The sequence below is a fragment of the Lissotriton vulgaris genome, chromosome 2_1 (assembly GCF_964263255.1).
Source record: "Lissotriton vulgaris chromosome 2_1, aLisVul1.2, whole genome shotgun sequence".
NCBI lineage: Eukaryota > Metazoa > Chordata > Amphibia > Caudata > Salamandridae > Lissotriton > Lissotriton vulgaris.
Window position 1 is genome coordinate 574,043,617 of NC_141687.1, and position 1,153,433 is coordinate 575,197,049.

At 44.8% G+C, this 1,153,433-nt stretch overlaps 2 protein-coding genes across 3 annotated transcripts; one reads left to right on the plus strand and one right to left on the minus strand.

Annotated features, from left to right (window-relative positions):
* Positions 1-121,509: 121,509 nt before the first annotated feature.
* On the plus strand, positions 121,510-679,940 carry VWC2L (von Willebrand factor C domain containing 2 like). Its single transcript, XM_086958627.1, has 4 exons — positions 121,510-122,435; positions 166,942-167,391; positions 396,920-397,049; positions 679,291-679,940. The coding sequence occupies exons 2-4, from the start codon at positions 167,002-167,004 to the stop codon at positions 679,437-679,439; spliced, it is 669 nt and encodes a 222-aa protein (XP_086814753.1). The 5' UTR covers positions 121,510-122,435; positions 166,942-167,001; the 3' UTR covers positions 679,440-679,940.
* LOC147730762 (uncharacterized) lies at positions 662,085-666,805 on the minus strand. Of its 2 annotated transcripts, XR_015308600.1 has the most exons (3): positions 666,707-666,805; positions 665,827-665,952; positions 662,085-664,031 (listed from the first exon to the last, which is right to left on the minus strand). XR_015308600.1 is itself a non-coding variant. In XM_086958626.1 (2 exons), exons 1-2 carry the CDS (start codon positions 665,963-665,965, stop codon positions 663,634-663,636), a joined length of 537 nt encoding a protein of 178 aa, XP_086814752.1. In that variant the 5' UTR covers positions 665,966-665,981; the 3' UTR covers positions 662,085-663,633. The 2 variants fall into 2 exon arrangements, 1 of the variants encoding a protein (XP_086814752.1); XM_086958626.1 differs by lacking the exon at positions 666,707-666,805 and having other exon boundaries at positions 665,827-665,981.
* Positions 679,941-1,153,433: the final 473,493 nt, after the last annotated feature.

Here is a 1,153,433-nt window from a genome sequence, read left to right on the forward strand (position 1 = left end):
CTCGGCAGCAAATATTTCAGGCAAGAAGTATTTTATTTGTCACCTCTCACGACGACGCGTTTCGGGCTATGCAGCCCTTGATCACATTCAGCTAAAACTGCGCCATTTTTTTCTTTATATACAATTGGTGAAAGTGCACACCTGAGTTGCATTAAAGTGACATTCACAAGATTCAAAGGCATTGAAAAAAGACTATGTTCTCATATAATGCCTAGTACTTCTTCTGTACCTGACATCAATACATGCTTTAGTCGCTATTCAAATAATTTATAAAATATTTCTAAATGTTCATGTGTTGCACATACATGAATTTTATAAATTATAGCGTTTTTTTGCAAAGTCAAGTTATTTATATATCAAACATTTCTATATGTACATATATGTGAAGTTATACATAGTAAAACTTTACTTACCTATAGAAACGAATTTGAGGAAATTTTCATGCAGATTCCTCAACCGGCGCCAAAGTTATTCCCAATAGAATGTTGCGATTACCCTATTCAAAATAATCCTAACTATAACTACCTACTGGCGTCCGCCAGTAGGTAATACATATATATATATATATATATATATATATATATATATATATATATATATATATATATATCAAACCACATGAGTCGCTGTAGAACCCTGCCGCTTTTCAAAGGCGGGCCTCGAACGGGATAGCGAATCCCAGAAACATCCAACCAATACTTCTCCGGTAAGGAAAAAGGAATCCGGGCCACTTTGAAGTGCAAAGCGTGTTTATTTTAGATGGCTTTCTCGACGCGTTTCGCAGTAACTACTGCTTTTTCACGTGAAAAAGCAGTAGTTACTGCGAAACGCGTCGAGAAAGCCATCTAAAATAAACACGCTTTGCACTTCAAAGTGGCCCGGATTCCTTTTTCCTTACCGGAGAAGTATTGGTTGGATATATATATATATATATATATATATATATATATATATATATATATATATATGAAAAAGGAAGTTCCTCCTCAGCTTGCTCTGCGCTCGCAGACACCGCCTCCACGCCAGCAAAGAATGAGGACCGGACCAACAGAGTCAGCAAGATGGTATTTATTTAAGACAAAAACAGAACCAGCGACGCGTTTCGGGCGGAAAGCCCTTGGTCACGCTGCAACATGTTTGAAGTCACTATGCTATTTTATAAGTGTATGCTGTGATGTTAACGCCGCCCCCTGGTGGCGTCCACCATGATCACGTGACATATAGTAAACAGTGAAAAAACACTACCGCTGATATATATATATATATATATATATATACATATATGTACACATATATAAATATATATATGGGTACATATATGTGGAGTTATACATAGTAAAACTTTACTTACCTATAGAATCGTAACTTCACAATATTTTTGTCCTCGATACTTTTGACACAATATTTTGTTGCACAATAATTTTGCTTTCAATATTCTGTGTAAACACTCATGCATATATGTTTCTTTTGCCATGAATAAATATGATGCAGTGTGCCCAAGACAGGGAACTATATAAAATTGCTCATAGGCAGTACATGAAGGACATCGCCGAGGCCAAAAAGGTCTATCTAGGCAATAGGATCACTCTAGCATCAAACTCACGACGAGAACTATTTAACATTGTCAAGGAGTTCACTACTCCACCAGGTACACAGCAGGCGCCCCCTGATTCTAAGAACTGGGTGGAATCCGTAGCATCCTACTTTCATGAGAAAATAAATGAAATTCACAAACGGTTCCCCCAGCCAACGACAGAGGATGAGGCCACTACCCCTTACACTATAAGGCAAAACTCCCTCAATACCCACTCCGCCACGCTAAAACAGTTTTCACTCTTGACCGAAAAAGATGTGAACCAAATTTTGTTGAAAATGAAATCTGGAGCACTAGGAGACCCTGCTGTGCCACACGTTATATTCAAAATCTCCCCAGTTCTGATCCCTATCCTGACCAACATTTTCAATCAATCATTACAGCACTGTGTTGTCCCCAATCACAGGAAGGAAGCAATAATCAGGCCTATTTTGAAAAAACCTACGGCTGACCTGGATCAATTTGTAAATTATAGGCCCATTTCCATTTTACCATTCTTTGGGAAAGTCATGGGGACCCTAATTAACAAACAGCTCATCGCCCACCTGGAGTCTAACAAACTCCTTGATCCATCTCAATCCGGTTTCAGGGCGTTCCACAGCACTGAAACGGCCCTGTTGGAGATCGTGGAGAACATAAGACTGCCCTTGGACTCAAAAAGGTCAGCCATCCAGGTTCTATTGGACCTATATGCGGCCTTCGACACCATCTCGCATCGCGTTCTGCTAGAGCGTCTTGCCGAGATTGGTGTCGAGGCCAACGCTCTTCAATGGATATCAAGCTACCTTGGAAACAGACGGTCAAGGGTCCAACTGGGGCCCCACATCTCTATCTCCTACAAAAATGATAAAGGCGTTCCGCAGGGATCCATTTTGAGCCCGACCCTTTTTAACGTTTATGTTTCCCCCTTGGCAAAGATCATCAGAGAAAATGGTTTTGGGACCATATCCTATGCTGACGATACCCAAATTCTCGTCACCATTAACCAAAACCCTGATGACATAAAAAATAGGTTCAAAAACTGTATAACTAGTATACAGGAATGGATGACCAGTAACTATCTTATGATGAACGCGGGAAAGACTGAAGTCATGCTTTTTGGCAAAGCTGACCAAATCTGGTCATCGGACTGATGGCCAGACTCCCTCGGTCTCTGCCCCGCCCCCAAGCCTTTCGTCAGGAACCTGGGAGTAATTCTAGACAACAAGCTTACCATGTCTGAACACATAAAAAAAACAGTGGGAAGCAGTTATGGCCAGATGCGTAGCCTGAGGAAGATCTTTAAATGGATCCCAATCTCAGCACACATGCCCCTAGTCCAGGGACTCATTGTTAACAGGATGGACTATGGGAATGCCCTGTTCTCGGCTATCAACCTAGCACTACTGAACCGACTGCAGGTCCTCCAAAACACAGCTGCTAGGCTGGTACTAGATCTACCCCCTCGCACCCCCTTAGCAGCCTGCCTTAGATCACTACACTGGCTCCCCGTACAAAAGCGCATAAAGTTCAAGCTCTGCTGCCTAGTCCATAAGGCAGTAAATGGACATGGACCTGCTTATCTTGAACAGAAACTCAAAGCTCACGTCCCAAGCAGGACGCTACGCTCCTCCAGTAAAGCCTTTCTCTCCGTTCCCAGAGTCCGAACAGTAAGTAACGGAGATAAAGCCTTCAGCAAAACCGCCCCAGAAGCATGGAACTCCCTTCCCATTCAACTGAGAGCAGAGACAGATCATATGAAATTCCGAAAACAACTAAAAACCTGACTCTTTTAATTTTTATTTTTTAGCTTACTGAGCCCCCCGACCTCCTGGATCAGGTGGTCTTAAGGATCCTTGTCAGCTGCCAGCGCTCTGAGACCTTCGGGTGATTTACGCGCGATACAAATGAAATAAAACGGAAATGGAAATTTAGAATGAGGATTGGAAGAAGACAATGTAGAGGTGCCCCATAACAGGTTAACTAATTATGGATGTAAAATGATTTATAAGAAATAAAAAATAAATAAACTTCGAGGATATTGGTGTTTTTCTTAGTATATAATTTAATAACTGGATTTTATATTTGCTTCTTTTGGACTGATTTTCAATTAACTATGAAAATATAATGTATGTTAATATTGTAAGCTTGATATTCTGAGTAAAATACCAACGATTGATTGGTCATTTTATTTTATTCTACTGCTATGTTTGAGTAAGCTACATTTACAAGCTGTTTACAAGTTGTTAAACGTGTTAGCTGTTTGAAGGATGTTGTTTATTGAATTCTGCTTCGATTATGTTGTTTATGCAAGTGATGCACAAATGAGAGAAAGCCAATAAAGATAAGTGTAAACTGGAATTCCATTTTTTATTGAGTTGAACAAATGAATATTTGAGCGACTGTCACTGGATTTGCTCAGTTATTAACAAACTAAGTAATGTTGACCCCTTTTTAAAACTTCTTTGCAAAATGAACTACCCGGGCTGGTAAAAACTACAGTTCCCCTATCTGTAAACGTAACTCAGGGCCCCATTATGCCTCCTATACCTTAAACCACTAGTAACACAGAGAGCACCATTTGTCGGGGCAACATACACTTTAATTGAACGTGATACAAGTACACTATTGTTAGCTGCAGTTCTGTGCCTTGCATCGTGCAGCTTGCCTTTGTTCATATGGTTGGGCTCGATTTCTGACCCTCACATAGAAGCCAATGCGTACAATCTAAGACTATATCAATGTTTATAGTTCAATGAATTTAAGAAGTTCCTGCAGAAGTAGCGACCACAACGTGCCTTTCGTTCATTAGCAACTTGCACTATCTTTCTCCATACATTGTCAGCGGTTTGTCTGACTACATTTTCACAAAGTTATTTATATTGCGGTACCCCTGAGGTTCATTACCTTTGCTCTTTCAGCAGCAGTCTTCTGTTGCAAAATCAGCGTTTTTGCTGACTGACCGATAGCTCTCTTGGTCAGACATAGTGTCTAATTTCGAGAATACATACAGAACCTTCCTGACAGATAACCTCAATTCATGTCAACAAAGGGATCCTTCTCTCATTCCACGTACACTACCACGTCCATATGGGCCTTCCAGCGACTCATTCCTGTCACCCTCCTTATGCCAGTCTGAAATGCATTTGGAATTCTAGGGATCGAGTACAGAAAAAGGTACATGGCCTCTGCAAGTATATAGATATGTTGTTAGCCAACAAAAAATGTGTGTTTCGTTGCACAGATGCCCACAAACAATGAGCAACTCTGATAAGAGAAGATGCAATAGATAACATGGAATGGCATGTGAACCAATGTTTCCTGACTATGTGCAGATCACTACCCCAGTGCGTGAGGAGTGGATGGAAGGCCCTCAGAGAAGAATGGGGTAAGACAACAAATTAACGGGGAGAGCCAAGCTAGAGTCGAGCAAAGGGTCTACCTTAGCTCTTAGTGCCCATGTGCAAGCTAAGCCCTGAAAATGTTTGCCATGTAACATAAGGGAAAGTCCCTTCAAAATTCAAAACATAGGTATTTATGTACCATGTAGTAGCTTTGACATTAATATGTTGTAATATAGCACTGGTCTGAGAAGTACTCATTAAAAGTGATAATTTTCAAACTGTCGGAACCACTTTCAGAGGTCCTCGGGGCAAGCAGGGGTTACCTGGCCCAACCATGGGCATTGAGACCTTTTACTCCTGATATTCCGGCCGGACTTATTATGGAGTCTGAGTGACTGGGCCAAGTACTCCTTCTACAGTTGACTCACAGCATATGCATGGTCCGAGCAGTCCAAGGCTCCTTCGGTGAGGAGATCTGGATACAGGGAAGTAAACACAAGCACCACCACTCAAAATGCACGCAGCAGCAGCAATATATCATTGTCCAGTCAAATACTCACATTTATAAAAAAAAAGAGAAACATTTACAGCCTGATTCATGTAGGTAAATTGCACTCGCATAGGGCCAGATTCTCAGAATCTGACCCTTAGCGAGTGCGATTTTTGCATTTGGTATTCATGATACCAAATGCAAAAATCGCTATGTAAGAATTCGCATATTTGCGTGGAATGGCATTTAAGGAATCTCTAATAGAGATTCCTCAAATGCTATTCATGACACACAACAAAATTGCGATTTTGGACTTTTGGGGCCGCTATTTACCGACAGGTCAGACCTGTCGGTAAATAGCAAAAACTCAGAAAAATGCTTTTAAAAGCATCATTCAAAGTTGCATGTAGCACACACACATGTCCTTTGGACATGTGTGTGCGCAACACCTGTCCAAAAGTGCATTTTAGGGGTGCTACAGGGCGTCCTTTGGACACCCCTGGCACCCTTAAAATCGCTATCTCAGTTGCGAGTAGCAAATTGCTACTCGCAAATCCCCATTCATTCCAATGGGCCTCTTGGCCCATAGGAATGATTGGGGAGTATTTGCGAGGTGCAAATTGCTACTCGCAAATAAAGAACATGTAGGAATCGCCGTGAATGCCGTTTTGCGTGTCCTCAATAGCGATTCGCTATGATTCGCTATTAGGGACACGCAAAACGGCATGTACATGAATCAGGCTGATAATTTATACCGCAAACAACACAAAGGTAAAATACGACATTCTCAAAGAATTATACAATCCACCCTTGGTGTCTGCCTCTAGTTTTTTTTAGCGGTACCCTCTCCCATTCACTGGCAACCATGTATATTCCCAATTTTCTAATGGTAACACCCGGGAAGTGCCCAATAGCAGTCAGAGTCTCAGAGTACACTTTGACTCTCAGTTAAAGTAAAGTGTTCTAGTTCCAGAGCCCTACTAGCAGCAAGTTCCCTCACGGCCGATGTTCACAAATTCAGTCTTATCTGCACTGGCAGGTGTGAAGTGTTCAGTGTTCCTTTGTATGAGGGTATAGGGTGGGTGGCAAGCAGAAGCCACATGAAAGCTCATCTCATTTTTGGCTCAAAGTTCCCAGACAGCCCGAGCTGACCCAGAGTCAGGCTTTGGGCTAGAGCCTGTCTCAAGCTTTCAGTGGCTCGACCCGCTGTACTCGTGGAGGGAGGGGTACAATCCCAGATTCTACTCATCATTATGGAGGTTTTCAATGCAACCCTCACAGTATCAGTGATGAAACACATGCAGAGATACTGACAGTGTGACCCCCTTCATCATTAAGTACCTGTATAAGTGCAACCCTGGTCTGAATATGAAAAAGGAACAGTGGACCACACTAGAGGAGATAGGAGTCTCTGACACCATAACTCCCCATGTATGTCCCAAAATGTCAATACGACGTCTGTGCTCACTTGAAAGGATATCCAACCAAGCTCTTCTTGCCTTTACACGTCTTGGTGATATAAACACACAGGAAGTAGAGATTTCTGGTATCCCATCTAAAAATCAACACAAAAATATTGTCTTATCATTCTATTGTGCTCAAAATATTGTGACATGGTAGGTATATTGTTTTTTCATTGTTTTACTGTTATATTAAAGTGTAAACTACCATTTTTATTATTGTGTTTTATTTTATTGTTTTATGTATTCATTTTTTGTCATTATTTTTATTTTAAGTAGTGGACTATATATTTTTGAGGGGGTGGGTTTATTGGGGAAGTGGTAGGAAGTGTGTTTTTTAAATGATATACTAATGTATACTAAATTCTTATTCCTGTTTTATCTATATTTTTGTAATCATGTATTACATTTTTTTATTTTGAATTTCTGAGTTTAGGGGGCATTGGGTAGGTAAAGTTGTTTTATTAGATATGTGTTACTTAATGTTAAATGTTTACTTTGTCAATTATGTTATGTATTTAATTGGTATTTTTAAAATTATGTATTACATTTTTAATTATGTCTTACATTTTAATTGTTTATCTGTGGGTTGTTAGGTTTATTGTTGCATTTGGTGGGTAGAGATCGCTATATATCGATCAAGTTAATGAATTAATTTGCTAATTTTTAAATATTTATTGTATTAATAATTAAATTGTTGAAAAGTTTCAGTTTCTTAGTTATGTATTGCATTTAGATTAGAAGGGTGGTGTATATAGTGGGATTGAGTGGATAGTTGTTTAAATCAAGGAACTGAAAATTGAATGTAACTGAATAATGTATTACCTATGTTCATTTTAAATTGGTATTTAACTAATTTTATTTTTCATTATTTTTTTTAATTGATAGCTATTATTTATATAATTGTTTTCTGCCAGCAGGTATAGAACCCAAATACTGTCTATGGTGCCTATGAAGCATCTAGCAATAGTAGCCTTTGATTCATACCTTTTCATATCATTGGACATAACCTATGGTTTCCCCAAGACTCTACCACTTTTTACAATTATTTTATGCTGTCACTGGTGGCTATTTTTTTTAGAAAACATCGGATGGTTTTTCAGGTCTATGCTGATGATAACCAGATAATAGCAGGACGGGGGAAGGTGCAAAAGCAGATTTGTGAATGATTGCTTAACACATGGGGGTAAATGCTGATTGAACCTTTTTAGGTCGAGCCTAGCATTACAGCTCATGCGCTGCTCGCTTTGCGAGGCATGCAGTATTCAATATAGTGTGAAAGCTTTGTGGAAGCTCCGCCCCCTCACCGCCCATCTTTTTCATTGGCTTATGTCCTAAATGCTGCCTTCCGATTGGTTTGAGGCTTGTTAATCCCTCCTCATGAGGGCCATGTTGTCATTTGTATCCTTCCATGGCTACTAGCCCCTTTACTCCCAACACTAATTTCTTCCCTGTTTCCCCCCATCCCACAGTCCGTGACTTCCCGGCCCCCCTCGCCCCACCCCATTCCCTTTCGTGCCTTCTTGCAAGCCCGCACACCTATTTCCAATGAAATAGTTCTAGCATAAATGCGAGTCCTATTGCATTACAAATGCTTGTTGCACTTGACATCGCTAAGACTAAAATAAAGCAAGTGGAGTCATCTCCCTGTTCAGATGCACCATTCCACTGGCCTTCTTGAAAATATCACGCCCCTAGTACAGGTACTGTGGCGATAAGTTTAGGCTTCTATCTGAATTTACATTTTTTTATTTATGATGAAGGCTCTGAAATTGTTAGACCTTCTAATTTTTAGTTCCATCTTTGTAAGAGCATTCTGCCCTCCTGGTCATAAATATCACTAGACTGTACTAAAAAAATGCAATACTCGGGCTACCAAGTCGAGAACATGAATGTTGTGCAGGTCTAAAAACAGGCTATTTGTAAATTGACGCGTTCCCATGGTTACTTTCCTCAACCAGGAAATGCCGCGTTGATCGGCTGCCCGCATACGGAGCTCCGTGAATCAACGAGAGCGAGTGAGTACAATCCCCCGCCCGCCCTGTCCTTAGCATTGCGGAACGAGTACTTGGACCGGTTACTTACGATCCCCATACCTTGTTGTCTTTCAGCACAACATTGGATTAATTCCGCTGTGCACATTACCGAACACGAAGTACTGGCTGAACGCCGTGTTTCGGTAAGTCTGCCGGGTTACTGGTCCGGCTAACCCTCTGCCGTTTTACTTGTTTTGCAACTTGTAATTGTCAACTTAGCCCTTTTCTAATGATTATCTTCCAATTGTTTTAGATGCTGACTACGACCCACTTTTGATACATACTCTGACATGACCACAGCATAAAACTCGGATCATGTGGTATGTCCGTTTTTCATTGAATATTGCACTGGCCCCTTATTAAGACAACCAAATTGGGCTCCCAGTGTCATAATGGCCTCCCCATTTGGGCACTACAATGCACCCCTAGTATGCAAGTGGTGGCTCTCACTGTGTTTTGCCAGTTCCTCACGCAGGCACTCAGACCTTGTTAATAAGTGTGTTAAACCAACTCTACGTTTAAGCAATTTTAATGTCCAGATTTATACTCTCCCCTAACAGTTTGGTAAACTTGGTTTTATTTGCATGCAAGTTCTTTTGAAACAATATTCTCTAGCACGTTTGCATTTACCTATGTGATAAATAGAGGTTGAAGCTATACCCCTCTAATCTAAGTTAATTACATCCCTCTACTAGGTCCCTTGCCCCTTCCTTGGTCCTGATGAAGACCCCGTAGCAAGGTCAAATCTTCCTGCGTTTTCAGAGGGTCGAAACGTCGACGGCTTTTTCTTTCACGGCAACCACACATGCTAAACATTGCACTTATACTGTACTATGTGTCGTATGCCTTTTTCTGAAATAATGTCGCCATAAGTTTGTGGTACTAACTGCTATGTGCTTCATAGCGTGAAATATATAATTTAAATTTGTGATTTTACTGTCACGTTATCCCATCACTCCCCTACCTCCTCACTATCACTTCCTCCTCCTTCCCGGGGCACTGTATGACCATCAATACAGTTGACTACTTTGCTATGTGTATTAATTACACTTGATCCCTTATTGAATAATAAATTTGTGGATCATAACAAATGTTTCGGATCAATTCTTGTGAAATGTAATTTATTTCTTCTATGTTTACTGGGACCCCTTCCTCTTAACACTTACTGAACCCAGGTCCCCGTGACTCCACTGGGTAACCCCCTTTGTACAATCCTATTTGTAAATTAAAGCATAAAGTTAGGACTTCCCCCAATATTACCACCTATACTGGCTCCCAGTTAGAACTATTTTGAGATGTATGGGTCTCATCGAGGCCCATATGTCCGTCATGGTCAACGGGTCAGTATATTTCAAAGGAACTTTTCCAATCATTAAAGCACTCTGTCTTCAATCTGCTTTGGGGGTCCTTAGTCTATCAAATTATGCCATGATAAATTGTTTTGGAAATATTTCGATAGGAATATACTGGGTCAGATTGAGGGATATTCTCTCAGTGACAAAAAAGGCTTTGAACCCGACATAGGGTGATTCTGGGAGGACCTAATTCACTGCTCTTAGTTGAATGCTGTGCCCAATCGTCTGATAAGGAGTACATAGTTGTGGTACCCACTATACTGCTTAGCACACACAGAACAAGAATGTTATATCTGGTATTTGATTCCAGGACCCTGAAACAACCCAGGTAGTATGTGGTGCAGTGTGGGAAAAACATACAACACGCAGAAAGAACTCAACACCCAGCACAGAGCGTACAGCACACAACAGGCACCATAACATGTCATGAGACTAAAATTGAGGATTTTAAATATTATGTTGCATCATCTGATGTCCAGTTTCTCGCTTTTGCAGATGATTTCAAGTGTTGTGCTCTTGCACTGATTTTTCGAGAACAGGGCTTATTTTTCATCATTAGGGGCCCGATGTAGGTAAACTCCAATTTACCACTTCTTAAATACCGAATCATACCGATTCGGTATTTGAGAAGTGGTAAATTGGAGGGGGGGAGATGTGGGTATTTCAGAATCGGTAAATACCGAATCTGTAAGATTCGGTATTTACTGATTCTGTAAATACCGAATCGGTATCCCCCATTGATTCTTATGGGCCTTGAAGCCCCTAGGAATCAAAGGGCATTACCGAATCGGTATTTAACGATTCGGTAATTACCGATTTCTGCAAGGGTGCAGGGGGTGTCACTTTGACACCCCCTAGCACCCCCAATACATGCTTGGGTGCCATGTGGCAGGCATACATGCCCTAGGGGCAGGTCTGCCTGCCACATGGCATAGGTGTGCATGCACACATGTGCATGCACACCGGAATCGGTATTTTACCATGAAGTTGTATTTCATGGTAAAATACCGATTCGGTAACACCTGTGGGACTCAGAAGAGTCCCACTTACATTAGGAATTTACCGAATCGGTAGAATTACCGAATCGGTATTTTACCGATTAGGTAATTTTACCGATTCGGTAAATGTGCAGTTACCTACATATGCCCTTGGAAACGGGCACCTACATACCAAATGGCCATTTACCGGTCGGAAACGGCCGAAATCGGCCGTTTCCGACCGGTATTAAGGCTCCTACATCGGGCCCAAGATGTTGACCCATATGAAGAGAAAAAGACAAAAGAAGGAGGAATAAAAGGAAAGTAACAAAATAGACAATGGTAGAAAGCAGGGGTGAATAAAATAAAGAAACCTGAAGTATAGGTTGGTGGAAGAAAGCCCTAAAGTAGAGTGAAAATGAAGCAGCAATAATATTTGGATATTTGGAATTCTCAGCATTTGGCAGCTCAGCCAATGACCTCCAAAAAAGATCTTTGAGTGTCTATACCTATTTATGCTGCAAATGAGAAATCCTTGATTTTTCCCTGTTATGCAATAATGTACCTTTTGTGCCAATAATTTACCAGAATTCAAGCGAGTGTTGCTCACATTACTTGGGTTCGTCGAACTATATTTTTGCACCAACAATGGATGTAAGTACACATTTCAAGCCAAAATATAGCACAAAATAGTGGATTTACATATTGTGTAAATACCTGCAATTTCACATAATTTTCCTGAACTGTCTGTTAATTGCACAAGAGCAAATTGTGCATTTTGTGTAATCAACTCAGAACCCTTCAAAGAAAAATGTTTCTGCTATTCACTGTAACCCATCAATAGTTCTTTATACTCTTTCAGTTGGATTGAGGCAATTGCAATGTAGTAAATGAAGGTTCATTGTGAGAACTATTTGCAAAAATGCTTTCCTCAGCTATTAGGCCGCCAAATACAATCTGCAAATGTAAACATGTTCATATCTTTCACCTATGCTGCTATGCTTCTTGTTCTCTTTGCTACAAAGCAGTTTTCACTCACACTTCAGATACTAGTTGGCAGTCCAACATTAACTAAACCTTGTTTGGGTCTAGAGACACAAAAACATGCGCCACCAGGCAGCCTTAAAACAAGTTCGTAGAGCAACAAAGTTAGTCTGCGCTTTAGTCAGTTTGGCAGATCATCATATCTGGCCACTACTCTAACCATCAGAATTTATGATTAGATCATTCCAAGGTCCAAGTTTGACACTGAAAATTCTTGCCACAGGATCATTTTCCCTCAGACTATTAGAAACCTGCAGTTTTTGGAAGAAATCTTAAAAATGACTGGATCATTCAAATGATGGCATAAATTGAGGATGGAGGTGAATCTTGGACAAAATTATATTTGTGTGGGATAGAGTTTTACACCTAATTTAGACATTGAAAAAATAGTAGAGAATAAGGCACGGAAAATGAATCAATTCCAATTTTTAGCTAATCATTATCATTTTGTTATATTTTCAGCTCATAATTACCCACAGCTAAAAGATGATGGTGGAAGCAAGCTCAGAAAGCATCCTGCTCAGTCTGGGCTCAGCTCCTATGGGGTGACAGAGCCAAGATGAGAGCAAATAAAACATATGGGCGATTTTGTATTGTTGTCAAGGTCTCAATAAACATGTATAAATTAAGAACGGGGTTTGCAACACAGTGAAAACAACAGTTGGTCTTTTTTTGCCCAAAATCTATGCAAAGGAAAATGGAAACTGTGGTTCTCTTCTGTGCACGTTTAACCCTCATTCTGCATTGTAAATAGCCAGGTCTTTAAATAGGCCAGGTCTCACCGGTGTTGAGCACCTGCAGTTTTTTAAAAGGGGGCCTTGAAACTCTATCTGGCTCTGTTGTGTGCCCTGGCACAGGCGGTCCATTTTTTTCCGGACTACAGTGACAGCGGCACATCGATGTGCGCATGTGTACACTGCTCACTTCTCACTAGTGGAGAAGTTATGGTATGATTTCATGGCAGGTGAGTGTTGATGGGGAAGGGAAATCCTTTAAAGAGAGTCATATTCATGCTTTAAATGGGAAACAATAAGTGCAGGTACTCATTAAAATGAGTTAGAGGTGTAATGAGTGGGCGGGGCTAGAGGCAGGGCTAAGGGCAAGACATGATGATACTTAACGACTTCTATAATAGTTGCAGCACACAGCAAACATGATAAATGTGTTTATATAAATAAAGCAGGTTAACTCATTACACAAAACGAAAGAGAAATGCGATAATATGTTAACATTTCCTTTTTTTTTGCAATAGTAGCACCTTCTTAATGCCATACTGTTAATTGCTGTTGTTTGGAACAATAATATATATTTTTGAGCATGTGAGTAGGAAGAAACTGAAAATACCCCCATTTCGAACCAAAGCTCTTATGGCACCAAGCAAATGAAGCAAATCATCATGACCCTCCCCAGAAGATATCTCTTGTCTCTGCCATCGATCTATCCATTCATTCTTTCATCCTACCATTTACCTGCTGATGTCCATTTACCCTTTACATTCTGTTGTCTATTCAGTTTTCAATCGATCAATCGATCATTCACTTTTTCACCATTCCGTCTGTCCACCCTTCATATCCAAACCTATCCATCCATTGATCTTTAAACTTATCCATTCATCCTTTCACTCATCCATCTCTTTATCCACCCTTTCACTCATCCATCAATCCTTTTGCTCATCTATCCATCAACCCTTTCACTCTTTTATACCTTCCACCTTTTCATTCCATACACCCTTTCCCTCAATCCCTCCTTTCACTCATCTATCACCACCCTTTCATACATCCTCCTTTACCCCCTTTGATTCATCCATCCAATCTTTCACTTAACCACCCATCATCCACCCTGTTATCCAATCATCCACCCTCTTTCACCCATTTACTCATACACCCATTCACTCATCCATCCATCCATTCATCCATCTATACATCCACCCTTGCTCAGTCATCCATCATCTCAATCACTCACCCACCAACCCTCCATACTACAGTCTAACTGTGCTGAGAAAATAAAGGGTGCTACTTCATAATGTCACTGTCAAGCAAGGATGTTAAACACTTTGCACTACTAATAAATCAGCAAAACTGCTAGTTTAGACAAAACATAGCGCATTTTCAGCATAGACAGACAACTCTAGTGTGCCCATTTGCAAGGCCCTATGCCGTGCTGGAGCCCCCTAATCATTTCCGTAACACACATTTAAAATGTCAGCAGCAGATTATTAAATTAATATCTGACTTACCTGAATCTCTTTACAGCTGTCAGAACAATCCATAGAGAGGAACTGCTGGCCTGTCTCTTCTTCAGAGAGTCAGACAGCGAGCCCTGCTGCAGTGTCGCAGCCTGTGCCATCCTCTCCCACTATGAGACTCGATGGGTGGTGATTCTGGGGCAGAAGTTGGGCTCTGCTGGGCTGGGCACAGCAATAGCACATTAAGTCGAGCTCAGGAGGAGGTCAGCAGCATGTGATCGATTCTCGAACACCGGCTTCCTCCTTTAACTCCATAGCAGATTCCTGGGTGCCCTGGGGCCCGGCTGGCTGGCAGGAAATGCAACATCCTGCCACAGCATGGGCGCTGACCGGACATGGCTCCTCCGCAACAGTGTGTCGATGTGGGACCTAATGTGACCCGGGGAACAGTAACATCAAGCAGGGTTGGCGGCGCTAGTTTTGAGCTTCTTTGGCATTTCAGAAAGCCTTCTATGCACAGACCGGGTAATTGAGGCATTTGGCGTTAGAAAGGTAGGTGCCTCAGTACAGAAAGCAGTTAGATTAGCGCTCCAGGGGCCTCTTCAATTGCATTTTCTGGGTATTAACCCTCCGATCCAGAGAAAGTACGTGAAGTGAGACAGTCCACCGCCATTGCCCTACACTACCTGAAGTGCTGCGCTTTGAAAATCACATGCGCACACTAGCAGGTAAAATGAATCTCGACCCTCGGACCCTTCTGCTACCACTCCTGCAAGTTCACCAGCATCCGGACCAGCACTACACCAGCACCGACCAAGACGAACAACAGCAGCAGCCACCTGAAGTGCATCCTGCTCAACACCCGCTCCATCCACAGACACGCCGTCGAGCTCTGGAACCTGCTCGACACCACAGCCCCAGACGTCGCCTTCCTCACGGAAACCTGGATGAACGCCTCCTCAGCTCCCGACATCGCCATCGCCATCCCAGACGGCTACAAGATCACCCGGAGGGACCGCATCAACCAGACTGGAGGAGGCATCGCCATCATCCACAGGAACACCATCCGCATCACGACCAACACTGACGACACCCTCGCACCCGCCGAGCACCTGCACTTCCAGATCCACATCAACCCCAAGACCACCCTCAGAGGCACCCTCATCTACAGACCCCCGGGACCACGCACACAATTCTGCGAGGACATCGCCGACTTCGTCAGCCCGCACGCACTACCCTCCTCTGACTACATCCTCCTTGGGGACCTCAACATCCACCTGGAGAACAACAACGACCGCAACACCACCACCCTGCTGGACAACCTCGCTAACCTCGGACTCAAGCAACTGGTCACTACCCCCACCAACTACGCCGGACACACACTCGACCCCGTCTTCTCATCCAGCAAGGACATCGCCTTCAGCCACGCCACCGGACTCCACTGGACGGACCACAGCTGCATCCACTTCAGCTTCAGAAGGACCACGATCCACCACCACCAGCAACAGGTTGCACGCAGAAGCTGGAACAAGATCACAGCCGACCAGCTCGCGACTTCCCTGAGCAAGAACCCACCCACCAGCGCAACGAACCCCAGCCGAGCGGCCACCAACCTCACGAAGTGGATCAGCGACTGCGCAGACTACCTCGCCCCTCTGAAGACCCCACCCAGCAGACCTGGAAGCAAGAAAGCCCCATGGTTTACCGACGAACTCAAGAGCTCCAAGAAGAACTGCAGAGCCCTCGAAAAAGCCTGGCGCAGAGACCCAACACCGGACAACATGACTGCCCTCAAGCTCGCCACCCGAAAACACCACCAACTGATCCACGCCACCAAGAAAACTGCATTCAAGGAACGACTGGACAACAATGCACACAACAGCAAGGAGCTCTTCAACATCGTTAAAGAGCTCTCCAACCCCAACGCCGGAATCAACGACATCACCCCTTCGCAAGACCTCTGCAACTCCCTCGCCTCCTACTTCCACAACAAGATCGCGGACATACACAACAGCTTCAGCACTCAACCGACGCATGCCACGACCGAACCACGGCCCCCCACCACCACCCTCCACGCCTGGCCGCTGATCAGCACCGAAGACACCGCCCGCACGATGAACTCCATCCACTCCGGATTTCCGACCAACCCCTGCCCTCACCACGTCTTCAACAAGGCCGCCGCTGTCATCGCACCCCACCTGCGAGACATCAACAACACCTCCTTTGACACCGCTACCTTCCCGGAGAGCTGGAAGCACGCCAAACTCAGCGCTCTACTAAAGAAGCCATCTGCCGACCCCACCGACCTCAAGAACTACCGCCCCATCTCGCTGCTCCCGTTCCCTGCTAAAGTCATCGAGAAGACCGTCAACAAGCAGCTGGCTGCCTTCCTCGAGACGAACGGATTCCGGGCCAACCACAGCACCGAGACCGCCCTGATCGCAGCCACCGATGACATCCGAGCCCTGCTCGACAACGGAGAAACAGCGGCCCTCATCCTCTTACACCTCTCCACGGCTTTCGACACTGTCTGCCACCGTACCCTAGTGCAGCGCCTCAGCAACGTCGGAATCCAGGAGAAGGCACTGGAGTGGATCATCTCCTTCCTCGCCGGAAGGACACAGAGAGTCCACCTCCCCCGTTCAGATCAGAAGCCACCGAAGTCATCTGCGGCGTTCCTCAAGTCTCCTCGCTCAGCCCAACCATCTTCAACGTCTACATGAGTCCCCTCGCAGCCATCGCACGCCAGCACAACCTCAACATCATCTCCTACGCCGACGACACCCAGCTGATCCTCTCCCTCACCAACGACCCCGCCACCGCCAGAGCCAACCTACAAGAAGGGATGAAAGAGGTAGCCGAATGGATGAAGAACAGCCGCCTGATACTGAACTCGGACAAGACGGAAGTCCTCATCCTGGGATCTTCACCCTCCACATGGGACGACTCCTGGTGGCCCCCCGCCTTAGGCACCGCACCCAAACCGACAGACCACGCACGCAACCTGGGCTTCATCCTGGACTCCTCCCTCTCCATGACCAGACAAGTCAACGCCGTCTCCTCGTCGTGCTTCAACATCCTGCGCATGCTACGGAAGATCTTCCGGTGGATCCCCACCGAGATCAGAAAGACGGTCACCCAGGCCCTCGTCACCAGCCGCCTGGACTACGGCAACTCCCTCTACGCCGGAACCACCGCCACACTCCAGAAGAGACTCCAGCGGATCCAGAACGCCTCAGCACGACTCATCCTGGACATCCCCCGCCGCAACCACATCTCCGGACACCTGAGAGACCTGCACTGGCTCCCGGTCAACAAGAGAATCACCTTCCGTCTCCTCACCCACGCACACAAAGCCCTACACAACCAAGGCCCAGGATACCTCAACAGCCGCCTCAACTTCTACGCTCCCAAACGCCAGCTCCGATCGACCGGACACGCCCTCTCCGCCGTCCCCCGCATCCGAAGAGCCACCACAGGGGGAAGGTCCTTCTCCTACCTCGCCGCCAAGACTTGGAACTCCCTCCCGACCCACCTTTGCCTGACCCAGGACCACCTCGCCTTCAGGAAGCAGCTCAAGACCTGGCTGTTTGAGCAGTAGCGGACCCCCCTCCCCTAGCGCCTTGAGACCCTCCGGGTGAGTAGCGCGCTATATAAATGCTTTGATTGATTGATTGACCCTGCTCTATCACGCACAGCGTGACAGTGAGCACTGGACATTATTCAAATGGCCCTGCTGAATAGCTCAGCAGGGGCTCAGATCACGGCTGCAGAACCCGGCACCTTCACTGCCAGAGACTCGTTCCACTTGTGCTGATTAGCGCTCACAGCCAATGAGCCTACCCTGTCATGAATACCAGTACTCTCCACAGCAGTAGAGAAGTGCCGGTACTCAGAGTGATAAATTTAAGAAGTGCCGGTACTGAGTACCGGTGAGTACCGGCCCATTTAAAGAACTGGTCATATTCTCTCTGGATTTCCCTTCTCTTTTTAATACTCAGGAGCAGCAACATTGTGGTGGTGTCACCAGGGCTTTATGTGGAAGCTTTTTCAATATTTTATACAAGCCATAGTTGCTGCTAATTTATCTTATGCAACTAACAACCATTGACAAAGGCAATAGTCCTGACTTGTAGGTATGATGTTACATGTTGTATCATATATCTGGATGCAATGACAGAAACAGCAAAATACAAGTCGGGTGGCACACTATGCTAAGCTCAGATTTTTAGTTTACATGTTTAAAAGCCACGCCCTTAACATTGACCACGCCACTTTGAGAGACCCCCTAGTTTTTTCATCCCATGACTTAAAACCCTGTAAATAGCTGAACAAGCAAATGCAAATGATAAGAATTGATGCGCAATCACTTTAAGTGTGGGTTATAACTGACACATTTCAGTTCAAATATTACTTTTTAACTGGCTACCGTGTAGGTTAATATTTTTATTACCCCTTAAAGGTTGATATGTAATATATCTATATTACTCTCCTGGCCACATCTTTCCACAAACCAAATCCGCCTCTAATCAGCGGAAAACGTCAGAAACGTCATGGAAAGTCACCTCCGTGCTTTCACTGCGGTGCCATGCTAATGACACGACAAACAGCAACGACAATTAGTCATGTCAACTGAGCATGGGGACAGAGATATGTATGGCGGCGCTGTGGGTTGGTGAACTCCCAAACGTGCTGACGATGATAAATGCCTCAAAATGCCCTATAATAAATAAGGACAAACCATCGCGACGATGGGAAGGTGACCTTGTGGGGATTTGTGACACTTAAGCTGTGTAATTCTTTTCAAGAACATGCTAAAATTCTGAGGAGAGAGGCCAGGGCTGGTATTCTCGTTTGCTGTCAATATTGACTCGAGATTTGCGAAATGTCTCGCGCGCCTCCGCTGCCTTATCATTTCGTCTGCCAGGATCTCCCGGGGAGATCACAGCCGAGCCGTAGATGTTATTGGCGGCTTCATATCAGCGTTCACTCGGGTCCTCCTCGTCAGCCGCGCGTGCTTGGGCATAATCTGCGACAGCGTGTCTGACTGGGAGCGGGGAGGATCAGCCTGCGGTCCCTTGGCCGAAGTCGCGCGCCGCCGTCCCTGCGTGCATCTGTTGATAGGATCCTCTCTTATTTGAAAGGAAGCTATTGATCGACGTGCTCGATGACCCTGTCTATAAATAACATGTTGTTCCTCGGGGAGAAGGGCCTGCTGCATGATTGACAAGAAGGATGATGACTCAAATGTAACTCCACAAAAAGCCACCAAAGCTCTGAGAAAACCTTGCAAAATTGAAGCAATTTTAGAGAATACAGTTCTACCTTCCTTTTTGTTCTTTTTTTTTTCATTCTTCCTCTCGAGGCAAATGTAATTTCGCCCAAATCCTCTGTTTTCCGCAATAGGATTTTGTTTAAACTAGGAGGCTTCCGAGATGTTTCTTGGAAAACAGGTGTTTGAGTACAGCACAGGTGGTCCTTGGGCAAACGGCCTGGCTAATATGTTTTTTCTCTTTTAACAAACTTGATCGCCCTATATTCTCATTTGAGCAGAGACTCCACGCCAGGAATTGGAGAGGAGCGCAATGTTGACCTTTCTCTCCTCAGACTGTACAATGATGGGACGCAAAGTGGGTTTCGCTCTGACTGCCAAGTGGGTAAATTTGCTCAAAGATACCAGCATGTCTGCAGAGCGAGATCTGAATTATACCAAGCTTTAGGATGTGTAAGCCCTGTGCTTACTCTCGATTGAATCTCTTTTTGTGGGAATGTTCTACCAACGAGTTATTGTCCAATAAAAAATCATGTATGGAAGTTTATCTAAAGGTACCACTGCCTCACGATACATTGTGCAACATATCTATTGTGTGTGCTGTCGAGCCATAGTGTTTGCTTATAAGGTATACTGTGCCAATCATGTAATCAAGTAAAGGATGCTCTGCCAATGAGTTGTTTTTTTAATGAAATTTTGTACCAAGGGTGTATTTTTGTATAAAATAGTGCATACGATATACTGCCAATCAGTTACTTTTGTATAACATGAATGAAAGAGTTTTTGTACACGTTTTCATGTCCGTAAATTATGTTTGAATAGGATACATATTGCTGAAAAATGGACTACTGGTTGAGAGAGGTGAAACCCTACCCAAGCATGAGCCACAATTTCTTTTAAGATTAAGTCACAAGCAACCCCACATTATCCTGTACTGAACCCTCTGGTAGCTTGGCACAAAAGCAGTCTGACTTAATTTAGAGACAATGTTTAAAGCATTTATGCAGCACTTCAACAGTAACAAAGTGAAAACAGAGAGCAAGAAGAATCCAACACCAATTTAGAAAAATAGTAAAATGTAATAAATTATATGAAATGAAAGCAACAAAAATCCAATCAGTAGAACCAGAAATATGCAATTTCAAAATGTTAAGTAAAAATAGATCCTAAAAGCAAATAGTGTCAACTGTAATTATCTAGTCACGCAAGGCCAGGACAAAGTCACAAATTCAGGCTGACCGCGATGGAGTGTGGGCCAGATACAAGGACCAAGGTAGACCCACTGAACAAAGTACCTTAAATCCTGATTTGCAGAGCATTAAGAGATCCCACGTTGAGGATGCATCACAAGCGGAGGTTCCAAAGAGCTCCGGGGCTGCAATGCAGAGTCTGTGTCATCATCGAGGATGCTGTCATTGAGGGACTTGCGATTCGTAGTCCAGTGTCAAAGATGCATAATATACTGGCAGGTCTGAACAAGCTGCAGGGCTGCAGTGCAGAGTCCTACGCCATCATCGAGAATGCTCTCGAAGAGGGAATTGCGATGCAAAGGTCTGCGTCAAGGATATTTTCAGTAGAAGGGGTTCTGAGGGTGCTGCAGACTATGATGTGAGGTCCTGCAATGGGGAAATGTTGTGTGGCAGCAGTTTTACTCACAGGAGCACAGCTGGGCTGGCAGAGCACCTTCAGGTCCCCTTACAGGGGTCGAGGACTAGTGTGTCACCACTTGGGGGGCATAACAGTATGTGGAGTCCAGGTACTGGGTTTGGGGTGGCTGGAGCCTTTTCTGACCCTTTGGATCAGATCAGTAGTCCAGCCAACTAGCCCTTGGAGTTACTCCGGTGGTCCTGGGATCAAGATGCAGGTCCTTCTCTTTCAGGCAGCAGGACAGCAGGGCAGGAGGTCAGAAGAGTAGCAGCCCATATGGCAGAGTAGCACAACAGTCCTTTTGAGTCTTGTACAGGTCCAGAGGAATACTGAAAAGTTTGTTCTGAGGCTCCATTCTTTGTACTTGGTGCCCACCTTGAAGTAGGACTGTTTGTAAACATCTGACTCCCTTTCCTGTCCCTAGCTTGTCTGGGTTCACAAAATACTAATATCAGAACCCTTTGTGAGTCTGCTGGGCAGAACCTCTGTGATGTGCGCGTGCGTTCGTCCCCTGTCAGTGCTACAAAGACAAGAAACTGGGATTCTAACTACATCACAGAATTTTTACTTTGTTATTGTTTAGACTGTTGGAGATGTAACCTATGTGTTCTTTGAGGAAACAAATTGCTGTTAAATTATCCAATCTTGTTTTGCATATCAGTTACCTGTGACAGAAGGTCTCTTTCACTGTCTTATTGTGTTTTCTTTGCTATAGACATTCATCTACAAACTGTACACAAAATATTTAGAGAGCCGGGGTCTTGTCTCTTGTTTATTTTGTAGAAGTAATTTGTGCCTTGTTCTAACTGATACTCTGGGTAGTGGGGTATCTCACCCCGAGTGGCACCTACCAGAATTGATTTAATGTGGAGAGGTGACAGCTAATTTGAACCTTTCTCTGATAACACCCTCTTTGAAGTGCAACACTTTGTCCACCACTACCATGTGTGGTTCTATGATTCTGGTACTGTCCAGCAGCAGTTCTCCTTTAGACTTGGCCTGGAAGAGGATATGGTCATGGTTGCTATAGTGCAACAGTTTGTCTACTACTGGGTGGGGGTGTGCACACGGAGGCGGGGGACACCCAGACACCCTGTGAGCCCTTTCTAATGCAAAGAATGATGATAGGCCCTCTGGTGCAATCTCAAATTTGATCCATCTCTCCAGGAAAGTTACCATCTCAGGCCCCTCAGCACATTCTGACAGGCCTATCACCTAGCTGTTGCTCCTTCTGGCCCAATGTGCAGCGTCTTCGGCATGATATTCCAACTCCTTGACCCACTTCTCCATGGCTGACATCCGACCTTTCAATGACTCAACTTCAGAGGAGAGGTCATCCAGCGTGCGCTCAGTGGTGGTGACGCTCTCAGCCAGCTTGCGCCAATAGTCATGCAGTAACCCTATGTCAGCCACCACAGTTTCCATTTTAAGTTCCAGGGCTTCTCTGGTGTCTGTGATTGCCCTAAGAATAGTGTCCAAGGTATCCCCCTGTGACCCACTCGCAGGGTTGAATATCAGAACAGCGAGTTCCTCTACAACACCTACCTTAACAACGTGGTCTCTACAGCAGCCACATTTTGACCATGGGTTGCATTACTACGCATCCCTTTACCTCGAATTTTCATGGTAAAGGCATGCAGGGTAAACATCTATCTGTGGCTAGGTTCACCAACCCCTCCCTCTCCCCCCGAGCTCTAAATACACCCCCAACCTCCTAAAAACTACTTTGAACCACCATCCCCTCAAAACCACTCTGCACCCCTCCCATCCCCTAAGCACTACTCGGAACCACTCCCAACCCCTTAAAACTAACCAGAATCCCCCTCCCACTCCCTAAAAATAACCCCTAAGCCGCCCACTCCCAAAAACTACCCTGAACCCCTCCCACTCCCTTAAAACGACCCCAAACACCCTCCCACTCCCTAAAAATAACCCTGAACATCCCCACCCCCTCAAAACGACCTCATACCCCCTCCCCCTAAAAACTACTCTGAACCCCCACCCCTTTAATACTACCCCAAACCCCACCACCCCCTAAAAACTACCCCAAAACCCCCACCCCCTAAAAACTTCCCTGCATCTCCCACCCCTAAAAACTACCTTGATCCCTCACCCCCTAAAAACTACCCTGAACCCCTCTTACATGTCCTCTTCTCTTTCCGACACTCCTCTCTCCCCGCCAATCCCGAACACCAGAACAACTTTGCCTTAACCACGCACATGCATGGTTAAGGCAAAGTCGTTGTGCAGGCAAGTTGTTGTTCGGCTTGCGGGCTTCCGTAACTTGTGGTGCTGCGCTTGGTATCCAATTCCAGGCCTCAGGACTCCGCAGTTGCCCAGACTGGAACTGACACCCCAGGAATCAGACAGGGCGGGGCAGTGAACAATGATTTGCGCCGGGGAGGAGGCAAGGGGTCAACTATGTGCCCCCATTATCACAGCCTCCCACCAACCCTCAGAGTCAATAAAGCAGGGCTGTTGGCATAGCTCCTCGCTTGGCCCCACTCCAATGGTGCACCAACACTCACCACCTCACTGCCAGGTGTGGCCCAGTGATCCTCTCCAGTAGTAAAACGGCCACCTCCGGTAACAACAGGCTGGGCCCAACTTCCACACAACACCGGGGCAAAGAGTCTGCAACAGTGGAAGAGGGGGACTAGCCACATGGGGCAGGCACACTCCATGGCCACATGGAAGTCAGGCCTGTGGAATCCAGCATCCAGTCTGTGAGGCCTTCAATATATCTGCATGCGTGGCCCCGCTCAGCCCCACTCAGCCCCTGCCTGCAGCGCTCTGAAATTAGGGACTGCATGGCAGCAGGTGGCTACAGGAGTCTGGCCACCTGCAGAGCCCACTTACAGGGCTCATCTGCTCACACCTCTGCTGTAGGCATACACATTCTACTGATTGCCCTGGGACACATCTTACTATGCCCCTCTGTTTATTTTTATGTTTTTATGTTTAATTGTTTATTTAACCAGGTCAAAATGGCCGTCTAAAACTGCACATAAAGGCTGCAATGGCAGGTGAGACATTTTAAAAAGGCTTCTTAAGTGGTTGGCACAATGAGTGCTGCAGGCCCACTAAAAACATTTAATTTACAGGCCCTGGGCAAAGGTAGTACAACTTTACTATGGGCTTACAAGTAAATTAAATATGCCAATTGGGTGTAAGCCAATTCTATCATGTTTAAATGCGAGAGAACAAGCATTTTAGCTCTGGTTAGGAGTGGCAAAGTGCACAGAGTCCCAAGGCCAACAAAAGCGAGATGGGCAAAAATAGAGGAGTAAGGCAAAGTGTTTGGGAGAAGACCATCTTAAGGTTGATGGGTCTAGCACCTACCAAGGTCATTTTTTTTTACAAGATAGCATGCCAAGTCGCAATTTTTTTGTTTGGCTTAGAGGACTATTTTCCTTGTGGGCTTTGTATCAGGATGCTATTGTCATAGAAGCAACACAACACAGTAAATTCCAAAGAAGTTCAAATAAAGTTCCAATACTTGAAGGTTTCAAAATTTGATCAAAGTTTTCCATCGATATATTTCATATTTTCTTCATATGAGTTGACTGACAATCAATTTTATCATCGTCAGAAACTGAAAGTAGCTCCAATGCATTTCGGACAAGGTGTCCTTTCTCAAGGAGCACTGCAACAAAGGATATACAAAAGGCCAAATCAATGCAAGCGATTAGAGGATCGGTATGACAACATAATTGCAAGGGTTACATATGTATTTCCGTGAGACAACCTCATGCACCCTTTAACGGAATGGAAATGATGAGAAAAAGGTAAAGTTGCACCCAAGGGTAAGGTTGGTGAGGATCAAAGGACTTGAGGGTGATGGGATGCGGGTCGAAGTCGTGCGTGAATTTAATAAAGTTGTGTGAGCCGGGGAGTTAAAAGACGTGAGGGGAGTGAGGGCTTCAAGAAAAAGTGCCTAAAAGTGAAGCCAACGGCTTGAAAAAACATGCAAGGCTTATGTAAGCAGCTTAACAGTTCATGGCGATCCTAAAAGCAAATAGGATTGCGGGCTTACTAGGACTGAACAAACGGAAATAAACGCTGTAAAAGCGGGGAAATTCATGCGGGACTTTGTACCACCTGTTAGCCACAAAAGCATCGATACTTTCGAGACCCTTGTGAAACAGGACATCTCCAAACTCAATTTCCGTTAAAAAACTCGTAAAAACATCACTAACAAAGACATGGATACTCTAAAAAACATTGCACGGAATCCATCCATTAAATGCTTGAAAGCAGACAAAGAAGGCGCCCTTGTCATCCTTAACACGGAACTGTACAACCAACGTACAACGGAGCATGTCACGGACCCTAATGTTTATTTACCACTAGATGGTAATCCCACCAGTGAGTACAAAACGGAACTCCTTACCATTGTTGATAAAGCCGCAGCAGATGGTATCATAGACGACAGAACAAAGAGATTCCTGATTACAGAGCATCCCCGCAGCCCATCTATCACCATGCTGCCCAAAATACATAAAAACCTGATGGATCCTCCGTTTCGCCCTATCGTCTCGACTAGAGGCTCGATACATGAACCTACTGGCAAATTCATAGATCGTTACCTGCAACCCATGGAGTGCTCCTTGAGAAAGGACACCTTGTCCGAAATGCATTGGAGCTACTTTCAGTTTCTGACGATGATAAAATTGATTGTCAGTCAACTCATATGAAGAAAATATGAAATATATCGATGGAAAACTTTGATTACATTTTGAAACCTTCAAGTATTGGAACTTTATTTGAACTTCTTTGGAATTTACTGTGTTGTGTTGCAGCACACAGTACCACATAAGTGTGCCCATCACAGGGATGCGCCTACACCCCAGTAGCGCACTCAACCCCTCAATCCTTTAGGACGTACCTGAACAGTTACGTCACCTGTAGGAGCACCTTAAATTGACTACCATATCTACCTTCCCAGCGAACTTTCCCAATCACCAACGCTGTGCGCCGTGCCTAATTATTCCAGTCTATTGTCATAGAAGCAACACCAAGCTGTTTTGCATGGGACATTGTGTTGCTGAGCCAGGAAGCCAACATTTGTCGTCTTCTGGTCAACCATAAGTGGAATTTTTGCTTTGAGGCTTGTCTGATCCAGTTGTACTTTTTCAAAAATAGACAACATTTTTGGTCCCACAATTGAGCTTAAGATGCCTCTCCCACAATTTTGCTTAAGATGCCTCTGTCTAAATATACTTTGCCCAAGCCAGGGGCACCTAAATTCTCCAGCTTGACCATATTGACCAGTGAGATAGCACGCGGGCCGGGGAGGCGAAGTCGGATAAGTGAGGGGTCCACGACAAACCACTACTGGGGGGCAGGCCAATGAGTGGGCAGCTGGCAAACCCGGGAAATCGCCGGGCGTGGATGGCCTGCATTGTTTGAATTGCATAATAGGCAGGCGGCCTGCTGGGGGCGCTCCAGGACTTAAGGGCGTGGACCCTCACATGTCGGATCATCGACTAATTGGAGGACTAATGACTCATCGGTGCGTTGATATCGCTGGAGGGAACGTTGTAGAGGGAATGTTGTGGATGGGGTGAGTCTAACCCCAAGACTGATCTGCCATGTCAACACACCCCACTGGTGAGCAGCCTTTACAATGCGGGCATTACCACGCGCTGCCATTACTACGCTGCTTTTACAATGCAAGTCATTACAATGACTTGCGCTGGGGGGAACTGTTGGAAAGGGAATAGTTTCATTTTCTATTCCAACACCTTCCCTACTGTAACGTGGGCTTGAGTTGTAATAGAAAATTAAACTATTCCACTATCCAGGGCTTACAGCGCAAGTCGTTGTAACGACTTATGTTGTAAAAACAGAGTTGTAATGGCACGTGTAGTAATAGCCCACTTTGTACTGTCATACAACCCACACCACTTTTTGATGTCATAGATGTCATATTTAGCCATGTTTTTATATATAATGTGCTGAAACATCCATTTCTCTCCATCCTTGAGTATAAATGAACCATCTCAAGATATGTATAAAATGTATATATATGTAGATTAATCACATGTATAGGGGAGATAGGCACATGATTTGCATTCTTTATCAATTGTATACTACAAATAATTTTTTCATGTTTCTTATCATACTGCTAATTGAATAAAATAAAATTCTTATTTTTGTATCACACCTCTCCATTGGTCCTTTCAGTCAATTGTCCGCCTTGCCCCTCTTTTCAAACCAGTTCCTAATTACCTTTCTTCCACATACAACCCACACCACTACATCAAACATTGATTATTATTAAAACAAAAAGAATATAGGGATGTAGTGGAGGATGCAGCAAAAGTCCAATATCGCACCACACATCATCATATATATGAGATTGGGGATAAGGCAGGTAAACTGCTTGTGTGATTAGACAAGTGGGTAAAAGCCTCTAGATGGGTATTCAAGGTCGAGATGGAAGGGGGCACCCAACTTAGAGAGAGCATAGTATAGTGTAAGCGTTTGCAGGATACTTTAAACAGGTTTACACCTCTACAGGGGCCTCCACCTACAATGAAGCAGAGGAACTGTTGGCCACTCAAACTCCCTGCCCTAGAAAGTTCAGATATTGAAAAACTAGATGTAGCTCTAACTAAGGAAGAAGTGTCCAAGGCGATTGGGGCTCTACAATCAGAAAAGGCGATGGGCCCTACTGGCCTACCGATCAAACTATATAAAATAAATCCATGCACAATTGCTCCATACCTTACAGACAAGTACGACGAAAGCGCCATAAATGGGCTACTGCCTGAAACGCAGAGACTGGCCAATATTGTAGTGATTCATAAAAAGGGAAAGCCCCTCAAACATTGTGGTTCATACCGATCTATCTCCCTCTTAAACCCAGAGGTTAAAATTCTGGTTATATTTCTAGCCACACGGTTGACTCTGTTATTACACAAACTAATCCAGCCAGACCAATCCTGTTTTATGCCAGGTAGGAACACTGCACTAAACTTAAAACATCTTACTGGCGTCTTGGACAGAGCCGGGACAATTAGAGAGGATGCATTGATAATGTCCCTTGATGCCAAAATGACATTCAATATAATTGAATGGCCCTTTTAATTCACGGTGCTCGAACACTATGATGTCATGGGTGTGATTGCTCTACATCGACCCCCTGGCGCGTTTCACAGTCAACGGAGGCAGGTCATTGGTTTTTAAACTGCATAAAGGTACTAGACAGGGGTATCCACTATCTTCACTAATATTTGCATTAGTTCTAGAACCTTTGCAAACTGGATTAGAGGTGACCCCCTGCTAAGTGGACTAATTTGGACGGAGGAGGGGGAGGATAAAATCTCCCTCTATGCCAACGACATTCTGCTTTTTTTGGCCAAACCATATTCCTCAATACACAGAATTTTACACATATTTACTTTTTTCCAAAAATACTCTCCAGCCATTCACCCTTTCACCCATCCAGCTATCGTTTCACTTACTCATCCATCAGGTCACTCATCCTTCCACACATTCACCTCTTCAGTCATCCACCCATCCTCCCTTTCTCTCTCCATTGACCCTTTCACTTAGCCATCCTTCCTTCCATCCATCCACCCATCCTTCTACTCATCCACTCATGAACCCATCCATTGACCCTATGACTCATCCATCCTTTCACTCATCTTCCATCTACTCACCCTTTTATTCATCCATTCACCCTTTCACTAATCCATCCAGCCATCCACCCATCCCTTCACTTACTCATTCGCCCACCTTTTCATATTAATTATGAGCTGAGCCTTCATCTGAAGAGTTCCAGACAGAAGAGGCCCATCAAGAATTTCACCCTTTCCTGTAGTTCCTCAAGCAAGGGGTGGGATAGGGGAGTGCTCACTATGGTCCTGCAGATAGGCAGTATGAAACAGTGGAAGGCATGAGTCATGAATGATGCACAGTGCTAGGGCGTAAGGCGACTTCGACATGGTGTTGTTTCCAGGGCTTTAAGCGGGATGAAAAAAAAGGGGTAAGGCGTCTCTCAAAAGGGGGTGTTTGATGTAATTAAGGGAGGGGCTTAAAACACCTAAGCTAAAAATCTGTGTTTAGCATAATGTGCCGCCGGACTGGTATTTTGCCTCTTCTGTCATTGTATCCAGATAAATAACAACTAACGTTACACCTACAACAAACTAGAACTATTGGCTTTTTCAATGGTTGTTAGATGCATGAAATAAAAATGCAGCAACCATGGCTATGTTGAATATATTACTGAAACTTCACTTTTCTAAAATGGTGAGACTGAAAGAACTCTAGCCCGGGCCCCTTCTTTTCAACTTTTTTCACCAGCTTCTTTCAATGAACTGGATTCTGTAGCAGCATTTGCGCGTTTGCACATTCCTTCCATCTAACAAAATGCGCTGCCCTAGACCGAGGCAGGAGGAGGCCCACCGCAAACAGTAACACTCCAGACGGGCCCAATCTCATTCTGTGTGAGGGAATCAGTCGCATACAGAATGACAACGGGAGGAGTGGGGCTGCTCTTGTGCTCCGAGTGAGTGCAAGGCGGTCCCATCAAGGAATTGAGGCTACATGCAGGGGAACAGTACTGTTCCCTGAGTGCCCAAAATTACGGACAAAAGGCGTCACTAAAAAGGATCCTCACATACAACGGACGTGAGGTCCAAATTACGGACGGTCTGTGAAATTTACGGACGGTTCGTCACCCTCTAGGCCTGTTCAGGGGGTGATGTGTGTCTGCCAGGTACAGGGATTAGGACGAGAAGGGCTGAGGGAGACCACAGCCAGCAAAACACAAAGACCAATGAGGAACATTATGAAGTACCAGAGCTTGATGAGGACCTACAGGAGCTGCAAGGGAGAGCAAGAACCCTGGTGGTGAGCGAGGCAAGGATTGGGTCAACAAGCAGGTGATGAAGGTGCTACAGCTGGATAAAGCAGGGACACAGGCTGAGGCCAACCCAGAGAAGGCCAAAGGGTCCTAACAGCAAGGTTGCCGCAACAGTGGGCCTGCAGCCAGAACGGCAGCCACCGGTGCCTGACTTCCACAGAGTCAGTGGGGGAGGACAAAGGCAGCAAAGGGTCCAGTATTGCAAACATCGTCCTCAAGGGGAGCATCAGACAGTGAAGTAGAATTAGACCAAGGTGCTGAGGGGGCGCCTGTAGCCAGTACTGTAGCTGCCTTGAAGTGCATAGCGTGACAAGAGGAAGAGCTAATGGTGAGCAAACTGCGCACAGCATGAGTAGGGCCAACGGTCTGAGTAATAAAGGGAGAGCTGGAATTACCGCTGGGGTTACTGTGGGTGGAGTACTTTGCCATGGCCAACCATAGGAATACCAAACACAGTAGCGCAAGGGAGTAGCACAGGAGAAGGGGTCCTGCCCAGCTATGTTCGCACAGCGCAGGGCAATGGCAAGCCGGTAGAGCTGGGGCATTGAGGCAAGGAGTACCCCCTTTCAACTTGTCACCATGGTGGCCATGGCCAGGTTTAGGGAATGGTTAATCCACAGGGTGGGGGGCCAGGTGCAATGGTACCATGTTGTTTGCAACCGGCTGCGTGCCCAAACAAACAGAGGTAGCGGACAGGTAGACTAGTGAGGCAATACCGCAGAGGCTGTGGCTCAGTGTCTGAGCCCACTAAAACTGGGAACGGTGTTGCCATAGAAGTGGGGGGAGGGAAACCAGCTTATGAATATCTGAGACCCTCACCTGAGGACTCTTCGGCTATAGCCAGGCAAACTGGGATTGACAGCTGTTAGAACTGGGGGTCTCTAGTTGGCACAGGTAAGTACCTTAGACCAAGTAGGGACCCTTGCTTCTAGTCAGGGTGAAGGAATAACCCTCTGAGATAACCCCTGCTCACCCTCTAGGTAGCATGGTGCGAGCAGTCTAGGCTAAACAGAGGCAATGTGGATAACATTTGCACTTAACACAACAATAATCCCCAATCCACCACAAACTGAGACCACACAGGTAAGTATATTTTATAAAAATATATAACTTTAACTAGTTTCAGCAAGGTAAATCAAGCAGTTGCACGATAATTACTTCATTATAAAAATGTTGCACTTCTTCTTAATGGTTGCAGTTAAATTGGTAGGAAGTTCTTTAGGAACAATAATGTCTCCAGTCACTTAAATCAGCCTTCAAAAATAGGGTCACTGATTTATGTTTAATGGGCTCTCAAAACGAGCCATAATAAAAAAAAGAGGAAAACAATGCCAGCGGGTAAATGGGCCACAAGAATCAACCCCTGAGGCCAGGGGTCCTTCGCGCTACTAGCGCGCCTCACCGGAATACTTTGGGGACTCCTTTCCTGCCACACGGCACTTCTTCCGGCCTCAGGCACGCCTCGCCTACCAGAGCTCACTCGCGCTCAGGCCCGGCCGGTCTCCGCAAGCTCTCCGCCCGCTCTCAGTCCTTCGGGAGCGGCGGGGGGCAGAGACGGCAGGCCGGGGGCTGGGGCACTTCCAGGAATCCCTCGGCAAGGTCGCGTCTGTCTTTCCCGGTCCCGCCGGGTATCATGTGGCAATTCCGAGGTCTCCGCAGCAGCTCCTCCGATGGGCCAATCAGGTCGCGGTGTCTGGGTGAGCCTCTGGTACACCCGGGAGTCAGCCAATGGCAGTGCGGCTCCCGGGGCAGGCTTGTCGTGACGCTTCCGCTTCTCGCCCAATCAACGCTCAGCACCACTGATGACGCTGCGCCGCACGGGCCTATCCCATTGCGGCGTTAGTGAGGGGGCTCGGCTCCCTCAACCAATGGGAGCGCGGCGGCTTCGTTCGTCGCCGCCTCAGCTCCCCAACGATCGACAATCTTCTGGGGGTATTCCTGGCCCCGGGCCGTGATGGTGATTTGGCGGCAAAGGGTTTTTGAGGGCGCAGGTCACGAATAGACCCCCCTCTCGGCCTCACAACCACTTGGGAGCGGATTTCACGAGGGGAGGCACCACAAGCCTCCGACCCCCGCTGGGAATGTGCCGATGAGCACACCGATCCCTTCCTCACGCTCCCCAGTCGAGTACCACACGTCCCAGGTCACCACAGCACGATCTGACAGCTGCTTTTGGCAAAGCTTTAGGAACCTTTAACCCTGGGTTCCCAACAGGAGGCCAGCTCTTCTCAGGCCCTTGGAGATTCAAGTTGCAGACACAGCACACAGCAAAGTCTTGGCAGTTTCAAGCAGGCAGGGTCCCAGCACACAGCGAAGTCCCTTTCTCCTCCTCAGCTTCCAGTTAGACAGCAGAACAGGTCAGCCCTTAGAGCACACAGCAAGGCAATCTTCCTTCAGTTCTCCAGCAGTCCTTCTTCCAGCCGAGGTTCCTTCTTGCTTGTAGGATCTTAGAATCTAATCTTCTGTAGTCAGGGGTCCTTCCCTTATACCCCTGAAAGTCTTTGAAGTCCTTTGAAGCCTTTGTGCAAGGGGGCCCTGAGCACTGGAATGTTTCTGGTGTTCTTCTACCTGTCAGCTTCAGGGCCAGAGGTGACAGTGGGCCGGCAGGGGAGTTAGCCAGCATGGTGGTCAGCCAGCATGGTGGTCAGGCAGACACAGCCCAGCACTATCAGGCGCTTCTTCCTCCCCCTTCCCTGGCAGCAGATGTTGCCTTTCACCCCTGGGCTGACTCCGCCCCCCTCCGGGGCCCTGCAGCCCCTGTCCCACTCAGACCAGCCAGGCAATCCACAAACAGGCCCAGGTACACAGAAAGGTTTAGACAAGAGAACAGCCACTTTCTAAAAGTACTATTCTCAACCCCAGGATTTAAAAACAACCTTCACTAACAGATGTGTTATTAAATTCTGAGTTCAGGGATATCTTTCCAATCCAATCCAATCCAAAAATTCTTTATTTCGGCCATATAGACCATAAAAGATGCAGTACAAGACATTACATACATTAAAATACATTTTTAAAATACATTGAATAAAATACTCTATCACCAGCGAGGAAAGAATTATAATGACATTAAAAAAGTTCAGGGGGCTTCAGAGGACTTTTTCTTTCTAATCAGCCATATAGCCATAAGAAATTTGGATACAGCGAACACAATGTGGCCCAAGGTGCTGGTTTTCAAGATCCTGTATGCCTGTGCATACTCTCTGAACCCTAGGTTCTTACATAGCGGCGCTATCCAATATTTTCTGGGCCTTTGATATGCAGGGCACACAAACAAGATGTGGAGGTCATCTTCTACATGGATGTTACAGCAGGGACATATTTTATCACCCCCATTGGTCCACTTGCAGGTGAATGAGTTAATAGGGAGTGTGCCAAGCCTCCATTGAACAAACAATTTCCTCGCCAGGATGGGGAAAATAAAATCCATAAAAGGTTCAAAGACATATGAATTTTGGATTCTAAAAATCTCGAAGTTAAGGTGCCGCTGTTTTGAGCATCCATCATGTGTGCAAGGGACCTGTCTTTGTAGATTTGGGACAGGGCTTTGCGCGAGATTGTTTGACAACCTCGCGCAGGATCCTCCCATAGGTCACGGAGATTCATGGCAAACAGTTCATTTTTCACAAAGGCGAGCCAGGGGATTCTGCCACTGCAGTTCAAGCTCATGACGTGGGTAAGATCCTCCCTATAGTGGTGAAGTTCATTTGTAGACCAGAGCCTGTGCCAGAACTTCACTGGCTTTGACACAAGCTCCTCTGCAATAGGGGGGAGACCCATGTCCATTCTCAATGGCTGCAGTGGCGTGGCACGTGGGAGAGCTAATAGGCGCCTTAGAAAGCTATTTTCAACTATTGGTAGGTCCTTCCCCGCTTTATACCCCCATAACTCACTGCCGTACATGGCCACTGCCTTGGCCTGGGTCCTGTAAGTTTCAAGGGCCGGACTTATGGGCTTGAAGGAAGAAGTATTGGCCACCTTCAGGATTGCGCCCGCCAGTTGGGACAGTTTGACCCTAGATCGTCCTATCTGGCGGTCCCATGATAAATTTTCCTGCAATGTTACCCCCAGATATATAAAAGTAGACACCCTCTCAAGGCTGGCAGTCCCCAGGGTGGGATTGGGCCTAGTTTTAGTTGGTGGATTAAAGATCATGAACTTGGTCTTCTCTGTATTCACCTCCAACCCGTGCTGTCGACAGAAAAGACCAAATCCATCCAGGATCCTCTGGATCCCCATGGGGGATTTGGAAAGGAGGAGGGTATCATCGGCAAACATAATTGCCGGTACCTTCCTGCCTGCCAAACATGGGGCGTCGTTGTCCTTGACGTTTTCCAGGTGTGAGATGACATTATTGATGAATAAACAAAACAGGGTCGGTGCCAAAACACAACCCTGCCTCACCCCTCGACGGACAGGGAACCTGGGCGAGAGATTGCCATCTCTCCCACACCTGACCTGTGCATAGTTGTTCTCATGCAGCCTGGCTAAGATGTTAAGTAACTGGGGGGGAACTCCTAGCTTTTCCAACACCTCCTACAGTTTCCTGCGCGGGACTAGGTCAAAGGCTGACCTCAGATCCACGAAGACCATGTACAGTCTTCCCCCCTCGATCCTCACCGTCTTCCAGTAGAGGAGGGCGAGGCGGAAGATCTGATCCATGGTCGACGTGTTTTTTCTGAAGCCAGCCTGCAAGGGACTCATGATGTCATTATCCTCTACCCAGTCTAATAGATGGTTCAGAATAAGGCGCGCAAAAAGCTTTTGGGGGACATCTATAAGGCTAATTGGCCTATAGTTGGCCGGACTCAGAGGGGACCCTTTCTTGTAGATCGGCACTATTTCAGCCCCTAACCAAGAGGAGGGGACCACCATACCTCCTAATATAGCATTGAAAAGGATAAGAAGGTACGGGCCCCAGATGTCAGGATGGTGTCTGAAGAGATCACCGGGTAGCTTGTCCAACCCCGGTGCCTTCCCCAGCGCTAAGCGCTCCAATGCTATCACCACCTCACCTAAGGAGAATTCCAGGGCCATGTCCTGAGGACAGGGGGACTCCACCGCCATCCCTTCTGGCCATAGGGTGGTTTCTTGATATAGTGCTCCGAAGTGGGCCTCTCAGACAGAGGGGGCAATATTGGGTTCCACTGCGGATATGAGATCCCCTGTTCCGTTGTTTACCAGGGCCCAAAATGTTCTAGAGTCTTTGGATTTAAGGGCTTCAGTCAGTTTGTGCCAATGGTTCCAATCCCACTCTGCCCTTGCATTGGCCAATGCTAACTTATACTCCCTCCTAAGGGCTACAACCCTCGCCTTGTCGCTGCCCTTTTTGATGGCGGAAATTAGCTCGGATTTGATTTTCCTGCAGGTAGAGGTGTACCAAGTCGGGGTACGAGTCTTTTTCCTTCTTGATTGTACCATCGGATTGAAGACCTCTGCAAGGTCCCTCACTAAGGCTTGATGAATGGCAGATAGTCTCTCATTGTAATCGGGGGGTCTTAGTTGGTTTATGAGAGCGTCCACCTCCTGGAACCTGGGGAGTGCTAAGCCATATAACTTGTTTATAGCATCTTCTTTGTCAATCAATTTTCCCCATTTCACCCGACGCCTGTTTGTAGTGAGGAGTATGTCCCCCTGGTCGTCTCAGGAGTCAGTGGTTGACGGCCCTACTACAGGGGCTGGATGCTGGATCTCCAACAAAAGCGAATTGTGGTCACTATCTGTCCTCGGCAACACTATGAAATCTTGCACTTTAGACCACATGGAGATGTCTATGAATATGTAGTCCAGCCTTGACTCATGGCCCTTTTTGTTGAATGTGCACAACGAGGGAGTGTCAGATGGGGTGCGTCCATTGCACACCCTCAGTGCAAAGTTCAAGGTGAGGGACGTAAGTTCTACTGCCAACGGAGACCAAGCTTTGGGGTGAGGTGAGGAGGAAGGTGAAACTCCCCAGTGATCATCCTCAGCAGTAAAGGCACCCTCCATTAGACCCTCCAGGGGTTCGAAGTGGCAGTTGAAGTCCCCTCCCATCACTATTTTGAGGTCGCCTGGCAATTGACCTATAAAGGAGGAGAGCTCAACTAGGGTGGGGGATTCATTGCCCACAGCGACTGGTCGTGAATAGACATTGACAATGGCCCATGTTCTTCTACCGGGCCATCTAAGGAGCACACACTGGATGTCCTGTGAGAGTGTGTCCATCCTTTCCAACTGGCACCCAATGTGGCTCGCCACCCAGATTGCTAGACCACCCGAAGGTCTCCCCCTCCCATTCAACTTTGCCGGGATTTCAGAGATATCAAACCCACTCCTAGAGTGTGGTTCCCTTGCCCACGTCTCTTGGAAAAGGAGGATATCACTTCCATTTACCAGGAGATCCCACTCTGGAGTGCCTACCTTACTTGTAATGCCTGCCACATTCCAGGAGAGAATTCTCAACCCTGGACCTTGTGGTTGCAAACCTGCGTCACTTGTGACGGGCGGGATGTCAAGTGTAGAATTGTCCGGGTCGCCCAATCCAGTTATGGTGGGCGACGGGGTGGATAATACAGCAAGCTCCACTGATTGCGTAATGGAGGCAGTCAGTGTGCTTGATGATACCTTTGCTTGAACTGGGATGCTTCCCAAGGAGGTCCCCCCCTCGTTGGCAATGACCTGGATCCTTTTGTCGGTTACGGGAACAGATATACCTTCCCCCCTGACTGGAGACCCAAGGGCAGATTTTTCTGAATGCTGTGGTATGTCTCCAATTTGTGGTCAATCTACTTGGTCCAGGCAGGAGAATCTATTCTGATGGAAGAAATTACCATGAGCGGGAAGTGTATTATACTTGGGCCTGTACTGTGAACCATCTACTGCAAAGCCCACTCTAGTCCAGCTCTGTTCCCTCCCCACAACTGGATTACAAACATTTGGATAGAAGTGCGAGAGGGACACTAATTCGATGTTGGACTTGTCAGGCCTTACCAGCCAGTTGCAAATATAAGAGGCAACCAGTGGGCTTTTAAAGCTGACTATGATACAGTCCCCCGCCCTGTTCTTGGGGGTAACTCCAATCCATGGGATCCTTCTTACCATCAATATATCTCCTTTGATATTGGGAGGGAGGGGCCTGTTGATGTTGAGCCAGCTAATTACCGTATTACGGAGTGAGTCCTGTGGCTCTCTAGTATCACCAGTGAGCTCAGGAACTCCCACCATAATCGCTGTGTATGCCACTGCCTCAGGGGGCAGATTGACCGCCCTACGCCTAGTGTTAGGACTGATAGGGCGACCAGTGTGACCGTTGGTGGCACTCCCCTCACTCGTTGGTTGGGGTGGTGTGGGTTGCTTGGATCTTCTAGGTGCGGGGACAGGGGGCCTAGACGTTTGTGAAGAGGGTAATAAGGGGACATGGCTACCTGTAGTGTTGTGTTGTGCCCCAGTCTGGGCCTGTATGCTTGTTTCAGCAGTAGGAGGTCTATTCCCCACTGATTCCCGGGGAACCGTCTGTGCACTTGGACCAAACCCCCTACTAAGACTATTTCTATTGTGTGAGGTTTCTAGAGCCATAAGTCTAGCATCTATGGAGTCCAGTTTTACAGACAAGGGTTTCAATAGGTTCTTAAGTATGTCCGTAAATGAGCTAATTAGGGCATCTACAATATTAGGAGGGGTTCCACCAAATATAAACGGCCCAGAGCACACTGGTACAGCTGTGGCTACTGTCAAGCCTGATTGATCGGTCCCAGTTCCCGGGGAAGTGACCTCGGGAGAAGCCGAAATGTCCGTACTGACATCCAGTGTTTGCTTGGTTGTATCCACTTTGGCCCTTTTTGCCCCTCTTAGCTTCCTTGACCTTTTCCTTTTCGGAGGATGGTCCACTCTACTGTTTACGGATTCCGTTAGCGCTACAACTTGGCCCCCATCCTGCGACTTAGTCGTTTCCGCACAGTTCACATAGGGAGTGGTCTCCACCACCCCAGAGAGGCGCAAGGACTCACTATGCCTCTGGAGATTTGACGGGGTCCTGAGTTGTTGGAGGACTGACTCAATTGTCTGGTCAATACTATCCATGAGTGACAAGTGGGTAGCGTCAAGGGGTATTGGAGTACTAACATCAATTGAAGAGGAATCCGAGGAGCCCACTGACGCATTTTCTGTGCTCACCTCAGGGAGAGTGTCTGACACTGTGTGACCTTTGTTGACCACAGCACTGGCCTTGGGAAATAATTTTTCCAGTGTACTAGAGCACTGATGAGCAGGCTTGCTCCTGGATACTCTGGTAGCCATGGCAAAAGGAACAGTCAGGACCGCTGACTAGAGATAAAAAAGGGAGGAGACTTGGGAGAGGCACGACGTTAGAGGGGAGGCCCGGTCCGGTCTCTGCCGGCCTCTAACGGCCTAAAACGGCCCGCTCTTTGCCCGGTCTTCGCCCCGATCTCCGCCCCGCGCGCGTCCCGCGATGCGCGTAACCAGGGGCACTTATATATGACAGGGGGGCGTGGCACTGGGAGGGGGCGCGGCTCGGGCGGGAAGAGGAACCAGCTGGTGATGTTGCAGGAATGCTGGTCCTCGCAGTCCCGTTCGCCGCGCCTCTCACCTCCTCTGCGGCCACAAAGCGCCAGGAACAGACGTCAATCAGCCCAAGTGTCCAGGGCAAGGTAGGGATCTTCAAAAGCAACTCCCTTAGCGTGCAGGCAGGCTTCCCAGTCACGAAGAGACTCTCGAGCGGCTCCCGCGGAGCGGGGGCCGCGAGAGGTAATGAGCACCCAGGCGGGGGGCGTGGCACTGGGAGGGGGCGCGGCTCGGGCGGGAAGAGGAACCAGCTGGTGATGTTGCAGGAATGCTGGTCCTCGCAGTCCCGCTCGCCGCGCCTTTTACCTCCTCTGCGGCCACAAAGCGCCAGGAACAGACGTCAATCAGCCCAAGTGTCCAGGGCAAGGTAGGGATCTTCAAAAGCAACTCCCTTAGCGTGCAGGCAGGCTTCCCAGTCACGAAGAGACTCTCGAGCGGCGCCCGCGGAGCGGGGGCCGCGAGAGGTAATGAGCACCAAGCCGGGGGGCGTGGCACTGGGAGGGGGCGCGGCTCGGGCAGGAAGAGGAACCAGCTGGTGATGTTGCAGGAATGCTGGTCCTCGCAGTCCCGCTCGCCGCGCCTCTCACCTCCTCTGCGGCCACAAAGCACCAGGAACAGACGTCAATCAGCCCAAGTGTCCAGGGCAAGGTAGGGATCTTCAAAAGCGACTCCCTTAGCGTTCAGGCAGGCTTCCCAGTCACGAAGAGACTCTCGAGCGGATATCTTTCACTTATGCTCCATCTTGTTCCTATGGGAAGATAGGCTGGGATCCAATGGGACCAGCCTCCCCCATGTTACTCTATGGAGCAAGACAGCCTTACAGCACAAAACACACAAAAGGGCTGCTGCTCTCTACCAGAGCATGTTACCTGCACTAGTACATGCTCTACCTTATCCATACACTGCACCCTGCCCAGGGGGGTACCTTGAGCCTTCCATAGGGGTGGCTGAGGTGCACAGACAGGGAAGGGTTAGGCCCAGCCAGTGGGGACACTGGCCAGGCAGACATGGCAGTCCACTGACTGCACACAGGCCCTGCGCTGGCAGGCCTGAGACACCATTTTAGAGCTACTCATGTGGGTGGCGCAATCTGCGCTGCAGGCCCACTAGTAGCATCTGTCATCACCAGCCCTGGCACACACAGTGCACTTTACTAGGGACTTCATGGTGATACTAATATGCCAATCAGGTATACCCAATCAATATGACAATTTACAGAGGGAGCACTTACACTCTGGCACTGATCAGCAGTGGCAGAGGTTCCAAAGCATCTAAACCAGCAAAAACGAAATCCAGCACAGCATCAAAAATACATGAGTCAGAGGCAAACAGATGGGGGAATAACCACGCCAAGGGTGTCAGGTCTAACAACAGCCTTATCCCACTAAATGTAGGAGAGGATCTGGCTCAAAGAATACACAGACATATTTTCACTACTAGAAGAATGCCAAGCAGGGTTGGACCTTACAGTGCAGGATAAGAAGGAGGATAAAAAGAGGGGGAAAAGGAGACAGTGGGTGGAGCACAGTATTGAGAATTGGCTCCGGCGTTTAGAACATTGGCCAGTGTTTGTAGAGAAGTTCCCTCAAAGCGCAGCAGCGCGGTTTCTGTATGAGCAGGAAGTGCACGAGGCGCAACAAAAATACCAACAGGACGCTTGACTCCGCTATTGCAAGGACTTCAGGCTAAAGATGAAAATGTAGCCATGCATTAACTGGGATCATTAAGATGTGAAGGGGTACACTACGCACATGGTAGAGGCCAGGGAGGGAGTCGGTAGCAGAGAGACGTGTTTTTCGGGGAAACAGGCAAATAGCGAAGCTGTAAGGGATTCTCCATTATGGCAAACATAGACATAGACATAAAAGCTGCAACGATGCCTATTGGAAGTATGACAGGGATGAACGCAAATGGGGACAGTCATGCAAGTTCAAACACGCCTGTGGCAACTGCTGGGGGGGGGGCACACTCAGCCAGTGTGTGCAGAAAACTGAAGGGGCAAGGGAAGCCGAAAATACCGGTAACAAAAAAGTAGGAAGGGGGGAGCGCGGACTCCGGTAGCAACAGAGGAGTTTAACGTGCAGTTTCCCACACCCATCAGAACTGTTACCTTGTTAAATTTGCTGAACAGCTACCCCAGATCGGGAGATAAGCATTTGCTTGTGGAGAGTTTTGTAAGGGGCTTTAGGATCCCTTACCAAGGCCCCCTGATCCTGCGGCTTAGCCAGAATTTAAAGTTAGTCGAGGACAAACCTGAGACGGTCAGGGAGAAGGTTGCAAAGAAGTTCACCTAGGGGGAGAAGCTGACCCCTATGCAGTACCACCATTCAGAAATGTAGTGGTATTGCCATTAGGGTTGGTGCCTAAGAAGGAATCCAGGCAATTTAGACTGATCCACCACCTGTCATATCCAGCTGGATAGTCAGTGAATGATGGGCTGGAGCAGGACAGCTGTTCAGTATCCCATGCAACTATTGATGATGCCATAGACCAAATCAGGGCAGTGGAAGGCCAACATCGAGTCAGCATTCCGGTTGCTGCCTGTGCACTCAGAAATCTACCACCTACTAGGCTTCAAGCTGGGGAAAGGGTACTATTACGACAAGTGTCTACCAATGGGTTGTGCCATCTCGTGTGCGTACCTCAAAGCCTTTAGAAGCTTCCTGAAATGGACCTTAGAGGTGCGTCACCCCGGAGGGCGGCGGGTACACTACCTGGATGACTTTTTGTTTATAGGCAAACCAAGAGCCACTGAGTGTGCAGAGTGGCTAAAACAGTGCCTAGTGCTGGCAAGGGAGATACAACTACAACTGGTGCACAAAAAGACAGAGAGTCTCACCACAAAGCTGTCTCGGGTCAGCTCATTGCCCAATAATGGGGCGCTTGCTCAGGCATCTCACAGGTTGTCAGCTGAGGGCCAACATCACGGTCAGGGCGCGGCACATTCCAGGAGTTGAAAATACAAGGGCTGATGCAGTCTCGTTTTCAATGGGAGAGATTCAGGGACCTGGTGCCACATGCAGACCGTGATGGGACAGCAATACCAAAAGAGCTGTGGAACCATATAGACCTGACTTGAGCACGCAGGTAGACTGTGCATTAGCCCCCAAGACAGTGACCAAGTATCCTAAGTGCTGGGAAAAATTTTAAATGATAACAGGCACTCAAGACATTGGGCAGGTGACCAGTAGAGATGTGGAAGTATTCATACAGTGGGCTTTTTCGGGCAAGAAGAGTAGAACATGGGAATAGAATCACATTAGCGCAGTTGTATATTATGCAAAATTGTCAGGCCTAAATTACCCCGCAAACACGTTATACTGTAGGGTGGCTGTAGGAACTGGGGTCACCAGGTCCCTGGGGGGTAGCTTGGCCCGAGCAAGTAGGCACCCGAAAGCTTAGGTGTTTAGTGACTACACAGCACACGCATCCACTGAGACAATAAATGCACGCAAGGCGTGGCTGGCCTGCTTGAAAAGGGGGGACCTAGAGGTGGAAGATGGTGTCATGACAATAATCCTGTGAAGATCAAAGACAGATCAGGAGGGCGTAGGAAAGCACACACACTTACAATGCATGGCAGACAGTGAATGCTGCCCAGTTTGCTGCATGTGAGGGTCCCTGAGGCACTCAGTACAAAGGAATGGGCCACTCCTATATCCTGAGGATGGATCATACCTCAGCCTGTTCCAATTTAATGCAGTTATCAGACTAGCAGTCAGGGCAGCAGGGCTCCCACCCAAAGAGTTCACACCACACTCCTTTTGCATAGGTGCAGCCATGAATGCGGTGGCTTGTGGCTTAGAGGCAGGTCAAATGAAGGAAATAGGTTGATGGGCATCAGGTGCCTTTCGGGGATACATCCGCCACAACCTAATATAAGCTTTCCTTATCGCAGGTTCCCGGGGGCCGTCATGCAGGGTATGGATTCTGGGATAATCCTATGTCAGCAGGGCACAATTGTGGGTAGCAACGCAGAGAAATAATGAAGGAATTTGGTTGCATGACACAAAAGTCTATTAGATGGACAGGCCTAGGATCAGGTGGGAGCACCTGCTGTCCACCATACAAGAGTCAATACGTCGCAAGAAGAAGCTGGACGCAGTAGTGATACACCTGAGGGGTAATGACCTGGCCACCCTGGGACGCATAGATTTAATGGGAACCATAATATCAGGGCTGACAGAAGTGGCCAGACTCATAAGAGCAGCAGAACTGATTTTGGTCTGAAATTATACCATTGGTGCTTTCGAAGAGGCACTGGACAACGCAGTAGTAGACAGATCTAGAAGGAAATTGAATTGCACCATGTTCAAAATGTGCAAGGCGAATGGATGGGTCTTTGTGAGGCTTGATCTCATTAATCTAAAAGTGCAACAGTACCTTGAGGGCCTTGAGCTCAAAATGTCCACGGACTCGACAATTCTCACTTCGGTGCCTACTCGAATCGTGGGTTCACACACTGCAACTCTGGGCAATAGCTTGCTTAATCTCCACTACGGCCCCACCGCAATGGGATGCCTGGTCTTCACCTTGGGGTTGCCCAGTAGGGGTAATCTCGCAGGGAAAGGCCAGGACGGGTTCCCAAAGCAAGCGCCTTGAGACCTTACGGTGAAAGGCGCTATATAAGAATGTATGATTTACGAATTTACGATTTTCCACGACAAGGATGGGTTACATTTGTCGGAGGTGGGCATAGGCCTGCTCCTCCTCAACGTAGGAGGTTCTCTAGAGTCACTAGGCTTCAACTAAAAGGAGGCAGGTATGAGCAAGTGGGGGGCTGCCTGAGGTCAAGAAAGCACAGGCAGCGTGGCGGAGACAGCACAGAGGGGCAGCAGTCAGAGCGCAATAGCCAAAGAGGAGCCTTGCGGCAGGGGCACAGGGAGCAGGCTACGGGTCAGCATGGGTTCAGCAGAGGGCGGACACGGCCCCTGCAGCCCGGGCCAAGCATGAGGGCCAGCCACAGCACTTGGTTGCAAGGTGTAGAGGCCGCAAGAGAAGGGCTAGACCTGCTGAGAACAGGGGCGTAACACAGGCCGCCGCCGAGGTGCGATGGGGCCCCAAGCTCCAGAGGCCCCCCTCAGTACAACACTCTGCTGCAGAGCTCCTGATTGAGCCTGGAGGGGGGGCCTCCACGTGCCTTGCAGGGAGGCCCCTCAAGGTTTGTTACACCAGTGGCTGAGAAGGGGCATTCGCTCCAGGCACTGTCGAAAGGGTTGTGCTGTTAAGGTTAAGCGAGGAGGCTGGAATGGCATGACTGATTTAAATCTGCATGTTTTATGTATATGTAAATAAAAGCTTCTGGCTTTTTGCACCATAACTGAATTGCGTTATTTTTTAACAAAAAAGAATGTGGGGTGCATGAGTTGCATGCATGGGGCCAGGGAGTGAGCTCAAGGGGCAGGGAGGGGTTGGGCATTAGTCAGATTTCTCCACCCCTTGTAAAAAATGGATAATTTGCATTGGTGCGGCGGTCCAAATTGGTCCTATGACCTTAAATGTATCCCTGAATCACTCCGTGTTTCTCTCCGAATTAATTCCCTGCCTTCTTTTAGGTTGTCTTTTGTACTTCTATCGTCGTATTTTAATAAGGAACGAGACCTGAAGCTCTAATTTGCGGCTTTCTGCAGACGTAGCTTTCCGGTGACGCCTAATGACAGAGCAGATGAATTGCAGGGCATTGATTTTCCATGCAGCGGTGCGGGCTGCTCCAGAACAAGAACGCCTCTCCCTTCCCTTCCTTCTGCCAGGCCCGGTCCAGTGAAAAGATTCCGCTGACAGGAAAGGGATTACGGGCCAGCGGAATATGAATAAACATCAGAATCTTATAAGGCCGGAAGGTGACCTTGCATCTGGATATTCTGAAAGCCTCGAGTGGAATTAGTCCCGGGGACCGGCCTTAGAGGAATTTGTTAATGAAAATCTGCATTACAATTGGTTTTCAGACGATGAGCCTTCGAGGAGCCAATGTATTCGCCCTTGCATGTATTAATTGGTGGAGGCTTCGGGGGGCGAGGACAGACAGACTGTCTACACGCAGGCAAGGTGACTGGTGATACATTGTGTGTATGAGGGGGGACGTGTGTGTGGATAAAGACCCTTGTAGGGCATTCGACTGATTGGGCCACACAGCCCTCGCAACCTTTCAAAGGCAGTGGCCTGATGTGGCAGACACTGGCCCGGCGGCTCCCAAGAGCCGAGTCTGAACCCGGCTTCTTTCCGGGACCATCTCACCTCAGAGGCGTCGCCTGGCTTTAAAAAGACGGCTCCAAACTTAGCGACCTCTTAGAATTGAGTCTGGGGTTTGACTCCTTCCACTCAGTCCTCCTGCTTTCCTTAATGTGAGCCTGCCCCAACCCTACCAGCCTTTACCGTGTAGCCTCAGTGGCTACCATGCAGAGGCATATTGTGGCGCGCTATTGGACTAAGAAATGCCTTAGCATCAGGGAGCAATGGCAAGGTATACAAAGACATACTGCTCGATTTTGCTTCTGCACAGACATTGGGCGGGGCCTGTGTGATCAATCACATACCCATAACATTCCAGATGGCGACGGGGGCTGGAATAGGAAAGTAAACTGGAAGAGTTCACATAACACTCAGGTTTGCCAACTAGAATTCTCACGACAAATCACTCGCTTGCTGGCATATGGGCATTACCACGATTAATGCAAACACTCTGCGGATGTTCATTTGCTTGATTCAGCCTGAGGACGTGTTCCACCGAGACCTCAAAAGTTTGAAAATAATTTCTTTAATTTAGGTATCAGTCTGTTGTTTTTCTTCAAACAAACAGTACGGATCTGATTCAGCAGCGGCATAAAAGCAGAACTTGCAGTGTCCTTTACACGGAAAGATGATTAATATGAAGCAAAAGAGAGAACGTGATTGTAAAAAGAGCTAACAAGCCTGAAATCACGTATTAAGCTACAACAAAAGCAAAAAAGATGCATTGCAAGAAATGAATGAAGATCACAAACAATTGAGCCCATGAATTAAGGTAGTGCTGTACACCAGTGGTCGAAGTGCGTTAAGAAAAAGTATGGAAACTGTGATGCTGTGTGCAAAGATGGATGGAGTGAGTGAGCGTAGGGGTGGGGTCAAAGGCGTGACTGAAGCAACAAATCGGGTTTTCACCTTCAGGTAACTACATCCAAAATAAGGCACAGCTTTCCTGAAAATGTAATGCAACCTACGTTAATCAGTGGGAAATGCACTATCGTACATTATGAAACCTCCAATAGTTAATGCACTGCAGAGCTCTGTGTCTGTTACCAAAGAACCACAGAACTGAGTCCTGGTTGGTGCAGTGGAGAATAGTGACCTTTAATGGTATGAGGTCCCAGTCTGTACCAGAAAGTACTATGAATATATGTCAATATTTTAAACGTGCATTATACGCAGTGTAAGATTGGCTGCTCCAAAATGTGCAAAATGGTTTGATAAAAAAAGTGCTTCCAAAATATAGATTTTAGTAATACCCAAACTGTACACATTGTCCTTTAAAAGATCACATTTCACGTCTCAGCTGATAACTCCCTTGCAATACCACTCAAAAAGAGTACATCTGTGTCATCAAACAGCTGCAAGTGATTCCAACATTTAAATCCAGTACTGGCTTACAAGTACCCTTAACAACTGCAGATTAACCAGTTATGCAGATATACATTTCTTTCAGAGAACAGGCACCTAGGTAAGAAGGCTTTTTTAGCTGCCTGTCCCTCCCTCGGTTTCACAGCACAGGGGACATTTCAGCAGAAGCATTTCATCTCTCAGAATTAACCATCTGACGACAGGTATCTTTTCACAAAAAGTAGGGGAACTATTTCACTTAACTTAAAAAAAAGTATCTGCACGTCTTGCCCCTCAGATCTCGCCCACTTCGGCCAGTGCTATACAGAGTGCAATTCAGTGCTTTAGGTGGACCGGGTCCTGTTTGTGCTCAGCACCGGCAGTTTTAAAAACCAGGGGCTGAGACGGCTCCTTATCGGGCACTCCGTTTTTGCCCTCATCCTCAAGGTGTAAAGAAAATCTTAACTCTGCAGCAGTAGCACCCTTCACTGCCTTTGATGTAACTTCAAAGAGACTCTTTGTAGGTCTTTCAAGGACTCATCATTTCAGAACTGAAGCATTTTCAATATTATCTAGAAAGAAGCCAAAGTTGTTGCTTATTTATCTTATACAACTAACAACCTTTGACGAAGCCAATAGCCATGGCTTGTTGCAGGTATAATGTTACTTGCTGTATTACATACCTGGAAGCAATGACAGAAAAAGCAAAATACCAGTCGGGCGGCACACTACGCTAAGACGAGGTTTCTAGCTTAAGTATTTTTAAGCTACACGGTTAATCACATAGGCCCCAGTTTTTTCATCCTACTTAAAGCCCTGGTGCAATTAAATAAAAACACACAAAAGTGCAGATACGAACTAAACAGCCCCCAACTCAGCACTTAAGAAGAACACTATGGATTATGCTGCTGCTGAGAACCTTCTAGAAGAATTTGACCTCGCTAGCATGCACCACCACTGGCATACAAACTTAGTAAGCAGCATAATGAAGAGAGTCTATCAGAAAAGATGGTTCCTATTTAAGAAATATATTGCAACATTTTCATTGACTAAAAGACATTATCAACATCGCAGCCCTGAAAATGACCCCTGGCCCATTCCAGCACAGACAAACCAGCCAGGAACATTATGAGATCATGTCACCACTTCCATCCAGAATGTCACTGAAGGTACACACAGCATATAAAACCCTTCCATCTGCAGTGTACTCATTGTGGCAAGTCATGAATGCACTCAATCCTTATGAATGTATCAGTTATCTTTCCAAGAGACACCACTGTGGGTACAAAAAGCAACCACAGACTTTTACAACCTCAGCTGCTACTTCTTTAAAATAAAGACCATTAAACAAAAAACATCACAGAGGCCCCTTCATCTACAACAACTACAAAGATAAACCAGCCTCAACATACAGTTGGATTGTAATGCAACTGTAGCTTCATCACACAGTCTGGTGTCTTCCATGAGGCCTGGCAAGTTGGTGTCATCCTAGATGTCAATAGAATCTCTGCCTGCTCGTAAAAAACAAGATATTAAGGAATATGTAGGAACGCAATCTAGCTAAGGAGGGTGGGGGGCCTGGTTATGGCCACCTTCATGTCTCACAAAATGGTCCTAAACAGATGATTACCAGACCTAGACAAGAAGAGACAACCATTTTACAGGGCCAGAAATGGCCAGAACTACAGCTCTTTAGCCATGGCACAATTTGGCAACTGCTGTGCAGTAATACCCAGTAATGCTGTTAAGTTAAGCAGAGGAGGCCATCCCTAAGGCAACTGTCTGTGTCATTGATACACTCACACTGCAGATGCACATATAAAAATTAAGAGAGCATAAGAAGTTCTGAGACCCCTCTGGAGCCTTATGGCTCCTGCCACCACATTACAAGCATGCCTAGACCCATGTTTCTAAATCCATGTTTCTAAATGTTAATACTGGTTCTAGATTCCAAAGAAACATTACAAGACACACTCACACTCGTTCCTACCTACATACGCCTGGGATAGACAAAGCAAACGCAAAACTATTCAGGCCAAAAGAAAAGATACTGCAGAAGATTCTAGGGGAGAAAGAGGGTTCTTGTATTCAATGTAACATATATTTGGTATGCAGGAACAACAGTGGAAAGCCTTGATTCAGAATGAGGGATGCTAGAAAAACTGAACGCCAATTTCCTTTGCAAACACCAAATCATGTTAAAGGGGCCATGCCTGCCAGTAGTCATATTGATGCTTTCTTGCCTGTACCTCCTGTAGCCTAACCCCATTATTCTGCTGATGGATCTCATCCCACATTTGTTGGAAAACCACCAGGCACTGCATTTCCCTGCTACCATTCCCTGCCAAGATCTTAGAGAAAATCATCAAAAGATATCTCACCAAATACTGCAACGACCACTCAGTCTGTTTTCAGACCCAACTACAGTAAGTAAACTGACCACACCACTGCCATTGATGACATCCTCATGACTCTGGACAGAGGAGATATGGTGGCCTTTGTCCTCCTGGACCTATCTGCCACACTTGACACAGTCTCCCACTGCATCCTCATTCAATGCACAAACAACATCAGAATTCAAGGACAAGCACTCTGAAGGATCTGCCCCTTCCTGACTGGAATGACCCAGTCAGTCAGCCTGGCATCTCGGACACCCGCATCCTCACCTGCAGAGTTCCGCAAGGATCCTCCCTGAGCCCAACCCTCTTGAAAGCATGTTATGTTATATTATGTTATGTTAAGTTAATTTTAATTTGTAAGGCAAAACAGCTACCCAAAAAGGGTTTCCCGGTGCTAACTAAAAGGACCAGAAGGAAGGGATGATCATTGGTTAAATAGTAAATAACAAAGAAGGGAGAGAGAGAGATAGAGTGGATTCGTTCTCCCTGACTCAATATGTATAAACAACAGGAATCTACCTGTTAGGGTGATATGTTCCCTACTGTGGTGGGGACCACACTGTGTTTTTAAAATACCCCTCACACACCAAAACGACCCTTGGTGTCATGCTTCATCATCGGGGTCTTCGCACCACTCTGCGGGATGCGGTGTGCTACGACCTACGACTATGCGGGAGCACTGATCCAATGACTATGGGTGGTGCGTGTGAGGGTTAAGTGTGAGTATGTGGTGGAGTAATTTAAGTGAGTGAATGGTTAAAAAGTGCCTGGCTCGTGGGGTAGGTCAGGATACATTTTAATGAGCCCCCGGGCTGATACTATTAAAAATAGGTGCAGCATGAGGTGATTATGTGGTATTAAGCACATCACCTTTTGGGTGCATCGACATGTTTCGGAGATCAACTCCTTCTTCAGGATGGGGTGCACCACACCCCACCTTACTCACGTTTTCCTAAGTAAAAAAGTGTTTTTACATAAGAGTGAAAATGTAGTGCTACAATGTGCCTACAATAAAGAGTTCTCTACTAATATGCAAACAAACTTTGTTGTTCTTTTCTTGATCCCTCATGAGCCTCCTAACGTTGGGGGTTTTCTCTTGCCAATTTGCTCGAGTCTCTGCGCTAGGAATGTCCTTGTTCCCCCTAACGCGGCTCCGCTGGGAATGATTGGTTAAACAGACAAGTTTAAAAACTTTTACGGAAAATCTCATAGACAGTTTAGTTGTGAAGCGACACAGGGAGAGAGTTCCACAAAGTGGGCCTTAAGTAGGCAAAAGATCGACCGCCCATGCGTGACAGTATAATTCTAGAAACAGAAAACTTCATCTGGGTGGCAGAGCGGAGCTCAAGTGAAGGCAAGTAAGGGTGAGCCAGAGCCTTCAAGTACTGAGGGGCCACTCCAGATCTGATTTTAAACATATAGCTTGGGGCTTTGACCTTAATTCAACTCTCCACCCTGAGCTAATGAAGGTCACGCAGAAAGCTTGAGATTGAGGCAATTCTGGGAACCTGACAAATCAGTCTGGCGGGGGAATTCTGGACCACCTGTAGCTTGCGTGTCACATCCTTATTTACCCCCAGATAGAGGATGTTACCATAGTCCAGTCTAGATGTAACTAGAGCCTGGACCACGGTTCTCTCGGTAGGGCTGGGCAACATCCAGATAATCTTTTAAAGCCATTTCAGTATGGTAAAGCAAGTTGCAGCCACCTTCACTGCTTGGCTTTTCATAGATAATAAATAATCTATGATGAAGCCTTGATTGCGAACATGGCGAGAAAGCTGAAGAAAAGCAATAATTTCAGTCAGCCAATGTTGGGGGCCCCAAAGATATTTATTCTTCCCCAGGATCAAGACCTCAGTTTTCCCCCCCTTGAGTATAAGAAAATTAGCCTGCACCCAAGATCCAATATTACGCAACCCTATTTGTAGAGCAGATGTCACAGATGCTCTCTCAGCAGAGAGGGAGAAGATAATCTGGGTGTCATCCTCATAGGAGAACAGGGACAACCCAGCCTCTTCTGCAATGTTGGCTAAAGGCCTGACATACACATAATAAAGGGTTTAAAATGGAGCCCTGAGGTAGCCCTTAGGGGGAAACATAATTACTGGAACTGGCAGTTGGAGAGAAAACCTGGAATGTCCACTCAATGAGAAAGGAAATAAGCCAGTTAAGTGCTGGCCCTATAATACCCAAGGATCGTAAAGCTTCCACTAACGCAGTGTGCGACACCGTGTCAAACGCTGTGCTTAAATCAAGTATTATGAGGCCCACCGTATCTCCCAAATCTAAATGATGTTGCAGCCTTTCCGTAACTCCAAGGAGTGTTGTTTTGGTCAAGAAACCGGCTCTAAAACCCGACTGTGATGGGTGTAGAAACTTTTGTGATTCGACTAACTGGGCTAGATTAGGATTTATGTGCCTTTCTAGAATCTTTAAGAAGGCCGGAAGCAATGAAATAGGCCAGTAATTAGAAGGTTGGTCTGGAGCAGCATTGGCCTTTTTCAGAAGAGGAAGTACCATTGCGTGCTTCCACTCTGGGGGAACTGTTGCTTCCTGTAATGAGGCATTCAGAAGTGCTTGATTATCAGGAGTGAAGGCGTCTCAAGCTGCTAAAGCACCGAGATTAGAAAACGATCACAGGGTGAACCAGATTTATTAATATCTCAAATCCATTTGAAAGAGTTCATATCTAGTGGGGACCAGGATTCTAGTTTGACCATAGATACGGGTTTCTCTTTATCTCGGTAAGAGGTGGCTCTGGCTGAAGGTGTTTGCTGAAGGAGGTTATCAGGGGGCATATTATCAAGGGGGTTTATCGCCGCTTTTTTGGCTTTAAAAGCCAAGAAAGCGGAGATAAAATTATCTCCCTATTACCTAGCTGTCGCTAACACCAGTTAGCGACAGCTAGTAGGAGATAGCAACCATCTTGGGCTCCGCTTTGCATGTCAGTGATATTTATCACTAATGACATGCAAAGTGGGCGTGCCAAGATGTTAGCGACTGGAAACAGTCGCTAACATCGCTATCTCCTATTACCAACTTTTGGAGATATTCGCGCTAAGCGCGAATATCTCCAAAAGCTAACACCTGCCCTGAGCAGTTCTTGGCCATGTTATCCAATGGGAGGTGGATAACATGGCTAAGAGCATTAGCTTGCTAATGCATGAATATCGCGGACTTTTCAGCGATATTCATGCATTGCGGCCGATTTTTATCGCATTTGCGATAAACCTTGGTAATACCAAGGTTTATCTGCGATAAAAATCACCGCAGCTTGGCGATAATTTTTTCACGCTAACCAAGCAATAGCGATAATTATCGCTATTGCTTGGTAATATGCCCCCAGGTTTCCTGTCCTTCCTTGCAGAACATATTTTCTCCACTGTATGGAAAAATAATTTAGCCAGGTCTTCACGTTGCCGACCATTCAGAACAGGAAGCATAGATTGGGTTTCAGAGCCCAAGAGCTCTTTGACCATTTTAAATAGTGTCTTAGAGCAATTTAGTGCACTAGAAATGGTTGAAGTGACATATACGGTGCAAGCTGATGCACAGAGAGTGTGGTAATTTTTTTTGCATTTTTACATCCAAGTTTGGTATCAGCCGCATAGTTCCTCCTCCACCATCTTTCCAAAACTTTGCATTTAGTTTACTCCATTTTTAAAGCATAGATGATCCCTCTAGCCAGCATCATTGCTCTCATGATATCAACATTCTCTCCTATGCTGATGATATGCAACTCATTGTCTCCCTCACTGAGAAGACGCCCAGTACTCGGATCAAGTTCAATGCCTGTATGACTGAAATCGCCCACTAGGTGAAGACCAACTGAACACTGACTAGATCTTCTCAAAGATTGTGATCTTTGAGAAGAGTTTGTCGCAGTGGGACTACACCGGGTGACCAACAGGGCTTGAACTGTCTCCCACTCTCACCACCCACAGCAAGAACCATGGGATCATCATTAATTGCAAACTCAACATGACCACTCAAGTCAATACTGTAACCGCCTCATAGGTCCATACCCTGAAGGTAATAAGGACATTTTAAAATGTCTCCCAACCTGCTCCTGGAAACTGTCATGCAGGCCCTAATCACAAGCAAGCTGAACTATGGGAACACCCTCTATGCCAATATCAAGAAAAACTCACCAGAAGGCTGCACACCATTCAGAAGTGGTCAGTTAGAATCACTCTCAAGCTCCCACGCACATCACACCACAACTGAAGGAGGCCCACTGGCTCCTTATTCACAAACGAGCACAATTCAAACTCCTCAGCCGCACATTCAAGGCATTTCATAACATTGGCCCTGCATACCTCAACAATCACAACTACTTTGACAAACCTTAGACACCTCTTCTCATCCGGACTCCTATTCGCACAAATCCTACGCATACAGAAAAGCTTCTCCTACATCACTCCTTCAGCATGGAACGACTGGCCACTGCACATAAGAGCCTCCTCCTTACTTCCTTAATTCTGTAAGAAGCTGAAGACCTGGCTTTTTAAGTCCCATTAGACCCTAGCAGTGTACCTAGAGTCACAACTGTGTAGCGCCAAGATACCCACCCGTGTGATAATGTACTCTACAAGTCTGGGTAACAGAACATAACTTAGCAACACTGCACCTATCACCTTTACTACTTTAAGTGGTAAGCTGATTTTGCTCACTGTACACATTAGGACTCATCCAATTCTGCTGCCTAATTTTTCTGTGTTGCGTCCCTGCCATCTCATGTTCATCATCTAGAACACATTGCTGGCATGTAACAGCACTGTATTTCAGGTGCCACTGTTGACCTATTTTGTCCTTACTCAGTGTCCTCTAATGATTTGCTTATCCAGTCTGATGCTTTGTATTCTAAACCATGTCCTGCTGTGCCATATACACTGCCTCCCCACCATGTTTCCTAGGCAGCTCCCCCATAAAGATGGCTCAGTGGTAGTTGGTCTCCTTCCATCTACAATTTGATCCTGAGATTCCATGACCTTGGAAAGCTCATCATCCCCCTCACTGTCTTTGGCTGCATTTACACCATACATGACTGTCTCAACAGTGGTCTTTCTGAGCAGCCCTACCTATCAGGTTTTGTCTACATAGACAAGATTTTGAGCCACACTGTGCACCCAGTTCTCACTAGGTACTGCTGAACGCTATAAATTGTAGGCTAGTGGAGTGGGAAGCAGGTGGCACAGAAAGTAGCTTTAAGAACAGCCGTCTACTAGATCCCTCTAGGTATGGAGAGATAATGTGTTACTTGTACGCCAAGAGCCTGAAAACTGTCTACTGGACGTGGCAGGCTTCATCACCAGAACTTTCGTCATACCGTGTGTGGAGCCCATGTGCTAGCCAACAGCCATGATCATTTCAGGGCGTGGTGCAGCTTTTAACTGGGCCTTGCACATTCTTTCTTTTCCCTTGCAGCCTATTAGGCACATCCACCCGTCATGCCCCAGATTCTCTGGTCCCAATGTTTGACTGAAATGTTTTTACATTCACCGACCCCTTGACCATATTTCCTGCCACACACCACTATTGTCAGGGCAATGTCCTTCGCCCAACTCCCATTCCCTCAGATTGCACAGGTCACTGCCTCCGAGTCCACCCACGCCTCTTGGTCTCAGAGTGCAGGATGTAAGCAAAAGTCATACTATGTGTCTAAGGTTCCCAACTACCAGAGTCCACATGACGTGTGCTTTGGCCACGCCCAGTGGACTCCAAGAGCACGGACTGGTAGGGTGGTGCTGTATTAAATGTCATGCGCACACCTTCCATCATCTGAGAGCTAGTGCGTTTAATCTCACCCTGGAGGTGGCACATACAGAGTGGTGCCAAAGGCCGCAGTTGCCACTCTCTCTGTCTGTTCTCAGAGTCCCATGACTTTTAGCCATCATTCACATATGCGGTTTGAGGTGATGGCTTTAGCTGTGCTCTGTGCCTAATTACTCTATTTTCCGAGCCCACCTAGCACTGGTTTGGTTGTACCCAGACGATTCTGAGTGCAGGGATTGGTGTTCAGCCACCGCTCCTCTCCGTTCTCGTAGGACACTACGGCTTGCCTTCAGTTGTTGCCAATGTGCTCTTCATGGAGAACAAGTGCTACACTGTCCCTGGCTCATGGCCTGCAGAGCATTTCCTTCAGACATGCACAGTGCGCGTGAGGCACAGGTCCAGGAAGAATGGCTGTCTTTCCACTGACATCAAACAAATGTGGAAAAGAGCGCTTGATTGCAGCCTCGGCAGTGGTGTCAATGCATGTCTTATAAAGGCTGCTGCAACTGCACTCACTAACAATGCATATACTCACAGACACTAACTGTAAACGAAAGGCTGTCGTGCCACATTCAACATACAGATGTACTCACAGTGGACACGTAAAAAACAGACTCTGTTTCCTCTGTGTTAGCAACGCAAGAGGAACATAGCAGCTTTTGGGTATCAATGGTATTATTGGAGTTGTATATGATATGTGACGTCACTAGTGATTTCGTTGAGGTTATCATGTCTGATGTTTTCTGTTCAAAGCGAATAAAGTCTACTGCTGTCACACTTAATAATTTTACTAATTGTAGTTGACAGTCTGCGGTGCTACTTTCTGAAACGAAGGTCCTTGCTTTTGATTTCCTCTATCAGCAAGAAGGTGAGAAAAAGATCAATTGTGCGCAATTCTAGTGCTGTCACTGATGATGTCAGTCGTGATCTGATATACAATGTGTCCCCTCATAACATCAACATGACTTTTCGGATGTTATTTGTGCAAATCGAAAACGAAGGCTGCTGCTGTGATCATCCTCGCTAGCAGCACATTTCATCATTCATACTACTTGTATTAGGAAGGCTATTGAACCACTTTCAACACGCACATGTCCTTTCAATTGACACACATACAGACAAGACTGTATTTTTTTTAATGATAAATAATGTATGAGGTAGCAGACGCGGGCCCCATTAGGTATTTGGATTTTGTTATTATTCTTGCTCGGAAAGGGCATGTCTTTGCAGAACATGCTTTTATTTCCACCATTTCAGGAGACTGGAATATCTGCCCACTGGCCCAACTTACTGCAGGGTGAAAATGGGCCATGTCGGTTATTTCAGCCTTGTGATGTGATTTACAGACTTCCAGCATCCCAATTTGATAGGGTGGCTGGGATCCTCTCAGTTACACCAGGAGGACCCCAGCACCAATCAGACTTAGAGGCTGGATGACTCATAATTACACCAAGAGTCTCCCAATCATATTGCTTGACTCATGCCCAGGATCATATTAGGAACCTGGAAGCCTCTCAGGAAGCCAAGGGTAGCTCTCAGCTGCACTGATCTCTCTCCATTTGGCAAAAGCAGGCAGTGCCGACGAAGCATGGCAGTTGAATGCTGCCTGCTCCCTAGCCAAAGAGAGGGTGAGGTGTGGCTTAGAGCCACAGTTCCATGACCTTTGGGAAAAGTCAGGGAGCTAGGAAAATGTTTGAGTATGGATATTCTGACCCCATAGGTTGGGCTTTCAAGGTACTGGATGCGGCCAAAAGTATTAACTAACCCGGTCTTCATCCCCACCCCAAGAAATAATAATGTGAAAAAACTGAAGAGAGCTTCACCACATTGAGAATGTATTTGGAGCTTACTGAGAGTCATGTGCTTACTCTTCCAACTTTAATAAACATCTTGCAGGAGTGAAAGTCCATGACCAGCTCAGGGGCTGTGCCATCCTTGCCCTTTTTGCCTATGACCCCTAGCTGCTCACCTGCTTTTTGGCAGAGTTTATTGGGTACCTGATCTCAAAGTATCCCTCTGACTTCAGACCTTGTGCTTCTCAGGGACGCATTTGTTGTGCCCTGCGAATGTGGAGTTCTGCCTTTGGTTCCTCCACTTGTCCTCTCTTTAGCATATCCTCCATTGAGCCCTCTGAGCCCTGCCGGATGAAGGTAGATTATCACAGGAAGTGCTGGCAGCCCGCCTTTGGTTAAATGAAGTGCAGGGGTTTTGGTATACGTACATCTGTTTTTACAGTAACCTCAACTAATTGCAAACACTGATTTGTTTAAGAATGATGATTGCAAGATGAGGGGGGTGAATGCTGATCACAGAGGACACCCAATCCCTATTTCTCCTACCCTACCTTTAATTTAGCCTGTGCAGAAGGAACACAAGCTTCTCTGCTAATTTCCCAGACTACTCTCTGAGGAGTGAGTATCCGAACCTGACCGATTGCCTTGATCTTTAAAATTGTAAGGAGGCATTAAATGTCATTAGCAGTGGAGGTCTGCCCAGCTCCTGAGCTTTGGGGTCATAAACTGGAGTTTCCTACCAATTTACTGATCATTTCTTGGGCATGATCTTTGGCGGCCTGATGTTCTGTGTTATATCCCGAGTCTTGTGATGGCCTGCTGCCCGTTTACTGTGCGCTAGGATTAGGACCTGATTTAGAGTTTACAAGTTACTCCATCACATATGCGACAGATAGCCGTTCCTCCTTTTTACGTGTGAATTATATCCTATGGAGCTTCTAACTAGGTGCAATGTTTGTGATGGAATAACCCCTCCGCCAAATTCTAAATCAAGCTCCACTTCTGTGGCCTTGCTGGACCTCTGCACACCTGCCCTCCTGCTGGCACTGCCTTGTATGGACGTCCACACAGTAGTCCTCCTTCTCATGTATCACACCATGAAACTGGGGTGATGTATCACAATATTGCCTTTTAGATAGCAAGCTGCAACAATATTAACTATTACTACATTGTCAAGGTAAGTGTATATCTGTACCTATACGTTTACTAGATTTCATTTATTAGCCTCGTGATTTATTTGGTTGTTTCCTCTTGTGTATCTGACACATTCAGTTTGGCATACTTTGCTGGTCTCTGCAAAGTCGACACACAAAATCACGGAGACAATGTCCCCTTTTGTTGCAAGTGCTCTTGACGTTGTGGTTGGCATTTTACTCTGATTTGTGTTGAGTTGAGATGATTTAGATTTTCACACAATTTTAAGACTGTGAACCTAAACTTTTACCATTGATACTTGTTGTGGTAAAAGGGCCGTGATCATATTTGTTTACTATAGCGGTCATTTCAGATTTCACAAACTGCAGCCATTTCGAACCCTTATTCCATATTCATATTGTTTTGCATTGATGACTTCCTTTCCTGTTGCAGGTGTAGAAATAGCTTTGCAATCAAGGAAGCTTCATGAACTTTCACTGATTGCAAACATTGTACATTATGTTTATCCAGGGGTCTTGTTTTCTTATATGTATCACTACTGCTTTAATTGCTCTTGGGTATTAATTGCTCTTCAGTAGTCACATGAGATTACCATTCTCGTTCTGAGATCAGTCATTTATTGTACCATCCCTTGTGTGACATTTGTTGTGTGTTTAGGATTACGCTTCGCACTTTCCATGTCTTCGAAGGTTCATTTAAGAACTGTCGCATATTGTTAAATGTGTGGTGAACGCAATACCTTGGCTGAACATTTATACTTTTTGGTGGCTTTAATAACTGTACTGCACTGTGCTTAGACTCACCTCTCACCTCCTCTCATGGCTGAAGCCTTGGACTGCTCACACATGTTCACCCAGGCAGGATGCTTAAGTGACCCCCATCTTCTATTGTAGACTATGTGGCAAAAAACTAATCTTTCACGTAATGCAGGGCAGCTAGCAAAGTTGCTGTGCTGCGATGCATAACAGCGAGAGATCAGGGCTGCTCCATATCTACAAAGATATGAAGCCTTTCTCTCTTTCCCTTACCCATTTTGCTACACCTCTTATTTTGCTCTTCCTACCTTACATCTCCCCCTTTTTATCCAATTCTAATAGACCCCAGATTGATGTGGCTATAGAAGAGGAAACCTGGGTAAATCATTTCTCAAAAATGTTTAAACTAACATCCCCAGCAGAAGAATTACACCACCTTCTTCCCCCAGTTGAATTCCCAATTATCCTACAATTCGACATACTCGATGTAGTACAGGCATTAAAATCAAGTAAAAGTGGCAAGGCACCTGGACCCGATGGGGTGCCCGTAGATCTGTTTAAACATCTCCCGGATCTTTGGGCCCCCATACTCACGAGAGTATGTACTGCAGCAGCGAAACTGGGACTGATGGAGTCTTGGTCCAACTCCATCATGGTGCCAATCTTCAAAAAGGGGGACCGCCAGGACGTCAAATGTTACCGTCCCATTTCATTGTTAGACTCTCTGGGAAAAGTAGTCGGTAGAGTAGTCTTAGAACAACTTCAGCAATGAGCAGACGATAGGAAGATTCTATCGGACCTACAATTCGGATTCAGGGAAGGTTTTGGAACTATAGAACAGGCCCTCAATCTAAGCAGGATTGTATCTAAGTACATTCACGCAAAGCAGGGGACAATGTACATGGTATACGTGGACTTGTCCTCTGCGTTTGACTGCGTATCTCATGCGAAGTTATGGACCCTCTTGAGAACCATGGGGGTGGATCTCCCCCTCCTGGATTTTCTAAGAGAGCTATACGCGGAAGCCTCTGCAAGAGTGCGCTATGGGACAAAAGGGGAGCTCACTGCGTCTTTTAGAGTAGAGCGAGGAGTCAGGCAGGGGTGTGTCCTGGCCCCATTCCTCTTCTCGCTGTATACTAACGGACTGGAGGAGAAGATGCTGAGGGGGGGGCAGGACCTCCCCAGACTAAAACAACGCCTAATCCCCGCTCTGCTCTACGCGGACGACACGGTCATCCTGGCCCGCACACCAATAGAACTCCAGAATTCCCTGACCAAATATGCTGAATTTATGAGCGCCTTAGACCTACACATAAATGTAAAAAAAAACTTTTGTTATGGTGGCTGGTGGAGGGCGCAAACGTACAAGGAACATCTATTTAAATGAACAAAAACTTGAGAGTACTCCCCAGTACCCTTACCTGGGTATAATGATAGATGAAAGACTAAATTGGAGGGCAGCTATTGAGTCCAGGAGGCATCTTTTCAAGAGAGCAATTGTTGCATTGATGAACTTTTCACAACGACTTGGGAGGAGACCACCAGTCGAACTGCTAAAAATCTATGCAGCAAAATGTCAATCTATTGCTATGTACGGGGCCGGGGTATGGGGGCATGCTGATGTTGGCTCTCTCCAAATAGCAGAGAACTCCTTCATGAGATTCCTTCTATCTGCTCCAAAGTGTTCTTCCATCTACGCCTGCCATGCGGATTTGGGTATCCCTTATGTAGAAGATCTGATAAAGGTTCCGCCATTGCTACTTTGGAGACGCATCTGGCTATCGGATAAGAATGTGCTGACCAAAAAACATCTTAGAGGATTCCATGGCACTGGACTGTGCGCACAAAATAGCTTGGCTTACCTACGTTAGGCACTTTTTCTCAGACTTGGGACTAGAAAAGTACTATATTACACCAGAGACCCTAACTGAAATAACTAAGAAAGAATTGAAGCAAATAGCTATGAACCACCTGGAGTCTCTCAGACTTACCCTGCTATCGACTAAACAATCCGTACTGCATACAAATATGGTACAGCTCACTGAGGTTCCGTGACGATTTGAACCCGTGTTTTCAATGTTGTCGGAAATACATAATATTGGTATTGGCGAACCGCAAATGATCCATTTAGCATATCCTGGTGTTTTCGCTACGATACGAGCAAGAGTACTCCTGTTATGAACACATTTCTGATCTACCCACGGCATCCATCTTAGATCATGGCAGCCATTTTGTGTTTCTTGCCCTCACATATGCAATAACCTCTGATCACTTCATTTCGATTAAGGACACGTAGCCTTAGCCGGAGATTCACCTCTTTCATGACACGTGCACCTTAAACCAGATCACGCTGTAGCTACATGACTCGACAAAGGCTGCCTCCTCTGCCCGAGGCCAGCCCAACTGAACTGGTTCTCGTGTCCATTGTCCCGATCATGATTAGGCGGCCGACGCCGGTAGCCTTGCCCATTTACAACCCACAAACATCTCTTATCCCGCTTTTCTATCTTCCACACCTGGCTCCGTTCCTTTCTTTCTGAATCTTTATTAGGGGGAGGTAACGAAATTTACGATGAGGCGGTCCGGCTCTTGAATGCAATATTGACAAGGGATTGTGATGAACTAGTGGGAACCCCTCTTCGTAGATGTTTTGTATCAGATTTTATCAACGGTTTCTGTGTACGCCAAATATTTATTGTTTATGACACAAAGGTTTTGGGAATGTACCAACATGTGAAGAATTCGCCTGAAGGCCAAAATTTAGTATATAAGGAGCAACCCTCTTTGTACAATTTGAACAGGCTCCTAGATACTGCCCATGCGTAGTTTCTGTGACTTCTGTGTCCCTGCAGTAATAAACCTTTGGTCTTTGACGCCACCATCGAGAAGCCCGTGTTTCTGTTCATTTGCGCACCAAGGCAGGTGGAACTCCGGGGTCTTTGGGTGTTGTTCCCTGACACCTCTGGACGGAACCAAAAAGTCCAGAACTCCAATTGGCGCCCCAGGTGGGGCGACGTCATTCGGTTCCGGTCCAAAAGCCTGAAGAGTTCGAGAAGCTTCGTGTAAAGATTCCTGAGGGAGGCGCCCCACTTCATCGATCCTGGCATATCGCAAAAGTGGCCCGAAGTTCTCTTCCACGAGGGTTCCCGTTCAGGACGGCTGCAGTGGGCCGTTGCCTTGACCGTCGCCCTGTCTTGGACCCGAGGTGCAGCCCTTAGTACAGCGAAACGTGACGGGTTTCTCCTTGGTGACGTCTTCAGTGCCTCAGTTAAGTATTTAGTGGTTGCTAGCTGGTTACTTCGTGAGGGTTGTTAAAATCCTTTTTGATTCTTGGTTTGGTTAATCTATTCGGTTTAGTTTGGGTATCGATACATCAGTTCGTTTTGATAGGCCTAAAAGTTCTTGGTTCAGGTGCACATATTTGTTTCGTGTTTTGTTTGTTTTGTGTTCCGGATTGAAAAATGGTAAGTCGGAGAAATTGTATGTTGTCTTGTTTCGGTTGCAACAGTGACTCACGATTGGAGGACTCATGTCTGGTTCCTCCGATTGGGACTCCCCTATATGACTTATATTGTAAACATGGTGTGGGTCCTATATCTTATAATGAGGTGTGGGTCCGCTACACCGAGAAAGATGGTGTCCTTAGTTGGCCAATGCATGGTAGTTTTGAACACGAAATTCTTGATAATTTAGAAGCGAAATTGTTTAGGAAGAAAGCCCGGCCGGCAATGTTTGATTCTTTCCGTTACTGGCGAAAAGAATCCAAACAGAGAGAAATGAAGAGATTAAAGAAAGAACAGAAAGAGAAAGAAGAGTTGACTCTAGAGCAAGCAACTAAACAGTTGCAAGATAACGAGTGTGAGAAGGCCATAGAGGTGGCCATTAGAGAGCATAATTTAGCGATTGACAAGTGCTATCCTGCCTTGCCATCGAAAACAGCTAAGATACTAGAGGACCCCGAAAACGATCCTCTGTTGTCTTATCTGTTACGGTCACCTCCACCGTATGCACAAGGTGCTACGGCTCCACTTGTACCAAATGTTCAATTGCCGGTTGCTGGACAACCTGGTATTCCTGCTCCTGCCCCTCAGAATCAAGCTCCTGTACCTCCTGTGGTTAATGTGAATGTTCCTACGGCTCCTCCTCCTCCTGGATTGCCGACTTCTATACCTGTATCTGTCTCGCTTACACCTACTGTTCCACAAACTATTTTTCTCGATACTCCTACTGTTCCGCTATCTGTTCCTACCTCTACTGTGTTCTCTACGTCTGCGAGTGTGTTGACTCCACTTTCTGTTCGTCGAAGAATCACTGATTCTGTGTCTAATATGCTGTCTCCTTTTTATAAAACTTTAATCAAGACTCCTACTTCCGACTCTGTTCAGAGACGTAGTCAGCATCCAAGCACTGAGGAACGGGGAATTTTAGATTCCACGGCTCTCAGATGGATTTCGAAGAGTAGGAGATATAGTACGAGAGATGTGTTAGATACATTTATGCAATGGAAGGAACCAACGCAACGGTATGTCTTTGATGAGATGTGTTCGTTGTTACGTGAGGAGATAGAAGAAGATGATGTTGAATCGGATTTAGAAGACTTAATTAAGGTTCAGAAAGAGTTTGCTGCTGGTATGATAGTAGGTGAAAATATAGAAGAAGCGATGGAACTGATCTTAAGTTTTAGAAATGATCCATCTCTTCGTTCACCGAGAGATTTAGACAAAGGTAAGACGAAGCTGAGTCGCCAATATCCAATGAGGGAGGTTCCTCCAATTTGGCGCGAAGCTGTGCAAGCTGACAATGTTAATGGTATTGTAGCTGCTCCAGCCCAATTCCAAAGGGTGTGGATACACATTCCGTGGAAGCGAGCCGAAGTGCTAGCAGTGAAACAGGCCTTACCAGATCCGCGTAAGAATCCTGCTGGATATTACAAGGAATTAACACAGACAGTTGAGGCTTGTATAATGAACTTAGCAGACATAGATATGTTATTTGGAAATGTAGTTCCTCAACCAGTGTGGGCTAAAATTCGTAGAGAGGATCATCAAGTTGCCTTAGGTGGTGATTGGGCAGCTATCACTGCAGCGGATGGTCAGCAAACGGGTGGTGCAAAACCTGAACCCCTAATTGCTAATCTTCCGGGTAGAATAATAGACTTAATGAAGACTCTGATGCCCGCATTACGTGTTAATTGGGACAAGTTATCTGCATGCAGGCAAAAGAAAGACGAAAGTGTCTCCGACTTTTTCACGAGGTTCGAAGAGACTTTTGTAGATCATAGTGGTCAGGATATGAGCACGGAAGGAGGACAGAGACTGTTTGTCGATAAATTTGTGCATAATTTGTTACCTGAGTTATGCAATAAATTAAAGGATTCAGAGAGTGCGTGGGCTGTTTCTACAACTGCGCAAATACTTGCAACTGCACAGTATTACGAAAATAGGGATAAAGAGGAAAAAGAGAAATCAGACAAGAAAACGAAAGATTTAAAGACTAAAGTTCTTTTGCAACAGGCGTATCCGCCTCGCACGAATCAGACTAATATGCAACAGAATTCATATCAAAGGACAGATTATAGTTCACCGAGGCCTCAATATCAGTGGAACCAGTGTGCGTACTGTAAGAAAGAGGGTCACTACAAGAATGAATGTCCGATCTTAGCGCAAAATAATGCAGCAGCAGCTCAGAGAGGTCGTGGTGGTTTTGTGCAGAATTCTAGAGGTCGAGGGCGAGGTGCTATGCCTCCACAGACGAATGATCGTCCTTCCAATCACTTTGATCAGCGAAATGGACAGTCTACTCAGCAGAATAGATCTCAACAATATCTTGTTGAGGACTATTGTGAAACGGATGAGGGATTTCAGCAAAATGGGTACTAGGACAGCCATGGACAGAGAGAGGGAGTAGTATCAGTTCCAGTGGATCAGAGTGGGCCTTATGTCGCAGTAGCAACATCAGGTGTAGTCGAGCCGTTTCTGTTGGATACTGGTGCCGCAAAAAGTTCTATCATTCATGCGAAACTCCCTGGCGCACCTTTGTCCGGCTCAACAAATGTTTCTGTAGGTTTTTCAGGCGCCCCTGTTTACAACCCCATATCTGGTCCTTTGTCTATTTCTGTTGGACCGTGTCAATTGAAAGCACCCCTAATTTTGACGACAGGTTGTAATGAAAATCTGCTTGGTTTAGACTTGTTAAAACGACTATATGCGACATTGTACTGTTCTCCGGAAGGGGTACAGCTTACTTTGGGTAAAAGAATCACCTCTCCGATGTAATTGTCAATGGATGCACTCCCGCCAGAGCTGCGTTCACTCCCTGATTCTCTTTGGGCGACTGGTCCTAATGATGTAGGCCTTTTAGAAATACCACCATATGTAGTAACTTTGAAAGCAAATGTGAAGTTTCCAAGAATTCCTCAATACAAAATATCTAGTGAAGGTGAGCGTGCACTTTTATTAATTGTGCAAGATTTGATTAAGAAAGGTGTAGTTGAAGAAACTAGAGGAAATGTTTGTAATAGTCCGGTATTACCGATTTTGAAACGAACTGATCCTACAAAGCCTTCAGTGTATAGGTTTGTCATCGACCTCAGAGAAGTCAATAAGATTGTGGTACCGCAGTTTCCTGTGGTTCCAGACATTACTGCCTTGTTAACATTGATTCCTGCTACAGCTACTTGGTTTTCAGTCATCGACTTGAAAAATGCCTTTTTCAGCATTCCGATAGCCGAGGAAAGCAGAGATATTTTCGGCTTCTGCCTAGGAGGTCGCAGTTTCAGATTTAAACGCGCTCCACAGGGCTACTGTGAGAGCCCATCTATTTACAGTCAAGCATTAAAGAGTCAGTTAGATTCCTTTGTCCTTCCTCCAGGTTCTGCTCTAGTGCAGTATGTAGATGATCTTCTAGTGGCTGCCGATGACAAGGAAACTTGCAAAGCAGCTACGGTTTCGTTATTGCATCACTTGTCTAATTTGAATCACAAGGTATCACCTTCAAAATTGCAATACTGCTGCCAAGAAGTGACCTACCTAGGTCATCTCTTGTCAAAGGAGGGAAGGAAGTTGACCCCAGAGAGAATAAAAGCAATTACGCAGATGAGTGTTCCACGCACACAGAGAGAAGTACGTGCCTTTCTAGGTATTACCTCTTACTGTAGGCAGTGGATCCCAAATTTTTCTCTTTTAGCGAAACCATTGGTAGCTTTGACTGGGAAAAATGTTCCGAGTCTGGTGCCATGGTCTGATGAATGTCAGGAGAGTTTTACTGAGTTACGAAAAGCACTGTGTTCAGCTCCTGTATTGGGTACACCCGATTACAGTAAGCCATTCACGCTTTACGTTCACGAGAGAGAAGGTTGCGCGTTGAGTGTTCTGACACAGAAGTTTGGTGATAAACAACGCCCTTGTGCGTATTTCTCATCAACATTGGATCCGGTAGCTAGAGCGTTACCTAGTTGTTTGAGAGCTACAGCGGCAGCTGCGGCTTCCATTCGACAATCTGCTGGTTTGGTGATGAACAACATGCTAGTGGTCATGGTTCCTCATGCGGTGGATACACTCATGAATCGAACGAAGACACAACACCTTACTAGTGCGAGGCTATCTGGTTACGAGCTGACATTACTAGCGAGTCATATTCAGATCAAAAGATGTAATGTATTGAATCCAGCAACGTTGTTGCCGGCTAATCAAGAGTCGAGTGATTCCGAACCACATGATTGTTGCTTTAGAACGGAGGAAGAGACAAAAGGACGTATTGACTTAAAGGATACTCCATTGTCAGATCCAGATGGCACATTGTATGTGGATGGGTCATGTTTTAAAATGGAGAATGGTGATGTGACTGCCGCTTACGCAGTAACGACTTTGAAGACGATTGTGGAGACCGCAAGAGTGAGTCAGAATTCTGCCCAAGCTGCAGAATTAATAGCTTTAACCAGAGCGTGTGTTTTAGCTAAGGGAAAGAGAGTGAATGTTTTTACAGATAGTCAGTACGCATTTGGCGTGGCCCATAGTTTTGGCCGTTTGTGGAGAGAAAGAGGTTTCATTACGTCCCATGGGACTAAGATTCAACATGGTCAGCTAGTTAACGACTTGTTGGAATCTCTAACCTTGCCGACTGAAGTTGCGATTGTGAAGTGCAGTGCTCATAAAGCAATCACGGATGATGTTGGTCGTGGAAATGCTTTTGCAGATGAGACCGCTAAACAGACAGCTAGAGACATGATGAGCAGAATGTATGTTGCTACGTCTGCAAGATGGATTGCTGAATCTGGAATGTGTGAGGATACAATGGAAAGTGTGAAAGAGATTCAGAAAGAAGCAACTGAGGAAGAGAAACGTGTATGGAGAGAGAGTACGGGCAAGTTGGATTCGAATGGGTGTTGGATTGATTTGACAGAACAGCAGCGTTGGATGTTGCCTGATGCGTATGTGCTTGCAGTGGTGACGATGGCGCATGGAGTAGCGCATATAAGTTCTAAAGGAATCTGTAAGATGTTGGCTCCAGTCTGGAAGAATGATGGGATCAGTAAGTGTGCAGAGAGAGTGGTGAAAAATTGTATGGTATGCCTGATGCATAACCCTGGCAAGGGAACTCCAACTCCTGCTGGTCACTTCGCTCCTCCTTCCTGCCCCTTTGAAGTGATTCAGTTAGACTTCATTCACATGGATCGCTGTAATAATTTGAAATATGTCCTGGTGGTAGTCTGTGCTTTTTCCAGATGGATCGAAGCATACCCATTAAAGGACAACACTGCCCTATCAACAGCCAAAATTCTTCTCAAAGAATATTTCCCTAGATTCGGTATGCCACGGATTGTATGGTCAGATAACGGAAGTGAGTTTATAGGGAAAGTTATGAAGAGTGTGTGTGCCGGCCTAGGTCTGAAACAAAAGTTCCACAGTGCGAACCATCCCCAGTCTGCTGGTTTAGTGGAGGGTTACAATGGCACCCTCAAACTGAAATTAGCTAAGATACAAGCATCCACAGGTTTAGCCTGGCCAGACGCACTTCCTTTGGCTTTGTTATCCACGAGAGCAACTGTACATTCTAGAGTGGGGCTTAGCCCTTATGAGATAGTGTTTGGCCGCCCGGCAAATATTTGGGGTGTGCCAAGGCCTAAGGAGTTTTGTTCTCTAGAATATCCTATGCTAATAGACTACCTTTACGACTTGACTGCTAAATTGAGTCTTATTCACCAACAGGTTTTCGATGCTTTACCAAAGCCTCCGGAGAGTCCAGGGCATCAGCTGAAACCAGGAGATCAAGTGGTCATCAGGAACTTCGCGAGGACGAAGAATCTTCAGCCGAGATACATCGGCCCCTTCCAGGTCCTGCTTGCAACGAGAACAGCAGTTCGTGTAGCTGGTCGCAAGCACTGGGTGCACGCATCCCATGTTAAGCGTGTACCTTTACCACTTCCTTACGACGACTGGGTGAAGAAGGGAATTGGTGCCTCCGAGTCTGAACGCACGCCAAAGTTCATCCCTTTCAGCGATGCCGAATTGATTACTGACACTCCGAAATCTGACTCTCCTCCTGAAAAGACTCCTTTGAACTCTGAACATTTGTCTCCTGCATCAGAAGAAACTCTGTCATCTGCGAACTTAAACACTGCAACAGCTACCAGTGATACGCTATTTGCCGATCAAACAGTACCTGCGAAGCAAAGATATAATTTACGAAACCGTAAAATGGACAAATAAAGCAGGCAACTGCATATTGTGATATTTTGAAATATTGAACTTTTGCCTTCAGCCAGGAAGTTTGCTATTGTTTTATTGTTTTTTAAATTGCCTTGCCGTCTGGGTAGCCGTAGGGTCGTGGCTGTGTGCCTAGTTGAATCTGCAGGGGTCTGACACAAGGTCGATCTTTCTGTTAGTTCTGGGAACTCCCAGGGCTGATAGAGGCATTTTCATCTACGTACACATCATCAGTGGTCGCGAGCGGATTGTAGAAGATGGAGCTTCCTGTGCTGCAACGAGAAAATGTGATTTATGTTCGCAGAAACAGACTTTACAGAATTCTTCATAGCAAATGCTTTTTGATGCAATGTGCCATTACATTTCTAATTGTTTTGATAACGTTGGTGGGTGGAATCGTTTTCGGTATAAGTTTGATTTATGTGCCAGTAACTACAGTACCTCCCCTTAATCCTGTTACTTCTACTGTTTCCTCTATACACTCTTTTCACTCGTTTCCTGAACATGAGCAAGCCCGACGCTCAGAATTCATTAATAACACTTTTGTACAGCTCTTGCACCAACACCAACTGGTAGTTAACACTACAGACTGCTGGGTGTGTGGCTTGATACCCCACACTATGGATAAAGGCATTCCCTATCTGGTTTTGCCTTTCAGCTACAATGGATCATTTCAGGCCCTTCAAACCATCTTTGCTTATGCCCTTGAAACCTATCCTCCGCGTCCACCACGTTCCACTAAATATAACTCTGCCAACAAAGCCTTAGTCCAGGGAATTATTGACATGATCAAGGACGTCAATAATACTCCATCATACCCTAGAGACGAATTGCGAGTATATTTAAGTTGGAATTCTTCAGAGTATCGCCTTAGTTTGGGAGAAAGCAAGCGTAAAAGCTCAACTCCAATCTGGGTCGTACCTCACCGAGGTCAGGTCTGTTTGCAAGGTAATGGGAGAAATTCGAGAGCTCAGCTAGGGAGGAGTGAGTGCGTAGAGACTTATGTGTTTCCGGCTAACTCTTCCCCTGCTTTTCTTACTGCTAGGGGTACCTACTTCATCTGTCGAGACAGAGCTTATACATGGTTGCCTGCCGACTTTTCAGGTTCATGTTATATTGCTCGATTGTTGCCTCCAACATACACTGCTTCATCTGACTACCACAGAACTAGAGTAGCGAGAGGTGTCTTCAGCAAGGAAGATACCGCTGGTCAGGAAGCTGGAGACTTCTTCAAAGGCTTCCTTCCGTTCTGGGGGCCTATGGCCAATAGTAGAAACATACGTCAGCTAACACGGGTAGTTGAATCTACTATTACCGAAACTGCTGGTGCCCTTAGCAATTTGACAGCTGAGCTTCAGGCGGATAGACTCATGACGTTGCAGAACCGTATGGTTCTAGACGTTATACTTGCAGATCGAGGTGGGGTATGCAGAATGATCCAATCGAGCTGCTGTGTCTTTATTCCTAATAATGCTCCAACAGTCTACGAGGCGATCTCTAAGCTACACAAGATTTCCGACTCTATACACGTAGACAAGGGAAACTGGTCCTTCATGGAGTGGTTTTGGACTCTGATCTCAGCATGGGGATGGAAGGTTCTAATGGTCATTGGTGTCATCTTAGTATTTCTCTTCTCATGCTGCCTGATTATCCAGTGTGGTCCAGCCCTGTGTAGTCTTTGTGCTGCAACCTGTTTTAGGAAACCACCTGCGTTTGGAGAAAAGGCACGAGAAAGGATGATGATACAACAACATGTCACTGACCTGATGAGTATAGAACTAGATTCTGACATAGACTGAGTAATTGCCTATGTAAGGGCAAAAGGAGGGTCTGAGGTTCCGTGACGATTTGAACCCGTGTTTTCAATGTTGTCGGAAATACATAATATTGGTATCGGCGAACCGCAAATGATCCATTTAGCATATCCTGGTGTTTTCGCTACGATACGAGCAAGAGTACTCCTGTTATGAACACATTTCTGATCTACCCACGGCATCCATCTTAAATCATGGCAGCCATTTTGTGTTTCTTGCCCTCACATACGCAATAACCTCTGATCACTTCATTTCGATTAAGGACACGTAGCCTTAGCCGGAGATTCACCTCTTTCATGACACGTGCACCTTAAACCAGATCACGCTGTAGCTACATGACTCGACAAAGGCTGCCTCCTCTGCCCGAGGCCAGCCCAACTGAACTGGTTCTCGTGTCCATTGTCCCGATCATGATTAGGCGGCCGAAGCCGGTAGCCTTGCCCATTTACAACCCACAAACATCTCTTATCCCGCTTTTCTATCTTCCACACCTGGCTCCGTTCCTTTCTTTCTGAATCTTTATTAGGGGGAGGTAACGAAATTTACGATGAGGCGGTCCGGCTCTTGAATGCAATATTGACAAGGGATTGTGATGAACTAGTGGGAACCCCTCTTCGTAGATGTTTTGTATCAGATTTTATCAACGGTTTCTGTGTACGCCAAATATTTATTGTTTATGACACAAAGGTTTTGGGAATGTACCAACATGTGAAGAATTCGCCTGAAGGCCAAAATTTAGTATATAAGGAGAAACCCTCTTTGTACAATTTGAACAGGCTCCTAGATACTGCCCATGCGTAGTTTCTGTGACTTCTGTGTCCCTGCAGTAATAAACCTTTGGTCTTTGACGCCACCATCGAGAAGCCAGTGTTTCTGTTCATTTGCGCACCAAGGCAGGTGGAACTCCGGGGTCTTTGGGTGTTGTTCCCTGACACCTCTGGACGGAACCAAAAAGTCCAGAACTCCATCACCCCGCAAATCCAGCCCTACCTTACACTAGAAATCAGCACATACGATAAGATGCTCCTGACAAGGTTTAGACTCAACCTTTTTCATAGACTAGTGGCCTTCCCCCAAAAAAACACTTGGGACTTAAATCTGGCTTATTGCCCATGCGACGATATATCCTCACAGTCATGTATGCATACGATACTGTTTTGTAAATATTTTCATACCCATAGAAAGATTTGGGTATACCCACTGTTAAAGTGTTGGGGTTTCAGACAGTGTCGTCCAGCCATGCTATCTTTGCAGATGTTAGACTCCGAACGCACCAGTTACCACGTACTAAACTTTTTAAAATGCATTATTAGGCACAGGAACAACCTCTAAAAACTGAACTATTGTATGAATTGATTCCTCTTTCTTTTTAAACTTTGGAATTTTACAAATGTATATTATCTTGACATATCTGACAATTTTTAACATATAAATGTATGAATTTTTGCTGTTGCTTTTATGGTTTTGCAATGTCAAAAACCGAATAAAGAAATGTATATATATACAAAGATATGGAGCCTTTCTCTCTTTCCCTTACCCATTTTGCTACACCTCTTATTTTGCTCTTCCTACCTTACATCTCTATGTTTTTCTTCAAGTGTCCCTGTGCACATGTACATCTCACTCCCTTTAACTCTCACTATTTCACCTCTTTTTCTACATTGCCTCTTTCTTTACACTACCTATAGGAAAAATGACTCCTCTGCTTTTCTCTACATTTCCTTCTTTTTATCTCTATCTCTCTCTACTGCTGTAACAGAGACGCCAGAATCATGCCTATTTCTCCATCTGTTTTTCTCTACCAAGAGCTTCCTCTTTATACTTCTCTTTAGCTTTCTTATTCTGACTAACTCTTCTATCTTTACTTCTCTTCCTACCTAATTTATCTTTCCAGATCATCTATAGTTCTTCCTTCTCTTCCTTCTAGTTCATGCCTCACTATACTGTTCTGTTTATGCCTTTATCCATCTCCTGTATCCTGCCCTATCCTATTTCTCTCACTCAAGTGGGTCACATGAAACTGTATAGTCAGATAAGTACACACATATACAGAGGAGAAGAGGGACAAGGCGGGAGAGGGGATTCTGAGTAGGTGTTTAGATTTTAAATAGTGTAATGGGGAAAATCCTCATAACAGCACTTTCCTGCTGCAGCAACAACACAAGTGAAGGGGTTATATTTGTGCAAACATATGTCCAGCAGATAGAGCTACAATTTAAAGTGGCAGGTGCATATCTATTATTTTAAAATTAGGAACGAATCCAATAAGAATCTAACATGGCACCTTGGCAGGGTTTTCCTGCAATGGGAGAACACGCTGGTTGGGCATTGAATTCCACATTAAATTGTTCCTGCTGCCAGTCACAAAAACTAGAGCCAAACTAAAAAAAGAAATGGCTTTATCAATGCTTGTTCAACTCTCTTTAGTGCTATTTGGCTGGCAGACACCTTGGGTCTATACTATGTACAGTTATCCTTATATTGCTATGTTGTTTCATCTGATCTAATTGAAAATCACCTGTAATTCTCTTTTCTTAAGTGTGGTCTCTAGTTGTACTAAATAAACCCAAGTCCTTATTGTGAAGGGACAAGTTCATGAGCCCTAATCTACCAATCGAGAATCAGCACAGATTTAGCAGAATAGCCTCCTGAAGCGAAGTGCTTTCTAAGTTAGCCAATATGCGAGAATCTGCTCATGGGGACCTCATCCTCCTCAAGAATCTTAACTGGACAGGATGTAAATTAGCAAGATTTCCAGTAATGCCCTAAAAGAGCTCTCTCGAGCTTTCACTAATGCATTAGTGAAGGCAGCCATTAGCCACTTTTACGGTAGACTATGTAGTGCCAAGATCTGCCCATCCAAATGTACCAACTTGCTTACATGCATAGAAATTGTTCCTATCCAAGGTTGTGTGGCAGAGCTGTTTCAGCCAATGCCTGACCTCTCTTCAGCTCGATTCGGGCAATTCTTCTTCCTTGTTTGTATTGTGACCTAAATTGCCAGAGGGACTTGCACGAGGCTGTTTTAACTGAGATGCATTTCACTAACTCCTTCCCATTTATAACCCAATAACACGCCAGGCACCTCCGTATTCCCATGTGAAATACCACTGCATCCAATCAGGAAACCTGGGGCCATATTACGAAAAGGGCGCTTTTTGCCTACATGCGCCAAGGGGCACCTTTCAAAAGATGCGCTGGTCGCAAACCCGAGAATTTTAGCCTATTATGCTAAATGCGCTGCTTTCAGGACAGCTGTAAACTTGTGCTGCCCTGGGGGCAGCTCATTCAAATTAAATATGGAGCAGCTGCTCCAAAACCACTTTGTAATAGAGATCCCCTTGCAGGCAGGTGCAGTGAGTGAACACACTCGCCTTCAGGGGGATGACTGGGGGTTCCACTTTCATCCCTCGAGAGGGCTGCCATGAGCATTGATAGTGTACCACCTTTTTGCAACACAATTTCAGTGCAGTGCTTAATGGCATTTTTGCCTCTGCGCCCATCTTGGTAATCTGGTGTGGGTGCAAAGGCAAAATCCTTCCCTTATGTGCATGGGGCCAACCCCCATGCAAATGAGGAAATGCCCTCTCACAATATCGCTACACGGGCGCCAGCACTATCGGTATTACAGAAGGGCCAAGGTGTCTGGGGCCCCATGTGGAATATCCATTGCGTCCCCGGGGCACTGTCTGTAACACAGCCCTGGGTGTCCAGGCACCCACATTTTCCAGCTGCTGTTACTGGTGTGAAAATACGAATGGTAAAATCATGTGCAGATTGATGTGAAAAGGAAGTATGGCCTTATCTCCTAACCATTGCCTAATTCCACCCTATGACACAGGGAAGCACAGAAAGCCCCCTACACCAGCCAACAACTAACCGAAAGCTCTCCCTACACTTGCCCCACACAAACAGCTGTTTTCCCATTACCCACCTACTGAAAGTCGATTGGACCCTGAGAATGGTTATTACAAGCAGTGGCTTCCTTGACCACATATTATTCCACATTCCACAGTCAGAAATTCAGAATTCTGGAATAATTGTTTCAGGCCAAATAGTTTCCCTGCACCTAAATACCTCCCATTTGTGATCAGGGACTTAATGATTTTACAATGCCCTCTGGTGAATAGCTCTCACTAAGAATGTCAATATTCCTGGAGCATATTTTAAACCCCAACTTGATACAATCACCTGTGGATTATACATAGGGCCAGATCTTCTAATGTAGTTTACTGTTGCAAATCCTGCAGTTTGCAAAATCATAGGGTTTGCAGCCACAAATCAATTTTTCTTATTTACTAAACCCATTTTACAAGTTGATAAAGTTTTCTGACTTGTACAATGGGCGTTCTTTCCAAATTGTGAATCAATACCATATGTACTAGAGGTGTGTGACTGTAATTCCAGTTGAAAACCAATGAACAGTTGTCTACTTCGAAGATGGGGTGAGAACCTCTTCTTCTTTAGGAATGAGGGTAGAAAGTCCAAAGGGAGGAGGCAGTGGTTAAAGGGACCACAGGCAACTCAGACTGACGTTTTTCAAAAATGATAACCTTGAAAAAAAGTGCATTCTTGTTTCCTTTAACAAATGACTTGCTGTCATTATGCAGAAGCCCTTCACTAGAGATGGGCAAATCTGAGAATTTATGGGAAGAGCCGAGCAACAACCTATCCAGTGGTCCAGCTTGGCTTTGAGAACCTAAATGTGGATTGAGCCCACAAAACCCTTGGCAGCGGGGCAGAAGGGAGTGAGAGGGGCATACAGGGGCTGAGCAATGGTCTGACCCATTTGTAGCTATTGGCACAGTGTGACAGGCTTATGCCTCTGAAAAACTGGCAGTGCAGACAACCGCTTTCAGTGATACTACAGACTGTGCCCCGCACTAGGGGTGGGCGATAAATTCCGCTATGCTAGAGTTAGGTAAGTTTTAGTACTGGCCAAACTTCAGCAACTGCTGTGTGGCAGAGTTTTTTCTCACGCGCAGCTCACCAATGCGAACAAGAATTTGCGTCCTATAGCACCATTTTAAGGCACTAGGGGGGCACCTGGTGAGATTTACTCAACATGGGCAGTCACGACCTTTCGTGGTGAGAAAGCTGTCGCTCAAGTAGAATATCTACTCTAGCAGCAGCAAAGAAACAGCGCCCTCTGGTGTGCAGTGTGGGTCTGCTCACTCGCAGAACTATACAGAGTCTGGCAGAGTTTCCATGTGATTCTGCAGAATTCTGTGAAGTGAAACTCCGCTAGATCCGCCCACTCCTAAACAGCACCACCTTAGTTTTATTCCAGCTTTTCAACGTATCAACCTTCTTCCATGGCACATCTTTCCTCCCCCTGCTCTTTCTCTTATTTCCCATTTCTCACTGCCCTGACTCTTCCTGACAATTGTTCATCTCCTCCTGCCCTGTCATTCATTCACAGCGGGCTGTTTTTTGGATCGAGAGTCTTAAAGGACCTCATGCCAAGCTAGGTCTAAAGCCAGGCATCTTCGTCGAGCCACCTCCACAGCCCACATGGTTCTGTAGAGTTGGTTTCACTTTATCCAGATACAATAGCTGTTACTTTTTAGGTCTCGCCCACGCAGCGTGCATGCGCTGCATAGGAGACCTCTTGTAATCGTTTCGGTTTCGAGGGCAAAAACGTGCATGCGTTGCATTGCTTTGAATGGCAACACATGCACGTTAGGGGATTCCCCTTGTGGGAGCAAGCAGCCCCATGTGTTAGCAATTATTGGGCTCACTCCCGCAAGGTAAACACTGCGTGTCCCTGTCGCACTCCCCCCACCCCTCCCACTTGTTAGGCTCGCCTTCCTTCATCTATTTCTGCTTTTGTTTCCGCTCAGCTGCGTGTAACATGGTCTAACGTGTTTTATTTTTAAGAGCCTTCACTCACATTAGATTCTCTTAAGGCTCTTATAAATGAAAGTAAACACATGACTCCTGGACAGGTTCCCATCCCTGGGGATTTACTTTAGTTACGCGTTTAGGGGCATATTACCAAGCAATAGCGATAATTATCGCTATTGCTTGGTTAGAGACAAAAATTTACTGCTGAGCTGCGGTGATTTTTACCGCAAATAAACCTTGGTATTACCAAGGTTTATCGCAAATGCGATAAAAATCACCCCAATGCATGAATATCGCTGAAAAGTTTGCGATATTCATGCATTACCGAGCTAATGCTCTTAGCCATGTTATCCACCTCCCATTGGATAACATGGCTAAGAACTGCTCAGGGCAGGTGTTAGCTTTTGGAGATATTCGCGCTTAGCGCGAATATCTCCAAAAGTTGGTAATAGGAGATAGCGATGTTAGCGACTGTTTTCAGTCGCTAACATCTTGGCATGCCCACTTTGCATGTCATTAGTGATAAATATCACTGACATGCAAAGTGGGGCCCAAGATGGTCGCTATCTCCTACTAGCTGTCGCTAACTGGTGTTACCGACAGCTAGGTAATAGGGAGATAATTTTATTTCCGCTTTCTTGGCTTTTAAAGCCAAAAAAGCGGAGATAAGCCCCCTTGATAATATGCCCCCTGGTTCTTTAGTGAACTTATTTGATTTGGTAGAGAGGCATTACACTTGTGGCCGCGCTTAATTGAGTTTACAAGCATCCAATACCTCCCGACGGCGTTACTCAAAGGGATCCCATTTGCCTGGTATTAAAGCTTTCACTCTAAAATGGAGACTGTATTTTTGCTGATTTTCTTGCGAGTCTCAGGAGCTTTGTCTCTGGCCCCTCCAATCGCGCTTTGGCTGTCCTTGGCTTCAGATGCTCTTCTCGGTTCACACACTCATGCAGCCCGAGGCTCAGCCCTGCCCCTTCCTTGTGTGTGAGCCGGTGCCGGGAGAGGGTGGCGGTCTGTGTTTAGATTGGAGATTCTCACTGCAATCAGCAGACAGAAGCAGTAGGTTACCCTTTCGACCCCAATATAATTCAAGTCTGTTTTTATCTTGGAGCAGACTGTAAAGCTCCTCGCACGTTACATTCCCATTGATCCATAGTGGCTGGTGCCTCAATCTAATAGTTCCACTAAAATGAAAGGACGCTGAATGTGTTACAACTAAACGTTCTAGCAGTTCCTTAGAAGTCAAGGTCTCGGACTGAAGATGCATAAATTGCCCCATTTTTCGTCTCCCTTTCTAACTCGTACATTAATGGCTTATGCTCCGTTATAGAGTTGAGACTTTGCAGCGCATTAATATTCTAGGGCTCGTTTTTGGTGCAGTGCATTGAGATTTACATTCACAGGCAGAGACGCTTCTAGCTTGAACAAATCGTTATAGCGTAAACTACCTCAGCATGCCTCCAAGGCATAAAACTACATTCATGTCAAGAAAGCGGCCCGGGCTAAGAGAATGCTGAAGGGCCAGAAGCCAAGCAGTGAGTTTCAGTGGTTTCTGCTGCTGTGCCGACCACGAACCGGCCATTGTGCTAAGAGAGAAACTCTGCATAGATCAGGGCAGCTATATGCAGCACTTACTGACACCACCCTCCCCAGATTCTCCAAGAGGGCCCCATGCCTACTTTACGTAAATACCTCACAAACAAGACCCACATCTCACTCACCCCTTCTCTCGCTTATCTTCACTATCTTCACTCTCTGACCTAACTTTACTTGCACTGGCAAATGTAACTTTCACGCCTCGCTCCTCTATTTCCCGACCGTTGTCCCTTTCTCAGTACTCCCATTACACCCCCTTTGTCACATGTTTCCTGTCCTCTGTAATCCTCCTTTTGCCTATTTTCCTTCCCCATTCTTTTGCAAATGTTGTTCACTCCCTTCTTTCTGCTCCATTCATCCTCCACTAATACTTTTTTCTTTTATCTTCGTTTGCCCGTTCTACCACTTGTCTACAACTAATTTTATGACTTTTTCCCTCATTCCACGTTATCACATTTTCTGCTCTCCATTCAACTCTCACTCCTCTGTCTGCTATTGTTCTTTATTTATCCTGTGCTTATTCGTGCCTCTCTTCATCCACCGTTCCTCAATTCCACTCCATTAATTGCCCTCTCTTTTTCTTCACTTCTCTTCTCTCTACTCTTCACCTTCATTTTCTCACCCTCCCCCCCACACACACTCTCCTTGCCACCCACCCCGTTCCTCATGGACCTTGTTCACAATAGCTGACATTGATCTGAGTGCTTTGTGGTTGTAAACAAGAAACAGGAGAGGCTTTCCAGGTCTGAGCCTCGCTTGTCACGCTCAGAAGAGGTCAGGGTCCTTCATTGTCCGTTGTGGCAGCCTCGACCTGAGTTCAGAGCACATCAACACTGCTGTGGAAAATATTGAGGCTTAACAGGAGCTAAAGCCTACATACTTAATATGCACGTCTTGGTGTAGTTCAACTAATGCCCCATGTTGACCTTTTCTTTTAGTTGAATTTAAGTTGTGCAATTATGATAATAGCTCATTATCCATATTACAGGTCATTTTTTTTTCATTTTAACTCAGGTGTAACACTAGTGCCCTCTGTCAGTCTTCTTAGTTGTAAGTTAAGAATTAGTCCATTTTCACTCTGGAGCAGTATTACAAGACAATATTGTAGTAGGGCTTTTGGATTATGTTATATGAACACAGGCAACATTTGATTGTAATTTTTTTTTATTACAGTCAGAAATTATGACGCTAACAGTAGGTTATGTAGCTGCAATAAATTGTTTAGGTCATTGACATTTACTGTACCATCACACCGATATACAAACAAGTAATGCTTGTAATGCAATAGGTCTGATGTTGCCAGCTTTCTCATCGTTCTTTGTGTTTAGCTGAATGCTGTATGGCACATGGATTGCCTGCGATTTATGGTGAAAACACTGTTTGACTCTGGGATTGCTTGATGTATCCTATCAGTATCCTGAACCGTTAAAGACCTGGCTATTCTCTCAGCCCTGGGCTCCTTATTTGCTCTGGGCCATGTATCATGACCTATTTTCTACCTTCTAGTGCCTGGACACCCTCCATGGAGCTGTTTCAACTCTAAAGATACGCCACATAATTACACTCTACTCAATGCAACATAAGTACACTCCACATACCACTTAGTACCACATAATTACACGCCACATAATTACACTACACTCAATGCAACATACACACCAAATAATACCACTCAGTGCCACATAATTACCACTCAGTGCCACATAATTACACGCCACATAATTACACTCTAGTGAATGCACATGATATCACTCAGTGCCACATAATTACACTCCACATAATTACACTCTACTCACTGCAACATAAATACACGTGTAGTGGTGTGGCTCACTGGTTAAAGGCGGCAGACCCGTAAGCAGAGAACGGCCGGGGACCAGGGTTCAAATCCCAACGCGGCAGGGTCGTGGACCAGGGTCAAAACGGACTCGATAATTCTAGCCTCGGTGCCTACTCTAACCATGGAACACACTCGGCAACTCTGGGCATTAAGCTTGCCTCATCTCTACAACAGCCCCCCACAGATGCCGGGGATGCCTGGTTTCACCTTGGAGATACCCAGAAAGGGACCATCTCACAGGGAAAACCAGGACGGGTTCCCCAGCGGTCTTCAGCGCCAGGATACTCCATGGAGTCGCAGTGCGCTTTACAAGTACACCCACATTTACATTTACATTTTACTCCACATAATACCACTTAGTGCCACATAATTATATGCTACATAATTGCACTGCACTCAATGCAACATACACACCAAATAATACCACTCAGTGCCACATTATTACACGCCACATAATTACATTCTACTGAATGCAACATACACTCCACATAATACCACTCAGTGCCACATAATTACACGCCACATAATTACACTCTACTCAATACAACATAAATACACTCTACATAATACCACTGAGTGCCATGTAATAACACGCCACATAATTACACTCTACTCAATGCAATATAAATGCACTCCACATAATAGCACTCAGTACAACATAATTACACACTCGGTAATTAAACTCTACTCAATGCAACATAAATACACTCCACGTAGTTTCACTCAATACCACATAATCACCTGTTACAATTACTCTATTCAATTCAATATAAATACACTCCACATAATACCACTCAGTGCCACATCATTACACACCACATTATTACACTCTACTCAATGCAACATAAATAGACTCCACATAATTTCACTCAGTACTACATAATTACATGTCACATAATTACACTCTACTCAATGCACCATAAATACACCCCACATACCACTCAGTACCACATAATTACACTCTACTCAATGCAAAGTAAATGCACTCCACATAATACCTCTCAGTGCCACATAATTACATGCCGCATAATTACACTCTACTCAATGCAACATAAATACACTCCATATAATACCATTCACTGCCACATTATTACACGCCATATGTTTACACTCTACTCAATGCAACATAAATACACTCTGCATAATACCACTCAGTACCACATAATTACACATTGCATAATTACACTCTATTCAATGCAACATACATACACTCCACATAATACCACTGTGCCACATAATTACACCCCACATAATTACACTATACTCAATGCAACATAGATACACTCACAAAATACCACTCAGTGCAACATAGTTACATGCCATATAATTACACTCTACTGAATGCAACATTAATACACTCATAATACCACTCAGTGTCATATAATTACACGCCACATAATTACACTCTACACAATACAACATAAATACACTCCACATAATACCACTCAGTGCCATGTAATAACACGCCACATAATTGCACTCTACTCAATGCAACATAAATACACTCCACATTATACCACTCAGTACCAAATACTTTTACGTTAAAATCTTTTTTTAATCAGGTTTTTCAGTTGTATATAATGTTGCCTTGGTTTGTATAAAGAAAACAAAAATGATTAACACTTTTTATTATACCTTTTCAACATGATGCACAGCAGCCACAATGCTCTACAAAATAGCCAAAATGTCTGGCTAAACAGATACGGTCCTAAAGGCGAGACCTATTGGCTATGCCAATGCTTGTTTTTTGGGCTGCCGGCTATAATCTTCAGGGGTGGCTCATCCGCTAAGGTGGAAGAGCATTGCCCCACTGCCTTTCAGCATAGAAAAAAAGGAAAAATAAAATGATAAAAACATGATGTTATTACCATTTTATTTTTCTGTGCTGAGACAGGTTTGGGCAGTGGGGCTGGGCTGGCCAGCTCAGGGGGGTAGGAGTGCTGGCACTCCCTAAGTGTGCATGACTGTTTGGCTGGCTGCCATGGGCACTTTGCATGTTCTCCACCTATGCTACACAGGCTCCCAGTCCCTCTCTGAGCACCAAACTATGGAGCTCAGACCAATCATAACACTGCATTGCAGTATTGTGATTGGATTAGGGGAGCCTGGGTGCTTCTTGTTTCCTGTACGCACAGAAGCCTGGAAGAAGCCGGAGGAGAGGCGGCGGTTGGCCTGCGGATGCCCGGCAAGTATGTGATCTTTGTTTTTAACTCTGCCTCCAGAAGCTTCCGCCACTGATAATCTTAGCTAGAAAGTATTGATAATCAGCAGAGTCACACCACTGCCAGTATCAGTAATAACCAAAACAGTGAATGACGCCTTTTGACCACTCACTGGTAATTACTGACATCAATTAAGTGCCTATTTCAATGTAATCGACTGCACAAACAGAATAATGTGAAACCTTTCATTGCTTTGTATTCATTTGTCTAACCATCGTATATTTGTATAGTGTTGGTTAAAGCGGCTCACTTCAACCTTTGATTTGGATGTGTGAAAACTAATAATCTGACCAAAGAGCACTTTGTAAGCTAGATCAACAAGAGAAATATATACTGAAAGCAAAAGAAGGCGTGCTCAGCGTGAAAGCTATGACAACATCTATCAAGCGCTCTATTGCTTCACAGCTCAGTGTGCAAACATACTTTATGCCTCCTGTGAAAGATAATGAAGCTGGGGGGAAAGACCCTTTCGAAGAGAGAATAGCATTGAGCGTCGCATAACCAGTTCCTTATAAGGGCCACTCACTGTTAACTAACATTAAGCCACATAGAAACTAAAGTGAATTTCTTCAGTAAGGTATATGCTTGCAAGGAGAAAGGGTAGTCCTAGAATATGGATGTGGGAACATCTGTGGAAAGCTTTTTTGTGAACAATGAAATTGTGCAAGGAAAATTGATAAAAGTACAAGGCACACACAAATGCACAATAATTTAAGACCCTACAATTGTCAGTTGTGGAGCCCCAGGGAATGTCGAAGGAGTGGTACCACTGATATTAGCTTAACGTTTTAATCCTAAAGCAAAATTGAGACTCAAAATGGCATTATGAATATGTTAGAGATATCCCATGAGGATCAAAACAAACCCCTAAAAGTTATATACCCTGCTGTAGCACATGAGCACCACAGCATTTTATATCAAGGTTGGATTTTCCTAAATTATTCACAAAAAAGAAACACGATTTGACAAGGTCTTTAGTCTGACATTGACAACTAGCCTTTTGTCTTTGTCAATGCTTGATTTGTTAAATTTTTTTAAAACTTTATTTTTAAGGGACCTATTTGATCATTGCTTGTGTAAAAGAATAAGAACTTTGGCTAAAAGCAAAAATATATTTTTGGGTCTCAAAAAGTAAACATTGCCATGGGTGTCGTGGGCATTGAAAGGATCTAGTTGTGTGCAGATATGCTCCTTGTGAAGGAGCAATATGTCACCATTCACAGTGATGTTAGCCAATGGCTGGAGGGAGCTCGAGCTATGCTGTCGTGGGTGAAAGAAAAATGTAAAGGACAGAATATGCCAATGGATGAAGAGGGATGGCTGTGAGCCCCTAAATGTTTAAGTAAAGTTTATTATATATATAATTTTAGTAAAATCAAAAGGTCTTGCCCAACCTTAGAGCTGAAAAGGACTGCGCCTTTGTGAATCTTAGAGGATCTGGTAAGAACAGCTTTTATGGTACAATTTGTAAGGGTTGCCTGAATGTTATTTAGCATGAAATTTCTTATCCCGACATTTGGTAATCAAACTAAATCAAACACAGAAAAGGCCAATTCATGTTACCATTCTTGAAATAATTCAGGAAAACCTTCAATCATTAAACCTTGCCCTTTCTTTGATGAACTCAGCTATATTTGAAAAAACGAAAACATAAAACGGAGCTCTTAGAGACTGTATATAGTACAGACTGAACTTCCTATGGAATCATTATTTGCATTCAAGTTGGTTATTAAAAGCTTTGCCAAACTCTTGGCAGTAAGGTTGCTGTCCTTATTCCAGTTGGAATGTTGTACCTAAAACATCCTGGTCAATGGAAATATGAAGTGGTCAGAAAGTTACAATAACGATTAAGAAGTTGTGGAGCTGTACATAGCAAAGGTCTTTGCTCATATTTAATGAGACTAACTTTGGCTCATGTTATGCAAATGAGATTGAGTGACTGTTTTAGGAGGTCAACAAAAAATGTCCCAAAAGAAATTCACTAGCATACTCAACTAAGAGGTATACACTAAACAGGAAGGTAACACAGGATATCACTTCATTCCATTGATTGCTTACTATCCCTCCTTAGTTTTCTAAGTGCCACCACGGGGAACCCAGGCATCATTCATATTGACTTTTGTATCTCACTTGGAACCCCTAAGTGTTAAACAACCCTTTTTTGTCAGCTACCAATCTCTAATTCTATGTGTCACCTGTGGCTAACATGTAATCCATCAAAATTGATAATTTGTACTCTTTGTTCAGTAAATGCCATCAGACGTACCAAACAAAGCAGACAAGAAGGTACCCAATAGCATCATTTTGTGATGGGAAGTCATCATCTAGAAAAGCAAAGTAGTTGACTTACATATCAAGATATAAAGGGGAAATATTAGTAACTAGTCTTAGTTAATGTTGGGTGATGGCACATATTACTCAGAATCAGTTGTTTAAATCAAAATATAAATGGAGTGATAATTGGTGGTCTTGGATGGATGCGGTCTACTTAACTGACATTAGATTTAAATATCAAAACAAAAGAGAGAGGGAATTTATTTGTCTCCCCTCTTATTCCCCAGGAGTATGCGAATAAACAACAAAAGAGTGAAGCCAGAATGTTAAGGGCTAGAAATGGCAATCACTCATGTTTTTAAGAAGGGCCCTCATTCACCAAGCTAAGTAGTGACATGCTTCATTATTGGACCCCCACCACAGAGGCTGAGTGCCTCTCTGGTGTGCTTCAATGCCTGATTACTGCAAAAACAACAGTTGATGGACAGAATGCAGAACAATGTCACACATTCACCCCAGTACAGAGATCTGGGCCTAAATCCATCGTTTTTTTGCGCTCCACACCACTCCAGTTCAGACATGGCCATATGCAAATCAGCCTTGACCCTGTGCCTCATGGGAACAGTCCAGCCCGAACTGCCAAGCCATGTCTTCTTCTTCTTCAGTTTGGGCTGGACTGTTTCCATGAGGCACAGGGTCAAGGCTGATTTGCATATGGCCATGTCTGAACTGGGGTGGTGTGGAGTGCAAAAAACGATTAATTTAGGCCCAGATCTCTGTTCTGGGATGAATGTATGACATTGTTCTGCATTCTGTCCATCAACTGTTGTTTTTGCGTCAATGCCTGATTACAGCGGAGCAGGATTTTTTGTGTTGAGTGCAAGTGATGGTGCAGTAAGTGATGTTAAAATAGTCTTTACTACTCCTTAAAAAAACATTTTATGATAGGGTAGTACGACTAGATTAAAAAAAAGTGTGTGGTGGACGTTGTAACTGATTAAATTGATCAGCCACATCCAGAATTAGAACATTAGGTTGACATGTTTCAGCCTCTGTATGCCAGTTGCAAGGCTTTTGCGGTATGCACTCGCAAAGGTGCATCCTAACCTATGGCCAACTAAAGAACCAGATTACTCACGGTTCGAAAAATCACGCCTTCAGCACTTCTGAATGCGTAAGAGATGTTTCGAAATGTAGCAGTATTACAGCATGGGTCCTGGCAGGGGGCGCTGACTCCAAGTCACTTATTTTTATTATTTTATTTTATAAACTTATATGGCGCAACAGCTACCCAAGAAGGGTTTCCTGGCGCCTGAGATCACAGCATCATAGATGGAAGAGTATAGCGGGTCATGCTTTAAAGCCAGCCACCGCGTTGCCTAGGTCGTGCCCGTCTACAGGACCCAAAACGAGAAGATTAGAATTAAATACCTTGCACCTGTCCTAAGCTTTATTAAAATATTACTTATGGCCTGTGACAAATGAGTTGCAATGTTCAAACTCATCTTGTCAGTCTAAGGATGTTTGGACTGTACTTTTCATTAGAGGTAGGTGTAACTTGCATAATTCAGAATAGCGTAATCAAGCATAATTATCTAAAAATTCCAAAACATTACGCAGAATTACTGGAGAAGAGTAAATCTACATGTAGCCACTATTTTGTTTTCTCAAAAATTATCCCTTGCATCCAAACTGCTCATGAGGATGCACTATATGCTAAGAAATAGTACTAAATTAAACAGGACATGAATAGAACAAACATTGCTAAATGTGCTCTTGACGTAGGATTTTTTACCCAACTTACTCCGGCATTTAGTACTGATTTCTTAGTGCAAAATGCACCCTCATAAGGATGCATTTCGCATCAAGGAAATAGCGCTAAATTCAAAGCAACATGGACAGCAGTGTGACTGTGAACAGCCTCTAGTATTCACTAATTTGGGTGTTTCTGTGCTAATTTCAACCTCAAATAACTCTAAATTACATAAGTAGGTGTAATTATCAGTAATTCCGCATCAAACAGTAACATAGAATTACCAAAATTACTCCGATAACTCTGCCGTGATTAAAATTACTCCTATGCCTATTTTGCAGTCATTATCTTCCACCATAAAGATGAGTGAGTTGTGCAATATGAAATTATTACAATCTCATGTGTTAAAATATGCTCTTCTTAAAACTGATACATAACAATTTTATCAATGAAGGGCAATTATTCCTTTTAGTAAGATGGGGAATTCTACTTCCTCGAACATTTGATGGCTCTGTCAGGCATACACAGAGCCAAACCAATGGCGGCTCATGTTACGGATCTTTAGAACATTGACCCTGCCAAATAACACACAATTGATTACTGACATAGAGGCAAAAAAATGATGTCTTCTCTATATCGTCAAGATTGGGCACCTACTGGAATTGAGATCATTAGGCAGTATTTCTTAGTTGTTCCCTCATGAATCAATTTACTCACAGTGCATGCAGCTAGACTAAACCGATGCACTCGAAATAGGCAAGATCCGGGGGATTTAGCAAATGTGTTCCCGTGGTGTCCAAAGCTTATCAAATATTGGAAAGTGAACAAGTAGTAATGCATAAATATAGCTTAACTTGCTTCATCAATAGGGTACTTTTGCATCAAAACTTCATTAAAAGTATGCTTTTGCATCAACTTTTGATTCATACAAAAGCACTAATTATAACACACTGGAAAAATACTGAGGGGCAGATTTACAATTACTGGCGCATCCCTGCATATCGTCAAGGATGCACCAGTAATTGTGCCCCGCAGCTCCGCCACCCATGATGCACCGTATTTACAATGCGGCGCAACATGGGGCAAAAACGGCACAGATGTGTCACGCATCTGTGCCATAAAAGCGGCGCATTGCTGGAGTTGCGTCGCAAGTGCGACGAAGCTCCAGCAATGATCAGGGGGGCCCTATGTGTACAATGCTGCGTCAATCCTTACGCCTGCTTCAAGCAGCATGGGCCCAAAAGTGACTGAGTGAAATCTTGTAGATTTCACTCAGCCACTTTTGGGAGGCGTTCCTGCGCAGGGACGCCTCCCCCTGCGATGGTACGCCACTTCTGGCGCAGGACTTCACAACGTGACGCATCTGGGAGATGTATCACAATGTAAATACCTCACACCATGGTGCATCTTTTGCGCTGCCGCTGCATCACAAGAGTGATGCAACGGCGGCGTAAAAGCGGCGCAAGGGGCTTGTAAATCTGCCCCTGAGTTTCTTTGTTTTGAAGACCATTTAAAACGTTCTCCTGTCTCATCTCTATTGAGAAAGGTGGAAAATCCACTACAAATCAGACAGGCCTTTTATAAGGCTACCCTAACACTCTAGAAACTGGGTTTGACATGTGGCAATGCAACACGATCACAACTCCTTACCTTATATATGTTTGTGGTCTTTGCCTTTTTGCAAAACCTCCATAACTGTCTGTTTTGGCACCCTCAATATAAAATATGATGTTAAATTTGAATAATGGTTCATGAACTACAACAGCTGATTCACAAACGCTGCATCTCAAATGTGTCTTGTGTGCAGTAGAACATGCACCTGACACCCATCTCTATGTCCAGGTTTTCTCACTTCTGTGGACTATCCCGTCCTGACAAGAATCTGTATGAGAATGATGATCCCAGTGTCCAGCTTCTTTCCTCCTCTTGCACTCATTCCTCAGCACTTAACTCAACGCTTCTGCTAGGAAACAAAAAACTCAATAAAAAGTACTCCCAAGTATAACCCTTGTTTCATGACAGAATTGAAGAAACTCAACCTACAACCCAGGGAGCAGAGAGGAACTGGACAAGAGGCTGCGCCAGCTTCGACTGACTTCTTTCTATAAATACAGAGGGCCTTATTTATGAGACCCTTACTCCGCAGTTGGGTTACTCTTTGTGATGCTGCGGCAGCATAGAAAATGCGCTACGCTGCCCCATATTTACAAAGTGACGCATCTAGGCAGATGCGCCACTTTGTAAAGCCCTACCCCACATTATACCTGCGACAGGTGTAATGTATGCACAGTGGGCGTTCAAGCAAGGAAAATACTCGTAGAAGTGTAGCAGTGAAATCTATGAGATTTCGCTGTGACATTTCTAAGGCCTCGCTGCGTAAAATCGTTACGCCTGCTTGAAGCAGCCATAAGGGGCAATGCAGGCCTTTTCAATGGGGCTTGTTCCATGTGAAATGACTAATTGCTTGAGTTGCAATGCACCATTTTTGCGTCTACAGATACTTAAGGATTCCCGATGTATATAATAATCCTTCAGGCAGGGAGTGCCATACAGTAAACACAGCGCATCCGTGGTGTCGCAACGAGGGTGCACTGAAAAGTGCTGCATCGCTGTTTTACTGCAGCGATGTGACACTTTTCATAAATGAGGCCAGATCAATTAAAAAGGACAACTTATTTTCTTCAACTTGTTAGACAAGCCTAAACATGGCAAAGGAACTGTTTAATATAGTTTCCGGATTAAATTCTTCAGAAGCTGCTCGCACCAGAATTCAGCCTTCTCAACAGCTCAGTAAAGAAGGTACAGCCTTCTCCTTTGAGAAGATTTTAAAGCATCATTTGTCCTTGTTAAGTTTCCTGACCCAGTCAGAGCCCAGGGCCCACTGGTCAGTTGTACCTGATTACCACGTTTTTTGTGCCATTTCATCCCCGAATCTGAAAAACAGCTACCTGCTGCTATGGCAGTCTGCAGGATGTCTGGTTCTCTAATCACACATAGCCAGTAAAAGTGATGAAGTTACCACTCGCTTTTTGGAAGAAAAAAAGAACTTCCCTCCATTTACAACAACTCTCAAGCATGATACATTTTTCTAACCACTGGAAGTCATCAGTAGTGAAATCACTATAAAAATACGTAAACCCAGAATACTCTTACAACCTACTGCCAATTTTGTTATTTGCTTTTTAGAAAAAGTACTGCAGAAACATGTGTTCAATTCGCTTTAACAACATGTAGGGATAAAGGGCATGTTTGACACATTTCAGGAGGTTTGCACGGGGCACAACACCAAGATGTTTATTTTATCACATTGTGCAATCCAAGAAGTCTTTGTGGGTGATGGTAGTGTTACAGCATTCATTTTATTATATCTGTCAATGGCTTTTGACACCATTGACCCCAGCATCTTTCTTCAAACCCTTACTACTCGTTGCTTTTTGGCAGTGTTCTCATATGTATTTCATCTTTCCAGTCCAACAGAACTCAAACAGTAGCTCTGACACCATTACATTTTGGAGGCAATGAACTCGGTTAAGGCATATTGCAGGGTTCCATCCTCTTGCCATTTCGATGTAACCTTTAAATGAGGTCCCTCGCCTCGCAAATCCATCAAGTTAAGGCTAGTTTTTATATGTATGCAAATGACGCTAACTTTATTTTTATTTATGAGCAGCCTTCTTCTGATAACTCCACTGACCAAAGTCCTAAAACATTAATGGAGTATCATTCAGTTGTTTGCTGGTGAATGTTGGCCAATTTCTCAAATTAAAAGGATGAAGCAGAAATCTGCATCACTGCCACAGAGTGGGCGCTTACATGCTGGCCGCGGATCATGAGCCCACCACTCACCCAACTGAGGTGGCTCAGAACTTAGGCATTCTCATGAACTCAGCTGACCATGGCTGCACAGATATCATAAGTAGCGCATGGACATCATTTAGAGGTCACCAAGGGTCGCAGCTGTGATCCCTAGTTTGCTCCTTGTGACCCCTGGCACTTCCTTTGTGACCCCTGGCCCCAGAGGTGGCAAAATCTGCGCCTGGAACACATGGGCAGCTCATCCTAATGGACGTCGGTTGGGGTGCCACTTTCCTGGTTTTCCGCCAATTCTTTTATTACACAAATAGTGAAGAATAATATTCACTATAGCGGTAACAAAACAAATTAGTGCATTTCCTGGATTATTACGCTATCTGGCAGCTAAGGTAAGAAAAGAATAAGCCTGGGCAGTGAACTCCGCTCTGTTCATGGACTTTGTGGAGTGTTTGGCATTCTGCGCTCCGCCATGGTCGCGGCATCCCAAAAGTGGAGCAGAGTTTCATTTTTTTCCTCGTTTGCACTCCCCAATGGTAAACTGGCCTTGCGCGAGCAAGGAAAATCCAATGCTTCACCACCTCACAGTGGGATTTGTCAACACAGGAGAACGTGGATGGTCATGACTGCTCGCGTTGAGAAACCTTCCTTTCGTGTTGAGGAACCTGCCGCTCAAGTAGAACTTCTACTCAAGTGGCAGAAAGAAGCCGAGCCCTCTTGCATTGTGTGAGATGCCATTTATGCCGAGTTTACAGCACAGGACAAATACCCGGCATTAAAAATCAGTGCAAACAGCGCAAGATAACCCACTACGCCACTCACAGAACTCCACGTACCTTGGTGGGTTTTTTTTGTCACTTCAAGGATATCCATGTACCAGAACTCTGTGAATTCCGTGAACTCATCCCAGTTTTTGAATAAATGCTTTTAAATGTATGTTGTATGAATGTTTGTGGGGGAGAGTGTGTTTATGTGAGACAGAGAGTGTATGAATTTCTGTGTATATATTAGCATGTATGTGAGAATCAAAGTAAAGGTCAAATTGAGTGTGATGTCACTTTTGTTACCCGTGACTTGTTGGTGAATTCACTCCCATGAGGTAGCCACATCCTACTTTTACCATCTACATAGACTTAAATCCAATGCAAGTGGATTGTGCCAATTTCATCCAACTGATTTTTCCTGATAAACATTTGTGAGATAATAATACTTTATTTGATTTAAAACAAATCATAAAAGGGTGGACTTACCACCATGCAAGAGATATTTACATCGTAAAAACAACACAGAATAAACTTTGAGTCGAGTTGAAAATTAATAACATGCTCTGCAAAAGTGGCGGAAAAAAAAAAGATCTAAGAAGAGAAGAAAAAGTATAAAAGAATAATGGTTAATCAAACAAGAGGCTCGGTATTATTAACTTGTGCTGTGTAAAAACAACCATTGGAAAGATGGGAAGAAGAGTCTGTGGTCTGCCAAAGCCTGACCTATTGTCCAGGAACCTCTTTGGATGGTGCTCTTTTTTCCAGCTCTATGGAGGCAAGGTTCAAAAATGTTATGGTTTTGCATGATAGTTCAATCCAAGACCCGCTTAGGCATCTTATCACCGCCGCCCTGCAAGTTCTCACCTGGGCTTCTCTTAAGGGAGATCGAAGGAGCGTTTTTCTTAGATTTTGGAGTGCCGGGCATATACATATGAGATGCAGTAAAGACTCTGCACCGTTGCCGCAAAGGCGGCAATCGGGAGTTGCCCACTGCCGTAGCCATTTGGGAGTGAGGTCTTTGGATGAGAAGCAGCCCAACCTTAGAAGGCTTAGTTTCCTTTTATAGTGGTCCCTGAAGCATTCTTTCAAATAATCCTGTGGTTTTAGGTGGGTATATGACGGCAAGATGATCCAGGCATGGCTTTTGCCAGCCACTGCTGCTTTGTCCATGAATAGTGATGATTGTTTGACTGCTTTCTTGGTTAGCAGTTTGAAGGCAGAATATGTCATGGGCAGACGCCAAGATTCATCTAGTTTTAATGCCTCCAGCGCTTGCCTCAAGATCTTGTATATTGAGTCTGGCTGCCCGGCCTGTTTTTCGACTTCTAACCAGCAAAGGTGGGCCAGGGATTCCTCTTCTGCCTCCCTCATGCGCCAATAATATTTGACGAGTGCTCCTTGTCTTGCTGGGAGCTGGTTAGTGAGACCGTACTCCAAACGGATTTGGGCTTGCGAAATGTGTCTCGGAATTGAGAAAAGAGTTTTGAACAGCCTAGATTGGGCGAGATTTAACGCTGTGGCGTCCCGGGTTGATAAACATTTGTGTTGCCTCAAATTGGTTCAGCATACTGCTGCCTAGACTATCACGAAAACATCTCATATGACCCCTGTTATACCTATCTTGAGGTCTCTTTACAGACTGCCAATTTGCTCCAGAATCAACTTCAAGGCCTTAACAATTGTCCACAAGGCTATAACTATGGCCCACTTTGTTAACCGATTAATTTTATTTTGACACCCCCTCCCTATCCACCTATTCTCTTCGACTTGCCTTTCTTAGGATCTTTTAACAGTCCCAAGATCAGTCACCTTTGAGGGCATTGCCTTTTCTATAGCACCAGCTAAGCTGTGAAATTCCCTCCCTCTAAACTTTGGTGCAGAGCAAAAGCTTTCATACATTAGAAATCCGACAAAACGTAGCTATTAAATACACAACCTTTGCACCATCTGTGTACTCTGGTTCTCCATTGAAGAATTGTGAATTGTTTTTAAGCTTTTGAGTGTTTTAATAAGTGCTATGAATCTTTCAGTAGATTCATTTATAAATAAAAATGACCCAACATAGCATATATACAACACATTTGCAATACCGAAACATATTTCTGAAACACGATTTGTCAAGCCTTTCCAGTTCACATCCTATATTATGGCTACAGGATCTAAAATGGTAACCCCATCGTAGACAATCAGATTCCAAGTTCAGTTGCAAATTTAGGTGCATGCACTAGTTCAAAACTTTGGTTTACAAATTATCTTCAAATTTTTGTTATTTAATTTTCTTTTAAAAAAAATATTGAACAGATCTTCTACAAGTGACTCAAAAGACCTCATTAGCTCTTTTGAGACGTTTGCAGTAGGATTAAATTTCACCCACCGTTTTTTTCCATAGCAGGGAGTGAATAATTATAATATTTTAAATCATAAAGTGAACTTTTAAGGCCTCAGTTCTCGCCCTTTATTAACTATCTTGGAACAATTCCTTGTTTTTTTACTGAATCAATGTTATATGCATTGTAACATTTCTGGAAAATGTTGAGACATACATAACATTATTAGTATATTACACAAAATCTATTTTTTATTAAAGAGTCAGTGATAGTCACTTTGACTTTATTCTTGAATACAACTTTTTATAGGAAACATATTTTTGATTAATATTCATCTTAGACATATTTAAGGAAGTTGCATGAACATTTCCTAAGTTCATGTTTGGTTTGTCCTTCTCTGAAAAATGTTGCCAAGTTTTTTGTACATTGATGAAGGGAAGGGAAATGTTAGATAAGGCTTTACTTTAGACACAGAACCCTCAGAGAACTGGGTGTGACAAAGTGGATTATTAGTTGAGGCAGATGGTAGTCCAATACAAATAATAATGTTACTATTCTTGTTAGGTGCACTGACAGTTTCAGTAATTTAAACTACTTGTAGCCATGGCACAGAGCACACATGCTTAACTTCTGAAAATGTGGAAAGCATTTAGAAGCACCAAAAGAGTTGAAAAGCCAAAAGCATAACACCATCAAACTTCCACTCAAATTTATGAACAACATTGGCCAATTCCTCTCTCTTAACATATAAATAGGAATTGAGCTGTGAAGATTATTTTTCATTGTTCTTTACAGCTAAAGCTTGCTCACTGGAGAGAGTACTCAAGAATACCGCTGATAAATCCTCTAATCTAAAGAGTACACAAGTCGGGCATTCAGCCCAAGCTGCACAAACAATGCCCAAAAGTAATTCTTATTGGTCAACCTTCAAACTATTTGACCATAATGACATTGCAAAAACCTATCGAACAACCATTACAAGGATCCTCTTCCCGCAAAATGTTGGCCTACAATCAACCACATGGTCATTCCCATTTGGGCTAAGATAATTAATTCTTAGCTAGCCCAAGGGTCGTTGCCTGACTGCCTACAATCTGGACAGGTCATCCCTCTCTTGAAAAAACCTACTGAGAACCCCCTGGACCCAAATAACTTTTGGCCGATAACAAACTAGCCAAAGTACACTAGCCAAAGTACTAGAAAAATGTGCGCAACAACAACTGAGCCAACACATTACTGAATTTATGCTACTAAATAACTGCCAAACGGGGTTCGGACCAGATCACAGTACTGAAACAGCAATTCTGCACATAGTAGAGGACACTCTTCTTGCCCTAGACTGCAACAAAACCTGTTTCCTAGTCTTCCCAACCTATTGTCCGCATTTGACACCGTTAACTATATCAAATTATTAGACCAACTGGAATAAAGGATGGGTTTATTGGGAACAGTCCCGAAAAGGTTTTATTCCTTCTGAAAGAACAGATCACAAAGGTTCCTGGTGAACCATAATGTGTCCCTTCCATCCCTAGTCAAATTGGAGTTCCGCCAGGATCAACTCTATCCCCATCCCTATTCAATCTGCACATCGAGCCACTAACAGAAATATTACAGCAGGCTCACATTTCCTTCCATATGCATGCAGATGACACTCAGCAGTATATGAATATTACATCGCTGGAAGGGATCAACATAATGAACCAAGCACTAAAGAGGATCGTTCAATGGCTATTAGCAATCATCTTAAGCTTAACTTGCAGAAAACAGAATTCCTTCTGATCTCCCCCCCTAAAAGCTCCACAATGATTAAGGAATGAACCAAGATGATCACTGCACTAAACTGTACTGCGATTCTAGTGAATTCAACCAAGTCTCTAGGAATCACGCTGGATAAGGAATGAAACATGCAAACCCCCATCAACACAATTGCAAAAAATACCCGCTTCCATCTGAGCTATCTTAGAAAACTAAAGCCGTTCATCGATACAGCTGACGTTAAAACGTCAGTCCATGCTTTGGTCATTTCAAGGATTGAGTATAGATGCCCAACTCTATCAGGTCTTACTAAGATTTCAACAGCTCACCTAAAAGATTGCCTCAATGCTGCAGCTAGACTCTTAACGGGTTCTAGAAAATTAGACCACATCACTCCATATATGAAAGCACTCAAACGGCTACTGTATGAGGTAAGAATACAGCTGAAGATTGCATGTATTACACACAAGGCACTACACCATAAAACACCACTTTACCTTGCCCAGAAAATTACGATATCTAAACCCAATAGATCCTCTAGGGGATCCAGAGATTTTTTACTGAAACCAGCATTGTTGTGTTATAGGGATTTGTAGAGCGCATGGCTGCCCATAGGCTTTCCAGCACTAAGCATAACATACGGTACAGGCACCAGGAGAGGAAATTTGCAGAACTCGTGGAAAAACCAAGTCTTCATCTTTTTCCTGCAGGTCACTTATGTAGCTATGAATCTAAGTTACAGAGGAAGTGAATTCCATAGATTAGGAGTCATGCGGGAAAAGGATCTTCCACCCCATCTGGCCCTTTTTATTCCGGTCGTTTTTAAAAGGTGCTCAGTGCTGGATCTCAGACATCTGTTGGGGAGGTGTAGGCCCACCAGATTTCTGATCTTGCATGGTCCCTTATTATTTATGGCTCTATGTGTTAGGCAGAGTGCTTTAAGTTTGAGCCTCGCCTCATTGGAAGGCAATGTAGAGTTCTTCAACACTTTCTCACTAGTTCCTGAATTGGGATCTTGCACAGAAGTCTGCCCGCAGCATTCTTCATGACCTGTAATTTCTTGATGACATATTTAGGTGCACCCAGAAAGGAGTTGCCCAAATCCAAACGTGATGCGACTAGAGCATTTATAACCATTTTTCTCAGCTGTAGGGGAATAAGCTCAAGGATCCTGTGGAGCATTATGAGCAACCCAAAGCAAGTACCTGCCACTTTGTTTGCTTTGGTCACCATGGCCAGCTCCTTATCCATCCAGAATATCCCGCATTCTTCAGTAAGAAGAGAACATATGATAGAGCGTTCTCGGGTGCCTCACCAATATTTTGGAATTCGTTTCCACCTAATATTGGAAGAATCACATCCACCTCATGATTAAAAAAGAGGCTAAGTGCTTTCTTATGAGTAAACTCCTCTCATAACTAACCGCGGACAATACTAGGGCTCTTTCTGAGACCAACAGACAATCCTTCAATCTTCTACATTCAGCTATTCCATTAGGCTACAGTAAACAGGATTATAGTCCTGCTAATCTCAGAACAATAAAACTGCTCTGTTTGATACATTAAGTTCCTGCTGTAGATGAGAGGGATGTTGTCTAATGGCAGGTACCTCTATCAAGCCACATGCGTATTTGCCAGGACATGTAATACTGTACCCAGCGTGGATTCCTAGTAATCATCAGTAGTTGTATTATTTTTAAATTGAAGTATGACTTGACATAAACTACTGTAACTCGAGTTCATTCCTAGTAAGCATCAACTGTGTACTATTTGTGAGCTTTTGTGCGACTGTTAGATGAATACTTGTACCTTTTGGTATGCCTAAAGGACTTGTATATCTTCCGAATTTAAATGCTGTTGAAATGTAAAGCGCTCTGACACCAAAGCTTGGGACTTGTTCGCGCTATAGAAAACACTGAATAAATAAATACATAAATGGGAATAGAGAACATGTTAGTGAACAGAAAAATGACCAAAATGACAATAACAAAAAAACAAATAAAGGGATCCGTAGAAATGAATTTCTAAAAATGTAAATAAAAATAGCACCAAAAAACATTAAGCGCCAAGCGCATTCATCTGATTGCACTTGACCGGTGCCTACTTGTAAGTTCAGGCAAACCAAGATGGAAGGAGAGTTGTATACAAGTTGCCACAGTGCTCAGATGGACAAGTGACCTCCTAGAATCGACAGCCTTCAGTGGAGCAGGCGAAAGGGTTAGAATCCAGAGACTGTGCTCAAAGTTGGTGGATTTCAGTGTTGGTATGAAGCCTTGCTGAAACCATTTAGAGGGAAAACCTGAGGCAACAGAAATGCAATGTTTTCATGCCCTGGAGGTCTCTTGTGTGGATCACTTCTCCTTCGATGTCAGTGTCGATGAAATTGTAGACTGGAACCAAAGAGTGCTTGGTGTTGATGGATTCCGGCATGGAGAGAAGAATGTAGTAGGGACTATTGAAAAGTCAGACCCAGCAGAGATGCCCCCTCATTGGAACGGCAGGGCAGGGCAGGTTGGTCCTGGTATCCCAATGGTTCCCCAGGTAAAAACTTTGTAGACAGTTTCTAATTCCCACGTTTTTAGGCTTCAAGTGCAGGTGTTGCCCTTCTTCTGTCTTCCAATGGACTATTAGTGTTCTCAAGAAGATGCCCAGGAGTGTCACATTTATGCCTGGCAATAGCTTGTGGGTGTGGTTGGCTCCTGGATCTTCTTTACCCAAGAAGAAAAGTTTCCTATGGTACCCCTGCACACGTTTGCAGCTGTTCCTGTGTGTCTTACTGCAGAAAATACCACAGTGCCCTCCACTACCTAAATCTAACATGGCAAAACCTTTCTTCCCATGTGTGGAACTCCTGTGACCACGCTGGAGGTGACATTAGAAGATGAAAATGGGCTTCTAGAGGTTTTAGGCAGGTAAAAGGAGACTTTTTAAAGTACCTTTTAAGTACAAATCCAACTTCACCAATAAATTGGGCTTGTAATACATATTTTAAAAAGTCTAAAAACTATTTTTGGGGCTTTTTGCCTAAGCAAATATAACATTATTTAATTGTAATATAATATATCCCAGTGCTTTCGTTTAGAACAGCTAACAGTGCTACAGTGAAAATAGCTTTTGAAGCCTTGTCACAGTAACAACATGCTTTACATTAAACTTTTACATGTCCTACTTTTAAATACTATGTGCCCTGCATTATTGCACATTAGTGCCCAATTAGTGATGATTTATTCTTTTTTAAAAGGAGATTTTAGGCTTGTTAAAACAGTTTATTTTGACAGGTCGAATTTGCAGTTTTAAAAATACACAGAAAGGCTCCAGTGGTATGCCTGCAGTAAAGTATTTGCTCTATCACTCTAGTGGTAGCATGAAATGCTGCAGTTCACTGTGACATCTACTTTACAGGCCCTGAGTACACTTTGTAACATATACTGGGGAATAACAGGTAAGTTCAATAGGCCAATTATGAGTATGGCCAATTTTGACATGTTTTTGGGGTCAAAGCACATGCACTGGGAACTGGACAGCAGTGTCTCAGTGGGCAGAGTCCAAAAACCAAGAATAAAATCCAGCAAAGAAAATGGAGATGACCATGCAAAAAAGGGAATTTTGCTACACTGCGTATAACAGAAAGAGAGAAACAGATCCACTATATTTATTCACATGGGTGGCAATGCCTCCATTCAGAATCGTGGGTGTTTGTCTTGATAATCTGCGCTGAAGATGATCCACTACATTTCTTGTTGATAAGGACTGAAATGCAAACTACATGGATTGTTTAACCAATATAGTTGTATTTTGCGAAACCTAATTGCAACCCCTTTTTTTAACCCCTTCGCTGCGGCGGCTATTCCGCCGCAGCGCTAAAGGGGCGGGGCGGCCGCGCGGCGGCCGCATGCTGGTGACGGAGCCGCTCCGTCACCAGCCGCGGTTGAGCTATGCTGGTGACCGAGCGGTTCCGTCATGACCCGCCCCGCTCATTAGAACGCCCGCGCAGGCGCGAAATCAGCTCCGCGCAGGCGCGGCGGCCGGGCCATGACGGAACCGCTCCGTCATCAGCACAGCTCAACTGTAGCTGATGACGGAGCGGTTCCGTCATCAGCATGGAAGGTGTTAATGTATTAGATAGATATGTAATTGTTTGTGACAACTTCTTCTACACACAGTATGTCAAAATAAATCATTCATTGTTTTCTGAAGCCCTTCCCCAGGCATAAATAATGGACTCTAATTCAATTTTCATGGTGATTTTTTCATCCCATTCTAAGTAGTTCAATAGATACAAGTGATTGACCGAAGCTAGAAATCCACCTTATGTTTACTTTCTTATTGTAGGACAGTCTTAAAAGTGTTGATTCCCGTTCAATGCTTTAACTAAAGAAACCTTTTCTCAAGTGTGCAGAAACAACTGCTAGATAGCTTCTCATAGACATGGCAGGGCATCAGAGAAAGGGCCAGCTAAAAATGCGTTCATATTTTTGTGCAAATATACACAACAGTTTTTAAAATGTTAAATGAAAAGGCAAACATGTTTAAACCTAAGGTGACTAGCAGAGAAACAAAAAGTCTAATTGGGCCTTTCTTCAAAATTTTAGAATGGGAAACTCAAACCAGGGTCTTTGATTCTAAAACTTTAAAAGTAACTGTCTTGAAAGTAACTCTGGATGGCCAAAGTCACAAACCTTGTCCACACTTTCTCAGTGATACGTTGTGGTGCTTGTGTGCGCGGCTTTCTTGCTGAGCGGGGTTCAGGAAGTGACCCCACGCATCCTACTGCGATGCCCCAGCAGCATACTTAACCTATGGAAATTGCAGAGAGAGATGCAACCAGCCTTGCTTGCTTCAAGAAATCCCAACCATGGGAAACTGTTGCTGTTCGCAGCCGGGGGTAAACTTGGGTGAAGTCAATTGAAGTTTAGAAACTTTGCATACTTTTGCAAGGGCACAGTTTTATATTGTTATTCTAAATTCAGGGACAAGGTTTATAAGTTTCTCCATCCACAGATACTCAAACATATTCAGCAGAAATAATTTATATGGCCATCTAAACAAAAAGTGCAGAAGGAATAATTAATGGATGAAATGCTGAAGAATGTCAAACATTCACCCCCAGTACAGAGACCAGGGTCTAAATCCATCGTTTTTTGCTCACAATACCATTCCAGTTTTGACCCAGCTATATGAAAACCAGTCTTGACCCTGCCCACCCTAGCAACAGTCCAGCCCAGATCTGTGACTGGGGTAAATGCTAGATTTGTTCAGCATTCCGTCCATCATCTGCTCGTTTTGCATTTGTAACCCTAAGTGGGACGGTTTTGCCCAGACGTGGGTCCCTTGCTCACTTTGCCACTTGATTCAAGCAAGCCTGGCTGATGAGGAGTGATAACCCAAAACCGGTCCAGGGATATTTGTTTCTCGTCCAGGGAGGAGCTGCCCTGACAGTTCGGGCTGGACTGTTCCCATGGAGAGCAGCGTCGAGACTGATTCGCATATGGCTGGGTCCAAACAAGATGGCATGCGAGCAAAATAATGATGCATTTAACCCAGATCTGTGACTGGGAGTGAATGCTTGATTTCATCAGCATTCTGTCCATCATCTGTTCTCTGTGCATGAACACTAAAAGTGGTAATACTACAGCTCCGGAAGCTTGGAAAATGCATTTCATTTCAAGAATAAATGCCTCAAAATAAGAGTCACATTGAGAACTGAGTTCAGCATTCTCAGAAAAAAAACAATTGTGGGTGCCATGCACGTACACTCCAGCCACAGGGAGAACCAGGCACCACATTGGTGAGGTGGAAAATACATTTGATTCCAAAGAAAAGAGGCACACGTCATGAAGCAGATTAATTAATTGGGTTCAGCCAATGCTAGATTTGACCCCAAAAAATACATATGAGGGCCTTGGTAGGCACCTTAACGTGCAACTGTTACCGTAACTGGATCCTTTTAATTTTTTATGTCTTAACCTTCATGTCCCTTAACGTAAAACGACTCACTGATCATTGAAAAATCTCTACTTTAGTCTAAATTAAGATTGTTTAGGAAGCCCATACACTCTGTGGCCCGAAGACAGACATCATCATGTACACTCCTTTGTGATGTGAAGTATATAGGGACCAAAAGTGATGACCTTCGGCCCTTCAGTGCACAAAGTCCTCCTTCACCCAGAGTAGATCCTTCTGATACTGAGTCATGCACAACAGTCTGTTTTTATTTCTTTGTAATGCAATGGTTTTAATTAACTTATGCAACTAAATAAATAAATACTGAAATACACAACAGTATGTTGGAGACGTCATTACTAAAGAGGAGGGTATATATTTCGTTGTGTATGCATCAAAGCTGGCGGGCCTATCAGCATCATGCCGCTGTGTCTAGAATGTTTAGTGTTTGGATGCTTTTGAGCTGTCCACGGTCCTGAACAGTTACATATTTTCGGCTTTCATTGCGGGTTGCCTGTTTAATTGCAAGATGGGCCATAACTACTGACACAGAACACGTTGCAATCCTGACCATATCATTCTGGAATTAAATGTATGGGAACAGGCGGAGTTTGGTGCATTAAGCATCAAAATGTATATGCTACTCTCTCAAAACTTGAGATTGTGTGGCATTTATTGCACCTGATAAATTCCAGCTCAGCAGAGTTGGATTTTATCATGTGCGATAAATATCACACAAACCACTGGACCATATGTAATGAGGGCCTTAGGCTCTGCTCGAACTGCGGGGCTAAATATACTCTGTAATCAATGCTACGGTCCTCCTGATTGCGCAAGGGTTGGAAATCCGAGTTATGTGAATTTTACTGCACACAGTAATTACTGAGTATCATGAAGTCGACACCCTTCGTTAAAATCAGCAGGTCGAGCCTGATAAAGTTTAGCAGGGGAAAGTGCATTAATTCTACTGAATGCCAGATTGTGGTGCAGTAATCAGCAAAAATCACCCTATGCACCAAAAGCTCAGACAAGGCTCTCCTTATTGCAGTCTATACATTCCACATCCTGCGACTTTGGATTTTTTCAGGTTCGATAAATAGCGCCTAGCCATCAGGATTCTCATAATCAATGCCAAAATGCATCTGCTGTGGCAGCTCAGCCTCTGGGAGTGGTTTTGAATGTATTACTGCTGTTTCTCTAGCCGCTTCTAGTGGGCTGTTGACACGCGTTGCCCTGCCCTTGTGCCGGCTTTCTGATGAGCCGTCTCTGCTTTGTTGAAATGGATGCCTCCGCGTGAGCTCTTAGGTATGGCTCGCCCCATGCTACACCCCCGCGGTCTGCTGTTGTGAATCTGCTGAGCCATCCGTGGCCTTGAATGTGCTGCTGGAATTTATCGGGTGCAATCGCGTCGCTGTATCCATGGTTATGAGAGATTGTCCTCAATGCTCTCTGACAACAGTCACTGACTGCTCGATGCCAAGGGCTCTGTCCACACCCCTCTGTACGCTTCACTCGTTGCACTCTGTCCTTAATCCTGGTCACGCTCCACTCAGCTCTCTCTGTCCATCATTCTGCATGCTCGACTCCTTCTCTGTCCGCAGCTATGGCCGCGCTGCACTCTCCTGCTCTGTCCATTATCTTGAACGTGCGGCATTCGTTCCGCTCTGTCCAGGTTCCTAGTGAGCTACACTCCCCCCTTTCTGTCCATGATCATGACGTATTCCACTCATTCTGCTCTGTCCATGGTTCTGAACGAGCTGCTCTCCTTCGCCTCTGTCCATAGTTCTGAACCATCTCCCCTCCTTCCTCCGTGCCCTTAATTCTGATCGCTTTGCACTCGCCCTGCTCTGTACGTACTTCGGATCAACTGTTTCTGCACTGCCTAGTAGCCCTGGAGCCAGGGGTGCAAGGGGTGCTGCAGCCCCCCAGAAAACAAGAAAGAGTTTAGACAAAGAATGAAAAAATAAAGGGCCCTTGAAATTAGTCTTCTGGCTCCATGTTTTGTGTTTTCAATGGCAGGCCATTAGTGAGATGAGAGTATTGGCCAGCACCCGCACTCTGAAAACGGACCCAGCAGCGCTGGTTGCGCCCGTAGTTTGAGAGCACTGCTCTTCTGCTCTGACCATACTCCTGGGTGGGCCTCCCTCTGTTCTTTCTCTGCACAGCTGTGTCCTTAGTCGTGGATGCTCTTGGCTGCTCGTGCTCTGACCAGAGTGCTCAAACTGTTGTCTGATTGGTCCTGGCAGTAGGCTGCACATGATCTCCTCACTCTACCTGGTCCCTAAAACCGGATATCCGCTGTGTCGGAGTGCTTTAATTGTCAGCTTCCTCGCAAGCTTGACTGTGAATGCTTTCTCCGCATCTGAATGTTATTGTCTACTTAGTGTCTGTCCAATGGGTTAGGCCTGGACGGTGAACTCCAAGTTACGCAGAGATCGCGGAGTTCCCAAAAACTCCACGCAGATTTAATGTTAAAAAGACCATCAACTACTCTGGAGAAGCCATAGATTTCCTTGATTGAAAACTGTATGTACTTAACTACAAAATACATAGTGACATGCACAAACAAGCATTGGCATAGTAGCCAATAGGTCTTGCATTTGGGACCTTATAAGTGTTTAGCCATGCAACAGTTGGTGTTGTTGCACCAAGGAAAATCTGCTGCATAACCAAATACTTATAGGGTCCAAAAAGCAAGACCTATTGGCTATGCCAATGTTTGTTTGTTTTTTGTTGCTGTTTTGTTTAAGTTGCCAGATCTACAATAGATGGACATGTTTTTTGTTAACAGTTCTTTGCATCAACTGCACTTGTTTTCATTGCTCTGAATGTTGTTTCTATTCTGGTTGTAGCTGTGCATATGCGCCAAACTTTGCAAAAGAGGAAAAAGCCTGGCGCAGGCGCAATTTACAAATGTGGAGTGAGTGAGCCCCAGGCAGCATGACTCACTCACACAGGAGTTCATGCACTGCACCTGCATACTCAGCATGGTTTAAGGAAACTTGACCCACTCCCTCCCAGGCATCGAACACATATTTACCAAGAAACTCTGAGAAGAGCCTGCCTGCTGCTCTGAAGGCTGGTGGTGTGTGTGCCTGGTGGAAGCGTGCACTGACGGCTGGTGGTGCGTGTGCCTGATGGAAGCGTGCATTGACGGCTGGTGGTGTGTGTGCCTGGTGGAAGTGTGCACTGACGGCTGGTGGTGCATGTGCCCGGTGAAAGCGTGCACTGACGTTGATGGTGTGTGTGCCTGGTGAAAGTGTGCACTGGCGTCTGGTGATGTGTGTGCCTGGTGGAAGCGTGTGTTGATGACTGGTGGTGTGTGTGCCTGGTGGAAGCGTGCACTGGCGGCTGGTGGTGTGTGTGCCTGGTGGAAGCATGCACTGATGGCTGGTGGTGTGTGCCAGGTGGAAGCATGCACTGACAGCTGGTAGTGTGTGACAGCTGATAGTGTGTGTGCCTGGTGAAAGTATGCACTGACAGCTGTTGGTGTGTGTGCCTGGTGGAAGCGTGCACTGAAGGCTGGTGGTGTGTGTGTCTGGTGGAAGCGTGCACTGACGGCTGGTCGTGTGTGTGCCTGGTGAAAGCGTGCACTGACGACTGATGGTGTGTGTGCCTGGTGGAAGCAGGAGCATTCACAGTGATAGAAGACACAAATGAAACTGACAAAGAGGAGGAGGAGAAGGGAGGAGGAGTGCAAGCAGAAGAGCATGATTCACAGCTAGAAGACACAAATGAAGTTGACCAGGACAGAGGGGGAAAAGGGAGGTGGTAGTGCAAGCAGGCGCCTAATTACAGCAATAAAAACACAGATGGCAGCTGTGCACATGCACAAGCTTGTGAACGCAAGCTGTAGGCCAGCAAAAGCCTCTGGTGGCACTTTTAAAAGCCACTTCCTAAATGTCTCAAAGAGACAGCGTGCGCTGTCTCAGGTGAGACCTAAAAACCCATAGCTTGCAAAAGTGTTCTACACGCGGAAAGCGCCCACCCTAAAGTAACAATAATGCAATACCATATTGCAATACCATATGGGAAAATGAGTAGAGCCTGGCGCAATTGCTGCGAAGATAAAACATTTCATTAAAGTGTTAAAACGATCAAACATAATTTCCGGGGCTACGGTCTTTTTATCTTCTGAATAAAAGAAGTCACCAATAAAGAATTGAAGGAGCAACCCTGCTGAATTGTCAATTTTGTTGTTTTTTTAAATGAGAATTGCAAATGTTAGAACTTGATTAATGCCTTTTGCAAAAACTTGAACCAAAATTAAGTGTGCTGGACCTTTATGTGGTTTATGGAATTTTGAGATACTCTGTATCTTAGGGGATTTAGGGGTATAGGATCTCCGGTCCTTAGTGCCTTGTGTATCTAAACAGAAATTATTTCACTAAGGATAGGTGCAAACTCTCTCTGCCTCAATCCCTGTTCCATTGTACGATAGGACTTGATCTGTGGCTTCTCGTGGTCGGTCCATAGTCCAGACTGTGCAATCTCTGTGGCCTTCGATGTGGTGCCTTCATTTTTCTGGGCGTGCTCACTGCATGCCCAACCCATGAGCTGTCTATGCTATTCATTGTTCTCAGTGCCTTTGTCTGCCACTGTCGATGCCTATGTGATCTAGCCATGCTCCTAGATGTGCTCTCTTTGTGCCCCCTAGGCATGCTGTCTTCCTGCTATGCCCATAATCTATCCAAACTACTCATTGTTCTCTGCCTAACGATGTGACCTGGCCACGCTCCTCCTGAATGCTTTTTACCTGTGCTCGGGCTAATCCATCCATGCTCCTGGAAGCATTCTAGCCCTGCTCCTGGGTGTGTTCAGTCCCTGCTCCTCCTTTTTTACTCATGCTCCTGGGTGTGTTCCATCCATGCTCCTGAGTGTGTCCTACCCATGCCCCTGGGTATGTTCCATCTGTGCACCTCTGTGTTAACTATCCATGCTCCTGTGTGTGTTCCATTTGTGCTCCTCTATGTGTTATACCCATGCTACTGGGTGTGTTTTACTCATGGTACTGGGTGTATTCCATTCATGCTCCTGGTATGTTCTAGCCCCACTCCTGGTTCTGTCTATCCTCCTCCTGAAAGTTTTCTAGCCGTGCTCCTGGGTGTGTTCCATCCATGCACCTGAGTGTGTTCTACCTATGCTCCTAGGGGGGTTTTATCCTTGATCCTGGGTGTGCTTTATCCTGCTCAAGGGAGTTTTCTATCCTTACTCCTTGATGTATTCCTTCTGAGCTGCTGAGTGTGTTTTACCCATTGCTGAACTTTGCCCTTTTTGTAGGGTCATCCCTAAACTTTTGGCCTTTCTCCTAGCCTTTTTTCTGGCATGGTGTTGGTGGTTTTAGGTCTCTGGGCACTTTAGCACTGCTGTTCAGTGTAGAGTGGGTGTGCTCTCTGTGGTAAACATGGTAAGATTGGTCTACACCTGTTTGGCCTATTTATTTTACCTGTCAGTCCCTTGTAAAGTGGTATCTCATATACCCAGGGCTGGTAAATTAAATGCTACTGTTTGGCTTGCAGCGCTGATTTCGCCACCCACCAAAGTAGTCTTGCAAACCTATCTCAGGCCTCTGCCATTGCAGGGCCTGTGTGCGCAGTGTTACTGACGCTGTGATGTGGCACCTAAATTGTGTACCATGTCTGTGACCCCCCTTTTACTGCATGTCAATCAACCTAAGGAAGTCCCTAGCTAGCCCTATGGGCAGGGTGCATTGTAGGTAAAAAGTAGGGCATGTACCATAAGTGTGTGACATGTCCTGGTAGTGAAAAACAGCCATTTTGGTTCCTCACTACTGTGAGGCTGCCCTCCTATAGGAATGCATTAGGGATTCCCCAATATGTGTTTCAGTGGTAATTCCGGATATGAGAGGAGCAGCGTGGTCAAGTTTAGTATATTTGGAATTGTAATACTAAATGCTGCACAATGGTGTGCACAGATTTATTATAACTATTTTAGGAATGGCACTTTTAGAAGTTAGCATTTCTGTGTGCTATGTGTCTTCCTGCCGGATGTGAATTGCATGTCTGGCTTTTGAGTGACAGGGGCTCGTGAGGTGTGTGTGGCTCAGAGAGGGGCAGAGTGAGTCAGCACTAGGCTGAATGGGACATTTACATTTGAAGTAGTTGGAGGAGTAGTCCCCTGACCCTGAATAGGATTGTGCCTGCCCTGTACAATGCTGGCTCCACCCCCCTGTGGTGTGTCTGATGACGACCCCCCACTTGACAAAGGGGAAGAGGAGCCTAGTAAACAGAGTGCTCCAATTCCCCCTATATCAGTTTTGCTGGTTCCCCCAAGCCCTGTGCCAGTCTAGACAAAGGGTAGAGGTAATATAAATATAGGGGTTGTGATCCCATGAATGGTGTGTTGTTCCTGTGCTTGGGGGGCTTGATGCTGCTGGGCCTCAGGAGGAACCGCCACAAGGCAGCAAACAAAGGGGAAACCTCTATGATGACCTATATTTCTTTATACATGAGCAATAAAGTTACTTCAGAATTACATATATGATGCCACAAGAAACATGAATACATTCACTTAGACTTAGTATTGATGTTGTATTTCTTTCAGTTATTTTCTATCATTTTCAAAACAGTTTAATTTTTTCTCATTTTTTTGTGATTATTTTATCAAAATTACAATACAGTGACATGGTAACATATGTACAAATCAGTTAAAATGCAAGAATAAATCATTCCTGGACAAACCCCTACACTTTACAAATACAGTTATTTTCACACATACCAACATTCATACATACTCAATCTTTCATACTAGTGGTGCTAACATACCTAACACAATACACAACAGTGAGAAAAAATAAAAAACAATTAAAAATGTCCTCTAGTGGACTAGTCGAGATGTCGTTGAGACCAATTGTTTTTAAATCATTATTTTTTTGTGTAAGAGTTACTGGTCTTTTTTGATCCTTTCCTTTGTTTCTCCAAAGTTTGAATTAGTTTGTGCGTGAGGGTCTCTGGTGCGTACGGCCTACGTACGTTTCGGTGATATAGTTATTTTACTTCACCTTCTTCAGGGCCAACAAAAGACTGGACAACAAACAGGTGCATTCATACTCTTAAAACCAAGGGGTTCTCTTTATCTTTGTCTATGTCGAAGTTTTATAGACACGTTTTAGAAAAAGTAGTATCACTGGGCGCTAGTGTGCTGATCCTATGAACAAATATGCAATCCTAGGAGTTGTAGATCCACAGTGTAGGTTCAGTTTTTTTTATTTTTTTTATTCTTTATTGTCAGGAGGTCAAAAGAAATATTCATAATAACACGTGTAGGTTGCTTTTGCATCTCACTAGCATGTGTAAGCAGGAGAAATGAACAAAACAAATCGTGGTTCAATAATTATCAATCTCTATCACGGTCATTGCACGGAATATTTAGGAGTGACCAGCATACACAGATTATGGCACCTTTTCGCTTCATGTCCATATGTCATTCCATGACATTACTATCCTGATACATCTATCCGAGTTTAACAATGGTAACTTTGTATAAAAAGTAAAAACTATAAAACCCAACTATGGTCATCACATAGCAATTAAGTGTGGTCAGCCACAGACATTCCCCAGCCGTTACACCTGCACAGCACTGCGTCCAAGGTGATGTTGCATTCCCGCACCCTCCCGGACCCCCCTAGCATTCTTCTAGTAAACTCATTTCGGCTAGTCCTCATCCTCCTCTGAGTCCGAGTCCTCGCCCTCCGGCAGGGCCTCACATGGTTCTCCCCTGTACTTGTTCCATGGCGTCCATACCTTATTCCACTTGCGGGGGCACGCTCGTAGTACATAGACTGCCCTCTCTTTTACCATTAGGAGGTCCATATTCCTTATCCACCCCGCTACCGTTGGCAACTCCGGAACACCCCACCTCTGCGCAATGTCTCGTTTGGCCACCGTCACCGCCAGCGTGACCCATAGTTGTCCATACCTGTCCAGGTCTGTAGGGTCCCAAATGTTCAACAGGCATTTACGGGGTTCAGGCAGGACAGATACTTTGACGGCCTGGGAGATCGTGCGCATAATCTGCCTCCAGACTTCCCGGATCTGAGGGCATTCCCATAGCGTGTGGAGGAGCGTTCCCTCTTCCCCGCATCCCCTGAGGCAGTACGGGTGTGGTGCCCTCTGTATTCTGTGAAGCAGAGTACGGGTGTAGTATGTTCGATGTAAAATCTTGAGTTGCACTAAGCGGAATCTGGCCGATATGCCTACCTCTCGCGGTGAGGCAAGAGCCTAGTTCCATTCTGTATCATCCATTTCACCTATTTCCCCCACCCATTACTCCTTAAGTTTCTGTGTGGGGTCTGGCAGGTTGTTAATCAGTTTTTTATATGTGAGAGAGGTTGCCTTCTGTTCCATAAAGTCGGTCAGTAACCTGTCTTCCAGTGGTGATGAGTCTGGGAGTGTGGTGTCAGGTGGGATCGCCTGCAGCAGGGCGTGTCGGATCTGCACATATCGAAATGTTTCAGTGGGGCCCAAACCGTACTGCTGTTGGAGCTGCGGGAAGGCAATAACCGTGCCCTTGTCCCAAAGGTCTCCCACCACTGAGATCCCTATGGCATCCCATTGTGCGAATCCCTTACATGCCCGCAAGTTTCCCCGTGTTTTAGTGTCCCACAATGGTGTTAACCTGGTGATTTTCCCCTTCCACCCCAGACGTGATTGTGCTATATGCCATAGCGCCGCCGTATGAAGCGTCGGGCCCAGTAGGGTCTTTACTTGCGAGTAATTGTATAGCACTGAAAGCATGCCGTCAATCCCCAGTTGTGACCAGTCCGCCTTATAAGCGGGGTCCTCCCGTGAGACGTGGATCCAGTGATTAATTATCTTAAGTTGGGACGCCCAATAATATAATTGGAGATTGGGCAGTGCAATCCCTCCCTCATACCAGCCCTTCACCAATTTACCATGCGCTATTCGCGCCGGGCCATTGCTCCACAGCAAACTGGATATTAATGCAGCTACCTGTCTGAAGTATCGCGGGTTCACCATATAGGGGGAGTTTTCAAGCACATATAGAAACCTTGGGAGAGCCATCATTTTATAGAGCGCCGCCCACCCTAGGAGGGTCAGCGGCAATGTAGCCCAGTACTTGACGTCCGCACGCAAGCGTGCCAGAGGCGGCAGCAAGTTTTGGGTATAAAACTCCGCCGCATCGGCAGTGATAAAGATACCTAGGTACTTAAAGGAGGTGGTCGTTATCTGTAGGGGACATTCAGCTGGTAGCACTGGGCCCGGGCCCTTGAGTACATAAAGTATAGACTTAAACCAGTTCAGGGTGTAACCCGATGCCTTGCCGTGGTCATCGCATAAAGCCAACAGGGCAGGGACCCCCTCATTGGGATTGATCATATAGATCAGCATGTCGTCTGCATATAAGGAGACTTTGTCCTCCCACCCTTCCTCCCAAGTGATGCCCCGGAACAGTGGTGTTGCTCTGAGCAGGATTGCCAACGGTTCCAACACTAATGCAAATAGAAGGGGCGATAGCGGGCATCCTTGCCTAGTACCTCGTCCCAGTGGGAAGGGTGGCGATATGTGATGATTCGCAACCACCTGCGCAACCGGCGATGTGTAGAGCAACCGCACCCATGCAAGATACTTTGGGCCGAATCCCATCCTGGTCAGGACAGCAAACAAGTACTCCCATTCCACTAGGTCGAATGCCATTTTGGCGTCTAGAGATAATATCACAGCCTGGTCCGAAAGAAGATGCGCCCGCGCCAACACCCCATGCACCCTCCGTAGGTTCAGCGCTGTGCTCCTGTGAGGCATGAAGCCCGATTGATCGGGGTGTATCAGGGTGCGCAGGTGCTGAGTCAGTCGGCTGGCCAGGAGTTTCGCCAAGATCTTCGCCTCGGTGTTGAGCAAAGAAATGGGCCGGTACGAGGCGCAGTCAGTTGGTGGTTTGGCTGGTTTGGGAATGGCCACGATCGTGGCCGTGCGCTGGTCGAGTGGGAGCAGCGCCTTCTCTACACTGTCATTGTACATGTCCAAGAGGGGCTTGGCCAGCACCGAGGCTGTCGCCTTATACCATTCTACAGGTATCCTGTTTGGGCCTAGTTCCTTGCCGGATTGCAATGCTTGTATCGCTAATTGGATCTCGCCCTCTGTCAGGTCTGCGTCTAGTTCCTGCTGTGCATCAGGAGAGAGCACAGGGATGGTGATGTTCTTGAGAGACGCCAGTGCCTCCTGTTCGGTGACGGATCATGTCGGCGTGTATATCCCCTGAAAGTGGCGTGCTAGGGTGCGCACTATTTGTTCCGGGTGAGTCTGGAGCTGTCCCTCAGAATCATATAGGCGTTGTATCCCCCTACTACTTCCACCCCGTTTGTCTAGCCACACCAGCATCTTCCCTGCCTTATCTCCCACATCGTATATTCGGTGTGCGGTGTTTGCTAGGTGTCCCTTAGTGATCGTGGTAAGGTGCGCTTGGTGCTGTTGCTGCCGGAGGTGTAACGCATGCGCAGTGTCAGGGGTGGGATCCGACATGTGGGTAGTGTTCGCTGTGTGGAGTGCCAATTCTAAATTCGCAAGTTCAGCACTGGATTCCCTTTTGTGCCCAGTGATTGCCGATATGGATGCGCCGCGTAGGACCGTTTTGTATGCCTCCCAGAGCACCGAGGGTGAGGTGACTGTGCCCACATTTTCATTAAAGTAGTGTGTCGTAGTCAGTTTAAGTTTTTTCCTGACTCCCGGGACCCGTAAATAATTGGGATATATCGGGTACACTCTGGCGCGTTTCTGTTCTTTGGTAGTAAGGTGAAGGGACATTGGGGAGTGGTCAGAAATGCCTCTCGGTAGAATATCCAGCTTGTCTATGGAACCCAGTCCCACCCCCAGAAAGAAGAAGAAATCAATACGTGAAAGGCTGTTGTGGGTGGCGGAGTAGTGCGTGTATTGCGTCGCCGTGGGGTTCAGCTGACGCCACACATCACTGAGGCCCAGGGCGTCTAGGAATCCAGGAAGCGTGGCAGCCCCTCTCAGGCGGTCTCGTATGGGAAAGGTGTCTAGCAAGGGGTCTGTTATAGCATTGAAGTCCCCCCCAATGATCATATCGCCCTCCGGGAGGTCAATAAGAAACTGCCCGAGTGTCGGCAGTGCCGTAGAGTGCAGCGCCGGGGGGATGTATACAGACACTACATTGAGGGTCCTCCCCTCCCACTGGCCAGAGAGCGCCGCAAAACATCCCTGGTCGTCCGTCCTGTGGCTACTGACCAATAAGGATGAATTTTTCTTAAGGAGTATCCCAGTGCCCCTGGAGCCTGTGGTGAATTCCGCGTGTACTGCCATGGTGTAACCTCGTCTATCTAGCGCTTTGCATGTAGTCCCTGCCAGGTGTGTTTCCTGAAGTAATACCAGTTCAAGCCTATGGCGTTTAATGGTTTGCAGTACCAAACCTCGTTTAATTTTATCCCCCAACCCTCTGACGTTCCATGTGAGCAGTTTCAGTGGGGGAACCATTGTCATCACAGGGGAGCCCTCAGTGGGTGCTACTTGCTCTCGTTGTGCCATTTGGATTTACGACCCGTGACTCCAGTATGCAGTAGTGTGGTGTATCCTATATGCTGAGATGTGCTTCGGGATATCGGGCTCTGACTGCCAGCAACGCGGTTGTACCTTTTACGAACATTGTGATGACCAGTAACCATAACCATAACAGTACAACTCGCCCCCCCCCACCCCCTCCCTGCTCCCCTGCTCCACGGACGAATTCCCGCCGCATCCCCAACTTGGCAGAGTGCTTAGTTCCCTCCCTGTCCAGTCTTACTTGCTCGTGGGGTTGGTGAGTCCCCTACAGGCACCGGCCAGTGCCCGCCCTACTCAGTTCCATCAGCTCGAAGTCCCAAGGGCTGTATTCGTGTCGTCTCTCCTACAGCTCAGCCGGTCAACCCCTGATAGGTTGTCCGGAATCGAATGGGTCCCTTTCAAGATCGGAGTCTAGTCCCGCGGCGGCGCCCTGTTCAGTTGCCGGACTGGTGGACCGGCGTTCCGTCGCTCTCTCGTTGCGGTGATCCTGGCGGTCCCTGTGTGGGCGTTGAGGTTTGCCCACCTGCCTCCATCCATCCAGCCACTCTCGTGCCACCTCAGGCGTGTTGAAGAACCACGTCTTTCCCTCAGCCACAATCCGCAGTTTGGCGGGGAAAAGCATCGAATAAGGCAGGCCCCTGTCACGTAGCGTCTTCTTCACTTCAGTGAAGGACTTCCGGCGTCTGGCTACCTCAGCCGTATAGTCCGGGAAGAAGGCCAGAGTCGAGTTCTGAACTTTTACAGGTGGGGCGACCCTTGCCGCCTGCAGAATGGCGTCTCTGTCCCTAAAGTTGAATAGTCTAGCCAGCACTGGCCGTGGCGTGGCTCCCGGTTTGGCCGGACCTCCAGGGACCCGGTGCGCCCTCTCTACAGAGAAGAAGTTGGACAGGGCTTTAGGCTGCAGTTTGGTTTTGATAAGGTCCTCGATGTACAGGTCCATGGCGCCCTTGCCTTCTGATTCCGGAAGGCCTAGGATGCGGACGTTGTTTCTTCGGGAACGCCCCTCTTGATCATCCAGCTTGTCCTGTAGTTGCTTAGTAACCTTTTCCATCCGCTCCATCGCTACCTGTAGATCAGAGGTGTCCTCGATGAGCGATTTCGTAACCACCTCCACTTGAGACACCCTTTCTGACATCTTCTTAAAGTCTGCTCTCAGCAGGTTGACTTCTGAGGAAATGGTGCCCACTGTCGCCTGGACCTCAGTGAGGGTTTTCATAATGTCTTCTAGGGTAACTTTTCCTGCCCCATTCGTCTCTGTGGTGGCACCGGTGGAGTGGCGCCCAGTCCCTTGTGAGTGGCCATGCTGAGTGTACGCAAATTTATCAAGCCTCGCTTGCATCGTCGCACTCCTCGTGCCTTTGCCTGCCATAGCGTTGTGTTTGGCACTGTAGTGCCCTGTCTCCGCAGTGGTTCCTGGGTCGGCTGCCCACTAGCCTCACGGTTCTCCGGGTACCAGGCTGTATGTGTCCAGGCGCTGCTCTTGTAGATAGCAGGAGCTCGAACTGCAGTGCACTGTGGCCCCGCGATTCTTGATTTGGGTCTTGCACTGCCCTGCGGGCCAGTCTCAGCGGCTCACCACGTGTGTAGTCTGTCTTACCGTGGCCGTTATATTACGTCTTGCTGTGGCGCCGTGATGCGCCATCATCGGTTCCTGGGCATGTAGCTCCTCGCAGGTAGCGTTCGGATTTGTTTTGTTCCCCCTCCAGTTGGTTATGTGGTCCGAGTGTCAGAGCCTCCAGGCCAGGCTGGCCCACGCCTGCATGATCTCCCCCTGCGTCGCTATGGACGTCGCCGCTGGCTTACATGCAGGTGCCACCAGACGGGGAGCACCTTCCGCTCCTTACGTAATTTCGGGCGAAAGTCCGATTTATAGAACTGCGGGTGGGCAGTATGGTCTTCGGTGCAGTTCACCTGATTTCGCCGTGTAAGCGGGCCACCCGGCCGTCCCAAAATTGCGCCGCCGAGGGACAGGGACGTCCCCGCCCGCGAGGGCGCTCACCCCATGCGCGGGAGAAACCCTCCCTCGGTCCCTGGCGCTGCGGCCGCGTCTGTGTCTGTTGGCTGCTGCGCTGGGCACAAGAAGCGCCGATGCCTTACTTTTTCCCAGAGGGTCGCGGGCGCCGGTCCGAGTCTATGCCCTCTAGCCGATCAGGGCGAACTTCCGGTCGGGTCCGCCAAGCACGCCAGGCCGGTGCTGCTGGGCAGGTGGAGGCCCCCGTGCGCCGCCGCCGAATGGAACACTTCCAGGTGTCCGATTCTTGCCGGGAGCGGAGCAATGTGTGCCGCTTGCTCCCCCGAGCCGATGTCACACCTTCGGGCGGGCTAAGGTACGGATGATTGTACGGATTTTTGAGCGGACCGGTCAGCCTTCAGGAGCTCCCGATTCAAGCTGCCGCCATGCTCGGCAGTCGGCCACGCCCCCTGTAGGTTCAGTTTTTTAAGTATGTGACTGTAGTGCTTTCTCTGGCTCCATACAGGTACTCACTATTGACTATAGGACCTCTGGTTTGGAGATTATTCCGGTCTACAGGGGGGGCGCCTCCGGCCGATGTCACTGCCACTGACCGCCACAAGGGACTGCTTCTCTGCTGGAGGGCCCTGTGTGCTGGCTTGCCTAGGCCCAGCTTTGCCCCCTTAATCTGTAAAGAATTTAGCTTCTAGTGCCTCATGAGCGCTATACTTTAATTGCCCAAGAGGAGAGTGTTGGGGCTTCGCAGCATGGAGCTTCATTCCATTTAGAGGGAATTCTGATGGGGTATTCCCCCGCATTTTTGCCAGCCAGAGCAGGAGCCCACCCCGCTCTCATACATTAGTGAAAAGCGGGTGCCCACCCAGCATTACTGCTGTGTTGGTGGGTGCCCACTTGCATTGTGGTGCCTTTAGAACAGTTGCCCACTCCGCATTGCTGCCAAGATACGGAGCGCTGAACACGGAAGTCAGGCACCCGTGCCTGACTGTGGGCAGGGCCAGCTGACGAGCGCGAGTGCTTCGTGGGCTCAGTTTCCACCCCAGAGTTGAGGGCCGGAGAAGGTGCAGTCGGTTGTTGCACGGGGCCCCTCGTGACTGGAGAAGAGAGCCCCACGTGTTCCTGGTGACCAGCGAGAGGAAGGGCGCCCAACACACGGTCTGTGCTGTGTGAGCAGGAGATCCCCCGCAGATGCCAAGAAGTGCCGCCAGAAGAGGGGCGAGCCTCCCCAGAATAGCCCGGTGAGTCTGGCCATAGAAGGAGTCGCCTACGTGGGAGGGACCGAGGGAGGTCCTCCCCCCCTTGGGGCATTGCGCTACAGGTTGGTAGCAGTGTCGGCCCCAGGTGCATTACGGGCCTTATTTTTGCTGCGCCTGCAACATGGGGGCATTTTGGAACAAAGAGGAGTCCTTGCAGTAGGACTCCCCCAGGCACAGTAGTGCCAGTGCCTCTTTCGTTCACAGCTGCACCGCGCCAGCGCGGGCAGCTGCAACAGTGGGCACATCTGTTGGTAAAGTCCAGGTGGGGACTCCCGCGGGCACAGTGAGTGCCAGTGCCTACCTTTATTCTCACAGCTGCACAGCAATTAGCGGCAGCTGCAACGTTTAGGCCAGAGCATTTTTAGAAGTCCCAGTGGGGACCCATGAGGCACAGTGGTGCCAACACAATTGCACACTTTGTGTCTGCTGCATTGGCAGCCAGCCCTTACATTTGGAACATAGGGCATTTGAGCCCTCTGAGAAGGCCAGTTGGCCAGGGGGTTAGTGTTAGATTGGTAGGGTGCCAGGCCCTAACGTGATTTATGTGGTGCCTATGATAAATGTGATTTATGCACCCTAATTTATGCTTCTAATATGATTTATGCTTATGAGGTTATTGCCTACTGTGTTTATCCTGGGGAGGTTTATTGCATAATGTGTTTATGCTTGTGAGGTTGACGCCTAATATGTTTTGCACCTGATGTGGTGCTGATTGCATAATATGATTTATGTTGCAGGATATAATGCTGAGTACAGTGTTTTTCCAGTAGGTACTGGTTGTGTTCTCCATTTACTATTTGTGTTTTTGGGGGGTCTGACAGAGGCCCAATTGGCCTTGTCATGTGTATATAATCCCTTGAAAATATTGCCTAGTGCCAGTTAGCACAGCGTATATTGAGTGATTACTATTCTTATGTGTTTTGGATAATACAAAGGCTATTTTTATATATAACCTTGTGTGGAGTTCCTTTTGTGGTGTGCCTAGTGTGTTGCTGTTGTGTGTGTGTGTGTGTTGCCCAAGCGCTTTACACATTGCCTCTGGGATAAGCCTGACTGCTCATGCCAAGCTACCAAAGGGGTGAGCAGGGGTTATCTTCAGCATGTAACTCTATTGCCCTGACTAGAGTGGTGGTTTTCTGCCTAGCTTAGGCGCAAGCCCTACCCAACCAGAACTCCCAATTCTAACTCCCATACTCCTTGGTCTACTCTATACATGATCCGAGATGTCTTCTAACCATGCTCCTGGGAGTATTCTACCCCTACTCCTGGGCTTTTTCCATCAGAGCTCCTGAGGTTCTTCTATACTGGCTCTTGAGTGTCCTCTGTCCATACTCCGGGGCATGTTCTACTTTTGCTCCTGGTTGTGTTCTACCCGAGTACCTTTGTGTGTTCTATCGGTGCCCCTCCTGAATGTTTTCTAGCCATGTTCTTGGCTGTCTTCTATCCCTGCTCCTCCTGAATATTTTCTAGCCATGTCCCTGGGTGTGTTCCATTTGTTCTCCTCTCAATGTTTTTCTACCAGTGCTCCTAGCTGTGCAGAATGGTAAACAACATTTACCACGAATCTTTCTCCCCGCAGGGAATCACAACGCAGTCGTGACAATGACCGCGCTGTGATTCCGCATACCATTACTCCGCAAGTCAGAACAACGACTTGAGGAGGGGGGGAAGGTGTTGGATTTATAATTCAACACCTTCCCTCGTGTCCGCACAGACTCGAGTTGGAATAGTAAATTATACTATTCCAACATCCAGCGCCACCCCTCCGCAAGTCGTTGTTCTGACTTGCGGAGTAATGGTATCCGTACATTCGTGCAGAACAGTGGCAGAAAGAAGCAGCACCCTCTTACACTGTGTGTGGTGCCATTTGTGTGGATTTTATAGTGTGGGACAGACAACCGGATCTAAAAATCAGCGTGAGCAGCATGACTTACCGCACTCTGATGCTTGCTAAACTCCACGGAGTCCGGCAGTGTTTTGAAGGCACTTTGCAGAGTTTGAGCTCTGCCAAGGCCTGGTTTATGCACCTGTGTATTCAAGCTCTGTGTGTACTAATGCTCCTGCAGAGGCCAATGAAAGCAATATCTTGATGGCCAGTTAAGTGCCCTCTGTACATTTCCAACTATGATTTGTCCATGCTTCTTAATAAATTTTTTTGGTCGAGCCTGGGCAGCTCTGCAGCATGCTGTATTGGAGTATGGAATAGAAGTCCCGCCCACTCTCTGCCCATATTTGTCATTGGCTTGTATCATTGTCCTTTGTAAATGTTGGCTTCCGATTTGTTAATAGGCTTGTTAGTTCCTCCTAAGTACCGCCTTGTCTTCATTTGTAACCACCCTTTTTCTTCAGCTGGTACACGGTATGTCTTTTTTAGTCTGTAAGCACTATTTTCTTTAATGATTTTCTCCTACTGCAGGCACAACAATCAGCGCGCTTTCAGTTTCCGAGCAGCCCGGGACAATGACATCCGCTTCTTTGAATATGTCTTGCATTTACAAGTGCTTCAGCTATTGGCATTGTATATAACAATGCCTTTTATTTATGTGTTAATTAGCAAAACAGATATATAAAAGGCATTGTCCTTCACAATACCAGTAGCTTAAGCTCTCGCAAATGCGAGACCTGTTGAATTACAAATGCTTGTTTGTCCAGCCTTCTGAACATGCTCTTCCCAGACCCCTGAATGTGCTCTGGCCATTCCCTTGCCTGTGACTTACTTGCAATCCTGGAAGTGATCTGCTCGTTCCATGTCCCTGGAAGTATTCTGCTCTGGAGTGCATAACATTGTGTTTACCATATTTATTTTCCTGAATCTGCTCTATCGTTGATCTGAATCTGCTCTGTCCATGATTTGAACCTGCTCTGTCAATGATCTGAAACTACTTTGTCCATGATCCGAACCTACTCTGTCCAAGAGGCTGGAGCTGCTCTACCCATGCTCTTGCTCTGATTGGTCAGTGCACCTTGTCTGTCTCTGTCCCTGATCCTGACCATGCTACTGGTCCCTCTCATTCCTCCGTCCTCAGCCTGCCCTTATCCGTAACTCTGACTCTGCTTAGCACTTCGATTTGACCCTGTCCATCCTCTTTCCTCGCCTCAAGCTTTCTGGTCTGTCTAAGATCCTGAGGCCTCCGCTGTCTATTATCTCTGAACCCCCAGGATCTTGAGGCTGCTCTGTTCTATGTCCTCAATGCACCTCATCGTCCCTGGCCTTATTCCTGAACCCATCCTGTCCAAGCTCTCTGCTCTGCCCATGGTTTCAACCTTTCTTGCCATTAGTATTGAACCTGCTCTGTCCTCTGCCCAGGTCCTGCTCTGATGAAGGTGTTGTTTTGAAACTGCCCTTTATCCTGAATATATTCTATCATAGCTCACAGCTCTGTCCATGGTTCTGAATCTTACCCGTCCATGCTCTATGCTCCGTTCATTATCTCAAACTTTTGCTGTCCTTGGTTATAAACCTACACAACACTTACATTTATATGTCCGTGGTCTTCCCATGGTCTACAACTTCTTCTGCCCTTTAAATCTTCAGCTTGTCCTGTCCTTTGTCCGAATCGTCTCTATCCATTCTCTGTTCATGCTCTTGAACTTGTGCTGTCCTTGGTACAGAGCCTGCTCTGTCCTAAACCTGCTCTGTCCCTGATGCATGCACTGTCGGTCGTCCTAAATTTGCTCAACCCCTGGTCGTAATCTGCTCTGCCCAGGCTCTAGTCTCTGTCACTAGTACTAAATGTTCTCTATCCACGGCTCTGGAGCTGTTTCTTTCTTGAATCTGCTCTGTTTATACTCTTTGCTCTGTAGATGGTCTTCAATCTGATTTGCTGTAAACCCTGAGCCTGCTCTGTCCTGACCCTCCTTTCTACGTGGTCTTGAATCTACTCTGTCCGCCTGCCAGACTTTGCTCTGCATGGTCTTTCACCTGAGCAGCCATTGGTCTTGAATCTGCTCTGTCCGTGTGCCAGGGTGTGCAACTACTCCCCTCGCTTCCTAAAGTGCTGTTGCTTCTCTGCACTAAAAATAGAAGGCACACAGCTCAGTGGGTTGCTCTGTGGCTGCGCTGCTTCAGAGTGCGCTGTGTTGGATAGCCCACATCTACGGTACCATGGGACTGTTTCCTGGTGCTGGGGTGCCCCAACTGCTGTACGGGCATGTTCACTAGTGCCTGTTACCTTCTCCGTCCGTGAAGCTGGACAGCCCTTATACACTTTGCTGTATCCGGGGCGGCTCCTCCGTGAGAGCAGAGGAGCCTTTCTCCATCTAAATTGCAGCAAAAAACCCAAAAATGAAAAATAAAATGGTAATAAAGTTAATGTATTACCATTTTATGATTACTTTTATCCCCACTGTCCCAAACTGGAGGTCAGGACGGGGCAGGGCTTGCACAGTGACGGATGTATGACATCACAACGCATGCTTTTACATCGCAAGTTTTACAACGCATGCCTTTACAACGCATAGTGTTAAGGGGTGCAGGATAGTGAATAGTTTAATTTACTATTCCAACTCCAGTCCCCGTGGATAGTAGGGAAGGTGTTGGATAGTAAATTAAATCTATTCCCTATCCTAGAGCGCCCCCCAGCGCAATGCGTTGTAATGGTTTACGTTGTAAAAGTTGCAATGTAAAAGCACTGCGTGGTCAAAGTTGCGTTGTAAAGGATGTTTCCCCACAGTGACAGCAGCAGGGAGAAGGGTTGACTGCCTGGGAAATTTTCTAAGTGCGCATGTCCCTTCGGCCAGCCGTCTTGCAATGGCCAGTCAGATTTGCCCACTTTGAAAGTTCTAACCCGCTGTCTTAGGACAGCTGGTTTAGAGCAAGTGCAGGGCTCCAGTGTCCTCTGGAGCAGTGAGAGAGGCCCCTTCCTCCAATCCAGGCTCTGCTCTCATGCGGGTGAGAGCAGCGCCAGGATTGGTTAAGGCAGTTGGCTGCGGCTCGCTTTGGACTCAGACTGCAGCAGCAGGAGCAGGATGGTGTACTGCGCAGGGAGGAGGCTGTGTTTGAGGTAAGTGATTTGTTTTATTTTTACCCACCACCCATTTTCCCACCTCATTACTCCCCATACATGCCAGCCGCGACTGCTGTTGTTGCTGTCTGCCGAGGACGCGCTCTAAATGCTTGTGGTGTGATTCTAGCCGACTGCTTGTCACCTGTTGCCCCGTTGTTACTGACTGCTTGTTGCGCCCTAGCCTGCTGCTACCAACTGCTTGTTACCCATGGCCCTGCTATTACTGACTATTTGTTACCCATAGCACTGCTGTTACCGACTGATTGTGACACTAGTCCTGCTGTTATCGACTGCTTGTTCCCCATAACCCTGTTGTTACTGACTGCTTGTGGCCCTAGCCATGCTGGTACCAACTGCTGGGTGCCTTAGCCCTGCTGTTACTGGCTGCTTGTTACCCTAGGCCTGCTGTGTGTGACTACTTATCTTAGCCTCGCTGTTACCGACCGCTGTTTACCCTAGGCCTGCTGCTACTGACTACTGTGACCCTAGCCCGGCTGTTACTGACTGCTTGTGACCTTAACCCTGCTGTTACTCACTGTATGTGACACTAATCCTGCTTTTTCCAACTGCATTTTACCCTATCCCTGCTGGTACTGACTGCTTGTTACCCTATCCCTGATGTTACTGACTGTTACCCTAGCCCTGCTGTTTATGACTGCATGTTGCCCTAGCCCTGCTGTTTGTAACTGCTTGTTACCCTAGCCCTGCTGTTTCTGACTGCATGTTACCCTAGCCCTGCTGTTACCTACTGCCTGTGACCCTAGACCGGCTGTTACTGACTGCTTGTGACCTTAACCCTGCTGTTACTGACTGTATGGGACTCTAATCCTGCTTTTTCCAACTGCTTTTTACCATAGGCCTGCTGTTTTGACTGCTTATTACCCTATCCCTGCTGGTACTGACTCATTGTTACCCTAGCCCTGATGTTACTGACTGTTACCCTACCCCTGCTGTTACCTACTGTTTGTTAACCTAGCCTTTCTTTTTCTGACTGCATGTGACCCTAGCCCTGCTACTACTCACTGCTTGTGACCCTAGCCCTGCTTTTTCTGACTACATGTTACCCTAGCTCTGCTGTTATCTACTGCTTGTTACCCTAGCCCTGCTACTACTCACTGCTTGTGACCCTATCCCTGCTACTACTCACTGCTTGTACCCTAGCCCTGCTACTACTCACTGCTTGTGACCCTAGCCCTGCTGCTACCGACTGCATGTTACCCTAGCCCTGCTGTTCTGTGTCTTGGATTAATTAGGCGTTTGTAGGTGCCCCAAGTTCTACTCCTAATCGTGTGGTTATTTCTTCTCCGTCCCTGGTGTTCAACGCGTTATGCTTTATGCATCTGTGACTCCTGCACCCCTTCTGCCCCTGGTGCTGAAGCATTGTCCTTTCTTGCATCTGTGATGCCTGCACATCTTCTGCCACTAATGCTGGATGCACTGTCAGTGGTTACGCCTGTCACTGATGCTGCTGATGTGCCCCCGGTACTGGATTTATTGCCCCTGTCGCATCGCTGATATCTGCCTTTGTTCTGCCCCTGGTGCTGACTGTATTTTTATGTTTTGCTCGTGTGATTGCTGAGTCTGTCCTGCCCCGGGGCAGGAACTGTTATCGCTATTTACCCCTCCAACTGCTTCTCTGCTCTGCCCGTGTTGCTGGATGCATTGTCACTTGTTGCTCCTGTCACAGCCGCCTCCATTGTGACCCTGATGTCGGGTGTATTACCGTTGGTTGCACCTGTGACTGATGCCTCTGTTCTGTCCTTGTTGCTGAATGTACAGTAGCCATTTGGCTGTTGTTGCTCTCCGCTGACAGACTGCTCGGTCCCTGCTGCTGAATGTGATGCAGTTATTGGACTATCGCGGTTGTGCAACCCGGCGGTCTTCTGATGCTCAACACTCTGTGGCTCCATTTGGCTGCTGCAAGCTGTCGACTGCTTGTTGCTCTGTTCCTGTGCTGAGCGTCTTTTAGTTATCGGGATTTCTCTGGCTGTTGCTTCCTCCTGCCGTGCTGCTGGACAGCCTAGCGCGGGCTGGATTGGAGCCTGTGGACTGCTGGCTGCTGCTGCCTGTGCTCTGCCCCTGCTGTTGAACGTATGGTCGCTGCCTGTCTGCAGTTGCCGCTGCTCTGCGCTGTCCGTGGTGTGCCGTTGCGGCTGCTGTGCGCTGTCCGCGGTGCTGAAGCCGCCCTGTTCAGTGCAGGCTGAAGGGACTGCGGAGAAGCACGGCTGTTGTTCCTGCGGCACACGGCTCCTGAAGTTGGGTCACCCTTAGGGGAGCGAGCCTCCTGCTGCCTGAAGTAGCTGCCATGGTGCCCCCTGCCTCCGGGGCTGGGGTGGCCCCCGGGCACCGGAGCCTTCCGCTGTGTGTGAGGCTGAGATCGTAGCACCGTGGGAGGAACTGGCTGGCCTGGGGAATCTGCGGGACCTGGAGGGCGTAAGACGTGGCGCTGATTTCGCCCTTCACGGCTGGGTTTACGCAGGGCGCCCTCAGATGTGGACGTGCCTCCGCCGCCATCCCTGAAGCCTGCCCCGGAGGGGATGATGTCTGCACCGATCCTTGTTCGTTACTCCCCACAGGCTGCGGCGTCTCTCCGTGCTGGCGTGGGAGGCGGGAGAGCACGCACCGGGGTTTCCCTGTGAGGATGAGCCCCACCCTCAAACCGAGAACGGGACGGCACCCACAAAATCTCTTCCACCCCCCTTCTCGTTGAGTCGTGGAACTGGGGCATCAGCGCTGGCTCTGATGGGGTAAGTAGGGCGCTGCCTGCAGAAGCTTTGCGTGAATCTGCGAGTTACGCCAAACACGCGCCCCAATAGCTGCAGGCTGGACCCGTTCAGAAAACTCGCACCCCATTTCTCACACCCCTTACTTTATACTTCAAGGCCCTCGCTAAAATCTAGCCATGGGATTTTGGGAACCATAGAAAAAGAAAACTGCCGCAAAGTGAAACTTTTCTTTGCGACGCTGCAAGCTCTACCCTGCTTTTCCCTTGGCATGCGGAGTGTCGATTTAAGGCATCAGGGGAGGGGTGTCCTGGTTTGTGATTTTGTGTTCATCGCACGAAATTGCTACCTGTGGCTGGAAGCCTTTCTCGTTGCCTTGTGGGAGTCTCTCTGCAGACGCCCAGGCACAAGGAGTGAATGCTCCAAGGCACAGAACCGCTGTGTACACTGTCAGCGTGCACCTTGCTCTATTTAATAATCTCATCAGCATCATCGGTATATATATGTGTGTATATATACATATATATATGTATGCACATATATATACTAATATATTATATCTATACTGCGATATATATGTATACATATATGTATATATGTATATATATATATATATATATATATATATATGTAATCGCATGTATATATGTGTGTGTGTGTATATATATATATATATATATATATATATATATATATATATATATATATATATATATATATATAGATATACATATAATGGAAACAAATTAGGTCAAAGTATTAAATAAGTATCATATTTGTGGGTATTTGTTTCCAATTTCGATTTAGGTCCTTTGGTCACTCTGACAGATAAAAACACACTTCCCGTTTTTGTAAATCAAGGAGTATTTTGCAACCCGTTGCACCCATTCCGGACATTACCCATCCTCGCATACCCTAATTCTGTGCTTCAGAGGGGCGGTCCAGACGCCTGCTGGAACTGAACATCCTATTGTAAACCCCCGGAGAGTCTCGGATCGGAAAATGCCCCAACCCCGCCCTTCCACACCAAGCATTTTCCACCCTAGTTTTTGAAACTATAGTGTGGGTTTGTACGTGCACGAGCGCGTGCGTGATCAGTCAGTGCACCAGAGGGGCTGGTGTATGAAAGGAACTGGGCCGTGTGGAGGATGTTTACAGCAATATTTAGGATTTGGTGGGCCTCTCAAGCCTCTGGACCCCGGTGCTACTGCACCTGCTGCACTAATCGAAGCTTCGCGCGCGCGCCCGTGTATTTGTGTGCAGGATGCCCGGTTTCACTCCTGCTCCTTGACGGAGAGACGTGTGTTTGTTTGTTTCGCTCGGTAAATTAACCTTCTAAATATGAGATTGATGAGGCTACAGTGTATGTTTGTGTGCACGTGATATGCGTCCAAATGAACGTCACAGCTTCGGATTCCCTCTGCGGACGACCCGGCCTTTCACATTTTGGGGTCGACGGAATGAGTGCCATTGAGGGGGTAACCTGTTCAGCTGTTATTTGCAGCAAGATATCACAATGCAGCAAATACTGTGTGAAACAAGGCGTGACTTTTGATACATGTATTTCTTTGATCACGAATCCACGTTGTCACCTTAGCATGAAGCAGTGCCAAAGGGCTGGGCTGCCTGGCAAGGGCAAACGTCCCTCTGCAATGAACTCGCCTGCAGGGCTTGGGTAGCCCTCAATGCTGTAGCAGGTGCAGTGACACCGAGCCCCTTGGGGTGAGTGGCCCACCCTCATTATGACTTATCCGACTAGGGGGCAGAGACGCCCGATTTCCTTGGCAGTAGTTTTGCCAATGACAGCACTGCTGCGTCATGGCTCCTCTGCTACAAATAAACAAAACAAGACACATCAGCCGGTGAATCCTCATGGCGACCCTAAGAGAGAGCAGAGCGCCCCCACAGCACGCGCTGCACCCTGAATCTGGCCACAGAAGCAAGCAGCGAAGCCATCGTGAGCCGGTAACGTCGCGTCTGCTGCGAGCTACACGGCTTCGAAGCACCGTAAATAACAGGTGTTACTAAAGATCAGTTAATTAAAGCGCCTTTTATCGATATCCTAACAATGAGAGCTGTGTCTGCCCCGCCCACAGCGATGTGTCCCTGACTTGAGGTTCACATACAGGTCTTTGCAGCAAGTGCATTCACACACCGAGTTATCTTCGCTTTTCAGCAGTTACCTGGAGTTTGCTAAGGAAATGTTTTACATTTTTGCGCACCCCTCCAAAAAATAAATCTTCGTCTAGATAATTATTCTGAAGACGTCAGGAAAAGGTTGCAAGAAGAGCCAGTAAGACGGGAGCCTCGCGCATTGTTCATGTGTTTGCGGTCACTCGGCGGATATCAGCCTCTTGAGTACACATCGTGTGCTGCCGCCCCCATAGGATTCATGTCATCGACCTTGGAAGGATAAAACCCCGAGCCACAGGAGCGTTGATGCTGCGCACACACATCTCTGCAGTAAAAACCATCAACAAAGCCCACCGAGCTGTCTGCAGGAGCTGTCACTCTGGTTAACTCACTGTAAAGTGTATGTGATCAATTCTATGATAGGGAAACAGCACGTGGACTCTGGGGAATCATGTGTGTGCTGCAGTGAATTATGAGTATTATTAATATTATTATTATTATTAATAATATTTTGGCACTAATAACATGGATAATAATAATGATAATGAAGCTACTACTACAACTACTACTAATAATAATCACAATACTAACAATAGTAATAATAATACTCAATGTCACTAACACTCATATGAATAGGACTATCTATTAATATGTTGTTGATGCTGATGTATGTTCGGGATGGTTTTTGGTTTAATGTGGTATTGTCTCCTCTCACGCGGTTCACCCATGAGCGCCATTTCCACCAAGCACTCCGCGTTCTAAAACCAGGCCTCTTTAACTCACTGACGGCCACAGCCGGCAGAGAGGACACTCATATGTAAATAGAGAGGCTTCCCTCTAGACTGGATGTCCCCTGATTTATTGGCGGGAGTGTAGAATATTAAATGACACCTCCCTGCAGGGCTTTAAGTGGGCCAGGTCTCACCGGGTATGAGCGCCGTCATTTATCTAAAGGAGGCCTCGAAACGGTTCTCTATTGGGCTCTTTTTTTTACCCTGGCACAGGTGGTACATTTTTTTCCGGACTGCAGTGACAGCAGGCACATTCATGTGCGCGTGCACACACTGCTCACTTCTCACTGGTGGAGAAGTTACGTCATGACATCATGCCAGGGGAGCGTTGTAGGGGAAGGGAAATCCTTTAAAGAGAGTCATTTACTCTCTGGATTTCCCTTCTCTTGTTGAAAATCAGGAGCAGCAACATTGTCGTGGTGTCACCAGGGCTTTATGTGGAAGCTTTTTCAATGTTATATACAAGCCATAGTTGCTGTTTAATTATCTCATGCAATTAACAACCATTGACAAAGGTAATAGTCCCGACTTGTTATAGGTTTGATGTTACTTGTTGTGCTATATATCTGGATGCAATGACAGAAACAGCAAAATACAAGTCGGGCGGTGCACTATGCTAAGCACAGATTTTTAGCGTAAATGTTTGTAAGCCACGCCCTTAATTACATTGACAACGCCCCTTTGAGAGATCCCCCGTTTTTTCACCCCACTTGAAGCCCTGCCTTCCTGGCTATGTTTAGCATCTTATTGGGCATAAGGTGAATAATTTGCAAGACTCTACCAACATGGAATTCATGTGCATCAATCGCAACTAATGAAGGTGCTTCGGTTCAAAGTACCTCAAAGCACTTTTCTTTGTCAGATTCTGAAATTCCATAAGGTCAGCCATTGATCACTTATCGAGTTCCTTTCTGAATTACTGGTCTTGCTAGGAAGAACCCTTTTGATGACTCACAGAAAGTAAGTTCCTCTGATACCCAAATCTTCCCTTCACTCGACAAATTCTATGTTTTCAAATTTACCAACTCAGTAACTAAAGCATGGGAATACTTTAATCCTCTGGAGGTGGGCTTTGCCAACAATTCAACCTGATGGCCCTTGGAATTCAACTCAACACATGTCTAATGCCAACAACAACACCAGCAAACAAGGCCTAGAAAGACAACTCCCTTTTCAACTAACTCCACAGGGCCCAGAACTACCATCCTCAGAAAGCAACTTAGAAGATTCCTGGACCTCCAACACCTAAACCTTCGGGGCTTTAGGAAACTTCTCATGAGTGCCCCATCTCTTCCATCAACCTTAAAAATACCAATCCCTCAAAAAACCACTCAGCACCTGCCTGTTCCCCCAACAATCGTGGTTCGGATAAAAAATCATGGGGCAGATTTATGAGGCCCTTGCGCCACGTTTACGCCGCTGTCGCGTCACGCAAGGCGGCGTAAACGTGGCGCATCCATACGAACGATTTACAACGTGACGCATCTAGGCAGATGCGTCACGTTGTAAATCCCTGCGCCGCTTGTGGGCGTTCCGGCGCAAGGTGGGCGTTCCGGGGCAGGTGCGCCTCGCAAAAGTGGCTGAGTGAAATCTATGAGATTTCACTCAGTCACTTTTAAGCCAATGCTGTGTCAAAAGCCTGCGCCTGCTTGAAGCAGGCGTAGGTCTTGACGCAGCATTGTTAAAATGGGGCACCCGAGCCTTGCTGGAGCTGCGTCGCGCTTGCGACGCAACTCCAGCAATGCGCCACATTTCCGGCACAGATGCGTCACGCATCTGTGCCGTTTTTGCACCATGGTGCGCCGCATTATAAATGCGGCGCACCATGGCTGGCAGAGCTGTGGAGCACTGTGGCGCATGTTAACTGGCGCATCCCTGGGGATGCGCCAGTTACCATAAATCTGCTCCCATGAGTGTCTCACCTCCATCAACCAGTCAAACTATCATTCTTCAAAAAAGCAGCTCAGCCCTGGCCAGTTCCTTCAACACTTAAACTTATGGGGCTTCATAAACATGTCAGGAGTGATTTGCCTTTTACAAGCCTCCATCGGTGTATGTAATTCTGGAGAAAAAAACAAACTTAAAAACGTTTTTGGAGATATTTTCTCCTCTAACTAGTTTCTTCAAATGTGTCCATGTGAAAAGCATTTCCGGACTTGACCTCTATCTTGGTGGATGCTCTGCGCGTTGCAAACGTTCTCTGCAGTATACATTTCCAAGATCACATAGATTGCTTGTTTCCTTTTTTCCGGAGGGGTACCAGAGGTTCCTTTCTTGACCTTTCCTCTCTTGCTTGTGAGGGAGGGAGCCTCACTGATCCTTCTCCCATTTTCTCCCTGCTCTTTACTCCTCTTCCAGTGCTCAGGCAGATTCCTCCCCATTATCTTTCATATATGTTGATCATATCCTCTACTCCTCTTTTAATTCTAGTACCCCAAACTATTCCCATATACTATATCCCAGTACCTCTGATACATCTATACCCCAGTACCCAGTACCTCTACCCTGCACACATATCTCTACCCTCTTGTACACGAGAACATCTACCCTTGCCTGCACCCTCCTATCTTTACCCGTACCTAAGCACCGCTGCCTCTTAACATGCCTCAACTTTAGTACCCCCAACCCTTCAGATGCCCCTGTACTGGAAGCCCTGTTTCCACACAAGTAACCCTACCAATACCCACACACTAGTAGCTATTCCACAGCCTATACCCTAACAAATCTACCCCTAGCCAGGTCAAGGTACCTCTTGCCCCTTCACTTCATCTTTACTCTGCTGTTTTAGGTCGAGCCTGGGCAGCGCGTGCGCTACTCTGTGAGGCATGCTGTATCCTGTTAGGGATTTGAAGTTCCACCCACTCTCTGCTCATATTTTTCATTGGCTTGTGTCATTGTCCTTTGTAAATGCCTGCTTCTGATTCCTCATCCATCTTCTTAGTCCTGCTTAGTACCGCCTTGTCTTCATTTGAAACCTCCCATGAGGACTTGTCCTTTTACTTCTGTTGTTATAGAGTATGTTTTATTTAATCTCCAAGCATTACTTTCTTTAATGGGGTTTGCCCTACTGCCGGCACAATGTGCTTTCCTTACATTCAGCTCGCCATTTGAGCTATCACGTTCCAAGCAGCTGGGACAATGGCGGACACTTCTTTGCAATGCCATAGGTCTCGCATTTAGGAGTGTTTGAGCTATTGGCGTTCTAAATGCCAATAACGTAAACTCTCACAAATGCAAGACCTATTGCATTGCAAATATTTTTTTGCTTTCAAAGCCCCCATGGTGTACTTTCACGTGCATGAAGGCCGCACCACTTTCTTTAGAAGATCCGTGTCTAAGAAAAGGTTGCAGCCGCTATTAAAGTGAAACCACAGCATGGAGACTTTTACCAAAAAAAAGCATTTGTTTGACAAACAGATGGTTTTTATTTTGTAAAACCCCCATGCTGCAGTTTCACTTTAATAGCGGCCATGCACCTTTTGTTAGCCACAGGTTTTTTAAAGAAAAGGGCACGGCCTTCATGCACGTGAAAGTAAGGCATGGGGGCTTTGACAACAAAAAAAATATTTGCAATGCAATGGGTCTCGCATTTGTGAGAGTTTGAGCTATTGGCACTTACAATGCCAATAGCTCAAACTCTCCAAAATGCGAGACCCATTGCATTGCAAACGCTTGCTCCTTACATGCTTTCTATTGCCAGTGCCTTCTTGTCATGATGTTTGGTGTGGAATTTTCTCACATTTTTCAAGAAGGGGATTTTTCCCAATTTTGGGATTTCTCCAAAAGGGTGTTTCTCGGCCCTAGGGTTATCAGACTGTGGGGCATATTACCAAGCAATAGCGATAATTATCGCTATGCATGGTTAGCGGCAAAAATTATATCGCCGCGCTCCGACGATTTTTACCGCTGAGATACCTTGATAATATCAAGGTTTATCTCAAAAGTGGTAAAAATCCTGCGAATTGCATGAATATCGCTGAAAAATCAGCGATATTCATGCATTTTCGTGACAATGCTCTTAGCCATGTTATCCACCTTCCATTGGATAACATGGTTAAGAACTGCTCTGGGCAGGCGTTAGCTTTTGGAGATATTCGCGCTTAGCGCGGATATTTCCAAAAGTAAGGCTTTGTTGATAATTGGAGATAGTGATATTAGCGACTGTTTCCAGTCGCTAACATCTTGGCACGCCCACTTTGCATGTCATTAGCGATAAATATCGCTGACATGCAAAGTGGGCCCCAAGATGATGGCTATCTCTTCCTAGCTGTCACTAACTGGTGTTAGTGACAGCTTGGTAATAGGGCGATAAAATTTTCGCCGCTTTAGCGGGAAAAATTCCCGCTAAGGCGGCGATAATGGCCCTTGGTAATATGCCCCTGTGTTCTCCGTTTTACATTTCTCAGAAACCAAGTAGAGCTTCCACTATGATGCAGCCCAATACTACTCTTCAGATAGTAACGTAGGGCCTTATGTAGAGCTTGGCAGACAGGGTTCCCTGTCCCAAACATGTCAGACGTCCATTGTATCAATTTACAAAAGCACCCTGGCCAATGGCACAGTTGTAATATGGCGGGCAGGATATCTGCCCCTTTGTAATGGAGTCCCTCTAAGTGCCCATCTTTTCCACCAAAAATCCAAAGAAAGCAAAAACAAATGAAGGCAAGAGTACTAGCAGAACAAACCTTAAGATGGAGCGAGATCCAATGTAGCAGGACCTAGAGGAAGGGATTTAATGCACTAGAGAAGGAAAGCAACTGTGTGTCCTGTAGAGCAAAGTATGTGGTGATGAGAGAGGAGGGGATAGGATGCAAAGCCATGAAGACATGTAGAGAGGAAGCAGAGATGCCGGGACTGTGAATAAAAATCAAACGGCAGCAAAGCGAGGGAACATAGGACAGACGTGAGTGAGAAGGGGGCTTCGATAAGAAGAAGAATTGAGAAGTGTCGAGTATTAGGGAATACCAGGGAATGGTGAGGCAACGAGAGGGTCATTAGCCAAGCTGTGAGTTACCTGGTGAGAATCATGGGGCATATTACCAACAACTAGTGATATTTATCGCTATGTTGGTTTAGCGGCGATATTTTTATCGCCGAGCTGCGGCGACTTTTATCGCTTAGGAACCTTGCTATTATCAAGGTTTATCTCCTAAGCGATAAAAATCGGCCGAAATGCATGAATATTGCTGAAAAGTCAGCGATATTTATGCATTTCCGAGCTAATGCTCTTAGCCATGGTATCCACCTACAATTGGATAACATGGCTAAGAACTACTCAGGGCAGGAGTTAGCTTTTGGAGATATTCACGCTTAGCGTGAATATCTCCAAAAGTTGGTAATAAGAGATAGCGATGTTCGCGACTGTTTCCAGTCGCTAACATCTTGGCACGCCCACTTTGCATGTCATTAGCGATAATTATCACTGACATGCAAAGCGGGGCCCAAGATGGTTGATATCTCCTACTAGCTGTCGCTAACTGGTGTTAGCGACAGCTAGGTAATAGGGAGATAATTTTATCTCCGCTTTCTAGGCTTTTAAAGCCAAAAAAGCGGAGATAAACCCCCTTGAAAATATGCCCCCAGATTTTTTCGAAGCTTTGAAAGTTAAAGAAATCTGCATTTTTCTAATGCTTTAGAGCTGATTGGCAGTTGCAAGAAATGGAGGGCACAAAGGATAGGGTTTTGTCAAAGACAACGATTCTGTTCTGAAGAAGAGACAGAAAGGGCTAAAGAAAATAGCAGAAGGTGACAGAAGACCCGAGGTTAAAATAGCCTCGTTTAGCAGTTGCTGCAAAGTGGAAACACGTGCTTTTGGTTTCTGTGTGTTTTTACTGTTGCACGAACTGCGAGTTGAGAGCGGATTGCTTTTGCTTCCCGAGTTTCTGCAGCATGATTCACCAGCGAGTACAACCTGGTGATAAAGCGGGGAACAAACAGGCCCAGAACTATTTACGCCTGCTAATCACTTCTATTCCTGCAAAAGACCAACCCGTGTGCTCAAGCGCAGTGCCAATAGCAAGAAATTGTGCTATAGTGTTTACCTGCTCAGTTTAGCGCTACACAGCAAACACGGAGCTCAGTTTGCAGTTAATGTAGATATAACAAAGGAACAAACAGTAATGCGCCGTTCCCATCACTGAATGTCTACATTGTGTGTTGATCGTTGCCATGGTTGTGTCTATCACGATTGTTTGACAGTTTGCATTTAAGTGAGGTACCTACCACATTGTATTGCACAGTTTTACCCTTCTATTTTTGTGCAAACACTAAATAAAGGCCTTCCTGTGCCAAAAATCCGTATTTATAAAGCGCAAACTACCCACCCGTACGTGTCTCAAGGCACCGGGGGACGTCGTGGAAATTTTAAGTGAGCTATTGCCCAGAGTCACATGGTGCTGAGCTGAGCTGCCGCCGGAGCAAGGGATTGAGCCGTGATCGCTGTGCTCCGAAGTCAGCTTATCTTATCTTAACAAGGTTTTATATAGCGCTCGTACACCCAGTGGTTTCATGGCGCTGACCGACGGAGTGTGTGAGGATACAGCTTAGGAGGCTAGCAGGAGGCCATTACCAAGGTTTTAAGATGCCTCCTGAATGGAAGAAGAGTGGAACAAGAGCGGATATCCAGGGGGAGGGAGGTCCATAGTTTGGAGGCGAGGGTAGCAAACCTTTGTCCTCCCTTGCGTTGGAACTTGTAGCGAGGGACAGTTAGAAGAATTTGAGAAGCAGAGCGTAAGCTACAGGGAGGGATGTATCTGGGCAAGAGGTCTTGAATTAACTTCGGGCTGTGAGCATGTATAGATTTAAAGGTGATGCAAGCAGTTTTAAAAGTGACACGTTGTGTAATAGGGAGCCAATGAAGTTGCCTCAGTAAGGGTCTGGCTGACGGCCAGTGCGGCAGTCGGTATATAAGTCTGGCTGCCTGATTTTGAGCCATATGCAGGCGTCTACTGAGGACAGCAGGAAGGCCCAGGTAGATGGCATTGGCATAGTCTAAATGTGACAACACCAAGGCCATCATCACCTGGGTCAAGGCTGGCTGGGTGAGCATCCGACTAATCTTTTTTATTTTGCGGAGCTGGAAAAAACAAGTGGACTCAACCGAATTCACTTGGGGCTTTAATGATAAATCTCTATCAATGAGCACCCCTAGGCTTTTGACTGAACTGGACGGGATAGGGGGGGGCGAGTTCGGATGGCCAATAATGTGGGCACCAAAATAACTGGCTTTTGCCAAAAAGGACCAGTTCTGTCTTGTCAGAATTTAACTTTAATTGGTTGCCATCCATCCAATGACGTATGTGGAGCATGGTGTTATGGAATTCGTGGACCAAATCTGGGAAATTATCAATTGTGAAAGTGAGTTGCAGATCATCTGCATAATGGAAAGTAGTGACTTTAAAGGCTTTAAGAGACTGAAGCAGAGGGAGCAAATAAATATAAAAAAAGATGGGGGACAGTGAAGAGCCCTGGGGGACCCCGCAAGTGGTGTGGAGTTTGGGGGACGAGAAGGGGGGCAGACCGACTGCCTGCGTGCGGTCACCAAGAAAGGATCTGACCCAATCATGAGCAGGGCCACAGATGCCAGCAAGTTTGACACGGTCGAGAAGGATGACATAGTCGACCGTGTAAAACGCTGCTGACAGATCAAGTAAGACCAGAGCCTGAGGGATTCCCATATCAGCGTTATGACGCAGGGAATCCAAAACCGCCGTGATGACTGACTCAGTCGAGTGGGCCAGTCGAAATCCGTCTTGAGAAGGATCCAACAAGTCGGATTGCTCAATGAAGCTGGAAAGATGTGATGTTACATGGGCCTCCAATACCTTAGCTAGATAAGGGAGGAGGGAGATTGGCCTGTAGTTTGCTAGAATAATGGGTTCTACTCCTTCTTTAGGAGGGGGCACCATAACTGCCCCCTTAAAAGAGTTAGGTACTATGCCTTGAGTTAAGGATGTGTTAAGGAGTCCTAAGATGGGAGAAGGAAAAGCAGCAAATCTGTTTTTTAGGATATAAGGGAGGGCAACAGTCACGAGGGGATCCAGACTTGACCCTATTCAAAAGAATGAGTAGGGCAGGGGCATCCAGAAAAGGAAAGTGATCCAGGGAATGAGTACTGTTAACATGTGTGAAGTCTAAAGAGACAGGGGTAGTGACAGGAATACTAGATTTGATGGTCTCGATTTTGTCCCAAAAATATTGGTTGAGAGTATTACAGAAATCCTGGGTGATCGCGGGTTTAGGCTGGGTTCTTCCAGGATTCAAGAGCTTATTAACAATGGCAAAAATATCCTTAGAATTATTGTTGGAATGCTCAATTATACTGGAAAAGAAGGCGGCTTTGGCTAAGATAATATCCTTCATATAGTCCGCACGGGCGGCCAATTAAAGGGCCTTTTCAAGAGGGTCATAGTTGCTCCTCCATACCCGTTCCTTCTGGCGATCTGTAAGTTTTTATGCACTAAGGTCAGAGGAGAACCATTTATGAGCCTCAGATTGATGAATAGTTTTGGGTTTTTGGGACGTGTATATCGCTTGCAGTTACCAGCCAGTTAGAGATGTCAACCTCGGCCTGGTTGAGATCAGTATTATGAGCCGGAATAGAGTTCTCTAAACATCCCAAAAAGGCTGGAGTGTCCAGGGAGTCCCATTTTCTGATAAAGCCCTCCTTGGTGTCTACATTTATTTTATACTTAGGGATAGAGATGTTGAATTGGATCAGAAAATGGTCGGACCAAATGCAGGGAGAGACAGCGGGGGGGGGGCAAATTCTTAGGTTCGTACTCCAGATCTGATCTAGTGTATGGCCTTTAGTATGGGTTGCAGAATTAATGTGATGGCTAAAATTGAGGCATGTGAGAAGCTCTGTAAGTTCACTGGCCAGAGGGCCACCAAGATCGCTGGTAAACCAATAGTTAAAGTCACTGATTAGTAAGATTTTGGTGTAATTGGTGACCATGGTGGCCAATTGGTCGCACAGAGAAAAAGGAAATAGGGGCATACTCTGGGGGGGGGGGGGGCTTATATATCAATACACATAGAAGTGGTCCCGACCTGAAGTCGAGCTTAATGACCAGGTTGTCGGCTGCAGAAAGGTCAAAAGACGTCATTTTGGAGAATGTATAGATTTTGTTATTAATGGCTGCTATTCCCCCCCCCTGTTTCCCTGAGCCACGGTATACCTGTAAGATGTAGTAATTTTCTAGGAGGGCAGCTAAGATATCCGGGGATGAGTTGATGTTAAGCCAAGTTTCTGTAACAAAGAGGATATCAGGTTTTTGACATGTAAGGAGCAGGAAAATGTCCAGTTGATGTTTTACTAGGGACCTGGTATTAAGATAAAAGATATTTAGTCATTGGATTTCGGCCGGTACAGACTTTGGTTGCTGATGCAGGCAGAGCGCCAGAGGCAGAGTTCCCGGAGGGCTGGAGGGGGATTGAAAGATGCCTAGATATTGTAGGCGGCCGATGGAGGCTGGGCACAGTGGATAGGCTGCGCTGCGAAGGTTCATCAAGCTCTCCATGGAATATGTTAATGGGGGGGGCAGGGGAACTGGCCCCTGGGCCCGGTCTAGCGTGGACGGGCACAGACAGGCTTGCCAGTGGCGCGCCATCGGCGCGCCCGCTGCGCGCGGCTGCTACGCGGCCGGGAGGGGATGATCATTATATGCGTCCTAGAATGTTAATGGCAGGAAGACTGCAGCGGCAACCCGGGGCTACCCCCAAGATGGCGGCTACTCTCACAGTTCACCGTAACAGCGCCTAATCGGCTGCACGGGTGGAGCAAAGCACAGTGAGGAGGAAAGTGAAATGGTAAGTGCACAAGAAATCAAGTTTTAAAATGACAAACAAATTTTAAAAATGCGAGCGAATGGTGCTCCCGGCTTTCCGCCTCAGGAGTTCTCAATGCTGACCTGTCCGCTGCACCACACCTCTGGTGCAGCTGGTTATGCCAAAAGGCATAACAAACCGCAGACGTCATCAGTGAACCCGGGCATTATTTGTCATTTAGTGGTCTTTGTCTGGTCGTTTCACCTTGTTGTTTCTGATTGTTGTGATGTACAAGCCTAGAGGCGCCTCGCTATCTCAATGCCAGGAGACGGGGTTGGTCCCCAGTTTTTGCACTATACATAACGCTTAAATACACGAGCACTCTCGGTTGGTGTCAACAGGGTCAAATCATAAGGAATAATGTAAACAAGTCCTGTTAGCATCCTCATCAAAAAAGTGCTATCAGTTCCTAAAAGAGCTAGAGAAAGAGTCTCTCCAACCAGTTATGGTTGTGAGTGAGTCAAAGATAGCTTAATTCGATTTCAAATTTAAAAATCATAAAAGCACAGATGATACACAATAAATACATTTAGTAATAATCAATCAATTTAAACACCTCAGCTCATGGTTAGTCTGCATCTAATTACACTTTTTAAAAACATAGACACTAGATAAATGGACATCTCGTCTTCCAACATTTGAAGTTTCAGAAAAGCAGGTCTACATTGCCTAATGCCCCACCTCTTCATCAAAAAGCCCAGAAATGTTTTCCTGGCCTGCGAATAAAATTTACAAAACAAAATAGAATGAATCGTAGACTGCTGGGATGTGTCATCACATGGGGCAGAAAATTACCTCTTTTGACCATATAGTGGTTTCAGGGAATGTAATTAATCTAAAAAAACTTCCAACCCTGAAGCGAGTAAGGAGCGTCCGCGTATAACTACTCTGGGTAAGGGACAGATACTGCTGGATGCCCTGGCCCTGCAGCATAAGATGATTCTCCAGAACAGAGACCTTTTTACCTTCTACCTGTCAGCGTTTATTTTCCAGGAGAAGAAGGCAGCTTTCCTTCAAATTTTTCCTTGAGATTGTAGCTAGAGTTGTCGGGGAATCAAAAAATTCGGGGTGGCCAATCTCTTTTAAAAAGCCCTTTATGTATATAAACCAGTCGATCTTGATTGCCCCCTGAAGCTTTAGACAGTTCATCACTACATCCCTGTTAAGACCAGTTTCTGCCGAGGTCCAAATCCTGTACCACAGCAAGACAGGACTCACTTTTATAAGATCTGTGACATAAACCATACCTAGCTCCTTGTGGCATACAAATGTCGAGGTCGATCTAGGTACTGCTAATAAATATCGAAAGAAGGCATTTTCACATAATTGGATATCCTGAGTATCTGCAATCCCCCATAGACCAGCTCCATATATTGCAGTAGAAACACACTTTGAATTGTAAACATCCGCAAATAAAGGGAGGGACCAGTGTATTACCGCTCTGTGGTGTCTAAAGGGGATTTGTGGTCGACCACAAATCACCTTTAAACACCGCACACTCTCTTATGGTTTGAGAGTGGCAAGAATACACTGGTCTCTCCCTCTATTTGCTTAAATACCATTGTATTCCCACCGTGTGTAGTGTTTAAAGGTGATTTGTGGTCGACCACAAATCACCTTTAAACGCCACACACTTTTGGCTGGTCCCTCCCGTTATTTGCTTAAGGAGAGTCTCCAAACCCCCACAACTTTTTAATTTACCTAAAGGACCCTACATTAAACTTACCTGGTTACAATAGGTAATTTCAACTTCACTTGCACTGATTCACTTGGCCCACACACCCACATGCACAAGTGCGGCACCTCCAACATAGATCTCAACCAAGGAGCCCACTTGAGGGACGCTTGAGGGACTGCAGCGCCACCCCCACGAGGAACACAGCCCGATGATGATGCTTTACACTCGCAAGGGTGCGTGAGGGCACAAGAACCAACAGGAGGTTTATCCCCACTTCAAGCACACTCAGCCGTTATCTGGAGACTAATATAATTCACCCACTACCATAACTGGTTGGAGAGACTCTTCTCTATCTCTTTTAGGAACTGATACCACTTTGTTGATGAAGATTCCACTAAGGAGCATTGATACAGAACCTTCCCTTTTATAAACAGCTCATAGACCCCCCTCTCAGGATAGTGTTTATACTGTTAGCATCCTGCCTCACAGGATTCTGGCCTGGGGGCTTGCTGGAAGGGCTTGATAGCCCAACTAAGCGACTCATGTACAGACACACTCTCCCCTGTTCCAGTCTTACCCTCGCCAACAGCTTCAGCAATGAACTTACACTCTTAAGGGTAGAAGGGAGGGCCTTGCGTTTCTGCACAAAGCAAACAGGGAAAAGCCCAGCATGCACTGGGGTTGATAGCTAGGCATTAACCTGTCACGAACACTTTCCAGTCATACTATTGGCAGCGTTTAACTGTGTGACTTTGGAGCACAGTTGTAAACATAGGTAAAATCTACACATATAAACTAGAACATTTATAAACGTTTCCAAAAAATGCGTTTTGATTTAGTTAAGATCTTACAGTTTATCAGGTCTCAGCGAGCTAAGTGAATTGGGTTTGTCTGGGAAAGTATTAACGGGGATCAGATATCCCCTTTCAAAGTCATCTAAGAGGCCCGGTGAATGTTCTCTCAATTGGAATTGAATCGCTCTGATTAGGCAGGAGACAGAACAATAAAGTATGAGCTCAGACGGGGATGGTTGGGGTGGGGGGGCGGGGGGAGGCTATCCTCAGTGCTTAATGAGAGCCTGTGGTGCAGGTGTGGCCTACCAGCAGATTATTCAACTCATCAACCTTTGACACAAAGCAAGAGAGAGAAAAATACAAACTGTGGAAAGGAGGGAGAAAAAAACAGCAACAAAGGGAGAGAGCAGGTATGGCACAGAACATACAGAAGTGAGATATAAAGGCAGTGAGTGTCTGGTGGTAAATTAAAAGAGGTATGAGGTAGAATCAAGACTACGCAGCCTTGGTATTTGGCACCCTGCATTTGACAGCACGGGCTGAGGGCTTCTGAGCAGAACTTCGCACCCGCTTTTATTCTTCTGCAAAGTAAACAGTGTCTGCCTACCATGCCACCTGCGTGCCTAGCCCTTTAACAAAAAACAAAAATAGGGAAAAAGGCAAGCACTGCTATCAGTAACTCTCCCACTAGTTCTCTTGTGTGACAATATGTGTGCCTTGAGATCTGGCATGCAGTCAGGTAACTTACATGAGAGTCTCTGGTGACTACCCTACTCCAGTAGGTTGGCACTTAGTCAAGTAGGGGAAGTTATAAATAACTGTGGGCTTCTATGGGCAGCTTAAGCTTTCACATACAGCATCGTATACAATATTCTATAAAGTGTGTTTTGGGTCAGTTCTTGCTCATCATTCAATGGCTATCTTTGTTTTTTCAGTTCTCTTCTCTTTATTGAACGGTTTACCTCTTTCCAGTTCTATCCCTGATTGGCATATTAGTGTCCTGCCATGCTTACGTCATGGTACTCTCTTCCCCTTGCCATATTGGATTCAGCACTCCAAGGAAGTGCACGTTTTGCTTCTGTCTTTGTTTTCTTTTTCAGTGTGCACTCGCATTCTGTCCCTTGTTACCCAACCACTTCCCTTTTACTTTTCCCCACCCCAGGCCCTGCTCCTTCCTCTCTGTGCTCTTGTCTTTTTTTTTATTTTTGAGTGCACTCTCATATTATTTCCCTTGATGGACTGTTCCCATTGGAGCAGGCTCAAGACTGCTTTGCATATGGCTGGGTCCAAACGGAGGTGGCATGGTGTGCAAAATTGAGATGGACTGGGATGCCGCCCGAGTAATTACGAACGTCTGAGATTAATTAAGCATTCCATTCATTACTCTTATGTATGCTTTAGCGTGTCTACACACAACACAGCATTTATTTTGAAAGTATAGGATATGTTATTTTCCTAACTTTCAAGAGGGCCCTTAAGGTACATGTAGATGCAAAGTTATAGCCTTCTTAAAAGTACAGAAAATATTTTCTGTGCTTTCAAGATGGCCCCTGTAGTGCATCTACAAGCAAGGCAGTGGCAACACTGAAAGTATGAAGAATAGTACTTTCTATACTTTCAAGATAGCACCACATGTCATGCAGACCCAACACGCTGACCATCTCGAAAGTATAAAAACATTTCAAACTGGAAGGCGATCAGCCTGTGCTCTTGGCTTTGCCAATGCTAGCACAATGTCAAAGGTATCTTGCATTAGCAAAGGAAACAATGTTGAGCAATTTAGCAAAATAAGACCGACTGTTTTTCCAGTTCTTGTTATTTAAGGGCCTTGAAATTCCCACCAAACCAGACTTAAGACTTCATCATTAAAGGAGGCAAGTTCTTCCAGATAAAGACAAATCTTTCCTACCAGGAATCCGTTCAGGATCTTCCCAAAACCAGTAAGCCTGTTGTTACCTGATTTCATTCAAATACACTTTGTAGTGTTCTGAACTGTTTTTGGATCTCTGCATTTTTCTACCTGCTGCAGACCACGTGCCTGAAATTCAATGATGTAGCCCCTTACGGTTCTTGAGCATCGTACACCTAGCAGTCTTCGTTGTCAACATTTGATCTGGACCAATTTGTGATATCTCTCAGGGAAACTGGATGGATCTATTTAATTTCTAGCATTGCTCCTAGTAGATGCAAAAACCTATGTATTGGCACCAACCAGCACTGGAGATGGATTACTCCAGTTCTGGGTTCTGCATTCTGCAGTATTACTTTCCTTCTGATGGTCTGAGAACTAGACCACTTCCCAATCAAAATGCTACCACATTGCTTACATTGCAGCATCGTTGTGAAATTGTGGCGTAAACAGTGTGTCATGGCCCATAGTGCAAGGAAGGAAATGGGCCCCATGGCCGCTATTTGAATTGTGAAATATAGCAATAATCAGGGTTCAGTGGGCACCTCGGCTTCTGGGGCCCGGTGCCCATGCACCTTCTGCACCACTGAAGGCTTTGCCCCTGTGGGGAAGCCTGCACGCAATAATCTGAGATCGAGCTGAAGTGCATGTGCTTTACATCAACACCGGACCTGAAGTGGAAGACAGTTGTCGTCATCAATTTGAGTCGCTGCTTCTGGCAAACCTGGTCCATACCCAGCAGATCTGTCTTGGGGCCTTGCCGTGAAGGTTCCCCTGGAGGAAAGACAGCTATCCGGCTGACCTCGCCACATGGCCATGATGTCTGCCTGAAGAACTGGACTCATCGGGATACTCTGGTGGGAATCAAGGTTTTTAAAGGTTCCCTTTGTGTGGCAGCATGTAGGAACGAGGCTCCAGCAATGCATGCTGGGACCAAAGCAAGTTTGCTGAGCTCCGCAACATGGGCACCTTCCCTTGATGGTCGCCAAGGAATGGAAGTCTCTGGCGACGTGGAAGTGGAATTTAAGATTGCAGAGTCTTATAGTGCGGCGATTTTTCAGTCCCATCATTACCACTCAGTACTTCCATAAAGCCTGCATTATCTATCTGACACCAGAATGTATTGTCTGCCCCCCCCCCCCAACTGAAAAATATTTACATTTTGAAAAAACATTCTGAAGCTATACGTGGTAACAGTAGCCTCTGCCGTCCACACTCCTTCTGCACACTATATAGAAGAAATTGTTCGAGAGGAAAGGTTTGGGGTCAAAATCACGAGAACAGCAGAATAGGGAGAAGACAGCAACAATGGCTGCCAATGTTACACAGATAGAAAGATACTAGAACAGGCGAAGCCCCCCTGCGTTGCCTGTGCCCCTGCCTGCTGCCACCATGTAGACTCTCCATGGTCTCCAGCTCTGTGTTTGTGATGTCCATCTCTTCAGTGACAGTGGTGACACATGAACATGATATATAGGGTTTATATACATTACTATCTGTTCCTGGTCGTATAGATGATTGCCACTTCTTTCCTTGGTCTTTACTCTCTCCTCATAGTTTGGTTGCCTCTAATGCAATGCACTACCTAATTAATGCAATTATTCACAGCACACCCCCAGGCATGTACCTGTATTCACTCAGCTGATCCAATAAGGACCACATTGAACCCCAGGTGTTAACAGTGCTGTCATAAAGTTTGGGTGGACACCTGGCATAAGGACTATTTGGTGAGTCACCCCTGCCCCAAGGATGACAGCAAGCTGTTGCTTCCCCTCCATGTGCCTCTACTCCTGCTCTGGCTTCCACAGACATCTACCCAGGTACCATAAGCAATGCCCCCTGGTGCTCACTGTCTGGAATGCGTTTTGTTGTCCCTGACACGCACTTCCTCTCCTGCTATGCAACGCCCACTAAAAAAGAGGACTCGCCATTGCTGGTGGGTTGGTCGCACAGCTCTTACAAGACCCCACCCTACCCCACCAACACCATCACCACCAATCTTTAAGTTCCTAGGGGGCAGATTTACAAGCCCCTTGTGCCACTTTTGCGTCACTTTTCCAATGTTAAAAGTGGCGCAAAAGTGGCGCAAAGGGCTTGTAAATCTGCCCACTAATGTTTTATCTGCAGGATGAAGTTCCGCGTCACTGTTCCTTCGGACGATAACCGAAAAAGACTGGCTGTGATTTTCTATTTTAGCTGTTTCGTAATTTCTCTTTAAAGCAGTCAAGTTAAATATCTATTTTTTTATTATTATTTTTTTTCTTTAAATATGATTTTATCATAACACGATAGGACCCTTGCTGCATTTATTTTTATATACTAAACTTAGTTTGTTAAAATACAACATCAAGTAGGAACATAATGATGGAATCTGGTTTAAGTTCAAACGGTGTTTATAAGACTCCTCCAGCGGTCATGTGGATGAATTTTAGGATTTATTTTTATAATGTCTGCCGCATAGGCATAGGGTAGGGGGTGAGGGGTGGGACAGCCCGGAGTAGCAAGCAGGGCCTTGATCTGGTCTATTAGAAGGTGATGTCAGTGCTTAAAATGTCTTATCAAGAATGCACAGGAACCTGTTGAGTCAATAAACGTCACAGGAAAGAATGGTTTACAGTGCAAACAATCACACCAGAGAACAGCCTGACTCGCTTACAACCTCCATTTAGCTTTCTTTACAGAGGTGCAGCTGAGATAGCCACTATGGTGTGCAATAAATATTGCTAATGGCCCACACTTTTATTGACATGATATGTGGGGCAGGAGGAGGCATTTCGCTCTTCTTTCTTCGGGGAAAGTAATGTTACATTACGCTTGCCTGATTTAACCACTGCCTGCAGATCTGTCTGACTTCTAGTGTTTACCTTATAACTTATATTATCTTGTCATTTTCCAAATATGCTGCCACCATTACTGCAGCTTTAGGGCACACAGCACTGTTGCATCCACATAGTTTACTGTCACAGGCCTGCCTCTCCCAAGCACTATAAAGAGCACGTATGAGTCTTATCCCAAGTCAATGAAAGTCTGGGAGCTAAAAATGAATCTCAGCGACTTGCAGGCTGCACACAGGCATCTTCATCAAGAGTACTAATCAGCTAAGCTATCTTGCCACTTATGAAATAAAATAGAGTACTTAGGAACAGGTGTGACACCACATGAAGGATTTTATTTATTTGATAGTTATATAGAGTGCCCGATTTTACTAAATGGACATCCAGGCGCTAACAGTATGTACAGCAACAGCATGTGTCGCTCATGCACCGTGAAATGCAAATAAACAAGCAAATTGTCTTCTTCAGTGACATTTTACCCTCTCAAATTGTGTTCTACTTCTTTGTGTGTCCTCTCTGCAAATCCTCCTCCTTGGCATCAGTGGGTGTGTATGTCTGAACAGCAACAGACAAGCAGCGCCTAGAGGGGCAGGAAACTGCACCCCTCAGTGTAGCACGCTATATAGAGTGAACATCCTGAGGGCATCGTTTCTGCAAGGACAGCATCCCTTCAACCCCCAAAATCAAAAGAAGCACCCCACTAAGGACGCTGAAATCTTCATCTCATGGACAGACCTTGCTATCTTTGTTTATTGTCTACACATGGATTGTCAGCTGCAGTGCCAAGGCTCTGCCTAGAGAGGTGCCCAGGGAAATTATGTACACCAACCCCTCTTGCACCTTCCCTCCCCAATGACAAGCCTGTGTTTCAAAGAATCTACCTGTCAATTCAAATATATTTATTTCGGCCAAAAATGACCATAAAATCCCACACAGATACAACCAAGAACACAATACATTAAAAACGAGCAGCCTTGTGCAACACAATAATTAATTAAAACCACCATTCACAAAGGAAAAACACATGGGTCATGTCAAAGGGTAAACAGAATGGTGGAAGTTGCATAAGAATAGTATTAAAACAGCATTCAGTTGCGAAGTCTAAAGGGAGATTTTATTACTAGGCACACTCTAAAACATTTTTTCTGCATACGAAGAGACTGTAATTAAATTAGGACTGCTCTACAATTTATAATCTGTACCTTTTGAATCGCTCGGGTAAGTAGATCCTTAGACAATTCTTTATAAAATCTACTGAAAAATACAAAGTTCAACAGAGTTTGGTCAGATGTTTCGTTACAAGGGCAATGGTTGGTGGTGGTAATGTCCTATTGACCAAGAGGGAAACATAGTTTCCATCTAACTAAGTTTAGGTGGAATCTGGTGAGAAAGTGATCCCACCCAAGGGTGCGTAATCCAGTCCAAGTATGGCCCAATCAAGGGTATGTTTGGGTCAACGCATAACTTGTAAGGATATCCGAGGCAGACATTGCCGGATCCCTAACCCTGCCTGCTTCATCAAAAATGTATTCTTTATCCACAACTTGCCCTCCTTCTTAATGGAGGAAGGGTCGGTGAAGAGGCTAGGTCTCCTACACTAGAGAGGTTTGACTGGATGTGCTTAAACCAGAGTATCAAAGATCCGATGGTACACGCCAAGCAATCCTCAATTACATCTCTTTTGAGAGAGGCCTTAACATCACACCAGGCTTAACACAAGAGTAACAGAGTGGTCGGCTTTATACAGTCTTCCACATAATCTAATGCAAGCTCCTCATGTACCGTAACATTCTGTCTATTGGGAACAACCCCCAATAGTCTACAAAGCACCCTTTTTACTTCAATCTCCAAATTACTCGTTGTACAACAACCCCATATCCCAGCACCTTATGTTAAGACAGTGACACACCTGTGCCTTTAAATCTCACCAAGCGGGTGAATGTTGTTGCTTCTAATTGAAGCAGAGACATTAAAAATAGAACCAGTAGCACCTCAGAAACCAACCCTCCTACCATACATGTAGTCCAGCTAAGGTTTTCTTCAAAAACGACACCGAAGTAGGGAAAGGATTGCACTCTCTGAGTACACTGGCACTTAATGCTAATAATTTCAAGTCCTCCCATTCTTAGGGCCACAAACCATAACAAAGGTTTTGGACCTATTAGTTTCTAAATTAAGTCTCTCAATAAAGGTCACTAAACCAGCAATGAGGGACTTAGGTCCATAAGACGTTCTGGCTAACAATACGACAACATCGGCATAGAGTAGGGCCTGTACCAATCTGTTCTTGATTACTGGAACATCAACTCCTACAACTTGCAAAACGGACCCTATCTTGTTAATATAGTACGAAAAGGATTGTGGCCAGCTTGCACCCCTGACAGACACTTTGCTAGAGGCTAAAGGGGTCTGTACATTCACCTTTGTTCCCATATATCAAAGATTAGAGTGCAACACTCTCAAAAACTGCACTAAACCCTTCTCCATCCCCATAACGGTCATGAGATCCCAAAGCTTGCATTTGTTAATGCTGTCAAGCATGCTAGGCAGATCCAAAAAAAGCGAGATAGATGGCACTGTATTTGAGCAATTTATACTTACTAATAATAAGGTGCAGATTGAGACATTGTTTGATGGTGCCCAATCCAAGGTTAAAACCACACTGACCTCCAGATAGGACATTATTATCACTGATCCAAATTTCCAGCCTATCTAAGATTATGCAACCCACTATCTTAACAGAAGTTTCTAGGTGGGAGATGGAACGGTAACATGCCGGATCCTGCCTGCTCCCTTTCTTAAAAACTAGAACGATGATCTCAAATCTCTAAGATTCTGGGAGTGCCTCCACACAGGAAGAACTAAAGAGTTTCATGAGCGGGGGAGGCCAGGAATCAATATTACCCTTATACAGGTCCATTGCGACACCAAGAGGTCCAGGTGCACTGTTGGCTGTACTTTGCAGGAAAACTGACACAAATTCTCCTACGGAGAAGAAGGTTTGAATTGGGAAATGTGACTGGGCAGGGTCAGGCCCATTATACTCACTGTCCTTCAGGTCGTATATATGGCGCAAGTGATTCACCCATCCTTCTGCGGCAATGTTACAGTGAAGGGTCTGTTTAGGTGCATGAATGAATGAATGAAATAAAACTTATAATGCGCAGACTTTGCCCGAAAGCATCAAGGCGCCTACAAAAGAATCATAAAAGGCAAAAACCAGAGAACTAAGGGTAAGCTTTGACAAAGAGCCATGTCTTCAGGCCCTTTCTGAAGGTTAGCATTGAGGGCAGAGTCCGAATTTCATGGGGAACAGTGTTCCACCATCTGGTAGCAAGACTGGAAAAAGCTCTACCCCCCCACTTAGCTCTTCGAACTCGGGGGACTGATAAGAGAAGCTTTTTTGAGGAGCGGAGGTTTCTAGAGGGAACATAGGGAATAAGATCTTTTACTCCTCCGGTCTCTTTCCTGTTTAAGGCTCCATAAACCAAACAAAGAACTTTAAAGGAAATCCTGGCATCAATTGGAAGCAAGTGCAAGGATATCCTGGCGATAGTTGCTGATGACCTCCTGGGTAGGTCAAGTACAAACTTAGCCGCAGCATTTTGCACAGTTTGAAGTCTTTGCAACAAACCCTTATTAACTCCAGCGTAAATGGCATTGCAATAATCAAGCCGAGAGGCTATCAGTGCTACCACAGTCTGTTTCCGGGCTTGAACAGACAGATAGTGCTTGATTTTACGCAAGATCTTAATAATGCCCCAGCAGGTGGAGATGGTCCTATTGACCTGATGATCCATGTCAAGGGCCGGGTCAATCCTGACCCCCAGATTTCGTGCTACAAGGGTTGGAGCCGGGCAAGTCCCCAGAGATATGGGCCACCATTCCGGAGACCAGATGTCTTCCTTCTCGCCAAACACAAGGATCTCCGTCTTCTCGCCGTTTAGCCTCAATGAATTGTCAATCATCCATTGCGCGACTGCCTCCATACAGTGTCTAAACTTGGAGGCAGAAGACCTAACCGGCTGGGCGAGAGACAGCAAGATCTGAGTGTCATCGACGTAGGAAACTACCTCCACCCCAAAAGATCTAATGAGCCTGGCCAGGGGGGGTCACATAGATGTTAAACAGGGTCGGACTTAACGCCTACCCCTGTGGGACCCCACACTTCACCGGCAGGGATGGAGATAGGAACTCCCCCAGCTTCACTCTCTGTTCCCTCTGGTCCAAGAAGGAGGCCAACAAACTTAAAGCAGGCCCCTCCAACCCTATCTCCCTCAGTCGAGATGTTAAGACTGAGGGAGAAAGGGTATCAAACGCAGACGTGACATCTAGCAGGATCAGCAGGGTACTCACACCCTTATCAACAGTGGTGCGGATGTTATTGAGCACCACCGTCAGGGCCGATTCCGTGCTGTGACCCTTACGAAATCCGTGCTGCGAATGATCCAAAAGACCAGAGGTTTCCAGAAAGGATGAAAGATGCTGGTTAAGGTAGACTTCCAGCATCTTTGCTGGGGCTGGAAGCAACGAAATGGGGCGAAAGTTTTTAAGCACCTCGGGGTCCAGGGTGGGATTTTTCAAAAGGGGTTTCACCACCGCTTTCTTCCATTGGGAAGGAAAAATGCCATCCCTCATAGCCCTATTCATGATCTGGAGAAGAGGGGGCAAAAGAATATCCTTACATTGCTTAAGGAGATTGAGAGGGCAGGGGTCAAGGGGTGACCCCTGTGAGAAGTTGGCCCGATATGCAACGTTCGCTATTCTAGCGACCGCTATGTATCGTTCCAGCGACCCTTATGGTGTTTGGTTGTAAGTCAACCTTATAGACCAGCTATCCTAGTAGCGTGGATACGAGCAGTCTAAGGCTAAAGACTCGAGAGGGCGCGTTAAGCCAGCTGTTTACCACACATGTACCCCTCGAACACCAAGTGAAAGGACACCACACAAGTGTTATGAAAATAAACAGGATATTTATTAAGAATCACAACAGCCCTGTACTCTTTATGAGGACAGGGTACTAAGCACAAACCAAATCTCTTAGGAAAATACTTCAAGTGCACAATTAAAACAAGTGTCCGAGGACACGGAAAGTTTAAGGTCTCGGGCGGACCCGATAAGGCAAGTCGGAAGCGAGGGACTCGGGACCCTAGAGTAAAGAGGCTATGCAGGCACCGAAATGCCGAGTTACCTAGCCACGAGGGCTGCGGCTGCACAAGTCTTACAGGCGTCGGGGTCTTCGCTGACGAGCCAGGAGCCGGAAGAAAAGGAGTTGCTGGCCGGCGACCAGTGATGAATAGTTCGTAGAGATCCAAGCCTGGATCAGAGATCGATGATACCTGAAAGCAGAGGGGACCAAGTTCGTACTACTAGCCAGTAGTCGGAGGGTACCAGGAAGGCACCGGTTGGCCGTCACCTCGACCAGGTGAGTGGGCGACGCTAGGCTCTGCAGTCTCACGGACCAGGAGGCGTTGTCGGCGACCACGGTGGAGGTGCGAGCTGTCCCACGAAGGCTGATGCTGTCGGCGTCGCTGGGCCCAGGATGGGGCAACAAGCCTTGGCAAATCTCGGGGCCACGGGATGGGCCTAAGATGGCGTCTTGAGTGGACCAGGAGGGTGCGGGGTGCTTCTCGCAAGGATGGAAGCAAGGGCCAGTCTGGAGCAACCAGACCAGCAGTGATGATTCTCGGATGTCGTCACAGAAGGGCACAAGCCAGCGGCTAGTGACCAGACAACGCGCTGAGCAGCGAGCAGAAGGGCCCCACGCAGATCGTGGAGATGCTGGGAGACTGCACTTCGGTGCTGGAGCGGCTCAGGGTCGGGGCTTCTCGGACCCCAGAGCACTCACCAGGGAATTGCTTCGATGGTCGTGCTGGTTTAAGAGCGTGCAGGTTCTGATGATGGCCGGTCCCTCGAGGTCTCGTCGCACCCACAGATCACAGCTGAGCTGATGACGTGGGTAGAGGTCAGAGGTGCCAGGGAAGCCGGTTCTCGTCGAGCTGGGCCGTCGGATCCTTGAGGAAGGACTTGCAGCAAACCGCAGAGTTCTTAGTTGGTGCCCGCTGATGCAGGGTGACTACTCCTTAGTCACAAGGGAGAAATCTTGAGAAGAGTCTTGAAGTCCTTTCGTAGAAAGTATTCTTGATTCAAAGATGATCTAATTTGGAAGGGTCCCCGCTCCGGCCTTTATTCTAAAGAAAGGGGTGGGTACATGACTAGGTCCTGCCCTAAGGGTGGGACCAGGAAGGGGGGTAGTTACACCCCTCTCCCCCTGCCGGACTTTCTCCAGGCCAGGGCTGGTGCCCCTGGAACTGGTTCTGACCGGCAGATGCGTAGTGAGCACCGGGGTGCCACTCCGCAGTCACCTTCTCGCAAAAGCCCTACCTACCCAGAATACACAAACCCTGTCTGGGACGGTGCGAACACCGCCCTTGACAGGAAACCCTTTGTCCAAGCTCTCCCCGCTGGAAGGACTCCCAGCAGCAGGAGGTCAGACTCGTGTCTGTGGTGGCAGCATCCATTTTGTGGAGCTGAGGCTTTAGTTAACTTTAACCGGGGTTCACAGTTACGTACATGTCGTGTCCCTCTAGAAGGGCGGAATGCTAACCTCGTCGCCAGGGTTGGTGAGAGGGCAGCATCCCGATTCGTATGACACCTTACTCGACATGCCTTGATAACGCGACACCGAAGTTACCGATGGGGCACGCGTTATCATGGAACAGCCATTGGGTCTTGGTTCCGCAAGCTGCAACCGGCTCGGCTCGGGCCAGAGCCTAGCTCACACGAGCCCATGCACTCTGCCTTCAGGATTGTCAAGGCCTGCCATAGGAGTGACTGATAGGAACTCGAGTGTCCATTGTATGGTTAGATATAGGGCTACTATATCTAAAGCAAAGTGTGCTTACACGACTTCGCCCCAGCTGTCATGCAGCCAGTTGTGTCAAATTTAGGCGGCCAGCCAGGGGTGGCATAATCCATGCTGCAGCTCCTGGCGGCCCTGGGTACACCTATGCCCTGAGTTACAGGGTCTGATAAGGTGGCCCAGTACCAATTGGTAAATGCACCTAGGGTACATGTCGTAATTTAGAAAGAGAACAGCCAGGCTGTGGGTCTGATTAGCAGGCCCACAGCCAGAGAAAGTCGTAAACCAGTGAAACAAAAGCAAAAAATCTGGGTGATCATAGGATTGCAGACCCTACTCTCCTACATGACCCCCCCCCAAACGTCGGAACAATAAGCTAACCTTGACCAGGTGAGTCTTCTTGTTCTAAGTGGAAATATCTGGAGAGCCCATCGGCATTGCCATGATCAGTACCAGGTCTATGTTCCACTGTAAAGTCCATCCCCTGTAGGGAAATGGACCACCTTAGCAGTTTGGGGTTTTCACCCTTCATCTGATTTAGCCACAAGAGGGGCTTATGGTCGGTCTGAATCTTGAAGTGAGTGCCAAACAAGTATGGCCTCAGCTTCTTCAGGGCCCAAACCACAGCAAAGGCCTCCCTCTCAATAGCTGACCAATTCTTCTCTCTAGGGGTCAGCCTTCTGCTTATAAAAGCAATGGGCTGGTCTTGTCCATCAAAATTCAGTTGAGAAAGAACAGCTCCCACACCCAACTCAGAAGCATCTGTTTGGACAATGAATGGTTTGGAGTAGTCCGGACTCTTGAGGATAGGCGCCGTGCACATGGCCTGCTTTAGGTCATCGAATGCTTTTTGACAGCTCGCTGTCCACTGAACCTTTTTTGGCATTTTCTTGCTTGTCAGTTCGTTTAATGGTGTCACGATGGAACCATAGCTCCTGACAAACTTCCGGTAGTATCCAGTCAGGCCCAAGAAAGCTCGAACCTGAGTCTGGGTGGTTGGAGGAGCCCAGTCCCTGATTGACTGTATCTTGCTCTCCAGTGGCTGAACCTGGCCTCCACCTACAAGGTGGCCCAGGTATACAACCTGTGTCTGCCCTATCTGGCACTTGGTGGCCTTGATAGTGAGGCCTGCTGCTTGCAGAGCCTCTAACGCTTTCCGCAGGTGGACCAGGTGATCCTCCCAGGTGGAGCTAAAGACAGCAATATCGTCAAGATACGCCGCACAGAAGTCATCCAGCCCAGTAAGGACTTGATTCACCAACCTTTGGAAGGTGGCAGGTGCATTTTTCAGACCAAAGGGCATCACCACGAACTGATAATGCCCACCAGGGGTTGAAAATGCTGTTTTAGGCTTGGCGTCCTCAGCTAACCTGATTTGCCAATACCCAGCTGTCAGGTCAAACGTACTTAAGTAGTTGGCCGAAGCCAATCTATCGATAAGCTCGTCTGCCCTTGGTATTGGGTGGGCGTCAGTCTTAGTGACTGCATTGAGACCCCTGTAGTCTACGCAAAACCTCATCTCTCTCTTACCACCCTGGGTGTGAGGTTTCGGCACTAGAACCACGGGACTAGCCCAAGGGCTGTCCGAGGGTTCAATGACTCCCAGCTCCAACATTTTCTGCACTTCACTCTTGATGCAGTCTCTAACGCGATCAGGCTGCCGGTAGATTTTACTCTTGACGGGCAAGCTGTCACCAGTGTCAACCTCATGGGTGCACCAATCGGTCTGACTGGGTGTTAGAGAAAACATATGTCTGAAAGACTGAAGAACCTGTTTACAGTCTCTCTGTTGATGTTCGGAGAGGCTGCCACAAAAGACAACACCATCTACCGATCCATCGTCAGGATTCTGAGTGAGCAGGTCGGGGAGAGGGTCACTCTCCTCCTCCTGTCCCTCATCTAGGGCCATGAGCAAACTCATGTCCTTCCTGTCGACATATGCCTTGAGCCTGTTGACATGAAGCACCCTGTGGGGGCTCCGGGGAGTTCCCAGGTCGACCAGGTAGGTGACCTCTCCCTTTTTCTCCAGGATGGTGTAGGGCCCGGACCATTTGTCCTTGAGTGCTGCTGGGGCCACTGGCTCCAACACCCACACCTTCTGTCCGGGCTGGTAAACAGTCAAGACAGCCTTTTGGTCATGCCAAGCTTTCTGGAGTTCTTGGCTGGCCTTAAGGTTTTCAGATGCCTTCTCCATGTATTCAGCCATCCGCGAGCGGAGGCCAAGCACATAGTCCACTATGTTGGCTGCAGGCTTTTTGAGAGGTCTCTCCCATCCTTCCTTCACCAAACACAGGGGTCCTCTTACAGGATGCCCGTACAAAAGTTCAAAAGGGCTGTAGCCAACCCCCTTCTGTGGGACTTCTCTGTAGGCGAACAAGAGGCAGGGGATCAGGACGTCCCATCTACGCCGAAGCTTTTCAGGTAGTCCATGAATCATCCCTTTAAGGGTCCTGTTGAATCTCTCAACAAGCCCATTGCATTGTGGATGATAGGGTGTAGTGAACTTGTAGTTGACACCACATTCCTTCCACATAGCAGTTAAGTAGCTCGACATAAAGTTTGCACCTCTGTCGGAGACGACCTCCTTAGGGAAGCCCACTCTGGAGAATACTCCAACTAGGGCTCTTGCCACAACAGGTGCTGTAGTGGTCCTAAGGGGAATAGCTTCAGGATACCTGGTGGCATGATCCACTACCACCAGTATAAACTTGTGCCCTGATGCTGTCGGTGGTTCCATGGGACCGACGATGTCGATCCCCACCCGTTCAAAGGGCACCCCCACCACAGGCATTGGTATAAGGGGGGCCTTTGTCGTGCCACCTGACTTACCACTGGCTTGGCAAGTGACACAGGAGCGGCAAAACTCCTTGGTATCTACGTTCATATGAGGCCAGTGAAAGTGTGAGACAAGCCGGTCCCACGTTTTCGTCTGGCCTAAGTGACCTGCTAAGGGAATCTCGTGGGCCAAGGTAAGTAGGAAACCACGCTGAGACAAGGGTACAACCAGCCTCCTGGTCATGCCAGGCTTGGGGTCTCTTGACTCAGTGTACAGGAGTCCATCTTCCCAGTATACCTTGTGGGTACCTGTGGCGTTCCCAGCAGCCTCAGCAGCAGCCTGCTGTCTGAGGGGTTCAAGAGAAGAGCAGTCTAACTGGTCCTTCCCCAGGTCTTCCCTTGAGGGTCCCCCTGAACCCAGGAATTCAACTTGATCAAGTTCGAACTCCCTAGGCTCAGTTTCCCTCAGTTCCTGTAGGTCAGCCTCCTCTGAGACTTGATCCACGACCTGGGGCAAGGGGGAAGGCGCAGCCTTAACCCTACCGCTCTTTTTCTTGGGAGGTGTCTGGTCCGCTGTTCCAGGATCCAGCACCTGTTCAGTGGGGCATTTCCTGACCTGTGACCTGGTCACAGCGAACACATGTGCTGGCAAGCCTAACATTTCCATGTGAGTCCGGTGCTCCACTTCTGACCATTGTGACGACTCCAAATCATTGCCCAACAAACAATCCACTGGGAGGTCTGGACTAACTACAACCTTCTTTTGGCCAGTTACCCCTCCCCAGGAGAAAGCTACAATTGCCATACTGTGATTGGTAGTGACATTGCTTGCATTGGTCACCAGGAATTCCGTACCTGGCATGATCTGTCCAGGGTCCACAAAGTTAGGCGTCACCATGGTGACGCTGGCACAAGTGTCCCTATAGGCCTGAGCCATCTTTCCATTTATGAAAGGCGTCTGTCGGTATTTGCCCAAGGTATTGGGACTTATGTCAGGGGACACGTCCGCGTCCCCTGTACTGACAAGGACAGCCTGAGTGAGTGTGCCAACTAGGTTGTCACGCCCCTCAGAACCCAGGGTTAACCCTACTAAACCCTTGGGAGGCGCACTACCACTGCTGACTGTACTAGGGGGCACAGGTGCCTTAGGGGCTGCAGTGGCAGGAGTCTGCCCTCCTCCTTTCTTGGTGCACTCACTAAACCAGTGAGATTTACTTTTACAGTACTGGCACCATCTTTTGGATTGGCCTTCTTTCTTCTTTTGGGGAGCCTGACCCCCACCCTCTTTGGGTTGTTGGGGACCTGTCGAAGACTTCTGGTCATTTTGTTCCCCCTTAGAATCTTTACCCTTCTGGTCTGCTTTCTTCTGACCACCTTGATTCTGGCCCTGGTTCTGTTTAACTCTCGTGCGAACCCATCTGTCTGCCTTCTTTCCCAATTCTTGGGGAGAGGTCAGATCCGAGTCGACAAGATGCTGATGCAACAACTGGTTCTGACAATTGTTTAAAATTTGTTCTCTCATCATCAAATTATACAATCCTTTGTAATCAGTAACCTTACTGCCCAGTAACCAGCCCTCAAAAGCCTTAGTGGCACAATCGACAAAATCAGACCAATCTTGAGACTGCGTTTTCTGGGTATCCCTGAACAGCACCCTGTACTGCTCAGTGGTTAGGCCGAACCCTTCAACGAGTGTATTTTTCAAGACTTGGTAATCGTTCGCATCCTCTACCCTTGTGGTGAGGAGCTTGTCTCTTCCTTTTCCTTCAAAGGAGAGCCACAAGATAGCTGCCCACTGACTCTGGGGAACGCCCTGCACAGTGCAGGCCCTCTCCAAAGCAGTAATCCATTTGTGGATGTCGTCCCCTTGTTTAAAGGGGGGCACTATCTTCCCAAGGTGTTTCGTATCGAAACTCTTTTCCCTATTGCTAGGTACATTGCTGCCACCAGTGGGGACTTCCCCACTTAACTGTTGCTCTCTTGCAAAGGCAAGCCTCTCTTTGGCCAGGGCAAGTTCTTCCCTTTCGATCCTTAGATTAGCTGCCCTTTCCTTAGCTTCGTACACTCTCCTCTGAGGGGACGTCATCCCTCTCTGAGACGAGTTGTGAGAGCCATTGGTTTGAAGGGATCTGCCAGAGCCTCTCGACAGAGATCTGGCTCGTCCATTCCCAATGTTAAGCTGACCTGATAGTGGCCCCAGGGGTCCCCCAGTACCGCTATCATGTTTGCTTAAGTTGGACCTGCTTAGTCTGACGACTTCTACCTGTCCCTTATCTGCCTCATCCCCAGAGAGATCCTCATCCTCATCTTCCTCCCCATCTTCGTTCTCAGTTGCGAGGTGGATGAGGTCAGGATCGTCTCGGGTTCCCTCGAGGGGAGGCATGTCTCCTTCTGGATTAGAATGGCTAAGAAGCTTCTCAGCCTTTCTGGCATCATAAGTCTCGAGGAGACCAATCAGAAAGGAGGTGGTGGGGTTAGCCCCTTGCTTAATCTTCCTAGAGGTACATACTTGTCGTAACTCATGGAAGTTAAGCGCAGTATATCTTGAAGGGATGACCTGTGGAGGGTCAACTGACACAAGGGGAGACTCAGAGTTTCCTCCTTTGTCCGACATACTGCTTCTAGTGTGGCGTAAGTGATGCACCTACCTACACTATGTGTTTCCCTACTGTTCCCTTGCTAAGAGTTGCAGCCAAGGTGTGCTAAGCCTTGAGGAGCTACAACAGCTGGTTCAGTAGAACTCAGAGTATTCTAAGCTTTAGTTATATGTACTAACAGTACTTATGCGATCTTTCAACAAGATATTCTTAGGATACGTGTGGTAAAACAACAGCAAGCTCAAATCCCAACCGCTGCTCACCAATGTGAGAAGTTGGCCCGATATGCAACGTTCGCTATTCTAGCGACCGCTATGTATCGTTCCAGCGACCCTTATGGTGTTTGGTTGTAAGTCAACCTTATAGACCAGCTATCCTAGTAGCGTGGATACGAGCAGTCTAAGGCTAAAGACTCGAGAGGGCGCGTTAAGCCAGCTGTTTACCACACATGTACCCCTCGAACACCAAGTGAAAGGACACCACACAAGTGTTATGAAAATAAACAGGATATTTATTAAGAATCACAACAGCCCTGTACTCTTTATGAGGACAGGGTACTAAGCACAAACCAAATCTCTTAGGAAAATACTTCAAGTGCACAATTAAAACAAGTGTCCGAGGACACGGAAAGTTTAAGGTCTCGGGCGGACCCGATAAGGCAAGTCGGAAGCGAGGGACTCGGGACCCTAGAGTAAAGAGGCTATGCAGGCACCGAAATGCCGAGTTACCTAGCCACGAGGGCTGCGGCTGCACAAGTCTTACAGGCGTCGGGGTCTTCGCTGACGAGCCAGGAGCCGGAAGAAAAGGAGTTGCTGGCCGGCGACCAGTGATGAATAGTTCGTAGAGATCCAAGCCTGGATCAGAGATCGATGATACCTGAAAGCAGAGGGGACCAAGTTCGTACTACTAGCCAGTAGTCGGAGGGTACCAGGAAGGCACCGGTTGGCCGTCACCTCGACCAGGTGAGTGGGCGACGCTAGGCTCTGCAGTCTCACGGACCAGGAGGCGTTGTCGGCGACCACGGTGGAGGTGCGAGCTGTCCCACGAAGGCTGATGCTGTCGGCGTCGCTGGGCCCAGGATGGGGCAACAAGCCTTGGCAAATCTCGGGGCCACGGGATGGGCCTAAGATGGCGTCTTGAGTGGACCAGGAGGGTCCGGGGTGCTTCTCGCAAGGATGGAAGCAAGGGCCAGTCTGGAGCAACCAGACCAGCAGTGATGATTCTCGGATGTCGTCACAGAAGGGCACAAGCCAGCGGCTAGTGACCAGACAACGCGCTGAGCAGCGAGCAGAAGGGCCCCACGCAGATCGTGGAGATGCTGGGAGACTGCACTTCGGTGCTGGAGCGGCTCAGGGTCGGGGCTTCTCGGACCCCAGAGCACTCACCAGGGAATTGCTTCGATGGTCGTGCTGGTTTAAGAGCGTGCAGGTTCTGATGATGGCTGGTCCCTCGAGGTCTCGTCGCACCCACAGATCACAGCTGAGCTGATGACGTGGGTAGAGGTCAGAGGTGCCAGGGAAGCCGGTTCTCGTCGAGCTGGGCCGTCGGATCCTTGAGGAAGGACTTGCAGCAAACCGCAGAGTTCTTAGTTGGTGCCCGCTGATGCAGGGTGACTACTCCTTAGTCACAAGGGAGAAATCTTGAGAAGAGTCTTGAAGTCCTTTCGTAGAAAGTATTCTTGATTCAAAGATGATCTAATTTGGAAGGGTCCCCGCTCCGGCCTTTATTCTAAAGAAAGGGGTGGGTACATGACTAGGTCCTGCCCTAAGGGTGGGACTAGGAAGGGGGGTAGTTACACCCCTCTCCCCCTGCCGGACTTTCCCCAGGCCAGGGCTGGTGCCCCTGGAGCTGGTTCTGACCGGCAGATGCGTAGTGAGCACCGGGGTGCCACTCCGCAGTCACCTTCTCGCAAAAGCCCTACCTACCCAGAATACACAAACCCTGTCTGGGACGGTGCGAACACCGCCCTTGACAGGAAACCCTTTGTCCAAGCTCTCCCCGCTGGAAGGACTCCCAGCAGCAGGAGGTCAGACTCGTGTCTGTGGTGGCAGCATCCATTTTGTGGAGCTGAGGCTTTAGTTAACTTTAACCGGGGTTCACAGTTACGTACATGTCGTGTCCCTCTAGAAGGGCGGAATGCTAACCTCGTCGCCAGGGTTGGTGAGAGGGCAGCATCCCGATTCGTATGACACCTTACTCGACATGCCTTGATAACGCGACACCGAAGTTACCGATGGGGCACGCGTTATCATGGAACAGCCATTGGGTCTTGGTTCCGCAAGCTGCAACCGGCTCGGCTCGGGCCAGAGCCTAGCTCACACGAGCCCATGCACTCTGCCTTCAGGATTGTCAAGGCCTGCCATAGGAGTGACTGATAGGAACTCGAGTGTCCATTGTATGGTTAGATATAGGGCTACTATATCTAAAGCAAAGTGTGCTTACACGACTTCGCCCCAGCTGTCATGCAGCCAGTTGTGTCAAATTTAGGCGGCCAGCCAGGGGTGGCATAATCCATGCTGCAGCTCCTGGCGGCCCTGGGTACACCTATGCCCTGAGTTACAGGGTCTGATAAGGTGGCCCAGTACCAATTGGTAAATGCACCTAGGGTACATGTCGTAATTTAGAAAGAGAACAGCCAGGCTGTGGGTCTGATTAGCAGGCCCACAGCCAGAGAAAGTCGTAAACCAGTGAAACAAAAGCAAAAAATCTGGGTGATCATAGGATTGCAGACCCTACTCTCCTACAACCCCGACCTGGTCTTAACCAGGAGGACTTCCAGTTCCTGCAGAGAAAGAGGAGGAAAACTGGACAGAAGAATCAAATTGGGAGGTCTAACAAACACTTGGAGATTTTCTCAAAGAAAAATGTTATTTCCTACAAGTTGACCTCCATGCTTTATTGAACCAGTGAGTGGCGCCCAGATCAGTAGCCATGACCTTTTTCATAACAACCATTTCCTTGGCAGATCTCAGGGACACAAAGGAGCCTACTACTATTTGTATGTCAACTTCTAAGAAGAGGCAGTTTAATATTTTAATCTGGTTACCAACCATGACCCTGGCAAAAACTTGTGTGATGTCAGCATGCCTCCAAACTCATCTGCTCAGGCTATCCTTGACCGCTATCAGTAAGGTTCCCTCATTACCCCCTCTTTTGCCTTTCACAGGATGGCTGATAGAGAGTTGGAGGGGGTTGCGATCACTAAATGCATTTGAAATTACTCCACCATCAACAATTCTAGTAGACAGGTTTCATGTGTCAAAAATATAGTTTATGGTTGAGTGCTGACCTCTTCTAGTAACTATGTTGCATTGACAGTGCCATGGTCAAAGGACTCTGGAGCATTACATAAGTTATGATTGACAAGCATCGGAAAGAGCATGGCACGCCTGGCATCTCGGTTCTGACAAGAGTATAGACATCAGGGTATTTCAAAGGGTTGTAACTCGGAGAGACACAAGGTAATCCCCAGCTTTGCATTGAAATCTCCTTCTACCAACAAATTAAAATTGTCTTCTTTAAGCAAGGGTGTGGTGTACAAGGAAGGTATCAATAAAAGAAAAAAAGGGCAGTATAATTCTTATTGTTCCTAGCGGAAAAATCATTATTATAAAAATTCACAACAAATATCCCGAAATTGGATGACCATTTTAAATAGAACGTCTTATAAAACCCTACTTCTTGTGTCAATGCTTGTTATAGAGCAATCAAGGATGATCTTAAATCAGGCTAACCGGGGAGACAGACAGAAACATTTGTATCAAGGGTAAGCTAATGGGTTGCCTTGTTTTTTAGTTAAGTAGAATTTCAACAGACTCCGGTGTCAGCGCTGGGACCCTGGTTAAAACGATCACATACGGACATGATTTTGGCGGCAGGTGCAGTACGGTTCCCCCTTTCAAGTTTGAAGCACTCCTTCCCCCAATTGCTGTGACTGGTTGCTACCTAGCAAAGCACCCCAACTGGAGTAGGCAGTATTCCCATCCCTTCGAGGGCCATCCTCTGCGGGAGGTTCCCACAGCAGAAACACTGCCATCTGCTGCAGAGTTTAAAGACCAACCAGTGATAAAAGAAGGGTTAGCACAGCTTCCTGGTTTATCCTGCCCAGGTAAGGCAGAGTTGGTAGACTTCACTCCATCACACTCAAGAGGTTTTTTCAATCTAGCTTCAAAAGTCACCAGCCTTCAACTGATGGAATCAAGTTTGGACTTAGTAAGAAGTCGAGCTTTGCCCTGAATAAATCGACCAGATGATCCATAGAGTTCAAGCCCTGCTATGGGTTACCTATAGTTTGTGTCTCTGAATTAGACACGGTAGATGGTAGGGGATCGCAACGGCCAAAGTAGAAGTCTCAGGTTCGGCCGGTGAAGGGCAAGGTGAGGAGTTACCCAGGAGTGGAGTCGAGGTCAGAGACCGAGAAGGGAGACTATCCTCAGTCAAGGAAAGGGGGCTTTCCCCAAGTTCTATCTCCTTGGAAATGACCCCACAGCATTTGCCAAAAACCCATCACTCGTCAAAGTTCTTGGGGCATGGGAGAGGGGTTATTTGGAGCAGTCTCACTTTTACCCATCCTTCAGAAAGGTGAGAAACAAACAACCAAGTGAAAAAGTATCTGCCATGATCCGCAAGAGAGGACACAGGGAGGTGGCCCAGTCCAGCTACTGTAGGCGATGAGGGGCACAGATGGGCCCAGGGTTAGCCTGGTCCTTGCCTGGGCACAGGTCCTGTGTGCATCCCGCCAGGTTGGCAGGGAACCCAATTTAAGTAGCGCCTGACCGGTGTGAGTCTGCATCCCCTCCTCATCTGTGAGCAATACAGTCCTTCCCTCTTCTTGGCAGGGTCATACGCATCCAGCGCTGTGGGCAGGGAAACCAAATTCAGCTGTGCCGACTGTCACAAACTGCTGCCCCTCCTTCGCACTCTGGGCTTGTGGGCAATACAGTCCACTCTATCCTTGGCAGTGTCTTGCAGCTTGTCATTTAGCCTTACAAGTCAGTGGTGTATCATTGGGACCAGTGGAGATGATAAAGACCCCAACTGCCAGCCACCATCCTCCGTCTGGCCTTGTTGCCTCTGTTTACCGCGGTATTCATGAAGACAGCTGCTCCTTTTCAACAACATAGTGCAATTCACAGACTGGCACCTAGTGGCACTGATGCATCAGTACCTGTGCAGTGCCATCCCTCTAGGGAAGAGTGTGGCTGTGCCGGCTCCTCTACAGTAACCACATCAAGAGCAGCACATGAGTGCCCTTTTATTCTTTGTTGTGCAGGCTTTTCAGGGTCAGAAATAATTAAAAACTGGCACACTGGGATCTTAATTATGGGGTTCTTTGGGGCTTAACAATGTTGGGATTCTAATTTTAGACTATACTTGGGTAGAATGGTCAAATTCACTCTCCACAGTAAATTATGTGGCTTGCAATTAAATTCTGCATACTCTGCATAATTACTCTGGAATAGGCTGGAAAGGAGAATAGCAAGGAATTCTGAAATTCTGGATGCATTTTCAAAATACCATATATGACAAGTACATATGTTTCTTAATGGGGCGCTCATTAGCAGCAGGAAAATTACTAAAACTCTGAATTCACGAAGGTCATTTTACGAGAATGTAAACATTTTGTAGTTGACTCGAGGGGGATTCAAGGGCCGAGCTTTATGGATTCAGAAATGTACAATATCCGACGATGCCGCCTCCAGAATCATTTCTACCCAGGCATCTTGCAGGATGGATACCGTGTATTATTCACTGCGTCAGAGGAAAACGTACAGGTATCACTGTCCACAGGTGTCCCAGTTACATTATCTCACCAAAACGCGCCACTCCAGTGAGCCGGCGTGCCCCCGAATATCGAAATCCCATCGCCAGGACACAATATGGAGGATAGAATATCAAAACTAAACTATCAACCGGTATGTCTAGATTTTCTATACCTAATTGCATTTATATGCACCTAAATGGTACATATTTATTCAAAGTACATATATGTGAAGTTAGGAATAGTAAATCTATACTTCTCTATATGCACTTACCTTTCGTCGCTCGATATTCCTGCACCTTGGTATTGTTAGTGTCGGTATTCAGTGGTACACTCCAGTGAACTGTACACTGGGCTGCATGCACATGCATGCCAAGGAAACGCCTTAGAAAAGGCCAGGGCTAGAAACAGGCAGTTCACTTCAATGGTAAGGGAGACTATGTTTCTGTAATGGGTTAATAAAAACTATTACTGGACTGGCAAAGATTGAATGTGATTCAGCAAGGAGGTATGGAAGAATTATTTTCGCATCCCCTTGAGCCATGGCCAGCAGTTCAAGAATGCACAAACCTCTTTCTTCCCAGAATCCTTTCATGTTGGAGTCGTCTCGCTGTTTTGCTTGGAGGCTGGACCTTGAATTACCTGAGGAACCACAACAAGATATATTTGAAGAATTATAAAGCACTTCTCCTTTTTTTTTCCCTGGCCTTGAAGACAAAAAGAGGTGATTTCTCTTGCAGTGAATGCCCTGTGGACTCTTCCGCAGCCTTCAGTAGGAAAGAAATGGTTTCAGGGAAACGAAAAATGCTGAGACCGAAGTGCTTGGCTATCCGCTTGCAAGAGCTCCTAGCTGCCCTCTTTGTTTTAAAAGAGGAGGGAAAGGGCTATAATTCACCCCTAAGTAGAGCTATGAGCAAATGACTAATGGAAACCTATCAGAGGTAGGAGAAGGCCATCTGTGGATGACACCCATTAATGTCCACTGCTGCAGGAAGTGAATTTTTTTTCGAAAGAATTACTTTTTATTAGCGACAAATGTTTGGTAAACATTTCTAATATGTATGTTTAGTATGTATACCATATACACATCAAAGACACTGTGCAGACATTTCACTGAAATAAGTTCCAATATTTACATTTTGTTATTGAATGTTTCACTGAAAGCATTTTTATTTCGAGATGTTGTCCTTCCTTCATTTTTATTACTGAGAAGTGAGTGGCAGAAAGAGGAAGGCAACACCGATGAGAGGTGGTCAAGGCTATACCCTTGTGCACTAAAACCTTCAAAAATACTGCATGGATAAGCTTCTAATTTGCTGCTCCCTGATTCGTTTGTCTTTTTAAGAACGTAAGAACACTATTCAGAGTCAATTCTGACACCTGGGGACAAATTTACATATCTTTCATGCAAATGGGTTCAGCAAGAAAAGTTGCATGAAATGGAGGGAGGAGAACATTAGCATATATACACAGACATGGTGCTGTATCTCTCTCCCCCTGCAATGTCACACATTAGCAGCCTTGTGCTAAACAAATACCCCCGCACCAGTGTGTAGGTGTGATGTCTAGCATCTGTTTAGTACTAGAAGTACACCATTCCAGTTCAAAATACTATACTAAGCATAGTTTAAAACGTTCCCAAGTTTGTATGTGTGCTGTACATTACAGCCCACATTCAAAGTTGGAAAGGTTTGGAGAAAATACAACTTTTCTCCAATGTTACCTCGCCGCAAGGAGGCATATGTTTTTGGTCAAGATGACTTTGCGTTAAAACCATAGATGGCTGCACGGGAGCAGCCACGTCTCAGCTATAGTAGGCTGCCTTGATGCAAAGTAGCACAATGTGCTACTTTGCCTTACTTTGGCTACTTTCCAGCACAAAACAAGTTTTACACTGGAAAGGAAATCCCAATTCATATGTTGCGCCAGTTTGTGTCACATTTGTTAAGCAAACCTGCAGCAAAGTGTGAAGTAAATCTGCCACTTAGAATGTGCACCACAGCTCATAAGTTTATTGCTACATTTACTTTTTTTTAAATATTATTTTTATTGGTATTTTAACAATACAAAAATATAAAGAGATGTGACATATAACGAATAGGCAGTTATACAGGCGTGCTAGTGGGATTACACGTTTTACATTTGTGTGTGCCCAGCATTTCTTCAGTCGCCAATAAAACATTTAGGGGCAGATTTATGAGGCCCTTGCGCCTCTTTGCGCCGCAATTGCCTCACTTTATTTGACGCAACGGCGGCGCAAATAATGCGCCCTATTTACAATGTGACGCATCTAGGAGATGCGTCATGTTGTAAAGCCCTGCGCCATAAGGAGGCGTTCCTGCGCAGGTGGGGGGCGTTCCTGTGCAGGAACGCCTCCTGAAAGTGGCTGAGTGAAATCTATGAGATTTCACTCAGTCACTTTCAGGCCAATGCTGCGTCAAAACCCTGCGCCTGCTTGAAGCAGGCGTAGGTCTTGACGCAGCATTGTGAAGTTGGGCCTACCCCCGAGCCTTGCTGGAGCTGCGTCGCGCTTGCGACGCAACTCCAGCAATGCGCCACCTTTACGGCACAGATGTGTCACGCACCTGTGCCGTTTTTGCCCCATTGTAAATGCGGCGCACCATGGGTGGCGGAGCTGTGGCGCACTGTGGCACACATTAACTGGCGCATCCCTGGGGATGCGCCAGTTAACATAAATCTGCCCCTTGACATTTAACATTTAACATTGAACGTATAGGTAGTTGCGTGTGTGCCCGTGTTGGTTCTTAGACACAACGTAGATGTGTTTGGCGGCTGTTTACTGTTAGATTTCACACCCTACGCAGGGTTATTAGCAGTTGCTTTTGACGTAGTCTCTGCAGAATTCTGTCATACGCTGTTAGTAAAGTGCTTTATGCCTAAAAGTTGTCCTCGCTCTTTTCTGATCGTCGATGGCTCGCAGAGCTCAATGTACATATATCCACGGTCTTTTATTGAGTTTAATAGTGCTGTTCAGCTTATTTTTGAATTACTTCTGCTCCTGGCTGTAAAGAGCAATGTGCCTTCACCCTTTAGCTGTAGAATTGGTAGCACTGGTTTCATGGAGTCGGCTTTTGTAACCCCTCTAAGCTCTGATGTGTGACTCACAGGACTCCAGGGAGAAGCTAATAAGTCACACTGCAAGAGGAAAACATAGCAGAGGTGGGGGAAGAACCTTATGAAATGGAGAAAAATAAGCCAGCGAGTCAAATGTAGAGAGAGCACCAAACAAAGGAAGGAAAGGAGGAGATGAAAGTAAAGATGAAATGAGGGAAGCAAGGGGGTAAAAGTAAAATGGGGGAGATGAAAGTGAAGATGGAAGACAGGAGATGAAAGTACATATGGAAGGAAGGAATGAGATGTGGAATGGTGGAATAAAAATTGCTGGACGAATAGAAAGGAGGGTTAAAAGAAGATGCACCGATGGAGGGTTGGGGGTTTGGAAGAATAGGATAGCTGAATGTTAAAAGGAAAGGACAAAGAAAGTGAACAAAAGGATCAAAGGAAGGACAATTGACAGGATAAATGAATGATAGAAGGGCAACGTAGGAAGGAAAAATGGAATGATGGAAAGAAAGATCAAGTGATGGAGGGAAAAAGGAAGGAAAGATTGAAATATTACTAAGGAAGGACGGAAAAATGGACAGATGCGAGGCAAAAAGAAGAATGGATGGAACAATGGAATGTGGGATGAAACAAGGGATGGAGCAATTAAAGGATAGATAGATGGGAAGATGAGATGATGGCAGGAAAGATAGAACAGTAGAATAAGGATGGAATTAGGGCAGGAACTATAGAAATATAGACCGAAGGATGTTATGATGCAAAGGAACAATGGAATGATGGAACGCAAGATGTAGAGAAGGATGTAAAAATGGAAGGATGGAGTAAACGATGGAAGGAAGCATGGAATGGTGGATATATGGCATTATGGAATAATAGAAGGATTGATGTAAGGAAGGATCTCACTGTGGAAAGGAAGAAGGGATCAGTGTTGGGATGTACGGAAAGAGTGAAGGCAAGATTGGGAACACTGAAGAAAACAGGAAGGACTGAAGGATTAAGGAACAATAGCAAAATGGAAGGAACGTTGAAACTGAAGGAAAGTTGGTGGTAAGTATGAGAAAAATAAATGGAACGATGGAAGTATAAAAGGAAATATGAAATGACTGAAGGAAAGATAGATGGAAAGAAGAAAGGAAGGATTGGAGGGAGTATAGTCTATACTCGATAAAGAGAAAGTGGGAGAAACTAACAGAAGAAAATAGAAATACAGGCTAAAGAAAGTGGGAAGGAAAGTAAGAAACAACATGAGGAAAACATCACAACACCAACATAGCACCTCCTGCAGTACACCTACCTTCCTCTTATTAGAACAACCAAACACACACCTCAAGTACGTTACTCCAAAATAAAGCAGAATACTAAACTCTAATTTCCGAGTATGACAACCAGACTCTCAATACTCTCAGCACTAAATGATATGCACAATTAATTTTGCAATGTTACGCATTTTGCAAAATTAACTTTGCACCAATACCTTCTGCATTTCAAGAACAAATTACTTCTTGGAATGTATGCCCTTTTGCAAAGAAAGGACAATTCCCCTCCTTGAGAGAGATAGAAGGGAATGATTAACCTGAGGATAATTCAGTTCACTGATATCTAACATGCCATTTCGTTCCCAGCATTTCAATAATATTACTCTGCTTTGTATACTTTGGGACTTTTGGCTACTAAGGTGGCTCTGGCATAAGGATTACCTCGTTGACATAGTGTGTAAATTCTTAGTACTGTTAGAGACCACTCGGGCATGCTGTTCCCCTCTGTGACATATTCTGTGCATTGTACACATTTGGGGACCTTCCAGTAATCATTATTCGCATACTGTGTACTTCCAGGGTCTTCTGGTGGGCCAAGCATAGGCCCATATCAGCAGGGCATGGTCATTCTTGGTATTATGGTGGCCAACATTGGCAAAAAGTCGCTTTCATTGGCATAATGTGGAAATCTTAGGTGATTATTTAAGGGATATTTTATGCTGAGTTGGATAAATTTTTTGTTTATGATATTTCCTTGGTGTAAAGAGCACCTGCTACAAGTGTTATTTCATATACATCACTTGCATCATATCTATATTGATAAATATTTTATAACAAAATGATTAGCACAACCTTATGAGTATGTCAGCTTTCTAAACTTGCATGGTCGATTTAATGCCGGAGCCTATGATATCTGTTTTACACGCGAGGGATAGCTCTGCTACCTCCTAACTGAAAGTATGAGATATGCGTAAGTTATTTTTGTCAAGTTCGCTGTTAGAAGTAAATTGTCAGTCATTCTATAACTGAATATCAACCTTGAAGGGTCAGTATGGGGCTATGAAAGGAGATGGAAGGGAAAACTGAAGCAAAATGACAGGAGGACTTATAACATTATGTTCCCAAACTAGATGAATGACTTGCAAAACTCATGTCTTCTCAGGCCATTTTTTAGTAAGCTTATACTGAAAAACTTTCCATTTTCTACTATTTTTGTCAAGGTTCCTTGGGATGAACCCAAGTTCCCCCCGCATACTGAGGGACGAGGAGACTTGTTCAGCGCATCATCAAAGTATTGAGATAGTCCATGAATGGCGTTTCAGGACCCGCTTTAAGCCCTATTACTTTGAAAACCGTTTATTTCAGTTTTCATATGAATTGCACGATTTGGTGCATTTGTTCAAACTTTTCTTGAGGATATGACCGCCTCACACCCTGAGAAAAGCCCAGACTCAGCAAGCAGTCTTCACTTCTATCGAATTTTTCATCAACATCTATTCAAACCTGCCTCACAACTTGCAGTTTTGCCTGAAATCTTTCCTCAGGGAGAGAACCCAGGAGAGAACCCACTCCCTGAACCCTCCTACATTGGAAAAAAAATTGAAAGTGGGGCTGGAGCATTTTACGTTTTTAGCTACTTTAAAAAAAGGAATATTAAGTGATTTGTCGAACATTAAATACTTTTGAATATGGGATGGAAAAAAAATACTATTGAGGTTGACATCGTAGTGTGCTGAAAACCAAGCAGGGCCTTTCCGCTAGAACTACATTTGCGTTCCCTTTTTAGAGCTCCTACCTCATTACTTAGAATGTGGAAGGCAGTGATAAAATGTATATTATTTTGCAATTTTATAGAACAACACGCTGGCACATTTAAACTGCGTAACACTGCTTAGACTGAAAGCGTGCAAAAATATTTCATGTTACTTAGAATTTGGGATATTTCCATTCGACTAGGTTCTTGACAGAAATAACTCCAACAATCTGTGCTTTAGTTATTCCACGAGATGTATCGGAATGTTCTTGCTTACGGGTCACTTTAGCATTAGGGTACCAGGTTCTTGCTTTTTGGGGGTTGTTTGCTTAAATGTGGGTGGTTATGGGTTGGCTGCAGGGCTTTTTGTGGTATGGGTGGTCTTATTTTGCCATTGGGCAATAGGGGTGTCAGAGTCTTGCGATTATCCCTCCTGGTAACATTTCCCCATGTTTCTCCCGGTTCTTCCCCGCAGGATGAGGGCCGCCGCTTCTGTGTGAGGTCTGGAGGTGTCCAGCGGGCTCCGGGTTGGGGGATGGCTCGGCACATCTATGAGGCCTGCATACTTCTCTTGGCCGTTGCAGCTTCCGCCGCCCCCGCTTCCGTCAGCCACGAGGACTACCCTGCGGACGAAGCCGAGCAGACCTCCAGCAACGACAACCTGACCTTCGACGACTACCGGGGGAAAGGCTGCGTGGACGACAGCGGCTTCGTGTACAAACTGTCCGAGCGCTTCTTCCCGGGCCACTCCAACTGTCCGTGTATCTGCACGGAGGACGGGCCGGTCTGCGACCAGCCCGAGTGCCCGAGGATTCATCCCAAGTGCACCAAGGTGGAACACAATGGCTGCTGCCCCGAGTGCAAGGAGGTGAAAAACTTTTGTGAATACCATGGGAAAAGCTACAAAATCTTGGAGGAGTTCAAGGTACACCTTTGAAAACACACTGTTTGCTTATTTCTGAAATGTAATTAACCCTGTGCATATGACATGGTTTGGGGGGCTCACGTCACCTCTGGCACTGTCAGCTGAGCCTAGCTCTGCAACTGACCTCACCTTGTATTCTAGAACTTTTCATTTCACCCGCGTACATTTGCGCCCACAAATGAAGCAATGTGTGTGATAGGGTGTGCAGGCCAGGATCAGCTGATGGTGCCCCGCGTGACACGGGGCACATTGGCAGCAGGGGTCACTAGCCACTGCGCCAGAATAAGACATGACAATAAGAAAGAGTGCGCTTGTCTGCGGTGATGGGTGAAAGGTTTGGATAGTGATGCGTGGCATGCCATCCAAAAACACGTATTCATTTCTGCTTGTTGCTGCAGCAGAAGTTGTGACAGCAGCGGGCACACAACAAGGGTTGTCAGAGAAGGCCTCTAGGCCCTTCAGCCCCTCCATGCCTCTGTCTGCATCTTCCACTGCTTCGCTCTCCCTTTCAGGCGTTTGTTACTGTTCATTGGGAACACATGTACTGTTTTCGACCCCTTCACTTTTTCTAGGAATTGGCTCATTGAATCTATGCCCTTTTTTTGTGAGAGAGACTTTCTAATGGTACCTCGGGCTCACTCCTCCACTCACTCTAGACCCGGGCTCGAGTCGGGATACCACGCGGGTGGACGGCGTCCCCCCACTTATTTTACCAGGAGAGCTTGATAACTGGAGCAAATAGAGCCACACATTCACTCTTTGGTATCTCTAGGGCGAGATCGGAGCTCATTCAGAACGCTGCTCACGGGCTGACTTCTCTGATGCAATCGCATGTAAGCGGTGAGCAAGGGGAAGCAATGAGTCTAATGGTGCAAGCCACCTTTCGTGATGTCACTTCCTGTTGTGACGTCAGCGCCCCCCAACTTCTTTTTTTAGGACTTGTGCCCTGCTCTAGACACCTTAGTCTCTACCTGTAGCAGCGCTATTTCAATATCTGTACTTTTACCGCGCATGCGCCCTTTACGGATTTGTATAAGGGGGGGCCAGCCTGCTACCCTGCCTGCTGGACTCAAACACACACAACTATAAACGTTGTTCACCAAAATCTATACAACATAATAGCCAAAAATTAATTCACTGAATTTTAGTCAGTTTTCTGCAACGTGTTTTACTCAAAAAATTTTTAACAAATTCAAAACAGCATCATCACCATAATGCTCAGTTAATCAAACAGTAATAATAATGGTAACATTCATAGGACATAAACTATTTTTTCGGCTGCGAATTTTATACAATAAACAACGTGGATGTCTCAAGTCCAACGCATTTCAGGACTTATTTGTCCCTTCCTCAGGGACAACACTGTAAAACAATGAAACAATATATACATATATATCAGCAAAATACACCGTTAAATATCGTTCAGTACCAATCCCATCAACACTAGTAGAGAGTACGATGTAAGAATGTGCTTGATTTTGAACAGAAATAAGCAACATAGGTCTAAAGATGGACTGCTCGTGCAGCTGATTTGAAAGTAAATAGTTTAAGTTGAACTGGTAGGAAGAGTATCTAATTGTATAATATCGTCACCAGTGCTAAGAATTGGGCATCTTCACCCTAGTCCCCAGCCCTTCCAGCTCTCCTCTCCTGTGTGTACACGTTCAGGTTCTTGAGCTTCTCTTGGAAGTGTTTATGAGTTATGCAGTCTACTGAGAGTATTGAGACTGGTTTTAAACCTTTTGAGAAAAGGGATCCAGAAAAAGACATGATGTTCTGGAAAAGGATGTGAGAACTTGTCACAGTATCCCAGGGTTCCAGAACGGAGTACCAAAGAAGGCCAAAGAAAGCCTACAGAACCGCAGACAACACCACACAAGGGGCGAGGTCTTCAGAACTGGGCAATACTTCAGGCGAGACTTCTGAAACTTTGCATACTACTGACTCCATGCGCACGTGAGCCCTCGGTACCTTCAAACAATACTTCATATGTGTCCTCAATGGCGTACCACAATACCCACAATGAAGCCTCAATACCCCAGGACGCCATAACAACAAATGACATGAAACACCTAACACAGCAGGCCGCATTATTACAGTTAGGGCTTACACAATAGCACAGATGAGATGAAGCCTCTAGAACTAGGCATCACTTCATGAAACGCCTATATAACTTAAAACCACACTGTGAATGATTGAGGCCTCAGTAGCTCAATACACCTGTTTATGGGAGACCTCAATTGCTTAGCACAGTGTCATGTAGGGTGAGAATACTCTTATGTAGTGCTCCATTTCAAGCGTTGGAGACTCAATTACTTAACGCAGTACTACGTGAAGTCACATTACTATCGCAAACAATATTTTCACACAGACTGCTCTGTGATTGTCAAAAGTGGTATAGATGGGAGATCAGGCTTCTAGTTTAAACATTAATACACAGTGTAGAAACAATTGGAGCATAATTGAATCGAAAGATCAAACTGGAAGCCAGATTTTTTACAATTGCCTTGTTTTCCCACATCAAGCTTGAAAGCAAAGCCAATATATTTGCACAATGATGTGACAGTGCAGTAATTTAGCTACTGGTTAAAAAAAATGATGCCTTTGTCATGAGGTTTTTTGACCAGATATGTTTCAATCTAGATTTTAAAACAATATCACTGCAACACAGCAAAACAATTATCTTGTGTGGTAGAATGGGACTAATTCATTACTTTGCTGCTTGCAGGGCGATTAAAAACTGCCAGAATGCACCATGATGCCAAACTTAACAAATCATCTCACAGGGAAATGCAAATACCTCACTACTAAAGCATGATGTGTAGATGTGAGAGAGCCTTCCTTTTTGCCCTGTCCACCCCCATACTTGTGATACTGGTGATACTGGTGGTAACTGTCTCTGACTGTGCCCTGGGCTCTGCTATCCAGGCCAAGGGCCAGTGCTCTGATGAAAAAAGATGATGGTAATTAGGTGTACTTACAATTGGCAATGACAGATCCTGTAAGTCACTAGCATATAATATGGTAATGGAGATTCAAACTACCTCTACGTCCCTAGTATATAACAGAGCAGGGGGTTTGAGGCCCTGTAGATTTTCCGGCACTGAAGTGTACACTACTGTGTTGTCTGCTGTCATTTTTAAATGCAGTCCTGCTTTGCAGACTGCATTTAAAAGTAAATTATATGCAAATTCGATTTTTGAATTAAAGGCACTTCCAAAGTGTTAATCTACCCTCTTTTTATTACATATAAGTCACCCCTAAGGTGTCCCCAGGTGCTCTAGGGGTGGGGGAGGGTGCCATGTAACTTTAAGCAGGGCCATTATAAATTATGTTTTATGTGCCCTGGTGAGTGAAAAACTGCCAATTTTGTTTCCCCCCATTTTAGACTATTAACTCCATAGGCTAACAAAGCAATATGCTATTTAAGTATACGCATTGCAAAGAAGGGGCTGAAAATGTATGTCAAGGAATTAGAAAATTGGCAATGATAAATCCAAAAACTTGCTACTGTTGAATTTATCATGACTAGTACAAAAAATAAGTTATAGGACTTTCATTTCTTCTAGCAGCCTTTCCTGATTGGTCAGCCTTCATAGGCTTAGCCAAGCTGCTTTGATGAGGTGATAAGTGGCCTGCATAGAGTGAAGGTCATCTGATGGGGAGAGGTCTGCAGTTGCAGAAAACAGGCCAGGTCAGAAGCTAGGTAAATCAAACTGGACTTCTAAGAGAGCAGGCCAGTAAGGAATGCCAGCTGGGCCTACTCCCTTTTCCTGTAAACCCAAGCCAGATGGCAGGCCCGGTAATGGAATTTGCAGGAGATAGAATGGGTGTGTTAATGGAAATGCGTTACACCAATAGGATGGGTTACCCAGCTCTAACTCCAAAGGAGAGAAAATCTCCATCTTGAATTTAAGGTGCAATGCTTTGTGGGAAACGAATATGCCACACCAAGGAGTAAGCTGTCATTATTTTGGGTGACACCATGCACCTCATTTGACAGGGGTGCCTCCCTGCTTGTCAGCCCAGATAATAGAATACATATGTGAGAGCTGCATATCAAGTGGGATTTGCTGCCTGAAACTACATGGAGAAGGACTGCCCTGCTGGAACCATGGTCTGCATTATATGTTTGTTATGCTCTTCAGTTTGCTCTTTAGGGGCGTCCATCACTGCTGTCCAAGAAACATCAATAACCTTTCATTTTATAACTATCTGTATGAACACTTCAAAATGTTGCTGCCTCTAATGCTCACATACAGTGGGCTCTTTGCTTGCCCCTGAGGTTCAACCTGAGTCAAGAAAGCAAACATTTGCAAAGTTCCAGTAAAAGGATGTCAAACCCTCAAGCACATCACGTGACATGCTTCATCATGGGGTGTTTCTCCTGATTAATTAGGCATTGTTGTGTTCACAGATGGAGGGGTAGAGATATCATGGTCTGAAATAATGTCTGAAGCGTACTGGAATAGTTATCTAAATCCTTAATTACTTTATTAATCCCCTAACACTAATAATAACATCTCAAAATTGACTCTATCTACATGTGTCAATCAAACTTCTCTACAATCCAAGTTCTAAACAATCGACTAATTTAAGTCAATTTTGACTATCAGAGGCAGAAATATCATCCTATAAACTTTAATGGCCAAAACATTCAGACCCAAAATATTGTGATGCTAAGTATATATATATTCAAGTATAGATTATAAACACCATATTCATCTACCTTAGTATAGATTCTTAACTCAACATCTGTCTATCTTGAAGATATTTACATATTTCTGTATACATATGGTTAACGTAACATTATAGTTAGGTCAATATGCCAGTGACAACATTAACATTTTGAACCAAACAAAACCCACAGAAATTCACCAGTTACAGTTAACAGAGCTAACTATAACTAGTGCCCCGCCATGCACTGCTTATGACCTCACATATTACATCACTCTTGACATGTTGTATAACACCATTTATGATATCACTGATGATATCTCAAATGACATCTCTGATGACATCATCCAATGAGTGTGTTAGCTTGTTTTATAGTTTACGTAGTTGCGGGTAGCTATCATACTACTTTTCTACCAAATTTTGTACAGCTTGTGTTCAGCTCATGTGTGTAATTGTTTACAACGTGCATGTGCTTCTAATGCATCATGGTTCTGTAGAGGTATTGAACATGTTATAAATCTTTGGTTTAAGAGTAACACTGTGTGCAGATAACTGTTGATGACATGCGTTCAGTTTTTTCCACACAAGTTTTTGGGTTCTGAAGAAAAAACAACAGGGCAAAGACTCCACGTAGTAGATATTAAACGGTTTATTTACGAGAGGCTAGCACCGCCGGAGTATCACTTTTTGTTGCATGTCTTTGCATAGCCTTATAGATATGGAGTAGGACAAAGGAGCGTAAGTGGCTGCCTTGCCTTACTCTGCATCAAGGAGGCCTTCTGTGGGCATTGCAGTGGGTTTTTCACATGGATTTTGATGTTGCCCCAGATTTACCTAACCCTGCATCAACATCTTACACCTCTCACATTCTGCAGCACACATGCAAAGAGGAAACTGGTTCTTCGACCTGTTTTCTTAGATTTAGAAAACCTCTTTAAACATGGACATTTTTACAGTAGTTCTCAACTCTGTGGGCCCTGCATATTGCTCTTTAATCAGCTCTTTAATCAGCTGAGACAGCGCTATGAAGCCTCCAACATAGGAACACTCTATAAATAAAAAAATAACATGAAACAATAACATAGAACATGCTCCTTCCTGCACAAAAACAATCCTGCTTGCAACTGAGGCACATTTACACCATGGTGCAGGGTGCCTACATTGACACTAGGTAGCAAATTGTTCACCAGCACAGGGGGAAAGGAGAGGAATGTACCCTATTTCATAAATACAATTCATTCCTGCCTTTTCAGATTGGTGTAGGGCTCATGGCAGTGCAGCAAGAAGACTACACTATGCCAATTCCTCATACATTAAGCCCTAAGTATTGTGAACAGCCTTGAATTATTAAACCGAATCCTCTCAGCGTGACAATTTCTGGATAACCTTAAAGACTGTGCACCAGGTACTAAAATATGCACATGTGCTTCTTTAGCTTCAAAAGATAGGTGCCTGTAAAGGTTTCACCACAGTATGAAAGCTGCAGGTAGTATGATTTTTAACACCGTCAGACCTTGGTTATTTTAGGAGAACCGTGTCTTTTTTGACAATTGTTGCATCGGGTGTACACTGTTCTTAGTAAATACTTTTTAAATACTCTGTGGTTCATTTCTCATCAGAGTGTCACTGTCTGCAAACTGTGATGCAGTGTAAACTATTTCCATTGAGTAAACACTTTTCTACTCACATCAACTTCATTTTTCAATGTAGGTTTGGTCACTGTGTGGGGTTTGACACAGGTAAAAGATGTCCATATTAGGGCATTCATTTTGAAACAGATATTGAACATCTTGAGGAACTTGGCTTTCTCTAAACAGTTGTGTACACATTGAACATTGTGTGCAATGAGTGTTTCCTGTATATGTATGGTTGATTGTTTAAGAAAAGTAGGCTACCCGTGAAGTTCATGGTATTGGATCTATGATGTACATTGTGCATGCTAGCTACATCTAAGGGAGTTGGATCTGTGATGGAATTAATGATGCATTATATTATTCTGAGCTATTTCTACTTACTTTCAGGCCTTTAATACCATACTAGTTTATAGAGTAATCTGTATACCCAGAGGCAGCCAACCTCCTTGCAGACAGCCAAACCCACTAAGCAAACTGCCTTTCATTGCTTGCAGTGTTGGGTTGGCCGCAGGCAACCACCCGGATGCAGCCAACCATTCGCAGTGGACCGCCTTTGGTCACGCATGGCATGGGTTTGCCGCAGTGCCTGTCTTGTAACCACTCCCCACAGCCTGCCAACCCCACACCATGCACAGCCTCTGTCATAGTCAGTTCATGGTTGATCTTTAGGCCCTGGGGTCCCCATCCCCTGGGGCCAAACATATTTATTAAGGGGAGGTGGCGTGCAACCTCTTCCCTAACTCTTAGTTATCCCAGTGGAACCCATTCCCTGATCCAGTTCCAATAAAAAGGTGAGGGCTATTCAGCCCCTCTCACTAAGCCTTCTAGGGCCACAGGGAAATTAAGGGAGGGTGTCTGCCCCAACTCCCTGAGCCTAAGTAGGCCTGATGGCCCCATACGCAGGGGCCAAACTATAAATAAAAGAGGGGGTGGGGCCACATGACCCCCTCCATGAGCGTATTTTAGACCCAGGGACCCCATACCCTGGGGAAGCCTTTTTCAAAAAGGGAGGGGAGCCACATGGCCCCCCTCCCTAAACCTATTTTGCCCCAGGGACCCTACCCTTGTGGTCTGCATTTTAAATAGGTTGGTGCCTCGGTGCCCACCAAGGAGCACGCACCAACCACAATCTTGGGGACCACAAGAGGAGCACCAAGGCTCCCGCACCACCAGCTGGTCCCCATATGGAGCCAGCATTGCTCCCGCCCGGAGGAGCAATATGTTGTTCTGTTTACCTGCCCACAGTAGAGCATTCAGGGAAACAGATTACTAGTCTGCTCCCAGGTGTCAGGAGAATTTCTAAATCTCCAGCTGCTTACTTACTGCTTGCTCCCTGTTAGAAATAGGGTCTCTAGTTAGCAAAGGCATGCACCCTGTCCAAGTAGGGACCCACACTGTATTCAGGGTAGGTATAGTACACACTAAAAGTTTACCTGTGCTCACCCTCTGGTAGCTTGACACAGAGCAGTTAGGCTAAACAAAAGAGGCAATGTGTAAAATATTTGTGCACACACACAATAACAGTAAAAACACCACCATAGTACTCCACACCAGTTTGGAAAAGTAGCCAATATTTGTCTGAGTAAAACAAGACCAAATTGGAAAATATCCAATTTAAACAAGTCAAGATGTGAATTTTTAAAGATGAAATCAAAACGCAGGGCTTAGAATGGTCATGCTTGACCAGGACAAATCCAAATGCTCATTCCAACAGCGATGTAGCGTGGGCTGGATACAGGAGTCACACAGACACCTTTATAGTTTCTTGGATTCATTAGATATCAAAGACAATGATGTGTGGTGCAGAGGAGGGGAGGCGTTGTGAATGCAGGTGATGCTTCTTTTCTGAAGGCGGTACACGTTTGTTGAAGCTTTAACGCCCGGGGACGATGCTTTGTGCAGAGGAGGTGAAGCGCTGGATGCTGGTGCGAGATCTAGGTTTCTGAATTCGACAAGACGTAGCGAATGTGTCAATGTCAACAGTGCAATGTGTCTATTCTATGGCATTGAAGTCAAACCGCTGGGCTGAAGGCAATGTGTCAGCTGAAAGCCACACAGGGCCGGTGCTGTGTCAGGGTCAGAATGGTGCGTCATGGACTTAAGTGCTTAAGACTCTCGCAGTCGGGGATCTTCGGAGAATCTGAGGCAAAGTCCGGGCAGCGTAGAAAGTCGTGGTTGATGAGTTATGAACTTGTCAAGTGGGAACACAGCTTTGGTGAAGGCATCAGCGATGTGGCAATTTCGCGAGGAGGTGGCAGTTCTGAACTGACACTTTGGAATCAATGCATCGATTTCTTGGTTGTAGCACCAAATTCACCTCCAAAGGTGCAAGACTGGGTTTGGCACCTCTTGGGAGGGCATGACTCACTGTCGAGGAGCCCATGTGCTGGTAGCAAAATACAGGTGAAGTCTTTGATGTCCCTGGGAATTCAGCAACAGGAGGCAAGCTCAGTCAAGCACTTGGAGAACCTTAGAAAGCAGGATACAGGTAGTGAAGTTCAGTACTCACTCTCTCAGGCAATGGGCAACAGGCAGCAAGCTAACACAGCAAAGCAAGCAGCAAAGTGGCAGTCCTCTTGGCAGCACAACAGTTATTCTTTCTGGCAGAATGTCTAGAAGTGTTCTGAGTGTATGGCATCAGAGGTCCATTACTTATAAGCATCTTAGCCTTTGAAGTAAGAAGACTTTCAAGAAAGTTCTTTGTAGTGCCCAAGACCCAACCCTTATTGACTCGAGACACACTATAGGGGGTTATGCAGCTCTTTGTGAGGAAACAGGCACAGCCCTTTTCAGATGAAAATGACAGCTCTTTCCACCACTCTAGCTCAAGAAGACCCATCAGCCTCATGGTGAGCTATCAGGATTTGCAGGAGACACCTCAGTTATTTTTTTGTGTAACTATCTAGAGTGAATTCACAAAGCCCAACTGTCATCCAACCCAGACGTATGTATATTCTAGGGACAGGCAGAGGCACAGAATGGTTAAAGCAAGAAAAGGCCAGCTTTCTAAAAAAGGTATTTTCAGACCTGCAGTTTGAAAATCAACTCCCAAAAAGAGCTATTTTTAAATTGTGAGACCAGAGACACCAAACACCAAGGTTTGGGTCCGGTAAGTAGGTGAACTTGCCAGGTCGACATTGCAGTTTCAAACTGCCCACACAAGCTCTGCAGTGGCAGGCCTGAGACATGTTTGAAGGGTTACCCATGTGGGTGGCACAATTAGTGCTGCAGGCCCACTAGTAGCATTTGAGTTACAGGCCTTGGGCACACGTAGAGCACTGCTCAAGGGACTTATAAGTAAATCAAATATGCCAATCATGAAGAAACCAAATGCCATTACTTTTTAGACACAGAGCACATGCGCTCTAGCACTAGAAAGCAGAGGTAAAGTACCCAGAGTCCTAAAACCAGCCACAACTAAGTTCAGCACACAAAGTCAGGAGGTCAGAAGCAAAAATACAGGGGAAACCACACCAAAAGATGCCAGGTCATTGGGCATGAGATTTGAAAATGCTCCCACCAGATGTGAGCAAACACATTTCCTTGCGTACAGTAGCGCCGGCAGGGAAACAACTCTGTCCCATGGATGGGTTTCCGGGACACAGCAAGTGGACTGGTACAGGAGGATGGAGCCCCTGTTCTCATTAAAGGCTGAGTGAGGGGTCCTCACAGCCCTGGAGGATGGGGTTCCCAGGCCCTTTTTAAAGCTTGGGTACCCTGAACCCTTAATAAATACTTTGAGCATCAGTGATTGTGGTCCCAGGGAAGGAAAACGGCTTGGGGGGTGCATGCCTTCCTTCTCTAATCATGAACATTGGGCCCTGGGGATGGGTTCCTGGGGTCACAAAGGGCTCTGGGAGGGGGGGCATGCTCTCCCCCTTAATATATACATTGGAGACCTGGGAGATGGGGTCACTGGGACTGCAAATAGTTCAGGGAGCGGGGACCATATGCCCCTTATTAAACACATTTGACCCCCGGGTAATGGGGTCCCTGTGGCTGAAAACGGCTTGGAGAGGGGGCACAAGTGTCCCACCCCCTAAATATACCTGGCCTCAGAGAATGGGGTCACCAGAGCTGTAAATAGGCTGAGGAGGGGGGTCCCTCCTCATTTTTTTGCTGCGATCCATCAGGAGTCCAAATTGGCTCCACACAAAGCCTAAAGTGCTGGGTATCCCTTCCCTGCTCCTTTATATCACTTATGTTTTTTATTCACTTCAGGTCAGAGGACTAAGTCCCCATGTCCTAAAATGTTCTAATGCTGCTGGCAGTCAATCAGATGGCTCACTCATGTGGGAGTCTGATTCTAGCACAAGCGAGATGGCGCAAGGGAAAAAAGCTCCGTATTTTAAATTGGCACTCCTGTAAAACTCATGCGAGCCTCTCGCAGACCCGACCGTCCAAATATACAAATATTTTTGTACCTTCATTTTTCAAAAATTACTAGACAGATCACAAAAAGTACACTCTGTGTACCAAGATCTAGCTTTCTGACAAATTTGGTGCAAGTCCTTTCTGCAGGTTTTGTGGTAATGCTGCCTAAAGAAGTCCATGGAAAATGTATGGGCAAATTTGCTTTTGGGAAAACCCTTTTTACTCAGCACCCGCTTGAAAGTTCACCCTGAAACGTTTGAGGAAGGAACCAAAGTGAACTTGCTTTTTGGGGAAGTTTTGTGAAGATTTGTCAAATAGCGCCAAAGTTATTAGCAAATAAAAAAACTCCTAGTCTATGGAAAAGCAATCCTAACTATAACTACCCGGTGCGACCACAACTGGGCAATATATATTTATGTTAGAAAATCTAAATACATATATGTGCAGTAAAGTATAGTAAACCTTCTTACCTCTATATATTTACCTTCATGGTATTCTGGTAGCTGATATTTATTTCATAACATTTTATAGGATACTTCATTCACGATTTTCTGGGTATTTTAACCTTTACTCATGCCTTCCTATCATAATATTAAAACAAAATGAGTTTCATTACGAATGTCTCATGTCTTCTATCTACACGTTTCCTCTGATGTTCATGCTTTTAATGGTTTATGGCTATGTTTGGGAACCCAGTGCCACCAAACCATGAGCTAATCAGACTTTGCTCACTCTTAGAGAGGGGAAAGAGGAGAGAGGAGAGAGGAGAGAGGAGAGAGGAGAGAGTACCTGCACATCCATGGAGTGGGCTGTCAATAAAAGGTTCACAAATGTTATTCTCCAAAGGTCGACCCCTACAACGCACACCTTTAAACCTTCATAAAATACAGTAGAATCTGCAAGGAAAAGAAAGGTGCACAATCTTAAGGCGAATACGAAATGGGCAGATCTTTTAAATCATGGTTTCATTCTTTGTTGTTAAACCTTTTTGTGGGATGAGTCAGTCAGATTGTAAAATGTAGAACAATAACTCGAAAGAATGAATTTATAGAGTGGGTGATAAAGCTGGCTCGGAGCATTCATCAATCAGATCATCTCATTGATTTTACAATAGTCTTTTATTTTGCTTACAAATCAACGAAGAAATCCTGTAGAAACTGGAGAATGCAACAGACCGATGTGGAAAATTGTTAAACAATGCTGTTCAGCAGGTGATTGAAAAGCTTGCTTTGTGAATTTATGAATCGAGAATGTCACACTGCAGAATTCCATGGCAGATACACACCATGAAAGAAGTATGCTCCCAACAGTGTTTTGTGGTCATGAAAAGCTGCGGCTTTAATTAGACCTCACAGAAAGGTCTGACGTCCTCAGAATCACAAGGGGTCTCTGGCTGCAGGTTCAGAAGCGAAATATACGGGGACATAGCTTTCGTCAGCTCAGAACCAAAACATATAGGGGCAGGGCTTCTGCTGCGATGGGGAAATTCCCTCCCTGCTCTATCCATGCTTACTGAAACCTGTTTTCTTAAGTTTAGAAAACCTCTGTGAACGTGGACGTTTGTTTAGTGGTTCTCAACTCTGTGGGCCCAGGGTATTGCTCATTTATCAGCCGAGACAGCGCTTTGAAGCCTCCAACATAGGAAGGCTCTATAAATAAAAAAAAAATAACATGAATCAACAACACAGAACTTCAGAACACAAGTGATGGTATTTTATGACCCATTTATAAGCATAAAACTCTGCTTTATTTCATGTAGAATGACGTATAATTCTCTATAGAATGGAACGTCTCTCTGTTCCAATATGTGAGATAGCAAAGGAAACGTTTATGCTGGGCAATACATTTGCTGGATATTTTAGACCTAAAAAAGTGCTCAAGTTTTATTAGGCATCGAAGATAAACAACGGGCTCATCAAACATGACACTGATGATTTACCCCCAGGATAATGATGAGGCAGGAATCTCGATAGCAACAAATATCATCGACACCTTGTGGAATGACAAAATATGGAAAGGTAAGTATAACCTTTGTATACATACCTCCACATATAGGTACTGTGACACATATAGGTACCCCGACAATATATACATATCGTCAAAGTGAACAGATGTGGAGTTAATAAAGTAAATCTATGCTTCTTCTATATACACTTAGTTTTCGATATTTGGCCCTCAATATTCTGGTTTTATTAGATCTAAGTGCAGCGTTTGACACCGTGCTGCACTCAACGCTGCTGTCTCGGCTGGCGGACATCGGAGTGAAGGGACTGGCCATGGCTTGGTTAGAGTCTTTCTTGACTAACAGGAGCTTCCAAATATATGCCCCCCCTTTAAATCTTCTCGCAGAAATGTAGGCCATGGGGTTCCACAGGGCTTGAGCTTGAGCCCTACTTTGTTTAACATTTATATGGCACCCCTGGCCTGCATAGTTGAGAGTTTTGGGGTGGGCATTGTCAGCTACGCCGACGACACACAACTGCTGCTTAAGCTCACGCCTGAGTGTAGAGAAGATGCCATCAACTTCTCGAGCTGCCTATCATCGGTAGCAGCTTGGATGAACCACAACTGTCTACACCTTAATGGCGATAAAACCGAGTGGCTGGTAGTAGGGAAATCAGCTTCAGTATGGTCGCATATGTGGTGGCCTATGGAACTGGGCAGTCCCCCTCGTCCTGTGGAGTCAGTGCGCTATTTGGGCATAGCATTGGACTCTGATCTTTCCTACAAAACCCATGTGAACAAAGTAACAGCCAGATGCTTCAGTATACTGAAAGCTCTCCGTAAGATTCTGGACCTCCTACCAATTGACTCTAGAAAGACTATTGTCCATGCCTTGGTAACCTCCCACTTTGACTTCGGAAATGCTTTGCTTCTAGGGTTGAGCCAAGAAGGATTATACCAGCTTCAATGTGCTCAGAATGCCGCAGCTCGCCTAGTACTTAAACTTCCCCGCAGAGCATCAGGTAAATCTGCTCTATCCAAACTCCATTGGCTACCTATAAGAGAGCGTATTAAATTTAAGTCCCTTTGTTTCGCTCATCGTATCGCTCAGGGCAAAGGCCCGGCCTATCTCCAAAACCTTCTGACGATACACCGCCCCACTAGAGACCTGAGATCAGCCGGCAGGATGATGTTTAAACTTCCTAAAATCACCAGAGCCGGGATGGGCGGACGTTCGTTCAGATTTTTAGCGGCTAAATGTTGGAACGATCTCCCACTCGGCCTCCGGATGGAGCCCTCCGAGAGTATGTTCCGAAGAAAACTTAAAACTTTTCTTTTCCCCCAGGCTTAACCCCTGTGCCACTTCCGCTCCTCACATTTTTCACCTCTGTCTCGTCCTCTTAGCTTTTTGTGCAGTATTCAGCACGGGGACACACTGTTTTTGGGTAACCAGGCGCTTAATAAATGGTTTTAATAATAATAATAATAATAATAATACATGATATCAGTGTATCTCGATATTCCAACCATCGATATTCCATAGGACATTAATCATTGACATATCAATAAGCTCTGAATGTGGAATCAAGCTGCCCTGAATAATAATGAGACAAGAACGACCATAGACAAAAAGCCCTCGTTTCTTTGACCACTGTTACCAGATCTAAGCAGCAACTTGATTATGAAATCAGTGGAAACAGAGGAAACAGAGGAAACTTGCAATCTTTTCTTTAAAAAGAGAAATAGAGAAGCACAATGAAATGAAATGAAATGAATGAAACTTATATAGCGCACGACTTACCCTGGGGCATCTCCGCACTTGCTTAGGAACCCGTCCTGGTATTCCCCTGTGAGATAACCTTGGCAGGGTATCCACAAGGTGAAAGCCAGGCATCCCACCGCGAGGGGCCGTTGTGGAGATTAAGCAAGCTATTGCCCAGAGTCGCAGAGTGTGAACCCGTGAGTCGAGAAGGCACCGGAGCGAGAATTAACGAGTCCGTAGAATTTTGAGCCCAAGACCCGCCGAGGCGGGGAATTGAACCCTGGTCCAGGGCCGAACTCAAGCTCCAGGTCTGCCGCCTCCAACCCCTGAGCCACACTTCTCCACTTATTTATGTATTATGTATTTTTTGTTAAAAACAGAGAATTTTAGTACCAAATAGTTGAAAGAGACAATTATGTCCAAAGTCAATTTCCACTCTGAAAAGGTTCTAGAAGATTCCTTCTGCTTAGTATAAGTAGGCACAGGCACCAGATAGCTGCAATTTATGATTACCTTTGGAAGGATCAATCACCTTGAGGAGGAGAAAGAGGTGCAGTAGTCAGTATGCGATTTGTTAGTTTTCGTCAATGTGTATTGATTTGCTGACCATGATGTGTGATATTTTCCTAAAATTACATGTTCCAGCCGAATACCAGGTAGTGCAACATTAAGTATTGCATTATAGTTATAGAATGACCATGGTCAAGGTGACCTCATCCTACCCTAGTGTTCCCACACTATAGAGTGATGGTTAAACCTCAAAGCGCTCAAAACCTTGCTGCTAGATACCGACTCAGAAGATCAGATCAACTCTCATCTGCATTGATATTGCTTCACTTGCTGTCAAACAAAGGGTTGCATTTAATATTCTCTGCCTATTCCATAAAACATTATATTTCAATGCCATTGAATGTATTTCTGAACTCTTTCTTACATGCAACCCAACAAGACGCCTATGGTAGCCCCCACTTTGTGTCTATGATTCTCACTGGGATCCTCTCTCTGCTCATCCTACTCAGTATTATCCGAATTAGGGCTTGATTACAAAGAAAGGCATTATTTATCACCCCTGATATATAAGGATACCATGGGGTACATTGTTTATCAGATGTGATAAATAACACCTATTATGAATTCATGGGAAATAACATGCAGATTTTGGTATTTAATACACGAAAATCTGCATGATACAGTAAATACCGTTTGTTTTCCCCTGTTAAATATTAGCAGGTTAAATATGCCGAACCTCTTAAGTGCTGCGCCTATACCAACGGCCGACGGCACCACTACCTCGGGAGTGCTGCCGTCGGCCGTTGGACGTTCCAGCTGCACCTGCGCAATGGAACGTTCAGCACTGGAGCTGGACGTTCCAAAGCAGCTAAGGTGTGAAGTTTCAGTTACTTAATGAATCTGATTATTATTGAATGCGTTAAATACATTCAAACTCATAATTCCGACCTATTCACAAACATGAGTTTACACATGAGTCAAAATATTATGAGGATCTTGTAATTAAGCCCTTAGTGTGCTTTATTGTGGCATAATCGGATCGCAGGCGCATATACCAATTGAATATTATGCTATACTCAATTGCACACTATCCATGTTTTTCCAGCTGCCTTTGTAGACTCAGTGTGTCCTGCTCTGGACATTTAAGTGCCGGTGAGCTAAGGGATTTCTGTGACTGTTTGACTCATTTTGCTGCTGATATGGTTTTAAGTTCTGACTTTGCTTGTCACAGAATTAACCTTATAAGCGATTCCTTTGTTGAGTTAAGATCAAGCTGCACGCGCTGCTAAAAAAAGTGGCATCTTGACTTCTTTTTCTTTGTCTAGTTTGATGTGTAAGTCTCACGAGCTGGTTCCTGCAGTCTCATCCATACCAAACTATAGATCAGAGTTTTTATGTGTATATGGATTGTTCTCGTCCTGTGGCATTGCTTTTTTTTCCAAGTAGGGTTCACAAATCCTCTATTGTGTCTCCAAAATATATAAAAAATATACTCCAACTTTGTGTACATGTGTGTAAATCAAACAATAATGCATGTATTTCACTTTTTTAAATGAAGACTGTAATTCATAACCAAACTAGAAGCTCGAATTTCCCTACCATCCTGCCTTTTAAGGCTCAGCATCAATCTGCGGTCCTATAATGATCTGGGATGTTAGCATTCTCAGCATGAAAAGATGTTTTACAATCCTACATCTGCGAGCACAGCTATTTGGCAATGAAAGTCAGTTATATGTTTTAGCAGTGATAATAACCACTGTACTAATTATGACAGAACTGAAATTTACTAAACATTTAAAGCCTCTAGTTTGCTGTCATAGAAACCTTTCAAAATGCGGTTAAACTGCAATGCATAATTCAGTGGTGATTGTTGATGTTTCTTCTTTGAAAGTAGCCTGAAAACAAACAACTCTATTGCGATGTGAATATAGAGAATGCACACTCTGGTTACATTATAATATCACATCTGAACAATTAGGCCCAATGAGAGGACAACAGTTCTATATCACCTCCTAGAGTAGGAAAAGCGAAGTGTGCATAGTACAGATTTAGTGGCTCGGCACAACATATATTGTGACTTCATTTAAAAAACCGATTGGAGCTCTAGATCTGTATTATATTTAAATTAGATTAAATCGGAAATATCTAATCCTTTGCATATTTTTGGCAGGATTGCATGATGTGATCTGAAGGAATTTTAGTTTTTTTTCAAATTACCTTTTAAAAATATATGTATAATTCCTTATGATATGAAGTTAAAGAAGATGGCAAACACATTTGACAATCCAGTGCCCTGTGTGTGTGCCAGTGTACCATGGGCAAGGGCAAAGAAAGGAATGAGCCCCCCAGCTGCTCTTCGAAGTTTAAAAGACAGCAAAAACCAGGGTTCAATGGAAGCTGCGCCCCTGGATTAAAGTGCTCCTAAATTTCGTTCATAAACATCAGTCCTTAATTGTGAATATTAGGTTACGAAGCGAGTGTGCAAATTCCTTTATATGTCGCAGCCTACCAGACAGCATAGGTGTGTGGTATGCAAAAGACATCGTGGGGAGCTTCAGAAATTGACCTGGGAATGCATCTACCTGTTGCTTGGCAATGGCATTATAATTTGTAACTCACATTTTCTTGCTTTTGCATCTGCTCACCAGGTTCGCTTCATTCCTCCCATGCCCAAACCTTATCTACTAGTATTACTCTGAGAGCTTTCTATATGAAAACAGGCCTGTACATCTTGTTTTTATCTCGTCAAATTTACTGTGCATTCAAAGACTGAGGTCAAATGTCACGCTGTATCTTCAGATGGAGCCTGGTGTTTAACATTCTTTTGGCTGACTTCAAAGTGAGAGCATTTATGGGAAAACTGTAAATTGCTCTACCCATGTATTAGGGGTGTCATAGTGTCATGGACATTGTATGCACAAGAGCTGCAGAGACTGCTGTGCCAGAGTGAATCAACTTTGACATTACCCTGTGTTCCAACCATTTCTCCTGGACACATTAGGGGCTGTGGTGGCATTGTACAGCCTGCCTGAAAACTGCACAAGTTGCTATGGTTTGATGACATTCCTGGACAGAGCAGGAACTGCTGTGGTATGATGACCCCCCCTCACCTCTACTAGAACGCTGTATGCTGCAGGAACGTCTCCAGCACGCAGTGCCCAATTTCTTTGGATACTGTGGGTCACAATGCTGCAGGAACTACCATAGCAATCAGTGTATTCGGTAGGAATAGAGATGATATTGTTAACCTCCATCTGCCACAGCCAATATTAATTGCAAGGAGCTGCAACAGGAGCTCACTTGATCTGACAGGAGCTCGGGTAAAGTTTATCACTCATATCCTCTTTCTCTATTCCCTTCGAGGGCAAGGAGCAAGCAGGGAATAGAACCCCTTTCCCACCCCAAGACCTGCACTATCATAAGTTGGTGGCTGAGGTGGAATTATTTCTAAAGCATGGGCAGCACAATCATTGACACCAAGAAGACACAAGCCTTGGCAAAGCCAATAGGTCTCACCTATGCAAGATCTATTGCTTTGTCAATGTTTTTTTTAGATATATTGGACAGCAGTTCTGGCTTTAGTGCAGCATGACTGAATGTATTCAAAAAGCACTATGATGCTGTCAACCCTGGTTGTGCTGTAGAGCTTTTTTTCCTGGATTTTTTTTTCTTGGATTCAGCCATTTGCAGAATAGCTAAGAAATATTGGCAACATCAATAGCTCTCATGTAGGCGAAACGTATTGGCTCTGCCAGTGTTTATTAAACCTTGTATGTGGCATAGTCACACTGTTTTTTTAGACTTAGAAAAGCTTCCTCTTCTACTTGCCCCATGCCAAAAAATGAAGAGTTCTTACTGTGCAAGCTGTTGCAGTTAACATTTGATTTTAGGTTTTTAGTATAGCTCACGTTCCACTTTAGAGAACATTTTACCTGGAGTCATTAGTATAATGGCATGCAGATGGAAAGCCAGTGGTGTAGCACGAGGGGGGTGGTGTGAGGGTGGTGGCCCGCCCCAGGTGGCACGAGTTTTGGTGTACAGCGGCTTTTTCCCTTGCTTACATGCCTTCTCAGGGTGGCAATGCCCCTCCCCCTAGAGTGACCGTCGTGGGGCGGCAATTGTCTGCATAATCTTGCCAGCACACCCCACTCTTCGCTACTGTAACGGGCCGCAAACACAGGGACCGCCACAGCGCCCAATGGGCTAGCTACGCCACAGTGAAAAGCACCACAACTGGACACACAAACGTTATTGTACAGAGGTGAATGCACAGAAATCCTAAGTGAATTGACTTGTGGAAACTCAAAGCCAAAGTTAGATTTCAGCAGGGCCAGATTTTGCAGCCGTTTTAAACTTTTTTGAGCATTAATGACATTTGGGGAGAGAAGGAACAAAGGTGTTTTTGATGGGGAAAATATTATAACTTTTCAGGAGGATACCACAAAGACATATATAGCGGAGTCACACAGACCAGTGTAAAATATACCATGTAGGAACATCTGGAAAACAAAATAGGGCTTTTTTACAAGCCCCTTTATGCTGCATGTGCGTCACTTTTAGTATGAGAAAAAGTGACACAGCCGCAGCGCAAGGGGCTTTTAAATAAGCCCCTATGTATATAGATCTAATTAATCTAAGAACCCTCATCACGTCCCGATTTTTAACCAAACAGCTTTACTGCTAGAATGTCATGTTTTGTATGAATAAAGCATATTTAATGACGTGCTGTCACTGTCCTAACTTATCGTTGGAGCACATTTTAAATCTTAGCTGAACTCCTCAGCAAATGCAGACGCGCTCCTAAGGCAGACAATATGTACATTGGCTGACACAGTTTGTGTGTGCAACTTACACTGGGTCATCATGGACCCAAGGGCCGAGCTATACATGGGCGGAAAATCCGTTCCGCTCGCGAATTTTGTGGATTTTCGGTATATTCGCGATCCGCGAGATTTGCGAATTTCCCGCAAAATCCGCAAATTCGCACACAGCGGATTTTTTTTTCTTGGTGATACAATTTTGCGGCGTGCGGCATTCACTTACCGTCATTCAGCGTTTGCCAAGTTGTTTTTCTCGATATTTTTGCGAGTGCTGCGCCATTTTGGATCTTGCTGCGGGATCCCGCGGGAGTTTGGCGACGCATCGCGAGAGTTCGCAATTGCGAACATGTAGGTGCAGCGGGCAGCAACAATCTTGCGCTCGCGAAATTACAACATTTTCAATTCTGCACAAGAAATCCATTAGCAAGCAGCATAGACCTTCTGAAAATGATGATTTTTATCAGAATAACTCCTAAGGTTGACATTTGCCTGCACTTTTTGGGATTTGAGGCCTTTTGACTCTCTTTGGATCACTTTTGGATTAGAAATCAACTTTCATAAGTAAGTTTGTTTGGGGCATGACAGTTGCTGTTCTGCAGAAAGCACTCAGCAGGTGCAAAAGCTCACTCATCATTAGTAACCATTCCCTGTAGTACTTCCTGAGGGCCCCCTCCAGAGTTCAGTTGCCTATGTTTGTTTGGGGCATTATAGTTGCTGCTCTGCAGAAAAACGAATTTTCAAAAATGAAAGCACTCAGCAGGTGCAAACGTTCAAACTCATCATTAGTAATAGTAACCATTCCCTGTAGTGCTTCCTGACTGGGGCCCCTCCAGAGTTCAGTTGCTAGTTGCAACAATTGTATGACCCTGCTCTGATCCTCACAGCAGGCTCATAGAATAGCTACAAGTAGGCCACAAAGGTCCTAGAAAAAAAAAGTTGCACTGCAACAGAAAGCAAATTACAGATAAGGAAGCAGGTGCCAGACTGGAATTTTAAAACAGTGACACATTAGTAAACCAACCCCAAATTAATTCATGTCAGTTGAAGCAGGGCAGGTGTACTTGCTTTTCCCCCCCATAATCTACAGTGATGATGTACCAGAGGGTGGCATTGATGTTCCAGAGGGTGGCATGGGTGAAACAGAGGGTGGCAGTGGTTAAACAGAGGGTGCTGGGAACCTGTGATGATGAGCCAGACGTAGACCATTGCGAGCCGACAAGTAAGTTCGCAATTGCGAACTGGTACCAAACCCTCGCGAACTGGCAGACACCCTTGCGAAAAAAAAATCCACAAATTCGCGAGAATTCGCAGATTTTGCGGATTGCAAGTTCGCAAATACGCAAATTTGCGAACGCCAGATTCGCAAAATTCACCCATGCTTAAGTTCAATTTCTTTGCAGCAACATAAAAGGAACGTGTGATTCCCGATGCTTGTGACACTTCTCGGGCCAGATAAACGGGTAACAAAGGACATGTGGATACAGTGGGGGACTCCCTCCCCTTTGCTTCTAGCAACTGTTTACCTTTTGGGGTTTATACTAGTAAGCCCAATGAGGCTACAGAACTACTGTATTGTTGCTGATGCTGCTTAGAAATCTCCCAGGGTTGACTTTAGGGAGGTGCCAGCATGGGGCACCAAGGTCAAAGGGGCGCCTGATGCATGACAGCCTAAACTGAGATAAGAGCAGCCTGCAGAGATCTTTGTGTGAGCTGTATTTTCAAGGGATAATTGCAATGGCACGAACACACTTGTGGTTAATGCACTTGAGAGAGAGATCTGCCATTTGGCTAGTCACAGTTTTGACTCGATATTGTAGCATAGAGGGTAAATGATCATGCTGCAAATCACATCAAGAGACATGCAGATCACAGATTTATATTTTATTTTGATAGTTCAGTGGCTTACTTCTTTTGTCACAGAGAGCCTTATGTTACTTTGAGTTCATAATTAACAATTGTAATATAGCACATTGATCTATGGACTGGTATGAACGTGCTGTATGTAAACTGAAAGAAATGGGTTAAGAACCTCTCTGTTTTTCCTCTAAATCATTTGTTATTCTAAGGTTTCTAAAAAAGGTAGCATTACAATTTTTTTAGTATGATGCCCTAAGCCGTGTGTTACATTTATGCGATGGAATTAATAGAGTTTGTGCCTTTGACACAAATCTGGTTCAAAGTGTTCATTTTGGAGCTCACTTTAAGGTGCATATCCTGAACTGTGTTGGACAGTTGCCCTAAAGTAGCACAAAGTAGCACTGTGTGCTACTTTAATCAAGGAGGCTTACCATGGGTGGACATGAATATAACTATTCTGACTCTAATCCATATTTGCTAGCTTTGGTAGAAAGGGATTTGCATCAAAATCTTATGCCTCCTTGAGAAAGGCATGGAGTTGTAGAAAACAATTATTTTCTCTGAACTTTTCCAACTATCAGGTGTGCTGCAATATACTGCACCCATACAAAGAGTAACTTGTTAAACATTGTCAAATCATAGAATTCTCTGCTTAAACATTACCCTACAAGGATAAAACCTAAGCTTGATGTCACATAAACACCTTTTCGCTATGGTGTAAGCATACATGCATTGGCGTAAGGTAGCCTAAGTTATGTCTGCACTAAAGGAGAGAGCCCTTTTCACAGAACGCAGTGCAGCAACTTTAGTTACTGTGTGTCATGAAAAGTTAGGTAATCTGCCCCTTCATTTCTCCAGTCAAAGTACTCTTAACATAAAATGTTTACTAGTATGGATGACATGTGACTCGTACAGTGTGTAGTCCTTATCTTCTTAAGTAACATTCCTTGAAATTGATTTACACACTTGTTTGACTCATATTCTCGGTATAAGATGTTTGTGATGTAAAGGGCTGTTGGACTTGGCCCTTTTTGCACAGTTATCCCCAATTTCCTTGGCTTCCTCTGCCTGTTGTACTGATCTTCTTTGTGTTGGCTATTGGACTCTGGGCACTTTACCACTTCTAGCCAGAGCTAAAGTACATGTGCTCTCACCTCTAAAAAAGGTATGATTGGTTTACACCTGTTTGGCATTTTTGATTTACCTAGAAGTCTTTTGTAAAATGGTATCCCATATACCCAGAGCCTATAAATTAAATGCTACTAGTGGGACTGTAGCACTGTTTATGTCACCCACAGAAGTAGCCTTTCAAACCTATCTTAGGCCTGCCACTACAGGGCCTCCATTCTCGCTGTCGCGGTCCCGTCCACTTCAAAGTCAAAAGGAAGTGTGCTGAGTGGACGCGCGCAGCGGCGTGCTGGTGGCGCGCCAAAGGAAAGCCCGTCTGCGCCTGTCGCGCCAGACAGACGCCAGACATCAAACACGCTGCCCTTATTTTCCTTTCTTTTTTTTTCTTATTTCACTCTCAATTCCCAAGGAATGGCCATTTTAAAATATTCATGCCAAGAACTTCATCTTTTTAATAAGACACCCTTCTGCGCCCAGAATATCACTTCCATTCAATCACCTCTGAAGATCAATGCTACGCATGATAACCGCTCACCTAAGAGAGCCACCAAAGCACTAAACAACAATAACTTAAACCTGAGGATTAATTCCTCAACCAGGCCTCCACACCTGTCCAGCATATATTGTAATGCACGCTCTTTACCTAAGCACGCATTAGACATCTGGTCCCTACTGGACTCGGAGAAACGTAATCTATTTTTCATAACAGAGACTTGGCTACAGGATTTTTCCCCACCTGATGTAACAATAGCACTTCCTCCCGGCTATCAACTGATAAGGCAAGATAGGAAAGATAGAAGAGGAGGCGGATTTGCGATCACCTTCAACACCAACGCTAATACTCTAAACTGTTAAATCCCATCAGTCAGACTGGTTCGAACTGTGCATCTTTAACATAGAGCTCACAGATAAAGAATCCGGGAACGGAGCTCTCCTCTACCGTCCACCTGGCAATAAAACCCATTTCATCAATAAACTGTCTGAAATAATCGCACCACATATCTTAGCCACTAAAAATGTCTTCCTACCTGGAGATTTCAACTACCACATGGAACTCGCATCGGATCCCCACGCTAAAGATCTCTTCACCAACCTAAGTTCCCTGGGTCTGGAGCAACTGGTAAAAGGTCCCACTCATGTTGCAGGACACTCCTTGGACCTTTTATTCTCCAACGCACCCAACATCACCCATGACCAGCTATTCCCAGTCTTATGGTCAGACCAATATGTAATAAAGTTTCTGAACCATGGGTCTCTGACCAAATCCTCACCTGTGCGAGAATCAAAGCCTTGTCATTCCTAGTAAAAGATTCAGATAGAGCCTTTCTTTAACCACTTTTGTATTCCTCCCTCGTCTGAAACCACCCACATTGATAAAGCTGCCAGAGACTTGGAAAATGCAATTAGCAAGACCCTGGACATCATTGCTCCAGTAAAAGCTACTAATTGTCCAGCCAAACTCTTCCCCTGGTTCACTCCTGGCCAAAAAATTGATAAACTTATTGTCCAGAAGGCATAACGTAAATGGCGACACACTAAAAACGAAATTGATAAACAACACTACAAAATAATGCATAGGAACTACATGGGTCAGGTAGCTTGATCAAACAGAATAGGTCAGGCCTCTAACTCACAGAAGGAACTTTACAAAATAGTTAAAGAATTCACCAACCCTGCTGCATGTCAACTCCCACTCTGGGCTTCCCAAGAATGGGCTGACGACCTTTCGTCCCACTACAATGAGAAAATAGAGATCATTTATAGTCAGTTTCCTCCCAATACTACCCCCTTACAAGAGACCAACAAATCTCTCCCCTTCCACTCCCTCTCTTAAGCAATTCCGCACCATCACTGAGGAAGAGGTAGGTCTTACCTTGAATAAAATCCAATCAGGATCTCCTGATGACCCAGCATCCGCCCATATCATATAAAAAATTGCTCCAGTCCTCCTCCCACACCAGACGAAAATATTCAACCTCTCACTATCCCAATCCACTGTCCCCAAACAATTCTGAAAAAACCCACGGCCGACCTAAAAAAACTTGCCAATTATTGCCCCATTTCCCTCTTACCCCTGTTTGGAAAAACTATGGATTTCATGATTAATGCACAGCTCTATCAATACCTGGAATACCACAACCTGCTAGACCCACCTCAGTCAGGCTTTCGGGTGTGCCACAGCAAACACTGCCCTCCTCGAAATTGTTGAAAACATCAGGCTCTCTCTCGCTGCTAGAGAGAGAGCCTGATGTTGGTGTCGGGGTGTCGGGGGCCTGACGTTGGGCTGGATTAGGAGCTACCTGTCTGCGATGTTGTCTAAAGTTCAAATAGGCTCTTTCCTTTCCAAAAAACAGAACATCGATAAAGGAGTTCCCCAAGGCTCCATATTGATTTTAATCTGTACGTGTCACCCCTGGCTTAGATCATCCATGATTATGGGTTTGATACAGTGTCATACGCTGATGACACGCAACTACTAATCACACTCGGGGCAGATCCTATTGACACCAAAGTCAGATTTATTCAATGCATGGCATTCATCAGTGAATGGATAGAGAATAACTACCTTCTTCTCAATACCAGCAAAACAGAAATTCTACTCTTCGGTAACGCTCAGAAATTATGAACCGACTACTGGTGGTCATCATCCCTGGGCCCCTGCCCGCCACCCAAAGCTGCAGCACGCAACCTGGGCATCATAATCAACGACAAACTTTCTATGGCTGATCATTTTAACACTACAATCCGCACATGTTTCGGCCTAATGAGAACCCTTAAAAAAGTCTTCAAGTGGATTCCTTTATCCTCCCGAATGCCCCTTGTCCAGGCTCTCATTATTAGTCATCTAGACTATGGAAATGCCGTACTAGCTGGCATCAATGAGGAACATCTGTCCAAATTCCAGGTGCTGCAAAACACAGAGGCCAGATTGGTCCTTAATCTCCCCCTCGCACCCCCTCTGCCCCCAGTCTAAAGGCCTTCCACTGGCTCCCCATAAAAAAGAGGATCATTTTCAAAACATGCTGCCTGGTCCATAAGTCTCTAAACAGCAATGGGCCCAAATACTTAGCCAATAAACTGATAAGATACGAACCAGCCAGACTCCTCCGCTCGTCCAGCAAACTCCTCCCAGCCATACCTAAAGTGCGCACAGTCAGAAACGGAGATAGAGCTTTCTCCAAATTTGGCCCTGGAACCTGAAATGCCCTTCCCTTCCATCTATATGCAGAACAAAACTACAAGACATTTTGCAAACTACTGAAAACCTGTCTCTTCCAGCACTAACGAGTGATCACTCACAGGCTATCTGAGTATTCCGCTGGCGCTGCAAGACCTACGGGTGATACACGCGCCTCACAAATACCAAATACAACTACAACAACATACCCCTTCATCAAAGACATTTTTTAGTATGAGTACTGGGGATCTAACCCCATGCTTTTTGACACTGCATGGGACTTGTAAGCAGATGCTGCTGGCTCTACAATCTGCAAATTGCCAGAGGACTGCTGTGCTGTCATGTGGAACGCCATTTGGGCTTCTAGCTTTGTGGTACTGGTATTCTGCCTCCTGGGCTGCAGGAGGGACTGTCACTCTGCAACTGGACTTGTGTGCTGACCTGACAGCCTGCTGCTCTCTTTGTGCTGCAGGTGTTCTCCAAATGCTTTTTTGGCTTTCCCCCTGTTATTCTGCAATCTCAGGACCATAAAATACTGCATGTAATACTTTCTGCAGGAACCCCAGATCTGCGGGTCTCACCCTGCTTGATTAATTTCACCAAGAACGTATCTCAGTACAGTGTCTGCAGGCTTGTGTTTATTTTCACTTGCTTGCACCGGCACAGGAAGCATCCAGGAATCCCTGTGCCGATCCACTGGAGTGCACGTCCTATGGAGCTGCATGTTTTGAGGGCTTGGTTTTGCCTGCCTGAGGTGTGGGCTCTTGTCCGTGGGTTCCCTAGTGAATCGTGTGGTGAGCACTCCAGCGAGATCGGGTCCTGTTGTGCTCTCGCTTGGCTCCTCCTGCAAGGGAAGCCACGACATGCAGCTGGCCTGGGAGAGGTGCCGTACCAAGCCACCTGTTCCCTGCATGCAGTATCACCTTTGCCCTGGGGGAATCCCCCTCCAAGACCTCTCCTGCTGGAGAGCCACAGTGCCACAGAGTGGCACGCTTGGGCACACGTGTCAGCAGCAGTGAGACCTCAAAGCCTACCAGCATCTTTTCTGCACAAAGGGATTTCCTGACAGAGGATCCTCCTTTCATGTCCAATTCCCTCTTCTTAACATCTACAAATCCAAATGTCTTGCAATCGCGTCATATGGTGGTTCCTGTATTTGGGGATATACTGCCCACACTAAAATTCAAACATGTGAAAACAAGTTCCTAAGAACATTGCTGGGTCTTCCACATTCCTCACCTACCTTCTCAGTGCATACTGAGTTAGGAGTAGGGGATGTGACGGACCAGCTTAGACTGGCACCTCTCATTTGCTGGGCTAAGACCTGGATTAAGCAGGAAATATCATTAAACCACCAAATCCTGACGGGCTGTATTGCATTAGATAGGGTGATTGCTATCCCCTGGTTGTTGTATCTTAAAACCATGTTTACGCAATTAGGACGCCCTGAGATCTATACCACCCCCAAATGCATTACCAAAGAGGACGTTGGGTGGATAAAGGTACACTTCCTGAATATGCTCAGTACGGAAAGAGAGGAGCAGGAGCTTAAGAAAGTTTCTGTAAGGGCAAATTTTTTACTACTAACATCCCCCTCAACTGAACCTTATCTGATTATTGTGAACCGCCCTTTCCATAGACAGCTTTTAACGAGGTTTCGTTTTAATATGATATATTTAACTCTGGGTGAATTCCCATCCTGGGGCAAGCCGGAAGACTGTAACCCTTGTAAATGTGACAATTTTTCAAATCAGGATACGTTGCACTTCGTCATGTTTTGTGACTTTTATAAAGAAATGAGAGACAAATATCTGTTACCGTTGTTGAAAGAGGCCGGCTTTATACAAGTCAGACCAGCTCTCTTATACTTACAAATGTTAAGTTGTCCTCGGGTCATGTTTTGTGTTGCGAGCTTTCTGGTGGCCGCTGTTCGGAAAAAGAAAACTTTAGTCTTCCCTGGTTTACCTAGCACTTAGCATTTTGGATACATATGACGAGAGCAGGCCTCCCAGATGCATTAAGTGATGAAATGTGTATTATGCCCGTATGAAATACCTATAGTGTAAATAATGTTTTTAGTTTGATTTTTAATGAAACTGTGTTCTACGTAAACGGACATCTGAACGTACTGTGATTTTTGTACATTTTACTTAAACTGTACTTAACTATGTGTATATATTTGTATATATGTATATATGTTCATGATTGTCTTTTTATGATTTTTAATAATTGAAATAAAATGCTTTGACTGACTGACTGACTGATGTCCAATTCCCAGTTCAGAAGTGACCTCGGAGGCTACCAGTTCAAAAGGGTCTGTGCCGTGCTTTGGCAGCTGCACTGTGCACTTGTGGGCAGCTGCATTTGACATTCTGAATGTGGTGGACCGAACGAGGTCTCCCCACTTGATTCTGCAGTATGTGCCTTGCCCCACTTTTTCCAGTGGGATGTAACTTGGGGGCACTTCTTATTCTGCTGGCAGTGCATGGTAAAACCCTGACGGAGGCTCCAGAGCATGGTGTGGGACTGCCACTAGGAACTTGCCTAACATAGGAAGACTTTGAATTATCATATTCATGGTTGTAGTCCTGCAGGTACTTCTGTCCCTACTTCTCGTTCCTAATTACCACATAAAGTTTAATAGGAGCGCAGATGTGCTGTGCCCTATGTTTTTATTGATATACATTGTCATTCATATACTTTTTCTTCATCTAACTTGCATTACATGCACTAAAAGAATGATATATGTCATTGTGGTCTTGCCTTGATTATGATAACGAATACTATCTGTATTATTGCATAGTGTGCAAAGTATTTATGATTCATGTCCTTTTGGTCTGGATTTATGTACAATATTTCATATATTTTTTATATATTCCTGTGTGGAGTTTCGTTTGTGATGTTTTCATTGTGTTGCTGTTCGAGTGTGTTGTGCAAACACTTTACACATTGGCTCTGAGGACGAGCCTCCCTGGTCTGCGCCAAGCTAACAGACGGTGAGCACAGGTTTTGTTGGTGTGTATCTGACCTGCCCTGCCTAGAGTGGTGCGTCCTGCCTGGCTTATGTGCATACCCTAGCCAAAGAGGAACCCCATTTTCTAACAAGTGCTCTAACAGTCTACATTGGGATGAATATCACTATAAAATATATAAATGTGAGAGAGTGGTTAAGGAAAGATTAGTACCAGCACTATAGTGTGGTGGTGGTGAGTGAATCAGGGAAGAGGTAGGCCATTTCCTGGAAGAGATCAGGGTTTTGAATTAATGCTAGTGGCAGGAATAAGAGTCCTGGTGCACATGGGCTTCCTGTATATTTATAAAATCATTGAAGATCCTTGGATTCCCTTAATACCTAGGGTCTTACATGTTATATGTGTTTCCCTTGAGTTTCTAAGGATTCAGAACTTTTCTATCATTCCTATCTTCAAGAAGGAGGAAAGACCACATATACATCATAGGATACACTGTAAAACTCTTAGGCAGGATGTATTGAATAAATTACATTTGTGAACTGCTGACTCAGGTGTCCTATCAGATATCCAATTAGTCTTCTGTAAAGGCATTGGCACAGCACAGTAGTGCCCTAAACTGTTTATAGTATACTCCAAACATACTTTAGATAACATGGATTCTTTTTACTTTCATGTAACCATATCTTCTGCGTTTCAACTATAGGACTATACACAACTATTCCAAATAACAGATAAAGCTGCATTTCACAAAGATGTGGTACAATAGCAAAGATTTCAAAACCTGTCCATGACAGTAGGACCTAACTGAGACATAGCCATATTGTATATCTGAGTATGAGACCTCTAAAATAGCTGAACTCTGCCAGTCTGAAGAAAATAAAGACTAACAAATCTTTCACACTCAAAGATTGACCTCAGAGAGATTTTAGTGAGAGGAAGAAATGCGAACACCTCATTCTCCCCCAAAACTTTATGGAAGTAGTTGATTGCCCAATTTTCAGAGGTTATTGAATTGAATGTTTATGGTTGTTTTATTCATTTCAACGATGCCGAAAAGAAGCAAAACACAGTTAACCATCATTTTACACAGACACAATCCTGCCATCAGCAATTCCTTGTGATCACGCTAGTTTATAACACACAGTGGTTATTAATATAAAATGGACATTAAAAAAAAATGTGATTACCACATCACTTTCAGGTGCTGGGAAACCTTCATTCTTCAAATATACAGAAAAGCTTTTCCTATGGTAGATTAAAAACAAAAATCAAACCCAGCTATGTATGAAATTTCATGTGAGAAAACTGCTATCAATAAAAAGCTATAAATCATGTGATTCGAATGGAATTCAAATAGAAGTAACAAAATTAGGACAGCAGGAGCTTCATTTTAAAAGTCATGCATAATACTGTGTTTTCAGCTGCCAAATCTTTCCATCCTAGAAAGGATCTAAATTAACAAGTTTAGAAATGGGGGCCAAGATCTGACCCTAATAGCTGCCTCTTGATCAGGCTATTTGACTCTGAGGGGAATATTTTAACCAAACTTCTGATAAAGTTCTTTTCTCAATGTAAACTGGGGAGCAACATACTAAAAGTCTATTGAATAGGTATCAAACAATGGTGCTCAGTGGATGGTAACATGGATGTAATGACCACCCTTGCAAACAAGCAGCTGCATACCAAAGATAAGAAACTATGAATCTTTTATATAGACTTCTCAACTACTTTCGAAAGAATGAACTGAAATAGGCTTGTGGGCGAAAATTTTACCCTGGGGAATCAATCACACTCTGGTCCATCTAACAGATGATCTGCATTCAGACACTTCGTTACAAATAATGTCTGAATGTTATGGCCATACTCTAAAAATGATGACAGCCAACAGCTTAAAACAAGGCTGTATCTCAGCACCACTACTTTTATCACTATATCTTGGAGATCTCCCTGGAATTTTGGACCGCAGTAACAACAATCACCCTCAACTTGTTCAATTCCTATTCAATTCTTCATTTATGTTCTGTAACTCAAAAGAGGTCCACATAAAACAAGATAAGACAATATATGTAAGGTCCTTAAAACCACACATTCTGAAGAAGAAAAAAAAAATATATGAAAGTTTTAAAACATTTGATAACAGTAACCTGAATGAGAATTGATATAAATTGCTTAAACCTTAATGTGTATAAACTTTATACAAATTACTCTGGGTATGAACAGTCAAAACTCACATAGCGCAGGAGCAATCCAAAATCCAAGTTAATATAAATTCAATAAACCTTTAAAATATTTTAAAATGTGTTCCAGGTTACTTCATTTTTTGGATAGAATAAAAATTCATGTGTCACCTCCGCTGGTTTGATGTTATTATTTAGGAACATTGGCCTTAAGAGGTGGCAACACCAAATAGGCAATGCACAGCATTCAAAGAGTACATGATTAGGATCCTGGATCCCTGAGTTACACAAGTTACACTCTTTCCCTGTTTTTTGTTTGATATAACCAGTTTTCCGTTAGGGCATTTAGCGGAAGCAAGTTAATTTGCTTTGATGTCCAAAAGCGGCAGAGAGTATGGTCCAATTTCTATGTGAATTACTACTGAGATACCTTGGGGTGGCAGGACAAAATTACCTCCGCTAGCCTTTTCTTTGACATACAGGACATAACATCTGTCTCATAGCTAATGGAGCAAGAGGCAGCAAGAGGCAGCTTTTAAATTGTATGGGATTGAGGGCTTCAATTCAAGATAGTTTAGTGCCAAGTCATAATACTAATGAATATGTTTCCAATTTGGAGCAAAACAATTCACGATTTATACAATCCCACAGAATCCTTTTCTCTGTTCAGAGCTGAAAACCCCATCGAATTACACTGGCCAGCCCTACTATATAGGAGCTTACAGAGCAAATTCCAGCCCTGTTGCTGTGGTAGAAATGGACAAATTAAAAATGCACAGCTAACGTAAAATATACCTTTCATTTTCTGAAAATAGTCCCATTTTGTTACGTTTATAGACTCTATCGCATTTAATATAGTCAGAGGTACTTTCCCCTTAAATACAGATATCAGATGAATAAAATGTCTTCGTCCCGTCATATTGTAAAATGCACGTAAACCATTAGCATGCAAAGAAGCCTTAGAGCAACAATTTTCAATATGTGCTTTTTCTAGCTTATCACCTTCTCCAATTATCCCTAAATAGGGATATGTGTTAATCTCCAACTTCTCTGGGTTTGTACCCCATAAATATTTATTGATCTTCCCAACCTTTTAGATTCTTAACCCCTTCCATGCTGATGACGAACCCCAGCCGTCATGCCCTACGGTGCTCGTGTGCTGATGACGGCTGGGGTTCGTCATGGCCCGCCCCTGTTCTTTTGTTTACCACACAGCGGCGGAACCGGGCCAGCAGGGAAGGGGTTAAAATTAATACCTTACTCTTTGAGACGTTGATCTTCTAGTAAATAGACACCAGCCTATTACTCAAACACTTGGGATTTAGGTCAGAATCAAATTGTTTACATACCAGTAGCATATCTAATGTATGCAAATGACTTGATAACTTTATCTGCTATTAAAAACGGACTACAGAGACAACTAAATAGGATTCAAGTCTACAATAATATGATCAGTGTAAAAATAAATCACAGGCAAATGAAAAAAATTTACTTTGGATGTTCTATGTCCAGGTACATCTTTGATATAAGAAACAGAATCAGCACGGTATAACACTACAACACGTGGGTGTTGAACTGGACTCAAACTTGAGCTGCCATACACACATTACAAAATCATCAATCAAAACATCTAACTTTACGGGAGCTATTAAACGCTCCTCTAAGAAATAGAGGGAGGGTTACTGACACTGCAGTCAATATTGTCTAAACTAAACTGATCCCCCTAATTTTATACAGAGCCATGGGCCTAAAACAACAACATCACATAAGCTTGAGTTGATTTTTATGAGATGTGCCCAGTGTATATTTAACTTAAGAGCATCAACTCCCCAGTCAACTAAGGCTCACATTACGGTTTATTATAGTTAACTGTCACTATTAAAATCGGTTTTGTCAACTACATCTGTGATTACCTAAATTCAGAAGAAAATGCATTACGAGCCTCAATCAAAAAGGATTTGCTCAATTTAAGTGGAAACTTACAATCTGTGGCGAACCAACACCTAGCTACACTACTGAATAACTATAAGTTACGACTTGTTGATGCACTTTTAAAGACGAGCAGGACAGAACACAAGTTCTGAATTAAAAAATCGGGCAGGATAAAGCACTTTATGTGTGATCTAATATATTCGTCTCAATAAAAGAACACTAAGGTCCTCATGTACAAAATAATGTTATGGTCATCAAGACTCTGAATCATAAAATCAGAGCCTCTCTGACCTCAAAATGCATTGTTTTTATTCACTAAACCCAAATAGAGTTTCGGTAACTTGTTACTGAAAAAGTCAGAATTGCTAATTGGGTTTGTAAATAAATACACAGATCTGGTATTTGGAAGGGGCATGTAGAGGGTGTCCCTTTCAGATACCAAATCTTTCAGCTATGCATTGCAAAACATTAATATTTCACCACCTCCCCAAAGGAGGTGGTAAGTTATGCACAATTGGAAAAGGGTACCCAGAGGACTCTTTCCCCTTCGTGAATGTTAACAAAAAAAAATGTTATGAGTAGAAAGTGGTCCATGAGACCACTGCCTGCTGCTAAAAATTGTTTCTGACATTTTTTTTCAAACACATTCTATTTTCTTTTAAGGAAACAGGCTGCATTAAAAAATATATTGCTTCATTTAAAACAGTCACAGGCATGGTGGTCTGCTGGCCCCAGCGGACCACCATGCATGTGAATTTAGCCAATCCAAGTGAGTCACACTGTATGACCTACCTCATGTACATTAATGAGGTAGGTCAAATAGTGACCCCCTATGAATCGGTATTATGAGAACCAACCTATTAATGCATAGTCGGTGCACAAATCGCAAACACTTCTAACAAATGAATTTTATACATTCCATTTAAGAAATCACAAATTATTATGTGTCATTTTTTACAATTCCAATATTGGTACATGAGGGTCCAAGTATATACACACCATGTATATCAAGCAAAGACAATTGTGTCTGGGCTCTACTTTTTACACAGAAGTCCTTTTTGAAGTTGAGTAAAGACGTGTCCTGCTGCTTACTTCATCTATGTACAACAGTATTCTTTATATTCTTCTACACCAGTCTGAGGGTTTCTGGAACCATACTGATAAGAAACAACTGCTGTGTCACCTGTATCACTCATTCATCAGGTTTTGGGTCCTGAACTACTCAAAATACGAAAAAAAATATCCAAGGCCAATGTTTCGATTTAGGGGCATCTAAAAATAAAATAAGACACGTATAATCATTGGTTGTACAATTACATTTTTAACAATGGCCAACCTGATTTTTTTATAATATAAATTCAGTTACATATTCATTTTTACATATTTTATATTTGCATGTTTTATCACACTTTAAACAACTATAACATGTCCATTTGAAGAGGATTGAATTGCATTAATACTTTTATTGTAAGAAGCATTTCAGTAGGATCAACTGGCTTAGGGCACAGGGGGAAAACATGGCGGCCGGCTAGTTGCGGGTCGCGAGTGCACGGAGGTGGTGGTGTTCAGAGTTGCAATGAGGAGCTGTTTTGCGGCTGTTTCGTTTCGTGGCTCGTGAGAATCGCGGAGAGCGGCGGGAAAGAGTGTGGAATCAGGCTGGCCTGGCTAGGCTGAGCAAGACGACTACGAGAAAGTTTTCCTGGAGTTTCTTTTTTCCTATGCGCCTCTCTGTGTAGCAGTTAACGCATGGAGACGAAAATCGCGGTGCCTGCAGGAGAGGACGGCGAGCCTCTGGAGCTTCTGGAGGCGGGGTTAGAGGTCAGCAGGGACGCCGCGGAAGAGACGAGCTCAGAGGTGAGCCCTGTAACAGAAGCCGCTGTCGGCTGGACAAGGGCTGCCCAGGAGGTAGGAAGGGGGAGAAGGGCGGCTGCAAAGATCACTTTGAGAGCCGGGGGCGGGCGAGGTAAAGGAATCGAATACACACACGAGCTGTGTGCTAAAACAGGAAATAACAAGCAGATTTCTCCATATGAAGATATTAATGTAAAAACGAGGACGAGAGTGGATTTAGGGAAAGCGGCATACGCGCTAAGAAGTGCAGGCTCGGTTAACACAAATAAAGCAGAGTTAGGAGATATACAAAGACTGCCAGAGAAGCTTAAAGAGAGGAAAGCACAGACTCGAGGCAGGTCATTAAAACGACACAACGCTGCTTTAGATAAAAAAGGAAAGCTTAAAGTAGTCCCTTCTCCTTCCCTTAACGCTTACTTTAAAACAATCCCAAAAACACTAATCTTGCGACCAAACATTGATAAGGAGGTTTTTGAGCAGGGCCAGATCCTTCCATTGAGTCCCAATAGATATCAAGTTCTAGTGGAAGACTTGGGAGGTCTCAGTCAGGAAGAAGGGGAGGGAGAGGAGAATATGGCCGACGGAAGTGAGGCAGATAAAGCTGTAAAAAGTACACCGGGCAGCGAAAATACGGAGACTTCTGGAGTGGTTGTAGAAGACATGGCGGGGGCACAGGAGTCTTCACCACAAGATAACAGTAAGCATTCTGGGGAAAATACAGGGATGCCTGACCAAGAGGAGGTTATTCCACACAGTCTAGATAACCCAGACACATATATAGTCACTCTTTTGAGAAAACTAGATAGGGACATGAAGGAAGGTTTCCATGTTGTGAGAGCTAATCAGGCAAATATCCAGGCTTCATGTAATAGTTTGGAGGCCAAATTCAGCGAGTTAAATCAGCGCACAGAGGTTCTGGAGTTAGAGGCAAAGAAACTCCGCGAAGAGGTAGTCGCGAATCAAAAAGAAATCGAGGACATTAAATTCTTAGGTAGAGCTCAGGATGAAAGGATGGAGCGTCTAGAGAATATGCAGAGACGCAATAATTTAAAAATCTTGAAGCTACCCGAAAAAAGTGAAGGGACAGATATAAAAAGATATGTGGCACATATTTTAAGCACAGAGCTAGAGTTAGAGGTAGACGAAGAAACTATTTTTGCCGATATACAGAGGGTACATCGAGATCCTTTTAGGCTGAACTCAAATAGGACTAAAGCAAGAAAAATCTTAATTAATTTCTTGACATATAATTTAAAAGAGAGTATCTTGTCTGCAGCCCTGAAAAAGAAATCTCTAACAATCAATGGAACAAAAGTAGAGATTAGATCAGATTTGTCTCCCGTAACGGCAAATAGACAGTGGGAGATGGGAAAGAGAATGGAGCCTCTAAGGAGTCTGGGCGCTACAGTCCAGCTCAAATTTCCGGCATTTCTTAAAGTTATGTGGCGGAACAAGATGCACTCTGTTTGTTTTGTTGAGGATGTTGATGATTTTATTGAAAGATGTACAGAGTTATCACGAGAAGTATCTACTATAAATCAGGGACTGTAATGACTCTCTCTTAGTAATAGCCAAGAGACAGCAAACATATAAGATATTTTTGGTTCTAGAGAAGCACCACCACCTTTGCACTCATAAGGCCTATGGCCATGGATAGACAGGAAGGGTTTTCCAGAGGGAGGGGGGATGGGGGAAGGGGGTGGGAAATGAGAAGGGAAAAAATTAAAAAAAGAATCCTCAGATGCCAATGGGCCACCAGTGATGTAGAGATTAGCTGGTTTTTTAAGGAGAATGACGGGGGCTGATAAGAAAGAAGTAAAAATTTTGTCCTGGAATGTTAACGGGCTAAGAGTGAAATCCAGGAGAAGGATTATTTTTACATACTTGGAGGATACATTGGCTCATATAATTATTTTGCAAGAGACCCACTTAAATGAAGAGGAAAGTAAGGTTATGTTTGGTACACAGAAATGGATAGCATACAAATATTATACGCCACAGACTATGGTGACTAAAGGGGTTGCAATTTTAGTTAGGGCAGGAGTTCAGTTTTCTTTTTGCGCTATGGCGGGAGATCCTGGAGGGAGGTGGCTCATAGTACAGGCCATGGCTGCTGGGAAAAACCTTGTATTGGTTGGGTATTATGGGCCAAACATTGATGATTTGGCCCCTTTGGACAAATTAGCATCAGAATTATTGAGTTTTTCTGGAGACATAGTTATGGCAGGAGATTTCAACACGGTAATGGATAAAGATCTGGATCGTTCAGGAAAGAGAGCAAAGAGTAATGTTAAGATGTCTAACAGAGTAAAAGAGCTATTAATACAATATGGAATGTGCGATATATGGCGTATTAAATCAGGCAAGAAGATGGGTTACACATATTATAACCAAAAGTATAGACATAGGTCCAGGATAGACTATGTCTTGTTAGATTTAAGGATGGTGGAGTATGTCACAAACATCAATCATGTAGGGGTACATTTATCAGACCATTCAGCTATCCACCTGCATTTGATATTTGGTCAAAAAACTTGTGAACCTGTTTGGAGATTGGATCGTACAATCCTGTTAGACCAAGAAGCTATAGAAATCGTAGTAGGCGAATTGGATGCTTTCCTGAATGTAAATGTGGACTCTGCTAAGTTAGATGTGGTATGGGACACATGTAAGGCTTTCTTGAGGGGGAGGCTGGGAGCCTTAGGTGCGAAGAAGAGAAGGATATATTACAGTAGAATTTTGGACCTGGAAGAAGAGATTAGACAGAACGAGGCTAAGATTGTGGGAGAAGAAGAGCAGCAGCTAAGAGACCAGGCTATCCTAAATATATCAAAATTGAGGGCTGAATTAGCCACAGTTCTTGCAGCAACAAAACAAAGAGAAGTGGGATGCTAGTAATTTGGCACATTTTAGCTATGGAGAAGGGTGCAGCAAACTGTTGGCGTGGAAAGCAAAGAAAGATCGGGTTCGAAACTTCATCAAAGAAATAAGAGTAGACGGAGATACAGATATTACAGATAGTGGAGAGATTTCAGAAGCTTTTTACGAGTATTTCTCCACAGTTTATAAGGAGGAGTTAGTACCAGATTCACAAGAGATAACAGAATGGGTACAGTTAATAAGTCCACTCCCAACTCAATATAAACAGATTCTAAATTCAGAAATCTCACTGGTAGAGGTGGAAAAAGCTATTAAGAAGGGTAAGAGGGGTAAAGCTCCAGGGCCAGATGGTCTTCCTCTAGAAGTTTATAAAACTCTGATTGGTTTAATTGCTCCTTTTTTACAGCAAGTTTTTAACAACATCTTTAGAGGAGACATAGCAATGCCGAAGTCTTGGAATGAGGCAGTAATAGTACTGGTCCCAAAACCCGGCAAATTACCCAAATACTTAGATGCTTACAGGCCAATATCATTATTAAATAATGATTATAAACTGTTTACTAAAATCATGGCCGATAGATTAAGCTTAGTCATTCCACTTTTAGTACATGATGACCAAAAGGGTTTTATGAAGGGTAGATATTTAAAAGAACTTACCTTCTCAGTGGTTGGCGCAATAGATATGGCGACAGTTTTCAATCTCCCTCTTGCTCTTATTGCCTTGGACGCCGCCAAGGCATTTGATCGCGTGAATTGGCTATATCTGAAGAAGCTTATTCAACATCTAGGTTTAGGCCCATGCTACACTAATACGTTGTTATCATTGTACAGCTCTCCCACTTCCAAGGTGCTGGTAAATGGTATTTTGACATCCTCTTTCAGAATAATGAGGGGCACCCGCCAGGGATGTCCAATTTCCCCTTTATTATTTAATTTATATATAGAGCCGCTTGCTAGTAAGATTAGAGCGATGGATGCAATAGCTCCTTTTAGGGCAGGCGAGTGGAACAAGAAGATTGGTCTTTATGCGGATGACATTATTATTTTTACTTCAAATCTGAAAGAATCCATGGGAAATATTTTTAAGCTCACTAAAGAATTTGGCAAAGTTTTAGGATATGAAATGAATGAAAGCAAAACAGAACTAATGGCATGGAACTTGGATACTGAGAACTTTAAATGTAAGAAGGAGATGAGATATCTGGGAGTGAGAATAACACAGAATACAGCGGAATTAACAAAAATCAATTTTTCAAGGGTGAAAAAAGAAATAGGGGAGACATTGCGAGGTTGGAGTCATTTACCTCTCACTCTGATTGGTCGTACCAACTTGATTAAAATGGTGATCCTACCAAAGCTTACATTTTTGTTTGAAACAATTCCCTGGGACTTTGACAAGAAAGGGCTTAAGAGACTACAAAGTGAAATTTGTTCCTTTATATGGGCTACTAAAGCAGTTCGCTTATCCTGGAAAAAAATTAGAAGAAGATGGGATAAGGGAGGGTTATCAGCCCCAGATTTTTTGTTATATGACTGGGCTTTTCGTTTAAAGAACTTGAGAGAACTAATGGGAATACCAAAAGCTACAACTATTGGGTGCATTTTTCTGGCTATGTTGAGATTGAGTAACCATAATGAAGATGGATTCATGTATAAATTTTCAGACCCAAAATATTTCAAAAAGGTGAGATTAAAAACTCTACGGGAGGCAGCAGAGCTCTGGTATAAAATTAGGAAACTAGCAAAGTTGACCTATTTTGGATACAGGTCATCCATATGGGACACACCAGGATCACCGTTATGGGCAGAAGACGCATTGGCTGTCCCGTTAAAAACAGCAGGATTAAAAACTTGGGGAGATCTATTTCCGGAGGGAGCATTGATTGGTTAGACACAAGCGGCACAGCTGTGGGGGCAAGGGTTATCTAAGTTTAAGTACATGCAGATACAAAGCTGGGCAAACAAGATGGATATTGTTGTAGGACTTCAAAGTGACTTTGAAGACAAGACATTTTCCTCACAAACATTCAAGAAAGAAGTTGCGATGTGGTACTGGGCAATGGTGGAAATGGAAGACGGCCCGTTTACACTGCCGGAACAATTATGGAGGGATTGCTTGCCGGACATCGCCACAGAAAATCAATGGCAAGTAATGATGACTATACTATATAAAACAGTTAAATCTGCAAATTTAAGGAGAAATGTTCTCTTTACTATCCATAGAGCCTATTGGACCCCCCGCAGACTATCGAAGTTTAAAGCCGGAAGACGGGTTGAATGCCCAAAATGCGGAAATATAAATGTGGATGACTTGCACATGTTTGTGGAGTGTTTAAACATCAGGGAATTTTGGGAGATGGTAAGCAACTGTCTATCACAATCAATCGGCCACACGATAGAGGTAAGCCATGAACTAATTATTACCGGGAGACTTGACCTATTTGATAACAGAATAAATGATAAAGTAAAGATAGTTTTTTATGGGGTGCTGCTAGCCCGTAGGGAAATCTGTAAAGTTTGGGTAGAAGCTAAGACACCGACACTCATAGATTGGTTAAATAGCATGAGATATTTTGCGACACTAGACTCTAAAGGTCTGATAAATAAGAAACAGAGATTTTGGTTACTCTTTTTGGAACATTTTGGATAATAGGCAGACTTGTGTCTGGGTACAGGATAAGAGACTAGTACATAATGGAAAATTCCTATGATTAAGGCCTCAGCCTATCTCGCAGGCCGGTGGAATAGGTCCGTCCTTCGTGAAGGCGGAGTGGAAGAATCGGGTCGCGGCCTCCGGTGTGGCTGTGTTATAATACACACATGGTGGTATAGGAGATTGTGGTCCAGTCCGGGCTGGAGAGCTGCACATACTCGAGTCCACAGCCAGCATATTGAGATAAAAGCCCAGGGCGGAGACTACTGAACAAGGGTGGCGAAAAGGCTAATGAGGAATAAAAAGAAAAAGCGAAAAGAAAAAAAAAAGAAGCATTTCAGTAAAGAAATACAATAAAGAACAACCTACATCTTCTTCTGCCAACTTGACATTTGTCCAGCCATTCCTGTACCCGATGGGTTAGAAAGTTATCCGAAAGCAAAATGTTTCTCTGTGTAAGTGGGAGCTTTGGCTTGGCCCACTTACTTCTACTTCCAGTTCGAACAAGCCATCGAAGCCATTGGGTTCTAGAAATAACGCAATCAACAGGCATGGTAGCGCGTTTCCTTTGTGCACTGATGAGGAGCTGGGGCTGCCTCTAGAAGCTTACGCCCTTCACAGTGTGTATGCTATGAAATCTTTGTGACTAGCCATTCAATCAGTAACATGCCTTATACAATTGCAGTACCATAGTGTGAAAAAAGCACACTAGACTAACACAATCCTGCCTGTAAGCTGTGGGTGACTGGTATGATCAGGGGCTGTCATTTTTCTTGGGTGAATATATCAAGCACTGCTGATGAATCTAGCGTCTGCAGTTAACAATATGTTTAATACTAATAGATGTTAATATTAGTATATGTACTAGTACCATTTATTATTATTAGTAGTAGTAGTGGCTTTCCTAAAAATACCATTAGTTCACGTTGAGTGATAATGCTGCACTGCACAGGTACATTGTGAGGCCAGTACAGTACAAGGGCCTGATCTACTAATATACCGAATACAAAAGGTGTTTCCAAATTGCACACCCACTTTTAGTGGTCACAGAACAGCCAGCATATTGAATAACAATTAAGCACGTTGCAATTTGCGACCCCCTACTATTGGCTTCAATCAAAGGGATGCTGGCAAGCAAGGGGTAGAAGACCACAGTCTCCGTGTTTTCTTTTCCATATATATAAAAAAACTTTTTTAATGCAGAAAAGGGCCCGGTGCTGCTTTAAAAAAGTAGTAAAAATAGAAGTGTTCCGTTTGAAAGAAAACATCAGGGAGAGCAGGCAGGACAACAGATGACTCCCCATGAATAATGCCACTATGGTGCTTAAAGGAAATCAGTTGCCATCTCCCTTGAAGTGTCAGCATCTCTACAATAGTTTGTGACTAGATCTTCGGTGGCAAACCATTGGTATATTGCATACCAAATTACAACGTGGAAGTAGTGCCCCTTTTACACCCCTGCAGAATTGAGATTCGGTAATGGTTGTAAACCCCATTTATGAGGTCAGAAACCTTTACTGACTTGTAAAACGAATTTTGAATGACACAGAGACATTTTACAGTCACAAAAGCAATGATTTTGCAAATCGCAGGGTTTGTGATTGCAAAATCCTTTAGTAGACGTTCTACGTCGTTAACAAACATATAATCTCATTAGAAGTCGTTATAGAAATCTACAACCAATGGAATACACCATTTATAAGTAATATTGAAGGTACAATATTTCTATCAAACTGTGTTTCCTGCTAAACGTTTTCTAACACATAACCAGGTAACCATTTTAGAGTTATATTATGTCAGAAAAGTAGTTTGTCAGTTGTGTGGTATTGAAAGTTTCAAGTTCTCGTGTTGTCCCATTTCTGCAGGGCAGCAAAAACTTTCCTAAATATTTTGATGAAGACATTCAAAAAATGTATTATAATATCTAGGCAAATAAAAAGGATTTCATATGATGACTCATTTGAGTAGCATTGAAAAGAGATAGAAAATCCTCTGAGAAAATTGAAATAAAAGGGTAAAGTATGAAAAAGTGACTGACAGAACCTATTGTATCAAGCTCACTGTTGGGCAAGCTGTGCCACCACATATATAAGTGCTCATACTCTGAGCTCCTCTGCAAACACCCGGAACTGTGTCTACTAAAGAGCTTCAGTTGGTGATGCTGTGATAATCTATATGTATAAGATGGCACATGGAAGTCAGAAGTGGGGGGGGGCAGACCCTCTCTTGGTAGGAGACTTGTATACCCCAAGCAGAACGCCTTAAAGCAATATAATAATTTGAGTTACTGTTATTATTATTATTATTATTATCTCACACTGCATTTGTGTGAGATGTAAGTGGGTTAAACGAGTTACATTGTCAGTTGGGGTTATCAGTGTGGGCGGTGGTGCACAGGGCATTTATAAAAGCATATTTGGTTCAGTGTGTTTCAGTGCTATTGACTCAAAGTGGTCAGTCTTTGACAACTATGTGATAAAATCAGACATAAGTGCACAAAGTTCCAGAGGGCATATGTGCCTATGAACACACAAAGTCTACAGATCAAACTGCTCACATGAAACATCAGAGGACTAAATAACCTAAAACAAACATCCGACTACTGATAGCATATTTAAAAAGACACAATATAGACATTGCATGCCTGCAAGAAACACACCTGACAATTAAAGCACAAAATCCTGTAAAGCTGGGGTACACAATTATATTTTGCTTCTTAAAACTCTTCATCCAGAGGAGGGGCAGTCCTTAACAAGAGGGTATTTACGTTCTAGAATTTTGACAGTATTGCGGACCCTTACGAAAAATAAATTATGCTGAAAGGTATGTTTGGCGAGGATAAGATAACACTCCTAAATGTATATGTTCCCAATATTGACAATCCAGAACTCTGTGATCGCATGCTGACCAGGGTGAATATTTGTTTGACAATGTGGTACTGATGTGTGGGGACTTACACACAATTCTAGATATACAGAAAGATAGATCATTAGTAGCTACCAGGTCACTCACTCATACAGTGCATACAATTAACATGTGTATGCAGGATCATGACTGGATACAGCTACAGAGACATTATAGTCCAATCAAAAGTGAGCATACTTACTATTCAGTGATACACGATGCACACTTGCATATCGACTATTGGATAGCAACTAGAGATATATGCATGCATACATTAGAAATCGGCATACACACTCTGACTTTATCAGATCACTCTCCTATTTCTCTGACTCTAACATTGCTGTATCACTCTTAGGGGTCGATTACAATGTCGTACAGAAAGACTTCAAACAGCATTTGATTAGTCCAATTCCGATTTGAAACCCACCTCTCCAACCGACTCGTACACGTTTCCCATTGACCGATTATGCTGGCTGGAAAGCGTTTGAATTGTCCTACTGTGTTCCAAAAGGCATTGGGAGTAACCGAGTTGTTCAGAGCCGAGTCATAGCTGTCTAGATCTCGTTTCCAGCCGAGCAATTAAGATGTCAGATTCTGACAGCCTTTCCAATTCGGTTGTGCCACCACGGATCGGCTGTTGAAATCTGACTTTTGGGGCCCGTGGTCCTCCGAATCAGGCTGTGGGCGTACCCTTGGATCCACTATCCCATGCATGCACAGTGTGGCAGGCAACATCGGGTGCCTTCCACAGGGTATAAGCTTTTCCCCAAACACTGCTTTTGACCATAGGAGCCTGTATTCACTTGCTGAACACAGGCTCCCATTGAAGTCAATGCGAGTCAGACCGAAAAATGTCCGGATTCATCATAATCATTCAGTTGGACTCGCAGAAACCGATTTGTTCAGAAACTATTCCGGAACCGATTCGGTGGGATGAGTTTCTGGACGACATCGTAATCGGCCCCTAGAGAGTCAGAAGATGTACATTTCCCTCCTCAGCTTTGATGGATGCTGTTTTCAAAGCTTCAGTAGTTAATAGTAGAAGTATTTGACAGTAATGTGGGGTCAGTACCTAAATCATATACAGTATGGGAGGCATTCAATTTATATATCCATGTCCAAGCAGGGGAGCATACTGAAGTCCAAACTATAATGATTTGCAAGTTAAAATCTGATCTAAATCACATTGAAACTCAATATGCAGCTGCACTGTCTCTGCCTGGTAAAAAGGAACTACATGAAACGCTTATTAACTTAAGGTATAGTACAAAGAGTGAGATTTTATACATGGGCAAACATGCAAGTGCTCAGTGCTATGGAGAGGAAGCTCCCCCTAGCAGGACACTGGGTCAATTACTCACACCTAATTGGGCAAAATTGTGGAGCTAGATTCGCGAGGTGATAAAATACAGCATACTACAACTGAGATTGCCTCATGTTTTATGCATCATTATTCAGACCTATGTATTTAGGAGGAACGCCCCTCTGTGATCCCTTTGAGAATTATCTATCTGAAGCCACGCTGGAGAGCCATAATTGAGAGCCGTTGAACACTCCTCTGACATTGGAAACTCAGACTGAGATTAAAGAGCTCGGACTGGTGAAGCTCCAGGGTTGATGCCGTAATTTCACGGGGACTATGCAGACATCCTGGCTCCCCATTTGGGGACACTATATGAGGAGGCCTGGGAGAGAGGAGTTCTGCCTGACTCACTCGATGTCGTTTTAGAGATATTGCTTAACCCAGATTAGCCCCCTGAAAAATGTGCCTTCTATAGGCCATTATCCCTTTTAAATTTAGATTTTAAACTGTTGATAAAAAGTATTGCTAATTGGCTTTACCCATACTTGAGAGGTCTTGTCTCCCTGCAACTGTCGAGATATATCCCAGGCAGGTTCTCAATAGATAATTAGAGAACATCAACTAGACCTTGAGCATGCAGTAGTGGCTGCTATGCTGGATGTTATGCTGGTTCCTCAAAAAGCATTCAACTCTCTTAACTCGCAATACTTGTTCAATACCTTCCACAGAATGGGATTGGGAGCAGGGATAATGAGTTGTATAGCTCTTTTGTATAATGAACTTAAGCATGAATAAGTGGGGATGGGTTTCTCTCTGTGAATATATTGATTAGGAGGCGCACAAGGCAGGACTGCTCCCTGTATCATCGTATTTGCGCAGGCCATGGAGCTACTCATTAGTATGCTTCAGGAAAAGCATGCACACAGAGGGGTTAATATATTGGATAAACTATATACTATCAATCTATAGCAATGACATAATATTGTATGTTAAAAATACAACCAGAAACATAGATCCAATTCTTCAACAATTTGCTAAATTTGGACAATGGGCAGAGCTAAAAATTAATTGGAAAAAAGGGCATAATTTCAGGCACAAGCGTGGCCACTGGCCCAAGATGAATGACCCTTTACATGGCGTGAGGAGCCTATCAGATATCTGAGAATCATGGTTCATAGAGGCCCCAATGTAATATATTGACTCATATCTCAATTAAAGGTGCCAATCAGATGCAGACCAATTGTAACATGTTTTAAAGGGAGGGCACAAGCACTTTAGCACTGGTTAGCAGGGGTAGAATGCATAGTCATATGTCCAAGAGAAATGGGTTCAGCAACAGAAGGAAAAAATATGGGTTGGCCCTGCAGACAGGCACGTTTCCAACAACTATAAAACAATGGTATAGAAGAGAAGGCCATTTTCTAGAAAATCACATGGCGAGTGGAAACAGATGTAGCTGACCCCCTATCTGATGAGCAATGGCAGTATTGAATAGTAACACGCAGAATATACTTTAACTGCCAGCCCAGATTAGTGCATCTCAAGTTTCTATGTAGAGAATACTACACAATGACAAGTCTGAGCTCCATGGGACTCAATGTTGACTTGGGGGTGTATGCCATTAACCCCTTCCATGCTCATGACGAACCCCAGCCGTCATGCACTACGGTGCTCGTGTGCTGATGACGGCTGGGGTTCGTCACAGCCCGCCCCTGTTCGTGCTGTTTACAGCACACCAGGGGAATCGCGGCCACATCGAAGGGGTTAAGGCAGTCAAGGGTAGTACTGTCTTGGCATGGCTAACTATTGGGAAAAGGTGACACAAGAACTTAACAAAATGATGGATGGAGGGATACCATGCACTCCATTAGTGCTGCTGGCTTTTGTTAGAACTGTACCCAAAGGAGTTAGGCAGTTGGTGGCAATGGCCTGCATATCAATTTTTATGCCTGAACAAAGATGTAGAAAAATATTCTAACTTTGCGAAGTTTCTAAAGGTTGCAGTGCTTTTTAAAGCAAGTTTGCAGAGGGATATATTTGTAACTTCGCACACCCTTGTGTTTTTTTTTGCAAAATATTCGGTGGGTATGTTGGATGCATAAATAATTTGATCTGTATAAAAATAAAAAAATAACATTTACAATTATCATACCTATACAATGGACATTAAACTTTCGGGATGCCAGATTCTCAGGAGAAGAACTGTTTGTGAATTTTTCTTTGTTTACAAATAGCAAATAGCATATTTAAATTAATAGTGTACCTGGCGCCTGAGATTGTATTTATATGTTCACTGGAGCTGAAAGATAAGGAATTTATAAATTATATATACCTACATTCATCTCAGAAATCTTGCATTTATCTGGTATCAGTGGCACCCAGTCGTAACAATTCATGTTTAAAGTCTTTGAAAATAAGATTCTTCAGAGGGTCCTCTTTCAGATCTTGCTGCCCGTGATGTTGAATCAGGTACAATTGCAGTGAAAAGGACTCTAGGGAGTGGCCTGATAAGTGGCTAGCAATGACATTGCAATTCACTCACTAATCCGGACAACATTTCAGTCTAAAGTACAGGCCTTTTTGTGAGTGAGAAAGTTACTTCATTTATTCAGTCTCATATATAAAAAAAAATCAATAATCCAGTGTCACTAAAAAGGTTGAAAGTGGAGCTTAACCAATCAACGGTAAAATAACCTGTAAAAAGTCTATTTTATAAGGGATTCATCATGTCTAAGATTTGGTCTAGGAAAACATCTATTCCCGTCTCACACCCTTTTAATGATATGTACAATAGAGCCACCATCTTTCTAGCTGATAGTGAAATCTTGACAGCTACGAACATTTAAAAACAAATATAAGGAAAATATAGTTGTTTCAAACATATTCGACATTTTAATGGGGACCAGACTACTTAGGCAAAAACTGCTAACCTGAGCTTCATTTAAATGGGAAACTATGTAAATGATGTTGTGTAGATCCACAATTTCAGCAACAACTAAAGTAATATAAACAGGATTAACCATAGAGAATGGAACAATCTCTGCCCATATTCTTTTTCCACTTACGAGCAGATATTGTTCTGGAGAGATAGTCGAGGTGGTGTCCTAGGTGCAACACTGCTGACAATTACACAGCCAGAGTAAACTGTATAAATCTTACAAAAATAATAATGTTTTGGAAAAAGGATTGGATTCAGGTTGATTCAATATGGCATGTATCAACGGTTTGTGACAGTTACTGCAGTCACAAGCCTTCGATCAGTTACTCACACCTTAAAGAAGATGAGAACAGACTCGACAAGGGAAGGCATTACTTTCTACTGTGTGAAAGTTTTGGATGACCCCAGGGAAGTAGACAAAGGTCAGGAGGATGGCAGCATGCGCTCTTCAAAGACTTCCCAAATGAGAAACTTTTTTTAAAGGTACACTCGTTCTTTTAAGGTCACTCGTTCTTTTAAGGTACGCTTGCTGCTTTAAAAAAAAAAGTCTTCTGTTTGAGAGTGCAACAGCAAGAATGGTGGTCTACTGTTCCTTGAAGTCCACAGTCCCTGTGTTTAGTCGCCAATAGCAAGGGTTCTCAAAGAGCAACCTTGAGTTTTTATTTTTAGGAATTTTAGATATGCTTTGAAGTGTCCACAAGGGAAGTTATATATAGGGAATATAGAAAAATGAAAATCTGTATCACGGAATACAAAAGCAACATCCGAAACAAAAATAAAAACTCAAGTGTTGCCATACACTGGCTTGAAGCAGGTCACAATGCGGCTCAATTACCTTTCGTGATTCTGGAAGTTTTAACGATCAAACCAGACATTGACACACAGAAAAAAGTTCCCAGACAGAATTTTACTGTATTAAAAATTGGACACTGTGCAGCCTCCCGAGATGAATGATGGATTGGAATATACTTGCTTTTTATTATTATCTTGCAGACATATGTCATCATTATTGTAATGTATGTACGTAGCATGTAACTTATGATTCACCACCACACAGTCTCCTGGTATGGTATGAATACTAGCTGATTGAATGTGTATTACATTGAATTTTGTTATTGTTATTTTGTTATTTTTTTATTAGTAATTTTATTCAAGCATTTAGGACATCAATCTTAGCACTACAGAGTAGCCCGTACGAGTCACCGTTTTTGCCGGGTCATTAAAATGCTTAATACGCTTACTGGTTTAGTAGAATTTATTGGGGTGAGTGTAATGTTCAGGACAGCGGGGCAGCGGTCTAGTCACCCGCTTATCCGCGGGTGCGTGTGCGCAGACGTCCTACGTCACACGTGCAGTATAAAATAAAGAGGGCATGGCCGAGACAGTCAGTCCGGACCACGCGGTAACCAAGCAGTGTGTCCTGTGTGTTCTTTCATGCCGCAGCGCCAGAGTCACCATGCGCTTGCGCCCTTAGACCATCATAGTGAGAAACATAGTATTGATGTTTCCTCACTCAGGACCTTTAAATACGTGCATGCTAACGTAATGGGGTCAGCTTCATCAGTGAATGCAGGTGGCAGTCAGCAGCGTGGTTGCTTCTGGGCAAAATGTTAGAGAAACCGGAGTGTTCTCCACTGTTCGTTTGTAGACTTGTAATCGAAAGGGTATTTTTATTTAAACGTTTGGGTATGCTTACGGGCAGCTAAACATGCAATGCACTTTCGGGCATGTGCCATAATATTTGATCGTTGTCACAGGGGACAGGGTAAGGAAGATCGTGTTCTAGGCATGTTTACATAAAGTTACTTGAATGAAGACCTATTTCATGAAACTTTCACTGGCATTTAGAAATGTTTCACGTGTTAATCGGTAAACCGCACCGATTGTGTATCGCTGATTACAGCATGCTCATGGTGTTCCATCAGATTTATGCAACGAAGGGGGATTGAGAGAGCAGGTGTCTCACATGTACGGACATGCTTTTTTTAGCACAGCAGGAGCTTTTTAAAAACCATCGGCTCCCAGGTATCACTGCACTTGGCTAAACACACTTTTTAAAATTGGAATATTTAGGTCTCGATCTCGGGGGAGCTCCGCCTCACTCCTGGCGTGGCATCCTCGACCAGCGGGCTGCATCTCTGGTCTCCCATACCAGCATGGCACGGGACAGCTTCCCCAGGCAGGGGGAAGCGGCAAAAGAATTGGGCAGGCCCCGCCCACGTCTTCAACTTCTGGGTCGCGCTATGCAGTGGCCGGGGGCAGTTCTCTTGCGGTTCGGGCAGCGGTGGTGAGACACGAGGTGGGCACTTGTGCAAGTTTAAATCACACAGGCTTGGCAATTAAGTGGGGTGGGCACCCGCTCTAGACTTAACTAAATAAGCGGACATGGAGCAGGGTGGGCGCCTGCAATGTAAAATCTCGCAATCAGCGGGGTGGCACCCGCAATAAGCAAAAAGGCATAGGGAATCCCCACGAAGGGGATTGCAGCCCGGAGCTGCGAGGGACAGGCAGGAGCGCTTCCTTCAAGGATAACGACTGCGCTCTGCCAACAAGTAAAAATAAAGCGCTCACGAGGCACTGGGGGCACTAAAACCCCAAAGTCCCCAGGAATGACCCCTGAAGCAACAAGGGTTCTAGAAGCAATGGTTCCAAAGCAAATGGGTCCCAAAGAGAAGGTCCTGGAGACAAGGTGGAGCAAGCAGCTCCCAACAAGGAAATTCCTCCAGCATCCAGGGGCTGGGCAGGGCCCAGGGAGGCAAGCCTTCCTCTGGGCCCCAGCAGCAGCACGCCCCTGGTAGATTCAAATCAGGAAACAAGAACACTTTCATGGGGTCACAGCTCCCTTTTTATACAGCAAAAATCCTTTGTCTGTGTCTGCAGGGTGGGGGGAAAACCATACGCAGCTGGTTTTGGAGCACTCTGTTGCTCAGCCCCTCTCCCCATTCACTGGCCAGGCTAGGGTCATCAGTCGCACCACAGGGGGTGAAAGCCCAGCCCTATTCAGGTCCCAGGTGCACTGCTCCCCAGCCATCAACATGCATAGCTCTCCATTCACCACTGGGGCAGACCCATCCTGACTCCTGGAGGCAGGCACACCAGCCAGCTCCAGCCAATAAAAAGCCAGACAGCCCATTCACATAAATTACACAGACATGCCAACTTCTAGAAGTGGCACTTCCACACTAGACACATTTATGCCGCACACTTCATTGTGCAGCATTCAATCTCACGAGTTTGCACATACCAAATTCGACCCTGCACACCCACAAATCAGGAACTACCAGGGTCACACATATTCCCCATGCATTCCTATTGGAGGGCAGGTCACTCTCACCACACATATACAGAGAGCGCACGCACTTTACACTGGACCACAGTGAAAAAGTGCGCAGAGGCCTAAAATCACCAACACCAGGTTACAGAAATAGGCTAGGAAAAAGCAAAACGTTTCGGGGTGAACCTGCCAAAAGGGCCAGGTCCAACAGTGGCATTAGGCCTGAATAAAACTTCCAAATGCCCAGTAGTCTATCTGCAATATTATATGAGACTGTCTCCGTCTTCTCTCTCCACCCACTGATCCCAAGTAACACTCTACAGTGGACACATTTCTGAGACCTCAGAAAGAATCAGACTCTCTGTAACCACATACATTTCATCTTCTAGAAAGTCTGCATTGGGATAATACCAGTGAAGCATCAACATTTTTAGCCCTTTACCAGTATTTTTATTTTTTCGAAGTAAACGAAGTAAAATTGACACCTTCTTCTTTCACTATTCAGTAACACGCCTTCAGCAGACACTTGGAGAAGATTGACTTAAAGCAGATTTTGCATGACACCTTTATGGTCTAAGAGCTGGTTCGTACGAACTCTTCTTCAATCAAGGAACTCCCTAACTATGCATTCCATTTAGGTCAAATATTATTTAGAGAAATACCCAAGTTGCTGAAACCAAGCCCAATTGATAAACTTTCCCCTGGTTTATTGCTATTGCCTTAGTAATATCTTGCTCAATCTGGATTATTGCCAGCATTCAAGTCAGTGCTAGAAATCTCCTCTTATGATTTTCACTTTAGCTTTTGTTTCTGTAAAGCCAAAGGTCAGATTCTTTTAATACAACTAGTACATTGCAATGTTAGGCGCTCCAGGGACAACAAATGGAGCAGCAGCAGACTATACCACTGGTAGGAGCCCATTGTCATCGGTTATATACTGCCCTGTTCCATAACCTCTGTCTCGCCTCCTCTAGCTCTCCTCCGGGTAGGTGAACTGAGAAAGTGAGAGGAAAGAGAGTAGAGGCTTCGCCCTTCCTCCTCCTGTGGCACAGAGTGGCACTGATATGCAATACTTTGATAGCCAGAGTCACGTGAGGAGGAAGTGGGACGCCTCCACTTCTCCTGTCAATCCTGTTTCTTCAGCAGTAATACTGGAGGGATCATTTAATGCATTATATATCTTTCTGCAGCAGGCAAGAAGGTAATTTTGTCATAATCTATGTGCGCTCAGACTTAGATCTGTGGTCTGCATCAGACAGGGTATCAAGAGATCTGTTACCTTTGGAAAAGGACTCTCCATTGGCAGCTGTTGTTGAGTAGATAGGGTCTAACTCTTGGAAAGTGGCATGAAGGTTGCCACAAACGTGTTGCATACTGAATATTATACTTATCATTAAAGGTCCACTTCTGAACTATAAGCGGAGGCCAAATGATGGATAGGGCCTTACACGACTAGTACAAACCAACACAAAAGTACTGTTGCACTATTAGAAATGTGAAAGTAAGGTAAACTGAACAAGGAGAGAGACAACCATTGGAATGTTGGAGCACAAGGCCATTTCTGGACCTCTCTTATTTATCTTACATGGAGATCACAACATTTCTGTCTTCCAATGTAGCATCATAACCTGTTGCAGAGGACTTTACCTGCTGTTGAAGGCTCTCTATACAAGCTGTAGTCCTGAGTTACTGGCAAGTGCTTCATACAAGGGAGTGGTCCTTGACTGGCCACTGTAGCTCGACACAGAATTATTATTATTATTATTTGGGTTTTGTAAAGCGCATAGTAACCCGTAAGCATCCCAGCGCAGAAGTGCTACAGAGGTATATAACATTCCACCCGCCAAGGGTAAAACGTTCTAAATTAAATAGGGTGAAACAGAGCTACAGGAATTGGAATGTTGGATCAGAAGGTCTATACCAGCATTATTGACACCTTATCACACCCTGTTGTCTTCAATGGAGACCCCAGCATTGTTTAAACTGTGCTGGAGTTAAGAAGCGGGCTGTTCGGCGGACTCACCTCCCCCTGCTGAAGCGGAAATCACCCCACGCCTGGTGGCCCCCGCTTCGCGGGCGCCGCTCGAGCCTCTTGAAGATAGCTACGACAGTGAGTTGAGGCTTCAAGCCACCCACCACCTTTGGCTTGCTGCGGGACTGCGAGGACCAGCGGGCAGTGCGCTAACCTGCCACAGCTGGTCCTCTTCCCGCCGCCTCCTCACTGGGGATAGAAAACAGGGGTCGGACCTGCATCCTGTGTGTGCTGGAGTTAAGAAGCGGGCTATTCGACGGACTCACCTCCCCCTGCTGAAGCGGAAATCACCCCACGCCTCGCGGCCCCCGCTTCGCGGGCGCCGCTCGAGCCTCTTGAAGATAGCTATGACAGCGAGTTGAGGCTTCAAGCCACCCACCACCTTTGGCTTGCTGCGGGACTGCGAGGACCAGCGGGCAGTGCGCTAACCTGCCACAGCTGGTCCTCTTCCCGCCGCCTCCTCACTGGGGATAGAAAACAGGGGTCGGACCTGCATCCTGTGTGTGCTGGAGTTAAGAAGCGGGCTGTTCGGCGGACTCACCTCCCCCTGCTGAAGCGGAAATCACCCCACGCCTCGCGGCCCCCGCTTCGCGGGCGCCGCTCGAGCCTCTTGAAGATAGCTACGACAGTGAGTTGAGGCTTCAAGCCACCCACCACCTTTGGCTTGCTGCGGGACTGCGAGGACCAGCGGGCAGTGCGCTAACCTGCCACAGCTGGTCCTCTTCCCGCCGCCTCCTCACTGGGGATTGAAAACAGGGGCGTGGTTTTACTCCAAGGACTATATCGCCGGACCCTCTCAATAGGCCCGCGGGACGCGCGCGGACGCGCACGGGCGAAGACCGGGCCAAGAGCGGGCCCGTTTGTGCCCGTTCGTGACCAGGAGTGACCGGACCGGGCAACCCCCCTAACTTGTATAGTCTCCTCCTATCATTTGGGCCATGGCCAGCAGAGATACCAGGATTAAATCGTCGTTAACTGGAAGCCTCTCAACCACTGGAGGTATGGAAAAATTCCTTATCAGGGCCAACAATATCATAGACAAAGAAATTGTCATCCTTATTTCTCTTAAACGCTCATCTATAGGGCCCCTCCCTAATGCCAAAACACCAGCCAGAAATAGCGTACATCCGAGCCCTATGGATGACACCCAGCCTGCAACCCTGGAGGTAGAACCCCCGCTAAGAGTGGACTCTGACACCTTAGCTAACACAATCGTTACTGTAGCAGAAATCAACCCTGCTCCTGACAGTAATAATGTTTCTATTATGTCTAACTTCGAAGAGAGTATCATTCATTCTAAGAGCCAAGGGGAGAGGGAAGGTGCTATTAGGAAACGGAAAAGAGTATACAATAAAAAAGAAACCAAATTTGGAAGATCTGTTAAATCAGCTAAATTGCGGGGTGAACCACCCCCGATTACCAATCCCCAAGAAATTGCCCCCCTTGGGAGAGAGGCGTCCATGGAGTGGGTTGTGGCTTTACTTAAATCGATTATATCACCGTTAGAGGCAAAACTGGATAGGTTGGATCTTAGAATATCCAACATAGAGAAAACAACTGCTTCGATCTTAGCTATTTCCAGTAAGCCCAAATGCCAAAATACCCCCCCTATTGTCCCTACCCCCCTGGTCCCTCCCCTCCCTAATCCGACCCAACCCCCTATTCCTTCATTAGTAAACTGTTTACCCACCCTTCCATGCCCAGCAAAACTAATACTACAACCCCCCAGCACTTGGCGAGTCAACAAGCCAGTTTGTTTAATCCCCCGGTACATATGGACGAGGTGAATCAGGGATCCCCGGTCAAAGAATATAAAACCCCTAGACATAGACGGCCTGATCTCCCGCCAGAAGCCAATCGGTTTATGGTTATCTTAGCTGGAGTACCGCCATTAGAAAAAGGGGAAACAGAAACTTTTAGTTCCTTGAAAAGTAAAATCATCAAATGGCTTAACTGGAATAGACCCCTCCCGACCCATTTACATAACGAAATCATCATGGTTAGGAGGGTTCCCTGGGTTGGCAAGACTCCCAAAACCATCAACGGAGACTGTATTACTGTTAGCTTTAGAGATCCCCGTACGGTTTCTCATATTTGTGCGGGCTTCAACAGATCATTTGATTCCACTATTCAGACCCTCCCAGTTTCTTTCTTCTTCCACCAACTAACAATTTCCACCATACTAGAAGAGGGGATTGGACTGTAGTGGAACGTAGGGGCAGGCAGCGACCGTTTGACATCAGACCTCCCAGGCTACCCCAATACATGTCCCAACTCTACCCTTTTTCTGAATATAATCGTTATGGCTGTTTAGAAGGCCTGGAGGGAGTCGATTGACTACCCCCCGATGTACCATCTCCTGAGTTGGTTCCTGTCATTGGAGATAGGGAAGCCCCATCTAATAATATATTTCCGGTCCAATGCACGGTAGCTCCTCCTAATATGATATCTACACCATCTGTTGACCCGAAGGCGGTTTATCTTGCACCCCATGTCCTGGGTTCTATAGATACGGGTTGTGCGACATCATCCTCCATAGTTACCCCACTGAACTGGTGCAGGCCCCCAAGCCAACAGGATACTCAATGGCGAGCTGGAATATTGCAGGGTGGCGGCAAAAAGTTGCAGCCCTGGGCTGGAGAGAACACATCACGGACTTTGACATTTTGTGTTTGCAAGAAACATGGTCTGTTGAAGATATTCATTACGATGGCTTTGTCTCTTACAATTGTCATGCTGAAGAATCTGTTATGGGGAGGGCTAAAGGCGGATTATTGATTTTACTGTCTGTACACCTCCCTGTATCTGTAAGAAAAAGCCACCAAGTGGGGTTTCATTCTCAGATATTGGAAATAGTGGTTAGTAGGGGTAGAAATATTCTGTTGATTAACCACTATAATAACACCTTTGATCCAACCAGTACTTCTGTTGTGGATGAACTTGAAACAGTATTAGATTCAATTTGCTTTAATCGACCATATCCTATGATATTATATGGGGGGGAGACTTTAACATCAGAACCTGCCCTCTCTCTTATACAACTGCTTGTGGGTTCGATGGGGACAATGGGGAGTACTCAGTCCACTTCTTACACTCCACCTATGGTCCTTCCCTTAACAACCTTCTGTTAAAGTATGATATGTCCATCCATCAACATGCCCCTGATAATGAGGGTAATATGGCCCCTACTTCTATGGGGAGGAATACTTTTCTGTTGTGGATTATTTGCTCATCTCAAACCGGATTGTCCCGCTTTGTACGGTCCCGCTTATTCTGGACCTTGGACTGAGTGACCACAATGCTCTAACTATGTCCATCTTTAGTGAGATCCCTAGGAAGGTATTTACCGGCAGGGTCGTAGACAACATCATTCCATGTAGGCCAAACGGGATACGTATTAAATGGTGTGGGGAAAAATCCGAGAATCTACATCGCAGTGTTGTGAAAGCTGGTTTAAAAATGATATTCTGTTGCCTCGAAATTGATGCTCCATCTGAAAGCATGTAAACAATTTCGAGAAACTTGGCACCATAATCAAGCAAACCCTTACTACCAACAAGGCCCCAATCAAATGGGAAACGCTGGGCTGGTTTAACCAGGCGTGCACTAAGGCGTTAAAAACCCTTAAGCTTGCGCTTTCCAACCTACCTAGAGATAGGGAAGTGGTCAAACACCTGAGGGCCAATTATAACATCGAACTGAAACACAGAAAACAAGAGCTAAGAGAACAAGCCTGGGATGACCTGAATAAAGCTGCAGCTCTCCGGGACAGTAAGCTGTTCTGGAGCACTATTAATAGCCCATTCCTCCAGAAGGAAGAATTCCCAGTCCTTACTGCTCAAGTAAGTGAAGACAGTTGGGTCTTACATTTCACAGGGATTTTTGACCCAATTAGGGAGCTTCATGATAACATCTGTAATAACCCCATTACTCCAGTTGAACCTCTGGGAATCATGATCCATGAAGTAGACATGGCAATCAACGGTAGCAAAGGAGGGAAGGCACCAGGACCAGACGGGGTACCAATTGACCTATATAAATATGATCTGGCCCTGTGGAGTCCATTATTGACCCTAGCTTTTAATGCCGCTGTGGACAACAACACTCCCTCAACCTGGAGTGAATCCATTATCATTCCAATCTATAAGAAGGGGGATAGAGGAAAGGTTAAGAACTACCGCCCTATCTCCCTTCTGGATTCCTCATTAAAAATCATGAGCAGGGTCTTATTAATGCGGTTGGAAGAATGGGCTGTAGACAATAATATTCTTGCACCATACCAATATGGCTTTAGAAAGGGCCTTGGTACTATAGAACAATGTATTAACCTAAATCTCCTAATAGGAAAATACACCAAGGCCAAACCGGGCTCCCTGTACCTGTGTTTTGTGGATCTTTCTAGCGCCTTCGATCTGGTCGACCACACCTTGTTGTGGTCAACTTTATTGGGTATGGGCCCCCCCCCCTGCTATTATCCACTTCTTAGCAAGACTTTATTCCAACTTATCGGCCCAAATCCGTTATGGACCAGCGGGGGAGTGCACTAGAAAGATCAAGGTAAGATCTGGCATCCGACAGGGATGTGTTTTGGCCCCGTTGCTTTTCTCGCTCTTTATTAATTCAGTTGAGCAGGAATTAAAGAAAATCCAAGCTGATGCCCCACAAGCAGGAGGTCTACCTATACCGGTATTACTCTATGCCGACGATACTGTTATACTTTCTAGGACTCCAATAGGCCTTCAAAAATTGATGAACTGTTTTTATGATTTTATCCAGGGGAAGAAACTTAAAATTAATAATTCTAAAACTTTTATTTTGGTGTGTGGCAAAAAGGTAAAACACCTTAAACCCTTCTATTTTAAGGAAAACCGTATTGAGGTTGTCGATAACTTCTGTTATCTGGGCGTTACTTTTAATAACAGAGGTTCCTGGGTCCCAGAGCAAACTAATGTTAAAGCAAGAATGGGGAAGGCCTCCTTAGGCGTTTTCCGCTTTGCCTCAAAAGTAGGAAGTCGCCGTATTATAGATATGCTGAATATTTATAAACATAGATGTGCATCGATAGCACTGTATGGCTCCGGGGTTTGGGGACATTGTAATGTAAGGGACCTGCAAATTACGGAAAATATGTTCCTCAAACGATTGCTCTGCCTCCCACCCTCGGCATCCACTGTCCTAACACACATAGAATTAGGTCTGGACTATTTAGCTGACCTAATTGGACTGAGACCACTATTGGTTTGGAAATCCATTTTTACCAAGACTGAAACTGCCTTTACTAAAGATATCATCAAGGACTGTCTACTTTTAGAAAAAGTCTCCAACATTTCCTGGTTAAAATATGTGATTTCAACCTTTAAGGATCTGTTTGATATGGACGTGAGTAAAGATCCTGTATGTATTAATTCTCTGTCCAAACAGGAGGTTAAAAGTGAATTCCTGAGGGTTAAAATCGATTTGCGGAAAATTGAAACAAAAGAGTATTCTACTCATGTTTTTTATTATTCTCTTAAAGATGATGTTTCTGGTATACCTATGTACCTTAATGCTATTAGTAGACGGTCCCATCAATTTGTACTCTCAAGACTAAGACTTGGCATTGTACATAATTTGGTGGCATTTCCTACAATGAAATGCCATTCTGTAACCCCCTGTCCGTGTGACGGTTTAACCAAACAAAGCACTCTGCACTTTCTCCTACTCTGTCCTACGTACAAAGCTCAGCGTATTTTTTATCTTAAACCTATGTTTTTGAAATATTCTATGTATACCACAGGAAATGCTATGAAGTTATTATTTTCACTTGCGAGCCCGGATTTATGTTTCTTTACTGCAACCTTTATTTTAAAATCTATTACAGTAAGACAAAGTATGGTTTTCCCCTAAATTATGTATAATAATTCTTACAGTTTATGCTAAACTTATTAGCCCAACCGTATGATAAGTACCTCCCCTGGTGTTGTAACTCCATATGTGTAATGTTTTATTCTGTACACTTTTATGATGTTTTAAAACAATCGAATAAAGTTTATGAAACGAAACAAAACTAAATATGTTGGTTATAGGTAACAGTTAAAGTGATGATCTTAAGTAAAAATTAGAGAGCACTTAGTCACATTGTGCAAACATTTGTAATCCAAGCAGGTTGGGTGCACAAATGGATGCTACTACTTTCAGAAATTAACTGGGTGCAGATAAGCTGTCTGTAAGTGTCAGTTTTTGTGAAACCTTTAGTATATAGGTCTGTAGAGAACAATGGCACAGTGGATAATGAATGCAATGTTACTTTAAAGGTGTCACAATCCTTCTGATGTAACTATGAAAAACACATTTATTTTGAGGATTATAATAAATTTCTCTGAATTTATCTGGCGGCTCGGGCAGAGGGAAAGAGAGAGCCCCATATATCTGCTCATGACCAGCATGGTCTAGGTTTTCTGGGAGCATCTGTGGTGGCCAGAGCTTTTAGCACCTTTTGATTGGTTTGGGGAATGCTGAAATATGAAACAAGATTATATCTCTCGATCTGTTGGGTAAGATATAGTTGTCTGGTATCCCAGATATAGTTGTCTGGTATCCCAGAAAAGCCCCTTTCTCCGAACCTTCCAGTCACTTTGTTGGAGGCACTGCAGCAGGCAATGTCCTGTTTTGATTGGATCGCTGAAAGTCTTCTCAAAAACCTTTGAGGCGAGGGGTGCTGAGGTGGTTAAATCATCGATCCAGATATTTGTGCTTAAGGTTTTGCTCTCCTTGGCGGGGACCTCGTGCCTCTGTAGCCTTTCCTTCTCGAGTGGAACTGTTCCCCAAACAGCATGAGAGACCCTAATGGTGATAGCCTTGGGGCACACTCAGAGTATAGAGGTGGTGACTTATGGGCCTAGGTTTATCATGGGGCTAAGCACAACCGGTGTGTTGTGAGAAAAAGGGGGTTAAAGCAGGCATCCTTTAGCAGCGGGTGAGGTGCAGTGCACCGTCTCCTCCATGAGCTTCCAGGGAACGGCAGGTATGCCTACCAAGTTTACTTGTCCATTAATGATGTTCTGTAAAAGGATATTTGTAGGTTTTATTTGTGCTTAATGGTTTCGTTGCAAAGTCTTTATGCAAATTGGTGTCAAGATGTTTGCAATAAATTTGATGGGCGTGATTGTGAATAGCCCCGTCTGAACAATCTTTATTCTCTCTACAGGATACCATTGTTTGGAACTGTGCATTCTGCTGGATGTAAGATTGAACCACACATGGAAATACCACGAATGCCTTTCGACGCAAATCTTTACCAGGCATATGCCTTTACCACGCATGCCTTTACAGTGCATTTCATATATTCAAACTCATTGCAAACACATGCATGGTAAAGGTATATGCGTGGTAAAGGCATATGCGTGGCAATGGATGCATTGTAAGGGTATTTTGTGGTTTCGCCCACATGGTTAATAATGTTTCCCCATTCTGCTATGTGGAAACAGAATTTGTGAAGTGGGTAATGGATTCCCTTGTGTTTACTGGTACATTGGTGTTGTAGGTAGTACAGCCTTGCGTGCATAAGGTGTTTGTCTATACTGGCACACAGGAATTGCCATTCAAATTTATGTCTTAAAAATAAAACTACCTGAGGTGGATTTTGAGACCAAATAACCAAATGAATTAGTATCGACGTAACATTTTGTGCACTTGCAAGGCTGCTCTTCAATAGTTTTGCAATGATTCCTGTATCGATTAGGGCACTAAAACTGGGCTTGGGTGAAATTTTAGCTAAACATTTTGTGCCACAATAAGTACATGAAATTTCCTGAGAGTTCACTTAATGGCATGTGCTAAAACCTTTGCCCTATGAAGCCTAGTTAACGCTAAAAATGTCTCACCTAGGGTGTTTATTTTGCAAGACATTTTACGTAAGATTCATGTTCGAGTGAAAAACAAATCGCACAAGAAACTGACAAAACACACGTTGCACTAAAAGAATAACTATGCAAAATTTTCGTAGAATTTCTGAAAGCTTAAAAGAAAGAAATATGCAATTTTGAACTCCGCTAATGAGTAACAACATTTCAAAAGCTTCATGAATTATTATCTTTGAGGATGTGGCATTGACATTATTCAACGTGAGTGCTTTTAAACCACTTGAACACGTTTTTCTAAAATTTATGGTTGGAGTATAAAATACTCTACTCTCAAAGATGGCAAGAGCAAATTGTGGTTAGGCCATATGTAGGTAGATAGAATGCTTTCAACACTTATTGTCCCTCTGTCGCCCTCACTCCTGTCCCTCTCTCTCTTTATCTCTCTCTCTGTCTCTTAATCCCGGCCCATATATTTTCCAAGATCCCTCCCATAACACGGTTTTGCACCTATGTTCATTCAGCAACGAAAACCAGACATAAAAAGTCTTGTATTAAGAGAAAGTGAGTAAAAATGAAACAACTTGAACTCGAGCCAAGCTAAAAGGAGCTATGTTGTGCAATAAATTAAAGTCCAAAACATTTTAATTAGAGTCATTCGTGACTTTTAACACCACCTGGGGTGACCACTGAGGTCACTGACTAAAGCCACAAAGAAGACATCATTAATTTGAACACTTGTTTTCTGCCAGAATTCTGAAGTTAATTTACTCAGCCCTGAACAGAAATGCGGCGATTTACAATTCAAATAATATTTATGGCAATGTTTTCTCTTTAAATATGCAACAGGATAATGAAAGAGTCCAGTGAAAGTGTTTTTAAAAGTCTGAAGAGGAAGTACCTCATGTTTTGCCTATTTTATCTGTGCATAATGTGTATATTTTACATTTCCAAGCTCTATTTTAGGCACGAGGAATCACAATACACGTGACCATTGAGCGAAGGCTAATATGGCTGAGATACCCGCCACCCCCTCTCAACACAATCCCCAAAAGGAAGGGAAACCGGAAACAGTTCTTGAAGTTTTTGGATGTGGGGAGGGAGTGACCCTCCCCCGGCCGTATTTATTAAAACAAAAAATTAAAACATTAAACGTTTCATTTTATGTACAATTTCATTATCACATTGCGATGTTTGGCTCACCTTAACATATTCTCTAATACAGAGTTTCTCCTAGCCGAACTAGCATCCAACAAAACATTCTCTAGAAAAACTGAAATTGTACATCCTAACGTTTAAGGGCCAACGGCAAGGTCATAACCGGTGTCAAGATCCCTAACCAGACTTACCCCTCCCACTTGTGAGGGGCGACAGCACAGAGGCTTACCTCAAGTGCAACTACTAACAATTTCCCTTGACTTGACGGGGGCACTTAAGACTCGACGCCATTTAAAGGTCGTTCGAAGACTTGTGTGTGGTATCTAGAAGGTATCGTGGACCTCCCCCCATCCCACACAACTTACCGCATCTGCCGTCGCAGATGACCCTGGCCCCGGGAAATTCCCCAGGAGGGGGCTGTAACCCCTCCTACAACGGAAGGGGCCTTGACCGCCTTTCCTTTACTTCCGGCGACCCGCCCTTAGACGGGACCGCCTCCCCACTGAGGGGCCAATGGCCACCTCTCCCGAGCGCTCCCATCCGTGTTGGGTGACGCCCACTCATAGGGATCTACCAATTAGTGCTCACCGATCATGACCTTACCGCCTACCAAAAATAAATACGACAATTTTTATTCAAACCTACAAAAAACATTGGTCGCTACGACCGAAGGAACATGCTAAAAATACAACACTACACCAAATCATTTTAATCGAAACAAACTACACAATATTCACCATACTTTATTATGATCAACAACAAACTGATACTTTCACAGCCTGTAAACGGAATGGAAAAACAAACTTATAAATTCACTTTATTGCACAACAACTTGCTGTCCTCAGGGGCTGGTGGGTGGGTCAAAATTGGCTCTTCGTTCTGTCCCGAGCTCACGTGTAGCGAGGAGGTGCAGCTTCGGAGCACAAGAACAAGAGGACGTCTTCTGGTCTTGCGTCTCTTTTTATCCGTCTTCGGGGCGGGCGAGAACCCGCCCCTGCCCGCCCCTAGGGCGGGGCTGGCTACGTCGGTGTCTAGGCCAGCCCACTCTAGGGCGGGAAAAAGCGCGCCCCGGCTACGCCGCTTCGGGCATACCAGCCGAGACACGCCTCCCGCCCAAAAATGGCTTCCCGGGGGGATCGAGGCACTCCACCATACGTTCGGGGGGACCGAGTGGTCGCCCCTTTCCATATGGCTGAGATACCCGCCACCCCCTCTCAACACAATCCCCAAAAGGAAGGGAAACCGGAAACAGTTCTTGAAGTTTTTGGATGTGGGGAGGGAGTGACCCTCCCCCGGCCGTATTTATTAAAACAAAAAATTAAAACATTAAACGTTTCATTTTATGTACAATTTCATTATCACATTGCGATGTTTGGCTCACCTTAACATATTCTCTAATACAGAGTTTCTCCTAGCCGAACTAGCATCCAACAAAACATTCTCTAGAAAAACTGAAATTGTACATCCTAACGTTTAAGGGCCAACGGCAAGGTCATAACCGGTGTCAAGATCCCTAACCAGACTTACCCCTCCCACTTGTGAGGGGCGACAGCACAGAGGCTTACCTCAAGTGCAACTACTAACAATTTCCCTTGACTTGACGGGGGCACTTAAGACTCGACGCCATTTAAAGGTCGTTCGAAGACTTGTGTGTGGTATCTAGAAGGTATCGTGGACCTCCCCCCATCCCACACAACTTACCGCATCTGCCGTCGCAGATGACCCTGGCCCCGGGAAATTCCCCAGGAGGGGGCTGTAACCCCTCCTACAACGGAAGGGGCCTTGACCGCCTTTCCTTTACTTCCGGCGACCCGCCCTTAGACGGGACCGCCTCCCCACTGAGGGGCCAATGGCCACCTCTCCCGAGCGCTCCCATCCGTGTTGGGTGACGCCCACTCATAGGGATCTACCAATTAGTGCTCACCGATCATGACCTTACCGCCACAGGTCCGGATAGTTGACCGGCTATCCGGACCCCCCACAAAACTCCTACCTAAAGGTCATGTCTTAATGATTTTAACCAGGCTAAGAAGTCTCCTATGAGTAACTCATTCCCCACCCTCGACAAATGCACACCATCCCCCAGATACATACTGTCATCATTAATACAACTATGCGAGATCGAATGCAATGTCTTGGAACGGAACAACCTACTCACTTTGTTATTCAGTTTTCTAACAGAATGATTTAAAGCAGGGATCGAGATAGCCCCCCGCCATACTTTTCGTGGGATCATATGAGACCACGCAATTATGCACCCCGGAACTCTCCTTGCTAACCAACTTACCGTGGAAAGCATAGTCTCCAGGAGAAGTCGTCTACCGGTAGTGACCAAATCATTACCCCCTAAATGCACTATGACTATGGACGGCGGTGACCTCATCCGCTCTAACAAACCCTCAAAAAATGCCTGAAACTGGTCAATACAGAGACCGCCCCTTCCGTAGAAGGACACTCTGTACCCGTATTCCCCAGGTACGTGAACCATGTCACCTGCTTTGAATACGTCCGCGGCCCGTCTCACGTATGAGTGGCCCACGACCCACACCTCCTTCCTTACAGCCGGTGATGTGCAACCGCTGGCCTGGTGTTGGGTCGACTGCACAGTCCGCCCTGCCTCGTAGGCTTGCGCAACTGAAAACAAACAAAGACAAGAGGCGTGAGTACATGATTACAGCTTCACAACATGTGCAATCGCACGTACCTCTTATAACAATTGGAGGACCAACGCCTTACACGTTTTACTTGTTCTACATTAAGACCCCTGGCTGTAGCTTCAGTGGCAGCCCCTATCCGAAAGGAATGGGTCCCAAATTCGCCCGGGTCCAAGCCCGTTGCGGCAATGGCCATTGCAAGCACCCGCTGAAACTGAAACCTCGTCAGTGGGGTGGCGTCTGCATGCCTCAATAATGTCCCCCCCCATGATGCCACCCTTCGTGCTAGGTAGTCTTCTAAGCACTGTACCGGACACATGGAGGATCCGGGGGTCCGGCGAATGATCGTGCAGTCCCCCCTCCCGTCTTGGTCGGACTTGGACCTGAGAAAGGAGACAATCATCGCATCGCCCCTGATCCGGACATGTTCCCTGCACAAGCCCCCCGACACATCCTGTTTGTTCCTTGCAACCAGCTCACTAACTCTCATAGCCCCGTGAAATGCCAGCGTAAATGCAGTCCGGAACAAACAGGTCTCGAAAGGGGACGAGCACGTGTTAGGGAGTGAGGCCAGTAACTGGGCCAACCTATCCAGACCTATCGGTCGTCTTACGTCTACTCTGCGACCCTCTAGGCGTTGCCACCCACGCAGCGCTTTTTGTACCGTAAAAGACGCTGTCGGGTCCTGGATGCCATGGGCCTTGGCAACAAAGGAAATGGCGGCACGATGCCTTTGGGCCGTAGCCACCGATTTCCCAGCCCTACGTAAAGACATCAGAAAAAGTACTACACACTCTTCCTGCCCCCACAGTCCCCCTCTCTCTTCCCCCAAAAAGGCTAAATAGGCCTGAAACGCCCCTTCATATGCCTTCCTTGTCCTGGGTGCTAGACTCTCTCCCACGAGGTGACGAAGTTCGGGGCACCGAGAGACCAGAGAGCTTCGGGGAAGGGTGCCGGCTCTGGGTCCGCTGAAGGAAGGAAACCCGAGAAAGCCTGCATGTGAAAACGAGACAGTGCATCAGCAGCCTGATTCATCACCCCTGGGACATGTTTTGCTCTGAATATTACGTTCAGTTGCATACACAGTAAGACAATTTCTTTGAGCAGCCTCAAAATCAATTTACAACGGGCTGCCTGACTATTGATGCATTCTACCACGGTCATATTGTCGGACCAGAACACGACAGAATGATCTCTGAACCCGTCTGGCCATGTTCTCAGGGCCACCAGAATGGGAAATAGTTCAAGGAAAGCTATATTACCCGTCAGCCCCTTCTCGTGCCACCATAGGGGCCACTTTTGTGCAGACCATTTTGTGCCGAAGATGGCGCCAAAACCTATACTTCCTGCTGAATCTGTCCATAGCCCAAGCTCTTCGGAGGACACGGCTGGCTTGTTCCAGACGACTCGGCCATTGAAGTCCGCCAAAAATGCTAACCAAATCCGCATGTCCTGGCGGACTTCGGCCGATAATCTCGTGCGATGATGCCCTTCTCTTAAGCCAACCATTGATTGGGCAATCGAGCGGGAAAACGGGCGAGCCATTGGGATCACCCTCAAGGCAAAGTTCAACTTTCCCACTAGTTGTTGCAACTGGTGCAGTGTAACCTTAGGTGCATTTAAGCATACTTGGAGGGCTGTCCTGAATTTCAACACTTTGCTAGCTGGTAAACGGAAACACCCCTCCCTTGAGTCCAACTCGATCCCCAAAAACTCGAGGCAAGTCGTGGGACCCATAGTCTTACCCGTTGCCAATGGCACACCAAAATGACCCATCAACACACAGAATTCATCTAAGGCCTGGGCACATTCGGGACTTCCGGCGGAGCCCAGGAACAAAAAGTCGTCAAGGTAGTGCATTACATTTCGAAAACCCGTTTTCTTAGTAAACACCCATTGCAGGAAAGTACTGAATTGCTCAAAATAAGCACATGATATAGAGCAACCCATTGGCATACACCTATCCATGTAAAATGACCCCTGGAACCCGAATCCCAAAAGACGCTGATCGTCTGGGTGTACCGGGAGCAACCGGAACGCTGACTCGATATCAGATTTCGCCATCAACGTCCCGGGCCCCAGGCGATTCAAGATGGCTACTGCCTCATCAAACGATGCGTATCGCACCGAACAAACTTCCGGATCAATTGCGTCGTTCACCGAAAGACCATGTGGAGCAGACAGATTATGGATCAAACGGAACTCACCTGGGTCCCTCTTGGGGACCACCCCTAACGGAGAACAAACAAAATTCGGTACCGGGGGTACACTAAACGGGCCGGCAACCCGCCCCCGGCTAACCTCTTTCTGAATTTTCTCATGCACTACAGATGTATGTTGCAACACGGAAAGTTGATTTTTGCACCTCCCTACCCCCTGAAAGTCCCCCACCGGGATGCGGAAACCATGTGAAAAACCGTTCCGCAGCACCCCGGCAGAAGTACGATCCGGGTATTCGCTGAGCCAGGGAATCATTGCCAAGGTATCAATCGGGGTTGGTAACGGCGCCCCTCGGCCAAGCTTAGACCTGTTTGGCGCCCCCCTTACCCCCATTCTCACCCGTTCTGGCTCTGCACGATGACTCAGGATGGGACGACCCACACGTACTACATTCGTGTTTGAATTTACACAATCCCGGAGGCCTGGTACATTTCCCTTTGTTAAAATTAAAACAGAAACCCTTTCTCCCTGTATTGCCTGCGGGCCTTGACTGGTCGTCGGTGCTCGTACTTGGACGAAAGGGCGTCCCCACATTTTGGCGGGAGTAATCAATAACATTGCTCCCAACCAATGGCATTCTTAACATTCCCGATTCTTTCATTTTATCCCATGTTATAGAATCGTAACAATCCCAAGTCAAACTCTTGTTATGTTCCTTCTCTTTCCTGAACAGGTTGTCATAACAAAACCAATGGTTACCTTGATACGATGTCGAGTACCCCATAATTCGTGATTGATAAACGGGAAACTCAGGAAGCAACTCGGGCCTACGACCCCCCAAAATCGATGTGAAAATACCCCACGCATTGCCCCAGTTGCCAATATTCTCATTCACCTTAAAGGCGGCCATTTTTGCGCGCCAAACACTCGGATGCATTAAGTCCTTCTGACTTTTAACATGCTCCATATCATAATGGTCAACAAGCAAGGAGAAAATATTCACATACTCCCCAGACCAGATCTTTTCCTTTATAGCCAAAGGCACATGTTGTCCCAGTCTCTCTCTACGAGAGGGTGCTGACTCGTCCCTTGCAATCGGCAATGGCCGCTTACCTGAACCGGACGCGACTTCTGCCGCTTGCGGCTTGTCTTTAGCCGCCTCCCTTTTCTCACGAAGTCCTTTTATCAGCGCCTGTGCCTCGGCAGCCGCGGCGCCATCACTACTATCCCCCAACCATGCTGCTAGCTGTGCTGCCAGCTCGGGGGGCATGTCTCCCTTGGGTGTCGGGGTGACGACAACAGGGATTGGATTCCCCTCGATCGGTACTGGGGTCGGCGCCTCGAGCGGGGCAGAGGGAACCGGGACGTCTCCACCGGCTGGAACCCTTCTCGGCCTCTTAGGTCTCCCTCCAGCCGGCGGAGGGCCCGTACCCTCCTCCCCGTCCCGTTCTGCCAACCGTTTCTTTATGTCGGACACTTCTTTGCAAAGGGCCCGCACCATCTGGTCGGTCGTCATTCTCTTCGCGCCTTTCTTGGGCATCTCCCCGAGGAAGTATCTAGAAGACAAAGAAAAGGATCAAAACGCTCAAAATTGGCTCTTCGTTCTGTCCCGAGCTCACGTGTAGCGAGGAGGTGCAGCTTCGGAGCACAAGAACAAGAGGACGTCTTCTGGTCTTGCGTCTCTTTTTATCCGTCTTCGGGGCGGGCGAGAACCCGCCCCTGCCCGCCCCTAGGGCGGGGCTGGCTACGTCGGTGTCTAGGCCAGCCCACTCTAGGGCGGGAAAAAGCGCGCCCCGGCTACGCCGCTTCGGGCATACCAGCCGAGACACGCCTCCCGCCCAAAAATGGCTTCCCGGGGGGATCGAGGCACTCCACCATACGTTCGGGGGGACCGAGTGGTCGCCCCTTTCCATCTGTAGTGCACCCACTGCCAACTAAATTGCTTCTTAATGCCCATGCAAATATTACTTCCATAACAAAGATTGGGGTCAAATGCAAATATCTCGTAATGGGAATTTCTGGAAAGTCCTGATTTCATTAAAGACATGTAAGGGAGTATTATGTTTTCAATCTTGCCAATTATTTTAGTGCCAGCTAAGGAAACACAAAAACCTACACTTCCCATCATTCTATGGAAGTGGAACAGACCAATGAAAAATAGGGTGTACCAGCCTATTAATGTGTTATGGGGTCCTTGTCAATTGCTGGGAGGAGCAACAAGAGCTTGTTCCTTTCTTTGAAGAATTTCTATCAAAGAAGCATAGGATTATATAGAATCATCAGAAACAAACGAATGACTTCAGGTCATTCCACCCACAGACGTTTTAAAAGGCATGGGCAAAGTGGGCTCTGGCCCCAGGCCCTAGCCTTTCAGGGGGCCCCCTGAAAGAGCCACTTCTGTTCTGCAGAGAGTCTTGCCCTAATGATCTTGAATAATGAGTAAACACATTTTTTTTTTAAATGCCGTTTTCGTTTCATTTATTTTAAATAAGGATGATGTATGCAAGACTATTACAGACATTTTGCAGAGAAATGTTGTGTTCATGTTTCATGCAAAATCCATATAAAAGTTTCTTTTAGATCAAAGCAGGACCTCACTTATGATAAATGGGAGGGCGTCACAGAGATTATTTGCAGTAATATTAGTGAGCTGCTGCTGTGTTATAATATTTAAAACACACATCAACATCTCTGAATACTAGATGTAAATGGCGTGAAACTGCTAAAATTGGATCCTAAATTCAGGGGCCCCCGAAATCTGTTTAACCCAAGACCCCAAAATCCTTAAGATGTCCCTGGTTTTATCTCTATTCCTCATCAGGACACGGTACTTGGTGAATTAATTGTAAGTAGAAATAAATACAAATGTATTGTTAGTCAAGAGGCCTGATCTTCGAGTAAAGGAGACTATGGTGGGATAATACTTCCAAGTTGTTAATAAATTCAGTTAGGAAACACATAATTTTATGACAAGACTGTATGCTCCTCTCATTATGTTTGCTTAAAACGTATCCACCACCAAAGTCAATAAATGGTCCAAAAGCTTGATATCAGAGGTGCAGAAAGTTAAATCTATGGACAAATTGACTGCCCCAAGAATGGTTGCTCCTGCTGAGAGGGTTTCGGATGCCTTGGTAAGTCTAGTCTAATGAGCCCCAAAGAATAATCCATATACTTCGGGTAACTGAATTTCCAAGTACTCACCTTGATATAGTGGGAGAAAAACAGGAGAATGGTGTTTTGTAAAGATAATCAACGATTGTCACACAGAGTATGTTTATAAGAAACACCATGTGATTCATATCCTTTTAAACATAGGGCTACATAAATATTTGTTTTCAAAAATATCTCATACATTAGCTATGTTCATTCTTGAAACTCTAGAGAAAAGCACTGGCGAAATAAACAGTGTGATATTAACATCTTAACCACTTAGAAATTATTTTATGTGAAATGAGACAAAATAAGTAGCTTAAGTAATTTAACTGAAAGCATTTCCAGAGAAACATCTGAAGTATCTGGACACTTCACAAAAGAGGCTGGAAACAAGGGAAACATCCTAAAGAGGTGAATACTTTAGAGGAGGAAATTGACAAAGATATAGGTTTGCACTTTATTTGGTGTCCTTTTACAAAGTTAATGTCCACTTTTGAGAGTTTGATTGCGACACAGAAGAAAGAAAGTGCATTGCACAAAGTTTACTTTCTACTATTTTGTGTGAGGATTTCAAAGGTTACAGGAATAAATTATCAAAGTAACCACATTATGGCACTTTATCATACTGTAGTATAAAAAGTTAACATATCATTCATTGTCCCCATGGGTGGCTGGGACTATGAACATACCCCTGAAGCCCATTGAACTACTTCAAGATACAAAGGGGCATATTTACAAGCCCCTATCGCCACAACAACGTTACACGGCTGCGTTAAGCCACTTAACGTGGCCTAACGCTGCCTTGTAAATAAGGCACCCTTTCACGCTATACTTAGTGTAAAAGGGGAGGGCAATGGGTGTTGCGGTACGCATTCCAACACAACACCCATTGATTTTGACACTGACCTCTATTTACAAGGGTAGTGTAAATAGGAAGCATCACCAAAATTAAGACTAGGGAAAACCTGGTCTTAGCCTGGCCAAACAAGGAGAAATGTTTAATTTCTCTTCCTTTTTGCTGTTTCCATGTGTGCTGTGTTGTGCAGCACACATAGAAACAGCAAAATGCCATTGATTGTTTATGTGCAGGAAGGGTAACCTTACTGCACATAAACTATCAATGACGTTTTAAAAGAATTACGTTTTGAAATTTCTATGTGTGCTGCATTAAGCAGCACACACACAGAACTTATGAAACAACATTTAAATATTGCTTGTGTAAGAAGTGTGGTGCAGCGGCCAGGGTGCCTGACTCCGGACCACAGGGTTTATGGTTCGATAGCCGGCAGCAGGTCAGCCCAGCACCATGTGACTCTGGGCAATAGCTCGCTTAATCTTCCCGAGGGACCCAGCACAGGGAAACCACTTCGGAGGTAGCTGTGCGTTTTACAAATTCAAGGTTATATGCAGGAAGGGAGACCTTCCCTCAACCTAGACCCCCTTGCACTATGGTGCAAGTGTGCCTGCATTGGCGGTAGAGTGCAAAATTTAGCACCAGCGCAGAGGAGACGCAGGGTTGCACCATATTGTTGTAAATATGGTGCAGCCCTGCAATACTATTTTTTCGTGTCGGCTGAATGGCAAGTCGAGTTACCCCCTACATCCGCCCATCAGGCTTTCTTGGTGGACAGAGCCTGGTCCAGATTATCGATCAATGACTGGACCTCCAAATTGGAAGACTCGTTCCCTCCTCCTGAATCAGATCCGATTAAAGGAGATGCGAATTTTAACCAATGGCTGACCGCCTCTCTTGACGCCCTCATCCCGAAAAAGAGAGTGCAAAAGAGGGAGAAAAGAATCGGATCCGCTCCTTGGTACACTGCTGAGCTCCGCAAGCTTAAGAAAGGATGTAAAAAGTTGGAGAGGTTATGGAGAAAGAAATTGGAGATAAATACGCGAGAGGAATACCGTGTAGCTATGAGGGGTTATAAATCTGCCCTTCGGCTGGCAAAAGCCCAATTTTTTGAGGAGCGTATAAGATCTGCCTCAAGCTCATCTAGTGAAACTTTCAAAGTGGTGCAAGAACTCCTTAAAGTTCCCGAACCTGTGGCCACACATGATAAACAGAAGTGTAAGGAGCTCGCAGACTTCTTCCACACAAAAATAGAAAAGATACTTAGTTCCCTGCCTCAGTCTACACGATCTCAGCCGAATCAGGAAAAGAACTCCATAACTCAGCCTAGAGATATATCTACCTATCTAGATACTTTGGGCCCAGTTTCAGCGGCCGAAGTACTGAAGGCCCTAGGATCTATGAAAAGTGGTTCCCCTATGGATCCGGTCCCTATGAAATTTCTAAAGCAGGTAGCTGCCGCCATTGCAGCTCCTATCACTGATCTGTTGAACGTTTCTTTTTCCCAGGGACTGGTGCCACCAAGCTGGAAAACAGCGGTGGTTAAGGCACTCTTAAAAAAGCCTAACTTGGATACGGCGGAATTGGCAAATTTTAGGCCTATATCCCTGCAGCCGGGTCTCGGCAAAATTGCTGAAAGGCTAGCGAACTATCAACTATCAGGTTTCTTGGAGTCTAATGGACTGCTCCGAGACTCGCAGACTAGTTTCCGTCCAGGCCAGAGCACTGACACTGCCCTCCTGGCAGTCGTTGAAGAAACCAGACGCATTATGGACTCAGGAGGATCAGTGGCAGTGATCCTCCTGGACCTTAGTACGGCGTTTGATACCGTTAATCATCAGGTGCTGATTCATCGACTGTCAGAGGTGGGTGTGGCAGGGGCCGCGTTGAAGTGGCTTAGGTCATTTCTTGAAGGCCGCTCATATCAGGTTTGGGAAGGCAGCAATCGGACTACATCTATCCCCCTCCAGTGGGAGGTGCCACAGGGCTCCTCTCTTAGCCCTACATTGTTCAATCAATCAATCAATCAATCAAAGACATTTATAGAACGCGCTACATACCCGTAGGGTCTCAAGGCGCTGGGGGGGTGGGTGCCGCTACTGCTCGAACAGCCAGGTCTTCAGCTTCTTCCTGAAGGAGAGGTGGTCTTGGGTCAGGCGCAGGTCGGTCGGGAGGGAGTTCCAGGTCTTGGCGGCCAGGTAGGAGAAGGACCTTCCTCCTGTAGTCGCTCTTCGGATGCGGGGGACGGCGGCGAGGGCGTGGCTGGCAGATCGGAGGTGGCGTTTGGGAGCGTAGAAGTTGACTCGGCTGTTGAGGTAGCTCGGGCCTTGGTCGTGTAGGGCTTTGTGTGCGTGGGTGAGGAGGCAGAAGGTGACTCTCTTGCTGACGGGGAGCCAGTGGAGGTCTCTCAGATGTCCGGAGATGTGGCTGGTTCGTGGGATGTCGAGGATGAGTCTGGCTGAGGCGTTTTGGATCCGCTGGAGTCTCTTCTGGAGCTTGGCGGTGGTGCCGGCGTAGAGGGCGTTGCCGTAGTCCAGTCGGCTGGTGACGAGGGCCTGGGTGACGGTCTTCCTGGTCTCTGTGGGGATCCACCAGAAGATCTTCCGTAGCATGCGTAGGATGTTGAAGCATGACGAGGAGACGGCGTTGACTTGCCTGGTCATGGAGAGGGAGGAGTCCAGGATGAAGCCCAGGTTGCGTGCATGGTCTGTCGGTTTGGGTGCGGTGCCCAGGGCGGGAGGCCACCAGGAGTCGTCCCAGGCGGAGGGTGAGGAGCCCAGGATGAGGACCTCCGTCTTGTCTGAGTTCAGCTTCAGGCGGCTGGTCGTCATCCACTCGGCTACCTCTTTCATCCCTTCTTGTAGGTTGGCTTTGGCGGCGGCGGGGTCGTTGGTCAGGGAGAGGATCAGCTGGGTGTCGTCGGCGTAGGAGATTATGCTGAGGTTGTGTTTGCGTACGATGGCCGCGAGGGGGCTCATGTAGACGTTGAAGAGGGTGGGGCTCAGAGAAGATCCTTGGGGGACGCCGCAGATGACTTCGGAGGCCTCTGACTTGTATGGTGGTAGGCGGACTCTCTGTGTTCTACCGCCGAGGAAGGAGATGATCCATTCTAGCGCCTTGTCCTGGATTCCGACGTTGCTGAGGCGCCGTACTAGGGTGCGGTGGCAGACCGTGTCGAAAGCCGCGGAGAGGTCTAGGAGGATGAGGGCCGCTGTTTCTCCATTGTCCATCAGGGCTCGGATGTCATCGGTGGCGGCGATGAGGGCGGTCTCGGTGCTGTGATTGGCTCGGAAGCCGGACTGTGAGGGGTCGAGGGATCCGTTTGTCTCGAGGAAGGCGGCCATCTGCTTGTTGACGGTCTTCTCGATGACTTTGGCTGGAAACGGGAGAAGCGAGATGGGGCGGTAATTCTTGAGGTCGGTGGGGTCCGCTGTGGGTTTCTTGAGTAGGGCGCTGTGTTCGGCGTGCTTCCAGCTCTCCGGGAAGGTGGCGGTGTTGAAGGATGTGTTGATGATGTCTCGCAGGTGGGGTGCGATGACAGCGTCGGCCTTGTTGAAGACGTGGTGAGGGCAGGGGTCAGTCGGTGATCCGGAGTGGATGGAGTTCATCGTGCGGATGGTGTCTTCGGTACTGATCGGGGTCCAGGCGTGGAGGGTGGTGGTGGGGGGTGGTTGTTCGGTCATGCTGTGCGTTGGTTGGTTGTCGAAGCTGCTGTGTATGTCTGTGATCTTGTTGTGGAAGTATGAGGCGAGGGAGTTGCAGAGGTCTTGCGATGGGGTGATGTCGTTGTTTCCTGCGCTGGGGTTGGAAAGCTCTTTCACGATGTTGAAGAGTTCCTTGCAGTTGTGTGCGTTGTTGTCCAACCGGTCCTTGAATGCTGTTTTCTTGGCGGCGCGGATCAGCTGGTGGTGCTTCCGGGTAGCAAGCTTGAGGGAGGTCCTGTTGTCCGGTGTCGGTTCCCTTTTCAATGTATATATGGCTCCCCTGGAGGATGTGGTGGCCCCTTATAACATCAAGATCATCAGCTATGCGGATGATACGCAGTTAGTGGTCGCCTTATCACAACTGGTAGAGAACCCCGATTTGCTGCACTCCTGCCTGTCAGACGTCCATACCTGGATGGATGAATCAGCTCTTAAGCTGAATGGCTCAAAGACTGAGATAATGTTGCTAGGAAATAAAATCCCCTCACTCCCATCGACCAGCTGGCCTAGTTGTATGGGCGATCTCCCAAGTATGAAAGAGGAGATTAAGAGCTTGGGGGTCTGGTTAGAACAAGATCTCTTGTTCATGACCCAAGCTAAAAAAACTGTAGGAGTTTGTTTTGCCCTGTTATGATCAGCCCGCAACATTTTCCCTCTTCTTCCTTTATCTTCCAGGAAGTTGTTGATTCAGGGGCTGATAACATCGAGACTCGGCTATAGTAATGCCATCTTTTTGGGTGCCCCTGAATCCACCTTCAACAAACTTCAGCAGGTTCAAAATGCGGCGGCTAGGCTGCTCATGGGTATCCCCTGAACCCAGTCAGCCAGACCTGCCTTAAAGGCATTGCACTGGCTTCCAGTGCGGGAAAGAGTTAAATTTAAGGCACTCTGTACAGCCCATAAAATTCTTCAGGGGACAGGACCCCCTATTCTGAGGAATCTAGCGGTGCCATAAAAAGCGGATAGAACGCTGCGCTCCGACCAGAAACACCTCCTCCTAGTCCCCAGAGTAAAGAGGGCACGCACGGGCGGTAGAAGATTCTCGGTGAACACAGCGAGGCTGTGGAATTCCCTACCTTTAAAACTGCGCGCTGAGACCTGCACTTTGCGCTTTCGCAAATGTCTTAAAACACATCTGTTTCCTGCTTGATTGCATCTGACTGACCGTTTTTATCCGTTGGTGTCCGGATAAGCGCTGGGATGCCCCAGGGTAACTGCGCCCTATATAAAATTTTAAATAATAATAATAATAATTACCGAAGTGGTGGAGTGTGACGTTAAGCCAGGAAGTCTAATGCTGCACTCCATCACTTCTTAGTAAATATTCCCCAAAATTCATATATATTCAGCCGCACACTTGAGTGTCCTTTTCTGATGTTTTTGAATCAATTAACCTCACATAAATTGTATATGTTTTAATGTACTTTAGGGCAAAGAAAGGGGGCTAGGTGGCCTTCCAGGTCTGAGTAACTACAGATCAGGTGATCAAAATAAAAATAAAGAGGAATTTGTGCATCCTTTTGCACATTCAGGGTGTATCTCAATAAACTGGTCGAAGGACTCCGTTCAAAATGATGTATGCACATACTTATGTAGACAAAAAATATCTAACCGGTAGCACGCCAATTTATGGCAAATTTAGGACATGTGCTTCAAAACCCCAATATTTACAATTTCTCAGAAACTAAGCTTCATCACCAATGCTATCACCTTTGCTGAGTTCCCGAGGAAGTAAATCCTCAAGTCTCAACACCAACATTTTGGAGGTCAGTATCCAGACCCTGAACAAGTCAATTTAAAACATACATGGGAATGCACTCATCAATGAGTCCATAGTCATTGATTTTCTTTTTCTGTTTATAGAAAAATGCAAAGTGTCAGAGATTACCACATCGAGACCGATTCTTTTCAATGCATTCTTTATTGCTTTAATTCATCACAGATTAAAAACAGCCAACACGCTGTTTCTTTTTCTTTAAAGACGTCTACAGGGCTGAAAGAATTACATAGAAGATATATTTTACTGTTACAAACCCATCTCAACAAGTACAACTTGTGACACAGTCACAGGTGCACCCATGACTGTAAAACACACGTTGCTGGTTGGAAGGGAGCCGTATACACACTTCTATGGAAGTATTGGTTTTGAAGCGGAATGTGTTGAGAATTGTTAACGTCATCATAAAGCATCTTTATAAGTACATAAGTTGATAGGTATACAATACCTGCATGAAAATATATTACATTTTGTCATCACGCCCTTTTGTTAATCTCACAAAACAGGTAGACTGACACAACCTTAAAATTATTTTAGTTTAAGAAAAATAACGTGCATAGTTAACTCGGCGTCAAATGAGTGTTTCACTGGAACATCTGAGACTGAACACTCAAGGGATAATGCTGTTTATGGTATAAATTAGAAAGATTGGTTTTTATAAAAGTAAACATATATTTTGGATGTAAATTATTGCATCCCTGAAGAACTTCTAGAAAGAACAAACATTGGCAAAGCCACTAGGTCTGGCATTAGCTGCCAAATATTTGGCTTTGTGCTAGGTAACTACTTTATATATGTTTGTGTACGAGGCTTTGTTGTAATATGGTGTCTGTTTTGTGCTCACTCGAACATACCGCTGCCCCATAAATGTTAAATGTCGTATACTTGTAAAGCGCACAGCTGCCCCAGCAAAGGGGTATCCCGGCACTGTATACCGCTGGGGAACCCATCCTGGCTTTCCCTGTGAGATGGTCCCTCCTGGGCATCTCCAAGGTGAAGACAAGCATCCCCGGCACTGATGGGGCCGTTAGTAGAGATTAAGCAAGCTATTGCCCCAGAGTTGCTGAGTGGGACCCATGGTTAGAGTAGGCTCCGAGGCGAGAATTATCGAGTCCGCTGACCATGGCCCAAGACCCTGCCGCATCGGGAATCGAACCCTGGTCCCAGACCGACCTTTGCTTCCGGGTCGGCCACCTCTACCCAGTGAGCCACACCACTCCACAAATAGAGACTCTAGTCTGGGATGAAAATGCTTTGTGATCCCTTAAAGCAAGCATTTCTTAGGCATTAGAGCGAGAAATGTAAAGCAGAAATTGAAGAGGAGAAGTGAAGGACGCCTTGCTAATAATTTTTGGAATGAGCCCTTCATAAAAAAAACTTTGAAGTGCTGCACTACTTCAGTTAATTCGAGGAGTTCAAGACTAAAAGCTGGAGCTCCTTTTCCTATACAATACAAAGTCTCCTTAAAAATACTAATGATTACTAACATAATCATACTAACGTGACTCTGTGTATGTTTCTGTTCAACTAACTGAGCGAGATAAAGTTCCAAAGCACTAAGGCACGTATTTATAAAGTAGTGCGTCGCACTTGCATCATGTAACAGGGAGTATGCACGATGCAACTACTAAGTGCAATTTATCAAGCCACACAAGACCACCTTGCTTGGCCCCGAGTGGCTTGATGAATCTAGAGTGACGCATTTCAGCGCAAATCACTGCATAGCGTTAGTCTGCCCTGGGAAGGCATTCCATGGGCATTGCATGGGTGTTCCTACGCAACTCCCATGGATGTTGACACATTCCCAGATTTAGCTTTGCTAGTAGCCTTGGAATGCGTCAAAATACTACACCTTTCCAAGTGGGGAGTAATGAGAGGAAAGATATTTATTTCTACTTTTGTTTTCCTCTTTCTATGTGTGTTGCATTGTGCAGCACACATAGAAAGAGGAAAAGGCCTCAGGCAATTGTTTTTGTGCAGGAAGTTGCCAGTTCCTGCACAAAAACAATCCTGCTTACAACGCAGGCCGCCTTGCACCACAAGTCACTAGTCCAAAGAAAGAACTGCAGGTGTTTTAGCAATGGCAGTGATGTCAAATGGAATACTATTCTATCCATGATAATAAGGCTTCATTTAAAATTGCCTGCTGTGTGTCAGACATTGTTACCTGAAACAGCTCTGACGTATGATAAGCTGGACCTCTTCTAAAATGGCTTTGAAGGCAATTTTCTAATTGGGCGGTTCCTCTGCTCGCAATTTCATTGGTGTTGGCTAAATCACTAGTGTGCTTTTGATGGTGAAGTCAGTGGGGGCTAAACCAATGGAGACATTGAATTCCTATGCAGTTCAAATTATCCGGGGACACAGGATCTGTTTGTTCAGTCTCTTCTATATGTTAGAACACTGGAAAGTTAAAAGCTCCATTGAAGACAAACGAGTGGCTCCGGGTTTATAATGGCTGGTATAAGCCCGGAGCTCCAACATAAAGCCATAATATAAAGCATCTGAATACATTTTAAATCAAAGTTGTGGGGAAGCCATAGAGGTCACTTCAACACTTGCAAAAGAGTGTGATAGCAAAGACATTAAGAGACCGAGTTTTTTTCTCTCGGGAACAGAAAGCGCTCCAGCAGCTGTAGTGTAAGCTTCACTCATGCCTACAACAGGTACTGCGTGGGTGAAAGCATTGTGAATTTCAGGTAGACACAAAACAGCTGTATATTTGGAGTACGCATACATTTACCATGCTTGCATTCACAATGCGGTCTGAACCATGAATGTGTCTTTCCAACACATTCCTTTACAGAGCAAGTCATTACAAGGACATGCCTTAGGGAAAGCGGAGGACTTTGCAATAGTATACTTTACTATTCCAACTCCAGTAGGTGCCACAGTGGGGAAAGTGTTGGACGTGAAGTCCAACATCAGTCCAACAATGCTTTCCCTAAGGCAAATTGTTGCAACGGCTTGCAGGATAAAGAAATGATTTTTAAAGATGCAGTTGTGGTTCGGGCTGCATTGTAAAGGCACAGAGTGGTTCGGCAAAACTACTCAGACACATAGTGAAGGCATAGATATGGACCACTGCCAAGAGGCCCCATGCAATAATGGGCAACGTTAACCAATCTTTGGTTTTTGTCCATGACACTTTGCAAGGTAGTCTTTTAATCGGATGCTCATAATGGTCAAAACAATGACATGACACTAGATCCAATGTGGCTACAGAACGAAATGACGTCAAGGAAAGTACACGAGATTACATAATTTAGTGGCATTTGAGCACTGCCTTAATTCTGTACTAACAGTTTATTTTATCAAATTATGAATGTAGTGAGGAGTTGGTAACTAGTAGCTGCATCGAAGCATGCAAGGTACTGCATGGCTGCAGCTGCTTCCCCATCCTCACTGAAGCACAAGTAGCAGATTTACACCAACCACTAGGTTTCAAAGCACTGGAGTAAGGCATCAAGGTGGAACAACTATGCTCACCCTTGTGTTCTCTCATAGGCTTCAAACACATGTATAGAACATTCCTTGAAGGTCCTCAGATTGTATTAGACTGTGATAAAATATATTTTTATTTTTCACTGCACTTCAGCAGGATTTGCGATGCGCTGCCTTAGTCTTTTAACCCCTTCCCTGCTCATGGCGGAACCACACCGTCATGAGCCACGGGCGCCTTGTGCTCATGATGGCATGGTTCCCTCATGCTGCGGCTGCTCAGCCCACGCGGCAGTGATTTCCAGCCTGTGCGGGCGAATTAGTGAGTGGGCAAAGTCGTGACGGAACCACGTCGTCATGAGCACAGCGCACCGTGGCTCATGATGGCGTGGTTCCGTCATGAGCATGGCGGCGCCGCACTCTCCCCCTTACCCCAGCGCCACGGCGGAATTACCGACACGGCCAAGGGATTAAAAAAACGATAGAAAGGGCCATTTAAAGCTATAGACAGTAGGTCTGAAGCCAAAGCTACAGCATACTGTCTAAATCGGTAGAGTTGGCAAGTATGCCCAAGTCCCAACTTCAGAGGGCGCCAAACCACAAGCTTCTCCACAAACTGGCCTCATACCTCACAGCCTCACTCAGAAGGGCCCACACAGCAGACCCTCACTTGAAAGGGACATCACATTACAGGACCTCACCATGGAGCTACCTCACATTTTCTCCTGAAAGCAAAGCCTTGCATTGAAGCCCCTCCTCCACAGCACTATCTCATTCAGCACGGTCAACTGAGCTCTGCTTTAGTGTAAACAGAAAAACACACTGACATGCCCTTCTCATAGGGATTCACTCCAAAGCAACAATAAAGCAAACATTTTGAAACTTTGGGCCTCATTACGATGTCAGTCGGAAAGCTATTCGACCGACTCCTTGTCGGAATCAGTTTAGATTGACTCGCGTTCGGAGAGTCCAACCAACCAATTACGATGGTTCTGAACAACGTTTGGAAAGTCTCTCATTGACTTCAATGGGAGCCGGTGTTATGACCGGCAGCACAGGCTCCCATTCAGAAAAGGGGTTGTTGCGGAAAACCTTGCACCTTGTCGCAGGCACCCCACAGTGCCTGCCACACTGTGCATGGTTTTAAATGGGGGTCCCTTGAGGACACCCACGGGCTCCAACAGGAGGCCTCAGTGTGAAGTGGGGCGTGCTACAGGCCCCCAAAGTCAGTTCCCAACAGCCATTCTATGTCGGACAGACCAATTTGGAAAAGATGTCCGAATCCGAAATCCTAATACATCGGCCGGAAAGTAAATGCATTCCAAAAAGCTGTACGATTCAGCTTTGACCGACTCAGAGTCTCCAAATGCCGGTTGGAACTGTTTCGGACTCACTGAAGGGATATCTTTCCATCGAAATCAGTCGATCAGAGATGTTTCAGCGTCGGTCGAAAATATAGATTCTGACACGTTTTAGGAGAATCCGGCTACCATTTGGAGCCTTTCCGTCCGACTTCGCGATGAGGCACTTTGTTGCAGCACAGTATAACACATCCTGCTGAAGCAAGAAAGGTGCTTCTGCTCTGAGAGCATCCCACAGTGAGATCGCTTGTTTGCTAACAATGCAAAGGAGGACGAGAGGGGTAATTCTGAGGGGATTCCTCCCCCCCCCGTACCGCAAGAGGTGCGGTGGTTTGTGGACACCCCTGATCGCCCAATGAAGAACAGACCTACTATAACAAACAAGGGTGACTACTCGGCTACATTCACACCTTGTTTTGAAAACACAATTTGAAAAAAAGGCGAAGTTAAGGAATGGTATAATTTAGTGAATATATCTGCTGGTGTAACTGTTTGTTCATAGTTGAATGTTTTTGGATTACTATAGCATTTGCAACCCCTAAGGAAGCGTTGTAGCTCTTTACAGCAAGTAGTGTGTTATTCCAGAATTGAGGGTTAGTTATTAGTCCAGTGTAACTGGTTATTGTTAGTAATTGGAGTTATTCTTGTCTTTTCATGGAAACCATTCCATTCAAATACTCCAGTGTTTATGATAGATTAAATCAGTACATGTAGGGTGAGCTCATTAGTGGAAGCTACGTAAGTTCATGCAAATTGGTAGAGTGGCACATATTTAGGCTAAAGGAGATTAGGTATTGTTGGGTTGCAGGGATGTAGTTGAAAAGAAGGAGATGCTGTAATTAATGAAAGCAGGTGTGGGCAATTTGCAGAACCATAATAATAATGGATAAGACAGAAAGGCTTGCAGAGAAAGGGGGCAAAGGAAAGAAAGAAAGAAAGAAAGAAAGAAAGAAAGGAAGAAAGAAAGAAAGAAAGAAAGAAAGAAAGAAAGAAAGAAAGAAAGAAAGAAAGAAAGAAAGAAAGAAAGAAAGAAAGAACAGCCAGTAGTAAATATATATAGAGACTACGTTTATTTTAAATCCAGTGCTTAATTTGTAAAATATTAAGTGCAGGTGCTCAATTTTTTGGGGGAGGCCACACCCACTTCCCTCAGCTCCACCCACTTTCTCCGGTGCCTCCAGCCACTTACTTTATTGTCTCCACCCACATCCTCAACGGCCCTTGCTGACTCGCAAGTACCAGAAAACTAGCACATGGTGGCAAAGGTTCATTTAGTGGATCCTGGGCAGACGCAATATGGGTGCCTCCATGTAAGATGGTGACTGAAGTGGAGCCGGATCAGACTGGACAAATGAAGCAGCTTTGCTAAGAACCCTCAAACCAGCCCTGCTCCCTTTCTCATGCTATTGAACTCTCTCCACATATCCATTATCGTTTATCCTTTTCTTCTCTGTTGCCCCTCTCTCAGGTCACTGTAGCTCTACCATCCACCTGCCTCCTCTTTCTTTCTTGAAGCCTTGCAAGCAATTGAGATTTGCCTGTTGATTTGTTGAACGCTGCTTGCGCTTGCAATTATAGACCTCGTGCCGCCCGAATAACAAACCTTAAAGTGAGCTTCCCAGTCTGAGTGCAAACTTTCCAATCAGAACGCTCCTTATTTTAATCCCACAGCAATCGTTCTGTTATAAAACCTTGCAGTTGCCGGGTGGTGACTTCTCTGGACTTGATACAAATTTAACCTTTGTAGCATGTCTGCAAAAAGGAGCTGCAAAACTCTTTGGGGCCGATTCACAGAACTATTCTGAGCCAAAATCCTAAACTTACTACTTTTGGTATTCACAGAAAGCAGTTAGTAGTAGTAAAGTTAGGACTACTATCTTTACTACTACTAAACAGACAAAATCCTAACTTACTACTTTTGGTATTCAAGGAAGGCAGTTAGCAGGAGTAAAGTTCGACTTTACTACTACTAAATTAATCCTAACTTCACTACTACTAACTGCCTTCTGTGAATACCAAAAGTAGTAAGTTTAGGATTTTGTCTCAGATTAGTTCTGTGAATTGGCCCCTTTAAATTACAGTTAGAAATCCTGAAATACAAAATGCAGTGTACTCCCTGGTCTTGTGTCTGCAAGCAGTAAAAAAAAGCTAAACAAACAGACAGCTCTACCAAGTAAACAGTATCAGTAGATTTCCAGGCAGGAACATGACAGCACCTCTCTAAGTCATTAAGTAGACTCTGTCTAGTCCTCGACTAATGAATCCTGGGTGTTGTAGTCTTGTTTTTGCTACCATTTAACTATTTAGACTAGCGCTCCTGAAAACAATGAGTGAGTTGGTCAAACTAAGTGCTGCGTCTGGCATGACTATCAAAGTGTTGAGTCATACGCTGCAAAGCCAAGTGGACTCGAAGGCGTTTGTGCCTCTCTAATGTTTACACACTGTGTCTTGTTCTGAAAACCAATGCAAAAGAGAAGAAAGATATATGTAAGTGACAATCTGCCAATGTGCTGGGGAAGACGAGGGACATGGGAGAAGAGAAACAAAGTGAGATAAAACGGGAAGGATGAATGAAAGAAAGAACAGGAAGATGAAGAAACGACAACATACTGATAGTGTAGGCAATAAGGGACATAAACGAAGGCACAAATGAACGAAGAGATATCTTAAAGAAGGTAGAAAAAAGCAAGACAAATAGTAAATTAAATAAACTAGTAGCAAGAAAATGGGAACGGGAGCCATGCAATACAAGTAGTCAGAGAGCATTTAAGAGTGACATGAGAGAAAAATGAAAGAGATGGAAGAACGAAAAAATAAATGAATACAATCTTTTTAAGCATCCTATTACCAAAATGTGTGCGTCCAGGTGGAGGAAGGAAGTGGGCCAGTGATTGAACAAGAATTTGGAAAAAGGAACAAGAGTAGAGCAAAACTAACTTTAAATGAGGGTAATTAAAAACAAACATATGCCATTTAGTTTGCCTATTAGTGTTATTATCAGTCAATAGCTTTAAAAAGAGACATTCCACTTAATACATCGTGCTTGGCGGCACTTAAGTCCCTTACCTCCCCTCTTCTGTGAGGCATTCCCTTTTCACAGCGTCCTTCGGTCATCATTCTGAAAGACATCCAGGAAAACTTTGTGGCGAGGCCTCCGGATTTGTAAAAGTGCAAAACACCTTCCGAAGCATGTGTCTTGGGGAGGCAGCCTTAATGGGTACTGTTTAGCTGTGCGCTCTTGGACAGTGCCACCCCCACCACCTCTTCCCACCTCTCCCTAGAGAGGCAGAGTGGGCCTCATAATAGGTCGTGCGGCTGTGGTGCCCGATTTGAAATATCTTACGCACAGCAGTCATGTGCAATACCAGCTCTTCACAGGGGAGACATGTGTAATTAAGATCACAATCTAGCCCTCAGAAAAAAGTGCTGCTGCTAAGCACCAGAAACCACGGGCACAAATTAAGCACCGAATATGGTGCATTTTTTATTTCTTCCTTTGATGCAGCACAAAAAGAACATTTTCATTGTTTGTGTTCCGAATATTTGTAAGTGAGGGCCCAAGTACTCATGTTCCAAGGGTGGAAGAAAAATACTGACTCATTATGAGATGACTATTAACGGGTGCGGCCACCAACTGGAACAGCATCGCTGGGCTCCAAAGAGCCAGCCCATTCTGTGTTGTACCTTTTTAGGAATGATTGTCAGCTTCCCTCAGTCATTTATTACCTGGCTGGCCTTAGAGAGCACGAGTTACCTGTAGTGAGGCCCAGTTAGGGCAGGCAGGGCTTTCTTTAACAACTTAATCCAGACTGGCGTCGGGCCTTCTTGTGATCTATTAATGTACCCTGGGCGGCGCGGGCTATAATGTGTATGCACTGCCGGGGGCCGCTACTAGGCCAAGCCAGCTGAGCCCAGGCAGGACTCGGGAGCATGCAGTGAGCATGCATCATCAACGAATTTGAGGATACGACGATACTTCAAGGGGCAGGGACAAGGCCTTCCCTGAACTGTGTGATTAAATGATTAATTCAATAAATGTTTACTGTGGGCCGGGCCAGGGCCAGGAACAGTGCGTCATCGAATGCAGAAGGACTGCCGGAGCTACCCCGGTACCCGACTCGCCACCACAGACTGGGGCTGGGCTGCATGTCACATGAGGCATCCCATGATGCTCCTTAGTACTTACGGTGTCACTCGTCATAGTGGATCGGGGCTGTGAAGCACTTTATCAACTAATAAACCGTCTGGTAGTGGTGCTGCCTGCCCTCAACGTGGTCTGACTGGCTCTAACTCATGGGGTGGGGGGTCCCGGCCGGGGCGTGGCAAGCAGAAAGCAAATCTACGCGCAGCGCGCACAACTACATCTAACCCAATCATCTCTGACTTCCGCCCAGCACTGCTCCCGAGTCCCGCCCACCACCAGCAACACAACAGTCCACGGAATTAAGGTCTGCGCCCGTGCGACACCTCAGCGCCATGATTACGCCATGAGTGGGTAATTATTTTGATGAATGATGAATGCAGCAATTGCTTTGCTCCGACTGACGTGTTCCAGTACTGTCTTGCTCACATTCGCACTGACGGCCTGAACCGAAGCACACTGGGACTCGGGAGACCCAGAACCACTCTGCGAGCCACTGCGCAATCAGTATTAATTATAGTAATATCATATGTGACGATGTGTAGACCCGGCCCTGAAAAGTAAGTGCCGGTGCTAAGCACCGGAAAGCACCGGCACAAATTAAGCACTGTTTAAATCGTGACTGGAGCATTAACAATAAATTGAAATGTACCATGGCAGTATGGAAATGACATTTTTTGTAAACATTACAGCGCATAATCACTAAAGGAATAGAAAATAATTATCAAAGGTCTGGTATAAGAAGGAAATGTGACAAACGGTGCCTTGAGGTAGAGATGTGGAATGCTGGGACATGTAGTCTTTCCACATTAGCCACAATATACCCTTCAATAGAAGTGAGGAAACATGCATTGGATTTGAGCCCCGGGGCCATTTGCATTTGATAATGGCACTCTTGCCGAAACACGTTATGCTGATTGAAATAAATGCAGCTCTGCAAATCCCCTGTGTGCCCCGATCTGTCTCCTCAATGGAGTGATGCTATTTGAATGTATGTGTGCAGCCACTTGCACGCTTGAACACCTGTCCTCAAGTTATTTGGTGGCAGTAGTGGCATCCCTTTCCTGGATTTCTTTCAAGGTATTGAAAGCCACCAACCAGCCAAAGTCTAGGAGAAATGGGAACCTGCTGACATAGTCAGACCATAATGTATGTATAAGCGCAGTTTATTGAAAACTGCGTTTTCAGATGTGTTTATCTTGGCGAGATGTGGCTGAATGTAGGAACCCGCAGAGGCTGCATTTATTTTAGATTGTGACTCAGGGGCATTAACGATAAATTTAAATGTACAGTGGCAGTATGGAAATGCCATTATTTGTAAAGATTAATGCCCCTAATCACTGGAGGAATATAAAATAATTATCATAGGGCTGGTATATAAAAGAAATGTGACAAACAGTCCCTCGAAGAAAAGATGAGGAATGCTGGGACAAGTAGTCTTTCTACATTTGCCAAAATGTTCCCTCCCATGGGAGTGAGGAAACATGCATAGAAACGGTGGATTTGAGGCCCAGACCATTTTATGCTGATCGAAATAAATGCAGCTCTGCAGTGTGCCCTGATCTGTCTCCTCAATGGAGTGATGCTGTTTGTATATATGAATAATATATATAAAGTGAGTTTAACCGGGACTGGTTGGAGACGCTTTGCATATATGCACAATTCATTATTGGGACATTGATGCATCAAAGCAGAGTATTTTCAAATCACTCGCTCTCCAATGACAGCCCCTGGGAGAATGCTGCCTTTAGATTGGTCAAGAAAGTACCAAATAAAAGCATTGAATAATTTGAACAAGTGCTTGGGTGTCAGAAAGTCTTTTACCGCACTGAGGAAAGTGAAAACGCTGAAACGCGTCTGCGAACGATACTGACACGTCCCGTGAGTGCACACGATGAGCTGTAGTTGTTGTGGAACAGGGCACGGGTTCCATCCCCATGCATGTGCACCCGCCATGAGTTCAGCAAGCAGGCATTTGGTGGAGTTTGGAGCAGATATATATATATATATATGTATGTATATGTATATATATATATATATATATATATATATATATATATATATATATATATATATATATATATATAATCACAGAAAAAACAACGGTTACAGTGGTGTTGTTATACTTAGGCACAGATTATACACGTAAAAAAAAATAGGAAATTCAGCAGTTATAGTTATCTGAGATAAATATAACCTGCACCCCCGCAATGCACTGCTTATGACTTCACGTGTTACATCCATCATGGCATGGTCAGTGACATCACTGATGACAGCATCCAATGAGTGAACATATTTCGTAAAAGTTTCTGAGACTTAAAGATATATTAAGCTACTGCATAAGTTAACTTAGTATTTTTTGTGTGCTACTAATGAGTGACATTATTTTTAACATATGTGACCTGAGTGGTTGTGTCACTACTGTATGCCTGTGGGGGTGGGTGTGTGAGTCAGTGAGTGTATGGGTGTGTCAGTGGCCATATGGTTGTTTAAGTGGGTGTGTAAGTAGCTGTGTGGGTGAGTGAGTGGCAGTGTGAGAGTCTATACTGGTGAGCAAGTGGGTGTGTTAGTGACTGTAAGGGTGAGTGAATGGCAGTGTGAGTGGCTGTATAGGTGGGTGAGCAGGTATGTGAGTGAGTAAGTGGGTATCTGAATGGCTCTATGAGTGAGTGACTGGATGTGTAAATGGGTGTATGGGTGAGTGAGTGGCTGTTTTTGCAGGTGTTTGGTTATTTGAGTTGGTGTGTGAGTGGCTGTATAGAGAGTCAGTGTCTGTGTAAATGGCTATATGGGTGTGTGAGCAGATGGGGGAGTGCTTGTACTGATGTGTGAATGGGTATTTAAGTGGTTATTCAAATGTGTGAGTGAGCATGTGAGTGCTTGTATGGGTGAGTGAGTGGTTGTGTTGAGAGGCTGTATGGGTGAGGGAGTGGGTGTGTGAGTAGCTGTGTAGGTGAATAAGTGTGTGTGAGTAGCTCTATGGGTGAGTGTGTGGCTGTGTGAGTTGGTGTTTTGGTGAGTGGCTGGTTATTACTATTTTTATAATTTAATTTTATAAGGCGCACAGCTACCCAGGGGTTTCCTGGCACCATCGGACACGAGCAGAAAGAGAAGAAACTATTGATTCAATAACCACATTTTTAGGCCTTTACGAAAGTTCATATAGATGGGTTCATGCCGAAGTGGCGTGGGGAGCGAATTCCACAGTGAAGAGCCCAGGTAAGAAAAAGACCTGCCACCCATATGCAACAGTCTGGTCCTAAGGACTGAAAATTTGGCCTGAGTAGAGGATCGAAAAAGGCGCAATGGGAGATAGGGATGGACTAAGGCACTCAGATATTGTCGTGCTGTGCCCAATTTGATTTTATGCATATAACTCAGATCCTTGAATTTCATACCTTTCTCCACTATAAGCCAATGAAGGTTGAAGAGCGAGCTTGAAATGGAGGTCCTCCTAGGCATCTGGCAAAGCAGTCTGGCCGCTGAGTTCTGTACTACCTCGAATCACCTCTTTATTGGCTCCTAAATACAGGACATTGCCATAGTCCAGCCTCAAAGTAATAAGGGCCTGGACCACTGTTCTTTGCGTGGGACCAGGCAACATCCAAAGTATTTTTTTGAGCCATTTTAGGATGGGGAAGCAGGTTGAGGCGACCTTGACTGCTTGCTGCCTCATTGATAGCTGGTTGTCAATGATTACACCTGGACTGCAGACCAATTGCACTGGTTGTGGAAGAGCCCCTATTTGAGGAGGCCAGTGCCGGGGTCCCAAAGATCTTTGTTTTTCCCTAGAATTTATACTTCAGTTTTTCCACGGTTAAGTTTTAGCAGGTTGGCATGCATCCACCCTGCTATGTTTTGCAGCACTACATGGAGAGAGGATACCTTAGATACCTCATTGGTGGAAAGGAAGAATATTAGCTGGGTGTTATCAGTGTAAGAAAAAATAGACAACCCAGCCTCTTCAGCTATTGTGGCCAGAGGGCTGACATAGATGTGAATATGTAAGTAGCTGTATAGGTGAGTGAATGGTTGTGTGAGTAGCTGTATGAGTGAGTGAGTGGGTATATGAGTGGCTCTATTGAGGAGTGAGTGGTTGTGTGAGTACTTGTATGGGTCTGTGAATGGCTATGTGAGTAGTTTGAGTGGGTGTAAGAGAGATTGCCAGTGGTTCTGTACATGAGTTCATCAGGGATGTCTTTTTGAGATGTCATCAGTGGTGTTATCAGTGATATCGACTCTATCCGTCACGGGCCACTATCGGAAACCGAACTATGGAGCACTTGTGGTAGCAGCTTACCAAGGCCTGCACATATGCCCATCATATTCCACAAAATCAACAATACTTTTATGCAACTGAAATATTTTCCTCTTGGCTATTGAAGCCATTTACCTAAAGGCCCGTGACGCATGTTTACATCCTTATCTTCACATCAGAATCTTTATATTGGCATTTGTACTACTTCATTGGCCAGTTGTCTTGTCAACGTTATTGCGTCGTTTCAAGACCTACTTACATCTTTGCCCTGACGAAGCTCCCATGGTTGGGGAGCGAAACGCGTTGGCTGTCTGAAAAATTGAAAAAAATAAAGGAAAATATATATCTTTTTGATACAACGTGGTCCTGTTTTACTTTACGTTTGGTGCTGCCTCCACTCTTTCTCTAAAAAAAGTCTTCATCTGGAATTCCAGTGGGACCAAACCGCAGCAGGTCCTGGAGGTTTTCAGCACAACTAAAACTGAATATTCAGAGGGACATTGGAAAATAGAGGTGCTGGTGGCTTGATCCGCTGTGGAACTTTCTTCTTTGGATATCACTGACCATGTCATGAGTGATGTAATATGTGAGAACATAAGAAGTGCATTGCAGGGCGCAAGTTATAGTTAGCTCAGGTAACTATGACTGCTGAACTTCAACGGTTTTGTATCAATGAAATCTGAGCCTAATTATTACATACCTGAAACCTTTGTTTTTCAGTTGATTTTTTGTTTTTAATTTTTTTTTATTTCTTAACTATAACATCACCATTATAACCTTTGGACTTTTTAGTAAACCACTATAACCTTTGGACTTTTTAGTAAATTTCTAAGGTTTTGTAAATTCTATTTCTTAACTATAAAGTCCCTTCAGCCTGTGGATTTGTTGTGTGACTTTTTACAGCTTTTTAATATTATTTCCTAACTACAATGTCCCAGTAACCTTTGGTTTTTTAAGTGAATTTCTAAGGTTTTTTAAATTGTATTTGCTATTGTAACCTGTAACCTTTGAGAATGACTGTGTGAGTGAGTAAGTGAGTGTCTCAGTTGGTCCATAGAGTGGGTGTGAGTGTGTGGGTATTGGAGTGGCTGCATTGGTGTCTCACTGGATGTTTGACTGGATGCATGTGTGTCTGAGTGCATCTGTGAGAGGGTGTCAGAGTGTCTGAGTGGGTTTGTGAGTGCCTCCATCAGAGTCAGTCTTTGAGTCAGTACATGAGTGTCCATGTGGGTCGGTGAGTGGATGTGTAAGTCTCTCAGTGGGTCTGTGAGTGTGTGCATGAGTGTCTGAATGGGTCTATGTGTGGCTGTGAGAGTGTCTGAGTGGTTCTGTGAGTTGGTGCATGAGTGCCTGAGTAGGTTTGTGAGTGGGTGTGAGAATGTTTGAGTAGATTTGAGGCTAGGTATGTGAGTGGGTCTGTGAGTGGGTATATGAATATCCGAGTGGGTCTGTGAGTTGGTAGAGCAGAGCAGGCAGATTTATCTTAAGAGACAGCTGTGTAAAGCATTTAAAAACACTAAACATTAAATAAGTAAGACACAACACACAATACAAATCCAGTACAATTTATAAATATAGACTATATTTTATGAACAAATAGACACCAAAAAGACAAAAATCTAATGTAGGGAACCAGATATATGAATTTTTAAATATGAAAAGTAAAGCTAGTTCTTAGAAGCACATAGCGCTCATAGGATTAAAATAGGTAATGCTGGGCTGGGACAAAAAGAAGAGTTCTTCACACTTACTTCAAGAAGTATCTCTTGATGCAGGAAAGTGGTCAACAGCACCAGTCAAGGGTTCAGAGGCTCTGGTTTTCCTCTTGAGGTCTGGGACTGCAACTCCCACAATGCACCTGTCCAGCTTATAGAGCAGTTTACAAAAGGTACTCCAAACTTCCCCAAACTTATGGAACATCTTCCTAAAGTTCTTCCTTGAAGGTTCAAAGTGTCCACAACACCAATTCGGGGGTCTAGAATCTCTAAGGTTGTCCTTGGTATGTTGGGACTACAGTTCCCACAATGCACCTGGCCAAATCCTTAAAAGTTGACAGGACACACTCCAAGATGGAGACTTCTTGGTGGAGATGAGGCAGGTGGGCTCTGTTAACATGTAGAGGGTCCAACTCTTAATCTTTCTTGAAGCAAGGCAAATGTGTAGCAGGTGCAGCCCTTCAGAGTGCAGCCATTTGGGGTGCAGACCAAGCTTCAGCAGGGCAGTCCTTCTCTTTGCAGTTTCAGGCAGAAGATCCAAGGGGCTATTCAGCTCTCCCCGTTTCTGGGTGTCAAGCAGGGGAGCCCCCCTGACTATTGGGATGCAGGGTACCACCCAGGTGTATGACTACTTGCTCCAAAGCGTGACATATTCTTGTCCCAGAAAGCACCATTCTCTCAAAATCCAACATACAGAAGGTCTATCCTTTGGGATTAGATCTGTCTCAGCCAATCCACTGGTGTGGCTAAATTTCACTAACACACCCCTTCCAACCCCCTGACTAATCTAATTACTGAGGCTCCTGTGTGAATTGTGGTGCAGGATGGGGGGAGTGGAGGGGTAGGGGTCAGCCTGTGCTGGTCCCAAGCTGTCATTATCCCTTTGAAGATCAGTTGAGCTCCCCCATCCCCTTCCTGCCACTTGGCTTCTGCAGCTATGTTCTCCACCGAAAGGAAATCCATTGCCTACTCTGACAGGAAGGACACTTCACACCTCATCAAGCAACTCTGACTCAGCCTGGGAAACACCAGCCAATCAGGAAAGGGAAGATGGAAAGCTGGATTTCGACTCACAGAAAAGAAAGTTTAATAAGTTATTTTCTGTAACAATTATTATAAAATCCAACAGTGGCAAGTTGCTGGATGCATCTTAACCATTAATTCAATACCTTCAAGCAGGGGTGGCAGAATTTTTGATTCCGCCAGCAGAATTGGAGGAATTTAGCAATTCTGTGTTATTCCTTGTAATGTGGAATTACTAGTAAATTCTGCCACTCCGCTCGGCAGGTGGAATTAATGATTCAGCACTGATCATATGGCCGAGATACCCGCCACCCCCTCTCAACACAATCCCCAAGAATTGGGAAACCGGAAACAGTTCTTGAACTTTTGGAAGGCGGGAAGGGAGTCACCCTTCCCGGCCGTATTTATTAAAATATGAAACAAAAGAAAACATTAAAATAACAGTTTCATATAATGTACAATTTCATTTCCACATTACGATGTTGGCTAACCTTAACAGATCTCTAATACAAAGGTTCTCCTAGCTGAACTAACATCCTACAAAACATTTGACTTGAAATTGTACATCCTAACGTTAAGGGCCAACGGCAAGGTCGTAACCGGTGTCAGATCCCTAAACCAGAAATACCCCCCTCACTTGTGAGAGGGGCGACCGCACAAAGGCGTACCTCAAGTGCATCTACCAATTTCCCTTTGTACTTGACGGGGGCCCCAATAAACTCGACGCCATTTAACGGTCGTTCGAGGACTCGTGTGAGGTGTCTAAAAGGTAGCGTAAACCCCCTCCCGCACCCCACACAACTTACCCATCTGCCGTCGCAGATGTCCTGGCCCCGGGAAATTCCCCAGGAGGGGCCGTAGCCCCTCCTATCCAGGAAGGGGCCTTGACCACCTTTCCTTTCCTTCCGGCGGCCTCTCCTTAGACAGGACCGCCTCCCCGTTGAGGGGCCAATTGGCCACCTCCCCCGCGCGCTCCCATCCGTAATGGGTGACGCCCCCTCATAGGGATCTTCGAATTACTGCTCACCGATCATGACCTTACCGCCCGACCAAAATAAATACGACAGTTCTAACTAAGTTACTAAGATTTACAAAGCAAAATAACATTTATTATCCAGCGTAAATACTGATCAATCCTTGTTCAAAATTACTTTATTAGTAAAACATACTGAAAATAACCAATCTTTATTGCATCTTTAAGTAATTTCACGACATTCATCACAACCTGTAAGAAAACAGAGAAAACAAAAAGATACTATATCAACTGTATTTACAACGAATCGCTGTCCTCAGGGGCTGGTGGGTGGGTCAAAATTGCTCTTCGTTCCGTCTCGAGCTCACGTGCAGCGGGGAGGTGCAGCTTCAGAGCACAGGAACAAGAGGATGCTTTCTTGGCTTCCGCTCCTTTTATCCGTCTTCAGGGTGGGCGTGAACCCGCCCCCGCCTGCCTCCGAGGGCGTGGCCGGCCGCATTGGTGTCTAGGCCAGCCCACTCTAGGGCGGGAAAAAGGCGCGCCCCGGCTACGCCGCTTCGGGCATACCAGCCGAGACTCACCTCCCGCCCAAGATGGCTTCCCGGGGGGATCGTGGTACTCCACCATACGTTCGGGGGGACCGATTGGTCGCCCCTTTCCATATGGCCGAGATACCCGCCACCCCCTCTCAACACAATCCCCAAGAATTGGGAAACCGGAAACAGTTCTTGAACTTTTGGAAGGCGGGAAGGGAGTCACCCTTCCCGGCCGTATTTATTAAAATATGAAACAAAAGAAAACATTAAAATAACAGTTTCATATAATGTACAATTTCATTTCCACATTACGATGTTGGCTAACCTTAACAGATCTCTAATACAAAGGTTCTCCTAGCCGAACTAACATCCTACAAAACATTTGACTTGAAATTGTACATCCTAACGTTAAGGGCCAACGGCAAGGTCGTAACCGGTGTCAGATCCCTAAACCAGAAATACCCCCCTCACTTGTGAGAGGGGCGACCGCACAGAGGCGTACCTCAAGTGCATCTACCAATTTCCCTTTGTACTTGACGGGGGCCCCAATAAACTCGACGCCATTTAACGGTCGTTCGAGGACTCGTGTGAGGTGTCTAAAAGGTAGCGTAAACCCCCTCCCGCACCCCACACAACTTACCCATCTGCCGTCGCAGATGTCCTGGCCCCGGGAAATTCCCCAGGAGGGGCCGTAGCCCCTCCTATCCAGGAAGGGGCCTTGACCACCTTTCCTTTCCTTCCGGCGGCCTCTCCTTAGACAGGACCGCCTCCCCGTTGAGGGGCCAATTGGCCACCTCCCCCGCGCGCTCCCATCCGTAATGGGTGACGCCCCCTCATAGGGATCTTCGAATTACTGCTCACCGATCATGACCTTACCGCCACAGGCCGGATAGTTGACCGGCTATCCGGACCCCCCACAAAACACTCCTACCTAAAGGTCATGCTGTAAATTCCTTAACCATGCTATGAAGTCTCCTATGAGTAATTCGTTCCCCACCCGGGACAAATGAACACCGTCCCCCAAATACATACTGTCCCCTTTAATACAACCATGCGAAACAGAATGCAGTGTACTTGAACGAAACAATCTACTCACTTTATTATTAATTTTCCTTACTGAATGATTCAGCGCAGAAACAGAAATAGCCCCCCGCCACACTTTCCGTGGGATCATATGGGACCATGCAATTGTGCACCCTGGAACTCTTCTCGCCAACCAACTTACCGTGGAAAGCATCGCCTCAAGAAGAAGTCGTCTACCAGTGGTCACCAAATCATTGCCCCCAAGATGTACTATGACTACAGACGGCGGTGACCTTGTCCGCCCTAGCAAACCCTCGAAAAAAGATCGAAACTGGTCAATACAGAGCCCGCCCTTCCCGTAGAAGGACACACTGTACCCGTATTCCCCAGCCACGTGAATCATGTCACCTGCTTTGAATACGTCCGCGGCACGCCTCACGTATGAGTGGCCCACGACCCACACCTCCTTTTTCACAGCCGGCAATGTCTGACCGCTGGCCCCCCGGTGTCGGGTCGACTGGACAGTCCGCCCCGCCTCGTAGGCTTGCGCAACTGAAAACCAAACAAAAACAAGAAGCGTGAGTACATCATTACAGCTTCACAACATGTGCAACCGCACATACCTCTTATAACAGTTCGAGGACCAACACCCCACACGTTTTACTTGTTCAACGTTCAGACCCCTGGCTGTAGCTTCCGTAGCAGCCCCTATCCGAAAGGAATGGGTCCCAAAGTCGCCGGGGTTCAAGCCTGCGGCAGAAATCGACATCGCAAGCACCCGCTGAAACTGAAACCTCGTCAGTGGGGTGGCGTCAGCGTGTCTTAACAAGGTCCCCCCCCATGCTGCCACCCTCAGCGCTAAATATTCCTCAACGCACCCCACACAGGGCACATGGCAGACCCGGGGATCCTCTGGATGATTACGCAGTCCCCGATTGCATCCTGATCGGATTTGGACCTGACAAACGAGACCGTCATTGTCTCCTCCCTGACCTGAATGTGTTCCCGGCACAGTCCCCCCATCGTATCCTGCTTGTTCTTTGCCACTAATTCGCTTACCCGCATAGCCCCATGGAATGCTAATGCAAATGCGGCTCGGAACAACACTGCTTCATACTGGGATGAACATGTTACCGGTAGCACGGATAATAACAGGGCCAACCTATCCAGACCTATCGGGTGCCTATCGTCTACTCTGCGACCCTCAAGGCGTTGCCACCCACGTAGCGCTTTCCGCACAACGAAAGACGCTGTCGGGTCCTGGATCCCATGAGCCCTTGCCATGAAGGAAATGGCGGCCCGATGCCTCTGGGCCGTAGCTACTGACTTGCCTGCGTGACGTAAGGAGAGCAGGAATCTCACTACACACTCTTCCAGACCCCAAAGCTCCCTCCCGGCAGTACCCAAAAAGGCCTAATAGGAACGGAACGCCCCTTCATATGCCTTCCTCGTCCTGGGTGCTAAACTCTCTCCCACGAGGTCTTGTAGTTCGGGGCACCGAGAGACCAGAGAGCTTCGGGAAAGGGTGCCGCCACCGGGTCCGCTGTGGGCAGAAAACCCCAGAAGGCCTGCATACGGAAACGAGAGAGCGCATCAGCCGCGTGGTTCATCACCCCCGGCACGTGCCGCGCCCTAAACAGTACATTTAGTTGCATGCACAACAACACAATTTCCTTGAGCAGTCTCAGAATCAATTTGCAACGTGCTGCCTGACTATTGATACACTCAACCACGGTCATGTTATCAGACCAGAACACCACAGAGTGATCCCTAAACACTTCTGGCCATGTTTTCAAGGCCACCAGAATAGGGAACAGTTTGAGAAAAGCAATGTTACTCGTCAACCCGCACTCATGCCACCATGACGGCCATTTTTGAGCCGACCATTGTGTACCCAATATGGCGCCAAAACCCATACTCCCCGCCGAGTCTGTCCATAGCCCCAACTCCTCGGAAGACACTGCTGGTTTATTCCAGACAATTCGACCATTGAAATCCGCCAGGAATGCAATCCAAATGTGCATGTCCTGGCGAACCTCTGCCGAGAGTCTCGTACGATGATGTCCTTCCTTCAAGCCGACCATGGACTGTGCAATCGAGCGGGAAAAGGGGCGTGCCATCGGCATTACTCTTAGGGCAAAATTCAACTGACCAACCACCTGTTGCAATTGATGCAAGTTCACTTTCGTTGCACGAATACATGTCTCAAGGGACAACCTGAATTTTAACACTTTTTCTTTAGGTAAACGAAAACAACCTTCCACCGAGTCGAGCTCGATCCCCAGAAACTCGATCAAGGTCGAGGGACCCACCGTCTTACCTTGCGCCAATGGCACACCGAATTGATTCATTAGGACACAAAATTCATGTAAGGCCTGTCCACACTCAGAATCCCCGGCTGCCCCCAGAAACAGAAAGTCATCGAGATAGTGCATAACATGTTGAAAACCTGTCTTCCTCGTGAATACCCACTGCAGAAAACAACTGAATTTCTCGAAATAGGCACATGAAATCGAGCATCCCATTGGCATACATTTATCCATGTAATAGTGACCCTGAAACTGAAAACCAAGGAGACGCTGATCGTCTGGGTGTACCGGGAGCAACCGGAACGCTGACTCGATGTCCGATTTGGCCATCAGCGTCCCGGGCCCCAGGCGATTCAACATGGCAACGGCCTCATCGAAAGATGCGTACCGCACTGAACATACTTCCGGGTCTATCGCGTCATTCACGGAAAGACCATGTGGGGCTGACAAATTATGTATCAGCCGAAACTCACCCGGGTCCTTCTTGGGAACCACCCCTAGAGGAGAACACACAAAATTAGCAACTGGTGGCAAATCGAATGGACCGGCGACACGACCTCGAGTCACCTCTTTCCCAATCTTTACCTGCACCACCGCTGTGTGCTGTAAGACCGACATTTGATTCTTACAGTCCGGTACCCCCTGAAAATCCCCCACTGGGATGCGGAAACCATATGAAAACCCGTTCCGTAACACCCCAGCGGAAGCATGATCTGGGTATTCGCTGAGCCAAGGAATCATTGCCATGGTATCAATCGGGGTCGGTAAAGGCGCCCCTCGGACTATATTAGACCTGTTTGGCGCCTCCCTTACCACCGTTATCACCCGTTTTGGCTCTGCACATGGACTCAGGATGGGATGGCTGCCCGCACCCCCCACACTCATGTCTGAATTTGCATGACCCCTGGGGCCTGGTACATTTGCCCCTGTTAAAATTCCAACAGATCCCCCTTTTACCTGTGTTGCCACTCGGCTTCGTGTGGAACTCGTTACCTGTACCCGTCCGAAAGGGCGTCCCAGAGTTTTGGCGGGAGGATTCCCCCCCGTTACTCCCTACTAATGGCACCTTCAACATCCCTGTACTCTCCATTTTTTGCCAAGACACAGAGTCGTAACAATCCCAAGACAACAACGGGTTGTGTTCCTTAGCTTTTCTAAACAGATTATCATAGCAGAACCACTGATTGCCCCCATATGCCACAGAATACTCCATAATACGTGACTGATAAATGGGTAACTCGGTCAACAACTCAGGTCTGCGCTCCCCCATGATGGAAGTAAAAATTCCCCACGCTCTGCCCCAAGTACCAATGGTCTCGTCGACCTTAAAGGCGGCCATTTTTGCGCGCCAAACACTCGGATGCATGAGCTCCTTTTGACTCTTTACATGCTCGATCTCGTAATGGTCGGTAGGCAATGAAAACATGTTTATATATTTATCCGCCCAAATTAATTCCTTGACTTCTAGTGGGACGTGCTGGGCAATCTTCTCCTTTCGAGAAGGTGCAGACTCCCCCCCCGCAATCGGCAATGGCCGCTTACCTGAAGTAGACCCCACGCTTGTCGCCGAACTTGGGCCTGCTGTACTCCCAACCGCCGGGACCTGTGGGGGAACAGAAGATGGCGTCTTCGCAGCCTCCCTAGATTCCCGCAGTTGCCTCATCACTGCCCGGGCGTCGTCAGCCGTGGCGCCCTCGCTATCGTTTCCCAACCACTCTGCCAATTGCGCCGCTAACTCGGGGGGCATATCCTCCCTGTTCGCAGGGGTGACCACCACAGGGATTGGATTCCCCTCCTTTGGCGCCAGGGTTGGCTCCTCTCGTGGCGCTTCGGGAACCGGGGTCTCCCCCCCAAGTGCTCCCCTTCTGGGCCTCTTGCTCTTTCCACCGGGAATTGTTCCCTGTAAAGGCCGTTTCGGTCCTCCCTCCCCGTCCTTAGCCTCAACCTTTCTCTTTAGATCGGCTATCTCCTTCATGAGTATGCGGAGCATCTCCTCGGTACCGACCCGCTTTCCGACCTTCTTGGGCATTCTTAGACGGGATATCTGTAAGACAAAAAGAGGGATTACAACACTCAAAATTGCTCTTCGTTCCGTCTCGAGCTCACGTGCAGCGGGGAGGTGCAGCTTCAGAGCACAGGAACAAGAGGATGCTTTCTTGGCTTCCGCTCCTTTTATCCGTCTTCAGGGTGGGCGTGAACCCGCCCCCGCCTGCCTCCGAGGGCGTGGCCGGCCGCGTTGGTGTCTAGGCCAGCCCACTCTAGGGCGGGAAAAAGGCGCGCCCCGGCTACGCCGCTTCGGGCATACCAGCCGAGACTCGCCTCCCGCCCAAGATGGCTTCCTGGGGGGATCGTGGTACTCCACCATACGTTCGGGGGGACCGATTGGTCGCCCCTTTCCATAAGTGGTCTGAGGCTAAACAGTCATTGACACAACTCTAACAAATACTGGGTATTCGTCCTCTACGCAGCAAGCCTGCTGACGTACAGGACGGGCAGACCTGTTACACTCACTGGCACGTGCTGCACACACTTCCGGCTGAGAGAAATCAAACAAATGCTGCGTCATCACCCTGAAGTGCACTTAACATTTAGAACATATTACGCACCATAGAGTATGTTCTGAAAGTATGGAAGGGCCTTTTATCTGTCCCTTCCCTAAGAGTACTGCTATTGAGGACTCTGCAACCCACTCTGGTAACCTTTGTGATGCACATGGAGCTAGAGTGAGGTGCGCATGCGCTGTATGCTCCTGTGCTGTGACTGCATAGTCTGAATTGCGGCGCTCTCTAAAAAAGGAGCTGCCTCCCACACCAGTGCACATTGTACCTCCGAGTTGCCTCTCCTTTGCCTGGACTCCAGCCCACATCATACTGCAATGCATTTCCCAATCCTCTAAAACGCTCCTGCTCACAGTCGTTTGTGATAAACTGCTCATCCCTGGGTTGGTTTTCGGATGCATCTGGGGGTCCTTAAGGAGCCCATCTCATAAATTAAATACACAAGACCCAGCTATGTCCGACATCGATCGTCTATCAGATTTCCACCACTTCATTACCAGAGAGAGATGTGACATATACTCTGATTAATTATCGGTGAAGGCCCTTGTTTGCAAGAGTACTTTCGCCTTTTATGCACAGAGGCAGCATAAGCCATGGGTTACATAGAATAAGAAAAACTCTAATAAAAGAAAAATAATGTGGCCTCTTTGTTTTTGATAATAAGGATACATACATCGTTAGCAAGCAGATGCGATATGCTCTCTAAATATAAACATAAATAACATGCGCGTTCATTGAAGCATGAGACGCCTTTTGACACAGAAGGTGTCCCTGATCTCATGTACATGAAGGCGCATTTAATCATGGTTGCTCTCACCGACACTGTGCCTTCAATGTATGTTATTTACCTTGTAGAAGGGAAAGCCACTCATTTGCCTTTAGTTCCACGTGTCAGAAAAAATACCCAGTACTGCAAACGAGTAGTATGGTCTAGACCGCTCACAGTAATCTGTCTGACTGGGAGCCTGACTCTGGAGGAATGTCTGGAGAATAGCTTTTCTGGCGCGAAAATGTGCTCTGACGCATTCAGTCTCTTCTACCAGATTTGTCCTTTCTTTATTTCACAGTATGTGCCTGTTTGATGAGGTGCGGTCCCGGAATCGGCATGGCGCCTATAGATCCACGCGGCATTCACCTCCACGAAGCAATTGAGATTTTACAGATAATTTTTTATCAAAACCTGAATGGAAATATGTGGAAAAACTGAATTCTACATGCTCAACCTTGTACTGTGAATTAAAGAAGCTCCGACCTAGTGTTCCTTTATTCAGCCTTCAGCTGGACCAGGCCAGTGATACACACTAAGAGCCTCATTTATGTTTTTTTTGCCGTAGGGCAGTGTAGCAGGCCTTGCTTCTGTGCTGTCCTATGGCAAAACAAAAAAAGGCAGGAATATACTGCATCTATTAGATACAGTGCATGCTTTTCTCCTGTCCCGGAGCACAATGGGCTGCCGTGCGCCAAGGCAGGCAGCCTTTGCGCAATCATGGAAGGGTGTCAGCGTTGCGGGGATGATTATTTTAGTGCAGAAAGAAAGGAGAGCCTTATAAATGAAGTGCAATCTGCATTGCTTTTATATGTGCTTTGTCTTGTTGCCTTGACACTATAAGGAAACTGATACCATAAGAGAAGAAATACTATGCGTTGGTTGGAAAAAACCTAGGATTTTGTTGTGGATAACCTCTTTGTAACAACAAATAGTAGGCAATAGTTTACGGAATTACAACTTTTAAGGGGTGGATATGATGTAAAGAGGGATATATGAATTGGATTATTACATCAGGTACAGATAAACTATGGGAAAAACTGCTAGTACCTTGGAGTACAGGAGCATGTTGGCAGTGAGCATATTCCAGTCATAACCAGACTTTGGCGCAGCGGACTAGTGGGTGAGCAGTAGTGTGGCAGCCCTAAGGGCTGAATCAGAGGGAGAAGTGTTCAAAAGTTGATGTGAACTTTTTTCACTTTCTGTGCCAGTGATTTTGGATGTCTGAAATAAGAGACTGGCTATATCTCAGCATCAAAGTAAACTACTTTTAAGCAACTGTTTATAAGTGGAAGAACAAAATGCCATCCCTCATTGTGGAGTATGGCTGTACATAACGTAGGCTGGCCTACTGGCCTATGGTGAATGGTGTAGTTGGGGGACTGGCACAGCAGCAGACCAATGGATGAGGGAGGCCATGTAAGTATGCATATTGTATATACATTTATCACAATCAAAAGGTCTGGGTTAACACCGAATCTATTAGAAACCACACAAGTTGGCTCTTCTTTTACTCTGTGATGACATAAGGCAATAAAGAAATCATAGAACACAACAAGAGTGTGGTCATCTTTGAAACTTTGCATTATCCAATCAACTGAAGACATTCTGTGATCAGTAAAATATGGACACAGTGATGAGTTTATTGCCATTTAGGTTTTGAACGGATTATTGGATTGGATTGGATTGGATTGGATGCGGATTTATAAAGCGCGTGGTTACCCTGGAGCGTCCTGTGGCAGATGGTAACTATTGGATTGCATCGCAGAATCTTTCTGTGTATGTGTTTTTCCTAAACCACAGCTATCATTTGTAAAGAATATGAATCCTTAACAAGCCATGTAGGAGACCACACCTTACCAACATTGTGCCTTCAGCAACTCTGGTCTTCCAGGAGTTTGAGTTATTCACACTCACAATGATTTGGCCTCTTCTATCCAACAGTATTTGGGGATGAGCTCCCAAACGGTGATTCCTCCTCTTATTCAATCAACGGAATCAGTCGAATGCTTCAACTGTTAACACAGAAAGCTCCAGTGGGAAGATGGACATTACTTATCCCGTCTTGCAAATTGTTCCTTTTGACGGCAGATGCTGGATTTCCCAACTGAACTCTCTCTCATTAAAGTCAATGCCCTATTTCTATCCTTGGACTGTTTTAGGCTCTGTTTCGAACCCTCTCTGCTGGCCCCCTCCTGTGATAGCACACCATTCCACACTTTGAGTTGAGTGTCTCAGCAGCCTGTTACTTATGTCTCAATCTTTCAAGATGGCAGTCACCAAACGATGATTTAGATAAAATCCATTCAGTATACAATATTTAGTTATAAAAATGATTTAAACAGTTGCCTGTTGATTTTGATAATTTGCAATCTGTACTGCTCTAGTCACGTACGTTTTGGCAGTAAAACTGAAAAGCAAAAAAGAAACATGAGAACCAGAAGCGTAGCTAAGGAGGTTGGGGAGGTTGGGGAGGCTGGGCTGGCGGAGGTGAGCAAGTTGTTTCTGTCGACCACCACCACCCCCTGCCCCCAAGAACAAGTCATCCATCAGCTGCCAGACCCCCTTCCCATGCCCGGAACAAGTCGCCCATCTACCGCCACCTACCCGCCCACTCATACCTGCATTGGGCGGCACACTTAGGGCCCGCCCTGGTGGCAGTAGGTCTAGCCACACCACTGATGAGAACAAAATTGAATGAACATTATTACGGATTATATAATGGGTCCTTAGGTTGAGTGTAGAGACGAGACTAGATGGCATCCTAGTAATCTGTTATTTTCACCATGGCAACGAGTGATGACAGTTATTCCACTTGTATCTCTTCTACTAAAAATAGGAGTGTAATTGAATATTATTTTCTCTTAAGTGTCCACAGGAAATATAGTCAACTGTCACTCTTACCATTTAGATTTGAAGACATTTTATAACAAACAGGCAAAAATCACACAGAAATGATAACTGATCCTGGGCTAATCGTATCATATCGTATGTCGGAGCAAGAGCTTTTTTTGTTGGTGTTTTGCAACGAGTGTGCACTTGAGTATTAGGTCTGCTGTGTATTTCTGTCTACAAATATGGCAGTTAAAAGCTGTAAATTAGTGGCTTACCACAAGAATAATCAGGATCCAGTGGAAATGTGAATGTTTTATTTTTTTATGTGGTAACGAAATTTGTTGCCCCCCCCATTATTTTCCAAGAAAACACTTGCTTAAATATATCTACATTTGAATCATATGGCACACGAACATATATATAGCACTACTTAGGAAGCCCCATTCACAAGATAACATCGGATATCACTAGTTTCCCTGCAATAGCACCCGCAACAAACATCGCCACAGATGACACGGCAATTATCGCTAATGTTATGCAGAGTAGGCGTGCCTGTGCAAAGAACCGCAACAACACCACTTAACAACATTCTCAATGACCAGCCAGATCTGCAATAAGATCATAAAACAGGTGACAAGGTGCGTTAGCGGCAGGAATTTAACACCTGCCCTGGTGTAAAGTCGGACGACAACCTGCACCAGAAAAGGGAGCCCAGCCCAGAGCCACACCTGAAGAAGAACAGATGCCATGGAGCCACTGATCGTGCAGCTCGGACACCCAAGAGGGTCACAACATTCACCGACAGTCCTCCCACCCCCACCCCTTCGAGGCCCTAACCCGGGCACCTCCCACTCCCGGACAAAGATATGTTACATCAACCTTACGTAATCATGAACTAAACAATTTGCCTGATGTTGCACAAAGACAACACACAACATGCATGTTTGGCAGAAAAAGGAGAATCACACATTCATCTTTGAATTGCCAAACAAAACATTTTATTCAAATAAACTCAAAACATCTATTTTGAAGAGTCAATGCAGGTCTTCTCAGGACAATCTGTAAGTCACAGCCTGCAAGACAAAATTCTAGATAAGAAGGTGTGTCATGCACTCATCAAAGGACAGAGAGAGCTAGAGAGATAGAGAGAGAGAGAGAGAGAGAGAGAGAGAGAAAGAGGGAGAGAGAGAGAAAAAGAGGGAAAGAGAGTCAGAGAGAGAGAGAGAAAGAGAGATAGAAAGAGGGAGAGAGGTAGAAAGATAGAAAGAGAGTGAGAGAGAGAGAAAGAGCGAGGAAGAGAGGGAGAGAGAGAGAGAGACACAGTAAAAAGAAGAGTGGGAGAGGGAGAGAGAGTGCCGATACTGTAGACCCAGGCCTCACTGCTCACCTGATGCCACCGGTGTGTCTCCAACCACATGCAGGTATGCACTGCCCGCAAACAGGATTAGATTGAAAAACACTGAGAAATATTTGACAAACAAATGGTGTGCAACTGCTATCCCATTGTGCATTGATTAATGAATACTTGCCTCACCAGCAGTGTTGCACCCGACATTATAAACGACAAATGAGATTATCACTGAAGTTATTATGTAACATCTTCACAATTTATTCTGTCCCAGTTCATGGAGAAATAAAAGGACTTATGGACTGTCTTCTTGGAATTATGTTGAAACAATGGAGTTGAACACACACATTACATGGAACATAGCAGCTTTTTTGTTAAAATGAGAATTGACATGACACTAACTAATTAATTGTTATAAGCAATTGCATTTCATGATTTGGTTTGACACACAACAGTTTTTCATGTATAACAAAATACGGGGGTCGGTTTTCAGTCTTCATGACATACTCTTAATGTTAAGGTCCGTTCCGTTGCAAGGATTTATGGGACTTGTAGTCATTGAGCATATGAGGGAGGGGCTAGGATTCGAACTGAAGGGTGAATGGACTAGCAGTTTCTAACTGGATAGAGTAGTAGTTGATTAAACTGCTGGGATTGGTGGAATCCGAGTCAGTTGAACTGTTGAAATTGCATACAGGGAGCACAGGGTGGCTCGAGTTTCTGGTCCAAATGGTAGTTACAAAAGAGAGGAGGGCACAGAACGGTCAAGAATATCTTTGGAATATAAACAGGTGATTTAAAGAAAACGGGACAGAGGGAGGTTATAGAGTTAAGTTGTTAATGTACAGGGTTTAGCCAATCAATACATGTTTTATCGTAGGGGTTACAGGGATGTTTATCACGAAGTTAATGAAAAGAATACTGGGCATGTTGAAGGTTTACTGAATAACGCGGGTAAAATGGCAGGTTTAATATCGAGGATGGAGAGGGGGAGGTTGGCTGCGTGCAGTAAACTTTTAATAAGGCCAGAACACTATGAAAGCACTGAGGGAATGTTCTTTTGATTATCATTTAGGTTGTAAGGAGTCACGTTTAAAATACTGATCGGATCACTGTAGAATGTATTGTTGTAAAACATTATAGTGATTGTTGATGGAAGACTAACATGGTTTTATTTCATTTTTTAAATCTAAACAGCTTCTCCTGATGAAGGCATACTAATAGGCCCAAAATGCATTGGGATTAAGTTTTTAGCTGTGAAACATGAATTAAATGTCCCTTTGTGACGTGGTAAGAGGCCTGGATTGGCACAACTGCCTCATGTGAAGCAAATGGACTTTTGTACAGTTTTATCGTGAATGAAAAAGTCAAGCTGGATGAACTTTGACAACTATGGAATAAAATAATTGAATCTGGAATACAAAAAGTTTTGCAAGTTACTTCTTTGAAGCTGTGAGACTGGTTCAGGCAGCACCGAGTTGCTGCTATTGTTGCTTCAATGCACTGCAGTCCACCAGGTCCCTTATCTGAAACAGAGTCCAGATTTATGAATGGCAATTTTACTTGTCTTTTACCATGCTTTTTCAATTACTTTTCCTAATGACCAGATTCTGTCTCTGCACATTGCACTTTCTTGTGGCTTTTCCCAATCGGGCAGGCTGATGTAAGAGACTAACCCCCTGTCCTTGTAATAATTTAGCCCAGCTGGGCACAATGCACTTTATGTTGTTTTGCACACTTTAGAAAAACCCAAGGGCACGTTTTATCAAGTCCATTTTAAAGGAAATCCGTCCCTGCTAAGGAAGATTTTAATTATTTGCAGTCATTATCTACTGCAGTCATCTGCAGTGTTGTGCTCAACTTCATTAGAACTGCACTTTTAATCAGGAAATGTTATGAATCGTTAAATGAACTAACATTTTTTGTGATTTTAGGAGTTTTTAATATCTTATATAAATATGTTGCAGAAGGGTAGGAGGCTTCCTTCAAACTCTTAGAATCTGTGCTGGGTTAGGACACGGTGGAGGGGCAAGATGGCGGTCTGGCCGTAGACCGCGTTGCAGCACTACGCTTGAGCTCCACTTCTTCGTAAGCAGAGTGCACCTTTCGCACCCTTGGCTTCCACTACATCAAGAATTGGAGCAAGATGAAACTCGGAGCAAGTAACTCACTTCCACACACAACAGCATTTTGAAAAAGAAAGAAAGCATAAAGAAATGGTGTAAAGGAAACTTAAAAAAAAAAAAAGCAGAGAAAGACACTTCAAAGTCGGAAAGCTGAAAGCTGAAAGAAAAACCAAAGGTGCCAAGGAGAAGGCAGAGGAAAGCTGAAATTAAAGATTAGGAGGTGAACTGGGATGAAGTTACCCGGTGTAAGCCTTGGAACGACTCCATTTGACAAGCAAACATAGGAGGCACCGGATTCACTCGAGGGTTTGCAGGCTTTGCTCAGCTGGGCAGTCTGTAGGATTGGAGTCGAAACCACTCTCCAGTGCTCTCTTCAATTACAGCATCAGCATCAACGGAACTTCAGTGCCTCCGAGATCGAGACTGAGACTGAGACGAACTCTGCGAACTCTGCGTTCTCCACGTTCTCCGCACAAGATTGTAAGAATATCCCTGGGAGGGGATTGTACACACTGCTGGCCCAGGCAGTGTGCGGTCTCATATTCAAATCACTACACCCCGCTGCGGCGACCTGGTACGAAACCGCCGGGTTAGCTGGTGCCATCGATATGCCTTCTAAATCGGCATCCGCAGCGGCAGTCCGATCGAGGCTAGCGTAGGCTGCCAGAGCCCTCCGCGAGGCGGAGCTTCAGGAACAGCAGCGAGATGAGCCACTAAACGGAGTAGGATCCGGGCTTGGTAGCGGCACCTCAGGGAAAACAAAAAATAAGAAGCAGCTCAACATCGCAGCTGAGAGCTCACCTCGACAAGAGGTGCTGGCCTCCAAACGTAAAATAAATAAAGATAATACGCCGATAATGGCCACCCCAGAAAGCACAGTTATCGACCTTCTGATGAGAAAACAAGGAACAACAGTAAACGTCTCTCCAAATCTTCAGCCTCTCTCTCTGCAAGCGCCACCCCTGAGCTTGGAATCCGCTGTTAACCCCCTTAAACTTGCCTAAACCAACTCAGCTTGCTAAAACTGTGAGTATACATGTCATTCGGGAGCTTAATGATGCAGATATTATCGATCCTCCTGATCATTCTAACACTGTAGTCAGTCAAGAAATAACTGCAGAAAAACACAGTATGTCTTTCTCTGGGGCTGGTGAAAATATTATGGGTGTATTAAAACAAACTGAAACGCGAGACACGCAGAATTGATCGGGAAATACTCCTAGCCAGGAGATCGATCAAACTGTGCGTAGTAAAGTGAATGCGCTACCACCTATTCCAGCCATAATAGCTCATGGACAGATTGCTAATGACTCTCCGCATCAGATGACTGACACTGCCGCAGATGTAGGAGAACAACTAACGTATGATTCTGAACCTAAATCTAAAGACCCAGCTCACCCGGCTCACCTGGTATTTCCTGAAGGTGATAAGGAGCTAAATGTATTTTATTCATTCTCAGATGAGAAAAGAGCAGAGGCAGAGTCAGAGGCTGAGGCTGAACTGCTTGAGGAGGAAAAGGAAAAGTCTAGCGGTGAGTCAGAAGATGAAGATGAAGATTCTCTGCTCTTTTCTAACACCTCGGAGGAAGGAAGCCTCGAGGAGTGCTTACAAACTAACACGATTAGATCTAAAGCTAAACCAATATCCAGGCTGAATCAACAAGGAACAGCTGAGCACCATCCCATCTCTGGAACCTCTCTACAAACTGCACAAGGGTCTGATGCAGATGCAGATACTGACACTCATAATAGATATGAGATTCCATCAAATGCTGTTGAAACGATCCTACAAGCTATTGCTGCCCATAGGGAACAGATGGCTATTGACAGCAAGCAATCTCGGGCAGCTTTACGTAAGGTTCAGGGGTGGTTAAGAAACTGACTAAGACGTGTAACCAAATTGGGGAGAGAGTCACCAAAGTGGAAGCAAGGGTACTCTCTACTGAAAATGAGGCAATGGCAAACTCAGGGAAAATTAAGTTGCAAGAAGCCGAATTAGTTGACATTAAATGGAAGCTGGAGGACTTTGAGAACCGGCAGCGCCGGAATATTTTACGCATACTTGGGATCCCTGAAAAAATGGAGGGAGAAAATGTACGCGCTTTTGTCATAAAAATTTTTAATGACTCAATGCCTGAACTTGCGATTTGGAACTGGATGTCGAAGTTCAGAGTGCCTATCGGATGCCTTTCAAACCCCATCTAAACCTGGAATGTATCCTCGTGCCATCCTAGTGTATTTTGGCAATTTTTTGTTAAGGCAGACAGTGGCAGAAAAAGCAAGGCCTGATCACAAACTGACCTTTAATGAGGTTTCCTTCTTTACTAGACCGGACTTCTGTCACGCTACTGTTGAGAGACGTTGGCGCCTTCGGTCATTAATCAAACCCTTTCAGGATAAGGGAGCCCAAGCATATTTGAACAATCCAGCAAAGCTCAAGGTCGTTTGGGGTGGCCAGACTAAATTCTTTGTTTCCGAGATTAAAGCTAAGACCTATCTAGAAGAACTGCATTAATAATGGGCTGAATGGAGCTTTAGAGAAAGGTTATGTTGGCAATCTTCTCTATTTTTTTTAGCTTATCATTTGTTTGTTTTTTGTTAAGAATTAATAACGTTAGACCGGGAGGTTGTGAAATAGTCATACTATAGGGATTCACATGTATCACTTTCTGTCTAGTTATGTCTAGCAGTATGATGCCTCTCTTTTCCAGTGTTTTTTTTTCTTTTTTTTCTTCACTCTGCTTTATTGTTATTCTTTTTCTCTCTGCATTTGGTTGAAGCGGTAGCTCAGGTGTTGCACTGCATTCATCACCCAGACTCTGGGTAATTTTTGGGGGGGAAAGTTGTGTGGGTGGGGTGGGTGGGGATGCTAGGGGAGGGTGGGGGGGAGTGGGGGGTGGAAGCTACAAAAAAAAATGAACCTGATTCGCCGGCAAAAGTTCTTCTTTTTGTTTTCATGGAATCTACTAGGAAGCTTAAGATATTGGCTGTAACTAATTGTAATAATAAGGGATCCAGAGAGCCTTTTGGTCAATCTGCTATATTGAATAATGGGTAAACTGAATGTTCAAACCTGAAACGTAGGGGGACTATTGAACAATGAGAAACAGCGCCGACTGTGTGAGCTGGTAGGGTTGAACCCAGTAGATATACTGTGTCTCCAAGAGACACATGTGCCATGGGCTAGGAGATCATTATTGAAGATAAGAGGCTATAATTTGCTAGCTGCATCTACACAGTCATCAAATATAAGAGGGGTTGCAATTCTAGCCAAATCATACCTAGGTGGGCCTGTACGCCATCTTTCTGATCCTCATGGAAGATGGGCAATCGCGAAACGTGCCTTAGGCATTACCATCTGCACTATATATGACTCCAATCAGGACGACCCTGCAGTTTTTGCATATCTTGAATCTGAACTCGCTACTTGGCGAGTATATTGATTGATTGAAGTATTTGATATTGCTGATATGTCGTAACTGAGATATAATTTGTTTGGCTAAAACATTTGATATTGCCGTTTTATAGTCCTGTGCTGTTTATCTCAATTGTTGTGTTGTTTTTGTTAATGATTTCTTATCATGGACTTATTATTTTCAAGGATTTGACTGATATATGCTTTCTTTGTTATTTGCTGTCTGCCCGGATTTGGTTGAATAAAAAAAAATAAAAAAAATAAAAATAATCTGTGCTGGGTTAAGATGATCTAGGAGAAGAAAATAGGTGTACCACATATTTAATCTCTGCAAAAAATCTCTTCCAATGCATATTAGGTATTTTTTAAAAACTGTTTTCAATGTATGAAAATACATTTCAGTGATTTTAGGGGGGTTTACTACCCTGTATAACTATGTCGTAGAACGTTATTCGTTTTTAAAAAAACTTCTAGATTCAGTGCTGGGTTAATATGAACTAGGAATAGGAAATAGATGTACTGTATATTTAATTTTTGCACAAACTTTCCCTATGTATATTTTGAATTGCTTTTTTTTTAAATGTATGTATGCAAACTTTTAGGATTCAACTGAATTGAATAAAATTATTTGAACCTGAACCTGAAAGGCAGAGTACATACAATTGCACATCCCATCATCGCTTGCCCACCCCTGCTCACACAGGCTGCTGCACACCCACTCCCTCCCGCCACCCAGCGGTGACTTCCAGCCCCTGTGCACCCAGGCCTCACTGCTCACCTTTCGCCACCGGCGTGTCTCCAAGAGGGCCCACCATGTGCCGGTGCAAACTCCAAGCCCTGGCCCACGGCCATGGCAGCCTCCACATCATGCAGCCCCACTCCATGGGCCAACAGGTGACACACTTGATTCTGGGTCTTGATTTCCCAATGATAGAGATCCTATCTGTGCACATGCCATCATCGCAGGCTGCACACCAGCTCAGCACTTTAGGTGCCACTAACTCTGTGACCCGCGAGGCAATGCCACGTGTCGATAGGCCCACACTGCCAGCTGGCTCAGGCCTACACTGTGGTCCAGCAGGGCTCACACAAATCCTTACTAGTCCAGACCGCTAGGATGGGGCACCATCGCAGCCTGCACACGTGCTCAGCTCTTTAGGTGCCCCTACCTCAGTGCACCGAAAGTCACAGTCCCGTGGCAATTGTAGTGTATCCAGTGCCACCAACTCTGTGCAACACAAGACCCTTTCTGATTGATTCTCAAAATATGCCAGGTGGATGCAGCCACATCACCTCCGGCACTGGGGAATGTGATGTGTCCCACAACAGGAGCAACATGGACGACCCTACATTCATCCATACATCCACACTAAAAGATCATAGACATGACACATCTGTGGGAATATGAATGTTTAATGCACATTCAGTGGACTGTTGTAGCTGGAGCAGTCCAGGGCCATGCAAAACCCACTTTACATTGGTGGCCCGTGGAGGGCCAGCCAGAGTTATTTAAGGAATGACAAGTACATCGCAGTCTGAATGCTCTGTCATTGGAGACAAAGCAGAATATGGCAGTCCATGGCAAGGTCCCAGGTGAGTGTTGCAGAGTATATTGGGGGACAGTGGAAGGGACAGTGGAAGGTGATGATGCAGAGGGCAGAACCAAGCAGAAACCAGCCTTATGGTGGAGATGAATACTACTGCATCCTTCTTACCACAAATGCTGATTCATCCACATCTTCATACTCTGTTGTTTCATGTGCCTCACATGTGGGTGGTGGTGTCCTGTCTCCAGCACTGTGTGGCAGTGTTACCTCAGGGGCCCGAGGTGGAATGTCTGCCACATTATGTGGCACTGACACTTCACGGGTCGGAGATGTGGATGGATTGGTAGCAGCAGGATGCATCAGCGCCAGGCCTTGAGGAGGGTCTTTAGAGCATTGAGGAACCCAGATCTTGCTAGTGTGCAGCCGTGGCAGCCACTCTTTCCGCCTGCTTCCGCTCCATGTTCTCCATGTTCCTCCGCATGTATCCCAACTCCCGGGTGACATCGCTGGAGCCACTCTGACTAGACAGTTGTTCTTGTCTCTGAGTCAGGACTCCAGCGATGTCAGCCAGGGATCATTGGAGAGCATGGAGTAGACTGTGGGTGTCTGTTAGGGACTGTGAGTGGTCCCTGATGGGACTTAGACACCCACATATGGCATCTAGTTTGGCTGCCATGCGGTCGAACCTCATCCGCACCTGTTCAGCCAGCTTCTCCTGGCACCCCAACACACGGCGTTGAAAGGCCATGTATTCTTTGTGAGGGTCCTGGGAGGCAGCCATTGTAGTGGGTGCTAACTGCTGTGTGTTCTGTGCAGGGGGTGGGGTCTTCTCGTTGCAGCTGGGCTGCCCTGCTCCTGGAGGTGGGGTGCGAAGGCTGTCCACGAGCTGTTGGAGGGCGTTGGGGTCATAGGTTTGGTGTTCCTCTTCGTCATCAGAGAAGAGAGGTTCAGCCTGCTCTGCAGCAGGTGTTGGTTTCCCTCTGTACTGTGAATGGCAGATGTAGTTTAACATTGTGTTCACATGCATGTTGACATACAGACTGCATGACAGTGTACACTGTGACTGTTTAGGAGGAGCCTATTTGATGCGGGACAGTGGACATTTCGACATTTCGACATCATCACGGATGTGTGTAGGTACTTGTACATTGTCAACTCACATTTCCCTGCAATGCCAAATGTGATTGGCAAGTTTCTACACACAAGCGGCACCAGCTGTATCCTCTGTTCTGTTGTGGACGTGGTGCGGTTTGTACCACATTGTTTTCAATGTTGATGTGCTCTGCACATTATGTGTGTGTGCTGCATTTTGGGAGAGTCGGCCCAGCAGCTCTGATGTTGCTGCCTCTTATTCCTTTCATGCAGTGTGCCTTTGACTTCTGTACTTATACAGTGTTGAGATGTTGCATACTTGGGAACATTGGTCTCCCGGTGGGAGATGGGGGTCTGGGGCATGGTTTTTCCGCAGATGTGCTGTTCTTAATTGTGCATGTGTGCCTTTGTGCCCATCTCCTCCCGTCCCCCCAGTCCCTGGTAGTTACTCACCCTGGGGCTGTGGTGTCAGGTCATTTTGAGTAGTGTCCGGTTCCCCAACTCCTGCCACTGTCTCTCCACTGATGACTGTGGACACCATTTCCTCCATCTCGTCCAGCTCCTCCTGGGGCGTGGGACTCCCACCTCCAGTCTGCATTGCTGCCTTCCGGTTGCTGCCGAGTTTCTGCTTGGTTTTGCGCTTCACATCATTTCAGCGCCTCTTGACCTCTTCCATTGTCCTCTTCTTCACCTTGTCCACGATGGACTGCCATATTCCATTTTGTGTTGCCAATGACAAAGTGGAGGTGACGAACAGTTGTTGTGTTCTACCACTTCCGTTATCAGGATCCTGTTTTCCTGCGGACTGAACCGCGTCTTCCTCTTCTACTTGTCCCTGCCCTTTCCTGACCCGGAGGTCCTAGGCTGGTCCTCCGGGGGGCTATTGGGGTTCTGGTTGTCCTCTGTACTTGCTCCGGCTACCTCCATTGTGCTTCGCTGTTGTTTTGCTTTTGTTTGTATGTGTTTTTCTACTTTTATAGTGATTTTTCCCAGCAGACGTGTGTGAATTGCAGGCCTGGCGCAGCTTAGCGCTGATTTTGTTATCGCGGTTTGTGGTGGTGAGCCTCAGCAAGGCCTACCAGTACAAGGGGTTCACCCTTTCCTGCACAAGTCCTCATAGAAATAGGATAGAAGTTGGCACGGAAACTGGAATAGAAAATACAAAGTTTAGTAACCTCATGAGGTGGAACTACATTCACACAACACCCTTCGGCAATGTATGAAGTAGCACACTGAATGGAAAAAGCTTGGTCCTTTTGTACCCACACAGGGGCTCAAAAGAAGGCGGTACAACTACAAGAAGTAGGTTTTTTGGCACATATAAGGTCATACAGAAAATGCACAGTCAACAAGTGGGAGGAGCGAACAGTTGCTAATTCTGGTGAACACATCCTGACATTTACAGACTAACAGCAGCTGCATGGACAGCTGCAAGCTCAACTGAGCATGTGCAAAGTGGAAGAGGCTAAATATAACCGGTCTATAGGCAGATTTAAAGAGCAAACAACAGCAAGGTAGGACAGAGCACATGGCATACACGTGGTAGCACATGCAAAACAAAATGGCTGCCAGAAATACAAAATCGATTCCACAAAATGGACAAGATAGCCTCTAAATACAGGATGGCATCTGCTAATGCTAACACACTTGCTGCCAAATTACAACAGGTTGGGCCCATTGCAGCATTTTTCAAATTGGGTTTAGAATTTTTTTTCTGTCCCAGTGACTTTATCACGGATATTTGCCACGCTATCTGGAGACTATCGCATTTTACCGCTGTGTTATAAATAGGACATTAACACAGAGTTATTTTCACTTGGTAGACGGCAACATGGAACATTGCGATAACCAATTTTGGCAATGATTATCACACGTTCTTGAGAATATCCCCCATGGTATTCTAAAGGGAGCATTTAAGCATTCAGATACGAAACACACACGTGGCACCTGGAGACGCATTGGTCTCAGAGCAAAAACAACACAGCACATTTCGAAGCAGCATTTAGAAAAACTCTCTGTGAGGAAGGAGGACGTCCCTCTGTTGAAATCATGGACAGTTTGAGGTTTTCATTTGTTTACTATGTACAAACATCAACAACAGTAGCATGGTATCACATTTTCTTCGTTTGCTTTGTGTCTTTTTCAAGAGAATGTATATTTTCCAGACCAGTCATTGCTGAAGGCTTTGGTCCATGTGACCGCTAAGGCCCCATTACAAGTCAGAAGGAGCAGAATTACTATTATGAGTTAGCTGGAGCGAAATTACCATTATGAGTCAGGTGGGAAGGAATTACTATTACGAGTTAGGTGGAATGAATTACCGTTAAGAGTCAGATGGCACGGAATAACTAGTACAAGTCAGGTAGACAGGAATTACCATTACCATCCTGATGGTGCGAAATTACCATTATGAGTCACGTGGAGCGGAATTACCATTACGAGTCAGGTGGGGAGGAATTACCATTATGAGTCAGGTGGAGAGGAATTACTCGTACGAGACAGGTGGAGAGGAATTACCATTATGACTCAGATGGGGAAGAATCACCATTATTAGTCAGGTGGAGAGGAATTACTAGTACGAGTCAGGTGGAGAGGCATTACCATTAGAGTCAGATGGCGGGGAATTACCATTACGAGTGAGTTGGAGAGGAATTACCATTAAAGGTGGAGAGGAATTATTGCATGGAATTCCGCTCCGTCTGATTATGAATGGGTAGGTTTTCCGACAGCTGGTTTTTCCTAGATGTGGGACAGCCAGAACCGATTTTACTGTGCAGTTTGTACAGTAGCTCCGGATAAGGTTTTGGCTGTCAAATTCATAGGTTTTTTCCCAAATGGGGGAGCATATGATCCCTTTTTACATTCTCCCTGTAAACAAGGCAGAGCGCTCCCTTGGCCAGAATGTGCCATTTCAAATTTGGTTTAGCTTGCAATTGCATGATGGCACCATAAATGTACTGCATGTTTCCCTAGCACCATGCAGTTTAGAATGAGGCCTATTGTATCAAAGATATGGAATGGGGTTCAAGTGTTCACTGACTTTCCTTTTAGCTGGTGGAGGTCGGCCCCTGTCACCCCCCGCTGCGCTTTATATCTCACTGCCCCCGAAATCCTTCGTTTTCTTGCAAAGTGCACACTGTCGACTTAATGTATTGGTCGAATGCATTGTGCACCTGCCTTTCCTGGCATAGTAGGGAAACTTCTGGATGCATGAAGTGATATCCGTTTGTATTTCACCCTAAGCATGGCTAAAATTCAGAAACAAATACAGTAATCGAAGTCTCATAAAAAGCCATCTGTTGCTGCTCAGAGAGGTTCATCAGCGTAGAAGTGGACCGGGCGCCCTCTAGAGGAAATGAACTGTGAAATTGGCTTCCTCCTGGCAGAGTTTTTTTGTCATTTTTTATTACAAGACTACCAACTTGACCCGAAGGTATCAGGTTCTTTTGCATGAGGACCAGTTGCGTTACATGAGGACACATTCATTTTTGTTAGGCACGGGGAAATAAGTTGATTTGCTTAGAACCACAGGATGTTCAGCGTCATTGCCGAGAATAAAACTCGGTGATCCAGATTTGAGGTCGAACGCCCTAGCCATTATGCTACATCCCCTTCCTACACCACAACTTTCCAAACATAATTTAGGGCGTGTCTGAAAAAAGAAATCTTGTTGAAGATATTAAAACCTCCTACTCAAAATGCTCAATTTAGTAAAGAACTGTATTCATATGTTTGCGAATGGGGTGTTATTTTTTTCTATTTTGTAATGTTTTCTGAAATTAAATGCCCATCTGATCATATTTAAAGCATTATGAAAATGATAAACTAAATTAATCATTCAGCACCTGAGTAAAAATCAGTTTAAGAGAGAGAGAGATGAGAAAGAAGAATAAGCAACTCTGCCCCCAGTCAGTCAAGTGAAGTAAGCACTTAAACAGGCCAAACATTTGATCTTTTGTGTATTAAGAAGCACAGAACAAGCACAGCAAGGCAGCAGCAGTGCCGGTGTCAGTGACACAAAAAGTAGGTATGACCCCATTCATGCAAACTCCCCTCTCATACAAGGCACAACATAGGCATCAACAGTAAAGCGCCCCTCACAAGCAGAATAAATATACTGGGGCTTATTTATGAGCCTTTGCGTCACTTTTGTGCTGCCGGTGCGTCACTTTTTGTGATGCACCAGCGTTGCAAAAAATGTGCCTTGTTGCACCATATTTACAAAGTGACGCATCTAGCTAGATGCGTCACTTTGTGAACCCCTGAGCCACATTATACATGCGCTAGGTATAATGTATGCATTGGGGGCATTCAACGCAAGTAAGGGTCATAGAAGTGACGCATTGAAATCTATAAGATTTCACTGCGCCACGTCTAGGATGCAAATGCGTCAATATCTTATGCCTGCCTCATGGCAGGGCTAAGACTGACACAGGCACATTTAGCATGGGACTTGCCCATGTGTAATGACCCATTGCTAGAGACGCGTCACTTTTGTGACACACTCTAGGATTCCCTCATTTTTGCACCTACAAATACGTCAGAAATACTGACGTATCTGTGACTCCTTATGACATGATACGTCATAATGTAAATATGATGCATCATTAGTGTAGCAAGGAGGGCGCAACGAAAAGTGATGCATCACTGTTTTCTCGCAGCGATACGTCACTTTTCATAAATGAGGCCCACTATGTCCAGCAGATGAACACACTTCCTTGTGCATGCAAAACATGCGCAGCACATTCAGCTGCCTTTCATGGTACACTCGGAACAGGTACAATGTGTACAGTAAAGTGTCCTTAGACATACGCAAGAGAGGAACAATACCTAAAGGAGCAAGAGAAAGCAGCAGTACAAGCCAGTCCAGCCTGGGAATCAATCGCAGCCCGGGCATATTTTGAATAGCAGTCCTCATAGTACAGACCGAGCACTGTAAGGTGAATTTAGGGAATTCTTGCCCAAAGCACTGTAAGAACAAAGAGTAACATTCACCATTTTGTACAACACATTTTCATCATACATTAGATTTCTCCTCATTTCCTCTACACTCTTACTTGTTTTTTATCTCATAACTTTCAATCCCTCGTATCTTCCTTTCTCCAATCAAAACATCCTTGACCTCTTCTGTCACACACATACAGGGTGCTGTTACCTTCTTTTGTAATTACAGTTCCATTTGTGCATGTCTGTTATATGTGGTTACCTAATGGTCGGAAGAGCCAAGCATGTCATTTAGGGGTCTCCAAAGGTCGTAGCTGTGACCACCGGCTTGCCTTCTTGCAAACTCTGGCACTGCCTTTGCTACCTCTGCCTCAGAGGAGGCAAGATCAACATCAAGAACTCAGGGGCTGCTCAACAATACTTATTTTATGTCCTTTTCTATTATTTTAATACTAAATAATAAAATATTATTCAATATTAGTGTAACGAACAATGGAGCACACTTAGCTGAAAAGTGACCTTTGGTTCCAGCAGTGGTATCTAAGAACAGTTTTAAATGTATGTTTGGCACAAGGCAACGTTCAGCTAATTTTGCTGCTCTGCCTTGTGTCAAAGAGAAAAAATGTGCCATATCTAATTATAAATTGTGCATTTTGTGTCTCTCTGTGTGCTGGGGGACTTTTGGTATCCATGCGCCAACACGCACACCCTTGTGTCACAGTCCATGGGTGCGTGTTCTCTGAAGCATTGGTCTTGTTCTGGAAGGTGTCCCTCACAGTACAAAAATGATGCTTTAAGGCTTTTACTACTTTGTATGTGTGCTGTACAATTCAGCACACATGTAAAGTAGCACAAATGAGGAGAAATGTAAAAAAACATCCTCCTTATACCTGCCTCAAGGAGGTGTGAAAGTTTGGCACAAATTACAGTCTACCAATGTTTTTAGATAGAGATTTACATCAATGCTCATGGGTGGTTGTATGGTGTGAATGCCCATGCACCAGCCATGCAATGACCTTTAACCCAAAGCCCGAATAGTGCAACTTTGCACTACTTTGTCATTAGTAAGCCTGACCACGGTGTCACTAAGTATGAGTGATTGAGAATGAGTGAAATTAAGAGAGAATGCACATGAGTGAGTAAGAAGGAATAAGAGTGAGTGTAAGGGGGTGAAAGAGATTATCATTCAGAATGTGACTAAGAGAATGAGTGTGAGATAGTGAATGTGAGAGTGAACCAGATTGCAATACTTGCAAGACTGTTTTTGTCCTTGGTGTACTGAAAGTAATTATTGGCTTGTAGTGGCAAACTGACAAATACTGGTGCTGGCATACTTGCTGCATTTCTCAGCATGACAGAAACCTGTGATAAAACACTGACACTGGCACAGGGGATAATTATTGGCATAAAAGGCACCAAGGGGAAAATAATAGTGCTGGTATTCTAGTGTTAATTCATGGCCTATAGAGAACCTATGAAAAAATGCTGGCATGTTTGAGGAAATTCTTGGAATGTGGACATCAGTGGCAAAATACTAGTACTACCACACTGTAGGTAATTCTTGGCAAAAAGGTTGACAACCTGGCATATACGAGGGTGTGTAATGAATGTGACTTCTCACCAATAAGCCACACCCAAACCCTGCCCTCCCAATTTGGAGGCAAATATGCCACTGCACCTTTAAACAATACACTTTGAACATCACTCCCTAAAGACGAGGAAAAGACGCAGCACTCCCTTTAGGCGAGGCAAAAAACAAATCCAGGTGCATTTAAAATACCACTGCACCTTTAAATAATATACTTTGAGCAGCACTCCCTAAAGACAAGGAAAAAACGCAGCGCTCCCTTTAGGCGAGAAAAGAAGACAAATCGAGGTGCATTTAATATAACGCACAAAAGTTTTTAATGCAACATTTTAGAACGGTAGGCCAAATATATCAGTAAATGCAGATTCCCAAATATCAAGTGACTACAATGAACAATTAAAATTAAAAGCAGTATATACAAGTTGCAAAAGAGTAGAAAATATATATAAAATGGTAAGGAACACCTCACAGATCGATTAAGCAACATCCTTGCCAACTCAACTTGGGGGAGCGCTTCACCAGCCCAGTAAGGAGTTCGATCAGGACTCAAATTCCGTCACCTCCACAGCAATACGTCTATTCTGTGGCAAGCTTCCACCTGGGCCTTGAAAGTTCCCAGCTTAACCAAATGTGAGGCGAAGCTTCTAGAAAACCTCGCCCCCTTCTCATTAGAAAAGATCAAGCTGGCTGTACCAGTCTGGGTCAAGGCCAAGACGGAAGCTGTCCAAGCTCCCGTATTTTGACAAGTGAAGAGCAGAAACATGCCCTCCCCACTTTGCAGCTACATGCGAGTACAGAAAATGGCGTCAGAAAATGGAGTCAGTTATGCACAATGCAGTCAATAGTCAATACACCTTTCTCTCATTCAGTACAGGGTGGCATCCAGGACAAAGGGCTTGTCCTGACATAGCGAGGTAATATTTGACATAAGCCTGAGGTATGGTATGTGGATTGCATCAATTGCTAATTTCTGACAATCGGAAGTTTTATGTCATTTCAGTTATAAGGGGCACACATGACAAAATTCAGGTCCTGGAACAATAGAGGTCATTCTTGACAAATAGGGCACCAATACCACGTTTTGAAAAAATTGGTTCAACTCCTGAGGAACTTTGTGTTTTATTGGATGTGGCTCACCGGGAAACTATTTGAATATTTAATGCACTACTTTGGGATACTATAAATGCAAATCCTGATTTGCATTGGATAGACAATCCCACCCTAACTCTTAGCGCTAGGTTGACACAAACCTGCCACAGAGGGTTAGTAAGCCTGACCACGGTGTAACTAAGTATGAGTGAGTGAGAATGAGTCAGATTAAGAGTAAATGTTATGTCATTTCGGATATAAGGAGGCACGCATGACAAAATGCATGCCCTAGCAAAAAAGAGGTAATTTTTGACAAACGGGGCGCCAATACTACATTTTTTGAAAAAACAGGGTCAACTACTGTGGAACTTCGGCTTTCACTGGAGCAGGCGCACTGTGAAACTATTCGAATATTTAATGAGTGCCTATGGCATTCAGCAAAATATTGAGAACATTGTGGTTTAAAATGCACTATTTCATCCCATTATTTTCACATTGTTCTCAGAGTAGACACCTCCTAGAAGAGGTTTGGTTTATTCTCTTAGTGTCAAAGGTCTTCTACTGTCACTTACTGTGATGTTATTAAGGTCAAAAAATGTGTGATTTCACTTATGCTACCCCTGGCATTTTGATTAATTGTCACCCATGAGCAGAGAGTGAAATGTCTGCAATGTGACTCAATTTCATCATGAGCTGCAAAAGACCAGACTATTTGAAGGGAAGGAGGGAGATGCAGGTGGGGCACATGCATACACATGAGAGATTTTTTGTCTCTCTTTGTTTATATTATTTTGCCTCCTGCATACCCGGCCCTGCTCTGTCTTGTCCATTCCAACTAGCAGCTGAAGCTCACATTTATTGAGATTGGCTTTTAGCTGATGTGACAGCTCAATCACTTTTTATGAAACACAACCTCCAGGGAACAGGCCCACTGGAGAATTGCCAAATGCTCAATGAGGCCAGTCCAGGCATATCACAAGCTTCCCTGTTGCATAGTCAGGAGACTGTGTATGCCTTTGGGAAGGGGAAAGTTTCCCTATTTTGGGGTGAAGGTTAGAGTTTTCCTACCCCTACAAATGACCTCACTAGATTGGCAGAACACCAACTAGTGTTGCAACAAACAGATGGTTTGCCTTGAAATGGCTTCATGAAACAGTAAGGCTCTTAAGTAAGACTCATTTAATGATCCTGAAAATTCGTAGAACACCTCTTCTATTGGGTGAGTGAGTACACTTACCAATGCACCACAGGGATCTAGGCACTAGGCAATGAAGCAAGCAGGGTGCAGCTCAAGGGGATCTAGGAACTAGGCAATGAAGCAAGCAGGGTGCAGCTCAAGTGAGAGAAGCATTGTCTCAATGGGATGAGGAAGCTATCCTCCACCGCCAGTTTTCGGATGGTATAGATTTGGAGTGGTGCAGGTATAATAATGTACTCTGTGGTCTGGTTATATGATTGATTGAATTGACACATTCTTAAGGATCCAATCTAGATTAAGAGACCAACCCCTTCTGTTTACTGCATTGTGACATCACTCGAAACTCAATATAGTTCAATGAAAGCCCACAAAATCTCACCGGTCATTTCTGGCTACTAATTGATTCCTTCTACACAATATCTTGCTCTCTTTGTCTGAATCTCTCTCTCTGTGGGAATACTAATTGCTGCATCAGGGATACTTTGTAAAAATGGAGTAGAATGTGCATTTAGAAAAACGTTTTAACCCTATCCAATTGTGATTATCAGAACTGCTTCAACTTCCACACATTTTGGAAAAGGACAACCTGGTAAAATATCTCCTGCTCTTTTTAAGAAGTGGAAAATTAGAGGATGATTCAACTCTTTCTATAACTACATCAGAACACGATAGTTCTAAGGAAATTACCATGCCCTGTAAAACCTATCCGACCATCAATAAGTCCACCTTGACAACTGAAGGTAACTTCTATTTGAGGCTGGTGAAGGTACAAAGTCGAGTAAGGGAGCGAGGCAAAGCAGAACAGACCATATTCTACCATTCCCCACTGGGACCCTTATGTACTGCATTTTGGAGGGTAATAAAATGATGCTTTATAAATTAGCAATGCAGAAAGAAATCCTGCTCCTTCTTCTCCCCTGTTTACTCATTAAAATCCAAATTGCTACAAATGTGTTGTGGGACTTCCTTTTCGGTCTTCACTTTGAACATATCACGCCCTCTGTTCAATGTCCCCAGGATCCATATCAGGATTCAAAGACTCCTCCTTCCACATTACCTGCTTTGGGGAAAAGGAGCCCTTTAAAAGCTTTTTCTACAGCCTGGAGACAAAGCTGATGGAAAATCTTCAATATTCTTAGAAGGTTCACCCTCTTGTTCGACAGCCAATAGTTTTCAATAGTGCTGTTCGGAAGGGCACTTTCTGCTTTCCATTTCAAAGACAGGGAACCCATTAGCCAGGATGTTGTAAATAGTGCCAGAACAATGAAGTATTTTCGGCTTCTCCCAAGGAACCCAATCTCATTGACGCACTTAGTCTTCACACAGCCACTGCCATGACTAACCCAGGCACATGCAGCACTACATTGAAGAACAAGAACACATATCTCATTGCAGAATGCAGCAAACTGCACACCCTGCTCAGCGTGCCAGAGAGTCTAATAATAAGGAGCAATGTTGGAAGCCGGAGTCCTAGTCCCGCACCACTGTCACCAAAAGCGAGACCCAGGACTCCTCACTCAACGTTAGGCCAAGTAAGGACACCGTTTGTGATAGCCCTGCTCACCCCCTTAGTAGCTTGCCACGAGCAGCCAGGCCTATCACCAAGACACAAATGTGCAGTATGTGCAACCACACCCACAGCAACCCACTGGGGACACCATAAATGGACTCCACACGAGTTTGATAAAAACGAGTATAAACTTGAAATAAAAAGGTATACGAGCAGACCACATGATACAAAAGCCAACATATAATAAAGGGTAGTATTCGTTCTGGCTAGCTGGTTGCTTCAAATCCAAAGAACCGCTTTCAAAATGCAATGCTGGTCATAATGCTAGAAACACACACGTTGCAATGGACAAACAATAATGCACTACATAACGATACAATACTGTGCTGGGCAAGGAAGAAATAATACAATGCGTGCAATGGGAGAAATAATGTAATGTGTACCTCTACAATCATGTACTGCGCAATGAAGGAATAATGCAATGCGTCACACGCCAATCACATATTTTGCAAGGAAGAAATAATGCCATGTGCACCACTACAATCATGTACTTTGCAATTAAGTAATAATGCAATGTGATGTGTAGCTTCAATTATGTACTTTGCAAAGTAGAAATAATGCAATGCGATGACATAGAGTATAGCTTCTCACTCGGGCCCCTGTACTGCCACTCCTTTAGTAAGTACGGGCCCCAATCTGAGCCAAGGCAAAGGCTCACATTGCCAAAAGGATTGACAGGCTGAGAGAGTGTCCCTCTGAGCCCGCACCCTGGCCAGGTAGAGATCCACTTTACCTGGGGGCATAATCCCACTCTACTCTTCTCCTTCAGCGAACTCGGCCTTCCGTGCAGAACTTTTTCAACGAGCCTCAGCGGCTCGGCCTGGCATCTCAGCTGCTCCAGGGCTGCTGGTCCGTGCTGCGACTGTTAGGAAGGTCTCAGGCAGCCGCATGGCACCCGTACGCCATGCCTCTGAGATTATGGGACTCCGGGTGCGCTTTTACCACAGCACCCTCCGGGTCTCCTCTGGCACAAAGCCACACACACAACGCTGATGGGACTTGACATCGCCTCCGAGTGCATGTTCACCAGGCACTCCTTCCTGTGGTCTCAGTTGGCACCAAGACACACACACCACGCTGCAGAGACTCACTTTTTTCCAGTGCACACGATGATCAGCCTATCACCACCACAGTCCCAGGTTGCACGATAGCACGCACACTGCTTCACTGAGACTTACGCCAACTCCGGTGCCCCAATATCCAGGCACTCTTCACCAATGCCTGAGGCTGCACCACGACTCGCTCACCGTGCCCGAGCCTCGCTTCTCCTCCAGTGCACTCGATGACAATGCGCTCTTCACCAGTGCCTCCGGTGCACCCCGACACGCACCCTGCGTGTCCGAGACTCACTTCACCTTGGATGCACATGTTGAGCAGGCGCTCTTCACTAACGCCTCCTATGCACCATGACATGCACCATGCGTGTCCGAGTCTCACTTCTCCTTCGTGTGTCAAAGATCACAGGGCACATCTTCAGAGGGTCTCAAGCTGCCACAGCACCCACCCACCGCGGTGCTTGAAACTTCTCCTGAAAATTTTATGTTCCTGTGTTACCAAACAGGGAGTCAGCTCACCTCGGGCCCTTGGGGTTACTAGACACAACACAAAGCACAGTCTTTTTCAAGCTGGGGGACCCAGCGCACACAGCACCGTCCCACCAGCCTCTTCCTTGGTTAAAACAGCAAACTGCAGACCAGCCACAGATCACAAAGCAAGGCTTGGTCCTTCCCAGCAGTGTCTTCAGTTGTTCCTCCCATAGCAGAGGTTCCTCTTTCCACAAAATGGGTCCAAGCCTTTTCAGTCTCAATCCATTTCTATTCCAAAATTCAGGGGCCTCAGCTCTCATAGTTATACCCCTAAATGTCTTTGAAATTCGCTGTGCTCAGGGGTCCCTGACCCCTGAGTAAATAAGTTCTGGGTGTCTCCCTCCCAGTGTCACCTTTCCCCCTTTGATACTGGGGCTCTGGATCCTTAATCACTCAGCAGGAGATGGGTCAATTGGTTTATAGCACCATCCCAGGCCTTTTCACCTCACGGGCTTCTCCTTCCCCTACTCTCCAGATGCAGGGCAGCCTGGTGCCATCTCAACCCCTCCCTATGTCAAGACCTCTCCCAGCTTCTCTAACTACTCAGATCCAGACAGTCAATCCACATTCATCAGAGACACACAGAAATGCTTAAAGCACAAAACTCAGCCACTCTCTAAAAGAGTGGTTTCTGAACACTCAGTGATAAAACCTACTTTCATAGAAAGATGTGTTATGACACTGTAAGTTCATACATACTAAATTTCACCTCTCCATTTTAACCTTATAGGAAACTAGGCTAGCCTCCCCCATTGTGTCCTATGAGCAGGATGGCCTTTCACCAGCGAAAAAGGAAATGGAGTGTTTTTCACTGTCAGGACATAGCACACACCTCAGTATATGTCCTGCCTTTTACTTACACTGCACCCTGCCCAGGCCTTACCCGGGACCTACCACAGGGGTGTCCACTCTCTATGCAAAAGTAAAAGTAAGGCGTGACAAGGGGTTGCACTTGTCAGGACAACATGCTAACTTAGCAAACTGCGTACAGGCCTAACACTGCAGGCCTGAGTTCCGTTCTCTGCACACCTTTGCATTACTAGCTCTGGCACCCACAGTGCACATCACTAGGGGCTTTACTAGTAAGGCAAACATACCAATCGTGGCCAACCATTTACCATTACACTTTACACAGGGAACACTTGTACTTTGACGCTGATCAGCAGTGGCAAAGTACCCAAAGCATCTAAATTGGCAACTCTATGTCAGGGAAACGGTCTAGGGGGAAAGCAAAAAGTTTAGGGAACTTTTGCCAATAAGTCCAAGTCCTACAAGCAACTATATCAGCATGCTCAGTAGTTCATTCATAGAACAAAGAGTGCCGGTGCCAATTGTTAGACTTGTCATCCTAGGCACAGTTTCCCCTGACCTTTGCTTCTACCTCCTGCATTTTTGACGTTGTGCTGAATTTCGTTTTTGCTGGCTTAGATGCTTTAGGCACTTTGCCACTGCTGCTCAGTGTCAAAGTGCAAGGGCTCCCTGTGTAAATTGTGGTTATGATAGGTTATCCATAATTGGCACATTTCATATACTGGTAAGGCCCTAGTCAATTGCACTGAGTGTGCCAGGGCTTATAAATCAAATGCTACTAGTGGGCCTGCAGCACTGGTTGTGCCATCCACATGAGTAGCACTGTAATTGTGTCTCAGACCTTTCACTGTAGTGTCTGTGCATTCAGCGTTAGACTGCCATGTTGACCTGACAAGTTCACCCACTTGCCAGCCCCTAACCTCCCCTTTTCTTACATATAAGGCACCCCTCAGGTAGGCCCAAGGTACCCCCATGAGCAGGGTGCAGTGTATGTGAAAGGTAGGACATGTACTGGTGAGATTTACATGTCCTGATAGTGAAATGCTGTGCATTTCATGTTTCATTATTGAAAGGCTGGCTGTCCCATAGGCTATCTATCATTGGAGCTGCACTGTAAAAGTCTACATGTGTAACTTTCAATAGGGAATAGGTAGAGATTTGAAGTTTAGGCTCTCTGAACTCAGAATTTAATAACACATCTTTTATTTCAGGTGTTTTTTAAATTGTGTGTTTGAAAATGCCACTTTAAAAAAGTGGACATTTTCTTGTTTAATCATCCTGTCTGCCTCTGGCTGTTTGTGTTTTCACTGTCTAGTTTTGGAGTGACAGGAGCCAGGGATGTGAATTCACTCTATATAATAAAAAGTTAGGCTGAGGAGTTTCCTGCCTTACCTGGGTGACTCGTTACTGGGCTGAGTAGACCTGGTCTGCATGCAGAGTGGTACAAGGAGTTTTTCACTAAAACCACAATAGGCTATGTCTCGCACAATGCTGTCCCTACCTCCTGAAGCTGGACCAGGGAGGACAGAACTGGTTTTTACTGAGCTCAGACATTCTTGCAACAAAGACTTCAAAGACAAAATGAGGTATACATATTAGACCTTAAACGCCAGGATTTTGGATTACTTCTGGACTATGAGAACCCTGCCAAGAAGAAGAGCTGAAGAGTTGTTAGGATAAGTACTGCCCCATTCCTGTGTGTGCTTGGCTGGAATGTCCTGCAGTTGCTGCTTCTTTCCTTAGGCAGGGAAAAGAACTGGACTTTAGCCTTGCTGCTTAAGAATATTCTCCAAGGGCTGGAAGTAAAGCGTGCCTCCTGTTATGAAGTCTCAGGAATCACAAAGACTTCACTTGTGTTTTGCTAAGCAGCACCTGGACTCCTCTGCTGGACTCCTGATTTCCAAAGGGTCCCAATTACAGTTCCCGGGCCCTTGGAAGCATGTGGTTGGTGTTTCAACCCAAGAAAAACAACACGGATGCTATCAGCAAAGCCACCAGTGATGCCATGACGTGCACTGAGGCTGTGTGCACAGCTTGTGAAGTGCACAACGCACTGCCCTCCCTGTATTGCAGCTCCGACACCCATTGATGCTTGCAGATGCTTGCTAGTTATCTATCTCTTTCACGCCAGCGCTCGCACCAATGCCAGACGCCACCAGTGCCTGCATCTCAGCATCCAATAGCCGAAAACAGACATGGGTGACTTCCCAAACTCATCGACAATGCACTCTGAACAGAACCAACACCTCGCAACTGACACCGCCTCACCTTCCCTACCAGTCCGGATTCAATGCCTTGCCTCCTCGTGGACTCAATGCCTCACCTTCCCTGTGGAAGTAAGGAGCTGGTATTGCCGTCGCCATTGACGTTTCACCTCCATGATGAAGTGCACCGTCTTTTGACTTTGTTTTCCAAGGCACTATTACCGGCTAGACTTTGTGAATCCGTGTCCGGCCCATGCCGTACTTTGGATTTGTGCCTGTCACTACGTCGTAATAGCCCTAGTTGGGGCTATATGTTTCTATGAACTGTAATTTTGCAGTAATCCTTTTATAAGTCAAATTTTGAACTGTGTATGTTGGATATTTTTCATTTTGATCTTGTTTGGTTTAGATAAAGATACTTTATTTTTTTCTAAACTGATGTGGTGTCCATTTGTAGTGTTTTCACTGTGTTACTGTGTGTCTGGTAGGGTAACCAACCATCTGTAAATTTCACAGACCGTCTGTGATTAGTATCTAACGTCTGTTGTCAGTGATGATGCCTTTTATGGATGTCTTATGTCCAGAATTTTGGGGTTTGAAAGGAGCAGCACTGTTCCCCTTTGAGAAGCCTCAGCTCCTTGATGGGGCTACCCCCTTCTCCTCCTCTGAGCAAAAGAGAAGCCCCTCCCCGGCCTCTCATAGTCTGGGAAGGACCCATTGTCATTCTGTAAGCTATCTGATTGTCACATATATAATGACAATGGGCCAGTCTGAGCTGTTACAGCATGTGGTGGGCCTGCTCGTGCCTCGGTCTAGAGCAGGGCATTCTGTTTTTATCCAGGAAAAAACTGTTCTCACAGTACATAAAGAACAATGTTGCACCTGGCCAGATGACAGAAGTGTACAAAAAAGGCCATACTGCTATATGTGAGAATCTTGTTTAGGAAAATAAACAGATGAAAAAAGTTAAAAAGAAGAGGTTGAATCATGTAAAAATGTCTCTGACTCAGAAAAAGTATTGTGTAGCTCAGAAGAAAGCAAGCTTCCTCAGAGCACAGCAGCAAGCTGTAGATAGTTACAATGATCTTCTTGATTTTGCTGCAAAGTAGTGTGGAGGGATAACATGCCTCTTGTAAAGCAAAAGGTCAAACATGCAGATCAACTAATTGTTTTTTATTTGAATAGCTCAGTGGGTAACTAGCTTTGCTGCCTGTATTTGTTTTTCCACAAACCTTCATCAGTACAAGGTTGCTAAATAGGGTTATTTTGGATAATAATACATACTTATTAGTAAAAGCAATCCCAACTACCATGATATATTTTAAATCCAGAGTTTCTATATTTCTCCAGGCCAGGCACTCCTAACATATAATACCTACCAGCAGGTGGCGTAGTGTGGGTTGCCAGGGCAAGTAGTGCACCACCTAACCCACTATATAAATACAATTACAACACAATACAATGCACGTCGAAGGGATATGTGAATTCATTGGTTACTGCACAATAACTACAAAGTGTGGTATCTACTGCACCTTAAAAGTACTTACACTCTTCCACTCTGACAGAATTAGCTAGAAGACCTTACAGACAGCAACAGCAGGCGTGAGCCTGTCAGCAGCAGTCGTAGCCTGGGCACAGATGTAGGAAAACCTCAGCAACACCAAAAACATTTGAGATAGTGACAGCTGCCATTAGTCAGTATGGTAGAATGTGTCCACCAGCCCTACAGTCCCATTAATCAGGTGTAAGTCAGGGTGTACAGCCAGGACTGTGGTGTCCTCCAGCCCAGTCTACCCATTGCCCAAAGAGTGTAATGCTGGGACTGTACTCACACAGTAAAGTTGTGCACGGAGCTGCCCTCGCCACCCTCTTGCTTTCTCTGCTCTGACCGTGACTTGAGACTCCAACTTTCACTCTCTGGGAAACAAACAGCTTTCATATGAAACAGAACCCACAGGATGATAAGCAACAGTTTGTCTTAGTGGAAGTACTGCTGGCGGGAAATCAAGAGCTCCATGGCAGTCAGGGCGGCTGCCTCCTGGCGTGCAGTGTCACATCCCAGCCTCCCAGCTCTGGGCGCCCAATTCCCGGGTGACTCAACCTGCTGTCTCAAACCGACGCATGACACCAGGCAGCAAACTTGGAACTCAGGCTCGAAATGCTCCTTCGGCCTGCCAAAAAGCATAAAACGAATTCCTTGCACGGCGCCCTAGTACCACAAGAGATGTTCCACTGATGTGTCGCTGGGCGGCACTACTCCCGATGCCACTGGGAGGAGGCACGAGCAGCCCTCCATCTGCCCGATGCACCAAGAGATGTGTGAGGGCACAGCTCCATGCAGCCCTTTGGGCAGGGCAACATAATTTGTACTTGCCGACAGCAGCACCAACGTGACTTCTGAGTCCCTTCCACCACAGTTGTGTTTCTTTAAAAAGTTTGCACTGCTCAGAATATTGCGCCCGGGGCAACCGCCCCTTTGGCCCTATCCATGCTACGCCAGTGTCTACCACTATGGATGACATCTGACTCTTACACCTTATAGCCCTCGTTGTCTTAAGTAACATTTCCTATGTATTGACTTTCACATTTTTGAGTCATTGTCTCTACATAATATGTGTGTGATGTAACACACTCTGACACCCTGCCCTCCATACTTGTGATGAGTAGCACTACAAAATAAATTAAATACACGTAAGAGAGGGTCTATGTGAAGATGAGGGGCACCTTTGGAGGCTGATAGCAAGCCGGACTGGCCATACCAGGCATCAGGTGTTTCCATGGGAGGCTGGAAGGGTGGGGAACCAGTTTTGTTACTGCGGCTGGTTTTGTAGCAGTCAGCAGTTTTAAAAGTACAGCAACGTTCCTTGTATATTTAGCAGTTTTTGGGCAACAATAAAAGTGTCACGATAACTCTGATGACTAATGTACCTGCTGGGGAGAGATGAGAGTTTTCACTAGTGGCAGTTTTGATTAATCTAGGGTAGCACAGAGGGTTAATATGCGCGCTGCAAAGATTGTGTACCATGCATATCACAGAACAGTATTTTATGTGCATAGCTCAGTGGGTTACTGCTTTTGTGACACAGATTATTTTGTTACTGTGCAGTTAATAAGTTACATTTGTAGTCTAGCACAGTGAGCTAGGAACTGCCATCAAAGAGCTGCATGCAAGCTGCATGGTACAGGTTAGAAAGCATTGTGTTCATCCCAGTCATTCATTATCCTGATGTTGTTAAAAAAAGCTTTGTTTGGGCAGAAATAAATTCTTATCATTAAAGTCAACCTTAACCACAGTATTATGTTTTAAATCCAGAGCTTCTACTTTATCAGAACAACCACTCTTAAAAAATACCTACCTGGATGGGTGAGATGTGCATCTTACACCTTGCAGTCCCCTTTGTCTTATGTAACATTTTCTGTACACTGATTTACATATGTATGATTCATTGTCTGTGCATGTGTGTGATGTTAAGTGCTCCGACATCTTGTACTGGTACGAGAAGGGCTATAAAAACAAATGAAATACATATGAGAGAGGGGCTGTGGAGTAACAAGAGGCACTGTTGGTGATAGTGAGGGAATCAGTGAAGAGCTCGAACAAAGATTGTAGTATCCTGATGCACAGTAAGATCATCATTTACTATGCTTTAGAAACTAACACAATTGAATATATAATGACACATGTGCTGTAGAATGCACTTTCGCCAAATTTTCGTGGGGGGTGTGAAAACAAATGCTTAAGGTGTCAGTTTGTTGAAACACACACCAACTTTTAAATATCTGTAAATAAACTGTGCAAATGTTTCAAAACATATCAGCAGTTGGGACACCACAAATGGACCACTTGTTTGTAATTCAGAAGTGCACTGGAAACAGAGTTTTAATAGGATCAAAACAATCCAGACATGTTACTTGGTAATGTTCAAATGATACATATTTGCTGAAACCACATTTTGACTCATTGGCATTTGTGTGCTATATCGGTTTATCAGTAAAACTGCATCTTGGCATTTTGCTTCCATTTCAATAAAGAATGTTCTGTATGTAAAAGACAGTGAATTCCTCTGCCCTACAATAATGCCTCAACAGCATGTACAGTTTCTAGTCTGTAGCACACTTTTGTGCATCAATGAGAATCTGCAATTTAAAACTCACAGAAATGAGACAGGCCAAGCAGTATACTATTTCCGGTGGCGGCAGGCAGGGAACGATGTGGCGGGCGGGGTAAAAAAAAAAACTATAAAAAAACAAACACTGACCTCTTCATGGCCGCCATATCTCCTCCATCGTTGCTTCTCTTTCTGGTGAATTAGGAAGCACACAGGCTCCCCTAAGCCAATCACAATGCTGCACTGCAGTGTTGTGATTGGTCTGAGCGCCGTGCTTTGGTGTTCAGACAGGGACTATGAGCCTGTGCATGTTCCCCACCAGGCTGTGTAAAACAGCCTGGTGGGGAATATGAAAAGTACGCATGACTGTTTGGCCATCCAAACTTCGCCGGCCAAACTGTCATGGGCACTTGGATTGAGCCTGCCACTCTTCCACTTGTGACCCCAGTCCAACCCCAACCTGACCTATTCCTGGAGCTATGAAAAAAAAAATAATAATAACAATGTCATTATCATTTTATTTTTTTATTTTTTCACTGCTCTGAGAGCTGTGGGGTGATGCTCCTCCGCCTTAGCGAAAAAGCCGCTCCTGGCTATTTCCAATATACAGTTAAAATAAGGATGACTAGCCAGGGCATTATAAAGTAATGCCAGCTCCTATCTAACGCTTCTGACCCACAATAGTACCATAACACTCAGCAGTGTGCAGCCACTTATAGCTCATGCAGTCTGGTTAATAACTTCCTTTTCCTGAGTATTGATCTTAAACTCACACAAGATTTGTCCACTATGGGCCTTTTGCATCACTCAGTACTGTACCAGCCCCTACACCAGTCATCACTAATTGAAGAAATATGGAATACCTGAAGCTATCTGACACGAAGCTGGCCACTCAGAGGACTGCACTCTAGTCCAGCATTGAAGGTCACAATTAGCTACATTATGTGCATGTAGTTTTACATCTCACCATGGCACTCAAATATGTGATGTTAGTAACAAACTTTATCCGAGCAGATCTTCCTGGCCACTTCACTCACCAAACATGCCTGCTCAGGTCCATGAACTGTCAACAAAATATCAGATTGGGCAACCCAGTGCAGTACAGTAGCCATATAAATTACCACATAGATTATGATCATATGAAATGCCACAAAAAGACCTGCACAGTTGCTCAAAGCTGCGCATACCAAAAAAACTGTGAAATGTACGGTTGTCTAAAACCTAATGTAAACTTATTTTGACTTGTACTTATGTGTGTTGTCTATTTATTTACTTATATACTGTTGCGTGACCTCCTCTAATGTGTCTGTAAAATGTCCCTTTTGTCCCAAAGATTTATCCTGAATTTTGACCTTCTGTTCTGAATTTTTGTCATACATTTTGACTTTTTGTCCTGAATTTTTACACCCACTGTCCTGAATTTGCACTAAGGCTAGTTGGTCACACTAGTGTCTGGGTGCAAATACCTTCCACATTGCCTTTGGGATAAGCCTGTCTGCTTGTGCCATGCTACCAAGGGGGTGAGTAGGGTTTATCTAAAGTGTATAACCCGTTATTGTGACTAGAAGCAATGGTCCTTACTTGGACAAAGTTGGATACCTCTGCCAACTAGAGACCCCCATTTCTAACACCAATGTTCTGCTCAGAAGCCCATGGCCGGTACAATTGAATGTGGATGCACACAATACCAGAGCTGTGTTGTCTTGAATGTACCTCACGCCTCTTTAATTCACTACCAGACACTCCCTACCCCTTATTATCACTCTTAAGGTCTTGAAAGGCTTCCTCCCTTTGTGACAGTTTTTCAGTCCAAAAATGAGTAATAGTGGCCCCCACTGTTATCCAAATTAAGCACATGCCATGCTTACCCGACCCCACCCACCCCCCAGTACCTTCCACAAAGAAACCGCCCAAAAAAAACAAAGATACCAAAAATGAAATTAACAGGAATATGAAACAGATTAATAATGCATGTTGAACCACTGACGCATAATATGAAAACTGAAATATTGTACATGAAGGTGTGTGGACTGGCTGTCATATAGTCACAGGAACCTCAGTATTAATGAAAATATAGACAATCTTAATTGAAACTTACCTGAAAGAACAGAATAGGAAACGTCGCCTGATTGTCAAGACAGGGAAAGAACAAGGAAGCAACAGAGCAGCTGGATGTTTTCGACTACGCTAAACCCTCCTCTACTTTCAACATAGAAATCTAAAATAATGTTAAGAGGGGGAAATCAGTTGCATGGGGAGAATTCCCGACTGCTTAGCAAGGTGCAACTCACATTGTAAAGATGATGATGAGGAAGTTAATTGAAGAGTTTTTAATATGGGAAAAAGTGACGTACTGGCGGAGCAAGGGGCTTGTAAATAAGACCCTGAGGATATAATTGCACAAGGGGTGTGCTTTTTTTGAGACAGGTTTTACTGATCACATATCTATGTCACTTTGATAATGGAGCTGTCCATTTCTACTATCTTTTGGAAGAGTTTTTCCTTCATCTTTTTGTGTGTAACATAATAAAGCATTTCTTCTGGCACTTCATCAGTTTAGCACCAAAGATATAAAGCTGTATGTGTAAGCCAATGTTTAACATGGGAGGTGAGCTCTTTCAGGCAGATCTCCTTTGGTACCAAGCTCGCTTTGTAGTTTCTCAGGCGCCTTTCCTCCCTCCCACTGCGTCAGATTTCCATTGTACAGTGAGGCGTTACCAGGTGTACATTGTGAGCTTTTGTAAGCTTTGTTCGCGTAAAAGGACAGTGTCTTCAATATGGGTAGGATAGTGGTAATGAGGAGTGGCTGAAAGAGGAAAGACAGATGTAGAAGTTCATTTTAAATTAGTCTTTACAGACAGCCAACCACAATGAAAAACAAAAAGAGTTTTACAAAAACATATTTTATTTAAATTTGTATTTAGTCATCATAGAAAGCCAAGCACAATAAAAGCCGTTTTAAAAGAAAATATATATAATGACTTTTAGGGCAAGTTCTGCATCTTCTGCGAGGATCAGTGTTGCATTATGCAGTATGTAGTAAACACTATCTTCACTGTTCCTCTCTGGCTAGACAATACTACAATACCTATGACATCATAGAATGCCAGGGTATCTCTCTAGCTGGTTGTACCTCTCTATTGCCTGGTTGTGCCAGTTGGTCACCTGAGGCTGAGCTACCAACAGCGAGCTCCTGGTGGGGTTTCCTATCTATCTACATTATAAAGTAATCTATCTGTCTAACCTGGAAGGAACCTGAATAAAGGATCTTAACCTATCAAGTGGACTCCTGATCTTCCTTTACTACAGTTTGGCGACGTTTCTTAAGAAGGATGAACCTCTGCGTGCACTGAGGAGAAAGGACAACTAAGGAACTCAAGGATAAGGAACTAAAGACTTTGTGAAAACTAAACATATGACAAAAGGTAATGCCCAGCTCACCCCACCAGTGTCTTATCACACCTGGACAGCCTACACCCTGGGCATACGTCTTTATGTTTATGTCTGCGTGTATATGGTCAACCTGTAACCGGAGCGTTTGTTACTAATTAGCCTGTCTACATGCTGTTCATATCTGGGAAAAGTTTCACCAGCAACACTATTTCCTGAGGCCTACAATGTGTACCCATTTCGTCTGGCCTTCATCCAGTGTGGGAAGCGTTAAGTGTTGACAGCAACTGGCTAATTATACTTTGGCAAGTACAAAAAAAAAAGGATGGCTGTGCATTCCAACTTGCAACTTGGGATTTTCTTCACAGCCTGCGCTATGTAGATGCGTATGTGAGGAAGTTTGTTGCGGTGAACTTTTCTAACCTTTCTCAGAGGAACTGTCTGGGTGATTTGTGGCACTGGTTAACAAGAACCATCTGTGTCCACATTCTCGCACGCTCTGCGGATGCTCTGCTTTGCGAGGAACCTTTGACAAGACAAGTGGAGACTTTTCCTGGTAGGTGTGTTGCAGCATTATGTAAAGTTACAGGGTTGTTATGGCTTTCCTGTGCGTTTCTGCACATTGCAGTGGACACGGAGAACACGGAGAGCCTCAATTTTCCGGAGCAGTTTGGAAGTTTAGCTTTCCTACCAAGTGCGAGCTGCTCAAAAGAGTGCTTGTTGAAAGAAGACTCGGCGCAACTATGAACAGTATTTTTGCTTGTGAGTGGAGGACATTTTTATTAACTTTCTATTCGATTCTCAATGCAGTTTGGTTCATGAGAGTCGAACCGCCGCATTTTTAAAATGTCACGAGCCTTTCTACACGCACGCTCTTACCGGTCACAGTCTTACCGGTCTCGTCATGTCTCTGTCTTCGCTGTGACGTCTTGCCTTCCAGCTGCCTGGCAACACGTTAGTGCACCAACGTGCCTTGAACCTCTCGGCACAGCGTCAAGAGGCGTGCCGCCATTTTAGTTTTTTTTTTGACAATACTTCAACTTGCCTAACATCTTTATTGCTTTGCTGTATTTCGTCCTTCCTAACAATCTCGGCATGGTGGTTTCGAGAAACGTTGTGCTGTCTGGCTACAGAAGAGTATAGCCATTTGATCTTTGACATATTTTAGTTACAAGACTGCCTGACATTCGAAGACTGGGTAACATTCCGTTTTTGATGCAAGTTTCAGCGCTGACTACAAGAAGCTGGGTGCATGGAACTCGGGTGAGAGGTCGATCACCGGAGCTGGCATTATTTACTATTTTATTTTGAAGTGTTTATCTTGCATATGGTTTTCAGCATAATCTTTTGTGTTGTTAATGGTCTCTTCAGTGTTTGCCCTATCGCTTGCATGTGGGATCAGATTGACAGCTTTTAACTCTAACGAAATCATTTTTCTAGAGTTATGGAGTATCTCATAGTGAATTCCATGTAGGGTTTGGTCTTGTTTCGATTATTAGAGTGGGTGTAGTGTCATTGTGGGTAGTCCAAGCCCATACCAATTCACAAGGTGTGTCCATGCTCATGGTTGTACTCTCTTCTGGGATGTTGGTATTAGTGGGTAGTCCATACCCATCTCTTGTCCCAGGGTTATAGTCTTTACTCTGTGCTGTACCCTCGTCTAGGGACGTTGGTGTCTATGGTAGTCTATGTCATGGTTGGTTGTTCGGGGATGTTGATGGGTAGTCAACACCCATAGTATGTTCCATAAGTATTTTTGGCTAGTCCATGCCCCTTTTCCCAGCGATATTGTTGTTTACTCTGCGGTGTACCCTTTTTCAGGGGAGGTCATATGTTCACTTTGGGTAGTCAACGCCCATAGTATGTTTTTAAGTTTTAATGGCTACTCCATGCCTTGTTCCCAGAGATATTTAGTCTGCTCTGCGGTGTACCCTATCCAGGGGAAACTTTGTTTTTTTTTTGGGTAGTCAATGCCCATGCTGTCCTGCAGTGTAACCATGCTGTCCTGCAGAGTACCCTTCTCAGGTTCAAAGTCTCCTGTTATTGGTAAAGATTGTGTGTACACTGTGTTTTCTTTTCGAAGTCTACCTTCTTGTGGCTACTGGCCAGGGCTTCATTTAGGTGAGATTTCAAGTTACATTCTTGTCTTACATCAAGTGTCGACATTTCTTCATCAACGGTTGTGTTGAGGGTACTTTTGGTTTGTTTCAAAACCTCACTCTTTTGTTAAGGAGAGGGGATGTGGTATATTATGTCATAGTTTGATGTCATAATATTGAATCTTTGTGTTTTTCTCAAATAATAATACCTCATGTTAAAGTCATCTTTTATTGTACACTACTACTTTTGGTTGTTCTAAAATGTGTACTTCCTTGCTGTTTGAGACTTATGAGGTATTGTTACTGAGTTTTCCTTTGTTCTGTTATTTCTCTATAAAGAGAGAGGATATGTAGTAAACACTATCTTCACTGTTCCTCTCTGGCTAGACAATACTACAATACCTATGACATCATAGAATGCCAGGGTATCTCTCTAGCTGGTTGTACCTCTCTATTGCCTGGTTGTGCCAGTTGGTCACCTGAGGCTGAGCTACCAACAGCGAGCTCCTGGTGGGGTTTCCTATCTATCTACATTATAAAGTAATCTATCTGTCTAACCTGGAAGGAACCTGAATAAAGGATCTTAACCTATCAAGTGGACTCCTGATCTTCCTTTACTACACAGTACATATTGAAGAACAGAAATCGTACAACTTTAAGAAAGGGAGAAGAAAAACGTTGTTCATAGTATTCTGGTCAGATTGGTTTGCCTAACCATTACAGCACGTTACAACCTACCTTTCCACGGTTTCACTTCCAATGGTTCAATGTAAATACCAATGCCTCTAACATAACAGAGTACATGGGAAGGAGAACGCACAATTACAACAGACCCCGGGGCATATTTACAAGGGGGTGTCGCCACCTGACGTCCTGCTGGTGATATCCCCTTCTCCTTTTTTACAAGGCGGCGTTAAGCCACTCAATTGGTATTTTTATGATCACCACATTTGTAGGGCACTAGCAAGCATATTTACAAGCCCCTACCACCACCACAACATCAACTTTCTCGACTTTGTGGTGGGGATAGGGGCTTTGCCTTACTCACATGATGTAGCTTATTGCGCCTTGTGAATAAGGCACCCTTTTACACTACACTTAGCGTGAAAGGGGTGGGTAATGTGCTGCTTTGTGTAGCACATAGAAACAGCAAAACACCATTGATTGTTTATGTGCAGGAATGTGTCCCTTCCTGCACATAAACAATCATTAAAAAAAATTATGGTTTGCAACGTCTATGTGTGCTGCATTAAGCAGCACACATAAAAGTTTCGAAATGCCATTTCAGATTGTTGATGTGTTGGAAGGGGCACACTTTCACTATGGTGCGAGGGGGCCTGTATTGGCGCTAGGCAGCTAAATTAGCAACAACACAGGGGGAAACACAAGGTTGCATCGAATTCTTGTAAATATGGTGCACCCCTGCACTTCAGGCCAAGGACACTAACGCCATGCTCTGCCACTTCCTTTTAAATATGCCCTAGGTCAGGGAGTGATTGTCTGATGCAGGCACACCTCTTTGTATCATCATTTTCTGAAAATAATCCTCGGCACCATTTGTAATCTATTCCAGACAGTGAGATCCCTTGTAAACAATCACATTTCGTAACCATATTGCAGTGATACACCACAAACATATTAAGTGAGTACAAAGGGGCCTGGGATCATGTGGTCTTGTTTCCCTGGAACTGTGATAGGAGAGCTCTAATTTGGTGTTTAGTGCTTTTAGAGCTCTGGTTCATGCCTCTACCCATTTATGTGTTTACATTTAGAAATCGGATATTTTTCAGCGATAGATGGATTTCCATGGCATTACAATTTGTTATTGGCTATTGCTAAATCTATGAATTTGCATTCTAATCTGCGCTTCAAGGGTCTGACAGGAAAACCTATAACACATGTATTCGGGGTATGTAAAATCAATTTTCTAGTTGCCTCAGTCAATGTTGTCGTGAATTGTAGTCTGTGATGTATGAGCAATTTAAATCATATGCTAGAAGTTTGAATCTTCTGTAGAATGTGTCTGAGACTTTTGTATACATTTTATGTAATGGAACAGGCTTTGTGTGAGTCTGTGTAAGTAATTAAACTGAATGTATTGAAGCAGTGATACTTAAGTATAGCCCGGGGGTCGCATGCAGCCCCCCGGACCTTTAGATACGGCCCCCTCCTCAACAGCAACACTGGACTGCTTCTAACTCACTAAGCACTAAAATGAAGGAGATGTTAAGTAAACACCCAGGCATTTATTCAAAGTGTATTTTAAGTTTAAAAAAGGACGTAACTAGGGTGTCTTGTACCACTTACCTTTAGGAACACTTTGATTTTTTAAAGATATATTGCAGCAGAAGTGAAAAAATATGATGAATTCTCTTCAGAGTTCAAAACGTGTATTTCATTAACATCCAGAACCGTTTCACCATAGTACATCAGATTATATCAGAGCATTGAGAAGTTTATTTTTTAAAGTGATAGTTTAAAGCATGAATTTAGAAACATTAATTCTTACACCTCCCCCACCACCCTAACAACAATGCCCATAGTGAGCCAAGAGGCAAGTCAATTTTTACGCGCATTCTTTGGGTGACCTGGGTTTCTATTATACATAAATTGCATTATAGTTTATTAAATCAAACACAGGAGACAATTTTGTACAGCGCAAATCCTGAACTAATGTATTTTGATGTCTTCTTATATATGATCATGAAGAAAAAGGAGAGAAAGTGAAAGAAAGCAATTGCCAAGGATCACACAAATTGTTTAAGTGAAGAAGTGATGATTAATCCGAGGTTATCTGGTTTCAATTGCAATTAAGCCACTAGATGTATATGCTTCGCTCCCTGTACCCCCACCATTCCGCCAATGCCCTCCACCAAGCCCCCATCCACCATCCTGACTGACATTAATGTGGCCCTTAGTCACATCACTGGCCCAATTTGTTGGCCCCTGGAAAAATCTTTGTAAGTGCCTATGTTTTGAAGCATGTATTCCTTGAAACCTGAGCTGGAAACCATTTGTCCTTGTGCCAATTATCGTCTTTGAGTTCTACACAAATATTTTTCCACTCACTTCGGAATTCCTCGAAAATCCTTATATTAATTTGCAGCAACATAGGGATAGATTTACAAGAAACTGACACATCTGTACAGATACGTCAGATTCCCTGCGCCTCCATGTGAAACCCTTGGATGTGCCGTATTTACAATATGGCGCACCATGGTGCAAGGATTGACAGATGCATCAGAAATTCTGACGCTTGCTTTGGCTTGCTCTTTAGGATACCTCATCCAGCAGTAGGATAGAGAAGAGTGCTGAAAGCACGCATGTTTTGCACAATGCTCTCTACATGGTTCTCACTTCTGAATGTGGCCTAAAAGCTTGTTCAATAATGAAGATTTCAGCGCCTTTTTCTGTGCTAACCATCTCACCACCCACTGTATTGTGCTTTCAAATAGTAGCCCTCAAATGTCAGTGATTCCCAGGACTCATTTAACTGCTGGTAACTACTGTTTATGAATGGCTACTCTCCTCCTTCCGCCTCCCCAAATAGGTTCTGCCTCCAACTGCAATAGTTTGACCATTACTTTAAACTAAAGGCCTCCCATTCCATTATACTGTTGCCAATCAAAAACAGTTTTTTCTAAAATTAGTCCATGATCACATACTGTATCATGCTTCTCAACACTGATAGATCCTAAAACGTCCATAGCTGCAGTCTGCAGGAGGGAATGCAGATGGTCAAGAATCCTACCCTAAGCTAGAGATAGCATGTTGAAAGGAGGGTTATAGGTAGTGCCAGGTAGGCACCTAACACCAGCCAAAAGGCCAGCAACATGGTAATGGGTCCAAATAGGAATCTGACTCTGAGCAACAAGGCTCAACTTAGGAGACATTATGTGAAGCATTTAAAACCACCAATACAGTGAATAAGTAAGACACAACACACAATAAAACTCCCACACCAAGTTATAAAAATATGCAATATCGTTATCATTAAAACAACAACAAAACTATCAATATCCAATGTAGGGAACAGGAGATATACATTTTTATACAATATATACTCTCTAGTGCTCAGAAACCAATAGCACCACTTCTGGAAATGTGAGTGGGTTTGACTGGGACAAAGTCAAAGTTTGAGACTAACCGTGATGGAGTCCTCCGTGAGGGCCCTCGATACTCTCCACAGTCCAGATTTGGTGAGGGTTCCCTGGAAGTCCATGGCATGTCCCTGGAAGTTGAACCTCTGGACCACTTCAGTCGGCCCCCCTATAGTGCTATTTCCAAAACGTTTCCTAAGCTTTGCCAAACCTCTGGAGGTCCTTCCAGGAGGTGTCTTGGTGGGTTCCAAGTGTCCAAAACAGGTCCTTGGTAGGCCTGGACTTCAATTCCCACAATGCACTTGGTCAACCCCTTAAATCTCCACTGGAGGATGCACTCAAGGAAGGGTACTCTGGCTGGAGGAGGGTCAGTTAAGCTCTGTTTGCCTGTAGTTGCAGGGAGTGCACTCCTTACTCCTCAAGGCAAAGTCCACCGAGCTATAGCCCCAGACAGTGCAGCAGGCGCAGTCTTAACCAAGGAGGCCCTAGGGTGCAGATCAGGATTCCAACAGGGCAGTCTTCCTTCTTCTTGTAGTTTCAGGCAGCAGAACTCAGAGGCTCTACACCTCTCAAATATGTATATAGTGTCTATGGCAACAAGCAAGGGAGCACTCCATTCCAATGAGGTGTAGGGCAACACCCCAAAGCATGACAACTTCCACCAAAGTGTGGCATAGTCTTGTCCCAAAAAGCAGTATTTTATTAAAATCCATCCTAGCTGAACTTTCAGCAGTGCAGCAAGAGCTAACTAAACCAAAATCAGAGCATGGCTTAATTCCATACCCCCTCCCCCACTCACATCTGTGCATTCGTTCCTTAAGTCACCCATCTGGCAGGGAGAGGGGGTGGCCATGGCTGAGTGGCTTGCTTGACCCATACTTCCTTTGAAGCTGATGCTTTATGGCCCAAACCCTCCTCTGGCATTTCTGTGCCCCACAGAGCTCTCACCATCAGATAGCCTCTACCCTGCCAGGTCACCTATCACCTAATCAGGGCAGCTTGGCTAATCCCCTCTGGCCTGACCAATCAGGGAAGAGTTGTAGTGGCTGGATTTTGGTTTACAGAAAATAAGGTGTTATACCTTCTTTTCTGTACATATTATGGTAAATTCAATAATGCCAAGTCGCCTGATTTATCAGTACCATTCTGTTCAATGTTTGAATGATATTTTTACAATCTCCTAGCAATAGTTATGCTTACATAACCTAATGCTATGTTCGCCAATGAGGCCATTTAGCTGAAAAGGGAAAATAAAATGTACAATTTCTTCCTCACCAGGGTTTAGGAAAAAAAGCTATTTTATAAATCCCCTGATCATAATTACAGGACCCCCCATCCCTAGAACACCTAGGGGGGCTTCAGGGGGTTCCTAAAATGCAAAAGCGATTTTGGTTATTACTTCACAGTGTCCATACCAGCAAAGGTGAGTTTGCAGTGGTTTTTACTTTTGAGAGCTGGGCTGCAACACAGGGCTATTTTTAAAATTACCTCAGGCTCTCAGCCATGCACACATACAGGTGCAACAAAAGCTGCTGTTCTCCACACAGCCATGCCCCATGACATATTAGGGACTGATAGGTAGTTTTTATCCCCTTATCCTATTATCTATTGGGGAATTATAGGGAAGGTCATGCCAATTATATGTGTATCTCAATGTATGTGTGTGTGGTTAACATAGCACTGGCCCGGACCTGACTAGCAGCATCCAGAACACAGTCAGAGTCAGCTACCACCAGTTACAATTCAGCTCAAGAAAATGAGGGTGAACAGGTCAAAAAGGGTGACGTTCTAACATAGCACGTGTAGGCAATAAACAGATATCATCTTACCCAGATATTCTAAATCAGTTTTCAGCCAGTCAAGTGCATTAAAGGCAGGAACAAATCCAGCCCAGTGTGCAAATTTTGTATTGGTGAGTAATAGGAATAATACCTGCTTTAGAGATCTGTATACCCCCAAACACCCACTGATTAGTTCATTCTCTGAAATCTGCAGCTAAATTGATGCTAGTCATTATAAGCAGCAGTGGATATGTCCTGTCCCATGTAACATCCGTGATGTAACTGAAGCTTCCATTCAACGGGAGGACGCCCTTCTACAAGCAAATAAGTCACTACTTTATTATGGAACTGTAATGGCACTATACTAGGGTCATAAATACATAAAGCATCACAGGTTCTTCATCTAATGTATCTTTTACTAAGGTACCTACCTTTCAGATCACTTACTCTACTCACTCTTGCAAAGGCAACCCCAAGTCTCACCCATATTAACAATCCCCTTGCACATGCACAATGTTTGATGGTGCCCACGTGCCCCATCCCTCATTTTGGAGCTTTAGACCTTCTATACTTACAATGTGTGTTTCCTGGAGAAACATGGAGTGAACCCCTCGACTCTCTAGATATGCAAGAATCTTGTGATGCATAGTCAGATCTACTGTACCTCACCCATTCCTGAGCATGGTACATTGATCTATTTAGCCATTTAGGGACTTATTTACAAGCTCGTTGCTCCGCCAGTGCGTCACCTTTAATATGAAAAAAGTGACGTACTGACAGTCCAAGGGGCTTGAAAATAAGCCCCTTGATGTCAGGAGACATGCGTAATTCAGTTAATTTCTCAATAGTTTACCCAGGTTGTCCATCATAGAACCATTCACCCCAATGACCTCAAACTACACCAAATTGCCCCACCTTCCCAATATAATATTGTAACATTTAATTTTAGGTGAAGATAACCAATCATCAATGATTTAAAAAATATAGTGATGGGTAAATATTACTCTCTAAAGAGGACTAGGTTGCCTAAAAAAATGTTGTTAAGGTTCTATAAAGTGTAGGGCAGCCTCATTAGTCAGGTGTGTACTCATCCACTCTATAGGGCTGTTTTGTTTACAATGAGGGTTGCCAGACATCTGTGGTTTCTGTGTTGGCTGTTCACCTTCAGCTAATTTACCCGATCGGTCAAGCTGCCAGGGAGGAAGCAGGAAGTATTCTGCTGGAGCGTGGAAGTTGGATGATGCAGTCTGCTGTCATCAGTGTCAATTGCATGCTCATCTTTGACCGTCCAGTGTCTGTTTCCAAGTCCGGAGCATTTTGGTTCACATTTTGTCCCATTTCTACCTGTGCAATTCACTGATGTTCCATTAGGTGTGCATACTAATGCATAATTCACTTTTGCAATGTGTGCCTGCTCAGTCTTTTGAATCTTTTCTGGTGCCTCTTATTTGCTTGATCTCGCTACTCTCATTGCTCACCAGACCCCCTGTCTTCTGCCACTCCCAGCTAAAACATTGCCACTCTCACCTCATAAGGCTTAGTGCCACGTGAATTTCCACCTCGTTATAAGGCTGTGATCCTCAGCCTCGAGTGTCATTAACCCCTTCTGTGCTCATGACGGTGCGCTGGACGTTCCATTGAGCGGGCGGGGCCATGACGGAACCGCTCCGTCATGAGCACAGCTCAACCGCGGCTCGTGACGGAGCGGCTCCGTCACGAGCATGCGAGTGCCGCTCGGCCCCCCCGCCCCCTTAGAGCTGCGGCGGAATTCCCGCCGCAGCGAAGGGGTTAAATCCTGCTGCAGTGAGAAAGTGACCAAGCTCATGTATAATGATACTTCGCGAGGAAGATTCTGACTCCTCCTTTTTCAAAATGTTTGCCTACTCCACACATCTAAGAAGAGGTACCATTTTATATAAGCTGTTTTAGCACAGCATGTCTGATTAGCGACCACTGATGCCTCGATAGTCCAGTATGCCAAGGCCGGTGAAGTTCAAATGCTCCTTTCCTTTCCTGTATGTATGGTTTGGTGTTTAATGTCAGTCATCAAGAGAGTAATGTCAAGTATATCCTCACTTCATGACAGTTGGCCACATTCTCCAAAACATAACAAGAATAAACTGCTAACCAAGTTTTCACCTGCCTGGTCCCCTGATATTGGAACTCCATCCCTGACTCCCTCAGAAGAAACTCAATCAAACGTATTATTTAGGAACGACCTCAAAACTGAGCACTTAAAAAGCATTTTTCTGTGCAATCTTCCATCTGTTTGAAAAAACGTACCCATTCCCCCAGTTAATGCTCTGTTTTATTCCTATACTCCCCTTCCCATTCTTCATCCATTGTTATCATCTTCATATTATTTGTATCTCCAACATGTTCTCTACACAATGCTCTATTGCCGTTGAGGTTAGGTCCATGCTATATAGATACCTAAATAAATAGATAAATAAAGTAAAAACATTAGACAAGCAAGAAAGAGAAAGAGAACAATCGGCAGCCTTCCACTTAACCAATCAATCAATCAATCATAGGCATTTGTAGAGCGCACTACTTACCCGGAGGGTCTCAAGGCGCTGGGGGGGGGGGGGGCTGCTACTGCTCGAACAGCCAGGTCTTGAGCTTCTTCCTGAAGGCGAGGTGGTCTTGGGTCAGGCGCAGGTTGGTCGGGAGGGAGTTCCATGTCTTGGCGGCCAGGTAGGAGAAGGACCTTCCTCCTGTCGTCGCTCTTCGGATGCGGGGGACGGCGGCGAGGGCGTGCTTGGCTGATCGGAGGTGTCGTTTGGGAGCGTAGAAGTTGATGCGGTTGTTGAGGTAGCTCGGGCCTTGGTCGTGAAGGGCTTTGTGAGCGTGGGTGAGGAGACGGAAGGTGATTCTCTTGTTGACCGGGAGCCAGTGCAGGTCTCTCAGGTGTTTGGAGATGTGGCTGTGTCGTGGGACGTCGAGGATGAGTCTGGCTGAGGCGTTCTGGATCCGCTGGAGTCTCTTCTGGAGCTTGGCGGTGGTTCCGGCGTAGAGGGCGTTGCCGTAGTCCAGTCGGCTGGTGACGAGGGCCTGGGTGACCGTCTTCCTGGTCTCGGTGGGGATCCACCGGAAGATCTTCCGTAGCATGCGCAGGATGTTGAAGCACGACGAGGAGATGGCGTTGACTTGCCTGGTCATGGAGAGGGAGGAGTCCAGGATGAAGCCCAGGTTGCGTGCGTGGTCTGTCGGTTTGGGTGCGGTGCCCAGGGCGGGGGGCCACCAGGAGTCGTCCCAGGCGGAGGGCGAGGATCCCAGGATGAGGACTTCCGTCTTGTCCGAGTTCAGCTTTAGGCGGCTGGTCGACATCCACTCGGCTACCTCTTTCATACCTTCGTGAAGGTTGGCTCTGGCGCCGGCGGGGTCGTTGGTCAGGGAGAGGATCAGCTGGGTGTCGTCGGCGTAGGAGATGATGTTAAGGTTGTGTTGGCGTGCGATGGCAGCGAGGGGGCTCATGTAGACGTTGAAGAGGGTCGGGCTCAGCGAGGAACCTTGGGGTACGCCGCAGATGAGTTCGGTGGACTCTGATTTGTACGGTGGTAGGCGGACTCTCTGTGTCCTACCGTCGAGGAAGGAGACGATCCATTCTAGTGCCTTCTCCTGGATTCCGACTTAACAACACTAAAATCTCAATTTTAAGTCCTCTAAAAATATATTTTCATAGGTCACAATTTTCGCTTTTTCAGCTTGCGGCAAGAAACAGATTTGCAACCAGTAGAGACTCAGCCATACGGGTGTCGGGGATAATGAAAGGCGCCCCTGTATCCCCTGTGGTGCAGGATACCCCTAATCCTTCAGGGGACCCCCAACATTTCAGTGGCCCCATATTCAGCTCAGGATATGGGAGAGACACGGGTGCACAATCCCTTTTAGTATGGGGCCCCATCATGTTGTGTGACGCCACTGAGGGGAGTGGATGGCATTATTGGATCCTGAGCAGAAGTGTGCTGGACTAAGTGAGAAGACTAATCTTCTAGAGGTATCAGTGTTTCTGGAAGGCCTGAAAATCTGCCGTTTGTGAAGTAGCTGATGGAAACATTCACTAATGGGAGTTGGGTTCATCACTTCTCCTATTATTGTTCAATATATGGTGCACTTTACAAACATTTTCCCTGCTCCGGTATTCTATTTGCAATTAAAATGTACCTCCGTTTTTTTAGTTTTACTTTATACTCCATAGTTATTTCGCTTGCAATCCTGCAGCATTTAAACTTCAATGTATTTTTACCAAAGAGAATAAAATAAAATAAACAATCCAGTACAACACACACTTCTTCCCCTCCAAGCTCATGGGTGTCTCAATGCTGTGGTCAGCATTCCATTCCTCTTAAACCCTGAGTGATCCCCTTCTTAGAATTAGAAAACTTGCTTTGTTCTCTTTTCTCTTTCCCCGCCAATAACAGTTGATTAACCACTACAGTTACACTTTACTCCTCATTTCGTGGTGGCTTGTGTTGGAGACCATGGAGTCTGAACATTACACATGGCGGCTTTACCAACAGGTTCCAAGTTTACCATGTCAGAATGGGGAATAGCGTACAGTTTCACTATTACTGGTAAAACCATATACGCTTCCCCTTTACAGCCTGTTTTCCCTAGGAAATTCATGCAATTATTACCTTCTGGGGCTCTGTTACAGATGCAGCACATTTCTCCTGGTTAAAGCTCGGCGCACCTTTCAAAAGGTGCGCCCAGCGATAATCCAGTAAAATGCACAGCATTATAGTGAATGCGCAGCCCCTGAAGCAGCCTTGTATTCACTCCTGGGGAAGCATATTCAGGTGAGAAAGGAGCAGCTTTGAAGCAGCCACTCCGTGTTTCATTGCGCAGGCGGCAAGCCGCCTGCACTTTGAAGGGGAATTAGAGATACCCTTGCAGATGAGTGCAGTGAGTGATTGCCCCCACCCAAAAAAGGATTTCTGGGGTATTCATGAGACCTTCTTTCCCCCTTCCAGAGGGCTGGTATCAGGGAGCGCACTGACAGGCCATCCAGCACATTTCCCAAAGGGGAAGCTGTCCGCTTTTGAATCAATTACGACCACCTTTGATGTGCTGTTTACTTTTCAGTGGATGCAGCAAAGCAAGTGTAGCGAACAATCCTAACCACTACAAATGGGGGGGGGGCCTGTACCGGGATTGTCCCTCAAGAGTATTTGGGAAATAATGGTGCATTCTACAACACATCTGTCATGATATATTCAATTCTATCAGCTTTTAAAGCATAGCAAATTATGGCCTTACTGTGAACCAGGATACGACAATCTTTGTTGGGGCTCTTCAATGATTCTCTCAGTATCACCCTCAAGGAGGCAACTGTTGTCCCTCTCTTGAAGAAACCTGGCTCAGATCCCCAGATCCTGATGAATTATCACCCTATTGCCCTCCTCCCATACCTAGCTAAGGTTCTAGAAGCCTATGTAACCAGATCCCTTTCCGGGTTTCTAGAGGAATCTGAATATCTCGATCCTCACCAGGCTGGCTTTCGCCCAGCAAATTAGACTGAGGCTGTGATATTGACAGTGTTGGACACTGTTCGTAGTAATGCCGACAAGGGCTCCCCGCAGGCTCTTGTCCTGCTTGATCTCTCTGCTGCCTTTGACACGGTGGACCATGGTCTATTGGTCGACTGTGTCACAGATGCTGGGATTCATGGACCCGCACTGGGCTGGATTAGTTCCTTCCTGGAAAACCGCTCTCAAGCGGTTTGCACCACTGAGTTTACTGCTTCCAGGATTAGGATTTCATGCGGAGTCGCACAAGGCTCCTCACTTTCTGTTTAATCTTTACCTCCTTCCCTGCATTTGGGCCCTGAAGAAACATTAAAGGGTCCATTAGGATGTCGGGCGGATTGCCTCCGCCAGGGTAGCGGTGGCCACCGCCACCCTGGCGGGGTCAATCCGCCCGACATACTTCCCTGCATTCCCCCCCCACCATATTACGATGGCGGAGGGGACCGCAGCGGTGGGAAACACCGCCCGCCTGTTTGCAAGGCGACCGGGGCGGAAAAGGGATAACATGGTGGCGGTGTCTATCAGACACCGCCAGCCATATTATAATGGCCATTTTTCAATGCCTTTCCGTGGCGGCAATGCCGCCACGGAAAGGCATGCGGTCTTCACTTTGGGGGCCCCCTGCAGGCCCCCAGAGTGAAGTACAGTTGGGGGGTGCACATGGGGGGTACCTGTGGTACCCCCCTTCATTGTCATTTGCAAAGCGGCAGGCACCGCACGGTGCCTGCCGCTTTGCAAATGAAAATGTGAAAGTGCATTTTCAGCATTGTGGCGGGCGGTGCAGAGAGCACCGCCGGCCACAATGCTGAAAATACAGGATGTGCCCGCCACTGTGGCGGGCACATCCTAATGGCACCCCCGGGACCCCCGCCCTTATGGCGGGCGGTCCCGATTTACGATAGGATGACGGGTGGGCAAAGTCCGCCCGTCATCCTAATGGACCCCTATGTTTATGTGTTTAATTACGCTGCTGATGTCCAACTTACATTTCCCATCAGCAACTCTCCTGACTCGGTCCATGTTTTTCAGTCCACCATGCTGTTCATTAGTGAATGGATGAACAGCAACCATCTAAAACTTGACCCGGATAAGACAGAGCTGGTATTCATAAAAATCCGTGGGGCCCCCACCTTTGGCCTAATGGACTGGGTCAATATCCCTCCCCTTCTAGTACAGCCAAGAGCCTAGGGGTAACAATTAACCAGGATCTCACTATGAAATCCCAAATCGAGTCAGTAATCTCCACCTGTTTTTTCCAACTGAGGAAAATAAAAAATATCTGAAGACTACTTACCCAGGAAGCTCTTATTTAGGTGACTCTTGCCATGGTCATGACCCATACCAACTATGCCAATTCATTGTATTTTGGCATCCCTTTATACCTATGAAAATGCCTGCAGCTGGTACAGAACCAAGATGCATGCCTGATTTCCAATCAACCCAGAAACTGTCATGTCACTCTGCTCCTGAGGAAACTACACTGGCTCCCGATTGCTCAGCGCTGCGCCTTCAAGGTTTGCTGCCTCATTTTCAAATCTCTTAATGAAAGAAGTCCCACATTTTTGAACAGCTTAATTGTAAGTCATGAACTCAGATGCAACCTGTGCTCTGGATAATGAAAGGCTGGGGAAAAACATAACTTTTTAACCTCTACCATGCAGCTTGCATGCCGCTCTTTGATGGCTGTTCATTGCTAACTGTGCTAGATTACAATTGTAACATGTGAACTGCAGAGAAGCAAAATAATCTTGGTGGCAAAAGCAGTATCTCTCTGAGCTATGCACATAAAGTATTGCTCTTTGATAGCATGGTACATGTTCTTTGAATCAGGCATAAAAACCTTCTACGTGACCTTAGATGAGTCAAAATTGCCACTAGACAAAACTCCCATCTCTCCAACAGGTACATTAATCGCCAGAGTTATTGTGACACTTATATTGTTACCTGAAAACTGCTGAATATACATATCTATCAAGGAACTTTGCAGTGCTTTTTAAACTGCTGCACTGCTACAAAACCGTCTCTCTCTAACAGAACCGGCCTCCCATTTTTCCACCCTTCTGAGGAAATGCCTTATGCCCGGTCTGGCCCGTCCGAATTTGAGTGATAGACATCATTCCACCTTGCAATTAGGAGCAGGTTGCCACCATTTTCTCATAAGGTGTGAGCGTTATTATTGTTTTCTTCCTGCCCCTCACCACCAGGTGTTTCCTGGAGGGGATAGACAGGAAAAAAAGACATTACAACGTCCACACTAAATAGGGTAGGTGGTGTAATATCCTTCTGCCAATGGCCTCGTCTTCGTAGGGCCATTTGAAGAACTATTCCATCAAATGAGCCAACGGAGGCTCTGTTGATGGAATATTTAAGGTTGCCTGTCTTTAAATGATGCAGGTGGGCCTAGGTTCTGGTGGGGAGGGTACTCCGTTGCATGTGGGATGGAGTACCCTATCACCCAGACTCTAAATCCAATCCTTTGTGTGCACAAACTGGACTGGATGGCATGTATCTGCGTCTGATATTCAAAGCTCAAGCGCACAACGATAAATCCTTCTGAAGATGCTAAAGGGCAAAATCAACACACTGCTACTTAAAATCAAAAATTGTCACTGTGCAAGTATTGGTCCTATTGCAGTAGGTTTGGTGCAGTAATTATATTCATTCAATGTTTCAGCAGACTTTTAAGATAACAGTAGCTTACAAATATAGATAATAAAACATGAATCTAGCTTTATGAAATAATCACTATGGACGATGAAATGTTTATGACCTCAGTCAATGTTGCAAGTTAACTGGGTTCGCTGTCATCAACAAAGCACAGGCTTAAATTTAGTGGTAATGTGACATCAGCCAAAAACCACTGATGTTCAATCCACCCACAATTATATTCCCTAGCCTCACTTAGAATATGGGAAAAGTTGCAGTGTCCAATGTCGGATTTTCCATTAAGCACCTTTCAAATGGTCCTTTTTGTCAACGGGAATGATGTCAGAGTAGCCTGCCAATTAATTGTAGCCCCTTTAACCTCATTCCCACTGGCATACCTTCTTTCTGGGACCTCCTGGCACCATAGTGGTCCCAGCCAGAGAAAAAGTTCTACCACAGCCTGGGAGACAACCCATCATGTGGAAGCTATTATATAAGTCGTGAAGATGCATCCCCGGACTTAGAGTTTGTAAAAAGAATCACATAGGTGTCATCATGTCTGGCATGCAGTCATGGAATTGTGGAACTTTCCTCACTGGGTGTTTGCTCTTTTTATGTGTGCTGCATACATATATCACATTTAAAGAGTGTTTATGTGTAGGAAGGTATCCCTTCCTGCACATGAACAATCATCCTTGCAACACAGACACCCCTGCATCAGCTGCATGAGTGCCTGCATTGCAGGAATCATCCCCGCAATGCAGGGAAGATTCCTGCATGGTGCAAGTCTGTCTGTGATAGTGGTATGCAGCTTTTTTAGCACAAGGGAAAACACACAGATGTGCTGTGTTCTTGTAAATACAGCACATTCATGCATGTTCTAAATGACGCAGCACAGCACAGCTAAATTGTGTGCAAAGCTGCACTGCACCATTTCCTTGAAAATTTCCTCCCTGGAATCTGCCACTGTGTAACACAAGATATTGTATACACATCTGCCATTAACTCCCATTAAGATCCAGGATACATCTATACATGCACAAGCTTGGTGCACCATAACGTTGAGGACATCATGAGAGCCAGTAGAAGGAATGGCAGTGAATAATAACTTACATTACAGAGAGTAAACCCACAAAAGATGCACATCTGTTTATTTAAAGCACATGTATGCATTTGTGAAACAAGATAGGCTCAAAGAAAGACAACTTAAAGAGTGACTTTAAAACTCAAGGAAACACCATTTCATGTTCAAAGAACATACAGAGTTCTAGGTCAGCTGGGTTCAAGAACATTTCTCCTTATTCAGTTCGCTTTTTCTGATTAAAGGGTTTTGTATTCACAATGTATTATCTCATGCTTTCTTATTCACACATGGCAATTACAGTAGAGGCTTGTGTGTTGAATTCAGCAGCATATACGATAAAAACTAACATAGAAAATAAGTTAACTTGATTCAGTAAACAGCTAAGAAAATGTTTAAAAAAACAAATACTCATCTAAAGCATCGCTTTAAAACGTCTAGGTTCTCAGTAAGTATTTGTATTTGTATCTGGGTTTTATATCGCGCCAACTCACCGACAGGTCTCAAAGCGCTTCTGACCAAGTACAGTAACAAGAAGAAGGGTAGAAGGAATGCGGAAATGCCGACCTATCTTACGGGGATGTAAACGCGTCCCTGAAGAGCAGAGTCTTCAGGGATTTCCTAAAGCGGAGAAAATTGGATTCTCTACGAATCACTTCCGGTAGCTTATTCCAAATGGTGGGGGCTTGGACTGAAAAGGATCTGCCACCTTTGGTTGCCATTTTAAAGCGTGGGCAGGATAGCAGAAGGGAATTGGAGGATCGCAGAACGCGCTTAGGTTCATACACTTCAAGCCTCTCTTTTATATAGGCCGGCGCCTGTCCATAAATTGCTTTATGGCAAATGCACAGGCTCTTGAATTCAACCCTTTGCTTTATAGGGAGCCAGTGTAACCTATAAAGTAGAGGAGAGGCATGGGTCCGTCTGGGTAATCCGAAGATTAGCCGTGCTGCGTCGTTCAAGATGACCTGTAGATGATTGATAGAATTTTTTGGAAGACCTAGGTATAGTGCGTTCCCGTAATCGATTCTGGAAACTATTGTGGCTGAAACAATAGTTCGGAGCATATTCGTTGAGAGCAAAGGGACGAGGTTTCGTAACTGCCTAATCAGGTTGGTACATGAGCCAACCACAGCGGATACTTGGTTGGTCATCGAGAGTTCCTGATCGATTTTCATACCGAGACTCTTTACACTAGGACACAGCTTTGGGGTAGGTCCAAGTTCTTGGGGCCAGAACAGATCGTTCCAGGGGGAAGCAGAGGTTGAAACTACAAGGACCTCCGTTTTGTCTGGATTCATTTTTAATAGATTGGACGTCATCCAATTTACTGTGAACCGTAGTATCTTTTGGGCCGTGGACTGAGCCGATGTTGTGTTATCGATACTCAGCAGCAGCTGAGTATCATCGGCGTAATTAAAAACTTTACAGACCATGTTTGCCAAAGAGTCTATCAGTGGCTGCAGGTATAAATTAAATAAAAGTGGTGAGAGTGCGGACCCTTGCGGGACTCCACATACCAAGGCGCCAACATCAGATACCTGATCTGCTAGCTGGATCCTCTGCGTCCTCCCTAGCAGAAAGGCCGTTAGCCATTGGAGAGCTTGTTCTTTTATCCCGGACATGGTTAGTCTGTCCAGGAGCAGTGCATGGCTGACAGTATCAAATGCCGCTGAAAGGTCTAATAGTATCAGAGCGCTTGGCTTTTTACTGTCAGCCATGCATCTGAGCTCGTCCAGCACCGACAGCATTACTAGTTCCGTGCTATGGTGGGCACGAAAACCAGCTTGCCGGTCCTGGAGTAGATGGTGTGATTCCAGGAGGGGTGACAATGATTTTAACACATGCTGTTCTAGAATTTTTGACAGAAACGGCAGCTGGGAGATTGGCCTGTAGTTCTTCAGGCTAGTTGGATCCACCCCCAGTTTTTTATCAGGGGTCTTCAGGAGATGCAGGGCTAAGATAATCCTACAATATAGATTGAATCTCCTGAAGAAGGCTTGGTTGGGTGCACTCAGTATTTCAACTCTGGGATGAAGCTTTTTCTCTGTAAGTAGAGATCAAGTGTCTCCAACCAGTCAATCGAAGAACTACCAGTAGCTTGCAATAACCTGCAAAGTAGCTTTCAGCCTTGAGTGCATTTTTAATTAGAACTACAATAAATAAATTAAATGTTAAGGAAAGGCTATATTTATTTCACATTATTATCAAGCTGCAGAAAGCACAGTCTGATGAGGGGCAGTGCTCCACTCAGATGTATGACTCAGGGAGGTTTAGAACTGAAGCACTGAGGTATTTACGTCTTAAGTTAAAGTTGTTCTTAGCTCAATATGGAGCATGAAAACAAATTGATATACTAACGCTTTTAAATGAAAGAAAATAAAATATTATGAGTTTATGTATTGGTTAAATTAAGTCTTCATTTAATTTTTTTATCTTTTCAAAGTGCCACATTTACAAACATCAGGCATCTTGCTCCCAGTGGCTGGTAGACACTGCCATGTTTACAACTGAAAAATACAGCCATTTTCCTTTTAAATGGAAGAAATGTAAGGTGAAGAAAAATCTTTCTATGAAATGGGTTTCTTTACTTTAAATTAAGCCAATTAAATTCCTTACATTTAAACATATGACTGTATTCACTGACAAAATATCGACCTACAGAAATATCGATGCTGAAATATCGAAGGCAAGAATATCGACATACTATCTACAACATGGTAAGTACAAAATATCGAAAAAAATATATAGATGTTAAAAATATCGTTTTTTTCTGTAAAAATACAAATGTAAAATAGAGTAAATAACGCTAATAAATAAAATAAACATAGTTAAAAATATCTAATAATGTTTAAAATAAGTTTTAAAAATTATTTTAATAATTTATAAATTAATAAAAACGAGTATAAACTACAAATACATTTACAAACATAAAACAAAAACATAAAAAGGTAAATAATTATGTTTAATAAATGAAAAAAATAAATACACTTTTAATATTTTTAAAATGAATGATATACTACATTATCTCAAATTATAAAAAATTATTAAATACCTAAATAAATAAAAATACTATTCAAAATCCATAAGCAAAATAAATACAGTAATAAAAATGTTGGATAGCATAGAACTTAAAAATACCATTCCCACTCTAGATAGCGCAACAGTAGAGAAACAATTGGATAGCGTAGGGGTAAAAATTACTATTCCAACTCCAGAGAGTTCAAGAGTAGGGAAAGCGTTGGATAGCGTAGGGGTAAAAATTACTATTCCCACTCCAGAGAGCGCAACAGTAGAGAAACAATTAGATAGATTAGGGGTAAAAATTACTATTCCAACTCCAGAGAGTGCAACAGTGAGGAAAGTGTTGGATAACGTAGGGGTAAAAATTACTATTCCCACTCCAGAGAGTGCAACAGTAGGGAAAGCATTGGATAGCGTAGGGGTAAAAATTCCTATTCCCACTCCAGAGAGTGCAACAGTAGGGAAAGCGTTGGATAGCGTAGGGGTAAAAATTACTATTCTCTCTCCAGAGAGTGCAACAGTAGAGAAAGCGTTGGATAGCGTAGAAGTTAAATATAACATACTTATAAAAAACTGTTATTAAAAAATAATTTATAATTAAATATTTAAATACCTCTACATCATTTGCAAATACCCATTAATAATTACTAAAAACATCATTACAAATGAATAATTAATGAACAATAAATTAACAATAAATACCAATAAATATTAATTAATACAGATTAATTACCAAATAATAAATATTGAACACTAAAATATTTTTCAAAACAAAAAACATTAATAATTAAAAAGTGATTAACAATAAAAAAATGGTAAACAATTAATTTATTTTTAAATCAAAAAATGTTTTGTATGAAAAAATAATAACCAATTAATAAAAATATTTTCTAATTAAGAAAAAGTAATTAACAATTAAAAATATGAATTAATAATTAAACAATAGTAATTACCAATTAAAAAAATTAATTACCAATTAAAAAAAGTAATTACTAATTAATAATTCATTAAAAATAAAATTATTATCAATACCAATGGAAAAAAAACATTACCTAATTACAATTAAATTACTTCTCACCCATTTCCCCTATCAACCCACAACCCGCTACAGAACTAAAACGCAAAAATTAATTAAAATAAATTTACAATTACTAAAAATTCATAATTATTTACTATAATTAAATTGCTTCCCACCTTATTCCCATATAAAACCACAACCCGCTCCAGTACTAAAACATAAAATTAAATTAAAAATAACATTATTAATATATAAAAAATTATATACACATATAATTTAAAACAAATAAAATACTTAACAAAAAACATATAACACATACATATAAAATACATAATAAAATACATAACAACAAACAAATATCGATATTAGTAACATAGAAATTAGTAACATCGATATATTTGATATCGATATTACTAACTTCGATATTACTTACATCGATATAAAAAAAAATCAATATTACTTACCTAGGGGGGGATATTCTGCCCAACGACATTCGTGACCTCGATATTCTTCACCTTCGATATTTCCAACTCGATATTACTGTAGGTCGATATTTAGGAATCAATATTTAGACTGTGAACGAAATATGGTAGTGTGTCTACAGGTCACTGGGAGTAATACGCCTGCTGTGTGCAAAGAGACTTTGACATTGGAGAACATTAAAATTATAAGTTTTATGCAACACATATTAAAATAAAGTTAACTCTCCAGCTGTATTTTCTCCTATTTCAAACTGTCTCATTTGCACACAGTAGGGATTTTGCTCTCAGTGGCTGGTAGACATGCTGCCATATTCATAACTGAAAAATATGGCCATTTTAGTTTTCAATGGGGGAAGTTTAAGGTGCAGAAAAAATTTCCATCAAGTGCAGAAGATTTTTCTTTATTATGAGCATTGTTGCAGAACTTTTTTCTGAAGTTTAAACTTCTCCCATTAAAAAAAGAAAATGGTTGTCTGTGTGTATTTTGCATGTTATGGTGTAAGGTATGTCCTGTGCCACAAGTACATACAACACAGGCTCCCAGTCACCATACACATATATACCATTCATTCACACTCATTTTCATGCATCCCCACAGACCATGCGCTCACTGATGCAAACGGTAGCCTTATCATTGTACCCCTAGTCACAGTATGTTGTTCAAACCATAGTATCAGGTGCCAGGGACATTAGGGGGCCAATTCCGATCCGGTAAAAAGCACTCCGAATAGCTGTTCGGAGCGTTTTTCCTGTACGAATGGTACCCTGCAACGTCCCCCGAGGTACGATTCGTACCAGGAGCTGGACTCCGTACGAATCGTACAGTGACCGTACGAATCAAATCCCCGGACGAGTCTCACTCGGAACCCGCTGTACGTGACATCTGTATTTGACATCTGTACGGTTCGCGGCTGGATTATATGACCCAGCAAGTACGATACGTGTACGTGTACGATACGTGTCGGGTACGCACCGTACAACCCTTTTTCTACGGGAGCTGAAAACAGTCGTAAAAGCAGAGTTCACCCCAAAGTACGGCCCCTCCGGGTATGGCGCATAGCCCCCATGATCGCAGGGGTACGCGCTGTATACCCAGCATACATGGGGTACGCACCGTACCCCATGTACGCTGGGTGTACGCTGCGTACCCCATGTACGCTGGGTGTCCGGCCCATACCCCATGTGCGCTGGGTGTACGGCGCATACCCCCTATGATCATGGGGGTGGGGGCCGTACCGTACCTGTTTCGGGGTGAACTCTGCTTTTACGACTGTTTTCAGCTCCCGTAGAAAAAGGGTTGTATGTGATTGTGTGCTTTTCTGTACAAACCACCCTTACCTAACGTGGACCGTACGACTCGTGTCCTGATACCCCGGTCTGGATCGTGCTCGTCGGGTCGTACGGCATGTGTACGAGTCGTACGGAGACGGCTCAGTATCTGATTCGTACGGACGGTAATTTTACCGGATCGGAATCGGGCCCTAGGTTTAAAGTCAATAAAGCTGGGTGATGGGGTTTCTGGTAACAGTGCGTGAGTTACTTGGCCTTCAGTAGCTCACAATGATTTTCACTGATCAGAAGTAGCTTTCAGTACAGAAAAGGATGGAGACCCAGGGATTAGATCTGACCACCCTCCAGGACGTGGTCCGTGTCATTCAAGAGCAGATGCTGGGAACATAATGAAATCTTCCAGACACAGAAGGCTTGCAGTGCGAAAAACATGAGGTTTTGATATTGCATGTCTCAACTCTATACATATGGGTTTTCCTTAGATTTTTCCAGGTTCTTCGTACGTCACTTATCTCAGTGACAACATGCACATTGCCAGCTCTCAGCCACTACAGCATTCTGGAAACAGGATTTCAGGTCAAAGGGCTGATTGGCAACGATTTATCTGTGACTTTTCCTTGGAGCACTCCTGGCCTACTCCTTTTTTGCAACAGAAATGTATTAATAAATTATCTCCATAAAACGAAGAATCCCAGAACAGAATTTAAACAGGCGGGCTCCAAACGACCCAGATCAGTTTCATTGTCAAAGCACAGAAAGCAACTGGGACCCCTGTCAGTTGCGTAACGATAATCCCTGCAGTCCCTGCGGTGCTGGGACCCCGAGCTCCAGGCGACCCCCTCAAGCACTGTGCACAGACAGCAAGCCCCTGGTCTGAGAGCTCTGTATCTGGTCCCAGAGCATGAGAGTCCCTCCATGTACTTTGCCGGAGGCCCCCTTAAGTTTTTTTTCGTCACTGCCTTGAGTACCCCGCAAGCTCACCCATCGACTTTGAAATCAGAATCCCTTTTCTCCAGCTCGAGCTTCACCAGCTAGAAGCACTAAAATAGACTTCATTCCTGATTCCAGCAGACTGTAGGGAAAGCAAAACGTAAATGGATGGATTGAGAACGAGCTCAGCTATTTTTCTGAGGCAGGGAAAACAAAGAGGGTAGAATTGAAATGGGATCTCCTGAATTCGAGGGGTAGGCCAAAAATAGCCCAGTCATAAATCACATCTACTCACACCTATCTACTTATAAAAACAGATGGATGAAAAGCATAGTCAGAGCTGTAATTAAAAGGGAGCCATTTCCAACGCTATGAAGTTGAATCATATTGGAAAACCAAACGATTGTACAGTAGTTGGCTCCTGCACAGCTCTTACATTTGAAAACATTACCCTCTTTGATGGTGTGTATGGAGTTCCAGGGCTGAGTGTTTGAAGTGGAGCAGTGTGCCAAATCAATACTGTCATGGCTTTTTCATATGCAGTTTTATCCAGACATTGCTGTTGACATACACAAACTAGTTAGAGGAGAGCCAAAGTGACAGTGTGCCAAATCCTACATATTGTGTGTCAAACGTTTGTGGCTTGCCAAGTACAGTTTTTTACCAAGCCTGCTGAGTATGGCGTTAACTGTAATGGAAACCCCTAGGCACTGGAAGCATTAGTGGTAATGGAGGAGTTCAGAAATGGGAGGTGGCTTCTGCTTTCAGATGTATGACACTAATGTAGCATGAACAATATTTAGGCAGATTCTGAAGATGCCCATGCATGCAAAAGATACAGGTTATGCAACCAAGTGCACAGTGGGCCAATGAGGCCAACCACACACTGAGCAGATTAAATAAACTGCCTTAAATGTGGTCAAAATATTTTATCTGCAAAATGCACACCAGCTATACACAAAAAGTCACATAACATACGCAGTAAATATCCATCTTAATATAAAATGATTACATTGGGTGATTCGTGATTACTACCTGTCCCAATTTTTTCAGCTGCTAGAGAACTTCATTGTGATCACTCCTAAAGCTCCTAGGCAGGTATTGAAGCCTTCTAGGGTCAGTAGTGGAAGACATACTCAATTGCAGGTGTCAGTCCTACAGATCTGCATGTTCTTCTTCCAAGATGCCCATTCTTTGCTTTTAATGTCCCCGAGGCAATAGGAGGCCATATGGTCTGACAGTAGCGCAATACATTCCAAATTGTGACATTAAGTGACCTTAGAAGCAAGCCCTCAATTCTTCCCGAGTCAAGTGCAACAACAGTCTCTACCTCGTCGGTTCTTGCTTTAGGTAATGTTGTGCCCTGAAGGGCAGCTTTTCCTATAGGTTTCACTAACTAGTAGTTGGAGACAACTTCGAATCTGATCCTTAGCAAATATCCACAGTTAAACCAGCCTTCTATTGTTTTGCTAAAAACAATCCCAGGGTACCAATGTCAGGAACCCTGTGTCAGTGATGGGCTCATAACTCCCACCACTGTGTTATCTTTTGAAAGAAGGGGCACTCCACTTCAAACACCACACAGGTTGGTTCTGAGGTCAGGACCCCTCTTTTTTAGAGTCTAGACAAGTTAGTCAGGAACCTACAACAATCAAAGGCATTTATCACACTAGGACCCAGTTAATTATGAACAACGTAATGTCTGGGCCTTGGCCGGGTCTTTTTGATGCCATCTGCTATCCCAGTCCACCCCCTCTGAACATTCCAAGATAACTAGATGAGACTGGCCTGTAATTAACACCCCACGCCTTCCTGCCAGCAAGCCATACCTATGGCATTTCACATCTGATCAAAGAGCTCATTATTTCCACTGGTGAAAGGGGAGCACAGCCAGAACTAAATTAATTACTGCACTGGGTTTCATGCAGAGAAAAGCTTGTTTTAATAAAATTATATTAGCATCATATTTAACAAAAATCTAATTTTACCATTACATTTTTTTGCAGATAAATATTGCAAAAGTATACAGTTTATTTCTGGAACTGTTTCCTAACCTGACGTCTGGCGATTTTGTCTATTAATATTATAAAAGCTTTTGCTGTAGGAAACAGAAACCACAGCTAAAGGAGTGAAAGAGAGTGCCCGTAACCTGTCACTGTAGTGACACATCAGTCTAAACATTAACTATATCTCACTTTTATACATCATGCGCTGGCATGATGAGGGCTGCAAGCCACTATATATAAGTGACCCAGCTCATGTCAAACATACACTTAGAAAGGTGGGAGAAAAGGTTTCCTTAGACACCTATCTTCAATAGCTTTGTTCACTGCTTTTAAAGGATTTAGTGGCAAGCTTTGAGTAATGCTCTTAATGTCACTAATGCATGTGGATTAATTCTAAGATGCAGCTGAAATGAGGCATTTCACTTTTGTGCTATGGATGCAGCTCCTGAACAGATTATTGTGGCCTTACAAGTGTTTAAATATCCCAATGGATATTAACCAATCCTTCACCATATTTAAGGGTCAAGTCACATGCACTGGAATCTATTTAGCAGTTTCTCAGAATACAGAGCCGATGCACGACAGTAAATCCAGTTCCACAAAAAATGAAGAGAACATATGAAAGAGAAAATTCCAAAGGAGCTTTGTTTAAAATCAAGAAATCATATTGGTAGCAAACAAATATATCACTAAACATTCCCTACTCAAATTGCAACATATGCTTCATTATTTTTAAACGGGATCATTGTGGGTTCTCAAATAAGTTAAAACACACTTGCCATTATATGTGAAAGAATTTTTGTATTACCCATAAACAATGTTGTAGAATTATTGAAATTGAAAATGTGTTCAACAAACAGTCACATTATCTATCAAAAGCACCACACTTCTCAAGACTTCGTTCCTTAACTTGGGTTTATTAAGGCACAATTATCAAAACTACCACCACCACCTACGTGTTTCGACCAAGAAATGGTCTTGTTCCCGGTCTCCTGAGTCCATCCTCTGTTTCATCTCTTTATAGTTCAGCCATATTAGCCTGTTATGAGGCATTATGGGACTTGTAGTTCTTGGTTACCACAGTGCATTTTGGTTATTCTGCAGAATTGTATGTTCTGGGGAATGAGAGATGTCCCCATTGGGTACTGAGAGTTCCAGAGCCACTATGCCAGATAACCAATATAATAGACTTACCCTAGATAACACACACCATGACAATTTGCATCCACTCAGTAGGTGACTATATAAGTAAACCTTCTAAGAGAGAGATCGACATCAATCCAAGAAGACTCGAACTTGAAGTATGTGCAATAAGACTTTACTTTTTGATGGATTATTTTGATGGCGCAATCTGAGTCCACTCTTGTGAAGGCTAGATCTCTGTTTCTGTTAGCGCTTAGAGACCTGCAGGTGATAATGCGCTTATAAATAAAAATTAACATTCCGAACATATAAACACCCAAGGATCTCAAAGGATGAAAGCGGCGAAGCACTTGCTGGATCAAACCTCCCCTGTCCATTTCTATGGCCATAACATCCAGCCAATGGGATTCCTGGGTAGGACTCTATAAGAAAATCCCCGCGAAAAAACGGTCAACTTTGAACACACAGCAGATACCCGGCATTGAGGAAGGCAATCGCCGAAACGCGTCGGCTAGGGGCTGTGAATGTGTGGATTTCGCACTAATGTTTTGCTGTATCCTGGTGGCATTAAACAGTGTTTGGCAATCCTAGCATGTGTCGGACCCGTTCTAAATTGGGCGGGATTGGAGGAGTCAAGGGGCCAAGAACGACTATCAAGGGTTTGTAATGCGTGGTGCCCATCCTCCCCAGCGACAACATCCTAAGCCTGAACATTGCATTCTGGGATTTGCAGGCTCGTTACATCAAGCCGCAGACACACTCACCTGGGAGGCGGGGCTAACTAGCAGCTACAGGGCGGGATATTTAAATCCGCAATAGACGCTAGCTGCCTGTAAACACTTCCGGCACTGAACAAGGCTGAGGAGAGAAGCCGAAATGCATTTGCCAAGGTTCTACCCCAGAAAATAAAAGCCTCCAAGATTCCCCGCTTGTGGTCTCTCCTTCTTCCGCGGGAGGAGTGGTGCAATATTGTTACGTGATTGCCAGTATCACGTTAAAGAGACCCCCACATCGTCAAGTTGGCCACGGGACTGCTGACTCACCGTTTCAGCGGATTGCTGTTGTCTCCAGGGTACTGGATTTCCGTGGTCCCCCCTGATCCTGGGAAAAAGTTGGGGCGGGGTTGCCGCCATTCAGCTGCACGTTAGGCGAGGTGGAGTTCTACCGAGCCCCCGCCTTAAAGGATCCCGTTGGATTGGGGGTGATGTGGTCTAGGGGACCCAAGGAGACTTTGACTTTCAGGGGCCAAGAACGAATATCGAGGGTTTGTAATGTGTGGCGCCCATCCTCCCAAGTGACAACATCCTAAGCCTGAACATTGCATTCTGGGATTTGCAGGCACGTTACATCAGCTGCAGACACACTCACCTGGGAGGCGGGGCTAACCAGCAGTTACAGGTCAGGGAGGGATATTTAAATCCGCAGAAGACGCTAGCTGCCTGTAAACACTTCCGGCACTGAAGAAGGCTGATGATAGAAGCCGAAATGCATTTGCCAAGGTTCTACCTCAGAAAATAAAAACCTCCAAGGTTCCCCGCTTGTGGTCTCTTCTTCTTCCGCGGGAGGAGTGGAGCGATATTGTTACTTGATTGCCAGTATAACGTTCAAGAGACCCCACATCGTCAAGTTGGCCACGGGACTGCTGGCTCACCGTTTCCGCGGATTGCTGTTGTCTCCAGGGTACTGGATTTCCGTGGTCCCCCCTGATCCTGGGAGAAAGTTGGGGCGGGGTTTCCGCCATTCAGCTGCACATCGGGCGAGGTGGAGTTCTACCGAGCCCCCGCCTTAAAGGATCCCATTGGATTGGGGGTGATGTGGTCTAGGGGACCCAAGGAGACTTTGACTTTCAGGGGCCAAGAACGACTATCGAGGGTTTGTAATGCGTGGCACCCATCATCCCCAGCGACAACATCCTAAGCATGAACATTGCATTCTGGGATTTGCCGGCTCGTTACATCAAGCCGCAGACACACTCACCTGGGAGGCGGGGCTAACCAGCAACTACTGGTTAGGGCAGGATTTTAAATCCGCAATAGACGCTAGCTGCCTGTAATCACTTCCGGCACTGAAGAAGGCTAATGAGAGAAGCCGAAATGCATTTGCCAAGGTTCTACCCCAGAAAATAAAAGCCTCCAAGATTCCCCGCTTGTGGTCTCTTCTTCTTCCGCGGGAGGAGTGGTGTGATATATATATATATCTATAGATATATATATATATATAGATATAGATATATAGATATAGATATATATATTAGATATATATATTATATATATATATATATATATATATATATATATATATATATATATATATATCTTTACAGCAGGTTTCCCCGGTCCCAGGGATATATGGAGTCGCAGACAAAAACGGACATCAATCGCTTGCTTCAGTTAATCGTGGTGTTTATTTCACAAATCCATGGGGGGTCAAACAAAAAACAACCGATGCGTCTGTTGTTTTTTGTTTGACCCCCCATGGATTTGTGAAATAAACACCACGATTAACTGAAGCAAGCGATTGATGTCCGTTTTTGTCTGCAACTCCATATATCCCCGGGACCGGGGAAACCTGCTGTAATTGTTAGCGGTTGGCTCAACCGCAGGAGCAACGCGACCAGGGAAAAGTAGCGCCTAACGAGGAGAAACGGAGCCAAGCGGAGGACATATATATATATATACACAGTGATTCATACTAATAATTAACAATAAGTAAAATAAAAATAACATATCAAAACAACTGGCAAATAATAATGATTACATTAACGAACGTTTCTACTTCATCAATCTGTCTTTGATATTTGCAATGAGATCTGAGAAAAGTTAAACAAAATATACGTATATATATACGTATATTTTGTTTAACTTTTCTCAATATCATGAGATTAGGCATATGAATAATGGAATGCATTTCGTCGAATGGTATCGGAACATTGCAAGCACATGCATAACATAACTCTTCTATATTTATGAATTTGTATGGAGCAGGACGTGTAGCTCAGATCTAATTGCAAACATCAGAGACAGATCGGTTAAGTGGAAATGTTCTTTATTTAATTATTATCATTTGCTATCTGCATTGATATGTTATCCTTATTTTACATATTGCTAATCAGGAGTATACATTCATTAGTATAGAATGCATTTGCACACAAAAAGTAACTTTTACATTTTCACTGTCACGTACTTGTGCAGGTTGTGTAGCTCAGATCTCATTGCAAATATCAAAGACAGATTGATGAAGTAGAAACGTTCGTTAATGTAATCATTATTATTTGCCAGTTGTTTTGATATGTTATTTTTATTTTACTTATTGTTAATTATTAGTATGAATCACTGTATAGAATGCATTTGCACCCGAAAAGTAACTCTTCCATCTTTACTGTGATGTACTTGGGCACAAAATGTCTTCCTGTTTGCACTCTATCAACTTGACAATGACTGAAATGCGTCCTTGGTGAGCGATTAAAACATTTGCATCACAAGGACAGTGGGCCGCCTCAGATATATATATTATTTGTTTTGAAAATGTAAATATTTTTTAAGACGCATATAAATATTTTTTCTGTTTGCCCATCCAGGGCATAATGGGATACGGTGAATCTAGAACTGTATTTACCACTTAGAATTGGTGGCATACCTGATTTAAGGTATATGTCCTTTCTTTATGTCAGTGAATAAGTGTATTTAAAACCTGCCTAATGGTGGCGCCGGCCTCTATTGACAAAGGCGGTAGCCGAAACGCGTCTAGTAGTGTGTGTTGAAGCCCAATAAAGATCTGGTGGGCACGTTCCTGCGAGTGCTGTGTACTCTGTACAAACTTACCTAAGGTCCGGGAGACCAGCGTGGTGTCGGTCACCCCGTCTACAAGCACCCGGTCGTGAGTGAAGGAAGCTGAGACGGAAAATGAGCCTGCAATATATATATATATATATACATATATATATATATATATATATATATATATATATATATATATATATATATATATATATATATATATATATATATATATATCACATCACGAATCCTTCCCTCCAGGGCAGGACAAACGGGTCACATTCACGTTGGTGTTTTGTGATTTTTCTCTATTTTTAGTAGTTCATAGTTAGGGTAAAGGCAGCTGACCAATGCGTTTCGGTCATAGCATGAGATGTTGATCCAGATCATAGGTAACGTTTGACAAAACCAGTAAAAGTACTTTAAAGTTAATTATGTCACTTCCTGTCTCTTTTTTGTATCCGACCCTAAGTATTGTGGGGATGTAGTCCACAAGAACCATTACTTAATTACAATTCCTATGTGCACCTGTGTAAACAAAATGTCTAAAAAAAAAAGTGATAGTGAATTAAAAAACAATTAAGTATTTTCACTTTAAAGGTCCATTAATCTAAATGTTCAGATTATTTAACTTTTTGAAGTTTTTCTCTGTAAATTCTCTTTTTTGTTCATTTTGACTTCCTTCTGTTTTCTTGATCTTAATAAGTCCCTTCAGTTATATATGTATATATTTGATTAGGAGAAGCAACAACTGTCTACACACAAAAGCAAGAGCGTCCAACTAAAAACTGTAATCTTTTCTGTTTTCCCTTCAGATATCTTTAGCTATCGTAAAATAACCAATACCCTAGTGGGATTTGTGTAAGCCTATTGCTTATCATTGGTTGGGTTTCTTATTTCTCTGCTTCCTAGTCTTTCTCGTTCCTTCCGCTACTTTTATTTGCCTTTCCTTTGGAGCACAGCTGTTTAATAGTATTTCTGACTAGCTGAATAACATCCCACAGCTGATTACAATCAGAGAACTGCCTTTTTCATTTTTATTCAGCACTCTATATGGGTATATGTGTTTTATCTTCTCATTCGCTCCCTTGTGCGCTTGTTTTCATTTACCTTTTTACCCACCTTTCTGCTGTGGGTAATTTCTCCACTTTCAGTATTGCTTTTCCAACCACCACACTCTTCCATTAGCTTTTGTCCTACCACCAGTTCCTCTGTTGTTTCATTACCCCTCTGTAGTCCTGTTTTACGTATCCCTACCTGATATCCCATTACTTTGTTCGCACTCCGCACTCTTCAATTGCTTTCTGTTCTCTGGCCCCAACTCTTGCTGTTGCTTCCCTGTGCCTCCTCTTCACACTTTCTTTTCGTCCTAATTTTTTCCGAAAGAACTGGTAGCTGAACACTTCTACTACACCACTTGCTTGTTTATGTTTGCTCTCTGGCATTTGATATTTTTTATATTTCAATTTGGCATTTAATACTACCCATCTTAAAACAGTAAATTAAACTTACAAAGAAAGCCAAAATGGCTGCTGGTGCATTGATATGTGTATGTATGCTTTGTTATGTTGTGAATAATGTCTAGATGTTCGCAACCATCTTGCTGCCATCAGTTGAAGGAAGGCTCCCTCCCGGGTTGGTTGTATTTATCTTTCCTGTATAAACACCCTTAAATACCTGAGGTTCCCGCTTCTTTTCACTGTCGACGAGGATGGGATGCAGTTGGGTCTCAGCAGTGGAACTGATTGGAGGAAAGCAGAGAAAAGGTTGATTTTGTCATATATCACCTCACCTCATTCTGTCACAGGTATATTTCTCTGAGAGTTGATGAATGGTCGCAGGCCCGACACATTGGTGTCAAAGGGAGTTGAGAGTAAGGTCACTGTCCCGAGTTGTGGTGGTGATACTGAGGATTACAAAGTAGGACAATGGGTAAGTGTGTTGAAGGGATAGAAAGTGAATACATTTGAGTCCAAGTTTTCTAAAACGTTGGTTGTGAGGAGAGTTAGTAGACATACTTTGTGACTGAGTGAAGGTAATGTTTGGAATCAAAAATAATTTTGAGGGTTCCTGATTGCCTGAAAGGGAGAAATAGTTTTGAAGGAGAGTTGCAGAAGGACCAGATACGGGTGGGAATACAACACAAATTGGTCTGTGAACAAAGAGGAATGAAATTGGCAACAACATTTGACGATTGTGTTATATATTAATTTTAAAATGGAACAAAATGATCACAATTGCCTCATGTCAACATCTTTTTAACATCTTGTTAAATCTGGGAATTTTATGACTATGTTACAATTTATTCATAGCCACCAATCAACCACAGATTACCTGCTCCTACCATAGTGGTTACATTAGCCTATTAAAAGATCTCTTTCAGAAATCTCTGCCTAAAGCCCTCAAGATTTTCCTCTGAAAGTCTCTTAGAAGTGCACCGTAGGCACACCCCTACCACTGCATTACAGTCCAACACAATAAGGTGCATTCCTCAGTTCTGATTTGTTATGTTCTGCTTGGATGGCAGCCAACGCTTGTGAAATGATTGTGAAGTCACACCGGTATGCCACTAACCAAAATACATTGATGGTAGTGGGATAATGATAAGTGAGAATGTCTGTAGCAAGCTCCCACTAATTATCTTTCAGTTTATTTTGGAATTGTGAGAAGCAAAACTATTCAGATGCACTCTACAGATGCGCAGACATGGAGAATTTGAGCATTACATGTGTTGTGTGATGCGTGAAAAGCCATTGAGACCTGAAGAAGACAAAAAAGTGATGGAGGAATGCTTGAATTAATCTCAGCAATTCTTAGATACTCTATGCCTCAGTCGAGTCCATCAACATTTTGTCCACCAGGCCTCCTCAGACAGGAACAAGTCATATGCAAATCAACTTAGACCTGATGCCCAAACTGCCAGTCCCGGTACCCTCTGAAGACGAAGAGACGGAATTAGAGACCAGTTTCGAGCAGCCACACAACAAGCAGCACACAAGCCTCACCAGATAAGTTGCAAGAAGTGTCAATTTTTTCTTTGCCAGGTGGGGTGTTATGGGGCCAGCAGCCAAAATGATGAGTGTCAATTGAAGGGTTGTTTGCGCTCTACAAAACCCGATTAATAATAATAATAATAATCTAGCAAAGCGCACTACAAGACAGCATAAAGAATCCATTGACAACCACAAAGTATTTTTTTCTTGGAGACAGCATAAGGAGACTGGCAGACCAAACAAGTAAACAACCTTTAAACCAGAAATGACTCAGAGAAGGTAGCTGTTATGCCTGTTAAGGTGGTATACTACCAAAACATGCCTTGTTGCCTAAAGGTAGGCATTGTATATTGAAGTCTACTTCTTACCAGTATGGGTCAGATTAGCGTGGACTATTTCAGGATGAACTCCATTAGCTACCTTTTTAATATTTTTTCCTGGCTTCGTATCTACTTATCCTTTACAACACTTGACCATGAATGCAACTTTCTAAATTTCATAACATGCTCTAAATTATTGCAAAACTGCAGCAGACAGATTTCCTGAAAACTGACACCTGCCTGACTGCATCCCCTGTTGGAATATTTCAGTGGTCCAGACACAGGCGTGGCCAGGGATATAAGAAGGCCCAGCTACTGAGACAACCCGATGGCAGAAACCTGTCTTGAACAAAGGGCTCCATACTTCTAGCAGATATGTTATACTGTGGAACATTATAAACAAGCCGATACTACACATTCTGGATAATATTGCCTTTCTCTATCAAACCTTGTATGTACAAATAGTTTTAATAATCCTTATAACAACAATTATAGATCTGTCGATGACTGTAAAAGAATCTTGTTCTAGGCTCCCACCACAATGGTTTACATTAGTAGAAACACTTTGTGACATTGGAACAAAAGTAATGTTCGCACAGTGCCAGTTTAAAAAGAGTTCTGTTGCTGGGCAGAAGCTGACTGGAACAAGTGTTATCAATGAAAGAGCCTTCTTGTATTTGATTTAAAAGCAGAATTGTGTGTGATGAGCCTAGCGGGTCTGTCGAAACACATGGCCCCTTTTTTAGATCGAGCATTCAAAACCGTTGTAACTTCTCTTGTGGGATTAAAGCCACCCCCCTGCTTTCGAATTCTTTGTTTCAGTGTCCTTTAAAAATCCTTACTTGCTAGTGGTCAGTCCTGCCTCTTTGTCCCTTCTTTTTCTCTTCAGTTCCTCCCATGCAGCAGGGACTAAGTACTATCTCAATACGCTATGGTTCTTTGTCTGGTCTTTGGGGGACTATTTTGTTTTTGGGCTCCTGTTCTATTACTATCTGCCTGTGTTCAGCTTTAGTGCGAATGCTTCATAGATTTTATTATAGGTTTCCTCCTTTCCACCTTCTCCTAATGCCACAGTTGTGTTAGTGATGTCTCCTGTTCTGTGCCTCCTGCTCCGTTGTGTGTGTTTTTTAGCTTTCCGCACTTTTTGATGTCCACCGTCAGTTGGGCTTTGTTTGGTATAATCAGTTGGGCTTTGTTTGGTAGGATATTTGTTTAGTTTGGGCTTCTTTTAAGGGAGATTGGGCTTGTTGAAGTTTTCTTTGTAAGAAGGAAACTGGCATTACAGCCCCTCCCATTCTTCCTGGTGCTCTGTACTCCTAATTATGAGACAGAATCTGGCTCTCTGCGGAGAGGTGGGAGGTGGTGGGGGAGGGTGACACTTCCCAAGAGCATACAGCTAAGCAGTGCTCAGGCTCTTGACTAAGGCTGATGGCACATCATTCTCCCCAGCTATAATCACATCCCTCCTGCATGATAAGCATCACACTACCCAGGGCAGGTCCAGCCTCCTTTAACAGGCACACCCCACTCTCTAACCCCTATCCGCTTCTCTCCTTACTCACCCTGCCTTGTGTAGCAATTAGAATTGCGAAAAGTGCAGTATAAAGCGCTACACAAAAGGAAAATTATTCTTAAAGAGGAGCACAGATATAAAAGGTCTTAACAGTGCCCGACCAACCCTTGGTGTGTATCCCCCACCCAGCCGCAGTGCGTCCATTGGGGCGTAGGGGCATAGCCCCACAAGCCCATGGACGACGCTGATCGGCTGCTGCAAGAAATTATAAACACACACACTGACAGATGACAAATTTAGTAAAAGTCGTGTGTGCCCCGCCGGGAATCCGGGAAGCACCCGAGTAATCTGGGAGATCGCTGCGCAGGGGGGCTGGTCTGGACTGCTGCGCAGCTTGAGTGACAGCCCACGTGACGCAATCACTCAGCTGCAGCAGCAGACAGCCAGGCCAGCCAAGGTATCTAGCGCGCAAGTGCTGCTTGGGGCAGAAACTAGCCCGAGCATGCGCATGAAAGGTCCCCCATAGAGAGGGACCAGGGGGGGTGCTCGTTTTACCTGGCCGCAGACCCCGGCTTTACAAAGGCGACACAGGGCGAGCAGTCAGTGAGCCCCCCTAGCCAATCCTGGCGCTGCAAGCAGCGCCAGGATTGGCCGGTCACCGCGCAGCAGGGCAGGGCAATCCATTATTGGATGCCGCGCATGGGTGGTGAAACACACACTGCATAATGGCCAATCACTGTGTGTGACTTGATGTAGTCATGCAGTGATTGGCCATTTTGCGGCACTGCTGAGCTGACTTCAGATCCTCTACTCGCCACCAGTCTCGCCTCGTGTGGACCGTGTGCATGAGCCAGCCTCTGTGGCCTTTCTCTCGACTCGACTCGCAGCCCTGCTTACTACTTACTTCAGGTATTTTCATTTAACTACTACTGTAGTGTACACATGATGACTATTTGCGTGACAAGTAATGTCTAAAAAAACAACTGTAGTTCGGACCAAATCTGTCCCCAGTTTTTGAGAGGGCCGTTACGGAGTGTGACCTGCCTGAGTGAGGCCCCGATTACCGTCGTGTTTTCAGCCTGAATGGAACTGGAGGGGAGCCCGCTGCCTACACATGGCCTGCCAGGGAGGGCCTTTTTCTCACTCAATTTTACTATTTAGTATTGTTGATCTGTCTATGTACTCATATTTTACAATTAATATTTTTCAATATTATTTATTAAATATGTATTTGTTTATTGAAATTGATTTCAACATGGTTGTTCATGCTTCCCAAATTGCTGTGATCAACTTGAAAATGAGCGTAATTTAATCCTCAGTCTTTACATAAAATGATATGATATAACATCTTGACATGATCTAACATGATATAAAATCTTGATTGTATTAAAGGCACAGGGATTAGCTACTACTCGTGCACTTTGTAGCCGCCCTAATAATTATGTTTTCGTTCAGTTCAGTGCTGGCTGATGATGAAGCTAACTTATGATAATGGATGACTGTCTTACATCAAGAAAGAGGGTGTGATTAGCTTATCTTGAAAATTATTGTGCAGCCTAATGATTCATTGACTGACTCAAGTTATACTGTCGTCAGAGGTTGTTTCAAGGTGTATTAAAAGTTCCTTCTTTCTTCAATTTTAGTTTGTATTCCTCATCTCTGCTTCCATCGACAATTAGGAAATGTAAGCATAGTATTTGCATCCTTTTCTTTATTCAAATATTACCCTGCGTCCAGAAAATCAACACACGGGCGGATATGTGTGCTTTTTCCGAAATGCTGTAAACTGACTGAAAAGCATTCAACTTTGGTAACAGATTAATCTTCAAGTCTCTGTACCCCACGGGTTTGTGCAGTCACTACTGTTTTTTGGAGACGAGCATTGTTGTAATCCGAGGACTAGAAGAAACCTTTTAGCATCTGACCTCTGTGACGTCAGCTAGCAGAAAGGCCTCCTGTGGTTGTTTCCTATTGTTAGGTTTGCTTTCGAATGGATGCGCCAGCATGAGAGCTCTGTCTTCTATTTTTGTAAATACCTTCCTTTTGACTTCATTTTTTTCCTTATAGGACGCTGTGGGAAACATTGATATCTTTTAGTGTTATTCTTTTTGGGATGGGAACTGTTTTGACAGTTAATAACAATGATTGTCCTTATTCGTGTATGTGCAGAGAGCTGCGGACTTCAGGATCTGTGTGGTATGGGAATTTCTACAGATACTTCTATATTTCAAAATGTGCTACCAAAAAATAGACTAAATAATGTACCTAACACTCAGGGGTAGCGATTTGAGATTGTGCAGCTTTGTAAGGACAGTGGTGTGGAGATGCCTGATGTTTTTGCCTTGAAGCTGGGGGTAACAGGAAGGTTGCTCAGCGGTGAAGGATGCAGTGCTCTTTCACAGTTGGTTGGCTGAGGTGGTGGGTGGGGGGGCACCTCGGGCAGCACTTTCATGGGGCGCTGGTGAGCGCAAGGTAAGTTTTCTTTTTTTGAAATGTTATTCTCCCTCGGTGATGTCTGTCCCCCCTCCCGCTCATCATCTGTCGCCACCACCCCCGCTCTTACCAGCACCGGCCGTCACTGGGTGGCAAACTCTGGGATGCGCCTGTGTGGCAAAAGCTCTAGCTATGAACTGGTCATTCCAGAGATGTGCTTTGAGTTCATTTCTGAAGTGAACACGTTTGTCTGATCGGTGCTGGAGTGTTCTGCATCTTGGGTGCAAACCTTAAGAAGTCAGGGAGCCATGGCTTCTTGTATTGGTGTAGGTAAACAGTGTGTATCACTGTGTAGGATGGACTGCACACTGAAGATAAAGCAGCAGGTCTCCTACCTGAAGTAGTTTACTCGAAGGGCAGCCATTCATGTTCTTTATAAAGCCATCATTACCTTAAAAATATCCTCTGCCAGCATATCAAACTTCCGAGGATGATTAGTAACATGATCTTAATTATATTCTATAAAGCAATAAATCTCGAAGTGTTACTACTGTCGTGGCTGCTTGACTGAGTGGACTCACTTGACAATTCCAAGACCATTTTGCAGTATTAGAGTGCCAAACGCTAGGACTGATGTGATCCCTCAAAGACAGATACTCTGCAGATACAGTTAGTAGTGGGCTGCTATTGCTGGTTACTCCCCGTCATAGGTTCATGAGCCTCCTGGAGCTAACAGTGACTCATTGTTTATCACAAGGTCAAGGGGACCGAGCACGATATCTGCATGAGGCCACATGTGGCTGGACTGGAATCAGGCAGTTCTGTGTGTCTGTGTGTGTATGCTAGATCCTTTATTTGCCTTTTCGAAAGAACAGTGGAAAATGTAAATCGCAATGGTATATAAACTGTTTGTGCCCATGGCCACTCTGGTGTATTGACTTTTGAATTTAGTTTGATTCTTGGTGCCTAACAACATGTACAACTTTCTCCCCAATTCCAAAATGCCTCATCATTAGTTGTCCTCCTGTCTTGTATTGTGTCCATGTTGTACACAGGCCTGCTCAGCTTTCTGGCTTCTGATGTTTTCAGCCTCCTTCTTATGTTTGGCCTCTCTGAGTGAGGTTCCACAAATGACTAGGTCAGCATCTGAGACTTTATATTCGTTGTATCTTTTTCAAAGTTATTTTTTGTTCCTTTCAGGAAAAGGCAGTGCAACTGCTAATGAGAGTTTTGGTTTCTGTTATGTGTGCCTCATTCGAAGCAATATATGTAGAAAATATTTAGGTCATGCAAATTGGGGCGTGGTTTGCCTTATTTGCTCATTCCTAGAGGGCTTGTCGCCAAATTCACAGTTTTGTACTCTGGTTACTGTGTCGGATAAACTTCTGCAGACTTCCAGAAAGAGTGCAGGAGTGCAGGGGGGTAGAGCAGGCCCCTGAACCCACCGTAGGTATACAACTGCACTCGTACACTCCAGCCCTGGCCGAAAGCCAGATTTAGGAGACTCGAGGCCCCTCATGACACACTGCAGGGAGCCTCCATCATTTTGGATGAGTGGGTTCTAAGTATGGGCGGAAAATCCGTTCCGCTAGCGGATTTTGCGGATTTTCGGTAAATTCGCGATCCGCGAACGCTCGCCAATTTACCAAAAATCCGCAAATTTGCACGCAGCGGATTTTTTTGTTCTTGGTGATACAATTTTGCGGCGTGCGGTGTAAGTTCGCAATTGCGAACATGTAGGAGCGGCAGCAGCAAGAATCTTGCACTCGCGAAATTACAAAATTTGCAATTCTGCACAAGAAATCCACTAGCAAGCAGCATAGAGCTTCTGAAAATGATGATTTTTATCAGAATAACTCCTCAGGTTGACATTTGCCTGCCCTTTTTTGGATTTGAGGCCTTTTGACTTTCTTTGGATCACTTTTGGATTAGAAATCAACTTTCACAAGTAAGCTTGTTTGGGGCATTACATTTGCTGTCCTGCAGAAAAACGAGTTTTGCTAAACTGAAAGCACTCAGCAGGTGCAAAAGTTCAAATTCATCATTAGTAACCATTCCCTGTAGTGCTTCCTGACTGGGGCCCCTCCAGAGTTCAGTTGCTAGTTGCAACAATTGTATGACCCTGCTCTGACCCTCACAGCCGATCATAGAATAGCTACAAGTAGGCCACAAAGGTCCTGGAAAAAAAAATTGCACTGCAACAGAAAGCAAATTACAGATAAGGAAGCAGGTGCCAGACTGGAATTTTAAAACAGTGACACATTAATAAATCAACCCCAAATTAATTCATGTCAGTTGAAGCAGGGCAGGTGTGCTTGCTTTTTCCCCCCATAATCTACAGTGATGATGATGAACCAGAGGGTGGCATTGATGTACCAGAGGGTGGCATGGGTGAAACAGAGGGTGGCAGTGTTGAAACAGAGGGTGCTGTGAACCTGTGATGATGAACCAGATGTAGAAACAACATAGTCGCGACCGTTGCGTGCCGACAAGTAAGTTCGCAATTGCGAACTGGTACAAAATCCTCGCGAACTGGCAGAAACCCTTGCAAACACTATCAAAACAAAAAAGTCCGCAAATTCGTGAGAATTCGCGGATTTTGCGGATTGCGAGTTCGCAAATACGCAAATTCGCGAACGCCAGATTCGCAAAATTCGCCCATGCTTAGCATGCTCTCTTCCAACAGGAAGTGTGCTTCTCTTGGGTCATTTATATGCCAAGTTTAGCTGGATCAGGACTCATCTGGTGTGCAAAGGGGCTGCACATTTCTTCAAACACAAGCGTTCTTTATAGCTTTCAACTGTGTTGGGCCAGAGGATGCTCTACTCAGCTTGTAAGTGAGAGCAATGCTCACGCTCCTCCTGTTTTATTGGGCTGCTCAGACTATTGATAAACCTCACCTGTACACACTCTTCAGTGAATGTGCTATGAATAGGCAGTGCTTTGGGTGTGAGTGAAAGAGACTGCTTATTAAAAGTTAATAGGTTGAAAGTTGTTAGAAATCAGAACCGATGCCAAAGCAGTAAAATCAGGTCATCTTCAATTTAATGTGACTAAAGAGCACACAATGGCTGCCACAGTGCCACCATATTTTTGTGGGCCCGCTGCTTCCATCATTCCCTTAGCCTGTAAGACTACACTGCTTCAGAGTTGGCTTTGCTACAATATTTATGGTTTTGCGGTTTTGCTGGTGGGATGTGCTCACTTTTGGGGTACATCTAAGATGTAAACAAAGACGGACTGTAAAAACTGGCTGCAAGTACTTAGGACTCAAACAGCCTGACAGCAAGCTCCCTGCAGGAACACAATCTGCATGAGTGTGTGTGTCTGTGTGTGTGTGTGTGTGTGTGTGTGTGTGTGTGTGTGTGTGTGTGTGTCTGTGTGTGTATGCTAGATCCTTTATTTGCCTTTTCGAAAGAATAGGCATGTGTGGTAGCGAGCTGGCACCTCATGTAGTGACTGTGGAGAGTGGAATCTATCTAGATATGTTTGTGTGAGCATGTGTGTTTGTGGGGGGTGTCTGTGTGAGTGTGTGTGCGGATTGATGTGTGGGTGTGTCTGTGAGTCTGTATGTGAAATCGTGTCTCTGTGTGTGGGCGTGTGTTTGTAATGTAATAACTGCACTTTCACAATTGCTTTATTAACCTTCCTGCTTTCTCAAATTTGCTTGAAAATGCACAATTTTCCTACTATTTTTTCAAAATTGTGCGAACCCCCCTTATGGGCAGAAAGGCACAAAAAACGAGTGGGACAGAGGGCAGAAAGACACAAAAACGAGTGGGACAGAGGGCAGAAGGGCGTAAAAACGAGTGGAACAGGGGGCAGAAAGGTACAAAAAACGAGAGGGACAGAGGGCTTTGTAAAGGCTGCCTCCCAACTGCTGTGCAACTTCTTCTACTCTTAGAGCTGAGATTTTTCTTCTTTTTTTTCAAAATTTTCTTGGGGGGGTTATCCCCCCAAACCCCTCTTAAGGGGCTCGGGCTCACTCGCTGAGCTCACTGGCTACGGTGCTGTATGCAAATCACTTTGCGCCCCACCACTTTCAAATGTCACAGACCGCCCCTGCCCCCACCTGCTTCCACACACAAACTGCCACAGCAGCAAGACGGGTAGGTACATGAGAATGTCATCTCCACCTGCAACGCTTTAGCATTACATACCGTCCTCTATACATCAATGCAGGGACCGCCATTCTTGCCCTGCAGCACTAGTAAATGCAGATGTGCTATGTATTCCATTATACATTGAGAAGGTGTTTCACATAAGCCATTTATTTTCTCAAGAGACACACATATGAACTTCTCAGGTCCCTGCATGTGTAGACTGAAGTACACCTGCTTACATCTGGCCTAGACAATATTTGCACTAATGCATTATGCTGACAGCTCTATAGTAAACGCTTTTATTTATACTTTTCGCCACCCTCAAAAAACATCTCCTTTGAATGCTTAATGCAGAGAATGTGTCCCCAGTACGAGGATATTTTTTATCAGATAACAGCACGCTACTTGAAGTGCAGCTTTTTGTCAGTAAGTAGTTTCATCGGCGGCCTCCAGGGGTTTAAGTGGGATGAAAAAACTGGGTGTCTCTCAAAGGGGCGTGGCCAGTGTAATTGAAACACTTATGCTAAAAGTCTGTGTTTACCATAGTGTGCCGCCCGACTTGTATTTTGCTGTTTCTGTCATTGCGTCCAGATATGTGATACAACAAGTAACATCACACCTACAACAAGTAAGGACTATTGGCTTTGTCAATGGTTATTAGTTGCATAAGATTAATAAGCTGCAACTATGACTTGTTACATATAATATTGAGGTGGAGGTATGCATATGAAGATGGGGTGCTGAAGTGACACTTCCTTGTGTATAGCAATAAAGGCATACGCTGTGCATGGGGGATATCTCTGTATATCCTGCATGTTTGTGTGCTTACGGTTTACACATGTGTGAGGCATCACATGTATGTGTGTGGCTTTGTGCTCAAATATTGTATCTGTTTTGCAGGGACACTTTACATCCTGTTCTTCCCTGTGTGTACCCTCGAGTCAGTGCTAGGGGGTCGCCATTATATGTAAGCCTGCCTACCATTGCACTGATGCTTTGCTCTGCTCCCAGTGAAAAGGGCCATGGATCGGCAACCCCCTAGTCTTCTTATGTGTTTTCGCGTCGTCTGAGGCTTGAAAAAAGCATCTCGTAATATTTGAGGCCCCAGGAATTAGTCTGTAAGAAAAGTTTACATGATGTGTGGGTGTCTATTCGAAAGTGAACAAAGGGGAATATTAAATTGCCTGAGCAGAAAAGGCAGCCCACACTAGTGTGAATGGGTGCCATTCGCTGGGTCTGAATCAGTGGCTGTTCCTCCGCTAAGGTGGAGGAGCGTCGCCCCACTGCTTTAAGAGCAATGCCATGGAAAAATAAAATGATAATAACCTGGGTGGGGCAGGGCTAGAGTTACGGGGGAGGAGTGGTTTTCCCACTCCAGGTGCGCATGACAGCTTTGCCGGGCTTCTTGGGCCGGCCAAACCATCCTGCGAGCTTTGCATCTTGCCCACCAGGCTTGCTATACACAGCCTAGTGAGGGACATGCAAAGCCTCACAGTCCCCGTCTGAGCGCCGAACAATGGCGCTCAGACCAGGCTTAAGGCAGGGAGCCTGTGCGTTTCCTGCTTCCTTCCGCTACGGAAGCAGAGGAGAAGGCAGCGGAAGGGACCAAAGGGGAAAGACGGCCACCTGCCTGGCAGCAAAAAGTAAGTGGATTTAAAAAAAAAATGTGTCCCCCTGCTCCACCCCCTCTCACACCCCGCCCTTCCAGCCGCCACTGGTTTGTACTAATATAATTATTGAGGACTTTGTAAACAATGCAGCACTGACGTTTAACAGTGTAAAGGCGGAGAGGGCGCTACTTCGACACATTAAAACAAAAACACCAGCACCTCAAAACAAAATAATGGCACAACTTGTTCTGTGAATGTACTGCCGAACTGTCTCTCGAACAGTGAGGAGTCGCGTCTGCTCCTATGCCCGGGAACTGTTGAATTTCAGGCATTCACTTGCTAAATATTGTCCTTTTTAAGAACCCACAACAGATTTTGCAGCAGAAACACAATGACTTTTTCATGTTTGACAATGTTGGCACGAGGAACACCTCGGTAGAGTTGAAAGAAATAAAAGTACATTAAAATAAACAATAATAATTTTGGTGACATTTGAGAGTGTGTTCACTTTTAAACCGAGCAAGTTCGGCGGGATCGCCGCCACCTGACAATTTTAGACTTTTAGAATGGACGGCGAGTTTTAAAAATATTTTCAATTCAAATAGGCGAAATCCCGCTAACCTCATAAAATATATTTAAGGGGAAAAAAATCAAAGTTTCAGTAAAAGAATAAGAGTTTCAGCTGTGGACTCTGATAAAATGAGCTAATCAGGGTGCTTAATAATTCTTTATTTATGGATATATGCAGGGGCAGATTTACAAGAACTGATGCATCCCTGAATATTAGCATGGATGCACCAGTTAAAATGCAACACGTAAAAAAACCTTTGCATCTGAGAGCTTGACTACGCTTCTGTCATCTTCTTCCTCTAGACATACGGAAAGTGTCAACAAATCTCCCATTCTTGTACTTGGTGAGGCAGTAAAGAAAAGTGAAATATATTCAAAATGGGGTACTAGTAAAATAACTGCTTTGTATAGTACGCTGCCCTGGAACATGAGATAAACTTGCTCCAGTTACATTAGAGTCACTCACAGCTCCATGCAGGTCGGAGGAATGTGCAAAAAATTTGCATGAGTCAAATGTAGAGAAGGGAAGTCTGCATGACCAGTAAGAGAAAAAGAAGCTAGATCATTGTTGCAAGGACCTACTAGACACCCCTGGCACACATGTCTGTATATGTATGGGTACCATATACACATGCACACCTGCAGTTGTGCCCGCATAGATATATACAATATTATGCACAGCTTAGTCATTTCGTCCAGTCACACACTGCATGCTGGGACAAGGATGGAGTTAAAATGGAGGTCACGGACATGCCATTATTTTTTGTCATTGATTATATTCCTTAAGGATGCAGACTTGCCCTGTCTGAGCATGAATTGCATTTCCACTGTTCATGAAATTTCATGAAAGCCAACCATGGGTGTGTGTGGCCGTTCACCAGTGGCACATGAAGGTAAAGTAGATGTTGTAGCACCCAAGATAATGTGCTGCATGGCTAAAAACTTCTCAGGTCCCAAAGGCAAGATCTATTGACTACGCCAATGCTTGTTTAATATGGGGTCCCCCAAAAATATGCAAACAGGAAAAAAATATAGAGATTCAGACAGTGGGGTACAAAAGAGGACAGAGTGATTTCCGACTATATCAGAACCAACTTCTTGCACCCTGGTACTGAAAAGGCTCAAATATTAGAATAGAGGATTTCCAGGGTTCTTGCTGGTGTAGAGTTGGGCAGGACTTCAGGGAGCAGGGCAATATTATGTTGATAGTGCTGTAAATCGTCAGCCGTCCTTGAAAGGAAGGCTTTCAGTACCACTAAGGCACATACCATGCCCAAGTTATTTCGCGGGCACGAGAATGGGTTTTATTTTTTAGATTCTGTGGGCTTTCCTTACTGCAGCTCTATCAGATCGATTAATTTTGAATGCATGAAAAAAAAACCTGGGAGGTGACTGGATCATGCCTCTTTGTCATACATGCCCTATTGCAAACGTCCGGTGTAAGGACATACTGCAGTGATTTCACATTGCAGCCTCACTTCCACTGGCAAATTAGAATGCAAAAATGGCAGAAATAAAACGTCCCTTTACTGGGAGAAAGTGTGATAAAAGATGCCTCATAAGTCTGAGAGTAGACTGGTGAAGGGAAACTGTCGTCTAGGACATAAATCAAACACTGTGACGTTTACTGTATTTCCCCTCTGCTGAGTGAATGACAGAGCAAGCGCCTGTGGGAATATGAGGGCCCCAAGAGGCACCGCGGGACTGGAAGCCCTCAGGCGCAGCCCGCGGCTCCGAGCAGCAGAACAGCACAAAAGGCAGGGCGCCTGGACTGCCAGGTACCTGAGGCAGATACAGCCAAAGCATGGATTGCATCTTAACTAGAGCAAAAATTGTGATCTCACCGTAATATTTATTTACATTCTAAGCAGCATGCAATTCGCCTTAACATGATGACTGATTCTTTTGAGCATCCATTACCCCCAGGTCCCTAGGTCCTCGACCCATTCATTACATATGGCGATCTATCATCTCCCCAACAGAAAAAAAAACACAAGGAATGCTGGTTGTCCCTAACCCCACCCCCTACCGCCGAGAGTACATAAACTGCACCTACCCAACATTCTTTCTATCTTTTTTCTGTCTCTGACAGAATAGGAGGAGAGTTTGTTGGGCTGCTCCTGCTGGGCGGGAGCAGCGATTGGTGCCTTGGTGGCTGGGGTGTTTCATGGTTGCAGTCCCATCTGCCTGACGGCTGGGGCCGATTCGCAGACGCAGGCGAGGAAACAATGTTTACATTGTGGATTTTACACCGCGTGCAAACACAACGAGGTAATTATAACGACTACGTTGTTACAATGCAGTGCCATTACTGGGCAAGTAGTAACAATGACTTGCGCTAGATGGCGCTCTACACTAAGGACTAGTATGATTTACTATTCCAACACTTTCCCTAGTGTTGCACACACTGACGTTGGAATAGTAAATCATACTATTCCTAAGTCTAGCCCACCATCTAGCTCACGTCGTTGTAACGACTTGAGTTGTAATGGCAGTGCGTTTTGACAACCATGATGTAAAGAGTCATATTGGCGCAGGGGGTCTTGGTTGGCACGTCAGAGCTTGTCAGGGAGTACTCCGGCGGTGCCTGGTTTATGGGATCAATGTGGAGGACATGTAGGCTGGGTCCAGGCACGACAGTCATAGAGAGCGTGCCTGGACTGTCTTGGGGGATGCTTACTGTTAGAATGGAGGTCTCTAGTTGGCTGAGGTAGGTACCTTAGTCCAAATAGGGACCCAGGCTTCTAGTCAGGGTAAGGAGGGACACACTCTTAGATAACCCCTGCTCACCCTGTGGTAGCTTGGCACGAGCACCAGGCTTAACACCAAGGCAATGTGTAAAGTATTTGCAACCACACTCCCAGTAGCATAGTGATTACACCAAAAATGGACACCACACTGGTTTCATAAAAATAGCAGTATCTTTATAAAAAAAGGAATACGATGAGACCAAATGATAGAAATCGAACATACGCGTATTCATTATATTTCGCTTTGCCACTTGTAGGTTCTTGCGGTATTAATGAGCAATTCACAATCTCTAATTCAGTCCTAATGCAATACTATGCAGTTTGTAATGCAGTTTGTAATGTAGTAATAACACAGTCCTTAATGCAAGACTGAGGCAGTTTGTAATGCAAGAATAAAGCGGTTCATAATGCAAGAATCAGGTAGTTCGTAATGCAAGAATAATGTGGTTCGTAGTGCCAGAATCAGGCAGTTCGTAATGCAAGAATAATGCGGTTCTTAATGGAAGAATAGGCAGTTTGTAATGCAAGTTTAATGCGGTAAACAATCTGCGCGGTCAACTTGGGCACCACCAGGCCCCAACAGCATAGACAACGGTCATAAGCTTATACTGAAAAGATTGACCTTTTGAACCATATCCGGTAGTGTGTGTCTCCTTATATCCTTCACATGATTTGTTGTTGGAATGCGTATTAATTACAGGTTGTTCAAATTATTTGAGATCCCCAACAGAACCATTGTTGTTGTTCAGTTACGATGATGGCACGGGCCACAAACATCAGTGCATCAGCGTAGACAAGGTTTCACGCTGCGGGGGCAATGTGGTCACGGGGCACCTCGTAAACAGCACCACAGGCTACACAGCAGTGTCAGGCATGCAAAAAAGCACATGCACACAGCGTCGCTGAGACACGGTCCTTAGTTTCTAGTAAGCCTTTAGCACGTTGCGGCTCAGGCCGGAATCAGCGATCTTTACTCACAGCCTCAGTTACGATGACGGCTCAGGCCACAAACAGCAATGCAGCAGCATGGACGATGATCTCTATCTACCGCATTGACTCCATTGCTTTCTTGTCTAATGCTATGTCTATGTCTGTTACGTCTTTTAGTAGGTTTTTAGATGCTGCTTTGTAAATAATTGATCACTCCATGATAGTTCACGAGTAATGCATATGAAATTTAACTGAGAATTCATTCATAAAATACGTTTTTGATCAATAAAAATTAAAAGATTCTGTTCATCAATTAGGTGTTCAGTCGATTTTATATTGGTTTTTCTCATTGTCTATTGGTCCCTCACCTAGTTTATCTATTATAGTTTCCCAACTTAGCTATAGACCTTTTCTAAATTCCTGCAGCGTTGACGATGTTTCATGCTGTGGGGGCAATGCGATCACGGGGCACCTCGTAAACAGTACCACGGACCACACAGCAGTCTCAGGCGTGCAAAAAGCACACGCACACAGTGTCACTGAGACACACTTGGAAACTTTTATGTCCCTGAGTTTCCACAACAGGAGACCAGCTCTCCTCGGGCCCTTGGAGACAAGTAACTACAGGACACAGCACACAGCAAAGTCCTCTCAGGCAGGGGACACAGCACACAGCAAAGTCCCTTGTCCTCTCCTTAGTCAGATCAGCAAACTGCAGGCCAGCTCCGTAACACACAGCAAGGGCAGTCCTTTACTTCAGTCTCTTGAGCTGTTCTTCTTTGGCATAGGTTCCTCTTGATCACAAAGGAGTTTCAATCATTTTTCAGTCTTGGGTTCAGGGGTTTCAGCTCGTACATTTATACCTCTAAAAGCCTTTGAAGTCTTTGTATTCAGGGGGCTCTGACCCTGGTTCAAACCAGAACTGGGTGTCTTTGAGCCAGTGCACACCCTCTTCCTTTGATAGTTAGGGTCTGGGGCCTAGATGCTCTGCAGGAGGTGGGGCCATCCTTTTGTGGCAGCAACACAGCCCTTTTCACATCCAGGGGGGTACTCCTCCCCCACATCAAACGCAGGACAGCTTGGTGCTGTCTCACCTACTCCTCACTAAGGTCAGGACACTTCCCAGACCCTGTCACATCCAAACCCAGACAGACAATACACAACCAGGCAGAGGCACACAGGATGGTTTAAGATAAGAACCCAGCCACTTCTAAAAGCGTGGTTTCTAAACACACAATTCAAACACCATCTTCACAAAAAGATGTGTTATTACATTTTTAGTTCAGGCACACTAAACTTCATCTCAAACACACAAGATGACCAAGCACCAGAGTACATATATCAGATATATATTTCAATATATTTGCGTCAAAAATATACACATCACAATAAAACAGCAAATGGATTCTTGAGGATAAGCAATTTCAAAGACTTGATTGTAGATTATTTCATTCTTTATTTTTCATAATTCATTGAAACATAACAGGATTGCTTGCCACCAACACGTTTCATCCCACTCGGAACTTCTTCAGGGCTTTGATATAATTTTATGACACAAAATTCACGTCAGTTTTCTAATGTTCTTATTGATGATCAGAAAGAGTGTGTGTCATGAGAAAATAATTATTTCAATCAGTCAGATACAAGTTCCTTTTTTGCAATCCATTGGATTTTCCTCCTGATGTATTAATCTCATAATGTATTTGAAACCATAGTATGGTCCATTAGTGAAATTCCCGCCATGTGTGGCCCCTCGTATTTCCACCAGTCCTCCGGTCATGCAACCATGTTGGTTGCGTGACCGGAGGACGTGCAACCTTTTTCCAAGCAAGTAAAAAGATGCATTCCTATATCACTGTTGTTTCAGGCCAGCAACTTTTGATGTGCTGGAATACCCTATGTTTAATGTATTATTTGTTGTCCGAGTGTGGGAGTGGTTTAAATATAACATGAGTGCAGGCTCATATTTGATGCCATACAAAGTGTCATTATGCACTAGCCCAGTTTTCTATACTGTTCTATCGAATCTCTTATCAAATATACTGCTGTCTTGTGCTATTTAATTTCTTCATTTAATTTTAAAACTCATTTTTAATGTGATGAATAACCAATCATGTTTTACTTTATTACATCTTCTGACCTGAGACATGATATTCTTACAGTATAACATCAATTTAAATTTGAATGGCTGACCAATTTCGACCCCTAAACCCAAACAAATGCAGAACTTCACTTGTCTTGTATCTTCTTTTGTTTTCACTATCAAATTTGTTTAATTCTTCCTCTGGAGTCCCAACCAACTCTGTTCGAATGCAATGCTTTACTTTGAAGTCATCTTCAATTATTTTTTGGGGAAAAAAACTCAACTGTTACCCCGGCTACAGTCAAGTATTGTCATGAAAATGTGTTAAGTTAATGCTTTTTCCCTCAATTACATCTTCTATACACAAACGTGTGTTATTGCTTCCATTATTAGCCATGTCTGTATATTGGGCTTCCTAAGAATGATATAACTCCTTCCCAATTCATTTTGAATTCATCTAGTTACATTCTCTTTGATCTTCTTTTATTGGGTACTCTTCTCTGTATGTCTGTCAACAGTTTTGATTGTCCAGCTTTTTATGGTGTCAGTTCCACTTCTTGTATAGTGCTTTTAAATGTTACCATTGCTTAGTTCTTTTCCTACCATTTTTAATGTCTTTTACCAACCCAGCATGTATATTTGCTAATCGTTTTCTGGTGACCTTGCACGACCTGTAAATGCTGTTTTTTTTTGTCTGCGCCAAAATTACAGCACTCATCCCTGTGCATGTGTTTATCCCTTTGTCGCCATCTAATAGAATGTATAACTATCTTAGTCAGATTTGTCTCTCATGCGTATGATGAGTTTATTAGACTGTATGTTTTCTTTTTTTTTTTTTACAAGATTTTCACTGTAAAAAGGTGCATTGTTTTCTAAAACACAAGATCAGCATTTCCCAAACTATGGGTAGCAAGTGGGGTTCTTAGCTGATTTCTGGTGTGTCTGATACAGCAACAAACAAAGATGCCTTTACATTTTGCATTTATCTAGTCACATTCGCTGTGCTTCAGAGTAAAAGGTCTAATGTTAGGCTGTTGGCCGTAGACCGCCACAACGGTGATCTGACCTCACTCTTACAAGTAGGTCGATCGACCGCCATGGGACTGCTGCTGCCGCCAGGGATCCACAATCCTTGGCAGTCTTGCAGTGGTCTGAGGCCCCTTATATGCTGGCGGTACCACTGCGGCACCGCCAAGCATATTAGGAGTTTTCTCACCGCCACAGTTTTCATGGCAGTGTTCCCACCATGAGAAGTGTGGCAGTGAGGAAACAAAGGGGGCCCTACAGGACCCCCTGTTGCCTCTGTGCTAGGGGAGGCACGCAGGGGGGCACACCATGCATGCACCCGAGTTCCTGCAAGGCATGGACTTGACAGTCCGTACCCTGCAGGAACAGACTTTGACGCTCTCATTGCGCTGCCTTTTTCATAGGCACAGCAGTGGGCCCTCAAAAAAGCTGCCTGCCTGAGCCCAAAAAAGTTGTAATCTGGTGGGCAGTTTCTTATGGTGTTCGCAGTCTTGGAGCATGGCGGCGCCATGGCGTCCATGCTTCTAGACCGCCTAAGTCATAGTATGGCCCTGTGTCTATTGACAAATTGATGCTCATTCATTTAACCCGTTGCATGCTCATGACGGAGCCGCTCCGCCATGAGCCGCGGTTGCGCTGTGCTCATGACGGAGCGGTTCCGTCATGGCCCTGCCACCACGCCTGCACGGCTCTGATTTCGCGCATGCGCGGTGCGTTCTATTGAGCGGGCGGGCCATGACGGAACCGCTCCGTCATGAGCACAGCGCAACCGTGGCTCGTGACGGAGCGGCTCCGTCACGAGCATGCGAGCGCCGCTCGCCCCCCCCCCCCCCCACCCCTCCAGCGCTGCGGCGGAATTGCCGCCGCAGCGAAGGGGTTAACAGAAGATTAGTGTTTACTTTTTTTTCTCTGACTATAAAGTTAGAGAAGTTTTTAAAGTAAACTATGGGACAATCTTGCTGGGGTAAATGGAGTGTGAAAGGAAAGGCTGTAGGAGTCATTTTAGTGTAATACACAACAAAACCTAAATACCTGTAAATTAACTGTGAACGTACTTCAGACTACATCAGCAGTTAGGAAACCAAAAATTAAGCACGTTTTTGCAATTGTGAAGTGTGATAGAAACTAACATTTCAATAGGATCAAAATAAATTACGTCACTTTTACTTGGTGTTGCCCAAATGATACATTTTCCATGAAACCTGACTTTCACATATTATAATTTTTGTGTTGTATGGTTTTATCAGTAAAACTGTATATCTGTGCAAATTTAGTGGTCATTTAATGGAAAATTTGCTGTCTGGAAATGATAATGTGCTACCACAATAATATATTTGTGAGGTGTGCTTCAGAATGCACCACCAGCTACATACTACACTCTTACCACTGTTCTGCAAAATACATTTGCTATACCTTGTGTGTAGGTAGTATTTTTTATAATGCCTTTGACTCCAGTGAACCAGCATTGATCGCATCACCAGCTATCTGAAAAATGTATCAGCTGGTGCATAGGTGCCTTAGTGCAATTTAAAAAAAAGTCCTTGAAAGTATTCTCAAAAAAAGAATCTCAGTGAACCTTTCAGTATTTTTTGATTCTGTTTATTTTTACTTCAGAAAGCCATTTCAACAGAGAATGTGCTCACTATACATAATCATACACTATCATCCCACTAGTATATGATTTCACAAATACATGGAGGAAAACGAATGTGACCTAGCGGCTAGAGCTGCCAACTTTGAATCTAGGGAGCCAGGTTTGAGTTTCTTGAATTGGCTCTGGGAACTTTAGTTAATCTTTGTGCTTAAAATACAATGAATCTGACCTTATGTAATGTAACCTAGTGCTCAAGGAAAGTGTAGATGAATGGATGGATAGACGGATGGATAGACCTACCCCCCAGGATATAGCGGCATGGATTCACAAATTTAGCGGCACAAATATGGAAATTTAGCGGCATTTTTGAGGCACTTTATTTTACTCAAAATCATTAATTTTCAGCCTTAAATCAATGGAAACTGTTTTATCAGAGTATTCCACTTTGAATAGGCAACCTGGAGTATGAAACAGAGGAAGCAGCCCACAAGTAAAGGCTGTTATCCCTTGGAAATGCAATTCTCCATTTGCTTTAGTATAGGTTGAGTATGTATTACAGTGATTACAGGTACATGAGATGAATGTTTGGCTGAACCCCTTTACATGGCTTGCATAGCAAATAAGCACAGGGTCAATGACTTGTGCATATGCTCTTTATCTCACCACATGTAATTCGGTACAGGATGAGCATCGATAATAAGGATTAATGCTGAAAATGTTAACTTGGCTGGCAGAGCTGCACTACAGTGCCACAATCTTGCTGTGGGCTCTCTAGCGACCCCATTTTGCTCAGAAATTTGCAAGGTCTCATCTGGGACCTAATTCTACTTTTACGGGAGGATCTTGCATGTTGTGAGGGCATGTGGAAAGGTACTTTGCACAAGGGAGACTATAACAATGGACAGTGGTTGTGCTACCGCTTCACTGAATAGCTCTATCATTATTGATGACGGGATTATATAGTCTTCATATGGCAGGGTCATCAGGATTCGGAATAGGTTTACCTGGTCAATGACACAGAGACTGTTGACAGAGGACCATTTCACAGTGAGATTCTTGTTAGAAATGTTGGTTGTAGCTTTAGTACCAATGTGCAGACAGGGTCTGAATATTTCTCTCGGTGTTGGTGCAGGTTGACAGTATACGAAAGTATGCAACATCAAATGCCATCAGCAGGTTGTGAAAGGCATCTATAGTGGTCCTGGATGATACGTCACTCACTAGATTGAAATCACCAATGTATGTATTATTCAAGTTGATGCTGAGATGAAGCTTAACATATTAGCTATTAATATTGAGTATGAACTGTCTGTCTTGTTTTTGAGGTGTAGGGTAGCAGTCTGAAGGTCAAAGGACCACGAATGATTTGAAGGGATCTTTGACCTACTACCGATTAACTGCCTTCATCATCTACAGGATGGATACAAATACAACATAATGTATAGACCCAACACATCATCTGTTGACGCCTCAAATAAATGATATTGTACTGAAAAAAGATATCCTAAATAATTTTGATGTCTCAAGTACCAGTAGGAGGAGGTTTTTGACAAACTAGTTCATTGGACACGTTATTGTTCTTCTTTTGTGTTTTGCTTCAAAGGGGACTTTGGCATCTGTTACAGAATGAAAATATGAGTGGTTCGAAGTTATGCATATAAAATTGCAAATAATAAAATCAGTCCCTCAAATCGTATTTCAAACACTGCCTCTTGTTTGTTGCCCCATCACTTTTTGGAATGCAATGCAAGCAACTTAGATCCTCTCACGAGAAGTTTGTGTTCTTTTCAATCTGCTTTATGCTCTGCTAGAAGACTTGAATTTAGATAAAGATATTACATTTTATTAAAAAATTCTATCATAGATTCTGATATTTTAGTGGGACAGATGGGATTTAGAAATACGGTTGAAGATATGAACTGCTTGGATGCTAGGAACAAAAGCTTATTTCGTAAAAACGATATAGCTAATTTTGGATGTCATCAGACCTAATTGTAATTTAGTTTTCAATCTTTTACCTACTTTAAAGCAAAAAAGATTTTGCATTGGGTGTTCACCAGATGGTCCTAATTCACCAAGGGAACAGGAGGGCCGCAGGGAAATGCTCATGCACTATTAATTATTTGATTTTCTCATGAGACACGGTGCATAAAGAAATGTAATTCAAGCAAAATAAACATTCTGTTCCTACCATGAGCACTATGGTCGCAAATCAAGATAAAGGACTACTGACATGAGAATGCAGAAATTAGACATGAATATTTCTCCTGCAAAATTGAAGAATATGTGTTGGAGAAATCTAACTCCAAACACTGATAGTTCAAAAGTAATCAAATGTATATTTTCTGTGAAGAAATTCCATTCAGCTTTAATGACCTACAGTAGTTTATCAGGAGCCACTAGACCCAGCGTTGACACAAAGAAAGCCATTATTGGCTAAAATATAAAATATGACAACTGCCACCCCTACAGTGTGACCTTGAAGAGAATCCACAACAGTGTAACACAAAACATCCTGTTTTAAGATTATGAAGGCTGGGCTAATGTAAATTAGTATGGAGAGAGTGTGATTATTTCACAAAGTAGTACAATGCCCTTAACCTACGTGGGGGAGGTGTAACGATACCGAGGTTCTGCAGTTCCAAGTTAATTCTTCAGACATAATAACAGCCCTGGCACAATATACACGCACGCACGTCACTAAATGTCAGACCCTTCAGGCACTTTTGTAAAAATTGCGGCATTTTTACAAAAGTGGCGATTTTGCAGGCACTTTTGTAAAAATCGCTGCATTTTCACAAAAGTGCCGATTTCGCGGCAAACCGCGACATCCTGGAGGGTCTGGATAGATAGAGAGAGAGATAGATGGATAGATAGATAGATAGATAGATAGATAGATAGATAGATAGATAGATAGATAGATAGATAGATAGATAGATAGATAGATAGATAGATAGAAAGATTTCAAAATGCACTGCTTGAGGCCTTGTTTTAACACTAAAATTGATATGAGGGCTTACTCCATACTGTGCTGCAGAAGGGGGTTTTCACTGGTTTTTTTTAAATTACTGATATCAACACCAACATCTTTCAAAAGCCTTGTGATTTTAGTAACCAGATGCCACAGGCCAGCAACCCACTCTAAAACGAAAAAGGCCCTCTGCAGTTCACAATCTGCCACTTTTATGGGCAGATCAATATCTGGACCAATGTCCGATAAAGAAATATCAAAGGTCATTATCAATATCATGACATTCATAAACAAATGCTATTGGGGAGGAACACAAACAATGCACAGTATTTGGGAAGCATTTTTACGATTACATTAACAAATTGCCTCTGCTTCGTGTCAGTTTAAGCTAGGTGGGTCACAAATATTTGTTGTTATTAAAACTGGGTTGTAGTTCTAAAAAGTTTAGAAAGGTCTGCTTTAGATAAAATGGAGGGAGTAACTCAATATACTCATTTTGAGGTCTTGCCTACCGACTGCTTTAGCTGTCTGGCGAGACTCATGTGACATGTCACACACTATGCACCAGATATGTACACATATTGATGTGCACAGACCCTAGAAACGGCCTTTTTGACAAGATCTTACATCCATTGGCTAGTATGATGCAGTGGGCTAGAGGCATTGCCTTTAGGTGTTGTACATCGGCTTTGATATCAACCCTTGGCATTTTTGTGATGTCATCATTTTTCACATAGTTACACAACACAACATGCACTGTAGACTATTTACTCCCCTGAATACCCTCCGCTCTGTCACTCCCTGCTCCCCTTCCCTGTCACACTCCTTGTTATTTTAATTCTCTTTTTCAAGATCCCAGCAGCAGCCCAGTGCTACAGAGCAATTGGCTGCTGTTTTGTGTTCTCCGCTGAAACACAGGACTGTCACAGCATGTAAAGGCATCCTCAGTAAACACAGGGCAGAACAACAACAAACATCATTGTTTCTTTGAAGAAAAAACAAACATGACGTGACAGCCTTTCCTCACTGTCTCCTGCTGTGCTTCCCTCTGCTGGTGGTCCTTCCTCTACCGCCTTTTTCTTGAAGGTTTAACCCCCCCACACCCCCTTTCTGAGTCTAGTGGGCAGCTCACTCCAGAGCACCTACTAACCTGCTGAAGCAACAGAAAGGGAACGCATAAAGGGGAAGGAAACTCATACAGAGCTCCACAGTCATTTTGCCAGCAGAGCCCTTTTCATTATCCCACTTTACAGGATATTGCACTACCTGCCCTGTGGCACCACACAGGTCTCTAGAGAGCTGCACATTCATGAGGAGAGGCTGCCAAAGTGTGGGTGCTTCAGGTTGGAGCCGAGCAAACGCTGAAGACCATAGGTGCATCTTCCTCTACTGCAAGATCTTAAATCAGAATCCATCCAGCCTTGTGAACCAGAACAACACAGTAACTGGAGTCAGTGCATTTAGGGTGGCCAACCATTCTGAATGTTGTAGATGTGTCAGACAATCATGGCCCCAGACCCTTTACCTGCACAGAGGCACTGCAGGATGAGACACCCAGTGTCCTGCATTTTGGTTCCCCTCCTCCTTTAACCCTCTCAAATGTCAAACAACTCTCACTTTTTCAGTTCTTACAGAGCTATCAAAGAGACAACTATCAATGGGTAGGTGGGAGGAGCTAAAGCATTTGAGGAGTCATGCACAATGCAGTTTCAGGATCACATTTGACTACTGAGATGCAATTCCAGCCGCCTGCAGTCAAGCTGCCCTGAATGCATTAATGAATACCATGCTGAGCACCTTCCTGCTAGTTTGCCATTAGTATTATTTCCTTCTTTCATCAAGCCTGTTTTACAGTGATGAAATATTGCCAGATTAGTGAACAGAGGCACAGGATGACTACAGCACTATGTTAATTGCTGAATAGGCTTTACATTTACTCCCATATTGGATCTCCCCCAGTCATTGTCCAGTCCATTTTTTAACCGCAAACTTACTGGAATCATTTATTTGATTATAAATACTCCCAATCTTTCCAAAAAAAGAGAGAACATGAATTAGCAAAAAAAGTGACTGCCCAAGAGGGAAAAGTTGGCCAAATCAAAGGTCAGGATTAAAAACTGTGTGCCCTGGCTCTGCGTTTCCAGCTAGTCAAATACACCACATCTGCGGTGGCACGGATGCTGAGGGCAACAGAGTTGTTAATTTTAAGACTTGTCTCTCAAAAGTTGCATTTAGCGAGCATTCAAGGCTAACTTCTGGACGCGGTAATGGGACTAGACTTCATATATGGTATAAAGAGGAATCACACTAAATAAACTCAAGCTCCTGGTGAGTTTAAGAAAGCCTGATTTAGAGGAGGGGGATTAGATTGAAACTCCAACAATGCTCTGCATGGACGTCACTTAGGGGTCACCAGGGGTTGCAGTTGCGACCCCTTAGATTTTACCTTGCGACCACTAACACTTCATTTGCAACCCCTGGACTCAGGGGTGCAAAGGAAGCAACAGGAATCGAGGAGCAGGCCTTTTCATTCCTTTCTTTATCCGAGCAGCTTCTGAAGGCAGGTGGGCACAGAGCAAAATTGAAACATTTGAATGTTTCAACATTGGAACATTTAAATGTTTCATCTTGTCGGAACAGCTACTTTGTTGCTTAGCAACACCTTTTGAGGCTTCCAGCCTCCATCAAGAACCAGTCTGCCTGGCCTGCAGTCTGTGGATTTTGGGGCGCTTCTAGACCGGCCTGTCCTGCTTCACAGTGTTGCTGGACCACAGCTTTATTTCTGGTATGTCACCTGCACTTTTGCAAACCGAAGCATTTTTGCAACCTGACAGGAGTCACAGCATGGCAGTCCCAGTAAGTGGTTTTGTTTTACTTTGTGTTTAATTTGTTTCATATCTGCAAGCCAATGTGTGATTATGTTCCTCCTACAGCATTATAAATTTGCCAGGCAGGGCCAGACTGCACACCCAAAGCTGCCTTGCCACATTTTGTCAGGCTAGCCCCCAAATGGCACATAGCGAGCAATCCTGGCCACTACAAGGGGGATTTGGGAGGTCCACCCATCCCTTCCTCCCAAGAAAATGTTGAAACCAATGGCAAAAATTGTGTCTTTTATAGCACATTTTTCAGTGTATAGTCAGTTGTATTACCTTCTAAACATAGTAAATGATGACCTTACAGTGCACCGGGATACAGCATCTTTTTTGGGGGTCTTCAATGTCTCCCTCACTACCACCCTCCAAGAGTGCCTCTCATCTCCCATATACTCTCTTTCACTCACTAGTATTTAATTTGTTTCATAGCATCTCTTATACCACTCTGGGGTGTCAGAGCACTTTATATCACACACAGATACAGAGACAATGAATCATATGAGTGTAAATCAGTGCATAGAAAATGTTACATAACAAAGGGGACTACAAGGGGTAGGACTCGCATGTCATTCATACTGGAAGGCATTGTTTTAAGTGTGGTCGTCGATAAGCACAAACTCAGGATTAAAAACGTAACACAGTGGTTAGGGTTGGCTCTACTAATAAGAATTTATTTCTACTCAAAAACACCCTTTTCAGCAACATTAGGATAATGAAGGACTGTGAATAAACATAACTTTCTAACCTGTGCCGTGCAGCATGCCTGCAACTCTTTGATGGCAGATCATAGCCCACTCTACAAGATTACGATTGTAATTTATGAACTGCACTATAACAGAGGGATCTCTGTAACAGAAGCAGTACGCCTCTGATCTATGCTAATAAAATACTGTTCTGTGAAATGCATGGCACATATTCTTTGCAGCGGGCATATTATTCCTCTGTGATACCCTAGATGAGTCAAAACAGCCACTAAACAGAACTCCATCTCTCTCCAGCAGGTACATTAATCACCAGAGTTATCTTGGCACTTTTATAGTTGCCTGAAAACTGCTACATATTCAAGAAACTCTGCAGCAGGTGCTTTTAAAACTACTGCATTGCTACAAAATCAGTCCCCAGTAAGAAAACCGGCCACCAGTGACAAAACCTTCCCCCATACCATCCAGCCTACCAGGGAAATAGCCGATGCCCAGTACGGCCAGTACAGTATGCTGCCAAGTGATATATTAGCTTGATCGTGTATTTGTGTGGCATTTCAAAGCCTTATTTATGACCCTTTACCGCTCACTCTAAGTTGCTTGGTACTATTAGTACTCCAGTATCTCCTGGTAACACCTCACTAGCACCATGCAATTCGGAGTTAAACCCCTTGGAATGGTTAATAAATGTGCACACCTGAAACTGCGGGACACAATTCTGCCCAGTATTTCCTATTCAGAGAGTTGTTACACCCACATTTAATACTTGCTCTGAGCAGCTGGTAAATATGTGCAGGTGCATCAGTGTGGGGCGATAAGGTGATGGAAAGGGTGGGAGGGGAAAAGGAAGATGTTGGCTTGTGGGACACCATTAAATGCATCCTCCACAACTTTGCTTGAGATTGAAGCTGGGCTGGGAAATAGGTCAAGACTGCAATGCAGTCCTTTCCTAGTGCAATTTTACATGCAGAATTCTCCCTCCAGTTAAGTATGGTCTCATGTCCCAGCGCATTAAATATGCAGGTACAGGAACAACAGTCTACTGATGATTGAGTTGAGCGAATTTCATACAGGAAATATGTTCAACTCAACCCATAACCAGGGCATATCAGTTACATTTAATCACTCAGTTGTGAGGAGGCTCTAAAAACTTTGGGGCAGATTTACGAGAGAGTGACTCAGTGCATTCCGCAAGCCATTTTCAGAGTACAGGAATGCAACATATTTACAATGATATGTCGTATTCCTGTGCTCTCCCCTGCGCTGTTGCACAGACAGCTGCCTTGTGCCGGCGCAGGCACCCTTGCACCATGGTGCAAGGATACCTGTGTCATGGGCAGATATTTTCGTGCAGGAAGGGGCACCTTCCTGCATGAAAACAATCACTATAGGCATTTTCCTCTTTCAATGCGTGCTGTAGAATGTAGCACGCATTGAAAGAGGAAAAAACTAGGAGAATTAAAAGAAAAAATCTCCTTGTTGCGCCTCACACGCATTTCCAGATTTACGATTCCCCATTAATCTGGAAATATGTCTGGTTCCATGGGTGTTGCGTGGGAACACCCATAGTAACACCCATGGAAAGCCCCTTTCATGAAACATGCTGCGTTTAAAGGGGCCATATTTACAATGACAAGGATGCAGGGTGGCTTTTCCTGTCCTTGTAAATATGGAGCACTGAAATACATCACCAGTATGTCACAAAAAGTGACGTACTGGTGGTGCAGGGGGCCTGTAAATCTGCCCCATAGTATTCAAAACTCTGACAGCTTCATGAATTGAAAATCTGGTATGTTAGGGTGACTATAATTTTAAAGCCAAAAACCGGGACATTGCCCGAAAATAGAAGAAAGACTACAATTTTACTTCAACCCAGCGCACAGAATGACAGTGCCCCTTGGCAGAGAGTTACAGAAGAGACAGTAAGAACATAAATAAAATGCTGTTTTTAAAGCCAGCAGCACACATGTTAAATAAATTGCTTTCTTATAACAGCTGCTAACTATCCCTGCTTTGCAAAACATAAAAAGATACCTCCCACCGTTTTCAGCCGACCCCCACTAAAAACCGGGACATGAGCTAAATTTCCGGAAATCTGCTGGGACGGCTGGTAAAAAAACGGGACTGCCCAGGACGCCTGGTCACCCTATGATATGGACACTTTTTAAAATGAAGGGGGGAGCAAAAACAGAACCTCCACAGCAGCGGGGGACTCTGATTAAATAAATATGTTTTGCTATTTTGTTTGTGCATTGTTCCACGTAAGTTATCATTCACTGCACCATTTTATGTTTAGCCGACATTTTGAATCATGCCCTTAAATTCGCATTCCCTCCTCGAGAAGTAGGCTGTGGAAAGTTTCATTTCTTTAAGGTTAGGCTTTGCTCTGCCAATGAATACACTGTTCTTATTAGCGCATACCTTTCCCACTAAATAGAGGTCTTCTCCCACCAGTCTAGCGGAAGACATGGACAGAAGGACCTTGGGTAGGAGATACTGTGTGCACGGCCTCAGAATCCAAACCTATCCTACAGTACTACTTTGTGATAGCTGCACCCGCTTGGAAAATTCCATTATGGGCGGGTCTTCCTTGGTTCTGAAATGTACATAATGTATTATTTTGTTTGCTGAAGTCAGTCCTCTCTAGCACCCCTAAACGACTGGGCAGACGGGGCTCTACTCGAGTTTATCTGAATAAATATATAATTGGTTTGTATACTCTTCTCTACTGTCTGACAGACTCTTCATTTGTATGGAAGGCTGAGAGGTGGTGGTGAGTGACCCGGGTGGCCCTAATCGGGTCATTTCCTTCAAATTTCTTGTGGTTTCCGTGGCAGCCTGCAGTCCTCAGCTGACATTAAATTCTTAATGAGTTAGTAAAATATTCATAAAGCGCAAAATGATGGGCCAAACAATGCTCATGTTTCCCACAACTGGAAATCCCACCCTGGAGGCACAAACCTTTTGGGGACTGGCAATATCAGTTGATCTACTTTTGAGCAGGATTTCCTTTAACCACATAAGGGTTGATTTAATTTTTAGCATTTAATTGTAAGTCTAAAAGAGAGATGCCAAAGCAATATGGGAGACTACTGTGATGTCAGGAAGACTTTCTATGGATGTCTTAAAAGGTAACCATGCGAACCCTGGGACACAACTTGTAAACTCTGGGATACAGAAGTAGTGACAGGAACAGAAAGAAAGCGGGACACTAATGAGCCCTGTTTACTTTCCAGTGCACCACCCGAAATGGAACATTCTAATTTATTAAACTGTCCAACAAACTTCAAAAATTAATACTTTGTAAAAATAGACAATCTGAAATGCAATACACATGCTAATGAATTAATATCACGCTGCCATTCGAATATGTAACAAACATCCCCCCAGCTGCGCCCAGGGTGCAGGTTACTACTGTTTATTGTTGCTATTTTGCTGCAAAAGCAAATGTCACTTTCAAAAGCAGGAGACAGGGAGGGCTGGATATACCCCCAAGCTGCACATGTCCTTAAATGGAAGTTAGAGAGCCTTTCTCAGGTGTGGCCAATAACCCCCTTGCATGGACAGTGCATTTTCACTTTCTCTACTGCAGGGAGATGGATGAAATTAAAGCAAGAAAATTCTCTGAGGGCCTCATTGCAAGTACCATTGCAATCCTAATGGGGACAGTAGCAGCAGTAACTGGTCTAATAGGGGTTACGAAATCTGTGGTAATTCCATAGAGCTGGTGCATTTGACTTCAAAATTTCAGTCTCTAATAATAACTGAAATTACAGGGTTACATTTTGCACAGAAATAGGGAATTACAAGAGTACTAGGGTGTGATACTCCTGATTTCCTGGGTAATTCCTTATTTCTGAAGGTCTAAAGTCTACACCTCATAATGCCCAGTATTTGCACACACCCCACCTCATGGATGTACCCGTGCATGGGGTATACGTAATTCTAAAGCTCAGAAGCGTAATGCCCTAAATCTATGGCTTGTCTTTGATGTGTCTGGGGTGCATGAAAAGCAACAAGCCCAGACTATTCAGCAGGGTGTCAAGAGATAGTGAGGCATTCTAACTGACATCTTTCCCCAGACCACAATGCCTTTATGCGGATGTCAAGCTTTTAATTTCCTAGAGTAGTGTGAGATGAAAGATGAAAACTAGGAAATCTGGAGGTAAGAGGGGAGTTATTGAACAAGCAGCCTGACAAAGAAAATGGAATATGGAAGATAGATGTAATTAAAGGAAATAGCCTTTACAATGTTCACATTGCAACTTAATGCCTTTACCACACACCCATTACCATGCTATGCTTTTACCATGTATTGACTTTACACCACAAGCATTTACCAGACATATGCCTTTACAACACATGCTTTTACATTGCAATGTAAGTGTATGTAAGGTAAGTGTGTGTGCTTAATAAAAATAAAAAAATAAAAATATATATATAGGGGTAGGTGCGGGCGGAGAGCTCCGCTCCACCCGTGGAGTGTGGGGAGATTTGCTGACTCCGCGTTCCGCAGAGAACGTGGAGCAGGCAAATCTCTGCACATTCCGCAGCGGAGCAGAGTTGACCAGCCCCGTCTCCACGCCCCTATTAAGAATTAATTCAAAATACATTTAAAGGTAAAAGAAAAAAGACTTACATAACTGCAGTGTCCTCGGGCTGTCGTCCTCCTCTTCCTCGCGTCTCAGGGTGATCTGCGCATGCGCGCGTGCCCGCGCATTTTCTGAACGCTAGCGTTAGCGCTATATTAAAGCACCACCAGTGTGGCAGCACGCCAGAATTACCACAATTTGGATTCTGGATGTTGAGGCAGGCATGCCCCCATGAAAGGAGTGTGGTGACGGAGAAGAGGAGAAGGCATCTGTGGAGGAGCGAGTTCAAACGCTGGGAGCCTAGGCTCTCTTGGTGGGGACTGGAGCTTCTCTACCTAGTTGCACATTCTCACCCTGGTATAACCTCTCCTCCTATGGAGCTGGGCACCGCTGATGGCACTGGCCAAGAAAGCAGGGGTCTCGTGGATCCGTGCTGTTGCTTATTGGGCTGGTTGCATTGGACATGTGGATTTGATACTTTAAGAAGTTGCAGCTGTGAATCTTTCCCTAAGCAATGTGAACAATTGTTCTTAATTTGTAAAGCATCTCTGAGTAGAAAGCAGATTGCCCTCGAAGACGCATGCACTTTAAAGGAGTTAATGAACTAAGAATGTGGGCGGCTGTGCCTAGAGTGAAATAATATGAACTTGAAAAATACATGTCGTTGCTTTTGATTTTAAAGTTATTATAAAGATACCCTTGGCTGCAGCTGAAGGACGTGTAATGAATCCAGTCCGGATTTTACTGCAAGTGGAATAAGGCATGTTGGGAGTTTTCTTCAAAGTAAAGTAAAGCAAAAAGTTTTCCCTATGGGAAGTATTATTTCCTGCTCCTAAATCAGGACTCAAATAGACAAATTTAATCCACAACATTCATTCATCTTGCATTGTGTTGGTTAGGAAAACACTCACCAGAAGGGAACGAAAACAATCTGTTTATGAAAATATACAATTTATTTTAAATAAAAAACATATGAATTCCTATGTGTAACAGGTTAAAAACATAAAATACACAAATAAAACCGCCTAATGTGGATGTGGAGAATTTTTTTTCAAAAAAGACACTATTATATGTCTTAGTTATGTCATTTCGGACCCTCGTTTGACAACAGTGGGGGAAAATTTTCTTTTCCTTCAACCAGGTTGTTTGTTGACAACACCGAATATGACTGGATGTAAAAGCGTCGACGCGTTTCGGAAGCTTAAGTTGATAATGGCTTCCTTCTTCAGGACAGTCTCTATATGTTTTCTCCAACACTTTTTGTATCACACCAATGCAGGTATCTACGTGGTCCGTGGTATTCCTTTAGCAGTCGCCTTCTATTATTCGCAGACTACCACAGTTCTCAATATATCAGAGAACTTCCGTTTCAAGTTTGTTAAAGCTGATTTCGCTGTTGTATCTTAATCAAAGTCCTTATACAATTCTCAAGGGGCGTATATATTTCTCAGTGCCTCCAAGCGAATGTCTGTTCTTTAGTGATACGGTAATATAAAACGATAAGATTCATAAAGGGGGTTCTTTCACGCAGCCGGGTAATCTTATGCACGTGGCTATTGATTGCGCACGGCTGTCTTTCCCGGACTGCAAAACGTGGCGTCTTTGCGATCACCGCTCGTATAGTGGTGATCGCAAAGGACTGTGGTAGTCTGCGAATAATAGAAGGCGACTGCTAAAGGAATACCACGGACCACGTAGATACCTGCATTGGTGTGGTACAAAAAGTGTTGGAGAAAACATATAGAGACTGTCCTGAAGAAGGAAGCCATTATCAACTTAAGCTTCCGAAACGCGTCGACGCTTTTACATCCAGTCATATTCGGTGTTGTCAACAAACAACCTGGTTGAAGGAAAAGAAAATTTTCCCCCACTGTTGTCAAACGAGGGTCCGAAATGACATAACTAAGACAGATAATAGTGTCTTTTTTGAAAAAAAATTCTCCACATCCACATTAGGTGGTTTTATTTGTGTATTTTATGTTTTTAACCTGTTACACATAGGAATTCATATGTTTTTTATTTAAAATAAATTGTATATTTTCATAAACAGATTGTTTTCGTTCCCTTCTGGTGAGTGTTTTCCTAACCAACAAAATGCAAGATGAATGAATGTTGTGGATTAAATTTGTCTATTTGAGTCATGATTTAGGAGCAGGAAATAATACTTCCCATAGGGAAAACTTTTTGCTTTACTTTACAGTATATTGGTGCTCTATTTCCCTACGGGTTATAACGAGCCCCTCTCTTTCACTTATAACCAGTTTTCTTCAAACACAATGAACTGAAAGGCATAAACACGAAATAGCACAGACTGAAAACAATTCAAAAGCAATTTAGTTTGAACGACTTTCACTGTTGCAGTTTTCAGAATAACTGTGATTATGCTTTGTTTAAAGAATTAATGGCCTTGAGCCCACATGCTTACTTATACCCAATCGCTGCGTGATGTAGTGCATCTTCTATTTTAGTGAATATTTTTGTAAATAGAAGCACCAATATGGCGCAATTCAGGTTGAGCAAGGCAGCTTATCTGCCGAAACGCGTTCCTGTTTGTACATAGCCTGATGTAACCTGCGCAATAAACGAGAGAACCCCCATGATGACGAGTGCTTGCTCCTTAATCGTATATGGTTGGGAATAATACACATTACACATATACTCCTTCACGCCATTCATTTCTGGAACCACCATGCAGCGGCACAGCACAAACTCTCGGTATGTAGGGGGTATTCAATCAATTTCTCTTTTTTGTTTTATTTTTTATTTTTTCTTTCTTTCTTACGGTGTATAGGGATTCCACTTACCTTATGTATACTTACCTTACATTGTAAAGGTGTGTGTGGTAAAGGCATTTGTATGGTAAAGGCTTGCGTTCTAAAGGCAATGCGTAATAAAGGCACTGAGTGGTAATGTATGCATGATAAAGACATGTCCTAAATGCATGCGTTGTTAAGTCACACAGCCATGAGAGAATGTTTGAGGTGGGGGGATGATGGGGAAGGTATAGCATACGATTAGAAAGAGGACAAATCAAGAAAGAACTACAACTAGTTGTCAGAGATAAGGGTGAAGATGGTATGGGAGCTAACTGAGAGAACTCAGGACAGCTGGTCAAACACTGTAGGAAATGGTGGTAATATTGAGAGGGGTGAAGTTGAGAGGGAAAATGGGAACGATGTAGGTGAATGTGAAACATGGAGAGAGAAATCTGAGCAAATTAGAGTGATAAAGTGGGAAGTAAAAGGCAAATTCTGAACCCAAATTAGAGCGAATGGTGTGCAGAGACTACCCGTCTGATGCAGAGGTGAGAGAATAAGAGGGGGCTGTGGTGGGAAGTGTGTGAACAATAGTAATGAGAATTGGTAATGGGCAGGAACAGTTAATAGAACTCTGAGAATAAGAGAGAGAGAGAGAGAGAGAAAGAGAGAGAGAGAGAGAGAGAGAGAGAGAGAGAGAGAGAGAGAGAGAGAGAGAGAGAGAGAGTTGTTGATAACGTTGTGGTTAGGAGGAGAACTGGGAGAGGAGAACACAGCACAGTTTGATGTAGAAAATATGTTAAAGTGATGAGTATGACATAAAAGGTTGAAGGTTAGAGGAAGATTAGGAAGTAAGGTGATAAGAAGATAGCAGATATGGCGATGAGAGGGATCCTGAGGCAGAGCTGTGAGAGGTAGGGATGGGTAATGGAATAGACATGGGATGATATAATAAAGGTATGAATGGTATAACTATTTATTTAATGTTGTACTCATTTTAGAATGTATACCTTAAGTGATATTACCAGGATCAAAGGTGACATGGCATCACTGCCTGGAAGACATCAAAGGCCACATGATGTCACTTCCTGTGATGCCACTAGGGTTAAAGGACATGTGATGTCACTTCTGTTACCCCGTGCATTTTGGTGGGTTGACGTTCATCATGCTCTGCTCGATTCTTATTCCCCTGTTCCCCAACAAACATCTTCTGATGTCTCACCTGGTGCAAGGTGGCTCGATCAGTGTCCTGTGATGCAATAATGGAAATATCACCACCTAATCGCACTGCGAATTGCAAAATTTCTGGATTTCTCTTAAGAGCTTCATGTATTTTGTGTAATTGCCTTTTTTTAAGGTAAGGGTCACAGTTGACCTCGGACCATAGGGCGTTCACTTCCAGTCTCTTCAGTCTTTATTACATGAAGGGTCTGGACAGTAACAGATGTTTCAGGGCACTATTCTGTTACACAGCTGTTCTTTAACCAAATCCCTATTAGCCAAGGAGCAGAGTTACAGTGTGCAGGATTAAAAAAACTTAACTGGGTACATTGATACTAAGAAGTGTCTTGCTTAACTCCTTTTTATTAAATGGCAGGTTAATCAATATCGGGAGCTCGGTTTTATCTTCATATTTACAGACTTCCTTGCCGGCACTCAGAATTCACCGGGCAAACATACCATGCTTGGGAAATTGCCCACATTGAGAGAGTGGTAATAATTCAATTACAGACTTTATAAACACTCTCAAATGAGGTTTTCCATTGCCAAATGCGTATTGTGCGCATTAAATACTTTGGAAACATCTTAGAGGAGACCTCATCGCATGCACGTACCTATTTTTAATGGGCACATGCATGGCATCAGTCTGAGACAGAAAATAGGCCTGGGCACCAAAATAAAAGTACCTGCATTCGTTATTTAGAAAACTAAACATGCATTTACAAAGCCAATAGGTCTCACCAATAAGAGCGAGACATTGGCTATTGCAATGTGTTTTAGCCATTATGTACCCAAGTGAGGCTGCTGTTCAGCATGGCTAAATGTTAATGGTGTGTAGTGGGGTGGGGTAGAGTGGAGTGGGGTAGGTTGGCATAGAGTGGAGTGTGGTTAGAATTGGGTAGAATGGAATGGGGTGCAGTAGGGGAAATGCGGGATAGATTGGAGTGAATTAGTAGTGTAGATTGCAATAGGGTTTACTGGATTGGGATAGATTGGACTGGAGTGGGATAGATTGGAGTGAGGTACATTGGGGTAGATTAGAGTGGGGTAGATAGGAATAGGGTAGATCAAAGTACATTGTTATATATGTTGGGGTAGATTGGAGTGGGGTAGATTGGGGAAGAGTGGAGTTGGATCGATTGGTGGTAGACTGGGTTGGAGTGGGGTAGACAGGAGCGGAGTGAGGTAGATTGGATTGGAGTAGGACGGGTGGATTGGATTGGAGTGGGGTAAATTGGGTGAATTATAGTAGGGTAGAATGGAAGAAATGGAGTGGGTGTATTTTTGGATAGTTTGTAGTGGGGTAAATTGGGGTGGAGTGCAATGGAGTAGATTTGGGAGTGGGTATTTTGGAGTGGGGCAGTGTGGATTGGGATGGGTGGGGTACATTGGATTGGGTCGAGTGGTGTAGATTGGGGTACAGTTAGGTAGATTGGAGTGGAGTGCAGTAGATTGAAGTTGAGTAGATTGGGGGAGATTCGGGTAGATTGAAGTGGGTAGATTGGAGTGGGGTAGATTGCACAGGGGTAGATTGGGGTGGAGTCTGGTAGTGTGAAGTGGAGTGGGGTAAATTGGAGTGGGGTAGATCGGGTAGAGTGGAGTGGGAGGTATTGGGTAGATTGGAGTGGAGTTGAGGAATAGTGGAGTGCAGTGGATTGGGGTAGATTAGAGTGGAGTGGGGTAGATTGGAGCAAAGTGGGTAGGTGGGAGTAGAGAGGAGAGGAGCACATTGAAGTGGGGTATAGTAGAGTGGGGTAGATTTAAGTGGGATAGATTGGTTGGGATTATGGTATGGTAGATTGGAGTGAAGCAGGGTAGACTGGAGTGGAGTGAGTTATGTTATGTTATGTTAGTATGAATTTGTAGAGCGCATGTTCACCCCGGGGTTTCTTGGCGCTGTGTGCCGCTGGGGAACCCGTCCTGGCTTTCCCTGTGAGATGGTCCCTATTGGGCATCCCCAAGGTGAAGCCAAGCATCCCCGGCAGTGAGGGGGCCGTTGTGGAGATTAAGCAAGCTATTGCCCAGAGTTGCAGCGTGGGACCCATGGTTTTTTAGAGAGGCACCGAGGCGAGATTTATCGAGCCTGCTGACATTGGCTCCGTACCCTGCCGCGTCGGGAATTGAACCCTGGTCCCGGGCCGACCTCTGCTTCTGGGTCTGCCACCTCTAACCGGTGAGCCACACTTAGATAGATAGCTAGGTGTGAGATATTTTGTGGTAGATTGGAGTGGGGTGTATTGGGGTAGACTGGAGTAGTGTAGATTTGAGTGGAGATGGATAGATTGGCGTGGAGTAGATTGGGATGGAATGGGGTAGACTGGAGTGGGGAAGATTGGAGTGGAGTAGATCGGGTTAGGGTGGGGGTAGACTGGAGTGGAGAAGATTGGGGTAGATTAGAGTGAGGTAGATTAGAGTGGGGCAGATTGGATGGATTGGAGTAGGGTAGTTTGGGGTGGAGTGATGTAGGGTAGATTGGAGTGGGATGGAGGGGGGTGGGTTAGATTGAACTGGAGCGGGATAGATGTGGGTGGCATGCAGTAGACTGGAGTGAAATGGAGTGCAGTAGATTGGCTAGAGTGAAAGGAGTGTGGTAGGTTGGGGTAGAGTGCAGTAGGGTAGATTGCAGTGGGGTGGAAGTTGAGTGGATTTAGATATTTTGGAGGGGAGTCAAGATTGGAGTGGAGTGAGATAGATTGGGGAAGAGTGTAGTGGGGTAAATTGGAGTGGAGTGTAGTGGGGTAGATTAAGGTGGAATGGAATGGGGTAGATTGGGGTGGATAAGAGTAGTGTAAATTGAATTGGGGTGCCATAGATTGTAGTGGGGTGGCAGAAGAGGGATGATTGGAGTGGGCTGGTTTGGAGTGGGGTGGAGTCGATTGCAGTCAGGTGGAGTGGGTAGTATAGGTTGGGGTAGAGTGGGATACATTGGAGAAGGGTAGATTGAGGTGGGATGGAGTGGGGTGGATTGGAATGGGTTAGATTGGAGTGGAATGTATTAGATTTGAGTGGAGTGTGGTACACTGAAGTGTGGTAGGTTGGAATGAAGTGGAGTGGGGTAGATTAGGGTCGAGTTGAGTGGAGTGGAGTTTAATAGAGTGGAGTGGGTTAGTTTAAAATGGAGTGGTGCAGATTGGGTGGATTGAGTGTGGTAGATGAGAGTGGAATGGGGTGGATTGTGGTAAATTGGAGTGGGGTAGAGTGGGGTAGATTAGAATGGAGGTAATTTGGATATATTGCAATAGCGTTTGGAGTGGAGTGGGGTAAAGTGGAAGGGAGGGGGGTGGATTGGGGCAGAGTGGGATATATTTGAGTGGAGTGTGGTAGATTGGGGTGGAGTATGGTAGATTGGAGTGGGTGGGGTTGATTGGGTTACATTCAGTAAAGTGTGGTAGGTTTGAGTGGGGTAGATTGTAGTGGAGTGGGGTAGATTGGATCATAATGGAATGGATTGGGATAAATTGGAGTAGAGTGGGGTAGATTGGGTAAGAGTGGTGTATATTGAAATGGGGTAGATTGTAGTAGAGTGGAATAAGTTAAGGTAGATTGGGGTGGGGTGAAGTTTGGTGAGGTGGGTAAATTTGGGATATGGGAGATTGAAATGGGGTAGATTGGAGTGGAGAAGATTGGGGTAGATTGTAGCAATGTGAATGTGTTTTGTTCGTATTCAAATATTTGTTTCCATCACACTTCAGAATTACAAAAAATTGTTTTATTTGTACTAAGTCTGACATATTCTGTAATAGCAGCACCATTCATATTATTTGAGTTCTAGAAAAAAAACATCCAACACTCTCTCCTTCTACATGGGTACTCATCAGGTATTCATATAAATCCTCTCACTTTGAAGTCAGAGAACGAAAAGTAAATGCAAAGCTTCCTCAGAAGAGAAAGCTTGACATTTGACCTCTGTCTTTCAATGCACAGCAAATGTGACAAGTTAACAACTAGATTTAAAGGCTTGTTTACAGAAAGGGAGTTTGTGGAAGAATACTGTAAAAAAGGTTTGGGCAACAGGAGGGACAAACTCAAGCTGGACAGGCTAAAGCAAAGTAAGCAAGCAAATAGAAAAACAAGAAATGTGAGCTACAAACAATAAGACTGGCCTGCTGACTGGCACTAGAAAACATGAAGACCTGCTCCCTCTGTGTTCAGTCACTCTAAAAACCAGCGTATGCTAAATTTAGTAAGTACTTAATTTAGTGAGTCCTTGATTTGCTGGGACATGTGGTGAACATCTAGGAGTCTCCCAGCAAATCAAGGACTTCTAATCACCTGATATAAGGCACTTTATAGAAGGTGTAAACATTGTTCGACAGTTTGGCAGCTCTGTCGGCTTGTCGTGGGCATTGTTAGAACAATGGAATGTTGACAGCTCCATTGAAGATAATGAAGCAGCAGTGGGCTATTAACACTGATATAAGCCCGTTGCTATCAACGTCCCAATGTCCTAATTGTCACTGTCTGACTCTCCCTCTTTCCTGCAGGAGGAAAGGAGAAATTCTGCTCAACTCCTATCAGTTTGTCAGATCCCAAGAAGAATCAGGGTCGGGCTGGACAGATATACACAGTTCTTACGCACTAGCTACTGTTGGGAACACACACACTCACACACACAAAAGCTGCAAACGAAACTGAAGTGTCAGAGTTGGGAGAGGTTGTAAACCACTCTCCCAGGATACTACTTTTTTTTTTAAATTAGTAAATTCTAGCCTCATGAGGAAAATACTCTAATATTCTCATAGTCATCACCCACCTTAGCACGGTATACCAGCCATTAAGGGCCCGATCCCTTGTTACAGGCCCTCCCCATAAAACTGGAGTGGGCGTTTAATTTCCAAAAAAGCCTTTAATGACTATCCATAAAGTTTTAATAATATTGTTCCGAGCATCAGCATTACTGCTCACAGTGATCTTATAGTGATGGTATTATATCATGTTTTTATGTGTAGGGTGCAAAGCATTCACACAATTTGTCCGCCACCTTGAAGCAATTTATAAATGAGAACACCAACGTTAACAAATAGACACCTAGTCAGGAGGCAAGTTGGCGGACACTTGGCCACAGGCCTCCGGTGACAGGTAAGTCTTCAAAACTCTCTGGGGTTGAGTGCAGGGCACTGAGTGAGGAGGAGTCTTCCCCAAGCGGTAAGAGGGGGCAATCATAGATGTCTGGTCAGGTGGTATTTTTGAAAGACCCTGTTTAGGTGGGTGGAGTCTTTTTTTTAGATGGTGGGAAGGGTTTCTACTGAAATCTTTGATAAGAATCCAGTGGTGGGTCTTCATCAGGTCACAGTAATGTGTTTAGTCTAACATCTTCTGAAGATAAGGAGAGCGTCATCTGTTAATGGTTTTGTCAGGCAGTCGGATGTAAATGCATTACTGTAGTCCAGTTTAGACAGGAAGGGCCAGTGCATTCCTATCAGAAAGATGGCAGGACAAAACTGAAAAAGCTGATATGTAAGCAGCATTACATTTCTAAATGAGCGGCTAATATCGCATACTATTGAGGATCACTTATTTCAAAATGCAGCTTGATTGTTGAGTGCATGTACACACAACCTGTAAATCATGAAAAACAGCCAAGGAGCACCACTTGTTATGTTATGTTATGTTATGTTAATTGTTTATTTCTATAGCGCACGGCTACTCAAAAAGAGTGTCCCGGCGCTTTATTGGAGAAAGAGACAAAACTTACTCATAGGAATTTTTTTACCAAGCACCTTGTTTACAATCATTTGCATTGTCTCTTGTTTATCCATATGCATGTATGATGTATGTGATATGAAATGAGTTCCTAGAAAAACTACTTTCTTAGAGATTTTCCTCCGTTGCTCTCAGACCTTAAATTGTCACTTTTACTTCTTCACCAACAACCTCTGGGGGTTTGATGCAAGTCCTCGAAGTCTATGTTCTATAATGTTTTGACATGTGGCACAAAGAGGAATTCATAGCCATTTCTTACAGGCATCCGTTAGCTCAAACTGCCCCTTGAGAACATTTGTAATGTACTCTATTTTCACGAATATTGCTCAGCTTTAAATCGTTTGGCCTTTTATCTTGTTGATGGATGGAATGAAGGAAACCAGCAGCCGTTCAACCATTTTCGCAATATTTCATAGAAAAAAACACATTGATTCGTCAATAGCACAAAGCAATTAAGATCAGCAAACCTGAGTATCTAGGAAGTTTAGGCTGGGAGAATACCTTCCACTCTCCTCCTGCATTGCCAATTGCAGTCAAAACTATAGTGCCTGGAATGTTTTTTTGTCCAATGCGTTCAAGTGCTTCAGCGCTGTACAGACTATGCAATCCCCCAAGGCATTATAAGGGTTCACTGATAGAATATCGATAACAAACATTCGATGTTCAAAGTATCGGAAAAAAATATAGGCTACAAAAATATTGACATCCATACCTAAACAGGTAAGAACAAAAATATTGAATCAAAAATATTGATGTAAAAAATATAGATGGGAGAAATATAGATTTAAATATATATATGTATGATAAAATCATATACATAAAAGTTAAACAAAATATATGAAGTTTAATTTACATTTTAACAAAGTATAACAAATAAACGTAATAACAATAGATAAACACACAAACAATACATAATATAAAATAATAAATACATTTATTAAAAACAATTATTTATACAATTTCTTTTTTACAAACAAATGAAATCAGGAATACATAAATGTATTCATTATAGTTTCTACCTTATAACACCGCATCAATAACAAAACACTTCTACATATAATCATATTATTTCCAAAATTAACATAATTAATATTCAATTAAAAAAATATTATTAAGGAAAACTAATACACATTAATTGACTACACACACTTTAACACTATGATATCCACAACACACACCTAAATTAAACTCTAAGATAATAAAACACCATTAAAACTTATTTATAAATTTAAAACTATTAATTCATTTAAAAAATAGGTAATACCCACCCTTCACACCTTCAAAAGAAAAAACAGCAAACCAAAAAATAAATAATTACTCAAAATACATATCAAATAATAAACATTAATTAACAACTATATATTAATAATTAAATCCAAATTACTTCCCACCTTTACTCCTATAAACACCAAAAGACACACCTAAAATTAATTACACAATTACCATAATTACACTCTGTAAACTGGGTTTGCACTGGCTCCTATACAGGCAGAGGATCTGTGGACTTCCGTCATAAGCGCCTAGACGCCCACGGGTAGTAGAGCGCTATATAAATAAATTAATTAATTAATAATTATCAATTAATAAATTACTTCCCACCCTAACACCTATAAACACCACAACACAAACCTAAAATTGATCACACTATTACCATAATTAATTACCAATTAATTATCTAAAATTAAAATCCAATTGATAATTCATCAATTAAAAATAAATTACTTTCTACTCATAACACCTATAAACACCACAACACACACCTAAAATTAATCAAACAATTACCATCAATAATTACCAATTAATTAATTGAAATTAATTACAAATAATTATTAATGAATTAATAATACATTAATTTACACATTTAACACTATAACATCTCAATCAAAGATATATTAATAAATAAAACATAATCAATAAATTTAATATAATTAATTTACTTCCCACCCTATTGCCCTATAAACCTGCAACCCGCTACAGAACTAGAAAAAAATTCACTGTAGCAAGAATGACTCTCCCTTAGGAAAACATTATGTTACACTGTTTTAGAACTAGGCTGATTTATCTCCTGAGGCGTAATCCGGGAGTTTGAGAGCTTTTAAAATTCACGTTGTTGCTGTTTTTAACCCCTTCGCTGCGGCGGCTATTCCGCCGCAGCGCTAAAGGGGCGGGGCGGCCGCGCGGCGGCCGCATGCTGGTGACAGAGCCGCTCCGTCACCAGCCGCGGTTGAGCTATGCTGGTGACGGAGCGGTTCCGTCATGACCCGCCCCGCTCATTAGAACGCCCGCGCAGGCGCGAAATCAGCGCCGCTCAGGCGCGGCGGCTGGGCCATGACGGAACCGCTCCGTCATCAGCACAGCGCACCCGCAGCTGATGACGGAGCGGTTCCGTCATCAGCATGCAAAGGGTTAAATTGATACCTTGTACCTTTGTACTTTGTTACTTTGCACCCTTACCTGCACGCACTGTCAGCGTTGTCTCCGCCGACTCCCCAGCCGAGTTAGGTGCTGGGCTGGTCGGAGGGAGCACACACGGGCCACTGCGGGAGCGGGCAGTCATCTTGGGGGGACAGTGCGTTCAGCGCTCTAGTGTTTGCTCCTGGATTTACTATATAAGAGGCTGGATTCCGCAGGCGCAGAGAACTAGACTGCTTTATCTCCTGAGGCGGAAGCTGGGAGTTTGAGAGCTTTTAAAATTCATGTTGTTGCTGTTTTTAAATTGATACTTTGTACCTTTTTACTTTGTTACTTTGCACCCTTACCTGCACGCACTGTCAGCATGGTCTCTGCCGACTCCCCAGCTGAATTAGGTGCTGGGCTGCTCGGAGGCAGCACACACGCGCCACTGCTGGAGCCGGCAGCCATCTTGGGGGGACAGCGCGTTCATCGCTCCAGTGTTTGCTCCTGGATTTACTATATAAGAGGTTCACATCCTAGAAGGGCCAGTAAGCTGTAGTCTATGTCAATTCCAAATGGCTATTTCTGCAGGATATCCACAATTCTGTGGGACAATACTAGAACCAGCTGGTAAGAGCCAGAAACATTATTTTTGGAACGTTAGATCCCTCGCCAAACATCCATATGAAATATGGGATATGATTGTCTCGCATGACCCCAAAATCTGTTTCTTCACGAAAACATGGCTGGGTCCCGCTAATTAGCCTCTGATTACACTGACCATACCTGAGAATTATAAACTGATTCATCTGGATAGAGAGACAAAAATTGGGGGAGGTATCGCTATTGCCTTTAAAAGTCACCTGGTCGTAAATTGGGTCTCGGTGGTCAGTAATGACTGTCTGGAACTAGGAATTTTTAAGGTCTCATTGTCGGCGTCCGATTCTTGGTACGGCGCCTTAATCTACCGGCTTCCGGGTCCCAAAGCTGGATTTACAGATCTTCTGATGGAACACCTTGTCCTGCATGTACTTGTGCCAAACAAGTTTCTTTTGCTTGGAGACTTTAATTTCCACGGGGAAAATTCGACAGACCCCGAGGTAAACAAACTCTTCTCTTTTGTGGAATTAATGGGACTTACCCAAAGGGTAGAAGGCGCCACACATAGAGCAGGGCACCTATTAGATCTGGTCTTTACCAACATAGACCAGTTAAGGTGCGACCCTCCTTATCCACTCTCCTGGACGGATCACTATTTGATCTTGATTAATATACAGCAACCAGGCCAGAAGACGGCTAATCGCCCCATTAGACAGACCCCTAAACATAGTAGGACCTGGCGTAAGCTCTCCGCAGAGACTTTTAACAAGGTTTTTCCCCCGGGTTTGGCTACCAATATTGGGGATGTATCTACTAAGCTGGAGGCATTTAATACTGCTCTGGAAACAGCCTTGGATATGGTTATACCAAAAAAACACTGAGTCCCATCCAAAGGTGGGCTTCCACCCCTTGGTATACAGTGGAACTTAAAATGGAAAAAACTAGTTGCAGGCATCTGGAAAGAATGTGGCGCTCCTGTAAGACCGATGAAAATAAATTACTCTATAGACAGGCTCTATTAAAATACCATCTCAACCTAAAAGGGGCTAGGCGCCAGTTTATTATTACCCATATTGAAAGTGCCAGCAATTCTCCTAAAACATTGTTCGGTATAGTGCGGGATTTCGTATCCCCCAAAGTGTGCAGTCAGGATCCAGTGGAATCGCAGGAACTATGTAACTCCCTAGCACTCTACTTTCATAATAAATTTTCAAAAATTAATGAGAACTATCCCCCACCAGTCCCACATTACACGCCTTTTTCCAGCTCATTTGAGAAGCAGAATGAGAGTGTTGCTAGCTCCCTTAGTAGTTTTGCAATGATTATGTCAGAGGAGGTCATGAAAGGTCTTGCGACGGCCAAATCAGGGTCACCCTCAGATCTCTGCCCGCCAAAAACAATGGCAATATTAGCAACCTGCTGCCCCCCAGTCATCAGAGACATATTTAATATTTCTATCCACACGAAACCATTCCAGCGATTTGAAAGGAGGCATTTGTGCACCCTATTCTGAAAAAACCCATCGCCGACCCTCTAATTCTTGGTAATTACCGGACCATTTCTTTGCTACCTTTGTTGAGCAAAATATTGGAAGGTATTATCAACCGACAATTAAGTACCTATTTGGAAGGGGCGTGGCTAGCCGAGCTGTAGAATGGCCGCTCTGTAAGTTAACATCGCCAGCCGGGAAACAATCCTGACATTATCCGTCATCACGGATGGGCAATCGTGACACGAAAACACCCTCCCCGGGCTTAGGAGACACCAATACCTGCAGTGGTGGGGTTGTTGGGAGCGTAGGGCACTGATTGCCAAAGGTACAGGCGATTGCGTGTAGCATCAGCAACATCCTCAAGGCTGGGTGCGAGCGGAAACCGAGCAGACCCAAACATTTTGCCCGCAGCTGCGGCGGCCTGCCACACTCGGAGTGCCCAGGGAGGCGGATGGCGGAGCTAGTTGATGTGGGCGGCTACCGCTTGGGCGAAGATCCCGGAAAGTATGAGTGGGATGGAGGCTCTATCAAGAGTCGGGGGCCTGCCCAGAGAGCTGCGCTGGAGCGCTGGGGATTAGGCCGCGGACAGCATCTTTTGAGAGCCGGATCCGGGTTCGAGTGAGGTGGCGCCCTGGAGCGACGGCTGTGACCGAGTGGTTGCGCAGCGCCTTCCGTAACACTGATCCCCCACGTCACGGGGACACCAAGATCCTGAAGAGCGGCTGCTCTTCCATTCAGGACATGCCTTCTGAGGTGGAAGCGGCGGATCGTGTGTTGTAAATGCTTGACTGTATGTGATGATCGGTTGTCATTCAGACCTGTGCTGAAGGGTGTTGGATCCCAAAGGCCCTGGGGCACATGCGCAACGGATCCTTACTGTGTACCTGTGATCGCTGATTGCCTATTCGCATTACTCCCGGCCACCCTGTGCAGACAGGGTAGTTTGCAGGCTTCACCTTGCCCCCATGGGAAGTCTCCCTATGTTATGTTTGCATTGGTTCCGAGTTAGTATTGGGAAGGGTATACTACAATCTGATTGGGGGTTGAAGTGGGTGGCGGGTGGAGGGGAGGTTTTGTTCTTTGGTTTTACGCCAGCATGCCGATGCAGGACACTTTGGAGTAATTCCTTGGATTAATGGCAGGCTACGAGGTTCGGGAGCGAGAGTTGGATGTATGTGCCTTTTAGTGGACCACATAATACCACATTGAATGTTAACACATGGAACGTTAGGGCGTTGAACGAAGGCAGGAAGCTAGACTAGTGCATGCTTTTCTGACAAAACACAACATTGATATATGCTTAATGCAGGAAACACACCTCAACGTAAAGCCATCCCAGCGGCTGTGACACAGTAGATGGGGAGAAACGCACTCCGCGATTTATTTCAACTATGCATGGGGGTTCGCGGTACTGATTTGGAAAGGTTTGGACTGGAGAGAAGAGACTGCTTATATTGATCCCGAAGGGAGATGTGTAATTTTACATGGGCGACTGGGTGGTTTGGCTATAATACTAGCAGCTGTGTACGGACCAAATATCGACTCCCCAGACTTTTTCCGCCAACTTTGGACGTGAATCAGAGCAACTGGGTGCCACACGCTGATCTGGGGTGGAGACTTTAATGCCATTCTGAAGGACGATCTTGATAGACAGGGCTCGGCCTGCACCCTACAGCCTCATGCTAGAGCGACATTATGAGACATTATGTCTGACGGTGATTTATTAGACATTTGTCGGGTCAGGCACTCGGAGCTTAAGGAGGGGACATGTATTTCCAGCCATCATGCAGCTCGGTCCCGCTTGGACTTTTGGTTGGTGTTGCGGAATGTCGCTACCTGCACGCTTGAGGTGGTCCACATGGCACACTCGCTGTCGGACCATGCCTCCTGTATGCTTAGACTGTGCTTGCAAGGTGCTCCGCCGCCCGCTTTCATGTGATGATTACCCCCTCATGCACTCCTAGACAAAGCCTTTAAAGAGGAAATCCGGTCTGACATTTCCAAATATTTTGCGCTTAATACTAGGTCGGTGGACACGGAGGCCTCGCTATGGGAGGCATTCAAAATTGCAATTAGGGGACAATGTATTGCGAGGCAGGCTGGGGTGCTTAAGGCTATTAGGGGCACTTTAGCTGCTCTAGAGGATCAGATCAGGGACCTCGAGAAACAATTCTATTCTATGAAGGACCCCGAGACGGCTGCGCTTCTCAAGGCGAAGTTGTTGGAGTTTGATGAGGAATCGCAGCGAGAGGTAAATATGCCGAGACAAGGAGATATGGTGAGGGGGATCGGCTGGGCCGTACACTGGCAGGGTTGATTTGTCCGCCTAGGTCCACTGCTTTCGTACATGAGCTACACACTGCTAGTGGGGACACCATTAGAGGCCAATCAGAAGTTCTTACTGAGTTCTCCAACTTTTATTCCTCCTTATATACTGCCACACAGGTCTCCAGTCCGGAGGGCCTACAGGAGTTCTTGGACTCCATCGCCCTGGTATGGTTTAACAACACACACAGAGTCTAGATGGGCCTCCCCATTACGGTGGAGGACGTGGCACAAGTCATAAAAAGTCTTCCGCTCAATAAAGTCCCTGGGCCTGGTGGCCTAACTACTGCTTTCTACAAAACGTACACTGAAGAATTGGCCCCTAGACTGCTTGCAGTTTATGAGGAGGCATTGGAGGTGGGCATTCTTCCAGCATCCATGAGGGAGGCAATAATTGGAAACGCTGTTAAAGCCTTAGAAGGCAGAGACGGAGGTGGACTCCTATAGGCCACTGTCCTTAATTTATGTAGACATAAAGATCTATGCTAAACTACTGGCCAAGAGAATGCAGCCGCTCCTTCCGATGATTGCACTCCCGGACCAATCGGGGTTTGTCCCTGAACGATCGACGTCGCACAATTTGCGCACATTATTCTCAGTGTTGCATTACCTCCATCCGAGTGTTCATGCTGATCAGGATACTTAATAAAATCTGTGGGTATTTCTCCCCCCAGGCGCGCAAACAGGTTGCAGTCGCCCTGGTGGGCTCGAGGCTAGATTACTGCAACTCCCTGTACATGGAAGCCAATAAAAGCCTGATACACCGACTGCAGATTGTGCAGAATGCTGCAGCACGCTTTGTCTTGGATCTTCCGAAAGCCTCTTCCACTACCTCGGCCAGGAAGGACCTTCATTGGCTTCCCGTGCAGCACAGAATCTCCTTTAAAATTCGGTGTCTGGCCTACAGAGCATTGAAAGAAGGTCCCTCTAGTGCTATTGGTTCTCTTCTAATGCGTTATATCCCTACAAGAAGCCTTCGCTCTGCGGGACTCTGTCAACTGGTTGTTCCCCGTGTCAAACTTGTTAGATGGGGAGCCAGAGCTTTCTCCGTGGTTGCCCCGCAGCTTTGGAATTCCATCCCCATTGAAATAAAAACTCTCCCTTTAATCGAGTCGTTTAAAAAGGCTCTCAAAACCTGCTTCTTTAAGAGGGCCTACCTATGAGAGAATAGGACTGTGGGGGGGTTGCTAGCTTCTGCATTTGACTTAGGCGCCTTGACGCCCACTGGGCTAAGTTTGCGCAATATAAGAACAGTTTCATTTCATTTCATTTCATGCTGCTGCCATTTTTTTAAACGCAAAAAAAGCGTTTGACACCCTTGAGTGGCCATATTTGTTCACGATATTAGCACTCATGGCATTGAGTCCTCTGTTATTGCATCCAGTTGCTATATCCGAAACCGCTTGCCCGGATCAGGGTCAATGGTCTGTTATCTAATCCATTCCATATTTCGCGGGGCACGAGACAGGGCTGCCCCCTCTCGCCCCTGCTTTTTGCCATTGCCATGGAGCCCCTGGCTGCCAGAATCCGGCAACATCATACTGCGTGGGGGATTGGTTTCAGCAAACGTAGCCTACTGATCTCGCTGTACGCAGATAATGTAACTTTATATATTTTTAATCTCGCAGAAAACCTGGACCCGGTCCTCAGAGAATTCACCGATTTGGAGGGTTGGCAGGTATTTCCATTAACTGGAAGAAGTCGGTAATGTTTCCACTAACGGATTGCAATCCAAGGGTGACTACTGAATTCCCACTGAGATGGGAGGATGAGGAAGTCAAATATTTGGGGATGTGGCTGAGCGGAAATCTGCAGGAGATCTGGAACTGGGACTTTGGCAGAGCATACATGTGGTTGGAGGGTAGGGTAGCAATCTGGTCCAAGCTGCCCCTGTCCATTGCTGGGAAGATAGCGCTGACAAAAATGATAATTTTACCGAAGTTTCTCTACCTGTTTGTTAACGTGCCAATACCCCTCACACAACATTTTTTTTCACGCTTAAGATCGCACTGTCCCTGGTGTGGGCAGGAGCAGGCTAGGGTATCATGGGAAATGCTGACGCAACTGACATGCAGTTATATGCTTTGTGTGCTCAGGCTCAATTTCTTCATTTTTGGGAGCACCAGACGCCCTATCAGACTCACATGGTGGTGGAGATGGATGCGATGGCACCAGTGCCACTGGGGGTGGCGCTGTACCAGAAGCCACAATGACCAAGGGAGGATGTAGACATGGCGGGTACCCTGCGTTGGGCATGGAACGCACTCAGGAAGAGAGCTAGAATTCCTCTTCTATATGCACCAAACATACCACTGGTGTGAAACCCCATGCTCCCATGCATTGACGGTGGGGTGAGCAAGACTCTAGTTGAAAACATGCCATTGCACACTTTTGATGATCTGCACCCGAATGGCGAGTTCAGGCCCTCCCCAGTCAGGACTGAAGATCGCGCTGTATCATAAACTGAGCTGTTTGTATACCACAAATTGAAAACTGCATGCCGTGCGCTTTGGACAGGGTTTCCCGAAACCCCCCCTGTTCTACCTGCATTAGAGCTTGTCCTGAAGTCACCATCCAGGTGCGGCCTTAGGCATGTGCAAGCTGTGCACCTGCACAGGGCCACCAAATCCCAGGGGCCACCAGGCCAATATATACCCTTAATATAATAATCCTCTGAGCAGTAGCGGTCAGCAGTATGAGTAACGGCAGGGCGGTGACGTGGGCAGGGGGAGGGGCCGGGTGGGGGATAGTAATGTATGGATTACGGAGTTTTACAGGTCAGTAAACATTTAAATAAATAAAACAAATTTCGTTGCGCGCACTGCATCACATTTGGTGATGCAGTGCGCGCAACAAAATTCGTTTTATTTATTTAAATGTTTACTTACCTGTAAAACTTCGTAATCCATACATTACTACCCCCCACTGTGCCCCTCCCCCTGCCCACGTCACCACCCTGCAGTAACTCCTACTGCCAACCGCTACTGCCTCTGAGGATGGATACATATTTGTGTGGTGGCCCCGGCAGGGATTTGGTGGCCTCTGGCTCTGTTCCACTTCCAAACACCCTGACCCCCCTCTTCACTGCCCTCCGTGCTCCACCCCGCCCGGAACCCCTCTTCCGGGGCCCCCTACCTACGCTCCCTGCCCAGGGCCACCATGAGCCAAGAGCCGCCCCTGCACCATCCCAGCGCAAACTAGTCACACGCTTAGATACCAGTATGCAAAATATGACTGTGGTAATCCGGCCAAAGTCCTTTCAGCATTGGAACAATGAACTGAACCCTCAATCTACGGAAGAGCAGTGGGACTTCTGCTGTAGACAGCTGACTGAACTTTCCCCAAATTAGAGAATCCCCCTTGTGCATTTAAAATTTTTGCATAGATACTTTAGAGCACCAGTCAGTCTACACCGCATGAAACTTAGAGAGGATGATAGATGTTGGCGCTGTGGGTGTGCATCAGCATCCTTTTTACATATTGCTTGGGACTGTCCGAGAATCCATGAGTTCTGGCGGGAGGTTTTCTCTGCGGTAAACCAAATTGTTGACAGAACGGATGCTCCCTCCCCGGAGTTGGGCCTTCTGGTTTATGTAAAGGACACGCCACCAAAACAGCGCAGATTGCATGCTCTTCTTTTACTGTATGCAGGACGACAGGTGGCTTTTCGCTGGGGAAGATGGTTCCCAAATTTAAGGATAGGTTGACTGAAGTGACATATGGACACACAACTTGGCATATTCTGGGAGCTGATGCCCCCAGCTTCACGAACGCGTGATATATGAGAGCCATTCTTGTGTTGGGCGCGTACTGTAGATGAGTCCCCTGTACTCAGTCTCGATGCGGATACCTAATACTGTGTTATCTAAATATGCTTAAATAATATACATTTGGTTTTATATATTTTCCATCCCGTACAACCTTGCACTGTCAGTGTCCTCTCTGTTCGCCCCTGATGTTTTGTGTGCCTGTCTTTATACGAAATGGATTTTACTACAGATTGATATTCGTATAGTCATATTGCTACCTGGACTGCTAGCGCTGCATGCTCGTTGTATTATTTTAGACATTTGATTCCGATGTCTTGTACTTTAAAGCTTCGTTTATAGATGTACTGACAAAAAAAAAGTACCTATTTGGAAGGTAACCATCTCCTGGATCCATCACAGTCAGGGTTTCGGCCAGGCTTCAGCACAGAGAGCGCAATTCTTGTTGTGACCGATTCTCTCAGACAGACCATTGATGCGGGAGCTCAGCAATTCTGATCCTCCTAGATCTCTCCGCAGCTTTCGATATCATCTCGCATTCTAGGCTGGCAGAGAGATTTGTAGCCTCTTGTATTAGGGAGTTGCACTTAATTGGCTTAATCACTTTTTATCTGTGAGAACCCAAACGGTGATGCTGGGACCTTACACCTCCGTAAAAAGACACCTTCACAAGGGCGTTCCGCAGGGATCTTGTTTAAGCCCAACCCTCTTTAACCTATATATGGCACCATTGCCAGGGATTGTTGAGCAGCTGGGTTTTATGATCATTTTGTGTGCTGACGATACGCAGCTTATATTTTCCATCGGTCAGAAGCCAGCCCTCGACAAAACCCACTTTGCCACCGGTATGCTTGCCATCTCCAACTGGATGACTGCTAATTGTCTCCAGTTGAATCCGGAAAAAAAGTGAAGTGATGCTTATGGTGAAGGCCATCGATGTCTGTTCGGAGGATTGGTGGCCTGTTCAGCTGGGCCTTGCCCCCCACCCCCCTAAACTTACAGTAAAAAACCTGGGTCTAAAATTGGACCGGGTTCTGAGTATGAAAGATCATGTATTGGCCACGACAAGCTCGTGTTACTATTGCCTTCGGCTCCTGAGAGAAATTCTACCTTACATACCCATCTGCCACTGTAGAACATTAGTACAGACCATGGTTATTAGCCGCCTGGATTACGGGAACGCTTTGTTGGTGGAAGTAGGAAAGACATTGTTGGCCAAACTTCAAGTAGTTCAAAATACTGCAGCCAGAATGATTCTAAATCAACCTGCAGGTTCATCTTCGGCTCCTCTGTTGAGAGAACTGCACTGGCTGTCAGTAAAAAAGAGATCCTTTTTCAAGATTTACTGCTTGACATACAATGCACTGAATGAAAGAGGCCCCCTGTATTTGCGGAAAAAACTACAGAAATACTCTCTTTGTAGGAATCTCAGATCCAGCGCTCAGGATCTTTTACAGATTCCCTGAATTCGGCTTGTCCGTACGGGAGGTAGAGCCTTCTCATTTCTAGCTCCAAGGTATTGGAATCAACTCCTGCAGGCTTTACGTAAAATCCCAAGCTATAGTATCTTTAGGAAACAGCTGAAATCCTTTCTTTTTTAGTAAGTTTGCTTGATTTATCTGTACTCCTCCCTCAGAAACATTCTGCCTAGCCAGCGCTGTGATGCCCCAGGGTGATTTGAGTGCTTTATAAAAACCTTAACATAACATAACATACATGATGCCAACTTATAATGCTTAATTTCAGTTTGGCAGCAGCTACAAAAATGATCGATAAATTAATTTTAATAGTAATTTAAAATGCAACTTAATGGTAAAGTTTGATTTTATATTACTATTTTAGAAATCCAATAGACATACTGGTGGGTGAGCACAGGGAGCTTTTAAGAAGTGTTCTGCCATGTCTCTCTGCAACTCTACAGCTCTCCAGTTCCAGCTGATAATGCCCAGTAATATGCTGCTGGCCTCTGTTGGAGTAAGTCCTAACCTAAGTGGTACCACCCGAATCCGGTATTCTTGGCTGGTATTAGAGTGTATTCCTTATTCTCATCCTGACCAAACTTCAAAAGCTGGGCCTTGGAAACTTTTTGCCAATTTTTCCTACAGAGAACTGGTGCCATTGATCCGAAGTCATCTACATCCAATTGCCGTTCAGATTCAACTTACTGGTTTGCCCCGCTGAAGGAGATCTGCCTTCCAGAAATGTTTCTAAGTTCGAAGGTAGAGGTCATCATCAGGACAGATGCTGAACAGCAAACCATCAACGTTGAGACCTTCCTGGGCACAGAATTTGTCCACTCTTAACTTTGCCACCTTCGTCAACAACTGAGCCAGGACCCCACTTTTAGCAACCTATGCACTGTTTTCGATCCAACTTGCTCTGCTGACAACACGTCGATGACCACTTTTATTCTAGAAAAATTTCCAAGTCAACTTTCCACCAGGATGAACCAGCTCCCTGTATCCAACCTGCACTCCATTGCCGTTGGCCTTAACTTTTGACTTTGACCCTCTCTAGCACAACCAAATAACCATTTTTGTGCTTTGTGCTTTTCGGCACAGATTTAGGGACTCTTATACTTCGACCATTTTAACTCTACATCACTCAGAACCTACAACAGCAGATGTAGTGGCTCTGGCTATCAAGGCAGATATCCACGAGATAACAGACACATTTTGGAAAGATATAGGGGGATTAAAAGAGAATTTCCAAACACTGTCACCAAACTAGCCTACAGAAAATGCACCATAAGGCAGAGAGACTTGAGACAGCAATCGACGAAGGGAAACATGAAACGGATGTCCCAGATGCACAAATTGGAAAGGCACTGTGAACTTCCCCAAAATAAAATGGATGATAATTAAAATATCACAATTGTAAAATAAATGGCACGTTCTGATCGTTTTGATAAACGTTCATCTTTTTACCCACATCAGACCCAATAATTTTGGGACTGCATAGGAAAACAGTGTGGACATATCCGTTCTTAATAGCCGCTCAGAACAGTGCAGCTGCTAGAAGTGCCCAGCTGCCTATAAATAGGTGGCAACCAAGCAGAGCGAGGCTGGACGTAAGGCGGGCATGCAAACAACACGTGTGGCACAGACTCCATTTTCTTAGTACAGAAGGGCAATTTCCAATGTCAGATCCAGGCCACTTTGCGGAGAATTGATTGAAGGTAGGCGACTCTACTCTGAATTGGTAGTATGACTTCCTATCTAACAGAACTGTGATCAGGTCCTAATACTTTACTAAATAATGAACCCCTTTAAAGTTAAAAAAAAAAGTCCCCCATCAATGTGCTGCCTGCATCTTTTTGCTCTTCCTTCTGTAATATGAATGCCCAGCCCTGTTGTTTCAATACCCCCTTAGAAGGGGTTAGGCCGGTGGCGGGATGGTACCAAAAGTCACCAACTCAAGAAATCAACAGATTTTTGATCAAACTCAATCTGGGTATTTTGTGGAATTTACCCACCTTTATAAAGTCTTGCAGAGCAGCAACAAAATGGGCCAACTCTGGGGTGGCCCCTAGTCTTCGCCATAACAGCAAGGGATGTAAGGGTGACTTATTGGCTACCTTTTTGACACCCATGTCCAGGAATAAGAGATACTGTGGGGTGTAAGGCGGGAGAGAGACCAATGCTCTCAAGAAACAAATTTCTGACCACTCTAGAATGGTGACATCACCAAAGCTCCACAACTTAGCGCCATATAATGCAGCGCTAATTAATGGCCTTGGCCTCATAAACATGTAGAGCTGGTGCTACTGGCTTGGTGCACGATTTTCTTTTGAAATTGCACCAGTGGTCTGCCTATGTTTCAAGCCAGCCCTATTATATGTGGGAACCATGACATGTTGGAAGGAAGTTTAATTCGTAAATATTCAAATGGATCGAACCTCTCTAGAGCCTTGGCCCCCTGCATCAGATTACCCTTGACCGTTTTGTGGTTGCTAAATACCATAAATTCTGTATTAGCTACATTAATTTCTAGGCTGCGATCCAGGCAAAAAGCGCCAAATGTATTAAGAAGCGTTTGCAGACACTCGGAGCTTTTGCAATAAAAGAGTGTCATCTGTAAACAATAATATAGGGGTTCTGGTGTTAGCTATTATAAGAACATCTGCTGGGCACTCAGAGAGATAGTCAACCAACCCATTTAAATATAAAGAAAAAAGGGTCCGGTCAGTATGCACCCTTGCTGTACGCCTTTCGACACTCGAATCTTGTCAGTAGGTTCGCCCTCTGACCCCCTCTGACCCGGACAAAATAATTATCATGAAGCCTAATCAGTAGGGACAAGTTGTTATAGGGCATGCCCATCGCTTTAAAGACCTGCCACACTCTCAAGTGCAGGGACAGGCCAAGGGCGAATTTTAGATTGATAAAGGCAACAAACAAGTTGCCCCTGTGGATCAAAACAGACTAACTTAAGATTACAAACCAAAAGACATGGGGGCAGATTTACAAGCCCCTTGCGCTGCCAGTACGTCACTTTTTGTGATTAACTGGCAGCGCATTTCTCTGCCCCATATTTACAAGGACAGGAAAAGCCACCCTGCTTGGCTTTTCCTGTCCTTGTAAATATGGCCCCATTACACGCAGCACTTCTCAGGAAAGGGGCGTTCTCTGGGTGTTGCTCTGGTTGTCCCCACAAAACACCCATGGAACCAGACACATTTCCAGATTTACGATGAATTGTAAACCTGGAAATGCGTTAGTGTGCTACGCCACCCTATGGATGGCGTAGCCAGGCTCAACGAGGAGAAATGTTTTAATTTCTCCTAATTTTTTTCTCTTTTGATGCATGCTGCATTCTACAGCAGTCATTGAAAGAGGAAAATGCCTATAGTGACTGTTTTTGTGCAGGAAGATGCCCCTTTCTGCACAAAGCAATCTCCTCATTGCACAGGCATCCTTGCACCATGGTGCAATGGTGCCTGCGCCGGCGCATGGCAGCTGTTTGTGCGCCAGCACAGGGGAGAGCTCAGGAATGCGACATATCATTGTAAATATGTTGCATATCTGTGCTCTGAAAGTGCTTCAGCGTGGCGCCAGCAAAGGACTTGCGGGGCCGCGCTGCAGCACTTTTTGTAGATCTGCCCCGTGGTCTATAATAGAAGTTTAATTCTGAATGCCACTTGAAGTGGACTTACGATGTCGCTGTCTCATATTCAAATTTGAATTTTTACTATGGCAATGTGTTGCAGTCTATGAGGACGATGGGCCTTTAATTAACCGGTAAAGACTTGTCACCCTTTTTATACATCGGGGTTCCCTCCGCTCCCTGCCATGAATCGGGGATGGAAGCACTCAACGCAATACCATTAGATAGCGCTACTATGCAATCTGCCCAGACATCGCTGTCATGTGCAAAAAGAGCCATTTGGGCCTGGAACCCTCCCTCTCACAACGGAGGATAAGGGATCGATTATATTCTCTTTAGTAAATGGTGGGGTATTAAAATTCTGGAGGCTACCATGTAACAGGGTGCCCTTGGTAGTAGCAACAACCTCCTTATGATACAGGCTGAAAAGTGAGAGAACCATTCCGTAGATGGTACGTGGTTTTGCGGATCAAACTCTTGGGAGTTCGCTCCACTGGTAACCTGCTTCCACAAGCGTGAATTGTCCCTGGACGAACACGTTTCTGATATCTCCCGCTATCTATTATTGTTCCATTGCTTCTTTGCAATCAGCAAACTATGTTTATAATCCTTTCTGATGGCTGCAACCATGCATGGGTTTTTCATCTTAATTTCCTTGGCAGAGTGCATCCTAAGGGACATACACTCGCTGTTGAACCACAATTGCCTTTATGTTGGGGGGGGGGGCTCTTCGTGGAGGTGATGGAAATTTAAAAATAAGCTGTTATCTCTTGGAAAAAATCTCTATGCAGCTCAGAGAAATATATAGGGTCACCCTCCTTATCCATACTGGTAACAGTAGTACGCAATGTCACCTGTACAACTTTACTAGTATTTGATGGGTCCTCTGGCTTTGCGCTAACCTGTCGCCATTTAAGTTGAATCTATAAGATGTATGCACAACATCATTAGTGCTAGTTAACATGGCAAGGTCTGTTGTGTACTTATCAAACAACACCAAGGCTAAGCATGGAACTCGACATTCAACACTGCTCCAGGATCTCAATGTACAAACAGTACGCGGCCACATTAGTTTTTAAAAAAATGCAGCCATATATCTTTTTTAATGTAAATCATGGAGTAAGGTGAATTATTATTCAAGTACGACTAGGAATACTACCTCTGAAATCACACACCTTTAAGTGGTCATCAAATCAAGGAGGGACTAATCAATGTGACTTATGCAAAGGTGGGGTGCAAGATCTTGAACATGTTCTATTTGCATGCCCAAATGAGATCGTGGTAGCAGCCAGAAACAGATATATCACACCGATCAAAACAAAATGTAATATAAATTCAGTCCAAATGTTGATTTCCCTCTTCAAAAGTCCACCCAATGAATTCATCTGCATTAACATGTATAACTTTTTAAAGTCTTATTTAAAATTATATTAACGTGATAATTCTATTAACAAAAATTGTACATTTTATTGGTTATACATTTGTGGTTCTCGCAAGAGAACTGAATCAAATAAACTTGTTTTTGTTACTTATCAAACAATGATAGCAAAGTAGGGCACAGAGGGATGTGGTCACTCTCCACTCTTTCCTGTACAATCATATCATCAACTCAGCACCACAGTGTAAGTCAACAAGGATGTAATTGATGCACCTTTTGGACAAATGAGTATAAAAAGTACATGTCCCCTTGGAGTCAGATTTGGTGCGACCATTAGTGGCCCTACGCCCAATTCAACAGTCAACACATTCGACTGGAGTCCATCTATTCATTCATCTATTCATGGGGGCAAGCTCCAGCTGGGACTATCCCAAGTTTCGTCCTCCTCAGCTGTAATTTCAATGTCATTCTTGTCTAGGGGCTCGAACGCAGTTTTGAAGTACCCGGCAAAGGTCAGATATGGATATGACCAAAGACTATTCGGGTATGCTTTTGACACATATATGGTCCCTAAAGGATTTCCACCCTTGACCCCACATGCATATGGTCCTCCCCCTACTTACTTCAATCCCTAATATCTCAGGACAATCAACTCTTACTGTAAGAATGTGACTTTTTAAGGAGGACCTTACTCTTATTGTTAGGCCCCCCATAGGCCTCCCAAACTTGCGCATATTGCCTGGAATGTGATATGATAGATACCTCACATAAGGTTCTGTGGCCCAGGATTCTTGGACTAAACATATATCGCAATTTTCGATGAAACCACACCATGGTGCCTGCATTCGCTTGCCCTTAAGACTAGCCGCGTTCCACAAAACCACTGAGGTCATAAAAGAATGATAAGTTTTAGTGGAGCTGACAGGCAGGTAAGAAATACCTTTGGAATCTGCAGCTACATGACTTCAGGAAACAGGGCCTGCAGAGTCATTACAAGTACAGAAAATCCAGCTGGACCTAGATTATCATTTTGCAATTGCATGAACAGGTCCGATATGTTCTCGTTAGCCAAGTTCGACTGGGCATTATCAAGGCCTGGGGAGGCAGCACTTCCTGTGACCGGGCAGGGCATGAGTGAGAGGGGATCCATGAATGTAATATGTTGACCTCAATTCCAGAGGCTAGAGGTGCACCAGCCAGATCAACCATCAATGAAGACTTTTTCTTTAAAATCGCCCTATACTGGCACTACTCGCTGGGACACAATGAGTTCAAATAGTACTATGTAGAGTGTTAGATGAGCCCAAAGGTTCCTGCAATCATGACCTTTGGCAAATCCACACTTCCCCACCAATTGTCAATTGTTTTCCTCCAGGCCGGGAAGCAGCTGGAGGCTGTTCCCCTACAACAGCTGATGGACTTGAATCTGTCTCCTGGATTCTTCATGAAGGTTATAGCCACTTCCCACTTTTCTATAAATCTAGTGTATCACCTTGTTTTTTTATTTGAATGTGGGTTCTGTTAAGACAAGGGGCATTTGTTAAGATAGCCAAATATAGGCAAGAAACAGGGGATAGCTTAATCACGGAATGCCGTTGCTCACAAATTTGGTTCTCTACCACATTAGTGGATGTCCTTGCTTCCCTTGAGTTCTTGTAGATGGGATGGACAATGCGTTCTGGCACAGCAGGGGTAACAGCGAGAGCGGACATGATCACAGATATGTTTGATTCCCTGGCACACGTTTCACCAGGACCACTCCCTCTCATAATTTCAGCCGCTGTTTAATGTAATACTGAACTGGTGAACATGCTTTCCCCCACTTTCCAATTTTGCGCAAAACATCCTCCATGTGAGACGATCGTACAAAGGCCGAAGTTAACAACCGAGTAACTCGGTCAGTGACACTCTAATAATGTCCCAGACAGTACTGTCCAGTACAAAAGTGGCAAATGCAGCTGATCAAATGCCCTGCACCAAAAGGCCATTAGAGCGCTTTTAGCGTGTTATAGGACCTGTGCCCTGCCAACTGAGCAGAGAGAATCCTGGTTGACGAAGTCCCATCTCAGGAATAGCAAAGTGGCAAATGCGGCTATTCAAATGTCAAGGACATATCGGCTGCACTTTCTTCCACAGATGATGCCATGCGTCTACTGGGTCTGTCTCCAGATGGGGACGACTCCGCAGCATTGCAGTCCTCTACCTAGTTTGAATGGAGGAAATAGCGATCAAGGAAATCACAACTTCAGCAACGAAAGACTACTGGGTGATGGGGCCAAATGCTATTGGAGTTTAGCCACTTATGTTTTCTTCCCTTATATGGGTTATTTCTACTGAGGAGGGGCATTGTGGAAGATTTTTCTTGCCTCCTATTGTTGTTTTTATCCACAATACTGTTAATAAGCTTGCTGTTTTAGAGATGGTCCAATGCGGTATGCATTGGTCCAAAGTTTCTGTGACAAAGTTCTTGTTGATGTTTTTGTTGCTTGTTTCAGAGGGCTAGCCCAACATTGCATGTTTCCTAAAGTTTTTCCTGTATGGCAGCTGAGTCGGCACTTCATCTCTGGTCTGTCAATGGCCCTTAACTCCCCTTGCAATAGGATGGCCCTCCTTCATTGCCTTTCCTCCAAGAGAGCGGACATAGTGCTCTACCAGGAGACCCACGTAACAGTTAAAGATGTTCCTACATAGTCGGGACAACACTCCCGACTATGCCTCCACTAATTTTACTCTTCGGCTACCAATAAAACCAAGGGAGTGGCTATTATTATACGGGCGAATGTCCCACTTCAGGTATCAGTTCCCACAGGGACAAAGAGGGAGGTGGGTCATAAATCAGGCCTCAGACACCACCTCTTTCTAAACTATAGCCTCTATTTATGGACCCAATGACCACAAGGTCCCTTTCTTTACTTACCTGCTCCCTACTGTTGCCACTGTGTCCACTCAGCATGTGATAATGGCTGAGGATTACAATGTGACGCTTGACCCCAAATTGGACTTTTATGCCCATTTGTAGGGGGCAACTCATCCCCCCCAATCCTTAGTACAAGGTTTGCTGATCTGAATCTGATAGATGTATGGTGGCATCTACTTTCTTGTGATTGCAACTGCACATTTTTGTCCAATATGCACCAATACTATTCCCAGTTCTTCGCTCTAATATTAAAGATACACTTGAGCATTATTTTATTGACAACATAAGCGGAGAGGTTTCTTGGGATTTGATTTGGGATGCAGCTAAATAGATCATGAGAGGAGAGTTTATACCACTATCTTTTTTAGACTATGATATGGCCCCAGGTGTACTGTAATAATAAATTAATACGCGTAAATGACTATTTAAACATATACACTCCAACAACAACAGACTTGCCTCTACATATATCATAAATGCATACACAAAAACAACTGCCTCCAGTAGTCAAAAAGTTAGGTGCTGCTTACTGTTCTACTGATAATGAAATACATGTGTGAATTATATTGTTAAACTGCTTTTTTAACTTATTGTGTTTAAAAACGAGAATAATGAGCTACAGACTTTTTAAACGAGAATAATGAACTACAGATGTTAACTAAAATATGCTTGTTTTTACTTTTCACCTTACTGACAAGATTGTGCACTTTTGTATTGACACCGAAGTTTCCTGCCATAGTTCAATACATACTTGAAGTGCAACAAAATGACTTGTAGTAGGGGGAGAAGGAACTGCTTGTATTTTTTCTATGGGTTTTCTGACTGTACCCTTTTTGTCTCCAGCCTTCTCCGTGCGAGTGGTGTCGGTGTGAACCCAACAACGAGGTGCACTGCGTTGTGGCGGACTGTGCAGTGCCAGAGTGTGTCAACCCCGTCTACGAGCCTGAGCAGTGCTGCCCCATCTGCAAGAATGGTAAGAAACGCACAGCATACCCTGGAACAAAGGAGAGTGTCACAGTGAGCAGGAATTAGATTTGGCAAATACTGTCTGCATCTTAATAATGATCAGCCTGGCACTTGAAGACTGGAGAAATCCTGATAGGTTAAGACCTCTAAGAGGTCAGGAACATTTAGCAGATGGGTAACATTAGATGTCAGGTATAACTAATGTATGAGAGGTTTAATCCCACCTATCACAGACTCCTACAGACCAACGTCTGCAAATTACATATCTACACTAAGAAGGTCTACAATTGTAACCCAGTTATCATTGTGCTTCAGTGTGTCTAAACACTACCCATCACCACTCCAGGGGCATGTCTAAGTCAGTTTGATTCAGAGGGGGTGCATCCTAGATTTCCCGACAATCACCACAGTGTACCCTACTAAAAAAAATTGAGCTATGTGGTGAAAAGGGTGGGTGATATGATATGTGAGTGACTTTGAAAAATAAACAATATACTTATGGCCTTATTTAGAGTTCAGCAGACTGAATACTCAATCAGAACACAACAGATTGTGGTGTTGATGGTTTGAGTAAACCTGTGGAAAGAGCCAAATCACAGCAGGAGGTTCTTTTAAATAAGTATCTAGTTTATTTTCAGATAAGAAACATGCAGCCAGAACAAACAGCAGCAGGCAACTTCCCAAGACCAAGCACCATGACATATTATTATTGTAGACAAGGAACATTCTAGATTATAATACTAATAGAATAAAAGAAATGGAAAACAATGAAATAACAAGAAAGTGCATACCACATTACCCATTTCCTTATAAAACATATTATCTTAGACCATTATATAACAGTTTCACAGATGTCCTAACTTCGCTCGAACTATGTGTAGAGGTTAACCTAGAAACATCAGAGGAGACTTCAGGAAAGACACCTGAGTCAGATGCTTCTGACTCAGATTGTAGAGTAGGCATGACCTTCTCAAGAACAGTGTCACTGGGAACATAATTGGGTGCGCTGGTAGCCAGAGGCAAATTATCATTGACATAGTACCCGTCAACATCATAGGATAACATTCAGTCTTTACAATTAAAACACTCATCACAAAGGACAACAATAGTGTGACTGTAAATCTTGGCCTAAAGATCAGAAATAGGAACCGATTTGTTTTTATTCCACCATCCCTTACTTTGCAACAAGATGGAACCTTTCGTAACTTTGTCAATTCTCACAGGTGGTATGAACTTAGATTCCCCCTTTTTAATTCTCAAAGGTTTCCTGAGAGCCCACCTTAAATTATTGTTCTTTGGTTTTATTTCTGAAATCATAATATTGTTTCTGCATCAATTGTTTTTCCTTCACCCTATCTACAATTCAATAGGTATCCTCATGCTTTTCACTTAGTGACTCACAAAACAAATCTAAACCATGTAGAAAAATACTGGATCTCGCTTTCCTTCACCTTTACAATTCAAATGGTGATACTCCTGTGGTGAAATGTGGTGCAGTGTGATGAGCTCCAATTTACTTTTCAAGCAAACATTTGGTAACTAAACCTAAAGGAAGATCAGTTTGAACACCTTCTTAAAGAAACCGATTTGCTCTCTCAACTAAGTCGTTTGAAGAAGGACTATATAAAGCAATTTGAAAGTGTTTAATATCATACATGGTCAAAAATATCTTCATATCATTAGATACAAAATGTGTTTTGTTGACCGTTACAATTTCTTTTGGAAATATCCAGATAAAACACATATTATGGGTAGAAGATGAGTCCACTAAACAAAAATAAATCCAACTAGAAAAATAATCGATCAAGACCAAAAAAAATGTATAACTAGATGGCAAAAGGCAAAAAGGTCCTGAAAAATCAAGTGACACCTTGTGCCAAGGACCATCAGGCGATGGAACAGTATGAAAGGGCTTCTCAGCCATTTTCCAATGTTTGTCTGAGACAATGAGGTGTGTGGACACAGATTATCAATGGATACAACCAGATTATCCGTAGAAGGCCACCAACTTTTACATGTTGTCGAAATACTGATACGGCCCTTATGAGCCAATTTAATGATGTTCTCCCACAATTCCACAACTGACACAAAAAGGCCACTCCTCATACAAACATCATTCCCCCATGAGAGTTCAGAGGAAGTTCGAGCACATGGCTTGAGTGAACTATGTAGGTTTTTAAAGAAGATCAACCTTCATGTAAAAAGTCAAAACCTTTCTGTAAAATGCATCACATAATGAGGTATTCAACCATTCTTGCTCTGAAATAGATCCATTAGAACCAGAAACAGCATAGATCATAGCATCATGTTCCTCTTCCAATGAGCCTGTAGCATGAAAATTAGACAATGGCAAACATGAAAGACAGTCTCAAGTAACATTTTACTGACTTGAATGTATTTGCTGGACATATCATATTCCTGCAATTTCAAAAGAATCTAACAAGGTGAGCAGAGGCTTTGCCTAAACCATCTTACATTTCTGTACTGCCCAAATGCGTGCCAAGGCCTTTCTCTCAATTGTTCTATGTTTCCTTATCACGACCATGCGGTTGAAACACAGCTCTGATAACTTTCATGCTTGTGTCCACAGTACTAAAACATTTACCTCCTGGTACATACGGACTCAGAGCCAGGGAATTGACTATAAGATCCTTAACTATCACAAAGACATTAATTAGTTCTAAATTCCAATCAAATTTAACTCAACATACCTCTCAAAGGTTGCACCACTAAAGCATAGCAAGGTACAAAACAGGCATAATATTCACAGAGACCTAAAAATGATTGCAGAGAATCTTTGTCTCAAGGAGGAGGTGCTTTTAGAATAGTTTCTAAATGGCAAAAGTTTGGTCAAATTCCTTTTGTAGAAATTGTGTGACCTAGATAATTGTTGGTAAGTGGATTATTACTAGTGATAAGTAGTGGCTTACCACTAGTAATAAGGCCACAAACACAATAAAAGGTTCAGTCAGGGTCTCAATAAAATATTCCCTTGCTCAACCCTTGGTAGCTGGAAATAAGCAGGCATGCTTAACTTAGGAGACAGATGTGTAAAGCATTTAAAAACACAAATTCATTAAATAAGTTAGACACAACACACAATACACATCCATCTCCAATTTATAACAACATATTCTATTTTTATGAAAAAATAGACACTAAAACAACAAAAATCCAATGTAGGAAACCAGAGATGTTAATTTTTGAATAATAAACACTTTCCAGTGCTTAAACACGTGTAGCGCCACTTTGGGACATCTGGTCGCACTTGACCAGGACAAATTCAAACTTTCAGGCTGACTGTGATGCAAACCTAATCGAATGAACTAAGTGGGAGAACTCAATCAAAATTTTACCTTTGGAATTAGAAACTTTTCTGGAGGATTTTTCTCTTAATGTCGAGAGGTCCCCTCAAGCATGATGATTTTGATGTGGCAGCTGCGGATTGCTTCTCTGTGAGGCCTTCGGGCAAATACTGGAAGTCTGGAGCTCCGGTGCTTTCAGTGGGACAATCCTGAAATCAAGGCCGGGTTGCCTGTGAAGGTAGCCAGCTTGACTCGCAACTTTGAGTCAGTCACCTCATGGAGCTGCTTGACAAAAAGTTCCCAAACTTCTGGAACTTCTTCCTGAAGTTCCTCTTGAGAGTTCAAAGTGTCACAAACACAAATCCAAGGGTTTGGAATCTCCTAGGTCGTCCTTGAGATGTCTGGACTACAATTGCCATAATCCACATGGTCAAATCCTTAAAAGTCCACTGGATGCACTCCAGAATGGGGACTCTTGGTGGAGATGATGCAGGTGAGCTCTGCTAACCTGTAGCTTACAGAGCATCCACTCCTTAATCCTTCTTGAAGCAAGACAAAGTCCTTAGGGCTGTAGAACCAGATTGTGCAGCTGGTGCTTTCCTTCAGAGTGCAGTTCTTTGGGTGTAGATCTGGATTTCATCAGGGCAGTCCTTCTTCTCCTTGTTCAGGCAGCAGATCCGAGGTAATATGCAGTTCTCCCATATTTAGTCACAGTGTATGGGCGTCAAACGAGGGGGGAACCCCTGACCAATGGGATGCAGGATGCCACCCAGGTGTATGACCATTCTCTCCAAAGTGTGGTATTTTTTATCCCAGAGAGCACTATTCTCTCAAAATCTAACAGAAAGAAAGTCTGTCCTTTGGAGCAAGATCTGGCTAAGCTAACCCACTGGTGTGGCTATGTTTCACTAACACACCCTTTCCAACCACCTGATTAATCTAATTAGTGAGGCACCTGTGTGGTGGGGGTACAGGATGTGGCGTTAAGCCTCTGCTGGTCCCAAACTGTCATGCTCCCTTTGAAGACCAGTTTGGCTCCCTCATCATCTTCTTGCCTTTTGGCTTTTGCCGCTGAGTTCTCAACTCACAGGAAATCCATTGTCTACTCTGACAGGACACTTCACAACTCATCAAGTTGCTTTGGCTCAGCCTGAAAAAGGTTGGACAAAATCAGGAAAGGACAGCTGGAAAGATTTACTTCGGCTCAGAGAAACGAATGTTAGATAACTTAATTTCTGTATATAGTTGTTACAAATCCAACAGTGGCAAGTTGATGGATTTTTCCTAACTATTAATTATATACGCCAATTCTTAAAAACAATTGCCTCCCAGGGATTTTTAGGAATTCTTGTATGGATAGATGGGTACAGAGAGGAACACGGAACTTGGTTGTTTCTACTCCAATATAGGACTGAAGTATTTTGGGGAATTACAAATGAATTATAAATTAAATCATATGGAATTTTTTACATTTCTACAAGTCAGAGACTTTCTATGGAAGGAAGGTGGAGGCGGAGCAAAATTCCAAGAAATTCAAATTATGGAGAACCTGTCTAAAAAATTAAGTATAAAAATAAGAGAAGTTTATTACTTGATGAATGTCTGTTACCCGGACAATATGGATAAATATGTGTTAAAATGGCAGGTTAGATTGGGGTTTTGGCTGAAAATCTCCACCATTCCTACAAACTATTTCAGTCTTGTCTAATGACTGAAAAATTGCAAGTTCAATATTATAAAACTTTTTTTTATTATATTATTAAATGGGGGACCGGAAAAGGAACATTATGCCCTCAATGCACATTATTTGTAGCTGATAGCGTACATATATTTGCTTCATGTGATGTGTTAATGAAGTTAGTAAACAATATTTCAGTTTTTTTATCATAGGTATTAGAAACAAGAATAGAAATCTCAGCTGATGAAATAATGATAGGTACAGCTAATATAAACCGACCAAAATATATGCAAGGGTTGATCTTTGTGGCAATGGCGGTCCTAAGAATGTGTATAGCTTCAGCTTGGCTTGATCCAAAGCCGCCGATGTTCCAACAATGGAGATCTCAAGGGTTGGCGACTTACAGTTTAGATGTAGCAATTTATAAAAGAAAGGGGCGTAATAAACTCAAAAAAGGGGCTTCCACTTTGGGACCCGTTAATGCAGTGGATACAAAAACAGACAGAGACTGGATTATGGGTCTTAACCCTAGATTATAGATATTGTTTGTGATTAATTATATTGCACCAGAAGTTTAAGATATATTTTTAAGTTAACAATGAAATGTGTAACAAAGTGAAAATTCACTTATTTTTATTTTCTGGATATGCCTGAGAGGGGGAGAGGGAGGGATATGGACCTGTGGGTGTGTGCATATAAATAAAAATAAAAAATAAAGCTTTAAAAAAAATATATTAATTAGATACCTTGAAGTATATTTTTAGGTGACTCCTGTTAGTATTTATACTTAAATAAAATATCTCAATGTTAGCCTATGGAGCCATTCACTACGATGGGGAAAAACAAATGTGGCATTTTTTTCCACTCACCAGGGCTTATACAACACATTGCTGCACTCTTCCCCTGTGGACCTAGGGGAGATCTTAGGGGTGGCTTATATGTAAAAATAAGGTAGTTTGAGACTTTGGAAGTGCCTTTATATCCAAAGTTGTATCTGCACATAAATTGAAGGCAAAGCAGTCTGAAATAGCAAGCTGCCTTCAAAATGACAGAAAGGCACCAAAGTAGTACAAAGTTAAGTACATTGAGTCTACTGGGCCTCTAAACCTACAAGCCCTATTTTGCACTGGTGCTTACAGATAGACTGTCAGTATCAATTATAATTAGACCTAATTTACATATCCTTATAATCGGAGCACTGGCCCTGGAACTGGTAGGCAGAGCCCAGGGTACAATCAGAGTCATTTACCACCAGTACTAAGCAATAAATGGGGGTGATCAGGACAAAAAGGATGACTTTCTCACAATAATCAATCTGCTGTACGAACAGTTTGTATTACTCAGGTTTGACTGTCATACCTCTCGCTTTGATATTTTAAGTTTATTTCAAACCTCTCTCTTTGATCATTTTAAATTTATTTTCAAGAACCTTTCAACGCTCTATCTCAGTATTTCTACATGTAGGAATATCATCCTTAAAGGCCTGAACATTGGCTATATCCACAAACAGGATGTCCTTTTTATTTAATGGAATATAAAATATCCACACAGGATAAAATACCCAGTTTTCTTTGTAGCTAAGATCATGAATAAAACCCATTTAGATGAAACTGGGGGTGTAATAACACCCTCATCAGAGAGTTTGTCAAGGAGTATTCTTAGATCTTTATATAAACTAATAGCGACTGGTCTTACCTTGTGCACAATGGGAACAACATTTTTCTTTAGTTTTATACTATTCTCAATACCCAAAACAGTACCAATTTAATTTTTAAAAACTAATGGGCACTTGGACATCAGACTTTGGAGTATATCGGATCCTTATTATATAGCTAAAATGGGCATTTCACCTCAAACAGTAGGGTTATAATGACCAGGTTGTTTGTGAAATTGTACGCCACATACTAAATCATGTTAGAGTTTGAATAACTTTATTGAATGTGTGATGATCAAATGTTGCCATGGAGGATTGAGTAATTTACCAAATGATTGATGTGCATTATCTCACAACAAATTTGTATATATCTCTTTAACTTACCTTATGAATTTTATTCTAATGTATACGTATTTCATTGCCTTTTGAAATTACGTTTATCTTTTTTTTTATATGAATTACGTTTATTTATCTTAATTCAATTCACTGATGATGAGCAGCATATGAAGTGTGTTCTCACTTTCCAAGGGAATTGGCAGTAACACTTTACTCGAAAAAGGGTAACAACAAAACTAGTTGTCATGGTGCACATTAAAAAATTATGCAAAATCCTCTGGTGTGCCGCTTGTCTTTCCTTCTGGAGTACTGGAGGAGAGGTTTTTGTGAATCCATATATATCGGTGCATGCTTACCCTGCTGTTTAATTTAATTGGGCAGTAACAGCCTCAGCATATGAGGTTTACACTACCCAGGCTGGCACATGCCATTCTATTGAAGTGCTCAAGAGCTTCTTCTCAATGGACGTACTAACTGTTGCATGTACTAGCCCAGTCAATCAAAGGAACCGGCATGATGTTGTCACAAGTTGACGGCCATTTTTAAATGATTAGAACTACTGTGTAGATATATATTTCTACACGTTTTTTAAATTCACACATAGATGCCAAAACACGTAGAGCTACACTTGAAAAAGCACACTGGCTTCTGCCGAATATAGCCTTCTGAACCTTTCTTTAGCTTCCAAATAGACACTCCATTCCCCATCACCACCAATTGTTGCCACTGCAGGAAGATTGTCAAAAACATTTTGCCCTGCAGTACCCAAGTGTATCGCAGGAAACGCGATGAACGCAATGAATAATACACAGTAGTTCTGATCATGATCCCAATTAAAAATGCCCGCCAACTTGTGACAACATCATGCCGGTTCCTTAAATTGAGAGGGCTAGTACACGCAACAGAATGGCATGTGCCAGCCAGGGTCGCGCAAACCTCATACGCTGAGGCTGTTACTGCCTGGTAAAATTAAAGTTTGCTCATGGCTGGGTCCAAACTGGGGTGGCGTAGTGGGCAAAAGAACGATGGATTTAACCAAGATCTTTTGACTGGGAGAGAATGTTTGCATTGTCAGCATTCCGTCCATCATTTGTTTGCTGTAGCACGGTTAAATTAAACAGCAGGCCAAGCACGCACCAAAAGCTTGGAGGCTCCTATAAGATTGTGGCCCCCAGCGCCACAGAAACTTCAGGGCCCTGCAATACGCACCTGATTGTTTGCCAGCACATGCTGCTAACCCACATATTATGTTTCACACATCTTGTGTTAAATTTTGTGGTGAAAGCGCTCTCAAGCCTGTGAAAATTGCATGAATAAGTATAAGCAGCAAAATCTAATTTATTCTCAATATAGAGCATAAATAATGGGTAATTATGCAAGATCATGCTTGCATAATAGAAAGTATTCTCAGGCCTGGGAAACAACCACATTTTTTTGCAGTTGAAGTTAGTAGGGCAGTAATGGTAGGGAAGCAAGGTAGGCTCTAACAACCATTTGAAGAGCCCCAACCATGACCTACTACATCTGCCCATGTATGGAGGCATATTTGGCATGCATATGAACACGCATAACAAGTCTTTACTTGACAATTTAGTGCTCACTGGATGTCTGCCTTCTTTACATAAATATTGTGTTTGCCCTGGAAAAACTTTAATTTGGAAAGTGCATATGAGCATGCAAGCAATAAATGTCTCACCCTCCCAACAGACAAAATATCCAAATATGAGACTGGCGGGGCTTCCAGAACATATCAACAAAAAGTGTGTCTTTAAGACAGCAGCACGTGGTACAAATATTAATAAATATATTCGCGTATAGTTTACAATGCACGGCAGCCACCTGTAGGCAGCACCCGTGACTGCTATTCAGGTTCTTTTAAGACTAAGGCAGGACGAGAAATCCCATTTCTCACTTATAGGAACACTGTAGAGGAATATAACATGCCGCATATTTAGACGTTTTGACGATGTTACATTCTACACAAGGCTTGCTGTATGCTTACGTAATTCAGTTTTGTGCATTAGAGCGATTGTAAGGGCCTTTTTTCACGGTCCTGCTAACATGAGCTTGCTAGAAACGCACACCTACATTGCTTGCTCATACTAACAGGCCAGAAAGAGATTTTTTCACCCTTCACTGCATTTACAGTTTAGCTAGAGAGACATTTCAATAAAAAAAGACCTTCTGTAATTCCTCTCAAATGGAACCAAAGAAGATACAACAGGCTGCAACTTCATGATGCTTCCTGAAATTAAGAGAGGCATTAATATCTGTGCCAAGTATGGCGTACAGGAGATCAGCAGGGGGTCTCTCCTCCCCTCACAAACCACTGTGTATTTTTTTTTGTCAATTCACAAACTTTATTCGACAATTAAGTCATAAAAGTATACATACATATATTACACGAATATAGATAAAATAGACATTAAAATCCATACAATAAAGAATTTTTTTTTAAAGTATTAAACTAGAGTAGACTATGTCGAATTACAGTTTAAAAGAGATATAAAAACTATTTCATAAACATACATTAGTATAGGGGAATATTGTGCAAACTTCGCAAGTGGTGGCCCGTAAGTGCAAGGACAAATACAATTTGGTCTTCACATTTTTACCGCTATGTATTTTGTGCGGATTACCCAGGCCCATTTAAAAAATGTATCCACGGCAACAGCAATCGTAGGCATCGGATCTGAAGTTAAAATTCTCAGAGCCTCAGCGTGTCTTTGAAGCCCTAGTAGTTTACATAAAGGCTTGATCCACAGTGATCTGGGGGCTTTATACAGGGGACAAAAGAATAAAAAGTGGCTGATTGTCTCTTGTTCCTCCTCACAATTGGGGCATCTATCGATTCCACTTTTATCTGCCCATTTAACCGTAAAAGATCTTACTGGGAGTGTTCCTACTCTAAGCTGGAAATAGGGCTTACGATCCTGTTGTTTGGCAATAATGTCCCAGTATTGTTCTAGTTTTGGAAGGGCTTTAATGTCCATAAAGCGACTAGTTAAGTGCGCGGAGAGACCCTCGGACCTTGCTTCAGAGATCACGATTTCCCAATATTTTTCTTTTAATAATTTTTTGGAGGGAAAATTAGCATTTTCTGGGTCCTCCCATAAGTCAGTCATCCCTAACCTGGAAAGTATCGACTTGATGTTCTTAAGCCAATGAATTTTTTGGGACGTGTCCTTAGCCATTACCTCCTTCAGGCCTTGAGCATAATGCTGTAATTCTTCAGTCGTCCACAGCCGGTGCCAGTAAAGAACCGGACGCAAAAAGGCTAAGTCCTGGACCGCCTTTTTTCCAAGGTCCCACATTAGCGGCACTAAGGGGGTACTTATGGGGACGCTAGTAGCTTTTCTAAGAAATTCATTTTCAGCTAGCGTTAATTTCCTAAGATCTTCAAAACCCCATAGTTCGGCTCCGTATAAGGCCGAACCTAGGACCTTCAACCCATATACTTCAAGTAAGGGACTGATGGGCTTAGTTGTTGAGGTGGAACATTTTTTTAGAAGGATACCTGCCTGCTGGCGGAGTTTTAGAACCGCGATATCTAGTTGGCTGGACCACCCCAAGTCTTTCTGAAGGGTGACCCCTAGGTAAGTAAAGGCGTCTACACGCTCCAACGGGGAACAATTCATATTGATAAGCCCTCTAAAAGGTCTGTTTGACCCGCACGTTTTGCGACCAGTTAAAACCATATACTTAGTTTTTGTAGTATTTATTTCTAGTCCCCTGTCCAAACAGAAATTTTCAAACCTTTTCAGTGTTTGCTGGAGTCCACTCGAAGTCTTTGAAATGATGAGAGTGTCGTCCGCGAACATGAGGATCGGGACCCGCTCACCAGACATCATAGGGGCATCGGTCGGGACCAGGGAGAGGAAATCCGCAACCCCATTCAAGAAGAGCGAGAACAGGGTGGGCGCCATGACACAACCCTGCCTTACTCCACGCTCCACCGGAAAGTGCTCGGTGACCTCCCCCTGGGATCCCCACCGTACCCGCACGAAGGTGTATTTAAGATGTGTAAAGAGTAAAAGGTGCCAGTGTTTGGGGCAGGTCAGATGGACCACTTTCTAGAGGGATGCTGACAAGTAATTCTCTAGCTACAGGCCTGATGACAAGCAGGAGGGCTTGTGGGGGTGTATACATGACTTTGCATAGCTATAGAAATATAATACGAGGAGTCAGCTGTTAAATGAGGGGGGACTTCAGGTTAATTGTGCAAGGACGGATGATGACATTTGATTGACATGTATTTCTAGATCAAACCACCAATTCCTTTGTTTGCTGAGTTGATAATTAATATTGTAGTTGCTAAATTATTTGTAAAAAAAAGTATTATATCATAAATACATTTCTTGTAAAATTCTTATACTTGTGTGTGTACAAAAATGTTGAGGTTTGGGGCTGAGATCCACAAAATCACTGGTCAGCCTAACTCTTAACACTCCTAAAAAAATTTGCATAATGTACTGGGGAGAATGAGGGACTCCTGCCAGTTTTCAGCTTCCCTGAAACTATCGCGATTTCTTTTTGAGTTTCAGTAAATCCACTGGATGTGAACTTAATACTTGAGAGAAACACAACAACGTGTAGCTTCTTCCCAACCCACCACAAGTTTTCCCCAGATGTGTGTCATTGCTGGGCAAGGTAGACCAAGGAGGACTGACCTCCACCCAAGAGAGGAAGATGGAAACCTCCCTCCATCGGATCCTAGTGCTGCCTTTGAAGACTGCTCTTCCAGGAAGGAAGAGAGACAGTTCTTAATTTGCAAAAAAATAAGTGCCAGGGCTCTCGTCAGGAGCCCACTGCACCTTGTGCCACACATTGCTCCTGCCAGCAGCGCCAATGATAGAAACAACACAAGCATTAACAGTTACACTCCTACTGTGTGAAAATTCGGACTATTTCAGGCCCCCAAAGCTGTAAGAATGGCTTGGGTGGCAGGTATTATTCACTTTTAATGTATATTGAGTTAATAAATAACTGTTTTTGTTGTCATCTCTGAATTAGCCAGACAGCGCCACCTTGTGGCAGACTGTCACAGGCTCCAGTGCTGACAATTAAGTGCTGGTGCCGAGCACCGGAAACCACTGGCTCTAATTAAGCACTGAAGAGAGAACATCTGACGCCTCACAAAGACTGAGCCCAGCGGATGAAGTAGAAACCCCGACAATTCTGTCCACCACAGCTGAGAGAAGGCCCTGAGGTTTTACACCTAGACATAAAAACAACACACCCCGCCTATATGACTACTGTCCACAAATTAGACCTCAGACTAATGTTGTTTCATGTTTCCGTGCTATGATGTCTGTAATGCATGCGGAAACTTGAGGAGTTGGTATAATAGTGTATGTGCTTCAGGCAGTGACATTTCTTTTTCACACTGCCTCCATTCTGCATCTGTGTGCACTTGCGCAGATGATCACAATGTGGGACCTGAACTGTGCTTGAGTTACTTCGAAGGAGTACTTTGATGAGCAGAGTCAGAGTCCTTATTGCGGGCTCAAGTTTCACTCTGTAAAAATGCATTTTTAAGAAATCAGGAAGTCAGTCTTCTATTCTGAAATACTGCATTTTTGTGATTTCATTTATTTAATTAAGCATGATTGCTTGAAAGTTACGTTTAAATTTCCCATCTCGTGATTCAAATTTTTAAAACAAACGGCCCAGCTCCAGAAGTTTATATTCCAATAAGTATCAGCAACTTTGAAGTTTCCTTTATTCCCTTTCTTTACTTACACCTCTCCTCCTTGTTTCCTACTTTTTGGGGTATCCCACTGATTTGTTCCCCTTAGTTTGTGTTTCCAGATCTCTCAGGTTTTCCTGCGTTAGGTGAGAGATGCTCAGCCCGCTCTATTTTAAGCCCATATCTTCCTACATTTTTAGGTCTCGCTCTCTAGACCTATTGTCGTGGACTTGCCTCTCAAGGGAGACACACCGGGGCACGCCCGGCGATTCTGGTGTGTGGTGGCGCACGTCCAGCCCGGCGCCGTGCACATCTCTTGCTCCACATTCACAGCAGCAGCCTCTCACAATCACGCACACACAGCCACACTCACGGAAGCACACACACGCGCGCGCGCACACAAACGCCAGCTGGTCTGCTTCCGTCACCGTCTCTGTGCCAGCTTGATGGCGTTCGTGGGCGCGAAGTGCTAGCCCGGTGCTTGCTTTCATAAGCCCAGACAAGTCAGCCCAGTCTTCCATGTAGTCCAAATGTGCCTACCCATTACTTGAGCCACATCACTACATATTTCCTGTAACTCCCTCGAACCAGCTCAGTGTTGTCTCCCTCGAGTTGTGACGTGTGAAGCAGTTAGGAATACTCCCAGAGACCAGAGACCAACTTCAACTGCATCTCTTCGATTCGTTAGCACTCGGACAGCACAGATGGAGTCAAACATATTGGAGCTGGCAGAGTCTTTCTGTGGTTAATAAAGACCGACACAATAGTCAACTGACTGGAGGCAACATTGTGGATATCCTTACTAAGGCATGAGGAGATGTAATCTGGGGGTACAGACATGGCTGAGAAAAAGGCACCTCTCCTCTTTACCTGCAAACATAGATTTCTGTAAAGCTCGGTAAGACGTGGAAGCTTCAAAAGTAACTTCTATGCCTAATTTCCATTGAAGCAGAATTCCTACAGCTGCCCCTGCTGTCCGACTACCTCAGGGCCCGCTTTATCTTACTCATAGGGTGAAGTGTGCATGCGCTTCCTCTTACTCATAGGGTGAAGTGTGCATGCGCTTCCTCCGCTTTCTCTTACTCATAGGGTGAAGTGCACATGCGCTTCCTCCATCTGGTGTTTACCTTCCCAGACAGATGGAACTTTTTGCTCCTAATAAAGTTAGTTCCTATTAAGCTGTGTTTGAAAGCAATAGAGCGTGGAGCTCTGCATACTAGAATATTGATGTGTCTTTTTAAATAGAATACTCCTGTTATTCTTAGCTTCCAACTCCCAAAGTCATACCCATTATGATCAGTTTCCCCTTGTTAGATTACAGGTCGCTAAATATTTTATACAGTTTTGGCAACTCTATCTCTACAAGCACAACTTCAAAGCGCAGTCGCTATGCTTTAGAAACCTTATTGAGACGGGGACTTTGTTTTTTAAAAATTATTTACACAACGCCACCACCTGCCTTGAAACGCAACAAATATATATATGTGCCGCAATAAGTCGACTTTCTCTATGGGACTCTTAAATCTCATGGACGTCAGTGCTTTAAATGGTCCGATACTGTCGGGTACGGAGTACCAGCACTTCCCTCTTTTGAGAGGGAGGGTACCTACACTTCTGAAGAGACACGTAATACTTTTAATGAGAGTACTTGCACTTCTCAGAAACAAGTAGGTACTCTGATACAGAGTACCTGCACTTCTATTTTTCCATTTCAAGCACTGATGGACGTGTATTGAATAAACACATTTTGGGATGCGGTTTGACAGCATGCGTGAGCCAGTGGATAGGTAGACCTCAAGTTTGGCTTGACACATTTTCAGAATGCTGTATTCATTTTACACACATCTCGAGATCCCCAACAGCAGCCACGGGACATGAATCAATGTATGTTGTAATACAAAGGCGTTATGTTAAAATGTATTTTCATGTAATTCCTGCTTCCCTTGTGCTGATGCTTTCTATCATATCAATACTACTATGGCAAACATGATCGTAATCCGCTGTGGAAATGTTGCGCTGTTTGGCTTCGCGTGGGTTAGTGCAATGTATAGGTCCTTACTGTTGTGTGCTGGCTGCCCCTCATCTAGTTGAGAGGGGACGGAGAGCTAGGATTACATACCAGCTTTACAATAAGTATTTTTAGTATGTAATGTAATGTAATATAATGTAATTGCCCATTTATATCGCGCAACAATCGCTCCAAGGAGCATCTAGGCGCCCATGTATGGTCAACCTGGTGTCATGTTGCCTTACTGCTTGACTTGACCAGATCCGGAATCACACTAGACCTCTGGCAATTGTGTCTTGAAGATTGAAAATCCAGGTTTTTAATTGTTTACGGAACTCTGTTTCCCTGTCCAATGCTCTCAGGTGTAGAGGGAGAGTATTCCACGCTTTTGCACCTAATACCTCCAGGGACTTGCCCCCTCGGGTTTTAAGTCTGAACCCTGGAACGGTCAGCAAATTGGCATTTGAGGATCGTAGGGCTCGAGTTGGACAATATCTCACAAATTTTTTTCTTAGGTATAGTGGGCCTAGATCGTGGACAGCTCGAAAGGTAATTATCAGCACTTTGAACAGAACCCTTTTTGTTATGGGTAGCCAGTGAGGTGTGTTAAGGGCCTTGGTTGCTGATGATCTTCTCGGCCATTTTAAAACCAGCCTTGCTGCTGCATGTTGCACCATCTGGAGTTTATGGGTGACCACTTTATTGGTGCCAGCATATAGGCTGTTACAATAATCGATACGTGATGTCACTAATGCAACCGTGACTGTTTTCCTTGCTTCAAAAGGCAACATGTCAAAGAACTTCCTCAGCCCCTTTATCACCCCAAAACATGTGCCTGCCACTTTTGACGCCTGTTGTTTGAAGGACAGGTCAGCGTCAAAGTGTACCCCAAGGTTGCGGGACAAGATGGTAGTGTGAGGCGGTATTTCTGCCTTCTCTGGCCACCATAATCTGGGAATGAAATCATGTTTTTGGCCTATTGGCATGATCTCAGTTTTGCCTGTGTTGCATTTTAGATGATTTCTCCGCATCCAGTCAAAAGTGGCAGTTAGGCAACATTTGAGTTTTTCCTCCCATGCCTGGTTATCTTTATCCATTACCAGGATCAGTTGTGTATCGTCGGCATATGCTATTACATCCATGCCAAATGACGATATCAACTTTATCAGGGGTGCGGTGTAGACATTAAACAATGTCGGACTCAGGCTGGAACCCTGAGGTACTCCTGTCGACAGTGGTTTCTCACTGGAGCAGAATTCCCCCAGGGTCACCACTTGTCTCCTGTCACTTAAAAAGTATGTATAGTATTGTTTTAAACAGTTTCTGATGACTTCCTGTCCCGCAGCCAAAGCAGGGTTTTATTTCAAAAGGCTTTCCACGTTTTGTGTTTTATACTTGGGCAGGTACACCGGGCAGTAGCTTTGGGGTTTACTTGAGTCCTTTTTTAGGTCAAAGTTTGCCAGACAGCGCAGCTGTATGGTTTGCTAAAGACAGCATGGACATTCAGGAAGCTGACCTAGGAATGCTTTCTGCCCGTTGCTTGCCATTGTTTATGTGGTTTCCAACTCCCATTTCCTGGCTTTCTATATGCTGGTGTTATTTGCTTCAGGCTGTCCAGCTTGAGTTTGTCCCTCCTTTTGCCCAAAACTTGTTTACTATATTCTTACATGAACTCGCTTTCTGTGAACAGACATGGAAATCATGTACTTATTTTGACACAATTGCTGTGCATTCAAAGAGGTGAAATGTCAAGCTCTCTCTTCTAGAGAGATTAGTGTTTACTTTTCTTTCTCTGACTTCAAAGTGAGGGATTTATGTGACAACCTGCTGAGTATCCATTTAAGAGGAGAGGGTGTAAAATGTTTTTTTCCAGCATATAAAACAAGCATTGAAAATGCAATAGGTCTCGCATTATATTAAGTTAAAGCCGTTTGCTTTGCTATACAATACCATTAGCAAAGCAAATGGCTTTAACTTAATCAAAGGCGAGACCTATTGCATTTTTAATGCTTGTTATACTTGTAGTTTTAACTTTTTCATAATCAATAAAGAGCTCCATTCCTAAACGCACGAGCAGCAGCACTAGCTTTGCAGCCATGAATGTGTGGCACATGCATTTCGAACCGCATGGCTATTAACCCTTGTAGTTCATCCACCATCTAAAACGACCTTCCTCAGGTATTCCTCTGTGACCGGCTCCTATATTCTTGTGCTGAGTCACGACTCACGAGGGGAGAGCAGCTGAGACTATTTGCATACGGCCTGTTCTTTTGTGGGCCAGCGTTGCCAACGCTAAACCTATTTAATTACATTTTTACTCAGGATATATATTTTAGCAATCTTAGCCTGCACTGGGTGTTGCCATAAAACGAAAGCAGAGACACACATTACGTTTGTGACCCTCTGAGCCTCATAAAAGCTTCTGACAAGCCTGCCTGTACTGTGTCATTACCCCCTCATGGGTCCTCCCCGTCCCAGTCCTAACAACGTGAGGCAGTCCTGCCTCCACCCAGCCAATCACAACGCCAGTATTTCAATAATACATAAGCCCCGCCCACCTACCGCCATGCCTGTTTTTTTTCTGCTCCGACGGCTGTCGGAACGCTGGTGCTCCCGGTTCCGGTCCCTGGATCCAGTTTCCTTTGGTGGCGGTTCCGTGAGTTTTTTCTTGTGTGTTTTATTTAAAACTGTTGTATTTCTTGTAATGCACGGCTCGGCCGGTCCGGTTTTCCGGTCGGCCGTGCTCCTGTTCTGGGGTCAGGTGTGCTCCCCGCTCATGTGCTGGGCTGGGGCGGGGAGTTTTAATGGTATCCTGGCCTCGGGTGGTTCCGGCGCTGCTGCACTATCGCAGCGTCTGGCCCCCGCGGCCATTCTCTTTTTGACCTGTGGCTGTGGGTGGAGACTTCAGGGCTGCCCTCTTTTTATTACATACTCCTACACACCTTTGCGTGATTGGTTGATTGGGGGCAGTATTTATTGGAGGTTGCTGGGCACTTCCTGTGTTGTGGTGATTTCCTGTTTGGTAACTTCTGGGTTTTGTCACCATGAGTGAGGGTCCTTCTTCTCCTGTGCCGGCTAAGGCTGTTTCCAAGCAGCATAATATTCAGGATCTGCTGGACGACGTCTTGCAGATTTCTAGGGCTGATTTAAGGGACTTGATTGATTCTGCGGTCCAGTCTGCGCTGCTGGAGCCTGCGGCTAAGCGGGCTAAGGATGATGAGGAAGAACTGGATGGCTGGGAGGAGGTCTCTGTGGACAAAGCCATGGCGTCTTGATGCTGCTCAGAAGTCTTTGGTCCATAAACTGCCTTTTGAGGGTCCTCGTCTCTTTGGGGATGCCTTGAATTCGATGGTGCAGCGCTCTGCGGAGGAGAAGAAGTTGTTGAAGCCTTTTCAGCCTGCTCCTAAGAAAAGGTCTTTTTTCCAGAAGCAGGGGTTTCAGGGGGTTTTGTCCTCTCAGCCCTTTCGTGGTCGGGCCCGTGGTCGGGGGGCCGCGTTCCAGTATAAATCCCGGCCTCAGCAGCAACAGCAGCAGCAGCTGCCACAGCCTCCCTCTGGTGCTGGACAAAAGTGACTATGCTTCTGTGGGGGCTCGTCTCCATTTTTTTCTGGACCGTTGGTCAGCTCTGATCTCCGATCAATGGGTCTTGGATATCATCAGGTGGGGTTACCGGATTCCCTTCCGAGGCCCTCCCCCTCTGGATTGTCTTCTGGTTACCCCGTTGTCAAGAGACCCCGTGCGGCGGTCTGCCATGTTGTCCGGCGTCGCCATGCTGTTCCGGAAAGGGGCGGTGGTGCCGGTTCCGGTGGAGGAAGTGGGCCTGGGGTTCTATTCCCATCTGTTTCTGGTTCCGAAACCCGATGGTTCCTTCCGCCCCATATTGAATCTCCGTTCCCTGAACAAGTTGGTGCGGTTGGATCATTTTCGGATGGTCACGTTGCAATCCGTCATTCCCCTCATCCAGGAGGGAGATTTTTTGGCTTCCCTGGACTTGGAGGACGCCTATTTTCACGTTCCGGTCCATCCTGCCAGTCAGCGGTTCTTGAGGTTTGTGGTCCAGGGGATGCATTTCCAGTTTCAGGTTCTGCCATTCGGCCTCTCCACTGCTCCCAGGACTTTTACCAAGGTATTGGCTCCTGCTGTGGGGGTTTTGCAACATCGGGGTTTCTCCGTGTTTCCCTATATTGATGATTGTTTGGTCTCTGCTTCCTCCTTCCCTCAGGCTCTTCTGGCGGTGGAGGCTACGTTGTCCCTGTTCAAGGAGCTGGGGTTCAAGGTGAATTTGGCCAAGTCTCATCTGGTTCCTGTTCAGAGGCTTCAGTTCATCGGGGGTCTGTTCGACACCTCTCTAGGGGCGGTGTTTCTCCCTCCTGTTCGGATCCTTTCCTTACAGACTCTGCTGCGGGATCTGTTGAGTCGTCCCTCTGCCCCGGCTCGTGTTTGGTTGCGGGTCCAGGGGTTGATGGCTGCGACCACTGCTGTGGTTCCTTGGGCTCGCCTCCATCTCAAGCCCTTGGTGACTCATCTGTTGGCTCGGTGGGACCCCTCCCGGGCGGATTACGAGACTCTGATTCCTCTCTCTCCTGCTCTGATTCAGGACTTGGACTGGTGGCTTTGCACTCCCAACCTGGAGAAGGGGGTGCGGTTTTGTCTTCCTCCTCCCCTTTTGTTGACGACGGATGCCAGTCTTTGGGGTTGGGGGGCCACTTTGGGGTCCTTGGAAGCCAAGGGTCGGTGGTCTCAGGGTGCCTGCACCCGTTCCTTGAACTGGCGGGAGTTGGCGGCAGTCTGGGAGGCGGTGCAGTTTTTTCAGGTTCATCTCCTGGGGGCGAATCTGTTGGTTCGTACCGACAACCAGGTGGCACGTTGTTACTTGAACCGCCAGGGGGGGACCAGGTGCGCGTCTCTGAACATGTTGGCCTCCATGATTTGTGCTTGGGCGGAATCTCATCTGTTGGCCTTGAGGGCGGTGTACATTCCGGGACGGTTGAATTTTCATGCGGACGCTTTGAGCCGCGACCTTCCATCTTCTGTTCTGTACCATCTCTCTCTTCCTCTGTTCCTGTCCCTTTGCCTTCGGTTCGGGACTCCTTGGATCGATCTTTTTGCGTCCCCTCACAACTCTCTCCTGCCCCGGTTTTGTTCGGAGGTGCTGTGTCCTCAGGCTTGGGCGGTGGATGCTCTTTCGATTCCCTGGCCTTCGGGCCTTCTGTATGCTTTCCCTCCCATTCCCCTCCTCCCGAGGGTGCTGCAGAAGATTCGGAGGGAGAAGGTTTCGGTCTTGTTGATTGCTCCTTTCTGGCCTCGCCGCATTTGGTTTCCTCTCCTGCTGAAGCTGGCGGAGGGTCGGTTTGTCCGGCTTCCTTTGTGTCCATCTCCTCTTCAGTTTCCGCTCCTGTCTCTGCCTTGTCTTCGTCGTTTGCAGCTGACGGCTTGGCTCTTGAGCGGTTGACTTTGGAGTCTTTGGGTTGTTCGTCGGTGGTGGCTTGTGACATCCAGTTGTCTCGGCGCCCTTCGACCCTTAAGTGCTATGGCCGCCATTGGGGTTCTTTTGTGTCTTGGTGTTCTTCTCATGGGGTGGATCCTGTACTGGGGGTTCCTACTTCTGTGTTGGAGTTTCTCCGGGATGGTTTTTTGAAAGGCCTTTCCCCTTCCACGTTGTCTGCTCAATGGGCGGCGGTTCGTGCTTGTCGGGGTCCTGGGGACTCCTTGGAAGGTGTTGCTCCTTTGGTTAGTCGGCTTCTTCGGAGCATTCGGCTTCGTCGGCCGGTTTCTCCTGTTCTCATTCCTTCTTGGGATTTGCCTACTGTATTGCGTGGTCTGCAGTTGCCCCCTTTTGAGCCTTTGATGGGGCGGATTTGTTGTGGCTGTCCGCTAAGGTGGCTTTCCTGTTGGCCATTACCTCTGCTCGCAGGTTGGGTGAGTTGGGTGCCTTGCTTGTTTCGTTTCCCTATTTGCAGTTCCTCCCGGATCGGGTTATTTTGCGGCTTGATCCGGCTTTTCTGCCTAAGGTCTCTTCGAGTTTTCATTTGCAGCAGGAGGTGATTCTTCCTGATTTGCCTGCTGATGGGGATTCCCTTGTTCCCCCTTCTTTGGATGTTCGCAGGGCTCTCCAGATTTACGTCCAACGTTCCCTGGGGTTCCGGAGTTCTCCTGCCCTGTTTGTCTCCTGTGGGGGTGTGGCTAAAGGGAAGAAGGTTTCCACTTCCACGATCAGTCGGTGGGTCCGTTTGGCGGTCTGTCAATCTTACAAGTCTTTGGATTTGCCTCCTCCGTCTCATGTACAGGGTCGGTCGACGCGTTCTGTGTCTGCTTCCTGGGCTGAGGCGGCGGGGGTCTCTATCCAGGAGATTTGTAGGGCGGCCACCTGGCAGTCTCATCACACGTTTGTGCGACATTATCGGCTTGATGTTTTACATGCCTCTGCTGACAGTTTTTCTGTTGGCGTCTTGAACGCTGTTGTTCATTAATCTTTTATTGATTAAAGTTTTGTACTCTGCATGGATCCCTGGTGTCCTGCGTGTTTTCTTTATTGGTTCTCTGCTTGTGAGTTCCTCACGTTGTTAGGACTGGGACGGGGAGGACCCATGAGGGGGTAATGTCTTATTACTTACCGGTAATCTTCATTACCCCGATTAGGGTCCTCCCCGTCCCAGTCCTCTTCCCTCCCACCCTCCCGCTGTGTTTGTGTCGGAGTCTTGTTGATAACAGGCATGGCGGTAGGTGGGCGGGGCTTATGTATTATTGAAATACTGGCGTTGTGATTGGCTGGGTGGAGGCAGGACTGCCTCACGTTGTTAGGACTGGGACGGGGAGGACCCTAATCGGGGTAATGAAGATTACCGGTAAGTAATAAGACATTTCTGTGCTACGACAGAAAAGCCCCAGATTATGAGCCCGCCGAGCAGGATGGCCATATAGACTTTTGTCCCGCCTGGTTCAGAGTGGGCTGGTGTTCCTGTATTCAATTTTCCTCAGTATTGAAACAATTTTACAGGGAGGTAATTCAGACAGGAACATTTTCCATCAGGCTTTGGCCTCTTTCCCTGTGTTTTTCTGCCAGAAGTAAGCTCCAACGTCCCTCCCTTACTCCCCACAACTCATTCTCTCCACCCCTACCCCGCACTGAGGCCACAGCACACATTTACCACCTCATGAGAGCAGAAATTAAATGTATGCATTAAACCCAAATGAACGGGGATTTCTGTGTTGTTTTATTACAGGTAAATCCGGGCCCACATCGTAATTCCCCATTTCACGGGGTTTCACTTGGAATTGCATGGCACTGGGGTGGTGTTACCTCATGGTAAGGATATTGTGTATGTGGATCACCCCACGACAGTACCCTGCAAATCACCACCAGGCCCAAAGGGTTTAGCGCCTAAATCCTACGTGTAACACAAACGAAAGTTAAATGAGCTACAAAGCGCAGACAGGCAGAACGGGTCACCCCTGATAATCCCTCAAGAGCTGTGCCTGGCTTCTCATTTCTGGCGGCTGTTACTGATAGCCTCAACAGGAAGCAATTTCTAAATACCTGTAATAAATACGTGAATGTAAGAGGTTTGTTGAGCAGCTGTCGGAATAAATCCTTAAGAGAAGGCGTTTTATTGTAGGGAGAGAGAGCGCTGCCTCCTATTAAATTGTTATAATTAGCAAGCGGTCCATAAGGAACTATCACTAACCCGTTCTGTGGCTCGATGCTAAATGTAATGAAAGGTTCTATTTAGAATCCCCTCTGAGAGAGAGAAAGGGCAATAAATCTCTCTAATGGCTGCGGCAGCTCTCGTGGAGTCCAGGCAGGAAGTAGACAGCTTCAGGTCACTACCCTACTCAGAAGATGTAAAGCATGTCTATATGGTAGCGTAATAACGCTCCGCCCCTACGTGATCAGGTAATATTTGAAAGGAAGGTTTTATTACGTGAATGGAGGTTAGAGCCTAGGGAAATTAATGGGGGGTGGGGTAAGTTGGGGGGGGGGTAATGGTGAGTGGCATTTAGTGTTAGGCGTGCTCAGTGCATTGCAGTAAGTCGGGAGCTTCTGCCCGGCCAAATTGTCAATGAACGTACTCTATTTAGAGGTAGGGAAAACATTGGGGGGTGGGGGGGTTTCAAAGACACAGCCCCAGTTAGCTCCGTCATAGAAACCTTTGGCATGGTGGCCGGTGCGTCATGGTCTTTAAGAAATAGTAACGGTCACTCTACCCTTTGTACCGCAGGACAACTGGCACTAAACCTTCCAGTCCTCTGTAAGGAAATTGCTCAATGACCCCAAAATACAGGAACAGTCTTTATGTCTCTGGGTCAATATATATTTTTTCAAGAACAATCTCCAACTTTAGAAGTTTACTCTTGAAAATAAAGAAAAATTGTCAAGTGGGCTCTGGCGGCTCGCAGCAGTAACGCTGTGGGGCGAGGCTGGGTGGGGGTGTAGTGGAGTCCGACATACGATGGCAGATATTTATTTTTTTATGTTTACCTTTGCCGTTGTATGTCAGACTCCACTACCCCCACCCAGCCCTGCCCCCGTCTCCCCATCCCACAGCGTTTCTTCTGTGAGCCGCCACTTCAAGTGGGCACGACATGAATTCCACCTGCTCCTCAAACTCTTCAGACTATATAGGAACCACCAGAGCGATGACAGCTCTGAAGGGTTAGAGATCCTGACAGGCAAGTGGCGGTCTCAAAATAGGGCAGGCAATCTTTCAAAGTGACCGCCACTCAACTGGTAGGATGCCAAGGTCAGTAGAACTTTTAAGATAGCAGATAAACACTTGTGGTGAAATTACATGACAAAACTTTAACCAGAAGAGGAATGGAGAGAATCAGCCCTCAATTGAAGCCATTCTCACGAGGAGACTAACAATGAAGCACAATTTCCATCCTATTTGCAGCACAGAGCAATCCAGGGTGAGTCCTAATGATAAAAACTTGTCTTGCTGAGTGCGCTTGCTGCTGCAACCTTTGAAAGAGTACGGGGTGCTCTGTATGCACAGCGGGCGCTATGACGACACTCACCTCAGCCAACATATGATCTCATGGGAGGCCAGAAGCTCTATCTTGCTTGCATTCTGTTATTCTGGCATACTCAGTATAGATGTGTAATTTTCAATGGGAGTTAATCGAACTTCATTGCTTGTGTCTTGTTGAACTATAGCTCCAGTCTCCAGAAAAGATCCTTTCAGATAATTCAGTGAATACCGAGTTTGGGCATCCCCTGATCTCTGCAGGTGTTCACGCCGAGCACCAGAAGAACAATTCATGGAAACAGATGCTGAATTTCCCACAACTCCTAGTAGTATTGCCACCAGAAACGAGAAAGTGTCACTGTATATTCTAGAAGTAACCAAATATTTAATGGGCAGAGAGCATGAATACTTCTTCAACTTGCAGGGGTGATACTGTCCAGAACAGGAATTTATAGACACGGAGCATGATTGATCAGCCTACTTGGCATGATTCCACTAGAGACAGAAGGAGGATACAGATCCTGAGCAATCCCCCACTTCTAGAAGGAGACACAGGAACAATATTCAGTGAACCCAGAGATTGAACTATACACCAATGTTTCTTCTATAAACAAAAAGAAGATCCAGTAGACACACGGTTGTATGTCACAATATCAAGGTCAAAAATATAAATCTGGAAGATTATTGACATGTTTACTAGATATAGTTGAGAGCGGTCAATTTATAATTATTCCTACGTTGACGATATAGTGATAGTTGATATTCCTCTAACTGTATCTTAAAAACTAGACATTCTGATAGAGCACCAAGAAAGATAGCCTCCAACCACTGGAAGTGGTGTGTTTTGGAACATTCATCTATTTTCCACTCTAAATTTAGATTAAATTAAATCTAATATTTTATGAAAGGTTCTTATTCCATGCCCTTGCTTTTTTTGTTTAAGAGCAATTGTTTACATAATGTCTAAAAGTACTCAAAATATAATCAGGAAATGTGTGAAACAACATGCCAGTGGTAGTTTGCTGCCCCTGAGATTGGCCACATACTATTCATCATCTTCAAGTGTGTAAACAATATAAATCCTGCGAAGGATAGCATGGATCAATACTATCCTGTCAGTTCACCCAATACGTTTCAGGGAAACTACATTTCAATTAAAACAATTCATTGAACAGCAGTTGATTGAAAATGCAAAATCACTTACATACATTTCATTGAAATTATGATAATAAAGGAAAGGATTCGGTCAAGTTTAGAAATCAGACCTGGTAGGATACAGTTAAGAGACAGAGTAAAGATACGGACAGAATAGCATTAAAAGGTAAAGTTAGATTATGGTTAGGGTTAGAAACAAAGTTTGGCCATGGTATGGCTAAGTTTGGACTCAGATTTGAACTTGGATTAGAAGTTGGGACTTGGGAAGTATTGGGTTTTAGCGTATTTCTAAAATACATTAAAACATTCAAAAAATACAAAAGAAAAGAGGATGTTTTAGCAAAAGTATATGTCATTTCTCGATTTAAGATTTTTTCACCAAATATTTCTCACTGTAATTTCATTGGTCATGCATGCTATAACAAAATTTGACATTTCCATTTTCTGGTTGTGGTTCCATCTTGGTGGGTAGTCTATCATTTTTCTGAATTTGCAAGATCATTTGGGCTACTGGAATTCAAAGTTTTTTTAATGAAGAAACATTTGAATATTTGGGAATGGGTAACAAATGCTGTGGTTGCGCAAAATTAGAATAGTCTGTCTTTGACTATTTATGAATGGTAAAGCACAGTATTCGTGGACCACCTTCTGATAGGCCACAGAGAGCATAGTCATATCTCTCCGGAGCTGCTGTTCACTGTGTAACAAACCATTACTGGCAAATATATTAACCTTTGAAGTAGCATGCTGGACCCATAGTTACCCTACTTACATAATATGTAAACTCCCTATTCCAGTATCTAATCAGGCAACATCAGTGATGCAACTCGGTGGAATAATTGAGACCTTGTGGAAGTGATGAAGGAGTAGATGAAGAGAGAGTCCGGCTGAAGACATTATACATTGTAGGAAATGTAGGTATTTGGAGAGACCATGGAGGACAAAGAGTAACAAGTGACACAGAGTCCTGAAAGTGGGCACAATAAGGTCAACAGAAAATGACTGTGGTAGTAAAGAAGACATTTTATTCTAAGATCATGCTGCGGCAGAGAACAACTCAAACCCCTTGTTTAAGAAATTTAGAGTGCTTACACGTTTTGAATGTGTGGAGCCTGCCATTCAGAGCACTATTTTGAGTGTTTGGGTGAGGAAACTGTGATGTCCTCTTTATTTGTCCTTTGGTAAGCTTGGTAAAGGCTACAGTGGAGCAAGTCATGAATGAAACTGTTTTTTCTTTGCCCATTTTACATTGTTCCATGTTCATACATCATCTATGTATTGGATAAATGAACATTTGTGGGTCGTCCCGACTCATATCAAACTACATGAATCAATATTTTGTCATGTGTACATTACTAGGTATTGAGCATTTGACTCAACATGAGCGGTGTGTATCCCGACATGGCAAGAGGTAGCGTAAACAGAGAAAGTATAGTAGCAACAGTATTTAAGCCCAGACTTGACAGACTATATAGCCTAGTGTCGCGGGCGGGAAAGAGGAGGGCTAAGTGCATGAAGGGTCACAGAGAGATGTATATGCGTGGAAGGGGTGCTGAGACAGCATGTGATTCGAAGTTGGGTCCCAGTATGTGTTCTGTGGGAAATCACTGCATTAGGAATGTCTGCCAAGGCGGAATTGTCATGGTAAGTCATGGCCCTTTGATCAGGTTCTAGAAGTATGTGAGTATCCATCGTGCTTGCTTCCCCTAAGGGGGCCTTTCATCTATCTTAGCCTGTACTGGGACCAGAAGGGTACCCAAGCGGTCAAATCCAGTGACGTTGTGCTATCCCCTTTGTTGTGTGTCGGAATACCTGTGTCACAGCTCTGGTCCATTTCTATACATCTTTCAGCCGCTGCATAATGTCTGGGGGTGGTCGCAGCTTCCATAACATAGATATGGTACGCTTTGCCAGGACTAGTCCAAGGTCTATACTTTTGGCTGTGTCTCTATGTTTTGGTGGGTGCGGTAGGAGGCGTAGAAAGCACGTCCTAATGGCTGGAATGATCTGTCTGCTCATGAGTCTTTGCAACATGTTCGTTATGTGTACCCAGTGGTGTGTGATCGTATCACAGGTCCATGTGTATGAAGTCAGCACTGTACACGAGGCAGCGTGGGCAGGTGTCCGGAGCACCAGGCAACATGCTAGCCACTCTCTACTGCATCAGGCATGTTTCATGTAGGTACTTGAATTAGGTCAATTTCACGCTTTTGTTGTTTCCAAGTATCTTGCCCCTTTTACTGTCAGTGCGCTCAGTGTCAAGCGATATTTCTCATTTCTTCTTGAGCAAGTCAAGACTTTTGTGTATTGTAGTAGATCTCAACCCAAATTGGACCCTGAGGGCCCTCCCTTCAGCCCCATGTGTGAGGAGAGTATGTAGTCCCTGGGCGGCTCAATCTCCCTGTCACCCCATGTATCTCTGATTGTACCCAGGAGTGTGTTGTGCATAAGGAAATGGCCCATCCCCAGTACCCAACTATCTGCCAAGGTGCCATATGCATGTCGAACATGTCTGCAACCGAGTGCATCCCTGCATCTGTCCATGCAAAATGGTTGTGATGTACTGTCAGTGTTTTAAAGGCAGCACGTGATTAGCCAGAGAGGGATCTCTGGAGCATATGTTGTGTGGAGCCTTGTCTGTGTCACATATCATTGCCAGCATCTTCTCGGTACTTGTATCTCCCTGGGGGCTGCAACAGGTAGAAGAGTAGTTCCCATCACTGCCTCATAGAGGTAGATGAGCTCCATAGTAAGTATCAACTCTTTTTGCAAGACACTGCTTACTGGAGCCAGCCATCGCACCACCATTGCAGTTGCGCCGCTAGATAGTAGACTGCATCGTTTGTAGCCCCTAGGCATCCGGAGTCGATTGGCGTTTGTAAAGGAGCAGGTCAAGAATTTATCATTACGCTTGGTTGTCCCATGTAGCCCCTCAGCCTCTGACAAGTGATAAAGAAGCTTGCAGAGTTTTTGGCACCTGCAATTAAAGTGGTTACGAACCATAGTTAAGCATCAGGTGAAATCTTTGGGGTTTTACCACTTCTTCTTGAGAACAGTTCACTCCCACTAGACCCCTTCAGCTGTTGCCAATTCTTAACTTGCTTCTGTTTAGTAACCTTACATAGACAGGTGTCTCAGCAGCTTTTGAAGCATTTAGAGCCCCATCCAATTCTTGACTACTGCCAGTCAGGCATTAGGACGAGACATGGACTAGAGGTGGCCTTGTGGGTGCAAAGGACAAGCTATTATGGACCAGCTATGGAGGGAGGCCAGCACTGTTGACTTTGCTTCACCCGTCTTCCACCTCTGATGGCTGTAGGACCCTATATTGAAATCGATTTTGTTGAATTGCATTTATATCTCATATCTACATCAATATTGTAAGCATATTTTACTCTTTACTTTACATCATTTATCTAAGCGTATTAAATATTGAATTCATCTCTAATAAATACCTATGCTTATACTTACCTGACCATGGTGATGTAATGGATGCAATATAACTGTTATGCCATATAATGGATGCAATAAACTTGATGCTGTAGACCACACTATTTTACTAAAGCATTTAGAGAAAGTCACTAGAAAAACCGCGATGACAAAAGAGCAGATGGCCTTATTGCAGAGAAGAGTCCAACGTGCAGTGACACTGGCTTTTGCTTTGTCAACACCCACGACTAATATCAACGAGCAGCCTCTGGCGGTTACATACATTTCATAAGAATCTGAAAACAAACCTTTTTAGACGACACACAACAAATCCCTGGATGAAGTAGTTTTCTGCTGGAAATTTAAGAAATCAGCAAACCAACTCTGCGGCAACCTGGAGATGCAATTGACGCACAACTCAAAAACAATATAATGTGTCATGTACCATAGCAAGATGGGCAGCACATGTGGCTGTTCCAGAATGGCACTAACAGTGGGGATTTCTTCACGATGAAGAGCCAGCTTTGTGAAACAAGCATTGGTAATGCATCTGTTTCGCCTATGTAATGAATTAAGAGCTGTTTTCATCTACCTTTGTCTGGCAGAAGAAAAGAGTTCTCTGACGGAAAACACAGGAGTGGAGGAGATGTGGCAAAGCGGGCAGAGCTGCTGACTCAAGAGCTGGGGATTGTAGATTGAGTCTCGGTGGTGCCGCGCAACATCCTGTGATTCTAGGAAAATCACTTAATCTCTGCCGGTGATATATTGTTTTATAAATATGCTGTAAGAGTAAAAGGCAAAACGTTATGAAAATATAGCTACACCAAAGCAGTTAACAGTATTTCGGTGGTGGGAAACTGATAAGAGAAGCAGACAAGGAACAAGCATTGGTAAATGCAGGAAAATATGCTACAGCCAATAGAAATGGATGAAAGGCAGGTGGCACGCACAGGAACCAATGAGAAGCCATGAAAAAGAGGAGGCGGGATGTAAGTCCCTTTCAAGTTTATAATAAAAACAATAGATTTCTCGAGCACAGCGCAAGAGCTGTGCAGGCAAAACTTAAAAAGATCCAGGGACCTTCGAAAGCCTCTCATTACCGGCACTGAATAGACTCTGGTATTTTCCTCAGGGCTTCAGCAAAAAGGAGTATAAAATGTGCCCCTTCACTAGACCACTGACCAGCTATGGCCCATCCTAATTGGAAAAGGGGCCACGCATCCCCACTTTTTCCCCCGACAAGAAGATTGTCTGTCAGTCTGAGTAAAGGTTTCCGAGACTTCCAACCCTAATAGCTGTAGCAGGTAAGTGTAATATTTCTATTAATGTTTGGTGCTTGTATGTGTGAGCGAATGTTGGAAGTGAATATGTGTGTGCGTGTGCGTGAATGCATAGATGGGAGTGTTTACGTGTGTGTATGTTGCTCGCCCTTACCTGCTAAAATTACCTGCGCCATAGCCACTGACATAGCTTAAAACTACCCTTTCTATTTTTTTACACAATCAAATAGTATATTATTACATATTCAAGGTAGCAAGACAATTATAACATTGGATTATCAGCTTTGGTCTCATAAAATATAGATCCTCTCCCGTCACAATAATCAATTTACAGTAGATAGTTACATTATGTTGTAATCTCATTCACCTATATTGGGGGCATCGGTATTCACAGGCGGACAAAGCGAACCTCTCGCCAAATTCCACTTTTCCCATACCCTAGTCTATTTCTGTGGGCATCCTCTACTCTTGTAAACCACCCTCTCTTCCTGCATAGACCATTTTCTCGCAATGTTGCGCTTCGCCACTTTAAAGCCCAGTACAACCCAGATTTTTCCCCCCGCTGTTAGGTCTGTCTTATCCCACACATTTAATAAACACCACTGAGGTGTCTTCTCCATCCGTTTTCCACACGACGTGAGCATACATGTATCGACCTGCCCCAGTATTCATGTATTCTCGGGCAGCCCCACCATAAATGCAGGAATGTGCCTGTCTGCCCACAATGTCTCGGACATTGCATTGAATTAATCCTACCCATGTTAACCAAAAAGGTGAATATGTAATATGTTCTGTGTAGAATCTATAGCTGGACCAACTTAAATCAGGAGCATATGGCCACCTCTCGCAGAGATGCGAGCGCCTCCATCCACTCTTCATCAGTAAAAGTTCCTACATCCTCCTCCCACTTTGTCTGGAGTTTTGTAGGTATTGGGCGATTTATAGAGCAACTATTGGTATGTCAATGAGATCGCCTTATCTTTAAGGTAGTCATTGAGGAGTCGATCCTCCAGTGGGAAGGACTCTGGGAGAGCTGCCCCGAGCTGGATAGCTCCTAATAGAGAGTATTGTATCTGAAGGTAACGATAGGATTCCGTCTGGGATATCTCATATTCCCTCTAAAGGTCTGCAAAGGGCTTGATTTTCCCTCCCTTCCTTAGGTCCCCCACCCTCAAAAGACCGATGCAGTCCCACTTATCAACATCTGGCTGGTGCACCAATAATCCCAGTTGCAGTGAGTCCCATAACTGCAAGAATTACTTTATCTTTCCATCCCAATGACTCTGACGCCATGTGCCAGAGCTTGATCGTTGTTAATGTTGGGGTGTATATCGGGTCATTTTTTGCCCCCCATTGAGGGCTCTAAGGAAACATCCAGACATCATATTATGCCTATCTAGTCTGTACGCAGGCTCATTTTGTTCCATGTGGGCCCATCTATTGACCACTATTAACTGCGACGCCCAGTAGTAATATTGGAGTGCTGGGAGGGCAATCCCGCCATTGTACCAGCCTATGACCAGCTTATTTTGCGCTATTCAAGGGGCTCCTCCATCCCAAAGGAGCGTCCGCACCTCCACCTCAACAGCACAAAAGTATTGTGGGGGTACCAAATAGGGTGTATTTTGCAAAATATCAGCAAAGCGGGGGAGTACCATTATTTTATATAGGGAAGCTCTGCCCAGTAACAATAAGGGCAAAGACCTCCAATGCTTAACATCTTCCCATAGTTGTAAGTCTAAATTACGGTCATAATAGACCATTCAATCTGTGGTGACATAGATCCCTAGATAACAAAATCCCTCCATGGTGATTTTTACCACACAGAATCTAGGAAGCCGGGGGGGGGGCATTTATGACATATATGAACAATTTGGCCCAGATTATGGTATAACCTGAATATTTTTGGAATAGAGTGAAGATGTGTAATATCCTGTGTTGAGACGCATAAGGGCTTGCCAGGTAGAGAAGGATATCATCAGCGTAAAGAGAAATAGGATCTTCCCAATCCTCTGTCCATTTTAAACCCCTTATCAGCGGGTCGCCTCTTATCCACGGCTCCAAAACCAAGGCGAAGATCAATGGGGACCGGGGACAACCCTGCCTCATCCCCTCCACAAATTGAAAGGTTTTGATCTACAGTCATTGACCAAAACCTGTGCTAGGGGCTCTGAGTACAAAAGTTTAACCCACTGCAAGAATTTCTCCCTGAAACCATTCTTCTTGAAGACCGAGAAAAGTAAGGGCCATTCTATCATATCGAACGCCATTTTAGCATCTCAGTGCATAACGATTGCATCTTCCTTAACAGTTTTAGCCCTCCCGAACACTCCATAGAGGCGACGAAGGTTTAGTGAGGTGTTTCTTCCCGGCATGAATCCCGATTGGTCAGGATGAACCAACCTATGGAGCAGTGGTGCCAGCCAATCTAATATCTTGACTTCTGCATTTAGTAGCGATGTCAGTCTATATGATGCGCATTCCCCCAGCGGCTTCCCAGTTTTATGGATGAAGACTATATTCGCTAATCATTGGTCAACAGGCAGTTTTCCTTTTGTAACACATTCTCGATACATACTCAATAAGAGTGGGCCACTGTTGATGCATTGAATTTATATATTTCGATTGGCAGGCCATTAGGACCCATCGCCTTGCCAGAATGCAATGCTCCTATTGCCTGTACTATCTCACTGTCTGACAAATCCAAGTCTAGATTGTCCCTGTCTTCCACCCCAAGGGCTGGGAGACCCATAATCCCTAGAAGCTCCTGCGTTATTGCCCGAGAGATCAGTTGAGATGAAGTATATAGACGCTCATAATATACTGCAAAGGCATCTGCTATTTCCTGTCTATCCCTTAGCGGTGCACCAGTGTCCAGGTTGATCTCAGCTACCCATCTAGAGGACATTTCTCCAACCAGGCGAGCAACTCTCCCGATTTATTATCGACCTCATAAACAAAATGTTGGGATGCACGATTCTGTGCTTTAGCTGCCTCTTCAGCAATGTATTTGTATGTTCTCTGCTTAATTTTTAAACTGTGAAGCATATCTGGAGACACTGACGTTTGTAATTTGGTTTCTAATTTCCGGATTTCTGTTTCTATTTCTAACAATTGTTTCTGCCTTTCCTTCTTATGGCAGGCTATTAATGAGACTCCCTGGCCCCTAATGACTGTTTTGTAAGCCTCCCATAATATTTCAGCTGAATCCACTGAATCCCTGTTTTCTGCAAAGTAATTTTTTGTTGCTGTCATTAAGCCTGTTTTAACTGGTGGCACTTGCAGATACCAGGAGTTGATTTCCATTTGATTACTCGTATGTCCTGTTCTCACCAATAGGTCACACTCCGTGGAGAGTGATCGGAGATGCCCCATGGGAGGTGGCACACTTCGCCGAACACCTGGAGTTCCACCCCCACAACATACATATAGTCTATATGGGCTAAACAGACAAAAACTACCCTTTCTTAGTATCAGAACGAACTGTTCCCTGTTGCAACAGAGATATTATTGTAGGAGGCATTCGGGGCACTCATTTAGTTAAAAACATTTTTAGAGAAGGCTCGCAGGAATGCTCCCTGTCTGTTTGACAGTTCCATTTGCAGGCAGCTGGAAAAGGTATGTTCAGTCTGCATTAAAATTCCCTCTGGGCTTTCTATCACTGGTATTTTTGTCTGCTAAAGGGTTTCCACTTCCGCTGAATGTGCTTTCACTGGGTTTATGTTGTTTATGCCCAAACCTCCTTGCAATTGGAAGAACACTGAGTCTTCCTAAAAATGTTTTGTCAACCTATGTCACAATTACATATTTTGGAGAAAAAACAATTATAGTCATTTAGGCCATGATGCACTAGGGCATTTTGCAACTGCAAAATAGCCTTTTAGTATTTACCCATTCCAATGTGTGATTCTGTCATGCGTTACCAAGTCATAATTTGGATTTGAACTGTGTACCAAATCGCTAATTGGAAGGGGCACTTCCACATACCGATCCTTAATGGTATGAATTAATGTTTTGTAACCAAAATCTGGTCGCAAAACAATAATATTTTACCACCAACTCAGAGAAGGTGGTATGCCATTCGCAAATATGAAGGGGTCCCAAGGTGACCTTTTCTCCTTTATAAATGTTGAAACAAATATTTTTATGAGTATGCAGTGGTCCCTGGGACCAATGTCTAATCCTAAAAAACATTTGTGTACATTTTTTCTTTTTTTTTAAATGCATTCCATTAAAATAAAAACACAGATTGTTTCATTTAAAAGCAATCCCAGACATGGTGGTTTGCCAGCCGCAGAAGGCCACGATCCCGGACTCAAGTCTAGGGCCTGAAATACAAAGCTGGTGTACTGCCTGTGTTTGCACTGCAGCAAGCCCTAAATTGGGTGTTTCACAGAACAAACTGGGACAGAGACCAATTATACTAAAAATTCATTGTCCTCAGGACAGATGTGAACTCTATCACCTCACACCTGCACTGAGAAAAGCACATTAATGAAAGACAGGGCTACGGTTAGAAAACCATGGCTCTGCCTTTCTGTAGAGGTGGACCTACCTTTGTTTAAAGATAGAGTTGTCGTTGGGAGTGTGCTGACTTTGTTTCACCTCATATGGCCTACAGTCAGAGTGCCCACTGATGACTTCTTTGATATTGTGCCAATATCTCTAATAAGGCATGAAAAAGTGTGAATTGGGCCATGACAGGGGAAATTAAAATGAAGGTTTAACATGACATGCTGCAGGCTTTATGATGATAGGGATGTTCTTTCTACTGTTCTGCCCTTGCAGTATTTACATGGATAGAGTCGGTGCTTGTAAATGGTACTGCATTGGCCTACATGAGGTGCACTGCACACTCGAGGACTGACAAACCAATCCCCCTTAAAATGTACTAATGCTATGAGGCTTTGTGCTGGGTGCCCCGGAGCTTTCTGCTTGATTAGCTGGTGCAGCCTGTTTTGGTTCTTGGCTTCTCAGCGCGGGGACTCACTGTTCCTAGTGAAACCAGGCGCTTTATAACATTTATTATTATTATTATTATTATTATTATTATTATTATTATTATTATTATTATTATTAGGCTTTGCCCCCTACGGTCCGTGTCTTGTGAATGAATGAAGAAATATAGAGGGGCGTCACATCATGAAGCCAAGAATATTGACTTTGTTGAATTAAATTGCACAGCAAGGATGGGTGCAGCTGTAATTCAAAAAATACTTATGACTAGGTAGGATTGAGGAATGCATGTCCATGTATCTTGTTGTCAGAGGAATACTACACAATAGACTACAAACATATGAGTGGGAACTATCAGAAATAAGCTAAAAAATTAGCTGAGTCAGTAGAAGTGAATACTTTCACTATAGGATTTATTAAGATAAAGCTGGGGAAGGTCTGATGCGCTATGATGGTAATTCCAGTCTCCCCTGACAGCGCAAGGAAGAGGATAGAAGAGTTAACATAATGCCATTGATGCTCAGGAAGGAACGTGGATGGGGGCTGTAACCTCTGTACCCCCAAAAGAATGGTGCCTTATATTTGAGAATGATGGGTAAAAGGGACTGTTACAACTGATACAAGAATCCCATGAAAGTAATGCTCCTACCTGAACAAATAGAGAACTACTTAGAAATATCTGTGTTACGTCATTCAAAGAGGAAGGTAACAATCACACTAACAGAGGCAGTACATTGTGGTTCCAGGATGTGAATGTTCCATGTGATTTTCTACGCATCCTTTGTAGATGCATTTCGCCAGTCATTGAGATAGGCGGTATTAACCGTCTTTCCAAAAACTAGGAGAAATTAACTACTGCTATACTGTTTTTGTCTGCTTTCACTTGATTCGGATAACAGACCACCAGTGTTGTACATTTTAAGGATATTGAAAGTCACAGAGGCGTTCCATGACCACATAGAGGAATGAGCATCATCCATCCCTCAAACCACTAAGGACCAGATATATCAAGGTTTTTTACGTTCGCAAACGTGCCGATTCACAGAATCGGCCCGTTTGCGAACGCAAATATGGGCAATTTTTTGTGATTACCTAACTTGCGAATGCAGTTAGGAAATCACAATTTGCAATTCCCTAAATGCAATTCATGTAGCAATCGCTAAATGTGAATTTGTATTTAGGAATCGCAAAATGCAACCAATTTCAAATTGAAGGTAATTTGCAATTCCTTTTAAAAATGCACAAAAGTGCATTTTTCACAGTGCCATGCGGCGCGCAAACATGCCATGTGTGTGCGCCACATGTGCACATTTACCTTTTCTGGGGGTGCATGAGTGGGGCCTTTACCAATTTGGTAATCTCAAATTGCAAATGCATTCCGATTCATTCCTATGGACCTATAGGCCCATAGGAATAAATGGGAATGCATTCCATAATAGCGAATAGCAATTGCGATTCGCTAATAGGGAATGTTAAGGATTCGCAAAGAATACATACATTGCATTTTGGGATTCTAAAACAGGGAAATTTGCTATTTAATAATCGCAAATGCAATTCTTGCAACATCTGACCCTAAAATTCTTGGTGTCTTGCTCTTTCATGTTCAATACTCAAAATAAAAATAAAAGCAGAATCTGTAGGAAAAATTGAACACATCGAAATAGTAATTTTTCCAAAAGGTATTAGAATCAGTCTAATGTACTTCGGAAAAGGCTATACCTCATAATGAGTGGAAACTTGCAGAATGTCGTTTTTCCTGTAATGACCCATAAAGTGTCAAAAATAAACATGTTGCAATAAATATCTGATTTTTCCGATCGTTTTTTATTTTTAGAAAAATAGGTGAAAGAAGGAAAAGCCCATTCCCATTTTCCTTGTTTAAACTGAAGAAGTAATTATGCTCATTGGTTTGCCTTTCACCCTGTCTCTTGGATCTGGCAGCAAGCATTGCAATGTCAAAAGTCAATTGTAAAAACTTATTACAGTTGAGCAGCTACTTCATTTCTTTATTACATGTGACTAGAGACATCACAAGTTGCTTGTAGTAAGGAAAATTGAGATGGGCTTTAATGCAGGGATTGCAGCCCACTGCACCAAGATACAATGCACATTAGCAGACAGAAGAACACAGGTCATTATAGGGCGGCTGATATGCAAAGATCAGAATGGGTATATCTTAACTTGAACAGAATCATGATCCTGATACAAGGGTTCTAAGTCACCGATGAGGATAAAGACCTAGATAAACCAATGGAAGTCACAAGCCTGGAAGTTAAAAAGGCCTTTGACTCTCTACATGAAAGTCTATTTTTAATTACAAAGACAGAGCAAGGGGGATGAGAGGCTTAGTTTAAAGATTCATCCCATGATATACTCGTCATCACATTCGTATCTCATCCTCTAGCTGGGTCATCCACTGGGCAATTACCTGATGGTAACATAGTCCTCCCTCTAAGGGATGTTTGTCTGATGTCTTGAACACTGTTACCTGGCAATCTCTGGGAACGATTCCAATTGCCCTTCTCGTTAGCATTTCCCTCATAGATCAATTGCTTCTTCCCCTGAGACAAGATCAAATATGCTTTTGTTGTGATTCTCGCCTGGAGAAGACAGTGTGTGAAAAGATGCTTTTGTTTTTGTGACCTGATGAGAACCATAGGGTGAGATTTCGTAGTGGAAATGTGCTCACCCATAAGATTTACTGCCCTATTACATTCGTTATAATAAAAATGGAAGTACTACTATATAAGGATACCATGTATATGAATCATATATATGGAACAGAAAGCACACTACATTAAAACATACAGTAATCATATAATCCATGCTTAACTTTGTAAGAACAGTGCATAAGGGGAAGCAGTGTTTACAACACTGCTATTACATCACGTTCCGTTTAAGGCGCGGTCGTTACAACGACTTTGTTGTTAGAACGCTATGCATTTACATCGCAATTCATTAGATCGACTTGCTGTAGTGGGCGCTCTAACCTAAGGAATAGTATCATTTACTATTCCAACACCTTTTGTACTGTTGCGCAGGCTGGAGTAGGAATAGTAAATTATACTATTCCTAAATCCAGCCCCCCACCCGCTGCAAGTCGATCTAATAACTTGCGATATAAAGGTATCGCGTTCTAACAATGCAGTCGTTGTAACAACCGTGTTGTAATAGAACACAATGTATTAGCATGTGATGTAACATGCTATATTCTGCGTATGAGTAGACATCATACGACAGATGTCCTGAGACAGAGGGCATAGATCAGAGACTTCATAGGCCTTACACAACAAGAAATAATAGTACATAAACAAAGAAACATAATTTTTTAGACAATCAGTCTCTCACCTACTATGGCGATGGCTATGACTAGAGAATCAATTTCTTATTCACATGTATCTTGGAAATAAAACAAAGACAGGACAGGTAGATTGCATGACTCCCATCAATATTATTGGAAATTCTGAGACAGTGAAAAAAATAAAACATAAATAGTGTGTGTGTGTGTGGGGGGGGGTGTGCACATGCGTTTGATTGTGTGTGTGTGTTTACACAGTTGTTTCTTGACACATGACTTCTGTCTCTCTTGTACAAGATGCAAAAACAAGAGTGTTGCTAACAGAGGTCAAAGTGGGTAGGATCTATTTGGAAGGCCATTCAAAGGTTTTTTTTAATTTTACAAAAACTGTTCCCCTAATTAGAAAAATAAGCTAAAGCCGACCTTGGGCTGTCTCCAGTTGAAAGAGAAGGGAGGGATCTCTTGTAAGTGAAGCAGAGGAGGGAATGACATCTAAATAAAAATAATGCCTTCTCTCCAAGGTACCTACCCCCGGAAAGAAATGTAAATGTGTGCAATTGGTAAATAAGCAAGGGAAAAGGCTGCCTGGGAGCCAGTCAAGACTGTAATTGATCGACCATTTCAAGCTTCCTGTTGACAAAGATATATGAATTTTGGGAGGTAATGCAAGGGTGTTACCAGCAGAGTTCGGGAATGCATCCTTTTTAATGTCTGCTTATACATTATGCGATTGTTTGTTTATCACTACGAAAATGTATTTTGAAACAGCTTGCTTTATCTCAAATACTAAATCTTTTTTGCACATTTTGTTGCAGCCTGCGTCTACGTGATACTTTGTGCAATACAAATTTAAATAATGACTGACTCATAGTGCTTTCTGTCGTAGTCTGGGGCCTCATAAATGCACATTACTACTTCACACCGAGCCGACTAGGATACAATTCTGTAAATCTCCCATTACACCCACAGACATCTACACAGTGTTTGCATTAACCAGTTGAATGTTCATCGTTAATAATGGAACAAGTGTGCATTTCCCACCGATTAGTTTAGCTTTCGTTAGTTTTTAAGATATGTGCATTATATATTTTGCATGCAGTTACTGTTAGATGAAAGACCAACAAAAAACATTCTGAATATGTTGTTGTTTTTAGCAATGCCTTTGATCTCACTCCACACTTACTGATCCCTCCCTGCACTCAGGATCAGAGTTTCCATAAATTTTTTCATACAGTTCAGCCGCTGGTTGTTATGCGTTAATATGTTTGTGTGCATTCTAGAGCCTTCTAATGGCCGGTTGATTTCATTAGGATGTGGCCTGGTGTTTAAGACCCTACCTGCAATAGTGGACACATTTAGGGGGTCATTAGGATCGCGGACGGACTCGACCCCTGAGTAGGAGGGAACGTCCGCATGGGCTGCGGCGTTCCCTCTGTGCAGATTAGGATGTGACCGCCAGGGTGGCGGTCACATCCTCTATTTTTAACATTGCGGCGGGTGGAGCTTCAAGCTGCACCCCCCGCAATGTAAAAAATGCACGCATTGCATTTGTATATAGAAAGTGGCAGGCACCGCGCGGTGCCTGCCGCTTACTGCATACAAATGCAGGGGGGTACCATAGGTACCCCCCATGTGCACCCCCACCCCCATACACCTAGGGGGCCCGCAACGGGCCCCCTCAGTGAAGTTACACATGCTTTTTCACGGCGGAAAAGCTGCCGCGGAAAAGCATGTTTCCGAGCACATCCTAATTTGGCTGACGGTGTCTGAGAGACACCGTCACCATATTAGTGCTTTTCCGCCGCGGTTGTAAGCCAACCGCGGCAGAAAAGCTGCGGACGGAAACCGGACCCACAAGCCATCCTAATGTGGCGGTGGGTCCGCAGAGGATTTTTCCGCATCCTCCAGGCCGGCGGTGGCTTCCGCCGGCCCGGAGGATGCGGAAAATCCTCCATCCTAATCAGCCTCATAGTGCCCAGAAGCAAAGGGTGCTCTGACTTTATTGTATGTGTTCATATGTGTGTTGTCCTTATTGGAACAAGGTGAGTGGGTTGGCTGCACAAGCTCACTTTTGTGTTAAAGTTCACACAGACTAGCACATATCTTCTAGTTTTTTGTGAGCAGTGGATCTTTGGACTATCTCTGGTATGCACCAGGACACCTGTGGAGGCATCACTCTACAGTTTGCCAAAAGCAGAATGATTCAAATGCAATTCAATATCTCCCTAATCTGATCCAACTGAAAATATTTTTAGATAAAAATAACATTTAACCTGATATTGGCAAGCAAAGTGCACGGAGTGGCCATGGCGGAGGAGTTAACTGAGACCACCAAATTAAAGCTCTATTTCCATGTGGGACAGAACACAGGGTAGTCTAGCATTATGAGGTGACCAAAACAGATTAAAAGGATATCAAACATTATCTAATGTGGGATAAACCTATAGTGGAAGTACAATAGGGCATCAACGATAGTGAACATGGAAGCTTAAATCTAATGGATACAGCTTCTTCAGTGTGTCACCACACTTTAAACCTGAAAGCAATTCAGAGGGACTTGAAATAGATCCATCTTTTTATGGGAATCCAATGCAGCACTGTTAAAAGATGAGCTACCGACTGATGTTTTGGCATGGCGAGCAGCAAATGGACGGCTGCATTTTGAAGGACGCGTGGTTTATTTAAAAATCTAGTCTGGATATTTTAAAAAAGCGCACTGCAGTAATCAATTTTTGATAATATTAATGCAGGAAAAACTTCTTTCTGTAGATCAAGAGGGATACCATATTGAATGCTGCAGAGAGGTCAATTAAAATCAGAGCAACCTTACTGCCCTTACCCACAGTTTACATAATTTCCTCAGAGCTGACTCAGTACTATGCTGGCTTATGAATACGTATTGTGTAGCATCTAGGAGATCGTTTTTCTTAATGAACAGGGATAATTCCATATTAATGACTTTTTCCACAAGTTTGGCTGGGAGAAGGAGCCGTGAGATTGGCCTGTAATTATTTGGGTTCTTGCCATCACAGGGGGATAATGAAGTTTTTGTTCCATTCTCTCCGTGAACATCCTATTAAAGATGACCCTAAAATAGTTGGCTGTGATGTCGGGTACTAGACTAAGGAACTTAGGGGGGGGCAGGGATCCAATGGAGATCCTGATCTTGCTTGACAAAGAAGAGCCTGAATTGTAGCTTCTGAGAGGGGATTGAAAACTCCCAAAAGGGAAGTAGTAGCTTCTGAGAGAGGGTTAGAGTCTTCCAGTAGGGAGTTATTTTCCGATGGGGTGTCAGAAGAAGTAATCCCCACCAGTACAGGGGTAGTTATCTCCTTCTCTAAATTTCCTTCATCAGGATGGTTGGAGACAAATGTAATATAAACCATTTAAAATTGGTTCTTTAAAAAAAAAAACAGAGTTTACAAAATACTTGATTAACTGCAGTGTTTTTTGGTTCAGGTAATTTGCTCGTGCTGCTGCAAAAATCTCTTTTGGGAGATTTAGAGAAGATTTATTATGGCCGTAAAGTAACTAGGTTTGGCATTAGAGGCCGAGACTTTATTGGCCTGAATAGCCTTTATATAGGCACTTTTATCATTAGGGTCATAGGGAGTCCGCCGTTTCCTTTCAAGCCTATGACAGGCTTGGTTATGGCTCCTGACATTGTCATCAAACCACAGCTCAGAGTGAAGGATTCTTTTATTCTTAATAATCCTGAATGGGGCAAGTAAATCAAGGATAGAGGCAATCAAATTATGATAGTAAGTGGTGACCTCATATAGATCTAAGAAAATCTCAGGTTTAGACTTGACTAGATGCACATTAAACGCCTCAGGGGTAATTTTATGCCGACCTAAGGTTTTAGGTGGTCTGAAACGAGCATGATGTGGAACATGATCACATGATGTTCAGACCAGGAAGGGGAAGAGCGGAATTGGCTCTAAAATGGGGGTTATCTGAGAAAATGCCATCTAAAGATTGTCCGGCAACATGCATGGGTTCTTTTACTAACTGAACAAGACCCACACTTACCAAAAGATCAGAAGAAATCACTGCATCTCTATCTAAAGGATTATCCGGATGGATATTAAAATCCCCAGAAGGGGGAAGTCTGGAAAGTTGATTTTGATTTCCATTAGCTGACTGTTGTTTTCCAGAAAGACTGCGCTAGCAACCGGGGGCATATAAATAAGAGTCCAGTTAAAAAGAGTAGTGATTGGTCAAAGATATTTTGAAGGCTAAAGCTTCACAATCTGAAATCGCCTCCAATGGTTCAAAAAAAGCTTTGAAATAGTCCCTGTAAACTATCTCTATTCCTCCTACCCTTATCCCTCACCGATCTAACCTGGAAATGAAAAATCCAGTGGGGGTGGACATAACGAAATCTGGAGCTGAGGCGGCATCTGCTCGGGTCTCAGTAACAAATGCAATGTCAAGGGAATGGTTTTCAAAAATATCTGCAAAAGCTAAGGCATTTTTAATAGGAGATCTGGCATTTATGAGGGTGGCCTTAAGGTCCTAGAAATCCTGGTTGTCTTGGTAATATGGGATATGTTTTTAAAAAAAACACTTTATCCTAATTATGGTCAAAGTAAACTGGCATTCACGGCAGATTAAGATTTTTGTGGGCTTAGATGGTATCAGAGAGGGTGCCGAGCACCTCACACTATTTCCCCTGAGGGATGGCAGCTGCTCTCATGAATTCATGAATTGAACAAAGGAGTTACCTATTGTGGCCTAAATCCGACAGGGGGGCTGGCGCTGAGCACGGTCAAAGTGTAGACGGGCGCAGGCGGACTTGCCTTTGACGTGCCAGCTGCGCGCCTGTTGCGCGCCCGCTGTGCAGATACGCTCCCAGTGGAGTCAAATAGCCCTCCATGCTGGCTTAATGAAATGAGAAGGCGTGGCCAAGTTCCGAATCTGATAGAGTGAAGCCGGAAAAAGATTTGAACAAAGAAACACGCAACCCGGGGAACAGTTAGCGCTCCTTACCTTAACCAGGCTCCCCTGTCAAGGTAAGATACTGGTAACTAAAATCAATGTAAACAAAAGAAGGCCCTAGGAACCCAAATAGTCACACGTACTCAGCACATAGACCTGAGATCAGTAGGTGGATTGAGAGGAATGCACCTTGGTTGTAAGTGTGATTACAGGAGTTCCTGGGATCTTCCTCAGTGGGGGTCAGATGACCCTCAGCTGCTGAATACACACTCCCTCAGAGCACACTTCACCCCATAGCTGCAAACTATTATAGACAGACCTCCTCCAGTGCACTCAGCCACGGCCAGTGCAGGTAAGAGCAGAGGTGCAGTGGGGGCAGGTGAGGGGGCGTTCGGCAGACGACGAATGAAAGTTAATTATTTATTCAATTTTTCCTCATGGCCGGCTGGCGAATCCCCCTCAACCCGACTCACCGCCCCTCCACTCTTACTTGCACAGGCCATGACTGGGTACATTGCCCAACAGGCTGAACTCAGTCCTGTACCCGGCCCATGCGCCATCACAATCGGCTCAAACTTGTGACTTTGTCCTCATCCAGCAAGGCTAGAGAAACCCATCTGCCGTTTTGTGCTTTTTGGCTCTACTTTTATCGAAGACTTTGAAATTGTATATCTACAGTTCTACTGATTGTATTTTCTGTTGTTCTGGTGTCATTTTATTTATTAAATGTACTCTATTTTCCTAAATTGGTGTATGATTTTTCTGAAGTGGTGTTTTCTCTTCATCAATGTTTGAGTGCTGCATAAATACCTTACACATGGCCTCCAAGTTGCCTCTGGTGACTGCTTTTGGGACAGCCTACCAGAGAGTTAAGCACAGATTATTTTAGTGACTTTTGCGTTTCACCCTGACAAAGATTGTGGTTGTTGCTTCGGAAGGGTTAACACCCCCTCAACCAATAACCCAGTTTCTCACAAGGAAGGCATGCACTTGTTGGCCACTTCATCATCAATCCATCATTATGCAAAATGTTATGTTAGGTTACATTTAGTTATAGAGTACACATATGGATAAGCTTCTAAGTGAGGCACGTCAAACATAACCAGTTCGCCCATTGGGAAATAAAAGGGTGAAAAGGAGCAAGACATTAAACCAAAACAAGGTTTAAGGTCCATAAAAGTGGTGAGAAGTCCATTAATACTGAATAAATAGCCTGCTTATCCAACATTCATTAAACCTCAACAGTTTAGGCTCCACGCACAAATGATGTGTTAGCATGTTCCATGCTTTTGGAACAGTCAAAATACCAGTCTAACTTGGGGGAAATCCAGCAGGGTACGGTGGGCAAAGCATAATGTACATTGGGGTTTATACCAGCTAAATTACACTACCTTAAGAATAGGGGTTTACTGTGTGGGTTCAGGAAACCCTGACATTTTAAAAACACCAACATCTACCTCAATCAGAATGCCCACATTCCACTGGATTGTCATGGTTTTAAACCTCAATTTCATGAGGCAAATGTCCCATGTTAAAGCACCTCCCAAGACATCAAAAATCAGAAATACAGTCAATCTAGTAAACTGAGTTCCAGATCTAAAGAAAAAGTTAAAGGGTTTCATGACAAAATTCAAATATACGGCGATACAGACTCAATGCCATAAAAGCTATCGTGAATAGGACAATTCAGAAAACTGCACCATCAGAAATTAATCTAAGTCACGAGTTGGCAGCAAAATCAGGAGAGTAACAGACAGCACCCCCGGCGAAGAGGAAAGTTTTCTGGTTCAACTCCCCAATTGGAGGGTTTATACATTATTTTCACTTATGAAATTAAGAAAATTCAAGAATCGTGGTGTGAGCAAATGTATCATTTCATCAGCAAATCAGCATGCAGTAAAATCACGTCGTATTGCCTTAACACCTTTAGCACTAACCCACTACATTAATAATTATTCTGACCTCTATATTCTAACTCTATCCGGGGATCTTAGAACAAACAAGATACATAAGCAACAGTGTGTTGCATGAATGGATAGGGCACAGTGATCTAGTGGAAGGACTTTGATGAAAAAGTTGCAGATTATCTAAGAGTTTTGCTGGAGTTACAGGTAGACCGAACTAGTCTAGATTTCACTTGTGCATTGAATACTGGCACATAAAAGTTTCCCTGGATAGCAAAATGTTGAGTTTTTATTGGCAAAAAAAACGTTTGTTGTGAAGAAGTCACCTTAGTCTCAAAACACAAATTGGAATAAATCTAGATTTCAAACTGAACGAGGTGGCTAAGTATGGAGCAAGGCCAAGTTGTCAGGGTTTCAGCTTCAGAAGGCGCGTATGGTAAACAGGAGATCCTACTTTGCAGAAGTAAAATTAAGAGTTTTTCATGACATCTACTAGCATACAATCATCAGAAAGCCAGCGAATACAGAGTGCTAGTTTTTTTTTGTCTGTGACACTGGTGGTACTGGTAAACCTGAAGATCAGCTGGCTCTCTTCACTATATGTGTAGAACTGGATCGCGATGTGATATGGCGACGGGCCGCATATGGATGTTGAATGGCACAGAGACAGAATGGCTCACTGATAGTGCTTTTAGGGCATAGTAATATAAGGTTTGAGTTGTGACACTCAGAACAGATCTCGTTCATTTTAGGAGGGTGCCAGGGAAACATACTTGCTTAAGTCTCATAAGGAGACTAGAATATTTGAGATTATCAACCTATGAGACATCTAACAAAACCAGTGGCCTTATACCACCACTGTGTACACCCGCTTCCGCAGGACCCTTAACATGAAGATAACCTTTAGCTCAGTACTGAAACCAGGCCAGATCATGCTTGAAACAAATCAGGTTTTCCAGCCCTTTCAACAGCTTCCACAGCTGGGCAAAAAAACCGTTTCTTGGGCTATTTTCCGAGGTATGGCAAAAGTTAAATTATGCAGCATAAAGCAGCACATTTTGTGATAGCATTATTTCATTATTCTGTCATTTTACACATTTACTATATCTGGGCAAAGGGCTCCCCTCATCAGTACTAGTTTAACAAATAAATACAGCAATAAAAAACTGAAAATTGGACAATCAAACTTTGTGAAGGGCCTTCCACTGCAAGGCAGCATGTGCAACCCTGTTTTTAGTAACTTTTGGTCAGTTTGAGCTAATACATTTTATTTTCTTAAAATCTACATATTATGCAGCAGATGGTAGATTACATGGCAAGTGCAGCAAATCGATAATTATGCAGAAAACACTACAGTTGCAGAATCACATAATTGCAGTAGCTCTGACTATGACCCACTGGATCCTCATGCCCAATCCCAACAGTGGTGCAAGAATCAGCAGTATGCCACTTGATGAAATAAGACTGCGAGGCTCATTCTGTCGAGTCCCACCTGTGTTGCATGAATCTCTACTAAGATTTCATGTATTATCGCAACGTGAGGTTTAAACTCATCCAGTTTTACACCCTGCAGAGAGCCTACCTCTACCCAGCAGCGATTAATAAACACCGCCTCTTCATTGGAGCCTCTTGACCTTGCTTCTCAGCGGACTATGCAGAATTTAATCAGCTGATCTGATCATGGTTTTCCCTGGCTGTCATTTGGTCTGGTTTACTAGATGCACTGTCATCCATCACAAGGAGAAATATTCCCCAGCTGGGTTATATGTGTTCTATGTATTTATAGCAAAACCAAAAAACACAAGGCCACTAACAGATTTATCGACTGAGCCTACCTCCTGGACAAGTGCTATCAGCATGCGTTGGAAAGCTGAGGTCCACCCTACACTTGATCAATGCACAATCACCTGGGCTACTGCCAAAGGTAAAGCACTGCACCAAGAAGAAGCTAGGAGCCTGGTAGATGCTAGATAGTGGGGGACTCGTATATCCTCTTGGTGGGACCGAAAGAGAGTCCTAAAGACAACACACTACCCACATAATCCCCAAATCCTTGTTTGCATTCATTCTTTGGCCTACTTTCTCTCTACCTCAGTAGCATCTAGGTTATCTCCGTCATGTAGCCGAATCATGCGGCCTCACAGTCTAGTAAGGTCATGCTTTCACTTAACATAGGCAGTTGCCAGGCAACCCCCACTGCCCTTGCCTAGTTCTGACAAAGGCAAAGCCAGACTGGCAGTACTGGGCATTGGACAATTCCCTGGGAGGCTGAAAGTGTGGGATCCCTGTTTTTTCTGGGGGCTGGTTTTGTTACTGAGGGTCGGTTTTGCAGCAGTGCTGTAATATCAGCCCCAATAACAAAATGAGCATGCCTGCATAATCCACTCATCTTTATGGCGATGTTACCGGTGCCATTCTACCGCAGCGACAGCTGAGATCAGGTGGGGAAATGGGTGGTGGGGGGCACTGTGTTTAAAAATTTGCTATGGGTTTTACAGCACCCGCTGCAGAGTTCCTTGAATATCTAGCAGTTTCCACCAATAATAAAAATGCCAAGATATCTGTAATGATTAATTTTCCTGCCGGAGAGATAGAGTATTGTCTAGTGGCAGTTTTGACTTATTTTATGTAGCGCAGAGGTTTAATATGCCTGCTGCAAAGAACGTGTACCATGCAGATCACAAAACTGTATTTTATGTGCACAGCTAAGTGGTTACTCCTTTTGTCACAGAGATGCCTTTGTTATTTACTGTTCATAATTTACAATCGTAATATAGCACAGTGAGCCATGATCAGCTATCCAAGACCTGAATGCAAACTGCATGGCACAGGTTAGAAATTTATTTTTTTTCAGTCTTTCGTTATCCTAATGCTGTTAAAAAGGATTTGTTTCAGTATAAATTAATTCTGAGAAGAAAAAACAAGCCTAACTAGTGTGTTGCATTTTGAATCCCCAAGGAGACTACAGATCGTAACGCTGCAATTTATGAGGTATCCAAAATTGCCCAAAATCACAATTGCGATTATAATTTTGCATTAGGCTTAATGCTAAAAAGTCTGCACTGTCATTTCTAGAAAACTGAGAGGCCGCTGAACCAACAGTACACCAGCTGGCCAGCTGAAGTTTGGGAGAGTGAAATTACATCACTCAGGTATAATGGCTTACAGACAAACAAACGTAGAGTGAAAAGATTAAGGGGCAGATGTATCAAGCGTTTTTTTGTCGCAAACGCTGCAAATCGCAAAATAGCAGTGTTTGCGACAAAAAAAACGGGGAATGCGATGTATTAAAAAAATCGCATCGCAAAATTAAGGAATCGCTAAATTTGCGATTCCTTAATTTTGCGCTACCTTAAATAGTATGTAAGAAAGAAGAAACTTTTGCGATTTCACTCTTAGAAATCGCAAATTACCACCAACTTGTAGTTGGTGGTAATTTGCGAATTCTTTTAAAAATTCACTTTTTGAGATTTTTAAAGGGGCCATGTGACGCTCAAACATGCCCATAGGGCATGTATGTGCGCCATATGTGCACATATGTAAATTTCAGGGATGCACAAGGGTATCCTTAAGACACCCTTGCACCCTTGAAATTATTCTCAATTTGCGATTAGCAAATTGCGAATCGCAAATTGAGAATAACTTTCCATTCATTCCTATGGGCCTCCTTGCCCATAGAAATAAATGGGAAATTATTCCTTAATTGCGATTAGCAATTTGCTAATCGCAATTAAGGAATTTTAAGAAATCGCTAAAAAATAGCAAATTTCTAGATACATACCATTTAGCAATTCTCAAATAGCGATTCTCAAAAAATCGCTATTTGAGTATCGCTAAAGGGTATCTTGATACATCTGGCCCTAATTGAGGGAGAAACTAATATATGTTTTGATGTCACAAAAATGTATTACAGATGAGAAAGGGAAAGCCCTGATGGGAGTCCTGTAAAGAATATATCAGTAATCAAAACGCGTCGGCACATCCTCCCCCAAATAAATTATTTTAGGATTTGTGGTTAAAATCCACTTCACAACTAAGGATTGAATTTATTTTTCAAACTTTATTGACTATTTGTAAAATATTGGATGGCTACTAAGTGTAGACACTAAAGGAAGGCATAAGACGATTGTCCTTCTTTTTCACATAATTAGTGTGACACAACATAATTAATTGTTGTTTGTTGGGTTTTATTTTGATATTGTTTTTTAACAATTGTTAGTCAAATAGTTTTTGTGATGTTTTTTGTAGAGCACGATTTATCACTTGTAAAATAGTGATGTTTTATGAAATATTTTGCTATGTGATTTTGAAAAGACGATGCTTTCATTCTCCATGTGCTAATGTATGAAGTTCAAAAACTAAACATATAAGTAAACGGTTAAAATTAAAATACTGAGATAAACATAAGCACAAGGTGTTTGTCTGTAAAGCAGTTTTCAAAACATTCGAGGTATAGGCTTATTCCCAGTTGTTCTAACTTTCTAAAAGTGGCATTTTCAGAATAATGAATTAAAATCCATCTTTACCTCTAAAAAGGGTTTTACATTACAATTCTTTAGACAACAATATCGACATTCCTGCTTGCTCCCATTTGAAATTTGCCAATCATTAAATGTAATAATGCAACCCTATATTATTTTATGGGAGATGCAGGCCTATCAGTAATGAATAACTAAAGTGAGAGTTTTTCGCTACCAGGACAGGTAAAAGTTAAAAGTACATGTCCAATAGTTTAAATACACTGCAACCAGCCCTCTGGGCTGTGTAGGGCCTACCCTAGGGGTGACTTATAAGTTCTAAAAAGGAAGGTTTAGGCCTAGCAAAAGTTTTTTGACAGTTCAAAACAGCAGTTTAAAACTACACAAACATGCTACAGTAGTAGGCCTGAAACAAGTTTAAAAGGCTAATTAAATGGGTGATGCAATCAGTCTGCAGGCCCACCAGTAGCATTTACTTTACAGGCCCTGGGTAACTGTAGTACCAATTTACTAAGCATTTACAAGTAAGTGTGCCAAATGGGCGTACGCCAATTTCACCATGTTTAAGGGAGACAGCACAAGCACTTTAGCACTGGTTAGCAGTGGGAACGTGCATATAATCCTAGAAGCCAACAAAAACGGCTTCAGAAAACAGGAAGGAGAAGGCAAAAAGTTGTGGACGACCTTGTAAAAATGGCCAAGTCCAACATTTGGTAATTAAGGAATATTAGCAATGTAAAGCACAGCAATACACATTCTGGTATGATTAGAGGATGTCATGATTGCAAAACTCCATCTTCCTTGTTAATACATCAATATTGAAATTGCTTTCTACATGCCTACGGTGTCTATTTTGCACAACGATAGATTGACTCATTTAAAGGGAGTTTTAACCTCAAATTGAAGTTTTATTTGCAGACTTTCTAATTGAAGATGAGGGAAGAGAACGAGAGGAAAACAGTGGCAAAGGGAGAAATCATGTATGAAAAGGAACCTGTTAGTGTGATGTGGATACAGGAATCTTATATCACACACCGAATCACTCACAACTTTTCTTACTTCAGTCTTTAGTGGCTTTTAAATCAATTAAATGTGACTTTCCTCATTTTCCCAATCTCTGATTAACTCTACAATCCTTCTCAAATACTTTTTCTCCTTTCAAATTTCAGCTTCTATCATCTCCATTTATAAGACTTACAAATCCTCCTTTAAGGCAAATCCTCGGCCACTAGCTACCTTCTTTAGCTTCTCATATGGACCGCAAGCTCACTTCCTGATTCCAAATGCAAAAACAGCATCTCATCAAATGTCAACTTCGAAGTCATATTACAACTAATATGTGAATCAATAAGTTGTTGCAAATTCACTTTACTCATTGAAACAACATTTTGAACACCTTGGGTTACACTCTACTGTGGTTCTCCAGACTCAAAGTTGCCATCCTTACCGGGCTCAATTATAACTCTACAACCTCATTTAAGGTGGTGTCCTCATCCTCTTCATCAGAGTCACTCTTTTTTTCCTTTTTCTTCATAAGCGCCTTTGATTTACCCTTTCCATGGCAGGGCACATACCCACAGTTTACAACACTTCAGTACTCCAGGCCTTTTTCGTCATGCACAACTTGGAATCTATACAATCATGTACAGGTTTACCAATTTGACCCATCAACATTTTATTCTGTGCCTTCTGGTTAGCTGGCCACAGGATCCCATACGTTCTAAGCGTCAAATGGTGAAGCTCTTGACTGTGCAGTGTATTCAATACATGTCACCTCAAGTAAGCAATTTTATTCAACCTGGAAGGATCATACTGAGAAAATAGTAGCTTCTTGGCACCCTCCTTAGTCTTGTGCCACTCTCTAAACCATAAACAAATATGCATCCCATCATTCACAATATAAAAACATATGAGTGCCCTGTAGACCCAAGAGGATAAGGGTGTTAACAATCGATAAGCTCTTTGCAAAAAGGGGAACCAGGAGCTTTTCATAAATAGGTCCAGCACACTTCTTCTTAATAGCAACAAGGTCAGCGAACAAGGGTGTTTGCAGTTCCTTGAAGGTTCAAATGAAGAACTCAAAAGGGTGATTTTTTTCTGTGTTCCAGTCTGGGAGGAGTACTCCATATAGGTGCAGGTTCCCCCACACACCGCATAGGGTGTCATGCTTCATCATAGGGCTTGCTCCTCATCATGCCGGGGCTTCAATGCCTAACGTGCAGCCACAAAGGGGCTCTTTAGGGGATATCTTTTTAAAATAGGTTTAGTGATATTCCTGGCCGAATATGTTTATTGATTGAGCTCAGTAACCTATTAAAAAAATGTGGTGCTCAGTTAGGGAGCAATGGTCCTAATAAGGCAAATTATTATCATCTTTTAAAAGTATATGGTCAACATGTTTCTCGCCTTTGTATGTCCACTCGATCAGGCTGCGATTCTTCAGGGCCTTATGGTGAAACCTACACTACTCGACGATTTTATTCCCAAGCTTTAATCAATGTGATTGTGGTAATCATTCAATAAACCCATCACATTGGCAATAAACTGTATATTGACCTAGATAGGGAGTATCCAGATTGGGTGACTGTTGACCCCTCGAGCAGCCGCGGCTGCTGTATGTAAGAGCGGTGGGGCAAGGTGAGGGGGGATTTCGAGAGACGACCACAAGGAAAAATGTAATAATTAATTATTTTTCCATTGTGGTCATCTCTCAAAATACCCCCTCAGCTGGCACCCCCCACTCTTACCTGTAACGTCTGCAGCTGCCCCCGAGGATCTGGTAGAGTGCGGTGATTATCACGTTGCAAATGCGTCCTGACATCCTCCATCAAGCCTACTCCGGCTCTGCACACCTTGGTCCTATAAGGAGTACTTCTCCCATACTGGAACACAGAAAAAAATCCCCTTTTTTTGTTCATTTTTGGAACCTTCAAGGAACTGTACACCTCCTTGTTCGCTAACAATGAATAAGCAACAGTGTCCAAATAGGATTCATTCATGTAAAGACATCATTAATCAAAAAATACTTCTTAAGATGTATTATTATATGGAAGTCAATGAACCACAAGATGGCCAAAGATCAGTCGAAACTTTTTTATTAGCACCATCATTTATTAGCAACATCAATAAATGAAAAAAAAAGATACGTGCTCAATGTGTACAGTGAACCCACAGCGCATGAGAAACTTGTCTGAGAGATGCAGTGTAGTGAACAGAGAAAAAGGGAAAATTAGCTAAAAGAATGTGATAATTTTACAGCGTGTGCAAATGATTTCAGAGATAGTCATTCGTAATTATTCCATTCAATATCATTGAGTTAATCAAAGAAATATTTTAAAGCTGAAGTATTGTCAATGGCCTTTGGACCTTCCATGATTCAACAGGTCATCATCAGGACAAGAGAAAATAGCTGAGCACGAGAAACCAATGGTGGGAGATGGATTCCTAGGAAATGAAATCAATCTTGAGAACGCCTGATCAAGAGGGAATAAAGGCATAAGGGAAATAGCATCCACAGTATTCATTGAAAAGCCAAGGTCAGTGATAACCAGGCACTGAAACAATTTGTAAAGACCTGATAAACAGCAGAGGTGAAAGTCCTCTATCAATGTGCTGGAGCCGGATTTGGCTCAGAATGGTTTATGCAAACTTATATAATTCTTAGAGGTATTGTATGATTTATGATGTTTTTACATTAATGCAATCTATTTTTACACAGTTGCATGTACATCCCATTATTCACAAACATCTCATAGGTTGGATTTACATCTGGCGGTGGAGATTATGCTTCTGCTAGCGACTTCGATTTAGACTTACAGAAACTCGCACCCATTGTATATCCAAACAATCGTCACAATACACCGCACAAACAAACATAACATAACCACAAAACAGTATATTTTCAAACACAATAATTCACAAAATCAAAAACAATAAAACCTTGTGTCTGTGTACCAGGAAACGGTTCTGCAGTCAAATTCACCACGAGAGCAAATGTACTTCAATGTACTACACAATGAAACACCGGCCTACCCTTGGACCTGAAATAGTTTAGTCTATTCTTTCTGCACAAAATAAACTACCACTGTTCAACTCCAAAGTTAGTACATTCACAACTAGACTATTAAAGAAATCATAAAGTCAACTTAAAATAAAACCTGGTGTCCCACCTTTTGAACTTCCACAGACATCTTTACCTAATGTGTGCTTTCAAAAATCCAAAATCTTCACATAAATCCATAGTTTCATGACACATGAATCACAATAATATTGAAACACACACCATCACCAGTAGCCAATAATATTCCACACATAATACACAATACCCAAAAGACAACAACATAGCACAACACCCGTCACAGAATGCACTGCACTAGATACACCACATCACCATTGTGACAGACTCACCTATCCACCTTTCAGACTGGACCACTACATTACCTCCACCAGACTCTTACCAGTTATCACTTCAACATAGGACAGCCCACCTGCTCAAGGATCAGCAATCCACAGGATCTTCTACAAAGGTCCAATTATCTACTATTTAGCCCTAATTAACCTTTGCTCTCATTCTCCATCAGTTATCCCTTATGACGCTCCAACCCAATTAACATTAAGAAGGGTTAGCTTGCTGCTAGTGGAAAATCCAGTAAACAAATACTCAGCCAAGACTATTTAAAAAAATGGGCAATTAGGTTTCTCCAGTTTTCAGTTTTGCAGATTTATTCGCATATCAAAGTTAGCATTACAGAAAGCAAACGTTAATCATAATCAGAGGAATTAACAGAAAACAAAAAGTAATAATAAATCCTAACTACAGAACAACCACGTGTGTCTAACCATCTCTACATAAATTAAACAGTATTTCTTTCTGAACACAGCTACCAGACTGCAATAATAATGCGAGCAATGCCTATCTACAATAAAAAGCAGCACTTTTAAAACGTGCAATGCTTCAATGCAAAAGTCTCAAATGTCTGAATATGCAAAGCAAATGTGCAAATGTAAAAAAAGGAAAAATCATCATAACATATTTGCAGATCCTTTATAATGTTTAGACAAAGACAGCGCACAGCGTCATGGCTTGTCATAGAGAAGTGGTACTAAAATGTTACTTGCACAACTAACTAATCAAATTGTTAATTTCTAAATGCCTACCTCCAAATGATTTTCATTGGAAAGAAACATGACACATGCAACTTTATACAGTGGACTCCTCTTCACATTCATAACAACGAACAAAGCAACATAGGTTTCACACATAAACCTTCAAACTGCTTCAAGTATATCTCATTGGCTAAGGAAGCTAAAAAAATGTACTTTTCCACATACAAAGTCAGAGGCACTGTGGCTTCAGCCGAATTTCGATGATTTGCTGAAAATCAAATGAATAGAAATTCTCGCGCACAAAATTTAAATATGCACATTCAAAAAATCAGCTGAGTGTAGCCTGGTTATGCTAACATAACCAAACCCATATGTAGGAAGCCTAATTGCGCTCGCAAATGCTGAAATTCACAGAATTTCAGCATTTGGAATCGCAATTAGGGCAGTGTGCTATGTAGCACACAAAACCCACATTCAAAATAAGGAATCACAAAATTTGTGATTCCTTATTTTGCAATTGCATTTAAGGAATCGCAAATTGTGATTCCTCAAATGCAATGTAGGAAGCACTCAAGTTGTGCGAATTTTGGCTTAAGGAATCTCAAAATAGCACCAACTTCAGGTTAGTGGTCATTTGCGATTTCTATGACAAATGCTCTTTTTGGCATTTTTCAAAGTGCCATGTCGGTCACATACATGCCCTTAGGGCATGTATGTGGGCCACATGTGCATACATGTTAATTTTAGGGGTGAAAAAGGGTGTCCTATTGACACCCTTGCAACCCTGAAATTGCATTCTCAATTTGCGATTCTCTGATTGAGAATCGCAAATTGAGAATGTCTTCCATTTCATTCCTATGGGCCTTCTAACCCATAGGATTGAATGAGAAGGTATTCCTTAATTGCGAATCTCAATTTGCGATTCGCAAATAAGGAATAATTGGGATTCGCAAAAAATATTATTAATCCTACCTACATTTAGTTTTGCGATTCTCTAATTACGATTCCCAAAAAATCGCAATTTGAGATTCGCAAAACATAAATTACCTACGTTTGGCCCTAGCTGTTTATCAGCCCCAGCATGCTGCAGCACTTGCATGCTGAGCTCCTAAGAAAAACGGCAGACCCCTGCACTTTTGTGTGTGTAAATTAAGCATTAGAGACAGACCAGTTCAACCTGGTCAATCCTAGCCTATTACAATGCATAGTGCCTGTCCCTAGTGTTCAGCTACAGCTTTGTTGCTCATCGCGATTTTATATAGAGCCTATGCAGCATCTCTAGGAATTGGGGCCCTTCAACTATGACTGTTTATGAAATGGGTCTAGGGAAGGATGAGTGATGCACAGGCAGCTTTAGAGTGAGCACTGCATGTTGTGGGCGCATGTGCTCCGAGGCAGTTTGGAATTACTCACTTTTTGAGACTTCTTGAGCTGCGAAGTGCAGTTTAGTTGTGCTACTTCTCTGTGCAGAGACCTGGCTGCTCGCATTCTGGGCAGAAGTCGAGTTTAATATATGCAGATTCGTTTTTACTCTGCTTTGCCAAGGCCAAAAGGTTGTGTAAAAGTCGGCTTCATACAGAAATCTGTTTATACTGCATGCCCGGCCTGCAGCTTCGCAGCATGCCAATACTGATTCCAACTCACCACCGTCATTTCCAAACCTTGACAGCAGCTACCCTGTGCTTGGCACTAGCAGCCTGAACAATATACAACCCTCGGTGACAAGTTTATGTATTTCGGCTTTTTATTTACCAGGTGGTGACATGTTTCTTCCTCATTCTATTGCGCCTCTCTGTTAGCTCAAAGAGAAAGTGAGGGACAAGCGTGTGGGTTGCACTTTCACAGGGTTTTGCCTTACTGAGCATGACTGTGCCTGCGTAGCATGGGGATTGGTGTTCTCAGCAACCTTTGAAGGGTTCTGAGCTTTGATATCAGGGTCTGGCTAATACTTCATGCCCCCAGAGGGACAACGTGCCAACACAGAGACAGCCTGAAAACCGCCTTTGCATTGTGGTTCCCCCCTTCCAACTTCCGGTGCTCAATTCTGGTGTGGCGGGAAGCGAGGAGTGGTAAAGTTCGGTAGTTTTAGAGAGAGTGCAAGGCCGGCACTATGGTGGAGTTCTGGATCCAGAAACTCCGATCTGGGCCTTCTTCAAGCCCCCAGGTGGGAGACTGGAAGAAGATCCCTGTCTTCCTGTGCTCCTTGATCATTTCTCAGTTGCCTTTGATGCAGCCAATCTCCTCACCCTGATCAACACCCTAAAAGAACATGTGGGCATCAAGGGCTCATCTTCTATCTAGCAAACTGGTCACAAGCAGGCCTAGGCAAATGCTTGTGTCATTTCTGGAATTTCATGCTAATGCGTGTTACACAAAATTCCTGAAATTCTGCCATCGTTCCTCTGTGATGAAAAATGTGAACAACCAGAATGCAAGCTGATGTTATTCACAGCAACTGTGTTTTCCATGCTAACTTTGTTCGCAGCAAAATATATTTTTGCATCAAAATTGACGTAAGGACACATTTTGAGCACTAACTAGCGAATTTGCATTTCATGTAAATACCAATAATTTTGCACACCTCAAGTCACAAACAGTGAAAATTGGGTGCTATTTTTCCAACAAATTCAGCTTTCTGAAAGGGGTTGCACAAGACTAGATCCTCTCACCGACCCTGTTTAATTTACATCTAGACCACTCTGTGAGATCCTCAGTAGTTGAGGGACTCTTTAGCACGTAGACGCTGATGACATCTAGAAATATCTAAACATTCCATTCCCGGATAATATCCTTGATCTCTCTCTCTCTAACACTCTGACAAGAATTCAAAACTGGATGTTCACCCACCATCTCAAACTTAATCATAATAAAATGGAGCAGAACTTTCATCTCTACGCAAAAAAACTCCCCTGTATACACAAGTTGATGGATCCTTCTCTACCCTGGATTGAAAACTGCCCATTGCCAAGAATGTAAAGTCATTGGGATTTTTTCCCCAAGAGCCAGCTTAATCTTCAGAAGTAAATCTCTGCTATGGCCAAGAGCGCTCAGCTCCAACTGATGCGTCTATGGGGCATCAGGCAGCTCATCCCAGAATATGACTTAAAATCAGCATTTCAGGCACTGGTTCTCTTCAGACTGGACTACTGAAAGTCACTTCTGTCCGGACTTCCACAGCTCATTTGTGCCCCCTTAGAACATGTTCTACTTGAAGAGCCTCCTACATTCAACCAGAATTTTTGCATGAATCAATCCTTTTTTGGAAACGGAACAAGGATATGGATTTCCCTTGTATTGTATTGTATTAAACACTTGTAATGCGCACTGTCGCCCAAAGGGTATCCTGGTGCTGACCCTTCCTACAGCCTTCCACACAACACCTTATCATGCCATCATTTATAAAAGGAACTTACAGCCATTCTATTCGAATGATTCTTTGGGTAAGAGTCTGATCACCAGTTACTGAAACACCTACTAACCCCATTCCCTATCTGTTTTAATGGGTATACAACCTTTACAACGAATCTTTTAACACACACTACCATTACAACGCAGCTTTTACTATGCAGACCATTACCACACATTGCTCTGGGGGGCGCTCTAGGATAGGGAATAAGTTTAATTTACTATCCAACACCTTCCCTAGTGTCCACGGGGACTGGAGTTAGAATAGTAAATTAAACTATTCACTATCCAGCACCCCAAAGCGCTATGCGTTGTAATGGTATGCGTTGTAAATGTATGCATGGTAAAAGTATGCGTGGTAACGTCATACATCCGTTTGAATGCTCTCTCGTGGTTTTTTACTAGATCTGGGTGAAAATTCCAAACATGTTCCTCTTGTTAAGAGTTCCATTGCCCTTGGGACATGTTACTCTTTCACTGCTTAGCTTATATGTTTTTGATGATCGGTCAAACATTTTTTCTTGTAAGGAGCACCAATGCCCTGAGCCATGTTTGTACTATATAAAACCAAAAATAAATAAATAAATATTAGCTAGAGAAGAGGGCGGGGAGGCAATTTCTTGGCTTTCCAACATCTTACTACAGCTATTCCTACCCAAAAGAACTTCATCACCAGCTTGCTGCCACGGGGAACAAGTGGGGGCATGACAGAAACCAGTGGAACTTCTGGTGACCTTGCGTGCTGCGTCCGAACAACATTATCCCTGATGTTTCAGCTTTAAGCTGTAGATAGTTGTCTCTAATCCAGTCAGTGATGACCTTCATACCCTCTGTGAAGGTGGTCTGAGTGTTAGGGTTGGTTTTGTCGAAGGAGAGTAGAAGCTGAGTGTCATCAGCGTAGGAGATAGGACCGAATCCTAGTTTCCTCAGTAGCTTGCCAAGGGAGCCACATTTATGTTAAATAAAGTGCGGCTCAAACAAGAGGCTTGTGGTACTCCCTTGTTCACTTTAGAAATCTGGGAGTTAAAAGGGCCCAAATTGATGGTCTGGGTTCTGTCTATTCGGAAATTGGACAGCCATTTTAGGGCATTCTCTTGGATACCACTGTCCCTCAGTCTCTTGAGCAGGATCTGGTGAGAGATGGTATCGAAGTCAGGGGATAGGTAAAGCAGCACCAGGAGCACTGCTTGACCATTATCCAGGGGCATTCTGATGATGTTGGTTACCGCCACAAGTGCAGACTCTGTACTATGGCTTGTTCAGAACCCCGACTGAGAAGGATCTAGGCAATTAGAAGATTCTGCAAATTCCGATAGGTGCTTATTGATATGTTATTCTAGAAGTTTGCTCTGCAAAGGAAGTAGAGAGATGGGGTGATAGTTGGCTGCACTTCCAACTGAGACTCTCCTACAATATTGAGGCACATATCCGTAAGATAACCTACAAGTCCACTGACTGCCAAGTCCACTAAATCAAAGCACAGCAGTAAGGCTAGGAAAACACTGTTTTCAGCCTGGCCTCCGGCATCTGTAAGAAAGGAATGTTAGATGTGGCATTCATGTACCTGTTGGTAGGACATTTATTTGGTAACCTATTTCCTCCTACGAAAGGTGAGGTCACTAACTTCGATCAAATGATATCAGTGAACACAGCACCTGGAAAGTATGGAACATGGTCACTCATCGGACTACGAGTGTAAGAGGTGATGGTTGGTTGGTAATAATGGAGTGTTGGAGAGGTGATGCCCTAACATGGGGAGCTGAATGTTGGTTATCACGCCACCCTTTGTTTAACCTTCCCACATCCCTATGATTGTCGGCTCATTATCCACCCCTCTAATGCACACAGTCTTTGACTGCACATCATTGTGGCTTCCTGGATAGTTGAAGAGTGGGTAGAAGGGCAGCATGTGTCCAATCAGTGGTGTAGCCAAGCTTGGGAAAACTTAGAAGAATGAACATTCAAAAGCCCATATGGTGTCCTACCACATTTTGGCTCAGTTGGACTTTTCTTAATACCCCAGAAAGAATCCTAGGGAAACTGGTTCTTAAATAATGAAGACAGCAAGAACCAGAACAGTGAAATGTAATACATCATGTGACATCTGCATCAACAAGTTAGTCGTATTCGCAATGATTTTTCCTGAGTTCCACTGGCTTGTCACTGTTGTTACTATCAGTCACTAGCTCAATGTTATGGTTGTATGTCCCATATTCTCACTACGACTCTGTACTGACAGGTGCTCCTTATATAATCATTGTCCTACTGCAAAGCCAATATTTGATAGTTCCCTTTATGAAATGTCGCCTTTGATATTTTTCCCTCTGTAAAGTAAAGATTTTCCAATAGTCATCCTGATGTTCATGACCACTGACCAAGTGAGAATCAATTATTACCTAACCAATGCCATTATCAATGACATCCTGGAATGGACACAGCAATGTGATTTAAGATATCCATTTACTGTCAGTAGAAATACAATGCATATGTTCTGTGAGGACAGCTAGTTCTTTGCAGCGGAACTTCAGAATTACTACTGCATTTAATGTCTATGGGGATATTTTATATTTGTGAGTATAACTGTAGCAGCTTCTCTTCTCTATATAATATCTGGGTGGATATCAAGTTACACACAGTGTAACTCCAGTCTAGTAGCTAGCTGCATTTCGTTGTCTGCAAGAAGAGATACTGCTTTAGAGTAGGAATATAGCAGCTTTTCTTCTCTACATAATCTCTGTGAGACAGCATTTACCCCTGTTGTTTGCACCCTCAGGGAGATTTGATATCATACCAGGGACCCCCGATGCTTGTGCAGCCCTTTCTGTGATATGGATGGGTTTCTCAGGGCACGTGTCATGAAAATCAATCAAGTGGGGATAAAAAAAGGGGGTGACCCAAAATTGACATTTCCCACTTTAATTCCATAGGATTCTATGCCCCTCAATCTAGAAACAAGCATTGGTAATAGATCTGTTTCGCTATGTAATTAATAACAAGCTATCTTCATCCATCATTGTCCAGGAAAAGGGAAGAGTCCCTGACAGATAACATGGAAGGGGAGAGGAAGTTTCACAGCAGCCAGAGCTGCTAACTCAGGAGCTGGGGATCCTGGTTCGAGTCTTGGTGGTGCCATGCAACATCCCGTGATTCTATGAAAATCCCTTAATCTCTCCAGGTGAACTATTGTTATATAAATATGCTGTAATAGTAAAAGGCAAAACTCCATGAAAATATAGTCCCAGCAAAGTGGATGTTATCAGTATTTCGGCAGCGGGAAACTGATAAGATAAGCAGACGAAAAACAAGCATTAAAAATGTAGGAAAATATGCTACAACCAATAGAAATGGAGGAAAGGTAAGTGGCACGCACAGGAACAAATGAGAAGCCAGGAAAGAGAGAAGGCAGGATGTAAGTCCCATTTAAGTTTATAATAAAAACAATAGATTTCTCAAGCACAACAAAACGTAAAAAACAGCTGAAAGTAAAACTTAATTCAAGCACGTGTCTTTGCTTGGCTTGGTGTAAATTAGCACCTAGATATCCCCAGGTGATTGTCGCACTTTAAAAATCTTATTTTGCTTTCATTTCATAAATCAGTTGGAGGCATTAGCGTTCAAAATATTAATGCTTGTCCTGAAATACATTTGAAAGGGCTCATAGGATTTGCAGGGTAGGAACATTCTGACTCCAGACACATGTGAGGGGCCCCAAATGGTACCTTTTTGTTTTTTAATTTGAAAAAAGGGTACAGGACCAGGTAAGGCTCTGATTCTTTTCTCTCTAAATGCATTCAGTTTCTGCTACATGCGGCTGTAGGCCCCCTTTTTTTTCAGTGTTTACAGAATAATTTAACACCAGTGTCATGGATGATGTCATCATAGTTGGTTTTTGAGATGTCATGAGTGATGTCATAAATGATGTCATTTAACATGTTATGAGTGATATCATATGCGTGGTCCTGAAGCAAGGCATGATTATGGCTACCCTACCTACACTTTAACTGTGTTTTTTCAGTGACTATATATATATATATATGCACCTGGCTGATATGTGTCTCAATGTACCCCAACCTTTTTCAGTCACATTCCTATTGGGACTGCCCCAGTGCAGCAGGCCAGTCCCCGTCACCATCTGGTTCAGAAAGGGACAGGAATAGCTGTGCAATAACAAAATGCACCTTGGTCTTCAGAAAGGTGTTTTTTGCTTTAAATGTGATGCAGGCATGCAGCCACCTTCACCTGAACTCCTCAAGAATGAGAAAAAAGACATCTTTGTGCAGGTGAGATCAAAAAGGAAGCAAGGGCAAGGGTGCCAGAGTGATATTACCCTCAAGAGCTACACGGAACAGATAAAGCGCACTTGGATTTACCGAAAAAAAAAAAGTAACCAGGCTGGAGCCGATCCACGAAGATGAAAGGGCACACATGAGGCATCACCCAATTAGCCTTGAGAAGAAAGGACTGGGCGCAGGATATGTTTTCGATAACGAAGTGAGTCAAGGATGCTGTACGTCTTATAGAAATCCGAGCTGTCCAACAGAACGACCCAGGGCCGTGGAGGAAGGCAGGCGGAGGCTGGAGGACAGTGGTATGACACCGCTTGAGAGCTCCATGCTGCTAACAGGGATTTACAATGCTTTGCCCTCCAACCTTGCATGTCTCCACTTCAAGACCTTGGAATTTGTGCATAAGAAGGATTCTTTCTTATACTGTATAATGCACTGACCTGTGTCCTTTTAAGTCATCGTGTTTTGACACATTCTAATCAGACAGAAATACTGAAAATAGCCGAACTACTGATAATTACAGAGTGTTTGTCAGTTATGGCTAAGAAATCTTGTCTAACAGGCAGTGCTTAATTTGTAAAAGAATAAGTGCCGGGCCCAACGGTTTGAGAACAGCGTTTACAACGCAACTTTTACCACGCAGTACCTTTGCAACGCAACTTTTACAACACAAGTAGTTACAATGACTTGCGCTGGGGGGCGCTGTAGGATAGGGAATAGTTTAATTTACTATCCAAAACCTTCCCTACTATCCACGGGGACTGGAGTTGGAATAGTAAATGAAACTATTCACTATCCAGCGCCCCACAACGCAAGTCGTTGTAACAACTTGCGTTGTAAAACCTGTGTGGTAAAGGCATGCGTTGTAAAAGCATGCGTAGTAACGACATACATCCAACAATTTACTCAAAAGCCCGCCGCTGGCACTATCGAATGTTCGGAGTGATGAATTCAAGGCTGCATAGTCTTGATTCGAAGTGAACCACCACCAGACACTCCCTAACTCTTTATTTCACTTTTCAGGTTCTTTTTCATCATTTCTTTCTCTCTTTCTGATGGTTGTTCCATCTTTCTCTTCCTCTTTTTTTCCAATGTGTGTGCTTTTCTCTCTCTCGCTCTGAATCAAAGTCTGATGAGGAAAAATAAGTGTTGGTTTTTAAAAGTGAGTTCCGGTGGGCACCACCTGCAGCCAGTGGCTCAAATTAAGGATTGCTAAAAGAACTCCAAACAAGCCAACCCTTCTGAAAGGCCAATAACGGAGCTATGATTGTCTAATGTCAGGCCGAGGTACTAGACACTATGAATGGTTCTGATTTCCCCAAAACTAGACTCGCCTTAGCCCATGCAATTTCCAAATGAGCCCAACATTTGTTCTTTACATGATGCTGTTGTCTTGGGGTCTTTTAAGTTGCCATTAATTGTATTGTTTAGCAATTACATTTATATATCACTTACTACCCCAGACAAGGCATCAAAGTGTTTTTGGCGAGTAGCATGCTACTCCAGAACCCAAAAGGATTAGTGATGAATTAGTATAGGGAAATATGAAATTAACTTGCGCAGTGGATATGTTATTCTGTTTTTGGATTGAGAAGGATAGTGGAGGGATAGAAGAGAGAACACTTTGCATGTATATAAAGCTTGCTACCTCTGACAAGGTGTTTAAGCACTTTTCTGTGAGTAGCAGGCTACTCTGGAAGCCAAAAAGGATTAATGGTAAATTAGTGTAGGTTAATATATAACTAATTTGATTTGAGCAGTGGACATGTTAGTCTGTTATTTGGATTGTAAAAGGATAGTGAAGGGATAGAAGAGAGAAGGGTTTGCATTTAGATATCACTTGGTACCACTGATGAGGGGTTGAAGCGCTTTTCTGTGGGTATCATGCTACTTCGGAACCCAAACAGGAGTAGTGGGGAATTGGTACAGGGAAATATGAAATCATTTGAGCGTCGGGCATGTTAGACTGTTATTTGGATTGAAAAGGAATAGTAGATGGATAGAAGAGGAAAGGGTCTAGAACGTTTTTTGGTTTTTTTAGTTCATAGTAAAAGGAGGGGGTTTGAGATGAGTAAAGGGGAGCTGGAGGTGGAAGAGTCAGAAGGAAGGCTGTAGAAAGGCTTGTTTGGGAGATCTGAATAGTAAAAGAGGTGTGAGTTGATGCAAGGAGGAGTAGAGGAGGAAATAGTATAGAAAGGGTTATTTTGGGGATCATAGCAGTGGTATGGGTTTTGGGATGAATGAGAGAGTGGAGGTAGAGGATATATTGCGAGAGGTATACAGTGAGAAATAGGGTAGTGCATTGGAAAGAGTAGTAGGGTGAGGTTTGAGATGAGTCAGGGAGTTAAGGTAGAGGATATTTTGCGAGAGATGTAGGATGAGACCACTCCACATTTTTTGTTGCCCCTTTCATCCCACAATCACACCTGTAACAAGGCATCTTGAGTACCGTCGTCAATTTATTTGCATGCAATGCTTTTATTGCATGTTGCTGTCAACTCACTGTATGGCACAGAAAGGCGTTAATAGATGAAGGAACAAAGTGTACTTTTTATGTGGCACACAAAGCGAGCCTAACTGTGTCTAGGGGCTTGGGCAACATATTGAAGAAGCCAGACGCTGTGCCAAGGTACATCCAGATCAAGAAGTTCTTGGCAAAAACAGGGCACTACAGTAGCACACGGTGTGCTTTTTATCCCGCTTCCTCGGCCTGCCCTCAAAAACTGAAGAGCTACTTCTTTCTTCAGCACACTAAGCCTTTTGTGAATGCATTTCCACGACAAGGGTCATTAAAATATGAATTCCCAATGCTAGAAATAAGATGGCTGTAGCCCTGGTGCTCTGTAAGAAAGGATAAGAGGGATTTTGCGCCGCTGGAAGCTTTCCCATAGGTGGCATGTGTAAACAGCCTTTGAAGCATCAGTCTATATCCCCTTGGCAGGCAGAGGGTGCAGGAGTCCATTTGTGTGCTGTCTTTGCAGTGGTGGTTCAGTTTCTTCTGTCATATTAGACGTGACTTGGTTCAGTGCACATTGGAAGGTATCCTACTAAAAAAATATCATACTACCACAATATAGTGGGAAAAATATCAAGGGCCGAAATATTTACAGTGGAAGAATATATAGATAAGCATAGGTTTACTTTACTTAACTCCACACATGTGTAACTTGTCTATAAATATACTTTCAAATGGCTGACACAGCAAAAAGCCTCTTCGGCTGCATGGCCACAGGATCGGATGCTTGTGAGCCCACACAGCCTTTGAGCCTTATGGGTCAATAAAGTGAACATCATTGAGCTGAGTAACAAAAAAACCTGTGTCATTCAGTGCAAGGTATGCCGAGTGATGAACTTTACGGATGAGCAAACTTTGTGTAATAAGCTTACGCGAAATTACGTGAAAATTACACTTAATTATGCGAAATGCAGATGCAGCATTTCGCGCTATATTTTAGCGTCCAGTTTGGATGTAAGCTGGGGTGGCTCCTCCGCTAAGGCGCAGAAGAGTTGCCCCAGTGCTCTGTGAGAGGTTAAAAAAGGGTAAGTAAAATTAGAATAACGAACGTTATAATAATTTAATTTTTCCGAGGCTTGTCTGGTTAGGGGCGGACTCTAACAGGGACAGGAGAGGAGTGGTATGCACTCACTTGAGTGAGCAGGACTGTCTAGCCAGCCCTCTCGGACCAACCAAACAGCCCTGAGCACTTTGCATGCTCTTCATCCAGGCTGTCCTAAAGCCAGGGTGAAGAAAATGTCAGACCAATCACAATGCATCTGAGCAGTCTCCTGATTAGCTACGGCAGTCTGGAAGCCTGGGTACTTCCTGTTCCTGGTTCCTGCCGCTGGTAGCTGGCAAAGAGGACAGAGAGGCGGCAGACAGCCTGCAGGTAAGTGCTTTTTAAAATTATTTAGTTACTTTTGTTTACCCCCACCTGAGCCTTCCCCTCCACCCCCCACTCCTCCATTAAGGATGCATTTTTGCACTAAAATAGCACTAAAAACACAAGCACTAAGAATGACAGCCGCATATGTTCTGTCGTTCGTATGATTCTCGAGCTTTCTTGCTAAAATCTTGCCATGTACAGTATGTAATTATGTGACTTGGCTTAATGGTGTAGTTTTGCAAAACAAGTGAACTGCAATATTCCCAATATTACGCAAATTTTGCCTGTGTATTTGAAATTTTGACCAGGCCTATTGACCATGTAATGGATGATGCATACGCTATGTTAAATAGATGTGGAGTTAGACTAGTGACTCTAAGTTTACCTTGACATAATTGTGGTAGTCAATATACGTGCTGGTCATTGTTTCTGCCCTTGATATTGTGACAAACAGCCATTCAGTGGTTTGCCTTCTTAAATTCCATCTACAAGCCTTTGTGCCTGTCCTGTCTTTCACCATTTCTACTATTTTCTTCAACTTTTTCTCATCTCCCTCATCCATAGAGTAAGAGATTTATTGTGCTGTCTGAAGGACCATTTTGGCCTAGTAACTAATACAAACAGCTCAAATGTAATCACCAAAGTGTTTACAGATGCTAGCAGAAGCATTTGAACTATACCTTCTTAAAGTCAACCTGCCTCACCCACGAAAATACCAAGAATTCCCTTAATACCTCCAGCGACCTGGCACACCCAATCATCCTTCCTTCTTCACTATCTCCATGGAGCTGGGCTAATCGATGTATTGCACATTGGTGGTTCTGTGAACTGCTGATCCCACCAGGAAATATATGGGTTATTCCTCTGTAGAGGATCTAATCCAAAATGCTAAGTGTTGTTAATGTCATCCAGTCCTCTCCCGTCTTTACGAACATCCGATCTGTAGGAATATCTCGAAGTATGAAGCAAGTCCCTCAATGTCAGCGGCCTGGTGGTAGCCTGCAGCACTGCTGATCAAGAGAGCGAGAGAGAAAGAAAGAGAGAGATAATGTGTGTGGGTGTTGTATGTGTGCCTGCGTGTGTTTGTGTGCGTCTACGTGCGTGTTTGTGCGTGTGCCCGCATATTTGCCTGTGTGTGCGTGTTTCTGTCTTTCAGCACATGTGCACATCTGTCAGTTCATGTGTGAAGATGGAACTGCTTCTGCCCCCGCTGCAACTGTTCTGTTTGTGAAGAAAGATTGCACTGCTGCAGTGACAAAATAAATAACATCAAGTTGGTAAATAATGATGCCCACTATTCAAGTACAAAGAGACAATCCCGTTTTTATTGTACTCATTACAGACGGTCAGCACAACTCACGAGTGGGCAGGTTTGGTTTTAGTTGGCTTGCCCTCGATGAGGTCGTTACAGGCGGCCAGCACCCAAAGCTGACAACTCTCTTGGCTAATTAAAGTTAAAATGGCAAGGAACGAAGCATCTCCGTTTATATGGTACCCCCGGGGTACATCTCAGTATAACTGTAATGAAAATACCAACGTCTTAGACACAACATCAACAAAATTTAACAGCATCTGACATTCTTCTATCTGGCAACTTGAAACAACAGCTGAGGGGATGGTTTTGTTTCCAGCACGTCTGAGGCCTCGAGCCCAGCAACCACAAGGACATGAATGGCCGCTAGAGGCGCTCCTGGGCGCCTGCTGGCGTGGGAGGGAGGGCCTTGGCCTGTCACGGAACTATCTTCGGACAAAGCAGCTGTGGAAGCACCCTTCATGGAATAGTGGTGCTTTAGTCAGCTTCCGGTGACCGTGCGTCATGCCGTTATATGCGTCATAGAGGTTCTTCTGCAGCTCGTGGTTCTGCGGGGTCACCACCTGCCAGGGTGGCCACAATCGAACCAGGCTCTGCACCTGTGAGGCAGCCCGCCTAACTGAAATAATGGAATTCCTTTGCCGAAAACAGCAAGGTTTATATTGTATACAATAACACACCAGGATGCTACAGTTTATATGTCTCATTATGCTGAGTACCACTGCATGTGGTGGTTTCAGTGCATAGTGTCTTTCGTCTTCATAATTCGAAGCTGTTTTTTGCCAGCTATTCCTGCAGTTAATATTACTTTACTCATTTAGAATAAACGAGCAACAATAAATATAATATTAATGTACATAATGATATTGAAAAGGCCCCTAGACCGTATTATTATTTTCAAATTGTAGGGAATTACCAGCCTTCCCTCCTTATGCACACTCACCTTCGTTAACCGTGGTGACTCACGCCACAGACAGTATTGATAGTTGGAAACACCAGTAGCTTTCGTTAATGCCCAAAGCAGAAGGCAGTAATGCTTTACTAATACCAATTTTGAATATAGCTATAATACCACCGTGGAATGTCAAGGAAGCTTCAGTATTTCCATTGTTATCGGAGTGGTCCAACTGAAATATGGCATCTGAATATACCTTTCCCTAAACAGACTCACCTTCAATTAGTGCTAGTTTAGTAGTATTTTATAGAGGTTGGATGCAGAGATATATAATACATGTGCATTATGGAAGGAGATTTTCAAAACATCCATTTACTTGCAAAAATTTTTTAATATTTGATTGCTTCCCCCACATATTTCATGTATGACTGAGTAATCCTCAAGGCTGAGGATGCTCGTTTATGGAAGGGCCTGGCATACACACACAAAATTAATTTTATGTTTTGGCATGTCAGAATAATGCTGGAAAGCAAGTTGTGTCTGAAAAAGTATTTAAGGTAAGATAATTTGTGTTTTGGATTTGCTTGGTGGCCCTAGCCTTCTAATATCTTGTTTCACAATATCCAGCAGAGCTGTAATGACTTTTTGACCGATTGAACAATTGACTGACTGATCAACAATAAGCAATACATTACGATTTTAATGCTTCACTGGTTGGTTGATAAATTTGTGAATTAATAGAGTGATTCTTTAATAGATTCCTTGGTCAATCCATTGCATTGTTCACATGAATAACTGAATGTTTGGAGGATTGTTGATTTGTTTTCATGGCTTCATTGAATTACTCATTTATTGATTGAATTATTTCATAACTCGAGCCATTTTTATAAATTATTTGCAGTTGTTTCTTTGCATCACTGAGTTAATGATTGACTCCTCCATCAACTGAATGATGGCATCAATAATTTGAATTGGACTCTCTGGGATGTTCAAGTCAGCTCTGTTTAGAATAATGCAACAGACAAGAAAGATCAGGTGGAATGACGATGCTATCTGGAATATGTACCATTTAAAAGGATCAATCCTACAATCACTGTGTGGCTGGCTGGTTGTCGAGTGGGCTTCAATGCAGCATTGGATTCTGGTCACCACAGGTGATTGACGTCCTCAGCAAAGCGTTCACTAGGCGGAAACAGTCCAGTGTGTATCAGAGACAAACAAAGACTAGCCGCAGTTTGGCACCAACCAAGACATTTGAGAAGGCCCCCCAGTTTTTCTCACTGGACCATTGGGTCACTGTGGTCAATCTCAAACTTTGAACAAAGACACCCCTCTAGCATTAACACCAAGTGTTGAGTCGTGTGTTGCCATAATCTAACATCCTAGAGTGGGGGAAGCAGTCTACATTTTTAATAAGCGACCATAGGTCTGAGTGATCTTATCAATCACTCACAAGTGCAGCCACTGCTATTTAAATGTTAGATAATATGATAGTAATTTAAGATGTGTAAAATTTACAAAAAATTGCTTTTGCATAATACCGGGGAATTTCAAGTTCTGTTGCTTCACGTTGTCCGGGTGTTCCCGTGCACTCCCAATAACTAGTTTCTGCTAGTAATGCTTAATTAGGCTATGTGACGTAATAACATGATTTGGAGGATTTTGCACAAAGTGTTTTAATGCAAATTTACAGTGATTAAATGTGCTTATACCCGCATAACAGAGGTTTTGTGTGGGTGTAATAGTAGGCAAAAAGCTGTAAGTGTTTGAGAAGAAAAACACTTCCGCCTCTTTCAAACCAAAATATACTACAGCCTCTAACCACTTTTCCACCATCACCATAAAAAGGAACACGTGAGGTTTATAAAATACCCTGGTACAATGGTACAGATAAGGAGCCCAGAGCTCTCTCTTACACCCAGTATAGAACATAAGAAGTCTCCAAAAAGAACCAGCATCCTCAAGAGCATGCTGGCTCAAAGGTCACTGCCTGGAGAGGTCACTTTCTCCCCAACACCACCATTTATTCGTTTAGTACCCCCTAATGATGGCCTTTTTTTCAGAGGTCTGGCGGGTGAAGGGGGTACCTGCTGGATCTAGGAAGCCTGAAAAGGATCTAACTGGTTGCAATGTGTGTCTGTGAGCTCACACTCATGTGTCAGACGGTAACTAAAAAGACAGAGCATGTTTTTCTAGTTCAGTTCAGTTCAGTTCACTTCAACTTTATTTTGGTCAGTTTGACCTTAAAAGTACAGCTAAAATTGCATATAATTAATTTGCTTTAGAAAGATATATTAAAAACTAAGAGAAAGATTGGGCCCTTACGATAAAACGATTAAAAGTGCATTATGCAAGTTAAATGAATAAGTAACAGGTCCGTTTTTCAAAATGTAAAAATAGGGCCATATGTAGGCAGCCCAATACCGGTCGGTAACGGCCGAAATTACCGAATTTCGGCTGTTACCGGCCGGTATTTAGGGTTTGAGATGTAGGAGGCAGGTTTAAGGATTCGGTAATTACCGATTCCTTAAGGAATCGGTAAAATATAGATTCCTTATTTTAAGGAATCAGCAATTACAGAATCCAAAAAGCTATGTAGGAGGCACTCAAGTGAGTGCCTTCTTGGATTCAGGATTCGATATTTACCACCAACTACAAGTTGGTGGTAAATATCGAGCACCTTTAAAAAAGCAATTTTGTGCTTTTTTAAAAGTGCCATGTGGCAGACATACATGCCCTTAGGGCATGTATGTGTGCTACATGGGCACACATGCACGATTCAGGGGTGCAACAGGGTGTCAATATGATACCCTGCCAACCTTGAATATGTGCCCCCTATTACCGATTCAGTATTTACCGAAACGGTAATAGTGAATGGCTTCCCATTCATTCTTATGGGCCTCCAGGCCCATAGGAATGAATGGGAATTATTGAATCGGTAAATATCAATTCTTAAATACCGAATCGTACCAATTCGGTAAGATTTACACAATTGTTTCCTACATACCATTTACCGATTCTGAAATACTGAATGAGTAAAATCCGGTATTTTAGAATCGGTAAATGTAGATTACCTACAAATGGCCTATAGTTGCTAAAAACAGATCTTGGGTACAACTAGCCTATATACAGTGGATCCAAAGTTTAGGTAAGGTGCATCAATGCAGATATTCTCAGTTAAACTGTAATAATAAGGGACCCTTGAAAGTACCCCATTTCATTTGTGCAGAACAAAGGGCCCTACTTATTAGAGTAATTTTAGACGTGCTCTACGGTTACAACACATAGAAAATAAAAAAGCCTGCTAGTGAGTATACTGCTGGGATACTAGTATCATGTTTGAGTATCCTAAAAGCCTCGCAGCAGTGACTGGTGCCTAGGTTTCTACAGATCTGTGCCAACCATCGTTTTCTAGCTTTATGATAACCCGGTGCAACTAAAAAACACATGGAGTACTGATTCTGTTGGGCAATCACATGCTGGCCACCTAAAAATTTGCGAGCCCCCCACGTGTGTGTAAATGAACTAAGTGGCAAGACCCCGTGTCTAAATTGCAAATAAAGCTTTCTTGCAGTTGCTGGCTTGATGCCGTCCAGTGTCGGCCCAAGGCTGTACCTAACCTTGGTTTCTAAAAAGGCTGCAGTCAGCTTACCTATTGACGGGTTGCTTTGTAGTTGGGTTAGTTTAAACTCCCCATAACAACCCCTTAATGATTTCCTAGAGATTGAGGCACAGGCATCCTCCGGGTCACCCCAGAGTTCGCCCCGTCCCAAACTAGCTGACGTGTATCAAATGTACAAGAGTCACAGTAGTTTGCCCGCACCAGGTAGACTCATCACCTCTCTTAATGCCACCCTATATTCGACAAGTTCTGGAGTAACCCACAGGCGCCGCCAGTAGAGAAAAGGTCTGAGGTTGGATTCGGTGGCAATAGCCCTTATACCCATAATTGGAGCGGTATGAGGGGGGTACTCCGAGAGAGGTTAAACAGTTGCCTGAGGAAGGTGTTTTCTATCTGTGTAAGGCTCTCAGAGCTACGATGTCCACATAGTTCTGCTCCATACAACGCCCCTCCCCTGGCTTGGACCTTGTTATTTCAATGGCAGAACTCATTGGTTTGTGGCTAGATTTTCGGAAGGCCTTCATTAGGCCCCCTGAGGATTGCGCTAATTTCAGAGTTGATTTTTTTATTTGGGCCCCCCAGTCAATGGACTCTGTTATGGTGATGCTGAGATAGTCGAAAGAGGATACTCTCTCTAGGGGTTTACCATTTAAAGATGGATTTGGTCAGGTACTTTTGGTGGTGTTGAATGCCATGCCATGAATTTGTTTTTTTGGAGATTAATTTGGAGTCCTCTTTCCCTATAAATCACCCATGGGTGATTTAGATACTAGTAGGGTATCATCGGCAAACATCATTGCTGGAATTTTGCGTGATGCCAACTTGGGAACATCTAGGTCTTTTTCTCTAAGTAAAAAGTAAACTAAGCCATTTATATAGAGGCTAAAGAGGGTGGGGGCAAGCACGCATCCGTGTCGGATGCCTCTGTTTACAGGGATGGTGGCCACAAGATTTCCTTCCTTGCCGAATCTAATTTGGGCATAATCTCCCTCATGCAACCGCTCTATAACTTGGCATAGGTACTTTAGGACCCCCATCTCGTGGCGGACTGCCCACAGCTTTTCCATTGGGACCAGGTCGAATGCTGACCTTAGGCCTACAAATATTAGGTAGAGGCTACCACCCTCCAAACACACGATCTTCCAATGTAATATTTGTAGCCTGAGGATTTGGTACAATGTGGATTTTTTTTTCTGAACCCTGCCTGTAGGGGAGTGAGTATCTGGTGTTCCTCTATCCAGTTCTGCAGCCGGAGCAGCAGCACATGAGCAAACATTTTTTGCTTAATATCTATGAGTCTAATCGGCCTGTAATTTGTTGGCAATAATGGTGAGTATGGCATTAAATAACACCCAAAGGTATGGCGTCTAAACAGTCGGTTCACTGTGAAATAAATCTCCAGGGATCTTAACTAGTCTGGGGGCTTTGCCCGGGGCTATTTTAGAGAGAGCCCCAGTCATCTTGTCTAGGGTTATGGTGGGGGTGTCATCTTCGTTTCCATTAGTGTGCTTGGATGCAATCAAATGGTCTGTCACCACAAAACAGCCCTTGGCGGCCGAGTCATCCGGTGTCTCACTCCTTGAGTAAAGGGACACAAAGTGGTCCCGCCAGACGTCTGCCTCCAAGTTTGGCTCTATCGATGTTTTGACCACAGACCTGCCTGGGTAGACGACTTTCCAGAAAGTCCTTATATCACTGGCACCCAGGGAGCTTCGCAGAGTATGCCTCTTATCAATTTTCCACCCTTTTTTTGCCTTGTGACAGAGGCCTTGTAGGCCGCTCTAGATGTTTTGATTAGGGGGCGGTCATTAGCCTTAATAGATGTTATCAGAGTTGTTTTAGCTTTATGGCAGTGGTCATTATACCAGGGGTGCGGGGGCTTCCAATTTGGCCTGATGGTTTTTGTGGGAAAGAAGAAATCTATTGTGACTTCCGTTAGCTTATTATGGTTCTGGGTGACCATCTGGGGATCGATTCTGGCACCATTAATAGGTACAGAATTGATTGCAGTCAGAAGCACCGGGATGACGGCTTCGTACAGGGAACCTAGTCTATCTTGGGACTGGTTTATATCTGACCATCGCACTCTTCTCCTACAGTTTGAAAAGGTCAGCCTATCATCAATGGGAGAGTAAGTACCTGTGGCACTCCCATGATTAAGCTCCTTAAGTTCTAATGCAAGGGCGTTGTAGTCACTATCATGTCGTGGTATGACTTTGAAGTCAATTACCCTGTGCCAGGATTTGGAGTCAATTAAGATATAGTCCAATAAGGATCCTCGCCCATTTCTAGTAAAAGTGTAACTACTGCATCTATCAGGCTGTGTTCTGGTGGGCACATGGTCTCTGGGATGACCCAATATTTATCTTCTTCACAAAGGCTGTCCTGGAACATGCCATTCAGTGCCTGAAGCTGGCAGTTAAAGTCCCCTCCAATGATCACCGTGAGATTGTCTGCAATGGTAGCTAGGAATGTCATTAGGTCCTCAAGTGTTTTTGACTCCTGTCCCAGGCTGACTTATCTAGAGTACACGTTTAGAAGGGCAATGGAGGTCTTTGGGGAGAAGTCCAAAAGGACGCTCAATATGTCATTAGAGGCTGTGTCAATCGGTTTAGCTGTGCAGCCTAGATGAACTCCCACCCATGTGCTTAGTTCTCCCGATGGTCTCCCTTTCCCCCCTAATATTGCAGGAATATTAAAGGTGGCAAAACCCAATTTTGATACATCCCGTCTTGCCCACGTCTCCTGGAATAGGCAGATCTTGTGTTTGTCTATGAAATTGCCCTATTCAGGGTCGTCTGTATTACTGTTCAGGCCTGCAATGTTCCACGATAGAACCTGAGTCCTTGAATGATCGAGACAGTTGGGTTTATTAGCCACTGGGGGAATTAATTGTGGTAAAACCTTGTAGGGTCCAGAATCGGCATTCGTTGAGGTCCCACTATTCAGTACAAGATGTTTACCGCCGGTCAAGGCTTTATTAGGGTCATCTTGAGTAGTTCCTGGGGAGCCGCTTATGCTCCCACAGGATTCTCCTTTCCCGAGTGCCGTGGAGGGGCCTGTATCATTCACACCAATCTTGAGTTCCTTCAAGGGGGAGCCCAATTGTACATTAGGGTTAGGGGCCTGGACCTTAAGTCAATCTACTCCTTCTAGACTGCTAAATCTTTTTGCTGTAGGGATATTAAAAATCGGTTGCCTGGGCCAGTAATGGTCCATGGCAGCTGTATTGTAATTATTGTTACCGTGTCTCCAGCCCCACCCATAATGTCTTGTGCCTTGATGGTCCCTGTTATGAGGGTAGAAATAGCCCAGTGGGAGAGCTTGAGTAGTACTCATTTATCTCCCATCCTCTCTGCTTAAAATTTCTTGGGCAGCCCAGGGGTTTCTAAAATTGATCACTATGAAACCTCCTTGCAAGGTCTTAGGTCTCCACCCTATCCATCCCAATCTACGTGTGGTTGTAATCTCTCCTGCGTTGTCATACCAGAAGTGCCTATGAGTAGCAAGCCATTGTATATATTTGTGTTTAAGTTCCTGATGTGGTTCATGTTGGCCCCTTCCTAGTTCAGGAATGCCCATGAGAATTATAATGTATGGGGTTGAGGCCGGTGGAAGGTTTATACCTGGGGGGAGGAATTGTCTTCAGTGCATGTGAAAGAATCTCCCCCTGTGTGTTGTTTATTTGGCTGCCATTGTCTACTGGGTGGTTGGAGTAGAAAGGGTGTGTTAGGTCGGTTAGTTGGGGTGGTAGGTGGCCTCTCATTATTGTCTGTAGTGGAGACTGTTGGTTGCAGTGTCTCTGCGTTTGGAGCTTAGGTAGGGGGCAGTCATTGGGTTTGGGGTCTGGGGTAGCCCTTATGGTATTCACAGTAGCCTGAACTCGTGTGCTGGTTTCAGAGCCGACGTTTCCGTGTACAGCCCCCCTAGTGCTTATCCGATCATTAAGAAGAGAAGCCAGCTTATCAACCCTTTCTACAAGTGATTTGAGCTTATCCTTAACTATATCCCTCACTTTGATCTGTAGGTCTACCACTAGCTTAGTGGCCCACACTGGCTGTTCACTGATTGTTTCTATACTATATGTTAGATCTCCTATCCCAGGGTTCCTATTGACTGTACTCTCTCCTGTGGGTTTCTTCCTTCTTAAAACCGTTTTGGCTTTTGGTATGGGTGTATGTGATTACTTCAACAATTGGGGTTTGAGCACATGGTGAGTCATTTATCAAAACTCCTGAGGTTTGTGATGTGTTGGGATCTGTTATGGAAATATCCGAATTTGGGGTCAGAGATAATCGTCTCTCTGTCCGTTCCATTTCAGTGGCTACTGCTCCTAGAGCCTATTCCAACATCCTATCTATAGAAGTCGGTTTGGTGATTGGCATGGGGGGCCTGTTGTTTCTTTTCTATGCAGACATGTCTCCCCATTCTGCTATAACTCTAGGTAATTTAGTTTGGGCACTGGTGGTTGTCGTGAACTTGGTTAAAAAATTAGACTGATTGGGAATAACTGGAGTAAGAGATAGGGTGTATGGGTGCTCATATCTCAAACACAGTATACAAGTGTATTGTACCAGGCATGAAAAACATTAGTGCAAATGCGGAAGTACATGCAGATATTGCCCTACTATGCCTGGAATACGCAGGGACATCAAATAAAGGTACCTGAAGTAAAAAATTCTATCTAAAACCTAGGCACTAGGGGCACCCAGCTGGTATAAACAGATTAATTCAAGTCCAGTATAAAGAATCAATGATGTAAAAATAAAGTCCATGGTGTATGCAGTCCAATACTTAATCGGTAGCTCCAACTAAATAGTTAAAAGACAGAAGACCTTATTTAAGAATTTCGTTCAATCAGCCCCGCAATGGGTTGCTCCCGTTGGGAAAACAGTCTGTTAGGGGTTGTTGGCACTCTAACGCAATTGCAGTCCCCTGAGGGAAGCGGGTAGGGTGCGGGAAAAAGGGGGTATGAGAAATAAGTCTCACCGCTATGCCCTGGTAGGTGCTTATGGTGTCGATTCTGTTGTTTGGGGCTGTAGAGCTTGGATCCCAATGAAGCAGCCAAGGGGGGTGGCCCAGCCCAGTCTCTGATGACGGGCGCAGATGGGACCGCCCTTGGCCCAGGCCCGCCCGCGTGAAACCGCCGCAGTTTTTATCGCGCCTCCGAGCACGAGACGTGCCTGGGACTTGCAGTTCCCTTTTGCTCTGATTCAGCCGTTCCCCTCACGGCGTCGCTATCGGCTGTGGCATTCTGATGAATTGGTGGGAGGAAAGACGTTCCCCTCACGGCGTCTGTGGTCCTTGGGCTTCCCTTTCTAGTCTATTTGGCCAGACATGGAACTCATAGACACTTGGTTTCAGGGCCAGAGAGGGGAACTAAAAATAGACCTGGCAAATATCCTCAAACCTGCCCGACTGCTACGCAATCTCTCTTTCTGTTCATTTCCTCTCTTTCTCTTCCTCCTTTTTTTCTACCCTTCTAGTCTCTTTCTCTCTACGTTCCCCCACTCTCTCTTTCTTCCTGTCTCTCTTGAAGCCTTCCAGTGCCTACTACAATTAACTTTGGTGAGCTGGGGAAAGTGACAGGCATCCGGAGCGGCCAACTCGCAGCCCTAAAAATGGCCATAAAGGACACCGACCCACCGTGGAAATGCCCAAGGCCTGTCCAGCCCTGTTTCCATTTTGCTGAGGTACTGTTTTGTTTCTTTACAGAATGACACTGTTCTTTTGTTTCTACTCATAATCTTTGTGCGGAATCAGTGAATTTGCGAATGTTTAATTCCCGTGTTCACGGTCACTCCATCTCTTGTTCGTCTACAGCTACCCAGAGATTGGGACATCAAGGATCAGATAAGAACCTTTAGTGGAAATTAAAGAAGTTTGATTTAGAACTCTTATCAAAACGGAGCCATTCACAACTTTAGCATGCTCCTTCTTCTAATAAGAACTCGACAGATTGAATCTTCAGAAAAGCAAAGTTAAAGTATCCCAAAGACAATTAAAATCGTTTTCACGGATTACATCAGCGACTACTTCTTAAAACATTAATCTACTGCAACCAATTTAAAAGCACGGAAAACTCTAATAGCATGTCCCATAATATATCCTACAAGTTTACACTTAGCAGATGTGTTCATTCCTTTTCGTGTTCCCCCATCTCACACCTGTTCCGCATTAATTAACTCTCGAGAGGGATGCATCGTGGTCAAAATATCAACCTCCATGTCTTTGATAAAATGTGTGCAAATACCAATCTTACAACTCGAAAAGCAATTGGATACCCATATATGTAAAATCCAGTCACCTGAAACTCTTAGATATATCAAATTCCAATCTACGCAGATTTGGATTGGCCAGGATAAACACTCCACCTTGGTTTCAGTATGGTACCCCAAGCAAGGGCCACAGTTCCTAAGCCACACAAATTGAAAACAAATGTTGTCACTAACAATTGCCTCCTCAAACTATCCCCTAAGCCATTCCAAATCAGACCACTTTACATAACGATGACACCCACCTCCAGTATAAGGGACTACGTGCACTAGAAAGAGGCATAAGTGGTCAATAGACAATTGCGACATGCACCACCACCGCATGTGATAAAACAGGACTACTACTCCTCTACCAGCTGCCATCTTGATTGCTTTGCAACTGCCATAGCATGAAAGTCCACCAATAACAACGTGTCACTCCCCGGAGCGTAGGTCTTCTATAAGGCTCACCCCATGTCAACAACATGCATACATTTGATCCCATCACCTTCATCAAACACCTCTGCCCAGTCATACCTGCCAAAGTGCCAAGAGCTATTAAATTAGATTTGCTTCCAAGACCACATTTACAGATCTCACCACCCTAGGTTTGACCCTGTCATGACATATTGTCATGCACGTTCACGGATGCTGCCGAACTATGTCACCTTCTTGGCAGGTACCTCCTCCTAAAAGGAATGGGACCAATGTCAAGCTTTGGCAGGCACTGCAAAGCCCACATGCCCCAGCCCAAACAGAAACAAACGTTATTAATGTTGTAAGTCAGGGACACAAAGTCACTGGCAATGTACAAAGGGGTGCACCTACGTATTTTAAATATGCCTTGGATTGCAACTAAATTCCTTGAAAAAGTAACAATGTGTCTATGAAAGTTTCAATAAATCCAGTGATTTGAACGACACTAGCAATGTATTTCCTACAAGTCAGATATAAGGGCCCCTGCACAACTAAATCTGGTCCATATCTCTGCCGCTACTGGTCGTGATGGGGTATATCTAATGCCACCAACATGCATTATAAATCTACCACCAAAAATGTCGATTTAAGCGCACAAGACACCCAACAATTGTTTAGATTGCAAAAGTTAACATTGACAGTTGAGTTTTTTCTGGCACCCTTTTGGTGCCCTCTTTTCTTCGCTGCCAGGTTTAGCAGGCACGGGTTTGTATGACAGCTTTGCTGACTCGTGGATACGTTTTCCTTGTGGCCAGTTGTCATTCCTCCATCTTTCCAGTCCCACAGCTTGGCCGATGAGCTGTACTGGCTTTGGGGACAGTGGGTCTTCACAATACAGGGTGCCCAGTCCACAGAAGGTACCTGCTGATATACATCAACGCCACCTGGAGGAGGTCGGGGGCGTGAGCTTGTTTCAGCATATACTCACTGATATCATGTCAGGGGCGGGGTCAAACGTCACAGCTGGATGCCACACTGTGCTTTGTTTTTTCCATGACTCCGGAGGGCTATCAGGCTAGCCTGAATAATGTTAAAGCCCTCATTCTCGTAGGTGAAGGTTCCGGTCATCAGATAAGCAGTTCCGGTGTTCAGGCTCTTTAGATCTGGTTTCAAAAGAAGTAATCCTCTAGTTAGTACCAAAATCCAGTTAGTCCCATAGTCCAAGCTGGATAGAAGGAATGAGTATCATGCATGTACCTCTCCGGTGCACACAAGCCTTTAATGTGTTACTCTGCAAAGTGCTGGCATCATTTCAGTGGAGGTGAACATGGGCCCTGTGCCAAAAAAGAGACAGGCATTGCTTAACCTCATGGGTGCCATAGTAATTACGGCCGTATGCTGAGATTTTAAAAAACCCATGTTACATGACGAGCTGGGCTCGTCATGAGTGTGCGAGGAGGCTACACCATGACGAGCCCAGCTCGTCATGAGCGTGGAAGGGGTTAAAATGTTATGCGGTACGTCTCCCAGAAAAAAAGAGCATTTTCACTGCCTTGTTCATGACCACATTGTGGGAATGGGGATGAGCAGGAACAATTGTGTATTCCATCCCACAGCCAGACATCTTCAAAACAACATATTGTAAACCCACATCAGTTCTGGCAGTGGAGCAAGTTGGGATAAACTCTTGTTCACAGATTAGCCATGTCAAGTGGGAAGCCTTTAGAGTGCAGGTACACCAAGCAGAAATCACTATAATCATATAAGGCACATTCTAGGTTGGGAGAGTGTCCACTCATAGGACACCACGTGGATAATAAAAGGGAATGTCTGTAGACTTCACTTGAGTGGTACAGTAAACAATCTATGCATCCAATACTTGATAGCCAGGCACTCTGCTAATAATGAGGTACGAACGATCACTATAGACAATTACATTCAATCAATCAGTGAGTTTTAAGCGCGTTATTCACCTGTGAGGGTCTCAAGGCACTGTGGGCAGTGGGCTGCTCTGGTCAGTCGAAGAGCCAGGTCTAGAGGGTATTCCTGCAGTTGTACAGGGTGGAAGCACGTCTGATGTTGATCGGGAGCTCGTTCCAGGTCTTGGTCGCTATGTAGGAGAAGGGTCTTCAGCCCGTTTTTGCTCTGCAGATGCGCAGGGGTTCGGCAAGGGCGAGGTTGGGGGATCGGAGTTTTCTCTTGGGTACGTGGAAGGTGATTATATCATTGAAATATTGAGGTCCAGTGTTGTGAAGGCATTTGTAGGTGTGGGTGAGTATCTTGAAGGTTACTCTCTTCTCTACAGGGAGCCAGTGGAGTTTATGCAGGTGTTGGGAGATGATTCTGTGTCGAGGGATGCCGAGGGTGAGTCTGGCTGCGATGTTCTGTATGGTCTGGAGTTTGCAGAGCAGCGACTTGTTGATTCCAGTGTAGAGGGCGTTTTTCGTAGTCCAGTCTGCTGGTTATGAGTGCGTGGGTGATTTGGGGGGATACATTTGAAGGTCTTTTGGAGGATGCAGAGGTTGTTGAAGCAGGTAGAGGTGACTGCATTGACCTGTCAGGTCATGGAGAGGGAGGAGTCAAGGATGAGCAGAGGTTGCGGGTGTGGTCCGTGGGTGTGGGGAGGCTGCCAAAAGTGGTGGGCCACTAGGTGTTGTCCCATGTAGAGGGGGAGGGTCCAAGGATGATGACCTCTGTCTTCTCCGAGTTGAGCTTCAGGCAGCTTCTGCTCATCCAGAATGCAAAGTCCTTCATTCCTGCCTGGTAGTTGAGTCTGGTGGTGAGGGGGTCTTTGGTGAGGGAGAGGATGAGCTGGGTGTAGTTGGCTTATGATACTATGCTGAGTATGTGTTGTCTGATGATGGTGGCGAGGAGGGCCATGTAGATGTTGAAGAGCGTTTGGCTCTGCGATGATCCTTGTGATCACATTTGTGGTGTGCACCTTCTCGTGAAAAGCCTAGGGCTCTGCTGGAAAGCATTACCTTTTTATTACAATAGTGATTTATGTTGTTTAGATATAGCGTGGGGAAAAATCTTACTGAAGCTTGTAGTGGTAAAATTGCAAGGTGAGTCACCTATATCCTAGAGTTAGAGTCCTCCAGACTTAACAGCTGTGCAGCAGTTCACCAGATGTTTGAAAGTGATTTACTGTAATGCAAAAGATCAGATTATAGGACTATGGATGGGATTATGATAATAAATAGGATTAGGGTAATGTGGATGGTGGATCACTGTGGATAGTGTTGAGTTAACTTGCTAGGACTCGGATTGCGAATGTTACAATGAAATTTATATCAAATATCCTTGTTTTTCCTGTCATCCTGTGATCAGACACCTGCCTGGGGGACTAAAGTAAAGCTGTGAACCAAGTTTTAATCAACTCACTTTGGATGTTCTTTCAAACATTCATAGTTTGTCTACTCTTTCAGTAGATAGTTAACTAACAGAACCCCTTAAGACAAAAACATACATTAGCAAATCATGATTTCAAAATTTCCTGGTATCCAATGTTCTGGCCTTCAGTGGCCTATTAGTTTCTTCTGGGAATTAAGCCTTTAAAAAGCAGCAATTACCACACACTGCCTTTACCACAGAGCTTCTCCACGCATAGCTAAACTGTGCATGCATTTTTGGGGTGTTTTACCACGCATACCATTACCATGCATGGTAAGTCTATTTAAGGTAAGTATGTGTGTGTGTAGATAGCTAGATTGATAGAGAGATAGAGATAGATAGATAGATAGATAGATAGATAGATAGATAGATAGATAGATAGATAGATAGATAGATAGATAGATAGATAGATAGATAGATAGATAGATAGATAGATAGATAGATAGATAGACATGTAAAAGTTTAGGGGTGGATAGTGCTATAGGGTGGTCAGGGTATTTTTTGGGTCTAGGGGTTCATAATGGTATTGAGTTGTAAGGGTACTTTTAGGATTGTGGGGTGGGTAAGGGTATTGGGTTGTAATGGTATTTTTAGGGTTTATGCCATGGTAAGTGTATTGGTTGGTAAGGGTATTTTTAGGGTTTACGGGTAGATCATAGTATTGGTCTGGAAGGGTAATTTGTATTTCCAGCTATGACAAGATACAGTCATAGACACAAAGCTACATTTAAAGTGTTTTAAACAGTCTGAAACAATGTATTATGGGTACTCCTCAACTATTGGCCTTAAGTCCCTTGTGTTTAATGTAAGCATGGGCGAATTTTGCCAATTCGCAATCCGCGAATTTGCGGATTTGCGAATTCGCAATCCGCAAAATTAGCGAATTCTCGCGAATTAGCAGATTTTTTTATTTTTGCGAGTTTGTGGGTGTTCGCGGGGCACTTTGCGTGTTCACGGGTGTTCGCGAGGCGCTTTGCGTTTTCGCAGGGGTTTTTTTTGCTGGTTAATCACTGCCACCCTCTCGTTTTTTATGCCCATCTGCCCTCTGTACCACTCGTTTCTGTGCCCTTCTGCCCTCTGCCCCACTCATTTTTTGTCCCCTTCTGCCCTCTGTCCCACTTTTGTGCCCTTCTGCCCTCAGCCCCACTTAGAATGGCGCCGGCAAGCAGCCAGCGCCTTTCTAAAATAGCTGCAAATAGCTTCAACAGGAAACACTAATAAATAAAGTAAAGCAGGTGCTGGAGTTGAAGGTCAAATTAAGTTACACAATCAATAATCACCCCAAGTTTGGGGTGATTAATGATTGTGTAACTGAATTTGAGCAGCACCTGCTTTACTTTATCTATTAGAGCTTCCTGTTGAAGCTGACTTTTGTAACTATTTTAGAATGGCTCTGGCAGCTTGCCGGCGCCATTCTAAAAGAGTTACAAAAGTCAGCTTGAACTTTTGACCCAATCCGTTCCGCTCGCGGATTTTGCGGGAAATTCGCGAATTTCGTGGATTGCGAATTTACCGAAAATCCGCAAAATCCACGAGCGGAACGGATTTTCCGCCCATGCTTAGTTTAATGTAGGTATTAGTAAGTCAACTGTCTACACCACTACAAACCCACGGGCTACCAAACACAAAGTAGTGGCCACCATGGGAGAAACGGTACACAGTCAAAATATCGAGTTTAAAATATCGACCTACCAAAATATCGAGTCTGAAATTTCGAAGGTGCAGAATATCGATGTCAAGAATATCGTTGGACAGAATATCGACCCTAAGGTAAGTAGTATCGAAATTCTTAATATCGACGTAAGTAATATCGAAGTTAGTAATATCGATAGCATATATATCGATGTTACTAATTTCGATGACACTAATATCGATATTTGTATTATTTTTTTGTTTTTTATTATGTATGTGTTATATGTTTTACTTAAGTATTTAAAATAAATAATATTATATGTGTATTAATTTTATATATTAATAATTTTATTTATAAGCAAATTATATGTTTTAGTACCGGAGCAGGTTGTGGGTTTATAGGGGAATAGGGTGGGAAGTAATTTAATTATGTTAAATTGATTATTAATTAGTAGGATTTATTAATAAATTGTAATTAATTGGTAATTATTTTTAATTAATTGGAAGTTAATTTTAATTAATTGATTAATTGATAAATATGTTCTGTAGCGGGTTATGGGTTTATAGGGAAATAGGGTGGGAAGTAATATAATTAGGTTCAATTAATTAATAATTAGTAGTTATTATTAATTAATTTTAAATAATTGGTAGTTACATTTAATTAATTGGTAAATCATTGTAATTAATTGATAAATATGTTCTGTAGCGGGTTGTCGGTTTATAGGGGAATAGGGTGGGAAGTAATTTAATTATGTTAAATTAAAAGTTAATTAGTAGTTATTATTAAATAATTTTAAATAATTGGTAAATACATTTAATTATTTGGTATTTCATTTTTATGAATTGATAAATTGATATATATGTTCTGTAGCGGGCTGTGGGTTTATAGGGGAATAGGGTGGGAAGTTATTTTATTATGTTTAATTAATTATTAATTAGTAGGAATTATAAATTATTTTTAAATAATTGTAATTATTTTAATTAATTGGTAGTTAATTTTAATTGATTGGTAAATAATTGTAATTAGTTCATAAATAGATAAATGTGTTCTGTTGTGGGTAGTGGGTTTATAGGGGAATATGGGGGGAAGTAATTTTAATTTAATTAAGTAATAATGTTTTTAAATTAATTGTTTTGTTAATAATATAATTGTTAATTAATTATTAATTGGAAATTAAATATTATAAAATGGTATTTTTTAATATTTATTTTTGTTTAAATATATTTAGCTAATCATGTTTTTTATAATTATGTCTAGGTATTGTATATGGTTTACATTTATTTAATAGTTTAGATTGTTATAATTAAAGAAAGCATTTAATTAAAAGTATTTTATTTTAACCTCTACGCTATCCAACACTTTCCCTACTGTTGCACTCTCTGGAGTTAGAATAGTAATTGTTACCCCTACGCTATCCAACACTTTCCCTACTGTTGCACTCTCTGGAGTGGGAATAGTAATTTTTACTCCTACGCTATCCAACGCTTTCCCTACTGTTGCACTGTCTGGAGTGGGAATAGTAATTTATACTCCTACGCTATCCAACGCTTTCCCTACTGTTGCACTCTCTGGAGTGGGAATAGTAATTTTTACCTCTACGCTATCCAAAGTTTTCCCTACTGTTGCACTCTCTGGAGTGGGAATAGTAATTTTTACCCTTACTCTATCCAACGCTTTCCCTACTGTTGCACTCTCTGGAGTGGGAATAGTAATTTTTACTCCTACGCTATCCAACGCTTTCCCTACTGATGCACTCTCTGGAGTGGGAATAGTAATTTTTACTCCTACGCTATCCAACGCTTTCCCTACTGTTGCACTCTCTGGAGTGGGAATAGTACATTTTACTCCTACGCTATCCAACGCTTTCCCTACTGTTGCACTCTCTGGAGTGGGAATAGTAATTTTTACCCCTACGCTATCCAACGCTTTCCCTACTGTTGCACTCTCTGGAGTGGGAATAGTAATTTTTACTCCTACGCTATCCAATGCTTTCCCTACTGTTGCACTCTCTGGAGTGGGAATAGTCATTTTTACTCCTACGCTATCCAACGCTTTCCCTACTGTTGCACTCTCTGGAGTGGGAATAGTAAATTTTACCCCTACGCTATCCAACGCTTTCCCTACTGTTGCACTCTCTGGAGTGGGAATAGTAATTTTTACCCCTACGCTATCCAACGCTTTCCCTACTGTTGCACTCTCTGGAGTGGGAATAGTAATTTTTACCCCTACGCTATCCAACGCTTTCCCTACTGTTGCACTCTCTGGAGTGGGAATAGTAATTTTTACTCCTACGCTATCCAACGCTTTCCCTACTGATGCACTCTCTTGAGTGGGAATAGTACATTTTACTCCTACGCTATCCAACGCTTTCCCTACTGTTGCACTCTCTGGAGTGGGAATCGTAATGTTTACCCCTACGCTATCCAACGCTTTCCCTACTGATGCACTCTCTGGAGTGGGAATAGTACATTTTACTCCTACACTATCCAACGCTTTCCCTACTGTTGCACTCTCTGGAGTAGGAATAGTAATTTTTACCCCTACGCTATCCAACGCTTTCCCTACTGTTGCACTCTCTGAAGTGGGAATAGTAATTTTTACTCCTACGCTATCCAACGCTTTCCCTACTGTTGCACTCTCTGGAGTGGGAATGGTATTTTTTACCCCTACGCTATCCAAAGCTTTCCCTACTGGTGCACTCTCTGGAGTGGGAATAGTAATTTTTACCCCTACGCTATCCAAAGCTTTCTCTAGTGTTGCACTCTCTGGAGTGGGAATAGTAATTTTTACCCCTACGCTGTCCAACGCTTTCCATACTGTTGCACTCTCTGGAGTGGGAATAGTAATTTTTACCCTTACGCTATCCAACGTTTTATATAATTAATTGTAAAAATATTAAAAGTATATTTAATTTTTTTTTTTTATTACATTTTATCTATGTTTTTCTTTTATGTTTGTAAATGTATTTGTAATTTAGAATATATTTTATTAATTTATAAATTAGTATAATAATTATTACAACTTATTTTTCAGTACATATATATTATATATTTACTGTGTATATTTAATTAATGTATTATTAATATACATGTATTATTCATTAATTTAAAACATTATTAGATACTTTTAACTATGTAGATTTTATTTATTAGTGTTATATACTTTAATTTATATTTTAAAAGAAAAAAAACTATATTTTTAACATCGATATTTTTAACATCTATATTATATTTTCGATATTTTTGTACTTACCATGTTGTAGATAGGATGTCGATATTCTTGCCCTCGATATTTTTGACTCGATATTCCTGTAGTTCAATATTTTGGAGGTCGATATACTGTCAGTGATCCGGGAGAAACATGGCCATAAGCTATGATTAGGGTTTTCCTGAATCAGAGGATATCATCCTCCACCCTCAGATGTGTTGGACGTTCAGTCCACTGCTTAGCCACCTGACACATGGAAAGGTATTCGGTCGACATCTTATCCAGTTCAAATGGGGAATGTGGATCAGATTCTGGGAACAAGATCTTAATGTTCTGGTTGTTATAGTTTTATTTGTTTTTTGAGTGTCCTTTGCCATTATCAAATAAAGTGTTGTGCACTAATGTCAATACTTTAAATTAAATCTTGCTGGGAGCCAACACACATCCTTAAAGAAGAGCGAAATCTGTCACTATGTACACATACATTCCTATAGAAAATGAATGTTAAGGTGGTTTATTTTCAGATTATTTTTGATTGCCTACACATCATTCTTTTAATGCATGTGTAGTTGATTGTGATAGGTAAGGGGCTGAAACAAACCTACAATTGGCAAAATGTGGAAATCAGTGATATAGCAGTGGCCATTCATAATGTAATGCAGGCCACATCATAATGATGTAAATTCTTTGTATACTGGGGATACTTGAGACATGATGGCATGGTCTTCTGACATAATACTGGTTATGTTATGTTATCCTACATTTATAGTGCACAAGAATACTCGGGATTGTCCCGGCACGAAAGCCAGTTTAAGGAGACAGAGGGGCGAGAGCTGTGGTTGGGTGTTAGTTAAAAAGCAAGGTTTATAACTGCTTTTTAAACAACCTAAGGTCATGGGTGTTTCGTAGCTCGTAGGGCAGGGCATTCCAGGCTTTGGCCACCCTGAATGCGTGGGAACTGCCTCCCATTCTAGCAAGGCGGCAGAAAGGGATGACAGTGAGGCATTCCCCTGTGGAGCAAAGATGTCTGTGAGGCACATAGAAATCAAAGCGTCTCCTGAGATACAGGGGCCCCAAATTGTATAGTGCACTGTGGGCGATGGTGAGAGCCTTAAACAGAACACGCTGACCCACCAGGAGCCAATGCAGGTCCAGAGATATTGCTTTGTACTTGACCTACCAGAGATGCCCAGTAGCGCTCTAGCAACCACATTCTGGATGGTCTTTAGTTCTTTCAGCTGATAGCCGGGGAGGCCAATGTATAGGGCATTGGCATAGTCTAAACGCGATAGAATAAGAGCGCGGGTCACCATTTCCTTTCCAGATCTGGGCAGCAATGGCAGAAATTTCATAAGTAATTTGAGTGTGCCGAAGCACACTCCGGCCAGTTTTTTTATCTGTGGTGAGAATCCGAGGTCCTCACTAAACCAGCCCTCGAGATTCTTGACTGGGCTCCCCATTGACTTAGGCATGGGTTAAACCTCAGGCCAAAGGTCATCCCTGAAATGCGGAGGAAAGGACGCATAGAGGAGTACCTCAGACTTGTCCTCATTGCACTTGAGTTGGGCCTGCGCTAGCCATTTAAAAACTTCAACAAGACAGTTTTTGGCTAAATCAGGGGACCAATTGTTTTCCTTCCACGTGAAGAGGAGCTGGGTATCATCAGCGTAGGCTATGATCTTCACACCCAGCTTCTCCGCCCGATAGATTAATGGCGTGACGTATACGTTGAAGAGAAGAGGGCTCAAGGTTGAACCCTGGGGGATGCCCGTGGTCACTGGTCCTTGCATAATGGTGGCCATTCTTGCCATAATAGTGCCTTGACAGAATGTGGCTATTAATGGCATTATTTTGCCAACCAGGAACATACTGGACAAGGTATGATGGCATCAATTCTTGATATCCTGTTGATACCCAGAGCAGGATGATGCCCACTCTTGGTTAATACTTTCCCTGGCATAGTTATGGAAATGCTTCCTATATTGTGAGCACTGTTGGCACAATGATGTCATGCCCTAGTGTGTTACTTGCTCCAACATACTATGGGAAATTTGTTGCATTTTAACAACTTTATGACTTGTGCTCTTACCTTGATGTATAAGACTGTTGGATACGGACATGTTACACCACTCATTCAGCCATCCATCTATCCATGCACATACTTTTTCAAATTTTAATTCATGTTGTTACACATACAACATCAACCTATCCACTCATCCTTCAATTATGCATGCAGTCAATCACCCACACAGACTTGCCAAAGAAGAAGCAAATTCACTTAGCGAAAATCCAGACTTGCTTTGTAATAAGTTCTAGATGTTACTACTGAAGAAAACTGCTACTAATTGAATTTCTCAAAAGTGCATTATCTCTACCTATTGAACCGTGCTGTACCATTTGAGTTTGAAAGAAAGGAACAGGACTGGTGCAACATTGGCTTGCCTCTGTGAGCTTGGCTAATGTGCAATCATCCCACAAACATGAATGGCGACATTTGCTCTTTAGCTTCCAGCCAGTTAACAAATGTAATCCAGAACATCTCAGCTCCACTTTAGCATGACAGAAAAGACTATGATTCATCAGGTAATCAGTGGAAAAGTGGCATTCCTATTTGCAGGCATTGTAGCTAAGTTTATAAATGGGCAAATTCGTAGTGACAGGCTGTCCAGGTTTTAAGGGTAGGAAAACAGATCCAGGCGGGTCCAAAAGGGGGCTATGGAGATGGTGCAAGGGCTGCAAAAGAAATGTGTGGGGAAAGAGCAAGGACATACATCGGTACAATGGAACATGGAAGGGCAAGGAGAGCTGTAAGAGACATTGACATATTGATGGATCAGACACAAGAGGCAATGGAAAATTTTCCAGTAGGGCTAAGGCTTCAGAATTAGAGGCATGCAGGTGTGACCTGTTGGTGGAAGTTCCCACAGACCTCTTAATAAAAAAGACTGTATGAAGACCTCAAACTAAAAGTATTAGAAAGTGAACCTCTTGCAAGCCCCAAAATAGAAATTTCAAGTTGTGTATGTCTGACAGCTGAAATCACCTCTCCTATGAGACTAAAAGTAAAAAAAACAAGCATTGACTAAGACAATAGGTATCGCCTTTCACTGATGTACTACTGACTTTGTGACTTAGCCAATGTGTTTTACTAATGCTCTTCTGCATCAACAAAAAGAAACAAAAAGAAACAAGATTTGGCAAAGCCAATCAGTCTAGTGTTTGGACCCAACATTTTGGTTTTGGCAATTCTTGTTTGGTTTTCAAAACCTTATTGTTGGGGAAACACCCAAGGCATCAATCCAAAAAATCATTGGCTACAGCCAGAAATATTGTTTGGTTAAAAAAAAGCACACAATGCCATAGTAGTCGCTGTAGCCACAGAGGACCACTTTGTGTGTGGATGTGCTCCTTGTTAAAGCTACACCTGGCTAATGAGTCCCAATCAGGGAGAAACCGGGCATGTGTTACTTGTGTTCCCTTTTGTGAAGGCCTGACCTGGCAGTTGGGCCTGGACTGCTCGCACTGGAACAGGGTCAAGACTGATTTTCTTGCCAAACTGAGGTATGTGTGTGTGGGGTGTGCGAGATGGATTTATACTTTCTCATAAAATACTTTCATTTCCATGCATGCAGCACTAACGGCGGCCATCCGGGCACACTGGAAGGAGGGCCAGACAGAACCTAAGACTTCCTTGGGGTGCCAGCGTATGACCCAGGAGAAGCTGGCTCCTTTGGAAGTTCTTAAGTGCAAGTGGGAGGTAGATGTGGGATATGAAATACCGGAAAGGGCCTGGGTTGAAAAAGGCGAACAGGCATGGAAGAGCATCAGGAATGCTCATTTTCAACTGGTGCACTTCTATATTTTGCATAGGGCTTACCTCACCCCAGCAAAAATCAAAGCATACTTTAATAAGGACTCAGAAGAATGCCCGCGCTGTAGAGGAGAGGGAGTGGATTTCCCCTTCATGATTTGGGGATGCCCGCTAATAGCTAGTTATTGGACTGAGGTGGTTGGCCTGTTGAACGCAGGGACGGATAGGGATTTGGGACTGGTGCTGGAGCCATGTGTCCTACATTGGTTCCCTCATACGGCTAAAACTACGATAACTATCAAGTTCATAAACATGGGTTTACTGCTGGCAAAAAGGGAAATCATGATGCACTGGAAGGCGAGAGAGGGCCCCTGGTGTAGCTAGATGGAAAAAATAATTCATTAAATGGGTGGAATGTGATGAGATAGTGCGACTGCAATTGGCAAAGAGGATGGGGAGTGAGAGGGCGTTGGAGGCGGCCAGGGCATGGGAGCACTTTGTAGGATTACTGAAAGACCTAGACACCGATAGCGAGGATGACACTGAGCCGCTCATGCCGGAGCTAGAGCAGCACTACATTAGCTCACAGCAGCAATGATGAGGACAAACCTGATGCACGTAGGGTAGGCGATCAAGGGATAGAAGCACGCACATGCTCACATTCTCAGACTACTGGACTACCACAGAGTATGCAATGCTGTTGGTTATTGATTGTAAGGTATACTACTGGAAGCGACATGCCTTGGGGTGGAAGGGGGGAAGGGTTGGGGGATTTGTTAGATTAGAATTGTTATGATACATGGTGAGGCTATAGCGTGTGGGCATTGATAAACAGAGAGGGATGTACTTCTGTAATTTTGTTTAATTTTTCCATGAATCGTCAATTTTGAGACAATGGGTTGGTATGTAATTTGGGGTTCGCAATAGAACTTGGAACTGTATGAATAAAGAGACAATTGAGATGTATGCTTCCAAGACCTGGCACTGATAAGACAATGTTTTTGAACTGCAAAACTAATAAAGTATGTTTAAAAAAAATAAAAATAAAAAAATACTTACATTTCCATCGTAAAACTATGCATGGTGAAGGATTATGAGTGGTAGAAAATTAACTGGTAATTTTAACCCCATATCTAATTTTATATTAACACACAAACACACACATATATAAAACTATATATATATATATATATATATATATATATATATATATATATATATATATATATATATATATATATATATATATATATATATATATATATATAGAGAGAGAGAGAGAGAGAGAGAGAGAGAGAGAGAGAGAGAGAGAGAGAGAAAGAGAGAAAGAGATCGAGATACATTTATATATTCCCCTGCCACCCAAAAACCCATATCGACCCCAAATCCTGAAATTACCTTGCCAAAAACACCCACCCACCCTAAACCATAAAAATACCTTTACCATGCAAAAACCCACACCCACCTTAAACCTTAAAATACCTTTGCCACTCAAAAACCCATATCCACCCTAAACCCTAAAATAACACTTTCCACCCCAAAACCCATAACCACCCTAAATTACACTTACTACCCAAAAACCCACATCCACTCTAAATCCTATTATTACCGTTGCCACTCAAAAACCAACACCAACCCTATACCCTAAAATTACCCTTACCACCCAAAAACCTATGCCCACCCTAAACCCTAAATTTACCCTTGCCACCCAAAAAGCCTTAACCACTCTAAACCCTAAAATTTCCCTTATCACCCAAAAAACCATACCAATCCAAAACTCTAAAAAATAACCTTGCCACCCAAAAATCCACCATAAATCCTAAATCTACCCTTACCACCAAAAATCCATACCCACATTAAACTCTAAAATCACACTTGCCATCCAAAAACCCAGACCCACCTTAAACTCTAAATGAACACAAGTTTTGCCGGGGGGCACCTTCCTTCACAAAAACAATCACTACAGGCATTTTCCCCTTTCAATGCGAGCTGTAGAATGCAGCACACTTTGAAAGAGGAAAAAAGGACGAGAAATGAAAACATTTCTCGTTGCTGCGCCTCGGGAGGCGTAGCATTGACACGCATTTCCAGATTTATGATTCCTCGTAAATCTGGAAATGTGCCTCATTCCATGGATGCTGCGTGGGAACACACACTGCAACACCTATGGAACGCCTCTTCCAAGCAAAGTGCTGCATGTGAAGGGGCCATATTTACAAGGAGAGGAAAAGTCACGCAAGGTGACTTTTCCTCTCCTTGTAAATATGGAGAAGGGAAATGCGCCTCCAGAACGCCACAAACAGTGACCTACTGGTGGTGCAGGGGTGTGTAAATCTGCCCCACATTTTTTATTTAGTATATATATTAATGATTTGGATAAGCACTTATTATAAATAGTTGCTGCTCTGCAAAGGGCAGGGACTAGAGCCACCCTAGTATTAATGTTTGCAGATAATTGTGTGCTCATGTCAAAAAAAGGTGTGGTCTTCCAGAGACTGTTAGAGGGGTTTGTGGGGTTTATGAGTGCTCTGGAGCTAGAGATGAATAAATCAAAGTCCTTTACTGTGATTTGTGCCCAGCTGAAGGGGAAGGTGACAACATTCCAGTTACAAGTTATCAGCTTACAGACAGTAATCCCCTTTACGTAACTTGGGCTACCTTTCAACAGCAAGTGTGACTAGACGCACCTTGGCAAAGTTAGACGTACCCAATTCGAACACTGTCAGTCCTCTATTGGAAAGTTTGCTAAAAAACGGGGGTCCTCCCCTATGGGGGTGTTCCTTAACATATACAAGTCTAGATGTATTACAGCAGCTACATATGGGGCAAACATTTGAGAAATTCAGGACCCGGTATCACTGAAAATTGCGGAAACTAATTTTTAAGCAAACTGTTGCGATTACCTAGGAGTGTGCTGACGTCTATATGCCACAATGAGCTGGGCCAACCCCAATTGAGAGATACTGTAAAAGAAGCCCCCAGTATGTTATGGGTCTCCAATTTATGTCGACCTGTAACAGCAATGACTAAAGCGGGTATAAATTGCTTCCTGAAGTTAGACCAGGCTGGTGACATCCAGTGGTTGGAATACGTCAAGACCCAGCTTCACCTGATTGGGCGACAATACTTTTTTTTTATAATCGCCAAGGTATATCCAGTCATACAAACTTAATTGGTCAAAAAAGAATTACTAGCCCATATGATGAGAGGAAGAGTATGAGAGTGGTAAGTGGTTGGTTAGGTCACAGAGCATGTTGGTAATGACCAGACGCACAGACACGTACCTGCTCAATATTCCCACAACGCAGCGTTTCTATTTGATAACATTTTGTCTCAATATGTCTCATCTATTGGTTGCGCATCCATCTACAGCCTTTTGAGAAAAGGATCTCGCAGTCTGCCCATGCACTTTGAATTCTGTCCGGTTGCAGCTACACCTTCTCTTCTTTTTTTACTCTGCATAATGAACCTAGGAAAGCTATACTTGTCCCTGTGCTCAGGAACTTAAATATCAGTTAATGTAGATCTGCTCTGTTGCATCTCCAACTGAAATGGTGTGCCACGCTGTGTATATGTGCATTGTAGCCTCTAATAAACTGTGCAAGATGGTGCATGAATTTGTAACTAAATGTATTGAATAGGATCAGTATCACTGGGTCTAAATATGCTCCTATTTTATACAAGCCATATGGCATTGTAATGTATTAATTGTATTAAGGACTTTATTAATCAGGCTGTTTCCGACCACAAAATGGCTTTTAAATGTGTACAGAGCTCAAATTGTGATTCAGTAACATATTACCGAATCGCAAATGGTATTTAGCGATAAGCTATTTGGAAGGGGCGTGTTTATATCGTCCCTTCCAAATACTGAATTACAGTGCTATGTACGAATATTTTGCAACTGAATTACGGTTGCAAAACATTGCTTTTTTACAAACACCTCAAGTGTGGTGGTAACCATTCGCAAATAAGACCCGGTTCGTGAATGTTGAAGCAAATCATTTTTAAGAGTAGGCTGTAGTCCAAGGGACCACTGCCTATTTTTAAAAAATAAAACTTAAATGTTTAATTTTATTTTATTAAACGAATCCTATTGTTCTTCCTGGTTCTGCATGGTCTTCATGATGGAGTGGGAGTGTTTCTGTGCAGATTAACAACGGGCACTCCTGAACACTGTCCTATCCTGCTTCCGTTTCTTTGCTGGTCCTCTCCTTTCCCGTTGCTGACTCGTACCCTTGGCTTGACTGACTATGCTTTGAAAAACAATGGGAGGCTTGGTTGCTAGCAGCTTCAGAAATGTTAACATTGAAAGCAGGGCTCACAAGGTGGTCAACCAAGAAAGCCAAAAGTGTCTCCACTTCACCCTACAACACCACAGGAGCTATGTGTTCAAAACGCTGCAGATTTAGATAAAATTTATAAAAAGGATGATCATCTTCTGTTGTTATTAAGCGAGGTTCATGTAGATTCTACAGGCCCCACCCCATCCAGGAAAGAAAAGGAGATGTCATCAGTAATCAACAGGAGGAGCACAGACAGTGCTTAATGTGAGCCAGTCGTTTCCAGTGCTGGGCACTGGCACTTAATTGCCAGCACCAGCGCTTATGACAGTTGCCACATGGTGGCACTGTCTGCCTAATTTAGCGATGGAAAAATAGAAAAAAGACCTAAGCCTCAAATCGCTTCAAACACATTACTGATATGAAGTAAGATAAACAAAAGTTAATACGTTTATCTTGGCAATGAATTTTGCCTTTTATTTCATGTTTTTTTTTTTAGATTTATGATTTTAATCACAAAAAGAACACACCATCTACTAAACAGAATGCCACAATGGTACAAAAACAGTGCAAAAACAAATAAATTGTGTCTTATCGTACATATAACTACAAATACATATTCAATACATTTACACAGAGCAAATGATATGTCAAAAAACAGTTGATATATACATGATTAATCTCATATAGTTGTCATAAAATGAAAGAATTTCGACAACTAAACAACCCTATACTTAGAGAGTAAATAATTCTAATACTCGAAGCATTCATGCACTTGAATCAGTTTACTAGTTATTAAAGGACTTAATGCCATTGCCACTTAATGCCATTGCCGACGCGTTTCGAGTTCTGGTTTGTGGATTACCGGACTCTCATCAGGGCTGGATTAATCTTTTCCATAAAAGACTGTTTATGACAAAAAACAAAAAAGTCTTTTTAGAAGGCTTCCCCAACGCCTTAAGTGCTCATTGTGTTATTTACATAGTTCATGGCCACATACCTGCATGGTGCCAATGTAGGTTGTGAGCCTTAGCAATGTGATTAAACGCAGTGGGTGCCACTCTGCAACAAAATGCCAAATTCTTAGTAATACTGCATCATTAAGTCTTTTGAATTACATATAATGACTGTTTTGGGGAGGAGAAGATTTACCTTATTAGCGGTGTGTTTGTTCAAACCCACTTGTGCTTTCAGAAATTTTAGTCAGGACACTCGCAGGTCTTTATTTCTGCAAAAACGGGTAATCACGATTTAACCATATGTCCGTATGTTGCATGGAAACATTGTATCCCAACAACCAGTTATAGCTACTTACTCGTTAGAGGGCGGAAGCTGCAAACAGAGGGAGAGGTTTTTTCATTTTTCAATGTCAGTCGTTCTTTGTTTTAAGATTGTTCGACTGTGGAGACAAGGGCAGAGTTAGTCCCCGAATTCCTACACGGACAGCGCTGAGCTAAACTAAGTCCATTCCGATGGTAGCTCACCTTTTTCATCTTCTGGAGTTATTTCAATTGCGTTCCCACTCTGTGTTTGTGAAAAACAAACAGGGACAGCTTTCGGTTAGTTTACCGGGCCGCGTCATCACGTGATCGTTATCGTGACCAATCACGAAGGCGGGCCTCCCTGTGGCATTGGTCATGGATTGTGGGAGTTGTATTTCAGTGACAGAGATTTAAAAAAAAAATAATGAATTCTTATGTTTGAGAACCTTTCCCGTTCTGAACTTGCCGTTCATGTTTAAATTAGCAGATATGTGCTTCCCAATCACATATTAATCAGACGGACAGAGATAAACAATTTGGTGCCCCATCCCTGTATGGAGTAATGTTGAAGAAGGAAGTAACCGTGGATCTTAGAAAGCACAGCCCTGCAGATCTCACAACCGTCTCACAAAGGGAAACACTGCTTCTGCAGTTCTCACCATAAAACTCACATCTCCTGCAGGTCTCAGAATAGAAGCACAGCCCCTGCAGGTTTGTTGATCGAAAACCTCCTTCAAGTGTCACAAAAGGAGGCACAGACCCGGCAGGTCTCAGATAGAAAGAAAGTCTCCCGTCGATGTCACAATCCAAATCGCGGATCCCGCAGGCTTCATCATAGAAACCACAGCTCATGATGTGCTCGCAATGTAAAGCACAGCACTGGCAGGTCTCACAATAAGCATGCAGCCCATCTGGGCTCACTCACAATAGAAAGTGAGGCTAGTGCAAGCCTATTAGCAGAAAAGATGTCTCAGTATAAAGCGGGAAAAGGACAATGGATGGACAGAATTCAGAGCAATGTCATACATTCGCCCCAGTACAGAGATCTGGGCCTATATCCATAGTTTTTTTTGCTCGTCATGCCATTCCAGTTTGGACCCAGCCATATGCAAATCAATATTGACCCTCTCCCCAATGGCAACAGTCCAGCCCGAACTGCCAGGCCAGGTCCTAGGATGCTTGTTTCCGGTCCAGGGAGAACCTGGCTTGGCAGTTTGGGCTGGACTGTTCCCATGGGGCACAGGGTCAAGGCTGATTTGCATATGGCTGGGTCTAAACTGGGATGGCATGGTAAGCAAAAGAATGATGAATTTAACTCAGATCTCATGACTGGTGAGAGGGCAGAGAAGCCTTTCAGATACGACGGCGATCCTCGCCTGTTAATGGGCTAGAATTAACACTCCTGAAAAACCTGCATTTAAAATGACCTTATGCACCAGACAGAGAGAGTTCTAGCAGTTTATCCTGTCTACAGACACAGGGAAAGAAAAAATAATGACCTGTCACCCCTCTCCGTTACCCCATCATCGAGGTTTGTGTGTGGCTCACTCATACTACTTTTGTCAGCGTCCTGCATTAAAGAAGTGCAGCTGAAGTTGCTGGTGCTGCCCTGCGAGGGCCAATAGTGCACAGTTGTCTAACTTTATTCATTCTTGAGGCAGTGGCACAACAAAACATGATGTCCCCCCCCCCCCCCCCTGCAGAATGTCGGAAGGGGCATGAGATTCCCAAATCGCATAGGTATGCATAGCCTTAGGTGGAAAGGTGGTCCTCCTGAGCCACAATGGCCTTTGTTGCACCCCTGCTTGGAGGTTGAATCATGGAAGTGAATTCCTTTCTGTCCTAGAGATGTATTTGTAGGCAATATAGAATTTTAGTATAATAGAATGCACTCATACGTCCATTGGGTGCCAACAGGTCCACAGCTGCCCTGTTTGTGCTCTGAACATACCTCTGGTGATACCAGCAGGCTGTCTCACTGCCACTATCAAATATCTTTTGACTGCCATGTAATGAGACACTATCAGGGCCACCAAAAAAATTGGCTATGTGGACCAAGTTACACAGCAGGGCTGACTAAATTATGCCTTAATGTAAATGACTTTTTTTATCCATTCAAATGACAAAGTTTTTCCTGAATTATGCAAACTATGCAGCAGATGGTGGATTATGTGTGGGGAGTATTTGGAAAATGCCACAGAATCACAGGGCCCTGGGCATTATCCTCCATCACAGCTTTATCCGGGCTATTCTGGTTACCGTCTTTCTGGCTCTCCAACTCCCTTCCTGCACTGCTGCATGCCACCAACTCTGAAGGACTTGCAGCTCATAGTATCTGACAATTGCACCTCTTCATTCCTTATCTCTCCTCTTAACATTTGTGAAAAAACTGGTGACAGAGGCAAAAGTGTAGCCCCCTATTTCTGTCTTACATTCCTTTACCCCTTCCACTGTAGGCCAACCAGCAATGCTGTAATTTAAAATGTTGGTCTCCTTAATTGGGAGGCAGGCCTTACCTGGTGTGCTGCTGCTACTGCTGCTCTGAGACTACCCCACAACAGCCAGTTGCCTGTTTATTAGATTTACTGCCATCCTTGTGGGTGAGAAGTATACACACTGGCTGGGAGAGAGACCAGTAAGTTGCCCTACTTTAGTTCCCATTGTGGTTCATGGAACACTGAAAGGGTGAGGGAATCCTCTATTGGTTGTTCTTCGTTTGCTATGCTCATTGGTAATAAAGGAAGGATTAATCTGCTTAGATGGTGTCATATACAATGGATTACTATTTCTGCAGGAATTCCAGTGACAGAAGATGCCTATTTCCGCATTCCTTTCAAACTTCCATATAACTCCAAATACACAATAGGATCTGTGCTGGAATCTCAGGGGGTAGAGGAATTGGAAAAGAGAGAAAAAACACTAGTTAGGAACCACTTCAAAATAGTTTGGGTGCGTAAACACTGCTTTTCAGGAAGTTAAACGTGACCTTTCGAAGAGAAACAAATAATAATGTGATTAGTATATCTATGGATGAACTTACAACTATACTGTTATCCTGTTAAGGAATTGTCTGCGATGTTTATACATGCTATTTTGGCGTTCCACTCTCAGGGTCTCTTCATGTGTGATCTTGGTCTCGGACAATACTCCGAACTCTTGTCTCAGAAAATGAATACATTATTTTATTCACAAGTAGATTAACCTCTTAGGAGCGTCGAACATTCAGCACCCAGTGCTGAACGTTCGAATAACGGGTGCGGCCCCGTCGGCCAACGGTCGTGCGCAGCACTGGCAAGGTAGTGCTCGCGACGACCGTTGGCCGACGGCAGCACTTAAAGGGTTAAGGTATCCCTTGGAGAAAATGTGTAGCATGGTAATCAGCTGTCGCTCCCCCCTAAATGATGGTTTAAAAAGTCTTTCACAAATTTAGATGTTATCAAGTATTAATAACACACTCACCAGAGTCATAATTCTGGCTGTGTTCGATAGTAGTTTTTTTCTTCTAAATGTAAGATTCAAGAAACACTTCAAAAATGATCAGCAAGAATAGTCACTTCCATCTAATCAACATGAAAACAAACACAAATGCCAAACAAAGTCTAAAGTTCGGAGATCAAATTGAAAACGCTTTCGTATTGCAGTATCCTACTATCCTTTTCATGTAAATGTAAATACCATTTTCAACTCTTGTTCAACTAGTGCAATTTTGAAGTGGTGATGTTCTTAGGAATCTTGAGTCTGAAAGGAAAGTCACAGTTGAGCAGGGCTGAGCAGCATGCTGGCTGCTCCTGGTGGGCCTAGTTCTGAGCTGATCTATCGAACTTGTAACTAACTTCAATAAATCCTTCTGAACTACAGCAACCAGCCTGGACTTCGTTACTACATTTATTTGGCGACGAGCTGAAGACATTTCCATGCTCCACAGTTGTTCGAAGAAGCTCAAGATGTCTTCTACATTTTTTCAACATGTTGAGAAGAAGCAAAAAGCGTTACAAGTGCAGACAACGCATGGCAACAAGTCTGAGCCACAAGAGGCCAGACATACAACGGTTATTGTCTTCCAAGAGGTTGTTTTCAAACTAAGGAAGCCACACTGAAACAAAGGAAACTGGAACAGCACATTTTGCAGCCCCACCAGGGTCCTATACATCGGACAGCCCCAACCCAAGCGTGCTATATTCAATCTCGTGTAGACACATCTTTAAGTGCTGCACCTTCTAGGACGGTAAACCTCTTCATTTTTGTCGTTCTACTTACTATCTCTGATTTTATCGATGCAGCACAAATTGACATTCATACTTACCTGCCTGTCAACCTGCATTCTCATACAAATGTGTGTGCAAGAAGGGTCAAGCATGCACAATGTGTTCCTGACACATTTTGGGACCTCATTCCTTACATTGTGACTTTAAGTGGTAACATCTTCCTGTGAGTAGCGTTTTGACGGCGTTGGCTTGCACATCTTGTTACTTGGAGTGCTTTAACCTTGTTTACAATTTGATATTATTTCGCTGCATTTTGTGGGACATTGTAGGTGGGGTTTTGGTCATCTTTTATTATTGGTGTTCCTTGAGCAATTTTTCTAACAGTGGCAGTTTATCTGTTTGGTGCTGATTCAAAAACTCTAGCGCGAGATACAATCGGTGCGCACCCACCTACCTGCGTCCTGCTGTCCTGCCATGCCTGCCACAGATCCTCTGTCAAAAACAACAAGAAGAGGATGCCAGTGCTGATAACAATAACTTAGAACTATGAAAAATCCTCCACAAACTGAAAATCAAATTCAGAAAAGGGAATGCTTCTTAGTCGCAATTTTATTATATGCTCAATAATATTTTATAAAAACCATTTTTATATTTGAGAAAGAAACATTGGAGGAAAAACAAGAATGCAAAACGGACACAAGAGAATGCAATTAATCAGGGACGAACCACCATTCGATACTACAATCATATCACTTTCACCATACATTCAAGACATGCAAACTACTCTCACACATACCATATGTACATTATTTACAACAGGGAAACAAAAACTGGTGCTGCCTTAGTATAAACACACTGTTTGCAAATTGTATTAAAAATAGAACACTATCAAAAGTTTTTACAATTTCAAGGAATCTTAACAAATTAAACATCAATAGATAGTGTGCAATAAATGGCAAGAGATCTATACAATAGTGTACTCTTAGATCAATTGGCAGACCAGTAGGATGATGGGCCTACGCGTTTCGAATCTCCTTAAGTTCATTGGAGATTCTCATCATGGCCTCGGGCAGCGCTCTAGGAAGAGTAAAGTGTCCTATCGATGGAGAAACCAACAAAGGCGAAACCAACAATGGCGGGGAAAGAGATGCCTGGATGGCAGGGTTCCACGGGAGCCGAGAGAGTATGGCGTGGTGTCTTTCTAGTAAAAAAGGCTCAAAGTCCTTATGGTCACGGAGGTGAAAAACCTCTCTTAATCAAGCTGGCTCTGCAGTAATGGCAGCGTCAGCACAAGCCGCATGCGCGAGTGACTAGTGCACTCCGCGACGCTGACCGGCTGCAGCAACCCGATTCCTTCGTCTCCGCACCAGCACACCGGACTCTAACCTGTTTGTGCTGACGCTGCCACCGGCTCCGAGTCTGTTTGATTTATACAGAGAGTTCCCCTGTCGAACGCCAAGGAGTACAAGCTCCCTTTATGAAAAAGATATAGCACACCCGACTTCTATCGGCTTGTGCTGACGCTGCCATTACTGCCGAGCCAGCTTGATTAAGAGAGGTTTTTCACCTCCGTGACCATAAGGACTTTGAGCCTTTTTTACTAGAAAGACACCACGCCATACTCTCTCGGCTCCCGTGGAACCCTGCCATCCAGGCATCTCTTTCCCCGCCATTGTTGGTTTCGCCTTTGTTGGTTTCTCCATCGATAGGACACTTTACTCTTCCTAGAGCGCTGCCCGAGGCCATGATGAGAATCTCCAATGAACTTAAGGAGATTCGAAACGCGTAGGCCCATCATCCTACTGGTCTGCCAATTGATCTAAGAGTACACTATTGTATAGATCTCTTGCCATTTATTGCACACTATCTATTGATGTTTAATTTGTTAAGATTCCTTGAAATTGTAAAAACTTTTGATAGTGTTCTATTTTTAATACAATTTGCAAACAGTGTGTTTATACTAAGGCAGCACCAGTTTTTGTTTCCCTGTTGTAAATAATGTACATATGGTATGTGTGAGAGTAGTTTGCATGTCTTGAATGTATGGTGAAAGTGATATGATTGTAGTATCGAATGGTGGTTCGTCCCTGATTAATTGCATTCTCTTGTGTCCGTTTTGCATTCTTGTTTTTCCTCCAATGTTTCTTTCTCAAATGTAAAAATGGTTTTTATAAAATATTATTGAGCATATAATAAAATTGCGACTAAGAAGCATTCCCTTTTCTGAATTTGATTTTCAGTTTGTGGAGGATTTTTCATAGTTCTAAGTTATTGTTATCAGCACTGGCATCCTCTTCTTGTTGTTTTTGATATAGGCTCGGCCTTGCCGATTAGAGCCAGCCCCACCTTGTTTTCACAGATCCTCTGTGGCATGTGATTATCCTCAAGGTTTCCTGCTGTTGAAGGTGTTTGGGAGCACGATGATGCCGGGATCAATCCAGCGCGACGTCACCCGTAGGTAACCTCCTCTTTCCAGCTTCTGCTGTGTGCGCTGTGTGCGTCAACCACATTCTCCAGACAATCAAGTTACTCGACCATCGTCTTTCTCCATGAACGTCGCAGCATGCAGATTTTCTGCACTTCATTTCTTCATGCCTTTCTCCATACTGTCGGGTGGTGCACCAAAAGTTAAAGGAACGTCTTTCATTGTGCATGGGTTCTACCAATCTATGTGCACAGTAGAGTGGAAGCTCTGCCTTCTGATGTTGCCTCTGATCTTTAGACCCACTACCAGGTGTCTCCTTGTTGTTTTTCTATTACTTGGTAACACTGTTCTTGTTTTGATTGCTCCACGCAAAGGTCAAACCTTTTACTTTTCTATAGTGGTTTTTCTTTTGAAAGAAAAGCTACGGGGATTATTAACTCTCGTTTGCCACTTAACTTGACATTTGGGCATACAATACTAGAGTGCTACCATGGCTATTTGACTCGGGTGAGAGGTCGCTCACTGGCATAATTAGTGGTGTTACAAATTTTAACAGTAATTTATGTGTTGCATATTTACAAAGCCTATTTACTCATAATTATTGCAATTTATAGGTGTTTCCATTGTTTAGTGTTTCAGCTGCAGATGTTCCACATCTACAGCACATATGTTTTAATGTTGCCACATTTTTGGTTTCTCATACAAGGATGGTCCTGGACTTTTGGGGGCCTTATAGTTTTTCCTGTTTCTTCTGTACACTCTCATATACTAGGGATGGACATGTTTTTGTGTTCTAGTCTCATTCCCACAGTCCATCACATAACCCTTACACAGTAGCAAGTTTACAGGTACAGGCTTCCATTCACAAAAGTTTGTGTCAGTAACCCTTACAAGGGGTATGGTTTTTCTGTTTTGTTTCCATTTTCCATTAGTTTACATTCTCACACACAGTTGTGTGTGTTCTGCTGTTTGTTCTTCCCTAGATAGTAATGGCAATGGGTTCTAGTCCCATTTGCTCACAGTACACTTGCCCTTTTAACCAACCGTGGGTGGAGAACTCCATTCCGCCCATGGAGTGGGCAGAGTTTTGCCTAATCTGCGTTCTGTGGAGAACGCGGAGTAGGCAAAACCCCGCACACTCCGCGGCGGACCGGAGTTGGCCTGCCTCCCACCCGCCCTATTATTAACAATTGCTAAAGTTCTAAAAAATTACTTTAAAGCACCTTACCTTATCTGCGGCGTCTGCGGCATCCCCGGCTGGCCTCCTCCTCCCTTCATCTCATTCGCGGAAAACTGCGCGGGCGCCGGCGCATGCGCATTTCTTGCGATAATAAAATAGTGGGAGGCAGCTGGCATAACGGAGCTACGCGGAGCGCCACAGAGTTTGTTATTAACTCTGTGGCACTCGGCTTAGCCCCACTACGCCTAGGCTTACTTTTCACTTTTTATGGTTCCTACTTTATGGGCATTTATGCATAGGTGTTAGTCCTATTTACATCACTCACACATCTCTATTCTTAGCGAGAAGTCATGGGTTCACACCCATATATCCTAGTTAACATTAGTTTACTTACTTTGTGTTGGAAAATATCATGGGTTCATTCCCATATATGGTACCTGACCACATTTAACCTCCCTCACTTTTCGGGGTAAGTCTTGGGGTCAGGTTCAGTCCTCTGTTATACTATACCCCACACAGGGTGCGTAGTAAGGGTTTTATTTCCATTACTACATTGCACAGAAGTTGATCTTTACATGAGGTTGTCCTTACATTGACTTTTTATACTGTTACCCTACATAGGGTGTGTCGTATGGGTTTAAGACCCATTACTACAGTGCACAGCGTTGGGCCTTTATACGAAGTTGTCCTTGCACAGACTATTTGTCTTGTTACCCCACACAGGGTGTGTTGTTTGGGTTTTAGTACCATTTCTACATTACATAGGTTGGGACCTCTACTTGAGGTTGTTCTTTCATGGGTTTTACTCCCATATTTGCATACTTTGGTATATCTTTACCTTTACATAGGGTGTTTTGCTTGGGTCCCATTCCCACTTGGTGTTTTTTCTCAAAGTTATGCCTTGTTGCTTCACATTGTCAATTTCCCTATGCAATGTTGTTTTCATCATATTATCATTACAATTTCAACAGAGAATTATGAGTTATCTTATTGTATTCTCTCCTCTTCTCTGTTTTCTTTCTTTCTCCTTTAAGGCCATGCCTCCTCGCATTCCTGTCTGGCCAGTAGGTGTGTCTGGGGGCAGCCATTGATTCCTTCACATCTATCCTTCACAATTATTTTCTTTTTCATTGTTGTCAGTCGCTCGGTCTTTCTTTCATTTTCTGTTGTTATTTACAGAAAGGAGGATGGGTTATATTTATCTGTTAATTCATGTTTTTCATCTGTTACTTCCGCTTTTACCTACTTTCACCTATCTTTCTGTTCTCGCCTCATTGTGCATTTCCTTGTATCGTTTATGCTGTTTTTGTATTCCTCTGGCTCTATCTTTTTGTTTAGATTCTTAATTTTGTTTTAAAATAAGAAAAGGAGATATGTAGTGTCCTAGTATCCGATTTATGTAAATGGGAATACCATTTTCACCTCTTGTACAACTATTGGAATGTTGCAGTGATGATGCGCTTAGGAATGTTGAGAGTCTGAGAGGAACGTCACAGTTGAGCGGGGCTGAGCAGCATGCTGGCTGCTCCTGGTGGGGCTAGTTCTGAGCTGATCTACAGAACTTGTAACTAACTTCAATAAATCCTTCTGAACTACAACAACCAGCCTGGACTTTGTTGCTACACCCATGTTAACAGCTAATCGTTGACATTTTTTTGTACTATCCATCACTAGTAAGCAAGAAGGTTTCACCAGAATTATCTCTTGAAGATTAAAACTCCAACAAGGAACAATAACACAAGATTTGGAAGTGCAGATTCTGACCCAGGTCCTTCATAGATACATAGAAAAAAAGGTTGAGGTATGGGGAAGATTATGCCAAGCCAATTTATTCACAGGAAAGAGAGGGCTAAGTCACTTAAGACATTTGAGACTCAAGATTTAAAATGCCATTCTGCCTTTCACCTGTGGCCAATTTAGTGACTACTGGAGCTCAGACTTTTTCAAGACAAACACATCCTCAAACCAGCAGTCTGGCTCCTTTGTAAGGGCCGCATTTGGACTGAAAGGTTTTCCAAAATAGGTGGTTTACAAATTTTAAATTGGAGTTAATTAAAGAGTCAAACATTAACAATATGACATGCATTAAGTAAAAACAGGAGTAGTTTGCACAACGTGGTGAGTTGGAAGTTGCAGATTTTGACCACTGCTCTGACCTGGGCACTGAGGCTAAACTCTGAGACCCTAAGAAAGCTCAGATCCGTATCTCTCTCCCAAATCTTAGAAGGGAGCCAGGGAACACCACGACTAAGGGCAGACAAAAGGACTGGAAATTAAATACAAGGTCCCAACATTATAAACTCAGCTTTTAACACATTGAGTAATATCTCAACATTCAGCCATGCCATCTAATGCCTGCCATACTTCATGAAATTCATCAAGGGTGCTAGGGCCTGATTTTGATCACTATCTTATCACTCTAGATCTCAACCCCGTTCTGGTCGACTGAACCTTTGTTGCCTGTCATTGAGGAAAGAAAGTGCATCTCTTACCAGGTTAGTTCAATCAATAATGGACTCGGCTCGGAAAAACCACAGACTACTTCTAAGTTTAAAGATTTATTATAAGGTTAAGATTAGTTGCAGATACAGGCATCTCAAAATGAGATTCACAAGATATACGGGCCCAACTACATACATGTGCTCCCTGAAAGCCCTAGGCGAGCAAAAAATACTACGAGCACCAACTCTAAAATTAAAAGGGCTGCAAGCATAGACACATATTGAGATCTCTCCGTCATTTACAGCAGGAGTGAAAATTCAGGTTAGGCTGTCCCTACCCTGTTCTGGATGGTATCCCTACTTAACAAAAACTCAACCTATCAAAAGGTGTCAGCTGTGAATGACTTCCTAGGAAGATCACCCACTCTTAGTCTCTTGGTGAAAACCTATAATCCTCCAGTCATGACCCCTCTCTGCCTACCCATCCGCTCTCTCGAGGGTCCTCAGGCATCTGCTCTAGCTCCACCCAGGGGTGCTGTCCCTAATACAAAAATACAACAACATTCGAGACGCCCCTCGTGAGACGCCCATCACGTGGTCTTGATTCTGGCTCTTTCCATGATGTTTCTCGTCTGGGCCTCGTGCGTTAGCGTTGACCTTGCTTCTCAGACTCTTCTCCGGCCCGCCGATACCCCCCAAACATTCCGGAATCCTCCTACATGTCTACATCTGTAACTGAACAGAACTCTATTCATCCAATTTATTAATTTGAACCCCCTCACATTCGCAGACAAACATCCGTAGCTGGATCCCCATCTTCATAGACTTCTAACAGAAGTCTGCAACTTATTTCCTGACACAAGTCGGCCTGTTCCAGTACGTGCAGATTTAAACCCCTTTTTCATTTCAGGCCTACAACCCTACTTGCAGCAATTAAACTAAAATACATGTTAGCATCATTTCTCGAATAATAAAACACATCTATGGAATATAAATCTAACCAATAATAAAATCATTGTAACATTAGTGCAGTCCATGTTGATGAAATGTGAACCCTTCTAATCCCTTCTGGCCTGGCCATGCGGCCTATCCTTTTCTGTGCTTTGCTGCACGACATTTTCTCCATTAGCAGCTACATAACATGGACTATGATTTATCACACCTAATAAGCTTATACATTTTGTACTCATTTCTGTATTAGTTCCACTTCTATATGAAATCTCTAGATTAACTACACATTTCGAAGTATATGTGAATATAATTTCAGCACTCATAGCATTTCTCCTTATGATTTGTGCTTACTACTCGTAATTCTGACGTACTCATACATTTCGTTCAGTTTGCGCTCTCTCAGTTCCCCCCTTTGATGACCTCTCGGGGTCATCACCAACAATTAAACTGAACTAATTGCTAAGGTTCCTCGTTTCTGAGTTTCTAGAGCCCTCAGGCTCCTGTACTGATTGTCTTGTATTGCCGCCAATCTCTGTAGCTGTTCTCTCCTGGATCTCTCCAATCTCCTTGATCTATACCATTGGTATGACCTCACCAATCCCCACAACATGATCACACAGATCACTATTATGATGATAGGTTTCAGTATATACCAAACAAAGCTCCTCCCTATGTTGGCAAACCAACCTCCAACATTTCCCATTCCATGACCCACTTTTTCCCAAACATTTTCTTTTGACAAGTCTTCGATCTCTTTGTGAATATTAGTTATTTTCAATATGACCTTATCAAGTGGTTTTGAATTGTCTGGAATGTAAGTGCAACATTCCTGGACCTTCAAAGCCTTACAGACTCCGCCCTCTTTTGCTAGCAGGACGTCTAATGCAAGACGGTTTTGAAGTACCATGGCCCTTATCGATTGCATCTCTCCTTCCACCAGCATTAAGGACCTAGCAGTGCTGGCAGACAACCTGTCTACAACTGTAGCCAGTCTCCTGATTTTGACATCATTCAGGATCAATCCTAAAAGAGGAAATGCAGCTCCAAATACATCTCCAACCATTTCTGCATCTCCTAGGTCTCTTTTCCCTCTTGCTGAGGCTTTGCCCTCGATGATCTCTAAGTCCTGGGCATGGTATATTTTGGGGAAGACAATTGCCAGGTAACATGATCCATACCAATTATCAGGCAGTCTCATGTAAGCATTTCTTCCACATACAAAATATACATTTGGAATCACTTGCATTCCTTTCAAGAAGTCCTTTGTGTAATATTCTAATCTAAAGGCATGTTCACAACTGACTTCTCCTACAAACACATTTTCGTAATACGTTTTGCTTCTGTGAAGACATAACTTCCCTCTTTGTGTGCGATCTAAGGCTATTGGACCACTACTACCCTTTCTCTTGTGTGCCTTCTCTTCCTCGGTCCAATCTGTTTTCCATTGTCCTGATTTTTTCAGAATCTTTTGCCTTCTGTATCGATCATCCACTTGCCCTATAAACTTCTTCTCGACTTCTGACACCTTGCATGTCAGGTTATTTCTGCGTGCATGTGAAGTATCTAAGGTAATCCAAGGAATGAAGAACTTGGCCAATCTGTCTTCACTCTTCCAGTAGTCCCACTTGTTCATCTGCTTATAATTTGGGACTTCTGGTAACACTGAATCATAATTGGAGAAATAGTATTCAAAACTATCTCTCCCATAAAATATACTAAGCAATAAGCTACATGTAATGCCATATGTCAACGGGAGGTGATGATATCTAATGCCTTCATCTACAGACGCCGGCAACTGCATGCAGACGTAGCAGTCTTTGACCTCCATGGCATCCACGTATTCATACAAAAGTTTAGCATAAGCATTTGACCTATAGTCGCCTTGGGACTCATCCATGTGTAACCTACGGGCTTCTGCTGCTAATAACGCCTTCTCCTGTATGTTTTCCCCCTTCTTACCAGCAACAGTGGGTTTTGGTGTCACTACAGATTTTTCGTCTGTTACCTCTGCCTCACTTTCATGTCCCATTACATAGGAAACTGTGACTACTAAAGCTACAAGAAATATCACTCCTACTATTAGTGTGCCTATTATACATTTGGCTCTACGGTTTGGGCTACCGGCTTCCATTTCGTCAGATAGTGCAATTCTCTCCCTTTATTCCAACACAAAGTTCTTTTCTTTTCGTTCCTTTACAGTCTCTTTTGCTCCTTCAGTCTTTAGAACCACACAATTGGAAGCTGGCAATCCTCTTTGCAAAGTCTTTTTGAGCTTTTAACACAGACAACCCTAGCCCTTCTCCGTCAACTTAAAGGAAAGTCCCTAAGATTCTCTGCTTCCTAGGCGCTAGGTAATCTTCTTTTTCTTGCTTATTTACAAAGTCTTTTAAGCATCTACGATTAGGCTTGGGCCTGCGGCTTGAACAGCATAATTCAATATTTCCAATCGAAGAATGTGTTCTTCATGGCAAGTTATCTTGGTTCCAAAGTCGGGGAATTGCAGTTCGGTGAAAAACATGTGCTTTAACTTGCTTAAGCGGGGAGGGTTGGGGAGTGTGAACGTTAGTGACCCTTCTGCTTCGACTCCGGGCACTAACAGCTGTACTTCCACTGTGATGATGGGTTCAGAGCTGGACACCAGCACCGCTCTGATCCTCCCTGTCGCTCGTTCCCAAGACATCTGTCGCCAGATATGTCCACTCAGGGGTGGCGTATCTTCTATTAGGCACACATACTCTCCTCGATCTTCTTAGGCCTGGTGCTTCAGAGCCCTGAGCACCTTCTTCCGGGTCCGAGTCTTCAGATATCGGAGCAAGGGTTCTCTCTGGAGTTGACCTCAGGCTTGAACTCCTTCTTTGCGGCCAACTGGCTTCTCCACGCCTTACCCTTCTGCTCCTTGCTCTTCTGCTTTGTTCTCGCTCTCTTTCAGCTTGATCAGTGTCTGATTCGTACTCCCAGCTACTTTCTCCTTCTGTAGCGTCGTCTGTTTCACTGTTGTACTGACCGTCCTCAGCTTGGTCAGACACGTTCCCAGCTTCTTCTGGCACCTCTACAGCTTGGCTGGCCCCCTCTATGGCTTCTCCGTCCGCAGCTGGACTTACATCCGAGAGAGGAGCTGTTTCTTCCAGAGGTGCTGGAACTCTCCGCGTATGAGACGCGTGGATCCAATTGGGCAAGCCTCCCACCTTCACTGCGGTGTTCGTGATCAGGATGATCTGGTAGGGCCCACGCCAACGAACATCTAGGCAGCTTCTTCTTACGTGCTTTTTCACAAGCACCCAATCTCCGGGACACAGGTCATGGCACAAGTCCTGGCACGACGGGACCTCGGCAGCCTGCACCTGAAGAGACACAGAATGAATGGCGTCAGACAGCCCCTTACAATAGTCCAGGATCATATCATCTGTGATGTTTAACAGTGCAGCCGTCGGTACAGACGGCAATCTCATTGCTCTCCCCATTAATACTTCGTGGGGTGACAATCCCGTTCTTCTGTCTGGGGTACTACGGATGCTCATAAGGACCAATGGCAGCCCATCAGGCCAACTCAGAGACGTTGATGAACACATTTTGGCAATTCGAGCTTTGATGGTGCCGTTTATCTGTTCCACGATTCCTGATGCTTCTGGTCGATAACTACAGTGCAATTTCTGGTCTATGTTCAGGGCCGCACAAATCATCTTCACAAGCTCGCTATTGAAATGGGTTCCCCTATCTGATTCCAAAGAGGCCGGTACCCCGAAGCGTGGAATGAGCTCCCTAAGCAATAACTTGGCTACTGTGAGGGTGTCACACCTGCGTGTAGGGTATGCCTCGACCCATCTGGAAAATATGCAAACAACCACCAGGACATAACGAAGGCGGTTGCACCTTGGCATCTCGATAAAATCGATTTGTATCCTATTGAATGGACCTCCAGACCTCCCTATGTGACTCAATGCAACTGGTGTTCTTTTTCCTACGTTCAGCTGCTGGCAGGTCACACAACGCTGGCACACGGCTTCTGCTGCTACTCTGAACTTAGGGTTGTACCAGGTTTGTCTGAATACTCTCAGCATAGCATCTCTCCCTAAGTGTACTGGACCATGGATTTGTCTGGCCATTGGGCTCACCATCTCATTTGGTAACACTGCCCTTCCATCCGCTGAAACCCAGAAATGAGCCTCACCCATCACACATCCTGCCTTTTCCTATGTTTGCTTTTCAAAGTCGGGTGCGTTTTCTAGCATGCATTTCAGCTCATCCCAAGAGTCGACAGTTTCCAGTATCATGGCTAATTCAGTTCTTACATTTATTCCTCCCACTTCCACTTCTGTGAAAGAGTACCCTTGTTCTGCACAGTACCTCGCGACTTCGTCGGCATATCTATTGCCTTGTGACACGAAGTCCATATTCCTAGCGTGGGCGGTACATTTTACAACTGCGATCCCTGCTGGACATTGCAAAGCTTCTAACAGTAAACGCACAAACTCTCCATTACGAATGGGAGAGCCCGAAGAGGTCATGTAACCTCTTTGAGACCGTAACTGCCCGTAATCATGAACTACCCCGTAACCGTATTGGCTGTCGGTGTATATGGTGACTCGAATTTGGTTGCTTGCCAGGCAGGCACGCGTCAAGGCAATAATTTCAGCTACCTGAGCGGAGTGTACTCCTTCCAGGCATCCAGCTTCCACAACTCCAGTAATTGTACATACAGCGTAAGCTGCTCTTAATTGCCCAACTTCGTCTCTTACACATGAGCCATCGACAAAGAAAACTTCATCGGGGTCAGTCAGTGGCTCATCAACGATGTCGGGTCTCGGTTTGGTGCATAGTTCAGTCACATCAAGGCAATCATGGTCTGTACATACATCATCATCAATGTCACCTGGGAGTGGCATCAAGGTAGCAGGGTTCAAAACAGAGCATCTCTTGAGGGTCACGTTCTCTGCCGCAAGAATGACTTGCTCATAGCGCGTGAGCCTGCTATTGGTCAGATGCTGTGTTTTGGTCCTGGTCATTAGCAATTCAACAGAATGGGGCACATACACCTCTAACGGGTGCCCCATTACAATATTTTCACAACGCTCAATGCTGACACCTGTTGCAGCAACGAATTTGAGACATCCGGGCAACGCTGCGGCTACTGGATCTAAGGTAGCCGAGAAATAGGCGACTGGTCTACGGGCATTCCCATGAATCTGAACCAAAACAGACAAAGCACAACCCTCTCTTTCACAACAGTAAAGCAAGAATATTTTATCGTAATCAGGCATTCCCAGAGCAGGAGCACGACACAGGTCCTCTCTCAACTGCAGGAACGCCATCAAACAGTCTTTGTCCCATGGTACCGGATCACTCACCTCCTTGTGCGTCAGTTTTTGCAAGGGTTTTGCTTTCAATGAAAAGTTCGCTATCCACTGTCGGCAATACCCCACCATCCCTAGGAACATCCTGACTTCTCTTTGTGTCTTGGGCGCATTCATCTTCATGATGGCCTCTATTCTGTCTGGGGACACCTTCCGTTTCCCTTTCTCAATCCTGTGCCCCAAATACTGCACTTCTGTCAGGCAGTACTGCAATTTTCCCGGGGACACCTTATGCCCATTTACAGCTAGGTGATTTAATAAAGCAATGGAGTCCTCCCTGCAAGCTTCCTCAGTTTCTGACGCCACAAGCAGGTGTACTGGACCAGAACTGACTTCTGGGGCAGCACTAGACTTTCAAGATTTTTCTTTAACAACTGATTAAAGATCGTTGGGCTCTCTGTATACCCCTGTGGGATACGACACCATGTTAATACGTGACCTTCTAGCTTAAAAGCGAAAAGGAAATGGCTATCCTCGTCCAATGGGATCCAAAAGAAAGCCTGACACAGGTCTATCACGGTAAACCATTCAGCTTCGAACGGTATCTGAAACAGTATCACTGATGGATTCGGTACCACTGGACAACATGAGACGACTATGTTATTAATCTTTCGAAGGTCCTGCACTATTCTGAATTTTCCGTTTGGTTTCTGCAAACCCATAATCGGGGAGTTACATGGGCTACCCACGATTTCTTTCAGTATTCCTTGCCTGATCATGGACTCGATCACTGGCTTTATACCTGCAATCGTTTCTGGAGTCAATTTATATTGGGGTGTTCTTGGAAACTCAGCATGCGGTTTTACTATGATTTTCACTGGGTCCACTCCTTTGACCAGTCCAATCTCTTCCCCAGTGAAATCCCACACTTCTGGTGCCACGGTGTCTCTTAGGTCCCATGGGAGCTTATCCACTGTCAAAGTGGGATACAGCTCCACGCATATTCTTGAGTTTGCGACTTTGAAGTCGGCGTCATCATCATTGGTCAGTACCTCCACTCCCTGCGGGGTGCAGTATATGGTACAATTCAATTTACACAAAAGGTCTCTTCCCAATAGACATACAGGACTAGAATTGCAAACTACAAACTGATGCTCATCGCTGTATTTCCCTATTTTCACCTGCACTGGTTCGGTCAATGGGCTAGTCATTCTCCTGTTTGCGACCCCCACCACTTGTATTGCCTCTCCAGACATGGGCAAGCCTGGAACTGCTGCGGATCTTATCATGGACCGAGTGGCTCCTGTGTCCACTAGGAATGTCGTGGGGCACCCTGCCACTTCTGCCTCAACATAGGGTCCCCTTTGATCCACTGCTAAGGCTGCCCCGAGGGTGCAGTCTTCTCTCTCCACTCTCTGTCCTGTTAGGGGATCAACGTAATAGCATTCCTCCCCTCCTACAAACAGGGGCATCTGTCTATATGTCTTTCCCATTGTCCCTACTCTGGGTGGCTGAGGGAACTGGGCTCGTGGAGGTGGGGTCCCCCCTTTGAGCACCTTTCCTTGGTATTGCATTACCCCCCTTCCTAGAGTGCTTTGAACCTCTTCCTCCTCTACTTCTTGTTTTCCAATTTCCACGTTGTAGGGACACTCGCGTTTCCAATGCCCCACCTCGTTACACTGATGGCACCGGGTCGTCTTTTTCAATGTCGCTATGTCTACCCGAGGTCTAAAGTTGGAGTTCTCCTCATTGCCCTTATTCTGGTTGCTCTGTTTTCTGCCCCCGGTCCCTGTTCCCTGCTGCTGTTGTTGTTGTCCACCCTTACCAGCTGACTGCATCTGCACCACCATCAATTTCTCCTTTAGCTTCTTTGCCTTTGAATCTATCTCATCCCAGCAGTACCTAGCATATCTCAGGATTTCGTCCAGCGGTTTACTTTGCCAACAAATCGAATGTTGCTGAATCATCAAACTAATATCCGGTCTTAAACCTAAAACAAATTTAGACACAAACTGCCCTATGTCTTTAGGATCCATTACGTCCAACCCGCTATACTGTTTAAACGCCTTCAGTAATCTCTCATAATATTCATGAACTGTTTCTTTGGGTTCCTGTCTAGTTCGATCTATTTTGACCCAGTCTATGTCCTGCATTGGCACCTTGTCTTTTAGCCAAGTCATCACTCTCTCATATTTTACCATGACTGTCTCGGACGGTCCATTGGTCCGTGCATCCCTCTCTGGTTCTGATGTGGGCCACTCAGCACTAACCTTACATGCGGTCCACAAATCTCCTGGTACCACAATGTCAAACAGCGTGTTCAGGTCTATCCATAGCACCTTGGATATTTTTACAAACCTCTCCACCTGCTTATACCACTCCACTGGATTCTCCCTCAGTTTTGGGAAGGAGTTGGTAAAGGCAGCTAAATCCCCCCTACTCCATGGCACATGCACATAGTTCCCGTTCGCGACCTCACGCAAAGGGTATGCCTCTATTCTCTGCAATCCTCCCTGTGGTGTCATCCCAAGCACGCTTCTCCTGACGGTCCCTTTCTTGGACCACCTTTCTTCCCATTTATCTAGCGCCCTCCATGTCCTTATTCCTGTGATCAGTTCCCTTATGTGTGTCTTTAACCCTATTGTTCTTCTCTCATCTAGGTCCCGATCTGTGTAGTGTAGCCTATGGTTACCCTGTAATGCTTTGGTCCTTGACAGGTCTACCATATATCTCCCTGCTAGTTCGACTAATTTCTCGTGTGCTGTTCTCGCTTTCCGAGTGATGTCCTTCGCCATGAACAGTATCTCATCCTGCTCGTACATCTCCATTCTTTCTAGAGGCAAGGTACCATCCACCATGTCATCCAGATCTGACTTTAAGCTGGCAACATCGAGCCTTTTAGCTTTTATCTCGGCTGTCAGTATGTCTTTTTTAGGTTGCTCATTTGTCTCTCTTCCGTCCCAGCTCCGGGTCCTACGCTTGGGCTCCGGGGAGTTAAGGAGAGTCCTCCCTTGCTCCCACCTTTCTAAATCCCATGCTCGACCGTCCTGTCTGGGGAGGTGATGAAACACGGGCCTGTTTCCCCCTATCCCATTTCGTCCATTCTCTCTGGTCTCCCTTACTTCGTGGCAGGGTTCTCTGCTGTCCTCCACCCTGTCACTATTCTCTCGTATTCTAGTGTCACTCAGTATCTGGTAAGACCCTTCTCGGCTCCCCATATCCCCCGGACTGCGTTCATGTCCGTAATCACAGGGGTTATGGCGAGGTCTCTCGCAACTCCCATCTTGTCTAATATTACCAATCTCATGGTGGGTGCACTTAAAGCTGTTCCTGTACTCTTGCGTTCTCCTGTCTCCTTCACTGTGTATTGGGCGGGACACCCCCCCACACTCAGGGCTCCTGTTTTCCAGGTCTGGTCTGCCTCCACTCCTGTTATGATGGGTGTCCCCCCTACTGTCCTGTCCCCTCCCGTCCCACTCCGGACTGCTTTCATCAGCCCCGCAGTGAGTCCGGGTCCTGCTATCCTGGCTTTCCCTTCCAGCTTCCGCAGCTATGATGCTCTTGTGAGCCTCTACTGCCTCATCCCATTTTTTCATGTACTCGCTTAACTCCTGAAAGGATTTCCGTCCTGATCCCCTTAGATCCATTGGCCATCTAGGGCCTCCCGGATCTCCTGTTGGATCCTCTGCTGTATGTACTGGGGTGCTCCAATCCCTTGGTCTGGGCAACTGACCTGAGGAAGTGATTGTATCGTTCCTCCTTGCCATCTCTGCTCTCTCCCTGTCCCTTCGTACCTGTTCCTCCCCTCTTGCTCTCTCTGGGTCATAAATCGATACTATAGGGCCTATAGTCACAGGTACTTGCAGGGCATCTGGTAGTGCGTAGGATGTGGCACACTCTGTTTCTGGCGCCCTTTGCACCACAAACCTTCCGACTACCTGCTGCACCGGACTAGGTTGGGACGGTTCCTTCTGTGCAGTGGGATCCCAATCTGTAATGGGAAGCGGTCCATACTCCCCTATGCTGGGCCCCCCTTCCCTGCTGGGCTCATCTTTTCCTGTCTCTTTGTTGTACGGGGGTGGCCTATCTGTTAGTAACCTATTTATCAGGCTGTCCTCTGTCTCGCTCTCATCATCTTCTTCTAATGGGCTTTTGTTCCCCGGCACTTCTAATACTGGGTACAGTTTGTTTACTTCAATGTTATGCACTCTCCATCTTTTAGCATCCGCATCCCATTTGGCATCCTGCACTGCTCTTACCGATCGTTTCACCCTTTCTTGTCGTCTATTCAGGTTCCTCTCGTGCGCTGCCCTAATCCATGCATTGAGAGCTTCAAACTGGGTCGGTCTAGGCATAGGTCTCATTGAGGTCATGACTGCTTTTAATCGGTGTAATACCTCTAATCTGAACGTCCCGTACTTTGGAAACGTCAGTTCCTCATTACCTTCTGTAATCTTACTCCACTCTGTAATCCACATTATTGTGTGTAACCCAACATTTGCCGCCATATAATAAGCCGGCGTACCCTCCGGCGGGGCTTCTTCCCCTTCATAAGATCTCCGCCTCTCTCTTTTAAAAGCCGCTCTTAACCATTTAAAACATTTCATGATTATACGCACAATTTCCAGCCTCTCTATTCTGTTTACTTCCTGATGACAATCCACCAATCCTAGCGCGGTTTTGCTAGCTGGCCTATCACAGCGCGGTCTTGCTCCGGCCGGCCAATCCCAGCGCGGCACTTCCTGGCGTCACTCGCCTCCGCTTCGCAGCAGCACCCCTCCTTTCTCAGCTCGTCTCCCGGTCATACATGCGTCCCATTCACACACCGAAAAATGACTACTTCCGACCAAGCCGTCACTTCTCTTGACTGTACGTCCACAGTCTATCTGTAATTGTCACCACAACTGACGAAATGTCTTCCGTCTCTTTGATAGGTTTCTTCCGCACACAGTAACTTCCGACCAGCGTCCGTTACTCACGCACTCACTCTTACGTTCCCCCTATCTCGGTCCTGCGGGCGATCAATGGTACCTCATGACCCCCTTCTTACTGGTTGACAATTACTCTGGATGTCCGATACACCCGAACCACTTAAGCTCTCTTTGAACTTAAGATTTGCACCGGTTGCGCGCGCTCACAACCTGTTCCACAATCACTCTACAGGCATTCAACTCCGCCAGACATTACAACATAGATACAACACAAAAACACCGCAATCTAACACGCATGACCCTTTATACTCACTCTCGACCGATACTGCTGCTTTTCTTGTCTCACGTCATCCGGACCTTCTTCGGCAGGCGGTTCTTCCGATCATCGATCTCTAGGGGCCTTGGGGTAATCTAACCTGGCCTAGATCACCTTCCTCAAGAAGGCAACCATCCTCTATAGCTACCAACTGCTAGGGCCTGATTTTGATCACTATCTTATCACTCTAGATCTCAACCCCGTTCTGGTCGACTGAACCTTTGTTGCCTGTCATTGAGGAAAGAAAGTGCATCTCTTACCAGGTTAGTTCAATCAATAATGGACTCGGCTCGGAAAAACCACAGACTACTTCTAAGTTTAAAGATTTATTATAAGGTTAAGATTAGTTGCAGATACAGGCATCTCAAAATGAGATTCACAAGATATACGGGCCCAACTACATACATGTGCTCCCTGAAAGCCCTCAGGCGAGCAAAGAATACTACGAGCACCAACTCTAAAATTAAAAGGGCTGCAAGCATAGACACATATTGAGATCTCTCCGTCATTTACAGCAGGAGTGAAAATTCAGGTTAGGCTGTCCCTACCCTGTTCTGGATGGTATCCCTACTTAACAAAAACTCAACCTATCAAAAGGTGTCAGCTGTGAATGACTTCCTAGGAAGATCACCCACTCTTATTCTCTTGGTGAAAACCTATAATCCTCCAGTCATGACCCCTCTCTGCCTACCCATCCGCTCTCTCGAGGGTCCTCAGGCATCTGCTCTAGCTCCACCCAGGGGTGCTGTCCCTTATACAAAAATACAACAACATTCGAGACGCCCCTCGTGAGACGCCCATCTCGTGGTCTTGATTCTGGCTCTTTCCATGATGTTTCTCGTCTGGGCCTCGTGCGTTAGCGTTGACCTTGCTTCTCAGACTCTTCTCCGGCCCGCCGATACCCCCCAAACATTCTGGAATCCTCCTACATGTCTACATCTGTAACTGAACAGAACTCTATTCATCCAATTTATTAATTTGAACCCCCTCACATTCGCAGACAAACATCCGTAGCTGGATCCCCATCTTCATAGACTTCTAACAGAAGTCTGCAACTTATTTCCTGACACAAGTCGGCCTGTTCCAGTACGTGCAGATTTAAACCCCTTTTTCATTTCAGGCCTACAACCCTACTTGCAGCAATTAAACTAAAATACATGTTAGCATCATTTCTCGAATAATAAAACACATCTATGGAATATAAATCTAACCAATAATAAAATCATTGTAACATTAGTGCAGTCCATGTTGATGAAATGTGAACCCTTCTAATCCCTTCTGGCCTGGCCATGCGGCCTATCCTTTTCTGTGCTTTGCTGCACAACATTTTCTCCATTAGCAGCTACATAACATGGACTATGATTTATCACACCTAATAAGCTTATACATTTTGTACTCATTTCTGTATTAGTTCCACTTCTATATGAAATCTCTAGATTAACTACACATTTCGAAGTATATGTGAATATAATTTCAGCACTCATAGCATTTCTCCTTATGATTTGTGCTTACTACTCGTAATTCTGACGTACTCATACATTTCGTTCAGTTTGCGCTCTCTCAAGGGTGTCACTGGCACACAGATACATTGTCTAACTCCAGCATATGAAATGTCAAGCTCTGGTCTCTCAATAAGTCTAATATTGGTCTTCATACAAAATACGCATTAATATTGCCAATAGGTCTAGTTTTAATGTGCCAAAGCATGTAAAGCAGGCATTCACAAATGCTGCTTACATGCATTGCATGCATATATACTGTGTATCACATTAAATAAACCCTAAGGGTTTTGCAATTGCTGGGGAAAACAGCAATAGGATTGCTTTCTCTACAACATGCATGTAAGGCAAAGAATTGTGTTTCACGAACAGTATGATAACTGAGTGCACGTTTCATATATGAAATACTCCCTCACACATCCAATGGAAGTGCTCCTGGGAGATGGAATGATACACCAAATAGCCAATAGCATGAGGTAAGAATGTGATGCTCCTCTGGGTCGAGCCATTGTTCATTATATGTATACTTTAAAGAGTTAGCAACAATGCATCATCCAGATACATGTACTGTCAAGACAGACCTAAAAAAAGGGGAGACAACGTGAAATGACCAAGTCTGAAACACAGGACGCCTCACTCTAAAAAAAATAAATGGCAGCTAAATCAAAAGTGACTCTGCAGCAGTACCACAGAGCTCAAGCAAATAAACAAGGTGGTGTGAGCCGTGGTTTTGAAAGCCATTAGGAGCTCTCAAAAGATGGGAAGGGCTGATTCTCCCTAGTCCACTCACGCAAGAATGTCATCCCAGACAGCATCCATCATTCTCCCTATGCTGTCAATGGAAGTGCAATTGACTTCAGTCAAGCAGATCATGAAATCCAAAACACACTGGACTCCAGGACTTTACTTACAACAGAATATTGCAGTGTTATAGGTCTCCATCTACCCGATGTAATTATGTTTTTTATAAAACCGGAAGTACAATTAGAACCTTCAGTTCAGAACGTACAATTACATTCCACAGCACAGGCAAGAGGTGGTCTAGACGATGAATTTTGCAACTCACAGGCATATTTAAGGGAGTAAAGCAGCTTTTGACATTCTACTTGTTTAAGAAGATGAACAAAAGATGGGAGTGATTTTTGTTTTTGATCATCATTCAATATAGCCTTAGTTATAAAGAACAGGATGTTATTCAATGAAAATGGCCTGTCAACCGGATTACTGCACTCAAAGCTAATGTAGTCACAGCAAACTTGATAACTATGGGTGTGAAGCTGCAAAGTCACCCGAAACGAACTGACATCATTATATTTACCTTCCCAAAGGTAGTGAAGTTGAAAAAAGAGAAACAATGGCACCGTTTCCAGCTCTCTGTAGTTGCACAAAACTGTTCCCGCAACGACGGCAGCAGGTGGACTGGAACCTTTTTGCAGACATCGTCCTCTGCTCTGAGCCTGCCCAAGGTAAAGTCCCCAACCCTCTTGCCCCACCTCCCCAACAAAAGGTCGACTAGCCGAGGCCCTATACCGCACCATCCCCTTCTTTTCCTCACGTCATTACCTTCCCAGAGACCCCTCAGAAGCTTAGCATCACCTCCCATATTCCGTTGCCCATATTTTAGGCATCAAATATAAAAGTCTCGAAAGCACCCATTTCTGCAGGTCTGTTTCCTGTTGCTCCCAATTCGGAAGGTCTGTAGACAAGGTCAATGCAGATCAGTCATGGCCTCCACTGATGGTTATGTGGCAATAGGGTTGAGACCGTGAACCACATTTCTTGGGATTGTCTATTGCTGCTCTTGGAGAGTAGAACTGGTTCAACTTGCTTCCTTCGAACTTAGGGTGAAGCTGGAGGCTGGACATTAAGGGGTCAGGGCCTTATGATGACTTCCAAAGTGGTAACATTTGTCAACACTGTCAGGTGGAAGACAGCAATAGTCAACTATAAACTCAGGTACCCCCAGAGGCTGAGCATCCATGATTAATACCTTTTTGCTTTGCGTTGTGTGGCCGGAAATAAGCTGAGATGTAGGACCTGAGCATGTAGTCTATCAGAACGATGCTTATTTTGAACTAATTCTTCATAAATCCATGTGCCGTTAGGCTTTTAAGTGTATGAAGATCCAAAGCTTATGTTATTGTCATGAACGTTTTCGATTTCCACTGTTATTATTTATGATCGGAGACAGTGTGGCTCAATGGTTAGAGCAGCAGACCCTGATCCAGAGATCTAGCCCTGGACCAGTGTTCAATTCCCCGCCTCGGCGGGTCTTGGGCTCAAAATTCCACGGACCTGATCATTTTTGCCTCGGTGCCTATTCCAATCATGAAGTCCCACTCTGCAACTCTGGGCAATAGCTTGCTTAATCTCCACAACGGCCCCCACAACACCTAGGATGCCTGGCCTCCACCTTGGGGGTTCCCAGGAGTGGACGTCTCACAGGGAAAGCCAGGATGGGTTCCACAGCGGTATTCGTACAAGCGCCTTGAGACCCTTGTGGGTGAGTAGTGCGCTATACAAGTATCAATTTACATATGGTCAACGACCCATTTTGATCTTAAATTATGTTAAGATTTTTCAATGCATATTTCTGGAGATTTTTTAAAGAATTTAATTAATCATACAATAAATTATTTCTCGGGCATGCTGCCCCCCTCTCTTTCTGTGTGTGTATAATAGAATACATATTATAAATGTATATATTCATTGTAAAAACTAAAGGCAAAGGAGTTTACGTTCAAAAACTGTAAAAAGGCTGAAATTATTCAGTTATAGTTCACTGCACTAAATAAAACTTGTGCCCCCTCACACACTGCGTATGATCTCACATACAATACTGATGACATCACAAATTGCATCATTGCTGCCATCACATCATTCATGATGTTGATATTTTCACATTACTTCATGAACTTCAAGTCATTTTTTGTTGTTATTTTTTTGTTTTTTTTAAATAAATTGTATACAGTCACAAATGCTGCTGCATGCTTAGCCACCGCTGGCAAAGAAACATAGTACAGTGCTGTTTATGCGGTTACCCACTTGCTGGCTACATTTTGATGGAGAAGTAGGTGTAAGGAGGAAAGGACAGAAAAGTTAGAAATGAGCAAAAGAAGAGGTAAGGACAGGCAAGTAGCGAGATATACATTCTTGACTTAAAACATAAGCGTCCGATATGTCAACTGCAGTTCGTTTTATCTCAACTCGAAAAGCAAAGTTATTTGTAAAGGCCTGCAAGCACATAGAGAATAGAATTACTTTCTGTATTTGTGTGCATGTATAGAATATAAATAGTATAGCCCTGGAGACAAGTATGGCTCAATGTGCTGAAAGTTATATAGTATGCATTTTACCTACCAGTAAAGTTTCAAGTGCAAGCAGTACTCCATGTTAAACAAAGTAGAAGTTGAGCGCAACTGGTGCAAGTTGTGGAGGCATGTTTCAAATAAGTTGTGGCTTAAATTCAAGGACTAGTGCCAACATTGTGTGAAAAAAGCTAAAGCTTCTGTTATCAATATATTACAATATATTATCGCCTGTGGACATCAGGACGCATGCGCAAGCTAAATAAATAGTTGTCACGCAGTGCTATAGACAAATTATATATAAAATGGAGGTTTATAAGGTGTAGATATTTATTTCCAGAATATCCCTGAGTATTTTGAGACATTATACATTGTTGAAAAATGTAAAAATTATGAGTGACCCACTTGGAGATGGTTTCATTACAGTATGGTAGTGAGCATGGTTCTAAAGTTGTGCACTGTTCTGCTCCTGTCAGGAATGTGTGCAGTGTATTTTAACAAACTACGGAGTGTTGTCCATACTTTATCAGTGGCTAAAGCCTATATGTGAGGCTCTTCACTCAAAATTGTGAGTCAGATGAGTAGTTTAATAGGCTGAACCCATTTAGGTAAAAAAAGAATGACCACTTTTTTGCAGCATATTTAAGAAGTTGCTGACCCCATTAATGTCTATAGAACCAATTTGTTCCCTAGGCAGCTGAATACCAGAAAAAAGAGGGTCACATCTACTAAATATGGGTAAGTTGGTAGATATGCTATGTCTTGCATGTTGCGCTTGAGCTGTTTTAGAAAATTAGTCTCAAGTGTAGCCATAGCACAAGTCATATTAATTGGAAGATCTCATGAATGATGTAAGTTGAGATATCATCAGTGATGTCATGAATGATGTAATATGTGAGGTCATAAGCAGTGCATGAAGGGGGTGCCAGTTTGGGTTGGCCAAAGCCCCTGCAGTCAACCCTTGCTAGGCAAGACCATGAGCAGCGGGTGGCTGTAGAACATGCTGAAGACGCCCTTGTGTAGTTAAATGTGAATCAGAGTTTCCATAGGGAGAGTGTTTTCATTTTGTTAATAACTTTGGTGACATTTGATGAATCTTCCCAAAACTGTTTAGAAAAAAAAAAAGTTTATCAACCTCATTCCTTTCCTGGAAAGTTTTAGGATGATCTGTGCAGCAGAGGCTGAAAACAAGTCATAGGGGGGTTATAAACCATAGAAAATTAGATGATACAGAAAAAAACCTCTGAACAGAATTACAACAAAATTGGCAGAAAGCTAGATATTTATCCAGAAAGCGTGCATTTAGGTATTTAATGTAAATCTGTTCAGCTATTTTAGAGAAATAAAGTTTTAACAAATAGCGATATCCGATGCTGCAAGGAGGCCCTTGAGAAAAAAACAACAAAACATTCTGATTGGCTGGTCCAGCAGGACTTATCAATGTTAATGGCAGCAGTCATTACAGGATTCAGGGACTCCAACCCTAATAAACAAAAGAAGGGCCCCAGGAAGAAAAACCCTGACCTTCTAGCCCTTTTGAGGGATGTCCATGAGGGTCCAAAGTTACAGTCATGCTGGCGAGCTGCTGTTCAAAGATACTTGGTAAAATGGAGTAGCAGGTGGCAAATCATCCTGGAAGTACAACTTGTCAGTCCTGTGCTAAAGTGAGGTGTATTACACACCCATTAGCAACGCACGGACACACGTGTCAAACGCAACACCCATCAGTCATGCAAAAGCTTCAAGTTCACTTCCACGATATAGGCAGAGGTACAATTTAATATAGTGTAAACAAGACATTGAATTGTGTATCTTAAAAAAGCTAATAAGAAACCATAGCTATATACAATGAATGAAAATAATCACTTGCTACTGGTTGACAGTGGGTATTTGCTCATTTAAGTAGATGGTTTATGCACAGATCACTGTGTCTTGTAGGCACAGGGTTAATCCGATGTATTTTGTAGGAGTATTGACCAAGTGGTCCTAGTTAAGCTTTTTTATCTGTGTATGTTTCTGTGGATGGCTAAGTTTGAAGCATTGTCGAGGATAGCATATGAATGGATGAATATGTTGTAGAGGGCTTTTTCAAGTGAGAATGAGAAGAGGATATGTTCAGGGTTTGTGCAGTGAGTTTCTTCTGCATGGTTGTCTGCAAATGTTCATGGCGATATATTGGTGTAAGTTAATGTTGAGGATTGTCTTGGAGTTTTATATGTGGCTTATTTTATTGTGTTGTGTAGACAGTTGACTTCATGATTATGTAGAGGGTTTCTGTGGAAATTAGATGAAGGATTACTTTGTTTGGTTTTGCCAGATGGTAAATTGAGGCATTGACGATGTTGTTGAGGTCCATTTTTGAGATAATCAAAAAACAATATGCGTGAGATGATTGCTACTAAGAGTGGGCAGTAAACTCCAATCCGCTGCCAGAGTTCACAGAGTTTTGTCCACCTTGCGCTCTGCTTGGTGGGCGAAGTTTACCGAGCATCACGCAGCAATGCAGCACCTCTAGATACCACATTTATCCCACATATACATATCTGCCTTGGGTACTATCTCCAGCACATCGCCCCTTGGCTGGCCTAGTGCCCACTGCTGTGTTCTTACCTCTACAGCACCTCCAGCTTGGAAGTCACATTACTCATCTTGTGATGTTGCATTGTCAGCTGCTGTGCTGCTGTATTACACTCCATGACGTCATAGTGATTGTTGTGTTGGGTTGCAGTGCCCATTCTGTGATGGCACATTAATGGCACAATATTTGCTTCTGTTATCTGTGCTCCGCCTCTGACGTAGTCCTGATTTCTATCACGAAGCTTGATGTATGGTACACGCTTTGCATAGACATAGAAAACAAACATTGAAGTTCTCCCTGAAAAACACTAGAAAACAAATATTTTCTTTATCACAAAATAACTATTCGCTTTCCAGTGCTTGTCAGGGAGTACTTAGATATCCATTTTCTATGTCTATGTGAAGCGTGTACCAGGTAAGTGTGTTTCCACTCATAGTTCACTTCCGCCCTCATGCCGCCAGTTTGGAATCATTGTTGCAGCACATGGTGTCACCATGCATGTGCTCACACTGATCGCACTTCTTCTGAATGCAGAGCTGGCAATTTAATGGGACTCTCGCTCTGCTAGGAGAAGGTTTCCGACTCCAAGAGCCGCAGCAACTTGACAGAGGCCATCCTCTGTGTCAAAGGGCTCAGCACTGGCACAATAATGACTCTACATCGATGAGAGGTGGGTTGGAATGGAATACTCTGATGTGATGTACGTTGTGGTTAGGGTAGGTATTTTGACCCCAGCCTTGTGCAGCTATATTTTTATTGAAATTGTTTTCCTTCCAATCGTCTCCCTTTCAGTAGTGTTGTACCTTTTGCTACGCGATGTGCGGAACTCCACGAACTCTCACAGAGTTTTTAAGGAACTCCATGGAATTCCACGGAGTAACACTCCGCGAGCTCTCCCCACTCTTAATTGTTACAGTCCAGTTTTTGGACATAGATTTATGTTTGCCGAGTATCGTGATTATGAAATGTCATGGCTTGCTCGATCCAGTCCACTGTGTCCAGTAGGAGTAATACACTGGCAAAGGTTCTAGAGAAACAGATACTGGTTCTGTAAGGTAATAAAGTGGCTAATCAGAATACGGCATATTTGGATGTCCTGTGAAGATCAGTTAGGCCATTGTGCAGCAGAAGCATCTTGAACCCATAAGAGAGGATCCAGAGTTTTCAGAGGAACGATCAACCTGACCTCGGCACAGCAGCAACACCTTGTGGTCAAAGTATAATTGTAGGTGCAGGCCTGGAGGGAGGAAGCAGATAGAGACCATTGAGCAGTGCTTAATTTGAGCCGGTGGTTTGCGGTGCTCAACACCGGCACTTAATTGTCAAAACCGGGGCTTGTAAGAGTCTGCCACATGGTGGCCCTAGCTGTCTTATTTAACCCCTGGTCTCCACCCTAGTGTTTTCCAAAATTGACTACGGGAATGCCCTCTTCCTTAATACTCAGAAACTCGTTATATCTAAGTTGCAGTCCATACAGAATGCGGCTGCAAGAATTCTTCTTGACATCCCCCGCCATCAGCCAACCACCTCAGCTATTCGTCACCTGCATTGGCTAAGAGTAGAGGGCCGTATTAAATTCAAGGCCCTCTGCATCGCCTATAAGGCAGTGCATGGCGTCGGTCCAAAGTTTCTGATCGAAGCGTTCCAGTTGTATAGCCCCAAGAGACAGCTGAGATCCGCCAACACCTGCCTGCTTCCGGTACCTCGCACGAGAACGGCAACCTGGGGAGACAGGCGCTTCTTGGTTGCCACACCCAAACTTTGGAACCTTCTGCCACTCACCATAAAAACTGCCCCCAATCTGATGAGCTTTCGTAGGCTCTTAAAGACATGGTTTTTCAACCAGTAAGCCTGCTGCTCGGTCTCTCTATCCGCCACATGCGCCGAGACACCTTCGGGTATTTGTTTGCGCAATAAAAATCTCGAACATAATATTTCGCTATATATTAAGAGTGACTATTGACTGCCACGCAAGCCATTCTTATAGTTTTGGGGGTCTGAAATAGACTGAACTGTCACATTTGCAGAAGTGTGATGATTAGTAATTGTGTTGGCACTTATATTATTACAAATTAGCAGTGGCAGCTCCTCCGCTAAGGCGGAGGAGCTTCGCCTCACTGCCATGAAGCAGTAAAATAAAATAAAAAATAAAATGATATTAATGTAATGTCCTCTTGCTTCTGCAGCTTTGCAGTGAGGGGTGGGGCTCCAGAGCAGGGGAGGAGTGGTAGAACCCTCCTAAGTGCCCAATGATTGTTTGGCTGGCCCTCTCGGGCCACCTAAAGAAGTCATGCACACTTTCCCTCTTCTCCAAGCAGGCTGCATTATAGCCTGCGTAGAGAACATGCCCACCCCTCCAGCCCCTGGCTGAGCACGGCGCTAAGACCAATCCCAATGCTGCATTGCAGCATTGTGATTGGTCAGGGGAGCATGGCTGTGCTTCCTGTTCCTAGAGTCCAATGCAGGTGAGCAGGAGCAAAGACGCGGGATGCGGCGGCAAGGTAAGTGTTTATTTCTTTTTAAAAAATGTTTACATTGAAACCATAGCCCCGTCGCGCTCCCCTCCCCGCACCAACCTCACCACCCTGAGAGATGCCAGCCGCCACTGCAAATTAGGCACTCCCATTGATGTACATAGTATTCTATCAGCAGTGCTTTAAATGGAAAAAATAAATGCCGGTACTCATCAATTTAAGCAGTGAATGGAGGAGGGGTCATTGTGGGCATGGCTAGAGGTGGAGCTTGGAGGAAAGCATTTAATGAGAGCCAAATTTTATGGTGCCAATTGTGCTTGACAATGCAGAAATATTTCTGCTATCTGTAGAGTATTTGTTTATTTCCTCCCATGTGCAAAATGATATGTTTGTTATTTTAGGAATGTCATACCAGTGCAGATTATCTCTGATCCTATGCACATGTGAAACATAAAAGTCATGAATTTTCTCATTGTGCATAACAACAGCTATTGTAGGCAATTTGCCTAAGAAACCTGGATAACGATAGGCCTGATGATTTTGGCCTCCATTCTTTAGGGTACAGCCTGCACCTTGCTTCAACCTTTTCCTCTCTGATGTTGCCTCCACTTTTCACACAGTCAACATCAAAACTGAAGTCACAGGATCAACACAGACAAAAGGGAACATTTTCAATCTGGTCTTCCACACAATGCAGACTACAATATTGTCTCAGCCATCATCTATTATACAGCAGGCACCCACTATGGTCAATCAAAACCATCCACAGTATTTACAACGGGAGCACGAGGCACCTATTGTCAGAAGTGGGCAAGTGAAGTGATTACAGGGAACTATAGAGGTGACACATCTAATGAAGGGCTTTTATAAATGGTAGAGATGAACGCAATGGGATGCAGTTGAGCAGAGCACGTACTGTGCAGCTGCACAATCTGCAATGCTATTGAGCCTGCCCTGCCTGACTTCTCCATAAGAGTACCTGTACTCCCCTTCGCCAAGGAAAAGTTTCTGTACTCAAAGGGAGAAAATTAAAAAGTGGCGTACTCCTTTCTGGTGAGTACCTGCCCATTTGAAGCACTACCTATCAGGCCTGCTGTGATTGAAGGAGCTCACTTGTCTGTTCCTGATACCTGCAGCCAATGCCAGCTCCTCCACTATGGATGAGGAGCGTCGCCCCACTACTTTTAAGCAGTGCGAAGAAGAAGCAAAAAATTATAATATCTTTAAGTTATTATCATTTTATGCTTCTTGTCCTGCTGCTTTGAACACAGCTGCTCTGCCCTCAGAGCAGAACTAGGGAGGTGTGGTTTGCCTGCTCCTAAGTATGCAATGACTGTTTGGTCCACCCTCTCGGGCCGCCCAAACGAGTCATACGCACTTACCCCCTTCTCCTTGCAGGCTGAATTACAGCCTGCATGGATAAACATGCCCACCCCTCCAGCCCCTGGCTCAGTGCTGTGTCAAGGCACTCAGATCAATCACAACTCTGCATTCCAGCATTGTGATTGGCTTAGGGGAGAGAGGTTGGCTGCCTGCTTCCCGTTCCTGGAGTCAGAGACGGGAGAGCAGGAGCATAGACGCGGTACCAAATGTAAAGGTTAGTTTATATATTTTTTTATTCTCCCGAGCGCAACCTCTTCGTGACACCCGCCCCTCAGCCCCCTTCACGACACCTGCACCCTCCTCACCACACACAAGCCATGCCGGCCGCCACTGCCTGCAGCCCCTAGTGCACTAAGACTGAAAAGACAAAGAAAGTACAGCCAGCACAACCCAATTAGATCAAGAACTTGAACCAGTTCGAATACATGAAATCCTTTTTAGAAAAACTATTTCCCCAAAAAGCCCTAGCTTGTACCCCTCCCTCACAACTCTTCTACTGTATTAGAAAATAAGACTGGTCTTGAAAAGTTCTAAATACAGGGAAATGGTGACCCCGCTGAGGAGCCCAGCATCAAGAAACCAAGCACTTCTTCACCAGAGGCGATAAAGCATATGATAATAACACATCAAACCCCAGGAGACTGAAGGGATGAATCACTTTTCCCGCCCCGTGAGCGTGGCGTGATTCAGTGCGGCGGCCATTGATCTGCAGGCATAAATCCAGGAGCCTCCCTCCTGGCGCTTGGCCTTGTGGGCTGTGTCCCACGCCTGAGGCTGCCAGCTACCCTTTTTATAGGCTGCTCTAACAACTTTATATATCTTTAAAAAAAACTTGGCGCGGAAAATTAAAACTGTATTTTGTCCTTTGGAATGCAGTCGGTATGATGTACGACAGGGCCTTGGCAGCAAATCGAAGAGGCATAAAAAGCTCCCATTCAGCCTGTATTCAGGCTGCAGCTGTGGGGGTATTTAATGCATTTTTTTTTAGAAAGCAGTCATAAATGAGAAAGAAACTACACCAGTATGCCATTCCCCAATCAATTACCATTCTTAGGAAGAAACGTTGCCTTTTACATATAACACAACTACTTTGGAAGGGTTCAGGGTGGCCTTTTCATGCAACAAACAGGGGATTTGTGATGAGATATACAATATTAATTATAAACGGAATTAAGTAGCCTAGTATCACTGAGTGGGGGCTCTTCTTGGGGGCCAGATCAGCACAATTTTCAATTTAGAGTCAATAGAGTTGACAGAGGAGCCAGGAGGTCTCTTTACTAGCCTTCCTAATGACAGGAAGTGGGCTATGTTCTAGAGCTGATCCACCCTATGTCATGTCCTAGCTTTGATCCATTGTAATCTATGCTGATGTACGCCTTCACTAAGATACTCTTCCAAAGCGCAGATTCTACTTACACAGATAAACAACAGGGATTACTGTTTAGAGCCAAACCCATGAGGTCCTGATTACCCCAGAGAAAATATCTCTGCATTTCTGCGAATGCGCATCTTTCGCTAAACTCCCAAGTCTCTGCATTTTCTGAGGTCTGTAACCATCTATTAGTCCTGAGAAGAATTACTCAATTTTAACATTCTTCCAAAGAGTGGGATTGGTTAATGCATGTATTCAGTCTTGGCTGGATTTTGCCATATTTTCTTACGTAGGCCTACCTAGGGAAACCATCTATAAGCGTTAGCATATTACAAATATTGCTCCTGTGTGTTTGGTATAAAGAAAGGTCCCCATGCGTCTGCCAAATGAAGCAGTCAGCAGTTGATGTCACTTTACAAGAGGTTTGTATTTAAGATTCTATGGGTCAGATGTAGGTGGCCAAATAGCGAGCGCTAATGCTGACATTCGCAGAATTTCAGCGTTTGCGATCGCTATTTGGCTGCGAGCAATGTAGGTGAGTTTAAACTAGCAAAATAAGGAATCGCAAAACTGCGATTCCTTATTTTGCTCTTGCATTTAAGGAATCACAAATTGTGATTCCTTAAATGCAATGTAAGTAGCACAAAAGAAAGTGCACTTTAGCCTTAAGGGATTGCAAATTACCACCAACTAAAAGTTGGTAGTAATTAGCGATTTCCTTTAAAAAAGCACTTTTTTGCTTTTTTTTAAAGTGCCATGTAGCACACATTCATGAACTTAGGGCATGTATGTGCAACACATGTGCACACATGCACATTTCAGGGGTGCAACAGGGTGTCCTTTTGACACCCTGGTACCCTTGTAATAGCCCCGCTATTTGCGATTCTCTAATAGCGAATTGCAAATGGAGAATATCTTCCCATTCATTCCTATGGGCCTCCTAGCCCATAGGAATGAATGGGTAGGTATGCCTTATCAGCGAATCTCAATTTTGCGATTCGCTATTAGGGAATATTAAGGATTCGCTAATATTTTAGTAATTCCTACCTACATTGAATTTTGCGAGTCCTCAATAGCGAATAGGTAAAATTCGCTATTAAGGATTCGCAAATTTGATTTTACCTACATCTGGCCCTATGGGATTTACTACACGTATCTCTGATTTACAAAATGATAAAATCGGCATGAGGTATATCAGTTACTGCATCTTTTGATGTCTTTTTCTCAGACAAAATCTATCATCCAATTCTGAGATTCTTAGGGCAGAATGGGAGATAACGTGCAGAATCGGTTTCACTGCATCCACATTACTCACATTTATTTAATTCAAGCCTGTTTTACCAAGGCAAACTCTTGCAGGTAACATCTTTAATTTAAGCAGAGACAACTGTGGTGCAAAATTACTGCACAACCTGTAGTCCATATGCAGGTGCAAAAACTCCATGCACCCAATCCAGATTAACCTTGCCATCATGCGTGCACTGTTTCCTCATCCTTGCACTCGTACATCCACCAACTGACTCATTTTTGCCTTCACACTCTGGCCAACCACAGTAAAACTGACACACAAACTCAACAAGCATACACAATATAAATGACAAAAATAAATGTAAAGCAGACAGCCTGGTCGCACTGTCTCCAGAGCTAGAAGATGCTAATAAAAAAGGAAAAGAAGAAGCAAAGAGATGAAATGGTACCTTTAAAAAAGTGGAAAACTAAATGACTGGCTCACCGGCCTTGGCATAGAAGAGTACTCCTTTTCAGGCAGGTGTATACACGTGATCAGGACAGAGACACCAGTGACGTTTTAATACAAGGGCAAAGTGGGCTCAGGGCCAGAGCCCCAACCTTTCAGTGGGCCCCATGACAGAGTCAGCTCTGTTCTGCAGAAAGTCTTTCCCTGATGACCATGAAAACAATTTTAACAGATTATTTTAATAACTGTTTTCCTTTAATTTATTTTGAATGTGGGTGATGTGTGAAAGTTTATTACAACAATTTTGCAGAGAAATGTGTTTATATTTCATGTAACATCCATAAAAAAAGTTTTTCTCAGATCAAATGAGAAACATTTGAGAAATGGGGGTGGAGGTGTCACAGATTATTTACAGTAAAATTGGTGAGCTGCTGCTGTGTTACAATATTGAAAACACACACCAGTATCCCTGAATATTAGATGTAAACACATTTAGAATTTGGACCAGTGTGACTGTGCATTGTCAGTAACCTGGCCAAAGAAGGGCATGAACGAGCTGAAATTGGATCATACATTAAAAACTGTTCCGAACAGGGGCATCCAAAATATGTTTGGCCCAGGACCCCAAAATTCGTAAGATGTCCCTGGATCAGGCAGAATGCTGCCACTCACAGAGCAATAGAGCCAATGGAAGAAATGGCCTAATTCATTGCCCAATGTAGTATGGTGTTATGGGGAGAATCAGAATGTAAATGACACTTGAGCACACAGAATAGGGCTGACTCAAAGACCCTCTTAATATGTAGAGTTTGTTGATGTTTTTTAATAGAATGGCATGGTGGACAACTACAGGGCAAGGCCCTCATAAAGGAGTCTACAAAATATTATTATAGTACAAATGTTGTTGGCCCTGTGTTTGTCAAAGGAAGTAACACAAAAAGTGTTGTCTACTGCAGAAATCTTGAAGATTCCATGCAACAAAATTCCTCTTCACAAACTCTCACAAAGTGTAATACCAATCCACTCTTAAAGGCCTATGGTCTTTAACATATGATTCTCATAATAAATAAGTTATAACTACTGCCTTTATTGTATTTTTTCATAATAAACAGATTGGACCTTTGGCCCTTGATATAACTTTTCCTAATGAATCAATCAGGTCTATAGCTTTAATAACTGTCTCTTCACCAAAACCAGCTCATGCCTACTCTATCGAGCATAAGCTTTCCCCTCAGGCAAACAGTCAGCAAAATTATAAATATGTGTAAAATTATAGGTGGCAAATCAAAAACAATTTGTGAAGCTCTTGTCAAAGTCTAACAAGAATTATCAAAGTATAAACCTTCCACCTCAAGGAATTATCTGAGGAGATGACCACCAGCAAAACCCCTGCTTTCTAAATTAATTGATGAGATTGCACGTAACAAAATACGGGTCTACATACTTCAACACAGAATAATAACAATCCAGACAGAAAGGCCTATTGGCTTTAATGAATGCATTTTCAGAATAAGTAAGACATGCATATTACCTTTGTTGTAACTTTCCAGAATAAAAAGAGCAGACCTGTTGAATGTCCCTTAACTTTTCCCAACAAAACAATCAAGTGTATAGTGGTTATCATTGGTTTGCCACCGTAACCAACTGAGGTCTCCTGAGCATAAGCTGGCAAACATCAGTCATACAGTCATACCATTTAAAATATATATAAAAAGAAGGTTGTTAAAGCAATATATAATGCCTTTAAAAAAATCCCAACAAGGATTATCATATTGCTAATCTTCAAGTATGAGAGAGGGTAAGCAATACCATACCCTTGCCTCCTACTCTAATATGTGAGATTCTATGTAACAAACTATCTGTTTACATTATTTTACACAGGGTAATGACAATCCACTCCAAGAGGCCCATCAGCAATAACAATTGCTTTTCACAATACATTTTTGAAGCCTACTGCCTTTGTCAAAACTTGTCATAATAAACAAATCCGATATACAGCATTTGATATAAATATTCCCAAGGTATCAATCAGGCCCAAACCCTTCATCAGTGGTTGGTTATTATATAACTTGCTCAGGCCTAGTGAATTCTGTACAAGCTGTCTGACCGGACAACCCTCAGGCATAAAGTCAGAAAATTAGAAATATACATAAATATGCAGTTGGCAAAACAATATTCACACCCACCTAAGAGGATTCTCAGAATTATCAAGTATAAAACGTCTACCGGCAGGGTTTGTCAGACGGAGATTCTAGAGAGGTAAACCAAAGCCCTTGCCTATCAAATTAACCAGTGAGAATTTGTGTAATGCAATACCTGTCTACAGGTTTTAACAGTAAGTCAAATATTGGTTTACTTTTTATGAGGCTTTCTTCTATTTCCTGTCTACATTCTCCCTTTTTGCTCGTTCTTGATGTCAGTGCGTATTGTTTCTTGGAACGTTAAAGGTTTAAATTCGCCCATAAAGAGGCAAAAGATACTTTCCCATTTAGCTAAATTCAATGTAGATATTGCCTTTTTACAAGAAACCCATTTATCTGACAGTGAGGCTGCTAAGCTCCAAAGAGGTTGGGTGGGAAAGGTTTTTTCAGCTCCTGGTGATGGCAAAAGAAATGGTGTTGTTTTGTTAATTCGGAAATCTTTTACTCACTCAGTGTTGCACTCTGACTCTGACCCTGATGGTAGATGGTTATTTGTCAAACTTTCCTCTAAAGGTGTCCCCTTTTCTCTGCTCAATGTCTATGCCCCTGCAGGTGGGAGTCCCGTTTTCTGGAGTGCGTTTGCCTCTCGTATTACTGATTGTATTGATGATAATTTCATTTTAGCAGGCGATTGTAACCTACTATTTGACCCCTTTTTGGATAGACATTCCAAATCTCTTTTTGTTCCTAATAAATACCACAAGCTTTTTACACACGCCATCTCCCAACATAAATTAATTGATGCCTGGCGATTATGTCACCCAACCGATAAAGAATTTACGTTCTATTCCCTGGTCCATCATTCTCAATCCCGCATTGATTATATCTTTCTCTCCCGCCATCTCTCCCAATCCCTCACCCAAGCCGAGATTGGCCCCATTGTATTCTCTGATCACGCCCCAGTCCTCACCAACATTGACTTTTTACCCAAATCCATTGGTCCTAAAAGATGGCGATTTAACAACACCCTTCTTCTTGATCCTAAATTTACTGCCACCTTTACTGAGTTTACTACTGAATTTTTTGTTATTAATGATACCCCCTCCTTACCCACTCACACTGTATGGGACGCTTACAAAGCTGCAGCCAGAGACTTTATCCTCAGACATGTTGCGGCAAAGCGTAAACTTGCTCGTCAGCGTACCAATGATCTTTTATCTCAGATCAAAACCCTAGAGCATTCCTTTTATACCTCCCATACCCAGGAAAGTTTGTCAGCTCTTGTTAATGCGAAAATGAGCTATAACAAACAGTCTACTGATGATGCTTCACTGTACCGCTTGAAATCCAGTTCGAAATTTTATGGTGGGAAAAATAAGGCGGGGAAAGTACTTGCTAATTATTTGAAAGTCAAACACAACAAATCGAATATTGAGTCTGTTTTTGATGTTAATTCAATGTTGCAACATAAAGATGCTGATATCCTGGAGGTATTTTCTCGCTTCTATTCTACACTTTACTCTTCCGGCACTCAACCTTCTGATCACTCTATTTCCACTTTCTTTTCCAGCATACACCCTCCTCCCAACTTTCCTGTTGACCTCGCCTCCCTTGAAACTCCCCTTACTATTCGCGAACTACATACTGCACTTCACTCACTTAAGAAAGACAAGGCCCCCGGACCTGATGGCTTTACCGTCAAATTTTATCAACACTTCGCCACTCTTTTATTGCCCAAACTACTTCGTCTTCTTGATTCCTTCAAGACCAGTGGTGCTTCCTTGGGCACTTTTTCAGATGCTTATATCTGTGTTATCCCAAAGGAGGGCAAAGATCCCCAACATTGCAAGAATTACAGACCGATCTCACTTGTCAACATTGACTATAAAATATACGCTAAATCTTTAGCCATCAGATTGGATCCTTTCCTCCCAGATCTCCTTGGCCCTGAACAATCAGGATTTGTTAAAGGCCGCTTCATTTCCGATAACACCAGACTCCTCTTTAATGTTCTATCTAAGTCGTCACACTTTACTGGCTCCCTAGCCGCAATCGCCTTAGATGCCGAGAAGGCATTCGACAGGGTAGAATGGCCATTCCTCTTCTCCGCATTAAAATGGTTTGGGTTTGGCCCTAATTTTATTTCCCTCATCTCCTTTCTTTATGCAAATCCTAGAGCAGCGGTCTGTGCCAATGGTCTCATTTCCTCATTTTTTGGCCTTGGCAGAGGCGTTCGACAAGGTTGTCCTCTCTCCCCTTTTCTCTTTAATCTTGCCCTAGAACCTTTTTATCTAAGTTACGCCAAAACCCAAACATTCATGGCTTCCCTCTTGCTCACTCGCAAATTAAATTAGCTGCCTACGCAGATGATATCTTACTTTTCATTTCGAATCCATCTGTATCCATCCCAGCTTTCCTTGCCGAAGTTCATACATACTCCCATCTTTCTGGATATAAACTGAACAGCGATAAATGCGAAATCCTACCTCTCACCAAATTCACCTTTAAACCTGATTTTGCTGCATCTAATTTCAAATGGAGTCCATCCCATATAAAATACCTCGGTTTGCACATTAATCCTTCTGTTTCAGATACTATCTCGTTATGCCTTACTAAATGCACTCAGAAGCTGGCTGACCTCACCTCTAGATGGCATCCCCTGTATCTTTCCTGGTGGGGCCGTCTCGACACCATTAAGATGATGCTGTCCCCAATCATCCTCTATACCATTTCTAATATACCGGTTTCCATCCCTGCCAAATTTTTTGCTAAAATTAATTCCACCTTATCCTCATTTCTTTGGTCTGGAAAGAAGCCGCGCATGTCCTTATCTCGCCTACGCCTCCCCAAATCCGAAGGCGGAGTTAATTTCCCAAATTTTCCCACGTATCATAAAGCTTTTCTCCTGAAACAAGATGCCATTTGGCTTAAAGATCCTCTTGACCCTCTTCCTCTTTGGGATGAACTTGAAAGCCTTTCTCTTTCTCCCTTTTCCTTTGCTGAGTATCTATCCTTTTCCCGCAAACCCCAATTTCTCTCCACTCCAATTCACAAATATACTGCGAAACTACTTTTAGCCTCTGCTCCTGCTCCTCCCTCCTCTATTACAGAACTTCTCGCCACCACGATCTGGTACAATAACAGCATTCTTATCAAATTGAAACCCTTTTATTGGAAAACTTGGAGGCAGAGAGGTTTAATCTGGGTCTCCCAACTTTTCACTGGTTCTGTCTTCACACCTTTTCCAGTTCTTAGTCGACTCTTCTCTCTCCCTTCCTCCTTTACCCACAAATACATCCTACTCAAGAATGCAGTTATGTCTGCATATGACTCCCTTTCTCATTCTAACTCGCCGCGATTTCTACTACTCCCTTTTCTTCTCTACACACCCAATTGCACTCTAACTCATCAGCGTCCTCCATATATCATTCCTTTCACAACCCTCCATCACCTAGGCCTAAAACCACAGTTGAAGAGAAATGGGAATCTGATCTCGCTGTATCCTGGCCCACATCCATGTGGGATAGAATATGGACTAAGCTTCGCAAGTCCTCCAGGGCTGCCTCTCTCACACAAACACTATTTTTCCTTTATAATCAACTTCTTTATACGCCATCTCTCCTTCACAAACGATTCCCTTTGACTTCGGATCTCTGCTGGTCTTGCTCCGCCCCTAACGCCACACTTTTTCATATGCTTTTCATGTGTCCTCTCACACACGCATTCTGGACTAAAGTCTGGAATCAAATCAACTCTATCTTCCAGACCTCTATCCCCTTTTCTATCACTGACATTTTCCTTGGATCACTTTCCTCTTCCTGGATTGATGTTGAAGCAAATGTTCATATTATTGATTTGTTATCAGCCGTTGCGTTCCAGCAAATTGCTGTTAACTGGAAAGACTCCAAGGGTATTACTTTTAAAGCCTGGTGGTTCAATGTATGCCATAATCACAGACTGGATACTGCCTTTGTTTATCCCATTACCCTAGCCCCGAAAAGACTTGCGTTATGGCTCCCCGTCACCCTCTACCTGGATGTTTGTGCCAAACGATCCTTTCATTTACCCCCAATTCAGCAAGAAGTTTCGAAACCCCCTTGAATAACCTTTTGTTCTTTCTTCCTCTTGAGTATTTAATTTTCTGCATATTTGTGCATTGTTTCCCATGTTATATAGCCTCAATGATTGTAATCTTTAAATTTTTAGCCTCATCTTCGTTTTATTTTCCTTTTTCTTTTTCCCCTCTTCCCTACTTTATCTCATGATACTTTTTATGATGTCCTAATTTCTTATCCATATTATTGATGCTGTATTCACTTTGTTTTTTGTAATACCAATATATGTTCATTTCAATAAACTTCTAATTGAACTTAAAAAAATATTGGTTTACTATTGGTAAGTAACTATTGGTATACTATTACAAATATGTAAAATGATCACTCACAAAACAATGTTAACACTTCAGAAAATAGCATAATAAGGGTTGTCAAAGTGCATATCTTCTACATTGAACATTTGTTCCTGTAATTCGGCCCCAGGTAGGTCTCCAAGGGTTCTGGGTGAATTACTAAGTGGCCACAATTGAAAGATGCTGTTGTGAGGACCTGTCTTTGCAAGAAGGGGGTGCTGTGAGAGTGCAATTAGAATCAAACCCTGAAGTTTGGCCCAATCCTTTTAGAACTTTTTTTCAAGGAAGTTGTAGAGAGGCTAGGAGTGAAGTTATGTGATTTTGACAGCTAGCATACTACACCACTATGCAGAAATGCACAACTTAACATGACATAACTATGTGTGCATAGAGCATCTATTCATAACGAAGAGTATCTTAGGGTTAACAGGCAGCTAATAGATTTATATTGTTACTTAACTTGGGGACACTAACTTTATCAACCTCATACGATGACAGGCGAAGTAGACCTGCAGGGAATCTAAACTGTGAGCATTGGACAAAAAACAAAAACCATTAGAGGCACTGAATCATGGCTAGACCAAAATATTGTACCAACGGAGCTAGAAAATGTAGTCAGAAAGTCATCACTATCCTGGTCCTACCAATCTTTATACAGAAGAAATAATCTACCCACGACTGACCACGACTCCTCCCATATCGAGGAGGCCGCATCTGAGCCCAGTTCCAACGTAATGTAAAATGTAATGTAAAAAGGATTTGTATAGCGCTGCGTTCACCGGACGGTTTCTTGGCGCTGATCACCAACCCAGGAGGAGGCAAAGAGGGGAGAAAGAAGAACTTTATGTATAGACACCGCGGAAAAGGTGAGTTTTTAGGAGAGAGCGAAAGTGAGGATGCCAACGAGACCATCAACTGTTCTACTCAGTATTAGTTCAGCACACACTCAAAGTTGCAAGCCAGAACCTAAAGAGAAGAGCACCTTGTACGAATACAGAATGCACCAGCAGCGGCTGCAAGGCCAGCATAGGACAAGTGCAGCGACCAGCATGTTCAAGCACCACTCACATGTCAAACCCAGCAAAATCAAGCAATGACGCACACTTAAAGAAGATTTGGAAGTTCTGCATCCAGAAGCACCTGAACCATGGAGATATGGAAGAAGCATTCAGGGAAATACAAGAAACTGTTGATACTGAAGGCCTCCAACATCAACTCTGGTTCCAATAACCAGCAACTACTGCAAATAATTCAGGGTTATACTCCTCAAATATTACCTCCAGGTACCTCCACACGCATGCCTCAGTGACACAACAGGTGACCATTACATTTACAGCCAATAGCACAAATGACACCAGAGTCACAAACAGCGACCAATAGGTGAGTGTGTCCCAACAAAGGCAACAAGGCAGTCGACAGCTGGAATGATGCATATCTCCAAAAGGGGTGAAATGCTAATACTTGCAGCGTAGATAATACCATGCAGTAATGTCCTTGGTCAAAATGCCGAGGTGCTACTTGCACTGTTGTGTGTCTGAAGTACTTTAATTACTTAGCACTCTTTCCTGTGCAAGATTGTGTAACTCTTGTGTTAGAGGAAAATATGTGTTAGAGCAAAATATCTGTTACATTCAAGCACAACTATTTAGCTTGTAGGCAATGAATGTATGATCTGATTTATCTGCAGTACTCCTTCCCCCGCTGTGCCACGAGACATGCTAGCTCCAAAGAGCACCATGAAAACGCCACATTGGTGCAGTTGCCAAACATTTCAGAAACCCCAGTCCAGCCCACACCCATCATGGCATGGGCACTGAGCCACAAATTGTAAACCAATATGCTGACCTAGATCTAACTTGGTACATGCCATATTTATGGCATGTCCTCCGAGTGACACAATATTCCTAGCACTCATAAATTTCCCTCTTTTGCCATTATTTACCATCAATGAAGAACATCATTGCTGTTCTGCTCAGACGTTATATTTTTGATATCTTCAGCATAGTAAATAAAGACAAAGTGTGCCAGGGAGCTAGACAATTCTCAGGCTGAGAACCTTAATGAGGGAATTGAAGTTGAATTCGCTGAAGATGTCAAGCTAACATGCATGCAGTGGGTACTGAGAATGTAGCCAATGGGGATCAGAGACATTTACAGGTCATGACGTCTGAAGAATGGTTTGAAGATGCACAGGGCACTGACTCAATGGTAACGAATACTATGCCTAGGAGAGAATGTATAACAAGCATTGGCATTGCCAATAGGTTTCGTCTTTTGGACCTTTTGAGTATTTAGACATGCATCATATTATCCTGGGTCTCTTGCTTCCCTCAATTAACTCATGCTGGATGACGCAGGTGACTAGACAGATGTAATGTCAAATGATGCTAAAAGTGTTGGGACTTCCCTATGAAAGGTTACCTGCTTTCAATAATTACTGTTATTGAAGTCGCGGGCCAGGTAGAAGAATCTGCATGTGCAATCTGCACTGTTAACTGACATCTCTCAATAAGACACAGTTATGTCAATCAACCAATCAATCAAAAACCATTATTCGGTCTTAAAAACAACAGACCATCAAAGTACATAAACACTCATATAAATTTAAAATGATGATATAATGAGGAATATTTAAAAGTACTAAAAGAGACTTTTGAAGTACAAGACAAAACATGATAGCTATACATCTAATAACCATACTTGCTGAGCAACGTGACCATAAAATCACATATAAATATTGCAAATAGCTAAGAGAGCTCAAACAGAAAAGATAAGCAAAGGTTAAAGAGGTGTTTAGTGAAGTGCACTGGTGGTGTTCAGGATTCAAAAGTGATAGGTCAAAAAGATACAACACATCAGAAATGTAAAAGGGAACCTAAGATAGAAACACAGGTTCAGATTGAGGTCCACTATTACAAAATAAGGGGTAAAAGCTGCGATTAAGCACCAAAAGCGGGGGATGGAGAGAGAGCAATAAACCTCAAAAGAGGGTCCGCCATGTGCACCTACTAACCCCCCCCCATTAATAAAACCCCACGAATTTACTGGGTTCAGTGCACTTTGCCACACTGCGCATAATGTTCTGTTGGACTAATCCAACATAGTTTGTCTGGTCCTAAGTGCTGCTTTCAAGAAGGTACAGAAGGTAAAAACAATTTCAGGGGAGCAGAGAGATTGTAAGTGGAGGAGAGGAGAGTGGAACTGCTGTGATGAAGGCCTAACATCCTTAATAGAGGAGTCAGAAAGTGCTGTCATGCTAAACTGTGCAAATTGCAAAAGAACATAAAGTGCAACAAAGATTAGTCAGTGTGATTATCACACGGACAAGGGGGACCATACTCCCTTCTGAATCTAAGAAATGCTTAAAAAAAGAGACCAGCAGATTGAACCAGCTCTGAAACGAAAAGTAAGGACCGCTCCCATCTGGTCCACTCCAAGGCCAAATACAATGGGCAGTCATCAGTGTAAAAGAGACTACAATATTGTCGCACCAAGGGTTTTGGATAGCTCAGATGTCAACCTAATATTTGCTCGATGGGCCTTAAATAATGATTTCACCTCGGACTTGGCATTATTGGGAATGCGGCTGGGTTCAGAGTACCACCAGGTTATGCTGAGGTAGCCAATAGTATCTTGTAAGTAGCTCAGCCATGGTATGGAGGAAACATTGTCCAACACCATGCAGTCAGATATAATGTCCTTACAAAGTTTGGCAGCTGGGTTCAACCAGATGCTAACCCATGAAAAAAGCGGCGCCATCTGAATTGTATCCTTAATAAAACCCTGGTTTAGCTCAAAGTGCCTGGTGAGAGTGGGGGTAGATGGAAGTACGCTTTCTTACGAAGAAAGCGGTTTTCCTCTGCCTGAACGGAGCAGCACTTGCTAAAACCCCCAAATCACGCTCCGTAAGAGGCCACACTAAAGCATTGAGAGTTGAACACTTTCAAAGTTGGAAACAATGTCCCCCTGATTTGTGGTCTAATGAGGTTGCTTACTGTGCCCACGGTTTTGCTTAACGTAAAACAAACCTGCGCAGAGTGGGGGTATCATGACCCTGCGGAACTATAATTTAATCCCAGGTAATGAAAAGTCTCAACGAACGTCGGAACCTGGCCGTTAATACTGATTTTAGTTAATCTTAGTTTGCCTGGGCCACAGGACATGATGTGCGACTTGGAATAATTAGTGTTAAGGTTCAACTTATGTATAAAGGTCCACCTGATGTCTCAGGGCTTTTGGAGTAAGGGCCAACAGTACTGCATTGTCCGCTTATAACAGAGCGGGGACCGGAGAGCCTGCGATTCTGGGTATGTCTGTGTGGGAAGAGGGTAGGTGAGCTGTTAAACCATAATTATGTAAAAATAATAATAAAGGCACCAATCTGCATCCCTGCCTCACCCCACACTATAACGAGAATTCAGAAGACAGCTTCCCAATCGAAGTTAAATGGATTCGTGTGGTGAGGTCTGAATGCAGACAAAAGAAGATGACCAGAGGGAGATTCACGCCTTGATCCAGCAACATTAAACAACGTTTGGTTCTGTTCACTGGATCAAAGGCAGTGGATAGATACATAAAAGTTAAATATATGGGGATCGCTTAGCCTTTGTATATTTGAAGATTGTCAAAGCCAGATTCAAACATTGTTTGTTCGTACTTAATTTGGGGCGAAACCCAAATTGAAAAGGGGAGAGTATGTCCTTATCAGCTGGCCATAGATAACTCTACCAATAATTTTAATCATGCTGTGAGTGAAATTGGTCAATAGCACTTGGGCACCGATCGATCTCCCTTTTTGAATATGGGGACTAATGTTGCAGAAGACCATGAGGGAGGGATGGATAGAAAGAGATGGGGAAGTGTTAAAAGTATTCGTAATGAGAGGGCCCAAAATTCGGCATGGATTTCACCAGGTAAATCAGAACCCTCTCTGGGCCTGGGGCTTTCCCTCCTTAACTGTGCTGATTGGCTGACTCGACTTCCTCCAAAGTTAGCAAAAGCGGGAGCAAATTCTGCAATGAGGTGTGAAGAGCGGCAGACAAAATAGGGTCCTCCGCGGTGTGATAAATAGAGGAAAAATGGGAAACCGAGTCCGCAACAGAGATATTATTTTCGAGCAGGGGATTAATGGAAGAGTTTCTTGGACGTATTAATTTTACTACGTCCCAGAAGATTTTACTATACTTTCCCTGAGACACGAGTTCCAAAAGTTCCCAGTCATGGATGTAAACTTCTCTTTTCCTGATTGCAAGGGCGGATTTGTACTCGGTGCGTGGCAAGTAGATTTCAAACTTATTCCTGGGGCATGCATTTAGGGGTTTCCTCAGCCTCCTATTTGCCAATGAATAAGCCCCATGAACCATCTTGGGTTCGTATTTGGGGGACACATCGGCTTAAGCATTGAGTCCCTAATTGCGTTCATCAGCTGGATGTAGTGTAGCCATAGTCTGGTAAGTTCTCCCCAAGGCAGTCGAGAAATATGTTTAGATGTAACTCGAGTAGGGATCTGCGTGACTCTTTGTGACTATTCATACGCCAGACTAGGCGGAGGCCATCCACCAAGTGTTGTGTGATGGAAGCTAAGTTAGTGTTCTGTGCCAAGACCTTAAGTGGTAAGCACATAGAAGTGCTTAAGGCATTATGATCACCAGTTATGCCAATGTGTCAGTAAATGGAGAAAAAAAACTATAGCTCATAGGGCTGCTGCTAAGACTTTCTTTAGCATCTAAAAGGCGCAGAGTCCTGCAGAGTCTCACAGTCTGGGCAGACTCAGAATGCAAGATGCCCACCTTAAAGCACAATGCACAGATGGTGGTTGTCATGACACTAGCTGTGCAACATGTGATGTTTGTGTAATGATCGGCTCAGGAAGCAAAGATGATGGGGCGGGGGGGTGGGGGGCAAAAGAATGTAATAAAATGCTGGAAAAACAGGTTCAAGTCTCGGCATCCGCTCAATAGTCCTTGATTCTGGGCAAAACACTTAAACTCCCTGTGCTTTAAAAAATGAATGTAACCTTGTGTAATGTAACAAGTGTTCAAGTAAAGTACTCCAATGAGCTTGGTCGGGTTGGAACTATATAAAACTGCAAAAACTGCACTGTCAACATAGTGAGCTTTTCTAATTAACACCATGCGCGCTAGCGGAATTCCGCTCGCACGCTGGGATTTGCGAAAACGCACTTTACGTGACGAGCTGGGCTCGTCATCAGCGTGCGAGGAGGCTACGCCATGACGAGCCCAGCTCGTCATCAGCGTGGAAGGGGTTAAGATACAGCACCCTGCATCATGTAAATACCAATTAATAGCAAATGTGCTTTTAGACATGCTTTAAGTAAATAAAAATGCGCTATGACTCAGTCACCTTTTACAGTGTCGTTGCACTTTTAGAAAATATGCACTGCTATGGAATATTGTAAAAATAGCTGGGGTGAGGCACACGCCGAGAAACACACTGTAAACATGAGTAGGAAACAAAGACTGGGCATGCTGTAACATGGGAGGAGGCGGTGGGAGGGATGAATGCTGCAATAAACTCCTCAGACTCTGTGAACATGTCCACATAGAGACATGGGGGCAGATTTACAATTACTGGTGCATCCCTGCATATCGGCAGGGATGCGCCAGTAACTGTGCGCCGCAGCTCCGCTAGCCTTGATGCGCTGCATTTACAAAGGGGCAAAAACGGCACAGATGCGTCACGCATCTGTGCCGAAAAAGCGGCGCATTGCTGGAGTTGCGTCGCAAGCGCGACGCACCTCTAGTAATGATCAGGGGGCCCTATGTGCACAATGCTGCGTCAATCCTTACGCCTGCGTCAAGCAGGCACAGGGTTTTGACGCAGCATGGGCCTAAAAGCGACTGAGTGAAATCTTGTAGATTTGACTCAGCCAATTTTGGGAGGCGTTCCTGCGCCGGAACGCCTCCCCCTGCGATGGTACGCCTCTTCTGGGCACAGGGCTTTACAACACGACGCATCTGGGAGATGCGTCACATTGTAAATACTCCGCACCATGGCGCATCTTTTGCGCCACCGCTGCATCACAAAAGTGACACAATGGCGGCGTAAAAGCGGCGCAAGGGGCTTGTAAATCTGCTCCTTAGTATGGATCCTGAGAGCCAGCCAGCTCAAAACACTGATAAGATCCATTCACGGGACATGAAAAGCTAATGGGGGTACGGTAGTGCCCAAAAAATGTTAGCAGCAATGGGCACCATAAAGGAGGTTCACAATGCCTTTAAGCTGCCAATAGGAAGATCCTCTCCCACAGCCACAGGACGGGTCCAACTCACGGGAAAAGGGGTGGTGGGTAATTAAATGAATGGAGTACGATAAACTTTAGTAAACAGGAAAGTTGATTTGTAACACTGGAAAAACATGTTAAGCCATAGGGTATGTGCTAAGTGACAATATTCCGTCATTAACTTTGAGGAGAACTGAAGTAGCAGCTACTGTTGCAGAGTTAAAGTAAGCCTCGGATTGGTCAGGCGGGCAATCGGGCATCGGCTGATGGGCCTCCGGCTGAGGTCAGTTGGAGGCACGGTTTTTGGGACACCACCATTGGTTGTCAAGTAATGACTGATGCAGGAGTAGTAAAAATGCCAGGGAAGATTTACAAGCCCCCTGTGCATCTTTTACGCCACCATTGCGTCACTTTTGTTACACAGCGGCGGCAAAAACGATGTGCCATGGTGCGGGGTATTTACAACGTGACGCATCTCCCAGATGCCTCACGTTGTAAAGCCCTGCGCCAGAAGGAGCCATTCCATTGCAGGGGGGGGGAGTGTTCCTGCGCAGGAACGCCTCCCAAAAGTGGCTGAGTGCAATCTACAAGATTTCACTCAGTCACTTTGGGTCCATGCTGCATCAAAACCCTGCGCCTGCTTGAAGGCATAAGTATTGACGCAGCATTGTGGAGATAGGGCTCCCCGGGGCATTGCTGGAGCTGCGTCGTGCTTGCGACGCAACTCCAGCAATGCGCCGCTTTTTACGGCACAGATGCGTGACGCATCTGTGCCATTTTTGCCCCATGGTGCGCCGCATTGTAAATGTGGCGCATCCAGGGTGGCGGATCTGTGGCACAGCCTTGACGAAACACGACCCCATGCAGCTGATGTCAGGTCAGCGGACTAATGTCAGCGGTAGAATGAAAATAGGCTGCTCCGACTGCCACAGCAAGAGGTGTGCCTGCCTCAGTCTGGGTGTGATGGAGGCCTCAAGGAGGTGCTGATGGGAACCCATTGGCACTTGCTTTTCAGGGGCCTGCAGCAGGGGAGAGGACTGGAGCATGGAGAGGTTGGGTTTCAGTGGGCCAGCGAGGAAGTGCCTCCGTTTTTGTCCTCCTCCACTCCATACAAGCAGTGGAGATACATCTGTACCTGCTCTTCTCCTTTATCAGCCTGATAACAATTACTGCAAGGTCGCAATCTACGAATGCGGGTTGAATTGTGTCCCCAATCCAACCCTGGTTAAAGTGATCTTAACTTGAACAAAGAAACTGCCCTCGCTTTTCTGGATATTGTAGTACAGTCCACTCTACTTCATGTTGTTGTTTTAGACAGCTCAGGAAAAGATGGAGTGCTAGCTAACAAAAAAAATATCAAGCAGCGGCAGAACGGGAGGTGGTGGGGGCGGGGGGGGGGGGATACCACGGGGAGACTGAGTGAACTATGCAATAAAATGCAAGCAGCAATGGGCACCCCAAAGGAGAATCACAAGGCATTTAACCCACCAAAAGGGAAGCTTCAACAAAGACAAGCTGGAATGAAAAAAAAAATTGTCCCAGACATGAACAGATAAGCATTTAAGTGGAAAGATACCAGTAGTTAGTCACACAACCTTAAGCACACTCAAACTTATCAAATGATCGTGCAATATATAATCACAAACTTCAGTTTTTCTTTGGTAGTTTTATCATCGGCCTTCTGGCCATTCACTTTTAGCCAACACATGTTTTGTCGCATATGGGTGTGCAACCCAACAACTTCATCAGGGCTGTTCATGTGCATATGGCCCTGGAAGACCTTGCCCATCATCAGCCAGGATTGGTACCCATCTATTAGTGGTCATATGGCATGAGGCAATCCGGCAGCAGGTTCTTTCTATTCAGGAAACACACTTGTCTCTCACATGGTTGATAACCCTAATAGTTCTTTTGATGGGGTAGTGCATCTGATTGTGCACCTATTATATTTCTTCTGTTCCCTGCCGGCATTGTTGTGGTAGTGTCATCAGCCATATGCCCATTTAGTATCCACTGCCACTTGTGGGGGTATGCAAGCTGTCATGATGCGTTGTTCTAGTCCTGTGTGTGGGGGTTTTGATGCGCTAATGGTAAGAATTTGGAGAGAAGTAGTAGCCTCATACTTTAGTGCACAGAGTGGCTTTGCATGTGCTGACATGGTGGCGGACATGCGTTTTTTAAGGGTGATGATGTGTGGCATAACTAGGCGTAGTTTGTTGTTGATGGCACCCTTGCCTGCTGAAGCTGCATTTGAGGAGGTTGGGCTTCCCTTTCATCATATGCACAGTTCATGGCGTTCTGCTTCATAAAATTATTTTGGTGGATTTTAGTGCGGATGGCTACAATACTCTGATAGGGGTTGTAGATGTCCACGTACCTGTGGGGTAAGTAATGATGGCAGTAGTTACAAAGGTATCAGTTTAGAAGTGAACTGGTCCCTTGATTGAGTGCTCTCTTAACTGCAACATTCATTCTTATCTTATATTGCATTTCCTATGTTCTGTGCTCAGAATCAAGGCTCTTATTTCCACAGGTCTGTGTTTGCTCAGCGTTTCTTATTATGAATCGCATTGTGAGTGTTTCTTTCGGGGTGAGTAGATTTGTGAAATGTGGAGTAATGTTTTTTTTTCCAAGTGTGATTGTTATATAATATTTTCTGAAGATGTCCGGAAGAACTTTGATTGGTACAATCTTTGTTTTATTTGGAATATGGATCTGTCCCTTCTAGATTCCCGGCCGTTGTGGAATTCCGACTGGTCACTACTACAAACACTCAGAAAATCCTAATCATTTTTTTGAACATAGAGCTCAACAAACAACACCAGCAGGGGCGGCCTTAGGCATGTACAAGCTGTGCACCTGCACAGGGCCACCAAACCCCAGGGGCCACCACACCAATATACATTCTTAATATAATAATCCTCTGAGGATGGATACATATTTGCGTGGCGGCCCCTGGCAGGGATTTGGCGGCCTCTGGCTCTGTTCCACTTCCAAACACCCTGCCCCCCCCCTCTTCACTGGCCTCCGCGCTCCTCCTCGCCCGGACCCCCTCTTCCCGGGCCCCCTACCTACGCTCCCTGCCCAGGGCCGCCATGAGCCTAGAGCCGCCCCTGACACCAGCAACTCAGTTGCCTTCCAGAGTTTTTTAATAATATATACATAGCTAATCATGTTCACATTTGTGAGAGATCAATCTAATAAGACAACTGTCTAAATTATACATTTGTGTTATTCATGAGTGGATTGACATTTATATGTTGATCTGTGAACTAAAGTGAAAATTTAGGCTGAATCCAATTTTTATCTGCTTTCTTTAAACAGCGCCCGAGATTTGCAAAAAGGCAGGAATAGTAGATGTGAAATTGACTGATAGATCACTCTGAGCTTTCTGGCTCTGCTATATTTCTTTTAAGTTTAAGAAGCTTTATTGTGAATTTAACAAATTGAACCATTGCAAAATGTTCAAATGTACATAACAACGAGATATGACAGAGTAATAATTCTACTGATAGAGAGAGTAGAAACAATTAAAATATACAATAACTTTATCTATACAAAATAAGGGATATCTATGAGATTATATAGAGAAACACAATTTTGCATCATATAGCTAATAGCATTATTTGTGTTTTTATATTTCTAGGGTGAGTGGGAGAAAGAAAAGAGGGAAGCAATCTATAACTCATATGCTTTGGGGAAAATGGCTAAGATATGGTGGTAGTAGTCAAACAGGAGGCATACAGAAAGATATGTGGTGAGATTGAAGGAACAAGATAAAAAATAAGATAGGGATTAGGGAAGGTTTTGAAACTTCAAAGTGTTTAATGTTGATGGTGTCAGGGTTTGAGAAGTATGAGGTCAAACGTAAGCCTGGGTGGAGTTTGCAGAGTCCTGCTACACTGAACTCGGCAATATGCAAAAACAATTCTGCCGTGCTACGCGGAGCTCCACAAGCGGCGGAGTACATTGGATAAATGCTGTTTGCGGTGAGTTTCAGTGCCAGGTGCTTGTCTGCACTGTGCAATCATCACAAACGCCATCATGCATAGCGCAAGCGGACGCTGCTTACTTTTTGCCGCTTGAGTAGATTTTTACTCGAGCTGCAGCTTTCTCAACAGGAACAGACGGTTTCTCAACATGAGCTGTCGCAAGCATATGCGACCACTCGCAATGAAAAATCTGACCACCTGCGTTGAGATATCTCGCCGGGAGGTTGATTTCCCACGATCGCGCTTGCCAACTTGATGTTGAGGATCGCGAACAAGGAAAAATCTCGCCGGAGGTGGATTTTCCTCACTCTCGCTTGCCAGCTTGACGTTGACGAAAGCGAGCGAGGAAAAAACTCTGCTCCGCACGCGAGCCCCGTGTAATGCGGAGTGTGGAAATCTCCTCAAACTCCATGAGCAGAGCAGATTTCACCACCAAGACTTAGTCAAAGGTAGCCATAGGACGTCTCCCTTAATGGCTACTTGTAATGTGGGTGGATGACTAATGTCCAATCTGTGATTATGAAAGATCAAGTTCCACCAAGTAAGAAAATAAATGTTATTTCGAATTCTTCCAATTGGAGGTAATGACTTGAAAGGCCATTACCAGAAGAAGATCTAGCAACATGACCTTAACATTGTTACCAGACCATATATCGAAGCACCCACTGAGAAAAACATAAACAGTGCTATATAGCTGAGATACCCGCCACCCCCTCTCAACACAATCCCCAAAAGGAGGGAAACCGGAAACAGTTCTTGAAGTTTTTGGAAAAGGGAGGGAGTGACCCTCCCCGGCCGTATTTATTAAAACAAAAAATTAAACGTTAAACAGTTCATATTAATGTACAATTTCATAACCACATTGCGATGTTTGGCTAACCTTAACAGATTCTCTAATACAGAGGTTCTCCTAGCCGAACTACCAACCTGCAAAACATTTTCTTGAAATAATGAAATTGTACATCCTAACGTTTAAGGGCCAACGGCAAGGTCGTAACCGGTGTCAAGATCCCTAACCAGAAATACCCCCCCCCACTTGGGAGGGGCGACAGCACTGAGGCGTACCCCACGTGCAACTACCAATTTCCCTTTGACTTGTCGGGGGCCCCAATAAACTCGACGCCACTTAAAGGTCGTTCGAGGACTCGTGTGAGTATCTAGAAGGTAGCGTAGACCTCCCCCCAAACCCCACACAACTTACCACATCTGCCGTCGCAGACGTCACTGGCCCCGGGAAATTCCCCAGGAGGGGGCTGTAACCCCTCCTACACAGGAAGGGGCCTTGACCGCCTTTCCTTTCCTTCCGGCGGCCTCTCCTTAGACAGGACCGCCTCCCCGTTGAGGGGCCAATGGCCACCTCTCCCGAGCGCTTCCATCCGTGTTGGGTGACGCCCACTCATAGGGATCTTCCAATTACTGCTCACCGATCATGACCTTACCGCCTACCAAATAAATACGACAATGCTACCTAAACCAACAATCCATTGGCCACTATGACCCGAATAAGCATGCTTATAACGGACACAAAACAGAATATCTTTAATCACAGAACATACAAAATTCGTCCAACTTTATTACACACTCAATATCAACATGATAATACCAACGGACACAAAACAGAATATCTTTAATCACAGAACATACATAAACGACTTTATTAAAAAACTCAATATCAACATGATAATGCCACAACCTGTAAACGAAAAATTAGAACTATCGAACCATCTTAAAACAACTAGCTGTCCTCAGGGGCTGGTGGGTGGGTCAAAATTGGCTCTTCGTTCCGTCTCGAGCTCACATGCAGCGAGGAGGTGCAGCTTCAGAGCACAGGAACAAGAGGATGTCTTCCGGTCTTGCGTCCCTTTTTATCCGTCTTCAGGGCGGGCGTAAACCCGCCCCTGCCTGCCCCGAGGGCGTGGCCAGCTGCGTCAGTGTCTAGGCCAGCCCACTCCAGGGCGGGAAAGAGCGCGCCCCGGCTACGCCGCTTCGGGCATACCAGCCGAGACGCGCCTCCCGCCCAAAATGGCTTCCCGGGGGGATCGAGGTACTCTGCCATAAGTTCGGGGGGACCGAGTGGTCGCCCCTTTCCATATAGCTGAGATACCCGCCACCCCCTCTCAACACAATCCCCAAAAGGAGGGAAACCGGAAACAGTTCTTGAAGTTTTTGGAAAAGGGAGGGAGTGACCCTCCCCGGCCGTATTTATTAAAACAAAAAATTAAACGTTAAACAGTTCATATTAATGTACAATTTCATAACCACATTGCGATGTTTGGCTAACCTTAACAGATTCTCTAATACAGAGGTTCTCCTAGCCGAACTACCAACCTGCAAAACATTTTCTTGAAATAATGAAATTGTACATCCTAACGTTTAAGGGCCAACGGCAAGGTCGTAACCGGTGTCAAGATCCCTAACCAGAAATACCCCCCCCCACTTGGGAGGGGCGACAGCACTGAGGCGTACCCCACGTGCAACTACCAATTTCCCTTTGACTTGTCGGGGGCCCCAATAAACTCGACGCCACTTAAAGGTCGTTCGAGGACTCGTGTGAGTATCTAGAAGGTAGCGTAGACCTCCCCCCAAACCCCACACAACTTACCACATCTGCCGTCGCAGACGTCACTGGCCCCGGGAAATTCCCCAGGAGGGGGCTGTAACCCCTCCTACACAGGAAGGGGCCTTGACCGCCTTTCCTTTCCTTCCGGCGGCCTCTCCTTAGACAGGACCGCCTCCCCGTTGAGGGGCCAATGGCCACCTCTCCCGAGCGCTCCCATCCGTGTTGGGTGACGCCCACTCATAGGGATCTTCCAATTACTGCTCACCGATCATGACCTTACCGCCACAGGTCCGGATAGTTGACCGGCTATCCGGACCCCCCACAAAGCTCCTACCTAAAGGTCATGCTTCAACGTTTTTAACCATGCTAAGAAGTCTCCTATGAGTAACTCATTCCCCACCCGAGACAAATGCACACCATCCCCCGAATACACACTGTCATCATTAATACATCCATGCGAAATAGAATGCAATGTCCCGGAACGGAACAACCTACTCACTTTGTTATTAAGCTTCCTAACAGAGTGATTCAAAGCAGGAATAGAAATAGCCCTCCGCCACACCTTTCGTGGGATCATATGGGACCACGCAATTGTGCACCCCGGAACTCTCCTCGCCAACCAACTTACAGTGGAAAGCATTGCCTCCAGGAGAAGTCGTCTACCGGTGGTGACCAAATCATTGCCCCCTAGATGCACTATGACTATAGACGGCGGTGACCTCGTCCGCCCTAACAAATCTTCAAAATATGCTTGAAACTGGTCAATACAGAGACCGCCTCTTCCGTAGAAGGACACCCTGTACCCGTATTCCCCAGCTACGTGAATCATGTCACCTGCTTTGAATACGTCCGCGGCACGCCTCACGTATGAGTGGCCCACGACCCACACCTCCTTTTTCACAGCCGGTGATGTCTGACCGCTGTCCCGGTGTTGGGTCGACAGCAAAGTCCGCCCCGCCTCGTAGGCTTGCGCAACTGAAAACCAAACAAAAACAAGAGGCGTGAGTACATCATTACAGCTTTACAACATGTGTAACCGCACATACCTCTTATAACAATTGGAGGACCAACGCCCCACTCGTTTCACTTGCTCAACATTAAGACCCCTGGCTGTAGCTTCTGTAGCAGCCCCTATCCGAAAGGAATGGGTCCCAAACTCGCCCGGGTTCAAGCCCGCAGCGGCAATTGACATCGCAAGCACCCGCTGAAACTGAAACCTCGTCAGTGGGGTGGCGTCCGCGTGTCTCAACAAGGTCCCCCCCCATACTGCCACCCTTCGTGCTAGGTAATCTTCTAAACACTTTACCGGGCATATGGAGGACCCGGGAATCCTGCGTATGATTACGCAGTCACCCATCCCATCTTGATCGGTCTTGGACTTGACAAAGGAGACCGTCATTGCCTCTCTTCTGATCTGAACGTGTTCTTGGCACAAACCCCCCGCCACATCCTGTTTGTTCCTTGCCACCAGTTCGCTTACTCGCATCGCCCCGTGAAATGCTAGCGTAAAAGCGGCTCGGAACAACACCGCCTCAAACGGAGATGAACATGTGGCAGGGAGTGTAGCCAACAACTGGGCCAACCTATCCAAACCTATCGGGCGCCTCTCATCTACTCTGCGACCCTCAAGGCGTTGCCACCCACGCAGCGCTTTCTGTATAACGAAAGACGCTGTCGGGTCCTGGATACTATGAGCCCTGGCAACAAAGGAAATAGCAGCACGATGCCTCTGAGCCGTAGCCACAGACTTCCCAGCCCTACGTAAGGACATCAGGAAATTCACCACCCATTCCTCCTGGCCCCAGAGCTTCTCTCTATCAGTCCCCAAGAAGGCTAAATAGGACCTAAACGCCCCTTCATATGCCTTCCTCGTCCGTGGTGCTAGACTCTCTCCCACGAGGTGACGAAGTTCGGGGCACCGAGAGACCAGAGAGCTTCAGGGAAGGGTGCCGGCTCTGGGTCCGCTGAGGGAAGGAAGCCCGAGAAAGCCTGCATATGAAAACGAGACAGTGCATCAGCCGCCTGATTCTGTACCCCTGGGACATGTTTTGCTCTGAACAGCACATTCAGTTGCATGCACAACAAAACAATCTCTTTGAGTAGTCTTAAAATCAGCTTACATCGTGCTGCCTGACTATTGATGCACTCAACCACAGTCATATTGTCGGACCAAAATATCACAGAGTGATCCTTGAACCCGTCTGGCCAGGTTCTCAAGGCCACCAAAATGGGAAAAAGTTCCAAGAAAGCAATATTACTTGTCAGACCATTGTCGTGCCACCATGTCGGCCACCTTTGTGCTGACCATTTTGTGCCGAAGATGGCACCAAAACCTATGCTACCTGCAGAATCCGTCCATAGCCCCAGCTCTTCAGAGGATACGGCTGGTTTGTTCCATATGACTCGACCATTAAAGTCCACCAGAAATGCTAACCAAATACGCACGTCCTGGCGGACCTCAGCCGATAGTCTCGTGCGGTGGTGGCCCTCTTGTAGGCCGACCATAGCTTGTGCAATTGAACGAGAAAAGGGGCGGGCCATTGGTATAACTCTAAGGGCAAAATTCAACTGTCCCACCAACTGCTGTAACTGGTGCCGCGTAATTTTTGACCCATTTAGACACTCTTGCAGGGTTGCCCTGAACTTTAACACTTTGTCAGCTGGCAAACGAAAACAACCTTCTCTGGAGTCTAACTCGATCTCCAGAAATCAAGGCAAGTCTCAGGACCCACCGTCTTACCTGGTGCCAATGGCACACCAAACTGTTTCATTAATACACAAAATTCGGCCAAGGCCCGGCCACATTCCAGATCCCCGGCTGCCCCAAGGAACAGAAAATCATCCAGGTAATGCATTACATGTTGAAAACCCGTCTTCTTTGTGAAGACCCATTGCAGAAAACTACTGAATTTCTCGAAATAGGCACAAGATATAGAGCACCCCATCGGCATACACTTATCCATGTAAAAACAACCCTGAAAATTAAATCCTAGGAGACGCTGATCGTCCGGGTGTACCGGGAGCAACCGGAACGCTGACTCGATATCTGACTTCGCCATCAGCGCCCCGGGCCCCAGGCGATTCAAAATGGCTACGGCCTCATCGAAGGATGCGTACCGCACCGAACACACTTCTGGGTCTATTGCATCGTTTACAGAAAGACCACGTGGAGCTGACAAATTATGAATCAATCGAAACTCACCCGGGTCCTTCTTGGGGACCACCCCTAAAGGGGAACAAACAAAATTCTGTACCGGGGGTGCAATAAACGGGCCGGCGACACGACCTCGGATAACCTCTTTCCGGATCTTCTCCTGTACTACAGTCGTATGCTGCAGGACGGAAAGTTGATTTTTGCATATCCCGACACCCTGAAAGTCCCCCACCGGAATGCGGAAACCATATGCAAAACCGTTTCGCAGCAATCCAGCAGAAGTACGATCTGGGTATTTACTGAGCCAGGGAATCATCGCCAAGGTATCAATCGGGGTTGGTAAAGGCGCCCCTCGGACTATATTAGACCTGTTTGGCGCCTCCCCTACCCCCATTCTCACCCGTTCTGGCTCTGCACGAGGACTCAGGATGGGACGAACCGCAACCACTACATTCGTGCTTGAATTTACACGATCCCTGTGGCCTAGTACATTTACCTTTGTTGAAATTGAAGCAGAAACCTTTTTTCCCTGCATTACTGGCAGATCTCGAGTAATCGTCGGTACTCGTACCTGACCGAAAGGGCGTCCCCGCATATTGGCGGGAGGACTCGCCAACATTGCTCCCCACCAACGGCATTTTCAACATTCCTGACTCTTTCATTTTATCCCATGTCAAAGAATCATAACAGTCCCAGGTTAAACTTTTGTTATGCTCCTTCGCCTTCCTAAAGAGATTATCATAACAGAACCAGTGGTTACCCTGGTGAGACGTCGAGTACCCCATAATTCGTGACTGATAGATTGGTAACTCAGAAAGCAATTCAGGCCTACGTTCCCCTAAGATCGACGTAAAAATCCCCCAAGCATTGCCCCAATTGCCAATATTCTCATTTACTTTAAAGGCGGCCATTTTTGCGCGCCAAACACTCGGATGCATCAGATCCTTCTGACCTTTAACATGCTCCACCTCATAATGGTCGACAAGCAAGGAGAAAATATTCACATATTCCCCTGCCCAAATCTTTTCCTTTATTGCCAAAGGAACATGTTGCCCCAACTTTTCTCTACGAGAGGGTGCTGACTCGTCCCTTGCGATCGGCAATGGCCGCTTACCTGCACCGGACGTTGCTTCTGTGGTCGCAACCGGGGCCTGCGGCTTGTCTATCACTGCCGCCGGCGCGGGCACCTTGGCTGCATCTCGCTTCTAGCGCAACTGTTTCATCAGCGCTTGTGCCTCGGCAGCCGTGGCGCCCTCGCTACTGTCGCCCAACCACGCTGCTAGCTGCGCCGCCAGCTCGGGGGGCATATCCTCAGTGGATGTCGGGGTGACCACGACGGGAATCGGATTCCCCTCGACCGGTACCGGGGTTGGCGCCTCGAGCGGGGTACAGGGAACAGGGACGTCTTCCCCGGCTGGTCCCCTTCTAGGCCTCTTGGCTCTCACTCCAGGGGTTGCTCCAGCCGATGGACGCCCCGATCCCCCCTCCCCATCTCGCTTCGCCACCTGCTTTCTCAGTTCGGACATCTCCTTCATGAGGACCCGAACCATCTGATCCGTCGTCATTCTCTTCGCGCCTTTTTTGGGCATCTTTTCCGACCAAGTATCTAGAAGACAAAAGAAAGATTAAAACGCTCAAAATTGGCTCTTCGTTCCGTCTCGAGCTCACATGCAGCGAGGAGGTGCAGCTTCAGAGCACAGGAACAAGAGGATGTCTTCCGGTCTTGCGTCCCTTTTTATCCGTCTTCAGGGCGGGCGTAAACCCGCCCCTGCCTGCCCCGAGGGCGTGGCCAGCTGCGTCAGTGTCTAGGCCAGCCCACTCCAGGGCGGGAAAGAGCGCGCCCCGGCTACGCCGCTTCGGGCATACCAGCCGAGACGCGCCTCCCGCCCAAAATGGCTTCCCGGGGGGATCGAGGTACTCTGCCATAAGTTCGGGGGGACCGAGTGGTCGCCCCTTTCCATAAGGAGTCGTCATATAATTTTTTTTAGATATTTTGTGCCATACCTGCTTTCAGAAGGAGAAGACCTTTGGACACTGGAAGAACATATGGAGAATGTCTTTGCTGGGGCCGTTGCAGGCTCAGCAGTTATTGTTAGTCAATAGTTTAATTTTGAATAGAGAGCAAGAAGTTAGAAGCTGCCTGTTGTAAAAGAAAAACATAGCGTGTGGGGTATTGGCAGAGTGAGAGGTATGCCGTATTTTGTGCCATATTTTATTCCATAAGGTAATGGAGAAAGAGGACTGTAAATCCTGTAACCAAGATTTCTCAATTTTAGTTTTAGCCCTGTCCGAATCTGAGTTAGAAAGCTGTTTGTATATAAACGATGCTTTGTCTTCGGTGGAGAAATCATGGGGAGTAATGAGGTCGTTATGAGATTGAGAAGGAATAGAGGAGGGGTCTATGACATTTTGTCTAAGAATGTCTAAGAGGATGGCTTATATTAGGTCGATGTGAAGAAGGAATGTGAACACAAGTGTGTAATTTTTCAAAGGAGACAAACAGGATGTCAGAGATGGTCTGGGATATCAATATGAGACCGTTGATCAACCAGTGAAACAACTTGAGAGCCTTGTGAGCTATGGTGATATTTCGGATAGTGCCAAATACGAATTAATAACAACAGCTGAGAAGGAAAGTAGATCTGAGAAATAAGCTTTTTGGCATTATGACTAAAATGATTCTGTACGGGAGAATACATTGAACTAGGGTTTTAAGCAATAAAAGAAAACTGAAGAAATTAAAATGGGGAAATTAACAAAAGTTTGAGGTAATAACAAAGCAGGTGGAAAGTGGAAGATGGTGTTCCTAATAAGGACCACATCTGTTTGAAAGTGAAAGCAGGGTGATATTGAGTAAAATTAGGAAAGTTGTTGCCACCAGATGTTTTGGAGTTTTTAAGTTTGGATAGGGAGATCTGGGTTGGTCGCTTATTCTATAAGAATGTGGATAATAGAACATCAATGGATCTGAAGAAAGCATGAGGTAACCGGAGAGGAAACATCTGTAAATAGAAGATGGTAATAGCCTGAAACATCATTTTACTTGTATCTGATCTACCCCACCAAGAAAGGTATAGAGGGGACCATTGAGCGGAGAGGGTAGAAATCTTTTATCTTAGGGTCTCTGTATTAGCCTTTATGGTTTCTTTGTTGGAGAGGGAGTATAGAATCCCCAAACACTTAATTTTAGAAAAACTCCACAGAAAACCGGTGTCCTTAAACATATCTTTGAGACAGAATTTATTAAGTGGCATTACTTCGGATTTGTTAATGTTTAGTCAGTAACCGGAGACTGTAAAGTAGCAAGACAACAGCTGAAGATACTCAGGTACGGAGGTATGGGGATTGGAAATGTAAAGTCAAATATTGTCTGCATAGCCAGTAAATGTCAGAATTTGGGCGCTGTATGTCTCTGAAAGCATGTGACACTGATTTCATGGCTACCTTGAATAAGCCATTGGCACTAACCAGTGCAGACACACAGAGGTAGCAGCTGTGTCCCAGAGGTAATGTAAATGTGTACTCCTGGAAACTGGTATGAAGGGCTGAGGATGTAAATATTACACAAGCAGCCATTTCAGCACACCTACTGTTTCCTGTGCGTGCAGCTGGGTGCCTCCCCAGGCGCACTGTGTAGTCCCCTCTGTGTGTCATTTATATGAGTGTGTATGTTTTCTGTTTGGGGGAGAGTGGGAGAGTGAGAGAGAAAACAACAGAGAGAGAGAGTAAGAGAGACAGTGAGTGTGTGTGTGTGTGTGTGAGTGTGTATATACACACAGTTGCAGAGTCATTTTTTGTACATCCTAATGGGAATTTTGTTTTGTTTCTATTTTTCTGGGGGATAGTTTTCTTAAGGTGGAGTTTCTTGTAGAACACGTATAAACATAGTTCCGAAGGCCTGGCATACCATGATGACGTTCTGCACAATAGGCAGTGGGGCATTGGCTCTTTTAACATAACAATTACAAGTATGCTTGTTTTAACCTCCTGCCTTTTGGGCCTGGTGTTTATTTAATCTCTGGCTGCTTTCTTGTGGCCATCAACATTCAAGTTTGACCAACATCACTGCCCACATGCGTATATGATATTGATTGTGAAGGTTTGGCACTGTTGCCACCACCTAAACCAATCCCAGAGCTAGAACAATTGGCGAGCCTTTCTTTCTGCTACGAGTGTTGCACAAGTGGTTTTGCCATGCTTGGGATTGTGATAGATCGCTTGAAGGTTAGGGTGACCCGAATTTTTAAGCCAAAAACCGGAACATTTCACAAAAATAGAAGAAGGACCACAAGTTTACTTCAAGCGATGAGAGCGCTTTTTAGCAGAGAATTACAGAACAGGCAGTAAGAAGATACATAAAATGTAATTTTTAAACCCAGTAGCTTGCCTGTTAATTAACCCCTTCACTGCGGCGGGAATTCCGCCACAGTGCTAGGGGGTGGGTGGGCCGCACGGCTCACCTGCGCTAGTGACGGAACCGCACCGTCACGCGCCTCGGGTGAGCTGTGCTAGTGACGGAACGGTTCCGTCACGAACGCACCTGCTCAATAGAACGCGCCGCGCAGGCGCGAAATCAGTGCCGCGCAGGCGCGTCGAGCGGGCCGTGACGGAACCGTTCCGTCACTAGCACAGCTCACCCGAGGCGCGCGATGGAACGGTTCGGTCACAAGCGCCGAAGGGGTTAAATTGCTTTCTTGAAACAATTGCTAACTTTCCCTGCTTTGTAAAACATAAAAAACACCTCCCACCGTTTTCAGTCGACCCTCTCCAAAAACCGGGACATGAGCTAAATTTCTTGAAATTTGCTGGGACAGCTGATTAAAAACGGGGACTGTCCTGGCAAAACGGGGACGCCTGGTCGCCCTATTGAAGGTGCTCTGCTAAGAGAGTGAGTCAGTGTGTACCTTCTCTCTGTTCAGGCATCCGTGCACCTTCCACGGGTTACTCTCGATACAGATCCAAGTTCGTCTGCATGTTCCTCCATTGCGGCTGAAAATACAGTTACCGATGCCAGTAACCTTCATGGTATTGAATTTTAATTAATGACAACGAGGACGGGGTAGTGTCACGCAAATATTTGGATTTATAACTGGTAAAAAGCTAAGGAGATCGCCAGGGCCTCGAAAGAGAGGAAGTAACATAGAGAGATATGTTTTATGGCTTCAGTGATCTCAAGCATGCCTGGCGCAGGCTGACAATTGATAATCCCTATATTAAGCAATTACTGTATGCAAATTTAATTAGCTGTAAAAATATAGAAGTCAATAAGCATGAAGGACACATACCCCTCCTTCACCCAAAATGAAGTAGAAAAATGGCTTGCAGCTTCCCCGCTTTCAAGTGTTTCTTTTATCCTGGGGTCGCCAGAGTTTCAGAGGGATAATAGCCTCCCAGCATGTCCCAGCAGGCCAAGGGCTCTGCAATACTGCTGGGGATGTCTGAATGGCAGCCATATGTGAGACACACCTGATATGCACCTGTCACAGCCTGGCCAGCTTTCCAGAGGCCTATTGCTTCCGGGAAATCAAGGAATGGTAATTATTTCATTAAAGATGCATACCTTTTCCAATAATTCTTACTTCTGAAAACCCTTTCATTGAATTACCCAGAAATGGAAATGCCAATGACATTTCTTGAGTTGCAAAAAATAAATTGAAAACAATATTGATTTTTTATGACAAAGCTACCTTTTTAAAATTGCATATTTTTCAAATGTGCTTTTTTTGCTGAAGTATTAAAGACCTAAATCTGCCTCTTATGAATGCCAAGATTTCAGTCAACTCAGTAGATTCCTCTCTTTATGCCCTATCTGCTTTGCAGTTCATTATAAACAGAGGTATGCCAGTGCCCTTCTCTCAGACTGTAGCAGATGGTACACCAACATAGAGACTTGCAGTCAGTCCTTCCAGGGACCTAGCATTTTATTGGTGGGTGTCCTTTGGTCATCTTCACACGCCCACACACAAGACATATAGATTCTCTGTATTATTGGTCACTACGCCGATGTAATACAAGATATATGCAGTGAAATGCTATTACACAATAGCAAACATAAGAAATTATACATTAAAAAAATAATTATATATGTATGTATATATTTCATATATAGCCTAGAAACCTTATTACTAGAGGATAGCAATCTACTGTAATTAGAAGTGAAAAACAAAAGCTGTCTTCATTTATCTAGGGCTGAACAAACCCAGAGACATTGTCACATAAGGCCATGGCTCCATCTTCTCTAGAAGTTCTGACAAAGTGAGAAGTGGATGGCAAGGTGTGTTCTCATGATGTGAGTGTGAGAACAGTAGAATGAGATTATGTGGTGGAAGAATACTCACATGTAGTCCTTACTGTCATATCATATTTGTATGAAATACCTGATAATAAGAGGTGCAGGGCTGTGCATTGCTAATAAGTAACTTTAGCATGCAAGCACATTGTACACTAGAACTTAGGCACAATATTCTAAAGAACTTGACCAGATAATAACACCTAGCATAATATTACATGATATTGCTCCATAGTACATGACAGGATGTAAATTGAAATGGATTGCAGGTGAAGGGGGTGGTCATAGGTCTGTGGTCATATGGGCCTCTTCCAATTGGGAAAACAGTGTACACAGGTCTCATTGTAACTAATAACATAACATTTGATCTTACATTTTAACCCACACATAAAACTTACCTCAATCAAACCTTGTTCCAGCTGGTCATGTATTTTTATGTCCTTATTCATATGAGCAGAAAGCTCCAGAGTTGTTATTCCATAGTATCAGGATTGAGACCACACTGACTTCGGTCCAATTCCTGTCCATTCCTGAAAGCGAGTACACTTCCGTGTGCAAATTCTCCCCCAGCCGTATCGTTGCTTATATGCTGATATACAGGCAATGATATGGCTGCAGGAGAATTCGCACAGGGATTATTGGAATCTCGTAGCGCTTTACACTAGACTGGACCGAAGTCAGTGTGATCCCAATCCTGATACTAGGGAATAACAACACTGGAGCTATATGCTCACATGAATAAGGACATAACAATACATGACCAGCCAGGTCGGAATTAGAACCGGCAGAGAGGTGAGATGAATTGAGTGAATTGGCGAGTCGGACAGCCCTAAAGAAGTCACGAGGTAAACCCCTATCGATGAAACACGTGTTGGCTGGGCGTAAAGAATTAAAGACAAAGAACTGAAAATAACGCATTTCTCTTTCTTGTACAACTATTGAAATTCTATGTTTTGTTAATGCATGCGTGTGATCTAGTTGCACTTCACCAGTAACTAGTCATGAGTTAAGGCCAACCGCAATGGAGCACAGGTCGATAGAGACCAGGTACATCCTGGTCAGAAGTTGTACCCTCTTACTTAGGACCTGATTACGATCTTGGGGGATGGGATACTCCATCACAAATGTGACGGATATCCTGTCTGCAGTATTGTTTATTTATTTAGCAGCTTGTATAGCGTGCAGCTACCCCCTATGGGGATGTCCTGGCACTTTGGACAGGCGAAGGAGGAGAGAAGGATTTGTGGTATTTAGATGCTAGAGAAGAGCCAAGTCTTAATGTCATGGCGGAAAATAGATTCTGAGTTAGTCAGTCGTAGTGGCAGAGGCAGGCTGTTCAAGGTTTTGGCGGTGATCACCACAAATGCTCCGCCTCCCATTCTCGCGCGACGAAGGCGGGGAAATGAGAGAAGGTGTAGGTGATTGGATCTGTGGGCGCAGCTAGACTGGGTGAGTTTGAGCCGGGCTCTCAGGTATGCCCGGCCCATTCTCCAATGTGATCTGAAAACCAGTACCATAGATTTGAATTGGATGCGTTAGGCCACTGGAAGCCAGTCGAGTTTTTTTTAGGTAGGGAGAGATCGAGTGGCGATAGGGGATGTTGTAAATCAGCCTCGCAGCCGCGTTCTGGACCGTCTGCAATCGTCTGATCAGGTACGCGGGAGCCCCTCCCTACAGACTATTAGCGTAGTCTAGATGGGAGGTGATTAGCGCATGGACAACGGTCCGCCTGGAGTCCTGAAGGAGGACGCGGAAAATTTTACGGAATGGTGCAGAGTTTCCCGAAACAAGCTGCAGAAACTTGGTCGATTTGATTTTTATAAGAGAGTTCACTATTGAACCTGACACCTAAATTCCTGGCCAAAGACACAGGTTCCGGAGGGGGGTACACTTCAGATGGCCACCAGAGGGAGTGAGGGAGGGACTAGGATGATTGAAGAACATTTTCTCAGTTTTGTCTACATTTAGTTTTAGGTTGTTAAGGGCCATCCAGGAGGAGATGTTAAGCAAGCAGCATCTGAAATTGGAGAAGGTCGCTTCAGAGTAGTCTCTGAATGAGAACACAAGTTGGGTGTCGTCAGAATAGGAGATCACATGGACTCCACATGTTTCAATTACTTTTGCCAGGTGGGGATAGGTATACATTAAAGAGTAAAGGGCTAAGTGCAGAGCCCTGAGGGACGCCGCAGTTAAGAGGCTTCTCGCTGGAAACAAAAGGCTGCAGAGAGAACAGTTGAGAGCGGTTAGTTCCAAGACTGAAGAGTCTCTCTGAAGTACCCATAAAATATTACAACCCAAATAGAGCCATGCTTACAAATAGCCCCAATACCAATTACCAATAATCAGTCAGTTGGCAGTGTAGAAGGTCCAATTGTTTATTATAACAAACAAACTCTGCCAGAGGAGCTCCTTGCGACCTAACCCCACGAGGTCCGCCAAGAAGACTGCTGGCACATTATCAACAGATCTCATATATACTGTTACATTTCGAAACTGTTACCTAAGAAGGAAAAATACAAGTTGGTACAGGTTGATGCAGGGGAAAGACCATATATGGGAGACAAAGCGCTCTTAGTTTAGCCCAGCTCTTTACAGCAAGGTCGCGAGGGTAACTCCCTTCAGCTAACTCCGATAGAGTCCGCACAGCACCCCTTGGAATGTGCTTATCCAGCCTACCCCTACCTACAACCTTGACAGGCCTAAAGTGCAGAAGCAGCAGGTTGCTACAGTGGTACTATTTCTCAGGAGAACGGCTTGAGCTAAATGCAATGCTAGGTTTTCATTAATCCTGTGAGTGAACCAGGCCACAAAATGGCGCTGGTCGAGTCAAGCGGTACTGCCTATGATTAGGTGCAAAAACGTGTAACACAGTGTATACTAATCCCTAAGTTATTATATATGGTGTGCGTATTAGTGTTTGCGTCCCTACATTAGCCTACTAGGTACATCACGTTAATTACTAAAAGTAACTACATGCTTTACTAGGCCCAAATCGAATTCTGGTTCAGTGTCGAAATCCGCGGACAAGTCAAGGAGCACTAGCATGGCTCACTCGCCTGAGTCAACACATTAGCGGATATTTTGTGACACTTCCAACAGGGCTGTCTCTGTGCTAAAACCAGGTCTGAAACTGGATTCAGAGTCGTGAAGAAGGTGCCCGGATTCAAGATAGGTGTCAAGTTGCTCTTGGACAATTTTGTCAAGAACCTTTGCAGGTTTGGGAAGAAGGGAGATGGGGCGGTAATTTTTTGAGACCAAGGGGTCCGCATCAGGTTTTTTCAGAACAGGTATTAGCATGGCCTGTTTCCAGGCAGAAGGGAATACTCCAGACTGTAGGTAGGCATTCCAAATGGTGTTCAGAGAGGACATGATGAGGGGTGCAATAGACCTAAAGAGGGTGGCAGGGCAGAGGTCTTTGTAAAACCAGATTCACAAGTGAGCCATTTTTGAAGAGCATCTTCATGGTGGATGGGGGTGAAGGAGGTAAATGATAGGGTATGGGTGTTGGTAATTTCAGTGGTGTGTTCCGGAGGTTGCTGGGAGGGGTTGAAAGTGGAGTAGATGTCAGCAATTGTATCATTAAAATATTACAAGTTTCCTTATAGCCTATGGAACTTGTAATAAGGTGGACGGGGTATCCGTCATGTTTATGACAGAGTATTCCTTCTGCCAGGATCATAATCAGGTCCTTAGTCGCGGAAAAAAAAGTCAAAACTCCTCAGGAGGGCAAGGGAGCAGGCAGTGGCTGAGATGAGCTCCATTTCATGAGGGTAGATAGCCATACCAGGATGGACCAGTGAATTAGCAGACTTTTGTCAGAAAGTTCCAATGGCAGAAATTCAACATTCGTGCCCAGCAATGTTCCCTCACCAGCCTGATACTTATGACACCTTCACCCTGTGACGTTTTCTACAGACTGACTTAGTCATTTCTTTAGAGGGGGGCTACGCTGCAAGCTGTACTGGACTCTGCAAGGCTGCAGTCCTTCTCTGCGACGCCCTGTTGAAACAGATGTTCTGCTGAGGAAAAGCTCCAAGCAGGAGCAACTTAAATCTTTGGCCGAGAAGCAATGCACCTTCTTTGGATTGACATACTAGGTTTGTCACACTGAAAAAAGAGAAAGATCAAGGCACTGGAAGCCTGCACCAGTCAGTCTAGTATTTGGCAATTAGGAACAAAGGTTTGATTCAAGAAGCCAGGAACGTGACCTTCCTACGTTCCCACTGATTGGGAAGCCCAAAAATCCAAAGACAAGATTGGTTCTACACTCAATTATTATCATACTTTGTTATTAATGGTAATTTAAAATCCAAGAGTTATGATATCACATAGCAGTCAAGAGTCTAGTATAAATAATATTCACATACTGTCTCCCAAATAAATCAAATTAGGCGTCAAATTGTTGAGAACATATTCTTTTCTTTATTCTTTATTCTTTTGCTCATGATTCCTTTTCTTTAAAAACTACAGCACCAAATTGATAGTATATGAATATTATTTATACTGGACTGTTGACTGCTATGTGATATGATAACTCATGGATATAAAATGACTATGAATAACATTGTATGATAATATTTGAGTGCAGAGGCAATCTTGTTCTTTGGATACTAGGTTTGTCCCAAGTTTTTGGTTGGTTCTCCAGGCAAACATTCTTTAAATGTATCTAACTCCCAGGTTTTTGGGTTAGGCAGGAGGAGTACATTTTGACACCAACAAAGAGTTCCAGGGCCTCAGGAACAGCACTTGGAGGTCAGGCCTCATGTCTACACAAGCCATCAGCAGGAACCTGAGCAGTTTAGGTAGAAACTGATGAGCTGGACTCCTTGCAGCATTAGTGTCCCTGTCGTGTAACAGGAGGTCGACGGTTGGAGTAGACTTCTTTGGTCTAGTTGCAAGTTGCAGCAGATCTAGCCCTCGGGATTCTCGCCACAGTTACAACAGCAGGTGCAGTCCATCTTCTGTCTTCCACAACTCTAGAAGCATTCTGAAGAGGGTGTCCAGTAGTGCCACATTCATGCCTGGCACTAGACTGCGGGTGTGAGTGAGTCCTAGTCCCTCCCTAAGCAATAGGGAAATAGTTCCCTGAGGTAACCCTACCCATTTTTGCAGCAGTTCTTGCAGGCCCTGTTGAAAATAATCCCACAGTGCCACTGTCCACTTAAAGCCAAGATGGCAGGTTCTTTCTTCCCCTACTAATCAACCAGCCATAAAAAAGAACCCTCTACTGAGTTTATCTAACTTTTCAACATCTTTTTGGTGATTCAAGTGCACGTTGGCAAACACTTGCAGCTATTTGGGGTGTGCAAACTTTGTGTAATTTTCTTTTGAGCGATTAGATGAAATTTTTAAAAATGTACCTAAAATTGCACATAATTATGTCAAATTAAAATCCTTAGTATAGTGCTATAATTTATTTTTTGATGCGAGGATGCATTTGGTGGTAAAACAAATAAAGCGAAAACATAAGTGGCACGAGAAAAAGCAGCTGTTGTTCTGTGCATCTGTAATATTCACTCACACTCACAAAACATGTTTTTGCAAATGTCATGACTTGAAGTGGCATAATGGCTTAATTTCAAAATGTCATGTATCAAGCAGATTAATATGGTCACATAATTATGCGAATTACTCCAGCATAATTTCAATTTAGGAAACGTCCATTACAATAAAGGCAGAACCACGATCTGCCTTTACAACGCAGTCCCTACCCCGACTGGGACGTTGACACCTAAGCTACTTTCAACCGATGTCAGCACCATTAGGCCTTGATGCGAACAGTCGGTGATTTGAGGTGATCTCTACTAAAAATATGGAGACATGAGAAGGAATAGCCTTTTTTTAGAAATAGCAACACCTTGAGAGACCTCAGGTGAACATGAGAGTGTGAGATGCTCCACTGATCGTATCACGGATTTCTAAGCTCCAGCCTCTTTCCGGCTCAGTGAGTTAATGAACAAAACGTAGAACTTCCTAAGGGCCACGCTCAGGCATTGTTGCGCACCTGGATCCAACAACAAGCACACAATATCAGCAGCATGCTAATATGTTCAAGTCGAAAAGGTTCTACTGCTATGATTGTGCTTTAATTGCACTAATCAACTTCAATAATTCAACAGTCCATTTATATATTCATACCGACCTTCTGTATACGTCATGATTTGTTATGAACATTTGTATGGTGCATTCCTACCATTTGTATGGTCAGGCATTCTCGTTGCTCGGTGTCAAATGAATTAGTGTTGTATACTGTGTTTTGGGTATGTTCGTTGTTGTGTAGTAATAAATCATGGTGACTGCCAGGAGCAGAAATTGAATTATGGATAATTAGATCCTGTTCTGAATCCATGTAATGTGTTATATGTATGCATGTATGACCCGAAGGCGTTTGACATTTTGTTTTGTTCTATGGCGTGCATGGTTGTTCATTACTTTTCATGGGTTGTTCATTAGATAAAAGTATCATTAGCTGCTTCTATGACTTTGGTGCAATATTGTTAGCACAAGGGGGTAGTCTTTTTAACTTGTTCTGTATGGCTGGCGAATATGTTATTGAGAGTGTATTGATATATTTGAGATTGAGAGTGAAGGAATGTGGTGCTGAAGTAGCAATGCATGGCCAACATTGATACTTTGTTATTGGCATGATGGTGCAAAGAAGGGTGTCAAATCTGTCCTGGTGATGGCACACGAGGCATGAGTAGGAGTAAATCTTGAAATAGATATGTAGTTGAGGTGGCAGAGATTAGCTTGGACTTTGGTGGGGTGTTCTGTGCTCTGGATGATAGCGCCACTGGATGTGTCTGATGCAATGTGATGATGTAGGGACAAGATACCCCATATTTGGTTAGGGTGTGTGGGTTCCGGGAGTTCTCATTGACTGGAGTCATGATGGATTGATGTTAGTTCATTTAGTGAAGCGTATTTATGCACCCTTGATGTGTACATTATGTCTGGTCTAATGTGGAATATTGCCATTGAGTTGCTCAGTGGGAAAAGTATTCAGTGACATGATGCAAGCCGTATAGTTATAGATTACTAGATCCAATAGCAGTTAATTAGGATCATAAAGGCAAATGGTACTTTACACATAGTTGTACGGAAGGAATAGGAAAATGAGGGAAGTCATTGAACGCTAAAAGTTAGTTTTGTCCTTGGATGCAAAGTCTCTGGGAGCTCTCCCCACGACTCAAGGCCACATGTCTTCGATAATGCTATGCACTATGGGCTATGATTGAGTGGGAGACGGCTCCTGGAGCCCCGCTCCTTCTTAAAGGAGGGGGCTCTGGGAACCTTTGAGGACCGACGAGATGGGTGGGAGAAAGGGGATCACCAGGAGTCAATACTAGAGGGAGAGAGGAAAGAGCAACTAGTGGGAAAACTAGGGCTGCTGGACTAGAATATGAGCGGCAAAGGAGCCAAAAGCAATGAAGCCAGAGCAAGAGGGGGTCTTTCCGGTCAGTCTTAATCTGAAAGCCCATTTTTCAAAGAATAATAACAACCAACCACAGACATTCCTGGACTGCGGCTTTGGTGACCCTGCATTGCCTTCACCGCAGAAATTCCCTTCATTTGTATGAGCCCACTTCTGCTCATTTGGAGCCCAAGCGGGCGTCATAGGTTCTCGCTTTCATCCTTGATGTCATTCTTAAAGTTATCCGAATATCGAGGTTTAAAGACTGAACCCTAATTCGTAATTCTAAATATCAGTTTCTCCATGACATCTGGGAACATGTATTCCCACTGGATTCCACTGGGGCAGTGAGTATCCCTTATCCCCACATTCACACTGAGCATGAGCTATAAGCAGCAATAGTGGATGCACTGAGACCCAGAGGTTTCTGAGGATGGCTGAGTACTCACAAACCTGTCACCCAAAGAAGCCGATAATATTTGAACTGTAGAGAATGGACAAGCATATGAGGAGTCGCCCTCTACCTCGTGAAGATATTACCTTCATAGGATTGAAGATGGTAGCACGAGGTATATGTCTAGGCACAGATGTGTTTATGACTTTAAGGCATGTTCAAAAGCACTGAGTGTCAGAATATTTACTTATGTAAATATACTCAATAGGGCTTTGAAAATGTAATTTCATCAACATCATTTTTTTCGAATGGAAAGCCCTTGGTAATTTTTCATTTGTAAAGACTCTCTTCCATCATACACCTTTAATCTTTTTTATTAACATTTAATTTTAACAAACTCAGTAACGGGATCTACAGACTGAATTTTCCTCCAGGTGCAATGTTAACAAACACAAAACAGGATTACTTGTACTAATTTGCTCATCTGTGTCTCACACGGCTCTTAGATCACGAGGCATGGCTGTAGGGTTTACTCGCTGATGCTTCAAAAATAAGTAAAACTGGAAATTAATGTATATTCATGAGAAGAATTTATAATCATTCGAATCGGCAGAATATATGAATCGTAAACCCTGTAAATTACACCTAAAAGACAGTTGTTGTCACTGATGAGCGATGCATAAGCTGGGTGCCCTAAGAGATCCACAGCCGGGGGTGCCTGCACCGTCTTGTGCTGCCTCTCGAATGCAGACTTGTTTTCCCTTTGTTAAGCAATTTGCCTGAACTTTCCATGTCCAAGATGACGTGTTCTACGTCTCAATGAAATATTCAAATTGCTACATACCAATAATTATTTTCATGGAAAGTCTCCTTTCAACTCCTAGAAGGGTTAAATAACACTATATCCAGGGTAATAATCTTGACCTACAAATATATTGCATTCGGTGCATCGCCCAGCACTACATTGTCCTGTATGTTATTATTTTGACACTTACATTGCCAGCCTATTAATTATATTATTTTTCTTTTACGCTTTTCTAAACTTGGCTTGCGATGTAGTAAAGCGATGATATAGTGGATAGGCATGTGATGTCATAGAGGTGTAACGATATAATTCCTTGCTTTTTTTCTGTGACCTTAGGCTGATAGCTGGATGAAAGCAGACAAGACAGTTCTGTACCTTTTTTATAGTTTATAGACATAAGGGTATATTCACAAGAACGTGTGCTAAATATCACCAAAAAATGCTGACACAACTTTATACATCGCAGCCCATCGCGGGAAATTAACCCCGTGTTAACGTGGAATTCACAACACCACGGTACCATGCAATAGTTTGCCAAAAACGCAGGCAATGTCCGCGATACAACCACCGCGACTGAGATAAAAACACAATCCTCAACACGAAAAAACATGCGATGAGCCCATTCGGGATGAGGAAAGCCGGGGTAAGCACTGCCAGGCCCGCGACACACAGAGAGGTGAAAACCACACTGCCCGAAAGGGAGAAGGGTGAGCCAAATCAGAGCCGAAGGGACATCCCATTCACAATGCAGCACACACACACATAGGAAGCAGAGCACCCCAACATCGACCACAATGTGGTACAAACACCACCATTTGCACAAACGAGCACAGGACACAAGTGCACCCGCCTGTGGCCGGTAAACGGCCATACGCACCTGGCAAAGCATGAAACAGGGACACGAGAATGCACAAGTACAAACCCACAGTCCTGATGGGGTAGCAATGCACTTATGGCAGGGAGCCAGGGTGTCTGTGACGCACACATTAGCATACATATCAAGACACAACACAGCCGGAGACAGGTGAAGGTGCACAAACTTTATCAACAAGTGAGTGTCAGTACGGCCAAGAGAAGTGCCACGATGTGCAGATCAATGCAGCAGCATGCCTGAATGAGGAACATAGGAAAGCACACATGTCCACCTCGGGGGAGTCCACCACCAACACAAGTCAGTGCCAACCCGCGTTGGTTGTCCTCGCCGGGATCATGTGTCCAGGACAATGCAGCCATGTTCACTGTAGTCTTGGGACATGTAACCAGATCCATCACCTGCAAATAGGCATCGGGACACGTGCAGTGGGTCACATCCAGTCGTGGATGCAGGTACCTTGTCACTCGTCCATGAACGCGAGTGCAGCAGCATAGGCCAACAGCTCCAGTGAGCGATCGTCATCCAACTCATCCGACATGTCATCAACGTAATCCATCAGCTGACCCGGACAGATGTGCTGACTCCAACCTCTTGACCCATTGTGCGCCATAGCCCAATCGGGTAGTGGCTCAATGTGCTCACTGCACACGACGACTTGTGCAATCTCCCTTGCCCAGTTCCCAGCCTGCATGCCAAACATTCATGCATGCCATAAACGGGCAACATCGTGACATTCTTGGTCGTGGGCCAACAGGGGTGCACACACATGTCGAAATCCAGGTCAGCTACTGTTACGTTGGAGAGGCAGACATCCATGGACCACTCGAATATGCATGAGCGACAATGCAACACAGGCTGAACGCAGGTGATGTCCGCAAGGCGGAAGCTCAGCTGGTAACTTATCCGCAGCACTGCCAAGGGCAGTGCCCCCAGGACATGCAGCAGACATGCACGGTACAACTCCACGTGACTGGAGTCGAGCATGTGTCTGGGATGGTCTGCCATTGTGTCAGTGACTCTGTTTGAAGTGGCACTGGCTTGCCCTGCGCCAGACCTGTGGATGAAATTGCACAGCACGGTGCAATGAGCAGTGTCTGTGTGCAACGGGTGCAGGCCTGGGTTGGAAGTACGTGTGAAGGCCATTTCACACACGCTAACTATGACCAAGGACTCCTGTGTGTGGGATGTGTACCCATTGGTCCCACGTCGGGCAGTGAGTAGTGTGGGAGTCACTGGCAATGCTGAGGTGACATGGTAACGTCTGCTGACGACACCACACTGTGACGTTGCAGGACCAGTGCTCATCATGCTGACACAATGACCACACAACACACTTGCTCAGATGGTGTAAATGGCTATGTGCACGTGCGCACGGCCACATTTATTAGCAGGCACACATACCGAGTGACACCTGTGTTGGATGTGTGTGGGGTGTGTGCACACCAGCCGGCAAGGGCTGCCTGGTGCAGTCAAAAATCGACAACAGTGTACATCGTAAAGGACACAACCATTCAACCATAAACGCCCCATGACTTGTGCTGCACAGAGTTAGTGGCCTCGGATTCACAGCGGCCTGCACGGGCCTACCGCAATGGGATGCTGACCTGCGGGAAACTGGGGCAGGGTAACGAGTGCAGAGCAGGTTTCCGTAGATGTAAAAGGAGCTTGTCGGGGAGTGTCTCGGTGGACAGTGGAAGGTGTCCTCCTGGGCATGATGCAGAGGGTGGAGGATGTCCGGAAGCAGAAAATGGAGGAGTTGAATGCCACGGCTTCATTTTCACCATGAAGTCAGTATCACTGACATGATGGTGATGACAACCCCAAGTCCATGGACTCAGTCGACACAAGAGTCCAACCAGAATGTGTTGTAGGTTGTGGGAAACAGATTTAGAGGCACTGGGGCTGAAAGGGGATGCAGTCTGTGATGAGGCCTGTACAATGAGATCAAGTTAGCCATAAATGATTCAAGGCAGAAATCAAAATTGTGTGTGACCTACTGGACCGCAGTGTAGGCCTGAGGCAGCGGTCAGCACGGGCTATTCGCTGAGTGTCACCGGCTTAGGTTGGATGGCCCCACCGGCCTGCGTAGTACAGGTTCAATTGCACCACGTGTCGCCGGCTTGCGTTGAACAGGGTTAGTGGCACCACATGTCCCCGGCTTGCGCTGAACAGGGTTTGTGGCACCATGTGTCGCAGGTCTGCCATATGGAATGATGCCTCACTGATCAAAGGGGATTTGGTGCTCTGGCTGCTGCCAGGGACTTGGGGTCACTGCCATTCAGGACTCAGGACGCAGTTCCGCATGTGGGGCCTACTGGGCTGAAGAGGATGCCAGTGGAGTATGTAAATGAGTAATGTGGGCCAGCATCGGGGGGGGCCAGCAATGGTCTGTGGAGGCTGCAGAGGTCGCAGGACTGGTGCTTGCAGCGGCATGTGGTGGGCCCTCTTTGACACACGCCAGTGTAGGCAGGTGAGCGGCGCCTCACTGGTGCGCTGGGGCAGGCATGAGGGGCCTGGGAACCAGCGGCCAGGGGTGCAGCAGGCACTCAGGGACGCAGGCCCCTCCGTGCTCGGTGCAGGACTCATGGCGGGCTGAGAGGTGCCACCCTGGCAGACGCGTTGTCCAATCAGACTGAGAACCATTGAGCAGTGCGACTGGCTTGTTGTTCACACCCCTGCGCAGGCCTGGAGTTCGCAGGTCCAACCCACTACGCACATGCATGCAGGGGGAGACGTAACGTGTGACATATCCGCTTTTTGCCCCACAGCTTGTGGGGACATGGTAGCATCTACTGGTGACTGCACTCCATGCACCAGCAGTTGCTCAACACATGGGCATTTCTGTGGTTTGCACTCTGTGGTCTGTCAGCCACCTCCAGGCCACACCTGGCATTGGGTAGATTCACATTCCTTGGCCACTTACCTTTCTCGCACATGCCTGCACCATGCCTCTCCTCACATCCTGCTTTTGCATGATCATTGTCTCCATGGCATCTCTGGGTCTTCTTCAGGTGTGAATATTGGCTGGGTTCCCTTTCATGCTTAGCACCAGTAAAAGGCAGGTGTTAAATCCCTGGTGCTTTCGCGGCTTATCGCCTGTTTTTGAGGTGCTTAGCAGATCTGGCATTTCATTGTGAAAGTGCTGTTGTGGTTTTTTTGGTGTGATTTTGCACGGGAACACCTACTCTACATCTCATTAGGGTTAGTTGGTGGTGTCCACCATGGAGATAAATTTCGGGGCAGTTATAGCGGAAATACGGGTGATGTCCGCGGTTTGCACCAGCTTGTGAATGGGGTGTTAAATCTATCTCCACTTTTGGTGCGGTAAGGTGGGGATCAATTGGAGTTACACCCTTGTGAATATCCCCCGGAGTCCCTCTAATCATTGTTTCCATCCATCCATGATCAATATAGTTTAACCTCCAGAGACGGAACCCACAGTTTTCCTTCCAGGCTTCAACCTAAAAGATACTTGGATTCAGTGGATTCTGTGAACCAGACTTCCAATAACTGAGCAAGGTCTAACTCCTCCTTAATAATTGCCAGGACGAGCATTTGCATAGTACATGCTATTAATTTATCATCATTCTTTTCCAATCATGTGTGTGCTAGGAGCTAGTTATTCTCAATTAATTCAGTTCTAATTCTAAATTAACTGCTGTTTATCAATTATCTTTTAAGGTACTCCAAAAACCCCTAGACTAACCCTGCCCATGAACCTCTACACTGAATGTGTTAGTTGGTTAAATTCCAATTTCAGTTGTGAAATGTGACGTTCTACAAAAGTTCAGAATTGAAATCCTGAGATGGATTTTCTGTGGGCTTAGCTTGTCCCATCTCTCTCAATGAAAGCTATTCTAAAATGGATAAAGGATTTTCCATTCCACAAGAGGTCACTTGACTCAAGCACTCTCTCTCATAGACATAGGTCAGTCTACGTGATCGGCACTGAGTATGAGAAGCCAGGAAACCAGTAACTTTCAGCCTCTGGTGTCCCTTTTTCCACACCTGTCCGGTGCCACCTCTCCACAGAATTGGGCTAATTGAACCATTTGATAAATGCACTGTTGCTAGTAACCAAGATTGTAGAGTGACACATACTAGTCGTTCAACATCATGACATAAGAGGATTTTCCCTTTGTTGTCAACCTATCTGTTATTCCAGTTTTTGACTGGAGCTTCCTTTGTTGTGTAATATGTATGGGTGTAGAGTTGCCCATTTGCTCATGTCCTACTTTGCTTCTTTGTATATGATTCCTCTTTTCCTAAAAGCCTGGTTGTCAAACTCATCTCCACCTTCATTAGTGAGGCTGCTTCCTTCCCATTAATGGCAGTTGGGCTGCATCTCCTGATGCAGTTTACCCCTTGTGGGGCATGTCTGTGTCTAGTTGGAGCACTTCCAAACTTCTGCGTATTTTTATTATGTGAAGATAGTCTCTGGCTTGCCAGCTAGAGTGATCTTCCAGAGAGGCCCCTCTGATACATTGCTCCCTAGTAGTCATACAGTAGCCTTTCTCACTCCTATTAGACATACATTTTTCTCAGTGGTGCACAATGACCAGAGCATGTGACTGATGCATGTCTACAAAAGACATTCTATTGCAGTGTTAACTGAAGAACGTCATTGAGAGTGATAAGATTGAGAAATCTGAGACATAAAAGTGTATATTCGAATTCAGCCTGCCCTATCCCGGTGAATAAACCCTTTGATTAAAGTACGCTCACTAGTTTCAGATTCAAGGTGTAGAGGTACACACATTATTTACAATTATACAAATGTGAACACAAACTCTTCATATTTTCTTCCTATAATATTATTCATTGCTACAACACTGACTGAAAGGTTTAACATTGGAATCACCGTATGATGAAAATCAGATGAAGGGTAAACCGTAAGCATGTAAAATGTCTGGATCTCAACCCCGGATCCAACAACAACTGCCAGCTCTCATCGCCGACCATCACCCATGGTCCTCACTCCTGTACCCCAGCAGCATCTACCAGCCTACCAGTCATCACCACTCACAAACCACTCAACTGCATCCTCTTCAACATACGTTCCCTACACAAACACGTCATAGAAATCTGGGACCTCCTCAACACCTACTCACCCGACATTGCCTTCCTCATGGAAACCTGGAGCAACGCCAGTTCTGCACCTAACATTGCCACCGCCATTCCCAATGGATACAAGATATTAACCTCCAGATGACCACCCTCCCGGATGACCCTCATGGAGTACCTCCACTTTGACTTCCAGATCCAGGCCAACCCCAAAACGACTATCTACAGAACCCTCATCTATATCGCCACCACCAACCTCATCGCACCCCACTCCCATACATCAACAGATTACATCCTACTCAAAGACCAAAACTTCCACCTGGATAACCACAACGACTCAAACACCGCCTCCCTCCTTGAGAACCTCACCAACATAGGACTGAAACAACTAGTCACTGCCCCCATGCTCACAGCGGGACACACACTCAACCCCGTCTTCACCGTAAGAAACAGCATCCCCAACAGCCACACCAACGAACTCTTCTGGACAGATCACCAATGCATTCACTTCTCCTTTAAAAATCCCACTGTACATGTAAATGTAAATGTAATTGATACTTGTATAGCGCACTACTCACCCGCAAGGGTCTCAAGGCGCTTGTACGAATACCGCTGTGGAACCCATCCTGGCTTTCCCTGTGAGGTGTCCACTCCTGGGCACCCCCAAGGTGGAAGCCAGGCATCCTTAGCGTTGTGAGGGCCGTTGTGGAGATTAAGAAAGCTATTGCCCAGAGTTGCAGAGTGGGACTCCATGGTAGCTTGTTTCCTTCCCAGTATAAGAATTGGCTTGGTAGTTTGGTCTGCCCTGTTCCCATGATGCACTGGGCCAGGGTCAGACTAATTTGCATATAGCCAAGTTCTGAGCTGGGATGGTGCAGTGAGCTGAAAAACGGTGATGGATCAAGCCCTGATCTTTGGACTGGGTAAGAGTGGTCTGCTTAATTCAGACACTCTGTTCATCACCACCCCCCCTTTTCTGAATCATGATTGGAATAGGCACCGAGGCGAGAATTATCAGGTCCGTGGAATTTTGAGCCCAAGACCCGCCGAGGCGGGGAATTGAACCCTGGTCCTGGGCTAGACCTCTGCATCAGGGTCTGCCGCTCTAATCATTGAGCCACACTTCTCCATAAGTAAGCCCACTGCCTCCCCAGCAGAAGCTAAAACAAAGTCACTGAAGACTAGCTCACTTCCGCCCTCGTCAGCACACCACCACTGACTATGTCTGACGCAAACACAGCAGCGCGCAACCTCCACTGCTGGATCACGAGCTGCGTTGACACAATTGCCCCCTCCCCTCAAAAAAGCCACCAGAAGACACATCAAGAAATCAAGCTGGTTAACCGCTGCACTCCAAGAATCCGGACCTCCTGCAGATGACTCGAAAAGACATGGAGGAACAACAAAACCATGGAAACATGCACCGCCTACAAAGCAGCCACCACCACACACCACCAACTCATCAAGTCCACAAGGAAAAAATACCACCAAGAGAGAATCCTCACCAACTCACACAACACCAAAGAGCTCTTCTCCATCATCAATGAATTTGCTAAACCCTGCAGTGAAACGACAGATGTCCCACGCTCCCAAGACCTCTGCAACAGACTCAGCACCTTCTTCCACCACAAGATTAAGATGATCTACGACAACTTTGACAACCAAGGCCACCTCACTGATTCAGTTCCCCATCATGCGATGCCACCAAACAGACCCTAGTCAAATGGATCCCGCCACAACAGAAAACACCTTGAGGACCATGAAAAGCATCCACTCCGGAGCACCCTCAGACCTCTGCCCACACCACATCTACCACTGCATCCAAACTACGTCGGACGATCAACTGCTCCTTCGAGACCGCCATCTTCCCCGATGACTGGAAACAGTTGAAGTCAACCCCTCCTGAAAAACCCCCCTGCGGACCCGACGGATCTCAAGAACTTCAGGCCCATCTACCTGCTTCCATTCGCAGCCAAGGTTATCGAAAAGGCAGTCAACACCCAGTCAGCAAACTTCATCAAAACTAACAATTTCCAGGACAGCTCCCTATCCAGATTCTGAAGCAACCACAGCACCGAGACTGTCCTACTCGCCACCACTGACGACTTCCTCTCCCTCCTCGACCAGTGCGAAATGGCAGCCCTCATTGTCCTGGACCTCTCAGCTGCATTCAACATCGTCTCCCACCACACCCTAGCCACTGGACACCACAACGCCGGCATCCACTGCAAGGCCTTCGACTGGATACACTCTTTCCTCACCAGCAGACCTCAGTGGGTCAGACTACCTTCCTACCTCTCCGAAACAACTGTGGAGTGTCCTAGGGCTTCTTCCTCAGCTCCAACCTCTTCACCGTCACATAGCCCCCCTTGCAACCATTAGCAGGAACCATAGGCTCAACATTGTCTCTAACGTTGATGACACCCAGCTGATCCTCTCTCTCACCAACAAACCCAACATCACCAAACTCAACTTCCGAGAAGGGATTTAAGCAGTCGCCCACTGGATGAAGAACAGCTGCCTGAAACTCACTCAGAAAAAACAGAAGTCCACCCGCTCCACTTTGAATGACTCCTGGTTGCCCTCCTCCCTCGGAGATCCCCATACCCTGACAGACCACTCACTAAACTTCAGCATCATACTAGACTCATACTGACAATGAACCGCCAGATCAATGCCATATTCACGATCTGCTTCATCACCCTCCGCATGCTTTCAAAGACTCTCAGATGGATCCCAACCGAATCCAGAAAAACTGTCACACACACACTCATCAGCAGCAAACTGGACTACAGCAACTTGCTCTACATAGGAATCGACAGAAAACTCCTTCACAAACTCCAGACTGTCGAGAAAGCTGCAGCCAGACTGATCCTCAACATCCCCCATCGCAGTCACATCACCCAACACCAACATGATCCCCACTGGCTTCCAGTCGAAAGAAGAATAACCTTCAAACTTCTCACCTACGCATACTGGACCTGCAGACCTGAACAGCTGCCTCTCCTTCCACGCCCCAAAAGACACCTCCGATCAACCCAGTCCTCTCTGGCCACTAAGGGCATGTGTGCGCTTTATTGCACTTTGAAAAATGCATTGTTCTGTGCATTTTCAAAAATTGCACATGGTAACTATCGACTTCGAGTCAGTGTTAATCGCATTTCCTAAATGCACAGTTTACATTTAGAAAATGCTCGGTACCTGTGCTTAGAGAATCACAAATTGTAATTTCCTATTTGTATTCACTATTTTAGGTCAATGCAAAAAATTGTGATGACCTAAAATGCACGCCAAATCCTTTCATACATCCTGATAGGCTATTTTGCAAACAATCAAATTTAGCAATTTGCTCAGTTTGCGAATGCAAAATAGGTTGATACATGTGGCCCTTACACTACACATTTTGAAAGTATAACTTCTTTGAGAACTGCTGGAACTACTTGGGTTGATACATGCGTCTGCCATGTGCTTAGATTAAGGGCTATTGAGAGGACCATGGCAAGTGGAGTTTATGATATCCTGAACACTTTACTATAGACAACACAGAGGCACCCTGAACTGAGGAAGACCATTGCCTGCCTGGCAAACCTTGAATTAAAATTGCTAAGAAGATAAAGTGTCAGAGTTAGAAGGAAAGTGTTAACCGGACCCTGTCTTGCCTGGAATATTTACAGATTGGACATCATGATGCCCAGTTGTGGCATCTGAGATGTGCTTCTGCATACACCAGAAAGCTTATGACAATTTCAGTATTTATGCATGTATTTCTCATTAGAAAACACCTTAGGCCCTTGACTATTCAGCAGGAAATGCAAATTCTCCTTTAGAATTTAAACACAAAACAGATCCCTACAAGTCATTTAGCTTTCCTTCTGTGTATTATAGTGAAGGATTGTGTTGCATTCTTCTTATTTGCAATCATTGTGGTTCTTTAGTCTTTGTGTATTGATGTAACCTTGAGTGCAAAACAAGAATCAATGCAAGATATCTGTGATGGTCAGGACAGGAGGGTAGTAATCACAGTCACTAGTATTTCACGGAATAGAATCTTATGCATCCCTAGTCACTGAGGGATGTCTGAAATGCTGGGGTGAATGAGGATGTGATAGAATGTTGGGTGGGGTAGGGTGTGGGTGTGTGTGTGGGTATGTGTTTGTGTGCCCGCCTGACACACATAAGGTTATGACATGTAAATAAAGAATACCCTATTCTCCCTGACTAGCTCCTCTCTCACCCTTGAAGAACTTTCGTCTAGACATAACACCAACAACTAATCTAATAATAGTATCCCAGCACTGGCCTAAATTACAATTAGGACCTTAATTTGAGATTTGGCTGTCAAGGGTATGCACCTGTTACAACGCATTTTTTACAACGCACTACCACTACAACGCAGGCATTACAACGCATACCATTACAACGCATTGCGCTGGGGGGCGCTCTAGGATAAGAGGTAAGTTTAATTTACTATCCAACACCTTCCCTAGGGTCCACGGGGACTGGAGTTAGAATAGTAAATTATACTTACCACTATCCAGCACCCCAAAGCGCTATGCGTTGTAATGGTATGCGTTGTGAATACCGCGTTGTAATGGTATGCGGAGTAAAAGTATGCGTTGTAACGTCATACATCCGCTGTCAAGCAACTAAGGCCCATCCTCTATTGACAGATAGGCAGCAGTCCCTCTCATTCTAGAGTTCCATATCTGTTTAGCAGACATTGTTTGTAGAACGTGCTTCTGTTTACATCGTGGTAGCACATTAGGAGTTTCAAATGGGAGAAGGACTAGACCGGTCTCCTAAAAGACTTCTTCAAGCCTGCCCGTGGGCTCTCTGTCCTACGACGCATCAGGCATTAGTCCTCAAGTTAGATGGTGGTCTGGGTCACTGGGGCCACATTCTGTATGTACAATATGAGCTATTAGTAGTGCACTGCAAAGAATTGTGAAGGAATCTTCCCAACATCAAAAATTGTAACGCCAATGTTGAACAATTGCAGAAAAGGGATCTGTAGTGGCTGAAAAGAAGTGCATGCCTTTCCTTCTTGGCATGATCACCTGGCAGTGTAGTCAATATAAAGCATGTAAGGAGTGTTTAGAAGTGGGAATTAAGGGGAGTAGGTTGTTGCTGATCTAGGCATGGATAACAAATCTGGGGTAGTTTAAAGGAGCCTAATCTTGTGATGTTTGGAGGACGACCAAGGAGAAAAGGTCAAGAAACCAGTAGAAATTAAATGAATCAGGAAACTACAAATATGCCTTGTAGAAGAACCGTAAATTGAAACTACAAAGAGCGACTATATTCAAAATAAAAGTAGTGCTAGGGTATGTATCGGTGCACGATGTCTGAATTTAGAAACAGAGGCCGCACTGGTGCAGTGGGAGAATGGCAGTAAGACATGACGGAAGATAAAGTGCCCGGCCAATAAACTCAGCAGGGAGGTGTCAGTCAGCAGTGCATGTGGGCACCGAGGTACTCCCTTCTTGACACATGTTTCTTCCGTAAACACATACGTACCATCAATCAATCATTTGTAAAAAGTGCAGTACTGCCACCCCTAGGTGTATCTGGGCTCTGATGATGCTGTGTCTCCTTCGAAAAACCAGGTCTTAAGTCTCTTTCTGAAGTCTGCCAGAGAGGGTGATGTTCTGAGGGGGAGAGGCTGGTTGTTCCAGGTCTTAGCGGCGATGTAGGAGTAGGAGCGGCCCCTTCTAAGCTGCAATGGATGTGGGGTGAGGGCGAGGGCGAGTGAGGAAGAATGAAGGTGTCTGAGGGGTTGGAGGAAATTAGGTCTATTGTTGATGTAGGATGGTACTTGATCGTGGAGGACCTTGAACTGGCATCTCTACTGCATTGGGAGACAATCGAGATCTCTGAGGTGAGGGGTGCTGTGCGATCATTTGGAAAGATCCAGGATGAGTCTGGCCGCAATGCTTTGAATGGTCTGGAGTCTTCTGAGGAGCTCAGTAGAGATGCCGGCATAGAGAGCGTTGCCATAGTCGAGGGGGCCATTGAGAAAAATGAAATATAGGAAGTAAGGGAAGGTGTAAGCATTGCAGAAGCTCGGTCAAGAATTTTCTTAGGTCAAGGAAGTCAGTATCAGCCTACGCCACACTCAGCAAGGATTAAAGAGACTAAGCATAGAGGTCTAAACCTCTCAAAGTACAAGGAATAGGTGCTCTAGAATCATACAGTGTAGACTACAGTTATTCACACTAAAATCATTCAGGTGATACCCCTCTGTTCCCATCATCAGGAGTTCCATTGTCCTTTTCCATTTTCATGTTGTAACCTGAAACATTAGCAAAAGATCCCACACTGGACATGGCAACAACATCGTCCTTGTTCAGCCAGGCCAGGTTGCAAAAGATTCTAAAGTGAACAGTTAACACTCTGGCTCTCCATGTTCTTTAGTCAAGGTCTTCTGCTCAGGCCCTCTCCTTCTATCAATAGTAAAGTATTGTATTTATTCTCAAACTAACAGTGCATGTGAAAACTTGCAAGAAAGTTTTGTCAGCAGAAAATGGAAACCAGGGGCCTTATTTATGAAAAGTGACGCATCGCTGCGTGAAAACAGCGATGCGTCACTTTTCACTGCGCACTCCTTGCGACACCAATGATGCGTCATATTTAATGTATGACGCATCATGTCGCAAGGAGTTACAGATACGTCAGTATTTCTGACGTATCTGTAAGCGCAAAAGTGACGCATTGCTGGAGTGTGTCACAAAAGTGACGCAACTCCAGCAATGCGTCCTTTCACATGGGGAAAGCCCCATGTGAAAGGGCTTGCGTCAGTCCTACGCCTGCTGTGAGGCAGGCGCAAGATTTTGACGCAACAGCGTCCTAAAAGTGACACAGTGAAATCTCATAGATTTCACTGCGTCACTATTACGACGCTTTTTGCGGGGGAACACCCCCTCTGCATACATTATACCCGACGCAGGTATAATGTGGCGCAGGGGTTTAAAAAGTGACGCATCTACCTAGATGCGTCACTTTTTAAATATGGCGCAACAAGGCGCATGTTTTACGCCGCCGATGCGTCACAAAAAGTGACACATTAGCAGCGCAAAACTGATGCAAGGCCTCATAAATGAGGCCCCAGTATTTTATGGGCGTGGAAAACGGGTCTACTTAAGGCAGCTTAAAGTATTAACTCAATGGTGCACATTTAATGGATGTATGCGCATTTAAACACAAGTAAATGTAAAATGTCAGTACAATAGGTTAACACTATATGTGGCATACAGTAAAATCCTAAATGTAAATGTGTAACTATGCATGAGAACTACATTTTATGGTAATATATGAAATGTTAGAGCACACATTTCATAAATAAAATATGTTTCTAATATAAATGACATTACATAATGTGAGGATGGTTTCTACTCAACATCTCAACAGTAAATGTAATTTGATACATTAAGGCACTCATTATGTAAATCGATTTAGTTTCATATTAAGTGCATGTCTACTAAATAAGGATGCTTTATCAATCCAGTCTTCAAAGGATATCATTATCCTTTAAATTAAGGCACACAATATGAGTACATTCTCTAATCCTACTGTAAATGCACTGTAGCAATAATGTCAAATGCAACACTTATTTTAATGTTATTAGAACATACAAGAAACATGTGCTAAGTGCACGTTTATAATATATCATTGTGACGTGTAAAGGTACAGTCAGTGTTGCGCTGCACCACATGTACTGGTTGTTGACTATTTACAGTGTACAATCTGTAGTTGTGGTGAGGTGGTGTAGAATATAGACCCTGCGGCGGACTTGTCTTATTTGTGGTTAATTGAGCTGACCCTGCCAGCTCATTGACTGGCTTGTAGTGTGGACTATGCTTCAGAGAACCCAATGATTGATTTGGGAGTGTGCCTTTTAGTTATGAACACACCATATAAGTTGTTCTGCATACCATGCTGGTCATTGTCGTCTTTCGATCCTACTACCGCCTGCCAACAACCTTTGATAAAACACCTGTCGATATAAATCAGAACATTTAAGATCGTGTTATTATCGCACTGCATCGTTTATTGACCTAATATCTGTGCTAAACTAGAGAGTTAGCAGCACAGGTATAATGAATAGATTTACGATTCATCTAGATGCATAACCCGATAAAAAAGAAGCACTGTCGAAGACAGTAGGTCTGTCCGAATATACTAAACATAGGTATATGTCATTTGTGCATGCCAGTGCACATGAGTTTGGTCATTAAAGCCAGACCTATTGGCTCTGTCAAAGCTTGCTCTTTGGTACAGGATTGCCAAAGACAGACAGATGATGTCACAACTCTGTCCCATTCTGTATATATCAGATGGGTTTCTGAATTGAATTTAGAATTGTGGCGGGACAACTGTAAATATTTCCAGGTACAGTCAAGTCAATGTGTGATCATGTCAAGTACATTATTTCACTACACTGGGTCCAGGTACAGGATGGCTTCCTTTGTGGCACTCCAAGCATTACTGGTGTCTCAAATCTATTTGGTACTGGTCTGGAATTTGTAGAAGCCCCTTAGTAGTGCCATTTGTGTTTTCAAAAGGCGATTTGGCATAAAAACCCCTTCTCTGACATTTTCAGTGAAGTTTCTAAAACATTTTAGAGAAATTCTCGCCAATCTGACTGTTGTGTGCAATGACTATTCCCATTAGGGAGCGTACATAAATGTTTAGGATTCTCCGAATGTGGACATACGCTGGTAAAAAGGTTTCCCAACACACACTTGTATCAGCCACGGCCCATACAGGTAGAGCGGTGAGGCCGGGATGGGTGGGATTCGACAGACGACCACAAGGAAAATTAAATAAATAATTATTTTTCCCTCATCGTCGTCTGTAGAAATCCTCCCCCCACCCCCACCGCCCCAGAACTTTTACCTGCATGTGCCATGGCTGACTTGTATATATGAAAAAAAATTCTTCTAAGGATGTGGGGTGTGAATTCCAGGACAGGGATTGCCTGCAGAGTTCGTGCACACCCACAAAGTTAGTATTTGCAAACCTTTCCACAGCCATTCCCAACCTGGACACAGTCGGATATTTGGTACATTAGGGATGGAGTAAATCCTTTTCCTGGGTGGAAATGATGGACCGCCATAATTGGCGAGGGTGTAGGTATGTGGATTTCTAAAGGAGAAAATATTTTATCCAGAAAGATTTTTTTTTAAAACACATGAAATGCAATTGCTCTAGTGTGATACATTTATACATAGGTATCTAGATATTCAAACAGTGATGCATGGAACATTTCTTTATGAAGAGAAGTTCACAAATGATTTTCAGAAGCACTCTTGAGACCCTGCCACTTCCCATGAGATCTTCTGGAAGCCATTTTGAATTCCAATAAACCTCAATATGTACTCCAAACTTATGAGAAAAATTAATGGAGTAAAACTCCAATATTTTTGTGAAATCGGTCCAATGTATCATTAAGGAAAAATAAAAGAATGAATGAACGATAACACATCTAGCACAGAATACAACATTTGAGCAGTTTCTAAGACATGGGACAACTGCCTCAACAATATTCTGGAAGCAAAATCCACAGACACAAATATATAAAATGGACAAGGCAAATTACAAAAGAGCTTTTTTGCAATTTTCTTGCTCTCACGGACCAGCAATATTTATGTGGCCTGCACAGGTAATAGGTCCACAATTTGCCTGGGAACCAAGCACCTCATTATATAGCTTGACTCTCTCAGTGTAGCAAAGCTGAGCAGTCGAAGGCCTGCTCTGGGGAAGTGGGGGGGCTAATAATCACCATTCGCTGGCACACAATATTAACACTCAGCAAATGATTGTCCAGTCAGAGCTTTTTCTTTATGAAAAAGGAAAAGCACATGTATTACACACACACTACTAAATACTATGCAGTCATATACAAACATATACATTGACAGATGGGAAACCCCATAGATGACATTGAATAAACACCTTTGACCCCCGAAAGGGTCATATAAACATATAATGTAAGTCTTTTGGCTTGGTTGAGCCACCACAAGCAACAGAAAATGCTTGATCACTTTCAGGCCCCAGCAGGGCATTTTGGGATCCTTTGAGAGCAGCGAATATCCAATAAGCAGCTTGACCAATGAGCCTGAAATAGCCACTGCCTTTGTCCGCACAGCATTTTGGTTTCTTTTTTTTGGGGGGGGGGGGGGTTGGGGTGTGCCCAGCCCCACTCGTGCACCCTCATGCCTTCTTAATGTTAGGGGCAGCTGAGGTAGCCCACCTCTTGCTGTCCTACCAGCTCCTTCACAGCCCGCACCTCTGCGTGCAACCGCGGGAGGCTGCAGCTTCTCCCTCCATAACCCCTTTTGTGGACAATGATTCTCCTGCTAATGGTGGCCGTCTGCCGCCCCTAGACATAGGCTCAGGGGGTGGTGCAGGCACACCACCACTGGGGATGCGACAATGCTCACACTTCCTTCTGATGCTTGGGTGTTGGGAATAGGGTCCCAGCCCCCTCCTTTACAAATACAGCCAGGGAGATGGGATCCTCTGACCCAGGGGCAGTCTATGGATGGTGTCCAACTCACTCTCCATCCCTGGAAAAAGTAAATGTAATAAGGTATCCTGCACGTACCTTGGCACACCACTGAAATACTTTCAGACAAGAGTATTGGAGCCCCATGTGCTCCGTTGTACTAAGGGGTCAAAGGCCACGGTTCTTCAGAACGCCATAACTTGGGCCCTGTTGGGCTGATATGGCTGTGTTGTGTAGTTCCTATAAACCTGAATAGGATCTGCACTTTTCGACAACATACACCATAGGATTGGTGTCACACTGATTCTAGATACCCCTACTGGGTATGTTTGCCTGTATACCAGCTAGCTCACAGTGCCACTAGAAACCCCTCTTACCAAGGAGAGAATAGTTTTTGACAACTCTCGAACATGACAACCCTGATTCCTTGGGCTCAAGAGAAACAGTGCTATACTTTTCGCTCAGTCACTCATGCTCACTTTGTCTCAGAGAGATACACAGAATGAACGGTTGGGAAGTTTTTCAATTAGCATTATTGAACCAGCATCATTCTAGTGTAAAACAGATGTGCTGAAATAGCCATAAGACAGAAACAGATATAAATGATTAGAAGCACTAACAGAGTAAAAGGATGGTAGATTTGACCCATCGTGCTAAAATAAAGAATATACGGTACAAAAGGGGGTGGTGATGGACTGAGCATCTGAATCAATCAAACACTCACACCCAGTCAAAGGTTCTGGGTTTAAGCCCACTCTGCCACCCCAGTTCAGACATGGCTATAAGCAAATCAGTCTGACCCTGTGCCTCATGGGAACAGTCCAGCCCGAACTGCCAAGACATGTCTTCCCTCAACCGGAAACAAGCTTCCGAGGACCGGTTTCTGGCATTCCAGCCGTCTTCAGCCCGGCTTGCTTGAATCTAGTGGCAAAGTGAGCAAGGGACTCACATCTGAGTATACCCTGCCACATGTATGGCGGCCAAAAGCGGTACAAAAGGGGGTGGTGATGGACGGAGCATCTGAATCAATCAAACACTCACACCCAGTCAAAAGATCTGGGTTTAATCCATCACCGTTGTTTAGCCCACTCTCCCACCCCAGTTCAGACATGGCTATATGCAAATCAGTCTGACCCTGTGCCTCATGGGAACAGTCCAGCCCGAACTGCCAAGACATGTCTTACCTGGACCGGAAACAAGCTTCCGAGGACCGGTTTCTGGCATTCCAGCCGTCTTCTGCCCGGCTTGCTTGAATCCAGTGGCAAAGTGAGCAAGGGACTCACGTCTGGGTATACCCTGCCACACGTATGGCGGCCAAAAGCAGTACAAAAGGGGGTGGTGATGGCAAGTATATAAAATACATAACAGTAAAATGTGTACTCCTACGATGCGACCCTAACTAGATGTATCTAAGTGTACCTAGCAGGTATATGGGTGTAAAGCCAAGAATCCCTCTAGGATAAAGTCAACCCCATTACCTGAAGTGAGAGACCGTGTGACCCCCACCTTGGTCTCAAGATGGACACCCTGCAAGGGATGCCAGGCCACTGCGAGCAGGAGTGTCTGCGTGCAGGAACCTCAGCGTCTCACGTCAGTGTGTCGGCATGGAGGTCCTTTTCTCCTCTGACTACCTCAGTAAGATATGGTGTATATATACTCAAAGTGGTACCCCCTGGGGATATACCTTGCTGTGTCATGTCGGACTGGGATGGCGAAAGGAATAACCCTTATACATAGTTATTATGCAGGAGGTGTTAGGCATGTTGTCCTGCTGTGATTCCAAGAATCCTCATGCATAATGAATGAGGCTTAAGTGTGTCTGAAAAAAACCCATGTCATCTTTAGGCTTTACCGTAACTAGTTAAAAGGTTAGTACTAAGCATGGGCGTCCGCAGGTAGGGGCAAGGGGGGGCACTTGCCCCCCCCTGGATCATCCGGGCTGCAATGTTTGGTGCCGTGGTGGTGGTGAGTCAGTGTGCCATTTATTTTCCATTTTAATTTCAATGATTGTTAGAAATAATGGACAGATGATCGGAACTTCGGAAGTTTTAATTTTGTAAGCAGGTCTCTTCATTGTATCATTTTAGGCCAGCAGGCAGCAGCACCACATCCCTATGACATCATGATGTAGAGTGCTGCGCCTGGTGCGCAACCTATCCTACGCTGCAAAGTACCGCGCCGGGCGCGCCCGCTTAAGGTCACACACACAGCCCCCACCCACACAGTAGTGTTTCCAGGCCAGGGCCGTGACACCGTCAATATTAGGAGCAGGTCAGCCCGCCAAGCAGGATTTCGGGAAAACGGCTGCTGACTGTTCCGTGTAGCATTTTTCAACGAGCGAACATCTGCAAGTAAGACTCAGATAATTTCCTGGAAGTAAAGACTTTGTGACACAGTAAGTTTTTGATTCTGAGATTTATAGTACCACTAGAGACTTTGATTTGTTTGTGCAAGATATTTCGGGGTGGCGAGCAGCAGTGCTTCTGAATGCTTATAAAATCCCAGAGGTGCCAATTCGGAGAGGTTTGAACCGGGTAAGGTCGTCATTTGATTAAACTTTTTAGCACCGGATAAAAGGCGGGCTACAGAGGGAAACGCTGATCTGAGGGAGCCAGTCAAACATCAAGGGGGTTTATATAGTGAACATGTGAAATAAGAAGAAATTGGACAGATATTTTTTTTCTGGTTTGGGTATAAAAGATCGAATGTGTTTTTACTGTCTCAGCTGGTATGGTACACTTTTGGATAGATAGTTTATGCGTGAGTCTTGAACTAAAAAAATACATTTTGATGAAGTAGAGCAGAACCTTTAACAGAATTCAGAAAAGGTCTGGGCTACCACACATGCGCAATCGGGCCTGAATACCTAAATGGTCTGTAGTGTTACACAAATGCATAATTTGCAGCTGTAGACTTACACTGTATGTAGTTTAGCATGTCCAGGCCCTTGCGGCCGCGGGCTATAAATAGCTGATTTTGCAGCGAGGTGAGGTGACGTTTGAACCCCTTGGACTGCTCCGTAATTACGTTAACGTTTTGCCCCCCCCTGGAAAAAATTCTGCGGACGCCCATGGTACTAAGAACCGTTATGCAGTGTAATATCAGGGGAATGTGGGTGAAAGGTGCATTAATTGCTTAAGCTGATATTGGGGAACCTAGATGGAACATAACAAATGATTCTGGGCTCATTTTAGTCCTGGTGGTGAGCTCTAGCCCCCAGAGGCAGTTGCAGCAGACCTCCTCACCTCCAAAGTTGTGTAATCCACATAGATCTGTTTCAGCTGGTTCCCTGTGCTTCCTCCTGGTCTTTGTCTCTGGGAGGAGAAGTCCAGGGATTTCCGCAAACTGGTTCTCAGGGGGTCTCACTGGCCCCTTGTGGAGACCCACTGGTCCTGGTCAAATGGGACAGTGAAAGAGCCTTTCATTCTTTCTGGTCAACAGGGGGTTTCTCCTTCCAGTTGTCCATGGAAACCCAGGGTCCAGCAGCAAAGCACAGAAAATCACCAACCAAGAGAGAGTCTCCCCCTTGTGCAAGAGTTTTTAAAAGGTAGTGGAAGGTTCCAGATGCCAGGAACCCCTGGCTAATACTAGGTTCCACGTCACCTCTACACCCCTGCCCCGGCCCTCGTGCACAGCATGCTGGGACAGTTCAAGTTGGCGTAATCTAGGAGTCACTAGTCACATCTCCTCACTGACTTCACTGCCAGGGCCTTTCTCACCACATTTTCAAAGGAGAGCCTCCTCCTGTGTTAGTTTCAGAGGTCTGAGATCTCTTCTGTTTTCAGTGGGCTTGAGCAGGCACATTCCTAGTACAGTGTGAAAGCTGATTGATTGACGCAGATCCTTCAGCCTCCTCATGAGCCGAGTCAAGAACTGTTCATTGCTCCTTTTGTGTGGGGAGGCCTTTGCTCCTGCTGCTTGAGGGAAATGTAATCAAACTGCAGAGCAGGGTGACAAAAGGCCTGGGTTCTGATCCTGAGGTGAGCCAGAAAAATATTACAATTCTGGTTGACCCATAAATTGTATAGATATCTTTTTGGAACTTGCAGGTTTGATTTTTCTCGCACAGATTACACCCTATTTTGATATGTCACTGCTCTCTGTAGGCCAAGGTGAAGCGAAACTGCACTCTAAGCCAGTTTTTTCCCTGTGTGTAATAAAATGTCACTACAGACAAAACAGTAAATCACACCGGCTTTCCCTATTAATGTACACTAATATTATAAGGCCTACCTCAGGTAAATAGCTAAGCTTGCAGAGTACCCTCTGTGCCAGGCTACCTAGGTGCATGTGTGTGCACAGGTGTTCACAGGTAAACATCCAAGTGCCCCTTACTCTAGCTACGTAGCTGTAAACACGTGCTGTCCATTTAAGTGGCCTTAACATATGAACTGGGTTCTATTAGAATATCCTTTAGCTTTCCGCCTGGGAAAGTTACCAGGCTGTGATATCTGACCCTTCAGGTGCTTGTCCATTGAACATCATGAAGGCCATGGTTCTGCTCAATAAAATGGGTGCTGTGGGAGTCGGTTTAATTTCTTAAGTAAGACAACTGCAACACATGCTCATTTGGGCTACTAGCTAACGGCCTCAGTTAAAATTTAACGGATGGGTAACTCTGTCATGATAGTGTTAGCTATGATGTTCCACTCATAACAAATGCAAAATGTCCTATGACACTTGTAATAAGACTGACAGGATATCTGTCACTTTTGTTTTTTAGTACCCGCCCGCCAAACTCTAAATCAGGCCAAAGTTACTTACCTTGAATCCCAAAGAGTTAGATTCTAATTTCAGTGTTGCAACTTGTCCAAAATTGCACATGCATACCACTTATTTTTCCTATGCCTTAAACTGTAAATGTATGTATATCTGAGATTTTGAGAAAACTGTACAGTACTGTCTGGATTGCTTTCTCCCTCCTCCCCTCTTGCTAACCAGTAGTAAAGTACATGCTTTAATTGGCTTATCCTTCATGGGCATATTTAACTTGCCTATAAGTTCCTAGTGCATGGTGTATTAAAAGTGCACCCATGCCCTTGAAGGTAATGTTACCTTTGGAATGTAGCATTTTTTATGCCATACACTAGTGTGACAAGGAAAACATGGCTTCAGACCTATCATTGTAGCTTGACTGCTGCAGGTTAAAATAAGCCCTTTCTAAATAGTAGTAAGTCACCCCTACTCATGCTCTGTAGCCTGCAAGGTGAGGTACCTGGAATTTGCATGGGAAATGCATAAACTTACCATGTCCCTACAGGTAAAAGCCCCAAAACGTTATTTGAACTATGACAGCCCTAGCTGTCCTATGTAGAAAACCAGAGTACAGATGGTAAGTCAAATACTGTAACTCAAGAATGAGACTAGCTAAAAAAATAATTGAACAGCTATTTTTAATAGTTATTTAAATTCAATGGTGAAGTTAGATTTTTAATACATGTTAATGAAATGTAACTTTTAGAAAGCTACATTCACCCTCCCAGAAAGTCCTTGTAGCTCTTTTACACTAGCTCTCCAGCAGCAGCCCTGCCAGCTTTCACACTGAATAGGTGTGAAAGAGGTGTGATATGCTCCATGTAGCAAACAATAGGCTTACCTGAATGAGCAGATATGACTCCTCTTAGCTCAACAGAATTTGCTGAGTGTGGCTGTGTTTCTCCTTTTGAGAGCAGATTGTCAAATACTGCTTGCCTGGTCTGTTGAGCTACTAGTAACACGTGAGGAGCACTTGAAAGGGATAAAACATGTTGCACAGTTCTTGTGGATCCCCTTTCTGGTTGCTGAAGGGCCCTGCTTTATCCTACCAAATTTCTGTTTCTCGATGTTGTGTGGGTACAATCATTGCCAGCTTTGAACTGGAGTTTAGTGTTTTTTATTTGAGAGGACAATAGGATTACCATTGTACACTCCCAATTCACACCCATGACCTCAGGGCACAAGTTTAGTGTGGTCGGAGACTTTTGCCATCCTAAATTTGCCCTGACCCAATGCATTTTGACCACGTTTGCAGTAAGGAACTATTGAAAAAGTAAGTAAAGTTAGCACTGGAAACTTTTAACCTATTGGTTAGGGATTGCCAGGAGTCCTCCCCACCCACGAGCTAATGCCAGGGATAAACGTGACATCTCCAGGCACCCTCTTCAGAACTCTTGCTGGACCTGTTGAAAATGAGAAGAGGAATAGAACTGCTGCTTGTGACCTGGGAGAAGCCCTGGAGGACTGGGGCTGCTCCCTTATGGACCCCGGAATGAGAAGTGGGCTCCAGGGTTAAGTTGGTTGGCCTACTGTGTGGCTAAAGGAAAACAACAAGCTGCGAGAGACTTTTTCCTAATACTGCCCAGCTGACCAGTGGAAACAGGACCTGGATTGGACCCTTCTGTTGGCCTCTGCTTGACCCCTGTGAATCTTTAAGTGCCTTCTCTGTGTTCCTTGCAGTCTTGTACTTCTGAAGTTGAATTGGGACTTAAAAGATGAAGGGCCTGATTTAGTTTTCTGGCGACAAGTTACTCCATCACAAATGTGACAGATATCTTGTCTGCCCTATTTCAAGTGCATTATATCCAATGGAAATTGTAATATGGCGGACACCATATCTGTCACATTTGTAATGGAGTAACCCATCCACTGAACTCTAAATTGGTCCCTTAATCAGAAGGTAAAGTCTTTGGCCAGAACGACCCTGGTTGGTGTATCCAACCAGTGCTTCATCATGTTTGGATTCTAATCACACCTTGGTCATGGAATGGCATGGGGAGCAAAGAAACAATGGATTTAGACACAGATCTCTGTACTGGGGTGAATGCATAACATTGTTCTGCATTCTGTCCATCAATTGTTCTTTTTGTAGGGTCTACTGTGACCATTGATTATCATTGGTGCTTTGTGCTTTTTGGGCTATATTTCCTTAAAACTTTATAAAATCATATCTTTGGTTCACCCTATTGAATTTTTGTCATTTGGTTTATTAAATGTGATTCTATTTTTCTAATTTGGTTTGGGATTTGAATTGCCTGGTGTTTTTACTTTATTGCTGGTTTGATACTTCATAAATACTTTGCACAATGCCCCACGTTAAGCCTTACCTATGTGCCTTAGCTACCAGGGGGTTGGGCTCAGGTTAATTCAGTAACTTTAAGGGTTCATCCTGACAAGGGATATGATCATACCTTGAGGTGGGAAGTTGCCCACCCCAAATAATATCCAAATTCTTGCATTTGTAAAATAGATTCTCTTCATTATATCATCTTTTCTTTCATTAGAACATTAAATCAACTTTATTCAATATCCATTTGTGACCAACATTGTACTCGGTATGGTGTCTTGCTCACATTCACTTCCTTATGCAGTTTCTTCTAATATGCCCCAGTATGACAATATTTCATAGTTTGGAATAGACCGTACATCTATTTCTCATGTGGCTTTCGTATTCCCTTTAAACACATCCTACTTTTGCCCTGCAACACAGTTAATTGAAGTTTGTTAATCTGTTTTAAAAATTCCAGTCACTAGTTCCACAGCAACAGGAAAGTTCTCAAACTCCACCAATGAAAACCCACTCATCGAGTGGATATGTCATAAGCAGGCAGATTGGTTCGTCTCTTTCTTCGGGAACTCACGCAAGTAAGCCAAGGGCGATTGGACTGGACCAGTGTAGTACTCTATGGGTTTGTATTCAATTCTGAATTCCTGAGCCTAGTTGTGTGTTACTTCAACTCACTAGGACAACTATTGAGTGTTCCTTAAAACGGAAAACTTCTCACTTTTATGACAGTTTAAAAGTGAAATCCCATTGGAATTGCCTTCCTGACTGGAATACTGCTTACTTTGCATAATGTGAGACATGCTGGTCCAATGTTCTGCTTCCTATTGGGAGCAACAAGGTTATTTAGACAGCGCTGTGACATTGGCTGAGACAGGCATATTGCTGAGTTGATGCCTTCACAAAGTTGAAACTATCCTCCTTCGTCAGGGAGTAAAATATACCTGCCCTTGGAGGAAACAAAGGCTCCCTCTGTAGTTCCCAAGTGCCCCTGGGTTTCCCCAAGGTATAAGTTAGACAGCCCAAACACATAAGTTAATTTTTATCTATGAAAACAGTGACGCATTTCAACTCACCATGCATGTCCTTAGACATATACTTTTGAGAAAGTACGAATAGATTTAGGAATTACATTATTGATCCCACTTGGGCACTACGTTGAGCACAGCCACTATTCTGCAACCCCCCAACTGTCTCATTAATAACTTGGGGGCATATTACCAACAACTAGCGATAATTATCGCTATGTTGGTTTAGCGGCGATATTTTTATCGCCGAGCTGCGGCGATTTTTATCGCTTAGGAGCCTTGCTATCATCAAGATTTATCTCCTAAGCGATAAAAATCGGCCGAAATGCATGAATATCGCTGTAAAGTCAGCGATATTCATGCATTAACGAGAAAATGATCTTAGCCATGTTATCCACCTACAATTGGATAACATGGCTAAGAACTGCTCAGGGGCAGGTGTTAGCTTTTGTAGATATTCGCGCTTAGCGCGAATATCTCCAAAAGTTGGTAATAGGAGATAGCGATGTTAGCGACTGTTTCCAGTCGCTAATATCTTGGCATGCCCACTTTGCATGTCATTAGTGAAAAATATCACTGACATGCAAAGCGGGGCCCAAGATGGTCGCTATCTCCTACTAGCTGTCGCTAACTGGTGTTAGCGACAGCTAGGTAATAGGGAGATAATTTTATCTCCGCTTTCTTGGCTTTTAAAGCCAAAAAAGCGGAGTTAAACCCCCTTGTTAATATGCCCCTTGAAGTTCAAATGCGGTGAAAGTAGCGAAGATGCCTTTGCTCTGTAATTAGGAACGCCTGTTGACACTTTGGTAACCTTTCTAAAACGTTGTACCCAGGTTGGTGCTGAGCAATCTCCCCTTCACTTTGTGGTAAGAAAGTTGGGTTACAACTGTAGTGAGGGTTGTCAAAGTCATCCGTGGATCAACAGAGTGCAGTTCCATCTACTACTACCTTTTTCTTGCTGAGTTCTATTGCTAAGTGTTAGTGAGAGTTCTGTTTATTACCATAGTGACATAGCGTCAAGCCTGTGTTGACTGATGCCAAGCACTGTTCAAGCTGATCTTGATGTTACCTATGTAAGGTCAACACACCAGGATTCCTTCAAATATTTTGTTTTATTTAACCTACTTCTTCGGTAATTACTGTGTTAATAAATTCATGTAGTCTTGTAGTAAACTTACACACGTGTCTAGGAGAGTATTCCTTGTTAAAACAAGCATTTACAATGCAATGGTTTCATCTTTGGAAAAGTTAGAGCTATTGGCATTGTAAATGACAAAATTTGTATTTATGTTTTGGTTTTGAAAACAGATAAATAAATGGCATTGTCATTTACATTGCTATTAGCTTAATCTCGGCAGTCACTCTGCACTCCCTAGCATTCTGCGGATCACTGAAATAATATCGAGGGACAAAATATCGACTTGCAAAAATATCGTGGACAAAATATCGACAGTCAAAATATCGAGTTTGTATCTACAAACAGGTAAGTACAAAAATATTGAGTACAAAATATCGTTTACAATAATATAGATGTAAAAAATATCGACTTTATTAAAAACCGTGTTAAATTAAATTTATATTAGAATTTAATTATTAAAATATACTTAAAAATACTTACATTAACTTATAATAATTAAATAATAAATGAAAATAATAAAATACAATTTTTACAATCTTATTTGTTAAAACATATATATATAGTAACATACTATAATTAAATAAGATACTATTATATTACCGTACGATACCAGAAGTGTAAAAAATACTATTCCCACTCCAAAGAGTGCAAGCGTAGGGAAAGCGTTGGATAGCGTAGGAGTTAAAATTACTATTCCCACTCCAGTGGGTGCAACAGTAGGGAAAACTGACCCTGAACCCTAAAAATACCCCTTTACCCAAAAACCCAAAACTGACCCTGAACCCTAAAAATACCCCTTTACCCAAAAACCCAAAACTGACCCTGAACCCTAAAAATACCCCTTTACCCAAAAACTGAAAACTGACCCTGAACCCTAAAAATACCCCTTTACGCAAAAACTGAAAACTGACCCTGAACCCTAAAAATACCCCTTTACCCAAAAACTGAAAACTGACCCTGAACCCTAAAAATACTCCTTTACCCAAAATTAATTAATATTATTTAATTACCAATTAATTATTAATTAACAATAACAATAAAGTAAATATATTAGCACATTAGCTGTAATTAATTTAATTTAATAATTAATATTATTTTTTACCAATTAATTAATTAACAATAACTAAAAATTATATATATAAAAAAATTACTCTAATTAATGTAAATAACTAATTAATATTATTTAATTACCAATTAATTACTAATTAAAAATATGTACTAAATTATATTAATTAGTTAACTAATTAATATTAATTAATTACCAATTAATTAATAATTAAAAAAATGACAAACATATATTAATTAATTAATTAATTATTATTAAATTACTCCCCACCCTTATCCCCTATTAACCCAACATCCCGCTCCTAAACATTAACTACAATTTATATTACTATTAATTAAAAAAATTATTTTTTTTAACCTTTTTTCTACATATTATTGAAATTTTTTACTTTGACTATTTATATATATTTTGTCGATATTTTTGTACTCGATATTTTTTTAACATTATTTTCATCGATATTTTGACCAACGATATTTTTGTTATCGATATTTTATTATTATCGATATTTTTAACTCGATATTTTGTCCATTCGATATTTTTGAGTCGATATTTTGTCTGTGCACAGCATTCTGCAGTCTCTCTGCTTTCCCTAGCAGTCACTCTGCAGTCACTCTGCACTCCCTAGCACTCCCTAGTCTCTCTGCAGTCCCTAGCACTCCCTAGTCACTCTGCACTCTCTAGCACTCCCTAGTTTTGTGGTGAACCAGTCTAGGGAAGTATGAAATTAATTTTAGCTGTGTACACGTTAGTCTGTTATTTAGATTGAGTAGTTCTGAAATCAATGCTTTTCTACATTATTTTGTTATTCTATTCGCAGGTGAAACCATTTCTATTTTTTTTCCTAACTCTGCAAGCACACTTTCAGTCAGTTAAAAGAAATTTAAGGTGAATCCTTTGCTTTAATCTTATTGTCTCGAAACATATTAGGCCCTTCAAAGACCATCTATTTCAGAGCAGCCTTTCATCTTGTCCCTAGACAGCATTTGTGGCCACTTTTAAGCATCTATGGGGATAGATCATGCACTTTTAGACATACTCCTAAGACTACATGCAAATAGCTTTGCTCAAGTTAGATGAGGGGTGGATGGTGAACTGACTGATCTTATACCTGTAGAGTATGTGGTAAGCCACAAGACACCGTCGAGTATGTGGTAAGCCACAAGACACCCCTATATAATCACCCCGTGCTTTTTCAATACTGGCCTCAATGGGGTTGGTGATATTGCAGCGCTGAAACCCCTCATATTGGCCTAGACTTTGGTCCACACCAGAACTCCATCACTATAGGCTGGGAGCTGAGGAAATACTGAAACTGAGCAAAACACCTTCCACCGTGGTTTGAGTATGTCAAACCCTGTCTTAATCGCTTAGTCCAAAGTGTTTATTGTAACAATATTTCTTCAATCATTTCTGGTTCAAAGGCCATAATAAAAACATGTTTTTTGGAACAGTAACAGCATTCCATATCATTGTAAGGCCAAATCCAGGGGGTTGGTGGATGTCTTTTTGTGGAGGAAAGACACAGTCAGGACTCCAATAGAGTATTGCACTACAAAACATTCTTCATTCCTCTGTCTTGTGCATTCTCCTCTTTGGTGCAACGCAATGTTTCTGAAATTTCACTTATCACTATTCTCCAAAGTGACTGTACTTTCCTACATCATTAATGTGAAAGGGGCATTTAAATTTAGAGAGATTTCTTTCAATTCTCCTAGATCTCACTTTGACCCAATCTCCCGTGTTAAAGTCATGTTGAAGAAAAGACAAGTACTTTTAGGCTGAATAACAAACTCTAGAGTTTGAGTGACCACATTACAGCAATCGAATATTTGTTTAAGAAAGCAATCTGTCAATCCTACTAACGAGGCAAGATAGCAAAAGTTATAAACGACGGACAAGTGCACCCACGAGCCATGTAGGCTGACAACAGCTTTGCATTTAATTTGCAAAAATGAGTAAATACACACTAAGAAAGTCTGGCAAACAGCGATCATCGAGGAACGACTTAGTAGACCTCGCAGATGCGCGAAAGCAACTCACTCCCGACAAAACAGATATTACTAGCAAGCATATGCAAAATAAGTCTTACCGCGTGACAGAGCACAAGATTGACTTTTGTGTACAAGAAAAAACGCTAACTGAAATATTCATCCAATAGGTTATTGAAATCAATCCACGTAAGAATGTGCAAGACAACATTGTGTACAATAATATGAACAGTTGAATACATTGTACTTAAAAGCATCTCACTGTAAATTTTCGACAGGGGGGGCAAAGCTGTCAATTGTAACTGGAACAATGCCAGGGCAGTAACTGTGTGACGTTTTCTGGTAACAACTGTGCAGACTGCTCAAATATCCATGTTGATAATAAAATATAACGACTATCGTATAACAATGCGGTTGATGAGATGCCAACACGTCAATCTCAAACTGGTAAAATAGATTTCAATGAATACGCAGAGCGGGCGATATCGCTACAATAGAGCATTTTCAGCAAGCAATAGCCACTGTAAAAAGCCTGTCCTCTGCTGTGTATAATACCACTGCCAGGGCCATCCGGGGGTGAGGCCTTCCACATGCATTGTATATCCACGTCTTCAGGAATACTCTAGGATAGTGGTATGGCTTGGTGCCTACCCCCTGGCTGATGTGCTTCCATCCCCCACTGGCATCTGTTTTGTGCGCTACCCTCCCCCACACAGGATCGCAGGCTAGCTACTGCATGATATCTGCAGGAAGCATGCCCCGGGTTCTGCAGGGCCTCTGCGAGACACGCTAGCCGCTCACATGGAGTCTCAAATTCGCTTTATGTTGTGTACTTCCCGGCCTGCAGAATGACGTGATGGCCTGGACTCAACTTGGTGCTTCCAACTTAGGCCAGGCCTAGCGCAATTGTGTGTTCCTCTTGTGGTAGTGCGCCTGCTCGTAGTGCGTCCCTGTGTAGAAGGCACAGGGAGGGAACTACACTCTCGCTGAAACTACTGATCCTCTTTCTGGAAAGGTTGTGTATCGTCCCCCTTACCCCTCCTCAACACACAGTCCTCAATGTGGCGTGGGTCGGTACAACAAAGAGGATTGAAGATAGTGAGAGCAAGCACCTACGAGCACACGGACAGCGGGAGGGGGGGCGGGAAAGGAACGGACAGCGGGAGGGGGGGGCGGGAAAGGAACGGACAGCGGGAGGGGGCAAGGAAGGCACTCACCTGGACTTCCTAGGGCGGCGGTCGGCCGCGAAATGACGAACACAAACATGGACGCACAAAAAAAATAAACCCCGCCCACGGCCGCGATGACGACATCGCAGAGGTGGAGAGGGAAAAAATCTCGGGAACGCCCACGAATCTGGTCCTGCCATGACGGACAGATCTCTGTTCCAATGGCTAGCCTCCATTTATGAAGCTAGCCAATGGAACAGAGGGCTTAATCCCAAGCCCACTCTGTTGTAACATAAGATTTGGCCTGCACCGAAAAGCTGTGCAGAGCGCAGCCTTCGGCCAGGCGAAACCTAAAAAGACGGGGTTTCTTTTTTTTTTGATTTGCACTTCTGTTAAACATATTCTTCAAACACAGTTAGTGCAAACCTGGATATGCAGAATTTGCAACAAAGTGCCCTGTAGGAGACGAAGATTATTTCGGGTACAACAACCACAAAACCAAAAAACAACCAAAACACATTTGCTATTTGCACTGTTGTGTTTCTCAATAATTATCTCAATGAAGCATATCCAGTGTATGGCGTCAGTTCAACTGATATAATATTAATCCATTTGCTCGGTATCAATGCACATTGAGGCTCTTATATTGCCATTTTAGAGTCTTTAAGGCGAGCTCAAGCATATGAGTGAAGTAGAAATTGTCACCAACACCATCACATTACGGTTGATCACTTGCTTTATATGTCGATCATTTTAATGAAATCTCAGTTACAAACTGGCTTATTTTTAGTAAAGCCAATTTATAGTTATTAATGTTCATTCTAAAGTCTGCACCTCTGCAATATTTTGCACTCGGAACTCCTGCAATTTTCCTCATAGAAAATGTATTGCCACAGGAGTTTGCTCAGCCTTTCAAGAGCCTCTGGCACTTTCTCAAAAAGACATCAGGCCAGCAGGCTCTGATTGAAATGCAAATCTAAAGCTGAACACCCCCTTACCTGTGTACCCTCAAGAGCTCCTCTCATGCCATGGTGCTAGAGCAAGCCCGGTGCTTAGCCAGCCATAGCTTCCTAAGCCTCAGAGCTCTTCTGTAAACATCCAGGTTGCAATCTTTCCAACTACAAAGACCATTTATCTGGAAAACTGTCCAGGGTCAACTTTACACCTTCTTCATACTTCATCGGTTCAAGTCAGACCCCAAGGTACACTTCAAAAGTAAAGAACATTCTCACAGCCATGCCAACATGAAAACCACCCTCACCTACTTCCTTATTTGTTTCTCCGACATTGCCCTCCCAATTTTTATATGAGTTTATGTAAATAATATGCTTTAGTGTTCCCCTTTAACGTGTTTTTTTTCCAGTGTAATATCTCTGTCTACATAACTTTGCCTCTTTACATTATCTTGCTCTCTCTGAAAGTAATGTCATTTGCTTGCTATCATTAGTCACCAATCTTACATCGTCACCCAATCCCTGATGCAAATCAGTCTCCAACAAAGTCCACCTGCACTGTCTTGTTACTCTGCACAGCATTAATGGTAGAAAGCCTCCGTCCATGACATTCATGCCACGTATGCTTCCTTTCTTATGCGTTCCCTCCTCCTCCTTCACATTATGCACAGTGATGGGGCCGGTGAACAGTATACGTCACTCCATAATGCATCAATTAGTAAATAACTGCGCTCTAAATGTGTGGATACTGTCTTTGCATGTCAGAATAACCAGGACCTGGGACCGCCTTCCGCGTCCCTCTTGGTTCTGAAACGCGGGCTCCTTCAGGGCAGCTCTCAGAGCAATGAGCCTGCACATTTGCCAGCTGTGCCCAGACTCTCCCCCCTCGCCCTCCCATGAGTCTTTTCAGCTCACTCTGTCCTCAGGCCCTTGGCTGGCAGGGCTCTTTATCAACACATTACTATGTCGCGGGAAGCTAATGTATGCTGCAGGTATCAGTCTGTCAGGGAAAGTCTGTCTCTGGCCATGACTTGGGAGTGAGCATCGTGCTGTCCTCATATGACCCAGTAAACAGCCACCCGCTATGAGCACCAGCACTCCCAGGAGAGGAACGTGATGCCATGCAGGATCCATGATGGCGCGGGTCAGAGATGGTGTGAAATAATAACAAGCATTGGCATAGCCAATATGTCTCGCCTTTGTGACAGTATAAGTGGTTAGTTATGCTGCACATTATCCTGGGTGCTCTGCCGCTGTTCTCTGTTATCTGTTTGTGGGGGTCTGATATAGGGCCCTTTTCAGATCTTTAGTGTCACCAAGTGTATCGGAATGGAAAGCATTGTGAGCCTGCTAGGCAGTTGTTTGTTATTATGCATGTCTGTGTGTTCCTGGATGTTTGCGTTTTTCTGTGCGCCTGTGTGTGTTTGTGCGCGTTTGCCTATGCTCATGCCCGTCAGTGTATGTTTGTGTTTCTTTGCGCGCCTGTATGTGCGAGCCACACTGCAGGACTACTCTAGGGTGTGTGTGTACCAGTGAGCGTGTCTGGTTCAGTGTGCTGTGCTTATATACTTATGTGCGCACGTGTGCAATAGTACAACTATTTTAGAGAGGAAACCAACGGGCTACCTGGCAAGGCTTATTTTACAAGGATTTTTGTCGCTGCAGGCACAGATTTATTCCCTTGTGCCAGGGTTTGGGGTGAAGACGCGTGTTAGAAAAAAATGTATGTGAAATGGAAAACTGCCATTTGGCGCTATATTTTAGGAGTAAGAACGCATTGGCACAAAAAAAAAATCCAAGTACTGCAAACGACAACCGATCGTGTTCTGGTTACCAACGTTTGCCCGGTCCTAAATTAGAGTTGCCATTAATTAATAGGGTGCTGAGCCAGGGGCCTCGCGTGGCCTTTAGAGTTAAAGCATGAGGCAAGCCATTGAAGGGCCCGCTACGTGGCTCACACAATAGATGACGTTTGAAAAAAATTCAAGGAAGGAGGGAGGGAAATGCCCAGTTTTTAGGTCTCAGACCATAGGCTGCGCTTTCGCAGTCTCGCTCCGAGCTTTAATATTTTCGATAGTGGGGCTTGAACCCGCCCCTCTTCTCCATTGGCTGGCTTCCTAAACGGAGGCCAGCCATTGGAGGAGAGGGGCGTCACTCCGTTCAAGCCCTATCTTTTTCGGATTCAGGGCGTGTTTTTTGCAGTTTTCTTGCCATGACGTCATCCGTCACTCAACAGCAAAAACCACGCCCCGAATGCAAAAATGACGGTGCTTTCTCCGAGGCATTCCTGCCTCGCCTCAGAGAAAGATGGTGGTGTGCAGGGCGTTGTCTCACCGAGAGGCTTGCGCAACAGACAGAGACTCCCCCCACTGAGCAGGTAAGTTTTTTGCCTCCCCCCCTCGTTGTGCTGGCTTTCCTGTCCCCCATTGTGCGTCTGTTTCCTCGTTGTGCTTAATTTCTGACCCCACCTCATTGTGCGTTTGTTCCCTCATGCTGTACCCTCTTGCTCTCCTTCCCAAGTTCCCCCGAACTCCTCTCTGGTCCCTCCATGGCTACCCTTCTCAGAACAGCCCGGACATTCAACAGCAACACAGCGCAGTCAGACATCATCGAAAAAAAGGAGGAACTTCCGAGGAACGTCGCTTGTGATAGCCATTGCCGCGGGTGACATCTGCAGACAGAGCCCCTGCGAAACGCTGCGGCAGAGATGGACGAGCACAGATCAAGAAACCGATGCAAATGTTGGTGTCATGGATTTCTGCTACTTTAAAAATCAGTCTGAGTAATATACTGGACAATATGTGTAAATAATATTATCATCATGAAGTTATTACAAAATTTCATTTCTGTATTAGAAACGCATTTCGCGTGCTATCGGATACATCAACGATACATAATCTTCTACACATTTTTTATTCAAGATACTGAAGCATACTTGATACTTTCGTTTCCATGCGGAAACATTCCCATGGTCAACTTGAAAAATATTCCATTACAAGATGGCTGTCTGATTCATTAGTGCACGCTATATTTTACGAGCCAGTAATACGGAAGGGCCACTTCCGGTCTATGCAAGTCAGGACATCAAAACAACGGATATTTATTTACTTTATATACAGCGGATATCGGCACGAGCGCGACCAATCACTCCTAACGCTGGTGCCCATTTATCCCGACCTGGCGTCTGCGGCTCCCGCCTCCGCCGCTAGATGGGCTTTGCCGGCTTTGTCATACCAGGCTTTTTCTTGCGCTGGGTGCGGGGGTTCCTTTGCCACGGTGAGCTGGGCCTCCGGGATTGTGCCTGTCTCCGGTGCTCCCTTGGGGTGGTATGCCCCCAATCCTCCGGCCGCGAGCCAGCGCCTCTGCGGTGAGGCTCCTGTGGCCCCGGTAAGGGGTGGGGGGCCAGGTGAGGCGGCGCTGGTGGGGTGCTAACCAAATACTGCGTGGGCTCACCGGGCGTCGGGTCCACCATATGGTCATGGAACATGGTCACTGCCGGGCTGAGTTTGACCCCACTCGGGCCTGTACAATCTTTGGCAGTGCCAGCTTAGACCCAGCTGGGGGTGTTCAGCTCAAGGGCTCAGCCTGTGAGGAGTGCCCGCCGGCGGCAGATCATGTCACTTCCAGGCTGAGTCTGCAGGGGCCGGCACAGCTCTTTGCCAGTGGGGATCTGGGAGCCCTTGATGGTTGAAGCGTCCTCAACCCACTGAGCTGCTCCTCCCGCCATCTCCTGCCCCCTGGCTGTGCTTGCTCTCTTGCCCCTGGCTGTGCTTGCTCTCCTGCCACCTCGCTATGCTTGCTCCCCTGCCCCCTCGCTGTGCTTGCTCCCCTGCTCCCTCGCTGTGCTTGCTCTCCTGCCCCCTGGCTGTGCTTGCTCCCCTGCCCCCTGGCTGTGCTTGTTCCCCTGCCCCCTGGCTGTGCTTGCTCCTCTGCCCCCTGGCTGTGCTTGCTCCCCTGCCCCCTGGTTGTGCTTGCTCTCCTGCCCCCTGGCTGTGATTGCTCTCCTGCCCCCTGGCTGTGCTTGCTCTCCTGCCCCCTGGCTGTGCTTGCTCTCCTGCCCCGTGGTTGTGCTTGCTTTCCTGTCCCCTTGCTGTGAGCGTTTTTTCTGGCCTTTGTTCCCTGTGTGTGGCTCTGTGTGTGTGTGTGGATCTGTGTGTGTGTGGCACTGTGTGTGTGTGTGGCTCTGTGTGTGTGTGGCTCTGTGTGTATGGCTCTGTGTGTGTGTGTGTGTGGCACTGTGTGCGTGTGTGTGTGTGTGTGTGGTTCTGTGTGTGTGTGGCTGTGTGTGTGTGTTTGTGTTTGTGTGTGGCTCTGTGTTTGTGTGTGGCTCTGTGTGTGTGTGTGTGTGTGTGGCTCTGTGTGTGCGTGTGGCTCTGTGTGTGTGTGGCTCTGTGTGTGGCTCTGTGTGTGTGTCTGTGTGGCTGTGTGTGTGTGTATGTGTGTGTGTGTGTGGCTCTGTGTGTGTGTGTTTGTGTGGCTCTGTGTGTGTGTGTGTGGCGTGTGTGTGTGTGTGTGTGTGTGTGGCTGTGTGTGTGTGTGTGGCTGTGTGTGTGTGTGTGTGGCTCTGTGTGTGTGTGTGGCTCTGTGTGTGTGTGTGTGTGGCTCTGTGTGTGTGTGGCTCTGTGTGGGTGGCTATGTGTGGGTGGCTTTGTCTGTGTGTGTGTGGGTGGCTCTGTATGGGTGGCTCTATGTGAATGACTGTGTGGGTGGCTCTGTATGTATGTGTGGGTGGCTTTGTGTGGGTGGCTCTGTGTGGGTGCAAATGCAATAGATCTCGCATTTGCGAGCGATTAAGCTATTGGCATTGTAAATGACAATGCCATTTATTTATGTTTTAAAAACAAAAACATAAATAAAAATAATGTCATGAGCAATGCCAATATATCTAACTTTAACAATGCTGAGAACATTGCATTGTAAATGCTTGTTATTATATTCATGTTGGTGGTATCTTGCAGCATGTCTCCTCCACTACACTTTACTTTACATCTAATACACAAATAAGCCACAAAAAGATTTAAAAACAGTATAAGAAAAGAAAAGACGAAGGATTGAGACTTTAAAAGGGCTGGGGCAGAGGATAGGTACAAAAGAGCGGCATGGGAGTTTAACCGGATGTATAAAAGGAACACTGAGAAAAAAATGGCAGCTGCTTTATTCCCTTGCGCCTAGAGAGGGCATAGTTGCAATAAGGAAAGTTAAACAGCTAACACGTTGTATAAAGAGCAATGGATGGCAGGGCCGTCTAAGTACATGCGCTAAAAAAAAAACACACACAGAAACCTCGCGGTAGTCACTTCATTCTAAGGGAACCACCATTTACCTGCTGCAGCTAACATATAGACACGGAAGTCCTGACACTGCATCATTTAAAGGCATTACGGACTATATAAAAGAAGGGCCGTTCCTTTAAACATTAACAAACTGTTTTATCATTAACCGAATCTGCAGCCTCAGGGAAGCTGCAGTTTATCTAGGACTGCAAGGAAAATCCAGTCTCGGCATCCACAGCACAGGTAGTTGACCTTGCTGCTGAGTGCATATGCAGGCTTGGTGCGGCTGAGACTTCAGACGGACAGAATAGGGCACTGTTTGTTTCATAAAAGAAACACAGTTGATTAAACAGCCAAGGCTCAACCAAGGAACACAGCGTCAAGAGTCGAAGCACTACACGTGCAAGGACACTGCTGTGCAGCTGTACGCTGCGGTTGGTGTCGGGGTCCCAGGATGTTGGTCAAAACTTTAGATTAATATTTCTCTGTTTGTAATAGGGACGCTTTCGGGGGGCTTGGGGGTGGAGGCAAGCCAGAGCAAAGAATACAACGCTAAAGGCTCCTGTCCATGCGGTCCTACGTACTATTGGCCAATGCACTTTCCAATCGCGAACTGAAGGAGCCAGACGGCACCCACCTCGATGAAGAAACTCATTCTGAGTTAGACGTGAGTGTAAAGACCATGAACGATTAGGGATTTTGTTCCGAAAATGAAACAAACTCTATTTTTTCCAGCAGACGCCGGTTAGTTAAACAAGCAATGCTCGCCGTAAGCCACGCGCCAGCTCCTGGAGTCGAGCGGTGGCTGCGCGCGAGCATGCCTAGGGACAAAAAATGCGCGCGCGTGTGCACAAAGATGGTGCCGGCTGTCCACATGCACATGCATTTTTTGTCTCTAGGCGTGCATGTTTAGCTTTGCGGATGGCAAGAACATACCATCTACTTCCATTTGGACGCGTGTGCATTCAACTTTGGCTGAATCGATTCCAAAAGGTCCTCTCCTTGGCGAGAGTATCGCATGCAATGCTTTCGCCAGGCGAGACCTAAAAAGGAATTTATGGATTGGTGAAGGGATGATCATATGTAAGAGGCTGCGAATGCATGTATGGGTTTAAGAGAATAAAACCGGCAGTGAGTATTTGACTGTGACAGACTGGAACAATGAGTGAATCCATTGTCAGTGACTACGCAATCCATAAAATAATAAGTGAATTGTTGTTTGTGGGGTTAGTGAGTGAATGGCTCAGCCACTGAATGTGAGTGAATGAAACAATATTTGCACATATGGGTTTAGGATTGATATGACTGTCTTAAACCATGAATTAACGGATGAGAGGCTAGCAAATGGTGAATGAGCAAATACATGTATGCAAGAGAATGAAATTATAAGTGAAAAATCAGTGTTTGTAACGGAACCATGATTAATTGATGGATAAGTGTGTGTGCGCGTTGGCGTGTAAAGCTTGAGGGTGTGTGTGTTTGCGTGTGCATGTTTGTATGTAGAGATTCCATCAGCAATACATTCCTTCTTCTTTTTTATCTGTTGGTTTCCAAATTTTGACTGGCCTGATTACACCCTACTTTTGAGACTGAGGGCGTGGTGTTTAGCGGTCATCGATGGAGTTTACTATTTGTACATATCTTTTCATGTTACAGACCTGTATAATTTTTGTTTATCAGTCATAAACGTAGCTATTCCACCAATTGCAAATAAAGTTTGCCTGCTTGGCAAAGTAAATGTTGTGAAGGAACTAGGGCCACGCCCTCTTCTTCCTCTTCTCCTTCTACCCTTTGGTAGCATCTTTGAACATAGTTGGTGGATTTTCTTTGTGTTTTTGGCTTTGGTCTTTAGCAGGGAGTCTGCTTTTTCCCAAATATCGATGAAAGTATAAATAATTGTGAATTCATTACATATTCAAATCACTTATATATGCATTCATCACAAGCTCTATTTAAAGAAAATAAATCTTTCGTAGTTTAGTTGCAGTTTCCATTGTTCTTAATGCTATATATTCCAAACATATATTCACATTATTTCTGGTGCTTGCTTATATCCGTATTAGAAAAATAAAAAGATTCCCATATTGCACTCACACCACACAAAACACACTCACTTATACATATACACTTGAAAATGTATATGTAATCATCTTTGTCCTTGGTTGTCGAGTTCTGAAATATAACTGGTTGCGTTTCAGCTTTCATTTTATTAATACAATGCCTATAGTAGCACGTGAAATTGTTTCCATCTCATTAATTCAATTGAAAATCACTATTTCAATGGACTGGAAACATACTAGATGGTATGTATAAATAAGAGATATCACTCGCATTTAATCAGTGACATTGTCATTGATTATGATCATTCCCCATAAACTGAATCCATAGTCTATTCTCGAAAATTGATCTATCCCATAAATGTACATTCGCTTTAGTATACTGTTTATTTAAGACTATATTTGGATACAGAGCATTTCTGCTTAAGATTTTCCAATGATAATTTGCTAATTCTTAGATAACGGCCATCAATTAAGGTAGCATAACAACCACTTAATTAGTACAAGTCTTTACAAATACATTTTAATCTAACCTTTGTTCTAAAGTCTTCAATGCACTGGGAGCTTGATTCAGGATTTTAATAATTATGTGTCCAAATAAGGAGTTTATTCTCCTTTCAATTGCAATGTAACATACTACTCTGTATGTTTAATATACGAATCCATCTAAATGAAATGTGTCTTCCACAGGTGAGGTCATGCAGTTTTGCTAACACATAAGTTAATACTTAGTTCAAAAGAAGGTCTCAAACATCACTTCAAAATGGTGAGATCGTATAAGGATCCTTATAATGCTATGCACACCCTGGGTCCCTTCTGACTTACAGAGTTCCCTTGTCACTTTCCAAATAGTGGTGGTATTTTTTGCACATCCACATAAAATTTCAAGTCAATGAATACACGTTCAATGTAGGGCAATCCAGTTATTATTATTATTATTATTATTATTATTATTATTATTATTATTATTATTATTATTATTAGGAAACTTATAGAGTGCAATGGTTACTCCACCCGAAGTGTCCCCGCGCAAGGACGTAGCTGAACCCCAACCCCTCACAGGCTGGCCACCAAGAAAACACAGGCATCCATACAAGATGGTACCTTACCACTTTAGCCCACCATGGGGGAGACGGAAGAGCCATGTTTTCAATTTCTTGCGAAATAAAGACTCCGACTCAGTTGTCCGACTCAGTTGTCCTAAGATCCACTGGGAGCTCATTCCAGGCCTTAGCTACCAAGAAACCAAAGGATCTTCCACCAATCCGCGCCTTCTGCACCCGGGGCACAGTCAATCTCGCACTGCCCAATGATCTAAGATTTCAAGCAGGCTGGTGGACTGTCAGGAGAGGCCGTACGAAATGCGGTCCCCTTTCCCCAATGATCTGTGATTAAGGCATAAAGCCTTAAAGGTAACTCTGGCCCGGATAGGGAGCTTCTCCGACCGATGCCCTCCTTGGTATGTTCAGGATAAGCCAGGCTGCGGCATTTTGGACCTTCTGTAAGATGTTAAGATTTTAGGCAGTCACCCCTAGATACAGGACATTACAGTAATCAAGGCGAGACGTGGTCAACTTCTGTACAATAGTCCTTCTGGCATTCAGGGGGAGGAGGTCCGAGATATTATGTATCAACTTCAAGATGCGAAAACAAGTCCCAGCTACAGACGATATTTGCGAGGAGAAGGAGAGATTATCGTCAAACCAGACTCCCAGATTTTTCACCTTGGCTTTCGCCACTGGACTGGTTCCCAGTGCTTCTGGCCACCAATGCTGTGACCAGAGGGAGGGCTGTTTCCCAACCACCATTACCTCTGTCTTCCCTGCATTTAACTGGAGACAACTCAGTCTCATCCAGTCCGCGATTTCCACCAGGCAGGTCCTAAAATCGGCCACCCTTGCAGGTCCCTTCTGTTCCAAGGTCACAACTAGCTGAGTGTCATCAGCATATGACGCCAGCAGAAAACCGTATCTCAGAACAATATCTGCAAGGGGGCACATATATCTGTTGAAGAGGGTTGGGCTAAGAGCCGAACCCTGCCGTACCCCCTGGTTTAAAGAACAAGTTCTGGAGCTGAAAGGATGTCACAAAACCTGAAAGGATCTATTTTCCAGAAAATTCTTCAGCCAGGTCCACGTGACAACTTCGACCCCGACTTCCCTTAGCCTCTCAGGAAGGAGGCCATGGGAAACTGTGTCGAACCCGGCACTTAGGCCCAGCAGGATCAAGGCCGCAGTTCTACCTTCATCAGCTGCAGCCCTCAACACTTCGGCCGTCATCAAGAGAGCGGACTCTGTACCATGCATAGGCCTAAAGCCGGATTGGGTATCATGAAGAACCCACCTCTCTTCCAGGAACTTAGTGGCATATCAGCAAGGGCCGGTGATAATTATCGCTAAGCGCACTTAGCGCAAGGATAATTATCGCCAGCTATCGCTCGATTCTATCACGGAGATAGCATGCAATCAGCAACGCTTATATCCAATGCGATATAAATCCAAGCGTTAGCCACAAAACAGTGCGATTATCCCTGGAAATCCAGGGATAATCGCACTGCGACAGGAAATACCTTGCTGATAGGGCAGGGTGCACTTAGCCATTTAATCCACCTCCCATTGGATTACATGGTTAAGTCATATTGAATGCAGGCGTACAGGAACCTGCGTTAAGCACGGGTAGCGCTACTTTAATGATCGCTAAGCAGTTTAGGGATTTCCTTGATGATTGGAGTAATGCCGGTTAGCGACATTCTCCACCTTATTTTGTAAGGGTACGCCTACTTTGCATCTCATTGGCGATGCAAAGATGGGCATAAGGGAAAGCAGCGCTGAGGCATGGGAACACGCGTTAGTGTGCCCATGCTGAAAGTGCGATAAAATTATTGCCGCTTTTCGTCCGAAAACAGATGCTAAAGCGGCGATAATTTTATTGCCAGCCCTTGCTGATATGCCCCCTGGAGAGGTGGCCATTCATATGTTTCTCAGCAATTTTAGCTACATAGGGAAGTACGGATATAGGTCTTACATTTTCAGGAAGAGCCGGGTCCAATGAGGGTTTCTTCAACAGAGGGACTACAATCGCATGTTTCCAGTTGCTAAGGACCTGCCCAGTTCTAAATGACAGGTTCAACAGCGAAGTGAAAACAAGAGCAATCATTTTCCTTCCCAGTTGCAAAATTTTCCAAAGCTGCCCCAGATTTCACCACATCAGCCTGTGAACCTCATTTTCCACCAAAGGACAGAGGACAAATTTAACTTCAGTCCCTGGAGTATCCAAGCTAGGCATGGGAGCATATCTCCTACTTCTTTCTGGAAAAGTTAACAATCTTATTGACAAAAAAGTCAGCGACCCTATTGCAATAATCCATAGAGGCAGGGACCGCATCGGTCACTCGTTCCAGACAGGGCAGTTGTATTAAATTATCAGCACTCAGGATGTTGTCCCCCACCTCAGGGGGGCTGCCTGCCAATACTTCTTCAAAGTCCTCCTGAGTTAGAGCTGCCCATTTCCGGACCAATATCGGTTTGGAGCCCCTACCATGGAGGGCTTGACCTGACACCAATACACTAAAAGGCAATAAATAGTGTTCTGACCAGGCTGAAGGGACCGGCAGAGAGGCAGCTGTCCCTGCACAGTTGGTAAAAATTGTATCTAATGTGTGACCTTTGTTATGTGTGGAGGTATAGACCAATTGATTTAGGCCCAAAGCCTGAAGACCTGCTGAAAACTCAACCAATTCCTTGCAACCTTTATTTTCCAAATGCAAATTAAAATCCCCCAATAGGAGAAAGTTAGAGTAGCGGAGGAAATAAGGAGGGAGTAGTTCCATAAGTTCATCAATAAAAGCACTCCCGGGACCAGGGGGTCTATATATTAGTAATCCAGACACTGATCTAGAACTCGTGATATTCAGACTAAAAAAAAGCTCCTTTGCAGCTCGAAAGCACGAGATTCTCTAGTTTGAGCTGGAAATCTCTCCTAAAAGTTGCAGCAATGCCACCCCTCTTCTGGCCATCCCTGTCCAGCCTCAAAATCTCATATATATCAGGTAAAGCCTCCAAGATATCAGGGGCGGACGTCTCGTTAAGCCAGGTTTCAACCAAGAATAGTATTGCTGGTTCATGGTCATTAAGAAGGTCGCAGATTTCAAACCCTTGTTTACTGAGAGATCGTCAACTCAAGGAGAGGCAATATAGAGAGTTACAGGTAGGTTTTGGCACTTCCCTTTTATCCCTTGCTTCCTTGCCTGATGTCAGCCGTAAGTCACAGTGCTCACAGTCACTTCGCCCACCCAGCACTGGCAGGGAATGTAAGCAGACAGTATTTAGCCCGAAACACTTTCCTGATTTTCATGGGAGAGGCAGGGGTCCCGGCCCCTGGCACCGACAAGGCGTGGACGGGCGCAGATGGGCTTGCCCTAGGCATGCCTTCGGAGCGTCCGCTGCACGCCCGCCTGAGCATGCGCTTAATAGCGTGAGGGCTGGGAGCACTAGGGCATACAACCATCGCAACGCTCATACCCGGAAGTGAGGAGATCGAAAGGTGGCTAATGTGGTACAGTGCAATCCCCTGCGCTACAATCGGCACATGCCATGGCAGAACGGGGGGGAAGTACACACAAGAAAGCAGCCACCCACTACTGACTTCTCCCCCTCCCCGCCAGCTGCACACAAACTGGTAAGAACCATGAAGCTGCAGATTTTAAAATAGTGAAAACAGAGCGATACAATTTAAACCCGATTCAGGTGCAGACATGATATAGGTAAAATAATCACAACAGAGACTCATTTACTGCAGCGCAAGCAAGGGCAGTCAGGACTCACCAAATGTCCACCAATGTACTACATTTAAATAAATGCTGAAAACTCACTTTTGAGGATCAGCTGATGTCAAGGTGGAATTATTGCCTCATCCATAGGCACATATCTAGTGAATATCCTCCTTTTTCAATTTGTGAAATAGCCTAGAAGGCAATTAGTACAAAATAATTTTTCTCAGGAGAAATTCAAATTTCATGCCTGTCAATGTCCTAACATCAGGTGGATAATTTTAATGCCTTTGCCTGGTTAAAGTTTTTGCTTTTGGACTCCAGTTGGGCAAGTTGAAGCTCTATGTGACAAAAAACACAAAAAATCGGACGTTAGCTGAAAGGCCTGGCTGACATTCCGAAGGTCTTGAAAGTCTAAAACCTTTCAGATTTTGTGGAGTAGTACAACTTGATCACTTCAAAGGCTTCCAGGAACCAGGATTCACTGAAGCAGTGGACACCAGCCAGGTTCGGGCCAGTCCTACATATTATCGGTCAACTCACCACTCCAAGAAAACGGCTTCTTTCAGCATTTTTTGGAACTTGTAGATACACAGGAGGTTAGCCATCTGATCTCTGAAGTCCAACTGTTAGAGCTGGGTGCAAGTGGGAGCAGGTAGAGCCCATCAGGTCTCCACACAGAATTCAAACAACAATTCCAGTCTTCTTCTGTTCACACACATGTCCAGAAAGTGTTGTGATGAGCTGTGGGAGAGGTGCCACATTTGTAGGTTTCACTAGTCAGTGGAAGGGGGTGACTCCTGGAGATTCCCTAACCAAGTAAGAAATCCTTCCTGCTTTTCCAGAACATCATGTTTAACTTTCAAATACTCTTGCACAGTGCATTATTCTTTGGCAAAACCAAGATGGCAGCACTTTTCTCCCCTTAAGGACTGCTCCTCCCCGGGTTTCCCTTTACAATTAACTTGTTACTGTATTGGAAGGCATCACACTGGTCCCTTTCAAGTGAACAAAGTTCAGGAACCCACATCAACTGCCCTTCCTGGGTTGATGGGAGTCACATGCCTGACACCCAGGCAGGGCCGGACTGGGGACCAAAACCAGCCCTAGCAAAGTGCTCGGCCGGCCACCCCTCCCCACTAGGGGGGCAAGGTGGGGGGAGAGTTGGAGGTGCCGCCGAGCGCTTTGCTTGGGCCGGTTTTCGGCCGATTTTGTTGCAGGGACGATTTTGCAGCGATGCTGCAAAAACGGCCCTGTAATAAAATCGGCCCCAGGGTCTCAAAACCGGCCCCAACCCTTGCATCGCACCGGGGGATTGCCCGGTGCCCGCTATGGCCAGTCCAGGCCTGCACCCAGGACTTCCAGCCAAAAGACAAAGCCATTGATTCTGCCCAGGGAGCAGTGTTCATATCACATTAAGGGGAAGCACTGCCAGGGGCCAGTTAATGCCAAGCTAATGCTAATTAAACTAATGGACGTTCTGGCAGACAAAGTGTAACTTTTTAAAATATACTTTTTCAAACACTTAATTACTAGCCTCATCGGGGCTCCAATGCAGGAAACATACATGAAGGACAGGACTCCCACACATCACTATCACTCCTGTGCACATAGCTGCAGCTATCACTTGGGCATAACATTTTGTGCCCTGATGATGATGCCCCAATTCTAGTGGGGATGGATTATTATTTTTTTGTCCTCATTTGCCATAACCTCCATCCACAAAAGACACGCAAACCACCACACGTGTCTGCCTTAAGGTACTTGAGTGGTCTACCCTCCTTCATGACCTATTCCAGACACGATTTTTTTTTTTTATGATGGGCGGGAGATATTGTTGACCTTTGCATCTTGACTCCAAATTGACTCACTTGATTTTCTGTGGAGCGTAAGTTGATTATGTAATTGTGAATGTTTGAATTTGTATTCCTTTACAAAGTCACCATGTACTTAAATGCCTGAGGTCTGGAAACCTGCTGACTTCCACCCTTTTTCCAACGTAATTTTGTATATATTTTTGCCTTCTGCCCTTCAATTGTTTTAAATGTAATACATGTATTGCATCTCCACTGGGGATAATATCATCCCAGGGCATACAGTGGTTCTGTGTATCATTGTCCATATACCCTTCCAATGGTCCTTATATTGCCATACACACACCCTGGGTCCCTTCTGACTTACAGGGTTCCCTCGTCTCTTTCCAAATAGTGGTGACATTTTTGGCAACAATGAGTTCGTTTAGGAGGGGGACAAATGAAGGATCATTGTTTTAAGTTCCTATGCCTCATTTTTAAGTTCAGAAATGTTATGTGTTAAGGTAGCCAATTCGCCTTCAGGAGCTAAGGTATTGGACTGTGCCCTGAAGGGATTGTCGAGTGGTCAGTGTGCTGAAACAGTCTGGGTCTGCACTTCAAGGGGGAGGCATCTATTACTGCATGGAATCAAAATTGTCTGTGTTTGTGTGTGGTCGTATTCAACATGCCCAACCTGTTTTCTAAATCTGTGTCATATGTATCAGAAACTGGAATTAGTTCTTTTTGTTGTGTTCCCTTGTGATGACCTTTAAAGAAGTTAGCTCTTTTTGAGGCACCCCACTTGCCCTTAGTGACCCAATGCCTAATTTAAGATCTAGCGGGCGGTTTGCTTTAGGGATGGCGCCAAGATTAGCGTGGAGGCCTACAACATTAGTGTTGCTCGAGTCGGGTCTATCTTTCTCTGGGGGTAGTATATAAGAACTAATATATGTCTCCACTTTTTCGATTAGCAAATTAATCTCGCTAAACATACAATTGTCGGGTTTGCTGGTGCTTTTAGGGTGTTTGACGATGCTCTGTGGAAGGTCTGAGGCCATCCGTTTTTATCCATTTTACAAGCACCTGATAACTGGTTAGAGGTTAGAGAGAAAATGCACTATAATATTTAAATCTACGATAATCATTACAGAAAAAAGCATTAACTGCAAAGAGAAAACACACAAAAAATCCACAAGACTTTAAACTCTGGTGAGGAATAAACCAAATGCTAAAGAACATTAACAACAGAAATGCGGAGGTTGTGTCAGCAAGAATGCAGCAAGGGCTAAAAACGAGAAAGGAGCCTTCGTTCAAAACCTCCGGACCATGTAATATGGAAAGTTCTTTTGGACATGGTGCTGTTAACATTCGAAAGTACCTTGACATGCCAGAGTCTGGGGAGTTCATCCAAGAGAGGTGACCCCGCCTCCTCCAGTCTCTGAAGATTGATGGGCCCGCCCTTGTCCCAGGCTTCGCCTGGGCATGGCCGTGTGCGGCACGCGATACAGTGTGCAGCACTCTTAAGTACCACTGACCGGGCACAGGTGGCGTTCAGGAGGGGCTTCTCGGACATGTCCTCCCCTGCAGTCGTAGCACGATGGCTCACTCCCAACAACAGTGCCCCCATCGATGGCAGTCAACAGGAGCCGGTACAAGAAGCATCCCAGGAACAAGTTGTGGCCAATAGTGGCCCAAGCAAAGATCCAGAACAGCCTCCCAAATGTATGTATCAAGCCTCCCATACGTTGAAACACTATTCATACATTGTGTCTTTACCATTTCAAAACGTGCCTGATTTGAAAATATGAACAACTTTGTTTTAGCTATCTGGTCTGCTAATGGAGGCAATTTTATTTTGGTGCCCTGACCTATTTTTATGTCCCAGTCAGACCCTGCAAGGTTGACAACATCTCTGCTCCCTCATTGATGCTTAACAGTGGAATCCTGCCAGATCACCACCAACACTGCTTGCCTCAGGCCCCACATCCCATCCGACAGCAATTCTGCTGAGGCAGTTCACTGAAAAAGAAATGGTGTTTTTTAGGAACCTGGAACCGCCCAAAACCTACAAAAAGGCTCCTATCAGGTTTATCAGTTTAAAACTGAAGCTCCATCCTTTTAGAGCCGATCTGTGACTCTCTTCTCTTCAGCCTCTCATTCCAAAATCCATCTCTACAGCTCAGCTCCAGCGTCAACATTCCAATGTTGACATCACAGGTGCTTCAGTTCTTCTGGCTGGTACTAGAACATACTGCAGAACATTTATAATTTCCTGGTTGAATTTTATAAAAGGGATATGGCACTCAATTGACCAGCATGATATTATTTGAGTTCTCTAAAGTGTGCTGTAGAGCTTGGAGGTTGGGAGCAGCCACGTCACGTGGAGGGAGTTTCGGTAGGGCAGAGAGGCGGGGCGGGGTGCAGGGTGGGGGGTGTTAAAAACTGGAGTATGGATAATTGAAGGTAAGTAAACAATTTAATTAATAGAACGGCCCACCGAAACTCCCTCCACGGGCCGTGGCTGGTTGGGAGATCAACCTCCCCCCTAATAGGTGACATAAATCAACAATTGCATGATTTCTGCCCTCCGGCACACGCTAATATTGATATATAATTGTTTAACAGTAATGTCACAAGATTGCCTAAATTCTTTTGTTCATCTTCTTTATTTTCTTGTTATGTTCTTAGCCTTGGTCAACAAGTGTTTTGTCGCTTTGGGGAATCAATCCTGCGACTTCATCAGGGTTGTAGAGTTGTATTTTGCTAATCCTTATCTTCACGTTCACAACGGAGCAACATGCTCAGCAGGAGGATAACATTGGCACATACAACTTACACACTGGGAACACAAGCAAAAGTACTTGATACAGTTTGGGATTCCTACTACGGGAGCACAAGCTTTTTGTTTGTTGAGGAAATACATTAATAAACAGAGGCCGGGGTGAAATTACAACCGGCGAGAAGATAAGGATTACCAAGATACACCTCTACAGCCCTGATGAAGTCGCGGGATTGATTGCCCAAAGCGACGAAATTCCGAGGGTATTTTTAATTACAATGCGTGGGGGGCTTCAGCCCCCCCACGCAACCCCAGGGACCGCCACCTTCCCAGGGCAACTATACTTAAATGCAGGGTGTGCACATGCCCCCCGCTGCCACCACCTCTTCCCTGTGGCCACCTCCTCCCTGTGGCTATTTTCAAAATGGGAAAGGGGCCGGGCGTCATTTGAGATGTCATCAGTGATGTCACGGACCAGGTCATGAGTGATGTAATATGTGAGGTCATAAGCAAAGCAGTGGAGGGGTGCAAGTTATAGTTAACTCAGGTAACTATAACAGCTGAATTTGTCTGGTTTTGTATGAGAAAAATCTGACCCTAACTATAATACCCCTGTGACCTTTGTTTTTTTGTGTGAATTTCAAGGTTTTTTAAATTCTTTTTGCTAATTATAAAGTCCTTGTAACCTTGTTTTTTCTGTGGAATATATATATATATATATATATATATATATATATATATATATATATATATATATATATATATATATATATATATTCACTTAAAAAAACATAGGTTTCAGGTTTTATATAGTTAGGAATTAGCATTTAAAAAACCATTGAAATTGCTCCTATATAGTTAGTTGTACTAACTATATTTCGCAAACCCGCAATCCACTGCTGATGATGTCACATATTACATCATTCATGACATGGTCAGTGACATCACTGATGACATCACTGATGGCATCTCAAATGACATCACTGATGACATCACTGATGACATCTCATTTGACATCACTGATGACATCACCGATGACATCATCCAGTGCCTGTGTGTTTCTGTAAAGTTTAAATATGTTTTACATATTGAAGAATGAGTGGATGTATAATTGTCTGGATGAAGGATTTAGTAGGTGCGTGACTGACTTTATGAGTGATTGATTAAATGTGTCTTACTAAATGCATGGGTTAGTGACTAAACTGTTTGAATGTGTGCATCAGTATGTCTGTTGTTGTGTAAGCTGCTGCATGTGTTGATCAGTAGCTATATGAGTGGCTATATGGGTTATTGATTGGTTGCCCAAGTATTTGAATGGGAGACTGAGTGTGTGTGTGGGTTGCTGGGAGGTGTGTGACTGTGCATAGATGTGTGAGCAGTTGATTCACTAGGTGTATGAGTTCAAGAGTGCATGTGGAAACAGCTATATGGGCGGTTGTCTGTGTGCATGGGTGTGTTGGTGAGTGAATGGATATCTCAGTGCTACATGTCCAAGTAAGTACATATGTAAAACACAGTGCATGTGAGAGTTGGCATATATAAATGACTATACATGAGAGCCAGTGAATTTGCGAGTGGCTGTATGGATCATTGTGTACTTGTATCAGTATAAGAGAGTAAGTATGTGTTAGTATATGTTTGAATAAGTAAGTTGTTGTGTGTATAACTGTATAGTTGAGGAAATGGAAGTGTGATTGATTCTTTGCATGACTGACTAGGTGTGTGAGTAACTCCATGGATGAGTGGCAATGTGTGAGTGTCTATATAGGTGTATGAGTGCATATGATAGTGTTGTATTGATGAGTGACTGTATGTATGAGTGATTCTATGGGTGAATGAGTGAATGTGTGTGTAGACCTAGGAATCAGTGAGTGCGCATGTAGTAACTGGTATTGGTGTGTCAATAGTTTCAAGAATGGTAGTCTGTATTTACCACTGGGTGTATCAAAGGTTATATTAGATTGTGAGGAGGTGCCTCGTATTATCACATGAATTATATCATCAGTGATGTGATCAGTGATGTCAAATGAGATGTCATCAGTGATGTCATCAGTGATGTCATTTGAGATGTCATCAGTGATGTCACTGACCATGACATAAATGATGTAATATGTGACATCATCAGCAGTGGATTGCGGGTGTGCGAAATATAGTTAGTACAACTAACTATATAGGTGCAATTTCAATGGTTTTTTAAATGCTAATTCCTAACTATATAAGGCCTGAAACCTATGGTTTTTAAGTGAATTTGCCAGGTTTTTAAAATGCTAATTCCTAACTATATAAGGCCTGAAACCTATGTTTTTAAGTGAATTTGCAAGGTTTTTTAAATGCTAATTCCTAACTATATAAGGACTGAAACATATGGTCTTTTAAGTGAATTTGCAAGGTTTTTTTAAATGCTAATTCCTAACTATATAAGGCTTTAATCCTATGGTTTTTTCAGTGAATTTGCAAGGTTTTTTAAATGCTAATTCCTAATTATATCAGGCGTGAAACCTATATTTCTTTTCAATACATTTCAAAAGTTTTGTAAATGCTAATTCTATTAGCGGATAACGTTTGTATATGTTATTATCCTTCTGGGACCACCTGAGCAGCCATCTTGTTTCTCAGGAGAAGTGAGGCACAAGAGAGCACAAAACAAGAGTGGAAAACACAAAAAGGGGGCAGGGTTGAGACCCCCTGACCCCCTAGCCCTTCTCAGGGGGGCTCAGAAGGACCACTAAGTGCAAAAAATTATAATTTTTTTTAAATCACGGGATACGCGGTCGCCAGTGGGTATATATAGTTAGGACCTAGTTACCATAGGAGATTCCGAGCATTCTATTTGGAATAACTTTGGCGCCGATTGAGGGATCTGCCTGTAATTTTCCTTAAATTTGCCTCGCTGCGCTTCGCTCCTTCCCTGAAAGTTTCGGCAGGATTCGTCAAGCGGGAGCCGAGAAAAAAGGGGGGTCCTAAAACGTGTTTTCCCCATGTTAATTTCCATAGGGACATTCTGACAAGGCTACAGCTCGAACGGCTGAAGGGAATTACACCAGATTTAGCAAAATGGTAGGGACTGGTATGCAGCAGTTCCTTTTGTATGTTTGGTGTAAATCCCTCCAGTAGTTATTGAGAAAATTACACTTGAAATTTTTCAAATGCCATTTTCTATGGGACCTTTAGACACGGCTACAGCCCGAACGGCTGACCGGAATTACACCAAACTTGGCAAAATGGTAGGGACAGGTATGCAGTAGTGCCTTTTCTATATTTGGTGAAAATCCCTCCAGTAGTTGTTGAGAAAATTGATTTGAGCAAATTATATATCTATATGCACTCAGCATTCTTTCGGGAATAATAAAAGGACCCCCAAGGGCAAAAAAAACAAAAACAAAAAAAAAAGCGGGGTACGCGCACCGTGCGCGTACCCCACGATTTTAAAAATTAAAAAAAATGGTTTGCACTTGGTGATCCTTCTGGGACCCCCTGAGAAGGGCTAGGGGTCAGGGGGTCTCAACCCTGCCCCCTTTTTGCGTTTTCCACTCTTGTTTTGTGCTCTCTTGTGCCTCACTTCTCCTGAGAAACAAGATGGCTGCTCAGGTGGTCCCAGAAGGATAATAACATATATAAACATTATCCGCTAATGGAATTAGCATTTACAAAACCTTTGAAATTTATTGAAAAAAAATACAGGTTTCACGCCTGCTATAGTTAGGAATTAGCATGCAAAAAACCTTGCAAATTCACTGAAAAAACCATAGGTTTCAAGCCTTATATAGTTAGGAATTAGCATTTAAAAAACCTTGCAAATTCACTCAAACAACCATAGGTTTCAGGACTTATATAGTTAGGAATTAGCATTTAAAAAACCTTGCAAATTCACTTAAAAAAACATAGGTTTGAGGCCTTATATAGTTAGGAAGTAGCATTTTAAAAACCTTGCAAATTCACTTAAAAAAACATAGGTTTCAGGCCTTATATAGTTAGGAATTAGCATTTAAAAAAACACTGAAATTGCTCCTATATAGTTAGTTGTACTAACTATATTTCGCGCACCCGCAATCCACTGCTGATGATGTCACATATTACATCATTCATGACAAGGTCAGTGACATCACTGATGACATCACTGATGACATCTCAAATGACATCACTGATGACTTCTCATTTGACATCTCTGATCACATCACAGATGATATCATTCATGTGATAATACGATGCACCTCCTCACACTCTAATATAACCTTTGATACACCCAGTGTTAAATACAGACTACCATTCTTGAAACCATTGACACACCAATACAGTTACTACATACGCACTTACTGATTCCTAGGTCTACACACACATTCACTCATTCACCCATAGAATCACTCATACATACAGTCACTCATCAATACAACACTATCATATGCACTCATACACCTATACAGACACTCACACACTGCCACTCATCCATGGAGTTATTCACACACCTAGTTAGTCATGCAAAGAATCAATCACACTTCCATTTCCTCAACTATACAGTTATACACACAACACCTTACTTATTCAAACATATTCTAACACATACTTACTCTCTTATACAATCACTGATACAAGTACACAATGATCCATATAGTCACTCGCACATTCACTGGCTCTCAAGTATAGTCATTTATATATGCCAACTCTAACATGCACTGTGTTTTACATATGTACTTACTTGAACATGTAGCACTGAGATATCCATTCACTCACCAACACACCCATGCACACAGTCAACCGCCCATATAGCTGTTTCCACATGCACTCTTGAACTCATACACCTAATGAATCAACTGCTCACACATCTATGCCACACACCTTACTAGTCACACACCTCCCAGCCACCCACACACACAATCAGTCTCCCATTCAAATACTTGGGCAACCAATCAATAACCCATATAGCCACTCATATAGCTACTGATCAACACATGCAGCAGCTTACACAACAACAGACATACTGATGCACACATTCAGACAGTTTAGTAACTAACCCATGCCTTTAGTAAGACACATTTAATCACTCACTCATAGTCAGTCACGCTCCTACTAAATCCTTCATCCAGACACTTATACATCCACTCATTCTTCAATATGTAAAACATATTTAAACTTTACAGAAACGCATAGTCACTGGATGATGTCATAAGTGATGTCATCAGTGATGTCAAATGAGATGTCATCAGTGATGTCATCAGTGATGTCATTTGAGATGTCATCAGTGATGTCATCAGTGATGTCGCTGACCATGTCATGAATGATGTAATATGTGACATCATCAGCAGTGGATTGCGGGTGAGCGAAATATAGTTAGTACAACTAACTATGTAGGAGCAATTTCAATCGTTTTTTAAATGCTAATTCCTAACTATATAAGGCCTGAAACCTATGGTTTTTTAAGTGAATTTGCAAGGTTTTTAAAATGCTAATTCCTAACTATATAAGGCCTGAAACCTATGGTTTTTTAAGTGAATATATATATATATATATATATATATATATATATATATATATATATATATATATATATATATATATTACCTACTGGCAGTCGCCAGTAGGTAGTTATAGTTAAGACTGATTTCCCATAGGAAATCCACAACATTCTATTTGAAATAACTTTGGCGCTGGTTGATGAATATTTGCGAACGTTTCAAAACTAAATGCCAGCTCTGTTCCGCTCTTTTCCTGAAAGTTTGGGTGTGATTCGTCAAGCGGGGGTGAGAAAAAGGGGGTATCAAAACGGTGTTTCCCCATGCAATTTCCAATAGGACCTTTAGCCACAGCAACAGTCCGAACTGCTAAACGGAATTAAGCCAAATTTGGCAGAGATGTAGTCCTCAGTTCAGACTCGAGCCTTTTTCTTAAATGGTGTCAATCTGTTCAGTAGTTCCTGAGGAAATTACAGTTAAAAGCATATATATATATATCTATGCGCGCGGGTCGGCTCCGCGGACTATGAGCGCACCGTAGGCGCACCATAAGCGCACCCTGCTAATTGGCTGTCAAATGGTTGTCAACATTCGAAACCAGGAACTTTTGGCAGCCATTTTGTGCCTCGGTAGAAGCGAGGCTGAAAAAGTTAGTTTAATAAGTGTGCAATACGTAGAAAGGGGGCAGGGTAGAAATATCCTGATCCTCTTGATCAGTTTAGGGGACCCCCAGGGCTCAAAATCTTTTTTTTTAAACCCAGCAAGTGTTTCTCAATGGGGCTTCTTTTATAATTAGCCCGCAGGGGCCAAATCCTGGGGGCTAATTCTAAAAATGTATGTGGGGCCCAGAGGGGCTCCATAGCCCCGGGGATCGCCACCCCCTCTGCTCTCTCTTTCAAAAACCAAACCAAGTTTGCTATGGGAGGGCAGGAGTCGTGAGACTCCCGCCCTCTCATAGCAAACAGCAGTGTCCCGGGGGTGGGTACTTCAGGACACTGCAGGAGCCGGACCTGGAGGGTTGCGGTCCCAGGGCCCTCGAGGGCTCCAGGCGGGGAGCCACGCAGCCTCTTTTCCACAATAAATAAAGCCCCGGGGGTGGTTTTCCCCGGGGATTGGGGGATCTTTCAGGCCCCCCCACCTCTAATTTTGCAGGGGGGGCCTTGGAGCCCCACCTGAACCATTTATTGTATAGCCCCAGGGGGTGGCTCTCACTCTTACATAGCAAACAGCAATGTTGAAAAAATCTTCCGGTAAGATAACAAAGGATTTTGAAGTCCATTTTCACTGTTTTTTGTAGTTTTCTGCCATTAAAGCGGCGACAATTTTTACGAAGTCTTTGTAAATATACCTCTAAGTTTTGTAATGTCGACAATCCCGTCTCCCATTTAAATAGGCATGAAATATTTATTGAAGTGCATTGTGAATCATGAAGCAACACTGTCTAATTGTGATTGATAAAGAATTGAAAGAGTTGTGTACTTCTTTTGCTCATAATGTGCATAGGGTCAGATTTACAAGTTCATTGCGTTACTATTGCATCACTTTTAACTTGGGAAAAGTGACGCGAAAGTGGCGCAAGGAGCTTGTAAAACTGCTACACAGTGTTGTCTTACTTTGCTTTCCTTTCTGTCATGTAGAGGATCCTGGGTAAATATAACGGTTTCTGTACAGCTACTACCTTTCAACCCTACCCCCAAACTGCTTACTGCCTGTTACCATAATAACAGTTCATGGAACACTTATGTGAGCACAGAGGTTAGAAGTTCACCACAGAATGTTGCTAATCGAAACAGTTACTGTGCTAGAGTTGTAAAGGTTTTCCATAGGAACCGTTAGTTGTAGCTATAGACTCTGGTAAAGAACTGGTAAAGAGTTAGCCTCTGTATTATACTTCTAGTTATAAATATCATTTCTATTTTTAAATGTTTTCTAACTATATGATTATCACACTAAATAATAGTGAAATGTTGTCAGAAAAAGAAGTATATGCTTTTTAAAAATTAACTTTTATTAAAATAACAATAAATAACTAGAAACGTAACTTTAAGATAACAATATATTAAATAACTGGAAACATAACTTTAACATAACAATATAATAAACAAAATGTGATATGGACTCCAATAGAAGTAGGGTAGGTAATCTGCAAAACAAAAATGAAAATAAGTGTTTAAAAGTAGATCAATGTGACTGAAGGAGGTCAAAGATTACAAGTTAAGGTAATACTTGTCAATATTTCTTAATTTGCAGCTTTGCAGTGTCTCTTATAGGCCCGCATTCAAGAGGTGTCTATACGGAAGTGCCTACTGCATCAGATTTACAGTATGGACAAACAGGTCTTTAAAATGATTCAAAGATGAGATAGAATTAGGTGAGAGAACAAGTCATTATGAAGGACAATATTCTTTGGGGCCTATTTACAAGCCTCTTGCGCCACTTTTGCGTTACTTTTCCCACCTTAAAAGTGACGCAAAAGTGGCACAAGGGGCTTGTAAATAAGCCCCTTTATTTCTAACGCATTTAATCTGAGGCATTGTGTATCTAGGCAGCTCTGCTTACCTTCTGTAAACACTGTGGCAAACAGAGTTCACAACTTGAACTCAGCTTTGGTTGTACACTGCAGACTGTCTTACATTCAGCCTCGGCAGAGTGGACAGCAGCGTCCATAACTTTAAAAGAGAAAGAGAAACAATGTGTGAGAGAGTGAGAGAGAGAAAGAGAGAAAAAACGACATTACAACTGTGAGAGAGAGAAAGTTATAGATGGAGAAGTTAATACTAGAGGAAATCTTCGTGGCTCACCTTTTTGCCTCCTTTGTGTGTCCAAGCATGTGCCGGTTCATAGTGCACCCTCTAGTTTAGTGATCTAAAAGATAGTATATAGAGTTAGTAATAACATTGTACATACAACTGCACAAGTATATTTTTGCTTTATTTCTTTGTACACTCAGGATACTGTATTTCATCAACTTTCACTGAAAGGAGGTGTCTGTGCTCTGTCTTTCTTCCAAAGTACTATATCCCATGCACTCCTACTGCATGGCAGTGAGTTTTCAAGCCTGCGTACCCAGAGTGTTGCACCCCATTGACTCTCAGAGTCCGGAAGTGAGTGCTTTTTCTTACGCACTTAGGGGCAGATTTACAAGCTACTTGCGCCACTTTTCCAATGTTAAAAGTAACACAAAAGTGGCACATGGGGTTTGTAAATCTGCCCCTGAGACTGTTGTAACCTATCTATTCTCACTGCTCGGAGGTAATTGTGCATTCCTACTCAGTCAAGCTGCTGCACACTACCCACTCTCTCCGTCCACAGATTACTTGTTGTTGTTTCAAAAACAAGCTTCTTTGCTCACCCTGTTCCATTGGCGTGATTCAAAGAGGGTACACCATGGGTCAAAGCAGCCCTCTCAGACGTTGTTACGATGGCCAAGCATCATCGCAGAATGCACGAACAATATGGCCGAGATACCCGCCACCCCCTCTCAACACAATCCCCAAAAAGGAGGGAAACCGGAAACAGTTCTTGAAGTTTTTGGAAGTGGGATGGAGTGACCATCCCGGCCGTATTTATTAAAACAAAATTAAACATTAAACGTTTCATGTTATGTACAATTTCATTACCATATTGCGATGTTTGGCTAACCTTAACAGATTCTCTAATACAGAGGTTCTCCTAGCCGAACTAGCAACCTACAAAACATTTCTTGACATATTGAAATTGTACAACCTAACGTTTAAGGGCCAACGGCAAGGTCATAACCGGTGTCAAGATCCCTAACCAGACTTACCCCTCCCACTTGGGATGGGCGACAGCACGGAGGCGTACCTCAAGTGCAACTACTACCAATTTCCCTTGACTTGACGGGGGCACCTAAAAACTCGACGCCAGTTAAAGGTCGTTCGAATACTCGTGTGAGGTATCTAGAAGGTATCGTGGACCTTATCCCAACCCCACACAACTTACCGCATCTGCCGTCGCAGATGTCACTGGCCCCGGGAAATTCCCCAGGAGGGGGCTGTAACCCCTCCTACAAAGGAAGGGGCCTTGACCGCCTTTCCTTTACTTCCGGCGACCCATCCTTAGAAGGGACCGCCTCCCCATTGAGGGGCCAATGGCCACCTCTCCCGAGCGCTCCCATCCGTGTTGGGTGACGCCCACTCATAGGGATCTACTAATTAGTGCTCACCGATCATGACCTTACCGCCTACCAAAATAAATACGACAGTGCAAATTAACCTAAGAATACATTGGCCACTATGACCGAAAGAGCATGCATCAAAATTCAACACTAAACTGAATATCTTTAATGGCAAACATACTCAAAAACGACCATTCTTTATTAACTCAACATCAACATGGCACTACAACCTGTAAACGAAAACAGAAGCAAAATAAATCAACTTTATTATACACAACTGGCTGTCTTCAGGGGCTGGTGGGTGGGTCAAAATTGGCTCTTCGTTCTGTCCCGAGCTCACGTGCAGCGAGGAGGTGCAGCTTCAGAGCACAAGAACAAGAGGATGTCTTCTGGTCTTGCGTCCCTTTTTATCCGTCTTCAGGGCGGGCGTATACCCGCCCCTGCCTGCCCTGAGGGCGGGGCTGGCTGCGTCGGTGTCTAGGCCAGCCCACTCTAGGGCGGGAACGAGCGCGCCCCATCTACGCCGCTTCGGGCATACCAGCTGAGACGCGCCTCCCGCCCAAAAATGGCTTCCCGGGGGGATCGAGGCACTCGGCCATACGTTCGGGGGGACCGAGTTGGTCGCCCCTTTCCATATGGCCGAGATACCCGCCACCCCCTCTCAACACAATCCCCAAAAAGGAGGGAAACCGGAAACAGTTCTTGAAGTTTTTGGAAGTGGGATGGAGTGACCATCCCGGCCGTATTTATTAAAACAAAATTAAACATTAAACGTTTCATGTTATGTACAATTTCATTACCATATTGCGATGTTTGGCTAACCTTAACAGATTCTCTAATACAGAGGTTCTCCTAGCCGAACTAGCAACCTACAAAACATTTCTTGACATATTGAAATTGTACAACCTAACGTTTAAGGGCCAACGGCAAGGTCATAACCGGTGTCAAGATCCCTAACCAGACTTACCCCTCCCACTTGGGATGGGCGACAGCACGGAGGCGTACCTCAAGTGCAACTACTACCAATTTCCCTTGACTTGACGGGGGCACCTAAAAACTCGACGCCAGTTAAAGGTCGTTCGAATACTCGTGTGAGGTATCTAGAAGGTATCGTGGACCTTATCCCAACCCCACACAACTTACCGCATCTGCCGTCGCAGATGTCACTGGCCCCGGGAAATTCCCCAGGAGGGGGCTGTAACCCCTCCTACAAAGGAAGGGGCCTTGACCGCCTTTCCTTTACTTCCGGCGACCCATCCTTAGAAGGGACCGCCTCCCCATTGAGGGGCCAATGGCCACCTCTCCCGAGCGCTCCCATCCGTGTTGGGTGACGCCCACTCATAGGGATCTACTAATTAGTGCTCACCGATCATGACCTTACCGCCACAGGCCCGGATAGTTGACCGGCTATCCGGGCCCCCCACAAAAGTCCTACCAAAAGGTCATGTTTCAACGTTTTTAACCATGCTAAGAAGTCTCCTATGAGTAACTCATTTCCCACCCGAGACAAATGCACACCATCCCTTAAATACATACTGTCCTCATTAATACAACCATGCGAGATAGAATGCAATGTCCTGGAACGGAACAACCTATTCACTTTGTTATTAAGTTTTCTAACAGAATGGTTCAAAGCATGAATCGAAAAAGCCCCCCGCCACACTTTTCGTGGGATCATATGAGACCACGCAATTATGCACCCCGGAACTTTCCTTGCCAACCAACTTACAGTGGAAAGCATTGCCTCTAGGAGAAGTCGTCTACCGGTGGTGACCAAATCATTGCCCCCTAAATGTACTATGACTATAGACGGCGGTGACCTCGTCCGCCCTAACAAACCCTCAAAGAATGCCTGAAACTGGTCAATACAGAGACCGCCCCTTCCGTAGAAGGACATTCTGTACCCGTATTCCCCAGCTACGTGAATCATGTCACCTGCTTCGAATACGTCTGCGGCACGCCTCACGTATGAGTGGCCCACGACCCACACCTCCTTTCTCACAGCCGGTGATGTCTGACCGCTGGCCTGGTGTTGGGTCGACTGCATAGTCCGCCCCGCCTCGAAGGCTTGCGTAACTGAAAACCAAACAAAGACAAGAAGCGTGAGTACATTATTACAGCTTCACAACATGTGCAACCGCACATACCTCTTATAACAATTGGAGGACCAACGCCCCACTCGTTTTACTTGTTCCACATTAAGACCCCTGGCTGTAGCTTCGGTGGCAGCCCCTATCCGAAAGGAATGGGTCCCAAACTCGCCCGGGTCCAAGCCCGCTGCGGTAATTGACATCGCCAGCACCCGCTGAAACTGAAATCTCGTCAGTGGGGTGGCGTCAGCGTGTCTCAACAATGTCCCTCCCCATGATGCCACCCTTCGTGCTAGGTAGTCTTCTAAACACTTTACCGGACACATGGAGGACCCTGGAATCCTGCGAATGACTATGCAGTCCCCTATCCCATCTTGATCGGTTTTGGACCTGACAAAGGATACAGTCATCGTCTCACCCCTGATCTGAACGTGTTCCCGGCACAGACCCCCCGCAACATCCCGCCTGTTCCTTGCCACCAGCTCACTTATCCTCATTGCCCCGTGAAATGCAAGCGTAAAAGCAGCTCGGAACAAACAGGCCTCGAACTGAGACGAGCATGTGGCGGGGAGTGTGGCCAGCAACTGGGACAACCTATCCAGACCTATCGGGCGCCTCTCGTCTACTCTGCGACCCTCAAGGCGTTGCCACCCACGCAGCGCTTTCTGTACTACAAAAGACGCTGTCGGGTCCTGGATATTATGAGCCCTGGCAACAAAGGAAATAGCAGCACGATGCCTCTGGGCTGTAGCCACCGACTTCCCAGCCCTACGCAAGGACATCAGAAAATGTACTACCCAATCCTCATGCCCCCAAAGCCCCCCTCTCTCAGTCCCCAAAAAGGCAAAATAAGCCCGAAACGCCCCTTCGTATGCCTTCCTCGTCCTTGGTGCTAGACTCTCTCCCACGAGGTAACGAAGTTCGGGGCACCGAGAGACCAGAGAGCTTCGGGAAAGGGTGCCGGCTCTGGGTCCGCTGAGGGAAGGAAACCCGAGAAAGCCTGCATTTGAAAACGAGACAGTGCATCAGCAGCCTGATTCATCACCCCTGGGACATGTTTTGCTCTGAATACCACGTTCAGTTGCATACACAGTAAGACAATTTCTTTAAGCAGCCTTAAAATCATTTTACAACGTGCTGCCTGACTATTGATGCAGTCTACAACGGTCAGATTGTCAGACCAAAATATGACGGAGTGATTTTTGAATCCATCGGGCCACGTTCTGAGGGCCACCAAAATGGGAAACAGTTCAAGGAAAGCAATATTACTCGTCAGCCCCTCTTCATGCCACCATGTTGGCCACCTTTGTGCCGACCATTTTGTGCCGAAGATGGCGCCGAAACCCATGCTTCCCGCTGAATCCGTCCATAGACCAAGCTCTTCAGAGGACAAGGCCGGTTTGTTCCAGACGACTCGACCATTGAAATCCGCCAAAAATGCTAACCAAATACGCATGTCTTGGCGGACCTCGGCCGATAATCTCGTGCGATGATGACCCTCTTTTAGGCCGACCATCGCCTGGGCAATTGAACGGGAAAAAGGGCGGGCCATCGGGATCACCCTTAGAGCAAAGTTCAACTTCCCCACCAATTGCTGCAATTGATGCAGCGTAACTTTAGAAGCATTTAAACACACTTGCAGGGCTACCCTGAATTTCGATACTTTGGGGGCTGGTAAACGAAAACAACCCTCACTAGAGTCCAACTCGATCCCCAGAAACTCGAGGCAAGTCGTGGGACCCACAGTCTTACCTGGTGCCAATGGCACACCAAATCGATCCATTAATCCACAAAATTCAGTCAAGGCCCGGGCACATTCGTCATCCCCAGCGGGCCCAATGAACAGAAAGTCATCAAGGTAATGCATCACATTTCGAAAACCCGTTTCCTTCGTGTAAACCCATTGTAAGAAACTACTGAATTTCTCAAAATATGCACAAGATATAGAGCACCCCATCGGCATACACCTATCCATGTAATATGAACCTTGAAACACGAATCCCAGAAGACGTTGGTCGTCCGGGTGTACCGGGAGCAAACGGAACGCTGACTCGATATCCGATTTCGCCATCAGCGTCCCGGGCCCCAGGCGATTCAAAATGGCTACGGCCTCATCGAATGATGCGTACCGCACCGAACATACCCCTGGATCAATTGCATCGTTCACAGAAAGGCCATGAGGAGCTGATAAATTGTGGATCAATCGAAACTCACCTGGGTCCTTTTTGGGGACCACCCCTAAAGGAGAACAGACAAAATTCTGTACCGGGGGAACACTAAACGGGCCGGCAACCCGACCTCGGATAACCTCTTTCCGGATTTTATCCTGAACTACATTCGTATGCTGTAAGACGGAAAGTTGGTTTTTACACGTCCCGACACCCTGAAAGTCCCCCACCGGGATGCGGAAACCATATGAAAAACCGTTTCGCAGCACCCCAGCAGAAGTACGATCTGGGTATTCGCTGAGCCAAGGAATCATCGCCAAGGTATCAATCGGGGTTGGTAAGGGCGCCCCTCGGACTACATTAGACCTGTTTGGCGCCTCCTCTACCCCCATTTTCACCCGTTTTGGCTCTGCACGAGGACTCAGGATGGGGGGCCCCACAACCACTACATTCGTGCTTGAATTTACAGGATCCCGGGGGCCTAGTACATTTGCCTTTGCTGAAATTGAAACAGAAACCCCTCTTCCCTGTGTTGCCAGCGGGTCTCGGATAATCGTCGGTACCCGTACCCGACCGAAAGGGCGTCCCCCCATATTGGCGGGAGGACTCACCCACAGTACTCCCCACCAACGGTATTTTCAACATCCCGGACTCTTTCATTTTATCCCATGTCAAAGAATCATAACAGTCCCAGGTTAAACTTTTGTTATGCTCCATTGCTTTCCTGAACAGGTTGTCATAACAGAACCATTGGTTACCTTGGTGCGATATCGAGTACCCCATAATTCGTGACTGATATACTGGAAACTCAGGGAGCAATTCAGGCCTACGTTCCCCCAAAATTGACGTAAAAATTCCCCATGCATTGCCCCAATTGCCAATATTCTCATTCACTTTAAAGGCGGCCATTTTTGCGCGCCAAACACTTGGATGCATCAGATCCTTCTGACTCTTAACAGTTTCAACTTCATAATGATCAACAAGCAAGGAGAAAATGTTTACGTATTCCCCAGCCCAAATCTTTTCCTTTATAGCCAAAGGAACATGTTGCCCCAATTTTTCTCTACGAGAGGGTGTTGACTCATCCCTCGCGATCGGCAATGGCCGCTTACCTGCACCGGACGCTGCTTCCGTCCCTCGTGGCTTGTCTATCGCCGCATCCGGCGCGGGCACCTTGGCTGTATCACGTTTCTCGCGCAACTGCTTTATGAGTGCTTGCGCTTCGGCAGCCATGGCGCCCCCATTACTGTCCCCCAACCATGCTGCTAACTGTGCCGCCAACTCAGGAGGCATATCCTCGGCGGATGTCGGGGTGACTACGACGGGAATCGGATTCCCTTCCTTCGGTACCGGGGCCGGTACCGGAGCTGGCGCCTCGAGCGGGGAACAGGGAACCGGGACGTCTCCCCCGACCGGCCCCCTTCTCGGCTTCTTTGGCCTCCCTCCGGCCGGTGGACGCCCCGATCCCTCCTCCCCGTCTCGCTCCGCCAACTGCCTCTTTATTTCGGACATGTCCTTCATAAGGGCCCGAACCATCTGGTCAGTTGACATTCTCTTCGCGCCTTTCTTGGGCATCTCTCCGACGAAGTATCTAGAAGACAAAAAGAAAGATTAAAACGCTCAAAATTGGCTCTTCGTTCTGTCCCGAGCTCACGTGCAGCGAGGAGGTGCAGCTTCAGAGCACAAGAACAAGAGGATGTCTTCTGGTCTTGCGTCCCTTTTTATCCGTCTTCAGGGCGGGCGTATACCCGCCCCTGCCTGCCCTGAGGGCGGGGCTGGCTGCGTCGGTGTCTAGGCCAGCCCACTCTAGGGCGGGAACGAGCGCGCCCCATCTACGCCGCTTCGGGCATACCAGCTGAGACGCGCCTCCCGCCCAAAAATGGCTTCCCGGGGGGATCGAGGCACTCGGCCATACGTTCGGGGGGACCGAGTTGGTCGCCCCTTTCCATGAGCTTTGGAGGTGTTTGGGGGGATGCCAATTTGTGAAACACAACCTGTAAGATAAAAAGGAAGTTAACATTGTGCATCATTTCTTTATCAAAGGAGAGAGGAAGTGGGAGAGTGACTGAAAAGAATATTCACAGCTCACCTTTCTGTTACCGGTGAGTTTATCACCACGTGACGGGACATAATGCATCCTGAAGGTCTACATCTAAAAGATAGTAAAAGAAAGATGTTATGATTGGTAATTGTTACTATCTTAATGTGGAGTAGAAATACATCACCCTTTCACAAACCTTCCCTCCCGCATTTAAAAACAACTATTTGTACAGTTCCAACTTGATAAAAAGACTTTGATTTTTTTAAATTTTCTATAGTAGTAATCTTTATATTCGGATCTATGACATCACAACGCATGCTTTTACCACGCATGCTTTTACATCCCAACTTTTACAAAGCATGCCTTTACAACGCATAGTGTTGAGGGGTGCTGGATAGTGAATAGTTTAATTTACTATTCCAACTCCAGTCCCCGTGGATTGTAGGGAAGGTGTTGGATAGTAAATTACATCTATTCCCTATCCTAGAGCGCCCCCCAGCGCAATGCATTGTAATGGTTTGCATTGTAAAAGTTGCGATGTAAAAGCACTGCGTGGTAAAAGTTGCGTTGTAAAGGATGTTTCCCTTATATTCGGTTGTGAAAGCAAGTGGTGCAAAGTGATACACATGGTTTTGATCATCACGAGCGACAGACATTTGACCGAATATAAAAACTTTCTTGCTATTGGAAAATAAATACAAATGAAATATAGAACTGCTGGGACCTTCACAGTCCCGGGGCTTCAGTTATGTTGAGAGGGGGATACATTAGGCTGTGGAAATAGGTCCCTGGGGTATTTGTTAAAAAAATGATAGTGGGGGTTCAGTTCGCTGGGGCCCCCCACAGTCCCGGGACTACACTGATTTTGGGAGGGGGTGCAGTAGGCTGTGGAAATTATATCGAGAAAACAACAATGCGACATATTGCGGTTTTTCTTTAATATAATGTTTATTTATTAGGCAGTGTTCCCTTTTGTTACGGATAGAGTCCCTTTGTTACAGGAAATGTATTAATAGGTGGGAGGGCGTGTTCTGTATGTGTGCGTGGAACAAAATTAGCATTTAATTGGCTAAGGTGTTCCAACAACAAGCTTAATGTTTACTGGGTGCGAACTATCGAAAGTAGAAGTGTTTTCTGCAATTCACTTCTGCTTCGGAGAGTAGCAAGGACATCTAATTGGCTTACATGTTGTAAGGAGGACCTTCCTGAACTTTATGTTGGTTAGTTGCAATCTATTGAAAGTAGAAGTGTTGCCAGCCATTCTCTTCTGGTCTGCGGAGTAGGAGGGACATCTGGTTTGCTGACATGTTACAAGGAGGACTTTCCCAAGATTAAAGTTGATTGGCTGTAAACTGTTGAAAGTAGACGTATTGCCAGTGATTCCTTCCCTCTTCGCGAGTATTAGGGCCATTTCATTGGGTAACGTGTTCCAAGCGGGACCTTATGAATCTTAATGTTCATTGGCTGTGAAGCATTAAAAGTAGAAGTTTTGGCAGTCATTCCTTCCTCCTCTGTGGAACAACATGGACATTGTATTGGCTAAGGTGTTCTGATCACAAGTTTGCTCCTTATTGGGTGGGAACGGTTCACTGTTGTCAGTGATTTTGGGATGCACTTCCAAAGGAGTATGGGAAAAGAAAGTAGTAGAGGGGAGGGTAGGAACACTATTAACTCTGTACAGTGGTCCCGGTCCCAAGGTGGTGGACAGGGATTGTAAAGGTAACATTTGTTTTTCATATGTTTTAAGGGTCATTTATATAATTGCTGTGGGGTGTACAAATCGGATGTATGATGTTACAACGCATACTTTTAGCACGCATACCATTACCACGGATTTTTTACAACGCAGGTCATTTTACAACGGATACCTTTACAACGCAATACACTACAACGCAGATACTATTACAACGCATACCATTACAACGTAAGTATAGGTAAGTATATAATATTAATATATATTTTTTTTAAAAAAATTGTAATATTTAATTTAATTATTCATTATTTAATTAATAAATAATTATATTAATTAAATTAAATTTAATTTTATTATTTGTAAATAAATATTAAAAATACCCCTGAACCCCAAAACCCAAACCCAGCCCAAAAACCTAAAAATACCCCTGTACCCCAAAACCCAAACACAGCCCTGAAACCTAAAAATACCCCTGTACCCCAAAACCCAAACCCAGCCCTAAAACCTAAAAATACCCCTGTACCCCAAAACCCAACCCCAACCCTAAAACCTAAAAATACCCATGTACCCCAAAACCCAAACCCAGCCCTAAAACCTAAAAATACCCCTGTACCCCAAAACCCAAACCAAACCCTAAAACCTAAAAATACCCCTGTACCCCAAAACCCAAACCCAGCCCTGAAACCTAAAAATACCCCTGCACCCCAAAACCCAAACCCAACCCTAAAACCTAAAAATACCCCTGTACCCCAAAACCCAAACCCAGCCCTAAAACCTAAAAATACCCCTGTACCCCAAAACCCAAACTCAGCCCTAAAACCTAAAAATACCCCTGTACCCCAAAACCCAAACCCAGCCATCAAACCTAAAAATACCCCTGTACCCCAAAACCCAAACCCAGCCCTAAAACCTAAAAATACCCCTGTACCCCAAAACCCAAACCCAGCCCTAAAACCTAAAAATACTCCTGTACCCCAAAACCCAAACCCAGCCCTAAAACCTAAAAATACCCCTGCACCCCAAAACCCAAACCCAGCCCTAAAACCTAAAAATACCCCTGTACCCCAAAACCCAAACTCAGCCCTAAAACCTAAAAATACCCCTGTACCCCAAAACCCAAACCCAGCCCTAAAACCTAAAAATACCCCTGTACCCCAAAACCCAAACCCAGCCCTAAAACCTAAAAATACCCCTGTACCCCAAAACCCAAACCCAACCCTAAAACCTAAAAATACCCCTGTACCCCACAACCCAAACCCAGCCCTAAAACCTAAAAATACCCCTGTACCCCAAAACCCAAACACAGCCCTAAAACCTAAAAATACCCCTGAACCCCAAAACCCAAACACAGCCCTGAAACCTAAAAATACCCCTGTACCCCAAAACCCAAACCCAGCCCTAAAACCTAAAAATACCCCTGTACCCCAAAACCCAACCCCAACCCTAAAACCTAAAAATACCCATGTACCCCAAAACCCAAACCCAGCCCTAAAACCTAAAAATACCCCTGTACCCCAAAACCCAAACCAAACCCTAAAACCTAAAAATACCCCTGTACCCCAAAACCCAAACCCAGCCCTGAAACCTAAAAATACCCCTGTACCCCAAAACCCAAACCCAACCCTAAAACCTAAAAATACCCCTGTACCCCAAAACCCAAACCCAGCCCTAAAACCTAAAAATACCCCTGTACCCCAAAACCCAAACCCAGCCCTAAAACCTAAAAATACCCCTGTACCCCAAAACCCAAACCCAGCCATCAAACCTAAAAATACCCCTGTACCCCAAAACCCAAACCCAGCCCTAAAACCTAAAAATACCCCTGTACCCCAAAACCCAAACCCAGCCCTAAAACCTAAAAATACTCCTGTACCCCAAAACCCAAACCCAGCCCTAAAACCTAAAAATACCCCTGCACCCCAAAACCCAAACCCAGCCCTAAAACCTAAAAATACCCCTGTACCCCAAAACCCAAACTCAGCCCTAAAACCTAAAAATACCCCTGTACCCCAAAACCCAAACCCAGCCCTAAAACCTAAAAATACCCCTGTACCCCAAAACCCAAACCCAGCCCTAAAACCTAAAAATACCCCTGTACCCCAAAACCCAAACCCAACCCTAAAACCTAAAAATACCCCTGTACCCCACAACCCAAACCCAGCCCTAAAACCTAAAAATACCCCTGTACCCCAAAACCCAAACACAGCCCTAAAACCTAAAAATACCCCTGAACCCCAAAACCCAAACCCAGCCCTAAAACCTAAAAATACCCCTGAACCCCATAACAAAATACCACTAATAAATGTTTTAAAAAAAAGATAAACTTACCTATAATTATACTTACGTTGTAATGGTATGCGTTGTAATAGTATCTGCGTTGTAGTGTATTGCGTTGTAAAGGTATCCGTTGTAAAATGACCTGCGTTGTAAAAAATCTGTGGTAATGGTATGCGTTGTAAAAAATCTGTGTTAACAGTTACATACCGTACAAATCACGGTGGAAAAATGACAGTGTCTTGCTGTGTTTTTTTTATCAAGTTTGCGGGTGGGATACTTCCCAGGAGCACTATTTACTTATAATGTGGTGTTTACTTTTTTGATGGGGAGGTGTGGTTGCGCAGCAAAAATTTCAGTCTAGGATTGAAACAGTTTTTATTTAGCAAATACAAATAAACTTTCTTCAGAAACTGACGCTGTACATATGACAGGGGTGACAAATAAAAATCGAATTTCCTAAAATATCAGTTAAGCGTGGCCATACTCTCCTTTTTTCTGCTATAGTTTATAAAAGTGTTGTCCCATATTCTTGATAATGTAAGAGGGCATCAGTTACTTTTAGATAAAGTAGAATAGAAGTGCTACAACAAACACTCCCGCACTACATTATCTGAGGTCAGGAGAACAAGTAAAAAACAGTTAAATACAAGTGACTTCATATTACATAGAAATGTATGCATTATTATTTTTCAAATTTGTATTTTGTAGAATTTAGGAACGTTCTGTCATAGTGCTTAGAGGTCGCACACTGTTCCACTAACAAATCACATACTCACTTAAGAATATATAGGATAGTACTATTATAATATACAGTACTGGTCCTATATATTCTATAGGGAGGAGGTGAATAGGAACCGCAACTGAGAAGAATAGAAATTAGAAAATAACATTCAGAAATGTAGGGTTTATCAAATATTTAAAGTAACAAAGTATGTATGAAAGCTATATTTTTTTATACTGCAATTTCGTAAAATATGCTCACTGAAAAAAATATCTGATGAAGTACGTTCTAATGTTTCGTAAGCTGTATTACAGATGGCGCTGAAAAATCTCCTATTCCTCTTCTATAACAATAGGACAATCTATCACAATATAACGAATGATACCATTGTTATAGTAAAAAGAAAAGGAAAATAAAGTTATATATTTAACAGAAGATCCATAACGAAATAGTTTCGAGTGGTAATTCATTTCTGAGCTTCTTTTCTCCGGGAGGTCGAAAAGATTGAACTTCGTGGTGACAGGTCATAAACTCCTCTGAGATCATTATGACTGTGAAAATTATAATATATATATTCACAGTTTATGATCAAAAGGGGAGAACAGACTAAAAACCGAAAGCTGGTGACGTTGCTTATATATCTTTAGTCTTTGTGCCGACAGGTCATGAACTCCACTGAGATCAGCATAACTGTTAATATTAAAATATACATATTAACAGTATATGATCCATAGGGGAAAACACAATAACTACTGGAAGGTGGTGACGTTGATTGAAAATGTTTAGGGTTTGCTCCGATGGGTCACCAACACCTCTGAAGCGAAGTACAGTGTCAATATTATAATATAGAAAGTCACAATATATAAGTTGAACGGAGCCAGAAAAGGAGCAATGTTTGTTGTAATCTATCTGTTTCTGAAAACAAGCTGCTGACATTACATAGAAAAAGGGAAAAACATGCAATAACACTTTTTTCTAGATATAAATGTTTAAATATTGACAAATAGCCACAAATTATAACTATCTACTATGCCATAATGAAAGAACTTACAACACCGGAATATGTTATGTTGACGCAAAACAAGAATCCAATGCTAGAAAAGGGAACCTGTATCATAGATTGGCGACGCAGAAATAACTCGCGAAAACGAAACTAATCGCACAATAGGTGTGGTTTAAATAGTTTTTGGTTGTTTATTAGTCTATGGAAGGAAGATCCGGCTCTGCCTATGTAGATGTCACATTTTACAGTTTACACGTGCTCACGTGTTAACTGTTTTACTTGTGCACGTGTTGGGAAAAGTTACAAACTGTGAAGCTGTAAAGGTTTTAATTTCCATAGTTACACGTATAAGGTCCTTATTATCTACATATGTTGTAGAGTTTAAAAAGTGTTACCCGGTAAACTGTGTCCTTTGCATTCTCATGATTAAAAACATCTAAATAGAAGACATAAAAAAATATATAGTTTACAATAGAAGACTAAAAAACGTGTTAATATGTGTTATCACTATGCTGTTAAATAAAAAAAATGCCAGCATTGGTAAAGCGTAAAGCTACCCCCGGAAAGGTGTGCCGGCGCATGGGGGGTTGGAAAGATTAAGCAAAGTGTTACCTACAGTGAGATAGTGGTGGGCTAAGATACTGATGGACTTTGGAATCGAACTGGGAACGCTGTTGTTCGAAGTTATGTATTATAGGTGCTGCGTCATACTTTTACCCCATTTATATGTTAATTACTGCTAATTAAGTTGAAAACATTCTTAAATTATAAGTAGGGCTCCTTGTTTTATGTTTTTACTGATTTTTACAGATAAATACGGAAAGAAAAGTATTTATTTCCTCTCTGAAATTATTTTAAAGTGTGGAAAAATACGGAAATTGGGTTATTTTTTGAGCGATTGTAAATGCTGTCAATGATGAGTAATAGGCCAATAGGTCTGTCGTTCTAAAAGTAAAAGGGTAAAAAAAAAACTTTTAGTAAAGAGCCTTAAAGAGCAATATTTATGCTCATATAAGAAAACTTTACATTTTAATATGAAGGTTGTGTATAGTTTATCATCTAAGAGTGTTTACATGAGTGAAAATGGTCAGTCTTCCAGCCATGAGTGCATATTTATCAGTAAAATAAATGTGGAAATATACTAATTTCAGATTCATTTTTTTTACAAAACCCGAAATATATATGGGTAAATTCAGATACAATTATTTAAACAAAATATGGATAAATACAGATGGAAATGTCCCAAAAATAAATACCATAAAACAAGGAGGTATAATTATAAGTTATAAAACACTACTGTTAAGTTTGTTTTTACTATAAAAAGTATACACGTGTTTTTAAAATTCACTTAAAAAACACTATAGGGTATAGGGATATTGTAGTTATTTATTGACATTTAAAAAAACTTAGAAATTCACTGAAAAACCATAGGTTTCAGGGGTGTTATAGTTATCTGGACAACTCTCTCATACAAAACCTTTCAAATTCCTCCGTTATAGTTAGTTGTACTAACTGTACCTCTCGTGCCTGCAATCCACTGGTGATGATGTCACATATTACATCATTCATGACATGGTCAGTGACATCACTGATCACATCACTGATGACATCTCAAATGACATCACTGATTGCATCATCCACGTGACAATCAGATACACCTCATTATACAGTAGTATAACCTTTCATCACTCACTGTAAAATACAGAGTAGCATATTTGAATCTATTGGCACAGCAATACAAGTATCTAAAAACCCACTTAGTGATTCCTAGATCTACACACCCATCTAATTAATTTCCTATAGATTCACTCATACATGTTGTCAATGATCAATAGAACACTATCAAATATACTTATACACCTATATTGAAATTACACACCAGCACACATCATATTCAGTTATGCAGTCATCCTACTCACTTTTGCAAACAATGTATCATATTTGCATTTACTCAGCTACACACTTATACAAATAGCACTTAATTTATTCATTTAGATAGTAACTCATACTTAGTGTGTTATGAAATCACTATTACAAGAATATAGTTATCTATACAGTCACTCATGCAATCAATGAGACTTATGTATTCTTATTTATATACAACAACTGTGACATACACTGCCTTTTATTTTTTCTACTTTGTTGGACATGTACCATTGAGAAATATATGTGCTCATCACCACACCCATAAAGATATTCACTCACCCAAACAACTATTATAATATGTAGTCTTAACATCATATACCTACTGAATTAACTATTAACATATCTTTGGGCAGTCACAGATCCCCTACCAAACTACACACAGATTCACTCTCCCATACAAATAATCAGTTATCTAACCAATAACTAATATAGACTTTCACGTAGCTAGTAACTAACTGGTGCAGCAGTTTACAAAACAACTGACAAAATAATACAGATATTCACACTGTTTAGTCACTATCCAATACATTTAGTAAGACACTATAAATTAGTCAAGTAAACAGTCAATCACACTGCTACTAAATCCTCTCTCAAGACAGGAATATATTCACTGATTCTTAAATGCAGATTGCTATTTATATAATCATACATATTTAAATATGAAACCAAACCACATTCACTGGATAATGTCATCAGTGATGTCATCCGTGATGTCACTGACCATGTCATGAATGATGTAATATGTGACATCATCACCAGAGGATTGAGGGCCGAGAGTTACAGTTAATACAACTAACTACAACGGAGGAATTTCAATGGTTTTGTATGAATGAAATGTCCAGCTAACTATCTATAGCACCCCTGAAACCTGTTTTTTTCAGTGAATATATATATACATATATATATATATGTGTATATACAAATATGCATACATATATATGTATGTAGGTGTGGGTGTGTATGCATGCGTGCGTATGTATGTTGATATTGATGCAAGCTTGAATTAGCAGAAAATAGGCTAGAAAATTAGAACATGGGCCCTAACATCTCTCTAGTGGGGCCCTAAAATTCTGAAGATGACACTGTGCGCTGTTTTTCTTCTATGAGAGAGGAAAGCTTCAGTGTCCGCTACATCTCATGCACCTCTTCTACACAGAAAGGACTCTTCTATACGGAAAGGAAGTTTGCGGGCTGTTTTCTCCTGTTCTGTTCCGTGATTTACTGAGCCTTGAACTGCTGCTGCTGGTGTTGTACCTTCTCCAATGGGTAAGGGATGCTTGTACTCATGCTCGTACACTTGGTTGTGTGTCTAAAGGAAGCTTGTGCTACTGCCTGCGTAGTGTAAAGCATCCTTGCACAGCCTGTGCAGTGCCTTTGGTTTCCTTTGCTGGTGGTGTGGGGATGCTGAAGAATAAATGCAGATCAGCTGGCTCACGGCTCGGAAGACTGCTTCCGCATCAGACAGATAAGCATTGCAGAAATTTAATGTACTCTCTGTGAAGTGACTTCAAGTGATGAGATTTCTCAGGCAGGGCTACAGACTGAAGCTTTGCATTATTTATCAGCAGGGAAGCTTTGTGTTTTTCAGGAACACGAGTTCTTGACATGAAGCCCCTGACACTTGAGAGGAACAAGGTACAGATTGAGCGGCAGACTCTGTTAGCTGCTCTTAGTTGCAGAGTTATGAGCATCATGTTCTAGAATGTGGGGAACAAAAGGAGATGGTAAGAAGAGTGTGGGGTGGGGCGACTCGTTCTAAGCAAACCCTGGCACAGACAAATCGATAAGGCTGAGGTCTTTACTTTTTTCAAGGCTTTTGGCTGTTCACATAAAAACCCACGCAGCAAGACACATGCATGCATGGCAGACAATATTGCAATTGATTTTCATTACTAAAAATCCATTGCAAAATGGCCACCTGAGGCGAACGTGTTCATAGTGATGCATGAGCACATGAGCATTTTGGTGCACGCACATGCGCGATAACACAAGACGGGCATTCTAATATACCATTCTAACATGGGGCCTGCCATGTTAGAATGGTAGATTAATAAAAATTCAAACAGAAAGTAATGAAAGGGGACAAGCAGCTCCGTAACATTTTACAGCTGCCTCACAAAAGTAAATACATAAAGTAAACAACAGAGCAGGAACATGGTGATAAACATCAGGGAGAGGAGGTGGAAGTGAAAATAAAGGCACACACGCGGGGAAAAGTAAACAAGCATTTGCAATGCAATAGGTCTCACATTTGCAAGAGTCAGAGCTATTGGCGTTGTAACTGTAATTTCTTTTGTACTTATGTGTTTTGGATTGGACTGAATGTATGTGGTGTGTAGTAGAATTATGTGGTATGGTGGTCAGTGGAATTATGTGGATAGTACTTATGTGGAATTTAGTGTACAGGAGTTGTGTGTAGTGGGGTTGTATGTTATGGAGAGTAATTATGTGGTGTGGTATTTTGTGTTGTACAATGTTATGTAATGGAGTTTAATTATGTGGTGTGTGGTTGAATTTTGTGGTGTGATGTGGAATTATGTGGTGTTGTATGTTTGTGGTGTGTTATTGAATTGTGTTGTTGATTTGTATTACATGCTTTGTTGTTGAATTATGTGGTGTGTAATGGAAATGTGTTGAGTTGATTTGTGTGGCGTGGATTTGTGCTGATTGGAAATATATGGCATGGTGTGGAGTATATTTATGTGGATTGTTGCTGTGTGGAATAGATTGGTTTTATGTGTGGGATATTTATGTGGTAGTGAGTAGTGTTTTATGTGGAGTTGAATGAAGTTGTGCTGAGTGGCATTATGTGTAGTTTAATTATGCTGGGAAGTTTTGAATTGTGTTGTGTAGAAATGTTGTCTTCAGCATTGAACCTGGAGCCTTAAATATATATGCAAACATTAATGCAAGCACAAGGTAAGAGATTAAATAGGAGTAGGGAAATGAAGTGTCCATCTCACACTCATGGCATGGGTACATTCAACTCATGTTATCCATTTATTTTAACTTTAAGAACAGAAGCCTTAAAATGTGTCTTATTTCATGGTAATTGAATTCAGCAGGGGCTAAGTGGTGTGAGCCTTCTTCTTGGTAAAGACATTAGTGCCATTTAATAAACAATATTAATTACCACTATTTTACCCAGGGAATTGGGTGGAGAATGTGTGTTTTTGAAGGAAGCCTCAAGTGACCCAGTATAATACACTGGATAAATCCGAACATGTTTGTCTGAAACATTAACATTATGGGATCTGGGAACATTCCATACACGGGAAAAAATAAGCATTGACACAACAATTGTTTCTAAGTAGTCATAGAGAAGAACATGTTACCGCAACCGAGAATATATGAGGGAGGGAAAGAGAGCAGAGAGGGATGCAGTTTTAAAATCGGAAGAGGTTCCAGAAGAAGGGGCGCTGGAAGAGGGAAGACTGGGCTTGAACTGATGGAGGAGAAGCAGGTGCTGGTGCAGGGTGCCAAGCTGAGAGTGGTTAAAAAACTGGGGAGGGCACCAGGCTTGGAATACTAAACCTGATAAAAACTGAACTGGCAACAGGTTTTATTAATTAAATATGTGTTTGGTAAAGCACTGGCAATAATCTTATGGTGCCTTTTGACTGCAAAGACAAAAACATTAACAAACCTGACTATAAACTAACTAATGAGTTCAGCAAGATGGGGTGAACACCCTTACCCTGCATCTCCCATAAGATAACATTGAGTTAACTAATTGTATTTCCCAAATGTCAATATTTCAAGGTTGGATGGACAATAGTGAGATAGGTAGATTTCCAGGCAAGGGGATTTCTCTGGAATGGCGGATGAGCTGGGACAGAGTCAGTCGTACTTGCAGCTGTCTCCAAAGACGCCATTTGCAGGATCGCATATGATAGATTGGCCTTAGAATTGAACCTTCATCTCTGTTATGAGACAAAGCGTTTTTGGGGTTCTGGCGGCAGAGTTTAAAAATGCAGATTACCATAGTGAAACACGGCGCAGCTATTCAAAATGCTGCATCTTGAAGCTTCACTGCAGTGTTTTTGTTAAATACAACAAATGCAACAAATGAAGCACTGTTTTAATTTGGAAGAAGCAAATATATATACTTAGAAAACTATTCCCCTGGGCCCAATTTGCAAAAGGTTGCACGCTCAAAGCGTGTTTTGTCTCCTTTAGCGACTGGTGTTTGCGTGAGATCGCAATCACTAGATCAAAGGATCTGTAGTAAGAAACTAGTAGGAAACCAACCGGGGAAAAGCAAACTGCTTGCCAGTTGCAACATCAGGGGATTGCCGCGGGGAGGAGTTCCAGCCTGTCCTCGAGACTATATAAACAGTGCATGCGGATTCTCTCAGAATCAGCATTTTAGGCTACAAAAAAATGCTCATGTACTCCTTTTTGCAAAACAAATGCTCTACTTGTTTTAGCAACAGTTTTGGGCATTGCTACGAGGTGGCAGTCACAGGAATCATACGGCATCAGACCCTGCATCCCTGCAAGGATTACACCGTAAAGTGCAAATCCTACAAATCACACCAATATCCTTCAGTCTCCTACAGCTAAACACGCAGGTGTAGGCCTACTCAAAACCAAATATTGTATCCAGAGCCTCTTGAGTAGTTCTATAGCCATGGCCTCAAATAATAAACTGCAGCAGGCTAGGCTGTTCCCTCTTAACTGTCCTGCTTGTTCTTACCGGGTGGCTGCTGCTCATGTTTGCTGTAACAGGCCACTGCGGGGTGGGGAGCCCCGGATTTTTTGAAGGTGTGTGCCAGTTCACATGTTTTGCCCCAGGAGCAGGATCAAGCATTGAACAGCCTACAAGTTCCTGAGAATGTGAGCTTGAAACCTTCCCTCTTGCTCGCTCCCCCTGCACGTCTCGAAAGGGTTGTTTGAAGTTACACCTCCCGGACTAGAAAGAACCCCTTCCTGCTGACTGCCCACCCGGGTATCTGATGTGGTATTCCTTGTTCTTCGGAGTGTGCCTACCCATATGTTCCATCCAAAGTTGAACTTCCTTCTGGTCCCAACCCATGACGGGGCACATGGCCAACTTTTTCCTAAACTCTCGATCATATTTCTACCAACCCATGCCTCCCCACTTGAGGGCCTCGTTGTGAATGTTCTGGGAATATTGGAATAAACCTGGGCCCAAGTCTGGGTGTTTTTCCATTATTACTGCCGACAGTATGGAGAAAGCCTCCAACCAGTTCTCTATTGTTTTTTCCCGGATGGCTTGATACTTAACTTTTTTCTCCTCCTCTGTCCCACCCATCTTCCTCGTGTCTAAACCCTCCGGACTGTGCATTAGGAGTATGAAAATATCAATTAAGTTCCGTCGCTAGATCCCCTCCTTAGTATCCATGGGGACCTGCCACGCAACGACCAGACAGCAACAGTAACAAGAGGCGGTATGACTTTTGCCGTCGGTGGTACCATCTGGGTGTCCATGCTAACGGCAGGTTGGGCGAAGCCCTGGGCATGAGTCACACGGGGCACTGCAAGGGGAGGGACTGGTGTACCTACAATAGCCACTTGAGGAAGCGCGGTAGGTGCATTGCTGGGAGCTGGTGCACTCATGCTTGATGATGATAAACCTGTTGTCAACTCTGGCCCCAATTCTCTTGACACCTCCATGGAAATTGTCGGCGTAGCTGCCGCAGAGACTGTGCTAGAGGTTTGCACTTTGCTTGACTGAGTCCCCCACACTTTTTTCAATGCTTACATCCCCTCCCCGCCGCTAGCTGGGCTACTGTGAGTCGGTAGGGGGCCGTGACCACCAATACTGGATTTAAATTCTGACATGAAACTCATCATAGTGTCCATGAGCTTACCCAAGTTGTCCGTAGGATCAGAATTTTTTGTGACTGCACTACTGTCTGTCATGGCCACTGTCCCCGGGCCTGGGCATAGGGAGGGTGCTGTTGCTGGGGCAGCTTCTCGAGGGGTTGATTGCACTCTTCCTCTAGGTGCTGGCGGAACGGCAGAGAAGTCTTTGTTTGATCGGCCTGCAAGCCCGTTTCGGCCTTGAAGGCTCTTCGTTCGTCAAGATTCCCTGCACCCATGCCAAACAATTGGTCTTGGCCATCTGCATGAAAGCCACCCATTGGGCATCCTGCGACATGCTTGTAGTGAATCTTCCACAGGAGACATCTCGGGGAATGGGGGGAGAGCCTTAGCTATCCATGCCTCGCCTTGGGAACGGCGTCAACCGAGCAACAAATTTATTTGGTGTATTGACCCTGGCATGACCTGATGCTGTCGCTCGCCCTACTGAAAGATCAATGACTACTATGACGATAAAAATCGAAACGATAACAGCTGTCTCCCCGCTGAATATTGCAGTCACGCTGAGTCAACCTCTAAGGGTTGCCCCCTCTACACTGCTGTGCACTCTTGCCCACCCGCAGGAATTTCATGGCATGGGTGCTTCCTCGCTGACTCCCCAGCCCTGCGCTCCATGTGTATCGCATACCTGAGAATGTCCCTGCGATACCACTCTTTTACGAGTTGGCAGCCTAGTCACAGTTCCCTTCTCTTGAAAACGTGTTGATCCTGTTAGACAATGGTTAATACTCAACTCCCCCTCCAACATGCAGGGTGCCCCTGATATCCTGCACCTGTATCCTGCTGCCGACCAGGGAGGGTCTGCGTGCCAGCTGCACATCTCCTTATTTATTTTATTTATTTAGAGAATTTGTAAAGCGCGGACTGACACCTTGCAGGCTTCCTGGCGCTGGAAAATACTCTGTTGACGGTAGACCGGGAGAGCAGTTGGGCTGACAATTTATTTGGGGAAGAGCCAAGTTTTAATGCGTCTCCTAAAAGGGAGAAGCTGTGGAGTCTGACGTATGTCAGTGGGTAGGGTGTTCCAAAGCTTGGCCGCGGCTACGCTGAACGATCGGCCCCCTGTTCTAGTTCTGTTAAATCTGGGTACCTTTACCAGGCAAGCAGAAGAAGAACGTAAGTTTCTCGCAGGTATGTACCATTGGAACAGGGCTTGCAGAGGTTTGGGTCCAAGTCCATGCAGAGCCTTGAAGACAATGCAGAGGGACTTGAATGCCACTCTTTGTTTCAGGGGCAGCCAGTGGAGCTCTGCCAGAGCAGCTGTGGCTGAGGCCCTCCTCGTCCAGCCGAGAGCCAGCTTGGCAGCGGCAGATTGGATTCGCTGAAGTCGGTCCAGCATCGTAACTGGAGACTCCAGGAGCAGGGCGTTACAATAATCAAGGCGACTGAGTATCGTGCACCTGACTATCGACGCCCTGGCTTGTGCCGGGAGAAGAGGCAAGATTTTCCGCAGTGATCGGAGCAGGGCAGTGCAGATCCCCACAGTTTTTGTCACCTGGGTTTCCATGCTTAGGTTGTTGTTCAACATGGCTCCCAGGTTGCGCACGGAAGGCACTGGTAGAGGTTTGACACTGAACTCCGGGGGCCAGAATTCATGTGGGAACTGACGGGGTATCTTAGTGCCGGAGCAGAACAGGACCTCCGTTTTCGCGGCGTTGAACTGGAGGGAGTTACTATGTAGCCATCTGGCCGTCTCTCTTAAGCAGTCGTGGAATGTTGAGAACGGAATGGCATCTTCGCCTTCCCACGAGAGAATGAGCTGTGTATCATCCGCGTAATTAATTGTTTTGACCCCAAATGATTGGATCAATTTAATTAGCGGTATAAGGTACACATTGAAGAGGATAGGGCTGATGGAGGAGCCCTGGGGGACTCCCTGGGGAACTGCTGCAAAGGCGGACCGAAAAGGGGGGAGAGAGACAGCCTGTCTTCTGTCCCGAAGATAGGAGTGAAGCCAAAGCAATGCAGTGCCTTCCACTCCCACTTCCATAAGTCTCTGCGTCAGCCTGGCGTGGTTGACCGTGTCGAATGCGGCAGACAGGTCCAGCAGTATCAGAGCCACTGGCTGGTTCCTGTCCGCTCGCATTCGAAGGTCTTCCATGGCAGTCAAAACTGCTGTTTCTGTGCCGTGAGCGGGACGAAAACCAAACTGGTAGTCGTCAAGGAGGTTGTTTTGTTCCAGGTGGGTAGACAGACATGAACTGACCCAACGCTCAGCGACCTTTGCTGGAAATGGCAGCAGGGAAATGGGTCGGTAATTGGAAAGGCAGTCTGGGTTCAGGGAGGGTTTCTTTAAAAGGGGAGTGACTAGTGCCTGTTTCCAAGGGGTGGGAACAAGGCCACTCTGCAGGGACTGATTGCAGATTAGGCGCATGGTGTCAAAAAGTTCCATACCGAAGTTTTTCCATATTTTTGGAGGTAGGGGGTCAAGTGGGGAGCCTGAAGTGATACCAAGCACAAGTCTTTCAAACTCGACAGCCGGGATCGGAGGGAATGCCTCCATTCTTGCCGGAGGGCCAGAGCCAGGGAGCGACAGGTTCCGAGGGCTGGTGTCTGGTCTCGGCAATTCATTGGTTTCATGTGCGGGGGGTGATTCCAGGTTATGGATAATAGTGTTTATTTTATTAATAAAGAACTCTGCAAGGTCATCGCAGAGGGCTTGGGTGGGAGGTTGTGTGGTGGTAACACAATCCGGGTTGGACAGATTTTTGAGTATTTGAAAAATACTCTTTGAGCTGTTTGTGGCATTGGAAATAATGGAGCAATAATGTTTAGTCTTGTTAAGGGCAATGGCAGTTTTATACTTCCGGAGGTGTGTTTTCCAGATGGTCTTATGAGTGTCAGAGTAATCCTGCCTCCATTTTCTCTCAGCATGCCTACAAGCTAGTTTGAGAGCTCTTAAGGAGTCATCAAACCAGGGGGCCGGAGCTCGTCTCTGGGGTTTACCCTTTTTCAGTGGGACGAGGTGATCCGCGGTACTGGAAATCCTTGAACAAAGGGATAGATAGTTAGCCTCCACCGATTGAGTAGTAGAGAAAGTGTCCTCTACCTCAAACACTGGGCCATTCAGCCTAAGTTTGTCTAGGACCTTCCAGTCTCTGTAAGGAGGTATATGACCGTGGAAAACCGGTTTGCCATACCTGCTGCCTACTATGTGAAATTTGATCAGGGCATGATCAGTCCAACACATTGGTAGAATGTCACTCAGAATAGCCAGCCTTATGCCTAGAAGCTCATGGGAAAGGGTGCCTTGCGCAGTGCGACCCATGATAACCCCCAGGTTAAAAGCATGGCATCCACTGAGGAGGGCCCGTGCACCCAGGAGCACCCTCCCCGCGCCCGGTGGACCACCACTGAGGCCTGCCACCTAGCACGTTGCATACCCCCAAACCCAGCTGCCCTATTGTGCACTGTGGCAGGGTGTGGCCCGGCTCCTACTGTGAAGCGGGGGGCACGCCAGCTCATGCAGCACCCTCCCTGCACCTCGAGCTCACTACCTGGGGCCTGCAGCATCATGCATCCCCTCCACATCATTGCCACCCCAGCGTGCTAGTTGCTGGGACTGGGGGGGGCTGGTTCCTCTCATGGTTGCGAGGGCCCACATGCTCCCATGGCACCTTCTAAACACCACAAAACTAGCCCTTGGGCTCGTGCCTCACGCTCCCCGCCAAGGAAGTAACCTTAGCTCTATCCCTGACTGAGAAATCACAATCATGGGGACACCAGGATACACACAACCAACCCTTGAAATGCCCTGCTGGAGGCATTTATGCAGCTGTTCACAGGAGGATCCATCCACCCTGCCTAAACACCGGTCATGCAAGCAGGAGTGCACCTAGCGTATCAGTTCAATCAAAAGCTGTTTCTACCTGGTCCCAAAGCGGGTCCTTTCGCACCCGAAATCCAACAATGTGGCACTGCCCATAACATGCTGAACTGTTGCCGTGCCGCCCCAGTGTGGCAGTTGCTGGGAAAGGGCAGACTTGCTCCTGCCATGCTGGAGAGGGCCCACGTGCACCCGAGACACCCCCTAACCGCATCCCATGACGTTGCCGAAACTGCTGCATCGCACTCACGTCGTAAATTTTGGTATTCCCTGATTAGTCACCGCCCCCGCTGTTAGTTGATGGGGCGGGGGTGTGGTAGGGTGACTATCGTGTCGAGAAGGGGCCACGAACTATCCCAGTTTCCTCCTCGCTCCCTCTGTGCAAACCGTTGCCGCCCCAGCGATCTCTTTGTGGTGAATGCCTGTCTCCCTTAGCGGTGGTTCGAGGGTGGGGGGGAGGGCGGACCTACTTGCAAGCGCCCCTCCCTGCGCCATGGCATTTGCTCCCCAAAACTGTTCTTCCGTTGTGCCGAAACCATGACCGTAGCGCTACGAGCACCCCGCACACAAATGAGCCACCCGGCCCCATCCATCAGTGCCCCCTTCCCTATCGACCATTCCTGACACATAGAGGAGGGTGGGAGGAGGACCGGACGCATCGCCCAATGCCCCCCTTCCCCCCCCCCCATGTACATTCCCGACCACAACGCCGGCTTCTGCTCAGAGAGAACCTGACTCTGGACCAGGGGAGCTGCATAACCCCCCAGCCCTCTAGCGAACACCAGCCCAGGCTATGGCTGGGTGGTGCTGCAGAATGGAGGGTTAGGGGTGGGATCACAGACTCAGCGCATTAGCCGATCCTACAAATCTCAGCTAATAGCCATCACTCCCCTACAGCTAAACACGCAGGTGTAGGCCTACTCAAAACTAATTATTGTATCTAGAGCCTCTTGAGTAGTTCTATAGCCATGGCCTCAAATAATACACTGCAGCAAGCCCCACAGTTCCACTATATCACGAGCAAATTAAATACCAGTACATTATAAAAAATCTGTCCGGAAACGAATAGCTGGGGGACCGCTCACCTGGTAGGGCAGGGCAGGGCAGGGCTGGGGAATCCACTCTGGAGTCACTGTGGACAAGGGGTTAACAATGCTTCTATCAGTTTGGTCAACAGTGTCAGCACACCTAAAGGGAGAGAGACACACATGTGCAATCTCTCTCTTCCAAGCCGGGAAGCAGGCGCAATCTGTTGGAAAAAGAAGCCTGAGTCAAACCTAACCTAAGAAATGGTAGTAGCAGGCAACAAACTACCTACAAAAGCGTAAGTTGTTAGTACAAAGCAGTACCAAGTCCTGTCCGGGTGCTTAATGTGAGAAAACGGGAGGTTAGGGAGTATGTGAATAGAAAATGCTGCCAGTTCGCGAAGCTGGTAAATGGAAGCAGCTGACGTATTCCACACAGAGGTGTAAAAATGTACCATGTCAGGTATGAGTAGTTGTACCCACCGACAGGCGGAAAGCGAAGTGGCTACACCTGAAGCTGTGGCTGCTGGAAACAATAAAAACATCTCCCCGAAACACCTCATAAACAATAGAAGCAGGACAAAACTGTACTTGGGCGGTGCTCATGTGCAAAAAACCGTAAGTGCTATGGTGTCGCATTAACCATTTAGGGAGCAGCAAAGAAGAGTGATGCTGCACTGAACCAAAGAGAAGGCATCTGGTAGCAAAGTCCTTTACCAAATACACCAGGTCTTGCAGACAGTACATGCTTGCTGCCGATGCTTGACCTAAAAATCAAGGAATTGTGACCAGGAGTGGACAGTAAACAGAGGGAAAATGAGAGGAGCACACATGGGGGGAGGGCAAGGAAACTTGCATTCTCAAGCTGTGCTAAATTTAAAATAAGAAAATGGTCTTCCAAACAAATATGCAGTGAAATGATACTACTCATCCAGTCAGAAGACTGTGAGACCAAAATTATCCTGGATGGGACAACTACAAGAAGAGGGAGGAAAGCTAGCAAATCAAGAGTAGACAACAGAGATAGACAACAGATCCATCCAATCATAAGGAAGGGGCTAAAGTAAAATCCACTCTATGTATCTGTATTATTTTAGAAACAATGAGTCTAGTAAAAAGACAGATAAAGCTGTTTGTAGTTGATACTGAAAACCACATGGACCAGCTCACAAAACATTTTTGACTGGCCTCTCATATGTAAGCGTGGGCGGAAAATCCGTTCCGCTCGCGGATTTTGCGGATTTTCGGGAAAGCGCAATCCGCGAGATTTGCGGATTTCCCGCAAAATCCGCAAATTCGCACGCAGCGGATTTTTTTGGCGGCGCGCGGCGTTGGTGATACAATTTTTGCGGCGCGCGGCGTTTATCATCGTTTGCCGAGTTGTTTTTTTCGATAGTTTGCGAGTGCTGCGCCATTTTGGATCTTGCTGTGTGATCCCGCGGGAATTGGCGAGCGCGATTACGTCATCGCGGCTTGCCAGCGAGAGTTTGTCAACGCGAGTACGGCGAGATCACGTCTCGCGGTACTTCGCAAATTGCGAGATTTGAGATGCGGCGCGCGAAAATATAAATTTGCAATTCTGCACAAGAAATCCACCAGCAAGCAGCATAAACCTTCTAGAAATGATGATTTTTATGTGAATAACTCCTTAGTTTGACATTTGCCTGCACTTTTTTAGCGAGGAGTCCATTTTGGGGAGGGGGGCAGGGGGGTGGGAGGAAGGAAGTGCCCCATAGTCTTCAACTTCCTGTTCCTGTTCAGCAGGCTCCTCCCAGTGCTTTGTCCATCTCCTGGTCACTTTTCATTCGGATGTGGACCTGGAAGGATTACCTTTTGTGGATGCTGCTGGATCTTTGGATTTGAGGCCTTTTTGACTTTCTTTGGATCACTGTTGGATTAGAAATTTTACAAGTAAGTTTGTTTGGGGCATTACAGTTGCTGCAACTAAAATTTTGGGATTTTCGATTTTTTTGCTGTTTTGGGGCCTTTTCCCAGGGGTACTCAGTGGTGGGTGGACTGATTCTTTCTGTGGGTTGTCTTGAATTTAAACATCATGGAGGCCATAGATGAATTGGGATTGTGCTGATTTTTCTGTGTTTTTCGATTTTTTTTTTTTGTAAAATTTTGTGTTTTTCGATTTTTGACCTGTTGTTGGGGCCTTGACCAGGGGTAGTGAGTGGTGCATGGGGCCTAGTCTTTCTGTGGGCTGTCTTGAATTTAAACATCATGGATGGAATGGGATTGTGCAGATTTTGCAGTGTTTTTCGATTTTTGGGGGTGTTCATGGGGAGGGACATGCCATGTGGCTGGTGGCCATTTTGAGTGCAGCTACAGGCACTGGCCATGTGCTGGCAGGCAAGTGGCCATTTTGAATGCAGGCTTTGTTGTTAGGCCTCCAACCATTTTGCCTACTTTTCAACCTTTATTTATGCCAGGGGTAGTGAGTCTTGCATGGGCCTAGTATTTCTGTGGGTTGTCTTGAATTTAAACATCATGGAGGCCATAGATGAATTGGGATTGTGCTGATTTTTCTGTGTTTTTCGATTTTTTTTTTTTGTAAAATTTTGTGTTTTTCGATTTTTGACCTGTTGTTGGGGCCTTGACCAGGGGTAGTGAGTGGTGCATGGGGCCTAGTCTTTCTGTGGGCTGTCTTGAATTTAAACATCATGGATGGAATGGGATTGTGCTGATTTTGCAGTGTTTTTCGATTTTTGGGGGTGTTCATGGGGAGGGACATGCCATGTGGCTGGTGGCCATTTTGAGTGCAGCTACAGGCACTTGCCATGTGCTGGCAGGCAAGTGGCCATTTTGAATGCAGGCTTTGTTGTTAGGCCTCCAACCATTTTGCCTACTTTTCAACCTTTATTTATGCCAGGGGTAGTGAGTCTTGCATGGGCCTAGTATTTCTGTGGGTTGTCTTGAATTTAAACATCATGGAGGCCATAGATGAATTGGGATTGTGCTGATTTTTCTGTGTTTTTCGATTTTTTTTTTTTGTAAAATTTTGTGTTTTTCGATTTTTGACCTGTTGTTGGGGCCTTGACCAGGGGTAGTGAGTGGTGCATGGGGCCTAGTCTTTCTGTGGGCTGTCTTGAATTTAAACATCATGGATGGAATGGGATTGTGCTGATTTTGCAGTGTTTTTCGATTTTTGGGGGTGTTCATGGGGAGGGACATGCCATGTGGCTGGTGGCCATTTTGAGTGCAGCTACAGGCACTGGCCATGTGCTGGCAGGCAAGTGGCCATTTTGAATGCAGGCTTTGTTGTTAGGCCTCCAACCATTTTGCCTACTTTTCAACCTTTATTTATGCCAGGGGTAGTGAGTCTTGCATGGGCCTAGTATTTCTGTGGGTTGTCTTGAATTTAAACATCATGGAGGCCATAGATGAATTGGGATTGTGCTGATTTTTCTGTGTTTTTCGATTTTTTTTTTTGTAAAATTTTGTGTTTTTCGATTTTTGACCTGTTGTTGGGGCCTTGACCAGGGGTAGTGAGTGGTGCATGGGGCCTAGTCTTTCTGTGGGCTGTCTTGAATTTAAACATCATGGATGGAATGGGATTGTGCTGATTTTGCAGTGTTTTTCGATTTTTGGGGGTGTTCATGGGGAGGGACATGCCATGTGGCTGGTGGCCATTTTGAGTGCAGCTACAGGCACTGGCCATGTGCTGGCAGGCAAGTGGCCATTTTGAATGCAGGCTTTGTTGTTAGGCCTCCAACCATTTTGCCTACTTTTCAACCTTTATTTATGCCAGGGGTAGTGAGTCTTGCATGGGCCTAGTATTTCTGTGGGTTGTCTTGAATTTAAACATCATGGAGGCCATAGATGAATTGGGATTGTGCTGATTTTTCTGTGTTTTTCGATTTTTTTTTTTTGTACAATTTTGTGTTTTTCGATTTTTGACCTGTTGTTGGGGCCTTGACCAGGGGTAGTGAGTGGTGCATGGGGCCTAGTCTTTCTGTGGGCTGTCTTGAATTTAAACATCATGGATGGAATGGGATTGTGCTGATTTTGCAGTGTTTTTCGATTTTTGGGGGTGTTCATGGGGAGGGACATGCCATGTGGCTGGTGGCCATTTTGAGTGCAGCTACAGGCACTGGCCATGTGCTGGCAGGCAAGTGGCCATTTTGAATGCAGGCTTTGTTGTTAGGCCTCCAACCATTTTGCCTACTTTTCAACCTTTATTTATGCCAGGGGTAGTGAGTCTTGCATGGGCCTAGTATTTCTGTGGGTTGTCTTGAATTTAAACATCATGGAGGCCATAGATGAATTGGGATTGTGCTGATTTTTCTGTGTTTTTCGATTTTTTTTTGTGTAAAATTTTGTGTTTTTCGATTTTTGACCTGTTGTTGGGGCCTTGACCAGGGGTAGTGAGTGGTGCATGGGGCCTAGTCTTTCTGTGGGCTGTCTTGAATTTAAACATCATGGATGGAATGGGATTGTGCTGATTTTGCAGTGTTTTTCGATTTTTGGGGGTGTTCATGGGGAGGGACATGCCATGTGGCTGGTGGCCATTTTGAGTGCAGCTACAGGCACTGGCCATGTGCTGGCAGGCAAGTGGCCATTTTGAATGCAGGCTTTGTTGTTAGGCCTCCAACCATTTTGCCTACTTTTCAACCTTTATTTATGCCAGGGGTAGTGAGTCTTGCATGGGCCTAGTATTTCTGTGGGTTGTCTTGAATTTAAACATCATGGAGGCCATAGATGAATTGGGATTGTGCTGATTTTTCTGTGTTTTTCGATTTTTTTTTTTTGTACAATTTTGTGTTTTTCGATTTTTGACCTGTTGTTGGGGCCTTTTCACCAGGGGTATTTGAGTCTAGCATGGGCCTAGTCTTTCTGTGGGCTGTCTTGAATTTAAACATCATGGAGGCCATGGATGGAATAGGATTGTGCTGATTTTGCAGTGTTTTTCGATTTTTGGGGGTGTTCATGGGGAGGGACATGCCATGTGGCTGGTGGCCATTTTGAGTGCAGCTACAGGCACTGGCCATGTGCTTGGCAGGCAAGTGGCCATTTTGAATGCAGGCTTTGTTGTTAGGCCTCCAACCATTTTGCCTACTTTTCAACCTTTATTTATGCCCAGGGGTAGTGAGTCTTGCATGGGCCTAGTCTTTCTGTGGGTTGTCTTGAATTTAAACATTATGGAGGGCATGGATGGATTGGGATTGTGCTGATTTTGCAGTGTTTTTCGATTTTTTTGTGCTCTATAACTGAACTGATGTTCCTCTGTCTTCCATTTTTTTTAGGTGCACAAGACTCAAGAGAACCACCAGTGCCAGGAAGAAGTCCTGCAGCGGTGTGTGTGTGCAGCATAACGTCACGCGACGTCACGTCTGGCCTCAGACAACTCTACAATTCGTGCAACTGCGGCCTGCTGTCTGACCTGCTCTGAAGAAGATGGCCCCAAAGAAAGTTCTCCGTAGCTCCTCTAGCAAGAAAGTTGCTAGTAAGGAGCAGAAGAAGCAAGTTACCAAGGAGGCTGGTGTGTCACCCGCCACTTTTTTTGGGAGCAAAAGAAAAAGTACGCCTGCAGCAGCAGGATCTGCTGGGGACCAACCTGAGAGCAGCACCCCTGCTCCATTGGGTTCAGTGCCTCCACCACCACGCCAACTTAAGTCAAAGCCCTTGAGTGCTTCAGAGGCAGTCAGTGTACTTCTCCAATCACCATCGACCAGTGATGTTGGCTCATCGCAAGAAAGTAGCAGCAATGTCCCTGAATCAACACAGGTTGTTGTAACTCATCTGACAAGTGTTGAACAACCACAGCCGCAACAACAACACCATGTGCAAGTACACGCCCAAGTACATGTGGAAGGAGAGGCAGCAAAAGGAGATGCGCAAGCAAAGGTGCATGGACGTTCACAAGTGCCCACAATAGTTGTTCCTCCCGAAGTAGGGGCACATTTGGAAATCGACAATGAAGCTGAGGTATCATTGGAAGCCACTCCTCCTGATGATCATTCATTGTCTTCCACATCCCTAGCAAGGAAAAGATCAAGGGGGGTGTCTACATCTTCTTCAAGCCCACCTCGTTCTGGTGCAAGTGATCTGTCTTGGGAACCACGACAACTGCGGTCTGACAGTGAGGCAGAGGCACACCATGATCTGCCACCGGTACCTAAGCGTAAAAGGAAGGTCGTCCAAAAACTCAAACCTATGGAGTGTGATGAGGCTCAACAAGAAGTGACAGATACTGCTGGTGATGAAGCCTCTCACGATGACGACGAGGCAGTCATCACAAAGGTCACTGCAGCCCCACCGGGCATGCAGCAAAGAGACATTTTGACCCTATCCCGAGAAGCTGCTGAGCGTGATGATGATGTCGGCGAGGAGGCAATGGAAATGGAATCATTAGATTTGGAGTTAAGTAGTACACCAAAACCTACCGCTTCCATATTTCTTCCTCGCAAGAAGGTACCCACCTCGTCCTCGACCTCAATTCGTGGTGGTGAAAGTGCAAAACGTACTGAAGTTCGGCAATCCACATCCTCCACTTCATCTGTCATTAGCAGCAGGACCACCACCACCAGTATCGACGCCTCCTCCGGCGGCGGCCCCCGAAGACATTTCAAGTCTCCAGTTTGGGACTTCTTTAGTGTTTGCCCAAAAAAGGAAAACGTAGCCATTTGTAGCCTTTGTAAGCTTCGATATAGTCGTGGTAAGCTTGGTTCTAACTATGGTACCGGAGGCCAGAGAGGTCATCTTGAGAGAAGGCACCCTGTCGAATGGTTTCCGCACCTAGAGGCGGTCAAGAAAGCCGGAATTGCACGTAATGAAAACGTTGATTTGTCATCTGCTGATGACGAGGAGGTAGAAGAAGACGATCCAAACACTTCACTTACACCAAGTTCCCATGTCAGCAGCACACCCCATGGGAGCCACACTAAGAGTGTGGGAGAGAGTGAGACATCAATGCGGAAAAGTTCATCAGCGAGCGTAACTGGGTCGAAGAGATCATCATCCCGTAAATCATTGGTCCAGGGCAACATTAAAAAGATGTTGTTTACAGAAGCGCAATATGAACGCAACCACCCAATGACCCGTCTGTATAACACTAAGCTGGCTAAAATGCTAGCTCTGGACCTTCTCCCTTTTTCTTTTGTCGAAGGGGTTGGTTTTCTAGAATTAGTGGCAGCGCTCTGCCCTAAATGGAAGGTTCCTAGCCGGTTCTATTTTGCCCGAGTTGCGGTTCCAGCACTACATGAAGATGTTCTGAAGGCGATTGGGGCAGCTTTGCAGAAGAGTGCTGTTCACACTATACATCTGACAACAGACATGTGGAGCAGTGGCGCAGGCGCTGATTACATGTGCATCACTGCACACTGGGTCTCTTTTTCAGGGGCTAAAGCAAAGCTAAACTCAGGTGTTGACACTAACATTGTTTTTAAAGGTGCTCGGAAACATGCAACACTAGCCATGTTTGGTTTGGAGAAACGTCACACAGCAGAAAACATTTTGGATGTCTTTAACACAAAGGTCCTTAACTGTCTGTCCCCACTAAAACGCAAGGTTGGTTATGTTTCCACGGACAATGGCTCCAATATAGTTAAGGCCATGAGGGACGGTTACTATTTCAGAGTGCCGTGTTTGGCGCACTGTATAAACCTGGTTGTCCAAAAATTCTTGGGTAATAAACTCAGTGCAGCGTCCAGTGTATTGGAGAACTGCCGAAAAATTTGCAAGCATTTCAGGCATTCTTTTAAGGCCCGCAAGCAGCTGAGGAGCATGCTATATCAATGTCAAATGCCAGTGAAAGCACTCATCCAGGAGGTGGTAACACGTTGGAACTCAACCTTCTACATGCTTGAGCGTCTGTATGAGCAGTATACGCAACTCGATCAATATTTCTTGAAAGAGGGTATAGAGGAGCTGAGGATGGGTGGGCCGCAATGGAACATAGTTGAAAGCCTAACACGCATGCTTCGTCCTTTTGAGGTCTTCACGCGTGCAGTCAGCAAGGAGGACTCTAATTTGGGAAAAGCTATCCCATTGTTGTACATGCTGGAGGACCAACTGAAGGAGGTGTGTTCTGTGTTTCGAAAAGATGACAAAAAGAAAGGCTCTTCTTTGCTTCTGGCTGAGCAATTATTAGAGCTCCTACAAGGTGATGAACGTCTTCAAAAGATCCACTCAGAACAGCATTACATTTGTGCTACTATTCTGGATCCACGCTACAAAAAGGCGCTGGCAGGCAGAGCATTCTTTTCTTTTGCTGATGAAGATGTTACAAAGTACAAACGTTGGCTAGCCTTGTCAGCCAAGAAGTTTGAAACAGAACGGCTGGAAATTGAAGGAAATGGCAGTACATCAGCAGGCCATCCCCAGTCAAAACAATCCACTTCTGCACCTGTGGCTGTGGCACAAGTGACCTCTCAGCCGTTAAAGACACCGGCAACCGCATCATCTGCACGAAAGACAGCAGAAACATTGGAGGCTGAAGAGGATTGGCTAGCTCTGCGTGGGTTTGGTTCTCAAAAGGCCAGAGGCACAGCAAGAGCTACGCAAAGTGGAGGAACCTTGGAGGAGGACCTTGAGTCGATGGTGAAGGACTATCTGAATGACTCCACAGAGGTCTATGTTAATTCTGACCCATTGGCGTATTGGCATGGGAAAAAAGAATTGTGGCCACAGCTCACCAACCTGGCTTTAAACTACTTGTCTTGCCCACTCGCAAGTGTGTCTTCTGAACGGGTTTTCAGTGCGGCTGGTGGGATTGTAACTCCCAAACGGAGCCGCCTCTCGCCCAAAAATGTGGAGAGGTTAACAATGATCAAGATGAATCAGCACCTCATACCACCAGATATAAGAGTACGAGAGAGCGTGCCGGATGAAGAGGAGGTGGCCAGCACCATAGATGAGGGAATTTCTACTCTGTCAGGTGGCACTGACCTCACCCGGGCTGAATTCGCAGAGTATGATGACGAAGCCTTATTCTTATTCCTGGACCGTGATTCCGACTTCGAGCCCTGAAAATGAGACAACGAATCAATAACTTTCTTTTTCATCCTTATTCACTTTTATTCCTGTGTGTCTGTCTTTCTTTGTTGTGCACAGTTAATATAATTCAAACTTTAATCAGATTATCACAAAGACAAGCCCATCAGCAGAACTGTCTTCACTTGTTTGCTAATTTATTTGAAGGTGCCGCAGTCTGCATTCCTCAGGTTCACAAGTTCAGAAGAACATGCTCCTCTATCCTCCTCCTCCAGACTCCTATTTCCATCAAAGCAGAGGGCTGGTTTACGCCCAATGAAGAAAGACTCAGCACTTGTGGGGGTGTTGTTCTACCTCTTTGCAGGTGAGTTGACGGGTCTGGGGCCATTGCTGGGAAGCACTAAAAGTGGTTTGTGCCAAATCCGAGGCGGAAATTTTTTTGTGTTTTTGATGACTTGCTTGCCTTTGAGGTGCTCTTAGGGGGGGTTCCGTCTGTTTGTGGGTGAGTTTCATGGTCTGAGAGCATTGCTGGGACACTCTAATCTTGATTGCATTTGCTTTTCAGGAAATCCGTCGTGCCAACCCCGACTTATGGCCTAGCTACGCAGCGCGTTTGGACCGAAGGCCCAGAAATATTGCAAGTATGAGATTTTGCTTTTGGCCTGTTTGGGGGTGTTATGCTTCTTGGCGGGTGGGTTGCCGGGTCTTGGGGCATTCCTGGGAAGGTCTAATACCGGGTAGAAGTGGTTGGGACAAAATCCAGGCCGATTTTTTTTGGGCTATTTCAGACATTTTGCTCTATGTAGCGTTTTCGGGGGCCTGTTTGGGGGGCTTGCTGGTGTTTGCGGGTGAGTTTCGTGGTCTGGGAGCACTGCTGGGACACTCTAATCTTGATTGCATTTGCTTTTCAGGAAATCCGTCGTGCCAACCCCGACTTATGGCCTAGCTACGCAGCGCGTTTGGACCGAAGGCCCAGAAATATTGCAAGTATGAGATTTTGCTTTTGGCCTGTTTGGGGGTGTTATGCTTCTTGGCGGGTGGGTTGCCGGGTCTTGGGGCATTCCTGGGAAGGTCTAATACCGGGTAGAAGTGGTTGGGACAAAATCCAGGCCGATTTTTTTTGGGCTATTTCAGACATTTTGCTCTATGTAGCGTTTTCGGGGGCCTGTTTGGGGGGCTTGCTGGTGTTTGCGGGTGAGTTTCGTGGTGTGGGAGCACTGCTGGCTATATATACTTTACTTTGCAAGAGGTTTGAAGCAAATCCATGGTGGCTGAGGGGACTTAGGGCCTAGCTGCAGAGCGCGCGCGGAGTGATTTGGGAAATTTGTGAAAAAGTGACTAAGTCCCCATTTTTGTACTTTTGCTCTTTGGCTGTTTGGGGGTCTTCTACTCGTTTTCTCCTGGGTTGACGGCTCTGGGGCCATTGCTGGGAAGCTCTAATACCGGATAAAAGTGTTTTGGACCAAATCCCAGGCGGAATTTTTTTTGTGTTTTTGATGACTTGCTTGCCTTTGAGGTGCTCTTAGGGGGGGTTCCGTCTGTTTGCGGGTGAGTTTCGTGGTCTGGGAGCACTGCTGGGACACTCTAATCTTGATTGCATTTGCTTTTCAGGAAATCCGTCGTGCCAACCCCGACTTATGGCCTAGCTACGCAGCGCGTTTGGACCGAAGGCCCAGAAATATTGCAAGTATGAGATTTTGCTTTTGGCCTGTTTGGGGGTGTTATGCTTCTTGGCGGGTGGGTTGCCGGGTCTTGGGGCATTCCTGGGAAGGTCTAATACCGGGTAGAAGTGGTTGGGACAAAATCCAGGCCGATTTTTTTTGGGCTATTTCAGACATTTTGCTCTATGTAGCGTTTTCGGGGGCCTGTTTGGGGGGCTTCCTGGTGTTTGCGGGTGAGTTTCGTGGTCTGGGAGCACTGCTGGGACACTCTAATCTTGATTGCATTTGCTTTTCAGGAAATCCGTCGTGCCAACCCCGACTTATGGCCTAGCTACGCAGCGCGTTTGGACCGAAGGCCCAGAAATATTGCAAGTATGAGATTTTGCTTTTGGCCTGTTTGGGGGTGTTATGCTTCTTGGCGGGTGGGTTGCCGGGTCTTGGGGCATTCCTGGGAAGGTCTAATACCGGGTAGAAGTGGTTGGGACAAAATCCAGGCCGATTTTTTTTGGGCTATTTCAGACATTTTGCTCTATGTAGCGTTTTCGGGGGCCTGTTTGGGGGGCTTGCTGGTGTTTGCGGGTGAGTTTCGTGGTCTGGGAGCACTGCTGGGACACTCTAATCTTGATTGCATTTGCTTTTCAGGAAATCCGTCGTGCCAACCCCGACTTATGGCCTAGCTACGCAGCGCGTTTGGACCGAAGGCCCAGAAATATTGCAAGTATGAGATTTTGCTTTTGGCCTGTTTGGGGGTGTTATGCTTCTTGGCGGGTGGGTTGCCGGGTCTTGGGGCATTCCTGGGAAGGTCTAATACCGGGTAGAAGTGGTTGGGACAAAATCCAGGCCGATTTTTTTTTGGGCTATTTCTGACATTTTGCTCTATGTAGCGTTTTCGGGGGCCTGTTTGGGGGGCTTCCTGGTGTTTGCGGGTGAGTTTCGTGGTGTGGGAGCACTGCTGGCTATATATACTTTACTTTGCAAGAGGTTTGAAGCAAATCCATGGTGGCTGAGGGGACTTAGGGCCTAGCTGCAGAGCGCGCGCGGAGTGATTTGGGAAATTTGTGAAAAAGTGACTAAGTCCCCATTTTTGTACTTTTGCTCTTTGGCTGTTTGGGGGTCTTCTACTCGTTTTCTCCTGGGTTGACGGCTCTGGGGCCATTGCTGGGAAGCTCTAATACCGGATAAAAGTGTTTTGGACCAAATCCCAGGCGGAATTTTTTGTGTGTTTTTGATGACTTGCTTGCCTTTGAGGTGCTCTTAGGGGGGGTTCCGTCTGTTTGCGGGTGAGTTTCGTGGTCTGGGAGCACTGCTGGGACACTCTAATCTTGATTGCATTTGCTTTTCAGGAAATCCGTCGTGCCAACCCCGACTTATGGCCTAGCTACGCAGCGCGTTTGGACCGAAGGCCCAGAAATATTGCAAGTATGAGATTTTGCTTTTGGCCTGTTTGGGGGTGTTATGCTTCTTGGCGGGTGGGTTGCCGGGTCTTGGGGCATTCCTGGGAAGGTCTAATACCGGGTAGAAGTGGTTGGGACAAAATCCGCGCGGAAAAGCCTTTAGTTTTGGCACTTTTTGTAACTTAGGGTTCGTTAGGGTTAGCCCTAGCAGCAGGATTGCATGTGTATCGGGGTGTTCTAGATTTTTCAAACTGAGTTCTGGGGTCTTAGAGCACTCGTGAGAATGTGTAATTTTGGTTGCAAGTCATTTGAAGAAAATCCATGGTGGGAAAGGGGGGATTTGGCATAGTTAAAGAAAGCCTTTGCCACTATTCTTAACTTAGGGTTCGTTAGGGTTAGCAGTATTTCTATTGCATGTGTTTGAGTGGGGGGGATTTCGAGTCTTGGAGCGATGCTGGCTATGGCTACTTTTGCTTGGTTGCTTGCAAGTGGTTTGAATACAATCCACGGGGGGTAATGGGTAATTAGGGTACTTCGGCCTACTTTTACTTTCAAAGTAAGTTTTGTCTCCAGTTTTCTGCTAGGCCTCGTTTTTTGGGTGGGAGCACTGCTAGGAAGATCTATTTTTGTTCTAAAACACAGTTTACAGTACACCTAGCTTGAGGGGCAAGATCCGCTACATTAATTTGCCCATACTTACTTATCCTTCAAAAGGTGACTCAGAGTACGCACTTTCAAAAACATTGTACTGTCTGTCTACTAGGAAAAACAAATTGTGACTTTTTGCACTCCACAGCCTACATACCTTATATTTATTTATCAGTGGTGTTGTAATATTATATCACTTCCTGTTTTTCGTTGAATAATTACAGGCCGGGTTTCAGTCTCTGCAATGGGGAAAAAAGGATGGAGTCAGGCTTCACAGTAGCGAGCCACAATTCAGCATCAGGCAGGCAGTGGACAGGGTGTCTTCTGGTGACCAACATCGGTGGACGAAGCGTCGGCTGCAATGGAGGAGTGCCGCTAATAGGAGGATTTTTTTTCTGCGGGCAACTTACTTACCACTTCCAACAGGACCACTACAACCACATAGATACAGTATCCCTTGCCTTTTTCTCTGACTGTGACTGCATTTCTTTGCTCTCTCTCGGCTTCTACATTGATCCCTTAACACATCACTTAGTCCACTCCACTATCTGCACCACACATAGTCATTTGTAAGTGCTCCTACGTAATTCGCAAGTCGCAGCACGCCCCAGGCCGTAGAGGACTGGGATGGCCCCAATGATGAAGCATGTCACCAAGGGGCAACCCTGGTGAGTGAGGGGACACCTAGAAAAAAAGCAATTTCTCCTTTTCTATCTACTATACCTTCTGTCAGGTTACGCAGCCCCTAAGCGCCTACCGTACTATGAAACTACATTTCCCATGAGTAGGCGGGAGACTTGCAGACTATTTAGTGAGACTATATGAGAGTACCCTTGTATGTTAGGACATCACTTCACTGATGCCTGTCTTGTCTTCTCTTACAGGTATCCTTTCCCTGCTGACCCTACCTTTACCCATCCCACATTTTTTATTTTAGTTTGTTATTTTTCTCCCTCGCCTAATGCCTCGAACACCCTGTGTTTACACTTCTGGGTGTTGGTGACATTTGGAGGTGGAACCATATTTGCATCGACTGGATCACGGGGAGTAAACGTGACACCTTCCAGACCAACCCCATTGAGTGTTGTTGTGAATGGATTTATAGTGACCAGCAAGGCTCTCGGGTATCTGGCTACAGAGACCTTATGTTGAATATAGTTATCAATAATTCCACACAGGCCCTGTACTGTCGCATTCTTTCTTTCCACAGTTGTCGATGATATATTCTTACTCTGCTTGACAAAGAACCATTGCTAATGTGAAAGAACTTCAACCGAATTAGTAGTTATACTTTACCATTTGTTAGGCTACAATGTGGCACTGCTCTACTGTACTTCTGTCACCTGCTATATTCTCAGTTGTACCGTTGAATTGCTCAGGAGGACAAACCAGATTTCATTTTCTTTTTTTTCATAGGCATGCAACTGCCACTGTGTCACACCACTACTACCACCGCTATGAGGAAATTTTATCCGACCAAGATTGCCAACGTTATTCGGTGTTTCCCGTGGAGCCAGCCCTGGGCCTAGCCCTACTTTCAAACACAAATTACAGGTAAGATAAGCGTTTGGTGGTTTGGGGGTATAATGGAGTATTAGTACGAGAGACGAGAGCCTGAAGGTAGTACTACTAAAGTCCTAGGACTCTTGGATTCACTTCACTTAGTCTGTGAGAGGCACTTAGTGTTGAAAACATTTGGGCATTTACACTTAAAGGAAGAAAATGGAACTAAACTTTCAGGAAAACAGTCAACGTTAAACCCCCACCCACCAGGCAAGCAGTAAAAAACAGGTATGCTCAGATAAAGTTTGAAAAAGTATATTTATATCCCTAACAAAATAATCTCCCGCAAGACCCTCCCTAACCCCAACGATTGTCCTTCAAAAGTCCCCAAAAACCCAACTCCCAATTCCCACCCCCCAAAAGTCTCTAAAAAAGGGGCAAGGGACACTATGGGTGGATGCTGTTCACTTTTTGGGCCAGGGCATCATGCTCCTCGCGGAGCAAGGCGAGCTCCTGCTGAAGGCGGGACACCATCAGGGTGGTGCGGCGCAGGCGTGCCTTCACTGCCTTGCAGGTGCAAGGCCTGTGAGAAGCAGCTGTTGGCCTTGCTGCTCGGCGGTGGCGTTTGCCTTTGGCAGCCCGGCTCAGTCTCGGTGGACCACTGTGCTGGGTCACGGTGGCAGCCGGTGAGGCCACGGAGGACGACGTTGTCGTTGTTGTCGACCGCACACTTTCCACGTCCTCCAGGGCCACCAGCCGCCGATATTCCGCAACAGTGGCCTCGATTCTCCGTTGCCGGGCCGCTCTAGCCAGCTCCTTCCTCCTTGTTCGTTTGGAAGGAGAACCTATATGAAGAAAGAAAGACATAGTCTGTAACCAATGCTCTTTAAGATTAACTCAATCATTCAGCAGAAATGTGTGCTGCAGTACAACTAGCAACTTGCAAGCGCATTACATAACTATTGAGGCCAGTATCTATCTAACCTCACACTTCTTCATCCTTGCTCTAACATTAGTGGGAGTTTAAGGAACAAATTCTATGAGCACTGTGGACTTCCATTGGAGTCGACTATGAAAGTACACCAGTCTTATTCTTCTTCTTGTCTCTTGTTTTGGAAAATTGGTACGTTATTTTCTGCAAGCCGGCATAATGCCAGCGCGGTAAACTTGCACCCGAGAAAAAGAGACGCACGCCATGAGGAGTGACCTAGACTTGCGTTGCCGTTGCGTTACTGTACCCGTCCAGTACATGCAGGTGGTGAATCTCTTACTTTTCTATTACGGGTGGCACTGAGAATACTCTGTTACAACTCAAGGGCTACTGCTTAATTAATTTAACTTTCACCCTACAGTGGAAATGAGTACTAGAAATGGAAAATTGAAGAAGATAAATAATCTGATTATCTATCACTTCACATGGGATGTTTTTGCTTATATATGGGATGACTTTAGGTGCTTTGCTTTTTATTGAGTGACAGGCAGTGATACATCCACACATGAATGACTGAGTACTACTAAACTTATTAAGAGAGGTAGGGAGTGGCCACCATAATAACCGGATCTATGCAGTGCTTGCAATACAAACTACTGCTACTATTTATGGTAGTATTTGGACAAAATTAAAAGTTCTTTTCCTTGCCTTTCCTACACTGGAACGGACGTGCGGGTGCAGTGTTAGTGTTACATGCTCTTCAAAGTTACACTTAGTTCATCCACTGACCGTCTACTCTCTCTAGATCATGGGTACTCACAAACTTTCTCTCAGGGGCTACATTTACAGTGTAGTTTGGGGCCGAGGGCCGCACTGGTGGGGGCGGAGTCAGAGGGGGCGGGGCTAAAGCAAAACGATAACTTGTGACCATGAGGTTGCACACAGGTCCCTGCAGCAGATGCCCTCATCCACTGAGCCACCAGACCCAGCATTTACATACATCTCTCTCCCTCCTGCTGTCCCTCCTGCCCTCCCTCCATCTCTCTCTCCCTCCTGCCCTCCCTCTCCCTCTGTCATCTCACTGTGTGTGTGTCTATCTGTGTCAGCCTTCAGCCCGGGTTGAGACCGCTTCCTCAACGCGCACACACAGACAACAACACCAAAGTACTTAACAGGTCTTTAAAAGACCATTAACATATTATTGAGGCTTTGTTTGTTTTAGCGCCCCTGCTTCTCCACCCTGACAATCACTGCTTGCCCGGCCCCACAGAGCAGAGGCTTAGTTCTATTTCACCTCTTTGTGGCCTTGCATCTCCACTCTGCTCTGTGGGGGCCGGGGGAGCAGTGATTGTCAGAGTGGAGATGCAGGGGCGCTAACAGGTGAAATACAAAAAAGCCTCTGCTCTGTGGGGGCCGGGGGAGCAGTGATTGTCTGCAAGGTCAGCGCACCGCCAACGAAGGCTTGCCGGGCCACCACCGGCCCGCGGGCCGTACTAGGAGTACCCCTGCTCTAGATACACATATGCTATCTAAGAGTCAGATAGTAGCATGATCCAGGTATATGGACACATACAGTTTCTGTGTCACCCACCCAGGCTGTTGTCCTTCCACCCATCATTGCTTCATCATTCACCCAGCCATGCATCTCATATTCTTGCCTTCCCAGCTAGTCTTCAATCTCAATAAGTAAGGAATATATAAGAGCTTACCTCTGGCCGCCACCACCGTCTCAACTCTCACATCCGGCGCCGCCGCCTCCTCCCCTGATGATGAATTGCCCTCCGCCTCCGTGTCGAGCACCACCACCACACTGGCCCCGCCACCAGATGTTCCACCTACAAAGTACATTTAAGAATCTTAGAATAAAGCACTCACTAGTCACTAGTATTTGGTCTAGGAATGAAGACATGTGAAAACAATGTAATTTGTGACTGTCTACGTTAAAGTTAAAAAAAATGTCCCTTTTTCCAGGGAAGGTTGTCTTGCTGCACTTTTTGGCACAACTGATGAAGGCTGATTTTTTAACACGCACCATTTTTCTCCACACAGACAGAAGATGGACTTCTAACAACAAGATCAAGTTGAAACCAGGTGAGAGCTCGGCTCGACCACAAGAAATGTCTTCAATTAATCGTCAGCACTAACCACTTTTCCATTATCAGTTAAACGTTTAGTTTTATTATGACTTCATTTTAATAAATGTGTTTACTTTTAATAAAGCTTTTAAATTTAAATACAATCTGTGTTTTTTGGTCCTCCAGACTAGAGTGACTGAACGAAAGGTTTTGCAATTTTTGCAAGCATGAGTCCAGATAGAACACTTCAAAAGACATTATGGACAATCCCAGAGGACTGCACTAAGTTGATAGAGCTATTGCTGACTAGAATCATGGGAGTTTCGCCAACCGTGCAATCTTAGTTAGCTACACAGACAGACTAATAAGAATAATCTAGTAATACCACAGGGAGTCATAGTAGAGGCAGGATAAGAATTTAGATACAGTCTACAAGAAGAGCAAAGACAATTTTGAAAAAATTCAAATGAGGAACGCTAGGAAAAATAGGTACTAGTCTAAAATGAAAACTTACTGGGGCCAGCAGAGGAGCCCTCGCCTGCCCGATCCTGGCCCTGTTGATGAACAGCATCCGCCGCCTGCTGCTCCTGTGTCCTCCTCTCGCCCCTGGGGGGAGCTGACGTACAACATGAAAGAAAGAACAGAAAACATGGATGATTGTTGCTTGTCAATGTCAACCAAATCAAACATTTCAAAAGAACAATAACAAAATATTTCCGCGAAATTATATTGATTATGGTTACTTTTTATTTATTTGCGGACCTGTGACTTCGAAAGTCACGTAACTCACTAAACAAAGTACTGAAACGTTCACCTAGGACTGGCAGGCAGCAGTCCGCAGGCAAGACGCAAAGTGACAGACAAACTCCATTGTGATTTCAGTCAGATCAGTGACAACACTAACAGTTGCCTGCTACATTACCAGTCATTTAAATAGTCAAACTATCAATCCACCGCCACTATTTTTCTTATTGTCAGGGTTACAAAGGAAGGGGCAGATTTAAGCCCTTGCGGCTCTTTTGCGCCGTTCTTGCGTGACTTTTGTGACGCAGCAGCTAAACAAAAAAGGGCGCCATGGTGCGGCGTATAATATTATAACAACGTGACGCATTTGGGAGATGCATCCCGTTATAAAGCCCTGCGCCATCAGGGGGCGTTCCGGCGCAAGGGAGGGCATTCCTGCGCTGGAACACATCCTAATAGTGGCTGAGGGAAATCTACAAAATATCAATCAGTCACCTTTAGGACAATGATGCGTCACACAAACCCTGCACCTGCTTGAAGCAGACGTACGGCTTGACCCAGCATTGGGGAGATAGGGTACCCCAGAGCATTGATGGAGCTGCGCCATCGTTGCGACGCAACTCCAGCAGTAAAGCTTCGGTGACGTTTTGGGCCCATGGGGAGCCGCATTGCAAATACGGCGCACCATGTTTGGTGGTGGTAGCGGGCCGCACAATTAATGGCGCATCCCTGCTACTTTGCAGGGATGCGACGGTAATTGCAATTCTGCCCCTTAGGGGCATACTTACTTACGCGTTCTGGCGCATCTCCAGAGATGCGCCAGATCAAATGCGTCACGCAAAACTACCCTTGCGACACGGCAGATGTGCCTCATTTACAATGCGGCGCGCCCTGGCGCAAGGGTAGGCACTTGCGTGACGCATCTCGTCACGTAAGAGCGGCGCATCGCTGGAGTCACGTCGCCAACGCAATGCAACTCCAGTAATGCTCAGGGCCACCCAATACTTTACATGCTGTGTCAGTCCTTTCGCCTGCTTCGAGCAGACATAAGGAATTGAATTGACGTAGCAGCGTCGCAGAAGTGCCTGCGTTAAATCTTGTAGATTTCACGCAGGCAATTTTGCGAGGCGCACAGCCGCTGGACCGCCCACCCTGCGTACTAGGAACGCACCCATTGTGGTGCAGGCCCATGGCTTTATAACGTGACGCATCTCCCTAGATGCGTCATGCTGTAAATGACTTGCAGGGATGCGGCACGTTTACGCCGCTGTTGCGTCACGCAAGGCAACGTAAACGTGGCGCAAGGGGCTTGTAAATGTAATCTGCCCCCTAGTGTCTAGCATTACGCAGTTCTGTTAAGTACACTCATACATAATAGTTACTCAGGCCAATGAGACCACGAAATAGAAAACAAATAAGCATAGTAGCAACCCCACTGAGAAGGAGAGCAGTGCACCTGAAATGCACAGAAGATTTTGAAATATAATTTAACTACAATGTAATCGTCATCAGCGGCATTATTGGCTTGCTCCATGTAAAAAACAAATATTTGCAATACAACAACACAGAGCAGGAGAAAACATCATAGTAGTGAGTGATTAAATGCCAATGGCTACTACTACTCACCAAGCCCGGGGATCTCCAAGCCGAGCTGGTCCAGCAGGTCGCGCTCGCGGTCCAGGAGGTCCGTCCAGCGATGGGTGACCTGGCTGTAGGTGTGCTGGACCCCGTAGAGGTGGGATATGGCCCAGCACACCTTCTCCCACCGCTTCCGGCGCTCCCGCATGTTATAGCCGCCGGCCGCGATCCTGCCGCCTCCCGCGATGGTCCTGGGCAGGCGGCGCTGGACGAAGTAGACCAGCGCGCCCACTTCCTCCGGGCTGAATATCTCCCGGCGCGTCACCTGCTCCCCCCTCGATCTCACGCCTGCTGTCCTGCCACTGGGTCCAGCACTACTCCCCGCCGCCGCTGCGGCCCTCAAGTGCCTGGGCAGCTTCACGGCGCCTGGCTTGACCATGGTCTGGGCAGGTAAGGTAGGAAGAAGTAGAAAATTAAGAAAGAATAGGATAGGGAAGAAGAAAAGAAAAGAGTTTACAAAAGTAGTTTAAAAGTAAAGAAAAATAGCAGAAAAGACAAAAATATACAGCTAGGAAAAGAGAGGGATAGATAAGAAGCAAAATCGTAAAAAAAAAACTGAAAACAAGCAAAGGATGGGAAAGATATCAAGAGGATTAAACACCATGCCCAGACACAGGAAATGAATGAAAAACAAGATGGCCGGCGCCCGTTTCCGAGCGCGAAAGTCAGTTCGCGCGAGATTTTCCTCGCGATCTCGTGCGAACCTCTAGATTTCCCGCGCGATCTCGTGCGAACCTCTACTCGCAATGCGCTTACTGCGCGAGATTATACATAGCGGGCGGAAACGGAAATACGTCACGCAAACAAAATGGCCGCGCCCGTACTCGACCTTGGGGTAAATTCGCGTGTTGCGCTGCAAGCGGCTCGCGAATACTGCAAAAAAACTCGCGAAACAACAAGCCGCAAAAAAATAAAATGCTCATTCGCACGAATTGGCGGCTTCCGCGGTCGGTTTCGCACGACGCCGCGCCCCGCGAATAGCGCGAAAAAAACCGCAAAACGATTTCAGCAAAAGCAAAAGCAATGAGCAGGTGCAAAAGGTCAACCTCATGATTTGTAACGATTCTTTGTATTGCTTCCTGAGGGGGCCCTCCAGAATTCGGTTGCCTGCTTGCAACTATTGTGTGACCCTGCTCTGACCTTAACTGTATGCCACAAAGGTCCTGATTTACAGCTAAAGGAGCAGACAAGCAGGTGCCAGGCTGGAACTTTAAATTCTTTCAGTGACACATTAATTAGCCCCTAATTCATTATTGTCAGTTGGGGCAGGGCAGGTGTTGTAACTAATTTTGCAACAATGAAAGCACTTAGCAAGTGCAAAAGATCACTAATCAGGGCGCACTAAGGAAGCAGGTGCCAGCTAAAAAAATATTCTGTGACACATTAATCAGCCCCAAATTAATTCAGGTCACTTGAGGCAGGGAAGGTGTGCTTTGCTTTGCCGAAAATAATGTACACTGGACAACCAGAGGGTGTGGTGATGAAACAGAGGGTGGCATGGGTGGGCCAGAGGGTGGCATGAGTAGTCAGAGAGTGGCAGTGGTGACAGAGAGTGGCAGTGATGAAGAAGAGTGTCCCAAACAGGCTGGACATGTAGAAACAACAAGTTCGCAAAACTTGCGACCCGACAGGTAAGTTCGCAAATTGCGAAATTGTAAAAACCCTCGCGAACTGGCAGAAACACGGGCGAACACAAAAAAAAAAAAAAATCCGCAAATTCGCGGGAATTCGCGGATTTTGCGGATTGCGAATCCGCAAATCCGCAAAATTCGCGAACGCGAGATCCGCAAAATTCGCCCATGCTTACTCATATGTTCTTAGTGGTAAGCGAGGTGCAAACACTCTTTACTACCATAATATGAAAGCCCGTTATTATCGGTGGTAATGTATGACAAAAATATCTGTAGTGATGCATTATGTTTTGGTGGCATAGTGTTGTGTTGTTTTTGTGCTGTTGTGATTTTTGCTCCATTTTTGCAGTGCATTGTTCAAATATTTTGGTGTGTTCTACCCTGTTATGATTTTGTTTGAGTGTTGTTTTTGTGTGTGTTATAGTTTATGCCTTTTTCTGTTGTTCACTATAATGACCTAAGGTAGTATTAATCACAAACTCACATGAAAGTTGAATAGTTATTGCTTTATTGGCGTATATTAATATAATTATAAGTTAGAAAATAGCCTAGCCCAGAAGCGCATCCAGTCCCAACTGCTTTTATGTGTCTCATCAACATTCATAGAGAAACTCTGACATGTCACTGTAGAATCTTACTTTGTCATATTACTATGTCACTACTAATAATTCATGCACACAAATACACAATATACATGACTATACCTCATTACCTTGGAATCAACAAATGTTGCTGCTTAACCAGCCAAAGAGCAACAGCTTCATTGTATGGTCCAGGAACAAACAACCATTAACCCTCCATTTCTTCAACTGTCTAAGACATCTCAGCCAAAAAAAGTAGCAGATACCTTGCTTAAATTTAGTACTTCTGGTACTCTCTTTATGTGGTACAGCTCCATTTGACCCTGTTCTTAGAATGTCATCTTACAGACCAGTTGAGTGGGTGGAAATTTATGGGGCCACTTGCATTAAAGGGCAAGTCTAGGGAAGTTGGGGAAGAAACCATTTGATAATTCAATGTTCAAGTGACAGGTATTGTCTGACACATAGTGTGATATTTTAGAACCCAACTTTATTTGTACTATTGGCCACACGGCAAGGAGGGAAAATGAGAACAATTCCCATGTTTTAGTAATGAAAGTAAAAAGGCATAATATGGTTGTTGTGTCGCCTCAAATCTCTGGGCCCTCATGCCACTGCACCTGTTGCACTATGAATAGCTACTCCCCTAGGCAGTAATGCACTTTACAAGGTGCATGAGATGCGACATAAATAGTTACAGGAATACGAATATGTTTGCTATTGGAAGAAAGAAAGGGCTCTGGTCATCTGTAATTGTATTGTACATTGTAAATAGTATATGTTACAAATTAGGTTGGCTGGGGTGTGAGCCCTGCTCAAGCAGCTAGTTAGGGCAAGGCACAGCAAACCCCAAATTAAACTTTACTCACCCCCAAGTAGCTTGGCGGAGAGCAGTCAGGCTTAACTTAGAGGCAATGTGGAATGTGCAACACTTTACCCAGTAACCACCACATAAACAAAATCCCACATGAAGTTAGAAATATGGAACCTAATTTAATAAATAAAACCAGACCAAAACAACAAAAATCCAATTAGTAGAACCAGAGTTTTGAATTTTTAAAGAATGAACTGTAGAATAGCACCTAAAAGCAGAAAGCACAACTGTGGCTATCTGGTCGCACTAAACCATGTCAAAGTCAAAAGTTCACCCCAACCACGATGGAGCACAGGTCGGATACAGTCCCAGATTAGTACCACTGATGTTTTCTCTTCTAGTTTATGTCCCATTCACAAACTAGAAGGGAGAGGATTGCAGGGAGCAAGGAGATCATCTCGGGTGGTGGTCGGTGTGGCACAAAGAGCAGGTCGGGCATTATGGACGGGAGGGCTAGAGCTTCATGGGCTGGTCCTCTGTGTGCAGTTGATGCTTGCTGTACAATGAGATGGGATGGAGGCGGCTCAAGCAGATTTTCGATGTGAGCGCGGTTCTGGTGTGAACGGGTCCTTTCATGCACACGCATTTGGAGATGCAGCGCGCACAATAACATTTGTTTTATTGATTTAATTGTCTACTTACCTGCATTCATCCGTATTCCGGTGTTTACTACCCCCCACCCTACCCCTCCCCCGGCCCACGTCACCACCCAGCAGCACTCCCACCAGGAGCCGCTACTGCTCCTCCTCGCTTGCTGAATGAAAACTATAAATTCAAGAAACGTACGTTCCTCTTATTCCCTCTCTTTCCTTCTTGCGCCCCTCTGTGAAATGGTGCCAAAAAAGAAAGAAACACTTTTGCTGGAAGTATCATCTTGTATTGAAATTTTTCTATTTCAAAGTGCTGTCCGGGATGGAGAGAAAAATAAGGTTTAAAATGCCAAAAAATAACTAAATAAAGCAAGACAGAGTGGTCTCAAGTAGACCAGATTGGTTTTATTTATACTCAAACACATTAACGCCACGTTACATAAGAGGGGGAGGGGCTGGGGCTGCCAAGGGTTACAAAGCTGATAGCAGCAACATGGGAGCACCCACTCTAAAGGTGCCACTGCCTGCCCGAAGCGCTAAGCTGTTTTAAAAATTGTTACTGATTGATCTGAAAGTCACAATTGAATTGAGGAATTGATGCACTGCTATTTTAAACCTTAACTCACAGCGCCAAAAACCGTCGCCACACCTGCTTAATTCTCTTCCTGGTAAAACCGCCACCCGAGCCCCAATCAGAGAAGAGGGGGAGGGGCTGGGGCTGCCAAGGGATGCAAATACTGGCAGCAACACGGGAGCGCAGCGGACGCGTTCAGCGGGCGCGCTGGCGGCGTAACCGAAGGCGCGCCAAAGGTAAGCCCGTCTGCGCCCGTCCGCGGCAGGCCGGGGCAAGGGGCAAGCCACTATGCCCAAACCACTACCTACTCCACGATCCAACTGAAATCACTCCACTCCTACAATCTAGCAATCGACCAGTGCTGTCGGGCGAACATAGCTGCAAATGGATTAATGATAAAAAGATCCTCATTCCCAGAAGTCAGTGAATATACACATCCAAGAAAAAACACGAACCTTAAAGCTATACACAAAGTAAAACCCCTAACAGTTACCTATCTAAATACCCGCTCCTTGGTCAGACAACAACTTGAAATACACAACCTACTGGTGGCTGAAGAACCAGACATCCTACTACTAACAGAAACCTGGCTAACACAGGACTCCGCACCTGATATACTAGCAGCACTACCTAGCAACAATTACATACTCCAAGCTAACTGTCACCAGGGAAAAACTGGAGGAGGGGTAGCAGCTTTAATACACAAAGACTTAAAATTCTCAGTACTTACCCCCCTTGAATTACCACAAGTAGAGAAACTAGTGATTAAACTAGAGTCCGAATCTGCCCTGCTAGTATGCGTCATACTCTACAGACCACCGCAGAGCATGCCTCTGTTGCCTCAGTTCCTGAGCGAACAGATGACACACCTCATAACTAATCATGCAAAAATACTACTCATAGGCGACCTCAACTATTTGGCCAATGACCCAGCAGGTGGACCTCACTCAGCTGAATTAACTGACCTACTTATGGGGCTAAACCTGAGCCAGCACATCACCACCGCTACACACATTAAAGGGCATACTTTAGACCAGGTATGGTCCACAAACCTGACTATGACAAACTTATATGTAACTCTTGCTTCTGGTCAGATCACCATCTTATTAAATTCTCCATAAATAACCTTGCTAAACTTAAAGTTAAAATCCCCCCACCGGACCCTGGATACTGTAGGAGCTGGAACACCATCAACAAATGTCAATTTCTCGAAACCCTGGCCAATACAATCCCTATCACCCAATCCTCCATAGATAAGAATGAGAAAAACTTGGCGAACTGGCTCCTGACAGCCAGCAATAAACATGCCCCGCTGAGGAAAATACAATGGGCACGTCACCACGAAGGCCAGAAATGGTTTTCCACAGACCTAAAAGATTTAATACTTGCCCTGCGCCAAGCAGAAAGGAAATGGAGCTACAAATATTCACTAGATGACAAAAACACCTATTTAACAGCCCTTAGAACTTACAAAAAAACGATACTGACTGCAAAAGCTGAATATTTCTCACTCAAAATCCTCACCTCCATAAACCGATCGAATGACATCTTCTCAATAATCAATGATCTATCAAGCCCTGACAGAGTGGCTCTAAAAACCACACCTTCAAAATCCCTATGCGACTCCTTGAATAATTTCTTCATTGACAAAATTACAATTATCAAAGCAAGCATCCCCATATGCACAAAGCCCACTTGCCAAACAAAACCAAAAAACCCTCAAAGGTTAGAACAGTTTCCTATGATAAGCCAAGAAGTTTTTACAGACTTTATGACCAAAGTAAAATCTGGCTCTTTCAGAGACTGCTGCCCCCCTTGCATCCTAAAGGAAGCCTTCTCAGCCTGGCCAGAGCCAGCCATGGCCCTCTAAAACAATTCACTATCCCAGGGCCACGTACCTGATACCTTCAAAGAGGCATCTGTCATCCCTCTCCTGAAAAAACCAGGAGCTGACCCCGGAACTCTCACCAATTACCAACCCATCTCACTTCTTCCATATTTGGCCAAGCTACTCTGCCTTTCTGGAGCAGTCAGACTGCCTAGACCCTCATCAAGCAGGTTTCCGCCCAGCCCACTCCACAGAATCAGTGGTACTGCCAGTCCTGGATTCCCTGCGAGAGAAAGCGGACGGAGGATCCCCCAAGCACTAGTGCTACTGGATCTCTCTGCCGCTTTTGACACGGTCGGCCATAACACCCTGGTCGACCGTGTCATGGACCCAGGAATCCAAGGACCAGCCCTCAAATGGATAAGCTCCTTCTTAAGAAACCATTACCAAGCGGTTCCCCTGGGAAATTTCACAACCCCCAAGATTAAAAATACTTGTAGTGTTCCCCAGGGCTCCTCTCTCTCCCCACACCTATTCAATCTATACCTTCTCCCACTGATCCATGCACTAAAAGAAAGGAAAGTCCAAACCTTTAACTATGCAGATGATTTTCAACTAATATTTCCGATCAACAACTCCCCTACCAAAGTCCACAAATTCCAGACGGCAATGCTGTTCATCCGTGACTGGATGAACAGCAACCACCTCAAACTGAATCCGGATAAATCGGAAGCTATCCTCACAGGTGGCCCATCAAACCCCTGGAGCTCCCACTTCTGGCCTAAGGAACTGGGACAATCCCCCGTCCCCTCTACATCTGCCAAAACCTTAGGGGTCATAATCAACAATGAGCTGACCATGAAAAATCAAATCGGATCTGTGATCTCAACCTGCTGTTTCCAGTTAAGAACAATAAGGAAAATCAGCAGGTTCCTCAATCAGAAAGCAAAAATACAGGCAGTTCTCGCAATGGTAATATCCCACATCGACTATGCCAACTCCCTCTACTTTGGCATTCCAGCCTATCTCACCAAACGCCTTCAAATGGTTCAAAGCCAGGCGGCAAAGCTGATCCTTCAAGGTAATAGGGGCCAACATATCACCCCTCTGCTGAAAAAGCTACACTGGCTCACAATAACCCAGAGATGCGGCTTCAAGGTGGGATGCATCATTTTCAAATCCCTGAATAACAAAAACCCAAAATTAATCAACAGCCTGATCAATAGGTACGTCCCCGCCCGCAACCTGCGATCTGCCCACATGCATCTCCTGATCACATGCCCTTCAGGCTAAAACGCGCCGGGGGGAGAAGGTTCACCACCCTAGGCCCCAAATACTGGAACTCCCTGCCTTTGGAGATCAGATCCTGAACTGACCTAATGAGCTTCCACAAACTCCTGAAAACATGGCTATTCAAACAGGCATACTAGTAACACCTCAGTATAATTCCTTTAGAGCAACGCCAAGAAACCAACCTGGTGTACGTGCGCTCTACAAATAAAGTTTAACATAACATAACATAAAATAAAGTTTGCAAGTGAAGCGCTACCTTTGTTTCATGTCTTTCTATGAACAACATAGTTTTCCCTGGGTGAGGATGTGCATCATTCCTGGAGGTACTACAATACCTGGTTGATGTGTGGAGTGGAAAATGTTTAATCCGCTATTTTCCTTATTTTAGTTCTTATATTATGTTCCTCTGCTCTGTGCTCATGGATGTTATCTTTTTAAACCATACTGCTTATGTTTTGTAAAAATATAAGCAATGGACACTGAAACAGGTCCCTTCTGGGCCCTGTATACATCTCTTTAACTTTTCAGGCAAAAACAATCATTGATTTCTGGATATTGAGTGTAAAAACATTAAGTTAACCATGTTCCTGCCTACATTTCATATGCTTTGCTTAATCTTACATTCCCTATGAGTGTTTGCTTTATCCAGGACCTTATTACCTGTTTTCTTTTCCAGGCATCATATTACTCGTGTCTAGTGCATAATTTGAATTGAGTCACCTCCATGTGTTCATAGTGGGGCACAATTGGGTTGCAGCTGAAGGCAGTGCAAGTTTCTCTCAGTGGGGCAGTATGTTGTTCAGTGGGAGAAAAGGATGTGGCACTATGGCAAGAGCTGCCGTATTTGGAACTGGGGTACCAGGTCACTTCAGCCTTCATGACCAGTTCACTCTCCTGAGGGAGCACATTCCCATGCTAGACCTTGGAGGGCCCCACTAGAGCACAGTAGCCATGGTGTCTTAGCAGCAGAAGGTGAACTCTAGCAGTGACAAGTTTGGTTTAACCTTGAAGGCCTGTCAACCACAATCCATACTGTAGTTCCCCTACAGTCTTGCAGGCAGGCCTATGAAGCCCTAGAGCGACAGTGACTTTGTCACCGAGGTCACAGGACCCTTGAGGCCAGGCCACTTCACCCATTGGTACCTCCATTGGCCTTGTTCCCGCAAAAGAAGTGGACTCATCAGGGGTCGGCAATGCAGGATTTGAATGCACACCAAACTAAGTTTGCAAACTTCACGGTTTCTCTGCTTCATGAACACACACTTTTAACACATGCTGCCTGTTTTCAGACCACTGGAATTATGCAGCAATGGAGGACAAAATTGTTCGCAGTATTGGCTAAATTATGCAGAAAAAAAGGCTGCAGCCTAATGCTGTAAATTTTCTAACACTTCATTATTTTGACTTTTTACACACACTAAAAGTCTCTGCAAAGGCTTTGTCTCATAAGCACCAGTATAACATACAAATACAGCAATGAGAAAGGTGATCAGTCAGCCTTTTCAAAGGGCCCTCCACTGTGCAGCAACATAAATCACATGTTTTTTGTAAGTCTTGATCCGTTTCAGCTACAAACATTTTTTTGTTTTTTTTAAATCATCATATTATGCAGCAGATGACTTATAATTTGGCAAATATGGCAGGTACATAATTATATGGAAAACATTTGCAAACTAGGATATTTTGCCATTCATGTTTGAACTGCTGTTGTGGAAAAAAGGAGACCTGTGTGGTAAATGAAGATGCAGGTTAGCCAGTAGAATAGGTGAAACATGATAAGGTTTAAAGTAGGAATCTCATGTTACAGGACAAGATGGTGGTGAGGAAGCAGAAAGGCTCCACTGGGAGCAGCATCCCTGCTGCTAATCCGACACATTCCAACTCACACTCACTCAAACCAAACACACATCTGCAGGCTGCCCGGGGTCCACTAAGGAGACCTGCTAAGAGGGTGGCCGCCTTAGTGCCACAAGAGACACAGGAGGCAGCCTCCCAGTGTTTGGTACCCTCAGGGGTCCGCTATGCCGGCGGAGTTACATGGCAATCCAGAGGCTGTAAGGTACATATGGGTACCCTCTGCAGGAGCACAACAAGGGTGCAAAGGCCAAATATCCACAGGGAGGTCCTCCCGTTGGACCCTGGAGGAGCGGCCGCGCCCCGTTAGTCATACGGGCGGGTGTGGACCTGAGCAACCGGGGATTGCCTGGCAGGCTCCGCCCCCTTATGGGACATGAGCAAAGGGGTGGGCAGTTGGTCCACTGGTGGGAGGGGTCTTCCCTCCCCCAAAATATGGTAAACACCATTGGGCAGGGCACTGTGTAATTTGGCCCCTCAGGTGGCAGGCGGCGAGGGGCTCCCTGCCTTGGGATCGCCCGTAAAATAATCCACCAATGTTGGCATATTTGTAATGCTAATAAACCAGCAGCAGTTTTCTACACAAAGAAGGTGTCTTGTCTGGTTATTTCTCTAGGTGATGGCTGTATGGGGGGATGGTGAGTGTTGCCAATGTTGGCACTAAACATTCTATTACCTGACAGTCACACTGGCTGAGCAGCAGGGGACATTTAACTAAGGAGAGAATGCATAGCAAAGACATGAAGATACCACATGGTGCTGATGACAGAAACTGCATGGCTCAGAGGCAAATGGCTTATGATTCCACTTTTAAGCTTATTTGGGACATTGTGTGATTGGAAACATATTCCACTTTGTGAATGTATTTTAATGTCACTGACTCATATTAAACCTTAAATAAACATATGTATCCATTGGTTGAATCGAATAACATAAAAGGCTGTAACTGGGCAGTGAAATGCCAAATAAATACTAAAAATTGGGATGTTTTGCTCTTTCTGGCCACACCTCTGACTCCGTCCAATGACCCTATTCTCAGGTTATTCCCACTCTCTGATTCTCCGGCCACAGTCCCATAATATTTTTCCCCACTTCGACAATTGATAGCAACACTTTACTTTAAAATGAATGGGTACATTTTGCTGGCACATTCTGGACTTGCACAAATTACCCATGCATAATAATTACAAATATCTGCTGTACGAACACAGCCCATGGTTCTTGTGATCACGCTAACGAGCTGAAGGGAAAGACTGCAAGTACCAATTGAACTGAATTTTGTGTTTGGGTGCAGTTTCACAGCTGGTAGTTTGTTCATATTAGTTTTTTTGCAAATTGATTCACTGTGTGATCTTGGAGAAAGTAATATCTATGTTTGATCCCACCTCGAATCTCTGCATCTTTCGCTAGGTGTCTATTCTCTGCAAAATGACTATGCGCTGCCTCTTTCTACACACCTCTAACTCTGGTCTCTTTCTGTGTGCTTTTTAGGTCCAAACTGCTTTGCAGGAAGCACGATCATCCCTGCGGGCATCGAAGTGAAGGTGGACGAGTGCAACATCTGCCACTGTCACAATGGGGACTGGTGGAAACCAGCGCAGTGCTCCAAGAGAGAGTGCCAAGGAAAGCAGGCACGCTAGGCCAAGGTCCTGCCAAAAGACACACAGACCCACAAGGGGTCATGTGCCACCACACTCTGCTAATAGGAATCGAGGTACACAGGGATCACGAGCAAAAAGACTCATCGGGCAGAAGGACGCAGGGACATAAATCGACTCTGCCTCTTCGCTATGGATATCTCCAAGGGTTCAACTTGCCAATTCTGATTTTGTACGTAGCAAACCTTGAGGATTGGGCAAAAGAAGAGTGGAAAGTGGTCTATTCAAGCTTGGAGATGACGTCTCAATCGCCCAGAGGCCTTTCCAGTTGCAAGGCCATGAGTTGTATTTTTGGGCAATGTGAGTTTGGACATTGGAGGCCCCCCCAAACTCTCCTAGTGCCAGCTTATTCAATGGAAAACAATGTTTTTTTTGTGTTTTTTTTAATTATCATTAATTTGTTTTTCTTGTCGCTGCTTCAATGTTGGGACTTTTCACCCAGCAAAATGTAAAATGTCTGTTTTAAAAAAAGAAGCAAATAAATTGTCTGTGTGTGGCTTTCTTTTCAAACTGGTGGTGATAGTGAACACACTGTGGTGGCACAGTGTAGTGGTACACTATCGCTTGGCTATATTTGACTAGGCCCCCGGTCACCTCATAGAATTCGCAAAGCCATGGTAATACAGGTGATAAGTAAAGTATGTGCATTCCCTCCTCAAGATACAATCAGAAAATATTGAGGCCACACCCTATAAACTTCCACGTGAATTAGGGTTGAGTAGTAAAAAACAACCCCTGCCTCTGATGCCACTTCACTTTCTGCACTGTTGATAGCTGCACCCCTGACGTTGGGGTCTAGAAAACGATGGCGGGCAAAAGGTAAGGTCAAGTGCTCCACAGTGGAATGTAACAAATTTCTGAACACCCACTCCCTCTGCCAATGTCATCCTGCTTCTACTCTAAGATCTGGTGGCATATTGATGTTTTGGTTCCAGGTGATTTCATAGAAAAAATATTTAATGGAATACCATTACTATGAAACATTTAATCTAAACGGCTAAATGGAAATTTTCAGGATGAATGGGATTTACCATTTCATAGAAACCAATTCATAGATAGTCTTTTCTTTGCGAAATTGACTCTGTATACTTATTTTTAAAGTGCGGATGAAATGTATGTGGGTCTTACTTTCAGAAACATTCTCATCAAAGGTATTTATTTCAATGATTGAAGGCAGAGCACATTATTTTGGACTTATATTTTTTACATTGTCAAGCAATTGCCTTAGATCAGGGATATTCAAATTACAACCCGGGGGCTACATGTGGCCCTCCCGGCCTTTAATGGTAGTGAGGGGTAGTGTGGTCCCCTGGCAAATGGCAGCACTGGGCTGCTGTTCACTTGACAGAGCAGGAGCATTCAGAAAGGTGGAAAATAGGCATAAACTATTTACACTTGAAGTAATGGTAAAGAAGCAACAAAGGTGTCCTAGACAACTTATCTTTATGAATACTTTTAGTTTTAAAGACATCTTGCACTAAACATTCAAAACATGATAAATTCACTGCAAACTTCAAAATAGTGTATTCTATTAACATGCATGATCATTTTACCTTAGTAGATTAGATTATATCACAGCATTGAGAGGCCTTTATTAGCAGTAATAGCTTTCAAACATGTTCTTGGAAACATTCATGTTGCCCCCATTCTGAAAACAATGCCGTTAGTTAACCAAGAGTTAAGTCATTTGTCAGGCGGACCTTGTGTGCAGCCTTGGTTCTTAAATATTTGAATTATAATTTATTGGACAAACAACAAGGGAAGTTTTTGTACAGATCACCTCCTGAACTAGTGTATTTCAATAGGCTCTCATATGTGGGGATGGTGAAAAAGATGGCCAAGTGGAATTACCTAATTGCCTAGGATTACACAATTTGGTCAAGTGGGGAAGCCACGACTGATACCAGGTTTTCTTCTTTCACACTCTGCAATTCAGCCACCGTATGAGTATCTCTTTCTCTCTCACATTTTACCTTTGATGTTTTTAATTTGCAGACTCCTAACCACCCCTAAACAATATCCATCTCAGCCCCCTAAACTTGCCACCCCACCCACAAACAATACAACCATCTCTGACCTCTAAATTCCACCCTTCCCTGAAACTTAAAGTCCTTTCTACTCCTAAACTCTACCCATCTCTTAACTTAAACCCCCCTCACTACCACTAAACTCCAGCCAATCCTGAACCCTTTAAATGCCTTTCTAGGCCTAAACCCCACCAATTCCTGATCCCTTAAAATACCACACTGCCCCTAAACTCTACTCATCTCTGGACCCCAAAAAACCCACTCCACCCAAGAAAATCACCCATTCATGACCTCTAAAAACCCTCACAACCTCTAAATTCCTTCATGCCCTAACTCTACCCATCACTGAACCTGAAAAACACTCACCAGCCCTAAACTCAATTGATCAGTAAAAGCTACAAAACCTCAACTCCCCTATATGCCTCCCATTCCAGAACCTTAAAAACTCCTCACCACCCCTAACGTCCACTCATCTGAAAACCCTAAAACTCCTCTCCACCATAAAAACCCGTGCCTGATCCCTAAAAGCCCTCGCCACCCTTAAACTCCAGCCACCCCTAACCTCAAAACTCTAAAATACCTTGTTGCATCCAAAACACCAACCATTCCTGAACCCAAAAAAGAAAAAAATCTTAGTATCTTAGTGAATATTATTCACCTTAAAATTATCTTTCGTTTAAAATGTTTCCATTAAGATCGTAGGGGAGAACCTGGCGGCTGTGGGCTAACCGGTCGCTTGCCGAGGCCGGTAGCTCTCCTGCTCTGCCGTCACTCTGCTTGCCCAAAATCGCCTATGGGGCTGCGGCAGTGCCTTTAGAATAAATTGCTAAAAAGTTTGATAACTCGGTACCTGGCTAAAAATTTGGGGATGTGTGTTAGCGCCTCATCGGACTTCCCGCGCTGTCTCGTGACTGCCTCGGAACTAAGGAGAGGCTGGGGGTTTGTTCCACGTCGGCTGCACCGAGGTGGTCTCTCCTGAGGTGTATCCAGGAGTGGAACGGGTAGAGTCAGCACAAGGAAGGCGGCAGGTGCCGCCGCCTTCATGCTGGAGACAGAAGTCGAGATGTCGGAGAGATGGAAAAGTGAGGGTGGCACTATAACGAAAAACGGCTTCGCTGGAGGTTTGGCTGGAGAAGGTAAAATGAGGGTGGCGGAAAATAAATTGGGGGCCCAAGAATGCAGGGTCGAGGACGAGGGCGGCAAAGGCAATGCTGATAGTCCTTATTTAGGTACGCTCCCGGTGTCCTATGCTGCAACTTACTGCCTGAGAGGAAGCGGGTCTCTGCCTCTATTAAATCAGCCCACAACAGTAATAATCTACAAGAGGCAAAGCAGACTGAGACTGAAAAAAGCAAAACGGGCAAAACTCCTAAACCCCCAAAGGTTAAGTCAAAGGCTAAGTCGGAAAAAAATAATATTAAGAAACGCGGGTGGGCACGAGAGCCCGAGACACAGGAGACACAAGAGTTCAGGGAAGGCTGTGTACCCAAAGACATTACAAAAAACCCCCGGAAAATAAAGATTTATCTGGTGGGAAGCCGATGGGAAACACTGAAGAAATCTCCTTTCTCTATCAGGTGTACAAAGGAAAGGGCCTTAAAAGTACAAGGTAGAAAGGTCCTTCTGTAGATTCTAAAGTTAGAGTTACCCCCTTGCTAAGTTCATATTTCAAAGTTCTTCCTCCAGTTTTGGATGTGGTAAAGCAGGGAGAAGCTCTCAGGGAAAGCTGGGATCAGTCTGGTTTGGGAAAGCAGTCCCTCTCTCTCTTAAACATGACTACAGAGAGTCCCTTGCCCCTGCTTAATGTCAGCCTGGCCACTCTGCCTACTTCTGGCTCGCTTTTAAACCCGCTAATTTGCCTGCGATACTTGCTGAGCCACAGGCTGAACCACAGGCCGTGCAGCCCCTTCAGTTAAATGATTCTGGTTTACCAGAAGTTATTGAAGTTAATGGGGATCTGAGCCTAAACAGGCAACTAATAGTAGATTCTGAAGGAGCCGTCTCTGGGGGAGCAGATGTGGTCAGTGCTGGGAATGATAATGAGGTAGGGGGGGCCTTAGGGGATAAACCCCTTCAGGGAGCTCGCTAGAACTATTATTTCTCACGATGGCATCCTACATTAAGAAGGGATTTGCAATCTCGGAGTAAAACCAGGGAGAGATCAGACTTTTTTGTGAGTCCCTATAGAAAAAGTTTGACACTTTAAGCTCTAGGATGGTGGTTTTAGAGAATTCTGTGGAAGTACTTAAAACAGACCTGGGAACAGTTAAAGGGGATATTTCCACACTTAAAAATGATGAAGCTGCACTCCGAGACTGGGTGGAGTGGTTGGAAAACTATTCCAGGCGCAATAATCTGCACCTTTTGAAGGTGCGGGAAGGTAAAGAGGGTGATGACCTTAAATCTTTTATTGTTAACCTCATCAAAGAAGCGGTGCAGATTGATTAATCAGAAGAAGAGCTAAGGCGAGACACACAGAGGATACATAGAGACCCTTTTAGGAGAAATTCTAACCGAACAAAACCGAGGAAAATCCTAATTAATTTTCTTACTTTTGAATTGAAAGAGAAAATACTATCTGGTGCTCTCAAACTGAAATCCCTGAAATCGAAGGACTTTATCTTTGAGATTAGGTCGGATCTTTCATGTGTCACTCTGGATCGTCAATGGGAGATGGGGAAGAAAATGGAGGACTTTAAGAAATTGGGGGCTGTTGTCCAACTTGAACTCCCTGCCCAGTTGAAAGTTATGTTTAATAACAAGATGCACAATGCTCAAACAGTGCAGGAGGTAGACGATCTTCTAGAAAATCTAAAATAATTCTTTCTGTACAAAGATATAGCATGCGGTACCGCATTACATCTGCCAGAGTTTGGGAAGGGGTACAAATTAGTTGTGTTGAGAAATTACATCCGTAAGACTCATCATTGGGTTTCTCACAAAACACTTAGTCATATTAGTTACATCAAGTATACTTGAGTTAACTAAATTCATTAATGATATAAACCTATCCACTTAGTATTAGTATTACCATAAGGCAAAAAATGAGGTAGAGCAGGGTCTACTGGCAGGCAGAACCTGAATTTGTTAAGGGAGGTGGCGGGGGGGGGGGGGGGAGGTTTAGCACGGTTGAGGGAGCAGAGGGGTAAAAAAGAAAAAAAGTAATTCTCATTTGTCTTTCAACCTTACCATGTTATATTCTCCACTTTTTTTGGTTAGGTGTAGATACATTGCAGGATGGAGTAGAGTCAAATTGCGGTTCTTTTAATCCTCTATGAGAATGCTCCACTGTTTATTATGGAATGTGAATGGCCTCCGAGTTAAGAGCAGGAGAGAACTTTTTTTACAGTACCTGAAAGATTCACCCACACATGTAATTATCTTGCGAGAAACCCACCTTCTGAAAGAAGAAATTACTGAAATATGTGGGAAGCTTAGGTGGGTGGGACACTGTCTCTGTTTTGGTCAATCGGCTAATGTTAGGGGGGTTGCAGTCTTAATTAAAAGACAAGCAAATATTGGCCTTTTAAATGTCATGACGGATGCAAGTGGCAGATGTGTCACAGCTAAGATATTTGTGGAAATTATGCCTATTACAGTAGTCGGATATTATGGCCCCAATCAGGATGACCCCTCAATCTTAAGAACAATTTTTCTAAATCTGTTGGAGTTTCCGGATACAACAATCTTTGCAGGGAATTTTAATATAGTACTGAATCCTTTATTGGATAAATCTCCAAGCAGCAGGGCTAATGTCCCGTCTAAATCTAGAGCCTACTTAAAAAATATGATGAGGCAAAATGTGCTATCCGATATCTGGAGGGAAAGGTCGGGCACCCAACTGCGGGTGTCTTCTTAATATAAAAAATACAGACACAAATCCAGGATCGATTATATTTTAATTAGCAACCCATCTTTCAGATCATGCTGCTGTCTGGATGGATTTGGGTCTCGCAGGGAAGGCTCAGCAAAAGGTCTGGTCATTCGATTGTACACTCCTCTTAGATGAAGCTGAAATTGGTTATTTGTCTCAGGAGATAAAAACCTTCTTAGACATCAATATAGGTTCAGCTGACTATTTCGTGGTTTGGGATACCTTAAAATCATTTTTGAGGGGTTTAGTCTCGAATGGTCTTCATAAAAACCAGAAAGTATAGGGAAAAAGTTTGGTCTACAGAGCGTCAAATGAAGGAGGTCGAATAAAAGAGTATTGAGGAAATCGATCAAGATCAAATTCAAATATTTATAGTCAATTTGAAATCCTTGAAAGCCCTTTTGGATAATATAGTTCAGGCTAGAATCTCCAATAGGAACTGAAGACTGCAGCTGGCAACCCACCTTGAATCACCATTACCTGATAACACAGTGATACCGGCAGGATGCAGCACAATCTGAGAGCTTCCCATTAGGCTTAATCATAGGAAAAACATAAAGTTCAGGCTAGAATCTCCAATAGGTGGGAGGCGAGCAAGCTTGCTCATTTTGAGGATGGCGAGGGGGCTGGTAGATTATTAGCCTGGAAGGCCAAATTAGACAGGGTGCATAATTAAATAAAACTAATAGATGTCACATATACCAACACATCAACAAGTAATGAGGATGAGATAGGAGACGCTTTCCATACCTTTTTAAAGGAATTATATGATGAGGATACTAGCATAGACATCACTACTGCAAGAGAGGGGTTCAATCCAATCCACCTTCCAGTTTTGGAAACCACCAATTGAGAAAATCTAGAGGTGGAAATTTCACAACAGGAAGTAAGGAAGGCACGTTTTGCCTGTAAAGCTGGTAAGGCGGCAGGGCCAGATGGCCTTCCAGCCGAAGTTTACAAATCCCTGGGCTAAGTGATAATTTCATTCATGACCATACTCTTTAATAAAGTTTTGGTGGATGGGGTTAAAATACCTACTTTGTGGGGCGAAGCTAATATCACTTTCATCCTGAAATCAGGTAAACCCTCTACTAATTATGGGTCGTATAGACCCATCTCACTCCTCAATTCTGATTATAAGGTTTTCACCAGGATTGTGGGCGATAGGTTAGGAGCAGTTGCAGGTGCTCTGCTGCATACTGAACAGAAGGGTTTTTTAAAAGGCAGAAATCTTTTTGATCTAACGCACGATTTGACAGGCGCGATTGATTTTTCCTCCAATTTCACTCTTGCCTTGGCAGCTATGACGCTAGTTGCAACTAAAGCCTTTGATTGGGTAAATTGGAACTATCTTGCTGCCGTACTTGAAAAATTGAATATTGGTCCAAAATTCTGCTGAACTATTAATCTCATATATAGTGACCCTTCAGCAAGGTTGGTGGTTAATGGTAAATTGACTAAACTCTTCAGCATTAATAGAGGAACCAGACAGGGCTGCCCCCTCTCTCCCCTTCTCTTTGATTTGTACATAGAGACATTTGCTCAGTGTCTCAGGGAAGAGTCAGCTATATTACCATTTAAGAGTGGCACATGGGAGAGGAAGGTAGCCCTGTATGCTGACGACATTCTTATTCTTTCGTCAGATCTAGAGACATCATTTCCTCAAGTCATCAGGTTAGCCGAGGAGTTTGGTCGGGTTTCCGGCTATGAAGTCAGTGCAGAAAGAAACAAGATTATGACTTGGAACTTGCTGAAGAATCAATACCATACTACGGATGAGATGAGGTACCTGGGATTTAGCATCGTCCCTAATATTGAGAAGATAGCCAAGGTGAATCTCTTGAACATTCTAAAAGAGAGCCAAAAACAAATGAGAGCCTGGGTCCATCTTCCCCTGACCATTTTAGGCAGAGTAAACCTGATAAAAATGACAATCCTACCAGAAGCAACATTTATTTTTAACACCATTCCACTACATTTTGAGAAACAATTAATTGACAGATTCCAGCAGTCAATTAATTCACTTGTGTGGGCCTACAAAGCTACCAGGATCTCCTAGAAAAAATTAAGCCGGAGAAGGGAAAAGGGTGGTCTTGCACTTCCAGATGTTCAGTATTATGCATGGGCATTTCAATTAACCCACTCAAGAATGTTGCTAAAATCTCCAGATTTGTCAGGTAGAGGGAAGATGTTTAAAGCCATGTTAGATCAGGCGGGGCTTCCACATGAAGGTTTTCTTTTTAAATATGGAGACAACATTTTTTTCAAGTAAGGCTGAAGGTTCTAAGGGGTGCAGTCCAAATATGGGCCCAAATTAAAGTATTAAGGGGTTTAGAATAGCACTCAAGATTAGCTCCTTTGTGGGACAGCCCGGGGTCACCAAGTTGCCTTAAAGACATGCTGGCCATACCTTTAAAAACAGTAGGGTTATCAACATGGGGAGACTTAGCTGCAGATGGTTCTCTCCTTTCTTGGGCAACACTTGATGAGAAATTGGAAGGGGGCATGTCCAGATTCAAATATCTGCAGTTAAAGAGCTGGTACCAGAACCAAACAAAAACGATTGGGTGGGGGAATGCTCTTGAAGAACCACTTGTAAAAATGCCAGTAGGGAAGAAGGAGGTAGCTTTTATCTATTGGGCAATTGAGGAGGCCATTGATGGGGACTTTAGACTAGCGGGGGAGCTATGGGAACAACCCATTCCGGAGGCGGATTAGGTTGAGTTATGGCAGACTTCTTATAGTACTTTGTTCTCGGTTGTGAAGCCAGCCTGGCTAAGAAACCATTACTTCACCACACATAGGGCCTATCTGTCCCCAGCGAGACTTTCTAAGATGTCCAATGGTCCACCTGCTAGATGTAAAAAATGTAGCATGGATAGAGCCCCTGGTACATATATGTTCTGGACTTGCCCTGCCATTTTGGAATACTGGAAAAAAGTAAGTACTACCATAAAGTCTATCTTAGGATACCAGTACATATTACCCTTAGCTTAAAACTCTTTTGGTATTCAAACTGAAATTACTGGCCCTAATAGAGGATTTATATTTTTTGCTATATTGCTGGCCAGATGAGAAATATGTAAGAGATGGGCCTAGGCTTTGCCTCCCACACGTTCGGATTGGCTTTCATCTGTAAATAAAACATCTAAAATCGATGTGGCCAAATTAAAAAATAGCAAGAAGAGAGCCATTTGGGACTGCCTGTTAAATTGGTTTCCAGCCTAGATAGTTATTACTATAATGTTTTTGGATTATGTTTTTCCTATGATTAAGCCTAATGGGAAGCTCTCAGATTGTGCTGCATCCTGCCGGTATCACTTGGTTATCAGGTAATGGTGATTGAAGGTGGGTTGCCAGCTGCAGTCTTCAGTTCCTTGAAATCTGTCGAGAGCATGATCACCCTCTCTTAACAACGAGAGGCCAGCAACAGGTAGGAAGTTGGTGAGCCACTGGTAGGTGGGCTATATACGGATGGGGTGGTTCCCCAAATAACATACGTCTCCAAAGTGAGTAACAGTGGCGACCTGCGGACCACCAGTTAGCTGTGGTCAGAGGCGAATGAGGATTAAAAAAAAAAAAAGAAAAAACATGTTTCCATTAATTTTTTTATTATTTTTATTGACCTAAAATTGTATTTCCTTAAAATTGGTTTTCCAGGATTTGGTTTCCTCCAATGGGGTTTCTCAGTTTTTATGTTTCCATTAATTCACATGCATCAGATATTATGTAATATGTGACTCCAGACTGAATCTGAACACTGATTGAAGAATTATTACCACAAAGCCCTACATTTTATGGTAGTCTGAATAGTTTACGTCTAGGGTGCTGCTCCTAGTGGCAAGCAGATTCTAGAAATGTCCAATATGGTAGTTAGTATTGGAATTATAGATATCCTTGGCACACTAGGCTTCACAAGGGCTCTTAGTACAGGGAAACTCTGGCTATCCAATTCACTCAAGCTCAAAGATCTATGTAATGAAATTACCAGCCAATTTTACTCCTTAATTTCAGGCAAGTATTCCTACATATCAGGATGATATTGAGGAAAAACAGGGCAATACTTCCGGAAAAGAAATTCGAAGAAACAGACATATATATATTATTTTTCTTTTAAATTAAAAATAATATGTACTGCGGGGGAAATTGTTGAAAAAATAATAATATGTATTAAGAAAAATGCAAGGTGAGTATAAAACGAAAAGGAAGCTTGGCTTAATAAGGCCTGAATGACTGAGAATAGGCACAAATGTAGGTGAACTGATTGGAAAAGATGTAGCGTAAGGGTAAGAGCTGCGACTTTGAAACAGGGAAAACCAAGGGACAGATTTATCAACATTGGAAGCAGCACAAGACAGCAGGACAACTTGCTGCACTGCATCACATGGAGACGGTAGGAATGCTCCATATCTACCAAGGTATGGTGCACTCCCGCTCTCTCCCTGGGCTGGAGCACTCAGCGTGCCTATTTCCCCACATTGCGCCTCTATCAGGAAGGCTACATGTCTAACACATTGTCAGGGTTACTGATCTTGGTAAATCTGGGAATGTGCTAAAAAGCATGGGTTGATGTGTGGGGATACCCACGCTCCACCAATTGAAGGCCTTCCCAGGCTAGAGTAATGCAAGTCATCAACTTGCACTGCCTTGAGTTACTCAGGATTTACTATGCCACATAAAGCCAGACAAGGTGAGTCTGCGTGGATGGCTCCTGGTTCAAATCCCGGTGTCTGCTCAACATCCTGCAAGTCTGAGCAAATACCTTAATCTCCCTGTGCCAACAAAGATAATCTGCCATTGTGTAGTTTAATGTGGTGCTCACTTAAATACCTCTAATGATCTTTGGCAAGGTTTACCCTATATAGCAAAAAACTAAATAAAAGCAATTTCATATAGTTGACATAGATTCACATTGGTTTAAGAATGAAGGACGGGATTCTATATGGTGCATGAAATTGCATTACATCTACTCTGGATTCCATACTCAATGTAATTAGCTTTTTTAAATCTACCAAAGTACCTACCCAATGGTTGACTGTAAAAGGGTTTCTTCTCACTTAGGGCAGCTGTAGTGTCAGTATTTTCAGGCCACAGTCATGTCTTATTTAGAAAGGCAAGTGCGGGATTTGGCCCTCTCTGAAGAGTCATTCCAAAGCATCTTGCCTTCACCTTCCTGTTTTCTGAAACGTGTTGACTTTTAGGACTTTGAGCAATTTACCACTGCTAACCAGGGCTAACGTGCTTGTGCTCTTATCTTTAAACATGAAAACATTAGCTTATACCTAATTGGCACATTTGATTTATGTGTAAGTCTTTAGTAAAGGGGTATTACATGTACCCAGGGCTTGTAAATTAAATGCTAGTAGTGTGCTTGCAGCACGTATTGTACCACCTACTTAAGTAGCCGTTTAAACATGTCTTAGGCCTCCTCTTGCAACCTATGTACAGTTTAAACTGCCATTTCTTTCTTGCAAAATAAACCTTTTGCCAGGTCTAAACCTTAATTTTTAACAGACATAAGTCATCTCTATGGTAGGCCCTAAATAGCCCATTGGGCAGGGTGCAATGTATTTGAAAAGTTGGACGTATACTTCTAAGTTTACACTTCCTGGTAGTGAAAAACTCTTATTTTCATTTTACACTATTGCAAGGCCTATCTCTCCCACAGGGTGACATTGGGTTACCCTATGACACTAAATGCGGGCTAACTTTCAATTGAGAGCAAACCTCTTTAATGATAAAGTTGGATTTTAAGTCACAATTCTGAAAATGTCAGTTTGAGAAGGCTGGCAGTTTCTTGTCCTAACCATTTAGTGCCTGCAGCCCGTATCCTGGGTCATACGACTAAGTGTAGCTAGCAGTTTGTTTTTGTTCACTGCTCCCAGACAGTACGACAAAGTGAGAATAGGTGAAGGCAGGATGGGTCATCTCTGACTTGAGGGGGAGGAGCTGTCATCGACCACACTTACACATCTTAAAGGCTTTGCCTGAGCATACTCACAAACAGTTAGTCTTTTGTGACACCAGACAAACTACGTCCAGGGCAGGGGTGCAGGAATTCCAAGCACCTCTGGGGTGGAAGCCTCAATAAACTTCTTCTGTTTCAAAGTGGGTAAATAATGGACCCTCAAACCCACTCTTAAGTGCACCTCTGGACCTAACTAAGACTCAGAAGGACTGCTGTGCTGCTCTGCAAGTAGGATTGCTACTATGTTGCCCTGCTGCCTGAATGAGAAGGACTGGGCTTCCAGCTTTAACTCAGGACCAACAGAGTGACTCCAAGGGCTAGTTAACTGGCTTCCTGAACAGAGCCTTAGGGACAGAAAAGGCTACAAACACCTTGAACCCAACACCTGGACTCAGTCTGCTGTGAGGCCTACTCCCCAAGTGGTGCAACCCCAGTGGTGAACACTTTGAAGTCTGTCTGAAGGTGCCCCATGGTGGAAGGGTGCCTTCATTGGCTCTGCACTGCACTCAGAGCACCAGCGCAGAGGGAGAGCAGGAATGTGCCACATCTCAACTATGCTGCATTGCTTCCCCTCTCGATTTGGCGCAGTGAATCAATTTGTTTTACAGCGATGCATTGCATCAAATCTTTGGAAATCTGTCCCCAAGTGTCTATGTCACCAGTTTACTTGGGACTATTAGTTCTGGAAATGCCTACTGAGAAAGAACTAAGACTTTCCATTTGTGCTAGTGTGCCCAAACATGGGTTTTGCACAAGAGAATATAAGAGCTGTGCTGGAGTGACATTGTGTTCCCTGAGTCTAGGAAACCAGTCTTTGGGGCTTTTCTGAAGGACTGAGGTGGGCTTGGATTATGATGGCTCTATGGAACAAAGGAATCATAAGGGTTGGGCACTAAAGGGGCCCAGTATATTTGACTTGGGTCGAATCGGGTGCCAAAATATCAGCAGGCTGCTGTTCTAAGTACACAGATAGATGATGCAGTGACCTGTCAAGCAATTTTAGTTTACTTAAACAGCTGTGATGGAGAGACGTTGTCTAGGTACCCAGATGCTCCACGCCATTATTCCTACAAATCACGTCCTTAGGAAGATTGGGAAGCGAGAACCTTGTTTACAAAGGATATGCTTCTTCAAACAGTTTTTAATTTGCGCTGAGGTGTCTTTTCATTAATGTTCACAAGAGGCTCTAAGGACTGTAACAGAGTAAAGTAGATTTCCTTATGTGTCAGAAAGGTAGGGGATTTGAATTCTTGTGCGATTGAGGGTTAGCCTAGCAACACTGCATTTCAATAATTTATTCAAATTGGATTATGTATTAATGATGTAATATTCCATAGGCTAACATGATTCACAAAATAAAGTACTACAGCACTGCAGGAAGTGCGGCTGTTGATTACTGCATCATTTAGCATTATTTTTCCTCTAAAGGCAAACTGGAGACAGTGTACAGATCCGGCTTCTCTGGACAGGAGAGGAACAGTGGCGGCACCGCCGCTATGGTGGAGGAGCGTTGTGCCACTGTTTTTGAGCAGTGTAAAGGAAAGGAAATATAAAATGATACCTTTGGGTTATTATCATTTTATGTTTCCTTTATGGGTGGGTGGGTGAGTGGACGGGGCTGCTCTGCTTACGGAGCAGGGCAGGGAAAGAATGCTTTGTCAATTCCTACGTGCACACTTTCCCCGTTCTCTATAAAGGCTGCATTACAGCCTTCATGGAGATAAAGCCCAGGCCCCCATTCCCTGGTGAGCATCGAACCAGGAGGCTCAAAACCAATCAAAACGCTGCATTTGTCAGGGGAGCCTGGGTGCTTACCAATCACAACGCTGCATTGCAGCGTTCTGATTGGTCAGGGGAGCCTGGCTGTTCTTCTGGCTTCCTGTCCCACGAGGAGAGCAGGAGCAAGGAACAGAGACCCGGGACCCGGCAGCAAGTTAAGTGCGTATTACATTTTTTTCCCATTGCAACCCTGCTACCCCCTGTGCTCCCCCTGCAGAGGAGTGAGCTTTCACCTCTATGGCATAAACACCACCCTATGTAGGTTCCATATCTCAGCTCCAAATTTTTGGGCATCTTCTTTTCACCAGATAGGTTGCTAATTTCTTGTTTCATCTAAATCCCTGATTATAATCTGTGCAGAGCGGGTTTGCCATGTGGGATTATGCTCCACATAATTATCAGAATTCCAGTGTTCCCACACTTGGATTTTTCAGATAATCTCTCTGGTGAAATATTTTTGGGAAAGGACTATATCGACCCAGTTCCAAGCACTCACATAATCCTCAACTAAAGCATGGGAAGCATGCCAAGCAGCATCCTCTGCCATGCAGCATCCTGCCCTACCCTCATACCACCCTGCATCCAATTCAAGAGCCCCCACATACATTTACCTCTGGTCAGAGTAGATTGTAAGTGTGTGTGTCAAACCTCCTAAAATCAGAAATTCCCTGCAGAATTCTGCCCAACAATACAATCTAAGCACAGATATTCCCCATACCCATGGGCTTAACATGTAATAGAGGAGTTCTGTGTGGGAATTCCAGCCCGTATCATAAAAATTCATGTCGCCCAGAATCTCCCCACAGAATTCCACATTACTCGTAATCGGGCCCTATGTGGTAAGGGTACTATCAGCCTGATTCATAAAGGTGAATTGCGCTCGCAAAGGGCCAGATTCTCAGAACCTGGCCCTTTGCGAGAGCAATTTTTGCATTTGGGATTCATCATCCCAAATGCAAAAATCGGTAATAGCGATTTTGCTATTTTGCGAGGAATTACATTTAAGGAATCTCTATTTACCCGCTATTTACCGCGAGGTCAAACCTCGTGGTAAATAGTGAAAACTTAGAAAAATGCATTTAAAAGCATTTTTCTAAGTTGCATGTTGCACACACACATGTCCTTTGGACATGTGTGTGCGCAACACCTGTTTCAATTTGCATTTAAGGGGTGCTACAGGGTGTCCTTTGGACACCCCAGGCACCCTTTAAATCGCTATCTTATTTGCGATTAGCTAATTGCTAATCGCAAATAAGGAATACTCCCCATTCATTCCTATGGGCTTTTTGGCCCATAAGAATGAATGGGGAGTTATTCCTTATTTGCGATTAGCAATTTGCTAATCGCAAATAAGGAATGTGTAGGAATCGCAATTTATTTAGCGATTCCTACATAAATCCCGTTTTGCGAGTCTGTAATTGCGATTCCTTATGAATCGCTATTATAGACTCGCAAAACGGGCCTTTGATGAATCAGGCTGTATATCCTTCACAATCGTGTATGCAGGGAGGCAGGCAGAATCAAGGGTTACACGATTTTTAACAGTTCCGAGAAAGTGTCTGTGTTCAGCTCTTACAAGCTCAAAATTAAGCCTTACAGTAGCTACTTGAGAAAATGACCAATGAGTGTGCAAAACCTTCAGAAACACAAATCGCATGTATGCGCGAAATGACAAATAATTTTAAATCTCTATTGGTGAAGCATCAATAGAGGTGTGGGAACGCTTAAAGGAACAATCACAAGTCGTAAAACAATTTAGGTGCAAAACTATCAGTGGTGTAACATCAACAACAGAGTGAAAACACTTACAGGAGCAAAAATCAAATTTAGCGGCAGCATCGCATTTAGGTGCAAATTACCCTTTGTAGAACATCAAAATGAACGTGAAGATGCTAATTTATGAGCAAGAAAAAAATATAATTACACAAATATTAAGGTGGAAATACACCATTGACGCAAATATCAGCAAGTTTGTGGTTTAGCATTTAATTGCAAAATCATTCAGTATTAAGAGAAAACGTGGTAGTAAAATGTCCCCCTAGGTATAAAAGTCATTGTGACATCCCATTCGTGCAAAATCAGCATGAGAGTGGGAAACATTTTGGCACTCTTTACACCCGATAAAATCCAGCACGACAGCGGTTGGAGTTTATTTGTGCAATAAGTAGCACTTATTACAAGTGCTTCTCCGATAATGGGGAAGGACATTTAACTTTGGGGCGTACAGTACCAAAATCCACATGTTCCAATAATTACTGAGCATTTTTCCCGGCTCAATTCCAGCAGGTTTGGCATCTCACAATGTAACAGGATACGCAAACGTTATCACAGACAGCCAGTAATTTCCTGTTGTAAACAGGGGCATAGCTAGCAATAGGGCAACTGGTGTAGTGTCACCGGTGTAGTGTCACCAGATCAAAGGAAAAACTGGGGCCCACTGCACCATATTTTTGTCTGTCTTTTGCTAACCATCCGGAGGGTATGAAGACCATGTCAATGCTTTCATTAGGGCCGTGAGACCTTTGCTACAAACCATCTAATATATGAATCCACCAACCTGAACTTGCAGGAATACACTCGCTGCCTATGCAACTCCTGCCTAAGTCCACCATAACAGTCTATCTTCTGCGACTCATGGTAGTGACACCCTGCCATATAGGGGCATAGCTATCAATAGTGCACCAAGTTCAGTAGCACTGGGGCCCAGGGTTGTGAGTGGACCTTGGGTCCCCAAGCATGCCTGTCTTTTGCTAGAAATATTCGGGCGTGGGGGGGTACTTTTTATGTTTACATTAGGTTCCATAACCCCCCTTTCACACCTAAAGGTGCACTAACATTTGAATAATGTATTATTCCAAGCCCTGCACAAACAGGGGCTTGCACAGTGTGCATAAAACATTAGGCCACTGTTAATGAGTGCCTCAGGAGCACAACTCATAATTATGACCACACTCACATTTTGGTAAGGAGCCTTAAAGAATCCTAACACTCCATTATCGCATGGCAGAAACAGGTCTACCCACTCCCAGAAATTCCCATAACAAACATACCCTTTTCTGAGTTAAACACAACCCCATAGTAAAAACAAAACACAGACCTTTGCTGACACTTTACTTCCCAAAGTGTTCAAGTAATAGAGCCTGATCACTGCAAAATGGAGATGTGGGCAGCTGATGAATTCTTCAGTTGATTTGATGTATTTGGTGAAAATCTAAATTCTTGTGGCAAATGCTTACACCTGAGGACATCAAATGGTGCCAATCGTGTCACCACGAATGCTGCCTAACATCTGGTATTGAAAATATATGGTAAGATCTTTCGTTGGGATCGGATATGTGCATCTGTCCCAAAGGTAGAAACCGCAACCAGGTTTTTGAAATCATATTTAATCTAGGAACATTAATGGAATTCATACCGGCACCTCAGGCAAACATTTTGTAACAGTAACCGTACATTTATTCTTCATTTATTAGAGTGTTAGCTGCTGATCAATTCACTCCACAAATCAAGATAAGAGACCTGAGAAACTTCCACTGATTTCCAGTAAATTCTCTTTGAAAGTCAATGTTCTCAGCCCAACCAAGAAATGCGGCTAAGGAACTTGCAATCCTACATGTCTATCAAAACTCTTGAAAACATCCTCTAAGTGCAGATAACAACCTCCTCCAGAAAACGGAGGGACAGAGCAAGTTGCCTTGCTGGCAAGACTCCAAATAGTGAATCCAGCTGTCAATTTATAAGCACGCTCTCCCAACCTTCATGTCCAAGAGAAAATTCCTAAAGATCCCCCTTGCTGTGTAGACCACAAGAACCTCAGGACTGACTTTTTTCATCAATTGCCATCTGCACCCTTAGTAGACTGCAGCGTACAGTGCAAACCACATAAACACGCACTCAAACATTCCTTATCTGGGTATAATATGATAGTCCTTGATCAGACTAAATATGGGTCTGACTGCCGCTGTCGGTTGGATTAAAGGAGGCAGAAGATTAGTTCATGCAATTTCTTTAAAACAAAGACATCTTCAGTTATTATCAGTGAACATAAGACGTTTTGTAATGATACTTATATATTTCAACCAATTTAATTAGAGCAGGTATTTCTTGCACGGGTACATGGTTAATAAAAGGACCTCAAATATCCTGGCCCAGGTTTATCAAGGGCTTGTGCTGCCCTTGCATCACAAAAGGCAAAGCAAGGCAAGGCCTTACCTTAGATTTACTATGTCACGTAGAGCCACCCTGCATGGCTCGCGTGACAGTAAATCTGGAGTAATGCAAGCCAGTGCAAGTTGCTGCCTTGCATTATTCTGCTTGGGGACAGCATTCCATGGGTGCATCGTGGCTGTTCCATGCATCCACTCCTGAATTTTGGCGCATTCCCAGATTTCCTAAGACTAATGAACCTGGGAATGCCTCAGAATATTGTGCCTTTCCAGCTGAGGTGTAACAAGGATAAATATGTTTGTTTCTCCTCGCTATTTCCATTCTGCAGCACACATCGAGAAAGGAAAATGCCTCTGCGGATTGTTTCTGTGCAGGCAGGTGCCCCCTCCTGGACAAAAACAATCTTGGCTGCAATGCATGCACCTTTGCCCCATGGCAGCCACAACAGCACCCTAGCACAGAGAGAGTCGGAGTGCACCATATGTGTGTTATTGTAGTGCACTCCTGCTCTCTCCATTTGACACACCACAGCAAGTTGTCCCGCCGCAGCCGGCATTGGGCGTACCTGCAGGGCGGTGATGTGGGGAGGGGCAGGGTGGCGGGTAGTAATGTATGGATTCCGGAGTTTTACAGGTAAGTAAACATTTAAATAAACAAAACAAATTTCGTTGATTGCACTGCATCACCAAATGTGATGCAGTGCGCGCAACAAAATTAGTTTTATTTATTTAAATGTTTGCTTACCTGTAAAACTCCATAATCCATACATTACTACCCCCCACTCTGCCCTTCCCCCTCCCCACGTCACCGCCCTGCAGGTACTCCCACTGACGGCCGCGGCTGAAGTTGTCTTGCTGTGTTGCGCTGTGTATCACTGTGTCAAATGTTAGTACATCTGGGGCCCGATGTAGGTGGCCCAAAACCGATCGGTAACGGCCGAAAATACCGATTTTCGGCCCTTACCGAGCGGTATCCAGCCATCGGGATGTAGGAGGCTGAAATCCGTCCGAATCGGTATTTATACCGAATCGGTATAGATACCGAATCTGTAATAAACCGAATCGGAAATACACCGATTCGGTAAAAGAACGAATCGCTAACATACCGAATCGGTAAATATACCGAATCGGACCATGTACCGAATCGGTAGATATACCAATTCGGTAAATAGTCCGATTCGGACCATCTACCGAATCGGTAGAGTTACCGAATCGGTAAATTACCGAATCGGACAGGCCAAAACTCTGATTGAGATGTAGGGAAGCACAGAAATTCGGTATTTACCATGGATTCGAATCAGGTGGTAACCAACTGCAACCTATAAAATGAGACCCAAAATGCAATGCAACTTGCAGGATGGCAGCATTTTATGTCATTGCAAGGCGGCTACGGCTACAGCAGGAAGGAGAGAGGGAATGGCAAAGAGAGGAACAGGTCTACAGACAGAGGATCACCCTGTTCATGCTCACAGAGGCAAAGATCCTACAGAGGTACAGGCTGGACTCAGACACCATTCTGGAGCTCATCAGGGACCTTAAACCACTGGTGGACCACCCCACCCCAAGGGCACACGCCATCCCAACGCACGTGCAGGTACTATGCAGCCTACACCTGCTTGCGTCTGGCAGCTATCAAAGTGCAGTTGCTGCGGTAGGAGGGGTGACCCAGAGCAGCCTGTCAAAGTTTTTCAACAAATTCCTTGATGCCATGATACAGAGGATGGACCAATACATTTCTTTCCCTGCAACCCATGCGGAACTGGTACAAACAAAAGCAGACTTTTACCAGATGGCACGATTCCCCCACATCATCGGCTGCATTGATGGCACGCCCATTACGATTTGCCCCCCTGCTGACACAGAATACATATACCGCAATAGGAAGTCTACGCACACCATCAATGTGCAGGTGATCTGCAATGCTAAGTGCACCATCACAGACCTGGTAGCAAAATTCCCAGGGAGTACCCACGACTCCTACATTTTCCAAAACAGCGGCATCTATGCACGGCTGACGGCTGGGGAATTTGTGCCCACATGCATCAAAGTTATTTTTTGCGTTTCCTAATTTGCGAAAATTAGCGAATCGCAAATTAGGATTCGCAAATTGGTATGCATCATTTTTTTCGCAATTTTTTTGCGATTCGGTAAAAATCGCAATTTTTACCGAATCGCAAGAAAATTGCGAATTTTTCATTGCGAATTCGCAAATTGCGAAATCGCAAATTGCGAATTCGCAATTTCATGCATACCAATGAGGACACACCCAGGAAGCCAGTACACTGATTAGACACAGCTGAAGTTCACTTCAAACTGCAGGAGTGGCTGTTGGCAGTTGGAGCTCTGCTTTCAGCTACAGGAGGAGTGTGTTTGGTGTGCCCTTGAAGGAGAAATGGCTGCAGAAAGTGCTGTGGAAGACCTGCAGGCAAGAAAACGAAAATTAAAGTTTAGTGACCAGGAACTTGAAATATTAATTGAGGAGGTCACTCTGAGGCATGACCAGCTTTTTGGCAAGGATTCCTTGAAGGTCCCAGAAGGAGTTAAGAGAAAACTGTGGCTGGCCATTCAATCAAAAGTGAATGCTGTGGGGGTTGCCCATAGAGATATCACAAATTTACAAAAAAGGTGGTATGACTTGCGCAGCCGTGCTAAGGATAAAATTGCAACCAGGATTAAACATGCTAACAAGACAGGTGGTGGACCCCCAAAGGATAAACCAAACACCCCACTTGAGGAGATGGTTGAGGGGACCCTGCTCACTGAAGCAGTGGTAGGAGTGATCAACATAGATACCTCAGAACAGCCTGGTACTTCACAAGGTAAGTGTGTAATTAAAATTGTCCTTATTTCAAATATGTCACAGACACTTGCCTTTAGATTCATTCTCAAATGATATAATTAATCCCCAGCATGTACTCTGAAACACACACAAAAAGAGTCATAGGAATTAATGGGAGTTTGCATTGCAGCATTGCATTGTGGGAGTTGTAGTTTCTGTAAATTTTTAAAATTCCATATTTGAAAATAAATGTTTCCAATTTACGTAATAAGTCAGAGCATATAAGAATACACGAATTTCAACATAAGGAACATGTTTATTTTCATTTTAAAAAGTAATTTATTTGAGTTAGAAGGGAATTCACATACAATTATGTTAACCATACATATATTTTCAATTTGTAGATTTTCTGAAAGAGAGGGAAAGCATGGATTTGGACAACAATGTCAATACAGACATAGAGGAAATGCAAGTCCATAGTCAAAATAATTCATCACCAGCAGTAGGCAAAAAGAGAAAACATAAAAGGGTTCAGCAACTGCAAGAGTCTGATAGTGATGAACAGAGACATACAAATGAAAATTTGCAACAAGCAGTTGGAAGTAATGTAAATAAAACTGTAAATCAACGCACTAGACTCCAACAATTTTACAGGAGAAGATCACGTCCTGCTCGCCAGGCAATGTCCTTACAAGATGAGAGCCAGGCCAGTGTGGTGGAGAAAAAGCTCCTCAAAGTTCAAAGGCTGCAAGGCAAAGACATCAGGGTCATTAAAGGCCAACTGAACCACATCAAAAGCAACATTAGCACCATGAGTGACAGCCTTGTCAGAATGACTTCTGTGTTGGAAAATGCACATGTGGCCACTAGTAGAAAACTTGAGCGCATGGCAACAGCCATGGAAAGAATGTGTGATGCAATAGAGTCACAGAACATTGCCAATGCCAATAGACACCTGAGAATCTACTCTAGCATACACACTTACACCAGAGCAATCCATCGCTTATGCAATACCAATGGCAAAGTTATTACTACTACACTGTGTATGCAAAAGGGCTTAAGGAAATGTTGCAAGGCCCTGTCTGAAAGAATGCTTTCCAAAAGTAATTCAAAGGAGGTAATGCAGGAAGATATGACTGTGCTTCCATCAACACATGGGGGCAATGCAAATGAAGGTGCAGAAGCAAGTACTGCATCTCAAACTGAAACAGTGGTTGGACGACGCAGTACAAGACAGGTCACACTGCAGGGCAACACATCTACAGCAAAGCTTTAGGTGTTAGAGGGCGTAAATAAATTTAAACACTAATGAATGATTGCAAACTTGACTATACTGGCCTGAAACAGCTGAAAATTTAAAGCTACATGTTGTTTTCTTTTCAACTTCTTTTGCTTTCATGTTTCCTTGGTTTGTCATTATTGCTATTTTCATTTGGAATTAAAATCAATCTGCATTCTTGAACATTACCTGGCTTCTTACCTGTTTTTAAAAATAATGCTCTGTGATTTCTGCTCGTCTTCGCCTTCCTTCAGCAGCATCAGGTCCGCGCATTCTTGCATGTGGTTGTTGTGGCTGGTTGTCATTGTTTGGTAGCATGTCATCTACATCCAGGTCCAAGCCTCTCCGTGTGGCAATGTTGTGCAGGATGGCACATGTTGCTACAATTTTGCAGCATACATCAGGACGATATTGCAATGCTCCACCGGTTTTGTGCAGTATCCTGAACCTAGACTTCATGACCCCAAAGGTCCGCTCCACTACATTTCTAGTTGCAATATGGGCATGGTTGTAGTTCTGCTGCTTACGGGTTGATGGATTGAGGTATGGTGTCAGTATATATGATCTCACACCATATGCACTGTCTCCTATGAAATTTTAAAATATTGGAATGGCAGTTAAGTTATCATGTAACCAAATGTGAAAGGAATGTAATTTGCGCAATAGAGCATGACTTACCAAGCAAATATCCATCTCCAAATTCCCCAGACAACAGTCGCCCATGAATGGCACTATGTTTGAATATATAGGAGTCATGGGCACTCCCAGGGAAACTTGCAACTAGGTCTGTGATTATTGTTTTGGAATTGCAAATTACTTGGATGTTTAAAGAGTGGTAGTTTTTTCTGTTGCGAAAAATATACTCATTGGTAGATGGTGGACAAATGGGAATATGGGTTCCATCTATGCAACCTATCACATGAGGGAAATTAGCCATGTTGTAGAAGTCCAACTTGGTTTCCAACAACTCTTGTTGATTTCTAGGGAAATAAATGTGATGCTGTATCCTTGTCAGCATTGCATTAAGGAAATCTTGAAAAAATCTTGAAAGTGCACTCTGTGAAACCCCCCCAGCAATTGCTATTACTCCCTGGAAGGAACCTGAGGCTAACAGGTGTAGACAACATAAGACCTGCACATGGGTGGGTATGGCTAGGGTCCTACGTGTTGCTCTGCGTAATATTGGGTCTAATTCAGCAATGAGATCTATTATGGAGTCAGCATTCAACCTATACTTGTCATATATTTCTGCCTGTGTCTGACCAAACAAAGTAATGCGCAATCTAAATATCCTTTCACTAAGCATCCTCCTTCTCCTTCCTGCTGCTCTCAACCTCCAGCGTCGTGCAAGAAAAATGACTGCTGCCATCCTCAAAGAGGTGTACTGCAAATGAACAACCCCTTAAGTACCCAAATGATTGATTTCACATGTTTCCCTTAAAAAAAAAAATTTACCACCTGCTCCCAGTACTTCTAAATGTAGAGATTCCTAAATGCGATTCCTAGAAAAATCGCTATTTGCGAATTTTGATGCATACACTTTTTTGCGATTTTTTTGCGATTCCTTAAAATTGCGAGATTTTAACGAATCGCAAAACCAATTGCGAATTCGCAGATTGAGAAAAATACAATTTTTAATGATGCATCTCAGAAACAGGAATTGCATTCGCAAACGGCCGATTTTTGCGATTCGCACCGTTTGCGAATGCAATTCAGTTTGATGCATGTGGGCATTGGTGAAGGAGACCTCCTAGGTGAGACACATCATCAGACCCCCATAACATTATGTAGCACTGTAAAGTACATGTATGCATGTGAGTAATGTTACCCCTTTTCCTTCTAGGCGACAGTGCATATGCCCGCCGCTCATTCATACTCACCCCCTACCTCAACCTCTCTACACCCAGACAAAGGAGGTATAATCGGGCCCACAAAAGCACAAGGAATGTAGTAGAACGGACCTTTGGCATCTGGAAGAGCAGGTTCTGATGCTTGCACAAGAGTGAAGGTGCAAGGCAGTATACCCCCATCACCTGCTGCAAGATCATCGCTGTCTGTGCAATGTTGCACAACCTTGCGGTGACCATGACGACGACATTGCTGTGCCACAAACACAACCTGCTGATGGCAGATACAGATGTGAGGAGATAACAGAAAACTATTTCTGAGTGAGTACAGATGCACAGACAGGTCATGGATGTGAACAAAAAAAGATTTAATAATGTTGGCACAACGTTACAGCACTGATGTGCAACAAATTAAATAAGTACAGTAAAGGTGGGGAATGGAAATGGGCCGGGCTGCCTCACCCACCCTGGCAGTCTCACTTCCTGCTGCGCTTTGCTGAACCACTGGGATGTGGCTCCCCCCTTCTGCATGTCCGGCTGCCTCAGCAGAGCGCCTGGTGCTCCGGCGCGGCTCAGACACAGCGCTGGCCGGGCTGCTGTGGCTGCTGCTGTCTCCAGCCTCGGCCACGTCCAGGGCAGGATTCACCACCGTGTTGGAGATGATGAGGGCCTCCATGGCAGTGGTGATGCGGGCCATGCCCCTGGTCACCTCTGCAGTGTTCTGAGTGAGGCAGTCTTCCATATTTGCCCCTCGGCGGCATAGCAGGGCGGTTGCTGCGGCAAGGCGGTTGTTTGCCCGGTTTTGTACACGGGCATCCCTGCGCCTAGTGTGCTCATGCTCCTCCATCTTTGCACACAGCTGTGTTATGGCAGTTGTCATGCGCCCCAGTCCTGTAGCTATTTCCCTGTTACTTGCCACGAAATTCACAAACCCCTTTGACATCTCCCCCATCTGCAGGTTGTGTTCCCGCAATTGGCGCTGGCAAGCCAGGATGGACTTGGCCTGCATCCGCTGGATCCGCACCATGCTCTCCTCAAGCCCTTGCAGAGACGGTGCCCTCCCGTGCTGGTAACGCACTGCTGGAAGTGCGTGTGCGGCGGCGACTGGTGCTGCCCTGCTGGGTGGCCTGCTGTGCCACAGGTGTCGCAGGTGTGGGTGCTGGTGCCTGACCCGCAGCTCCCTCCATGATGGTCAATGGGGCCACAATGATCCTCCTGGCAGGAGATGTGGCAGGTGCTGGCTGGGTCCGTGTGGGTGAGTTCTCCGGTGAGAACTGCAATGGGGGAGATAGTGACAGTAGGGGGGAGTGTGGAAATGAGAGGGTATGTCCTGGGTCATCCTCATTGGGCATGGCACTGCTGTCCTCCTCCTCCTGTGAAGGAACCATGCTGCTTGGCCCTGCCACCGCACTGTCCGCTGTTGCTGGAGCTGTCGCTTGCGGAGCTGCTGCTCCACTGCCTGATGGTGCCCCTAGGTATAAAGAAGCATTTGTGAACTGATTGCAAATGTGTTACAGTCACTACAATAAAAGCATTGCACATATCATTTTCATTACTCTGATTCTATTTTTAAGTGCATTGCAGTTTAATGTGCACTGACATTTGTTACTACATTAGCTGACTACATTTACCATGATGCATTGCTCATGTATGTTGCTAGCAGTACTGGGCTGGGTTTTGGCTGTGCATTGGGGCTAAAGGGGAGGTGTCTGGTAGGGTGTGTCATGCTGCGCATGCTTCTTACCTTTTGATGTAGCTCTGGCTGAGCTGTCCAGGTCCCCAACTCCCACCACACTCTCGGTCTCAATCGTTGTGGACACCAGTTCCTCCAGTTCAGTGAGGGCTGGCGCGGGGTTCCTGCCTCCACCGGTCAGACCTGCCTGCTTGTGCAGCTCCACCAATTTCCTCTTGGTGAGGCTGCGTATGTCATAAAACCTCTTCTTGAGGTCGTCCAGGCTCCTGGGGGTCACACCAACTGCATTCACCCTCTCACCGATGCCACTCCACAGCTTCCTCTTGGTGGACTGAGGGACTGTGAGGGACAGCCTCCCAAACAGCTGCCTGTGGACCCTCACCACCTCCTCCACCAATACTTGCAGCTCCATGCTGCTGAACTTGACCTTGTGCTTGCGCTCAGCCTTCTGGCTCTCAGAGCTGCTTGCCATTTCCACTGTGATCAGGATTGTGCTACCACTCTCTCTGCTGCTCACTCTGAATGCTCAGCTCTGGCTGCCTCTCCAGAAAGTTCTAATGAGTTGCACCTGCCTGGGTAGCCACTCCCTGCTAGGGTGGGGGAGGGTGGTTCCACCTCATTGGCTGTAGTCATTAGTTTCACTTTTACTTGCTCGCCAATTCCGTATTTACCGAATCGGTATTTACCGATTCGGTATTTACCGATTCGGTAATTGCCGAATCGGTAAATACCGATTCGGTATTTACAATGCATTCCTATGGGCCTTTGGCCCATACGGTTGTATTGCCATTACCGATTCAGTATTTACCGATTCTGTATTTACCGTTTCGGGTTCTACCGATTCGGTGCATACCGATTCGGTAAGTATCGAATCACGATACCAATTGTTTCCGAATCAGTATTTTACCGATTTTATTTTACTTCATCTCATTTACCGAATTCAAAATACCGATTCGGTAAAATTCGGTATTTTAAATTCGGTAAATGGCTTTTACCTACATTGGGCCCCTGGCCCCTTATTTCTACAATTCTAAGGGCTTGAAAGAGTCTCAAGAGTGGGAAGTCTGGCTGACGAAGTAAAGCATTTTCCAATAATAGTAACAAAATTGTGACATGCTCGGAGTTAAACCAACAAAATGAAAGAGATGAAACCTCAAATAGAGAGCCCAACTGAAAACTGCACTCTAGAGTGAAGCCCAATAACAGCTATGGTGTGTTATGGCAGAGGCGCTAGAGTGGACCAGATTGGTGCTAAATCGTTCTGAGGTAAACCTGCAGCGACATGTGGTGCTATAAAACCTATAAGTAAAATGTGCATGTCATTGGGAGTAGGAGGCTGAAGGTAACTCCAGGATTGAAGCTAACAATAAGGTGTGAAAAGGTGGGACATTTTTTAAAATAACACACAACTACTCCAGCTCACAAAGTGAGTTGTGAAACCAATACTATGGATTTGGAGTCTGCAGGGACGAGGAGGGCTGTTCTCAGAGTCACTTAGCAAACAGCTTTGCCTACGCAAAAGATTTTGAGATTCTCTGAAGCTTTTTATGCTGCTCACCAGCCTTGAATGAGGCCTGAACTGTTGAAGATGAATGGGCCATGTGTTCTTGAGTTTCTTATTCAAGAGAACCACTGGCATGAACTGAATACTGGTTGGTGAAACGATTTGAAAGTCTAATTTCTTCAATAGGAGCCTTTTAGTCCTTTACACAGAACAAAGGCCCACATCAATGGTACTTATTTCAGATGTCAGCAATGTGTTTTTCTTTTCTGGCTCCTTAGGTGGTCCCAGGCTCTTTGACACAAATAATGCCCATAGTTCCTTTAATGTGAGGCTCTCAATGGCATATATTTTATGCAATCTGAATGAGGGATACTTGAAAACACCTGGTGTTAGAAAGAGCCGCCTGATATTAAAGCACGCTAAAGGAAAGAACACCAAAGTAATTTCTGCCATTCTTCTCGAGCTGGCATTTCAATTTCAAGACAGTAACCTGAGCCTCTACCCTCATTTATTAGTGCGCTGTGCTAGACAGCTCATTGCCAGCTGCAAAATAAGAGGACATGCAATCCCACACTCTGTTGGTGAAGTCGTTGTCTACGTCAAAATGCTCTGCCTAATCCTCAAATGCCTCTAGGGCATTGCCCACCCTCCCCGTGCACCTAAACCTCCCCTAGTGTTCTCTACAGATACCTTCCACCTGATGAACATCACCTCCAAAATCCCCAGCAAAGGATGGCGCTTCCTCCCACTGCTTCTCCGATAGCCCAGTCACCTGTCCAGCCGCTGGCCTTGACCACCTAACATCAACAGCCTATCACTGTAGAAAATGAGCCCGCATTTCTATCGATGCCCAGGCTGCTGGCGCAAGACGCCTCTTAGTTCCCATTCTGAATAGCTATCAAATAAAGAGACGGGCGCTGGATGCAGGAATCAAGGAACAGAGTTTAATTCTCATGAGGAGAGCCAGTCATTTCAGACACGAAACAAGGTGTCATCGGGAGGTGCTCTAACAAGTGAGCTGAGACTCTTGCTTTTATACCTTACAAAACACTTGATAGTACAATCAGGACAGTGTGACGCAAAAGAAAGACATCCCTATAATCCTCGTGTCAATCCTACCCCACATATGTTTACAATGGGGACCCTTGACCTGCTGATAAGAGGAGAGGGCAATCACGCAGCTGAGTGTTTCATCAACAGTATAGGATGTGCGCGCCTAATCATAGCCAGGGGGTGGGGTGGCCAGGATCAATAGTGAGTCCTTTGAAGAGGAGTGACTTCATACAATAAGGGCAGTAAATGGTATCTCCTGGCTTAGGCGATGGCCTCGGACATGTGTGGTCAGCCGGGCTCGGGGAAAGGGGGTCATCAAAGGAGTGGCATTCATGCTGCGTGGACAATCGAGCGCGGAGGGAAGGCTTGTCAACAGAGGGGCATTCATGGAAGGAAAGGAGGTGTTGGTCAGGCGCGGTCGTGGTTCTCATGGACAGGGTCTTGCAGAAGAAGAAGAAGGTTCACGGCCTGCTCATGTGAGGAGAAGGGAGGGGAAGCCAGGGCGGACACGGGGGCAGAGTCACATAGAGAGAGAGAGATCTTATGACCCGTACGAGGGAGAGCGGGGGCAGTCAGGTGCAGCTGGGGAAGGCTATGTCAGCTAAGGCGAAGGATGCCTCTTCAAGAGGGAATGGGGGGGGGGTTTGTGCGGGTCAAGCAGGAGAGTTGCCTTTCACAGCAGGGTCGCGCAGAGGGAGAGGGTTTCATGGTTTATGCATGAGAGGGGGGGGGGGGGGTGTAAGATACGCGCAGGAGGGAAGCCGGGGATTCCAATGGGTAAAAAGGCCATGGTGCCTAGTATGGCTGTGCATATGTATATAGGTATGGGCTCTTACTGGTAGAGTGATACGGTCAATAGTTTATGGTATTCATGGTGCTCACAGGGAGAGGAGTGGGAGAAGGAGGGAAATGAGTGCTGTTCATGTACATCAATTTCTTCAATTTCTACAGTCGCCCCTTTTACATTACAGCAGTCATTTTTGTAATTGATGGGGTTACAGGCAGACAAGCATCGTTGATGAATTAGCATATTGTCGATACTAACATTTGGCGTACAATCATAGACAGTTGAGGTGATGGGCAGAATACAGCACATAGGAAATTGCATTTCGTCGTGTTCCTAGCAATTAAACGCACTACATAGCATAAATCTTTCTAACTTAAAAATGTGACCAATGAACAGTCTCGACCAAGTAGTTGAGAGCGGAATTCAGGTCAATACACAAGATTTCTTCGTCACAGTGTCTTTTTATCAGTGAGCCATCACTGGTAGGCTCTAGTCCGTGTACTTTCGTTGGCGCTGTTGAGCACCGGCGGTGGAGCTATAGGTCCAGCTCTGTTCTATCCTTACGCGTTGCAGGGTGCGGTCAGTCCTCGGCTGTTAGACCACAGTCCTGTTCCCTAAACAATTCGTTTGGCGGCGCCTTATGCTCGGCACCTATATTTTCTGTGGCAACACCCTATTCCCATATGAATGCGGTTCTTTCCTTTGGCAAAAAGTCACGTGGGAAAGAGGGTGAGGGTGGTTCAAATAGTTGATAGGAGAGAGAGCGGAGTTGGGTCAGAGTTCCTGGGACACACAAAAGGGACCAAGGGAGCAAAGGATAACAAGCAGGCAGGCCCATCAATCGGGCCCAAAGAAGGGGGACGGAGACTCCAGGCACACGGGGGTTAGCAGACGGAGGGCTTCAAGGCGGCCCGTCATTTTTCACTTTCCACGTTGAAATTGCGGTCTCGTCCCGTATCTTGTTGCTCTGCAGCTCCACCTTTGGTCGAGGTCATACGTGTCCCAAGATCTGCAGTCAGGCTGTACGTCACATCTGACCCATCTCCTTCGGTGATCGTGAATCTTTGAATAGGTACAAGACAAGGTTTTAGAGAAATGGCAGAAGAAGATATCTACGCATGTGAATTCCTCCCTCAATTCTACGCATTTGGGAGATACGCTCACTGGTCACAGTCAGAGGTCCATTACCAAGCAGTGCATGTGTCAGCATTCCTACTGAGTTTATGGCAGGTTTATTCATCGTCCTATTTATAACTCAAGTGAGGATAAATGAGATTCCCATCAACTGTGCATTACATCATATTCAACATTACGGAGCATTTCCCTTCAGGACTGGCTAACCTTTTCAAACAGGGCGGGGGTGCCATCATCGAGAGTCAGGCAAAACAAGGTTTTCTCGAGGGTCAACAGCTACTCATGGTCATCATGTTTATATCCGGGACAGCAGCTGGGGTCTATCAAATGGGGCGGGGATGCTTCGGGCGCTCGCGCTTGGGTGCAAAAAAAGGGGGGGGTGGGGCAATCTGGGCATTGGGGGTCAATGTAGACGTTGGCGTTCGCCTCTGATGAACAGAAAAATAGGGTGCCATTGACATACAGTTCCCCTATGAATGGCCAGATTTGGGGGACCTTAGTCGTCTTACCTGTCCTTTCCTTCTCAGCCAATTTAAGTTCATAATTTTGCAGAAAGGAGAGGTAGTAATATGGCGAGTTACAATCATTTTTATTTCGGTCAATTTAGCTGAACACCTCCGCGTTCAATAAGTATCAAATCAGACTGGTGCCGGTGGGGCACAATTTTACCGAAAAGAGGGAGAGAAAATAGGGAGACTCTCATAGAGAGTGAGAGTCGTCCGCAATCTAAACGAGCCATTCGGTACACGTATGACATGTAGAGAGAGAGAGAGAGAGAGAGAGAGATAAGGGGGTGGTGAGAGAGAGAGAGAGAGAGAGAGACGTGTACGAAAATAGGTCATTTAGTGCGCTCACAACACAGAACAGCAAAGGTCAGGTAACACGCAAATACAGACAGAGGGAAGACATAAATCCGTACATTACACACACACAAACTCAGACAGGGAAGACGGCACATGCATTACACATATATAAGACATTCACGACAGGACAGGAAACAACAGGTGGCCAACAAAATCCATATTATATCCTACGTATCTTTACTATCCTATTTATCTATGTGCTTAGCTCTTTCTACCCTTCCCTCCTTTTCCTTCTCGCTAGTTATGTCGGCCAGCGTTCTCAATTGCCAATACTTACACCTCAGTTGGTCGGTCAGAAATTAACCTGGTCGTGCTATTTACCCATGGTTGGATCTTAAACCATTTTTCAGTTCCTTCCTTTGGTGGGAAGTTCTCCAGGCTGAGACAACGGCAAGTATTGATCGGGAGAACAGTCGGACAGCTTGGCTACATCTATAAGAGTGTGAAAAAGGGGGCAGTGCATTTTGAACACCAGCAACACTTCTAACTTCCCAGACGGGTGGTGCCGTGGTAACCCTTACCCGTATATTTTTCTTTGTCCTTTCCCTACCTAGTCAAACGTCCAGTTACATTATTTAACGCGTCATTTCTAGTCAATTTTTCGTCATTCAGTACCTGTCCAGTTTCTATGTCAGTCCATCCTCCCAGTTGCTATGTTCTAAGGAGGAACAGTCATGTTTAAGTCTACGTCTTTTAAAAACTTATCGTTATGAGGACTATGCACATATTCCCTCCTTCCCTTTTCGTCGGTGGTTCGATCATCGCTCTCCCACACTTCAGCCGACGTTCTGACGTGACCTGCAGAAGGGAGGAAAAAGAAGGGGTGGGGGGCAGCATTCAAAGTACATCAGCATGCAGTAGTCCGAAAATGTTTTTACCTACCACATACTCGACCCATCTCCACGTACTGCATTTCTTTACCATCTCGGCGTTTAAGCCCAGAGGGACCAGTAATGTCAGATAGATAATCATTGACGATCTGCGTATCTACATGAGTTACTCGGTCGTAACCCTCTTTGTCGGGTGCGAGGGTGACGGTCAGGTGGCATTTCTGTGGTGTCGTTTTAAGGGTGTCTAAAACACTTTTCTGGCTGCCTGTGATACATAATGTAGCTGCTAAAGATCTGATCCTTTTGATCTACATCTTTCATCATACTTATTCTTCACTCACAGTAGTAAGACATCCAAAACTCATTAATGCAACTGCTACAACCATGCTTTCCTTTTCAAAATACTTTTAATAAAAAGTGTCGAGGTACAAATACAGGCCTACAATCCCGTGGACCAGCCACGGAGCAGATTGGAACTGTACATAGGAAGAAAAGAAGTTGATGGCAGTTCATTGCATAAAGTGCGGCAGTGCAATAAAATCGTATCGAACTTTACCACAGAGCAAGCATGATGCATGTCGAGTATTCAGTCAAAAATAAATTAATTCATTATCCAGATGCTCGTTCACTGTCTAAATTACACCAATTCATTGTTCCCATTCTCAATCAGTACCCACCCTAAATCAGTTCATTTTCAAAACACATGATCAATATCTGTGTTGCTTTCTTCTCTAAGCACATAATCACTATCCATCTTATCGACTTTCATTGTCCAAAAATACATACATATCTTAGAGCATCAATATTCGAGCAATCCGGGTGAACAGGGAGTTCGAAAGTTCCGTTTTCGTGTGTCGGCGCCATTTTGGGCGAGGTCAGGCAGGTTCCGGTATAGTCAAAATGTCTCCAATGACTCATGGTTGGACCAGAACCTTCCGTTGGCAGTTTCAAAAAGTTTTTCGCAATGTGGTAACAGTCTAACAAATGGACCATCAGTCAAAGAGTGGGGAGGGCAACAAGTTTCCTACCGGGTCATTCTGGAGTTCCACCGGAACTGAACAAGTCTGTACTTTGGCTGTGTTTTAGCCGTTTCCAAACTGAGGCTGGCGCCGGCAGGAGTGTCGATGTCGCGGGTCCCAATGAGGGGGGACGGGGGCACCCATGCAGAGGGGTCGGGGGCCCCCCGGCTCTTATAGAATCTTCAAGGTCGAGGAGAGACGGTATGGAGCGTGTGCCCGCCCCGGGCAAAAGACCGCTTTTTGATGTGGACCCTCTTTAAGTAAGAGCGTTGGGGTGTCGCTGGAAGCCTCCACCTGGAGGGAGGTGGGGGAGGCTCGTTCGCGCCACCTCCCCCTTCCAGCGACCCCTCGCCGATCCTCGGCTCCGCCGTTTCGATATTGGCCGTGCCGGCTATTGAAGATGGGGGGGGTGGTCGGTGGCTGAAGCAAGACAGCCCCCCCCCTTTCTTGACATGTGGCGGGACTACCTGTAACTTCCAGGCGTGGACATGTGGTGGGACTACCTCCAACTCTCCAGGAATTTGAAATGTGGCGGGACTACCTGTAACTATCCAGGCGTCGGCATGTGGCGGGACTACTTGCACTTGTCCAGGCGTTGACATGTGGCGGGACTACTTGCACTTGTCCAAGCGTTGACATGTGGCGGGACTACATGTAAGCGCCGCCGCTCTTGTTTGTGGCTTCGGCCTTCTTCGCGGGCCGGTCCAGGCGAGAGACAGAGGAGGGGGGGGGGGGGGTGGTCGGTGGCTGAGGCAAGACACCCCCCCCCCCGTGGCCCGTAGGGCAGCAGAAGAGGAGAGAAGGAGAGGCCATCACCGTTTTCTGGGCCGTCCGCCCCACAACCTCCCCTTCCGACTGCGTCCAGGCGAGCCCCGCATGCCTCGAGGCCTCGCCTACCGGATGGGCGTAACCGCGGACCTGTGGCACTTCGGGAGTTTCCGGAATGGGGGTAGGTACCTATTGATTTGTATCTATTTCATGTGACCGTTATTTGGGCGTGGTGGGCAATGAGGCAGACATGTTTTAGGGCAGGAATAGGCAACGGAACCTAGCTACCTCGTGGCTTGCCTTGGTGTCAAGCTTGTCTTCCCTCGCCATTTTTATGTTTCTTATTACGGGTTATTTCTAACGTTTCTTATTTTATTTTTAGCGAAGTTGATAACTCCTCAGTGGCCTACTGATTTCGCTCAACTCCTTTTCTTGTATTTTTATGCCATAACCTATTATAAGCTATAGCGACTAGTCCACACTTTAATGAACAGGTCCTTATTAGGTGTGCCCTCCAGTGGAGCTGGATGGTTCGACTCTAATAAGCGGTCCGGGCTAAACAGGCTACCAACCAATGGGGAGAAGATAGGCATGACGGATTACAACGGGGACAAAAGTCTGCATTACCTATCTTATCACGGCGGGCAAAGACTAGGCAGAATATTTCTATTCTCCGTTGTTTGGCGGCGGTGAATACCTCAAACGAACCAATACCGAATAATCGGCCAATCAAACAATCCAGTGGGGAGAATAAGTGGGCACGAAAAGTTATCGTTGCCCACTCTTTCTCTACCTGCAAAGCGAGACCTTGTTCTTCCCTGTTTGCAGACAAAGAATCTCCAGACAATAATCCACGAACGACAGTTCGGGAAACAGTGGGGGAGGAAGATAGGCACGACGGATTACAATGGGGACAAAAGTCTGCGTTACCTATCCTTCACTGCTTGCAAAGAGAGAGCCTGTTGTTTTCTCCGTTTGCAGACAGCGAATCTCCAGAGGGTTTCAACAAAGCGTAATACTAGTATTATCCAAAACAATCATTTCACAATTTGTCGCATTTACGCGACCTTACCCGGACCGGACCGTGTGGGCAGTTCTTCGCCTTCCTCCCTCCAGCGCCCGATCGTTCTCTTACTCCGTGTAGCATTCCTGTGGGATTCCAGTCAGGACAATAGGTCACTCAAGAGAGGTCCGTTCAGAATTGGCGAAGTTCTTTTGATCGGCAGCCGGGCTAGGGCCCTCTCAAGGCAGGTATACTCCGATTATTTTAGATGTTCGCTTCTTCGTCTGGATCTCTCTTACCGAACCTTATGTCACTGATGGACCCCGCGTTGGGACGCCAATTGTAGAAAATGAGCCCGCATTTCTATCGATGCCCAGGCTGCTGGCGCAAGACGCCTCTTAGTTCCCATTCTGAATAGCTATCAAATAAAGAGACGGGCGCTGGATGCAGGAATCAAGGAACAGAGTTTAATTCTCATGAGGAGAGCCAGTCATTTCAGACACGAAACAAGGTGTCATCGGGAGGTGCTCTAACAAGTGAGCTGAGACTCTTGCTTTTATACCTTACAAAACACTTGATAGTACAATCAGGACAGTGTGACGCAAAAGAAAGACATCCCTATAATCCTTGTGTCAATCCTACCCCACATATGTTTACAATGGGGACCCTTGACCTGCTGATAAGAGGAGAGGGCAATCACGCAGCTGAGTGTTTCATCAACAGTATAGGATGTGCGCGCCTAATCATAGCCAGGGGGTGGGGTGGCCAGGATCAATAGTGAGTCCTTTGAAGAGGAGTGACTTCATACAATAAGGGCAGTAAATGGTATCTCCTGGCTTAAGCGATGGCCTCGGACATGTGTGGTCAGCCGGGCTCGGGGAAAGGGGGTCATCAAAGGAGTGGCAATCATGCTGCGTGGACAATCGAGCGCGGAGGGAAGGCTTGTCAACAGAGGGGCATTCATGGAAGGAAAGGAGGTGTTGGTCAGGCGCGGTCGTGGTTCTCATGGACAGGGTCTTGCAGAAGAAGAAGAAGGTTCACGGCCTGCTCATGTGAGGAGAAGGGAGGGGAAGCCAGGGCGGACACGGGGGCAGAGTCACATAGAGAGAGAGAGATCTTATGACCCGTACGAGGGAGAGCGGGGGCAGTCAGGTGCAGCTGGGGAAGGCTATGTCAGCTAAGGCGAAGGATGCCTCTTCAAGAGGGAATGGGGGGGGGTTTTGTGCGGGTCAAGCAGGAGAGTTGCCTTTCACAGCAGGGTCGCGCAGAGGGAGAGGGTTTCATGGTTTATGCATGAGAGGGGGGGGGGTGTAAGATACGCGCAGGAGGGAAGCCGGGGATTCCAATGGGTAAAAAGGCCATGGTGCCTAGTATGGCTGTGCATATGTATATAGGTATGGGCTCTTACTGGTAGAGTGATACGGTCAATAGTTTATGGTATTCATGGTGCTCACAGGGAGAGGAGTGGGAGAAGAAGGGAAATGAGTGCTGTTCATGTACATCAATTTCTTCAATTTCTACAATCACCATCCCCCAGTCCTCTCACCTCCTGCCCTCCAGGGCGTCCCACCCATTGGACATGTACAGTTAAGGGTGATCACAGACAAGGGTGTCACTGTTTGGGATTGGTGTGTCCAGAAAGGGCAGCTGCAAAAAACCCTGTCATTCAATTAAGACATCCCATCCACATAATGTCCCATATAAGTTGCAATATAAAGAAGTCCATTATTCAAGATGTAGATTAAGTAAGATGGTTTATTAAGTAGTTAAGATCAAGAACCGCCTCACTGTTGCTCAGCCCATTCTGACACTCTCAGACATCCAACATTCCACTGCATCACTACGCACCAACATTCCACACCACACTCGCACTGGCTGAGCAGCAGGTATAACATATCTCCCTTCTTTACAGGGAAAAAGAACACAATGTGACTGCCTAAGTGATAATTCTCATTTGCAAATGCATCACGAAACAAATTAGATGCAATAATTAAGAGAATGACAATATGGCGAAAAACAAATGGACATATACAGGCATATGCATCACAGTAAATACCGGGAGCAAAAGGGCATATTCTCAGAATCTGCCCCTTTGCTCCAGGTATTTTTGCATTTGGGATGCATCATTCCAAATGCAAAAATCGCAATTTAAGGAATCTCTAAATTGATATTCCTTAAATTATGATTGCATTTAAGGAATACCAAATTGAGATTCATTAAATGCAATGCATGAAAGTAAAAAAAATAGCGAATTCGCTAATAGGGGGAGCAAATTACCATGAAGTTGGACTACAAGGAAATTTGATAAAACTTTGAAAAAAGCACTTTTGTGCAGTTTTCAAAGTTTCATGTTGTGCACACTTGCCCTCAGGGCATGTGTGTGTGCAACATATGTGCATAGATCAATTTCAGGGGTGCAACAGGGTGTAATTTTGACACCCTTGCACCCTTGAAATTGCATGAGCAATTTGCGAGTATCTACTGGTACTCGCAAATTGCTCATGCAATCTCCAATACATTCCTATGGGCCTGTTGGCCCATAGGAATGAATGGGACAGCATTCCTTAATTGCGACTCGCAATTTGCGAGTAGCAATTAAGGAATGTTAAGGAATCGCTATTTTAATAGCGGTTCCTAAATGCGTAGGCTTTTGCTATTCCTAAATAGCGATTCCTTAAAAATCGCTATTTAGGAATAGCAAAAGGCTACGTTGATGCACCTGCCAGATAGTTTTCTGAAGAAGTATACATGGAAACAAAGCGGATATAATACATAAGAAACCATGCATGGAAAAACACTAAATAAAAGGAAGAAAATTTCGCGAATAACAGCTAGACATATCACTATCTGATGAAGAATGCATGGAAACAAATTATATGTAATACATAAGAAAGCCTGCATGCAAAAACCCTGAGTACCAGATAGATACATAAAAGACCACACATATACCCGCAATAAATAATAAAAGAACACATCTCCTTCCATTCAAAACCACAGTAGACAACACCACACTGTACCACGTCACACATCTCATACCAAACCCCACATGCCACAGAACACAGAAGTTGGCCAGACAAGCACGTACAGCAATATATAACGGAACAAACACAAAGTGGCACAGCAGATCACAACCAGGCAAACAACAAATCTGCATCAGAAATGGGTGGACTAACTAACACACATCCATCCCATGCAACAGTAAATAAAGGATAAGAATGGGTGAACCACACCCCCACACATTGATCCATACACAAGACTATCTAGTGTATCACACAAACAAAGAATGGGTGACCCCCACCCCCACACAATCATCCCTACACAAGGGCATCCAAAGTATCACAGCAATGTCTGCAAATGCCACACTCAACCTCACACCATACCTCACAGTGCATTCAGAAATAAACATGGAAAACCCTGGAAGGAGACCTCGGGCGACAGGTGAGTAGGTTCAGGGTGATCAGCCTCAAGGCTATAGTGGTGCAACGCAGCCGGATTTGAGGACGGGCACCGGCCGGCGGTGGAGGCTGAGTGAGAACCTCTTTTGAACTGTGATCAACTGTGGGGCAGCCCTGCTGTTGGAGTTGCTGCATTGAAAGATCACTGCAGGAGACGGCGACAAGCCCAACCCAACGTGGGATGCGCCCAGGTGGCCAGCAGAGTGCACGACTGGTGCCCTCAATGGAGAGTACCGCGCTTCAACAGCAGAGCACACTGTGGGTAACTTGCATGGCGCTTCCTTGGGGGCAGAGTGCTGATCTACAGTGGCTCCTTGAAAGGAGTATCTGAAGTGGAGACCAACAGAGAACTCAGGGGACACTGCACTGTTTTGTGAACCGTAAACACAGGCCTTAACTACAGGTGGCAGTGAGGGATGCTGGCTCTGACGGTGTTGGCTGGTATCTCCGGGAGTACGGAAAGTGAGCAAAGGGCAGTTCTTTAGGTGACCAGCAACGCGGAGCAGCAAGGAATCTCAGAGGTAGCCTACTCAGCTACTACTGTAATGATATTCACACCTCTGTAAAAAGGCTTTGTGAGACAACAGCACAGGATACAAGAAGGAAAAGCTGGGGATTCCCCTACATACCGAGCTGGCCAGTGTGCAGGGACTACTCTGCTGGAAGGAATGCACAGGTCTGGGGGTGTCTGGACTGCGTACTATCTGAGACTGTAGTCTGATAAGGGTCTGTGCAGTGAGGGAATTGAGGCCAGTATTCGCAGAACAGACATAGAGACACTGCCTGGTGCCGTGAGATGTGCTTGCTGGGGACCTGCAGGTGGCACCCAAAGGTTTCCTGAACAGATAAAATGATGAAAGAGAAAGGAGGCAATGTTCCCCAGACCAACAACATTTCAAATTATGCACACCCTCTCCCCCTTGACCAGGGAGCACAAATGACGACTCCGGCTCCACATGGTGATGGGGCACAGTGGGACGAGGAGCAGGCCCCCTCTGTTGCTGATTTGTTGACAGCCATTCATTCCACGTGGGATGAGATGATACATAAAATGGACTCCATTGTAATTGAAGTTAATCTGCTCCGGTGTGATCTGTGGAAAGTTTCAGACAGGGTGACTACTACTAAATAAACAGTGGATACCCTACAGATGGAGTTTCATACCCTGCGAGAAGCGGTTACTTACCTTCAGAAACATTTGGTGTGCCCGGACGATTGAGCAGAGGACGTTGAGGGGAGGTTACGCAGGAACAATCTCTACATCGTGGGATTGCCCGAACAAACAGACTGACAGTCTGCTGGGCTGTTTTAGAAAGACTGGCTTACTACCACCCTGGCCCTGAGAAAGCTTTCAAAGTTGTTTACTGTTTACTAGGCACACAGGGTGCTTTTTCCTCTGCCCAAACCTGATGCACCGCCCGAGCCATCATAGTACGGTTTCTCAATTTTAGAGATCGGGACGCCATACTGCAACTTACCAGAACCATAGGCCTGCTGCTCTTCGAGGGCCACCAAATATCAATCTATCCAGACTATACAGAGTGAGTACAGGACCAACGAAGAACCTTCCTAGCAGTGAATCAATACCTAAGAGACTTAAATCTCAAATATAGCCTCCTCTTCCCTTTCAAACTGAGAGTTGAAAGTAAGGGGAATGCGTTATTCTTTTTGTCTGTGGCAGAGGTGAGTACCTGGCTGGACACGTTGGGTTCCCGGGAGCCTGTCCGGTACCAGACAGGCCTCCTCCGATCCGATAAAAGCATAACCTCTCACAGGCCAGCAGCCGGACTCGGAACCCTGGTCGGATCAGAGTGTGCCCGGATGGAACGCTGCAGGCATTGGATGTTGTTTCGGACTCAAGAGCTTCATCACCAGCTAGACACATGGATAGTAACCTAAATGAAGACACTGACAATTAAGGAGGGCAGGCGACTGAAGGGTAGGAGATATTCATTTTGAACCTATATTAGCGTCATGCTGAAAACACTCCACAAGAGTAAGCTGGTGGGTGATAATTATGGAGGCAGGTGAAACGTACATAAGAGGTGAATGTTACTCGCGAGATAAGATCAGTTGACAAGGTCGAAGACGCAGACATCTGGTCAGGGAGCTGGACGATTGACCTCGCGCCCCTCCGGGTGGCCAGCCACTAATGTTAGAGTAGGTGTGGAAAGGGTTTTCTAATCTAACCTGTAGGTATTCTTCCTTTTTTGGGTATTCTACGTTGTGAGACTTCCCTTGTAGGTAATGCGGTGACATCTACATGTCTTCATCGTGTTAGTTTCTGGATGGAGGATGTGATATTGCCCATGGGGTGGGGGGATTGAATACGTTGGGGAACGGTTTAAACTGATTTTCCTACCTCTGTGTCAGATGACTGAACTTGCAGAGATGGTTACAGGTCTGGGGTCACATAAATGGGCTGAGGCAAAATAGCCACGAAGCAGAAACATGGATGATCTGTATCGGCCACCATTTCTAAGTTGATTACATGGAACATTCAAGGCATAGCTGCCTTTGAAAAGCAAAGACAGGTATTTGCCTACCTGAAAAGAAAGAAGATACCCATGGCATGCCTGCAGGAGACGCACATCTGGGGGATACTATACCACGTTTACAAAAACATTAGAGAGGGCAGTTGTATGCTACTTCATACTCTGGTTTTGCTAGGGGCTCTTATTTGGGTGACTCCAAGGGTGCCCTTTCAGCACTTGTACCATGTTGCTGATCTTGAACGGAGGTATATTATATTGCATGGGAGATTCGATGGTATGGAAGAGTATATTAGTAACGTTCATTCCCCTAATGATAATTATTCCTCCTTTTTCCCAACTCCAATTGAGGCGTATTTCCATACTTGGGGGCACGAATGGTGTTAGCCGGAGATGTAAACTGTGTGCTTGATGGCTCCCTCAACCGTGTTACCCCATAACACCACACTAAGCCTCACATGACTGGCACATTACGAGATATACTAGAGGACATGCATCTGAGAGAAATGACGAGAATGGCATCCAAACACCAGACAGTTTTCCTGCCACACCCCTGCTACAGGAACTTTTAGCTTTATCGATTACAGGTTCCTCTCCCCGGACTTTGGATGGAGTGTAGGTGGGATAGCCTACTTACCCAGATATCTCTCAGATCACTCTCCTATCCTACTGGAGCAAGGGGGATGAGGAGCCCGATCCGAGATACCCCTATGGCGACTGAACACTCAGGACTTAAAGGATCCCCCATTTGCGGCCGCACTCTCTGCGGAGCTAAGCCGCTATTTTGAAGAAAACTGGGAGTTGGCCTAATGCCATGCAAATGACCTGGAGGCCATGAAGGTGGCTGTAGGACTTGGCCTTTTTGGCTAAAGTTCCCTGAAATGTTTGCTTTCCCCCTAGACCGTTTTGCTGACATAGAGTTGCCATTATAGATGCTTTGGGTACTTTGCTACTACTGATCAGTGTCAAAGTACAAGTGTTTCCTATGTAAAACGTAATGGTAATTGGTTGGCCATGATTGGTATGTTTGCCTTACTAGTTAAGTTCCTAGTGATGTGCACTGTGTGTTCCAGGGCTAGTAATGCAAAGGCGAGCGGAGAGGGGAACTCAGGCCTGCAGTGTAGGGCCTGCGCGCAGTTTGCTAGGTTAGCATGTTGTCCTGACAGGTGCAACCACTTGTCAGTCCAGAATTTCCCTTTTGCATACATATTGGGCACCCCTGTGGTAGGTCCTGGGTAATCTCAGGGCAGGGTGTAGTGTAGGTACAATGCAGGACATATACTAAGGTGTTTTATGTCCTGACAATGAAAAACATTCAATTTCGTTTTTCACTGCTGAAAGGCCATCCTGCCCATTGGACAGAATGGGGGAGACTGGGTCTTGTGTTTGTTAGCCTAGTTTCCTGTAAGTTTATAATGGAGAGGTGAAGTTTAGTATGTAGGAACTCACAGTGTCATAACACATCTTTCTGTGAAGGAGGTTTTGTCACTTTGTGTTTAGAAACCACTATTTCAGAACGTGGCTGAGTTTTGTGCTTTAGCATTTCTGTGTGTCTCTGCTGGAATGTGGATTGTCTGTCTGTATCTGAGAGGTAAGAGAGCTGGGAGAGGACTTGACCCAGGGAGGGGTTGAGATGGCACCAGAGTGTCCTGCATCTGGAGAGTAGGGGGAGGAGAAGCCCAGTAGGTGAAAAGGTCTGGGCTGGTGCTATAAACCAATTGACCCATCTCCTGCCGAGTGACTCAGGATCCAGACCCCCATATCGGAGAGAGACATGCAGAACTGATTTAGGGAGGGGTCAGGGACCCCTGAGCACAAACGAACTTCAAAAGACATTAAGGGGTATTACTATGAGAGCTGAAACCCCTGAACATTGGAATGAAACACAAATGGATTGAGACTGAAAAGGGCTGGACCCTGTAAGATTTTGGGGTCTCTAGTTGGCACAGGTAGGTACTTGTGACAAATAAGGACCCTGGCCTCTAGTCAGGGTAAGGGGGATACACTCTTTAGATAACCCCTGCTCACCTCCTTGGTAGCTTGGCACGAGCAGACAGGCTTATCAAAGGCAATGTCTAAAGTATTTGTACCAACACTCACAGTAACACAGGGAAAACACCACAAATGGACTCCACACCAGTTTAGAAAAATAGAAGTATTTAATCTAAACTAAACAAAACCAAAATGACAAAAATCCAACATACACAGTCCAAGGATATGATTTCAAAAGAGTTCTTAAGGTTGCGTTAAAATAATCCACAGTTGCGTCACCTTTTAGCCAAAAGTACCTTTAGATGCAACAAAAGTGCCTAGGGAAAGCTGCATTGCTGAAAAACAAGCTATGCGTCACTCCTGAGACCCTGGGGAGGCGATGCGACAACCCCGCTGGATGCAGCGTGCGTGTTGCTGTGACTCCGGTCTGTATGGGGAGGGATGCAATACCTTGTGTGGATTCCGGTGCGCAGGTTTCATAGGAAGCGACTCGCAAAAGGTACGATGCAATGATCTTTGGGACGGCGACGATCTCAGGTGCGGCGGCGACGCACATTGCAGCGTCGATCTTCTCCTCTCGTGGCCCCTCGATGCGATGGCTCTGGGACGACTCACGCAGGGACGTGACGCGGTCCGCAAGCAAGTGGTGCGACGATCTCACTCAGTGATGACAGGCTCTGCAACGATACTCGCAGCGATGGTACTTTCCCCGCACCAGAGCGATGCATCCCACAAGCGAAAGATGCGTCGGTTCTTGCAGCGGCTACAGGCATTGCGACGATCTCGATCTTTGCAGCGGCGGGAATTTCCTCGCACTAACAGGGATGCGCTCCGCAAGCGAGCGATGCGTGAAACTTTGCAGAAAGACTTCAGGCCCGATGTAGGTGGCTAAATACCAGTCAGTAACGGTGTAATTTAGTAAATTTCACCGTTAACGACCGGTATTTAGTCATTCCTGATGTAGGTAAGGAATCGGTAATAGGAATCGGTAAATACAGATTCCTTAATACTGATTCCTTATTGCCCTTGCATTTAAGATTCTGTAATACCGATTCCTTAAATGCTATGTAGAAAGCACATAAAAGAGTGCTTTTGGGTCTTAAGAAATCGGTATTTACCACCTACTTCACCTTGGTGGTAATTACCGAATTTCTTTATAAAAGCACTTTCTTGCTTTTTTAAAGTTCCATGTGGCACACATCCACACACATGCACATTTCAGGGGTGCAACAGGGTGTCCAATTTGGACACCCTGACACCCTTGAAATGCCTCCCGGTATTACCGATTCGGTAATACCGAATTGGTAATACTGAATGTCCTCACATTCATTCCTATGGGCCTCCAAGCCCATGGGAATGAATGGGTAGGTATTCCTTATTACCAAATCTTAATTACCGATTCGGTTATAAGGAATATTAAGGATTAGGTATTTTTTACCGAATCTTTACCTACATAGGAAATACCGATTTCTTAATACCGAATCTGTAAATTTCGGTATTAGGAAATCGGTATTTCACAATTACCTACATCAGGCCCTTAGTTTATTCTTGTCCAGCTTCCCAGCCAACAGGTACAATTTCCAGAGGGACCACAACTGGTCCAAGCACTCTAGGAAGGTCAGAACTCTCTCAATAGAGTTCAGGGGGAAGCTAGGGGTGACGTATTTTTGTTCCTGGGACTTCTTAACAGGGAGTCAGCTCAACTCAGGCCCTTGGAGATCTCTTCAAGCAAGGGGGCACATCACAAAGCAAAGTCCTTCCCCTCTCCTTGGCAGCAAAGCAACTGCAGGTCAGCCCACAATTACACAACAGGACAGTCCTTCCTCTTCCAGCTTTCTCCTTGGAAGAGGTTCCTTCTTGATTCCAGGATGGTCTAATTTTCTGTAGTCTGGGGTCCTGTATTTATACCTCTAAAAGTCTTTGTTCCTTTGTGCAGGAGGGCTCAGAGCCCTGTCTAAACCAGTTCTGGGCGTTCCTTGAGCACTTTGTTTTCCTGGTTTCTCCTTTCCTTTTAGAGAGAGGGGCAGGGTCGTCAGCCGCCCAGCAGGAGGTGGAGCCAGTATTGTGGAAGACAGGCACCGCCCTATTCAGGTCCAGGTGCTACCCCCTCCCACCACTCTAGATGCAGATGGAGCTATTCAGCCCAGGGATGGCCCACTCAGCCTCTGGGAGCCACCCAGAACCCTGTCACTCACAAACTAGACAGTCAATTCACAAACAGGCAAGGCACACAGAAGGGTCAGACAAGAGAACAACCACTTTCTAAAAGTGCTTTTCCCAAACACAGGATTTAAAAACCACCTTTCCTAAAAGATGTGTTATTAAATTCAGAGTTCAGGGATACCAGACTTTTATGTCCTATCTTGCTCCTATGGGAAGATATGCAGGTAACCACTGTACACATAATTCCCCATTATAGCCTACTGACAAGATAGCCTTACAGAAGTGAAAAATGAAAATGGCTGTAATTCAATACCAGAGCATGCCACCTGCGCGAGTACATGCTCTACCTTTCACATACACTGCACCCTCCCCAGGAGGGTACCTTGGGCCTTCCATAGAGGTGTCCAATGTGTACAGAAAGGGAAGGATTAGGCCTGGTCAATGGGGACACTGGCCAGGTTGACATGGCAGTTCACAGACTGCACACAGGCACTGCGGTGGCAGGCCTGAGACACCATTTTAGGGCTACTCATGTGGGTGGCACAATCAGTGCTGCAGACCCACTAGTAGCATTTGAATCACCAGCCCAGGCACACTCAGTGCACTTTACTAGGGACTTCTTGGTAATACAAATATGCCAATCATGGATAACCAATTACACTTATAATTTACTCAGGGAGCATCTGGCACTTTGACACTGAACAGCAGTGGCAAAGTGCCCAAAGCATCTAAACCAGCAAAAACTAAATCCAGCACAGTATCAAAAATACCGGAGGTAGAGGCAAAAAGACAGGGGAAACCACGCCAAAGATGCCAGGTCTAACAGACCCATTCTGCTTTCAAGAGGAACCTCTTCTATAGAAGGAGCAACTGAAGAGACTGCTGTGGGAAGACCAATCCTTGTTTCGTGATCTGGGGCTTGCCTGCAGTTTGCTGTTCTAACCAAGAGAGAGGCTGTTGGGACTGTGCTTCGAGGTGCTGGGTCCCCCTGCTGAAGAAGACTGTGCTTTGTGCTGTGTCTTGTAACGCCAAGGGCCCGAGGTGAGCTGGCTTCCTGATCGGAAACACAGGAAAATAAAAGTTTCCTGAAAAGTCCCAAGCAACGCGATGTACGCGTGATTTTGCAGCTTGAGACCCTCAGAAGTTGTACCATGTGATCGTGGGCACGCAGCACTAAACTGAGTCTCGGACACGCAAAGTGCGTGTTGTGGTACAGCCAGGGCATTGGTGAGGAGCGCTGGTCATCGTGTGCACCGGGAGAAGAAGTGAGACTCCGACACGCAGAGTGCATGTCGTGGTGCAGGCCAGATCATTGGTGAGGAGCGCCTGGTTGTTGTGTGCACAGAAAGACGAAGTGAGTTTCGGATGGGCAGAGTGTGTGTCATGGTAAAGCCAGGTCATTGGTGAGGAGTGCCTGGTAATTGTGTGCACCGGGAGAAGTGGTGAGACTCGGACACGCAGAGTGCGTGTCGTGGTGCAGCCAGGGCATTGGTGAAGAGCGCCTGGACATCGTGTGCACCGGGAGAAGAGGAGAGACTCGGATGCGCAGGGTGCATGCCGAGGTGCAAGCAGAGGCATTGGTGAAGAGTGCCGGGTCATTGTGAGCACCAGAGAAGAAGCGATCTCGGACGCGCAGAGTGCATGTCGAGGTGCAACCTGAGGCGCTGGTGAGGAGTGCCCGGGAAGTGTGTGCACCAAATTCAAGTAAGTCTCCACAGTGCTGAGAGTGCATCTCGGTGTTCACTGAGACCGCCGGAAGGAGGCCCAACTCATTGGGCCCTCAGAGTGAAACAACAGCGGCCCGGACTGGCAGCGCCAGGGGAGCTGAGCCGCCGGCCTGACCTCGCCGAACCCCGTGACGCAGTCCTGGATCAAGGCCCAAAACTCTGAAGATGGAGAGGAGAGTGGATTCACGCCCCCCCCTGGTAACGTGGATCACCACCTGGGCTAGGGTGCGGGCCTGGAGGGACACTCTCTCGGCCTCTCGCTTCTGTCAGCTGCGCCAACCTGTTACTTCGGCTTGGATCTTGGCCCGTGCTGGCCCAAGGAGGAGCAGTACTGGGGCCGGAGTGAGAAGCAGTACTTTTGTGTTATCATTGATTCATATTGGGGGCACTGTTAATGGAGCACCTAAACCGTTGTATTACACTTTGCATTATTGCTGCTAACGAACTATCGCTGCTTTATTTTCCCCTTGCAGAGTAGATGATTGTAAAGTGGCACATTGCATTATTTCTTCATTGCACAGTATCTGATTATAATTTGGCACAGAGCATTATTCCTTCATTGCACAGTACATGATTGTAGAGCGATGCATTCATTTCTTTCTTCCTGGTACAGGGCATGCTGGTAGTTATACGCATTGCATTGTTTCTTCTATTGCAAAGTACATGACTGTTGCACTGCATATTACATTGTTTCTCTGTTGCACAGTACAAGAGAATATTGTTACGCATTGAAGTATTTATTTTCTTTTGCAACGTGTGTGATTCTAAAAATACGACATGCATAACCGTTTGGAAATGGTTAGAAGTAAGCTTAACTGTTGGTTAGAAGCGGTGGTTGGGATTAGAACCTCCCCTTCAAACCACCGGAAGGAATACTACCCATTCTTATATGCTGGTTTTGTATCATGTGGTCATATGGTATAACTTCTTATATAAAGATTATACTCATTTTATAAAAACTTGTGTGGAGTCTATTTCTGGTGACATCATTGGATTGCTGTGAGAGTGGTTGCACATACTGTACACTTGTGCCTTGGAGATAAGCCTTGCTGCTCGTGCCAAGCTACGAAGGGGGTGAGCAGGGCTATCTCAGACGGCGTCCTTACTTAGCCTAATGTTGAAACGAGTGGTCGGGGACTCCCACCTCCAGCATTTGTGGCGGCGGTGAGGGATAAGGACCCCCACTTCCAACAATGGTCATTAGAGGAATATGTATCAAAGCATCTTATGGGGTCTGTCGACAACTTGAGAGAGATATGGCCATGGAGGAGGCAATTCTGGGTGGACTGGAGTCTGAGATCCCCAGTGCTCCCCACAAACTGGCGGAGCTGTGTACAGCTAAGGAGGCCCAGTTGGCAGACCTTCGCAGACTAGAAAATCACGTACACATGGCCTATTGTCAGAGACTGTATAGGGAGGGGAATAGAACTGGTGCATTATTGGCACGACTGGTTAAGCACGAAACTCCTGTAGCCCCATGTTAGACCTGTCTGTTTTTTTGGCGAAGTCCCTCCTAGTTATTATTTATTTTGTCCCCTTTTTGCCCCTCATACCCTTAATAATTTTTGTCTACTGACTTTTTGTAGGTGTTGGCCAGGGGGATAGGTGTTCTTTCTCCCCCTCATAATCTTTTACCTCAGGCCCAGGGCCTGTTCTGACAGGAAAGTTGGCACCACCTAAAATGGTGGCCACCAACTGCCCTAACTGTCACACACAGAACTTGGCCATAGCCTAGCATAGGGCATTCTAGAACCTTCTGGTCCATTCTGGACCACTGAAGGGCCGCCTATATAAGGCGGAATGCGAGGAAGCCATTTTGTGCTGACCAGTGAGTGGAGGAGTGAGGCAGTGGTGAGAGGAGGAGGACGCACTGGGAGCAGTTAGTTTGTCCTTGTGACAGACAGCCACTACAGTGAGACGTTCCCCCTTCAACCCCTGACCAATCCCTCCCAACCATCTTCTTCTGTTGAGGAAACCAATCTACTTGTGGAGGAAGTCCCCTCTACACTGGAGCCCCATTGACCCCTGTCGGGACGCTCTGCTTGAGGATTTCCCTGACTTCCCCGTGGCCGTGTTTCTCTTACCAGCGTGGTGCAGAAGTCAGCTCTAGCCCAGTGTTGAGCCTAGTGTGGATCCCGAGGCTTAGAGGGAAGGCGAGTGGCTACTGAGCTTGTGTGGCCCTGTTGAACGAGCAGAACGCTCTATTCAGCGTGTCCCCTGGAGCCAGGTGAGGGAAGTGACTGCGTGAGAGGAGCGGCGCTGTTCTGGCCGTCTGCAGGACCCCGGGGGCACCGGCCGCATCATCGTGAAAACCCCAAGGTTTGGGAAGTAAGGGAGCGCTTCCGCGCATGTCCCAGGCGCGTCCGCTTCTGGAGACAGGAGGGGCCTAGGATCGGGCAGGCCCAGGAGTATAGCGTCTGCCCTGTGAGCAAGGGTAGCGGAAGGCGAGCTGTGAGGCGGGGTGTCTTGCAAGGGCCTCGCGCATGCCCCGAGGATCAGCGCAACTCACGGAGATAGGCGGGAGCAGAGGCGGAGTTGTAAAGGAGCTCCGCGCATGCCCGGGAGTTCAGCGCGACCATCGGTGATTGTGTGGAGAGGCGCCGGGAGTTTCCCTGGCCGCGGAGGCAGCGGTAAATCCTCTTTTCGGCTCGTGCGCTCCACTATGAGGCGAGCGCGAGCGAGAGGGGGTACAGAGGAGCCCAGCCGCCAATCATTTGCTGCGATCTCTCTCCCCGCTTGAGCGCTATCAGCAAATTCAGCGCGAGCGGGAGAGGAGAGAAAGGTGCACCAGGGGGCTGGTGATCGAGATCAGCGCTGAGTCCTCCCCTGCCCCTGTGAAGCGGGTTCTTTCCCTGTCATCGCAGATAAATCTGCTCTCAAGTAAGGAGTGTCACCCAAAGGGGAGGGGAGCCAATCTTCACAAAGGAGGGAGTAAAGAGTACCTTCTAGAGTTGGAACTACCTCAATGCCTGAGAAGTATCAGCTATAAACTAACAGTGAAGGTGGAGGGAGCCTACAGAGGGAAATTGCTGAACCTGATTTAGATCAGTTGGATGGTAGTTCGAGCAGATAATTCAACTGCCAGGAATTAGCAGTAAGGGAGGTTGGTGCTGTGGGAGACCAGTATTGGGCACTGTTAATTAATCTTTTCAAGCTGATTTTAGAGTCTGATGAGATGTCTAATTATTGCTGAACGTTGAGTGTAGATAACCAATTGAAAGTGTAATTATTACTCTATTGATAAGTGTACTGTATTATTGAACATCTTGGGAAGTGGATTTTCTGATTCAAAGACAACTGAATGAAATGTAATTTGGAATCTAACTGAATATTTGTTTAGCAGTTTAAGAAGTACAATTACTGACGCTAGAATTTCCTGTAAAGTCCTAAGCTGTAAAATTCTGACAACAAAGAGAATATTATTTTTATATAAAGCAGTACGTATTTTCCCACATTTTTGGTGTAGTGTTTTCTTTTTGAGTGCTATTGCGTGGTTTTACTTTTGGGTGGTCTGCAACCTTTACACTGTGCCTCCGATATGCTAGTCTTGCCCTAGGCCAGGCTACCCCAGTTCCAACACCCCAATACTACAGAATCATAATAATGAGGAGAAAGTGGTCTACAAGCAACAGGTGATCTCGGAGACGCTAGCTAGCCATTTACAGGCTATACATGATCTCCTGCCCAACTCCTATTGACCAATTTTGCTCTTAAACATTGATGTGAAAATAATCAATGGGGTTATGGCCGAGCATCTCCCCTCGAGCATGCCGCATCCTATCCATTCAGATCAAGCAGGGTTCATCATGGGACGGAGCAATGCCCATTACTGACAAAGCTTGGCACATGTCTGGCATGCTCCGGGATTACTGGAGAATGATTATGCCATAGCTATGCTAGATATCGAACAAGCTTTTGCTTCAGTTGATTAGCCCTATATGTGACAGGTTCTCCGATAAATCGGGGTGGGAGAGCAGTTTCTCAAATGGGTGCAGCTACTGTACCAGCCCCTACGGCCAGAATCAGGGTGCGGAGAACGGTGTCTAAACCACTCACTATCTGTTGTGGTACCCGCTCGGGGTGCCCAATCTCCCCTCTGTTATTTTCTGTGGGTTTGGAGCCTCTGGTGGCATATCTGCAAGGTGCATTGGGACCCTGGGGCATTAAACTGGGAATGACTGATCATGTGGTCTCCCTATACGCAGATGACACGTTGGTCTACTTATCACGTCCAGCTTACTCAGTGCCCTTACTCCTTACAGAGGTATGGCATTTTGGGGACATCTCAGTACTTCATATCAACCCCAGGAAGTCCAAGTTGATCCCTGTGGGAAGCCTGGCCACAGTACATGCAGTCAGAGCTGCCCCGGGTCAAGCTGCCATGGGTAGGCGAAGGGATGCAATACTTTGGGATTCATCTCGCGAGCACAGCCTCTGCCTACCTGGATGTCAATATTGGACTGGTGATTGCACGGTTGAGAGGCTCTATACGTTTTTGGAGGGATCTGCCGTTATTGCTAATGGGGTGTATTGCAATTGCTAAAATGATTGCTTTACCTTGCTGCCTCTATGCAATGCAGCACTCGCTCTATATAATACCGCAGCATTGTTTCTAAACATTAGAGAGCCTAATGACAGACCTCTTATGGGGACAGAAATGCAGAAGGGTGCATATGACAATGCTACAACAAACTTGGGCTGGGGGAGGGCTAGAGTTTCCCCGATTGGAATTCTACTACATGGCCTCCCAGTTGCAACATGCGGTCGACTGGTTGGACAACGAAGATAATTGGGAGAAATGTCTCTTAGCGGGGACGTGTGGAGACCTAGCGTTAGCAGAGCTCTTGATGCTTGGGCTTGGTGCCCCCAGGAGACTCCATACATTGTGCAATACGCAGCCACAGCCTGGTAAGATGTGGTGCCCCAAGTGGTGCGACATGCCCCCTATTCTCAGCACATGCCCTTGTGGGTGCTCTGCCCTTTTGCCTGTATAGATGACTCCATGTCGGTATGCAGCTGAAGGGAACAATGGGTGACTTCTATATAGACAAGAAATGTATCACCCGGGAGGAAGCAAATGTCACCTTCAGTCTAGGGAGGGGTCAATACCTACAATATGAAAAGATTTCTAGTGTAGCCCAAGAGATTTGGATGATGTTTCCAGATGAGCCCACCATCACCGATACATTCAAAGTAATGTATATGGTGCAGGGTATAGAGCTTTGATGGACGACCTACCTGGTGAAGTACTTAGGACCCAGTCAAAATGGGAAGCACTCGTAGATGAACCCCTGATGGAGGGTGAATGGAGGAAGGTCCACAAGGGGGTACAGAAGGTCAGCACCAACACACGGTTTATGGTACTCCAATATAATGTAGCTAATCAGGAATACCTCACTCCACACACGCTAAACATAATATACCTGTACCACACAGATGAATGTCCAAGATGTAACAAATCTGTGGCAGATTTCCTCCACATGATCTGGTCCTGCCGGCTCCTGCTCTCCTATTGGGAGGAAATACTTGCACAATTACAAGGGGCTACAGGATGGAGTATCCCTAGGGAGATTAGACAAGTCTTGCTAGGACTGTTGCCTGCCCTGAAGCACAGGAAGCTGAGTAGACGGTCTGTTCTCTTAGGGCTCCTCTTGGCCAAGAGACGCGTTGTTATTGTATGAATGAGTCCTTGCCAACCACAGCCCAAGGACTGGATCAGAGATGTATGTGAATGGGTGACTGCGGAATCGGTGCAAATGAAATTTGTGCAAAAGGATGATAACGTGGAAGACGTTCTCCTTGCGTGAGCTTCTATGTGGGTGGAACTTAGGGATGACTGAGCCCCCGAGACCCACAGGAACCCAGAGGTGTAGATTTCCTCTAGGGGGGAACAAGATGGGAACAGTGCCTAGACTAAATTTGGTAACTCCAGGGCCTCTGTACTGCGTCAAATCTCTTTATGTCATAATATAACATGACACAGATCAGAAAAGGGGTTTGGGGTAGGGTATGAGTTTGGGGAGTAATACCACTATGATGCTTTTTGTAATAAGCTAAGGAGAACTATATAGGACTCCGCAGCACCAAACCAACAGGCGCTGGACATCATTCAAAGATGGCGCCTCCAGTTCAACGCAAAGCCATGCAGAGGAAACTGACAAGTTGGCGCTTCAGCTTCCTCAGGATACTGCATCCTTGCTACCACAGACATCAGAATGCATACATCATCACATAATAGAAGCAGGTCATTGGACTTCAGCATGGCTTCAAAGGTTCCTGCCTCCTCGCGGCCACCATCACACACCTGCAGTGTGCCCACGCAGCCGACCCAACATTTTCCAATGTTGGATCCACAGTAAGGCTCTGAAGTATCAGCGCAGAATAACGATTCCAGAATTGAAGTAATTTAGTATTTATTAAAGTATAAAGAATAAGGCTAAAGGCCCCCAGACAGCCAACAAGAAACACAGCTGACAGGTAGAGCAGCTGGCGAAGGAATGCACAAACATTCCATGACGTGTACTATACACAGTTACAGGGTTCCACACTACGTAATAATGAGTGAGCAATAAGGGAAAGAGTGGGGTGTAAACAAACCATGAAACAAGAGAAACCTGAATGTACCAAAAGGCAGGTACAACAGTACAACATCTCCCTTTTTTACAAACTTAAAAAACACATTAATACTGAACATATTCTCGATACATATTAGGATAACAGGACAACCTTCCTGAACTTGTGCATGTACCTTTATACATATTGCAAGAAGACTCAACAGTGCCCCTGGCCGGGAAACAACAGTTACAACGCAACTGTTACAACGGACTACTTTTACAACGCAACCACTACAACGCATGATCCTTTACAACGCATGCCTTTACAGCGCATTACAATGTAAGTATGGGTAAGTTTATCTTTTTTAATACTTTTATTTAATTTGGGTTTTGGGATACAGGGGTATTTTAAGGGTTCAGGGCTAGGTTTGGGTTATGGGGTACAGGGGTATTTTTAGGGTTCAGGGCTAGGTTTGGGTTTTGGGGTACAGGGGTATTTTTAGGGTTCAGGGCTCGGTTTGGGTTTTGGGGTACAGGGGTATTTTAAGGGTTCAGGGCTAGGTTTGGGTTTTGGGGTACAGGGGTATTTTTAGGGTTCAGGGCTAGGTTTGGGTTATGGGGTACAGGGGTATTTTAGGGTTCAGGGCTAGGTTTGGGTTTTTGGGTACAGGGGTATTTTTAGGGTTCAGGGCTAGGTTTGGGTTTTGGGGAACAGGTGTATTTTAGGGGTTCAGGGCTAGGTTTGGGTTTTGGGGTACAGGGGTACTTTTAGGGATCAGGGCTAGGTTTGGGTTTTGGGGTACAGGGGTATTTTTAGGCTTCAGGGCTAGGTTTGGGTTTTGGGGTACAGGGGTATTTTTAGGGTTCAGGGCTAGGTTTGGGTTTTGGGGTACAGGGGTATTTTTGGCGTTCAGGGCTAGGTTTGGGTTTTGGGGTACAGGGGTATTTTTAGGGTTTAGGGCTAGGTTTGGGTTTTGGGGTACAGGGGTATTTTAAGGGTTCAGTTTTAAAAAAACTACATTAAATACATTAAATTAAATTAATTAAATATTTATTGATTAAATTTTTTTTTTTTAAAGATATACTTACCTATACTTACGTTGTAATGCCATGCGTTGTAATAGCATCTGCTATGTAATGACATGCGTTGTAAAGGCATTCGTTGTAAAGGATCCTGCGATGTAAAAGTATGCGTTTTAACGTCATACATCCCCTCTGGCCACATTAGACTCTGTATTAGAAACATAGGTTAAACCTGATTCATCAACATTGAAACTTCTGCTAATTTCAGACTCATTCTCAGCTACATCATGACTGGGAACATTTGTATGAACATTATTAGAACAGTCATAAGCTACAGATTTTAAATTATGCGGTTCAACATTTGTTATGTTATGTTATGTTAGGAATTACTTGTATAGCGCCTACCACCGCCGGTCTCTAAGCGCTTACCAGAAAAGAACATAACACACTAATGACCCTAGAACCTCAGTTGTTTCACCTCCTATAATATTATGAAAGCCTTTCTGAAAAGATGAGTTAATATTTCTTTCTGAAAGGTAGAAGCTGCGATTCCTCTTTCAAGGTAGGCGGGAGCTCGTTCCACAGTTGCGGGAGGAGCACAGACAAGGCCCTGCCTCCTTTGGTCTTTAATTTGAACCTAGGTTGAAACAGGTTGGTGGTTGTCCCTGAGCGCAATGGTCTCCCGTGAATGTACCTCTTCAGACGTTGCTTAATGTACTCTGGGGCTTTCCCAAAGAGTGCCTTATGGGCCACACAGAGACATTTGAACTGCACTCGGAATTTCACTGGGAGCCAGTGCAGCTTCTGTATTGGGGTTACGTGCGAGTTTGTAGGCAAAGAATGGATCAACCTGGCTGCATCGTTTTGTATTACCTGCAGCTTCCTCAACAACTTCTGTGGTAGGCCTAGGTATAAGGCATTGCCATAGTCAAGTCTCGAAATGACTGTGGCGGATACGATCGATTGCAGGGTGGAGGCAGATAGAATAGGAACTAGCTTTCGCAGTTACCTCAACACACCTATGCAGGATCCGACCACAGCAGAAACTTGAGGGGCCATTGAGAGGTCTGCATCGATCCTTAATCCCAGCCTTGTTACCAAAGAGCCAGGAGACGGAGTGGTTCCTAGCTCGGGGGGCCAGTACAGGTCACTCCAGGGATCCTCTTTGTTGCTATTCACCAGCACCTCCGTTTTGTCAGCATTCACTTTCAACAGATTGTTAGTCATCCAGTTGACTGTGAATGAGAGCAGGTTCCTCACTGATTCCTGGGCCTCTTTGGTATTGTCCAGCCGGACTAAGAGCTGAGTATCATCTGCGTAACTAAAAGTTCATACGCATAAGCTCCTCCACCAGTGGTTGTAGATAGATATTAAAAAGCAGGGGGGATAACGCCGACCCCTGGGGCACTCCCCAGGTCACGTCGCAGATCTCAGACAGTTGATCTCCTAGCTGCACTCTCTGGGTTCGACCTGACAGGAAGGATTCTAGCCACTTTAGCACCTGACCTGTGATCCCCCGTGTCGAAGGCCGCCGATAGGTCTAATAGAATCAAGGCACAGGGCTGTTTGTTATCTGCCCTGACTCTCAACTCATCGGCGACCGAGATCATGACTAATTCTGTGCTGTGTTGGGGCCGGAACCCAGCTTGCCTGGTGTGAAGGAGATGGTGTTCTTCCAGATGGCCGGCTGGAGTGATGAGAACGTGCTTTTCTAAGATCTTGCTTAGAAGAGGCAGCTGCGAAATGGGCCTGTAATTTTTTTAATGCTGTCGTGTTCGTTCCTGCTTTCTTCAGAAGTGGGGAGACCCAGGCTTCTTTCATCTGAGTCGGCAGGTAGCCTGAATTAAGTGAGTTATTCAGTAGACTCAGTACCTAGGGCTGAATACCTGGCAGGGCCATTTTAAAGATTTTAGAGGGACATGGATCTATGTTAGAGCCTGATTTAATTTGACCGACCAATTCCACTAGGCACTTGTCGTTGATGGGAGGGAAGCTGTCCAAAGTCATGGATAGCACCTGAGCCTTCTGGCTAGGCAGCATGGTTGTAACTGGCCGTGCATTGATGTCAGTGATGATGTCCTGTACCTTCCGAAGGAAGAAGGATTGAAAGGAGTCACAGTCAGGTTGGTCGCCCACTGAGATTTTCCCTTCACGTTGTGTAAGTTCCCTTAGTATGGTAAATGTCTCTCGCTGTATGTTAGTTGCCTCCCTAATTCTTCCCTCATAGAAAGCAGCCTTTCTTTCCAGGATGTCTGCCTTGTATTTTGAGAGCAGGGTTTTGAAAGTTTCGGCCTCTGATTGGCTATAATGGAGTCTCCACCTTCTCTCTGCCTTACGAAGGGCTTGCCTCTTCTCTTTCAAGGAGGCGTCAAACCATGGCGCTCCTCTCCCTTTAGTTCTAGTGCTCTCGAACTGCTCAGGGACAAGTTTGTCCAGGGCGGCGAGTATCCAGGTATTTAACATCCTAACATCATGGTCCAGATCTATGCCATTCATATTGGGGGGGGGTAAAGGAGAGCAGGGTTGAAATTGGGAGGTTGGCTTCCATCTTACTCCAGGATCGAATTTTTCTCCGTGACTTGTTAGGGGCAGCCCTCACAGGGTCGCCTGGAACCCAGCACTTTATCATAAAATGATCCGACCAGATGCATGGACTTATCTCCGTTATTTCAATGTTAGGTAAGGAAGACCAAACAAGGTCCAGTGTATGGCCTTTCACGTAAGTTGGACCCACCACTAGCTGTTGCAAATTGAGCAGCGAGAGATTAGCTTCAAACTCAGTCTCCGTGGGGCCTCTGGGTACCTTGTCCTAGTGGTAGTTGAAATCGCCAACCACCAAAAGGGACTTGTATCTGGTGGCCAAGTCCGTTAAAAGCTCAAAAAGGACATCATTGAAATCCAGAGAACTTTGTGGCGGACGATAGACCACTAGTATTATGATACATGAGGATTTAAACGAGACTTTTATCCCTAGCAGCTCTGCACTGGCACAATTTTGTGCTACAATCTCCTTCACTACGAGACATTTCTTAAACAAAAAGGCCACACCCCCTCCTTTACAATCATTTGGGCGATTATGCCAAATTGCGTCATAATCTGGGGGTAGAGCGGCCAAAATGTCAACTGTGACTCACATTCACGGTTTTCTTCAAACTCAGATTCAAACCCCAAATAATTTTCCACATAATCTAAATTACTCTCCTTAGAGTCTCCAATAAGTTCTTTTTGACCAGGTTTCAGCCTGAGGATGTCACTTTTACTCCTTATTCAAACAAACAGAACCATGAGCCACATCAATGACTTCAATCGGTTCAGAATACCTAAACTCTCCCTTTTGAACCTTGTAGGGTTTCTTAACAATGAACCAATCTCCTTTGTTTACTTCCTTGACAGTTGCCATACGAACCTTATCATGGTAAATCTTTGACTTCAGTTGGTGCTCTAGAATTCTTCCCTTCACTTTAAGCTGATTATCATTAATTTCCATGAAACTGGATTTTCCTTTATCATTAAAAACAAACTTAGGAGTAAGTGAGGTGCTTCCCTTCCTTCCTCTCATTAGGAAAAATGGAGAATGTCCAGTGTCACATCATTGGTAGTGGTATTGTACGAGTTCACTCTTTCCTGTATGAATTCTTTAACTGGAAATCCAGAAGCAATAGCAAGCTGAACGCCTTCTTTTAAGAATCTGTTGATTCTCTCAACTTGCCCATTAGATTTTTGAGAATAGAGGGGTGTTTTCTCCTGTTTGATACCATGTAATTTTAAAAATGATACAATCTTCTCAGATGTGAGCTGTTTACCGCTGTCAGAGACTAATATGTGAGGAAGTCCTTCTTTAGAAAAACACTTCTCAAAAAATTAAATAACAGAAGTGATGTCAACAGTTGCCACAAGTGCAAAATAGATCCAATTGCTACAAGAATCACTGACTACTATCATATACCTACAGTCATTTTCCCAAATATTGAAGGGACCTGCAAAATCTATTGCAATTTTGTTCCAGGACATATCAGGAATGGTTACCAATTGTATTTCATTTACTCTAGGTTTCCAATGCTTATCTGATTTTAGGCAAACTACACAATTGTAAACAAATTGACATCAGAATCCAAACTTGGCCATCAATAGTACATTTTTAACATTTTCTTGGTTAAGGTAGAACCGGGATGGCTTCTCTGAGCTAACTCGATTAAAGGTTTTCTCAATTTGGTAGGTGGAAACCAAAGATCTGCTTGGACAAGAAAACCATTAACAATACTGAATTCATCAGCAACTTGGAAATAAGTTTTGAGATCAGAAGTAAGATTTCTCACTGAGGGCAAATTTGCCATGACAAATTATTTAACTTTAAGGAGAACAGGGTCATTGTTTCATACATTTAACCATTCTGATTCTCTGCAAACATGTTCAGTGTCTTTGAAAAAATCAACAAATGCAACAACACACTCTGAATCTTCTTCCAACTTTGGCTCTGAACACAGCAGTGGTAATCTTGATAAATAATCAGCTTGGACATTATCTATACTTGATAAAGGTTTATTTTCAAAATTGTATTCCTGCAGTCTTGCCAATAATGTAACTAACCTTGCAGAGGCTTAACCATTACCTCTACCACAACCATCCATCATGTAGGTCAATGGTTTGTGATCCGTAATTAACTCAAATTTTTTGCCCCAAAGATACATTTTGAGTTTCTCAACGGCCCACACAAAGGCCAATGCATCCCTCTCTATGGTGCTCTAATTAAACTCAGAATCATGTAAATGCCTGGAAATGAAAGCAACAATACGTACAGACCCTCTCACTTTTTGTGTAAAAATAGCAACAATACCAACAGAGCTGGCATCAACAGTAAAGATGTTAAAACCTTCAGCATCATATGGATTCAAAGTAGGAGCATTAATGATTGCAAGTTTCATCTCAGAAAATGCTGCATCTTGGTCATTGGTCCATGCATACTTTTCACCTTTACGTAACAAAGATCTTAAAGGTTCAATTATATCTGCATAGTTTTTAATGAAACATGAATAATATTCACTGAGACCTAAGAAGGACCTCAGAGAATCTTTGTCTTCTGGCCTTGGTGCGTCTGCAATTGCTTTAACTAAATCAAGTTTTGGCTTGATTCCTTCTCCCCTCCATATGTGACCTAAATACTCTATTTCTTTTAGAAGGAATTTACATTTATCTTTTGCATCGGTCATACTTCTTTCGCCTAATTTTTGGAGCACAGTTTCAAGAATTACATTATGTTCCTCAACAGTACTTGCGAATATAAGAATATTGTCTTGAAACTTCTCAACACCTTTAACACCTTTGAGAATAAATTCCATTAACTTCTGAAAAACACTAGCTGATGAGGCTGATCCAAATGGAAGCCTGATGAATCTATACCCTAAAAGTGTTATGAAAGTGGTATAATCTTTTGAATCATCAGCAAGTTTACCTTGGTGGTAGGCCGACTTCAGGTCAATTGAAGAAAAATATTTTTATTCAGAGGTAGCTGCTAAAGTCTCTTGAATCTTGGGTAATGAATGGACCTTTAACACCTTTCAGAATAAATTCCATTAACTTCTGAAAAACACTAGCTGATGAGGCTAATCCAAATGGAAGCCTGATGAATCTATACCCTAAAGGTGTTATGAAAGTGGTACAATATTTTGAATCATCAGCAAGTTTAACTTGGTGGTAGGCCGACTTCAGGTCAATTAAAGAAAAATATTTTGATTCAGAGGTAGCTGCTAAAATCTCTTAAATCTTGGGTAATGGATGGCAATCCACCAAAATATTTTTATTCAATTACCTCAAATCGGCACACAAATGAATATCACAATTTTTTCTTTTTAATAATAACAATAGCAGAAACCCACTCAGCAGAATTAGTTTGTTCAATCACCTCTTCTTCAACCAATTTATTGAGTAATTTTTGCAAATCACTCCTGACAGATAATAGTACTGCCCTTACCTGGTGTTTTAATGGAATGACATTTTTCTTCAATTTGATGGAATGTTCAAATCCTTTTACACATCCAATACGATCTTCAAAAATTGAATCATACTTTTGAAGAACAAAATCTAAACTATTAAGAGGAGAGGAAGAAGAAGAAGAAGCATGGACAGGTGCAATAACAACACCACCAAGAACAATTGGATCATCAGCGCCTGGTTTTAAGATAATTCCCATGCGTACCAAATTCTTCCAACCTACTATGTTCCTTCCACGTTCGGCAACATAAATGTTGGTTGAGATGGATCTTCCTTTGATCTTCAACATGTCCTGGAAATAATCGTACATGTTTATATTGAAATCTCCAAAAGCTTTTGGGTTGACATCTGATGCTAATAAATTTATATGTGACCAGTTTTCTTCATACTTTTATAAGAGGCAATAGTAATGGGTGACCCTGAGGCAGCCAATATTTTCAATTCCACTTTGCCTATATATGTCATTCCAAGTGGTCCTTTTATTATAGAACATGGATCATCGGTAGTCAAGCCCATATTAGAGCACATCTCTTCATCAAAGTCATCAACTTTACTAACTTAAATTTTCTGGAAACAAGTTGGTTTAAAATTTCTACAGACTTCTGCAAAATGCCCTATTTTTAAACATTTAGTGCATTTTTACCAAGTGCAGGACATCCAGAATAGTCAGCCTTATGAAATTTGGATCCACAAATGAAACAAACAGGTTTGAGATTCTATAAAACCACTCGGTTTGTTTCTTTTCTCATTTGTCACGACAATTATTTTTTTATCCTGTACAGTAAAAACATTAGCCTTTGAATTTTTTAAGCTGAAAACTCTTTTGAAGTTTCTAGTGAGCGTTCTATACCCTTTGCAATGTCTGTCACTTCCTGTAATGTAGGAGTCCTGCACGCTAACAGTCTTTCCTGTATTTTCTTCTCATAACAATAAAACATAAACTGATCACGAATATAAACATCGACCATTTCATTAAAATCACATTTTTTGGCTAAAACTCTTAAACACGCAATGCACTCCTCTTCAGCCTCGGACTCCATTTGCTTTCGCACTGCAAAACGGTGTCTATCAATCATAATATTTGGTTCTTCTGCAAATTGCCTTTCTAATCTTTTGATAGCTTCCTGATATTCGTCCATGGGTATGAATTGCCCAGGAGGAACCTCAAATTCAGGTAAACTATCGAAAATGTCTTGTCCAGCCACACACAGTAAACCAAACATAATAGCTTTCTTCCTTTCAGGTACATATTTTTACCATATATGGCTACAAGATAATTTTAAATGAGCGTAGCCAGTTTTTCCACTTCATAGATAGTTGGCCAGGTTCTTTTAAAAATGCTGTTGGTGTACTTATGTTGGAGTTATTAGACATGGTACTTTCTGAATAAACTCCCTCTTCCTTTTTCACTGTAAAAGCAATTATTTGGATTATATATTTTGCCACTTTGAAGAAAGTTTTTGATAAGTAGAATGAAAGTACTTCAATTTTTCAGTAAAATTAAATGTTGTATTATTGTTTGTTCACAGAAAATCATGTAGGATTAATGCGCGATTTAATTATAGGCGAAATTTTCAATGTACCTTAGATTCAAACACTTAACTGAACCGAGCATTGATCGGTAACAGACGTCAGGCAAAACTCAAGTAGATTTACATTGAAGTTGCCTGACTTCAAATTTTTGTCACGCACATCACATTACGTGGGTACATGCTCGAAATCTGTAGAGGATGGTGTCATCAATTTGACAGTTGCTGCTGGAGAGCCGGTGCAGCCTTTAACTGAAACTCCCAACTGCCAACGGCATTTAAAGGTGAGCTACAAAGATAGAATACCACGTACAGCGCATTCACAAGGTTAGAATTTCGTCAAACACGATTAAAATAAAACGTGTAATAACTCGCCTCGTAATAGTAGTCTGAAGTCTTGAATATACTGAATACAGCTGCACCAGGCCTTCTGGAATACCTCAAAACGCTGGAATCCTCGTCGCCAATATGAAGCGTCATTACAGAATAACGATTCCAGAATTGAAGTAATTTAGTATTTATTAAAGCATAAAGTATAAGGATAAAGGTCCACAGACAGCCAATAAGAAACACAGCTGACAGGTAGAGCAGCTGGCGAAGCACAAACATTCCATGACTTGTACTATATACAGTTACAGAGTTCCACACTACGTCATAATGAGTGAGCAATAAGGGGAAGAGTGGGTTGCAAATAAACTATGAAACGAGAATAAATGTGAAGATAAATAACGGTGATGGATCAAGCCCTGATCTTTGGACTGGGTAAGAGTGGTCTGCTTAATTCAGACACTCTGTTCATCACCACCCCCTTTTCTGAATCGTTTTTGGCCACTATAGGTGTGGCAGGGTATACTCAGGCATGAGTCCCTTTCTCACTGCACCATCAGGATTCAAGCAAGCCGGGCCGAAGACGGCTGAAATGCCAGAAAGCGGTCCCCAGTAGCTTGTCTCCTTTCTGGTGAAGAATTGGCTTGGTAGTTTAGTCTGCCCTGTTCCCATGATGCACTGGGCCAGGGACAGACTGATTTGCATATAGCCAGGTTCTGAGCTAGGATGGTGCAGTGAGATAAATAACGGTGATGGATCAAGCCCTGATCTTTGGACTGGGTAAGAGTGGTCTGCTTAATTCAGACACTCTGTTCATCACCACCCCCTTTTCTGAATGGTAATATGGGGGGCACACTTTTACAAACACAGTATTCTAAGATGCAATTCAAACTTGCTATCCTCAGTCCCATTGGTTACAGCATCCAACGGACACAAACTGCAAATTCAAGGAAATAGGAAAACTCAACATCATCCAGTAAGCTGCATGGCCCAGCACTCTAAGGGAACCAGTAACTTCTAAATCATCTGAACTCCTCACCCACATTACAGCATGTCACATTTGCTCTTTTAACTTCATATCAAGGCCTTTGGACTTTAAAAGATTTTCGCAGAAGAAATCTTGACATCATTGCCTCAGCCTCCATTCAGCACACTTACCCCACATTAATCAGAGACATTAAACTCCTTCTCTAGACAATACTCTAGATCTACAGAAGGATATCACTTAATGCATTCACTCTAAAGGCAATACTCTCACTTTCATTCAGTATTGCTCTCAATTCACTGCAATTTCTCAATATTTCTGAACTGGACAGACCAGCTTGTCCCACCTTTCTCTCGCATTGCACCACAATTATGCATCTTGTCAGGATTACGCTCCACAGGATCCGATCGTTGCTCAAAGGGGTCCACCTCCTTACGTTACCAACTCCCCGACTTTAAAAACAAGGGGCCTCATTTATGAGGCCCCTTGCGCCATCGGAACTTCACTTTTCATGAAGTTCCGTGGCGCAGAAGCCAGCGTGGTTTTTTTCAGGCAGCAGTACGCCCGTTTTTGTGGCGTAGTGCTGCCTGATAAATACCAGTCCCTTTAACGCAGTGTACTGCGTTAAAGGGGCGTGCAATGGGTGTTGCTGGGGGCGTTCCCAGCAACATCCATGGCCTTTTGACACTGCCCCAGATTTACGAGAAATCGTAACTCTGAAGCAGTGCCAAAAGCTTACGCCTCCCCAGGGGAGGCGTAAGGGAGGCGCAACAGGGAGAAATGTCTTTATTTCTCCTCGTATTTCCTTTTTCTATGTGTGCTGCATTCTACAGCACACATAGAAAGAGGAAAAGCCTCTTTTGATTATTATTGTACAGAAAGGTTTCCCTTCCTGTACAAAAATAATCTTCCCCTCAACGCAGGCACTCTTGCACCATTGTGCAAGGGTGCCTGCGCTGGCGCAGGCAGCCCATTGTGCGCCGGCGGAGGGGAAAAGGACAGGAATGCGCCGTGTCTTATAGATACGGCGCATTTCTGCCCTTTTCTTTTGCCGTAGGGAAGCGCAGCAGGAAGGCCTGCTGCGCTTCCCTACGGCAAAATGTCATAAATGAGGCCCAAGGAGTACGAACCATAAGACGAGGGATATAAGGGAAGGGGGAGGAACTGCGGGATTTTAGGCTCTGAAAGACATAAACATGAGACACAGTTATACACCACATGTAACTAAAGGCCAGATGTAGGAGCCCAAATACCAGTCGTAACGGCAGAATTCGGATGTTACCGACCGGTATTTGGTGATTGGGATGTAAGGGCATCATTTTACAGATTCGATAAATTTACCGAATCGGTAAATTTACCGATTCTGTAAAATACTGAATCTGTAATTTTACCGATTCGTAAAACCCAGAAGTAGGTGGGACTCTTCTGAGTCCCAAAGGCCTTTCAGATTCAGTATTTTACCACCCAATCCAATTGGGTGGTAAAATACCGAATCCTGGTGTGCATGTACATGTGTGCATGCACACCTATGCCATGTGACAGACAGACATGCCCTTAGGGCATGTCTGTGTGCCACATGGCACACATGCCTGTATTTTTGGTGCTAGAGGGTGTCAAAGTGACACCCCCTGCACCCTTGCTGGAATCGGTATTTACCGAATCCGTAAATACCGATTCGGTAATGCCCATTGATTCCTATGGGCTTCAATGCCCATAGGAATCAATGGGCATTACCGAATCGGTATTTACAGAATCGGTAAATACCGAAGCTTACAGATTCGAAATTTACAGAATCTGTAATACCTACATCTCCCCCCTTCATATTTGCCAACTCTTAAATACCGAATCGGTAAAATTCGGTATTTAAGAGTCGGTAAATATGAATTACCTACATCTGACCCTAAAAATGCTACTCTCATTATGGTCTCACTAGGATGTTGAAATACCTGAAAGTAACCAGAAGCACACCTTCTTTCAGTAATATCCGAGTTAAGAAAAGCAGTTCCTTAGAAAAGTTTCAGAAATTAAATGTCTTTGCCCAAAGTCAAGTGACGAGAGAACAAGGCTTTCACTGATTGAGTATTGTCACTCCGTACAATCCAGAGGAGTAAAAGAACCAGTAAACAGTTTGCATGAAAGCACAGGACTCAAATAGCTCTAGGAATATTGTATCATCATAATCCTCATTGAGTCATGTTGATCCTGTCATAGAACAACTATATCCATATACACACGCTAGCCCGTAGCGACACTACTGAACTCCGCTGTACCACTCACGAAAGAATAAGCAAAGGAAAATAACCCGGTAGCTAGTGGCCAACCCGACTCACGTAGCTCCGCGTTACAACACGAGGTAGATAGCAGCTCTAGCAAACGGTAGCGCGTGGCAGTAACACACACACTGCGCTCCGCTGCCCACATCAACAAACACCGAAATCCGCCACGGCAACACGTAGTAACAACCACTGTGCTCCGCAGCCTTATTCAACAATACAGGGTCAAGTTCGGAACGGTAACGCGTGGTCGGCCGACACAGAGCGTTCCGTTCTTTCGTTAAGCACAGCCGCACTTAACCGAACTCACTGATCCGAAGGCACTGGTCGGGAAGCAGGATTCCTCGCAAACAGTCACCAGCAGTATCCTAGGAAGACAGCGAGGCAAGGCAATCCTGGACGCAGGAAACAAACACAGGATACAGAATTACGCGCATCCGCCTCAACGGGCTTCCCCGTTAAGTACCTACCTTCAGCAAAGGATCATGGGAGTTGTAGTTTTACACGTCAGGCAGGCGCACTTGCTTGTGAAATCTGACAGTAGGCCCTCCTCCTCAGCGCCTCCTAGGCCCAGGCTTAGCCGGATACCTTGCATGAAAGCGACGCACTGCTGCAGGGGCATGCACATTGTTACACGGCTCCCATGAGTCGTCCTCAGCCGAATACCCTTTTCAAGCAACCAGGTACCACAGAACACCACGCCTCCACTTAGAGTCCTTAATGCACCTCACAACGTACTCATAGCCACCATCAATGAGGACCGGAGGAGGAGCCCTCCGAACCGAGGACAATGCTGGTTTCAAGAGACTGCAATGAAAAACAGGGTGGATCCTGAGCGAAGCAGGTAACTTCAGTTTGAATGCCACAGGATTCACCTTCTTTACAATGACATAGGGCCCAATAAAACGAGGATGGAACACACTACGCAATTTGAATCGAATGTTCTAGGTCGAGATCCACACCTTATCCCCGACCTGGTAATCAGGGTCATCCCGACGGTTTGCATCCTCCCATCGCTTATACGCACTCTTGGCCTTGATCAAATGTTTGGTGAGTTGTCGCTGCACTGCGTGCAACTTCTTCATTCTGCTGTGCACTGCGGGTTGCTCGGACACACTCTCAGGCAGACACACCGGAAGAATATTAGCATCAATCCCATATGTAGTATAGAACGGGGACACCCCCGCCGAACAATGCCATGCGTTGTTGTACGCCAGTTCAGCCATCCATAACAAGGATTCCCAAGAGTCCTGCACTGAGGCTGCATAGCAACGGAGATATTTCTTTAGAGTCTGATTTAACCTTTCGGTCTGGCTATCTGTTTGCGGATGGAAGCTCGTGGACAGAGAGGACTTTATCTGCAAGGCTTGTCACCTATGCTTCCAGAATCGAGCAACGAACTGGGAGCCCCTGTCTGAAACGATCACTTCAGGCACACCATGCAGCCGAATGACCTCAGAGAGCAGCAACTGTGCTGTTTGCCATGCTGTAGGAAGGTTAATACATGGAATGAAATGCCCCAGTTTAGTTAGGCTGTCAACCACCACTAAAATCGCAGTCTTGCCTTGATCAGGTGGGAGACCAGTAATGAAGTCTAAACTGATGTTTTGCCATGGTTTACGAGGAGTTGGCATCGTTATGAGCTTCCCTCTCTTCCTTCCACAATCGTTCTTGGAGTGGGCGCAAACATCACAATGCGCTACCCAAGAGTTGATATCCTTTTTTAGCGTTTTCCACCGGAAGTGTCTTTGGGCCAAGTGAGCGGTTTTGAGCACCCCCTGATGCCCAGCCAAGGGAGACACATGACACCATTGAAATGCCTCTTTCTGCAACATGATTGAGGGCAGGAATAGCTGTCTGTTCACAAAAGGTAACCCCTGTCTGATGGTACGTGTTCCTTCCTTAGCCGCCCGGGAATCCTAGAGTATAGCTGATCTAGCACTCCTTATCTTGTTTAGGAAGTTTTCAGCATTTATTATACAAACCACCTTAGAGGGTTCAAATATTGATTCAAGAGTGGGTACAGTAGAGGAGTTCTCCTCTTCTTGTCGGGACAAGGCATCCGCCTTCCTGTTCTCACACCCTGGTCTAAAGGTTATGACAAAATCGTACTCTGCAAAGAATAACATCCATCTCATCTGGCACTGGGTCAGGTGTCGGGCTGTCTTCATAAACTGAAGATTCCGATGATCAGAGTACACCATGATAGGGTACATGGCCCCCCAAAGATATTGTCTCCATTCCTGGAAGGCTCTTTCCACAGCCAGCAGTTCTTTTTCTGAGATAGTATAGTTCATTTCAGCAGAGTTCAACTTCCTGGACAGGTATGCTACCGGATGTAGTTGTCCAGTATGTGAGTCTCTTTGCGATAAAATGGCCCCAATTGCTTCATCTGAAGCATCAGTTTCCACTACAAAGGGTAACTCAGGTTTAGGGTGAGCCAAAACAGGAGCAGAGGTAAAAGCCTCTTTTAGAAGTTCAAAGGCGTTGTTAGCTTCTGGTGACCAAAGAAAAACTACTCCCTTCCGAAGCAACCTTGTCAAGGGCACTGCTAATTGTGAAAACTGCAAAATAAATCTCCTGTAATAGTTAGCAAATCCTAAGAAGCTCTGTACTTCTTTCAGGGTCTTGGGCGTGGGCCACTTCTGAACTGCTAAGACCTTTCGATCAGACATACGCAATCCATCTGGGTGCAGCATAACCCCCAGGAACTCAACAGACGTCACCCCAAACTCACACTTACTCAGCTTACAGTATAATTTGTGTTCCCTCAACTTCTGAAGCACGAGCATAACTTGTGAGTTGTGAATCTCCAGCTCCTCTAAATATATCAGGATGTCATCTATGTACACCACTACACAGACATCTATATACTCTCTTAGAACATCATTCAGGAAGAATTGAAATGCAGCGGGGGCATTGCAAAGCCCAAACGGCATCACCAGGTATTCGTACAAGCCGTAATGGGTCTTAAATGCTGTCTTTCACTCATCCCCTGCCCTAACGCGAACCAAATGGTAGGCCTCACGTAGATCGAGTCTGGTGTAGATCTTAGCGTTGCGGACCTGGTCCAGCAACACGGTGATGAGGGGTAAAGGATACCTGTTACGAATAGTTATCTTATTCAACCTGCGATAATCCACGCACGCTCTCAACTCACCGTTGGCCTTTGAGATGAAAAACAAAGATGAGGCTGCGGGAGAACAGGATGGTCTAATGAAACCTATGTTTACATAGTGTTCCAAATAGTCTTTCAGGTGTTTTGTTTTGGGACTGAAAGAGCATATACTCTACAAGATGGAACAATAGCTCCGTCCACCAAATCAATGCGACAGTCGTACTCTCTATGCGGAGGGAGCTGTTCCGCCATGGTCTCACTAAATACATCACTGTACTCTTGATAACACTGAGGCAGGACCACCACCTTTTCTGCTGCATTAGCTATACTGTAAGAGTTTAACAAGGTGATCGCCTGTGTGTCAGGATCTTGGATGATATGATTCTCACAGCCGGGGTCTAAAAACTGTATGGTTTTGTTCTTCCACTGTACTGTGGGATTGTGATAGCTCAGCCAAGGCATACCCAAAATGATTTCATACTGGGGAGCATCTATGATGTTTAAACTTAGCTCTTCCCGATGAGTACCTCCACTGACAGGTATGGATAAGACTAGGCTTTCTGTCTGTTCAGTAATGAGACCTGACTTCAATGGTTTCCCATCCACAGCCCACACTTCTTCAGGTTTATCCCTACGAACCCTATGAAGAGCTAAAGTGGAAACCAAACCGCTATCCACAAAGTTCCCTGTGGCTCCTGAATCCACCATCACCATCACCTGATGGACCTGATCTTGGTTTTCTAATGTCACAGTGTAGTTATGGGTTCTCCTCAGGACACGGACTGGAGGGAGCCAATACTGTACTTGGCACTTGTGAGCCACTCGTGGGTCACTTCAAGTAGACGATTGTCTCGCAAATGTAAGAATTCCTCAACTTGAGCGGCGTCACATATAATGTCAGAAAGGGCCGGCCATTCATAAGTCCGGGGTTTCTAAAGGACGGCTTTTCAATTTGTCGTTTCCGTTCGAATTCAACTCGTTCGCTGAGCGACCTGCTCCGCGCGCGCGAGTAAGCGGAGCAGGTCGCTCAGCAAACTAGGCTGGAGGAACGCGTTGACTCCAAGCCCGGGATAAAGAAGAAGGGTGCTACTAGGGGCATCAAAATATTACCATTCTTTCCATCCCTAGGAGTGCAACCCTAGAACTTATTATCTAATCCCTGGCTTAGTAAGACAGACAGGCAGTACCTATGAAGTGTGTTGTCCGCCTGGCTTCTTGTACTTAATATAAAGGACTGGGTCCTAGCGTTAAATAAGTGTTAGGCATCTTATTAAAATGCTGTTGGTGTTTTTCTAAATTACAGTATTGATTGTGTATATATTGAACACTTGCATATTTATTGCACATTTTTTCTGTTTGTATGTATTCTTTAATGTTTGATGACTGTATCTTTTTGACGACATCCGAAAACTTAATGAAAAAATGTTTTTTCTAAAAAATAGATAAAAATACTAGAATAAAATAGTTGATCCCCCAGAATTAATAGGCTGGGTGTGATCTAAAGTCTAAAAAGTAAATCGTTATGTTGAGTCACTAGGCATCCTGAGAGGACCTCTTACTTCCACTGAGTACCCCAGGGCACGTCTTAAAGGAGGAAGTGAGTGATAGGACAAAGGCAGGGCAGGTACACATGTGTCTCCCCTGACGCTACTAGAAATTGGGCATTTCTGTGTTCTAAAACTCTTTGTGTGCCTTGGTGCTTGACTCCAGTCCACACTGGAAGTTAGGGGAGTACATCTGGGTATTCTCCAGTGACAGTTATAAAATAATCGGCAGGCAACCAGAATGACGGACCTCTGCCATTTGCAGGCCGGCTAGAGAGATTGGAGGAAGAGGTTTTGACACTTGGCCTCTGAAGCCAGATCATGGCCCCACTAAAGATAAAGATCTGACCCATGGCAGACAGGATTGAAATTTAGGGGAGACATCTGTGGTTCAAAGGGAACCCCTTTGAACCACCTCCAACTTCAAAGGCGCACTCCAGTATAACTACTGGTGCTATACTACTGCACAGGGTGAGATACGCTTGTGGGGATATGGGATCGGAGAACCTGGAACTACTTGGTGCACATTGCCAGAGGACTCTGTTGTGCACAAGGAGGATTACTGCTATTGAATGGGACCATGTACCCTTCCTGAATAGTGCCTGGCCCGACTCCCTGTTGCAGTTTGGTACCCTGAGTGAACTCTCCAAGGCTTGTTGAGCTTGCACTCCTGTTCTTTTGGAGGTCTCATGGATATCAAAATCTCCTATTAGGGACCCATACCATTTAACTGTGACACCTGAACACGCCCTCTCGAGTGCCAATATCGTCTGCTGGATTCTAACTTATAGGGCAGCGTGGGCGTGGAAATAAGAATTGTGCCTGGAGAATGGACACCTTGTGCGGAGTCCCAAAGTCTGGCCCCCATCTAAGGCAAGTGGCCCCATCATCATGGGAATCTTGCCACGCATAAGCGTCTTGTTGGTGGCTAGAGGATTCACTGGTTGCAGGACCCAGCATGGCCCACTTCGTTGAGCATGCCACATCTTGCTACACGTCGACTAAATGCTCATTTCGTGAGGTGTATGATTCACAGATTGCAACCCTGGTGGGTGCATAACCGCAGCAGTGCCTCATTCTACCTCATGAGGATTTCTGAATGTGTGCCTGTGTGTGTCTGATGCTGTCTGGTGTGACCAATATTGAAGTGCACCGGTCGCTGTGCCTCATTTCTAGGGAGGTACAGAATTTGCAACTCTTCACTGTGTGTGACCGAAACAGTCTTGTGTAGTCCATATTGTCATGCACCTGACAGTGTGCCCAGATTATCTGGGTGCGACTGATCAATGTGAGCCTGTAGGGGTGCCTCCTCTGTCCGAGTGACCCTCCCTGCTTCAATCTCCATTCATCGGCTGTTCTCTTGCTTGACCCTCTTCTCACCCAGCCTTTCCCGACAACACTGTGTTGCCAGGTAGCATTGTCCAGATCGGGACTGGGTGGGGAGAGTGACTGACTAGGCTGGAGGAACGCTTTCAAGAATAATCGGAAGCAGGTCAAGAGACTGCGCAGAACTGGGCTGGGGCCAGAAGGCCCTTGGGGATCCCTTTGGTGTGACCGTCTATTGCCTTTGGCCCGTGTCTGCTCGGCAACCTGTGGATGAGCTTCTCGAGTGGCTGCCAAACCCCTTTTGCTGACAGCCTCCTATACCATAAGCACCAATGTTCTACCTGGCTTCTCTTTTCAGCCCGCTCTCCTAATGACCCCCTTAGCGTCAACGCAGTCACCCCTGCACCAGAGTGTAAGAATGTCTGAAAGCAGGGAGGTTTGTTTATGTACAAAAAGGTGTAATTTCCTGTACATAAACAAACCTAAAATCCCAGTTTGTAACTTACATGTGTGCTGTTTCATGCATCACACATGTAAGTTATAAATTGGCATTTAAAAAAAATGTGTGTGACACCTTCCTGTACATAAACAAACCATGTCATTTTGCATTTTCCATGTGAGCTGAACAAGACAGCACACATAGAAAATACAAAAACAAGGAGGAAACATTTCTCCTAGTATCCCCAACTAAAGACCAGGGTTTTCCTGGTCTTAAGTCTGGCGTTAGCTCCTATTTACGTTGCCCTTGTGAATAGGGGGCAGCATTAATATCAATGGGTGTTGCGTTTTGCAACATGCCCCCCCCCAAGCTGAGGTGCATGTGGGTATTACATTTTTTAGAGAGCGAAGCATGTGTAACGGAAGAAAGCCTATTCAACTGTATTGCACAGTTGCAATTTTACTGGGGCACGAGAGATGCAAGAGTGGGTCATTCATCTTGTCTCCTCCATCCAGCATCCTTCACCCCTCTGTCACTGCTGACTCCTGCCTTAATTCCCTCAGGTCTGCACAGTCTCTCTTTCTATCTCCTGGATATCTTTAGTACCCCCTCCCTGCTCCAACAGCTCACTCTCACTTACTACTTGCACAGTCACCTATGGGCAACAGACATAAGAAACAAGGTCTCAGAAACACATCATCTATGAAAAGGAAATGTTATTTTTATACACATCCGCAGCAAAATTTATGGGAAATTATGAGTACCAAAAGAGGACTATACAAGGCGTCTTCAAGGAGCTTGACCTAGTCTGGGCAGCATTTGGTTCTAAGGGGTACTGAAAATGGGCTGGTCCAAACCCCTCCACTAGAGCCTGGGGCTTAAAGAATGAAGCACTTTATAAGCAAACTAAAAACCGAGGTGACCATCATTCAAAGATATCACTTCCATACATGCCAACAGGCCCGATTCAGGTGAGAAATTCCGGATTTTGTAAGCCACAAATGGCTATTTTAGCTGTCTCTCACCTAAAATTGACTATGTTTCAATATGAGGCAAAGGGGAGAATATGCCCCCCTGATTTTAATTATCTAGATTTCACACTTTGCTGCTGTAAAGTATTGGTGTGTGTGTGTACTCCAGACCTGCGGAGGTAGCACCAATTTCTTCTATGTGTCAATTTCTATATTTTTCACTGCTCACTGTAGTTATCACACCATTCCACTGGGTCTTGCAGATCCCGCACCCTCCAGTCTCCGTGAACGTTCCTTCAGCGACTCTTTCAGGACTCCATTCATTCTCCAGGCCCCCACAGTACTCCTTTACTATCGCTCAGCACTTTAGCATTGATGTTTTGGCAGAACAGCTGGAACTGTCTGTGGAAAGAAGTACAAAATAATTCTAAAGCACACAATGATGTTGATAAGCACATCACCATCATGGTGTGATGCGAGCTTTCTATTGTCTTTTTTCACAGACAGTTGTGCTAGTTTGGCTGTTAACACTTGGAGTCGGGAAGTCTTAAATCTTCTTATGTGGAACTGGATATGCCACGTCACATACGCACATCATGGTGACGTGGCCATTATTTCTCACATCTTGCCTGACAGTACCACAACACGTTGGCTGTAGACATTTGGTCTTGGGATAATGTTGCCATGTATGAGAGAATACTTAAGACTTGGTTATTCTAAAGCAGTGGCTGCTATCTCATTCTTCTTTTTTGGGACTTTCTAGTCTTTAGGTTTCAGTGAGAGAAAAAAGGCATTTGGAGAAGTTATTTGTGCTTAATAAATTTCAATAGCATACCGTTCCATAACATTGTCTTGCTAAAAGATCTCAGCAGAAAGACCTCTCCTTCACCATACCAAACCTCGCAGAGCCATCACACTTAAAGCAGGTCTTAGTGAGCAGGCCAGTTAATTCCCACACCCTACTATGAACAGCCATTTCCTTGCACACAGGTCTGAGAAAACAGGCCAGACAGTCATCTCAATCCATTACACACAGCAGTCACCATGTACAGAAGTCTCAGTACAGAAGCCACACCCTCACCATATCACACTACGTACACCCAACACAATGGAAATATGTCTTAGCGTAGAGGCCTCTCCATCACCCTGTCCTACAATGCCCAGCCTTGGCCATGTACGGTCGTCTCCACAAATAAACCACTCACACCAAATAGCTGAGCACCCTACTATATGTAGCCTTTGTCTTGAGCACAGCTGATTACTAAAAGCCAACACCCTCAAAATACGCAAGCCCCATTAGGTAGGCAAACCCCTACATTGCAGCACTCCACCATTCTCCCCTCCCCCCCAAAATAAAAAGATGTGCTGAACCCCTGGCCCTACCCCACCCAAGGGCGATTTTATTTGATTTTTCTCAATTTTAATGTTATTGCAGATCCAGAGATCATCTGCAGATCTGCTATAACGTAAAACAAAAATCTGTGAATACCAAAAGTAGGACGTTTAGGATTTTGTCTTAAGTTAATTCTGTGAATCGGGTCCAGTGACTCCAAATTTGATACTCTAACCGCCCAACTGGATTCTGTCAAGACACAGGTAGACACCCATGAGACTCGCTTGAAAATCGCCACACCGAGTTCCACGAGTTTCAGGTGGAAACCAAAGAACAGCTGCTACATATGGACAAGCTGTTGGGTGTAATTAGGGCCAAGAATGACGATTTGGAGGCGAGGTCTAGAAGGAATACCCTCCGCATTACGGTCAGTCCAGAGACCACTGCAATTCCCAAAATGAAGTCCTTTGTTACTGACCTCCTCCATGAACTTTTTGACCCTCATTTATCATCAGTATTTGTGGGGGAGAGGGCCCACAGGTCGTTGGGGCCAAAGCCGCCTGTTGGTGCAACGCCAAGACCGATTCTGGCAAAGTTGCTGAATTACCTGGACAGAGATCTGGTTCTGCTCTTGGCGAGGGAAAAGGGTCAAATTTCTCATAAAGGTAACAACATCGCCTTTTATCCTGACATTGACATGGCGGTGCAGGTAGCCCGGCGGGAGTTTCTCCCCGCCAAGTGTATTTTCATGCAGATGCAGATCCCTTACTCCCTACTTTATCCAGCCAAACTAAAGGTCTCCCATGATGGCACGGCTCACTATTTTACTCATGCAAAATCTGCTTTGATGTTCGCCAAGCATGTATGTGGGAAAAAAGCGAAGACCGTGGGTGCTGTTGTTGGAGCTCCGGCGGGCCATCTTAGTGACAATGACTGACTTTGGGTTCTTCGTCTTGTAAATTTGTTTGTGCTGTCGGGTTGCCGGTGGCCACTTGGCCTGAGAACATTTATGTTATTGCCTCATGTTGGATTGCTGTCTGCTCTTATGCAGTACTTCCAACCACCCTGTGCAAACAGGGAAGTTCGCCGGTGTCAACTGGCCGTCATGGGAGATTTCCCATTATTGCTTTATGTGTTTTTCTTTGTTAAGTGTAGGATTGGTATGCTGCAACCTGATTGGGGGTTGGAGTGGGTGGTGGGTAGGGGTTGTTTCACCGTTTTTAGACAACATGACCGTAACATATAGATCGAAACATGGGACTTTTATAGGGTGTCTACGCATAGACTGGACTCGTAATGGGTATTTGAGTAATGTATCCCAGATTGCACGCTAATGCACTGAATTTATTTTCTTACATGCAACATACAGGGGTTGAACGATGACTTGAAGGCTAGGTTAGTGCATTCCTACCTAACCAAACACAACATTGATATATGCCTTTTGCAAGAAACTCATTTAAATGTCACACCATCACAAAGGTTGCGTCACAACAATGTACGCTGCTATTTAATCCAATTATGCTCGTGGTGTTGCCGTTTTGATAAAGAAGGGAGTGGACTGGCGTGAGGACAGACTCTTCTTGGATCCTGAAGAAAGGTACATAATATTACATGGTAGACTAGGGGGTTTAGCGGTGGTACTGGTGGCAGTGTATGGCCCTAATGTGAACTCACCAGAGTTCTTTAGTGATATTTGGTCCAGGATCAGAACCACTGGTTGCAATATGATTTTGTTGGGTGGTGATTTCAATGCTATGTTGGATGATGACTTGGACAGATAGGGCACGTCCCATTCCCTGCATTATATTTGGTCCAGGATCAGAACCACTGGCTGCAATGCGATTTTGTGGGGTGGTGATTTCAATGCTATTTTGGATGATGACTTGGACAGATAAGGCATGTCCAGATCCCTGCACCCACAAGCTAGTGCCGCGCTGTAAGCTATTATGGTTGATGGGGAGTTAATTGATGTGTAGTGGGACCATCATCCCTTACTTAGGGAGGGGACGTGCATTTCTAATCACCACAGTGCCTGGTCCCGCTTCGACTTTTGGTTGGTCTCACGGGATTTTGCTACCTGGACGACAAGGGTCCTGCACCTGTCACGCTTTTTGTCGGATCACACCCCTTGCCTGCTTAGTGTCGGACTCCCGAATGCACCCCCGCGCTTTCCCTTGGCGTCTGCCCCTCATGCTCTCCTAGATGAGGCATTCAAAGAAGAAATCCGGTCATATATTACTGACTACTTCACTCTTAATACCGGCTCAGTGGATACCGAGGCCTCGTTGTGGGAGGCTTTTAAAGTTGTTATAAGGGGTCAGTGCATTGCTAGACAGGCAGGAGTACTGAAGGCTATTAGGGATACCATTGCCTCCCTGGAGGCTCAGATAAAATACCTCGAAACCCAGTTTTATTCCAAGAATGAGCCAGGCTTAGCTGCTTTCCTGAAAGCTAAATTACTGGACTTTACTGAAGAATTCCAGCATGAGGTTAAATTCCTTGGTAAATTTGCCGAAGCGTGGAGGTATGGTGAGGGTGACAGACCGGGCCACACACTGGCTGGCATGATCTGCTCGTCTAGATACGCCATGTTTATACACAAACTTAATACCGCTGGCGGAGAATCTCTTAGGGGTCCATTGGATGTCTTAGAGGCTTTCTCAAAGTTTTATTCCAACCTCTACACTACCACCCAGCAGACGAGCCCGTAGGGTATGCATGAATTTTTGGATTCCGTTGCAATAGTTTGGTTCAATAATGTTCACAGGCAATATATGGATCTCCCTATCTTAGTGGAGGATGTGGCCCAGGTCATAAAGAGCTTAGCACTAGACAAGGCTCCCGGGCCTGATGGCCTGACTACTTCATTCTTTAAGACATATGTTCAGGAATTGGCACCCAGATTATTGTTGGTTTATGAGGAGGCCCTTGAGGTGGGAGTCTTGCCCTCAGTCTATGAGGGAAGCAATAATTATCACCCTCTTGAAACCCGGGAAGGTAGAGACAGAGATGGATACTTACAGGCCCTTATCCCTGATTAACGTGGATGTTAAAATCCTCGCTAAGTTGTTGGCAAATAGACTGCAGCCTTTGCTCCCTATGATTGCACTCCCAGACCAATCAGGGTTTATCCCTGGGAGATCGACCTCCCACAATTTGCGGACGCTTTTGTCAGTGCTACATTTCCTCCATCCAGAGGTACGTGCTGCCGATATATTCTTAGATGCCACAAAGGCATTTGACACGCTCGAATGGCCCTATTAATTTACCATATTACGCTGTATGGGTCTGAGTCCGCTCTTTATAAATCGTATCCGGCTATTGTACACTTTACTGATGGCTCGGAGTAGGGTGAACGGATTGCTATCAGCTCCATTTTCCATAACGCGTGGCACCAGACAGGGTTGTCCCCTTTCGCCCCTGCTCTTTGCCATTGCTATGAAACCCCTGGCTGCCCGGATCAGACAACATCGCACTGCCAGGGGTATTGGCTTTAGTACCAGGGGTCTATTGATTTTGCTATATGTGGACAATGTGACCTTGTATATTGTTAATCAAGAGGAGAACTTGAATCCAATCCTTAGAGAATTCATTCACTTTGGGGGTATTGCTGGCATTTCCATCAATTGGGCGAAATCGGTGGTGTTTCAACTGACAGATGGAACGTCCCAAATTACATCTAAGTTTCCATTGAGGTGGGAAGAGGAGGAAGTTAAGTATTTGGGGGTGTGGCTGAGTCGAAACATCAGGAGATATGGAACCTAAATTTTGGTAAGGTGTACACTTTACTGATGGCTCGGAGTAGGGTGAACGGATTGCTATATGCTCCATTTTCCATAACGCGTGGCACCAGACAGGGTTGTCCCCTTTCGCCCCTGCTCTTTGCCATTGCTATGAAACCCCTGGCTGCCCGGATCAGACAACATCACACTGCCAGGGGTATTGGCTTTAGTACCAGGGGTCTATTGGTTTTGCTATATGTGGACAATGTGACCTTGTATATTGTTAATCAAGAGGAGAACTTGAATCCAATCCTTAGAGAATTCATTCACTTTGGGGGTATTGCTGGCATTTCCATCAATTGGGCGAAATCGGTGGTGTTTCAACTGACGGATGGAACGTCCCAAATTACATCTAAGTTTCCATTGAGGTGGGAAGAGGAGGAAGTTAAGTATTTGGGGGTGTGGCTGAGTCGAAACACCAGGAGATATGGAACCTAAATTTTGGTAAGGTGATTACATGGCTGGAAGAGAAAGTTGAGCTTTGGTCCAGGCTGCCTTTATCCGTGGCTGGGAAAAATAGCTCTGGCAAAAATGATAATATTACCAAAGTTCCTTTATTTATTTGTAAATGTGCCAATTCCCCTTACATAACATCTTTTACTACCCAACGATCGCGGCTGCTGTCCCTGGTGTGGCCGGGGAGACAGGCCAGGGTTTCCTGTGGCAGGGGAGCCTGGGAGCTCCAGACATTCCCTTATATGCCCTATGTGCTCAGGCCCAATTTCTGCATTTTTGGGTCCAGCCGACGCCGTACCAGCCTCATGTGGTAGTTGAGATTGATGTGGTAGCCTCTGCTCCGATAGGGCCAGACTGAGAACCAAAACCGGACTGACAAAGTGCTCGGCCACATCCCCCCCACCCATGGGGGTTTGGGGGTACTGCCGAGCTCTTTGCCAGGGCCGGTTTTTGGCCGATTTTGTTACAGGGCCGATTTATGCTGCAAAAACGGCCCTGTAACAAAAACGGCCCCCCTGGGACGCAAAACCGGCCCCCACCCGTGCGGCGCACCGGGGGATTGCCCGGTGCCCGCTATGGCCAGTCCGGGCCTGTGTTCCGATCGGGGTGGCTCTATATCAGACGTTGCTGCGTCCCCGATGAGATGGGGACACAGCAGGTACTCTACGTTGGCCGTGGGGAGAGCTGCGGAGTAGGGCAAATCTTCCGCTGCTTTATGCTCCTTCCATTTCACTAGCATGAAATCTCATGCTTCCCTGTATCCAGGATGGGGTCAGCAAAACGTTATCCCGGGACATGCAACTACATACTTTGGCAGACTAGTATCCACAGGATGAATTTCGACCTCCCGCCGAGATGGCTGCAGATCAGGCTACACCCTTCGCGGAGCTTTTTTTATATCACAAGTTGCATGCAGCGTGCCATGCCATATGGGACGGATTCCCTGTTGCTCCCCCATCACTGCCCACTTTGGAGAATGTATTAAAAACCTCTTCCCCCCGCAAGCTTGTCACGTGTCTATATACACAAATGTAAAATACTAACCCAGTGGTTCACCCCACGTCCCTTCGAGGTTGGAATAGCGAGCTCCCCTCGCCACTGACAGAAGACCAGTGGGAGTTCTGTTGCAGGCAGCTTACTGAACTCTCCCCAAACTACTGGCTATGCCTGATAAGTTTTTACATAGATATTGCAGGACGCCTGTGGGGCTGCACCGTATGAAGCTTAGGGATGATGAGAGCTGCTGGCGCTGTAAATACACTCCTGCCTCTTCTTTCAAGGAGAAATAGCTTTGTTTCTCCTAGTTTCTTCCGCCTTCTGCTGCACAAACAGAAAGAGGTAAATGCTTCTTAGGATTGGTTTTGTGCAGGAAGGGTTCCTTTCCTGCACAAAAACAATTCTGCCTACAGCCCATGAACTCTTGCACCATGATGCATGTTTGCCTGCATTGGCGCTAGGCTGCGATTTGTGTTCCAGCACAGGCAGAAGACAAGAATGTGCCATATCTTGGTAGATATGGCGCATTCGTGCCCTCCCTCTTTCATGCAGCACAGCCAGTTGTCCTGCTGCATTGCTTGAAAGTTTGATAAATATGTCCATGTGTGTGTGCAAGTTTCAACATTGAAAGCTAACAAATTAAGCCGATAAATAAACCCCTATTTTCCCATGTTTATACAACACAGAAATAAGTTTGACTTAGAGGCATAGTAGTAATACATGTTTACACTCTATGGTATGCAGTCATAATTTTGGCAACAGCCAAGCAGCTGAAATGGCAGGAGAATTGACCACATGAAAGGAATACTTTAATTAAAACATCTTAAATGTAAAAAGGTCTAGAATACGTAGTATGAAAACAGCGTGTGTGATTGAATTCTACTTCTAGGGTGCACTTGCACTACATAAAGATATACTTTTTTATCTATATTATTATTAGGATAGTGTTATATAATGAATGCTTTATAGTAGAAGTAGGATGTTTTGCTATCTATCTAGATATATCTATCTTTTTGAGATACAGAGCCCCCTGCAGTAGATTGTAAAGATATTGAAATTCACTGAAGAGTTCCATAACCATATAGAGCAATGAAGCCAAATGCTGAGTTCATTTAGAAGATTATGGAGCTCAGAGGTGACTTGCAGTTTCCTTATCGTGTATGCCACTTAAAACCTTGGGGGCTTGCGATCCTTTTACTAAAAGTGACCAACAGCAGTGTATATAATGCCCTACATTGTGCCATGTTTCCAAAGTGACGCATCTAGGCAGATGTGTCACTTTGTAAACTCTTGAGCCACATTATACATGTGTCAGGTATAATGAATGACGGGTGGGCATTGCCCCGCAAGAAAGCCTCGTAGAAGTGGTGCAGTGAAATCTATTAGATTTCAGTGCACCACTTTTATTTTCACCACTGCGTCAAAACCTTACGCCTGCCTCTTCGCAGGCATAAAGGTGACACAGTGCAATAGATATAGGCCTCCCCCATGCATTGCTGGAGTTGCGTCATGCTTACGACACAACTCCAGCAATGCGTGAGTTTTGCGCCTACAGATACGTAAGGATTTCTGAAGCGTCTGTCAATCCTTGCCATATGGAGCGCCATACAGTAAGTACGGCGCATCCATGGTGACACAAGGTGGGTGCAATGAAGAGTGTTGCATCGCTTATTTACCGCAGTGATGCAACACTTTTCATAAATGAGGCCCTTGGTGTATATCTCTTCCATATGAAAAGGTGAGCATGTTTGTGAACATGAAGAATAAAAATAAAACTTCTACTGCAAAATTAAACACATAATAAACATGTTAGATATTTGTTACAAACAGATATTAGAAACAGTTCAATAAAAGTCAGTTTAAAAAGAAAATACGCTGGAATAGCACATAATGTGTAGAAGCATAAAGAAAGATTCTAGGTGCTCTCTATCTAAGGAGTGCAAACCATAAACATATCCTCTCTGCTTGTCAGTTTAAGGTATGAAAAGAGAGCAGAACAAAGAAAAGCAGCCTTCCGTTTGTTGTTTTAAAGAGCTGCTTCAATTATGCTTCATGACCTGACCAGCCTTTGACCTCGGCTGCAGGCATTGTGACATCACAACTCGACTATAATAACCAGGGCCGGACTGGCCGTAGCGGGCACCAGGCGTTTCCACAGTGGGCCGGAAGGGAGGGGGGCGGTTATGTTACAGGTGGCCGGTTTTGCAGCAGTGCTAAAATATCGGCCGCCGGTAACAAACCAGCAGCTGGAATGGTGCTTCCCACTCGCCTCTTCTCTCTCCCCCCCCCCATCGTCAACAGACGATTTGGTGCGTCACAAGTCACCGATCATAAAGAAATTAGAGACTGCTATTTATACAGGTTTACAGAATCTCCTTTATTGTGTGTATATCGATATAGATAATGATTTTAAAATAGTGCAATTCCCAATTCAGCTCACAGTCAGAAAAAGGTAATTAAAGGAGCAATAACACTTACCTTGTGTTTAATTCTGTGCAGGTCTTTGGCTGACAGGCACAGAAAGAGAAAAGATAGAGGTGAGATAATGTTATAAGAAACATAAGCAGCAATTAAAGGTTGAAGTCAGGGAAGTCTCCAGGCAATAGACAATTTTAAAGAGATTTTCTGGCTCAACATCTTGTACATATTTCTGCATTAAAGTCAATGTGAGGATACTTCCGCTTCCGTCCTCCATCGCACATATCATTGGCAATGTCCGCTTTTAGTTGTAAGCCTCCATCACTGGAACCTGTGCTGGAGTAAAAAATGGATGCTGCCAGTATTTATTAGTTTTACTCCCTGTGGATTCTCTAGAAAAGATTACTTTTTTCCTTAAGAATTATGGGCCTGATTCTCCCATGTAGAAATGTATTCATGTAATCCTATGCCTATGTTTGGGGACAGTTTCCGACTATTCAGAAGTGCATGTAAGAAGCTGCAACTGTTACGGACCACCAGGAGGAGTTCTGGTTTACTTTCAGGAGTTTCAAGTTAACCAAAGAGGACGTATGCAGAAATGTAGTACGTGCGCCCAAAAATACAATGAGGCTTATTTACAAGCCCCTTTGCGCCACCCGTACCTCAAGTTTCCCATGTTAAAAATGACGCATAAGTGGCACAAGAGTCCTGGAAATAAGCCCCAATATTTTTGAATTTTTCTCAATCATAGTATAGTAAAGTGGGTACCTACGTACATGCCATGCTTAGTGGTTGTTATGTGTGTGTGGCATGCTTTGCATGAAAGTGTTCCCTTAAGGAATTGTTAATGTTTAGAATGGGTTCTCTGCAGAGTGCGATACTGGATGCGTTATGGGTCAGTGTACACTCCAGTCATCGACCTGCAGGATCTGCCTTCTGCAGCATTGAATTGGGATCAAAAATCGCCTGGGCAGGCGAAAAAAAAAGATGCCTACATTTGCATATTGCGTTTCCGCAAAACACTTTTTCAGTGAAATTTTATTAAAAAGGGGGGAGTTTGGGTGAAAAAATACACAGATTAATTTACACTGCTCAAAATGCATATATTAATGGGCCGGCCCAGCGAGAGAAAGGGAGTGAAATCTCTGCTTGGATGTATGACGTTACAACGCATACTTTCACAACGCATGCCTTCACTACGCATTTTTTACAACGCAAGTACCTTTACAACGCATGTTTTACAACAAATACCAGTATAACGCAAAATAATAATAATAATGAAAAAGTACCATTACAACAAAATCTAATATAACGCATACCATTACAATGCATATATTACGAATTTCCAATATATTTTTTATTTTTGTAAAATAACTCCTGGCACGGGATGCAGGGAAAATAAGCGGTTTTGGGTGGGGAAGTGTATTAAAAATGTAGTAAAAAACGAAACTGGTAATTAATGAAAATAGCACAGTTTTAAAAAAGAATTAATACTCGAGCATTAAAATTAATACTCACGTATTAAAAAATACTCGCACGTTTACAATAATATTATTTTCATTATTCAAAAATGCATATCAAACGTAATATCAAAAAAAATTCAAACATCAAAATAAATCGTAGTAAAAAACGTAACTTTGATTAATATAAACAGATTAACAAACACATACCCGCCATTTTTGATCGAAAGCCAAAAACAGAGTCCTTCAACTATTTTCATGAAATCAACACCAAGAGACTATTAACAAAATGGAGGAGAAAACGCTATGTCGAAGTAAAACACACGCTTTAAAAGACATGCTTTTCTCAAAAATTAAGAAGTCACTCACAGAAACCTATAAATATGAGTAAGACACCATTTTGAAATCAATTGATCTTCAACTACCAGAGAGAGCAGACGCAAATAACTGACCCTCTGACCTCTTGCCACAGTGACGAACTAGAGTAAAACGAAGAGTAATCCATTCATAAAAAGAAGTAAGTTTGCATTAAAACATAAGTAATCATAGCTTATTTTAAAAATATCGTACTATTAGTAATAAATGTAAAACATTATTATATTTCAGATTTACGAAATCTTTACTATCACTTCATTAAATAGTTTCTACATTTGAATTAATTGCACAGAGGTGTAAGTACATTTTTAAAATATAAATGACTTTTCAAAATATGGGGTTGTTTACTTTAATCAACTTTTTCAAATATCTTGCTATGGATATAAACTCTGAAATGTAACAGTGTTTGTAAAGCCATTTAAAAATAATATTTTCTAAAATTTGTCACAAAACAATGTCACAGTTATATTTTTTTTAAATAAATTATGAAATTACATATGAATATTTGCTGCATAATCATATTGTGACTTAACCGATGTAAAATATAATCTTTTCCATTTTAAAAATAGGGTTTCAAATATTTTTAATAACATGTATTAATTTGTATTAGCATTTATAGACATTACGACATTCAAAAACTTGAAAACCTACAACAACATAGAAACAAAGAAAAAAGTCAAAGAAGGTAAATAATACTATTAAAGGCCATTAAAACACCTATGACATATATTTTAGAAATACTCTTTTTTTCAAACAGAAAGCAAACGTACCATTATAAAACAATCTGTACTTAATATTCCTTCAACTGTATCTTTCTACAGATTCCAACAAAAGTACTGTACATTTGGAACAGAAAATCGTACCAATTCAAGTAAACAACAAAGCCAAAAGAAAAAAACCAAAGGTAAGATACGTTTGAAAACACAAATGCTCTCACACTGTTTAAAAAACAATTGCATAATGTGTTAATCAAGAAGCAGAACAATACAGTTAAAATAAACTTGTTACTCCAGGAAGGTGCAGCAGTAGGGAAAGTGATGGATAGTGTAAAGGTGTAATTTACTATTCTAACTCCAAGAAGGTGCAGCAGTAGGGAAAGTGATGGATAGTGTAGGGGTGTAATTTTGTAATCTAACTCCAAGAAGGTGCAGCAGTAGTGAAAGTGATGGATAGTGTAAGGGTATAATTTACTATTCTAACTCCAGGATGGTGCAGCATTAGGGAAAGTGATGGATAGTGTAGGGGTGTAACTTTCTATTGTAAATCCAGGAAGGTGAAGTAGTAGGGAAAGTGATGGATAGTGTAGGGGTGTAATTTACTATTCTAACTCCACGATGGTGCAGCAGTAGGGAAAGTGTTGGATAGTGTAGGGTGTAATTTACTATTCTAACTCCAGGATGGTGCAGCAGTAGTAAAAGTGATGGATAGTGTAGGGGTGTAACTTTCTATTCTAAATCCAGGAAGATGCAGCAGTAGGTAAAATGATGGATAATGTAGGGGTGTAATTTACTATTCTAACTCCAGGATGATGCAGCAGTAGGGAAAGTGTTGGATAGTGTAGGGGTGTAATTTTCTAATCTAACTCCAGGAAGGTGCAACAGTAGGGAAAGTGATGGATAGTGTAAGGGTGTAATGTACTATTCTCACTTCAGGAAGGTGCAGCAGTAGGGAAATTGATGGATAGTGTAGGGGTGTAATTTACTATTCTAAATCCAGGAAGATGCAGCAGTAGGGAACGTGATGGATAGTGTAGGGGTGTAATTTACTATTCTAAATCCAGGAAGGTGCAGCAGTAGGGAAAGTGATGGATAGTGTAAGGGTGTAATTTACTATTCTAACTCCAAGAAGGTGCAGCAGTAGGGAAAGTGTTGAATAGTGTAGGTGTGTAATTTACTATTCTAACTCCAAGAAGGTGCAGCAGTAGAGAAAGTGATGGATAGTGTAAGGGTATAATTTACTATTCTAACTCCAGGAAGGTGCAGCAGTAGGGAAAGTGATGAATAGTGTAGGGGTGTAAATTACTATTCTAACTCCAGGAGGTGCAGCAGTAGGGAAAGTGATGGATAGTGTAGGGGTGTAATTTACTAATCTAACTCCAAGAAGGTGCAGCAGTAGAGAAAGTGATGGATAGTGTAAGGGTATAATTTACTATTCTAACTCCAGGAAGGTGCAGCAGTAGGGAAAGTGATGGATAGTGTAGGGGTGTAAATTACTATTCTAACTCCAGGATGGTGCAGCAGTAGGGAATGTGATGGATAGTGTAGGGGTGTAATTTACTATTCCAACTCCAGGATGGTGCAGCAGTAGGGAACGTGATGGATAGTGTAGGGGTGTAAGTTACTATTCTAACTCCAGGATTGTGCAGCAGTAGGGAAAGTGATGGATAGTGTAGGGGTGTAAATTACTATTCTAACTCCAGGATGGTGCAGCAATAGGGAAAGTGATGGATAGTGTAGGGGTGTAATTTACTATTCTAACTCCAAGAAGGTGCAGCAGTCGAGAAAGTGATGGATAGTGTAAGGGTATAATTTATTATTCTAACTCCAGGAAGGTGCAGCAGTAGGGAAAGTAATGGATAGTGTAGGGGGGTAAACTACTATTCTGACTCCAGGATGGTGCAGCAGTAGGGAAAGTGATGGATAATGTGTCCTTTTTTAATTACCAAGAAATAGGGTTTGTTTACAGTATAAAACGACAACCTATTTATTTTATATTCTTCTACAGACATCTTCAAAAAATCCAGTTGAACAGCCTTTTCAAGAAAACAACCTACACAAAATCCGAAATCAACCCTCATCTGAAAGTGAACAGAAAATAAACAAGCAAGGTAAATATATATTAGCCATGATTTCAAAACAAATAACACGCCTCTAAATGTGCAGAGAATTTCACACTAATTTAAAAAAAAAATCATATATTTTCAACATCTTTTTCTTTTTGTTCTTATCATTTCAGAACATGTCAAGTGATAATGCAGCAAAGTACATTAAGAGCAGCAAAGGAAACCGTCTCCTACATTACAATGGCTATATTTATTGCAAGGAAAGAATTTCTGAACCAAGGAGACATTGGAGGTGCGTGCAATATCACTCATCCCATTGCTTAGGCAGAGCGGTTACTCAGGGTGACACAGTTGTCAGAACATCTGAGCATAACTACTCTGCCTCAGCAATGGAGATTGAAGTAAGAGAAACCATCAACGAAATGAAAGATATTGCAAGCACCTCCAATGACTCCACTGGTTCCATCTTAAGGGAGGTTGCTCAACGTGTCCCGGACCACATTGCTAGCAGTATGCCCATAATACATAATCTAAGACCAATTATTCAACGTAAAAAACAGGCAAGTGGCCAACAAAGAGTCACACTACACACATTCTCTGACATTGTAATTCCTCCTGAACTCTCTCTTACTATTTCTAAGGAACATTTTATCCTGCATGACAACCAAAACCCTCAGAAATGAATAATTATCTTTAGCTCACCCCGTAACCTTGCAAAGTTAAAGAATAGTGATAATTGGATGATGGAAAACTTCCTAACGGACAGAGCCCAGGCAGTTATCTTGGGTCCGTTTCACTCAGCTAAAACAACATTGGACAAGGGTAACCCACAGCGCTCCTGCCTCAGCCCTACCCTTTTTAACATTTATCTGTCTCCTTTTGCTGAGGCAGTAGAAGCACTAGGCTTTGAAACTATTTCTTATGCTGATGACACCCAGCTTTTGTTCACCATCGGCCTGAACCTAGAGGCTGACAGGCTCCGTTTTACCAAAGGCATACTTGCAATATCCAACTGGATGACCGACAACTTTCTCCAGTTGAATCCAGGAAAAACAGAAGTAATGCTGCTGGGAAAGGCCGCTAACATCTGGAATAATGAATGGTGGCCTTTACAACTGGGTGCCCCTCCGGCCCCAAAACTGAGTGTAAAGAACCTGGGGGTGAAATTAGACCGCTCATTGTCTATGAGGGATCATGTAGCAGCCATCACTGACTCCTGCTATCAAAGCCTCCGTCTACTTCGGAAAATCTTCCCATATATCCCAACTGACCACCGTAGAACGCTGATTCAAGCGATTGTGATTAGCCGTTTGGATTATGGGAATGCCCTCCTGGCCGGTTTCGGGACCACACTCCTAAATAAACTTCAAGTCATCCAAAATACCTCAGCAAGAATGATCCTAAATATGCCTGCTGGCTCACCATCACTGCCTCTGCTAAAATCTCTGCACTGGCTGCCAGTAAAAAAACGCTCCATCTTTAAAATCTGTTGCTTGTCTTTTAACGCTCTAAACAGCCGAGGCCAGACATATCTACAAAAGAAATTAAAAAGATATGCCCCAGGTCGTCTGCTGAGATCGGGCACGGCGAGACTGCTACAGATTCCCTGCATCCGTCTCAAGCGAACGGGCGGTATGGCTTTCTCCTACCTTGCCCCAAAGTATTGGAACAGTCTCCCCAAATACCTTAGGGAAATCCCATTGTATACTTCATTTAGGAAACACCTCAAAGCCTTCTTGTATTAAACTGTAACCCAGCTCAACTGACGTGTCAGCGATGTGCCACTCTAGGCAGCGCAGAGATGCCCCAGGGTGATTTGAGCGCTATATAAGAGTGAATAATATGGATGGTATGTTTAAAAGTACGCCCCATCCTTTCACCCAAATATACACTATCCATGCTAAAATTAACCATACAGTAGTGCCCCTAGTATACAGTTTGCTGCCTGATAAACAATCCACAGCGTACACTGAACTTTTACCAGTAGTTAAATCTAAAACATCCAACAAAAGTCCTAGGAAAATAATTATTGATTTTGAATTCGCAATGATAAATGTTATAACCAAAACGTACACGGCTACCCAAATTTAGGGATGAGTTTTCCATTTTTCCCAGGCATTTTGGCGTAAGATACAAAAAACATCCCTAGTTGCGGATTACATATCAGACAGCAAACTGCAATTCGAACTTAAAAAACTAACAGCACTTTTCTTTTGTTCCTCCTGATAGTGTTGACGAGTACTACACTGCAATTACTGAATCTGACTTTTTTACAACAAATGAAGAAAAATTGTCACCCTTGCTAAATTATTTTGAAGACACATGGATTGGTTATCTAAGCAGGTCGGGTCGCAGGAGGAAGCCACGTTTCCATGTGGAGTGGTGGAACTGCTACACGAGCTGCTTAGAAGGAGAGGCAAAGACAAACAATTCCATAAAAGGATGGCACAACTCCTTCAACCACGCAATTGGAAAACCTCATCCTAATCTTTATCATTTTTTGGAAACTTTGAGGAAGGAGCAAAGTTTTCAAGAAATGTGAATGTCACAAGCATTAACAGGTAGTCTGAACCGACGCATCTCTAAAAGATTTTTGAAGATCGATTTACAACATAAAATTTTACCCAAAAAAGATTTCTTCTCCAAATAAAAACAAAGTTCTTGTCCAAAAAATTGAAAATAGGATCCTTCTTCTTCATGCACTGGAAAACAAAAATCCGAAAAAATCGAAGATACGATCCATCCACTTGCTGTTCTCGAAATCAGCACTCCATCAAAAAGCAATTCCAAATCTGAAAATGCATCGAAAAACAAATTCCAAAAGCAATCCAATGATGTGTTCTACGATTCCCAAAAAAACCCATTAAAAACGATCCATGTCCTCCTCTCGACTATCCATGTTCGTAAATCGATCTTCTTTTCTATCCGATGTATTTCATAGCCAACAATGTCACAATAATACATACTAAAAGCATTCTTTAACAATATTTTAACTTAATAAATACAAACATTGCTATAACGTTTAACAAACATGTGACCCGACGTGGACATACACTAACAATGTGATCAGCGACATGCTGAATGTAATATATAACCTTTAATTTATCTAATCTAAAACTCTCTTTTCTTTCCTTGCAATAACTATTAATCTAAACATTGTTTTAACTAAAAAAATAAGTTTTAAAACTGCTCTACCGGAGCGCAGATCTCCTTGCTTCTGCTCTGTCCAGCGACGCTCCTCAATATGGCTGCCAACGCATTTGACGCTCACGCGTATACGTCATCACAAGCTGCAAAAAAAGAAAAAGGACTTATATTTATTTATCATTATGTATCATTACTGTATATTAAAAATATTTTATTTAAATGTAAAACGATATTTAATAAATGTTTTCTATTATTTGAAAATTATTAAAAATATTTACTTTTATTTAATAAATATTTTTGTCAATAAACTTACATAAACTGTGTCGTTTTTGGATTTTTTACAATATGTAATTTAAATGTACAATGTTTATTTTTATTTAAAATGATGTATAAAATTGTGAAATATTATTCTTACCTTCAGCATACTCCCTTTTGTTTGTCATCCAAGCCCCTTAGTCTCCAACAAGCTTCTTATTTCATTACAGCGACATTGACATAGTGAGCTATGGAAATAAATGAAGGACATAACTTTCCATTGAAATCAATGTAAAAGCGTGTGAACTTCTTAAAAATGTACTTTTTTTTTACACACACAAATTTAATGTTAAATAAATTATTTTTCAAAGAAAGTTATTCTAAAAATATAATAATGTAATTTTAAAAATTGTTTATGAAGTGTAAATAATTTTGAAATATGAATTACTATTCAAACTACAGGATGGGTGTAATACTAAGGTAAGTTTGGGTTAGTTGAGGGGTTTAAAATACTAATCTAACTCCAAGGGGGTGTTATACAAGGGTATGTGTGGTCTAGTGGAGGGGTATAAATTAATAATGTTTCTCCAGGGGGGTTTAATACTTGTGTGTGTGAGGTATAGTGGTAGGAGTATAAATTACAATTTTAACTCCATGGTCGTTTTAATTCTACAGTATGTGTGGGATAGTGGAGGGGTATAAATTGCTATTATTACTCCAGGGGCGTTTAATACTAGGGTATGTGTGGGATAGTGGAGGGGTATTAATTACTATTCTTACTCCAGGAGAGTGTAATACTAGGGTTTCTGTGGGATAGAGGAGGGGTTAGAATTACTATTCTAACTCCAGGGGGGTGTTATACTAGGGTATGTGTGGGATAGTGGTCGGTTACACATTTCTATTCTAACTAAACTAGGTTGTAATACTAGGTATTTTAAAAAGATACTCCAGTATTAATAATAATACTTATTTTTTATGTTTTTTTATTAGTATTAAACATTTTTAAATGTTTAAAATATTATTTAAATTACTTTTCTTGATCCAGGGGAGTGTAATACTAGGGTTTCTGTTGGATAGTGAAGGGGTTTGATTTACTATTCAAACTCCAGTGGGGTGTAAAACTAGGGTATGTGTAGGAAAGAGGAGGGGTATAAATTACTATTTTAACTCCAGGGGGGTGTCATACTAGGGTATGTGTGGAATACTGGATGGGTATAAATTTCTATTCTAACTAAAGTAGGTTGTAATACTAGGGTATTTAATAAAGATACTATAGTATTAATTAAAATACTTAATGTTTTAACAAAGTAATTTTATAAGTACTAAACATTTTTAAAATCTTGAATTAATATTATTTTTTTTTGAAACAGTGGTGGACTTTAAAATACATTTCATACTAAAGGAGGATATAATACTAGAGTATTAAACATAAATACTCAAGAATTAACATTAATACTATATTATTAAACAAACTTTTTTGAATTAATAAACTAATATTAATACTAATAATTCAAACATTAAAAAAAATTACGTACTAAACATTTTTAAAATTTTGAATTAATATTAAAAAAAATTGACACAGTGGTGGACTTTAAAATACATTTCATACTAAAGGAGGATATAATACTAAAGTATTAAAATTCTCTCACTTGGATATCTTCATTTGCTGAGAGCATAGCTCCCTTACTTCTTAAGGCAGCTAATTTCACCATTCTTGGTGATCTCAATTTACATCTAGAAGATCCCTTGTGTACCACCAGCAAGCGTTTTCTATCGGATCTGGAGACTCTCAACCTTTCGTTGTGTAACTCTGGACCCACTCACTCTGCTGGACATCAATTGGATTCTATTCTTTCCAATCTTCCGCTTGACTGTCCACAGAGTGCCCGCCCACTGGAATGGTCCGACCATTTTGCTGTCCATTTCTCCCTACCCTACAGAAAGAATTTGGTTAGGAATGGCTGTGGCAAGGGCAATTAATTCATCGGTGGGGTAAACTTGATATTACAAAGTTGAACCAACACCTTTTGAATACCCGCCCCGAAGACAGGGATGTTTCAGTTACGGAATTGAATATGGCTGTGTCTCATTGGCTCACCAATGCTGTAACTGCCCTCCTTCCTCTAACCCCTAAATATTCTAGGTCACATCGTTCCCCGGCTCCTTGGTTTTCTCCTGACTTGAAGGTCTTACGAACTGAATGTAAGGCCCTAGAAAGGAAATGGAGGCACTCTTACTCTGATTTACAGAAGACTGTCTATAAAGAGGCCCTTAAGCGATATCATTCAGAATGAAGAAATGCAAAAGCAGCCTACACTGTGAATACGGTGACGCAAGCTCAAAATTGCCCACATACTCTCTTCTCCGTTGTTAAAAAACAAACAGGAGCGGATACTGTTCCGACACCTCCAGCTTTGGACGAAGTTCAATGCAACTCTATCGCGGAATTTTTTATTGTCAAGGTTGAGCGCATGTATGATTCTATGAGCGCTCCCTTGACTGTTAATGAACATCAGTCGGAATTGGCAGAAGGGATGGAACAATCACTCCCAACAGCAAAGGTTACTAACTGGCAATTGTTTGACGACGTCTCGTTTTTTTCTTCTCTGAACAGTATAAGATCGGGTTCTCCTCGTGACCCTGTACCTGTCAAAATCTTAAAGTTACTGGATACTGAGCCACGATGGGTCCTTATGAGACTATTAAATGCATCCCTAACTGAGTCCCTTATGCCCCAAGATTGGAAGCACGCAATGGTTGTTCCTCTTCAAAAAAAGGCCGGAGTCGATACGTCCAACCTTGCGAATTTTCGACCTATATCTTTGCTTCCTGTTCTCTCAAAAGTGTTGGAAAGACACGTTAATACCCAGCTAAACCATCTTGTGGAAAGCTCAGGATTTTTACACTCCTCCCAGTCTGGCTTTCGTGTGCACCACTCCACCGAGACGGCCCTACTGGGGGTGACGGAGAGTTTGCGACACAGTATCGACCGCGGTGAAACATCAGCACTCATCCTTTTGGATTTGAGCGCGGCATTCTATACCGTGTCCCATTACTTTCTTTTGAGCTCTCTCCGGTCCCTGGGAGTGGACGGTCCTGCGCTTGCCTGGATTGCCTCCTTTTTAAGTGAGCGCACCTTCCAGGTCTTTTCTACAAAAGCCACATCTGACATCTGTCAATCGGCGTATGTTGTCCCGTAGGGGTCCATACTCAGCCCTCTATTGTTTAACATCTATGTTAGACCCCTGGCTACCATTGCGGAGGATGCTGGGCTGACTATTTTTTCATACGCCGATGACACCGAAGTGGTTTTCTCTCTTTCCAGCAGTGAGAGCAACAGTGTATCAACCTTGAAGTCTGGATTGTCTCGTATGGCTGAGTGGATGCAGAGGCATTTGCTCAAGCTAAACGGTGACAACACCGAGGTTATCATCTTGGGGAAGCATAAAGATCTCTGGGGTCCACAACACTGGCCCAGTGATATGGGACCCCTTCCCCAACCAACATCTGTGGTTCGTAACCTTGAATTCCTTATAGATGATAAACTCTCCATGAGGCAGCAGGCTTTGTCACCTTGCGTTGGCTCCAGAAAATTCTATGGATGCTGCCCCATGCCACCAGGAAAACCGTAGTCCAGGCGTTAGTAACATCTCGCCTGGACTATGGAAATGTCCTCTACCTCGGTGCAGACTTAGCAACGATCAATAAGCTTCAGGTTGTACAAAACTCGTCGGCCCGACTTCTTCTTAACATTCCGAGGAAATCATCGGCCTCTCAGGCTCTTCGAGATTTACACTGGCTTAGGATCTCTAGCCGTATAAAATTTAAAGCCCTGTGCTATCTCTTTAAAATCAAACAGGGCACGGCCCCAAAATACTTGCAGAGTCTTGTTCAACCGTACAAGCCTAGTCGCACATTAAGATCCTCTGCAAATTGCGACTTTGTTGTTCCAAGATTCAAACTTGCAAGGATGGGGGGTCGAGACTTTTTCCATCTAGGTCCAAAATATTGGAACGTGCTTCCAATTGCTCTGAAATCTGAAACCAATCTATTTTGTTTCCGAAAAAAATTGAAAACCATGCTTTTTTAATAAACATATAAGCTGCTGCTTCTGTTCCATGGTTCTGCCGTTGTTTTCCTTCGTTCTCCAGTCTTTCCCTTGCGCCGGGAAACCCACTGTGGGTAGCTGTTGCGCATTATAAATTCAAATAAATAAAAATAATTACTCAAGTATTAACATTAATACTATTTTATTAAACAAAGTATTTTTTAAATTAATAAACTAGTATTATTACTAATAATAAATAAATACAAAAATAAAAAATAAAAATATTAATAACGTACCCATAAATGCGTTACAATGGTATGCGTTGTAATGACATCTGTGTTGTAATGGCATGCGTTGTAATAGCCTGCGTTGTGATGGAACTTGCGTCGTAAAAGTTGCGTTGTGAAGGTAGTGCGTCGTAAAAGTTGCGTTGTGATGGATGTTTCCCCTCTGCTTCATTGATAAAAGGGAGATAACGAACGCCCATCTACCTCCAGAAAGGCCACTTAGGCACCCACTGGGCAGCTGGCGGCAGCGAACAATGCAGAAACTCCCCAAATTGCCCCCCCCTCCCTCCCCAGACTCCTCAAAAAAGCAGCCCACAGCTGGAATTCCGATACCGGCCCCTCAGGCATGCCCGAGTGCCCGCTTTACCAATCCGACCCCCTTCATTTACCAGAATATACCTACTTGGAAACGACCCTCTGTGTTGTGGTAATTGCGCACACAACAGTAGTGTGCAGGACTATGGTCAAATTTTTGTCAATAATGTTCTAATTTATGAGCAGAGCACATCACCCTTGAGCTGTTTTATCACAATATGCCTCCAACAAACGCACAGTTAAACGTCTATTTCACGTTCTACCTTATCAGCCTTGCCCCAAAGATTCATGCTAACAGTACATGTAGAACAGGTACGTTTCACTGAATGGCACCAAAGATATCTGGAATATCCAGGCCCACCAGAAGGTGATAGACAGAGGTGTCATTCTTCCACAGAAACCATGTTTTTCGAGGGCCCCAAAACTTACGCTACACACATTTACTGATTAATTTTAAAACAAGACATACCAACTTCATCAATGACAGGACTACTAGCCCGACGAATTCCACTAGGTGGCGCCAGATCCTGATACACCATGTTTTCTTGTTCGGTAAAAGACAATGATGGACCCTGCTTCAGTATGACGGCCCTAACGCTGAAGGAACCTCTGACATGGCTGGGAATACTGAAGCATTGAGACTTGGGAAGCTTTTGCTGATCATCAGGGTCTCAAAAAAGAGCTGAGAAATGTGGCTAAAAAAATTCAAGATAGGTCCCAAATATCAGTATTATCTGGGGCAATGGCTGTTAGCAATTGCTTCACATCTGCACACTGTTGACTGTTCACTTGGAACCTCAGCAAAGTTATGCTGTCATTGATGATAAATTATGTGACTTTTCAGGTCCTACATTTTAATTTCAACTGGTCCAAGTCAGGGCTTGATTTAGAGTTTAGTCATCCGCCTTATTAGATGCGCATTATATCCTATGGCAATTGTACAAACTTGGGCAGCATATCCAGTGAGTAACCCACCACCAACCCTCTAAATCAGGCTCTCAATCTCTTATCCTTATAAGGCAGCATCAGAGGGTCCGGGAGCCCCAGTGGTGTGGGGGACCCCAAGCACCCATGCAATGTCAGGACAATGTGATAAAATACTGAAAAGCCACTGCTACTGCCTGTGGAAAGCTTGCTCTGCCAGATGTGCTTGGCAGGTTGCTGAAAGTAACACAGTAATTACAGAAAAGGGAGGCCCAATCTACCCTTGTGGGCTGGGGTACTCAAATCTAAACAGGTAGCAGTGCCAACAAGGGATATTGTGATGAAATATTGTGTTTATGATTTTCTCATATTCAATGATACCAGTCAGCAGCATATGAATCTAATTCGATATTCATACAATGAACATCACATATTCATAATCAAAAAGACAAATTATGTGTATCCGTTGAAAGATTGTACCATAGAATATCAAAACAACAACTAATCCAACATAGATAAAGATATTGTCCAGGGGGTTATTAATAGAAAAGTTCCAAACACATCAATATGGTAAAGTCTATTACAGAAGTGCGGTTGATGTTCTTAAACAGACATCCATGCACTGGAAGCCCACTTTCTATATATATCATGAGGATGTATGTCTGATGGACATTATAAAACCAACTCTAATGGATATTATCAAAGGGAAAGATTGGAAATGCGTCGACGTTTCAGCCTCAAAATGTTTCATTCCCGAGACCATCCTCAGGACTGCGTCGTTCATTTGAAAACAAAAAGACCTATGAAGATTTGCGAGCACAATGTCTAGAATGTTGAAAAATAAGTCTTTCAATAAGCAATGATTTACATCATTGTGCAATGGGTTCGGATTCGAATCCAGGGCCCGCATGCATCATTGTGTCATTTTGCATTTCTTAATTTGCGAAAAATAAGGAATCGCAAATTAAGAAGTGCAAAATGCTATGCATCATTTTTTTCGGTATTTCTTTGTGATTCGGTAAAAATCGCAATTTTTACCGAATCCCAAAGAAATACCGAATTCTTAAGTTAATTTTCGCAATTCCCATTGATTCCTATGGGCCAAAAGGCCCATAGGAGTCAATGCAAATTGCGAGTGGCACTTAGAAAATTTCATGGGTGCAGGGGGGGGTCCAAAGGACCCCCCCATGCACCCCTGAAATGTATTTTTCGCATCATGTTTCACACACACATGTCCTAAGGACATGTGTGTGTGAAACATGAATGTTGAAAAAAAACATTCAAAGCATTTTAAACACTTTTTCCAAATTTACCGAGTGGTTCAACCACTCGGTAAATTTGGAACCCTAATTGCGAATTTCCACTTGTCAAAGTAATGATGCATTGCTTTTAAGAAGTCGCACATCTGCGACTTCTTAAAAGCACCCGCAATTTTAGAACTCGCAACAATGTTGCGAATTCTAAAATTGCTTCATGCATCCCAAAAAGCACTTTTGCATTCGCAAACGGCCGATTTTAAGGAATCGCACCGTTTGCGAATGAAAAAGTGCTTGATGCATGTGGGACCAGGTTCCTGTTTGAGATTAATCCCGCTTAATCTGGGAAAGTCGCAAAAGGTCATTTGCTCATCTGCATTTTCGGTATTCATTTTGTATTGGTCATTGTAGCTGTGTACCGGTCCGGTAACACCTTCTCCCATCCACCTCTGAATACAATCCCCCATCCAGCAGCGGCCGCGCTCGGTATTCCAGATTCAACAGGCTGATTGAGCGTGATGGACAGACGGATCCCGGAACCGAGTGACGCTGTAGGAGGAGGGGCCAGCGAAAACACGGAGCATAAAGGTCAGAGCAGCAACCGCACAGGCTGCATTTACCTGGCTAACAGTTCCGCAGGGGGGGGGGGTATAAAGCCGGGCCGGATTGGTTCCGAGACTCAGGGTGGCTGGCCTGGTCCTGTCACCCCCAGTTCACCCTCTGACCAAGTGCACTGAGTGCACCAAGTGAACCCATACTCACTCTCATTCTTTGTCAATTGTAAGGGAGTCAGTGGGGTATATCTATGCTGATGGGGCATGCTGCACAGGGGACACAGTGAAATAACTGAGACTACACACTCTGGATACTGAGGTGGACCGGAAGCCACAAGCGACTTCCCTCAGTTTATTTATAGCCTTCTGGCCACGCCTGGCCAGAAGGTGCTACATTGTGTGTGGGGGCTTCCGGGTCCCAGCCGAGACCCGCGAAGCACTAGACCGTCACATCCCTTCCCAACTTGGTATTTTAAATCAAACATAACCAACAGTCAACATGCAAAGTCTGCCAGTCTTTGGCTCGGCCGGGGTCTCGGCCTGAGGTTGTGATAACTCCGCCCTCTGTCTGGTATGGGCTCCGGTTCTCTTATCACCGGAGAAGACGGCACGACGACAGAGTCATTCCCCGACAACTGGCCAGTCGCATCTTCAGACTGATCAGCAGCTCCAGCTGTTGACTCGTCAACGGCCGCTGGGGCTTCAGGCACTGATGGGATGCGCTTGAACCAAGCTAATTGCTTTTGCTAACGCAGTCAGAGCGCTCCAAACGGAGGAAATGCTTCAGATGTTTCCGTCATTATTTAAAGGTCTGGGAACCATCAAAAGACCGCCAGTCAAACTACACATTGATAAGGCTATACAGCCCATAGCACTGAGGCATCGGAGGATTCCGTTCCACCTCCGAGCGGCAGTCGAGCAAGAGCTGATGCAACTAGAAGAACAAGGTGCAATAGAGAAGGTAACAGGCCCGACACCGTGGGTCCCTCCGATGGTGATCGCCGAGAAGCCCCGACAGCCAGGCAAAATACCATGCGCGCGCCTGGCCTTCAGTCAGCCGGGCCTCTTCGGCGCTCAGCCTGTTCCTCGCCGCGTCTTCACCTAGTTTTGGTTTCACACTCGCCGGGGTTTCACACTCGCCGGTCTCTCACGCAGCTCTCCCTCATGCTGCTTACCGGCCTCCGATGACACGACGGCTTCCGTTGGGGTAGTCACCAGCTTCACTTCCTCGTCGGCCCTCTCACAGATCGGCGGCCGCACTGCAGACGGCTCCGGTAAGGCTTTTCCACTTCGCCTTCTGGTCTCACGATCAAAGTCCCATCCTCGTCGCCAGTGTAAGGGAGTCAGGGGGGGTATATCTATGCTGATGGGGCACACTGCACAGGGGACACAGTGAAATAACTGAGACTACACACTCTGGATACTGAGGTGGACCGGAAGCCACAAGCGACTTCCCTCCGTTTATTTATAGCCTTCTGGCCGCGTCTTGACAGAAGGTGCTACATTGTATGTGGGTGCTTCCGGGTCCCAGCCGAGACCCGCGAAGCACTAGACCGTCACATCAATAAATCACCGGTCAGCCCCTCTCCTCCCCTCCATGCAGTTATGAGTGCAGGAGCTGTAGTTGGCTCCCGTTGAGAGCGAGCCCCGGGTGGCCCGCAGAGGCGGCCCGGCGAGGACCGGGTGCAGCCTGCAGCCCACCTGGTGTGCCCCACTCATCTGTCCGCAGGCGGGAACAATAACGCTGAAGAAGGAGCAGGGGTCAGTGATTGGCTGTGCATGGAGGCTGAGCCCCACACCCCTACCCCAGCCTATCTCCAGCCTGCAGGTGTGCTGTGCCCGCTTGTCATCCGGCTCCCACCCACCTGGTAGTCTATCATTCTGCCCATCAACGGAGCAACCAACCAACAGGTTTGTAGGGTTCTGAGGGACCGAAGGAGCTGAAGTAGCTGATCGAGCAAAAGGAGCAAGGAGCAGGGACAATAGAGACATGCTGAAGGCACGGTGAGTCAGCTGGTTAGCTAGCATGGGGTAACACTCTATATATCGCCCCCACCTTATCCTGACCGCATTTCTACTCTCTCCACTCGATTGCCCCATCCCTTTCAAGGATTATTCTAGCGCCTGTACGTAGGAGAACCTACAGGACTAAGATATGACTGCTAAGAAATTGGTATATATAAGAGCGTTCAAAAAAACTAAAGCTAATCCTTTAAGAAACAACTCTATACAAATAAACACCTTGAGAGGTTTCAACGTCATCTCTTCATTTTTTCCTAAAAAAAGACAAGCTAAAAATGCAGGGATGTTGGAGTCCAATCGAGAAGCTCATGGAAAGGTTAAAGTACATCTGGGAAAATTATCTTGAGTAGAACCTACTAACCTATCTCCAAAAATTGGAGGATTGTGGTTTAGGGATGTGCCACACTCTGAATCTATGGCGGATGACACTTTGGGGGTCATTAGGATGGCGGACGGACCTGCGTCCGTCCGCCACCCCCGAGGTGGAGGGACCGTCCGCAAGGGCAGAGGCGGTCCCTCCATGCCAATTAGGATGTGACCACCACCCTGGCGGTCACATCCTGTATCTTTAACATTGCGGCGGGTGTGGCTTCAAGCAGCACCCGCCGCAATGTTTGAAACACATGCATTGCATTTGCATGCACAAAGCGGCAGGCACCGCGCAGTGCCTGCCGCTTTGTGCATGCAAATGCAGGGGGGGTACCATAGGTACCCCCCATGTGCACCCCCACCCCCCTTCACCCTGGGGGCCCACAAGGGCCCCCCACAGGCAAGGGTACACATGCTTTTCCACAGCGGAAAAACCATGTTTACACATGCTTCCTAATTCTGCTGGCGGTGTCTTGCAGACACCGCCACCAAATAGCAGGCTACACCCTGCGGATCAGCGGCGGACGGACCTGCCGCCCGCCGCTGATCCTACCGCCATCCTGATCTGGCGGTGGTGTTCACATAGACCGCGGCGGTGAATCCGCATCCTCCGGGCCGGTGGTGGGTTCCACCGGCCCGGAGGATGCGGATTCACCGCCATCCTAATCGAGCCCTTAGTTGGCAAATCTAACCATCCACTCCCTTGCTAAAGGAGTTGCCCATCCTGAAGGGATACCTCATCTAGCCCCAAAAGATGGAGACCCTATGATGGAAGACTGTCACTTCACTTTGCTTCAGTTCACAGGACCTCCCTCAGGATCACCCTGTTAAGATGCAGCTGTTTAGTAGTACACCCAGCATTACAAGTATACTAAATTCATGGGGATCTGCCTCTACTAATTTGTCCTCGTGTCTTCACCCCTTAAATAATAACCCAGAGACACAAATGCTGATGTCTAAATCCTTATTTGTCTGGAAAGAGTCTTGTCTTCTAACTTAGCCTTAATGGAGAAATCAGTAAGTAACTCTGATTATATCTTAGATTCTCTGTTGGCCCTGACTTAGTTCATCGTCTCTGAGCAAAGACTATCTCCTGGTAAGGCTGACTTACTTCCCTCCTGTAAGCCTAATCCTGGTAAGGGAACTTCTTCCCCTCTATATTTGGATGATATTCAAATCAATTCAAATCTTTTCAAACATGCTCTCTCTCCCACACTAAAGGGCGGGACTTTGGCGTTCAGGCTGGTAAACCCTCTTCTAGTAGGAAAAATTAAATTAAATTGAAAGATAAAGAAAATGTAGATCTTTTCAACAACATATACCCTTCTTCTCTACAACAGCTCTTCAAACCTGAGAATTCAGCTCCAGTAGCTGTATCTGCGTCCTGCCAGCAAGCTAAGAAGGAACAATCAGGTATAATTAGAAAAGTTTTTCCCATTTTCCTAAACACAGGTGCAGAATGTCCTGAGCATCCCATAGTGGGGGAACAAAAATTTGGTTGTTCTCCTACTAAGGAAAAAGATATCAAGAACAAAAATAACAGTGTTTGTAAGAAGAAGAAGAAAAAAAAGGGAAAAACATCGTAGGATAAATAAAAAAAGGGCAAACTGGTTACGCTTCGACCATAATCTAGTTTTAAATATATCATCGAACTCTGATCCGAACGTTATGAAGAAGGAAGATGAAATTAATTAATTGGGACCTTGTTCTCTTTTCTTGAATCTTAGTGCTCTAATTGAATTCTCACAAGATGAAATTGTATTAGATTTAATTGTTTCTTCTATTGTTGGGAGTAATTTGAATTCCACGTCCTCACTATTTGCCTCCTCTCTAGGTAGCAATGTTATTTATAATCCACCAGATAATGTTCCTGAGGTAACTTTCCAAGTCAATCACTCACCTTTTGCACCTTTTACCTTAGATTTTTCTTTTCTTTTTTAACCATATATGAATAAGTCCTTCCTATTGGGTAGCTTTGCCGAAATCCCTGGCCTCCAAATGATCCAGAGTAATGACCTTGCCCTGGTTCAGGTTCAAAAATATATTAATCCTAGGGGAGCAAGAGTAACGTTTGCATCTAAAGTTATCTCCCATCTGATAATGTCAAACAGTGATAAACTACGATGTTGTGGTATTGATGTTCTTGTACCTGATGAGGAGCGAGCCTCAAAAAAAGCAATCCATAATCGGCAGGTTAATACTTATCCAGAAATTCCCAAAAAGGGCCTACCCTTCCCGGAGAGCGATACTATATTTCAGGTTTACCTTGGTACAGAGGGAAGGAGGGTTTCGCTTCACACAGAGAAAATGAACCAGTATATACTCCCTGCAGATGTGGAAGATAAGAAACGGAGTTGGGTAGCAGGCACCCTTAACAAAATATGCTTAAAATACGGGAATTCTTCCTAGCAAGAGTATTAATTTGATCTCTTGTAGCTCAGCCAGCTTAAGCACCAATAAAAATAAACTCTCATTTTTGAGAGAGCAGAACGTGGACATAATATGTCTACAAGAGACTTGGATCACAAAGAACTGGTCTACTGAAGACTATATGGTGCTGAGCAGGACTGCTTTCCCGCTGATTAGAGGACAGGCTAAAGGAGGTATTGCTATATAACTAAGTAAAAGTCTTGGATGGTCATATAAAGTTTTCTTTCATGCCTCTAACTTAATATAGGCGATTAAGCTAGATCTTAAGGACATCCAAGATCACTCAAATTCTCTACTGATCGTAAATGCATATCTACCTCCTGATGCATCTTACTCTCATCTATTAAAGGATCTATTTGCCTTAATTTCTACTATTTTGGCAAGTGAAGATTGCAGGTTTCTAATGTTAGTTGGAGATTTGTATTCTAAAGTTTCTTCTCATAGTATAAGGGTATTCACAAACGCCCTAAAAAATAAAGCCTTAAACATCCCCCCTGCTCAGTACCCGAATAAAAGCAGGACAAATAAAAGAGGAGCCACAATATTAGAAGATCTGAACAGCTTGAGCCTCATAATTGCGAAAGGGAGGCTAGAAAATGATGTACCAGCAAATAATACCCATACAGTACCTACTGGGAGATGAATTATAGATTATCTAATAATTTCTGCAGATTTTTCTGCAAACTCATATGTATAGAAGTATTGGAAAATGATTCTATCGCCAATATGCTGATCTGCTCTAAATTTGAATCTACTTGTGCTAAAGTAGTGTTAGAACTGGGGGGCTCTAGTTGGTAGAGGTAGGTAACACTGTCCAAATAGGGACCTTTGCTTCTAGTCAGGGTAAGGAGGAAAAACTCTTCAGATAATGCCTGCTTACCCCCTGGGTAGGTTGGTACGAGCAGTCAGAAATATTGAAGGCAATGTGTAAAGTATTTGTACCAACACTTACAGTAACACAGTGAAAATACCACAAACTGACTCCACAACAGTTTAGAAAAATAAAGGTATTTAATCTAAACCACACCAGACCAAAATAACATAAATTCAACATACACAGTTCAAGAATATGGTTTCAAATGAGTTTCTAAGTTTGCTTTAAAATAATTCACTGTTGGGTCACGTTTTAGTCAACAGTGCCTTTAGATGTGACAAAAGTTCCAAGTGAAAGCTGCAGCGTTGAAAAGCAAGTGATGCGTCACTCCTGAGACCCAGGGGAGGCGAAGCGACAACCCCGCTGACGTAGCGGGCATGATGCGGTGACTCCGGTCTGTATGGGGAGGGATGTGATATCTTGCGTGGATTCCGGTGCACAGGTTTCGGTGGAAGTGGCTCGCAAAAGGTACGATGCGACGATCTTCGGGGCGGCGACGATCTCCGGTGCGGCAACGATGCGCGACTCAGCGTCTATCTTCTCCTCACGTGGCCCCTCGAGGTGATGGCTCTGCGACGACTCTCGCAGCGATGTGATGCGGTCCGCAAGCCAGCGGTGCGAAGATCTCACCCAGTTACGACAGGCTATGCGACGATACTCGCAGCAATTGGTAATCTTCCCGCACCGAACTGGTGCATCCCGCAAACAAAGTATGTGACGATTCTGGCAGCGGCAACAGGCGCTGTGCCGATCTCGGCCTTTGTAGCGGCGGGAATTTCCTCACACTGACGGGGATGCGCTCCGCAAGCGAACAATGCGTTAAAACTTGCAGAAAGTCTTTAAAATCTTGGTTTCCCGCTTCCCAGCACAGGTACAACTTCCAGAGGCACCACAATGGGCCCAAGCACTCTAGGAAGTATAGAACTCTCTCAGCAGAGTTCAGGGAAGCTGGGGGTGAAGTCCTTTTGTTCCTGGGACTTCTTAACAGGGAGGCAGCTCTTCTTCAGGCCCTTGGAGATTCCTTCAAGCAAGGGGACACAGCATAAAACAAATTCCTTCCCCTCTCCTTGGCAGCAAAGCATCTGCAGGTCAGTCCAGCAAAGCAACAGCAGGACAGTCTTCCAGCTTTCTCCTTGGCAGAGGTTCCTTCTTGATTCCAGGATGATCTAATTTCTTGCGATCAGGGTCCCAATATTTATACCCCAAAATCATTTGTCCTCTGAGGGCAGAGGGGCCTTTGCCCTGTCCAAACCAGTTCTGGAACACTCTGTTGACATAACTCCTTCTTTCCTTATACAGTACAGGACAGAAACATCAGACGCCCCACAGGAGGTGGAGCCAGCATTGTGGGGGTCAGGCACAGTACTATTCAGGTCCCAGGTGCAACTCCTCCCTCCCATCTAGATGCAGATCTCTCTATTCACCACTTGGCGGACTCATTCTGTCTCCCGGAATCCCCCAGCCCTGTCACTCAAACTCCAGACAGGGAATACACAACTTGGCAGAGGCAGGCTTGGCTAGTTAGGCAAGAATATACCTACTTTCTAAAACGGGTATTTCCAAACACAGAATGCTAAAACCAACTTCGCTAAAAGATGTATTTTATCATTCTGAGGTCAGGCATACTAAATTCGAATTTTTACCATGTTCCCAGAGTCAGTTAGGGTTATAAAATGGAATAATCTAACTGCCCATTTTGGCCTATGGAGAACATATAGCCTTGCAATAGTGAAAAAAAGAAAACAGCTGTAATTCGCTATTAGGACATGCCACACAGACCAGGGCATGTCCTACCTTATACTTACAATACACTCTGCCTTGGGCCTACCATAGGGGTGTCTGATAAGAATAAAAGGGAAGGTTTAGGGACAGCCAAGTGGGTGCACTTACCAATTCAACATGGCAGTTAGCAACTGTCCACAGGCACTGTGGTGGCAGGCCTGAGACACCATGTTAGGGCTAACCTGTGGGTGGCACAACCCGTGCTGCAGGCCCACTAGTAGCATTTGAATCACCAGCCCTGGCACACTCAGTTTGGATAAGAGATCAGCAGCACTTAGTAATGGCTGAGTGTTATTCTCCTCAATCCGACTTATTGGAAGCCTCTCCTCGTAATGCAGGTTCTCTGGCTACCTCATGTTAATCATCGCATGTTCCAGCTAAACGGAGATCGCATTTTAATCCAATGCTTTCTTTTAAAAAAAAAAATTGTTATTGATAAAGATAAATAAGGTGTAATTCCATTAAGATCCAATACATATTCAGTTGATAGATTATACGTATATAAAATTCCAAACGTGCAATAAATTAGTCGGCAGGGTACAAAAAGAAGAAAAAGAAAAATACATACATTCATATCTCACAGGGAATTCATATTGCTGTTAGAACACATTAAAAAGCTTAAAACACTCATACATAATGTATTCATAAAATTTGTCTTCTTTTAATTCTTCCATTTCTTGAGAGGCTCCCAAATATTTCTACCAAATTCTCGCGCTGTCCTCCCCTTAAATTCGTATAGGCATGCCTCTAAATTATGTATACCTAACAATCTGGACAGCCACATTTGAAATGTAGGAGCAACAGTATCCTTCCAACCTGCCGAGATAAGAATTCGCAATACTGCCACTGCTATAAACAATAACGCCTGAGCGTCTCTCCCCACATTATGTTTATTGTCTGTCCCTGTAATAACCAGGGTAGGGGATAGGTTGATGTTAATACCTAGCAGCCCCTCCAAAAAGATAGTTATTTCACTGCGTATTAAAACCAATTTGGGACAGTAATAACACATATGCAATAGATCTGCTGAGCCTGAATTTCATTTGGGGCATTTGTTGTCTTCTCTGAGTCCCCACCCAAATAATTTCGCAGGGGTATAATATAAATTAAATAAAGTCTTATAGTGTTGAGATCTTAAATTTGAAGCTCGAAATACTTTCTTACTTAATATTAGGGCAAGGTCTATATCAACATCCGGATCTCCCAATTTTTGTGCCCAGGTGACTTCAGTTTTTTCCAGATCATCTATGAGGCCAGGCAGAGATAAATTGTAAGCAATCCCAATCTTCTTTCCCCCTTTTTTTAGGTATTCAATCAGTTGGCTATCTGGGAGTAGTGAAATCTTTGGTCTGTAAACTAATAACGTTTGGGCGATTTGTTCATATAATATCCAGTGACTACCGGGGATCCCATACTTCTTCTGTACCTCGTCAAAGCTAAGAACGGCGCTGCCTTTCATAACATCGCCCAGAGATATTATCCCATGCTCTCTCCATGCAGTACTATAAACACTTTGGCCCAAATATGGAAATAGATTAGTTTTCCAAAGATTTATATTGGTGTTTATTTTGGGGATCTTCATAATTTTGCTGATCGCCTTCCAAGTTCCGCAGACCCCTTCAATGATCTTATATCTTGATTTCCTATAATATCTTCGATCTAACTCGCATTGCAATAACCCATAAGCCTTCCTCCCCAATAACAGCTCAAAGATAGAGGGGGCGGGCTGACTCTCAGTTTGATCTTCTGATGGTAGTGGTTCCGCTTGAACTAATATGTTCATCCGTGTAAGGAGGCATACCAAATGATATAATCTCAGATTCGGCATAGCCAGACCTCCCCTGTCCCAGGGCAATGACATATAATTAATTGAGCGTCTCACTTTGCCATACTGCCAAACAAAGTTAATGAATGTGGATTCGACTTTCCTCAACACATTTTCCTCTAACAGTAATGGGATAGCCCTAAATAGATATAAAACCTTGGGGAACATTGTCATTTTTAAAACGTTCACTCTACCAATCAAAGATAAGTGTAGTACATCAATTCTTTTCAAGTCCTTTTCAATTTCATTAATAAGGGGAAGATAATTCTCTCTGACCATCTTCTCAACTGCTGCGTTAATTCTGACCCCAAGATATATGGATGAATTTACAAATCTATAATCAGACTTCACTATATTTTTTGTACATATTATCTGCGTTTTCCCCTCATTTAACCGGTAACCTGAGTGAAGACCAAATTCGTTGGCCAGTTGAACCAAAGTTGGCATTGCCTGATGTGGGTCAGATGTAATTATCGCCAGGTCGTCAGCATAGGCAAGCAATTTTGTAGTGAAGCCATTAAACACTAGAGGGCTAATTTGGCGAGAAGCTAACATTTTTTGAATGAAAGGATCTGTATATAAGGAAAATAGGATCGGGGAGCAAGGCCATCCCTGGCGAGTCCCTCTCTTTATCATTATTTATCAGATTTTTCCCCATAACACGAGCCACCGGATCAAGGTACATAGCCTTGATCGCCCTCAGAAAGTTATTACCAAAGCCTCTACCGACCCAAATCCCCAGAGAAAATCCCAAACCACTCGGTCGAAGGCCTTCTCCGCGTCGAGGAGGATCATGGACATCTCGCCCCCCGTGGCACCATGGGCATTAAATAGCGCTATTGCTCTTCTAGTATGCTCTGTAGTACCTCTACAGGGTATAAACCCATGCTGCCACGGAGAAACGAGACGTCCGATGATCCCTCCCAACCTGCCAGCCCAGATCTTAGAGTATATCTTAGTGTCTGCGTTGATTAACGATATCGGTCGGTAAGACCCCGGTAATTCCTTTGGTTTCCCCTTCTTGTGGAAGATGACGATGTTTGTCTCCTTCCAGGACTCGGGTATTATACCTGACCTCAAAATACCATTGAATAAATCCAATAAGATTGGTGCGATCTCCTTTTCTAAGCATTTATACACCTCGAGGGAGATTCCGTCAGGTCCTGCTGCCTTACCTGAGGCTAGTTCCTGTAGGGCCTTAGTTAATTATGTCATATCTAGGTCTCTATCCAGATCTTCTCTAGTTTGAGTGTCTAGGCACGGCCCACCATCTGCATAGCCAGAGTCTAATCCATGCTCATCCATAGAGCCCTCTTCTTTATAGAGATTTTGATAAAAATTCTGAAAGACTCTCAAGATGTCTTTAGGCTCCGTATACTCCTTATCCTCGTCTTGTATAGATGAGATTAAATTCATAGTCCTCTTTTGTCTTATCTGCAGAGCAAGAGCCTTACCTGCCTGTTCTCCTGTTTCATAGCGTCTTGTCTTGGAAACCTGGTAGTCATTAGTTTCCTTCTGAGTGATTATTTTCTGCAAGTCCGCTTTAAGAACAGTTATTCTTTTTAGACTCTCCCGCCCCTCTCGTCCCTGACCTATGTCCTTAATATGCTGTTCTTCCGCTACCACTAATAAATCTGTAAGCTTCTCGATTTCTCTCTTATCGTCTTTCCTAATCCTAGCAGAGCAGCTTATCGTCTCTCCTCTTAGAGCGGCCTTGAAGGCGTCCCAAACGTTATTCCTAGACGCACTATATCTATTATTATCATAAAACTCCTCAGGCCATTTTTTGAGATGATCAACAAATCTAGGATCCAATAATAATTTTCTCTCAAAATACCAGCTGGTTCGTAACCCAATGCTTTCTATAAATTGGGAACGAAATAAATTAGTGAGGCTCAGTTCCTGATTTTTTCTCTCAAACGAAGGAACTTAATAGATCTATTAAAGAGGTAAAGACAGAGAAAAAACGTTCCTTAAAGCAAATAAAGGAAGATCGCGTATGGGTAGAGTTAGAAGAACTGGCTTAGAATAATAACTCCAAAAGGTACTCGGAAATAATCACTGATTGTTGTAGCACAAGAGTGAAATCCCTCCCCATTCCTATTAAAGAAGATGAATGGACATTTCATCTGGGTGAACTCTACTCTGCGAATGCGAATCCTTCCAGTTCTGCACTCACCTTACCCTACTCGTTCGAAATTCCTGTATTCAGCTATGCACCTTCTCTGAGTGAAGTGGTAGGATTTATTTAAAAAAATGAGAGCCTCAGGAGCAATGGGTCCTGATGAAATTCCCATGACAGTAATTAACAAGCATTGAAAATGCAATAGGTCTCGCCTTTTATTAAGTTAAAGCCATTTGCTTTACTATACAATACCATTAGCAAAGCTAATGGCTTTAACTTAATCAAAGGCGAGAGCTATTGCATTTTCAATTCTTTCTCTCATTACATTAAGGTTTCTAAAAAATAATTCACAATGTTTTTTTTTGTTGCTACAATTGTTTTATTTCTATTTCTTATTTCATGTTTCACGGTGGGGTTCTACTGTGGAAGCAGTTCCAATTCCATCCCTCTCTTAGTAAAATAATACAATATAATATAGCAATGCCTGTCTTCTCTAAGCAAACCCTTGTACCAAGAATGGAGATGGTCTAGGGGCGTGGCCAGCAGCATGCAGGACTAGACGTGTCTCCCGGGAGCTCCCGGCCGACGTCTAAATAGCTGACTTAATTTTGCACCACCACTAGCGAAAAACCACCCACAGACTGTCGGGGGACGCCTGGAGGGGAACGAGCGATCCAGAGTGCAAAAACTGAGCCTCCGGAGAGAGATAAGCCGAGCTCTACACGGCGTCCGTGGTGGAGAAGAGAACGCCAGGCAAGATGGCGGCTCGGTGAGAGGACTGAGAGCAGACGAAACATCTTGCCGGGCACATGAGACTGCATGGGAGGAGAGGGCCCCAACAGACACTGAAGCCCGACAAGCCCGGAGTGCCACGAGCACCCTTGTGCTCACCGGAACGCCCGACGGACAAGGACTCGAAGTAGGGTGGAGGCGCACTGGCGGAGACGTCTGCTCCGAGGGCGTGGGGTGCAGAGTGACCGGAGTCGGAGGGTGCCCCGTTTGACGACATCATAACCTGGGCATAGGAGGGGCCCGGGCCACAAACAGAGTGTACCAGGAGCATCGGATGACACCGGGGAACGGGACGCCCTTACACAAGATGGCGGCCGCCGCTCCCAACTGACGACCGGAGAGGAGCCCAGAGGAGCCAATGGCAAGAGAGAGTGGTTCCCTGCCCGCGCTGACTGCAGCGACGGCCCAGACGAGGTACATAGGGTGCGGCCAGAGCGGGAGAGACACAGAAGCCGAGAACCCAGAGGTAGCCGACCTTTACCAATATGGCGGCCGCGGCCTCTGCCGGTCACTGTGAGTGAGCTGTGCGAGACCCGAGAAGAAGAACTACACGGCCAAGTGCACGGGAGCCGGCGACTCTGAAATACAACAAGGGGAGATTGTGGCAGACACCCCCCACCCAACCCCCCCCCCGCTCTCACCACCTGCGTGGACGTCAGGCCCCCGGGTACCCATGGACCAGCACACAGGGGTAAGCCCACGAACAACGCTGAATACTGCCATGCCCCTGCCAACACGCAAACCCTAGGGAGGCGAACTCAGACCACACTGGGGCAAAACTGCTAAAGCGGACCGCTGGAGCTGGGAGGGGAAGCCCTTTGACAACGCAGGAATTAAACAGTGAACGGTTGAAACCCTGAGGAGGGGGTGCTGGGACTGCAGCAACAGCACGGGCCTGTTGGTGGGCTGAGACTGCGACCAACGGCAAGGAAGCCAGAGGCACTCATAGGGGTCTCACTAGAAATACCACTATGTAGAGTGGGACCGACCCATGTACATTTGAGAGAAGGCGCCGCAAACCGACTGGAGCAGTTACAAGGGGCGGTGGTGCGGGCGGCGCAAGAGACCAGGAGGGGGCGAACAACCGGAATATACATTGCCAGATAGACGGGGAAGAAACGGAGTGCCAAGCCAATACACCACTTGGAAGAGTCATCCAGAGACGTTAACGGTGGGGCTAATCCGTAGCAGAGTCGGTAAAAGATATCTGACATAAGGCAGACAGCGCCCGGCTCAATTGGATCCCTGTGGGGCATAATACGAGGGGGCAGCCAAGACAGTTCTGCCTACACCCTTCGACGCAGGGCACACCAGTAAATCAGTGACGATGGGGAAGAAAGACCCCCCACCCAAGAATCCCAAACAAGGCACTCTGGACGTCTTCACGGCGCCAAAAACATCCAAAGACAACCCGGGCCCAGCAGCGGAGGGGGCCACCGACACGGACAGGCTACTTGCAGCGATCCAGGCATCTAGATCTGACATACAGGAATCCCGAGCAGCATTGGAGGTAAAAATTGGGTAAGTGGGCTCGGAGGTCACGCTTGTGCGCCAGGATTTAAAGAACCTCTCCGCCAGAGTGTCCGAGACTGAAACGCGCATTGGTGAGGCCGAAGACTCGATAACGACAATCCGAAGAGACATGGCTGAGCTTCAGGCGTCCCACAGACAGCTACTCTGGAAGGTGGATGACGCAGAAAACAGGGCAAGACGCAACAACCTCCGATTCGTAGGCTTTAGAGAGGGAATCGAGGGGACCAATATGGCGACATTCCTGCACAAATGGCTCACAGACACCTTCCCAGGAGCCCGTTTCTCCTCATGCTTTGTGATCGAGAGAGCGCACAGGGCGCTCCTAGCGAAACCTCCGGAGGGCGCAAGACCCAGACCAGTAATCGCACGCTTCCTGAATTTCGCTGACAGAGACTTAATATTACGAGAAGCGAAGAAGATGGGCGAAATTCGAGTGGAGAACACTTATATAATGATTATTCCAGACTATAGCCAAGAAGTCCAGAAGCAGCGGCGCTCCTTCGACTCGGGGAAAGTCAAATTGAGATCATTGCACATTACGTACATGTTGCTCTTCCCGGCAAAACTCAAAGTCATCTACAAAGATAAGGCGCACTTCTTCAATCACCCGCAGGAAGCATGGCAATGGCTGGAGGAGCGACCGATCCTTAATGGTCGGGAAACGGCAGGGAGAGAGGAACTGGTAAAGGCAGCACAAGAAAAGGCGCGGTGGGGCTCTCCAAAACAGCAGAGGAGGAAATCCAGGAGACTATACTCGAGATACACAGGAACCCCATACCAGTCACGCACATCTGCGGGATCCAGGAGAGGTAGATCTGAATCACCGGGGACGTCGAGAACGGCAAACATGTCGCCGAAGGGGTCCCGGGACCAGGCCTGTTCGGAGGGTGAAAGGGAACACATCAGGGACTCCGACGTGGATGACGAGGTGTCGGACAGTGACCAACGTTCCTTACACCCATTAGAAACAGAGATACGACAGTTGGAACAGGACATATCCGACAAGAACTGCAGCACAGTACCGACTACATAAGACTCACACTCGTGAACCTGGAAGAAGTGGACGATTGGATTGTCGGCCGGGAAACGGACATGACACGCAAGTGGCCACCACCCTTTTAGTTGTTGTTTCTTTTTCTTTTGTTAACCTTTTCTGTTTTCAGGAATAGTTTACTCATTAGTTTAACAGTTCTTCTGCCGCCTTAACACGCGCTCAGGGAGTGGTATATACCTTAGCCGGGATACAAACCCAGCTTGGGGGATACATCACAGGCTGATATAGGCGGATCTTGTGGGACATAGTTAAATAGAGGGGGCGAGAGGGGGGGTGACAGACCGACTTCTACTGACAGCTTGAACCTTGATGAGGACGAGTCTGGAAGGGGAGAGAGGTGGGGTGGGGGGCGGGAGAGGGTGCAGAGGAATTTCAACAAGTTGGGGAAGTTGGGGGGGTCATTGGAAATGGGAGCACACAAAGGAACACAGTCAGATGCATGAGAATCAACGTAGTCACACACAGCTGCTATGGTCTCCTACGGATCTCCAGAAGAGCTACACAGTATGGCAGGTACACTGACGACCACAAACAGAATACACAGGGGGATCTCCATTTTGACCTGGAATGTTAATGGATTAGGGTCCAAAATAAAGAGAGGATTAGTAAATTCATACATCAAGAGGGTCGCCCCGGACCTTATCCTCCTGCAGGAAACGCACCTTAGGGAGGGAAAATGTACATTCATAGCGAGGGGGAGATACAAAGTCTTGACACACGCGGGCTACACGTCGGGCGCCAGGGGAGTCGCAATACTAATTAACAAAGCGCACCCCTTTAACGTAACAAGCACATGGAGCGATCCACAAGGTACTTATGTGGGAATTCAGGGGACATGGAATAGACTAAGCATGACAGTTGTCTCAGTATATGCCCCGCCAAAACTCCAATCACGCACACTCAGAGAGGTGGCATCCATCCTACTGGAAACGGCAGACACGATGCAAATAGTGGGGGGGACTTCAATGACGTAATGTCGGAAGAATTAGATCGCTCAGGAGCAACACGCAGAGGGGGGACACAAACAGCGCTGGCAAAATACATGGCAGAAATGGGACTCACTGACACGTGGAGATGGCGGCACCCAACACAGGAGACGTTCTCCTTTTATTCAGGGGCACATAAAGCCTTCTCCAGGTTAGACTACATTTTTGTGGCAAGGCAATACCTGTCGGAGGGAGATGAGTTCACGTACAAAGCAAGGGGAATATCGGATCACTCACCCCTATATGCGAAATTAGGGAAAAACACGGAAAGGCGAGAGACGGAATGGCGCTTGGCAGCATGGGACATTCAAACCCCAGAGATAATACGAGGACTGAGGGCAGACATAAAAGTGTACGTAGCGGAGAACGAGGGTTCAGTAGACTCCAGGGTCACCTTCTGGGAGGCCATGAAACCTGTGTTGAGAGACAGAATTAAAGGGAGACTGAGAGACGAGCGAAACAAACAACAAAGGGAGGCAACAGCGTTAGAAATTGAAATCCTGACTCTAGAAAGGGACTACCATATAAACAAAGGGGAAGGTTTACTGAGGCAGTTGCACGACAAACAAAGGGAGTATAGAGAACTGGTCTCTAATGAGGCAAAGACGCAATCGCTAGCAACGGTGATGTAGGTGATAAGTCAGGCAAGCTTCTGGCATGGCTTAGCAGGAAAGAACTAGCAGCACGGTGGGTGGAAAAAATCAGGAGGGATGAGGGAGGCCTGGAAACTACCGACAAGGGCATAGCGGAGGCTTTCGCATTGCACTATGAGAACTTCTATAGAGGAAGAGACCTCGGGACAGTGGACGAGGCCATACAATATATGGAAAATGTGGATATCCCATTCCTAGATGTAGAACTCAGTGCCCCACTAGAGGCGGGAATCACACTGGACGAGATAACTGTGGCCATTAATAAATTAAAAACGGAGAAAACACCAGGACCCAACGGGTTCCCAGCAGAATTCTTTAAAAAAACAGCCGACTTGCTGACACGTCACCTCTTGGCTCTATATGTCGAAGCCTACGAGACGGGGAGACTCCCACGAGATCTAGCATTGGCAACCATAGTGCCGTTATACAAACAGGGCAAGTCGGAGGAGGAATGTGCCTCGTACCGCCCCATCTCACTTCTGAATATGGAGGTGAAAGTGCTAGCTACGATTCTAGCGGCGCGCCTACGGACAGTCATTCCAGACCTTATACACACAGACCAATACGGGTTTTTGCCGGATAGAGCAACAAAGCTCAACCTCCGACTGACACACAACTGGCTCCAAGAAGTAAAAGATAGGACGGAGCCGCACTGGTTCATGTCCTTGGACACTAAAAAAGCGTTCGACGCAGTACACTGGCCCTTTCTCATGGCGGTATTGCGTCGGTTTGGTTTTGGCCCACACTTTCAGAACTGGATAAGGCTGCTGTACACTACGCCGAAGGCACTGGTATGAGTGAATGGATGCTTATCGCGCGAATTCCAAGTAGAGAGAGGCACCAGACAAGGATGCCCGCTGTCACCTCTAATCTTCACACTCACAATAGAAATATTGGCAGCCAAAATTCGACAAAATCCGGAGATCCATGGCTTCACGTGGAATGAGTTAGGGGGTACCCAGGAAAAAATTTCATTATATGCCGACGATGTATTGTTATATGTTACGAACCCCGAGGTCTCAGTAGGGACGTTGTTCAGAGAGTTAGAGGGCTTTGGGGCAATGGCGGGCCACACCATCAACTGGCATAAATCAGTCCTGTACACGCCGCGGGGAGCAGTGCAGGGAGTAGCTCTACCGGACCGCTTACTCACCACGTCGGAGGGGTTCCAGGGATTTATTTCACCCTGGACAAGAAGCTCTCGTTCCAGAAAAATGTGGAACGAATAATGAAAGAGGCAGTAGAAGACATGACGAGATGGAGACAGTTACCGCTTACCCTACTGGGAAGGGCGGCGATGTATAAAATGATTACCCTACCCAAATTCCTCTACGCACTTCAAAATGAGCACTATCCGCTCCCGACTAACACTATCACCAGAATCCACGCAGACATGCAATCATTCCTATGGTTAGGCAAACAACCACGCATCGCACTCCAGACACTCCAACGACACCAATATAGTGGAGGGATTTCATTGCCGAACCTGGAGGCATACTACTGGGCGGAACACCTGACCCCCATAAATGACTGGTTACATGCACCAGCGGACCACCCGACGTATGCACTGGAAAGGCATAAATTGTCCACACACAATGTACTTCACTATCTGTATGGGGGGAAGGCAGGGAGAACGCTCTTGCCCGCTACTATGATTACGATACGAGCATGGACACGGGCCACGAGATCCACGGGGTGGGAGGAGAGACCAACACGTCAGACACCACTATGGCACTGCAAATGGTTCACGGAATTTCAAAAACTAAAAGGCTTCCAAAGGTGGGATGACATAGGGATATCTACTATTGGGGATGTGATAAGGAAAGGTGAGCTGAAGACATTCGCGATGCTACAGGCAGAGTTTGGATTACACCGCACACAACAATACAAACACTTGCAGCTAGTACATGCCTGGAAAGCACAGAAGATATCACTACAGGATATACCGGAATATTCACCTCTAGAAGGGAGACTCCTACAGGAACAAATGGTACACCAGGCAGTATCCCTCACATACAAAACACTCACAAATAATATGTTGGGTAATCTGGCGAAACTCAGAGGTGTATGGGAGGCGGAAGTGGGGGAATTAAAAGATAGGACGGAGCCGCACTGGTTCATGTCCTTGGACACTAAAAAAGCGTTCGACGCAGTACACTGGCCCTTTCTCATGGCGGTATTGCGTCGGTTTGGTTTTGGCCCACACTTTCAGAACTGGATAAGGCTGCTGTACACTACGCCGAAGGCACTGGTATGAGTGAATGGATGCTTATCGCGCGAATTCCAAGTAGAGAGAGGCACCAGACAAGGATTCCCGCTGTCACCTCTAATCTTCACACTCACAATAGAAATATTGGCAGCCAAAATTCGACAAAATCCGGAGATCCATGGCTTCACGTGGAATGAGTTAGGGGGTACCCAGGAAAAAATTTCATTATATGCCGACGATGTATTGTTATATGTTACGAACCCCGAGGTCTCAGTAGGGACGTTGTTCAGAGAGTTAGAGGGCTTTGGGGCAATGGCGGGCCACACCATCAACTGGCATAAATCAGTCCTGTACACGCCGCGGGGAGCAGTGCAGGGAGTAGCTCTACCGGACCGCTTACTCACCACGTCGGAGGGGTTCCAGGGATTTATATCACCCTGGACAAGAAGCTCTCGTTCCAGAAAAATGTGGAACGAATAATGAAAGAGGCAGTAGAAGACATGACGAGATGGAGACAGTTACCGCTTACCCTACTGGGAAGGGCGGCGATGTATAAAATGATTACCTTACCCAAATTCCTCTACGCACTTCAAAATGAGCACTATCCGCTCCCGACTAACACTATCACCAGAATCCACGCAGACATGCAATCATTCCTATGGTTAGGCAAACAACCACGCATTGCACTCCAGACACTCCAACGACACCAATATAGTGGAGGGATTTCATTGCCGAACCTGGAGGCATACTACTGGGTGGAACACCTGACCCCCATAAATGACTGGTTACATGCACCAGCGGACCACCCGACGTATGCACTGGAAAGGCATAAATTGTCCACACACAATGTACTTCACTATCTGTATGGGGGGAAGGCAGGGAGAACGCTCTTGCCCGCTACTATGATTACGATACGAGCATGGACACGGGCCACGAGATCCACGGGGTGGGAGGAGAGACCAACACGTCAGACACCACTATGGCACTGCAAATGGTTCACGGAATTTCAAAAACTAAAAGGCTTCCAAAGGTGGGATGACATAGGGATATCTACTATTGGGGATGTGATAAGGAAAGGTGAGCTGAAGACATTCGCGATGCTACAGGCAGAGTTTGGATTACACCGCACACAACAATACAAACACTTGCAGCTAGTACATGCCTGGAAAGCACAGAAGATATCACTACAGGATATACCGGAATATTCACCTCTAGAAGGGAGACTCCTACAGGAACAAATGGTACACCAGGCAGTATCCCTCACATACAAAACACTCACAAATAATATGTTGGATAATCTGGCGAAACTCAGAGGTGTATGGGAGGCGGAAGTGGGGGAATTAAAAGACTTAGACTGGGAGCTGATACTGATGCACCCCCGAGAAGTGGCCATTAAGTCACGGCTCAGGCTGATTCAATTAAATGTGCTACACAGGACATATTTTGATAGGAGGCTTCTCCTCAAAATGGGTAGGATAACAGACGCCACATGTCTTCGATGCAGATCCGAACAGGGGGATTTCTACCACACTATCTGGTCATGTGAAAAAATACAAATATATTGGTCTCACATCTTCACTGAATTGGGGGAGGTACTGGGAATAGAGCTAACACTGGACCCGAAACTGGCGCTACTAGGAATGGTGACTGAAGTAGATCTGCCACGCCCGCATATCATTTTCCTGGTGCTGGCACTAGTAGTGGCGAAAAGGGACATTGCGAAATACTGGGGGGTGGCTGAGAGGCCGGAAATAGAGGAGTGGAGGAGAGGGCTAGACCTCTATATGGCAGCAGAACGAGTGACGTACAAAGCTAGAGGATGTCCCAAGAAATTCCGAAAGGTATGGAATAAATGGAGACAATACCATGGCCTAGAAGTGGGGCAATAGAAGGTGACCCATAGGAGGATAGACGGCTGAGACAAAAGTAGGAGACCACCTGGTAGCGATAAGTGCCTGAAAGAAGACTGGATCCAAAAGAATGAGGGTCATAAGGAGCACTCCGTTATTGTTCTCTTTTAACACTGTATCCACTGGTGCTCCGATTTATCAGGGTAGTCAAACCTGCTTTGAGTTACTGAAGGTTACGATTGGTATTGAGGCCAATCAAACCGGGCACTGTTCACTTGGCGCTCCGCGCTTTAAATATACTTAACACTCTTTTTCACTTTATTCTTTTTATTATTCTTATTCTTTAGTTTTTTTTACTCAGTTTCTATGGTTCATGTTTTTTTGTTACTTATTTTCTAACATAACACAAACATATGATTCAATTCATCATTTTTGTAAACATTGTATCATGATTGCACATTCAATACTTTGGCTTCATGTTTATACATAAAACAATATACAATACATTAACTAAAGAGCCCTATGCATTTCGGCGCCACGACGGTGCCTTCATCAGGGGCGTGTCTGTGAATAAAACATATGAAGATGTGTAAGAGTCTTAATTCAAAGTAGTTCAAGGGGGGTTAAATGACTGGATTTTATGTTTGTATTGTACCTGGTGTGTACTATGACTGATTCGAAAAAATCGTGTCGCCTCACTTGCTGGACTCAGTATTCTGTCTCTGCAAGTAATGATAAATGAATAAATAAATAACCCATGTTGGTTTTGATCAACATATAAGTCTTGAACTTAGGATGTTAGAAAGATGGATTTGAACATACCTGTGGAAGATATATATGATCTCTGCAAGAGTAAGAACGATATGCATTAGGACTGTAAATTTCCTGTCCTATCTATCACTTACTATAAACAAATAGGGATGACAGAGTGTTTACCTTATCTTCACACGAACTCTATTTCTGTCAAATAACAAAAACGGAAACGCAATTACTAACACGATAACGAGCTGCTTAAAGATAATATAAAACCATGTTCAGGAAACGGGTCCGTTCATACCTATGTAGCCAAAGGTTTTCCGTCGTATAAGAGGTCCCTCTCTCGACCAGTCTATTCACGCTTAATCCCAAACGCAAACGCCATTTAAAACTCCACGGTAACCATCACGGTGTGGGGTTTGCTGACATAGAAGACGGACGTGACTATGGTGCTGTACGCTAGACTCGCCGATAATATGGGCGCCATATTAAAAGAGCTATGAAGAAACGAGATAGATGCCCGTGTAGTGGGATTAGTTCAATCTGTATTGCCAGTAGTATGCCATATTTTATATTGAAAAGTTATCAGAACTCCGAAACTCTAAGCGGATGATATTGTGCAGAAATACTGTCTGCGGTGTAAATCTCAAACCAAAAGGTGCTGTGGCTGAAAGATCTCATATCAGTTCTACGTGACGCACGGGTCTTGTTATAGAAAAAATCCTAACAAGTCTTGTTCCACGGATAAAACAGGTGGATAAATAAAGTAACGGACAAATATATGCTCTATGATGTTGTGCCCGCCATATTTGAAAGACATAAGAATGACTAATTGACGCCTGTGTTGTCAGCTAAGTTCGATCTATAGTCTCAGTTGTTGCCATATGTTATTCAAAAGATCTGCCTTGTGTCAAAAGCAGTGAGAAAATATTATTGTGCAGACAAGGAACTTAAGAAAAAAATTTCTTTGACATAGTGATGCTGTCGCTAAAAGATCCCGAATAGTGCTGTTTTACTCGCTATTCATGTTATAACGAGAAGTCCATACAAGATATATTTCTCAAGTGATGGGAACATATGTGGCTAGCATGATCATACTCTGATAACTGAATGAGTTAACAGTTAACCCATTGGAGGAACGCTTATTGATGTGTACGTCAATTAAACATTTGTCAGGATAATATGCTGTATCAGGGTAATAACCATTCTACAAGTGTGCATTTATGTCATGCATTAATATTTGATTTTGACACCTGTCAGTGCGCATAACCAGTTTCACGCTATATGATTACTTAAACTCAATTTTTGCTACTACTTTTCTCATGTTGACATTTCTAGAGTATACAAACAAACTTTTAGTTGAATAGTCAAATTTACTACATGAAACTTGGACAAGTTCCTCAAAAATATACGGTAATCATGGCGTAATGAGCTTTTCTTATTGTGATTGAGGTATTATAGTTTAGTTGGGTAAATGCGTGTTGCTGTTGCATATTACAGATAGCACGAAAGGTCATATTTGTCATTCAGCCCTGTCGGTGCTAAAGTTCTTAAATATTTTATCCAGTAGAGTTCACGTTGCAACAATCTCTGTTGATTGTCAATTCCTTCCTTTCTCTGTACTTTTTCAATGATGAAATATCTCAGTTGTGATATAGTGTGCTTTTGATCTCTCCAATGGAGTACTAAAGGTGATGTTAGGTTCAAGTTACGAATTCTACTTTTGTGCTCCGTAATGCGTACTTTCACTTTGCGTTCTGTTTTCCCTACGTACATCTTGCCGCAGGGGCACTTGATTGCATATACCACATTGTTGGAATTACAGTCACTATTGTGTTTCAGCTGTATCAATTTCCCTGTCGTTGGGTGGGTACATGTGTTGCCTGTAATTACATTGTTGCAGTTGGTGCAATTCAAACATCTTGTTGTACCTTTGTATGTTGTAGGACTTGTGGATGGTTGTTTGTATTTTAACCTTGTTCTCAAGTTTGGTCCTCTGGTGTGTGCATGTACTGGTGGTTCTCTGAAAATTCCGTTAAAGTCTGGTTCAACTGATAATAGCTCCCAACGTTTATTGATGATTGCTTTGATTTTGGTGGACAAGGTTGTATATTTAGTCACAAACACCATCCGGTTTTGTGATTTTTTCTCCCTTGGTTTCAATAGATCGTCCCTGTTCATTGATTGTACTTTATTCAAATGTCCTTCCAATACTTTCAGGGGATAACCTCTGTCTTTGTACTTCTGAGTTTGTTTTTCCAGCTTGAGTTGACATGTTTGTGGTTCTGAACATATGCGTTTAATCCTTATGAATTGTGATGTTGGTAAGTTATTGATGAGGTGCTGGGGGTGAAAGCTTTCATAATGAAGCGCACTGTTGCGATCTGTCGGTTTCGTGTACAATGATGTCTCAAACCCTTGTTGCGTTTTTGTAATCCTAACATCCAGATAATCAATCAGACTGTCACTGATCTTGTAAGTGAATTGAATCCTGTTATCCACTGTGTTCAACGCTATTATCAGCTCCTCTAGTTTGTCTCTTGTGTCATCCCAAATTAAAAACACATCATCAATGAACCTGCTGTACATTTTCACATGTGCCCATTCTCTCAAGGACATAAGGTTGGTTGCTTCGTATTGAGCCATAAAGGTATTGGCATATGCAGGAGCCCCTGCAAAGCCCATGGAAGTTCCATTCAATTGGGCGAAATGCTCTTTCTTCCATGTAAAATAACTGTTATGCAAACAAAATTTTAACAGTTGAATCAAGAATATTTTTTGGTTTGTTGATATGTTATCCATTTTTAGCAGAGCCCACTCAATTGAATCTAGTCCTGCGTGGTGTGGTATGGAGGTATAAAGTGCCACCACATCAATGGTGCACATGATCCAGTTTTCTTGGAAATCCTCTTCTGTCCATCTCAGTTTGTTAATAAAGTCCGTCGTGTCCCGTATATAAGAACCCCATTGTTGTACAAACTGTTGTAGGTAATAATCGATGTATTTGCCTAAAGGATCAAAAATTGATCCGCATCCTGACACTATAGGTCTAAATGGGGGGTTTGTCGGATGTTTGTGTATCTTTGGGATCATATAAAGACTGGGACGTCTTGGGTTCCGCTGTGTTAGGTATTCTGTCGTTTGTTCATCAATCCAATCTTTGTCCAATGCTGATTTCAATATATCACTCAGCATTTGTTGCAATGTTGCCGTTGGATCTGTTGGTAATTTCAAGTATGTGTTTAGGTCTGCCACATGTTCCTCTACCTTTCGGTCATAAAATTCCGTGTCCATGAGTACCAGGGCGCTGCCCTTATCTGCTGGCTGTATTGTTAGTGTTGGATTGTTTGCCAGGTTTTTGATTGTGTTTTGCTCCTGCTTAGTCAAATTGTTACGTGGTTTCTTTTGGTAATCCAGTTCCTGTAGGTCTTTTCTAACCATTATTTCAAAAGTGTCAAGCATCTTATGAGATACTGGTGCTTGGAATTTGCTTTTGGGTTTGAATATTCTGCTGGTCTCTTCTCTTGTTCTCTCTGTTGGTTCAATGACGTTTTCAAAATAATGTCGCAATCTTAATGTCCTCATAAATCTGAAGAATGCGCCCTCAGTTTCCATTTCATTTGTGGTAATTGTCGGAACAAACGTTAAACCTTTGTTTAAAGTTGATGTCTGTTGTCGGGTCAGTGTGATGGAAGATATATTAATAATTAAATCACTGTTCGTCCGCTCCTCAGTGATTTTCCGGCCACTTCCTCGCCTGGTTTTCCGCTTGGTGCTAATGTCTCCGGGACAGTTGTTGGGGGTTGTCCTGAGTCCTGTTCCTGTAACAAAAAAGACCCTGTTCCACTACTAGTTGTTGCTTGTTGTGTGTTGTCGCCTGAAATTATAATACCTTCCGGTGTGGCTTTAACTGGTCCTCTACGTATGGAAGTTTCCTTATCTGTGACAAGACTTTCCTCGGAGGAACGTGCTGATGTTGGTGTTTTCTTCGGTATATATTGGCGGCGCGCATAGATATCTGCCCAAGTATAAACCTCGTTGAGTTTATAATCTATGGTGTCACGCTTGTATTTTCTAAGTTTTCCTTCTTGTAGCTCTTTTTCATATTTATCTAGTTTGATATTAATGCCTTCCAAGTTCATTTTCCATGTATCTGTCTCCATTCTGGTTTCTAATTCTGTTTTTAAAACATAAATTTCATCTTCCAATTCCCTAATTGTTTTGGCAAGTTCCTCAATGATTAACAGTATTAAGTCCAATGAGCATTTGTTAAGGATGCAAAACCATTTCTCCATAAATTTTGAGTTCAGGTTGAATCGAAATAGCATGGGTTTTATGGATAAACGTAGTCCTCTCGTAGACTCTTACACATCTTCATATGTTTTATTCACAGACACGCCCCTGATGAAGGCACCGTCGTGGCGCCGAAATGCATAGGGCTCTTTAGTTAATGTATTCTATATTGTTTTATGTATAAACATGAAGCCAAAGTATTGAATGTGCAATCATGATACAATGTTTACAAAAATGATGAATTGAATCATATGTTTGTGTTATGTTAGAAAATAAGTAACAAAAAAACATGAACCATAGAAACTGAGTAAAAAAAACTAAAGAATAAGAATAATAAAAAGAATAAAGTGAAAAAGAGTGTTAAGTATATTTAAAGCGCGGAGCGCCAAGTGAACAGTGCCCGGTTTGATTGGCCTCAATACCAATCGTAACCTTCAGTAACTCAAAGCAGGTTTGACTACCCTGATAAATCGGAGCACCAGTGGATACAGTGTTAAAAGAGAACAATAACGGAGTGCTCCTTATGACCCTCATTCTTTTGGATTCAATATTTAGTCAATCAATAAGGAGGCACCCATCAAAGCAAAATGCAGTTCGAAACTATCACAGGAATGACGGACAACCGAGCCAATACAATGGCATACACAGCAGAGGAGGCGGATAAAATTTATTCTTTAATCAAAGAAGTAAAAAATATGGATGTTCACGGGGGATCCATCTCTCAACAACTTAAACAGCTAGAGTATCTGACACGTCGCCAGTTAAATCAAAGGATGCATGCTTCCACCCTCATACAATACCATCGAGCAAAACGCATCCCGAGAGGACTACGTTTATCCATAAAACCCATGCTATTTCGATTCAACCTGAACTCAAAATTTATGGAGAAATGGTTTTGCATCCTTAACAAATGCTCATTGGACTTAATACTGTTAATCATTGAGGAACTTGCGAAAACAATTAGGGAATTGGAAGATGAAATTTATGTTTTAAAAACAGAATTAGAAACCAGAATGGAGACAGATACATGGAAAATGAACTTGGAAGGCATTAATATCAAACTAGATAAATATGAAAAAGAGCTACAAGAAGGAAAACTTAGAAAATACAAGCGTGACACCATAGATTATAAACTCAACGAGGTTTATACTTGGGCAGATATCTATGCGCGCCGCCAATATATACCGAAGAAAACACCAACATCAGCACGTTCCTCCGAGGAAAGTCTTGTCACAGATAAGGAAACTTCCATACGTAGAGGACCAGTTAAAGCCACACCGGAAGGTATTATAATTTCAGGCGACAACACACAACAAGCAACAACTAGTAGTGGAACAGGGTCTTTTTTGTTACAGGAACAGGACTCAGGACAACCCCCAACAACTGTCCCGGAGACATTAGCACCAAGCGGAAAACCAGGCGAGGAAGTGGCCGGAAAATCACTGAGGTGCGGATGAACAGTGATTTAATTATTAATATATCTTCCATCACACTGACCCGACAACAGACATCAACTTTAAACAAAGGTTTAACGTTTGTTCCGACAATTACCACAAATGAAATGGAAACTGAGGGCGCATTCTTCAGATTTATGAGGACATTAAGATTGCGACATTATTTTGAAAACGTCATTGAACCAACAGAGAGAACAAGAGAAGAGACCAGCAGAATATTCAAACCCAAAAGCAAATTCCAAGCACCAGTATCTCATAAGATGCTTGACACTTTTGAAATAATGGTTAGAAAAGACCTACAGGAACTGGATTACCAAAAGAAACCACGTAACAATTTGACTAAGCAGGAGCAAAACACAATCAAAAACCTGGCAAACAATCCAACACTAACAATACAGCCAGCAGATAAGGGCGGCGCCCTGGTACTCATGGACACGGAATTTTATGACCGAAAGGTAGAGGAACATGTGGCAGACCTAAACACATACTTGAAATTACCAACAGATCCAACGGCAACATTGCAACAAATGCTGAGTGATATATTGAAATCAGCATTGGACAAAGATTGGATTGATGAACAAACGACAGAATACCTAACACAGCAGAACCCAAGACGTCCCAGTCTTTATATGATCCCAAAGATACACAAACATCCGACAAACCCCCCATTTAGACCTATAGTGTCAGGATGCGGATCAATTTTTGATCCTTTAGGCAAATACATCGATTATTACCTACAACAGTTTGTACAACAATGGGGTTCTTATATACGGGACACGACGGACTTTATTAACAAACTGAGATGGACAGAAGAGGATTTCCAAGAAAACTGGATCATGTGCACCATTGATGTGGTGGCACTTTATACCTCCATACCACACCACGCAGGACTAGATTCAATTGAGTGGGCTCTGCTAAAAATGGATAACATATCAACAAACCAAAAAATATTCTTGATTCAACTGTTGAAATTTTGTTTGCATAACAGTTATTTTACATGGAAGAAAGAGCATTTCGCCCACTTGAATGGAACTTCCATGGGCTTTGCAGGGGCTCCTGCATATGCCAATACCTTTATGGCTCAATACGAAGCAACCAACCTTATGTCCTTGAGAGAATGGGCACATGTGAAAATGTACAGCAGGTTCATTGATGATGTGTTTTTAATTTGGGATGACACAAGAGACAAACTAGAGGAGCAGATAATAGCGTTGAACACAGTGGATAACAGGATTCAATTCACTTACAAGATCAGTGACAGTGTGATTGATTATCTGGATGTTAGGATTACAAAAACGCAACAAGGGTTTGAGACATCATTGTACACGAAACCGACAGATCGCAACAGTGCGCTTCATTATGAAAGCTTTCACCCCCAGCACCTCATCAATAACTTACCAACATCACAATTCATAAGGATTAAACGCATATGTTCAGAACCACAAACATGTCAACTCAATCTGGAAAAACAAACTCAGAAGTACAAAGACAGAGGTTATCCCCTGAAAGTATTGGAAGGACATTTGAATAAAGTACAATCAATGAACAGGGACGATCTATTGAAACCAAGGGAGAAAAAATCACAAAACCGGATGGTGTTTGTGACTAAATATACAACCTTGTCCACCAAAATCAAAGCAATCATCAATAAACGTTGGGAGCTATTATCAGTGGAACCAGACTTTAACGGAATTTTCAGAGAACCACCAGTACATGCACACACCAGAGGACCAAACTTGAGAACAAGGTTAAAATACAAACAACCATCCACAAGTCCTACAACATACAAAGGTACAACAAGATGTTTGAATTGCACCAACTGCAACAATGTAATTACAGGCAACACATGTACCCACCCAACGACAGGGAAATTGATACAGCTGAAACACAATAGTGACTGTAATTCCAACAATGTGGTATATGCAATCAAGTGCCCCTGCGGCAAGATGTACGTAGGGAAAACAGAACGCAAAGTGAAAGTACGCATTACGGAGCACAAAAGTAGAATTTGTAACTTGAACCTAACATCACCTTTAGTACTCCATTGGAGAGATCAAAAGCACACTATATCACAACTGAGATATTTCATCATTGAAAAAGTACAGAGAAAGGAAGGAATTGACAATCAACAGAGATTGTTGCAACGTGAACTCTACTGGATAAAATATTTAAGAACTTTAGCACCGACAGGGCTGAATGACAAATATGACCTTTCGTGCTATCTGTAATATGCAACAGCAACAAGCATTTACCCAACTAAACTATAATACCTCAATCACAATAAGAAAAGCTCATTACGCCATGATTACCGTATATTTTTGAGGAACTTGTCCAAGTTTCATGTAGTAAATTTGACTATTCAACTAAAAGTTTGTTTGTATACTCTAGAAATGTCAACATGAGAAAAGTAGTAGCAAAAATTGAGTTTAAGTAATCATATAGCGTGAAACTGGTTATGCGCACTGACAGGTGTCAAAATCAAATATTAATGCATGACATAAATGCACACTTGTAGAATGGTTATTACCCTGATACAGCATATTATCCTGACAAATGTTTAATTGACGTACACATCAATAAGCGTTCCTCCAATGGGTTAACTGTTAACTCATTCAGTTATCAGAGTATGATCATGCTAGCCACATATGTTCCCATCACTTGAGAAATATATCTTGTATGGACTTCTCGTTATAACATGAATAGCGAGTAAAACAGCACTATTCGGGATCTTTTAGCGACAGCATCACTATGTCAAAGAAATTTTTTTCTTAAGTTCCTTGTCTGCACAATAATATTTTCTCACTGCTTTTGACACAAGGCAGATCTTTTGAATAACATATGGCAACAACTGAGACTATAGATCGAACTTAGCTGACAACACAGGCGTCAATTAGTCATTCTTATGTCTTTCAAATATGGCGGGCACAACATCATAGAGCATATATTTGTCCGTTACTTTATTTATCCACCTGTTTTATCCGTGGAACAAGACTTGTTAGGATTTTTTCTATAACAAGACCCGTGCGTCACGTAGAACTGATATGAGATCTTTCAGCCACAGCACCTTTTGGTTTGAGATTTACACCGCAGACAGTATTTCTGCACAATATCATCCGCTTAGAGTTTCGGAGTTCTGATAACTTTTCAATATAAAATATGGCATACTACTGGCAATACAGATTGAACTAATCCCACTACACGGGCATCTATCTCGTTTCTTCATAGCTCTTTTAATATGGCGCCCATATTATCGGCGAGTCTAGCGTACAGCACCATAGTCACGTCCGTCTTCTATGTCAGCAAACCCCACACCGTGATGGTTACCGTGGAGTTTTAAATGGCGTTTGCGTTTGGGATTAAGCGTGAATAGACCGGTCGAGAGAGGGACCTCTTATACGACGGAAAACCTTTGGCTACATAGGTATGAACGGACCCGTTTCCTGAACATGGTTTTATATTATCTTTAAGCAGCTCGTTATCGTGTTAGTAATTGCGTTTCCGTTTTTGTTATTTGACAGAAATAGAGTTCGTGTGAAGATAAGGTAAACACTCTGTCATCCCTATTTGTTTATAGTAAGTGATAGATAGGACAGGAAATTTACAGTCCTAATGCATATCGTTCTTACTCTTGCAGAGATCATATATATCTTCCACAGGTATGTTCAAATCCATCTTTCTAACATCCTAAGTTCAAGACTTATATGTTGATCAAAACCAACATGGGTTATTTATTTATTCATTTATCATTACTTGCAGAGACAGAATACTGAGTCCAGCAAGTGAGGCGACACGATTTTTTCGAATCAGTCATAGTACACACCAGGTACAATACAAACATAAAATCCAGTCATTTAACCCCCCTTGAACAACTTTGAATTAAGACTCTTACACATCTTCATATGTTTTATTCACAGACACGCCCCTGATGAAGGCACCGTCGTGGCGCCGAAATGCATAGGGCTCTTTAGTTAATGTATTGTATATTGTTTTATGTATAAACATGAAGCCAAAGTATTGAATGTGCAATCATGATACAATGTTTACAAAAATGATGAATTGAATCATATGTTTGTGTTATGTTAGAAAATAAGTAACAAAAAACATGAACCATAGAAACTGAGTAAAAAAAACTAAAGAATAAGAATAATAAAAAGAATAAAGTGAAAAAGAGTGTTAAGTATATTTAAAGCGCGGAGCGCCAAGTGAACAGTGCCCGGTTTGATTGGCCTCAATACCAATCGTAACCTTCTGAAAGAAGACTGGGACACTGACACCAAACATATGAGGTGCTATACAGAGACATGGGTGGGGAGACAAGCAACAATATATTATGCACGAGGGGAACTGATGGATAAGTGACACATAGATTGATGGACATGTGATCTGACTGTCACCCCTTTGAAGGGGTAAAGGTACTAGTTTGTAGTTATGTATGGGTGGGAGGGGGGGGAGTTGTGGGAGAAAAACAAAAGCAGGATTGGGGGGTTACATGAAGAGCTCGTAAGCCTTGGAATAATTATACACTAATTGACGAGAAAGGTGTCGCCGCCCGGCCCCAGGGATGTGGGCGTGAAGGCTGTGGAATGGAGTCATAATGTAAGTTTGACATGCTAATGAGAGCTGGATACACCTGTATTCTTTTTCTACCTGCACAAAAATAAAGTTAAAAAAAAAAAAAAAGAATGGAGATGGTCTATGTCCAAATAGTTTCTCATTCTAGGAATCCTACAAACATCACAATCTGTGGGTATGTTTTTTCAATTACTAATTTTTATTGAGCAAAATATATATACACATGTCCTGGGACTGATTGTTCCATTAGATAGGCTCCCAAGAAGCTTACTTCTGTTTTGTAAAAACACCCTAGAATCAGGTACATGAAGAAATCCCCAGAGGTTCCTCAAAGCCCCCAAGTTTTCTGACTTATTGCCTTATTAGCTGATACACATCTTGTCCAAGTGATCTCAATGTCGCACCAGTTCTGTATTCCCGCCGTTCAGTGAAGGCCCCCTATGCTGAGGCCTTGATATAGACAGTGGACTCTTATAGCTGGGGTCACCGCACACCATACAAAGGGGCTCCCACATCATCTGGCTGTCGGCCAGCATCTGCTAGTGCCAGGCCCATGGAAATGTGAATGTCCATCCTGTACCCCCCTCATTCCAGAGGTTCTGCCTGGTTCCGCACTGTCTGTAAACGCCGAAGATCATCTTTGTCAAGGAAAGACGGCTACAATGGTCAGGTCTGGTGGTATTACCTGTGACTTAACCCGTAGCTCATTGACAAGTAGGCTGGTACAGAAGCCAACCACAAAGGGCCTTAATGTGATGCAATGGTTCTAATATTTGGTGGTATTTATCGCGGCAGGAGTATTGGGACGGAGCCCCGGAGCTGAAGGTCGGAAGATGAATCCTCCTTTTTCAATCCTCCTCCTTTTGTCCCATCCCTCTAGGGAGAAAAGTATTCCAGCTACCTCCTTGCGCTCTCTCGATCAGTGCTTCTCCAAGACCCTATCCACCTGTTAGGGAATAAATATCTTACATTTCAACCCTTTACGTTTTCTCCGTCAGTGTCCACCCATCACTGCCGCATAGGGAAGGTGATGTGTTATGGCAGGTGGGCTTTAGACAGCAGGAGGAAAGATAATCATCTCTACGTATGTTTGACAGTCCATGATCCTAGGAAAATGGATGTATTTACTTGTTCCACAGATATGTGATCTGACAAACTTGAGATGACTTAAAAAGATGCTAGCCTGAAATATTGAGAAGTGTATGCATTAAATGATACTTGTGTTTCTTCATGCAAGCTTTTTTCGCATTGGTAGTGGTTCTGTTTGGTCACCTAAGCAGAGAGGCCAGTGATTGCATGAGCATTAAAAATGCTGTATTTTTCACCTGCCCGGGACGGTTTCATGCACCATCAGACGCAGTGTGAGGAAACTGGTAGCACCTTGGCAGACCTGAAATTCTTGTACTCTCACCCGGCACGCGCAATGGGAAAAAGTGCTGTGCACGTCGCACGCGCATGTGCACCTTTTAGCAAGCTGGTCGCCTGCAAGCCTGTGGTGGTAGCACTTTTGAAACCAGCTTTAGGCTTACTAAATGTCTCACTGGCAGCGCATGTGCGCTGGCACAGCAAGACCTGAAAAGGGCCACAGACATCTTCTGGGTAACTAGCAGCAAATAGGTCTATAAGATGCGGTGGGCAAATATTTGCCCATAGTATTCTTGATTACCTCACTGAATGGGTGGTGGAGAAGAAGGTCCTCCCTATAGAACAAGCAGGTTTTCGGAGAAATCACTCTACCTTGGATAACAAAATAATCGAGGAGGAATACACGATTCTTCATAGGTCAAACGTTTATACGGCCTTTATTGACTTTTTATACGGCCTTTGATAAGGTAGACCGGGCACTACTATGGAGAAAATTACACAAAATGGGAGTGCCCGCTCCTCTGCTATCTTTAATTATTGACCTACATTCTCAAACATAGTGCCAGATATTAATGGGAGGAAATCAAGACTTCTCATCGGTATTACCTACAGAAAATGGTCGGAAACAAGGTTGTTTATTAGCACTGCTGCTTTTTTCCTTATATATAGCAGATTTACCCCAGTGTTTTTCTCATATAGATGGAGATGCACCAAAGATAGGCAGCCTTTCTTTTGCATGCCCCCTGTATGGTGACCATATAGCAGTGATGGACACAACCCCTAATGGGCTGAAAAAAAATGCTAATCTCATTACTGAAATAAACAGTGGCACACTTCTTCGAGATTAATGTTTTGAATGTTAATGTTTCGAAAAGCAACATTTAAATTATAAAATGTATCAGAAGTAGAAAAGTTTGTAATTTTAAGTGGAAAATTGGTCATGAAAAATTGGAGGTGGTAGATTCCTTTCTCTATTTAGGGAAGCTAATATCGGGCAACTTCATATCGAACACAGTTCTTGTAAAGCGGCATCTCACGCTAATGGCTTGTGTATTTTTCATAGTGCAATGGGTCGATTGCATTTTTAATATCAGCTCACTGTTTTTAAAGCAAAAATCCCTCTGACTTTGCTTTATGCTATTGAATCAATTCCTGTATAGATAGGATTGAAGGCCAGATTTTACGTAAATTATGCCATTTTAATGCTCTAGTCTCAGTTGCTGCAATCACATTAGAAGTTGGCTTGATAAGCTCCTATATCCAAGGTTTATTCCAGATTCTGCGATGGAGATATTAACCATGGGCGGAGAACTCCGCTCTCCCCGCGGAGTGTACAGAGTTTTACCTACTCCGCGTTCTGCGGAGAACAGGGAGTAGGCAAAACCCAGCACACTCCGCAGTGGAGCAGAGTTGGTGTGCCCCCGCCTCCCACCAGCCCTATTATTAACAATTACTACAGTTTTAAAAAATAACTTTAAAGCACCCTACCTTATCTGCACCGTCTGCGGCATTCCCGGGTGGCCTCCTCCTCTCTTTATCTGGTTTGAGGTGAAAAGTGTGCATTCACGGGTGCCCACAGATGTGCATTTCTTGCGACAAATGGGCATGCACAGGTGCCCGTGCATGAGCAGTTTTTACCATGAACGCAATGAAGAGAGGAGGAGGCCAGCCGGGGAAACCGCAGATAAGGTCAGGTGCTTTAAAGTTATTTTTTTAAACTTCAGCAACTGTTAATAATAGAGCGGGTGGGAGACTGTGGCGTAGCGGAGCTACGCGGAGCGCCACGGAGTTTGTTATCAACTCCATGGCACTCTGCGTAGCCCCGCAACGCCCGCTATGCCCATGCTTACGAGGTATCAGTTAAAAAATAGTGAGTCATATGTATTAAGAGGTTTCATGTGCCAAGAAATTTTTGGTGGTATAGTAGGTAAATATTCCCTCTCTCGTGACTTTTCTCTGGCTCTGAAAGACTTTTGTGTACAAGAAGAATCTGTGATTGCCCTCTCGCTTTCAGAATTTAAATCCTTTTTACAAAAGACAAGTGGTAGATCAGCTATAATTTTGTAATTTTAAAGAGAGGTTAATTACCTAGATCATGAAATTCGACAATGGCTTACTCTATGTCGCATGAACCTTTTACCTCTAAATGACCTAACAGCAAACTGGTCTCATTGCATGAAAAATGGAAAAATCTGTAACTTTTGTGAGCTTAGGATTCAGAACCTGGATCATGACTTATTTGTATGCCCAGCATTGGTTTGGAGTTGTCGGCTTTGGCTTCGTCCCATGTTTTTACAAAACTGTATTAAAAATGTAACTTCAGCAAGTGACCTTCTCTTTTGCCCGAAGAACTAAGCAGTCTGTGTAAAACTATTAGATTTTTGAAGGAGTTTATGAATATATTTGAACTTGAGCGGCGTCAGTGTTATGGGATCATCACATGTTGCAGTATAATGATTAGGTATGCACTGAGTCCTTTAAATGTGGCATTGTTAATGTATCTGCATTTGCACTGTAAATTGTATTTGCACTTATCAATGCTTGTTGCTGTTGCAATGCTCGTTTCTACCTTTCCAGTTATGCTTGCATTGCCCTTAATGCACATGTTCAAACTGTTTGGTTCCGCACGTGAAGAAGGAGCTGACGCCCAGTCAAGACTATAAAAGCCCCGTTCTCGCTTGCATTGACGCTTCGCTTCTCGAAGCAGCGTCTTCACGAGCGTTCCTGTCCTTCAGCTCCGGTAACCCGCTCAGCCTCTCAGAAACCTCCCACCTTCTTCCTGCCTTCAGCGCCCGTCTCCGCCTACCTGCGTGGATCCCTGTACCCCGGACCTCCCTCAAACCCAACCTCTTACCTGCATTTCGCCACTGTGACTCTCCAACACTAGCAGCTCTGAATTCCGATTCCGGTGAAGGTTTTCTTCCGGTCCTGATCCGTCTTGACGACATTCCGGAACCTGCAAATGAAAGTAAGAGTGTTTATTAGTAACTAAGCAACAACGAGGAAAAGCAATAAACATTGGTCGCAACAAGAGATATTCCAACAAACATTGGCAAAGACAATCGTTATATTTACCTTGTAAAGACAGTGTAAAAGCGAACTTGGTTTACATAATCTTTGGGATTACTTGGAAGCGAAAATTGCTAATATTCCTTGTGCATTTGCTGATATTATCTTGTAAATCTTGGAACATACTTTGAGTTTGTTTGATTCTAGAACTAAGTAGATTTTAATTCTAAATCAGTATTGGACATAGAATTCATGAGTCCATCATTAGAATTTAAACGCTAAAAGAGTAGGCAAGGTTGTTTTTCTGCTTCTCTCTTTCAGAATCCATTTAAGGAACTTCTTACGCAATTGAAAGGTAGGACAAGTTAAATAGTGTTGGGTTTGATTGTTATTAACAACTAACCAGTTCTTTTGCGCAATCACTCTTGGTAAGCATACATTAACCTGCACCTTTTTGTCGTTTCAAGACAGTAGGTTGAATCCAAGTCACATAACAATTGCAGAAGTGTCTGAATGGGCTTACAAGAATTTGGTATGTACTGTTAGAGAACCTAGAGATACGTATAAAAGAAGTTCTATTTGGGTTCATATGATTCATGTACAAGTTTATTGATGTAGACGCAGTGTTTTGATATATCCTGAGTCAATACAAGAAGCCCAGATCACTTCAATAGAGAAACAGAAGTTGATATCTCCAAGAGTAGAGATCCAGTGTTATTTTTTCTTTGTTTCTCTCACTCCACTTCCCCTTTCCCTTGTGGGTACACCAGTTAGATCAAGTGTTGCATCCTTGGTCTACTGGTTGATTCACGAAGGAGTTGGGAGCTCGCATCATCAAGAAGGAAACAACAGGAATCTCGTGAGCTGACGCTTGACAGTCGGGAAGCAGGATCAGTAGGAGAGCCCGAGATTACCTTGGGAATGATCAGATCTAGTAAGTCAGAATCCAAAAGAGGGAATTGCCCTAATGAGAACTGGGATTCAGATTGCAGTCCTGCAATATGGGAGGCAAAGGGTTCATTCCGGGAGGCTGGGAAGGACATGTAGATATTTTGAACTTTTGGGTGGAAAAACTTCGCTAGGTTATTACACCGACGAAGTGCACCCTCTAGATTGGTGGTTTCTGCGGCAGGGTGGGGAAAGATTTAGCAATTCGAAAGATCTCTTTGGGTGAGTTTGCGGCTAGGTTAATTTTCTCCTCATAAAAGGTGATTTGGGCAGCTTTAATGCTTGACTTATATAGCCTGATTGCCTCTCTATAGTCTGAGTTCCTGGGTTCTAAATAATTCTGTCTCCACCTTCTTTCTAGTCTTCTGCATGCTTGTTTTAGTTCTCTTAATTTGGGGGAGAACCAGGGAGCCGTTTTTAATCTACATTTCTTGTGGGTAGATCTCTTGGGAAGGACTGAATCAAGGGAGCTTAGAATCCAGTGCTTAAAATGATCAATGGCCAGATTGGGGTAGGGGTTGGTATCACTCGATGGCCTTGTGGCTTCAAGAACTGAAGTTCATTGGTCAGTTGGAAGCTTGGACCAATTCCGTTCCAACAATTCTGCTATTCTATGCTGTCACATGTCTGCCCAAAAAAATGATACCTCTCTAGACCTAGTGCCCCCAACAGGAAAGGGCCCAAATGCAGCATGAACACTTTGCCTAAAAACACATTTCTGTGATTGAAAATTTTAGATTCTGTGGAGAGCAACAGACGTCCTTCCACCCAGCATTTCACCAAGTCTCCCGATAAAAATAGTACCTCACTTGTATGGGTAGTCCTCACCTGTATGAGACCTCACTTGTATGGGTCTCGTGACAAGAACGGACCCAAAACTCACCATGAACATCACATTTCTCCACCGAAAACTTACCCTTTTTTGGCAATGTAGTTTGCTGTTGATTTTGGGCCCTTTTACAAAAGGCATCTACAGAAACTGTAATGATGACTCTAGAGAGCAGACAAAGAAGTAGTAGATTCATTTCAATAACCCTAACCATGGAGGTGCCGAATAGAGATCCTCCAATTTCCCTTGCTCCAACCGCTCTCTCAGCCTCCTGGAACCTTGTCTTCACACATTCCAGAAACGGACTATGAGTGCAAGCAAAACAAACAATAACTTTCTACAGATGCGAACCCCACAAATATTGGCCTCTAAAAATCCAAACAAAATTAAAATAAAAAAATGCACATTGCTCCAAAAACATATAAACATGATGTAGCAACAACTTCTCAAACTAGGTTAATTCATCCACCCTCCAATCCCTTATCAATTAAATCGTTATCCAAACACTCATCAAAATCCATCAACCAACTTTTACCATTCAACTTTTCTTCCTTAATATTGTTAGACATTTGGCAAATTTGCTTAAATGCACACTTCTCCATTGCTCAATTTCACTGAGTTGGTACTCAAATCTATCACATTGTATGTCCCTCTGAATGTAGAACTCCCTTTACCCTTCATCTTTTGCGCTTTAACCATGACAAAATCTCCAATTTCCAGACTGGAAATTTTCACTCCATGCTTTAAGTCATAGTTCTTTTTGTACACACTTTGTGCCTACATTATGTTTCCTCTCACTTCCTAAAATGACCAAATATTTATCGACTTATTTTTCATCCAAGCCAATTTGCACTGTGTACAAGGTTCCCATCCTCTGAGCTATTTAAATGGGCTCTACCCTGTCATTATCGGTGCCGTCCTTTATGCCTTCAAAAAGTTTTCACTACCAATTCCCAATTCTTAAACACCATGCAAATATGTCCCATGAATACTCTGTTGAAGCATTCCACAGATTTTTTATTTCTTCCCAAAAACATTTGCAACACTTTTCTCTTAAATTGTGTTCTATTATCACTCAGAATAGATTTGGGTATCCTTTCTTGCAAGAACACATCATCCAAGAATTTAATCCCAGTATTGTAATCAGACACATTCATGACACACATTTTCGGCCATTTAGTGAAAAGGTCAAGTACTACTACCACATAATATCCAACCCCATTGATGTTCTCCAAGGGTCAGAACATTTCTATGGTTAAATCCTTCCAAGGACCTTCTGGACCCTCTTTGAGTTGCAAATGTTGCATGAAGGTGACTAAGGTTTTATCAGCATGAGCACACTCAACACAATCCCTTGCCATGCTTTCCATCTGTACATCTATTCCTGGCCATCAGCACTGGTTTTTGAGTTTATTCTTATTCTTAATTATCCCTAAGTTACCTTCATGATTAATGCTCAGGATTTTGTTATTCAACTTCATTGGAGGCCAGTTACTTCTCCCGAGAAAAATATAAGAAAATAAGGAAGGCAAGAAGCTGCATCCAAGGAAAGGAGGTAGTAACACTCTGGGACTTTGCAAGGACTATTGGTCTCCTGTCCTCTTTTAACTAAGCAATTTTTCCTGGAACTCTGCATTACAGGGCATTACAGAGATTAAAGACAGTAGGTTTGAGGAAACGACTATATGCCAATTCAGTGAGTTTACTTCGTAAACTCAAAAAGAGCTGGAGTGGTGGCTAAACAGTCGTGAGATTTAGAATGGCAAAGCTATTTTTGGAAATGTGCAAGAGTTTATTTTAGAGACAGGTGCTAGCACTGTGAGATGGGGGCTCACCTGAACAACCTAGAGACAGGAGGGAAATGGTCGAGAGAAGAGAAGCTGTTACACATAAATTGCTTGGAGTTGATGGGAAGACTGAATGGTTTGAGGAGTTTAGAAACCTACTTAACGAACAGTGTTGTGCTAATTCGCATGGACAATATTTCAACGGTTTCTTATATCAATCGCCTGGATGGGATGAAAGTCAAAGCAGATGTAGCAAAGGACATTTGGTATTTCTTTTAGGAAAATAAGACTATTTTGTTGGCAGGCCACAGTCCAGGTGAGCAGAATCAGAAGGCAAATTGGAATTTGCATGAACTCAGAGATTTCAGCGATTGGCATTTGAACCCAGTGATTTTCAGAAGAATGCAAGCTCTCTGGGACCTAATAAAAGTTGATCTGTTTGCAAGCAGACTCAAGTCAGGTGGTATTGAATTTCAGTTGGAGACCAGAACCAGGGGCCATAGCAGTGGATGCCTTTGTACAGGATTTATGGGTGCAAGTTAATTCCTGTGACCTCCTTTTGGTTCCCAGGGGTAATGGTGCTTGCAGTGGAAGAACCTGTTTTATTCCTGTACATGAGGGTTTACTGGCAATACCAGAAGGAGAGGAACCTGTGGTACTAGAAGGAACGTTGAACCTTCTTGTTTGGAGGATATCAGGAGTTCTAGAAGATTCTATGGTCTTTCTGGAAAGGCTACAGACTTACTGAATACGTCATGGTCACCAGGTTCTAGCAAGAGATATGATGGGGTTTGGTGTATATGGAGTAGTTGGTGTATTGTAAGGAACCTGGATCCTGTGTAGGCTCCTGTGACAGATTAGGCAAATTATTTAGCCGAACTATTACAGGTAGGTTTTTCTTTCAGGAACATTAATTGCCCTAAGTCATCACCTGGACATCACCTGGACATGCCCTGGTAAGTAACATCGCATTTGGATGTGACCCCCCTAATATGTAGAATGGGGAAGGCAATAAGACTTAAGAGACTGCCTAGGGCTTGTTACGTTTACTTATGGACGTAAACTTGGCATTTCAACTTTTTGTTTCATGGCCTGGTAATAGTTACCTCTCTCTGAGACAGATTTCTTGGCAATTAGCAACACTTCTCAGCTTAGTATCTTTCAGAAGGGTTTCAAATGTTAAAATTCTAGAGATTAGCACCAACGTTTATTCTTCAGATGTGTACTTTCTGATATTTGGAAGAGAACAAAAATATGTCTCATCACATTTTCCATCCCTCCTTGCAGGCTTGAAATTGTGCCTGGTAATTGGCATTACGGTATATGAACAAAAAATGCTAGAATTTAGACATGATGGTTATACTATTAATTTCGGATGTGAAATCATATCAAGCAGTATCTACTTTAACAATAGCTAGGTGGATTAGAGCAATAATGAGAAAGACAAGTATAGCTCTATCAAAATTTGCTGCACATTAAGCCAGAGGTGAAATGGCTATCAAAGTGTTTTAGGCTGGCTGCACTCTTTCTGAAATTATAAAAGCAGCAGACTATTCTAATTTCTACTTGAGACCAGTGAAGCATGTAAGCAACATAGTTATGGAACGCATTAAACATGCATAATGATAGCCTCTGGTTTTGTAATGAAATGGTGATTCTCCAATTAACATGCATAGAGAATCTTGGTTTCATTAAAGACAATGGAGGGTATCATTATCCCACTCACCGCACCCTGTATAATATGTACGGGTCAGGTGGAAAAGTTTATTTAAAAAAGTTTGGCTTGTTATCTGTTTTGAAAATGTGATGTAGTGTTCTTTACACCCATCCTGATGAGGAGAATACTATTAATTTGTCTTGTTTTCTTTAGGAAACAGTTCTTGATTGGACATTTCTGTCTGGGGCAAGAGGAGAAGTTGGAATTCTTTCCTGTTGACTGCTTCGTTTTGGATGTTTCAAGGTATTTCAAGTTCAAGTTCTCTTCCTGTGACAGCCTAAAATAGGAAGATAGCTGTGTGTCATGGTCAGATATACTGTATTGTGATTCCCAAAAGGAACATTTTACTTAGTGATGTGTTTAGGCTCTTTGAAGGGCTACATGTGGGCGTAGCAATATAGGTTAATGCACACACCTCTCACTAAAAGGTTAATAAACAAATCTCTGGACAACACACAAACGTCTCACTAAAAGCCTAAAATGCAGACTAAAATGCACAAACATCTCACTAAAAGGCTCTGTTGTCTTTAATGAAATCAAGATTTTCTTTTGCATGTTAATTGGAGAATCGCCATTCTCTTCTCATTCTCAATTATCCCTGAGACCTTCATGATTAATGCTCAGGATTTTATTTCTCAACTTCACTGGAGACACTACTTTAATACATCTCATAAAAAAACATCATCCCAAGAAAGCTCATGTCTTATTTCCCAAAAGTCTTTTACATTATCACTGACATCCTTTTTCTTGGGTCATATTGACTGCATGAATTCACACACTTTGGACAAAACCAGATCAGTTTGATATCCTTTTTCCCACTCACTTCATGAAATACCATTACACTCCAATTAACAGAGCAAGGCAACCATAAACCCATTACACACATCTTCGTGGGGAAACATGATTCTGAAGAGGAACCTGCTCAAAACATCTGCAACCCGGTTCTTAACCCCATGCACCTACTCAGCATTGAAACTGTAATCAAGCAGTTGTAACAAAAATCTAACTTATCTTGCCTTATAATTCACCATGCCAGCTGTGGTAATTATTATAGTTAGAGATTTGTGATCTGTCTGAACAACAAAGGGGCATATTTACAAGCTCCTATCGCCACAGGAACCTCACTTTTTTCAGCGTTCCTGTGGCGATACAGGGCTTTGCCTTATTTACAAGGCGGTGTGAAGCCACTTAACGTGGCTTAAAACTGCCTTCAACGCAGGCATCCTTGCACTATGGTGCAAGAGTATCAGGATCCTGCCTCACCGCGCCTACCTAATCTGTAAAAAAAACTACAATTCCCATGAGCACCTGTTGCAGGAAGTATATGGTCGGTGGAGACAGGAAGGAAGTTGCACGTAATTTTGAGCCTTCGTTTGTTTTTGCCGTTTGTTTGGAGAGAGTCCTGGCTGCTGTGGCGTCAGGCCGCTATATGCGGCTGGAACTACGGAACCACCATCACCCGTCCTATTGAGGTACTGTGTTGTGCACTTGAGCCGCTGGGAGCCGTTCTGCTCGCGCGCTCTTTTGATTGTTTGTTTTTTCCCCGCGTTTGAACTGGAGGAGACGCGTCGGCTGATGCGTGCTGGTTCGGGGGGAAAGCAAGTACAAACTCTGTTCCCCGGAACTTAGAGGCGCTCGCTGCCAGTTGCCGTGAAGTTCGTTTCTTAGATTTGACATTTTTACCATACTCTGAATAAGCGGATTGTTGTAGGATCCCGTATCATGTACCGGGTGCAATATATGATTACAATATCACCGGGGTAGAGTGGTGGTCTCAACTACCTACCACCGGTGTTATGGGATACTTGGTGCAACATAGCATGTAGCGGAACGTGGTGGTGGTCGCAACCACACGTTACCGTTAGTTAATCACGGACATAGGAGAAAAGGTGGACACAAACCTGTTGTTCTCCATCTTTAGTGCATTATCCTTTCTTTGTCCTTACAGTGAAAAGACAGTAGCCTAATTTGAGTGCTTATAGAGCTTCCTCTCTTCAACTCTTTTATGGTTTCTGAACTACTGGGGAAGTGAACTCTGCTATTTGGATTGAGTAGAGAAATTGCAGTTCTATGGGGTCATGAAAAAGTCCATCTCCACATGATATTGTGTGTACTGGTATGGGCTTTTCTGAGCTGGTTTGGGGGTGTACTGAATAGCGACTAGTTGGATAACAAATGTGTTTCAGGAAGCTGGACTAAATCTGTCTTATTGTGGTTGGAGGAATGTGTACAGCCTCATAAGGTATTATAGTTTCTAACGAGATATATTGAGAGTAGAATTGTAAGTAGATTTGTGTTATAATTCCTATGTTTTGTCATTTCAGATCCCTTGTCCCTGCTGACCCTTACCCTTCCCCGGTCTATTTTCATTATTTATCCCTTGCCTGATAGTTCGAACCCCCTGTGTTTATATTCAGGGTGTTGGTAACATCGGGAGGTGGACCCCTTTGTTCATCGATCGTATCCTGCGGAGCGCGCCCTGACAAAGAGTGCCTTCGTTGTCACTAGGCTGCCAAATTTGGCACCAGTGCAGGGAGATTTGCAGGGCTGTACCGTATTCTTCTATGTCACTTCTTTTGTAAATGTGCCCAAAAGTGTGAGAACCATACATATTGCCTAAATTCACTTATACTTATATACCCACACACAAGACAAAATCTCTATAGTGGAAAATGTCTCCTTCTGCAGGAAGCAAACAAGAGTGTAGATTTCCCCATTTGGCACTAATGTGGGACAAGACAGCACCTAACCCTTTTATACTTGCATCAGTTGTTATGACTGTTTTATCTAAAGGATCAGATCCCTGAAGGAGAATAGCATTACAAATATAACGTTTCACTCTTTCAGAGCAATTCTGAGTGTTATAATCCCACACAAAAGCATTATTCTTTTGCAGTAATTGCCTTAATTCAAAGATTTTTGTGGCAAAATCTCTGACAAACTGAATTGAATTCCGCTAAGCCCAAGAAGGACATACCACTTAAGAAGGACATAACTGTGAAGTGAGTAAGGGAGCACAAAGAATTGCTACTAACAACTCTGATTTGGGAAAAATCCCTTCACCATTTACTTTATCTCCTATGTTTGTTACTTCAGATATAGCCTATTTGCACTGTTCAATCTCTGCAGTCAAACCATTTCACTCAAAGTGTGCAACACATCCATAAGCTTATCAGCGTGCTCTTGTCTATTATTCCCCATCACTAATATGTCATCCTGGAAGATCATCACCCCAGGCATTTGCTTAAACTGAAACCACATGTATTGTGTGATAAAGGCAGTGAGGTGTTTACTGTCAGGCTGTAAGGGAACCTGATGATAAGCAGCAGCTAAATTTAGAGATGAAACCTATTTGACTCCTTTAATCGTAACCAACATTTCACAGATTTTTGGTAGGGGAAATTTGTCAATATGAATATTCAAGTTCGCCCTCGCACCCCTCCAAAATGGGACAAACTGGTTTCCTACCCTCTACAAGGCCAGACAGGACGGTCGCCTTCATTCTGCCCCTGAGGGGGGGCAAGAAGCCTACTACATACAAGGGAATTCAATACGGCATCAAAACAAACAAAAGGAGGGTGTAGCCTACCCTGGCATGTTTCCTCCTTCCTCCCAGAAAGGACAATAATGTATTTTTCCCCTCCTGGGGGAAGATAGGAGGTTTATACCAGTTGGGGAGGTTTCCCCAAATATGTGCCAGGAGAGGGGAGTAAAAAGTCCATCTAGCACTAGGGATTTTGCCGTTGGGTGAAAGAAAGTGTGCACTCTGGTATTGGCCACAGACCCACCTGATATCGGAAAAATTGAGTGCAACACCCGCAATACTTTGTTTTGTTCCAAATTCAAAATCCCTGGCGTCAGATGTACTTTCTACCATCCCCAGGGGATATATTTGGCGAAACCTTCTTAATAGGGAGAAACCTCCTACTTGCCCTCATGAGGGGTAGAGACACTCTGTTGCCCCTTTTGGTGTGTAGTATGGCCTGATGCCAATCAATCAATCAATCACTAAAATGTGTATAGCGCGCTACTCACCCGTGAGGGTCTCAAGGCGCTTGAGGGGGGGGGGGGGTCGCTACTGCTCGAACACCCAGGTCTTGAGTTGTTTCCTGAAGGCGAGATGGGTCGGGGTCAGCCGTAGGTGAGTGGGGAGGAAGTTCGACGATGGATTTCCGAAATCGTGGGGCGAGGGCGAGGCTGGCGGATCGGAGCTGGTGGGTGGGTGTGTAGAAAGTGAGGCGGCTGTTGAGGTATTTCTGGCCCGCGTCGTGGAGAGCCTTGAGTGCTTGAGTGAGAAGTCTGAATGTGATCCTCTTGCTAATGGGGAGCCAGTGCAGGTCTTTCAGGTGGGCAGAGATGTGGCTGTGGCGAGGGATGTCCAGAATGAGTCGTGCTGAGGCGTTCTGAATGTGCTGGAGTCTTCCCTGGAGTTTGGCTGTGGTTCCAGCGTAGAGGGTGTTCCCATAGTCCAGACGGCTGGTGACGAGGGCCTGGGTGACCATCTTCCTGGTTTCGGTGGGGATCCATCGGAAGATCTTTCGGTGCATGCACAGGGTGTTGAAGCAGGTGGACAAGACGGCGTTGACTTGCTTGGTCATCGTGAGGGAGGAGTCCAGGATGAAGCCCAGGTTGCATGCGTGGTCCGTTGGCTTGGGTGCGGTGCCCAGGGCAGGGGGCCACCAGGAGTCATCCCAGGCAGAAGGAGATGGTCCGAGGATGAGGACTTCCGTCTTGCCTGAGTTCAGTTTCAGACGGCTGATCTTCATCCAGTCAGCGACGTCTTTTTTTTCTTCCTGGAGGCTGGCTTTGGCGGTGGCAGGGTCATTTGTGAGGGAGAGGATCAGCTGGGTGTCGTCTGTGTAGGAGATGATGTTGAGGTTGTGTTGGTGGGCGATGGCTGCGAGAGGGCTCATGTAAACTATGAAGAGGGTGGGGCTGAGAGAGAACGCCGCAGATGACTTCGGTGGCCGCGGATCGGAACGGGGGGAGGCGGACTCTCTGGGTTTATCCGGCGAGGAACGAAATGGTCCAATCCAGTGCCGCTCCTTGCATTCCGGTGTTGCTGAGGCGCTGTATCAGGGTGTGGTGGCATACGGTGTTGAAGGCTGCTGAGAGGTCCAGGAGGATGAGGACAGCTGTTTCCCCGTTGTCGAGCAGGGACCTGATGTCGTCAGTGGCTGCGATGAGGGCGGTCTCGGTGCTGTGGTTTGCTCGGAGACCGGACTGTGAGGGGTCGAGGGATCAGTTGGTCTCGAGGGAGGCGGAGAGTTGTCTGTTGATGGTCTTCTCAATGACTTTGGCTGGAAAGGGGAGGAGCGAGATTGGGCGGAAGTTCTTAAGGTCTGTGGGGTCCGCCGTGGGTTTCTTCAGGAGGGCACTCAGCTCAGCATGTTTCCAGCTCTCCGGGAAGGTGGTGGATGCGAAGGAGCTGTTGATGATGTTCCGGAGTTGGGGTACGATGATGAGTCGGCTTTGTTAAAGATGTGGTTAGGGCAGGGGTCAGCAGGGGATCGGGAGTGTATGGTGTTCATCAGGCGGGTGGTGTCTTCGGTGCTGACAGGGGTCCAGGTGCAGATGGTGGTAGTGGGGGGGCGCTGGTTCGGTGGTTGGGTGCGTGGTTTGTGCGCCGAAGCTGTTGTGTATGTCGGCGATCTTTCAGTGAAAGAACAAGGCGAGTGAGTCGCAGAGGTCTTGTGAGGGTGTGATGTCATTGTTGCAGGCGCTGGGGTTGGAGAGCTCCTTAACGATGCTGAAGAGTTCCTTGCTGTTGTGGGTGTTGTTGTCCAGTTGTTCTTTGAATGCTGTCTTCTTGGTGGTGCGGATCAGCTGGTGGTGTTTGCGGGTGGCGTTCTTGAGGGCTGTCATGTGTTCTGCTGTCTGGTCGCGGCGCCTGGCTTTCTCGAGGGTGCGGATGGTTTTCTTGGAGTTCTTGAGGTCGTTGGTGAACCAGGAGGATTTCTTGCTGCCAGGTCTGCTGGGAGGGTTCTTCAGTGGTGCGAGTTCGTCGGCGCAGTTGGTGAGCCACTGTGTGAGGTTGCGGGCTGCTTTGCTGGGGTCCGTCGTGTTGGTGGGCGGGTTCTGGCTGAGGGTGGTGGTGAGCTGGTCGGCGGTGACCTTTCTCCAGCTTCTGCGGTGAATCTGTTGCGGGTGGTGGTGGGTCGTGGTTCTTCTGAAGTTGAAGTGGACGCAGCTGTGATCTGTCCAGTGTAGTTTGGTGGAGTGGCTGAAGGAGATGGGTTTTTCCTGGAGGAGAAGATGGGGTCAAGCGTGTGGCCGGCGTAGTGGGTGGGGGTGTTTACCAGCTGCTTGAGTCCGAGGTTGGCGAGGTTGTCCAGCAGGGCGGCGGTGTTGCAGTCCTTGTTGTTCTCCAGGTGGAAATTGAGGTCCCCTAGGAGGATGTAGTCTGTGGAGGTGAGGGCGTGCGGACTGATGAAGTCTGCGATGGCTTCGCTGAATTGTGTGCGTGGTCCGGGGGGTCTGTAGTTGAGGGTGCCTCTGAGGGTGGTCTTGGGGTCGGTGTGTATCTGAAAGTGAAGGTGCTCGGCGGTGGTGAGGGTGTCGTCGGAGTTGGTTTTGATGCGGATAGTGTTTCTGTGGACGATGGCGATGCCTCCTCCGGTTTGGTTGATGTGGTCCCTGCGGGTGATCTTGTAGCCGTCCGGGATGGCTATGGCGATGTCGGTGGCTGAGGAGGCGTTCATCCAGGTTTCTGTGAAGAAGGCGACGTCTGGTGATGTTGTGTCAAGGAGGTTCCAGAGTTCGACGGCGTGCCTGTGGACGGAGCGGGTGTTGAGCAGGATGCACTTGAGGTGGTTGTTGCTGGTGCTCGGCTTTGCGGGTGCGGTGCTGGTTCGGAGACAGGTGAATTGGCAGGCTTGGCAGGTGAAGGGTCCGTGGGTGCATTTTGGGCTAGCTCGGTGGCAGGCGGGGTTCCGGCCGGTGTTGAGTGCGTGGAGGGTGGCGTCATCGTAAGTTCTTCAGGTGCGCTGGCAACATCGAGGACCAGGGGTTCTGGCGCTGGGCGCGGTCCAGGCGCGGACGGGCGTAGACAGGCTTGCCTTTGGCGCGCCTTCGGCACACAATCAGCGCGCCCGCTGCGCTTGACCGCTGCGCGTACGCGCGGGCTCCATATGAGGCGAAGTGGGAGGGAGGAGCAGCTGGGAGGCGGGAGCGGGGCGGCCAATGGGGTTTACAAAAAGAAAAGGGGGCTGGCCGCGAGGGATCAGCGGCGGGAAGCGGGGGAGCAGCACACCAGGGGTGAAATTCAATGAAAGGCACAGAAACAATCTAAGTACAGAAGGGAAAAACAAGTGCAGAATCTATCGCATAGACTATCTAATTACAGAAGAAAATAAGCAGGTACAGTCGTGAGATACCAAATGGGGGCAACAGCGGGGAGAGACAGAAGTGAGCAGCAGCGAGGGGCGCCGAGGCAGGGAGGCGCTACAGCTGGTGAGCCGTGTGGCGTGGGGGGTGTCCTGGGTCGGCCTCCCCTCCTTTTGTTTGTTTTGGCTCTGTTTCAAAATCTGTGGTGTTTAGGGGGCTTTCTGCCCCCAGGAGCCAATTTGGAGGTAATTGCCCCATCCACCCCGTTGGGGCAGAAAAACTGTCTGTGCCCTTTTTGTGATGGGGCCTGACCATGCCCATAGTGGACAGTCCCCACCCTGTACATTTTTTACATGATTTCCCTGATGTAGCAGGCTTTCGGACGCCCATTGGGAGCAAATTGGGTGTAATCACCCTATACCCCCAGAGTGGCAGAAATACTGCTGCTGCAGAATTGGGTGTATGGCCATTACCATAGTGGGCAGCCCCCACCCCACTCCAACATTTTATTTTAATTTTATTTTATATGGAAACTAGTGAGCTTTCTGCCCCCTGGAGGGTCAGATTGCGAGTTCTCCTCACCCACCCGCCTACCCTCCAGTAGAGCAGAAAGACTGGTGCCGGCAAAGTTGGAGCATTTTCGTTACCTGCAAATTTGACAAGCACTACAAACAGTCCTGCCCTGTGACTCCTCCCCACCTGACTAGTCTCCACTAGAGGACAGGTTACTTGACAGAAAACTCATTAACAACATGGACGACCCCCTGCTGCCCCTATGAGAGAAATGGGTTGGAGACGGGATCGAATTAGATGACGAAAATTGGCAGACAGCAGTCTCCTTCCCCAAAACAGTCACCATCCCCGCGCGTCTCCGTCTAGTGCAACTAAAGATTCTGCACAGAATTTACATCACAGGTCCCCAATTGACACACATGGGTGGCCCGGCAGATGGGTTTTGCAGGCGGGAATGCACCCAAACTGGCACGTTCATACACACCGTATGGCACTGCGACTGAATCCAGGGGTATTCGAGAAAAATTGGTCCAAAATTCACGAAATAATGAGCAAAACACTGGAAATTGAAATTAAACCAGAGGCCCCTAGATGCCTCCTCAACATCTGGGAACCCACCGACCTCAATACAAATGCCATACAATGGGTAACACTGGGCTGCATGATCGCTAAGAGAAACAGAGCTCAACTCTGGGGAGTGTTGCATGCTCCTATAGTTGCGGATTCGAAGAAAGACCTTGATTGGTGCATGTTGAGGGAAAAGATGGTATACACAGCCCGGGGCTGTCCCCGAAAATGGTCTAAGATTTGGGCTTCATGGAAAGAATACTGTGGCAATATATTTACTCCCCCTGTAACCTCAATTGTGATGATCCCGCTCTCCGTTATTTCCAAGCATTATCCTACTCTATCTGTGTGTATCTTGATTTCTCTGTGCTCCCTGGTATTGACCTATGTGGAATTGTACCTACATGTCAAGTATGTTTAATAAAAAGATTTATAAAAAAAAAAGAAAGACTGGTGCCACCTTTTGAGGTGTGGGGACATGGCCATGCCCTTAGTGGACAGCCCCCCCTTTGTTTTTACAAACTTTTTCTAGTGTTGAGTGGGCTTTCCCTCCCCCATGGGGCAGATTAGTGTAATCCACCCCCTGGAGTAGGGGCATAAAGACTGCCGATGCATCTTTTAATGACAGTATCATGACTATGGGCAGCCCCACCCCTGTCCATTTTTTCAAAAACATTTCCCAGATGTCTAGTGGGTTTTCTACACCCCTGGGGGTAGATTGGGAGTAATCAGCCCCATCCAACCCACAGGGGGATTGAAAGCCTGTTGATGCATTTTTCTAGGGGTGGGATTTGGCCATGCCCATGCTGGACAGCCCTACCCCAACCTTCTATTTTTATAGTTTCCCTTGTGTCTAGTGAACTTTCTGCCTATAGTGGACAGTCTCCACCCTGTACATTTTTTACATGATTTCCCTTGTGTCTAGTGGGCTTTTGGTCCCCCTCATTGGGAGCAAATTAGGTGTAATCAGCCCATACACCTGGGGGCAGAAAGACCGATTCTGAAGTTTTCGGGATAGGTGTCGGACCATGCCCATGGGGAATAGCACCCCCTCACCCCTGTTTTTCACTAACTTTTGCTTGTGTCTAGTGGCCTTTCTGCAACCCCTCTCCCATGGAGCAGATTGGGGTAATCAGCCCCATCCACACTCGGAGGGGGGGCATAAAGACTGCTGATGCGCGTTTTAATGGCAGGATCATGGCCATGGCAGCCCCAACACTGTAAAAAATTTTAATGAAGTTTCCCAGGTGTCTAGTGGTTTTCTACCCTTCCCCCCCCCACCCCCGGTTAGATTGGGAGTAGTCAGACTCATCCACCTCCCAGGGGTGCAAAAAGACTTGGACATGCCCATGCTGGTGAGCCCCGCCTCTACCCTCTATCTTTATAGTTTCCCTTGTGATTAGTAAACTTTCTGCCCCCCTACAGGGTCAGATTGTGGGCAATCACCACCATTTGCCCTCAGAAGGGGCAGAAAGAAGACTGCATTGTTCAGGGCTAAAGGGGGAATCACAAGCTCTTGCCTAAGTGGCTGCTCCCCCATGGCCCTGGCGTTCAAGTGCCTTCCTGTGGTAATCCCCAAGCAGGGATCCACTGGTTAGAGGTACTTTCACTCCACTGTAGTGATATCAGCGCACCCACCAGAGGTAGTGCGGGTATGTGCCATTAGCCGACATCCACACTTAAGGGATTTAATAGTACCAAACCTCTCATACACTCAGAATCAGGGCCAAAGTGTGAGGACCAGTGATAGCTGCTTCAGATAAGGTTATGTGACCCCCCCAGTGCAGTAGGTTATGTATGCAAAATGGGTAGGCTTTTCTGTCCTCTGTGTTTACAAGCAATGTTGCTTTTTTGCCTTGATTTTTATAACATACATATTAAAATTAAAAGCGAAGTAATTCAGGGTAAAAGTGTCTTCCCACCGGCAGTGTGCTCAATAGACTTAAGGAAGACTGTGCTAAACATGGCAGTCTCACTATAGCATTCTCAATCACACTAACAGGCTCTCTCACGTGTCCTCTCTTACATCTCATTACCTCTGTCACATGCACTGTTCCAGAACTCTGTCTGATTTACAGGACTAAGAGTGGATTATGAAAGTAGAAAAGTGTTATATCAAATGTTTTTAAATACATTTCTGGACATAGTTTGGCCAACCTTTTTTGCATGCGTAAACAGGTGTGAGTACCCGTTTGCGCATGAAAAAACGGCATGGGCCATGTGCAAAGCCTATTTAGTGAGTTGCAATTTATTTGCGACTCGCTAAATAGGTTTTGCAACTCGCTATTAGGAAGGGGTGTTCCCTTCCTAATAGCGAGAAAGCAATAGACACAGAATTGATGGACGGAATGCAAAACATTCACCCTCAGTCACAAGATCTGGGTTAAATCCATCATTCTTTTGCTCTCATGCCACCCCAGTTTAGACCTGGCCATATGAAAATCACTCTTGACCCTGTGCCTCATGGGAACAGTCCAGTCCGAACTGCCAAGCCAGGTCCTCCCTGGACCAGGAAAAGGCATCCTAGAACCGGTTTCGGGGTTTCACCCCTCTTCAGCCAGGATAGCTTGAATCCAGCGAGCGCAAGCCCATGTATGAGATTTCTGCGACTGCAATTGCGGTTGCAAAACACTGGCAAATTATCACCCTCTTCAAGAGGGTGGTAATGCACTCACAATAGGGAAGGGGTTCCCAAAATTATTTTTTAAAGGCAGGCAGTGGTCCCAGGGACCACTACTTGCCCTTAAAAAATTAAACAAAAACATTTTTTTTTTAAATGCAGCCCATTTTCCTTTAAGGAAAACGGGCTCCATTTAAAAAAAATCCTTTATTGAAAAACAGTCCCAGACATGCTGGTCTGCTGAGCCCAGCAGAGCACCATACCTGGAAGTGCCTGCCATTCCCAATTGAGTCGCAAATTGTGAGAGGCTCATTAATATTCATGAGCCTCTCAATTTGAGACCCCATTGGGAAAAGCAAACAGTGTGATACACTGTTGTACATCCAAAATAGCGCAGCGAAAACTGCGAGTCACAAAAAACTTGCAATTTGTGAGGAGTTATTTTGGGCGTCTACATCTGGCCCTTAGTTTCTTGACGTGCAGGTGTTTGTCAATGTTTACATGTTTACACTCACATATTTCACATTCATTGGGGTGCCATCAGTTGTTATACGCTTAACCCTAAAACCAGTAAACATGAATATGAGTAATATGAGCAGAAGTGTGCTCAGAGAGAGGTGAATACTGATTTGATAGTTGTCTGCCCAGTCTATTGATATGATGGTGAATATAAGGTATCTCTCCTTTATCTAGATGAAATTCCCTGGATGGCTATTTAAAGAGTCCCTTAAGACTCTATGGCATGATGTATTGGCTGCTCGTGAATGTGTTCGTTCTGAGCTCTGCATGGTTCTGTACCTGCCTGTCCATCCAGGAACCAAACTCAGCACATACACACCAGGAGGTTCCATATTTTACTCTGTATTGTCTTAGCAATCTACAGGGTCACCAATAAAGACTTTCCAATTCATTGCACTAAGACAGGGGTCCTCAACCTTTTCTATGCCCGCACCACTAGGAAATGTTTGATTAATGTTCGCACCCCCTACAAAAGTCTCGCTGGATTTCTATTATGCGTGCAGCACACACTTTTCCACTTTTTCTCATCCCCTGAAATTCCATCTCACATCCTCTGGGGGTGCAGGCACTTTAGGTTGGAAAACCCTGCTCTACGAGGTAGAACTCCTTCAAAGCTCTGTTCCCGGGCCGGTCTACGAACCAAAAGCAGCCCTGCCCCTGTCAAGAATGTTCAAATCAGTCCCACACTGCAGGAGGTCCTGACTAAAAAGAGACCTGGGAGCTTTCATGGTAATGACAGGCCATATTGATCTGAAACCAGCGCTCTAGCCTTCAACCTACTGGACAATTGGCACAGTGGCAGAACGGCCAATATAACCCTGCCCTGGTTGCTTGCAGGTATCCAACGCCCAGGCAGCACCCTAGCCCAAACAAGCAAACACTCATTGTCCAGTATACTGCTACAGAGGTCGGCATCCCTGCATGCATAGGAATTTGCAACGTGGGTGTGCACAGCGTGCCATGGACAACTAGCAACAGGGCAGGTGTGTTGCCTGCAGAAGGGTTGATGACCACAGAGGCAATGAGCAGATGAAAGCTCCTCAATACACAACACGGTCATCAACATTAGTGTCCCAAGTTGCACACTCAAGCAAAGCAAGCTGTTATCAGCTATGAACATTATGGACTGAAGGGAGGGAATGTTCATGTCTACCCAGGACCGTGTCACTTGAGCCTGTAGCTGGATGGTGATCCTCCTCTAAGCAGTCCATCTGTCTTCTTGGTTATAAGCTGATCTTTGAGCTCACCATTGCAGGGTAGCAGTCCCTCAACTAGGAACTGATGAATGGCAGTCGATGTTGCATCTCTTTCTGGCAGACATGTTGCTGACATCAGTTGTACCCATGTTTGCCACTGTTCTTATTATACTGCACAGACTCAATACACATTTAGTGGTAGTGATTGGTGACGTATGAGTGCATTTAAGCAATCCACCTTTAGCTTACCCAAAGGCTGCCTGCCTCCCACCTTGTCATTATGGGACACCGGTCCCATTTATTGATGTTTGTGTGATAGCCTCATGCATTCTGGGTTTTGTAGTGTTGTGTTGCCTCCGTCTAACTAATTAGTTAAAAAAAAGTGAAATCAGTCATTTGTAAGTAAAAAGTTCAGGACTGGAGTCAGGGTCCATAATAAGCTAAAGAAGGGTGACCACCCTACTTGCCCACATCATGATAGCATGTCAGTGAGTGAGAGGGAGGCCAGCAGGTTACTGATGCCCAAGTTGCATCGTGAGAGGCTGGATGACAAGAAGGTGTGTTCAATTGGATGTAACACGCCTGAGAGCTAATAAGGCATGGATACAAGGGACAGAGACGAGGACACCCAGTAAGTGAAAGAAGTCATGGGGGTTGAGGAAAGACACTTGACCAAAAGAGACAGAGGAGAGGCCAATGAATGTAGAGAGAAGGAAGAGGAAGGCACAGTCGCAGAAAACGGAAGATGGGAGAGCGGGGCACGTGGCGACGACGGGGATAACAAATGGACATAGGAACAGGGGAAAAATACATGTGAAGAGAAACAGGCTGAGAGAGATATGAAGAAAGACAACAGAGAGACACAAGAATGAGGTGTGTTTAAAAGGAGATAGAAGAGGTAGGCAGGGATAAAGTGAGACAGGCGAAGAGAGAGAACAAACAAGAACAGGTACATAGATAGACGGGGGATAGAAACAGGGACAAAAGGAGAGGAGAAAAGAAGGGGAACAACCATAAATGCAATTGGAGATGAAGAGGCAGAAGGCAAAGAGAGGCATGAAAGCGCAACCATTTAGGTGATGGCTGCGAAAGAGGAGTTTGTAAACATTTCAACTGTCTTAACTGACACATTACATGACTCCATCTGTCTCACAGGCCCGAGACAATAATCCAAAGTATATTTAATCATGAAAGAGTGCAGACGCTCACGTCCAAGTATGTCTTTCATCAAATCAATATTATTATATTTAGTACCGATGTCTCTTTCAATTTTGTCATTTTGACAACATTTCTTTGAATAGCTCCGTTTTCTAAACTGATTTCCCATCACTTCCTAAACGGAAATTAATGGTAAATCTTCTTAGGAGTTTGAATGTCATTTATCATAGCTTTCAATGAACATATAGAAAGTTACTCAGTTTTTTTTTAAATTAATTTGCATATCATTACTGTCAAGAAATATGAACATAGACAGTAGTGAAACGTAAGAGGGATTACATGACAGATACCAAATTTCAACGCAATACAAAGTTTTAACAGAAAGTGAAACAGACATGGTATTTGTAGTGAAAATATAATTTGTGTCTCTACATGCGAACTGTCAACATGAATTCCCAAAAAAATGATTATGTGTCCATTTTAGGAAAAAATGCTCATAGACATGGAAGACATATTTTACTCACAGAAGAATTGAGAGCAAGAGTTTTACCTCTGCAGAAACTGTGGGGCTTATTTACAAGTCCAGTGAGCCACCTTAACATCACTTTTTTTTACGTTCTGGTGGCGCACAATGCAGACCCATATCTACAAGGCCACAGAAAGGCACCCTGGCTGGCTTTTCATGGTCTCATAGGTATGGTGTAAGGCCGTGCAGCACAAGTCACTGTGTTACCTCACACTGCCTGACTGCAACAGTTGTTTTTGTGTTGGAGGGCTCCCCCTCCTACACAAAAGCAACCTGATTTCAAAGCAGGCACCCTTGCGCCATGGTTCAAAGGTGCCTGCGTTGGCGCTAGGTAGCCATTTGTGGGCCAGGGCAGTGGAAGAGAACAGAAATGTGCAGTATGTCATAGTGATGGCGCATTCCTGCCCTTTCCTTTTGATGCAGGGCAGTGCACCAAAGTGACGTGCAGCGTTGCTTTGCATCAAATTGTTGTAAATGAGGCCCTGTGAATTTAAAACAGTGTATTGCAGTCAATAACAGCAATAAATGGAAAATATGTGCCATGCAATTTCGATTAAGACCTATGATCTATGCCCATGATTTTTCAATTCATGTTGGATGATTGTTCATGTTTTTCAAGATATTGACTGGCCCTTGAGTATTTGATATCCCTGTTAGCACCTCTCTAAACATGCTCAGCATTAAAACTCAGGCAAAGCATCAGAATTACACTGGAGAGAGAGCCTCTGCTAATTCCTGGCAGTCCATCTGCCACAAGGTGGACATGCCCCAATCACTAGCCCCCAATCATGACTGGTGGGCATAGGTAGTGAAAATGCAGGGTAGCCCAGCGAGCAGGGAAAAAACATCATTTGTTTTTTTGTTTAAAAAAACTCCTGCTTTGGGAGTTGGTTTTCTCTCAACTAGGAAGGCTCCTTAAAATGGCGTCTTCTAGCAAATCTGCAGTGCTATTCACAGCAGAGATAGCCCAGCCGGCAGGTGGGTATCTTTAAAAAGAGTAGACTGTGTACCCCTGAGGTGACAGAGGCCATGGACCTCGAAGAATTGCCAGACCATCTGGCTGGGTCTGGTTAATGTCCTATGTTACATTCTGTGGACATATAATTATGTCAATGTAAATGTGTTTGTACTTTCATTCCATCAGATAAGTACATAGTTTACCAATTTCTAAATGTAGAAAATTACATTTCACAATCATTGTACTGGAAACTTGTCACTTCGAAGTCATTTAGACCTTAGAGGATGGCCCACATGTCCCCCTGATGGGTGGAAGCCATGGCCTCCACCACCCTGGTGTGAAGCTCCCCCTATTTAGAAACCCATCACTGATTCTGTGATGGAAAAGGAGCCTCCGAGGCACCCTTCGCAAGACTGAAGGGTTTTCTCTGTGGGGTCATGTGTAAAATCTTCTCTGCATTTTTTTTTGCATTGAGAAAATAAACTCCTAATGCCACAGCTTGCTTTCTGACTGCAAAATGTAAATGCCGCCACCAGCGGGGACTTTTCTTCCTGTAGGAAGTTTTCTTCCTCTATGTGGGGTCTATATTTCATTTTCTCTACCTGTGTCTGCCATGCATTAAATAGCGGATACATTAGGGAAATCAGTGATGGTTATCCCTCTCTCAACAAGGTGTGATTATCATCCTTGTAACCTAGTGGCCCCATGGCAGGTAGTCTGCCAAGTCAGAAGGTTTTCACAGACGGAGCCCGCAGGCTGGGCACTTTCCCCAACCCTCAATTGAGTGAGAAAATGCGAGTTTGGTAGACAGGAGCTCTGCCAGTTGCATCAGTCTTTTTCATACTGAGGTCACCAAGCATGGAAAAAAAACATAATTGTTCCAACTATATTTTCTATTTGGTGTCTAGTTCCACCACATGTCAGCTCTAGATATGGAGTGTATACCTTGACTCATGCAACTAAACGATTATTCAGCCCTAGTAGATGTATGGTTCTATTGTCTGCAGTGTTCACTCATAATGTAAACTGTGTGGTGCAGGTTCCTTCTCTACGCTATCTCTATGCTGTCTCTATGATTACTTGTACCTCTTCTTCTACTATATACACGCACCTCCCACTTACAAACTTAAAAGTCCCCCCTGTCCTTGGTTTGATCATTTTCTTAACAACTTTACCTCGGATGGTTTACAAAAAAATTACAAAAAAGTCAGAGGCAAAAAGTATGTTCAAAACTGGTCGCGCATAGACAAGGGCAGAGTCCGCTCAATTTTTATTGATACCATGCCTTGTGCGTGGGAAGCTGTTCATTTTCTTTTGGTTAAAAATGCTAGAAATAAACACCCCCCTTACGTAAATCCCAAATTATCAGACGAACAGAATTTTCCCAGTGGTTTTCCGACTCGTTAAATTAAAGCTCAGCCTATTAGAGAGGAAATGGCGTAGAGATTATGCCCTTGATAATATATATATATATTTTTTTTTTTTAAACGGTTTGAAGGACTACAAAGCTTTATTATGATATACTCTGTTATTTACGAATACAATTTTGGAGTCTGCTAATAAATCCAAGGATATTTTTAGAAATGTGGCTGAAGTCTCTAAACCTGATAGACTGTCACTGCCAATTGGTCCTACTTAAGATGTTTGCAATATGTTCAGTACATACTTTATTGATAACATTAAAACAATTGAAGACAGCATTGTGCCAGGCTTCAGGAAGCCTCTGGTATCCGTACCAGGCATGAACCCTATCACTCATTCTAACTTTCTTGCTGTCACTGAAGAACGTTTACTCGAACTAATGTTAAAAGGAAAGTCTGGCTTACCAAATGATGCCTTTCCCCCTAAGCTACTTAAGTCTTATCGCCTCAAAATATTAGGCCCTCTCCTGCATCTTTTAAACTCTTCCCTTGCTCAAAGAAGTGTATCAATGCCCTTCAATGAGGCAATAGTCATTCCTTTACATAAAAAACAAGTTACTTCTGAAAGACTACTGACTTATTTTTTGTTGCCTTTTCCTGCCAAATTATTAGAAGCCTATGTAGCATAGATTATTTGTTTACATCTCGAAAACTCCCAATTCTTGAATGTGAGCCAAGCAGGGTTTTATCCAGCTCATGACTCTGAATCAGTAGCTCATTCATTAGTGGGTGACATGCGAAAAGTTGGTGACAAAGATCTAATCTCTGCATGAGTCCAGTTGGACTTATCGGTGTCATTCGACGCGGTCAACCACAATTTTTTGGATGAGACGTGTGGAGGATGATAGACTTCTTGACTCAGCCCTTGACTGGGGGAGGTCGGTTTTGAAGAACTACACTCAGTCCGTCATTTTGGGTCCTTTTAGTGGCCCAGTTGGAGTGCTGGGCCTCTCAAGGCTGTTCCTTATCATCGCACCTATATTAAACCCCTCATTCAAGCTGTGGGCGAGGTGAACCATAAAGTACACAATTAAGCTGGTACCTCCCAGCTACTTTTCAGACTGGATGACTCCCTTGAGCCTCAGAGAAACTTTCAATTTGTCACCCATTTTATCTGGGACTTAATGGGCAATAACTTTCAAAAGCTTAATGCCGAAAAAAATGAAATTGATATCTTAACCGCATCGCTGCGGCGGCTTTTCCCGATGTGTGCGGCGTTTTTAAAAATACCGCGTTACATGACGAGCTCAGCTCATCATCAGCATACGAGCACCGTAGCTGATGACGAGCTGAACTCGTCATCAGCATCAAAGTGGTTAAACAACAAAATCAAAACTTGGAATCCTTTTGCTTGGACTTCTGAAATGGGGGAACCCACAACCCTGACAACATCAGAATAAATCTTATTCGTCATCATTGACAGTGAGCTCTCCTTTAAACCCCAGATGGGCTCAGTAATATTGTAGGACTTAGCCTTCTTGGCTAAAGTTCCCTAAACTTTTTACTTTCACTCCAGCCCGTTTTCCTGACATAGAGTTGTCAATCTAGATGCTTTGGGTACTTTGCCACGGCTGATCAGTGTCAAAGTACAAGGGATCCCTTTGTAAAGTGTAATGATAATTGGTTGGCCATGATTGGTATGTTTGCCTTACTTGTAAAGTCCCTAGTGATGTGCACTGCGTGTACCAGGGCTAGTAATGCAAAGGTGCGCAGAGAAGGGAACTCAAGCCTGCAGTGTAGGGCCTGCGTGCAGTTTGCTCAGTTAGCATGTTGTCCTGACAAGTGAAACCACTTGTCAGGCCTTACTTTACCTTTTTCATACACAGTGGTCACCCCTGTGGTAGGTCCTGGTTAACCCCTGGGCAAGGTGTAGTGTAGGTAAAAGGCAGAACATATACTGAGTTGTGTGCTATGTCCTGACAGTGATAGTTTTTCACTGGTGAAAAGCCATCCTGCCCATAGGACAGAATGGGAGGAGGCTGGGTAGTGTGTTTTGTTAGCCTAGTTTCCTATCAGTTTAAAATGGAGAGGTGACGTTTAGTATGCATGAACTCACATTGTCATAACACATCTTTCTATGAAAGTGGTTTTGTCACTGTGTGTTCAGAAACCAGTCTTTTAGAAAGTGGCTGAGTTTTGTGCTTTACGCGTTTCTGTGTGTCTCTGCTGAATGTGGATTGACTGTCTGGATCTGAGAGGTGAGAGGAGCTGGGAGAGGTCTTGACCCAGTGAGGGGTTAAGATGGCACATGGCTGCCCTGCATCTGGAGGGTAGGGGAGGAGAAGCCCAGGAGTTGAAAATGACTAGGCTGGTGCTGTAAACCAATTGACCCATCTCCTGCTGAGTGATTAAGGATCTAGACCCCCATTATCAAAGGGAGAAAGGTGACACTGGGAGGGAGACACCCAGAACTGATTTAGGCAGGGGTCAGGGACCCCTGAGCATAACGAACTTCAAAGACATTAAGGGGTATAACTATGAGTGCTGAAACCCCTGAACGTTGGAATTAAACAGAAATGGATTGAGACTGAAAAGGCTTGGACCCATTTTGTGGTCAATAGGATACTCTGCTAAGGAAGGAACAACTAAAGAGACTGCTGGGGAAGGACCATTCCTAGCTTTGTGATCTGGGGCTGGTCTGCAGTTTCCTGTTCTAACCAAGGAAGAGGCTGTTGGGACTGTGCTTGGTGCGCGGGGTCCCCTGCTTGACGAAGACTGTGCTCCAGCTTGAGACCCTCAGAAGGAGTGCCCTGTGATCTGGCACTCACGGAGGTGAAGTGAGACTCAGACGCACTGGGTACGTGTTGTGGTGCACAGGAGGCGATAGTGAAGAGCACTTGGTCAACTTGTGCAACGAAGCTGAAGTGAGTCTCGGACACGCTGGGTGCGTTTCGTGGGGCACCACAGGCATTAGTGAAGAGAGCCTGGTCAACGTGTGCACCGAAGCTGAAGTGAGTCTCGGACGCACTGGGTGCATGTGGTGGGGCACCGCAGGCGTTATTGAAGAGACCCTGGTCGGCTTGTGCACCGAAGCTGAAGTGAGACTTGGACACGCTGGGTGTGTGTCATGGTGCACCGTAAGCGCTGGGGAAGAACACCTGGTGGGCGTGTGCATCGGAGGTAGAGTGAGTCTCGGACATGCAGAGTGCCTGTCGTGGTGCACAGGAGTAATTATGAGGAGTGCCTTATCAACGTGTGCATTGGAAGTGGAGTGAGTTTCGTACGCGCAGGGTACTTGTCAGGGTGCACCGGTAGGCATTGGGGAAGAGCGCCTGGTCATCGAGTGACCGGAGGAGAAGTGAGGCTCAGATACGGTGAGTGTGTCGAGGTGCGGCTGAAGGCATTAGTGAAGAGCGCCTGGCAACATAGTTGGAGTAAGTCTCAGTAAAGCAGTGTGCATGCTTTGGTGCAAACTGGGAGTGTGGAGGTGATCGGCTGATCATCGTGTGCACCGGAATAGAGTGAGTCTCTGCAATGTGGTGTGCGTGTCTTGTTGCCAACTGAGACAGCAGGAAGGAGTGCCTGGTGAGCGTGCACTCAGAGTCGACGTGGAGTACCATCAGCGTTGTATGTGTGGCTTTGTGCCAGAAGATACCCAGAGGGTGCAGTGGTGACCGTGCACCCGCAGTAAAGTAATCTTGGGGCGTGGGGTACGTGTGCGCTGCAGCCACCTGAGACCTTCCTAACAGTCGCGGACAGGACCTCCAGCCCTGGAGGAGCTGAGCTGTCAGATAGGATAGGCGGACATACTCCACGGTTTATCCCTCAACATTCCCTTTTGTTCTAATAAATGTAGGCTTCCAGACACACCTGTGCATGTAGGTATGTATTGTGGGAACCCTAGGACATCTGCTCAAGGGAAGTGAGGTTTAGAAATGTGTCAGGTCCAGTCCTACGCATTGTAGTTACCATTAGCATGCTGGTCATCATATCCTTTCATGCTTCCTATACTGTCATTTCTTCTTCATTTCTCCACCACCTGAGTGTCGACACTATTAAAGTTATGTGAATCACTGGCTAGCTCTCTGCCACATAGGTCACCAGGATCTCTTAAAATTCCTCAGAGGTGCTCCTCTAACGAGCCTTGGCAATCATTCTGTTACAACAGTGCAGGCCACTGCAGTAGCATAAACTTGAAAAATTCATCTGAATAAAGCTGTTGGCTTTGGTTATGTTGCACGTATGTACTTCGGGAGATAGTATATAGACCGATACAATTTTTCCCCTCTCGAGATGTATTCTCCTGCGGAGGAAATACCTAGAAATTGTTCCAAATTTCTGTTTTTCACTGTGCAAGTGCATATTTAAATATTTAGGTTAATCTAAATGATGAGTGTCTGTCTCTACCATTTACAAAGACTCCCTATGAGTCAGCCATGCATTTATGCACATGAAAATTTATGATATAACTTTTGAATCAAGCTTTACATCAACTAACAAGTTCAACCCAACATCCATCTATGAAACAACTTTCTTATCAGGTCTTACGGTATTAATAAATGCTTTTACCCCTTGTCCGCTACTGGTACTTAGCAAACTTAGGGGTATATTCACAAGAACATGTGCTAAACATCACCAAAAAAAGCAAATGCACCTTTACACATTGCAGCTGATCGCGGAAAATAACCCCGTGTTAATGTGGAATTCACAAAAAGGCAGTAGCATGAGATAGTCTGCCAAAACCGCGGCCAATGTCCGCGATACAACCACCTCGACGGTGACAAAAACACAAACCTCAAGAGTAGAGAGGGCCACAATGGTACACATGCACAATCAAGCAGCGGACACCCACAATGACTCTGGGTCATGCCCTTGATCTACACACTGTCACAATGTACAATGCCATGCTGTCAAAATGTCAACATGTACCATCCGGCTACATGCTTGTAAACTCATCATAATACACCATCTCCCCTTCACATTGCAGGGGCACTGTCAACATCTCCTGGAGAGCAGTCCCAGCCACTCTTCACTGATGATGAGGAGGACAATGCCAGCATCGACACCCAACTCCTCAAACACATCATGGCAACTCACCTCCAGTATCAGGGCAGTCCAGCTGCATTGAGGAGATCCCACCTACTACCTAAAGCACCCAGCAGGAGGGACCAACAGCCGCAGCACTCCCCCTGGTGAGTCAGTGCCTCACAGTGCGACAGGCGTATTCACTCAGGCACCTGATGTGCCACTGCCACATAGTACGGTTGACAATCCTCCTGCAGCCCCTGATGTGTCAGTGGCACACAGTGCCGCAGCTTGCACTGCAACATCCACAGATGGGGCATAGCACACATTCGGGGACAAGGACATGGATAGGATTGTTGTCAGAAGGAGGCAGTACATTTCTGCCACCTGGCCTGTTTCTGCTTGGTGCCACATATGGCCTCATGACCTCCCACTGACCCCCGATACACTCTGCTGCACTCACTTTGTACCGCGACATGGACTGCCATATCCTGTTTGATGACCTATGACACGGCGACCAGACTGCAGACTGTACCCTTCCTCTTCCGCAGTACCTGTCATACCCAGATGGACTCTGGCTGGCCCTCCACTGGCCCATATTGTGTGGTGTGCTTGGCATGGCCCTGTACCGCTCCAGCTGCTAAACTCCACTGGATGTGCAATAAACATCCAGTGACGCACTGCTGTGTGATGTCTTTCATCATTCATGTATGAAAGTGTGGATGGAAGTAGGGACAGTGATTTCCCTTACCTCAATGATGCTCATGTAGTGGGATGCCATAATCATATCAATCTGATCGTTATTATTGCATGTAAGTATAGGGTAGTCATAAAATGTTAAAGGTGCCATCATTGTACATATATACATCATTATACATTTAGAAAATGTCATATTAGTCCTTATCGTTTATGTGGATTTTCAACTAATGTCACATTTGAAAATGCATTCTTAAATAGTTTTATGCTAACACATTTAGATATAGTTATGTAGCACCAACCTTTTTTTTTGTCATTTTCGGTGCACATGTTATAACGTGATGACTTTGAAATTAGTTTTCAAAAGTAAATCAAGTCATGAAAACTTTCTTTTAGTCTTATTAATTCCATATTTATTACAGGAAAACCAGGTCAGTTAACAATAAACTCCATTAACGTGAGACTGTTTCTCCTAGATTATTCTAACCCACATAAATGTTCGAAAATACTATTTCATGAGTAATAGCCAATTCTAAGTTAACGATCTGTCTCTAAACTTCCTTTCTTTTACATGGTTTTACAAATCACTTACTATATTGCATACTTATATCAGGTTTCATAATGAGGAGTTTAACACACGTTTTGCCATGGTTTGTGTAAATGTTGTCATAATCAATTCTTTTTGTTACAGAAATTGGTTGATAAAGTTTCTGGTCTATCAACTACCCCCTTGACGGCGAATAAGCCATCAAACCTCAATTTTTCTTATCTGATGTCTTATATGACGTCAGAATTATAATACTGATGTTTTCAAAAGTTTTAATCTAGATTGGTCTAGAGCCTTTATTTCATCACAATATCCACGTTGCTTTCCTCTAACTCTATTTATGATTTCTTTCTTTTCACTCGTCTTGCTTGTTTCTTAGTTTTTGTGTTTGTAAAATTTAATTAAGAGAAATAGAATTAGTATGCAAATAGCAATTTTTAGTATTGGTGTTACGGTTTTTCCCACTAAGCTACCTCCCAAATTCCATTTTCCCATAGAAGTTATACCCTTCCCAATTGATTCCCTCAGTTTTAAGTCCACTCAAAACTTTTTCAAAGTGTGTAATGTTGCAAATATGCCCCTACAAATCTTTCCTTTTGTCAAGGATATATGTGCAGTATTGTTGAACTTTCAGCATCCGACATACCCCGCCTTCTTTTTCCAGAAGGATGCCTAATGCAAGTCTTTTTAGTTGCACCGTAGACCTGATAGCAACCATTTCCGTATCTTCGGCAAAGTATGCTCTAACTGTATCAGATGATAATCTAGCAACTACAGTGGAAATTTTTTAAATTTTGTGTGAATTTAGAATCAACCCAACTGAGAAAAATTATTGTACCAAATATGACCCCTATCTCTTCAGCAGTGTTAGCACCTCTCTATAAGTGTGTATGTTTAAATTAATTGGTTTCATCTGGTTGTCCCAGGTGATAGATTTTTGGAAAAACTTAACCCATATAGCATAAGACACATTGATGATGGACGGAATGAAGAGGAAATCAAACATTCACCCCCAGTCAAAAGATCTGGGTTAAATCCATCGTTCATTTGCTCACCATGCCACCCCAGTTTAGACCCAGCCATATGTAAATCAGTCTTGACCCTGTGCCTCATGGGGACAGTCCAGCCCGAACTGCCAAGCAAAGTCCTCCCAGGACCAGAAACAAGAATCCTGGGACCGGTTTTGGGGCATCATCCCTCATCAGCCAGGCTAGCTTGAATCCAGTGGCACAGTGAGCCCGGGACCCACGTCTGGGCATACCCTGCGCACTTGGGGTGAGAAAACAAAAGACACACAGATGATGGATGGAATGCAGAGCAAATCAAACAATCAACCCCCAGTCAAGAGATCTGGGTTAAATCCATGTTTCTTTTACCTACTGTACCACCCCAGTATAGTCCAAGTCATATGCAGCATCCATCCAAGTGTTTTGGTAATCTATAATAGGCATTTTTCCCACCGATGTAGTAGATTTAAGGAAATACAGGATCTAGACCTGCAAGGTACACACCCCACCCTCCCACAATTTGGAAAGCGTGGTCACATTCACTAGAACCGATACATTTGTTATTAAATTCAGTTTTCCGTTGAAATATGCAAAGCTTTCCTTTATGTTGCCAATCTAGAGCCATTGCAGCTAGTGTGTCACCCATTTTAAGCTCAGTTTCTCTGTGTGCCCAAGGTAGTATTTTTGAAAGACCTTCTGCCTTTTTCTAAATTTCTCCTCGTCTTTCCTCTACTGAATTAATAAACTCCTTTTCCACATTATGCAAAAGGCAAGTTAGATTATGTCTATGTGCATAGCCAGTGTCTATATTTTAAATGGGTTGAAAATATCCACCCATTATTTCAGCTGTTTGTGTCTCAGGTACAATATACATATTTTTCCTAATATATACTTCAGAAAAAACTAAATCATAGTTTGAATAATTAAATTAGAATTGTCGTTTGCAATAAAATATACTAGTTATTACACTACAAGAGATCCCATAAATGGGATATAAGACAATAGATGCTATATGGGGGATATGGTCGCTGGTCCAGAAATGCCTGAAAATTCCAAAATTTATTCAGCATACCCCTTTGTGGATGTCTGGGTTGTTTCCTAATCTATCTAGGGATGGCAAGTGGAAACACTGAGTGCAACATGGCATTTTGAAATTGGGGGACATAATGGTTGGGGATGAGATCAATCCCCTGGCTAACATACAGTCGAGGTATTCCATGTCGGGGAATCAAGAGTTTAAATATGCACAAGTCACTCAAACAATTAAATCTAAGAGGCCACGGATCACTTTTAGTAAAAGGTGTAGTGTATTGGATTATCTCTCAGGGGGAGGGCGCAGGATTAAAGGCATCTATGGGATATTACTACAAGAAATACAGGATGACATAGAAAAAACCGAGGTCTCCTGGGCCACAAAAGTAGAAAATTCGGATGTCGACTTGGATAAAGCAGTACTTTTGGCTAAAAGACTTCTGCGTTCCTCTAACCTGAGAGCACAACATTTTAAGACACTTTTTAATCTGTATTATACACCCTCTAAGTTATTTGATTGGGAGAAGAGGGAGGATAATAGGTGCCCCAGGTGTCTAGATGGCCCAGGGGACCTAGTACATATGTTCTATCAGTGCGATAAACTAGGAAAGATTAAAAAAGAGATGGAGGCTTTCTGGGAGGGGCTGCTAGGCATAAAAATGAGCCTATCCTCGACATTGATGATTTTAGGCTGCGATAGCAAGTTGGCTTCAAAATGCAGAGACAGAGGCCTTGGTCTTTGTTTCAGTTGCAGTACTTCGTATCTTGATCTCAGCAGCATGGAAGGATACGGAGGCACCATCATTTCAGATGTGGCTGGCGAGACTTCTAGGTATGCACAATATAGAGGCCGCACTCCGTGAGCTAAAGGGTAGAAGAACACGGAAGATGGGTTTAAAGATGTGGGCACCCGTAGAGCTCTGGAGGGCCAACAGGTTGTAGCGTCAATTAATTATAAGCTGTGAAATGTTTTATATAATGGTTTTTCCACCTGTTTCTTTCTTTGTATTTATATTGTATATATATTTTATATAATATTTGTAAATGGAAATGTATCAATTGTATCTATCTATGACGTAGGATTTTATCGGATTTTAATGGCTCTTTTATCTCTCTTAATCTTTGTTACAGACGAGGCATGATATCGGCTATGTTCCATAATGAATTGATTGAAATAAATGTTTGTTATATTGTGTTAAATAATTCTCAATAAAAATAAAACAAAAGAGATTGGAGAAGGCAGGAATTATGGGCTGAGTCCTGGAACGGCTTCGCTCCTACTTAGCCGATAGCCAGCAAGCAGAATTTCTATCACCCTTCATCTCTGAGTTCAGACACATGAGTTGTCGCGTCCCTCAGAGTTCAACATTAAGCCAGACTCTTTTCAACATCTACATAGCCCAAATAGACACAATAACAAAAAGCTGGGTTATGAAGATTGTCTCTTATGCAGATGACACACAACTTATGATGGTCTATCATCAACTTAATGATACTGTGGCTGGTGATTTTCTGGGATGTCTCACGTCTGTTGCTCACTGGATGCACAATAGCTGCCTACAACTCAACTCTGATAAATCAGAACTTCTGATGTTTGGCACTTCATTCCCACTTGATGCTATGAGTCTTTGGCCTCCTAAGGTGGGGCAGGCACCCTCTCTATCCAAGTAGTCAGAAATCCGGGGATGTTGATGGATACAGCTTTCTCTTTCAAACGCAGGTTTAGGCAACCGCTGCCACCTGTTCAGGGCTTTTAAAATCTTTAAGGAGGTCTCTAAAATATCTACCTCTAGACACCTGGATTTGAACATGCACTACTTACCTCCTAGTTGGATTATGCCAATGTACTCTATCTGGTAGCCCTTCAGAATGCTGCAGATCAGCTCATGTTGAATATCCTCAAAAGAAACTCTATTAGGCAAGCTTTTAAAAAACGACACTGGCTACCGATTGAATCCGGAATCAAATTTTAAACTCTCATGCTCCACAGAAAGCATTCTATCAGAAGGGCCCTAGCTATATTTAAGATAAGCTAAAAAGATATCTGCCTCCTATCCTAGGGCATTTCGCACATCTAATCATAACTTACTGTGCGTCCTAAAATATGGAAAACCCTTTCTCCCTTCTGACTCTCAGCCTCTGGAATGCCCTGTCAATATGGTCCACATGAAAAACTACAATACAGTGCACATGAAAAACTAAAGTATAAAAAACTGTTAAAGAAATGTATAATTCAGATCAAAGTAGCTGAAATAAACATTTATACAAAATAATTAAAAACAGCTCACAATTCCTCAAAGGAGCTATTTAAAACAGCTAAAGCTCTCGCAACTTTTGGAAATAAAAATAACACCCCAGCTAGCTAAGATCTCTGTAATAAATTAGGAAACATTTTCTTTAGCAAAGTCAATAACATATTTTAAGTTTATAATAAACAACCAATCTATCTCCCATTCTCACAACTACTTATGTTAACAAAGTCCCAGAGAAATACTGTTTAGACTTTTCTTCAGTCCTAAGCATATTTACATATCTCACAGTAGATAAAACCACTTTCTGCTTAATAACCATCAAAACTGTATCCACCACTGATCCATGTCCTCCTGAGGTGCTTTAGTCGGTCTCTGACACAATTACATTTCACCTCACCTTAATCATGAATAACATTTTGGAAATTAGATGCTTTCCAGCAGCTTGGAAAAAAGCCTCAATCTTACAACTGGTTATAAAGAAAAATATTATAAGGCCATCTCATACCTACCACTTCCATTTAAAATACTGCAGAAAGTAATGTACTAAGACATTATCTTCTTCCTAGACTCTAATAATTGTCTTGACCCTACTTCACACGGCTTTAGGCCTAGACAAAATAGCACAGAATCTGCCCTTCTGGCAGTCACTGAAGAGATTATGTCTATTGTCGACAAAGGTGATGGTGCAGCCTTGGTCCTATTGGACGTATCAGCCGTATTCGATATGGTTGATAATTATTCCCGCATCAAACGCCTCAAAACAATAGTCATAAAAGGAACAGCTCTTAATTTGATTAGGTCTTTTCTTACCAATAAAGAGCAAGTGGTTACCCTTAATGGATACACTTCTACTCCTTTTAGGTCTCCCTGTGGGGTAATTCAGGGGTCCTCCTTGAGTCCAACCCTCTTTAATATTTATATTACCCCAATTTGTTCATTTGATTAGCTCCTTTGGGTTCTCGGTGTGTTCTCACACCGATTATACCTAATTAGTGGTAGCTGTCTAATCTGATCCAGAAAGAGTAGCTCTTCAGATCAGTGCATACATGAACAGTATTGCTCCATGGATGAATTTGAACTTTTTAACCATAACTTTGACTAAACAGAGGGGCTGTTGTTTGGTAATAATTACACCTTCTAGAACTCCACCTGGTGGCCGCCATATTGAAGACCTTTACTGGTTTTGGTACAGAAGGCTAGGAATCTGGGTATTATGTATTACAATGGACTAACTTTTATTGAATCTTTCAAATCAGGTAATCTTTTCCTATTCTTTTCATGCTAAAGATTTTGTTTTAAAAACTTACCATATCTTCCGCTTGAATTGGGAAAAGCAGTAATCTCAGCACTTGTCATTTAAAAAATGGATTACTGCAATGCCTTATTTGTAAGATCCCAAACACAAATCCTCAATAAACTTTAGACTCTCCGGAATGTGGCTGCAGAGTATTATTAAATCTTAGCAAGCACAGTAAGATGATGGACGGAGTGCTGAAATGTTCCCATGAGGAACAGGCTCAAGACTCATTTGCATATGGCTGGGTTTGAACTGGGGTGGTGAAGTGAACTAAACAACGATGATGGATTTAACCCATTTCTAATAGTGACTGGGGATGAGTGTCAGAAAGGTTTCATCTTATTTTGCTTGAAATATTATTAAATCTTCCCAAGTTTTGCTCAGTGTCCACCTTTATTAGGGAACTTCGCTAACTCCCCATCCGGGCACAGATCCAGTTCAAAGAGCTTTGTTTGGTCCGTAAGGGACTACATCAAGACGGACCATTTTGTGTGCAGGACATTTTTAAGTGGTACTCCCCCTCCCGAACCTTGCGGTCATTTTCTGCCAAGAAAGTACTAGTACAGAGAATTAGAAAATCTCATTGGGGTGGGAGAACGTTTTCCTACTCTGCCTCTAAATGGTGGTTCCTTACCATTTGAGATCCCAATCCAAACTTTTAAAATGGAGGAAGGACTTAAAAACGTGGCTTTCTGAATTCACAGTCTACTTAATATTTCTTCGGTCTAGTAGCTTTAACCATTATATTTTTCACTTCATATCTCCATTCTTGTGCTCAGGATTTTTGGTATACTATTGCCGAGATGCCTTTTTGGTATTACAGCGTTCTATGAAACCCCCATAACATAACCATCCTACCTTCTTCCTATCCCTCGCGAAAGACTGTTTAAGGCTCAGCTTCGACAGCTGTTAGGTGAGGTGTAAATCTGTCCCCACTCTACTTACTCAAAGCGCAAAGACCCTCCTATGAAGCAGCAGGTGCACGATATAAACTCGTTTTCATTCATTCATGATGTGAACAACAGGCTGTGTCAACGGGTATGGCAATGGCACAAAAAGGCATCTTAGGAAAGGCAGCAGCTTCGCTGCAAGTCTGTGTTTCTTATCTATTGCCAGGTTTATCTTTCCAATATGTCGTTTGTGGGCAAACGCTCTCTGTTCTTCAAAACATGTGTGCTATTTACTGGTAAACGCAGACGACCAAGCTGCCTCTCAGCTGTCGAAGCTCTACCACAGTGAAACATTTTGCTGTCCTGAAACTGAAATGAGAACCATCGACCTTGATTTACCAAATGCTAAGAGTATCAGAGGTTACAAACAGGCCTTCTGAATTCAAGTAATACTTGGCGTTGGTTGCATCGCAAAACCTTTGATACTGATGATATTATAGACAGCAATGTTGCATGACCGTTGATCCGGATGCCATCATAGGATGTTACATCACTAAAGTTAACAAAACCACAAAAAGTGCCAGAAGCTCAACTTTCACCTTATAGAGGTATATGGCCGGAATTCTATTCATCATGCATAAAAGGCAAGTGGAGCAGATGTCGTTTAGGCAAGGGGCAAAGCACTTAGGGCCATATGTACGACCTGCCAAATAGCGGTTTGCAAATTGCGTCGCTTTTGCGACTCGCAATTTGCCACTCGCTATTTGGCACGTACAACAGTGTCTTGGACACTGTTTGCAATTCCCAATGGGGTCGCAAAATGCGAGGCTCATGAATATTATTGAGCCACTTACATTTCGCTACCCCATTTGGAATGGCTGGCCCTCTCAGGGATGGCGGCCTGCTGGGCTCAGCAGACCACCACGCCTGGGAATCCTTTTAAATAAAGCAGTTTTTTTTAATACAACCTGTTTTCCTTACAGGAAAGTGGGATGCATTTAAAAAGACAAAAATGAAAGTTTTCATTTCATTTTTTACGGGCAGGCAATGGTCCCTGGGGCCACTGCCTGCCCCTAAACAATAATTTAGCATGCATTTGAAAAGGGGAAGGAGTCCCATTTGCGAATGCATAATCATCTACTTGAAGTAGGTGGTAATTTGCAAGTGTTTTGCAACCGCATTTACATGGCTATGGAGTCGCTATTTGGAAGGGAACGCCCCTTCCAAATACCAAGTCGCGAAACAGTATTTTGCAAGTTGCAATTCATATGCGACTCACAAAATACTGTTTGTACATGGGCCCATGGTTTATAGCATGCACTAACGGGTCTGAGGGCCAGATGCATCAAGCATCCATTTTGCGATTCCATATTAGCGAAAAATAAGGAATCGCTAATAAGGAATAGCAAAATGGAATGCATCATGCAATCACACAAAAAATAGCGATTCCTTAATTGCGACTCGCAAATTGCGAGTCGCAATTAATGAATGCCTCCCCATTCATTCCTATGGGCCTACAGGCCCATAGGAATGAATGGGAAGACAATCTCAATTTGCGAATCGCAATTAGCGATACGCAAATTGAGATTGCGAGTTCAAGGGTGCAGGGGTGTCCAAAGGACACCCTGTTACACCCCTGAATGTGATCTGTGCACATATGTTGCGCACACACATGCCCTTAGGGCATGTGTGTGCGCAACATGAAACTTTGAAAAATGCACAAAAGTGCATTTTTCAAAGTTTTTTCAAATTACCATGAAGTTGTACTTCGTGGTAATTTGCGTACCCTAATAGCGAATTCGCTATTTTTGATACTTTCATGCATTGCGTTTAAGGAATCTCAATTTGAGATTCCTTAAATGCAAACAATCGCTATTTTGCGAATTCTCTAATTGCGATTTTTGCATTTGGGATGATGCATCCCAAATGCAAAAATTGCACTTGCAAAGGGCCAGATTCTCAGAATCTGGCCCTTATCGAGCGCATTTCGCTTGATGCATCTGGCCCAAAGACCCGAATGCGCACGCTTAAACCCGTCATACATCTGGCCCTCTGAAAATATGAGTAACTATGATCATGCAGCAAAGCCTATGCTGCACAGATGTGTCAACAGAGAAAGGCACTTCACCGGGTAGTTATAATGAATAATAACATAAAATAGGCACCATAATTTGTAAGCAGTTTGGAATATGGGGCTCCATCCAGTTTCTATTTATTTCTGTAATATGTGTACATGTTTTGGTTGTGCTTGTATCTTACTCAGACGTAGGGGTTTCTTTAAAGGCTGGTGGTCAGTGTGCTAGGCCCCCATCTTGGCAGAGGTCATCGCCTTTCCGTCATAAGGCCACTGCCATTATTGTGGTGCCAGAACATCACTGCCAGAATATCATTTGAGAAAATATTGTACCCTACATATCATCTACAAAAATATTTCCAAATCGAACTGATAATAGAAATCTGCACCCAATCGGATGACATTTTTGCTAATAATCTTTAGGGCATGACATTTATGGCAGGATATTTCTGTATGCAATACTCTGACATGCAACCAACCCCATACTTCGAGATCCTCGCTGCAGGGGCTCCCTTAAAGGAAGCGAGCTTTGTTGTATGAGCCTCATGCTTGATGCTCCTTCCCCGGTAAGTTTTAGTTTATTCTTAACAGTGGCAACTGCCTCCTAACGGGGGTGGTGGGGCAGGGGGGTTAGGATGAAAAAAAGAAAAATAAACGTACCTTATTTGCTGCCCCATTCGCCGCACGTCTCTTCTCCATCTTCTTGTTGTCTCCAGCCTGCACCGGACGCTCCCAGGCTTCTGACTCTGACAGCCAATCGCGATGCTCCAGGAGCAGCGTCGTTATTGGTCTGAGCGGGCTGGTTGCACGCTCAGGCAGGCTCAGACTGGACATGCTCTCAATGGAGAACATGCCAAGTACACATGCCTGTCTGGCCGCCCCTACAGGGCTGGTCAAAGTGTCATGTGCATGTAGGGAGGCAGTGCAAATCACTCCTGCTCCCTCTGCGGCGAGACCACCTCTCCCCACCCCACCCGGAGTCGCAAAGGAAAATAAAATGATAATACCTTCGTGTTATTATCATTTTATATTTATTTTCCACTGCTCACAGAGTTATGGAACGACTGTGTGCTCTGCCTTAGAGGAGGAGCCACCGCTGATTCTTAACTTTTGTCACGTTACCCCTAGTTTATTGTGATAACAACCCTTAGATCTTCGAACCTCCAAAAGGGAGATCCAATGTTTTTGGAGAAAAAGGAACCTGGCAGATGGCTCTCACTCTGTCTCCATTACGTTACGCTTGAGTAGCATGAAGTGTTAGAGTCAGACAATCCTGTTAGAGAATAACTCATTCACTGGTAACATACATGAGCCATGAATTGTTTCCCTGAAACCCATACACGTTACATGCAACCAGGCCTGTATTTCATGCAACACTGAAGCCCATAAAAGCCCTGACACACATGTTAGTTTTCTCCCTGTGCCCGGGGGCTAGTGAGTGATTTGAGTACCTGAGCACAGAACTCTAATAAATAGGGCAGGATAACTGTCTCTATGACCTCACAGGCTGTATTTCAAAGGCTTTTGATGGCGGAGCTACAGGAAGCTCCATCAATGGAAACCTACCACTTAGCCAGATTTCAAGTAGAGCAAGCGAAATGCCAGTTTGGTGTGGCAGGAGGACTGCCCTTTTAAGATGGCTCTACCGGTCCAACTAGATTATCTCCTATGTTGAGTATCAAAATGCAGGTGTAAAAATAAAAGGCAATATAATTTCTTGGGAAACTTACAGGTCAAACAAGGCCCTACCTTACCCATGCATGATTTTCTCCACAATCAATGCCTAGAGCCTATAGGATGACATTTACAATTCCTATGCAGGAGAGACTAATTAGCTGAGGTATTCGTGGTGCAGTTCAAAACATCAACTTTTCTACTACTGTATCCATCGTGTAATGAGACTGCACCGGTTACTACTGGTAATTGGGAGACCGGTTGACCAGTGGCAACTGGATCAGCACTGGACTTCCCTTCTGCACAGTGAAAGGTCAATTAAGGACGGTGCATCCCTGTAATTTATTAAATCCAGGGTGGCTAAGGAAAGTTCACCACATCTCTTCTGGGTCTTCAGCATCTTCCTCTTCTCAATAGTCTACATCACTAGCATCAGGCCACTACTTTGCTTGACTGCATTAAAGTAGAAAAAGACACTGAGGACTCTAAGACTGCTGGAAGTGACTAGCAACTATCTGCTTAGACCTACGAGATACCTGTAACTGGCCCACCTTGTTGGGGCCTGTCCATGCTAAAAGAAGTAGCTGTAGTAGCCAACCACAATGATTTATGTTATATTTTAAAAACAATTACCTTTGAAAAATCATACCTCCATTTCCCTTGATAGATTTTTGTCATTCATGTGTCTAATTTAAATGCAAAATATTTTTCATAAATTGGGGTTGGATTTTTATTGTGTTGTGTTTTGTACTTATTGGCTGCTTTGCTACTTCTAAATGCTTTTTGCTTGTTTCTTTGATTAAGCCTGACTGCTCTGTGCCACAGCTAACAAGGTCTGAGCAAAGGGTTTTACAAAAGAAACCTAACTAGACCTGGTAAAGATTGTGACATTATTACATGTTGAGGTTCCACAACTACGCCATGCAATAATCCACTTCCGTACATTCATGTTTTTGAGGTGGGATCCATAACTTGTGTTTAGTAGTACCACACAGCTAATAAGCAGAGCAGGTAATACTCCTCCAAATTGACATAAGGCAAACTTTTACTTTTAATTGGGTCATTTTTAATAGGGTCACTTCGTTTTTTTCTCCAAATTTCTGTTGATTTCAATTTCTGCACTTTTTTTTAAAAGTAAGAGAACTATTGAGTTGGACTTAGACAATCTGTACTCCCTTAAGATCAGTGAGCTAAAGACCCTGTCCAAGAACAGGAGAATAACTCCACTAAAAAGGAAATGGTGGCAATGCCCTTGGGGCATGTAAAATGTAAAATGTAAATTGATACTTGTATAGCGCACTACTCACCCACAAGGGTCTCAAGGCGCTTGTACGAATACCGCTGTGGAACCCATCCTGGCTTTCCCTGTGAGGCGTCACACCTGGGCACCCCCAAGGTGGAGGCCAGGCATCCTTAGCGTTGTGGGGGCTGTTGCGGAGTTTAAGCAAGCTATTGCCCAGAGTTGCAGAGTGGGACTCCATGATTGGAATAGGCACCGAGGCGAGAATTATCAGGTCCATGGAATATTTGAGCCCAAGACCCGCCGAGGCAGGGAATTGAACCCTGGTCCCGGGCTAGACCTCTGCATCAGCGTCTGCCGCTCCAACCAATGAGCCACACTTCTCCACTGACATGGAAAGAAGTTACAAAACCCTGAGAGTACAGAGGAAGAAGATGACCTATCGCAGCACACTGTCAGGTAAGTACTTTCAGGGCTGAAAGTAAAGCAATTTCTCACCCAACACCATTGCCTCATTGTTGGCTCTCTGACAAAGGGAGTTGGAGGCCCACTTGGCACTAATATGCATGGAGGAAAAGAAGGTAACTTTGACCGATAAACAGTTAGCCTTAGAAGAAATGAAGATCAACCTAAGTATGGATCCCATAAGTAGCGGTGGCAACAGAAGAAATGTCTACAAAAGAGTCACAGGAACCTTGACTTCCAAAGGGTATTTTGCCGTCATTTGTGGTTAGGGAGGACAAAGACAAATGGGGTGCTGCATATGAGAGGGATCTCAAAAAAAGACATCTATGTCCACAGCTCTGGGGTTCATTGTTGTGGGGCCTAGTCCCAGAAATTGGGAGGGATAGGCGGGTAACCTTAGAGGAGGATATAGCAGATTCCTATTCACACATGAAGGAGGCCCTGACAGCAAAGTATGGTTTTACCTCAGAGGAATACAGGAAGAAATTTTGGGAGGCCTGGGTAGACATGGTCAACATTTCCGTAAAGGCACTACAAGGTTGGGTAAAGGGCAATGAAGTTACTACTAATGTACAATTAATTGTGAAAGAGTGTGTTCTTACTAACTGTTCCCCAATGAAGTTACACAAGCATCTAGTGCATTCTAAGCTATCCAGCCTAAGAGAGCTGGGAATATTAGCTGATCAATGGATATGCACTGGGGTGTGCAACATATATCGTGGGTGTTCCTAGGAAATGGGACCAGGGCCCCTAAAAGGGGAAAAAGAGGAGTGTTCTAAAGGGACCCAAGCATCTTCCTGAGAAGAGATGCTCAAGACTTTTCCAAGCCAAAAGGGAGGGGGTATCAGGAGAAGATTTATATTCCTCCAAAGGCTGGGGTGCACTACAACTGTCGGCAGCCAGGGCACAAAAAGGGAGACTCAGTCTGCACTAACAAGCCCTTAGTGGTGGAGAGTACAGGGGAATTGCCAGTGGAGGGATGTGATGGTCGGCGGACCAGAGCAAACTAGGGTTTACACAGAGATCACCTTAGTGTCTGTGGAAGGTGTGGATGTTGAAGCCTTGGGAGCCTTCCCTCCCACGTCCCAATATGGTGAAGGACAGGAAGTGGCCTGAAATCAACAGGGCTAAAGTAGCGGCCTTGAGGGGAGGGATACAGGTGCTAGTGTGACCACTGTGGTGGATAAACAGGATTACCAGGAGCTTATCTTCCTAGGCCTGTTACACAAGGTTGTAACATTGACAACAAGGTAGAGTTCTATCCTATGGCTATGGTGAACTTTCAGTGGGTAGGGGTTACAGGCCTGAAGAAGGTAGCTGGGTCCCCTGCCCCCCCTCCCCCGGTGGAGTGTCTGTTGGGAAATTACTTGGAAACCTTTGCTTGGGCAGGTGTTTAAAAGAAAGACCAATGCAGAAATGTTGGGTCTACCTTAATGGATATGTGTGGCCACCAGGGCCCAAACTGAATTCCAGGGACATCAAGGAAGTCTGGAGCCTGGAATAATGACTCAGATCTGTAAAAGCTAGAGAAGTGGCAAGAGTGCTGGAAAACCAACCGCAGGAAATACAGAAGTAGTCTGGCCCTCAGGGAAAGCGCATGGAGCCTGAAGGGGAGAGTACTGCTCTGAGGGACCTTCTAGAGCTTGGAGAGTTGTAGGGAACAGGAGGACCCTCTAGGGAGAACACTTGCCAGGGACACATGGCATGTTCAATTTTTGAATGCCTTCGTCAGCAGACTGAAAAGCAAGAAAAGAGCATACCCAAAGAGTCTACTGGGAAGAGGAGTGCTATATAGTGAGACAAGGGAGCCCAAACCAGGGGCAAACAGGAGTCTGGTGGTCCTCCAGCAACAGAAGGCATCCCTTCCCATCCTGGACCATTACTTCACCTGGGCTGGACATCTGGGGCAGAATAAAACCTGGGGTAGGTTAGTCAATCATTTTTATTGGCCCCATGTACCAAACAAAGTAAAGGAATTCTGTCCCTAGACCTACCTGTCAAGATGCTAGCAAGGCAGAAGGAGAACCAAGGACTCCCTTAATACCCCTATTTGTTGTTGAGACAACTTTTGAGAGGGTAGGGATTGACATTGGTGGTTTCCTGGACTCCTGGAAACATGTTTATCTTGATGGTAGTAGACTGTGTTTCAGATATCCAGACGCCATTCCCCTTGGGATACTAACTGCTCAGGCCATGGTTAGAGCTCTACTTGGCATCTTCACTAGGGTAGGGGACCCTAAGGATGTAATTTCTGATAGAGGCACCACTCTCATGTCTGCATTCCTAAAAGCTTTGTGGAATGAATGTGGTGTGGTTTACAAGTTCACCACCCTCTTATGTCCCCATACAAATGGTTTGAGAGATTTAACAAAACCATGAAAGTCATGATCATGGGTTTGCCTGACAAGCTGAAGTGGAGATGGGATGCTCCTCTACAATGCCATCTCCTTGCCTATAAAGAGGTTCCACAAAAGGACGTGCACTGCAGGCACAGTGGGATCTTTTTTGGGCACCCAATGAGAGGTCCCTCGAGTCTGGTTAGAGAGGTTTGGGTGAAGCCCCTCAAAGAGTCCAAGAAAGATGTAATAGACTATGTACTAGGCCTAAGGTCTCACACGGCAGAGTATATGAAGAAGGCAAATAAGAATCTGGAGGCCAGCCAGGAGTTTTTGAAAAAGTGGTATGATCAGAAGTCCTTCATCGATGATTAACAGGAAGGTTAGAAGGCGCAAGTATTAGAGCCTGTGGATCCTAGGGCACTCAATGACAAGCGAACTGGGACTTGTACTTCAAAAGAAAGCATGGGTCACCTACTTGGTGGGCCTAGGCACCCTCACAGTGTGATCTATTTTAGCCAGTTGAAACCCCACCATGACAGGGTTGACATGACTATGCTCATGGTGACTGATGGTGGAGAGGAAGGGGAACTTCTGTAAAGTAATGCCAGAGATTGCTCAGTGTATAGAGTTGTGTTCTGCTGCACTGTGACTGAACAGCAGCAGAGAGACTGTTGCTAGTTGCTGGGACAGTTTGCGGGGCTGTTTACTCTAACCCAAGGTCCAACCCAGAGGTGTGTCCCTGTAATAGACAGTCTAACTTTCAAAAATAACATCTATAGGTTGTCTGACCAAGTAAAGACTAGCATCAAAACTGAAGTTGTAAAGATGCTGGCGCTAGGGGTGTTTGAGCCCTCCAGTAGTCATTGGGCCTGCTGGCATCCAAACCCAACCCAAAATATGAGAAGCCATACAGAAACGTTGATGCAATCACCAAGACTGATTCCCATCCAAAGGTCGATGAACTGATTGACAAGTTGGAGCCTATCAAGTAATTAAGCACATTTAATTTTACTTTAAATCACTGTCAGATAGCTCTCACCCTCGGAGCCAAGAAGATGTCTGCTTTTCTACTCCAGAGTGCCAGAGTCCTTTGGACTGAAAAATCCACCTGCCATCTTTCAAAGGCTGGTTAACAGGATTCTGTCTGAGTAGGAATACTTTGTAGCATATCTAGATGCTATTCATGTATTCAGCTCCACCTGGAAGGAACATCTAACACACCTGAAGGAAGTGCTTCAGGCCCTGCAGCAGGTAGGCCTGACTATTAAGGCAAGCAAATGTCAAATATGGCAGAGGTATGTTGTGTACCTAGGCAACCTTGTAGTTGGACATGTACATATTCTCCAGCCCAAGATCCAGACAATTGAGGCTTGGAGCCTCCCAAGGCCCAAACCCTAGCCAGGGCCGCTTAAGGCCCGCCTGGTTACTATCAGAGGTTTGTTAAGGGGTCTGGCACTATTCTATTGTGGAACACCCCTGACAGAACTCACCTCTACTAAACAGCAAAATAAATTGATTTGGTCTGAAGACTGTCAGGCGACCATTAACACCCCAAAGGAAGCAATGTGCAAAATACCTGTCTTACAAGCACCTGACTACAGCAGAGAGTTCATTGTCCAGACAGATGCTTCAGAATATGGGATTGGGTTGTCTCAGGTAAATGATAAGGCCCAGGAAAAACATTGTTGCCTTTATTAGTAGGTGACTCCTTCACAGAGAGCAACATTGGAGTTCCATTGAGAGTGAAGCAGTTCCTGTGGTTTGATCCGGAAGAAGCTAAGACCCAACTTATTTGGGACTCGCTTCAAAGATCAAACTGACCACAGCCAGATGAGAGGAGAGAACCTCAAACTGTTGAGGTGGTCCATTTCCCTACAGGGAATGTACTTTACTGTTGTACACAGACCAGGGAGTGACAATACCAATGTATATGGCCTCTCCAGGTTCTTCCACTTGAATGTGGATAATTAACAGGATACTAGATAGTTACTTATCACCTTTCAGGGGGGCCATGTAGGAATATACCTATTTGTTCATGATCCCCAAAAATTGTTTGGACTGATACCTCTGTTTTTTTACTCTGTAGTGTGCAGGGCCCTGCTGTCCAGTCCCCAGCATCTGCACACTGACCCCCGAAAGTATGTGTACAACTGGCTAACACCTGATTGGCTTATTTAAACACCATATAAGTCCCTATTATATGGTACAAGAGGTACCTAAAGCTAGTAAGTTAAATATTACTAGTGGAGATAAGCACTTAGCTGTGTCACCACTGCAGTGACAAGGTGAAAACGTGACAGTAGGTCTGGCACTGCACCCCTGTCGAGCACCTTCAAACTCACAAAAAATGGCAGAATAAATACTTTTGCCAGGTTAAATCCTTCCTTCTCAATCTTAATAAGCAACCACTAATGGAGGCTTTGGTAGCCCACCAGACAAAACACTTAGTATTAAAAAGGGCAGGTTCCATTTGTGTCTAATATGCCCTGACAGTAACAACATGACAAGTATATTTTCACAGTAGCAAGGCCAGGTATTATGGTGTTTCACTGGTCACCAGTACTAACTTCCATTTGGGAGCCCAAACCCAAATAATTTAATGAACCCCAATATTTCGATCATCCCAAGATTTACCTCTGGCATTCTGTTACGGCAACTAGAACTTGTGATAAAAAACACCACCCTCCGTAACATCAGGCCCAATACAAAGTCAAACTAGTCACTGGGACCATTCAAGAACTGAGTTATAGAGTGATAAAAAATTAAAAGGTTTTATTACAAAAAGTTCTGAATAGGCTCTAGAGAATAATGCATTTCATGCTATGAAGGTGTTGATGCACAGTACAAAGTCAGAAATCAGAAATCATACAAAAGGTGTCTAAATATCAGGTCCATAAAGAACACAAACAGCATTTCTAGTAGGGAAAGAAAATCTCTTAATAAACAGACAGACTTCCAGGAGGGAAAGCAAAAGTCTTGTTACTTCAACATAAAACAAAGGGTTTTTACACATATTTTATGCATAAACAATTAGCAATAATCTGTGATTCAGCATAGCATGACCAGCATTACCACATATTAGACAAATCAGAAACGAGATCGACATTTTAAAGGTTTATATTACTCACCCATTTTTAGGACAAATCAAGCATCCTCTGTTAGCTTCCAGCGCAAACAGCAGCCCAAAGATGTAAAATGCAATATGAAATATTGTTAAACAAAGGCTAATGAGCTAGCAAGCCTGCATTGGAACTTTCCGCGGAAGTGTCCTTCAAAAAGTTACATCAGGAACACGACTGAAAGATTCATTCACTATACATGCTCCCTAAGGAAAATAATTTATTGTGTCTCGTTGCACTGTGCTCCACAGAAACTGAAGAGAAGTCTCACAGGGAGACATCGAGAGGGGAAATTAGCAAAAGCAGAATGAACTGCATTCATCTTAATAAAAATGTCAGTCTTCATGAAATGTAGCATAACTAAACAATATTATTAATCACACTTCTAACCATAACTATTTATTTGTTTTGTGTGCAATATCATCAACTAATCAGTTGCAATGTACTGTAGTGTAATGTAAATATCTCCTAATCTGTATTTAATTTGATTGCGTTACTGACATATGACTTTTTATAGAATTTGATCAATGCTAAAATAAAGAATATACTACTTTATCAGTTATGTCTCTAGTCATCAAAAGAATCAAAAGAATCATAAATATGCACAAATTATTTACTACACAAAATTGCCCATGTGTAAAAAAACGTCAATAATTTTCCCCCTTTCATTACTTTTTAATCATTATTTATAACCTATTTTCACCTTTTCCATTATTCTTATATCTCCTAATCATACACTCTAATAGTTTTAGCAAAAGGAAAAGAATAATTTTACAAATCATTATGATTATTACAGAAGTTAGAATTAACAGAAAACAGCACCGCCTATATTACCTATCGATCACCAACCTTATCAAAACTTCTTCATACTCTCTAATAAGAATTCCAGTACTGCCATATGCTGACAACGCAGTCTTGGTGGCTAGAACTGCGAGAGGACTGCAATTGCTTTTAGACCGTTTTATTAGTTTTATGGACTCTCTTGATCTTATAACTAATTTTAAGAAGTCCCACTCAATGACGATAGGTGGGAAGAAGGCTAAAAAGGCAAACATTTTCTGTAAAGGTCAGGAACTGACCAAAGTTCCAACATTTCCCTATTTAGGGATAGTTTTCGATCACGGAAGGTCATGGGTGACGCAGTGAAGGTTAAAAAAGAATGAACTAGCCAGGTCAACGGCTGCTGTCCTGGGGTTCGCTAAGCGGATAGGTTCTAAGCCACTCCCAGCCCTTATGAAAATTTATAATGCAAAGTGTGTCCCCATGGCTTTATTTGGGAGTGAGGTATGGGGCTACACAGACGCTAGAGAAATCCAAGTAGCAGAAAACATATTTTTACGGAAAATATTGTCACTCCGTTTCCGCTGCTAACTTTAATGTACATGAGGAGCTAGGAGTTTGCCACATCCAAGACCAGATTGCCGTGGCTCCATTATTAGGCTGGCTAAGAATTTGGGCTTAGCAACCGCCCAATCTGAATCAGGAAATAATCCAGGATTGCATGTCCTTAGATAGAGCCCTTGATATTCCCTGGTTCAGATATGTTAAAACCCAAATGGACATTCTGGGCAGCCCTGACTTGTTTACAAACCCAAGGGCGCCGAGCAAGGTGGCTATTAAAGCCATTAAACTCCAGTTCCTAAACAGGTATATGTCAACGAGGGAACAAGGCGAGCTGGTCAAACCCTCAGTTAGAAGCGTTGTAATTTTAAGTACTGGGAGAGGAATCCAGCCATACTTAATGTATATAAACAAACCATTTCATTTGTTTGTATTGACAAGAGTTAAGTATAACATGCTCCCATGGCTACTTTCCTTCCCAAAAGGCTTCTCAAAGGAGGGGGTCCTTGGGCCATGCCCCTGTGACAACTTTTCAGCCCAGAACAACTTACATATGATTTTCTTTTGCGATTTTTATGTCTCAATACGCAAGAAATTCATATTGCCACTATTAAAGGGCTGTGACTTTGAACAGGTCAGGCCAGCCCGGATATATCTACAATGTCTGAGGTCCCCAATGGTATGTTTTGGAGTGCCAGCTATATCACAGGGGCAATTAGACAAATACATAAGATGCAGTCACTATGATATGAACTTTCTACCTTTGCACTTGTGGTGACTTTATGATTAAGGAATTTTTATTGGTATATGACATTTTATTGCTATGGAATTTTTAAAATGCATATTCAGTGGGTGACAATCTTTTTTTAATTATATATTGAAAGCCAAGTATTGTGTTTGTAAGGGCAAAGTTATTTTAAATGGTCTTTTCCTAATAATTACAAAATATGTATGTTGGTAATAATCCTAACTTATGTATGTAGTGATTTCTCTTTATGAATTTTGTGTGGCACTGTGCTTTGATGGTTTTAAATTTTTTTTAACCGAATAAAGCTTGCTGTTGACAACTCTCTAAACTAGAAACCTACAATTTCCCGTAAGCCTGGTTCCTCTAAGGACCCAAGCTCATGAGTCTAATTAGTCGTATTAGTAATAGAAGAATTGCCTTACTATTATCAAGTATATATATGCAACACCTTTTTGCCTTAATCACTTTACAGACTCCGCCCTATTTTGCCAAAATAATATCTAAAGCAAGACAACTTTACATAACCATATTTCCTAATTCCTACAATTTCTATATTTACTAGCTTAAAATACCTTGCTGTATCTACAGCAAGTCTATTTACTATTGTATACAAACATTCAATTTTCACATTATTCATCGCTACACCCACAGAAGGAATAATTGCACCTAATATATCTAAAACTATTTGTTCAAAACTGCATTTCACCCTTCTCAAACTACTTTTATCATTCAATTCATCCATATAACAAGCACTAGGAGACACTAAGGCCTTATACGTACTCGAGGTGGCAGTAGGACCTGCTGTATTGTGAGTGTGGTGGTCGGACCAAAATGAGATCGCCGACTCCACCGGGATCAAAGATCCCACTGGACCAGCGTTCTGTAAAGGGCAATGAATAGGGCCAGGAATATGCTGGTGGTGCTGTGCTGGCACCACCGAGCATATTCCGATTTGAATGTCCACCTCCCATTTCATGGCCCACCATGAAAAGGGTGGCCGACATGCAAGGAAGAGGGGGCCTAACAGGGAACACAGCTACTTCTCGGCATGTGGGTGCAGGCAGGAGGACGCAAGTTGTGCCCCCTGGAATTGCATTCCTGTTCCTGCACAGTGTGGCATGCACTAAATGGTGCATGCCACACCATGCAGGAATATCATGATGGGGCTTTCATGGCAACAGTCTGCTGTTAGGGGTCTCGTATGAGCCTAACAGACCATTGCCATGAGACTGCTGCAGCACCGCCCACCTGCCATGGATTACACTTGGAATCCAGCGGGCAGACTTGGTGGTCCTCCTGTCAATGCGGTGGTGGTGGGCCGACAGGAGGACCACCAAACTCGTAATAAGGCCCTAAAACTAGATAACATGAGCCAACCCAATTCCTTGGCAGATTAAAATAAGCAATCTCCCCACAAAAATAGTAAATTCTCCTCAGAATGGGTTTTTCACCAAGCAAATAATCTCCACTAACTTCATAAATTCTATCACACACACTCTCCCCTACAAATTCCACTGTACCACCATCTGAGGAACATCACCTCACCATATACAACTCACCTGTCCTTTCTTGATCAATTCTCAACCTAGGATGCAAGCCAAAGAACCTAATTTCCCTTTCTTCCTTTATTTCCTACAATGCAATCTTTTGTTCTTCCCAGTTTCTCACCACGTTTGCACCTCTTTCCTTATATTCTCCAACAAAATCTTGCTAATGTCTACCCAAAAGACACACATAATCTTTAATGAGGTGAGTATCATATCTGTTTTGTGCAATCACTCTAAAAACATGCCATATTTAATTTCTCTGTTATCTTCTCTAATAGGCATATTCTTGCAAGACCCATTGAAATCTGTCAAAAATGCAGAAAGAAATTTGTCTTGGATAAAAGTTGCAATACAAACACTGTATGATAACGAACATGAAATTGGTATGGGCACATAAGTAGATCCCTCCCCGCAGACATAGGAAGGCAATCACACACATAATACCCATTAACCTTCATTATATCTACTTATTTTCCTATCATATTATTATAGACATTATCTTTAAACCCACTAAGTACTCTCTGAGTCCTGGTTCATCATGTTTCAATACATTTCTTTTAGTAATAATTTCAACATTAGCATTAATAACCCCATCTGAAGCACACCCCATAGGAGAGCATAAGCACAACAACAGTCCCTCTAAAACTACCAATACTATTATTAGTAGTATCAGCCCTATAATTTTACAGCACCTGCTGTATCCCATCTTCTATTCTGACATAAAGTTCTTATTGTTGTAATTTTTTATTTAAATCAACACATTTTTCTTTAAAACAATGTTTTCTTGTTTTTCTTCTTATTTTATTGAAGCAATAATTAAGAAGACATTTTCTCAGTTCCTTTTTTTTCAAAAGTTTATTTCTAAATTCATTAGATCCAGTCAGCAATCTTTTTTTAACTGCTCAAACTAGAATAAATTCCAAAAGTTCATAAGTCTTTATTCTGGCAATCTCTTCAAGTTTGTCAAAGTCTTTTGTCAAAGTTCCTTAATCATCAGTTTTAATATTATTTGTTTTCAACAGTTTTCACTGTGGTTCTTCTTCCGTCTCCAACTTACTTTGTTTCACTCCCAAATTTGTAGTGCCACTGATTTAACAATACATAATCATATTTTCTTCTTCAGAAACAGTAACTAAACATACCCATTCAAACGATGCATATTTTCGATTTGGAACTCTCTTCCTTGTTGAAATTTTAATAAATGTCTCTCTGATTTTCTTTCTTGGTCACAATACTTCCTTTTAAAAATTTATTTTCCTTGGAAGATCTACTTCAGACTTGTCTTGTTTTTTTCAGCAACTATCTTTGTCTCTTTATTCTCAGCAATACTTTGACTTGTGCACAAACTCAAACTTGAATTTGAACTTTAATCATCTTTGTCTCTGTCTGCTCTGTTCACAGTAAACTCTGTCTTTCCTTTGGGGCATTTGTAACTCGGATTTTCAACTGCACCTTATTACTGCTTGGACCAGAGACTATCTTTTTGTTGCCCACTCAACCTTTTATCTTTTAGACTGCAAACGTTCTTCACTCTGATGATTGTTTTGAAACTACACTTCTGGAATTTCAGGGTCTTAATCTGAGTTTTCACTAATCTGAAACTTCACTCCTTCTGTTTGATTTTGCTCATTGTCTTCACCAGCTTCAAAATCAAAATCTTCACACCCTCTGTATTCAATCTGTGAACTTGAGGTTTGCTTTGAACTTGACTCTGTATTGTTGATATGCTCTTTACTTCATCACTTGACTCATCCTTTGCTTCAGCCACCCTCAGAGCATATTTAGAAGAACTGACGCATCAGCATCAATGCGTCAGATTACTTGCACCTGCAGAAAATGCCCTAATGATGCCGTAGATGTGCAATATGTACAATAAAGAGCTCCATGGCAACAGGATTCATGGATGCGTCAGAAAGTTTGATGCATCTTTTGGTGCTAAAGTGATGCATTGCTTCAGTTGGTCAGAAGACTGACGCAACTCCAACAATGAGTAGCAACACAGAGGCGAGTCCCATTTTAAAATGCGTGCATCAATCATTATGCCTTGTTTGAGAAGGCATAGGGATTTTGATGTAGACAAGTTGTAGAGTGACACAGTGAAAGGTTGTAAATTTCACTGCATCAGTTCTCTGTGGCTTTTAATGTGGGAACCCCTACCCTGAATAAATTATACCTGACGTAGGTATAATGCGACGCAGGACTCTACAGCTTGACGCATTGTACACAATGCCTCCATTTGTAAGAATTAAGCAGTGTGGAGCACTGATTGCACGGCGGCAGCATCAAAAGAATTATGCTGTGGCGGTGGTAGCTCCTTGTTAATATGTCCCTCATCCTCTTTGTGTGAGTAACGTGGATCCACTGCAGAACATTCACATATTTTACTAAAGTATTCATTACCAGAATCACCTAGAATGGCCCTTTCCAGAGCCCATCCAGACACTCCTTGCAGACATGCTTTCAGATTACTATCCAATTCCCAGGGCTCAATCTATGGCATGGAATATCTTTGCAGTCTTCCATTTGTACATTCACCTAATGAACTACATATTTCACCTTCTCAGCTACACCACTACAATAACATAGCACCATGTCATCAGTTCTTGAAACTAGTGCAGCTGAACAAGTGCAAGCCTCATCTCTACCCATGGTGACTTTGTGGTAAGATAAATCAGTGTTTTTGTCAGGAGCATTTCTCAAAAGATTTTGGCTGATAACTACAATGGAATGTCTGATTGAGTTTGAATGCTGCACAGATTATTTGTAAAATCTCATTTTAAAATAGGTTCAACAAACAGTCCCAATAGAAGTTGGAGGACTGAATTGCGGTATCAACTCCTTCAACAACAATTTGGTAACTGTAAGCCAACCTGCTCTCCTTGTGTGGAAATGCCTCCACCCATTTAGAAAACAAGTATACAGTTACTAAGATATACTTCAAACTATTACATTTCTTCATCCTAATAAAATCTACTTGGAGTCTTGTAAATGGGCCTTCTGATTTGCCCATATTATTCATGACTGTGGCTGTTCTTTTGCCCTGGTTCTTTAAATGGCGTGTCAAAAAATCAGTCGCAAATATCCTCATCAACATTTCAAAATCCTGTATCTTCTCAATATTGTTTGAACATTCTGACCAATCTATCTCTACCTACATGTGTTTTATTGTGCAGATACTTGCACATATTCTTCTGATCAGCACTGGCATAAAAATCATAGGAAATCTTTTTGTGCCCTAATCTCTCCCATTTTCTATTTTCCTATTCTGGGGCGTCTTCCTGAAAATCCCTCTATTCACTCAAATGCATTTGCATTGAGACTGCAAATAATCATTGTTTATGCTTTGCACTTAATTGATTCTCAATTCTTTAGATTAGTGGCTAGACGTAGGTGGGCAAATACCGGTCAGTAAAGGCCGAAAATCGGTAATTTTCCCGTTACCGACCGGTATTTAGCTCTTTTGTGATGTAGGAAGCTGCATTTAAGGATTCAGTAATTTACCAATTTGATATTTTAATGAATCAGTAAATTACCGAATCCTTAAATCCTATGTAGGGAGCACTCAAGTGCATTTTTGGATGAAGGATTCTTTATTTACCACCAACTACAAGTTGGTGGTAAATACAGAATACCTTTAAAAAAGAAATGTTGTGCTATTTTTAAAAGCGCCATGTGGTAGACATACATGTCCTTAGGGCATGTATGTGCACCACATGTGCACACATGCATGATTCAGGGGTGCAACAGGGTGTCAATGTGACACTCTGCCACCCTTGAATAAGCTCCCCCTAGTACCCATTCGGTATTTACCAAATCGGTAATAGTGAATGGCTTCCCATTCATTCCTATGGGCCTTCAGGCCCATAGGAATGAATGGGAAGGTATTCCTTATTACCGATTCGATAAATACTGAATCGGAAATAACGAATATTACGGAATCTGTAAAATTTACCGATTTTTACCTACATTCTATTTACCAATTCTTAAATACTGAATCGGTAAAATTCGGTATTTAGGAATCGGTAAATAGAAATTACCTACATCTAGCCCATAGTTTTCTGTACAATTGACCCCATTGTAATATTTTGCCATCTGATCAGCATGTCTAGTTTGAAGAGTAATCATATTTTTGCCAGCCTAATGGGGTGTAAACTTCAAGGCAGCATCCTCTTTGCCTTCTGTATCATTTTAAATAAATCCAACGTATACACACAATTTATTTGTGAGCTCCTGAAGATTTCATTTTGAAACCATAGCTGCCCATATTCATGAACAACACCACACTGGCTGTCTTTGTAAATCATCACATTCAAATGTTATGATATGTGGAAAGCTCTTGTTAAAGCAACCAGTTCTGATATCTGTGCTGAAGTTACATTTAGTAAATGGAATGCTTCTAACATTCCAGAAACAGTGCATACTTTATAGGCAGCTCTCAGTGCACCATATTGGGCTCCTAAACAGGATCCATCAACTTATAATTTCAGATCAGCCATTTCCAAAGGTTTTTCTTTAATATCTGGTCTCGGCTTTATCATAAATTTGGTCACCTCAATGCAATTATGATGTAATTTGGTGTCTCCAACCAGTCCATCACCAGCTACCAGTGGCTCATGGACACCTTCAGAGTCGCTCACAATGTTTAGTTCATTGTTAAATAAGCAGCAAGCCATGTTTTTCTTAAAAAGTTAAGGGAATACGGTGCTGACTTTACATTATTATCATCAAGCTACAGATAGCAAGGTCTGATACTGAGCTGTTCTCAGTCAGATTTATGACTCAGGCTGAGTCACAGAGGTGAAGAACTGAAACACTGATTTATTTAATCCTTAAATAAAAGTCCTTGTCAACTCAGTATTGGAGCTGAGAACAGGATGATGATTCAGAAAAGCTTTTAAATGGCAGAAAACGTAGATGAAGAATTAGCTTAGAGATTCAGGTAACTCTTCATTTTAATTTTCTCCCATTTCAAAGTGTCACATTTACAAATAGCAAGCTTCTTGCTCCCAGTGCACAGCAGGCAGTTTGCCATATTTAGAACTGAAAAATACAGCATGCAGTGCTGAGTTCTCCACTGCTCCCACTTTCCCCCTCATGCGGCCTGGCCTGGCTTGGTGGTTCCCGGAGTTGGACGGAGACGGGGGGTCCGGGGTCTGAGCTGTGGGTGACGCCAGAGGCATGGATCCCAGAGCTTCTGAAATGATGCTATGGTGATGACTCTCTGGGTCCGTTGGCTCCCACTCCTAATCTGACTGTGTGTGATTATCGCTGGGCATGAGGAGACGCTGCGAAAAGAAGACAGTGAGGGACACCACGCCAGAGGATTTGGTGTTCAGGCTTTGGCGGACTACATATTCGAGACCAATGTGCTGTCCAGGAGCTTCGCCACAGTACTGGGGAAGGCAGAGGCCGACGTATCCTGAGGAGATGTACAGACACCGAGGTACCACGTACAAGCGAGCCACGTTCCAGGAGGACAGAGGTACGAGCGCGCCTGAGGGCTTTAAGGGGGAGGCAGGGTGGTAACCCTACTTAAAGTAGCATTAAGCCAGCAGTGAATACGTCTGCCTCCAAAACCCCTTTCCCTCACAATGGTGAATGGCTTTCTTCATTTAAGGTGCACAAAGTTCCCTCACTCCCCTCCTTAATATTGTGTGTGACCCTGAACATGGTCATTGATTCCGGTTCCTTATTTTGTTTCCTCAAGGGCTCCTTACGTTAAGAAGACTCCAGATGGGGTTACCTCTCGGTCAGACGTAAGGGAAGAAGCCATAGCACCAACTTCTTTATCACGAAAAGGAATCTAATTGTGTTTCCTAGTAAAAAAAGATTGATTACCGCCCTTCTTTGCACAGTACACCAGCACTTTTGTCCAGCGGGCATAGCATAGTGGCAGGGCCCGCCTACACGCTTGTCTTCGCGCCAGGAGGCGCATATAGCTGATCAGGGAGTGGGAGCCCTTCTTTGCACACTACGCTAGCACTTTCATTTGGGGACTACATTCCCTAGGAGGCAAAGCGGCAGGAGCCGTCTACACGCTTGTTTTAGCGCCATGAGGCGCATACAGCTCCTGTGGTGGGACACGCATGAGAGTGTCCAGGCCGCACCCGGGAAAAGCCCGTCAGAGACGGCAAGAGGCTGGGTTGCCCCCCTCTAACCGGTACGGCGTAGCGGCATAAGAGGCCGGTCTGATCCATAAGATGGGGAAACCGAAAACAATAACTACAACTAATGGAGGTGAGCCTAAGAACACTTTCGTCTCCATTCTTTTAAGAGCTACTGATGCATTGGATAAGGAGATTTTATCTATAACACAAAGGCTATCTGTGGGAGGAAAGGGTGCGCCTGTTGTTGGGACTGAGTTCCTAAATAAGGAGGACCATACTCCGTTAGTTATAGATCCCCTACCTACAAACCCACAGCCTACTACTACTCGGTCCAAACATCTGATCTCACGTATACCCTTTGCCTTACCCTCCCCCTGGGCCCATCAGAATTCCCCCCTAAGAAGAAGAAAGGTGGGGGGAGGTCAATAAAAGAAAAAAAGCTGTTACGCCCCAAGAATCTAACGTTTTTTATTCATTATTTACGGACTCTTTGATTTTAAAGATTGAACAGTCAATTACCGTTTTACTTCAACCATTGAAAGAAAGACTGTCCAGAATTGAGGCAAAAATAGAAACTGTTCGATCTGTAGGGGGAGACGAAAACCATGATAACACCGGCTGTCTTATCAACTGCCCAGTCAACCAGGATTTAACGATACTTGATAGAAATACGATTTTAGGGGGAATTACAGCAGACCCCCAACCAGCAATCAGCCAAAATGTGTCGCTCAAAATATTAATCCTACAGTTCTAAAACCAACTAGTGACAATTATACTGGTATCTCATCACACGGAACATCTAAAGACACTACCCTGCCCCCTTAAGACTCTATATAAGACCAGACTAAAGGACTGGAACCTCCAAAAAGGGCCCAAATGATAATCACTCGAAGTTGGCACTTCCCCCGGCTGCTTGCCCATATGTCGTAATATTAACAAATGTTCGGAGACTACATAATACCCAAATGGAGACAACAGAACAATTGATGTCTAAAGCAAGTTACTGGTTTAATCAATTTGTTGGGGGCAGGGAGCAATGTTGCTAAACATCTTAATGGCCAGAAAAGTGGGTTGGGTGGGGGACTCGGAGAAATGTATTGAAGGCGATTGTGTGGTGGTTAATTTCAACTCTTCTCAATTGGTTTGGCACTTATTACAATGACTACCTACTGGCCCCACACCACCCACACAAATATTTGTCCTACCATTGGGATATTTTTAGAAACCTAACACACTGAGGTTGCAAGGTCAACAATCCCCTGCATTGGATCTGGCACTCATCCCCTTGTTTAATCCTCCCCAACACTCTCTGGGTCCCTTTCCTGCCCCCTTCCCACACACAGTAGATTCAATGTACTAAGAGACTTAGAGGGTTGCGATTGACAAAAACCGAACAGGAGTGCCTCCACTCCTGTTCAAAATCCCCTTATACGGGTTCCTGAAACTCATATGTCTGCAATTGAAACATACGATCAGCCCAAACCAATTACATTTATGTCATGGAATATTGCCGGTCTAGTAACATTTTGGACCCAGATTGGATAAACATTGTAACCATGACCTGATTTGTTTTCAGGAAACATGGGAGGTCGAGCAGACCAACTAGGACGGTTATCGTTCCTTTCATACCATACCGCTGCCAATCCATCAAGATCAGGTAGCGCTAGGGGAGGGATCTTAACTTTATTACAAAATACTCTACGAGTCGAAGTTGTTTTATATCATAATGTTTTCCCCTTCTATCACTTATTCTTAAAAGGTCCAGATGAAGACATTATTGTTTTAGTTAATTTTTATAACAATAATTTTACAGGAGACATGAAAAAGGTTGCAGATCAGTTGGAGACAGATATTAACAATTTCTCCAGCACCCTAAAAATATTGTGACTGGGTGATTTCAATGCACATTGTTGTCAGCTATCAAATTCAGCAGCTTGCAGTTTTAACAACGATGAAGGGGATCCCTATATAAAGGAGCTAAGAGGCAGCCTTGCCGAATACCTCTCCTTACTTTAAAAGTGGACATACATTTTCTCTTTATGCCAAATCAAACTTTATTAGATAGGTTCTGCCAGAGTCAACACACAAAGGATTCATCTCCTTCAGCCATGTAATATGGAAACCATAATCAGGGCATTTGAGGCTGAACAAATTTGTATTATAATTGACCTCTCTAGACATCTCTGCAGAAAATCAACTAACATATTCTGATTTTTGTATAATGTAATTAGCTTTTTGAACTTTTTTCAATCCTATGAAGTTCTGCTTTATCTTAATCTAATTATGGTCATAACAGATAAATTGCTGTTATACGGTCCAATGTAACTAATGCACTAAATTCAAAATATTAAGTAAACGTTTGGGGTTTTGTTCTTATTGGGGGCCGTGTGGGAATGCTTTCCTTCAGAGAAATATGAGTCAAATATCTGATTTAGCCAAAGTTTGGAATTTGCAGGGCATTTATGGTCAGAAAAAGTATAGGAATCCACTTAAACTACACCACCCCAGACTTTTCTAGGTATTTAAAAAAAAATATTTGGACCAGGAAGGTTTTTTTTGGGTGCCGACCAAGTCCAAGCATGAATACAACAACTATCCACATCACCAGAATTGGTCGATTTGCAAGGCAAAATATTGATCTATCTTGTGTCTTACAGCCTTATTCATGAAGGCGAAATCGGCTCGCAAAGGGCCAGATTCTGAGAATCTGGCCCTTTGCGAGTGCGATTTTTGCATTTGGGATTCATCATCCCAAATGCAAAAATCGCTAATTGCGATCTCGCAATTTTGCGAGGAATTACATTTAAGGAATCTCTATTTGAGATTCCTTAAATGCAATTTATCATCCAATTTTGTTTTGCGAATTTGCAATTTCTGGCCGCAATTTACCGCGAGGTCAGACCTCGTGGTAAATTGCGAAAACTCAGAAAAATGCTTTTAAATGCATTTTTCTGAGTTGCATGTTACACACACACATGTCCTTTGGACATGTGTGTGTGCAACACCTGTGTAAAATTTCATTTGAGGGGTGCTACAGGGTGTCCTTTGGACACCCCTGGCACCCTTCAAATCGCTATCTTATTTGCGATTAGCAAATTGCTAATCGCAAATAAGGAATACTCCCCATTCATTCCTATGGGCCTTTTGGCCCATAGGAATGAATGGCGAGTTATTCCTTATTTGCGATTAGCAATTTGCTAATCGCAAATAAGGATTATGTAGGAATCGCATTTCTTTATGCAATTTCTACATGAATCCCATTTTGTGAGTCCTTAATAGTGATTCGCTATGAATCGCTATTAGGGGCTCGCAAAACGGGAGAATGATGAATCAGGCTGTTAGAGAGCTCCTTAGGGAGCTCCTTAGGGAGCTTTTCATTTTACTGGGCAATTTTTCAGTCACACAACTGGTGTACTACTATTATCGAGAGAAGTGTAGGAATGCTGGGTGGTCAGCCAGTCATACATCCCCGCAGATTCCATTAGATAATATGCTTTCACTTTCGCTTTACTGTGTAACATCAGTGTGCATAGCATGCTGCGCAATAAGCAAAAGAAAAATTGAACTTGGGAGTGTTCGGAAGCATTCCCCTTGTGTACCGACTTTTATTTAGGAAAATAAAAAATTGTTGGTGTTTTTTCCAGATACACTTTCTGTCCCAGTACTGTGGATGACCTATTAAAGTCCATCTCACTGTGAAAGTAGTGTGGTGCATGTCTACAGGTCATCTGTCCTAAAGGAGTGTTAAAATCCACCAAATTCATACAGTACTGTCCTACAAGCATTGATGACAATGTTGAGAAGTACAAATAAGATAGAGGAGGAGATAGAGAGGAGATGTTCTAGAAAACGAGAGAAGATTAAGAGAAAGAAAGGAGAGTAAATATAAAATGCAAGAGAGAGCAGGAGAGACTTTGAATGAGAAAAAAGATGCAGCAGCAAACAGAAAGGGAAGCGTAGAAAAGGTTGATGGAGGCAGCAAGGGCAGAGATTAGAAGATTGGGGCTAAAAAGAGAAAGTAAGATAGAGCCTAAAGACAAAAGTTGATTGGTGATTTTAATTGGAATTTATTAGCTTATCATGTTTTATCAAATACATCTGTCCCAATGTGATTTTGCACTTTATTTTAAAAAAGTACCTTTGTGTAAGATCCACAAATCACCTTGCATAGTTTTCTTTAAAACCCTAATAATGTCTAAACATGGTTACTTGACCCACATTGCTTTTTTGAAAATTGCTTAACAATTGCACCCTCTTGGTATTTGTTACTATGTGCTCTTTGTGAGAAGTGCTGACACCTTCTCTTTTAATGCATATCAGCCATGTCTAGCTTTGCTGGTATAGTCCCTAAAAAGTACAACCTACTTGCTGAGAAGTTGAAGTTTTGTTAAGGAGGTGATTTGGATTTCTAGTCTACATTTAAATATGGCAGTCTGTTAACTGTTTTTTTTCTGGAAGCGTTACTTTTATCAGCACCTGTTGTAGTAGCAAACAATCCCTCTGCAATTCAATATTATTCATTTCTAGTGCGCATGGCAGACTTCTATGCTTAACCCCTTCGCTGCTGATGACGAGCTCAGCTCGTCATCAGCCACGGTGGTCGTGTGCGGATGACGAGCTGAGCTCGTCATGTAAAGCTGCTTTTCATAATTTGCCGCACACAGCGGGAAAAGCTGCTGCAGCGATGCGGTTAAAATACACAAAGCTGCCAGTCAGCCTACTTTACAACTTTACATCCTTCTACTCTAAATCTATCAACTTAAATTGATAGGATCTAATGTTGGATTGTGAAAAGTGATTGAGTGTACTGTAATATGTACCTATTTCTTCACATAGAATCACACTGTGTGCATCTTGAATATCAAAACCAGAATTTCGATGCCAGAATATCGAATTGAAAACATCAACACGTAGGTAAGTGTCATTTTTCTATTCCTTACGTCACATATATGAACCTACACAATATATCTATTTCTTCCAGGCATGTAGACATGGAGTTGGGAATAGTATATTTATACTTTCCTGTATGCACTTACCTTTCAATATTCTGTCCTCGATATTCATGTATCACGATATTCTGGGGTTATTATTTAGTAGTACAACCAGTTTTTCGAGAGGGAATGCACCTATAGAGCACAGCTTTAAGGTTTGGTTACAGCTGATGGCCATACCCCCCTAAAATATACTTCTGGCTAAGGACCTGTTCTCGAGCTTCTGTAATATGATTGGCATAGAAGAGCTATACTTGATTGGCTTAGACAAAATTACCATATACCTCTGTCAGCCATAATGAGATTTGCTGACTTTCAAGGGTTTGGGAGAAAATGCTAGGGGCCGTTAGATAAAGTGGAACACGCGCAGACCGTAGAAAAACTAAAATAGCCATTAAGAAAAAAAAATTGGAATTGTTAAGCAAGCATGGTGCCTATTTACAAAAGTTAGAAAAAAATGCAAATTTCCCTTGAACGTTTTCATCTAAGATGATGGAAATTTGCAGTCATCTGTAAAATGGATGAACCGAATCCAGAGTGAAGAAATGAAAGAGTGCATACAGAACTTGAAACTCAAAGGGCAGTATAAGATGAAGTGATCACTTAAAGAGCTAATTTAATACATGGTTTATTCCGTATTTTTAAGCTGGTTTATGTCTTAAATAACTGAAGAACTGTAGTGGGAACATTTTACCACTATATACATTAGTAAATGGTTGTCACTGGAACTTTAGGGGAATGTCCTGATTTTCTCTGGAAAAGCAGTAGCATTTGTTGACATCCTTAGTTAGAGCACACAACAGAACACTATACTATCTCGTAAAAAAAGGGCAAAATAAAAACACAACAAAAAAATAACTTGGTAAAACAAAACAGAGTGTAAAACAGCAATAATACAGAACAAAAATTCAACAGCACAAAAATAACCCACAAATCACTTGCACTACAAATATGTACACATATTCTTGCCACACATTACCAACTCTACAAATTGTATAAATCTGCTTTCATAATATAGGGGTTAAAGATGTTTGGATCTAGCTTTGCATTACTTACCACCAATAAAATGTAATGTAATATTGACAGTCAAAAACGTTTTACAATAAGGCGCCTTGACTTTTACCTGTTCAAGGGGTCGGAAAGCCAAAAATCTATTGCAGCCTGCATCCCCAAATCTCTGTCTTCACCGGCTCAGATACATCTTGGAAACATATTCGGGCAGCTAGTTTAGGGCTTTCCTACATACACCTTCTTGGCTTTATCAGGATGGGTGAGAGGTTTTAAATGCCTGAATGAATGAAGCCCTGTTGTCGAGTGAGCCAACCATACCACTTTAAAGCTTCCTGACTTGGGAAGGGCAGTAAAACTCTAATAAGCACGTGCCCGCAGACACCACTGGCCTGGTGTAGGGATTGGATAGCAAATAGCTTGTGGAGTGGTATCCAAAGTACGTTCGCACACCAGTAAAGGCATATAGCATCAGTATTCAGATGTATCCATGTGGTTTATTCCACTTGCGATTAACAGAAAAATATCACTATGTCATTCTTATCTACAAAAGTGTTGTAGTGTCTGCTCCAGCCCAGGAGCATCCAGGTGAATTATGCCACATGAGAGCTGTAGTCAAGCATTAGTTTATTCTTCAGCATACACTAACACACTCTGCATTACATCTCCCCACCTACTTTCTGTTCAGAGTCCGCCAAGAACCGTGAGGGTCCTAGTGCCCATAACATCAGTATGTTACATCTCCACGTTAGTTAAATACAAGTGTCAGACATCACTAAAATCACATTACTTTATTAGTCGTTGAGGCGCTTGAACTTGTCTGCCGGCTCATGGGATCGAGGTCCACCCTGACCAAGCAACGGTGACATAGGCTCAGGTGTGTGAGCCGACCTGCTGGTGGGGTCACCCCATGCGTGATTTTAGACTTTAGCTGGGCTGGGCTCTCACCAGTTTTGGAGTGAGGAGTTCATCTATAGGCCCAGAGAGCCTGGGCCATGGCTTGCTTCAAATCGATTCTCTCCATGGGTGCTCATTAAATAATCCTCCTTAGGGTGCACATAATCTTTCAACTACACCATTGGTTTGGGGCCAAAGGGGAATTACTCTTTTGGTGTTTGACATTGAGGCGGACAAGAAATTCTTTGAACTCTTTGCTGTTAAAGGTTGGTCCTTATCACATTTGAGGATTTTGGGGATACCCCATATTGCAAAAATTTAATCAAGCCATTCTATGACTTAGTCATGGGTTGTCAAAGATAGGTCTTCCACCAAGGGAAAATGTGTATATTCATCCATGACCACCATGAGACAGTGTTTATTGCATAAAGGCCTAAAAAAGTTAACTGCAACCTTCTCTCAGACATTGGCAGGAAGGTCAGACATTGTTACTGGGTGGCTGCATCCCCTTGTGGGACAACTGTGGCCTGCTGTCAGCTCCTTCCCGACTTGCTCATCTAGCCGAGGTAACCATATTCAATCTCTTAAAGCTCTTTTGGTGGCAACAATACCAAGGTGTTCTTCGTGGTCCAGCGTGGTGGCCCACAGTCATATGCTTCCAGTTATGATGATTCTTGAGCCTTGCCGTTTTACACCTTCTTGGGTGATTGCCAACTCATCCTGTACATTTTTGAACTTTTGGAATTCAACATCCTCAGCAAGGAGCTGGGAACTTATTCTCCATGATTGCGTGGCAATAAGTTCCTTGATTGTGGTAATGTCTTTATCTGCATTGGTGGCAGCAATGATTTGTTATACAGACAGAGCTGCTGGTGTGCTGAATCTCACAACAAAGTTGAGATAGGCTGTAGGTGTCTTGGATGTCGAACTGTGACAATGTTGTGGCACTCATAAAAGCAATCTGCCGGGTTTGATATATCATCAGTTTGTGCACAATCTCATAGTCGTACTCTGGCAGGCTTAACCCCCACCTCTCTATGCAAGGGGGCATCTTAGCCTTCAGGATTCCAAAAACTGTAAGTAACTCTTGGTGATCCGTGATGACTGTGAATCATTTTCCATAGAGGAATACATGAAAATATTTGCAGGCCCACACCACAGACAAACTCTCACGTTCTGTTTCAGACAGGCTTCGACAGTCATAGGCCACAATGTGTTTCTGAGCATTCGAATGAGCATTTTGTTGAGCAGGGATTGCCCCTAGCCCTACCGGGCTCGCACCGACTGTTATTTCGGTACGTAACATGGGGTCAGAATAGGCCATATCAGTTGCATGTTTAATGCCTTTAAAACTCTGGTTGGATTCCAAGACCACTGAAACTGTATATTTTGCTTTGCCAAGTCTCTCAATGGGGCACTCAATGTAGTAAAGTTGTGAATGTATCTTGAGAAATAACTGGCCTTGCTCAGAAAAGATCATAGCATGGTAACTTCCTTGGGGGAGGCAAGTGGATGGCAGTGCTTGCACCTTATCTGCGTCTGGAGTCATTCCCCATCGGAGAATTTGTGGTTTTGTGAAACTCACTCTTTGCGGCGTTCAGAGTGAGACCTGAATCACCAAATAATTGGCACACTTGGATAAGGGTTTCTTTCTGTGTTCTCCAACAAACCAGTATGTCATCACTGTAATTGAAAGCATGTGTAGCAGGTTGGATTACTTGGTGAATAACATCTTGAAATATCTCAGCAGCTGAAGATTCTCCAAAACACAGTCACTTTTATCCAAGCAAACCAGCATGAGTCAAAAAGGTAGTAATATACCTGCAAGCCTCCTCTCACTCGAGTTGATGGGAACCTTTATTCTGGTCAAGACAGCAAAACGATTTGGCTCCGTTCAATTGCATGATCATGTCCGCTATGTGTGGACCAGGTTGTCTCTCCATCTCTATGGCTTTGTTTGCCTCATGTATATCCCTGCAAATGCACACAGGTACAGTACTGTCCTTTTTTAGTACTACTACAATGGGCGAAACCCATGGTGTGGGGCTTTGTGGAGCGTTCAATGAGGTCATGTTTTGAGAGTGCTTCCAACTATTTCTCTACAGATTCTTGTAGATGAAAAGCATCTCTAACGTGCTGCTGAGCAAAAGGGTGAATGTCTTCATTGATATGAAGCTATACTTATATTTTCAGCTTGAGATCTCAGACTGAGCACATAGATTGTAGTTGAGGGATATCAACTCCATGTCAGCAGTAGTGGCAAAACTAAGCAAGCATGCACTCAAAAAGTCCTTTGTAGAACATGAATGGTGGCTTGCACCAATGTCTTTTTGTGTCACATTGTCACTGTGAATAACCCTTGGCTTTGGAATGGCTCAGAAGTGGCCCAGGTACATACAATCGTGCTTGACGGAGTGAGGCAAGATGCGGAGATGGGCTGTTAAACTTTTCCACTACCATGATATTAATCAAAGCAGCGCTGTCTATGAAGAAACTTATTGGGTGATTGTTCACTTTCAAAGTGATTTTGAGATAGTGTCCAAATGAAATTTGTCAATTTGTTTTGGTATGGTTTCCAAGCAGCTAACCACACAATGCACACTGTATCATTAGCGCACACCCATCTTCTTCGCTGGTACTCGATAGTGACGTTAAAGAACCTTTGTACGATGATCTTGATTTCGCCTGGATTCTACTTGTCGTAACTGATGTTGCTTTTTGGTTTTAGGGGAGTGACAAGAATGCTTCTAGAATTTTTGTCGCGTCCATTTTTTATTGCTGTTGTGACAAACCTGTTTTTTTCTTTCGCTCGAAACACAGTTGTGAAATGGCAGTCTTTTCCACAACCTTTGCAGACTTGTCCTAGGCTGGATATTTACTTTCATGAGAAAATTAAAATCCACATAGGAAGCATAGCTTTGTTTTCTTTGAAGGCGTCGACTTCAAGTATCTTGTTTATGCTTGTGCTTGCTTTTCACAGTCCATGATGATTCATTGTGTGCTGTTCCTGCTTCCATGTCAGCAGATTGTCAGCCTGCTTTTTCATCTGCTCTCACAGCCATCAGCATTTTCTCTAGACTGTTTGTTTCTTTCAGCATGCGTGTTCTAAATGAATCTAAAAGGCAGCCATCAATGACTCTGAGGCGCATGGCTTCTTCGTCAGTGAAGTCACAGAACTTGCAGTGTATGATGATGTATCAAGTCTTTCAACATACTTGTCCACTGTTTCACCAACCCGTTGTCATGCTCTGTTGAAGATATGTCTTCCATATTCGACATTTGGCATTGGATTGTACTTGGACTCCATTGATTATTTTATTTTGGTAAGTGTTTACATTAGTCTGTGAGATTTTCTTTAACACTTCTTTCACTCCATCACCGGCAAGGTTTTTCAAATATTTGATGATCTTTTTGTCATCTTCTTACTATAGCACAAATGTTTCGATCCACGCAGCCCACCTGGCACAAATTTTCTGTTTCTTAGAAGTGTTGAAAAGCAGTGGTGGCTTCAGTAACAAGGCTGCATTGTATTTCATGCTCCCTTCTGCCGCCATTGTGTCAACATGTGTTGTTCAGGTAATTGTGATGCAGGCTGCCTCCGACAACTCCTACAACCGGAAGTTGCTTTCGAAGCATGCGTCGAAGTATGCTTCATTCATCTGTGATGGTAGGTTCTCTGTTTCTCGAACCTTGCTGGTGTGGTTGTAATTTTTTGCTTCATCTGATTAGTTGTTCTGTATTTGGAGTGTGGTGCAGCATCTCTGTTGACCTCCTGGTTGGTGGTTTTGTCTTGTAGTTCCTAGGAATCCCCAGGACCTGCGCGTTTTTTGGATGACCTAAACTGAGAGCTTAGTGTGTCCAAACCGCTTCCGGTCACCCCCACAGGATATGTCAGCCATTAGACGAGCTAGCTCTTTAGTGCCAATACAACCCCCCTGTACTCTACAGTGGTGTAGGTAGTTTCTGGCAACTGCTGAACATGACAACCCAGAATCCTCAGGGAAGGTGGAAAACAGCACAGTACTTTTCGCTCAGTCACTTGTGCTTGCTAATTCCTAAAAAATACACTGTGTTGGACTTGGCCCTTAGGGCTGGTTCCCCCCTAATCTTTTTGCTTTTATTTGTGACCCTGTGTTAGTGACTTTTGGGTCTCTGCGCACTTTTCCCTGGGTCCCAGAGTGAGAGTGCGTGCGTGTAGTATGGCTGGCCTGCCCTCCCATAGGAATGCATGGGGAATGTGTGTGTCCCTGGTAGTTCCTGAAGCGTGGGGAGTGCAGGTTCGAATTTAGTATGTGTAAACTCGTGAGAGTGAATGCTGCGAGATGGTGTATGCGGCATGTATGTGTCTAGAAGGGAAGTGCTACTTCTGGACATTGAGATATGTGTGCAGTGAGGGTGCTGGAGCGTGATTGGCTGGAGCTGGCTGGCATGCCAGGCTCCAGGAAGTCTGGATGGGTCTGCCCGGTGGTGAGTGGGAGATTAGCATGAGTGATGTGTGGGAGGAGTGTACCTGTGTCCTGGATGGGCTGGGTTTTCCCCACACAATGCTGGCTCCGCCCCCCTGTGGTGTGTCTAACGACCCTAGCCTCCCCGGTGAATGAAATGGGTGGTTGGGCCATCAAGAGTGCTCCAGAACCAGCTGCAACTGGTTTCTCCCCCACACTGCACCCTTAGACAAAGGATTTACAGTATAAGAAGGGGCTGTGTCCCCACTGAAGTTGTTCTCTTTTCTGATCCTGCCAAAGGGGGCTGTTGCTACTGCTGGGGCCAGGAGGACCGCCACTTGGGGTGTCTCCCTGCCTGGAGACCCAGTGTGCTGGCTCTGGCCCAGCCTTGCACCCCTGCCTGCCTCCAGCCCCTGCTGGAGCTTGTGCTGTGCCTACAGCACTGAGAGCGCTGCTCTCTGCCCTTCAGCGCTGGGGAGCGCTGAAACCCCTTTCCTAGCGCTTGAGAGCGCTTCAGTGGGCTCCTAGCGGTGTGAGCGCTGTAATTTATCCTGTGGCGCATGGGAGCGCCCTTTTCTTGCTGCTAGCGCTTTTGAGAGCCCAGCCGGTGCCCACCCGGCATCAGCCTGAAATCACGGTACATAGCGAGTGCCTACCTCGCTTTATATTTGATTTAGAGGCTGGTGCCCACCCGGCATTGCCCCGTTTTGGAGATATTCATTTATCACGAGGGAGCCCACTCCTCGGATAATGGGACCCCGCCTGCCTATCTAAAGCGAGCCGCCGCACTGCCCGCGGCGACCCGGAAGTCCCGCCTCCATACCCCCAGGGCCGCGCTGCCATTGGCGGCCCCAGAGGAAGTCAGGCGGATTGCTGCGTCACGGGGCCAGGCGGAGAAGAAGTCAAGCAGCCGGCCGTGTCCCCGAGGCTCCCCGAGTGGAGAGAGGAGCCCCGGGAGAAGGAGCAGAGCCTGCCACGTCTGATCGAGGCCCCGGAGAGGGAGAGGAGCCCGCCCGTGGCACCAGAGCCGCCGCCAGACAGCCGGTGAGTGACAGCAAGGGAGGGGCGCCGGGACACATTGTCGGTGTCCGCCCCCCCCCTCCCCGGTAGCGCGAGATCGCGCTAGGTTGCAGAGTGAAGCCACGAGGGCTTCAAGGGAGCAGTATTTGAGGCTGAGTCCCCCGTGAGGGACTCCACCGAAGCCCCCATTTGTTAACTAGCCTGAGAGAGGCTCGAGTTGCCAGATTACTTTGTGCAGAGCCCAGCGAGGCTCCTGGGGGCAATTCGTTCTAGAGCCCAGCGAGGCTCCACGCCACACATTGATTTAGAGCCCTGAGAGAGGCTCTGCACCCACCGTAAGTCAGCGAGCCTAGAGAAGGCTCAGGGGCATTCCTGTGTTCGAGTCCTGAGAGGCTCTTCTGCCCGCCCATTGTCCTTTGAGCCCCGAGAGGCTCTGCAGTTGTGCCTGGGTCCCCCGTGAGGGACCCCCCCCCTGCCTAGTGAGGCAGAGTCCGTTGTCTTCGAGCCCAGAGAGGCTCTTGCGCCCACAGCTGCTTTGCGAGCCCCGAGAGGCTCAGGGTGCCAGTTCGTTGTTTTAGAGCCCAGAGAGGCTCATCAGTGCCACAGTGGTGGTTCTTGAGCCCACAAGGCTCCAACGTTGCGCTAACTTTCCCTGCATCAGCTGCCCAGCACTTTGTGGGCAACTGCCACGTTTAGACCCTGACATTGGGACACAGGGACTGTCACAGGTGGTGACTTATCTGAGTTTTGCGCAACTGTGTGTTTTTGCTTACACCTCTGAATGGGTAGATTATTCATCATGTGTTCTCTTGTGCTTTGTCCTTTTACACCGCTGAATGTATTGTGATGCATCATGTGTTTCCTTCCTTAGACCCCTACAGGTATAGCAATACTTAGGTGGTTTCCTTCTTGCTAGTACAGGTGGTGCTAGCAGAGCCCAGGTTCCCTAGTGTAATCTCCTAAGATAGTGAGGGTTGCATAGGTGGGGTTCACCTGGTACCAGTAGTGACTGGTTGTATGTTATTTTTGTGCTACAGTGATACTTCTATGATCTAAAAAGTGCTAAGTTTAAAAGTGCTGATTCCTGACAGTGGTCCAGGTGGCCCTGTCTTGTACATAATCCCCTGTAAATTCTGCCCGTGCCTCTGGCACAATGTAAAGTGTGTGTTTTATCTAATGTATGTTTATTGGAATACAAAGGCTATTTTTTTATATAACCTTGTGTGGAGTTTCCTTTGTGGTGGGTCTTGGGTGTTGTTGCTGGGGTGCATGCGCAAATACTTAACTCATACCGCCTCCAAGTTTAGCCTTGCTGCTCGCGCCACGTTACCTAGAGGGTGAGTAGGGGTTATCTTGGTGTGTAACTCCCTTGCCCTGACCTTTAGAAATGGCGATCCCTGACTGACCACGACGCGAGTCTTGGCCAGCCAGGGTCCCGTTTCTAACATTGGTGGCAGCGGTGGGATAAGGATTTGTGTTTGCGCTGTACCACAGTGGCGACAGGCCACACTTCAAAGCTCTACATTTTTAGATAACCACATTTTGGGGATTATTGTGTTTTTGGTGAAGTTCCATTATTGCTTCTCCTGAAGAGTCTCATTTTATAATTGTGTCCCGTACATTTGTCCCTCGCCCTGCTTCCAGAGTTTGGTACCTGTGTCGCTTTTGGTCAGGTTGAGAAGTCAGGGGTGGTAGAAACTGCCTTACCGATCCGAGGAGAGGGTGTGTGTGGATGAATGGTGTGTTTTCCTGGACGCATGAGTATGAGTTTTCTTTGATAAGGAGATTGTTGAAATTTAGGAATTGTGTACTTTTACTTCAGATTGTTAGGTCCCTTGTGTTGCACGTGTCTGAGCATCCTGTCAAGATGGAATCTCCTTTTAACCTCTGTGGCCTGTTTAAGTACAGTGTGCATGAGTTGGTACGGTTTTGTGAGGAGAGAGGCATCCCAGTGAGTGAGTCAGACACCCAGTCCAAGCTTAGGGATAACCTGATCCTATGGCAGAAGGATGACTGGGAGCGTGAGCACAGTGAGAAAGAGAGGGCCTGGGCCGCACACCATGAGGGTGGTGGGTCTGAGGGGAGCCCTGAAGAGTCTGAAGTGGAGAGTGAGTTTGACAGTGGCAGGGCGCCAGCAGAGAGCGAGGACCCCATAGATACCGAGTCCCTTGCTGGGTCCAGTGTCAGATGTAGCACCCCATCCCTTTCCCTGTCCCCAGAGGAGTGGGTGGATAGGAGAGAAGAGAGGGAGCACCAGCTGGCCATGGAGAAAAACAGGTTAGAGCATGCCAGAGAGATGGCGCAGCTGGGTGTGAATGAGCGGACTGCAGAGGCTGAGAGGGCCTTGGCCAGGGAGAAGATAGCCCTAGAGTGTAGGTTATCCCCTGACCACAGTCATAAATTTCTGGATCCCCCAGGGAGGGTTGAGTCCAGTGGTGGCAGCTATTTGAATCTCAGTGCAGAAAGTCCCAGTTCCCAGAGTATGGTACCTGTTTCCCCAGAAGAGGAGTATAGGTTGAAGTTCAGGGGCAGTAGGAAACTGTCTCACCAGTCTTGGGAGGATTTTGCAGGGGACTGTCAGTGTGCGCTGATTGAGTGGTTAGAGGTTCCCACGGGACCTGATTATGACAAACTGTTTGATCTTATTCTCAAGGAGCAGGTGCTCAGTCGTTGTTGGCCGGAGTTGCGGCAACACTTGTTGAGGTGTGAAAACATGGATCCTTGGGAACTTGCAAGTGAAGCAGAACGCTGGGAGAGTGCCAGAGGTTCTGTAGAGTCATTAGAGAGAGAGTCCAACAGTAGTGGTACAGGTATCTTCCAGCCCAGCGTGGTGGAAGAGGCTCAGTGTAGCCCAGCTAGGTCCCAGTATAGTGAGAGGGGTGGAGGGGCTGACTACCTGGCTCAGTGGAGCAGGAGTCAGTGGGAGGCTGAGAGTCCCCAGAGGCCCGAAACCCTATCTCAGAACCTGGGTGGTTTCTTGAGGGAACACCAGGTTAGGGACCTAGGCTGTCCGGTTAGTACACTTGAGGAGGATCTCCTAGTGTCTAGGGAACCTGGAGCGTCTGTAACTAGAGCTCCAGGGGTTCCAGTGTCCGGCAGTGTCGCTCCAGTTGGGAGGGCACAGAAGTCCGAAGTGAGGAGTGATTGGGGGATGAGTTTCCCAGTGGATGCACCAGTGGACCAGGGACTAGCCAGTTGGGCTAGATCTTCTTGGGGGGACCCGGGTGGCGCCACTTCTGGTCTGGGGGATTGTCACGCACTGTCAGGTGGACAGGGGACGGGAGTTCTGCGCCAGACAGACAGTCACACAACAGATGTGTCATTTGTTAGCCTCAGGGGGATTGTGTGTGCATCCCCAGAAGTCCTGGAGTGCCAGGCAATTGTTCCACCAAAGGTTTTAGACCGGCGGGTGGATGGCCAGGTTCAGGATCAGCCTGACCTGAAGGGTAGGACGACTGTAACCAGTGTCCTGACCGGTTCTTCTTCCAGAGGAACTTCTCCAGTTGGGAGAGGGCCGACCTCTGGAAGGGGGTGCAGAGGGAGGGAGAGCCCGCCCCTGACCCCGGTGCAGCCTGAGGGGTTAAACCCTGGGTTGGAATTGCGTGCTAGGTGTACCCCTCACCGGAGGAGGAGGAACCTTAGGAGAAGAAGTAGGGGGAGGAGAGCCTTCCCTGAGACTCCTGGTCCGCCTGAGGTTGTAGACCCTAGGCTGGAGAACCAGTGGCAGTCTGGCCCTGTCTTGCAGACAGGAAGAGTGGAGAGTGGCTACTATGTACCAGGGGTTACTACCCCCCACTTTGTGAGTAGGCAGGAACCAGTGGCACCTGGGTGGCCTAGGGCCTGGTCCTGGCCGCGGACAGCTGAGGAGTACCAGTGGGGTAGCCCAGTTGGTCCTTACCGTAGCTTTAGAAGGAACCCTAGGGGTTCACGGTGGCCTAGAACAGGAGGGTGTCCCGGCAGTGGCGGGCCTGCGTCCGTGTTCTATCTCCCCAAGCAGGGAATTCCAGCACGGTGGGGATTGTTCTCCCCTATGTTTTGGGTGGAAGGGGGTTGTGTTCGACTTGGCCCTTAGGGCTGGTTCCCCCCTAATCTTTTTGCTTTTATTTGTGACCCTGTGTTAGTGACTTTTGGGTCTCTGCGCACTTTTCCCTGGGTCCCAGAGTGAGAGTGCGTGCGTGTAGTATGGCTGGCCTGCCCTCCCATAGGAATGCATGGGGAATGTGTGTGTCCCTGGTAGTTCCTGAAGCGTGGGGAGTGCAGGCTCGAATTTAGTATGTGTAAACTCGTGAGAGTGAATGCTGCGAGATGGTGTATGCGGCATGTATGTGTCTAGAAGGGAAGTGCTACTTCTGGACATTGAGATATGTGTGCGGTGAGGGTGCTGGAGCGTGATTGGCTGGAGCTGGCTGGCATGCCAGGCTCCAGGAAGTCTGGATGGGTCTGCCCGGTGGTGAGTGGGAGATTAGCATGAGTGATGTGTGGGAGGAGTGTACCTGTGTCCTGGATGGGCTGGATTTTCCCCACACAATGCTGGCGCCGCCCCCCTGTGGTGTGTCTAACGACCCTAGCCTCCCCGGTGAATGAAATGGGTGGTTGGGCCATCAAGAGTGCTCCAGAACCAGCTGCGACTGGTTTCTCCCCCACACTGCACCCTTAGACAAAGGATTTACAGTATAAGAAGGGGCTGTGTCCCCACTGAAGTTGTTCTCTTTTCTGATCCTGCCAAAGGGGGCTGTTGCTGCTGCTGGGGCCAGGAGGAACGCCACTTGGGGTGTCTCCCTGCCTGGAGACCCAGTGTGCTGGCTCTGGCCCAGCCTTGCACCCCTGCCTGCCTCCAGCCCCTGCTGGAGCTTGTGCTGTGCCTACAGCACTGAGAGCGCTGCTCTCTGCCCTTCAGCGCTGGGGAGCGCTGAAACCCCTTTCCTAGCGCTTGAGAGCGCTTCAGTGGGCTCCTAGCGCTGTGAGCGCTGTAATTTATCCAGTGGCACATGGGAGCGCCCTTTTCTTGCTGCTAGCGCTTTTGAGAGCCCAGCCGGTGCCCACCCGGCATCAGCCCGAAATCACGGTGCATAGCGTGTGCCTACCTCGCTTTATATTTGATTTAGAGGCCGGTGCCCACCCGGCATTGCCCCGTTTTGGAGATATTAATTTATCACGAGGGAGCCCACTCCTCGGATAATGGGACCCCGCCTGCCTATCTAAAGCGAGCCGCCGCGCTGCCCGCGGCGACCCGGAAGTCCCGCCTCCATACCCCCAGGGCCGCGCTGCCATTGGCGGCCCCAGAGGAAGTCAGGCGGATTGCTGCGTCACGGGGCCAGGCGGAGAAGAAGTCAAGCAGCCGGCCGTGTCCCCGAGGCTCCCCGAGTGGAGAGAGGAGCCCCGGGAGAAGGAGCAGAGCCTGCCACGTCTGATCGAGGCCCCGGAGAGGGAGAGGAGCCCGCCCGCGGCACCTGAGCCGCCACCAGACAGCCGGTGAGTGACAGCAAGGGAGGGGCGCCGGGACACATTGTCGGTGTCCGCCCCCTCCTCCCCGGTAGCGCGAGATCGCGCTAGGTTGAAGAGTGAAGCCACGAGGGCTTCAAGGGAGCAGTATTTGAGGCTGAGTCCCCCGTGAGGGACTCCACCGAAGCCCCCATTTGTTAAAGAGCCTGAGAGAGGCTCGAGTTGCCAGATTACTTTGTGCAGAGCCCAGCGAGGCTCCTGGGGGCAATTCGTTCTAGAGCCCAGCGAGGCTCCACGCCACACATTGATTTAGAGCCCTGAGAGGGGCTCTGCACCCACCGTAAGTCAGCGAGCCTAGAGAAGGCTCAGGGGCATTCCTGTGTTCGACTCCTGAGAGGCTCTTCTGCCCGCCCATTGTCCTTTGAGCCCCGAGAGGCTCTGCAGTTGTGCCTGGGTCCCCCGTGAGGGACCCCCCCCTGCCTAGTGAGGCAGAGTCCGTTGTCTTCGAGCCCAGAGAGGCTCTTGCGCCCACAGCTGCTTTGCGAGCCCCGAGAGGCTCAGGGTGCCAGTTCGTTGTTTTAGAGCCCAGAGAGGCTCATCAGTGCCACAGTGGTGGTTCTTGAGCCCACAAGGCTCCAACGTTGCGCTAACTTTCCCTGCATCAGTTGCCCAGCACTTTGTGGGCAACTGCCACGTTTAGGCCCTGACATTGGGACACAGGGACTGTCACAGGTGGTGACTTATCTGAGTTTTGCGCAACTGTGTGTTTTTGCTTACACCTCTGAATGGGTAGATTATTCATCATGTGTTCTCTTGTGCTTTGTCCTTTTACACCGCTGAATGTATTGTGATGCATCATGTGTTTCCTTCCTTAGACCCCTACAGGTATAGCAATACTTAGGTGGTTTCCTTCTTGCTAGTACAGGTGGTGCTAGCAGAGCCCAGGTTCCCTAGTGTAATCTCCTAAGATAGTGAGGGTTGCATAGGTGGTGCTCACCTGGTACCAGTAGTGACTGGTTGTATGTTATTTTTGTGCTACAGTGATACTTCTATGATCTAAAAAGTGCTAAGTTCAAAAGTGCTGATTCCTGACAGTGGTCCAGGTGGCCCTGTCTTGTACAAAATCCCCTGTAAATTCTGCCCGTGCCTCTGGCACAATGTAAAGTGTGTGTTTTATCTAATGTATGTTTATTGGAATACAAAGGCTATTTTTTTATATAACCTTGTGTGGAGTTTCCTTTGTGGTGGGTCTTGGGTGTTGTTGCTGGGGTGCATGCGCAAATACTTAACTCATACCACCTCCAAGTTTAGCCTTGCTGCTCGCGCCACGTTACCTAGAGGGTGAGTAGGGGTTATCTTGGTGTGTAACTCCCTTGCCCTGACCTTTAGAAATGGCGATCCCTGACTGACCACGACGCGAGTCTTGGCCAGCCAGGGTCCCGTTTCTAACACACAGGATGGAGATTAGGACGTTTCAATATGTATTTATTGGTCCAGTGTCAGTCTTGTGTAAAACGTATTTGCTGCGACAATTAGGAGACAGAAGCATACAAAAGAAATCGCAAGTACCAATATAGTAACCAGTAGATACATTTCTACCATAGTGCAAAGAAGATGAACTTAAACATTTCAGATAAAAAGTAGCACTTGCATAGTCCTAAAAATGTGTGACCTAAGTGTTAAAATCTAGTTTGCGACCTCAACATTATCGGCGCCATCTTGCCCCATTCTAGACTCCTCCGTGCGCGTAAGCGACAGCCATTTTGAATGCCATGGCCTCTCTGTCCACTGCCAATAGCCAGCGCGTCTCTCTCTCTCTCTCTCTCTCTCTCTCTCTCCCTCCTGACCTCGCAAGCATCCCCCGCACGCTGACAGCCCCCGCTCTCACATGCTCGGGCCATAAAACCCCTCTTCAGCGCAACCCTGCCTCGGAACCCCATCCTGTTCCCAGCTCAACACCTCCCTCCATCCCTTTCATGATCCCGTATCCCTTTGATAAAACCCCCTTTCCTCTGTGCCTGATTGTCCTGCTCGTTCCCAGGCCGCCACCTGGCCCTGCGGATACTGTTTTTTGCCCCCCCCATGCAGTAGGAAGCTTCCCCCATCAAAGGATCCACAACTGATCAAAGACCTCACCCCATGAGATCCAATCGACCACATGCATTCCGGGAATCGGCGGAATGCCCAGCTGCGTGACCATCATCACCTGTTGTGACCGGGGTGGGGACTTCTACTGTAAATGTGTGTGGGAACGGGCTTGGAGCAGGGATTCCGAGGATGTCTTTCCGTACATCAAAGTATTGACAAAGATGTGTTTCATGCATTAAAGCCGTAAACCTGTGTATAAAAGGCCAGGCCTCAGAGATGTGGTTAGAGCACCTCGAGAAGACACCCTGTTGTCTGAGTTGACGTGTTCTACTCCATCGGAATAAAACTTCTGTTTCCTGCCTTCCAGTCTCCAGCGCCTGCCTCTTTGTTTGTAAGATTCGAGTGGTATGAGAGGCGGCTAGCGCCGGGCAATACTGAAAAAGGTTCTCGACCAGCACCGGCCCTACCTTTTTCCACAATTGGCGTCCCAAACGTGGGGCCCATCAGTGACACGTGGATCCAGTGGGAGAGGTCCTGACGACAGAGTGAACGACTGCAACGATCGGGAGAGCTCCTGTCTGATAGACTCTCGTTTGACAGCCGATCATCCGAACTTCACTGGTTCCGAACAGACCTCTCTCGAGTGATCTACGGTCCTGACTGGGAACCATCAGTAGTGCCGCAACAGTCACGGAGAATAGAGGACGATCGGGCGCTGGATTCAGAAGACAAGAAACTGTCCATGCGGTCCGGGTATGGTCGTGTAACACGACAAATTGCGAAATGATTGTTTGATTGTTTGGAAAATACTAGTATTACTCTTTGAATTGTTGGTTCTTTTTGGAGATTCTCTGTCTGCAAACGGAGAAGAATAGATTCTCTCTTCCTTTGCAGATAGTGAAGGGTAGGTAACGCGGACTTTTGTCCCCCGTTGTAACCCGTCATGCCTATTTTTCTCCCCCACTGATTGATTGTTTGCCCGAACATTGTTTGTTCGAGGATTGTTCTCTTGAGATTCTCTCTGTCTACAAACGAGGAAGAATAGAAATATTCTCTCTTCCTTTGCAGATAGTGAGGGGTAGGTAACGCAGACTTTTGTCCCCGTTGTAATCCGTCGTGCCTATTCTTTCTCCCCACTGATTGTTTGATTGTCCGAGCATTGACTGTTCGATATTTGGTTCTTTGAGATATTCTCTGCTTGCAAATAACGACGAATAGAAATATTCTGTCTAGTCTTTGCAAGTAGTGAAAGGATAGGTAGTGCGGACCTTTGTCCCCCGTTGTAATCTGTCATGCCTATCTTCTCTCCACTGATTGGTAGTTGGTTCAGCCCGGACCGCTTATTAGAGATGAACCATCCAGCTCCATTGGAAGGCACCCCTAATAAGGACATGTTCATGAAGCATGGATTAAACGCCATAGTCTATAGCAAACTATGGCATAAATATACGAAAAAGGATCAGAAAAGTCAGTGGCCACTGATAGGGTCCTTCGATGAAGATAAGATAAGCGCGCTAGAACAGCCCTTTGTAACAATAAGACAACGCCCACTATGCTTGATAGTCTCGGCATGTGGCGCAAAGAAACGGAACAACGTAAAAAGAGAAACGAAATTAGATTAGAGAAAGAGCTACGAAAGGCAGCCCACCTAGCTGCTAAGAAATTAGAAGAAGAAATAAAGGAGAGAGAGGAAGCCAAACGGAAACAAGAATCCGAAACATCGAGTCAGTGTCCTGTTAGAACACCCTCTACGCTCTACCCTGAAACAGCGAGCCAACGATGATCTCTTATTAGGTCCTCCAATCATCTACATGCCCCCTCCATATGCCCCTACCCAACTTTTAGCACAGCACCCGCTACCCCCAAGCACAGGCGAGAGTAGTGCCAGGGCTTCGGTCCCCATGGCCTCTGCGCCGGCCGAACCCCTTGTACTAGATACAGCACAAGCAACAATGTTAGATGACCCTGAGGCCCGAAAGACAGATTCCACAAGAACGAACAGGTTGAGCAAAGATGAGCGAGCAGGGATTGACAAGGTAGTAAGGACACTAGTGGAGCGTAAGGAGAGTGAGGAACGCATCATGGATATGTTCAACTCATATGCTGGGAGCCACAGACGGCACTTTGTTGTACGATTATGTTATCATGCCCTAAATGCGTATGAGGACCGATATCGAGACAAAGGTCCCGAGAGCCAAACGACTCTGTATAGAAAGGTCGATATCGGGGATGAGGGCGAGTGTGATGTGATGGACCTCCTTGTGCGAACGCTCGAGGTTTTCCGCCACCTCACTGAACAAGGGTTGGAGGCTAAACCTACGACTTCCGTAGCGACAGAACCACGAGTAGAACAAGCTAGCACCATGATGCCAATAAGAGAGGCTGCTCCCTACTGGGTCCCCCCACGAGGTCAGGGAACACACGATGACGTCAACCACCAAGATGCAAGAGGGAGGGTAGTGTATAATTGGGTCTACCAACCATGGGATCGGCAAGATATTCTGACGTTCCGGAAATCTCTGCCCGATTTACGTAAAAACCTCACTGCCTTCTATACTGAACTAGGTACAGCCCTAGGTACAACGATTATGACCCTAGCTGACATCGATTTGTTTTTCGGGTTATGTCTGCCAGCTGATGTGTGGAAGCAAATCCGGAAAGTCGACCACCTAGAGCTATTTGGACATACCTGGTCACAGCTCGATGGCATAGATAGACAACAGGAGCCTGGACAGAAGCCTTTGAAATCCATTTTAGAACTACCAGACAAGATTGTGCAGAAACTAAAAACCCTGATCCCAGAAAAGAAAGTAGACTGGTCGATAGTAACGGCCTGTCGTCAGAAGCCCCAGGAAGACGTATCAGAATATTTCTCCCGGTTTGAAACGGTGTTCTCCGATTACAGTGGCCAGGATATGACCACTGCAACCGGACACCATCTGTTTGTCCAGGATTATGTCAAAGGTCTGTCACAGGAGGTCTCTCAGAAACTACAGGCCAGCGAGAGTAGTTGGGCAGCCTCCAAACCCGCGGCTATCCTCCAGGTGGCCCAATATTATGAACATCAGAAAAACGAAAATGATAGGGCGACTGAGAAGAAGAAAAAGGACTTGAAGGAGAGGGTGATGATTGCACAGTTACAAGGGGTCACTGTAGGACGAGAGCAGTACAAGGGAAATTACCAGTCAAATGCCCCTAGGAATCCACCCCCTAAAGACCGTACCCCCGCACCCTATGTTGGACGTAAAGACATTAGCGAGGACCAGTGTGCATTCTGCAAGGGATTCAGCCACTGGAAATCCCAGTGTCCGGTTCTGTTGGAGATTAATAAGAATAGAGACCCCAAAGACGTAGCGGGTGGACCGAGAAATAGAGGACAGCAACGAGGGTCCACGACCGATACGAATAACGACAGATCAGGCAGACCGAATGCATTTGACCGTCCCCGACAGAACCAGTACCAACAGTCTGACTGTGACGACACCCACAACTTCGCATAGGACTGCCTAGGGCAAGGAAGGGATCCAGTCGAGCTCCTCTATGTTCACCAGCAAGGTCCTTATGTCACCGCTAAGGTCCTGGGTACAAAGTCTCCATTTCTGGTAGACACTGGCGCGACACGTAGTGCGTTATCTAAATGACTGATTTCAAGGGCACCCTTGTATGGCTCACTTGTAACATCGATAGGTTTCGATGGAACGCCCTCCACTAACCCTTTGTCCACACCGATCTCCTTTGACCTAGAAAATAACATCACTGACACAACGTTTTTGCTTTCTTCAAATACCCCTGACGCCAATATGGGACTTGACTTGCTGAAACATTTCCGAGCTACTATTAGGTGTTCGCAAGACGGAGTTCGGGTCTTCCTGTACGATAACCCGGCTCTACTCCGACTTTGTCCTTCCCGACGCATGTTTTCCGTCACTGACGCTGACTCGTCCCTACTTGATGCTCTGCCTCCGTATCTGTGGGCCAAAACTGACTCGGACATAGGACGCATGATGATAGACCCAGTGCACATAACTGTTCGACAGGACGCAATACTCTCAAAGCTTCCACAATATCGGATATCGCCCTAGGGCGAGAAGGCATTGGTAAAGATTATTCAGTCCCTGATAGACGCAGGTGTGGTAGAGGAAGTAGTTAGCAATGTTTGCAACAGCCCTATCCTACCCATCATAAAGAAGCAAGGAGAGGTAGATGAGAAAGCGTACCGCTTCATCATCGACCTACGAGAGGTCAACAAAGTAGTTGTACCACAGTACCCCGTGGTCTCGGACATCACCACTATTCTGACCCTGATTCCTTTCACTGTCACCACCTTCACTGTTATTGATCTAAAGAACGCTTTATTCTCTATCCCCATCCACCCAGACATCCAATACCTCTTTGGCTTCACCCTAAAAGCCCGCTCATATAGATTCTGTCGAGCACCCCAAGGCTACACCGAAAGCCCCAGCATCTACAGTCAGGCCCTCAAGAGACAACTGGACGCAGTCCAGTTACCAGATGGAGTGGTATTGATACAATACGTCGATGACATCCTTTTGGCGGCCGACACCACCCCACTTGCAGTCACAGCCACCATCCAACTCCTGCACTTCCTTGCAGAAAATGGCCACAAGGTCTCCAAAAATAAGCTGCAATTCTGCCAACCTCAGGTCACTTACTTAGGCCACCTTTTGTCCAAAGACGGAAGGAAACTTACTCCAGACCGAATCCAAACCATTCTAGAGACCCCTGTCCCTAAGACTCAGAAACAAGTTCGCTCCCTACTAGGCCTCACTTCCTTCTGCCGGCAGTGGTTACTGAACTTCAGCCTCATTGTGAAACCTCTGCTTTCTCTGCTAACTAAAGATGTCCCTTTCCCACTCCCTTTGACCCCTGAATGCCAATCCTCCTTCATAGAACTAAGAGATGCCCTCTGTTCGGCCCCTGTTCTAGGAACTCCCGATTATACGAAGCCCTTCTCCCTCTACACTCATGAAAGGGAGGGATGTGCCTTGTCTGTCTTGACCCAGTCCATTGGCCCAAAGCAACGACCATGTGCTTACTTCTCTGCCACTCTTGACCCCGTAGCCAGAGCTTTGCCTGCCTGCCTTTGAGCTGTAGCTGCCGCTGCTATCTCTATCCGACAAAGTGAGGGGATCGTGCTCTCGAACTCCCACACGGTGTTAGTACCCCATGCAGTTGACACCCTCCTAAACCAGACTAAGACGCAACACCTGACAAGTGCACGACTGACTGGATACGAATTGACTCGCTTGCACCCCACATCACCCTGAAAAGATGCACCACACTGAACCCAGCAACTTTGTTACCCCTACCAGAGAACGATCCCAATGTGTCCCCTGTACATGACTGTGTGACCCTCACGTACGAACAGACTAGGAGTAGGGTCGACCTCAGAGACACGGCTTTCCCTGACCCTGACGGAGAGCTGTGGGTGGACGGTTCTTGCATCAAACTCCCCGATGGCACCACCTCAGCTGCTTATGCAGTTACCACAGCCCGAACTGTAGTAGAGACAACCCGCATCACACAAAGATCGGCACAGGCAGCAGAACTGATTGCCCTCACACGAGCATGTATCCTGGCAGCAGGAACCACAGCAAACATTTACACCGACAGCCAGTACGCCTTCGGGGTGGTTCACCATTTTGGGCTCCTTTGTAAGGAGAGGGGATTCCTGACCTGACACGGCACCCCCATCTTACACGGAGATCTAGTCTCCACCCTAACTGAAGCAGTCCTTCTTCCCAAACAACTTGCGGTAATAAAATGCCAAGCACACAAAAAGGTGACAGACATCATTGGACAGGGGAATGCACTGGCCGACATCACTGCCCGAACCACAGCTTAGAATAGGACGACGACACGCATGTATGTGACCAGGTCACAAGCAGAGAAATGGACAGACACTAGGTAAACTATTAGGGACATCCAAATGGCTAGCTCACAACACGAATTGACTGAATGGGCACGGGTGGGACTGAAAGACGATGAAGGCTGCTGGCGGACAAAAGACACAAACAAATGGTTGCTGCCCGGTTCATACCTGATCCACATACTGACCATGACACACTCCCCTGCGCACATAGGATCAGCCCCTATGACCGAACTTGTCTCTAAAGTTTGGCACAATGACAAGATCGCAGACTCCGCCAAACGTCTGGTACAACAATGTCTGATATGCCTGCAACACAACCCTGGGAAAGGAACTGTAGTACCCTGGGGAAGGTTTGGGGTTCCTAATCATCCGTTTGAAGTCCTGCAGATGGACTACATCCAGCTAGAAAGATGCCAAGGCCTGAAGTATGTACTTGTTGTGGTGTGCGCATTTAGCAAGTGGGTGGAAGCCTATCCAACCCGTGACAACACTGCCATGGCCACTGCAAAGGTACTACTAAAGGAATTCTTCCCTCGTTACGGCCTTTGTCGAATTTTGTGGAGCGACAATGGCCCCCACTTCGTAGCCGAAGTTATCCAACTCATCTTGAAGGGGTTGGGTGTAAAACAAAAGTTCCACGCAGTCTTTCACCCCCAATCTGCTGGACTAGTTGAACGACATAACGCCACATTGAAACTCAAGTTAGCTAAGATAGTGGCTACTACAGGACTGAAATGGCCAGACGCTCTCCCACTGGCATTGCTATCAGTGCGTTCCACCCCCACCAAACACCACTTGACACCTTACGAGGTCATTTTCGGCCGGCCCATGGGCGTCTGGTCTGCACCAAAACCGACTTCCATTCATGACGTCCCGGACGTCCTAATGTCCGATTACTTGTAGCAATTGACTAAGACACTGTCTGTTATCCACCAACAGGTGCTGCATGCCATTCCCTATGCTTCCAGGGGTCCCGGGCACACCATCCAACCTGGGGATTTCATATTGATCCAAAACTTCCAGCGTGCGAAGAGCCTGGAACCCCGGTGGACGGGCCCCTGGCAAGTCTTAATCACCACCCGAACAGCTCTTCGAGTGGAGGGGAAGCGCAACTGGGTGCATGCACACCACTGTAAGAAGATCTCCTCGACTCTGACGACGACCGAAGACGTGGCCACCCAGGAAGAGCTCCTGAACAAAGACCGGCCATCTCTGAACTGCTATCCTGATACAGAGACACTTGAATTAGCAAAATTTCCTGATCCCACTGTGCCATCCAGAGAAGGGTATAACCTGCGATGAAAGGAGGGAGCTTCGGCCAAGCAGACCACTGACTAAGTCGTAATTCTCAGAGCGGTGGCCTAACACTACTAAGGCTGTCAGGAGAGAAGCCAGACGAAGTTTGTGGTCCTGCCCGCTACCGAGCCCCCTTGAAGATGATGGAAGCGCCCGATAAGAAGATGATGGAAGCGCCCGATAAGAAGATGATGGAAGCACCCGGACATCCGAAGATTCGCTACAGAAACCCAAAGACTGACAAAATCCACAGTTCAAAGACTATTTTATTGCCCTTCTCTTTTGCCTCCTCCTCATGACCACCCTCTGGATTGTGGAAGAGAGCGTACCAGCTCATGAGACATTCCTGACCACTGCGCAGCCTACCACAATGAAAGAACATTATCTGATTTCTCTTTCACCCCAACTCTGGGAAAGGCGTAAGGAGTTTTGGAACAACTCCTTCGCGCAACTGCTGCACCAACACAATCTCACTACCAATGTCACCAACTGCTGGATCTGTGGGTTGCTACCCCACGCCACTGGACATTCTATACCTTTCATCCCTTCACCCTTCTCAGTTCACGGCTCCTGCCTTGCTTGACTGATCCTCTTGCAAGAAAGCTATAGGGATAATGCCACCTCCAGCAGAACTATGACACATTTCTATTATGAGGTCTGGCAGAACAAACGAAGAAAACTGCTGCACGCTTCTGCCCGCAGACCTCAAACGATTCTATCCACATGGACATCCCCGTCAAAGAACGGATTGAAATGCAGGTGTTCAACAATACGACCAGACCCACCTTCTCCTACCTCCGGAAACGAACAGCTGCCACCCTGACTTTGGCCCTATCCGTCATCAACGTCACAGGCCTTATGTGCATCGAAGGGCTTGGGACACAGCTGGTAGGCCGCAGCGCCTGCCGCATCACCAGAACTTTGGACTCCATTGATCCACCCTCTTTTGTCTCTTCTCCGAACATGTACTTTGTTTGTGGTACAAAGGCTGACACCTGGCTCCCCAAAGGCTGGGGGGGCACCTGTTATATCGCCTCCATCCTTCCTCCGACCTATGTGGCTCCAGTGAACCATCACAGACAAAAACGAGCCAAGGACATTGAGCAAGCCGACTCCATCGGAGCACAGTTCTTCGATGCAATGAAGGGACTCGTTCCACTCTGGGGCCCGATGGCAAACAGCCGTGCCATCCGACATTTGACCCAGGCAGTTGAAACAACGATGAACATTACAGCTGGCATCCTTGCGAACAATACAGCCGAGCTTCAAGCGGTCCGCCTGGTGGCTCTCCAGAACCGCCTTGTTCTAGATGTGGTTCTAGCGGATCGTGGAGGGGCATGCCGCATCATTGGGTCCAGCTGCTGCACCTATATACCGGACAATTCACCCTCGGTGTACAAAGCCATCGAACACCTCCACAGACTTTCCTCAGAAGTTCACCAGGAACAAGAAGAATGGTCGCTTGGTGGATGGTTCTGGAGTACTGTGAAGAACTAGGGGTGGAGGTTGTTTACAATTATACTGATACCTGTTGTTGTGATATGTGGGTTCTGCTTAGGGATCCAATGCCTGCCGCCTCTGTGTTCACTATGTGTGAATTGTATCTGCCCTAAGACTCTGGACTTCGAAAAGGAACGCATGAGAGCTTTGTATGATGTCGAGGTTAGGAATTTGATGAAGATAGATATCGATTAGACAAGCTGGCTAGATATGTTGAAAAGGTAGGACTGTTAAATCTAGTTTGCGACCTCAACATTATCGGCGCCATCTTGTCCCATTCTAGACTCATCCGTGCGCGTAAGCGGCAGTCATTTTGAATGCCATGGCCTCTCTGCCCACTGCCGATAGCCAGCGCGTCTCTCTCCCTCTCTCTCTCCCTCCTGACCTCGCAAGCATCCCCCGCACGCTGACAGCCCCCGCTCTCACATGCTCGGGCCATAAAACCCCTCTTCAGCGCAACCCTGCCTTGGAACCCCATCCTGTTCCCAGCTCAACACCTCACTCCATCCCTTTCATGATCCCGTATCCCTGTGATAAAAACCCCTTTCCTCTGTGCCCGATTGTCCTGCTCATTCCCAGGCCGCCACCTGCCCCTGCGGATGCTGTTTATTGCCCCCCCCATGCAGTAGGAAGCTTCCCCCATCAAAGGATCCACAACTGATCAAAGCCCTCACCCCATGAGATCCAATCGACCACATGCATTCCGGGAATCGGCGGAATGCCCAGCTGCGTGACCATCATCACCTTTTGTGACCGGGGTGGGGACTTCTACTGTAAATGTGTGTGGGAACGGGCTTGGAGCGGGGATTCCGAGGATGTCTTTCCGTACATCAAAGTATTGACAAAGATATGTTTCATGCAATAAAGCCATAAACCTGTGTATAAGAGGCCAGGCCTCAGAGATGCGGTTAGAGCACCTCGAGAAGATACCCTGTTGTCTGAGTTGACGTTTTCTGCTCCGTCGGAATAAAACTTCTGTTTCCTGCCTTCCAGTCTACAGCGCCTGCCTCCTTGTTTGTAAGATTCGAGTGGTATGATAGGCGGCTAGCGCCGGGCAATACTGAAAAAAAGTTCTCGACCAGCATCGGCCCTACCTTTTTCCACATAAGTAATTTGCCTAACTGTACCTAGCCTAGACCTGTATGTGTAGCATGTATATGTATATAGATATATATTTATATATGTAGCCAAGAATCCCCTAGGGAAGACCATTCCCCTCACCTGATGGTAGAGAATTAAGGACCCCATCTCTGCTACGAGGATGACAGCCCACAAGGGATGTCAAACTGCTACGTGTTCAATGTAGAGGGCAAAAAGAAAGGTAAAAAATGGGCACTCATGTCCTGTCCAACAGTAAATGCAAAAAACCTCAGAATAGCTCCCAGGTAAGTAACCTGGGCATGTGTAGCCATATAAAGTGCCTGGATCATTTAAATAAATTTGTCATCTATACCAAAGGCAGACAGTGTGACCCATAAGCAGCCCCAGACCACCCGGTCAAATGCCTTTTCTACATCAAGTAGTATCATACTCATATTAAGATTGCATTTTCAGGCGATATCAAATACTCAGTAGTATCTCTACCCGGGACAAATCCATGTTGCTGTGGGGATACAAGACCGGACATCTGTGGAGCAAGCCAGCAAGCTAAAATGTTGGCAAGCCATTTAGAGTCTGAATTAATCAGCAAAATAGGCCTGTAAGAACGCAAATTGTCAGCCGGCTTGTCCTTTTTTAAGAAGGCCTCCCTGTCTGAATATATTGCACCATGTAGTAAAATTCCATACACAATATCTCTCCAAACGTCTTATAAAACTCAATCTGGAGTGCGTCGTCTCCTACTGCTTTGCCCAAGGGTAGAGCCATGAGTGTCCCTTCAACTTCCAGACTTGAAGTTCCTATCTGAAAATTGTATGCCTTCTCTCCCGCAAGAAATGGTAAGTGACACCTGATGAATATATACCCTACACTTGGGCTGATTGAACTTCTTTGACTGGCTGTAAAGCTTACTACAAAACCCAGCAAATTGCTCCAAAATTGTTTTGGATTTTCTATAAAGCTTGCCATCCAACCCCTTTATGACCTGAACTTTACCCTTAGTTTTTTTTCTGTGATTTGGCATGCTAGAACTCGGCCTACCCTTTCCCCATTTCCATATTGAAGCTGCCTATATTTGACATATTTTGCCGCTACCTGTTCTTTTAATTTACGCCCAGCCCGAGATCCCATTTCTGACAGTTGGCAAAATATTTTATATTTATCTGTAGCACCTTGGGAAATTTTAAGGGAGTGTTGTATCTCTAGTTGGCAAACAGTTTGCCGTAGAGTGTTTGCTTCTTCAATTGCAGCTCTATTTTGTTTAGTCACTTTTTGTAACATTATACCCCGGACATATGCTTTCATAGCATCCCAGACTATGGTAGAGGAAGCAGATCCTTTGGTACTAAAAAAAAACTACCTAAGTAAGCCTGAACAAGTCTGTATATATTCAGTATTAGTTAGTAGGTGCCGGGAGAAAGTAAACCTAAACCTTTCAGGCTTGTTCCACTTCAAATTGGGTGAAAACTGAAAAATAATTCAGGTTGTCGTCTGAGACTACCCTTGGGCATACTGACATCTGCATATTATCTAGCATTGTGCGCTTAATGAAGACCATGTGTAATGTTTATGTGGGTGGGAATGTTATGTTATGTTATGTTATGTTATGTGGTTTTTATTAGGCGCACAGATGCTCCAGCTAAGGAGCGTCCTGGCGCCCGACAAGGCAGCTACACAACACAACTAATAAAAACAGCACAAGCAAATGACTAAGGGAATAAAAATGTTTTCACGGCGCGACGAAAAGAAAGCAAATCGCTCATAGCGCGAATTGCCGGGGGTAAGGAGTTCCACAAAGCAGCGGCCCGCACTCGAAATGAGCGTCCACCGGCCCTGCTTCGCTTAAAGCGCGGTACCACGGCCAATTCGAGGTCTGCCGATCTTAAGGGTCGTGCTGGGATGTAGTTGGCCATGAGGGTCGTAAGGATCGTTGCCGGGGACCCCTTCAAGATCTTATAGGCGACGCAGAGGACCTTAAACTGAATCCGCTGCGCCACCGGAAGCCAATGCAGCGCTCGTATGGTGCTGGAGGTAGGACAGAATCTTGGAAGGCCTACCACCGCTCTCGCTGCGGCATTCTGGATCTGTTGCAGGCGCCCGATCTCAGCTACGTTCAACCCGGCCAGCAAAGAACTCGCATAATCCAGCCTGGAGATGACGGTAGCTTGGATCATGAGTTGCCGAGTGGGGGCATCGAAGAACTTTAGCACAGGACGGAGCCCACGCAAGATGCCGAAGCAACAAGCAGCCGTGCGTTTAGTGTGGCATGCAAACGTAAGGGAAGGGTCCAACCAGACCCCGAGGTTCTTAAGCTCGGCGACTGGGATGGGAGCAGAACCCAACTCCTCCGGCCACCATCTCTCTCCCCACAGTTCCGGTTGTCTACCAAATACCATCACCTCGGTCTTACTAGCGTTTAGCTGGAGACAATTGAGCGTCATCCAGCTAGCGACCGCCCTCAGTCCTTGTTGAAACCTGGGAGCGTCGACTTCAGCATCCCCGCTGATCGTGACCGCTAGCTGGGTGTCATCGGCATATGACACCATGGTCATACCCCATTGTTTGACAACCTCAGCTAGCGGCCTTACGTACAGATTGAACAGCGTAGGACTCAGCGAGGAGCCTTGGGGGACGCCCAGGTTCAACGGATGGAATTTTGACTGATAAGGTGGGACGGTCACGCTAAAGGCCCGGTTGGTTAAGAACGACCGGAACCAGTCGAGAGCAGTGCCGGTAACACCAGCCTCCTCTAAACGCTGCAGAAGGATAGGGTGCGTGACGGTGTCAAAGGCAGCGCTTAGATCTAATAGCACCAGCGCTGCCGTTTGTCCCGCGTCAAGCACGGAGCGAAGGTGCTCCACCATATAAAGCAGAGCCGTCTCCGTGCTATGACCTGCCCTAAACCCATTCTGTGTGGCGTCGAGTATATCAGCTCGACGGAGATGTTCCGAGAGAGCGGCATTTACGTGTGCCTCCATCACCTTAGCCGGCCACGGCAAGAGTGAAATAGGCCGATAGCTCTCCGGCTTGCTCCCATCCAGGCTAGGTTTCTTCAGGATCGGACGAACCATGGCTCGCTTCCACTTCAGTGGAACTACGCCAGATGTAAGTGACGCATTGACCAAGGAACAAAGCGGAGAGATGTCATGTGCCGCCAGGTCCTTGAACACTTCAGGGCAAAGTGGATCCTCAGGGGACCCAGACTTCACTCTGCGGGCCAAAGTGCCTAGGCTATCAGAGTTTAACAAAGGTAGAGAACATAGTCCCTCAGATGGTGGTGGCTTAGAAGATGTAATCGCCGAGGGAACGACCACAGGAAAGGCTCGATAGATGGCATTCACCTTTTCCAAGAAAAACTCTGCCAACTTTTCACAGTGCTCCACAGAGCTCTGGTGTGATGTTGTAACTTTTTTGGCAGTGAGGTCTTTCAATACCTTAAAGATAGCCTTTGCCGGGTTCGAACTGTTCCTGAATTGTGTCGCATAAAAAGCGGCACAGGTTCTACACACCGCCCGATGGTACACCTTCACTGTTGACTGATATAGGACTTTCTTAGAGCTGGAATAGGCTTTGCGCCATGCCCGCTCTGCGCGCCTGCAAGAAACCTTCAGAGCCCGCAGAGAGTCGTCATACCAGGGGCTGGCCTTGCCAGATCCAGTTTTACAGGTCACCAAGGGGATGAGGGTGTCCAAGGCCCTGGAGACCCAGTCGCTAAACCTGTCGTACCTCTGATCAGGCGGGCCTGAGACGTCAAGCGGGTCAGCTGATAAGAGATGAAGGAACTCATCCAGCTTAATAATATGTGTATCCGGGATCTAATGGATCTGCCAAGCATCGTAAATACCATACAGCTTGATCAGATCATTTAGAGAGATCCTACGTCTGGGTTGAAGAGATGTCACCCTGCATAATTGAAGTCTCCAGTTAAGATCAGTCCTTCCTCCCAATCCAATAATTCAAATGAAAGTGTATAAAAATGTTGGAGTCATCAATATTTGGCCCATAAACAACACAAATCACAAATCTAAAAGAATATAACATAAGTTGTACGAATACCCATTGACCCCTTGGGTCAACTGCTGATTTTAAAACTTGGCCATCAAATATTTTAGAGGAAAGGAGAGCTACCCTCCCGAACTGATGTGGTCTGGGATGTAGAGGCGACTATGTTATAATTCAGTTGCCTAAGTAGGGCTCTATCCTTATATGCCAAGTGTATCTCAGTTAATGCCACCAAATCTGGTTCATAATATCCGACCTCCTCCGTGACCAATTGTCGCTCTACCCATGCATTAATCCCTGACACATTGCAACACATACATCAAATTTGTGCAGCCTTATCCATCTATACACCAGAAAGATAGATGGCTTCCCGTGTCTTGATATTCCATAAACCTAGAAAATCTCTTAATAAACTCAACATTCAACCCATATGAAATCAGTGAATTGTGACCTATTTCTCCCTCTCCCTTCCCCATTTCCTTGCAGCTAACCCCACCTGCCGACCGAGAGTACCCCAAAGAGATCAGCTTAGATCCACCACTCACTACCCCAGGACCCCTCAGAGCCCCCCCACCCAACCCCAGTCCTAAGGAAGGAATCACCCCAACTAAGGGTCATTGATGAAAAATGGCCCAGGGAGAGCCCCCACCAGCCCACCCCAGCCCTACCCATACCCTCTAAGTGCGAAAGAATGAGAAAAGAAAGGAAAGAAAAATGAGGCCAGAGCCAGTGAATGTATATAAATAGAGTGTTAAACACTCATTCAGATCGGGAAAAGCCCTTCTGAATAGTTGTACCATGTACTGTCGAGGATCTGAGCCTTTTTTGCCCTCTGATATCCCAAAGTTCCTAAGATTGTTCCTCCTATGTTGATTCTCAATGTCCTCGATCTTAGTTTGGAGGAATCTAAACTGACCCTAATGACTATCTCCTCACTAGAAGCCACTCTTTGCTGCTGTTTACTGACATCCACTGTAAGAATATTGATCCAGACTGCAACCTCCTTCAGACATTTTTGCAACTTCACGGTGCCTACTCTTGCCTGAGAATAGTATGTCTGAGCCTCAGCCCTATGAGCCTGCAGGGCTAACATAATTGATCTTAGAGTTTCTTCCCGTACAGCCTCTTCTGTTCCTCCTGCAGACTCCTTGAATGTAGGTGAGTAAGAGTGGTCCGACATTGTCCTGGATGATATGTCAGAGGAAGAGCCAGCATTTGGGGTTGAGCACCTGTGCAGACCCTGGACCTCAGGGTGCTGATTCCCATCAATAGATCCCGGAAGAGTCACAGATAGATGAGAGATAATTGATCGAACCTCTCCCTTCGATGTAACCCATTTCGTGAGTGGGCTATTTTTGGCCCCTTGGCTACTTGTACTGCCAGCCTGACAGTGCTTTGTAGATTTGGATATATGGTGCACCACGCTTTGATCCAGAGGCTTTCTTGGCTTGGTCTGTGCTACAGTAGGTTTATCGGGGGATTCCATGAGTAAAGACGGTATCTGCCTGCAGCGGACAGTCTAACTTCCCAGAGGCAAGTATATGATCACTCTCAATTTTTCTTGAAGCAGTCCCCTGCACATTCACCTCTGTTATAGAGTACTGCATAGTGGCTCCCAGTTTTCCACCCAGGAACACACCCACATCCTCCTCCATACCCTCCCTAAGTGTAGGGGAATGGCACTCAATCGCCACACCCCCCCCCCAGGAAGACAAGGAATATCAAAGGCAGTACTTACAGTTGTTGAATGTTTGATACCCCGCAGAGCCTCTGATGAAGATTCCCACCCACTGGGCACTCCAGTAGCCCCCAATTTGAGGAGTCGATCAAACATGACTGGAGGATCGCTGAATATCCACTGTTGACTTGACTGCAACGAGTTCTTGTCCCTCTTCCACATCCTGGTCTGCATCTTGGTCTTCACTCTGACCCTGGGTATGGCCATGTACTTGGAGCAAAGAAGGAGATCAGCTTGCTGGTGGGGTCGCCGCCACTGCCGCCATTATTGTCTCTGCCAGATGAGATACTTCTACCGGCATTAAGTCTTTAGATGCTGCCATAATTACTTCTTGTACTGCCCTGTCTTTAGTAACTTCATAATAGGGTGCCCCACTTGTGAGGGTATAGTGGCCGGGGGTTTGGGTGCCAAATTAGGACCTTGTTTTTCTATCGGGAGCGCAGCTAATTCTTCACTCCGATTTTTAGCAGCCCTTTGTGTGCCACTGGTCCCTCACAAGGTATTAGCCTTTTGTGGGGCCGTCCCTGTGTCCTTCAGGATTGTACTGTGCAGATACAGGCACGGACTTCCAGCCAAAAATACCAGGCCATATACTTGGCTCCCACAGAGCCGCAACATCAACAAGCATTGGAAATGCAATAGGGCTCGCATTAGGAAAGTTTGAGCTATTGGTCTTATAAATGAATTTTTTTTATTTATGTGTTTTTTTTTAAAATAGCTAAATTAATTTTGAGTCATATGTCCTTTTGATACTAGGTGAACGCAATGTACTTTTCATTTTTGTAATGAACTGGTCCGTGTCTTTTTTATATCACAGAAATGTGTGCTTCCCCCTGGGTGTGTACCATATGTGTACTGTGTGCGTTCGTATTGTGTGTGTTTTATGCATGTGTGCTTTTGTGTACGAGTATTTACTTCTGGCCCTGACCATGTGCATTTGCATGTGCGTTCGTATGTGTGCTTCAACGTAATCTAGTTTGAATGACTTTGTGTGTTTCTGCATTTGTGTGCTTCTTTGTATACGTAAGTGTAAATTGTGTGTTATTGATTGTGCTTCCCTGTATCTGTGTGTGCGCCTAACTGTACCTGTGTGTTTTTGCCCTTCCTTTTATCAGTGTGTGTATAAATAAATATATATATATATAATGTATATGTGTGCACTCTGTAGTATTCTTACCTTGCTGTTCCAATAGAATTGTTATTGTATATTCCTGCTTCTACGTTCTATATGTGGGAGTTGGGTAGTCAGAATACATCACACTCCTCTGTAAATTGTGCACGGGTAGGCTTAACTGTATCACTGTGTAAGTGCGCGTGCTTCCGTGTACCATTGTGTGTGTCTGTGTGTATATGCCGCTTGTACCTAACCCGTGTGTGCATTTACCCCTCTTTATCAGTTTGCCAGTGTGCTGGTTTGTGTGTTTATGATTCTCTGCATCAGTGTCTGTTTGTGAGTGTGGGTGTGCGTGCTTCCCTATATAAGTATATCATTGTGCCCGCGTCTCTGCTTCCGTGTATGTATATGACCCTTGTGCGCGAGAGTGCACTTCCCAGCGCCCACCGCTGCTTGTCTCGCGGCGCTCTCGAGCCGCAGACATCAGCTACATGCACGCATCCTGGCATCTGGGAGCTAGCTGTCACAGGACGAAAGCTCACTACCACCCCAGGCCAACACATGACATGTCACGCTAATGCGTTTTATTTCACGGATTACTGGCCATGGACCCCACACACAGTCATACGACCTCACAGGAAATGTGTAATTCCACAGCGCTCCCCACCTCACTGAGAACACCTCAAATGCAGAACCCTGAGGTCAGCAAACATTTCAGAGACCTTAAAAGGGAAGCAGTTTCTTCCCCGGTCCATCCATTCTGATAAAATAAGGGTTCACTTCTTTACCGAGCACCAACAGGACAAAACTATTCTTCAAATCCCTTCTACATATATTCCCGTGTGCCGTGTCTCGGCAGTGTGTACTTTCAGCTCTATGTTGGGCAGAGGGGAGGGACAGCGCCACTCAGATGGTGTATTTGTAATAATTTTCAGTCACAAAAGATACAGTTTTAACGCCCGGTGTCCGCTACGGCCAGTCCGGCTCTGGTTGAAGGTAGCGCCTTAAGTTGTAGTCGTTCAGAAAGTTCTTCTGGCAGAGAAGTTCACACGTTTTCATTAGGTATAATAAGCAGAGGACAATGTTTTAATCGTGTTACTCTCACAGGTGACTCGGGATAATCTCTACCCGCACCTCGGTACAGCGCTCCGATGCATTTTACTTGGCCGGCGCTATATAAATCTACCGACATGTAAATGTACACATTCGAACACGGCCCAGAAATCACCCAGTGCGCTCTGTCACTGAAGTGCATGACGGTTCTGAATGCGTAGGGAATGTGATCCAGGGTGGGGTGGAAAGGCCTGTGAAGCAGGGAGTGGTTTAGAGGGCGTGTTACACCGGGTGTAGTGCAAAGGCTACGGAGAGCCAGGTTATGTAACATAATCAAACACGGAAGGTGTTGTCAAGGGCGCGACTCTATCCAGTGCTGTACTGTGTATGGCACAGTGTAACTGAGTGACTGCACATATGACTGTACATGAGTGTGCAGATTAGTGAGTAAGTCATCACCTGAGTGACTGGACAAGTGACTGACTGAGTCAGCCAATGAGAGACTGCTTCTTCGTGTGAGTGAGTCGAAACGGAATGGTTTATAGCAGTACTGGTCGCCTTCAGTACATCGAATGTGACGTGCAGCGTCCCAGGTGATCAGTTCACACTTTGTATTCGTGTTAAATCCCTTCAGATGTAGCTACACCCGAGCTGGAGCTGTATATCGTGCACTAATAAGATACGGGTTTGAGATGGTGGAAGAGCTGCTTATCTCTTATGGAGATAGATTATCTGGGGGGAGGAAGGGCTCCTAATGGGAAGTGTAGTCGGGGAGAAATTGAGAAAAAAAAGCTGAGCAGGGAGGGTGTTATTGCGGCTATCTGTTTGCCCGAGGGGAGGAGAAATGCCGGCCTGAGGCAGAGCACACGCTGAGAGGCTTGTGGGAGGGGGGCTGGGCTGCCTTTGATCTGGTAATGCGAGGCAGGCAGGCAGGCGGCTGGTGGCATTGTGCACGCGCTTTTTAGGGCTTGCGCTTGCGCAATGACCTAAAAAGCACATGCACTTGAAGGAATCGCCAGTGGAATCGCCAGTGGTGGTTCAACACTGGATAAGCCGTAATAGAGCTTCGCCAGCGATGCGCAGAAGCGCATCAGCAGGCGAGCCCTAAAAATGAAGGATAGTAATCCAGGAGAGAGACAAAAGGACCAGCACCAGTCAGGATCCACTGGCAAGATGCATCCTCATAGCTGCGTCATGTTGGGCATGTATTTCTTGATCTATGCTGTTTCGGCGATGTTTTCTCCTCTTTATGGGACTCCCACACTCTGCAGGACATGAACCTCTATGCAGGTAAGTTGGGCAGCGAAGTCTCTCCAGACCTAGCGTTCCCCTTGCAGGGCTACATGATGGATACAATGTAAGTCCCCAGCCTCTCGTGGTCTCATTGTAAGACTTTACGGCTGTTCCGTATATTACTACGAGTGTGGCAAGCTTGTTTTTTTCTCTGTTTTTATTGTTTTTTAACAGGCACCCCTCTCTTAATACCTTTTTTGTAGGTCACGTATTCTACCACTGCTGCCACTGTTGCACATTTCCTGGGGACGCGCGCCCTTTTAAATGCTGTGTATGCTGTAAATGCTGCTAGGTTGACAGAGGACCTACTATTAGACCTAACTGCTCTTGCAGCTGAATTTATGAATAAGTCCATATTCTAATAACATGTGCTTTCTTTCCTATTTTTCTATACACCATTCTTTCAGGGTTTCACATTTCTTTGCCACCGTTTTTTAATTTTGAATATTTAATTACATTTTTTGGGGTTCCCTTCTTTGTGATTGACATGCCATGTTATGACATGCATGTTTTTCCTAGCTTTATTATGCATTGTGTCACCCACTTCATGTCTCAACTTCAATAGGGTGAGAGGAGTTTCTGCCACTTGTTTTCTTTGCTGTTTGTTCAATCATGGGACACATGCGCATCACTATTGATAACAAGTCATGTATGAATATATAGATGCCTTGCTTGTCGCATTGTCTAACAACACTAGCCTATCTCTGTCACTCCACTTAACACATTATAACTGCCCATGTTTCTTTACGATGGTAAATTACGACATGGCGTACCAATTGAGGTTATTGATGAGTGCTTTTCCTACTGGTTTTTCCTATTTTTTTTGTTTTCCCTCTAGCCGTGTTCATAGTGGGGTCACCTACAAGGCTGGAGAGTATTTAAATATCACCCATTAGGTAAGAATATCTAATTAAATACTTTTTATCCTGCTGTTGTTGCCAACATTTTGAGATTTTACTTTGCAAAATCTAATAGGACATTTCAATGTACAATTAAATTCCTCATTATCTGGTTTTGTTCTTTTTGCTTTTGTCTTCCAGATGAGCTGGTGTACCCATTTCTTTGTAATTCATAGGCCATCACTCACTCATACAGGCTACTGAAATGTGGTGCCCGGTATATACACATTTTATATTTGCCTTCATAATTTTGATGCAGAGTGACTTACTATTAGGTTCTGAAGAATGCCCCTGAATCCTTGCTGGGGTCACTACTAGGCAGAAACATATTTCCCTACTTTAGGAGTATATTTGCTAATAACCCCCTCTCTTTTTATTCCTGTCCTAGGAGACTGTAGAAAAAAAGGCATTTGGCCACCCAGATAAATTTTAAACCCTTTGTCTTTGCACTCTACCCCTCACCATCATTATCTTTGACTTCTTCCTCAAAACACCTCTGCTCCTCTTTTAGTCCAGAATAGTTGTAGCCCACACCAGTGTCCTTGCGGCCTGGTGTGAGGTGGAAACCCTATGAGGAAGCATATCAATCTTGGGTGAGTGAGGGTTCTCGCCCTAACAGCGGGCTCCTACTTTTCGCAGGGCACATTCCGGGCCCAGTACTTTCATTACACCACAACCGGGAAGTTTTTTTGGTTTTTTTTACCCCCTTGTTTTCATTAAAATTGGACCACAGTGATAATAAAGGAATAAATCTGTCATTAGAACAGTGTTCAAAAAGTTTGATACAAGATGGTAACAGTAAAAGCATGTGTGTGGTAATAGTTAAACAAACAAACCAGCCATAGGAAGAACTATACCACAACCTGGCATAAGGAAAGATAGTATCCCTGAACCACAAGTGTGTGGTAAAAAGATATATTATGACATACGTTTACTAGTTACAATGGCAGCAAAATCTATACCGCAACTTTTTGGCTCCATGTTTAATTTGTTTTATAACACACACTGAAATGATCAAGAGAACACTATATCAAAATGGTGAAATATTTAAATGGATTAAATATTTAATGTTCAAGGACCTTCATCACAGAGTTAATTCCCAAGGAAAATGTCATATTCCTGATATATAATTTTTTCAATCACTCTTTCAGAATCCACATAGCTTCAATGTTACAGATTCTGAGACCCATAGTGCCCTCTAGGGTCTCTTGGAACATGTTGTATAGCATGTGTGACCAAATTTGTGATTTATTTATTAATTCATAAATGTGGCTGCATCTCCTGAGGCCACATTAAGACAATTGAAGGTAAACATTATAGAACATGTGAGCACTATCTGACACCAGGATTTGAGTTTTTTACTTGCTGTACATTATAGTGCTAGTTAGAAAAACGATATAAATATTAATTGTAGATTTTGTAGTACACCTTTAGTGGTGTGGTAACATATCCTGGACATTAATTGGCACCCTAAAAAACCTTTTTAGAGATCATATTTGGTAGCAGAGCGCCATCCTTTTTGGCAGCCACCCTTACTCTCCTTAGAAGACACTATTTATATATAGTACAGAGATCTGGGCCTAAAGCCATCATTTATTTGCACTCCACACCACCCTAGTTCAGATATGGCCATATGCAAATCAGTCTTGACCCTGTGCCTCATGGGAACAGTCCAGCCCGAAGTGCCAAGCCATGTCTTCCCTGGACCGGAATCAAGCATCCTAGGACCGGTTTCTGGCTATCAGCCGTCTTCAGCCAGGATAGCTTGACTACAGTGGTGTGGAGAGCACAGGACTCACGTCTGAGCATACACTTCCTACTCGGGTGACAAATGCAAAACCAACAGTTGATGGACAGAATGCAAAACAATGTCATACATTCACCCCAGTACAGAGATCTGGGCCTAAATCCATCATTTTTTTGCACTCCACACCACCCCAGGTCAGACATGGCCATATGCAAATCAGCCTTGACCCTGTGCCTCACGGGAACAGTCCAGCCCAAACTGCCAAGCCATGTCTTCCCTGGACTGGAATCAAGCATCCTAGGACCGGTTTCTGGCTATCAGCCGTCTTCAGCCAGGATAGCTTGACTCCAGTGGTGTGGAGAGCATGGGACTCACGTCTGAGCATACACTTCCCACTCGGGGTGACAAATGCAAAACCATCAGTTGATGGACAGAATGCAGAACAATGTCATACATTCACCCCAGTACAGAGATCTCGGCCTAAGTCCATTATTTTTTTGCACTCCACACCACCCCAGTTCAGACATGGCCATATGCAAATCAGCCTTGACCCTGTGCCTCACGGGAACAGTCCAGCCCAAACTGCCAAGCCATGTCTTCCCTGGACTGGAATCAAGCATCCTAGGACCGGTTTCTGGCTATCAGCCGTCTTCAGCCAGGATAGCTTGACTCCAGTGGTGTGGAGAGCACGGGACTCAAGTCTGAGCATACCCTTCCCACTCGGGGTGACAAATGCAAAACCAACAGTTGATGGACAGAATGCAGAACAATGTCATACATTCACCCTAGTACAGAGATCTGGGCCTAAATCCATCATTTTTTTGCACTTGACACCACACCAGTTCAGAAATGGCCATATGCAAATCAGCCTTGACCCTGTGCCTCATGGTAACAGTCCTGCCCGAACTGCCAAGCCATGTCTTCCCTGGACCGGAATCAAGCATCCTAGGACCGGTTTCTGGCTATCAGCCATCTTCAGCCAGGATAACTTGACTCCAGTGGTGTGGAGAGCACGGGACTTACGTCTGAGCATACCCTTCCCACTCGGGGTGACAAATGCAAAACCAACAGTTGATGGACAGAATGCAGAACAATGTCATACATTCACCTCAGTACAGAGATCTGGGCCTAAATCCATCATGTTTTGCACTCCACACCACCCCAGTTCAGACATGGCCATATGCAAATCAGCTATGACCCTGTGCCTCATGGAAACAGTCCAGCCCGAACTGCCAAGCCATGTCTTCCTTGTACTGGAATCAAGCATCCTAGGACCGGTTTCTGACTATCAGCCATTTTCAGCCCAGATAGCTTGACTCCAGTGGTGGGGAGAGCACAGGACTCACGTCTGAGCATACCCTTTCCACTCAGGGTGACAAATGCAAAACCAACAGTTGATAGACAGAATGCAGAACAATGTCATACATTCACCCCAGGACAGAGATCTGGGCCTAAATCCATTATTTTTTTGCACTCCACAACACCCCAGTTCAGACATGGCCATATGCAAATCAGCCTTGACCCTGTGCCTCACGGGAACAGTCCAGCCCGAACTGCCAGGCCATGTCTTCCCTGGACCGGAATCAAGCATCCTAGGACCAGTTTCTGGCTATCAGCCGTCTTCAGCCAGGATAGCTTGACTCCAGTGGTGTGGAGAGCACGGGACTCACGTCTGAGCATACCCTTCCCACTCGGGGTGACAAATGCAAAACCAACAGTTGATAGACAGAATGCAGAACAATGTCATACATTCACCCCAGTACAGAGATCTGGGCCTAAATCCATTATTTTTTTGCACTCCACAACACCCCAGTTCAGACATGGCCATATGCAAATCAGCCTTGACCCTGTGCCTCATGGTAACAGTCCTGCCCCAACTGCCAAGCCATGTCTTCCCTGGACCGGAATCAAGCATCCGAGGACCGGTTTCTGGCTATCAGCTGACTTCAGCCCAGATAGCTTGACTCCAGTGGTGGGGAGAGCACAGGACTCACGTCTGAGCAAACCCTTCCCACTCAAAGTGACAAATGCAAAACCAACAGTTGATGGACAGAATGCAGAACAATGTCATACATTCACCCCAGGACAGAGATCTGGGCCTAAATCCATAATTTTTTTGCACTCCACATCACCTCAGTTCAGACATGGCTATATGCAAAACAGCCTTGACCATGTCCCTCATGGGAACAGTCCAGCCCGAACTGCCAGGCCATGTCTTCCCTGGACCGGAATCAAGCATCCTAGGACCAGTTTCTGGCTATCAGCCGTCTTCAGCCAGGATAGCTTGACTCCAGTGGTGTGGAGAGCACGGGACTCACGTCTGAGCATACCCTTCCCACTCGGGGTGACAAATGCAAAACCAACAGTTGATAGACAGAATGCAGAACAATGTCATACATTCATCCCAATTCAGAGATCTGGGCCTAAATCCATCATTTTTTGCACTCCACACCACCCCAGTTCAGACATGGCCATATGCAAATCAGCTATGACCCTGTGCCGCATGGGAACAGTCCAGCCCGAACTGCCAAGCCATGTCTTCCTTGTACTGGAATCAAGCATCCTAGGACCGGTTTCTGACTATCAGCCATCTTCAGCCCAGATAGCTTGACTCCAGTGGTGGGGAGAGCACAGGACTCACGTCTGAGCATACCCTTCCCACTCAAAGTGACAAATGCAAAACCAACAGTTGATAGACAGAATGCAGAACAATGTCATACATTCACCCCAGTACAGAGATCTGGGCCTAAATCCATTATTTTTTGCACTCCACAACACCCCAGTTCAGACATGGCCATATGCAAATCAGCCTTGACCCTGTGCCTCACGGGAACAGTCCAGCCCGAACTGCCAGGCCATGTCTTCCCTGGACCGGAATCAAGCATCCTAGGACCAGTTTCTAGCTATCAGCCGTCTTCAGCCAGGATAGCTTGACTCCAGTGGTGTGGAGAGCACGGGACTCAAGTCTGAGCATACCCTTCCCACTCGGGGTGACAAATGCAAAACCAACAGTTGATGGACAGAATGCAGAACAATGTCATACATTCATCCCAATACAGAGATCTGGGCCTAAATCCATCATTTTTTGCACTCCACACCACCCCAGTTCAGACATGGCCATATGCAAATCAGCCTTGACCCTGTGCCTCATGGGAACAGTCCAGCCCGAACTGCCAAGCCATGTCTTCCTTGTACTAGAATCAAGCATCCTAGGACTGGTTTCTGGCTACCAGCCGTCTTCAGCCCGGATATCTTGACTCCAGTGGTGTGGAGAGCAAGAGACTCACGTCTGAGCATACCCTTCCCACTCGGGGTGACAAATGCAAAAACAACAGTTGATGGACAGAATGCAGAACAACGTCATACATTCAACCCAGTACAGAGATCTGGGCCTAAATCCATCATTTTTTGCACTCCACACCACCCCAGTTCAGACATGGCCATATGCAAATCAGCTATGACCCTGTGCCTCATGGAAACAGTCCAGCCCGAACTGCCAAGCCATGTCTTCCTTGTACTGGAATCAAGCATCCTAGGACCGGTTTCTGACTATCAGCCATTTTCAGCCCAGATAGCTTGACTCCAGTGGTGGGGAGAGCACAGGACTCACGTCTGAGCATACCCTTCCCACTCAGGGTGACAAATGCAAAACCAACAGTTGATAGACAGAATGCAGAACAATGTCATACATTCACCCCAGTACAGAGATCTGGGCCTAAATCCATTATTTTTTGCACTCCACAACACCCCAGTTCAGACATGGCCATATGCAAATCAGCCTTGACCCTGTGCCTCACGGGAACAGTCCAGCCCGAACTGCCAGGCCATGTCTTCCCTGGACCGGAATCAAGCATCCTAGGACCAGTTTCTAGCTATCAGCCGTCTTCAGCCAGGATAGCTTGACTCCAGTGGTGTGGAGAGCACGGGACTCAAGTCTGAGCATACCCTTCCCACTCGGGGTGACAAATGCAAAACCAACAGTTGATGGACAGAATGCAGAACAATGTCATACATTCATCCCAATACAGAGATCTGGGCCTAAATCCATCATTTTTTGCACTCCACACCACCCCAGTTCAGACATGGCCATATGCAAATCAGCCTTGACCCTGTGCCTCATGGGAACAGTCCAGCCCGAACTGCCAAGCCATGTCTTCCTTGTACTAGAATCAAGCATCCTAGGACTGGTTTCTGGCTACCAGCCGTCTTCAGCCCGGATATCTTGACTCCAGTGGTGTGGAGAGCAAGAGACTCACGTCTGAGCATACCCTTCCCACTCGGGGTGACAAATCCAAAAACAACAGTTGATGGACAGAATGCAGAACAACGTCATACATTCAACCCAGTACAGAGATCTGGGCCTAAATCCATCATTTTTTGCACTCCACACCACCCCAGTTCAGACATGGCCATATGCAAATCAGCCTTGACCCTGTGCCTCACGGGAACAGTCCAGCCCGAACTGCCAAGCCATGTCTTCCCTGGACTGGAATCAAGCATCCTAAGACCGGTTTCTGACTATCAGCCATCTTCAGCCAGGATAGCTTGACTCCAGTGGTGTGAAGAGCACAGGATTAATGTCTGAGAATACCCTTCCCACTCGGGGTGACAAATGTAAAACCAACAGTTGATGGACAGAATGCAGAACAATGTCATACATTCACCCCAGTATAGAGATCTGGGCCTAAATCCATAATTTTTTTGCACCCCACACCAACCCAGTTCAGACATGGCCATATGCAAATCAGCCCCGACACTGTGCCTCATGGGAACAGTCCAGCCCGAACTGCCAAGCCATGTCTTCCCTGGACCGGAATCAAGCATCCTAGGACCGGTTTCTGGCTATCAGCCGTCTTCAGCCAGGATAGCTTGACTCCAGTGGTGTGGAGAGCACGGGACTCACGTCTTAGCATACCCTTCCCACTCGGGGTGACAAATACAAAACCAACAGTTGATGGACAGAATGCAGAACAATGTCATACATTCACCCCAGTACAGAGATCTGGGCCTAAATCCATCATTTGTTTGCACTCCAAAGCATCCCAGTTCAGATAAGGCCATATGTAAATAAGCCTTGACTCTGTGCCTGATGGGAACAGTCCAGCCCAAACTGCCTAGCCATGTCTTCCCTGGACCGGAATCAAACATCCTAGGACCGGTTTCTGGCTAATGTCATACATACAGCCAGGATAGCTCGACTCCAGTGGTGTGGAGAGTACGGGATTCATGTCTGAGCATACCCTTCCCACTCGGGGTGACAATGCAAAACCCACACTTGATGGACAGAATGCAGAACAATGTCATACATTCACCCTAGTACAGAGATCTGGGCCTAAATCAATCATTTTTTGCACTCCACACCACCCCAGTTCAGACATGGCCATATGCAAATCAGCCTTGACCCTGTGCCTCATGGGACCAGTCCAGCCCGAACTGCCAAGCCATGTCTTCCCTGTACTGGAATCAAACATCCTAGGACCGGTTTCTGGCTATCAGCCGTCTTCAGCCCGGATAGCTTGACTCCAGTGGTGTGGACAGCACAGGACTCACGTCTGAGCAAACCCTTCCCACTCGGGGTGACAAATGCAAAACCAACAGTTGAAGGACAGAATGCAGAACAATGTCATACATTCATCCCAGTACAGAGATCTGGGCCTAAATCCATTATTTTTTTGCACTCCACACCACCCCAGTTCAGACATGGCCATATGCAAATCAGCCTTGCCCTGTGCCTCATGGGAACAGTCCAGCCCGAACTGCCAAGCCATGTCTTCCCTGGACCGGAATCAAGCATCCTAGAACCGGTTTCTGGCTATCAGCCGTCTTCAGCCAGGATAGCTTGACTCCAGTGGTGTGGAGAGCACGGGATTCACGTCTGAGAATACCCTTCCCACTCGGGGTGACAAATGTAAAACCAACAGTTGATGGACAGAATGCAGAACAATGTCATACATTCACCCCAGTATAGAGATCTGGGCCTAAATCCATCATTTTTTTGCACTCCACACCAACCCAGTTCAGACATGGCCATATGCAAATCAGCCCTGACACTGTGCCTCATGGGAACAGTCCAGCCCGAACTGCCAAGCCATGTCTTCCCTGGACCGGAATCAAGCATCCTAGGACCGGTTTCTGGCTATCAGCCGTCTTCAGCCAGGATAGCTTGACTCCAGTGGTGTGGAGAGCATGGGACTCACGTCTTAGCATACCCTTCCCACTCGGGGTGACAAATGCAAAACCAACAGTTGATGGACAGAATGCAGAACAATGTCATACATTCACCCCAGTACAGAGATCTGGGCCTAAATCCATCATTTTTTTGCACTCCAAAGCACCCCAGTTCAGATAAGGCCATATGCAAATCAGCCTTGACCCTGTGCCTCATGGGAACAGTCCACCCAAACTGCCAAGCCATGTCTTCCCTGGACCGGAATCAAGCATCCTAGGATCGGTTTCTGGCTAATGTCATATATACAGCCAGGATAGCTCGACTCCAGTGGTGTGGAGAGTACAGGATTCATGTCTGAGCATACCCTTCCCACTCGGGGTGACAAATACCAAACCAACAGTTGATGGACAGAATGCCGAACAATATCGTACATTCACCCCAGTACAGAAATCTGGGCCTAAATCCATCATTTTTAGGCACTCCACACCACCCCAGTTCAGACATGGCCATATGCAAATCAGGCTTGACCCTGTGCCTCATGGGAACAGTCCAGCCCGAACTGCCACGCAATGTCTTCCCTGGACAGGAATCAAGCATCCTAGGACCGGTTTCTGGCTATCAGTTGTCTTCAGCCAGGATAGCTTGACTCCAGTGGTGTGGAGAGCACAGGACTCACGTCTAAGCATACCCTTCCCACTCGGGGTGACAAATGCAAAACCAACAATTGATGGACAGAATGCAGAACAATATCATACATTCACCCCAGTACAGAAATCTGGGCCTAAATCCATCATTTTTAGGCACTCCACACCACCCCAGTTCAGACATGGCCATATGCAAATCAGCCTTGACCCTGTGCCTCATGGGAACAGTCCAGCCCGAACTGCCAAGCCATGTCTTCCCTGGACCGGAATTAAGCATCCTAGGACGGGTTTCTGGCTATCAGACGTCTTCAGCCAGGCTGTGCAGGGCCTACCCTAGGGATGACTAATATGTACTACAATAGATGGTTTGGGCCTGAAATTAGTTTTTTTGCCAGGTTAAAACTGCATACACACATGCTGCAATGTCAAGCCTGTGATATTTTTAAAGGGTTCCTTGCGTGGTGGCATAATCAGTGATGCAGACCCATTAGTAGCATTTAATTTACAGGCCCTGGCACATTTACGGGGGAATGATAAGTAAATTAAATATGCCATATAAGCCAATGTTACCGTGTTTATAGGAGAGAGTACAAGCACTTTAGCACTGATTAGCAGTGGTAAAGTGTGCAGAGTCCTAAGGCCAGCAAAAGAAAAAAGTTAGCAAAAATAGGAGGGCTGACGACAAAAAGTTAAGGGGAAAATCATGCCAAGGGTGCCAAGTCTAACACTACCCATTTGTTTTTTAGGTACCTTGGGAGTGAGCATCCAACTTACATTGGAAATCCTTGCCTTACCCAAGGTCCAGATAAGGCACAATCTCAAAAGTTACTCCCCTCCTCGTCTTCATCCAGCAGCATTGCAGCAGTGGAGCAGTCAGTAATGCATGCCTGGAGACAGAATTCTTGATAAATAGTAAATGCTACTAATCCCAGCATTCAATGGCACAGATCAATGATATTGGGACGCTAGGATAACAATAACTTGTACTCGTAATGTTATTGGGTGAGCTATTCAACCATAATTCTACCAATACACTGGCCATGACCTCAGCCAGGATATCACAATTAAACTACGCCTGAATTAACCATGACTTCATTGGAAGTATCAAATATCACATTACCATTAGGATCTTCAATTGCATCATTCAATTTGAAAAATATTTCATTTTTAAATATCTGTTGGCCTTCAGTGGAAACATTAAAGCAAAAAATAAAAAAGTGACCTGCAGACCACTCCTACCTTCGATCAGATAGAAGTCTTGACCATATTTATAGAGGTAAGTGAGGATGGTACGCAAGCGCTGGGCTCAGGATGGAATCCGGCTTTTTGGTGAACTAGAGTATTGTGAGACCAGAAGATCATCAAAAATACATTTGCCTAATATAACACCTGGTCAACGTCAAGGAGATGACGTCAAGGATGTCAAGGATGGAGTGTTTATATCCGGCCCAAGAGCAAATCAATCAAACTTGAAAACATGCATGACTTAGATTCATCTATAATGGAAGAGCTTTTTTAAGCCTCATTCCATTATTTGCTTTGCTATGATTACGCTGTCTGCGTTGGCGACTCACATTTAACACCAACACCAATGTCAACATTTAATGGTTATAAAGACATCTTAGGTCAAAATAAAAATGCATGCTTACAGTCTCTTGCCTACATCTGTCCTTCGGTTATTTTCAGATTTTTGCCACTCCTTTGTGCTAGATGTGCCTTTTTGCTAGAAATGTCGGGCATTATTTATGACCCAGTTTGCATTGCTCTTGTACCACGCAACACAATGCAAGAGCAATGCAAACCCTAAGTCAGATTTTTGAAGCCACGTAAGGCCACTTTGCATGGCTTAAAAAATCTGGAGTAATGTAATGCAGCGTTATCACTGCGTTGCATTACTCTGCGCAGGGATGCATTCCTTTTGGGTGTTCACATCCACATCTGTTGGTTTCTGTTGCATTTCCGGATTTACCAAACCTGGGAATGGGCGAATAAGATACGTATCCCCAGGAGAGGGGTAGACAGAGGAAATATCTTTATTTCTCCTGGTTATATTCCTCTAGCACGCATAGAAAGAGGAATATGCCTCCAACGATTGTTTTTGCGAAGGAAGGTGCCCCTTTCTGCACAAAAACAATCCTGTATACAACACAGCCCCCCCACCTTGCACTATTGTAATTGTGCAAGGGTGCTGCTTTGGAGCCATACTACTCATTGTGCTCCAGCACAGGAAGTAAGTTAGTTGATACTTGTATAGCGCACTACTCACCCGACCCGCAAGGGTCTCAAGGCGCTTGTACGAATACCGCTGTGGAACCCATCCTGGCTTTCCCTGTGAGGCGTCCACTCCTGGGCACCCCGAGGGTGAAGGCCAGGCATCTTTAGCGTTGTGGGGGCCGTTGTGGAGATTAAGCAAGCTATTGCCCAGAGTTGCAGAGTGGGACTCCATGATTGGAATAGGCACCGAGGCGAGAATTATCAGGTCCGTGGAATTTTTGAGCCCAAGACCCGCCGGGCAGGGAATTGAACCCTGGTCCCGGGCTGGACCTCTTCATCAGGGTCTGCCTCTCTAATCATTGAGCCACACTTCTCCACCAGGAATGCGCTGTTTGACTTAAGTGCGCCACATACCTACCCTTTCCCAGTGACGTAGCACAGCAAGCTGACTGGCTGCACTGCACTGCTCCACTTTGCCATAAATATGGCCCTTGGTTTCCTCGGTAGAGCAATGTATCAATGCACCATCATTGACCTGCAAAGACAATGTTTGCTGGCTAGCACGATGGCTCACCATGAATGAATGCTTTATCTTCGCAGACCTCTACAGGGATCTGAAAGCCTCATGTGAGCAACCCAGGTAGGCTGACTCGGCTTTCCACCCTTCAGAGGTTGGTAAACGTGGAACAATTACATAGGATGATTGTACCATATTTTAATGCCTGAATTTCAATATTAAGCACTTCATAAAAACAAATACTGCTATTTCTGGTGGCGTTTACCCCCTGTAGTGGATCTATCAGCAGAGTTGTTAGCGGCCATGACATTAAGCTGTAGGGCTGGAACTAAGGCTGCAGGGAGGGCTGCAGCAACCCCAGATAGCCTCAAAAGATTTAAGAATATATTCAGCATTTAAGAAGCCTTTGAACGGTTTCCTTACAGCATTTTCAAATATCACACAACGTGTTTTCAGTAACTGCTTATAATTGTTTTATTCACAGCAAAGCGAGAGCATTTTGTAACTCCAGTAGAGGAGTATGTGAAAGGTGAATGCTACAGCATCATTACGTTCTCTTGCACAGCATTTCTTGTCAACATGCTTCTGATATAGACATACAAAATAAATAATAATGTTCTTGGTTTTCCAACTAACCTGTAGAAGTCTTTCAAAACAGATCAGCAGCAAGGCAAATGCTAACGAAGCAAGCCGTCTCTTAGTCATGAAGTGAGATAGCAAGAAACGTTTCAGAGGGAACACACCAAGATATATTCACGTTTTGTGTGATGGATAATAGGTGAAGATTGTTCTTTTTTGTAATGCTATGCTTTAAGTATGTCGCATTTCGACTTGGAAGAAAAAACTACAAAATCACTGTACTTTTGAAACCTAATGGAAATTCCAGTGTATTATTGGCGTACCATGTCATTTGCTGTCCATCCATGGTAGACATTGGCACTTCAAAAACACGATTTCTACAAATGCTACTGTCTGCGCACTCCAGGGGCTGTATTACTTAAAGGGAGCATTACAAGTTCTAATTTAAGACATGTCTCTGACGCACGTTTCGGCTGACATCTGTCTTGTATAGTTGAAAATCTAGAGCAGCACTATTTTACAGCCCTAGAGAGCAGGAAATGGTTGTTGGTCGTTGAATATTTTAAATCAATGTTCTGCTGTTGGCTGAAAGGTCAGCACAGTTTGTTGGCATTTTTAAAGTAATTACAGGGCACTCTAGGATAAAACATAACATTATAACACAACACACAGGAAATAACATCACATCAAAGGCACAACAGGGACCAACAAAACAGTCAACAGTAAACAGTTAAAACAAAATGCAACACCAATATTTGTTTCCATTCTTTTCATTTAATTTTGTCATTTGACTTAATTTTAAATGTGTTGTTTTCTGATAACCCGTTTGATCTGCTTTTTCAGGGAACTGTTTGTTCTGGCTTTTGCTTTTTCTTAGTATTAATAGCCATTTTGGTGAGTTAATCCGCATGATATATTGCAAACCATTACACAATTGTAGTGGTTATTTTTGGCTACCATGTGCCAATCTCTGTATATTTTCTACATAATCCGGGATAATACGTACTTGTCTTGATTTGTTTATACTGGATTCATTTGGATTGCTGAACATTGTGGACGTATCATTACTTTTGTAAGTTCATAGCGCTTAAACCACACATATGGGACTAACGCAGATCCTCTACTTTCTATCCTTATTTTTCTCTGACATGGGCCCTAGCAGGGTGGTTTTTTGTCCTGACCATACCCATGGATTGTGTCCTCGAACGGTTAAAACAGTGACAATTCCTCCATATTAGGTTTGCACATGATTTGTTGTGTCCTCAGTTAGTCTGATTTCTTTAGCCACTCCTATCACTATGTAGAATTATTGCTGGATTGTGCAGCACACATTTTTCCCACTCACTGTTAGTGTTAACTGTGCACGCCGCCTTCTGCACTATATATATAACTAGCAGCCCGCCCCGACGTTGTCCGGGGCAGAAGGGGCTGGGGGCCGCACCGCTGCAGGAGACGTGCAGCAGAGCGGCCATCAGCGGGAGCAGCAGAGCGTACATACCAGCTCCCGCACCAACGCTCCTCCCCGCATGTCGTGTTTTGTTCCCTTGCTCCTTCCTGCGCTCCGGTCCGGACAGCGAACGTCGCGTTGACGTGACGTCACGCCCACACGCCATTGCGCCTCTCGCGAGCGTTGTGACGACGCCGAACGCCGCGCGCAATCACTGTATCCATACGTCCATACGGACTACTTTTTCCCTAACGTTCCCCCCCACCCCTCTAATGTATATGGTGTGGTTTTCTATAGCCTATGTCCATCTCCTGGACCTCCCCTTTCCAACGCTGTATTGGGTGTTGTGATTGGTGGTGTACTTTTCGAGTTTACCTGGCTCAAAGGACACAGTTCTCTCTTTATAATAGTAGTATAGATTCAAGTTTTGCTTATGGCAATTGATTATAAAACATATGTTTTTGTAACAATCATTTGTTTAGTAGCAATTCATGATAAAAACATATTCACACTTACCTTTTGGAGGAAGCAAACAGTTGAGTCATTTCTGTCACTTCAATGATGACTTGGGAACGACCGTCCCTTATTTTGCACAAGTTTCTTGAGGTTTTATGGGTCAGCCTTGGCCTGTACACATTACCTACAGTCAAGGGTATATAATACTGCCATTCAGAAATGTTTTGCGATCTGGTACAACGAGTTTGGCGCAAATCAAGTTCACAGATACAGTTTTCCAGCATCAGTCACCAGATGTACCACAACACACAATCACGTATTAACACCAGCAAAATATTTATCCTAAATACACAGGTACAAAGATGCCAAAGATGTGGTGCATGGCTAGGAGCGCTGAGCGAGATGGCCGCACTGTCACTGAGCTCTGGCAACCCCGTGTGGACGGCGTCCACCCATTATTTTCAAAGGGAGGATGCCGCCCAACCTGCCAAGAAGTTGGGCCCCTCTGAAAAATGTGCGGATTGGTCCTGGTGTAATTTCCAGGCAACGGGACACATTCAGCAGTGCTTACAAGTTGTTGTCTGATTTCGAACTGCAACAACGTGCCGGCGGGGAAGGGGCAGTGGCGTAACGAAACTTGAGGGGGCCCCCCTGCAAGGTACGTGGAGCGGAAGGGGACTCAATCAGGCAGTGGTGGCTGGTGGATTTAGAAAGTGGTGTGGCATAAACAACGTTTTTGATTTTGACTAAGCAAGACAGCAAAGAGCATGAGATAAATTGCTAGGCCATATATAGGGTGGGCATTACAACAGATTACACTTTAAGTTCACTAATCGCATTGACGTCTGATGGGGAGGGTGAATGTTGAAGGCAATGTTGCCTAGTGGGTACAGCTGCTATACATGCAACACTAGGAAGCAGTTTTGAATCTCAGCGAATCTCCTTGTGCCAGAAAATGGAGCATGGCCTGTGTCTTTGGTGCAGCGCACTTATGTCCTTCTGCAAGGTTCGCTCTCTGTAAAAACTGCTTTTTATGTATTGTGCTTTAATCAGTAAAATTGGAAAAAACACAGTTGATGGACAGAATGCAGAACAAGGTCTTACATTCACTCTAGTACAAAGATCTGGGCCTAAATCCATCGTTTTTTTGCACTCCACACCACCCTAGGTCAGACACTGGCTATATGCAAATCAGCCTTGACCCTGTGCCTCATGGGAACAGTCCAGCCCGAACTACCAAGCCATGTCTTTCCTAGACCAGATCCAAGTATCCAAGGACCAATTTCTGGCTATCAGCCTTCTTCAGCCTGGATAGATTGACTCCAGTGATGTGGAGAGCCTGGGACTCACGTCTGAGCATACCCAGCACACTCCGGGTGAAAATTGCAAAAAACACAGTTGATGGACAGAATGCAGAACAATGTCTTACATTCACCCCAGTACAAAGATCTGGGCCTAAATCCATGACCCTGTGCCTCATGGGAACAGTCCAGCCCAAACTACCAAGCCATGTCTTTCCTAGTAAAATGGCAACTGAAAGGGGTGTGATAGGTTGGTGTACTGAAATGTGTTAGTCACAAGTGACAAGATGGTCTATGTTGTATGGGCTAGTGGTATGCTGAAGTGAGTTAAGGCAAAAGTGACCTTGTGGTGTATGGTGAGATGTATTAAGTGATGCTGTTGACCATGTCTGTGCAGTGTTGTGTCATGTGCCTAGGTGTGAAGGCAGGTGGTGTTCTAAATCTGGAGTTTGTATGATATGCTGTGACCTGGGTTGTATACCATGGAATATTGTGGTAGAGAAGGCAAAGTTGGGACCAGGGATGAAGTAGCCCATGATTTTTATTTGGAGACTGAGTTTTAGTGGTGTGTGTGTTGCTGAGTAAGTGATTGTCTAGAACAGGTGTGGATAGTGAGCAGGAGAGGGAGAAACAGGAGAGGGAGAGGCAAACGAGAGAGCATGAGAAAGAGAGGAATCCACAGTAGAGAGTATAATAGCTAAATGAAGACGTATCGTATGGTTATGTGAGGTGAGATTATAGGAAGTGGTATAGTGTTGGGTGTATTGTTGTGTGGGAAGTTGTGATGTCAACTTCTGATGTGGAAGATGGCTAGGACCTATGTATAATAGTTGGTGTGGGGGAATTGGGGAGGGTCGGGGAGGGAGACAGGAGGTCAAGCGGTTTAAAGCTGGAGGGAAAGTTGAAAAGAGTGAAGAGGTGAGAGGAAGGGGGACCTTGTAGTTAAATGTGAGATGGGATGAGAGGAGCCTTCATGAGGAAGTGAAGTAATGGATATGGTGATATGAGGTAGTGTAATAGAGAGGGTTTCAGATGATGGGCAGGAGCTGTCTGAGATGCTGCGACGTATTCAAGAATATTAGACTGGTGGACCAATTATTTTCAGTATGCAAGGAATGTAGGTGTGTGGAACTAAATGTGCTGTGATGCACTGTGTTAAAGAGAAGGGAAGTTCATTAGGAGTAAATTCAGGAAAAAGAGGAAAGATGAGCTAAATTGAGAAAACAAGTAAAAGAAAAGGAGGGAGAGCAAATTAGGAGAGGAAAAATACACAGAAAACATGAAAAGGGAAGGGGAGAGGAGAAAGACGTATAGAAAGGTGGACAGCAGAATGAAAGAGGTGGGAGAAAAATGGATGGAATGAAAAGATGAGTATCGTGTAAAGAAAGAGAAGAAAGAGGAGGGCATACAAAAGGAGAGGCGAGAAAAGGGAGAGAGTTAATAGTGGAAATTATCAAATTGTGAAGAGTGGTAATGGAAATGAGGAAGACAGCAAGAAGGAGATGAGAATAAACAATGTGAGAATAAAATAATATAAGGGGAATACAGAAAGGAAGACAGGAATGAGCAAAGCAGATGGGGAAGAGAGCATGCAAAAACAAGGAGAGGGTGTGAGAAAGAAAGAGGAAAAGATGTGGAGAGGAGAGAAAAAAGATAAAGGGAACTAGAGATGGGATGAGTAATGGGAATGTGAGAGGTAAGAGGACAAGAAATGAAGAGAAAAAGAAAAAAGAAAGAAAAAAGTAAAGAAAAGCTTGGAAGCAAGAAATTGAAGAGAAAGAAAAGAGCAAGAAAAAAAAGAGGAAAGGGTGGACAATGGCACAACAAGTAACATGAAAGAAGAGAGAATGGAAAAAGAGCAAAGCAACATAAAGTGGAGAAAAGAAGTAAGAGGAGAGGGAGAAACAACGAGAAGGAAGAAGCTGATCGCAAGACTAGCCTCTCCAACTGCTTTTCAGCTATTTTAACACATATTTTGTGCTCCTTCAACGTAATTCCCTCCTGATGCTTCCCCCATACACATCAATACATTTCAATGTACATTTATGTCGCAGAATAAGTAACTACACTCCTTCGCAGTATCTATTTTTAACATTGTGGATCTGCTATTTTAGTCAGCCCTTCTGTCTGGGCCAATTTCTAGTCCACGCTTCACTGGCTTGTAATGCCCTTTATTATCCTAACCTATATTTGTATTTGTGGGGGAATTTGTAAAGCGCGGCGTTCGCTCCGGAGGGAGCATCTTGGCGCTAAGTGTTCTTGATGGCCGGTCTGGGAACAGAGCGGGATTAGACACAAACAATTCTGTGATAACGCTCTATTTTTATAACCATGTGCAGCACTTAGGTCTGTCCTTCCACGCTCTAGTCAAATGCAGTACGGCCTGAGTCCTGGAGGAGCCTCAATCTCTCCTGAAGACTGTTTTCAACCGGTCCCGCAGGCAGCTCAAACCTCTCCTTTCAGGCCGGATTCTCACCCAAGTGGCTTCTCCTATTTTTAGAAACAAAACTTCCAGGCTGCCTTTAGAGCCCAACTATTTGCATTTTGTGTAGTGTGCTCTACTCCAGTCAAAAAACATAAAAAGAGCTCCTTTTTAATCAGCCCCTTTTGATGATATTGAAAACAAAAGTAAATATTTTGTGAACATTTGTTTAGCAATTGATCTGTGCTTAGACTTCATACTAAAGAGAAGAACTCGGAGTAGGAGCAGGAATTGACATGTTGATGTTTTCACATCAATATGTGTTTTCTTTAAGTTAAATGCCGGGATAAACATCTTTTCAGCTGTGAAACTGCATTCAATGTTAAATTACAAGAATAGGTCCTCCCTTGTCCTCAAAGTGATAACCATGCAATATTCTTTGTTTACGTCACAGGGAAGCAATCGGCGGGCTGGCCTATGTTGCAAAACGTGATGTGCAACAGTGACATTTTCTACATAAATGTGAATTTCTGTCCTCGCCACACTTTCCATAAACTGCTGTATACTTTAGAGGCAAATGAAAAAACACAGAAAAAGGACTACTTGCTTCAATGGTTCAAAGTTTATTATACACGAGGTTCTATGCCCACCAGACTCAACCAGTTATGACCAGTTAACTTTTGTAAAGTCTAATTACAGCACTCAGCAATGTTTCCCACATAGTTTTAAGATTTACATTTGGTGAACTGTCGTTGGGCTTTTGTCTGAAACAGCAAACAAAAAAAACCTTATTTACTAAATGTAAATTAATAATTCTGTCCCCCATGTTTGCTTTTTCATAATTTTTTCCATTGACCGTTAACTCAAATGTATGCTTACATCATGGCAACTGTTTAAATCTCTGGAAAGAAGTCTTTTTTTCAGCACGGCCCGCTTCGGATTTAATCCGGAGCTCATATCAGAGTAATGTGCTGAGGGGCCCCCCTGCAGCTCGGGGCCCCCGCATCGCCGGGGATGCGGGGGCTGTGTTACGCCCCTTGGAAGGGGCTCTCTTATTTTAGACTCCTTTTGGGCCCATAATAAAAGGCCAAATCTGAGGGATCATCAGGCCTCCTTTTTAGGTCTCGTCTGTTCCATCCCGTAGGGAGGGTAGGCGAGATTATAGTAGGCTAACGAAAATTATACCCACTGCGGGCGGCACGTGCACATCACATCACACACCATTTGTTATCAGCTTGTGAGCCTCGGCATCAGACTTCAAAGGATCCGCTCCCCCCCATCAGACTTCAAAGGAATCCGCTCGGCTCCCCCGCCCCCCCCCCCCCCACGCAATGCTGAGAGCTTGTTTTTCACTGCTCCGAGATGGTGGATACTCACTGCCTTCTAGTGGCCATGTTTTATTGTGAAAAGCTTCAGCCTCCTGCCCATTCCGAGCCTCGTTTATAACTGGTCCTGAAAGGGGCGCTTAGCTGCGCAATGCAGTTCAACATGCTAATTTTCTATATGACAGATCCTGTGCAAAACCATGTCAGGTTTAATATACAACATTTACAAGCCAAAAGTTGGCTTTCAAATACCGGTTACACAGAATTTATACTGCTTATAGCCCATATTTATACAAAACCCTGCATTTTTGCTTATTCAACCAGCCAACATTTGAGTTAAAGCTAGACCCTCATAACATAATATTTTTTATTTACGGTAACAAATGTATTCTTTATAAAGGTACAGAAAGAACATCATAGGTCCCACAGGGTGTTTGCTCTCACGGCTCAGTTTATTCTATTCTGCCCCATCCTTTTACGCTCTCGCAATATAAACGCCATGTGACGCACACCTCTCAGCTATGCAAAATAATAATGCTGGCAAAATGCCCCCCCTCCCCCTCCTAAAACCTACATCCCACTCTGCCATGTAGCCAGCAACAGACACCGCACCCTTCCATCCTAGCTTCAGAAACAGACCCCGACCACTCCTCTCCTACCTTTACAAAGTATTTCATTTTGAGGATTACATGCACTCTGCTCTTTTATTTAACGCAGTAAATAACGAAAATGCGCAGACATTAAAAGGCATTTTTAATACTGCAGCTGCACACTTTATTTCTGCTTTAAAAGCAGTTTTTATGTGCACAAAGACACTTTTCAAGGTGATGCTGCAGATGCATTTCACATGTATTTCAAATATGAGCGCCAAAAAAGACAGAACAGTAAAATACACCATTTATAACACCCGTCAGCCACGTTCTAAGATATTACTCCAACAGTTTTGCCAACTAATGTACAACTATTCAGACATACTATTTGCAGGGAATTTTTAGTTAAATGCAATTAGTTACTTTATGGATTACTTTTCTAACCTCAGGGTCCTAGATTCAATCCGGGGACATCTACTGTAAACAGTTGACTTAAAAAGTTTTTTGGTTACAGTAGTGATTTTTAAAAAAAAAAATGTTTGAAAACCTTTATTATGTAAAGAAAGAGACAGTTACAGACCTACAACCACGGAGGCTGATCAGTCAAACACAACAACATCAACATCAAAATACACAGCTCTTCAGCCGACAACCCGGGGGTCCGGCAGCGATATTTCGTGATCATGTAGAAGCAGGTGGTATAACTAGGATCAGTGAAAGGTTTCACATTTTATCTTTTATATAAATAAAACCACAAACAAAACACAAAAAAGATCGAGGCATTGCTGTGTAAAAACTGGCTGTCCCTTATGGCAGTGGGAGACGGGTGAAAGATGTGTTACAATATAAGAGAGGAGAAATATCGGGGAGGGTAGGGGGTGGACCCGAGAGCAAAACAATACAGTGTAGTCAACAAAAACTAAGGAGAAGAAGTGGATCCGGAAGGTCGGTGAATGGGGGGGTGCAAATCTCTCCACGGTATGCGTTCCATTGACCCCAGATCCTACCCCATTTCTTGGGTCTGCCGTGGGAAACATATACAGTTTTCACTCTGAACATGGACCAGTCCATATTTTCTTTCCACGTTAGGAGCGTCGGCGGCCTTGGAGAACCCCATAACTGGGCTATGTCCCGTTTAGCAACCATATTACCCAATGTGACCCATTGAGTTTGAGCAACAGTACAGTCATTTGGTTCCCAGACATTCAACAGACAACGTCTGGCCTCAGGCAACAACACAACCCCGTCACTTCACCCATAACCGCATGCACTCTGCGCCAAAACGTCGCCACTTCCGGACATTCCCAGAGGATATGCAAAAAAGTAGCCAGCATACCACATCCGCGCCTACACAATCCATCCACAGAAAAACCCATATGTATCAGTCGTGGGCCTGTGACATACACCCTATGCAGTATTTTGAGTTGCACCAACCTAAGACGTGCCGGAATCGCAACCTCTTTAGGGGAAGATATCGCCGCCTGCCAGTCTTCATCGTCCAGTTCTAACCCGTCACTGGTCCAAGCATTCCGCAGTTGTAGAAGGAGATCCAAGCGATCGTTGATCAGTTTCTTATAAATGAGAGATATAGTGCTGTCGGGGACGTATCCATCAAGCACTCTATCCTCAAGAGGGGAGGACTCCGGGATAGTAGTGTCAGCCGGGAAAACCGAGTTAATCGCATGGCTGACTTGGAGGTAACGGTAATATTCCCTGTCGCTCAGTTTATATTCCCGCTGGAGTGCCTCGAAGGTCTTAACTTTGCCCTTGGCCCAGAGGTCACCCACCCTGCTGATACCGATGAGATCCCATCTGTCAAAACCCTTCGACGTCCACAGGCCACCTAGCGCTTCCACAGCGTACAATGGGGTCGATTTCGTCAATTTATCCGTCCATCCCGTGGTGGCGGTCGCGCTTCCCCAGACTCGCACCGCCACTGCAGTAGGGCCTGTGAGGTGCTTCCGGTCGGCTCTACAATAGAGCGCTCGATTGTAATCCCCCCCGGGGAGTTGCCATCTGTCCATCTCAAATGCGGGGTTCGGGACAGGGCCGTACATAGCGTGGTTCACAGCACTCAACTGGGAAGCCCAGTAGTAGCGCTTGATGTCGGGCAACGCGATACCTCCATCGTACCATGTCAAAGTCAATTTCGCCAGTGCGATACGCGGTCGCCCACCCCATACCAACCGCCTCTGCAAGCCCTCTATCTCTTGGAAATAGCTGGCAGGTACCAAATCAAGTGTGTTTTGAATGGCATACAAGAAGCGGGGGAGAGACATCATTTTGAACATGGCCGCCCTTCCCAAGGGAGAGAGTGGCAAGCCGCACCACGCCGCAACATCCGACCGAAGCCGGGAGAGCGGAGGCAACAAATTCCGCTCATAGCAGGCTTTGGGGTGCAGTGAAATGTAGATCCCAAAGTATTTACAGCCATCCCTAGAAACCGGTATCGGACAATTAAGGGGAAGAAGAGGCTCTTCGTCCGTGAGTGGATAAATACAGGACTTGGCCCAGTTAATGACCAGACCGGAATTCCTCCCAAAGGAGCGTAACACATCAAACAGGACGCCCAACGACTTACGAGGAGAGGTAAGATACAACAATATATCATAGGGATAGAGTGATATCCGGTCCTCGAAGTCATGCGACCATCGGATGCCCTTGAGCGATGGTTCCCACCGCAACCATGCTGCCAGGGGCTCAAGGGCAAGCGCAAAGAGGAGCGGTGACAAGGGGCACCCCTGTCTCGTTCCCCGTCCGAGGGTGAAGGGCTCCGAAGCCCTACCATTAACCACCACCTGTGCCAGAGGCTGCTCATACAAAAGCCTAATCCACCCAATGAATTTAGGGCCGAAACCAAACTTAGCAAGAGCAGCCCACAAATATGGCCACTCAACCGTGTCGAAGGCCATCGAGGCTTCAAGAGAAACCAAAATGGCCGGCTCTCGAAGAGACCCCGCCCTTGCTAAGGCGCCATGGAGGCAACGAATATTGAGCGCGGTATTTCGGTGGGGTATAAATCCAGATTGGTACGGATGGATCAAGTCTGCAATCACCGTAACCAGCCGATTTGCCAGAAGTTTAGCGAGAATTTTGGGCTCAACATTCAAGAGCGAAATCGGCCGATACGATGAGCAATGATCACGGGGCTTGCCATCTTTATGGACGACCACAATGGATGCCAATCTCTGATCTCGAGGAAGAGAGCCGACATCTCGCGATGACAGGAACATCCGACGAAGATACGGCGCCATTTTGTCAGGGCATAGTTTATACAGTTCCACCGGTATACCATTTGGGCCCGAGGCTTTCCCGGAACGAAGTGAACGGATAGCGAGCGCTACTTCATCGGTGGAGAAATCTGCCTCCATAAGCTCCTTGTCCGAATCCGACAGGCTAGGAAGGGCGATATCTCGAAGCAAAAAATCCGAATCCTCTTCCGGCCTATCAGAGACTGGCGCATAAACCGTCTGAAAGTGAAAGGCAAATGCTTGGACTATATCAATCGGGTCCACGGCACGCACACCATCCATACGCTCAACAACAGGTTCAATCTATCCTTTTTGTCCAGCCATGCAATCAACTTTCCCGCCTTATCACCAACATCATACAAACGCCCCTGTTGCTCAAGGTGCATCGCCTTGGCCGCATCAGTGACCAGCGCCTTATAATCAGATTGTTTTAGGGCCGGAGAATGCATCACCTCCGGAGTGACCGCGGACTCCATCTGCCCCTCTAAGTCAGCGATCTCATTTTCCAGATCCACCACCGTGGCATTCTTATGCCTCCTTTCGCTGGCAATGAGGGACAAGGCTTGACCACGAATCACAGGTTTATAGGCTTCCCACAATGTAACCAGGGAGGATACTGATCCCTCATTCTCAGCGAAGTAGTAGTCCATACATTTCACTACCTCTGACCTGATCTTAGGGTTACGATGGTGCCAGGGGTTGATCGGTGCGATACGGCCCTCGGCACCTAATTGCATGTCAACTGTAAGCCAAAGCGGAGAGTGATCAGAGATCCCCCTGGCCAAATGCCGAACCTCCCGCACAGAGACCATCTGCGCTGCTGGCATAAGAATATAATCTAATCTCGATAGACTCCCGTGTGCACCTGAGTAGAAAGTATATTGGAGCTGACCAGGGTGTAGCTGCCTCCAACAGTCAACTAGCCCGAGCGTACCCAGGTGCTTCCCGAGCCAGAGCTGTGCCCCTGGGGGGGCTACGATCCTCATCCCCACTAACTACAGAGTTAAAATCGCCGCCCGTTACCAGTATGCCGTCAGGAAGCCCCAGGATCACATCACCCAAATCAGCAAATGTGGTAGACTGTAGGTCAAGGGGTACATACACAGACAAGATGGAAACCGTTTTCCCTTCCCACCGACCCGTAATAGCCGCATAGCGGCCCCTGTCGTCCAACACTACGTCATCTATCTCCAAGGGGAGGGAAGTTCGTACCATGACCCCCACCTCTCTCGAACCAGATGTGAACCCTGAGTGTGCCACCATACGGTAGCCACGTCTGTTTAGTGCGCGGCATGCATTTCCAATCAAGTGCATCTCCTGGAGCAAAATCACATCTGGGGTACAGCGTTTCAAATATTGCAATACAATACCCCGCTTTATTCTATCTCCAAGACCGTTAACGTTCCAACTCAGCATCCTAAGCTCCCCCCCATCCCCGCACTGAGCACCCAGCCCCCCTCGCCCGGGAATAAGCACATAGAACAAACAACAGGATATAAAGCAGCCTCGAACAAAACAAAAAGGAAAAGACCCCCCACCACCCCCAGGGAACCCTGAAAAACACACCCCCCCACCCTGCACCCCTGCATTAGACCAGAAAGCCACCCCAACTTGCAGTGTGCCTGTTGCCCCATTAAACTAACCAACAAGAAGAGAGAGAAAGCCCCCAGAGGAGGAAGAGGAGCCCCAATTCCCCCCACCCCGGGTATCCACATTATAAAGCAAGTCTATTAAAAAGCCGCTGCTAGAAATCCAAAGTAACCAGGTCGCCGCTGCAGACTCACTACTCCTGTTCAGCCAGGCCTCCCTCAGCACCTCTCGAGCTCTCGCCGCTCGTACGATTTGATGGCAATGTGTCCAGCCAGTCATTGGCCACTTCGGGGCGATCGAAGAAAAACGCCCGCTCCTCATACTCGATCCTCAGTCGGGTAGGAAAAAGCATGGCATATTTCAGGCCCATATCTCTAAGCCGTCTCTTCACCCCGGTGAAACCCATGCGTTGTTTCTGCACCGCCTGGGTGAAGTCTGGATAGAAACTGACCGAGGCATTGTCAAATTTGGTGGGACCCATGGTTCGTGAAGCTTGCAGGATAGCGTCCCGGAAATTAAAAATCCTGGCGATGATAGGTCTTGGCGCGGCCCCCAACTTGGGCTTCCCGCCGGGAACTCTATGTGCTCGCTCCACGGTAAAAAAGTTGCTGAGGCCCTTAGGTGCAAGATGTTTAAGGACCAGATCCTCCACCAGAAGGTCCGTGGAGACGTCCGCAGAGTTCTCCGGAACGCCCACGATGCGGACGTTGTTGCGCCTGGCCCGGCTCTCGAAATCCTCCAGCCGGCGGGCAAACTGGTCGTTGGAGGTATGGACAGCGCGAACCTCAGCCTGAAGGTCCGAGACATCAGTGGTCAAGCTCGCAGTTTTAATGTCCAGGGACTTGACCCGTTCATTCGTCTTACCCAGGTCCGCCCTAATGAGGTTAACCTCGATCGCCACCGTGTCGATCTTTGCAGCGAGAGTTTCATATTGTTGGCCCATATCTGTCCGAACACTAGTAATGGCGCCCAAGATGTCCTTTAGTGTCTGCTCCTCCGATGAAGGAGTACCATCACCAGTCCCTTCAAGAGCCTTGCTCGCTCCACACGGGGACCCTTTCGGGCGAGTGTAGCGCTCTATGGTCTGGGTTTGAATAATACCCCCACGATGCGTGCCCTTGGTGTTCCGCTTCTCGGCATCCGCCTTGCCCGCCATAGTGGGCTTTGAACTCCCACGGAGTCGTTGTGATCTGGTCAAAATGATCCCGCTCTCGATGGACCTCAAGGGCAAGAGGGCTAAGAACCAGAGCAAACGTAGGATCCGTAGCTGGGACGAGAAGTCGAATGGGGCAGCCGGAGAGCGTCGTCAACAATGGCCCAAAACGAAACCGAAAGTACCACAGGGGCTGTGGGTGTGCCAAACTGGCCGTTGTTGTTGAGTTGCCACCTGGGTACCTCGGGGACTCAAGTCCGGGGTGGTCTACGATGTAGGCCGCAAACTGCAGGATGCAGCAAGTCCGGTATTCGGCGTCCGATTTAAGTTCCGAAAAAGTCCTCAGAATCAGCAGGGCATAGTCAACAATTACCCGTCGTTCAAATCAGGATTTGTGGCAGGATAGATGCGGGAGGCGAAGAGGGTCTCAGAAGCCCTGTGCTCACGCGTCCATCTTGGATCCGCGCGAAGCTCCTCCCCTGACAGTAGTGATTTTTAAGGAATATTATTGTATTTTAAAAGTTGACAAACTTTTTCACATAGAATCACCAATGTTACCCTATGGAAGGAAATTCACTTAGTAGGTAAGTAGTGTTATCATTACTTTTTCGTACTCAGTGGTGGATCCTGGATCCAGCACTGGTGCATCTTCTGTAAACAGGTAAAAGAATGCTTTTAAGTCGTACAGGCGATTTTTTAGGAATATTTGTAGTTTGTGAAAATAGACACTTAGAAACTTTTCTGGTGAAAATCAGACAATGGATTCTTATGGAAGGAAATACGTATGGTTAGAATTACTTTTCAGGGTCAGTGCTGGGCTAAAAATGCAGCAGTGGGTTCTCTCCTGATAACAGGTGAGTAAATCGGAATTCGTTGTTCGGTTGATTTTAGGTGAATATTTTAAAGTTTCAAAACTCCACACTTAAAAGAATTTCCACGTGAAAACAGTCAATGTTAGCCTATGGAAGGACATTCAAGTTACTGGTAAGTATGGTTAGAATTACTTTTCAGGATCAGTACTGGGCTCAAAGATGCTACACTGAGGTCTCTCCTGATAACAGGTGAGTAAATCGGAATTCGTAGTACATCCAGTAAGTGCCACAGAGCTGGGTAGCAGAAAGATGTCAAAAGGGGCACGGCCTGCACCACCTCTCTGCAACGCAGCGCAGTGGCGTTTCCTGGAAGCACCTGGTGGGCTACTTGGCCCCCAAGGTCCCTCAGGTTTGAAGTGGAATTTGTTTCCCAACTTAAAACGCGCCACAGGGCGTGTTTGCAAACATCCCGTCAGGCCCCTCCCCTCCCTTCACCATGTGTAAACGCACCCTGTTACCGTTCTAAGTTGAGATATTAAGTCTCCTTCAATTCTAGGGTCCCTAGGGTCAAACTAGCCCACTAGGTACCTTCAGTAAGCGCCACAGAGCTGAGTTGCAACAAGGTGTAAAAAGGAGCATGGCCTCTGAACACCTGTCTGCAAAGCAGCTCCCTGGCGCATACTGGAGATACCTGTTGGGCTATTTAGCCTTCAGGGACCCTCAGTACTGAATGAGGATTAATTCCCCAACTTAAAACACGCCACAGGGCACGTTTGCACAGTGGTGAAGGAAGGAGGTGTGGCCTAAGGTGATATGTCTGCAAGCACACCCAGTGGCGCGTTTTCAGTTAGAGAATTAATTCCTCCTCAATCAAGGACGTCATATTTAGTTGGACATTTCACTTGTACAAAACCAGAGAAATTCGGCCGTTATAGTTAGTTAGCCCCGGCAATGCACTGCTGATGACATCACATATTACATCATTCATGACATGGTCAGGGACATCACTCATAACATCACTGATAACATCTCAAATGACATCACTAATGACATCATCCACATGATAATCTGATGCACCTCCTCATACCCTAATATAAAGTTTGATACACTCACTCTAAAATACAGACTACCATTTTCGAAACCATAGACACACCAATACCAGTCACTACATACTGACTCACTGATTCCTAGGTCTACACACTCAGTCTCTCATTTACCCAAACAGTTACTCATACATCCAGTCACTCATCAATACAGCACTATTAAATGCACTCATACACTGATGCAGACACTCACACATCGTCACTCATCCATACTCACACACCTAGTCAGTCATGCAGAGAATCAATCACACTCCCATTTACTCACCTATTCAGTTATATACACACCACCTCACTTATTTATATAGATACTAACACATACTTACTCTCTTATACAATCACTGATACAAGCAAACACTCATCCATACAGCCGCTCTCACAATCACTCACTCTCACATGTAGGTATTTATATACTCCAACACTCACATATCCTACCTTTCACCAATGTGGTTGCTCACACATGTACCACTGAGACATCTATTCACTCACCAACACACCCATCTACACACTCACCCACCCATAGAGACAGATGCACTCTTAAACCCATACATACATATATATATATATATATAAATATATATATATATGTATATATAAAAAAAAATATATATATATATATATTGAAGCTCGTTAGTCTCCCTCACAGCTCGAAAAGAAGACTTAAGCACTCCGGGTATGGCAGCAGGTTTTATTTGCAGCCTACAGCAAAGATGGCAGACGCGTTTCAGACAACAGTCCTTCCTCAGTGTCAATCACACGCTGTTTGCGGCATATTTTTGTACACGCCCTCATAGAAACTGAGAGCGGACACATTTACGAAAACATTTGATGTAAGACGTAGGTTGAACGTGGCAGCCATATTGTACATTTATCTTAAATGCAAAACGTTAATGACAAATCATATTTAAATAACGTTTAGGATTTCTATGTACATGATTCTTAACATTAATAAAGACTATTCACCACCGCCAGAAAACTACACCATATCGCCGTGTATCGGCATTGCACTGGCAGGATCAACCAAAGGAAATATTCCTATAATATCAAACAAGTGACTTCCTGCACCATAAAAAACCAGGGACAAATAACAATCAAGCCGTGTATCAGCATAGCTCCGGTAACACATAACATTATGTGTTCCGGAGATTAACCTACTTAGAAATACATTCTATCGTGCTTATAAAAAGTACAACATTTAGAAGAGATACAGAAAAATACATTTTGCATAATTCATTTGTATGAGACAGAATACTAGTTCTCTTATTCCTTATTTGTAATGTTACTGTCTCTAAAATTATGCATGTAAGTATTTCATATAGTAGCAAACAAATGAGAGAAATAATTCGAAATACAAAAGGAACTATAAGATGAGAGAACATATAAGTGAAAAGTCTAGATTTAATGGAAACACTTTCCAATACAGGATAGGACATTTCATTATTTCAGGAAAGTTTCGGACAAGCTCTATCTCAGAAGGGGGGGAAAAGACAGACTCATGGTGGAGTCAGTCAATCATTTACCCAGGTGCACTGTTAATTCTTCCCATACATTAAGCCCAGATGGATTCCTAGTTTGCAGATCTATTAAAAATCTAGACTCCAGTCTGCGTAGACTTAACAGTCTATCTCCTCCTCTGGGGTGTAGGGGCACATGATCAATGCCAAAGTAACGCAGCAATTCTCTATTGCTGCCATGTACTTTGGCAAAGTGTCGGGCAACTGGATAAGCTGCTTTCTTATTAGTGAGTGCCCTTTGGTGTTCCAATATACGGAGTTTCACGTTGTTGATAGTACTTCCGATATATTGTAACCCGCAGGGACAGACCAGACAGTACACTACATATGGAGTCGTACAGGTGATAAATTTGTTGATCATTCTGGGTTTGCTGAGATCAGGTACATTGTAAGTTAAAGTCCTTCTACTGTTCTCACAAGCTCGGCATTTTCCACAAGGAAAAAACTCTCTCATGTCTTTCAGAGTGCCCCCAGGCTTCAGATGGAGTGGCATGAGATGACTCTGTACAAGGTTATCCTTAATTGACTTCGATTTTCTAAAAGTCAACAGGGGTTTGGCTGGGACATCACTTCCTATTATGGGATCTGTTCGGAGGATGTGCCAGTTCCTTGTCAGAATATGTCTAAGTTGATTTACTTCGTCTGAGTAGGTGGTAATCATACGGAATTTTGTATTCAGATCTGATTTGTCAGTAGTTGGAGTTGTCTGAGCTAGTAGATGTTTCCTAGGAATCCTCAGGACTCTCCTGAATGTATTATCTAGGAGAGATTGGTCATACCCTCTAACTAGAAATCTAGTTATACATTCATTAGCTGCTCTGACGAAATCAGAATCCAAAGAACAATTCTCTCTCAATCTTAGTAGCTCCCCATAGGGGATGCTACGAATCAGACTCGGGGGGTGGCTGCTTCCAGCATGTAGTATGCTGTTACCAGCTGTCGGCTTTCTATAGAGACTTGTCTCAAGTTTGCCTTCATGAACAAAAACCCTTAGATCAAGGTACTGTACCTCCTTCCCACTTATGTCTGATGTGAACCTAAGGTTCAAATCGTTATGATTGAGATACTCAATAAATTCCTCTGCCTGTGTGGTGGAACCCCTCCACACAAGGAAGAGGTCGTCGATGTATCGACGCCATGCGATGACATGATTAGCCCATCGCTAGTTTTCACCAGCTAGGGCAACCTGCTCCTCCCACCAGCCTACGAAAAGGTTCGCATAGCTGGGGGTGAAGCAGGTTCCCATCGCTGTGCCGCTGGTTTGCCTAAATAAATCATTCTGTAAGAGAAAAATGTTATTTCTTAAACAGAAATTCAAACATTCAATTAGGAATTTCCCATGAACTAGATATTTCGCTGATCTTTTGTCCAGAAAGTATTTAATGGCCTCTATCCCTTGGTCATGTTGGATACTGGTATAGAGGCTGGCTATGTCCAGAGTGATCAGCACATAAGATGGATCCCAAGTGATTTGACCAATTTGTCCAATGAAGACCTTAGTGTCTTTAACATAGGATTTTAAATCAGTGACAAAAACAGAGAGAAAAGAATCAATGTATATAGATAAATTCTCCGTTAGACTTCCCTTCGAAGAAACGATGGGTCGTCCCGGTGGGTACTGTGGATCTTTGTGGACCTTTGGTAATTGATAAAAGGTCGGCAGCACAGGTTCTGGATTTCGAAGAAAAAGGAACTCATCAATGTCTAACATCGATTTATTGCGCCATTTGGTCAGGAGATCATGATAAGCTTTGATGCTGTCTATATATTCATCTTTATTGATCTTTTGATAATTCCTTGGATCTTGCAGCTGTTTTAGTGATTCCTGACAGTACTGGTTTCGAGTTAGTAAAACCACGTTGCCCCCCTTATCTGAGGGCTTTAGTCCAAAAAAAAAAAATATATATATATATATATATATATATATATATATATATATATATATATATATATATATATATATATAAAATAAAATTATATATATATATATATATATATATATAAATATATATATATATATATTTTTTTTTTTTTTTTTTGGACTAAAGCACCTGGGAATTGGAGGAGCGGCGGCCGTGAAAGTTCTGTGCAGTAAGTTGATATGGCCGCCAGCCCCGAGGCATTGTTAACTGAGATAAGGACGGAGAACGAATACCGCACTCTCTGGATATATGAACGAAAAAATACGGACCAGTCACTTGAAGTATCGGACCAGTTGTAAAGAGGACACCGGCTGACGCCCACCGAGCACCAGCTTCTGATGTGGTGAGTGGATTGGTCTCGTTTATAACCTAACACTATACCTTCAGCCTCTGTCCCGTAAAGGTACCGACCAGTTTTTACATACCCCGTAATAGTGACTCAGTCACCACCCTAAGTGTACATTGGAATTGCAAGCTTTAAACCGGACTGTTGCAAACATGTCAAATATTGAGGAAAGCATTGGGGAACGAGAATCGGCCGCCGATGTGATGTTCAAGCCTGCAAATGGTAAACCGAGAAGCACTGGGAACACAATGTTGGTGCTCACACCTAACCATACTATTCCAGCGCCTAGAAATATTACAAGAGCGTGAAATTAGAAAGTGGTGGGAGGCCACTTCGCTCCAACGCTATTCGGAATGTAAAATTATTCCGAATCAGAGGCGGAAGTATCTGAAGGAGAACAAACTGTGGCTCCAGCTATAAAAGAAACAAGCAATCAGCATCCTTTTTTCGACAAGTTCGAAATCATCAAGGAAACTCGCCAGAGGCCACAGCAAAGAACCCACCCCCCCAGCCAAGCCAAAGAGGAAAACCCGGAGGGGCAAGAGGGGGAGTACTGCCTATCGCTTCGCCAAGAGTAACACTCAGTGTGTCGAGACGCAAGAAATGGTAGGTTATGGAGAAGAAAACAATGCCATCAACCTTTCTAAGAGGATGCTTACAAATGAAGAGTTGGGTGTCCTAAAGAAAGGGTTAAGTTTCTGCCCATCCAGTGAGTTCGATTTAATCAACATTAAAATCGATCTGTTCAGATACATCCGAAAGTTAAAATTTCAGAAAATATTTCTCATGCGCCCCACGAATCGGGTAACCAGCAATAGTGTGGCTGACCTTGGAGAAAATTCCATAGGAACCAGTGAGGAATATTCTGAGGACCTTGCAACTGTTCTAGCTGCCACACCAGATAGTTGCGAAACAGACAGTCAGAATCTACAGGCTAACTGTACTACTGTCATGCAAACCAGAGACCCTAGCAATATAAAGAAGAAATCAAAAAAACTTCCCAATGCCTCACATGATGCCATTGATGTTTTTAATGAAGCCATCTTGATGAACCTGGAAAAACTGGCTAAAACCAGAATGGACATGAGACTGTCTAATATAACACGAAAATAATGGGAAGCTATCAAGTCCCTGAAAAATGATAAGAGCATCGAAATCTAACCCTCTGACAAAGGGGGAAATATTGTCATCTTTTCGAAGGAAGCCTATGAGCAAGAAGCACTAAGGCAACTAAAGGACAATGAGTGTTATATTACCATCAAAAGAACAGAATATGTCCAAAGTACAATGGAGTATCAACTACTACTAGAAGGATGGAAGGAAGAGGGCATGCTTAACATGGAGGAGTTTGAATTTCTTTAATGTGAAGCACCAATTTTGCCTACCTTTTACCACCTTCCAAAAGTCCACAAGAACGCCAAAAGACCACCAGGGCGACCGATTGTCTCATCTATCGGAAGCTTATTGGAAAATACATCACGTTTTATAGACTTTTATTTGGCACCAATTGTGAAAGATTTACCCTCCTATGTTAGGGGCACTCAGGACTTTCTCCGATTAATGAACAACATCATATGGGATTCAAATTTGCTTCTCATTACTTTAGATGCTGTCAATCTCTATACCTGCATAGCACATGAGAACAGCTTGGCGGCAACTAAATGGTTCCTGGACAGGAAACCAGAAAGATGCCATCAACACAACAAAATGTTATTAAACATGATGAAATTTTACCTGTACAATAATATTTTTCTTTTTGCAGGGCAACTGTACAAGCAAACAAGGGGCACTTCCATGGGCTCGTGCTTCTCCCCCAGCTACGCGAACTTGTTCGTTGGCTGGTGGGAGAGGCGCGAGGCATGGGGGGAGGCCAATGACCATTGGACCGACAAAATACTTCAGTGGACTAGGTATATAGATGACCTCTTTGTTGTTTGGCGCGGCGACCGAACCTCGGCTGAGGAGTATGTCGCTGCACTAAACAACAACGATTGGAATCTTAGGTTCACCAGCACAATCAGTGCCACCTCTGTTTGCTACCTGGATTTGGAGGTTTTCATAGAGAATAATATGGTTCAAACAAGATTCTATAGGAAGCCAACCGCAGGGAATGCAATACTCTATGCGGCAAGTCACCATCCACGGTGCCTGATACATAATGTCCCATATGGTGAACTCCTGCGCATGAAGCGCAATTGCTCGGCGGAGGAGAATCACCAACAGGCTAAAGGAGAAGCCAGGAATAGATTCTTAAACAGGGGATACTCTAAGAACATACTCAAGCAGGCAGGAGAGAAGGTAGCAACAGTAAACAGATGTGATCTTTTGGTGGTAAAACCAGTCTTAAAAAGGGAGGAACCTACCAGGATGATAACCAATTTCAACACAAAAGCAGGGGAGGCAGTCCATATTTTCAAGAAGAACTGGCACATTTTAGCTACTGACAGTGTGCTTAAGAAACACCTTCCCGACCGACCGCCAATTACTTACCGACGTTGTCAGTCCTTGAGAGATCACCTGGGCCACAGCCACTTTTCCTCGAAAACCCAACCCATTAAACTATCTAAAGCTAGGGGTTTCTTTCCATGCTTACGATGTAAGGCGTGTAAAAACAGCAAAAAGGTCCTTAGCTATCCTGGAAGAACTGGTGAAGATAGTCCCCCTAGAATGATCAAAAAACTGCTAAATTGTAATTCTGAATATACAATTTATTGTCTCGAATGCCCCTGTAAGATGAGATACATAGGGAGTACCATCAACCCCACGAAATTGCGTATTCTTGAGCATTTACGTGGCATCACAAATAATGACAGGTCTTATCCTGTGGCACGCCATTTTGTGGAATCACATCAAAGCAAAAGGGATTTGCTCAGCTACTATTGTTTAGATCAAGTAAATCGAAATGAACGGGGAGTAGACAGAGTCAAGGCATTACGTATCTTGGAATCAAGATACATCATTGATCTTAAAACAAGGACACCTCGGGGGCTAAATAACGATGAGGAGATGTGGGTACACTTGTAGATCATACATGGAAGTAGCCGGACAATGGTTTTATTCATCTGACCATAGTTCGAAATGAAATTAGAACATAATGCAATCTAAACTCCAGCTTTCCTCAAATTATGACAAGTTTGCTATCTTTTTAATGAAAAAGAGTACATTCGGCCCATACAGGGCAAAAAAACTGATAAAGAATAAATAGTGACAGAATAAAATATGTATATGCCAAATATGCAAAGCACTTTGGAACTATAAGTGTTGAAATGTATTAAGAAATACACAAGGTGTCAAGCAAATTAATTATGGCAATTTAGGTCACTATGAAATATCTGTGTCAAAGCTTGCATGGATTTTAACAATTGAATGTTTGTGGTTCTGAAGTTTTTTTAAAAATGCACATGAACACTTTATAAATTTATATCTTTTTACCCACAAAATGAATTGGCGGATAGACACTCAAAGATGACCACTACAGAAATGTGTGTTTGCAGGATTGTACACCGTTCTCTATGTTGTTGATACCTTGGGGCCAAAGTGTGGGTTAAAATGGTGACACTGTCTTAGCACAAACTGACACTGACGTAGCTACCAGCGAAACGCGTCTGTCGGGGGTGAGGGGTCTGTAAAATAAACCATTTTGCAACCGGATACCTGTGTGCTTGTCTTTTATATATATATATATATATATATATATATATATATATGCATAAAACACATTTCAGCTTTACAGAAACACACTTTCTCTGGATGCTGTCATCAGTGATGTCACTGACCATGTCATGAATGATGTAATATGTGACATCATCAACAGTGCGTTGCAGGGGTGCAAGTCATAGTTAGCTCAACTAACTATGACGGCCAAATGTCTCTGGTTTTGTACGAGTGAAATGTCCAACTAACTATAACGTCCCAGAAACCTGTGGTTTTATCACTAAATATATATATATTTTTTTTAGGGTTTAGTGTGGTTGTGGGATTTAGTGGACAAGGGTACTTTTAATGTTTTGGGTGGGTTTGGTTATTTAGATGGGTATAAATATATGTATCGCTACCACCAACTTGTGATGCATAGGATGCCAGCCTTTCGAGTTGGGGCTTGGAACCTCGACTCAAAAGGCTATATGTCCTATGCATCACAAGTTCAATGGAAGCGATAGACATTTGGCTATCTGCCGACTGCAATTGAACTGAGGCATACTGGATTGGTCGAGGCTGGACCTCTCTTGTAATGGGAGGCCAGTCTGCCATTTATTTTATAAGGCATTCATTAATGCACTTAGGCCGGCTTTCTGAGACATTACATCAAGATATGAGTTAGATTATTCCAACTGGGTCTGGCAGAAAGATACTTTCATTATGCTCTTGTTGGGGTAGAAGTATTATTAAAAGATAGAAGTAACATTAGTAACAATTAACATAGATGAATTGTTTGTGTTTTTCACCATTCTAATAATGTATAATAATCGCAGTTCATGTTTTAATTACAAGGATCAGATCTTTGCAATAAACATTTGAACATGTAATATTGCCTCTTTTCTTTGTAAACCTTTGGGCATAAAAAAGTGACAAACAAAGGGTTTAGATCTGTTTCCACGAATTCCTTGGGAATCAGAGTTTTCACGTTCAAGGTTACCAACAACATCTCCAAATCTTAAGGTATAGGAGCTTAGGCGTAGTACTGTGAGCAACATTTACTGATGATATGAGTAAACTCAGTCTCTATATTGTGAAGTTTTATTGACCCAATACATAGTCGTACTTGATTCATAGGAACCGTATAATAGAGGAAACCACAATATCCACGTTATGTACATGATCTAGGCATTACATTGGTTAACTATTACACTGAGGGATTATGATTTCAGCCTTACGTTGGAGATTATTGCATAGATGGCTATGACATTTAATTGATGTTAATAGCCATGCAGAAACATGGCCAAGAAGTTAGGCATTTCACTGGGATTCTCATGGATGATATGGTAAGAGGGGCTATTGACAGATGGAGTAAGCCGGTGTATAATGATGACCGGACAGGGAAAGGCTGTAATCAATTAACATCTCATTGGTTTATTCCAACAGATGACTTTTCTCTATTGGCTTGAGATCTCTTTCATTCGGTTTTTGGGGTGGGCAACTAGCAGAGTACACTTCATGGGTTTTTTTAAATATAAAGGACACCAGAGCCCATTTTTGTTACATTATTCTACCGATGAAATTTTTATCATGTGATTTGAATAGTATTTGAAAAGATGTTAAATGGTAGTGGATTTCTACATTTGCACATCTCTAAGCAGTAAAGGAACATTGCTGTGGAGGCCCTACTTTTCTCACTTCTTAATCCTGCATTTTCCAGAAGAAAATGACTATATATAGATTAGAAGAGGCAGCCTCTATTAGGTAACAGATACATAGACAGCTGAAATATCCAATTTTCTTGTAGACAGTGTGAACTAGAATATGTGCTCTGATGGAAACTCTCACTAAAAAGTACAGGGAGGAATCGAACTAAAATATTTGATATGATAGTTTTCTTCAAAATAGAGAGTGTTGGTGTGTGTAATCAGGTTCTACTACACATACAAAAATGCAGAAATGTTTGACTTAGGTTAAATTACGTATTTTCATACTCCATTAGTGGCTTAAGACAGTGCAATAAAACACTATGACAACCCTCAGAATCCATATGCCCAAAATATATGTATATTTGCGTTTCCAATGCATTTTGGTTATCTTAGATGAAATATCTACTGCACTTTTTGAGGCCACAGCACTCCTGTATCCATAGGCTTGTGGTTTTGTGCCATATGACCTCTTTTGCATTCATTGATGGGCACTTTATACCTCAAGGCTACATCCTCTCTCTCTCTAAGATATACTTATATATATTTTCACTGAAAAAAAAAGGTTACAGGGACGTTATAGTTAGGAAATAGACTTTTTTAAAATTTTAATTCACTTAAAAAACAAAGGTTAAAGGGACATTATAGTTGGCTGAACTAATTATAACTTGTGCATTTGTTATGCACTGCTTATGACCCTGCAAATTACATCACTCCTGACATGGTCAGTGACACCACTGATGACATGTGGAATGACATCACTGATGACATCTGAAATGACATTATTACTAACATCATCCAGTGATTGTGACTGGTTTCTAAAAGTTACAGAGTTTTAAACGTATGTACAAAGCTCACTCACTGTGAAAGTACCTATATGGGTAAGGGGGTGGGTGTGTAAGTAGTGTATAGAACTGTGACTGGGTATATAAGATACTGTATACATGAGATAGTGGGTGTGTGAGTTTTTGTATAGGTGAGCGAGTTGGTGTGTCAGTACATGTATGAGTAAGTGAATGGCTGTTTGAGTATCTAGTTGACTGAGTTGATGTATTAGTGGTTGTAAATGGTGAATGAGAGGGATCATGAGTGACTGAATGGGTGTTTGCTCAGATACGTAAGTGTCTTTATGGGTGAATGACAGGGTACATGCAGGGCTATCTCAGTGCATCAATGGGTGAATAAGTGGGTACATGGGCGAGTGACTGGCTCTATGAGTGGTTGTAGATGTGAGCGAATGGGTGTTTGAGTGGTAGTATGGGTAAGTGAATATGAGAGAGGGTGTATGGGAGAATATTTGTCACTGTATAGGGGAGTGACTATACGTATTAGTCTATGTATAAGAAACTGAGTGGCTGTGTGAGTAATTGTATGATGAGTTAGTGGCTGTGTGACTTACTGTATGGGTGACTGAGTAGGTATTCATTTAGGTGTATGATTACCTCATTTACGGTTTCTGTAGCTGCATGGGTGTATGACTGGATGTATTTGTATTTGTATTTTTAGGTATTTGTATAGCGTGACATTCATCCCAAGGGACATCACGCCGTTAAGACTGAGCAGAGTGCAGTGCAGATGATTGTAGAACTACCATTTGAAGGGGAACAAAAAGGTTTTCAGCTTTTTCCTGAATATTAGGTAGTCTTCAGTCAGGTGTAGGTCGAGTGGAAGTTTGTTCCAGAGGACATCTGCTGATTTTGAGAAAGATCGGTCACCAATCCTGACTTTATTTGTACGTTTGACTGTTGCCAATGCCTCATGGCATTATCTCAGATTGTGCGAGGGTACATGAAAGTCTAATTTGCCTTGCAAAATATGTGGGCCTTTCTTATGTAAGGTTCTATGTGTGGAGCATATGAGCTAAAAGTTGGCTCTTTGGCGTACTGGCAGCCAGTGTAACTCCTTCATGCAGAGCGATGCTGAGCTATACCTACTTTTATTGCAAATCAATTTAGCAGCAGCGTTTTGAAACACCTGGAGTCTGATGAAAAGATAGTCGGCCATGCCCACATAAAGTGCATTGCCATAGTCCATCCTGCTCATAAGAAGAGCCTATGTCATCGTTTTCCTACAGTTTAGAGCAATCCGAGGAAAAAGTCTTCTGAAATGTTTTAGTGTGGCGAAACCTTTTCCACACAGTGTGGGTATTTGATCCTGCATCGATAAGGCATCATCAAGATGATGCGCAGGTTTTTTGCAGCCTGCCTTGGTTCAGGGGCAGTGCCCAGCACCTGGGGCCACCAACTTCTGTCCCAGATTGAATGTGCGCCAACGAAAAGCAAGATCTCTGATTGTCCAGCATTTAATTTTAAACAATGCCCGGACATCCAACCTGCTATTTCCGTAAGACAGTGGATGAGAGTGCTTTTGGTATCAGTATTAATCAACCTGTCAAACAGGGGAATCATCAATTGTGTATCATCGGCATAGAAACATAAGTCAAAACCTCATTTCCTGCTGATGTCTGCCAGGGAAGAGACATATATATTAAAAAGAGTGGGTCTCAAAGTAGCTCCCTGTGGAACTCCATAGTCAATTCTTTTTGCGGTGGACGAGTGGGAACCCATTTGAATTATTTGAGTTTGATTTTTAAGGAAAGAGGCAAACCATGCTAGGGCTTTTGAGCAGAGCCCTTTTTCATGGAGGATTTGTAGTAGCTTGTTGTGAGTCACAGTGTCAAAAGCTGCATTAAGGTCCAAAAGGATCAATGCTACAGCTCTACCTTGGTTGACTAGTGACCTGATATTATCAGACACCGCTAGCAGCGTGGCCTCGGTGCTATTGTTAGCCCTAAATCCAGTTTGTGAGGGATCTAGTAAATTATTGGTTTCAATGAAAGTGGTGAGTTGTCTGTTGACTAATCTCTCCAAGACTTTGGACAGGTATGGTAGTTGAGAGATTGGCCTATAGTTTGTTGGGTCATACATTTCTAGGCCTGGTTAATAGGGGAAAGACCACTGTTTTTCCAGACATCTGGAAAAGATGCAAGCTCTAGGGATTGATTGAGAGCTTTGGTGACCTGGGGGCATAATACTGGCACCAAGTATAGGTGTGTCTATGTCTCTATAACTGGATCTGTGACTGGCTGTATTGGTAAGTGAGTAGGTTCATGAGTGTTTGTATATGTGACTTAGTGATTCTGTTAGTGGCTTCATGGGTGAGTTGATGTGTTACTGGTTGTATGGATGGGTGCCAAGATGTGTGAGAGTTTGTATGGGTTCTGTGAATGAGTTTGTTAGTAACTGTGTGGGAGTGTGTATATGACATGTTTATGGGGCATAAGTGGGTGTGTTATTGTTTCTCTGGATGATGTCACCAGTGATGTCATTTGAGAAGTCATCAGTGATGTCATTTGAGATGTCATAAGTGATATCACTGACCATGTCATGAGTGATGTAATATGTGAGAGCATAAGCAGTGCATTGCAGGGACGTGAGTTAAAGTTAGCTTGGCTAATTATAACTGCTGAATTTCTCAGTTTTTTTTACGAATTAAATGTTAGCCTAACTATAACATCCCTTGAACCGTTGGTATTTTCAGTGAATTTCTATGGGTATATTTAATTCTATTTCCTAACTGTAACGTCCCTGTAAAATTTGGTCTATTAAGTGAATTTGTAAGGTTTTTTAATTCTATTTCCTAACGTTAATGTCCCTGTATTATTTTCCATAATTAGATATCGAACATTACATCTGCATGGTGCACCACTCATTGTTGTGTTTTCCATCTATTTATTTAAAAAGTAGATTAATCATCTTATTTCAACATATTTTTGAATTTTCAAGATGTTGTCGCGATTGCCAAGGACACACCATGAATACTGTGTGTTTTTAGTGAGTGTAAAAGACCTAGATAGACATATTTTAGATAAAATATCAGTGTAACTGTTTAATGAGATACTAATTTAACTTTACCCTTTATATTCATTTGTCCAAAAAAAGTCATAAAAAATGCATTTTCCTTCCTGACAACTACACTGGAGGCTGGGTTGATGTTAGCATTCATGAATACAAAAGGGTAAAAGAGATATATAGACATATTTCACATAAAGTTTAAGTCTAGTGGTTTAGTAACATATTGGTTTATCTTTATTTTAACAACACATTTGTAAAAAACAACAGTTTAAAAAAATTACTTTCAATATTGGAACACACAAATAGAACATAACTACCAAAAACCCATCTCATAGTACCCAGTGTCACCCAAACTGTTTTTGAAAATTGTGCTGTTTTTTAACTTTCTTTGGCTATTTCTACAAAAAAAAAGATGGTATCAAAAGAGCCAGAGGAAGACCTACAGCTGATTGAAATTGGTGAATACCAGCAGGACTCAGCTGTACATGAATAGTCTTCTGATGAAGAACCAGCAATGAAAAAAAACAAAGCATATCTTGGGATTTCTTTCTCTATTAAATTTGGTAAATCGAAGACCATAACAAAATGTGTGAGGTGCAGCAGACGTAAGAAGACATTATCTCAGGTCACAGCAAACAAAATATTCATGTGGTACAACCAGCATGTTATACCACTTGAAAACATATCACAAGAAGCAGCTTAAAATTGCACAGAGAAAAAAAAGGAGAGGGCTCATCAGTCTCCAGACCTCCAATCCCCTGCTCCTGACAACAAAGTTCCACCTTAAGGGGAGACACAGTGTCAAAAGCTGCATTAAGGTCCAAAAGGATCAATGCTACAGCTCTACCTTGGTCGACTAGTGACCTGATATTATCAGACACCGCAAGCAGCGTGGCCTCAGTGCTATTGTTGGCCCTAAATCCAGTTTGTGAGGGATCTAGTAAATTATTGGTTTCAATGAAAGTGGTGAGTTGTCTGTTGACTAATCTCTCCAAGACTTTGGACAGGTATGGTAGTTGAGAGATTGGCCTATAGTTTGTTGGGTCATACATTTCTAGGCCTGGTTAATAGGGGAAAGACCACTGTTTTTCCAGACATCTGGAAAAGATGCAAGCTCTAGGGATTGATTGAGAGCTTTGGTGACCTGGGGGCATAATACTGGCACCAAGTATAGGTGTGTCTATGTCTCTATAACTGGATCTGTGACTGTCTGTATTGGTAAGTGAGTAGGTTCATGAGTGTTTGTATATGTGACTTAGTGATTCTGTGAAATGTCACCAGAACTAAAGCGTTTTGCTACCTCCTGCAAGAACTGTAACACCAATGTAACACCCAGTGAGCAATCTGTGGATATCATTTTGAAGAATGTGAAAAACCATACTTGTTATTTTTTTTCCTTTTTATTGTAGCAGTTCAAGCACTGTGAAAAACATAAACAAACAAAAATGTATTTGGATTTCATTTTGGACATTACGCAAAACAAGATACAATTGTGAAGTGGAGAAAAGACTTCTTAGATGCAGTTTAAGGCTACTGGTATTATAGTATCTGCATTTAGTTTTGATCTGTAGTACCACAATCCAGTCCTGTAATGTTTTATAAATTCCTTACCTCCAGTTAAAAAGAGTCTTTAATTTCTAACAACTTGCTGTTGACAATACCCCTAAAAGGCCCAATAATGTCTCAGATACTCATAATTCATATACATGTCAACACAATACCACATTTTGTTATCCTAAATAGTCCTTAGAACTTCAGTTCTAGAAATAGCAGATATAAGTTTGGAAACTTTTTATGTAGTCTTGATTTGAATGTCAATGTAATTGCCCTCTGTCCATCCTCTTTCACATCCTAAATATAATGGCGCATATTATCAACGTCAACAATAATCAGAATTGAGGAGTGAAGAGGAAGTGCTAAACAGCACCAAGGTGGGCGCACCCTCCTCCTGTAAATGGTATAAATAATCAAAAAGATCCACCTTTAAGAGGTTGACTGTGAGCCAAGATGTGGCTGGCATACACAGTATTTGTTAAAATACCCCTCACACACCAAAAGGGCCCTTGGTGTCATGCTTCATCATCGTGGTCTTCTCGCCCCGCTGCGGGACGGGGCGTGCTACGACTAGCGACTACGCTGGAGCACCTTAGTATTGTAAGTGCTATGTGAGTGTTTAAGTGAGTGTAAGTAGGGTCAGGGGTGATTAGAAAAAGTGAGTTTTAAAATGATACCTGGCCTTGTGAAGGCAAAAAATTATTTATTAGTCACAGGCTGGTATTGTTAAAATAGGTGTAGCGGAGAAAAATGAGCTTAACAACGAGCTTATTCTCCTAACCGTGTCAAGATGTTTCGAGGCTAAAAGCCTCTTCGTCAGGACGGTGTCTGTTCCCCCAATCACTCACTAATGTTGCCAACAGAATGCGCTATGTGTATATACAAGTGAAAATATGTAGTACCTATGTGGAATGAGATTATCAATAAAGTTTACAGTCCTATCAGTATTTCTGAAACATGGGCTGCAACAAGTAGGGGTTAATGCCCCATGAACCGGTCAGGATGAGGGGTAAATGGAACTTCCATTAAACCTTGAGCAGTCCTCGCATCCTCCCTCGTCCGCGGCTTCAGTGGTGTTATCAACGTACTGCGATAAATATCACAGAGCACGCCGATCGCGATTTTGTTTAACGCCGCGTATCGCAGGATCTTATCACCGAGATATTGCGTTATTATTAACGCATATCTCCACGGCGATAATAAATCCTGCGTTATCTGAAAATTCCACGCACATCCCTGGAAATCCAGCGTAAAAACAGCAGCAATAAGGTAATCCTTGGTGATAGGAAGATGTGGACTCAGCCGTACAATCCACTACCCATCATAGTGGGTAGTGTGTATAAATTATCAGACATAGCCATTATATGATTAGCTAAGTCTGAAATTTTTCAGATGTTAAATATCTGCGATGAAGGGTGCATAGCACGATTTTTCTTGACGTTTTTCGGGTTTGCGGCAGGCTTGTTAATACAGCTAAGCTGTGCTAGCAACTATTTCCATGTTGTTTTGCTCCGGAACGCCTACTTTGCACGTCTTTAGCAATGGCATGCAGGGCGATAAAAAACCGGCAGCTAACTCACGGACACTAGCGCTAACAAGGGTTAGCGCAAGCTTGTAAATAAGTCGATAAGAAATGACCGCGTTAGCAGCACAAAAGTGCTGCCAACGCGGCGATAACTCACTTGATAATATGCCCCATTGTGTAGTGTGTAGAGATTATATTAACTCCTTCATGAAATAAGATTGCTATAGTTGTGAAACTTAATTTTGAAATGGAAATTTGTCCAGGTACAAAGTTTATAATTTCAGTTTCTAATTTCGTATCTTCCCCTCATTGTTGCATGCCTATGACATATTTTCCATGGATCACTGACAAAATATCGAAGGTCAGAAAAACGACCTACCAAAATATCGGAGCAAGAATATCGATGTCAAGAATATCGACATCCTATCTACAACATGGTGAGCACAAAAATATCGGGGGAAAAAATATCGATGTCAAAAATGTCGTTATTAAAAATACAGTTTTTTTGCTAAAAAAATATGTAAAATAAACTAAATAATACTTATAAATAAAATAAACAGTTAAACATATTTTATAATATTTAAAATTATTAAGTAATATATATAATTTAATAAAACATTAATTAAACATATACATATAGTACATAATATATATACTTACGTGATAATCAGTTTTAATAATTATTTTAATAACTTATAAATTATTAAAAAATAATATAAATTACAAATACATCTCTACACATAAAACAATAACATAAATACAATAAAAATAATTATGTATAACACATTAAAAAAATACTTTTAATATTTTAAAATTAATTATATACTACAATAACTAAATTAATACAAAAAATATCAAATAGCGGAGGGAATAAAACTACTATTCCAACCCCAAAAAAACAACAGTAAGAAAAATGTTGGATAGTGTAGGGCTTAAAATTACTATTCCCACTCCAGAGAGTGCAACAGTAGAGAAAGTGTTGGATAGCATAGGGGTATACATTACTATTCCCACTCCAGGAAGTGCAACAGTAAGGAAAGTCTTGTGTAGCATAGGAGTAAAAATTACTATTTCCCCTCCAAAGAGTGCAACAGTAGGGAAACTGTTGGATAGGGTAGGGATCAAAATTACTATTACAACTCCAAAGAGTGCAACAGTAGGGAAAGTGTTGGCTGGCGTAGTGGTAAACATTACTATTCCCACTCCGGAGAGTGCAACAGTAGAGAAAGAGTTGGATAGAGTAGGGGTAAGCATTACGATTCCCTCTCCAGAGAGTGCAACAGTAGGAAGAGTGTTGGATAGCGTAGGGGTAAAAATTACTATTCCAAATCCAGAGAGTGGAGCAGGAGGGAAAGTGTTGGCTAGCGTAGGGGTAAAAATTGCTATTCCCACTCCATACAGTGCAACAGTAGGGAAAGTGTCTGATAGCGTAGGGGTAAAAATTACTATTCCAACTCCAGAGAGTGGAACAGTAGGGAAAGTGTTGGATAGCGGAGAAGTTAAAAATAACGTACTTATAAATAAAATATATATATTTTACATAATTAATGAATTAATTATTAAATAACTAAACTATTTACAAATATCAATACATAATTATTAAAACCATAATGATCAATTAATAATTAATTAACAATACATTAATCATAAATACCAATAATTAATAAATATTAATTACCAGATAATAAATATTGAACAATAACATATTTTTTATAACAAAAAACATAATTATTTATTAAAACATAATTACCAATTACCAAATATTGAACAATTAAATGATTTTGTATACCCAAAATAATAATTAAACATTAATTACCAATTAACAATTACGTATTAATATAGTATTAAAACAAATCAATAAATAATATTTAATTGTCAATTAATGATAACACAACAATACATACATATTCATAACCAAAAAAAGTATAATTTAAAATAATTACCAATGAATAATTACTGTCCAATAAATTAATTAGCAATACCCAACAATACATTTAATATTTACTTAATTAGATTTCAATTACTTCCAACACTATTCCCCTATAAATGCACAAGACACTCCAATAATAAAAGAATACACTTAACATAATTAATAAAATAAGCAACTATTATTTAATTACAATAAAATTACTTCCCACTCTATTCCCCTATAAACCTACAACCCGCTATAGAACTTAAACATAAAAATTTAGAAAAATTAATTTATAATTCCTAAAAATTAATAATCAATTTAGTATAATTAAATTACTTCTCACCCTATTCCCCTATAAATCCACAACCCGCTACAGTACTAAAACACCAAATTAACTTAAAAAAAATTATTACATATAAACATTGTATACATATATTTTAAAACCAGTAGAACACTTAACAAAACGCATATAACATATACATCTTAAATACATAATAAAATATGTAACAATAATATAAATATTGATATTAGTAATAACAATATATTTTATATCGATATTACTAACTTCTATATTACTAATATTGATTAAAACAAATTAATATTACGTACCTTAGGGTCGATATTCTGTCTATCAATATTCTTAACACTGATATGCTGTCCCTTCGAAATTATCACCCCAATATTAGTGTAGGTCGATATTTAATTTTCAATATTTTGACTGCTCACCATTTTCCATACCTTTATAGTAACAATGTACACCTAAGTTCTGATCTGCAGTTTGGACATACCTTGATGGGCATTTTTGGTTACATTTTTTAAATGCCACAGCTTTACAATCTGGTAACGTCAAGTAGAGGAATCATTCCAAATAAATTTCAGTGCTAGAGGTGAAGTCACAATTTTCACAGTTATTGTTCCATTTATAAGTTAAACCAAATAATTAATTTATATTCACATCCTCTTCCTCTAATAGTCCTAACATTGGCATTAAAAATTCTTGAGCATCCCGCTGTACATTTTGAGAAAACACTAGTAATCCAGTACACTACTCTACCTTTCAGACCTTTCTGCAGTTCTGTTGGTGGTATATTGCCTGTCTTGGCTCCATATGGACTGTTGCCTGTAATGGAAGTATACTTTGAATAAGAAGTGACTCAAACTTTTAAAAGTGGCTCTGGAATATGAACCAGCACTAATTTGTTATGCACAGCTCTAGCAGGCATTTTATTATCCTCTAATTTATTGTAACAGTACTTTCATATACCTTGCTGTAGCGACAAGACAAAGCGTTCCTCTACAGATAAGTACACAGCAAACTTTTCTTAGTTATCATTATCTTCTTTTTCACTTTTTAAATACAAGTCAACAGTCTGTCTTTCAATCTTGAACGTGTCAACAACATTTACAAACATACTCTGCAGGTCTGCAGTGAAGCATGCAGCAGATATTTCTGACCTCATCCTTGTGCAAGAATTGGACCTCTTGATCCTAACTGAAACCTGGCTTAATGATACCTCCTCTCCAATTCTGGACATCTTAGTCCCTCCGGAATATGACATTATCAGACTCCATAAACCTGTTAAAGATGGGGTGGCATTGCTTTCATCTATGGCTCCATCTTCCCTTTGAGACAGGTTCAAACTCCCATGATGTCCTCCTGTGAATACTTTGACATTGAAATCAGATGCAATGGCAAAAAAATCTATTTGCTCCACACTATTTATCATCTCCCAGGTGACAATCTGCTCTTCATCGAGCAAATCATGGAGTCCGTTTCCTCACACTCTGACCAACACCCCAACCATATTTCCCTCGGGGACTTTAACCTACATTGGAATGAAACAAATGATCCCATATTGTGCTTCTTCAAAGCTTTCCTCTCTGACATTAACTTTACCCAGGCTTGCAAGGGTTCCACCCACAAGAGCTCCACCCTCAATCTAATCATAGCTAAAGATAATATCATACAACTTGATGACATATCACCCTGTGATTGGTTGGATTATTACCAATTCTCTTTTCACATACTAGAAAAAGTCATGGTCAGACATGGTCAACCGCTCAAAACTAAACAGCTGACTCAAAATCTGAAACACATCAACACCAATGACCTAACGTCCATTAGCTATAATTTATTTCCACCAATCCCAAACATGAATTGGATGACCTTATGGATCATTACATCCACACCATGATGAATATCTTTGACTCTGTAGCACCGAAGAAACTCAGAAGGATACCAATCAAACAGTCCAAATCCAGGTTTAATGGTTCACTTAATTAGGAATATTGTAAACTAAGGCTTACAGATAGACTTTGGAGAAACTCACCAACCATCAAAAACCTCAAACAGTTGAGGATGTTTAGTGGTACATGTAACAAGAATATCCGTATGGCCAAAACTGATCACCTCGGGGCACAGCTTGGCAGCACCAAAAACAGACCAAAAAAACCATTTGAAATCATCAATCAACAAGCTAAACACCCTTTCAAGGACTTCTCAGCGCACTTCACTGATAAGGCTAGAAAAAACGATCTTAAACTGCAATGTGCCTCACTTAATCTGCTGCCTCTGACTGCCATCTCATCATCATCTTGGCCAATGGTAGCGGGAGCACCTAATTCCTACCCCAGTGCTTACCTCCCAAAAAACAATGCTTCCTGGAATTCCTTTCTCCTTCCAGATGATGTGGAGCTGCTCCAATCTATGGCTTCTTTAAAACCTTCCAAACACTTCAATGATCCGCTACCGGCCAAGTTTTTCAAAGTACTCAAATTTGGCTATTCTTCCACTCTGGTCCAGTATTATCTATGAATCTCTCATGCAAAGTAGGATTCCTGATTGCCTCAAGATTTAGCGCGGGCTGAGAACTCCGCTCCGCCTGCGTAGTGTGCAGAGATTCCCCTACTCTGGCGTATAGGGCAAAACTCTGACGCCAGCCACCCCCCTCATGCTCAGTTCTAGCAAGATGTACGGCGAGGAGGAGGGCAGCCCAGGGGCACCGCAGTACAGGTAAGTAACTTTATTTCTTTTAAATTACTTTCAAAGTATTATTTTATTAGGGGGATAGAGGCAGGTGGCGGAGTGGAGCAGAGTTCCACAGAGTATTCCCCCAACTCCATGGACCTCCACATACTTGCACTCTGCCAGCTCCATCCGGGATTGCTCAAGATGGCTCGAGCTACTCCCATCCATAAAAAAGCCAAATGCAGACTTAGTGGATCCTAACAATTTCTGTCCAATTACCAATATCATGACATTGGTCAAATTGCTTGAGAAATGCGTTCAATGCGTTCACACACAGCTCTGCAACCACATTAGAAAGTGTCAGCTCCTTGACCTTTACTAATCAGGTTTCAGAGTGGTTCACAGTACTGAAACTACCCTAACATACATTGTTGATGATGCCTTGAGATCTATTGACCAGAATGTTCCGTCTACTGATCCTTCTTGATCTGTTATCATTGTTTCACACAATCAAACATGAAAACCTGATTGATCTGCTTCAAAAAAGAATTGGACTATCTGGGCCTGTCTTAAATTAATTTGCCTCTTTCCAAGAAATAAATTGCAAAGAATCAAAGTCATCCACTCCCTTGCAACCAGTACCCCCGTCTCTATTGGAGTACCTTAAGGCTCCACACTCTCCCCCATGCTATTCAACCTTTACATAGAACCACTATCTGAAATTCTGAACTGCTTTAACATTCAACACCATATGTATGCCAATGACACTCAACCATATTTGAAATGCAAAGTAGGATTCCTTGCCAGATGACATAAAAACTCTGAACCGTGCGCTGCTAAAATTCAACAATGGTTAACTCATAACCTTCTATTGCTAAACACTCTCAAGACAGAATTTCTCCTGATTGCCCCTCGCAACCACTCTGCGCTCACTCAAGACTGGTTCAAACAACTTACAGCCTTCAACTGCATCCCTCATGTTGTTGACTCTGCAAGATCCTTAGGCATAACTCTGGACAAATACCTGAATATGAAAGATCACATTATGGCAACTACAGGGTTAGCCAATCATCAGCTCAGCATGTTAAGGAAAATCAAGTTTTTCTTGCCCTCTGATGACATTTAGGGGTCCATTAGGATGTTGAGCGGTGGCACCACCGCGGTGTTGGCGGGGCGGAAAACGCCTTTTTCCGCCCAAGAGCAGCGGAACTCACGTCCACCGTATTAGTAAAGTAAAACATAGGTCATTTCCCGTCCGCCACAGAGCCAACGAGCACCGCCATCAAAGTGCGCCTGGCACCGCGGCAGTGGGAGCCAATGGAGACTCACCGTCGTGCAGAATGACGTCCGCCCGCTCAACAAATTAGGATGCCCAAAACTAGCAGACGCACCGCAGAGGAGAGGCCGCCTAGTCTGACACGGCGGAAACTCGACAGCAGAGCGCGATAGCAGAGCAGCGGTCATGAACGCCATGGACCCAGACCTACATATGCATCCGGTGATGTACCTGCTACAGTACTATCATCAAATTGGCCGCCACGGACGCCGCCTCAGGTACTCAACAACACAAATACAACACACAACACACAGGGTACAATTTCACTACAAACACCCTGCTGAGGGTCACAACACATCCATAAGGGCACCCACACATTACCCACCTGGCACAAAGTCACCCCTCTGCATCCGGGACACACATCGACCGCCAACTAGCAGCAACGTTCCGTTCCATCTCACGTCAACGACACGGTCAACACGTGTGCACAAAGCAGAAGGCAGGGTCACTCCACGGCATGGGTAGGGCACAAAGACCACAGAGACACACCACCCCCAACCACACAGCAGCACACCCCATCAGGTCACAGGCCAGGTGCCCATCCTGTGCACCTCCATGCACACCAACAAGCACAACAACAAGCAAGCACAATACACACCGTGCACCACACAACAAACAACCAGGGAGACAGCCACTGCAGGAGTGGCTGACAAGGAACACACAACACCAGTGCCAATCACACCTAAGGCTGCCAACACCTCCCAGCACAAACACACACAAGCAAACACACACCCTGGGTGTAGGTACAAACAGAACACACACACAGGGATGCCTGAACTGATGCCTGCATAAAAACAACACTCAAACACCACAGGAACACACACAGAATCACATCAGAAACAGACATACCCTGACAGCCAAACTGTGGAAGGGCAATGGGAGCACAAACACAACATAAGTGCACAACATCATCACTTAAGAACAAAACACACACAACATAACACAAATCACACAAGAAGGGCACCCGCACAGCCTCACACTGCCACATCAAACCAACCACACATGCACACGAAAGCAAAAATCTTCAAACACCAAAGGACATCAGGGGATGCACATGAGTCCATGCGAAGGCCACATACACATACCACTGTATGTACAACAAGCAGCCTGTGTACAACAGCCACACACAGATATCCCTGATACAACCTCAACACACACACCACAAATCAGTACAGAACAAATACAACAGCACACACAGGAAGTCAAGCAATACAACATCCTACACACATACATCCAACACTACAACAACAGGATGCACCCCTCTGGGACACAAGAGCACAACCATCTTCACCAGATCTCTGGGCAGCACACACAGCTGTAGTGCACATGAACAATCCTCACTAGACAAATAGCACAAAAGCATCACACATAAACCAATTGGGCAAGGTGCAATGTGGAACAACACTCCAGGCCCAAGAACTGCACCACATGGCACAGTCACACAAACATGTGAAGTGGAGGCACATACACATGTAAACCAAGGGGATAGCTGACATTCAAGTCAACTGACTAGCATGTCAGTAGTAGACATGTAAGTGTTGTACCCTACACAAATAGAGGTAGTGCAGACCTACAATGGCCAGGCACAAGTGGCACACATAGGTGATGGCAGTGCACCACACACACCATGCCATGCAGGAGGATAACAGGCACCATGTGCCTGCAATGCATGACAAACACAAACACAATGCCAGTGAGGAGCAGCAGGGCCACACAGTCTACACAAACACACTCAAGACACGTTGATTATCAAACAAACACCAGACTGAAGTGCAAGTCACACACATTTCACACCCATAATTGACGAAAACAACAAGGAAGAGTCACACAGAACTGCATGGACACACCAACACACTGCACAGTGTACTCCAGACAACTCACACAACTGCATACACAGGGCAGGACAATACAAACAACAGGCACACACCTCCTGGGTGAGACATGTGTGGCCATCACCATCCATGGGCACACACACATCCACAACCACCACAAAGTCACAACCTTCGCACTGCACACCTCATCACCACCCAAGAGCATACACCACATGTAGTCCAGGGGACCATGACTGAGGGCCAACACAAAATGACCATACACATACACAGATGGGCAGAGATACAGGAATAACACACATACATCATGAGATTGCCCAGCCTGCATGCAAACATGTGCACACCATCACACCCATGTCAGCTTGGGGCACTGTACCCCAAGCTGACATGGCAACAACGTAGCCAACAATAGCAAACCACTACAATGGCATGACAGGCAAAAGATGCAACACAGATAACACAAGTATCAGTGTCTGAATTAACTGAAGACCCTGTTACCCCTGTCTAAAGATGTGATGTGGGCAAACAGCTTGGTAAAGTTCAAGTCACACATAGAGCATGGGGCACTGGCAACAAAATGCACAGCCCAAAATAACTCTATTCAGCAAGGACACTGACTAAACAAACAACAGGAGTAACTGTCTTTATTGACATATTGCACAGATGTGACAGTAGAACAACAGTAGTCCATTTTTTTTTATTAATAAACTGCATGATTACTTAAAATCTTTACAGTATAAGATAAAAATTAAAAAAAAAAGAAGCTTTATGAACGTCCCGACTCCCCCCTTCACAAGTCCCATCCACACATAAAAGTGAAAGTCACTTTAAGTTAAATATTAACATATTAGTCCTGATTAGCTGTCCAAAGCAGAGTTCTTTTAAAAGGAGTGATGTATAGGTTGTACCAGTGTTTCCCAACTGATAAGGGGAGGCACATGAAAGTTCGGTAGAGTCAATTCATGTACCAAGGGCTGTTGACGAAAGATGGATTCTTCGTGGGTCTTTAAACCAGCCCAGGTTGGATAACTGGGGCGGAAGGCTTCCAGTTACTTTGCAGACAATGCTGTTAAGTGGGAGTCGAGTGCCATTTTTACCTGGTGTATAAATTTCCCAACTCTGGCTATCAAACAGGTCGTGGAGACTGAGAGGCACCAGTCCGAAGCCTCTCTGCAAGTTCTATAGTCCGTATTCCGTAAAATCGGAAGCAGCAGGCGATGGCGATCATTGGCCAGCTTTGTGCAGCAGCACAGCAAGTGTAGCCAGGATTCTCTGCGGTAATTGCATAGACGACAGGCCAGGGTGCCATCCGTACAGGCCCATTTGGGGTTGAAGTCCATGATCCTAAGGGCCAAAAGTCGAAAGACAGTAGTCAAGAGCAAGGCACAAAATGCTGTTCAAATGCAATACAATCTGCACAGGCAAACTACAAACAGGAAGGCCAGTGTCCATGGCACAGGGGGGAGTCCAACACAGCAGAGCAGCAGGGCCAGTATCCATTACACAGGTGAGAGCCCAACACAGCAGAGCAGCAGGGCCAGTGTCCATTGCACAGGTGAGAGTCCAACACAGCAGAGCAGCAGGGCCAGTGTCTATGGCACAGGTGAGAGCTCAACACAGCAGAGCAACAGGGCCAGTGTCCATGGCACAGGGGGAAGTCCAACACAGCAGAGCAGCAGGGGTAGTGTTCATTACACGGGTGAGAGCCCAACACAGCAGAGCAGCAGAGCCAGTGTCCATTGCACAGGTGAGAGCCCAACACAGCAGAGCAGCAGGGCCAGTGTCCATTGCACAGGTGAGAGCCCAACACAGCAGAGCAGCAGGGCCAGTGTCCATTGCACAGGTGAGAGCCCAACACAGCAGAGCAGCAGGGCCAGTGTCTATGGCACAGGTGAGAGCCCAACACAGCAGTGCAACAGGGCCAGTGTCCATGGCACTGGGGGGGTTCCAACACAGCAGAGCAGCAGGGCCAGTTTCGATTTCACAGGTGAGAGCCCAACACAGCAGAGCAGCAGGACCAGTGTCCATTGGACAGGTGAGAGCCCAACACAGCAGAGCAGCAGGGCCAGTGTCCATTGCACAGGTGAGAGCCCAGGGCTAGTGTCTATCGCACAGGTGAGAGCCAACACAGCAGAGCAACAGGGCAAGTGTCCATGGCACAGAGGGGAGTCCAACACAGCAGAGCAGCAGGGCCAGTGTCCATTGAACAGGTAAGAGCCCAACACAGCAGAGCAGCAGGGCCAGTGTCCACTGCACAGGTGAGAGCCCAACACAGCAGAGCAGCAGGGCCAGTTTCAACTACAGGGCGCACAACAAGTACATGAGAAGCTGCACAGGCAAGGGCAGAGCAGCAGTGAGTGACAAGGCCAGGGAGAAGTGCAGAGTCAGAACATGAGAAGCTGCACAGGCAAGGGCAGAGCAGCAGTGAGTGACAAGGCCAGTGGCCAGGGAGAAGTGCGGAGTCAGGACATGAGAAGCTGCACAGTGTGTGTGTCTGACTGTAGCCTTCCATGGCCAGCAACACCCCCAGGTGGCAAACAATGGCCAGGACTAGCACATATGTATGAGAGATAGTTGTATGAGGAGGGCTGCAATTCACATCTGTGTGTCATACGGGCTTGGAGCTGGCTGTGTGTCGGGGACAGCAGGAGCACTTGACTGGGGAGACAGAGGCACAGATGATGTAGGCCTATCAGTGGTTGTGCAAGCTGGAGGGCTGTTTGGACCAGGTGGTATAGTGGCACGTGGAGGTGGAGTCATGCAGACCTGTGACACAGTGTGGGTGGGAGAGGTTGGAGTGGTGCCCTTCCACTTTTTGGGAATATGAAATGGCCTCCCTGTTTTGGGATTAATGGGAACTGGTAAAGACACAACAGGCACACACACCAACTGCTCCGCATCAGGTGCAGACACCGGCACTCTCTCTGGTGATGTGCTGGATTCTGCGGAATGCTTTTATCTGGCTACGCCTCTGGACCACCTTTCCCTGTTTGCCCGGTGTACCACCTATAGTGTTCTCCTTTGCCTGATTGCCCGGTGTCCCACCTACAGTCCCCTCCTTTGTGTGTTTGCCAGGTGTAGCACCTACAGTGCCCTCCTTTGTGTTTTTTCCAGGTGTAGCACCTACAGTACCCTCCTTTGCCTCCTTGCCAGGTGTCCCACCTACAGTGCCCTCCTTTGTGTTTTTGCCAGGTGTAGCACCTACAGTGCCCTCCTTTGCCTCCTTGCCAGGTGTAGCACCTACAGTGCCCTCCTTTGTGTTTTTGTCAGTTGTAGCACCTACAATGCCCTCCTTTGCCTCCTTGACAGGTGTCCCAACTACAGTGCCCTCCTTTGTGTGTTTGCCAGGTGTAGCACCTACAGTGCCCTCCTTTGCCTCCTTGCCAGGTGTCCCACCTACAGTGCCCACTTCCACATGCTTCACTGGGTTTGGATTAGGAGTTGACGTGGTGGGGGGATGTTGCCCTGTGCCCTTCCTAGGTGTACCCTTGCCAAACAACATCTCCTCAGTGGGCATAGACACTGCACGCCTACTTCTGCATGAGGTCTTAGGGACAGTAGAGTCCTTTGCTGGGGATGCCTCTGAGGCATGGGAGCCTGATGCCACCCTCATTGCTTTATCGGCCTTGCTCTTCCCTGACGGGCTCTTGTCTTTGCATTCTGTGGTGGCTCTGCTCATCCTAGGGGATGGTATCTGTGGGCAGAACTGTTTGTGTTGTGTTTGCTGTGTGCTCCTTGTGCTGTATCGTGTTTGTGACGCATGTGCACCGTGGTCACTTGCCTCTGATGTGGCCACTAACTGGGGGGTGGACAAAGGTACCTGAGCAGGAATGGGAGCATGTGCCTGGTGAAGGGCAGACATCAAAGCCTGGACTGGTACGGTGTAGCCCACCTAAGTCACAGTGTATACCCTCCATGTATGCAACAACCTCGCCTAATTTCTTGTCATGGTCACTGAAGGCATTGATCAGGGCAGTCTGGCCCACAGAAAGCTGGCGCAGGAGCTCTACTGACTCTGCAGTGAGGGCATTGGGGGGGACAGGTGCAGGCTCAGTGGTGCCATGTGTGAATGTAACTAATCCCCTCTTACGGACACGAATATGGGAAGCACCCGAGGAAGTGGATGGGAGGCTGGCCACTGGCCGCTGTGTGGTAGATGATGACGCTGACTCACCATCCCCTGTGCCTAACAACATGGATGCATCACCGCTGGCATCAGATGATGAGAAGTGTGGCTCACCGGTTAGAGGCGGCAGACCCCGAAGCAGAGGTCGGCCCGGGACCAGGGTTCAATTCCCGACGCGGCAGGGTACGGAACCAATGTCAGCGGGCTCGATAAATCTCGCCTCTGTGCCTCTCTAACCATGGGTCCCACGCTGCAACTCTGGGCAATAGCTTGCTTAATCTCCACAATGGCCCCCTCGCTGCCGGGGATGCCTGGCTTCACCTTGGGGATGCCCAATAGGGACCATCTCCCAGGGAAAGCCAGGACAGGTTCCCCAGTGGTACACAGTGCCAAGAAACCCCAGGGTGAACGTGCGCTCTACAAATTCATACTAACATGATGTAGTACTCTGTGTCTCAGGCACGGATTCCTCCTGCATACTACGGTCCCCTTCAGATGCGCTGGTGAGCTCTGTTTCACTGGCCTCCAGTGCAGCTATGGTGCTACTTTCGCCACCACTGGTTTCCAGGTCCCGGTCCTCCATATCCACAGTTGATTCTGCATGAGAGAGAGAGACAGGGTTGTGTTAGTGTCATTATCAGGACAAATCAATCCAATCACTGCAGTACAGGAGATGCCCAAATCGACATGCTGACCAACACACCCTGCAATCACATAGCAGCACCACACTACATAGACCACTACAGTGCCTGTAACACTGAATCTCTGCCATGGCTGAGCCATGTTGAGGATACACACCACAACACCCTGCCTGTGGATTAAGTGTACCAGACATACAACTTGCCCAGCCCACACCTAGGGGCCTGATGTGTGGACAACACTCATTACTACAGACATACCTTCAGGGAACAGGAGGGGAAACCCCCCCCCCATTAGGACATGACTGGACACAATGCCAAGTGGGGCATACCAAGCACCATTTGGTACTCTGGGCCAGCTTGTTGTCAGATGTGTGGGCCTCAACGGTCATGGTGCATGCAAAGTAGGCATACATGAACTCACACTCAGATAGTAGACCCTGCTGTTCCCACCCTTATAGATTCCTCATACTATACCAATGCTGAAGTACCATGTGGATCTTTACACATCTGGCAATGAGGAAGAACATCAGGGGGGGTCACCTTTGTAAGGGCGTTTTGTCACAATGCATGATACTGGCACACATCCCAGCAGACACTCACATGACACAGCACAGCTCCACCTCACGAACATCACATCGTCCCCCGCTGCAACAGGCCCTGTACACATGCATCCACTCCCAGCCACAGTCACCCTCCCCAAATACTCACCCCTGCCTTCTTGCCGATGCCCCTTCAGACGTGCATCCAGCTCAAGATCAGTCACTGCCAATATACGGACCATCAGTGGAGTCATGTTGCGCCGTGCTGAACGACCAGTGCGCGGTATCATGCCCAATGTCATCTCAGCCACGGTTTTTGCAAGCCGACTGTTGTCATCCCACCTCTTGTGGCAGTGTATGCGTCGTCTGTTGGAGACCCCCCAGGGCTCGCACCTTTGCTGCAATGGCCCTCCACATGGCCTTACGCTGGTGTACCTCGAGCTGCAGGTATGGGAGAGAAGAAGGGGAAATGATCAGTCACACAGTGTCATGTACCAACATCTATCACCACAGTAGCAAGACACCTACTCATGACCATTTGTAAACTCCCAACATCACATACTGGGGGACACCTCACAAGGGCACTCACAAGGGCACTCTGCATGGGCCAAAACCATGTGATTACATGCATTAATGAGGGCGTACAGGGTCACAGATAATCACACACACATGCAGGATGACTGCACTGAATACCCTTGTTGGCTTGCAGACATCACCAGTCCCATGCATGTCTGCACACTACATACATCACATTTATACCTGTGTGTGTTTTGAAGCACTGTGTGCAGGCACTGGGCCTGGTCTCTGGGTTCACACTGATTCAGCCAACAGTGGCACACAGAAACAATCTCCCAAGCAATTCCTGTCCTGGCATCCTGTGGCCCTTGATGGCTGATATTATAACACACACCACTCACACATATAACTGCAGGCAGGTAAAACAGTGACATTGGGACACACACTCCCTCACCCTGGAGACAGCTTGTGTGTTAGTGTATGACACAACAATAATTAGTGATGGGAGAGGCACTCCTGACAGTATAAGCAGTAAACACTTTTTTTACAAAAGATAAACATCAATTAATCACGCGTGCTGAGAAGGAAGACACACCGTCCAATATGTGCCGATATATGAACATGAAAAGTAATCAAGCGGAAACCGCTTGCCCTCCACGCACTGTTGCGATTTCAACCTAAATCGGTTGGCTTATTTCAACACATTTTTTTCACAAGACAAGTCATAAACATTTTTGTTTGCAGGTATTAAATTTTTACTAGCATTTCAAATTCAAGAAACATGAAAATTCACTTGAATATCAGTGAATACCACGAATTCATAAATTTCAGAAAATGTATATACAAATCAATGTTCTTTTCACATCATGAACAATAAAGTTTCTTGCCCACACTTTTAGCCCTGCCCAATGCATTTCGGGCCAATTTGGCCCTTCCTCAGGGGCGATACCTGAAATAAAAAGATACAAAACTAGGTCACATAAATGACATCTGGCTCTCCAGATACAAAGTACATAGAATGTCACTATATTTAGTTATAATACAAGAATTCTCCAATGTCTATTTATCCTAAAAAAATCATAGTATAATCACCTACAGAGTAAACAGAACAATGTGAGGTTGCACACTCACTTGTGTTCGCGAAGACGTGTGTGAGAAAAAATGAGACCTCGTAGAACGGGAAAGAGATGAAATTGTGTGCAGTCGGGCCTGAAAAAACAAGCACTCTCATTAAAGAGTTGTGGAGGCGAAAATATAGAAGTGGCAAACAAACATTGGCCAGAGATAACACTTACTGCTGAAAAGCCACGGCGTGATACGGCTATGAGAGCTGGCGGAATCGGCAGAGTCCAAACACACCCATGTATCTGTCCGCGTCTTTAGAAAGGCCTGAGTGGAACCTGAAAAAGCGTAACAATCTGACCTCAGTATAAGGTGATATATTGTTCTAGTGAGACCTAAACTAACTGGCTCCTACATTTCACTGTTTGACTTACATGAATGCGTAATATCCCCGCTAAATGGCTTGCGCCTCCTTGATATGGCATAATGCGGAAATGGTCACAACTCCCTCTGGCTATCCGAGCATACCGCTAAAATAAAACGCAAACAGCGAAAATAAGTTCTACTGTGTTCTGTTCTACATGCAAGCACTACTTCACCCCGTACAATGCTAATACCTGATGTGATTCTGGAGGGCTTCAGTACGCGAAAAACCTCTGTTTCTTCTCGACCGGTCGCTGAGTCCGGTGTTTGTCCGGAAACGGGCACCAAGCTGACAACGGCTGCCCGTGTTTATGACGCGTCGGTATGTAGTCATAGAAAACGGACTTCGAAACTAAAGTGAATCTAGAAAGCAACTCGAGGGCGCCATGTTACTGTGTTGTAATGACATACAGATCTACACAAGTAAAGTGCAACGTTGAAAATACAAAATGTGGTGAAAAAACATAATGTAGTGAAAAAACTTTCTTAATGTAAAATTCAAAAACAACCATGAAAACTATACAAAATAAACTGTATAGGACAGTCCTCCTGCGTATTATAATGCGCAAATATCATAGAAAACACGTTAGATCAACTCGATCATTGATCCCTTTGGGATCTTGTGTCTGTAATTTTTTATCCAGAAAATCTCTCTTTGTAGCAGAGTTTTTGTGAGAGTTTTGCCTGGAGATGGGGTAACCACTTCTAGGATCTGGAACTTCAGTTGAGCTATGGTGTGCCTGTTTCTTTCCCAATGTACCGCCAAACTGCTCTTGGTGTTCTTATTTCGTATTGTACTTTTGTGCTCGGATATACGAGTCTTGGTTTTTCTCTCAGTTTTCCCCACATATAACAGTCCGCAGGGACATTTGATAGCATCTCCAGGCAAAACTCTCACAAAAACTCTGCTACAAAGAGAGATTTTCTGGATAAAAAAATTACAGACACAAGATCCCAAAGGGATCAATGATTGAGTTGATCTAACGTGTTTTCTATGATATTTGCGCATTATAATACGCAGGAGGACTGTCCTATACAGTTTATTTTGTATAGTTTTCATGGTTGTTTTTGAATTTTACATTAAGAAAGTTTTTTCACTACATTATGTTTTTTCACCACATTTTGTATTTTCAAAGTTGCACTTTACTTGTGTAGATCTGTATGTCATTACAACACAGTAACATGGCGCCCTCGAGTCGCTTTCTAGATTCACTTTAGTTTCGAAGTCCGTTTTCTATGACTACATACCGACGCGTCATAAACACGGGCAGGCGTTGTCAGCTTGGTGCCCGTTTCCGGACAAACACCGGACTCAGCGACCGGTCGAGAAGAAACAGAGGTTTTTCGCGTACTGAAGCCCTCCAGAATCACATCAGGTATTAGCATTGTACGGGGTGAAGTAGTGCTTGCATGTAGAACAGAACACAGTGGAACTTATTTTCGCTGTTTGCGTTTTATTTTAGCGGTATGCTCGGATAGCCAGAGGGAGTTGTGACCATTTCCGCATTCTGCCATATCAAGGAGGCGCAAGCCATTTAGCGGGGATATTACGCATTCATGTAAGTCAAACAGTGAAATGTAGGAGCCAGTTAGTTTAGGTCTCACTAGACCAATATATCACCTTATACTGAGGTCAGATTGTTACGCTTTTTCAGGTTCCACTCAGGCCTTTCTAAAGACGCGGACAGATACATGGGTGTGTTTGGACTCTGCCGATTCCGCCAGCTCTCATAGCCGTATCACGCCGTGGCTTTTCAGCAGTAAGTGTTATCTCTGGCCAATGTTTGTTTGCCACTTCTATATTTTCGCCTCCACAACTCTTTAATGAGAGTGCTTGTTTTTTCAGGCCCGACTGCACACAATTTCATCTCTTTCCCGTTCTACGAGGTCTCATTTTTTCTCACACACGTCTTCGCGAACACAAGTGAGTGTGCAACCTCACATTGTTCTGTTTACTCTGTAGGTGATTATACTATGATTTTTTTAGGATAAATAGACATTGGAGAATTCATGTATTAAAACTAAATATAGTGACATTCTATGTACTTTGTATCTGGAGAGCCAGATGTCATTTATGTGACCTAGTTTTGTATCTTTTTATTTCAGGTATCGCCCCTGAGGAAGGGCCAAATTGGCCCGAAATGCATTGGGCAGGGCTAAAAGTGTGGGCAAGAAACTTTATTGTTCATGATGTGAAAAGAACATTGATTTGTATATACATTTTCTGAAATTTATGAATTTGTGGTATTCACTGATATTCAAGTGAATTTTCATGTTTCTTGAATTTGAAATGCTAGTAAAAATTTAATACCTGCAAACAAAAATGTTTATGACTTGTCTTGTGAAAAAAATGTGTTGAAACAAGCCAACCGATTTAGGTTGAAATCGCAACAGTGCGTGGAGGGCAAGCGGTTTCCGCTTGATTACTTTTCAAGTGTATGACACAACCCCACACCCTCAGGCATATCATGCAGCAGCACACGAACATGTCTGACACCCCACCTGCCTAACAACTACCTCAACAATGACTCACCACTACATTGGGCCCACCATACAGCCTAGGGTACTGTGCCAGCACCTCGTCCACCAGGACCTCCAGCTCTTCGCTTCTGAATGGACTGGCACGGATCTTTTCTGTACTTGCCATCCCTGTAGCCATGGAACACCTGTGGTGGAGGTGAGTGGTGAGGGGTCCAACGCAGGAGAGGGTCCCAGGCAGCAGCAGGCGAGGGTCCCAGGCAGCAGGCACTTCAGGCAGCAGCAGGAGACGATGCCAGGCAGCAGGCACTCCAGGCAGCAGCAGGAGAGGGTCCCAGGCAGCAGGCATTTCAGGCAGCAGCAGGAGAGGGTCCCAGGCAGCAGAGGGAGAGGGTCCCAGGCAACAGGCACTTCAGGCAGCAGCAGGAGAGGGTCCCAGGCAGCAGGCTCTTCATGCAGAAGCAGGAGAGAGTCCCAGGAAGCAGGCTCTGTGAGCAGTGGAAATGTGAGGCTCACTCCCACAGATTTATAGCCCCCTGGGGTCGTTTGTAAGGTGCAAAGCTGCAATAATTGGTGGTGTAGTTCTGCCTCCTTCAAAATCATTCAATGACTGCCTCCGCAGTGGCGGAGTACGCATACCGCGATTTTCAAAACTGCTTCATGCCACCGCGATCGTCGCTCCCATTGGCTCTAGGCAATGCTCCATGGTGGTGATGCACCGCAGGATCCCTGGGTGCGCTACCACGATGGTGCATTGTTCAAAATCATCCAATGACCGCCTCCACGGTGGCGGAGCACGCATACCGTAATTTTCAAAACTGCATCATGCCACCACGATCGTCGCTCCCATTGGCTGTAGACAATGCTCCATGGCGGTGATGCACCGCCTGGGCCATGCGGTAGCTACCGCGGTTTGGGCATTGGAGCATGCCCACCACCATCTACACATGTCCATAGGCCAATGGCTACCGCACTTGTGAAAGGGGTAGTGCTGGTGTTGCACCGCCGTGGCCATGCGGTAGCTACTGCGATTTGGGTGGCGGAACATGCCCACCGCCATCTATACATGTCCAAATGCCAATGGCTACTGCACTTGTGAAAGGGGTGGTGCTGGTGACGCACCTCTGGGGCCAGGCGGTAGCTACCGCGATTTGGGCGGCAGAGCATGCCCACCACCATCTACACATGTCCATATGCCAATGGCTACCGCACTTGTGAAAGGGGTGGTGCTGGTGTCGCACTGGCGGTAGCTACCGCGATTTGGGCGGCGGAGCATGCCCACCGCCATCTACACATATCCATATGCCAATGGCTACCACACTTGTGAAAGGGGTGGTGCTGGTGTCGCACCGCCGGGGCCCGGCGGTAGGTACCGCGATTTGAGGCACATGCAATGGCAATGTCCATCGTGAACATTGCATCAGTAGACAGCAGCAACCTGGTAAAGGGCACATGATAGGGCACACAATGGCATTATAACGTATGATACACAGGTGGACGCACGTTATGTGTGAGGCACATTGGTCTGTGGTCCCTCCCATGTCAGTTAGGCATTTGATGGTTGCTGATGCTACACAGTGTTAAGCTGGTGTGAATAATGTGTTAGGAATCGATGTGATGTGTGTTAGTGCTGGCCTTGGCAATGCTTGTCCCACTGTATGGTGTTGTCACTTACTTGTTCTTTTATTTCAGCTCATGCACACTAGGTAAATTTTTACAGCTACTGTGATCATTGTGTTTTGGATGTGTGCCAATTTACATAGATGTATTGATGTGTGACAGGTACAGCAGATGGGAATGAGACAGTCATGATCATTTTACACACGTTGTTGGATGGTACGGTACAAGGCGTACTAATGTGTAATGGGTGTTTCTGTATGTGTGGATTCACATTGACCAATGTGCTGTTTGTGGCACTTGTGTATTGCTAATGGATAGGTGTGCCCTCGGTGTGTCTTATATGTCCACCCATGTGACATGGTGTGCCACGCATATCTCATGGCAGTCTTTGCTTTACCGTCACATCCTTACATGTATGTGCAGTGTCCATCTCAGGATGGCTGTCACTGACATTTGTCCATTTACATCTCAACTAGGAGGAGGCCTAATGTCATACGTCACCTAACATTGCTGGAGGACATGGAGGGTGTAGTGATCATTCGCAAGTTTCGCCTCGACAGGCCGACACTGAAGACCCTTTGTGATCTGTTGGAGCCCCACCTGCAGCCTCGTCGCCACTACCCAACAGCATTCACACCAACATACAAAGTGATGGCAGCCCTCCACTTTTTTGCAACTGGCTCCCTCCAGGAGACTGTGGCCAGCGCTGATGTTGCAACCCATGTTCAGCCTTGTGCTGAGGGATGTACTTGCAGAAATTATGATGTTATTTAAGGATAGATACATAAATTTCCCTAGCGGAGCAGAATAGGCCGGTGTGAAGGGTGACTTCTATCCCCTTGTTGTTGGTGCCATCGATTGCACCCATGTAGGTCTGGTGCCACCACAGGCGAGTGAGCACATTTTCAGAAATCAGAAAAACATTATCATTCGATCAATGTGCAGGTGGTGTGCCTTGCGGACATGACCACTTCACTGTGTGTGCAAGATTCCCCGGTTCTGCCCATGATTCTTACATCCTGAGGAACAGCATTGTGCCCCGGATGATGGCAAATCTGGTACCCGAGCGTGCTTGAATTGTGGGTGAGTATGCCTAGTGGTATGGTATGCTGTGTGTGAGACCTGCTGCCCTCTGCCTGTGCAACATTGCAACATTGCAATGTGTGTTTGTCTGTCCTAGGTGACTCTGCATATCCCCGTCTTACATGGCTGCTAAGCCCACTAAGTAATCCCAGGACCCCGGCTGACATCAGGTACAATGAGGCCATGGTAGGACCCGACGTGTTATTGAGCGGACATTTGGCCTACTCAAGTCAAGATTCTGCTGCCTTGACAGGACAGGAGGAGCAATGGCAGACTTGCCTGGGAAAGTCTGCAAGATCGTTGTGGCATGCTGTATATGCTGCACAACCTGGCCATTCACAAGGGGATCCCCCTGCTCCTGGATGATGATGAGGACCCAAGACCCCCGCCTGTTCAGGGCCATGAGTCCAGTGATGAGGACAGTGGAGAGGAGGAAGGAGTTGACATGAGTCAATAGCTCATCAACCGCTACTTCACTTGAAGGTGTGTAAAGATGTACGACTGGTACATTGTAAGTTCCATATCTGGACGTATGCTGGACTCTATTTGTTAACACCTGCTGCACATAGTCTTGTATGCCTGTAGTCTCATGTGTATATTTTGTGCAGTATTATGTCTGTGATGCCACATTGACACTAGTGACTGTTGTTCTGTTGGGTCTCCCTAGGTGCTTCAGAATAATCCTGCCCTACAGACTGTACATTATGGACATTTTCAAAACTGTAAATATTGCACTAAAAACGATACAGCACAAGATCTGGTGCGCCAGGTTTTTTATTTGCAAACTGGACATGTGGGGGGTGCGGAAATATTTACATGAAGGTGGTGAATGGGCAGTGATTTGACAGTCATGGTAGCTGAGATGCAAGAATAGACACCACATGGATGTGGTGACCCAGTCCAACAGGCAAGTGCCATTGCCAAGGCAGTGTGGGGAAGGACAGTCCAAACAGTCAATGCAGTGGGGAAGAGGGTTGCCATCAGGGCTGGCTCCGTGACTGACGTGTGGCTGGTGCTTTGCCTCTGGAGACTCCCAGGCTCTTCTTTGGACACCCCCTTGATCTTTTTGGCGGTAGGGGGCCTGCTGAATGGCCAGCGGCGTCTGAGGACTCCCCCCTCTCTGTTGGCGCAGGGGAGGATGGTGCACTGTCATCCTGCACCACAACAGAAGGGGGTGGAGGTGTTGGTTGTGATGCAGGCCTGTCCCTCAGCAATGCCACTTGCTGGGCCATGAGGTCTACCATTTGACCAATGCGTATGTTGATGGACCTCATCAGCAGGATGAGCTCACGTAAAAGTTTGTCTGACCGGCCACTTTGTCCCTGGACCTGTTCATATGCACCGATGACTCTGGTGAAGTGGTCCAGGGATGGTGTGCCAACCTCCTGAGGTCTGGGGGTGACCGTGGCCCTCCCACTTGTCCTGCTGCCACAGACCTGTTTCCTCGCCACGGTGGGTCCTCGCACACTCTCCCTGCCCTCCACAGTTGGTGTTGTGTCCTGGTCGTCCGCTAAGACAGGGAGGGTGCTGGTGGTGGTAGTGGTGGCTGAAGTGGCAGCAATGGAGGCACAGGCCATGACTGCAGGGGTCTGCTGTGCAGTTGTTAGTGCAGCAGATGTGGTGGTGGGGAAGATGGGGTCCTGGGACCTGTTGGGCTTGGCACACCAGATGGGCTGGCCTGCAGCTCATCGTCCAAACTATCCTGGGAGTCAACATCCGAGAGTCCATGTACCGGGGTGGAGACTGGCTCTGCTGGTCGTTGTTGTCATCAGCAGCGAGTTCTTCATCACCTGTGGATTAGATTGTGAATTGTCAGTGTTGGTCTCTGTGCAAGTATTCTGTTAGCTGCATGTAATCAACTGTCTGTACACTACACAATTGAGAGATCTTCACTAATATTAGTAATGACATTACTGGCAGTAATTACATGGTGGAGAGTAACATCAATAACTGGTACATGTAATGTATCGGTGCATTGCATGCAACTGCTGCTGTGTGTTGTGGTACAGGCCTCCCTCCCCCACACAGACCTCCCAGGCAAGATGGATACCTACATGTTAGGTGAGGGTGGTCAATGCCATGGCTGACACATGCTCCTGGGTGGTGTGGGGGGATGGCTCCATCTTGACAGGGGACATTTTGGGAGTAGTAGTACAGGCCTCCCTCCCCCAAATGGAACTCTCATGCAAAATGGATACCTACCTGTTAGTTTGTTTGGTGTGCTGCAATGGCTACCACATGCTCCTGGGTGGGGGAGGGCTCCATCTTGGTAGGCTGTGGGACAGGGGGCATGGTGGGAGTAGTAGTGCAGGCCTCCCTCCCCCAAACAGGCTCTCCAAACAAGATGGCTAGCTACATGTTAGGTGAGGGTGGACAATGCAATGGTGTTTGGGTTGTGCAAGGAAGTACTTCAGTGTGTTGGTTGACATTAGTTTGTACTTACCAGCCTCCATTTCCCCGGCAAGCACCTTCTCCTCCCATGGTGTGAATGTTTTTGGTGGAATGGGAGGGCCACCGCCAGTCCTCTCAGCCAGCTCCCGGTTCTTGCTTCTCCTCTCTTTGACAACCCTCTTGAGATTATGCCACCGCTTCATGATCTCCTTCTTGGATCGCGGAGTGGTCCCTACTGCATTGACCCTTTGAACTATCCTTTCCCACATTTGTGTCTTTGTGGCTAATGGTGTCTGTTGGACCAGGCTACCAAAGAGTTGTGATTCCACTCTCACTATCTCATTGACCATGACTGTCAACTCACTCTCTGTGAATTTTGGCATTTTCAGGGCTGACATGGTGCGTGGTGTATGAAGTGTTTGTGGGTGCAGGGGTGTGTGTGGTGGGTGTGGTGTTGAGGTGTGAGGTGTGTTGTGTGGTGGGGGATCGTTGGTGCTGGTGTGATGGTGGGTGTGATGGTGGTAGTGGTGGTGGTGGTGGTGGTGTGTGTGCTGTGTAATTTTGCCTCTCCTGTCAGATGTGGTGTATGGCCTTCTCTTCTGGAGTATTGCAAAGCATTGTGGTCTGTGAAGGGGCTGATTTTATGCTCAGCTGTGTGGGTGTGTCCAAGTGGTATTTTGATGTCAGGTGTGTTGTGGGTGTAGTCCATGGATTTGTATTATGTTTTTGGGGATCTGCTTTTTAGTTGTTATGTGATTTGTGTATTTGTGGGGCATGGCCACTTTACTTTGTGCCAGTTTTGCAGTGTTTTGGCATCGTCCGCCATGTTTTTCATGTTTGATCCGCTGAGGTAGCTATGCTGCAGCTCTTCCGCTGTCTCTCCCATTCACTCCTGTTTGCGACCGTGGCGGTCAGAAACAGTGGATCGTACTGCTGGACCATCGGGGATACACTAATTTCCCGTGCAGTGTCTCCACTTTGCTTGCGGCAGGTTGTGAATTTTCTGCTGCGTTTCCAACTGCCGCCGTCGGTTTTTGGATGTCTCCGCCCGCGTCGTGCCGTTTTTGTTAGTCCGCTACCGCCGCGATCGGTCTTTTTTGGAGGATAATCCTAATTTGACCGCCGGTTCATCCGTGGTACCGGCGGGTTTTCTGCCCGCTATCCTAATGGGGCCCTTAGTCTCCAGTCCAAATCTGTTGTTTTCTCATGCTTGGAGTATAGAATGATGACTCCTGGCAGGGTTACCTAAAACAACCATGGCAATTCTAAGAGCCACTCTGAGATCTGCAGACAGACTCATCACTGGTTCTAGGAAACCTGCCCACATCACACCAGACCTAATCCAACTAAACTGGTTGTCTATCGAAGCAAGGATCCGTTTCAAGATTGCCTGCTTGACGCACAAAGCAATTCACTACAATACCCCTGTCTACCTGGCAAATAAACTTGAACTATCAGGTTCAAATTGGTCCCTAAGAAGTTCTAACTCCCTACTGCTAAAACCCCCCAAATTCAAAATAAAAAAACCTACAATCATACGTTCGCTGGTCTTGCACCAAGAATTTGGAACGTTCTTCCTTCTGTGATCAGATCTAACCCCTCTATCTCCTCATTCAAGAAACAAGTCAATGGTTACACATTTTTTTTTTTTGTAGTTCAACCGTCTTTATTTAGATACACACAAGTGCCACAGCCTTACGCCTACAACCCTGGGGCCGGTGGCATGTCCATCAGTTGTATGAGAGATTCGTCAAGTTAAAGGAAATAGAGAGGAAAAGATGGTAACTCAGCCTTTCTACCAGCATCCCGGAGGCCCGGGGGCAAGTTTAGAATGTCTGTAACATTTATATCACACTCGCGTAATTAAATAAATACCAGATCACTTTGGTAGAACAATTTTTATCTATTTTCGCTTTAAACTACAATTTTTTCCCTTTTTTTGTATGAATATTTGTATTGTCACTTATCATATAACATAGAGGTCCATACTTTTGAACATTTCACTGCAAGGAAGCATAAATCTGTCCCACATTCAGCTCGTGACAAGAAATAATCAGTCCAATTGTATTATACATTGCAGCCAACAATTGACTGCATTGTTAGATTCCCCAGGGCACTCTGTTATATATACTGTTTAATATTTCCTCGCAGTGTACCTCTGCAGGGGTCACTTCCCATCTCTCTAGAGTCCCCGATCTCATTCAGTCTCAGGGCGTCTAGCGGATGGCCTCCTTCCAAGGTATATGCTCTATCCAAGCTCCGCGGTGTAGCTGAGCGCACATGTTGTCGGATTCCCGTTAGCTAGGTCAGCCCTCTGGTGTATTTCGATGCTCGTGCGGCCTAGTGGTGTGCTCTGTTTATCGCCCGCTTCGTCGGTTTGGGGCGGTGTGCCTCCTTTTCTGATGTGTCTTAGAGGGACTGCTCATGTGTCTCTGGGCTGGTGCCCTATCAACTAGGGAAAGGTCAGTTGCCTAAACTCAACTGTTGAACATGAGGGGGGAATTCACAGTATGAAAAGGGGATGAACTAAACTATAAACTAAAGAAAAAGAAAAGAAGCTCTGCTTTACTTGATCTAACCTTTCGGGTTTGTAGGCCAGTTGTTGTGTCTGTGTGAGTCCCGGGACAAGTGTTTGTGCATTCCTTCCTTCGCGGCGTAAGGTGTGTGGTGTGTGGGGAGGGGGGGGGCGTAGATTCTCCTCCGGTTGGTCGCGCCTTTTTATCCATTGTTTGTGTAGGAGTCACAGGGGGGTAGGGGGGGGGGGGGGGGGAACCGCACGCAGCTCGGCCGCTCGCCCTCTTATTATATTTGATGTTGTGCTCTCGGTGGTCCCTGTGTGGTTTCATTCGTCTGTTTCCTTCCTCTTTTCATTGGTGTGCCTATCACTGCTGTGGCCCTGTCGCGCATATACCACCCGTCCGGTCCCCTGCCTACGTAATTCCTCGTTCTTGATACGGCTGGTTAAAGGACTTGAGAATGTCATCCCATATCTGTGCTATCGGTATAGCTCGCAAACCCGCCGTCTCCTCTCTATGGAGTATTGTTCCCTCTGCCATCGCCCAGTAGGTGAGTGAGGAGTGCCAGTACTGCACCTGCGGAGGGTGCTTGTCTTTCCAGTGTTTCGTTATGAGCCTTTTCGCGGTCACCAGGCCTAGGTCCCAGAACCTGGTCCGGGGTTTGTTATGTTTTGTTCTTCTGTACAGCCCCAGTATGCATGCCTCCCACGTGTGTTGCAGCTCTGTTCCTGCTCCCTCCGTTAAGAGCCCTGTTACCTCTCGCCAATATGTGTGCAATCTGGGGCAAGCCCACAGCATGTGTAGTAAGTCGGCATTCAGTAATGAGCAGCGCGGGCATCCGGTCGTGTCTAGTGCGAAGTATCGATTGATTTTGTCGGGGGAAAGATACGCCCTGTGGACAATGTATAGTTGTATTATTTTGAACCTTGAGTTACGCGGTATGTTGCGCGGTCCCTCTAGGATCCGTTCCCATTCTTTGTCCGACCACTCCCTACCTTGGTCGGCTGCCCACTTGTCCCTCAGTGGCTGGAGCGTGCATGCGGTATGCATCTGCAGGGCCTGCGCTATCCAGTGTATCACGTGTGAGCCATTGCCCATCACGTGTAAGTACTGCAGCAACAGGTGTGTCTGCAGTTCTTCTGCCATGGCCCCCCAGCGTTTCGTGTATTCGCGGATCAGGGATGCATAGAGAAGGAACTGCCCTGCCGGTAGGCCGGCATCCGCAGTGAGTCTCTCGAATGGGATCAGGGCTCCCTCCTCGTAGAGATCCGCCATTGTTTCTATTCCTGCCCGCTCCCAGCTCTCCATAGCGGCTGCAGTGAGAGCGCCACCCACTCTAGGTGTGCCCACCAATGGGAGCGTGGGGGCATAGGGCTTGATTGCCCGCGTGAGTCTCAGCGCGCGTTGGAAGCATTTGTACGCTACTGACGAGTGCAGCTGCGTCTGGCGGGTTTTCACGGCCAGGGGGTGGAACAGCATGAGTGCCTGCACGTGTGTTAGGGCCGCGGTATCCGAAGTCTTGTCTGCCAGGCCTTTTCCTGCCAGTTACCCACTGCAGCTGCACTGCCAGATAGTAAAGTTCCTGGTTCGGGATCGCTAGCCCCCCCATAGCCACCGGGGCATATAGCTTCCTCAGCGCTACTCTGGGTCTGCCAGCACTCCAAATGTGCGCCCGGACCATACTTTCGAGCTCTCTAAAAATGCGGTTAGGGACGTACACCGGTATGTTGGAATAGAAATAGAGCAGCCTGGGTAGTGCGATCATCTTCGTTAAGGTGACACGGGCAGGGACATTAAGCGGGAGCGTTTTCCAGAAACCCATTTGGGCTCGTAAAGAGGAGATAGCTCTGATCAGGTTGCCTTCCCGCACGTCTGCTGGGGATCGGTAGATGTGGATCCCTAGGTATTTGAATGTGTCAGCATACCGGGTCAGTCTAAGGCCCCCTAGGTTCCCCTCGCTTTCCTGCATATCCGGATGGAATGGGTATACTCCTGACTTCCCCCAATTAACTCTTAATCCCGAGTGTGCCGTAAAGGCGTCAAGTGTGTCCATGAGGCCCTGCGGCATCCTAGTGAGGTCCCTGATATATAGTAGCAGGTCATCCGCGTATAGTGAGACCGCGTGTGTGCCATCAGCTAGGGGGATGCCCCATTCCTCGCCCTGTCTCCTCAGCAGCTCCGCTAACGGTTCCATTGCCAGGGAAAAGAGCAGTGGCGACAGGGGGCAGCCTTGCCTCGTACCTCTCCGTACTCTGATAGCTTCGGACAAACGGCCTCCGGTCCGGACTCTGACTGTAGGCGTCTGATAGAGTAGGCTGACCGCATCTATGAACGCCTCTCCTAGTTCGTTTTTCTGCATCACTGCCCGAAGATACGGCCATTCCACCGAATCAAATGCTTTTTCTAGATCTAATATTATGCATCCAGACCGTGGCCACGGCGTCTTTGCGTACTCCTGCACCCTGAATAACCGACGGATGTTCTGTGAGGTGCTGCGTGTTGGCACGAATCCGTTTTGATCCGTATGGACCAGCGTGAGTGTGTGCGGTGCTAGTCTCTGGGCCAGTGTGGACGCTAGTATCTTGCAGTCCGTGTTCAAGAGGGGGAGAGGTCGGTATGAACTCATCTGCGCCCCGTCCTTACCTGGCTTCAATAGGGAGATCAACGTGGCCTCGTTGAGGGTGGGCGGTAACGAGGAGTCTTCCAATGCTGCCTCGAACATCTTAATGAGTTCCGGGATTAACAGGTCCGGGTACGCCTTATAGAACTCCGCTGGGAGTCCATCCGGACCCGGGGATTTACCGTTGGAAAAGGGCCATGATAACTACTCGGAGTTCTTCCGGTGTGAACAGGGCTGCTAGCTCGTCCCGTTGGGCGTCTCTTAATGTCGGTAGCGGTATCGGTGCTAAATAGTCTGTAGTGTCCGGGCCGGGGTTGGTAGACCAGAGTGGTATAACCTGTCGTAGTGGTCAGTGAAAGCTTGGTGTATCTCCTGCTGTGTACGTAGCACAGCTCCCCCTTCTCCTCGTATCTCCACTACTGGCTTTGTCCTGTCTTCTCTGCTGATGAGCCAGGCAAGCAACTTTCCGGGCTTATCTCCCCTATCGTGTGTGTTTGCGCCGAATGGGCCGCATAATTCAGGCAGCGTAGCCTTTCTAGTAGATTCTCGTGTTCCGTCTGGATGTCTTGCGCCTCTCTCCTATCGTCCCCTGGCTCCCTTTGTTCGAACCGCAATAGCTTACCCTCCACCTTGGTCAAGTCTTTTTCCACTTGCCGCCGCAAATTGACTTGCGTGCCTAGGCAGTGCCCCCTCACCATGAGTTTGAACGCGTCCCATTCTATCTGAGGGGCGGACGCTGTGCCCGTATTCTCCTCAAAATAGTGTGCTATTTGCGCAAATAGCGAGCCGCGGAACGGCGCGTCAAGCAATAGGTCTGGTTGCAACCTCCATGTGGGGACCGGGGGGTGTACAGTCGCCCATGTGAGGACCAACATGTGTGGATTATGGTCGGAGTGTGTTCTGCCCATGTAGTGCGTGTCTGTTGCATGTGGCAGCAGGTCCTCTGTGAGCATATACCTGTCAAGCCGTACATGCAAGTCATGCGTTCCTGACTAGTATGAGTACGTTCGAGTGTTTGGGTTACAGTGTCTCCACACGTCTTTGAGCCCCAAGTGCGCAGCCCAAGTTGTGAAGGCTTTCATGGCGCTCACTACTGGCGCGCTTGGCAGTGGCGGGAAGGATCGGTCCAATGCTGTGTCCAGCACACAATTGTAGTCCCTGCCCAACACCCAGGGGAGTCCGTGCCAAGCAGATAGGATTGTGGAGAATCTTGTGAGGAATCCTTGTTGGTCTGTGTTTGGGGCATACACCGATGCTATTTTTATCGGGCGTCCATCCAGTCGTCCCCTCACCACTAGGCCTGGGCGAAGCACTACGCTACGCTCGCGGAGTTTGTGAAGTTTGTGCAACTTCGCACTATGCGAGCTGCACGTAGCACAGTGTGAACACGCATAGTGCAGCGTAGCGCTCATTTTTTGCTTGTTCGCGGTCCTGAACCTCATGTTCGCGACCGCGAGCAAGCAAAATTACATCCCGGCGAGATTCTCAACGCAGGGAGGTAAGGTTTCTCAATGTGAGTGGTTGCGCATGCTCGCGACCGCTCTCAATGAGAAACTGCCAGTTCGCGTTGAGAAAGCTGCAGCTCGAGTAATAATCTACTCGAGCAGCAGAAAACTATAGCTCGCACTGTGCAAGATGCCGTTTTCAATGATTGCACAGTGCCGGATGCTTGTCCGCATTGTGCAATCATTGAAAACACATCTTGGACAGTGCGAACATGCTACTACGCAGCTCACGTAGTGCTACGTGAAGTTCGCGTAGTGCGAAGTGCACTTCGAGTAGCTTCGCGTAGCGCTACTTTGCGAACTACGCCCACCCTTACTCACCACCACCAGCCTCCCCTCTCAATGTATGAATCGTCTGCTTCAAAAGGGACCCCTGGCCTGACCCACATTAATGCGCCCCGCGTGTAAGTGGAAAACCCTGTTGCGTATGTTTGCCCCCTCCAGCACCGGCGCAGTGTTTGGACCTCAGGTGCGGCTAAATATGTAAAAGCGCTATTTGAACTTTATGTCTCTTTAGATAAGAGTAAATATGGTACCTGCGCGAGGGAGTGTGCATCCCCGTACATTCCATGTGCAAAATTTAATCACTGCTGCCATTGCTATTCAGTGCTCGCTTGCCCCTCCCCCCACCAGCGTCCCTGGTCGCCTCGCATTGTCCCGGTACATCTATCACATCAACACCTACTGTTATACCTATGATATGCATTGTTGAAGCTGGTATCTCATCCACTCTCCAGTAGTAGAAGCAGAACTTGTAACAACATAAACATTAGTTAATACCAAAAGGTCGATTGCTGAACATGCAGACGTCCAAACACTCTAATGAGATGGTCAACTTTTCAGTTCTGGGGGTCGCTGTCTAGCGCGTTAGATAAGGGTATCGCAGTTAATAAACAAAGCGTGAGTGTGCGTGCCATCCCGCTCAGGGGGAAAATTGTCTAACCCAGCTGGCCCCGCAGTGGACCGGGTGAAAGGTTGTGTGGTGCTTCTGGCATTTGCCCACAAAGTTCGCCAGCCAGGCAGGCCCGCTTGGGCCACGGGGTGTGGCAAAGTCCCTACGCAGTATGCATTGGCAAGTCATTACATGTGAGTGTCGCCGCTCGCTGGATCATCAGACCTCACCCTGACGTGGCGCACTCGCGTTACCTTTCTCAGGCGAAGTGCCGGATCTCCAGATAGGGCGATTGCGCCTACCGTGTCCTCTGTCCTCATAGCACCCGGTAGACCCGGATTTCGCTGCCTCTCCAGCACATTTCCTGATGCCGCCGCTCAGGACATGCGGCGAGAGAATGGGGGTGGATGGGAAGAGGGCGTGGGTTCCATGTTCGCTTGCTTTTCTATCCAAAGAGGTCCGCCGTCTGTGGTGTAATGTCCGGTAAGTCGTCTTGGGTCTGTGAGTCCGACAGTCCATACATTGCCTCGTCATCACTTAGTAATGCTTCAGGGCAGTTCGCCGGCTGCGAGTGTTGGGCCGGTGAAGTGCTGATCTCCGTTGCTATGCGCAGTGCTTCCTGCTGTTCCCGGTGCATTTCTTCCTCGAGCGGGCCCGCGCCCTGCTGCGTTCTCTCCATGGGTGTTGGTGACGACCTGTTCCTGCGCCGTCTTCTGGAGCTCCTGTTCCTCCTGGGTCTGGCCACGTCTGTGGGGCGTGTGGCGTTTTTGTCTGGTCCATTATCCAGCCATGTTTCCACATCTTCAGGGCTGCCGAAGAAGTGCGTCTTTTCATGTGCCACCACCCGGAGATTTGCTAGAAAGAGGAGGGAATATTTTAGGCCTAGTTGCTGTAATCGTCGCTTCACTGCCAAGAAGGAGTGTCTCTGGCGCTGCACTTGGACTGTGTAGTCCGGGAAGAACATGATGCGGGCATTATCCACCTGGACATTGTCAAGTTTCCTGGTTTCCCTCAGTATGGAGTCTCGGTCGCGGTAGTTTAGGATGCGGATTAGCAGTGGGCGTGGATTAGAGCCCGTTGGGAGTGGGCGTGCAAGGACTCAATGTGCCTGTTCCACCATGAAGTGTGGCGACAGTGTCCCTTCTGGTAGTAGTGTGCGTAACCAGCCCTCCATATGCGTCTCAGGGTCTCTCCCTTCCCATTTTTCGGGCATACCCGCTATCCGGAAGTTATTCCGCCTTGCCCGCCCTTCTGCGTCCTCTGCCCTGTCTTCGAGGAACTCGACCCTGTTGAGAAGATCTCTCATCTGTTTGTCTGTTTGCCCTACTCGGGGCTCCAGGTTGGTGACCGTGAGTTCCAAGGCTTTGGTACGATCAACTAACTTTTTGTGGTCCGCCCTCAGGTGTGTCAGGTCGATGGCGATTCCATCTATCTTCGCCTCTAGTGACGTTCGTGTGGATTGTATCGAGTTTTCTAGCCGTTCCATGGCCGCCAGCATTGTGTCCAGCCTGGTTGCTATAGGGTCTGCCTTCCCCTGTTTCGGCATTTTGTCTATCTTGCTTTTCGAATTCGCTCCCCCGGCTCCCGTGCGTTTCCCTGCTCCTCCGGACAGTGTCTTGCCCGACTGCGGTCCCACGACCAGTGCGGCTATTTGCGCCTCTTCCAGGTGTCTCCCCGTGCCAGATGGGTGCAGTCCGAGGAGGTCTTGCCTGCCGATGTGGGCGCGCGGGAATTCTCCAAAGGGCTGCCGTGTGTCCCCCTCTTCCCAGGCTGCCGGTCTGTGTGGGCAATAGCGATTTCGTGCTCACGGGCCTGTTGCTGTGTGGGTATTCATCGTCTTCTGTTGGGCCCGGTCACTGGCCAGACAGTATTATATCCCGCAGGCTCACCCGGTTCCCGGCGGACCGGCGGGCCTCGTCGTATCACTGTTTGTTGCCACGGGTGACGTTGCCCATTCAGTCTCTCACAGCCAATGCCGGTCGTTCACGGTACCCATCGCAACTCAGTTAGCGCGTTCCGTGTAGTCCGTCGGGCGTCCCCCTCCTTGCTGTCCCTCGGCCTGGAATAGGGCTTCTGTGTGCCTGCTAGGTAGCCCCGCCGTGGCTCAGCGTGGTCTTCTCTTGGCGCGCCTATGGATGCATCCCTGCACCAAGGGATTGGCGTCCAGACCTCGGCCGTGTCTCGCTCTCCAGTCAAGGGGGACCTCCTCAAGGCCCGTCTCTGTGGCAGCTGCAACCTTCTCCTTCAGCGCCACTTGAAGCGTATCTCGGGTGCCTCGCTCTCTCCCGGTGCCAGGGGCAGGGGCCTGTTGCCGCTCCTTTTAGATTGCGCCAGCCTGTATCTCGGGTGGCTGCGGGGCGTCTTCCCCTGTGCACAGCGCGCCGTGTCCCAATGGTGCCGTGGTTCGCCGGTGCGTGGTCTCAAGGCCGGGGGTGGCTCATGTGTGGGAGTCCCCGCGGTTGCAGCTGTGGTGCCGTGGGTTCCCGGTGCTGGTGGGTCGGTGAGCCCTGCTTGTCCCCGGGGGAGCCGCGTCCACGGGCCCCCTTCCCGCTTGGCGGTGCCGTCGCCCTACCACGGCCGGGCGCTCGTATTCCCCTGCTTGGTGCTCATGCCTGCTTGGATAAGTGTAGCTTGGCGCCCTGTTTTCCTCCTGTCCCCGGCGCCGCCGTGGCTAGGCGCTCGCTGTGGGTGCTTGCGGGGTCTCCCGGTGCCTCTGTGTCTTTGCACAGGCCTCCTGTTCACCTCCTCTGCCCAGTCTCACCTCCTCTGCCCAGCCAATATTTCTTAGGGCTCCTCACCTCCTCGTGGTGGCACTGGTCGCACCCTCCCTTCTCCCTCCGTCAGGGTTGCGCAGCTCCTAGTGCCGCGGGCGTATCACTCGGGGGTGGTGGTGGAGTGTGCCTGACCTCCGGTCCTGAGGGTGTGCCAGCGTCGATGCTCTAGGTCCCGGGTCGGTCTTCCTCTGCCAATGTGCTGCCAGGCCCGGTTTCTGGCCCACACTTCTGGGCCAGGCCCCGGTGTCGCGTGATTTCTGTGGCCAGCGCCCTCTCGCGTTTTCTGGCTAGCTCACACGTGGGGGTCCTGGAGCGGCTCTGGTTCTCCGAACAATCCGATTTTCGGACCGAGGGTCGTCCGTGTGCTTGCGACCCTGTATCCGGTGTTCCGGCCAGCTGGGGTACGCTTTGTCAGGATAATTAACCCCTTTGTTCAGTGGCTCGCACCGGAGCTCCGCTAATGCGCGTCCAGTCTCGTTGCGCGCTTAGCCATGCCCCAGTCAAATGGTTACTCATGAATGACCATCTACAGCAACAGGCCGGAATACCAGCTTCACTAACTTTTTTATCTCCTGTTGACACTCTTTTATACTTCTGTAAAAAGTTTTAAAGTTTTCTCTCTCCTTTTGCCCATTATACTTGCTGCTCTTCTGGCTCTTAACATGTTCCACAAGATATTACCTTTGTTCAAGGTTGTAATTTGTGTCTTCCAAGTGCTTCATATGACATGTTGCTTCTCCTCCTACCCCACAGGTTCCATGAAATGGGTTGTTGCTTATTCTTGCTTTTTAAGTTACTTGGTGTTTGTACTCACTAACTTCAGTTCCTTTGTACAACGCTTTAATACATGTTGGGGTCATGTTCGCGCTTTATAAAACTTTTCAAATAAAGAAATAAAAATACAATAGATTTTTGAGAACACACTTTGTTAAATTTTGTAATCTCTTCTTCAAAGCTATCAATTATAATTCCTCTGTCCTGTTCTGCAACTCCTCCTGAAGAGTCCTGTTCTGGACAAAAGAAGTGAAACTGCATATCATCACAAACTTTTTCTACTTCTGCCACAATATCATGCAAAAGTATTCTATTCATTTCTCCTAAACATAAAGCAGGAGTTTTCACATAGTAGAGCCTCCTAACTAAAGTTTGCTTATACCCTGAAATGATGATGGATGCTTTGGCACACTTTCTTTGATAAAGAAGGTAATGAATGTCCCTCCAAATTTGTACGCTCTCTAAATTTGTAAGCATGCAATCCTTACAAATTACTTTTTTGTGTTTTAAATTTCATCTAGGATAGCTATTGAGAAATAGTCTTAATATATCAATGAATTGCTGTTGAATACTATGAACACTACCACAATTCCATTTGAATACAGGGCCTAACTACACCTTCTCTGTACCTCTTTTCCAATAACTTGTTCTACATTTCTAGATGCTTTTACCTCTTTTGCTATGGTAGTGCTATTTTTCATTTCATAACATCGTCCTCTTTCATCAATCATGTGAGAATGTGTTATCCTGGACACAGCTTTCTTTATTAAAGAAAGGCTCTATACTAGAAGTATATATCCATTCTCCGCTATCCACTAAAAACTTTACAAAATGTACTCCTATTCACTAATCTTTTCTTCTGGTTTTGTCTTCTCATGTACAACACCATTTTGTCAAGAGTCTTCATTCTATTTATAATCAAAATAAACAGTGTCTTCTTCAAAGCAAAGGCCTTATAATCTACTCCCTCAACTTGTTCTTTCTGTTTCAGTGAATCTCTCCTTCTTCTATACTTCTTCATATTTCTCAGTAGATTTACAACCACTCTACTGCGAAACATCCTGGCTCTGATTTCCTTAAACTGTTTTTGTCTCCGGATTAAGGTGTGTCCATCTTTGTTACTTTCTTTCCTGTTCTTGTAATATAAATATTGTTCACTCCTATTCCTTCTCATAGTATGCTTTTTATATTCAATTTTTTTGCAATCTTTGCAGGTTTGCACATATATTTTTAAGAAATGACTTGGTCCTCTTATCAGTACTTCTTTTTTCTTTCACCACTTTTTCAGCATTTTTCTCTTTTTGTGTCTCAGTTCTGCAGAGATACTGTAGTTGCTTCTGTTGCTTATTCTTCCGCGCTTTTGTAGGTATTTTGTCTGCAGTTATGTAGATATTGTTCTGTAGAAAAAAAGTATATTTTAAGTTTTATTCTAGACAACATACCAACTACTTTATTACTGGCTTACACATAAAACAAACAGTTTTTATGTTATGTTGCCTTTTTAAATTCACAGATGAACCTTGCTATATAACAACATGCACTTACTTCAATGCACCAAACCAAAAGCAAATCACATAAAACTGTATTCATTAGTTACATTTTAACATTAAAGTACCCTGTCCTAAAACACAGCTGCATCATATCTCAGTTCTCATTTATACATTGTGAAAGACCAATTTATCCCTTTAGTGGTACATTTTAAAAAGAACATCAACCAAAGTGAAGAAGTACATACAGTGTCTCAATACTGAGAATCCAAAAACACAACGCAAGAGCTATTTGTGTTCCTCTCTACTAAAGTGTCACTGATGGATTTAGCGTTTCAGTATTTTCTACTTATATGCATCATGTTTCAATTTTGGGAAATGGTGCATATAAAAATCAACACATTAATCTCTATCAGAGCATATAGCTCACTAATTCTTCTGAATACATGCAAAGAGTATGTGATAGGTTGCATATATAATTCACCAGATGGTTCTAAAAGACTACATACTCCTCACTAAAACTTGTAAATACATGTGTTTGTGGTTGTGTACATCAATACTCCCATTGGATGATTGACTGAGTGCATAGATAGTGCCTAGGTGATTCCCCAAGGATACAGGTAGTGCCTGGATGATTATCAATGCGTCATTCCGTATCTGCATAGTTCCCGGCTGTGTGTTTCCATGGTTATATTCCTACTAACTGGGTGTTTGGATGAGTGCATCAGTAGTACCTGAATGATTAGATAAGTGCATGACTAATGATTCAATAATTAAATGCATGCATGGATATTGGTTAGATGATTAAATGAGCTCAACTATAGTGCCTGGATGATTGCAGGAGTGCATAAGTGGTATATAGATGATTAACAGAGTGCATATGTGATTGTTTAAGTGAATAGCACCTAGCAGATTGGAAGAGTGTATGCTTTCTGATAATGTGTCTCATTCTGGTGGACAGAGGGTCGAAAGTGGAAACCACTGGAAGACAGATCTGCTTCACTTTGACATTTCTTTCCAGGAGTGCCTCACGTGGAGTATTTAATGCCCTCTGTATCTGGACAGGTACAGAGGACCTACTCCAGATGTTTTTACAGTGGCTCAACCAAGCTGGCACCAGTCTTCGGTTCACCTGGACTATCAGCAATAGGGCAGCGGTGTATCTTGAGGTGGATATTACTGTGATGGATCACAAACTGACTACCAGTATACATCACAAGAGCACAGACAGAAACTCTCTCCTCCACTAAAAATCTTGTCATCCTAGAGCACTCAGGGATAACCTTCCAGTAGGGAAGTTCTTGAGATATCGGCGTAACTGCTGAGCGTGCACAAGCAACGCTTCTGAAAGTACAGCGTCTATTTCTTAAGTAGAATAACAGCACTAATTGCTCTAACTTTCAACGATGCATGACCTATTGCATTGCAAATGCTTGTTAATATAAGATCAGCTGCCTGTAGACATTAGCTTGTGTAAGAGGCTGAGTGGATTGCACGAAAAAGATGTTAACACGAGTCAACATGTGTAGGCTGATGGAGGATGACTGTTGTCTGACTTAGCCACTCCCCTGCGCCCAGGAAGCTCTGAAACGGATGTGTCCTAGTCTAATCTGTATGTGGCCTAACGCACAGTAATCCTAAAGCTGTTTGATTCATGTGGCTACTAAAAGGAATGCACTGTTCTTTTTAAATAAATTGTATGATATGTGGTGTTTTTCATAGTTGAATCTTTTTTTTTTATCAGTGCTAAATCTTCACTTTCTGGCTGACACATGGTACAAAGACCACCGTTGACTACTTGTAAACACATTTCTGGAACTAGAATTTAAACCTAACGTCAGATTTACTTTAGTTCAATTGTTTCTTTCGTTTTTCATTTAAGTAAGATACCTGTTTTTCTGAGTCTCCCACTAATGCAAATCATCTTTGGAGCTGGCTTGCGGAGTAGAGATAATTGTAATGCCCACTAGTGACAAATCAAAGGCTGCATTGAACAGTAGGCCTATTCCAGAGGAGATTACATTCTGCTACTGGAGAAACGGAGCAGCATTATGAAGTTCACAAAGTGTGAGTTGCAACTCACTGTGAAGGCTGGGGATGTTCAGAGTTTGTACAGTATGGAAAGGATAAAGTTTTGCCCTCACTGTCCAGCAAGAGCCCCTTTGAGGTTTGGAGATGGAAGGAGGAAGCTTGTGTGGGTGGAGACAAGCACAGAGAGCTAATGAGCTCTCATTTTTGTTTTGGAAGATTTTCCATCTTTGATCTTCCCGTGCAGGGTTGGCCAGTTAGCGGGTGGCTCCTCTTAGTGTCAGAGGTCGACGGATGATATGGCATCTCTGGATTGCTTGGATGTCCCACCATTTGTAGAATTATTCACATCCCTTTAGGAGGCGCAGGGTGCACCTACTTCTGACTTCTATCCCTGGATTCTCATCGACTCTCTCTCTCCACGGTTTGCTGCTCGCCTCCTGCGCCATTATTCTCCCGCAGGCCTTGGACTGTAGTGCACCTGGACTCTTGTGTGTCTCTACCTGCTTTAGTGCCTTAAAAGTAGGTGCTGTGTGCTCTAGCTGTTGTGCACCATTACCTTACAATAGACTAGTCTGTGTTGTACACATGAGCGCAGCATGTCCATGTTGCGCTCGTGCTATGATAGCAATTAAGTGTTCTTGTTTGAAGTAGACACCAATGTGATCTGCATCACACGCTCGTGTCTATTTTCATATGATGCTTGGGTGTTTGATGAAATCGTGTTCGGGAGGAGCATCTTTTCAATCTGGGGGAATGTATGTGGGGGGGTATTGTAGTGACCTGGGGTCAGGGGCACTAGAACCCTGCACTCGGACCTAGGGGAGGGGAAAGAGACCAGACACCCCTTCCGGTCAGGGAATGGGGTTGGAAAATGTCCTGGATGAAGGCAGAGGGAACAGGCGTGCGTGTGGGCACAGAGATACCAAGTCAATAAAGAACAAATGTATCACCTACCAGTCTCGGTGTGGGTCATTCAGAGAACACGACAACTGCCGACAAGGGTGGGATTCGGAGACACCACAAGAACCTATCTCGCCACCACATCCAAGCAGAGCCAGGAGCCCATCCTGGTCGGCCGATCGACGGGACGACATCGAGAGTACATCCGACCACAGCAGAAGACGAAACCAGGAGCCTACTCTAGTCCGTCGGGCCCCAAAGAAGAGAAGTTACGAATTCGGAAGCCCACCCCGATCGCAAAGGAAACAGAGCCAGGAGCCCACCCTGGTCCGTGTGCCGCGTCTACCGCGACATCGGAAGCAGACCCCGGCCGAATCAAGAGTGTGGAGAGGGAAGTGAAAAAACAAGCGCCCGATCGTGGAAAAGCCGCCCGCTGACTAAATGAGAGCCAAGCGTCCTGCATTGAGATTTGACCCAAAATCTCGTGAGAGCTCAGTGGCCATCTTGAAGTCAGGCGGGACAGCCAATGAAGAGCTGAGGAAGACCAGGCGGCCATTTTAAAGTCAGGCAATGCAATAGATCGCAAATCTTACCCACAGAAGTACCGGCGGCCATTATAGAGTCAGGCGGGATAGCACATGAGAGGCTGGAGAGGGCCAGGTGGCTATTTTGAAGTCAGGCGTTAACAAAAAGCCATAGGAAAAAGAGAAAACAAAGAACTAAAAGGAAATTGCAACATAAAAAGAAAAGAAGGAACACAGCATTACAAAAAGAAGACAGAAAGACTAAGGAAAGAAGGAAGATGGATGGCCAAAAGTTATGGGGAGACATCTCAGCACCATGCCTACTGAGCAATGTCACTGCGCAGGAGGTAATGGGCCTCCTGGCCATGACATACCACGTCAGAGAAACAGAACATTCTACAAGAACATCCAGCCATACTACAAGGCCTAGTAAAACTAAAAGGAAAACAAATAACATTGCACATCAACGAGGCAGTCAAACCTGTGGCGCAGCATCATCGACGAGTGCCCATACATCTACAACCTCAGGTCGAAAAGGAAATACTGAATCTACTGCCACAGTACCTCATTGAGCCTGCGGAAGGACCGACTTCCTGGGTGTCTCTAATAGTGGCGGTTTTAAAACAGAACACCTCAAAGATTTGCATATGCTTGGACATGATACAAAACACAGCCATTGAGAGAGAATGACACCCTGGGCCACACCTAAATAATATGAAAAACTGTCTCATTGGTGCATGTCGATTCTCAAAGCTGGACCTGTGCAAAGGGTACCATCAATTGGAGCTCGACAAGCAATCGAGGTACATACCACGTTCTCCACGCACATGGGCCTGCTCCGCTACAAGTGTCTGAGTTTCGGCATATTATCAGCTGCGGAGATATATCAGGAAACAATAAGACAAGTGATAAGGCTGGTAAAAAATTGTTTAAACTACAGCGACGACATCCTGGCATTTGGTCGGTCCGATGAAGCGCATGACAGTGCCTTACGTGACGTATGCCTTCAGTTGGAACAAGCAGGACTAACATTGAATGCTGTCAAATGTGAACTGGGAAGAAGTGAACTGGTATTCTTTGGGAACATCTTCTCCAAGAAAGGAATGAGGCCGGACCCCAGCAAGGTAGAGACCTTGAAAAAGGCGAATCCTCCAATAGATGTTGCTGAAGTGAGGTCTTTTTTTGGTCTTGCCAGGTACTGTGCCCGCTACATAAAGGACTTTGCCACAGCGAGCACACCACTGCGGAACCTAACAATGCAGGGTCAGAAGTTTATCTGGTCACAAGAGTGCAGCTGGGCATTTTAAGCCATCAGTCAGACCTTGCCTATTTTGATATTTTGCTATGCACCTAGCTGATCGTAGATGCCAGCCGGTCAGACCAGGGGCAATCCTAGCACAACACCTGCCAGGTAGACACTCACCAGAAGAATTGTTGCGTACGCAAGCAAAAGTCTTCTGACAGTGGAAGAGCATACTTCCAACCTGAAAAGTAGAGCTTAGTGGTGGTATGGGCGTGCAAGCACTATCACATGTTCATTTACGGCAAACCATCGCCATCGTAACTGACCATCAGGCCCTGGTGACAATATATGGCAATCCAAATGCAAAGATGCATTGTCTTGATAAACTTTTATAATAATGATTTTATTTTGACCCCAAACAGGAATTTCCTAGCACTTACTAAATTTGTCTCCAACTTAGAGGATAGCCGGGGCGAAAGTGAAGGACTCGAAATTATTTTAGGTGGTGATTTCAACGCCCAGCTATCAAATAATAATTGGCAAGAAAAACAAGGGAATGGGTATCCGGTAAACCAAAGGGGACAAGAATTGCAAAGTTTGTTAGATGAGCATATTTTGACAAATATCATGGATTCTGGTCAGAAGACCTCGCTACAGCAAGCGCCTATGCACAGAGGTCGAGTTAGCACCTCTAATATTGATTTTATCTTTGTCTCCCCTGGTATGGCAGATCGCATAATAGCAACAGATGTTTTAGCTACAGACTTCGGGGATCATAATCCCGTAACAGTAACTATGAGGCTAGACCCCCGACCTATCTTCTGTGCGACACAAGGAGCAAGAGATATAAGTGTAACCACAGATAAACTAAGGCTAAAATGGAAAGGGATAGACAAATCTGGAATCACAAAGTCGTTGCTTAAGGAAGAACAGACTTCAATTGATGGTTGCTTAGATTCCACTGCTGATGGCCAGGTTATTATTTCTTGCTTTAGTAAAATATGCTCTACAGTTAGAACCCTGTTATCTGTACCAGCAGGCCGGGGCCCAAAATAACCGAGGTGGTTTGATAATAACTGTTCTGTGGCGAATAGGAACTTACGTAAGGTCCTTACAGAGATTCCCAGAATGAAGGCGAACGTGAGTGCAGCAAGGAAAATGTATAAATTTGCTGTAGAGAAACGGAGAGCCACACTTCTGAGTGAATGCTGGGAGTCCCTGGCTGTAACTGCGGAAGGGAAGTTAAGCAAACTATTCTGGCCCGCAGTTAAAGAACTCCGTAATATGGGCCAACAACTTACCCCGATTAGCTGTACCATCTCCAGCGAAACTTGAGAATGCCACTTCTCTAAAAATCTATGCCTCTCCACTGAATAGTGATAATAGCGAGGAGATAAATGGTTTTGAGGCATTTAAAAACCTAAATTTTAATTTGGGGGAAGTGGAAGAAGCGATCCACCAGAGTTTGGGAAATAAAGCCCCTGGTCCAGACGGGTTACCCATAGACCTCATTAAATGGCAACCGGGTCTATGGGCTTCTATACTGGTGAATGTCTTTAATAGCCTTCCTAAAACCAAAATGCCAGAAACCTGGGGTACCAGTATAATAGTTCCCATTCATAAGAAAGGAGACAGGTCTGAACCCATGAATTATAGGCCCATTTCATTGTTAGTTAATTCCCTAAAAATTTTGGGGCGTGTTATCTATAACAGGCTCACTACATGGTTAGAAGATAGTGGGATCCTGTCCCCACGCCAACTAGGATTCAGAAATAGGGTTGGTACAGTTGAACAATGCCTCAACTTGAAACTAATTATTGATAAATATAATATTGCACGGTCGGTTCCCATTTATTTAGCATTTATGGACCTATCCTCAGCTTTTGATTTTGTTAATAGGTCCAAACTTTGGTCTATTTTATTGGAGTATGGTCTGGATGCTGCCCTGGTTCACTTTTTAGCTTTTTTACATACAGATTCAATATCCAGAGTGAGAATAGGTATGGGTGGAGAATTATCAGGAATAATTAATATAGGTAGAGGAGTTAGGCAGGGGTGCGTTTTGGCACCCTTGCTCTTCATAATCTATATTAATGGCCTGAGTAAGTGTCTTGGTAAATCAACCCCTGACGTCCCGCTAATAAATGGCAAACCGGTACCTGCTCTTCTGTATGCAGACGATGCAGTGTTATTGGGATGTACACCTAGCTCACTCCGTACTCTGGTTTTAAATTTTACAGATTTTATGGATAAATTGGATTTGAGGGTAAATTTAAAAAAATATTTTATAATGTCTTGTGGGCCAGGTAAGCGGCAGATGAACTCCATACAGGTTGGAGAAGGAAAACTTATTGGAACTCATAACTTTCCATATTTGGGAGTGACCTTCGCTGCGAATGGCTCGTGGACTGGGCATTTGGCCCAGGCCACGGGCAAATTCTCAAAGGCCACTAACTCAATTTTAAGTATCCCCAGACCAAAGAGATATGATGCAATTAAAGGGATTGTAAACATTTTTAAATTACAGTGTGTCCCGGTAGCGGCCTACGGGGCAGAAGTATGGGGCATTGGGAAAAGTACCACTATCCAGCAAATAGAGAACAGGTTCTGAAGGAAATTGTTAAGTGTCCCCATTTATTCATCTAATTTTATCACACTTAGTGAATTAAACCTTCCATTTGTATCAGATTTTGTTAATACCCGCCCAGCTTTATTTTGGCACTCGGTTTGGACGAACCAGTCAACAAAACTTACACAGGAGATAATAACTGACTGTTTAAACTGCGAAAGAGGGAGGAAGATCCCGTGGCTTCAATATGTGTATACTAGCCTGGAGGAAGTAGGTTTGAGAAATATTTTTGTTAACCCAACTGAAGCTAGTAATATTAAGAAATCTGAATTAAAAGAAGCACTAAGAGCACTTTATTTACAGAAAAGGCTGAAGATTGAATCAGGGAAAAACACAGTCGCTAAGTATTTGAAATCTGTGTCGCCTAAATGTACTTTGGCACTGTACTTAACATTACCACTGACTAGCTGGGAAAGAAGTCTATTATTTCGTCTAAGGGCTGGCACTGTGAGGTATCTGTTAAACTTTCCTTTGGGTTATCAGCAAAGCACAGTTAAAATTAGTTGCCCTTGTGATGGACAAAGCATACAAAATTATCTGCACTTTCTCTTTTGTTGTAAATTCTATGTGAAATACACTAAATGGTTACTAATTCAGTTTTTTAAAAAACACAGACCAATTACCTTGGAACAATCCTATCAGGCACTGCTAAATTTAGATAATGAAGAAATAATTTGCCGTATCGGTACCTTTTTAAAAATTGCTGTTGGAGCGCGCAAAATGATGGAAAATGTTTAAATTGTAATTTAACCTGTACTTTTTTAAATTGTATTTTATGGATAACAGTATTTTATGGGATATGCATTATGACATGTACTTTTATGAATTGAAAAATTCTAATAAAGATTCTTTGAATTGAATTGAGTTGATTTGCAGCCTCTGCATGGAGACCCCCCCAAACCTCGAGTGGCCTGGCCTGGTAAGGTGAAATCTGGGAAGAGGTGTGGCGCTGCAGCCAGGGCGACTAACACCGGATGCTGGAGCTCACGGTTCGATCCCCGGCTCCGGTGGCAGGGGTCTGCCCAGCACCATGTGACTCTGGGTAATAGTTCGCTTAATCTTCCCAACAGACCTCAGCACCGGGATGCCTCCGGGTAGCTGTGCGCTTTACAAATACTGGATTTACATTTACATTTTACCTCAAAAGACACCCCTGCATCTAGTCGCCTTGCGCCCTGGAGAAGAAAACCTGAGGTTCACCTATGTACCAAGCCCCCCAACTTAACTGCCCAGCTGATGGTTCCTCCTGGAAGTCTTCCTGGACTGGGCCTGCAGCCAAAAACCAAAACCGGCAATCCCTATTGAAAACAACAGGGCACTGATGCCAAAACAGCACCATGCCGCCCCTGTGCTGCAGTGGGTGCACCTTGTATGCTCACTCCGACCCCTCCTATGCCCTGAGACTAACACCAGGATCTTTGCTCCCACAACCTTGTGGCCTGCTTGTTAGGCCCTCTATCCCTCATTGGATAACATTAGGCCTCAGCACTCTGCACACGGTCGCCCTAGCGCCACTGAGGGTGTTCTGAGAGGGCATCCTCAACCCTGGGGGAACCCTGGTCTAACCCCAGAATACCAACTCCCACAAACCAGTACTTACCTGCAAACAGATAACTTCATTTCCTCCCGTAGGATTGCATTGACTGCTTTCCTTGTGGAGTTGGTTTGTATGAAACATTGAAAAACTGCATATGTATAAAAACTAACAGCCTGATTCATCAACGACCCGTTTTGCGAGTCTATAATAGCGATTCATAAGGAATCGCTATTACAGGCTCGCAAAACGGGATTCATGTAGGAATCGCAAAAAAAAATGCGATGCCTACATATTCCTTATTTGCGATTAGCAAATTGCTAATCGCAAATAAGGAATAACTCCCCATTCATTCCTATGGGCCAAAAAGCCCATAGAAATGAATGGGGAGTATTCCTTATTTGCGATTAGCAATTTGCTAATCGCAAATAAGATAGCGATTTAAAGGGTGCCAGGGGTGTCCAAAGGACACCCTGTAGCACCCCTTAAATGCAAATTTAAACAGGTGTTGCGCACACACATGTCCAAAGGACATGTCTGTGTGCAACATGCAACTTAGAAAAATGCTTTTTAAGAGCATTTTTCTAAGTTTTCGTTATTTACCACGAGGTTTGACCTCGCGGTAAATAGCGGGCCGAAATTGCGAATTCGCTATTTAAAAATGGATGATGAATTGCATTTAAGGAATCTCAAATAGAGATTCCTTAAATGTAATTCCTCGCAAAATAGCGAAATCGCTATTACCGATTTTTGCATTTGGGATGATGAATCCCAAATGCAAAAATCGCACTCGCAAAGGGCCAGATTCTCAGAATCTGGCCCTTTGCGAGCGCAATTCAGCTTGATGAATCAGGCTGTAAATTATTTACCTTTTGTCTAGGAAATGTCTCAGTGTGATATCTAGACATATCACACTGATTAGCAAAAGTAACTGAAAAAGTAATCTAAAAAGTAACATGCACAGTAATCTGAAAAGTAATTTTGAACTGTTTACTTACCTGTAAATCAACCAACTGCATTCAAACCTACATTCAACTGTAAATCACAACATTAAAATTTGCAAAGTATTATTTCACTGCGTCTCTATATCATGAGGTATACATCCTGTGTCTCGCGTAGCACTATTAAGTGGTCATGTGTATACAACACTAGTGTACGGCACCTGCCATTGAACCCGCGATGCCGAGTAAGTTGAAGCTGCCGGCAGTTTCCATGTATTGATACAAGCATCGGCCCGATTAAGTACCGCTGGCATGACCGAAACTGGTGCATAGCCCCTTTAAATCATACTTGCAACTCGAAGGGAACTTGCGATCACGTGATCGGACCATTGGCCAATAATATTGCCGGATATTCAGGACTGCTCGCGCCCACCAGGAAATTGGTTGTTGGAGTGTTGGCGTCCAAGGACTTAGGTTAGTGAACTCTCGGATGGCGATATTGAGGGGATTCTGCTCCATTATTTTCATAGTAGTGACCTTTTGAACCCGGCTTGCCTTTGCAGGACTCGGGAAGTTGAATTGCACGCTGCCGAAAATTTAGGACAGGAGCCTAACCTTTTTAAAAAAAAATGGTAAGCGCATTTGGGGAGACACTCGAGATTAAGGTAACAACGAGACACAATCTCAAGTCCTTATATATATTCCTCTTTTCCTACAGGATATGCCTTTAATTGCTCTGGTTTTAAGGTAAGGCATTGTGCTCATGGTGAACTAATTAGAGTCTGAGCTGACCTGTTAAGATTAAATAGACAAATGGATGTCTTGTTTCCTTATCCACAGTTGTCTATCGTTCTTCACACCGTCTACCCCTCAATTGTGTGTTTTCAACACACTAACGTATGTGCAGAGCTAGGTTTGGGAGGTTTTAACTGTATTCTTGAGAATGGATTTTCTAGTACATGAGCCCTAAAAATATGTTTGTTTGTCATTGTAGATTGTTGGTCCTGAGGAGAACTCCGTATTGGGGAGTTCGAAACGCGTCGACCGGTTGTGTGGTCGTTTTGTGAAAAAATTTACATATTTTGTTTAAATAGGTTCAACTAAACAGGTGTTAATATTTCATTTAAAAGTTAAAAAAAACTGTTAAAATGTGAATATTGTATATATGTTCATTTAAAGAAATTAATACACGGATTTAGGTCCATACTTTTTTTGACATTAGACCTTTAGGATTTGCACTGTTTTTTGCTGGATGAATGTAGATGGATGAATGTTTTGGCCAGTGTGCAAGTTTGGATGTGTGATAAAACTGTTGGTAAATTGCTGTTTGTATTATCTGTAAATATGTAATTGTATTGATTTTTATGTTTATACACCAAACATTGGTTTCTAATGAAAATATAACAGAAGAAATAATTATTCCACTAGTGTTCAAATAAATATATAAACTAGTGACGTAAACAAAAACACGCACCTTTATGTTTCTTTTCATATAGGTTAGATTTAAAATTTATTGAACAATACCCAGTATTGGCAGTTGTTTTGTTGTTTAATAGTTTGGACCCAGCCTTGCTGGTTAGAAGTCACGACCCTGTGTCATTGTGATTGGATTTGTAGCGGACGCTGGTTCGCGAGGTCGTTGGAGGTCGAAGTTATCCTCTTTTCCTTTTTTCTTGTTTCATTGTTCATGAAGACAGGATACCTCTCTTTTTAGGAGGTCTAGTGTGTATACGTGTACTAACATTACCTGTAATATTGTCTATTGTGTTCTGTGTTATGTCTGAGAAAGATACGTTCTTCTATACTGAAGATCACATTCAAAACCTAATCAGTGAACCCCCCATCTTTGCCTCTGCTACACTTAGTACAACGGCAAAAACTCAAAATGAGTCTGATAAATTAATCAGATTACGCAAAAAACAAATTAGGACAGACCTCCATGGTCACTTTTTAGTTTTACATCTACAAGCTGGTACAATACCATCAGGGCTACAAATTAGAAACACTCCAATGGTGTTTACTGATGACCCTGAATACAAAAAGGGCTTCAGTGGTATTGAGACAAAATGTAGCAGAGACCTAATGGTCCTGACTATTGAGACTGCGCAGAGACTCTCTAGAAAAGAATTAGCTGAGATTTCAGCACTGGAATCAGCAATTCAAAACAATCAACTCATTACGGATGCGAAGGGTCTGTTAGAAAAAATAGAGAAAGAGCTACTGGAATTTAAGGACTATACGGTAACCCAAAAAGGGAGTAAATTCGATCTAGATCAAAAGAATTTCCCACTAGAATCCGTCTATCCATACTTGCAACCGGATTTTTATTCGAGGCCAAACCAACGTCGATTCTTTCAGGAGAATCAGGGGAGATCGCGAAACAAATATTTGACTTTCTCGGATACCTCTTCCGCTTCCACAGGAGGGGAATCTGACTCCAGTGATACAAGAGGGAATCAAAATCAGAACCCTAGAGGTAATCAACAGAATCAACCCCAAACATCTCAACCTTTTTTATTGAGAGGCCAAAGGAGAGGCAGGGGCCGCAATCGTCAAAACAACTAGCCATGGGAAATGCGGACACGTCATCAATATTACAGGAGTTAGACCAATCACCTGTGTTCAATCTATCCAATCGGAATCTAACAAAAACAGAGATATCGATTCTAAAGAAGGGATTATCATATGTCCCGGTTCGCCCCACAGATTTCACAAAAATGAAAATAGAAGCTCTGGAATTTTGTATAAAGATTAGGCTAAAGACATTTTTTGCGGATTTACCCCACCAAACATCCACAGAGGTAACGGGCCTCCGTGACAAATCTGCATTTATTCCACCAGGTTCAAAAATCCCAAAGGAAGTAGTTGCGTTTGAAAAAACACTACTATCAGGAATATCATCCCTAGAAAACAAAAAGCATTCCGTCAAATATAACATATCCAAAAAGGAGAAAGAAGCCATCTTTTCATTGAAAAATGATCACTCGTTGGTGATTAAGGAGGCAGATAAGGGTGGCGCAATAGTCCTTTGGGATATAAATAAATACAAGAATGAGGTGAGACGTCAACTGATCCCAGATGCTATAGGTTGATTAACAAGAATCCGGTGGATGATCTACAAAAGGAACTCTTTTCTATTATTCAGGAAGGTTTTGACAGTGGTATACTGGGTCCAAAGGAATGTTCATTTCTGCAAAACAAATATCCAAGGACACCTTTATTTTATGTTTTACCTAAACTACATAAGGACCAAAATAATCCACCAGGCCGCCCAATAATATCGGGATGCGCATCTTTGATTGAGCCAGTCTCAAAATATATAGACTTTTTTTAAAAACCATTGGTGGCAAATGTACCATCACATTTGCAGGATACCACAGATTTTTTGAATCAGATTACATCAGTACCATTTGAGGAAACTACACAGCTCATGGTTACCATGGATGTAACTTCACTATACACCCAGATACCGCAAGATCAAGCTCTGAAAAACCCTTACGTATTTCCTTGATCAAAGGGAGCAACCTACACAAGTGCCCACCTCATTTATCATACAACTTGCCAAGTTTGCCCAACAAAAAAATTTTTTTTTGTTTGATAAAGACTTTTATTTCCAAACAAAGGGGGTGGCCATGGGCTGCCCTTTTGCGCCGGAATTGGCAATATTGTTCATGGGACTATATGAGAAGAAATTTATTTACAATGACAATCCCTACTTTGAATACATTACAAAATATCTTCGATTTATCGATGATGTTTTCATCATATGGTCAGGGTCACAAGAGAAATTGGAGGAATTCATGATCTGGATTAATAACATGGACAGCCATTGTTCATCCAACAAAACTATTACATTTTTGGACATAAAGGTATATGCATCAGAAGGCACATTAGCAACTACATTATTTAGGAAACCTACGGACCGGAATAAGGCCTTGCACTATACTAGCCATCATCCCAGGAGTTTGAAGGATAACCTCCCTTTTGGGCAATTTCTCCGGATTAGGAGAAATTGTTCCAATAGGGAGGAATATTTCCATCATGCTAATGAACTGTTGCTCAAGCTAACTTCCAGAGGATACCCAAAAAAATTGTTAAAGCACACGTTAAAACGTGTATGGTGGATACCACGAGAAACTTTGCTACAAAAAAAGACACATTCAGAACAGAAAAGAATTGTATGTGTCTCTACCTTCAGTTCTCACGCTAATACCTTGCGAAGAATGATAATCCAAAATTGGCATTTAGTTAAGGACCTTAATTGTGAACTTAACGAAATTCCTCTCTTCGCCTTCAAAAAGGAGAGAAACATTGCACAACATATTGTCAGGGCAGCGTTACCCCAGGCAGAAAAAACATCTATCAGAGGAATGCTGGGGCTTCCCCCGATTCAGGGACATCATAAATGTGAGAATTGTCTATGTTGCTCACAAACAAAAGAAGGATCAGTGTTCACTTTCAATGGGATACATTGGAAGCATAATACTTTTACCAACTGTCTTACTAAGAATGTGGTCTATGGGGTCACATGTCCTTGTCCCAAGTTGTACATAGGGAAAACAACGCAGGAAATTCGCCAGCGGATAACGCAACATAAGTCCAGACTTAGAAAGGAGACACCTAATGCACCTTTGGTACATCATTGGAAGACTCCCCATCATAAGGAAGAAGATCTGCAATGGACTGTAATTTCTAAAATTGAGAGCGATACCCGAGGAGGAAACATAGAAGAAAGATTGAATCAACGGGAAGCCATGCTTATAATGAAGTTTAATACCGCCACCATTGGCCTTAATGAAATTTCTGAAATTGTGAGGAGTGATGGCTAATAGTGGTTCTACACATAATGTATCATCAAATAAATAACAAATGGCACATCAACACTTGGGGTTCAATTAATCTAAAAGAATTCTGGCATTCGTCTAGAGGCCGTTTCGCACGAGTGATATGTGTGTCCATAACATACATTTATGATCAACACACCTTGTGCTGTGCACAGTACCCTTGATACTGTTATAATACTAGTACATGGCATTAGTGTTTGGACACGTGCTGCTTGACAAGTCAAGGTGTTCGGAGAGATGATTGGTCTCAACACAAGATTGACATGTACACAGGACCAATAAAGCATTGTGGAAATGACTTAATCCTGACGCATGGGTCCTTTGTAGCACTCTGACAACCACAAACTAGCGATCACGTGATAAGCCGGCGTTCATGTGATCAGACTGACGGGGAATATTTGAGGGTTTAATTAAAATCTAAGTATATATAATTATTTGCCAGTAGCTTTGAGACCACCTTATACGAGTGACCATGCGTCTCTATATCATGAGGTATACATCCTGTGTCTCGCGTAGCACTATTAAGTGGACATGTGTATACAACACTAGTGTACGGCACCTGCCATTGAACCCGCGATGCCGAGTAAGTTGCAGCTGCCGGCAGTTTCCATATATTGATACAAGCATCGGCCCGATTAAATACCGCTGGCATGACCGAAACTGGCGCATAGCCCCTTTAAATCATACTTGCAACTCGAAGGGAACTTGCGATCACGTGATCGGACCATTGGCCAATAATATTGCCGTATATTCAGGACTGCTCACGCACACCAGGAAATTGGTTGTTGGAGTGTTGGCGTCCAAGGACTTAGGTTAGTGAACTCTCGGATGGCGATATTGAGGGGATTCTGCTCCATTATTTTCATAGTATTGACCTTTTGAACCCGGCTTGCCTTTGCAGGATTCGGGAAGTTGAATCGCACGCTGCCGAATATTTAGGACAGGAGCCTAACCTTTTTTTTAAAAAATGGTAAGTGCATTTGGGGAGACACTCGAGATTAAGGTAACAACGAGACACAATCTCAAGTCCTTATATATATTCCTCTTTTCCTACAGGATATGCCTTTAATTGCTCTGGTTTAAGGTAAGCCATTGTGCTCATGGTGAACTAATTAGAGTCTGAGCTGACCTGTTAAGATTAAATAGACAAATGGATGTCTTGTTTCCTTATCCACAGTTGTCTATCGTTCTTCACACCGTCTACCCCTCAATTGTGTGTTTTCACCACACTAAGGTATGTGCAGAGCTAGGTTTGGGAGGTTTTCACTGTATTCTTGAGAATGGATTTTCTAGTACATGAGCCCTAAAAATATGTTTGTTTGTCATTATAGATTGTTGGTCCTGAGGAGAACTCCGTATTGGGGAGTTCGAAACGCATCAACCGTTTGTGTGGTCGTTTTGTCAAAAAATTGAAATATTTTGTTTAAATAGGTTCAACTAAACAGGTGTTAATATTTCATTTAAAAGTTAAAAAAAACTGTTAAAATGTGAATATTGTATATATGTACATTTAAATAAATTGATACACGGATTTAGGTCCATACTTTTTTTGATATTAGACCTTTAGGATTTGCACTGTTTTTTTGCTGGATGAATGTAGATGGATGAATGTTTTGGCCAGTGTGCAAGTTTGGATGTGTGATAAAACTGTTGGTAAATTGCTGTTTGTATTATCTGTAAATATGTCATTGTATTGATTTTTATGTTTATACACCAAACATTGGTTTCTAATGAAAATATAACAGAAGAAATAATTATTCCACTAGTGTTCAAATAAATAAATAAACTAGTGACGTAAACAAAAACACGCACCTTTATGTTTCTTTTCATATAGGTTAGATTTAAAATTTATTGAACAATACCCAGTATTGGCAGTTTTTTTGTTGTTTAATAGTTTGGACTCAGCCTTGCTGGTTAGGAGTCACGACCCTGTGTCGTTGTGATCAGTGTGATATCTAGGCATATCACACTGATTAGCAAAAGTAACTGAAAAAGTAATCTAAAAAGTAACATGCACAGTAGTCTGAAAAGTAATTTTGAACTGTTTACTTACCTGTAAATCAACCAACTGCATTCAAACCTACATTCAACTGTAAATCACAACATTAAAATTTGCAAAGTATTATTTCACTTACCTGCACCAGGTCTGGCTTGGTTTTAGAAATAAAATAACTAAATAATATTTGTATACCAACAAAACGGTCTGAGTTCAGTCTTTGTGTGTGTGACATCATATGTACAATAAAGTGTGTACAATAAATGCTTAACAGTACCTTCTGGTAAAGCCTTACTGCTCGCCCACACTACCAGAAATAGAGAGTAAGATGCTATCTACTGTTACCTCTGCCTACCTTTGGGGTTCCACTGGACTCGGTGCACACTATTCCTCATTTGGTATAGCATATATAGAGCCAGCTTCCTACAGAGGATCTCTCACAGGGGCGATATAATTAAGGGCGTGGCTTAAAAGAAAAAATCTGCGCTCAGCATAATGTGCCACCCGACTAGTATTTTGCAGCTTCTGTTATTGCCTCCAAATAAGTAACATTACTCCTGCAACAAGCCACGACTATTGGCTTTGTCAAAGGTTGTTAGTTGCATAAGATAAATATACTACATGCATACATGCAGCTATGGCTTTGTTGTAGATAATATTGAAAATGCTTTAGTTTTTGTACAAGAGGTTGTGGCGTGATGACTAGAGCTGCCAACTATGGAGCTGAGGAAGCACGTTTGAGTCTCAGCATTTGCTCAACATCCTGTGTTTCCTGGCAAATCACTTAATCATCCGTGCCTACCAAAAAATAAATGTAGATCTCCTTGTTAGTGCTCATGTAAAACACTTCAAGTTTAGCAATACAGAACTGCAAAAAAATATAAAAGTTACATCAAAACAGTGAACTGCTGCAGGGCTAAAAAAAATTCCAATCTGCGCGTGAGAGTGAAAATGGAGACCCCAATAGGGAACGGTCTCTGCGCCTAATTTTACGAACAGCTGGTGCTGAGTACCGGTAGGACCCAGGCCACTTAAAGCCATGCTATTGGATCAAGGCTTAGGAAATAAATAATGTGCTGATCCTGCAACAAACTTCTAGTCGTATGATTAGGGCTGCCAGCTCATTATTTTGGTGTCCCAGATGGTAGAAAAATCAGCAGCCATTTAAAGCCATATTTTTAGCACTTATTTGTGCATACTTCGAACAGCAAATATAAGTAGAAAGCACCTTTATTTGTGTTCTAGGGCTGCCTGAATGACCCATGACTGATAATTAAAGGGAACAAAGATAGAGAACTCATATTACAATTGAATACATATTTTTTTTATTTATAAACCTATTTATTGCACCCTAAGAGATGATGCAAAATCATCCCACATGGTCCATCCAGACAGCTGGATACTGAACATGAACTGATATCCGCAGCCTTGTGTCCAGTGGGTGCTGCGACCCACCGGGTTTATCCGACTCCCTCTCACGCTTGTGACTAACGAGAGTGCATCGCCTGAAGCTTGCGTGCTGCTTTAATGGCAGAGAATGTTGGCAGCAGCGGCGGCACGAAGCATATTTAGATGCGCCATTTGAGCCGAAGTGCTCTGTGAAGAATGGCTGCGTGAGATCCTAATGGTAACAACTCCTCACTTCCAAGGGAAGGCAATCTTTACTGTTTCCAGAGCATTTGTCAGAAAGCAACATGAATTGTCAGACCTGAGTTGTGGATAGGACGAGAGTGGCATTGTGGAGGCACTCATATTTCCAGAGATCTTCCCTCTGCACAGAAGACTGTCCGGCCTCTTCTGCTGACTGCTCTGCCTGTGGTCCCGCGTGATGATGGGGCAGCAAACTACTACGGCACAAAGTATTGAAGTAGTGAGCCCAAGGAACATTATTGCCCGGGTTTATTTGCCGCCTTTCTACTAGTGACTCTTCCTGTTGCAAAAATAGAGGGTCACGTGACGGCACGTAACGTGAGGCCGTCGCAAGTAATATCATATTATCATGGCTGAGGCTGAGTGCCCTATTGAAAACGCTGACGTTTGGGAGAGAGAGACAGTACGACATTTTCCGAAGCATTTTACATTTAAAAAAAACACAAATGGTTGCTGGTAAAACGTGTCCTGTTTCCCGGGCAGTGTGTTGCAGGAGTTCTGTTCTGATGTCAGGTGGCATATGTCACTGGGCGGCGAGGAGGTCCCCTGGTGCCTGGGCCCCCCCCCCCCCCCGCACTGCATGGGCTGCGGGGGCCTGTGTTACGCCCCTGTTTGAGGGGCAAAATAATCAATCCCCCTCGCCGCTATGTATGTCAGTATAAAGTTGGCTGGAAGTCTAAGTCTCGAACATTCCGTAACCTCGAGTCCGTAAGTATGAGCGGGCACCGGTTTCTACTTGTGCCACGCTTCTGTCCTGTTCACAGCAGCGCACCTGGGGCCTTAATTATGAAGGCCTTGCGCCACCGGTGCGTCACTTTTTCCCATGTTAAAAGTGACGCACCTGCGGCGCAAGGCCTTCATAAATAAGGCCCCTGCATGCTGGTGGAATGGCGGAGACCGCCGGAGCCGGGAGACGCCACTTCTCGGGGCCTGGTAGGTTCTCTGTCAGTGATTTAAAAGGCTCGGCCTCCTGGGATTTATCTGGGCTCTGTGCGCCAGCACCATTTTTTTTCCTTTTTTTTTTAACAGACCGAGTAGTGCATTTTTCACCTGCGGGAAATTAAAAATGAAATCTCCGCTGTCCAATCGATTCTGGACATGTTTCTATATACATTAAATTGAACTTAATGGACTGAGAAATTAGCATTTCGGCACGTGCAGCTCGGATTCATCCGTAGGCACAGAAATAGGCTCACTCTGTGTTTTTCTTCCATAATAAATGCATCACGTTCGAATCTAGAACACATTATAAGCCGACAACACAGCCTGAATGTAACACATCCACAAGTTATTATTGTTTGCTGTTTTCATTGCCTTTGCAAATACACAAGAAGGTGGTAGAAAATCAATTTTATCTAAAATCTTCAAATATGCTCAATGTTAAAGGCAGGAAATTACAATGTAGTGTGCAGACGAAAAGAAAAAGCTGCCTCTCACGATCGATCATAGACAGAACTCCCCACTTGACCTGAAACAACAAAGCCTGGCTATTCACAATGTCACTAAGGAGTTTGCTGGAGTGGAATCAGGATCTGGGATGAACATCATCAGGGCTAATACTTGCATTTACTGAGGCGCATGAATCTTTACCATTGTTTAAAAGATTATCAGGGGCTGTACATCATATCAATTATAACCACTATCACTAATCTATTTTCAGTCAATAAAGAGAATTTGGTACGAGTTAGAGGGTTTTATCAATCAAATCTTATAGTAAATCATTTTTATTAGATCACAAGATACATTTATCAATCTTAGTTATTAAAATCTTATTAAAAGCAAATAATCAATAATTAACCAATACATTGAATAAAAATGCACTAAGCACATTTCATGAAGTGAAGAATACCTATTCTAAGAATCTTGGAATAAGGTGTAAGTCAGAGTCATAAAGAGTACTAGTTTGAGCTAGAGTGAGAAGAAAGCCTAAAGCTTCAGCATTAAAGTCACCTCAATAAAAGAAAAAATAATCCAAGCACAACTTCCCATAAAGAGAGCTTCAAGAAACTCAGTAGAGTCTCAAAACAGCCTGGCAGGAGGGTCTGGTATTAAATTCTCCGCCAAGGTGTCTGCAGAAAGTGTCTAGGTAAAAGAAGTTTGGGTTTGCTCTAGGAACACACCATTATAGACTACATATTTTGAATCTTTTACGGCATCTTCCTCCTTCCATCTCCAGTCAGTATATCACATTTCAGTGCGCTCATGGGTACATAATCACTGTTCGTCTTCTCACAGGAAAACAATAGTCCACCTACACTAAAGGGCAGATTTACAAGCCCCCGACGCTGCCAGTATGTCACTTTTTGTGATGCACTGGCAGCGCAATACACTGCTTCATATTTACAAGGACAGGAAAAGCCACCCTGCATGTCTTTTCCTGTCCTTATAAATATGGGCCCAGTACACGCAGCACGTTGCTTGAAAGGGGCATTCCATGGGTTATGCTGTGGGTACTCCCACGCAACACCCAAGGAACCAGACAAAATTCCAGATTTACGAGAAATCGTAAATCTGGAAATGCGCGTGAATGCTATGCATCCCCAGGGGAGGCGTAGGGAGCCGCAATGTTTTCATTTCTCCTCGTTTTCTTTTCCTCTTTCTATACATGCTGCATTCTGCAGCACACATACAAAAAGTAAATCACCTCTAATGATTGTTTATGTACAGGAAGAGCTCTTTTCCTACACATAAACAATCATTAAAACAATGACGTTTTCCAATTTCTACGTGTGCTAATGCAGCACACATGAAAGTTGAAAAACGGCATTTCAGATTGTTTTTTGTGCAGGAAAGGAACCCTTCCTGAACAAAAACAATCTCCCCTTGACGCAGGCATCCTGTAGCATTTGTTCAGTGCATCCGCTGCTTGTAAAGACGACCGCGGAGTAGCCCGGTCGACTCCGGGGTCATCTTTACAAGCAGCGGACTCACTGCACGATTCCTCAAGCCACAGTTTCACTCGCCGGACCCCGACCCGGGCCCTGCATTGGAGCCACTCGCCGTACAACCAAGGCACTTTAGAGGTGTGAAGCCTGAACCGGCTCCACCCTATAGTCTTCATACCAGGAATTACCAGAATCTTTATAACGTTGAATGTCCCAATCCAGCCGGGACGGAAGTACAACTGACAGAGAGATCTTCCACAGAATTTTCAGCTTGCCTACAAGCACTGAAGAAGTCTTGGGGTAATCCCCAGACAAAACATGTGTTGGCTGGGCAACCGTTCGGAAATTTAAAAAAAAGAACAATCGTTACTCCTGATTGTCCTTTGTATTGTAATATGATAACACTGTTACACTGTTACACTAACCTAAGAGAATTTGTGAGACAGAGAGATTGCTCTACATACACCTTCAAAGTGTGCACAGGCCCATTGTTATTTTGTTGACCATGTGTCTATTTTCAGGGGTTCAGGGTTAGCCCCCTGCCTGTGGCACCGTCAGATATTCAACGTAGTCACACAGTAACGTACATCCGTAGTAGGCGCCATCGCATACCGCTTACTCTTAAACCCTGTCCTTTGTAGATGTTTATAGTTGCTGGGACTTATTTGATAAACCTCAGAAAATGTAAGACTGCGTAGACCCAATGGATTTGAGTCTGTGTTATTGTGGTCAAGTACACATGATTGCAGTAGATACATTGACTAACTGGGCCAGATTTACCAGCTTATGCAATAGTTTTGACAAAATAAAAGACTTTTACTAAAATGTGTATTTTAAAAAAAAAAAAAAACTTTGAGTACACACCTGAACGAGTCTAGTAAATTTATAAATGTTACTTGACTAGTAGGTCCAGTGCAGATACGCGTGGCTTCATGGCGACTAAAAAGCGCGCCTTTTCCAGAAGGCATTGCCTGTGACCATGTCCAGTGAACTCTGGGCACATGCTGAAACATGTATGTCATGTTTTCTTTCTTACCAATGGCATTTGGGCATGTTCTCTTAAATCATTTTAAAGTTATGTTTAGAAACTGTGGGGCTCATTGATGATCCCCAGCGTCACTTTTGCGCCACCGGTGCGTCACTTTGTATATCGCAGCAGTGGAGTTAAAAATGCGCAATGTTTCACCACATTTATGAAGTGACGCATCTAGTTAGAAGCGTCACTTTGTAAAACCCCTGCGCTATATTATACCTGCGCCAGGTATAATGTATGTAGGGTGGGCGTACCCCCGCAAAAAAGGGTCGCGAAATCGTTGAGATTTTGCTGCGCCACTTCTAGGACGCCAATGCATCAAAACCTTCTGCCTCCCTCATGACAGGCGTACGGGTGACGTAGGTCCTTTCACATGGGGCTCGCCCCTTGTGAAAGGAACATTGCTGGAGTTGCGTCACTTTTGTGACGCACTCCAGCAATGCGTCACTTTTGCACCATGCAGATACGTCAGAAATACTGACTTATCTGTAACCCCTTGCGACATGATGCGTCATACAGTAAATATGACGCATCCATCATGTCACAAGGAGGGCGCAATGAAAAGTAACGCATCGCTGTTTTCACGCAGCGATGCATCACTTTTCATAAATGAGGCCCTGTGCATTTTAATAATTGCCACTCGATGCAGTAATGTCATCTTCTGTGTTTGATTAAAACACTTTTAGAAGAATGAGAACAGGTGCAATAGTAAAGGTCATTACTGGATGTCTTTGGAGATTTAGTAAGGGTAAAAAAAAGGTCGATTTAGATGTCCCTGTAGAGTTAATTCAAATCTAATGGAACAGCTGGTGATATCCTGAGTTGCTTTACCCTTTTTACACTCTGCTCGGAGGACGGGGGCGGGGCAGGGGAAGGGTGGACCAACAAAGCTGTTTTTGTCTTTTTCGGTCGAGCATTCGAGACCTGTTGTAATTTCTCATGTTCGCTTAAAGCCATTCCCCTGCTTTTGATTGGTTTGTTTCAGTGTCCTTTAAAAATCCTTGCTTGCTAGTGGTCATTCCTGCCTCTTTGTCCCTCCTTTTTCTCTTCAGTTCCTCCCAGGCAGCAAGGACTAACTACTGTCTCATTCGCTATTTGTCTTTATGTGTTCTGAGGCAAGCCATAGGCAAGCCCGTCTGCGCCTGTCCGCGCCCCGACGGGCCCAGGGACCAGGCATTCTGGCCATCTCCTTAAATACTCCTCAGAGGAACTTAAGTCCCCCTTCAAACAGCACCTACCTCTTGATATGGCTGTCTGTAACTGTCTAAAAACTAATGGAATTCTCCACATATATAGCTCCCTTCCCGTCCCTACGTGCATTCCTTAATATTCCCGCACCCCTGACTCAATTACTTTAAATACTCTGCTCTCCGCATCATGTACCTCAACACACGTTCTCTGGTTAAACATCAGCTTGACGTGTTTTTACTGCTTTCAGTAGACAAACCAGATATACTTTTGCTTACTGAAACCTGGTTGTCCCAGGACTCTATGCCCGATATTCTGTCCGCCCTTCCCCAGGACTATTATATATTGCAGGCTGATCGATTTTCTGGCAGTACCGGTGGTGGAGTCGCCGCCATTATACTTAAACACCTTACATTTTCTTGTTTATCTCCTCTGGTTTTGCTGGCGGTGGAGAATATACTTATCAAACTTGACTCCTGTTTTGGAGCTCTTATTTTTGTTTTGCTTTACCGGCCCCCCCAGCCTATGCCTAATTTTCCCATCTCCTTATGTGAACAGTTGGCTAATCTGGCCATGAATTTTACTAACATTTTACTTATAGGCGACTTGAACTATTGGCTCAATGACACCTTAGGAGGACCTCATGCCACAGAGTTACTTGACTTACTTTTATATCTGCATTTTGTCCAACACATTCATTGTGCGACTCACATTAAAGGCCATGCATTGGACCAAATCTGGTCCATTAACATTACATTGACAGAACTGTCCATTACTCCATGTATATGGTCGGACCATCACCTAATACAATTCAATGTCATCATGCTCTCTAAGCCTAAGAACATTACTCCTGGTGGTGGTGTCACTAGAAAGTGGAGGGCTTTAGATAAACAAGCCTTTGTGGACACTTTGGCTAGCTCAGCACCCACCTTTAACTTAGAAGTCGACACTATGGAAGCCAATATCTCCTCTTGGCTGCAGTCGGCCAGTAATATCCACGCCCCACTCACTAAGTTTACCCTCAAAAATGGTTCTCTGTCGCCTTAAAAAAACAGAAACTTGAGCTTTGCCAAAAGGAAAGGAAATGGAGGTCACGATACTCCCTGGGAGATAAACACCTGTTCTCTTTAGCCCGTAAAGAATAGAAAGTTGCTATTCTGGGAGCCAAAGCAGCTTATTTCTCACAAAGAATATTAGACTCCCAGAACAAGTCGAAGGAAATCTTTTCAATAGTTAACGACCTCTGTAACTCTGAAAGGATCCTTCCCAAACAAACTCTCACTCAAGATCTATGTGATTCCCTGAACAACTTCTTCCCAGAGAAGATCTTTACCATCAAAGACAGTATTTCCATCACACCACCTAGGCAATCTTTGGACAATTCGATAATTAATGCATCCACCTTGGATCATTTTCTTATTATCTGCCCGTCGACTCTGTCAGATCTACTGACCCGTGTTAAATCCGGATCCCCTAACGATTGTTGCCCCCGTTATATCATGAGAGACATTCTTTCCTACCTTCCTCACAGTGTGCTACCCTTCCTTAATGAGTCACTCACGCAGGGTAGGGTCCCTTCTGCCTTTAGGAATGCTATAGTCATCCCCCTACTCAAAAAAACAGCGGCTGACCCTGTGAACCTCTCCAACTATCGACTCATTTCTGTTCTCCCTTTCTTGGCTAAGATCTTAGAGGCTCATGTGACCAGGAGTCTCTCCAATTTCATAGAACAGACAGAATACTTAGAGCCGCCTCAGGCAGGATTTAGGTCTGCCCATTCTACGGAGGCCGTAATTCTGGCTATGCTGGTTACTATGAGAGTCAATGCAGATAAAGGCAGCGCCCAGGCGTTAGTGTTATTAGATTTGTCGGCCGCATTTGACACGGTCGATCATAACATCTTGCTGGACCGTGTCAAACAGGCCGGCATCTCTGGTGTTGCCTACAGCTGGATCAAATCCTTCCTCTGGGGTAGAACTTAAGCTGTCCGTCTCGCCTCTTTCACCACTCCCAACATCCTACTTCATGCGGAGTTCCTCAGGGCTCGTCCCTTTCTCCTTTCCTTTTTAATCTGTATCTCCGGCCTCTGATTCACTCTTTAAAAAATATGAAGGTCACTACGTTTAACTATGCAGATGATCTCCAGCTGGTCTTTACCCTGGATAGTTCCTCTGACTCCATTCTCCAATTCCAAAATACGATGCTTCACATTCAGAGCTGGATGAACCTAAATCACCTGAAACTTAACCCGGGCAAGACTGAATTAATCCTGCCTGGGAAGAGTGAACCTTCTTGGGGCCCTCACTATCGGCCAGTGGAATTGGGTCCCTCTCCCGTCCCCTCCTCATCGGTAAAAAGTCTTGGGGTCATCATTAATGCCGATCTCTCTCTTAGAGGCCAAGTGGGGGCAGTGGTTTTGTCCTGCCTATTTCAGCTACGCTGTATTAGGAAGATTGCCCACTTGCGCACCCACTTTGCTCTGATACAGGTTGTGATTGCCCTGGTCCTGTCTCGGTTAGACTTTTCCAATTCTATTTATCTTGGCCTCCCTTTGGGCCTACTTAAGCGCCTCCAACTGGTACAAAACCAGGCCACCAGGCTAATTCACAAGCATCCAAGATGGCTATCCGCTAGACCTCTGTTGGACAAACTTCATTGGCTTCCTATTTCCCAACGTATCGCCTTCAAGTCAGGGTGTATAATTTTTAAAGCCCTGCATGGCAGTAGTCCAAAATGTATTAGCTGCCGACTAGTTAGACATGTACCTCTTCGCAACCTACGGTCCGCCCATCTCCAGTGCTTGTCTATCCCTACCTTCAAACTCAGACACCAGGGAGGGTTTAGGTTCTCTTACCTCACCCCAAAATTCTGGAGTTCCCTGCCACTAGCAATCCGGACGAGCACCAATCTCCTGACTTTCAGAAAAGAGCTTAAAACTTGGCTGTATGAGCAAGCCCTTGGGTAACCTGCCTTTGATGTGACGTCTGCCTGATCAGCGTCATGAAACCTTCGGGTGACAGTGCGCTTTATAAATTTCTATTAGGATAAGATAAGCTAAGATAAGACTCTTTTATTTTTTAGTTTTCTGGTCTGTTACTGTCTGCCTGCCTGTGCTCAGCTTTGACGCCATGGCTGCTTAGAAATAAATATTGCATTCCTCCCTCCCATGTCCTTTTACCGCCCAAATGTGTTGGTGCTGCCTCATGCACTGTGCCTCCCCCTCTGTTAATTGTATTTATTGAGCTTTTTTAAACTTTCCGATGTCCAAAGCAATTGAGCGTCTTTTGGTAGGATTTGTTTTATTTTAGGCTTTCTTTTTTAAGGTGATTGGGCTTGTATGCAAATACACCGAGCTGCAATTATGGTTGCAGCCCATCCAGTCTATGAGCATTGCTGAATTGGAGCTTCTAGGTGTCTAGTGTCTTCTACTGTAAGGGCCCCGGTAGGCAGCGCTCTCCCAACACTGCTTTTTTTTGTTGCAATTTTAAATAGTGCAAACTTGATCCCCCGGTACACTGCTTTTTTGGGGTGCAATTTTATATAGTGCAAACTTGATTGAACCTCCTGCCGCTAGGGGGAGGCAATAATTGCTATTATCCAGGAATTTAAGGACACTAACAGGAAGCTGTGCCCTTACAACATGCCTCTAGGCTGTGGAACGAGCTTCCCCAGAACATCAGACAAATTGACACCCTACTGGGTTTCAGAAAAAGCCTGAAAACATGGCTGTTTGCCAAAGTCTAATCCCCGTGACTTTATTTAATAGCTCCGGCGGCTGTTCTATATGTCTGGACAGCTAGTGTATTGTAGTACCATCTGACTACTTCCTGTTTTGGCACCAGGATACCCGTAGGGTGACAGTTGCGCGTTACAAATAATAAATACAAAACAATACAATACAACATGGCGCCGACTACAGCTACAGTGTCTCGCCACTCTTCTATTTCAGGCGGGAGGAGGTGGCTGGTAACTTGTGCATTTAAACACTATTCCCCCTTCCAGTTTGTGTTATTGAGAGCATGTGCCTGCGGAGTGCCCATTCTCTGCCACTCTTTGCGTCTCGTGCCAGGAGCAAGGAGGCAGCGGCACGCGCTACAGATGGTACACTGAAAACCCCAAGTCCTCTTTGGCTGCAGCATGGCTTGGCTTAGCTCCCTGCCACTGCAGGCAGCGTTGGTGCTGGCAGCCATGACAGTGTTCATTCAGGTGCTGCGAACGCAGCTCTGCTTATAGACCGGAAAGATATCACAGAGCTGGCCCAGCAGCATGCAGGTGAGACTCCAGGAGACTGTGTGAAAAAAAAGAAATGCTATCCGCTTGCTCACTGTTCATTCACTTTTCAGGTACGGGAGTTAAGGGATTTGCCCTGGAATGCCCGTCTCTCCATTCATATTCCTCCCTCTTTCCACATCAACAACCCTTGCTCAGTATTTCTCCCCTTCCACGCCCCTCCCTCCCCTCTGGGTTCTCTCTCTTCGCTCCTCTGAACCTCAGCACATTTGGTGAACTTTAACCTTTTCCCTCGGAATGGCGTGCTGAAGACCACCCTTGATGATAGTATCTAGGTCTCTCAAGATGTTTACTTAAAAGCGAAAATGTGGCTTCATCACTAAAGCTAAAAACACACAATAAACTCAGGTCAACGATGAGCAGCAGACATTGGCCGTTCCCAAGCAGGGTGGAGAGCATTGTGCCCCTCCCCCGATTTCCATGCTACAAGATTTAATTTTTTAGGTGTGTTAGCCCCTAACTCCATGATGTCAGGGCACCATGCTTCCATGCCAGCCCATTCTCTTCAAACCATCATCATTAGGCGAGTCAGCCCAATTGGTTTAGTCGAATCAACTTGTGACTACAAATCCCATAATGCACCTTCACCAGCATGTGAAATGAATTACTAATTCCTGAAACCTAATATCCTGACTACGACGATGCAGGCTGGCACCCTAGTGCCCACGCAGTCACTATAGCGGTAATTGATTTGTGCAAAAGAGTCCTTGTTACCAGTCCTGGGGATATTACTGTAAAAGCAAAATTCGAATGCCCGGGGTGGAACCAAGTAGTGGCTTCCTGAAGACACAATCCTTCCTTTAGGCACAAATGCATTGCAAGAACAGGAAGTATGAAAGATCAGCGTCTCTTCACTCTGGACATTCCACACCTGCAGCCAAAATTATTATGCAGAAAATGCAGATTTGTTAATTCCCTACAGAGTTCGGACATTTTGCAAATTTTCCAAAGATATTTTGAAATTAACAAAATTTCCAGAAAGTGTATAGGAATACAAGAAAAAAAGGGGGGGAAGACCTTTGTCTCGCTGCCGAAGAGTCCATGTGTCACTACTGGAAGAGCTGTCATCATCATCAAACGTTCAAGAGCGTGAATATTAATGCCTGTTATGGGAAAAAAAAATGCGTCACTTATGTTCGCTAGTTGCTCTGATTGCAATGCATTTTATTTTTGGCTCGCCTTTCCTAGAAGAATGCTTAGAGAAATGAATTTGAAGAACGCTTGTGACTTTGATGACTGTGTGTTGCCAGTTGTATCATTTTTTAAACGAATAATGATGTCCAAATGATTGCTAAGCGAGAAAATAAGGCGCTACAAATTATATTGATTATAAGGAAGCCGGCGTGTGATAATGACTGTAAAGATAATGGTATTTTTATGATGTACAGGGCCGAGGCGCAGCGAGCTGTTGCAGGAAACTAGTAAACAGGAGTTTATGCGGAAACACAAAGACCTAGTCAGAGATTACTTCCGGTGTCCCAAGGATACATGTGTCAGGATGAGGAGGAAGATTGTAATGCCACTATATTTGATGCCTAATAAGAACATGGGGCCTCATTTATGAGGCCTTGCGTCAGTTTTGCGCTGCTGATGCGTCACTTTTTGTGACGCATCGGCGGCGTAAAACATGCGCCTTGTTGCGCCATATTTAAAAAGTGACGCATCTAGGTAGATGTGTCACTTTTTAAACCTCTGCGCCACATTATACCTGCGTCAGGTATAATGTATGCAGAGGGGGCGTTCCCCCGCAAAAAGCCTCGTAATAGTGACGCAGTCACTGCGTCACTTTTAGGACGCTGTGCGTCAAAATCTTGCGCCTGCCTCACAGCAGGCGTAAGACTGATGCAAGCCCTTTCACATGGGGCTTTCCCCATGTGAAAGGACGCATTGCTGGAGTTGCGTCACTTTTGTGACACACTCCAGCAATGCGCCACTTTTGCGCTTACAGATACGTCAGAAATACTGACGTATCTGTAACTCCTTGCGACATGATGCGTCATACATTAAATATGACGCATCATTGGTGTCGCAAGGATTGCGCAGTGAAAAGTGACGCATCGCTGTTTTCACGCAGCGATGCGTCACTTTTCATAAATAAGGCCCATGGTGTTTGGGACAGTTAATACCTAACCTAACATAGTAGGCGTAGTGTACACCCGGAGGGGCTCTCGTGGCGCAATTGACAAATAACAAATCTTTATTGTTACCCAACTCAGTCATGCTCAATTAATTGACCTCAGAAGAATGAATGACTGAGTGGGCCTGCCACCATTTGAACTTGTGATTTTTTTTTTACCAATCTTCATTAGTTTTCCAGTACAACGCATGTGTTATATCATATGAGTGTTCATAGTACAGTCAGGTATTAGACATTACCTGATACTCACAGTATTTGGTAAGGAGCAGTCGTTCAGTATAATATGTTTAGAACATTAACAACCATCATATCACATCAGGGAGTTCCATACGTTGTCTGCACCAGTCAGCTGGTCACTTATCCACATAATAATATCAGTAGTCATACCTCCACATTATTTTCCCATTGTGGAACAGCAGGCAGTGTGCAGACTAAACCCCCTCTCTCCTCGCAGCACATCTGACAGTTACAGTCCGAGAGTAATGTAGACCGCCCCGCCCCATCCCCATGAGCAGAGAGTCTCAGGAGCACTATGTGAAGGACACCAGACACACCTTGCGTGCCAAACACCAGTAGTATCCCTAGAGATCAGTAGCGAGAGGCTTCCCAACTAGGCTGCTAGGAAGTCTTTGAACAACTGGAGTACATGCAATGCTCCCTCCCACAGCGCCGCAATGGGAGTACACCTCAATCCTCACACTTCCTCACGCCGCAAAGTCGTTACCTTGGCCCTGCCCAACTTGATGGTTGCTGCGCACTAATGTTTAACGTTTGGGAGAGTGTTCGTCTTCCAATGCTTTGCTATGGACCTCCGGTTATGAGAAGGGTCAAATCTATGAATCTGTAGGTGACCATATGTACCTTTTTAGGTCAAGCCTGGGCAGCGCATGCGCTGCACTGTGAGGCATGCTGTATTGAGGTAGTTACATGGCGCTCTGCCCACTCTCCGCACACATTTTTCTCTGTCTTGTGCCATTGTCCACTGTAAACTGTGGCTGTTCATTGGTCAAAAGGATTAGTAGTCCCTCCTTTGTACTGCCTTGTCTCATTTTGTAACCTCTGTAGGCTTTAATTACAGCCCCTGAGCACTATTATCTCCAATAGCATTGTCATGCCTGCTGTTGCAGGCAGAACACACGCTAACAGCTTTTTAAAAATGTTTTAGCACGTATTTGCAATGCAATAGGTCTTGTATTTGCAGAAGTTTAAGATATTGGCATTGTAAATGACAATGCCATTTATTTATCTGTTTTAAAAACAACACATAAAAAAGGGCATTGTCATTTACAATGCCAATAGCTCAAACTCACATAAATGCGAGACCTATTGCATTGCAAATGCTTGTTTTGTAAGACCCATGGCCATCACGTGTTCTTTATCCTCCAACTACAGAGTGTGCCTGGTCCCTGCACAGCTTTTTTTCATTTTCGCAGCATCCATGCCCCTCATTCCGGTTTAGTTATGTATTGAAGCCAGCTGGTACTGGTCGCAGGAGAATTTGGCATCGAACACAGCCAATTCAATAATGTAATATGTAAAATCCCTGCTGTTAGACCTGACACCATTGGCGTGGGTCTCCCTTCCATTTTTGCTGTTGCCTCAGGTATTTGTGCTGGTATTAGATGCTTTGGGCACTGTGCCAATGCTATCCAGTGCCACAGTGCAAATGCTCCCTATTTTAAATTGATATATTAATCAGTGGTTCCATGTTTGGCTATTTGGTTTACTTGTCAGACCCTAGTCTAGTGCACTGAGTGTGCCCAGGGCGTGTAAATCCAAATGCTGCTGGTGGGTTTGCAGCACTGGTTGGGCCACCCACAGAAGCAGCCTTGTAAAATGTGTCTAAGGCAGAACCTGCGTGCAGTCTGGTACTGTCATGCTGACTGGGCAAGTGCACCCACTTGCCAGTCCCTAAACCTTCCCTTTTCTTCATATCAGTCACCCTTATGGTAGGCCCAAGGCAGGGTGCATTGTAAGTATAAGGTAGGACAAGCCCTGATGTGTGTGGCATGTCCTAATAGTGAATTACAGCCATTTTAGTTTTTCACTATTGCAAGGCTACCTGTTCTCCATAGCTACCTGTTAGAGTTATTACATTTTATAATCCTAACTGCCTCAGAGAACATGGTAGAAATTCGAGTTTAGTATAGCTGAACTCAGAATGATGAAATGCATCTTTTAGTGGGTTGGTTTTAACATTCTGAGTTTGCAAATACCGCTTTTAGAAAGTAGGTATTTGCTTGTCTAACCATTCAAACCTGCCTCTGCTAGGTTGTGTATTCCTTTGTCTGGTTTTGTGAGTGACAGGGCTGGGGGATTCCAAGAGACAGGCTGAGTCACCCAGTGGTGAATAGAGATATCTGCATCTAGATGGGAGGGAGGAGTTGCACCTGAACCTTGAATAGTGCTGTGCCTTCCTTCCACAATGCTTGCTCCACCTCCCGGGGAAAGGCTGATGTCTCTGCACTGCACACTGAAAGAAGAGAAGGAGTCCTGTGAATTAAGTGCTCCAGGACTGTACTTGCCTTCCACATTGCCTGCCCTGCAATGTGAAAGGAAAGGAAAAGTCTGGTAAACAGAGTGCTTCAGAACTGGTTTGACAAATGCAAAAACAACAATTGATGGACAGAATGCAGAACAATGTCATACATTCACCCCAGTACAGAGATCTGGGCCTAAATCCATCGTTTCTTTGCACTCCACACCACCGCAGTTCAGACATATGCAAATCAGCCTTGACCCTGTGCCTCATGGGAATAGTCCAGCCCGAACTGCCAAGCCATGTCTTCCCTGGACCGGAATCAAGCATCCTAGGACCGGTTTCTGGCTATCAGCCCTCATCAGCCAGGATAGCTTGACTCCAGTGGTGTGGAGAGCACAGGACTCACTTCTGAGCATACCCGTCCCACTCGGGGTGACAAATGCAAAAACAACAATTGATGGACAGAATGCAGAGCAATGTCATACATTCACCCCAGTACAGAGATCTGGGCCTAAATCCATCAGAACTGGTTTGGACTGGGCAAAGGCCCCTCTCCCCTCAGAGAACAAAGGATTTTGGGGTATAAATATTGGGACCCTGATCCCATGAAATTAGATCACTTTTGGACTACAAGAAGAAACCTTTACTGAGGAGGAACCTGAAGAAACTGAGGAGAGACTATTCCCAAGCTGAAGTGCTGCTTGGGGGATTGGCCTGCAGTGGTTGCCTTACTACCAAAGGAAGGAGAAAGGAACTTTGTGTACTTTGCTTTCAACTTGTGAAGGCTCTCCAAGGTCTTGGAAAAGAGCTTGCTTCCTGCTGAAGTTTCAGGGACAACATACTTCCACCCCCAGCTCCCCAGAGTTCTTGTGGAAGTGCCTGCTGCTGTTTTGGGCCTTCTGAGGAACTACGTGTTGCAAGGAGCTGGAAGCGTGACTCAACGAGAAGAAGCGTGTCGCAGTCGCTGTGCCTGCCGTTGCAACTCCGAAGGAGGGCGTCGCCGCTGGAACTGTCGCACTGCACCGCATCGGAGAGAAGCGTGCCGCAACGAAGAGGAAACGTGTTGCTGTCACTGCTGCTGCCGTCGCAACTCCGAAGGAGGGTGTCGCAGCCGTAGTAGTTGCACTGCACCGCATCGAAGAAGAGCACCTCGCATCCCCGAGAAGCGGGCTGTCGGAGCTGCTGCCGTCGCATCGTAGATGACGCCGCTGTAGTTGTCGCATCGAGCGGAAGCTTCACGCATCGTGGGAGAAGAGTGTCGCCACTGAAGCTGCTGCCATTGCATCGTCAGGGTGTCGCCGCTGCAGTCCACACATCGAACCGAGAACTTCTCGCATCCCCGAGAAGCGTGCCGCATCTGGAAGATCTTCACGTCTTTATTTCTTTGTATCTGAACTTTGCCACATTTCCCATCGCTGCGACATTGCTTGTCGTGGAAGCGCAACGCAACCTAAGGTACATTGACGAAAAGTGTCGCATCTAAGAACTGAACTGAGCTAAGCTTAATCTACCATCTTAAAGTAATAGTATTGTGTATTTTTGTCGTTTATTGTCTTGTGGTAACTCTATATAAAGTCTACTTATTTTTTATATGAAAACCTGTGTGGTGTCCATTTGTAGTGTTGTCACTGGGTTACTGTATGTGGTGGTCACAAATGCTTAACACACAAAGCCTCTGAGGTAAAGCCTGTATGCTCGTGCCAAGCTACCAAGGGGGTGAGCAGGGGTTATTTTAGGAGTGTAATCCCCTTATCCTGACTAGAGGCGAGGGTCCCTATTTGTCACAAGTACCTACCTGTGCCAACTAGAGACCACCAAATCTAACACCTGCTGTCTCATTTTATACAATTTAGCTTGGAGATTCATGGCTGCAGTAACATTGGTCATTACTTGAGGCTTTCAAAACAGTTTTAAATAGCCAAATCTGCACTTCCAATATGTAGGAAAAATAATTCATATTTAAAATGTTATATAAATAATATGGACACATGACAGGACTTCTTAGTTACACTATGAGAATATTTAAAAAAGAAAAGCATATGGGGCATGGGTTCACCATGGACCGGGATGGCCGCACGGAGCTGATGCTCTCCCGACTGTAGCAACCTCGCGGGCACATCCTGTACCCTAATGTGGCCCATAAAGTTGTGAGGGACGATGCAGCAGTGTGAAGACATCCTGGTGGCGACAGGGGCATAAATATCTGCCTGGAGGCAGAGATTCGGGGGTACACAGTGCCACAGCCAGCAGACACGTCCCCCAGGATGGCGGAGAATCTAAAACGCCCATCGGCAAAAAGTGCGGAGCGGTGAAGTGACGATCGGAGGCCCGGGCGAGGGTGGTAAGTTGGTGGTGGTTCGCCACGTGGTGCCCGGACCATACTGCAATGTACGGTGAGCGTCCCGTGATCCGGGGGGTCCATTTGACCCACCGAGCAGTGCACGCGCATAGCCACAGGAGCCGCGACTGAGAAGGCTTTTGACTCCCTGGAATGGCCCTTTTTCCTATCCATAATGCAGCGTATCGGGATTGCCCCGGGGTTTCATTGACACCACAGCTCTGTTATACAGTCAACCCATGGCCAGACTTCGGCTTAATGGTACCCTGTCCCTTGACGCGAGGCACGAGGCAAGGCTGCCCGCTGTCGCCATTATTATTTATATTAGCGATGGACCCTTTAATAAGACATTTCCAGGAAAAACACCTACACAGAGGTTTACAATTCAACACAGGCCTTTTACTGGTGTTTTTACATGCAGACGACACAATCCTCCATGTTCGTGACCCCCAAACAAACCTGGACCCACTTATCAGAGAGATCCTTCATTTTGGGTCCTTCTTTGGTCTGGGGATCAACTGGCGTAAATCAGTTATTTTCCCCCTCACAGCGGGTACGACTCAATGGGATCCGAAATTTCCGCTGGAGTGGGGTATGAATTCAGTAAAGTATCTTGGGGTGCACATCCATCTTGATTTTTTTTTTTTTTTTTTTTAAATATATTTTTATTGCAGGAATCAGTACAACAATACAGTAACGACCAGCATCATATTATAGCCAACTTTTACAAGATATAGCCCACCGACCCCCTTCCATTGCATTGCTATACAGCCAAGCAGCCCATATCCCTGGGGTTGGGCGGCGAATGTAGCTGGGGTCAGTAGGATGCGGGAGCTGGTCCGGATAACACACTGTCCGTCATCTGCTTTTCTAAACAAACCCCAACCCCCAAAAAGATACCCCCCCCTCAAACTTCCAGTCATTGTGAAACTCCCCCCTCCCCCCCCCCCCACCATCAGCGCCAGGGAGCTTATCACTTTAGGATCCACTGCTTGACCCACGGGGAAGGTAATAGTGCTGTTAATGCTAGTGTCTAACGGGACTCGGGTCTAGTTGCTTCTTCGCTTTCGGAGTCGCTGGGGGCACAATAATCCCTGAGGGCCTGCACCAGCGTTTCCCATTCTAACGCGGCCTCCTGCGCCTTCTCATTGCTTTGCCTCCAAGCCAACTGATATCGCAGCGCGCTCTCACCCGCCGCCCATTTCAAAAGTTCACCGTGCCATCTGCTGCCCGTAGGACCAGCACGTGCCTTCCAGTTCCTGGTCACCTCTCGCTTAGCAAGTAGGAGCCCCAGGTCGATAAATTTACTGGTGATTTTATTCCGGGGGGTATGGGGGAACCAGTGCAATAGCCCTACCGCCGCATCGAACGATAAGTGCCTCCCCGTCACCTCTTCCAAAGTCGCCGCCACCTCCTGCCAGTAGGACGTCAATCCTGGACAGGCCCATAGCATGTGTAGGAGGTCCGCCTCCTGAGCCGGGCACCTAGGGCATTCCGCCGAAGCCGTGGCAAAATAACGCCTGATCTTAACCGGGGTCAGGTACGCCCTATGGAGAACATAATAGTGGACCAGTTGGAAACGGGCGCTACGTGTACCCTTCCATGCTCGCCTCACCAGCTGGGACCAGGCCGTCTCCGGGATCTCCCTACCGATGTCCTCTTCCCAGCGGGACTTCAGTGTGGCGAGAGGGACCAACCCCTCGGTAATCAGCCTGCCGTAAAGGCAAGTGACCGCCTTCACTGTGCCCGCCGACATCATTACATACTGGCACACCTGGGACAATTGAGGTTCCTCTAGTCCGTTTTGCCAGTGCGCCTGGATCACTCGCACAATGGCCGAGTGCAGCAGGAAGTCGCCCCGGGGGATCCCAAAGCGGTCAATGAGATCCTGAAAGGACAGGAGCACTCCGTCCTCATACAGGTCCCCGACGAGCTGTAAACCCGAATCCTCCCAGTCCGCCAGTCGCGACCAGTCTCCTCCGTGGGGGAGGGCCGTCAGCATCCCCAATGGAATTTCAGGTGCATATGGGGTCCGCAGGAGACCTCTGTTATGAGCCCGATTCCAACAGAGTCGGATAGTCCGCTCCTCCATCGATAGGTCCCGAAGGACTAAACGCTGTCGCAGCGCGATAAAGGAGAGGACGTGCCTGGCCATACCCGTCCCTCTACCGTCTTCCGGGCCTCTGAACTCCCTGGCTATCTCCTGGGTGTATGTCTGGAGCTGCGCCGCTAGGTAATACTTCTCGAAGTCCGGCACAGCGAGCCCCCCCTCGTCCTTCGGCCTCATCAGGGTATTGAGGGCCACCCGCCGCCGGCCCGTGCCCCAAAGGAGCCCGACCACCATAGAACGCAAGCGGCGAAACGTAGCCGGCGGGACCCAGATCGGCAAAGTCCGAAAGTAATACAATAATCGGGGGAGCGCCACCATTTTGAGCAGGGCGATGCGTCCTGCCACGGAAAGCGGCAGCGTGGCCCAGAAGTCCATGCTGCCTCGGAGTGCTCGTATGCAACGGGCAATGTTTCCGTCTAGGAGGTCGGGCTGGTCGTGGTACACAAATACCCCAAGGTATTTAAAGCAGTCGGGTTCCCATCTGATCTCCTTACTTAGCGCCGGAGTGGGGACACCCCTACGCATCGGGAAGAGGCAGGTCTTAGACCAGTTCACTTGTAGGCCTGAGACGTCTCCGAACTCCGTAAGCGCTAATTCCGCTCCCCGTAATGCGTCGACCGGATCCTCCAGGAAGAGCAACAGGTCGTCCGCATAGAGCGAGACGTAATGTGGGCCCGCCGCTGTCCATAAGCCCGTATACTGGGCTCCCGAGCGAAGATGCATCGCTAATGGCTCCACCGCTAGTGCAAAAAGAAGCGGGGATAAGGAGCACCCTTGCCGCGTGCCACGCTCCACCGGATATCGCGATGAAATCAAAGGGCCCGCTCTAACCCTGGCTGAAGCGGAAGCGTAGAGAACTGCTGTCCATTTGAGAAATCCCTCCCCGAGGCCGAATTTCCGCAATACCGCGCTTAAGTAGTCCCACTCCAGGCTATCAAAAGCCTTCTCCAGGTCCACCGACAAAACTACCGGGGACGGGGCATCCACGAATGGTTCTCCAAGCAAGCGAAACAACCTTCGGATGTTCATGGTCGTATTTCGCCGTGGGATGAAACCGGCTTGGTCCTCGTGTACTAGGGAGCTCATATGTCCTAACAGCCTCGAGGCCAAGATGCTGCTCAATATTTTGTAGTCCACCGTCAGCATTGAGAGGGGACGGTAGGACCCCGGGTCAGACGAGTCTCGACCCGGCTTGAGGAGAGGAACCACCAACGCCTCACACATCGAGCCGGGGAGGCGACCCAGCCTCTTCGCCTCCCTGTAGACCACCAGTAAACGAGGGGCCAGGAGGTCAGCATAAGCTGCATAGAACTCCACCGGCAGCCCATCTAGGCCCGGGGTCTTGTTCCTCGCCATCCGTTTGATGGCCCCGCGGATCTCCCCCAAGCCGATGTCTGATCCCAGGGTGTCTGCCACTTCTTGTTCCACTGTGAGGAGTTCCAGCGGGCTAAGATAGTTATCAAGCCGGTCTGGGTCACGCGCGGAGCGACTGCGGTATAAACATTCGTAATAATGCCGGAAGCAATTAAGAATCTCCGGTTGGGTGCACACCTCGGTCCCATCCGCCCTACGCATCCTAGTCGTCGTTTGGGACTGGCGCGTAGGGTTGGCCAACCACGCCAGTAACGCGCTCGATCTGTCGCCCTCCGCTATAGATCGGACCGTGTAGGCCTTATAATCGAAACAGCGGAGCCGTTCGACCTCCACCGCCACCTTCTCCCTCGCCTCTACCGTTTGTGTTTGCAATTCCGGGTGTCCGGGTCGGCTAATTTCGAGCTCGCGGAGCGTTCGGTCCGCTGCGTCTAGATCAGCCAGGATAACACGCCGCATGCCCACCTTCTTAGAGATACAGTACCCCCTCACCACCACCTTGAAAGCGTCCCATTCGAACGCCCTAGTACTCGCGGAGCCGCCGTTGGATGCAAAATAATCCGTGATTCTCTCCCCTAGGTCTGCCTTGAAGACACTGTCCTCGAGGATCTCGGGGCGCATCTTCCAGGTGGGTACCGCCGGCGTCCCAGGGAACCAGCGAATGTCCAGCAGGAGGGGGTTATGGTCCGAGATGGTCCGCGATAAATACTCCGATCGGACCGCTGCCGGGACTAATTCGGACGAACCAAGAAAGCCATCCAGTCTGACATGCAGCTCATGAAGGCTCGAAAAGTACGAATAATCTCTAGACGCGGGGTGATGCGCCCTCCAGATATCCGTCAAACCCCAGCGGGTCTGCCAATCTTGACGGCCCTTAGCCGTCCGCCGGACCGGGGAATCGGGGAGCGGGGGATGCGAGCGGTCTATGTCTACATCTACTACGGAGTTAAAGTCTCCCCCCAGCAGGAGGGGACCGGCGAAAAAGTGAGCCAACGAGCCCGATAACCCGGAAAGGAAGGCAGTCTGGTCCACATTAGGGGCATACACACAGCAAACATTCAAGTCCCTCCCTCCCAGCGTGCCTGATATGGCCACGAAACGCCCCTCTGGGTCCAACACTGTCCTCGTGACCTGGAAGGGGACTCCTGCCCTGATCCATATTAGCGCCCCCCTGGCATAAGCAGAGTACGCCGTGGAAAAGACCTGCCCTCGCCACCTACGCTGAAGCGCCGCCCCTTCCGCCTTGTTCAGATGCGTTTCCTGCAGCAGCGCCATTTGCACTCCCCTACGTACTAAATAAGCGTGGACCCTGTGACGCCTGGACATAGTGTGAAGCCCCCTCACGTTCCAAGTAATACATTTCAAGTTAGCAACATCAGCCATTGTCCCAGAGTGTTCTTGCACAGTCTCCCCGTCCGGGTCCCCACAAAGAAAAGACAGCAATCCTCCCAGCGCTGACGGCGGCCATTTTCCCCAACCAGAACCAAACCCCCCAAAAACCAACAAAACCCCCTCCCAACCACCCCAGAACAGGACCCAAACTGCACCATCTAGATCCCATCCAAACTTCTACGGAGAACAACCCCAAAAACCCCACTAGTCCTACGGTCGCCACCGTAGGAAGGCCTTATGGGCCAGGTGCGGGCTGAGCGGAGGCAGTGGGCCCTCGTCGCCCAGGCCACCAGGACTATAATAAGCCCCCCCCTGTGTCAAAAACTTTCGGGGCAAGAGCAGAAGCCTCCCAACCCTCCCTCTCCCATTGTCAGCAATAAAGAACGGCAGCCGCCTCCCCCCTGTCGGGCCCCCACCCAAAACAAGGCAACCTATCCCATTACCCTTGTCCGTCCAAAAGGTCCTCCACCGATTTCGGTGTGATCACCGGTGTGTGGGTACTGTCTGCCACTGAGTCTTCCGAGTCCGATGGTGCCCCCTGAGCACCCGGGTTTTCTTCCTCCTCTTCGATGTCTTCGCCCCTTGCTCCCGACAGTTCCGACAGAACTTCCAACACTCCCCTCCGCTCAGATGATGTCTCCGCTGTCGAGGGCCCTCCCGTGCGGCCGCGGCGGTTCCTGACCCTTTTAGAGCGCCTCCTTTGTTCCGGCTCCTCCGCCTGATGGGTCGAGGCGTTATAACCATCCTTCCCCGTTCGGTACAGTTCGAGCCAGTCACAGACCTCCTCCGGGGTGTCGAAGAACTGGGTTTTGTCGTCGACAATGACTCGGAGCCTCGCGGGAAATAGGAGTGAATATTGGATGCCCTCACTCCTGAGTTCACGCTTAACCGCCAGGAAGGAGAACCGCTTGCGCTGCGTCTCGTAGGTATAGTCAGGGAAGATATTCACCTGACTGTTTGCAACCTGGAACGGGCCATTGTGTCTGGCGGCATTTAGGATCAGGTCTCTGTCCCGGAAATGTAGCAACCGCGCCACCACCGGCCTTGGGGCTCGTCCCAGCTGTGGGGGCCGCGCTGGAACTCTGTGGGCCCGTTCTAGAGTGTAAAAGGAGGACAGGCCCTCCGGGACCACCGTGTCACGGAGCCAGGTCTCCAAATAGCGCACCATATCGCCTTCCTCGACCTTTTCCGGCAGGCCCACTACCCGAATGTTATTCCTCCTGTTTCGGCCTTCCGCATCCTCCGCCCTCCGTTCGAGGGTCTCGATTCGGGACATGGCATCCTTTATCGTCGCAGCCAGGGTTCTCTGCGCCGGTTCGATAGTCTTCACCGTGCTCTCCACCTCCTTGACCCGGTCTGAGAGTTTACCATGGTCTGCCCTAAGGAGGCCCAGGCCAGTCGCCACCTGGGCAATGTCCTGTTGTAGAGCCGACCGAGTTGCCTCTATGGCTTCCAGTACACGGTCGAATTGTTGCTGGAGTGGTGCGCCACCAGGTCGTTTAGGATCTCCATGCTCTTCCTTGTCCTGGGCCTCAGAGTCCGAGGTGGCCTGGCTGGATCCCTTGGCTCCTTTAGGTTTCCCCATGCTGCCAGGGGCTCTCCGCAAAGGTCCCGGAGTAGGCGTCTCCGTGTGCAAGTGTCCAGCACGACTTTCCCGGGATTTCGCCCTCAAGTCCGGAATGGGCGATCTCCTTCTCCAGAGCCTGTGGAGACTCCGCCGTTTCGGCTCACGCCACCGCCACGGCGTCCGAGGGCACCGATAAGGGGGCGGAGACACCCGTCTCCGAGTCGGACAGGCCCATTCACCCACTATAGCTCCGGGGCAAGGGCCACCAACTCCCCCGGTTGTCCTGTGGCGCCCGAGTGTCGCGCCATCCATGTAGTTGGGGTGGCCAGGAACTCGTAGCTAGTTGCGGAGTCGCGGTGCAGACCACCGCCTGGAACTGAGGGCACCCGTGCCCGGCGCCCTCTAACGCGTGGGCACCCGCCCGGTCGTCCAATCGAGTATGGTCCCGCTGTAGAGGGTCCGAACCAGCCAATGTCCAATGTCTAAAACCACTGAGGCTGGTGAAGCCGGGTGCCGGGCGACATCCGCGAGACCTCCTCAACTCCGTAGGATCGGTCAAGGGGACAAAGGGGTCCGGGCGCCATATTGGGTCGCACTCCGCCACTCCGCAAACTTCGGCATTTCTTCAAAGCCACCTCCGTCCAAACTCCACCAGGGCCCTCGGCAGGGTGTCGTCGCCTCGCTCAACCGAATGCGGGGTCTGGGGTGCCCCTCAGCCTCCGATGTTCAGGATAATTTCGGGCTTAGTCCCGGAGCCGAGCTCTCAGGCGACCATCGCCATCGGCGCCCAAGCCACGCCCCCGTGCACATCCATCTTGATACTGACCAGATCATTCGTGGCAACTATGGAGTAGCTATCTCCAAACTTGAAGAGCAGATAGAATATTGGCTTGAAGTCCTACTCTCCATGATGGGGCGAGGGGCCCTTATTAAAATGATTGTACTCCTGAAGTTTTTGTACCTCTTTCATAACATCCCAATCCCACTTACGAACAAATTCTTTAGCACCCTCCGCTCCCACTTACTCAGGTTGGTATGGGGTGATAGGATACCAAGGGTGAGGTGGCAGATAATGACGCTCCCCTGTGATAGAGGAGGATATGGGGTTCCAGATCTACAATTGCATTATCTGGCAGCGCAATGTAGTTTTGCACAGACATGGTACCACCCTGATGCTTGGGTTACATTTTTGCAACCAGAGTCGGATTTTGTTATGCCGAACATACTGGCCTCCGTTTTGCCCACTGGCATCCCTAAAGATCCGGCAGACACACAGCCAGTCTTCACTACATGCTGGGCGTGGGCAAAATTGGGTCGTATCACGAACACCCAGACATTGTACTCCTCTGCCCTTCCACTCCCTAATGCCAAATTGTTACCAATAATGGGCGAGCAACTGGTGCAAAAGAACTGTGCTAAATTTAATAGTGCCACAATGGGGATCTGTTTCCGGCGGGCCACATTATTGATCCAGATGACGAAGCCATGTTTCCGGATATCACATTTACGCATAGATTTGTATTAGCTAGACTACGTTAAGGCCTACGAGGACAGTTCCCAAAATAACCGTTAGAACATCAATCGTTCCCCCCTCTCACAATGGTAATTGGTAGCAGCAAAGGAGCCCATCTTATATCTCAGCTGTACAAGACATGTGTCGACCTAGTCCCAGTCATGGACGACAGGGTTCATAGTGCTTGGGAGTCTGACCTGGGCAACCCAATCACTGATGAGCAGTGGACAGCCTGCTGCAGGGTGACTAAAGCAGTGTCTCTCAATAGCCGGCAGAAACTGATTCATTTCAAGTTTCTACGTAGAATTTATGTTACACCTGCCCGAGCACACAAGATAGATCCCACTAGGCCGCACCACTGCCAGCGATGCCAGTCCCCTCAAGCGGACTTCGCACACCTGGCCTGGACGTGTCCACGTTTTCACAAGTTTTGGGTAACGGCACACACAACATTGAGTAAAATGAAACAGGTGCCGATGGAACCCTTACCTGAGATTGCCCTTTTGGGATATGTGGTCCAGTTCCTTCGTAAAATTTGCAGATTTGTTTCCATCGCTCTGCTCTTGGCTAAAAGAGAAGTTGCAATTCACTGGGGCGGCAAGAGGGCTCCGACAATACACAGTTGGATCCAGAGTCTGGTTTCCTGTTCTACGAGAAGTGACCTGTATACTAACACTATCCCCCCGTCCTCCAGACCTAAGGACATCTGGGGCCCGTTCAGAGCTTTCCTTTCGGCACAACAGCAAGATCCCCCCCACACAACAAGAGCAGGGTTTAGTGCCGACCAGGGTGGGCTAGGAGGCGTACATCTGCCTTTAATGGTCTCTAGTCTCCTATGCGCTCCAATCTAGGCTAGGCCTCTTAGATTTTTTTTATTATTATTTTTTTTTCTCTATATCTCTGTAAATGTATAATTGAGGAGGAGATACAGATGTATTGATGCCCCGGGAAATAGAAGTGACGCTCAGGCTTAATCTTATATACCTCATGTGTATTGTTTCCCACTTTTGCTCTAACTGATGTGTTTTGCAGAACATTTTATCAATAGTAGATTATGATTGTACCCTAATGTTTTTCATCTAAACTCAGTGCTTTGCTTTGTCTTTAACAAAATGCTAAATAAAATTAAAAAAAGAGAAAAGCATACTAGTATGTACAGAAAGGATTTTAGAGATATATGTTAGAAGCAATTGAAGATATTTTGCCATTTTTAAAGAATGTATAATTTCTCCAGATTACAACAGCATTTGTGGTATGAAGAGTCTGTTGGGGAGTAAAACAGACTTTCTGATGCTATCAGGTTCATATAAAGGCTTTTTTTATATGATGATCGTCTGTGAGGCCGTATAGTAAACAGTCGGGCGCAGTGGCGGTGCGTCCATTAAGGGCGCTGGGGCGTTGCCCACAAGCCGCCTGCACTGCAACTACCTCTGCATCTCTAAACTTAAGTAAACTGACTCAGTTTACTTACGTTCAGAGAGTTCGAGGGAGAACTGTCTGACAATAATGTCAGTCAGCATGAACTTGGACCGCCCAGGGTGGGCGGTCCGGCATCAAACTGATGAGTGACTGATATGTAGCAGACCAGGGGTGGTGCAGAGCAGGCAGCAGTGCGCATGCTGGGTGAAGTTTGGCACATTTTTTTCGCCGAGCCCACTCATGCGCACTACTGTCTACTGTGGGTGGCGCTTGCCCATTAGGACAGCGAGGGTTGAGCAAAGGCTCAAACCTTGGTCTCCTAATGGGCAGGCGGGCGGTGAGTCACCCTGCTCTAAGCCATTGCTGGCGCTGCTGGAGCAGCGTCAGTATTGGCTTAGAGGGGCTGCCAACCAGTGCTGTTCCATAGAAGAGGCGCAAACGGACCCGGCCGAGAAAAAGAGAGACAATTCACGGACCTGGTCTGGTAAGCTTTTTTTCTTAAATTATAAACTTGTGTTTTGCGCCAGAGACACCTGAGTTTCTCTTGCGTTGTTTCTGCGCTGCCATAGGCAGTGTTCTCTGCTTCTTCTTGCTGGAGAGAGCCCCTGGTGCCAGGCCTGCCAGCTGGGCACTGCCAGCAGAGCCATCCACTGCTCGGAGATACACCGCCATGTTTCATAGCAGCAGATGAAGCGTGCAAAGTGGCCCAGCCTTCACCTCCCACTCGGCGCCACGAGCCGAGGATGGTTCAAGGCGCTGGAAGCCAAAAACTGCGGTGTTATGGAAAAAGACCTGGCAGACAGAAGCAAACACGTCTCCCTGCTCTGGAAATGAATACCCCGGGCCCTGCAGCAGTTACACTGGGCATACTTCAGCATGCAAAGAGCACGCGTGCTGGCATGTGCAAATTGTACTGTGAGGGGAACGGGCTGCTGTATCAGTGAATCTTTCGCTGATTTAAACATAACAAGGTTGTCTAGCCCTTAAAAAAAATCTTGAAGCTTCGAATACACATGAACATTTTTCAAATGTGCCCCGGAGAAAATTACTGCATTCTTAACCGGCAAACCTGAATAGACCATTAATTACAAGTTTTCTTCAAAGTCACAACCTGCGAGTACGGTCACAGGAAGCGCGTTATCTTAAAAGTAGCTCAGCTCGGCTGCTGGATAAACTCAGGTGCTGCACAATTATGCCAGTGCCAGTTGGTATTATGAACAGGGAGTAAAAATAAAAGCGTAAGAGGAGAGAGGGAAAGGAAGAGTGGGAAGAAGTAGCCATGGATCAAGAAATGGAAAGGGCAGGAGCAAAGGGAGTGCAAAGAAGAGTGACAATGAAAGGAGGGGGACAGGGAGTGCAGAAGAGAGGTTCACAGAGAGGAGGGATGGACAGAGGGGAGTGCAATGAGTAACAATAAGAGGAGAGTGACAGGGATGTAGATGAGAGAGAAGTTCACAGAGAGGAGAAAGGGACAGAGTGGAGGGGAACAAGTGTCAATGAGAGGGGGTGACAGATGCAGATGAGGGAGATTTGCAGGGAGGGACAAAGGGAAGTGGAAAGAGGCACATTAAGGAGAGTCACACAGATGGAGATAAAGAGCGTTTGATGAGGTTCATACATGCCAAATGAGAGTGGAAACAATGGCAATGAGAGGAGAGTGACAGAGATGGAGGTCAGAGAGAGAGGTTCACAGAGAGGAGGGAAGAGCAAAAGAGAGTGGAAAGAGTGACAGCAAGGTGAGAGTGACACGGATGGAGATGAAGAGCATGAGAAGAGATTCATAAGGGCCGAATGAGAGTGGAAAGAGTGGCAATGAGAGGAGAGTGACAGAGAGAGATTCACAGAGAGGAGGGGGAGGGCAAAGGGGAGTGAAAAGAGTGACAGCAAGGAGAGAGTGAAAGGATGAACATGAAAAAGGTTGCAAAGCAGTAAAGGGGAAAACAGGAGGTAGAAAGAGTGATGGGGGAGACCTAAAGGTGAGGGGGAAGTGCAGAGGGCAGCTGAGGAGAGGGTGGCAGAGATGGTGAAGGGTGTGAGACACAAAAACACCGAAACACAGAAATGAGAGGGAGGCAGAAAAAGGAAGGTGGTCATTTTTTAACAGAAATAAACTCGACTTGCTTGGACAAGCACTCAGAATGTCCTCATGCCCCCAGAAAGGGGAAGGTGTGACCAGGGGTGCTTGTGAGGTGGCACTGGGCCCAGTATGTCTGGCTGCAGGTTTTGTTTTTGTCATTTGTGAGTAAATTGAGTATTTCACGTCTGCTTGCAGCTGCAGCGTTCTCTGTATACTTTTTTGTGTACAGGTCTTTAAGCCTAAACAAATGTTTGTGACTCATGCTTTATGTGTGTACTTGATACTAGTGTTTGAGTGTGTGTTTGTACTTGTGTTGGGGGGAAGTTGATGGATATAAGGATGTTGTTACAGATCCTGTCATAACACTGTCGCAAGTGCTTTACCAACCTTACTACTTCCTCAAAATTGCTTGAAAATGCTCCATTTATCCACTCCTTTTTCAAATTTCTCGGGGAAAACCCCCGAACACCCCGTAGGTTGTTAGGGCTTGCTCGCCTCAGTGCAGTACCACGCTAACTTTACGCCTCACCACTTTCAAATGTCACCAGCCGCCACTGAAATCTTTCTGAAAATATCTGGTTATTGCCTTTTAATGGACACTTTTCGTGTTGACGCTTTCCTTGTTCGAGGATACTTTAACTGTTACTGCAGTCCTTGTAAAAACATCTGTTTTAATTCTGTTTGCTAACAGTTGAAAATTACATCATATCTCACACCATATGTGGTGTCACCAGAGATGTCATTGATGATGGCATGTAGGGCATTCTCATTTTATTAACATCATCTTTGCAGAACATCTGTTTTGAACTATAAGGCTTTAAGTTTGTTTAATACTTCTGTGATAACGTCATTATTGGTTATGTGATGTCACTAGCTATTCCATTGATTATACCATGTGTTTTGATCTTGACTAGTGCACGGGGGAAGATATATTTGTATAGCTCACTATGACTTGGAAATCTCAGTGCTTTTTTGGTTTAAACACTCAAAAATAAAGTACTTTTGGGTTGCAATCTGTGCAGTATGTCATCTAAGTGCATAGCAGCCCAATCTCATGTTAACCACCAAAAACACTGGTTTGCAGCAATGGCCATAAGTAAAGGCAAAACATCCATTTTCAAAATTTGCCGCAAGTTAAAACAATAGCCATTTTGAAATCACTTAATCCTTGGGGCTAGATACAAGTGGATGTAAGGCAGTGAGAGGCACGGCCGGACTAGGAATGGGAACCAGCCTTAGCAACTATCTCAGACAGGCCCCGGCGAAATGGGCGGGGGGGGGGGCTAGTAGGAAACACTGCTCTTCTTTTAATATTGTGTTACAGGGGGCGATGCAAAACTGGCCGCTAGTAACAAAAAACTGTCCCCACGGCTCCAAAGCCAGTCCCCACCTTTTCGGCCCACTGGTAAAATGCCCGGTGCCCGCTACGGCCGGTCGTGCCCTGGTATCAGGGACAATACACCTTTTCAATATAGTCTGGAATAATACTAGGTACCACTACCACTCTTGATTCAGTTATAAATAGTACACTAGTGTTTCTCCCGGCCTATAAATGGGAACATCTGAAAACTGAATCCTTATTTAAGGGCCACCTCCCTATTCAAATCATGCAAGACAAAAGCATTGGATGCACTCTTGTTCCATCAGATGTTCTCCCACTGTAGCGGCTGCTACCGGACGGGGGTGGTAAGGCAGGGGAGTGGGGAGAAATGCAATTTAAAAAAGAACTTACCTAAAACAGCCAGCCGCCACCTCTCCTTCGTCTGCCGTCTTCTTAATCTTCATGTCCTGGCCTGCAGTATCAAGAAGCACCCGGGCAAACCAGCTCCCCATAGCCAATAACAATGCTGCAAGACAGTGTTGTGATTGGTCTGAGCACCGTGGATCGGCGCTCAGACTGGAACAGGGAGCCTGTGCATGATCCTGATCAGGCTTTGTAATGCAGCCTGATAGGAACATGCAAAGTGCGCATGAACTGTTTGGTCGGCCCAAGAGGTCTGACCAAGCAGTTCATGCGCACATTGTGAGTACACAACACCCCTCCATTGCTCTGGCCAGCCCCGCCCTGCCCCACCAATGACAGCAATAGGGAAAATAAAATGCTAATACCATTATGTTACTATCATTGTATTTTCCCTTTTGAGCAGTGGGGCGTGCTCCTGCGCCTTAGTGGAGAAACCGTCACTGTTCTCCTTAGAGGAAAGATATCCATGTATTGTTTTGGGGTCTGTATAGAACCTCACCTTTTCTCCTTCCCCTACCTGTAGTTGTGCACCGTGATACAAAGATGCATCTAGCCCTTTGGCGATTTATTCCAGTGCGGCTATCTGTAGTTCCGTCCTATGCCCTAGTCACAGAGCTCATGCCTGGGTGCGCCCTGGATCCCTTGAACAAGATGAACTAAGACTATAGACTTCTTCACCATTTGATGCTGATGAGTGTCCCAAGCTCTGCCAACACAATATATGTATCCTTGTTTTTCAGTGTAGGACCTGTAGAAGATAGCTGGGTGGCTTTCAGGACAGAAATTGCTCGCAACATACCTCTGTCTAATATCCGTCTATAAGAAACAGGGAACTTCCTTTTTTTTTAAATTCTCCAGTTTCATTCAGGGCTCGCAGCCTCAGACTACACAGTGTATTTGCCTTCACAATTCTTTCTAAGTGCTTCACCTAATCCTGCAGGTTTTATATAGATGGCATAAGGAACCTTCAAATGTCCTGTATTTTGATAGGGCATCTTCCTGTGTCGGTGTGCAACCCTCAATCACTTTAGAGCCCTTGTTCAAGGCACTTCCCTCTTTTCCATAGCTGACATTCTGGCCCTGCTTTCTGCTACTACTCCTACCAAGGTTGAGATCTTATTTTCTATTCTGTGTGTGGCCCTCTGTAAACAATTTAGGGGCAAATTTTCGTTTCGTGGTGCATCCCTGCAAATCAGCTGGGATGCACCAAGAAACGTGCGACACGCAATGCCATTGTTGCGCCACCACGGATGCGCCGCATTTACAATGCGATGCGCCATAATACAAGGATAGGCAGATGCGTGTTGCATCTGCCGGCGTAAGGTTTGTGCAGTGCTGGAGTTGTGTCGCAAGCACGACGCAACTCCAGGTCTGTGCCAACCCGGCCTATCTTCCACACGGTGCGTCAAGCCTTACGCCTGCTTCAAGCAGGCGCAAGGTTTTGATGCAGCGGGGTCGGAAAAGTGAGTGAAATCTTGTAGATTACATTCAGGCACTTTTCTGCAGCGTTCCTGCGCCGGAACGCCCACCCTGTGAGTTGAACGCACACATGAAACCTGACGCAGGTTTCACGTGGTGCAGTGCTTTACAACGTGACGCACCTCCCTAGATGTGTCACGTTGTAAATCCCCAGCAGCATGGTGCTAGCTTTATGCCGCCGCTGCGTCACAGAAGTGACGCAACGGCAGCGCAAAAGTGGCAAACAGGGCTTGTAAATCTGCCCCTTAGTACTTGTGTTATTTGTAGTTTTCCGTTAGAAAGACAGGTTTCCACAACACCAAAATCACTGGGGTCTCTGCGAATAGGACTTGTTCTGTAATCCTAAAACACTGTTTTCATCCTACGCAATGCATTGTTTACTTTCTTTTATGACATAATTACTCCCATTACAGAATTACAGAACAAGCATTGGCAAAGTTAATAGGTCTGACGTTGGCTGCCAGACTTTTGGCAGTTTTTGTTTTGTCGTACTTTTTACAAACTTTTTTTATTCGGTAAGCTGCTGGGCATTCATCAATCTAAACAAAAATATTGGCTAAAGGCGAAAATGTTGGTTTGGTCTCACTAAAAGACACACTGGCACTGATGGGAACTACTTTGTGTATTAATGTGCTGCTTCAGACAGGACTGCGAGCCGTAACTCAGCCAATAGCTGAAGTGGGCTGACACATTGTCTCTTGTTGCATGCTGGAGTGGGAAGAAGAAAAATGTGAATGAAGGAACCACAGATAAGCAGTGAAGTCTGTCTCAAAAGCCCTATAGGTAAATATGTTATATGCATTATTTTCGTAAAATGAAAAGGTTTTGGCTAATACAGATTTTAAAAAGTGAGTCAGTGTGGCATTGCTTGTCAGCCTCTTGCCTTCGGAAAAGAAGGAGAGAATGAACGAAAGAAAGAGGAATGCAAGAAATAGAGAGAATGAAAAAAGAGTAAGGCTTGAGAGAGACAACGAAAGAAAGAGAGAAAGTAAGAAAGAAATAAAGGAAACAGAAATAACAAGGAAGACAAGAAAGAAAGAGGAAGCCAAGAAAGAAAGAAAGAAAGGAAGAGAAGAAAGAAAACAGAAGGCAATAAATGAATGGAAGAAAAACAATTGAAGGAATGAAAAAAGTATGAGGAAGGAAAGGAAGAAAGGGGTAAGAAGGAAATAAGGAAAGATGTAAAGAAAGAGGAAGGTAAGAAATAAATTTGAAAGATCAAGGCGAGAAAGAAAGAACAAGAGAGATGTGAGATGGCAGCATTCAACACCACCTCCCACACTATCCTAGTCCGAAGACTAGAGGAGATTGGTGTTGGCAGAAAAGCAGTGGGTTGGCTAAAAGCATCCTAAGGAATCAGTCCCATTCGGTGCAGCTGGACCTCTTTAATTCTTGAACCATGACCCTGAATGGGGAGTACCACAGGGCTCATCTTTGAGCACCAGCATTTTTAATATCTATGTGACCCACCCCTGTTTCAAGCGAAAAGATCTTGCGATTTTGAAGTTATCTCATATGTGGACGACACGCAACATACTATTACCATGGATGGAGAAAAATCCTGAATCCACTAAGATTAGATTCAGGGATTGTATGAAAAAATACCTATGGATGTTGTCCGACTGCCTTCAACTACATAGAGGAAAGAAGGAAATCTTGCTTTTTGGAAAAGCCCCCGCCTATTGGTTTGATGACTGGTGGCCGCAGGAATTGGGACCAGCCCCAACACCAAAAAAAGGAGGGTACACAATTTGAGCATACTGATTGATGATGCCCTCTCCATGAGAGCTCAAGTAAGCTCCATTTTTGGGTCCAGTTTTGGAATTATGCACCTGCTTAGAAACGTTTTTCAATGGCTGCCTTTTCAGTCCAAACAATCCATCACTCAGGTACTTATTATAAGTTGCCTAGACTATGGAAACGCCCTCATGGTCATGGCTAATGACGCTGTTTTAGCTAAGCTTCAGGTGGTACAAATTACAGCTGCCTGTCTGATCTGCAAGCTGCCATTCTGCTCTCCATGAGATCTCACATTGAAACGTTTGCATTGGATTCCGATAAAAAAGCGTTCTTTATTCAAACTTCTCTGCCTTGTACATGAGTCCCTCTTTGGAAGTGGGACGCTCTGCCTACAGAAATTACAGATTTATGCTCCTATGCGCAAACTCAGATCCAGCGTACAATTCTTACTTCATCACCGCCCTATTCGCACTGCCAACTATGGGGGAAGATAATTTTCTTATTTTTGCCCCCATCACTGGAGCAAGTTACCTTTGCATATAGGAGCTTATAGAGATTTTACCTGTTTCAAGAAATTTCTCAAAACCTGGGTTTTTTGATTTCCTCTGGTAATTCTGGTCTATTATAGAATGCTTAGTACCAGGAGACCTTCTTGGGGATGATTCATTCACACTTTACAAATATAATTAATATAAAATAACATAAGAGAGTGAGGCAAGAAAGAGAGAAAATAAAAAATAAAGGAAAACAAGATAGAAAGAAAGAAGAAAATTGCAAGATGGCGGACGCAGCAGCGTCCGAGTGAGCAGCGTCGTCGGTGGTCTCGCCGCCCAAACCCTTTCTGTCTTTGTTAGCGGCTTGGCGACTTACCGACGTGTGGTGATGGAGAGAGATTTGTTGTAGGAGCCTCTTCTGCTTGAGCGGGTCTCGTGCAAAAACCTGTCGGAAATCATTCTGTTTAGACCTGGGATGCGGCTGGGATGCGGCTGGATCTCTGGTGTTGGGTGCGCCGGACGCTGCAACCTACGTGGCGGCGCTCAGCTCTCCCGCTTCTGAGAGCAAAATCAGAAGTACGGACTGGAGCCGTGTCCCATACAACGGATACTGATTGTGGTAGTCTGCATCAAACTCCGGTAGCTGGCACCCGTTTCCGAGTACAGAGACGACGTGGGGGTAATATTAAAGGAACAATTAACAAAGGAGCAATGGCACCGAAGAATCCTGCAATGACAGCTGCTAAAACACTAAATAAACCCAAGACGAGGGCTACCACGGCAGCGCAGGAGGGCTCCCAAGCTGTTCAATCTGTTCACAATGCCCAGACTACACAGACTACACAGAATGCACAGAATAGCGAAAATAATGGAAATGCTGGAAATGCTGGAAACGCTGTAAATACTGCTAATCTCATGCTGCAGATCCCTCCTCTTCAGAACCCACAACAGGTAAATAATAACTCTGACTCTGTTCCTGTATCTGGCCACATAGCTGGTTCATTACCTCAACCTGACTTAATGGGGGATTCTGGGACTTGTAGGCCTGGGGCTGTTCCTAAAATTCCGGACATGTTTGCACAGAAAAAAACACCAATAAGCTACAAGAACCTGGAAATACCTGTCAGAGTAGCAATATAGGAAAAAACGCTTTAACCGGAAATGAGAAGTCAAAGACACTCGCTGAAGCAGGACGGAACAAAGGCACTGGTTCTGGTACGGGTGATGGCAAAAATGGCTCAAAAAACGGATCTAAAGAAAACCAAACATCAAACCCCCATCTCTTCTGATATCTGAGGGCCCAGATAATATTGTACAAACAGAGTCATCACAGGAGGCACCAGAGACTACACTAGTTGTGGATGATGCTGAGTCATTAGATTCTGCGGGTAATTTTTACTCAATGACTGACTTGTCGGCGGCATTAGAGTCTGATATCCCGGAAGGAGATGGCGGATGGAGAGATGATCTGAGCAGGAAGAGTTTGGGGTCACAGCATGAATCGCTTGATTCATTAGGACAGGAGGAGGGTGAAGATGAAGATATTGAGCAGTCCGAGGATGAGGATGAGGAGGAAGATGCTTCGCAACATAGACCTGGAGTCACTCTCCCTAGCGGCCTAAGTTTGGATGTACCACAGAATCTGCAGACCCAGGAGGCTACCCAGGGTATTATCCAGGATACTATGCAACCACAAGCGACAGGCACTACACTAGCTACCCTTTGTCAGCTTATGATTCAGCATCGGGAAGAGACAAGGGCAGAAAATTTGCGCACACAAGGTGCTATTCGACGGCTTCAAAATATTCTCAGAAAAGTCGCTAAATCCTGTAACGATACGTCCGCAAGAGTGACTGAGGCTGAGGGGAGAATATCTGCGATAGAAGACTCTTTGACAAGCCAACAAACTCAAATTTCATCATTGGTAGGGCTGAGAGACGAGATAAATTGGAAGCTTGTGGATTTGGAGAACAGATCACGTAGAAATAATCTTCGTATCCTGGGTATTCCGGAGGGAAATGAAGGCGGTAATATAAGACAATATGTAATTGACCTTTTTTCAGAAGCCTTCCCAGAACTAATACAATGGAAATGGGATCTGGAAATTCAACGGGCACACCGATTTCCATTTAAAAAAAATACTAGACAGGGTAGCAATTCAAAGCCTAGGGCGATCTTGATCTGTCTGAACAACTTCTTGGCTAGAGAGGCTCTCTATGATTTGGCCAGGCCTAACAGGAAAAGAAGGGGGAGGGGAGTAGAATTCTTTGTTCGGCCTGACTACTGTCATGCCACGGTAGAACAACAATGGCAGTTTCGACAATTAATTACTGCCTTCCAAGCCAAAGGCGCACAGGCTTTCCTTCTGAACCCGTCGAAACTCAAAATAATCTTTAAAGAAAAATCTTACTTTTTGACCTCTGAGGGGGATGCTAAAGAGCTTTTGGCCTCGCTTTGAAAGTAACTGTTGTAAGGGGAGGGAAGAGAAAGGAAAAGTATATAGATATATCTTTTCTGATCAAAAGTTAACGGGCGAATAGTAAGAGCTTAAGATGGGAAGGAGAGGGTAGTGAGACACCAGACGATTCTCACATCATCCATACTAGGGACTTCTAGTCCTTATGCCCGAGTTGGGGGGGGTCAAGGGGAAGGGGATGAGGGGGGGGAGGGAGAGGGGGAGGGAGGGGGGGACACCAGGGTGGGTGGTGGGTGCAAGAAAAAAACAGTAAAAGAAAACTACTAAATCATCTGACTTTACTTCCAATAATGTGTATTATGATCTTTTTCTTTGAAGGGGGTGAACATAGAAATAGGAATGGATATATAAATGAGCAGTGTGTTAGACAGTGCGGATATCTGCAGATGGTTAGAAAAGAAAAATTTATAAATGATGACGATGGGTAAAATCCGAATTTGCTCATGGAATGTGTGTGGATTAAACAACAGGAAAAAAAGGGGAATTTGTAACCAGATTATACAGAGTATGAATATTGATATAATATGTCTTCAGGAAACACACATTAGATGGAGTGATAGAAATATGTTTAAGGATATAGGTTTGCAACTATTAGCGTGTACTAAACAAGTCACCACCACAAAAGGTGTGGCAATTCTGATGAGATAGGGTCGAGGCCGCTCAAAATGCTCAAAAGTTGATCAATATGGAAGATGGGTAATAGTCGAGCTGGAGATAAATACTAAATTATGGACAATTTGCTCAGTGTATGCTCCAAATGCAGATGATCCCGAGATAATAGACTATCTTAGCTTAGAACTGGCGGACTGGCCATCCTCGCTTATATTTGGTGGAGACTTGAACTTGCATCTTCCAGGGGGGCTTGATATATCTAGCGATACTATATACCCTGGTATTAAAAAAAAGGCATATAACGCAGTTAAAGGGCTAGTAAATGAATATGGTTTAAAAGATGTGGGATTCATAAAAAATCCTTCTTCACCAGGTTCTACGTTTCTTTCTAATCCCCATCAGAAATGTGTACGCATAGATTATTTTTTTTTAAATAGCAGGCTAGTAAACAACACATTATTTAAAATATTTCCCCGAATAATTTCTGACCACAATCCAATAGTAATTGAAGTGCCGACAATGACTGGTACTTCGGTACCTACAAGACCCTGGTCATTTGATCGGAAATTATTGGCAGATCCGTCTTATCTAGAAACAATGAGTAGATGGAGTAAAGATTTTTTTCATTTCAATAGAAATAGTGCCTCTATACAGATAATTTGGGACGCTTTTAAAGCGGGGGTCCGGGGTGAAACACTTTCCTATTCAATTAAAAAACAAAAAATAGTTAAAGAGAAAACAGAACAGAGCTTTAATCTAGTACGAGAATGGGAGGAAAAACTTGCTAGAGCTATCTCTAGGCATCAAGAAACCGAACTAATTAAAACCACACTAGATATTCACAAGGCCAGGGTTTATGAAACATTTGCAGCCAAATTAGTGGAACAATATGCAACCTTTCGATCTCAGATTTATGAAGTAGGAGAAAACTCTGGAAAGATACTGGCAAAAAGAACCAGGGAAAAAGAAAAATCAAACTCAATTAACGCAATAATAGATGAGATGGGTCAGGTCCATGAGGATCCAGATCGAATTCTTGAGGTATTTCGACAATTCTACTCTCAACTGTATAAAACTGACAATACGACAAATTCTCACGACATGTTGCTAAATTTTATAGGAGAAAACAATATTACAAAATTAAATGAATTACAAGTAAACTCCCTGGAAAAGGATATTACATGGTATGAAATTGATTTAGCTCTACTCTCGTTGGCCACAGGAAAAGCCATGGGTCCCGATGGTATTCCTCTAGAATTTTTTAGGATTTTTAGAAATGTTATGAAAGAAGATCTACTGCTTACATTTCAAGAAGCTCAGAGAGGGTCTCCACCTGTATCTTGGAGTCAATCCACATTGATGACTTTCCTTAAAAAGGATAAGCCTCCCCTCAACCCAGCGTCTTTCAGACCGATCTCTTTAATAAATGCTGATAGCAAGGTCTTCTCCAAAATCTTAGCTACCCGCATGTCAACAGTGATATCTTCCATCGTTTCACGCTGGCAGCATGGGTTTATCCCTAATAGAGACACTGCGGACCATGTCCGAAGAATAATAGCTATGATGGACTGGGCCCAAACCACTAATACATCCATTGGAATGACCCTGTTGGATGCCGAGAAGGCATTCGACAGGGTGGAATGGCCGTATTTATGGGATGTACTGGCTTTGAAGGGTTTCGGACTCAAAATTATTACAGCTTTGAAAACGTTATATTTAACACCATCGTCACATATTAAAATTGGGCTTCGTAATTCTAATTAATTTTCTATCTTTCGAGGGACTCGACAAGGATGCCCATCATCTCCACTGTTATTTTCAATATATATCGATATATATCTTAATAAACTTAATCAAGAGGAAGACATAAAACCTGTGGAGGTGGCTGGAACTGCTTACAGAGCATTGGCATATGCCGATGATGTGGTAGTGACTACCACAGTTATAGTAGCAACAATCCCAAAAATTGAAGAGATAGCGGAAGAGTTCGGCATGTTTTCAGGCTATAAATTAAACTCTTCAAAAACCCAAATTTTATATATAGATCAAACTCCACCAACACATCTCAATATAGTATCCACTGCAACATATTTAGGAATTAACATAACAACCCCAATATCCGATATACCCAAGCTTAATTTTACCCTCATTCTTAAAAAAGCAAACTCTACTCTGGAACGGATAAATCATTTACACTTATCATTACATGGCAGAAATAATGTATTGAAAATGTTAATAGTTCTGCGATTTCTATGTCTTTTTCGAACTATACCCCTGGAATTCCCAATAGAATTTTTTAAACAACTAGAGAGAATGGCGGGCAGATTCCTATGGGGATATAAACGTTGTCGCAGAGCTTTTAAATAGCTCACTTTACCTAAGGACAGAGGAGGATGGAGTACACCACATTTTTTATTTTACTACCTAGCATCAATACTGCAGTTGATTAATCCATTAATTACTGGCAGCAAAGCCCCAATTCATGAAGCACATTCCCCTTCCATTTACGAATTTTCTTTAGGAGCAGAAGCTCGTGGCTGCTTTCTAAAAAATATTGAACCAAGTTATTTTAAGAAAATTAAATTTAAGACTGTAATAGCAGCATACCGGGCATGGAAGATTATAAAGCGACATATTGGGATACCGAAGATTTTGAGATACACCCCCTTGTCATCTAAGTATATATTACCTGATATCTTTAGAGATCATATTATGTTAAAATGGAGTAAACAAGGAATCAACTGTATTAATGACTTATGGCAGAATGATGAGATGATATCTTTTCTGAATCTTCAGGCTAAGTTTAATATCCCGACTCTGGATTATTTTAAATATTTTCAATTACACAGTTATTTTAATACTTTATCTCCAGAACAACGTTTAGGGCTTCAGAAAATACCTCTGATTGCATCTCTATATATTAAAAGAAAGATAGGTTTCCTGTACAACTTACTGATTTCATCATATTCAGATGACATAACATTAACTCAAGAACGTTGGGCAGGAAAACTTGGGGTGACAAATGTAATGATAGAAGAATCCATTACGTTGGCTAATTCTATTTTATTAACGGATAGATCCCGCACTCAACACTATATGATTCTCTATGATTTATATCATACCCCTGAAAAAATCTCTAAATGGGGAGCTTCTGTAGGTACTGCTTGTAAGAGATGCTCTTTAGAAGCTGCAGACGCGACTCACATGTTCTTTTCCTGTCCAATACTCTCATCAGTGCTTAACCAGATTCAGATTTTTATGTCTTTAATTCTTGGATGTAATATTACTCTCACAGCAGAGATTGTCCTGCTAGGCACCTCCTCTATCATCATTCTTGAAGATAAAAAAAAACTTGTATTCATATGTATGTCTATATATCGTGCCTGTGTTACTCAGGAATGGTTAAATCCTGATCCGGTACAATTTCATACTTGGAGGGCCCGGCTCTTAGCAAAATACAACATAGAACAGGCAATCTATGCTGTGAAAGGTCGTGCTAAAAGACTAATGGGGGAGAAAATCTGGGATCCAATTCATCAATGGATACAGGAAGAACTGGGAAGTTAGTAATTTCTCTATATTAATTGCAATGTATTTTGTTAACCTATGTCGCTACTTTTTTTTTTTCCTGGTTTCCTTTTTACTGTTTCTCTAGGTATGGTTCTGTATTTCTTCCCAATCTGATTTATGTATCTGATTTTGCTTGCAATAAAATCTTAAATAAAAAAATAAAAAAAAGAAAGAAGAAAATTAAAAAAAAGAGAAATAAAGAGGAAGACAAGAAAGAAAGAAAGAAAGAGGAAGACAATAAAGAAAGTAAGTCAAAAATGAAGTAAAGACAAGCAAACATAGAGGGCAAGAAAGAAGGAATGAAAGAAAGAATTAAGGAAAGTATGAGGAAGTCAAGAGAGAAAGAGGTAAGAAGGAATGAAAGAAAGACGGAGATAAGAAATAATGGAAAAAAGAAGAAGGAAATGAAAGAAAGAGAGAAAGAAAGAGGGAAAAGAAAAAAGGAAAGAAAGGAAGAAAGGACGGAAGTAAACAGAATGGAAGAAAAAAGGAAAGAGTGGTAGAATTCATTAACTATGTCACTAGTGGTTAAAACTACCACCCATGCATATATCTTAACCTAGTTGTCAATTACCTCTATAGCCACAATGTGGACCACAGAGTCACACTCCCTCATAATAGTTGGTGCCTCAAGTTTCTTGATGTTGACTGGCATCTTTTTGAAGCCTTGTGGTTAGCTTCGTTTGGAGATCGAAAGAGGACTGAAAAGCCTCAAACAATGCTGATATTTCGAACTCATCTTGACATGTACTAAAGTTGCTTATTAGAGCGGATCAGGTATCCTAATGAACCTGTTCTATGGTATATAATCTAGCACTGGTTACATTAAATTATAATTACTTTTTTTCAAAGAGCCATCTTTAATGATCACTGCTATGTTGCAGTAACTTTTTCTTGTGAAATCAGATAGTTGTAATCTCACATGCTATCCTTTGCGAATTTAGGACATGATTTACAATACCCTCACTTGAGGTGGAATCTAAGGAAGGTGGACAATAGATAAATCAGTCATATCCAATATTTAATTATCTCCAAGTTCTTAGATCTAAAATCCGGTGGTCATCTTGGAATGTGATATTTTACACCCACGTTGTGCTATGTTACAAACGCTTATTTTAGAAATCGCACAATCATGATCTCACACAATGTCCAACAAAAATTTAGGACATGAATTACAGTAACCTCACTTAAGGTGGAATCTAAGTAGGTAAATATTCGTCAAGTTGGTCATATTCAATAATAGATCATAACCAAGGAAATAGATCTAAGATTCGGCTGCCATCTTGGAAAATGTTGTAGAAATAAATCAAAGATTTTTACCTTCAAGGGGTAAAACTATTGTGACCTCAACCGTATTATTATATTCTGAGAGTTATGTTTTTCTAAACAACAGGCAAATTGATAAAACATGTCCAAGAAGGAACACTAAGGTATAGATGAGTCCAGAAATAATAATTTACAGGAATGTTCAGATGGAAAAATGTCCCATTCACTAAATCAGAAAATATGAGTGTAGTATCTTTAATAAAAGTCAATTAGATAATGCCTTGATTGTGTCAGCATAATTCATTCTAATATCGTACAAGCATTACTTTACCATAATATACAAAGATTTTCATTGTTCAGCAAATATTTTAGAACATTACATTTTAACATTACATGTTAAACAGATATTAAAGCTAGTCATAAAGGATGATGCGTACAATAAGGGAACCACAATTGTGTACCCATTATCCTACAACATATCAAAAGTGATGATACATTCAGGTTTACTAAATACAAGATAGGGTATGCCATTCAGTTGACAAATGTAAACCTTTATTGATGTTATCAGTACAACAGATCCATCTGTTTTCTTTTAAAGTAAGCACTTGATCTACATTGGTCTGTTGCTTTGATGGCTTAACAACTTCAATAACCCACCAAGTCATGTCCTTATCTGAATGTCCCATTTTGACATAATGTTCCACTAAGGGGTCATTTTCAACCTTGCAACCGATACACGATTGGTGTTGAAGAATCCTCTTCATGACCACCTGTCTGGTGTTTCCTACATGGTATAGCCCACATGGGCATCTAATACAGTATACTACATTTGGTGTATTGCAATTGGAAAGATTTCTAAGGACAATGGGGACATTATTAATATGTCATGACTTAGTCGACACTACCGAACTGAGTCCATTGTTCATAGTGTTAGCATTTAGTAAAATAAATAGAGTTCGGCAAAATGGCGCCTTTGCAATATGCTGTACCGCGACTGACTAGACTCGCAGGGACCTTTACACTGTCTGCGGTGAGTAATGGAAGATAGCGATATCTTTGAGGTTTACGGGACATGATATTGGAAAATGACTAGGTATGGGGTCCCGTTTTTCTTATATGCGCTGTGCCGGTACATGTATCTGAATGAGCAATGGGGCTGAGCTCATGCGGGTAAATGGGAGCTGTTAACTTTCTGTGCTTAAAATTGGGTTGGCCATATATGTGATATTAATTACGAGGTTTTTGGCATATTTGACATGATGCATGATTTTTGCTACAAAGGAGTTTCAAGTTAAGGTGGATTATGTTATAATGGTTGTCATAATATGTATTGAGATGACGATTAATTGAGTGCATAAATCTTTCATTTTAGATATGTTTTAAATTTGGAACTCGAAACTGAGACCGAGTATGTTCAGACTGGCTGTGATTTGAAGCCGGTGATTACATTTTTAATGTTGGATGCTCACATATAACTATAGATGCCCAATACAGAAATTCAACCTGGTAAGAGATTTATGTACTTCTTGACAGAAAAACTAGTGTCTAAATATGTGGTATAAATAATATAATAGTACATATTGTGTTTATTTTGGATACAGCGTGAAGGACTCATTGATATGGAAAGGACTGAGTGTGGTACTTATAAACGGGAAAGACAGTCTAGGGTGAATTCCTATTTTGGATAATATTAAGATAAAGTGTTTTAATAACACTCATGGTTGTGGCACTTAGGTGTGTGATATTATGTGGTTCTGGGATCTCTCGCAGTTTGCAGTGGAATGCATAACATGGATAGGTGGCGGTAATGATAATTTAGGTCTGGTACATTTACTTGTAAATTATAATTAGTTTAACTCCTTGGACGCTCATGACGAGCTCAGCTCGTCATGATGTAAACCTCCACACACGCATGACGAGCTGAGCTCGTCATGAACAATGGGATTTCCAATTGTTGAGCACCGCAGGAGAATACCATGAGCATCGATGGTGTTAATATTTGTTGTTACAGCCCTGAGGAAGTGTTTGGGTTATACCCTTTTGACGAAACACGTGTTGGCTGTTAGCTGTTTGTACTATCAAGACTCAACATGTGTACCAACAAGTCTTCGTGAACATCTTTCTGATAAGAAAATAAAAGACAAAGGACTGATGACTACAATGCGTGCATATGGACAAATGATTTTAAAATGTGTATTTATATTGCTAATACTTTTCTAAGCTTGGGATCTTTAATGTTTTATCCTCTCTTAAAAGAGAACATAGGTTTGTTTCGTAGTTCAGGTAAACCTTTAAAGATAGACCAATGTTTATTCTTTTTTTGTTTTATATTCTTTGAGTGAGTGAGTAACACACACTAAGGGTCCGATTATGATCGCGGACGGACTTGCGTCCGTCCGCGATCACAGAGGAGGAGGGGACGTCCGCATGGGCTGCGGAGTCGCCTCCTGTGCGATTAGGATGTGACCGCCACCCTGGCGGTCACATCCTCTATTTTTAACATTGCGGCGGGTGCGGCTTCAAGCTGCACCCGCGGCAATGTTAAAAATGCAGTCATTGCATTTGCATGCAGAAAGAGGCAGGCACCTCGCGGTGCCTTCTGCTTTCTGCATACAAATGCAGGGGGGTACCATAGGTACCCCCCATGTGCACCCCCCCTTCACCTATGGGGCCCGCAACGGGCCCCCGCAGTGAAGATACAAATGCTTTTCCACGGCGGAACAGCCGCCGCGGAAAAGCATGTTTAACATTCCATCCTAATCTGCCTGACGGTGTCTGAGAGACACCGTCACCAGATTAGAGCTTTTCCGCCGCGGTTGTAAGCCAACCGCGGAGGAAAAGCTGCGGACGGAAACCAGGACTCACCAGCCATCCTAATGTGGCGGTGGGTCTTTTGTCAGTCCACTGCGGTTTTTCCGCATCCTCTGGGCCGGCGGTGGCTTCCACCGGCCCCGAGGATGCGGAAAAAACGCAATCCTAATGAGCCCCTATGTGTAGTTGTTTAGCTCTTTCCTTAACATCAAGTAAGGCCTCTCGGTTATTGTACAATGCATGTTTAAATGACTTTTTCAATAGTTTCGCTGGATAACCTTGTACTTTCAGTTTATCCTTCAATTGTCTTGCTTCTGAAAAGTAGTCTTCTTTACGTGTGCAGTTTCTGCAAAGTCGCCAAAACTGCCCAAAAGGCAACCCATCTTTTAAAGCTTGGAGATGATGACTGTTGTAGTCTAAAAGGATGTTTCTTGCTGTGGGCTTGGTATACAGCGTCGTACAGAGACAGTTGTTCACGTCTACCTTTATTGATATATCTAAACAATTCATACCATTGGGATCTGACTCCATAGTGAATTTTAAATGTGGGTTTCCGGAATTTAGCCATGTATGGAAGCTGTCTAATTGATTGTCAATATATCTCAACCAACAAGTGATGTTGCATGAAAAGGGATTTGATGCATTGCATAGCAACACCTTTAAGCTGCTGGTAAAAGGTGTTTATAAAAAGAAAGAAGTTCTCACATAGTGATATTCTTAAGCATTCAATAATGAAGGCCGTTGGTACTTTATGAGGCCTTGGTCTTGTTTCTAGCAGGCCATCTAAAATCATGATTATATAATTTTGTGGGATATTTGTATATGGACCTTCAATGTCCAATGAGACTAATCATTCACATGAGGGATCAAATTGACGATTTTCCACAATATTTATGATGGCCAAAGTGTCTCTAATATAAGATGGTTGATTTACAGCAAAAGGGCGTATAAAAAGTCAGGAAATTGTGCCAGGGGTTTAAAGATTGAATTACACCCCAAAACAATAGGACTAACCAATAACCAATCTCTCCAAGACTTTAGATAGATATGGTAGCTGCGAGATAGGTCGGTAAATTGCTCGGTCGTAAATTTCTAGGCCTGTTTTTTTTAGCAGAGGAAAGACCACGGTTTCCTTCCATTTGGTTGGGAAAGAAGCTAGCTCCAAAGATTGATTAAACATTTTGGTGACATGGGGGCATAAGACTGATACTAATCGAGAGACGATGAAGTGTGGTCAAGGATCAAGTTGCAATCCTTCCTCAACCTCACTCATAGCTTTTGATACCTGCTCTTCTGAGATGGGGGCCAGAATGGCTAGATGGGCCTTAGCCAGAGGATGGGGTGTCATAGTTTTCCAGTGTATAATATCTCCCTCAGGCTGATTGTTAAATAGATAGATTTTAGTCACTTTATCAGTGATGAAGTTGTTAAGTAGCTCACAGTTGTCTATTGTAGGGGCCATAGTTTGAGACAAGCTAATGGGTTTGCAGACTTCTCAACTTACTTTGTATCGTTCTTTGGACGAACTACCATTGTCTTCCATTGTTTTTGTATAGTAATTTTTCTTTGCATTTTTAGGGCACTGTGGTAGCTTTTCAGCTCCAATAGGTAGCTCTGTCTATCCTTGCTGTCTTTAAACAGTCTCCATTTGTGTTCCCAGGTTCTACTCTTTCTTTTCATTAGTTTTAATTCTAATGAGTACCACTTCTCGGATCGTGCTTTATTGTTAAATTTACTGTCTACTTTAGGAGTGCACTGATCAAGTGCTTTGTAAATTTCTTTTTGGAAGTGCTCAGCTTCCGCTTGAACGACATTAGTGTAAGGCGTATCAGGTTTGTGCTGTGAGAAGAGTGAGGCAAACAAGTCGAGGGTGATTTGGTTCCAAGCTCTTTTCCCTGATAGAAACCCTGTTTTTGCCTGAAGTAGTTTATCTGGTAGGCTGAAAGAGATTAGGCAATGTTCAGTCCAAGGCATCCATTTGATATCATGGACGTTGGTGGTGTCGATATTATAGAACAGTAGATCCAGTGTGTGTCCTGCCGTGTGGGTTGGTCCTTTGATCCACTGAACTTGTTGTATTATTGCCATATCATTTTCCATTTGCTTGGCCCCCCGGTTAGTGGAGTTTTAATAGTGAATGTTAAAATCACCAATAGCTACAAAGTGTTTATGTTTTAAGCAGAGAGGGAGAAGTTGAGATAGCAAGTTTGCGCTGAAGTATGGATGATGTGGTACAAAAGGGGGTGGTGATGGACGGAGCATCTGAATCAATCAAACACTCACACCCAGTCAAAAGATCTGGGTTTAATCCATCACCGTTCTTTAGCCCACTCTGCCACCCCAGTTCAGACATGGCTATATGCAAATCAGTCTGACCCTGTGCCTCATGGGAACAGTCCAGCCCGAACTGCCAAGCCATGTCTTCCCTGGACCGGAAACAAGCTTCCGAGGACCGGTTTCTGGCATTCCAGCCGTCTTCAGCCCGGCTTGCTTGAATCCAGTGGCAAAGTGAGCAAGGGACTCACGTCTGAGCATACCCTGCCACACTTATGGCGGCCAAAAGCGGTACAAAAGGGGGTGGTGATGGACGGAGCATCTGAATCAATCAAACACTCACACCCAGTCAAAAGTTCTGGGTTTAATCCATCACCGTTCTTTAGCCCACTCTCGGAAGCTTGTTTCTGGTCCATGGAAGACATGGCTTGGCAGTTCGGGCTGGACTGTTCCCATGAGGCACAGGGTCAGACTGATTTGCATATAGCCATGTCTGAACTGGGGTGGCAGAGTGGGCTAAAGAACGGTGATGGATTAAACCCAGATCTTTTGACTGGGTGTGAGTGTTTGACTGATTCAGATGCTCCGTCCATCACCACCCCCTTTGGTACCGAAGTCTGGATGATGGTCGGTGGGGTTGTAAATACCAGCCCCTCCGAATAATTTGTGTTCACCTTTGGACACCGAGAAAGCTAGAGTCTCATGCATGCCTGTCTGGGTAACTGCCTCAGGAATACAGGTAAGGATCTCTTTAAATAAAATGTCTGTGCCTCCTCCCTTCTTCAACTTTCTATCTTGTTTTAATAATTTGCAGCCTGTTGGTAGAGATAAGGCAATATCAGGGGTGTTGCCGTCTAGCCATGTTTCAGTAGATCTGGGTTTAGGTCATCTAAGGTCTTCCAGATCTAAATACAGTGTTTGGGTATTAATCTAGAGTTCAAGTAAATACAGGTCAGGAGGAGGATGTTAGAATTGGTATCTTTATCTGTACGTTGGGCATATGTTACTTGACAGCCCCATTTGCAGTGGCAACATGAAAATGGGCCGTTCAGGTCACTAGGAGATGATTTCACACAGCGCAACTCTTTGGTAGATGTCATTCACATCTTCTAGCAGTTGGCAAGAAAAAGCAGAGCTGCAGGCAGGAGCGACTCCTGGCCTAAGGTGAAAAAGCATGCAGAGGGTTGAGAAACCTGATGCACAAGCTTCATAGAAGAATCAAGCTGCCGTTGTCTGATTAGCAATTTCTAATCTGTTTTTATATCACCACTATTGAATGCACCACATTATTCATACACACATGATCAAGGCACTATAACTGAATTATACCAAAAAAACATGTAGAATCTGCATTTGGTGTTAACATGCACAAACGAATGACAATACGAACATATAAGAATGCATTACCTTAAATATATTAAAATAAAATTAAATATATTAACTTAAATCATTCAGATTGGAAAATAAAACATATAAACTTAACCTGGATAACTGAGGCTGGTTAGGAATTGCAAACACCAACACTTTTGCTAAAAAAACTTAACAATCACATTTTTCAATGAGTAGTTTTATACTGTTTTTGTTTAATGGTTAGTGATCTCAAAAAAGGAACTGTAAATGTCTGTAGTCTTGTGCAAATTTATCAATTACTTTTTCAATCAGCTGTTGTTTGTTTTCATACATTTTTGCTTAATGTATGCTCACCATGCACAAACCTGTTAAGCGATCATATGCCATTGTCGGCCTCAATCAGGTTTTCACTCTTCTCACAGTGCTGAAAGATCTTTCCACTTTATAAGTGGTCACTGGTAATGTTGGAGCAATGAGAATTACTTACTGGACTGTTACAAAATATCTGCATGGTTTAGCAAATCCAGAAATCCATTGTCAAACTGCTCATCCTTCGTTGACCAGATCTCAGTCCATGTGACTGCTATGGCTTCCAGGTTTTCAATATCGTAAACTTCTCTGATGTTTGCAATATGGCATTGTATTGCTCAAGTGCCATATTTGCCATGTATTTTGTAAAGTGGGAACAGACTTGTTTTCATTGGCAAACCGGTTTTCTAATGATGCAAAGATAGAGGCCATGAATAGCACATAGATAGACTGGCGATAGTATTCTTCAACACAAGAGGAACCAAAATAAAACGAAACACTTGCCGGCCACACTATCTCGGAACACAAAGGGGCATATTTACTAGAACTTAACGCCACCCAAATGTCACATTTAGTGACGTTCTGGTGATGTTAAGTCCTTCGTCTTATTTACAAGGCAGCATGAAGGAACTTAACATGGCTTAACACCACCTTATAAATAGGGCCCCTTTTCATGCAGCACTTAGCATGAAAGGGGCAGGCAATGGGTGTTGGGGTGGGCGTTGCTCTGCAACACCCATAGCTGTTTGATGCTCACCCCTATTTACAAGGGTGACGCACATAGGAGGTAGCACCAAAAATAAAACCAGGGAAAACCTGGTCTTAACCTGGCGAAACGAGGAGAATTTTTGTATTTCTCCTCGTTTTTGCTGTTTCTACGTGTGTTGCATTCTGCAGCACACATAGAAACAGCAAATCACCACTAGTGGTTGTTCATGTGCAGAAAGGTGTCCCTTTCTGTACGTCAACAATCGTTGAAAATTGACGATTTGCGACTTCTATGTGTGCTACGCAAAGCAGCACACATAGGAGTTTCAAATCAGCATTCTGGATTTTTTATGTGCACCTAGGGACACTTTCCTGTACATACACAAGCATTCCCCCCTACGCAGACACCCTTGCACTATGGTTAAAGGGTGCCTGCATTGGTGCTAGGCTGCTAGATTTAGAGCCAGCACTAGGTGAAAAGTATGGGTGGGCCACATTCTTGTGAATACGACACATCCCTGCATTTTTAGAATGGTGAAACATGGTGTTAGCAATTTTTTCTTAACACAACGCTTCGCCATTCTGTTGTAAATATGCCCCAGAGTTCAATATTCACGTTTTCTGCCATTGTTTAAACATTTGAAAAAATGTCCTTAAATTGTTCTTCTGAGTTTTGTCTGTGATCAGAGAGCACAGTCAGATGGTCTTGCACATGATTACACACCTTGAGTATATTAAGCAGAACAGCTTGGAGGGCCTGGTATACAGATTCAAAATTTTGATGAGTAATCTGAAATTATGTGCACACAAAAGAGAAAACTTACTGTGCTTGAGGAACATTGCAATTGATGTGCATCCTGACCTCTTTTCTCTGATGCTGTATTAACCAGTAAGCTTGATTGCTTAAAAATCCCTTCAACAATTGAGCTAAAAATTCTTATACTCTTGTATTTTGCTGTCCATCATGCTTCACTCAGAAATGGAACAATGGGGATGAGAGATCTACTTTTGGACTCTCATTGAAAAACTTGATGATGGATTTCACTGTGCCAATAGGATTTCGTATATCAGGAACATCATTCAGGTAATTAAGAACCAAATTAAGTTTAGGTGCAGCTCAGTGAGCAAAAGCATTATTGGGATATTTCTCCTAATAATAGCTTGAACACCATCTTCCTTTCCTGCCATTGTAGATCATCCATCATATCCTTGGCTATGGAGGTTTTCTAAGTTTAATCCAAATTTAGAACATGTATCCATAATCATATTTTCAACTGAGATGGCACCCATTTTTTTGGAAAATCCAAGGAATTCTTCTCTGATTACAGCTACGGTGCTACTTGTCCCTAGAAAACAAACTCCAAGTAACATCTGTTCTTTTCTGGATATGTCAGCGCTTCCTACAGCAATGATTGAAAATCCATTTGACAAATTGACTAAGGATACTAGATCTTCTCTTAAAGTTTCTTAACATAATGTAATCAATTCATGTTCAACTCGAATTGATGTATAACATGCATTAACTGGTGCATTTTCCAATCACATCTCCTGCTTAAATGTGAAATTGGTACAGACTTTGCATGTTTCCGGTTGTACTATTCTTCCCACATAAAGCAATGTCTTGTGTGCCACAAAATAAGATAGTAGACATAATTGGAAATAACTTTTTCATATTTTCTTCAACATGCCTTTTCACAGTGCTGTCTATTTGACAAACAAGACTTGTTTCTGGTTTCTTTCTGATCGCCAAAAAGTGAGTCACTTGTGCATTTTTATTCACAGATGATAAAACATGGGTGTGTGAACTTTCATGGAAGTCTTTGGGGCAAATTCACAAGAAAGTGAATCAGTGTGGAAAGCAAGTCACTTTCAAAGCACATGAATGTGACATATTTACAACAATATGTCGCATCTCTGTGCTTCCGCCTGTGCTGACGCACAAACAGCTACAAAGCACCGGTGCAGGCATCCTTCCACCATGGTGCAAGGATTCCTGTGTCATGGGGAGATTGTTTATGTGAAGGAAGGGTTCCCTTCCTGCACAAAAACAATCTAAAATCCCGTTTTTGAACTTGCATTAGCACACATAGAAGTTGAAAACTTAATTGTTTCAATGATTGTTTATGTGCAGGAAGGGAACCCTTCCTATACATAAAAAATCATTAGAGGTAATTTCCTCTTTCTATGTATGCTGCAGAATGCATCACGCATAGAAAGAGGAAAAGAAAACGAGGAGAAATAAATAAATTTCTCCTCATTGCGCCTCCCTACGCCTCCCCTGGGGAGGCGTGGGGAGGCGCAGCATTTACGCGCATTTTCAGATTTACAATTCCTCGTAAATCTGGATATGTGTCTGGTTACATGGGTGTTGCATGGGAACACCCACAGCAACACCCATGGAACACCCCTTTCATGCAAAGTGCTGTGTCAAAAGGGCCATATTTACAAGGATAGGAAAAGTCACACAGGGTGGCTTTTCCTGTCCTTGTGAATATGGAGCAGTAAAATGTGCCACCGGTATGACACTAAAAGTGATGCACTGGTGGTGCAAGGTGCCTGGAAATCTGCCCCTTTATATTTAGTGCAAGGCGTAGTTATGAATGCTCCCTGTGTCCCACAATGAATTGCCTGTGGGAAAACCTTTCAGTTGTGGAGAATAGCTAAGCCATTGTGAACATTGAATAATCCACAAATGACGGAAACAGCGTTGTCCACCTGAATCCATCATGAAGCAATACTTTTCTGTTAGGGCTTATGCATTTATTAGTAGATTGTATTTAAAATATTTAGATGAAATAAAATGCAATCCAATATCATTTATAGGAGCACTAACGTTATGGCTACATTCTTTTGGAGCTGAAACTGGACCTGCAGAACTGCTTGTGTTTGGTTCTTCTGCCTCCCATTCACCATGTCTAGATTTTTTTCTTGCTTTTTTGAAATCAGATTCTACATCATTCAATTTTCATTGTGAAAAATACTGTGGATGTTCATTTCTAAAAAGAAAAGGGGATCAATAAATACTCTGCTCATCACCATGCTGACTGTTTTGAATCAACTGTGAGTCGTAGGTGAGCTGCAGGGAGTTTAAAAATCCCTTTAAATTTCTCCTGCAAGGAGGCTCAAGCTTTCCTTGCATACTGCATTGTTACATTGGTAAGATGAGATTTGTGAACGTCAAATAACTCACCGACAATGCACTATTGATTAAATACTGCCCTGTATGCAATAATAGAAACTTGAAAAAGTAAAAGTGTGCGTCAGTGTGGGTATATGCACACACACTGACACACACACATGTGCAATATATATATAGGGCTCTTCCTTTCAGACCGGTTGCTTGGAGGAGTACGTAAGTGCTACAGGGGGAGCCCCTGGATGTGCAGTCAGGAAGCGGAATAAGGCTGACTGTGATGAGAGACAGGGGTCTCGTAGCGGGGCGATTTTCGCTGCTGCCAGCATGGGATCCGGTGTTCCTGTTACAATAAATGCCTCGCCCAGAAAACTGACGCTTTCCAGTGACTGGGCACAGCTGAAGCAAATGTTGATGCGTTGAGGTGGTTCCGGCAAAGACATCATTTTGTTGAGGGGTCGCCCTCAACCCCGATTTTATGTCTGATTGGAACTACATCCATGCTGCCAGGTATTTGCCTCTGCCCTGACTTCATTCATTTATTAATAAGTCCGACCCAGCTAAAACAAAATTTTTTGACTTTTGCCTACTTAAAGTAACTGTCTATTGTGTGGCATTATGGGACCGGTAGTCCCTAGAGGTGTGATGCACAGGCTTAAATAATGACATTGAGTTAACAATACATTCGATGTTGGAAAATGTGACTCCGAGGTGAGACTGTTATCTTCCGATCTCTTCACAAACAATTACGGCAGCTTGGCAGGCAACCTTTTTAACAATTTTTAAACATGTGCAGCTGAGGTCAAAGGACGCGATGAACGGAAATATTATCGGCTCGAGGGAGCTTTCTGGGACTAAGGTGCTTGACATTTTGGACTAACAGTTATGTTCGGCAGCATGGACTTTTAAGTATATTTTAATTATATTACTTGATTTAGACTTTACAGGATTACGAGTTTGGCTGCAGACTGTATTTGCCTTCAGAATTCCTACTGTGGCGTAATATAATGCATACGTGTTATTTACTTTGTCTGCTCTAATGGGATTCCCCATCAGTTAAGTTTACACATTTCGTGAAATCTATATTTCATTTTTTACGTTATGTTTTACCTGTTATGCTGCAGACTCCAAGCTGTATTTCACACACACACACATGCATTATTTGGGCTTTATGACGATTGGTTTCACAAGAATGTGTTTTCTATGCCCATTATGAGGTCAAGTGGGAAGGGCTATATAATGTGCTTGAATAATGGCGCCAAATTGACAAAGGCCTCTGTGCATTTTGAAACGCGTGTCTTGTACCTGGGATTGAGGGCGACATGATTAATTAAATTGATGTTGAATCCTGAAACCACTTTGTGCCTGTGCCTTCTTTCATGTAGTTTGTCTTTGTGGGAGCTGGATGTTCTGTTCATATATATATACAAATATATATATATATATATATATATACATTTATACACACTCACACAAAAACACACACACACACACACTGTAGTACCAGATTTCACTTGCCACCGCACCAGACTGCACCCACAGCCATTGCCACAGTAATAGATTGCACCCACAGCACCAGATTGCACACACAACACTTGCCACAGCACCAGCTTTAAGCCCACGGCACTTGCCTTGGCACTGAATGACATCCACATCATTCATCAGATATAATTCCACATCACCAGGTATTACCCCACCACACCAGATAATTATATAACCCCCATGAGTGCTTTCTCACACTTTTGTCTCATTTTTTCTGCTCTCTCCTTCCACTTCCCCTGTTTTTCTGAGTGCTTTCTCCTGTTTTTGCCCCTTCTTTACTACTTTCTCTTTCCTCTCCCCCATTTTTCTGAGTTCTTTCTCATTCTGTTGCCTCATTTGTCTCTGCTTTCTCCTACGTTTTCCTTTCTCTTTCCCTATTTTCCTGAGTGCTCTTCCTTGCTTTTGTCCCATTTTTATTTATTGTTTTCTCCTTCCTCTCCCCGATTTTTATGAGTGCTTTCTTATGCTTTTGTTTCGGGGTTTTCTGCTTTCTTTTGTACTTATCCCCGTTTTTCTGTACAGCGCTGCGCAGGGTATATAAACTTGCCAACAAATGCCTGACGTAAGAAATGATGGATGAAATGCTGAATGAATCAAACATTCACCTCAGGCAAGAGATCTGGGCTAAATCCATTGTTCTTTAGCTCAATACACCACCCCAGTTTGAACCCAGCCATATGTAAATCAGTCTTGTCCTTGCTCCTCATGGGAACAGTACAGCCCGTACTGCTAAGCCAGGTCTTCCTTGGACTGGAAACAAGCATCCTGGGACCAGTTTCTGGGTAAAACCTCTAATCAGCCAGGCTAGCTTAAATCGAGTGGCACTGCGCGCAAGGTACCAATGTCTGGGAATGCCCATCCCACTTAGGGTGAAAAGTGCTGCAGCAACAAATGATGAACTTAATGCTGAATGAATAAAACATTCTCCCTCATGGCCATAGTGTTTAAGCATGGGCGGAAAATCCGTTACGCTCGCGGATTTTGCGGATTTTCGGTAAATTCGCAATCCGCGAGATTTGCGAATTTCACGCAAAATCCGCAAATTCGCACGCAGCGGATTTTTTTTGCGGCGCGCGGCGTTGGTGATACAATTTTTGCGGCGCGCGGCGTTTATCATCGTTTGCCGGGTTGTTTTTCTCGATAGTTTGCGAGTGCTGCGCCATTTTGGATCTTGCTGTGTGATCCCGCGGGAATTGGCGAGCGCGATTACGTCATCGCGGCTTGCCAACTTGCACAGCGAGGGTTTGTCAACGCGAGTACGGCGAGATCACGTCTCGCGGTACTTCGCAATTGCGAGATTTGAGATGCGGCGAGCAGCAAGAATCTCGCACAAGCGAAAATATTAAATTTGCAATTCTGCACAAGAAATCCACCAGCAAGCAGCATAAACCTTCTTGAAATGATGATTTTTATCTGAATAACTCCTTAGGTTGACATTTGCCTGCACTTTTTTAGCGAGGAGTCCATTTTGGGGAGTGGGGGAGGGGGATGGGAGGAAGGAAGTGCCCCACAGTCTTCAACTTCCTGTTCCTGTTCAGCAGGCTCCTCCCAGTGCTTTGTCCATCTCCTGGTCACTTTTCATTTGGATCTGGAGCTGGAAGGATTACTTTTTGTGGATGCTGCTGGATATTTGGATTTGAGGCCTTTTTGACTTTCTTTGGATCACTGTTGGATTAGAAATTTTACAAGTAAGTTTGTTTGGGGCATTACAGTTGCTGCAACTAAAATTTTGGAATTTTCGATTTTTGGGCTGTTTTGGGGCCTTTTGCCCAGGGGTACTCAATGGTGGGTGGACTGAGTCTTTCTGTGGGTTGTCTTGAACTTAAACATCATGGAGGGCATGGATGGATTGGGATTGTGCTGATTTTTCAGTGATTTTCGTTTTTTGGGGCTGTACTTGTGGCCTTTTCACCAGGGGTATTTGAGTCTAGCATGGGCCTAGTCTTTCTGTGGGGTGTCTTGAACTTAAACATCATGGAGGCCATGGATGGAATGAGATTGTGCTGATTTTTCAGTGATTTTCGTTTTTTGGGGCTGTACTTGTGGCCTTTTCACCAGGGGTATTTGAGTCTAGCATGGGCCTAGTCTTTCTGTGGGGTGTCTTGAACTTAAACATCATGGAGGGCATGGATGGAATGGGATTGTGCTGATTTTGCAGTGTTTTTCGATTTTTGGGGGTGTTCATGGGGAGGGACAGGCCATGTGGCTGGTGGCCATTTTGAGTGCTGCTACAGGCACTGGCCATGTGCTGGGAGGCAAGTGGCCATTTTGAATGCAGGCTTTGTTGCTAGGCCTGCAACCATTTTGCCTACTTTTCAACCTTTATGCCCAGGGGTAGTGAGTCTTGCATGGGCCTAGTCTTTCTGTGGGTTGTCTTGAATTTAAACATCATGGATGGATTGGGATTATGCAGTTTTTTCAGTGATTTTCGTTTTTTGGGGCTGTACTTGTGGCCTTTTCACCAGGGGTATTTGAGTCTAGCATGGGCCTAGTCTTTCTGTGGGCTGTCTTGAACTTAAACATCGTGGAGGGCATGGATGGATTGGGATTGTGCTGATTTTTCAGTGATTTTCGTTTTTTGGGGCTGTACTTGTGGCCTTTTCACCAGGGGGATTTGAGTCTAGCATGGGCCTAGTCTTTCTGTGGGCTGTCTTAGACTTAAACATCATGGAGGGCATGGATGGAATGGGATTGTGCTGATTTTGCTGTGTTTTTCAATTTTTGGGGGTGTTCATGGGGAGGGACAGGCCATGTGGCTGGTGGCCATTTTGAGTGCTGCTACAGGCACTGGCCATGTGCTGTGAGGCAAGTGGCCATTTTGAATGCAGGCTTTGTTGTTAGGCCTGCAACCATTTTGCCAACTTTTCAACCTTTATGCCCAGGGGTAGTGAGTCTTGCAAGGGCCTAGTCTTTCTGTGGGTTGTCTTGAATTTAAACATCATGGATGGATTGGGATTGTGCTGATTTTTCAGTGATTTTCGTTTTTTGGGGCTGTACTTGTGGCCTTTTCACCAGGGGTATTTGAGTCTAGCATGGGCCTAGTCTTTCTGTGGGCTGTCTTGAACTTAAACATCATGGAGGCCATGGATGGAATGGGATTGTGCTGATTTTTCAGTGTTTTTCGATTTTTGGGGGTGTTCATGGGGAGGGACAGGCCATGTGGCTGGTGGCCATTTTGAGTGCTGCTACAGGCACTGGCCATGTGCTTGGAGGCAAGTGGCCATTTTGAATGCAGGCTTTGTTGTTAGGCCTGCAACCATTTTGCCTACTTTTCAACCTTTATGCCCAGGGGTAGTGAGTCTTGCATGGGCCTAGTCTTTCTGTGGGCTGTCTTGAACTTAAACATCATGGAGGGCATGGATGGAATGGGATTGTGCTGATTTTGCAGTGTTTTTCGATTTTTGGGGGTGTTCATGGGGAGGGACAGGCCATGTGGCTGGTGGCCATTTTGAGTGCTGCTACAGGCACTGGCCATGTGCTGGGAGGCAAGTGGCCATTTTGAATGCAGGCTTTGTTGTTAGGCCTGCAACCATTTTGCCGACTTTTCAACCTTTATGCCCAGGGGTAGTGAGTCTTGCATGGGCCTAGTCTTTCTGTGGGTTGTCTTGAATTTAAACATCATGGAGGGCATGGATGGATTGGGATTGTGCTGATTTTTCAGTGATTTTCGTTTTTTGGGCAGTACTTGTGGCCTTTTCACCAGGGGTATTTGAGTCTAGCATGGGCCTAGTCTTTCTGTGGGCTGTCTTGAACTTAAACATCATGGAGGGCATGGATGGAATGGGATTGTGCTGAATTTGCAGTGTTTTTCGATTTTTGGGGGTGTTCATGGGGAGGGACAGGCCATGTGGCTGCTGGCCATTTTGAGTGCTGCTACAGGCACTGGCCATGTGCTGGGAGGCAAGTGGCCATTTTGAATGCAGGCTTTGTTGTTAGGCCTGCAACCATTTTGCCTACTTTTCAACCTTTATGCCCAGGGGTAGTGAGTCTTGCATGGGCCTAGTCTTTCTGTTAGTTGTCTTGAATTTAAACATCATGGAGGGCATGGATGGATTGGGTTTGTGCTAATTTTTCAGTGATTTTCGTTTTTTGGGGCTGTATTTGTGGCCTTTTCACCAGGGGTATTTGAGTCTAGCATGGGCCTAGTCTTTCCGTGGGCTGTCTTGAACTTAAACATCATGGAGGGCATGGATGGATTGGGATTGTGCTGATTTTTCAGTGATTTTCGTTTTTTGGGGCTGTACTTGTGGCCTTTTCACCAGGGGTATTTGAGTCTAGCATGGGCCTAGTCTTTCTGTGGGCTGTCTTGAACTTAAACATCATGGAGGGCATGGATGGATTGGGATTGTGCTGATTTTTCAGTGATTTTCGTTTTTTGGGGCTGTACTTGTGGCCTTTTCACCAGGGGTATTTAGTCTAGCATGGGCCTAGTCTTTCTGTGGGCTGTCTTGAACTTAAACATCATGGAGGGCATGGATGGATTGGGATTGTGCTGATTTTTCAGTGATTTTCGTTTTTTGGGGCTGTACTTGTGGCCTTTTCACCAGGGGTATTTAAGTCTAGCATGGGCCTAGTCTTTCTGTGGGCTGTCTTGAACTTAAACATCATGGAGGCCATGGATGGAATGGGATTGTGCTGATTTTTCTGTTTTTTTCTGATTTTTTTGTGGTGTATAACTGAACTGATGTTCCTCTGTCTTCCATTGTTTTTAGGTGCACAAGACTCAAGAGAACCACCAGTGCCAGGAAGAAGTCCTGCAGCGGTGTGTGTGTGCAGCATAACGTCACGCGACGTCACGTCTGGCCTCAGACAACTCTACAATTCGTGCAACTGCGGCCTGCTGTCTGACCTGCTCTGAAGAAGTTGGCCCCAAAACAAGTTCTCCGTAGCTCCTCTAGCAAGAAAGTTGCTAGTAAGGAGCAGAAGAAGCAAGTTACCAAGGAGGCTGGTGTGCCAACCGCCACGTTTTTTTGGGAGCAAAAAAAAAAGTACGCCTGCAGCAGCAGCAGGATCTGCTGGTGACCAAGCTGGGAGCAGCACCCCTGCTCCATTGGGTTCAGTGCCTCCACCACCACGCCAACTTAAGGTAAAGCCCTTGAGTGCTTCAGAGGCAGTCAGTGTACTTCTCCAATCACCATCGACCAGTGATGTTGGCTCATCGCAAGAAAGTAGCAGCAATGTCCCTGAATCAACACAGGTTGTTGTAACTCATCTGACAAGTGTTGAACAACCACAGCCGCAACAACAACACCATGTGCAAGTACACGCCCAAGTACATATGGAAGGAGAGGCAGCAAAAGGAGATGCGCAAGCAGAGGTGCATGGAGGGTCACAAGTGCCCACAATAGTTGTTCCTCCCGAAGTAGGGGCACATCAGGAAATCGACAATGAAGCCGAGGTATCATTGGAAGCCACTCCTCCTGATGATCATTCATTGTCTTCCACATCCCCAGCAAGGAAAAGATCACGGGGGTGTCTACATCTTCTTCAAGCCCACCTCCTACTGATGATCTGGATGACGATTGGGTACCACCACCGCAGCCTGAGAGTGAGGCACACCATGATCTGACAAAGGTACCTAAGCGTAAAAGGAAGGTCGACGAAAAACTCATAGCTATGGAGTGTGATGAGGCTCAACAAGAAGTGACAGATACTGCTGGTGATGAAGCCTCTCACGATGACGACGAGCCAGTCATCACAAAGGTCACTGCAGCCCCAGCGGGCATGCAGCAAAGAGACATTTTGACCCTATCCCGAGAAGCTGCTGAGCGTGATGATGATGTTGACGAGGAGGCAATGGAAATGGAAACACAACAATCATTAGATTTGGAGTTAACTAGTACACCAACACCTACCGCTTCCATATTTCTTCCTCACAAGAAGGGACCTACATCCACCTCGACCTCAATTCGTGGTGGTGAAAGTGCAAAACGTACTGAAGTTCGGCAATCCACATCCTCCACTTCATCTGGCATTAGCAGCAGGACCACCACCACCAGTATCGCTGCCTCCCCGGCCCCCAAAGACATTTCAAGTCTGCAGTTTGGGACTTCTTTAGTGTTTGCCCAAAAAATGAAACCGTAGCCATTTGTAGCATGTGTAAGGTTCGAGTTAGTCGTGGTAAGTTGGGTTCCAACTATGGTACCGGAGGCCAGAGAGGTCATCTTGAAAGAAAACACGCTGTCAAATGGTTTGCGCACCTACAGGCGATCAAGGAAGCCCGAATTGCACGTAATGCTGTTTCATCTGATGATGACGAGGAGGAAGAAGACGTGTCAAACCCTTCACTTACACCCAGTACCCCTGTCAGCAGCACACCCCACTAAGAGTGTGGGAGAGAGTGATACACCATTGCGAAAAAGTTCATCAGCGAGCGTAACTGGGTCGAAGATATCATCATCATCCCGTAAATCTTTGGTCCAGGGCAACATTAAAAAGATGTTGTTTACAGAAGCGCAATATGAACGCAACCACCCACTGACGCATCTGTATAAAACACTAAGCTGGCTAAAATGCTAGCTCTGGACCTTCTCCCTTTTTCTTTTGTAGAAGGGGTTGGTTTTCTAGAATTAGTGGCAGCGCTCTGCCCTAAATGGAAGGTTCCTAGCCGGTTCTATTTTGCCCGAGTTGCGGTTCCAGCACTACATGAAGATGTTCTGAAGGTGATTGGGGCAGCTTTGCAGAAAAGTGCTGTTCACACTATACATATGACAACAGACATGTGGACCAGTGGCGCAGGCGCTGATTACATGTGCATCACTGCACACTGGGTCTCTTTTTCAGGGGCTAAAGCAAAGCTAAACACAGGTGTTGACACGGACATTGTTTTTAAAGCTGCTCGGAAACATGCAACACTAGCCATGTTTGGTTTGGAGAAACGTCACACAGCAGAAAACATTTTGGATGTCTTTAACACAAAGGTCCTTAACTGGCTGTCCCCACTAAAACGCCAGGTTGGTTATGTTTCCACGGACAATGGCGCCAATATAGTTAAGGCCATGAGGGACGGTAACTATTTCAGAGTGCCGTGTTTGGCGCACTGTATAAACCTGGTTGTCCAAAAATTCTTGGGTGATAAAGGCAGTGCAGCGTACAGTGTATTGGACACCTGCCGAAAAATGTGCAAGCATTTCAGCCATTCTTTTAAGGCCCGGAAGCAGCTGAGGAGCCTGCTATATCAACGTAAAATGCCAGTGAAAGCACTCATCCAGGAGGTGGTAACACGTTGGAACTCAACCTTCTACATGCTTGAGCGTCTGTATGAGCAGTATAAGGAACTCGATCAATATTTCCTTACAGAGGGTACAGAGGAGCTGAGGATGGGTGCGGCGCAATGGAACATAGTTCAAAGCCTGACACGCATGCTTCGTCCTTTTGAGTTCTTCACGCGTGCAGTCAGCAAGGAGGACTGTAATTTGGGAAAAGCTATCCCATTGTTGTACATGCTGGAGGACCAACTGAAGGAGGTGTGTTCTGTGTTTGAAAAAGATGTAAAAAACCAAGACTCTTTTCTTCTGGCTGAGAAATTATTACAGCTCCTACAAGGTGATGAACGTCTTAAAAAGATCCACTCAGAAGAGCATTACATTTGTGCTACTATTCTGGATCCACGCTACAAAAAGGCGCTGGCAGGCCAAGCATTCTTTCCTTTTGATGATGAACATGTTCCAAAGTACAAACATTGGCTAGCCTTGTCAGCCAAAAGGTTTGAAAGAGAATGGCAGGAAATTGAAGGAAATGGCAGTACATCAGCAGGCCATCCCCAGTCAAAACAATCCACTTCTGCACCTGTGGCTGTGGCACAAGTGACCTCTCAGCCGTTAAAGACACCGGCAACCGGATCATCTGCACGAGACACAACAGAAACATTGGAGGCTGAAGAGGATTGGCTAGCTCTGCGTGGGTTTGGTTCTCAAAAGGTCAGAGGCACAGCAAGAGCTAAGCAAAGTGGAGGAACCTTGGATGAGGACCTTGAGTCGATGGTGAAGGACTATCTGAATGACTCAACAGAGGTCTATGTTAATTCTGAGCCATTGGCGTATTGGCATGGGAAAAAAGAATTGTGGCCACAGCTCACCAACCTGGCTTTAAACTACTTGTCTTGCCCACTCGCAAGTGTGTCTTCTGAACGGGTTTTCAGTGCTGCTGGTGGCATTGTAGCTCCCAAACGGAGCCGCCTCTCGCCCAAAAATGTGGAGAGGTTAACAATGATCAAGATGAATCAGCACCTCATACCACCAGATTTCAGAGTACGAGAAAGCATGCCGGATGAAGAGGAGGTGGCCAGCAACATAGATGAGGGAATTTCTACTCTGTCAGGTGACACTGAGCTCACCCTGCCTGAATTCGCAGAGTATGATGACGAAGCCTTATTCTCATTCCTGGAACGTGATACCGAGCCCTGAAAATGAGACAACGAATCAATAACTTTCTTTTTCGTCCTTATTCACTTTTATTCCTGTGTGTCTGTCTTTCTTTGTTGTGCACAGTTAATATATTTCAAACTTTAATCAGATAATCACAAAAACAAGCCCATCAGCAGAACTGTCTTCACTGGTTTGCTAATTGATTTGAAGTTGCCGCAGTCTGCATTCCTCAGGTTCACAAGTTCAGAAGAACATGCTCCTCTATCCTCCTCCTCCAGACTCCTATTTCCATCAAACCAGAGGGCTGGTTTACGCCCAATGAAGAAAGACTCAGCACTTGTGGGGGCGTTGTTGTACCTCTTTGCAGGTGAGTTGACGGCTCTGGGACCATTGTTGGGAAGCTCTAATACCGGATAAAAGTGGTTTGGAGCAAATCCCAGGCGGAAATGTTTGTGTTTTTGATGATTTGCTTGCCTTTGAGGTGCTCTTAGGGGGGTTTCCGTCTGTTTGTGGGTGAGTTTCGTGGTCTGGGAGCACTGCTGGGACACTCTAATCTTGATTGCATTTGCTTTTCAGGAAATCCGTGGTGGCAACCCCGACTTATGGCCTAGCTACGCAGCGCGTTTGGACCGAAGGCCGAGAAATATTGCAAGTATGAGATTTTGCTTTTGGCCTGTTTGGGGGTGTTATGCTTCTTGGCGGGTGGGTTGGCGGGTCTTGGGGCATTCCTGGGAAGGTCTAATACCGGGTAGAAGTGGTTGGGACAAAATCCAGGCCGATTTTTTTTTGGCTATTTCTGATATTTTGCTCAATGTAGCATTTTCGGGGGCCTGTTTGGGGGGCTTCCTGGTGTTTGTGGGTGGGTTTCGGGGTCTGGGCGCACTGCTGGCTATATATACTTTACTTTGCAAGAGGTTTGAAGCAAATCCATGGTGGCAGAGGGGAGGGAGGGCCTAGCTGCAGAGCACGCGCGGAGTGATTTGGGAAATTTGAGAAAAACTGACCAAGTCCCCATTTTTGTACTTTTGCTCTTTGGCTGTTTGGGGGTCTTCTACTCGTTTTCTCCTGGGTTGACGGCTCTGGGGCCATTGCTGGGAAGCTCTAATACCGGATAAAAGTGGTTTGGACCAAATCCCAGGCGGAACATTTTTTGTGTTTTTGATGACTTGCTTGCCTTTGAGGTGCTTTTAGGGGGGGTTCCGTCTGTTTGTGGGTGAGTTTCGTGGTCTGGGAGCACTGCTGGGACACTAATCTTGATTGCATTTGCTTTTCAGGAAATCCGTGGTGGCAACCCCGACTTATGGCCTAGCCACGCAGCGCGTTTGGACCGAAGGCCGAGAAATATTGCAAGTATGAGATTTTGCTTTTGGCCTGTTTGGGGGTGCTATGCTTCTCGGCGGGTGGGTTGGCGGGTCTTGGGGCATTCCTGGGAAGGTCTAATACCGGGTAGAAGTGGTTGGGACAAAATCCAGGCCGATTTTTTGGGGGCTATTTCTGACATTTTGCTCAATGTAGCGTTTTCGGGGGCCTGTTTGGGGGGCTTCCTGGTGTTTGTGGGTGGGTTTCGGGGTCTGGGAGCACTGCTGGGACACTCTAATCTTGATTGTATTTGCTTTTCAGGAAATCCTTGGTGGCAACCCCGACTTATGGCCTAGCTACGCAGCGCGTTTGGACCGAAGGCCAAGAAATATTGCAAGTATGAGATTTTGCTTTTGGCCTGTTTGGGGGTGTTATGCTTCTTGGCGGGTGGGTTGGCGGGTCTTGGGGCATTCCTGGGAAGGTCTAATACCGGGTAAAAGTGGTTGGGACAAAATCCAGTCCGATTTTTTTTGGGCTATTTCTGACATTTTGCTCAATGTAGCGTTTTCGGGGGCCTGTTTGGGGGGCTTCCTGGTGTTTGTGGGTGGGTTTCGGGGTCTGGGAGCACTGCTGGGACACTCTAATCTTGATTGCATTTGCTTTTCAGGAAATCCGTGGTGGCAACCCCGACTTATGGCCTAGCTACGCAGCGCGTTTGGACCGAAAGCCGAGAAATATTGCAAGTATGAGATTTTGCTGTTGGCCTGTTTGGGGGTGTTATGCTTCTTGGCGGGTGGGTTGGCGGGTCTTGGGGCATTCCTGGGAAGGTCTAATACCGGGTAGAAGTGGTTGGTACAAAATCCAGGCCGATTTTTTTTTGGCTATTTCTGACATTTTGCTCAATGTAGCATTTTCGGGGGCCTGTTTGGGGGGCTTCCTGGTGTTTGTGGGTGGGTTTCGGGGTCTGGGCGCACTGCTGGCTATATATACTTTACTTTGCAAGAGGTTTGAAGCAAATCCATGGTGGCAGAGGGGAGTTAGGGCCTAACTGCAGAGCGCGCGCGGAGTGATTTGGGAAATTTGAGAAAAACTGACAAAGTCCCCATTTTTGTACTTTTGCTCTTTGGCTGTTTGGGGGTCTTCTACTCGTTTTCTCCTGGGTTGACGGCTCTGGGGCCATTGCTGGGAAGCTCTAATACCGGATAAAAGTGGTTTGGACCAAATCCCAGGCGGAACATTTTTTGTGTTTTTGATGACTTGCTTGCCTTTGAGGTGCTTTTAGGGGGGGTTCCGTCTGTTTGTGGGTGAGTTTCGTCTTCTGGGAGCACTGCTGGGACACTCTAATCTTGATTGCATTTGCTTTTCAGGAAATCCGTGGTGGCAACCCCGACTTATGGCCTAGCCACGCAGCGCGTTTGGACCGAAGGCCGAGAAATATTGCAAGTATGAGATTTTGCTTTTGGCCTGTTTGGGGGTGTTATGCTTCTTGGCGGGTGGGTTGGCGGGTCTTGGGGCATTCCTGGGAAGGTCTAATACCGGGTAGAAGTGGTTGGGACAAAATCCAGGCCGATTTTCTTTGGCTATTTCTGACATTTTGCTCAATGTAGCGTTTTTGGGGGCCTGTTTGGGGGGCTACCTGGTGTTTGTGGGGGAGTTTTGGGGTCTGGGCGCACTGCTGGCTATATATACTTTACTTTGCAAGAGGTTTGAAGCAAATCCATGGTGGCAGAGGGGAGTTAGGGCCTAGCTGCAGAGCGCGCGCGGAGTGATTTGGGAAATTTGGGAAAAACTGACAAAGTCCCCATTTTTGTACTTTTGCTCTTTGGCTGTTTTGGGGTCTTCTACTCGTTTTCTCCTGGGTTGCTGGCTCTGGGGCCATTGCTGGGATGCTCTAATACCGGATAAAAGTGGTTTGGACCAAATCCCAGGCGGAATTTTTTTTGTGTTTTTGATGACTTGCTTGCCTTTGAGGTGCTTTTAGGGGGGGTTCCGTCTGTTTGTGGGTGAGTTTCATGGTCTGGGAGCACTGCTGGGACACTCTAATCTTGATTGCATTTGCTTTTCCGGAAATCCGTGGTGGCAACCCCGACTTATGGCCTAGCTACGCAGCGCGTTTGGACCGAAGGCCGAGAAATATTGCAAGTATGAGATTTTGCTTTTGGCCTGTTTGGGGGTGTTATGCTTCTTGGCGGGTGGGTTGGCGGGTCTTGGGGCATTCCTGGGAAGGTCTAATACCGGGTCGAAGTGGTTGGGACAAAATCCTCGCGGAAAAGCCTTTTGGCACTTTTTGTAACTTAGGGTTCGTTAGGGTTAGCCCTCGCAGCAGGATTGCATGTGTTTCGGGGTGTTCTAGATTTTTGCAACTGAGTTCTGGGGTCTTAGAGCACTTGTGAGAATGTGTAATTTTGGTTGCAAGTCATTTGAAGAAAATCCATGGTGGGAAAGGGGGGATTTGGCATAGTTAAAGAAAGCCTTTGCCACTATTCTTAACTTAGGGTTCGTTAGGGTTAGCAGTATTTCTATTGCATGTGTTTGAGTGGGGGGGATTTCGAGTCTTGGAGCGATGCTGGCTATGGATACTTTTGCTTGGTTGCTTGCAAGTGGTTTGAATGCAATCCACGGTGGGTAAGGGGTTAATTAGTAAGGGGGTACTTCGGCCTACTTTTACTTTCAAAGTAAGTTTTGTCACCAGTTTTCTGCTAGGCCTCGTTTTTTGAGATTTGATTGGGGGTCTTCTACATTTTTGCGACTGGCTTTAGTAAGGGTCTGGGTGGGAGCACTGCTAGGAAGATCTCATTTTGTTCTAAAACACAGTTTACAGTACACCTAGCTTGAGGGGAAAGATCCGTTACATTAATTTGCCCCTACTTATTTATCCTTCAAAAGGTGACTCAGACAGAGTACGCACTTTCAAAAATATTGTACTGTCTACTAGGAAAATCAAAGTGTGACTTTTTGCACTCCACAGCCTACATACCTTATATTTATTTATCAGTGGTGTTGTAATATTATATCACTTCCTGTTTTTCGTTGAATAATTACAGGCCGGGTTTCAGTCTCTGCAATGGGGAAAAAAGGATGGAGTCAGGCTTCACATTAGCGAGCCACAATTCAGCATCAGGCAGGCAGTGGACAGGGTGTCTTCTGGTGACCAACATCGATGGACGAAGCGCCGGCTGCAATGGAGGAGTGCCGCTAATAAGAGGATTTTTTTTCTGCAGGCAACTTACTTACCACTTCCAACAGGACAACTACAACAACATAGATACAGTATCCCTTGCCTTTTTCTCTGACTGTGACTGCATTTCTTGGATCTCTCTCTGCTTCTAAATTGATCCCTTAACACATCACTTAGTCCATCCACTCCACTATCACATCTGCACCACACATAGTCATTTGTAAGTGCTCCTACGTAATTCGCAAGTCGCAGCACGCCCCAGCCCGTAGAGGACTGGGATGGCCCCAATGATGAAGCATGTCACCAAGGGGCAACCCTGGTGAGTGAGGGGACACCTATAAAAAAAGCAATTTCTCCTTTTCTATCTACTATACCTTCCAGACCAACCCCATTGAGTGTTGTTGTGAATGGATTTATAGTGCCAGCAAGGCTCTCAGGTATCTGGCTACAGAGAACTTATGTTGAATATAGTTATCAATAATTCCACACAGGCCCTGTACTGTCGCATTCTTTCTTCCACAGTTGTCGAAAGTACTACTTACTTTTCACTGACATGCATGCAGTAGTGCATGCACTTTCAAAGATTGATGGATAGGTTTGTACCCAAATAATTGTTTATGTTCAATTGTTTGTCTATGCTGTGCTTTTTTTACAGGGTGTCTTCTGGTGACCAACATCGATGGACGAAGCGCCGGCTGCAATGGAGGAGTGCCGCTAATAAGAGGATTTTTTTTCTGCAGGCAACTTACTTACCACTTCCAACAGGACAACTACAACAACATAGATACAGTATCCCTTGCCTTTTTCTCTGACTGTGACTGCATTTCTTGGATCTCTCTCTGCTTCTAAATTGATCCCTTAACACATCACTTAGTCCACTCCACTATCACATCTGCACCACACATAGTCATTTGTAAGTGCTCCTACGTAATTCTCAAGTCGCAGCACGCCCCAGCCCGTAGAGGACTGGGATGGCCCCAATGATGAAGCATGTCACCAAGGGGCAACCCTGGTGAGTGAGGGGACACCTAGAAAAAAAGCAATTTCTCCTATTCTATCTACTATACCTTCCAGACCAACCCCATTGAGTGTTGTTGTTGTGAAAGAATTCATAGTGACCAGCAAGGCTCTCGGGTATCTGGCTACAGAGACCTTATATTGAATATAGTTATCAATAATTCCACACAGGCCCTGTACTGTCGCATTCTTTCGTCCACAGTTGTCGAAAGTACTACTTACTTTTCACTGACATGCATGCAGTAGTGCATGCACTTTCAAAGATTGATGGATAGGTTTGTACCCAAAGATTTGTTTATGTTCACAATTGTTTGTCCATGCTGTGCTATTTTTTCTTGTCTCCCACAACCTTTCCCAAAAACCCCCGTACCCATCCATTTTTCAAACCCTAACCCTCTTCCCCCGGGCTGTGTGGTTTTGATTGATGTGTGACTAAATTACAGCAATAAATCCACACACTTGCTGGGGAGGATAAGGTGATAGCAACAGGCTGGTGAAGAAATCCGAGGATATATTCTTACTCTGCTTGACAAAGACCCATGGCTAATGTCAAAGAACTTCAACCGAATTAGTAGTTATACTTTACCATTTGTTAGGCTACAATATGGCACTGTTCTAGTGACTTCTGTCACCTGCTATATTCTCTATTGTACAGTTGAATTGCTCAGGAGGACAAACCAGATTTAATTTTCTTTTTTTTTCATAGGCATGCAACTGCCACTGTGTCACACCACTAGTACCACCGCTATGAGGAAATTTTATCCGACCAAGATTGCCAACCTTATTCGCTGTTTCCCGTGGAGCCAGCCCTGGGTCTAGCCCTACTTTCAAACACAAATTACAGGTAAGATAAGCGTTTGGTGGTTTGGGGGTATAATGGAGTATTAGTAGGAGAGACGAGAGACTGACGGTAGTACTACTAAAGTCCTAGGACTCTTGGATTCACTTCACTTACTCTGTGAGAGGCACTTAGTGTTGAAAACATTTGGGCATTTACACTTAAAGGAAGAAAATGGAACTAAACTTTCAGGAAAACAAAGTCACTGTTAAACCCCCACCCACCAGGCAAGCAGTAAGAAACGGGTATGCTCAGATAAAGTTTGAAAAAGTATATTTATATCCCTAACAAAATAATCTCCCGCAAGACCCTCCCTAACCCCAACGATTGTCCTTCAAAAGTCCCCAAAAACCCAACTCCCAATTCCCACCCCCCAAAAGTCTCTAAAAAAGGGGCAAGGGACACTATGGGTAGATGCTGTCTACTTTTTGGGCCAGGGCATCATGCTCCTGGCGGAGCAAGGTGTGCTCTACGCGGAGCCCCTCCAACACGTTTGAAAAGTGGTGGAGCTCCTGCTGGAGGCGGGACGCCATCAGGGTACTGCGGCGCAGGCGTGCCTTCACTGCCTTGCAGGTGCAACGGCTGTGAGAGGAAGCTGTTGTCCTTGCTACTCGGCGGTGGCGTTTGGCTTTGGCAGCCCGGCTCAGTCTGGGTGGACCACTGTGCTGGGTGGCAGCCCGTGGGGGCACGGAGGCCGATGCAGACGACGTTGTTGTTGTGGTCGACTGCACACTTTCTTCGTCCTCCAGGGCCACCAGCCGCCGATATTCGGCCACAGTGGCATCGATCCTCCGTTGCCGGGCCGCTCTAGCCAGCTCCTTCCTCCTTGTTCGTTTGGAAGGAGAATCTATATGAAGAAAGAAAGACATAGTCTGTAACCAATGCTCTTTAAGATTAACTCAATCATTCAGCAGAAATTTGTGTTGCAGTACAACTAGCAACTTGCAAGCGCATTACATAACTATTGAGGCCAGTATCTATCTAACCTCACACTTCTTCATCCTTGCTCTAACATTAGTGGGAGTTTAAGGAACAAATTCTACGAGCACTATGGACTTCCATTGGAGTCGACTATGAAAGTACACCAGTCTTATTCTTCTTCTTGTCTCTTGTTTAGGAAAATTGGTACGTTATCTTCTGCAAGCCGGCATAATGCCAGCGCAGTAAACTTGCACCCGAGAAAAAGAGACGCACGCCATGATGAGTGACCTAGACTTGCGTTGCGTTACTGTACCCGTCCAGTACATGCAGGTGGTGAAGCTCTTACTTTTCTATTACGGGTGGCACTGAGAATACTCTGTTACAACTCAAGGGCTACTGCTTAATTAATTTAACTTTCACCCTACAGTGGAAATGAGTACTAGAAATCGAAAATTGAAGAAGATAAATAATCTGATTATCTATCACTTCACATGGGATGTTTTTGCTTATATATGGGATGACTTTAGGTGCTTTGCTTTTTATTGAGTGACCAGTGATACATCCACACATGAATGACTTAGTACTACTAAACTTATTAAGAGAGGTAGGGAGTGGCCACCGTAATAACCGGATCTATGCTGTGCTTGCAATACAAACTACTGCTACTATTGATGGTAGTATTTGGACAAAATTAAAACTTCTTTTCCTTGCCTTTCCTACACTGGAACGGACGTGCGGGTGCAGTGTTACATGCTCTTCAAAGTTACACTTAGTTCATCCACTGACCGTCTACTCTCTCTAGATCATGGGTACTCACAAACTTTCTCTCAGGGGCTAAATTTACAGTGTAGTTTGTGGCCGAGGGCTGCACTGGTGGGGGCGGAGTCAGAGGGGGCGGGGCTAAAGCAAAACAAAAACTTGTGACCATGAGGTTGCACACAGGTCCCTGCAGCAGATGCCTTCATCCACTGAGCCACCAGACCCAGCATTTACATACATCTCTCTCACTCATGCTCTCCCTCCTGCCCTCCCTCTCCATCTTTCTCTCCCTCCTGCCCTCCCTCTCCCTCCCCCTCTGTCATCTCACTGTGTGTGTGTCTGTCTGTGTCAGCCTTCAGCCCGGGCTGAGACAGCTTCCTCAACGCGCACACACAGACAGCCACACCAAAGTACTTAACAGGTCTTTAAAAGACCATTAACATATTATTGAGGCTTTGTTTGTTGTAGCGCCCCTGCATCTCCACCCTGACAATCACTGCTTGCCCGGCCCCACAGAGCAGAGGCTTTGTTCTATTTCACCTCTTTGTGGCCCTGCATCTCCACTCTGCTCTGTGGGGGCCGGGGGAGCAGTGATTGTCTGCAAGGTCTGCACACCGCCAAGGAAGGCTTGCCGGGCCGCCACCGGCCCGCGGACCGTACTATGAGTACCCCTGCTCTAGATACACATATGCTATCTAAGAGTCAGATAGTAGCATGATCCAGGTATATGGACACATACAGTTTCTGTGTCACCCACCCAGGCTGTTGTCCTTCCACCAATCATTGCTTCATCATTCACCCAGCCATGCATCTCATATTCTTTCCTTCCCAGCCACGTCTTCAATCTCAATAAGTAAGGAATATATAAGAGCTTACCTCTGCCCGCCACCACCACCGTCTGAACTCTCACAGCCGGCACTGGAACCGCCGCATCCTCCCCTGAGGAATTGCCCTCCGCCTCGAGCACCACCACCTCCGCGTTGGCCCCGCCACCTGATGTTCCACCTACAAAGTACATTTAAGAATGTTAGAATAAACCACTCACTAGTATTTGGTCTAGGAATGAAGACATGTGAAAACAATGTAATGCAGCACTTTTTGGCACAACTGATGAAGGCTGGCTTTTTAACACGCACCATTTTTTTCCACACAGACAGAAGATGGACTTCTAACAACAAGATCAAGTTGAAACAAGGTGAGAGCTCGGCTCGACCACAAGAAATGTCTTCAATTAATCGTCAGCACTAACCACTTTTCCATTCTCAGTTAAACGTTTCGTTTTTTTATTATGACTTCATTTTAATAAATGTGTTTACTTTTAATAAAGCTTTTAAACTTAGAGAGACTCTGTGTTTTTTGGTCCAGACTAGAGTGACTGAGCGAAAGGTTTTGCAATTTTTGCAAGCATGAGTCCGTGCCTCTGACACTTCTTGACTCTGACTCCGTACTCTTCAGCTACGTTGGATAATCATCATTGGGGATCAATGATCAGTGAATTCGGGAGGTAAATGACTGTGCCACACTATGTAGTCAGTCAGTAAGGACATTGGGGGTTCAAAGTCTGTTATCACAGAGGTATGTGGAAACTCTAACTCTAGCTCTTCCCCCGGGCTTCCTCATCTTGTCTCAACCACGCCCCTTAGGCAGAGGAGGTGGTCTAGCCATCATCCACAGGGACCACCTCGCTTGTCGAATCAACGAGATTGCAACCCGGGAATCAGAGAGCTGCCTCTTTACGATCCAGCTAGACCCGACCAGCTCCCTGTCAGGCCTCTTGGTGTACCGGCCTCCCTGCCACTTTGCCCCCTTTGCAGCGTCCCTTTGGAAACTGTTTCTTCCTCGGCCCACCTGACATCTAACTTCCTAATAACAGGAGACCTTAACATCCACTTCGACGACCCTCTGGATATAGGAGCAGCTGACCTAATTTGCGACCTGGCGGCTCATGGCCTTCTTCTTGCCAACACCGGTCCAACACATATAAAAGGGCACCTTCTCGACCCGGTGTTCTCGAACATCCCCTCTCTCCAATTCATTAATTCCCAACCTCTCCCATGGACGGACCATTTTCTGGTCACATTCCACCTTCCTGGGGCATTCAAGAAACCTCATAAACCCTCTATCTTCACCAGAGATAGATCGTGGGCCAAACTCTCGGCGGAGGACTGGTCCAAAGCACTGGACTCCTCTACTCCGAGTCTTGTGGAGGACCCGTCCGAGGCTGACACCCAATTCAGAGATTGGATCTCCTCCTCCCTTGACAGTATCATTCCTATAAAAAATCGTGAGATCAAAAATAGGATAAAGGGCCATGCCCTATGGTACACCTCTGAACTCCGAGACCTCCGCAAAGAGTGCAAAATGGCTGAGAGACTGTGGAGAAAAGACTGGCTCCATAGTAATAAGGACACCTACAACAGCTCGGTAAGACGCTACAAATCGGCCATAGAACTAGCCAAGGCTACATTCTATGATAATAGAATAAAAAATGCGACCAAGTCTGCTAATGAATCTTACCTGATAGTCAAGGAACTACTCAACATCCCTACAGCATCCGCTGCTCTCCCCCTCCCCCCCGGATAGAAGCAAGGACCTAGCGACCTACTTCGATTCCAAACTCCTGCGGATATTGGACTCAGTCCCCTCTATCAGCCCGCTCAATCATGCTGATATAGACGCCTGCACTAACAGCCCGCGGCTGACCTCCTTCAGAGCAGCCTCCCTCGTTGAGGTCACCACCACGCTGGCCAAAATGAAAAGCGGATCCCCCCTGGACCCGGCCCCCGTCAGATTCTTAAAAACTGTGTCTCCCAGCATAGCCCCCACCATCAGGGATCTCATTAACACCTCTCTTTCCCATGGCACAGTGCCTCCCATCTGGAAGAGCGCTGTCGTCAAGGCCCTGCTGAAAAAGCCCCAATTGAACCCGGACGACATGGCCAACTACAGACCCATATCGCTCCTCCCCTGTATCAGCAAGATGGCTGAGAAATTAGTTAACGTGCAACTTTCCAAATTCCTTGAGGCTAACAAAATCTTGCGTCAGTCTCAAACAGGATTCCGGCTGGGCCAGGGCACAGACACTGCCCTCCTCTCCGTCATCGAGGAGGCAAGATGCATCCTGGATTCAGGAGGATCAGTGGCAGTGATCCTCCTGGACCTCAGTGCCGCCTTTGATACGGTGGATCACCGTGTCCTCCTCCATCGCCTGGCCAGGGCAGGAATTGTGGGAACCGCATATGCATGGATCGAATCCTTCCTTTCCGGTCGTTCATTTCAGGTGTGGGACGGCAACTCTCGCTCAGACCCCCTCCCTCTCACATGTGGAGTGCCCCAGGGGTCTTCGCTTAGCCCCACCCTGTTTAATGTTTACATGGCCCCCTTGGAAGATGTTGTGACCCCTTACGGGATAAAAATAGTAAACTATGCTGACGACACCCAACTTGTCGTTTCTCTCTCTCACCTGGACAACCACCGAGAAAACCTATTGAACTGTCTGCAAGATATTCACACCTGGATGTGCGAATCTTCCCTGAAGCTGAACGGTGCAAAAACTGAAATCATGCTTCTGGGTAATAAATGGTCCTCCATCCCTCCATCAGTTTGGCCGGACGCCTTCGGTGATATCCCCACGCCTAAGACAGAAATCAAAACACTAGGTTTCTGTCTGGAGCAGGACCTCTCCATGAAGACCCAGGCAGCCAAGACCGCTGGTACATGCTTTGGCCTTCTGCGATCAATTCGCAAGATTCTCCCTCTCCTTCCCCCCTATCCAGGAAACGTCTGGTTCAAGGGCTTATACTGGCTCGGCTTGACTATGGTAACGCCGCGTACCTCGGCGCTCCTGAATTCACCTTGGCCAAGCTCCAACGTGCACAATACGCTGCGGCGAGGCTCATTTTGAACCTCCCTCCCAGAGCCTCGACCAAACCGGCCCTCAAATCTCTGCACTGGCTTCCTGTGCGCCAGCGAGTAGAGTTCAAGGCCCTGTGCACCACGCACAAACTCATCAACGGGGCTGGCCCTGCCGCCCTTAAAGACATGGTCATCCCCTACAAAGCCCCCAGAAACCTTCGCTCTGACAGCGAACATCTGGCCATAGTCCCAAAATTTAAGAAGTCGCGCACCGGTGGCCGCCGCTTCTCGGTCAATGCCTCTTCAAAATGGAACGCACTTCTTCGCAATCTGCGTCGTGAACCCTGTCACGCCCTCTTCCGTAAAAAACTTAAAACCTTCCTCTTCCCCAAATAGTTCCCTGGTCTCCCTCTCCTGGATCTCACAACCTTACAGCGCGGGGATGCCTTCGGGTCACCAGGCGCTCTATAAATCATAAAATAAATAAATAAATATAAATAACAGCGCCTATTATAATTGATAAGCAATGCACTATTTATTTTCCATAGTTCTGTTTCTGCAGAAGAATTGTCCGCGCCACTGTAGTGGTATGGATTGTCCTCCTATCCAAACCAAAAGGTAGTATCTTATTCTTTCTTGGTGGTCATTCACATTTTATAGTTGGGAATTTTCAAAGCAGATAGAACACTTCAAAAGACATTATGGACAATCCCAGAGGACTGCACTAAGTTGATAGAGCTATTGCTGACTAGAATGGGAGTTTCGCCAACCGTGCAATCTTAGTTAGCTACACAGACAGACTAATAAGAATAATGTAGTAATACCACAGGGAGTCATAGTAGAGGCAGGATAAGAATTTAGATACAGTCTACAAGAAGATCAAAGACGATTTTGAAAAAATCAAATGAGGAACGCTAGGAAAAATAGGTACTAGTCTAAAATGAAAACTTACTGGGGCCAGCAAAGGAGCCCTCGCCTGCCCGATCCTGGCCCTGTTCAACAGCATCCGCCGCCTGCTGCTCCTGTGTCCTCCTCCCCTCGCCCCTGGGGGGAGCTGACGTACAACATGAAAGAAAGAACAGAAAACATGGATGATTGTTGCTTGTCAATGTCAACCAAATCAAACATTTCAAAAGAACAATAACAAAATATTTCCGCGAAATTATATTGATTAGGGTTAGTTTTCATTTATTTGCGGACCTGTGACTTCGAAAGTCACGTAACTCACTAAACAAAGTACTGAAAGGTTCACCTAGGACTGGCAGGCAGCAGTCCGCAGGCAAGACGCAAAGTGACAGACAAACTCCATTGTGATTTCAGTCAGATCAGTGACAACACTAACAGTTGCCTGCTACATTACCAGTCATTTAAATAGTCAAACTATCAATCCACCGCCACTATTTTTCTTATTGGCAGGGGTATAAAGGAAGGGGCAGATTTAAGCCCCTTGCGGCTCTTTTGCTCCGTTCTTGCGTGACTTTTGTGACGCAGCAGCTAAACAAAAAAGGGCGCCATGGTGCGGCGTATAATATTATAACAACGTGACGCATTTGGGAGATGCATCCCGTTATAAAGCCCTGCGCCATCAGGGGGCGTTCCGGCGCAAGGGAGGGCATTCCTGCGCTGGAACACATCCTAAAAGTGGCTGAGGGAAATCTACAAAATTTCAATCAGTCACCTTTAGGACAATGATGCGTCACACAAACCCTGCACCTGCTTGAAGCAGACGTATGGCTTGACCCAGCATTGGGGAGATAGGGTACCCCAGAGCATTGCTGGAGCTGCGCCATCGTTGCGACGCAACTCCAGCAGTAAAGCTTCGGTGACGTTTTGGGCCCATGGTGCGCCGCATTGCAAATACAGCGCACCATGTTTGGTGGTGGTAGCGGGCCGCACAATTAATGGCGCATCCCTGCTACTTTGCAGGGATGCGACGGTAATTGCAATTCTGCCCCTTAGGGGCATACTTGCTTACGCGTTCTGGCGCATCTCCAGAGATGCGCCAGATCAAATGCGTCACGCAAAACTACCCTTGCGACACGGCAGATGCGCCTCATTTACAATGCGGCGTGCCCTGGCGCAAGGGTAGGCACTTGCGTGACGCATCTCGTCACGTAAGAGCGGCGCAGCGCTGGAGTCACGTCACCAACGCAATGCAACTCCAGTAATGCTCAGGGCAACCCAATACTTAACATGCTGTGTCAGTCCTTACGCCTGCTTCAAGCAGACATAAGGAATTGAATTGACGTAGCAGCGTCGCAGAAGTGCCTGCGTTAAATCTTGTAGATTTCACGCAGGCAATTTTGCGAGGCGCACAGCCGCCGGACCGCCCACCCTGCGTACTAGGAACGCACCCATTGTGGTGCAGGCCCATGGCTTTATAACGTGACGCATCTCCCTAGATGCGTCATGCTGTAAATGACTCGCAGGGATGCGGCACGTTTACGCCGCTGTTGCGTCACGCAAGGCAACGTAAACGTGGCGCAAGGGGCTTGTAAATGTAATCTGCCCCCTAGTGTCTAGCATTACGAAGTTCTGTAAAGTACACTCATACATAATAGTTACTCAGGCCAATGAGACCACAAAATAGAAAACAAATAAGCATAGTAGCAACGCCACTGAGAAGGAGAGCAGTGCACCTGAAATGCACAGAAGATTTTGAAATATAATTTAACTACAATGTAATCGTTATCAGCGGCATTATTGGCTTGCTCCATGTAAAAAACAAATATTTGCAATACAACAACAGAGCAGGAGAAAACATCATAGTAGTGAGTGATGAAATGGCAACTACTACTCACCAAGCCCAGGGATCTCCAAGCCGAGCTGGTCCAGCAGGTCGCGCTCCTGGTCCAGGAGGTCCGTCCAGCGATGGGTGACCTGGCTGTAGGTACGCTGGACCCCGTAGAGGTGGGATATGGCCCAGCACACCTTCTCCCACCGCTTCCGGCGCTCCCGGATGTTGTAGCCGCCGGCCGCAATCCTGTCGCCTCCCGCGATGGTCCTGGGCAGGCGGCGCTGGACGAAGTAGACCAGCGCGCCCACTTCCTCCGGGCTGAAGATCTCCCGTCGCATCACCTGCTCCCCCCTCAATCGACCGCATGGTGTCCTGGCACGGGGTCCAGGACTCCTCCTCCCCGCCGCCGCTGCCGCCCTCAAGTGCCTGGGCAGCTTCACGGCGCCTGGCTTCACCATGGTCTGGGCAGGTAAGGTAGGAAGTAGAAAATTAAAAAGGAATAGGATAGGGAAGAAGAAAAGAAAAGAGTTTAAAAAAGTAGTTTAAAAGTAAAGAAAAATAGCAGAAAAGACAAAAATATACAGCTAGGAAAAGAGAGGGATAGATAAGAAGCAAAATCGTTTAAAAAAAATGAAAACAAGCAAAGGATGGCAAAGATAGCAAGAGGATTAAACACCATGCCCAGACACAGGAAATGAATGAAAAACAAGATGGCCGGCGCCCGTTCACGAGCGCGAAAGTAAGTTCGCGCGAGACTTTCCTCGCGATCTCGTGCGAACTTCTACTCGCAATGCGCTTACTGCGCGAGATTATACATAGCGGGCGGAAACGGAAATACGTCACGCAAACAAAATGGCCGCGCCCGTACTCGACCTTGGGGTAAATTCACGTGTTGCGCTGCAAGCGGCTCGCGAATACTGCAAAAAAACTCGCGAAACAACAAGCCGCAAAAAAATAAAAAGCTCATTCGCACGAATTGGCGGCTTCCGCGGTCGGTTTCGCACGACGCCGCGCCCCGCGAATAGCGCGAAAAAACCGAAAAACGATTTTTGCAAAAGCAAAAGCAATGAGCAGGTGCAAAAGGTCAACCTCATGATTTGTAACGATTCCCTGTAGTGCTTCCTGAGGGGGCCCTCCAGAATTCGGTTGCCTGCTTGCAACTATTGTGTGACCCTGCTCTGACCTTAACTGTATGCCACAAAGGTCCTGATTTACAGCTAAGGGAGCAGACAAGCAGGTGCCAGGCTGGAACTTCAAATTCAGTGACACATTAATTAGCCCCTAATTCATTATTGTCAGTTGGGGCAGGGCAGGTGTTGTTAATAAACTAACCCCAAATTAATTCATGTCAGTTCAAGCAGGGCAGGTGGGCTTGCTTTCCCCCCCATCTTCTACAGTGATGATGAACCAGAGGGTGGCATTGATGTAACAGAGGGTGGCATGGGTCAAAGAGAGGGTGCCAGTGGTGAAACAGAGGGTGCTGGGAGGCTGTGATGATGAACCAGATGTAGAAACAGCATAGTCGCGACCGTTGCGAGCCGACAAGTAAGTTCGCAATTGCGAACTAGTATCAAATCCTCGCAAACTGGCAGAAACACTTGCGAACACAAAAAAAAAAATCCGCAAATTCGCGAGAATTCGCGGATTTTGCGGATTGCGAATTCGCAAATCCGCAAAATTCGCGAACACGAGATTCGCAAAATTCGCCCATGGTTAATAGTGTTACACTGCACTGTACTGTACTGTACTGTGAAATCCACCAGGCTCCCGAATGATCCAGATGGGGCGAGTGCCCCCTTTATCCACCCCTGTGGACGCCCATACCCCTCTGGGTGGGAGCAATGCCGAAATCTGCACCATGTGGGGTAACTGTCTGGGGTTGCAACATGTTGGCCATGGGTAAGCGGTGTAGGTACCGGGACACCCACCTTGAACCGATGTGGACCTTGGGGAATGGGGTCACAGGAATTAAAAAAGGCTCTGGGAGGGGAACATGTGCCCCTCTCCCCTTTAATATATGGTACAGGCCCTGGGGGTCGTGTCCCATGGCCTATAAAGGCTCGAGAAGGAGAATCCAGCAGTCTTCTCCTTTTATTTACATTTTGGACCTAGGGGATGGAGTTCCTGGGATCTAATTAGGATCAGGGAGGGGGGCTGCACACCCCCGCAATTATTAATTACTTGGCCCAGGAATAGTGCCACCTCCCCTTTTTATTGGAAATGGCCCAGCGGGATGGGCCCCCGGGCCAATTCAGGGTTGGGGAGAGGGCTGCATGACCCTCCCCTTAATACTTATGTTATGGTCCCAGGTGATGAGATCCCCGGGCCCTGAAGGCCAACCCTACGCTGTACACCCTAAAGACTGTGTAGTTGGCAGTCTGATGGGGGTTTGGCCACAGGGTCTGGAAGCAGGCTAATCCCCTCCAGACCCTGTAGCCAACCTCCTGCTGCACATGGCCAATGGTTGTGCGCAGCATGGGGTTGGCTGCCTGCAAGGAGTTGGAAGCAGGGCCTGCCTACAAGACAGGTCCTGCGGCTAAGCCCACGTCACTTGTGACCAAACGAGATGCATGGCATGGGTTGGCTGCATGGCTGCATGTGGGGAGTTGGACACCGTGCCTGCGTGTAAGCCAGGCCCTGCAGCCAACTCTGCGTCAAGTGCAACAAAAGGCAGTGTGCAATGTGGGGTTGGCTGCCTGCAGGGGTTGTTAGCTGCCTATGAGTGGGTTGGCCACATGGTCTGGAACCAAGTCAGGTCCTGTTGTCAACACCCTGTAGCACACAGCCTTTGAGTTGGCTTAATGTCTAGTAATAAAATAGTACTTTACATTAAAAAGAAAATAGAAATTCACTGAAAAAAGCAAAGGTTAAAGTAGTGTTTCAGTTATAAATATAATGCATTAGGAGCATATGTGTTTTTTAATAACATTCACCCCTTAGCTGGACACAGGCTGTACAAAATTATGTAGAAAAGTAATATGATAGTTACCCACCACAATGTAAACTATAAAACAAACTAACACACTCATATGATGATTTCATCAGTGATGGCATCAATGATGTCATTTGAGATGTCGTCAGTGATGTCATAAATGATGTCACAGAACATGTGCTGAAGGATGTAATATGTGAGGTCATAAGCAGTGCATGGAGTTATAATTGCCTATAACTGGTAAATTTCTGTGTATTTTATTTTGTTCAAAATGTTAATGTCGTCACTGACATATTTACCTTGCTATAACGTTACTTTAACCTCTAGTTTATTCAGTAAATTTGTAAGGTATTTTAAAAACAAAACCAGATCTTCTATCACTCTTAACTATAATGTTATTTTTACCTTAGATTTTTTTAGTGAATTTATATATATATATATATTACTCAGTTGTGGGTGTTAGTGGGTAGTTATACTTAGGATTATGCTTCCATAGCAAAAGCATGTTTAGTGTTCCTAATAACTTTGTCGCTGTATGACAAATATCCAGAAAACTGTACAAAGCAAAAGTTCTTCCAGCTCAGCTCCTTTCTGTAAAGTTGCAGGGTGATCTGTCAAGTGGGGGCCGAGAAAAAGGAGTGTCCCAAAACACGTTTTCCCTATCCATTTTTCGATAGGAAATTTAGACACAGCTACAGTCCAAATGCTAAATTGATTTACACCAAATTTGGCAGAAACCCAGATCATGCTCAAGAAAGAGAGGTTTGTGTATATATAGATATAGATATATAGATACAGATATATAGATATTCACAGAAAAAAATAAAGTTACAGGGACGTTATGGTTAGGCTCACATTTCACTCATACAAAACCATAGATATTCAACAGTTATACTTACCTGAGCTAACTATAACCCCTGCAATGCACAGCTTATGGCCTCACATATCACTCATGAGATGGTCAGTGACATCACTGTTGACATCTCAAATAGCATCACTGATGACAAGTTCCCATGAGTGGGCTCTGCTCATTCTGTGCTAATTTATTGCCTTTTCTACTCACTTCTTACCTTTATATTTCCTCTCTCTGCTCAGTGCTGGCCTTTATTTTGTCTCTTCTGCTCATTTCTGGCCTTTATTCTACCTCTTACCGATATTTTCTGACCTTTATTTTGCCTCTTTCTCCTCTTCACCCAGGACTGAGGGGAGAGCCTCAAGGCCCAGTGGTCCCAGCTAGCTTCTGACTACAGCGGGAGCCGGAATTGCTTTCACGCACAGTGAGCTGCTAAACATGCAGCTCCTTGTGTGTGAAAGCAATTTGTCTGATTCCCTCCTCGCTTGACAGTGGGCAGTGAAACAAAGAGCATTTTTGTAGCTCACGCGTGCTGAAAGCGGAGTGTAGAATAGGCTGCCCCGGGGAGGTGGTGGTCTATGGAGCAGAGAATTCTGTAATATTTAGCCCCCAGTAGGGCAGTTCCCGGGTGCATGAGCAATTATAAATATAAGAGGGTGCCAACTTGCCTCTTCCCTAGCTCCGGGTACCAAACCTCCTTGGGGAATTTAAAAGAATGTGTGTGGATGGGCCCGCTGGACCCGCCCTTGCCCCGGGACCACCACATTCCTGGGACTAAACATGTATCCATATCGGTATTGAAATAACGAGCCACCTGGGGACTGGTATCAAGGACAACCCAACTACTAAGTGAGCAAACACAGGTGTAACTGATTTGTACAAATACAACTACAAGTTTAAAGCAGGAGGGTCCTAGGGAAATTTTAAAGACCTGCAAAGGATTATATCCCTAATAGTGTCAGACGAAAACAAGTGTAAAACCCATGGCTCTATTTTAAACAGGAAATAGAGGGAAAGATATTGTTAGAAAAGAAATGCAAAAAAGCCACAAACTACAACACACAGACCTAGCTGTGGGAAATTACCTTTTTAGGACGAAATCCCTCACTCACCAAAGGTGACATGCTACATCATTTGGGATTCTCCTCTCAAAGTTCCTTTGAGGGCTACAGCTCTCTCTCTGAGAGGGAGGAGCTCAGGGATGTTTTCAGTGTCTACTCCGTCGGGATACTCTAAATCCGCAAGTGATGAGAAATACACTGTGAGCGAGGGTGCAACGCAAAGAAAAAGTATAATGTGAGAAATGTGAGAGTAAGCATTTGTATAGTGGAGAATAGTGGTCAACATGTTTCAGCCGAAATACCCCACAGTTGGGCACAGCTTTCGTCAGGACCTATATGGATGCTGCTGCTTAAGTGCTCAAGTGAATAAACAAAAAAGGATACGGGAACCAATAATGCTCATGGTTCGTCTGCTTCAGAAGGTGACTTTACCTAATGGAAACAGAACCATCCAATCAAATTTAGCAACCTGTAGGAAAGTGGTATAATTAGTGGCTTTTGTAATTGTATGAATATTCATAATGTACAACTGAGAAACTCAGAAAAAAAGAAAAAAGAGAGCTCTTAGCCGCTACTGCTGGGTAAGGGACTACACCTCAACCGGCGACAGCTCAGGATGGGGGCACCGCTCTGGAGAGGAAATCAATAGTGGTGCATGTGTCATTTACACAACATTGTCCTACCCATAGTTTTCAAGCAGCATTCCTGATTAGTGAAACCAGGATAGGTATAAATCAAGGAGCAAGAATGTGCAAGATCCTATTGGAGTGCATAGCCTAGCTGGAAGGTGATCCACCATAGGGTGTTAAAAACACCATCCTATGTACTGGTGTCTAATAATGAAGTCCCACAATCATTTTATTCCAATAGGTTTACCCTTCTGGATGTGCTAGTATACACCAAAAGATAATGTGTGGCATAACTAGGTTAAAACACTTAAAACCCACCCTCAACCAAGAGCAATATATGAATTATGCCTAATAGGTGCGGGTATTGGAGTGAAAGATTAGAGAGGCAAAACAACTCAAGGCTGCTTCACCCCCTGCTTAATACAACCCGTGATTGAAAAAAATGGGAAGGGTCGGGGGGACGGGAAAAACCTTAAGAGGACTAGCGCTGACACTGTTAAATGTAAAAAATTCCATAATTCTAGGAAGTGGTACATTAATACATTAATCAAATTTGAGCATCTCCCAGCCACGACACTCACCTTTTCATTAGTACTCCGGGCTCAAATGAGCCTGCAACTGGAGGTGAGTGTCTGCAGTAAAAACGCTCTCTTTTGTAGTGCAGTTCATGAATTGAATGTTAAGCAGCTGTGTGAAACCCTTACTTCAAACACTAATGCGCATCCGCCGGTAAAATGATACTTATCGGCCGCACATGCACATCAAACAAAAAATATGCCGGGAGTCACGGGTTCATTCCGTATTGATCTTAAAAGCCAGTTTTTGTCAGACCCTTAATATAATTACTCTGGTAACCAAGGACCTCACTGCCTAGCCTTAGTTCATAAATCTATTTTTGATAAATGTTCTGGAATGGTCGCGCATGCTTATCATGTGCTAGGTACTCTGGGAGTTGTATTATAATGTCCGTAACATTCTTGAGTTCTGGTTATATATGTAGGACGGTATCTTGACCTCACCAGCTACAGTGCACAACTCAATTTCTAATAACATATCATAAAAATGCTAGCCCATTCAACAGTTGACACGAAGGCGCCGACACCACGTGTAATGCGATCATAAGATGCTCAATATTCTACTGTCAGCTAAATCAAACCATTTACATTAGGGTATCAAAAACGGCTCAAAGTCAGGGTCAGATAGTTGTATGCTACTAAATCTATATTTCAGCTTGATCTATTGTGATGACCTATCGGGAAGTGTAGTGAATCTAAAATATGTTGTGAAGAAAATAAATGTAGAAGACCTCGATAGATGACTATGACGGCTTGGTATGGCGATCTGGAAGTCAGTCATCTGAATAATTTTTGTTTATTAGCATCAGATTGGGATACTGGCATTAACCTGGATTTAGAATCTCATAGACTCTAGATGTACCAGCTACCCTACTACATGGATTTTGAGAGAGAAGTGCGTACATTTACTGATGAGCAGACTGGGCCCGGTGAGGCGGCGTGATATGTTTTCTCATAAAGAGACCGATGGGATCTCATCATTCAGACCTGTGTTGTCACTGTCTAGTGTGTGCACCCACTGTTGCTCCCATCTGAACAGGTATGTGGCGATGTCAGTGATATCAGTTGGAATAAACGGTTTCTCCAAAACTGTCCATCTGGGATCTTGTGGAGAGTGCTTGGCGTCAAGCAAGTGACTGGTCAATTTAGTTGAGGATTTTTTACACCGATAATGCTCTTGTGTTCAAGAATACGGGTTTTTACTTTACGTGTAGGCATACCCATTTATCGCAGTGTGCAAGTGTTGTGGGGCGGTTTAAGCTTAGAGTGAATTTTCCTGATTCATGCCCTTATATAGGTACAATTCACATTGCCCTTATATAGGCATAGAAATAAATCCCTTATTTAGGCATAGCCCATGCTACTCAAATACCGGCATAGCTACTTCCTTCCGTACAAAACATCACAACGACTTCTTGGAAAAACAGCTTAAGCAGTCAGGGACTTCCCCTTGCTTGAATATTGGTTTGTCCAAGAACTCAGTTACTTTACAAAGAACAACTATTCCCTAAGGGTTCTTTCTTGATGTTCATATGCCCGACTTTACGTCAAACTATGGCATTCCTAAATACCTTCAAGGTATAAATATACCTTCACTTGCTCTAGCAAGATACGGTGGTTCGGAGCAGTTCGAAGACCTACTTGCCCGACGCAGCTCGCTACAGCAAGTGCCTAAGGAAGCCGACTCTACAGCTGACGCACTGATCAAGAAGCTGCCTTTCTCGTGCCGAGAAACCAGCTCCAGTGTTTCTGGCTCCCCTTGTGGGTTGTTGGGAAATCGAGTCCCGAGACAGAGATACCAGACCTCCTTCATTCTAAACCAAGGTATGGAGCTGATTAGAACCTAGAGAAACCTTTGGTAGATTCTTGGCAAAACAAACAAAACCTATGCTACATAATACTTACTTCTTCCCACGTACTAGACCTAGGTTAGGTACATTGGGGTAGGCGTATTTTAGAAGCACCAGTTGAGTATTTTAGTCAATGTTATTTATGTATGTATTTTTATATGGCTTAGAAACCATACAATGCTCTTACAGTATTATTTCATATTACTGTTTACGCTGTACTCATTATACTTTGGAGTCAGCATACCGTTTGTAGCAGTTCACTTCTCTTGCATGAGAAAGAAGACTGTTCAATAAACCTTTATATTGAAAAAGCCCATCTCTCTATTTCTCTGCAACTCTGTAGAAACGAAGCATGCGCGATTGACTGAGTGAAATACTTATCTATTGTTTCCACGATTCTGAGAGATATCTTCTTATCTCTCAGAATCGCGGAAACAATAGATAAGTTCTTCTTCTCTGAGTTAGCTGGCACACACACTATTAAGTTTAGTATATTTGATAGAGACCTAGTTGACCCCAGTCCTACTTCTATCTATAGGATATATTATTCCAATGCGCAGACCCTATTGGGAATTTAGGAACTACACTACATGGCGCCCAACGTTTGGTAAGGCACTCATTTAACGCTAGATACTAAAGTAACTCCGTTGTGCTTTTCTCAGAGACCCCTTTTTCCCGTAAAATACTCCAATAGACGTCTGGAGTGGGTAAAGGGATAATATCCGCCATGGCTGAGTAGGACAAAAAATCCTATGTATTAGTTTTTCATTATTTCAATGTTGAAGGATACAGGGCCCGATGTAGGTAAATCTACATTTACCACTTCATAAATACCGAATCATACCGAATCGGTATTTATGAAGTGGTAAATTAGAGGGGGGAGATGTAGGTATTTCAGATTCGGTAAATACCGAATCTGTAAGATTCGGTATTTACCGATTCTGTAAATACCGATTCGGTATCCTCCATTGCTTCCTATGGGCCTTGAAGCCCATAGGAATAAATGGGCATTACCGAATCGGTAATTACCGATTCGGTAATTACCGATTTGTGCAAGGGTGCAGGGGGTGTCACTTTGACACCCTCCAGCACCCCAAAAAAAGGCATGTGAGCCATGTGGCACACAGACATGCCCTGAGGGCATGTCTGTCTGTCACATGGCATAGGTGTGCATGCACACATGTGCATGCACACCTGGATTCGGTATTTTAACACCCAATTGGATTGGTTGTTAAAATACCGAATCTGAAGGGCCTGTGGGACTGAAAGTAGTCCCACCTACATCCCAAATTTAAAAAATCGGTAAAATTACCGATTCGGTATTTTTGCGATTCGGTAATTTTACTGAATCGGTAAAATACCGAATCGGACAAAAAAAGGTCCCCTACATCTCAGTAGGCCAAATACCGGTCGGAAACGGCCGAAATCGGCCGTTTCCGACCGGTATTTGGTACCTACATCGGGCCCACAGTGTTCCAAAATATTGTGCTCCTTATCTTTGTTTCCTTTTTACTTGCTCTGCAACTTTCATTAAACAGTGTAGATTAATGGCGACAACACCTCAACCGGTGGAGCTGCAGCAGATGCAGCCGTCCAAGTTTTAAACTTTACAGGCTTCCAAGAAACCGACGATGATGCTGTAAGCATTCCAGAAACTTTAAGGAAAGCCATCACTATAAAACTCATACAAAATGGCCTATCAGCAAGAGGTGGTAGGGTAGTTTTCGTGACAGAGGCACATGAATAGCATCAGACAGATGTATTCTATTCATGGATAGTCTTCCCTGGAGCAAATCCAGGAACTAAAGTGTTTCACTTCTACAAAGAAGATGAACCACGAGCGGAATATATTCCTTTTGAGGATATTGAAATTCCACTAACATACCAAGTGCATGCGTTCTGGTTTAAAGGCGCCCTAAAACATATACATCACATTACCAGGGTCGGTCCACTAGGTAGACCAGGAGCAACATGACCAGTATTACCCAGCTATACACCACATCCTGCCATTGAAGAGATGACAGGTGCAGAACTATTAGTTCAACTAAAAGAGCTGATAAAAATTTATAGACAATTGGTTCAATATATCATGCTGACTTTTACTGTCCAAACGGCAATAAGGATTCTGCAACACACCCCTTACCAGGGGAACACTAATACAATTACACCACAGACTTTACACTCAGTCGTTGGTAAAATACCCACAAAACAGGAACAAACTCCATTCTGGATAGCTCAAAAAATTACTCAAATCGAGGCAGTATTTCCTGATACTCCCCACAGAAACACAGAATTCTAACAGTCTGTTTACCAAAGGGTATCGCACCACATCTGGAGGACAGCAACACTTGGGGTACAGTCTTTGCTGCAATCTACACCAAAACACATGGTGTTCCGTCTACGGCGGTAATACCAGACATCCTGAAACAGATTCAAAATGAATTTGGGGCAGAGCCTGCTTTAAATCTGGGTATGAAATTACTGAAAGATTTCAAACAGGTCTCAACAATAATATTAGCTAATATTAAAGGTGAAGCAGCATAAGTGGCGATCCACCACAAGTTAAGAGAATTTGATGTAACTGAACAACCACATGAACTGGCCAGAATAATTGAAAAATCCTATGAAGAATTAAGCAGAGACAGCTTGGGTGGGAAACCAGTTAAACCCCAACTGTCAGAAAGTCCTGAGAAGGTCTTTATTAAAAACACTCCTACTCCTCCTAAAAAGAAGTGGGAGAACACTAAACAAACTCCTAAAGAGAAGCGTTCTCAATACTCAGGTAGGGCTCCTCAAAAGGAGCCCTCTGAAAGGAGGTATAACCTCAGAAAAAGGGATAATTTGAGAAAACCTGATAGATATCAAGAAACTGATACACGTTCCTCTCGTACCTTTCAGACTTCCTCACAGAAATCCAAAAGAAGAGGACAGTCAGAACAAATGTAAGGACGTGTGAAGTCCAAAGATGACCAGCACGTTCCAAAAAATAAGAAAACACAATTGTCCAAAAAGAAGGTAGCAGGTCTAAAAATCAGACATGCCGAGGATCTTGAGGACACAACTCAAGAACGGGGAATGGGCTCAAACAATGTTGGACAGCGCAGCAGAAGTCACCACAGATCACAAGAACTTGAAAGATCATCTGGAGACAGTGGACTTTAATGAGTATATCTAAGTTGAAACTTCAGATACCAGGGTTAGTGTCCCACATAAGGTATATGAAGTAACACTCCGGATGGAGGGGGACATAACTAAAAAAATAAGAGCACTCTTTTGGGAGCGGCTCTTTCAGGGTTATGACATTCTTCTAGCCGAACAAGCCTGGCCACCTGAATTTGTCAGGGAGTGCCCACATGGCGTAGAAATCATTATGCCAGCTTTCTCCAACCACATTCCAATTCAATTAAAATATATTGTTGCCAGGAAATGGGCAGTAGCTCAGGCTCCTGCATTATATAAAAATCATGTAGGATGGGATGAGGCTTCTCCTCTCCATATAATCCAGTTAAAAAATCAACCAACGGCACAAAGGCAGTACCCAGTTAAGCAAGAAGCTAAAAAATAGGTCAGAGAGATATTAGATCAACTTGAATCCTAAGGGGTGATTGAAACACGCCCCTCGTCCATGTACAATCCTTTGTTTCCTGTCTCCAAACCAGATAATACATATCGTCTAGTTTTGAATTATAGACATCTAAACTCTTGTTGCAAAACCTTTGCAGTACAAAATGCACATAGTGCAGCATTAATGAATAACACTGTGCATAAAAAATATAAAACCACACTAGATATTTCCAACAGTTTCTTCTGTCAAAATATTGCACATGAAATTAGGTACTTGACCGCTTTCTCAATTATGGGGACACAGCGTCAATTCTGTCATCTCCCCCAGGGATTCAAGAATAGTCCAGGGTTGGGGGCGTGGCCAGCAGCATGTCCGACTAGGTCGAGTCTCCCGGTAGCTCCGGCGAGCCGACTTTGATCTGACTACTTACCGATGCCCAGAAGTCCGTAATCGCCACCCAACGCAACCTGATACCCCTGTGCACCTGTGGGGAAGAAATCGTGCCGCGTGCTGCTCCAGCGGCGGCTCTGGAGGTAGAAGACGATCCGGTGCGGGGTCTGTGAAAGTCCCATGATGGCGCCTGTCCGCGAATGAAGTCCGGAGAGACCTGCTCCCAACGGCCCTGCTGTGGTATCTGGCGGTGAGCGGGGGGCCGCTGAGCCTGGGACTGCCGAAGGAGCCGGTGTATGACTGCCCCACCGGGCGACAAAGACTGGGGGAGCCCAGGACAACATAGGCTGCAGTCGTCACGATCCACGGTGGAGAGAGGGACCGCGCCGTATCGGACGAGTTCTGCAGGGGCGCTCTCCTGCCTCCTGCCTTCCTCCTTCCTCTCTCCCCCCCGGGGGGCCTTTGCCTGGAGCGCTGGTTAAGGGGACCGGCGGAGCAATGGGACCTGTGTGCTGACCTCCGGCGGTGGCAGCTAGCGGAACGGCGGCCGCCCGGAGGGGGAAACGGACGTTGCCTGGATCAGGCTGGGCAAATAGAGGTCCAGGCAGTGAGGCCTGAAAGAATCTGCTGGCTCCCGCATGCGGAATCTGACACTGGAGCGACCAGCAAGACCCAGTGAGGGCCGGGGCCCGGTGAGTGGGGCTGTGGGGCCGGACAATGCGAAACTGAGGAGGCCTGCCCAATTACTGGAGCTGTGGGTGGAGTGAGGGCAGCGGGCCTCGGGGGAACCGGACATTGGTGGTGCCACGCGGCCCCACTATGGCACAGTGCACTTCTCACCCTGGGGAGGCGGCCGGTGGAGATCTGAAGGCCTGGACACTGTGTGGGGAGCCTAAATAGTGCGCGGCAGCGACCTAGGCCCTGAGGGGAGGCCGTTCATTGGAGGCCTGGCTGGAGGACTGTGGAGCGACGAGCTGGGCCTGGTGTGGACGGAGGCGGCGGCGGGGGGCCCGGAAGTGGGCATTGACTTCGCGCCAGCAGGGTGGCCAGGAGTGGTGGAGTGTGGAGTGGCCCGTGCTAAGGGGCTGGTGATTGCGGCTTTACAGAGTAGCGAACAGTTACCCCTCACATCTACCCAGGATGGGGAAAAGGGAGGCACTGGCCAGGACCCCGAAGCAAGGGACCCTAGATAGGTACACCACGGGCCCACCCGCAGCAGAAGCGGCTACATCCCCCCAGCGTTCGGACACGGCCTTGCTAATGGGGGCCATCCAGGCCTCCAGAGATGACATTCAGGCTTCGCGAGCGGCCCTTCAGGTCAAAATCATAGAGGTGGGATCAGAGGTGACACTATTGCGCCAGGACTTCCGAAACCTGACCGAGAGAGTGCCTGTTGCATAGACGAGGCTGGGAGATGCAGGGCTCAGGAAGGACGAGGCGGACCTTCTGCCTCCCATAAAAGCCTTCAGTGGAAAGTGGACGATGCGGAAAACAGGGCCCGACGCAACAACCTCCGCTTCGTGGGCTTTAGGGAGGGAATCGAAGGGAACAACATGGAGGCCTTCCTACACGCATGGCTCCTGAAAACCTTCCCAATGGCGCGCTTCTCTAACTGCTTCATCATAGAGAGGGCGCATCGCGTATTACTCTCAAAGCCAACGGAGGGGGCCCGGCCGAGGCCCGTGATAGCCCGTTTTTTTAACTTTGCGGACCGCGACACGATTTTGCGAGAGGCCTGTAGACTTGGGGAGATCAGACTGGAGAATGTGTCCATCATGATTTTTCCGGACTACAGTCAGGAGGTCCAGAAACAACGGCGTTCCTTTGACCAAATAAAAGCGAGGCTCTGAGACCTACGGATGCAACACATGCTCCTCTTCCCTGCGAAGTTGAAGGTTATCTTTCAGGAAAAATCGCACTTCTTCACTCATCCAGATGACGCTTGGCAGTGGTTGGAGGAGCACCCGCTGCGACGAGATCTGGAGGCCAGGGGTGAGGCTGGGCCGAGTAGGCCGGCGGAGGGGATACAGTGGAGGCAGCAGAGATCCCAGAGGCCCAGGGGATCCTGTGGCACATGGAGGCAGCAGTCGACTCCCTATCCGGCTCATAGTACAAACCGAAGGATCCGAAGGAACTCGACTTCGCCGGTGCGGAATGTGCACACCAGCTCCAGATACAGCTGCCTAGTGCGGAATGCAATGTCCGAGGGGGAGGAAGACACGGGTGGGCGCTCCTCTGGCGACGAGGAGGCACAGACTCCGTCACTGCATCCACTGGTGCTGGCAATTAACGAGCTGGAGAAAGAAGTGGGCGGAGGGGCCGCGGCATCCCCCAGGCGACCTCCAAGACTCACATTCGTTAAGTGGGAACTTCTGGGACATGGCTGATGCAGGCTTGAGACCGGACTACACGCAAGTTGGCATACCCCTCCCTGCATTTCCTTCCTTCTTTCTTATTACTTTGATTCTTGGTTTTGGACAGAACATTGTCTACTGGTGTTAGTGACTAATTGAGAAGGGAATTCGGGGCTCCAAGTTTTCTTTGGGATTGGAGTTCTAAGGGGGTTTTGAGGGTGGGCGACAGACCCTTTCCTCCGGGGAAGTCCTCTTGGTGCCATTAGGCCGGAACGGGACAGATGGGGGGAGGAGGTGGAGTGGGGGGAATGGGGAGGGGGGGAGTTACATCCAGTTTTGGGAAGTTGGGTGGGGAGAGGCTCTGATTGCTAGTGTCTCTGGGAGGGTTTGGGGTTTGGGGGGAACTGTTTTTTGCATGTCATTTCACTCTTGAGGTACTGACACAATGGGCTCGCATCATGGCACCTCCGGGACACCGCACACAGTTTGATGAGATGGGATGATGATAGTTCCGTCAGGGAATGACCCATCCAACGGGAGGCTGAAGATCTTGACGTGGAACGTCAACGGCCTAGGCAGCAAAATAAAGAGGGGACTAGTAAACAATTACATTAAGAGACTGAAAGTGGATGCGATTCTATTGCAAGGAACACACCTACAGGGCACTTGTTTTAATTTTCTTGCTAGAGGGAAATATCGGACGCTGGCACATGCAGGCTTCACTTCGAGCTCGAGGGGGGTGGCAGTCATTTTCCGGAAGAAGCCTCCGTTCCACATTACACAGACATGGGTGGACCCACAGGGGACGTATGTAGGGGTGAGGGGGCGATGTAGGAGAAGAGACTATATGCTGCTTTCGGTATACGCTCCACCCAAACTGCAAGCAGGCACATTGAAAGCTGTGGCGGATATCCTAGTTACAACGTTCGACACGATCCAAATCGTGGGGGGAGATTTTAATGATGTTATGGACCCAGCTAGGGACAGAACGGGAGGGGGGACTAGGCCGTCGACTACTACACTGCTAGCGAGGACAATGGCTACGGTGGGCCTCACAGATGTGTGGAGATGGCGACACCCAGGGATGGCGGAGTTCTCTTTCTTCTCTGGGGCACATAAGGTCTACTCCTGGTTGGCATATCAGACCACTCCCCTCTCCTAGCCGATATTGGGGATGGTCAGGGGAAGCCGACCCAGACATGTGGCGGTTGGCGGCCTGGGATCTCCAAAATATGGACATCGTCTGTGGCCTTCGGGCGCACGTGAAGGTGTACTTAGCAGAAAACGAGGGCTCTGTGCAGTCCTGGGTGACGCTTTGGGAAGCGCTTAAGGCGGTTTTACGGGATAGGGCCCAGAATAGGGTGGCAGGTGAAAGGAGGAAGGCAGAGGAAGAGGTGACCGCGCTTGAGGAGCGGATCTGGGCTCTGGATTGCAGGTACCGCTCTGGGGGGGACTCAATTGTCCTCCAACAATTGTTGGATACGCAACGCCAGTACAGGCACCTTGTGACGGGCGAGGCGAAGGCGCAGGCCCTGGCGACACTCTATCGCCAGTATGATGTCGGAGACAAGTCCGGTAGGCTGTTAGCATGGCTCAGTAGGAAGGAATGGGGTACACGATGGGTGGAGAAAGTGCAGGATGGCCTGGGAAACTGGGTGCAGACGGATGACCGAATAGCGGAGGCCTTTGCGGCCTATTATGGCGCCTTCTATCAGACCAGAGCATTGGGGTCGGTAGAGGATGCGATGCAGTATATGTCCCCTATAGACCTCCCAGAACTTGACGAGGCGGACCAATCTGGCCTGGAAGCTGACTTTACAATAGAGGAGGTCAGAGAGGCACTGTCAAGGCTTCGGGTGGGGAAATCTCCGGGTCCCAATGGCTTCCCGGCGGAATTTTTTAAGAAAATGGCGGACCTGCTGGCCAGTCACCTGCTGGGCCTGTTCGAGGATGCCGTGGAGGATGGTAAACCACCGTTGGACCTCCGCCAAGCCACGATTGTTCCTATCTATAAAGAAGGCAGACCTCCGGGGAACTGGGTGTCCTACAGGCCCATCTTCTTACTAAATGTGGAGGTTAAACTCCTCGCGACACTCTTAGCTCTTCGCCTCCGGGGGTCATCTCAGGACTGGTCCAGCTGGACCAGACGGGCTTCCTACCAGATAGGGCAACCCGATATAATCTCAGGCGGACGCACAATTGGCTGCTGGAGGTTTGTGACCGCAAGGACCCTCACCTTTTCTTATCCCTTGACGCCGAAAAGGCTTTTGACGCCGTCCACTGGCCCTTCCAAGAGGGGGTTTTGATTAGGTTTGGGTTCGGACCGAAGTTTAGGAAATGGGTGAGTCTGCTGTATACGGACCCGAGAGCACGAGTCAGGGTAAACGGAGTGTTGTCTTCTGACTTTCCGGTTCGACAAGGTACTAGGCAGGGGTGCCCTTTATCCCCTCTACTGTTCGCCCTGACCATAGAGGTCATCGCTTATGCAATTCGCCAGAACGAGGGGATTACAGGGTTTTGCCTGGGTGGGGGGAGCGCAACGCACAGGAAAATATCCTTGTATGCGGAGGATATCCTTCTCTATATTACACATCCGGAAAGCACGATCCAGCGCTGTTCGCCGAACTGGCTAGATATGGAGCCCGGTCAGGCTACCAGATAAACTGGCATAAATCGGTCCTATATGACCCCAGGGACAGAGAGGGATGGCCTGCCCTTCCAGAGAAGCTCCTGACGACAAGGGAGGGCTTTAAGTACCATGGGGTATTCATGACCACAGACGGTGCCCTCTCTTATGTTAAGAATATTAAGAGAGTGTTGACCAGCTTTTCTGTCGACGCTGCAAGCTGGAGACTGCTCCCGTTGACACTCTTGGGTCGAGCAGCCATGTTTAAAATGATCACTCTACAGAAATTTTTATATGCCCTCCAGAATGAATATTTCCCCCTTCCGAGACAGGTTTTCCGTGACCTGCACGCTGAAGTGCGCGCGTTTCTGTGGCTGGGGAAGCAGACTCGAGTAGCATTGTCTACCTTGCAGAGGCATCAATGCGATAGAGGTATATCGCTGCCTAACCTAGAAGCCTACTACTGGGCAGAACATTTGACTCCAATAAATGAATGGATACACGCACCTGCACATCACCCCACTTATGCCCCGGAACGGCATTCGATGGGTACACATACATTTATGCACTTCTTATATGGTGGCAGGGGTAGGGACAGGCTGCTTCCAGCCACGAAGGTCACTTTAGGGGCGTGGGCTAAGGCAACAAGGGCCACGGGGTGGCTGGGCAAACCCACTCGTCAGACTCCCCTGTGGAAGTGTGCCTGGCTCAAGGAACTGCATAAACTGAAGGGCTTTGGGGCCTGGGACGCAATAGGTATTACTACTCTGGGTGATGTGATGAAGACGGGAGAGCTGCAATCATTCGCGGAGCTGAGGAGGGAATATGGTCTTGGTCCCACACAGGCTTTTAGGTACGCACAATTGAGACACGCCTGGAGGGCGGAGGTGGTACTGGCGGACCCACTCCCGGAATATGCTCCGCTGGAGGGTCGCCTCCAACAGGAACAGATCCCTCACAAGGTGGTCTCCCTCACATACAGGACACTGATGAATAACATGCCTAACGGGCTAGTGAAACTGCGGGAGACTTGGGAGAGAGATGTGGGGGAGATGGATGAGGTGGATTGGGGAACTTTACTAATGCATCCACGTGAAGTAGCGATTAAATCTCGCCTACGATTGATATAATTCAAGGTGCTCCATAGGACTTATTTTGACAGGATGAGATTGCATAAAATCGGGAGGGTGCCAGATCCCTGTTGTTTGCGCTGTGGGTTTGAAAGAGGGGATTTTTTCCACACCATCTGGGCGTGCCCGAATATCCAGGTTTTCTGGGGTGAAGTACTCCGTGATGTGGGAGCGGTGCTGGAGACCACTCTTCAGCCAGACACCAAGTTAGTCCTACTGGGAATGACAAATGATGTTGATGTAAGCCGCCCACAATTGATCTTCCTAGTGCTGGCCTTAGTGGTGGCCAAGAGGGATGTGGCCAGGAAGTGGGGAACCCCAGATTGCCCGAGGCTGGAGGAATGGCGTGGTGGCCTGGACTTGTATATGGCCGCAGAGAGGGTTACTTATAAAGCACGGGGGTGCCCAAAGAAATTTGGGATAGTATGGGGAAAATGGCGCCACTACCATGGGCTGAATGGCGGCCTCTGAGAACGTTGCTGTGACAAGGGCTGGGGGAACACAACAGTCTTGGATTGGAGGTTACCATACTGTATTTTTGGCCAGCGGGACTACTGTGAAACCCATATTGCCTGTGTTATTCCTTTGTGAGCAGAGATTTGGGGTGCTGGAGGGTCGTGGGGGGGCTCTGGGTTTGGGACTTTGGAGGAATAATGACATGCCTGTTTTATTGTTTTGCACTGAAAATGCTAATAAAAATATATATTTTTTAAAAGAATAGTCCAGGGTTATTTTCAGCAAGAGTAACAGAGTTACTACAAACCTATGATGATGAGGCATTATCATATGTGATGACATCTCTCTAACAGACGATGACTTGGATAGGCACTTGAACAGGGTGAACACCATAATATTGGGCTTCTGAAGGGTACAAAGTCAATTTTAAGAAATCACGAATTGCCCATATAAGCGTCCTTTTTCTAGGATACAAATTATCAAGTGAAGGCAAAACCCTGGCAGCAAACTTTCTAGAGAAATGTGTGCTGCTCCAACCTCCAAAAACGCTGAAAAACTTACAGTTGATTGTAGGTTTCCTGAATTTCGGAAGAACTTACATTTTAAATTACGCAGAAAGGGTTAAACCTCTCTACGAATTAATCAAACTTGATTTCAAAACAGTTAATTGGACTCAAAAACACACCGAAATTTTGCGTTCATTTCAAACAGACATGTTAGCAACAAAACATTTACAACCACGCGTAAACGTATGCAACTTAGTGATCCGAATCATTCCAGGACAATGCAGATTCACATACTTAACCTTTAATGAAGGAGTAAAAGTACCAATAGCTTACAAATCACACTTGTAGACACAAGCAGAAATGAAATTCACTTCAACAGAGAAAATTCTGACAGTGGCTCAAACTGCAGTAGCAAAAGAGAGAGCCCTCGCACAGGGTAAGTGCATAATGATCGTTACTCCTGTACCTGCCTTAGAGACAGTGATGAAAGCGAGCATTCCAAATGCAAAAGCTTTACATCCGATATGGATACAGTGGGTTAATTCTCTTGCTGCAACAGACGTTGAATATGTTTTTGACCCTTATTTGAAAACACAAGAATTTCTACAATTTGAACAAGAATGTCCTCTGCCTACTGAGATTCTGCCTCCAGCACCATCCACGACTGTTAGTCCCCCTCGCCGCCGCTCTCTGACATTGAGTGGCCGCCGAGTGGGGGGACTACAGCCCCCACAATTCCTGCGCTGTCCTGCCCTGCCCACCAACCAGCATTTCCGTGCCCGGAGGCACAAAACAAAGCTGCTCCCTCGTTGGAGCGGGAGTCTGTTTTCAAATTTGACCGCCCTCAACTCACCGTGATAATCTTGTTGCTAGTGAGCATTTCTTTATAGGGGACATCGCGCAGGAAGCGCAGAACCAGCACCATCCACGACTGTTAGTCCCCCTCGCCGCCACTCTCTGACATCGAATGGCCGCCGAGTGGGGGGACTACAGCCCCCACAATTCCTGCGCTGCCCTGCCCCGCCCACCAACCAGCACTTCCGTGCCCGGAGGCACAAAACACAGCTGCTCCCTCGGTGGAGCGGGAGCCTGTTTTCAAATTTGACCGCCCTGAACTCACCGTGATATTCTTGCTGCCAGTGAGCATTTCTTTATTGGGGACATCGCGCAGGAACAGCACCATCCACGACTGTTAGTCCCCCTCGCCGCCGCTCTCTGACATTGAGTGGCCGCCGAGTGGGGGGACTAAAGCCCCCACAATTCCTGCGCTGCCCTGTCCCGCCCACCAACCAGCACTTCCGTGCCCGGAGGCACAAAACACAGCTGCTCCCTTCGGTGGAGCGGGAGCCTGTATTCAAATTTGACCGCCCTGAATTCACAGTGATAATCTTGTTGCCAGTGAGCATTTCTTTATTGGGGACATCGCACAGGAAGCGCAGAACCAGCACCATCCACGACTGTTAGTCCCCCTCGCCGTCGCTCTCTGACATCGAGTGGCCGCCGAGTGGGGGGACTACAGCCCCCACAATTCCTGCGCTGCCCTGCCCCGCCCACCATCCAGCACTTCCATGCCCGGAGGCACAAAACACAGCTGTACCCTCCGCATCGCGGGGCGCGCCGGGCAAAGCCCGGGCAAAGGGCGGGCCTTCTGTGGCCATCCGGGGCTGGCCGAGGGTGAGCTGGGTAACCCCCCTTTTATTTGCTCTGTTTTCCCTCACATCCTTGTTTCCTTGAGTAAGTTTATGTACCCTTTTGCGCTTTGTATGCCAAGAAAGTTGGACATTTGTAATACGGTGGTATACATCTATCTTTAGTTAAACCATTCAATATGGATGCTTGGTTAAAAACCGGTAGGATAGCCATGACAGGAGGGTCGGTGAGTGGGACAATAGATCATATCATTAACAGGGCCGCCTCTGTTTTAGAACGAGAAATCGCTCTCACTGAGAGGCGCTTGTCCTCTGAATTGTTAAAGAAGTGTTCCTCATTGGGCCATATTCAGCTAGTAACTACTCCATCAAATCACGCTACTGGGATAGACTGTATAAGTGACATTGGTACTCCCCCACAGTTACGAGATCTTACAGAGTCACAAGCTCAAAGGAGGGAAATGCCCAATACAAATATCACCATTGGATCTCAATCTGATACCAGTATAGAGGAGCAAATACTTGCAACACCTAACAAGCCCCTTAAAAAGAAGCCCATGGTAAAAATAACTGCCCCGGCCCCTCCAACTAAAAGGAAACGTGGCAGGAACAAGCAAAAAAGTACCCAATCAAAAATCCCGAAATTAACTGGAAGCCCTATTGAAAATAATGGCCCTATAAGCAGGACAATTGATAAAAACAACCCATCTGCACATTTGCATCAAGATCTTATGTCCAATATAGAGCAACTGGTTAAATCCTTATTGTTACCGTTGATAGAGAGAGTCAGAAGAATGGCTGAGCAATTGGGCCATATTCAAGAAATAGGTATCACCAATACAAATTTAATTAAGGATTAGTCAGTAAAGAGGCCCAATATCACTCCACCTGTTGCACTAATGGTAACAAAGCCAACTAATCTTACAAATAACGCAGAGTCACTGCCTTCTGTGCATGATAGCCTCCTGGTAAAAAAAGTTACGAAGGCAATACCTGAACCATTAAAGCACAGGGAAGGGAGAGAAAATGCACAAGGTAATAACACTCAAACATATGAACAAGGACGGGAAAAAGGGAGATCATATCAGGACTTAAACTTTAAAGGACAAGCACACTGCATAGACTTACCACCGGAGTCGGTGCCATATGTTATTGTCCTGACCGGGGTTCCAGAGCTAACAGAGGGGAAATTTGAAGCCTACCAGAACCTTAAGAATAAGGTCATGCACTGGTTACGAGTAAATAGGCCATTACCTCGTAACATAAATGGTGAAATCCTACACGTTAGACGGTGTGGCTGGGTGGGTCCAAGACAAAAGGAAGGACCTACAAGGGGACATCATCATTATAAATTTCAAGGACCATAGGGCAACAAATTATATAAGAGACTGGTACCCAGAGGGTTATGAGAGTGGAATATCTACCAAGGACCTTAGTTATTTCTATCCAAGGTCCTTGGTAGAAAAACCCCTGAGACCAAGGTATCACAATGCCAGGATTGCGGTGGCTCCCAGGTTAAATATTGCCACCCAAAATCACTTTGCTCTTCTTTCTGGTTTGGAGGGGGTCGATTGACTCGCCAAACCGATCGAAGAAAAGGAAAAGGAGTATGACATACCTGCTAGTATGCCCAATGATATAATAGACATGGGAAATAAACCTAGGAGGGGCCAGCATGATCTCATTTGTGGGGAGTATCAGAAGGGACAGTGGATGATCTCATGGAATATAGCAGGACTTAAAGATAAGGTGGATCGTCCAGATTGGCTCGAGATTATTAATAAACACAATATTTTGTGTTACCAGGAAACCTAGACTGCCCATGACATTCATATGCTAGGATATCAAACATATAACACTCCTGCTAATATCAGCACCCATGGCAGAAATAAGGGTGGTTTATGCACCTATATTTCTAATGCATCAGGGATTAAAATGACTACGTTTATTTCGGCTGAGTGTTATCAGATTCTGATGGTGAGTTGGATGGGTGTAAAAAACATGGGTGTTGTAAATTTTTATAATAATGCCCATGCGCCGCAATGGGAAGAGATAATATCAAGTCTCAGAAGACGATTAAGGGAACTAGAAAAGTCTGGAGTGGGGGACTTGACCCTCTTATGGTTGGAGACTTCAATTGTTGTCTCTGTACCAGCTATGTCACAGGCACTTGACATCTGGCCGAGGACAGGGGAGACATACCAACCCATTTTAGCCACTCTAGGTTGGGGAACTTATTGAATTCCCTGAGACATGAGATTGACCTGGGCTACATTAACGGAAATTGTTCGCCACCGGCACTTTTTAAACCAACATTCAATGGGAGAGGGGTGAACTCTATAATTGATTTCACCCTCCTATCCTTTAGACATCGGTCTTTAGTGTTGTCTTGGGAAACACTAGATGTTGCCCACAGAGATCACTATCCTATCTCTTTCTGTCTAGAAAAAAGGAGATATGAACCAACTATGGAGGTAATTTACAATACCACAATAAACCTGGCTAGTACTAACGGTTATCGTATTAACTGGGCAAAAGTAGATCCAAAAACCTTTATACATAATCTGATTACTAATACCTATGATCAGTTTAATATCTGCCTTGCACTAACTGTAAACAATAAAGAAGTCCTTGATGCCTTCGGGGACATAACATCTGAAATTAAAAAAATGCTGACTAGAGATTCTAAAACTCACACTCAAAAAGCAAGGAGTTGGTTTGACAAAAATTGCACAAAGGCGCATCAGAATTTGAAAAGGGCTCTACATGAAATCCCCAGAAATATGCCATTGATAAGACAAACCCGGAAACTGTATAGTGCTGCACTGGCCTGAAGGAAAAAAAGAGTTACAAAGTGAAATTTGGCAGAATCTTCACGATGCTTGTCAAAAAAAAGATAATACATCCTTCTGGAGAGCTGTAAATGCCCCTTTTCTGGCAGATAGAGATTCTGATATTATTGACATAGCTATACCAGGGGATATCTGGGTTACACACTTCACCAATTTATATAAAAATATCACCGCTCCTGAGATTGATAATGTTTTGGACAACCTGGAGTGTCTAAACCCATTTCCGCCAGGAGTTGCTTTTGAACATGCAGAGGTTGTTAAAGCAATTCAAGATAGCGCCTCGGGTAAAGCACCGGGTCCGGACGGTGTCCCGATTGACCTGTATAAAGCTGAATTATCTTTATGGTCACCCCTATTAACTAATGTTTTAAATTGTGCAAACGCCACTGGTTTTATTTCTACGTGGCAAGAGGCGGTGGTTGTACCTATTTTTAAAAAGGGGGATGGGAACAATCTTGTCTGCTATCGACCAATATCGCTTTTAGACGCCCTTTTGAAGGTAGCGGGCAGAATTGTTCTTAATAGACTACAGGTCTGAGCAGAGGATAAAAATATTATTTCTAATCTCCAATATGGATTTCGTAGCGGAAAGGGCACAATAGAACAGGGTCTAAACTTGGCGTTACTAGCCACCAAGTATACTCAAGCGAAACATGAAAAACTTTTTATTACGTTTGTGGACCTTAGTTCCGCGTTCAACTGTGTAGATCATTCTATGCTATGGAAGACGCTTGGAGACATGGGTGTAGACCACCAGCTCCTTTCATTTATTAGAGAACTATATAGGGATGCGGGGGCCAGGGAACGATACGGGAGAGCTGGGGCCTGTTCTGACAAATGTAACATTAAAAGAGGTGTCCAGCAAGGATGTATTTTAGCGCCCTTTCTTTTTACCTTATATATTAACAGCGTGGGATAACATCTCAGAGACTTCCAGTTTGACTACTCCGCTGTTGCGGAACACCCATCCCCATCCTTTTGTATGCTGATGATGCAGCAATAATGTCTCGCACTGTCATCGGCCTACAACGGGCTGTAGCTGAATTTTCAGAGTATATGAAGGACTGGGGTCTAATGGTTAATGTCTCCAAAACATATTCCATGACCTGTAGTAATTTAAAAACACAGTAAGGCAATCCATCTGGGGGGAGATAAGATAAAAAAACGGACAGTTTCTGTTATCTAGGAGTTACCTTTGACAGCAGGGGGAGCTGGAAAGAGGCAGTCTTTGCAAGAAAACTGGCTATTAGTAGGGTAAATGCTGCCTTAATAAATTTCTCCAGGAAACTGGGTGGGCGCCCAGTGAAGGAACTCCCCAAATCTATAAGGCAAAATGTATCTGATTTGGGGGATTGTTAGCGTGGATCAGATCCAACGAGCTGAAAACGATTTCCTTTGTTATTTACTGGCTGCACCCAAATCCATGTCTACTTTCTTTATTCACAGTGAACCGGGTAATCGTTTGTAGAGGATACGATTAAATCATCCCCATTGCTTTTATGGCACAAAATTTGGGCAACCCCAGAAATGTCTATAAACAGGGACATCGTTTTAGATTGTTTAGCGTTGGATGGAGTAGCAAATATTAAGTGGTTAAATTCTATTAAAACCATGGCTTCGGACATAGGGCATAAAGAATATTTTGATCAGCCTACATGTTTGGAAACGGTTTCAAAACGTACTCTTAAAAAATTGATATTGGAGTTCTTAAATCATAAAAGGTGGCTGGCAGAAAAGGATAAACATACATGCCTGGAGTATCAGAAAAGAAATCCTTATGTAGGTATGCAATCATAGCTATTATTGGAAACAAGCCCCCATGCGATGATGTTATTAACCAGGTTACGGGCAGATACCTTTTTTCGTTTGATAACTCTTCCAAACTGTAACGACTGGTCAAAATCGTTAGGTAAATGCCCTTGTGATGAAACATCCGTCCAATCTAATATTCATTGTATCCTGTTTTGTAAATATTATGTGACCCCCAGGAAGAGGTTTTTGAAGCCGGTCCTTATAAAATGGGGAATAAGGAGTTCCAGAGCAGCATATTTCAAACTGAAGCAGTTAGAAACAGCATTTGTGGTAAAAGTGGTCTCCTCTTATTTGAGAAATATAATTGCCCCGAGAAACACCATAGGACTGGGATTATGTAGGCAATAATGTATGTAATCTGTCGCCTGTTATTCCTGTCTTTTTCATTGGGTAATATCTATTTATTTTTTATCCTTAAAACATATATGAAATTAACTTGATGCCACATTGTGTTCAATCTTAGCAAAGGGAAAATTGTATGGTAATAGTTATGTGTATTTTTTGGTACTATCCCATTTGACCTTTATTATCTAAAACGACAGTACTGATTGTTGCTGAAATATGATCGTTTTTTTATTGTGTAAATATATGGCGATCATTTTCCTTTTAATTTTTTTAAGTTGTCTATTTAATACATTGTGATACTCTGTGCTTTTATGATTTTGCAACAAAAGTCGAATAAAGCAAATTTTGAACTTTGAACTTTACTGATCGCAAATTCCCCACACTCATAGTGTGCGATTCGCATTATTGTGTTCAATCTTACAATGAATACTTGCAAAACTGGATTCAAAAAGGTTACAAAGATGCAAAAAGGGGGCACAATCAAGCATTGCTTTGGGAACAAGTTGTTCAGTTACGACAAGAACTAGAAAAGACTCATATGATACATACACTGAGTCATCACGTTGCAGGGAATTCATTGGCTGATGAAACCGCAAAGGCAGGTTTGCAAACGGCTTTCGTAGCTACAATCACTCGTTCAAAAACTAAAATAGACGGCGAAATAATGCAAGCTGTCAATGCTTCAAGCAAAAACAGTGGTAAAACATTACCAAAAGGCTTGCCACTCAAATACTCATACATAACTGATGCAAATAATGTTCCGTTTTCTCAAGTGGGGGATAGAGTAATTACAAACATGGAACATAGATTAGGACTAATCTTAGCAGCACATGAAGGGCTCGCCTCTGCACATGCAGGTGTCTCTACCACAGTGTCATTATTAAAACAGAAATACTGGTGGCCGCGCATGAGGAAACAAACCAGAAACTATGTTTTGGAATGTGAAATCTGCCAAAAGATGAAAGTCTCAACAGTGAACCGTCCTGAGCAGACGCCCCTGTTAATTTCAGACAAACCATTGGCTTTCATTTACCTGGATCACTGTGGTCCCTTACAGAGAGATGGTAACTATAATATCTTGGTCGCAGTGGATTCGTGCTTAAGATTCATTTGGAAGGAATTTGGGCCTTCTTACAGACAATCAGTACCTGTCCTAGTCATCCCCGGATCAAGAACAGTATAACTGCCGCCCCTTGCTGGTAGAAAGGAGAACAGGTTCATGTCCATCGACCTGGTAAAACCACATCATGTGGCCGATCATAAGCAATAGGCCAAGTGGACTCCAAAGATGTAGCAGATGCCCTAATCTGGCTACTATCCAAGTGGTTCAAACTGGGACTCATCACCTTTGAAGAATCTGAAGTGCGAATAGAAAGACTATGCAACACAGCCATAGAACTTGTACCTCTTGAGACCCAAATAACAGTTTGTTAAGAAACTCCTGTCTACAATGATATAGCATATGACTATACAAATGTAAGAAGTGATCAAGTGGTTCCAGCGAATTCAACGACTCCTAATGCAATCCCTACAATTGACAGAACTGCCTCTGGCTATTTCATTAACTTTGATACGTTTTCAGAGGATCCCAGTGAACCTGAAACTACGCCAGTAAAAAGAACTTTCAAAGAACAAGCAGCAGAACTTTTTCATCAACTGGAAAAGACTTATCTGGTTTAACCATGGATTGAACTTTGGATTGTGTTGGGTGTACTTTACCTTCTACCTTGGTTGACTCTTGTATTTACTGATAAATGGAAGATATGTTAAAAAGGACACAGCAAGTAAGAACTAGGAGTGGACGGACATCTCCGTTCTGCCCACAGAATGTGCGGAGATTTGCCCCTTCCGCCTTTCCCGATGCAGGCGGAGAAACAAGGTAAATCTCTGCAGACTCAGGGGCGTAACTAAAGTTGGCCACCCACCGGCCGGCCGCCTTCCGCCCTCCTCCCGGCCACCTCCCGCCCGCAGTATTAAATTACGAGACTTCCGCCTACCCTTACAAAGAACATCAACTTAATCTTCACGCCACACAAATCATCTCATCGTGAACAAAGAGACTTGTCATCAGTGAACATCACAGCCGTTCCTATACCTGGTGGTATAGCTTTGGACAGAACTCAATATGACATTCTTGGTCTGGCAGGGCTGTTGAAGATTTCACACCAGTTCAAGATTTCCTTTAATGACTTTGTTTCATCTAGTACCTTTTCTGATGATTGGGACTGAGAGAATATTAATAATACGATGTCAGACTTAAAAATATATGCAAAGTTTACTAATCATGAATACTTAGAAGGTTCATCAGATTATGAACAAATGTATTGTTATAATCACTATGGTCATCATTTTTTGCACAGATCTGCAAATCCTAGAAATGTATTAACTTATAACAAATGGGAACATTGTCCTACGCCACCAAAGGGTAGCTCAAAAACATTTTATGGTAAATTGTCATATTTTTCAGGTTTTGATGTTTCAATTCCAGAATCATTTTACTTTAAAAATGTTAATAGGACAGGAATGAAAAGTATGTTGACAAATAACAAGCAAATTTATTCTGCAACCTTTTATGCTCAGCTGTCTTCATTAGGTTTTGACTTTTGGAAAGACAACATTGAGACAAAAACTGTCTGGGGCACAAAAGACTGGCAGGTGCAGGGCTTAGAAGCTTTATTTAGAGCCTCCATCATCCCAGAGCAAATAATGTTTTTGAATGACACTGTCCAACAGACATCTTGTCTTGGGTTAGCTAAGATCAAGGAGTTAAACAAACTGTCCATACCTAACCTAACACTAATGAGGAGGAGGTCGACGTACATGATATTTTGCATCACAACAGAACAGATCCAGATTGGAAAAAATGGCTAATCTGGCCCACAGACATAAACAACTGTCAAGATAGATTCCTGAATAAGACACAAGGGTTCACATTCACTAGGCCAGATCCAAGATATGTTCGGAGACAGCATCCTTGAATAGTAACAACATACAGTGTAGGGAAACTGTGCCTTGAATGGCTACACAAGTCTACACTAATGGAAGTAAAACAATACTTATCTTTACTTAAAGATGGCGCTGACCTCAGGGATTTCCTACAAGGACCTACTAAACCGTGTCATAAACGTTTTATATACGCCGGTATCTATGCCATGTATAATGAAGCATGGAAGATTACGAAAACAGAGACTGCAGAACGAATATGAGAAATTGATTGTATTAATTTAGAGAAATCTCTCTCTGTAGTTAACAATGGGTTAACGACTCTGTCGTCCAGGATATATTCTTTGGACAGCATAATATCCCCTGCCATAGACATAATGGAATAGGACTTGGTCATGTTGCAACATGGTCAGTCGCAATTACGTTCTATAATGCTTTTAGGCTGGGCGTTACAAAATCTTCGTTCAGGCTATGTGCCTTGGCGTTTAATCAACACTACGTCAGTGTTTTCAGAATTCAATCTCACTGATAAACAGATGAAAATGGCATAGAGGGGAGCAGACTATACGGTGCTGAGCATTGAAAAACTGGAAAGATTGCCATTAACTGTTTCTGAGAAACCAGCAACAGAATGGATAATACACGGTACAATGACTCTGCCTGTTACAATTTTCCATTTTCAGTATTGCTTAAAATGTATACCAGCAGGCCTATATGAAAGGTTGGGTAAAGAATACATCGAGACATCGTGGGAATTACCTTACACACACAGATGTTGGAGTAGTGGGGAAAGAAGTATTTCTTAGCGGTAATAATCGTGAAAATGCACTAAGCGGTTCTCTCCTTTGTCATGGTATAAACTTACATGGGACCTGCGATGGTTCCTCTAACAATTTATCCTGCCACCTGCAAGGTTCACCAGCTGCAGTGATTGATCTAATTTTTAGGCAACTTTCTAATGGAAGTTACATTATGTTGAATGATCACAGCTGCTGTGGCATGTTGCCAGGTTTAGCCTATCTCGTAACTGTGTAAGCCAGGGTCACTTGCTGTATGCAAGTATTGTTTCCAAAAACCAAGACAAACCGGGAGTCGCTGTTATGGCCTTAAATGAACATCTCTTCTATACGAATTGATACTTTAAGCAGAATGAAAGCCATTCTTTTACAGAAAACTGTGCCATTGACCTAGGCCAAAGAGACCTATGATCTGCAAGTCGCAAGGACTTCTGCAGAGATACACACCCTATTAACTACAAACTGCCCTGTACATTTCTCAGAAATGTTAGGTCGTATCTTAAACATGTCTGATACAATTGGTATTGTACATGTATTTAAGATGATTTTTTCGGGACTGTTAGCACCTTTTGAAGCAGTCCTAGGAATATTTCCAAACTTCGTGCACACTGGTTTGGCGGACTGCTACTCATTTTGGGACTCGCTGCAGTGATACTATTTTTGCACCTACTGCTTCCATATGGCAAGCCAATACACAGCAAACACCCAGATCACCGTGGAAAATACTCTACTGGCGATGAAGTGTCATGAGCGCATAGTCCAAATTTTGAGATTAACTCGTTTAAGAGAATTGAATAACATATGGTTTATGTCATTCAGACCAATCTGGCAAGATTGCATCTTACCTGTTCTACGATGCCTGCTATGCAGAGAAGAATGCGTGTTAGACATCTGTCTCACACTCCCATCAGTCCTGCCAATGGATGATGATACTTTGCTGGACCCAGTAAAGGCTCATGCACTGTGTTGTCCCCAGCGGCTACCAATTCTGATGACGGCATACATTGAGATCTCACAGACAAAAAATGCTGACGGTGAGGTACGAGAGGAAAGCGGCACACAGGTACCCAATTCGAACATTGCTAAGGCGACCAACGCTGACGGCAATACTTCATATTTATGTGCAATTAATCTTATTAACGAGGTAATCCAACTTTCACCTACAATGGTAGACAAATTCTTTTCAGACTCAGAAGATTTGATGTTTTCACCAAACACTGACTTTTGATTTGGCACGCAGTGTTCTGAGAGACTCTGAATTCAACCTTCATTTTTTCAAAACAAAGCTTCTAACTTTGGAACTCTGTTTTCTATGATCAAACTTTTGTTTTTCCAAATTTATGTTTTTTCATTTTTTGGGCACAAAGTAATCTGCTGAAATTAGAACTATTCATAGAGAACTAGAATTCTTTGAAAACTTCCAAATAGACAATATTTTACCTTGTCCACATTCAAACAAGTTTATATAATCTGCCATGGAATGGTCTCGACTTTTTCTTCTATAAATAAGAGCCATTTCATAAATGTATTTTCGTGATTCATTCGGATAGCATTTTCAAATGTCATCTATATGCTTTGAATGAAACATTGCTTTAAATTCGTACAGCACATATGCTTTTCGTGTACAACTAGTACCAATGCATTTTTATGTATTTCGGGTGGGTTTTAACACATCATGTTTAGATATGTTTTAATGTGTTTAGAACTTAGTAATGTCGTACTTTAGAAAGTGGAGTGGGTGTTGTGTGGCGTTTAAAGCTCCGAGTGAATTTTCCCGATTCATGCCCTTATATAGGTACAATTCACATTGCCCTTATATAGGCATAGAAATCAATCCCTTATTTAGGCATAGCCTATGCTACCCAAATACCGGCATAGCTAATTCCACCCATACAAAACGTCACAATGACTTCTTGGAAAACCAGCTTAAGCAGTCAGGGACTTCCCCTTGCTTGAATATTGATTTGTTCAAGAACTCAGTTACTTTACAAAGCACAACTATTCCCTAGGAGTTCTTTCCTGGCGTTCATACGTCCAACTTTACGTCAAACTATAGCATTCCTAAACACATTCAATGTATAAATATACCTTCCCTTGCTCTAGCAAAATACAGTGGTTCGGAGCAGTCGAAGACCTACTTGCCCGACGCAGCTTGCTACAGCAAGTGCCGAAGGAAGCCGACTCTCCAGCTGACGCACTGATCAAGAAGCTGCTTTTTTCCTGCAGAGAATCCAGCTCAAGTGTTTCCGGCTCCCCTTGCGGGGTGTTGGGGAAATTGAATCCCGAGACAGAGATACCAGACCTCCTTCATTCCAAACCAAGGTATGGAGCTGATTAGAACCTAGAGAAACCTTTGGCAGATTCTTGGAAAAAACAACTAAATCTATGCTACACAATACTTAATTCTTCCCGCGTAATAGACGTAGGTTAGGTACATTGGGGTAGGCGTATTTTAAAAGCACCAGTTGAGTATTTTAGTCAATGTTATTTATGTATGTATTTTTATATGGCTTAGAAACCGTACAGTGCTCTTATAGTATCATTTCATATTACTGTTTACGCTGTACGCATTATACTTTGCAGTCTGCATAACGATTGTAGCAGTTCACTTCTCTTGCATGAGAAAGAAGACTGCTCGATAAACCTTTTTATTGAAAACGCCGTCTCTCTATTTCTCTGCAACTCTGTAGAAACGAAGCATGCACAATTAACTAAGTGAAATACTTATCTATTGTTTACGCAATTCTGAGAGATATATTCTTATTCTTAGGAAAGAAAGTTGTCATATTTATGCGGTTGTCAGAAACCAATCCCCTTTTGTGTACTCGAGAAAGTTTCTAGTGACCTCTGAGTTAGCTGGCACACACACAATTAAGTTTAGTATATTCGATAGAGACCTAGTTGACCTCAGTCCTACGTCTAATCTATATATTATATATTACTCCAATGCACAGAGCCTATTGGGAATATAGGAACTACACTACACAAGGGCATGTAATCAAGTAAAACAACGCATCACTGTTGCAATTCGTGTGGTTAAATAGTATCCAAGATCTGGTTGACCAGATGTCTATCTCAGTAGTATGCATTGTTTGTGGGCAAGCTGCACACGTTCCACATGGAAAGTGTCCTTTCACCGGAGGTAAACTCCAGAGAGTGTCCTGTTGTACTGCCTTTGTTAAACGTGATGGTGTGTGTTCTAACCGATCTTTAATGTTGGTACTTCTTCTGAAGGCAAAGAGTGGGCGTGGCAGTGGTGTGGTCCCAATGTTCAATATCTTCCAATTAGAAAGAATGCTCTTTTTGATTTTATTTGAAAAGCTGCAGAATGTGTTTACACAGGTCAGTCTGTTGTTAGTTTCCTTGAGTTCACTAGGCTCTAATAGTGCTGCCCTGTTATTGTTGGCTGCCCATTTCATGGATCTTCTAACATGTTTTCTTGGATAGTGCCTAGCTTCTAGCTGGACCGCCAAGTACTATGCATGTTCCTGATATTTAGAAGTTGATGAACAATGCCTCTTGATACGTAAAAATTGTCTGAACGGCAAATTGTCTTGCAGAGCTTTAGGATGGAAACTCTTGTATGACAAAAGTGAGTTCCTAGACATGGGTTTTCTTTAAAGCTAGTACTCAGACCACCGTCTGAAGGAAAAATTGTGACATCCAGGAATGGTAAGCTAGTGTTGCTATATTCACAGGTGAAGTTTAAATCATCATTTCTGCTGTTTAACCATGCCTTGAATTCAATAATCGGTGTTGGTGTACCTCTTCCATAGATGTATATGATCTTTGTGTGGGTTCTCGCTGCTGAAAATATGGTCCTGTTCAAAGATGTGTGCATAGAGGTTCACTAAGCTAGGGGCAAAAACACTCTCTATTGAAGTGCCTGATACTTGGAGATAGAGTTGATCCTCATACTTAAAAAAGTTCTCTCTCATTGCCAAACGGGCACAATTGATGATGAAAGACACTGGGGTGATGGTATCCAAAACCCTATTCAACAGAGGAGTTTCTATGGCAGATAGAGTTTCATCCTGGGGAATACACGTGTATAAAGAATCCATGTCAAGAGACATGAGGAAATTGTATTTGATGTCAAATTATATGTCTTCCACCAAACGAAGGACATCTTTCGTATCTTTCAAGTATGTTGCCATTTCGTTTACCAAGGTCCTCAGGAAATGATCCACAAAGGTGGATAGAGGTTCAAGCAAAGAGACCAAACTGGAAATAATGGGGCGACCTGGAGGCGGTCACTGATCCATGTGCACTTTGGGTAGTGCATAAAAGTATAGAATAACTGGTTGGGCTTTGGTCAGAAAAGAGGCTTCCTGTGTGTTTATCCAACCATTTGTGCGTGCCTCTTCAACTAGCATTTTCCATTCTCGAGCCTCTTTGTTGGATCCTCTTTCAGGGGTGTGTAGAAAATGGTGTTCTCAAGTTGTTTAAGACACTCCGTGCGGTAGGCGGAGGTATCCATTATGACAATGGCTCCCCCCTTGTCTGCTGGTTTTGATCGTTATGGTGTCATCACTGGCCAGTGATTGCATTGCTTGACGTTCCATCTTCGTCAGATTCTGATACTGCCTGTTGTTACAATCACAGATATTGGTGACTTGGGTTGTTACTGCTTTTTCAAAAATCAGGACCTGTTTAGGAATTTGATGTAGAGGAGGATTAAATGTAGACTTGTTCTTCAGTCCTGTATTGGTGTCGATCTCATCGGTAGCATCTTGCGTCTTGTCTCTGAAAAAGAAATTAAGACCAATCTTGCAAAAAAAACGTGCAAGTTCTTGCAAAGGTATCACCTCGTTGTGAGGGAACAAAACCTAATCCCTTATTCAAGAGGGCCTTTTCATCCGTGTTCAATGACCGACTACTCAAATTGATGACTAAATCATTTCATTGCTCGATTTTAAATATTCATACAATTGCAAAAGCCACTAATTATACCACTTTCCTACAGTTTGCTAAATTTGATTGCCTGATTCTGTTTCCATTAGGTAAAGTCCCCTTCGAAAGCAGACAAACCATGAGCATTATTGGTTCCCGTATCCTTTTTTGTTTATTCACTTGAGCACTTAAGCAGCAGCATCCATATAGGTCCTGACGAAACCAGAACCCGACTGAGGGGCATTTCGGCTGAAACATGTTGACCACTATTCTCCACCATACAAATGTGGTTTAAATCCATACTGCTGGTGCACTGTTTTTAATCCTGGCAGTGAGTGCACCTGAATAAATCTTACATTCTGTGCTCGCTAGCTAGTTTTACTCTCACATTCCTCACATTGTACTTTTTCTTTGCGTTGCGCCCTCGCTCACACTATATTTATCATCACTTGTGGATTTACTCGCCTCCTCATTTGTCTCTGTCTCGCCCAACCCACTTCCAGATCCTTCTCACCTCACACACTGCTCCTTTAATTCCTTTAGCAAATTACCCTTTGACTCTGCCCTATCTCTACTTCATCAAGTCAAGTCTGGCTCACCCTTAGACCCAGTACCTGCAATCTTGCCCCTGTCTTAATTAATCCCCTCCTCTCCATCTGGAACTCCTCCCTGACCCAGGGTCATTTTCCTTCGGTTTGGAAACAAGCTAGGCTATTTCCCATCCTTAAGAAACCCAACGCCGATCCCTCTCTATTCTGCGGTTACCGACCCATCTCGCTCTTGCCTAAGCCAGCTAAGGTGCTGGAGAAAGTTGTTCAGAGACAACTGGCCCAGTTTTTGGAAACAAATAAATTGTTACACGATTCTCAATCCGGGTTTCGAACCGGTTACAGCACTGAGACAGCGTTGCTGGAAGTTTCCGTGACAATCAGGGAATCAGTGGATAGGGGTGAGGAGGCCATGTTGGTCCTCCTCGACCTATCCGCTGCATTTGACACGGTTTCCCATGTCATTCTTATATCTCGACTACAACAGCTGGGGATTGATGGCACTGCCCTAGCATGGATCAAATCCTTTCTGTCCGGACAGACCCAAAGGGTATTGTTACACCCATTTCAATCCGAAGACAAACCCCTCTTGTGTGGCGTGCCCCAGGGCTCAGCCTTGAGCCCTTTATTGTTCAATGTTTATCTGGCCCCTCTTGCCAGGGTAGTTGAGTCTTGGGGAGTCAGGGTGGTCTCTTATGCTGATGATACTCAGCTTGTTTTTTCATTTAGAGACCATTCTGACTCCCTCTTCTCCAACTTTCAAAACTGCCTTGGCAACATTTGCACCTGGATGGCTGCTAACCATCTCGCCCTCAACACTGAAAAAACGGAGGTTCTCTTTTTCAGCCAGAAATCTACTCCCCCTGCAACTTTATGGTGGCCCACCGTTCTTAACCCACCTCCTATACCAGTGCAATCAGCCGTAACCTGGGCTTCATATTTGATAACACCTTGTCCGGGAAAGCCCAGGTCAATAAAGTAGCGGCGGCTTGTTTCAATAAATTGCGTATGATCAGGAAGATCTTTCCCTATCTCCCCCAGTCTTCCCGTAAAACAGTGGTCCAGGCACTCATCACTGCACACCTTGATTATGCCACCAGCCTCTATGCCGGTGCCCCCCCCAATATCTCATTGACCGACTCCAAACTATACAAAACGCAGCAGCAAGGCTCATTGGTAACATCCCCCCCCCGCAACTCGGTCAGAGCATACCGAGAGGAGCTACATTGGCTTCCCATAGCCCGTCGCATCGACTTCAAGGTTCTGATCCTTGCCTTCAGGGCAATTAATGGCACTGGCCCTGGCTACCTGAGCAAAAGGCTTAAGATAGCCTCTTCAGTAAGGCACTTGAGATCCAATAGTCTACGCCTGCTGATCGTCCCTCGATTCAGACTCACGCGTACTGGTGGCAGAACTTTTACCGTTACGGCCGCCAAGCTTTGGAATAGCCTACGCATGGATCTCAGGTTCTCCGAATCTGAACAAGTCTTCCGTCGCAAATTGAAAACATGGCTGTTTTCTAAGCACTAGCCAGCAAATCTCTTGCAGACCTGCTCTTGGGATAGATAGTCATGAACTAGGCAACCCTCTCTGTGATAAACAAGTAGTCTTAGCGCCGGGACACGCCCGCTGGAGGTAGCCGTGCGCTCTATAAGCTTCTTAAATAAATAAATAAATAAATAAATTTAGAGTATCTCAATAGAGTAGACACTGAAAACATACCTGAGCTCCTCCCTCTCAGAGAGGGGGTTGTAGCCCTCAAAGGAACTAGGTTTTTCCTTTGAGAGGAGACTTCCAAATGATGAAACATGTCACCTTTGGAAAGTGAGGGATGTTGTCCTAAAAATGGAATTTCCCACAGCTAGGTCTGTGTGTTATAGTTTGTGGCTTTTTTGCATTTCTTTACTAATCATATCTTTCCGTCTATTTCCTGTTTAAAATAGAACCATGGATTTGACACTTGTTTTTGTCTGTAACTGATTTGTAATCAGAGTGATCTAAGTCTAAAGTGCTACTGATCCCCAAAATTGGAAACAGTTGTAGGATTCTGATTTGCTCGTCATCTCAATATGGATATGTTGTCGATCTGTGTCCATCTTCACTATTTAAGATCTCTGTGTATTCAAACAGAGGATTAACTGACCACCCCTTACTTTGCACATGATTATCACCTGGTTTTGGGTCAAAACATGTCATGCTGAAAGGATTCAGAATGCACTCACCTGAAGAGCTTGTTTTTCACACTATGGAGAAGGCATGATTGTTCCTTTGCAGATATTTAGGCGGTGACGTTCGCCACCAAGCCCCAGGCCAACAGGCTGGAAGCCTCAAAAAAAAAAAAGTATATACATATACCAACTATTGGCAGTCACCAGTATGTAGTTATAGTTAGGACCTATTTTCCGTAGGTAAACCAGTTTTTGACTTGCCTATAATTTTGGCGTTGTTTGACCAATCTTCATAAAATGTTCTCCAAAAGTTTCAAAGTAGGTTCTGTGTGTATAGTTTGGGGGTGATCCGTGCAGTGGAGACTAAGAAATAGGGGTGCAAAATAAGGTTGCCTTTGTAATTTTAATTCCCATAGGAACGCATTGTCGAACCAACAGCACGAACTGCTAGACTGAATTGCATCAAATTTTTCCGAAAGGTAGATGTTATTAGGTAGATTGTGCTTTTTGTTATTTGGTGCAAATCTGTTCAGTATTTTTTGTGAAATTAAAGCCTACCAATATAGTGATATCTCTGGCTGTGGATATTTTTCCAGTGGTCAGAGATAGTTCATGACGATTTCCCGGTAAATCGTGAATGCGCACACTAAAGGGAATGTGGTTATTGGCTTGGCGCAAACTGAACAGAAAGTTGCGGCTGCCATTTTATCAATCGGGAATGGTTCCAGAGGCTGAGCATTTGTGTCAAAGCTCATATTACGGGTCAGGGTGGAGATACTCTGACCCCATGTTTGAGAAATGGGGGTGTTAGTGACACAAGCTATGTGTTCAAATTTGTTTTTTGTCATTGCGCACAATATTCTTGGCAATGCTGTGACCATCAGCACCCTCCCGTTTACCATCATGGGGACATCACAACTATCGTGGCAACTTAGCGAATAATGGTGGAAATATACAGACTTATATCCCTACTCACATATTTCACTCAGGAACTCACACATACACTCACATACCCACTCAGACACCAATGCACCCACTCAGAAACTCACCAAGAAAACCATGTGTGTACTCATATAAGCATTTATTGTCTCACTCACCCACTTACAGATGCACTTAGAGACACATACCCCCACTCACATACATAGACAGAGACTTATACACCCAGCACAGACCCATTCACAAACTCATGAACCCAGTCACAGACCCACCCTGAGACGGATGCACCCAGTCACAGAACCACTCAGACACTCATGCACCAACTCACAGATACAATGAGACACTTATGTTTCCACTCAAACACCGACTGATAGACAGACCCACTCAGACATTTACGCACCCACTCATAGATCCACTCACAGAATCATGTACCCATTCACATACCCACTCAGATACTCACACACCCACTCACATACCCAGTCAGAATCAATTATATAGCTAAAAATGTTGAATGTGGTGGTGGCTATTGAATGCCTCTTTTTACTTTGCATTTCCGCTATTTTGTTTGCGGTGATCGCGGGCACCAACATCCTCACGAATCCCGTTGTCACTGTGAAAAGGGAAAATAGGCTTTAGAGATTGGTTTTTAGACACTCACTAGAAAAATATGGGTTTGAACTGTACAGTAATAAAAATCTAGAGCCAAAAATACTATAATATGTGTTCATATATGTGCTTGTCAGTCTATAAAAAAGGTGCGATTGTCGCAGTCTGTGACGTCGACGTGATGCCCTGAATAACCGTGACTATGGAAAATAGGTTTAAGACATGGGTTTTTGAGAAACTTTAGTACAAAAACACAAGTTGAAACATGTTTTTTAAAGAAGCATGCACATAGTAATATGTGTAGTGCAATATTTAGAATGGATTTTTTGTTGTCATTTTTTTTGCATGTGCTGATGGCCATTGAACGTCTGCTTTTGTTTTGAAATTTCGCAACTTATTTGCGACCATCGTGACATCATCGTGAAAACCCCCCAAAACAAACAAAAAAGTATATTTATGAAGAAAATTAACAGTATTTTGGGTATCAGGGTTGCTCTGACAAGAGCCTTTGTGTTTATTGTGTGTATATAACAGCTACACACAAGATTGTATGCAGAGTTTCAGGCAACTTAGAAACACCCTGTTGCCTTTGTCTGTAAAATGCACTCCATCTTTTCTATAAATTCCATGTATGCCAAAACACAGGTTGTTGTTATAGATTAAGCCCATGTTATTGTCTCTGAGGAATGTAGAAACAGTTTTATTAACATATTTCCAGCTTTGTCAATCTGTGGACAGAATCACAAATTTGCTAGCATTCGCGACAAGAATTTGCAATTCTATTAAGGACACGGAGGCAAGGATTATGCTTCTCAATCTTTACTAGAAGCTCACAGCAGCCAATGAAAATGCTTGCTTTTCATTCAAAATAACGTTAAACACTACATATCCCATCATGTCTCACATCAGGGGCGTAACACAGGCCCCCGCAGCCCATGCAGTGCGGGGGGGCCCCCAGGCTCCAGGGGGCCTCCTCGCCGCCCAGTGACATATGCCACCTGACATCAGAACAGAACTCCTGCAACACACTGCCCGGGAAACAGGACACGTTTTACCAGCAACCATTTGTGTTTTTTTTAAATGTAAAATGCTTCGGAAAATGTCGTACTGTCTCTCTCTCCCAAACGTCAGCGTTTTCAATAGGGCACTCAGCCTCAGCCATGATAATATGATATTACTTGCGACGGCCTCACGTTACGTGCCGTCACGTGACCCTCTATTTTTGCAACAGGAAGAGTCACTAGTAGAAAGGCGGCAAATAAACCCGGGCAATAATGTTCCTTGGGCTCACTACTTCAATACTTTGTGCCGTAGTAGTTTGCTGCCCCATCATCACGCGGGACCACAGGCAGAGCAGTCAGCAGAAGAGGCCGGACAGTCTTCTGTGCAGAGGGAAGATCTCTGGAAATATGAGTGCCTCCACAATGCCACTCTCGTCCTATCCACAACTCAGGTCTGACAATTCATGTTGCTTTCTGACACTATGATGTCGATTTGCAACGTTAATAATAATTTAATTTTAGCAGGCTGCCTGAGCCTGCAAGTTAAGTAGAACTGCAGCGTGCTGGTGCCGCAGCAGATTGGGCTCAGAGCCGAGCTAACTGATATTGATTAAGATCAACTGAGACCCCGCAAGACCCTGTCATGGGGCCTCTGTAGTTCATTTCCTTTGCATATTGTGTTCCATAGCTTTATGCCCCGTATTTTCGGTCATCTGCCAGCATATCTTACATGTTTACATTACTCTGTGTAATATATTCCACTTATTAATGGACCAAGATGGCAAGCTGGGGTGTAGCATAGCAGACACATAGCAGGTGGTTCACACTGAGCTATTCTGGACCGTGAGCCAATAAAAGGGCAAGATTGCCAGGTGACTCGTGACACATGAGAACATGTACTGTAATCATGCCTTTTAATACATGTATTTATTTGTTTACATTTGTACCAAATTATACAGCTAGTTGATTCATTTTTTATGTCTTATTTGTATTTCTTGAGTTTGTATTGAGCTCATGCTACCAATGTAAGCTAAAAAGCAGCATTTAGATGGTGAGGCCTGTAGAAACAAGTTGAAAATATATTCCCAAACATGTTGCCGAGTAACCATTACATGGTGTTTTGTTACAAATACAGAGGGTTTGCCTGATGCAGCTGCATGTGGTAGGTAGATTAAATCTCTTGAATAACATTTAGACCAAAAGTACCTCTGGCCTGGGCCAGGCGATCAGTGAATTTATTGTGTATCAGGCCTGCTCCCTGCCTAGCAAGAGTTCAAGGAGATGCAGTCTTTGTTCATGGCAATTATTCCAGCTGAGCAAAAGGACCATATATGGGATGGAGGGAGGAAGAGAAGGAGAGAGGGGTGGAGGGTAGAGAGAGTTTTTACTATAAATTTGAGGCTAGCGACATAAGGGCTGATCTGTAGATTGACAGGCTGTCTGTCAACACACCAAGTCAGTGGAGGACATTGCTTGCTTCACCCCATTGCAGAGTACCACCAGTCATATTTAGATATCAGTGCCTGATGTGCATCGCCGGCTGTGGCAGTTGCGTTCTGAAGGCATCATATTTAATTTGGACCATATGGAGAAAAAAAACTGCTCCAGAAGAGAGAATGAGTTTGGGAAAAGCAAAGAAAGCAATGACCCTGGAGCACAATACATTTCTTTGCTTGGCGGACGTGGGCAATGAAAATCAGTGTTGGTGGCTAAGCCCTAAGCAGTGCAGGGCTGCTACTGACGGGCCACCAGGTTGCTGATTTCTGACAGGACAGCCAGGTGAAGTTCCATCTGCAGTGCTTCTCACTACTAAAAGGGAAGGGCTAATAGCGAGAGTGGTGGGGTCCCCAGCCAATGTATTGCGGCCATGCACTATGCTAAACTCTGAATCACCCCATGTGCCCAGCCAAGAGACAATGTCTTCAGCTCAAAATTTGGAGTGATAGCCAAGCACTGGAGGTCCCAGAGTAAATGTCCGTAAAGGTGAAAGTGGTGGTGTAGGTAAGGTGAGGGGTTGGCCTAACGGTTAGGGCGTTCGACCTCGAATCTAGGGAACTGGGTTCCAGTCTCGGCAATGACGCTAAACATCGTGTGATTCTGGGCAAATCACTTAATCTCCCTGTGCCTAACAAAAATGAATGTGGCCTCATGTAATGCAACTGGTGCTATGTAAAGCGCTCTAATACCCAATTCGGGTCAATTTCGCGCTATATAAAACTCAGTAAAATAAAAAATATACATTAATCCCATGTAGTGGCACCTTCCCTGTTGCCAGCAGCTGTTTTTACGGCATGCAGCGCTCCCTTTTCTTACTACTTTGGGGACACAGAAAGCCCTGTCTCCTTATATGCTGGTTACAGTCCAGCAATTAAAAACGGGAGTTCGATGTTCACAGCACATCTAGTTTAGAAGCTCTGTAGGTTTTAGGCCTCGCTCCGTGACCTCGGGCTCGGGGATGTTTCATTTTAATCCAACAATGCAGACGAGGAGTTTAGAAGAAAACAGGGGCCTGAATGAGCTATGGCTACCAAGTACTGGTGAAGAAACATTAATAAAAAAAAATACTATGAAAAGTGCTGACGTTTTTATTGAGGGAATTGCAGCTAATGTAATGTAAATAGCAATGCGCTTAAAAACTGGATCGATTAACACTGAGATACCAACAAATGCAATGCATTTTTGTGTATTATAGAAATTACAAAATTTACTCAATGCCTTTAACTTCAAATACAGAAAGCCATTTCATTTTCACTTGAGTGCTATGGAAAGACCAAAAGTCCTCCCAGTATAGGTTAGATTAATTATTTTAAATGAAATTAAGATATTTTTGAGTCAAAGGCTAGTGGTTATGGCAGTGGTGTTTTTGTTTATTTGTTCCTCTGCAGTTTGATGCTGGGGTGCATGAACCAACCAACATACTAGCCCGCCACATATTTTAGTGATCAATACCATCACTGCTGCACAAGTAGACTAAAGGAGTGAGAAAGAAAAGATGTAGGAGGAATTAAGGGAGAGGGGAGAGGACAGAACTAGGTAAGAAAGCATGAGAGAAAGACAGTGAGGATGGAGGAGTGAGAGAGAGAAAGTGTGCAACAAAAGTAAGAAGTGAAAGTAAGAAGGTGAACCAATAAAAAGAGGATTTCTAGACCATTACATTGCACACAAAAAAGAGTCATTTCTGTAATTTATCTCGATGCGGGTGAGATAATGCATTTGTTCTTGCAATAAAGTCTCGCTCATAGTGTGACTTATGGCATTGGAATGTCACTCATGAGGACACTGAAAACATTTAAATGTCGCTTATGAGGCAGCAGAAAACTTGGCAGCTATGGCTGAGGGCTCTACTTTGCAGCAATCGCACTGTCTTCAGTCTGCACAAAATTGTGTTCAGCTTCATAAGTAAAGTCAGTACAGCAGAGATCTCGTCATTGCAGTGAGTTTCTGTCTGCAGTATGATTAGGTGCTTTGCAAGCCTTTTTAAGATCTTAGAGTTTCTTGTTGCTCAAATGGGTATAGTTTATGTTATTTAAACGTTTCCCCTCGTCTTCATTCCTTGATTTTGCTCACGAGAAAGTGTCACTCATATTCGCTGAATGTCACTCATAATTACACTGGAATTATGAAAATGTCAGACATAAGCAGTCTGAAACCTTGGCAGCTATGGTCGTGGTGAATGTGACGTAACCCGGCATCTGCACAGGTGTCATTCAAAGTGCTGGTTGTTCAGTCTTGCCTCTTTTTTTTGCACACACTGCACTGTAACTAAATGAAAATTAATCCACCATGTCGAATTGCAGAGGGAAAGAAAAGTGTGGTATTATGGGTTTTGGATGCATGATACATATCCATGGGTTGTTTTCAGTGTAAGTTAGCTGAGCCATCCGTTTCTAAAGAGCTGGGGAAGGGAAAGGCTAAAAAACGTAATGAAAAATGAAGATAATATGGACACTTTTTGCTGAAGGCCCTTTATGTAATATATGTATTTTTGTGGGTCTAGTTTACATGACTTAAATTGCCAATTCTTTACTTGATCTCTTACTCGGTTTTCATCCATCCAAATGTACTCTTAAATGACGGTGCTACAAAAATACAGACACACACTCCACAATATTCATATTAATGAGGCTCCAACACAATCAATCATTCTCAGGACGTATGTATTGATTTGACAATAATTTTAAGGATAAAATCCTAAAATTGTGGTCCAGTTTTGATTCGACTGCAACGGTTTGTGGAAGCTCAGGGGGTGAAGTTATTTCCTATAAGCCTAGATTATATTTGACGGAATATCCTCGTATAACTACAGACACATCGAGATCACCAATGAATACTGTTAAATCAGGCTCACCTTCCAACCCTTGCACCTCTGGGGGCATATTCACAAGCCCCTATCATCACCACAACATCACGTTCAGTGACGTTATGGTGGCAATAGAGTCCTCGCCTTATTCACAAGGCAGAGTTAAGCCACTTAACATGGCTTACTGATGCCTTGTGAATAAGGCCCCCTTTCAAGCTGTGTTTAGTGTGAAAGGGGCGTGCAGTGGGTGTTGTGGTGGGCGTTCCACCGCAACTCCCGTTAATTTTGACGCAGCCACCTATTCACAAGGGCAGCGTAAATAGGAGGTAGCGCCAAAATGAAGACCAGGAAAACCCTGGTCTTAAGTTGACGAAACTAGGAGAAATGCTTTATTTCTCGTTTTTGCTTATTCCATGAGTGCTGCCTTGTGCAGCACACATGGAAAAAGCAAAATGCCACGAGTTGTTTATGTACAGGAAGGTGTCCCTTCCTGTACATAAACAAACCTTTTCTAAACATGCCGTTTTGTAACTTACGTGTGTGCTGCATGAAGCAGCACACATGTAGGTAACAAACTGGCATTTTAGGTTTGCTTATGTGCTGGAAGAGACATCTTCCTGCACATTAACAAACCTCCCTGCTTGTAGTCATCCTTGCACTCTGGTGCAGGGGTGCCAGTGTTGGTACTAAGTTGTGAAACTTAGCACCATCGCAGGGGTAAACCAAGGCTGCACCATATCCTTGTGAATATGGTGCAGCCTTGTGTTTCCGAAGTAGCAGAGAGAGGCGTTAAGCCAAGAAGGCCAACACCTCTCTCTACCACTTCCTTGTGAATTTCTCCCTGGTTTTTACATTTTGCTATAGGTCTTGTGACCCCGAAACTCTCAGAAATTTGTAATAAGTCTCGGGCCTCTGCTGAACTTCTGCCAAGATGGAAACATGCTTTTGTTAAAAAATCTATGGATATGACTAGCTTCTCTACTTTCAGACCTATTTCTTTATTAACATTCCAAACTGAACTATTTGAAAAGTTTGTTAACTCTCAGTTAGAGTGACCAACCATCCGTAAATTTCTCGGACCGTCTGTCATTTTGGTGTCCTGTGTGTTAACCATAATCATTCCTTTCATGGACGCCTTTTGTCCATAATTTTTGGAGATCAATTACAGCGAGCTGAGCTATTACCCTGAGAAGTGCCAGGAGATTAAAAGTTCTCAGGGTCCAGGCCGCACTTCTCTGCTGAACTCCAGAGGTTACAGCAGCCCCTCACTGAGCTCGCACAGACTGTAGACAGGCCCATTGTCATTCTGACTGAGGCTGATTATCCCCTTTCAAATGACAATGCGCCGTCTGCCTTTAGCATGTCTTGCGAGTGAGTGCCTTGGAGCCAGTAGATCGTAGTTTGTGATTACAGAGGAGCTTTCCCCAAACAGAGCACTGTGGGGCACTTGCGGTCCTGTGTAATTTGCCAATGTTGCTCACTGAGAGTGAAGGGGCAGGAGCAGTGACTGGGCAAGGGGCAAGAGCTGTGACGGGGCAGGAGAGGTGACGGGGCAGGACATGAGAGGTGACGGGCCAGGCGCGTAAGACAGGCCGCCGCGGTGCAGGGTCCACTGAGCTGCAGGAGACCCCCCCAGCACAGTACTCATGTCTGAGACCTCCGGAATAAATCCGGAGCAGGGGCCCCTCCGTGTACCTTGCAGGGGGGCCCCCTCAACTTTCGTTACGCCACTGTCTCACATATAGGCACGCCCCCCTAGTCCATAAGAGGCCTCTGCCTGCCGCCATCTTCCTCTTTCTTTCCGGCGAACAGCTCCAACAAAAACTTGGAAAACTTCGTAACTCTTCCAACGGGAAGGATCAACATCTTCAGGCGAAATATCCTGGCATTCTTTGAGCTTCAGTCGCTCTTTTTATCAGAACCTGAAAGAAAGGATATGAGACCGTAACCACCATAACCACTGGGTGGGCAAGCATTTATATATACATATACATGCCGGGTGGGATAATCCTCGCCTCCGTGTCCTTAATAGAATTGCAGATTCTTGTCACGAATGCTAGCAAATTTGTGATTCTATGTCAGGACCGGAGGCTTCTGATTATGCTTGTTTAACGCTTATTAAAAACTAAAGAGGTAATATCCCCCACTGGCTTATAATAAAATGTCTTGAAGGTTGATTCTGACGACCAGTCTGCACTACGCATGATATCGTGAATGCTGGAACCCAACATGAATGACTTCGATGCCATGGCACCCCTGACAGAGTGCGCACCAAAAATGGTGATGTCAATGCCAGCTTCTTTCATAACATAACGAAGCCATCTGGCAATGGTGGCCGCAGCCACTGCTTTGAAAGGCTTTTGTAAGGCGATCAAGAGCTGCGAACAGCCCTGAGGCCTAATAGCCGCTGTACATTCCTCATAAGTCTTTAGACATTGAACAACACATAACTTTTCATTCTCCTGAAATGCATTATAAGAAACATGAGTAGATAATGTCTTAGTGCGTCTAACAATCTGAAAAGAAACTCCTTCCGGAGTAAATACTCTACCTGTTAGCTCCAGCGCGCGTACATCCGACGACCTCCTGCAAGCCGAAAGGCAAAGCAACATGGCTAGCTTGGCTGACAATTGCTTTCTGGATAGAAGGGAATTCGCTGGCCATTTGTCAAAGAGGTCCAAAACCAGAGATACGTCCCACAATCCGGAGTATTTCGGTTTAGGAGGATTTTCCACCCTAATGCCTTTAAGTGATTTGCACACGACAGGGTGCATACCTATTGGCTTCCCATCCAGCTGGACGTGGCCCGCTGAAATGGCAGATCTGAAGTTGTTGACCGATCTATAGGCCAAACCCTGTGATGCCTTATCCGTCAGGAAATTCAGCACATGGGGTAAGTCGGCCCCCACGGGATCCAGGTGTCGTTCCACGCACCAATCCACCCAACCTTTCCAGGCCGAGGAGTACCTCCAGGCCGAGGAGTACCTTTTCCTCGTGGAAGGTGCCCAGGCCTGCTTGATGAAATCTGCAGCCTTGCTCGAAATCCCTGGCACTTGTCACTGTTGCCTGAAAGCCTCCAGGCCATCAGCTAAAGTCTGCCTTCCATTATCAGAGGGTGCCTCTCCTGATGAGGGCCCAGCAACAGCGTTGTCGACTCCGGGAGGAGTCTGTGAAGGTCGCAGCTCCACTGCATCAGCTTGGGGAACCAGGATTGCGACGTCCACCAAGGCGTCACCATGACCACCTCTGCCCTTTGCCTGATCACTTGCGACATCGCTCTGGGGATCAGCAAGAAGGGGGAAAAGGCATACTGCACCCCCTGCGACCAGTCCTGGAGAAACGCGTCCGTCGCTTGCGCCAACGGATCCGGCCTCCAACTGAAGAAGCGAGGGATTTGGAACGTCAGTCTCGACGTGAAGAAATCCGTCTCGAACGGACCCCAAATCTCCTCCAGCCACTTGAACATCCTCGGGAGCAACTTCCAGTCGCTGTAGTCCCTGAGGTATCTCGAGTTCCAGTCCGCTACCTGATTGGACTGACCCGGAAGATATTCCGCAATTATCGATATCTGATTGCGAAGGCAGTAATGCCAAAAGTCTTTGGCTATCTGCACCAGCATGGACAACCTCGTGCCTCCCAACTTGTTGATGTATCTCACTGCCGAAATATTGTCCAGACGCAGGAGGATACAACAGGATGTCTGCTTCGGGGACAACGTTCTCACCGCGAACAACCCCGCGAGCAGTTCCAGACAGTTGATATGAAGGGAAAGCTCTTCCGGGGACCATCTCCCTCCTGTGGAGATGTCTCCACAACGCGCGTCCCAGCCCCAGCAGCTGGCGTCGGACTCTATCGTGATTTCTGGGAGGGAACCGAAGATCGCTCGGCCGCTCCAAGTGTCGACGTGTCCCAACCACCATTGCAATTCTGTCCTCACTTCTTGCGTGAGGGGAATGCTGTCCGAATACGAGAGACCCTTCTGAGGATGCCTGATCTTCAACTGCTGCAGAGCCCTGTAATGTAGCGGGCCCGGGAATATCGCCTGGACTGAAGACGCCAGAATTCCTACCATTCTTGCCAGTGCCCTGAGGGAGACTGTCTGACTGTTCAGCAGTTTCCTGATCTCCCTCTTCAGATCCTTTAGTTTGTCCTTTGGAAGGCACAGCTGAGCTATCACAGAGTCCACTGTGAACCCTAGGAAATCTATCACTTGAGAGGGAATCATGACCGACTTCTTGGAGTTTATCACAAAACCCAGATCCTGCAAAATAGTCGTGGTCAGCTGGAGGTGCCGCAAAAGAGTCTGCTGGCACTGATCCACTATTGGGATATCGTCTAGGTATATGATGAGGCGAATACCCCTCTCTCTGAGGTATGCCACTACAGGCTTCATCACTTTGTTGAACCACCAAGGAGCCGAGGAGAGCCCGAAAGGCAGAACCAAATATTCGTACCATTGGTTTCTCCACCTGAACTGCAGAAACCTGCGATGCGGGGGAAAAATCGGAATAGAGAGATACGTGTCTTTCAGGTCCAGCCGGACCATCCAATCCCCAACCTGCAGAAGATCTGTTAAGAGATGGATGCCCTCCATCTTGAAGTGATTGTACGTCAGGAACTGATTGAAGTCCCTGAGATTCAACACCAGTCTGTTTCCGCCCCCTTTTTTCTGTATAACAAAGATATTGCTTCAGAAACCGTGAGGACCTTGAAGACTCGGTGCTATCGCGTGTTTCTGCAGCAAGGTCGCAATCTCTTCGTCTATAAAACTGGTCTCTAGTTGGGAAAAACGGAGAGCTGTGGGTATGCTTGACTGAACAGGACGCAAGTAAAACTCCAAGTGAAAACCCTGAACCGTCTGTAAGACCCAGGCGTCCTGTGTAAGTTCTTTCCACCGCCCCAGGCAGTGCTGAGTCCAACCCCCCAATGGAAGAAGGGAAATATCTGTAAGTCTCACCTGAGCTCTGTTGGTGCTTGAAGTTCCCCCTGCCATTGCCGGATTGGTATCTGTTCTTGCTGAACCTCCTACGGGAGGGATAGAAGGTTCCTCCATGGGTGGAGTCAAAGTCATTCCTGCCCCTTCTGAAGTCGCCTCTATGGGAGCCTGGAGGACCTCCTCGGCCTGGCGAGCGACCCCCGCCTCGTCCGGCCCTGTTAAAAACACCTTGGTTCAATGCGCGCTTGATGCCCGATTCGGCCTTGTCTAATGCCGTAAAGGTACCCACGTATTTGGAGACGTCTTTGACGAACTTGTCACCAAACAATTGGCCCTCTGCAAGCTCTGTTAGATTGGAATCCATTTTCATGAGCAACGACTTCCTCCTCTCCGCCGAGATAGCACAATTAGCGTTGCCCAACAAGCAGATGGCCCGTTGGGTCCATCCAGCCAACACGTCGGGGTCTACAGGGGTAGAGGTCTCCTTGGCCGCCAAGGCCATCTCCAAAATTTTTGCCAAGGGGCCGATGGCATCCAGCATCTTGTCCTGACACCCCTTCCAAGCCCTGTCTAAACCTCTTTTAGGATCCTTCGTGAACTTCTTTAAAAAGGTTAGAAGGCTGGGGTCTATCTCTGGCGTTTCCGCCACTCGATTCGGGATGTCGGGTCTAGAGCATTCTGACCGCAAACGATTCCTTACTTCTCTGGGGAACCCCTTGCGTAAGTTCTCATGAATATAGACCGTCACTGCCGTAGGCGGCACCCAGTCTTGCGACCTGGGGTGCATTATTTCTGATGGGTCAAAGGTAAAGGGGGTATGAGCCGGCGCAAGGCTATTGGCCTGCGCTGATTTAGCCTTCTTCGGAGGATTGCGATCTTCTGAAGTGTCCGTATCCGTATCCGTGTTGGTACCAGTGTCTGTGTCTGTGTCAGTATCATGGACCCTACGCTTAGCTGTGGCTTTGCCCCCTGCTTATGAACGGTCCGCCATGTCCGGCAAGGTAGCTAAGGCCTGAGTATGAGGCCAAGTGGCAGAGTCACCTGAAGGTTGACCCAAGGTCGAAGCCTACGCTTTCTTTTTCTGTGGTTTGATGAAGCCATGTCTCTTGGCGAAACCTTCTAGTTGTCGTCTTATGGGACGAAGGGCTGAAGCAAAGGCTTGTTGCACCGTCTGTGGGACCGTAGTCTCCATAGCCCTATTAACGGAGGACTGGACGGACGCGTCCAAGGCACTAACCAGGTTGTCCTCCAAGGCAGCCGTCTGCCTGGTCTCAAAGGTCTCCTCCTCATTATAACCCTCATTATACTGGTCTTCTGACATCCTGAGGTAATGGATGAAGATCCCACTAGAGGCTCCTGACACCGCAGGTTCAGGCAAGGAGGGTCAAGGGGGGGGTCAGCCCTTACAGCACACTCACCACTATCACCTTCAACCCCCTCAGCAAGGAGGGTCAAGGGGGGAGTCAGCCCTTACAGCACACTCACCACTATCACCTTCAACCCCCTCAGCACAGCTGTAGTCAATAGGGGTCAGAGACCCAGGCCACCACCAATTCTCTGAGCGTGTGCGCACTCAATACAGGCCTTCTATGTACTATGCAGCCTCTCCAGGCAATTATAGAGGCAGAGGGACACCTTCCTGACCTTACCGCCGAAAAAACGCAACTGAAACTGTGTTAGGGGATCGCGCCGCGACGTGCAGCCCAAACGCGACTGAATTATACTAAAAAGGATCCCAATTTCAGCGCGTTTGGGCGCCCGCCGCGGCCGAGAGCCACCCGGCCTGAACACGCGTCAGCAGCTATGAGGGAATGCCAGCTGCGCATGCGCGAGATGCGCATTCGCCGAGGGGACACCGGATAAACAAAACGGGCTCAATTGAAAAACCAAGGTGCCCGTCTGCCTCCGGTCAGCGACCGGAGCTACCTTCGCGCCGCGGGGCGCGCTTCTCAGCCACAATGAGGAATTAATAAGCAAGAACGGCGGGCGCCGAGGCAACCCACCGATGCACCGCTTCTACTCCCAACAATAACCAGGTATTCACTGTAAGCATTACACAATCCCCGGTAAAAACAGTGCCCAATAATAATAATCATGCATATAACATCATAAACTGAGCATCAGAGGGAGTAAACGAAGGTGCACTTAGCTCTGTGAGCAGCAAAGAAAGAGGAAGATGGCGGCAGGCAGAGGCCTCTTATGGACTAGGGGGGCGTGCCTATATGTGAGACATGATGGGATATGTAGTGTTTAACGTTATTTTCAATGAAAAGCAAGCATTTTCATTGGCTGCTGTCAGCTTCTAGTAAAGATTGAGAAGCATAATCAGAAGCCTCCGGCCCTGACATAGAATTGGTTTGACCACTTCCTTTTCTGTCTTTGACATATATTAGAGTACACCAAGACAGTGTGAGGGAAGAGCTACATCAATTCTGCAAAGGCATCTTTCATTTAGATTTTCAGTCCTACCCCAGTCACTGTGCCTAGGTCATTGCCTCCACAGTGCACCAATAATAGGTGAGGAGCTAAGCAATCCACAATGGTTTTAACCAAAGGCAACATCTGATGAAACTTAAACCCTCTCTGACCAAACAAGTAATCTCCACATTTTTTAAACCCAAGTCCCTGTCAATACCTCTCTTTTTTGCAGCCTCTGTAACCCAATAAACATAGCTGTGGCCAACAATACACACTTTAAGCATTTTAAAGTAAAGGAGCAGTAGCAAAAGAAACAATTGATGGACGGAATGCTGGACAATGCAAACATTCACCCCAGTCACAAAGATCTGGGTTTAATCCATCATTCTTTTGCTCACCACACCATCCCAGTTTGGCCCCAGCCATATGCAAATCAGCAGACAGGAGAAGGCTGGATCTGAATGAGGAAGTTTTCCAAATGAAAAGACGTTAAGATGGAGGTGTTTTCTTTTTAAAAAATATATATATATATTTGATTTGATGCAATCAGCATGTAAGTGAATAAAATGAGGTAGCATGTTGGATGCTTTAGCAAGAAGTCCTGCTATTGGTTGTTGTTTAAAAAAGAAATGCAGGCATGGATATGCTTTTGAATCTGTAGAGCAAACCACACCTTCTGTATCTGATTTGGAAGTAGAATGGTCCTTCGGGAATGTGCTGTGAAATTCTCAGATTTGAGAGATTTGAGGTGCCACATAAGGGAAGGCTTGTACAATGGTTTGTCCATGATGGTTCTCAAAATCCTTGGTTGTGCACCTGCATGTGGCTCGGTTAATGCTCTCCTTTCCTGAACTGCATTACTAATGTAACTCAAACTTCACCTAAACATATTCTGCTATTAAAGTTCTGTGCCTATGTGTTCCTCTGCTAATGCATCCAATTTCGGCAGTGCACTACTCACACACCTAGTGATCAAAGCCAATGATGGCTTTATGAAAGATGCCCTGCTGGCACATTTTAACAACGTAAGAAGACCCATGGCACGATTTTTCCACAGCGCCTGAACCATCCTTGACACAGCCTCACTTAAAGGGCATATTGAAACAAGCATTTGCAATGCAATATGTCTCACATTTGCCAAAGTTAGAGCTATTAGTATATGTCTATGTGCCTGATTTGGATGTCAGGTGGAAAGCTTCCGACAGTCTGTCGGAGACTTTTGCCCGACATCCAGGGGTCCCCTCCGACCACTGTGTTACGATGGCCGAATTCATAGGAAAATCCACAGTGGGATTCTGCTCCTCGATCATATCGGAAAATGGAGGGCAATTGTAATCCCTTGAATGACAGCAAAGCCAATCTCTGCTCTGCCGTCGGGATAACAATGTTGGTTTCCCACAACCTTTCTATGCCAGCCTTTCTGACATGGAAAGGCTGTCGGAAAGTGACTTTTGCACCGCATCCCTCTGCTACGGGGCGAATAAGATTTACAGCCATGTTTACAGAAATGAGCAATGGAGCTCCAAGCAGGTGAAACATAATTAATGCTTAAAAGGAAAGATTGGGGGAAAGGGAGCTAGCAAGTAAAGCCACATTTCTAACATTCTAACTTCGTGACTGCTCAACTCAATCTTCAGTGAACCAGACTCTGTAGATCATAAGTGAAAGCTCAGGTGTTAAGGGGAGAACACACTGAGAAATGGTGGGTGGGAGGGGAAAGTAGTAACACTGGTCAGATGCTTGTGTTTGCAACATTTCCAGAACACAAGGCAGTCAATCAGACAAAATAGTTTGTGAAAGAACTGAAATGGACAGAAGCTAATTGAGCCCTGTAACGGGCCAGTGGCTATGGGAGGGAACAACAGACCAAAAGGATGGATTTATGGGCACTATTTACCATTCAAAAGTAAGGAATATAGAAAGGCAACCAGAGCAGCCAATGACAAGCGAAGAGCTGACTAGAAGCCTATGTACTGAATACACAATGCCTCGCAGAGCAGCGCATGTGCACCGCTAGGCTCAACCAAAAAATATTCTCTGTGGGAACACGCCCACCCCTTTATTATTGTAGCTCAGAAAAAATGTTTTTTGCGCCTCACTACTTTAAGACTTTGCAAGCCATCAATGATCAGGCACCTCATGGTAGAAACCAGAGGGGGAACCCATGACACCTAAGAGCTAAATGTAGGAATAGATCCATGGCCACTTGCAGCAGAGGAACAGAGGCAGGGAAGGAGGCTGAACTCTGAGAGCCAGAGACAGCCGCCGAGAGTCTCAGAGCAGAGGATCACAAACAGGTCTCAATGCTGTGTATGTCTATGGGGGGTCGGGATACTGAGGAGCAGCGCGTCAAGACCACAACAGGGACCGGCTCCAGGGCTGATGGGCAGGTGCACGCCCATCAGCTCAGTGCTGAGAATCATGGACATGCCTCTAAGTGGCTCTGGGCTGATTGGTAAGACAAACCCCAGACCACCCTGGGCTGAGGGAGAGACCCCTACGCACCTGGGGGCTGAGTGACAGAGTACTTGAGCTCCTTGGGCTGACAGACAGATCCCAAAGTACCTCGAAATAGAGAAACAGGTAGTTTTGAGCGTGAGGTTGGAGCACCAGCAATGCAGCACCTGACGGCTGAAGGGCAATAATCTAACCCCAAACAAGGCTGAGTTTGAGGCGGAGGGCAATGCTCCTGGGATAATTAATTATTCACTCCGGGTAGTGATCATACATGTACTGGGCGTTCACTGATAAACAGCCACAGATGACCATCGTAAATATACTGTAGATATCATCTAGCAGCAGAAAACACAGAGCGAAGGCCCTATTCCCACACCCTGAGTAAGGACGAAGGTGGGCTGAGGTTGTAATCAGTGCTTCAAATGGGCAGGTACTTACTAGTCCTGAGTACTGTCACTCCTCAGTTTTCTCCCCTTTAGTACCAGAATATATTCTTGGGCTATGAGAGTACTGGTACTCCTATTGGCAGAAGGGCTCAAGCTCAGAAGTATGGGTATGTGCAGTGCAAAAGCTGCTGAAATAAGCCTTTCCGATGGAGTGTGTCTTTGTGCCACTCTCATAAGCAACCATGGTTCCCTGTAAACTGCGCGCCTGAGCGGACGTGCATGCTTATGTTTCCCTCCTGAAAAGACACTTAAAATCAGCGTGCACTACAAAGGATTCCACTGCATTCGTTCAATGCTTCATTGGAGCCTTTGAAGTGCGGCTGATGGTGATGACATTACGCTTCCAAATGCTTGTTTTAAGACGTGTTTTTTTTCTTCAGAAATGCTAATCGAAGTTGTTTAAATACCTACCGGGAAGGCATAAAACAGCAGGAGCGAATTACCAAAGCTCTCCCTGCAGCCTGAGTCCAGTCTATCATATACATAGACCTCTGGTTCCTCCAACTTTTGTTTTCTCCTTCTCTGTCTTTACATCTCATGGTGTCCTTCCCATGTGCTTGTCTGAGGCGGTATGGGTCTACAGGCTGATCTCAGTTCAGCAGCAATGTCTGCTATTGTTCTGACCATGCACCTTTGTTTTACCTGCTGCTAGCATAACGCATAAGTCCTGACAAATTCTGACAAATGGAATGATGCTAGTGTGAGAATGGAAAAGTCACTTTCCTCACATCATGCAGTTAGGCTCAATTTGATTCAATTGAAACAACTGTACACCTGTAAGCAATGATCTGGAAAGGGCAAGCTATAATCGGACAAGTGGTATGCCAGTGAGATAGTCATGTTTCAAACTCATACAGGGCATATGGGGGGTCACAATTCAGAAAAAATACAGCTCGATCAATACTCGGCCTATTGGAAAATAAACCTAGGATTGTATAAAGCTTACAGGAAGGCAAGCTAGAGTAATATTAGGGGGTACCTGGAGATAAAGCTAGGGTAAACCATGACTACTAGTAGGCACGTCCGGGGACAAAACATTACTTTTTAGAAGTGCATGTAAGGAATTACATGCCCTAAAGGGGTACTGTAAAATATGGACAAAAATACAGAGATTACTGGGAGAAGAGGCCAGGGAAATACAGGCCATACTGGCAGAGCGACACAGCTAGGACAAAAGTGGACCTACTGGAAAATACACCTGAGGGCAATACTGGGCCTTCTGCAAAACACTCCTAAGGCAACACACTGGACTGCTGGGAAACACAACTAGTGCAATATTGAGATTAGCCTCCGAGAGATGCACCTAGGACAATATTGCCACTACTTATGAACATGCCTGGGGCAATGCATGGTCCAGGGGAAGAAACAACTCTAGTAATACTCTGCCTAATGGCAGACTGGACTATGGTAATAAAGAGATTACCAGGAGTTACTGCTAGGGCAAAACAAAGCCAAATAGAAGAATAGTGAGAGCAATATAGAGAAATTCCCATCAGCAAACACAGGCACAGGAAATGGGATGCCAAAGCTTGGACAGATTGCAAGCACCCATATTTTTCATTGTCCTCATCATACTGGAAATGTTATCTCACTTGAAAGGCCGGTCCGAGAAAGCCATCCAGGTATTGGTGCTGTCAGAAAAGGATGATGGACTGAGCACCCTAAATCAGATGGCTGATATGCTATCAAGTTTAGGGATGTCAATACAGACACCAAGCAAACCCATTGGCAGGGGTAGCTGGGAACTTCCTCATCGGGTACCTCAGCCGTTCGATGCCTTCCTGGCAGGGTGTTGTAACTTTAAGAAGGGCAGATGAGGCTTCCATACTGCACGAAGCCATGTGTCATGCCACCCCATGCCCTTTTCAGTTTATTATCCATTATACTGAATATTTACTATATGCTGCATTTACGGGTGCCATTCTGTGGCAAATACTGCCTCATCAAGTAATGATTAGGCTACAATCCTGTCACTCCTCGCCCCCACCATGTCCGTCTGGACGGTAACACCTACATAACCTGCCCACCCCTTATGTGCATGGTCATAACTGTGGCATACTCCTATTGCCCACACATGTATGTTGTGCGTTGGCTGGATCAGGTCGATCTCCCCCCTCTAGCTCTGTGTGCCCTGAGTCCTGTCATGGCAGCAGGTGGAATGTGGCTCCTGTCAATAGCAGCCGCCTGGAGAGGGTGCCTTATGCCCACTCTGCCAGAGCTGATGTTGTCAGGACAGGTCTGATCAGCTGCTCTGGAGCACCAGTCCACCCCTTCCCTGGTTCCATGCCCCCGCCAGAGTGCTGCTAACAGATGCAGGCCCCTCAAACTGCAGGAAGTAGTAAATGTCCACCCAAGACCCCCCATCAATATGTATAAGTTAATGTTGGGCTCTGCACACAGCTATGAATGAGCACAGGAGGTCTTAATGGATCATTAACATCCTCCTGTCTATCCTACACCTCGCTACCTGGGACACGAAGCTCATTTCATGTTACTGCTCATGAACTAGAAGGGCACGAGGGTTACAGAACTAGGGCTCAATCTGTGCCAGGGGTTTCAGCTGCTCGCCACAGGTACTCGATTTTTATGGGCCAGGATTTATTTTTCAACATCAGACTTTTAAGTAAGAGCAAGAGAGAGGAAGGTAAACAAACAGTGTGAAAGAGGGCCACTTACGAAGACCTGTGCAGCTGGGACTAGTGCCGTGGGAGGGAACTAAGCTGGGTATAAGACTGCAATACCCATACAGGAGGAGGGGCCATACACGCTGTATGATGGTCAACCAAAATGTTTTCTATGTGAAATCGGCAGGGAGGGAACTAAGCACACAAAGGACGAACATTCACACAAATGCACCAATAACAAGTCAGCATTTCTGAAGGCCACAGATAGCAACCAATGGCAATCGGTGGGTGTTCCAAAAGGCCACAGAAGAAATACAACAGTTCTAGCAGACAGTGCATTTGCTATCGAGGCTCGACCTAAAAGCAAGGTAAACAATTTTCAAAAAAGCAAGATCAGAACATAATTAGGCGAACACAGTGTGCCTTGGTCTACATAAATCACATGATGATGTCGACTGCCAGCCATACTTGAAGGCCACCATGGGGAAGGCAAGCCCTAAGGAACAAGTTTCTAACAAGGCTTCTGACACTGCCAATTTGGAAATTTAGAGCGCACCAGAAAATAGAACAACTAGGGAACCAGCAGTGCTGACTGTGTGCTTATGCCTCGGAATCAGTGATTCACCTACCTTGTTGCTGTCCAGCACGTTTGTCCTATTAGCGTTTCTGCCTCAGACCTATATTCCTGCAGCAATCAATCAATCAATCAATCATAACACTTGTATAGCGCGCTACTCACCCGGAAGGGTCTCAAGGCGCTTGGGGGAAGGGGGTCGCTACTGCTCGAACAGCCAGGTCTTGAGTTGTCTCCTGAAGGCGAGGTGGTCCTGGGTCAGCCGAAGGTGGATGGGGAGGGAGTTCCATGTCTTGGCCGCCAGGTAGGAGAAGGATCTGCCTCCGGCGGTGGCTCTTTGGATGCGTGGTACGGCGGCAAAGGCGAGGCTATCGAACCGTAGCTGGCGGGTGGGCGTGTGGAAGGTCAGGCGGTCGTTGAGGTACTTGGGGCCCAGGTTGTGGAGAGACTTGTGTGCGTGGGTGAGGAGCCTGAACGTGATCCTCTTGTTGACGGGGAGCCAGTGCAGGTTCCTCAGGTGGCCGGAGATGTGGCTGCGTCGAGGGATGTCCAGGATGAGTCGGGCGGAGGCGTTCTGGATGCGTTGGAGTCTTTTCTGTAGCTTGGCTGTGGTTCCGGCATAGAGGGTGTTTTCGTAGTCCAGCCGGCTGGTGACGAGGGCCTGGGTGACCGTCTTCCTGGTTTCGATTGGGATCCATCGGAAGATCTTGCGGAGCATGCGGAGGGTGTGAAAGCATGAAGAGGAGACGGCGTTAACTTGTCTGGTTATCGAGAGGGAGGAGTCCAGGATGAAGCCCAGGTTGCGTGCGTGGTCTATCGGCTTGGGGGCAGTGCCCAGGGCTGGGGGCCACCAGGAGTCATCCCAGGCGGAGGGTGATGGTCCTAGGATGAGGACTTCCATCTTGTCTGAGTTCAGTTTCAGGCGGCTGTTTTTCATCCACTCGGCGACGTCTTTCATCCCTTAGTTGAGGCTGGTTCTGGCGGTGTCGGGGTCTTTGGTGAGGGAGAGGATCAGCTGGGTGTCGTCGGCGTAGGAGATGATGTTGAGGTTGTGTTGGCGTGCGATGGCTGCGAGAGGTCTCATGTAGACGTTGAAGAGGGTGGGGCTAAGTGATGATCCTTGCGGGACGCCGCAGATGACTTCGGTGGCCTCGGAACGAATCAGGGGGAGGCGGGGAAAGAGATGATCCACTCCAGTGCCTTCTCTTGGATGCTGGTGTTGCTGAGGCGTTGGACTAGGGTGCGGTGGCAGACAGTGTCGAACGCTGCAGAGAGGTCCAGGAGGATGAGTGCCGCTGTTTCTCCGTTGTCGAGCAGGGCTCGGATGTCGTCGGTGGCTGCGATGAGGGCGGTCTCGGTGCTGTGGTTGGCTCTGAAACCGAACTGCGAGGGGTCGAGGGATCCGTTCGTCTCGAAGAAGGCGGCAAGCTGTCTGTTGACGATCTTCTCGATGACTTTGGCAGGAAAAGGAAGGAGCAAGATGGGGCGAAAGTTCTTGAGGTTGGTGGGGTCCGCTGTGGATTTCTTCAGTAGAGCGCTGAGCTCGGCCTGCTTCCAGCTCTCCGGGAAGGTGGCGGTGTCGAAGGAGGTGTTGATGACGTCTCAGAGTTGGGGTGCGATGGTGGAGTCGGCCTTGTTGAAGACGTGATGGGGGCAGCGGTCAGTCGGAGATCCGGAGTGGATGGTGTTCATTGTGCGGGCTGTGTCTTCGGTGGTCACTGCGGTCCAGGTGCGGAGGGTGGCGGTGGGGTGCGTTGGTTCGACGGTTGGGTACGAGGATGGTGTGCCGAAGCTGTTGTGGATGTCGGCAATCTTGCGGTGGAAGAACGAGGCGAGGGAGTCGCAGAGATCTTGTGATGGGGCGATGTCGTTGTTGCCGGTGGTGGGGTTGGAGAACTCCTTGACGATGCTGAAGAGTTCCTTGCTGTCGCGGGCGTTGTTGTCCAGTCGATCCTTCAGTGATTTCTTCTTGGTGGCGCGGATGAGCTGGTGGTGCTTGCGGGTGGCGTGTTTCAGGGCGGTCATGTTGTCAGTGGTCTGGTCGAGGGTCCAGGCTTTCTCGAGGGTGCGGCAGGTCTTCTTGGAGTCCTTGAGTTCGTCGGTCAACCAGGGGGCCTTCTTGCTTCGGGGTCTGTTTGGAGGGTTCTTCAGAGGTGCGAGGTCGTCGGCGCAGGCAGTCAGCCATTGCGTGAAGTTGCGGGCTGCTTCGTTGGGGTCCGGTGTGCTGGCAGGTGGGTTCTGGCTGAGGGAGGTGGTGAGTTGGTCGGCGGTCAGCATGTCCTTAGAACTTGAAAAGAGGCGGTGACTCATGTCTATACACGCATGCTGCCCAAGGAGCCAGCAAGAATTGCCAAATACTTCGACATAGCAGGAAGGTTATTGAGGGAGCACGGCTGGTCATTCTTGGCCCCTACACTAGCATCTCTGCATTGTAAACTGAGTATGGGGAAACTCTCTCCCCAAACACTGGGAGAAGGGTAACTGGCCTTTCACTGTGTACCGCATGCCACTCCTACCATAGGAAACAAATGGCCATTGTACTCATGGATGCACGGAATGTATAGATATAATGGCATGAGACGAATGCTTAGCGCCCTTTTGTATTTTCATCGCAGGATGAGTTGTTTGCTTTGCAAGTCGCACCTCTTGCGAATCTGCACTGGTACCAACTCTTGAAACAAACTTCATACTATGGGTTGCTCTCCACCCTGGGATGTGCCACAAGCAGCTCGTGTTGTACTTTTCGCGAACTTGTATTTGCATCAAGCTTCCCTGGGAATATCGTTTGCACCAGATGGTATCTAAAAATATAAAATGAGACGTTTGCATTACACGTTGCACTATTCGCGAATTTGCACTTGCACCAACGTTTGAAACTAACTCTATGCTGACACTATAGATTGTTATTTCCCTGGAATGCGCCGCTCACACAGTATGTTGCACCTTTTGAGAATTTGCACTTGCATCAAGCTTCATTGAAAATACCCTTTGCACTATACGCTAATAACATGCATCCAATGAACTTGCAGCTGGTGTTGCAGATGTATAAAGCCTTTTGAACGGTTGGTATGGGGAGAAGCTCACTGTCCTTCTGTGGCTCAGTCTAGATCCGGATTGTTTCATTTGCACCCTATCTCACACTCCGCAAATCTGCATTTACATCGAGGCTTGAAAGGAATGGGATATTGTTCTATAAAATGTTTTTCTTTTACCTTTTAACTTCTTTTAAAAGTGTTGTACTGAAACTTCTTATTTGTGATGCAATGTCATTGTGAAGATGTGAATTAATTATACAATAAAAGTTACATGCATATAAACATACTCATACTTCAGTCTTGATTAGCTCTCCCACAATGGTCTGGTTTCCTGTTGCTCAGCCAATGCTTGGCCTGTGATCCCCTTGCTGTTCCCATTGTGGGTAAGTACAGGGATCAGCAGACCACTTCAACCCTGGCCTTCCCTTTGCCCTCACCACGTGCATCATGAATATGGTTAATCGCCTCTCTTCTTTCTTTCTCAAAAGGGAGATTTGAAGGGAACATCTATTGGCAATGTGGATTGGTTTCAATGTGCTATATATACACTGATAAAGGTGCACCATTTTGTCCTCATATGCTTGCAACTTGCTTCTTGGCCATGCTGAAGTGCTCCGATGCAGATGGGGGTCTGTACATAGGCGGAATCACGGGCCCACACGGGTATTCCCATTCCCAGGCCAGGACTAAGACCTGGAAGCTGGAGTTTTGAGGGGAAATACCTGTCGAATTAGTCATTCCTGCCCTTGTGCATACACTAAGCAGGCGTTGCAAATAGTGCAGTGTTTGCACCAAGCACTTGCTATAAAGGGGGCTGTGTGTGCAGACTGTGTGTGTATTAGTGGCTGCACTAAGCACCTGATACCTACCTTCCTAATAAGTGTCACATAAAAAGCAATCCTATTTCCTTCGTGCAACTTCTTTTCTACATGGGGGAATGTTTGAACCCCTTTAATGGGCCAGGAAGGTCTGCAACATCTAATGGAAATTGCGCAGAAGGGCCAGGGAACTGTTAATCATGGGTGCAGACTGGTAATTTTTTCTGGTCAGTAAAGTCATTTCCTTCTCCAAGTACCCAATGAAGTGAGGAAATGAGTTATTTCTGTTTCTGGCTTTTGATCCATAGAGGCTGCTTGACGAAGGCGCACGAGCTGAGACACGCGCACACAAGCTGGCCTGCCCTTTAAGCCCACTCGCCAATCCCTCTCTCCCAGAGCCTGGGGGGCTAGGTTATGGAGTGACATAAAGCTGAAATTTAATAAGTGCCCAATGAAATGACTTCACTGCTTGCCGGTGCCAAGAGAACAGGTGATGTGATGAAGTGCTGCTGTCAACAGAACAAAAACCATCCAATAAATTACAACACAAATCCACGAGCAAGGCTTACAGTATCTGAAGGTCAGCACGGGGGCTCTCTGACAGCTGTGTTGGGGCTCACTGATTAAATAGCATGAAATTTCATATTTCATAATAGTTATTACCGAGAGAGCTGTGTTGAAGGAGAGCCCTTGTTCTGCAGGTCGAGGCTGGGGAACACTGGCAGAGATCTCCTTTAGGGTTGCAGGTAGGGCAGCATTGTGATGCTTTGGCAACTCTTTGGCCAAATTCACATCTGCAGCAACAGGTGCTTTTCAGATTGATGCTCGAAAGGCAATGGTGTAAATGTAAAATGTAAATTGATACTTGTATAGCGCACTACTCACCCGCAAGGGTCTCAAGGCGCTTGTACAAATTCCGCTGTGGAACCCATCCTGGCTTTCCCTGTGAGGCGTCCACTCCTGGGCACCCCCAAGGAGGAGGCCAGGCATCCTTAGCGTTGTGGGGGCCGTTGTGGAGATTAAGAAAGCTATTGCCCAGAGTTGCATAGTGGGACTCCATGATTGGAATAGGCACCGAGGCGAAAATTATCAGGTCCGTGGAATTTTGAGCCCAAGACCCGCCGAGGCGGGGAATTGAACCCTGGTCCCAGGCTAGACCTCTGCATCAGGGTCTGCCACTCTAACCATTGAGCCACACTTCTCCACTGGTGCCTTCGGGGTCACTACCCAGGTTGCTAGTCATGATGGTGTTTGGCTATGAGTAAGACCAGCCTGCAGTGAGAACTGGAATACGGTAGAGCATAGCATGCTGCAGGCCGACTGGAAGGGCTCAACTTGAGATGACGTCACAATAATTCTCAAAAACTAACTAGACTTCGTCAAGTAAATGGTCATTACAGGCTCTAAACTGCTGGTGAATGTTGATGGTGCAGGACTGGGGCAGTGCAGACTTTGGTATTTTTATCTTTTCCCCATTTGGCGCCTTTGAGGTCTGATAACTGTGCATATGGCTAAATAAAGTCAATGGAAAATGTACAGTCATTCTTGTCACATACTTCATGGTTATTGGCTCTATTGTCTCAGAATAACAGCGATGAAACGTGGACAGCAAGCACGGATCAGGGGTGAGGGGTGGTAAGGAGAAGGTGGTAAATAAAACATTAAATTAAACTTACCTCCTCTCTGTCGCTGCTTACTCCTTGTCACGTCTTCCCACTCCTTTTTCCTGGCTGAACTGGAAGCACCCAGGTTCCCCTTAGCCAATCAAAACACGGCAATGCAGCATTGTGATTGGTCTGAGCGCCGTGGTTCAGTGCTCAGACAGGGACTGGGGGCCTGGGTATGTTCATCTCCCAGGCTGCAATGCAGCCTGGGTGGAGAACATGGTAAGTGCGCATGAATGTTTAGCCTGCCCAAAACGGTCAGCCAAACATTCAGGTGCACATAGGGAATGAGAACCACTCCTCCCCTGCACTGTCAGCAGAGCGGCCTCACCCAAAATTCGCAAAGCTCCCACGCACGCAACAAGAAAAAATTAAATGATAATATATTGACTTATCATTTTATTTGTCCCTACACTGCTAAAAAGCAGTGGGGTGACGCTCCTCCGCCTCAGCTTTTCAGCAATGTAAAAATTGAAGAAAAAAATTCCTAATAAATCGCAGTTTTTATCACTTTGTTTTTCCATGCTGACTCCAGGTTTGGGGTGCGGCAGGGTGGGCGGGGCTGGGCTGTCGTCACAGCCAGCAGTGGGAGGAGTGGTATGTGCACTTAAGTGACTATGACTGTTTGACTGGCCGTCTTGGGCAGACCAAACAGTCATGCGCACTTAGCATGTTCTCCACCGAGCTAAAATGCACAGCCTGGGTGGAGACCATCTACAGGCTTGCAGTACCTGCCTGAGTACCGAATCACGGTGCTCAGATCAATCATAGCACTGCTGTCATGGTGACAGCAGCATTGTGATTGGTTTATGGGAGCCTGGGTGCTTTATGGAAGAAGAGCGTAGGATAGACGGCGTGCAGATGTAAGTACATTTTTCTTTTTTTTCCCCTCCAACTACATACAGGCCGCCACGAGTTGCTTTCTTGCTCATGTGCTTCTCTCCCCCCAGCTCCACATTGCACTCTCTCTCATCTGTTTGCTTTCCCTGTTCCATGGTTCTCTCTCTCTGTTTGCTTCCCTTTCCAAACCATTCATGTTTCTTCCCCACCCTCTGTGATTCCAAACCCTGCCTTCGTGTTGTTTCCCCCTACCCATGTTACTTCCAGTCACTAGCAATACATTCGTTTTTTGTTTACTGGTCCAACTTAGATTGATACACAAAATCCTTGTGCCATTTTGTAGGCGTGCACAGTCTTGATGCTCACGGCTAAAAAATACAGATCTGCCAACTCGCACAGTGCTACTGTGTGTGAGACGATATCAACCCCTTTCACATGATCACCCAGTGAGGAGTCGATCTCACACTGTGGCAGACAATGTGAGACGGAAATTTCTGCAGAGTGCATTGAGGATGCATCATGCAGTGACGGCTCCAAGGAACTACAGGCTGCGATGTGGCAACCAGTGTCGTCGTTGAGGATACCGTCGACGAGGGCTTGAGATACAAGGTCCTGCGTTGAGGATGCATCATGTAGCAGTGGATCTGAGTAGCTGTGGTCTGCGATGTCCTGCATTGGGAATGTGTCTCTCAGCAGCAGTTCTGGTGTGGAGCAGCGAGGAGATGCGTTGTGCTGTATCAATTCTGCACAAAGACCACAATTGGGCTGGCAGAGCACCATCAGGACAATTTTCAAGGGTTCAGGACTGGGGTGGCAACACTTGGGGGGTAAGTCTCACAGCAGACAGAGTCCAAGTGCTGGGTTCAAGGTGGTTGGAGCCTTTTTTGTCCCTCATGCTCGTGTCAGGAGCCCAGCCAACAAGCCCTTGGAGTCAGTCTAGTGCTTCTGGGTTCAAGATGCACTACTTTTCACTCAGGCAGAAGAGCTGCAAAGTAGCAGTCCTTCTTGCAGCAGATCAGCACAGCAGTCCTTCTGAGTCTTTCACAGGTCCAGGGGTGGACTAAAGATTTGGGTCTGACTGTCCAATATTTACACTTGATGACAGCTTTGAAAAAAGGGGAAGGTTCTGGAGGTTTCCACCCCCAGAGGCGGTATTAATTTCCTGCTTCTCTAACCTGGCCCTAGCTTGTCTGGGGGGAAGAAAAGACTAGTGTTAGGCATTTGATATGTGCACGTGTGATAAGGGTCTGCTCTGCCCCACATCAAGTTAGAGATGGCCCAACCTGCCAACATCTATTCCTCCTTTGTCTCATTGTCTAGGAACAATAAACAAAGACCAACTGCCAGCTACGAATAGTCATGTAGTCCAGGATACAGGTTGCAGGCACCAAATGGTGAGGACAAAAAATAGCAACTTTACAAAAGTTGCATTTTCAGAATTGTGAGTTAAAATCCCACCTTAACATCAAAGAGTGTGTTGAATTACAATTCTTTATACACCACACTCTACTTTCCTATCTGATCCCAATTGAAAGTTATCACTTAGAAAATTTATTAAGATACCGCAATGTTAACCTATGGAAGAGGCAGGACTTACAGTGGTGAAAAACTAATGTAATATTTTCTCACTACCAGGACATGCAAAAGTTATATATATCTTACTTTTTAAATACATTGAACCTTGCCCTATGGCAGTTTTTTCAGGATGTTGTCAATTCTGAAAGTATATATATTTTTCTTAACCATGGTGCAGAGCATTGGAATGCTGTACAGCACAGCTAAACCTTTAGCAAGCCAATAGGTCCCAACCTACTGTATTGTAATGTATTGGCTGGTTTATTGTCTGCATTGACCTTAAATGTGTAATTTCTAGGCATGGGCGGATTTTGCGGATTGGCAATCCGCGAATTTGCAAATTTGCGGATTGCCAAAATCCGCAAAATCCGCGAATCCTCGCGGATTTTTTTTTGTGTGTTCGCAATGGTTTCTGCAAGTTCGCGAGGGTTTTGTACAATTTCGCAAATTGCGAAATTGTACAAAACGCTCGCGAACTTACAGAAACCCGTGCGAACACTGCCTCTGTGTATAAAAGGTCAGAGAAAGATCAGTTCAGCAGATGAAGAGAAAGAAACTCCTGGTCACAGGAACAGCACGGGTATTGCGCTCGTGAAAGTCAAGGATGCAAAGGCCTCTATCCAGCATCACAGCTGATTTTCCACGGTAGATTTGGGAAGAAGGCACCCCTGCCCAGCCTCAACGACACTCACAATTGTTTTTGGGCTAATGAATGAGTCACTGAATTTGAGCATCAACTAGTTCGAGCGACCATGTGTGTGTTACTATGCAATCGCCCCGAAGGGCGCAGGGGTCCCTTGAGTGAGCTGTAGCCAGGCTGTAACTATTTTACAATGGCCCAAGCAAGCTGCCAGCGCCGTTGTAAAATACTTACAAAGTTAGCTTGCACAGGAACCACTTAGATAAAATAAAGCAGCACCTGCTTCGTTTTATCTAGTGGTTCCTGTGCAAGCTAACTTTGTAACTATTTTACAACGGCGCTGGCAGCTTGCTGGCGCCATTGTAAAATAGTTACTGGAGTGGGGGTTAAACTTTTGAACCCGTTACGTCCGCGGATTTTTTTTTGCGGATTTTGCGGGAAATCCGCAAAATTCACGGATTGCGGATTTCCCAAAAATCCGCAAAATCCGCGGGCGTAACGGATTTACCGCTCACCCCTAGTAATTTCTTCGTATTTCTTAGAGTTTTGTGACTTAGCACATGACGTAACCAAAACATCAGGTCTCCTCCTTTACCACCTTTTCTGCCAGCACAGCCAGTCTTTGATCACCGATCTTACATTTCACAGCCTTCTTGAACCCTTCCTTCTTTTGCGTTTGAGTGTAGGATGTTAGGCCCCATTTGTTGACATGGTCTATGGATGGAGAGAATGGCACGAGATTATATACACCCCCTTTGCACCTCGTTTCCATTCCTTCTGATATGGGTATGTACAGCAGTTGCTATTTCATTCAATTTCTTCACTGGGAAAACACTGGCAAATGTTTATGGCAACCTGTGAGATCCGACTGCACCAAAACAAGTGTAAGAGTATGGGTGTAGTCCTAAGACATTACCTGAATGTACAGTTACACTTTTTTGCTAGTCACAAAGCAGGCATATTAGCACATCTGGTAAGTTATGTCAGGCTCAGATTTACAGGAGATTTATTATTTATGTCATGCAACTTTCATAAAACTAGCTTCGGACCAGCAGAAAAGATGTGAAAATATAGAAATACACTTTTTTTCCCTCCCTGGTCATGGCAAGTGATATTTATTTTTTTGGCGTGTCAGATGGGAGACACAAGCAATGGCAATAGCTGTTATCTCTGTCTTGAGAGAGAGGTACGATCTAACTTGAAGTTCAAGGTGCTCACCTTGGTAACAGATGCGTTTTCAAGGGACAATATTCTCCACCCCAGACCTACCCTCTGCCCTATTCCACCAGAACCTAAGGATTGCCAATGCTTTGCTTGTGAGACTAGGTGATATTCCAGTCATGAGCAACTATCACGCACTGATGTAAACAAGAGGCTGGCACTGCCACAACCCACCATGCTTCAGGGGATCCAGATGTCCTTGCCAACAGTGAGCCAAAGGATAGAAGCTGGCAACTCTACCTAAATATTGAAGAGTGTCAGGATGGAGGAACTTTGGGGAGGTCCACAGGTCAACAGCCGAAGTACTGGAGATATTGGGGGAAGGGTTCAGAGATCTAGTAGTTAAGGTGACCAACTGGCGTGGGTGTAAATTCAGGATGGTGAGAGTAAAGATTCAGGACAAAGGGTCAAAATTCAGGACACAGATTCAGGACGGAGGGTTAAAATTCAGGACAAATATTTGAGACAAAGGGCAAGTTTCACAGACACTACAAATTAGGTTGTGCAATAGTATGTAAGTAAATAGACAACAAACATAAGTAGAAGTCAAAATAAGTTTATACTAGGTTAAAAAAGTAGTACAGAACACCAAGCAAAATTTGTCCAAGGGAGAGGAGTTGGCCTAACGGCTAGGGCGGTCGACCTCGAATCTGGGGAACTGGGTTCGAGTCTTGACAATAACGCTGAACTTCCTGTGATTCTAGGCAAATCACTTAATCTCCCTTTGCCTAACAAAAATGAATGTGTGTCCTCATGTAACGAAACTAGTGCTATGTAAAGCACTCTGATACCCAATTCGGGTCATGTTCGAACTATATAAAAAAAAAATAACAATACTATTTCCCTGAACTAGCACACGTCAGTAGTTCTTTGTTTTTAAGAGTTAAGTGGTAGAAGTCTTAATCCCTTCCATGCTCATGACAAGGTCAGCTCGTCATGGGTGTTACCTGTGCCGTGCATTTGACGAGTTGACCTTGTCATGAACAATGGGATTTATCCAGGATCAGCACAGGAGGGGAAAACCCCCTAGCAGCCAAGGTGTTAAAGGTTCTGTCTAACCAGACCCAGTGTTAAGTTGAAAACACACATGCATTAGGGTAAAATATATAAAATGGTGCACTTAGAATAGGCATGATATACCCTATAAGTCCATAGTAGATAATAGGGTAGGGGGTTTAAACCTACCTCTAAGTCCCTAGTATATAATAGGGAGCTGTAGTTTAGTGGCCAACAGCCCTTTCTGTACTTGAATGTGGGCACTGCTGAGTGTCTGAGGTCATTTTAAAAGCATTTGCTTATGTTATGTTATGTTATGTTATATGGTTGCTTGTAACGCTGATAGATCGTAATTTTCCTGCTTATGATGTTGTGAATATGTTAGCCTAATGTGTCTAAACCAATATGCAGTTACAGCCTATTATCCATGTGCTGCAACCCACTGAGCTATTTTTGTAATATGCAAGCTTCATTTGGATAGAATTGTTTCTTTAATGGTTAAGCTTTTGTCTTATTTTTGCCTTCTAAGTTAGAAGACTTGCTGTAGTACATTGCCTTCTATCTGTTAGGTTCCCATTATTGATATTTTTGTATACTTTCCTATAAGAGAGAGAAGCTTGTCTATGACAGACAGATTTCTAATGCTGACATTTGCTCTGCAGCTCCAATGTCTCATGGTACAGTTTTCCCCCCTCCCTTATGAGCAGAAAGTCCCTGTTTCAGCGTTTCTTTCCTCAGAGCTTCGGCTCTGTGGCCTTGAGGGGTGATAACAGTGTTGCCTTCGCAGGTGCAGATGCCTCATGTATGAGTTCATTGTTCTCCCTCTGCTGAGCCCAGTACTTTTCCAGTCTGGGCGTGGTTTTACTCTGCCATGCTATGTGATAATGTATTGCTGTGATGAGAGGGGTCAGTCCTCTCGTTGCACTCCCTGGGGTGTGGACCTGACAGGGCCCATCTGCAGATGAATATTATGGCCAATAAATATGTTTTTAATTCTTCCCCACTGCCTGGCTGGCTTATTATATGAGAATGATAGATGAGTGAGGTAAGTCGCTCAGGTGGATTTGAGCCACTCTTATCAGATGGCCCCCGAATAGGGACTCCGCGATAAGGATCTTTCTCACCCGTAGGTGGGTAGCAGAAGGCCGGGGACCCTCTGGTCGGCACGGTGGGTCTGGGTACCCACTTTGATGCTGAGCTTGGTTCTCGCAGCGCTGCCCCACCCTGCTGATCAGGAGAGGTCCCGGTTCATGATCCTGTGCCGGGGTCCAGAAGGCGGAACCTTGGAGCTGACCATGTTGGTCCCAGCAGCCGGCGGTGGAGAACAGTGGATGTCGGGTTCCGCGAACAGGAGGTGAGTGGTCCGACTGGTTATTGAAGGAGCTAGGGTGCTCCAGGGACTAGTGTGTCCCCAGTGGTTAAGAGACCGGTGTGTCTCCAGTGGTAAAGGAGCCAGTGCGCTCCTGGGGCTAGTGTGCTCCGGGGAACTCAGAGTGCGAGTGGTGCTCTGACAGACTTAATGGAGGTTGGGAGGACATTTGTTTGTGGTCATCGGACCCGGTGGTACTGTGGTGGAGGCGTGGCTCATTGCGGGTAGGCTCCGGAACTCACCCCGAACCCCTAGGGTGGCGGTTCGGCGGGAGTGGGTCCTGGGTCCCCTGTGGTAAAGTGCGCAGCGATCTGTAGTGCCACCCGGGTGGCGGATGTGTTCTCCATCCTCAGAACAGTTAGTGTACTGTTCGGTCTGCGGTAGGGTCCAGGTTCTCCAGGACTTGGTCGATGGGCCTTGTCCCATTATGGTAACACGTGTTTGGCAGGGACTTAATGCATAGGATGTATGTGCGTGGGCGAATGTAAGTGGTTGTGTGTGGAGATAGGTGCTTGGTCTTTTGTGCCCGGGTATGTGTGGGTTCCTTGGCGGTATCTGATTGAGTGAGTTTGGTGGTGTTTGATTGAGGGTGCAAGATGCCGCGTTTCAGTAAGTTGCAATGTTTTAGGTGTTGCTGCAGTTCAACTGATGTCAGATTGGCCGAGAGCCAACACGCTCCTGTAAAAGACTCTTTTAATTCTGAGATGTATGTGAACATGGATTTATCCTGATTTTGTTTAATATTTTTGATGCAGTTAAGATAGATTACTTACAGGAGAGACTGTTTGCTATGTACAGCTGTCAGAGCATGTTTAATTCCCTAAGGTTGTGGCAGAAAGAGGTTCAGCAAAGACAGATGAGAGGACTTATGATTGCCCAGAATATGGACAGATCAACAGTTTACTTTTAAAGGAAGACAAAATGTGTACATTTGGAATTTGCAGGATATTCCCATTTAAATTTGCTTGTAATGGCTCAGGGGGCCAATGTGAGCAGTAATTAAGAGGATTGGGTATGTATTTCATGTAATATGTTTGATTTGGTTATAATTGGTTTGGTTTGAGAGCAGTCTGTGGGTTGCCTTTTGTTGGTGTAAATGTTTGTTTGAATGAAGTGAGTGCATCTTTTTGCATGAGTTAGATTGTCTGGTCCTTTTGAGCTACCTGAGAGGTTGCGCCTGGCTATTAGTGTGTTTTTCATGTAGTGTAAAAGTGCATGCAGGGCTGTGCTCTATGGAAAAGAATTTGGTTTCTTTCATCCCCTTAATTTGTGAATAGTAGAAGATGAAGAAAAGAATAAGGAATTGATTACCAGTAATTAGAATGTATATTAATAAGAATGTAGAAAGTGTGTAAAGTTAGAAGGAAGTAAAAAAAAAAAAAAACAAGAGAAATGTATTTTTTAAAATAGGGCATGTCGAAAAAGTTAGGAAAGGCTTCTTGGCTTTGTCAGCGCCAGAACGACGAGCACAGACTGCGAAGCAGATTTGGCCTTGGTGCTGAATGCCAGGGGGGGGGGCAGGAAGGCTGGCTAGCAGCCCAGAATTCTTAGCTCTTGGAAGATGGTAAGTGTGAAATGCATTTTCTGAACGGCAAAAGAGGCCTCCAAAAGGGGGTGGAGAGCTGGAGTTGTTCAGCTAGTTTTAAAATGACATGTTGAGTGGATGTGTTTCAGTACACAATAAAATAAAAGGGATTGTAGGACTCTGGGCTGGGAAGGTTTAGTATGACAGTATGTGAATTCTATTCCGTTCTGGAAGGGTTAAATAGAAAAATAGAGAATGTGAGCAGGGCTATTGTGGAAGATTTAGACGAGCAGAGCAGCGGTGACCTTGTGTGATAACAGCATTCCAATGGGTTCGCAGAGCACAGACAGAAGATTATGGGGGGGGGGCTAGGAGGCCCAGCTATTGGCACGGACAGGCAGAGATACACAGTTGGAGCCATGTGAATTGTGAATTTGGAGCGAGTCTGCATAATTATTAGTGCAAATTGCTGGTATAGACTAAAGTATAATATAGTTGTTCAGAACACATGTGATTTAGTATCAGAAACAAACTTATGAATAATTTTCAACAGGTTATTCCATTTGGACATAGGGAATTACACTTTAAAATGGCCTAGTCTGAGAAAAGAAGGGTTGTTTTGAGAAAAATTAATTTACTAGATATTTTGTTTCACTGTTGCTCCATGTCATAGTATACAGGTTTTCTATTTAAATAAATATTGAGTTGGGGGGTCTCTGATTGGCATACTGATTAGTGTTTTTGCTGGTGGATCCCTAGTGGAGAGAACTGATCATGCGAGGGTAGGTATCTAATATTGATTGTGTTGCTCATAAGAGTGGTCTGGTGGGAATGTATATATGCGTGTATATATTGGATTTGTATAAAGGTCTTTGTATGCAGTTTGTCCATAGGACACCATTGCAGTGGGCCCAGTGCCCCACCCGCTGAGTAGAGGTGCAGAGTGTGTTTGTGCAAATGTCAAAATGTTAACATAACACAGTTAGAGCTGTGATTTTACCCAGAAGTAAGATGCCTTTTTTTGTTTAAAGATGAGAAGTGCATTGGTTATAAAAAAAGGCCCATTTAAACAGGGTAAGATGTCTGTGCAGAAAAAGATTTGGTACCTTTAATAACAAGAATAAAAGTTTTACGCATGGTATGGAACTTTCTGGTTCATGACAATTGAAAGCTGTGAAAGTAAATGTATATATTTTTCTCTTTTTGATGCTGCCTTACATGTTATTATAAGATAGTCATGTGATTTTCAATGCTGCTACATGTTTTGTTCTTTTGGCTGGAGGTTGGGGGCTCGTCCTGTCTAAGACAGCACACAGGGTTTTTTTTTTTAGAAGAGAACTTGGGGTTCTCTTTACATTGAAAGGATGTTAGGGTGTGAATGAGCTCCAAGGATAGGTTGTGAAACAAAGGTATTTTTACTAAGTGGTTGCCTTTCTGTCCAATATTTTGTGTGTTGTTGTTTTTTTCTTTTGTGGTTTGATTTGTTTCGTTTCAGTGCAATGGGAAACATTATTATCTCTGTGTTATGGTGAGTATTGTTGCAACTTTGTGTTGGACAGATTACATGTGCACTGACACCGCATGATGCATGACATGCATGAGAAAGATATAGTCCTTTGAGTAACTAATATTGTGTTTCCCTTTTTGTGGCTTTTGTGTTTGGTATATGTATTATTGCGTATTATTTTATGTTATAAGCATGTAAATATTGTGTGTTTTATGTTTTCTTTAGCTTATTGTGTATTGTTTGTTCTGTTCTGCGTGGTAGGTATGCTGATCGATCTTAAGGCTGACAAATTAA

Bases quoted from the DNA above. Each gene is read 5' to 3' on its own strand.
- LOC147730762 (XM_086958626.1), bottom strand. From the start codon at position 665,965: ATGTACTTTGTAGGTGGAACATCTGGTGGCGGGGCCAGTGTGGTGGTG. The intron at 664,032-665,826 runs GTAAGCTCTTAT...TTCTTCATATAG, and splicing joins GACGGTGGTGGCGGCCAGAG to GTTCTCCTTCCAAACGAACA.
- VWC2L (XM_086958627.1), top strand. From the start codon at position 167,002: ATGGCTCGGCACATCTATGAGGCCTGCATACTTCTCTTGGCCGTTGCA. The intron at 167,392-396,919 runs GTACACCTTTGA...TTTTGTCTCCAG, and splicing joins AAATCTTGGAGGAGTTCAAG to CCTTCTCCGTGCGAGTGGTG. The intron at 397,050-679,290 runs GTAAGAAACGCA...TGTGCTTTTTAG, and splicing joins CTGCCCCATCTGCAAGAATG to GTCCAAACTGCTTTGCAGGA.